The sequence below is a fragment of the Hemicordylus capensis genome, chromosome 1 (genome assembly GCF_027244095.1).
Source record: "Hemicordylus capensis ecotype Gifberg chromosome 1, rHemCap1.1.pri, whole genome shotgun sequence".
In the NCBI taxonomy this organism is placed as follows: Eukaryota; Metazoa; Chordata; class Lepidosauria; order Squamata; family Cordylidae; genus Hemicordylus; species Hemicordylus capensis.
The window spans coordinates 289,386,093-290,500,725 of record NC_069657.1 but is presented as its reverse complement, the minus strand read 5'-3'; the positions used below and the strand labels follow the sequence as shown (position 1 = coordinate 290,500,725).

Below are 1,114,633 nucleotides of genomic sequence, written 5' to 3'. Positions count from 1 at the left end.
TCTTGGCAGTGGGTTATGGGAAGCACATGCATTTGGGTAATTGGGAAATGTTTATTGCACAACCTGATTTTGTGGTTTGCTGAGCTCTTGGTGGCCTGGAGTCTGACTGTCTGGTGCTTTCCAACGCACACAGCAAGAGGTTTTCAGATTTGTAGGTACAGTACCAGTCTCGTGTGCGCATGCATGTGTGTATGTGTGTGTGTGTGTATGTGCACACACGTGTGCATGCACATGTGAATATGTGTGCAGACTTAAAAGCAGATTGAACCGCTCCCTGTAATGTTATATTGTTGTATACACTATAGTTAGAAACAATAAAACCTTGCAGCAGCAACAAGAAGTAATTTGAAGGCCTTGACTGCACTACCACCAAATGATGTGCATATGCTAGAATGAATAATGTAAACCTAATTCTGGAATTGCTTTTCCCCCCCCATGGATATAAGTCCAGCTTCTTGAGGATAGGTTTTACTAGTGTAGCTTTGCTAGATGATCCTTCAATGTAACAAAACCAGATGCAAAAAGGTCTGACACTAACAACCCCTGACATCATGTATTAACCTCCTTCTTTCCGCCTCCTTCATTTCAATGCTGCAGTCTTCACAAAATGAGTATAAATTTGGACATTAGGAAACAGTTTTCCTTCCTTTATATTTTTATTTTGTGATTGCAGTTGAAACAGGATAGGAACATAGGAAGCTGCCATATACTGAGTCAGACCATTGGTCTATCTAGCTCAGCATTGTCTACCAGACTGGCAGAGGCTTCTCCAAGGTTGCAGGCAGGAATCTCTCTCAGCCCTACCTTGGAGAAGCCAGGGAGGGAACTTGAAACCTTCTGCTCTTCCCAGAGCGGCTCCATCCCCTGAGGGGAAGATCTTACAGTGCCCACACATCAAGTCTCCCATTCATATGCAACCAGGGCAGATCCTGCTTAGCTATGGGGACAAGTCATGCTTGCTACCACAAGACCAGCTCTCCTAAATCAACACTGAGCTAAATCAACACTGTACACACCAAAAGTTGTTTAAATTTATCCTGATAAACATGAGACACTGCTCCTTCTGCTCCACAATGCACAGTGATTTTGTAACCCTAGCATCCTGTTGGATTGCTGTGCTTTCCCATCAGGGCTCTTCTGCCTCAAACACCTTAATAAAAAGGTGCCCATTCAGCAGGCAAAAAAGATTTGAGCATTACCAGATTTCCACACTGAAGTTTAGCTTTTGAATCTGTATTATCATTCAGTTGTTAATAGGGTTACTGACCATTAGAGACCAAAGCTATTCTAGTAGACCACTGCCCCCCCTTTTGCACAATATTATCATTATTATCATTATTATCATTATTATTAAAACTTTTATACCGCCCTTTCAAAAGGCTCAGGGCGGTTTACATTAAAACACCATTAAAATCAATTAATAATTAAAACATAAATTATAAAAAATAAAATTATAAAGCATAATTATAAAGCATAAAACAATGATTAACAATTAAAAACATTGTAAAACAACAAGTAAATAGAAGAATTTAAAAACAAGTTTTAAAAAGCTGAGAAAGCCTGGTTGAAGAGATGTGTTTTCAGGTGTTTTTTAAAAAATGCCAGAGATGATCAGGATCGTATCTCAGCAGGGAGCGCGTTCCACAATCTCAGGGCAGCAGCCAAGAAGGCCCGTCTCTGTGTAGCCACCAAACGAGTTGGCGGCAACTGGAGATGGACCTCCTCAAGTGACCTCAATGGGCGGTGGGGCTCATAGCGGAGAAGACGCTCTCTTAAATACCCAGGGCCTAAGCCGTTTAGGGCTTTATAAGTTATAACTAGCACTTTGTATTTTGCGCAGAAAACTATTGGCAGCCAGTGTAACTCCATCAACAAAGGAATAATGTGGTCTCTCAAAGATGACCCAGAGACCAACCTGGCTGCCGCATTCTGAACCAACTGAAGTTTCCGGACTATGTACAAAGGCAGCCCCACGTAGAGCGCATTACAGAAGTCAAGTCTGGAGGTTACCAACAAATGTACCACTGTTTTGAGGTCATTGATCTCGAGAATAGCAAGCCATTAAAATCTCCAGGATTGCTTTCAAGAGTCAGCTAGAGAATTATGCCAATTCCTAGAGACTTGACAGCCCTAGATTTTAAAAGACAAAGACTCAGCCAGGAAAAGGAAAAACTGGCAACCTTAAGACTGGCATAATTCCTAGGGAACTGGTAGAATCAGTGGTTGTGATATGGTAGCCTTGAAGTAATCCTATAAATTTTATTTTATTTTATTATTTTATTATATTAATTAATTATTCGATTTCTATACCGCCCTTCCAAAAATGGCTCAAGGCGGTTTACACAGAGAAATAACAAATAAGACATCAATGGCTCAAGACATTAAATCAGCTCTGGAACAAGTAGCAAATGGAGCAAAGTCTGTCTTACAAAGGCAAAACTTAGGACAATGTGTAACTAGAGAGGAGAGCTGATCTTGTGGTAGCAAGCATAACTAGTCCCCTTAGCTAAGCAGGGTCCACCCTGGTTGCATAGGAATGGGAGACTTGATGTGTGAGCACTGTAAGATATTCCCCTTAGGGGATGGAGCCGCTCTGGCAAGAATATCTAGGTTCCAAGTTCCCTCCTTGGCATCTCCAAGATAGATTCCTTCCTGCAACCTTGGAGAAGCCGCTACCACTATGTGAGGACCATACTGATGGACCTGTAGTGTGACTCAGTATATGGCAGCTTCCTATCTTCCTAATGAACTAAGCTCCATTACACAGAAGTTATGAAAACCTAATACACACTTTCACAATCAATTCCCCATCCCAGAAAAGACCTCAAATCTTGCTTTGATGTGCTCTTTCTTCCCTTTGTTGTTGGGGAGATTACATTAACCAACAGTCCTGATGGAACTGCCATTGTTGCCAGTTTTTCAAGAAAAGAGTTACTTTAATATCTCTGAAATTCATGTTCCCTTTTCTTACACAGCATTTTATGGTGTCTGACTTATTCCCTTAGAGTTCTTTTTTTTTTTTAATGTGGAAAGCAAATGCACATAAGAGAAAATGAGCCTAGAAGCCTCTCTCTGAGGCAAGATATCTACATACAGATTTAGCCCCATTCTATGTTTCAAAGTCGTATTGTCCCAGGAAGGCAGTACTGAACCAAGTTGGGGGTCCCCCCCCCGCCCGAATGCTTGGATTGCACATAGGTGCTGGCTGCTCTGTGTCTGTTTCCTGGTTTATTAGTAGCTATACATCCTTGTCCATTTAGTGACACCTCCACCCTCCCCTTGACTTTGTGCCATGTTTGCCGTGTACCTGATCAATCCTTTGGTTCCAGCCTCCAACTCAAAAGATCCGATGAGATCCATGGTGGCTGATTCCCATTCAAGTATATGGGCTTTCCAACAGATGCTTTGAAAAGTGGCGTTATAATGTTTTATGCATTTGTTAGGGCTGCCTTCCAAACTACATGTTCCCTGGGAAAATTGTGATGAACATTTTGCTGCCTAAGTAGTACCAAGATCCATATTACATACTGTATCCTAGTAAAGAAGAACCATACATCTTCCATGCTTTACCAGCCATTATAATGTGTATTGTTGCCAATAAGCATTTAAGGGTTCAGTATATTGAAATTAGTTGCCTTGGAAATTCTGGCTTTAGGAAGAATCCTTTGTGAGAATGTTGCCAACCACTGCTTTACATATTCCATATACTGTACTTTTAACTCATAAAATAATAAAGTAATGAAGTTTTTTTGAAGGCTTGTTTATTCACAGTTTTTTTTAATTAAACATTTTGCTGAGTTTATCTTGGACATAGATACAATTTTTTATGGCTCAGGTTATAACACATATATGGTTAGATGTTAGAAAGTATTTAATGCAGTGTAGTGGTTGCACTAGCTCCTCTTCCTCCTATTTTTCCCCCTCAGCATTTTCTGCATTTCAAGTGGAATCAGAAGCAAAATCTGGCCCACCTAGCAACACGTTCATACATATAAGTATTTGTTGAGCTCATTACCATTGGCTTGCATCCAACACTGAAGCAATACAGTACCAGTTTGCAATATCTTACAAGAGAAATATTGCATTTTGCATTTGGTTACTGGTTAGCATTTTTGTTCACACCTATATACAATTTTATAAAATACTTTAAAGCTATTATTTGCCATACCATCTAGCAGCACATATAGAAATGGTTATACTGTTGACAATATTCAGTGACTGGGATCCAAAGGGCGAACATAGTAGAATCATAGATTTTTTTTTCTCCTTTCGTCACTGCCACATTACTAATTATTTCTCCTCCATCTCACCTCCATTAAAAAAAAAGATATCCATGCAGAATGGCAAAGTTAAAAAAAAATTTCAGCTCAGAGAACTGCTTTTGTGATTCTTTGGATCTTGGCCAATGGCAATAAAGTCAATGATGCTACATGGAGTAGGAAGCTTGGTTGGCTATATAGATATTTTGGCACTTAGATGCAAGAGGTTACAATTAAGAAGATCAATTCTGCGCCTTTTTATGTCAGTGGAAATTATTCCATTGATTTCCCAAATGAATGGAGTACTCAATAGGTGAAGTTAGGAGACAGAAATGTACCTTCTGTTGAAATCTGTTGGTTTAGCCTTCTACAGATTGTACCTAATGTGTCCGATTCAGATCAGAGCCTTTGTATTTCAAAAGCACATATGCCAGCATGCAAAGAGCAGCATCTGTAAGCTTATACGAGGACTCAATTAAAGTTATGCCTCATTGGAACTGATCAGGCAAACCAGCAGTTTTGCTGACCTGTGTCCATTGCTTCAAGAACAGCGGCCTTGAGGCTTATTTGGAGCTAACTTATCAAGTACAGCAGGTGTGATGATAGTTTTTGCCTCTGAATACATGCCCTGTAACTTTATGCTTGAGTGACTGACATTTGTATCTTGTTCATGGCTGGATTATTTTCCAGAAATCAATTCTGGAGCATACAGGTGTGACTATGTGCCAGCAATATAATTGTCATGTTATTAGCAAGGATACTTATTTGCAAATTATTTGCTTGTAAATATGGATTATAGTATGATTCTTTCCACATTATGCAGTGGATTTTGCCTGGAGTCATGGCTAAAGTACACATCAATTGATTTGTGATTAAAACCTGCATTAACATGCACTTTCAACATGCATTGATACAATTTTATAGTACTGAACTCAGTATAATAGGGTCATCATGATCTCTTCATGTTAAAAACTCTCTTTATTTAATATTTGTTTTCTATGGATTCCCCCTGCCCACATTATTATTCAAAACATACATGTTGAACAAAGAACTGGAACACATTCCATTGCCAGCAACAGAATGTGGCATAATCAGGTTGAGAACACCAAAACATAAACCATTGTGTGCTACAGCCTAACTAAAATATGCATTCAGTGAAAGATCTTTTTAGAAAGGAGAGGAAAGGAAACTATTGGTAATGATCAAGTGGTAAAAAAAAAAGCACCTCAATAAGCAAAAGGTGTAAAACATGTATTTTATGTCTAAAATATTAACATTTATATTCTGCTTCATTCTCTTTTAAATACTGAGTGTTAACATTAGTATTGACTCTTTGCTTCGAAGGATATATATCTATAGTATCTCGTCAAGCTACATTTTCTGTTGTCTGTCACTTTCTTGAGGAATTATATTACTAGTTATCTACCAGACTATATTGGGATAGTCATTTCTCAAAAGTATTTGGAAAAATGTACAGCACATGCATTATATTGCTTTGTAAGAAGAGACTGCTTAAGAAAGTAAATGCATCAGTGGAATGCTATTTGAATCTTGCCCCTCATCTAGCATTCTAGGCCATAAAATTTGAATATAAATAATGGCAACTTTGTAAAAATAGCTTAAAATTGATCATAATATCCATAAAGTTATTTTTCTGTTACAGACTTACCATTAAGAGTTAAACATTTTCAACACAGTTCTGAAAGGGAGCTTTTATGTGGTCTTATTTGAGTAAACAATCAATCCCACTTCAACACAAATAGACCTTTGCCAAGATCACTATTTAGCATAATAGAACTCATTTTGAGATGACCACAAAAGGATTCTGCTTTGAAGAGAATCATTGTAATGAATTTTGACTTTTGTAACTAAAGCAATAAGTCTTTTAAAGTTACAGTGTTCCATGATTTTTAAATATTTAATAGTGGAATCTGCCAGACCATCACAGATGAAACCAGTTCATCAGGCCGCTGCTGCTTACACTTCTTGTTCACTCTTCTGTGCCCTTGTCCTCCAGAGATGACTAAGACAGAGATGGCTTTCCCTTCTTTGGATCTACGTTTTTTACTCTGATTAAGAGAGACTTCTTTCAAAAGCTCATATATAGCAATTTCCTCAGACTTGTGTTCAGTTGTATTTGATCCATGAGACAATGTTAATGATCCAGAAGAGGAAGACAAGTCACTTCGCTGGGCAATGGATCCTACTGAACCTCCAAGCCAAATAGCACTGTCATTTGGGTTGCTTAAGGAGGAACTGGGTCTCTCATTATGAACAATATTCTTTTGGTCATCGTCTTTAGATCCTGAATGAGGACGCTTCAGACTATGCCTTGATTTGCTTTTGCTTCGCTTGTTTATCACAGAAGCCATTACAAGAAACTTAACAGGACCATTATGTGCATGGTAAGAGACCATTCCTCTTCCTGTAACCAAAAGGAAAAGAAAGTTGATTAAATAATCCATATAATTTGTCATTAATTTGCCAGCCATTTAATCGTCACAGCAAATCTAACATCTGTAAACCTTGTACAATGAAAAATACACAATAAAAATCTTGCCAAGTTAGTGTCTTTGCATATTTTTAGATTAACATGGAGTTAGGTGACCATCCCTCTTGCTATTTGCAACACCCTTGACTTGGAAGATCACTTGCTGAATTCCTGTTCTCTAAGAGTAGGTTGTGCACATTAGTGATATAATTTTCAATGACATTCTCATGTCCGTTACCCCTTCCGTTCCCTTAAAATAAAATAGTTAATCACCATATGGAGATAGTGTCTTTGCATTGAGAATCTTCCTTCCCTGCCAGCAGCAGGACAGGGATACTCATTGTGATGGTTCTGCTGGTGCATGGCATAATAAACTAACCTAAGGGTTATGGAATGCAGGAAGGGAAGATCTCACCATAGGGATACTTGTTTTGGCAATGTTCAGGTGGCAGATACAATGTCTGCAGATGTTCATTGCTACTTTGTTCATTGACCCAGGCCTTCTTTATTCATTGGTTCAAGGAGATCCCTGCTACTTGTAAATGCTTTCAGCTCACCTTCAAGCTTTTGCTAAGCAAATATTAGTTCTGGGCTCCTGGCTCTGAAAGTTCACATCCATGACCTCTCCTGCATACCTACTTTCTCTAGTCCAGATGGTTGTTCAAATCCTCAACTTGTGCAGGAAGGAGCCACAATGTCCTGCCCTCTTTCCTACCACTAATGCATGTGTACAGAATTATAACAGAATCAAAGAGGTTGAAGCCACCTAAAGGTGCAGTGGGGAAATGACTTAACTACCAAGCCAGAGGTTGCCGGTTCGAATCCCCGAAAACACCTATATTAGGCAGCAGCAATATAGGAAGATGCTCAAAGGCATGCTCTCATACTGCATGGGAGGAGGCAATGGTAAACCCCTCCTGTATTCTACCAAAGACTACCACAGGGCTCTGTGGGCACCAGGAGTCGAAATTGACTCGATGGCACACTTTACCAAAGAGGTTGGGGGAGAGGGAAAGCAGTCTACTATATACTGTTACTTATACTCTAGAACAAATATACTCTGCGTGTCCTAATTTTTGCTGAAGTTGACATACAGTTCATCCTTTGTTCTTCTCTGTTTTCACAACAGCATGAGTAAAGAGATCAGCTGACTTGTTTTAGTTGGCATTTTCGCTATCCTAACATTACATGCTTTCTCCACAATCTACAGCCAAAGGCCTTGTTTTCAATTAAAAAACCTTACTCCACCCTTGTTGTATAGGTCTTTTTTACATACTGATGCTGATGTTACTGAAACATAACAGAGCACTTATTTTACTAGCAATGCCAGATGAACACTTTTAGATACACAGGATCCTGATGTGCAGAGGCATTTATTCTGCACGGTGTTTAATTGATATGATATTTGGAAAGAAAGGATTTAAAATGACAGGGCATTTGGCAAACTCTCTCTTTATCTATGGATATAGGGATTTGTTTGTAAGAAAAGTTGACTAGTTGCAGTCATACATTAACTGGAAAACAATGCATGGGGGGAAAGTCAAATTGCATAACGTAAAACAATAAATAGCAGTACATCAGGATCCAGAATTGTATGTGCACTCCAAAGTTATCAAGCATGATGAAATATAGTTTAACTGGTGGGTAGTTTATATCTTTTTATTTTATTTTATTCTCACTCCACATGCTCCGTTCAAAAGCCCCCACAGCAGTTATACTGACGCACTACAGAATATTTTTCAGGTCTTATCTTGGCGATCAGTTTCCAAAACATGGTGATCTGATGTTTCAGGTCAGAATTATTCATTGAAAACATTATTTCAGTCCAGAAATTCCTAATGGTCACAAGAGCTCAGTTATTAAGAAGATCCCATACACTAGGACCAGTTTCCTTATGCGGTTCAATTGGAGCAAATCACTCAGTGTGTGCAATGGAATGCCCATGGAGAGCTGTCCCCACCACTGAAGTGAATGGGGAATCTCATTTGCTTTGGAATTCTGAGGGTGCATAAGAACCATACAGGACTCTGGATTGGACATTATGTTTAAAGACTGTCAGTCTATCATTTTAAGGTCCTGGGCATGTGATACAAGTCACCAGGCCGAAACTTAGCAGCTTGAGGTCTGGCCAGTGCCTGGGTGGGTGACTGCGTAGGGCAGCATGTATGCTGCCTTGGATTCCATGGTGGAAGAAATGAGAGGTATTAATAAATGGCCTCATACTTATTTTGTGTCAAAACCCTATGTTATGTGACAAATAAAGAATGAGTTTAATATTCAAAAATGGTCTCTGACCTTGTTTTCTCCAAGCATTCCCTGTATCCAATATGCACATATAAGCAACATTTCTCTTGGGCCAGCTGCTACTACTTTCTAAACCATCTAACATTTAAACCCACAACAGAAGCTTAAAACGATTGGCACCAGTTTAATAATAAAGCAATATTTGATTAATACATAGGCTAAGCTAACTAGATACAGCACATGATTCATGACCAATAGAAAGAGAGAAAAATAAAAACCATGGACACTAGAGGTCAAAGGCAGGATGCCTCTGAATACCAGTTGCAGGGGAGTAACAGCAGGAGAGAGGGCATGCCCTCAACTCCTGCCTGTGGCATCTGGTGGGCCACTGTGTGAAACAGCATGCTGGACTAGATGGGCCTTGGGCCTGATCCAGCAGGGCTGTTCTTATGTAAGTACAATATTTCCCAAGGCCAGAGTGAGGGTTGCTGTACACTGAAGGAGTATATTGATTTCATTGGGATTTCGTGTTTAAATATCTCCCCCATTAGAACTAATACTGCATAAACATGCTTGTTTGGGTTGGATCATGCCCTTACAGACTGCCAAAATTGAGGGAAGAGTTTATGAAGAACCATTCAAGAAAGAAAAAGAGGAGGGGGGAGCAACAGCAGCGAGTTGCACTTTCATACCTTCCCCTCCAAACCCTCACAATCTTATGGTGAATGTTTAGAAAAGTTGTGTATTGTGTAATAGTGCAATATGGGCCACACAAAAATAGATCAAAAAGTCTACTCACCAGTTACTTTTGGGATTCCCTGCAAACGAGGAACTGGGAGTGCTACTATAATCCCCAGATTTGTCCCAACCAATAACAAGCCATGGCATACCAGAAGGCTAGTCACAGAAACACGTTGCTGTCCTAAAAGATTGAAACAGAACGAGGGTGGGGGTGAATTATTCCAAAGGCCAGGACCTTTGCCATTATAAAACTGGCCCCATTGTAGACTGTCCAATTTTTGTGTTAAAAAACAAAAAAGAAAAACAACTATAATGTATGTAAGAGAAGAGATCAAGTACAAATATTTATATCTTGCAAAGTTGTTGCCACTGAACTTCTTGTCTGGAGATCTTTTGACTAGCAAATTTGTTTTAGCTGCTCTTTCATATGCCTAAATATAGCATTGAATTACTGTGCAGTCTAATTCAGTCAATTACTTACAGATACATAAAGACTTCCATTCTCTTATATACAGAATATGTACTGCATATAAGTACATAAAAACCTGTGGTCTGGAAAGCACTAATATAGACAACTTTCAAGCCATCCAGCCTGATTTAATTTACCTATATTCTCACAATGTTACCCTATTAAATTCCTGCAGAAACAAAACAGATATAGTTTTACAAATGCAATACAAGAGAGATCACAAAGGTCAGAGGGAAATAATGTACATTTTGCAAAGTATTTGACACTGCACTCCTTATCAAACTGAAATACTGGCTACTTATTCCGGTAAGCATGGCATCCTGTGGGACTAACGTTTCCCCCATTTGGGGTATGGGGAAATTCTCACATTCTCAGCATTATTCCTTGGGAGGATGGAGGACAGAACATGGGTGAGTTAGTTCCATTTACTCTACTGGTGGCCAAGTTAATAGAGTCTGATCCAATACATTGATAAGCAGTGCTGTGACATGTCAAGCAGGAACAGAATCAGAGAGTTTTTGGATATTTAATGTAATGTTTGTTTGCAAAAGCACATTTGCGTTTGTTCATCTGCTCTTTCCCATGCTTTCATTGAACACGTTTTTCACGTATCACCTGAACCACATCAGCTTGCAGTGATGCACCCTCCTCCCTCCATCATCTTTTAGATATGAACATATGAAACTGAGTCAGACCATTGTCCACCTATGCCAGAATGGACTAGAAGTATTCTCCAGGATTGTAGATAGAAGTGTTTCCCAGTCCCACCTGGCAATGTCAGGGATTGAACCTGGGGCCTTCTAAATGCAAAACATGCGCTCAACCACTGAGATGTGTCTCACCTGAAAAACATACAAAGGCCACCCCCACCTTTCCCCTCTGGCAAGAAAGAGCCCCTTTTCCCTGGACTTGAACAGGCAGCCACACAGCTGCCTCCATCTGGGCTATTTGGCAGATAAAAACAAGAATACAGGAATACATTTTCTTGCATTCTTTTAACATGTGCAATAAAACTGCAAATAAAGAAGCCTCTCCCTAATATCTGGACCTAAGTCACAAATGATGACCCAATAGCATCTCTGTCTTTGCAATACTTTCCATCTTTTTGGCTTAATTTTCCTTTCCCCCTTTATCCTCACTGTCTCATTCAAATGAGAGTGTCTGTTTATTTTCCACTAGATTCATAGGATTTCCCCCTGCCTTGTTGATTCATTACAGTAATTATACAACTGTAAATATATACTTCTTTCACATAAGGTTCTGATGAGGGTTGGGTTTTTTTAGGGGGGGGACAAAAAAGGGAACAGAGACAGACTGTGTCCAAGCACCTTGAAGTAAAGAGGAATATTTAATGTTTTTGCTTCTCCACCTATAACAGTAAACCTGTTTTGCATAATGGGATTTGCAGATCCACATATTTTAGCCTCTCCTCAGGTTACAGCATTACTTTCAACTAGTAATCATTTCATTTTACTTTTAAAAGCAATTACTTGTGTGCCTCCAAAGGACTGATATTAAATTAAAGATAAAATATTAATGAAAGAGATATACTGGTTCACATCCAAGCGATAGAATGCCCGAGTGCTCCATCAGAACTGATCAGCGACACAACCGTGAATGAAACTGAAAAGTCTACCCTTCAAGTCAAAAGGTAAATGACATTAAGATGATCACAGCTGGATAGAAGGGAAGAGTGGAAGACATCTGTCAGGGGGAAGTCATTAGACTTCCCAAATAACAACAGAAGCTCCAGCCTAGGGCTGTTTGTAATAGTCCAAGTACATGAACATGCATTAATAAAATATTTTCTTAGAAAACGAATGACAGTGTAGATGACTGGTGTAAAGAAAACAGAAAGAAAAGTCAAGCCACACTAAAAAGGCTTAGAATTCTAGCCACAAACACATTCTTTAGTAGTCTAATGACATGTTTGTTTATTAAAAATATAAATGCAACATAATCACACAATTTAAAGCCCCTGGTGGCGCAGTGGTAAAACTGTCGCCCTGTAACCAGAAGGTTACAAGTTCGATCCTGACCAGGGGCTCAAGGTTGACTCAGCCTTCCATCCTTCCGAGGTCGGTAAAATGAGTACCCAGAATGTTGGGGGCAATATGCTAAATCATTGTAAACCGCTTAGAGAGCTCTGGCTATAGAGCGGTATATAAATGTAAGTGCTATTGCTATTGCTATTGCTATTGTGGGTAGGGATGAAGAGCAGCTGCAGATTTCTTCAACAGCAAGAGGGGATGGTGTATTATGGTTTAGCCCATCTCACCATGTGGTTTCAAATCATGTCCTTTCTCCAGGCTGTGCAGATACCTATAAATACTTCCTCCTTAGAGCAAGCAAGCAGCTTGTTCCATGGAGATCAAGCTAATTTTGATCAGGAAAATGGCAAGGCTCAAAGGCTTAAGTATCTCCACTCCTGTGTTGCTGCTTGGGGGAAATAGCCCCTTACAAATGCATTTCAGATTTTAAAAAGTTGACTGGCCTATTCAGGCATGGATGTCCCACTTAACATAGAGTTTCTATTGTATTTTAAATGGTTTTAATTATGTTAATTGTTTTAACATTAACCCAGGAACTTTTTTGTATGGAGTGGTAGGGATGTGCACAGAACTGGTGACTGCCAGTTCGAAGGGGGGGGGGTAGTTTTAAGGACTGGGGAGGATGTTCTTACCCACCCCTTGCCGCATTTCTCCTGCTAGCAATGTGTTAAAAACCAGTCCCACAGGGCAGCAGTGTACTTTCTTGCCACCTGAGTGCACACTGGACTGGAAGTACCCGGTGCACGTGTGCACGTCATACCCCTGCACCGGGTTCTTCCCGTCCGACATGCACTGGGGCAGCAAGGAGGTATGCTGCTGCCCCACGGCACTGTTTTCTAACAGTGCTGGTGGGGAAAACATGCCCAGGGCAGTAAGAGCATTCTTCCCAGTTCTTAAAGCTATCCCCCCCACCTTCGAACCAGTGAACCGACAGGCTTTTGAACCAGTTCAAGGTCCATAAAAGGGCCTCCAAACCAGTTTGTGCACATCCCTGTGGGGCAGTATATAAATGTACTAAACAAACAAACATGTAGTTCAATCCTAATAAGACTAATGAGAAAAGAAGTGTGTAACTATAGCCTCCAATTCACCAATATTTTACACATGCTGTAGAGCAACTGAACATATATAACAGCTGTTTTACATGCATGTACTTGTGCAGGATCCAAAGCTGTGAGTAGATCCACTAACCTGGAGAGGGGATCTGCTATTCTTCTTCCAAAACTGGCAAGGCCTTCCATGTGCAGAAGTGGACACACTCAGGCAAGCTTTCTGCCTTTCAGTGACATAATATGGAGACCTGCAGTACAGTCTCTCAGCTAGCAGGGCCTTTCTGCTGATGCTTGTTTACTAGCTACACACACACACAGTCACTTTCTCGTTTATCACTAACAACAGGCAATTTAATGATGGGGAAATCTCAGGACCATAGCTGGGAAAATTAACGGTTAGGAAGCAAGGATACTAGCTGGGAGGTCAAAAAGCTCATTTTCACAGTAGGTCTGATAGCTCCTCTTCTTGCTTCAATATGGCTACAAAATTAAATGTTACAAGATAATCCCACTGATGGCCACTTTAAGTAACAAAACCAATGGCTCACCTGACATTAGGAGATTATATGTTATTGTGAACATGTACAAAAGGATTTAGCCACACCACTGCCCCATGAACAATGTATTGCCAAACAGCTGGCTGGCTGTGGCTATTTCACTTCCTTCAACATTATGTCCTGTCTGCAGCTGTGGCAAGGGTGACCTGTCACACTTTATTGTTCAGCTTCTGTCCTGCATGCGTGCATTCCTGCATGCACATATATACACACACAGCTGATTGTCAGAGCTGGTGGGAAAGGGTGAGATGGCTTCAGCAAGTCCTTACAATAAAGGTTTTTTGTTTGGTTTTTAAAAAAACAAACCATAATAGGGCTGCAACAATAGTAAAGAGTGGAAGATGTGCTTCCCCAGATGACAAATAACTGAAATCAATGTGTGTGCACACAGAACTCATAGTTATGCAAAATATGTTGACCATTTAGTTTGTGTCTATAGCCTTCAGGAAAAAAATTACGATTTGGTCTACTGTCCTCTTTGCTAGAATACCTACCCATTTGCTAGGACATCTGGGGAGATAGGGGAAGAATCAAGGCAGGTCATGGAACACCAGGGTGTCAGAAATGCTAACTGGTGGTTTGTACCACTAAAACAACATTGTTTCCATATGTGAAATTTGGAAGTAATTGCTGAATAACCTGACATCTTGAACAAAACAAGCATGTCTGGGAATAAACAGTTGGAAGTGAGGTCAAACGGAAATCCTGTCCTTAAAATGATGAACACTGGGAAAAGAGGAAACACCTGCATTGGGAGGTGGACTCGCCAAACAACATATCATTAACAGAAGATGGCAAATGCATATGTAAGTGATATGCTGTGACAATGTAAGTAGAGTGGGCAGAACAGAAGTCTGGTGGAATGGAAAGTATCCGTGAAGGGCAATTATTCCTGGGTACAGATTTTCTTGAAAAGAATAGAAAGAAGCAGACTGGGAAGTGGTGTAGCTATGCCAAAGAGGGCATGGACAGAATTACAAACTTAAGAGAAGCAGACTCCTCCACCTTAGGTAGGAATACCAGACCCCCAAAATAATTCAGTACTGGTATACTGGCTGACATCCAGACTCATGCTGCATTATTATTATTAATAATAATTATTATTTCTTCTTTACACAGTCAGACAGGTGTTATTGACTAGTTTGTTTTATCCAGACATCGAGTCCTTCCTAAGGACCTGGGTTGGCTGAATTTTGTTATCAATATTGTTGTTGTTATTATTATTATTATTATTATTATTATTATAGATATCATTGTAGAATATAGGCTGTTCTCAGTAAAAAAAAAATTATTATTAAAAGTGACCAGTAAAATTATTATTATTCTTATTTCCATTTTATACCACCCTTCCAAAAATGGCTCAGGGTGGTTTACACAGAGAAATAATAAATAAATAAGATGGATCCCTGTCCTCAAAGGGCTCACAATCTAAAAGAAACATAAGATAGACACTAGCAACAGTCACTGGAGGTTCTGTGCTGGGGTGGATAGGGCCAGTTACTCTCCCCCTGCTAAATAAAGAGAATCACCACATTAAAAGGTGCCTCTTTGCCAAGTTAGCAAGGGTGATGCAACATATTTGACTATCTCCCCTGTCACCAAAATGCAGAAGGTAATCTAAAGACGGGCAAAGAAATTGGGGAAGCATTCAGAGTAGATGACAGTGCCCACCCTGTGCGTGCTGGATGTAGCAACTTCGCCTTCCTACCCTCCCCAGCCTTTGATAAATAACCCCACCAGCCTCGTGCTTTAACTGGTGGGGAGTTTGACTGGGCAGAGCAAAGAGCTAACCGAGCTCTCTCCTGCCCAAACCACAGTCAATGTTTGAGAGGCATCCCTCCCCCGAGAACAATTTGGGACTGGTCATCCTTTGTGGGGGCAGGTAGGAATTTTGGCTCCTCATATAATTCACCAGTGATGGGGGGAGTTTTCTGTCTTCCTAATATTGTTCTTCATAGTTAGCTAGCTAGGTTCCATGGTCACAACAACAGGTACAGTGTGGGCTGGAAGGTGCTCATTGATGAGCAATCTAAGACACATGGTCTATCACAGAAGGGACTTCCAGCCATTTGCTAGAGGCTTTACAGCTCAGGGTAATTGGCCTGGGATTTCTCTTGGCATTATATTGTCAGCTTTAAAGGCTGTACACCTGGAGGTGGTGATGCTTCTTGCTGATATTTTAACCCTATATAGGCCAGCTAAGAAGAGGAGTGTTTGGCCTTAGGGCTGTGCTGTGAGGCTGCTTCAAGCCAAAGTGTAATCACCTGACAAGAGTACAGAGATGGCATCTTGGTTCAGAAGCAATTAGTAGCCACACTATTTGGGGCGGGGGTGAGAACCCATTGCCACTGCAGGATTGATTAGATTCGAATTAATAAAGTTATGGCCCATACCACCAAGAAATCTTGCCTCGTCTTGTCTTTACTGGTGTAGGGGCGAAATGGAAATTTCAATTACCCTAACACTGACTGGGTCATGACAAGATAAAAAGCCCGTTCTCACAAGCAGTGAGAGATGGGCAAGAGGGCTAGCAGGGAGGAAGCCTTAAAAAGCTTACCTCCCTGCAGGCAACCAAGGTCTCCCTCTTTAATGGGCAGATTGCCCACCCAGATGATTATCAGCTGGTAGCTTGGAGCGTCAGGGTGCTGGGGTGCACCACCCCCACCAGGAGCTCCCATAATGCACCGTGCAAGTGCACAGGGCATTATATGCACCCCTCCCCTCAGTCTGCCAGCTCCGCAAAGACGGGGTTTAAAACCTTGTTTTAGAGAACAGTATTTGGGGGGGGGGGTTTGCAACCAAAGTGCTGCTGGGATCTGGCCTGATCCTGGCACTACACACACACACACAGACAGAGAGAGAGAGAGAGAGAGAGAGAGAGAGGCAAAACTGAACTGGGCTTCCTTAGCCCAGATTTGCCTGTACGTGTGAATAGCTTCAAAGTTTCTAGATATCCTATGTGACCAAGTCTTAGAACAGAGTCTTGAGGGGAGGCTACCCTGGACTTAATCCTATGTGAGTCCCATGTAAAATGTGTTGTTGGAACCAACAGGAAACAGTTCCACCAAATGCAAAATATATGCAAATGGGGGGGGGATATCAAACAGTCACATTTGATTTCAAAAGAGGTAATTTCTAAAAATGAACTGACTTTTAAAAGGAAAATTCAAGAGGGTAAAACTCTCCAAAATGCATAAGCTCACCAAGTAGGTATGTCACATATTAAGCAAGGAAATATCAAGTAGAAAAGGATGCCAGCATGTTTTAACAAGCAAGAATTTCGAAAGCTTCAAAGCAAGGTGGCTTCTTTCAGAAAACAGAAGCTTTGCCCAAAAGAGGGGGAGGGGGAGGGGAGAAGGAGCAAAAAATCTAGCAAAACAGATGTGAGAGTGGAGAGCAGGCATTCAGACATGACACAGAACCATGGTTTATTTTGTCCAACTGTGGTTAGTTTATATGTCTGAACCCACACCAGTCGAACTGTGGTTTATTTCAAGCAATTGAACCAAAATCCGAATTCTAAGTTTGAAGCTGGTTTGGCCTCTCCATGGGTCTGTATGTTGTCTGAACCCGTGCTTTAATCTTTGTGCTCTAATTGTGCTCTAATCTTGGTCTGTTTCAGTAGCATTGGATTGGCAATTGTCTATGCTGCCAATTCAGGTTTGCTAAATAAACTTTAGTAAATATAATCAGTGGTTCTGCAGGATTTCTGAACCCAGCCAATATTAAATCAAAAAAGTATTTAAAGAGTATATTGTTTTGTTTTGTTTTTAAAAACTCCACACCTGCAATGTATTAAGTGTTTGTGCAGAACATTCCATGACAACAGGCTTTTTCTGTGAATGGAAGGAGAGTCACACTAATTCAAGGAGTCCTGAAACATGGAGGTTCTGCTTCCAGAAGCAGAATATCTCTGAATACTAGTTGCTGGTGTGAGAGAGCCAACAGCAGGGGAGGCTATTGCTTCCATGTCCTGCCTGTGCATTGCCTAGAATTATGTGATTGGCCACTGTGGGAAACATGACTTAATGAGGACACTGGTCTGATCCAGCAGAGCTCTTATGTTCTTAATATTATTTCTGCATTTCAAATTTCATCAAAAACAACAGTTTTTCTTGTTTCTGATTTTCATTGCAAAAGTAAAATCATTACCAAATTATCTATATTCTGATTATTCACATAACACAAAGGACTATATATTTCATAAAACTGCTCAAGTTTAGTTTTCAGTTCAGATTTTCTTTTTAATCAGAACAACTTGATATTTAGAAGGGGTGAAAGCCTATTACATCAATATTGCTGTATTGCTTTTTTCCTTAGTGAGGAAATGTTATGTTTTCCTGTCAATTCTCAGTTTCTAGGAAACACATTTGTCACACTACAAGATAAAGAATGGAAATTATCCAGCAAGTTGTCATCAGTTTTGAGAGGAACAAATCTAGAATTTCTCCAGAGTCAGCACATTGTTCTGAAAGGATGTGCGTGTTCTCTCTCTCTCTCTCTCTCTCTCTCTCTCTCTCTCACACACACACACACACACACACACACACACACACAGGCTGTATTTATAATGCAGTACTATGAGTACTGGAGATAGTCCACTGAATAAGAAAACTATCAATAGGTTTGCTCAGAGTCCACTGTGTTCATGGCAACATGGTCTTTAAGAAACACTCAAACCTGGCCTCATTGGGTCCGTGCAAGGCGCACACTGCAAAAATGACAGAATTAATAACCAGAACTTAGTTATTTATGTCCTTATTGTCCCAGACTTGAGCTGACCTACCAGCCAAGTGTCCTCAGTAGTGCTTGCTCCATCAGTTCTCCCTTAAGCTTCCACACACGTGGGAGGAAGATTGCACTTCCTACTAGTAGTACCAGTGTACTACTATCTGTGCAAGCATTCATGTGCATCCGCAAAGATCGTGACATTTAGAGAGGTGGGGAGGGGGAGGGGGGAAGGGAGTGCCAACTACACTGGCGCAACAGATCTCCAGTATGCAAACATAGGTGCATGATGATGCAATGAACTAAGGCCGTCCTTATGGGGCAGTTCATTATTCAGGTGTTGTTTTTTTAAGTGGCTTTAAAAGTCCATAAATTGAACAACTTGGATCTCCCTGCTAAATGTTGCCAAGTTACCTTCTGAAGAATCTCAGCTCAAGAACACCTTGGCTCAAGGTGTGATGGTCTGAAAGCACATATTCATACAGTTGCAAGCTAAACAGCTCTAATCCAATAAGCTGTCCAGATGGGAGGCTGCCGCGAAACCATATGGAAACCAATATCTAATTCCAGGAAGAAAGAATGAAGACAGGTTTAATGAAGCCATAGCCAGGCCTATGCGATTGTTTCTCTCAGAGGTGTGGCATGTGCACTGTGAAGCACGAGCCACTCCACCCCTAGGAGCAGCCGCTGCTGGTTTGTGTGGGCCAGTGGCAGCCCTTCTGTATACAGCCCTTCTGTAGCAAGCCTAGTCTTGCTACACTGCCTCCTCCTTTCTCCTCTCGCAGCCACTGCCCCTATTACACTCCCTGCGGTTTCGGGGTAGGCGGGATCTGTGTGCCATGCATCGCATTCCCTTACTCCCAGCTCCTGCCAGGAGCTCCTAGCAAGAGCTGCAAGTGAGGGGATGAAACATAATATGTCCTTTCACTTGCTGCTCATCCTGAAACAGCGGGGAGCATAATGGGAGCAGTGAGCAGCGCAAGAGAGACCACATTCCAGCCTCTCCCTAATAGCTTTTGCTAGGAACCCCCAGCAGGCTCTTGGAGCCGCAAGTGAGGGAACGGGATGAATGGCACCCCCTGCTCAGCCGGAAATAGCGGGGAATGTAATGGGGCACGAGGAGGGAGGAGGCAGTGCACAAGGCAATGCAAGCAGGGCCGTCCTATCAAAATCTACCTTCCTCCCCGCTCTGCCTGGCCAACTGACCAGACAACGCGTAGCCTGCTAATGGAAAGGCTCCCTGTAGCCATGTTGCTGCAGCTCCCACTCTGCTCCAAATCTCAGCTGTTTGGTGGGTGGGCGGGTCTTACAGAGGCCTCCCTGCCAGTGCTCATTCTGAAGGCCTCTGTGGGGCTCTCCCCAAGTCCCCAGTCCCTAACCCTGCCTGATGCTCTCCAGCCTGGAGTGGAGTAGAGGCAGAGTAGCCAGCATTGGCTGCCCACCAGAGCACTGTGCACACCCTCCACCCTCGCTGCCCTGGACTGTGCCAAGAGCCTGTGCTTTCCTCCTCTTCCTCAGAGCCAGCAATGGAAGGTATGGGATTTCCCTGTTTTCATTACCCCGCCCCCTTGTATATTTGTGGAATGACTGGGCATTGGGCTTTGATACTGGGCACAGATTTAGGGCAGGGTGGGAGGGTTAGGGCTCCCAATCCTGAATCTGAAATAGATTGTGCAAATTATTGATTTTTAATTGTTGATTTTACTGCAGTAAAGATGCCAGAAAGAGCTCTCTCTATCCATAGAGAACTTCACACCTATGAAAGTGGGGCTAACTGTAAACAGCTGAATAAACTTCATTTATTTTATTTGTAAATGCACTATGCTCAAGTTGGTTTTCAATCCAGAATGTCTGAGTGAGAACTGTGAAGCAAGGGGCATCTGTTATGCTTTTAACTTTTTTCCTTACAAATGTACTACTATATGTCCAAGCTGGATGGACATATCCAAAAACCTCACTTACACACACGATTTACACAGCATGTCATCCATCAGTACGGTTTTATAATCATATGAAATATTAAAGGGGCCCTACACAATGCGATTCACCCCCAGCCCCACACACCCCTAGGGAAAGCCCTGAATGCAGGAGGCCATGCGGAAGGGCTAGTGATGGCCCCCACAAACTAGCAGCAGGGGCCAGAATTGGGGGGGGGGAGCATGGATACAGGCCGCCACAGGCTGGTAACGCCCCTGGTTTCTCTCATCTTTTGCATTTTCCTTAGAGACTAGCTGTTGCTGTACAGCTTTGCCTCTTTAGTTCAGACTTAGAGCAGATTAGATGGATAGTAGTTACTCCTCCAGGGTAAATGAAACAGCTCCAATGTCTTCCAAAACTTCTGAATTTGCAGTCGCTGCTCCTTAACTTCTCTTACACCACGTTCTGCCTTAATATCATGTTCTACCCCTACACTAAAAATTAAACACACAGGCATTACTGCTCTAGGTTTCTACTTTTCATTAAACAAATACATAAATAGAATAGACATGATAGTGACGCATGAATAGCCATGCTTTTCAGCCTGTATGTTGTCCTAGCCTCAGCTTATCAAATACCATTCCTAAAGGATGCTTTCCCAGTGAAACAGATCACAACACCTCTATCCTACTGTATTTTGTTCAAGTCCAAGTTAAGAGGGAATTGGGGGGCCCATTTTGCTGGCTCAGAGTACCAAAGCAGAATGCGTTTCAGCACTTTAAAAAATATATATGCGTGTAATTGATTCTGTTCAGACATTCACAGGCTTAAGCAAACTACTAATTTAGGAGGACCAGGTCTATTCTGATATGGGTTCTCACTTAAGAATATGGGATTACACCCTCTATAAATAAGGCTTAATCTCAGATGGTCAAAGGAGATCTCCTTTTAGATGAAAGAGTCATTCAGTCATTCAGTTCTGCACACAATGAAGGGTCAGAGAAAGAGCAGATAGAGAGCATGCAAGTATGAGGCCTGCTTCTAATCTTTCCAGCCCAATGATATCCATGTACAAAAGTACTGAGGCAAGGCTTTGGTCTCATTGTAATGAAGCCACAATGCTAAATGCGATCTGCATTCCTCCCACTGATTTTTATTATGGTCCATGGACTACCAATGGTCGGCAATACACTTGCAGGTGTGTCCCCAAAACCAGGACAGAGGAAAATGATCACGGTATACACTGAATAAAAACCCAGTTTCTGCACGATAGTGCATTTGTACTCAATTCCAAGCTATGGGAAAAGACCAAACATTGAAGCAGCTAAGTAAATAGTAGGTTCTGCATATCCTGTGTCAAATCAGTCCTCAGCTACGAATATCTCAAATGCACAGGGGATGTGCAACTCTACCAGTAACCACCTGCTACTTAGCAACAGTATCTCTTTCTTCTTTTGTTCAGTATAGCTACACCGGTGTGTAGAAGGAATGCAGTTTTAATTCAGAGGCCTTTCAAAGATCCTCTCAGGTGACAATGTGCTGCCCCACAAAGAAAACCAGAATACTGGTGCATAATACAGAATTTGTATAAAGTGGTCATCCTAGCAAAATCATTTCAGTTCGAAATACTTGAGAGGTACAATTCAGGGGTGAGATTTTCCATTCCTTTCTTTGTCCCTTTCTTCAAGTTGGGCTACAATGAATAAGCCCATTAATTGCAAAGAATTATTCCTGATCTAAATGGTCTAAGTGGAAGGAATATCAAAAGAAATCTCCAGGCAGCTGGTTAATCTGGATTTAAAGTCTTTCCTTGTTGCTGCAATCTGACTCAAAGCATTTAAGGATTGATTTATCTTGACACCTGGTTTTGCCCTCCCCTCCCCATATCTCAGAAATATGTTTATAAAGCCTTAGAAGTATTTCCGTCCCTGCACATTTTTTCTTTCATCATGTAGGTACTTTTATCCTACGTTCAGGGAATCATCTTTGCATTTGTGAGTTTGCCATATCCTATTATTCTATGAAGCAACTTTCACCTACAAATGTAAGCCCCATCAGAACAAAGAATTTGTACAAACACCACCTCATTTCCTTGACACAGTATAATTACAACGCAGTTGCACAAAAAGGACACTTATATGGCTCAAATCTCATTTGCTCTGCTTTGTGTTAATTTCTTCCTTTCTCTCTCAAGCACATCAGATACAGATCAAGCTATTTTTGTTTTCAGCTCTCCAGTTTCCACCCCCCTGTACAAATTAATTCACACAAACCTCCAACTTCCTTATTCTTTAACACCAAATGAATTGCAGTTTTTGAATCATATCAGGTCCTGTACCAAACATGTTTAAAGAGATCCATCATCAACCTTTTCCTCTAGTTGGACTGCTGAAAGTTTTATTTTATTTGAATAAAAACTTAATAAAAGCTGCTGAAAATGTGATCAGAATGACACAAGAGAATATATATAATTAACTCTTCATCAGAAAAATATACAGTTTATGTCGCCTTGTTTTAGCTCCATGGCAATGACAACTGAAACAAAATATTTTCCAGCTAGCTTTTTCTCTCCATTAAACACACATAAACACTCACACATACCTCACTTCATACCACTTGGCACAAAACATTTATCCCTTTTGCATAAAGGAGGACAGAACAAATGAATGAGGATAGAAAAGACTGATGGGTTTGTGTGTTAGTGGGAAAACAAGAGAGTCTAGAAGAAGCTCTTAAATGTACCAACTACTCACATTGAGAGAGAGAGAGAGAGAGAATGAATATCTAACTTTTCTTAAACTAGACTACAGGAGGACTTCGATATTCACCGTTCCTGGCTGCAACTGCGGATATGGAAACCGCAAATATCAAGTCATTTGGGCTATGGGATCACAGGGGTTAGGTTCCCAGATCTCAGTCATCAGGAAAATGATATAAAATGATTGAAAATTGGCCAAATTTTGGGGGGAAATCTGGGGGAAGCTCCCTACCACACTTCACTGCCCCCCCGAATTGCTCTGTACCCCAAAATAACTGAAAATTGAGTCCAAATCGGCTAAAAATCACAATTTCTTTTCTTTTAATAAATGGAGTCATTCTGAGGCTCCAAAACCCAAAATGGTGGCTGGAAATGAACTTAGCAGTAATTTCTGGACACTCCCAACCTGTGGATATGCAAGGTTGACATGTTTTTTCCGTTTCCACCCACCCCACCCCACCCGTGCATGCTGAGGTTGAGTGTCTTTTACCCGATTGCTGATGTGTGAATCTGCGGATGTCAAGGTTCTCCTGTATTTGCATTTTGAAACTAATGGAACAATAAAGGCAGAAGGAATGGCAGTGGATGGAGAAAGTCTACTATCTTCATGAGCAATTAAGAAAGCATAGGAACACAGGAAGCTGCCTTATACCGAGTCAGACCATTGGTCCATCTAGCTCAGTATTGTTTACACAGACTGACAGTGGATTCTCCAAGGCTGCACGCAGGAGAGTCTCTCAGCCCTATCTTGGTGATGCCAGGGAAGGAACTTGGAACCTTCTGTTTGCAAGTATGCAGGTGCTCTTCCTGGAGTGGCCCCATCCCCAAAGGGGAATGTCTTACTGTGCTCACATGTAGCCTCTCATTCAAATGCAAACAGGGCAGACCCTGCTTAGCAAATGGGACAATTCATGCTTGCTACCACAAGACCAGCTCTCCTCCCTGCTAATCTAAACTAAGCATTCAAAACTAATCTCAAATTCAGTGGGAAAAACATAAGGTTTTCAGATCGCCCATTGCAAACAAAGTCAGATAATGTGGAATTTTGTGGACTTTGTGAATATTATCTTTACAATAATTTTAAATAGTATACGGTGGGGCACTTCAGTAAGAAAATCCAAAGTTGAATTTGAAGAAGAATAAAGTGAGCTTTATTCAAATGACAGAAAGGGGGGAAAGCAGCATCTCAAGGTTGGTCATAGATCATAATATAGGCAAATCATAACAGAGGCAAAGGTCTTAGCCTGGCCCGTCAGTGAGAGGCCTTCCTGCCAAGAACTAAAATGATACCTTCAATATAAGGACGTGCTGTATGGAGCAGTAGGCTATTTTTTGTAATGCTCTGGTATAATAGGGTTCTAAGATCAATGCACATTTGTTGACATGAAAAAAGTGCCCTCTATTTTCATATTCTAATACAGAAGATATGTTTGTTTGTTTTGCACACAGAGAGATGCATACATTCATATTTTTAAAAGTTCACAAGATGTGGATGTAAAACTGGAATTTTATGCCATTTCATTTCTCTAGACAAGTTATGTCTGGAGAATATTATGATCATAGCCATCTCTCTCATTAATATAAGCAGGAGAAAATTTACTGGAGTCCATTTTTTCTACTTCATTATACCTTTCCTCTTTCCCCAAATTTTAGAATTAGTGGCTGGCATCTTGACTAAAGAAGCATGCACACTTTGTGGGACATCCCTTGTTAGAGCAATTTCCAGGAAGAGCTGACTCCTTTTATTTGAATTTCTGTCTTGAGGATCAAAATAAAGAGGTTACCAAGGTGGTGGCGAAATTCTTTTATGTTGCTATTAGACTAAGATCTTGTTTAAGGTCTAATTCATAGGAGCTATTGCTTTGTCCTGTTTATTATATGTAATATTATTGTTCATATATTGTGTTTTTAATCCTGTTATCTTTTTATGTTTTCTGTATGGCCTACGGCTGTAATAAATTAATTGATTGATTGACTTTGTGGGATGGTAGGGATGCACTGCAGAAGCATCTGTAAGACTGGAAATCCACCATTGACCCTTCATGCTCCGAGGATTCTTGCACAGCAGCATGCTCAGAGGGGGCCTGGGGGAGTCACATGAGGGCTTCTGTTGGTCTTGCAGCCCCTTGAAGCACACCTGCTTCTTTAAGTCAGGTTGTCAGCCAGTGTTAAGACTCTTACTGAAAACCTATTACAGAGAAACCTTAGCTGAGGACTCCATTCAGACTGAAAGTGTCACCAAAAGACAACTCTTAGTTGTAATTAAAGATTTCCTGGTTGGGTGTCATGCCCATGGAGCACTAGAGCACTGCAAAAGTTATACAAAACACCAGCACAATTAAATAAGCAGATGTAATGTTGGTACCTGACAACATATTGTGAACGAGAGTAGCGACATTAACATCTTGGAGATGCTTGAGGGTTTCAGTGTGGAAAAGACGAAGTGTGGATCCTGAGGTAAACGCAATCCAGATCCCAACTCCTGCGACAGCCATATGAGAAATAACCATTCCTTCCTCTTGATGAGCTTCAAAGTGGCACTGAAACATAGCCAGAAGTAGTCAGAGGTTGTGTGGCAAAACAAGCAAAATTAGTAGTCTGGCTGGTCACTGCAAGCTTGATTTTTGTTTCCTGAACAGCAGCCATGAGGAAGAGATCCAAACATGGCATGGTGGGAGAAGGGGTTTAACTTCTTGCCCCTGTCATGGTTCCAGTCTTCATCCTCCCTCAGGGTTTTGGAGCTTATGTAGAGGGGCAATTCAGATAAATTCCCTTCCCACATGATTAAAGGACACCCTGACAGTGATGTCCCTGCAGTGACATCAGGGCAGGCATGCTCTTTTTTTGCAGAGCTGCTTCTGGAAAACCAGTATACAAAGATGAAATGAAGTGACACTATTCTGGTTCATATGACCATGAAGCTTGTATGATATCTGAAAATATTATGAATGTATTCAGATAATGACAAGAGTTCACTTAAATGCTTCACTTGGGTGATAGTATGTGACAGCTCAGTTATGATGTTTGCAGAAAAACAATTCTCCATCTTCTTATCCATACATATGGGAACAAATGGTATTACCCAAGTAAAGAACAAGACAACCGTAGTGGGAGTGGGTGGGTGGGTGGGTAATACGGCCAAGAAAGGTTATGTTAATATTGTCAAATCAATTTACTAACATTAATCTTGAAAAAGTTCAATTAGTAGTTGAAAGGGGATTATTTTAGCCAAAGTAATAACATTCTGTTAACAGTTCTTTACTTAACTTGATACATAAAAGATGTTTAAGATGGGTGGAAAACTGAGCTATGCAGAGAAAAATGATTGCTGATATTACGGATAAATTAAATCCTCAGAAGTGGGTTAGTGGAGGATCATCAGTTGCTCTGATACATATTCTCATGTGATACTGTTCAGCATTATTGCTATCTTTATTATTAATATAGGTTAATGAAAATGATGGATAATCAGTAATTTTTAAAGCTGGTCTTTGGAAGGGAGAGCAAGATAAGAGTTTGCTGGATGCCCGAGAAAATAGCATACATTGTTATTCCAGTTTAAGATACTGGGATGCAATGAGTTTTGGTGCCAAGTGAAAAGATTTGTAACTTGTCTACTTAGCTACTACATGTGAGAAATACTCAGACTCCTCCATCTTGCTTGCAAACTAATCTGTATAGGCAATGTTGTCTCATTTACTGCAGTGGCCTATGCCAGCAGCAGGGAGGCTTCAATTCTGGTGAGGCTTGTCCTTTTCTCTTTTTTCCTTTCAAAGCGGCTTTGCCTTTTTGGCCACTGGCCTTTTAATTAGTTGCTTCCTTTTAGCCCTTTAATTAGTCAGTTCCTGTTGCTAATATGGAAGCAACCCTTGTCTTACTTTTTCTCAGGCAGAACTACTCAAATGCATGTAATTAAAAACCCTAAAGTTGCTTTTTATTGGGAAAATCAGCTTTAGGAGATGGTTATTGGGATCACATAAGTGGCAGGTGTGAGGGTTTTGGACCAGGAGACAGTCCAGTCCAACCCTGTATCTGTAAGACATCATTTTCTCCTATTAATGGAACTTCTGCTGTCTGAGTAAAAAGGCAACTATTAAGTAGGCTCTTATTTAGAAGGGGAGATAAACTTTTCCTATTCATCCCAACATAGTGCCCTTCCCATGGATGTTTGCTGTTGTCTCCCTTGTGGATTGTTTAGATTGCAAGCCCTTTTGGGGCAGAGAACTATTTTCTCATTTCTTTTGCTACATAAACAGTGTTGAGAACTGCTTTTTGTTGAAAACACTATATAAATATTCTAAATAATAATTCAATGGGCAGCTTTTGAACTTCATGTTACTTATACAAACGTTATCATGCCTGTATAATTGAGATCTTGTGAATACTTTTTTTATGGAGCATAAAGAAAAGGAAGAATAAGTCTCACCGTTTTCAATAAAGTTTGAGACGAGCCTCTTACATGGCCAACCATTACTTCTCTTTAGTAAACAAGGAAAGGTCTATCAAGTTAGGACAGCTGCTAGCAATTTGCAAAGATGTTTGTCCTATCACATTTTGTATTTAACAACTAATGCATTATGTTCTCAATGTGTACTTCAGTTTGTAAAGCTCCCTTATGGAATTGAAAGACATTTAAAAAGACCATATCTATATTGCAGGTTAATTTATTCTAGAATCGTTCCATTGCTCATTGCTTATAGTGCATTATTTGCTTTGGTCATTAGTAGTTACTCCCAAGTCTGACGTCCCAATTGTTTCTCCTCCACTCTTATATTTTCTTGCCTCAGATTATGCTGGAGCAACTGGGATGCCATTGGGCAAGGGGTGTGGGCCAGTGTTCCCTGTAACAGGGATTCCCAGATAGTGTTGTCTACAACTCCCATAATCGCCAGCCAAAGGCCAATGTAGCTTGGAATTATGGGAGCTGCAGTCAACAGAATCTAGGTATCCCTGTTACCAGGAACATTGGTGTGGGCATTGCAAGTCTGCCACCCACCTATGCAATCATTAAACACAGATTTATTGGAGCAACTGTGGTCTTGGGGGGGAAATAATGATGAATTGCATTAGTCAAACGAACCATGTTTTTAACATTGATTATCCTTTCCCAAATATTATAGATGACAGATACAATTCCAGCTAGGATCTCAAACACCTTTTAAAGCAATTATTAGTTCCTCCCCCCACCCCTCTCTCTCTCACACTCACACACACACACACACACTCACACACACACACACACACACACACACACACACACACACACTCATTTGACAGTATCCTTAAATACAATGACCACAGAAACTAATAGATATTGCCTGGATTCATATGAAAAATATTATGTTCAAGGACATCAAAGTTGACTATGAGATTGCTGAAAATACCCCATTTTTCAAAATGACAAGGAAACTGTAATCAGGCACAAAACTAAACTTTGCAGATATCCCTGTAGGTTTTCCATATATGCCTCAAGGTTTTTCAAGAACATACCAAGAACAATCTGTCTGAAGGCCACTAAGCTGTATATTAAGAGCAAGTTATACAAGTTACTGAATAACTACTGTGGGGGATTATTTTTTAAAATCAAAAGTGTTCTAATATACTTTAGGTCAGTCATCGACATGGAACAGCCATAGTCCTCCATTTGTTTCCTCATATCTGCTATGAAAAAATGCATGGTAGAGTATCATGGTTGCTGCCCAACACACACTCTTTGCAAATGCAGCCACCATAGCTTTCTGCTGGTTCTCTCTCCATAATCCCATTCCATGTTCACTTCAGAAGGTCTGCATTTCTCTTCCTGCTCTCTTGCTCTGACTCTCAACATTGCCATCGAGCTCCAATACACGCTTGGAATGCCACAGTGAAACCCTTTAAAACAGTGGCGCCTTAGATGGCCCAACATACTATGTATCTTTCTATTCCCTCCACTTACACCCAGTACAACTCCTTTGTGATTTCTGACCCAAAGAGCTGTGCCAAGGACTGAACCATGCTTTCTCAAGCATATCAAGTTCTGTATAATGGGTCCATTGTTCTTGAGGAGTGACTGAATTTTACTACTTCAGAAAGAAAAAGAAGAAAGAGCAGTATTTAGGCATACTACCAAAGAGCACAGGGCATTTTTGTGTGTCTAGTACATTTTAGATTACTTTGTTTTTAAAATGATGTTGTACTGTGTTTCATCAAGACAAAAAATGCTAAACAGAAGGCTTGTTTTACATCTAGGTTCTGGCATATTTTCCAAATATTGAACGGGCAGCTCCCTTTCATATTCCCCGTGAAGACTGAGCTTTACACACACCAGTCATCTAAAAGTTTGGGCCTGCAGTTATTCTGAAGGAACAGCTTGGTAAGCAGGAGAGAACAGACATAATAAATATACATATAAACACTAAAATATATACAACAATAAAGTAATGAGGGACAGTGAAACTAGTCCCCTAGACCTGCTATACGGAGCCTAGCAGTCTTACACTATTAAAGTCTCAGCCCTGTGCTCTACTGAACTTGCACAGCAATCTATGGGAATAAGCACTAGCATTTTGATGCAACACCTTCACTTCTGGATTTGCATTGATCACAATATAGGTGCAGCAGCAATCCAGGCTGCTGAGCTGAGAGTTCCCCCTGCCCCAGGAACAGCAAAACTGTATTATTCAGGGCAGTTGGCCTGGCCCTTCCCCACCACTGCCAGTTGTGTTCTGGCTCTCACAGGAGCAGCTTTTCAAGCCAATTCCAACTACAGAGGCTGGCAAAACCTTGTGCCAGCCTCCGTTTGCAGTAAAGACTTCTGGGAACTCTCTCTTGCCAAGGATAGTCCTCATGAAAGCTACAGCATAATGAGCAAAAGAATTCAATTGCTCCTAAAAATAAAACTATTTTCTAGTTTTTCACACAAAGTATAGCCACCAGAATCATTACTATCATGGTGGTTGGCAGGAAGCTTCTGAGAGCACTTAGACCCAAAAGTTATATTAGAAGTTCAGCCAACCTCAGCTTGAAACGGGGATTTCAAGAGTTATAAACATGCAGCAGGGAAAGAACACTGGGTAGGAGGCAAGAGAGAGGCAGAGCAATGGGAAAGCTAGTTTGTTTTTCTCACATATCAAATATTTTCAAGGCAAAAGAACAAACAAAGCCCTTAAGCACAGCTGAGTCTATCAAGGACTACTGCCAACCGGAAGCAGAGGCATGTTTGTATGCATGTGTTGAGGGAACAATGGGAGATATGTTGGTGTGTGTTTGGGGGGAATGTAGCCAAAGTGGGTGAAATGTGGGAGTCGCTCCTGACTACGTAACTTACTTGGAATGTCTCATCTCTTGAGCAGGACATAAATGAGGGTAGACTAGAAAGGAATTGTATAACTGTGCTCTGCTCCAGGGTTATGTATAAAGGTGCAGTACGTGGGCTTTAAAAGCACAGTTGGAGTGCCACCCACTTCTGAATTTCTTGCGCTTCTTGCAGCAGCATCTACTCAGGACACAGGATTGGCTACTGGTTAGCAGGACCAGAAAAGAAATCTTTTACCAGGACTAGAAGACAGTGGTGTGAGCATGGTACGAGCCTAGGCTTCCCACTGGATAGGGATGATGTAAGGCAGAAGTTGGCACAGACTGACTGCTGTCCTCAGCCAACCTCTCTGGGTTCTTTTCTTGCTTGCTTCCTTTCTCACAGCTAGCCGACCTTAGAGAAAGAGGGCACTAGTCTTCTCGATGCTATTTGTTGCAAAGGGTGCTTTCACATCAGGCAGAGAAGGACTTAGCATCTGAACTGGTCTGGTGACTGGGCAGAGTCAGCAGCTTCCAGGAAGGAGGCTGGCTGAGGACAGTAGTCAATCTGTGTCCATTTCTGCCTTGCATCATTCTTATCCAGTGGGAAGGCTGGGATGGTACCACACCCACAATGTTGTCTTCTAGTCACCCAACTGCTGCCTGTATATTCATTAATAAAATCTGTGGACTGAGTTCCAAACAGCTATGCATATTGTCTATCATATGTCCTCGTGCCCTCTAAAGGCAAAATTGAACTATTATTCCATGACTACATAACCTCCAAGGTATTGTATTGATGAAACCCCAGTGGCATGGTATCTGCAATAGCACCACTCCTTTCTACACTGTCAGGGTGAAGCGAGACATCTTTTGCAGGAGGTGCCATGGTGATTCCCACTTCACCTCATACTGTCTCAGCAGCCTGGGGAAGGAGTGCTGCTGCTCTAACAGTCAAATTCTGTTGCCTAAACTGGCCAGATAGCAGGTGGGGCAATCTTCCTAACAACCCCAAAATTACACAATCTCTTATCTGGTCCTCTGTCCAATCTGAGTGCCCAAGACATGCAGAGTCAAAACCTTTCACACGCTGTCTCCCTGTCTGCTGCACGTTCTTCTATCCAAACTTTCTCTGGTTCCTCACCTTAAAAAAAAAAAAAAAAAAAGGATATATGCTCTATGCTTGCTCAAAACAATGTATGCAGTCTCCTAATTCTGACTACACCATAGTGTAATTTCTTGATGTGCCACATGTTCACTCAAGCATTCAATACGCAGGGATAGATTTCAAAGCAAAGAACAACTTTCAAAGCAGCATTGTACCATAAACATTTCAATATGCCTCACTTCTTGCTGGCTCTAGTAGTTGTCTATCTTCCTGGAGCTCTCCTTTTGATGGTATTCCCCAATTTGGCACGTGTAATGAGCAATCAGTAGACCAAGACCCTGGCTGCCTGGTCATTACTTCACAACTTGCTCTGGGCTAACACTGCTGCAGCTCCCATGCTGCCAGGGTAATTAAGGTATTGGACCCAAGTAGCAGAAACTGAGGAAATTCAGGGCACTGTTGAATAAAATGTAAAATCTGCAATATGCAGTTTTGCACCTGCTATCCTCAAACAGAAAATCTACAGATAGTTAAAAGTAATGGGATACATCTGGTGTCTCCATGGCACACAATGGCATTTTCCAAATGACACATTGCAACAGTTTCATAATGTGTCCAATAAGTGCCCCTCCGCATTCATGTTTTGACATCGTGGTTGTTGCGCTGTCACTGGTACCGTGCATGTTTCCCATGCTTTGTTTCGGGTTCCTTTGGTGCATTATGCCCCTATAACATGGTAAAAGTGCTCCAAGAAAGTAGTTTTTTTCCTTTCTAGGGAGCCTTGCCCTGTATTTTATGCATTGTAATGTGTGATGGTGTGGATGTTTTTTTTCATGCAAGAAATAATGCGTATTGGACTGCTTCTCCCCTGCATGGCGTAGGGATGTGCAAACAGGTTCGATGTCAACCGTGTTCAACATTGAACCAGCTTGGTTCGAACTGGGCCTGAACACCCCCCTGGCCTGTTTGGGGGGTTCATGTGTTTTCGTTTTTTAAAAAAATTAAATTTTAAACACATTTTTGTCAGGGAGATGGGGGGAAGGGAGGCTCTCTCCCTCCCCACTGTAAGCAGTGCCTGTGTCCCCCTGCCTTCCTACCCCACCACACTAGGGGTGTGCACAGAACCAGCTGTTCAGTTCGGTTTGAGTCTGAACCAGACCAGGCCAGTTTGCTCTGGCACCCCCTTGAACCCTCATGGGTCGCTTCGATCCAGGGGGGTATGTGAACTTAAAAACTTATCCTCTCTAGGGAGGTGTGTCCAAGCTGGCAGGGAGGTCCACGGAAGATTCCCCCTCCCTCCAATGGCCTCCCTTGCTTCCAAAACCGGCAGCCTGTTTGGCCATTCTTCGGCCTGTTAGGGCATTCCCCCCCCCTCCCGGTGTGGTGGCCATTTTGGAGGCTGCCACGTCTGCTCAATGGGCTCTGCACGGCATAGGTTATGCCATGCCACCAAAATGGCTGCTGTTCAGGGGGGAAACTGGACAAGCCAGTTCAGTGCACACCCCTAGCGTGGCGGGGTAGGAAGGCAGGGGAAAATGGGCACTGTTTACTGCGGGGAGGGAGAGAGAGGCTCCCTTTCCCCCCATCTCCCCACCAAAACGTGTGTTGTGAGCAAGGTGCAGAGAGGAGGCTCCGCTGACCGGTATCGTTTGCTTTTGATCAGAGCACTTTTAACTCTGGGGTTCTTGAGGCATCCCCTTTCAAATTCCTATTTGCCTTAATTTGGGGGTTTCTGATTTCCCAAAGGGGTTTCACCCATTCAGTGGCATTTTTCTGAAGAGGAAGCTCATTGAACTGAATCATTTACTTCCATACAATCTTGTTTGCTTACTGTGGTTCAATAACATTGTGACAATTAGTTGATTTTACAGCCCCTCTCCAAACCATCCATGAAATACCCCGCTTCACTGCAAAGCAGCCGCTGCTGCAGCAGTAGCTGTAGATAGCTCATTCCTGCAAGGTAGCCGTGGGGAGCAAATGGGAACGACTCAGACATTGGCTGGGCTTCTCCAATGTACAGGTTCCCCACCTGAGACGCCTCCTAGCTTGCTTTGGCATTTGCAGCAAACCAGGCTCTCCCCACTCTCGCTTTCCCCCTTCTTCTCTCTCCGCCTCCCCCGTAAAATCCCTTCAGCCAAGAATGATTCACTGCAAAGGACCTCCTCATGCACCACACTCCCCCTCCTTCCTCATGAAATGAATTTCCACCCACCCCCTCCCCAGCCACACAAATGGCTCCCTCCTGGGCCCCTCTCTGTCATTGGATTTTCAAAAAAAATTTTCATCGTTATTACTTGCACAAGGGTGCAGTTATTTAAACAAAACAAAGTTTTTCGTTTTGGAATGGCACTTCCCCCTGCTGGCAGATTTGTGCAAGGCAGCCTAGATTTAAAAAAAAAAAAAAATCATCATGTCACACACACCCCACCCAACAACTCCACTGGACCAAATGGAGCAGGGAGGAGGGACAGAAAAATGCATTTCAAGGAGAATATGGACAAGTCCTGCCTTGAAAACATGTTGCAGAGGATAGAAAATATGAATGGCCAGCAGCCTACAATGAAGCATTAAATAACCCTTTGCTCCCAGTTTGAAAACATTGCACTATTTCAGCATACTTTGCAATGCTTTAACCGTTGCAAATCTCATAGTCCAGAAAACGCCAAGGAGCAGGATCTAAGCAGCCTATATACACAACCAAATTACACTGAAAAATATATTTTATTCAGTTTAAATGGCTCACTGCTGCAAATACCATTTACTATTGTCTCAGTTTATTGAGTGTTTAGGCTGCTAGTTCTGAGGAACAGCAAGTGTAACGAGCCTTCTGCTTGGAGTCCCTTAAAACATTACTCATTACAGCATCCTCTTCTTGAAGCCCAACCTATACAATGCAGTGTGAGCAAAGCAGAAGGTTAAAAAAAAAAAGCTTCTGAACTTCTCTCCTCTGGGTAAGGTTTACTTGAAAGGTGTGCATTTCAGATAGAAAAATTGGCACCATGTCACACAGTATGAACGGTAGACTTTCTGAGGGGGGAATAATTACCTCTACAGTATGCCTCTCTGTGTTAATTATAAATATTTGTCCACCAGAAGCAGCCCAAATGGTTTCTTCCATGACAAGGAGGCTCCTTACTGGAAGAACACCCAACTTCACTACTTTCTGAGGTTCCGGGTTCCAGGTTCCATCTTTAGAAAGGAGAGAGATTGGGAAAGAAAACATTGTCAGTACATTTTTTTTTTTTAAAGTGGGGTGTGGGAGGAGAAGAGAGAGCTAGTGACCAATGTGATCTGCAACCATCTGACAACAGAAGGACTGAGAATGGCTGCAGGTCCACAAGATGCCTTCAAGGTTGCTATGCTTTTTTCAGCAGCAGACTGGGCATGGGGGGGGGGAGCGGTTTCATGTCTCCCACATCCCTCCAAAAGCCCTTTACAATGGCATAAATCTATTTCTGAGAGTTGCACAGGCCACATGAACACATTTATATACCCAGAAAGGGCATTTGGAGGGAGAAGAGAGACATGAGAGTTGCTCCCCCATCCTCTGTATTCAAGTCTGCTGTGGAAAGAAGCCTTCAGTGCAGGGATGCAGAAGGCTTCATGCAGAGCTGCAGCTCTCTTTCTGGAGGACAATGGATCATGTCAGCCAATATCTTCTCATATACAGTATGAGATGGCCCGGTTCATCCAGGGTAGAGGCATTAGCCCACATTGCACACAGCAGAATGTCAGTGTCAGAGACCCTCTGGGACTGCTGCACAATGTGCCACAGGGCAGCTGCAGAATGACTTTAAACCACTTCTTGGGAACAATGGAAGCCACACTGTGCCACTGCCCAAAGCTGCTCTACGTTGTTCCACAGCTGCCATGTCATGCAACTCGGTCAGGGCTGCCTTTCACATTGCACCACAGCAGCCCCGGCAGGTCCTGAAGACGGATGTTCCACTGTACAGATTGTCAGCTATTCTCCCCCTTCTGTTTTCCTGCTATAGCGGATTATTTTTATAGTGGTCCAAAAACCTCTAACAAGAGATCACAGCAGGCCATAAAAAGTGAACGACTGTGGCAACAATGGCTCTACCAGACTGCCTCCAAGTCTCAGAGAAGTGTTACCTAACCACAGCACATGACCACAGCTGTACCCATTTCAGAGGACAAGCCAACATACAGATCATTTCCAGAAAACTGTGGGGAGGGCTCTGCATTATGTGAAGACTAATTGTTGCCATGAGCTGGAGCTCTAATTCTAACTTTCAGTTTTCCAGAGACCGGAACTGCTCCGCTAATTGGCCTGTCTTCATTTGAACAGCTCCCTCTGCACAACACTTGCCTCTTAGAAGAAGAGAGGGCTCAGAAGAATATGGGTGAATTCTCGGACATCCAATTCATGATTCTTTGCTGTACTCACTTTAACTAAATGTATTTTTCCCTCCTTGAGATTTCTCTCTCCCCTGCTTTCATGTGACAGAGACTAAATTCATCTTTTTGTTTGATAGCTTCCTTTTTCTCTCAGCAAGCACCACTGGTATTTCTAGAGAGCTGCCAAGACAGCACTGTGAACAGTGTTTGTTAATTGAGTTGTGCAACGAAGCATAAACATTGGTACACTGCATTATCATGAATAGTGAGTATTGACTGATTTATTTTTAAATGGCTAGGCAGAGCAATTTAGCACACAGCAAATGTTAGACACTGTTGGAAGTGAAGGACTCTGCAGTGCCTCATGCCTCAATGACAGAGGGGGACAGACTAGGAACATAGGAAGCTGCCATATACTGAGTCAGACCATTGGTCTAGCTAGCTCAGTAGTGTCTTCACAAACTGGCAGCGGTGTCTCCAAGGTTGCAGGCAGGAATCTCTCTCAGCCCTATCTTGGAGAGGCCAGGGAGGGAACTTGAAACCTTCTGCTCTTCCCAGAATGGCTCCATCCCCTGAGGGGAAGATCTTCCAGTGCTCACATTTCTAGTCTCCCATTCATATGCAACCAGGGCAGACCCTGCTTAGCTAAGGGGTCAAGTCATGCTTGCTACCATAAGACCAGCTCTCCTCTCTGACTAGTGAGTCAGAGGACTAGAGGGGTCAAGGCATTGGTCATTCCTCCTCTCTACTGCTCTGACACTATCTCTTTGATATGTAGATTGCTACTCTCAGGGACTTACTAGCTGCCTCTCTCCCTTCCTTCCTCTCTTCTCCCTAACACACATGCTCACCTCTCTCTCTGCACCATGTGTGCAGAGATGCAGACAGCATATCTCTGCATCCAGCTAGATAGATAGATTAGAGATTCTCTCTCTCCACTTTCCTATCTAGAATGGAGTTCTCCAATAAAGACTCCTTATATTGATTTCAAACTATGAACTGGCTCCAAGTTTCTTTTGGCTCTTAGTAGACATGCATACCTGGACAGACTCTGCTGTGCTTTGCCTCTGTGCACTCTGCTGTAATAGAAGGGTATATCTTACCAGAGAGAATTCCCAACAGAAACAACATATATAAGGTGAAAATTCTCCACTCTGGCAATGCTTTGGATTACTATCATCATGAACTTTGTGCACCTATGGGGAATGTGTATGCACAAGTACCTGTGTGAAAGTGTCTGCATGTGTGGGAAGTATGCAACATTATTTGCAGTGGAGTGAGAGAAACAAGTTGAGAATATTCTTCTGCAAAGACATGAGGAACATGGCCCAAGAGCCCATCTTCACTCCTTGTCCCAGGATCCACTCCAGCCCTGCTACACATCTACCATATCATGTTTCTTTGCATATGTTGAGCGTATCAGTACATGCAGTAAAACAGTGGCTGGAAGACCCAAAAGGGTAGCATATTCCACTGTTTAACAAAGCAAGTTTACAAATACACTGGGGGTTGGGTTGATGCTTTAGGCAAATAAAACAATAGTAATATAATATATGCAAATACACATTATTTGGAAAGCCATGATAAATCGCAACCAAGAGTTGATATTCGTTCCAAGAGATGGTGCAGATATAAGGGCTGCTTCAAATATGATACAATGGGATAGATATAGACCTTGCAATAGCAAAAAGAAGTTTGTCCAAGTGAACTTTCCTGTTTCCTCCTCCCTACAACAGCTCCTGCATTTGGAGACCCACAAGAACAGAGTGGGATGGTTATGGGCAATCGCCAAAAATCAGACAGAGGCACTTCTATGAGCAGAGAGATGTATACCCATTATACATGACAGTGTACACACAAAGCTTCTTACATTCAAGTAGAGATGTGCATAGAACTGGTTTGGAGGCCCTTTATGGGCCTCTGAACTAGTTCAAATGACTGGTGGTTCTGCCGGTTCGAAGGCGAGGGATTGACTTCAACGTTGGGGGAGGGTGCACCTATCCCCCAGCTCTGATCCCCCCCCCACCAGAGCTCCATTTGGAAAGGGACAGTAGGGGCGGCAGCATACCTCCCTGCCACCCCATTGCGTTCTCGGTCCCAATATCACCGGAAGTACCAGACGTGCCTGTGCGCATCAGCGCATGTGTGTGTGTTGTGCTCGCAAGTGCTCATGTTGGGCATGCAAGGGTGATGTGTATGCACACACACCGATGTGCACAGACACATCTGGTGTTGTCGGGCAAAGTTTGAAGGGAGGGGGGGTTGACTTTAAGGGTGGGGGAGGGTGCACTTACCCCTCCCTCCACTTTCCCCCTACCCACACTCCATTTCGAAAGGGATCTCCAGGGCAGCAACATACTTCCCTGCTGCCCCGTTGCTGCCTGAGTGGAGAATCCCACAATGCACTGTGTAACTAACTCAGTCAGTTACTGTGCACATCCCTACATTCAAGTGATAGCCATGTAGGCAGTTTGTAATGTTCAAAGCAATCCTTAGTGACAGCAATCTAATGGAATGCTTTTTTTTTATTTTTAGAAAATTGCCAACATTAGCACACATTTTGAAAAACAACAACTAAACAATGCAAATCTGCATGTGCTGAAATAACTTGATAAAGGAGTTATTGAAGGTATTACATTTTCCGTATGTAGAAAGATATATATAATATACAGTATATATTGAGAAAATAGTATATAATTTATGTACCTTCTGACCTGGAGTAGATGGCAATGTTCCCATTAACAAGGCCAGCAAACAAGTGATGGGACTTGTATGCTAGGCTCATGACAGTGGACTTTTCAGGAGCAAAAAAGTGTTGAAGTCGAACTTTCTTTGAGCCTTGGCTACTTTTGTAAACAGAGATACTATTTAAAGGTACCAGGAGACAAAAAATAAAAATAAAAAATTAACACAACATTATGACATATCATAGGAAAATAAAGGGGACAAATGAAAATGCCAAATTTCGTATTATAAGAGACACACAACTGCTGCCACTCTCTCTCTAATATTTCTGGAGACTATAATATAAACATGATGTGGTGCCATTGGTTAGGATCCACGTGGATCCCAGTGCTGCCGCGGCACCAAACCCGGCTTTCAAGCCTCGCAAGCACTCCATTGACCCAGGGTCCAGGATCATATGTCAGGGTGGGTTGCTTGCAACCCATGCCAACACAGAAACGGGTGCATAGAGTGCCTGTCCCCCAGGCAAATCTCCCAATGCACTGAGTTAGTTACGCAGTGCATTGTGGGATTCCCCCAGTCTCCAGAATGCCGTATGGGTCGCCACTGCAGCGATCGTGTGTGGCGCAGCATAGCCAGTCCAGGATCGTCTGTGGGCAAGGCAGGCTTAACCCTGCCTTCCCCCACCCCGATCATGTGAAAGGCCCCCCAGGCTTTTCTATGAGTGTTATTTTTGTTGCTGCTGCTGCTCTGTGTTTAAGGTTTCATTGTGTATGTTTTTTAAACTTTTAATTAGATTTGTATTTTTATATTCCAATTTAATATTTTTATTGTGTTAACTGTTTTATAGTTTTATATTGTTTTTAGCATTTTGCAAACCACCTTGAGATTGTTTTAATGGAAGGTGGTATAAAAATCTAACAATACATAAATAAAATGGTGCCATGGCATGCATTGTTTTTATTAGATGTTACAAGGAAGGAGAGTAAAGTGATATGGAGCAGTGGCAGCTCTGTCTCTCTTATAGTATGAAGATACATAAGATATCCTCCAGAGTAATCTTGCATTAGTATAAATGCGATTGTGCAAGTGTAAGCACATCATGCAAAGACGCTGAATAAAAGGAGCCTGTTTCATACCAGCTCTTGAGGGAACAGAAGATGTTGCTTCTGCAGTAACACAACAGTGTGCTCACTAAATTCTTATGCAACACATTGTGCTACCTCCTCATCCACTCCTCTTCCAGTAGTAGCAGTACACTGCAAACTTCTACAAATCATTTCAAGAGTGCAACTGTGGATTCTACCCATTATATATAGTTGTATCTAATCACTGTTATTTTATGGCATCATGAATACTTTGATATAGGCTTTCTCCAGTGCCTCCATAGATGCTTCACTCTTTTTTTCATATCAGCCTAGCACAACAACCTCTGGAAATACTAACTCATGGCCTGATCCAAACCCATTAAGCCAAGGTAAATTCTCTACCCTAAATTTCTGCTCCCTGTCAATGTTTAGAACAGGATGTTTCATCAGCTATAGCAGCACAATTCCCCAACACATGGCAGCTTTGCACCATTGCAGGAAAGATGCAATAACCTGACAGGCAACTGTGCCAGTGGAAATGTTTAGGATCAGGGTGTTCATTTTCATGAACCCATTTTAACTTCAAGGAACATGCTCTGCATGAATAAAAATATAAGTGTTGGCTACTGGTACAAACATGCACTTACATTCTCTGTCATGACAACTAGATACTGTAATAAATGGCTTTTCTAAAAGTGGGTCTGTTACGAATAGCAGTTTATTGTGTGGGCAAATTAAAGCTTTCAGCTCAGAAAACCACAGCTTTATTCTACAGTATGCTTCAAAACCTAAATCTACACATTATATAGGTTAAGCTATTTAATAAACAGCTGATCTTCCCAAAGCAGTGGTATCAGTTCGGTGTGAACTGTAAGGAAAAGGGGCTGGCGGAATGGTGGTACAGAGCTTCCATGCTGAGAATTTCAGAATTAGCTAGCTTTTGAGCTATTTTCTCTGTGGGAGCAGAGACTTAACAATATTATTGGAATTATTCAATATTTTGAACAGAAAAAGACTTCTTTGAGGTTCTGCATCATACATTCCAGTGCTCAAACAAAGCTCCTGAATGGCAGGTTTCCTCCTTTATTTCAATCCTAGGGGCAGGTCTGTGTATTCATAAGTGATCTAGAAATTGGGGTAAGCAGCAAGATAGCCAATTTTGCAGATGACACTTAATTACTTAAGAATAGTGAAATCCAAAAGAGATTGTGAGATGCTCCAAAATAATCTCTCCAAAGTGGGTGAGTGGGCAACAAAATGGCAAATGTGCTTCAAAGAATATAAGTGCAAACTGATGCACACTGGGGCAAACCCCTCAGCTTAGTATGGGATTTATGGGGTCTGAGCTGTTGGTGTCAGACCAGGAGAGGGATCTTGGGGCCATGGTGGACATCTCATTTAAAATGTGGAACAGGTATGCAGCAGCTGCGAAAAAAGCAAATTCGATGCTAGGGATCATTGGGAAGGGGGTTGAAAATACAACTGCTAATATCATGATGCTTTTAAACAAATCGATGGTGTGCACACATTTGAAATACTGTGTTCAGTTCTGGTCACCATATCTCAAAAAAGGGATACTATAGAACCAGAAAAGGTTGAGAAGAGGGTAACCAAAATGACAATGGATCTAGTGCATCTTCCTTATGAGGCAAGACTACAATATGTGGGACTTTTCAGTTTGGAAGAATGATGACTAAGAGGAGACACGATAGATGTTTATACCATTATGCATGGTGTGGGTAGAGTGGATAGGGAAAAGTTCTTCTCTCACAACAACAGAAACCGGGGTCATCCCATGAAACTGCCAGGAAATTTAGAACTGACGAAAGGAAACACTTTTTCCACACAGTGCATAATTAATCTATGGAATTATCTACCATGGGATGTAACGATAACCACCACCTTTAAAAGGGCCTTAGCAAATTCACAGAGGACAAATCTATCACTGGCTATTAGTCTTGATGGCTATAGGCTATCTCCAGGTTCAGGGACAGGATGCCTCTGAATACCAGTTACAGGGGAACTATGGTGGAGCATGCCTTCATCTCTGCTTGTGGGCTTCTCAGAGGCATCTGGTGGGCTACTGTGGGAAACAGGATGCTGGACTAGGGCATTGGGCCTAATTCAGCAAGACTATTCTTACATTCTTATGAGGGATACAAAGTTGTGAAATAAAAAGAGCCAGTGTGATGTAGTGGTTAGAGTGCTGGACTAGGACCGGGGAGACCGAGTTCAAATCCCCATTCAGCCATGATACTTGCTGCGTGACTCTGGGCCAGTCACTTCTCTCCTGGCCTAACCTACTTCACAGGGTTGTTGTGAGGAGAAACTTAAGTATGTAGTATGTATGTAGCTTTGGGCTCCTTGGAGGAAGAGAGGGATATAAAATGTAAATAATAATAATAAAAAGAGACCGATATAGCAACTGATAGGTTCAGTAAAAGCAACGTATGCCCCAGTCTATGGCACCTTGTATTTTTTAAAATGAATCAAATACACACCTACACCTCTATAGTAAAATAATGAAAAGCTAAATATATAATATGCAATTCAAGAAGAAACCAAAATAGAGACAATCACCTTCCTTCTTCCATGCCCAGGCAAACAGTAGGCACTTTGGAAGGTTTTGTAGGCATATCTTCATGTTCAGGAGACACACTTGATTCTTTATGTTTCTCCTCTTCTGGAATGTAGACCATGCAGAGAATTCGCGATTCCACATTGAAGCATTCAATAACTTTTGGGCTGGAGTTTTGAAATGATACAATGGCAATTTGGCCCATTTGATTAGTACAACTGCCAATCTGAATTAGGGCAAAAAGATTAATGTTCTTTTGTAGCAACGTCTTTGTAAACAATCATGCATGAACGACAACTTTGTAAACAATCATGCATGAACAGAAAACTAATTAAAAGACAAGTCCATCAACATCTCAGCAGTGGAATCAAGTTTTCTGGCTAATGAAGATTATAAGTAAATAATGGGTTGGCACACCTGTTACACTGACTGGAAAATACTGAAAAGGAAAATTCCATTTCATTCCTTCTTAGTACACATGCTGTGATCATAATTCTTCTAAGAAGGAGGGCATTGTATCCCTGTAAGCATTTCAGTTGCATAATATTCTACAAATAAAAAACATACTGTATCAAATTATACTTAAAGCCTTTGGTTCCCCCAACTTTATTTTAAATTAGGCTGGCTAGGAGAGTCACAGCAAATGAACAGAGTGAAGATGAGCAAGCTTTGGGGAACATAAGAAGCTGCCATATACTGAGTCAGTCCATTGGTCTATCTAGCTCAGTATTGTCTTCACAGACTGGCAGCAGCTTCTCCAAGGTTGCAGGCAGGAATCTCTCTCAGCCCTATCTTAGAGAAGCCAGAGAGGGAACATGAAACCTTCTAGGGATGTGCCCGGACCGGTCCAGAGGCCATTCTAAAGGCCTCTGGACCGGTCCGGACCAGGGTGGTTTGGTTCCGGTGGGGGGGGTTGCTTTAAGAGCAGTGGGAGGGTTTACTTACCCCTCCCGCTGCTTTCCCGCTCTGGTGCCCGTAATTTTAGTAGTAATTGGGGCGGCAGGATACCTCCCTGCCGCCCCTTCCCCGCTTTCGCTATGAAAAGCTCCCAGGAGTCATCTGAGTGCGCACGCAGAGGACTCCTGGGAGCTTTTCATAGCGAAAGCGGGGAAGGGGCAGCAGGGAGGTATCCTACCGCCCCAATTACTACTAAAATTACGGGCACCAGAGCGGGAAAGCAGCGGGAGGGGTAAGTAAACCCTCCCCCTGCTCTTAAAGCAACCCCCCACCCCAGTGCCGGACCGCAGTTTGGCGGTTCCGTGCACACCCCTAGAACCTTCTGCTCTTCCCAGAGAAGCTTCATCTCCTAAGGGGAATATCTCACACATCAAGTCTCCCATTCATTTGCAACCAGGGCGGACTCTGCTTAGCTAAGGGGACAAGTCATGCTTGCTACCACTAGACCAGCTCTCTTCTCCTGTATTCAAGTGCCTAGTGCCTTAAGCACCTTCCCACATTGTCTCAAAAGACAGGTACATATATTATGAATGATCCAAATATGTTTTCCTAGTATTTCCCCTTTAGCAGTTCCTTCCTCCATGGTTCCAAATGCCCAAACTATTTCAATGTGCTTGGGAGAATGTTTTGCGAACAAAAATCTGCAGTAAGGCATGTGGAGGGGAGGGGCATGATGATGTTCCTCAGCCCAAGGCCATGGGACAACCTGCTGCAAGACTTTGGAATATCTGGCAACCACATTCTAAACCATCTAAAATAGTAATAATGAAATAATAATAAATAACTTCAATATCCATAGCCTTACTACTAAGGGTCGAGCTAGATGAGAACTGATGATTATTTCCCTCATGGGTGTTTATTTTAAAAAAAACAAAAAAAACCCACCAAGGCATTACTTGCCCTGCAGAGGAACACTTACAATATAATTTGCTCAGCAAAGCAAAGAGCAACTTCAGAAGGGGGTAAGAGTTTAGATCACGAAAGTAGCATGGGAGAAAAGTAGCATGGGAGAAAAGCATGGGAGAAAAAAGCATGGGTTTCATACTCCCCCTTCCCAGCACCATGTCCCTGATTTGGGTTCCCTGTGGTAGCTTCGAAATAAAACAACCATGAACATGGAAGATCTGTTCATGTATCTCCCAATGTCTTGTATAGTTGTGATCAACCTTACCAGTAACAACATTTGTCATCAGCATTAGAATAATGTCCTGTTCTTTCCCTCATAACTTGGTCTTTGAAGAACTTAAATTCTTACCCATAGAAACCCATGTTCTATAGAAAGGGAATCTGGATCAGTTTCTTCACATGAGTAAGGCTCAGGATTATAAGCAGCACATTCAACCTTAACAAAAGAAAATTTGGCAGTCAAAGTACAGTTTGTAGTCTTCCTAATTGACTCTATCAAAATGTAAGTGCAGAATCTGGTAGGTTTAAACTGACATCCCAGTAAAAAGCAGTGAAAAGGCTCCTAACGATTTTAATGGGGCTGGGCTTATTTTGATCAAAATCTAAATAAATCTAAATAAATCCTAAATCAAAATTTCTATGGCTGACATCCTGACTAATGAAGTGTTCATGCTTCAAGGAGATGCAGGGACATGCTGAGAGCCCACACCCAACTCTGTAGGATCAGAAACACATCACTGAGGGTCAGGGATGCATTTCTAATCTTACAGAGTGATTCTGGAGCATGGGGAGCACTCCAAACTCTAAGGGTTTTGGTGCAACCGCACAAACAAAAGGGGATGGGGGGAGGTGCGTGAGAGCTCCCACAGGCCCCCAAAGCACACAGCTTTGTTAGTCAGGATAGCAGCCTCTAATTGAACTTGGCACATTTGGTCATGTCTAAATTTCTAGAAGAACAAAGCCCAGTATTCTAGTAATGGTGTTTTACAGTATCTATGCCAGGCATATTCATAACTAGCGGGAGAAAAAGGCAGCCAGTATATTTCCTTGAGTATTCGTTGCTTTCTACAATGTAGATATATTGATATATTATAGAATCTATATATCAATGTAGATATATTGCTTGCTCTTTCTTATAGTCAAGACAGAAATTTTTAGGGTTTAATTAAAGAGGCTTTTGGGAAAATAGTCCAATTATAGTTTTATCTGACATCTGGTCCATTTGACATGCAAGAATATTTGAGTCATATCATCAAAAGATAAGAATCAGCAGAGATGGGTTAACATGCTTTTGACCTCTTACACATCATTGTTGTGTGTGTGTGTGTGTGTGTATATGTGTGTGTATATATATATATATATATATATATATATATATATATATATAATTAGATACCATTTATTTATTTAAACATATTTGTATACTACCCACTACAAAAGTCTCTATGCAGTTTACAACAATAAAACAAATCAAGAAATTTTAGCACACATAGAAAAAGTGTCTTAAATGACAGAACAGGAGCATTTTATATAGGAGTTGGCAAAATTAATGAGAATTAAACTTTTGACACACTAACTCTGATGACAGAAAACACTACTCACTATGAAGTCCAGTCAGAGATAGCCTAAAATAATGACACAGGGAATTCTGTCACACAATGTAAAGGAATTATTTTTACTTTATCTCAGTGAGAAGTAAGTTGGCATACACCTAAGTGGATCATATCATTGCATGGTTCAGTTTACATATCATCTCCTTATCAAGAGCATTAATGCCACTCACCTTAAATTCCTGTTGTTTGGCCATCATCACAGGCATATGCTTAACAAGGAGTGGGTGCTTCTCTTTTTTAATTTGATTCCCATCATCATCTACACAGAACCAACCCAGGAGATTCTCCTCAGCTATAGTGGCCAGGGGAAAATAAACAACATTTTTATTTGATCAATGACTCTAGAATGCAAGCCTTCTCTAATGTCAATCTTAATAGGACAAGAAGATAACCAAACTTTCTATTAAGTTTAACAAAGAAAAGCCTTCTCTACAGGCAGCCCCTCCCAAATGCCACGTAATTGTTCAAAATAAGGTAAATACTGAGGGAGAGGTAATAGGAATTCCAGGGCTACTCTGAAACCTTTTATTACTTCAGTTCAGGCAGCACTAGTTGATTATAGACAGGACTCAAAGATCTTAAAGTCACCAATCTTTATGAAGTCTCAAGAGATGATTTCTGAAGGCACATGATTATTTTGATATTGGCCTTTGTCTGCGTCCTGTGTACAAGTAAGTGTGCAAGGGCATAGCTAGTGGAGGGGGAGGCTGTGTTTGCTCCTCTCCCTGGCAGGCCCTCAGTGAGGGAGATTATGAAGAAAATAGGGAGGGTTGGAGTTGGGGGCCCCTCAGGAGTTGGGGGCCCAGGTTCTTTGAATCCATCCACTCAATTATAGCTACACCCCTGTAAGTGTGCCATTACTATAAATTTGAAGAAATTATAATATTTCATCTGATAATATTATAATTATAATATTTCATCTTAAACTCAGCTAAACATCTTTAGAGCAACATTTAATGCTGCAGTGATCTAGTTCATAAACTCTACCAAATATTTTAACTAGAAAATTATCTAGACACCGCAGCAGACACTTGTTCAATTTCATATATAGTAATGAAATTGCTGCTTTAAGTGTGCTTAAGCAAGCAAGCAAGCAAACAAACAAACAAACAAACAAAAACGTACCTAGAGCAAGTTTAGCCATTTGTAATTTGTTGATCCAAGACTGTTTGATGGCAGGGGTAAATGTATTGAACACGGCTGTAAAAAAAGTAGGTCGTCCAGATCTGCTTGAAATAGAAGAAAATAAGTGATTTGCCACACTCCTTCAGATGAAAAAAGCTACAGTTTACTAGTATATAATTATTACTGGAAACCCCATGCAATAGCCTGTGATCTTACTACTGATGAAAACATCCAGAACTGAACAGCAAAATTTACTCTATCCTTGATAAACATTCATACATTTTGATAGGGAGGGAGTAACAGTGCAAGTTTTGCTTTTCAAAACCTGTCTTGCTCCTTTTGCTCCAAAGCAAACATGACCTTCCTTCCCAAATTGAAACTGTGTTTCTCCTCTCCACCTCTAGCCTTTGTCTTGCCCCCATAAATTTGGAACTGCCTTCAAAAGAAAAAGAAATATATCCCTCCTCTCTTAGTGTTGCTTTTTGGAGAGGCTGGGCCTTCCAATGTCTGGTTTTGCAAAATTGCCCCCTTCAATTGAAGACTAGACTGATACTCACTTATCCTGCTTTCCTGGAAGCTGAAGTTGAATTCTACAGCGGTCTGCAGCTCGGATTTCATCTTCTTTCTTCAAAATAAGTTTTTGCAAGCCTGAGGTCCAATCATGTGCCACAGACTGATTTAAGTTCTGACATAAAGGAAAAGTAACAACACACACATTAATCCAAGAACTCTTAAATATTATACTGTAGATTGATTGGAAGTCATATTGGAATTCTGCCACTTATTTTAAAGTACCAAAGGGTTAGTGGTGGTGCAAATCTTCCTGCCCCACTGCTCTTGTTCTCAGAGGGGCATTGTCTCTTATCCTGAAGATGTCCCCCCACCACCTGCCCACCACGCTAGCTCCTGTACCAGAAGTGAGCTCAGCTTAGTAGAATACTTTGGGGAGAGGCTGCAGCATTGGGGAAGGTTCAGCATCCCACGACCAATTTCCCCTTTTGTCATTTCAAATCACACTCACTACCAAGTTGCAATGAGGGCAGCATTTCATTTGGACATAGGTCTGTTGCTCTCATCTGCACTTTGAAGCTGAGAAGCCTACGTGAATGTGTGTGCACACAGAAAGAATATAGCAATGATTTTTTTTAAAAAAAACACCCACCACTGGGCAGGTTTGGATGATACAGCCCCTGGCACATGTGATTAGGAAGGGTGTGTGCTGAGAACATGGGCATCCCGATGTCTCTTTATCACATAGGGAGGCTGTTTACCCAAAAGGCCCCTATACATATGCTCCAAGTACTTGGTTGAGTACATACTGAGAGATCATTGGGACTCAACAGAGGACATCCTGCTCTCGGTGTGTCCCCTTCCTCGTAACATGTTCCAGGGGTTGTATCATACTAATCAGCCCATTGTAAATATCAAAATAGGGTTGAAATGGAGGAGAGACCACTAATCTGTGTTAAAGCCTTATTATTGCTAATACCTAGTATAATTCTAAGAGGGCATTTTCTTAAATTTACAGCATGCTGTTCTGTGTATTTTCATCTCAAATTAGCAACTAAGGGAACATTGTGAACATTATTGAACTAGCTCAACATGAGAACAGTAGGGTAAAACAAGATCAACAAGGCATCTATAATCTACTTATAACTCTAGTTAAACATTTAACAGTAAACCAATTAGGATATGAGCAGATTATATGTGCTTGGTTGTACACACATTAGACCTGGAAACATTTCTGAGAAGCAACTCAATGTAGATTAGTCATTACCTGGTAGTTTCCTTTAAGGCTGCCTATCAGTTGACTAATTTGGCCAACAACATTCAAATCATGCAAGAGATTCTGCAAATCATGGTACAGTTGCCCTGGTCCCATGTAAAGCTTGTCTGAAAGACATTAAAATATGCTATTACACACATATACTTGGACAGAATGAGATTGTTTTGTGGCCAAATGTGTGAATGATAAGGTTAGAATGGCATCCTATATTTAATTCTACAAAAAGAATAGTTGCTTATTCGGGTTCACAAACTACAGACTTTCCCCTCTGAATTTTAAGTACCGCTGTACAATAGACAGCATAATTTAGACCAGGTATCTTGTCCAAGCTTGTTTTCTTTTTCACTTATACAATTGAAACCAATGGATAAGTGGAGTATCAGATAAAACACAATGTATAGGTGGTAATCCTGCCAATATTTAACACTATGTGCTACCAAAATTAATGTGATGCACAGTTGCTTAATACAGGATGTTATATGTGCATGATTTTTTTGAAAAGCAATGCATATAATTTGGTTAGTCATGTTTACATTTAAGGGGGAAAGTTAACAAAAAAGAGATCGTGGCTGCAGAGAGCATTTTCTACATATAAAGTCCAACACAATAACACAGTAAGATATAATTGCAAAGAAGAGAGATGCAGCAATTGATTGGAGAGCCAATAAGAAAAATGGAGTTTTCATAGCTCAAGTCATATTTTGAGACTGAATTTATATTCAAGTTTTCAGGGGAAAGAGATGTGGGAACTGTCCTGATATATCCTTTTTTTTTTTTTAAGGTATTCTATAAAGAGATTTCTTTCCTACCAATAAGCAAATGAGCAAAAAAGTGTTCAGCCAGCTGACAACCTGTTAAATGATAGTGGAACTGAGAGAATCCTAAAGTCAGAAACATACCAGAATAATTAGAAAGTTAATTCATAACAGGCAATCACGAGGACAGATTTTTACTTTCTGGTAAAATTATCTGAACATATCAAGTTATATTTCAGCAACACTAGGGTTGTCTTTTTATTAACTTTAATAAAAGGTAATCACTTTTAATTGTTTAATCAAATTAGTATAAAATTTGTCTCATGCCAAGTCAAAATAATCTGAAACAAAAAGCATATTTCCTCCTGTGTTTGAAAAGGAAAATGCCTTTTTAAACAATTGTTTGCTATCTGTTTGCATTTGTATTAAATAATACATATTAATTCAGTAATCCAAAAACCTTCAGTTTAAGATTGGGGTTAATAAGCTTTACATTTCCACTTGAGCTCTAAAAAGAATTGAAAGTGCAGTGGAAATTGCAAATTAAAGGTGCCCATTTTAACTTCCATGCCATATAAGCTGTAAAGATTTTGTACCGTCTGCTATATGATGATGGCTTTAGAAATGAGGCTCCATCTGCCCATATTTGCCTTAATCAGAGATGCATCAGGCAGCAATTCAACAGTGGCATCTCTAGGAAGTAATTAGGGAAGCTTCACCTGCTACATGTCTGCCTGGAGGCATCTCTGCTGGTCCTGATTCCTGTGTGTGTTTACTCCACACTGTTCTAAGGACTGGAGAAAAAAGGACCAAAGTGTCAATTTTCAGCACTTTTAAACTTACTATAGCTGTGGCAATTTCTATCAGATTTCCTTGAAACTGGGCACTTTCAACAAGTAGATCACACACACCAAGTTTCAAGTTACTAGCTCAACAGCAGTCATATATAAGGAGGCTTAAAATGGTAGAACCTCCCCCCCCCGCTCCGCTACTTATCTTAACAAAATGTTACAGGGGCACTCCCTTGCCTTTTTAATCCACATCAGTCTAACATAAAACATAGAGGGCAACATATATTCTTATCAGAAACAAAATAAAAAAGGCCACCAGACCAAGTCTAGCAGGCACAGATTACCATAAACTAATAGAATTGCATGGCAAGAGTCAATAAGAAATTGAGATTTCCTTTCCTTCTATTTTCTCTGTTTTAGCCAATATAAAATAAACCTGTTTTTTATTATTTTTGAGTAGTTTAGTCAGGATGATAGCCACTGTTTTCAGAAAAAAATGTTATTTCTCCTTGTAAACCACCCTGAGCCATTTTTGGTAGGGCAGTATAGAAATCGTATGAATGAATGAATGAATGAATGAAAAATGAGGAAAATCAAAGAGAAATTTCACAGAGTAACAGTGAGCAGGAGAATTAAGCTGCTGTGTTTCGAAGACCTCTCTGCCCTTTGTCATGGAGATGCAACTCACCAAGTAGATTCTAGTAACAGAAGCTTATAGCACAATACCTTGTCTTAAGACAACTGCTATTTTTAATACATGCTCCTACACATATGCACCACATATCCACACAGCACTGATATAAGCAGACTGGAAATAGGCACTCAGAATACACAGAAAGAAGTATGCTTAAGGACCAAGAAGTATATGATAGAAAATTAAGTGGCTAGAATTAAATCTTTTGGTAAGAGCTGACCAGTCTTCCTGTTGGTAGATAGGATGATTAATACTCATGTGCTAAAATACAATAGACACAATGGGAAGAGAGATTTTCCTGACAATATGTAGCATTATTGAGATAAAACACAAAGTCAATTGTGTGCTCGAAGGTGATGTCAATTGTGAATAATACTGAAGCATGGTAGGGCAAGATGTGACAAGGCAGCTAAAGTTCTAAAGAGGGCAAGTATGCATGTCTCGATTCCGCCTACAGAGCCATCTGCTTGTAATCAGGGAACATACTGAAACGTGCAAGAGTGTAGAGTATAAGGCTGAGGAAACCAAGAATGGGAAAACCCTACTGGGTAGACAGAAATTACTGTCTGTGAGAAAATGATGCAACTGGTACAAACTTGTACCATGGGAAGAAAAGTGCTTACAGTAAATACCATGTAATAAGATCTGAATCCAAATTTAGTGAACTTAAAGGTCAAATATAGGTTTATATTTATTCAGTCTTGGTTTTGACCAAATTAGAGGACTAGAGTGCAAGAGTTATAACATGCTCTGAAGAAAGGTTTAGTTTATGCAACAGCTCCTGAAGGAAGCAGCAATGAATGCTTTTCTATTAAAATATTATTCTGGGTAGTAAGGGCTGACCTATTTCTATATTACAGTAAGAAGTAATAGGTGGCACAGTCCTCCTGGGATAGTAATACAGCACGCCAGAATGCAGGTTGTGGGGCTGCATAATTACCCATGCCCTCTTTCAGACGGTCCTGAACTGTAGAAAGCTAGTCTAGCCTTCATCCTGAAGGTGCTGGCTTGCTATACACAAAGAAACAAACCAGCAGCATTTGTGTCTTTTCAAAACTGAGCTTCAACTTGGTCCATCCAGTCCATTACTGATCGCAGACATCAATGATTACGTTTGGTTTTAGTTTAGCTTATTATTACTTTCTGAACACCACATTCAAGGTGGCTATGGAGGAACAGCTCCTTTCCCCACCTTTGTGACACCACGTGTAGAGGAATTTCAGATCCCACCAGCCCCATGATATAAATTCTTTACCATTGCTACCAAGTAGACTTTAACAAAAAATACAGCTGGGTCTATTACAACAGCCTTCACACCTTTGCAAACAAAAAACCAACCAACACAGTAGAGTGGAAATACTTATAGGCGTGGGATGGAGATCATCTAACAGTCACTTCTAATCTTTAAAATGTAACAAAGTTTGTTTTGGGAAAGCATTAGTCAATTTAAAACATTAGCTTTTTTGTTTCTTTATAAAGCAAGCTTTGAAAACAAAACAGTTACCATAAGAGCAAAAATGAAAACAAAAAATATTTATATATTGCTTTTCAACAAAAGGTTTCTAAAACGGTTTACACAGATAGATATAAATAAATAAATAAAAATGGCTCCCTGTCCCCAAAGGGCTGACAATCTAAAAAAGATGAATAAGGGAAACACCAGCAACAGCCACTGGAAGGATACTGTGCTGGGGATGGATAGGGCCACTTGCTCTCCCCCTGCTAAATAAAGAGAATCACCACTTTTTAAAGGTGCCTCTTTGCTCAATTAGTAGGGGATTGAGGAGAAAAGAAAAGGAGAAAAGAAATGCCTGGAAAAACATATCCAACTAAACTATTCTAAACTGGTCCCTAAATTGGTCCCTGGTCTCTGCAGTTAGCAAATTATCAGCAACTTGGCTTGTTTCTGGTCCAGTCTCAGGCCTTGGTCACCTTTACAGACTTGGGGTTCAATCCAGCTATTTCTTCATTGTTTTCAGCTCTTACCAGAGAGTACACCACTCTCTGAAAGGATGGTTGCCCCTTATATTTTAGAGGGAGCTGGCTCAGCCCGTCCCCAGGTAATGCACTGGGGAAAAGACACAATGAGCCCTTTCTCACAACCAATGAGAAAGGGCTTGCCTGTTTTGTGGGGAGAACGCCCGAAAGTGCTTACCTTCCCACAAACGATCACTCTGAAGTCCATGAGTGGGTAGATTGCTCGCACACACGAGCACTGGTTGCTGCCACCAGCTTCCAGGATCATGGTGTCAGAATGCGCCACCCTACCCCCCCCCCGGGACTCCAATAATGCACTGAACGAGTGTGCTGTGCATTATGAGGATCCCCCCTCCCCGAGTCTGCCAGCCACAGCTGCTTGCTCACAAGCAGAAAATCGGGGTTACGAGAGCACTCGCTCCCCTAACCCCATTTCAAGGGAGCTTCAAAGGCGGGTTTGCTGCTGTGGTGCCACCGGGATCAGCCTGATCCCAGTGGTTCACACATGCGTGCAAAAGCAGGCTGTGCTCCCTTAGCCTGGTTTTTCACACATGTGTGTGAATAACCTCAGTGTCATAACCTTGCTTCCTTCCCTGCGGGTTAAGGCCTGCTGTGAAGGGCAAAGATATATTGTTGGAACTGTCAATCAATGGGTGTGTGTGTGTGTGTGTGTGTGTGTGTGTGTGTGTGTGTGTGTGTGTGTGACGTACGTGTTTATGGGAGGCACATTCCTACTCACCGCCCCACACAGAAACCTTGTTACCAGGCTTTTAAAAAAAGGATTCCCCCCTTCTCTACCCTCAAGTGAGTAGATGGTGGCAGCAGGTTCAATAATAAAGGGAGGTCTTTTGTGGGGAAAGAGGATTCTCCTAAAGGCCAGTGCATGACAATCCCACATAATCATTTATGTTCAAGCTGCCTCCCTGCATGCTTCATAGGATTGGCTTTGCTCACCAGGCTTTGCTTACCAGGGCTTTATGCTGTGGGGTAAATGTTGAGCAAAGCCACGTTGAATCACACTCGCAGCACTGAGGGAAGCAGCCCCTCTCCTCTGCTCTCAGTTTTTGTTTTTACAGGTTCGCATAGCATGCCTCCGTGTTTTCCTTCTAGCCAATGGCTGGTGGTGGAGGGGGGAGATGCTTAAAGAGCTACATCTGCATTTCTAAAGAGAGTATCCCTCTTATCATGCTAATGATTCTACCCCAGTGCCTCTCCCTATTTGCTCCAGCATTTTATGAAAAAGTAGCTTAAAACCAGCATTTTAAACATACGGAAACACCTGGAGATAAGCTAGAATTCTCAAGACAAAGCCTGGCTTATGGGTCAGGAGTGGGTCCAAGGATCTTGAAGAGACTTCAGGGTAAGTTTGGCTGGTGTGTGAACGCACACTTTCTCCTAAAGGAGATTCAGGGTAGAAGCCCTGTCTGTAAAGCCTCCAGGGCGCTTTCCAGACTAGACCCTACAGTGGGATCAGGACATATCTCGGAAGTCTGCTTCCACACTTCCTGTGTCCTGACACTGCAGTCCCTATGTGGACAGCAGGGTGCCGTTCACATTTCCAATGCCTTGCTTTGAATTTAATTGCTGAGAAATAGAGCTAGGATGTTGTATATCCAGTATTAAGAAGTTGCTGTTTGTTTTGTGGGGTTGTTAGTTGCTGCAAGACTGCTCCCACTACTGTCTACGATCTGAATGTGACTTGCCCGAATGGAGGCATTTTGTTGCTGAAGAGCAGCTAGTCTGGAAAGCGCCCAGGAAAGGATACTTAGGAGTAACTGTATCTACCAACTGTGCCATTTCCACATCCTATAGAGGTGCTAGAGTTTCAACAGGAAATAGGTAAAGGTAAAATAGGTAAAGCACCAGCAATAGGTAAAGGTAAAGTGTGCCGCCAATTCGGTGTTGACTCCTGGCAACCACAGAGCCCTGTGGTTGTCTTAGAATACAGGAGGGGTTTACCATTGCCATCTCCCATGCAGAATGAGATGATGCCTTTCAACATCTTCCTATATCACTGCTACCTGATATAGATGTTTCCCATAGTCCGGGAAACATACCAGCGGGATTTGAACTGGCAACCTCTGGCTTGCTAGTCAATTCATTTCCTGGCTGCGCCAACCAGAAATTCCCAAAGTGCCCTTGGGAGCAAACGATTCTAATAGGTTCACCACTCCTGAAGAGCAAAACAGTTGTTGGAAACCTAAACCTCAATAAAAGTGGACTGACCATGACAAGTGAAACAGCAAAAATAAGATTAAAAATCCTCATTTCCCGATCACCAGGTCAAGAGTGTCACCAATCATATGGCTGAGCCAATATGTTAGGACAGCTCCGTGATTGTCATGGAAGCTATGAAGCCTTTTCCAGTGTTGAGGTCCCCCAGAAGGAAAAGCCTGGGAGTCCCTAAACGCCAAGTCCCTAAACACCCTACCTGTTCGTCCTGGCCTTCCAGTGCTCTTAAATTGTTTTAAAGGATCTTTGATGTTTGTGAACCGCCCTGAGCTATTTTGTAAGGGCGGTCTAAAAATCGTACAAACAAACAAACAAACAAGTAATAAGTTTAAGAACACAATTGCCAGCTCAGATATGGAGATTGTTGGGCAACAGAGCAGTACACTAATAGAATCCCTAACCGATCCCAACACCATTTGGCGACCAACCTGACAGGAAGCGCGCGCACACACACACACACACACACACACACACACACACACACACACACAGAGGTAATTCCTATAAACTGTAATCACTCCTCTCCAGCCATCGATATAACAGGTTATAAAATGCCCAGTATTTAACCTTAAACATTTCACCTATCTTCAAAACACAACCTTGTTACAAAGCCAGCTGCTTTAGTTTGTTTTATTAAAACACACACAAACAAAAACCCTTCAGAAGTTTAACTAGAGTGCAGTGTGCGGGGGCGTGGGTGGGGTGGACTTCAGGAATGATTTTGCCGTCAATCTCCAACTCACCGGGGCTCTAAAGATTCTTTATTAATGTCAAAGCCAGTGATAAAGCAACTAGATTTATTTTTAGCTCCTGCTGCTCTACAAACTTCCTGCACATTTTGTTATGTAAGTGAAGCTCTTGACAGCTGTGCCACCCCCAACCACAGTCATTTTATTTGTCTTTCACTTTAGTTAGAACTAGCACTGCTGTTTCCAGGACTATTTCTGAAAGCTTTCCTCCACCTCCCAAGATGTTGAACAACCAACTGCAAGGAGGAGGATAGAACAAGATCAACGGTTCCGGAGTTTACTTAGCATGACAAAAGTAATTAAGCCCATAGAACGTTTTCAAAATAAATCTAGATTCTGAATTGGGGAGAAATATGCATGCCTATTAAACATGTTTGGAATCAAAGAAAAAGGCCTTCATTTACTGATTAAAGCCAATGTTACATCATTCTGAAAGGATTTAAACAGAAAAATCTCATATTTGGCTCAAGGAATTTTTACTTCAGTTTCACAAAATTCAAACACAGTGACCCAAATGACTGTGACATACACACTACAGTATTTAAAACTCTTCAGGTGTGTTGCAAGGTAGCAAAGTATAACAATCAAATGAGATCAGACTTCCTAGGAGCAAACACTGCACAGCATGTGGAAATGATAATGTTGAAAGTCTCCTTATACCATAGCACATGGATTGCATATGCACATCAATTCTGCAACTGCCAGAGATACAATGGCATGCAGAGTGTCCATGCAGTTGAGCAATGCGTCAAAGCATGGAACACTATCAGTGGTTGTCATGAGGAAGAGTTGTTTGGCAATATTAAAAAGGAGAAGGAGAAGAACAGTTATATCTAAAGGTACCGGGAGCATTGTACAGCCAAGGCTCTGAAAGGAAGTACAGCTCTATATAGTCATCTACCACTGTGCTGCCAAGCATTTGGGAACTGGAATTAGGCTGAAGGAACATGTTTAATTTTACACATACAACACAGATGATTATCTTTTAACAAGTGTGATCCTTGGCTTATCTCTGAAAGCAAGACACAGTGTGGTTCCAAAGTCAGAAACAAACAGCATATGTCCGCCAGCAAAATCCTTTAAGCAGGTCAAATGGGTTATGTTAAAAAGAAAAATAGGGCGGGGGGAAACTATTATAACCCTTATGATAGGACTAAAACCAAGCTTCTGTTTAAAAAGATGGTATTGCGTCACATATGCTATATCTATGACTGTCTGCCTTTTCTGTAGCACGAAGCAGTGGCATCTTTGAGGCAAATTGTATATTTATATTGCAACTGTCTTGATGCCAAACATGACCTTGGAATCCCAACAGCCAAAGCTAGGATCACAAAATCACACCAGTAAACCTGTTATATTTACAACATGTTCACAAATTAATCCTAAAGAGCAAACAACCAACATATTTTATATTTCCATACAAAAGAAGAGTCGTTTTAAGTTAAAAGAAAATAATTGCGTCAACAACTGATATCCACTTGATTCTTTTTAAAGGATAAGTAGATTTAGGAACACAGGAACATAGGAAACTGCCATATACTGAGTCAGACCATTGGTCTATCTAGCTCAGTACTGTCTTCACAGACTGGCAGTGGCTTCTCCAAGGTTGCAGGCAGGAATCTCTCTCAGCCCTATCTTGGAGAAGCCAGAGAGGGAACTTGAAACCTTCTGTTCTTCCCAGAGCGGCTTATCCCCTGAGGGCAATATCTTGTAGTGCTCACATATCAAGTCTCCCATTCAGATGCAACCAGGGCAGACTCTGCTTAGCTATGGGGACAAGTCATGCTTGCTACCACAAGACCAGCTCTCCTCTCCATTTCAGAGTTTAATCTTGTTCATAGCTACTTAGGACAATATTAATGTTTCCTACATACAGCATTTACCAAAAAAAAGAGAAGTCAAGTTTTATTAGTCATCACAATAATTCCTTTGGGTTATAACTAGAACATAGATTGGTGCAGTGTTTGTACACTAGCTCAGGAAGATAGCTTTAAGTAGCATCCTTCCTTGATCAAATCAAGCCTACTACTACCACTGAGTCCTAAATGAACAATCAACTTCTTTAAAAGCTTTAAAGTCCTAAACTGCCCAAAGACGTAAGTTTTTGGCAGTACAAAAATATGTTAAATAAATAAACAAACAAATAAATTAGGAACCATCTAATCAGCTGTAAGATTGATCCAAACTGAATAATGAGGTTCTGTTACAGAAATCACATCAGAAAAGATTTTGTCCAGCTGTCAAGATCCTCTTCAGAGGATCTGTTCAATGTGTCCTCACTCTCTGAAGTCTGGAGGAGATGGTGAGGTCATTCACATGACTGGGTGGCAGCAGGAGGAAAGCTGGTTGAACTCCCCTTCTTCCCAGATGAGTTCTTAAATGTTGCTGGGATTGCTGACTGAAGCGTGGAGCACCGGAGGCTGAGATGACACATCCTGGCCTCCGGATATCCCACAATGCACTGTGCAACGTACGCAATGCATTGGGGGATCCCCCCAGCATTCCCTCTAGAGCACCCGTCTCTGTGTCTGCTGGGGCTGAACATAGCCCCAGTGAACACACAATCCCAGAGCATGGGTTAAAGGCTTGCTCGGGACCTTAACCCGGACTAAGAGTCGGATTTAAATGCCGGACTAGGCGGTGCTGCCCCACTGAGGATGAGTGTGTGTGTACATGCATTTGTAAGCCACCTTGTAAGTTTTTAGTGAAAGGTTCTTAAATTTATATCTATATTTTAAGCCTAAAAATAAATACTGTACTTTAAAGTGGTCAAGACCATTACAAAAATTCACAGAGCATTATATTCAATATGATAATTATAACCAATATTCTAATCAGGAGACTGGCAAATAAGTTCCTTGCTCCAGTCCTTAAAGGGTTTCAGTCTTGCCATACAAGAAGCATTAGCAGTCCTTAATTAGCACACAGTACTTAGTGAGATTATAATACAGCACTTCTCAAAACCCTCCTTAAAACATCCAACCATGTTGCTGTAATCCGATGATTAAGAAGAGTTGCCAATATTTTCCTATTACCATAACAATAGGATTACAAGGTTGGTCAGTGAAGATGGAAAGAATTTTCAAATATGCAAACATTTGGAAATTAGCAGACACAAGGGCAAAAGATTAAGGGCACAACCTTTTGAACATTTAATCCACAAGATTATAGAATAGCAGCATTGCCCAATGTAAAATTCTGTTTCTTTCGTTAAATTTACATTGAACACATCAAAACAATAATCCAAATTATGGTGAATACCTACATAACATGAAACCTCAAAAGTTTAAAAATGCTAGCAAAGGCCAGCCCAAAGGTGTGTGGGGTTTTTTTGTTTTTGTTTTTAATTCTCACTAAGTGTTTAAAAGACAGATACAAAGCTTTGGGAAGTCTATAGGATGTAGTAAGGGTAAAAACAGATGCGATAGGTAAAGATACAGTGAGGTCATTCACACAATCAAAAACTGTGTTCTACTCGGATTTGGGAGCTGTGTGTGCTCCCAATTTTTGGTTGTGTGGAAGCAAGGTAAGAGGAAAACCTAGGTAGAAGTGATTGTGTGGAAGCGAAGTAGGAGACGGGAATGCTAAATTTGGAAATCGTAAGCAGGAAGACACAGTCGGACTATATGGCTTAGGAAATAGAAATGAAGCAGGAGAATCCTGCCAATCCAATGATCTCTTCATTGCTAACACATTCTTCAAAAAACCAAACTGGCACCTATACCCATGGACATCACCAGATGGACAACACCAGAAATCAAACTGGTTACATAATTGGTGCAAGAGCTCAGTTATAACAGCAAATACATGGCCAGGGGGCGATTGTGGAACAGATAACAAACTGCTCATGTGCAAGTCCCAAGTCAAGCTAAAGCAGAAAAACAAAGCTATCCAGTTTCCATGATATGATCTTGAGAATGTAGCCAACATTTTCAAGTAGAACATCAGGAACCGCTTTGAAGTTCTGAACCTCATCGATAGGGAACCAGAGGAACTGCGGAATGAAATCACAGAAGTTGTTAAGGACAAATGTGAAAAGAGACTGCCAAAGAACAAGAAACAGAAGAAAGCAAAATGGATGTCAGGACAGGCAATGGAAATAACCAAGAAGAGGAGAGAAGCCAAAGTCAAGAAAGACAAAGACCTCATGAAGGAACTTAATAGGGAATTTCAGAAAGCTGTTAAACGAGAAAAGGAACAGTACTACAATGACATCTGTAACGACCTTGAGGATGGAAATAGACAGGGGAAAATGAGGAAATTTTTCCAAAAGATCTCTGAACTTAGAAGGAGGTTCCAACCTCGAATTGGTATGTTAAGGGATGCCAAAGGGCAGATAGTAACTGATTCCGAGAACATCAAATAGAGATGGAAGGAGTATACGGAAAATCTGTACATCAGAGACATCAACATCCAAGATACTCTAGAAGATTTTCTCTACTTGCCAGAACCTATGGAAAGATGAAGTTAGATCAGCACTCTGGTCATTACCAAGTTGGAAGGCTACAGGAATTGATGGACTAGCTACAGAAATATGGCAGGCAACAGAAGAAGAATCAGTCAAGGCTCTAACCCAGGGATTCTCAACGTGTGGGTCCCCAGATGTAATTGGACTTCAACTCCCATAATTCCCAACCAAAGGCCACTGGGGCTAAGGATTATGGGAGTTGAAGTCCAATAACATCTGGGGACCCACACGCTGAGAAACCCTGCTCTAACCAAACGATGACAGCAAATTTGGAGAACACTACAGTGGCCAACAGATTGGAAGTAGTCAGTCTGCATACCAATACCAAAGAAAGGAGACTGAACAGATTGCGCAAACCATCGCACAATATCCTTAATTTCACATGCTAGCAAAATAATGCTCAGGTCATCCAACAAAGATTAGAACCCTACATGGGAAGGGAAATGCCGGATGTTCAAGCTGGTTTCAGAAAAGGCAGAGAAACAAGAGATATCATTGCTGATGCACGCTGGATAATTGAGAAAGCCAAAGAATACCAAAAAGAAGACAATATGTGCTTCATTGACTACAGAAAAGCCTTCAATTGTGTTGACCGTGTCAAGTTGTGGAATATCCTTAGGAAAATGGGTGTCCCAGGACATTTCGTTGTTCTCATGAGAAATCTATACAGGTAGCCACAGTCCAGACAGAACATGGTGAAACAGACTGCTTCCAGATCGGCAAAGGAGTTAGACAAGGCTATCTACTTTCTCCTTATTTATTCAACTTAAATTCTGAACATATACTGAGAGAAGCTAGAGTGGAAGAAGATAAGCATAATTTTAAAGCTGAAGGAAGAAGCATTAATAACCTGCGCTACGCTGATGACACCACTCTGATATCTGAGAATGCGGATGATCTGCAAGCTCTAGTAATGAAAGTCAAGGATACAGTGAAACAATGGGGCTATGACTAAATGTCAAGAAGACTAAACTAATGACAACAGGTACAGCAACCAGCCTCAGAATTAATAATGCAGACACTGAAGTGGTGGATAGCTTCTGCCTTTTAGGATTGACCGTCAACAGTAAAGGATCCAGTAGTTAAGAAATAGGCCACAGACTAGCACTTGGTAGGGCTGTAATGAAGGCCTTGGAAAGGATATTTAGATGCCGTGATGTGTCTATACCTACAAAGATTAGAATCGTTTGGACAATGGTTTTCCCCATGAGACTCTATGGATGTGAAAGCTGGACTTTAAAGAGGCAAGATAGAAAAAACATTGATGCTTTTGAACTTTGGTGATGGAGAAGACTTTTAAGGATACCATGGACAGCCAGGACTCCCTGATTCAGAAAAGATCAAACAGAGATGGAATGAATATATTTAAAAGCTGTATAGCAGGGACGTCAACATCTAGAAGATATTCCTTACTTGCAAGAACCTCTAGTACAGGAAGATGAAGTTAGATCAGCACTCTGGTCATTACCAAGTCAGAAGACTACAGGAATTGATGGAATAGCAACAGAAATATGACAGGCAACAGAAGTAGAATCAGTTACGTCTCTAACCAGACTATGCCAGTAAACTTGGAGAGCGACACAGTGGCCAACACATTGGAAGAGGTCAGTCTACATAGCAATACCAAACAAAGGAGACTGAATAGATTGCGCAAACCATCGCACAATGTCCTTCACATGCTAGCAAAATAATGCTCAGGATCATCCAACTCAGATTAGAGCCCTATATGGAAAGGAAAATGCCGGATGTTCAAGCTGCTTTCAGAAAAGGCCAACGAACAAGAGATATTATTGCTGATGCACGGTGGATAATTGAGACAGGCAAAGAATACCAAAAAGAAGTCAATATGTGCTTCATTGATTACAGAAAAGCCTTAGATTGTGTCAACCATGTCCAGTTACGGAATATCCTTAGGAAAATTGGTGTCCCAGAACATCTCATAAGAATGTTCTCATGAGAAACCTATACACAGGACAGGAAGCTGCAGTCCAGATGGAACATGGTGAAACAAACTGGTTCCAGATCGGCACAGGAGTATACAAGTATACGGGGCTGTATACTTTCTCCTTATTTATTCAACTAGCTTAACATATACTGAGAAAAGCTGGATTGGAAGAAGATGAACATAGTTTTAAAGTTGAAGGAAGAAACACCAATAACCTGCGCCATGTGGATGACACCACTCTGATAGCCGAGAATGTGGATGATCTGCAAGCTCTAGTAATGAAAGTCACAGAGCATGGTGAAAAAGTGGGACTATGACTAAATGTAAAGACTAAACTAATGACAACAAGTACAGCAACCAGCCCCAGAATTGGTAACGAAGACACAGACTAGCACTGGGTAGGGTTGCAATGAAGGCCTTGGAAAGGATATTTAGATGCCGTGACATGTCTAAACCTACAAAGATTAGAATCGTTCAGACAGTGGTTTTCCCCGTGACACTCTATGGATGCGAAAGCTGAATCTTGACTCAACAAGATAGAAAAAATATTGACGCTCTTTAACTTTGGTGCTGGAGAAGACTTTTGAGGATACCATGGACAGCCAGGAAAACAAACAAATGGATCATAGAACAAGTCAATCCAGAATTTTCACATGAGGCACAATGACCAGGCTCAAACTATCATACTTTGGACACATTATGTGAAAACCCAGCTCCCTTGACTAGTCCATAATGCTGGGGAAAGTGGAAGGAAAGAGAAGAGGACTACCAGCAGAAAGACAGATGGACCCAATTACGACAGCAATTAATGCACCACTGAGAGACCTTAAAAGGCCAAGTTGAAGACCGATCATCCTCAAGAGAATCTATCTATGTGATCACTAAAAGTTGACACCAACCTGAAGGCACTTAATCCATCAGTCAAGGTAGGAGGAAAAACTATCTTGGTTTTCCTCCTACTTTGCTCCCACACAACTGAAAACTGAGAGCACACACAGCTCCCAAACCTGGGTAGAACACAGTTTTTGATTGTGGGAATGATCTCAGTATATCCTGCAGTCACAGGGAAACCCAGCTTTGTGTTGAGATTAAGACATGCATACCAGCAAATTGAATGCTGGCTCAGCCATCAAACTTGCTGCTCATTCAACCTTCATGCAGACAGTCTACTTCTCTCGTTTTTAAAAGCTTCACACTAACTTTCATTTTTGTTGCCTTGTTAACTAAAAAAATTTTTTATAGAAGGAAAAAGTGCTTTAAGAATGGATAGGGAGATTTCTTGAAGGCGTCATTAGTGGGATGATAGACAATCAGTGTATAGTGAGCTTTTAAAGCAGAAATTCTGCTCAGAGTTTGCAAACGGTTTTTCAGTATCTCCCAGTCAGGTTCCACCAAGCTTAGGACAGCCAGCAAAACTTCTGATCTTTTTCTGGCCTGCATGTAGTTGCCAAAACCTGGTCATACAGGGAACATTGATCTCTCTCAGCTAGGCCTACTGAATTTCTTGACAGAACAGCAGGGAAGGGTCCCTTTGATTCATTCCATCGCCCAGCAATTTTCCAGTTACCAATGCTGTACTTTGGATATGCAACACAAGTAAGCTTATGGATTCTATTACTGTACCACCAGCCTTCTGCCTCCCTGTTGAAGGTTGTCTCAGTATGCTGTTGGGAACTCCCCTAGTTTATGGTTCTGGTAGACTTCAAATTGTGTGCTCATCTGGTTCAGTTCACAAGTTAATGGCCTCCATATAAACCACGGTTTAATCTCAATATATGATCCCACACATGTGGCTGGACATACACTTGACCTGATGCGATTGTTTTGGACAGAGTCTAATCCTGGTTTGATATCTTGGCTTGTTGACCAACAAATCAGAAACTCCTGCAACTGCTTTGAAATAGAAGAAAAAAGGCAGGATGTCAGATTACACATCGCTCACATCACGTCTAGCTTGACCCTTGGTGTTTCTTTGGACATCTTCAGCTGTCCTTCAGTAATTAAAACAAACTCAGTGATAAGCCTGATTAGTTTATAATCACTGGTTAGATTTTAAGGCTAGGGGTTATGACTGGAAAGAAATGCTTGTTCTTTTCTCATAATAAACAGAAGATAGTTCACCTTGTGGGAAGAGAGTAGTTTCAAAAAGAAAATGCCAGCTCTTCATATTGTATTCCTAAAATCAGAACTGTAAGGCCTATTCCAACACATACTGAATAGAGAAGCTGGGCAGGAGCATCAGAAGACACAAGATCAGTCCAAAATGAGTCTTAAAACTTGCAGACCTGCTTCAAAAGTTTTGCAAGTGCCATATGTTAAGTTGATTGCATTATTGAAGTAGTACAATTGCCACTGAAATGTCCAACTACTTGAGCTCCACTCAATATGTAATTAGCTACTTGTGGGGCTACTTTCAACTACAAGGAAACCGCCCCCCCCATGCCTACTTCATACAAGATACCTAGTACAAAGTCAAACCATTAAATGTATATGTGCACAGCAGCCAAAAAGTGTGCATGGATTCATTCATTCATTCAATTTTTATACCGCCCTTCCAAGCTGGCTCAGGGCGGTTTACAATTAAAAAACAGAAATCATTAAAAACAATTAAAACAGAAATACAAATATAAACACCAATTTAAAAGCTTCTTAAAAAACAATTAAACAATTAAAACCCTGAAAACCAAGTTAACGTTAAAAAATTTAAAACTAATTAAAAACCCTGAAAGGCAGGCCAAACAGATGAGTTTAAGGGCCCTCTTGAAGGTCAGTAAAGAATTAAGATTATGAATTTCTGCTGGGAGTGCACATTCCACAGCCCAGGAGCAGCTACAGAGAAGGCCCACCTCTGAGTCGCCACCAAACGAACCAGTGGTAACTGGAGACGGACCTCCCCAGATGACCTTAACGTGCGGTGGGGATCATGTAAAAGAAGGCGCACTCTAAGATATCTCGGACCCAAGCCATTTAGGGCTTTAAAGGTAATAACCAGCACTTTGTATTTTGCCCAGAAACATATTGGCAGCCAGTGTAACTGTTTCAAAACAGGCATCATATGGTCTCTCCGGGTTGCCCCAGAGACCAATCTGGCTGCCGCATCTTGAACTAACTGAAGTTTCTGAACTACGTACAAAGGCAGCCCCACGTAGAGCGCATTGCAATAGTCAAGCCGGGAGGTTACCAGCTGCTGCACCACTGTTTTGAGGTCATCCTCTTTGAGGAATGGACGCAACTGTCGAATCAGCCGAAGCTGATAGAAAGCACTCCTGGCCATGGCCTCCACCTGAGATACCAGGGTGAGGCCTGGGTCCAGGAGTACTCACAAGCTGCACACCTGCTCCTTCTGGGGGAGTGTAACCCCATCCAGCACAGGAAGATCTAACTCACTCCTCAGATTCTGAGCCCACACAATAAGCACCTCCGTCTTGCTTGGATTCAACTTCAATTTGTTATCCCTCATCCAGCCCATTACTGCCTGTAGGCAGGCATTTAGAGAATGAGTGCCATTTCCTGAAGATGAAAAGGAGAAGTAGATTTGGGTGTCATCAGCATACTGATAACACCCAGCACCAAACCTCCTGATGACTTCACCCAGCGGTTTCATGTAGATGTTAAAAAGCATTGGTGACAAAATGGAGTCCTGAGGGACTCCATATAACAGCTCCCGTTTTGAGGAGCAACAGTCACCAAGCTCCACCATCTGGAATCTACCTGAGAGATAGGAACGGAACCACTGCAAAGCAGTGCCCCCTATCCCCAACTCCCCCAGGCGATCCAGAAGGATACCATGGTCGATGGTATCGAACGCCGCTGAGAGATCCAGAAGAACCAGCAGAGTCACACTCCCTCTGTCGATTCCCTGGTAAAGGTCATCCGTCAGGCCGACCAATGCTGTCTCAACCCCATAGCCAGCTCTAAAGCTAGTTTGAAATGGGTCTAGATAATCAGTTTCCTCCAAGACTGCCTGGAGCTGGTCAGCCACCACCCTCTCAATCACCTTGCCCAACCAAGCGAGATTGGAGATTGGCCTATAGCTAAGGGGTCCAGGGAAGGCTTCTTTAAGAGTGATCTAACCATTGCCTCCTTCAGGCAGGGGGGCACTCTACCATCCCTCAGCGATGCATTTACGATATTAACTAGGCCACCTCCAACAATCTCCCTGCTAGATAGAAACAGCCAAGTCGGGCAAGGATCCAGAGAACAGGTGGTAGGCCACACCGCCCCAAGCAGCTTGTCCACATCCTCAGGAGTCACAGATTGAAACTGATCCAATCTAATACTGCAAGAGGGATTGCTGGACACCTCCTCCATAGACCTTGCAGAAATAGTGGAGTCAAAGTCAGCCCGAATACAGTAGATCTTATTCGCAAAGAACCCATTCAAGGCATCACAGTAGAGCAACTCTGGGGACTGATTGGAAGTAGAAGGAGCAGAAACCAAACTCCTCACAACCCAGGATAGCTCTGCCGAGCGTGAACCTGCAGCCGCAATGCGCACAGACTAGTATCTCTTTTTCTCTGAACGCACTGCCACCGCATAAGCCTTCAAATGGGTCACATGCTGAATCCTGTCAGATTTGAACCGAGTTCTCCTCCACTTGCGCTCTAGTTGCCTACCCAACTGCTTCAGCCCCCGCAGCTCCTCAGTATACCAAGGGTCCATTTTTGCAGCAGGTTGAAGGGACACTTAGGAGCAATTGTGTCTACTGCCCTGTTGAGTTCCCTGTTCCAGGTTCCTACCAGGGCATCGACAGAATCACCGGCTGCACCAACATCAAAATCCTCCAAGGCCTTTTGAAATCCCACTGGGTCCAGCAGCCTTTTTGGACAGACCAACCTAATAGGTCCACCACCCCTGCAGGGGTGGATTGCAGCTGTGAGACCAACCTTAACCAGGTAGTGGTCCGTCCATGACAATGGGGAAACCACTGGATCCCCCACCCATGGAACACCCCCCTGATCTGAACAAAAGACCAAATCTAGTGCATGGCCGGCAACAGTTGGTTCAGAAACTAATTGGGATAGGCCCATAGTTCTCATGGCCGCTATGAACTCCTGAGCCGCACCAGACAAGCCAGCCCCAAAGTGGATATTGAAGTCCCCCAGCACCAAAAGTCTAGGAGACCAACTCCGCGACCAGCTCCGTCAGCTCAGTTAGGGAGTCAGTTGGGCAGCAGGGTGGACGGTACACCAACAGAATCCCCAATCTATCCCTAGTTCCCAGCCTCAAAAATATGTACTCAATATAAGTCAGCAGTCTCACAGGGGCCCTGGTAAGGGAAATGGTATTCTTATGGACCACAGCCACTCCACCCCCCAACCCCCACATTCTCTAGCCTGCTCCACAACAGAGTAACCTGGTGGGAGAAGCTGAGCCCACACTGGACCACTTGCCTCCCCCAACCAGGTCTTGGTTATACATGCCAGGTCAGCTCCCTCATCCACAATCAAATCGTGGACAATTTCAGTCTTATTCTGAACTGACCTGGCATTTCAGAGGAGCAAGGCCAGATTCTGTGGGTCGTTGGAGCTGCTCCCCGAGGCCGAAGAGTTGACAGAACAGTTGAAAGTGGAAACAGTTACTAAATTACTGATTTCCCTTCCCCTGTAATGGCCAGCTGCTCTGCCAGTGCCAATTCTTCTATTCCCCACCACTACAGTAATAGCTGCTCCCAAACTGCTAGGCACACTCCCAGCACCATCCCACTCAAGAGAGCCCAAACAAATGTCTGCAAGAGGCCTGGCCCAACTCAGCCCCCCAGCCCTCAGTCCCACCCCTGAAGGCCCAGCCCCAAAGGCCGGCCCCCTTTGGCGGCTGGCTTCGTCGGCCGCCTACAGGCAGCCTGATGGCCACGCCAACGGCTATGCCTATGGCAAGCCTCCTTGCTTTTAAGCTTGCAAGCCAGGTGGCCAGATTTGGCTTAAAAAAAGCCAAATTCTGTCTTACGGCCCATTTGACCCACGAGTATACCCCTTAGGTTCTGGCAACTCTGCTTGCAAGCCCCAGAAGCCACTCCTCACACAAGCAGCTCCCAGGACAGGCAGCAGGTGGTGGAACTTCAGCAATCTGGGAGGCTGGCAACCAGCCAGATGGAACTTGGCAGCCGACAAGCAGGCTGCACTCCGTCTGTGCTGGAATGTCCACAGGAGGCAAAGGGGCTAGATGGTGAGTCCCAGCGATGGAATGGCCCTGCTCCCCCTGTTACCTTCCCACTTGCTTCGAGGCAAGCCTCCTTGCTTTTAAGCTTGCAGAGACACTTGTCTAATTATGTGCTAATCGGCTTAACAGATGGAACTTGCAAAGCTTTTCAAGCAGGTCTACAAGTTGTATTTGTAAGACTGAGATCTTTGTTGGTAAGGAAACACCAGATTAGGGGTGTGCATGGAACTGGCTGGCCTGGTTCAGTTTGAATGCAAACGGCACTCAAACCTGACTGGACCAGTTTGGTCCGGCCCCACTTCCTACCATTAATTAATTAGATGGAACCCTGTCCCCAAAGGGCTCACAATCTCAAAAAAAACATAAGACAGACACCAGCAACAGTCACTGGAGATAAAGTGCTGGGGCTGGATAGGGCCAGTTACTCTCCCCCTGCTAAATAAAAAGCATCACCACGTTAAAAAGGTGCCTCTTTCCCACGGGTAACCTGGGCAAAGCAGGGGTAACTTCTGCAACCAAGAGACCTCTTCCTCTGAGCAGCTGGTCAGGGGTGATCGCATTGCCCTTCATCCTTGGAGCACATAGGCAGGACAAAACGTGCTGCCGATGCACCCAAGGATGTGCTGAGCCATCCACTACTCTAGTCCTCAGCTGACCTGTGAAGGCGATTGCTTCCTCAATCGTCAGTGTGGTTTGGAGCTCACCCATTGTCTTCTTGAGGAGAGGAGTGGCAGGCTCCTCTCAGCACCATCTTCGTGGCAATGAAGAATGGCTCAAGTGCCAAGAGAACCTCAGAAAGGAGCGCCTGGTCCTGGTTGGACAGGTTGCACACTTCCAAGCCACATCTCCTTGCCAGGCCATGGATGGCCGGCTCTTGCTCCTGCAGGTGCCAGAACATCCTGAGGGATCAGGTGTTGCCTCTCCTCGAGCATCCACCTACCCTTTTCGCTCCAGTGGAAGAAAGCTGCTATCTTGAGGTACCTCTCCACAAGAGCAGCCATGGTGGCAGCAGGATAGTGCCCAGCACCTGCAGCAGAGATGTCTTGCCTGCCCACAGCCCCAGAAGGGCCAAGCGCATCACAAACTGACCCTGCTCGGCTGCCTTAGTTATGTTGGCAGCACTGTCCGTGACCATGAACCCTCAGTGAAAGTTTGGCTGCCCGGGCAGCCATCCCTCCACTTGATGACCCATGGCCACCAACAGCTCATCTGCCATGCAATTAGTGTCCAGCACTTTCACATACAGCACAGCCCACCTGTGCCCCCACCAGCAGATGTCCCCTCGCTCTCCTGCCCCCACCAGTATGCCATTAGGGACAGGTAAGCAGTGTACCTCCCACGGGGACTGGTCCACAGTGAAGTGCACCTAGGTGACCAGATTTGGCTTTTAAAAAGCCAAATTCTGGTTTACGGCCCATTTTACCCACGAGTATACCCCTTAGGTTCTGGCAACCCTGAAGTGCACACTAGTGTCAGGCACTGCTGTGTGCAGCAGCCCCAACACAGGTTTCCTGCATGCTCTATACAGGGAGGGTACTACCCACCTCCTGAAGGTAGTGAAGGGATGTTGTAACTGGGTCAAGCAGCCAGAGGAAGCCAGCATTCTCCACCACCTGGAATTGCTGGTTGTCTAATGGTTTGGGTGATGAGATGAGGTTCTGGGTGACCAGACCACTTGCCCACCAGTCACACCCACCATGCAGGCAACTTCCCCTGCTTGGGAGAAGGAGCAGATGCCTTGCCACTAGCTGAGGACACACCAGGCCTATTGCTGCTAGCAGGAGGCCTACTGCTGCCAGAAGGACCCCCAGGTGATGCCATCACAGATGCTGCCATATCCCCAATGTCATAAGATGCTCAGGGTCCTTCCTCCTTCTGACCTGTGCCCCACAGTGTGGTGTGGGTCACCATCGCTGAGCTCAAAGTGGTCCCACACCAAGCTGCTATCGGTCTGCGACTGTTTTGGTGGTGGTGGCACAGGGGTTGCTGGTTCATTTTGTGGGCCGCTACCACCACCACCACCCTCCACCAGGGCTGAAAAGGCCCAGGAAGTGGAAGTAGTTCCTACTCCTCCTCAGTTTCAGATGGGTGTGTGTGTCATACTGCCATTTGGGATTGGGGAGGATGGAGAGAGTGATCTAGCTGGGCTAGCAGCCGACACTTCCTCCTCTGTCGCCATGGGAAGAGCATCTTCCCTGACAGGGGAAGAGTCTCCCCACCCCCCGCCCAATTCTACCTCAGCCACCAAAGGTGGCTGCAGGACCCGGAAAGGTGGCTTCAGAACCCACCAGAAAGGACAGCCCGTGCACATTAGTGGGGTTGACTCGAGGAGTAGGCCCCTCTCACCATCGCCTTCCCCAAACTAAGCTCTATTTAAATAACTCTGAGTTCTAATAACCTGACCAAGGTGAGGGAGGGCTCTCACCTTCTGGTGTCTTCAGCTGGGGGGTTCCATTCCAGCCTCTTCAACTGGAGTCTGCCAGGTGTTGCTCTTGGAGGCACTTTGAGCCGAGCAGACACCCGGTGGAGGAAGGGGAGGTGAGCACAAGCGGGTGGGCGCCCACCCAATCAAAACAATGAAACCACCCAAAAAACAGGCAATCAGAGAGAGCCTTGCAGGCTAGACACCAGACAGAACACACCAACCTCCAAAAAACAAAAAATGAATCCACCAGGCACACAGACAGCAGCAAAGGTGCAGCTTGGGGGTGCGAAAAGAAAAAGAAAAAGAAACAGTACCAAAGTTATTAAAGCAACTGAGGGCTACAACCAAGAAGAAGAAGAAGAAAAATGCAAAGAAGCGGGGGGGGGGGTCAAAGCAGCACCCAGTTAAAGCCATTGGGACCTGCTAGTACCACTAGTAAAAAACAGACAAAGAAAATAAAAGCAGTTGGCACTGAAAATTAGAAGTAGAGACAGAGAGACAGATAAATCAGCAGGCATTCTCTGTCTCTCTCTCTACTTACTGGGCCAGGCAGGGGCAGGCCCAGAGCACCACTGCCAGTCTCTTCTCTATGTACTGCTGCTGTCTCTTTCTTATGATCCTTCTCTCAAGACACAAATGGCTCTTTGTCTCTCTGCCTCCAAGCAACCCCTTAAATACATTTTGAAAATCCCTCCTTTGGCCTCCCCCTTCCCTACTCCCTCCCCCAGCCAATGGTGGCACAGTTGCCCATGACAACACTTGATTTGAATGGTAACAAACCAACCAAGAACCAAGGAGATCTCAAACCAGTTGGGAGCCAGTGCTAGTAAATCTATCAGCGAAAGAGAATACATCCCTCACCATTCAAATCACTCAAATTGATCTGAGCTTGAATTGCGGCTGATTCAATTCAAACTCTAATCAGGTCCTTTATTTAGGGTTATTCGAGTAGAGTTTGAATTACCCCGATTTGAGCTTGAGCAGATTTGACCAGAATCGATTTGCACTTCTCTAGCTGTTCAGAACACAGCCACAGAGCTTCCCCACTTCCACTACACCCATGAAGGTGAGAGGGAGAGATTTTGGGGCAATCTTTGTGCTCTCTGAAGTGCCCTGAGGGCTGTGAGACCCTCAAGGACACATATTCAGAAGGCAAAGGGCACTTCTGGAGGCAGCAAAGATCACACGCATGCACAGCAGTAGTGGGGAAACTCTCTGCAGCATAGACATGTCTTCCTGATGCATCCATATTGTGTTGCTTAGGATGTCAGCCTCAGTTCTTTGAACCATATACTGGGAAAAGAACCAGCAGAAGTATTCCACAATTACTCCTTGGAAATTTTTGCTCAGCCAACTGGTTGCCAGTGCCAACCCAGTGGTGGAGTATTTGTAATTTTCACATTGTGAATGATGCAAAATATTGGATTAGGCCCAAGGGACCATGTTTTCTGAACATTAACATACAAACATTAGGCAAGGGTCAAAATTGCATAATAATGTAAAGGAGTCATTACAAATCTTCACATAGTTATTTAAAATGAGAAATGAGTAGCCACAAGCAACTACTGGCCAATACTTACTTGGTTTAGCATTGACAACCATATTCTCAGAACAATGCTGTGGCGGGAATCTGCAGTTCTCACTTTGACCATCACTACTCCCATATTCAATGACATCCACATGTCCAAGGGGCACACTCCATTTTAGTAAGTACCTCTGGCCGGTCACAATGCCACTACTTTCATGCAAAGAACTAAAATCAGGACACAGAAGAGAACATTTTAGCTTGATCCATTTTATCTATCATTTAAATTCAGGCATATGCTTCAATAACACAGATAAAGTGATCTATACTGTGCTGAGTTAAGGTTTTAAATCTTATGTTCAGAGTTCAGCAATAACTAAACACCATGATGTTTCCTAGAAGAAAGTTATCCTCCTTAAAAGGACAGTATGCTGTTATCCAGAAGGAAAAAAAGAAGTTTGGCAACCTTCCCTTTTCTTTCCCTCTGCCCCCATGCAGCACTTTGTTTTGAATGTCTCATGTAACAATTCCAAGGTATTTGTCACTGACTGCCTGTGTGCTCTGCAAAGCCAGACATGTGAAAAGTGTGTGTAAAATATTTTCTCATTAAATAAAACATGAAAAGTTCTAGTAACAACAAAGAACACAGAATTGAGATTCAGGCAGATAAGAACATCTCCATACAAAGACCTTAAAAGAAGATAAATAGGAGTGGAAAACAGAAGCAAAACGGAAGACACAGGAGCTCTTCATTTTATTACATATAACAGGACCTTAACTTCAAGGGGGAAAGGGTTACAGAGGTCATAAACCTTACTATATATATTTTTCCACCATGTGTAACTTTTGACTGTGTTTTAGTGAAATCTTGAATCAACACAACTTACCTAAGTACACGTGGGTCTCATTCCCTTTTTCCTGTGGGCATTTCTAACAGGCAGAGATAGGCCCTCTTTACTTCTGAATGTCAGATCCAAGAGCTAATATTACAGTTGCCATGGGGATGCTACAGAGAAAAGCTTCTCCTGGGCAAGCCATCCAACCAGTCTCTAACTCTTGTAAATACATGCCACCTCCACCACTGTGCAGCCCTTTTCCACATTCCCAGCAGCCACTCAGTCAGGCTCGATAAACTCAAAACACGATGGGTCAAATGATAACTACTTGCCAACATTATGGGAGGGCAAGTTTCATTAGCCAAAGCCAAGCAGACCATTTTCACTAGTATCTGTATGGCAACTGTAATACTCACCCCAGTCCTCAGTAGCCCCCAAAGGTACTCCTCTGGGCAATTATTTCAAAGTAAAGCAAGGAAGATGCTCCACATGCACACATGCAACACACACAGATGAGATTGGGTTGATAAACTTTACCATTAAATCTATACAACTGAAAAATTACAATAGGTTTATGAGAGGGCTTTTAAAAATATAGTGTGTTTTAATGCTCTTATGTAAGTGACATTTATCTCAGTGATTAATTTGGGTAGAACCATGTACTGAAAAGTTCATTGTGGAGGGAACTGACCATGTATTTTTGCTTTGTTTCATGCCCTTTATTCCTTTATGTGGACATTGTGCATTTCCAGTATAATTACAATGGAGGAAGTTGTAGTAAAGAGGAAGAAATTTGGGGGCCATTTGGATGATACTGCCTGTATGACAAGGATGTATGCATGCCATGAGTGTGAACGTCATTCTTCCTTTAAGGACACCTTTCCCTAATTGGGGGACATCTTTCATCACAACTTCTCTTCTAAACTTCCAAGGAATACTAGTTAGTATTTCAATTGCACATATGACCTTTCTGTGGGAGAGGCAGCTGGTAGACAAAGTATGGATCTGAATGGATCTCAAGTTCGGCAAAGAAAACCCTTAAAAAGTAGAGGCGTTAAAGCAGTTCACTAAAAAGTTGTAGGGAAAATAAGGCAAGCTTCTATTATGAGCAGATTGTCAATTCCAGTTCCAAGATTAGAACTCAAACAGCTTATTCTTCACAACAGATAGCAAGCCTTTTTGCAGAAACTGAAGAACAGGAATAACGCATACACTTCTCAAGGACGAAAAGAGGCAGACTGACCAACACTCAAGAATTTAGTGAATATGTGCAACATTTGTTTATCTTATTAAAACAGTTAAGAGGTGTAACAACGAACAAGCGACAAAAATGACTCAGCCTCTGATTATGTGGCACAGTGTCAGTTAATGGTTGCTAGTCAGAGCCGTTTGTCACAGTTCTCTTGGTCCCCATTGCTTCACATTCACTACTTCTTTCTGATGTCTCGTCTGCTTCCCTCGGTCTCATTTCTCCCTTCACCTTCTTCTGTATAGCTGCCACTCCCCTCCCAATGGCCAACACAGTACTGTGCTGGGGGTGGATAGGGCCAGTTACTTTCCCCCTGCTAAATAAAGAGAATCACCACGTTAAAAGGTGCCTCTTTGCCAAGTTAGCAGAGGTAATGCCCTTATACAAAACTATGGTGCAGCCACACTTGGAGTACTGCATACAATTCTGGTCACCACATCTAAAAAAGGACATTGCAGAACTGGAAAAGGTGCAGAAGAGGGCAAGCAGGATGATCACGGGCCTGGAACACCTTTCTTATGAGGCAAGGCTACAACACTTGGGTTTATCTAGTTTAGAAAAAAGATGACTGCAGGGAGACATGATAGAGATCTATAAAATCATGCATGGTGTGGAGAAAGTGGATAGAGAGAAATTCTTCTCCCTCTCACATAACACTAAAACCAGAGGTCATCCCATGAAATTGATTGCCAGGAAACTTAGGACCAACAAATGGAGGTACTTTTTCACACAACGCATAATCAACTTGTGGAATTCTCTGGCACAAGATGTGGTGACAGCCAACAACCTGAATGGCTTTAAGAGGGGTTTGGATAACTTCATGGAGGAGAGGTCTATCAATGTCTACTAGTCAGAGGGCTATAGGCCACCTTCAGCCTCAGAGGCAGGATGCCTCTGAATACCAGTTGCAGGGGAGTGATAGCAGGAGAGAGGGCATGCCCTGCCTGTAGGCTTCCAGTGCCATCTGGTGGCCCACTGTGTGAAACAGGATGCGGGACTAGATGGGCCTTGGGCCTGACCCAGCAGGGATGTTCTTAAGTTCTGAATGGACTATGCAGTCATCTCCCAGCTGTGAGGTGCCCATGTAGGCCATTTAAGCTTTGAATGGTGCAGAGTTGAAAATGACATGGGGCCCAGCACAATTGCCTCAATTTGCCCTACCTAAAAGGATAGGCCTGCCTGCAATCTATGTCATCACAGGAGCAGGCATTATTCAGACTTAGTCTAAAAACCCAGATACAAACACCTCTGAGCTCTGGAGAACAAAAGAAATGCTGATCCAACTTTAAATGCTTTTCCTTTTCCCTGCATCAAAGCAAAATAAAGGATGGATCAGATTCAAGATACTGTCAGAGAAATAAGTAAGACAACTTGCACATGGGGCCTAACTAAGCTAAATTATACTGGGGTGGGGGAATACTCTTAGGTTAAAACATGCAAGTTGAAAAGGAAAGAGCTAAACACAAACACGGTGGCAATTTAACCTTTTGCTAACCTGAAAACAGCCCAGCCAACAGGGAGAAGAGTAGCATACCTGGGAAGAACATGGAACATCAGGTTTCAGCATCTCTACTGCACCACACTGGCCCTTACCATTTAGTACTATCCCCCATCATTTGAACAGCAATTTAAGATTACAAAAATTTGCACATAATTCCACTTACAATTTACCACTTACTTCAGTGAGCATGTGACTGGAGTCTAAAGAGATAATCCTTACAATACCTAGAAATAAGCTCCACTAAAATAGAAGGATTTACTTCTGCATGTCTATACTTGAATCAGGCCTAAGAACAGCAGCCCACAGAACATGCATACCACATATGCATGTGCAACCAGGCGTGTGTATTTCCCCCCCTCCGCCGCCCAATGGCACAAAAGCCATACCCACACTCTGAAGTTGGGGGAGGGGAGAAATGTAACTATATATACAAAATCTTTGGCACATGCAGAAAATTGATTTGCTGCATCATAGCCAGAGTACATCAACTGCTTTCCTATCAGACTTGTAACTAGGTCACCTTATTCCCATTTTAGATGGGCCAGGCAACTGGCACATTTAGTGGCAAAGCTGGTAACAATGGCTGACATCAAGACAAAAATTCCACAGATGCTCCAGGTTTTTCTGTTGCGTGGGGATGACGGTGTGGAAGGCAATTTTTTACTCTCTCTCCTTCCCTCTGCAGCCTCCTGAAACTGTCAGGCAGAGGCACTCTTACCCCTGGACATCAGGGCCGAAGTCCAGGGCCTCCACACCCCCTGGGGCCCTGTGGCAAACTAAATGCACTTTCTAACAGTCCTTCTAAAGTCAAACACCATGTATTTGGGTCTAAACACCAAGGATATAAGGAACTGTGTCACACTAGATCAGAGACCATGGATCCAGCAAACCCAATACCATCTACTGGCAACTGCTCTCCAGGGTCTCAAATAGCGAGCTTTCCCAGCCAAGATATGAGAGAGATCTTTTTAAACCAGAGATACAACTTGAGACCTTCTATATGTAAAGTATTTGCTTTAACACTAAGCCCAGGCCCCACCATGGGAATAGCATTATTAGAACATAAAATCATGTAGAACACTTACTGTAACCATGGTAATGGCATTATTGGAACATAAAATCAAGTAGAACACAGTTATTATTACTCAGAATGTAAGTTACAGTACACACACACACACGTTTGTACTTTCTCAGGTAACATCTTTAGAGAATATGACTGGAATCTTACCGGACATTTACTGTAGCACACATCAATACATCATTTAACATGAACAACCGTCGTTCTTTGGTTTTGATGATTTCTCTTCTGTCACTGTAAACCGTTTCCAGCATGTCATCAGTTCGTATGAGGTGTCTGTTCCCACTGCTGAGTAACTGAAATTTGAAAAAGATACATTAGTTGATTCATTATAACATACCCTTTGGCTGCACTTTCATTGCTCTAGATAGATAGATAGATAGATAGATAGATAGATAGATAGATAGATAGATAGATAGACAGATATTGTGCCCAATGCTTTTGGTAATCCATCTGTTTTGTTAAAGACATCATATCATTTCTATTAATGTTCTCATTTTACCATTTTGAATATATAGTGCCCCGATTACCAACTAGTTTTCTTGATAATACAGTAAGATTATGGAGAGCCACAACTGCAACAAAACCTTCTTAGTTGCCTGCTAAATAAGACTTTCTGCCATGTCACCACTTCCTCCACATCTACTGGAAATTCACAAAAAGTTATGCTAAGTTATTGACCTGGGTGTGCAGACAGCATAAACAGAATATTATTATTGAAATAACATTTTATTATTCACTTATAGCCCACACTTTTGCTAAGAAGCTCAAGACTGTGTGCATAAACGGAGGCACCTCGTTATCCTTGCAACAGCCCTGTGAGGTAGATTGAGCTAAGAATGAGTGGTTGTCCAAAGACAATCCTGCAAGTTTAATTACCTGAGCAGGGGACTGAACCCAGGTTCTCCTAGTCCAACTCCCCTAATCACTACATCATGCTGGTTTTCCTGTCACCATCGCAGACCCAAAGAGGAGGGCACAGCCCAGCAGTAAGGCACATGGTGAGAGCCAGAGTAGTGTGCTGGTTAGAGTGCTAGACTAGGACTGGAGAGACTCGAGTTCAAATTCCCATTCAGCCATGATACTTTCTGGGTGACTCTGGGCCAGTCACTTCTCTCTCAGCCTAACCTGCCTCACAGGGTTGTTGTGAGGAGAAACTTAAGTATGTAGTACACTGCTCCTTGGAGGAAGAGTGGGATATAAATGTAAATGTAAATGTAAATGTAAATAATAATAATAATAATAATAATAATAATAATAATAATGCAGCAAATAACAGCAGTGTCAAAGAAGATTAGCAGATACGAAGCCAGAACTACACAACACAGGCAGAATCTCCAATTCCAGTCGAATCAGATACGTTTCTACCAAAGCATAGAAGGAGAAACTGCAAGAAACATAGAAACACCAAATGAAGAAACAGTGCAATTCTGGGGGAAATTATGGGACAATCCAATGGATTATAATAAAAAAGCAGGCTGGATGAAAGAGGTCAAAAAATGTAACCAACAAATGCAAGATCTAATAATAACACCAGAATTAATAAGTGAAAGAGCAGAGAAAATTAAAAATTGGACTGCTCTAGGCGACGATGAACTGCATGGCTTTTGGATTAAACACCTAACAAGCCTTCATAAACAACTATCAAAACAGTTCAATCACATTTTGCAAGGAGGTGATATTGAACAATGGCTAACAACTGGGAAAACTCATCTCAAGGTTGACTCAGCCTTCCATCCTTCCGAGGTCGGTAAAATGAGTACCCAGAATGTTGGGGGCAATATGCTACATCATTGTAAACCGCTTAGAGAGCTTCCAGCTATAGAGTGGTATATAAATGTAAGTGCTATTGCTATTGCTATCTCATCATGAAAGACCCAGCAAAAGGTGCACTTCCAAGTAATTATAGACCGATAACCTGTCTGCCAACCATGTTCAAATTATTAACTGGAATAATAGCAGATGAAGTGATGCAACACTTACTAACTAACAAACAGCTTCCAGTTGAACAGAAAGGAAATTGCCCGAACACCAGAGGCACAAAAGACCAGCTGCTGATTGACAAAATGATTTTAGAAAATTGCAAGAGAAGAAAAACCAATCTAAGTGTTGCATGGATTGACTACAAGAAAGCCTTCGATTCATTGGCTCACACATGGATACTAAAATGTTTAGAAACAACTGGTGTCAGCAAAAACATTCAGATATTTATAAAAAAAGAGCAATGAGCATGTGGAGTACACAGTGAAGAATCAATGGCGAGACACTTGGACAGGTTAGCATTAGAAGAGGCATTTTCCAAGGGGACTCACTATCCCCTCTGTTGTTTGTAATCGCCATGACTCCACTTTCACAAATACTAAACAAAACAGGCCTCAGATACCAAACATCTAAAACATCAAATCAAATCAACCATCTGCTGTACATGAACGATCTGAAGTTGTATGTAAAGTCCCAGTCAGAAATCGAATCACTGCTAAACACTGTCCGTATATTCAGTAGCAATATAGCAATGGAGTTTGGACTAGACACGTGTGCTGCATTAATAATGAACAGAGGGAAAATAACAAAAACAGAAGGAATAGAACTGCCCAATGGAAGCAAGATCAAGAACCTGGAAGAGAAAGAACCTTACAAATACTTCGGCATTCTCCAGGCTGATAAAATCGTACACACTGAAGTTAAAAGAAAAATTGGAAGTGAATACATCAGGAGAGTTAGAAAAATCCTCAAGTCCAAACTCAATGGCGGGAACACCATACAAGCCATAAACACCTGGGCTATACCTATTATCAGATACACTGCAGGGATAATAGATTGGACCCAGGCAGAGCTAGAGACACTAGATCGTAAGAGCAGGAAAATCATGACCATCAATCATTCTCTGCACCCCCACAGTGATGTTGATAGGCTATACCTCCCTCACAGCTCAGGTGGAAGAGGAATGCTGCAAGTCCATCAAACAGTAGAGGAGGAGAAAAGAGGCCTTGAAGAATATATAAAGGACAGTGAAGAAGATGCACTTCAAATGGTCAATAATGCAAAACTATTCAACACCAATGAAACAAAGCAGGCCTACAAGAAAGAACAAGTTAAGAACCGAGCAGAAAAATGGAGAAATAAGCCACTGCATGGTCAATATTTGCACAATATAAGTGGAAAATCAGACATCACCAAGACCTGGCAATGGCTTAAGAATGGCAACTTGAAGAAAGAAACAGAGGGTTTAATACTGGCTGCACAAGAACAGGCACTAAGAACAAATGCAATAAGAGCAAAAGTTGAAAAATCCACCACAAACAGCAAGTGCCGCCTTTGTAAAGAAGCAGATGAAACAGTGGGCCACCTAATCAGCTGTTGTAAAAAGATCACACAGACTGACTACAAACAAAGGCATGACAAAGTAGCAGGGATGATACACTGGAACATCTGCAAAAAATACAAGCTACCTGTAGCCAAACATTGGTGGGACCATAAAATTGAAAAAGCTGTAGAAAATGAAAATGTAAAAATATTATGGGACTTCCGACTACAAACAGACAAACATCTGCCACACAATACACCAGATAGAACTGTAGTCGAGAAGAAAGAAAAACAAGTCAAAATAATGGACATAGCAATACCAGGGGATAGCAGAATAGAAGAAAAAGAAATAGAAAAAATCACCCAATACAAAGATCTACAAATTGAAATTGAAAGGCTGTGGCAGAAAAAGACCAAAATAATCCCAGTGGTAATTGGCGCCCTGGGTGCAGTTCCAAAAGACCTTGAAGAGCACCTCAACACCATAGGGGCCACAGAAATCACCATCAGCCAATTACAAAAAGCAGCTTTACTGGGAACAGCCTATATTTTGCGACAATATCTATAATAACCAACAGTATTGATGATAAAATCCAGCCATCCCAGGTCCTTGGGAAGGACTCGATATCTGGATAAAACAAACCAGTCAATAACACCTGACTGGCTGTGTAAACAAGAAATAATAATAACTAGCTGACCCGTGCGGCCGCCGCCGCCCTGCGGGGGCCGAGTGCGGCCGCCACCGCCTCGCCTCCGCGGCCGGGCCCGGCCAGTCCCGCCGCCTCGTCTCCGCGGCCCGGCCAGTCCCGCCGCCTCACTTCCGTGGCCGGGCCCGTCCCCGCCGCCTCGCTGGGCCCCGCCGCCTTGCCCCGCCTCGCTGGGCCCGCCGCTCGCTGGGCCCCGCCACCATGGCCTGGCCCGCCGCCATCGCTCTGGGCCTGCCGCGTCGCCCCGCCTCACGGCCGGGGCCGCCGCCACCTTGCTGGGCTCCGCCGCCGCGGCCCTGGGCCCGCCGCCTTGCCTCCGCAGCCGCCCAGCAAGCGAATTCTCCTGGGTGTGCTGCCAACCAATCGGGCGCCCCCTGCAGCCCAGCCAATCAGCTGGGCTGTCGGGACGCATTTCTCCTGGGCACACCCAGGAGAATTATATATATAGATAGTCATCCCAGGTTCAATCCCTCTCCAGGTAGGCTGGGAAAGAGAAGACTCCTATCTGAAACCCTATCGATCTAGCCGTTGCCACTCAGTGTGAACAACAAGTTAGACGGACTAATGTTCTGAGTCAGTAGAAGGCCAGGCAACAACAACAAAATGTTAATATGACTGACCTTCCATGAAGCAGAACACAATCACCACTGCAGAATTCCATAACCTAGCATTAAAAAATTAATGCCCCACACCCTCAATGGAAAGCCACTCTTTGCTCTAAGTTATTCCTTCTATAACTGAGGAGGAAACAAACTGTTGTTCCTACCTTGTTCAGATAACGCTCATTCATGGCTTTTGCAATTTGTTTTATTTCACAGTGCTGATCTGCATCTCTTTTCCTTTCATTTAATTTTTCTGCCAATGTTTCAAGTTCTGTGAGAGCCATCTGTAGAGGCAACCTGTCAGGATGGCCTTTAGTAGTGTTCTTCAACATGTCCTTAAGAGGCATCAAAAAGAAAAGAAAGAAGGTAGAAATGTAATGCTTTTTGTTTCAGCTCTATTCATAATGCTTGTTATGAATTCAGCACACTTAAGAGGCCATCTTAAACTCGCTATGGCATTTTAATATCCAGGGTCTACCAAGGGTACAATATTGAGAACACTCAGGGAAGTACTCTCAGTACTCCTTAATACCCAGGAAGCTTAGAAGGTCAGGGTCTTGTAGCATCTTGTGTTTTAGCCATTTTTTAATCATATGGTAAATTGGCATTACTTTTTAATGAATAGTTTTAAAAATCTTTCTGTACCTCTCTTTTGTGAGAGGATGGACTATATATCCGAATATATAGTGGGTTCTACTGTGATATTGCCCAATTGGAATTACCCGGAATATTTACACCCAATTATGTAAGGGAAAAAAGATGAATGCCACATGTCATTCTAACAGAGCATAATCAGCCAATTCAATTCTGCATCCCTACACAGCCTTCTGTATTCCACTCTGTGCTCTAGGGACTTGCATGCAAACTCAAAGATGCAACATTGAAGTATATATTCATCCATGCTCCTCTCACATAGAAAAGTCCTTTTAAAAGTTTTATTACTTTGCAAGTGAAACTGGAAGTTTATGTACTATAAGTTAGTTATATATCTTTTAAAATCTCTTTAGTACAGTGCGTGATAAAAATATGTATTTTTAAAATTAATATTACCAAGATATTAAGTGGTCTCCAATGAACAAACCCACCAGAAAAACTTTGACTAATCCAATTCAACAGTATACAGAGCTACTTCAGTGCTATTTATTTATTTTTATTTTTTTGTACACCATGGCAGACCACCATCTCTGGACAGTTTACAGCAAAATAAGATAAGTTACAACAAATTAAAACCTTAACACAATTAAAAACCACAAGTTGAGTTCAAAAGTCTTTAAAAACTTCTAAAAAGTTGTCAGAGATAGAGATGCTCTTATTTCAGCAGGGAGCACATTCCAGAGCCTTGGGGCGGCAACCGAGAAGGCCTGTCCCTATGTAGCCACTGGACGAACTGGTGGCAACTTCAGAAGAACCTCTCCAGATGATCTCAATGGGTGATGGGACTCATAGTGAAGAAAACATTCTCTTAAATAACCTGGGCCTAAGCTATTTAGGGTTTTACATGTTATAACCAGCACCTTGTCTTTTGTCCGAAAACATAGCGGTAGCTAGTGTCTTTTAATATAGGAGTAATATGGTCTCTCCAAGATGACCGTGAGACCAACCTGACTGCCACATTCTATACCAACTACAGTTTCCAGACTATGTACAAAGCAGCCCCAGATAGAGCACATTGCAGTAGTCAAGTATGGATATTACCACCATATGTACTACTGTTCCGAGGTTGTTTATCTCAAGAAACAGACACAGCTGACACATCATCGAAAGCACCCCTGGACACTGCCTCAACCTAAGACACAGGGGTGTGCACGGAACCACTCCTGAGACAATGGTTCTGAGACACTGGTTCTGACGAACCAGCCAGCGGCTCCATTTGTGCTTAGAACCAGAATCAAACTCGGTTGGTCGAAGGTTATAGCCCTGTTCTAGTATAAGGATTCCCCCTTACAAGCATTGGGGAAAACCTACAGGACTTTAAAATGGTGGGCAGGGGGTTAACTTACCCGCCGCCGTGACATAGCTCCTTGTGGCCAACAGCGGCTCCCCTAGGTCCCGATGGTGCTCCGCTCACCATCATCTCGGGCTGCCATAGGCCCAGTTCAGGCCTCTATACACATATGGAGGTCACTCTAAGGGCCTCCGCATTTGTGTGGAGGCCCAAACCAGGACCCCACCAGTCTGTGATGATGAGTGTGAGCAGGGCCTAGGGGAGCTGCCATGGTAGTTAAGGTAACTGCCTCCTGTCCTTTTAATACCCCATAGGGTTCCCCCAGTGCTTGTAAAAGGGAATCCTTAATGGATTCCCCTTTACAAGCACTAGAATCAGTTCGATTGGAACAAAGCCCAATTTGGCTTGAGCTTGGACTGGCCCTGCTTGTTGTAGGGACTTGTTTTGCACACAAGATGGTTGAACCTGACAGGTTCGACTCAAACCTTGGTTCAAGTCAAACCAGTTTGCACACCCATTGGGTACAAAAGCTTTCCCAGACTGTGTACCTATTCCTTCTGAGGACGTATGACCCCATTCAGAACCAGAAGGTCCAAATTGTTTCCTGAATTCTGACCGTACAATAAGTACCTCCATCTTATTTGGCTTCAGTCTCAATTTGTTATCCCTGGTTCAGCCCATCACTGCCTCCAGGCAGGCATTTAGGGACTTTATGCCTTCTCTTGATGTTAATGACATGGAGAAATAGATTTGGGTGTCATCAGCATATTGATAAGACCCTGTACCAAATCTCTTGATGATCTCTCTCAGCCGTTTCATGTGGAAAGTAAAAAAGATTGGAGACATTATGAAGCCCTGGGCAGGGATATGCAGAACCAGTTCGGTCTCAAGATGGTCCACCATGAACTGGGGCAGTTTGATCTCGAACTGGACTACCCCTCAGGAAAGCCGGCTGGTCCAAGATTGAACCAAACCCAATTCAAAGCAAACCGCTTTGACCCGCGCTCGACTGAGGACAGTGGTAAGAGGCATCTTCAAAATTAAATAAGGTCCTTACCATTGGTACTGATGCTGCCTGGAGCAGTGGCGCTTCACCCAGCAGCTTGTGCAGCAGCGGCATGGGCTGCTGGGTGGAGTGCCACTGTTCCATGCAGCTTTGGTACCACCAGTAAGGACCTCATTTACTTTTGAAGATGCCTCTTGTTGCCCCGCCCCCACTGCTGCCACCCTCACCTCTCACCATCCTCAATTTACATGGATCCAACTGTTGAACTGGTTTGAGCTAGTTTGGTTGAACTGACCAGCTGGCCTGGTCCATTTGACCACACTGGTCTACGGACCCACAGTTTGGTCTGAATTTGGTTCCAATTTGGACCAAACTGAAAATAATTGTCTGTGCACACCCCTAGCCCTGAGGGACACCATACAGAAGTTCACATTTTGAAGAACAACACTTTCCAAGTTACACCATCTGGAATCTGCCTAAGAGGTAGGAGCAGAACCACTGCAAAGCAGTGCCTCCCATTTCCAACCCTCTCGAACAGCCCAGAAGGATACTATGTTGATAGAATCAAAAGCCACAGAGAGATCCAAAAGGACCAACAGAGTCACACTCCTTCTGTCAATTCCCCACTGGAGATCATCCATCAGGCCAACCAAGGCAGTCTCCATCTTATAGCCCACTTGAAAACCAGTTTGAAATGGGTCTAGATCATCGTTTCCTGTCTGCAGCTGGGCAGCTACCACCCTCTCAATTACCTTTCCCAGCCATGGAAGATTAGAGACAGATCTATAGTGCTTAACTTTGAGGGATTCAATGTAGGCTTCTTAAGAAGGCAATTATTAGACTGCTTCTGAAGACAAGGAGGCCTCCTGCCCTCCCTCAGAGAAGCATTTATAGTATCTACCAGGCCTTCTACAAAAAAAACCCTGTCAGACAGTATAAGCCATGTTGGACAAGGGTCAAGAAAACAGGTGGTAGGCCTCACTTCTCCAAGCAGCTCATCCATATCATGATGAGTCAGAAACTGAAACTGTTCCAGCATAACCAAATAATAAGAGAAGAGGTGTGCACAAAACCTGAAAACCCCGTTCAGCTTAAACCGAACTTGAGCCCAACTGAGCTCAAATTGAGTTTTGTGCACACTCGAACTGAGACCGGATCAAATGGGCTCAAAGCTCTACTGGTAAATGGGAATCTGGTAAAGAATCCTCTTTACCAGTAAAGGGGAGGCAGGAAGCTGCTGCCACCCCTGGCCACCCAGCAGCACTTTTAATGTAAACATTTATTCTCCTCCCACCTCAACTAGTTTTAGTGAAGCCTCCTGCCCACCTTTTACTGATAAAGGGAAATCCTTCCCAGATTTCCCCTTTAACTAATAAGTTTCAAGTCGGCTCAAACCAGGCCCAGTTTGGCTCAACAACGAATATGGTTCAATTCAAGTCGGCTCACACCCCTAAAAAGCAGTTGCTGGACAGTTCTACATTAGATTCTGCAACAATTGTGGTGTCTGAGTCTAAGTCAGCCCGAATACGAAAGATTCTATCCACAAAAAACTCATTTAAAACATCACAATGGATAATTGATGGCTCCAACTATTAAGATGGTAAATTCCAAAATAATATAATACCCTCTGTATTGTACACTATGACTTGCCTGTAGCAGCAGAATGAATTGAGGAAATCGTTGTATGGGTTTCATCATTAAGCCATAGAGTGTAATTCTATCAGGACTCGATTCTTGACATTGCTGTAATGAGAAAGTCTCAAGTGTTTACATTAGCCATATTGTCACTGTTGCTTTTGGCAAAATCAAACTATGCACAGCTGAACATGGCCCTTGGCCAAAAAGTATATCCCTGTTGCCCATTTACCAGTATTGTTTAGACGCCTGTTAAGTCTTCTTCATTAAAATTAATCAGAAGATAATGTTTCCACTAAGCAAGAAGAAGGTATACTTAAATCCTAATAACGCTATACAAAAAAATTAGAAAATGCAATTTAAGAATGTGCACATGCACACACATATGCAAAAAAAATATTTAAAATTTGGATGCTAGTCAGAAGCATTTCCAGGATACAGAACAAACCTAATGAAATGCTAGACGGAGCCAGCTATTTGTGGTCCAGGATATAATGTGGCCTGTGATCAAGCAACCGCTACAGACACTGGTGCCACTGATCAGAGCAGCAGCAATCAGGCAGGGTCTTACCAGTTGCTATTAAGCAGCCACAGGAGAGAGCTGTTTGCCTACATCTTCTGCTTCTGAGCAGGGGTGTATCTAGTGTAGGGCAGGCAGGCAATGTGCCCCGGGCGCCACTTGAAGGGAGCGCCATTTTGTAAAATTAATTAAAAAAAAAAAAAAAAGGCTGCCAAAAACTAAATGGCCACCGCGCATACTCAAATGGCCTCTGTGAGGCCCTAGGCCATACCAGGCCTTGCAGAGGCCATTTGAGCATACACGGTGGCCATTTTGTTTTCAGCGGCCATTTTTTAAAAAAAGATTATTTTTTTAAATGGCCACCGCACATGCTCAAATTGTCCCTACGAGGCCCTAGAGGCCAGTGGGGGGAGGGGAAACCTTTGCAAACCCCCCCATGCCCCCACAGCCTTTAGAAAGCCTCCTGAAGGGGCTACAGGTAAAACATTTTTTAAAAAAATAATAATATGATATAAGACACTGTACACATATTCAGATTGGCACTATGTACAGAGAACCAGGGCTTGTGAATACTGAGCTGAAACTTATGAGCTAGGATTGTATTCATTTGCTTTTACTTTGCTTCTTGTGATAAGTGAGTTAAATATGATGTCTTAATAATATGGCTATTAATGGTGAGTTTGTCTTTGAATCAGTGTGAAATCCTTAGTATTAAGGCCCACTAGGAGTTTCTTGCTCTCTTTCTCACATTTTAACTGTCTTCCTGAAATACTAGAATATATTCCAAGCAGTGACACAGTTTACTCTGCATGTACTTTAATTACTTTCAGAGTATCTGGGAAAAGTCAAATTCTCCATTTAATATTAAAACTTATGTAATAGTGATGCTACAATGCATAGTAGAGAATTAGACAGGCACTTCTGTTTAGTTTTCCAAGTACATCTCCACATAGTATTTGGGTATTTCATGAGCCCCAGCATACTGAAATTTGTAGTTTTCCAGTATTTTTTTGGTCTGGCTACATCCACTGCTGAATAGTTTTTGAAATATTAAAAGATTAACAAGCTTGACTTGTATTTTTCAGCTGATATTATGGTAAAGTTATCTGAAAGATGGGTGTCAGCTGTTTGGACAGGGGGCGCAATTTCAGTGCTTGCCCTAGGCGCTATTTTCCCTAGATACGCCTCTGCTTCTGAGCTTCCATGAGGCATCTCATTGCCAATGCATGAAAAAGGATACTGCACAAGTAGAGACTGTTGGTCCCAGCAGGGAGCTCCTTATGTTCTTATGAATTGCAAGTGCAAGGCAAAACGTATGGCCAAGAGCTGATGAGACTAGTGGTTTGGACAGAACCAGTGCCTGCCTATTCAAAGGTGGGGGAATCTCTAAAAGGATGGGGGAAGCTGCCTTTTAAAACAGTCCGGCGGGGCGGCAGCATACCTCCTTGCTGCCCTTGGACTGGAAGTGACTGGAAGTTGCTGCTGTGTGAGTGCAGGTTGCGATGTGTGCACGAGCAAGCGTGACGGGCGCATGCATAGTGGCAACTTGGGGCTATCTTTTAACGAAAGGCGGTATAAAAATGCAAAAATAAATAAATAAAATAAAAACTTCCAGTCATTTACAGTCCGAGGAGGCACTGAGGCGACAATGAGGAACACTACCACCCTGCCAGACCATTTTAAAAGGCAGCACCGGTGGGGGAAATGCAGCGGAAGGGATAAGAATATCATTCCCCATCCTTAAAGAGATCCCTCCCACCTTCAAATCAGCTGAGCCACCAATCGTTAAAATCGGTTCAGAGGCCCATAAAGGGCCTCCAAACTGGTTCCATGCACATCCCTAGATTAGGGATGTGCAAACATGTTTGACATCTAACCAGTTTGGTTCAGTGGTTTGGGATCAAACCAAACCACCCCGTTCGGTCCGACCCTGGCCATGCAGACACCCATTATGCAGGTGCGGCAGCCTCTAAAATGACAGCCGTGCCAGGGGGAAGGCCCAAATGGGCCGAAGAACGGCGGAAACAGGCTGGTTTTGCATGGATGGGAGGCCATCGGGGAGAGGGAACCTCCGCGGGACACCCCCCGCCTCTGAGCATCCCCCCAGAGAGGGCAAATTAAAAAAAAAAAGCTCACCCCCCCACCAAACCTGGGGGGGGGTTGAGGGGGTGCCAGACTGAACTGACCCAATCCAGTTTAGACTTGAACCAAACCGTACCAGCTAGTTCCATGCACACCCCTATCCTAGATGGGACTACTCTAATCATGGCAGTCTTCTTGAGGTTGCATTTCTCCTAGGACTTATGGTATCTCATACATACTCAAAATCCCATGTTCCTACACATACTTCTCAGGTTACCATCTAGGTTTCAGTTAGGATGAATGCAAAGTTTATAATTAGCATTATTTTAATGATCTATGAAGTGACAACACACTTAAAAACCTGAACTAAATATTGTTAGAGAGCTTGGAGGGGAGATTTCTTTATCTATCCCAGCTGCAGCAAAAGTGTGCAGGTAAGGAGAGCACTGCTAATTAATATTGCCTGGAGTTAAAGTTCTAAATAAAGAAGTTAATATAGGAAATCCATCAGGAAGATAGATAAGGCCTACATGCCTTGCTGCTAGTTACACACAGGAAGAGGAGAGGGAGAAGGAGGAAGTCTCTCTCTCTCTCCAGGTAAGAGAATGAAACCTGAGATGATCAGTCTACCAAAAGGGGAATCGTAGCAGAGAAAGCATGGTCAGAGGGAGAATGCCCTTAGTGACTGTCTCTACCCTAATGCCCCTAGTGGTCAGTAGGCTTGCTGGTGCTAAGAGCTGATGCCATCAGGAGCTGCATCTCCAACAAATATCAGTTCAGAACCTGTCCAATAACAGCCTTCTAATAGGACAGAGAGTTCACATTCATCCAGTAACAGTCACCATAACCTTGCACCAATATACTAAAGGTCATCTAGTCCCACTTCTGCTCAATATGAAAATCCAGATCCAGCTTATAAAGACCCAGTTTTCCACCTCTACTTAGGATTCTGTAACCCAAATGCACTCACCTTTAAAAATTCAAGGAAGGCAGGCTTTGTGGCACATGTTTTCTTGAGAATCCCCACAGCAGTGCTAAAATTGTTTACATACTCACTATAAGCATCTAGCACCATAGATTTGGAAAACTGAAGTTAAAAACAAGAACACAGGAAATTCAAGATTTAGTTTCAATTTAGGACCTACAACCACTAGAGGCTTCTAAGCTTTCAACAGAGTATTCAGCATGAATATTTTAGTCTCTTTAAAAAATAAAAATAAACCACCACCAAACACACCACCCAAACACGGGATAACTCTATTATCCTGATAGAATTTTTATTAAAAGCATTAACTAAGTATTTGCATGAATTATACACCCTAGCTCAGCCACATCTCTCTTTCTTAGACAAGATTCCCCCAGTTCACCAACTGCCCTTAAAATAACACTTCCCTCTGTGTCACAGACGTCATGATACTATAAGTCTGTCAAAACCAGCTCTGAAGCATAACAGGATGTATTTCAGGACATTAATCATTCAGGAACAGAGAGCAAAAGGCATCCGCGGGAGGACATAGGACCACTGATGCTGTCAAGGTTTGCAATTTCTTGGATTGGAATATGAACCTTAGCAGCTCCTAATGGCCTTCAGGTATATGATGCAGTTAACATGCTGGTCTGGGTCTAGTCAGTGCAAAATGGAAGGCTGGCTGGGGACCCCATATATGTTGCCTTGAACTCCATGAACTGAATTCCATGGAAGAATGATGAAATATAAATGTAACAAACAATAAATCCCTTCACTCTGAGGCAAGCATTACAGCCGCCTGAGTTCTTCTTCATCTTGGACTATAATCCAAGTAAAAGAAGAAATCCTCTCTGCTGCCTTCTGCTTAACTGGCCTGGCATTGACAGGAAGGGCTAACTGGAGGCCTCTAAACCTACCTCTCTGGTGTTTGCTGCTGTGCAGTGTCGCAGAGATCCTGGAAGGTGCAGCTGTGCCAGAGCACTCGGCATCCATATAAAGGACTCCAACACCCTTAGCAAATGGCCCTCTGCTGTGGCAGCATTCCTCCAGCAGGGGCCAGAAGGTTGCTATCCTCTGCTGCTGTTGGAAAAGGGGCAGTGAAACAAACTAAATGGGCTTGCAAGTGGAAGTTGGGACGAGGTGTTTGGACCCTGTTACACTCGTGATGCTGTAACCAGGTGGATCTGAACTGAACTTGCAATGAAACAGAGACACTTGTTTTATTTGAGGGTGATGAGTCCAATTTTTCTAGCAAGTCCAATTCCAAACTGAACAGGAATGCGTGTGTCTGTGTTTGTGTGTCTACATCCATCACCACCTAAGAGATAGAACTCTAAGTACCCATTCACATGTACCAGCCCCCTACCCAATCAAGGCTTACTTACTGATGCCACAAAGACATCTCCAATCATTTCAACAGAATCCCACTCAGAGACGCGACTGGCCAGTGCTATTTGAAACATTGAGTGGCACTGAAGAATTTCCTTAATTCGATAAAATACCATCTTTAGTTTTCTTTCACTCAGTAATTTTGGATCCATCTCTGAAAGAGGCTTCTCATATTGCTGTTATTAAAATACATATATCATGTAATTAAACATGTCATAAAACAGTTCAAATTAAAGTTGAAAATGAAAAACAAATACATTAAAAATTACAAGCAAACCATATAATATTTGTATCACTTTTTTCAAACAAAACTCATCTATTTACTTTTGAAAATCTGAAAAAGCAGAAGGCATTGTTACCTCTAGAATCCTTTTGAGAGCATCCACATAATTCTTCTCACTGTCAACCACAGCACTTAAAATATATCGTCTGACCACCTGTTAAACAAAACACAAACACACAAAATCATCCTGAGAAATGCAACTAAGGAATTTTTCAGCACAGACCTTAATCATGTGACATTTATTATACTGTAGCCCTATTCATACATTATGTTGTATCTACATGTAGATGTCTGTATGCTCATAAATATGTGTGTGAATAACTGTACTTGCATTCATTTTTAAAAATGACCTGGGTACAGGTCCTTCAAATGCAGGGAACAGTTAGGAAATGCACTGCTGTACCTACATTCAGCATAATGTAGGAATATGTTCAGAGCTGAACCTGTGTCCAATGTACCCAGATTTAAGAGTGTTCATCTGAGAACAGCTATAGTTTAACCAACTTCTCTCATAATCAGTTATTTTTTAACAAAGGTCAACCCATGATTAGTTGAGGAGCATTTAAGTACAAAAGATGCTCTTTTGATTTACTGCAACTCTACTGTCGTATGCTGCAGAATAACAACCAAGGAAAAGAGGGCGGGGAGAGCATCCTGGGTCCCATGCAACAGTACCACCACTTTTTTTCCTGGTGCGTGTACGTGTATGGCAGAGGAAGGAGACTTCCCTCCTTGCACCACGGTGCTTCTGTTCATTCTGCTGCTGCCCCATTTCCAAGACCAGTTAAGTAAAGGGGAAGAAAAGAAGGAGAGCTGCAGGAGAGGCAGAGAACTCAGTGAAAAACTCTTGGGACTTGAATAGTTCACACCTTCTGTTGGGGGATAGGTTCTGAGCTCCACAAACATTTCTCCAAGCCCAAGTTCAGACAGCTTGGCCAACATCTCTTCCATTTATTGCAGTTGCAACAGGAGGGGTTGGCTTCTGGAAGGAGAGGAGTTGAAGGGAGCAAGTGCACAATCATACAGCCTCTTCCTGGTCTTTTAGCCACAATTAAGGGAGAGATGGCTTTAAACGGCTCCACATGGTGCTGATGTAGATGCAGCAGTAGCCCTATTCAGATGTGACACAAAAGACGATGTACTCGCGTACAGCCTTGGAGTCCCACCCAGCCTGTCTGTCAGTCCCAGCAGTGTGCCGCTCACAGTTACAGTAGTGTTAGTCTAAAGAGGAGAACATGAAACCGTGATGGTAGGCATTTTCATGATTGGGAGGCCGACACCCTACCTTCATGGATGCAGCATTCGCCTCTTCAGACAAACACTGCTGTAACCGTGAGTGGTGTACTGCCAGGGGTGAGGGACTTCTGCCCCCACTTTTGATGCACACAGATACAGCGCCTTTTGCGTCACATCCGAACAGGGCTACTGTCTCTATCCAGCAGTTGCATTATGGAAACTGGCCCTAGGAAAATGTACCATAGATGAACAATGGCAACTTCTGTTGTATTTTCCTCTTCTTCCATTACTTGTACTCAGACTCACCTCCACAGTCTTAGGCAACAGCAATTATAGAGAAGCTGCATGTTCTGGAAATCTGGCTGATACAGTCCCTCATCACACATAGCCAAAAGAGACCTGCTGCTTTATTAAAATACAGTTTGTACTCTTAGCACAGAAGAGGACAGAGGGTGGCGTCAGACATCCAGAACAGGTGCAAGTACCTATTTAACCTTATTTTAGCTTAACAGGTAAATAGCTTAATAAGTGTATGCCACCCTTCAATTTTATACAACCTTCAAGGTGGCTCACAATAATCAAAAAAGCAATATAAAATGCAGTAAACCTTAACAAGAGAAGATTAACTTTTCAAAACTAGGGGTGAGGGGCGGTTACAGATCACACCAAGCAATAAAAATGTATCAGTTTAAAAACTCAGTGTTTAGATCAAATGCTGGAAAGCCTTGGCAAATTAGAAGGATGGCATCTAGCACTAGAAATGCATCCAGTCTTGCACCAAGTGAGCCTCCCTGGGAGGGTAGTCCATATATAGGGTCCTAAACCAAGGTCAGTCCCCATCTTAACCCCTGCTTACAGGGCAAAGAGATACATTTTAAGGGCTGGTTCTCTTATATTTATCAGGAGAGAGCAACTGACCCTATTTAATACAGCACAGCATCTTTTTACTGGCAGCAGTGGATGCTCGTAACTACCTTGTATTTCTTTTCCCATTTGTGTTCCCTTTAGAGACAGGGAACCATCTTATTCTTTTCCCCTCAATGTAAACCACTCTGAGAATTTTTTTATTTTTATTTTTGCTGAAAAGCAGTATATAAATATTTCCCTTGCATGGTGGAAAAATGCTCTTTCACTGTCACATCATTTGCCTGGATGCCAACCAGTGTGCACATAAAATAAAAGAGCCTTTTAAAAAAACACATGATGCATGGGAGAGGCATGTAAACATGGTTTAATCCTGTTTTTGTAGAATGTCCCCACAAACTTGGGCCTGCAAGAGAGAGGGAGTATGTTTCTACATCTGATCCAGGCTTAATGCAAGCCAGGTTTTCATATGATGTCTGAACCTGGCAAATTCTGCTTGTTCTATTCCAGAATTTGAGTCCCAGTTTCATATCCTGGCTTACTGGTTTGAGGGCGGGGGTGGGGGAGAGAACCTTCTGGTTAGAATAAAACAGGATTTGTCAGGTTTGAACATCCTGGGAGATCCTGGCTTATTCCAGACCAGGATCAGAAGCAGAAATCTTCTACCTCTCCTAAGCATGAACATGGAAACATCGCACAGAATCACGATTAAACCATGGTTCTGTACAAACTCTGAAGTGGGCCTCGGTTTAACTTTCAATTTTTAAAAAAATGTGTTGGTTTATGACGGTAACACACAAAACAAACATTTATGAGAACCATTACATCAGCATGACCAAATGGCCTTAACTTTAGCAGCCCTATTCATGCTGGGGAATGTCAGTTCCAATCTGAACAGTCATAAAAATTGTCAGAAGACCTGATGTAAGTACCAAAAACTGTTGAACTGGAACTCAGAAACTTTCCCACATTTTGTCAGACCCCCGCCCCTCCCCTCCCCTCCATCTATCCCCCTGCCTTGCCTGTGAGCACCTGAGAGGCAGTAGAGGGCAAGCACAATGTCCTCCTTGCTCCTGAAATGCAAGAGCCAACCAGCAAGCCACTTGCCTTTCACCACAGCCTGAGACTGAAAGGGAAACAAACTTTTTCTCTTTCAGCCTCATGGCATATTGATATGAATAGTTATAAGTTATAAGTTTATTCGGTCATTGACCAGCAAATTGATATGAATATATTTCCCAATAAATTACATAAAAGAGGGATGTGAGAGTTCTGCTTGTAGCCTTCAAAACAGGATGGGAGTAAGCACTTCTTACCTCACCAAAAGAGGAACGACAGAGCACTTTTTCTACCCTAGCTCAAGCAAAACAATTTGTTCTGGAAAGAACTAACCTGCCTACTTTCCTTTCACTATAATCTTAATTGACAACATCCTCACAAGTTAGCCCACTTGCGTCTCAAATGTTCACCATCCACCATCTTGAAATGGGGTGGACGACATCACGGAGAGCCATTAATGCGGTTGGACCATTCATATGTGTCCCTACACCTGTAGCAAATTTGGTTCAAATCAGTTAGGTGGCCTATAAGCTAGCCCACTTGCACCTTAAACATTCACGCATCTGCCATCTTTAACTGGGGTTGGAGAGAAAGGATGAGAGAACAATGGAAGCATAAACTAGGGAGGAAAGTACTCTGATATACACTTTTATGCCCAAAGCCAGCACTGATCAATTCTGAGAGCAGCAGAAAGGATAAAAACATAAGAACAGCCCTGCTGGATCCAGAAGTGATAATCTTCAAGCGTTTATAAGGAAAAACGTAACTTGTTGTGCTTTCCCCTGCCCAATATTTATTTAATACATTTTAATACTGCCCCATATGCAAGTCCCTGGGCATTTCAAAATCTGAAAAATTATTTCACGGCCCTTGTTTTGCATCCCTTGAGGTCAGCAGAAAGCATCCCCATCTGTGCATCAATTCTTGAGCAGTCAGAATGTAAATGAGCATCCAGTGACAAATGAGCAACTCAACCAATGATTATGTATACTCTTTCACTAAATTTGAGCCAGAATTCTAGCAGCCAATAATAAGGGGGTTTCAAAATGAGCAGGCTGATTCCACCCTCCCCCATTTTATTTATCTATATGATAAAATTGAAAAGCAACTTAACAACAGGCTTGTCGGGAGTATACAAGCAGAAAAGGACACAATTATACTTCTGAGGATACTTAGTCCTCTCCCTCCAACCCTCCCTCTCAACAACCATGGTGTCAAGAGCGCTCATCCAAAGACTTGCTTTGAGTTCACTGTTATGATGCAGATTTTTACTGGATACTGTGACTAGTCTCAAGGGGAAACAATTTAGTCAATGGCCCCTGAAAGTAATGACTTAATATGACAAAATGTTGCAGGTGGATAGTAATTTGTTCCACTTGCCTTTAAACAATTACTTTAGGTGCAGAAAACAAAGATCTTTCTGGACGAAATGATTTGGTGCTCTAGCATTTCTTGCCTTCGTCACTGGAAAGGCACAAAGAACGAGGAATCCTACCATGCCACCCTGTGGCAAGTAACCACATGTGCAGGTTGAAACAAGACATTTCATTGATTAAGTATGTAATACTATCAAGCATAAGCTAGTAGGCAGTCAGTCGTGTGTAATGATTTAAATTTTACTGTATCTTTAAGCAATAGGGCATCTTAGTGCAAGCTTGAGCCGAGTTATTTTTGTTCAGTTGTCAGTTGTAACTGATCTCTTAAGATATGACTGCATATGTTTTGTTACATTTAAACAAACATCATTTGCATTCACATACATATATAACTTGTAATGTTACAAAGACAATCACAACATGGTGACTGTGAATATATGATTATAGAAAATAATTCGAAGGCTTCCTGCCCATTGTCTCTCTTGCTCCATTGAGGTTGCTGCAGACTGTCTAAAATTAAAGCAGGAATTGAAGATATTTCTGATAACCACTCAATCAGCTGACAAGCCAGATGTGCACAAAACAGCAATTTTTCTGAATATTGCAGGACCTGTTGCTCTGAACTTGTACAATTCATCTGAACTGTCAGCAGAGGAGAGAGTTAGCTATGAGACTTTGGTGGCAAAATTTGAGGAGTACTGTCTTCCTAAAAGCAACGGGACAGTTGAGAAATAAAAATTTAGATCAAGGTATCAACAGGATGGAGCAACATTTGGAATGTTTCTCTCAGATCTAAGGGCTAAAAGTGCAACTTGTAAAACTGGAGAGCTGAAAGGCTCTTAAATAAGAAATCAAATTGCATTGGGCATTCTGGATGCTGGTTTGTGTAGATGACTGTTGGAAGACCCTAATCTGACAACAGATAGGGCTATGACACCATGTCAAGCAGCAGAAGTAGATTAGCAGAATTTTCGAGTTTCGGGGGTGGGGGGAATGGTGGAAGCTGCTGTGGAAAGTATTAATAAATCTAAAGTGAAGAAGGATTTAAGAAGTTAGAGCTGTTTTGTAAGTTGTGTGGAGGAAAACATGGTCTAAATAATTGTTTGCATAAGAAGTGCCCGGTTACTATTTGTAAAGGAAAAAATCATTTTGCAAGGGTTTGCAAACAAAGAATTGTTAGTAAAGCTGTACAGTTGGTGAAGAATGCACAAGGTACAAAACACTGGCAACAACCTCTGGAAAATCAATGCTTCATCATGAGGTAGAAGAAGAGTTATAGAAACACCAAAATTGATGTTGACATGGATTGTTACATTCAAGACCAATGGAACTGTAGTAAGTTCTGTATTTATTTAACAGGATCCTCTTTTAAAGATAAATTATCTTCACTGTCTGAATGAATGGACACTACTGGCTTTCATATGCCTACAGCACTTACCACATACCATTGGCAGTGAATATTGACTGTTGAGGAGAGAAACATTACTATAGTGAAGGTTTTTAGTGAATAAATTGTGACAGCAGGACAAGGAAGAAAACAGACACGTTGGCTTGTCAGGGTGTAGAATGGCAGAACCATTACTGAAGGCATTATGTAAGTAGATGCAACACTCTGTGGAGCCTTACCAGATCTAGAGAGAGAAATTTGAGGCAAGTTATTATGAGGTTGAGCTAAAAGCCCTCAGTTGAGAACTTTCAGTTTAAATGGGTGGGGTGGGGGGGAGCAGAAGAGTTAAGCAAGGCAAAAACTGGTCACTTTTTTTTTGGTACCACCAGTTTGCAGTGTTCCTTTAGGCAACTGCCATTTTCATTTCCCAGAAGCTCCTTGGGAATGATCCTACATCATCCTGTAGAAATATTTCTAGAAAACCTCTGAGAAATAAAAATGGAGGCTGCTAGCCACTGGGAAGAGTGACACCATGACAAATAAGGCAACTAAGCGGAGACATGATAGAGGTTTATAAAACTATGCATGGTGCAGAGAGACTTGGTAGAGAGAAGTTTTTCTCCTTCCCTCTCAACACTAAAACCAAGGTCATTCCATGAAATTGACTGCTAGGAAATATAGGACAAACAAGCAGCACACACCAGGGGCGTAGCTAGGAGAAAGGGGGCCCATGTTCACCCCTCTCCCTAGTGGGCCCTTGGAGTGAGGCAGATAATCAAGAAAATAGGGAGGGGTGGACCTGGGGGTGGGTGGGTTTTTTTTTTAAAATCCATCCACTCAATTATATACACCCCTGGGAAGCATTCTTTCACATAGCACAAAGTTGGAATTCTCTGCCACAGGATATGGTGATGACCACTAGCTTGAATGGCATTAAATGGGATTTGGACAAATTCATGGAGGTCAGGTCTATTGATGGCTGCTGGTCTGGATGGCTATAGGGCACAGGTTCAAACATAGCATGCCTCTGAATACCAGTTGCAGGGGAGGAACAGCAGGAGAGGGGGCAAGCTTTCATCTCCTGCTCGTGGGCTTCCCAAAAGGTGGGCCACTGTGGGCAACAGGATGCTGGACTAGATAGGCCTTTGGCCTGATCCAGCAGGGCTGTTCTTGTGAGACAGCGAATGGTGGAGGGGGGGCTGCATTCTATTTAATGAGGCTGTTTTGACTCCACCATTTGAAAGCCTAGACTTTATAGTAACATTAGCACTACCACCACAGGAAATAAACATGTCAAATTTTAATACATATATTAACATGCTGCCTGAAGCGAGTTGAATGAAATATTATACAGATTTATGCAACTAAGCTATATTTCAGTTTCCCCTGAAGAACTGCCCCAGGGAATTCAACACACATCAGGACTTTGCTTTTCTTCAATCAAGCATATCAAACTAATTCAGTCGCTATCTTATTTTTGTAAAAAGACAAATCAACCAACATACTCGTTAAAAGCAATGTATATATTGTGTCACTCATTCTGCAAATGGTTCATACAGAGAGACTTAAAAGGGTTTGGTCTAGGTTTCAGCCACATCCAATGCACAAACCTGTTGTTGTGATAATCCATCAGGCATGGGAGTCATTATTGCCTCTGTGTGCACACAGTCCACATCAATAAACAGCTCCTCTTCTTCCAGACAAGTTGATCTATGGTCTAGAAATAGTTCAAATGGCTAGAAGTTAAAGCTTTCACCACATGTATATTATAGAACAGGATAATGACATGTCTAGTCTTCAGATAAGATTAACGGCAGCATCTCTAAGCTGTATCAGCATTATCGCTCGAGGTCATATCCAATTCCCATATTTATCTTTATTCTTTTACAAATCACAATGATGTAAATGTATCTGCAATGTTCATACCTTGAAGATTTCCTCTGAATGTTAATCCACACAGAAAGAGGCTCTGAAAGCCATTGGAGGTACAGCATGTGAGCTCATCATAAGCCCTATTCAGACATTAGCAAAACAAAGCCCATACACAGTGACAAGTGCCAAAGGGAGTCAGAAGTCCCACCCTGGCATGTCGCTTACCCCATCCACCTCACCAATCACGGTTACAGAAGTGGCATGTGTGTAAATAGAGGCAAGTTGTAACCAAGAGGGCAGGCACTTCTGTGACAGGTAGCCCGGATCTCCCAGGCTGCCAATGACTAAAGTACCTGGCTTCACAGTTACAGCATGTCCCTCTTCACACAAATGCCACTGCTGTAACCATGAGCAGTGAGGTAGATGGGGTAAGTGACACACCAGGGCGGGACTTCTGACCTGCTTCGGCACTTGTAACCATGTGGTGGTGTACATGTACCATGTGCACTTGTAACCATGTGGAGCCAGCGGGGTGTAGTGGTTAGAGTGCTGGACTAGGACCGGAGAGACCCGAGTTCAAATCCCCATTCAGCCATGATACTAGCTGGGTGACTCTGGGCCAGTCACTTCTCTCTCAGTCTAACTTACTTCACAGGTTTGTTGTGAAAGAGAAACTCAAGTATGTAGTACACCGCTCTGGGCTCCTTGGAGGAAGAGCGGGATATAAAATGTTAAATAAATAAATAAATAAATAAATAAAATAATGTATGGGCTTGGCCTTGCTATCATCTGAATAGGGGTAACATTTGTGCTCATTCAGAAGCAACACAGCTAGCCATAAGTCACATCAGAGTGCTTTTACTTCATCAAAAAGTAATATTAAAACTTGTCAGGAGATGGCTTTCAGTGTCATTCTTGCCTAACAAAAGAGCACTGATTATATATAAAAATGCATAAAGCTTTTCCTTGAGCACCCCCATCAAGCAATAACCTTGTGTTTGTTATTTTGCACCTTGCTTCCCCCACACACCCAACTTCTACCTATTAAAGAAGTAACTGCACGAGAAACAGTTGCGGGTCATACAAAACAGCATGGTTTAGAAGTCAATTGGGGCAGGGTTGGGAGGGGAGAAACTGGCAAATGTGGATATTCTTAAGGCCACTTCACACATTATAGGTTTAGGGCAAATCTCACAATGTAGGTAGATGTATCGCAGCAACACATAACAGTCCACTATTGGCTGTAGTGGACAACATTAAAGTGCAGAGACACATATTTAATCCTTAGCTTTGTTGAAACTGAGATGGACTGCACCCCATTCGAGCAGGGGAAAGTCACCCAAATTTTGACTAAGGGTTAAATATAGGTACAGTAATATGCACTAAGGAACCATAATCAATAGTTCTTCTCTGCTGCATATCCACCATATGTTTTATGCACGTCTCCCTTCCACTCAATAGTGATCACAGGGAGACATGCAAGGTACCCATGTAATATAGAGAGAGAAAGTATGAATTGGCCCCAACAGTGTTACTTATGTTTTTATGGTAGAAAAGGCTAGAGATATAAATTTTGTACATGCACTGGGGAGCTATGCCCATTTGCAGGTTCCAGTTATGAATAGAGGTTCTGGTTATAGACTGGCACTACATATAACTCTGTACACTCACATGAAAGCTCCATGACAAGCATTTATTCTAAACAGTTATCTGTGCACAGATCAGAATCTCATGTAATTAATCTATCAGAAAAACCCATGACCTTCCACAAAGGAAAGTCAAGTGCAATGACTGTATAAAAAACAACTCAGCCAATTTTTAAGCTAGTGAAGGTCAAATAACCCCCATCAATATCTTGGCTGGGAGGTTCATATATCTTCATGATTAGCAGCATCCTTCCTGGGATGCTATTTTTATTGGAATAAGTTTCAGACCCATGTCCCTTGATCTGTCACTTTAGAATTTTATGTCTTGCATTGCATAAAGCTGCAAACAGAATTCCATACTAGTATTATCTAGATCCCAGAAAGATGCAGCTATACACACACACACACACACACACATATTAGTATTTTGAAGCAATAAGAAAACTGCTACATTTCTCACCACCATGTGGTATATCCTGGCAAAAACTGATAGAAATCAGTTTACTAAAGCATCTTTTTGACATGTGAGATAGATTTGGAAGGGAAAATAAGGGTACTGGGGTATTACTGATGTAGTACGGTTTTTTTCAGAATGAATCCATTTTAATACTGATCCTAGTCAAGCGGCATTTGACAACTTATCAATTCTCCATATATCTCACGCCTTATAATTGCTTCCAGGAGGCTTATAATCCTTGAGATGTTTCACATGCATGCCCTATAAAAGAGCCAGTCTTGGACTTTGGGACCCTGGCTACAAAAATCAAGAGTTCAAAAGCCCAGCTCTGAAGCTCACTGTCAGCCACTCTGACTCAGCTGAGCCTAACTCATAAGGTAGGATGGAATGGAATGGAATGGAATCTTTATTTTAGGCATTGACCAGATAAAAATACTACACAATAAATAAGCAGTAGCCTCCTGCAATCATGATTCTGCCAGCACTTTCTTACAAAACACCATTTACTATATAACAACATTCCACGTCGAACCTGTTTGCACACCACTAATAACAATATATAGTACAATTGACAGTCATGATTTTACCAATTGCTTCCTTACACAGCCTGCAGTGTAGCAAAACTTTGCCATCTTGGTGGAAACATTAATATCACTGTCAGACAAAAGGAGAGACACATAAAAGGCTGCTGACCTACCTGGGAATCTAGACAAAATAGGTGACAAAAATGCTAACTGAATATCTCTATAAAATAAACAGTGAAGCAACACATGATCAGCTGTCTCAACCACTCCTGACCGACACAGGCACGACCACTGAACGAAAGGAATTCCGAGATGGCGACCCTCTAAGAGAGCTGAGAGCAGCCCATTCAAGCGTGCCAAGCCAGATGCCCTACTTGATTTGGCAAGAACAAGCTCATGCAAATATTTAGCTGGCCTATGAGGTGAGTTGCATTATCTATGAAAAGTAAATGTCTGACATGGGCCCTGTCTTCCTCAATCACAATATCCTAAATCCACTGAAGGGGGTAGGATGAAGTAGATTAAACCACCCTCATTGACACCAGCTTACCTTGAGCTCATTGGAGGAAGTATAGGATATAATGCAAATATTAATACAACTAGCCATTTTTTAAAATGCGTACACCAATGACAATTAATATGCACTACTTAAAATCATACCTTGACCAATAAATGATTTGGTTCTAATGAATGAGCGACCCTTCTTTACAGCAGCTTTTGTTTTTTCCAGTCCATCTTTGGTGCCTTCTCTAGCAGCCCTCATGAGTTTCTGCATCTGCAAGAGAGAGACAAAACACATTCTACAAATTCAGTGAATAATAAAAAGTAGAATTCAATGGCTTTAAAATGTAGCAGGAACTGCATGCAAATAATTGCCCTTGAAAAAGCACAGTCAAGTTGCAGAAAATACAGACAATAGTCCTTTGTTATATAAAGATGTGTCTCCTTCGGTATACAGTATCTTAATCCTTTTGGTTCCTGTATTTCACAGACTTCTGTATACTATAAAAACAGGTGTGCAATGTATGTATATGTTCTGATTAATTGTGATTATTTTTTACCCTTAATAGAACCTGAAAACGTCATCTAATCTGAGTTAAAAATGAAATATCATATTTTCAGCACTCAAAAACTGAAAAAAGACCTGGGTGGGTTCAACCTAACACACAAGAAAACCCAAAAGAACCCACCACCATCTAACCACCTAGATACTTAAGTAAAAATGTATGCATGGAAGGTAAAAAACCGATCAATATTGTAAATAATGAAAATATATAATATCTCTAAAAACCATGGGATGGGAAAGTAGTATAGAAAAGCCATTTAGTCAACACTCTCTTATAACACATTAATATAGACAATATGTGTGAAATAGTAAATGCGCATGAAAAACATGAATATAAAACCACAGATTAGTAGAATAATTTTTTTCCCAATCAGCCTTGCTGCCAAGATCCCCAAAATGAATATGCAAAAAATATCATGACTTGCCGGTCAGTTCTCTGTAAGTCAAACTTTCCAGTAACTTTAAGTCCAATGTGAAGTGAAGGAAATTCCAGTTGTCCTTAAATCAGATGATCATATAAAATTCAATTTCTGGGGCACTGACATCCACCGCAAGCCACATATAGGGAATATACTTCCTTTTTTCTCCAAATGCGTTAAACATGCTATAAATATGCATGCTAAAAACATGCATGCTTCATGTTTGTTTGCACTATGGGATGATTATGGTAGTTTGTGTATTTGTATTAGTGGTGCTCTTCACATGTAGTTATTTATGTATTGAGATATTATATTATTTCTTTATAGAGATCATTTGAAATCTTAGTAATTGCAAACCAAACATCTGGCTCCATATGAGAGCATAACTGCTGCTTGGAGTCTATAAGGATTCTTGTAATAGTGCCACTGAGGAAGACCTACTATAGGCCAAAACGTATTTGGAGGAAAAAAAGGAGGATATACGTATGTGGCGGATGTCAATGTTTTTCAAGTGCTTTTACTATTTCACACATATTGTCTATATTAATCCTCTATAATAAAATGCTTGGTGTGCGTCCGTGTCAATAAAGTGCTTGGCGTGTGTCCGTGTCTCCCTCGGCTGTTCTGGGCATGCGCAGAGCGCATGCCCAGAACACACCGAGGGAGACATGACCACCGGCATCAGGCGGCCATGTTGGGACCGGGAGAAGGATCAGCGGCGGGCCGAGGAGAAGCGGCCGCAGCGGGCCGAGGAGAAGCGGCCGCTGCCGGGCAGGGGGAGGAGCAGCGGCAGGCTGAGGAGAAGCAGCCGCAGCGGGCGGCTGCGCCGAGGACAAGCGGCCGCCGCCAACGCCGGACGGCTGGGTGGGGGGAGGAGGCGGCGGGGGGAGCCGGGAGGAGGCGGCGAGGGCTGACAGGGCCAGGAGGGGGAGTCGTGGGGGAACAGAGGTGGCCTGGCTGGAGACTGGGGCGGAGGGACAGAGGCGGCGGCAGGCCCGACCCGACCGAGGCCACAGGCGGCAGTGGGCCAGCTTGACATGGCTGGAGCCGGGAGGGCCGAGCAGCAGCGGGAGCAACAACCAGGCCCTTCCTTCCCGCCCCCACTCCTCCTCCTTCTCCTCCCGCCTTTGCTGCTACTCCGGCCCCGTTGGCAGCGGCTGCACTCCGGCGAAAGCGAGCAGCTGCTGCTGCACCTCCTGCTCCTCCCCAGCTTTGCGCTCTGCCTGGGGAGCCATCGACCGCGGGGGAAGAAGGGGAGGGAGGGGCTGCTCGCTGTCTTGGCTGCAGCGCTTCTGGGGCCTGGAGGCGCACACACTCGGGAAGCCCGCTGGGCTGGGGCGCTGGCTCCTGCCATTGCTGCAACTAGTGCCCGTTAATGTAACGGGCTTAATGTCACTAGTCTGTTATAAGAGAGTGTCAATTAAATGTTTTTCTGTACTAATTTTCCACCCCATGGTTTTTAGAGATATTATATATTTTCATTATTTACTATGTTGATAGTTTTTTTTTACGTTCCATGCATACTTTTTTTACTTAAGTATCTGGTGGTTAGATGGTGGTGGGTTCTTTTGGGTTTTCTTGTATATTTTCAGCACTCTGTTCTCTTGATGCTGACACACCATTGTCTGCCAACAAGTTTAAAATATACTCAAAAGCCAGCTATAGAATTGTATTCCTTAACCACTGTTGCATTATACTCCTTAGGTTTAAAATAATAAAAATATTTATCTTATTTTCCCCCAACAGGAATATAGCTACTTGAAGTTCTGTAGTGGTGAACTGCTAGCCTAAATTAAAATCAAAGTAAATGATCCAGTTCCTGTCCTGCATGCTCATGGTGAGGAGACAGGGTTTGCCCTTCACAGGCATAGTTCAGAATGCCTGAGGGAATGGATCTAGAAAGAGGATCCTGCAATGATCCCCTAAATCATTGCCTGTATTTGCATGCATCCTCCCAACTCCCATCTTCTTCTCCTAAACTGAAAACTGGCTGCTCCTTGACTCCACTAATAGAAGAAAACTGTGCTACAATTGTGCTCGTACGTAAGAACTATACTGATGTTTCCAATTTTCCTCATACTAGAATGTGTTTGAGCTGAAAAAAACAAAAACACAACCCAATTCATATCATAATTATAAAATCCAAAAGGGCTAAGACTTAAATGATCCTGCCAGGGAATAACACCTCCAACATTTCAGCTGTCTCTAGCCATGACACATCTGTATAGATCAGACTGCAACATCAGAGCTAAAAATCAATAAGGAAAAAAAACCCATTTAATTTTCTAAGTGTTACAGTATAAGCATCAGGGCAAAGAGAGGTTAGCTCACATTAAAGTCCTTGACAATGTTCTTTTAAGACCAATGGCAATACAGACAGCACGGTTTCAATACATACTGTCCAATTTTTCCCATCAAACCTTAACCCACACATTCACTGTGTTTGAAGAACAATCATGTTAACATTTATCTTGTTACAAAAATCAACTACACTACCTTCAGCTCATGTTTTTGCTTTAGTTGCTGAATCTCTACTGCTCCCACCGTGTTTGCCATCAAATCTTTCATCTTTTTCTCATAGTGCTCCTTTAAACGGGTTAGGTCATGAGAAAGCTATAGCATACAAAAAGATACAATCTTAAACTTTACACTAAAGTGCTTGAGCTGCATCATGCATGCTGGCAGCCAGATAAGGAAAGGGTTTTTAACCAGTAGGAGGGGTAGCAATCATCTGCTTTTATTAAACTCAGTAGTGGGCTTACAATTCATTGACAAGACAAGCTTTCCAAATGGGCAGAACAATGAATCTTCATTTGAACTAATACAATTTTGCTAGGTTAAAAAAAGGGAAAGGGAAAAAAAGACTTTGTTCATATCTTGATAACTTGTTTTTAAAGTTGGGGTTAACAAAAAAAGGGTTTACACTTAACACATGAGCATTTTTCAGGATTTCTACAAAACCCAGTTCTGGAGCTTTCTGTATTTAAAAATGTTTAAAATGATGCCCCCCCTCCTGTAGACTTAGCATAGAATTTAAAGTTATTTATATCCCCATTGTAGAAGTTTCACCAGCTGCTGTAAACTACACTAAAGGGTCTATGACTGCAATAAAGATTGATTGATCAAACTACACTAATGCACTATGGGCAACATCAGCTGGCTGTTACAGCTTCCTATAAATGAAGAATGAACCAAACTTGATTGTCTTTGTGGCATGGGACAGATATTATATTTAATAGAGGGAACTACCACTATACAGCCTAGTAAGTTTGTGATTTTTTTCCTGAAACTAGTCTAAAAGTATCCTGTTTTACAAGTCTGGTATGAGGAGTCACATTGCTTATACAATACTGCTACCTATAGGATGTAAGCAGATTTTTTAAGAAGACAGACAACTATAAGAGCTCACAGAAGATAAACATCACATTTTAAAACTTTATTTGTATGTGTTTTATCAACTTCCTTTTCATTTTGCCTGGATTTTCTTTTCCTCTTTCATTTTAAAGTTATAGCATTTGTGGTTTGTAATTGGATCCATGAGAAAAACTGGACAACATAAAACTTAGGCATTGCTTGAAAGCATGTCATAGACTTGGCAATTGCTGCCATAGAGCTACATACTTGTTTCCTGTGGTTGCCACGCAGAAAGGGACTGGGCATGCCATTTTTACACTCTGAGTCACTTTGTTCTTCATAGCTTTCAAACTCACTTGAACTCCACCCATATTCGAGAGAGCTATTTCCACCTTCCTCGCCGTTCTCAACATCATCATATATCATCTCCTCTGCATGCATTAATAAGCAAAATATAGTTTTGTTACACTCTAAAAGTTCAGATTCATTAGAAATCCTGTTAGAAAAGAAATGTCTCAGAACCACTGATATGTTGAAGAGGTAAAGCATTACAAGGAACAACTGCAATTTTTAACACAGGATGTAAACATTAGCAAAAGATTTAAAAAACAACTTGTCTTTTATCATATAACAAATCATAGTATTTAGGCACTTTTAGAATGGAATCTCTTGCATACTGTAAATTCTACAAATAAATTTAAAAGACACAAACAAAAAGGAGGAGAAGGTCAACTTTCTGGTCTTTATCTTATGGACAAATATACTCAGGTCCATCCATACAAGGCCTTACAGATTTGTAGGTGTGACCTATCTCTTTCTTTCTATTACTCCATACTCTGTTATTCTATATTTCCATTTATTATAAAGTCTCTCAAATAAGCAAATCTGTTTCAATACATTCAGTTTTCACAAGTTTATTTCTTTTGCACTCTCTGGACATAAACATTACTTAATGGTTTGTGTACATTTACCACATAATTTCTCATATAATATCCATGTACATATTTCTTTGTTGGATCAGATTATAAAAGGAGAAGCAGCTGGATCATCACTATGGAGGGACAGAGGCACACAGAGTTTGGTTATTCAGTACTGCATGAACTGAATAGTGTGTTCTAGTTAACAAATGCCAATGTCATAAAATTAGGCTTTTTGATTTGCAAGCTCAGGAAAAATTTCAAACACTCTTAAATAGAGCTGCTATCATATGTATTGTGAGAAGAAGTCATCCATCTGCATGTGCACTTCTCTTTCCCATGCCTGCATCCTTTGCACATGCTATCATTCATGACACAAAACATTTACCATTAATGACACAAGGAATGCAAATATTCTAGAATTTAGGGGTCAGGCTAAACAGTATAAGGCTGCAATCCTAAACACACCTACTAAAGAAGCAGCCTAATTGGAAACCGTTGGACTTGCTCCTGAGTAAACATGTTTACAAATGCACTGTAAGATAACAAAATAATAAGTGCAGAAACAATTATGACAGAGAGACACAAATGTTTTACATTTGCAAAGCTCTGAACATAGTGGCAAAGACCCAGAAGAAAGACCTAGATATGCCAGAATAAGATATGAAATAAGAACAAACATGGATGATTGTGTAGTTTCTTGTGCACTACATTTACTACTGGAAATGTAGTAAATAATGGAATTATTAAGTCAAAAAAGTAGAATTTCAAAACATACCTGGTTCAGAGTCTGAATTTTCTCTTGGTACATCATCATATATTACCTCATCTGGATCTGAAAACACCACAGTGGAAAAGCTTGGTAAATTATTAGGCCAATTTCTTAAAATAGAGATTTTTTAGCAAAATAGATGCTAAAAATTAGCTGAAGAGATTATAAAATAATAATTTAAAGAATAAATAGCAATGATAAATATTGTATGATCTGTCACATTCATCATGAACAAGTACGTTCCTCAATAGATGATGGCATTAATCCATTCTGATACCACCATACAACTTCATTGGCTTGAATAAGATGTAATTTGATAACGATGTTCAAAACCAAGCCCTTTATTTCTGGCCTATCTTTGTAGATATCTGCAGACTATCTCAAAATATCCTGATTTTCTAAACAACTTCTGCACAAATCAATGTGTGTATAATCGAGGACCAGATTATGCAAGTTACCATTTTATATGTGGAATATTATACCTGCAATATTGCAGTTGCGCACAAATCAATTTACCCTTTCTGTAAAAATTGTGTATTATCAAGCCTCAACAGAAAGGCAATAAAGAGCAACCACCACTGTGACCAATTATTAAGGGGGTCACCTTTAATTAGGAGTATTGCTTCGGATAGGCTAATACAAGTCCCAAAAAGAAAACAGATCCCGGACACCAGCTGGATTTAGTTCATCAGTTTATTGTTACACCCTAAATATTAGCTAAACTATAGTTCATTCACTCACACATGCATACTTACCAGCCCCAATTAAAGGTGATCAGTTCTTTAATGGGGTGTTGGGAGAAGCTGTGGACCCTACAATCTTCGGTGCTTCTCAGAGAAAACCTCTGTTGATGCCTGACTTTAAAAAGGGTTGCCTGCCTTTGAAGCTGGTTTGCTGTTCCATGTTTACATCCGTCTGATCCTAGGATCGACCTTAGTCGTTTTCCAAGAGTTGTTTTCCAAGCAACTCCTTTCCTGCTGTGTTCGGCATTTTATCCAGTTTTCTCTGGTCCTTTGGGGTCATCTGCATTTCTCTCCCAACATTTTACCATGTTTTGGAGGCTGATATATTGCTTACTCATACATTCTTTCAGTCACACACACAGAGTTAGGCTATCATCAGTTTAACCAGAAGTAAATCATTCTATTAGGTTTGCTAACAATCCTTGAAGTGGAAGCAATTCCGCTTATCAACATCAATACTTCATTTGGTTATACATGTAGGCTATAGAACTACAACATGGACAATCACTTTTATCAAATAATTATACTAGCTGTATTATATGTCAACCCCCCCCCCCGCCGCCGCCACTTTTCAATGGACTAGATGCAAACTGACAATGGGGTCCTGTCAGATAAAACATGGAGCCACAGAAACTTCTAGCCAAACTTCAAAAAAACCAAGCAGGTTCCCTCCACAGACAACCCAACAGCAGTGTGCTTTGTTTTGCTATCAGGAGTTTCATTGGCGCCTCCCTCCACCATTTGCCCAATATGTGGCTGTTTCTTGGCTGATCTGTGCTGAGCCTCTTGCAACAAGCTGAGAAAAAAGCTTGGGGGTCAGATCGGATGCAATGTGATGGCCAATTCAGCCATGCTCAAAACAAACAAACCAACTACACACCTTTGTTTCAAAGCTTGGTTTGTTTGGCCAAATTGAACCTCAGGTGAATTTGAGGGGTGCATTTGGTCAGAAAGACACAGAGGGCATTCTCAAATTCATTTTGAGGCTCCATTTTGCATCTAAAACAATCCAATATCTTGTAAGTTTCATATCTACAAAGCAGGGGCGTCTCAGGAAGCTCTTTGCTGCCTTTGAAGAACAGTTTTCCAAGTGAGCACAAGATGTTGCACACCCAACTGCAACTTTTTAAAAAATCTGACCAGAATGTGCAAGAGTTTGCCTTTCCAGCCATCCATTTCCCCCAGATGAAAATTAAGAGATGGGTTCTGACATAAGGAAAATCTGGAATATTTCTCCACACAAGCAGAATGACAATATTTGCATTGTAAACTGAAGTTCAAGATTACTGCAGCATTCCTACAAGCAGATAACTTGTTCTTTGAGCTCCTGGATCTAACTGAAGGAAGAAGTCTAACATCCAGAGAGCAAATCTAAACATTAAGGAATTCATCCGAGATTGAATCAAACATTCCAACATAAGCAGCTAATGGAATCATCTCTGACCTACTAATATTCAGTCACTGGAACTGTGGTATTTATTTAGTTATTATTTATTTATTGTTACATTTATATACCGCCTCTCATTAGAACAGTCCCAAGGCGGTCACTGGTACTTACTCTCCATCCAGTCTGTGTTTGCAGGATCAGCAGTCCATTTGGCCAAAGCATTATCATCTTTACTCCCCCGATTATCTTCACTTGAAAATAAGGACAAAAATATAACAATTAAAATAGTCACAGGGAACTGGAATGTAGTTAGAAATCAATTATATCGAGAGAGTTACATATTAGTAAAAGAAGTGTAATAATTGTTCAATAAATTTGCAGAGCATTCCTCTAGTTTGTGCTAAATGAGGCCTAAAAAAGCACGACTAACTCTACTTTTACTTGTCTAGACATAAGTTAATGCAAAAAAGTGCAGTGCTACAGACTCCACCTTAATAATATAAGTTTAACTAATATTGGAATTAATCTGTATATCATTTGCATATGTAGATCCCTTTAACAGGGTGTTGTGTATAGATCTTCTGATCTAGAAGTTGGGATAAGTAATGAGGTGGCCAAATTTGCACATGACAACAAACTATTTAGGGTAGTCAAATCCAAAAGAGATTGCAAAGAGCTCCAAAAGGATCTCTCCAAACTGGGGGAGTGGGCAACAAAATGGCAAATGAGATTCAATGTTAACAAGTGTACAGTGATTCATATGAGGACAAAAAAACCCAGCTTCACATATATGCTGATGGGGTCTGAGTTGTCATAGTGACTGACCAAGAGATGGATCTTGGGGTTGTGGTGGACAGTTCATTGAAAGTGTCGACTCAGTGAGTGGCAGCTGTGAAAAAGGCCAATTCCATGCTAGGGATCATTAGGAAGGGGATTGAAAATAAAACTGTTAATATTATAGTGCTCTTATGCAAAACTATGGTGTGGCCACATCTGGAGTACTGTGTACAGTTCTGGTCACCATATCTTAAGAAGAACATTGTAGAACTGGAATAAGTGCAGAAGGTGGCAATCAAGATGATAAGGGACCTAGAGCACCTTCCTAACGAAACAAGGCTATAATACCTGGGGCTTTTGAGTTTAGAAAAAATGACAACTGAAAGGAGACATGATAGAGGTCTATAAAATCACTCATGGTGTGGAGGAAGTGGATAGAGAGAAATTTTCTCCCTCTCGCATAACACTAGAACCAGGCATCATCCCATGAAATTGATTGCCAAGCAATTTAGGACTGACAAAAGGAAGCACTTTTTCATACAATGCATAATCAACCTATGGAATTCTCTGTCACAAGATGTGGTGACAGCCACAGCCTGGATGGCTTTAAGAAGGGCTCAGATATAGTCATGGAGGGCAGGTCTTTCAATGGCTGCTAGTCTGAGGGCTATAGGCCACCTCCAGCCTCAGAGGCAAGATGCCTCTAAATATCAGTTGCAGGGGAGGAACAGTAGGAGAGAGAGCATGCCCTCAGCTCTTGCCAATGGGCTTCCCAGCGGCATCTGATTGGCTGTGTGAAACAGGATGCTGGACTAGACAGGCGAACCAGCAAGGCTTTTCTTATGTTCTTAAGCAGCCTGCCAGACAAGTGCGCCATGCTATGCCTTTCCACCTAGCCATCACTCCTACTCTGTACTGGCAGGTGCTCAGATCCTGAACCACAGCTCTACCACTGCCATTGTTTTTTGAAGATAGAGAGCCCTTTCTCACGAGCAGTGAGAAAGGCAAGAGGACTAGAGGGGAAGAAGCCTGGAAAAGCTTACCTCCCTGCAAATGCTCCGGTTCTTCTACCCGCCCAGAAGATTAAGGGCTGCTGCCGGTAGCTCCAAGGGTCGGTTGCCAACCCCGCATCACCCCACACCCTGGAGCTCCCATAACATAGCATGCAGGTGTGTGGTGCATTATGAGGATCCCCCCTCCCCTCTCCAAAGCCAACTGGGAGCCCCACAGCCAGCCAGCACGGGCTGCAAGAAGAACAACTGGCAGATATCCAAAGAAACGGGGTTACAAGAGTGCTCGCTCTCCTAACCTTATTTTGGAGGGTGGCTCTGTAAGCAGGTTCACTGCCATGGCGCCAGTGGGATTGGGCCTGGAGGTTCACATGCACATGTAAAACCAGGCTGAGCTTCCTTAGCCTGGTTTTGCACATGCACGTGAATAACTTCAGAGGCTCTGTATGCACACAAGAAAACTAGAAGTGGCTACACACTGCTGCCAGACTCTGTGCAGCATGTCTAGGGAGTCATATTAAGTACAGCAATGTCATCTGCACAGCGGACTGTGGCATGGCAATGGAAGCACACACACACACACACCCATCCTCGAATATGCCAGTTAGAAATTCAGTGAGCCAGACCCTACCCGCCTTGCATGTCAAGTCCAGGTGGCCACAGCCTCACAGTTAAGCTGTGAGAAGCAAATTAGAAGAGGAAAGGATGCACAAGAAGGATACACACACACACACACACCTCCTCTTAGCTCATATCTGGGGATGAGGAGGAATAGAAGGCAGAACAGTGCAGCTTTGCAATGGTCTCCTGGTTCCAGTAACCAGCAGATTAACTACACTGATAGTTGGAACAAAAAACCCCACTGCACAGCCAGGCTACCTACTACTCCCCATCTTCTCCCACCACCATTACAGGTGATTCACCGATCAGGTTGAGGCAATCACCTCTGACATAGGAACCATCCCACATAAAGGGGCTGCAACAGATGATGGGTCCATGGGCAGCTTCACATTAGTGCTATTTTGGTGGCGGGAGAGGAAGGCAGGTTTGTCAACCTTTCTGCAGTGTAATACTTGCACAGGAATACTGTGCAAGTATTCCTTCTCAGGAGTAGAGGGAGAAAGACACTCTCTTTAGGCAATCACAGTGCAACCCAGTATGTGTTTTTGAGAAGGCAGTCAGATGTCAATAAACTTAGGTGGCATTTGCTCAGATATGAAGCATTGCCAATAACTGTCCACAGAAAGCTTAAACTTGATGATCTGATTTTGACAGCTTTGCCTAACAAAAGTGTTATCCTTCCATTTATCCAACAGAATACTGTGGTTTGAAAGCACTGTCTGCAGCTCTAATTGGGTAGTTTCGATCCAAAGGGCTAACAAGCTAGGCAAGACAAGTATCCCATAAAGGGAGACATCCAAGGAGGACCTAAAAATGAATCACAGATTGAGAGTCAAGTGGAAACAAAACTGCAAAGCTAGGTCAGTTAAAGAAAGTTGATGAAGCAGAGGGAACTGCTTTGACAAACAGAGACAGCAGCTGTTGCAGACAGAGGGAGCAAACTTGCAGAAATTCCACAGAAAAACAAGAAGATACAAAGAGCCCTGCTGGCTCAGACCAAAAGGCCCATCAAGTGCAGCCAACCAGATGCATCCAGAAAGACCACAACCAAGGAATAGAGGCCATAGCTCACTGATGCTGGCATGTGTCTCCATATGAGGCAAGAGTAGTAGGAGACTCATGCAAAACAGAGGAAGTGAACTGGAGAAGAAAACACTTAACCACCAACTTCTGTCTAATCCAGGCATCCCCAAACTGCGGCCCTCCAGATGTTGCTGAACTACAACTCCCAGCATCCCTAGACACATTTTTTTGTGGCTGGGTATGCTGGAAGTTGTAGTTCAGCAACATCTGGAGGGCCGCAGTTTGGGGATGCCTGGTCTAATCTTCCAGCACTCTAATTGAGGGCCAATCCCTTTCAGCAGGGATTCTCAGATGCTGTTGGAGCACTGGAGCCATTGGGGCTGGGCATGACAAGAGCTGTAGTCCAACATCTGGGGACTCAGGGTTGGGAACCCTGACAAGACATAGTCATAAAGTGACAGTGTCACACCTCTTTGACCTCTTCCCCCATGCCACTCACTCTGCAAAAAGGCTCCCTCATGACTAAATGCCAATAAGTTTACAAATTACCTGTTCTGAGGATCCTCTGAGCTCTGAGAGTTAGAGCGGCAGTCCTCAGCTACTATCTGAGTGTTTGCTAAAAGGAAACAGAAGTCCTCAACCACTATGTAAAAATGCATTCATTTTTATTCAACACGGAAAATAATATTTGTGATAGTAATTTGCTAAATAAAATGCCTTCCTCCATGACACAACTAAATACGGGTTTTGAGTGCCTCAGACAAAAATATACTACTGTGTATCTTGCCAGATAGTACAGGTGGGAACAGAAAGACAAAAAGGCATGCATATAAACACTGTCAACAAGCATCAGAGCATCCCATACTTATTTCATTTATTCGATTTTTATACCGCCCTTCCAAGCTGGCTCAGGGCGGTTTACAATTACTTTTCTTACATACTTTCTAACCACTATATTTTGCTATTCCTATCAGCAAAAAGTGGATTGGAATAAGCAACAGGTGCAGCACTGAAAAATAATATACATTTGCAATGTTCATGGCAACACGAATCTAAATGCACAGTATTTCCATCTCTCCTACTTCTCCATACAAACTCAACTCTTCTTTTTAAAAAGTGGCACTCTTCAGAGCATTGACTGTGTGTTAAAGAGCTACAAGTTTCTCACTCATCGTTGAAGCCCCCGTCTATGGAAAAAATCCAGAGAAACTGCACTGTGGGTTACAAAATAATCAACTAAGCAATGTGCAAAGTTTGGTTGCCCTCAACAACCAATATGCAAAAAATAAATGAATAATAATAATTCCAGAAAAAGGAGAAGAATATTAAACTGAAAGTTTTCTCACTTCTTCCCTCTCTTCCACAGAGTCACTCAATTATAACATTACATAATAGAAAATAAAGTACAAAATACACTACCTTCTTCATCCACAGATAAACTCCTTATTATAACAGGACTGGAGTACGCTGGCAATATCAGTGGCAAATTGGATGGCACAGCATAGCCACAGGGCACAGGAACAGAATAGCCGCTCGAGAGTGTAGGGCTTATACTTCCATCTTGTGGACCCGGCTCTGGCGACAACGATGGCTCTTTCTCTTGCATTGGTGAAATGGTTATGACCGAGTATGGATTTACTCGAGGAAGGGCCACCTCTCCATTGGCTTCAGCTCCCTGCGTTTTCTCAGTTTTGTCTACATTTCCTAGATTTTCATTAGCTTTAAAATATGAAAGAAAAGTTTTAATTTTTTAGAATTGTCAAAGCTCTATGGAAGAGAGAGGTTTCTTCTCAGGACACATACGAAGTGACCTCCTTTCCCTTCAAAACCCATCTTGCTGCCTTAGTGAGCCCCTGGTGGTGCAGTGGTAAAAACTGCCGCCCTGTAACCAGAAGGTTACAAGTTCGATCCTGACCAGGGGCTCAAGGTTGACTCAGCCTTCCATCCTTCCGAGGTCGGTAAAATGAGTACCCAGAATGTTGGGGGCAATATGCTAAATCATTGTAAACCGCTTAGAGAGCTCCAGCTATAGAGCGGTATATAAATGTAAGTGCTATTGCTATTGCTATTGCTATTAGTGCCCATTCCCAACTGACATGAAGTCCAAGGACCTGTGACAACATTTACTCACATTCATTCTTTAGGGTCATGCACACAACCAACATACCTGATGGGGCAGCGGCCTGGCGGGGAGGAAGGCTCTTGTCTTCCTCCCCACATAGGATGGGGTTTCATTTGCAGGCTCTGCCACTCAGGCAGCACACGAGCCTTGAGGGATCTTCCCTCAGCTGAGAACTCTTGCCACACATCTCTCTGTGTACGGGCTGCCTGCAGCCCAAGCACACACACAACCTTGGTGCCGGGCTTAAGGGCATGCTTGCACCCTTAACCCTGGCTAAAGGCCGGGGTAAGAAATCGGGTTAGGCAGGACAGAAGTGCCAGGATAGGGGGCGATCCCGGTGCTCCTCAAAAGCAGCCTAACCCAGGCTGGGCTGCTCATGAGAATAGCCTCTTTGTTTGTTCTCCACTTCCTCACCTTCCCTATTGCCTAACATTTAGACGATGCTCCTAAAAGGCAGAGACCTATGTTCCTCTGCTTATGTTACTTTGTAAAACCAAGTGCTGTGCATCTGATGGTGCTATAAGGCAAATTAATAATAAATATATGAAAATAAATCAATACCTTGACTCAGAGAGGTGAGTCACACAAGCACTGTGAGGCACTGAAAGGAGGTCTGCGGGGAGAGCAGGCTTAGCCCACTCTCCCCGCAGATGATCAGAAAGCAGCCCTGGGCAGCTGAACCAGCTGCCCACATGACTGCCGGCTCCATCATGGAGCCGGTGGGAGCTGCAGGGATCAGGGGCCACACTGCACCCGGAAGCTCCAGGATGCCCTGCACAAGTGCACAGGACATCCTGGAGAGACCCCTGAGCCTGGGAGGCTGCTTGCAGCCTCCTGGTCGGGGGTCTTCTCGTGTGTCACCACACACACCACGGCAGCACACGAGCAAAAAATACGAAGTTAAAGGAGCGCTCACTCCATTAACCTCGTTTTAGGGGAGGGGTATTTATGAGGGTTAGCTGCCGGGAGCCACGCAGCTCTCACTGCAGCACATGATCGCCCAAAAGCAAGCTAGGCTCCCTTAGCCCGCTTTTGGGCCGTCATGAGAATCACCTCAGTTTCTTATTTGGAGTCAGAGAATGGATTTTTTTTTTTTAAAGCAAAAATGCTGAAGATAAGAGTCTTCTAAAGCAAGCATGTACAACTTCAGACCTCCTGCAGATATTGGACTACAACTCCCATAATCCCTGGATATTGGTCACTATATATTACAAAAACAGCTGGGAGGCCAAACTTGTGTAGCCCTGACTTAAAGCCCAGAACATGGATGGAAAACATAAAAATGAACATCTCATTTCCTCTTTGAATACGCAATAGAAGAAAGCATTGGAGTGTGAAATTTTGACAATGGTGCAGCAAGATTTCCTCAGATTATTCTGTCACTCATTTCTATTTTCTCAGCAGGTACAAAAGCGCTCTACAGGGAAGTGTGAATTTGCAGCTCTTAATAATATTGGATAGGATTCGAAGAGTTTCTTGCAGAAAAGAAAGCACTTCTGCTTGCATAAGTGGGAGGGCGGCCTCTAATGAGCAGCAGATTGTATCTGCCTGAAATTCAGAAAAAAAGCCCCAAATTATATAGAGAACGATTGGCAAATGTAGATTATTTATACGATACACTCACCATAGGGATTGACACCCCCTATAGCAAGTTTTCTAGCTTTTGGTGGTCCATCAGTTTAGGTTGGCCCATTGCACTGATTTTCTCCAACATTTATGTCAAGGTATTCACTGGCAGTGGTGGGGGAAATTAGCTAAATCAGGTAGTTAGCTGTACTTAAAGAGATGACTATTTTGAATTTTGCAGCAATGAGACACATTTAGGCTTACTTGAGGAGGACTGTAAAATGTGGAAATTTATATATAATTTATTTTTGTTTTATATTATGTACAACTTAGCCTAGTACAAGTGTTCATATTTTAGTAGAAAGAAATGCAGAGGGGAAAGTCATTAGCTCTGGCCCCACTCTGAACTCCACTTGTTCAAGATTTTTTGGGGTGTTTTGTTGTTGTTCTTGTTTTTACAAGGAAGCATACACACACAGGCTCCTTACACCATAGACATATCTCTATCTTCAGTTTTTTCAGAGTATGAATCATATAAATTTCATAACTAACAGCACCCTGAACATGTGGAGGGCATGGGTAAGTTCAGTGTTGCTACCGCAATCCTCCCTCCATATTCTAGTTTATACCTAGAATGAAAAATTACACAGGGATTTTGAATATTCGTTTTGAAAAGATGACTCATATATTCACATGAAAATTCAGCTTCAAGGAATGCTCTCATGGTTTATTAAGCACGGAGGCAGATACCTGTAGAATTCACCTCTTCCTGTTCTGCATTATTGTTAGCATCAGAATTAGGTGGCAAAATGGTTTGTCTGTCTGCTTCTGGTACTTCATCTCCACTATCGAAATCAAACCGTTCTCCTTCTTCTTCCTCTTCCTCATTAGCAACACTGGCTGTTAATTCGTTTTCTAAAACTGAATACAGAAAAAAATTTTTTGAAATTCAATGAAATGGATAAATTGCCATTAAATGTATAGATAGCCTTACAGTAAATAATGAAATGTTAGGGCTGCAGTCCCACCCACAGTTGCCAAGAACCTGGTGACCACTCTGCATACCTGTGGTTAACACCACAGTGGGGCAAGTCAAGAGAAACCGAGATAACCATGTGCGCCAATAAGAGCAGCAGGAACAAGCTCCAGCTGTGTCTCATTCCCCTCCCCTCAGCCCCAGTCGTACTGGCTGCCACTATCTTTCAGCCCGTGAGTGAGTGAGTGTGTGTGTGTGTGTGTGTGTGTGTGTGTGTGCATGCGCGCACGCACGCACATGTGCAGACAGACAGTCACACTCCTCTGCAAGCCCAACAAAAATTCTGGGAGTTAAAAATTTCAGGCACATATTTGCAACCAAGATTATTCAACCTCTTTTCAGATAAATGAGGTAAAGGCGAATTATTACCCTTCCTGATCTGCAAAAGATTTTATCTACTTTTCTACCAGCTTGGACATGCTCTGCATATTACTTATGGAAAAGCACATGCAAGTCACACCTCTCAGCTGTCCAGACTGTCACAGCAATAAGCATTCTTGCAACATCTTCTGTTTCTTCAACCAAGCTGAACCAGAATGTCTTATTACTGACACAGTAGTTACACCTTTAATCCATAACTTGTGTAGGAAAGGAAGTTCAGCATTTTTCACCCATAAGAAGCTAAAAGGATATCCAATGCCTAGCTGGTGACATGTCATGCAATCGAGTTATCTTGAGCTTTTAGATCTCCCGCATTCAAGCACCTTTTGATATAACACTGTTTTCCTATTAGACAGTCCTATGGGACCAAACCAGCATGCAGTCAAGGTCAAAAGGAAAAGCTTCTGTCAGCAAGAATGGGAATGCTCAGATACAGTAACAAAGCTGAGTAAACCAAGAGGCAACCAATGAAAGCTGTTACTGCTTATTTTGTAAATATTAGCAGATGCTCTACCAGTTGCATAGGAGACATTGGCTGCATTCAAATCAGCAGACCTAAACCTTTGCCCATAAGTACAGGAGATTAAAAGCTTCAGTTCCTGGCTTATGGCAAACCATCATTTACTGGATGTGGACAAAAGGGCAAATTCTGATTTGCTGTAAACCAACAACAAAATTGTCTTGTATTCTCCACTGTTCACAAAGAAGGCAGGGGAGAGAGTGCATGAACCTGAGGCTTGTGCCTGCTCTCTCATAATGCCAAACCATGGTCTGAATGTCACTCTCAGCATCCTGCACTGTTCCCTTTCTCCTCCCATCTCTCCTAAATTGCATTTCCTCCTGACATCTAACCCCACCTCCATTTGCTTCCTTCTTTATTCCACACTCCCCATTCTTTGATTTTAAAAAATGGGGTGTTATTTAACTTTTAGAAGATAATGAAATTTACTTTGAGTACAGAATTTGATTGATGGCAGAGACCAAAACACAGCCTTCTGACAATCAATGAGCCCATGATAGTGAAACTAATACATAAATGTGTCTCAGCCTTGAATTACAAGAGGCTCAGACTGATGTTTGAGAGTAACTACCTATAACATTTCCACAAATGAGCAATGGTTTTAATGCTCCAGGAGGTGGCCCAGGCACTCTTGGGTTAGTTCCACACATGAATGAGCAGGATAGTCTCCTCCAGAATCCTGTCACTTCATCATACAAATGGGATTTAACTAAATATTGTTTTTGGTGCTTTCCAAATTACACCCTACAACAGTTTCACTATGTGTCCATTAAGTGTTCTTCCGTACTGCCTGTGTTTCAACATCGCAGTTCCTGAGCTGTCAGCAAGGTGCCGTTCACATTTTTAATCGGGTTTTATCTTTGCATTACAGTACTACAATGTGTTTTTGTCTGGTTTTTTAAAAAAAGAGCTGTATTTTCCAGTTGTAAAAAGTTTATGCAAGCTAGAAAAGACTGCTCCCCCTGCTGGTGGCTTTGCGCAACACCCTTTATTTACTACCCTGCCAAGCCTTACTACCGCTGAACAGTTTGCAATCTGGAAAGTGCCTTAAAGTTTTAGCTTAGTTAAATCTCAGTTGTATGATAATAAAGGTGAAGGGAGGGATTGTTCTATCTGTGAGGCGGATGTGGGTTAGTGTAAGATGAAGGGGGTAGTGTATAAAAGTGAAGGTGTGGAATGTGCAGCATCCTATAGTGGAGAAACAGGAAGAGTATGAATGAAAAGACATAAAGAACATCTAGCTGATATGCATCATAATAAAAGTCAAACAAAACTGTGGATGATTCATACGAAAGAAGGACACAATGGGAGAGTGACCAAAACAGAAGTATAAACATTGAGGTGAATAAGATCAAGGAAGCAATGTTCATAGAGCAACTGAAACCTAATATTAATGTAGATGAAAGAAGCCATGAGATTCATCAGCCACTGAAAGAGTTAATATCTTCTCTGAAAAAGGTCTGCTCTCTCCTCCCTCAAACGTTCTCTATTATCCATTTGCTGCTTTCCATTTCCTATTTCCCATGCAAGTGCCTTCAGCTAGCATGCTGAATGGAGCACTGGCGATGGCATATTACACCAAAACGTTGCTTTTTGTTTTAACTTACATGTTTTGTGGAAATATCTGTATGCTATTTTAATATCTTTTATGCATTAAAGAGGTCATTTGAAGTTCATAATTGGTTGAAAAATAAAGGGAGGAGAAAGAAAATGTGATATGCAAACAGACACAGCACAGTGTATTGTTTTTTCAATTTAATAATGCTAAACTGTGTAACTGCTCTTGATTTTCTATACATTAAAAGTTTTCATGAATGCTAAGAAAGCATAATCTATTTTCATTTAAAGGTGCTTCTAATGCAAACAGGCTCATTGCAAGCAAGATTTATTTTTATATCACCTTTTGTCACTTATTTATTTTAATATCACCATTTGATTGATTGATTAAGTGCCATCAGGTTGGTGTCGACTCTTAGCGACCACATAGATAGATTCTCTCCAGGATGATCTGTCTTAAACATGGCCTTTAAGGTCTCCCAGTGGTGCATTCCTTTGACCATAGGGTGGTTAAAAAATTTCAATAAACACAGAACAGACACAGCTAAAAATTTAAAGAGAGCAGGGACTCTTTGGTGAAAGCCGGAACAAAGAGGGCAGTCAACTTTCCTCCTAAAGGTTGGGAGAGAAGGAGCCATGTGGATCACACCTGCGAGTGAGTTTGACAGCCTGGGGACAGTAACTGAGAAGGTTCTGTCCTGTGTGCTGGACAAATGGACCTCAGCAGGTATTGGTCTGCAGAGCAGAGCCCTCCCAGCTGATCCAGTCAGGTGTGTAGATTAAGCAGGGAGCAGGTGGTCCCTAAGGTAAAGGTAAAGTAAAGTGTGCCATCGAGTCGGTGTCAACTCCTGGTGACCACAGAGTCCTGTGGTTGTCTTTAGTAGAATACAGGAGGGGTTTACCATTTCCTCCTCCCACGCAGTTTGAGATGATGCCTTTCAGCATCTTCCTATATCGCTCTTCTGCGTCACTAGTAGGTCCATAATTAGAATAGATTATACTGAATTTATTCTCTTGTACTTTGGAACACTTGAGTAGAATTTTCATGTCATGAGAGGTTCACTGTTCTGGAACTCCTAACCCTATCCAAATTCATTGCAATCTCAAAAGGCATTTTAAAAAATGATTCTGGGATATGTTTTAAGTGTTTCAGTAGCAACTGGGTGGACTCCAAAATTAAAGTTTTAGAGTTCTCTGCATTACCAATATTAGATGCTTTAGGAATATTATATGATCTGTGCTTTAGATTTAAGCCTGACCTTTCCAACATGTTGAAGACTCACTTCAACTGTTTCTTCCTTCTGTGTCAGACACAATTGCAGGTTTAGTTTTGGATCTCATCTTCTAGGGGCACCTACGCGCCTAACTAGTCAATATATTTGGCATAATGTGACAGAACCAACAGCTGTTTTCATTCATGGGCTGTTTTTAGTTTGTTCTTACATTTCATGGAGCCAAGGGACTAAAAGGAAATTGGAGCATTAAAAACCTGCAAACAAACAGTCAGGAGTTATGTTCTGTTGCACAGGAAGAAAATCTCTTGCTGAACACATCCCATTTGGGCTCTGCAATAGTTCTCAGATTTAATCCAGAGGATATAAGTATTTCCTGGAAGCAAGTTAAATTCAGTGCTATTAGTCAAGCTACAGAACAGGTCTCCATATTCAGAGCACATATGTAGTCCAACCATTATTTTTCTTCATGAGCACAGTGCAGAGCAAATAAACATCTTAGTAGATATTTTTCACATCACATCATATCTACTCTTATTGTTTAATACTTTGCTTGACCTTTTAGAGCACAATACAGCAGTTTTGCATGAATACAGACTAAATCAAGCACAACCCTATACCTTTCACTAAACCTTTCGGAGAGGTGTCTTTATGCTGAATCGGTTTTTAATTTTAACCTACAAGCTGGTTCTGCATCACACCTTTTATGTCCAATGGAGCCAACATTCATTTTTATCACAGGTTGCACTACTAATTTTACCTTTTCCCATCCATCTCTCTGGCCAATTTTTTCTTAGGTTTTCTTTAGTTTCTGAATGTACTTTAGTCTGGACATTTCACTGGTGGTGATGCCACCTTTACAGCCATGTCAGTCTGCCAGAGGAGAATGCATTGGCTGATCAGCAGAACACTCCTAATTTTTGAAGTAATTTATATACACACCTCCATTCTTAACCTACTGAACTCTGTATTCATTAGAAGAGACAAAGAAATAGGGCTGAAACTTCAATAATGCATACCAAAACTACTATAAAACTTTAAGACAAGTTGGGGGAAGTTTGCTAACATTGCAGGAGTGAAGTATTAAAACAAAACCTATAGACCTTGTCCAGATGCCATCATAAGTCTCCAACTCTGGGTAGATTTTTTACAGTTGTAGCAAGAGATATGTTTACAAACTATGTAACAAAAAATCCCCCCCAAATCTCATTTCTGTTTCACTTGCCTATTATTTAAAAACAGACTCTTATAAGAATGATTTGCTGTAACATAGTTATTTCACTTGTTTATGGAAAGGGGTTTTTTTTTAAGGTGTCCTATTTCAAAACAGAAATTCAGACATTAAACAAGCTACTAGCAGCTTCCCAAACAAGAGACCATTGATAATTATAGTTCAAATGCTGTTCTCATTCATCTCAAATCGTGGCTCTATTTTTGCCATCCTTTGTAATGTCTGTGTGCTTAAATGGGCATTTCTCACAAACAAACGCTGCATAGACAGACAAAAATCAACTCCCTTGTTCAGTTTAGGCAATACTCTTACAATTTCCAAAGCAGGCTTAAGCTCCAATGTTAAACTCCTGCTCCTGGATGGCATGAAAAAATTGAAAAAACAATTCATAAATGTACAAGTATAATCAGTTTAGTTTTAATGAGCTATTTACTTCTTAGCAATAATATTTTAATATTTTGCTTTATTCAAGAATCCTTAAGTGTTAATATGGCCAATGCACCAATGAAAATCAGCCCCTTTAATTGCTCCGGTGAGTGAAAACCAGTGGCTAGATGCTTGATCAGAAAGGGATATACACAGACTAAGAATCACTAATACACAAAATTAAGTGAAACAAATGGATGGCAGTTTATTGAAGCACTAGGCACAACAGGTATGTCACATATCAGAGCAATAGCAACAAAACTGAAAATCAAAAGCATACATACAATATAAAAATGAACTTGCAGAACCAATAAAATATGGCAAACAAGACTTTTAAGCAAACCTTAATAAATGAAACATCATGCATGAACAAGGGAGAGAGGAATCTATGATATATTTGAATACATGAAAGTGCCAGACAATATATTTCAGAATAATAATGACAAATGCTAATAAAATATATCTATAGCTGTTGCTATTCCTGTTTGCCTCCCTATACTACCTCCCACCATTACTTAAAAAACTAACATTTCAAGGAAAATCATTATTACCCTAAAAGTCCATCAAGATACTATGATACAGCTTAATGCTTGCTGAAAAAGAATAACTTTCTCACCAGTGGGAAAAAACAATACGGGTTTGAGGGGAAAGAGCACAGAAATTGTTTTTAGAGGGTTATTGACAATAATGCCTGGAAGACAAAGGACAACATTTAGCCTTATCTAAAAGAAAGAATAAAGCAAAAGAACATAGCTATTAAACATGGAAATTAGTTTAGGAAGTAGCATCAGAAAGAGAACTAAATTAGTAATCAGGAGCTTGAGACAGATGAAAAGCTAAAAGGGAATAAAGGGGAAAGCAGCCTGGGTGGTGGCATTTGCCGAAATGTCCCACTGCTAAGGAGCTCCAGTAGGTATCCATGGGAACCTGTCCTGTTATCTAATCTCCCAGCCTTTGCCATCTTGGTTGGAGAAAAAAAACCTCTAACAAAGCAATAAAATCATGAGAAAAGACCCCCAGTTTTGCTATCTTCTAAACTGGACAAAGAGGCATCTGTCAAAGTGGTGATTCTCTTATATTTAGTAGGGGAGCCTATTCATCCCCAGCAGAGCAGTCTTCCAGTGGCCGGTGTCTACTTTGTGCAACTTTCTAGATTGTGAGCTCTTTGCGGGCAAACATATTCTTGGTTTTTCTTTTCTATGTGAACTGCTTTGAGAACTTTCTTGTTGAAAAGGACAACAGTAATAGTAGTTACATGTATAACATATTCTGTATAACAGGTACAGGGATACCCCACGGAGCGGCTGGTGGTCCCCTGCCCTAGGAAAGGGTCATTCAGCAAAAATACTGGAGAAACAGCTCTATCCCATGGCCTTGACATTCTTTAGGGCCATCCATACTTAGTACTTTTTGCATAAGCAGCATCTTTCCCCTGTGTCTAAGGCAAAAACCATGTGTAAGTGAATTAAGTCCGCCTGTCTTTTTGTAGTAACAGTAACACAGGCCCAAAATATGAAGCACGTTAGAGTACAGTATTGTCTCAGATGCTATCTCTTTTCAGGACTACTCTTTTTGGGACAACAAATTGGACAATGGTTAAACAAAGATTTTTAGCCCAGCTTATCATTCTGTATAAAACATTGTCCAGTTTGACCTATGTTCTCTCAATATTATAATAATGTAACAATAATTAGTAACAATAGGTTGTATCCCAACTAGTGGTTGTGTAAAGGAAATTGTGTATACAATCTTGCTGCTCCTTTCTACTGTAGCTCCAATGGCTAGAACGCAGCCCATTCAATTTATGTTCAGTTGGTTTGTGCATTCAGTTTAGAGCAAAGCAATAATCAAAATCTCAGAAGAATCATTTTACCTTCTCACAGCCCAGCAAAAGCTCTTCTAAACAAAGCTTTAACCAACTGTGTGAAGAGAGTTAGCCAGATGTTTCCTAGGTAAGGAGTTCCATAGATAGATGCTACCACTAAGACTCCTTTAATCCAGTGCTCACCGATCTGCTGAGCAGGGTTTTAAGTATAAATATGGTAGAGTCAAGTTAAACATTATACCACGCCTCCTGCCCCCCGCAAAAAAAAAAGACTGGGTGTGCCAACTATACAATGTGCATACTTGATCTAGGGATGTGCACGGAACCGCCACACTGCAGTCCGGCACTGGGGTGCGGGGTAGCTTTAAGAGCGGCGGGAGGGTTTACTTACCCCTCCCACCGCTTTCCCGCTCTGGCGCCGTAAAGTTACGAGTAATTGGGGCGGCAGGATACCTCCCTGCCGCCCCTTCTCCGATGTTGCTCTAAAAAAAACTCCCAGTAGTCCTTTGCGTCTCTGACGTGCGTGCGCGCAAAGGACTACTGGGAGGTTTTTTTAGAGCAACATCGGGGAAGAGGCGGCAGGGAGGTATCCTGCCGCCCCAATTACTCATAACTTTATGGCGCCAGAGCGGGAAAGCGGTGGGAGGGGTAAGTAAACCCTGCCACTGCTCTTAAAGCTACCCCCCACCCCCAAACCGAACCACCCAGGTCCGGACCGGTCTGGAGGCCTTCTCAATGGCCTCCGGACCAGTCCGGGCCCATCCCTAACTTGATCCAGTTTAAATCAAGAGTCCTAGATAAACTTGCATTCATCACTCTATTTCTATCTCGGGCTCTGCCACACACATTTCTGTATTCACAGTAGATATAATGTAAAAAAAAACCAAAAAAACTTTCTGCAAATCCATTTAAATAGCCTATATTTACTACGCAGGCCTATTACATCCCTCCCTGAATAACAAGGACCAATTCCAGGCATGGGATAATACATAACAAATGGAAAAAACATTGGTAACAAAGTTTCATCTTTAAAGGCTAATGCCTGTGAATGAAGTCACTGGGTGGATTCTCGTAATATTCAAAACACACATTATGAGGCCCTTTGCATCTATTAATTCATGAAAATAGCTGAAGTAACAAAATATAAACCTGTAATTTAACATATTATCAGAACTGTGCCAAAAAAAATGCTCAACACCTAGAGGAGGAAGACAAGTGAGAGAACCATTAAAAAAAACAAGTATGACATGTCAGAAGGGTGTGGGGAAATACAACAATCTTTTTATTACCTTCTGGTGGTGGTGGAGGAGGAAATCCTTCTGTGTCCATTCTATTGTGTCTTCTCAAAAATATGGTTTCTTTTAAGACACAATAAATGTCCCTGTAATAAAACATTTAAAAGAACACACATAGGTGAGCATTATTGCAATGCTTTCACAATATTTTATATTGCCACCCAGTATCAGAATATTTGCACTTTGGAGAAAGAGATTTGAAATTAGCAAGAAGAGATGTTTAGAGGCATATTATTTCAAGTTCACAATCGTCATCAATAAGTCTGTCTCCCCCTCATTATAAACCCTAGAAGAGGCCATGTTTTTAGACCTGGACATGCAGAAGATTCTATTGAGGCACCTCGGTATTCCAAAATGCAGGACAATGATATGTAGTCAGGGAATGGGTGTGGTTGGCAAGCTACTTTCTGCATGAGGACAAACCGCATTCTCTGGCTAAATGCTGAAGTGAGACCTGAGAGCTTTGAGTTTAAATCCCAGAACAGAGAGATACTCTACGCATTTGGCTTATTGCCACCATGTTGCAATCAGTTCCTAATCATAAAAAAACCTGAGAATAATAATAATAATCTACTTCAGATTTGTTGACACAAAATGATAAACTACATTGTTTTGCATATTAAAAAGGGACTAAATTGTAACCATGCGGTGTCAGTGGCACTGGCAAATGGGGCTCAATTGTTGGCCGAAGGTACTTCCACCACCTTTACATCAGCACCCAGGTAAGCTCAGCCTGACTCCAGCTGTACATCCCTGTTAACAACTCATCTGGCATGGTCACACTGACCGCCCTGCTTTACCTTTTCCCTACATTCCCTTTCTCTCGTGTTTCGTGCCTTTTAGTTTGCAAGCCCAAGCGCAAAGCCTGTGTTTTATTTTCCATGTGTATAGTATACCCAGCAGCAGCACTGTGTATGAATTTCTGTGAGCGGCACTGGGCTATTTTGGCCTTAAAAGCAGAATTGAAAGCTTAGAAATATTTTATCAAAGTATTTTAAAAGGTCCACACTGATCAAATGGCCCACATCTTCCAACCTGGAAGCCCTAGCAGTATCTGCCTATATGTCAGCATATGTTTCACTTTGTCAGCCACAACTATTCAGCAGTAGCCACCAAGGCATGGAGGAAAGCAATCTGTGTATCTACTGGCTATTGCCTCCAGGTGCTGAGTGAGAGGGATACCATCATTACTGTACTAACAGCTTAACCCCTGCTAACTTGGCAAAGAGGCATCTTTTAATGTGGTGATTCTCTTTATTTAGCAGGGGGAGAGTAACTGGCCCTATCCACCCCCAGTACAGTACGGTGTCTGTCTTGTGTTTCTTTAGAGGTTGTGAGCCCTTGGGGACAGGGATCCATTTTATTTGCTTATTTCTCTGTGTAAACCGCCCTGAGCCATTTTTGGAAGGGTGGTATAGAAATTGAATAAATAAATAATACCCCGCACAGAGCGCTTTGGGGCCGGCTGTTTCCCCCTCCCTCTTCCTCCTGCCCCGGTCTCTACTCTCTTCCCCTTCCCTCCGGCCCGCACTCTCCAGCCCTCTCCTCCCAAGAAGGGCCCCGCTGCCATTTTTTTCTCCCTCCCATCCGCCACGGCTTTCCTCTCCCCCCACTCCGCCATCACTTTTCTCTCGCTCACCGCCTTTCTCTCCCCCCCCACCTGCTGCCTGCCCCACTTTTCTCTCCCCGCCGCCGCTTTTCTTTCCTTTTTTTCTCCGCCCGCCAGCAGGCCATCGCCAGCACTTTCTTGCCCCTCTCCTCCTCACTCCGCCAGAACTCTCGCAGCATGTCGCGAGAGTTCTGCCGCCAAATCTTGGACACACACCAGCTAAGAGAATTAATTATACAGATAATAATAATAGTTCAAGAGCAATTCATGCTGCACCTATCCAGAAGCAAGCTAATGGAATTGTGCAAGGGCCAGTTTGCACTGGCATAGATATTCTTTGCTAATGCCAGCTTCTAGAAGCCTCTGTATGGTTTTGATATGCTTGTGTCTGTATAACTGCATTGCCCTGTACCAGCCTAACCCATCAGCAGTCAGTCTCTCACTACTGACAAGGAGAGAGAAAAAATAACAGCATACACTGCTTGCATGGGATATTGCTAAACTCTGCATGGAGGATGGCTGGGATTAGTCTGTGCTGGTGGTGAGAAAGCTTTCTGCACATGCTCAGGTGCTCTTAATACTACTTCATAAGATCTAGTCAGGTCTGAAATGATGCAGGTGAGCATCATTTCAGATTAAGCCACAATGGTGAGCAAAGTGATATTATAAGATGAGCACAGTGAAAATAAGAACTCACACTACCCATGTGGAAGACACTAGTGCATTGTGTTTCTTCCCTTGTAACAGAACTGCTTGTAACCACAGCAACCAAGCCACATTGTTTTCCTTTTGCCTTGGAAAATGTTTCCATTCCCCCCCCCCTTTTTGCTAGCAGAAGTGCACACTCAGGAACAAGTAGAATGGTTCTGTTTAATCACAGAATTGTCCTATATTCCAGATTAAAAGAATCCTCTGAGCTATAAGAAAAGGGTAGGTTAAAGCAGAAATGAAACTATAAATCAAGGCCCTGCACTTCTGCCTTGGAACCCGCTTGTTCTGCATTTCTATGCTCTTTTGCAATAGAATCCTTTAGGCACTGCAGCTCAATGCCCAAGAGTTTTCAATTATACAAAGATGACTGGGCACATCTCCAATACTTCTCCCAAAATTCCTTATTGGGAGGAGACTACAGCAGACAAGATTTCTTCTATACAATATTAACAAAACTTCTGGTTATGCGGCTAGAACCTTGTACTGACTTCAATACAGGCCACTGCATTCTAACAATATAAAATGCGAACACTGCATATAGAACCTGAGAGTCAAAAGCAGCAATACTACATGGTTTCAACCACCAACCAACAGAAGGCCGCTTCCATGCATTTATACAATCATGTTTCTCTCTCACATACACACACTCACTTACACACGCATGTTAGTTTTGATATATGTGGATTTTAGGGACCACATCAAATTGCATTTTCCTAGCACAAGTACGTGTGGCAACATGGATTCCCGTGTGTATTCTTCACACAAAACAATACATATTTTCCTACTTGGAAGCAACAGTCACATGAGGAAAATCTTCACATATGATACAATCCATTCTCATACAACAGTAAAATTTAGTTGTGGGATCTGGGATATTAAGAGCAAGTATGTTTTGCATTTGAGCCACAGTCTACTTTAAATTGCAGATTTCTCAGTACTTCTCTTGGGACAACATAGGTTGTCTGAAAATGTACAAACTAGGGGTATGCAAAATGTTTTGTTGTCCAAATGTTTCAACTCGAAATGGGCCATTTCATGCTCAAAACAAAAACCCCTTGAAATAAAAGGCCTGTTTTGAGCTCAGAACAAAACCCCGTTTCGAGCACCATTTGGGGGGCCTGTTTTTCCCTTGCCAATTGGTTTTTTGGCACTGGCTTCCAACTAGCTTGCAATCTCCTTGCTTGGCTTATCATACAAATTAAGTGTTATCATGGGCAACTGTGATTTCATGAGAGAGGGGGGCACAAAATGAGGGAGTTTCAAAATGTATTCAAAGAGACTGGGAGGCAGAGAGAGCACTTATATACTGTGCCACTCTTGAAGAGGATACATCAGGAGCGGAGGAAGGAATCAAGGAAGGCTTGATTTCGTGTGTTTTTCAGCACCAAGTATAATATGCTGTTTTATTGCTGCTGTAACTATCTGGTTTTGCTTGATCTCAGATTGACAAAGGTAGAACTTGAGTGCCCTTGAGTTGTGGTTTTGTTTGTTTGTGAGATAGTGTTGAGGAAAGAAATGGAGTGGCAAGTGTGTGTGTGAGAAATATTTCTTGGTGATTGCTGTGATGAGCTCCACGTCTGGCCTTGAAACTAACTTGTGCTTCACTTAATGCTCTGATCTGCTCTTCAATCTGCACTGCAAGTTGTACTCAGTCAAAATGTGGATGTAGTTACTCTAGTTGAGCTTCTGGCTATTCTTGCTGCTAACAGTGCTGCTGTGGCAGCTGTTGCAATACTATGGAGTAAGGAGTCATAGTTGTGTGTGAGAGAACAACTTATGCCAATGATGTTACTGTAGCATAGTCACTGTAATTGGCAATGGATTCTGGACCAGCAATTCTTTTTTGGCCATTTTTGGACTGTGTTTCAAATGTGTGTTAGGACAGATAGATTCATTTTTACTGTGTGTTTCTACAGTGTTTTTCAAAGCACTGTTGCAAAATGAATTGCAATGCAAAACTTATGTGTACACTCTGGCTGAATTCAGACATAACACAAAACTGGAGTTAAATGGGGCAGAGGTTGGAATTCCATTACATCAAAATTCTTGAAACTGTGGTTTTTAGCCAAAAATGACCTCCAAACTCAAATTGAAGTTTGCCTCCCCAAACTCCAGTTTGAACCTTCGGTTTGCACAAAAGGTCCACCTCCAAGACCTCCAGTTGGGCTGGTGATGCATTACACCTGAAACCACAGTTATGGAGGTTTCATGCTGATTTTCAAGCTGCAATCAGAGATGTAAGTTTTGGGTGGGATAGAAATATGTCAAATAAAATAAATATGGTGGTGCAGCCCTGCCTGGAAACACAGCCACTCCATGTCTGCAGTGATTCTCGCTGGCCACCTCTCCAAGCAGCAGACCCATCCTTCCTGTCACTTATCCCACTATGGAGTTGCCCGGCAACAGGTGTAGAAGAATGGCAGTTCAGTCCCCAAACGGCAGAGCAAAACCAGTTTGGTGAGAAAGCTGCAAAGCAAGAGGTCTTGAGACAGTTCTTTAGTATTGAAGAACTACAAGATGTATTTAAAGAAAAGGTTACAAACAAATGTGAAAAAGCTCTTCAGAGGGTGGGTGGCATCAATGTCTGAAGAAGCGCCAAGGGCACTTCCATGCCAAGGGTGAGCAGATGGCTCCAACAATGTACAATCGTGCTCGGCATGCACCCTTCCAGATCGTGGCCTATCATGGCTGATCCACCGACATGCTGACACTTTGCCCACAATCTGACTGTGGAGCTTGCTGGGATTGACCTCAGTGGCTGAGGAGCAGGGGGGGGCTCCCCTCTCCTGGAATGTCTGCAGTGTGATTTAAAGTTTCAAATTGAAACCGTGGGTTCTCCAAACTCCGGTTCCGTGCTAAGTCTCAATTTGCGCTCAGCGAGTGCAGCTTGTTCTGGACACAGGGAACAATGGCAAAACTTGAAACACCCCATTGTTACCCTTGGTAGCTTCTAGGGACACCAAAGTGTGGTAGGGCATGATGGGTGCTACCTACCACCTAACCCACATGTGTGGGTCGTGATGGGAGTTTTAGTTAAAAATTTAATTCATTCATTCGATTTCATTCATTCATTAATTCGATTTCTATACTACCCTTCCAGAAATGGCTCAGGGTGGTTTACACAGAGAAATAATAAATAAATATGATGGCTCCCTGCCCCCAAAGGGCTCAAGAAACATAAGACAGACACCAGCAACAGTCACTGGAGGTACTGTGCTGGGGGTGGATAGGGCCAGTTACTTTAATAAAGTACCTGCTTACCCATTTCTATTGTGGTTTGGGTGGTAGGTAGAACACATGTCCTTCCACACAACCCACTTTGGTGTCCTAGGAGCTACCCATAGGGAACAATGGGGTGTTCTTTCCCCATTGTTCTTTATAGCCGAAACACTTGAAATATTTCAAGCTTTGTTTTGTTAAAACAACTGGTTCAACCACTATTTCACCAAAACATTTTGGCCATCTGTGTTTTGTTTCAAACACCAAACAAAAATGCAAAATCTGTTTTGTGCTGGTCCCTAGTACAAATTAAATCTCTTTCCTATGGGACACAGGCAGCTAAAAATTCATGGTAGAGGTTTTTTACTCACATCTCCAGAGTCAAACACACTGCCAAGAAAATAAAGGACCACTTGTTCTGTGGGCAAGGATGTTCAGAGGAACATTTGTACATCACGCAAATAATGTTTAAAGGTCTTTCTTCAGAATCAAGCAAACTGTGTTCCAGAAACATTTAAAATTTTGATATACTTCCACAGGCCTTGATGGTCCAAAAATATGAACACAGAGTGTGGGGAGAACTGCCTCATTGGAGGGAGTGACGAACCTTGCAGCTTTTGTTCCCCAAGTCTTGTGCATTCCGTTTTAAAAAAGGTGTCAGTTAATATTTGTCTTTTCAAAAAGTACATAAAATGGCAGGGCGGGGCAGGGTGTGTGGGTGTGTTCACACCCACCTTGATTCTTTGTTGATATCTTCCGGTTGATCTGCATGTACAGATCAACATACAATTTTACTGCAGGCGGAAGACAATAGTTTTTCCCATGGAAGAGAAAATTCCTACCCAAAGAAAACAGCCATGTTATGAAGAAAGGCTTTAGTTTAGTTTTACGCAGTGACCAACACAGCATGGATGCTGGGAAAACTCACCTATGCTGCAAAGAGCTTCCCCACTACCAGAATGTGCATGGTGGAGGAGTGCAGAGGCGCTCTTACCCCTGGACTTCAGGGTCAAAGTTCAGGACCTCCAAGTTCAGGACCTGGGGGCCCCCCCAATTCTCTTTAGTCTGTCTGGGTGGTGTGGTCTGTGCCCTCAAGAACCTGCATGTTAAAAATGATGCTTAACTTGCCCGGGGGGGGGGAGCGCTTCCAAAGGCCTTTAGATCCAGGCTCCAAAATTACCTAGGTGCACCTCAGGAGGAGTGATTTTAGCTGATCTTTCCTGCGTCCAGAAATGCCTCTGCCTTCTGAAAATATGTCCCTGCATGTTGTGCAACTCTCAGGGATGCATTTGCAGAAGAAAACGAACACTTCCAGGGAAGATAAGTGAAAATCACTCCCCCACACATGTGTGTCTATGCCTTCTGGTAGTGGAGAAGCTCTCTGGCTGTGTTAGGCGCAGCCTCCCACTGCTTTCTCTCTTCTTTAATCAGGATGTCAGCCAATGCCAGGAGTTTCTCTGTCACCTCTAAACAGATATAATTCTTCAGTGGATGTGGGCTGTATGACCAAAGTTTTGGATTAAAGCCCTCTGTTGACTTGCAAATCACAGAGGCGTATCTAGGAAAAATAGCACCTAGGGCAAGCACTGAAATTGCGCCCCTTGTCCAAACATCTGACACCCATCTTTCAGATAACTTTACCATAATATCAGCTGAAAAATATAAGTCAAGCTCATTAATCTTTTAAAATTTCAAAAACTATTTAGCAGTAGACATAGCCAGACCAAAAAATGCTGGAAAACTACAAATTTCAGTATGCTGGGGCCCATGAAATACCCAAATACTATGTGGAGGTGTACTTGGAAAAGTTCTGTTTACTAAACAGAAGTGCCTGTCTAATTCTCTACTATGCATCTACTAGCATCACTATTACATAAGTTTTAAAAATAAATGGAGAATTTGACCTTTCCCAGATACTCTGAAAATAATTAAAGGATATGCAGAGTAAACTGTGTCACTGCTTGGAATATATTCTAGTCTTTCAGAAAGACAGTTAAAACTCCAGTGGGCCTTAATACTAAGGATTTCACACTGATTCAAAGACAAACTCACCATTAATAACCATATTTTTAAGACACCACATTTAACTCACTTAACATAAGAAGCAAAGTAAGAGCAAATGAATACAATCCTAGCTCATAAGCTTCAGCTCAGTATTCACAAGCCCTGATTCTCTGTACATAGTGCCAAACTGAATATGAGTACAGTGACTTATATTATATTAAATTATTATTTTTTACCTGTAGACCCTTTGGGGTGCTTCCTATAGGCTGTGGGGGGGGGGGCGTCTGCAAAGGTTACCCCTCCCACTACTGGCCTCTAGGGCCTCGCAGAGACCATTTGAACATGTGCAGTGGCCATTTTTAAAAATAATTGTGGTTTTTTTAATGGCCGCTGAAAACAAAATGGCCACCACGCATGCTCAAATGGCCTCTGCAAGGCCTGGCATAGCCTAGAGCCTCACAGAGGCCATTTGAGCATGTGCAGTGGCCATTTTGTTTTTGGTGGCCATTTTTTTTAAAAAAATTAATTTTAAGAATTTGCGCCCCCCATCAAATGGTGCCCAGGGCACGTGCCCTGCCTGCCCTACCCTAGATACGCCCCTGGCAAATCAACATGGTTTAATTGCTATGGCAACCAATTACTATGTAAGAGCCAGCGTGGTGTAGTGGTTAGAGTGCTGGACTAGGACTGGGGAGACCCAAGTTCAAATCCCCATTCAGCCATGATACCTGCTGGGTGACTCTGGGCCAGTCACTTCTCTCTCCGCCTAACCTACTTCACAGGGTTGTTGTGAGGAGAAAATTAAGTATGTAGTACACCGCTCCTTGGAGGAAGAGGAGGATATAAATGCAAAATAATAATAATAATGTATGCTTGTTAAGGAAATATATGAATTTAACAATAAGTAATTTGATTTAAACCAATTATATTATTATTATTAATTCAATTTCTATACCGCCATTCCAAAAATGGCTCAGGGTGGTTTACACAGAGAAATAATAAATAAATAAGATGGCTCCCTGTCCCCAAAGGGCTCACATTCTAAAAAAAACAACCACGATAGACACCAGTAACAGTCACTAGAAGTACTGTGCTGGGGGTGGACAGGCCCAGTTACTCTCCCCCTGCTAAATAAAGAGAATCACCACAGTAAAAGCTGCCTCTTTACCCAGTTAGCAGGGCATCTTAATCGTTCTAATGAAGCACTGATGGCGTTGTGCTTTCGTTCAGGAGCACCAGTACTTCTAAGTAGCATGACAGACATGTAGGTGTACCACTTGATTGATAAAACATCCCTGAATGTCAAGTAACATGTCTCCATCTTAGTAGCACTTCCAGAGTTCAGGCAAGAGATTATCACTGATAACACCATGTCTGTAGCATGCCCTTGCCTGCCTTCAGGGAAGCATCAGACTTATCTGTTAGGAGAAGTATTACAATCTTACCTGTTCACTGGGGCTTTTAATAGTTCTTAGTTTCATAATAATAGCTCACTGCTGCCTTTATCAGTGTTAAATGTTTTGTTACTTCTGCTTTTAAGTTTCAGAACTTCATTTATTGTTGCTGCTGCTTTTATCATCAATATCGGTTTATTAATAGCACTGAGTATTATTTTAGCAGAAAGGTAGATGGTAATTAATAATGTAATCTCCCAATAGTGAAATCTGTACACATTAAAAAAAATAGCAACAAGCCAATCATATTTCTGCAAAAAAAGCAAAACAAAAAACCCAAATATCCTACAGAGGATATGATCTGAGCTCCTTTAACCTGTGGAAGACAAGATGACTACACATATCAAAGACTACTGGAGTACAAACCTATAATTCTATACTTTTAAATAATCTTATCTGCTTCTCAGTATGTAAATTATGGATGTTTCTAATGTAATATTGTGGCTCTTTATATTTTCTTGGGGTTTTCTCTTCATTTATTACAAACATTCAAGAAAAAATGAAAAGTGTTCAGCATGTCTGGAAAATACTTCCACTCTTTATCCTGCCATATAATATATTCCTATTAAAATTAGGGTACACAAAGCAGGTCAAATTCTTAACCTTGAAAGTTACCATAAGATATTCAGAGGTTTGTCTCAAGAAGCAGAAGCTTTGTACAATATAACAAACTAACTGAAACAGACTTTCTAAACATAGGACTTCTATTCATCACTACATAAGTAGAAGAATGTTGCTTGTGTCAGTTAACTACTTACCCACACACACACACGACATTCAGCTTTAGCAGTCTATCAGAATAGCTAATGCCTGAGTATGAATTATGGCTGTAACATACTGTTTCCTAAAGCACTTGAACCGATGCTTTCGAGTCTAAAATATGAATCCAACTTGCAGCCACAGAATTGTCTGCACATTCCAGTTCAGTGCCAGTCACATTTGTCAGTTCTGACATGGCAAGTATTTCTACAGACCCTCAGGAACACTTAAGGCACATTGTGGTCAGTTTCACACAAGGCTGAAGTCAGCTTTGTTATAAAACAGCTCTTAATTCAAATGCAAAACCTGAATTAGCCAGTACTATATTTGAGGTTTTCCCTTCAAGCATACATGGGGGGATGCAAGTAGTTTAGACTCAAAACCTATTTCTTTGTGTCACATATGAAAACAACTCGACAGGCTTTCATTGAGCAGTATCCCAGGAGCCTAAAAGTGTTTATTAAATCGACAATATTGTATGACTGCACATTGCTGTTTATTGAGGGGGGAGGAGTTTTCCCCACTGGTTTATTTCCATTGTCTTATCCTGCATGGCATGGAAATGACGAACATATAATTCATCATTTCTAGGTGTGGCCACTCTGATTGAAGCTGTTCCTGAAGATTTCTCCCCCCACAATATCAAACTATTAATATCTCCAAGATTGCTTTCAACAGTGACCTAGAGAATACCTTGATTACCTTGATACTCCAGGCTTGTCCTGCCACCCTACATAGATCTTTCAAATGGTGAAGAAAGGGTTGAACCCTACCCTGTCAATGGTTGGTTTCCCTACTGCTCTGGAGTTGCTTTTTTCTCCCCACATCATATAACTGGGTGAGCATTTGAACAAGCTTGGTAAATGGGGTGGGGGTGGGGATGAGGTAGAGAGGAGATTCCAGAAAAAACTGGGATCAGTTTTGACAATACACAGTCCCTAGCTCATGCAATTATGAAGAGGACATACTGAAAGCATACCCATCATGACATGCTCAGTTAATAGCCAATATCCTCCCGGGACACCCCTTTATTTTGTGGGGGTGCTGTTCATCTAAATGGATCCTATAAACAGGCATCTTCTGGAGCACCTGTGAACAAGAACCTGGCCCATAGAAAAATATGAGACAGCGGTGATAGGCACACAGATGAAGTACAGGAGGAAAATACATACTTGTAAACAGATGGCAAGTCACGAGGCACAGCGGGGAAAGGCTTGACTAACAAGCAGAAGGTTGCCGGTTCCAGTCCCCGCTGGTACTATATCGGGCAGCAGCGATATAGGAAGATGCTGAAAGGCATCATCTCATACTGCGTAGGAGGAGGCAATAGTAAACCCCTCCTGTATTCTACCAAAGAAAACCACAGGGCTCTGTGGGTGCCAGGAGTCAAAACCAACTTGACAGCACACTTTACCTTTAAACAGATGGCTTTTAACACCTCCTTCATGTTAAAAGTTTATCATGCTTTATAACTACACAGAGCGCTGCATAATCTGTACTTGAATAGTATGTGCTTAGGTTTGCAAGCATACATGAAGCTAAGAAAAAAGGAAGCAGACGTTCAGTATTTGAACCCTTCATTGGTTGCAGACATCCTACATAAAGTTGTTTAATTTTTCTGTTGGGGCTAGCAATCTTTGCCCAAAAGACAGCACCTGTTGCTTGCACAGCCTCAGAAGAGCAAGTGCACATCCTTTCTGCTGCCTGTGGCATGCTGAAATATAGTAAGAGACCTGATTATAGGTTGTTAGTGAGTGAAAGGCCTTGCTTTTGGACATGACATTGGGCTAGATGACCTTCTGATCCCTTCTAGCTGCATGATTCCAAAAAAGGGCTACTTCTATCCAGGTCAGCCCACTGAAGAATTGGGTTAAGTATATCTTGCTTGATGGTTCTCTTCAAGTAATAGGCCTAACAACCATACTTTGCCAGATTTATAAATGTGCATGTACACGAGACAACATCCAGGCCTGCAGAAATCCACTATTCTGTGACAAGTGAAAAATGATGCCTGATGAGTGAAAAAAGGGTCCTGGTGAGCAATGTACCAACACAGCTTGATGAATAAAATGTTTTGTCTGGCTGATAAACTGAGCAAACATTCCTTCACCCTTCACAATATCAATGGTAAATCCAATCCAGAGAAGATCACAAACCTCTAGACCAGGTATTCTCAACATTGAAGTCCAATAACATCTGGGGACCCAACGTTGAGAATCCCTGCTCTAGTCAATGCCAGCATCAGGTTGCGGGGCGGAGGGGGCGGTGACTGGAATGGTCCCTGCACTGGTTGTGTGGAACCCGCACACTCTCCCTGCACTGCTCTCATCCTTCCCATTGGCAAATGGGATAGTACAGCGGCAATGGCACTCCACACCTCTCCTTGGGTGGTTGATCAAAGAGCCAATATTATCACATGCCACGGTGACAGGAATAGAGGACAGAAAGGAGAGAGGCTGCCACAGGCTTCTTTCTTCTGTCCTCCCCACAGCCAATGGCTTTTCTTCCAAAGGCCATTGACTGTGGGAGAATGCTCATTAGGCAATGGGAAGGCGAGAGAAGGAGCTGCCAAGCAAGTCCCTTGCCTAAGCAATTTATATGTCAGCTCCTTCTTCCATACTCCAATGGGAGTATCTCTTATAGATCCCATGACACACAGGTATCTCTGGAAATGCTCCCTTTGTAAACAGTGGTGCAGCACCAGGCAAGCAGCACAGACCTCTCTCACGCATACTGAAGTCATTCAAAGCTTGGCCTGGCCGGATGGGCTCTGTGATGGCCATGGGTTCCTAGTCAATGTTTGATCTGGTTACCCCCTGATGACCAGTCCTCAGTCTCTAGGAGCCACATATATAGTGACAATTACATGTACAGATCTAAAAAGGGAAAAGTCTGAATCTCCAGGCTAACTAAAAGCATTTTCATTATCTTCTTCATGATATCTTGCTGAATCAGATACAGATCTCAACAGTTCAGCTTTCTCCTTTCAACAGTAGCTGGCCAGATGTCCCAACCAGCACCTTCCGAGGGCCACGAAGGTGGTTACATCAGCATTTCACATCTCTTGAATGTCACAGATAATAAGATTTTGTGGTAATGAGTTCCATATTCATGTGAAACACCTGCTTTTACTCTGTTCTCAATCAACCACCAATCAAATTCATTAAATGGCACCGAATTCTACTATCATGGTAGAAAATAGACACACACACACTATCTTCCTATATTGTACATAAGTGTTATAAACACCTACTACTCTCTGATATTATTTTTCTAAACTGAAAAGCAGCTGTTTAACCATCCCTTATGAGGAAAACACTCCAGCTTCCTTGATAATGTTAGTACTTTTGCTTTTCAGTACACTACAGGAGAGAGGGAGGAACCAGAACTCCACAGCATTTTAGGATAAAATATAAAGACACATCGTACTGTACTCAATCACATCATACTGTACTCAATCATGGCTACTTGGTTTACCCTGAAAAATAAAAACAAACCAAATAGAAATCATGCCTGCCTTGCCTTGCAAGTTTTTCAAACGTCTGTATAAGTCACTAGTCACAGCTAGCTGATTATGGATCCTGCCCATTAATGCTGAAGTCAGATTAAGAAGATTTTCCCAGCCAAACCTTTATTCAATTGTAATAAACTAAAATATTTGATAAATATATTAAGACAAATAAGCTTTTTAAAATGTATTTTTAAAACGGCCTTTTCAACAGTTAGCATCTTAAACAATACAGATTACTGCAGAAGTATAGAATTACTGTGAAGATAGCACAAATAATTTAAGCCTGTTATTACAATGTTCTAGGATCACTACATTGTATAGTGTGTAGTTAGGAGTGTGAGCAGCTGCAGGACAGAAATCTACAGTTCTATTCTTACTTCTCTCAAACTACTAAATTACTTTGCTTACCTTCTTACTTCAGCAAGACACTGTGTTTCAGCACACACAACACAAAGATGACAATACTGACCTACCTTGCAAGGTTCCTGTATTACTGGGAATGTATGTGAACTGTTTTGAACAGAGCACTCCAAGTACTTACTAATGCCACTTCTGCTTCCTTTTTAAATGTTGTGAGATAAATATACAATATCTCTATACATCTCCTCATTAGTTATCTGCACACAGACCTTTGCCCCATCACAACTAAACTTAAGTAATGTAGCTAAAATAATCTTGTATTTTGCCCTGTTTAACCCTGGCTGCAATTCCTTCTTGTGTCTGTTTCTAGAATCTAGACTGCAAGGTAAGCCTTTGGGGCCAATTCCCAAAAGTAACATTTATTTTATTTATTTTTATTTATTTATTTTTACATTTATATACCGCCTTTCGTTAAAAGAAAACCCCAAGGTGTTTTTTCATGTACACAGGTGTCAAAATAATAAGTAAACACAGTAAGCTTCAGCCCAAGTTTTTATTTATACAGACTTTGAGGCTCTCCACACGAGCGCTCCACTAACCTCGTTTAACGGGAGGGAGGATATTTAGTGAGGTTTGCTGCCGGGAGCCGTGTGGCTCCCATTGCAGCACACAACCGCTGGAAAGCAGGCCGGGCTCCCTTAGCCCGCTTTCCAATGGTCATGAGAATAGCCTCTATATGAGGCATTCTAACACAGCCCTGCAAAATGTTTTCTTCAACAACATGACGGCTACCTTTCAAAAGGTAATGCACCTTTAAAATGTATAAGAACTATTCTGGACAGAGTGCATGATAGACCCCTTCCAGGCAAAGAGCTTTAGCAGACCTATGACAATAACTAATTTTTTAAAAAAAAAATCTCCAGTATTCACATCTTCCGCTATGCTTCCCATCCTGAAGACTTGACCATACAATTCCCCATATGCCCATTTAAGCTCATGATCTCTTCACTTTGTCTAAAAAAGCCTGCATCAAATTACATCACTCTGTCCTAAAGCCTATGGCCCTCAAAAGTCTGTTCCATCCACCTTACTAAAGCCCTGAGCTTCAAGCAATTCCACAATCTCAAGAACTCCTTAAGTTCCCAAGTGCCCTGATCCTAGTTCCAGGATAGCAGCTGCCCGCCAGCCCCTTATTTGCCCTTCAAACCCTCTATGCTCTTCTATTACAACCCACAACAATGCCTTTTAATAGCTTCCCAAATGGCCCCATTCCTGCCTAGGAGATTCAGAGCTACCTTTATTCAATTTCAAGGCTTCAAAAAAAACCCTCTTTGTCTTTCCAAAACTACCACAGCTCTTGGGGCAGCCTTCAGTAGCCACCATCTTCCCAAATACCTCAGAATCACACTACATTGTGTTGTTGGATGCTGCTTAGCTCATTTCCATGAAAGGATTCAGTCCCCAGGCTGTAGCAAGCATTTTGTTCAACAACATGGCAGTGGTAGTTTATCAGGCCACGTAGCAAGGGCACAAATGACTGAACAGGAAGACCTTTCCCAGTTGCTTGCATCAAATATTGGATTTGAAACTCTGCCCAGCTGGAATTTTAAACCTTGGATTTCACCGAGGTAACAAATTCTATCTCAATAGATAGCTTCTGCACAAAGGCTGCTTTTCTTTTCTCTCAAGCCCTAATTATATAGCTATCATTCAGGGAGTTTCTCAACAATTTTGAATGTTGAAATAAATGGCGACTTGTCAGATGGGATATGTTAACAGAACATCTCTAGTTCCTAAAGGGACTATAGAAGAAATAGGATTAGCACCTTTCAGCAACATTAAAAACCATGCTGCTTGGTGACTTGATTAGAATCCTTGAATGTTAGTGTTGGAAGTGATCTTGGAGGTCTTCTAGTTCTCCAAGGTCACTTGTAGATGCTCTGCTACAAGCAGGAAACAGCAGGACAAACAATAATTTTGTTAGCATTTTTATACTGCTACCCTGTGTTTCTAAGTACTTTCTGAAATATATTACTGTTCCTCTGTAATGCTGTAGTCCCAGTTTATATGGCAAGAACTACTAGCTAAGGGTTGAGGGGATTGCGTTGTGAACCAGCAAGTCCCTACTTCAAATCTTGCCCCAGCCCTGAAGGTGAACAAAGAACGTGCCACCCTATATAAATGTGTTTTGTTTCATCTTGAATTTTGTCATCATCTTGCATTCATCTTCTCCAGATTGTAGAGAAGAAAAGGTTCAATTTTAGGGATTCTCTCATTCATGTATATCCAGAAGCCACCCAATAAATCTGTATTACCAAACCCATCCATCTGTCAAAATAGGGAAGAGATGGATTATTATTAAAATTGTTGGCATTCATCTCAACCAGGGGTGTAGCTAGGGTAGAGGGTTCATCCCTCTTTCTGGCGGCCCCCCAGACTGAGGGAGATAATGAAGAAAATAGGGAGGGATGTAGCTGGAGGGACCTCAGGAGCTGGGGGCCCATGTTTTTTGAACCCTTTTGTTCAATTATAGCTACGCCCCTGATCTCAACACATATTCATAGGAAAGATCAACACAGCAGTTTCTACTGCTGCTGCTATTTATATACCATTTTTCAAAGTAGTTTCCAAAGAAAAATAAATAATAAATAAATGAGATGGTTCCCTTTCCCCAACAGGTTCACAATCTAAAAAGAAACATAAGATAGACACTTTTATCACTGGTTTGGCACATCAACAGAATTGGCATAATGTGGCAAGTAAATGAAACAAGTCCTGTGAGTGAAACAAGCCAATTTTTGCCACACAATTAGAACATGAATCGTCTTGTGCAGACTTTGCAGCTGATACTAGACTTATAAGGGACTCTCCACCCCTGCTGCAGCAGTAACAGAGTAACAGAACAAGCTAGAATCCGAACTGAAGCTGGATGGGCCACAGACAAGTCAAGAGGTGGACTGGATGCAGCCACTGATAGAACTCAAAAGTCCTTCAGGCCTGACCCAAAGCTCCCATTTCTGAGCACAGGTAGGAATGATTCTGTTTCAGTGTGACTAACACATACCGACCATAATCCAGCTCAGAGTTAGGTATACACAAACCCACTTATTTCAGAAGGATTAAGTGCACCTACCTCTGTACTGCATTGTGCCCAGAGAGAAATGCTCTCAGAGTTTAAACCTACATATTTAATTTGACATATTTTATTCATTAGCTAAATAAGGTTAACATATTTACACGTTTAAGAGGGAATATATCACCCCAAAATCAGAAGGTACAGTACAGGATTCTCCTAGGTCCATTTCTTAACAGAATTGCCAGGCAAGCAGAAATCCACAAAGTGCTATTGCTTTGGCATCTGCATTGTGCGTCTATATGAATATTTTTACCATGACACCACCAATTTCTGGATACAGAAGAGACAACACACCCACTCATAACCTCTGAATCACTGCTCCATAACGAGAGAGGGAACAGGGAGAGGCTTCTAACGAAGAACTTAAACCTTAACTTCTCCCTAGCAAAGAACAACAACGTATACACACAGCAGCGACTGCTGTCGTGTTGGAGCTCTTTTTGGCATCTGCCTTCAAAGGATGCAGTCGCTGCGTGCAAAAGGCAGTTCAGACTGAGCTCTTCAGACACGTCACTAAACTTTCTCCTCTGCAAGCCTTTTGTAGCCCGCCAGATCCGCAAAGATGCCCCAGAACACAAAGAAGCTCGCACCGCGCACACTACTGCAAACGCTGCAGCCCTGCCCTTTACTATTTCGTGCAACGAACGAACCAGTGTTCGCGTTCACCTTTTGAGCCTCAAGCTGCTGTGGCTGCCTCCTCTCCTACTTCGGTTGCTGATGCAGGCTCGGACGCCCCTTTCAGAGCATAGACACACCGCATTTCTCACACACAGGATACCCTGCCTAGCGAGGATGCATCTTGGAACTATGGCTCCTCGTGATTGGAGGATTTCGGGACCAATCCCGCTCTTCTGTTGGTTGTCCTGACTGCCAGTCTCTTTGCCGCTGCTACGGGAGTGCATAGGGCACGGCAGACGGAGAGGGCTGAGGCGCTGTTCTGGTCCTTCCCTCCCTTCCCCTTTCCACCCCCGTACACGCAAGCATCACATTCCTAAATGTCCACGTGACCCGCCTAATTGCTCTGCTTTGTACAGCTGTGCAGTGCAGAGGGGGGGGGGAGCTGTCAGCAGATCCCGCTGGAATCCACTCCAGCGCACTCTCTCCAGCTCCTTTCTCCCGGCGGCTCAGCTAGCTAGACCATACGGGGATCTGGGCTTTCCTCACCGCATCATCTCGCGGCGGCAACCTCAAGACCAACACCTTCTCAGATTCGCTGTTCTTGCTTCCTTTCGTGAGACTCGACATAACTTTCCTGGCCGTATGTTTTCAATAAATTTCCTACCAGGGCGTTGGGCCGGGGGGAGCCGTTTAAACAAATCCTTGTAAGTTTTGGGCGGTATAAAAATATGTGAAATAAATAAATAAATCTCTGTCCGTCAAGTCTACCTAAATCAGTGTAAACAACGGACCCCCATTTAATCTGAGCGTCTGTTTGGCCTGTTGTTTTGGCTAGCCTACAGTCCAGCCCTATTTGGTATTTACCCAAAACTGCATGGGCGGTTCCTTCTGGAGATGCCTCAAGTTTGTATGCATTCCAGGACTTGCTTTCAGCAGCAGTATTTTGGGGCGCTGCCTGCACCCGACACCAGAGTAGGCGGGGGGGGGGTGGGAGAGGCGTTAGTCTCAGAACTTAGAACACACCCAAAAGTAGTGCAGTCTCCAATGGCAACATCCCCCAGAAGCGTGGAAGCTACTTCCAGTGATGGTTTGGGGGTGCTTGGAAATATAGAAACAAAATGGTGACAGGATTCCCATCTTCTCCCACCTCCCTGCTGAAAGGTAAACAAGGCACTCTGCCGTTAGCAGATGCATACTGGACATTCAGGGGACACTGTTTTCTTTCTTGCATCTCCAAGCTGGAAAAGCTCCCCCTTTGGGATTTCTGCATTTCATGCCAGCCGCTTAAGACACAGTACCTTGAGCGGGGGCATCACGACTGATAGTAACACATCTCTTTCTCCATTGAAGATCTAGAATCTCTAGCAGTTTTCCTACATCTTTGATAGGAATTGTGTTGAATGATGACATGAGGGTGTGTAAATTCAGCATGTCTCATCTAGCACCAATGAGCAAGGCCATAACCTTTAAGCAAGGTCATTTATCAGTGCAAGTAGAAGGGAGTGATGACCAAATACATAAAATTCAGTTTAGCCAATGAATTCCTTCAAATGTTTTCTGGTCTGCTGCTCAAAAAGGTTGTGGTCTTTCTCTCCTCCTTGTGGAGATTAGCATAGAACTTTACATTGAAGAGCACAGAGCTTAAAGCAAAGAGAGCTGTTGCCAAGTTATACTCCACTCATGAGGTTAGGGTGCAGAATTTATTGTGTGTTCAGCCCTGTTGCTGAATAGCAGTATTGCTTAAATATCTTCAAAGTATTTCCCTTCTTAGGAATGATACAAAACTTCTTAAGCTTTGAAACCTTGGGGAACCCAATGCAATTTCCTACACAGAAGTTATTTCTGAGTAGCATTTTTTAAAATGTGCAATATGACCCCCAGGCTGTCATAATTTAATTTAATCTAGGGTTGCTCTCAATTTTGATCAGTGGTTTCTGCCCTTGATTCTATCCTGAACACCACAAACTCTTTCATACACTGAGTAACTATTTAAAGTTGTTTTAGGGTGCTAGTTTTGCTTCTGATGTGGCCATGTTAGTTTTAGTCAAATGAAGTCAGTTCTTCTAGGGGAGGAGCAACCCTAGTCCATCCTGAGGGAGAGTCAGATAACAGATGACCTTCAGATACATTTCCAGTGATATAAATTATGTATTGCTTCTCAATCAATATAGGCTCAGTTCAGAAGATGTCTTCTTTCAGTAAAAACAAAACAGTATTAATGCATTCATTAATCTCCCTCTCAGTGCCAGCATTTTATCAATTAGTTCAAGACTGGAAAATCCCCAAGACTGGAAAATTTTTCCCCCAAGACTGGAAAATCAGGATTAACATGATTAACAGGTCAGGATTAACATGATCAGTTCACCTGTGCTTTTTCAACTCTCCTCATTCATTTCAGTGTTGTACACGCCTATCTCTCAACCCTCTAAAGAGGGGGGTTATTATTATTTTGCTCTCTTCCCTATAACAGGACTTCAGTGGAAAAATAACCAGTATGAAGCTGGTTCAGATCAACAGCCTCTTCTACATGCAAGGATGCAGCCCTACCCTGGAGAGAATGCACCCACCAACACGATCTTGGCCTGTCCTCTAATAATATGTGAGGGTTGTTCATCCAAACTGCCTCTCTACATACATACTCTCCAAAATCCGATTTAAACCATGTTTTGGAACCATGCAGATGAGCAACTTGGATGAAACCCCACATGTGATTAAGGGAAGTGTTGTGATCACATCAGTACATCCTTTAGTGATGTCAGGGCCAGCCCTGTCCTCCTCATACACAGAGGTAGCTGTTCATCTGAGAGCTCTAAGCCAAGGGTAGACAGAAGCTGTCCTCTGATAATCTTCTAGTGAACTAACTAGCACTTATCAGTTGATGGGATTCTTGTAAAGAATGCAAGACTAATTTACTTTATATGTTAAAGTACGCATTCTCACCATCTCTTTACAGAGAATAGTCATGCAGTATCCATTAACAGATCTTGAGTAAATAGTTGTAAATTGAACACATATAGGTGGAGCTTGAAGATTCTAGTTTAAAGAGAGGGAGGGAGAGAGCACGCTCAAGAAGAAGCAGCCCACCCTAGCAAACTGGAGTTGACCAACATCCAGACTAGTGTTGCACACATGTACTAGATTACCGCTGTCGCTTGAGTAGGGGAATGGGTGGTTGTTGGTGGGTTTTTTGGGGGGGGGGGGGTTTCGATCGCCTCTTCCCCTGAAGCCCACTGTGTGTTACTAAGATACATGCCTGAGAGTCATACAAATCTCAGGGATGTATTTTGTTTTTTCACATGATTATCTCTAGGAAGTGTGGGAGTATCATACATATATTTTTAAATTGATTATTCTGATAAGAGTTAGGCATGAGTCAGTCTCAGATTTCAATAGAAATGTACCATCTCTCAGGCACTGCACAGAAATGGGCACTACCAGCAGTCAGCACGAGGGAGTACTTGCTATTTCTGGTGCTGGGTGGGGGGGAGAAGAGAGAGTTCACCAGAAAGGAGAAGTGTGAGTGGGACACCAGGGAGTGGCAGGATCACCAGCGAAGTGTGAATGGACTGCTGGGAGGGCATATGGGAACACCTGAGAACTGCAGTTCCTCCCAGCACTTCTCCCCCATGGAAAACATGCTGGGAGGAACAACAGTTCCTGTGTGCCATCTAGACATTCATTTCTCACCCTCCTGACAAACTCTGCAGTTTCTAGGCATCCCATTTGCAGTCTCCAATTCCAATGAAAAGCCCCGTGTGCTGGAAATAGCACGTAGTACTGCCTGGCACTGACTGAACTGGGAGCAACCATCTCCACGTGGCACCAGGGAGATGTTGCATTTCTGTTTATCTCTCAGATTTCAAGAAAGGCCTAATAAAAATTTCTAATGAAAGCTTTGAATTTCTTTCAGCAAACATTTAAACCATGTTAAGTGTGTGTTGATCCCCATCCCCCACACTCAGATATTTCAGTTCAACTACTTGGCTGCTTGAAAAGCCTTTGAGAAACAGTATGGGAATTTAATATGGTGGTAGTTTTATTCAGTTAAAAAACAATCTATTAATTATGGCATCAGAAAATATGCATAGTAAATTTTTGAGGAGAAAATGCAAAAGTTTTCCATATTTGCATAAAATGTACATGGAAATCTTTTCCAGTTCAAAAATTTCCAGAAAACCCACATCACTGGAGATAACAAATAGCATTCCAGGGCTTATAATGAAATAACTAATAATTCTAGGCCTAGATAGAATACACTTGAGTGTATTCAGTAACTCAAATGTGGATTGTTGATCTAACAAAAATATGCTGCCTGTCACTAAAATCAGTCAGTCTCCTTATTAGAGCAAAATAAGGTAGTCAACATAATGCTAGTTTTTAAGCAGGGATTAGGGAGACTCAGGAAACTAAGAACCAGTTACTGTGATATTTATATACCACTTTTCAAATAAAATAGTTCAACGTTGTTCCCACAGTAGATAAATGGGGGCGTGGGAGTAGAAATGGTAGTCTAAACAAAAGAAATACAGCAATAACAGTGACAGCCACAGGAAAAGATGCTATGCTAGGGATCAATAGGGTTAGTTGCTCCCCCCCCCCAATTTTTTTTTTTTTTTAAAAAATACCACCATTTCAAAAGTGCTTCTTTGCTCTTCCTGGCAGAATTAAGCAGTACATAGAAAAACAAGCCTGCTTGCAAAGGAAGTCCTGCCTCACCACCCTTTTGGATTTCTTTAGGAGTCCTGTCCTAGTTCTCCACTGTCTGTCTGGAAGCTTACTGCCCAGTGGGCTCACACTTTCATGAGAGGGCCAGTCTACTAGGCATAAGGCTGTGCTGTGCAGTGTGCACCCATTAAAGGGTGATCCCCACCTGCAGACTGTGAGTTCACAAGTTGAGCTGCCCACTTAACCACCAAAGAACCCAAAGGGTGATCAGTAGATTTTATATACTTGGACTTCCAAAAAACTTTTCGCAAGCCTCCTCACCAAGGGCTCTCAAGTCAAAAAAGACACACTTTGTTGGAGAGCAAGCAGCTGAGGATAGGCATAAACTGATAGTTCTTGCAATGGAAAGAAGAGGTGGGCAGATAGTTCTTGCAATGGACAGAGTAGTTTCATGTATTGGAACTAGTGCCATATAACTTGTTCATAAGTGACCTGTAGACAGGAATAGACACAGAGAAAGCTAATTTTGCAGATGATGCCAAATTATTTGGAATGCTGAAAATACAAGCAGGCTGCAAAATGCTCCCAAAATTCTCTCTGAACTGGATGAGTGAACAGTAAAATGAAAAGCAAAGTTCAATGTAATCAGGGACAAAGTGATGTACATTGGAGCAAAAATATTCTAAAGTGATATATTTAATTTATAAGCTACCTGACTCCAAAGGCTAGGCAATTCACAAAAATAACACAAGAAAAAACACAAAACTGTTAATAACAGCAACTTAAAATTTTAAAACATTCAGATATTACTAAAAGCCTGGCTGAAAAAAATGTGTCTTAAGGTCTGGGAAAGATATTAAACCATAAATGTCTATAGGGAGTGCATTCCACAGCCCAGGAGGACTACAGAGAAGGCCCACTCTCGAGTCACCGCCAGACAAGCTGATGGCATATGGAGACGGACCTCTTTTGATGATCTCAATGTGCAGTGGGGATCATGCAGAAGAAGGCACTCTCCCAGGTAACCGGTCCTAAGCCGTTTAGGGCTTTAAAAGTAATTACTAGCACTTTGTATTTTGCCCGGAAACCTACTGGTATCCAATGCAATTGCCTTAAAACTGGCATTATATGGTCTCCCCGGAAACCAGTCTAGCAACGGCATTTTTAACCAGCTGAAGTTTCCGAACTTCATACAGAGGCAGCCCCACACAGAACACATTGCAGAAGTCAAGCCTAGAGGTTACCAGAGAGTGCACTACAGTTCTGAGATCACTATCTTTACGGAACAGACACAGCTGTTGTATCAACCGATGTGACCTCTTACCATGAGTACCTCCATCTTGCTTGGATCCAGCTTCAATTTATTATCCCTCATCTAGTCTATTACTACCTGTAGGCAGGCATTTAGGGGGGCTATGCCATTCCTGATTATGAAGGCCACTAGTTAGAGGGCTATAGGCCACCTCCAGCCTCAAAGGCAGGCTGCCTGAGTACCAGTTGTAGGGGAGTAACAGCAGGAGGAAGGACATGCCCTCAACTCCTGCCTGTAGGCTTTCAGTGGCCTCTGGTGGGCCACTGTGTGAAACAGGATGCTGGACTAGATGCGCCTTGGGTCTGAGCCAGCAGGGCTGTTCTTATGATGTCATGGAGAAATAGATTTGAGTGTCATCAGCATGTTGATAACAGCCTGCTCCAAGTCTCTTGATGATCTCACCCAGCCATTTCATGTAGATAATGTTAAAAAAAAATTGAAGACAGGATGGAGCCCTGAGTGACACCATATAATAGCTCTCATTTCAGAGAGCAGTTATCTCTGAGTGACACCATCTGGAATCTACCAGAGTGATGGGAACAGAACCACCGCAAAGCAGTGACACCTATTCCCAAATCCCCCTGACGATCCAGAAGGATACCATGGCCGATAGTATCGAAAGTATTTCGATACAAGTGTTTGTACATTGGAGCAAAATATTCTACATGTACTAATGGGGTCTGATCTGGCAATGAATAATTGGGAAAGGGGTTTCGAGGTTGTACTTCAACTCTGTGTACAACATCAGTATAAAAGGCAAATTCCTTGCTAGGAGTTACTCAGAAAGGGAGCAAACATAAGATAGCAAGTATCATAATACTGTTATATGAATCTATGGTGAGGTGACCATTTAAACGTGGTGTACAGTTATTATCACCCAATTTCAAAGGACTGAAATTGTTCTGCCTGTTCATGCCTGTTGAAAGAGTCAGAAAAAAGGAGATTAAAGTGTAGAAAAAACCTCCTCTACAGGAAGACACTCAAATATTTAGGGTTTTTGGTTTTTTAAAAAAAGGTTTAAACATAATACAGCCGAGGGACAATATACAAGTTAACAAAATTGTGTTCGGCTCAGAGAAAGTGGATAGTTATCTCATTCTACTAACTTGGAATTCAATGAAATGGAAGTCCTATCTACATGTTATGCTGAACACTTGTACAAATGCACATTGTACATAGGTTCAGTTATTAAAGATGAAACTGCCTTATACAGAGTCAGACCATTGGTCCATCTAGCTCAATATTGTCTACACAGACTGGCAGGGGCTTCTCCAAGGTTGTAGGCAGGAATCTCTCTCGGCTTTAACTTGGAGATGTCAGGGAATTTTCTGCATGCAAGTATGAAGATGCTCTTCTGAGAGCGGCCCCATCCCCTAAGGTGAATATAAGAATACTAGCTGACCCTGCACAGAGCATATATGCAGTGCTTTGGGGCCGGCTGTTTTCCCCTCCCTCTCCCTCCTCCCCAGTCTCACCTCTCTTCCTCTTCCCTCCAGCCACGTGCTCGCCTCCCCCCCCATTCCTCCCCCCACAAAGAGCCTCACCAGGCAGCAGGTGGCCAAGAAGGGCCCCGCCACCCACCCGCTGCCATTTTCTTCTCCCTCGTCTGCCTGCTGCTGCCACAGCTTTTCTCCCCCCCACCTCCTCTCTCTCCCCACTTCCACCCGCCGCTGCTTTTCTCTCACCCCCATGCCCGCCGCCACTTTTCTCTCCTGCCCGCCCGCCGCTGCCACTTTCTTCCCCCCTCCTCCTCTGGGCCTCTCGCCGGAACTCTCACTGCATGTCGCAAGAGTTCTGCCGCCAAATCCTGGACACGCATGCTGGCTACGATAATTAATTATATAGATAAGAACAGCCCTGCTGGATCAGGCCCAGGGTCCATCTAGCATCCTGTTTCACACACTGGCCCACCCGATTCCTCTTGGAAGCACACAAGAGCTGAAGGCATGCCCTCTCCTGGTGCTACTCCTCTGCAACTGGAATTTAGAGGCATCTTGCCTCTGAGGCGTGAGGTGACCTATAGTACTCAGACTAGTAGCCATTGACAGACCTATTCAAATGCAAACCAGGCAGATCCTGCTTAACAAAGGGGACAGTTCATGCTTGTTACCACAAGACTTTTCTCTTATTCACACATTATGTTGAACACAAGTAGAGAAATACACATCTAAACCATGCATCTGAAAATTGAAATTTTAAAATGAACAGATAGTGTCATTCACACACAAAAGCATATACACAGAAGTAGGGGTGTGCACGGAACCGCGGAGCTGCGGTCCGGCACTGGGGTGGGGGGTTCCTTTAAGGGTGGGGGAGGGTTTACTTACCCCTCCTGCTGCTTTCCCAACTCCGGCTCACGTATTTCCTTCAGGAATTGGGGTGGCAGGATACCACCCTGCCACCCCTTCCCCTGCTTGGCTGCAAAAGGCTGTAAGAAGCCTTTTGCGTGTGCGCACGTCTCACACACGCTTCACGTCTCCATGACATGAAAGCCTTTTTAAGCCTTTTGCAGCCAAGCGGGGGAAAGGGCGGCAGGGAGGTATCCTGCTGCCCCGACTACTAAAGGTAACGTGAGCACGTGCAAAAGGCTTCTTAACGCCTTTTGCAGCCAAGCAGGGGAACTAAATTACTAAAGGAAATACGTGCACCCGAGTTGGGAAAGCACTGGGAGGGATAAGTAAACCCTCCCCCACCCCAATTCACCCGAACCCGAACCGCCCATATCCGGACCGGTCCGGAGGCCTGTAGAATGGCCTCGAGACTGGTCCGGGCACATCACTACACAGAAGTGTACAGACATCTGTACACTTGCATAACATCATGTCTGAACAGAGACTAATTCACCATAGAATCAAGTCAGACAAAAGAAAGTATCTCACACAATGCATGTTTAATTTGTGGAATTCACTGCCACAGGAATGCCAACAGGAATTAGACCAATTCACCAAGGATAGCTATGATGGATCTAAACCATAGATAGTTCTAAATAGAATATCTGTGCAGAGGTCATATAGTAGCAATTGCTAGTGACAAAAGTGTGAGAAAGTTATTGCGTTTATGACCCGTGTGTGAGCTTTCTAGAAACATCCAATTGGACACTCTGTAAAAAAAAATGAATATGCAAATTTATTTTAAGTATAAATATATTACAAGACTTGTTAGGCCACTGCAAGGGAAAAAATGATTTTCAAGAATCAAACTGTTTATTATTACAACCATTGATGAAAGTCACAAGAAAAATAAAAGCACGTAGTCTTCTATAAAACACTGATACACTTTGATTTTAAAAATCAGTGTCTTATTTTTAAGAGGCAACTGAAAATTCAAATATACACACACATACTAGAGCATTCCAGAGTTAATAAGATACAGATTTCATCATTCATCAAGTGGTTGAGGAAAGAGGAAGCAGAACCCACAATCTTCTGCTAACTGAACTATGGAACAGCTGTGGGTAAGAGGAGATAGAGTGCAGTCCAAGGGCATCAATCAGAGATCTTGGCTAGTTCTACCTGAAATGGCTGATGCAGAGATGGGAGCAAGACCTGTGAACCATTCAAATTCAAAACTTGTAAGGGGTAGTCTACACCGTTCTTGAATCTGTGGCGATGACAGGACTGGTGACATAATGGCGAATGTAGTCCCAACAGCCCATGCAAGGGTAACAGGAGTGCAGAGGGCAACTTGGGAGGGGAAGACTGACACAAGGGATGCGTAGTTAAGCCACTCCTGTGCCTAACTATTCTCTCCTGCAAACCCCCATACCTGCAGCTGTTTTTCTTCCATTGACATTTTTGTTTTTTCTTCCATTGGCACAATTGTTCTTAAAATTAAATTTTCAGTTGTTTAAAATTTAAAACTCTGGGAGGGGGGCACGTTCACAGCGGAGGCTAAGCAGGCAGAGTCAAATAACCTCATACCACTTGCCAGTTCTCCTCTGCAAGGTCTCCTACCCCTACATTATCATTAAGAAGAAAGCACAGAGCTGGAAACCCTGTGTGTTCCTCATAATGCCTAGACTCAGAAATGATACCTGTGTTTACACGTTGGTCAGTAATCCAATTGCCAAAATGTTTTCCCCAGGATCTGGCCCTTGTGGTCTCCCCCCTCCCCCCCACAACTCTTCTCAATAGCCTTTTAAACTCTCAGAAAACACATATAGATGAGCTGCAAGTCTGAACAGTTGTACAAAGAAAAACCTCACTCACCAAGTGACAATGGGCACACCTGGGCAGACTGACACCTTTGGTGCCAGACAAAATGGACCAAGGTTATAAGCAGGCGGGGGGTGGGGGGAAGCAGGGCAAACACACAGGAATTTCATTCTTCACACCAATGGCAATGGTAGGAATACAGGCAAAGACTTCTGCCTTTTACATGTTTTTATATCATGGAAATATTCACGGCTTTAGATGTGAAACAACTTTAGCCATACAAGCTTCCAATCCGCCATAAAGTGTTTTGCTTTTCTGTGTAGGTAAACTACTAAGGGTTAAATTGGGTTCATCAGCTCAGCTTTTATCTGAAATAAGCTCATACTGCAGGTAAGCCATTCAGGTCATTTCCTGGAGACTGATTTCAGTAGTCAGAAGAGGCGGGGGCGCGGATATAATACTGAAATGATAACCCAAGTTTCACACGCAAGTCAACTTGTTTTCAAAAGCTGAGAGAGAAAATATTCCAAACAATACTACCTCTTTAGGATTTTTGCATGTAACATCCCAACTGAAAACTAATCTTTATAAGAACTGAGGAACTGCGTGGTATGGTAAGAATACCCTTCTAGTCCCTGGACCACTATCTTGAGAATACAGCAGTCAAAGATGAGAGAAGTGATATTATATGTCCTACTATATGACAACCTTCCCCTCCCCACATGCATGGCCTCTTTGAAATTTTATACAAATACATTACAAATTACAAGGACATGAAACAAGGTTATACAAATCCTTAACTATTCATTTAAATTAGAATGTTAAAAAGTGAATACAATAAGCTCAAAACACTATCATCCACTGAATATTCTTCTGCTGTTTATGAAACTGGTCTACAGATTTTTCTTAGATGAAACATAGTCATTAACGTGTGACTGTTAATTCTTTCCCACTTTGACAGCAGCTATTGCATGCATTAGCCTACAAGTCACAAATTCAAATTCATGTATTAGCCTACAAGAAGTCACAAATTCAGTACCAGTCTTGCAACTTCCATAAGTCATCTTTTTAAAATGAAAGTTTAGAATACAAATTGATCAGGCCTTAGCCTTTTTAACAGTCATTTTTGACTGCTGTAGTCACCATCTTCCAGAATTTGTGCCATCTTTTGCAGTTCCACTGATAAAAATCATCCTTTGGCCTGTTGCAAAGCCAGCATTTCCCCAAACCACTTTTATAAGTCTTTCAGAGTGTTAATTATATCATTTATCATACCTTCATAAGCTTTTAAACAGAACATATCCTTTATCCAACACAGAAATAAATCTGCATGCTAAAAAATATAATTTGTGAAGGAATGCTTAGATGCTGGCAGGGACTGTCCATATTAGAAGTTTATATTCACAGTGGACATCAAGATGTGGTTAATGAAGGAAAGACTTAAGGTTCTGAAGGCATGACACTTTCCCATGGATAAAGAAGTACCGGGAACAGGAAGACGCACATATGAAGGACTAAAAAGGGGGTACTAGCCACTGTTTCCTGTAACAGGGATTCCCAGAGGTTGTTAACTACAACTCCAGTGCAGTGGCCTTTGGCTGGGGATTATGGAAGTTGTAGTCTACAACATCTGGGGATCCCTGTTACAGGGAACACTGGTACTAGCCTCTGATTGGGCTAAGTTCCCATGGAACTCAGTGGGAGCTCCTGAAAAAGGATCCAGGTCATTTATGTCCTCGGTTCCATATCTTGGTATGAAAGAGTAAAGGAATCCAAGTAACTGGCACATATTTCTCTCTCATACTGAATTATATCCTACTTCTAGAATTCCCCAGTATTCTTCAACCTCTTCACATTCTTAGCCACAAAGCTATTCTGATCCTAGAGCTCTTCAAGCAGTTTCTCAGCATATAACTCTCAATAATCTGACCCTCTGTCTAACCAATAGAGGAATCTGTGGCATTAAGCCTCTTCAATGATATGTTCTTTCTAAAAAGATTTTACTAGTATGCAGAACTGCAACTCCAAATATCATAAGTCACTTTTTGGAAGTTCCTTGGAAAGTGTGCGAACTACAAATCATGAACAACAGACTAATGGTATCTCCTTGCCTGACTAAGAACACTCCATTCTGACTTAACAGCACTGATCTGGAGATATTAACACATATTACTATTGTGAATATTAAGTCTTCAGCTTTTGTCCAATGGGAAAGGAATTAAGATTCCTAGTAATCACTATCCAGGTGCTAGACTGGGAGAGTTACAAGTTTCTATAGTTAAATCTACACTACCAAGAGGAAAATCTTCCTCATATCACTCCCTCCATTAAATACTGCCAAAACACAGAGTTCATAGCAGGCTCGTGTGGCCTAGGACCTTCACAACTCTATTACTCTGACATTGGTGCCCATATACTGCATAGGCAGGAGAGACAAAACATAAGTTTTAAAATGAATTTCTGCTCAATCAACACTGTCTTCCCCTCCATTAATTTAATTAGCATGTATTAGTGAACAGAGGAGGCCATGTAGGAAACAATGTTGCACTTGAGCCTTGGCATTATAGCCATCTGCCTTATTTTCCTTAAACCTCTGCATTAGTCTTGTCTTAGCAGATACTCTTCCACACCCATTATCAGTCATTTTGAAAACACAAAAGCAGCTATTGCAACATTTGTGCGCAATCCATTCTCCAGATGATTTGATTTTCAGTTCTTCCTCTTAGAATATGCTGGCTATTCTTCACATTGGCCATTAGATGTCAGTGTTCTACAACATTCCACATTGACTACATTTCCTGTAAGAAAAATCTTGTGCAAATTTTACAACAGTCTCAGGGTAGCTAATTTATAGAACCGTTACAGGACAGCTTCCCCTTGGACCCTCAAAGTCTCAGTATTTTTTTGGGGGGGGAGAGGTGTGTGGATGGATTTCAGGAGTTGGGATTAAGACAGCAGGAGGAAGAGGGGAACCATCTGACCTAGTTTTATAGTGTTATAATGAGATTGTATATATTGTTTTAAATATTACCTGCCCCAAAACCTTGGGAGATATAGGCAATATCAGTACATTGAAACATTATGGAATGATGAAATTTCTGGCACTGTGGCAGAGCAGCTCCCTTGAATGACTTATATTTGCACTGGATATTTATTTATTTGATTTCTATACCACCCTTCCAAAAATGGCTCAGGGCGGTACGACGTCACAACTTAGGTTTAAGTAATTTGTTCTTGCCTTGTCTCCAAGACAGTAACTAGTGTCAGGATTGAGGTTTACCCTGAACAGAAAGAAGTTCAGTTAGGAGAGAGAAACCCATGTGAGAGCAGCTTTCCTGAGCCAAGCGGGAGGATGAGGCCATTCCAGAGAACAGGTGGAAGCCACCTCAGGAGGACAGGTGTGGACTTCCTGGCATCCCCTTGGCCTACCAATGTGTTTTCAATTCACAATGCAGGAGTGAATACTTGGGATATTTTAACCATTAAGGCACAACGAATCTGTAGTCAAGTGATCCTTAGCATGCATATTTGTAGCATTGAACCAGGTTTCATCTAATCCAGTATTCTTTGCAAGAATCCCAGCAACCATCTGATGGTTAGTGGCAACTGAAAGGGAAGCAGCAGAAACAGCTTTCTACTCATACTTGTGAAAGATTATAAAAGTTTAAGAGAAACTAAAGGCTTACACTGCCTGAAAGTTATCATACTCCTCAAAGGCTTGCAAGAATGCTACAGCAAAATGCAAAGGGGCAGGTCTGGGCATGTATGGATAACATATTGTAATGAACTTTGTGCCATAAGGCATTAAACCTATAATACTGGCACTGGTTTACTAAGAGCTTTCTCCCACACTTCAGAAGGAATGAACAGTATTTTTGTGGGTATTTACCCATAACAATGTATAGCCATTTTCTAAAAACTTTTAATCCAGCAACATATATTTTGTTCATTCTTCCACTTTTGGGACCATTCTAGAAAGCATTTCATTACTACATCTGGTCCATACTGTCCCCGTCTCCCCCACCATATTAAAAGTGAACTGAGCTAATATTTAGCACTTATTGTAATGCTGAATATCATGTTACTAATCCTGACTAGTCTGTAGATGTTGGTATGCATATATAAAAGTGCAAAGAGTAAATCTAGAAATATGGACAAATCTGGATGGCCTGGACCAAATCTAGAACCACTCATTACCATTGATTAACTTCTGAGGGAACAACTAGAAATAATGGTTTTCTAGACTGATCTTTTCCTGACAGTTCTAGAAATGGCAGCTTAGCCACTGAAATCAGACACTTCACCATCTAATTTCTTAACTGGATTTGCCTTGTCTCCCATTTTTGTCCAGCTATATCCAGATGTGACCAAGGTTCAAGATTTATTCACAACAAATATTTAGTTCAGCCAGCAGCACCATTATTTAATAATACTGATAGGAAAATCAGGAGCTAATAATAAAATATACTTTAGATTTAGATTTCTTAACACAAAAACTGACGCTTCAAGATCCTGTCTACCTGTACTACATTCTTCCGAATATATTTTACTGTTGCTTGAAGATACCCAAGTTTGACATCACAACCCTTTCTTCTGGCATGTTTCCCCATTTAGTTTTTTGGATGACCCATTTTTCATTGTTCTGTTGGTGAAGTTCCAATCAACAGGACAGACCAGCTGCTGAGTCTTTTTGTAAGTCCAGTAGGGGTTAAGTATTACCGTGACAGAACTTAACCCTGTGAATACAACAACAAAATGTAGGAGTCCCAGATTTTCTACCACAGCACTCCAATTGGAAATGGACACCCACCACATGTGGTAAGTAAGGATCATGCGGCAATGAAACATGTGGATCATTACAAATTGGTTTACCTTCCAAAATAAAGTGTTTGCCCAGCCAACCTGGAGAAAAAGAAAACAAGAAATTAGCATCCATATATACAGTGATTTTAAGATTTCACACATAAAATGGCAACACTGGGAATAGTGACAACATTAGACTCTGGCAGTGTTCAGGACACCCAGAAGTTTTTGGAGGAAGCCATGTTCCAAATAGAGAACACTCACCCAATGTGAAAGAAAATAAGCATGAACTATGAGAAGTCTCAGAACAGAGAAGATAAAGCTCTCAGAAAAGCAAGTTGGGTTGAGTTACCTGGAGGCACATGTCCCAGAGAAAGATTTAATTGTTCCATTTCTAAATTAAAGCTGCTGTTCCCCTCTATGTCAGCAACTGCATGTCCTTTGATCTAAGGAATGACCAGGGTTCCTTCCTGGTAGAGGAAGGGAACTCAGAACAGACGTCAAGGCATCTTCTCATTACACTACATGTGAAAGGGTTAAGCTTTTCTTTAAAAACCAGGATTTAGCCCCAGGCCATGAGTCACTGCTGGCAAGTTATAATGGAAGGCTGGCTCCAAATAAAAAATAAATAAATCTGTAACTTAGTGTTTACTCAGCAATGGAAGAATCCTGTTTGAACTGTAGACAAGTCACAAATCACTGTTTGGCAAGTCTGCATAAACCTTAAACTATAACTAAAGACAGCTGGTTTTCGGTAATGGGAAGGGAGAGGCTGACGAATTTCACCCAGTGTGTGTGGTATGGATGTGGAATTAATCTTCTACCCGGTATTCCAAAGCCACACTGCTAACCATCCTGAAAGTCCCTCTCCTCATAGGAACAATGTAAGAGTTCTCAAGCTTCAGTCATCTAGTATAAACAGGTTCCATTCAGCAAAGTCTGCCAAATGCCATGGCCCAAGAGCAGTGGCTGACATCTGACCAATCAAACAGGAGCATAAACAGCAGCTACTTCCACTGCTCTGTGTGCCTGTTATGCAGATGTTGTCCCACAATGTAATGAGCAGGCACTTCTTCTGGAGCCCTCAGAAAAACATGTTTTTGCTGTGACAGAGGACTTCAGAAGCACAGGGGGGAGTATTCCAGAAGAACTGCCCACTCACTCTGTTGCACAACACCACATAACTGAGGCACACAGAGCAACAGGGGTAGGCGCACTGCATCCCATAGCTGCTGCTTATGCACCAATTACACTATACTGATCGACATTCTAACGTATCTAGAAAAATCCTGAGTAAACCGGATTTTGCTAGGCTCACATTTCAAAATTGTGGCTACTGGGGGGGATGGGGACCAAGCACACTTCCAATAAAGCAAAATAGATTGTTATTGCACACTACAATATGGAAATATACATGTACATTAGCAGTTCTACAAGGCCTAAGCAAGTGATAAACAACTTCTCTCAGAAGTATACAAAATGAAGCAAAATTGCCTCCTAGGTTTCAGTGTACATAGCCCAATTGTTTTTGTGAATCTCTTAATTTTTTAGAAAGATGCTGGAACTCAGCTATTTTAAACAGGAAGACCTTCCCTTTGATGTATCAATCAATCAATCATCTTTACGGTATTACAGTCAAAGACCAACTATGTACTGCTGTACATAGTTGATGTACTGCTTCTGTGCTATAGAAGCCTTCAGCTGCATTAAGGGCAGCCTCCTACTATACCCTCAGCCCACTTGCTCTGGATGTAGTTAGTATCTACATCCTCATCTTCATATAGCAGAAAAGCCACATAGACTAAAACATGTACGTTTGTGCTACTTTTGAAAATGCCCCCAGAAACGCCTTCTTTTAAAGCAGAAGTGAGACCGATCCTACATGAAGCTGTACATACTACTCTTCTAAACAACCAGTTTCACCTCCTCCCCTGATGCCTGAGCATTTTTCACACAGCAGGCTTTACTGAGAGTTTGACGTTCCTAAAAAAACGATGCAGAAGTGGATTTTTTTTTACCCTGGATATAAAATTGGGCTACACAATAATGTGCAATGAAAAAACAGAATCGTGTGTGAAGTGCTCTCTGATAGCTCGCAGGGAGTTTAGCCTCATATCTGGCTGATATGAGATGTGAACTAAAAGCACCCTGTGAAAAACACCCTGGTGGGAGGGGCTGTCCTTCCTGTGGTATGCAGTTAGTCTCTATGAACTGCTGCTTCCCCTGTGAGGTGGAATATGGTATGCACAGGGGTCATCTGCTGCTGTCCTCGAGTACAAACCTGCCCGCCTGCATAAAAACTGGTTGACTGAAATAAAGTATCATAACAAGTATTTTTTCCGGCACAAGTCAGACTTTGTTTTTTAATAGTTATTTTTTCTAATCAGTGGGATTTCACTGCAACCAACAGGAATTTTACAGGTGTGAAAAGGTTAACACTGCTACATTACAGGGAGTCAATCTAATAAAATAAAAGGAGAAAGATGTGTAATGTTATAAATTCATGAAGATTAAAGTAAGCTTCAAACACTGCAAGTGTCCTTAATTGCATATCCCAGGTCAAACCCAACACCAAAAGAGTCAGTACTGCAGTTCCAGAGCACATACACATATTAAAAACATAGGAAGAGTATTGCTAGATCAGATAGAAATCTGTTTAGTAGGGATGTGCCAGAATATTTTCAGCTCCCTGCAGGTGACACATTTCAGCATGGGGCAAGGGGTTCCTTTAAAAAGGGGCGGGCAGGTCCTACCTGCCCCTCCTGCGAGCCTCTGCAACAGCATGCTAGCCCCACAAATGGCGTTGATGCATGCACCAATGCCATTTGCGTGCTGATGCTACACAAGGGATGCTGGGGGAAGCATCCCGTCACTGTGGCGTTTTAAAGGAGACTGCCGCTCTCACGGGGATGTTTCTCTTAGAACAGAACTGCGATGGGGCAGCACAGGGCAGCGAAGGCTCGCAGGAACAGGTAGGACCTGCCTGCCTCCTCTTAAGGGAACCCCTCCCTGCCCCCCGAGATGTGCCCAAAGTATTTCGTGCACATCCCTACTGTTTAGTTCAACAACACCACCACCCAGGGTGGATTTAATAAACTGTTACTTCTCCCACACTGCCACCTTAAGTGATGCAGTGGGGAAATGCTTGACTAACACGCAGAAGGTTGCCAGTTCAGATCCTGGGAAACACCTATATCAGGCAACAGCGATATAGGAAGAAGCTGAAAGGCATCATCTCATACTCTGCGGGAGGAGGCAATGGTAAACCCCTCCTGTATTCTACCAAAGACAACCACAGGGCTCTGTGGGCACCAGGAGTCGAAATCGACTTGACGGCACAATTTACCCTTTACCTTATTTCTCCCACAGCTATTTTTTTTTAAATTGGCTTTTCCCCCTTTTACTTTTAAGCCATTGTAAAGCCAAACAAAAACCCAAGCACAATTTAAAATTACGTGTACAAAAGCTGTCCAGCATTAGTGGAATTTAACATTTTGGGAATTCATTGGGCAGCATCCAGACTTATGCAGAGCTGCGCTGTCAGCAGAACCGCTTTCTGTAAATGGAAGGCAAGTTCAACTTGCATAAGGACCACTTGTGCACATGCAACTCACTTTCTCTTCGCAAAGGGAGCTTTCCACCAAAGACACACTGCTGCCCCAAAGTTCTGGATGCAACCCAATATGGATTTGGGTAATATTTTCATATTTTAAGTGTTTCTTCCATAAAGTATTTCATATTTGAATATCATTTAATGACATGCTATATTTGAATTACTAATTATGTTTGGATTTACTAATTAGCTTTAACGATATCGCACATTTGAAACTATGTAGTTTCAAATGAAACTAGCTAATGCTCTTTCCGTCAAATGATTACACTTATGATGATGGTTTTGAAGTAGAGGCAAAAGCTGCTAATTCAACTAGGGTCTTTTAACAGCTTGCCAGTAATTAAGACAATCTTTTCTTACAAAAACATGCTTTAAACAACAATGGTTGGATAAACATCTGACCTCCCTGTCCTTTGATGAACTTACAGTATACACAGGCAGCAATCGATGCAAGACTACCCAGATATTTAGCTGACTGCACTGGCACATATTCTTAAATGCTTGGTGAAAGGATCAGTACAATCCAATATCAAATTCAAAGTAAGTCCCACTGAGTTCAATGGGGTTATTCCAAGGTTTTACTAGGCAGGGAACCTGCCCATCACCTTCCCCACCTCTGCCCTAATTGCTATCATGTTGGTTTTACTGTATAAGCAGTTTGGTTTATTATGAAAGAGAAGGTCAAACACAATAAAGGACAGCCTTCCTTTGCTCACCAAATTTCTCACCTTTAAAAGCATCCAGGATATGCAAGTGAAAGGTGTGCTCATCTCAAGTAGCATTCCCATCAAGGGTATGTAGTGTCCAGACTTTATGTTGGTTACCAGACCAAAAAAGCCACCAAAGGCAAGGAAATGGTGAACGACTAAGAATAAGTCAAATGTCCTGAAAACAATATTAGATACATGAACAGCTACATTTTCAAGCAAGAAAAAGCCAGAGGCTATTAGGCAGTTGAACCAGCTCCATTCCTGCTGGGAATACACCTTGTCAGCCTGAAAAACTGGATCCAGAAGCAAGGCCCACAAGCCAGCAACACAACTCTGAATTCCAAACACACCTCGGGTAGCAGCCAGATTCCAGAAGACTTTCTCTTTTGGTGGCAACGAACGGTACACAGTGCTCATCCATGAGGACAGATAGTGCGAGAGAAGGAATATTCCTAAGTAGATGAAAAAGCCAGCGGCCACCAATTTCAAACGAACTTCCCACAAAACATAATCCCAGGCAAAAATGGATCTGGATGCTGCTTCGTCATTCCCAAGATTCATTTCTTCAGTTTATCTTGCAAAGCACCCAGTGGGAGTTCTTTTGGGGAAGTCTCCCCCCACGTTTCAAGTTTAAGGATCTTCTGTCCTCACATTGAGCTGTGACCGAATATGCATTGCCATCTGCAGTGAAAGACAAGAGAATATTTATAGAAAACTATGTGTGAACATGTGTCTCACCTTAATAGTAGGTCTGACAACTCAGACAGAGTTGATTCATATAATTATGAGTACTAGCACCGGAGTACCAGCCCTTGAGCACCAGAGCCATTTTTCCAGTGTTTCTTCCCACACTCCTTTAAAAAGGTCTGGATCAGGGCTGCACAACTTTGGCCCTCCTGCAGATGCTGGACTGCAACTCCCATCATCTCCAGCCACAGTGGCCAAGAGTCAGCGATGATGCAAGTTATAGTCCAACATCTGAAGGGCCAAAGTCGTGCAGCCCTGGTCTGGATCCATGAACCTTGGTTCTTTACCATCCATCATTCGCCATGTTCATACAGCTCCAAACTCCACATAGTGATAGCATATGAATGAGTTAAGAAATTGTGACACCAACCATATAACAGTTTACAGAATTCAGTTCTATAATGTGAATTTGTACTTCAACCCATTAGCCATGGGTAGGAGACCTGCACATAAGAAAGTGGGTAACAAACTCAGGATGCCAACTAAAACAGGATGGGCTTGGAGAGGAGTCATACAAAAAGGAATCTGTAGTGAGTCATAGAATGACTCTGGAGCCACTGCCAGGGCAAGAGGTATGGTGTGACTTTGAATGAATGAATGTTACATTTTATAGCCCGCTCTTCCTTCAAGGAGCCCAGAGCGGTGTACTACATACTTACGTTTCTCCTCACAACAACCCTGTGAAGTAGGTTAGGCTGAGAGAGAAGTGACTGGCCCAGAGTCACCCAGCTAGCATAATAGCTGAATGGGGATTTGAACTCGGGTCTCCCTGGTCCTAGTCCAGCACTCTAACCACTACACCACGCTGGCTTTCTTCTGTCAGCACTTGCCACTGGCCCCAATATAGGCAGAGTTCCAAGTGCACCCTGCAGACTCACAGCCATGACACACTTCCATACAAGTCCCAATTCTAATAATAAATTTAATAGGCCCGAAATGGCATAAAACCCTGAATAAGCCCTTGAGTTATTCAGAACACATAACCATGTACACAACTTTGGGCTCCTTGGAGAAAGAGTGCAATATACATGTAAAAATACATACACATATATGTCTATATGTTAAGCAAAGCAACAGAAGTGGGTAGCTGGGCATATTGTACCTGAAATGTACCCAGGACTGTACCTAGTCCTAGAAGTCTGTAGTTTACAACTGACTCAAGATAGATTCAGAAGGAGTTAAGCAGACTCATGTTGCCAAGTCTCACCAGACACAATCTCAGGCTGCACCCAGAGCTCATGGGATGAAGAAAAACCTGCAGAACTAAGTACTATTGGGTTAAATGAGACATGAAACTCAATTTCAATAGGGCTTAGTCATGACAAATTTAACGTGAATCCTCCCAGTAATGATGCGCCCCCCACACCCACTTTCAGAACATATACAATCTAGCAGTTACACTTTTTATTTTCCACATGTATGATTTAGAGATGGCTTTAATTGAATAGAGCTTAAAATTAAGAACTTTTTTTCTTCTCATTACTCTCTGATAGCCTAGTTGTACAAACACACAAACCTTTCAAACACTGACTCCTAGCCTTCTCAAGATTGTCCTTGCTTATTATTTCTGCCCCTGTAAACAACACTTTTTCCTATATATTTAAAACATATAGAAAACAATAATTATCAAGGCTGGTGCTACAAATGTAGTTTACTAATGGACAGACGGGGTAGTTGTGGCTATAACTAAGTCAGCAATACTCACGTGCACAGTTGTTGCACATACCCCCCCATACAAACCTTCATATTTTTAAAATATGATAAACAGACTTTGCATCGTTAAAAATATGACATAGAGGCCCATTTCTGCCAATCTTAAGAATCCTGTACCCCTTTCTCCACTTCCCCACCACCGGAATGGGTGCCAGGACATACAGACAGCCCAACTCAAGCTATTCAAGTCTAGTGTCTTTACTTTTTTCCTTCCAGTTACTGTATTGGCAAGAGAGTGCCCTCTAGGAAAAGTGAACTTAATCATTAATTTGTTGGGTCAGGAGTATTACTAGGCTCCTGACCCTTACCTACTTGAATAAGAACATAATGAAGTGTTCTGCAGAAGTATTTTGCTTTTACATTCTCTGCTTTAACCCCCGCTAACTGGGCAAAGAGGCACCTTTTACCATGGTGATTCTCTTTATTTAGCAGGGGGAGAGTAACTGGCCCTATCCACCCCCAGCACAGTACTTCCAGTGACTGTTGCTGGTGTCTATCTTATGTTTCTTTTTAGATTGTGAGCCCTTTGGGGACAGGGAGCCATCTTATTTGTTTTATTTCTCTTTGTAAACCGCCCTGAGCCATTTTTGGAAGGGCGGTATAGAAATCAAATTAATAATAATAATAATAATAATAATAATAATAATAATAATAATTAATGCAAGTCAAGCTTCCTCTAATGAGAAACAGTGCTGATAAGTAAGCCCCGTTGAGTTTAGGGAGCTTCATTAACTGCCTGGGAGGGACCAGAAGTTGGAAGATGACCCATCTCAAGAAGTCTGAGACAGTGGTGCTCTTACCCCTGGACTTCGGAGCCAAAGTACAGGGCCTCCACCAGTGTTCCCTCTAGGCATGCTCATGTGCACACGCTCACACTTTTTTTGATGTACACTCAGTTCATTTTAGATCCTGCTCAGGTTGAATCAGGAAGGCCCCATTCTGAATGCAGGTGTGCGCACACTGCCTTGATACTGCTGCTCAGAACAAAACTCATTCCACACAAAAAGTTAGAGAGAACACTGGCCTCCACACTTCTGAGGATCACCCCCCCCCCCAATCCTCTTTAGTCTGCCCTGAGTGGTGTGGACGCTGCTGGCCTGCGCTGTGCCAGGCAGCAGAGTGTGATTGTGACCTGTGCTGGGGGGGGTGGGGTGGTAGAAATATGTGGGATGGAGGATGGGAATACGTTAAGTTATGTGTTGAAATGTTCAGGCTAATGCATATTTGCATACATATACCTGCTTTATATTCTTACATTCTTGTGAGTTCAGTTGCTATTTGTGCCCTCAAGAACCCACGTGTTTAAAAATACTGGGGGGGGGGAGATGATGATGATGATCTTGTGTGTGTAGGGGATGCTCCAGCAAGGAGGGGGGCGCTTCCAAAGGCCTTTAGGGCCAGGCTTCAAAATTAGCTAGGTGCACCTCTGGTCTGAGAGTGTACCGAGCTCCCCCTTACCCGCTCAGCCCTACTGCAACTAAACCTAAGTATGTTGTAGCCGAGAACAACCTATTCCTTCCCTCTCCTCGGAGAGGAGAGCTGGTCTTGTGGTAGCAAGCATGACTTGTCCCCATAGCTAAGCAGGGTCTGCCCTGGTTGCATCTGAATGGGAGACTTGATGTGTGAGCACTGCAAGATATTCCCCTCAGGGGATGGAGCTGCTCCGGAAAGAGCAGAAGGTTTCAAGTTCCCTCCCTGGCTTCACCAAGATAGGGCTGAGAGAGATTCCTGCCTGCAACCTTGGAGAAGCCGCTGCCAGTCTGTGAAGACAATACTGAGCTAGATAGACCAATGGTCTGACTCATTATATGGCAGCTTCCTATGTTCCCTGTCCTGGCTAGCCTGCCTCCACTCCACTCCCCTTCCCATGTCGCATTTTAGACAGCAAGCTCCCCGGAACAGCACCAGACACCATAAAGCGCGCTAGTGCTATATCACTGTTCCGATGAACTTTTCACGGTACACCTGACCTCCTAGACTTGTTGCGTCTTGTCTGCCACTCAAGAGGCCATGGCGACCACATTTGTTCACCCTCCTCGGTGCAAGGTGGCCTCCAGGACTCGGAAAATACAAACTCCTCCTCATATATTGATATATGATATAGGATATATTGCGTGTATACTTAACCTGCCTTCGTCTCTGCCTTCCTCTCTCTTCCCCCGCAGTCTTTATTGCCACTCATTTAACAGCACAAGGAATGGAATTCACAACCCCAGCGAGGCGCGGGCTCTCACCCCCCACGACCCTCCGCGGCTCCTCAGCCGGTGCAACCACCTTGCAAGCTACTTACGGGCTACGATGTTCCAGGGAAACTGCAGGCCTCAACCGCTTGCTTCAGTGGTCGTTCTTGCAACTGTTTTTTTCTGCTTCTCCGACTCCGTCATGCGCAAAGCCACTCCCGATCGCCAGACTGCAAATCAGCAAATAAAACTTTCTCGCCCCTGTGGAGTCAACTGCATTGCAAAATACAAAACAGCACCAGACACTCCCTACGAAGAAGCCGCCACGCAAATACTCGCTTCCTCCTGACTGACCGTCTATTCAGCATCAACTGATGCTTGGAGCAAACCATTCCGTTCTAAGGTGGGGGGGAGGATAAGGAGCGGACCAAGTCACCGGCTTGTTGTTTTGCAGCGCGACTCTTTAGGAATTTCGGCCTTGTCCCCAAATCTTCTTAAAGCTAAAAAGAAGCGGAAGAAAGGGGTGGGGGAGGAAGACAACATTTTGAACCGGGGCAACATACATGTGACGCGCGGTTTTCGGATCAAAAAAGAACTTCTCCCAAATTGTACATAACTGGCAATAGGGCCGCCTGATGCTAGACGGGAGACCGCTTAGCCAGCAACCCCCGACCGACCCAGGCTCACCCACGTGATGAGCTCTGTGTACAAATTAAGCAGCTTGAAATAGGAAGCGTGCAGTGTGGAACTTACTTCCCTTTAAATAGCTACAGGACCGGCCCGCGTGGCTCTAGTCCTGTGCATGTGCCCCCAATGAACACAGTAGGACTTGATTTGGAGTGAAACGTGTATGGATTTCATCCCTGTTGTCCGAGTCTATCTACTGCATAGACTTCCTTGCGCAACTCTTAGTAAGCATCCGCTGCATTGCAAGATACTTCCCAAATCCTGGACCCATATAGAGCTTGATTTAGGCTTACAGCCATTTTGACAACTAACCCTTTTCATACTCCCCAAAGGAATCCAAAACTCTTCCAAGTTTTGAGCCATTGATCACTGGGACGTCGATTATATCTGGTGTGCTTTGGCCAAGGGTGTTGTTTGCTAGCTTCTATTAGGATTCGTTCCTTCCTTGGCTCACAGTGCTTGCTTTATTTTCAGACCTCCCTTTTACGAGCACTTTTTGTAGACAGTGGCCTTGCAATTCGGGCAGTTCGAGTTTACTATGCATTAGCATCTTACCGCTCAGCCTGTACTTTTGGTGGTTTTGTAGTTGCTTTGCTGCTGTGCAGGGATGTTACCTGGGAGGCCCAGTTACCACAAACCAAAACAAACAAGGATGACTGAAGGAAGCAATAATCACCATTTATTTTAACCCAGCGCTGGTGGCTCCTCTCTGAGCTTAACAGCTAGTCAGAGAGACGCGCGCAGCTGCCTGGGTCACAAGTTTTTATACTTTGGCATAACTACATAGCTGGGCATCAACATTCAGCCCCAAAGAACCAATTAGTTCATTGGTTAACATCATTGTCCGTCATATTACAAATATTATAATCATTGCTAGTTAGACAAGCATTCCCTAGTACAAAGAAACATTTCTACTGCCTATTGATAAGCGAAACTGTCTTCCTCAGATGGCCTTGAAGTGTTATTTTTACAGGCCTTTGCTTTTTCAAGAGATACAAGGAGGGGGGGCGCTCTTCCCCCTCTAGCTTGTCAGCAAATTTATGGCTTTACAGCTCGCAATTTGGCAAGGCAACTTGCAGACTCTATTAACCATTTCTTGACCAGTGCAAAGACACTTTCCCATTCCATGAGAATAGTAGTGTTTCCGAACCGGTCCGGCGGCCATTCCAAAGAATGGCCGAACTGCCGGACCGGTCCGGCCCTGCCTGGTTCGGGTCCGGGTGGGGGGTATGCCTTTAAGGGCGGGAGAGCTTGCTTAGCCCTCCCGCCTCCTTGCCCCCGCCAGTGCCCGTATTTTCCAGTACAGGGGCGCTGGAAACCAGCCGCCCCCCCGCTGCCGCGGCGGCGGTGGCGAAAGAACTCCCACTGGTACTGCCAGCCCTCCCGCCCTCCCTCCCTCCCTCCCAGCTAGCTGCCCGCCCGCCCGCTCACCCGCTCACCGCTCACCCGATAGGAAACGAGAGGAGCTCCGGCACAGAGCTCCTCTCGTTTGGAAGGCCTCCGGCATAATGGTGTTTTGCGCGCGCGCGCATGCGTGCGCCACAAAGCACGCCGTTCGCCAAAGGGCCGGGTAGACCGGGCCTCCGATCCTTTCCCGGCGGGTAGACCGGGCCTCCGGCGAACGGCGTGTTTTGCGGTGTGCGCATGCACGCGCAAAACACCATTATGCCGGAGGCCTTCCAAACGAGAGGAGCTCTGTGCCGGAGCTCCTCTCGTTTCCTATCGGGTGAGCAGTGAGCGGGCGGGCGGGCAGCTAGCTGGGAGGGAGGGAGGGAGGGAGGGCTGGCAGTACCAGTGGGAGTTCTTTTGCCACGGCGGCGGCAGCAGCGGGGGGGGGGCGGCTGGTTTCCAGCGCCCCTATACTGGAAAATACGGGCGCTGGCGGGGGCAAGGAGGTGGGAGGGCTAAGCAAGCCCTCCCCGCCCTAAAAACAAGGCCCCCCTTCGGTGCCGGTCTGGACTTCTCCGGACCGTGCACATCACTACATGAGAACAAAGTGATTACAAAGCAGCTTTCTGAAAAGGCCTTTTCCATCCCACATCTCCCCCCTTAGAAGCCATTTTATGGCTTCTCTTCTTGTGGAACCTTGTATACATAGCCATTATATGGGGGGCAGTTTCTTTTCTTACTATTCTCTCAACGGCCTCTCGTCCCAAAGAGATAAACAGGGGTAATAAACAAAGTATCAATAAACAACCAAAAAGCAATATCAGAACTCCTCCCGCCATAGTTTTCAAACCTCCAAAGTACTCAAACCAATTTTCAAACCAATCGGGGGTGGCTAGGCCTTCCCAGTTCTGGACTGGAACATGAGCTATTTTGCGCACCTGATCAGTGATTTCCTCTATGGCCTTCCCTTGGTCATTGATCTGGATACAACAATTAGACAGGTTGAATTTTCCACACACACCACCCTCCATTGCTAGCAGATAGTCAAGTGCTAGCCGATTTTGGTACACTGCTGTGCGGAGCTGAGTGTTAGTTTTGGCTAGGCAAGCACGGCTTGTTTGGCTAGTGTTCATAGACAAGCTCGGATGTCCATGTGCTTGAGAGCCTTGGCTCCCCCCTTATGGGCAATGTGGAATAATGTCGTATAATATCTGGCTGGCCTGTTAGCCTTCAGGCCTTCTTCAGATATTTGGCATCAAGTATTTAACTATAGCACTCTGAGATGCAGGAGGATCAGGAACAAGAAACCTGCATCACGGCCTTTTCCTCGAACACAAGACTGGGCAGCCGATGGATGTTCCGTCATCATTGGCCTGGACTGGGAATGCAAATGGTGAACCCCCTTCAGGAAGCAGCTGTTGCTGATGATAGTTAGCCCGGTCTGTCACACTGCCGGTTCTTCTGAAAGCTCCTCTCTCTCTCACTTGACCACTGCTTCGGTTTGTAACAGAAAGACATCCCTCTCGGGAGAGACAGTTCAAGGCAATCCTGCTTATGCTAGAAATAAAAGACAGATGCATGTATTACCAATTTCCTTCCCCTGGGTAGGGACGACATGCTGAAACTGAGTTCCTGAGTAGCCCAATACAATAAATAAACCTGAGGCTATTTTCAATTTGATCTTTTGGCATTTTCTTTCCAATTTATGTTTTTGTTTTCCTGCTTGCCCTCTTTTCTCCCCCAGAAGTCCAAAACAGAAGATAATGTCCTCATTTACTTCACCTGATGAGCAATCCTGAGCAGGAGGCAAAAACAATGAAAATCAAAAAGAGAAAATAATAATGTTCACATCCATACCCCCTTGTGGGTCTGTGACTGTAAAGGCATTAAAATCTGACAGGTCAAACAGTCTTATCACTCGAGAGGCCACAACATAAACTCCAGTGCTCGAATATCCAGCTGTTCTCCCGAAAAGTCCAGAGCGTGTACTACATAAGTTTTTTTTCTTTTCACAACAATCCTTCGAAGCAGGCCAGGCCGTTTAAATAGCTGGCCCAGTGTCACCCAGCAGTGTGGTCGAATGAGGATTCAGACTCAGGTCTCCCTGGTCCTAGTCCAGCACTCTAACCACTACGTTGGCTGCCTACTAGTCATGTGCACGGTCCGGAGAAGTCCAGACCGGCACCGAAGGGGGGCCTTGTTTTTAGGGCGGGGAGGGCTTGCTTAGCCCTCCCGCCTCCTTGCCCCCGCCAGCGCCCGTATTTAACAGTATAGGGGTGCTGGAAACCAGCCGCCCCCCCCCGCCGCCGCCGCCGCGGCGAAATAACCCCCAAAGCCAGCCAGCCAGTCCTCCCTCTCTCCCAGCTAGCTGCCCGCTCGCCCACCCACCCACCCGCTCGCTCACCCGCTCACTGGATAAGAAACGAGAGGAGCTCCGGCACAGAGCTCCTCTCGTTCGGAAGGCCTCCTGCAGAATGGCGGCTTGCGCGCGCCGCAAAGCACGCCGTTCTCCGGAGGCGCGGTCTACCCGCCGGGAAAGGGCCGGGTAGACCGGGCCTCCGATCGCTGAGTAGACCAGGCCTCCGATCGCCGGAGGCCCGGTCTACCCAGCGATCGGAGGCCCGGTCTACCCGGCCCTTTCCCGGCGGGTAGACTGGGCCTCCGATCGCCGGAGGCCCGGTCTACCCAGCGATCGGAGGCCCGGTCTACCCGGCCCTTTCCCGGCGGGTAGACCAGGCCTCCGATCGCTGGGTAGACCGGGCCTCCGGCGATCGGAGGCCCGGTCTACTCGGAGATCGGAGGCCCGGTCTACCCGGCCCTTTCCCGGCGGGTAGACCGGGCCTCCGGAGAACGGCGTGCTTTGCTACATAGCTGGGCATCAACATTCAGCCCCAAAGAACCAATTAGTTCATTGGTTAACATCATTGTCCGTCATATTACAAATATTATAATCATTGCTAGTTAGACAAGCATTCCCTAGTACAAAGAAACATTTCTACTGCCTATTGATAAGCGAAACTGTCTTCCTCAGATGGCCTTGAAGTGTTATTTTTACAGGCCTTTGCTTTTTCAAGAGATACAGGGGGGGGGGCTCTTCCCCCTCTATCTTGTCAGCAAATTTATGGCTTTACAGCTCGCAATTTGGCAAGGCAACTTGCAGACTCTATTAACCATTTCTTGACCAGTGCAAAGACACTTTCCCATTCCATGAGAACAAAGTGATTACAAAGCAGCTTTCTGAAAAGGTATTTTCCATTCCACAGGGAGTTGTGGGGTTTTTTTGGGGGGGGGGTAGAAGTCACCAGTACTTTTTGGGGAAAGCTATCCACCTCCAACCCTAGGGCTGTTGGCACTATCAGCTCCATTGAGTGAGCTTCAATGTTTATTTGTCTGTCAGAAGAAGGCTGAGGAGATGAGGCCCATTCATGTTATCAGGAAACATTTGTATTCTTGTATTTTTAAAACAATCTGCATTTCTGAGCTTTGCAGATGGGCATTCTGTCATCTTTGCCTTAAAAAGCCTCAAGAGCCCTCCTCTGACCCCACCTCAACTAACTTAGCACAAAAACTGGCTGTTTTTAGGGGAAGGTTTGCAAATTTAGCATCTAACAGGGAAAAGAAGTAAAGCCAGCTTTGTCTTGTGGATGGGCAAAACATCCTAGGATTTGATGGCTTAGGCACTTATTTCAAAAGCTAAATCTCTCTCTCTGGCAGTAGCAGCTTTTCAAACAATAGGAGCAATCATTTGCATGATGTTCCAATGCTTAAGAATGCTTTGAGGTTGTTCTGGCCTAAGGAGACACACGGAGATCACCTGATTTGCAACAGTCTATAGAGAGCCAAGAAATCCACAAAGGAACAGCAAAGTCAGGTCAGAAATGGCTTTTAGAATTGAGGGAAGTTTTGACATGGAACAACCTGAATGAGTTTTGGGGCTGAACAAAAGCCCCTTCCGTCACAGCCAGTCTCTGTTTTAACTTCCAGTGAAGAAGACGAGCCCACCACCATTACAGGAGGCAGATAGTTCTGCTGTTAAACTGTGCTTAGGGAATTCCTCTGACTATCTAGCCTCCATCTGCTTCCCCGTAATTTCAGCCCATTGGTAGTAGTCCTGCCCTCAAACAACAACAAAGAACAATTCTGCTGCATCTTCTATGTGACATCCTTGACTGTCATACCACCCCTTAGGCCAAATAAATGGAAATGATGGCAGCCATCTCTAAGCAGGGTCAGACAAGATCACACAAGATATGACTTGGACATCCTACAGTGCTAACAAAGGCAAAGATTCTGCAATTGGTTACTGTCCATGGCTCATTTCAGAAAGGCTGAGGGTAGTATTCATAACAGAAAAACATTTGCTATTTTATTTCAGACTAATGTTTATGAAGGTATTTCCTATTTGGAGAAGACAATCAGTCTCTCTAGTGACCTAAACTACTTAATTGTGAAAGAGCGAGGGTGTGTCTATGAGTCATCAAGCTTTTACTCATAAGCCAAGTTCAGAATTCATTTTATACTAATTTGATTTGTCACACACATGTTATTATTAATGGGCTGGGCACCATCTGTGTGTCATCTGCCAACACAATTATAGAGAGAAGGCAACAAACATCTCAAGAGGAACTGTAAAATGGTTGTGAAACTGATAAGACATTCACCAAACCTGTTGCAGCAATAGGACTCACATCACAGCATATCAGCAATACAACAGGATAGACAACCATCTTTGTCAATGCCAGTTGTATTTCTACAGATTTCATTCTCTTTAGATTTCAAACAACCTGAAATATCTGCCAGTGCTGTATTATATCAGCCTCTAATTCTGAATAGTGTCAATATTGCCTTGTTAGATTAGGGCCTATCTAATCCTCTTGGCAATTCTCCACTTGCATATATTCTGAATTTGATTGCATTATGATCACTGTGTTTTCTGTCAGTTCCACAACACTGACATCTCACACCAGATTCTGAGCACCATTTAAGATTAGGTCCCCCTTCCCTCTAGTTGCTTTTATGACCAACTGTTTTAAGGCAAAGTCATTTAGGGTATCTAGGAATACGATTTCTTTGTTGTGCTGGAACACTTTATCATGACCTGAATCTCACTATTCACAATATTTTAAAGATTTAAAATAGGCAAATCATGATTTGTGAAACACAGCTATAATTAATAATTATTAGAGTGAAAAATTTGTTAAATCCAACGTATAATCCTGGGATTATTCATTGGCTGAAATGTTTTTCACATAGCTACACATCTGCCATGTCATGCCTGTTGAGAAACTACATGCCATCCACCTGTTCTTATTTTTAGACTAAAGTTCCAGCATAACTTCCTCAACCTGTTGTGACAAGATGATAGTATTAGGCTAGTGCATTGCTTCAGAGTTTGTTTTCAAGAACGGAGAGAGCGCAAACTAAATCATAAAAGGAGTAATCCAGTGGGAATTTATCCTGTGGAAACAGTAATACAATTCATGTGTCTTATGTAACTACTTGCTCTTCAAGCTCTCACTGAATTTCAGGCTTTCAAAAGGAGCATTTTCCCTGATGTGGCAACTTTGGAAATGCTTCACAAGAGTAACTCCTTCAAACAAAACAGGTAGTAAAATTATTGTATGTAGACTTTTCAACTTCAGAAACAGATGTGTGAACTGTTGCAGAGTGATTCCTTGATTTATAAGGAATTAAACAAGAGGCTTAACTTTAGTTGCAGAAACAAAATCTTAATTATTTCTTATATCTTGAAACTAGCTAACAAGGTAACAGTCATTTCTGTAAGAGGGGGAGAGCAAAACAGCTGAACTGATAAAACAACCAATCAACAGTTCAGGACTGTTATGTTAGGACTGACTCCACCTGAAGGACCTAACATAGACATATACATAAAGAGGTAAGCATGCCTCAGGCAAGAAGAGAAACAATGCTTAGTTAAACAGTAAAATTCCAACATTCCCCTTCTCCTTTTTCAGTTCAGAAGTCCCATTGTTTCCCATAAATACTGGAACTGATATTTAATTAAAGGTTTCACGAGTATGTCTGCTACCATCTCCTTAATGCACAGTATTTTATATGGATCACATTTTTCTCTTGCAAGTCACTTACAAAGTGGTATTTAGTGTTGATATGTTTGGTTCTTTGTGTAGTCTTGTCACTTTGTGAGAGAAGGATGCAGCTCTGGTTATCCTCACACATTGTAGTTAGTCTTGGTGAATCTATTAGGAGTGTGCTCAGAACCGGTTCAGGCAGTTTGGTTCAAATTTGAACTGAATTCGAACCGAACTGCTGGTCTGCAGGCTGGTTCAACTGAACTTGGGGCTGTCACAGCTGTTGGGTTTGCTTGTTTAATTAACATATTTATATACTGCCCAAAACACAAGTCTCTGGGAGGTTTACAACAATACCATAAAAACAACAAATAAAAAGTTCAAAACATTATAACAATTTAAAATTTTAAATGTTAAAACTATTAAAAACCATCAAACTATTAATACAGTATCTAATTAAAAGCCTGGGTGAACAAATTTTATTTATTTATTTATTTATTGTTAAATTTATACCCCACCTTTCATTAAGAAAATCCTAAGGTGGCTCACAATAAAATTTAAGAACAAGATTATAAAAAAGACACATTAAAATATTGAGCTAAAAATATAAAAACAAATCTGATTAAAAAAAATTAAATTAAAACACAAGCATAGGAACAGTACAAAATACAAGAAGCAGCAGTGGAGACAACCATATAAAGGCCTGGGTAAAAAGCCACGATTTGACATGCTTTCTAAAAACTGTGATGGAGACTGAGTACATACCCACCAGGAGAGCATTCCAGAGTCTGGGGGCAGCAACAGAGAAGGCCCTATCCCAAGTGCACGACAACCTCAGAGCCCCCTCAGATGACCTCATCAAGTGGGCAGCAACCCTTGGGAGAAGGCGGTCCCTCATGTATCCCAGGCCCAAACCGTTAAGGGCTTTAAAGGTCAGAACCAGCACCTTGAATTGGACCCGGAAATGAACTGGCAGCCAATGCAACTCTTTCAAAATGGGTGTGAGGTGCTCCCACCAGGCAGCTGCCGCATTTTGCACTAGCTGTAGTTTCCGGATATTCTTCAAGGTCAGCCCCATGTAGAGTGTGTTACAGTAATCCAGCCGTGACATGACTAAGGCACGGGTAACTGTGGCCAAATCTGCCTTCTCGAGAAAGGGATGCAGCTGGCACACTAGCCGAAGCCGTGCAAAGGCACCCCTGGCCACCGCCTCCACCTGAGCTACCAAAAGCAGAGCCGGGTCCAGTAGTACCCCCAAGCTGCGTACTTGCTCCTTCAAGGGTAGTGCAACCCCATCCAGAACCGGTAAAATCTCCTCATCCCTATTGGCTCTCCTACTGACCAACATTACCTCCGTCTTGTCCGAATTCAATTTCATTTTATTAGCTCACATCCAACCCATCACGGTCTCCAGCCTCCGATTCAGGACATCCACCGCCTCAGGTGACAAGGAGAGATAGAGCTGAATGTCATCTGCATATTGCTAACAACTCAGTCCAAGTCCCCGGATGACCTCTCCCAACGGTTTCACGTAGATGTTAAACAGCATGGAGGACAAGACCAAAACCTGCCGGACCCCACAGGCCAATGGCCATGGAGCCAAGCAGCAGTCACCTAGCACCACCTTCTGGACCCTCCCCCCCAAGAAAGGACCGGAACCACTACAACACAGTGTCTCCGATTCCTGTACTCAAGAGGCGGCCCAGAAGGATACCATGGTCGATGATATCAAAAGCCGCCAAGAGGTCCAGTAGAACCAACAGGGACACACACACCCATCTGGTTTTCTTTTAGAGTGACCAAGGCAGTATCAGTCCCATCCGGGGCAGAAGCCAGATTGAAAGGGGTCCAGATAATCCGTATTATCTAAGACCCTCTGCAGCTGGGATGCCACCACATGCACTTTCACCTTGCCCAAAAAGGGAAGGTTAGAGACTGGTCTATAGTTGTCCGGGTTGGAGGGATCAAGGGAGGGATTTTTTTACCATTGTCTCCTTGAGGCACAATGGCATCCTGCCTTCCCTTAATGAAGCATTAATTATCATCACTGGCTACAGGGGGCTCATCACAAGAAGGAGAAGGAGAAGAGCAACAACAAGAAGAGCAACAACAAGAAGAGCAACAACAAGAAGAGCAACAACAAGAAGAGCAACAAGAAGAAGAAGAAGAAGAAGAACAACAACAACAACAACAACAACAATAACAACATGACAGGTGCCTTATCACAGGGACCCTTTAAAGATTCCACAGGAACCTAAAGAACCATTGAGAAGGGTGGCGGTAACAGGACAAGAGACTCCAGATGTTATTTTGACATGTTATTGTTTATTACTGTTTTGTATTTAGATAAGTTGGGAAATGAAGCTTTGTATTCCCAACCCTTTTGAGACAGCAGCTGTCTCAGCTCCCATTTCCAGCCAGCAGTCTCAATTTAAGAATGGGGTGTAGTGACCAGCTTCCCCGCCCTCTAAAGAGTTAACCGAAAGTGAACCCTGTCTTGACTGACAGGCTGGTGAACTCCAGGGTTCAGCCAATCAGCACACCAGGTGGGTGGGACCTAGAGAGCTGTTGCCAGGAAGAAGAGTGGTCTTGGTTAGAAGAAGGTAGGCTGGAGGTGCTCAGGAGGAGAATAACTCTGCAGATCCTTGAAAGACAGGCGGGCAGGAAGCTTGAATTCTCATCTGGAGTTTAGTGAGTTCAAGGAAAGGAAGCCTGGGCTTTGGCTTCAGGAAGATTAATTTAGGGAAAAGTCTGTTTAGTCAGGCTTTGCCTCCGGTTATATTTCTTTGGTGTGTGTGTGTGCTTTTGCTTATTCCTGATACTGTCCTATTATTGCTTACCTGTAATGTAATTAAAATAAGAAATAGTAACCTACACCCATCCTACCTAGGATGTTGCAAAAAACTCTATAAACATTTACATGTGCATAAAGACAACCTGTTTTTGTAACTTACTACATATTAACTGTATATAAAAGCTGAGAAAGCCTCAGACAGAAGCAGTCTGTAGTAATTGAATAAAACTGGGGTTTTTTTTAGTTCTTTACTTTTTACAAGCCTCTCCGAATTGGTTTTTAACTTTTTAACTTAACTTAACTTCCCTGCAGGTTCAAAAATAGTCATCTTGTTCACCTCTCTTGCCTGCAATAACTATTCGTTGTCTCTGAGATTGTAGCTTCAACACACATACAACTGGGCCTATAACCCAGGGTTACGGAGTGATTCCTTGATTTATAAGGAATTAAACAAGAGGCTTAACTATAGTTGCAGAAACAACATCTTAATTACTTTTTTATTTCTTAACACTAGCTAACAAGGTAACAGTCACTTCTGTAAGAGGGGAAGAGCCAAACCAACTGAACTGATAAAACAGCCAATCAACAGAACTGAAGACTGATTCCACTCCAAGGACTTAACATAGACACATACTTATAGAGGTAAGTATGCCTTAGTCAAGAAGAGAAAGAATGCTTTGCTACACAGTAAAATTCCAGCATGAACTGGATATAAGCTTATGCTATTAGTATTATTGGTGCAAAAATTAAGCATTTCTACAATGTTAGTGGCTAGTCCCCACACTGAGATGGTCCTGCTGTAATGTGCTGAACCATGCACATGCCTGTGGCACTTCCCAGTCCTCTAAACTGTGGTTACATCCAAACTTATCCATTATGATCATTGTGGGAAACACCCATTTTTAAAAAATATAATTTCATATTTTTCAATATTTTGTCAACATTTACAAATACAGTGGGGAAAATAGCAGAAAAGGCACGTGTCAAACTATCATGGGACTACTTGCAACAGGTGGATATACATACAATTTAAAAAATAATTAAATGTACTTGTGGGAACAGAACAAATCATTTATGTCCAGCTAAATATAGTAGTATTTCAGTATTCAAATGTGAGGATATTTGTTACACCAAATTTAAAATATATTTCTAAACCCAGATCTGAATGGCTGAATGCATTGTGCCATAGCTACATATGAAAGGAAAAGAAAGGTTTTCTCACAAGAGGTATCTGAAATCTTGCCACAGCAAACATGCAATGTGGATGTTATACAATATACATATGTGTACACATATCATTAAACTCCTCTGTTTAAAATCCAGGATTCTTAAATGGGTCAGGGTTCCCAGATACATGTGGCTGTGTGTCTTAAGACCTGTGTATGGCATCCATACGTTACATGTTTGCAGCAGGAAACATCAGGGACACAGTACAGCTACAGTAATGTAGGTAGCTGCTCTCATTTCCTATCTGTCCTGGAGCTGATGGTCAATCTGTTCTGAAAAATAGCATCATTCTGCTGTTGTGTGATTCCCTCTTCAGCACACAATAGCTACAAGCTAACATGAAAGCCTGTAGTCTAGAAGGCTACTCCAAGAGCAAGAAACAGTTTTTTTGAGGAAGTTGGCATTGAGTTAGATGAAGATTTAAATATTACTCATGTGAGGAACTGCATCATAATCAGCCCTCTGCATGCCAACATTTCTTTTTCATGACTAAATGACCTGATCCATTAGCATTGTTATATGGTTGACCTGGATCTGGAAAGACGCACTTAGAAGGCTTGTATGATCCAAGGTAGGGCATTCTTCTACTTTAAGGATGTTGCCATTTTGGACATATGCCAGACCATGACAGAATCATAGCTCACGTATTGTGCAAGCATCATAATCATCTTGGCTTAATTTTATCTTGCGGGTCATTGAAGTTGTGATTTAGAAAAGTGCTTCCTTTCAACTGAACCTACCTGGAGATGCATCCATACATTCAAACTGATTCTGTTTACTAGGGACATTCCCTATTTCTGGTCAGTCGGAGTCAAATAACACATTTTCTTAGTGCTTCTGTGCTTATTTCTTTTTTACTGTGTATAGCAACCACAGGGCTATCTAATCCAGACTGACTCCCCACTTCCACGACTGCTATTTGTCCTGGGAAAGAAGCTCTCATTGGCACCACTCGGAGCTTCTGTTCTGAGGCAATTAGCAGCAGGGAGCCTGATCTGGATTATGACCATGGTGGAAGCAAAGAGTTAAAACTCCCTCCCTGCACATTGTGGTCCTGATCAGAATCAGTGTCCCTCATGCCTGCTATTTACAGTAAAAGACTATTTCTAGTAAGAACTACTTCCCTTTCCATATCTCTACAACTGGACTAAATTTGGTCCAGAACGGTTAGGCAGTTCACAAGTTAGCCCACTTGTGCCTCAAAAGTTTATACGTCCACCATTGAGGTGTCCCTATGTGTCCCTACAACTGGACCGGATTTGATTCATATTGGTCCAGGCATTGCAAAGTTGATAGTGGGGGCACACACATGGACATACAGACAGATACACACCTGGACAGCCGGGTGATCTCATAAGCCTATTGGAAAGTAGGCTAAAAAAGAAAAAGCACAGGAATGTTTAGTACTCACTTCTTGTAAAATGTCTTTGTCCCTGTTTTGTCCTCATCTTTGACTTTGGGAATACCTTACTGTGAGCTGATTCAAACTATATTTCCCCTTCCTGACAAACTGGCCCACATGAGTGAAACAGGAACACATTGTGAGTGTGCATGTCCTTACATCTTCCCCTGATGTCCTGACATCCTCCCGGTGCATTCCTTTAGCAGATGGAGGTGGGGAGGGCTGTTTGTCCAAGCTGCCACTCTACATGTGACCAAATACTAGTTTAGACTAGAATTTGCAGCAAGTGTATAGGGGCCATTGTGGAGGGAGAATATAAACTGAACCAGTCCTCAATGCTTTAGCCTGCAGTCCTATGCATGCTTACCAGTGGTAAACACCATTGAACATAGTGGGACACTTCTGAGTAAACATGCTTAGGATTAGTCTGTTGCTGTGTGTTGCTAGGGTTGGCTTTCTGTTTTGCTTCCTTCCTAGGATCTCTAGAAGTTAAACCTTGGAGTGGGGAGAGGATGCATCATCTTGTGTCAATACATGCACATGACAATTAGGGTGACATGCAGCGTGCATTCTGATCACTCACATCCTACAGCTGAGGTATAGTGCTGATAAACCTTATTTTAGGCCAATTGTTCATAATAGCTCTAGAGCTAGAGAGGAAAAATATTTCCTGTTTTCAAATAACAAAATAAAGTATTTGAGTTTTAAGAAAAACAGTTCACTTTTATTTTCAAAAAGATACACATATACATTTGATGTGCAATCAAACCTTTAACTTAGCAAATAAAGAAAAGGGGGAAAGGAAAGATTGTGCCATCGAGTTGGTGTCGACTCCTGGCACAAATAAAGAAGCATTGGTTAAATAAAATTGCAACATTAGTCCAGATAGGCAGTAAAGTAAGTTACATAACTATACACTCCAATGCTTTTTAACATCTACATGAAACCGCTGGGAGAGATCATTACTTAAATATAGTGATGTCATATGTGCTAGCCAATAAGAGCCCACAGCAGCCACAAACACAATGGTTTGCCTCCTTTCTCCATTTGCTGATTCAGTGTGAACTGCACTACAGAACCTGGTCATCCAGCGCCTGCTAAAGCACAGGGGAAAAATGTGTGTGTGTGCTGTGGTCAGAGATGATGCTTTCACACTCAGACATGCACATGCTCCACAGGCTCTTAAAACCTATATCCAGCTTCAGTCTAAGCATCAATACTGGTAAGCACAGAAGAAAGAAGGGGAAAGGAGCCAAATAGAGATGAAGGCAAAACAGAAAACACATGAAAGAACAAGACCTTGGAAGCAACCCCCAGCCTGTAAGCAGGAAGAGAACTTATATTTAAAGTGAATTGGGACCAATGATACACTGTAAGGGTGGAACAAAGTAAGGGTCTCTGCTGAAGATTATGTTAGCCTAGGAAGCATACAGGGAAAGGTGGCTGAATGGGTTTTCTGCTCTCAGAGGGCCTGACACAGAGCACTTTTTCAGACATTCCTAGTGGTGCTGAAAAACTTTGAAGTGTGTGTGTATAACCCCTTTAATGCATAAAAGACATTAAAATAACTTACAAATTTTGCACAAAACACGTCAGCGAAAACAAAACCAAGCAAACGTTTGGGTGTAAAATGCCATCCTCAGTGCTCCATTCCGCATGCCAGCTGAAGGCACGTGCAGACAGAAGCTGAAAATGGAATCTCCTTTCTCATGTGGTGTTATCTATTATTCATTCACTGCTTTCCGTTCTCAACTTCTGTCTGCACGTGCCTTCAGCTGGCATGCGGAATGGAGCACTGAGGATGGCGTTTTACACCCCAAACCTGCAAGTTGCAAAACCTGTAAGTTATTGTAATATCTTTTACGCATTCAAGAGGGCATTTTGAAGTTTGTCTTTGGAACAGTGCAATGCATATTTCATCACTGGTATAGCTATACAGTGCCTCTGGGCCAGTAACTTCTCTCTCAGCCTAACCTACTTCACAGGGTTGTTGTGAGGAGAAACTTAAGTATGTAGTACACCGCTCTGGGGCTCCTTGGAGGAAGAGCGGGATATAAAATGTAAAAAATTAAATTAAAAAAAATTAAAATATATTTATATTTATATATCTATGTATACATATATATCATTTTTGCTTGGAAGTTAAAAAAAAAATCCCTTTTTCATTCAAAATGTGATTCCAGTTTCCTCCACCAGCAGTCTGAAGCAATATAGTCAATTCTAGCACCTCAGAACTGTCCTACATCATCCTTATATATAATGTGAGAGAACATTCAAAAATGGTACCATCCGCCTCAGTCTAAAACAGCAGCAGTGCACTTTTATTTTTTTAGGATGCCTCCTCATTCTGTTGCATAAGTTGGCCTAAGGCTCAAAGTATATATTACGTTACTCATGTAGCAAGCATGACTTGTCTCCTTAGCTAAGCAGGATCTGCCCTGGTTGCATATGAATGGGAGACTAGAAGTGTGAGCACTATAAGAAATTCCCCTCAGGGGATGGAGCCGCTCTGGGAAGAGCAGAAGGTTTCAAGTTCCCTCCCTGGCTTCTCCAAGATAGGGCTGAGAGAGATTCCTGCCTGCAACCTTGGAGAAGCCACTGCCAGTCTGTGAAGACAATACTGAGCTAGATAGACCAATAGTCTGACTCAGTATATGGCAGCTTCCTATGTATCTATGTTCAAGCAGTGCAGCATGTCCCACCGACAAGCTATTCCTGCAGTTGGAAGTGATAAGAGAGGCTTGAAGGCTGGGGTTTTGCCCTCACTGTTCCTGGACTCTGGGAAGGAGGGAGCCATATCAGACTCTCTCGGCTGAATAGCTTGTTGCTAGAAAGAAGGACCAGTTGCATTTCTTGCTTACTCCATCGTTGGTGACAAATATCCCTTGCTCTTCCCCACCTGAACTGCTGGGGGAAGTTAGATGCTAGAGATAACAGGGAAATCCCAGCCAGTCCTTGCCTCCAAGAGGAAGCTCATATGGCCCCTTCGTTCCTTCCTCAGTGTAGAAGGGGAAGTGAATTCTTCAAGCCCCTCTATACTACACTGGTTAGTGGAAGGAGGACATTGTTCTATACTAGCAGAACTATGCTGCTTGCCTCAGGAGTAATATAATGTATAGCTTTCAGTATGAAAGTAGTTGGCAAATAGACAAAATGGTCATGTGTATCAGGTACAATATTATCTTGACTACTGGGTTGGGTTTTTTTACGAACAATAATTCTGCCAATGAACATTTACTTTTAAAGAAATACTGCAGTCAGATTAAATACATGCTGCTGGGAATTATGTCCCTCATCTCCCCACAAGGCGCCACCCAGCTTTCTACAATCCCATAAAGAAAAAGTTCTAAATGGAAAAACAGTTTGGTGCTGAGTGGCAAGGAGGTTGCTGTACAGAAACAAAGGAAAATGTCTGGATGGCCATATCAATCCTCCTGAAATCTTTATGTTGTATTTTCTGATGCATACCCTGATCTACACAGTTATACAGTACATAGAGTGCATCAGGTTGACAGCCTTTGTTTGCTGGGACTTTGCACATTTGTTCTTTGGAATTCCTACAGGTGCACCCATACGAGTTCTACCCGTACCCCTACAGGTAGTACCCGTACGAGTTCTACCATGTGAAGGTTCAGAGGCTTCTCATGTATCATGTTGCATATATATGTGCAATACAGTCAATGCTTCTGAGAATCACGCTGCAAGTAGGTGTCTTAAGACATTTAAGTCATAAGATAAAAACTTGACAAAACTTGTTTACAAACCAGTTTTGCTGAGCAATAAGTGTGCTCCGGGGATGGTCTTGCAAAATCTCTGTCACAAGTTTTACAGCTTGGATTTTATGTATAGCCACACTCTGCATATGAACTTTCCCATAAGCCTCAAAAACGGAGGATATGTTTTGGCTGAATATTTGGTACGCATTCTGAGGATATATATTTTGGTAATATTTCAGACCCTCAATGTCATAAAAATTAAGAAACTCAACTTGGCTTCCTTCAAAATACAGAAATAACAATTTAATGCATTGTTCAACAGCGGCAGCTAATGAATAATTCAAGCCTGATGGTTTGTTTTCATTTCAGATAATTTTGTGTTTCTCTATGCCTGCCCTCCCTCCAGTTGCCTTTTTGATTATTATTTTTTAAAAACTGGAGCAGCTGAATGACACATACAAAAACAACAGCTTATGGTCCATAGATTTAAATGGGTGGTACTAAGAACCTACACTTTTGTGTAGTACAGTGTGCCCCTTCAACAAGTAAAATGGCTAACATTTCTGTTAGAAAGGTGGTTTATTAAAAATATATACTTTTTTAAAATTTAGAATCATATTTTATTTTTCATTAGACAATGGCTGTTTGAAATCTATATACTTTAAACCGGCTTTAAAAAGCACTCCCCCCTGTGGCTTACATCTTGACTAGATAACATCATGACTAACTTTGGTCAAATAATTCAGTCAGGAAGTCAGCCAAGAGATGCAATCAAGCCAAAGTTAAGCATTTTGAAGTCCCACTGGATTCAGTGGGAGAGGGGTAAATGCATTGACACTTCAATGGCAAATACATAATAATGGTACCTATTGCAATCAAATGTTCAGATCCTCTTGCACATGCAAATGAATGTTGTGTGTGTGGTTCCTCCCTGATTCATTTGTCCGAAGATAAATGGAAAAGGTGATCACGAGTTTGGAGAGGGTGCTGAATTTAGCTCCTTTGCTTTCTATCACTAGAAGACACTAGATCAGTATGCTTGCCGGTGTTCTCAGAGGAATACGTTGCACAGTTCAGCTCTGGGCCCTGGGTCTTAGAGAATAGTTAACTTTGGCTGGATTGTATGCCCAATATTTCTTACCATATGAGTTAAAATGCCAGCATATCTAAGCAGTAGTGAAGGGCGCTGTAGAAGATGAGAAAGCTTTCTTCAGAAAACATAACTGCTTCCCCAATGAGGAGAACAAAAAGGAAGACGAACCCTGGAAAATTATAAGGCAACAAGAAGGGATGTGGGAAAATAATTTGTGGAGCACATGGTTGGAAACATCAAGACAGACAATAAGAACTTATTTAAATACACCAGGAGCAGGAAATCTGTTAGAGAGGTGGTTGGACTTTTTAACATGTTCATAAATGACCTGGAATTAGGGAAAAACTAAGCAGAGACGTAGTGTTAATAAAACTGCCCCAGGGTGATTGGTGAACATGCCTAAAATTGCGTTGGGGCATGCGTGAAGAAATTAGCTTAGGACAGTTCCATGTCAGATTAAATTTGCACAATGTCGTGTACCCAGGAAATGACTGGACTGAGAGAATATTTACATTTCAAAATCAAAAGAAAGTCTTTATTGTAGGGAGAGGTACAGTAGAAAGAAATGTATGGTTAAATCAATATTACTACTAAAAATACGTTTAACTGCAAAGAGGCATTTTAGCTTAAGGTCCTAATTGTATAAATTCTCAGGTGGGCAAAAAAAGAGAGGCTATTAGAGAAAGAGGTGGCTGGATTTAAGAGACAAGAATAGGGATAGAGTTGGGACCAGTGAGGGGCAAATGTTCATAACACCTGATCTGGACAAAGAAACATTGGGGCTCCTGGAACAACTGGAGGACCTCTTTCCTCATGGACAGTTCAGTCAGAGACAGGGGTAAAAAGGTTTGAGGGGTTAGTTGACAGAGGTGAATCCATGAGGGTGCTTCCTGCATGAAACTAGCTTCCTATGTTTGCGAGGAAGACTGGGCAGATCAGGCTCGGCAAGAAAGCTGATTTGGAGAGTGACTTGAAGAACTGGACACAACCTGGTGTGGTGGCCTGTGAACTGTTGTCCAAACAGCAACTGGTAGATGGTATGCAGAGAGCACCTGGATCATGTAACTGGGGCTTGTTATACCCCAAAACATGTCCTGGGGCAACATTCCGATTAACCTTTTTTGTTGAATAGGTGTGTTGAGTGGAACCGCAAGGATTCCATTGTTGCTGATCGCTCTTCCTGAGTGTAACAATGTGGGAATTGCCAAGGCATGCCAAAGCAATTTGTCATGAAAATAGAGTTTGATGTGAGAAGAGGAAATCTGCATGGGAAGAGAGTCCAATAATCCAATCAGTACTTCTAATGGATACATATCTCTAGGTCCTTATCACTGACTCAACCTCTTTTGTGGGGTGGGGAGAGATTTACCTCCATGATCGTTATCTGCATTCTTCCTGCTGAGTTAATTGCCACATTAGCTTGCTGCTATCCTTTGGAAAAGGAGGGGAGGGGCCGAGGCAGGTTCACTCTGAGTGCAGAGTGGCCTGGGCAGAAAATTTATTTATTTATTTATTTAAATATTTCTATACCGCGCAAAACTTGTGTCTCTGGGTGGTTAACCTGCTTTAGTTACCTTCTGGGTTTACTTAGAATATCCCAGATAGAGAGGGTGTGCATCTGCTCCCCTTTCCAATTTGCTTGTTAGTAGCCAAGTCTAGGGGCAACTGGCCCACTATCAACTAAGTGACCTGTCCCCATGTGTCACAAACAGAGAGCTCATGATGCTATGAGGCTCCTGAGCTTGTCAAGAGTGAGAACGCCTGGTGAAACAGGTGGGTCTTAAGAAGGGCCTTAAAAGCAGCCAGGGAGTGGGCTGAACAAATCGGAGGTGGGGGGAAGAGTGTTCCAAAGAAGAGGGGCGGCCACAGAGAAGAGGGGCTGCCCTCCTACAGGCTCAGGCACCAGGCACGACAACAGGGCCCAGGACACTAAGGAGGGTCAGCTGAGAACTCACAGGCCGAGATACAACTGGCCAAGAGGGGTGATCCCGGAGATATACAGGTGCTAAGCCCATAAGAGTTTTGTATGTGAGAACCAGCACTTTGAATTGGACCCGGAAGCGAACAGGCAACCAGTGCAGTGACCGTAAAAGCGGTGTGACACTACCAAATCTACAGCCACCCATAAGGAGGTAGGCCACTGTTTTCTGGACGAATTAAAGCATCTGAATCATTTTCAAAGGCAACCCAAGGTAGAGCTCATTATAGTAATCCAAACGAGAGGTAACGAAAGGCATGAGTTACTATTGCCTCGGCCTGCCGGTCAAGAAAAGGCTGTAACTGGCAAACCAGCCAAAGCTGGGCATAGGGACCCTTGGCCATGGTCTCCACTGCTGCTCAAGCAGGAGTCCAGAAGGACCCCCAGATCACGAACCGTCTCTCTCAAGGGAAGCACAATCTCGTCAAGAGATAAACTCACACATGACAATTGGCCAGATCGCAAACTGAACAAGAGCAACTCGGTCTTGGAGCGATTAAGCCTGAGCTGGGTTTGGCCCATCCAGGTCCTGACAGCCTCTCGGCACTCAATCAGAACATGGATGGCATCACCTGTTTGGCCAGGGGTAGAGCTATAAAGCTGAGTATCATCAGCATATTGATGAAAACTTATCCCAAACTGATGGATGACCAGGCCCAGCAGCTTCATGTAGATATTAAAGAGAATGGAAGCAAGGATCGAGCCCTGTGGAACCCCACAAGAAAGGGGCCAGGGCGCAGAACACTCACCCCCAATCGACACCGATTGGAATCGCCCAGTGAGATAGGATTGGATTGGGGGTGAGGATTGCAAAGATCTCCAAAAGCATTTATCTAAACTGAATAAATAGGCAACAAAAAGACAAATGTGGTTCAAAGTAAGTGTAAAGTGATGTACATAGGGGCAAAAAATCCCAAATTCACCAATGGGTCTGAGCTGTCACTGACTAACCAGAAAGAGATCTTGGGGATAGCTCAAGTGTATGGCAGCTATGGAAAATCAAATTCCATGCTAGGGATTATCAGAATTCTCAAAATACGTCCTTGAGGTCCACTAGAAAAGGGACTGAAAATAGAATGGCTTATCTTATAATGCTCTTATACAAATCTATGGTATTGCTACATTTGTAATACTACAGTTCTGGTCACTGCATCTCAAAGACGATTTTGTAGAGTTGGAAAAGGTACAGGAGGGTGTCACCAAAATTATCAGAGGAACCAAGTGCCTTCCTAAGGAAGAAAGACCACAACACTTGGGATTTTTTAGTTTAGGGTGGGGGGAAGGCAAGTAAAAAGCTTATAATATTATGCATATTGTGGAGAAAAATTTCTCTCTCACACACAACCTTAGAACCAGGGGTCATCCAAGGAAACTGACTGGCAGAAGATTTAAGATGGACAGAAGGAAGTACCAAATAATACAAAAGTTTATATTATCCTGAAAAATACACAGATACTATTTCCACATTGGAAAGATTGGATTTAATGTAAACCTCCCTGAGCCTTTTGGAAGGGCGGTATAAAAGTTTTAATAATAATAATAATAATAATAATAATAATAATAATAATAATAATAATAATAATAATATAAATAAATAAATAAATAAATAAAATTTACAGTGACAAAATTGTAATGTTTCTTGGGTGAACCCAGTTTACGTTTTAGACACTTTCACCAGGAAGTGAAATTTGGACTGAAGTTCCAAATTGCTAGTGTTTCAGGAGCGCCCTCTGCTGGTTACTCGCACCCACTACCCACAGCAACTGAAGTAGATGCACATATGTATTTGCTGCTCGGATTGGACTGCAGCATAGGAGGAAGGGAATGGACTTAATAAGCACATATACTTCCTTTGCCTGAAAGGACTCACCCATTCATTTCAGTGCAAAGAGCTAGTTTAATTAATCACAGGCGGAACACTTTCCTCACTCAATTCCATTTCAGTGAATGGGGAAGGCGAAATACACAGAAGCTCTGATTCTGCACTTCCTGCTTTCTCTGTAACCTACTACTAGTAGTACAACTCCTACTACTAAATGCCTGATAGGCCAAATCCATGACAGGGATCCTGGTAAGGGAGAGTGTATTCTTGTAGGCCACAGCCACCCCACCTCCTCACCCACGTCCTCTCACCTGTTTCAGTGTTGTGTTGTAAGCTGCCCAGAGAACAATTTGTTATGGGGCAGCTAACATTTATTTATTTATTTATTTATTTATTTATTTATTTATTTATTTATTTATTTATTTTACTACTACTACTACTACTACTACTACTACTACTATACAATGACAATACAACAAATATTTATATACCGCTTTTCAACCAAAGTTCACAAAGCGGTTTACATACAGAATAATGTAATAAATAAATTGAATGTCTCCCTGTCCCCAAAGGGCTCACAATCTAAAAAGAAACATAAGAAAGACACCAGCAACAGCCACTGGCAGGATGCTGTGCTGGGGTTAGATTTGGCCTATACTGAATGTGTGTACCTAAACCTAGGGACCAGGGATAGACTGGGACTTCTGCTGGTGTACCAATAACCCCACTGCCCAGTGAGGTCTCTAACTGAGCTGACGAACCTGGTTGCTGATATGGTATTAGAGTCGCCCAGGTTGCTGGTGGTCATTTTGGGACCGGGTTGTCGGGAGCAGCTAAGAGTTCATAGCGACCATGACGGCTGAGGGCCTATCCCAATTCATCTCTGGTCCGACACATGATGCTGGTCACACACTTGATTTGGTCTTTTGCTCTGATCATGGTGTTGTTCCATGGGTGGGGAATCCTGTTATCTCCCCATTGTCATGGATGGATCACCATCTGGTTCAGGTAGAACTGACAGCCACGACCCACCTCAGCAGGGGTGAAGGACCTATTAGATTGGTCCGCCCAAGGAGGTTATTGGATCCGATTGGATTCCAAGAAGCCTTGGAAGAGTTTAGGGTTGGCTCTGCTAATGACTGTGTTGATGATCTGGTACAAAAATGGAATAATGAACTCACTAGAGCAGTAGACACGATCGCTCCTAAGCATCCTCTCTGACTTGCTTTACAGACAGCCCCGTAGTATTTGGATGAGTTACAAGAGTTAAGTGGTGAGGTAGATTATTAGAGAGCAAGTGGAGGAAGACTCGGTGTGAGTCTGATCGGGCACAATATAGAGCACATTTGAAGACCTATGCTCTGGCAGTGTGGACCAGTGCGGAGCACACAAAGAAGCAGTTATTTTCTGCCCACATTGCTTCCACAAATTTATATCCAACTGAGTTGTCTAGGGTTGTGAGAGGGCTAGTATGTACCCCCTCCACCTTGAATTTAAACTTGGAACCATCAGTCACTCACTGTGACATCATTAATGACTCCTTTCAGATGAAATCTCTAATATTCGGGCCGAGCTGGATTCCACAGATACTGCAAAGTCTATTGTGGTAGTGTCCAGCAACTTCTCTTATGGGATTAGATTGGATCATATTCAGTTTGACTCCTGAGGAAGTGGACAAACTACTTTGGACTGTGCATCCTACAACCTGTTCTCTTGATCTTTGCCCAGCTTGGCTTATCTCATCTGGTAATTATATTATCAGAGAGGGCCTGTTAAATATTATAAATGCTTCTCTGAGGGAGGGCAGGATGCCTCCTTGTCTTAAGCAGGCTATTATTATACCACTTTTGAAGAAAGCTACACTGGATCCCTCAGAGTTAGCTAATTATCAACCTTTTTCTAATCTTCCATGGTTGGGCAAGGTAGTTGAGTGGGTGGTGGCCTCTCAGCTCCAGGCAGTTTTGGTTGATGCAAATTATCTAGACCCATTTCAAACTGGCTTGAGTGTGAGCTATGGTGTTGAGAGTGCCTTGGTTGACCTGATGGATGATCTCCAACTATCTGTTGACAGAGGCAGGGGCGTATCTAGGGTGGGGCAGGCAGGGCACGTGCCCCAGGCGCCACTTAAAGGGGGGTGCCATTTTTTTAAATTAATTTTTTTTAAAAAAGAATGGCCACCAAAAACAAAATGACCACCACACATGCTCAAATGGCCTCTGTGAGGCCATAGGCCATGGCCATTTTGGTTTTGGTGGCCATTTTTTAAAATATATATTTTTAAAAATGGCCACCGCACATGTTCAAATGGTCCCTGTGAGGCCCTAGACCTTGCCAGGCCTCACAGAGGCCATTTGAGCATGCGTGGCAGCCTCCAAAATGGCCAGCACACCGATCTTTTCAGGCCCAAACAGGTCCAAATATCAGCCCTTTTCAGACCCCCCCAATAGCCTTTAGGAAGCCCCCCAAGGGGGCTACAGGTATTTTTTTAAAAATTTAATATAATATGTCACTGTACACATATATAGTTTGGCACTATTTACAGAGAATCAGAGCTTGTGAATACTGAGCTGAAGCTCATGAGCTAGGATTGTATTCATTTGCTCTTTGCTTCTTGTGATAAGTGAGTTAAATGTGATGTCTTAATAATATGGCTATTAATGGTGAGCTTGTCTTTGAATCAGTGTGAAACCCTTAGTATTAAGGCCACTGGGAGTTCCTTGCTCTCTTTCTCTCATTTTAACTGTCTTTCTGAAATACTAGAATATATTCCAAGCAGTGACACAGTTTACTCTGCATATCCTTTAATTATTTTCAGAGTATTTGGGAAAAGCCAAGTTCTCCATTTATTTTTAAAACTGATGTAATAGTGATGCTACAATGTATAGTAGAGAATTAGACAGGCAGTTTTCCAAGTACACCTCCACATAGTATTTGGGTATTTCATGAGCCCCAGCATACTGGCATTTGTAGTTTTCCATCATTTTTTGGTCTGGCTATGTCCACTGCTAAATAGTTTTTGAAATATTAAAAGATTAATGAGCTTGACTTGCATTTTTTCACCTGATATTATGGTAAAATTATCTGAAAGATGGGTGTCGGATGTTTGGACAGGGGGCACAGTTTCAGTGCTTGCCCTAGGTGCTATTTTCCCTAGATACGCCACTGGACAGAGGGAGTGTGACTCTGCTGATCCTTTTGTATCTCTGTGTGGCTCTCAATGCCATTGACCACAGTATCCTTCTGGATTGCCTGAGGGGGGTGGGATTCGGTGGCACTGTTTTACAGTTGTTCCAGTCCTACCTCTCTGGCAGATTCCAGATTGTGTCGCTTGGAGACATTTGTTCTGTGAAGCGAGAACAAAAGTGTGGAGTCCCACAAGGCACCATACTGTCTCAAATGCTTTTTAACATCGAAATGAAACCGCTGGGAGAGATCATCAGGAGGTTTGGTGCTGGGTGTTATCAATATGCTGATGACTTACTTCTCCATGATTTACTTCTCCATGCCAACTTTGTCAGGAAACGGCATATCTCCCTAAATGCCTGCCTGGAGGCAGTAGTAGGCTGGACGAGGGATAACAAACTGAAGTTGAATCCAAATAAGATGGAGGTACTGACTGTGGGGGCCCAGGAGCTGAGAGATGATCTGCTTGTTCTGGATGGGGTTTCACTCCCCCTGAAAGATCAGGGACATAGCTTTGGAGTGCTCCTGGACCCAAAGCTATCCCTGGTTTCTCAGGTTTAGGCGGTGGCCAGGAGTGCTTTTTATCAGCTTCAATATACAGCACTTCTTCTTGCCTAAGTTGCAGCTGAATGTTCTTCTGGGTGCTGGAGTGTTTTTGCAGTCTCATCACTATCATGTGTTCTTCCAAACAATTTGCATTTTGAAAATGACAGTAGTTTCTCTTCCCTTCTGGGTTGCTGAAGTTGCCTCAAACATGAACAAACAATATTTCACTTGAACAAGATTTCTCAGTTCACATGGACTGCCTTAGATTTTTATCTTTACGTTATACACACCAAGTACAATGCTCCCTTACCCATTTCTGTAGCATTGCCAGTTACAAGAAAATGGGAGTATGGAGAATACTGACATGGTGTTTCCTCAGAGGCATGATGAATATAACAAAACAGCATTGTTTTTATAATTTTTCTCTCAGTGACGAGCAATCATTACATTACTAGTAAAGACTTTTTAAAATGTAGTTGAATGGTAATTACATATGGCATTATGAAAAGCATTGCAGATAATGTAAATTACTTTAAATAATTGTTAAATACTATATCGGGCAGCAGCTATATGCTGAAAGGCATAATCTCATACTGCGTACTATTAACTAGTATTTAACCAGGATAGATAACTAGTTCTAGGACCAATTCACATGACCGTTTGGGAGGGCAGGTGGGGAGAAAGGCTGCCTAACCTTACCCTCCCCACAGTTGAGTACCAAGACATTGCTGGGTGCATGGATCACGTGCCCAGAAGGTCTGCTGCTGCCTGAGGCAATGCATGGTGCATTGTGGAGACCCCACCCCCACCCCGGGGGATGGCCGGGAGCCTGCTCCTGAGCCAGCACCGGCTAGGAGCAGCTGGCACTTGCACACAAGAAGTTAGCCCAAGTTAAGGGTGCACTTGCGCCCTTAACCTTGGCTAACCGGCAGGCTCGGTAGGCAGCTTTGCAGCAGCAGCGCTTGGATCTCCATGGATCCCACTGGTTATCATGGGCAGCCATGGGCTTCTTGTGAGAACAGCCTCCTAGTTATCTATCCTAGTTAAACACTCATTAACCAGAGTGGTTTGGCCAGGATTACCCTCATATTCTCCGTTCTCACAATCAGTAATGCAGGTCTCTTTTTAACCCACATCCTTGTGGTTGTGAGAATACAGCCTGTATACAATACACACAAAAATACAGTGAAACTTACCATGAGCAACAGATAAGATGTTAATTTATTTATAATGAAACAACTAATTATACATTATCCTGTGCCAATTTACTTTCAGTAGATTATTTTCCTTTCCTAGGGAAGCACAGTGCTGCAGAGTAGATTTAGTAATATTAATAACATTATATAACATTTGAAAGATGTTGCTTCCATGCTGCCAGGTTCTTTGAAGCGTCCTTCTGCTATGGGGAACAATCTTTCAAATTGAGCAGGTTTCCAGTTTTGATATAGATTGTCCCCTGTCTCTCTGAACCAGTGGTTTGCAGGGTTCCAAAGAGAACATGAAAAGCTGCTGGAAACTGATTGTCAGCCCCCACCCCACCCCCGCCGCAAGAATTAGAGGTGGTTTGAAAACAGGAATTATGGCTCACAGTATGCACATCCATCCGGTTGTCATCTCTGGTTTACAGGATTTGCAGCGTTCAGTTTCAAAAGTGGCGTTGCCTCCCCAGCAAACCTGGGAATTTACCCCAGGTTAATGCAGCCAAAGCATTCAAAGAGTTGGACATCTAGAGTGCCGAACTCCCAGGGGAATTCCTCCAATGCACCATGCTTGTTGCATGGTGCATTGTGGGAAGCTTGGAGGCTGGGAAAATGAGTCCTGGCCTCCTGAGATCTGTGTTTCATGGAGCAGCGAGGATCATGTGGGCATGTGCTGGAGCACCAAAGGGGACATTGCCAATTATCTGGGGGGAAAGGTAGGTCCATCCCTGCCTTCCCTCCACCTTCCCTCCCTGCCCCTATTATGGCCTTGTGCACAGCCTTACAGTCTTTCTCTTTAGACTACAAGGGTTTAGGAGACAGGGAATCAGCATCTTCTTTCTATGTAAACCGCTTTGAGAATGTTTGTGTTGGAAAGTGGCATATACATATGCATAGTAGTAGTAGTGTCTCAAACTGCCTGCTCCCAAGGGTTTCCGCCCATTGGACAAGATTACCAGAGGGGCTCTGCTGTGCATGCTGACGGTGAAAGAGGTTTGGCTGTCAAGCATGCGGGGCAGGGTCTTCTCAGTCATTGCCCCCAGGCTTGGAATGCTTTCCCGGCTGGCATCCGCTCCTCAGCTTCCTCCACAGTTTTTAGGAAAGAAGTAAAGATGTGGCTCTTCAGGCGTTTAGTGTGTATTTTTGAAGCTGGGAACCAGGGATAGATTGTGGATTCTGTTGGTGTACCAACAGAACGCCGCCAAACTGATTCCCTAACTGAGCTGTCCGAGCTGGTCGCGGAGTTGGTGTTGGAGCTTCCCAGGCTTTTGGTGCTGGGAGACTTCAATATCCACTTTGGGGCTGGCTTGTCTGGTGCAGCTCAGGAGTTCACAGCGGCCATGACAACTATGGGCCTATCCCAACTAGTTTCTGAACCAACTCATGTTGCTGGCCACGCGCTCGATTTGGTCTTCTGTTCAGATCAGGGGGATGTTCCATGGATGGGGGATCCGGTGGTTTCCCCATTGTCACGGATGGATAAGGTTGGTATCACGGCCACAATCCACTCTTGCAGGGGTGATGGACCAATTAGGATGGTCCGTCCAAAAAGGCTGCTGCACCCAGTAGTGTTCCAAAAGGCCTTGGAGGGTTTCAATGTTGGTCCTGCCCGTGATTCTGTTGATGCCCTGGTGGAAACCTGGAATAGGGAACTTGCCAGAGCAGCAGACATGATTGCTCCTAAGCATCCCTCCAGACCCGCTTCAAAATCGGTTCCCTGGTATACCAAGGAGGGCTTACACGGAGGTGGTGCGTGTGGCAAAAAAGAAGTTTTGGTCGGCTCGCATCGCTTCAGTGGGTTCACGTTCAGCAGAATTATCCTGGGTAGTGAGGAGTTTAATTTCTACTCCTTCTGTTTCTAATCAGTTCCCAGAGGTGGTCTGCTATGATGCCCTCAGTGGGTTCTTTGCAGATAAAATCCCCTGTATTTGAGCCAACTTGGATTCGACCTTTTCTTCAGGATCTATGGAGGAGGTGTCCAGCAATCCTTCTTGCAGTCTTAGATTGGATCAGTTTCAATCTGTGAGTCCTGAGGATGTGAACAAGCTGCTTGGAGCGGTGCTGCCCACCACTTGTTCTCTGGACTCTTGTCCGACTTGGCTGCTTTGATCTAACAGGGAGATTATTCAAGGTTGTCTGGTGAATATCATAAATGCATCTCTGAGGGAGGGTAAGGTGCCTCCATGCTTGAAGGAGGCAATAATTAGACCTTTTCTTAAGAAGCCTTCTCTGGATCCCTCAGCGATGGATAGTTATAGGCCAATGTCTAATCTCCCCTGGTTGAGCAAGGTGATCGAGAGGGTGTTGGCTGACCAATTCCAGGCAGTCCTGGAGGAAACTGATTATCTAGACCCATTTCAAACTGGCTTTAGAGTAGGCTTTGGGGTTGAGTCAGTCTTGGTCGGCCTGATGGATGACCTATACTGGGGAATCAACAGAGGGAGTATGACTCTGTTGGTTCTTTTGGATCTCTCGGCAGCATTCAATACCATCGACCATGGTATCCTTCTGGGTCGCCTGGGGGAGTTGGAGATAGGAGGAACTGCTTTGCAGTGGTTCCCCTCTTATCTCTCGGGTAGATTCCAGATGGTGGAGCTTGGTGACAGTTGCTCTTCTAAATGAGAGATGTTATATGGAGTCCCTCAGGGCTTCATTCTGTCATCAATGCTTTCCAATATCTACATGAAACCGCTGGGTGAGTTCATCAGGCGATTTGATGCTAGGTGTTATCAGTATGCTGATGACACCCAAATCTACTTCTCTCTTTCATCTGCATTATCAGGAGATGGCGTTCATTCTCTAAATGCCTTCCTACAGGCAGTAATGGGCTGGATGAGGGATAACAAATTGAAGCTGAATCCAAGCAAGACGGAGGTGCTCATTGTAGGGGCTCAGAATCTGAGGGGTGAGTTCTATCTCCCTGTGCTGGATGGGGTTACACTCCCCCAGAAGGAGCAGGTACACAGCTTGGGGGTTCTCCTGGATCCAGACTTCATCCTGGTATCTCAGGTGGAGGCCATGGCCAGGAGTGCTTTTTATTGGCTTCGGCTGATTCAACAGCTGTGTCCATTCCAAGAGGAGGATGACCTCAGAACAGTGGTGCACCAGCTGGTAACCTCTAGGTTTGACTACTGCAATGTGCTATACGTGAGGCTGCCTTTGTAAGTAGTTTGGAATCTTAAGTTAGTTCAAAATGCGGCAGCCAGGCTGGTCTCTGGGACAACTCGGAGAGACCATATTATGCCTGTTTTGAAACAGCTGCACTGGCTACCATATGTTTCTGGGCGAAATACAAAGTTCTGGTTATTACCTTTAAAGCCCTAAATGGCTTAGGTCCAGGTTACCTTAGAGAGCGCCTTCTTCGGTTCAATCCCTACCGCACGCTAAGATCATCTGGGGAGGTCCGGCTCCAGTTTCCACCAGTTCATCTGGTGGCAACTCAGAGGCGGGCCTTCTTCTGTAGCCACTCCTAGACTGTGGAATGCGCTCCCTGTAGAAATCCGTAGTTTGAATTCTTTATTGGCATTTAGAAGAGCCCTAAAGACCTATCTGTTTGGCCTGGCCTTCCAGGGTTTTTTAATTGTTTTAAAGAGTTCTTGATGTATTGGGTTTTTTATAAGGTTTTAAATTGTATTTTATTATTATTATTATTATTATTATTATTATTGTATTTTTAAAAAAGTTTCTGTTTTGGATCGATTGATTTTAACTGTTTTGTGGTATTTGTAAACTGCCCTGAGCTATCCTGTAAGGGCGGTCTAGAAATCGAATTTATTATTATTATTATTATTATTATTATTATTATTATTATAACAGATATAGTTGAGAAGAAAGAAAAACAAGTCAAAATAATCGACATAGCAATACCAGGTGATAGCAGAATAGAAGAAAAAGAAATAGAAAAAATAACAAAATACAAAGATCTACAAATTGAAGTTGAAAGACTGTGGCAGAAGATGACCAAAATAATCCCAGTGGTAATTGGTGCCCTAGGTGCAATTCCAAAACACCTTGAAGAGCACCTCAACACCATAGGGGCCACAGAAATAACCACCAGCCAATTACAAAAAGCAACTTTACTGGGAACAGCCTATATTCTACGACAATATCTATAATAATAACAACAATAGTGATAATAAAATTCAGCCATCCCAGGTCCTAGGGAAGGACTTGATGTCTGGATAAAACAAACCAGTCAATAATACCTGTCTGACTGTGTAAACAAGAAATAACAGTAATAATAAATAAGATTAGTTTTGCTGCTGCTGCTTGTGATCTATCTATCTATCTATCTATCTATCTATCTGATTTGTACACTGACCAAAACTTTTGTCTATGGGCGGTTAATAATAGCATAAAACAAGTTAAAAACATATACAAAAACTTAAAACAATTTAACAATTTAAAAATCAATCACAGATTAAAACCTAAAAAATTTAAAAAGCTGAAAAACTTTGGGTGAAGATGTAGATTTTCAAGAGTTTTTTAAAAAATTGTCAGAGATGGGAAGGAGCGTATCTCAGTAGGGAGCGCATTCCACAGTCTCAGGGCAGCAAACGAGAAGGCCCATCCCTGCGTGGCCACTAGCCGAGCTGGTGGCAACTGGAGACGGACCTCTCCAGACATCCTCAATGGGCGGTGGGGCTCATAATGAAGAAGACATTCTCTTAAATACCCAGGGCCCAAGCCGTTTAGGGCTTTAATACAAAACTAGCACTTTCTATATTGCCCGGAAAGCTACTGGCAGCTAGTGTAGCTCTATCAGCAAAGGAGTGATGTGGTCTCTCCAAGATGATCCAGAGACCCACCTGGTCATCGCATTCTGTACCAACTGAAGTTTCTGGACTATGTACAAAGGCAGCCCCACATTGAGTGCATTGCAGAAGTCAAGTCTGGAAGTTACCAACATATGTACCACTGTTTTGAGGTCGTTCATCTCAAGAAATGAACTCAGCTGGCATATCAGCCAAAGCTGATAGAAAGCCACTCTGGCCACTACCTCAACCTGAGATACCAGGGAGAGGTGTGGATCCAGAAGTACTCCCAGACTGCGAACCTGTTCCTTTTGGGGAAGTGTGACCCCATCCAGAACAGGGAGATTAAAATCATCTCTGGAGTTCTGACCCTGCACAATAAGTACCTCTGTCTTATCTGGATTCAGTCTCAGTTTATTCTCCCTCATCCAGCCCATTACTGCTTCCAGGCAGGCCAGGGAGGTTATGCCATCTCCTGAAGAAGCTGACATGGAGAAGTAGAACTGGGTGTCATCAGCATACTGATAACACCCCGCTCCATATCCCTTGATGATCTCTACCAGCGGTTTCATGTAGATGTTAAAGAGCATTGGAGAGGGTATGGAATGGAGCCTTGAGGGACACCATACTTAAGCTCAGATTTCGAAGAGCAACAGTTTCCAGTTGACACCATCTGGAATCTGTCTGAGAGATAGGAGCAGAACCACTGTAAAACTCCCAGCCCCCTCAGATGCTCCAGAAGGATACGGCTGATAGTATCGAAAGCCGCCAAGAGGTCCAAAAGGACCAACAGAGTCACACTTCCTCACTCAATTCCCAATTGGAGATCATCCATCAGGTCTACCACGGCAGTCTCCACCCCATAGGCTGCCCGGAAACCAGTTTGAAATGGGTCTAGATAATCAATTTCCTCCAAGACCACCTGGAGCTGAGAGGCCACCACCCTCTCAATTGCCTTGCCGAGCCATGGGAGGTTGGAAACAGGCCTATAGTTGCTCAACTCTGAGGGATCTAATGCAGGCTTCTTTAGAAGAGGTCTAATAATTGCCTCCTTAAGACAAGGAGGCATCCTGCCGTCCCTCTGAGAAGCATTTATGATTTCTACCAGGCCTCCTACAACAGCCTCCCTGCTAGATAGAACAAGCCATGTTGGACAAGGGTCAAGAGAACAAGTGGTAGGCCTCACCGCTCCAAGAAGCTTGTCCACATCCTCAGGAGTCACAAACTGAAACCAATCCAGCCGAACCACTTAAGAGGAGTTGCTGGACACCTCCAATTCAGACATCGAATTAATTGTGGAGTCTCCATCTAAGTTGGCCCGAATCTAAGTTGGCCTGCAAAAAATTATTTAAACACATAACAGCGGGTAACTGATGGCTCCACATTCTGATTCAAGGAAGGGGGGTGCATACTAGCCCCCTCACAACCGTGAACAACTGTGCCAGACGTGAACTCGCAGATGCAATATGGGCAGAAAAGAATTGCTTCTTTGCCACATGTATTGCCTGACCATAGATCTTTAAATGTGCTCTATGTCGTATTCTGTCGGATTCAAGTCGAGTCCGTCTCCACTTGCACTCCAGTCGCCTACCTTGCCGCTTCTGCCCCCATAGATCTTCCGTATACCAAGGGGCCAGTTTTGAAGTGGGTTGGAAGGAATGCTTAGGTGCAATCATGTCTACTGTCCTGGTGAACATGTTGTTCCAGTTCTCCACCAGGGTATCAACAGGTTCACTGGCAAAGCCAACATTAAATCCCTCCAAGGCTTCTTGGAATCCTATTGGGTCCAATAGCCTCTTTGGGCAGACCATTCTAATAGGCCCCTTGCCCTGTGGAGGTGGAAAGTGGTTGTAAGCTTAATCTTAACCAGTTGATGGTCCGTCCATGACATTGGGGAAGGTTTAAATTTTTTTAATTTTATAATCTAGAGGTTTAAAAATTTTAAAATAGGGGTTATTTTTAATATTCATATTAATAGCGCTACTTCTTGTATTTTAATTATTATTTTAACCATATGTATTAAACTGCTTTGAGATGATTTTTAATGAAAAGCTGTATATCAATCAATCAATGAAATAAACCAGGGCCTCCAGCAGCCAAGACCAGATGCCTTGCTCCCTGCGCCATTGGAACAAGTCTTGGTTCTTATCCTTCTTGTGCTGCAGCACCACCCATTTGGTGGCTGGAGAAGGTGCTGATGCTCATCAACTGAGCCAGGCCAGGAGAACTGGGGAACCAATGAGGGGGGCTGACTGACCCAATGAATTGCTTCAGGCTTGGTCCTTCAGCCTGGCAACTCTACAAGTAGCTGCATAGACTCTCTCATCTCCCCTCCTTTCCTGCCATCTTTAAGAACCCAACTGACTGCCTGAGCTTACTACATATCTAACTGTGTGTGTGTGTGTGTGTGTGTGCGCACACACACACACGTACGTGTCCTGGACCTTGACTTCTGCTTGACCTGATAACATAGCTGCATCTGCTCCTCCATTTGGATGAGCTCTGTACACTGCTGCTAATCCCTGGACCCCGTTGAGGCCTGACACCCTTTTCCTTGTGAAGAAATAAGGAAGAGCATGCAGGCTGTATTCTACTCCTTGCTAACTAAGAAGTAAACTTGCTCCCCAGCTTCCAATGTGCAGGGCTCTGGGGAAATTGACATGCACCAGGCCATACTTGTAAATATTATAAAATTAAATTGCACTTGATTAGTTATGTATATGAAATATTAAACATATTAGCTGTTCTGCAATGATCTCAAATCTGTTAGATTCCCATTTTACATAATCTGTACAGAAGCCTCAAGTTCTTGCCTACCCTATTGCACTAGGGGTGTCAATTTGACAAAAATAGCCTTGTTACGGATTCCAATACATGTTTTTCAAAGGTTGGCAATCCTGTGACATCACTAGGCCCTATGGTTACCACACTTCCTTGAACCAAATGTCTTTATGGATGAGTGCTCTTTAGCAATAGCAATAGCAATAGCACTTACATTTATATACCGCTCTATAGCTGGAGCTCTCTAAGCGGTTTACAATGATTTTAGCATATTGCCCCCAACATTCTGGGTACTCATTTTACCGAACTCGGAAGGATGGAAGGCTGAGTCAACCTTGAGCCCCTGGTCAGGATCGAACTTGTAACCTTCTGGTTACAGGGCGGCAGTTTTTACCACTGCGCCACCAGGGGCTCTTTAGTCACGTCTGTGTCTAGAACAGCTCGATTTCAGGATGAATATACTTTGCAGCAAGGTGAATTGGTTGAGTGATAGGGGAACCTTCCTGTAGCCAACTCTGCTTCCCTGGAATGAAGCAACTATCTGTCTGGTAGAATGGGCCCATATTTCCTAACCCCAAGCCAGTAACCATGGATACCTACAGATCAGGTCCAGACAATGAAGCATCACCACAGAGCACTCTAGAGGGGCAAACTGAATCAAGAGGCCAGGGCTTTTCAAAAGAAGGAAATGCATTTTATTGAAACAATTCAACACAGTAATCAACTATTGAGGGTGGGCTGTAAGAGCAGGTTTGAAGAGTGTTGAGAGGGGGGGTGGAGAGAAAGTGGGAAGTACCAGAGATAAAAATGGAACCACCTATGAAGAAAGTGAAAGTGGGGGGAGAAGGAAGGAAGAGGGAGAAGAGAGATAAAGAGCAGTTTACATGTCTGTTGGCTGAGACTGATAAAAAGGAGGACTGATCTCAGGCAGGCGATCCTCTGCCCAGCCACCCTAAGGCTTTGACCACAACTGGATGGCAGCACCCAAGCCTGTCAGACTAATCCAAACATTAGTTTCCAACATCTGGGTACCTATCAGACTTTGGGTTCCCAGCTGGGTTTGTGCACAGTATATACCACAATCTGGTTTGGGAGGCAAAAAGGCAGGTACCTGGCTGGGATTCTCAGAGCAGTCTAGGGCAGAGCATTTGCCACTAAGCACATGGGGCCTTTCACATGATTGTGCAGTTGGGCAGGGGGAAGGCAGGGATAAGCCTACCTTCCCACAGACGATCTAGACTGGCCCCAGCCGTGCCACTGCGCACACTATCACCACGGCAGTAGACGGTGCAGCGTTCTGGAGGCTGTGTGAATCCCACAATGCACCGTGCGATGAGTGTGGTGCATCGGGGAGTTCCCCTGGGAGACCGGTGCTCTAGGCGCTTGTCTCTGTCTCAGGGTGGGTTGCAAGCAGTCCACGCTGACACACGATCCCGGAGCCTGCGTTAACGGTGTGCTCCATTAACCCAGGCTGATAGCTGGGCTTCGGTGCTGCGGCACCACCGGGATCCTAAGCCTGGGCTTGGCTGCTTATGAGAACAGCCTCCATGACTAGGACCTCCAGGTGATAAGCTGGGTCTCTGCATGGCATGTGCCACAAACCAGTTCCAACAGGCAGGAAGAAAGCACAGAAGTTGGCACGCAACTCCAGCACCGTACTGGAAAGAATCTGCCAGCAGCCTTACTTCCAGAAGCACATTGGGTCAGTTATAGGAATTCGGACAAAAGAAAACGAAGGCAAGGGGTTATCCTGAGTAGACTCAGGAGAGTGGGTATGCTAGTATTTTTATTGGGGCTCACGGGAACTGAATGGATAGGAGGAGTCCATTCCCATGACCCCAAATAAAATCAGCTCAAATCAGCACAATCTGGTAGAAGCACAAGATGGCAAGGCTCTGCATATGCAAGTTCAGTCAGTGGCTAGGAATTGCTCTGAGGGTGGGCTCTGGTTGTCTGTTGGGACTCTCTGTTGTCCCAGGACTCCTACTTGCTGGGACAGCAATTTAACTTAAATTTAAATTTTTTAAAAAAATATGACTTGATTGTACTGATTTTTTTTAAAAAAAAAAGTTTTAAAATTTGTTAAATTGGTTTTAAAACCAATTTTGAATTGTATTTTGTACCCACCCCCTTTTATTGGTTTGTTATGATTTAATGTCTGTTTTTATCTCATGTTTTAATGTTGTGTTGTAAGCTGCCCAGAGAACAATTTGTTATGGGGTGGCTAACAAAGTTAATTAAATTAGTTAATTAATTATTAGTTTCATCAAGGATGGAAGGGCACTGGGTGTAGTTCTTCCCCTTCCCAGGTTCAAAGCACAATATGTGACCATCTCACTTGACTGAAATGGTGGCTGACCCTCAAAGCACAGGTGGACCTAATTTCAAAGTGGAGAGGCTACACTGGCCAAACTGCTTTATGATCTCATCAGGCCACACATGAAAAATCTCTGGGTTTTGGATGGATCTGACCTGAAACCTTAGTTTGCATATACAATCTGGAGCTACTGGAACAAAAGTTATATGTCTCAAGCTTTCACTACTAATTTCTGTGATTTTTTTTTAATAAATCAAGCTGGTGTTAATAAAGAGTAAAGCCACTTTTCTCAAAAAATTTAATTGCAGAATTATTTACAGAAGATGATAATAAACCATACAGGAACCAATTGAAAGAGGCAGCTTCATAAAAGAGCCATGGGAGGGACAGGAAATAGTGAAGCACAATTTTTTTTCCTTACAATTAGCTGAAGGCAAATAGAGGATAATGAAAAAGAGTAACTCAAGAATAAAACAATCAGCAACGATGTTTCAAACAAATGACCTTTTTTTGTAAATTAGATATTACTGAGAAGCAAGAAAATATTGTAGCAATGGAACAGTATACTGTACATTCAATTTAGGTATCCTGCATGCTACCAAACAGAACGTATCAAAAGAACCATAAAAGCATGAGAAAGAGAATTACATAAAATAGTTTGAACTCTAGTGAAGTGTAGATTTATACAGATGGCAAATATTTGGCACTCAGTTCGTCCTCATTGTTGATATGATTTTTAATGTCTATATATACTTTATATATATTTATATATATAATTCTTTAACAATAAACTAAAGAGCTAGTTTCCTGTTTCTAACATTCCTTGAAATTCTATAGGAGGCATTTAATTTAGTCCTTAGGCCACACTTTGAATATTTTGGCACATAATGTACTAAGTGAACCTATGAGTTTATTTCTGTACAGAAGAAGCTGTACAGTCATAGTGGCATTTTGTTTTTACAGGAAAGAACATTTCTAGAGCAGTATTATTTGCACTATTTTAAAGGGATTTTTGAAAAAATCCAAACAAACAAAAATCGATGTATGAAATGAGGGGAATAATGCACACATGCCGAGCCCTTTATAGAAGTGAAATGGAGACAAATATCAAACCTCAGAGGTAAATCAATGCACAGATATGAATGCAGATTCCACAGGCAATTATGAACTAAGCAGAGATTAAAGGAGACAGGAATATACAAGTAGAAAGTACTAGCAGACCATTATGAAGTATTGGCAAAACATTTCACCCACATAAATGTAGAATACTTTATGGAAGTTTGGCAGAATGTATTATTCAGTCACATCGTTGGTAGTACAAAGAGCATGCATTTTTACTGATCTTAAACTACTTTAATGCAAACTCACTGGTTACATTCAGACAATCAGAAATGAGAAATGGCAAGCTTTGGGTTCATGCTCAGTTTCCTTTGCCTCCCCAATCATGTGTGTGAGCATGGGGAGGAGAGCAGGGCCCGTGAGAGCTTGCCATTGCTCATGACAAACCAGGGCTTTGGCCCTCCAGCTGTTGTCAGCCTACAACTCCCATCAGCCTTGATTCTTGGTCACTCTTACTGGGGAAGCTGGAAGTCTTACTGGGGAGCTGAAGGTTTGCAGCACTGCTCCAAACCATGGTTTGGAGAATTGTCTGAATGAAGTCACTCTGTACTGTCAATTGCCAATTTGGAAGAATGTGTACTACAGTTGTTGTGCACTTGTGTCCAAACCAATAAGACTTGGCTGGCATTCTTTATCTTGTGTCCAGTGTGATACCGCCCCCCCCTTCTTTCTTTCTTTCTTTCTTTGGTAACTGAGATTAGAATTAAGGCTGTACACTTGCTGATGCCAATAGCAGAAGTGGCAAGCAGTAATCTAGTATAGCTGCCATTTACAGGGGAAATGCTTACTTAAGAATGTGTCTCATACAAAATTATTCACTAGTCGGAACAGGAACAGAAATAAACCATAGGGATATACACTGATCTTTGCAGCTTTTGTTAATAGAACACTTGTCCCGATTTCATCAATCAGTTCTCAGTGGGCAAACTCCCCCTGGCAAGGCGTATGAGTTGTTATATAATGTGACATTTTCTATAAAACAGTTTCTCACCTTCACCTCAGAGGCAGCAACTTGATAAACTTTCAAGTGATTTTGTACTATAGGCCTTTGCCTTGCTGAGCATCTGCTGCCCTAATCCCAAAAGGTGGAACTCTGTGTATGAACAGGCTTCCGTCCCATGATTCTTTCTTTAGAATCTGTCTCATGTGCTGGTGGAGAATCCCCTTATCATTTAGGTTTTTCTGACCAGAGCAGCAGATTCCTAATGAATAGCCACAGAGGAATGGGGATTATAAAGAAATAGGTGTGAGAAATAAAAAGGTATAAACACTTATACAAAAGCAGCAAAAGTAGGAAAAGGCCTAGAAAGAAAACACAGTGGCTATGTTCAGGCATCATGCTTACCATCACAAGGTTTGGGCTCTGGCATTCCCCCTTGGGCATAGCTCTAGTCATACGTTATGTTGAACATTTGCACAATCTAGCCATATTCAGACATTCACATTGCATGTGTGTTCAGGCCTTTATACCCAGATATGTTTTTGCATGAATGACTGTATGTGCATTCATTTTTAAAAGTGAGCCTGAGCAACCCACAAATGCATGATACAGATAGGAAGTGAACTGCTTTACATGAGTTCAACATAATGCATGAATAACTGTATGTGCATAATTGAACATAACATGTGGATACAGTCTCTGTGTAGTGTACATATTATTATTATTATTATGGCTCCCTGTCCCCAAAGGGCTCACATTCTAAAAAGAAACACAAGATAGACACCAGCAACAGTCACTGGAAGTACTGTGCTGGGGGTGGATAGGGCCAGTTACTCTCCCCCTGCTAAATAAAGAGAATCACCACAGTAAAAGGTGCCTCTTTGCCCAGTTAGCAGGGGATATACACATTTATGCACATGTCACACATTCAAATGCATGTACAGTAGTGCAGTGCCTATCTGTAGCCTACATTTGAAGGGGGCTTTCAAATCCTTTCCCACAAAAACACGTGCATATGTACAGACTCCTGTACACATGTGCAAGATAATGTCTGAATAAGGCTCAAGATGAGAGGAATTTTGCAGCTTCTATTCTTGGTTTATAACTGTGCTCAAACCAAATCCCATCTTGTTCTAACCACAGTTTGTGAACAATTCAGGATATCATACTGGATAGAACAAACCAGGATAACCCCTGAGCGATCAGCCTGAGAACAATTTGGACTTAGTGTTTTCAGACACAATAAAACATCCCTGTTTGTTTTAAACCAGGAATAGAAGCTGTAAATTTCTTCCCCACATATATGGGGAGTGGGGAACATGCAAATCTTAGGCCTATCATCATAACACTAAACCATGGTTTAGCATGATGTCTGCATACCGTAAGCTGCATGAGACACCACATGCACACATGAGTGCTACATGCAACATTTTTGTCACTAGAAAGACTCATCCAGCAGCTATTGACAACAATACTGCCAATTGTATGTTTAGAGGGAGAAGGCATAAGCATGGGCAATGAATCCAGCCCTTTATTTTCCTCCTACCACTCAAACTAGTGATCAGCACCATAGCCAATATGACAGACTGCTGGAGGAGGATTTGTGGCCTTTGGGACTGCATGCACAGTGTGTGTGTGTGTGTGTGTGTTGTGTTTTGTAGCTGGCATACATGTGCAGAAGCCTGCTTCCATACATAAACATCCTTAGATGGATCAGGCTGAATAAGAAAAAAAGGAAGAAATCTAAGAGCCTTTCTGAAAGGCACAGACACATTGAACTCCCTCCAGAGAAATACAACCATGCCTAAATCCTGGTGAAAGCAATGGAATTAAGGTGCACATGAAATTGCGTTCAATAAAATTTAGGGGAACTAATGTTCACAGTGCAATGGATCAGGCCTGTTCACATGATCTATTGAACACTTGCAGTCTGTACAGTGTAAACATGTACAGATATGAATCAAAGTGATTCGCATGTTATGCTGAATGCAAGTACCTCTGAGGGACTTGTACCCAGGCTCACTTTTTAAATGAATGCAGGTGTAGTCAGTCACACGACAACCTGTATGCGTGTACAGGCATCTGTATACATACAACATTATGTCTGATATTAGAGCGATCATGTCGCCTTCTATTGGGTCAGGCCACTAGTCTACCTAGCCCAGTACTAGCTGCTCTGAGTGCTGGGAACCTTCTAGGACTTAGGCAGAGGTCTTGCTTAGCCCTGCTACCCGAGACCCTTTGAAATGGAGATGCCAGGGATTGAAAGGGTCATGTTTGTGTGTGTGTTTCTACATATAAAGCATGTGCTCTACTACTTCGGTAGGGACTTTCTGGATTATGTGCATGTTGTAAATATATTATCTAATTTCCCCATGACTACTAATTATGTTAGCTCACATAGTGCACAGATTTCTATGCATTTTGTAATGCCACAGACACGCAGTTGCGCTGGTGTGCAGATGGAGTTGCACGAGGGTGAGGCCATTAGATATACCTATACAGGCCTCATCATCATGCAACTCCCATTTGTGCACTTTTGATGCTTGCCACAGTGTGCAACGTGTAGGGAACTTTGTGTAGTATGTCAGCTCCTCTGGACTGCTTATCAAACCACACATGCAGAGAACTGAAGGCTGAACAAGAAATAAAAATCGAAGCTCATCTTTCTCTTGTTATGTTTAATGTAGTAGATTGTACTGAATTTTGTACAATGCAGTAAAGATTAACAATGTAATCAACTTGTTTTCTGTTTGTTGTACTTCAGAGGTTTGAAATACCCTTTTTCTAGGAATCATGGGAGAAAGAATCCTCTGGAACTTCAGCATAAAGCCTAGTATGGTGTATTCCTTTCCCATCAGTAATTAAATAACAGTGCACAGCCTTGGAGAAATGCAATCTCCCTCTTCCAGTGTTGCCAACTGAGAGTATCTTCACAAGGCCTCAGGCTGTAGTGTCCAAAGGCCTTTTAGCATTGGTCATTCCTGTTGTTTTAAATCAGGGGTGGGGAACCTTGGCCCTCCAGCTGTTTTTGGACTACAACTCCCACAATCCCCAGCCACAGAGGCCAATAGCTAGAGATTATGGGAATTGTAGGCCAACATCTGCAGGAGGGCCAAGGTTCCCCACCCCTGTTTTAAATGAAGGGAAGACTCTGCTTGACCACAGGTGCCTGGATCAGGCAGTACTGCCTCCCTGATCCAGCACATCTCACAAAGGAGAGCACATTTGCCCACCATGGCCACCCATTCCCATCTCCACTGTTCCCTCATAAACACAGAAATGGAGTATTTAAATGTCGCCTGCAGGCATAGGTTAAACTCATGTGACTATGCACATGGGTGCTATTGAACCACTCTATTGCCACACACATGAGCAGCTAACTGCAGCAAGGGAAAGGAAATACATTCCCACTCTTCTTCATGTATTCACCAGATCGTACTGGGAGGATTGTACTGGCCTTTTCCCTCTTGATAATAGAAAATCATTTTCTTGCTTCTAGAACAGAGCAGTTGTGAGTTAAGAGCCCAGTGTGGTGGAGTGGTTAGACTAGGAGAAAGGAGACCTGGATTCAAATGCTGACTCAGTCATGAAGCTTGGGTCACTCACTCTCTCCTTCATCTTGACCTACCTCACCGTATTGTGAGATAAAAGCAGGCAAGAGCACTGTGTACACCACCCTGGGATCTCTGGAGGAAGGGTGTGAGCGAAATGTATTAATAATTAAATCTCTGAATGCACACCCAGGCCTCTGGATTACAGTCCATATAAGGCATCATCAGGACAAAATCTCCCAGTGCAGCACTATGAATGATAACAAAACAGCAATGCTCATTATTCAGAATGCTTAATGAATCTTCCATATGAAAACTCACAACTTCTTTCTGTACTGCTTAGTTGATTCTTGCTTTGAATTCAACAAATGATAATTATACATTTTTGATGAACTAGAATGCTGGGTTTTTTGGTTTTGCAGTCAATGACATTTTTCATCGTTAAACATTTACACAAGAAAGGCCATCCTGATCAATCAGGGAGCAAACCACAAAGCATGATCATGGGGGACTGACATACAATGGGATGAAATGATACCAAAGTGATACCCAGAATGCTGGAAAGCAATTTAGAATTTTTTCACCTTTATCCAGAGAGGTTTTCTTCCACGCAGCCCAATCCCATGCATGTTTACTGAGAAGTAAGTTCACAATGGACTTTCTTCACAGATATGTGCACACAGAACTACTACTTTGCAGTGTGATTCTAAGCCTGCTTACTCAAAAGTAAGTGTCACTGAGTTAAATAGCACTTACTCCCTGGTAAGTGTGCTTAGGATTGCAGCCTTAGTCAAATGTAATATAGTCTTGAGAATTCTCAAGAATGAAAAAACAATTAGCCTGTCTAATATAGTTTGTCATTTTGCTGATTCTAATTTTCATAGTGGTAACTGCTTATGTCTTTCAATTCAAGTTTAATTTTAAGAGGTGGAGTTTTAGTACTATAGCAGGATACAACTGTATCTTATATATTTCATCATATGTGACTTTGAATGACCTTTTTTGTCATCATCTCTATATAATCTTTAGCATTTTATTCTAGATGGGCTGGCTGACTTGCAACATGAGGGTTAGCACATTAATTTTATTTCCCCCCAACAAATTAAATGTACAATGCATGAGAAGCATGGCTTATTATCTGCCATTATTGTTCTATTCTTTCCTGTACAAAAGAAATGGAATATATTGCACTTAAAAACTTAACTTGTGAACATGTAACATTTTATCAGAATTCGCAGAAGGCATCTGGTTCATATTTTAAATATTTTTCTTTGGAACAGAAGTGGAACAAACAGGGGGACTTACAGAGGCAAAGGCTCATATTTCAACATAATACTGTCAGTGCATGAACAACATGCAATTTAGTGTTCAGCTTGCTCCCATTGGCCTATTTTACCCTCCATGCTTCATGCCTTCCTTATTAATAAGAGTATAATAGTTTCCAAAAAAAAAACCCCAAACACCTTTGAATAAAATAAAAGCCATTGTGGACTGTTTCAAAGCAAAGGTTGTGTGTGTGTGTGTGTGTGTGTGTGCGCGCTGCAAGTTCACTTTTCTTTAAGGAAGTTCCCTTAAATACTAGGGATAGCATTGCACAGAAAAATGCATAGCTGACAGGTCAGCTTGCAATGGAACAGAAATTGTAGTCTTCTGTCTTGCACAGACTGCTAATTTTGGCTTGTAGTACTGAAAGACCACAAAGGATTTAACAAAGGATACCCTGTGCAGAAGCATAATTATGGTGCAGTCCACACAACGCTGCTTCAGCAACAACAGAACGGTCAAATAATGTCTGATGCACTGAACTTTACATTTCACAGAAGTGGACTCTTTAAAACTCTTTGCCTTTGTGTGTAGTTGATGGTGAAGGGGACAAATACGGATTACCTTATTACTGTCAAACCCTGATCTACACAGGATCACAAAATGAAGAAAGCACATGTGATTTGGCCTTATCTATTGAACAAAATGATATATATATATATTTAAAATCAGCTGCCACAAGAAGGGTGAGGGGGGAAGGAGGAGGAGGAAAGGAAGATCTCTTTCAAATCTGACATTTCCAAGAAATGCACACTCTATTTCTTTACTTTCATGTGGTTCCTTCTAATTAGCAGCTCCACTTGAAATAAGATCTGATCTTTTAGTCACCTATACCTGTAAATATGCTTGCATTTGAAACAGAACAATAAGCAGCATTAATATTGTACACTACCCAGGAACAGACTCTTTCCATGTACAGAAATTATTTGAACATTCTGGGGAAGGAAACATCCTAATTGTTACAGAAGAATAGTGTAGGATTATTGTCTTTTTTTTTTTTTTTTGCATTTTTAATAATATACATTCCTCTTGGGTTGGGTTTTTCTTTTGTTTTTTTGCTTCCAAATGCAGTTTAAGGCTATTTGGTAAAATCTACATAAGATACCAGGCTCAATTTACAGGGTTCCCTCCTTTCTCAAACATTCAACTGTAAAGATTCATATCTTGAAGCTAAACATGCTTATATCAGCTTTGCCCTAAAACAGAACGCATGCTTAACAAAATACATTGGAGGAAAGGGGGGGGGGATGAGAAAAACCCAAGGTCAGATCTGCGTCACCTCCTAGAACTTCTAGCATTTTCAGTCATGTGACAGGCTGAAGGGCTTGCAAAGTACATCTTTAAAGTGCTCATCAAGGTGAGGAACCAAAAGTGCTGTAGTATAATTTAAGTAGCTGTTCTCTGCCTATGGCTAAATATATACCGTTCAAATGAAACTGGAAACAGAAATTTGTCTCATGGATATCACTCCATTTTGATATTTTGCATCATTCAGAACCCTAATTTCAGTCTCTGCGGCATATGCTTTCAGCAGGGCCGGCCAATGATATCTTGCTGCCTGAAGCAGAGCACCTAAATGGTGCATTAAAATCGCACCCCGCCAGTTCCTTTCTTCTTTCATATCTCTCCCCGTTCCTAATGAAAGGGGATGAGGGAGGCAGGAGATAAGGAAAAACACTGTGGTGCCATTTTGCCTTCCCTCCTCTACAGTGAATCCATGGGGAGGGATGCTGAGTGGGCTGTCATTCTGCCTCCAAGAACTGGCCCACATTTTGCCACCCAAAGTGGCTTCATGACAGAGCTGGCCCAGCTTTCTCGTGTCTTTGTTTGAAGACCTTTAAGATCTCAGATCATAATCTTTGGGAGGGGTCAATACAGCAGAGTAATGCCATCAGAGCTCAATTCATTTCCCAAAGTACTATTTTCTCTGGCTTTTCCCTTGGTGTTAATCTAAGGCTTAGAACATACTACTTTCATTACATTCCATAGCTGGAAGTTACATACGTCTTGAAATTTCTTTGAATTTGAAACCATCAAGAGACTTTTTCTTATCTTTAGCTAATACTGCATAGGAAAAAAATTCTAAAAAGAAAATTACAAATGTAAACCACATGTCACCTTTTTACCTTAAGATTACCATTTAAACTGAGATATACTTACCACTCACATTCATATTTCTTAAACTGGTTACAACATCACAACTGGTATTTTAAACAAGCAAAGGTTTTTTGTTTTGTTTTAAAGGATACTCTGGAAATTCAATTGATATAGCATTTTGAGACTTTCAAATATTACATGTAGCATAGCTTTTGAAATAAAATTTTAAAAATCATGTTTGTAAATGAAATAACTACAACAGAAAAAAGAACAATATAAAATGTATGAATGTTCCCAAGGAGTAAATAGAACTTTTTCACATCTTGCTACAGAAGATCTAAATTCTTAAGGCTTCCTGTTTCCTTTTTTACTCCTTTTGCATTTTTCCTTCGGATTTTCGGACGCTTGTAATAGCAGGCATTTCTCTCTGGGCTTGACTTTTCCATATTATCAGGGTTCTACACTTCTTTGTTCCTGATGAACTTTGGAGTTTAATGGCTGGATATCCCTGTTCATCTCCAAAAACTCAACTCAACATGAGATGATAGGCCTCGTGTTATTTTGCAGTAACAAAGATGAGCAGAATGGCAGAGCACATGGGCAGAAAACTTTAGCCAGGTACAAGGTAAGGGGACTGGAGGTCAAGGGGAAAGAGAGGGAGGGGGAGGGAGGGAGATGGGTTCTTTCTTTCTTGCACTTTACATTTGTAGCACCTTCTACTTGGATAACTAATGCCTCTGGTGAATGGTGAGATGCACCCATTTGAAAGTTTGTTATTCGTATCCCTAGTTATCACATCATTTATAAAAATATAAATAACAAAAAAGTAAGTTGGGTTTCATCTCAAGAGGTGTTTCTCGTCATCCTCTGAGAACATATTGGATAAGTAAGGTCTCAACAAGCCCTATCCATTGGAGCTGATTGTTTAGTCTGGTCATAAATAGAAAAAGAAAAGAAGAGTCGTTCTTGCAATGGGCTCAGCCAATTCTGAGGAAATCAAAAGCATTCCACTGTGCATATGGCACAAAGGACACAACATCAAGGACCATTTGGTGGGGGAAGTGTGACAAAAATGATCAGGGAAGAGACAAACTGTACAAGCCTTTTGCTTTTATCCTGTCTGGTGGTTTTAAAAAAGAAAGAAGAAGAAACTATGCAGCATTCTGGTCTTTAAAGCCTTGTTTGGGCCTCTGGGATATAGATCTCAATGCTGTCTGCACGTTCTGTGGCCGAATTCTGCCGAAAAGAGGCTGCTCTCTTAGCAGCCATTAGCCGCCTTCGGGCTTCTTGTCGCTGACGGTCAGGCAGGTCTAGTGACTTCTCTCGTGTGATAGGGAATTTTCCTTTTGGGGGCTTCTTTGGTACAGGAGGAGGAACCTTTCTTTCTTCCTAGAATTAGTGTTTTTAAAAAGAGGAAAAAATTAAAGAGACATAAGAACATAACATGCTATCTCTTCTAGTCAGTTCAGACATTTGACAACTGCTCTGTGCCACATGTCAGAAGAGAGAGCTTCCAAGATTCCTTCCCTTTCTCAGGGGACATCTGTATGCCTGCGATGGTTGCAAAATGTACGTTTATACTTAACACAAATGTCTAATTTGTCCCGGAATCAAAAGCCCCAAACTGTAACCATAATTAATTATTAAAGGCCTCTCTTCTTCCCAGATGTTTACTACTCAAAGGGACAATGGCTGACATCTGGACTAACATTGCACAGGGTGCAGCAGTGCTGACCTCTACACTAACAGGGAGCTGTCACATGAGGGGGCAGCAGCAACATTCACCAGTCTCCTTTTCCTTCTGAAGCCCACTGTGCTTCCCAAAAATATATCCCTGAGGGTCATGCAGCTCTCAGGGACATATTATCAGGTGGCACAGTAGGCTTCAACAGGGAAGGGAAGATTGGCAAAAATTATCACTTTCCCATCAAATGATGGCACCCTGTTATTGTAGATGTCAGCATTGTTGCACCAGTACAATGCTAGTCCAAGCCAAAATATCTGCTTTTCAGTTTTTAAAGTATTTGTTCAAATCTTAGTTATATTTCTTCACTTCCATTTGTATTATTATTATTGCTATAGCAAATGAAAAATCTTACTTTATTACCATTATCTGAACAATAATTGTCCATTAAATCCTTAAAATTGTCTCCTTGATTTTCAACATAAACATCAGTTGGGAAAATATTTTGTCATAGCTCTAGATATGTTCACAATCCAATGCAGATATTATATCCATTAATATATATGGAAATGCCCAGATGTTGTTTACTAACACTGAAAACTTTTCTTACAACAGGACAGTATCTGCATTTACATCTGCATTTGTTTTCTTCAGATATACAGTATTAAAATGACTGAAGCTAGTATTGTTGCGAAAATTGAGAATGTGATGCAAAGTTAGCAGTTTTAACATCCTATTTCTTTCAGTCCTGGACATGTGGTAAAAAACCATAAATGACAGACTTCTTAATTAGCCTAGTTCTGTGGTGTTTGATGGTCTGCACCAAATATGCTGAGTTCAGATCTCTGTTTTCTGCATTCATGCTATCCATTATGCAATAAAATCCTGTCCTTAGTTATGTATAGTTAAGCCTAGCATATCAACTGACAGGGTAACTATATAAAGAGAGTAAAAGTAAGGAAATGTTCCTTTCATTGCTCTGGAATAATGGAGCATGTTGTTTTCACATTGTAATTCAAAATAAAGTTGTGACCTTTGTGAATCTTGTATTGGAATCTTCCATCCACGGATTCCATATTTTTTTTAAAAAAAACCTTTCCCTTGTTTTGAATCTGCATTCTGTTATTCTTCCGGTTCAGAGAAATAATCATAATCTTTAATCTCATATACATAGGCAATACAGTTTATTCTTTATCTCAACTTATTTCCACGGACAGGGAAAACGAAAAATCAATGAACAGAAATGCCACTAGGCTTCCAAGTGAAAATGATGCAAAGCGTGAATCAATTCAGCTCAGTGACACTTAATTTGGGCGGGGCGGGGGCATACTAACAAAATAAAAATACAAAATGTCAAAAAACCAACAACCATTAAGTAAAAAAAAAAAAGGGAATTCTGATGATTTTTATATATATATATATATATAAAATTGCTGATTCTAATGCAACAGTAACTGACAATATAGCTGAGTTTCTTGTGGCAACTACTGTATTAGAACAAGATCACAGATATTGGATGAGGCCAAGTTGTATTAAATTTTTAATTTTAGTTCAATTTTATCTTGTATGCTTTTCCTGGAATTTGTTGTATGATTGGATTGGATTCATGATCCTGAGTTTTGTTTGTTCTCATTTTATTTTAGGGTTGATGTCTAAGTATTCTTTTATGGTCAATTTGATATGAGAGCGAGCGAGAGGAGGTTTTTGTTTCAAGTGCCTGGTATTAGTTTGCATGCACAGCCTGTTTTGAATCCTACTTGCTAAGGGCACACACTTGTTAGAACTGAAAAACAAAAGAAAAGAAAACATGTCAATACTGTATGCCTCTACTGCTGATTTACATATAAAGCAAAATGAGGTCATGAAATCCTGAGGTGGCAGAATGGACCACACCGTTCAGACTGCAACTGACGGGTGCTGTTTTGAATGTGCACAAACAATTTTCTGAAAGAAAAAAGAACAGTACTTCAGGGGGGAAAAGTTCTAACCAAGGCCACTTTTATTACTCCATTTGATTTTTGTTTTCAACACGCAGGGCACCAGTGAAAAATAGCATCTCCCTCCTGCAGACTGAAGATATACATTCCATTCTGCCACTGCAGGACCATGCCACCCCATTCTGCTGCATGCATCAATTTCCATTGTGTCCATCTCAGTTTAAGCACCTTTGGGAGATAACACTTATTCGTGTATTGCATGGGCAATAACCAATGCCATTTTATTCCATCAGCAAAAGATGGAAAGATCTCAATTCTTTTCTCCAAGCTGACAAACTACCCAAGGAAATGGCAAGCAGCAACATGAGAAAGAATGTGACACATCTGACAAAATCTCCCCTTTTTTCTAAAGCCACTAAAAGGTTTGCACCACTGACTAGAGCTAGCTTGAACTTCATGGTCTGTCATTGGTATATTATGGAAGTTAGTATCAAGTAAACTATTTTTGAAAGAGGATACATTTCAAATGAAGTCTCCCTTTAGTTACAGATAGAAAACAACGTGTACAGCAATAAAATGAGGCAGTTATATATCTTTAGGAATCAATACTTTTTTCAAAAGCTCATTTAAGGTGGGTGTGTTATCTGAACTTCAGAGAAGTAACTCTTCAAACACTTCATCACAATAAGATTAATGTCAGCACTGCCCATTGGAGTAACTTTAGGAGAACAGGCAGTGGATAATTTTACAGCAGGAATGATGTGAAGCAGGATATGTGATAGCATATGGACTAGTCCCAGTACTGTCTCATCTCCAGACCTGATGGGCAGAGACATTGTGTGTAGACCAATACAATGTGAACTGCAGCTATCATGTATCCATTTAATCCCTGTTGTGCAGGCATCTCTTTATTTTCATTGTTAGGATTTATATTGTTGAATCAAAGGCCCAAGCATATTTGGGTCCCAATAAATTATTGTCAGCATTTGAACTGCCAGCTGAAATGGATGGGGCAGGCTCTACTGACCCATAGTGCATATTTCATTTTATGACTGAAACTCATCATTTCTGGAGTATGTCATCCAATAAGTGGCTCAAAAATCAATGGGATGTAACACAAGAAAGCTGTGCATATAAACAGAAACTGAAAGTGAATTGTTTTGCCCACATTCTGCTCACCTTCCTTTCAGGTGATTCTATTATTTTCCATTCATTCAGTTTCAGCTGGTGCAGCTCATCAAACTTCATACTGACATCTTCAATCGAAAGCTGTAATAAGTCCCAGAATCCTGCTAGATCCTGCGAAGTCGGCCGTGGCATAGCACTGGGATCCTGACATAGGCATAACAAAGAAGTGCATAATTAATCTATGGGACATCTTTTCAGGAGGCACAGTAGACTTCAGAGAGAATGGGAGATAACTGAAAATCAAGCCTCCCCCTCCTCATGCAAAGGTGCAGCATGACTTTGAGTGTCAGCACCAGTGCAGGGCTAGTCTAGTGTCAGCCATTATTTTCTGGAAAAGTGGGCTTCTCCTTTCAATTGTACTGACAATTTCTAAACCCATTTACTAGTCCAGAGAAAGTAAAAGGATATTTATTATGTGACATTGATTTATGTTTAAAATTATATCATTATATTGTAAGTCCTTTTTGAGATGAATAGTGCTGGATTTTGGTGTATACAGTTGGTTTTTCTGATACATCAGCAGACATCCTAACTAGTTAAGTGCCAGGGCTTCTAATGGAACAGTTTGTGCATGCTGCTGCCACCTCCCAGACTAATAATAATAATAATAATAATAATAATAATAATAATAATAATAATTTGATTTCTATACCGCCCTTCTAAAAATGGCTCAGGGTGGTTTACAAAGAGAAATAACAAACAAATAAGATGGCTCCCTGTCCTCAAAGGGCGCACAATCTAAAAAGAAACAAAAGATAGACACCAGCAACAGTCACTGGAGGTACTGTGCTGGGGGTGAATAGGGCCAGTTACTCTCCCCCTGCTAAATAAAGAGAATCACCACGGTCAAAGGTGCCTCTTTGCCCAGTTAGCAGGGGTTCAACATTCATGCTTGCATGGGGGGGGGGAGGGGCAATTTCCAGTATTTCTTCGGCCTCAGTGGAAACCTGAGTGTCACACAGCCCTCAAGGAACTGCTTCTAGCTCTCAGGGAGTGCTTTTGGAGGTGATAGGCAAAAATCACCACCCTGGCACAAGTAGCAGAGCACTGCTAGTCTGCAGCTCAGAAGCGCCAGCACTCCTCACAAGTGTGTCATTAGTCAAGAGGTTGCCCATTGTTTATATTACTGTATTGTTTTGTTTTAAATGAACATTGAAAAATAAGTAGTTACAGCTCTTTCTGGCTTGGCTGAGTAGATACCTTGGCCTCAGCAAGATATGGCCTAAGGTCACAAAAAAGGACAAACTTTGTTATACACAGCATCTACCCACTTACGGAGCGACTGCTACGTCCTTCAAACAAACTACAAGGTTGCAGCCCCAAGACTATGGAAACAAATTGAAAAGATGAAAGGGGTGTCTTCTAGTGACTCTGAGACTAGGAGAGGTCGAAGAAAAACCTTCAGTGAGTTTGAGAAAACATCTAAAAATTCCGCAGAGACTGTTTTTGCTCCCCCTCTCAAAGGGTTCCTGTGATTCACATATGAGTCTTGGTTCACCATTTTGAAATAACTCTCAGAGTGGTGATCAGTAAGAAGGCAAGTCTGTTTTTGAAAAACTTGGGTTTGTAAAATTAACTTTGTCACTTAAGAAACCCTTATGAAGAAGGAGGATGTTTTTGCATGGACAGTGCTCCAGTCTATAATCACTTCAACCAACAGATTTAAAAGCTGTTAGTTTTGTATCTCAGTTCTGTCTGTGTCAAAGTGCATATAATATGCCAGACTTTCAGCTAATGGAAATGAATGCAATTATCTTTACTAAAATGAAGACTGAGTCTATTGCAGCATTTAATGGACACTTGGCCATTTAGCGGGACAGTCCACCCAGCAATGGGTGGCACTGGTTAAATGGGTAGCATATGGTGATATGCCTATTTCAGATGTGCCCCAGACATCTAGAAATACGATTTCTCCATGTTTCTGTCTTAAAAAAAAAAAAAGCTATGCAGTAACAGCTGTTACAGAAAGGCCATTGTGGTTTTCCTATTCTACCCTAAATTTAGGACGATTACTTCTTTTGTTCCTCTTCTTCTTCTTGTAGGAATTTATGGCGTACCAGGACCACAAAGTCCCACAAACGCCACCTACTGGAAATCTACAGGAAAACAAAAACTATAAGCGCTCGAAGAGACACTATTATTTGAGAAAGTTCCACCAAAGGTTCTTAGCTGCCATCCAGTTCTGGCGGTCTGAGAAAAGTTCCTGAAGCGATCGAATAGGGAGATTAACAGAGCATAGAGATGAAAAAAAAGCTTCATGTTCATCACAAAATTGAACACAGTCCCATAAAAGATGGTCAATTGTTTCAGTCACTCCACACAGAGAGCATAGGCTGTCTTCAGATTTACCAAGGAGATACAACTTATCCTTGGTAGAACAATGGCCTGTTAATGTTCTCAACAGAGAAACTAGATAAGTTCTTCCCGAAAAACTAAAAAGTTGAAAATCGCTCAACTTTTGACGAAAGGAATACCCTCTTCGACCTGTAAGATCCTTTTCCCACTCCTCTTGCCACAAATTTCTCATCTCCAGTAAAACCCAGTTTCTAACTTCCATATTATTCAAGGGATCCTCACAAACGATCGTTTTTCTACTGAATCAGTGAGCTCATTCCCAAAAATTCCAATCTGATAGTAAAGCCCCTGGAAAGAAAAATGTTATTCAGATTCCAAATTTCCGAAACCACCGGGGCTTTATTAACAAAGCCACCTGCCTGAATGGCTTGTAAACCCGAAAGGGAATCAGATAAAATTACAAAAACCCCAGGGCGCATATCTTGAATCCATTCCATGGCCAAAAGAATCGCTGTTAATTCTACAGACATTATGCTAATTCCACTGGACAATCTAAAACCCTTTTCTATCTTCAGACTAGGTATAACAAATGCTGCTGATACATTGTCACCCTGAACAGACTGTGACCCATCTGTAAAAATTTTACAGAATTCCGAATCAGGGAACAACCTTTCAAAGGTCAATGATCTTAAAATGACAGCAGGTCTGGAAAATGACTTGCTCCCCAAATCATCCAAAAAAACCTTGGGCGGATGGTAAAGCCATATTGGATACAAATTCACCACTGCTCCCATGCACCGCAACCCTCCGAGAAACCCAAGCTTAGGCCATAAAGAGAGTCTAACAACATGAGGATAGCGACCATCAGGAAACTTCCCAAATTCTCAACAAGGAGCATTACTTCATTCCCTGGTGCTCCAGGCAGAAAAAAAGCTAATTTTCAATGTAGCTTATCTGATGAATAGAGCTTGCTTTACTTTCACTGGACCACAAGAGGGCTCTCTCTTGCTGCTGAAATGAATATACATCTAAATCAATAATGTGGAGTGCTCCAGACTCATAACATCTGGCCAAAAAGCATAATAATAGAGACGCTTCATCTTGAAACATCTTTAAATTTCATCTTGCTCAGAAACTTTTTTTAAAAATCCAGAAATGTAGTTATAAAATAAATGGATTCTATCCAGAGGGAAAGTAGCTAACCAAAGGGCATGGATAATATTAGCTATATTATAATATCTATAATCACACTGCCTTGAGCTTTGATCTCATCAGAATTCAGAAGTCTAGCAAGATCCATTTTGAGGAGATTTTGTGCAGGATGAAAACCTAGGTTTTTTGCAAAACTGAAGATAATTTATTAGAAACACAAAAGAACACATACAATTGCTGTTTTCCCTTGGGTGTATGTGAGTATAAATATTGCACCAAATTCACAGCTGAAATGAGTCACTAATACGGTGGTATGATGAATGGATCTTATTGGTCGGGATCCAAAGAATGAGTTTAGACATCTCCATGAGCATTACTAGTAGGACATAAAGCATTTTTTTCTTTAAACAGCAGACCCTCATGATATGCCACAAACTGCTTTGAAAACTCTCTTCAGTTTCAAAAGGGATGTCTACTCTGTGCCATGGAACGCGTGGTGTGCCATGCTGCCATGGCATGGGGATGTGTGTGTATTGCCATTTATTTAACACACATTTATTTAACACATTTGTATACCACCCAAAACACAAGTCTCTAGGTGGTTTACAACAAAACAATAAAAACAACAAATAAAATGGTTACAACATTACAACAATTTAAAATTTAAAACTAGCCGACCCGCACAGAGCATCTGTGTGCTCTTTGGGGCCAGCTGTTCCCGCTCCCTCCTGCCCCATTCTCCCTCCCCCTCCCTCCCTCCTGCCCCACTCTCTTGCCCCTCTTCTCCTCCCTCCCACCCCACTCTCTTGCCCCCCCTCCCACCCAATTCTCTCTTGCCCTCCCTCCCTCCCTCCCACCCAATTCTCTCCCCCTCATACCCTCCCTCCCACCCAGTTTTCTCCTGCCCGCCATCCCACCCAATTCTCTCCTGCCCTCCTTCCCCCTCCCACCCAATTCTCTCTTGACTTCCCTCCGCCTCCCACCCAATTCTCTCCTCCCCTTCCTTTCCCCTCCTGGCCCACTCTCTCCTGCCCTCCCCTCCCCCCTGCCCCACTCTCTCTTGCCTTCCCCCCTCCCCCTGCCCTACTCTCTCTTGCCCTCCCCCTCCCCCTTCCCCACTCTTTCTTCCCCTTCCCCTACCCCAGTCTCTCTTGCCCTCCCCCTTGAGTACCAGGCTGAGTTTAGGGCTGAGTTTAGGGCTTTATAGGTTCTGCGGCCTGCCCCTGGCCTCCGCAGCCGCCGCTTGCCTCCCAGTCACAGTGCCAGCCAGTCCCAGCAGGCCGCCCTGCCACACCCATTGGCCTGCTCCCCAGCCAATCAGCTGGCTTGCCGGGATGCACATTCCATGGCACACCCAGGAAAAATAAATATACAGATGTTAAAACTCATTAAAACAGTATCTAATTAAAAGCTTGGGTGAACAAATGTGTCTTGACTGCCTTTTTAAAAGTTGTAAGAGATAGGGAAGCTCTTATTTCAACAGGAAGTGTGCTCCAATGCCTTGGGGCAGCAACGGAGAAGGCCTGTCCCTTAGTAACCACCAGATGAGCTGGTGGCAACTGCAGACGAACCTCTCCAGATGATCTCAATGGGTGGTGTGGTTCATAGCAAAGAAAACATTCTCTTAAATACCCAGGGCCCAAGCTGTTTAGGGCTTTATAGGTTATAACCAAAACCTTGTACTTTGCCTGGAAAGTTATCGGCAGCCAATGTAAATCTTTTAAGATAGGAGTGATATGGTATCTCCAAGATGACCCAGAGACCAACCTGGCTGCTACATTCTGGACCAACTGCAGTTTCTGGACTACATACAAAGGCAGCCCCACATAGAGTATACAGCAGTAATCAAGTCTGGATATTTGAAACAGACAAGTCCAAAAACCCTGTGGGTGAATGAAACTAGTTGTGTAATTCTTTGGATGCAAAAACACATCACATGAGAATATGGCCTATATTGTTGTATGGGAGATAAAGACAACCCATTTCCCCACTGCATAGTTATTTTAGAATCACTACACAATGGTATCTACAGCCAGTTAGATCCTATCAAGACATTACATAGGTGATAATTCCAAAATCCTCTGTCAGCAAGTTTACAGTGGGTTCACCTCAAGGTCAATGGAATATTTGAATGATTTGATTGATCACCCCTGCCTCCAAAGGACCACCAGCACAGTGATAATTACAAAAAATAATCAACCAATGACAGACCTACTCTTCAGATGGACAGAGGTGCTTAGGAACCATGAGACAGAGTGGTGGCTGTAACCAGAAGAACATAAAATCTGTATAATTTCTGTACTTTCCAGTTATTTTCTGGATGGCTACTGGGATAGGAGTGTGGGAATGTTCATCTAATTCTGTTGCTATAGACTGCAAATGATCAGCTACATAGTCAGAAGGAAAGCTTCTAGGTATCTATTTTATGGTTGCCATTTGTCTGCTACCAACCTAGTAGATATGTTAAATTAAAAGCTTGACCAATTTGGCAACCCAACATATTTTACAAGAGTGCAGGGATGATGATGATGAAATTAAAAAATAACAAAAATATGCATAAAATAATATGAGGATAATAATGATAATGATAATGATAGTAATAATACTGGGAACAGCCTATATTCTGTGACAATATCTATAATAACAGCAACAACATTGATAATAAAATTCAGCCATCCCAGGTCCTTAGGAAGGACTCGATGTCTGGATAAAACAAACTAGTCAATAACACCTGTCTGACTGTGTAGCAATAATAATAATAATAATAATAATAATAATAATAATAATAATAATAAAAAATAGGAAAAAACCAAAATACAAAGATCTACAAATTGAAATTGAAAGGCTGTGGCAGAAGAAGACCAAAATAATTCCAGTAGTAATTGGCGCCCAAGATGCAATTCCAAAACACCTTGAAAAGCACCTCAACACCATAGGGGCCAGCCACAGAAATCACCACCAGCCGATTACAAAAAGCAACTTTACTGGGAATAGCCTATATTCTGCAATGATATCTATGATAACAGCAACAACATTGATAACAAAATTCAGCCATCCCAGGTCCTGGGGAAGGACTCGAAGTCTGGATAAAACAAACCAGTCAATAACACCTGTCTGTGTAAACAATAAATTAATAAATAAATACCACCATAGGGGCCACAGAAATCACCATCAGCCAATTACAAAAACAACTTTACTGGGAACAGCCTATATTCTGCGATGATATCTATAATAACAGCAACAACACTGATAATAAAATTGTGCCATCCCAGGTCCTAGGGAAGGACTCGATGTCTGGATAAAACAAACCAGTCAATAACACCTGTCTGACTGTGTAAATTATTATTATTAATAATAATTTCTATTATTAATAGAAAAACACAATTATTTTTAACACAAGAACAGGCACTAAGAACAAATGCAATAAGAGCAAAAGTCGAAAAATCCACCACAAACAGCAAGTGCAGCCTTTGTAAAGAAGCTGTTGTAAAAAGATCACACAGACTGACTACAAACAAAGGCATGACAAGGTAGCAGGGATGATACACTGGAACATCTGCAAAAAATACAAGCTACCTGTAGCCATAAATTGGTGGGACCATAATATTGAAAAAGTTGAAGAAAATGAAGATGTAAAAATATTATGGGACTTCTGACTACAAACAAACATCTGCCACACAATACACCAGATATAACTGTAGCAGAGAAGAAAGAAAAACAAGTCAAAATAATCGACATAGCAATACCAGGGGATAGCAGAATAGAAGAAAAAGAAATAGAAAAAATCACAAAATACAAAGATCTACAAACTGAAATTGAAAGGCTGTGGCAGAAAAAGACCAAAATAATCCCAGTGGTAATTGGCGCCCTAGGTGCAGTTCCAAAAGACCTTGAAGAGCACCTCAACACCATAGGGGCCACAGAAATCACCATCAGCTAATTACAAAACACAACTTTACTGGGAACAGCCTATATTCTGCGACAATATCTATAACAACAGCAACAACACTGATAACGAAATTCAGACATCCCAGGTCCTTGGGAAGGACTCGATATCTGGATAAAACAAACCAGTCAATAACACCTGTCTGACTGTGTAAACAAGAAATAATGGGACAACTCTTCAATAATTCCCAATTTGCCACCTTCCTTATCTTATATGCTTCCTTCTTATATTCTTATCTTATAGTCTTCCTTCTTCCTATCTTATATTCACAGTGTTGTTTTTGTTGGATATGAAACAATGTGGATATAAAAGAATATAATCGATATATGGAATTCTCTGCCATTGGATGTAGTGATGGCCACTAGCTTAGATGGCTTTAAAAGGGGCTTGGACAAATTCATGGAGGACAGGTCTATTAATGGCTACTAGTCTGGACCACCTCCAACTTCAGAGACAGGATGCTTCTCAATACCAGTTGCAGGGGAGCAATATCAAGATAAAGGGCACACCCTCACCTCTTGCCTGTGAGCTTCTCAAAGGCATCTGGTGGGCCACTGTGGAAAACAGGATGCTGGACTAGACTAGAGAGGCGATCCAGCAGGGCGTTTCTTATGTTCTTAAGCAGCCTGCCATATAAGTGCTCGATGCTATGCAGGCCTGTTCTAATGTGTGCTGTTCAACTGCACTCTACTGTTGCTATCCTCCAAGTGAGAACCTTCACTGCTGCTTTTATTTTCTATGGCATTGATAAGGATAGGAAGTATGAAATATACCAAATTTGTATTTGGTTTGCCATTCACAGAGTACGTTTCCCTCTCCCTTAATTAGCCAGCTGCGTAAAAATAGTGTTTGTAGAAGTATTAGATAAACAGTGGTTAGCTTGGTTGCTAAAGTGTATTACTGATGCCCCACTTCCCCAGGAAACATTAAGCAGTCTCATTAATATTTATGTATGTTTGTGTGTATGTATGCCAGTTCTAAAATCTTGGGGCAGCTAACAAAAGTTGTGGATGAAACAGAGGAGCCCTGCTTCTTAGAGAACTCAAAATCAACAAGGAATGATACAATATTAAAATATTGATCTAAACGTATCAATATGACAGTTCTTCTGAGAATGGTGTAGGTAGGACTCAGGGATTATTTCCAGGTAATAGCAAATGCAAATAGGCTGTCTAAATCTCACTTTTAGAAATTAGGCATTGAGGCGTACTTTAAACGCTGTAGGTGTTTTGATCAACATCAAGCGCTTCAAGTATTTTCCCATCCTCAATGAGCAACAAGGGGAAGATGTGCCATAGAGAGCATTATGGGAATGATTCAGCAGCTAGCTATCAGAGGCAGTGACCCTTCCAAAAGTGTTAATAGGGTGGTGCAAGGTTTTGTATACAAAGATACAGTCCAACAAGAGGACTGGTTTATTTTTTCGTGTCCAGAGAGGTAATTACTCTGCTGTCTGTCTGTTTTTTGTTTAAACACAAAACATGAGGTTTCTGTACTGTGTTATTCTCTGTAGGTTTTAGTGCACACATGCACACAGTAAACACACACAGCAAAGAGAATAAGATATATGTTGCAAATAATTTGGTGAACTTTTCCACCATGTAGACGAAATAACTTGTATCGATCCCATCACTCAGCTGGTCTGCCGGAATCAGACAGAGGAAACCAGCTCATTCAAGACCCAACATCTCTTCAGCATGAGAAGTGAAAGAAAGACTAACATGGCTAAACAGACTAAACATTAGCAAGAACAGTTAAAAGCAATGCAAATGGCCAAGTAAGTGCAGCCCAATGCACTTCTGGCTGCATATCAAATATGTTTTTCAAAACCCTGGTTCTTTAAATCTCATTGGGTAGCAAGTCTCAAATAGGCATGCACAGAATGAATGCCTTGTCATGTTGGTAAAGGTTAAGCTGTAAATATTACAGAATGATTGATTTTAAATAAGACAGATTTATAGGTCACATCCTTTTAACGCCAACTCCAAATTTATTTATTTTTCTCCTTCTAATAGGGAAAGGAAACACAACAGGAAATGCTGTCTTTTACTGGTACTGTATTCTGACAGACGCTTCCCTCACAGCTAATTTAATTCTGAAGTGGAAGGAAAGGAATCTTAAGGAGGAAGAACTAACTAACATGGGGCTTTTGTACCACGTTCACTGTTTTGAGACTATACACCACACACACACACACACACACACACACAGACTGACATCCTGACTAATGCTGTGTGCATGCTCCAAACAACTGTGCACATGCACAGTTAGCACCCACATTAGTGTCCCTGCTTCCAAAGTGCTCTTGTGCAGGAGTGCAAATATTTTGAAGTTCTCCCGACTCTCTGGATGTGCCCCTGAAGGTCAGAGACATGTTTCCAGTCTGTCACTTCCAGAGAGCATTTGTGGTTATGTGCAAGAGTGCTTGTGCTTCGGAAGCTTTGGAATTAGTGTGTGGCCTAATACATGCGCACTGCTGTTTGACACATGCATGCATTAGTCAGAATGTCAGACAGGGATGCTGTTAGCCCCTTGTTTGCTATTTGCAAACCTAGGCACCAAAAAGATTGCCACAATCCACAGGAAACTAGCAGGCCAATCAGTCTGCCAGAGGAAAAAAAAATCCTGCCCATGATCACAGAACTGAGGAACTAGTCCTATGATCCCAAGGAGACTTTAGGCTTCTATTTCCTGCACATCATGCCACATGCCAAACCTTAACTGGAGATAAAGCCTTGATCAGGGGCGTAGCAAGGTTGGAGTGGGCCCAGAGACAAGATTTTAAAATGGGGCCCCCCCACTCAAAGTCCAGGGCCTCCGCACACCCCAGGCCCCCAAGGATTTAAGTCTGATATTCCAAAATAAGTATGCTGCCTGGAAATACATTTCACTGAATACACACACGCACACGTCACAATATATAGTGATATACATTGAGTACTATACATTTGTTTTACTTTTAATGCCTAGAACACACTAGAAAGATGAATGATTAAAATGGGCCCCTCGCTGCAGATTAGCCAAGGAGACTTTCAACCATGCAGGGTGAGCCTATGTTTGTTTTCTCAGAATTCTGAACAAATTCAGTCAAGTTTGATTCCAGGAGGTTTTTCACAGGAGGCTTTTAAAGCCCTTTAACACACATCTCCTCTGGAATGGAGGTGCTGCATTCACATGTTGGCCAGATTGACCCTGAAGTCCCTGCAAGTTATTGGGGAGCAGTTCACACACAAGAAAAATAAAATAAAATAAAATAAAAGCAGAAGGCATGCTTCACAGTTCTCACTCAGACCTTCTGGGTTGCAAAACAACTTGAACATAAGTGCATTTATAAATGAATGAATAAAATAAATATAATACTGTTTCTTCCAGAAGTTTTTGCAATTTTCTGCCATGAAACAAGCCACTTATAGGACTTTTTAGATAGTTTTTTTTAAGCCAGCAAATTTTCCAAGCTGTTTAAAAATAAATATTCAGAGACTTCTCAGTCTCTCCCCCCCATATCAAAGCCCTATGGCAAGCAGATCCCTATATATCCGGGTGGGGAAGGTAACCACAAAAAGGAGTTCACACTCTACCTGGCAGCAGGGGGTCTTCTGCTGCAGAGAACACTCTGGCTGCCTCCTCCTTCCTGGCTGGCTTGGGCCCTACTGGAGTTCAGGCTTCACTGCGGCCTACACCAGACCTCCGTGGAAGCCCCGCCCACCCGCCGATCAGCTGAGAGGCGGGAGAAAAGGAGCTCTTTGCAGCTTGTCTGCTCCCTCGATTGCCGGCCAGGAGAACAAGCTGGAGAGACGGCGAACAGGGCAAGTGGCTGAGGAGCCTTGGGGCTGGGCAGGGGGCAATGGGGAGTCACATGAGGTGCCTCTGGGGTGCCCCTCCAGGCAGTGGGGCCCCCAGACAACTGTCTCCCCTTGCCCTATCGTTGTTACGCGCCTGGCCTTGATGAAATATTCAAATGCAGATAACACTAGAATCAGGGGTCATCCCATGAAACTGAGTGCTAGGAAATCCGGGACCAGCAAACGGAGGTACTTTTCCCACACAACACATAATCAATTTGTGGAATTCTCTGCTACAAGATGTAGTGACAGCCAACAACCTGGATGGCTTTAAAAGGGGGTTGGATAACTTCATGGAGGAGAGGTCTATCAACGGCTACTAGTCAGAGGGCTATAGGCCACCCCCAGCTTCAAAGGCAGGATGCCTCTGAGTACCAGTTGCAGGGGGATAACAGCAGGAGAGAGGGCATGTCTTCAGCTCCTGCCTATAGGCTTCCAGCGGCATCTGGTGGGTCACTGTGTGAAACAGGATGCTGGACTAGATGGGCCTTGGGCCTGATCCAGCAGGTCTGTTCTTATGTTCTAATGATATGGTCTGTGGGATTTGTTGTTCAAAGCAAAATGCCTCACTGAGTATTAGGTATACCAAGCTGTTAGAGAACTGTTGGTTCTCTAGGTGCTGTTAGGTGCACCTAGAGAAGCTCTTTGGGCAATGGCATTTGTTTAGAATTACATTAATTATCTAGGTCAGGGGTTCCCAACAGGGACTACTAGTACACACACAAAATCTCTATGGGGTACCTGGGGCTGGAGGTTTGTGACAGAAGGGGAATACTTGGGAACCCTAGAGTTAGTGCTCAAGGTGTTAGCTGTACCTAGAGAAGCTCTTTAGACAATAATATTTGTCTAGAATGACAGTAATTGTCTAAGATGCACCTAGAAAAGCTCTTTGGACATTCGAGGCATCTGTCTAGAATTACATTAATGTGCAGCTTTCTGTTCAATGGTCTATGCGATGTGCAACACGGGTGCTAGCCATTGGCTGGCGCTGCTGCTCATATTACAGGTAGTCCTGGTGGTATCGTGCAAGTGGGCAGTAAGTCGTGCTATGCAACTGCCCTCTTGCACAACACTTGTGCAACACATGTGCAGCAGCGCCAGCCAGTGGCCAATTCCGACGTTGTGTTGCACATCATGTCAGCTAGCATTTCCAACTTTCAAATCCCTGAGAAGTAACTATAAGTGGCTTCCTACAGTAATTGAGTAATATACTGCTGTGTATTGCTGGAATATTAATTTTACAAGGAAGCTTTCATGAGAGACTCCTTGTAGTCCTAAGGGGTTTGCTATATAGCCTGCTGTGCTTAAACACAGGCATGTACTACCTGTCAGTTTCCCATGGGATACGTTTCATTAAGTGTATTGGGAAATTATGGCTTGTATAATCCCCATTATGTTTCAGTTTTTCATGATTATCTAAAAAAAAATCTCTTAATTTTGGTTAAAATAATATCGAAAAATACTTCTGGGCAGTATCCAAACGTTTGAAGCTTCCAATGATGGAGTGCCTCTGCACTATAGGTCTGGATGTCACCATATATGCTTCTTTTTCAATTTTTATTATAACTTTTCATTGTAATCTATCATGTTCTAATCTCATTTAGTTTTACACCAACAGCAAGGTTGTTCTGAGATGTAATGAATTGCTCATAGTAGCCTAGTAAGGTTCACACCTTAAGACATCCAAACTCAACATTCTACCTGTTGCCCAACATTATTATTATTTGTTAAAAGAAGCTCTTGGATAGGAACATAGGAAGATGCCTTATCTAGGTCAGTATTGTCTAACCAGACTGACAGCAGGTTCTCCAAGGTTGTAGGCAAGAGTCTCTCTCAGCCCTATCTTGGAGATGCCAGGGAGGGAACTTGGAACCTTCTACATGCATGTAAGCATGCAGGGGAATATCTTACAGTGCTCATATGTAGTCTCCCATTCAAATGCAAACCAGGGATGACCCTGCTTAGCAAAGGGGACAATGCATGCTTGCTACCCCAGGACCAGCTTTCATCCCATGTTAAAATACAACAGGTGCTAACCTGTATAGTGTAAGGAGGACCTCCAGACTGTGGAGGCCTACAAATCAAGATTTGAAACAGTCTTACACTGTATATTGTTGCAGTTGCTAGTGTTTAACAAAATAACAGCTAATGTTTGAGATACAACAGCAAACAGTTTCACACTGTAATCCTATGTACACTTACCTGGGTCTTACTGAAAAGAGTTGATTTACTTCTGAGGAAGCATGCACAGGAATGGACTGCACATCAATCAAGTAATATTGAAGAGTGTTGACTTACCAGATTCTGTTGACATAGCCAATAGAACTGCTGGAATTTCTGAGACATCAGAAGCTGAGCACTTCCTACAGCACTCCGGATTTTACCTAGAACTGAGCAGGCAGGGGGATTACCATCAGTCTGGGTTTGAAGCAAAAACAAGGCACACATCTATTTATGTAACAGAAATGCTAAGGTGGAAAATCCGATTATTCCACTGTTTTGGTAACTATTCAATTAGTTTTCTAAGCTTTGAGTTCTCAAACTGTTCTTGAGAAGGATGGAAACAGAGATCAGATCAGCTTCTGCAAATAAAAATAACAGCAGAAGGAATACCCTAGCAAGAGCTTAATTTAGACATGGAAAGGAAGCATTCTTTTTCTCCATTTCGAACAGAATCAAAGACTGAAGAGAAAATGAGCAAGGCATGGGGTTTGGAGGGGTATTATTTTGGTTTGCAGAAAAGCAGCCTTTGCCACTTTCTGTCTCAAAAGACACCACTACCAAGGGTATAAGCCCATGCTTTGCAAAACCAGTTTGAAGCAGCATAGATGTACATTCCCTGTCCTGGTGTGTCTTGGGGGCTTTTAAGTGATCACCAAATGCACTGTATTAGTCCTGTATTGGGGTTAAAATGCCTCAGTTTATTCAGAAGACTGCAAAACCTGAAAGGTTGCATTAGCATGACACAGCAACTGTAATATAAAAAAACCACTTTATTTACTATTCATCTTTTGCTGTGAAGGAATCAAACAAGTACTTGTACCCCATGCATTTCATTATCAGTGAAATATGATATAACCCATCATTTTTCAAATATCCAAAAATATTGTAAATATGAATATCAAGGAAATCCTTTTTTCTTTTTTCTTTTTCAAATTAAAAAATGTTCAGCACAGGTGTAAGGCAGCTCCAGCAGTGTTGTGGAGGCAAACAATTGTGCAGTGACTTAAAACCATGTGCAGGCACTTCTGCAGCACTCCTTCCATTGAAGTAGTACTACAAAAGGGCCCACATACTGGTTTAAGTAGTTGGACAACTTTCTGCCTCCGCAGCACCACTGGGGCTGCTTTTCCTGTGCTCAGCAGCCCTGGTGGGTCAGAAATGCTGAAACGGCATTGTATGTCACATCATTTCATAAGTACCCTAAAAGAAAATTAAAAATGTAGGTACAAGTCACATGAATATACTCTTACTCTCTTCAGAAAGATCATTTTCTTCTGCTTCTCTCTCCATCTCTTTGCACCATCCTTCCATCCTCTTCGTCTCAGTATGTAGCAACTTCATAAACCAAGACCCATCCCGTCGACATGGAGACATCCGTCCAGTTTCAACTGTTTCAATGGCTGGTTCCAACCAGGGTTCCGGTGGTGGGAGATTGGAAGTGTCTACTTGGGTCCTATAATCTTCTCTGTAACTAAACAACCCCTGTGTCCGTACAGTTCTTACCGCACCATATTGTGTAGGGGTACTGGGCTCTGAATGCCGCTGGAAAGAGCCACCAAACTGAAGCCCTTTATCCTCCATTGTTATATGTCCTGGAAACCCTTCAAGTTCTAGGTCAGCCTGAACAGCTGCTGTTACGCTATTTGACCGCTTAAACCGTCCATGTCTGGAGAGGAATGAAAAACAACAACAACCCAGCAACGTACAAATTCATATATTGACAAATATATATATTACTGAAAGTATTAACACACCATCTCAGTTCTGCTACCATTTGGTGTTTTTTCTGAAATTACTCTTCAGCAATATTAATCAAAAAATTGATATGGTTATTTGAATTAAGAAGGGAATGAAAAACAGTCTACACAGGATTCCTTGTCACTACCGATCCAAACAAAGATATGAACTGAAAATCTTACAAACCACTTCTGGAAGGAAATATTGATTTTTTTTTTTTCAGAGTAGAAAACAAAGCTTTTCATTTGTAAGCGTACTGGAAATAACTTGCAAGCCCTGTAGCAACTCACATGATCACTGAGCTGAATAAAGTCAAATCAATTTGTTAGAAATCTTAAGGTCTAAAAACCTGAGTGTGGGGGAAGGACATTGTTTGTAGTTCTTATCCAAACTTTCGTACTAAGAGTAAAGTACCTCTCTGTACATCTATACATATTTATACCAATATATGTCACACACATAGACACACAGACATACAGACACACATACTAGGTGGCTAGCAGAAGAGCAGTGCTAGCACAAGAGAGTTAGCATCCATTCCCTCTCCGCCGAGGTACCCCTGAGGGCTGGCGGCTTTTAGCAATGTGTGGGATACAGCTCAAGTGGCTGCATGGGAGAGCTCTGGAAACCAGGTGGAGACACATTCCAGAGTGCAGTTCTACTTGTGCAGTGTCTCTGACGGGCTTCTGAGGACTCCTCCCTTCTCCTGCAGCCACCCATGCCAGATCCAGTTGCCAAGGGCCCCTTGATGGGCTCAGCAGGGGCTTGCAATGGAAAGGGGAGGGCTGCGAAACTCTCTGGCGCCACTCTGGATGCTGCCCACTTTTTGGACTTTGCTTTACATACCGTTTATCATCTTCCACTTGCACTCCCACAGAATGATACTCCCGGAGACCTCTGCTCTCACTGTCCGAATCCGTTGCTGTTTCCACCTAGTTCAAGACAAATGATAAATCTGCAGAAGTAAACACTGAACATCTGGAATTATTACAACCTTATGAATGAAAACAAAGGTAATCTTTCTTCATTTATCTTTGGGTCAAAGCTTTTACTTTTACATTTTTTAATGAGTGAGTCCCACTGATTTTTCTGCAAGAGATGGGCTTGGGCTCTCCGCATAGGAAACATCTTGCAAAACGAAACAGCATAGATCATTGTAATGGGATAGAAATAGTGTGATGCTTCAGTTTACAAAATTGCAAATAAACGCTTCGCTTCTGCATTGTAGCTCTTTCCCGATAGCCTGTGAAGTGAGATCTTGTCTGCTTTCTCTACACCCAACCATCACACATTCAGAAGCTCTCTGTCCCCAGAGTTTGCATCTGTACAGCTTGTACACAAATATGTACAACTTGTAGACACCCCAGGGGCATAACAAGGCTGGAGTGGGCCCAGAGACAAAATTTTAAAATGGGCCCCTCGCTGATACACACACACTTCACAATATATAGTGCACTCACACTCACATCCCCATTATGCCAGCTTCTCTAGAAAACTCCACTCCCTCGCTTTAACCCCGTCCCTCCACCCTCCCATGAGGAAGAGCGCTCCCGGCTCCGAGTTGCTTCTGCAGACAAGGACTTTGCTGCATGCATGCTGACTTTGCTCCGAACTTGGGGTTGGCTTTTCCACGGCACCGAAGCTCTGCAGTTGTTGGGGGGTCATGTGACTTGCCTCTGGGGGGGCCCTCGAGGCATGGGGGCCCCCAGGCAGCCACCTCCCCTTGCCTAATGGTAGTTAACGCCACACCCCTGCAAAATGCAGTTTCCAACTGCATGGAGAGAACGCACATCTGTACAACTTATAGAGACACAGGGTGTGTGAAAACAGAGCCCTTGAATGCGAGGAGGTCAGAAATAGGAACAGCAGGTGTGATTTATCCCAAACATTATTACCACAGGCATATCCAGACTCTACAAAGCTAATCAAATTTGAAGTTTTAATTTGTATTTTAAAAGTTCTGAATATTATTAAATTCCTAGTGCCAGAAAACCAATACAAGGGACTTATACTGTTCCAAGTTATCATTCTGTGCAGCTTGCCAATGCTGACATTGACTAAATACCCCAATGACTGCTTCCACATTTTAATACCTTTCATTTGCTTGCCATGCCTAGAAACAGAAACCAGTGCCAAATGAGGATTTTCTATGCAGTTTGGCAAAGTAAATATATTAGTGCCAAGTGCACAAAAATAAATCTGGGCAGTGAAGAGGGGAGGAAAAAACCTCTAACAAAAATAAGAACATTGAAGGTTCAAGTTTCCAGCTGGGAGAAAAGGTTACTCATATGATCAAATGCCTTTAAGAAACAGGAAACTGCTACAAATGAACACTTTAATGACCACTTATTATGGTCAAATACCCCTATGTAGAATCCAAGGGAAAGAGTTGTGGTATTCAAGGACAAGGCAGTGGAGTGAAATCAGGAATAAGAATGGTTTCTTGAAATAGATATTATGTATAGAGAGACAAGTGCAGTCTGCCTTCAGTGCTCTTGCTGCAGGCTCTTTATTTGCCCTGCCTCTGTTCCAGGACTGGAATACAAGCCCCATTCAAAAGCTGGCCTAGATCAAGGAATGGTTAACCAAAAACATCACACCCATCCTCCTCCTCCTCCTCCTCCTCCTCCTAACAACAGCAACAATTTAAATAGCACATGAGAGTTTTCAAAATGCCCAACATCACATACATTACCCTGTTGTCATCAAAATTCGCAGGAATATCCCTAGATGCCACATGCCTAGGGACTGTCTATCTAAGTTGGTTTTGGAGAGTTTGTTCCATAATACTTCTCTCACACAGGTAACAAAGTCTGCATTGTCTACTACCCTACTCCTTGGTGCTGATACACCTGTTGGCCCCATTACTGAAGCCAACGCACCTGCTTGTCCTGCTTCCAATGGCCCATGGTTGGTGTTCTTGTGGAACAGAACATGGTCATATATCTCATACTACTACTACTACTACTAGTCATACTACTACTATGACTATATATATACTGCTCTTCAACCAAAGTTCACAAAGCGGTTTACATAGAAACATACATAAATAAAATGGTCCCCTATCCCCAAAGGGCTCACAATCTAAAAAGAAACATAAGGCAGATACCAGCAACAGCCACTGGAGGAATGCAGTGCTGGGGCTGGATAGGGCCAGTTTCTCTCCCCTTGCTAAATGTAAGAGAATCACCGCTTCAAAAGGCGTCTCTTTGTTCAGTTAGCATGGGTTATCCTACTGGGAACTCTGATCACCTAGGATGTGCTTATCAATAAACATATACAACTGCTATGCACCAGTTAACCATGGCTAACTGCAACTCTGTCATATGACCACAAATACATTTTCCTTCCCCCTTACATGTTTCTTTACTATGGGAAACACCAGTAGGATGCCAGTGTAACTCAGCTGCCTTGTAAAGCATGAAGTGGGTTGAAAGGCCACACTCAGACATAACATTTAGTGCCTCAATGCCTCCTGCATGCAGTTTTCTCCTTAACTCATGGCTGTAGGAGGCCCAGTTTGTGCTAGGCCCATGGCACAGGTGGAGAAGACCTTAACTCTTTACCTCTGTCCCCAAGTGACACCTTTCCACCCACAACATTGTCTGGGCCCTCAATCAGGGGCAGCCAAGGTACTGCAGCACCTGAGGCAAGGTGCAAAATGCTGCCTTGCCCCACAACCCTGGCAGGGGACCAGGGCCTTTTCAAAATCAACCCTTGGAAGTTTTGAAAGTGCATGGGGAGCAGGGAAGGTTGCTAGAAGTCACCTCGTCTCTCCTCATGTGTCTGGCAAGCTTTGCAATAACTGTGATGAGAAGTGCTCTGTGCAAAGTTTGCTAGCCTCTGATCGGTTCCAAAGAGCAGCTCTGATGGCAGCATGTGTATGTGTGTGTGTTGTGTGTGTGCGTGTGTGTGACTTTGCTACCCTGTTGTCACCTCAGTAATCTGTCGCCTGAGGCAACTACCTCATGAAAGGACCACCCCTGCCCTCAATGGCTGCTCTTTTAAATGGAAAAACCATACGCAATAGACGATGGATTGAATGTTATATCTAGTTTTGCCCAACAGTGAAACTACAAGGAAAAGCAGGGGAAGGGGGAGAACTACAACCTCCGTTATATTGTCCCAAATATTCTGTGGGGATCTTTGAAATGGAGATTATTTCCAGTTTTCCGAATTTCACATTGAGACTATATGGTGGAACAGAGTCGATGGCAAGACTCCTGCTGCTTTGAATATCATACACATGATTGCCGATTCCTCTAAAAATCTGGGTTCTGTAACTGCTCTGTGTGGAATTCCTGCTAGAGTCGGTAGCTGATTTCCACCTGCAGAGCTGAAAGGTTGAAATGAAAAGCGTCACAGCAGCTAACTATCTTAAGTTCAGCAGCTACTGTTGGTTTACAAACCACGTTAAATTGGAGCATGATTTTTAAAAATTCAATAATTAACCATCCTGCTAAGAATGGAAATACATACAGGTGCATTTCAGTGTCACGGCACAGGCATCTAATGAGAAAGCTAGGAGTGCAGTTAATCAAATAAGTATGTAAATAAAACCGTTATCTCAGCTGTTCTAAATGCAGGCTTCATGGGCATAATCATCCTTCAAGCTTTATGAAACACATACTTTCTGCACTGTAAAAATTAACAGTCATACCACTTCTATTCATTGCAGCCACAGCAAGAGCGATGGCAAAATGTATTTGCTTCTACAAATGGCACAAACCAACAAGTGTTTGAAATAGAAAAGCCCTGGCTAAATAATTTAACTGGTTTTGCTACTTTTGGTCTGGTGTGCCATGTAGATCTGCCAACGGGGAGGCTGCAAGAAGTCTTTGTCCTACTGAAAATATACAGTTCAGCCTTTTTTCCCCTCCAGAGCCCATACCTTTGACAAATAATGTTTGTCATTTGCTGTACTTGAAAGCAAGCACTGGGGACTGAACATCAGATGCCTCGTTGCTATAGAGATTCAACTGTGTCTGTGTAAATTGCTGAACAAATGTATTCGGGGATTTTGGAGAGTCCACAAACTGAAAGCAGCTAATAAGAAGGCAGATCTAGCCCTTTTTGGAAAGGACATCAACTTAAAAGAAGAAGAAAAAAATTAAGTGAGGGAATGAGCGCTTGAGTACAAATGGTGCTGAAGCAGAGATGGACTGAAGACACAGGCACAGTCAAGGCCTTGGATCTAGCTGCTGTGCAGAGCAGGTGGGAGCAACCATCGACACCTTTCAATTTGAGGGGAAATCTGAACAGCAATGTAGTATGTGGAAGCCCAAACTGCTTTTCTGAGCTTTTCTTTATCATCTTCCAGAGTTCTCTTCTTCTTCTTCTTCTTTTTAAAAAAACACCTCATTGCAGTGTACTGCAGCGTGAATCGTTACATCCCCACACTTAATTACTGCCTAACCACACAGAGAAGAGCTGACCTGATCATTTTATGTTGATACTAAATTGCATTATAGACTGCAATACACCAGCAGAGTCATTTGCCAGAGGTAGGGAGGCCAATCTTTATCCCAACCTAGTCATGTTTTATAGGTCCAAGATTCCAGCAAGAATTGCACGTTCCCAACCCCTGGAGTGCTCGCTACGCAAGTGCTTTTAGAAGATCTATTTTAAATTAGACCTATCTAATCAGGAAGCATTCCATGGCATCTATTTAAACCTGGCAATTATTATTGTCAGTGGAATGGCTTTTGTTTAAAGGGGACAGCAATTCCACTTAACAAGGATGAAATTTAACAAGGCAGCCACTATTCTCCATAATGTTTGAGACAGAGCAGAAATTCTTGTCCTATTATCAGAATGGCATGCAGTTTCAGCAGCCTTAGTGTGGCTATATCACCACCAACATACCCAGTCAAAAATGCAAGTCTGCCTATTTAACAAATGAGCTGAACCTCATTCCATTAATCAGGTGCATGCTTATGCAGCATCAAGGATCACCTCCTCTTGCTTCAGAGGACATTGGCTCTTTACATGGGTCACCCAGATTACCTTCAATTAATTGTCAATTATTTTCTAGAGCCTTTAAGTGACCATGGAGCAGTGACCATGGACCTGATCACCTGACAGCAAGTTTAAAAAAACTGTTCTGAATTCTGCATAGCATATTCAGTCCCCGGAGTTAACCTGTAAATCTCAGTATCCCTGGTGCTGTAGTTATACTTATTCTGGCCCATGGAGTATCATTTGTATGATCAATAATGCTTGCTTACAATACGTAGCAGAGGAATAATACAATGGCCACCTTCAGACATCATACCAAACCTCAGGTAACCATGCCAGAGGTTTGGGTTTCTGGTCATCCAAATTCGGGAACCTTCAGTTCTGTCCATAAAGTGACCTGATGTTTCAGGTCACAAACCTGAATTGTCACTCTTGGTTGCTCTTCGGTTTCATGGGGGATAACTCTGGTTAGAAAGCAGCATTGTGTCATCCAAAGGCTGCCGCTGTAACCAGAGTTGAGAGTAGGAAGCTCCTCCCTCTCTCTGCATCTGGTTGGCTGCCACAGCTGTCTGTCATTAGATGGAGGAAGCACATGTAGCCAGTACCACCACTACCACCCCCAGTCTCCCAGGCTCCAGATTGGAGGCTGAAACGTGGGTCCAATGGACCTGCGGTTTCCGATTATGTGCGAAGGTGGCCAATATAAACAATCAGTTACCACAGGCATGATACAACCTTTGCTAATAACTCCCATGCAGGGGAATCTTTGTAGCCAGTACATCTGTTTATCACCATCATCACATTATCAGTAAAAACCAGAGATGCCAGCAAACTTCTCCAAGCTCGAGTAAAACAATAGGAATTTGAAAAAATAGAGTTCAAAGGAGTTCAAATTTACTGATCTCTGTAAATTTCAAGTTCTTCTATGCTCAGGAAAGCTCACAAGTCCTTCCTAACCTTCATCATCTGTTAACAAATAGGGGAGGGGGGAGGAACCCAAAGTAAATCAGTTCTCTTTTTAAACAATTACATTGTTTTTAGCCCAAATCTAAAGCCCATCATCAAGAACAAAAGAACAAAAGCACCTCCAAAACTAGGCCAAACAAGACGTAGAAAAGCGTCTCCATCCACTTAATCTTATTATTCTGATTATTTAGCAAGCACTTAATAACAGGTCTGGTATTATTATTATTATTATTATTTTGTTATTATTTTTACATTTATATCCTGCTCTTCCTCCAAGGAGCCCAGAGCGGTGTACTACATACTTGAGTTTCTCTTTCACAACAACCCTGTGAAGTAGGTTAGGCTGAGAGAGAAGTGACTGGCCCAGAGTCACCCAGCTAGTTTCATGGCTGAATGGGGATTTGAACTCGGGTCTCCCCGGTCCTAGTCCAGCACTCTAACCACCACACCACGCTGGCTGGTAGCCTGTCTTGCCAGTCATGGTCAGATTTTATTTTTGTTCCTCAAAATACTTCAAGATTCATTAATACTTTAATGTGCATTGCAATTGCACTGAGCTCCCAAAGATATATGGAAAGATCCTTTCTGTCTCAAAAGACTCCTTTAAATCCCTTTGCAAGTTTAATTTTCATGGTCAGTTGGACCTTTAAATATGTGTTTCTTGTCTTTATAAGCAGTAACTATAAAGTAACTCTCAAGCATGTGCCTGAGACTGGAGTGAAAATGTGCTCACTTCCTGTGCAGGGGAGTGCCAATGGGGGAGAATAGAGGTGCCTCTCCTGCTGTGAGGCTCACCAAAGCATGCCCACGCTATTGCAGAGGTGGGCTGCTTTGTGTCTACTAAGTGCTGCTCAATCACAGTTGGGGTTACTGCCATTATTGTACAATGCATAGCAGGCATGGAACAGTCTGCTTCTGTAGCAGCATGGCCGTGCTTTGGAGAGCCTCACAGCAGCACAGGAACCTCTCTTTCCCACCAAAGTTCATCTGTGCAATGTGTGAGCAAATCTCTATTTGTTCTTGTCTCCATCAGTTAATACTAGCTGATAAGGAGGGTGTTGTGGGTGGAGCCCCAATTGTAAAATGGTTGCCACCCCCCCACCCCCCACTGACATTTTTGGGGGAAAGATATTAGATCATTTCTGACCTAATTTGAAATGGGCATTGAGAGCTCACACAACTCCAATAGAAACCTTACTACTTTAGACAGGGTTCTTCATCAGGTTCTTCATCATAAGACTTCTTCAAACCACGGCACCATCTTGGAAGGTGCACACAGAACTCCGAAAAGTGTAGGCCTTCCCAGTATTTCTCCCATAGAGCTTTATGGATAAAGCACTGGGAAGGACTATACTCAGAGAAGCACAGCACTGCACTGAGGTTGAGTTGGTGGGAAATGGCTTTCAAATCGTCGCCAAAATGGCTCCCATTTGAAAAATAGTGAAAAACACTGACTTAAGATACCATTGCTGATTCAAATATGCATAATGAAGTGATACAGTCCTAAGGCCATTATCAATCCTGAGGCCATTATCACCTCAGCTTTCAAGCAGAGAAAGCATGCATTTGAAAGCCCGCCAAAGGAAAAACTGCCATGCTGTCAACCGTTTGCCAAATTATGGCTGGTGTGTTTTTACTAAAAAGCCTTTCCTTTGGAAACTTGAGGCGCCAGAGCCTTCATGCATATTGTGCACCTTGAAATTAGCTCTCTCATACTTTTCCTTTATTGCCCTTGAGCTGCATATCCAACCAGTAAAGGAAAAAGTCACTAGAGCTCCTCCTTTTCTACCTGTCACTTGAGTATGCACATGGGGACAGAACCACAACAAACATGGTTAATATCAGTGCACATGGATATGTATTTAAAACACTACCACAAAGGAAGTGCTTGTAGTTACTGCTGACAGTGCAGTGCATGCAGTGCTGTGGGGCGTTCTTCTTCCATGCAGTGTTTGGTGGTGAAACAGGAAAGAATAAACAGCACATACCAGGCTGACCTCTCCTTCAAAGTCAACAAGGGAATCATTGACTGTAGGCAATGATTCCATTGCTGGCAGAATTCTATATAAAAGACTCTGAAGGATTGAAAAAGAGATGAACATACTGTTCACCTGTGGCCAAGCAGTATAATTTTCATATCAAGCATTAATGACAGGTAACCGGCCTAGAGATATATTCATTCATTTTCTTTCCAGGCACTGCACGTTGGCTGAACCTTTTTCTGCCTGGCCACACCGCCATGATGTGAATTACAATTAATGCTAAGCAGCCAGGGATTGTTTGTCAGGTTATTAGGAGCCACTGAAGCAGAATGACTCATTTGGTGCTATTTATGGAGCAGAGGCAAGCAACTCATCACAGAATAAATGTTAATGACAGGCTACCTGAATCCCTATAGATGAGCGTCGACTCTTAAGGAACTCCTCAGCTTTTGTCACTAGGATGGCCTTGTCGCTGGTTCGTACTGAGGTGCTGTGACTCTCGGCCACATGGCGCTGTGCAGCTGCGGTTTCCATGGCAAGGTTCATGGCCTTGTTACTGTCCAAACTATCTGTCGAGTTGTACATCCCTTGACCATCTTGGGGCCACGGGGAAATCCTCTGAGTCCGACTATCATGATAGGCATCCTGGGTTGATTCTGTGCTGCTCTGTGCTGTAATTGAGATTAGTGGCTTAGAGGTGGTTCGAGGGGGTACAGGCGGTGGTGTTTTTTTGTAACTAGTGTACGTTACAGCTACAAAAGAAATTAAGAAAAGAACAACAGAAAACATGATTAGTAAAAAGCATTGTTGTGATTTATAGGGAGGGAAAAGACAGTTAAAGATGGATTATGCTTCTTAAAAAACTTGAGGCAATTATGAAATATACTCATCTATGAACCTCACAATCAGCATAAATTCTCCCTCATATGGAGAATGGGTAGCCATAGCAACAGGTTCATTTTATTACAAACAGGAAACAATGACTGTGAATGTTCCTCATGCTCAAGTGAGAAGCTTCAGCTACAATGAAGATACAAAGGAATTAGCAGATAATTTCCATAAATGTTCACACAGAGAGGGAGGGTCATAAACCTGGATTTGTACACAGATGCTTGTTGATCAATGCTCCAAATGGCACCAGAAGAAGCACAAGTCTTTTCTTCTACATTCAAACTGGTGTGGATCATGAAATGACCTAACGGCTTAAGGAAAAGGTTGTGACAACATTCTAATCAACCTGGCTTCCCAAGGCTAGAGCATAACAGAACAGAATTTGTGTAGATTACAACACAATTAGAAAAAACAAGAGAGGAGAGAAAACATGATTAATAGAAAACATCATTGTGATTTACGGGTGCGGAAAATGGTCAAATATGGTGTATGTTACATATAAGCTGCTATTCCTAGAGAAAATGGTCTACCAGCCTAGTAAGTTAGATGGTTTATCTTGCCATAGAATGCCCCTAGAACAAGAGGGAATGAGTCAGGGTTGTGAAAACAGCTGGTTGAGGGGCAAAAACATCTGAAAAACAATCACATGTAACAACGGTTCCTTATCCAAGGCAAAGTACCAATGGGAGGAGTCATTTGAAGAGGAAAAGGAATTACATTTCCCCCTGAAACTACACTCTCAACCCTGTTTTTACTCTCACAGTTTTTCACACCCACATCTGTAAGGTCTTCCTGCTTCAAAACACTTTGTTCCATGGGCACTTTGCAAAGGAAAAGAGCCCAACAGACTTTCATTTCACATGGTTGCAGTGCAATGTGTATTTCTCCCCTGAGAGGGACTTTGTGCAGCCACAGTTTCAAAAGGGTGGAGAGGATATGCCCTGGTGTTCAGTGCTGCCCTCTACACACAATCACTTTGTGGACAAAGCCAAGAAGTGAGTTCCTACAGGGGCATGACTAGCCAGTACACTCCTGCTTGCTCCCTCACATGTTGGTTGTCTATGACCTTGATGACATCTGAAGAGGTCTGCAGATACCTGTTAAATTGCAACATCTTGTAAAGACATGATGGAAATTTTATCACTTCCTTGACTACGTGGATTTTTTTAATTTGTTATGGATGTGTGGTAAAACCACTTGGTTAAGATATTACAGATAACTTACATATCAAAGGACACTATAGCAGCTTCCAATCTGGTGAATGGTCATGTATGTTCACTCCCTACTATTTACCATACATTAGAAATTGATGTATAATTTTGGATTTCACAAATGCTTCAGCTGATGGTTCTAATGCCAGTATAGATGATATGCACATTTTGTTCTTGATTTGTATGTCAGGAGTTGACTTATGAGTGGTCCACATACTAAAACACTAATTTCTGCTGTGTGGTATCTGTAAAAAGTTGCCTTGGATTTTTTTTTTTTTTAATGTATGAAGCCTTGTCTACTTTTCAAGTATCCTGAAGTCTTAAGTGCTCTTCTTATGAACTTCTCCCCATGTTTACTGAACATGCTGGTCATACCCCCGGGGCGGAAGCCACATGCTGGCTGCACTCTCTGGAGGCCATGTGTCTAGCATTGATGAGTAAGAAGGCTGAATACACCAGACTGTGGGATAATACCAGACTGATAATCCAGTGGGTAAATTGCATGAACATTTATGAACATGGGGAGAGGTTCATAAGAAGAAGCCTATTAAGTCCCAACTGTGGTGTCTGTAGAAATTTCTGATGCCTGGGGAAAGGAACAGATATCATTATCATAAGGAACATTTTAAAGACAAACATTATGAGGTCAGAAAATAGATGGTACTAATATACACTGATGAAAATCTTCTCATCTGAATTCTTTAATTTGATTATGCAGATTGCCTTCAATATTTTTAACAGAAAGACAATTTACAAATAAGAAATACACCCCTCTGTTCCAAGAAATCTGTTAAATTCCAAGTAGATTTGGAATCAAAGATTTTCCAGTGTGGAAATGAAAGTGAATTTCAGAGTTCCAAAGAACATTAGAAAACCTTTTCAGATGGTTTCTCCATATCAAGCCACATTTAATTATAGGCAAATATTTATTTGATTTTCTACTCAGAGGTTGCCATGGTTGGGGAGGGAGAAAGAGCAAATCCTTTCTTTTCAAGTAAGCCTGTTTTTGTGAACATAAGCCCAAGCTTGTGAAATATCCATCAACAGTGGTGCTGCAATTCCCATAATGTTCCCTAGGTTCTGTGGAGCGGGGTTTGGCACTACAATTCCTACAGTCTGATAGTGTTAACACAATGGCACACATGTTTTATTTAAAGTTGGGCAAATATAAGTGTTGTAAAGGAACTGAACACATGCAAATTTGCAAGGGTGAGTTTTGTTTTCAGAGAAGACTAAACATTGAACTTGGCTCCAAGTTTCCTTCTGTCTTCTTGAAGCATAAAGCAGATTGCATTCTTCAAGGACCCATTTGTAACTTGGTGTGTGCCGTCGAGTTGGGGTCAACTCCTGGCGCCCACAGAGCCCTGTGGTTGTCTTTGGTAGAATACAGGAGGGGTTTACCATCGCCATCTCCCGCACAGTATGAGATGATGCCTTTCAGCATCTTCCTATATCGCTGCTTCCTGATATAGGTGTTTCCCATAGTCTGGGAAATATACCAGCGGGGATTCGAACCAGCAACCTCTGGCTTCCTAGTCAAGTCATTTCCCTGCTGCGCTTAGAAACTTTAAATAGGGCTTGATGTAATATTATTCAGTAATAGAGAGGCTGGGCCATTTTGAAGGTGAGAAAGACACTGGCGGGGTGCTCCTGCATGCAAGGTGGCTAGACTGGAGCCTCTGTGCACACAGGAATTTAAATGGACTAATATTAGCATATTAGGTCATCACAGGAGCTAATCTTCACTAAAGAACCATCCTTCGATGAGACACTCATCTTTCATCTTGCTTGCTCAGCAGTAGGGCCAGCAATAGGGACTGGCATCACTGAGCAGCTGCTGATGGCCCAGGGCCTTCAGAAGAACCTACTGCTGATGTGCCGAGACCATCTCTTTGCCTATAGCCTTCATAGTGGCAGAGTGACTTTGTTGGGGCCTACTCAGATGAGAGAAGGCACACGGAGGACAATTTGCCAAGAGCCCTAAGAAACATGACGCTGACCCTGCTCACCGACAAGCACCTCTTCTAAGTGACTCTTCAGCACAGCTAGTAGTGTGGTTATCCAGAAATTGAGTTGCCTCTCCACAATGTGGAGATGCTGTAATTCACCAGGAACAACTGGAGGAGGATTCTAAAGCAGCCACCTTTCTCTCTGTTGCCATAGATGAAGAGGAAGTCCAGAAAAGCTACAGAGGGAGAGAAAAGAAGACCCCAAAGCAAAAAGTAAAGAGCAGATACAGAGATGAAGAGAATGACCTGTAGAAAATCACCAGACAAGGAATTAACTGTACGTTATTGCTTTATTTCATTTCAATCTTTAAAACATTGCAATAAAATACTAGCATTATAAATTGTGGTGTTGTGGTTAGAGTGTGGAAATAGGACTGGGGAGACCCAAGTTCAAATCTCCATTCAGCCTTGAAACTCACTAGGTGACTCTGGGCCAATCACATATCTCTCAGTTGAACCTACCTCACAGGTTTGTTGTGAGGATAAACATAACCATGTACACTGCTCTGGGCTCCTTGGAATAAGAGCAGGATATAAATGGAAAATAATAATAATAATTGGTGTATTTTTAAAGAAAACAGTTGCATCTTAATATACACATTAAAGTAACTGTTACTAAAAAGCTTTGCACTGTTAATCATTGTTTCCAAAAATATTGAAACATAATTTATAAATTACACCATAAATTGTAATGTTTTTTAATACTGTCCTATCTATGATCCTATCTATGATCTATGTATAAATTAACTACTGATAACGTAGATACTATTGCCTATAAGTAAAATAACTAAAACTATAGTGCCATTACAGAATATTACAACATATGCAGAAAATTACAATCTTTTAAATAAAAAGCAGCCCACTGTACGAATATATTAAAAATAATTAGTCCATTTTTAATTTGGTATAAAGTCTCTTCTTTTGTCTTCCCTTCACAGAAACAATACAGTATTAAGGTCTTCTCTGTTGCCTCTCCCAATCCTGAACATCTTTCTTGCCATCTTTGTGGAAGTTCTGTTTTTAAAAAAACAAGAGAGACAGTTGTTCAACCATGTGTGCTTAACAGTATTGTTATACAATCTGTGCAGATGGGCTAGGAATGACTTAGTTGCTCAAAAGTAAGTTAAACTGCTCAGACTTCTCCAAAGTCTGCTAAGAGTTAAGGTGCACAATTTTTAAAAGTAAAGTGAAGCAAACTTTTTCCTAAGGTAGAGTGAAGAAACATTGCTGTTCAAAGTTCTGTTACAGTTCCCACAATTTTACACACAACCTTTTACTGGGACACGGAGGCTGTCAAGATAGCACCTACCTTCCTCCCAAATGATCTCTCCTGTCCTCCTGGGCACACGGCTTGCATGTCCACATTAACAGCTCTCCCGCAAGGAGCACAGTGCATTGAAGGATTCTCCCTCAGCCAGGTGCTCTAGGTGCCCAGCTCGGGCAGGCAGTCTGAGCAGACACATGATCAGGGACCCGGAGGAAGGGTGCACTCTTCTACCCATGTAAAAGCCGGGGTAAAAACCCTGGGCTACCTGGAAGGGCAGCACCCACAATCCTAGTGCTACACACAAACAGCCCTACCCTGTTAGGGCTGCACAAATCCAGGTAGGGCTCCTCATGTGAACAGCCTCATTATATGCTATATCATCTATCTATATAATTTTCTAAGGCTTACCTGTGGCTAATCCCATGTGTGGCAGCTCTCGTGAGAGTTTGCGAGCAGAAGCACCATGGTGATTGGGCAGTGGGGATTCCATATGCAGATAGGGAGAAGGAGCCTGTGATGGTTAAAGTCAGTTGGAATGCAACTGTTACTGGTCAGAATATGTTCTTGATTATAAAGAGGATATATATAAAAGGATAGTGGGCAGAATTCTGCAAAGAGAGGGGTCATGAGGGAGGAAAGAGCCCCTTCAGGAGAAGGAGGCTGCCACTGTGTGAATTAGATAAGGAAACAAGATAAACAAGATCTGTTAACTCAGGAAGGGAGGGAGGAAGAGGGAGAGAGAAAGAAGGGAGCGGAAGAAAGAAAGAGGGGAAGAGCAAATGGAGGAGAGAGAGAAAAGAGAAAAAGAAGGGAGGAGAAGAGAGAAAGAAGGAAGGGCGAGGGATGAGCCTGAGCCTGTCAGCAGCCTGAAGAGAACAAGCAGCTGTGGTGGCACCTATTGGCACCGAGGAAGGGCCCAGTCAAACACTGCTGCTGTATGGGGCTTCCGAGGCCATTGTCAGAGGGAGGCAGGCAGGCAAGGGGTGGGCTCAGGCCAGTCAGCGACCTGAGGGGAACGAGCGATGGTGGTGGTGGTGGCTCCGAGGAAGGGCCTGGTCAACTGCTGCTGCTGCTCCTGTGGGGAGGAACAGGAGTGGGGCTTGGGTAAGGGTGAAGAGATCTCTGAGGTGAGGGGGCTGTGGCAGGGGGTGAGGGGAGCAATCAAGTACTAGCACGCAGATGTTCTTCGTGGGGTAAGCTGGTATATAAATAAAATTATATATCTATATATTTTATAAAGTATAAGTCAGGTTGTGCCCAACATGTGTTTACCACAGCTATTCATGTGATCAACAAGGTTATAGTTGTATAAGCTTAAAAACAAAAGACTTACACTATTGGGGGAGACCAGCTTCTTGGTGGGAAATCCTTCTTGCATCACTGGGCAGGCTACTGAAAAGAAAGGGAACAAGAGCCTGAAATTAAATCACATCAACATCATTTGAATGCAATTAATGCCAGATAGATTTCAGGCCGAATTGGGCATGCATAAACCCATTGATTTCTAAACGGTTGTAGAACTTCCCATGTATGCACAGGATTGGGTTCCAATACTAAATATAATGACCTAGAGTATGTGATCTTCTGCTCAGAGGTACATCTAGGTATAGCCACTAGGTGTCCAAATCTCTTCTCAGCCTCCAAGTGCGTCGTCATTGACCTGCCTTCTGGACTCTTTGGCTCCCACTGTTACTGTAGCTACTGGCTCTGCCTGTCTTAGATAGGAGGCTTTCAGAGAAAGAATGCCACCTCTTATCCCCCCTTTTGATACATGCCACCCACTTCCAGCTCATCTGGCACTGTCCCTTGCCAGCTGAGCTATTGCTTCCTTCCTTCTTTCAGTTGAGACTCACTTAAATGCATTGCCTGCATTTATCAAGATATCTGTGCATATAGAGGCATTGTGTCCCTTCTGGTTCAGCATTTCAAATATCTAGGCTGGCTGATATACAGAGCTACTAGGAGGCCTCAAGTAGTGTGGCCATGGCCAACTCCAACTTGCAGGGAGCCTGGGCAAATTGTCCCATGGACAGGTCCCAGTAAATGTGGGTGGAATCCAGGAGAGCTGGATTCATATACAGGCAGCATCTCCATGACTGACTCTTGAAAAAAAAGGAAATAAGGAATTCTAAATATCTCAACACTTCTGTCCTGGGTTCAGAACCAAAAATGCCTTGGTCACCGATTCCCTTATCTGGGAACTGGACAAGTTCAACAGTGCTGCTGTTGGTTCTACTGGATGTCTTAGTGGTAAATCCATCAACCACGGTATCCCCTGAACTCTCAGGGTCGGGATTAGTCTTGGACTGGTACTTATCCCACCTCCAGGGGTGGTGGTCCTAGAAGGTGTCACTGGGTACTTTTGCTTGGTCCACTGGTGTTTTGCATCTTGTAAGATTTACTCTTATTCCACATATTAACATCTACCTGAAAACTCTGAGGGTCATCTGGAGCTTTGGACTACAGTGTCCCCAATATGTGAATGCTTTAGCATCTGATATGCTGAACCAGGACAGAGGCAGTGCTGTGGTGGGTATTGGCCAACAAAACAGCTTAACCCAGTGAAAATGGAAGTACTGAAAGTCAGTAGCAGAGCCAATCAGGGAGTAGGGATTAACCTGTTCTAGATGGGTTTACAGTCTCTCTGAAGGAACAAAGAACAAGTGCACACACTGGGGATTCACCTGGACCCAGCATTGCTGCTGGGTCAGGTGGCAGCTGTGGCCTTTGCACTCTGTGTGGCCCACCCACCCTTGGAAACTATTCAGAAACTTCTGCTAGTGCAAAATGTGACCACCAGGTATCTGGGGCTACATGGGCAGATGTGGGGCCGCTCAGGAGGACTGTATTACCCCAATACTGAAATAACTCATCTGGCTGCCAATTTGTTTCCAAGTTATTTGTTTTGACTTCAAGTTTCTTGTTTTGACCTTTAATGCCCTAAGTGGCTTGGATCCTAGATATCTGAAGGGCTTATCCAACTGAATCTACTCATCTTACAAAACCTGGGGGGGGGGGCTCTGCTCCAAATGCCAACATCAGTTGTATCCCCCAGGTTGTATAATTCCCTCCCTGTGGAGATGCACTCCCTATACCCCCACCATAGCCTCCTCTTTACCCAAGCATTTGGGCCAAGAGAGTTGTCTTTAAAAAAAAAAATGTTTACCCTGTTTCTGCATTTAGCCTGTATTTTATTGTTTTTACTCTTTTTAGCTATTTATTACTTTATATGGTTTAATTATTGGCAGCTGCCTTGGCGCCTAAGTGTTGAAACATAGCCTTTAAATACAAAAATAAAATAAATGAGTGAACTTCACCTCACCCAGGGGATCTCATTTCTCAGCCCAGCTCATCTTTCCCTTTAACTCAGCAGATCCTTTTGCAGGATGCAGAACTCCTGGAAGACGAACATAAAGTTTCAGGGAAGTACAGGATCCTGAGGTGAAGCTGAGACATGAGTGGCTTGAATACATTCTAAAGGTAAAGTGTGCCGTCAAGTCGATTTCGACTCCTGGCACCCACAGAGCCCTGTGGTTTTCTTTGGTAGAATACAGGAGAGGTTTACCATTGCCTCCTCCCATGCAGTATGAGATGATGCCTTTCAGCATCTTCCTATATCGTTGCTGCTTGATATAATACCAGTGGGGATTCGAACTGCCAACCTCCTGCTTGTTAGTCAAGCATTTCCCCACTGTGCCACTTAAGGTGCCTAGCCTAGGATAATATCCTCATTAATTTAGGTTTAATTTGGGGAGATGCCTGGTTGCTCCAATTCCTGTCATACCATTCTGATTTGGATAGGGCTGCTGCTTTGCTCTACTGATGGCTTCAGGAAGTTTGAGAAACACTGCTTTAACCCCATCCATCTCAGCTTCCCTAACTCACAAAGCCCCTCTGCAGCCCACTCATCTCCAGCCCTGCCCTCCCAGCCCTGCAGACCCCAACCCACCTTGGGATGTATCTTGTAGAGCTGCTGCCATTGCCCACACTGTTGCTGCCAGTCCTGCCGCCACCAAAGGAGGCACCTGCCACGGCTGCAGGCTCCACGGCTTCTGTAGCACATGATGTTCTGCTGTGATGTAAAGACGATACTCTGCATTGTTGCAGAAGCCATTCAATTTCTGGAAGCATCTGGCAAACAGTTTTGCAAAACTGGCATCCCATTTCAGCTCAGTGCAATTACTGGCACTTTAGGATAATGGACAAGGACTTTCAAACATGGACACAAGTGATATTCTCAAAGTATTCACACATGATGATTGTGTGTGTGTGTGTGTGTGTGTGTGTGTGTGTGTGTGTATCCCCCATACCCCATGTAGGAAAAACAACATATCTGAAGGAACTGTGAAGTCTGAGGTAAAAACATACATGGGGTCACTTACTGTCACACATGGAAAGATGTTTCACTTGCGCAAGTGGTGGTGGGGAGCAATCTTCTTCAATTGCCCCTTCCCTCTGCTACTGATGCCCCCTGAAAATATGTACCTAAGGGTTGAGGACCTCCCAGAACATATGTTTGGGAGGCATCAGGGCAGCATGGGGAAGAGGAGATTGGAGAAAATTGCTTCTCCCTGCCACATGCAGGTAAAATGTGTGCATTTCTGTGCGCAACATAGTACGTACATTCCATGTGACTCATGGTACATATGTTCCGTGCAAGTATATTTGTCTTACCCATAAGCTAATAAAATCCAGGATTATAAAATAGGTTTAAACACTATTGCAATATATACAGAATTGCAAATGAATATATGATGAACCATATAACAATTTCTTCAAAATTCCCTGATGAAATGTAATTCTTGACCCTAGATATGAAAATTTCAGTTTATTGTGTGCGGGTAGTTAGAAATACATACATTAGTCATGTATAATGTACAGATTTTCCACCTGTGCTCTGTACCGTATGAAAAAGATAGTAAAACATTGAGTATTGACTCTAGCCTCACTGATACCAAGGAGGCTGGGCTAAAGTAAGCAATCCTTGAAACACAGTCTAAAGCACAGTTTGAGTACTCTGAGCCCAAGAGGTCCAACAGAAGCAATATTCCATTGGCATTACTGGCAGCTACAATATCAACAGAAATCCTGAGAATCAAGGTGCCATTTCTCTCACGTCTGGATGCAATAATTTGAGATTGTGTTTTCTGTAGAAGTGATGCCCCATACAAGTCTTTTAAACAAAATTTTTGAGAAGCATTTTTGAAAAAACAAAACAAGACCCCATATAATCACTTGGATATGGATGAAACCCATAAGCTGAAGACTGGGAGACAGCAAGAAAATAATATGATTTTTTTAAAAAATCCAGAAGATCCTATGTTAACATTAGTTTAATGCAGACCCTTTTCAATCCGTTCAGTGAGAATTAAAAGTAGTGCTTTGAACTCTGACTGGTGATAGAGAAACAATGCAACATCGATCAGTTTGCTGTTTGAGAGGTTTCCCAAATCAACGTTGTTGTTTTCCCCCTAGTGATCATCCTGTAACTGTAAAATGTATTTTGGGCATTGCTATTTGCCAGATCGCCGTTGCTTATATTCTGGCATACAAATCACTCAAAGCAGTCCTCATAGCTCTTGCACATCATGTCATTTGAACTGGCAATGTGTGTGATGGGACATACAAGGTCACTCTTGTACTTGGACTTGTACAACACAGAGCAGAACAGTATCCCTTGTGCTCAGTCTATATTTGGGTGAACTTCTGCCTCAGAAAGAATTTGATTTCTCTGTGGAAACTTGGAGTGCACATGTATTGTGCTTTAAACTGGGAATTACAGTGTGGCTGTATTTCAAGCTATCTGAATGCATTAAAAAAATCCACAGATAAGAAGCAAAAGCGCTGTGGTGACAGTTTTGATTGGACAAGGTGCGTTTGCCAAGTGGAGGTTACATCTGTGAAATCATCCAAGAAATGCAGTTAACTAATTCCTCCATATATTCCCTCTTGCCTGAAAGCAGTAACCACCCTTCTTCTCATGAATCGATATCAACACTAGCCTAAGTGGAAAACATCTAGACTGACAGAGATAAAATTCCACTTGTATTTCAGTTACTGCCTACTTCAGCAAAAGCAGGCGAGCGTATTGTGTTTGCTATGTAACAAGCCTCATTCATCAAAGGCTCAATTGTGCCTTGCCTTGAAAGTGTGGCTGCCTTGCAGTGGGGGCAATGGAAGGCAAGCATCCTTGACAAGACTGCCAGGAGGATGTGTGTTTCAACCACAAAGAACAATCTTCCCACTAAAGTCCAACCATCAGAGTTTTCAATGCAGTTTTCAGCTTCTTGGCAAGTGTGAATGCATGGCAAGGTGAGCCCCTTGTAAAAATGAATGGTATATTGCATCTGTGTGGGGCACCACTGAATTCATGGATGCAAAATTTCCTGGATTATGTATGGGTGTCAAAAACCATGAGACCAAAAATTATATACAGTATGAAAACAAAAAGTCATGAAACCAATTCATGACTGACCTAAATCAAATAATACCATTATCTGGTACCACCATCATCTGGTAATATCATATAAGAAAAGTTCACAATTCAATGTATTTATTGCCAAAGTGAGAAAACGCAAATATTTGCAGTAAATAGAATTTACCTCACTGATTTATAAATGTTCCCTATTCAATAATAATATGAAACTCTATCTGCTTTGATTTATGGCTCTTCTAGAAAGCAAATGCATTTTTCAATTATGACAGTTTTAGCCGTAAATATTTCATTTTCTAATTAAATAATGGCCCCTTTCAAGAAGCTTCTATGATGTCCTGTCATAGTCTAGGGATAATACTTACATGCGTCACTGAGACATTTTTAAATTTTAAAATACTGTAGCCATCCTTCACAATCTGATTTTTATGAAAAGGAAGCATGGAAAATGCAAATAAATGTACAGAGGTAGCCTACACATGGTACATGAATATTTCTGTCCTCCATCATTTTAAGTGACTGCAATGAAATGACAGAGGTATACTTTCATATTCATCAAATTTAATTTTAGACTGTTTATGCTGTACAGAAAGAAGTGCAGTGTTGTCTTTTGATTACTGTAACTCTTGGCTACTGTGATTCCAGTACATGTGTTTGTCCTGGTACACAGGAACATAGGAAGCTGCCTCATACCAAATCAGGCCATTGGTCCAATGCATGTTTAAGATACTTGGGGAACAGAGGGTTCAAGACCCCCATCTAGCACATATGAGTAATGATGTTGGTGGTGAAGTTTAGAAAAGAGGCAGGAGAGGGGATCAGAACAACAGAAATCCCCCCCTCCAACTCATTATGTCCTAAACACACCAATGAAGTTCAAATCCAACTCATAATCAATGATGAAGTCACAAATTCAGAAGTGTAGGCGGTCTCCATGACAGCCCCCATAGCCATATCCACCAAAATAGATGCAATAATTTGGGTGTGGGGGTTCCTGTTACAAGAAGTCAAGGATGATGTAGACTCTAGGGAATGTACTAGAATGAATGACAGGGAATGCCCTCTGAAATGCACTGGTTTCCAAATGACCATAGGAATGCATGGAATTTCCAAATGGCCAATGGCCATCCAGAAATTTCATACTTTCAGTGGCCATTTGGAAGGAACCAGTGCGTTTCAGTGGGCATTCCCTATCTTTCATTTTAGGATGTCCTAACACTAGTTCACCATAGGACTTGTATGCTGATGGTCCCAAGTTCAATCTCTGGCAGCATCTCCAGGAAAAGCTTCCTATGTCCCTAAGACAGGAAGAATGATAATAAACAGTTGGAATAGCAAGAGCAGCACATTATTTCCATGTAGAAAACCAAAGGCTTTGCATCCGGGCTGAGACCCTGGAAGGAAAAAAGTACCAGGATTGTGTCCCTGCAGCACTATACCACTGCTCATAATCAGTTTGCCAGCATCATCACAGTTCCCCACTACTATAGTTATCTCCTTCCCTTTCCAGTTACCTGGAAGCAGTAATGGTAGGATTTCACTGGAGCCTTCTTTGCAGGGCTCAATAAGTGCAATGAGTTTGGGGGACATGTAATTTCCAGGGTATACATTGTCTGTACTGAGGACCCAGGTACTCTGGAAAACTATATTTTCCAGTGCCCCTGTAACTGAAACATTTAAGGTGACAAGGAGAGAAGGAGGATTGGTGGATTCTCCATCACTACTGCTGCTTGGGAGAACAGGAGGGAACAGGAAACTGGGTTCAGGAGCTCAAGGGGAGGATGGGGGAGTTGCATGTGTGGGTTGGGGAAAGGTATTCTGACCCTGTTGCACTCCTCCTGAACAGTACTGATGTCATTGGTGGTGCAACAGAGTCTTGGATTTTGAAACTGAGGTTAGGAAAGAAAACTAAAATTCAAACCAATTCTGAATTGAGCAGAAAGGAATTTGCCCATCAATAGCTAAGAATGTCTTCTGTGAATACAAAGTGGAACAGAAGAAAGAAATCCCGTTATTTAATGGGGTTGGTGAAAATTTAATAAATAGAAAGATGAAGCACATTTGTTCAGAAAACAGCCTTGTAATTCCATGTCCTCAGATCTCTCTAATGCTATTCCTTGTCAAGAAATAGCAAATTATTTGAAAACATAAACGCACATTATAGATGTGTAATGGAATGGAAGTGGAGGGATGAAGACTATTCATTTGCTCAGTGGCAGATGACAAGGCAAGCTAGAATTGTGATTACTGGATTAATAGTGACGGAGACCAGACTTTTATTGAATTCCCATATTTTGTTTAAAAAAATAACTCATCCTTCACAATCTGATTTTTATGGAAAGGAAGCATGAGAAATACATGCTTCCTTTTCATTAACTCAAGCCATCGCTAAACTTATATAATGCACACTCTTTGATTTAGATTATGAGTCTCTGAGGACAAAGCCACCTATGCATTATCACTGTATTCAATCAGTGGGCTTTACTCTCAGATGGGAATGCATAGGATCACAGCCAAAATGTATTTTTCCTGGACCCTTTGGATTGGGTAAGTTGCAAAGCTTCTCATATAATAAAAATTATTCCAGAATAAATTATCCATGAATATATAGATATATAAGTATAGATTTAATTTTACACAATTTCATTTTGGTGGTTGACATGCAAAGTAATGCTGCACTAGTGCAATGAAAAGGATACCCCCTTGCAAGAAGGTTGTGTAGCTGAGTGGATGTACAAAGTTGAGCACTCTCATGTGCTCTTGATCTGCTTGCACTAGTCTTGTGGTTGTACAACAAGGGCAGCAGGTAGCTTTGCGTAATTCCTTGCAAGAGTTGTGCCATAGCTTGCATAAGCGCCCTCTGCTGCACCAGCACAACACGAGTTGAGAATGCAAACTCCTAGCTTAATGAACCAGTTAGCACCACGTTCTTGCATGAGTGCTATGTTGTGTTTGCATTAGTGCAGGCGGGAAAAGCTTTGCTCTTTATAGACAGAGAGGCAGGTCTCACAATCTGTGAGACCCGCTTTCTGCAAAACTCTGGGGAGAGCGGGCTAAGCCACAGACGACTGAGCAGGGAGCCCTGGGTGGCCAGATCGGCCGCCCACACAGTTGCCGGCTCCATGATGGAACCAGCAGGTGCTGGGGGGAGCGGGGGCCACGTGGCCCCCGGAAGCCCCAGTATGCCCTGAGTGAGAGTGCAGGGCATACTGGGGAGACTCCCAGAACTGGGAGGCAGCTTTTTGCCTCCCCGTCGGGGAGTCTACTTGTGTAACCACCACTGCTCTGTAACCACCACTACTCTCCCCCTCCTAACTGTCCCATTTTCAAAAGGCAGGGGGGAAGAGCAGTAGTGCTTTTAGATCATGGAAGTGTCTTTGAATCACTTCCATGATCTAAAAGCACTACCGATATTTTTAAAAGTCTTTGAATCACTTCCTGTTGCTCATGATTGCCCTATACTGTTTGAAAAAGCAGGGCAGGATTAGGAGCAGAAATGATGGCAGTGACGGCTGCCTCCAACACTAGGAAATGAGAGCTGGGTTGGCTGGGTTGGGAAGAAGGAAGGCATCAGTGATGAGAGAATTGGTGGGCTTCAGGAGGAGGGGAGTCATTGTTGGGGCTTGGTGAGAAGGTATCCGCAAAGAGGGCACTGGCAGAGTTTTGGCGAAATTAGGTAAGATAATTGTTGCACTGTGCGCTTTGCATGCTACAGGGTTAGAAAGAGGATTAGGGGATCAGATGTGGGGGATCAGTGGAAGGGAGATAGTACAGCTGCATCTGTGAGTGAGAAACAATATCTCAATCCTGACAGTTTAGTTTTTCTGAAAGATCAGGCTGATGGAAGAAACTCAAAAGGAGTGGCAAGTAGGTTCTGGACACTGCAGAACTGCCACCCATATTGGCCGGAAGAAGAGAGACTGCTAAAGGAGTGGAAAGTTAGTAGTAAGAGGGGTCAGGAGTCAGGATAGCTAAGGGATGAGGAGCCTAGATAGACTGGTAGGATAGAGAGAGACAGGAAAGTGATGTGACACTGGGCCACAAGCAGGCAATAGCCTGTGGAAAACAGGAGCCAAGTTAAAAGGTTGGAGATAAACTCACAAAGGTCACATTCAGCTGCAACGTGGAACCATGGATCTAATGGACCCGTGGTTCCATGCCCTCCCTCCCCCTACTCTCCTATCTGCATTCGGACGACAGGAAGAGTTGACTCTCTGCAGTCAGCGAGGCTATAGAGAGATGTGGGAGCTGGTGTGCAGGCTTCCTTCTTGACAGAAGAATAGCCTACACAGTCAATCAGGCAGGAGAGAGGAAGGTGCTTCCTCCCTCAACTGCAGTGCCAGTCCCAGTTAAGGGTGGCAAAACTCCATTCTGACCAAAGGTTCAGAGTGGAGTTTGGTGAGGGAAACTGCAGGTCCCTTTTTGCTCTTAACTCCTGTTTGCTGAATTCAGACATATGGCTTTGGAAAACAGAGGTGAAGAGACTGCCAGTTTCCTATTATGTCTGAAGTCAGCCAAAGTGTCTTGGAACTAGAGATGCTAGGTAGGGATGTGCGAACAGGTTCAACTCTGAACCGGTTCAAGGTTGAACCAGTTCGGTTCAATGGTGTCATGTCGAGCCAACCCCCACCCTCAATTTGGCTCAAAATCAGACCGAATCCTACTCCCCAGCATTCAGCGTTCATGAAAAATCTTTAAAAAAAAAAAAAAAAAGTGTTTACGCTGTCCGGCATGCTTCTCAAAGGCCACAGTGCGGGTCCATGGATGTTCTCCCTCACCGTGCTGGCCCAGTGGCCTCCAAAATGGCTGCCATGATAGAGAAAGGCCCCCAAAGGGCAGAAGATCACCTGAACCAGGCACTTTTTGGCAAAATGGAGGCTAGTGGGGGGAGGGGAAACATCCACAGACACCCCCTGTGGCATCAGAGAAACCCCCCGGAGGGAAAAAGTTTTTATTTATATACACACACACACATTCACAACCCCCCCCAACAAAACCGAGGGAATGTCCAGTTTGAAGGAAGTTCAGCTTCAAACCCAACCAGGCCAGCTGGTTTTGTGCACACCCCTAATGCTGGGTGCTCTTAGTAAGCAAGAAATTGCTCTGTACACATGGGAATAGTGAGCCAACAGGACAGCAAAGACAAAGATGGCTGGGGGTGGGATGAAATTCACATTTAGTTGAATCAACCGGCCAAATCTTTAAGTGCACTCTTAAGTTGTTCTAATAATTTTAAAATATGAATGTATTAAAGAATGTTAGATTCCACAAACAAACTGTGAAATTAAGCCTGTTTAAAGGTTGTTCTATGCATTACACACCTACAGAACTAGTTTGCCACCATGAGTACACCAAATATGAAATATATGCATGTCCCTTGAGGAGGGCACCAGTGTGATACGTGTGTTCAGTGCTTGAAGTAGAATCAAATGGATCAGAGTGCCATCCTTCTTTCTTTTCAGGCAGACCTGAGACCATCCAGTCTCTATTCAACAGATAAAATTGTCTGGCCTACTTGAAAATGATATGCTTTTAGCCTACTTTCCTTAAGGAAAGTAGCAAATTATGCAGTTGAGTTTCCTGCATTTGGGGAAATCGCAGGGGTCAGCACACCCACAGCACAATGGATGAGCCTCACCCTGGGAAAACCTCTCTCATGATCAAGGTGGCATTCTGGGTGTGTGTGTGTCATCAACTTTGCAAGGTCTGGACCAATATAAACCAAATTGGGTACAGTTGTAGGGACACCTCAGTGGTGTAGTTTGTGATGATGTCATCCACCCTGATTCAAGATGAATGGTGGACGTGGTAACGTTTGAGGTTCAAGTAGGCTAACTTATGGACTGTCTAACCAATTTGAACCAATTTGGTGAAGTTGTAGGGACACATAGGTACAGCTAAACAGCAATAGTTTGTGGTGATGTCATCCATCCTGAAGCAAAATGGCAGATGTGTGATCATTTGAGGTGCAAGTGGGCAAGCTTATGTCTAACCAATTTGAACCAAATTTGCTACAGCTGTAGGGACACATAGGGACGGCACAAGGGCATAGTTTTTAATGATGACATCCACCTCAGTTCAAGATGACGGACCTGTGAACATTTGAGGTGCAAGTGGGCTAATCTGTGGAGCACCTAACCAATTTGAACCAAATTTGGTGCAGTTGTAATGAGTGACACAAAGGGAAACCTCAACGGCATAGTTTGCGATGATGTCATCCACCTCAATACATGATGGCAGACGTGTATGTTTGAGGCAGAAGTGGGAACCAATTTCGACCAAATATGATACAGTTGTAGGGACACACAGGGAATGTCAATGGCATAGTTTGTGATGATATCATCCACCCCTAGTCAAGGTGGTGGATGCGTGAACATCTGAGTCTTAGTGAACGAACTTGTGAACTCCCAACCAATTTGAACCAAATTTGCTATAGCTGTAGGGACACATAGGAATGGCAGAGTTTGTAATGATGTCATGCACCCCAGTTCAAGACGGCAGATGCATGAAGTGGGCTCATTTGTGGACCACCTAACTGATTTGAACCAAATTTGGTACAGTCAGTCAGTCCTTTATTACGGTCATGGACCAGTGCATAGCTAAAACATACATACTTACATGCTTACATATAAGAAAAGAGACTCAGCATAATAAAACGGATTATAACACAATAGTACCAAGTTAAAATTGGAACAGTTATGGTGAACTCCAAATAGGTCTGACTGAAAACCTTATTAAACAGGGCACCCTCCATTGCAATCATGAAACAAGAATCACAGGGGAAGAAAAGAAAAGAACAGAACATTATTAAAAACCTGAGCGGATGGTGCAAATGATATGACAATACCTTGCCATTTTGATGATTAGGTTGTCATCAGAACTGGACAATAAGTGCTTCAAATAGAAGTCGTCCAAGTGCCCGGGAAAATGTTGCAACAAAGGGGACACTAATCTTAAGCGGGTGTCCCTATAAAAGTTACAATAAAGTATGGCATGCGCAATTGTCTCCACTTGACCAGACCCGCAAGGGCAAAGTCGAGCAGAAAAAGGGGTACCTTTAAATCTTCCCTCCATGACAGCAGATGGAAGCGCATTAAGACGGGCGAGCGTCAGAGCACGTTTAAATTTGGGGATGGTAACTAGACTTAGATAGCTAGCTGGTTTAGTGTTGAAGATTTGATCCCCTAGAAAGATATTCTTAGGCAGAGAAGCGACTTCTTCCTGCAGTTCCATGTCCATGATACGTTGTTTAATCTCAATCCTGGCACGATCGTATCCCAATTTTATAATCTCATCCTGAGAGAAACCATAATGAGCCAATTTGTCAGCAATTTGGGTCTGCCACTTAAATCGGAAACAATCAGTCTTAATAAGGGGGGCCAGTCCTACGCAAGAGAAGACAAATTTTAACCAAAATAATATGATAGTCCTCCAATAGCAAGTTTCCAATCTAATCATACCCACCTCTCGTCTGAGCGCAGCATTGGGCACGCATCGGGGGACTAACAATATAGATCTCAGAAATTTAGATTGCAGGGTTTCTAAAGCCATAAAGTTGCTGACAGGTCCTATTTGGGCTCCGTACAGCAAATTTGGTACAGTTGTAGTGAGTGACCCATAAGGATACCTCAACGGCATAATTTGTGATAATGTCATACATTCCAATTCAAGATGGTGGATGTGTGAACGTTTAAGGCTCAAGTGGGCTAACTTGTGAGAAAGGTAATTATTAATTAAGATTATAGTGACAGGAAAGTAGGCAGATTAGTTCTTACCAGAATTTGTTTCCTGTTTCAAACACTGCATGCATTTTCAAACACATGTTTGTAGCACTAACCTTCACTTTTTAAAGTGAATGCTTCCCCTCCTCCTTTAAAAAAAAGAAAAAGAAAAAAGAAAACATTGAGAAGCCCTAACTTTGACAGGGAACCAAACTGAAATAAAATCCATCTAAGGCATGAAACTGTAAATTTAAAACCGAGGAGCAGCATGAAGGCATGGCCCTTGAGGTGAGGAAAGTATCTGGAAGGAGCGGCACCATTTTGCTGAAAGGCCTTGTGCCTAAAGGCTTGTCATGCTGGCTCCCTCCTTGTGTATTGGAGGCTGGTCACAGCCTTTTCATTCTACAGCATCTTTGAAGGGATAGAGAGACAACCATGTTTTATGCTGCTCTGGCTATATGGAACTGTTATTTTTGTTCCACTCCTTTGGTTTGAATTGAGTTTCTTATTTTAGGTTTTAATTATAAGTTGTATTAAATCGGAGGTGCAGCTAGGGGAGAGGGGGCCCGTGTTCACGCCCCCTACCTGGTGGCCCCTCAGAGTGAGGGAGATAATGAAGAACATAGGGAGGGGTGGAGCTGGGGGCCCTCTAGAGCTTGGGGGCCCAGGTTCTTTGATCCCATCTGCTCAATTATAGCTACACCCCTGTATTAAATAGTTGTAAGTTACTTTGAAACTCTTTTGAGAGCAGAAGCAATGCATGGATAATGGGAAACAAATCGGCAAACCATTGGCTCCGCACTGGAAAAACCAAGACAAAGAGCTAGCAAAGGCTAACATTTTCTAATGTTACTTTACAAAATTAGCCAAGGTGTCAAGGTCAGCCACCTGGCCATTTGCATTACAGTTAGAGAGATGCAACCAAAACTAAGCAAAAGCTGATGGTTCTATTTTAGATCTGTTAATTAGCAAGACTATCATGTAGCAAGCAGTTAGTATCCCGAGGAAAGGTAAGTATTGACAACAGCTCCATTGCTTTTCCTCTCTAGACAATCCTTTCTTCCTTTCAATAGGAAACAGAATTTACTCTTCTGTGCTCTAAAGCTGGCACAATTTCAGAATCCATAAATGCTATGCCAGACATGCTCTCTATACTTTCTGCAGAGGATGAAGTGTCAAACAATTCCTAGGAGCTCTGGCAGTACTAATTAAGTAGTCACAGTGTGAATCATAAGAGTGGAGAGCTTTGTGTACATTCATTGTATTAATTTTTTTTATGTGCTTAAATGCACACATACAGTGACCACCATAATATCAGCAATTTTAACAGCAGCTATTGAATTATGGCATAGTATATATATTGTATGGCATGCATATTGCATTTATTTACTTATTCAGGAATTTAGTACAAACTTTGTTTTAAAAAGCTAGAGCTAAAATGCATTTGTTTCCCAGATTGTACTTTGCTCATGTCAGTGTTGGATATTCTTCTCATACTGTTTTCTTAACAATTACATATTCATCAAATATTAGCTTGCCATATTCCGTACTCTTGGGACTAGTCTAATGCTGTTGTGCTAACATAAGGATGGAGCATGGAAGTTGCACGGAGAAAGAAACCTATGTCCCAGACACATTCTTGTGTTAATGCAACATGTTGAGCACAGCATGGAACACTAGCTAATTGTTGCACAAAATATCTCTCTCACACAGAGGCTGTTCTCTTGACCTACCAGGTGGGCGGGCAGAGGGAGGGCTTCGCAAACCTTGCCTTCCCCCCAGGTGAGTGCGGTGGGAGCATAGAGTCCGCTCCCAGATGATCAACGCTGCTCCGTGAGCTTGGATCACTTTGAGGCTGGGACTCATTATCCTGGCCTCCAGTATCCCACAGTGCACTGCACACCGAGCATAGTACACCGGGGGATTCCCCCAGGGGATGGGCACTCTAGGCACCCATTTCTGTGTCAGCGTGAGCTGCCAACAGGTCGCACTGACACACAGTTTCGGGAACTGGGTTAAGGGTTCATTTGTGCCATTAACCTTGGCTAAGGGCCGGGCTTCAGCACTGGGTTTGGTGCCACAGTACCAATGGGATCCTCATGGATCTCACGGGTAGCCAAGCCCAGGTTTGGCTGCTGGTGAGAACATCCTCACAATCTTGTGGGTCCCAGAAAATTGGCTGGCACAGCTTTCCTTCCTGGGTCTTGGAAAGGCTGAACAGTCAGTTTCCGCCCCTTTCTAGGCTCCAAGAACGCAGCTCCAGCTCATCTGGGAGTAGGTTGGGGGACAGACAAGAGAACCTCAGGTTCACTGAACTCGCAGTTCAGTACGTCTGAATGGGCCCATAGTCTCACAACACTAGTCTGAATAATGTCCAATGAAATTTGATTGTATCTGACACACAACTGCTGATTTTGACATTATGCTATGGATCAGTTTGTCTGCTAAGAAATCCTGCATGATCCAATGATACCAAGTGTTGCAGAAAGTTTAGGCTCATGTTTTAGGATGTACAGTCAACTCATGTAGGGTACTGTTGAGCCTCTTTGCTGTCCATTGTAAACCAAGTGTGTGTGTAGGAGAATCTCTGCAGTGGAGCCGATCACTGTGGGTAAATGCAATGAGCTTCATGTCAGGCCTTCTCCTGTCAGGGTCTTGTAGGGAGGACCCTATTGGGCGGGGGAAGTAGTAGATATCAAGACCTCTACCCAGAGGTGTTCACGCTGGCCCTGCCAGGGAGATGTTGCCTCGCCATCAACAGATGGCATAGCTTTGCAGGATTGGAAGCGGCTCTCATGAGATCTTAAGGCAAGATCTCTTGAGCCTTGCCCCAGCTGTCAGAAGCGACATAAGGGAGGACTGGCCAATGATGAGGGGCTAGTCCAGGAAGAGGGGAGCTTGGCGTGGAAGGAGCCTTGGGACTGAGCCTTGGGGGTGGCAACACTAGTGCAGGGCTGGTGAATGGAACAAGCCCTTAAACTCCCCTAGATGAGAACTCTGGGGCCACCTCAACCTCCTTTGGCAGAGGAAGGCAGATGGCTATACTGAGAGCCTGACAGTGTGTTATTCATAATGGATACCCAGTCTTTCCTAGTGGTTGCAGAGTGCAAAAGAAGATCAGTAGTGGTGGATGGCAAGCTGTCTTTTTTTGGGAGAAACCTGTCCATATTTCTGGACAAGGAACTCCTGAGAGATTTCTTTAAAAATCTAGGATTGCTCCAAAGGCAGTTTAAACCTTTCAGCAGTATATGGTGGTTGGCAGACAGTAGTATTTAATATCTGGCAGTATTTGATAGGTGGCATATAATGATATATTTTATCTGACAGCATATGATAGATAACATGAAATTGTGGCAGTATTTAACAGTTGGCAGCTCATGAGATTTCATATTTGAAGCCTGCCAAAATAACGAAGAACTGCCAACAAGGGAAAGCATTCAGATTTTGAATTTTGAGGTAAAAGTTTCAAGATGGAAAGACAATCAAGAGCAGCATTTTCTGAAAGGAGATGAAAGGATGGCCCTACGTATTTATGCCCCTTCTCACACTCATACATCCATCTAGGTAATTCTTAGTGATGGGGTAACTTCTCCCATCTCAGCATGAAATGGACTCAGTAATTACAAATTCTCTTAAGCCCTATTATTCACACATTATATCCAATATGTACTGTGTACAGTGTACAGAAGTACAGAACTGTGCAAAGTACAGTTATTAACATGTTATGTTGAACACAGGTACAGCAGTGCACTTCCCATCTGACCAGGCATTTCAGGAACCTGTACTCAGGTTCAATTTTAAAATGAAGACAGGTACAGTCATTCAGACAAAAACATGTACAAGTGTACAGACGTTGTTATCCACCTTCTCTTCTCAGTCAGTATGCTACCAGGTACTCCGGGTATCAGCTTATACAAGCAAGCAAAATCAACTAAGATACCAATTTCTACCAGCAGGCTGACTAAACACCCCTGCGTATCAGTTTATATCTCCAAGCTTAATAAACAAAATACTTCAGATGCTCATTTATACCAGCGGGCTGCCTAAACCAATTTACCATTGGTTTACCATACCAATTTATATTTGCAAGCTTAACTCCTCAATTTGCCTGAGAACCTCTATACTTTGATTCAACAGGGCCCAACCAGTGTACCAGTGTGCCAATAGTGTATCATTTTATTATTGACTACCAACTGAGAGGGGTTCACCCAGTGAGTGTGTGAGGAGACACAAGAAATCAAACCAGGGATGGCTTTTATAATTTTACTTAATGAGGTCGAATTTTGAGAGGCATAACAGATATAAGGTTCTGGCAAACAAAGCTGATTTACCTTACTCTAATACAAGCAGGTTACCTAAGAGTGGAGGGGAAGGGAACAGGTAAAGTTCATTACCAAAGGTGCAGGGAAACCAACTGATTGGCCAGACCATGGTTTATCCTGATGATTACTGATGCTGGAGCTTGAAGAAAGATGAGATGCATGAAGCTGGGGAAGCTATGCGAGGATGCTGCAGTATTGGAGAGGGTAAAGACACATCTCCTGGATCTGCTCTCTGGGTATCGAAGCCCTTAGGTTTTATACCCTCTAACGTGTCAGCAGGGTCACCCCTCACATTAATCAAGGATTAATTAAGGATTAAACTCAATGCTTTCTTTCCAAAAGTCTGGGACTCGGTGGTTAGATGCCAATTATTCAACAATCAGCACTTTCCTTGTCTGGTTCTTTGGCCATTAAGCCTTTACCAGCTTCCCCAGAGTGACGGAATCAGAAGAGAACGGGGAAAGGTTGGACCCGGACTATTTTGCTATACAAGAGACCCATACCAAACACATAAAGCAGAATACAGCCATTCATTTGTCAGGAATCCATGGGCTGCAGACTAAAGTTCATTTGTTTTTAGGGTATAGTTCTTAAACATAGGGGTAGCTAACAGGAGACCTTGAGCTCCACTAATCTACTTCATGCCATGGTTTCACTTCAGCAAGGTCATTCATAAACCTGTCAGCAAGCTCAGTGTCCAGTATCCTTGCTGCTGCTGCTCCTTCTCCCACAGCTGCTGACACAACAATCCTGTATTCATGCCAAATATGAATGAATTGAAGGTTACAATAGTAGAATTGATCTTGCAAGAACTGATCAATAGCAGGCAAGAGCTGTGGTGCCACACAATATAACAGCAAAACACCCATGAGGGCTGGGGGTGCCTAACAACATTTGGATGCAAGTATGCACAATATCTGAATAGGGCTTTAGAGAACCCTTATATAAAGTTTGCAGTCTCCACAAGCCATACAGAAACTGATTACCTCCATACACGGATTCCTACTAGAAGACAAGGCAGACTGTGTAGACACTACATTCTACACATGTGAATGCTGAAAAGACCACTGTATTTTCACATGTTAGCTCAACACTTCGGATAGTGCATTGTAATTCAGGATGCCCATGCGAAATGGTCAGTGTGCTGGTAAATTCATCACATCATGGCATACAATCTAGTCGACAATCCACACTATGGTGCACTAATGATTAATCCCTTCTTCCATAAAAAGTAGACCTTAGGCATAATTAGAACAAGTTGGTGTCACAGATGACTTCACAGCTCCCCACTGTGCACCTCAAGTAACCTTGGAGGATATATTTAAGAACCTTATGATTCTAGCAGCATCCAATTTCTTCCTGCTGTGTGATCATGCTTGAATCAATTGGATTTAGAAGTACAGGCAAATATATAATTAAATGCATAGAAGTCTTTGCTAGCCAGAAGTACCCAGTAACCAAGACTGCTTGGGGTTGTGTGTTTTTTTTAAAAAAAATGTTCCCTGCTACTCACTTGCAGATGGAAGAGTCTGACTCCTCCAACGTACTGACCTCTTAACAGCTGGCTTTATGGGGTCAGTGAGATGACTGATTGAAAGTGATTTGCATAATTCCAGGGAGCATGACCTTAATGCAGCTTCCAGAATGCCATCTTGCTAGTGTTCACTTTATCAGCCTCAAGAGCAAAAGTTCTCAGCTCTTTCACAATAACCTTTAACTCAAGCCACAATGGTCGAGGATGTTTGTTTTAAAGACAGCCTTTCAAGCCGTATCCCACTAATGCATCTGAAATGAACCGCAAAGCTCTTGTTATCAGTTCCCAGGATCAAAATTTAAGAGACCAAAACCTGAGCTTTTTCATTTTGGGTTTCTCCTTAGAGACTCATTCCACTTGATGGTCTGCCAGGACCTCTTTGGCCATTTTCAGGTTATTCTACAATACTCATTTATTTCCTTTAGTACCAGCGGGCGTGCTTTAGTTTCTGCTTCAGCGTGTTGCTTTTGTTTTGAGCTGATGTGTGCATTTTATTTTTTATTTAGGCTGCAATCTGAAGAAAGCTTACTGGGAATTAAGAACCATTTAGGTTAACAGAATTCACTTCCAAGCAAATGTATTTAGGGCAGAGAGGGGAATCTAACAGCCTAACTCGATTAGTTATACACCTAGATCAAATATCAGCAAATTAGATAAAGCGAGTGGTGGAGATAACAGGAAGTTGGACCAGAAAAAACTGTGAGTTAGAACCTCTCCTCAGTTATCAGCCTGACCTTTGAGAGCTCTTGAATAGTATGCAAGTGCCTCATTTGACCACATGCATTGCCGGGATAGCAAACATTGTCAAATTCAAAAGAAATCCAATGAGAAAAAGAATTGTTACCACTTTGAGCTAATGACTGTATTTATCTGCAAAGTAGACAGTGCACAAACATTAAAAATACAGTAATTACACCTGGGCTACAAGGCTCATATTTATTAATATACTGAATTCCTTTTAGCCTACTTTTCAGTAGGCTTATGAGATCACTCAGCATTCCGTGTGTCCCCACCCCACCCCGGCCCATCAACTTCACCATGCCTGGACCGATACGAACCAAATCAGGTACAATTGTCTGGGGGAACCTCAATGGCATAGTTTGTGATAATGTCATCTACCCCAATCCAAGATGGTGGATGTGTGAATGTTTGAGGCACAAGTTGGCTAACTTGTGAACCGCTTAACTGATTTGAACCAAATTTGCTAAAGCTGTAGGGACACATAGGGACACCTCAATGGTATAGATTGTGATGATGTCATCCACCCCACTTAAAGATGGCAGACATGTAAACTTTTGAGGCGCAAGTGCACTAACTTTTGGACAGTCTAACTGATTTGAACAAATTTACTACAGCTGTAGGGGCACATGGGTACACTTCAATGGTGTAGTTTGTGATATGTCATCCATCCCAATTCAAGATGGCAGATGCCTAAACATTTGAGGCGCAAGTGCGGTAACCTGAGGACTATCTAACTGATTTGAACCAAATTTGGTACAGCTGTAGGGGCACATAGAGAAACCTCAATGACATAGTTTGTAATGATATCATTTACCCCAATCCAAGATGGCAGATGTGTGAATGTTTGAGGTACAGGTGGGCTAACTTGTGGACTGTCTAACCGATTTGAACCAAATTAGGAACCACTGTAGTGAGTGACACACAGGGACACCTCAGTGGTGTAGTTTGTGATGATGTCATGCACCCTAATTCTCTATGGCAGAACCATAAATGTTTGAGATGCAAGTGAGGTAATTTGTGAACCACTTAACCGATTTGAACTAAATTTGCTACAGCTGTAGGGACACATAGGAACACCTCAACAGCGTAGATTGATGTCATCCACTTCCATTCAAGATGGCGGTGGCATAACTTTTGAGGTGCAAGTGCACTAACCTGAGGACTGTTTAACCGATTTGAACCAAATTTGGTACTGTTGTTGTGAGTGACACACAGGGACACCTCAGTGGTGTAGTTTGTAATGATGTCATCCACCCTGATCCAAGATGGCGGTCACCTAAACATTTGAGGTGCAAGAGATCTAACTTGTGGCCCTCAGTTTGAACCACATTTAGTCCAGTTGTAGAGTCAGTGAAAGGAAAGTAAGTTGATAAGTTCTTACTAGAACAACGTGCTTTTTCTTGAGGTGCATGCAGAAAAAAATACACTTAGAAGTGAATCATGCCATTCAGAAGGATCATGTGGTACTGCTTTTTTCCAGGCTGAGTTTGCATGCTAGAAAGCTCTCCCACATTCAGAGAGGATGAATGTTCCACCTGCCAGGAACATAGAATTGCAGTCTCCCACATAATCTCAGGTAGCTTCATGATTTAGAAGTGATGATGGTGCCTGTCACTTAAACCTCCTGATGCTGAAAAACTGTTCTTTGTTTATTGTGGCAAAGCAGTCATCAATACCTCTTTAAGAAATGGATAAGGATATGACAGTGGCAGGCAATCAAATCTCACGAACACTCAAAATGTGGGGAGTAGGTGATGGGAGTGTTCAGAACATGGCTGCATGTGAAAACTACCCTGGACACAGCAAGTAACTTGGCAATCCAGCTAGATTCTGAATACCTCATGCATGCTCCATCCAGAAGCACCTTCTTAGCCAAACTAGACATCAGTTGAGAGTTTCATGACTGGAGTCTTCAGTGGCTGTGTTAGTGCAATGAATAAAAATTCTGAAACATGGACTGAGAAAGAGGTTTCACAGCAGGAAGTGCACCCTTTTGCAGTGGTACAATGCTAGTCCAGAACACAAGTTCTTGACTTAGTGGACCATTTTTAGTGACTTAGTGGACTATCCTTAGTGGAACATTCTTGTACTAGTGCAGAAGTATGTAACCTTGGTTCCCCATTGTGGCTGTGAATGATGGGAGTGTTGTAGTTCAACAGCAGCTGGAGAATCAAGGTTGCCTACCCTTTATTAGTGTAACATGGCCCAGGCTGGCAGGGTGGTAGATCCAAATGGTCCTCAACAGCTTTTTGAAAAAGAAGACACCAGGAGTTCCAGTCATGGAGCTCACACATCATGTCTAGGCAGGCCACATAGTGAACCAAGGCTGCCAGAAGTCTTTGGGGGTCTCCCAGGCATGGCTTTGGAACATTTTTGCATGGCCAGGGCACAGACACTAGCATGCAAGTGCTGGCAAAATACACATCTCTTTTCTGGGTCCTATTTGCACATATTGTGTCCCACACCCCATTTGGTGTGTATGGAAACATAGTGCTAAATAATGTCGACAGATTTTAACTGGAATTGTCTGTGCAACCCTAAAAAATGCCTTCATGAAATTTAGCAAGTTTGCTATTAGGAAATACAGTAGATGATGAAAAGATGAATGAAGTAGAAGGGCTACAACCAAGTATCAGCAAGAGTTGTTCAAGTTCAGCAAGTAACAATATTACTTTTCCAAGAAACCTCTTCTATGGCTCAACATTTAAAGAAAAAATCATTAATCTGACATATTATTTAACTTCCTAAATATTCAAAGCAGTCCATTTTCAACCATTTTAAAATTAAAGTCTGACCTTTCTGCCTTTTAACGCAGAAGACTAGACTTATCAAATTATTTCCAACATGCTGCAATATATTTAATTTGGTTGCTTTAAATTAATAAGCAAATGGTCATTTGAAGTGTGAAAATAATGTGAAATGAAAACTGCTGCCTCATGCATTTCAAATGCAAAAATATTAAATAGTCACTTCATCATTTAAAAGCTAATAACTTGTTTTGGAAATTGAAAGTTTCATTTAACACTGTATCATATAATTGTTACACTTGCTTGCAGATCCAATATATTATCCATTTGAATATTTTACTCATTCCAGCATTTTCACAGAAGCCAAGAGCTGATTTGTGCAGTGGTATGGATAATTTCAGTAGTTACAAGTTACTATGCCTGCAGAAAATCCAGATTTTTCAGCCTTCTGAATTTGGTGACATTTAGATCGATGGTTCCACTTCTTTCTCCAGACTTCCTATACATTGCTTAACAAGTTAGATGGATAAAGTATCACAGCAAGATATTACTTGATAAGCTCAAAAGTTGAGAAAGATTCCTTTCATGTATATAACGAGACTTTGACATTTTCAACAGTCAGAATCACTTCATTTAATCAGAAGACTGCTAATCAAGACAGACCATTTTTCATAAAGTATAAAATAATCAAGATAAGAAAACAAATGGGACTGAAAATGTACTTAATGTTGGTTGGGTGGTATGCTAGCTGGTTTTAAATTATTCTCCTGCCCTGCAGTCCAGTCAAAATATCCAGCCATACATATCATGACTATTTTATATTATAAATACAGTATAAACTTTTAGGAAAAAATGATATAATTTGGAGTGCAACTGCAATTGAATTTACTGCAACGAGAGAGAGAGAGAGAAGGGGGGGGGCGCATGATGACATAAATCCCACACAAGTCTCTAGAGCTCTCAAACCACAGCAATAAAGTCCACGCAAGGATCAAGCCATGAGGTCAGTATTTCCATGTTTGGGATGAGACAACAAACAATATCAGGCATGCTCACTGTATAAAAGGCATCTCACACAACAACTATAGTCATATAAAACCAGTACGAACAATTAAAAATAAACTAAGACAAAAATTTAAAAAAGCATTATCATTATCATCATTAGCAGCAGCAGCTAAAAAAGCAGAGACAGTTAGTCAAATGCAGCTGACATTGAAAGCTCAAGAGAAAATGGAGACTTTTTGCCAAGCTTGTAAACGTTAGTAATGGGCTCCAGGCAAACTGGTCTCAGAAGGAAACTCTACAGCTTATGAGAAAGGGATAGCCATCTACCTCTGGTGGGAGCTGTCTAGTTAAGGTGTCTGGTGGTGGGGACACCCAGAGAACGACCTTTGATTATTATTTTAACGGACTGGTGTTTGAGTCCCAGTTCTTTGAAAGCTGGAGTAGGGCTGCCAACTCCTGAGTGATGCTGTTTCTGAAGATTTCCCTCCCTCCACTGCCACCAATATTTCCCCCCAGTATATTCCATAATATCCAGCCATTAATGTCTCCAGGACTGCTTTCAGTCGTCACCAGGAGATTGATACTTATTCCTGAAGACTCCAGTCCAGACCAGTTCTAGGTAACTCTAGGCTGCAGAGATGTTCTCAAATGGTGGAAGGGGAAAATTCAGCCCTGTGGATCTTGTTTAGGGCTGCTGTATGCTGCAGACATCAAGGCTGGCTGTGTCTCCACTGCCATGGCAATGGAATCATTCTCAGGCTTCCCCCAAGATCTGGAGTCTTGCAGGATTGGAGATTGTGTATGCAGAGTGCCTGCACATCTTGCTCTATTGACTTCATAAGTAGGAACAAAGCAGCTGATGAGGAGACTGCACCTTTCCTCTACACTGAGTCAGGGAGCAAGGAAGGAGCAGGAAGAGAAGAGCAAGGGTGATTTAACCCTCTCACCACCAGACTCGATCCTTGTTTCCCCAGTGTCATGGACTGTTTGTTAGGCAGGGGCTAAGTTGCCCTTTAGCTCCAGTAGAGGTCATGGGGGTGATGTCCACAACAGGTTCATATTATCCCACTTCACATGCTATTGAGTGCAGTGGTACTCTTGGTTACTGTGGTGTCTGTGAGAAAAAGCACCTGCCGTAACAGCGATGGCTGCCGCTTCCATGATCAGCAGCTTTTGGCACCAAACCAATGCTGCTGTAGTAGGGATGTGCATGGAAATGGCTGGCTCCGTTTGGTTCAAGTCCAGACTGGACCAGTTCGGTCTGGCCGGCACCCCTTAGAACTCCACCTCCCCGGTTTGGTTTGGTCCAGGGGGCGGGTTTGCAAATTTGTTTTTAATTTTTTTTTAACCCTTAGCCCCTTTGGGGGGATTCTTCTAGGCTGCGAGGAGGGTGGTGGTCTGCGAAGGTCCCCCCTCCCCCTGCCGGCCTCAGTCAGCACCGCCGTGGCCCGGTTTACCGTTTTTTACGGCCCATTCGGGCCTGAGTATTTCAACATAGCGGCCATTTTCTCCACCACCACTCATGCACAAATGGTCTCTGTGAGGCCTTGGGCCATGCCAGGCTTCACAGAGGCCATTTGTGTATGAGCAGTGGTGGAGGAAATGGCTGCTGCGCCAAAATACTCAGGCCCAAACAGGCCAAAAAAGGCTGTAAACAGGGCCACGGAGGTGCTGACCAAGGCCGGTGGGGGGAGGGAGAACCTTCACAGACCCCCCTCCCCACAGCCTAGAAGAAGCCCTTTGAAGGGGCTAAGGGTAAAAAAGATTTTTTTAAAAAAACAATCGTGAACCCCTCGAACTGTTGGGGTGGTGGTGGTTAGGTCTGAGGTCAGACCAAATGTGGGGTGTGTGTTAAGTTGGACCGTGAATGGTTGAACTGAACTGGTTCAACCTGGAACAGGTTCAGGGTTGAACCTGTTTGCACACCCCTATGCTGTAGTCATAAGCGGTGATGTCCAGGGGGTGAATGACAGTGCTGTAGTGGAACTTCCCACCTGTTTTTGGCACTGTAACTACATAAAGAGGGCTACTGAAGAAGGTGGCCCTTGCGAAACACTGATCCCAGATTGCTGATGCACATATATTTGGGGACCAAAATATAGGTTTGAAAGATCTCATATAAGACAGAACTTATTAGCTGCTAGTTTTTTGTTATGTGTGGAAAATATTCCACTTTAAAAAAAAAAAAAATTAATTAATGGCTCTAAAATTAACGACACTAATTTTCTTTATTAGCAGCTCTTTAAGGAAGTGTGTTTTATTAGCAGCTTTTAAGAAGCCATAAACATGTTTAAGGACTCCCAAATGAGTGGAGTAACTATCACAGTTAATGATTTATGATGAAAAATGGAAAAATTATATATATGATGCATCAGGCATCAAACCTGCTCTGAAAGTTAAGTGACTTTCAGGGTTTTCTGCTGAATGCGATGCTTAGAATAGAACAATGGCTGACATCCTAGCTAATGAATCATCAACACAACCGGAGAAGCACTAGTGTGAAAGTAGTGCTTCTGAAGGGTTCCAGACTAACACAAGTGCGAGTGGGGGAATTTAAGTGATCTCCCCTTCACTTTTGGATGGCACAGAGTCAGAGGGCTTCCAGGGAAAGTGAAATCCCATTGAACCAGCAGGGAGCTGAGTTGAGTGGGACTTTTCGGAAGCACCAGAGCTTCTCCTGGTGCTTTTGTGTTTCATTAGGCAAGATGTCCATGTATTTACACTCCAATTTCTTTTTTGATCTTCCCCCAAGCCTCCAAGTAATTTGAGGAATTCAGGGACTATAGAGCTGATGTCATTTAGATGTCTATCTCAGGCAACTGAGTTATAATTCTATGGTTAATGGCTAAACTGCAAACCTGCCTATGTGAGAGCCAAACTATGTGGAAGTGAATTGATGGAGTTTCCTCACTTCTAGGTTTTGGGTTTTTTTAGGAGCTGGATGCAATCAACACTAAGTAAAGCAGAACTTACAGTTGTTTGTACCAGATATTGTATGAAAACAACAGCATGAAAAGATGGCTAAAGATCCTAACATTATGCAAAATTTAAGTCAATATTAGAGTTAAAATAAAGAGTCATTCAACAGAGTACATTTCCCCATAATAAGTCATCTTGGTTGCACATTTATTTTATTTATTTAGCACATTTATATACCACTCAGAACCTATGTCTCTGTGCAGTTTACAGTAACCACCACTACATATGCACATGCATATGTAGTCTTCAGTTCATGCATCAGTTTTCATATTTATATCTTTTGACCTGGTCGTTGCAAAGGGAACAGAGTAGATCATCTTACCTGTTGTTGACCTGATGGTTGAGGTGATATTGGAAGATGCCATTGCAGGGATACATTCATCATCTTGAGAGTAACCAGCCTGAATGGCACGCAAGTAACTGTGGCTTCTGGTTCGGAAACATCCTGGCAGGTCGAGGGCATCCATTGCCTGAGCTTCAACTTCACTAAACACTGATTCACAAACAGATTCAAATTGCCCATTGACCTCTGCTTCACTCATCTAGATAAACAACAACATTGTATTTGGTTTTTGTTGTTGTTGTTGTCTTGCTTTGTCTGAAATGGAATTGGCTTCAGCACTTTAAAAGAACATACATAAGAACATGAGAACAGCCCTGCTGGATCAGGCCCAAGGTCTATCTAGTACAGCATCCTGTTTCACACAGTGGCCCACCAGATGCCTCTGAGAAGCCCATAGGCGAGTGCTAAGGACATGCCCTCTCACTTGCTGTTGCTCCCCTGCAACTGGTATAAAGGGGCATCTTGCCTCTGAGGCTGGAGGTGGCCTATAGCCACCAGACGAGTAGCCATTGAAAGCACCACTTCAACATCAACACGGTACCTCATCCCGCCCAAACCCAGCAAACCTAGAAATATGCATTAAAATGCATCAGAATAATTTAACTGAGTATACCACCTAATGGTGCAGTGGGGAAGTAACTTGCCTAGGGAGCAAGAAGTTGCTGGTTCAAATCCCCTCTGGTATGTTTCCCAGACTATGGGGAACACCTATATTGGCCAGCAGCAATATAGGAAGATGCTGAAAGGCATCATCTCATACTGCACAGGAGATGGCAATGGTAAACCCCTCCTGTATTCTTCCAAAGAAAACCCCATGGTGCTGTGGTCACCAGGACTTGATGGTACAACTTTACTTTACATTCAGTTTACTCTTAGTTGTGTGTTAAGTAGACCTGCCAGACAGTTCTGATTTTAGCTTGAGATTAGATTTTAGAGACTGATTTTTACTTTGGGCTATAATTCGTAAATAGAAATAATTTCTACACAGCCCCCAAGCATTAATTTGCAAAACCTATGCATTAGAATTAAATAATTGGAGAGTTCTGACATATTTCAGCCCTCCATATTTGTTTTCTAAAGCTGAGCTCAGAGAAGCAGCTCCAAGTCCTAACAAGGATATGGCTAAAAATACCACAGTTCCACTCAAACACCACTAGATTAAAAAAAATACAAGCATTGTTAAAAAAGGTGGCAAAACAATTAGATGTGTGGCCCTACTGCCCTTTCTCTGAGGTGGTTAAAGGATTAATCCACTGAGAGCAGCTCATTCGGTACATCAGGGGTTGATAAGAACCATGACAAGGAGTACATCTAAGAGCAATACTGCATTTCAAAAGAAGTAACTACCTTCTAGTACTAAAGTATGAGGCAGCCATGCTGTTGTTAATATCCTGTGTATTCAGAATTGCTCAGCCTTGACAGTTCTGCTTTGTTCCATTGCATCACTTAAAGACCAGGATATTGTTACAGCAATAGATGTGAGGTGCAAAGGAAGCGGGGATGGGGTGGTGGGGTGGGGGTGGGGGTGGACTGTAAGCAAATGGGTGTTGTAGCCTCAACATCACAGACTAGCTGTCTCACAAAAATAGGTTTGGGTTACCCTATATACTGTAGGCCGTATTGGTGTATTAGTGCTTGAGGGCTGCTCCTTTGCAATTCTATTTTGTGAATTTTTGTAAACTGGTATAGAAGCCAGGAATGACCAGAATGCAGCTTACACATATACATAAACAGAAACCAATTGAGCAGCAACATGCCATGGCTCATAGATTCATCAGGGATTTTTTTTCTTCTTCACAGGAAAATAAAAAGTAACCCTTTCATATCCTTTGGTGCTAAGTACCAGAATAGTCTTTGGTTCAGGAGTGGCTACTATAATTTACAGTAACAACATTACCTGGCATTATTTATTGAATAAATTAGTAAACCATCAAAATCAGGCATATGCAAATAAACTGCATTTGCATACCGAGGTCTGGTCTATACATTTGCTCCACTGAGCATAATCCACAGAATGGCTATAAAACTAGCTGGCTAATATTATAAGCAACTTGGACTCTAAACTAATTCCTCTCTCTCTCCCTCTCTCTGTTTGTGTGTGTGTGTGTATATATATATATATATATATATATATATATATATATATATATATATGTGTGTGTGTGTGTGTGTGTGTGTGTGTGTGTATATATATATATATATGATAAAACAGAAGCAAGATGCTTTCAAGTTCCAAAAGGTTGGTCAATTTATAAATAATGTCTACATTTGGGCTTAGTATATACTTTGAGATACTAATCAAGAGTAAGTGGAACATTAATAAAGCAGCTAGAAAGAGGATTTATTCAAGAACAAAGGAAGCAGCTGTTTCTTAGGTGAAAAAGTGACTCATCTATAATGTGTCATTTATAATAGGAGATTGATTTAAAAAAAAACTCAGTACACATGCTAGGGATTAGGGATGTACATGAACCAGTTCAGAGGTCCTTTTCCAGACCTCCAAACTGGTCTGGTGGTTTGGCGACGGAGGCAGATTACTTTTCAGGAGCAGGAAGGGTACTCTTACACCCCGCACATTTCCCCTACTGGCACTGTGCCCAAAATCACTGGGGTGGGGCGGCAACGTATCCTCCTGACTCCCCGGTCAGCATCAGACTGGAAGTGGCCGGTGCGCATATGCACTGGCCACTTCAGACCAAGCACTGACTGGGGCAGCAAGGGGATATGCTGCTGCACCATACCAGTGATTTGGGCCATAGTGCCAGCAGGTGAAAAATGGTGTGTGTGTCGGGGGAGGGGGTAAGAGCACCATCTCTGCTCCTTAAAGGTAGCCCCCCCCACCTCTGAACCAGCCATCTGCCAGTTCGTGCACATCCCTACTGAGAATGTGCTGAGGGATGTGCTGAAAAGCGATTCAGCTGTCCAAATCGCCAGCATCACCCTTTAAATTCAAGGGCTTATACAGCCCCTTTAAAGCAGAGGAGATCAGGTCCATACCTGCTACTCCTCCATTCGCGACCATTGCTGCCGTCCCGGCGCTCCTCCTAGCTATGCCCATGTGCAGACAGGGCATCTCCCAGCTACCCCTGTTTGTTGCCGGCGTGCAGGGGAAGCTGGGAGATGCCCCATCAGCACGCGGAAATAGCCGGGGGGGGGAAGGGGTTAATGGGATGGCAGTAATGGCAGCGAACAGAGGAGAAGCAGGTATAGAGCTGCTCTCCTCCACTTTAAAGGGGCTGTGTGAGTCCTTGTTTTTAAAGGGATGTGCAGGCCATTCAGACAGCTGAATTGCATTTCAGCACATCCCTAATACGTATCCAGGTAAACAAATGATATTGGTAAAGAATATATACATTGGGATCCAACTCCTGGATCAATGGAAAATGCTTATACTTTTGACAGCAAACCCTGCTTTTTATCCCAGCCTGTAGCCGAGATTAAGGGTGTAAGCGGGCCCTTAACTGTGGTGCTGGGGTCCATGTGAATGTTCGGGCAGCTTGCTGCGTGCCTAGAGCTCCCGTCTCCCAGGGGGTATGCACCATGCTCATTGTGCAGTGCATTATGGTATTTCCGGGAGTCAGGATACATTGTCCCAGGCTCTGGAGATCTGTGCTTCTGGGAACACTGCAGATTGTGCGGGAGCACGGTCCATGTTCCCACCAACATTCAACCATCATCTGGGGGAAAGTAAGCTTTGTGCAACCTTCCACCCACCTCCAGTCATGTGAATAGCCTTACTAGTGTGGATGGATGTAATGTGAGAACTGGATGGTCATAAATGCATCCATAGCAATGTTCAAGGTTGTGATGGCAGTTTTTCCAGTTACTGTGATCATGTCACATCCTTTGCACAGTGTATTCATGATCACCCAGTCCACAGACATAACATCCGCTCATATCAGTGCATGTTTAAGATAACATGCACTGTTTAAGAGTGGTCATGGCTGCTTGCATACAAACGCACACACAAAAGAGGAAGAATATTGTATTCTGAGCCAATATCAGAGAGAGAAAGCTAGTTGATAAGAACACGTAGTTTTCGATTCAACAAATTAATGAGCATTTCAGCGAAGAACCTCTGACCAGACTGAAAGGCAGATCGTGTCACCTTCCATCAATACACTCCAATCATTAAATTATTCTGAAAATAATTATATCTGACCCTCATAATTATTATTTCATTTCTAACTGAATTAAATGAACCAACATACTTTGGAAAGACAAACATGCTTATTCTGAAGAGTCTTATGCTAATGATATTAAGGAAGAAAGATGGGCTAATGAAGTTATAAGTATGGTGATCTTATTCGCTACTTGCAAATTCAATTTGCTAGCAGAGAGCATAACAGTGGGGAGGGGGAAGCAAAAATCATATATGCAATCCATTGTGTAGTCATTAAGCATTAATGGATGTTTAGAGAGGCATTAAGGGTAGATATGTACCACATTGTTGGGGGATTACAAACCCACATCTGATGTGCACCTGTCAGCCTTTTACCTGCCCTGATCTTACATTATTGCCAACTCCTTTGCACCTGGGTTGAGGAGAGATATGCAGAAAGAGTCAGAAGCCATGTGGACAAAATATCCTTCTGTCTCACATCATTCTTCTTCTTCCTTGATGGATGGTGCTTTGTGAGCCCATTTCTAATGCTAAGAGCCAATGTGGAATGTGAGAGGTTTCCTCTGCAGACATCCCCTCTGGCTGTAATAGACATTTGCAGAGATGTGTGGTTGCCACCAAAGACCCGTGCTTCCCAATCAATGTCTGTCTCTTTCATACATTATATATTTGTGAGTACATGTTAACCCTTTCAATGGTGCACCTTCAAAACTAGTATGTAAAGCAGACCAAAGACTCTTCTGGTGTTATTTAGAAAACAAGTTTCATTTGTGCAGAAGCCAATTGCTTAATAGCATCTCTTTAATCTCTACCCAGTATTTGTCTTTAGAACAGCTCAGATAGCTTAAGCCCTTAAAATTCCATTCATTTTACTTGGAACGGTTTAAATTCTCAAGTCTCTGTTGTTAATTAAGAAATAAAAAAATGTTAAATGCAATAAATGCCAGCTTTTTAAAAGCTGAAAATAAGATAGAAAAGTTTCTAACCTGGCTGATGCAGCTGGCCTGACTGAGCGTGCTGACTGCTCTCATATAGCTCTGATTCCTTGATCGGAACTTGGGGGAATTGTAGTTTGCCGACGGATTCAGGTTGTGACCACCAGGCACATCGCTTGCAGCTTGCAGGTAGCTCTGGCTATTAAGAAAAGATAGGGGAATACAGTCTTCAGCACTAGAGAACTAGTCTTAAAGGTTCTAGCCAGGTGGGATCAATCTCCAATTAGTCTGGCTCATACAAACAAAGGCTGGTCTCTCAATCAGTTGGAGAAAATGTGGGACTCTCAGACTGACCCAGATTCATATCTGGGGTGGGGATCTAAAAATTCAAATATTTTTGTTTTAGGTTGTTCAGTGAATTAAAATGTATTACAGAATAATGGTACCATTTGAGGATTATACTTGGAGGCTTGGATAAAAAATTGTTTCCAAATGTAATACCTCTATTAGTGCTTTGTAATAAAGAAAAACTGTAAGTGGGCAGTTTTTCCATCTATCTATCTATCCATGCATTGGCTGAAAAGATCTGGGTAATGATCATCATGGACAGTTCACCCCACAATGTATTTCACTCAAACATTGTGGCCTAATTCTGGAGAAGATGATTCACATTTCTCAATTATATCATTCCACAAAGTCATTGTATACATGACCTGAGAGATGCAAACAGTATATATTATAGCATGTTTGTACATAAATGCTAGACACTGTAGACCTTTGCATGAGTCTCTAAGGTGCTAACTCCAATGGCACAGCTCGTTATTTAATGCTCCATATTCAGTAATATGTTTTCTTTTTGCACATACAGGAAATGATTCAATAAACCTTGAAAACACCTTGACTATGCTATACAAAAGGGTCCGATCTTTCTATTCTATCTACTTTTTCATCTTTTAAGTTTGTTTATTGCATTTGTTGAACATATATAAAACAAAACAGAAAGGGGGGCATTCAAATAGTTTTGCAAGAAGCCCCAATATGGCTGGAAGTGCCTCAGCGGTACATTCCTTCAGATTCTATAGCACCCACACACCCTGTCTATATTCAGCTCCTCCTATCATAAAAAATACCCTGAAACACTCTCAGTACTAATCATTCTGGTTGACTGGACAGCATTTACAATCAGCCCATCTACTATAGAACCCCATGTGCTGTTGGCTGCCATGATCTTTAACAGCATGAATGGTATTTGGATATCTGAAACATTAGAATAACTAGAATAGTCACAAACTTGTAAATGTCCTACTTGAGGATGTACTCAAGACAACTACTGAGTCCTTCTCAAATCTTACTGAACACTGACAGCAAGACCAAGAACTATTATTATTATTTATTTATCATCATCATTATTATTTATATACCACTTTTCAAAAGTGGTATATAATAGTGGTATTATATTCCACTTTTTAAAAGTTATCAAATTGATCATGTTGCTTATATGTCCTGTATATTGCGTAATTTAGTTGGCACTACCTACATTAAATACATTAGAAGTGCAATGATTCTGTTAAAGCATCCAACAACAGCATTAATGTCATGGGTTGCCGGTTCGAATCCCTGCTGGTATGTTTCCCAGACTATGTTTCCCAGACTATGGGAAACACCTATATCGGGCAGCAGTGATATAGGAAGATGCTGAAAGGCATCATCTCATACTGCGAGGGAGGAGGCAATGGTAAACCCTTCCTGTATTCTACCAAAGACAACCACAGTGCTCTAGTCGCCAGGAGTCGGCACTGACTTGACGACTGACTTTACTTAACGATATGGGTGACTCTTGTTGCTATCCACTACAATGCTTCCATTCTTCTTAGGAATTCTACTTGCCTGGTTATTTTCATCACATTTTACACTTGGGAATTTCTGTTGTTCTCCCTTGTTGTGTAATACTTTAAATCTGAACTTACTGAACATTTGTTTTCCACAGGACTCTCCAGTATACTGAGATCATTTTTTAATCTGTATCCTACCATCTAAATCATTTGCCATGCTTCCCTAGAGATGTATTCTGCCTACTGCTTCTTCCAAGTCATTAATGAAGGTGTTACAGTAAATAGCATCATGACTGATCCACATGGAACCCCAAAAGACATCTCACCAATTTAAACTGTACACACTTATTAAGTGAAGTATATATTAGGTGAACTTTAAAAGTTAAGCTTTCACTTGTCATCTGCAGAAAGGTAGCCACTGGATTTAATTAATAAACCTGTTCACTTTCTGCTAGCAGCATGTATGGAAAATAATTGCTTATGCTTCAAAACGACGAAAACTACTCCTTACTCAACATTAATATAGTAAACACCACAACAGCGACATGCATTAATAAGACTGAAATCCTACACATACTTAGGAATATAGGAAGTTGCCACACTGAGCATTGGTCCACCTAGCTCAATATTGTTTACACTAGCAGAGGCTTCTCCAAGGTTTCAGGCAGGAGTCTTTCAAAGTCCTACCTGGATTGAACTTGGAATACAGAGCAGCTATTCTACCACTGAGCTATGGCCCCAATTCAGTTCTAGGAAACAAATACCACTGAACTTAGTGGCTGATATACAGAGCAAGGATGCACTGGTGAAGTGAGAGAGCAACAGACAGAACTTCCCAAGAGGTGGAGCTATAATTGGGCAGACACGTTCAAGGAACCCAGGCCCAGCCCAGCTCCTGGGAGCCACCTAATTTGTGCACCCCCGCCAGAGCCTGCACAAGTCCTCCAGAACACATTCCCAGCTAGCATTTGTTGGCTGGGTGTGCCTTTTGTTCGTCCTCACCACAAGGGGGAGAGTGAACAAAACACCCACTCCAGTGAGGGAGAGAAAGAGAAATAAATGGACCCAGCCAACAAACACTGGCTGGTAATGCACTCCGGAGGACTCACACAGGCTCTCTGGGGCCCGGTCATGTTCAAGAGGTGTCAGTGGCACACACACACAGTGTGCCCCCAATGGGGCTGGCAGAGAACTCAGCCCCCGTTCCCCTGGCTCCGCCACTGCACTGATGGCTGTCATTATTTTACCCTGGTTCATATGAATTTTAACACATTTGGCCCATGCATTGAGCACTTGTGAGAAGAATCTGTGAGGGAAAGTAAAGCTCTGGGTAAATGGAGAAGCAAATATGTGTATAACAAGTTACATGATCACAACTGTATAAAGTGAACAGTACTTTATAAGAGCAATTTAAAAGTATCTGAATATATTCTAGGAAAGGCAACAGTACAGAGGATGGATCTTCCATGAAATACCACATATATATGGCATATTATCCAGATCAGTAGACCACAAGGACAAATCAGGAACGAACAAGGCACTCAATGAAAAATTTCCTATACAAGTGCCTAAGATTCAGGCTAATTTATATGGAGTCTAAACTTTGGCTAATCATGCAGCTATCTTTTTCGGTCTGACTTTGATGTAATCAGGTTTTGTGCCAAATTAAATGGAACTATTTTGTACCTAGGGAGGCAGCCATATGTTTCCTTTTTCTCTAACAAACTATTTACTGGGTGGTGGGCAATTAACAATAAAATGAGGGGAGTAGGAGCGTTTACTTCTGTGAACCTTATGCTAATCACTGAATTGCAGTAGGCACGTTTCTTTTATCTTTCTTCTTCAAAGATATTCACTATTCTTCATGTCATAATTTTGTCCTTACAGTAGTAAATGACTGAAAAAGATTCCATTAGGATTTTTAAAAAGTAGGACTGATAATGTTAATTTAGACGGAATTAGTGTTAGGTTTGCACAGAATGACATATTAAGCAATCAACAATCTATCCTGTTCATATATTATTCCAACATTCAGATTATCATTAAAGCAATTACATTGGTTTATTGACAATTTCAGTTTAAAAGCTTTTGCCTTATCCATCTTGTATACAGGGACTATGTTCTTAATCTTTAAATACCGCTGCCTTTACAAGCCAGGAGAATAGGGCCTGTTCTTACATTCTAAAAGGCAACTTCTTTCAGGCACTAACCCTTACCAATAATCTCTTCCCCAGCCTTGGGATAAGCTAAGACCTAAACTACATGTTGCCAACGTAATTTCCTATTTTAAAAATATTAATACATGTAGCAGTGGGAGGCTACAAACTTGACAGGAGCACTGGTTAAGTGAGAGGTTACAAAACCCTTACTCCTTAGGCCATTTTAACAAATCAGAACTGCACTCAGTTACTTTCCCCCCTGTGGGGAACAAGAGAGGAATTCCACATCTTTTCCCCTGTGGGGAGAAAGGCAACTGAGGTGGTGGTAGTACCTTAACAACAACAACAAAAAAAAAACAGCTAAAGAGGAAGGAGTGAGTAGCCCTTCTCTCCTCACCTTTGGTGCTCCATGCAAGAGAGCAGCCACCCAGAGCAAGCACACAGTGGGGAAAAGTTATATGCAACTGTGTGGAGCATGCCATTTGGCCTTAGCCTCACAGTGCACCAAGTCTCCAGTTTTCCCCATTATGAAATCACTTTCACTTTCCACAGAGAGCTCTTAATGAAGGCCATAGTTTTTAAAATGGCAATTCTGTATTGTTATTCCTTCAGCATGGCTTGCTGCTATTAACATTCACTTCATCAGTTTTGGCAGTTCCAGCAGACATGCCTTTGGTACCATCTGGTCCCGTTGTGTTGGATTCTTTTCGGTTGGTGCGGCCTGAGGATGTGGACAAGATCCTGGGCAGTGTGCGGGCGACTTCGTGCACTCTTGACCCTTGCCCTTCATGGCTAATAAAAGCTGCCAGGGAGGGGACGGGCAGATGGTTGGAGGTGATCATTAATGCTTCATTAAGGGAGGGCAGGATGCCATCGTGCCTTAAGGAGGCGGTGGTAAGACCTCTATTAAAAAAGCCCTCCCTTGATCCCTCCAACCTGGACAACTATAGACCTGTGTCTAACCTCCCCTTTTTGGGCAAGGTGATAGAGCGTGTGGTGGCGTCCCAGCTGCAGAGGGTCTTGGATGATACGGATTATCTGGACCCTTTTCAATCTGGCTTCCGCCCCGGATATGGGACTGAGACTGCCTTGGTCGCTCTAGTGGATGACCTACGCCGGGAACTAGACAGGGGGAGTGCGTCCCTGTTGGTTCTGCTGGAGCTCTCGGCGGCGTTCGATACCATCGACCATGGTATCCTTCTGGGCCGCCTCTCGAGTATGGGAATCGGAGGCACTGCGTTGCAGTGGTTTCGGTCCTTTCTTGAGGGGAGGGTTCAGAAGGTGGTGCTGGGGGACTACTGCTCGGCCCCGTGGCTGTTGGCCTGTGGTGTCCCGCAATGATCGGTCTTGTCCCCCATGCTGTTTAACATCTACATGAAGCCGCTGGGAGAGGTCATCCGGAGATTTGGACTGAGTTGTCAGCAATATGCGGATGACACTCAGCTCTATCTCTCCTTGTCATCTGATCCTAGGGAGGCGGTGGATGTCCTGAATCGGGGGCTGGAGGCCGTGATGGGTTGGATGTGGGCTAACAAACTGAAATTGAATCGGATAAGACGGAGGTACTGTTGGTCAGTAGGAGAGATCGGGATGAGGAGATTCTACCAGTTCTGGATGGGGTTGCACTCCCCTTGAAGGAGCAAGTACGCAGCTTGGGTGTACTACCGGACCCGGCTCTGCTTTTGGAAGCTCAGGTGGAGGCGGGTGGCCAGGGGTGCCTTTGCACGGCTTTGGCTGGTGCGCCAGCTGCGTCCCTTTCTCGAGAAGGCAGATCTGGCCACGGTTACCCACGCCTTAGTCACGTCGCGGCTGGATTACTGTAACGCGCTCTACGTGGGGCTGCCCTTGAAGAATATCCGGAAACTGCAGCTAGTGCAAAACGCGGCAGCAAGGGTTTTATCCAGAGCTGCCCATTGGGAACATATCACCCCCATTTTGAAAGAGCTGCACTGGCTGCCGGTTCATTTCCGGTCCAATTCAAGGTGCTGGTTTTGACCTTTAAAGCCCTAAACGGTTTGGGCCCGGGGTATTTGAGGGACCGCCTGCTCCCAAGGGTTGCTGCCCGCTTGACAAGGATATCTGAGGGGGCCCTGCTCCGGGTGCTGACAATGAGGGAGGCCCGGCTGTCGTGCACTCGGGACAGGGCCTTCTCTGTTGCTGCCCCCAGACTCTGGAATGCTCTCCCAGTGGCCATTCGTTCCTCGGACTCCATCACAGCTTTTAGAAAGCTTTTAAAGACTTGGCTTTTTACCCAGGTTTTTACATGATCGTTTTCTACTGCGGCTTCTCTGTGTTTTTATTTGTTGTATTGTTTTTATGCCTGTTTTTATACTTTTAACATGATGTTTTAATTGTCTTTTTATTGTATGTTTTTAACTTTTGTAAACCGCCTTGGGGTTATCTTTTTAACGAAAGGCGGTATATAAATGCAAAAATAAATAAATAAATAAATCTGAGAAGGTAATCTAAAAATAAATAAAAACCTCAACATCTGACTCTAAAATACAATATAAAATGAATGTATCATCATTTTCTCACCATCCTAGCTTCCTGCATAAGGTGTTTGAAATAACTTTTCTTTCTGTTCAGTGAAGAATAGATTTCTTATGTCATGGAACTGGTCACGATAGCTTGTAAAGGAGTCTTCCTGTGTGTACTTTGAAAGAGATCAAAAGGCTTTTGGTTCTGTCCCAGCAGATGTCATAGGGTTGCTATCCCTCCAAGACCTGCTTGGGCTCCACAAGAATCAGTATCAAATCTCTAAGTGAGTATTGAAGGCAATCCTGGAGATTTTAATAATTTGATATTGTTAAAAATATTGGAAACAATTCTGGAAACAAAACCTCCAGGAACAGCTTCAGTCAGAGTTGGCAGCTCTAGTGGATGAGCGTGTGTGCAGGCTAGGGATGTACAAACGTGTTCGATGTTGAACTGGTTCAGTTAGACTGTTTGGGATCAAAATGAACTAGCCCCTGTTCGATCTGTCCCCAGAATAAGGGAGGCTGGCAGAGGAGGGGGAAGCACTGTGGGACCCCCCACCACCTCAGACAACTCCCCCACAGGGGGTAAGTGTAAAAAAAAATTAGGTTAAAAAAAACGGTTTGAGGGGGTGTGGACCGAACTGGCCCTCTCTGGTTCAAGTCCAGTTCGGACTCAGACTGAACTGGACCAGCTGGTTCCATGCACACCCCTAGTGCCGGCTATGGGTCATTCTCCTTTACCTACCTGGGGCAGGCATCCCTGGAAATCAGGCACACAGGTAGTTGCCTAGTTTGTCTCTGTGGCCAGGCTGGGTCTTTATATGTGCCTGTTAACACAGACACAGGTGTTGTTTTACAAGTAGGCCCCCAAATTCCACCAGTCTGCCCTGCCACATGTTCCTACCTTTTACAAAATAGGTCTAGCAAGTAGAGATGTGTGAATAGTTTGAAGGGGGTTTGGTTCTATGTCGAACCATTTCAGTTCAATGTTTCTGAGGTCAAACTGAACCCCACGTTAGGTTCAACCCTGGACTCCCGCAGGGAGGCCCCGTGAAGGTTCCCTCTTCCCCCGCCAGCCTCGGTCATCACCGCCGCAGCCCAGTTTACAGCTTTTTTTGGCCCATTCGAGCCTCCGTATGTTGGCCATTTTGTCTGCCACCATGCATGCCTGAACAGGCCGAAAAATGTGGCTGAACGGGCTGAAAAAAGCCGTGATGACCGAGGCAGGTGGGGGGAGGGGGAGGGGGGACGTTTGTGGACACACAAACACCCCCACAGCCTAGAGGAAGCCCCCCAAAGGGGCTAAAGGTAAAACAAATTCACGAAGCCCCCCCCCCAGACCGGATTGGGGGGTTGAAGGGGTAACGGACCAAACCAGTCTGGTCAGGTTTGAGTCTGGTCTGGACTCAAACCAAACTGGGCCAGCTGGTTCTGTGCACATCCCTACTAGCAAGCATCTAACATGGTAGGAATTGTTACTTGCTTTGCATTAGCCAAAGAGAAGAGGTAATTACAGGATACGTTTACATTTCAGGCTCGTAGTGAAGCAATGTGTGTGCACTGCCTGTTATCAACATCCTGTGGAAGGAAAAAGCTGTCTCATGGCAAATACAGCTGAGCAATTAGCACTTGCCTACTTTCCATACCCTTGAGAAGAGGGAGCCACCGCTAGTGCATGCGCGCACACACACACACATCATCTGCTACCCTCCCGTCAAAAACTCATTGGAGCAGCATCAGGCCAAAGCATCAAGTGTATGAATGTGAGTGTGAGAGAGGGGGAGGTATTTATTTGTTTGTTTGTTTGTTTGTTTGTTTGTTTGTTGCATTTCTATACTGCCTTTCATTAAAACAATCTCAAGGTGGTAGGCAGGTAGGGGTGGTGGTAGAGCTGGTTTTATTTTTAAAGAGGCTGAAATATGAAGCAGATCCTAGTTAGATTACTTTCAAATCTTTTGTAGCACAGATATCCTGACAGTTTGAGGAGTTCTGTACATGCTTCCACCCACAACTTTTAAAGTTGACATATATCCTACTTTGCTTCTTTTTAAATTTAGTCAACAAAACTCTGTACAGGTAGCCCCTGCTATCCACAGGGGTTCCGTTCCCGCCGATTTCCACAGATAATGAAACTGCGGATAAAAGGGGCATTAGGTGATGGGGGGTTAAGCAAAAAAGAGGGCAAAATGCATGAAAAAGAACTAAAATGTCAGAAATCGTGTGTGTGTGTGTGTGTGTGTGTGTGTGTGTGCGCGCGCGCCCTAGTGGCTGTACTGGTCAAAGACCGAAATAAAGACTATGATTATGCTCTGTGGGTCCCCAGGTGTCCAGCAATGCCCCCCCCCAAATGCTTTTTGCCTATTTTTCTGAGAAGAAAATTTAAAGAATTTAATGCAGAAAATAAATTCTTTTTTCACACAAATGAGCCACAAAATGGCTCCTTTTTTCAAAATGGTGATTGGAAATTACCTCGGAGGTCATTTCCAGCCACCCCAAAACCACAGATATGTGAAAATTAACCCTTTAAAAACCACACCACCACCACCACCACCACCACCCCCCGCGTATACTGAAGTCAGGTGTCCATTGTCTGACCGGGATATGTGAAAATGCGATTGCTGGGACTGTGTGTGCCAAGGTCCACTTGTACTCCTGGTGTCTAGTTAACAGCCAGTTATAGATGATGACCCAGGGAGAACAGAGGAACTCTTCAAATAGAAAAGGTGAAATAAATCCACACAAGACAATCCCAAACATGTAGACAAGAAAAAGCATCTCTTTTGCAAAAAAGAAACAAAAAAACCCTAACAAAAACCAAGCACATGTTATTCTGAATGTATGCCTAGCTTGCATACAGATTGGCTGGATTGTGTTTTATATTATTTTCTTCATTATCCATATTGGAGACATCATTTATGATAACAAAAGTATTCACTTTTTAAAAATGTCAATATGCAAACAAAATTCTTTTATATAGATGAGACCATAATTACAGATTCTACAGAATTCTCACAGTCAATAGATGTATATTGAATGCCCATAAAATATAGGATTATATACATAAATGTAGGATTTCTCTGTATTGTGCTTCTTCACAATAATACCACAGTTTTTCTATTGTTGGTTTCATTTCATATCACTTCTTTTGAATCCTGACAAATTCGTTCCCCATTCTTCAGTTTAAAACTCCTTCTCAGTACTAATTCACTGGGAATAAGATGTAGTGCACTTCGTACAGACACTGATTGTTTCCTTTAGAAATATTGTGAACTATTTTGTTTAAGGTTATTGTTACTTATTACAGGACAATAAATCACTTTTCTGATAGCATCCATTTAAACTGAGCAAGTAAGAATATGGTCAACAACATTTTCTTTCCAATACTGTACAGTATTATTAGTTTTGGTAAAACATGAATAAATGGTGTGTGTGGGGGGGGAACTACTCTGCATCAGTGAGACTCACACAAGTAAGGTATAGGAGAGGCTTACTTTTGGTGATCTCCAAGAGCTCTTTGTCCCATAGATTTTAATAATGACTCCGGTCGGACTGCTACCTTTGGTGATGTTTTGGGGCTAGTATCAGAATCTCCGCTCTCCTCATCTCCCATGGCTTTAATATAACTTCCACTTCTCATCCTTCTGCAGGGAATCTCCTCATCTTTTCCACCAGCAGGGTACCCTCCCCATTCATCTTGAGGCACCTAGTACAGTATATTACAACACGCACAAAACCGAAGAATAAGCATTCATTATAAATAATAAGCATTTGCTCTTACACAAATGTGAGCTTAGCCTAGTCCTAGTTAAGTCACAAAGCCATTTGCTCTATATTGTATTTCAACTGGCATAAATACAGATCAACATTTAAACAAGTGGCAACATATTATGGTGGCATATAACCAGATCAGGAATTGGACATCTGTAGTGAGGAGAATTTACCATATCTTTCTTCTTCAGATGTCTCACTAGATGCAGATATGTAAGTAAATTCTACTTATCGCATACATGGCTGAGACATAGGTTGGGTTCTACACTTTGATGTACGCTCACTCTGGAAAGTTGCCATTTGATAAATGGAAATCTATACTTGTCCATTCACAGCCTTCAGAGAAACCCATGAACACCAAGACCCAGGAGACCTGCACTGAGAAATATGCATTGAGTTATATGCTTAATACATAATCTGAAGGAAACTAGAGCAAACCTAACACAATGTGTAACTATTTATTTATTTATTTATTTATTTAATACATTTGTATAGCACCCACTACCAAAGTCTCTAGATGGTTTACAGCATAAAACAAACCAAAAACAAAACAAAACATATAAAAACCAGATTAAAATATCCATTAAAACACCAACTAAATAAAAAGCTTGACTGGAGATATGTGCCTTTAGTTGTTTCCCTAAAAGCCGACAGGGATGGAGCAGCTCTAATCTCAGCAGGAAGTGCGTTCCATAGTCCTGGGGCAACTCCAGAGAAGGCAAGCCTTCGAGTCTCCACCAGACTCAAATTCCACAATGCAGTCTCTTCCAAAATGACCACAGTGGTGTGAATTTGTTGATTAGTATCAAAGTTTAACAGTACTTAAAACAATTCTGAACTAGAGATGTAAAATTTCCAGAAATTTTGAAGTCATGGGAGGAAAAAGCTGTTTTTCCTGCCCCCCTCCCCCGGAAAAAATGGAAACTTTGTGAAAAATTGAGATATATGCAATACTTTTTTTCTAGCACTTTAAAAAAAATGAGTCTAAAGTTTCATTGTGACTTTAACCTGCTTTGCTCATAGCATCGATCATGTATGGTATCTAAGATTTAGAAGTACTGTATCATTATCAGCAGTTTCTGCTTCTTCTGATCCTTCGTTTTTATCATCTTAGTGACTTATGAAAACTTAATTGCCTATATTGAGACAAGCTTCTCTATCTTTTCATATGTTCCTTTATTTCCTGATCTGGTATAATTCCAAACATAGAACAGTTTCTTTCACATGCTGTAAAAGATGGAGGAATCTAAAGCAAGCAAGAAGCTTGGAAGAGCAAAGGCCAGGACCCTCTCCTCGTATGAATATAGCTGAATACCTTTTTAAAAAATTTGTTCATAATTCCCAAAGAAAATATTTCATAATCCAGGTCCCCCCCCCATTTTTTTTTAATCGAAAAAAGTCATTTGAAAAAAAATGGGAGAACCCTTAAAAATATATATATTTCGGGGCCTTCACATCTCTACTCTGGACATACGTAAAAAATAAAGATCTTGGAAACTTGGAAACATTTTGTAGAGGGGGATGTAGTAGAAAGCGTTAATTCCGAGACAAAATATAGACACTGGATGATTTCATTAAGACGTGCTTTTGTGTTAGCATTAGTTGAAATAAAGCTCTGAGTAAACACTGACCAGCTCATTTTTTCCTATGGGGTAGAAATATAGGGGCAGATGAAGCCATTTCCCTTTTATCCTTCACTTCCCTGCCCCACTCTTTCTTGCACCAGTCCATCTAAAGAGAAAATGTTAACGGCAGCAGCTTTCCACACATGTAAAACAAAGAGGCATGTTTTAAAAATGGCGATTCTCTTTATTTAATAGGGGGAGAGCAACTGGCCATATCCATCCCCAATACAGCATCCCTCCAGTGGTTTCTGCTGGTATTTGCCTTATGTTTCTTTTAAGATGGTGAGCCTTTGGGGGACAGGGAGCCATTTTAAAATTTATATCTATATAAATCAAATACCCTGGTTGTCTGAGCCATTTTATACACCTGGTGGCTGCTTTCTGATGAAGATCCTGCCATCACGTATAATACTGCCAAGTTCTGCGTGGCAGCGTGCAGGATTCATTGGACCCTGACAGCCTCCAGGCTCTGCCCAGAGAGTGAGCCACTCACAGCCCTGCTACAGTATATGCCAGTAGTATAGTAAACAAATGTTTAAGCCCACACTTGTATTTTTATCCTTTTAACACAGTAATCTGTAATCAGCTTTTATTATAACCTTTAATATAGTATCACTTTATATCTATTTTATATATATAGTATCATTTGTATGATTTTTAATATAGTATTAATTTATAATATATAATATATTATCATTTATAATCTAGTATCATGTTAATATAATATCATTTTAATATAACTCTTATAATCAATTTTAATATAGTTCTGTACCTAGTTAGATTTTAATGATACCGCAGGTTTACAGCCTCTTTATCTAGGTCTTATACCCTTCAGTGGTAGATTTTATAACTCTACAGTGCTTTATTTGCTGAAGTTTATAAAAAAGGCATAGTAATATACAAAAGGCATAGTAATATAAAAGCAATTGCTATTGCTTTTATATTACTATGCCTTATACCCTTTTGTATCATTTTATGCTGTTCTAAGACCATAATAAAGAAAGATGATGATCCCTCTATAAACCACTTTGGGAACTTTGTTGAAAAGCTGTATAAAAATATTTGTCGTATATTAGACTGGAAACCATGGTGTAATTCAGATTAACTTTAGAGTGGAGATGTCATCAATCTACACAACACTGCTGTTAATGAGATGTACATACAGATGCCTACTGGTTTTCCTGTATATATTGGTAGTCATCTTTGGTACACAGAAGCCCTTTCCGTGGATTTGTTTTTGCACCCAGCATCCACACACAATACAGCAATCTTATTAATAGGAAGATTGTGAGCTCTTTGGGGACAGGGAGATTGTGAGCCCTTTGGGGACAAGGAGCCATCTTATTTGTTTATTATTTCTCTCTGTAAACTGCCCTGAGCCATTTTTGGAAGGGCGGTATAGAAATCAATCAATCAATCAATCAATCAAATAAATAAATAAGAGTGATGTTAATTCTTCATGGTAACATATTTTGCAGTGACTTAAAAAAAGGTTTTAAGTTTTATAATAAACAAACATAGGCAATAGTTAGTAATAAAAACAATTAATAAAGAAAAACAATGATCTAAGATTATCATTTTCCCTTTGCCAGGTAAGGGGTAACCAAAAACTAATAGCCATGTTTATATACCTCAGCTGACATTCTAATGAAGCACCAGTGCCATGGGAGAAGCACTGGTGTGGCAGCAGTTCTTTCTAAGAGTTCCAGACCAACTCTGCACCAATACTAGCGCATTTATGTGGGATTTTCAGCAACCTCCCCTTCCCCTAGAAGCTCTCTATATAATAACATTCTGAATATACATCCCTGAAGCCTGTACAACCTGCAGAGACATATTTTCAGGTGGCACTTGGGGAAGGGGAGGTTGTCGAATTTTGCCCCATTTGTTGAACTTTTCAGTAGCACCAGTGCTTCTCCCATTGCATCGGCATTTCATTAGTCAGGATGTCAGCCCTTATAGAAATTGGAAAAGGTTAAGAAAGAGAGGAAAAGAGAAAGAGAGAGAGAGACTTTAAATTAAGCACAGTGACCAGCATTCAGACTAAGAAGTATCGATGCTATAGGACAAGCACCAGTGTAGCACAAACAGAGGTGTGCGAGCTGGCTCAGTTGAAGCTGGGCTCGATGTCAAACCAGCTTGGCAGGTTGGGGGTCAAACTGGTCCATCCTTGACCAGTCCAAGTTTGAAACAAACCAGGCCCAGTTTGAACCAAGCCAGTTTGGAGATCTACTAGTAAAGGGGAATCTGGTGAGGATTCCCCTTTACCAGTAAAGGGGTAGGAGCTTCCCTAAACCTAGAGAGGGGTGGGAGGGGAATCATGTAGTACTTACAAGAACTAGCAGAAGTGGTGGCAGCTCTCCTCATCCTCATGGGACTCCCCCAGTGTAGCCTGGGCCATTGGCGGTGTGGTTTGGGCCTCTGGACACGTGCAGGGGCCGTTTTAGTGATCTCTGCCCATGTGCAGAGGCCATTTGCTTGACCACAGCGGTGAGTGAGAGATTTTGACAGCACTTTGTGCCCTGGAAGCACTCCCTTGCCAACCAAAAATATGTCCCTGAGGGCTGTGCAACTCTCAGGGACATATTTTTGGGTGATCGCTTCTGGGGAAGGGAAGGTTGTTGAAATTTGCTGTCTTCTGCTGCATGAGTGGTAGAGCTCAGTTAATAGATCTCGTCAGAAACATTTGTGTTTCTCCCATAGCCCCAGTGCTTTGTTAGTCTCAATATCAGCCACTATCTCCAGTATCACATTGTCATTTGTAATTACGTTATTCCAGAGTTCCATATTTTTGTCAACCAAATATTTACTACTGGTAACTGAAACTGTCTCCAATCCTTTGCCACCAGTATTCTTGTAGTTGTTAGCATTCTTGCTACTAACCGCTTCTGTTTAAATTTAATTGGCTGATTAAAAAAACACTGTCACATGTTTTGGGTTTCCTGGCATTTTACAGTCTACAATATCAGTTCATGAGTTGAGAACTTACAATTATAAACTGCTTGATTGTTTTGTTGTTGATATTAATCAACTGATCATTAGTTATATCCAAATTAAACTCCCACTTTTCCTTTAGTCTACTGGGTCCCATTAATACTTGCTCCTTTGTACCCATTCATTGTTCAAATTAGTTGTTTGTATTAATGTTCGTACAATGTTTGTATAATGATCATATCGGTCATTATACTTTGAATATAGCTATCAAGCTGTAGATACTAGAAAAAAGGAAGTCTCTCGCTTTGAATCTGATTTTTAAAATAATCTTTGTCTTATTCAATTTCCTCTCAAAGGCTGGCATACAGACTAAGTTCTTGTGCAACAAAGTCACGCTAGTACAAGAAAATAATGTAGCTGTGCAAAGTCACAGGGCTTCTTGGAATTACACTCTTGCATAAAAGTTCCTAGCACAACATTTATTTAATTTAATTTATTTATTTATTTGATTTCTATACCATATGTGGTACACATATGAGGTGTACCACAGGTTGTGCACCTCATTGCACCAGTGCAAACATGTTTGTGTTTGTGCAACACTAGTCTCAAATGTAAACTACAGACTTAGCATAGTTAGCCAACACAACAGTCTTGCACTCACGCAACGTATTTGCACAAGTACTTTCTTAGTCTTTTGCCAGACCACATTTATTGCTTCTAATCACAACACACTCAACAAAGATAAAGAAATACCAAGGTCTAATTGTTCCATGGGGAGAGTCATCTTTAAATTTCTTGAATGTCAATATTAAAGCATTTAACACAGCAGATTAATGACATTTAATAATTCATGGAATTGCCAGCCCCCCTCTCAAATGTTTGCCATTTTATTGTTTTCACCTTTACTGTGGAGACTTGTAATTCCAAATAAATTTGTTAATCAAGGCTTGGATTTTATTCCATTTTTTCTGTGAAATCATCAAATGCAGAGCCAACAAACAAACAAACATTAGGGTAAGTTTTTCATTTTGGCTACAACAACTGTTTTCATTCAAGATAATTTACATTTGGCCCATTTTTGTCATTTCTGAAATGCCTGCATAGTTAGTAAAATTAATTCCCCTTGATTATCTTTGGAATCCACAGATGTCAGCACTGTTTCCAACTTTGTACCCAAGTGAAAATAAGTGTGATGATTTAGTTCATTAGCTCTCTAGTAGTTACAACTGTCTAATTGCAAGGCTATCATACTAACTCACAGGATTTTAACATCATTCAGAATGAACTGAGGTCAAGGCAAGATTGGAAATATATAGTGCAAATTGTACATGTACATTACCTACGTGTTACATGTGGCTTATACTTTCTAAATTTTTAACATTTGGCTCCTAACTGTGCAAGGCTTTTAATCAAATACCCATCCTGGATTCAGTGAGGCTGTTCTCATTGTGGGGGGGAATTAATATTAAGAAACAGCAACAACATACAGATCATAGACATTACATTATGGAAATAGTTACAATACCAAACCAGCATTATCGACATTCTATGTACCAAGATGTGTTTGAATGTATTGTTTTTCTGAGCTAATGTTTCTCGTAAGCTAGTCTGCTCTTCCAAATTCCCAATGCAGATTATTTGTTTTGCTAAATCCCTAATCAGAGTGTATATTTTAATTCTCTTCTAAGAAATCTTGGATGTTCTGCATTGAAAGCTTGACTCCCCATTTGTATAGCTCCTGTCCCTACCTACAGGCTAGCCTTTGGTCCAAAAGATCCCAAGAGTCTAGCCCTATGTGCCGCAATACGAGTCCTAATCAGATAACTTTTAACAAAGTCCACTCCGTGCATGGAGTGGGGAGCATGGCAGCAGGCCATGGACCAGCCTCTACACTCCAGCTGTACTTTGTGTACAGAATCTACACCTGTTCAAGATGTATGCTCCCACTGGAAACGCCAGATTTTAGAGGTTTCTAACTGTGTGGAGAGATTCCATGACACATGCCTTGTATGTAGATAGGCTTTTTGCACAAAGTATGATTCATGTAGGGGTGACAGGAACCATGATCCCATTGAGCATACCTTATTACAAATGACCAGAGTTAGTGTGTCTGTGCTGCTTCTCAGGTGCTAAGAAAGAGAAAATACCTTGGCTGCTATAGTACTATATACCAATTTAGAAGCACAGTAAGGAATTTGGATTCTAGCTTTTTTGTTTTTGTTGCTAAAACTCTTTCACTGGATTATAGAAAATCAATTTATATCACAACAACAAACACGTTTCATGCCAGGAAAAGCCATTTTAGACAACTTCTACATTGTGCCTTACCTGAGTGGTGCAACCTGGCAATCATTCCTTCCTCCTCCAGTCAGGCTGAGGATCAAGAGAGCCTGAATGGAGGAGGTAATTAAAGTTAACTGGAGGAGTGAAAGGTGAATCTGCTGCAATTGTCGAATTTCTGTCCTGACATTTAGTATCGTAAATGGCATTTGGGGGAAGCACTGTGTCTTGTAGAGATGCATCAAGAAGAAATTCATCAGGTGCCTCTCTAGCCAGTGACTGAGGAAGCTGCACCTCCTGAATTTTTGCTTGGACACATCTCTCTCCAGCCCAGTGATGATCTGAAAAACCAAGGCAAAGTGTGGGTGCATGGAACCTAATTCGAAAGCCAGCATAATATATGAAACTGTTTAAAGTCTTTACTGCTTATATTATCTTAACTACTTCTACAGTTTTTAGAGCATGAATGAAAATTGTAAGCACCTTAAGTTTCATCTTAAACCAAAGCTGTTGTTTTTAATATTTTAATTTACTTCTTTTCATTTAATATACAGTTGGTCACAATCTTCCCCCGATGTCTGATTGAACCTGAAAGTGAAAATGTGGTGGGGAGGTACTATAATGGCCCTGAAGAATATTCTTTCAGCAATGATGTAAATTTTCTCACTTTAAGTGATGAATAAAATGAAGTCTTCACTTTGGAATTTCAACCTGCATCTCAGCTGATCATGTTTACATTGTCAAGACCTTAATCAGTTTATTTGGTAACAGATTAATAATTGTTTATGTATCTGAAATGTTACTTAAAACTTCAGCATCCCTGATATGTCAGTTCTCCTTAAGTATGACATATCGCAAAGGCCTGCTATACTACATAAGGAAGCATATTTCCCCCTCTTTCTTTTATTCATTCAGAATACTAGTAACATTCTGTATACATGTTGGAAAATATCAAAGTGGCTCTATGGCTTATGAAAATATTTATTGGTGCCTGAAATTCCCATCTGCAGGGTTTGCATCTGCTAATTGAGAATAATTACCCTAATTACCTACTTGCATATAGCAATGAGTGCAGAGATCTATAATGCCGAAAATGCCTTTTCCCTGCTCCACAAGTTAAATCTTTGCATCTGCAGGTTGTTTTCCCCGTACACAGGAATTCATATGGTAGTGTGCCATCCAAAGTTCAGAACCTGAGTTCTGAACAGAAGTCATGCCTTGCATGAAAAAAGGCACACATCTCACTTCAACGCACTTGCAACGTGCAGCTGGTTCTTTGTCTGGATTTTTAGTTGTGTTCTTCAGGGCGTTTTCCAGATTACACGCTGCAACAGTTTTGCAACGTGTCCGTTAAGCTCCCTTCTGCATTTCTCATGTTGTGACACTGTGGTTGCTGCGCTGTCACCAGAGTGCTGTACATATTTCTGATGCCTTGATTCAGGGTTTATTGATGTGTTTTGTCCCTTTAATGTTGTAAAAGTGTTGCAGGAATGTGCTGTGTTTTCCCATTGTATGGAGGCTTCCCCCATGCTTGATGCGCTGCAGCGCAGTGTGGTCTGGACAGTGCACTTGGGTTTGCTGATTTTTAAAGCCTCTTTCTGCCCATTCCTGAAATAATGTTGCCACCTATGTAAAATTATTATTATTATTATTATTACAACATGAGTTGTTTTGCAAGGGTGCAATCCACAATGGTGCAAGGATGCAACTCGTTTCTCAACTGCTTTCAGCTCACGTTTTTCATTAAGACTTTTTTTGGGGGGAGGACACATTCACACTGTGGATTTGCTGGCTCATTCAGCGGATCGAGGCTCTGTTGATATGTAAAGCCACACAATATATTTTTCTTAATTTATTGTCGCCTCTTGGTTTTTCATTTCTGCCTTCGGCCCTAGGTTTAAGTCACATTTGTCTCTGGAATTTGATAGATAAAGCCAATTTCATATATATATATATATAGAGAGAGAGAGAGAGAGAGAGAGAGAGACAGTTGATCCCATTGGTCTCATGTCCCACATGTTCGGTGCTTCTGCTTGCGCATAGGAGAAAATGGCACCTTTGCACAAAAGCACAGAGAATTTTTTTTTTTAAAGAGTTAATCACATCAGCAGTTCCCCACCACCTCTGTGACCTATTGGCTGGAAATGGAGGGGGGCAGTGAATGCCATCCAGGTGGAATATTGACACTACCTGCATGGAAAATCTGCTGCAGTGGCAGGCAATATGTACGGCCCAAACCCTGTCATGTTGCATAGAAAACTGCAACAAAGTTGCTGCATTCACGGTTTTAAATCGCTGCCATACTCTGCTGTACTTTGCAATAATTTAACCGTTTCAAATCTCATAATCCGGAAAACGCCCAGGTGACAAGCTGCTATTTAATAACATCTACATGAAAATGCTTTGGAAGCTTGTCTGAAGATTTGGGTGACACAATGCTACCAATATGTAGATTCCCCTTCCTTGAAAGAGCACACCACTGATACCCATACCTCAGACATGCCACATTTGGATTATTGTAACAGGTTCTATGTGGACACAACCTTTAAAAGGTATTTGTAAACTTCATTTAGTGCTAAATGAGGCTACCAGGTTTGTATCTGAGGCCACTCAGCTGGATCGTATCATCCCAATACTGGAAGAACTGCAGCTGTTCTGGCTAAATGCCTTATACTCAGAAATTGGAAGTTAAAGACACTCCTGAGATAGAACAGTGGATTTCTGATTTACTGCTTTTAGGTGCTTGTGAAAAAATTGCTTATTTTAAGAGGGAAGCTCATTACGAGTTCCCGGTAATTGGAATTTCTCATGCATACAGTTCCAACCATTCTTGGAACTGTATGCATCATGAAAGATATTTTTGTAGAAAATAGTGGTTGGAGTGATTCTGTGGCTAGATGCTTTTTTTGGTTGTTCTATTCTTTTTATTTGTTTTTGTTCTATACATGTTTATTTAAAGTAGTTTTATATATTATATGAAGTAGAGAAAGGGAAATATTTTATTCCGCTAAAAGATTGAAATTGTATCAGTGTTTGTTTCTTTGTCATTATGTATATTTGTTAAAATTGTCCATCATGTCTTAAAAGCTGTTAATCTATAAATCTCTCTCTATAATAAACTGAGGTCATATGTGGCAAGTCCTGCCCACACAGTGCTATACCAATTGGAGGTAACAGAACAGAAGCACCGTGGTGATTGGGCAGTGGGGATTCCATATGCAGATAGAGAAGAGGAGCGGGTGGGGGGCAAATGAGCGAGCAAGCAATCGGGGAGGGGGTGAGTGAGGGGGTGAGCAAGTGGCAAGGAGGGGGAGAGTGAGCAAGTGAACAGGGAGTGAGCGAGCGAATGGTGGGGAGGGGGCGAATGAGCGAGTGAGTGGCAGGGAGGGGCAAGTGAGCGAGCAGCAGGGAGGGACTGGCTGAGAGTGGGTGGCTTACACTGAGCAATAACGCAAGTGCTCTGGCAGGGGGCAAGGAGAGCAACAAAGTCCTAGCACACAGATGCTTTTTGTGGGTTCAGTTAGTGTGTATATATTAGGGGTGGGCATAGAACCAAGTGTTCCGGTTTGGTTCGAGTCCGGACCGGACCTGAACCGGACCAGTTTGGTCCAGCACCCTTTTGAATCCCCCTGTTTCAGTTCAGTCCTGGGTTCAGTTCGGACCTGGGCCACGCATAAGCCAATTGGGCAGGTGCGGCAACCTCCAAAATGGCCACTGTGCCAGAGTGGGAAGGCCTGAATGGGCCAAAGAGCTGGCCAAATGGCTGATGGTGGCATAAAGCGAGGCCAGTGGGGGGAGGAAGAACCTCCGCAGACCCCCCGCCACCTCCAAAAATTCCTCCAAAGGGGGTAAGTAATTTTTTAAAAAAATCTGCACACACACCCAAACAGTTGGGGGTTGTTCGGTCCAGGGTCGGACTGAACAGGGGATGGTTCAGTTCAACCCTGAATGGTTGGACTGAACAGGTTCAATATCGAACATGTTCGATGTCGAACCTGTTTGCACATCCCTAGCGTGTGTGTGTGTGTGTGTGTGTGTGTGTGTGTATACACACACACACACACACACACACACACGGATATACACATACACACATACGCTAGCCACGTGGCAAGCCACGTGGCCCACACAGTACTTTACCAATCGGAGGTAAGAGAGCAGAAGCACTGTAGTGATTGGGCAATGGGGATTCCATATGCAGATAGGGAGGAAGAGCCTGTGATGATTAACATCAGTTGGAATGCAACCATTACTGGTTGGAAGTTATGCTTGATTGTAGATGAGAGAAGAATTCATATATACAAGCTGAACCCGCACAGAGCATCTATGCGTTAGTGCTAGCGCAAGTGCACTCAGCCTTTGTTGGGGTGATGGAAGGCCCCCCTCACTCGGCCTCCCCTTCAGAAACTTCACTCTGCCTTTCCTCCCCCTCCTGCTTGCCATCCATCCATTCCTCCCTCCCCCCATTCACCATCCATCCATTTCTCCCCCCCCCCCCCCGCCCACTGCTTTTGATTCAGGCATTTATCATGCTGCTCCCAGCATCTCTCCATTGTCTGCTTGTAAAGAGCAGATTGACTGAAATAAACAGTTGGCCTTGCTTGGGGTTTTTTTTTTGGTTTTGTTTTTGTTTTTGTTTGTTTGTTTAAAGCCTTTAAGAGCATAGTCTCTGGCTGCTGCTAAAGAAGAGAGGTCCCTCTGAACTTCACAGTGGAGGAGGGTGGTATTTGTACTCTGAGCTCTGTCTTTACATAGCCCTTGGCCAATTGTTCATAGATGCCCTCTGATTTTATCCCTGATGCCCCTCTTCCCTGTTTAAAGCAACTCTGTAAACTCACTGTCCATCCAGACTTCCCTTTCCCTGCTCACCTGTTCCTCCCTCCCTCACTCACTGGTTGCCATGGCTGCTTGTAAACTCTTGCGAGAGCTGCCACATGTGAGATTAGCAACGGGTATGCCTTAGAGAAATTGATGGATAGCTGGATAGTGGGCAAGAGTCTGTGAAGAGAGGGATAGTGAAGGGAGGAGGCGGCTGCCACTGTGTGAATTAGATGATGAAACAAGATGAACAAGATCTGTTAACTCAAGAAGGAAAAGAGAGAAAGACAGAGAGGGAGAGAAAGAAAAAAGGAGGAGGAGGAGAAAGACAGAGGAGAAGAGCAAGCAGCGGAGAGAGATAGAGAGGAAACGAAGAAAGGGGAAGAGAGAAAGAAGGAAGGGTGAGGGATGGGTCCAGCCTATCAGCGGCCTGAGGGGAATGAGTGGGCATGGCGGCAGCAGCAGCAGCAGCAGCGAAAGGCCTGGTCAACTGCTGCTGCTGCTCAGGGTTACCGAGGCCATTGGTGGAGGGATGCAGGCAGGCAAGGGATGGGCCCAGGCCTGTCAGCATCCAGAGAGGAACGAGTAGCCATGGTGGTGGTGGCAGCGAGGAAGGGCCCAGTCAAACACTGCTGCTGCTGCAGAGAGCTGCTGCTGCTGCTGCAGGAGTGGGGTGTGGGGAGGTTTCTGGAGTTAGGGGGGATTGGATTGGCCAATCGGTGCCAGCAGTGCCACAGCTGCGACCAAGGAGGGAGAGGGGGAGGGAGAAACAGGATGGAGGAGTGACCAAGAGGGGTGAGGCGGGTGGAAGCAACACGATGGAGGATGAGAAACAGGAACACAGCTCAGGTGAGAGTGCAGAGATCTCTGAGGTGAGGGGGCTGTGGTGGGGGATGAGGGAAGAAATCAAGGACTATGCTCTGCGTGGGTTAAGCTGCTGATGATGATGATAATAATAATGCCACCTGCACTGGCTGCCAATTCATTTCTGGTTTCAATTGAAGATACTGGTTTTGATCTTTAAATGACTTGTCCTGGATATCTGAAGGACTGCTTCCTCACAAATGCATTCACACACTTTACAAGACTGACCAGCCGGGTACTGCTCCATGTGCTGATGCTGAAGCCTGCCTGTTTTGTATGAGGGACAACAGGGCTTTATCTGTTGTTGCCCTCAGACTATGGAATTCTGGCCCTATGGATACCTCACTTTCTTATGACCATTTGTAGATAGGTTAAGAATAAAGCTTTAAAAATGCTTTATTTGAGCTTTTGCAGCATGAGAAGATTTTGGTGGTGTGTTCACTGCGTGGAGTGGTTAGAGTGTCACTCCATGTTCACTCCAGCGTGGTGGAGTGGTTAGAGTGCTGGACCAGGACCAGGACTGAGTTCAAATCCCCATTCAGCCATGAGACTTGCTGGGTGACTCTGGGCCAGTCACTTCTCTCTCAGCCTAGCCTACTTCACAGGCTTGTTGTGAAAGAGAAACTCAAGTATGTAGTACACCGCTCTGGGCTCCTTGGAGGAAGAGCGGGAGATAAATGTAAAGTAATAATAAAAAAAATAATAATATGTGTTGCTTTTTATTTGGTCTTCTATTGGGTAATTTAAAAAAAAAACCATCTTATTGTATTTGTTTTAAAATTGTTGGAAGTTGCTTTCAAGTCAAGTGACAAAAAAGCCTAAAAATTTAGATAACTAACTAACTAACTAACTAACATACAAGCACCCTTCATACCAGAAGCATGGCATGCTTCTATAATTGGATATGTTTTCCTCGATATAAAATGTATCCTGAGAAGGAACTCTCATTGGAATGGTTCAAACAAACCATTTTCTCTTAGATCATCTATAACAGAGAGAAAATTATATTCACCCACCTTTCTGGAATACTAAGATCATGTAAGGGCTTTGAACACTTCAGGGAAAAGCATGATGGTAATACTGAACGTTGTTATTATTCTTTGTAGTAGTCTTACACAGAAAATATTCAACCTCAGTGCATTCTTTTCAGTTTGGAAAAATTGCTCTCAGTGTGATTATTTACATGCAAACAGCAACTGTGTGGGACGAGATTGTAGGAAGTTCTGGGTGCTTCAGGAAAACAGGGTCCGCTTTTAGCAGATGTGTTTATCTTCCAGGCTGAGTCATTCACTATAGCATGCATGTATTTACCTTTATTTTAGTACCACTTCATATGCAGCCAAATAACTTGTAAAATAAAGCAATATTATTTAGTACCATTGTGTTTCCTAAGTAATATGGTAGTAATTGTGGGAAGCACAAGCTGATATATAGACAACAAAGTGCTTGTGCAGTAAAGAAACAACATGTGTTAGAGGGAGATGTTATTTTTGTCAATCTCTGAACCCTACATATGTCTCTGAGGATCATACAGACCTCAGAGACATATTTTCAGGAGTTATAGTGGGTTTCAAATGGAAAGGGAAATAGATTAAAATTGCTCCTCCCCACTCATGTGATGGCACAGCATTAGTGTGGAATTCAGGTACTGCTGCACCAGTGCATTGCAAGTCTGGGTGTTAGCTATTGATTACAAAAGATATAAGAATGATCTTGTCACTTTTGCCACAGTAGATTCATATATATTCACAGCTACCTTTTTTCCTTTTTTACCAAAGAGGGGGAAAATAAGATAAAGAGAAATACTGGCAGCTAAATGTGGCTGGGGGCTGATTGTGGAACAGATCATGAACTGGTCATGTGCAAGTTCCAAGTCAAGCTAAAGTGGAAAAACAAAGCTATCCAGTTTCCATGATATAATCTTGAGAATGTACCCACCATTTTCAAGGAGAACATCAGGAACCACTTTGAAGTTCTGAACCTCATTGATAGGGAATCAGAGAAGCTGTGGAATGAAATCAAAGAAGCTGTTAAGGACGAATGTAAAAAGAGACACCAAAGACCAAGAAACAGAAGAAAGCAAAATGGATGTCAGAACAGACGGTGGAAATCACCAAGAAGAGGAGAGAAGCCAAGGTCAAGAAAGACAAAGACCTCATGAAGGAACTTAATAGGGAATTCCAGAAAGCTGTTAGAAGAGGCAAGGAGCAGTACTACAATGACATCTGTAAAGACCTTGAGGATACAAATAGAAATGGAAAAACAAGGAAATTTTTCAAAACGATCTCTGAACTAAGAAGGAGGTTCCAACCTATTCATTCCATTGAATTAATAACCTCAAATTGGTATGTTAAGGGATGCCAAAGGACAGATAGAAACTGATTCAGAGAGGATCAAACAGAAATAGAAGGAGTATACTGAAAATCTGTACAGCAGGAACATCAACATCCAAGATACTCTAGAACAGGGATTCTCAAACTTGGGTCCTCAGGTGTTATTGGACTTCAACTCCCATAATCCCCAGCCTCAGTGGCCTTTGGTTGGGGATTATGGGAGTTGAAGTCCAATAACACCTGAGGATCCAAGTTTGAGAATCACTGCTCTAGAAGATATTCCCTACTTGCAAGAACCTCTAGTATGGGAAGATGAAGTTAAATCACCACTCTGGTCATTACCAAGTCAGAAGGCTACAGGAATTGATGGAAAAGCTACAGAAATATGTCAGGCAACAGAAGAAGAATGAGTCAAGGCTCTAACCATACTATGCCAGCAGATCTGGAGAATGACACAATGGCCAACAGACTGGAAGAGGTCAGTCAACAAACCCATACCAAAAAAAGGAGTCTTAACAGATTGCACAAATCGTCACACAATATCCTTAATTTCCCATGCTAGTAAAATAATGCCCAGGATCATCCAAAGAAGATTAGAGCCCTATGTGGAAAGGGAAATGCTGGATGTTCAAGCTGGTTTTACAAAAGGCTGAGGAACAAGAGGCAATTAAGGAACACAGGGGGAAATGGGATGACTAAATGTAAAGAAGACTAAACTAATGACAATGGGCACAGCAACCAGCCTCAGAATTGATAATGAAGACATTGAAGTGGTGGATAGCTTCTGCCTTTTAGGATCAACCATCAATAGTAAAGGATCCAACAGTCAAGAAATACGCCGCAGACTAGCACTTGGTAGGGTTGCAATGAAGGCCTTGGAAAGGATATTTAGATGCCATGATGTGTCTATACCTACAAAGATTAGAATCATTTTGGACAATAGTTTATCCCATGACACTCTATGGATGTGAAAGCTGGACTCTGAAGAAGCAAGATAGAAAAAATATTGATGCTTTTGAACTTTGGTGCTGGAGAAGACTTTTGAGGATACCATGGACAGCCAGGAAAACAAACAAATGGATCATAGAACAAATCAATCCAGAATTTTCACTTGAGGCACAATTGACCAGGCTCAAACTAGCATGCTCTGGACATATTATGTGAAGTTCCCTCCCTTGAGAAGTCCGTAATGCTGGAGAAAGTGGAAGGAAAGAGAGGAGGATGACCAGCAGCAAGGTTGATGGACTTGATTATGACAGCAATGAATGCACCACTGAAAGACCTTAAAGGCCAAGCTGAAGACAGATCATCCTGGCGAGAATCTATCTTTGTGTTTACTAGGAGTTGACACCAACTTGACGGCACTTAATCAATCAATCGATCGAGTGATCAAGAAGATGAATTGCCTGCATCAGATTTTACAACTTTCTTTCCCCTCTACTTAATTAAAAAAACAATCTAAATAGACTTATCTACTTTTAATCCTCTCCTCAGACATTTTCATGTCAGAATGGTATTGAATGTGAAAATGTATCATACAGGTTCCTAAGAGAAAGATTCAGCAATTCAGCAGCCACTTTGTAATCTCAAACTCATACGTCTTTGAGTGTAACATTTGGCCCCATTATGCACTTCTGAATTTGGTTATGTGAAGAGTAGACTCTTTTGGGTTCAATTTTAGTAGTAATTAGTGGTCAACCATTTGTCTTCAAACTTCTGTGAATTACTCTTAATTAGCTAGGATCCATTTCCAAATATTTATGAGAAACATGTAAATAAGTGATGTCAGTACTGTAACAAGGTCAGAGGGGGGCTGTGTTCAATAAATGAACATGGCCCATGCTTCAATTACCTTTTCCATTTTATTTTTGCGTGGTGGCGGCAGTAGCAGCTGCCACCGCCACCACAGGGCTGCCCCCAGCAGCATTCACTAACACTTCCTCCTCCCCTTCCTCTTCTGCTACCACCATCATCTATGGCTCCAGCTCCTGCCACTGGCTCTTCCGGTACAGGCAGGAGCTGGAGGCAGTGGCAGCAGTAGCAGCTCACAAGGTTAGAAGCTGCCTCTGACCCCACAAGCCAGATACTAAGTGGAAGCAGACAGCAGCATGGCATCACTGGCTTGGGGGTGGGGTGGGGGGCGGCGCTGGCAGGGGGAGAATTGGGGCAGAGGCAAATGGGGGCTGAGGACAGTGCCCCCTGTTGTATTTTATGTAGCAATCTTTTATGAAGTATGTCCCAGTGGGGATCCTGCAGGGGGTGGAGTCAGAAAGAAAAGGGAGAGAAAGGGGAAGGAGAAAACGGAGTTGTGTCTGGGATAACGTTTTCATTAAAACAAACCTAAGATTGCTTTGTATTTACAAGGGAAGCAGCTATAAAACAGAGCCCCTGTGCCCTGTGTTCATGGAATACAGTGGGACACCACTAGCTCCACCTCTGAGTGATGCTGCCTCTGTTACTTTACTGTTTCAACATTGCTCATTAACCAGCCTTAGACATTATCTGGTACTTGCTCTATTCTCACTATCTTGCCAGATTCACAGTCTCACAATATAAGACATTCTCACAATCTTGCTATATTTGACTAATATTCATTTCCTCTATAATTAGACAAACTTAATTGACAAATATCATTGCAGGCCAAAGATGCAAGTGGATAAAGGTTAATATAAGCAGTTAGAACACAGGGGCTGACATCCTAATGCAGTGTGGGTGCTACTAACATCAACACCTATGACACACAAACCCTGCACTAGTGTGCACATAAGCGTAGGGACCCTTATACAAGAGTACAAATACATTTGGAGCTTGCCCCTGCATAAGCATACAATCTTACACTCAGCAACATGTTTCTGCTCCAGTAAAGCATTTCTGGAGCATGGGTGAGCTCCAAAAGTATTTATCCTCTTTTGCAAGAGTGCTCATGCTTTGGGACTAGCATGGAGGCTAGTGCAAGCATGGTCTCTGACGTTAGGAACACCCATGCTGCATTAGTCAGGATGTTAGCCAGTGATTGCTTATAGAAACAGAGTGATGATGTCTCACTAAGATAAGAACAGTCCAATTATACAAAGGCTTGTGCAGGGCCAAATTATTATCATGGATCTTCCACATTGTGTTTAATTTTTCAAAATATGTATTACACTTATCCACAAAATATGTAATACACTTGTCCACAATAAAGTTCTCATAGTAGCTTACATAGCAAAAAGGCTTGAGAAAAGGGTTCCTTGTCCCCAAAGGGTTCACATTTTAAAGTTGTATACATCCACACAGACAAAAGTGTCACTAGCAATAGCATTACAAAGACATCATGCTGAACAGCAACAGATGCTAAATACAGGAGAGCCACCACTTTCAAAGGCACTTTGCCCAGTTAACAAGAGTGTAGCATAAGAATCTCCAATAGTGTGCTTTAAAGAATAAAAGAATATAAATCAGAAATAAATAATTAGCAGTGCTTTGAAGATCAGGGAAGTGGAAAGGGGGAGAGGGAATTAATCCTTGCACCCACACCAAACAAAGACACAAGGCATTAAATTGGAAGTAAAGGGCCACACCTTTATTAATTGAATCAGACAGAAGATGGGATTGACTCTCAACCCTCACAGTGTGGAGACTACAAGCTCACCAATCAGATGCGAACCTGGCCTAGGTGCAAACCTGGCCTAGGATTCAGAGGCTGACACACCTTGACTCTAGGCAGCATCAAAGCTCTATGGCTGTTGTGCCCTTCTTAGCTGACCTAAGCTCAGGCACCTGCATAATGCATCACCCTAGGGGTGTGCACCGGACCGCGGAGCTGTGGTCCGGCACTGGGGTGGGGGGTCCCATTAAGGGCGGGGGGGGGGCTTTACTCACCCCTCCCGCGCTTTGCAGCTTTGGCGCCGTAAATATTAAAAAAAATCCGGGTGGCAGAATCGCTCTCCGCCCGCTCCTATGGCTCTGGGGCTCCTTCTTGTTTTAAAAATCGGGCGGCAGGATACTTCCCTGCCGCCCCCGAAGCCCCCTCAAGCCATTTCGCTTCTTTAAATCTCGCCCGGACCGAGTCCGTCCACGCTCAGGCTGGCGGCAGTGAGATGTCCTTCCGCCCGCCTGCCCCCTTCCCTGCCGTCTGCGAAGTGCAGGAAGCCTTCTGCACGGGAGGGGTGAGTAAAGCAACCCCCGCCCTTAATGGGACCCCCCACCCTAACCCTCCCGAACCAAAACCACCCCTTGTCCGGACCGGTTCGGAGGCCAGTAGAATGGCCTCCGAACCGGTCCGTGCACACTACTACATCACCCTCCCCCCCCCACCATACACATAGCTGTAAAACCTTTAACACAGGCTAGAGAAAAACCCCAGGCAGCACTCCCCAAGACATAAAGCACCGGGGGACTGCCAGGGACTTCTCTAAATGCCAAACGTGTGCCTTAAGGTGTGCACCAAACCTATACAATATTCATCGGAACATAGGAAGCTGCCTTATACTGAGTCAGACCATTGTTACATCTAGCTCAGTAACTCCACACAGACTGGCAGTGGCTTCTCCAAGGTTTCAGACAGAAGTCCCTCTCAGCCCTATCTTGGAGATGCCAGGGAGGGAACTTGGAGCCTTCTGCATGCAAGCAGGCTGGTGCTCTTCCCAGAGCAGCCCCAGCCCCTAAGGGGACTATCTTACATTGCTCACACATGTAGCCTCCCATTCAAATACAAACCAGGACAGATGCTGCTTAGCAAAGGGGACAATTCATGTTTGCTGCCAGGAGTAGACACTGACTTGACAGCACACTGTACCACAAAATACTACCTTCTGCACTATAGCTGCCATTATGACTAGGAAGCCTAACTAACTAAGGAATTTAGTGTGAAGACCCAGTCAAAAGCCAATCAGACTGGGACACACACACACACACACACACACACACACATCCCTACCCAGCCCCCAAAAGGGTGATCAGCAAAGTCCACACTATGATCAGGGAGAGAAGACAGGGTCACTGCTAAAGGTAAACTGAGAAGCTAGACGAGCGAAAGACGTGGCTGTTCTGACCCTGCACTCCTTTCCAGCCTCCATCAATCCCATGAGCCCCTTTGCCTCATGCGTCATCCGAAGAGAGGCTGAGGCAAACTGGCCATGCCCAAATATGCTGGGGGGTGAGCAGCCTGATTTTCCTTGCACCATCTTCGAGCTAAATTCCTCCCTCCTCCTAACTAACAGGAAGAGGGGAGATTGTCAGGGGCTGGTCTCTCCTTAAGGAAGAGAATAGAATAGATCCCCCTTAACCCCCGCCCCATCCTCTTCTCCTGCACAGACATCCATCCATCCAAAGGCCATCTAAACACTCCCTTTGTCCTGGCCCGGGCACATATGCGGAGGGGATGGGGGATAGACACTCTGATGGACCTTTTCACCTATTAAAAATCCCCTGGTCCTGGTCTGTCATCACGCTGTATGCAGATCTCCCAGTGTGGGGATTCATCAGAGAGGAGAACCTCCATTCTCTGGCTAGACAGTGGCTGTTCCGGAGCAATGGCAAGGTGCATGTGTACACATGGGAGCCTTGCTGGCAGGGAGCATGGTTTCACAGTAACTTGTCTGCTGTCCCCAAGACAAGGAAAGTGGTCTCTATTCGAGGTACCAATCTCCATGGCTGCCATCCAGAAAACATCTATGTAGAGCACCCATGGCCTGACACTCCTGTGAGGGAGGTGTTAGTGGGAGAAGGGGATGTTTTGCCATCTGTATTCATTTCAGATTTGTCCAGGCAGTCCTTGCCCTCTCCCTCTGATGCTCCTTTTCATGAGTTGTCTGAGGGTGGGCCAGTGAGCCCCAGGTCGATTGGCTGTGTCCTTGAAGAAGGATTTCAGTTGACCCAAGACTAACCCCTGGTGACCGGCCTTGATCATGATTAAGCCTGGGTGGGGGGCATGAAGCCCCCAAAGTGGATGGGGCTGGGCACCTCTTCACCAACCTTTCTGTGATTCCTGCATAGAATCACTTCTGGGGAGCTGCCTTTCAAACCCTGCCAATAGCACCCTCACTCAAACCATCTGCATGGACCACGGACCCTTAAACCCATTCAAGATTCCCTGGTCTGGCTCAGCATATCTTCCGTACGCAGATCTCCTGGCGCAGGTATCAGTGGGAGAAGGGGTCTCCGGGTTCAACTGCCCTGGGATGACGGATTCGCCCCTGGGGGTACAGGCTAGAGTGCACATCTCCACATGGGCTGGAGGGCTGGCAGAGGGCACATTTTTGCAACAGCTTGGCCATGGTCCCCAAGACATGGAAAGCTGTCTCTGGAGTACCTCCTGATGCCTGCCATCCCAATGCCTGCCATCCCAAAAGCAACCTTGCTGTATTTAGAGCTCCAATAGCCTGACATACCCGTGAGAGAAGGGGACATTCTGCCCACACATAATTTTGGTGACTGTGGTTAGCAGTTCTTTCTCCTCCCCTCCAATGGTTCTTCTCATGAGTTGTGTGGGGGTGTCCCCGTTGCCTTGCACTCTCGTGAGCCATGGTTTTTCATGCTGGGTCTGTACCCATCTTCATTACAAAGGAAGACTCCTTTCAGATGATGGAGCACTGCTAGTCCAGCTGCCCAGCCCTGCTCATGAGTAAGCTTGGGGGGCACAGCCCTGGGCCACCCTCCCAACCTATCTTTGGGGGGGGAAATAGGGATGTGCACAAAACCGGTTCGCCCGGTTCGGTTTAGATCCAAACCGGATCCGAACCGAACTGGTTAGGACTGGTTCATATCTCAAAAAGTAGCTAGGATGGTAGTTGGCACCCAGGGGTACCTGTCACCCAAACCCCAAAGCAATCGGACACTCGTATGATTTTTTATGAATTTTTGAAAATTATTTTTATTTTCTTCTCATAGGATATAATGGGACTCGAACCAGACCATTATTCCTTATTGTGGAGCACCCATGGGTGCCAACAACCATGCAAACCCTGAAGCAATCAGACACCCCTATGATTTTTTATGAATATTTGAAATATTTTTAATTATTTTTCTCATAGAGCATAATGGGACCCGAACCAGCCCATATCCCCTATTGTGGAGCACCTAGGGGCACAAAAGCGGGGTGGGTGGTGGACATATAGGGGTGCCTACCACCCAAAAAATCCCAAGGCAATTGGACACTCCTCTGATTATTGGTGAATTGTATTTTTGAATTCCTCGTAGAGAATAATGAGGATTGCAGCAAATGTATAGCTTCACGTCGGGGGGGAAAGGGGTGTCGTAGAGTGCAGTGTGGTGTCTTGTAGTTCCTAGGGTGGGCAAGGAAGCTACCTGAATTATTTGAAAGGAATTGGGCAAAGGGGTGATTTTTGGTTAATTGTTGAATTTTACGTGTCTTTAAGGTTTCCCCCCATTAGATATAATGAAGGGTGTATCACTTCACGTTGGGGGGCGCTGGGGTGGCCCAGAGCGAGTGGAGGTGTAGTGCACGTAGGGTGCCAACCACCCCCATGGGTTTCTAAGTGCACTTATGGGGCTGCTGAAAGCTCCATTATAACTTATTATGAGGAAAAACCTTAAAGACGCCTAAACTTCAACAATTAACCAAAAATCAGCCCTCTGCCCAAATCCTTTGAAAAAATTCAGGTAGCTTCCCTGCCCCTAAACGGCACTACCACCAACCCCACACTGCTCTAGGCCACCCCTTTCCCCCCAACGTGAAGTGATACACCCTTCATTATATCTAATGGGGGGAAACCTTAAAGACACGTAAACTTCAACAATTAACCAAAAAATCACCCCTTTGCCCAATTCCTTTCAAATAATTCAGGTAGCTTCCTTGCCCACCCTAGGAACTACAAGACACCACACTGCACTCTACGACACCCCTTTCCCCCCGACGTGAAGCTATACATTTGCTGACACCTCCATGCTTCTTAATGGAGAAAAACCTTAAAGACGCGTAAACTTCAAAAATCACTTAAAAATCACCCCTTTGCCCAATTCCTTTCAAATAATTCAGGTAGCTTCCTTGCCCACCCTAGGAACTACCAGACACCACACTGCACTCTACGACACCCCTTTCCCCCCCGACGTGAAGCTATACATTTGCTGCAATCCTCATTATTCTCTACGAGGAATTCAAAAATACAATTCACCAATAATCAGAGGAGTGTCTAATTGCCTTGGGATTTTTTGGGTGGTAGGCAGCCCTATCTGTCTACCACCCACCCCGCTTTTGTGCCCCTAGGTGCTCCACAATAGGGGATATGGGCTGGTTCGGGTCCCATTATGCTCTATGAGAAAAATAATTAAAAATATTTCAAATATTCATAAAAAATCATAAGGGTGTCTGATTGCTTCAGGGTTTGCATGGTTGTTGGCACCCATGGGTGCTCCACAATAAGGAATAATGGTCTGGTTTGAGTCCCATTATATCCTATGAGAAAAATAAAAATATTTTTCAAAAATTCATAAAAAATTGTACGAGTGTCCCATTGCTTTGGGGTTTGGGTAACAGGTACCCCTTGGTACCAGCTACCATACTACCAATTTTCAGGGGTCCAAACCCATCCAAACAGGTTCAAAATGAACCACCCCCGGTTTGGTTCAAATCTGAACCGAACCGGGGGGGTTCGGTTTGGATTCGAACCGCCGAACCGGAACCAGTTCAGATCCGAACTGGTTTGGATCTGAACTGGTTCGCACATCCCTAAAAAAAATAGGACTTGGTTGCTCCTGAATCTCTGCTTGTGGAAGCCTCCCAAACCCTGATGGGAGCCCTGAACACCCCTCCCTGAACTATTTGCTCCCCGGCGGAAGAGGGGATTCCTTGTACATGCTGGCTACCCTGCCATGAGGGGACTATTTGCCAGGGCATACCTGCTTGTATGGATGGTGTAGGCACAGGGCTTTGGTGTGGACTGGACCTTTATATCCATTCAAAGTTCCTGGGCTAGGCCTGTCATAGTGCTGTTAGCACATCTCCCAGTGCAGGAATTCCAGGGAGAGGAGAGCCTTGGTTTCCATCTGGCCTGGGATAATGGTTTGCCCTTTGGGGCCGCATGCAGGGCTGCACATCCCTACATGGGTGGGCAGGCTGGCAGGGCACAGGGTTTGACAGCAGGTTAGTGGCAGTCACCGAGACTGGGACAGCGCTCACCCAAGTGCCCATCCCTGCAGCTTTCTTGCACAGGAAGCTGTAATTGTTTTAGATTTTCAGTTTTAATAGTTAATACTTTAAACATGTTTTAAATTTTAAATTGTTTTAATGTTGTAATTTTTTTAATTGCATGTATTTTTATTGTATAAAAGGGTCTGCCTTTTATACCCTAACCTGGGTCCCTCTCCCCCACATGACAAATGTTCCCTTCCTGGTGTTGCAATTGGATACCCTGCTTATGCTGCCACTTGGAGTGTTTGTACTTGTGAACATACATGACTGTTGCTCTCTTCTCTTGAAGCAGAACATTTGGTGCACGTCCTGTCATCCTGTGCCCTTGCCCTACCGCTTGCCAGGTTGGGGGCGGGGGCAGCAAGGGACAGAGTGAGAATCAGGGCTTCCCCCAAGTGACTGTGCAACTTGACAGGCTGACAAGTCCAGGATGGGGTGTGCGGCATCCCTGTAGCCTGGCAACTTCATAGCTGACAGGGAGAGTGGGTCTGGTTTTCTGAGAGGCTGCCAGCAAGAAATGCTGAAACCATGGAGCAGCCACATCCTTGAGTGGGTCTGCTCCTCCTCTTCTATGATCGTGGTTTGAAAATCAGCATGAAACTATGGTTATAGCTGCATCAGCAGTCGGATGCAATGCTTCAGCGGCAAAACCTCAGGTGTGGGTGGTGAACCTTTGAGATAACCGAAGGTTCAAAATAGAGTTTGGCGAGGCAAACTGAAGGTAGCTTTCAGCTGTAATTGCAGTTTTCTGTGTTCTGGCAAAATAGAGTTACAACCTTGGCCATGATTAACTGTGGTTATCCTTTATGTCTTAATGTGGCCCTAGTGTTAACCATACCAGAGTTTCCCTTGAGAAGCTAATAATAACTTTAAGTGTGGTGGATTCAGTGTGGGGGAAAGTGTCAAACAGCCCTTTCTTGCCACTTCCCTAATCTTCAAAGCAGTCATGTGGAGCTAATAATTAATTAGTCACAGCTAAGCCTTATTCCATTGTTTTCAATGGGACAAATGTTCCAGTTCTAAACTCACACATTTCCTTTATTTACTTACAAATATCCCACTGATTGGCCTAACTTTCAAGTAGGTATGCTTAGGATTCCTGCCTTATGCTATGGCATATGCATTTTATAGATGCAGGGCATTTTTCACATTGTGCCATCTAGATGAAGGCTTATATGTGCATAGCAGTCAATTATGTGGTCTAGCTCTGCAACTCCATGTGCTGTTTGTGAGACCTAGCCTTAGTTGTGCCTAGCTTTTGCAGAACTGTGCCCAGTTTGTTTACTTGTTATGTTGTCCATCAAATGAAGCTCTCTGCCTGCATTTATTTAGCAACCATGCAGGGGTGTACATTATCAATGTAGCACTGAAACATTAAAGGGCCAGTATGTAATATGGAATCACTTGCATAAAAGCATATTATTTTTTTCAAAATTTCAAAGTCTATATGGATTCTTTGATAAAGCATAAATGCTGCCTTTTGAAGCAGAGTGATTATTGAGGAGGCTGCCCTTGAGATGGCAGGAATTAGATGCATGTAGACAATATGCATAATATTAAAAGAGAGCAACAGAACATCTAGGGATTACCTAAGGTCCACTCAAGAAAATCATGGGGAACCAGATATGGAGGCCCACAAAATGCAAAAGAAAATGCAAAAACAAAAAGGGGAAAAGGGGAGGAAAGGGGGAAAAGGGAAAAGGGACAATCCCCATTTGATCTGCAAGTAATGAAAGAACAGTAGGAGCTGTGGAGTTCCTTATCACTAATCAATAGAGCTGGATAGTAATTTGTGAAACACCCTCCCCCCCCCCGCCACAAAACAAAACAAAACAAAAAACCAGCTGAGAATGTCAGGTACAGAATTGAAAGAAATGGCAATTAAGGCATCTCTATAAATCCTAAAAGCTGGGAGCTGCTGATTGGATTTTTGTTGTAGATCCTTTTAAAGATTACATTGTTTTACTTAAATAACAATATATTACCATGCTAATTTACATACCAGTTTGATTTTACTTTTGATTTTACTAAACATCTATTATGGATAGTTCATTAATATGAACAATTCTCTATTCTCTTTTTTGTCTTATACTTTTTATTCGATTTTCACAACACAAAAGGACAAACACAAATGATACAAACACTCACAATAAAGACTTCCATCTCATCATTGGAACAAGTGTTGTTAACAATAACTGGATCTTGCCTATAGATTAAACATTCTCTCCCCAGTAATTCATATAAAAAACAACTTTAGGGTGTTTTTAAAACATTTGTTATTAGCCCTCAAAGGCCTGACAAAAATCCATTTTGTGATGTATTTTTAAATAGAAAAGAAGAGGGTCCCATTAACAATTCTCTATTCTCTATCTTATGTTTCGCTCTCAGGTGCAGATGAATTTTGCAAAATTAGAAATCATTAAAACTAAAATATGTAAAGCATGCACATAGAATGCCCGCAAGCAAATTTTATAATAGTGTGTTGCTTTTTGATTAATCATATTAACCACATTTAGCTCTTACCTGAAGGTAATGGCATGGCCTCAGGGAAGGTTTGATTTCCTGATGAATTAGAGGCTTATCTAGGTTAAGAGATGACTTGCGATAAGCTTCTTTAGCCTGGCTTACGGTAAGTGTAGACCAAGAGCTCCTTTTCATGTATTTGCCATCTGGGGCCATTGCAAGCCCTTCACAAGCTGAACATTTCACATCATTGTTACTTTTTGAAGTCTTTAGTGAAAGGTCCCCAAAGTGTCCCTGAAGAGCTTCAGGGTAGCAATGAGAGATATGGTCCACATGATGCCTGTTGACAACACTAGGTGTTCGATAAGTGCTATCACTGTCCAAATTATCATCGGAGCTCCACCAACTGCTCATTCCAGTTTTATGCTTGCTTTCAGGTTTCCGTTCTTTACTTTTACTTCTTTTGCTATGTTTAGAATGATGTCCATGATGATGGTCGTCCCCTCGGCCATCTCCCTTTGTCCCATTGACATTGCTCTTAGAAGAACCTTCCAAAGAATGAGATTTTGTGAACAGTTTTTGGACCGAATGAACAAGATGACGTATTCTACCCGGGCTTTCACTGCGCTGTTCAGCAGCTGTTGAGGTCCTCTGATATTGTAAAGTGTGAAAGCCATCTCTGTGGAGAGGAAGTTGTTTCTCAAACTGATCCAGCAGATTTGCAGGGATCCGGTTAATCTTTGTGTTAGTATGAGACATGGTGCAATCGTCCCTAGTATCGTAATGTGAGGTGTAGTGCATTCTGGGGAAAGTGCTACTAGACATATGATCACCCATAACCATGGGCATCATCATGCATTCTGAATGGATGGAGCTTCGCGGCGAGCACCGATGGTGGTCCATCGGGCAGCTCTCCGTTGGGCTGAGAAGATATGATTGCCTTGACTCCTGCCCATGGTGAATATGATCGTGGGTGTGTTCGCAGTCTTCAGGGGATGCTAAACCACAAGTATGAGCAGAACATAGCTGTGGTTGATTGCGACTGCCAGATAATCCTTTCATGTTCCTTGAAACAGGAGAGTATGCTTCTTCATTGAAGTGCTGAGTAGGAGACCATGAGTATGGCTGGTCTGTAGGCAGAACATACAGAGACACGTCAATCATCTAGGACAACCATCTTAAAAAGCCAAGTACATTACAAAGAAATAATGGCCAACATCCTGACTAATGCTACAGAGGTACTGTGTGCAGAGCACTTCTGTAGCCTAAAGTAGTACAGACTCCTGAAGCACAGAAGCTTGCACATGGGGGAGGACAATTTTCACCACTCTCTCCTTCTCCCAGAAATAATCCTTAACATGTGAAAATATGTCCCTGCAGGCCACACAACCCCAAGGGACATATTTATGCATGTTAAAGAGTGCTTCTGGGGAAGGAAAGATTGACAAAAACCTGCCCACCACCTCCATGTTGTGCAGTGGGAGTCTGTATTACTAAACCTTGTGGAGGCCCTTTGAACACAATATCTCTGCAGCAACTTTAGTCAAGATGTTGGCCACCAATATTTTACTTTTAGCACAAGTGCAGGTTAACTAATTTGTCAAGTAAAATTACAGTTAATTTGTTTTCTCTCTTTGCCAACAAAGGAAAAACAAATTAACTGTAACAATGGTCTTCTGTTTCAGTGTTTGAACAAAATACTTTGAACAATAGAGTTATCCAATGTTCAGTTGCCTGCTTACTATTCAGAGTATTTTCTTCTCTCTCCCTCTCCCTCCCTCTCTCACTCACTGTGATACCACTATCATTTCCCTTCCTCTCTAATAGGAGCAGGAACATTTCCATAAATCAGGAATTCCTTGAATACTTTTGTTTGAGTTGGCCTACCTGTGTAATCATGCATGTAATTTTATAGGGCCTAATCTAAACAAAGTTAAGCACATCTGGCTGAAATCTCAAAAGTGTGTATTAGGAAGTAATTCCCACAGAACAGAGTGCAACTTTGTCACAAGAAAACATTTTAGGATTAGGTTGTTGACATACCATTGAATTAATCATGTGCTTAAACTTCTCTCATTGAAATCAATGGAACTTTAATATGTTTCATTCTGGCTGGATTATGTCCATTCTAGATCAAGGTTATTAACAGTGTTTCCTCTAACAGGGATTCTCAGATGTTGACTACAACTCCCATAATCCCCAGCCAAAGGCCATGCAGTAGGGATTCTGGGAATTGTAGTGGACAACATCTGGGAAACCCTGTTAGAGGAAACAGTGGTTATTAACATCAGAGTGTTTTTCCCCCTAAAGAAAAAAATAGTAAATCAACCATTTAGAGTGGATGACAGAGGCAGACTAGCAAGGTGCTGGTGCAGTGATGGTGTGCTGATGCTATGGGGGAGGGGTGATTTTTGTTGACCTCTCCTCCCCTCTGAAGCCCACTACAACTCCCCAAAATATGTCTCTGTGGGCTGTGCAACCCTCAGGAATAGTTTTTCAGGAGTCACAGTCGGTTTCAGAGGGAAGGGGAACACATGAGAATTGCCGCTTCTGTATAACACCAGTGAACAGTCGTCGTATCAGCCAACATGTTGAAATTTCATTCAAGCATCCAGAAACAAGTGCATAAAAGTGTGTGGGGGATTAGTTCAAATTTGCAAACCTATTACTGCCACACTATCTACTGCAAAGTCATGGCTTCTACCAGTCATACTGAAGTACAGCATATATGCCTTTTTTCAGCTAGCAGTAGTTACCCAGGCTGGAGATAATGGAGCAAAGTGGTTCAGGTACAATCCATAGGTGTTGTTAACTACTTTTCCTTCTTATTAGCAAATACTTGCACATACAACAGAAGTTGCAGATTCTGCTAAATTAAATAACTTTTCCTCATGACTTTCAGGGTAAAGTTATGCCTCACCAAAAAAACAAAACAAACCAGCATCTAATTAAGAGAGTCTTTTATAGAAAGCTCTATTGTGCTCACAGTTTGATGAATTCTTTATCTCACTGTTATACAAGAACTTGCAGCTGTGAAATTTCACAAACAAAATCAGAGAAAGCAAGGAATGCTTCAGTTTGATTTAGGTATTCAGAGTCCTTCTCAAATGTCAGTTTATTAAACTTTTGAAAAGGACATGAACATTTGAGCTATAAGAGGTAGCCTTTACAGAAGCAGTTACACATTTCAATAATTATACTTCAAGTTTGCATCTTCATAGTCTTTTTACATATTTGCTCTAGAAATACAGTTATTGAAAGTTAATACAAATGCACAGAACAAATAAGTAGGAGATTTCAAAAGCAGTTGAAAGCAGAGAACACAGTCGTTGTTATAATACAACTTAAGGGGATTGACTTTGAATTATCCTCTGGTGAAAGACATCAAATTTGATTTAATGAATGACATCATTGTGTTGGTTATAATGGAAAATAGCAACCTTCTGAAATCTGGAGTGCCATTCAGATGGTGGTTGAAATGCTAAAACATCATCAGACACTTTTGCAAGTCTAAGCTCCACATGGAGCTTGCCACAGAGAGACTAAAAACAGAAGTCACGTCTGTGAGTCCATCTTTCTTCCACCAAACACCTATAAGTGTAAGGTTTTTTAAAATATATATAGATTGCACTGTTGAAATTTTTAATAAATGTAATATTTATTAAATATTAATTAATAAACATGGGAACTGAAAGACATTGTGACACAAAAGGAGTGAACAGAGGGAAGTAAGAGCTTCTCTATCAGTCCTTATATTTTTAAAATGTATATCCTGCCTTTCCTTTAAAAATGTTCAAAGTGGCTTGCAAAAAGCGCACCCAGTTAAAAGAACGAAAATATTATCAAAACCAGAGACAGAGGCAGAATATTAAGAATGAAATTCCACTTCAGCAATATAATAATGTTTATCAAGAAAGCTGCAAACCAAAGCCATGCTTCAATATTAGCCATGTAACAGGTTTTTCAGTGAAGAATGTTTAACTCTGCATATAGAGAAACCACTATTCTTCATTAAAAAAACAAAAAACAACAGTTATGTTACAAACAAAACATATCTATGAGCATAGTCTGGGAAACATAACAGTGAGGATTTGAACTGGCAACCTCTGGCTTGATAATCAAGTCATTATCCTGCTGCGCCATTAGGTGTACTCTTAGATTAATCCATAGATTAATCCTTCTGACTAATTCTTCAGCTTTCCTCCTAGAAATCTCCACCTACTCATTAGATGAAACTCCCATAGCTCTCTGTTGTTTCATTTCTCATTTAGTTTCAGTTGTCTTATTTAATCTCAAGAGTTTCCAGCTGTTTGAGATAGAGCATTGAAAATGATGTTTTAACATTGAAATGTGTTTGCTCAAGTTTGTAAGATCTTTGTTTTTATTTGTTTTATCTATGTATCAAATAAGTCTTAAAATCCTGTCTGGAGCAGGGGAGAATGTGTATATCATCACCATTATATCATCCATCTTTACTTGCAACAGCCTCCACAGCACAGGAGCACCCTTTGCAGCCAGCAAGCTAGCATAGCCATAAGCTCAACCAGAATGTCTTCAGCCACACCTTCCATGGTTGATTACACAGGATATACAGCCAGAGAGGTTGTATCCCAGGAGCGGTATTGGAAGCTGAACGAAACTTGTTATTTCTAAACAATCATCTCAGTAATTTGAAAGTAAAGCCTTTGTTGATGTACTGACACAATCTTATATATGTATCTGAGTTTGAATACAAGTTTGAAATATAAGAAGTGGTTATATAGACTTGCCAGTTCTAAGGTTGTTACTTTGTCTCAGAAATCATTACGCATTTGACCCTACATTGTAGTGAATAAAAAACCACTAAAGCTATAATACAAGAATAAAGTAATTTCTTTGGTTTAGAACTTTAAAATTATTTCAACTGTGTCTACTTACTTTTGTCCACATTACCACTCAGGTGCAAGATGAAAGTTAGGGTTAGAAACCCAAATTAGGATTTAATTTGGTAGTGGCAGCATAATATATAAAGAAATTGTTCTAGTAAGAACTAATCTGTCTATTTTCCTTTCACAACCACTACAACTGAACTAAATTTGGTTCAAATCAGTTAGGTGGTCCACAAGTTAGAGCTCTTGCATGTCAAACATTCATGTGACTACCATCTTGGATTGGAGTGGATGACATCATCACAAACTATGCCATTGAGGTGTCCCTGTATGTCACTCACTACAACTGTGCCAAATTTGGTTCAAATTGGTTCGACAGTCCACAAGTTAGCCCACTTGTGCCTCAAATGTTCATGTGACTGCCATCTTGGACTGGGGTAGCTGACATCATCACAAACTATGCCATTGGGGTATCTCTGTGTGTCCCTACAGCTGTAGCAAATTTGGTTAAAATTGATTAGACAGTTCACAAATTAGCCCACTTGTGCCTCAAAAGTTTATACATCTGGCACCTTAAACTGGGGTGGATGACACATCACAAACTACACCATAAAGGAGTTTCTGTGTGTCACTCACTACAACTGTACCTAATTTGGTTCAAATCGATTAGACAGTCCACAAGTTAGCACACTTGCACCTCGAACGTTTGCTTGTCTGCCATCTTGGATTGGGGTGGATGACATAATCACAACCACGCCATTGAGGTGTCCCTACAGCTGTAGCAAATTTGGTTCAATTTGGTTAGGCGGTTCACAAGTTAGCCCATTTACACCTCCAAAGTTTATGCATCTGCCATCTTGAATCAGGGTGGATGACAGCATCACAAACTATGCCATTGAGGTGTCCCTGTGTGTTACTCACTACAACTGTACCTAATTTTGTCCAAATCAGTTAGACAGTCTACAAGTTAGCCTACTTGCGCTGCAAACATTCACGGATCCACCATCTTGAATTGGGGTGGATGACATCATCACAAACCACGCCATTGAGGTGTCCCTATGTGTCCCTACAACTGTACCTGGTTTGGTTCATATTCGTCCAGGTGTTGATGGGGGGATGTACACACACACGGACAGACACATGGATACAGACATGGAATGCCAGGTGATCTTATAAGCCTACTAGAAAGTAGGCTAATAAAGGGTTTAAAACAAATCAAAAGTTTCACAAACATATTGTTCATTATAATCTCTATATATTTTAAACACTAATCTCCCAGTCTCAATCTTGGGTCCAGACTGAACCCACCTCATGAGAGTGCAGTCTAAAGGAGACCAGAAGCACATGATGCCTTTGGTTTTCCCCAGTGCACTGGCCCTCTCATGAGAGGGCTATTCACTGGCTTGCAAGCCAACATGGGGACAGGGAGTGGTTTGGGGTTCCTGGACTGCTTTGACCAGGTATGCCATCACAAGAGCATCCTTTGTCACAGTGGACCAGACCCCAGGATCCTTTGCCTGCCCTCATATACATATTCCCTCCTAGGAAGTCATCATTATTCCTTTCCAGAATAATGGAAAACTAATGCCTATTACCCACCCCTCACCGGTATCAATAATTATGCTTGTGTGAAACTGTGTGGCTACAGGGCTCTTGCAAGAGGAGTGGTACAAGTGGTGTGAGAAAAGGGTTAAAATGTATTTTCCCTGTCAAGGCCAGGCAATCAATGCCAAAAAGGCACGATTGCACTGGGCATGCCCCCTCGAAGACCGTGGCCAAGATTGTCCCAAAACTTTGCCCACGGTATGGCGATGCATGTGGTATAGAGCTTGCTGGGATGCAGCCTCAGTGGGATAGGAAGAGCGGAGGTCCCTCTGCCCATAAACCAGAGGTTGCGAAACCATGGTTGAACAGTCATCTGTGGGATGATTCTCGGCTTCACAGATTAACCACAGGTTCGTCTACCTGAGATTTCATGCTATGTCTGTGAGATTTCACGCTAGAGAGCCACTGTGGTGTAGTGGTTAGAGTGCTGGACTAGGACCGAGGAGACCCGAATTCAAATCCCCATTCAGCTATCATCCTTGCTGGGTGACTCTGGGCCAGTCACTTCTCTCTCAGCCTAACCTACTTCACAGGGTTGTTGTGAGGAGAAAACAAGTATGTAGTACACCACGCTGGGCTCATTGGAGGAAGAGTGGGATATGAAATGAAATGAAATGAAATGAAATGAAATGAAATAAATAAATAAATAAATAAATGTCTGAACACGCCCCATCACTGAGGAATTTAAAACTGTGGTTTATTATTTTCACATGTCTTAGAACCCAAGTTCTGGCTCATTAAATCTTGTTAAAAACTCTTGGAAATTGCAGACATTCAAAAAAAGTGTGTAGTTGAAAATGAAATACTAAATACTCCTGCTGAATGGAAAACATCTATTGCATAAAAGAGCTGTGCCACAAATGCAATAAAAAGATCCTACTATATGTATCATATTTTCAAAAGGACTCTCTGATATTGATCATAAACCTATTTGATGCCTATATAAACAGGAAAGCCATTTGTCTAAGTTATTTAAATGCAGCGTACAGATACCTATGCCTGTGTTAATTAACATAACATTAATTATTAATTCACATTACTACTTCTACTACGAATATTTATATACCACTCTTTAATCACAGTTGACAAAGCACTTTACACAGAAAAATAAATAATACATATATAAGATGGCCCCCTGTCCCCAAAGTGGGGCCACAATCACAATTTAAAAATAAACCTAAGGAAGATACCAGCTAATGGAGGGGCTGGATAGGGCCAGTTGCTCTCCCCCTGCTAAATATAAGAGAATCACAACTTTAAAGGGTGCCTCTTTGATCAGGTAGCAGGGTAGCATAACATGTTAACGTAACATTAATTCACAATTGTAAAAATCAATGTTTCTTATCTTAATTTCTTCCACTTTCTGTGGGTCAGAAATGAATTTTATGATTTTCAAAATGCACTCCTGTGGCATTTAGCTCACTGAAGATAAAATTAGTATCATAAAATTCTCCTTATCTATATAAACAAAACCACAACTGTTATCTTATATTCAGTTCCCATTCCTCTCACACAATAAAATAAATCTGTCAGTCAGGCTCAATGTTAGTGCTATGGCATGATTAAGAGCATTAACCCCTGTTATTAAAATATGATGTGCCAGCTACCAAATGTGATCCTTTTTCTTTAGGCCATAACAAGGCAACTTTTCATATCGCCTCAAATGGGAGTAAAAACACTACACTACACAGGCACTGATCTTTGTATGTTACCCTTTACAGTTTCAGAACTAGAAAAGAACAGGAACCACTGCATTATTTGACATCATTCCCAACAGAATGGCATAATATAACTCTTCCTCCTTATTGGTCAGTACTCCTGGCCACAACAAGGGGCTGAGATTAAAGCTGTATGGGTGTCAATTGGTCCTTTCACTTCTACTGGGTAACATAATAGTCTGCATCCAGTCTAGAGCTGTGATTATGTATGCTGTTGCGCTAATTAGAGGTGTGCACAAAACTGGATTTGCTGGTTCGGCTTGAACTGGAATCGGATTCGAGCCAACCCAGTCTGGCTTGGTTTTGGTCTGGTCAAGCTGGACCTGGTTTGTGTTTGAACCGAGTTGGCTCAACTGGCTCAAAGCTATAATGGTAAAGGGGAATCCGGTGAGGTGGGGCTTTCCTAAGTATAGGAAAGCCCCACTGGGCAGGTGGGGCTTTCCTAAGTATAGAGGGGGAGGAAGAAGAAGAAGAGTTACTTACAGGTACAGGTTGTGGTGGGGGCTCCCCCTACCCCTGCTGCCCTCCGTCTGAGTTGCCTGGGCTGGTGGCTGGCTGTTTTGGGCCTTCTCTGGCCTGATTCAGGCCTCTGCACACTTGCAGGGGTCATTTTATTGACCTCCACACATGCGCAGAGGCCATTTGTGTGACCGTGCAACCTGCTGTCACAGCTGTGGCTTGTACCTCTAATCTGTGGCTTATACCTGTAATCCCCTACCATCTCCTCTATATTTAGAAAAGCTCCACCCCCCGCCCCTGCCTGTACTATAAAGGGGAATTCTCACTGGATTCCTCTTTACCAGTATAGCTTCAAGTTGGCTCAGTTTGAACTAGTCCAATTGACTCCGAAACCATGAAGCTGAGCTGGCTCGAACCAAGCCAGCTTGCACACCCCTAGCACTAGTGCAAGGACATAGTGCATGACGTTGTACAAGAAAGGAACATCTGTTCCAGACTAGTGGATAATGTTGAAATGTGCAGTATGTTCCTCAACACCTTGCACAATGCAGTGTTCAAGCTTGCATGTATCCTGGATAAGGTCTTCCACTATCAATTGCACTACATCACAAAGCACTGCAGCTTCACACACTCCACCAACTTAAGTGCATACACTAGCATAATGCTAGTTGGATGTGATCTAATTCCTCTAACAGTGAATTAGATGTTGCACTACTGCTGTTTTGCAGTGCAAATTTCACTGAACATTTTAAAGCAAGCAAGCACTATCACATACAGCATTTCCTGCAAGATAACATGTGCATGCAAATGTTCCACATATCACTACCTAGTAGGGGGTGTGCATTTCAATTCAACCTTGAATCAATTCATGTCAAATTGGGGGTAATTTGCCAATTCGACCCTGAATTGAATTTCCATCAAATTAGAGGGCCCAATTCAGCATCAAGGAGAATAATCCCCGATTCAACCTGAATCAACTCAGGTGATTCAAATGCCATTTTGAGGCCCGTTCTCCTGGGGAAATGGGCCTCAAAATGGCATTTATCCCCTGGGGAGAGCTGGTGTACCATTGGGATCGGCAGGTAGACCAGCCCTCCACCCCAGATGGCTCATCAGCCCACCTCAGAGGACGGGTAGACCAGTCCTCTGAGGCGAGATGATGCACTAAGTTCAGAACGGAGGACCGGTCTACCTATCGGTCTTAATTGGTAGACCAGCTCTCCCTAAGGGGGAAATGCCATTTCGAGGCCCATTTTTCCTGGAAAAATGGGTCTCAAAAAGATTAAATCACTTGAATCGATTTGAATGATTCGAGATTGATTTGTTGAGGCAGCCAGCAAAACCAGCTGTTTTTGACAAATCAATTCAGGTTTTTGCGATTTGATTCTAGATTGAATCAAATTGCAAAAATTGATTCATGCACATCCTTACTACCTACTCATCCACATGTTCCACACATTACCGACTAGTTTGGGAAGTTTGGGGCAGTCCACAAATTTGATAAACAAACAAACAAATCACTTCCTAATAATCCTTTCTAAGATACATATTTAAATGTGTTGTAAGGCAAAGTGTGCCATCGAGTCAGTGTCAACTCCTGGCAACCACAGAGCCCTGTCTTTGGTAGAATACAGGAGGGGTTTATCATTGCCTCCTCCTGCACAGTATGAGATGATGCCTTTCAGCATCTTTTTATATTGCTGCTGCCTGATATAGGTACCAGTGGGGATTTGAAATGGCAACCTCATGCTTGCTAGGCAAGTCATTTCCTGCTGTGCCATTAGGTGGCTCAAATGTGCTATAACCCATGTCAAAAGATTCCTAAATCAGAACAGAGAGCTTCCCCATAGAAATGTGGAGATCAACATATCTGAGAGGATAACATATTTGGTGCTGGTTCTTATTGCATCTGAACTGTGGTTGCTGGTTTCACATGGCAACTTCCCTTTGGGAACATATGCAGTAGGGAGGCAATATGAAAAGGGTGTATGATGTAGTTAGTCCTCACACCCCCATTTTCCTTTCCCTGGGGCCAATGGTATTGGTATGCAGAATAACCATGTGGTGTGCTATAGTATGCTTTATTACAATAAGCAGGAATGGAAATTACTCTTTTTGTCAATACTGTACCGTCTTACAGATTCAGATCTTACATGAATATTCCTATCTTTTCCATATTTTCTGGACACACGCTCTTTGCACACCCAAACACTCAAACTCAGTAAACATCTCCTGTGTATGTTTGAGAGTCTGGACTACATACTACCCGGAGCTCTGAGCATGAAAGAATGCAAGATTCTGACACTACTTGTGAACCTAAAGACATTTGTCTACAAAGCTAACCGCACTTAAGGCTATGATACATTTAACTACAGAAGAAATGTTACCTTTTCAAAGAGGAGGCCCCAAAACTCCATTTTTATATGAAAAATTGGATTCCATAGAATACAACAAAATCTGTGAAAGTAATAATAATACTTAATGCTTAGTGCTTCGGATAATAACTTGCATTTTCAAGACGCTAAATGTAAACATTTTATCAACCTATATTCAACACTGCAAAAAAAAGGCAGAAGAATAAACTTAAAGATACTATGGACTTTCTAAATCTATAGAGTGTTACATGAAACTAGGAAGTTGGTTTCAATAGCAAAACAGTGTAAGACAACTTTGATCTTTATAACAAGCAAACGGCTTTGGATATATTTAATAATCCTATGTAGCTGAGTTATCTGAATGCAGGAAATAATTATGCTGCATTTCTAATAATGGCATTTCTGAGAATATAGAAAACATATGATGCTTTCTAGGGCAAGCAATAGAATCCAAGGCTTTCTTCAGGAAACATTTATCAAGGCTTTTGGAAGAGGATTTGGGTACACTAGAGTTATTCAAAGTAATAGGGCTCCTGTTGCTTGAACAGCTGTTTAAAAAATTTTTTTACCAGGTACCACTTCTCATTTCATGATTCTGCAGAGCTGAGAACCAAAGATCCTGCAAATATGTACCTAAGGTTGGGAAGTTGAGAATCGCCCTCGCTAGTACATCAGTTCAACTTATCTGTTCCCTGCCCCACAAGTATTATAAGCTGCTCTGTCAAAACACAGAGCAGGAGGTAACTCTAGGATTCCTGCTCTTCTGAGATTCAGTTATGTGGCCAAGTGGAACCCTGGAATAAACATACCTGAAATCTGATTGATATCAATTAATTTAAGCTGCAGGGTCCATTAATTTTATAGTAAATCTCTTAAAGAAAAGGAAGGGGGGCACACATATGAATTATAACAAAATATAGCATTCTACTGGAACATGTACCCTACTGTTCTTCATGTAAGTGTTTACCAAGGAGAATATCAGCTGCCTTATTTGAAGGACCCAATTGTTATAATAAGAGAATCAACTCAAGCTAAGGGTTGAATGCAGATGTGCTACATTGTGGATCTGATTGAAGAAATACATTAGTGAGCATAACAAATTATACAAAGCTGGAAAATAGAGCAATTAAGAGATGATTTTAATGAGTTTATTTGAGGTCACGTAAGATCTCTAACCCTTGAACACCCGGATCTTTGGTTTGAAATATCCACATAAGAAAGCCATACCCCAGGAGGAAACGACATCATATCAGTAACGGTGGTTCATATACCATGCAGGGTCCTGTAGGCAGTTTCTACACTGCCCACACTGCTGCAAGCAAAAAAAAATTCACATAGTTGTGTGAAAGCACTGTTCCGCAAATGTCCAAATTGTGCAAATACAGCTTTCAATGGCTGTTAACATCGCACAGCCATGTATACGCAATTTTAGGCATTTGCAGAACAGTGCTCTTGTGCAACTATGTCAATTTTTAAAATGTCTACAGTAGTGCAGGCAGTGTGGAAACCGCCCACAGGACACTGCGCAGCATGTGGGACCCTGTTCAGTGTTGTGCTCTCTCTTTGAAGTGCAAAACATGATCAGCAATCTCATGTGATGAGTCTGTTCTGGCCTGTACCTCTTCAGACCAGAAGGGGGAATTTCATATATGTAAAAATATCCTGCACTTAAAAAAACTAGCATGTCAGTGAAAAGGCTAGATAGAACGCCTCCCTGTCATGTTATTTTTGAATATGCACAGAATGGTCACAATATAGAACAGCACTAGGTCAAGTGCTGGTGCCACTTGAGTAGACACCCAAATGGTGCTTGCCACACCCCCTGACCACACTCCTCAGGTGACATGCCCAGTCCTGCCTCTCCACCCATGTACACATGCCATTCTGCCTCATCTCCCTGCCAATTTTCCTGGCATGCTGTGGTTTTAAAGTGTAAATTGGTGAGGCAGCAGCCAGCAAGGGAGTGCTTTTAGCATGCAGTAATGGCTTCTGTTGTCTCTGCTTCACTAGCCGGGTGGCTTTCTCTCTCACTTTCTTCTGGCCCCCACCCACCCACAAGCCGGTTGAGGGAAGATATAGAGAGTAAGCCATACCTATAGTGAATCAATGGCAACACAAACCTCTGCTCCATGCTAAAAGGGGCTCCTTGCCAGCTGCTGCCTTGCCAATTTGTGCTTTAAAACCCCAGCATGCCTTGAAGGTAAGGCAGAGCTGAGAGATGGGGAAGGATGATACAGGTAGGGAGAGAGATGAGGCTACCCCAGTCCTCTGGCATCAGGGGACTGTGCCAGCCCGGCCTCCCTCAACCCACCCCCAGCACCATCTTTCCCCATATCCCAGCTCTGCAAGATCAGCGGTAGTGGCAAGGCTTCTGTTGCTGCCACTTCACTAGATGGATGGCTTTCTCACTCTCTTCCCCTTACACCTTCCATCAACAGTGTGCCGCAGGTGGGGAGAAAGCCATCCAGCTAGCAAAGTGGAGGTAAAAAAGTCACCGCCTTGTCACCATGTGCATTTTAAAAACCCAGCATGGCCAGCACACAAGGCAGCTAGGTGACGGGGAAGGTGGCGCAGGTGGTGTAGTGAGGATCCAGAGACTGGGCAGCAGTTGCAGACAGGTGAAGCAGTGTCCACAGGTGGTGGAGGGCAGGGCAAAATACCCACACTTGATGCTCCATGGTGTAGGGGCCACCTATGGTTGTTGCCTCAACTTGCCTCATGGGCGAGCCACTCCTGATGCAGCACAATGTTAGCCTTGCTTAAGACTCTTGAAGTCAATATAATTAAGCACACTTAATTTTGTGGGAGTTTCCCACCAGTGAACATTTAGTAGGTAAGATCTCTAGTGCATAAATGTCCATTGTGACATCAGATGGGTACCAGTTGCAGGGGAGTAACGGCAGGAGAGAGGGCACGCCCTCAACTCCTGCCTGTGGCTTCCAGCGGCATCTGGTGGGCCACTGTGCAAAACAGGATGCTGGACTAGATGGGCCTTGGGCCTGATCCAGCAGGGCTGTTCTTATGTTCAGATTCAGGTCCATCGCATGTGTACTAGAATCCTAAATTGGAGTAATCCCGTCACCACAGCTATGAGGAAGAATGAGCTATTGGGACCATGCAGCTTCTAAGAAGCAACCTGTGCGGTGAGGTGAGCATTTTTTAAGCAGCCACGCTCATGCTAATCAGCAGTAGACTACATTACGTCTTCCAGGCAGCTATGGCCATGCAATTACTTCAGTCTATATTCAGTATATATGGACAAGGCCCCAGGATAGCTGCATGAGTGGGCAGGGAAATAATGACCAATAGTCATGTCCAATAAAGGACATAAAATATTAGGAAATATTCTGAAAATCAGTATTCTTATTCCTAAGCAGTGACAATTTACTTTGTCAGCTTACTTTAAGGAGCCAGGTGCTTCCATGCTGTGCAGTATAACAGATGATTAGGTAACATGAAGATGAAATCGTAAAAAGAAACTAATACCAATTCAAGAAAACAAGATAATGTATGATAATGTTCCATAAACTTACAGTCCAAAATCATGCAACACATTACTGTCTCATTTTTTAAAAAAAAAATGTAACAAAACAGCATGACCACATTCCATAGTGTGTTCAGACACCATTATTGGTGTCATGGTATGAGATCAATCGATGTGACATGATGGCTACAAAAGAGCATGACTAAAAGCTTTATTTATGTGATTGTTGGACAACTGGCAGTCTCAGGTTGGTCTACTCATGCTGGTGCTGAATGCTGTCCAATGTAAAAAAAGAAATCCTTTCAAGAAGCTTTCTGATGGGAGTGTGTGTAGTTTTTTTGTGGGGGAGAGCACTGACAAATATGATCCCACACTCACAGTCTGAAATGACAGGGTCCATTCTACTACCTCAGGACTCTTCCACCTCATTCTGCTTCTATCTATCTATCTATCTATCTATCTATCTATCTATCTATCTATCTATCTAATCTATCTACCAACCAACCAACCAACCAGGCCACAGAATGAACTCTTGAGAAGCCTGCACTATTTGGTGAGTCAACAGTAACCCATTCATATGTAGCTGTCACCAAACACAGTGGGCTGGTTCAGTCATTGCTCTGACTGGCCTTTTCAATCACATGGGAGTGAAATATGGGAATGCATGAGAACGCTCCCCCCATTATTGAGCACATCATCTTATCATTGCCTCAGCATATGGGAATTTTTCACACCCGGCTTTTATTATTATTATTATTTATTTATTTGATTTATATACCGCCCTTCCAAAAATGGCTCAGGGCGGTTAGGCTTTTAGTTCATATCTCCTCCAGAATGGAAGATGAGCATTCACATATTGGCCAAATTTACCCCAAATTCCCTGCGAGCTATCGGGGAGCACCACACACACAATTTGGGTTTTTCATTGTGCTTTAAAGTGCAGCCTGATATATATCTGAGGTTAAGAAAAAATCCACTTGTTGAATCTTTTTTTGGTAGGTGGGGGGGACTTCAAACTCACAGTAAAGCCTCACAGTAAGCCTGCGGTAAAGCCTGCTCTCTGGGAAAGCTCCTTGGGCGGACGTGCTCCAAACATGCTAGTAAAATACATTTTTGAAGGACTGCTGCACCAAAGCTTCTTCACCGGTGTCAAAAATGAAGAAGGCGCTTCATCACTTTTGTGGGGCATACCTATGAAAGTGACCAAAGTGTGTTGGTGGTGGCGGTGGGGTAATAATCCTTAATTTTTTAAAAATTGAAAATGCTGTTGTTTCTGTAGGTGGTGTTACCAGCTGCTCCTTTCGGTCTAGTCCTACTATAAAGTAGTACTTCACCTGGGGTGGGTGGGTGGGTGGGTGGGTGGAGGAGAGCCCACTCATCAAGGCAGGTGTTTACCGCCACCTTGCTTTCCTCCAGCATAGTGGGGAGAAAAGCCCACTTGACACGGAGGAAAGCAGGGTGGGAGGCAGAAAAGCAGAGGCAAAAAGAATAAATCAGAAACTGGGAGAAGCAGAAAGCAGGACAAAAGGAAGAAACCAGAAGTGGGGAAGCAGCAGAAATAAAAAAAGGGAGGATAGAGCAGAAAGCAGGGACCAAAAGACAGAAAGGGGGGCAGGGGCCAAACACGGTGCAGCAGGGGGCGGGGGGTGCGGGGGGAGACAAGGGCCAAAAGGCAAAAGACAGAAAGCATGGGTCAAACATACACTTCCTGGGAGTTTTTCACACGGGTCTTTTAAAGATTTTTTGGACAACTTTGAGGCTGCAGTAAAGCCTCCCAGTAAATTCGCAGTAAAGCCTGCTGTGTATAAAAGTCCCTGGTGGCTTCAGGGGCTGTATTTTCTACCTATTTTTTAGTTCCTGGAGTGGTCATGCCAGGCTAGCACCCCCTAGGGATCAGACTGGCTGAAGTAGCTGGCTGTTCCAGCCAATAAGACCAACGAAGGAAGCAATAGGCAAGGAGGAGGGGCTGGAGGAAGCTCCATGCTTTGGAGGATTTGCTGGCTGCCTGTACTGGTAAGTTTGAGTTTCTTTGGTAGCTTGTTTGTTTTGTCGTCGTCCCCCCGGCCCTTACCTGTGGTGTTAGGGGTAGTTTGGATTAACCACCCTCATGGGTGATTAGATATGGTTGTGGGACCATGCACCATGTGGGGGGAGATGTGCTTCCACACTCCTCACTCACTTCATCATGATGGCACATGCATTATTTGAATCAGCCTATTATTTGGCACATTACTTCAAATACTTTAAAAAGCATCATTTGTAGTATATGATCAAACTGATGGCTGCCTATGCACAGATTTGGCTCATCGCGGGCAAGGAACACCTGCAAACATTTCTCCCAGCCTCATGTTCCTCAAAATGTCAGTGAAAGTTAATGGTTGCAAATCAAAATCCTTGCCCATACCGAATGGCACCAGATGTGGTCAAGAAATCTTTATGTTTGGACTCACTTTTACTTCTACACATCAGCAACCTGTACTGGGCACTGCTATCCACTCAGCAGCTCTGTGACTGCACAGTACTGAAGGAACAACCCTGGTGCCTCTGTTGGCACCTCATGAATGCAATACCTTCTGGAAAGCCACTAGGGCCCTGTATAGTATATGACATAGTCCTTCTCAATGGGCAGTTGTGAAGGGAGATAACCCTCTTTCTTGACTCACGTTTTATGTCTCACTATATGCCCCAGCATATTTTATATGATTGGGCAAGGGGACAGTGGCTGATATTATTTATTTATTCGATTTCTATACCACCCTTCCAAAAATGACTCAGGGCGGTTTAAACAGAGAAACAATAAATAAATAAGATGGCTCCTTGTCCCCAAAGGGCTCAGCAACAGGAGAAGCACCAGTGCTTCTGAAAAGTTCAGCTAAGCCAGCTCTACTGCTGGCTCAGTGGTAAGGACGAATTTTGATGACCTCCCTTGCTCGGAAAGTGATCTGTGTCACCTGAATATACACCCCTGAGGGTTGCATAGCCCCCAGGGACATATTTCTGGGTGACACAGAGGGCTTCTGGGGAAAGGGGAGGTCACTGAAATTCCACCCCCTCACACACATACTAGCACTAGTGCAGCAGTAGTATGGAAGTCCTCCGAAGCACTGGCACGACACTGGTGCTTCTCCTATTGCAGCGGAGCTTTGTTAGGATGCCAGCCAGTGCTTTCAAATTCTTCAATCAATGTAACACAGGTTGCTCTGTGCTCCTACTTACACTGACTGATGAAGTTCAGCCAATGGAGCAACATTCCATTTTGACAATTTGATTCTTTTTCTCCTTTGGAGACCTTAGAGCAAACCACCTTTTGTTTCTTTTTATTGCTCTCCTTGGCCTAGTCAGCACTGAATTATCTTGAGTGTTCTTCACTACAGATCATTTCACAAGCCTTTTAAATTTTGGCAACCACCATGTTGCCAAAATCCATCATATAGAACAGTGCCATTGATGCAGCCAAATGGAGGAAAAAAAGGTTGGACCCATCACATCTATAGCCCTAGATACTCTTCTCCAGTTATTGTGAATATTGCAGCATTTTTTAAAAAGCCACTGTGTTCATCTACTTGCTATGAAACCTTATGATAATCTTAGACATGTGTGGTAAGAAGTTATTTTTTCTATGTGACTGCTTCCATGAGGTTGTGCCATATGGAAGATTTTGAACAGGACTAATGACATCAATCACTATAATATTACTGATGACAAAATACCATTTTCATGCTCCTGAGTCACCCACTTCTCGTTCAAGATGCAAGCCTTCCCTAGAAATTTCAAGTGTTCCACCTATTAGCCAGCTCAAAATCCAAATGACTTCAGCAAATTTCACCATTATTTAAGATATTGTTATAATGGGCAAAACTAGATTCTGTCTTTGAAAACAAAATAATTGGAAGGAATTTCTGCTTCTATTATTCTGCTCCAACGCACACTACAACAGATAAAGCAATTGTGGTACGGAAAAGTCTTGCAGAGTAGGGAACTCAACATGCATTTGCTTTACAGCAAAAATTGTTCTATAGTTTGGAGCAGTAAACGGACTACTCTTGAAACTAAAACAACCCTAAGCAGATGTACAAACTAATACGACTAAAAGCCCTTTCTCATGATCCTATGAGAAGACTAGCTGGTGGGTGGTGTACTTGTGCAAGGGAGGCTGTGAAAGCCCACCTTCCCTGCAGATGATCTCCAAGTACTATCTGGGTGTGCAGATCGTGCACCCAGATGGTCCACTGGTGCCCCAAACAGTGTGGAGGCACGGGGCCTGGGATACATTGTTCTGGTCCCCAGAAACCCCACAATGCACCATGCGAATGTGTGGGGCATTGTGGAGATCTCTCAGTAACGGCCGGGAGGCAAAAAGCCACCTCCCGGCTTGGGGGTCTCCCCAGTATGCCCTGCACGCTCGCGCAGGGCATACTGGGGCTTCTGGGGCGCGCGCAGCCCCCGAGCTCCCCAGCCCCCGCCGGCTCCGTCTCGGAGCCGGCCATTGTGTGGGTGGATGATCTGACTGCCCAGGGCTCCCTGCCCGCTTGTGAGCGGGGAGAGCGGGCTTAGCCCGCTCTTCCCGCTCACAGCTTAAAACCGGGTCTCACTGATTGTGAGACCCAGTCCACTGTGTGTCATGATAACAGCCTCTAAAAATAACAACACTAGCCTAATAGCTAAATGAATATTGCTTTAGGAGAAAAAATAAAGATCTAGAAAAGCCAGTTCAGATCGTTATTGGCATCCAAAACTCTGTTTAAAAAAGGTTTTGTAGCATATGTAGTGGGGCAATTTGGATGAACACTCGCTCATGCAATTAAAAGACACCCCAACCGTGCATTGGGACATCCTTCAGTAATGTCAGGACAGGCACACTATGAATGTGACCCCATCTGCCTTGCTTGTAGAGGCCCATGATTATCTGAACCAGCCCATTCTCAGGGATTCCATAATAAATAATAAGAAAATCCACTTCTATGTTTTATGTCAGGTCCTCATGGATTTAAACCTCCTGGTGGCTTGCTGGGGTTCCCAAATATTTCAGTGTGGGATATCTGGTGGGGGTGGGGGGGGAGGGTAGCTCACAGGGAAGAACAGCTGGAGTGTTTGACAGTTCTTTAAAACTACAAAGAACATCACTTTCTTTATAAACAATCATTTTAGTGGGGTTTTTAAAAAATGCACACCTGTTTCTAAAATATCATTAGAGGGAAGGATAATATGTCACTGTGCTGCTGTTGATCAATGCTTGCTTGGTAAATGAAAAACAAGATAATTAGCCAAAACTCTTCCATCAGGTGTCATTCCTACTTTATTGAATTTAAATTTGAGTTTAAAGCAGGGCTAGAAAAACCTGGCCCTCTAGCTGTGGTTGAACTACAACTCCCATCATCCCTAGCCACAATTTATTACCCCTGCCCAGGAGCATAGCCACCATTGGGTGACCTGGATCAAAGAACCCGGGCCGCCACCCTCAGGGGCCATGCCTCACAGCCCCGACATGCATCCCCACATCTGACGTCAGCTCGGCCCCACTCAGGAGCTCGGCCCCACTCAGGAGTTAAATGGCTGGCGCTGCATTCACAGCGTGGCCAGAAGCAGCTCTTCCCTGCCGTAAGGGCAGGGGGAGCTGCTTCTGACAGTGCTGCAAATGCAGCACTGGCCCCAATCTAGCTCCCAAATGGGGCTGTGCAGCCCCATTTGGGAGTTGGATGGCCAGTGGTGCGTTCGCAGCACAATCAGAAGCAGCTATCCCTGCCTTTAGGGAGAGCCGCTCCTGGCAGCACTGCAAACACCGCGCTTGCATGGATCTAACTTCCGAACGGGCCCACGCAGCCCCATGCGGGAACCAAACCACGACTCCTACGTCTGACGTCAGATGCAGGGTCATGGCTACCCCCCTGCGTCTGACATCAGACATAGGGGGTGAGGTGAATGCGGCTGCTGCTGCGGCCAGACACAGGCCGCCCCTGGTCTGGCTCCGCTAGTGCCCCTGCTGCTTAGCTGCTTGCCTCCACTGCTCAGCTGTTAACTAAGCAAAAAGGCACTTTTAAAAAAGTTGTGGTTCTCTTTATTGAGCAGGGGGAGAGCAACTGTCCCTATGTAGCCCTAGTACATCATCCTGCTAATGGCTGTTGCTGGGATCAATTGTATGTTTCCTTTTGGATTGTGAGCCCTTTGGGTACAGGGATCTATCTTTATTTAGTTAGTTTTATTTCTCTATGTAAACTGCTTTGGGAACTTTTGTTGAAAAGCACTATGTAAATGTTTGTAGTAGTAACAGTAGTAGTAGTTCAACAGGAGCTGTAGATTGAAGCCCACCCCCGTGTTTAAGCCCACCACCCCTAGCTTAAAGGAACAACTGAAACCAGAATCCCACACAGTAAAGAATGCAACATGATTTGCAGATCCTAAAAAAATATGAGAAGGCTTCACTCAGCATTCTTAAACGTAACGTATAAATATGTCATATAAGCTTTTTGCTCATCACAGCACATGCAAAGCTCCTGCACAGGTAATATGCACAACTGACTTCAGTTCAGGCTAAGGTACAGGTGTGGGTTGATCCTGCCCCCCGCCACCGTTCTATGACTGATTCCTTGATCAAGTCAATGGCATTTAACCAACTGGAACATTTTGTTCACAAAATCCTATGAAATGAATGAAATTGTCCAAAAGTGCTCTTGTAAATTTTCCATCCATTTTCATCAATCTGTTCCTGGTAGTTTGTGCCCATTAACAGTCTCTTTTCAATGTTGTCTGAAGTATTCTGACCGGATATTGCATTATTCAAGAGTGGCTACAAGTAGGTTGGATGAGAGTCCAGAAACCCAGCACTCAAAAGTTTGTTCTCCAGAAAACACTGCAAAAATCAGATGAAATCATTTTGGGCCCTTTATAAAAATATGGTGCAAAAGCGTATTACTGCCGTTCACATCCCTATTGTTCTGAGTACAAGTAAACAAAAGTTAAGCGTGTAATATTCCTTTCTTTTTAAAAAGAAAAACTCTTTAAAAAATTCATTCTTTCTATATTCATTCTTGTCAGCAGAAACAGTGGAAATGGTACCATTCATAGCCATATAGAAGGTTATTTTTAGAGGGACTTTATTGTTGAGAGTCAGCTTCATGCTCAATGGAGGTTAGGATTCAAGTTGCTCTTCCCATTAAAGCAGTGGCCTCTTATACTTCAATAAACAACAATACTATTACTGTCTTGATATTACAATGGAAAAATGACTATTACGCAACATAATTTTAAATCCATATTATAGTATATTCCCATATACTGTGTAAGTTAAGGGTTCTGACTAATGAGACTTCTTCAATAAATCCGTGTAAGATTAGTTTGTAGAGCAGTGTGTGGATAAGATTGCTAGGCAAATGGTATTTCCCTTTCCACCACCATAACAGCAGCTCACACATAATTCTTCAAAAGCAGCTTTCAGTAAGGCACAAGGGTATGCTCCAAAATGGGAAGGAAAATGGACTTGCTGGCTTATGGCCCAACTATGAAAAGCACTTTTTATTATTATATATGTAGCTTTTTGAATAGACGTCCGTCAGTATTTGACCTCTGCTTTTTCCCCCTCCTCTGACAAAAGTGCAAAGGATGTACTGTATCTTAATCTATGCATTATAATCACTTCAGCTCAATGTTTTTGTTTTGATCACAGGTTATAACAAAAGCAGGAATACAGAAATTAGGTGTTTAGAACAAGATAAATAAGATAGAACACAAAAAGTTACAAACCTGTATACAAAACAAATAAAAATGATTAAAAATTAAATATTCTTAAATAAATCTACAAATGTATGTGAGATCTGCACACACATACACTGTTCAAAAGCTGTATATGCATGTAACAGGTTGTGTGAATAGGCTTAAGTCTTAGGTTTAGTCCTGCCCCCAACCAATCAGAATAGCTTACAGGCACCTATTCTGACCAATAGTCAGCAAACAAAGCCAGCCCAGTAATCTGATTTCCCTGGTCCTTCTCAGACAGACTGAACAGAGTTTTTGGAGGGCTTTGTGCAAAATGGGAGCACCCAGACTACAAGCAAATGGAGTTAAGAACAGGTAGGAGCCCTGGCTACCTTTCTCCAGCCTCCCCTTCTCCAGAGGTAAGCCAGCCCTTTTGTTTTCACTCAGCAGCTCGACCAAACCCTCAGGAACTATTGCATTTTTCCAGCATTTCCTGAGAGTTCTCTTCTTTTCATTTCCTCCCCCACCGCCCACCCACCCCCCCCCCCTTTTTAAATGCCACTGGCAAATCTTGGTAACATTCAGAGATCTAGAGAAAAAGGGGGAAAGTGGGAGATATGGTGGACTCAAACTTCCTCCGGGTAGTTCTTTTACCAACAGGCAAATAGGCGAATAGTCCCCTGCCTTCACTCTTGTTCTGGGACTTTAAGCAAAGCCTCTTGCTAGCTCTCTTCTCATTCTCTTGCTCTCCCACCTCTCTAGAGGACAAAAGAGAGGGAGGGGTTTATCGCTTCCAAATAAAAGAAGGCATTTTAACTAGAAGTACTATTTGGACAACTTCATACTTGTCCAAGACATTAAAAAGTGTATGTCTTTAAGAATTCTGAGATTATTGCCTTCTCTTCATGGACAACCTAACAGGCACAGCTTGGAAACCGGGCCAGTCCAAAAATAGTCAAGTTGCTCCACCACTTTATAGTCCTTATGCCAGCTTTTATTTGCTGTTGGTTGGTTATTTGGGGTTGTTGATTTATTTTTTGTTGTGTTAGTAGTATTGAAAGAAGTCCTCAGCATATGTTCTTTGGACAAATTTGTGATTTATATGGCTTAATTTTCAAATCTGATAAAGGATTATCTTAAGTCAAGGTTGCATAGAACTGCAACCAGTTCTATGCAGTTTAGTCCAAGTAAAGCCTTAATGAACTCATTGGGGCTTACTCCCAAGTAACTGCTGTTTGCATAGGATAGCAGCTCAGTGACATATCCCAGAAATATTTATATTGTGGGAAAGGGAGAAATAAGGTTTGCTTTTTTTTTTTTTTAAGTGCATATTTGTGAGAAGAAAGGAAACTAGTGGGCTCTATGTGTGGCCAAATACATTGTGGTATTTCCAGGTGGTGTGAAACCTGTGTATGCTAGGGATGGGCCCAGACCGGTCCGGAGGCCATTGAAAAAGCCTCCAGGCCGGTCCGGACCTGGGTGGTCCGGTTTGGGTGGGGGGGTAGCTTTAAGAGCGGCGGGAGGGTTTACTCACCCCTCCCGCCGCTTTCCCGATCTGGCGCAGTAATGCTAAGAGTAATTGGGGCGGCAGGATACCTCCCTGCCGCCCCTTCCCCGATGTTGCTGGAAAAAACTCCCAGCAGTGCTTTGCGCGCACACACATTGTGTGCGCACTTCACGTCTCTGTGACGTGCGTGCACGCAAAGGACTGCTGGGAGTTTTTTTGAGAAACATCGGGGGAGGGGCGGCAGGGAGGTATCCTGCCGCCCCAATTACTCTTAGCATTACGGCGCCAGAGCGGGAAAGCGGCGGGAGGGGTAAGTAAACCCTCCCGCCGCTCTTAAAGCTACCCCCCCACCCCAGTGCTGGACCGCAGTTGGCGGTTCCGTGCACACCCCTAGTGTATGCAGGTGCTATCTGCAAATAGGAGCTCAGAACTCCAGTCCCTCACCACTTCAGTGTTTGTTTGTTTTTAGCCTAGTCCTGCATGGGGTGAAGAGGAGAGGGCTGAGATTGCAAGGGGGGCGGGGAGTGGAAGCAATGCTGATAGAAGAAGAGAGGGAGCTACAGAGGGGAAGAAGAGGCTTGGGCAGGGGTGTAGCTATTATTAAGCAGATGGGTTCAAAGAACAGAGGCCCCCAAGCTCCTGAGGGCCCCCCAGCTCCACCTCTCCCTATTTTCTTCATTATCTCCCTCACTCCGAGGAGCCACTGAGCTTGGGGACTAGAGATAGAAAGTGCAATGATACTTTCCACATTCACACCCACCATGAACCACTCTCTAAGGGCAGAATTCCTTTACTCACAGTAAACCAAGGAGCAAATTTAGCACTAAATCAGCTGCCAAATGCTGGTGTGAGTGTTGGAGATTTTGGTTGAGACAAGTAAACAAGAAGTCTGGAGAAAATCTTTATAAGTTAGGGTTGGACCTGCCTACTATTAGCCCCACCTTGGGTTACCCCAGCTCCTTTCTTTCACCTCTGCCCCACACCCCAAGAGGCAACAGCCACCACTGAGTGCAAATACACAACAGATGTTTGAATGTATTTGAATGTTTTTCATTAAAAAAAGGAATAAATCTTTGAGTGAAGGCAACGTGTACCAAAAACCTGTAGAAATTATCCTATGCTAGTCCCCTTATCACATTTTAAAGTGAAAATAGTCAGCTCACAGAAATATTATGTAACAACATGTACATGCATGTGACTGACAAACAGGGTATGCCTTTGTAATCTTTCAGTGGATACTACATACATGTAATGGTTATTTTTGAAATCCAACAGAAATTGTCAGCTACGTTCCAGATTATTAGTACAAATGTACTGTATTGACCCAAATAGGAGACTGAATTTAAGATGACCCCCTTGAAAATATAGGTTCTACTTTATTTATGTGAAAGGAAAAAACTCTGAATTTAAGTGACCCTCTGATTTCTAACATCAAAAAACTTGGGGAAAAACATAGTCTTGGATTCAAGGAAATACAATAAAAGAGCCCAAAAAAGCAAGGGCTACCATATTGATACATTCTTTGAAAGAAACAGTGGGGACAATACCATGCACGTATAGTATCAGATGTGATTAGTCACATGTATAAACTCCAATTGCTGGCAAGTTTCTATGTTCCACACTAGGGGTGTGCACAAAACTGGTTTGCCCAGTTTAGTTCAAATTCGAACTGAGTTTGAACCGGGGTGGGGTGGTTTGGTTTTGGTTTTGCTTGGAAACCCCCCTCCCCCATTTGGTTTGAATTCGAACCAGATTTGAACCAGTTTGAACTGGTTTGAGCCTCCAAAACTGGTTTGGGTGGTAGGCACGCACGGGTGCTAGCTACCATCCAAACCCCAAAGCAATTGGACATGCCTACGATATTTAAAGGATTTTTGAAGAAGAAAAATATTGCTTATTATTTCCTATGTGGAGTACCCAAGGGCACAAAACACCCAGGGATGCCTATCACCCACCAAACCCCAAGGTAACTGGGTGTGCCTACTATTAATGGTGAATTTCTTTTTTAAAAAATTCCCCATAGGGAATAATGGGGATTTGGGGCTGCCCTGGACCCCCCTTTGGGGGGTGGCAGAGCACTCCAAAGTGGGTCTGGGGGTACGGCAAGGATGGCCTCAAGGCATCTCAGGCACCCCTAAGTCCCTGGGATTTTTAGTTTTTAAGATGTGGATTTTTAAAGGTATTTATATTTTCCTTCCATTTTGCTGGTTGCTGCTGCAGATTTTGCAGAAAAACTTTCACCGACCTAATTGCTGACCTCAGGTCAGTCATTAAGCAATTAAAGTTATCAGTGCACAGTGTGTTCCCTTGCAGGGAAAGTAATAGTCTGCAGACTGCAAGTATTTTTAACTATTACCAAAGGGGGGTTCAGGGCAGCCCCAAATCCCCATTATTCCCTATGGGGATTTTTTTAAAAAAGAAATTCACCATTAATAGTAGGGGCACCCAATTGCCTTGGGGTTTGGTGGGTGGTAGGCATCCCTGGGTGCCTACCACCACCCCCTTTTGTGCCCTTTGGTATTCCACATAGGAAATAAGCAATAATAAAAAAATTAAAAATTCATTAAAAAAATCACAGGAGTGTCTGATTGCTTTGAGGTTTGGGTGGTAGTTGGAACCCATGGGCAGGGATATGCACGAATATCTTTGGCGCTGGTGGGGGGTAGTTCTTTAAGGGTGGGGGAGAGTGTATTCACCCCTCCCACCACATTTCCTTCACCGGTGCTCTTTTATCTTTAAGCCCCTCAGGGCAGCAGCATTCCTCCCTGCTGCCCCGTTTCCCCCATTGGCTGGAAGTGGCTGGAAGCAGCGAGTGTGCGTGTGCCCATTGCATGTGCACGCCCGTCTGCCATGCATGCACACGGTAGGTGCACGCGTGCTCGCTACTTCCGGCCGATGGGGGCAACAGGGCGGCAGGGAGGAACACTGCCACCCCAAGGGGCTTAAAGATAACAGAGCGCTGGCGAAGGAAATGTGGTGGGATGGGTAAGTACACTCTCCCCCATCCTTAAAAAACTACGAAACACCAACCCCCCCTTTATAATGGCCTCCGAAACATTTTGGGCACATGCCTACCCATGGGTGCCTACCACCCAAACCAGTTTTAGAGGTCTGAATCAGTTTAAACCAGTTCAAATTGGTTTGAATCAAACCAGGCTCAGTTCGGTTCAAATTCGAACCAGCAGGTAGAACCCAATGTCTGGTTTGGTTCTAATTCGAACCGTCAAACAAAACCGGTTCGAATTTGAACTGTTTTGCACATCTCTATTGCACACACATGCTAAAGTATACACTCAGTATACATAATGTGACAGGTGTGCGTGCAGGGTCACAGAGTTTTCATCATATATAAAGCAGCCCTGAATAAGCAAGTACTCAAAGGGCTGGTATCAATGATACAGTCTTCTGGCCCCTCCCACCACACAATGATGGGTGTGAGCGTGCATGTTCCATTCCCCCACCTGGTGCACTGATCCACTTTACATAACTACATGGGAGAGGGGTAGCGGTTTGTATGAATTGCCCTTCACTGGGTGACTTAAATACTGCTTTAATTAAATTGCATTTGAGGGATGGTTCAGACACAATCTGATGTCCAATCGGTTCTGCAACATGGAACGGTATACTAGGAGAGGGAGTGGGATCTGAGTGCTCGTGCAGCACCCCTCATTGTAGGGTGGATGTGTTGGTGGACAGTGCCATCAGAACTGCCCAAAGCATTTTCAGGTAGTGCTTCATGTGGTGCCAGTTAGAGTGTCCCTCAGAGTGATTCTTCATTGGGATAATCTCACACTAAAGGGATTAATTTAGTTCGATTTATGGAAATACGGGTCTCAAACAACCACTTTGAACCCTCCCCCCACATCTATCATTTATGGCTCAGCTTTTCTGTGTCCAGTATAGATAGGGAGAGAAGCAGCAAATGCCCCCTCCTTCCGCAAATTTAATAATTTTTGCCATGCATGAGAAGTACAGAAGTTAACTAACTAGCTTGAAATTACATCCCACACTAGTGAGTTCAGGAATAAAACAAAAGCAGGGGTGTAACGACCATTAGGCAAGGGGAGGCGGCTGCCTGGGGGCCCCCACGCCTCAAGGGGCACCCCAGAGGCAAGTCACATGAGGCAAGTCACATGACTATATATTGTGAAGTGTGTGTGTGTGTGTGTGTGCATCCGCGAGGGGCCCATTTTAAAATTTTGTCTCTGGGCCTACTCCAGCCTTGTTACGCCCTTGAACAAAAGCTACATGCAAGCACACACTTGGTTTAAAAGAGCCGGATCAACTTAAAATTTAAGATCTGCATGGCACCTAATATTTAAAGTCTGGATGACATTTATTTACCAGCTTTATTTACATAAGAAATAATGTCTGTACCTAGCTCCTCCTCTGACGTCCCTGGAAAACTGATCCCCGACTTGAGGAGATCACCACCGTCTTCCTCTGAAAAGACAGAAGCAAAGTAAACAGCACAGATATTATCAGGATTCTGTACATTCACTCTTCATTACTTTCACAAAGCAAAATATTATTTAAAAGAACACAGTGCAAAACAGTTATTTCATGTTGACAATTGGAGCTTTCCTGTTCTACTTTAACACCCCATAGCTGTTTTCGTAATATTGTTTTTAAATCTTTTTCTTTCACCAGACTTCTTGTTCTATTAAATGAACCAAAAAAAAAAAAAGTGAGCATTAGACTTTGCCTTGCTAGTAGTCACATTGGTTTGGTTTTTTAAAAATATACATATACTGTATAAACGGTCCTCAGTAGAACAGTAGTAGAAGAGAATGATCGGTTCTATCATAACTCTGTCCCTATAACTACTGAGGTAATACTGTTGCCATACCTAAGAACATCAGCCATACTGGCAGGGGCTCATTCACCTGCAAATCCTTCATTTTGATATATGCTATTACTTGCCTATAACACCAACCTTCTGTTTACACAGGACAGTCTCTACACACAAAAGCAAAAATGGTTACAAATCTGATATGAGAAGTATCAACACTGAAAAACCATTGGGCAAATATTTCAGTCTTCCAGACATATTGCTGCAGATCACAAAGTCAACATATAAACTTCAAAAGGAAGCATCAATGGGAAACTGTTGAATTGTAATTTATTAACAAATCCAGTTCTATTGACTAAAGTATCAGTTGAGTTTGGGTTCATCTTTACCACTAAGGACAGTAATTATCTCTCAAAGTGTCAAATTAACACAGCAAAACTTACAGTAAGAAAGATGATCCACCATCTAATGATGGATTTTGTCTAACAATGCTCTTCAACCACTGTGTACTACCTGCCTTGCGGTGACATCATCAAGAAAAGCAGGATTATATATGTTTCATACATACATACCCACCCACCCAATTTGGCTTCTACTAATCATGTTCTGTATCTAATGTATCACCTAAAATATACCACCAGCTTGCTAACCTCTATTTTCTGCCTTACAAGGGACTCATGGGGGTCAAAATAGGTGCCGCAGAGGATCCAGAAGGTGTCTGGAAGATACACTGTGGGGTAGGAGTTTATTTTATCTGGCTTCTCTCCCCCCACCCCCTTCTGGATTGGGAGGGACTCTGGCTGTGACTTCTGTGTACACCTCCCTTTGACTGCTATCTATCTGGTGTTTTGCTCACTTTTAATTGCTGTAAGATCTTGCACCTGGGCTGGGCTTGCCTGATTGGGTGGGTGAGAGCCACACCTGTTGGGCTTTTGAACTCTTGGCCCTTAGAAGGAGGAGCAGCGCTGGGGGCACATCCACCAGTGCAGCATGCCAGTGGGCAGGCCACCTGTAGTGGCCTTTGGTGGTGGGATGACTGAGGGCTAGGGCCAAACATATTGTTCTGGACTCCTAAAAGGAAGATGCCTGCTGACTACAGTATTCTTGCCTAGAGAGTAGTGCTGGTTACCCATAGAATAAGTCTGAAATCATCTATGACTTGATTATGGATTAAGGAGCCAACCTGGAATGCTTTACAGAGATCTGGTCAGGAGAGGCTAGCCCGGTTTGGTCCCAGCTTCTCCTGGTGCGTTACCCCATGGTGGAGCAAGTGAGACAATGTGGGCAGGGAGGTGGGGTGGCTGTGGTCTATAAGAGTACCATCTCCCTTACTAGTATCCTTGTCAGGAAACTGGTCTATCTTGAATGTGTGTGCCTATGTCTAGGGACCATGGATAGATTGGGCCTTCTGTTGGTGTACCAGTCACCCCGCTGCCCAACAGAGTCTCAATCTGAGTTGATGGATTTGGTTGTGGAGTTGCCCAGGTTGTTGTTGGTGGGGGACTTCAATGTTCATTTAGGGACCGGGTTGTTTGGAGTGGCTCAGGAGTTCATGGCACCCATGACATCTATGAGACTATCCCAATAGGTCTCTGGACTGACACATGATACTGGTCACACCAGGGGCGTAGCAAGGTTGGAGTGGGCCCAGAGACAAGATTTTAAAATGCCCCCCCCCAAAGTCCAGGGCCTCCGCACACCCCAGGCCCCCAAGGATTTAAGTCTGATATTCCAAAATAAGTATGCTGCCTGCAAATACATTTCACTGAATACACACACACACGTCACAATATATAGTGATATACATTGAGTACTATACATTTGTATTACTTTTAATGCCTAGAACACACTAGAAAGATGAATTATTAAAATGGGCCCCTCGCTGCAGATTAGCAAAGGAGACTTTCAACCATGCAGGGTGAGCCTATGTTTGTTTTCTCAGAATTCTGAACAAATTCAGTCAAGTTTGATTGCAGGAGGTTTTTCACAGGAGGCTTTTAAAGCCCTTTAAGACACATCTCCTCTGGAATGGAGGTGCTGCATTCACATGTTGGCCAGATTGACCCTGAAGTCCCTGCAAGTTATTGGGGAGCAGTTCACACACAAGAAAAATAAAATAAAAGCACCACACATGCTTCACAGTTCTCACTCAGACCTTCTGGGTTGCAAAACAACTTGAACATAAGTGCATTTATAAATGAATGAATGAATAAATAAAATTAATAAAATACTGTTCCAGAAGTTTTTGCAATTTTCTGCCATGAAACAAGCCACTTATAGGACTTTTTAGATAGTTTTTTTCAAGTCAGCAAATTTTCCAAGCTGTTTCAAAATAAATATTCAGAGACTTCTCGGTCCCCCCCCCCCACATCCAAGCCCTATGGCAAGCAGATCCCTATATATGGGGGGGGGGGGCGGGAAAGGTAACCACAAAAAGGAGTTCACACTCTACCTGGCAAATGCTGGTCTGGGTTGAGCAGGGCAGCAAGGGGTCTTCTGCTGCAGAGAACAGTGGTGGCCACTCTGGCTGCCTCCTCCTTCCTGGCTGGCTTGGGCCCTACTCGAGTTCAGGCTTCACTGTGGCCTACACGAGGCCTCCCTGGAAGCCCCGCCCACCCACCGACCAGCTGAGAGGCGGGAGAAAAGGAGCTCTTTGCAGCTTGCCTGCTGCTTCGATTGCGGGCCAGCAGAACAAGCAGGAGAGACGGCGAAGAGGGCAAGTGGCTGAGAGGCTATGGGGCTGGGCAGGGGGCAATGGGGAGTCACATGAGGTGCCCCTGGGGTGCCCCTCCAGGCAGTGGGGCCCCCAGACAACTGTCTCCCCTTGCCCTATCATTGTTACGCTCCTGGGTCACACACTCTATTTGGTCTTTTGCTCTGATTAGGGTGGTGTTCAGTGGGTGAGGACTTCTGTTATCTTCTCATTTTAATGGATGGACCACCATCTGGTTAAGGTAGGGCTTGCAACCACAACCCACCTCTGCAGGGGTGAAGCATCTCTGATTGAGTATCTGAGCAATTATTTGACTGGGCAAAATATGAGCATCTCTGACTGCTTTTAGGAAGACTCTCAACACACCTGTTCTCTCAGGCTTTTAACTAAAATCAATTTTAAACTGTTGATTTTTATCCCATGAAATTGTTTTAACTTTTTTAATTCTGTGAAATTGTTTTACTCTGTTTTATATTTGTGTTAAATTGTGTACACTGCTTAGAGATACACATATCATATGTTGGTTTTAAATGATTTTAATGTTTAAATGATTTTAACTGTTTAATTGCTTTAGTTTTGATTTTAATTGTTAATTGATTTTAACTGTTTATTTTTATGTAAACCACCCTGAGCCATTTTTGGAAGAATGGTATATAAATAAAATAAAATAAATATAAATATTATAAATAAATAAAATATGACAGAGACAGAGTGAATAGACTGTTGGCTTTTATATTTTTCAAAAGTAGGGTGGCCATTGCTTCTTTGCCTCTACACCCACTAAGACACGAGGCAGGGATTGGAAGAAAAGTGTCACAACTTTATTGAATTATTATTACAATATTGCAAGCATGGGAATTGGCACTCCACCCCCCAGCAGCATGGTCCACACTAAGGCAAAGGTCCCTTCTGGGCTTCTTGCTTAAATCTATTGGATGAATGCACTGGGGCTCAACATCCTGGCCTTAAGGCCAAAGACTGCTCATGCTAACCAATCAAGTGTTCTCAAGGTACAGGCTGGAAACCTTGCCAGCCCCAAGCCACAAAACCTTTGAGGCTGGTAATGCTTCCAAGTTAAGGAACCCCAGCCAGGGCTCCCTCCCTGAGACTCAAAGCCTCTAGGGCTGGGTCCTCTTATTTGCCATGCATACCTGCTAGTGCTTACCAAGTGTCTAGCCTAAGTTTCAAGAGACCTATGTTGCTCTTGCCAATTGTGACTGAGAAGACCTAGCTATCTAGAGAGTCTGAAACCGGCCTATGCTTGCTATGGAGTATAAGTCAACCTGTTCCTATCTGGTATACTGGGGGTCTGCATAGAAACATTCATTTCCATAAATAGCAGTCTCAGCGACCTATTGTTGTTCTTTACACATCATCATCTATTGGCACCACTTTCTCTTTGTCCCCCTCTGCACCCCCCCTCACTTTCTCTCTCACTCACACACACCTGCCACCTGAGATAATCTGATGAAATGGGTTCTAGAACACCCAAGCTTATGCCACAATATTAGACAATTAACACCGTATAACATACCTGACTTCCTTTCCCAAAGGTGTGCGTTCAGTGCCCCCTGCCCCACTTTAATCAATAATGACATGATATGCCATAACGTGTCTTTAAACGTGTGTGTCTAAATTGTGATTTCTCTTTCTGCTTTAGCTGAAGCTAACCAGTTTTAAAGAACACATTTCTAAAAGGCTAATTCACACATCTTTTGGCTGTGACATACCCTGAAGGTCAGCTAACATGATTTAGACTATAACAATGGGAAACACAGTGCAGACTTTGTACAAGAAAGAACTGGAAAATTTCACAAATCTTTGGGAGAAAAGAAGCATTTGCCTTTTATATATGAAACTGTTAAATATACTTTGCATATAATATGCAACCTTTTAGAATTCCAGTCAATCAACTTGCACATTAGGTACAGGTGTCCCTTGTTATTCACAGGGGTTCCATTCTGGCCTACAACTGTGGATAATGAAACGTGGATAATGAAACCTCAAATCAATGGGAATCGGTGGGTTAGGTTCCAGAGCCCAAGAAAATCACCGTGACAACCTCAGCTCCTCCAGAATCCCCGCCCCCAGCTTCTCTAGTAATGTGTGATCATGATGTTTCTGTTGGAGATGCAATTCCAGTGCATCAATCTTTTGCACCAACTATCCTAATGACCTCTAGGGGCACTGGGAGTAGAGATAGTAAGGGTCTCCCTAACTGTTCTACCTGTCCCTACTCTATGACCCCTGATCTGACTCTTCTGCACTTCCTGTGCTGAGTCACAATCCTTCCTTTCCTCCTAGAGAGCAGATGGAAACATCTCTCTCCCTCCTTACCTATTCATTATGTAGTTCTTTAGATTAGGTTTAGGTCTTTCCTATCCAAGTGTACTTAACCAATAAATACTTAGTATTTGGTTCTACAAGGATCTCGATGTGTTTTCTCTAAATAGCTGCAACAACTAAACCATCCTCTGCTACCTACTCTGTAACTGGAGTGTGTGCTCATTCCTTAATGCTCTGCTGGGTAAAAATTAACAACCTCCAGCAGTTTCCTCACTCCAGTGTTGAAGCCCACCACTTAGGAGCACAAGCCCCTTGGCCTGATTGGCTGGTAGGTTGGCCAAAGAGGCAGCACAAAATTAAATCCAATTCAAGTAAACACACATAGAGGAATGTGTGAGAATCAAGGAGTGAGAGGAGAATCAATTTTCCATGGATAATTAAAGTACTGTAATTATTAAAATTAAAAATTTTAATGTGAACTTTTAAATAAAAAATTAAATTTTCATCACAATCAAATTTATAAAAGTGATAATTAGCATCTTACGAGGGCAGCACAATGCTCCAAGAAGCTCCACAGGAATGGCTCAAAAAGGTCTCCCAAAGGCTCCACAGAAATGGCTCCAAAAAGCCTCCAAATGCTCCAGAGCAATGGCTCCTGAAGGCTCCCAACTGCTACTCAAAATGGCTTTTAGAAGCAAGCCCCCCCTTTTAGGGGGACCCACAAAAAATGCAGTGCAAAGCACTGCACTGTCCTTCCCCAAACTCCTCTCACAATCCATGAGCATGTGCGGCAAGAGCACAACCATGTAAGGGCAGAACTGCCCTTCCGAAAACCGCTGTTATACGAAGCCATGTACCACAGATAATGAGACTGTGTATATATCACCCAACTGCAAAAACACGAAACTGCAAGTGCTGATTCTGTAGAAGAGGGCCACCTGTACAATGAATCTTTTAAAACGTGACAGGCACATGTATTCAAATTAAATTCTATTTGGCAAGGTAATGGACAACTCTAATTAAATATAAACATAAATCAGGCAGTTTCCATGGAGCTGGCTCATGTGATCTCTCTACATGTTAAAACTCAGAAGTGGAGCCTCTAATTTAGCTTCGTAATAAAAGACTATTATTAAGAGAAACTACAGACATATGACCTGATATCTTAAAAGAAAATCAAGTGTCGCAAACTAAAGATCATGAGGAATTTAATAAAAGGACAGCTTTGTTTTCAGAAATAGTGTTAAGCAGGGAGCTAGAGAGGGCTTATTCTGTGGCATTTTAGTCACAGTGCTATTCTGTAAAATGAGAATAGCAGAAAGATGGCTACGCTCTCCCTTGCTTGCCTCAGATTAACTCAGAAATGATCCTGGCTCTTCCCTCAAAATTGGGTAAAAAAAAAAATAGGCCACTTTATAAGCCAACTCATGAAATTTCTTCATATCCCTCCAACACCCTGCTCATATGCAGCTCACAAAAGCCTCCTTCACATGTCATCAAAGAGGCGGAAAACTTCCTGGCTGTCATTCTCTCCCCTGCCTTTGGGCAGGTGCCTCGTGCTTACGACCTTATCTGAAGTGGCAAAGGTTGTAAGCCTGCTGGGGGTGATTCTGTGAGCAGGAGGCTCGGGCACAGGAGTGATTCCGTGAGCAGGCGGCTCCAACATGCTTACAGCCTTCACTATTTCAGATGAAGGTTGCACATGTGAAGTGCCTGCCCGGCAGAGGAGAGTGATTGTCAGCCGGGCAGGACTTCTGCCTCTTTTTTCAGAGGCTGTACAGCCTTCCTTTGATAATGTCTGAAGGGGGCTAAAGTCAAAAGGAAAATACTAAAAGTAAGAGTTAAAGAGATTTTAGTATTTGCAGCTGAAACTAAAAACACCAATAGAGTTCAAGGAATAAAGAACATCTTTTAAAAAGAAGGGAACCATTCTAAAGCTCCATGAATTCCTGGAAAATCGATGAAATTCATCTTAAACATTAACATAGAGAAATCTGTACAATTCCAGAATTTGTCAGACCAAGTCCTAGAACAACTTTTCTATCCAACAGCCTCAATATTTGTTTTATTTTTATCAAGAGCTTTACTGTAAGCTTTGTAGCTACTCTAGATCTCTTTTGCCAATAGTCCTTTGGGTCATGGTCAGATTTTTTTCATTCCCCACAACCCTACACACTTTATGGAAGAACAACATGTGAGGCCCTTTGTTGAACAGGCAAAGTCATTTTGCATAGCTTACACTTATAGGAATTAAGAACGAATATGAACGCCAACAAAGGTAACTCCTATCAAATAAAGCTTCCATTATACTTTCCGTAACTTATTTTAATTATTTTGTGATTTATAATGGAAAACATTTTCTTTTCTAAAATAACAGTTGTATAGGCTATTCAATTTTAATTTTGTTAGCAAATATTTTTTATAAACTCTAATCATAACTCATGACTTTCCTGATAAAGAACAAAAAATTATTATTTAAACCACTCACCCAGTCTACTTCGGTGTAAAAGATTGTGCATTAGGGATGTGCAAAATGTTTCGGGTACAGAACAATCTGTACCCGAAACTGATTTTGGGTGATTCATTGCCAAAACAAATCACTCTCTTGCCCTCCCGAAATGTTTTGGAGTTGAAACGAATCACCCCTGTTTCGGCTCCGAATTATTTGTAGTTTCAGCCCTCCATTTTGTGGCCGATAAAGTGCTGCTTCTTCCTCCTCCATTTTGAGTTCTGACGTCTATTTGAATTTCCTGCCTAGTTGCCTCCAATTGACTTCAATGCAAAAAGGACCGATCTGACGTCTACTTGAATTTCAGGTCCCACAGCCAAAAGCATGGGGTGGGAGTGCCTAATGGGTGGAGGTTACCACCCAAATTGCAGAGGGATTGGGCAAAGGGCTGATTTTTGGTGAATTGTTGAAGTTTACGCGCCTTTAAGGTTTTTCCCCATAAGGTATAATGGAGGTGTATCGTTTCACATCGGGGGGGAGGGGTGACCTAGAGTGGTGTGGGCTTGGTGGTAGTGCCCAAGGGGGACAAGGAAGCTTCCAGAATTTTTTCAAAGGATTTGGGCAGAGGGCTGATTTTTGGTGATTTGTTGAAGTTGTTCTGTTGTTTCTGAGGTGTTCTGAGTATAGATTCTTTGGTAGTAAATGAGAGTGGATTTATGGTTTGTATTGAAAATCTCACTTGCTACCAAAGAATCTACACTCAGAAACAACAGAACCCTGTACCCCATGGGTTAGAAACCCATGGTGGTGGTTGGCACCCTATGTGCACTACACCACCACTCACTCTGGGCCACCCCAGCACCCCCCAAGTGCACTTATGGGGCTGCTGAAACCTCCATTATACCTTATGGGGGAAAACTTTGAAGACGCGTAAACTTCGACAAATCACCAAAATTGGGGAGAAACTATGGGGCAGGCCTAACAAGTGACAGGATATAAGATAGAGTAAAGTTTTAAAAGAAACAAATCCACTGTGTCACTTGGAAGTGAGGGAGAAAAAAACCTGTTGCTGCTGCTACCGCTGGCTTCTGATGGCAGGAGGCAGGGGTTGGGGGGCACATTTTGCCATCCAAAAGAGACACTTCCAAGGTGCATCTGAGGTAAATTCCTCAGTTCACCTCATGGGGGAGCCACTCTTGGAAGGTGTTTTGAAACAAAATTCCTCCTTCCAGATATTGTTGACAGCTCAGTGCAATTGCAGGCACTTTAAACTGCCAAGCGATCTTAGAGATTATATTTAGGTTTCTTTGGTAAAATGTGTAGATTTAAATAAGCTTATTCTGCTATTCTAGGCACGCAATTCTGTGTATGCTAGGGCTGTGTTCATGCCCTTAAACCCTGGTTAAAGGCTGGGGTAAAAAGTCGGTCTACCCATGAGGGCAGCACTTGGATTGGGCTCAATTTCGGCAGTGAACACAGGCTTGGGTGTGTCAGGACTAGGGCAAACTAGGCCAAACTAGGGCAGCCCTGCCTGGGTTTGGCTGCTCGTGTGCACAGCTTCAAGGTCTCCCTCATTCATGCTAATGTGGACAGCTCTTCTTGTGTATCAGATCCTCAGTAACCATGCTGGGTATTCGTAGTAATTCACAAGGAACTCTGTGCTTGCTGTGAGTCTGCATACTGAGTAGAGTACATTTGCCCTTGAAACCCTGCTTGCCATTTTGGCTAAATCTTGAATGGGTTTATTCTGTACATGTTGCATGTATGAAATTTAAACAATAGGCTACCTTGGCAGTTGTTGCAGCTGATCATCATTATTGGAGACTGAGCAGCATTAGAACCAGAATTTTTTTTTCCCCTTCAGCATTTGTCACACATACCCTTTGCTTGTTCAATTTAGCTTTTTTCCTGTCAGAAGCAATTTTCATTATTGCCCAAACAAAATGAAAAGTTGTCTATTTAATTTTACAAGCTATGTGCATACTGTCTTCACAGCACTGAATCAAGACAGGCTATGAATTGACACTACATCATTGTGGAGTGTTTTATGTATATTAAAACGTACTTCTATCAATTTATATTCTGTGACTCACCTGGTTCAAGAAGGTAGATGGATGTGTATCCTTCCAAAGACCTGCACTACCAATAATGGCAGAGGGTTGGGAAGTATAACTTCCATGAGCAAAACATTAACTTTATCAGCAATCTTCTTTCCAACTAACACATTATGATTTTTATTTTTTTTAAGAGAGTGACAAAAGTACTGGGATTATTTATGAAACATTTTGACTGTAAATCATGCACAGTTCTTTGGTGCAGATAGTTCTCAAATTCCAGTTCCGCACACACAATGATCATGGATTAGTCTATAGCAAGATCCCAAACCTGTCCTCAACCTGTCTCAGGCCACTAAGAGTAGTTGTAATGTCAGAAAACAGAACATGACCATGCTTTGGGGGACTGTAAAGATTTAAATTGAAAGATTTTGCAGGATTAAACTATCCAAATACTATGCCTTTTTTAGAGAGCACTCTACCCCAAGACTTTCTCATTTGATTTACATTTGCTCATTATTCCAATTATTTTCATTGCTTATCCACAGTAAACTAAAGAGGTTATTCCACCAGTATGTACAATGTACTAATATATCAAGAATTGCTGACAGATTTTAGGTAGCAGATTTCTACCTTCACTGGAGACGTCAAAGCAGATGAACCAGACTTCCCATTCAAATCTACTTTCCCCCAAAAGAAACAAAGAAAACAATATAACAACTTTAAAAAAATACATTGTGGCTTTTCTACTGTTTATGGTCTCATCCTGACAAATGACGCACTGGTGCAATGGGTGCTTTTCACTGCTGCCATTTGTTGGCATATGGGGACAGGTCACTTAGCAGGCAGTGAGATGATCACCCCCAGGTTCACAGCTGTCAAGAGAATTGAAAGGGGATTAACCTCGAACCTTTCTCTATGTTGGGAATGTCTAAGCAGACCTGAGTTAACTTTCAAGGTCACTCCACTTTCAAGGTCTCTCTGTCCAAAGATTGGCCCTTTACTTCCCCCTCCTCTGTGGTTGCCTCAAACAAGCTAATACTAATCATCAGGAAAGCAGATAAAGTACTGTGAACACTACTCCCCCATCACAAAAGAGCTAAGTGGGCAATAGGAACTTGGGAGATGCGCTCATTAAATTTAGTGTTTGGTTTACTGGGTCCTTGCAACCTAACAGATACAGTCCTTGCACATCCATTCCGTCAATTTACATACAAGTTGTTCTTGACCATTCATGCCATTGTGTTTTACTCAAGCACAGCAAAGACAATGGATCCTTTTGAGATCCACTGGAATTTCCCTCCTCAGGAAGGAGGAGCAGATGGTATTTCATCTCAGAGCATATTTTAGGCTATAACTGGCCCTGGTTTCATGACCCAGTGTTCTTCATTTGGTCTCTGTACCTTGGAGCAATTGTAACTGTATGGGCAATTGACCCAGCAACTGTATGGGCAATTGATCTGATACCAGCTATAACATCAGGCTGTGCCTTGCTCTTCATGCCATTCTTGCTCTCAGCCTCCAGACTGGCCTTCCTCGCTGGCCCAATCTACCTAGCATGCCTCGTTGCTACAAGAAGCTAGCTACATGTTAGACACCTTTTGCTGCCTAACCCCTTGCTGCCTAACTTCTGAACTGCAGTTGGTTCTCTGGTGCTGCTTCCCAGTTCCATCCCTGAGGAAAGAGGTCTTTCAGTTGTTCCTGAGCCACAAGGGTTCACTCACCACTAAATGGAAGGACAAGGTTGTATGATAATTACTGTGCCTCTGGGCTCTCCCTATAATTGCTCATTCTTAAATCCAAAACCCTGTTTCTCTACAGCAGGGATCCTCAACTTTGGCCCCGCAGATGTTCTTGGGCTTCAACTCCCATAATCCCCAGCCAAAGGCCATTGGACCTGGGGATTATGGGAGTTGAAGTCCAAGAACATCTGGGGGCCCAACATTGAGGATCCCTGCTCTACAGCCTTCTTTTCTCTAGCCAGCCTGGAATCCATTTAATTTGGACACCATGCTAAATCGGCTCTTTGCAACTCATCTGGTTAATCACTGTAACATTTTTAGTAGTAATATTGCTTTAATCAACTCTCTTATTCTGCTGTACCCCTAAACCCTCAAATAAAACCTTACTTTATTTTGAACTTCAACCTCTCTTTCAGTTCATTTCCCCAGGACCAGAACTTTGCACAAATTTATTCTGATGTGGGACTGTTCCACTCTAGCTTGCTAATCCCCCCCCACAAGCTCAAACACATTTAGGGGTGTTTGCCAATCACCCTGGAGCAGTTCCATTAACACTCCCTTCATCAAAAAGTTATCTGAACATTGTCATGACCCCAGGTCCTGAGACCCCCCAATTCAGGGGGTGAGCAGACAGTTTGGGAGATGAGTTGGGATGCAGATTCTCTCCCTCCTCTGCAACTAGAGGAAGTGATTGGAGGGGAAGCCTCGGTTGCGTCAGATCCCGAAGAGGCACCAGGAAGGGAAGCTCTGGCTGTGTCAGCTCCTCCCCCTCCCTATGGATGCAACCATGCCAGTTTCCTTGGACTCTGCAGATGATCCACTAGCTGAGACACAACCACCTCCATCATCGCCTGTGACTGCAAAATAGGGCCCAAGCCCATTAAGCTCTCCAGCCCTTCAGAGAAAAGGGCATGGCCAGGATCCACTTCCCCTTCATAAGGGTTCAGTATGCTTCAGGACTTTTTTGAAGCAACCTAGTTGTGAAAGCTCTTGCCTTACTCTTGAGTGGACTTGACTTCCTCGCTTGATCTTTACTTGTTTGGACCTTGACTCTTGTTGTGTGAGGGGAGATTGTCAGTGCCCAGATTCTGTTTGCAACTGCCTGTGCCTTCTGAAATTATGTCCCTGAGAATTCTCAACCCTCAGGGACATCATTTTGGGAGTCATAGGTGGTTTTGGAGGAAAAGAGGGGATCACTGGAAATCCCCTTCCTGCCTTGTGTGACTGAAGATTCTGGCACATTGGCACATGGTTAGTTTGAGTGTTGGCCATTGAAAACAATTCCCCACTTTCCCCATTTATCCAGTGCAGTTGCTTTTCAGGGCACTTTCCTTCCTCTACATCAAAACCATTATAGAATTTCAAAGGTGTCTTTAGCATGGCTAAAAAACTCAGGGTAATAATGAATATGATTCTATTTGTAGGAATATAAAAATGTAGTACTATTTAAGCAACCTATTTAGCTGCTAGCTAATTATTCTATTTTGTATCACTTTCTTTTTGGCAGCGCTAAAAATTCTAAAGGCTCACTATGCCTTCCTTCATACTGTGTGCTCCTTTATAGTTTAGCATTAAAAGAACACCATGAGAGGGTAGAAGAGCTTTCTTGACGTGTTTTTCCCATTCACTCAAACCTGGACCAGGTTCTCATGCTTATTTTTACACCACAGTAAAGCCATGCCATGTGTAGTGAATGTTTCTTTTGAAATCTAATCTAATGTCCTCCAGATCATGGTGAAGTTGCAATTTTCCTGTGTAGAAATGCATCCAAAGGAAAGTTTTGCCATGCAAAAAGGAAAAGGGGAGAAATGTTTTCATTGCCATTTTGGTTTTGTTTTGTTTGCCATTTTGTTTTCATTTCTATAACATAAGCAAAAGACAGGTCTCTGTCCTGAGAAGCTTGCAGTTTAGATTTAGAAAATGGATGGGTTCACACACAGCAGGGAACCTGAGGTTCCCCTAGCCTGAGATACGCAGGGAATCTGAAGTGGGTGCTGCAAAAAAGCACCTATCTCAGTTTGTTGGAAGTAGCTGAGTTGAGCCAGAGGTACACCCTCTGCCTGAGCAGCATTTGGTTTGGCAAGCCAACTTCAAATCTTGGTTATTCATCTCAACTTGTCGCCCCAACTGAACCTCTGGTTCCTGCCTTGTTGTGGACTCAGAAAGTCATGGACAAGTCAGTTACCAACTCTGCAAGTAGGTTCCACGTTATGTGTGAATTTGCCCAATGGGTGAGAGGTAACAGAGAGAAGGAGCAGATGCAAGGTGAGCAAGGGATGAATGCAAGTTAATTTGCATTTCAGTGGGGAATAAGAGGTGAATAAAGCCAATAGCTTTATGGAAGGACTGAATGCAGGAGAAGTGTCAAGTGAACATGAGAATCGGGTGTAAAGCTACTTTGATAAGTATTTATTGGGTGTGACTCCCATGCAGTTAACCTGGAAAACATCACATGGATTCTACTCTGCATCAGGCTTTAAAATTGCTGACTTGGTGGAGTTTCCAGCTAAGGTGGATGCCACCTGCATCTAACATATTTCTTAACCTCCCTCCTATATATAAAAGTTGCCATAAAGGTTGCTTACAAAGTTTAGAAATGCAAAGTATCTAAGAAAATCCTATTGAATGATGCGTTATAAACCCCATTTGGACTTGTGTATGGTGTTACTGGAGAACTAATAGCACAACCATAACTCTTCTTTCATTTTGCAGTGAGAGTAACTTAATATACTGTGAAACAACGTTATGTGTTATACTTTTGGAGCTGCTGTAGTTTTTCAAAGAAAAAAGTCAACATGTGGGAAGCTTCTTACCTCTTCTACTGTTCAAGCAATATGCAAAAGAAACATCCTTTTTTTAGTGCCCGGTCAATGTTAAAAATGGAGCAGACTAGATAGCCTATACATAGGAGATTTAGGACCTGCATTCATACTATCTTCTTTCTCTTTTCTTTCAGGTTTTAGTGAGGTCCTGCTAGCCCTTAGCTGCTCTGCCACATGCAAACAATATACATGCGTAAAATAGCATGGATTGGATTCTCAGCCACTAAAGTTGACAAGCAGCAATTTAAAGGGTGTGTGAAACATCAGTGCATGCTGACGCTGACATTCACACAGCCTGCTGAGTTTGTAGCAGGATGGTTACAAGTCATATATGGGTCATCAATAAACTGCAGCTGCTATGTGCAGGATAGGTCCTTATGAAAGTGCTATCCAGATATGAAGACAGCTCTTAAAGCTATGGAGCATAAAATCGGAGTTTGTTTCCAAGCCAGTGATTAGATACTGAGTATGTCACAGTGCACACTAGGGCCCAGATTACCGTCAAGGATTTCAAACCCATTCAAATCTGCTTATTAAGCTTCATGACAGGGTATGCTATAGCATACTCATAAACAGTTGCTTCACGTTTTGGTGGGTGTTTTCTAAAATCATTCAGGAGCTGAGATTACTTTCATTGAAAGGAATTGAGATTCCTTTCTAAAACCATTCAGGGATTGAGCAGCAAGTTCAGCACATGCCAGTGTTGCACTAAAAATGGTTGAATCATTAGAGCTGATCCATGAGAAGAGCTGCGGGGCAGTCTGTGGAGAAGGAGGGTTTAACGTACCTTCCCCGCAGACAATCGCTGTGGCTTCCCTGGGCGGGCAGATTGCCTGCCAAGATGACCATTGGCTCGCCTGGCAGCTCCCAGGGTCAGGGTGCTGGGACACAACATGGCGCACCCCCCACCGAGCCCCAATAATGCATCACACAAGAGACATGATTAGAAAAATAATGTTAAGGGAGTGCTCACTCCCTTAATCTTATTTAGCAGGGAGGCTACGTAGGTGGATTTGCCGCTGTGTACCCACTGGGATCAGGCACAATCCTGGTGATTCACATGAGCACGCAAAACCGGACTGGGCTCTCTTAGCCTGGCTTTACATGTTCGTGTGAATAGCCTCCTTTTGATTGATGTGCTGAAGTTCCAAGTTTCAGATTTCACTGTGATTTATTCCACAGCAGTAAAATGATTTTAATTGCAAACCACCCAGAGATGCAAGTTCTTGGTGGTATAAAATTATGTTAAATAAACAAACAAACAAATAAAATAGAACCTTTAGTGCTGCTGAGTTACTTTTTTCCTGCATGGAGATATCAAACAGCATGTAATAAATCATTCTATTGTCCAGCAATGACCTTCCACATGAACATTCCATTTCTGTTTCTTGTAAGTCCAGTTCAGCAATGAATTCCTCCACTTCTTACAGCTTCTCTGTCCCTTTTATTGCTTCCCGTTCAGTGAAGAAGGGAGATTACTGACGAATTTCCTCTTAATCAGTGAACTCCTGTTTTTCACAGATGGGGTCCTTTAATTACTGGTTTCCTTTCATTAAGTTTCATTGTTTTTCCTTTAAAGTGTTATTTCTCAAAATCAGTTTCAGAACTAGGGGATGGAGGAGACCTTGGAAGCAGCACATGTGAGGATATAGGTGTTTTAATGGGCCACAAATTCAATGTGAGCCCGTGTAATGCAGTCACAAAACCAAACCAAACCAAACAAAGCAAATTCATGGAGGACAGGTCTAGCAGTGGCTACACATCTTGATGGCTATAGGTGATATTTTTGTGTAATTGCTAATGCATTGTCAAGACAGCAATAGAAAGTTTAATGTAAAGTTTTAATACGTGTAACATAAATTTAGTAATGGTTATTGGTTACGTAAATTTGGGGGAAATTAACACTACTTAAATTTAACCTCCATTTTTTGTCAGCTTAGACAGGTCATTCCAATGGGAATGACACTGCAAAGCAAGAATTGTGTTTGTGTGGAATACTATGATGCAACATACATGCAGAAGCTAGAGAGAGAAGGAGAAAATGAGCATGAGCAAGAGTTGCCATAGCAGCCAAGCATGAATGTTCAGAGAGGGATTTAAATAAGGATGGGTGGTGACAGTTAGAAAGAGAGTTGGAGGAGAGAATTAGGAGTGAGAGGCTTGACAGAACAGAGCTGAGTGAGAGATTGATAATTGTGGTGACTGGACAAGGAGAAATTGTTCAGGGATTTGTGAGAGTCTTGGTCAGTGAATATGTGGAGACTGTAAAGCCAGCTGTACACTGGTGCAGTGCTCTAGAAGTCTGGAGTGTTATGACTGAGAGAGATACCTTGAGAGAGAAAGATGCCCAGAAGCAAAAAAAAAGAAAAGAAAAGGAAAGGAAAGGAAAAGGAAAAAACAACAACCCACAACTCCTGGTGACAGACAAAAAGGTCTGGGTTATTTCACCAAGTCTGCAAACCAAGTTTAAATACCTCTGTCCCAAGTGATATAACCTCCCTAAGCATTACATTTGTAAAGGCAGCAAAACCCCCTCAGAGAGCCCAACAGCTAATTTATTTAGCAACATTGTAGAGAAGTTGATGTGCCCTGACTTGCAGAAATATTTATCTCGATCCTTTGTAAATAATAAACTTATTCTTATTTTGTTCTACACTTTGAGCCAGAGTGGTGGCTGGCAAGCATTCAATGGGATAAGAATTCAATAGGATTAATCAATGCACTAAATGAGATAAAAGTGAACAAGTGAAATACTGAGGTTAAAGTTGCTTGAAATAAGTAAAAAAATCAGCTGGAAAATAAAGATAATAATATAAACACCTTTGTGTGGAAAAAGGTTTTAGATATGGTTACCGCAGATACAATATATGTCTGAGGAGCAAAGCAGCCCTGATCAAGGAATGTGAAGAGCTAGGATTTGGAGTATGGTGGAGCAAGTGTGGAAGAGTTGAACATGTGCTTTTAAAATCTTATGCCACACATCAAGAAAAGGCTGTTGTTGAGCCGGGTATACCAAGTTCACCAAGTGATAAATATTTGGAATATTTAAAAGAAAGAATGCTCATGGAACAGAGAGGCTGAGAGCTGAGTTAAGAGATAGAGAAGCTCAAAGAGAGTTTGAGGAGAAAAATAGAGAGACTCAGAGAGAGTTTGAGGAAAGGAAGCTTCAGCTTGAGGAGAAAAATAATGCGGCCCAAAGATAACTTGTGGAAAGGAGGCTTCAGCTGGAGGAAGCAAGGCTTAAGCATGACAGAGAAGTGGCTAAATTTAAGGCACAACATAAAATTAAAGTAACACCAAAATACTTTGTTATGTATTTTACAGGGGAGGATCCCCGTATATTTCTTTCAAATTTTGAACGAGCAGCTTAAACATGGCAGGTGTTTGAGGAGGAATTTATGAAATATATACCCAGTCTTGTCAGGGGAGACCTGGCAGAAATCTGTGATGGTTTACCTGAGGAAATGGCAGACTCTTATGAGGCATTTAAACAGGCTGTATATAAGATATTCTATAAGGGACCAATATTTTTCAGGAAAAGGTTTGGAACTTTATACCCTAAACCTGGAAATTCATATATTGAGTTTGGCTCACAGTTATTATAGTTTTTGAGGCTATTGTTTGAAAGCAGATTCAGTTCAGAACATTAAGGAACTGGTGGGTTTGGACCAGTTCTATTATCAGTTACCAAGGGAGCTCAAAGTGAAAGTGAAAGACTTGGCCCCAGAAACTGTTAAGAAAGTTGCAGAGATTGCAGATCAACTGGTTTTAAATAGAGAAGAGTTCCCTTATAGAACCACTCCTGAGGTAAATAAAAGAATTAATTACCCAACATACACAAAGAAACCAGTAAACAAAGGCAATGCATCTCCTGTATGTGAGAAAAGAGAGGTTCAAAAACTTTTTATTATTATTATTATTATTATTATTATTATTATTTCTTGTTTACACAGTCAGACAGGTGTTATTGACTGTTTGTTTTATCCAGACATCGAGTCCTTCCCAAGGACCTGGGATGGCTGAATTTTATTGTCAATTGTTAAAGATATCGTCGCAGATTATAGGCTATTCCCAGTAAAGCTGCTTTTTGTAACTGGCTGATGGAGATTTCTGTGGCCCCTATGGTGCTGAGGTGCTCTTCAAGGTCTTTTGGAACTGCACCCAGGGCGCCAATTACCACTGGGATTATTTGGGTCTTTTTCTGCCACAGCCTTTCAATATCAATTATTGGTACTGTAGATCTATTTGTAGATCTTTGTATTTTGTGATTTTTTCTATTTCTTTTTCTCCTATTCTGCTATCCCCTGGTATTGCTATGTCGATTATTTTAACTTGTTTTTCTTTCTTCTCTACTACAGTTATAGCTGGTGTATTGTGTGGCAGATGTTTGTCTGTTTGTAGTCGGAAGACGCATAATATTTTTACATCTTCATTTTCTTCAACTTTTTCAATTTTATGGTCCCACCAATTTTGGCTACAGGTAGCTTGTATTTTTTGCAGATGTTCCAGTGTACCATCCCTGCTACCTTGTCTTGCCTTTGTTTGTAGTCAGACTGTGCGATCTTTTTACAACAGCTGATTAGGTGATCCACTGTTTCATCTGATTCTTTACAAAGGCGGCACTTGCTGTTTGTTGTGGATTTTTCGACTTTTGCTCTTATTGCATTTGTTCTTAGTGCCTGTTCTTGTGCAGCCAGTATTAAACCCTCTGTTTCTTTCTTCCAGTTGCCATTCTTAAGCCATTGCCAGGTCTTGCTGATGTCTGATTTTCCAGTTATATTGTGCAAATATTGACCATGCAGTGGCTTATTTTTCCATTTTTCTGCTCGGTTCGTGACTTGTTCTTACTTGTAGGCCTGCTTTGTTTCATTGGTGTTGAATAGTTTCTCGTTCTTGACCATTTGAAGTGCATCTCCTTCACTGTCCTTGATATATTCTTCAAGGCTTCTTTTCTCCTCCTCTGCTGTTTGATGGACTTGCAGCATTCCACCTGAGCTGCGAGGGAGATATAGCCTATCAACATCACTGCGGGGGTGCAGAGCATGATTGATGGTCATGATTTTCCTGGTCATACGATCTAGCATCTCTAGCTCTGCCTGGGTCCAGTCTATTATTCCTGCAGTGTATCTGATAACAGGTATAGCCCAGGTGTTTATGGCACCAGAGGGGATAGTGAGTCCCCTTGGAAAATACCTCTTCTAATGCTAACCTGTCCAAGTGTCTCGCCATTGATTCTTCACTGTGTACTCCACATGCTCATTGCTTTTTAAATACATATCTGAATGTTTTTGCTGACACCAGTTGTTTCTAAACATTTTAGTATCCATGTGTGAGGCAATGAATCGAAGGCTTTCTTGTAGTCAATCCATGCAACACTTAGATTTGTTTTTCTTCTCTTGCAATTTTCTAAAATCATTTTGTCAATCAGCAGCTGGTCTTTTGTGCTTTTGGTGTTCGGGCAATTTCCTTTCTGTTCAACTGGAAGCTGTTGGTTAGTTAATAAGTGTTGCATGACTTCATCTGCTATTATTCCAGTTAATAATTTGAACATGGTTGGCAGGCAGGTTATCGGTCTATGATTAGTTGGAACTGCACCTTTTGCTGGGTCTTTCATGATGAGATGAGTTTTCCCAGTTGTTAGCCATTGTTCAATATCACCTCCTTGCAACATGTGATTGAACTGTTTTGATAGGTGTTTATGAAGGCTTGTTAGGTGTTTAAGCCAAAAGCCATGCAGTTCATCGTCGCCTGGCGCAGTCCAATTTTTATTTTCTTCGCTCTTTCACTTATTAATTCTGGTGTTATTATTAGATCTTGCATTTGTTGGTTACATTTTCCGACCTCTTTCATCCAGCCTGCTTTTTTATTATAATCTATTGGATTGTCCCATAATTCTCCCCAGAATTGCACTGTTTATTCTTTATTTGGTGTTTCTAGATTTCTTGCAGTTTCTCCTTCTATGCTTTGGTAGAAACATCTCTGATTCAACTGGAATTGGAGATTCTGCCTGTGTTGTGTAATTCTGGCTTCGTATCTGCTAATCTTCTTTGACACTGCTGTTATTTGCTGCTTTATTATTTCCAGGACTTCTCTAATTTTCCTTGAATCTAGGTGGTATTTTTGGATCAGATACTGTTTGGTGTTTTCATTCTTCAGCTTCTTGTCTTTCATATCTTTCAATTTACTAGCATCTGATTGGAGCCTGGAGATTTTATTTTCTAATCTAATCTTCCATTTAGGTGATGTACTGCTTTCTTTTTTTACAGGTCCATTGATTTTATATCCGAGCTCTTGTGTTGTTATTGTTGCTGCACTGTATATTAGTTGGTTTGTTTCTTGCAAATTCTTGGTTATTTCTGCAAGTGCAGCATTTATATCTTTTAATGCCTGAGCAAGTTATTTTTGGCAACTGTTTTTAGAGCTGGAAGTCGAACCCTGGTGGTTGTTTGGTTCATGTGCTCAGTTATTTTTTGCTTTAATTCTTGTTGCTTTTCTATTAAACGGCATTCGGGTTTTTGAGGTGAAGGCAAAGGGGAGGTTGCCTGGTTTTGATTTTGAAACAGTTCAGCAACAGTGGCATCCTCTATTTCCAACACCTCCTCCACCTGCGGCTGAGAAACTTCTTCAGTTGGTGGTAATTCTTCTTCCCTATCCTGAGCCTGTGTTGCTCTTTGCAGTTCTCCCAGCTCAACTCCTGTGAATACTTTATTTCTTATTATAAATCTTCTCTGGTCTGCTAACCTTTGTTCTGTGATTTCTGTATCTGGATGCTTCTCTTTCCAAATTTGGTACATTCTTTTTAAATAACCTATTCTAGTTGGACTAGACTTGTAATAGCAGATCATTATTTCCTTGGCATTTTTCGCATATTTTTTTCAGTTAAGCGATGTTTCTTCCAGTAACTTTGCAGTCTCCAGCCCTGGTTGCTCAACTGAAGATCCTGAGTCCTGTAGCCCACTTGCCACCAGATGTCCAGGTACTCCAGCACCTGGCGCGGTCCTTGTTGACCCAGGTGACGACTGATCCGGTATATATTTATTAAAGTTACATCTCACCATATTGTTGATAGGAGAGGCACTGTTTGTCTGGCTCCTCTGGTGAGACCTGTCCAGTATGGTTGGACCTCTGGCATAGCTCTCACCTTCCTCAGAGCACACAAGCCCCACAACCACGCCAAGGTAGTGCCTCACTGGGGGATGATGATGATGATTTTAAAACAGATAGTGAGTTGCTCTGTTATAATTGTGGGGGAGAGAACATATCAAGGCTGAATGTCACTATAGAAACCAGCCACATGAGAAGAAACCTGACACCCGGTATGAGAAATCTCCTGCTGTTAAAGTAGAGATAGATGTCCACAAATGTGGATTCCTAATTACTAATTGTGATGAGATTAACAATTTCATCAGGGAGTCAGTATTGATAGGGCAACAGGAAGTGCTGCCTATGTTAGATACAGGCGTCACAATTTCCCTGATCCAATCTGATTTGGTGGATAAGAAATAATTCCTTCCAAATAGATCTGTATTACTGAAGAGCTTGGGTAGCAAGAAGGCCCATGAGCTGTGTGTCAGTAGAATGGAGACGCAAAAAGGGGGTTGTTTGAAGATGGAGTTATGGAAGATCAATTTGCACCTTTTATATTTGTAAGATACATCATGGGACCAGAGATTCAGTTACGCTCTCCAAGTCAAAGTGATAGTCCAGTATATAATGGCTGAGCCAGAAGAACTCCCTGCCACTGCAGTTCACTCTGTGACTGTATTAGAAACAGATAAGATGAGTGAGCAGGAGGTCAATATATTAGAGAGTGAAGAACAAGATAGTAACACCACTCTCAATTAAATAGAAACCCAAGTACATTAGCCATTGCAGACATTTGTGACACCATAGAATTTAAAAATGAGATAAAAGTTGATGAAACCTTAAAAAAAATAAAGAATTTGCAAAAGTAGAAAAGACTTCAGAAGAATTAGAGCTCTCAAGAGAGAACTACTATTGGGACAATGATTTACTATACAGAAGGTGGTGGCCACAAAATAGGGAGATTAGTTGGGAAGCTGTAAAACAACTGCTCATTCCATTCAAACATAGACTACAGATCCTGAGTAGATCCTGGGTGTTTCCCAAGATGTCAAAAACTATTGTCAGCAGTGCTCTGTATGATAAAAGGTGTGTGTGTGGGGGGGGGAGTAAACAGAAAACTACTATGTTTTAATAGTTTGATTTTAACTGTTAATTTAATTGTTTTTATCATGTTGTGAACCGCCCTGAGACATTTTGGAAGGGTGGTACATAATTCTAATAAATAAATAAATAAATAAAGAACCTCTGAAAGCCCTGCCCATTATTGGCCAACCCTTTATCAGAGTGGGTGTGGATATAATTGGAGCATTCATGAAAATAAACAGAAAGGGGGAAAATATATATTGACTGTAGTAGATCCTGCCACAAGGTATCCAGAGGCAGTGGGTCTACCCAGTATTGAGTCCAGCAAAGTAGCAGAGGCTTTGCTTACCATATTTTTTAGATTAGGATTTCCTAGAGAGCTTCTCTCGGACAGAGGCACACACTTCCTGTTAGATGTCATGCAACAGTTAAGGAAGTGTTGTGGAATCTCTCATTTAAAGACTACTGCATATCGCCTGCAAACAAATCGGTTAACGGAAAGATTCAATGGAAGACTGAAAAAAATGATAAGAATCTACACCCAAGATCACCTTAATGATTGGGATGAGAAGTCGCCATACTTCCTTTTTGCTTACAGGGAAGTACCACGAGCCTTAACACGGTTCTTGCCATTCGAACTCAAGTTTGGCAGGAAAATTGTAGGTCCATCGGCACTATTAAAGGAGAATAATTAATTTTGGGTTTTAAATGACTTTAATGTTAATGATTTTAATGTTTAAATTATTTTAATTATAAATCGCCCAGAGAGTGTTTCTTTTATGCACTGAACATATAGACGTATCCTGCGCTCATGAGGCTACGTGACCAAGAAGTTAAGTACTGAAATCAAGGTAATAAATAATCATACGGTGGCAGTGAAAGAAAGTAATAACTGAATAAATTCCCAGAGCATAGAGATGAAGTTGCTATAAAATAATATAAAACAAATATAAAAGAAATCACCTCTCTGGACTTGGGAGTGGCATCAGGGTGCGTTCCTGACAGCTTCCCAGAGGACCACTGTGGGAAACTGAATGCTGGATTAAATAGGCCTTGGGCCTGATCCAGCAGGGCTGTTCTCATATAACAAAAGTACAGTGTCTGGATGGTGGCACTCTGTTCTGAACTAGTTAGATCTCACTTGTACTGATGGGTGACATCCAGACTAAAACTGGATATGTGCAACCAAAGGATGCACATCTGCAGTGGCAGTGTCTTCTCTTCTGAAGTGCAGGTGCTCTCATTGTGCGGAGGGAGGGGGGCATTTTAGTCGCTCTCCAGTTCACCTGGAAGTGCACTAAGCAATGAACAGTTATGCCCCAGGTAGTTGCATTAGCCTCAGGGACATAATTGCACATTGCTCAGAGTATTTCTGGTGGAAGAGGAGATGGATGAAAATCACACACACCCGCTCATGAGTGAGCACTCAAGCTTCAGAAGCAGGAGTGCTATGGCTGTGGGCATGCATCCTTGTGCTGCACACCTGCAGCTTTAATTGACCATTTGGGGGCACTGCCTTAGAAGAATGGATTCCGTGGAGGGCAAAAATTAATCTGCTGCAAAAATGATGATGGATCTGGAAACTAAATCCTATGAGGAACTGTTAATTATATTTATTTATTTTTCAGATTTGTAGCCCACCCCAAACTTCCATTTCTGGGTGGTTTACAACAATATAGAATAGATTAAAAATGAAAACCTTAAAACTATTTAAAACCATAGTACAATTAAAAAGCGGTACTATGAGATTATACTGCACTGTTGATGTTGACATGGAGAAATAGATTTGGGTGTCATCAGCATACTGATAACACCCAGTACCGAAATTCGTGATGATCTCTCCCAGAGGCTTCATGTAGATGTTAAATAACATCGGAGACAATGTGGAGCCCTGGCTGACACCATTTAAAAGTTCACATTTTGAAAAACAACACTCTCCAAGCAACACCATCTAGAATTTGCCCAAGTGGTAGGAGCTGCCCAAGAGGTAGGAGCTTTGCAGTAAGCAGTGCCTCTCACCCCCAACCCCTTCAGATGCCCCAGAAGGATACTATGGTCAATAGTACTGAAAGTCACCGAGAGAAGGACCAACAGAGCCACCCTGCCTCTGTCAGTTCCCCATTGGGGATCATCCATCAGGCTCGCCAAGGCAATCTCCACTCCATGGCCCGCCCGAAAGCCAGTTTGAAATGGGTCTAGGTGATCCGTTTCCTCCAAGACTGCCCAGGCTATGCTTCCCTCCAATACCCTAGTTTCAGGGTATGTTTAGCCTGGAAGAAGACTAATGGAGATATGATACCCACCTTTAAATATCTGGAGGGTTGCCACATAGAAAGGGCAGACTTGTTCTCTATTGCTCCTGAGGGGAAGGCTAGAACCAGGGAGTTGAAATAGCAAGTGATTTAAACTCAGGCCAGACACAAGGAGAATTTTCCTAATTGTAAAAGGAGTTCAAGAGTGCAATCAGTTTGCTTTGCACACTGGTGGGCTCTCCTTCACAAGGTTGTCAAACAGAGGCTGGATGGTCATCTGTGGGGGATGCTGTAGCTATTTCCTGCTCTGAGCAAAGGGCTGGACTAGAAGACCTCAACTACCCCTTCCAATTCTAAAATTCTATGTAAAGAATGACTGAAGGGAAACCAGTAATTAAGGGCAAGTGAATAAAGGATGGCACAGAGAAAACGGGCTAGTGTGAAAGCAGGCAGAATAAGCTAATTTATTAAATGAATGAGCTCTCGCCTTTGCTCTGCCTTCTCATTGTATCCTAACATTCAGATACGTTCTTTTCAGATTTTGAATCTGAAGCCTCGCTGTATTTATTTTATTTGCTATATTTTTGGCTCCATTTGGCTTTTCCCCAAATCTGAGAAGAGTCCCCTAATGCCTACTTTTTCTGTTTCCAGTGATGAGCACATGGCCTTTTTGGCTCCATGTGAACCAGTGACAGGCAAGTAGTATTAATGTGGGGTCTTGTGCACTCAGAATGAAGACTGAGTCATTCAGGAAAAACATCTTATTGAAATATGAGCATTGCTTTTAGTATGTGGGTAATATAGGCTCCCACTGCCAGCATATCTTGCTTTCCACTGCACAGGTTTTACTTTGAAATGAAGAACGAACATTTCACTTGGACACCTTCTACACTGTTTGAAAAGAAACCATGATATTGTTTTTCTAAACTACAGCTGGGTCGTCTTTATACTTTTTTATTTGCTGTGCATCTCTCCTCGGAATTAAGTTTACTTTAGCAGATACTTATGGCAGCCTTCTTTTAAAAAAACTAAGCTCATAATTTGAACATTTAAAAAACTGCAGTAGTTGTAAACTTCCTGAATTTGGCAGAGTCCTAGAAATTGGAAAAGGATGGATCTAGATCTAATTTGTGCATTATTATTTTTTAAAGAGAACAACAGTTATTTGCTGTTCTTAATGTTCGCTGGTACCAGATTTTATGCAGTCCCATTCTCTTGGGTAGGTATGTAGTGCTAGAATTTCCCCTTAAACATATTTTTAAATATTCTTGAATAGGTAACACACATAAACACATTTTGCATTATCTCCTAACATTTTTATTTCAAAACCAGGGTGCATATATGGATGGTTCTTTGCTACATAAATCCTATTTACAGTCAGAGTGGGAGTCGAGTGGAGCCTTTGGATGTACAGCTGTGTTCCAAGCGGAACTGGAAGTCAGGCATTAAAGCTAATCACTGCCATTGTCCTGATGGAGCAGAAATGACTCATTAATTGAACATTTCTGTCTTGTCCTGCCATAGGGAGGGGGAAAGAGACCATATGCTAAACACACGTGATGCCTTAATTCAAGACTTGATGCTAACATGGGGTGTGGCCCTGAGAACACATTTTTTCATGTAAATGCAGCAACCACACTGAGTATTCAGTAGAAAACTCTGGAAATATTTTTAAAGAGGAACATACCAGGCATATTGCACCAATTCTTCTGTATGAATATGGCTGGTGGCTGATCAATATGATTGACTTTGCCTGCTACAGTCAGAGTGAGTGAGTGGGTGAGTGTGCGTGTGCGTGTGCGTGTGTGTAATTATTTATACTCACAATAGGAAATGATGTTGGATTACCAGACAGGATGTTTATAGCAGACCTCTATAACATATAACAATACATCCATGTCATAACAACAATAGTATCACTTCACAGGTCAATGATCATTGCTTCAGTTTGCCCCATACTGAAACTCCAGGCAGCATACCATGGTGGTCTCCCTAGTGTGTTGTAACCAGGGAACAGCTGCCCTGCAAAATTAACTACTTGCCTATCTTTTCTATACACTGATGTGCTCATGGAGAAGACTAAAGTATAATAATAGTCTCTTCCTTGGTACTGGGAAACTAACAGGTAATAAGATCTTCCAGTGATGATCTATTGACACCAAATACTTGGGAAACATAAAGGACTTTAAAGTATTTGTCGTTTTAATCTAGTAATGTGAAGTAAGAATGTATTTGTAGCCAAGTGAACAATATTGTATACTATGACTGGCACAGTCTGAAGCTCCAAAGAACAGGCACAATTGCCTCAGTTAGAACTACTAATTGCCTACAAACACTTCAGCAGGCTTAGCAGCTCTTCTAACAACACTGAATAGCAACGAGATTTATGCTAACACAACTAGTCTTGCGTTAGCATAAATCCTGTTCCACTAGTGTAAGGCTGTTGCAGAAAGAAATTCGCTTCTGTTCCAGACTAGTTCATGTTGACTAGTGCAACATGTTGCAATTGTTGTGCAACTGGAACAGTAGAACTCAACTCATTATAGAACTTCTCTCATGCACTGAAATATTTTATACACCAATGTTGTTTAACAGAAAACTAGTTGTATAGTTTGCATATTTACAGAAAAGTTCATCTCATGCATATCAATAGAGTTATTTCAGGCATATGCATCTGCCCTATAAACGGAGGCACTTTTCCACTGCATCAATACATATTCAAATGAATTAATACTGCAGCATTCAAAGTAGCCATATTTCAATATATCAGAACGCCACTTTGTGGTCAAAATTCCAAGAATAACGTGTGTCACTTCAGTTCTCCCATGCGTAATAATGCCCTGTGTATATTACTTTTGGGGGGTTTAAAACATGTGTCATTTGTAAAGAACCAAGAAACCTCTGTTAGAATTTTGTATCATTTTTCAACTGATCTTGTCATTCATTAATGATATGATAACAGCTAGAAATCAACAGTGACAGGCAAAACAGCAAAATCCTGACTTGCAACCCCCCCCCCCTTAAAAATACATGTTGCTTGGTCTCCATGAGCTATAGAGCAACAACATGAAATTAAAAGAACTTAAAAGTTCCACACTTTAAAAAAAAGTTTTTCATCTGTTAATATTTCACAAGGTTATGAACTGCATAGATGCATGCATTTTATGTAATACAGACAGAAGAACGTGATTAGCATATCAACAGTTCCGCTAACAATATATTTGCCTTCAGCAATTTATGTTGGAAAGAATCAGAATGCTTACAATTCATTCCACTTGGCACAACATACTCAGATATTATTCACAGCCTAGAAAAGCAACAAGAAGATAAATATTCTGCCACTAATGATGCTGCTTCTTCCCACTATGTTTACAAGCTCTCAGCTATGGTACAGCTGATACTAAACTGTTACTAAGGAAAATCAAGCACTGAAAATAAGTGGCTTGGGCAGCGGATGAGAAGATGGGGAAAATGGGACCGTTGGAATGCGTTACGGGAAACATGCTTTTGTGGGAATATTGTTCAACATCTTACAAAGATGTTTCAATCCCAGACAAACATGCTCATCCAAGTGAGTTCTTTCATCAGCCAAACTCATTCGTTTCTTACTTGCTCATTTTAAAAGCTCGTTATATATTGCAGCCTTGTGTATATATCGTGAAGTGCACAGAGCTGTAATTAAGGTAGATTGCAGACTTCCTTTGACTGAGGCCGCTTGCTACTCTTGTACTGAGGCAGGAATGCTGTGTAATGTGTTATTCTATATGGGTTTTTTTTGGCATTTTTAAAAGCTTTTAAAAAGCTGAAATATATTTGAACATGCCAAAAATGCCTGTTTGAATCAAGATAAATTGTTGTTTTTTTAAGGTGGATTGAACATACCAATTATACATAAAGTAAAGGGAAAGGGTGTTGTGAAGTCGATTTTGACTCCTAGTGCCCACAGAGCCCTGTGGTTGTCTTTGGTAGAATACAGGAGGGATTTACCATTGCCTCCTCCCACGCAGTATGAGATGATGCCTTTCAGGATCGTCCTATATCGCTACTGCCCAATATAGTACCATCAGGGATTCGAACAAACAACCTTCTGCTCGTTAGTCAAGCATTTCTCTCCTGCACTACTTAAGGTGTACTAAAATGCTCTATTCCCCCACCCCGGCAAATACTGTCCATATTTTTGTAAACAGCAGATCAACAGATTAACAGAATACCAAATACTCTTTATATTTAGTCATTTTTAAACTGTGTTTCAGTTTAATGTCCATAGTTTGTTTAATGTTCAGCTAGTGTGATGGGTTGCCATCACACATTTTGAGAAAAAATGCTGCTTAATCCAGAATGCATATGTGCATAGGACATAATGGAAATCTTTTATTTCAGAATGGTCCATTTAACAGCTATCACTGAAACATCACCATTTCTTAATGTCACATTATACATATATTTTACATGATAGATTTTGATTTGGGAAACCTGTAGGTAACAAACTATGCTTCCGACACTGAAATCACAGAGCAGCACGATGCCAGCCACTAATCATTCCCCAAGTCTAATCACCATTTTATTTAACTTGCTTTTAAACTATAAATGATGTGCAATGAGGAAAATTAGGAGTAGGCTGCCATAGCACAGTTGGGTGAACAAGATGATCCAATGAGTTGGAGTCCCTTCCACTTATGTCATGATGCAAATGACTTCCAAAACAAAAAGACATAGGTATTATTTATAGGTATGTTATTTACCTGACAAATACAAAAAGCACCAAGCCCAGCAGAAACTATCTTCTGGTCACTTAGAATAGCAATATTTTAGGGGCATCTATGAATCATTAATGTGCAATCTGAGAGGTGGACCTCAGAATCCTTTGCAATTGAATTGTAGAGTGGGGATGGCCTTGTTTTCTAACTCTGCTCAGTGCAGGAAATCCTGAACTAAAGCATTCCCAACATTCTCTGTTCAGTCTCTGTTTGAATTACTAAAGTTCATGGGTAGGTGGAGGAGAATCCTCCTTGTGTCAGAGAGAATCCACCACCCCATAGGCAAGTGGTCTTCACTATTTTTCAAGCAGGCGCCTCTTTGGCAAAAAGCTGCCATTGTGAGAGCCATTTCCCACTGTGCTGCTGTGCATTGAACTGTGCTTTTCTCAGTGCTGGGAGAGTCCATTAAGAGCCCATGCAGCCCCATTTGGGAGGGAGATCAGCCCACGCTGCGTTGGGCAGTGTGGGCTGGAGCAAGTCTCCCTGCCTTAAATGGCAGGAAGAGCTATTCCGGCTGCACTGCCAACACAGCGTGGGCCGATCTCCCTCCTCAATGGAGCCGTGCGACTCCATTTGGGAGGGAGATTGATCAGCCCTGCTGCGTTGGCAGCGAGACCGGGATTTTGGTTCCAAACGGGGCTGCGCAGCACCGTTTGGGGCCGAAATAACATCCCCTGCATCGGATGTAAGATCAGCACTCACAGCCCCAAATACCTTTTCTCAAATACCTTTCGCTCATCTATCCCTTTCCCCCTTGTGTATGCAGCTTCCTGCCTAATCAAACCATAGCTTTTCAGTTTGGACTTAAGAGCAAAATTATTGTTTTAATTAGGAAATAATGCATCACACTGTTCATTTTCAAGGAGAGGAGGGATCACTATGACTCATTCACAGTCCTGCAATTCATAGTTGAGATGATTGTCCGATTGTCACTGTGTACTACCACTAAGCACAACAGAAGCTGGGGTGCTCATGGGGAATAATAAGATGTAGCCCAAACAGAGAGCAGTCAGAGACTTGCATTTTGCCCTTCTTAGATGCTGCAAGTAGTCTTATCAGGCAGCTGGGAACACAAAAACCAAATTCAGCCTCATGATGTGAAGCTAAGGGGATGCGAGTTGTGAAATTTTGAAAGAAGGAAAGAGATCATAGAGAAAGGAACTAAGATTACATGTGGGATTACAGATTTGTTAGGAGTAGCCCCCTTTTCATCTCAAAACTATATGCTTTTGTGGCAGTACCAGGACTTTTTAGGTCCACATTGGCATTAGGTAAGGTAAAGTGTGCTGTCAAGTTGGTGTCGACTACTGGCGATCACAGAGCCCTGTAGCTGTCTTTGGTAGACTACAGGAAGGGTTTACTATTGCCATTTCCCACGCAGTATGAGATGATGACTTTCAGCATCTCCCTATATTGCTGCTGCCTGATATAGGTGTTTCCCATAGTCTGGGAAATATACCAGCGGGGATTCGAACTGGTGACCTCTGGCTTGCTAGTAAAGTCATTTCCTCACTGCGCCATTCGGTGGCTTCCACATTGGCATTACCAGAGATCAAACAGAAAAAAGACATTTTGCAACAGAATGTGAGAGAAGGCTTGGCATTAGCACCCCTCTCTCAGGCTTGATACTAATATCAAGAGATACTAATATCGAGAGCCAGCGTGGTGTAGTGGTTAGAGTACTGGACTAGGACCGGAGAGACCCGAGTTCAAATCCCCATTCAGCCATGATACTAGCTGGGTGACTCTGGGCCAGTCACTTCTCTCTCAGCCTAACCTACTTCACAGGGTTGTTGTGAGGAGAAACTCAAGTATGTAGTACACCGCTCTGGGCTACTTGGAGGAAGAGCAGGATATAAATGTAATAATAATAATAATAATAATAATAATAATAAAGGCTGAACAGGTCTTTGAGTAAATTGTTTTAATGAAAGACGGTATATAAAATTATCAATCAATCAAATAAATAAATGACTTGGGAAGACTCTAGAAAAAAAGTAACCAAAGTTGGTATGCAAATCCTAGGAAGCTTCCTCCAGGAAATTAAAGGTAATAATAAAATAAAGAAATTCCTCAACAGAGCAATCTCCTACCACTGATTAAATTAGCCTTGAGGACTAAAACTTCATGATTGGATTAATTAATTATAGGCCTCACACCTATAGTGATCTCTACCCTTAAGAAATTCAGCCTATCGGAATTTCCCAAAACAACAAGTTTAGTAATAAGACTTCCTTGCTGCCCCTCAGTGATACTCAGAGAGAAATTCTCACTTTAGAAAAGTAATCTTAATAAAGTGTAAGGTGCTCAATGCTTCTGTCAAATACAATCAGTCTCTGGGGTATAAAAACCCAAGAACTAGTATCACATACAGTACAAATTCACCCATGACAACAGATTTGCCCATTATCCACGCTGCAGGGATCGAGGCCACTCTGATTCTCATTACTTTGACCAACCATCCCATTGCAAAGCACAAATAGAGTGCGCTCTCGCTAGGAAACATAAGAAACATAAGAACAGCCCTGCTGGATCAGGCCCAAGGCCCATCTAGTCCAGCATCCTGTTTCACACAGTGACCCACCAGATGCCGCTAGAAGCCTACAGGCAGGAGTTGAGGACATGCCCTCTCTCCTGCTGTTACTCCCCTGCAACTGGTACTCAGAGGCATCCTGCCTTTGAGCCTGGAGGTGGCCTATAGCCCTCCAAATAGTAGCCATTGATAGACTTTCCTCCATGAAGTTATCCAAACCCCTCTTAAAGCCATCCAGGTTGTTAGCTGTCACCTCATCTCATAGCAGAGAATTCCACAAGTTGATTGTGCATTGTGTGAAAAAGCACTTCCGTTTGCTGGTCCTAAATTTCCAGGCAATCAATTTCATGGGATGAGCCCTGGTTCTACTGTTCTGTGAGAGGGAGAAAAAAAATTCTCTATCTACTTTCTCCATACCATGCATTATTTTATAGACCTCTATCATGTCTCCCTGCAGTCGTCTTTTTTTCTAAACTAAATAGCCCCAGGTGTTGTAGCCTTGCCTCATAAGAAACGTGCTCTAGGCCCCTGGTTATCTTGGTTGCCTACTTCTGCACCTTTTCCAGTACTCCAGGTGTGCCCACACCATAGGTTTGTATAAGGGCATTAGAATATTAGCAGTTTTATTTTCAATCCCCTTCCTAATGATCCCTAGCATTGAACTGGCCTTTTTCACAACTGCCGCACATTGAGTCAACAATTTCAGTGAGCTGTCCACCACGACCCCAAGATCCCTGTCCTGGTTAGTCACTGACAGCTCAGATCTCATCAGCATATACTTGAAGTTGGGGTTTTTCTTCCCAATGTGCATCAAGTTACACTTGCCAACACTGAACCATATTTGCCATTTTGTCACCCACTCACCCAGTTTGGAGAGATCCTTTTGGAGCTCCTCATAATCCGTTTTGGATTTCACTACCCGAAAGAGTTTGGTATCATCTGCAAATTTGGCCACCTCGCTGCTTGCCCCTACTTCTAGATCATATATGAAAAAATCAAAAAGCACCAGCCGCAGTACAGATCCCTGGGGGACCCCACTTCTTACTTAGCTCCATTGTGAAAACTCTCAGTTTATACCTACTCTCTGTTTCCTGTCCTTCAAACAATCAGCAATCCACACATGTACTTGTCCCCTTATCCCATGACTGCTAAGTTTCCTCAGGAGTCTTTGATGAAGAACTTTTTCAAAAGCTTTTTGGAAGTCCAGGTATATTATGTCAACTGGATCACCTTGATCCACACACTTGTTGACACTCTCAAAGAATTCCAAAGGTTTGTTTGCAGAAGCCATTCTGGTTCTCCCCCAGCAGGTCCTGTTGTTCTATGTGCTTTACAATGTTATCCGTGAGCATGCTTGCCATCAATTTGCCTGGAACAGACATTAAGCTAACTGGCCAGTAATTTCCCAGATCGCCCCTGGATCCCTTTTTGAAAATTGGTGTTATATTTGCTATTCTCCAGTCCTCTGGTACAGAGCCTGAATGCAGGGGTAAGTTATATATTTTAACAAGGAGGTTGGCAAATTCACATCTGAGTTCTTTGAAGACTCTTGGATGGATGCGATTTGCCAGTTTTCAGTTTTTCCAGACAGTTTAGAGCACCATCTCTTGTCACTTCTATCTGACTCAGTTCTTTAGCCTCCATCGACAAAAAGCCTGGTTCAGGAACAGGTATATGCTCAGTATCCTCTGCCGTGAAAACGGATGCAAAGAACTCATTTAGCTTCTCTGAAACCTCCATATCCTCCTTAATAACCCCTTTCACTCATTGTCTACTGGTCCAACCACTTCCCTGGCAGTTTCCTGCTTCTGATGTATTTAAAGAAGTTTTTGTTATTCCCTTTGTTGCTTTCAGCTAAATGTTCCTCAAACTCTTTTCGCCTCCCTTATTGTCACCTTGCATTTCTTTTGCCAGAGTTTGTTTTCCTTTCTGTTCTCTTCATTTGCACGCCTTCCAATTTCAGAAGGAAGTCTTTCCTTTTATGGCTTCCTTGACGTTACCTGTTAGCCATGCTGACCTCCTCCTGGAGGTTGATAGCACGTCCCCAGTAGCACATTTCCTTTCAGGCCTTGTATTGTCTCCCACAGGGTTTCTGTGGAGGACTCCGGTCCACCTAGGTTTTCTACCTTGTTAGATTCTATACCTTCTTTAACATACAGTGCTACTCCACCTCCAAGGCATCCCTCCCTGTCTTTTTGATAGAGTTTATATCCAGCCATAAGTGTCCACTGGTTCTCACTGTTCCACCATGTTTCTGTTATGCCCACTATATTTATTTCTGTGTTAGCAACCAAGTGTAGATTCTCTGGTAGCAAATGAGAGTGGATTCATGGTTTGTCATTGAAAATTTCATATGCTACCAGAGAATCTGCACTCAGAACACCTCAGAAACAACAAAAACCAGTACCCCATGGGTTAGCAACTCATGGGGGTGGTTGGCACCCTCTGTGTACTACACCACGACTCACTCTGGGCCACCCCAACACCCCCCAAGTGCAGTTATGGGTCTGCTGAAACCTCATTCTTCCTTATGGAGAAGAACCTTCTTCCTTATGGAGAAGACATGTACACTTCAAAAATCACTTAAAAATCAGCCCTTTGTCCAACTCCTTTCAAATAATTGTGGTAGCTTCCTTGCCCCCTTTGGGCACTACCACCCACCACACTCTGCTTACCCCTTTCTCCCTGACATGAAGCTATACATGTGCTGAAACCTCAATTCTTCTCTATGGAGAAAAACCTTAAAGACGTGTAAATTATTCCCTATGAGGGATTCAGAAATACTTTTAAAATTCACCAATAATCCAAGGAGTGTCCAATTGCCTTGGGGTTTGCCTACCACCCACCCCACATTTGTGCTCCACAATAGAGTATAATGGTGCTCCACGAGAGAGTATAATTGGCTGGTTCGAGTCCCATTACACCCTATGAGAAAAATAATTAAAATATTTCAAATATTAATAAAAAACAATAGGAGTGTCCAATTGCTTTGGGGTTTGGGTGGTTGTTGGCACCCATGGGTGCTCCACAACAGGGAATAATGGGCTGGTTTGAGTCACATTATACCCTATGATAAAAAAATAAAAATATAATTCAAAAATTCATTAAAAATTGTACGAGTGTCCAATTGCTTTGAGGGTTGGGTGGTAGGTACCCATGGGTGCCAGCTACCACTGGTTTGAACTGGTTTGAACCAAACTCCTCCTCCCAGTTTGGTTTGAATTCGAACCTGCAGCTCGAACCTGATGGCTGGTTTGGTTTGAATTCAAACCATCGAACCAGACCAGTTCGAATTCAAACTGGTTTGTACATTCCTACCGGCACCAACATCTCATCCACACATTGAAACCCCTTAGCTCTGTCTGTCTCACTGTAACTGCGTGTGGAACAGGTAGCCTTTCTGAGAATGCTACCTTGGAGGTCCTGGACTGAAATACACTACTTATCAGCCTAAATTTGGCTTCCAGGACCACCCGACTACCTTTCCCCACATCCTTGGTGATGACATGCACCACGACAGCTGTCTCCTCCCCAGCACTGCCCAACAGTCTATCTAGTTGCTGTGTGATGTCTGCAACCTTTGCACCAGGCAGGTAAGTCATCGTGCAGTCAGCTCGCAGTTTACAAAGCCATCTCTCTATACCTCTAATGATTGAATCGCCCGCTGCTCCCGCTATGTGTAAGAAAAGTCCTACACATTCCCAACCCTGATAATTTCTGAGCTGAAATCACTATTTCAGGGTCTCTCAATCCCCAATCACTAAGATAGTTACCTGGAGTATTCCTCACCAAGCAGATCTCTTAACCTCATTGTTCCAGCCTAGGCAAGCTGCAAGACATGTAGATATAGCCACTTCCCCAAACTGCACACTTTAGAACAGGGATTCCTTTCCTCTATTTCCATTTCTTATCTATTATTTACCAGTAAAGTTGAGTTCCCTCTAACAGCGAATTTCAGATGTTGTTGACTACAACTCCCAGCATCCAGCTGGGATGACGTGGTGACAGCCAACAACCTGGATGGCTTTAAGAGGGGTTTGGATAACTTCATGGAGGAGAAGTCTATCATCGGCTATTAGCTGGAGGACTATAGGCCACCTCCAGCCTCAAAGGCAGGATGCCTCTGAGTACCAGTTGCATAGGAGTAACAGCAGGAGAGAGAGGGCATGTCCTCAACTCCTGCCTGTTGCTTCCAGTGGCATCTGGTGGGCCACTGTGTGAAACAGGATGCTGGACTAAATGGGCCTTGGGCCTGATCCAGTAGGGCTGTTCTTCTGTTCTTATCCCCAGCTGCAAAGGGAATTATGGGAGTTGTCAACGACATCTGGGATTCCCTGTTAGAGGGAACACTGGTAATCCACCACTGTCTGCATGAAAGCACACCCCCATGCAGGCTATCTCCCTGTTTGACAAACACAGCATAGTGGAGGTCCGTATTCACCAAAAGGTTTCTCCACATACATTGGGTTATTGGAGATAGGAAAGAGGCAGTTAGGCTTAGGGGTGCACACAGACTGTTTTCCGTGGATCGGTCTGAATTAACACTGAACCGTGGGTTCGCAAACCAGTTTGGTTGAACCGACCGGCTGGGCCGATCAGTTCAACAAACCAACTGATGGGTGCTTAATTTGTGATTCAATGATCTACTGACTCAGATAAAATTCTAAAATTCATTTTAAAAAAATCACCTGATCACTTGATTACTTTGAAGGTTGGGTGTTAGGTAGCACCCATCATGTTCTACTACCCAACCCACTTTGGTGTCCCTAGGAGCTACCCATGGGGAAGAATGGGGTGGTTCAAGCTCCCCATTATTCCCTATGGGTGAAATAGCACACTGTGCACACACATTATACAAGTTTTGAAACACTATTTCACAAACAGACCAAACCGCAACTCAAGGAAGGCAGGAAGGCACCCAAGTTCAGCCTTTGTCAGTCTGAGATCTAGCAAAACCAGATAGTTATAGCAGCAATAGGAAGCTAGCACTGCATAATTACTCAGTGCTGAGAAAAGAAAACCACAAAATCAAACTTCCCTTGATCCCTTTCTCCACCTCTGATGATAGGGCTCTCTCTGCCTCCCAGTACCTTTTAATACATTTTGAAACTCTCCTTTTTTGTTCCCCCTTTTGTCAATCTGAGATCCAGCAAAACAGTTATAGCAGGAAGCACAGTATATACTCAGTGCTGAGAAAACAAAACAAAATCAAACCTTCCTTCCTCCTGTCCTGATGTATCCTCTCCTTCATAAGGGCTCTCTCTCCCCCCCTCTCTCTCTGCCTCCCAGTCCCTTTGAGTTTTGAATACATTTTGAAATTCCCTCCAAAAGTTCCCCCTCCCCCCAGCCAACCAACACTTGATTTGAATGACAAGCCAACCAAGAAGAAAGGAAATTGCAAGCCAATCAGAACACAGTGGCAGAAAACCAATTAGCAAGGGAAGAACAAGACAACAGCCCTCTAAATGGCGCCTGGGGTTGCCATAGCCACTCGAACTGTCAAGCTGGTTCACTTTCAACTGGGCTCAATTCGGTTCAATCTTGGACCAGCCCCCCTTTTTTGAAGGGCAGTCAAACTGCTCAAACCGGCCCAGTTTGCGGTGGACTGGTTTGCAATAAAACCATTCTGCACACTCGTAGCTAGGCTCCTGTAGCCCAATAATTGTTTTCTTAGAGCAGTGCAGGCCAAAGCCGGTCCTGCCCCCTGACACTGGTGTCAGCATCAGGAGTCATAGCCTCAAACCGAGCAAGGATTTAAGCCAGTAATGATACTCAGGTGTTCCATACCCAAATAGAAAGCACTAAGGCCCCGGTCAAAAGGTAGCTTAGGAAACTCCTTCATTGCTGTTCATATAACTACTCTGCATGCACATAATATATGCTGCTGGGTAGGCAGACTGGATAATCTTTGCACAAATGACAACCCCAGAAAAAAACAGTGGTTCTCTAGAACGGTTTCCTAAGAAGGGGAAAGGTCAACATCACTTGAAATAGGAGACAGAAAATATTTTATAAATGCCATTTTACCTTTTGCCACCCCAAGTCTCTCAGGCCTGTTTATAGCTCCCCCCCCACCTGCTGCCGCCACCCCCGTGTGGAGCCTTTCAGCCACCTTGGAAATAGAATAATTATCAAGTGATGCAATGGTTACCATGGAGAAGCTGTGAAGTTTTCTTTATTTTGAGTTGAATGGCAGAGACTGCAAAACAGAGCAGCTGTACAACTTGCTAAGAAATAAGCAACTGCCAATCAGCTGCTACAATAATTGGTAACTTTTTTTTTTTTAAAGGACCAGGGTAAGAAACTGCATCTCATTTTTTCAGCTCTATACTTCCCAGTTCTGTTGAGAATAAGATTTCACCTTGGGAGGGTGAAGGCAAAAATATCCACTGAAGGATAATTAAAGAAGACCTGCCCACATTAAATTCATCCAATATGATTTATGCAAGGCCAGTTAGAAACTTGCTGTTTTGGCTATTAATATGACTAACACAGGGGATTGGAGCTCATAATATGCTTGTGAAATTTGATCACCTCTCAGAGCACGTCTTCTATCCCTGCATAGAAAATGCTGACATTTACCATAAGTTTTATGTGTTTAGCAGGTCCAAAGGGAAAAAGTCAGAAAATCATGATATTTCCAGCAAATTTTCAGTCAGTTAAGTACCTTCAGGATCTGAAAATGTGTAAATGACAACATTTTGACATTATTTATGCATATTCAGTATTTCATGGGTGTAAATGTGAAAAACTTTTCCGTAGGTTTACCATGATCTTGAGAATGATGGGTAAATATCAAGATTCACCAAATTCTGACATTTTACAGTACACTTAAAGTTCAGGGAAGTGCAACCTCCTGTGCAACCTACCAACTTCCATCTTTGTCAGTTTCACCACCTGTCTCAGACATAATTTATATAAGTGGCCAATATCAATTACAGATTAGCCTCTATGAACTGTTTGTATGCGTTTCTGGATCTGCTTCAGGCTTTTCTGTTAAAAACCAGGAAAATCTTGGTTCACAACTGATAATTTTAAAACAAATCCAGCAAAGGACCATGAATAAATTGCACAGCCAAACTGCAAAGTTCTGGAGGGCCTTATATTGTGGAAGTCATATGGGGTAAATTTAATCTATTTATACTTCAGTGGATACTTTAGTCCTCATCCTCCCAAGATGGATTCTCGTTCTTAAATAAACTGAAAGAAGCAGAGCTGGAAAAAGTAAGATGCAGCTTTTTACTCCACTTTAAAAAAATGTTACAAATTACTGAAGCCATTAATTGGCAGCTGATTATTTATTATACACATTATTATAATAATGTGTTTTTTGAGTTCCCTGCCATAAAACACAATGGGTCTTTCAGCAACACAGGTGTAAGAAGTACTTATGATTCAGACTGCAAGTTCATATAGTATATGGAAAAAATATTTTATAATTATTTTAGTTTAGTTTCTATCTAAACGTGGGAAAACATGTTTGTTTAGAACAATTGTGATAGAATGAACATAGGAACATATCCTGCATTATACCAAGGAACCATCTAATTTAGTATTGTGTACTCACCAGCAACCAATGTGAGAGTTCAACCCAGGCAGGACGTTTGCAGAGCAAGAGGTAGTAGCCAACCTCATTTTTTCTCTGCACGCCACAGTGCCCAGTATTGGATATATGACTTCTAGTTATGGACTACATCTAAAGCAAAGGTATACATTTTAAATTTGCACAAAATATCTTCAGAATTATTCTCTAGTTTCAGCATTTTAAATAAAGAACTTGATTTCGCTTTGCAGAGGCACAGGTAGCAGATGACTCATGAACAATTTATGGACAATACTTCAAAAGCTGTACATGAAATGAATTCACACAAACTTAGCAACATTTACTTAAGCCTTTTGGGGGTTTTCCAAGAAGTATTATTTCAGAAGGATAGTTGGATCTAAAGGTAAAGTGTGCCATCAAGTCGATTTCGACTCCTGCTGCCCACAGAGCCATGTGGTTTTTCTCTGGTAGAATACAGGAGGCGTTTACCATTGCCTCCTCCTGTGCAGTATGAGATGATACCTTTCAGCATCGTCCTATATCGCTGCTGTTTAGGCTATAGATGTTTTGAACCGGCAGCCTTCTGCTTGTTAGTCAAGCATTTCCCTGCTGTGCCACTTAGGCATATCTTAAACTGAGCCTCCTACACAATGCAAGTTTCTAAATGCTGAAGAGATAGACAAGATTCACAAAAGAAATAAGCAGCAGTGGGAACAGGCTTCATTTTACTGGCTACATTTTAACTTTGGTTAAAGATGCACTTATAACAGAAGGCCTTGAACAACTAACCTGTGCAAAAGCCGCATTTTAAAAGAGTTTCCTACCATTACTTTGTCCTCTTCCATGTTTGTTTCCTGGCTGTATCTTTTATCTCTGTTACAAGATCTCTGAGGCAGGGATGGGCTATTTATGATTTGATTTTACAGTACACAGCACAATAGTTCTTATGGGTCTCGAAAGGCAAAAAAATGGCTATTTTAAGTGTAATCATTGATGCAGTCACCCCAGAGGCGTAACTATAGGGGGGGCAGGGGGGCACGTGCCCCGGGCGCCATCTTTTCTGGTCACATGGGGGGCGCCGCCATGACAATTTTTTTTAAAAAAAAATTTTGTTAATACAAATGTTTCCTGCTCAGTGCAGCAGCGCTGCAGCAGTCAAGGGAGCGCATAGGCGCCCCCTCCCCCACGAGCAGTCCCTTCTGCACCACCCACGGGGCCCCCCATTGCTTTGCTGGCACCTGGCGGCCAGTCAGTGGCCTGGCTTGGCGGCAGCGGGTGCTTGTGAGAAAAAAACTAAGTATAATATAGTATGTTGGGGGGGGGCGGGGGGCGCCATTTCAGTTCTTGCCCCGGGCGCCGTTTTTCCTAGTTACGCCTCTGAGTCACCCTGATCCATTTTTAACCGATCAGAAGAATTGTAGAATAAAGAGGTTTTGCCACAAACAGGTGAAAAACATGGCAGTACATTTCTGATGACACAGGCTTCAGCCTTAGAGAAAGTTACTTCAGAGAAGTCCCAATGAAGCAAAAAGGCATTATCTAAATGTGCTGTACTCAGCCGATCATTTCAATGGACAATGAAAAGAAAGCAGTAGTAACACTTGTACTACTAGGAACATATTGACTGTTTGCACTTAAGGTCAATAAAGAATTCTAGACTGGATTACTAAGACCATTAGCTTTAGTGACACTTGTTCTCAACTTGTATGTTATTATGATACCAAAGCAGTTGTCAAAGCAGAACAAGAATTAAAGGAGAAACTGTGACATTATAGTATATAAAACTTAGCCATTTGTTTTTACAGCTGTGTAAAAATTAAATATACTCAGTCGAAATATTCTAATTTTCTTATTTTTTTATTTATTTAACACATTTCATACCACCCAAAACTTGATATATTATATTATGTCAAATAGTATTATCAATATTACATATTATATGTTATTGATAATATTATTTGACATAATATAATATGTAATATAATAATAATATAATATAATATGTAATAATATAATATGTATTATATGTAATATTAGAAAATTGACATAAAACTTATATTATTGACATATTAGTAGGGGTGTGAACGGACCGGTTCGGAGGCCATTCTAAAGGCCTCCAGACCGGTCCGGACACGGGTGGTTTTGGTTCGGGTGGGGGGTTCTAAAGGAGTACGGGGGGGTGTTACTCACCCCCTCAAGAATGGCACCGTATATTATAGAGTAAGCGGGCGGCATACCTTCCTGCCGCCCGCTTCATTCCCCCTCCTCTCGGCGCGGCTGCAGTGAGTCATTGCGAATAATCTTCTTCCTCCGTTTTGAACATGCAATCGGGCGGCAGGGTATCACCCAGTCCCTGCCGCCCGGCTCTTCAATTCTCCCGGCTCGGCTGGCGGCCGCCCCCCGCAGCCCGAAGACCCCTGCCGCCCCTTCCCTTCCCATACTCAACGGGTCGGCAGGAGAACTCCCCTGCCGACCCGTCCCCTTCGCCCGCTGAGCTGCAAATGGCTTCTAGGAAGCCTTTTGCGCGCCTGCGCAAAAGGCTTCCTAGAAGCCATTTGCAGCTCAGCGGGCGAAGCGAGCAGACGGCAGGGAGTTCTCCTGCCGCCCGCTCTCCACTTTAGAGCGGAGAGTGGAGAGCGGGCGGCAGGAGAACTCCCTGCCGTCTGCTCGCTTCGCCCGCTGAGCTGCAAATGGCTTCTAGGAAGCCTTTTGCGCAGGCGCGCAAAAGGCTTCCTAGAAGCCATTTGCAGCTCAGCGGGCGAAGGGGACGGGTCGGCAGGGGAGTTCTCCTGCCGACCCATTGAGTATGGGAAGGGAAGGGGCGGCAGGGGTCTTCGGGCTGCGGGGGGCGGCCGCCAGCCGAGCCGGGAGAATTGAAGAGCCGGGCGGCAGGGACTGGGTGATACCCTGCCGCCCGATTGCATGTTCAAAACGGAGGAAGAAGATTATTCGCAATGACTCACTGCAGCCGCGCCGAGAGGAGGGGGAATGAAGCGGGCGGCAGGAAGGTATGCCGCCCGCTTACTCTATAATATACGGTGCCATTCTTGAGGGGGTGAGTAACACCCCCCCTATTCCCTATTGGAACCCCCCACCCAAGTGCCGGACCGCAGCTCCGCGGTTCCGTGCACACCCCTACATATTAGCATAAGCACATAAGATAAACCCTGCTGGATCAGGCCCAAGGCCTATCTAGTCCAGCATCCTATTTCACACAATGGCCCATCAGATACCTCTGGGAAGACCACAGGCAAGAGTTGAGGGCATGCCATCTCTCCTGCTGTTCCTCCCCTGCAACTAGTATTTAGAGGCGTCTTGCCTCTTAGGCTAGGGGTTGCCCTCAGAATTGTAGCCATTGATAGACTTGTCCTCCATTAATTTATCAAAGCCCTTCTTAAAGTCTTCCAGGATGGTGGTTTGTCACCACATCTTGTGGCAGATAATTCCATAGCATGGGCCAAGGTATGTAAGAGAACGCCTTCTTCCCTCTCACCTATTGAGAACCCTGCCACCTATTGAGTTCATCAGGGGAGGTTCATTTGAGGTTGCCACCAGCTCATCTGGTGGCAACTCGGAGGTGAGCTTTTTCTGTAGTTGCCCCAGGGCCATTGAACACACTTCCTGCTGAGATTCGAGCTGCTCCACCCAATGGCTTTTAGGAAACAACTGAAGACACATCTCTTCAGCCAAGCTGGGGAGGGAAGAACTTAAGGCTGTCGCACTTCACTATATGTTCAATGTCACACTGTATCCTACACATATTATATCCTTTTGTGCAACCAACAAAAATAATAGTACATCAACTTCATAACCTCAGCATAGCAAATAGCCAAGAGATGCTAAATGACTGTACCTTAGAACAGTTAGTCGTGGAACCAACCAGAGAGATGGTGACCTTGGACTTAATTGTGATTGGTGCCTAGGACATGTAATGATAGATGACTTCAAGTACCCACACATAGACTGGGTAAATTCACATTCAGGTAATGAAAGAGAGGCAACATTTCTAGACGTGCTAGATGACTATGCCGTAGAACAGTTAATCAGGGAAACTGACCAGAGAGATGGCGACCTTGTACTTAATTCTGAGTGGTGCCCAGGACCTGGTGTGAGATGTCAGAGTTGCAGAACCACTGGGAAGCAATGACCATAGTGTGATCCAATTCAGCATATATGCAAGTGGAGAATTATCAAGGAAGTCCAACACAGATGCATTTGACTTCAGAAGTGGAAACTTCTCAAAAAATGAGGGGACTGGTAAGAAGATAGTTGAAAGGGAAAGTCAGGAGGGTCAAATCACTCCAGAAAGCATGGAACTCATTTAAAACCACAGTACTAGAAGCTCAGCTGGAACTTATACCAAGAAGGAGGAAAGGTACCACCAAGTTCAGGAGGATGCCAGTGTGGCTAACAAGTAGAGTCAAGGCAGCTCTAAAAGGGAAGAAGACTTCCTTCAGAAAATGCCCAAATGAAGAGAACAGAAAGGAACATAAACTCTGGCAAAGGAAATGCAAGGAGGCAACAAGAGATTCAAAAAGAGAGTTTGAGGAGCATATAGCTAGAAGTGTCAAGGGGAATAACAAAAACTTCTTTAAATATATCAGAAGTAGAAAACCTGCCAGGAAGAAGTTTGGCCCCTTAGGTGATGTGGGGGTGAAAGGGATTATTAAGGAGGATATTGCAGAGAAGCTGAATGAGTTCTTTGCATCTGTCTTCACAGCGGAGGATACTGACCATATACCGTCTCTGGAATTGAGCTTTTCAGGTTTAGAGGCTGAAGGACTGGACCAATTTGAGGTGACAATGTTCAGATGTTCTTAACTGTCTTGAAAACCTAAAAATTAACAAATCGTCAACGCCAGATGGCATCCACCCAAGAGTTCTGAAGAAACTCAAATGTGAAATTGCTGATATCCTAGCAAAACTATCTAACTTGTCTCTACAATCAGGCTCTGTACCAGAGGACTGAAAAGTAGTCAATGTAACTCCAATTTTCAAAAAGGGATCCAGCGGGGAACCCAGGAAATTACAGGCCAGTTAGCTTAATTTTGGTGCCGGGTAAATTGATCGAAAGCATACTTAAGGACAAAATTGTTAAACATATAGGGAAAAGGCCTTGATAAAGGAGAACCAGAATTGCTTCTGCAACGACAAGTCTTGCCTCACTAACCTTTTGGAATTCTTTGAGAGTGCCAAATGTGGATAAATTTTATCTGGTTGGACTTGGACTTCCAAAAAGCTTTTGACAAAGTCCCCCACCACTTTCTCTTGAGTAAACTTCGCAGTCATGGGATAAGGGGACAGGTTCATGTGTGGGTTGGTAACTGGTTGAAGGACAGGAAACAGAGGGTAGAAATAAATGGTCAGTTTTCACAAAGGAGGGGAGTAGAAAGTGAGGTCCCCCAGGGATCTGTACTGGGACCAGTGATCTTTAACTTTTTCATAAATGATCTAGAAGTTGGAGTAACCAGCGAAGTGGCCAAATTTTCAGAAGACTCATCCTCCTGAACTTTGCAGATAACACTAAACTATTTAAGGGTTGTGAGGAGCTGCAAAAAGATGTGATGACCATATGGGGGTCGTGGAGAAGGATTCCTCAGATGAATACCCAGAGCAGGGGGAGCAGGTTGAAAATCCAGTTGACTCATCAGAGCCAGAGCCGGCAGGCATGCAGGCCCCTCTGCCTCCTCCCCTTCCTCCTCCTGATAAAGCGTCTGAGGCCTCTGAAGTTGAGGTGCCTGTCCCAGATCCCCGGCAGCAACGTGTGGCCAGAGTACAGGCTCAAAGGGAGGAATGCCACAGGTTGAAGAGACTGGCAAGAAGGAACAGGTGTTCCAGCTCTGACTCTGGGGAGACCCAAGTTCAAATCCCCATTCACCATGCTACTTCCTGGGTGACTCTGGGCCAGTCACTTCTCTCTCAGCCTAACCTACTTCAAAGGGTTGTTGTGGGGAGAAACTTAAGTATGTAGGAAGAGCGGGATATAAAATGTGAATTAATAATAATAATAATAATAATAATAATAATAATAATAATACCCGTTTTACGGGAGAAACAGCAGGAGAGAGGGCATGCCCTCACTTCTTGCCTGTGGGCTCCCCATCTGGTAGGCCTCTATGTCAAAAAGGATGCTGGACCAGGTAGGCATTTTGTGGGGAAGTACTTCCTTTTGTCAGTCCTCAGTTTCTTAGCAACCAGTTTCATTAGATGACCCCTGGTTCTAGTGTTGTTTATTATTATTATTATTATTATTATTATTATTATTATTATTATTATTTCTTGTTTACACAGTCAGACAGGTGTTATTGACTGGTTTGTTTTTATCCAGACATCGAGTCCTTCCCAAGGACCTGGGATGGCTGAATTTTATCATCAGTACTGTTGGTTATTATAGATATCGTCGCAAAATATAGGCTGTTCCCAGTAAAGTTGCTTTTTGTAATTGGCTAATGGTGATTTCTGTGGCCTCTATGGTGTTGAGGTGCTCTTCAAGTTGTTTTGGAATTGCACCTAGGGTGCCAGTTACCACTGGGATTATTTTGGTCTTTTTCTGCCACAGCCTTTCAGTTTCAATTTGTAGATCTTTGTATTTTGTGATTTTTTTTCTATTTCTTTTTCTTCTATTCTGCTATCCCCTGGTATTGCTATGTCGATTATTTTAACTTGTTTTTCTTTCTTCTCGACTACAGTTATAGCTGGTGTATTGTGTGGCAGATGTTTGTCTGTTTGTAGTCGGAAGTCCCATAATATTTTTACATCTTCATTTTCGACAACTTTTTCAAGTTTATGGTCCCACCAATTTTTGGCTACAGGTAGCTTGTATTTTTTGCAGATGTTCCAGTGTATCATCCCTGCTACCTTGTCATGCCTTTGTTTGTATTCAGTCTGTGCAATATTTTTACAACAGCTGATTAGGTGGTCCACTGTTTCATCTGCTTCTTTACAAAGGCGGCACTCGCTGTTTGTTGTTGACTTTTTTACTTTTGCTCTTATTGCATTTGTTTTTAGTGCCTTTTCTTGTGCAGCCAGTATTAAACCCTCTGTTTCTTTCTTCAAGTTGCCATTCTTAAGCCATTGCCAGGTCTTGGTGAGGTCTGATTTTCCACTTATATTGTGCAAATAGTGACCATGCAGTGGCTTATTTTTCCATTTTTCTGCTCGGTTCTTGACTTGTTCTTTCTTGTAGCCCTGCTTTCTTTCATTGGTGCTGAATAGTTTCTCGTTCTTGACCATTTGAAGTGCATCTTCTTCACTGTCCTTGATATATTCTTCAAGGCCTCTTTTCTCCTCCTCTACTGTTTGATGGACTAGCAGCATTCCTCTTCCACCTGAGCTGCGAGGGAGGTATAGCCTATCTACATCACTGCAGGGGTGCAGAGCATGATTGATGGTCATTATTTTCCTGGTCTTACAATCTAGCTCTGCCTGGGTCCAGTCTATTATTCCTGCAGTGTATCTGATAACAGGTATCGCCCAGGTGTTTATGGCTTGTATGGTGTTCCCGCCATTGAGTTTGGACTTGAGGATTTTTCTAACTCTCCTGATGTATTCACTTCCAATTTTTCTTTTAACTTCAGCATGTGCAATGTTATCATATGATGATGATGATTTCATTTTATATCCTGCTCTTCCTCCAAGGAGCCCAAAGCAGTGTACTACATACTTAAGTTTCTCCTCACAACAACCCTGTGAAGTAGGTTAGGCTAAGAGAGATGTGACTGGCCTAGAGTCACCCTGCAAGTATCATGGCTGAATGGGGATTTGAACTTGGGTCTCCCCAGTCCTAGTCCAGCACTCCAACCACTACACCACGCTGGCTCTATGTGTGTGAGAGAAATTTATCTCACTCCACTCTACGCACACCATACATAATTTTATAGACCTCTATCATGTTGCTCCTCAGTCATCTGTTTTGTAAAATAAAAAGCCCCAGGTGTTGTAGCCTTACCTCGTAAAGAAGGTCCTCTAGGCCCCTGATCATCTTGGTCTCCCTCTTCTGCATTAGAGATGTGGAGAACTGTTTCTGTTTGAATGGGGTTCATCTCAAACTGTCCTGGTTTGGCCAGGCCCCCCAAAGAGGGGGCCAGTCTGAGTTTGAACAGAGTCGAGCACGATTTGAATCAAACTGGTTCAAATGTGGTGGCTGCCATTACTGTGGATTTTTCTGCCCTGATGATTGATTTTTGGCTATTGCCTTCTGATTGGCTAGAGATCTCCTTTGCTCTGGTTGGCTTGTCATTTAAATCAGAGTGTTGTCAGGGCAACTCTGCCCCCATTGGTTCTCCCATTAGGGAGAGGGGAGCAAAAAAGAGTGAGTTTCAAACTGTATTTAAATCCAGGCATTGCCTGCCTGGTTTATTCTTCCTCTGGTTTCAGAAGAGCTCTGTCTATGCTGCAGCTGCTGTGGCTTTGGATTGCTTGCTGCTGCTTTCTGTGCCTTGGTGGACTGTAGCTGCTGTGGACCCCATGCCCCCATGCCCCCTGCTTCTCTGTCCCTCCCTGATCTGCTGACCTCCTCCTGCTGACCCCCACCTGTCTACCTCCTTCAGACCCCTGCCGGCTGCAGCCTTCAGACCCCTTCAGACTCCTGACCACTGGATTACAGTTTTGTTTGGATTACCTGCCTGCCATTTTTTTGATTACCATTCTCAAGTTCCTGTTGATTGTCTGCTCCGTCATCACATCATCTGTCTGATTGGTGAGGCCCCCCTCCATTTTGTATTTCCTCCCGCTTCGTTGGTTAATTGGTTTTGTAGTTTGGTTATTTTAGGTTTAGTGATTTGGGAGGTTTTGGTGCATGCTTTTTTGTTTTTTGTTTTTGTGGTTAGGTTTAGTTCAGTTATATTAGTTGGCTTTTTTAGTGCTGTTGTTTATTTTCAAAATCTTGTTGTTGGTTTAGTTAGGCTGAGTAGTGGTTTTGGTTTGGTTTTTGGTTTTGTGTAGTTTTTTTTGTAGTCTTCGGTTTTTTGTGCTTTGTTTTAGGTGGTGCTTTGGTGTGTAGGTGGTTTAGGTTACTCATTTTCTTTTTAAATAGGGCCTAGTTTGGGGAAAGGTATGTCAGGGAGGGTGCAGGGCAGGTTTAGGAGCAGTCTTGCTGGCAGAGGGAGGGCTGATTGGACCAAGATGATCAGGGGCCTTGGTTTGGGGCAGGGGCGGTGAGAGGGGACTTGGACAAAGTCCAAGTCCCCTAGAGGTCATTGTGTGTAGGCTCATGTTTCTGGTGATACCTGCTCCCACAGTGCATCCGCCTATGGTGGCTGAGGTGGTAATAGTAGGGGGAAGCCCAGTCAGGGAAAAACCTCTTCCCTTGGTGGGAGCAGAGGAGGAGGAGATGACGGCTGCTAGCCCAGTCAGATCCCCCCTCTTCCCCATTGATCCCCCTTCTCAGTGTAACCCCTGCCCAGTCTGAGACTGATGAGGATCAGAGGAAGTCATTCCTGTTGCCCCTGGACCTTTGCAGCCACGTACAACAGAGGATGGTGAGGTGCTGGTTGTGGCCAACCAGCAGGCCCAGTAGTGCCACCAGAACCCAAGCAGTCCAAGACTGCTGGCAGCACTGTGTGGGGCCACTTTAAGTGCTACCAAAGTGAACCTACATGTGCTGTCTGCATCCACTGTAGGGCACAGGTCAGCAGAGGAAAGGACACCAGACATATAGGGAAATCATCAATGTGGAGGCACATGGTGTCATCTAGTCATCCTCGCTGCTGCTGGCAGCTCTAGGCCACCTGCTGTGCCCTCTACTAGCAGTGGTAAAGGATGTGCTTCTGCTCCTGCTTTCAAGCAGGGCACATTATCTGTCACGCAATCGGCATGTCTGGTGGGCAAGCAGTCTGGTGGCCCAGAGGCACGTCTCATCAACCTGGGCCTTTGGAGATATGATAGCTCTGGATGATCAGCTGGTTCAGATGGTGGAGAATGCTGGCTTCCATCGGCTGCTCCAGCTGCTTGGTCCCTGAGTACCAAGTTCCCTCATGAACCACCTTCGGTAGGAGGGTGGTGCCCTCCCTGTACCGGGCATGCAGGGAGGTTATGTTGGGGCTGCTGGACTCAGCAGGGCCTGGCACCAGTTTGTACTTCACTATATGTGGACCAGCTGGAGTGGAATGCAGGCTGCTTTCCTGTCTCTCACTGCATACTGGTGGGGGCAGGAGAGAGAAGGGAATGTCATCTGCTGCAGCTGGTGTGGACGGCACATACTCCCAGGTAGCAAAGTCCAGGTGGGCCCTGCTGCATGTGCAACCACTGGACACTGACCACATGAGCCATCTGTGGTCATCGGGTACCAGGTGGAGGAATGGCTGTCTGGGTGGCCAAACCTCTGCAGAGACTTCATGGTTACTGACAATGGTGCCAATGTGCTGAGGGTGGCCATCTGCATTTGCCACCGTCACAAGAAGTCCGTCTGCATTTGCCACCAGCTCGTCTGGTGGCTACTCAGGGACGGGCCTTCTCCGTTGCTGCCCCGAGGCTTTGGAACACACTCCCTGTTGAAATAAGAGCCTCCCCATCTCTGACAATTTTTAAAAAGTCTCTAAAGATGCACCTGTTCACCCAGGCTTTTAACTGATACCATTTTGATTGTTTTTAATGTTGTTTTAGAATATTGTTTTAAAAAATTTAAATTGTCATATTTTAAATATCTTGTTTTTGTTTTTAACTAATGTTTTAATGTTGTTTTTATTTTGTTTTAAACCTCCCAGAGACGTAGGTTTTGGGCAGTATAAAAATATGTTAAATAAATAAATAAATAAATAAATAAGAAAGAAAGAGGTGAGGCAGGCAGAGGAGAGGAGGTTGGGTCAGAACCAGGAGGAGGGTGCAGGAATGCCCAGCATCAACATCAGCACCACTTCCCAATCCAGCAGCATGGTGTCCCTGGCCATGCCAATGCAGCTAGCACTTCCACCCGTTCATTCCACCCTGTGGTTCAAATGGGGGTGCCTTGGTGCCTTGCCAGGGGTACAGGAGCTGCCAACCATGCCCTGCACTGGTGCCGAGCAGCATGTTAACCCCTGCTAACTTGGCAAAGAGACACCTTTTAATGTGGTGATTCTCTTTTATTTAGCAGGGGGAGAGTAACTGGCCGTATCCACCCCCAGCACAATACCTCCAGTGACTGTTTCTGGTGTCTATCATGTTTCTTTTTAGGTTGTGAGCCCTTTGGGGACAGGGATACATCTTATTTATTTGTTATTTCTCTGTGTAATCCGCCCTGAGCCATTTTTGGAAGGGCGGTATAGAAATCGAACAAACAAACAAACATGTTCTGTAGTACCTGCGGCTGTCGGTGGTGGCAGACCCAGAGACGAATCTGGTCCAGTTTGGGGCAATGAGTCACCAAATCTGGCCAGACTTGGCAGTTGTTGTTGGATGGCTCCTCTCCTGCCCCCCAACCAGGGTCCAGAACAATAAGTTGTTCTCTATGCCCAGGGATGTGGTGATACTCCATCTCTTGTGCTTGGATGCTGGCTTGGTGGAGCAGCTGGTCTTCCTGAAGACCAAGTCTTCCTCAGCCATCTGACAACAACTGCCAAGTCTGGCCAGACTTGGTGACTCATTGCCCCAAACTGGACCAGATACGTCTCTGGGTCTGCCACCACCGGCAGCTGCAGGTACTACAGAACATGCTGCTCGGCACCAGTGCAGGGCATGGTTGGCACCTCCCGTACCCCTGGCAAGGACTATCCCCTGCTGGGCTATCCCGAGCTGGATGTGGAGGGTCTGTGACTCATGGTCATACTTGCAACACCAGCTCATGCTGGTCAACCTGAATGTGTCACAGTCTGCCTATTAGTGCTGCTGACAAGAATGCAGACAAGAATGCACACCACTGGCAGGCTTGTGATGATGGACTAGTGCCCCTGGGCCAGCACCCATTGGAGGCTGTGGTGGAGCATAGGTGGTTCTTTGGGACTGCCTTTAAAATGTTGTTGGTTGCTTTGTTTTTTGCTTCTGCAGCACAGTGAGACACACACACACACTGGCCCATGATGAGTCTAGATGGGTTCCCTGTGATATCTCAGCCTGCAGGTTGTCAGCCAGGACCCAGCCCAACCTCAGGCCACCTTACTGCAGACATGAGGAGAAGAAGACTTCTCATCAAGTATGTGGGGTTTTTTTAATACGGTATATATATATCTCAGTGTGCACAAAGACACAATCAAATATGCTTGCTTTTGCTGGATCTGAGATGGAGAAAGGCAGAAGAACTTGGTTACCTTGGTTACCCTTCCTTCCTGAGACTTGAGGTTCAATCTGGTGTTGTGTTGCAATCTCTGTCTGTTGTTGATTTTTAGTGTGAGATTTGCTCCATGATGTGTGTCTGTCTTTGTAGTGCATTGTGGACTATGATCTGGTGGCCTGACTCTGTGCATTCTGCATTCTAGATGTATACTCAGAGTCAGGAGCAGCTGGTGGGACACTGTGAAACTGGATGCTGGACTAGATAGGCCTGATCCAGCAGTGGTGTTCTTATGTTCTTCTGACAAAGGGGTTTCATTGCTGCTTTTGCTATGGAAAAACCGTCTGTGTCTGGACAGCAACTTGTGGCAATGATGCATTGGTGGGCAGGGCACCTGGCACAGTGTGGCTGGCACAGAATTAGGGTCAGTGATTCTTTTTTTGTCTGTTTTGCACCATGTTCTACAGGAGAATCCCTTTTCCAAAAAATGTGCGTGTTAACTTATCTGTGCAGTGGTGAGTGTTGTTTCTGGTGCTGCAACAGGGAATAATGGAAATTCAAACTGGCACATTATTCCCTATAGGTAGTGCCTAGAGACACCAAAATGGGGTGGATGGTACATCATGATGGGTGATACCTACCACTCAACCCACAAAGCAATTGGGCAATCAGGCAATTTTTAAAGAATTTATAAATTGTTTCATGGTCAGTAGGTCAAGGGCTGACATACTGATGATGCCCCCAACATTCAAAGATTCATTAAAAATTGCCCAATTGCTTTGCGAATTGAGTGGTAGGTAGCACCCATCATGATGTAAAACCCAACCTGATCTGGTTTCCCTAGGCACTACCCATAGGGAATAATGGGCCGGTTTGAATCACTTTGAACTGGTTCAAACCCTGGTTCATAATTGAACTGGACCAGTGGCTGGTTCGACAGAACTGTACTCAAGCTGGTGCCCCACCCCCCCAGTTTGAGTTCTGTTCAAACTCGAACTGAACCACAAGATCTGGTTTTGTGCACATTCTATTCTGTGCCTTTTCCAGTTCTATAATGTATTTTTTGAGGTATGGTGACCAGAACTGTACACAGTACTCCAAATGTGGCCACACCGTTGATTTGAATACGCACACTAGGATATTAGCAGTTTTATTTTCAATTCCCTTCCTAATGATTCCAAGCATGGAATTGGTCTTTCTTTTCTTTCTTTCTTTTTTTACTGCTGCCACACATTATGTCAACACTTTCAACATGCTGTCAACCACGATCCCAAGATCTCTCTCCTGGTCAGTAACCAACAGCTCAGACCCCATCAGCATATATGTGAAATTGAACTGGTCTCTGGGTCTACCCAAAGGGACCATATAACACCGATTCTAAAAGAACTGCACTGGCTGCCAATATGTTTTCGAATCAAATACAATGTGCTGGTTATTACTTATAAGGCCCTTCACAGCTTAGGTCCAGGGTACTTGAGGGCGCCTTCTCCATTGTGAACCCTGCCGCCTATTAAGATCACCTGGAGAGGTCCGGTTATGGTTGCCGCCAACTCGTTTGGTGGCAACTCAGGACTGGGCCTTCTCTGTGGCTGCCCCAGGGCTTTGGAATGTGCTCCCTACTGAAATAAGAGCATCGCCTTCTCTGTTTGCTTTTAGGGGGACCTTGAAGATGTACCTGTTTTCCCAGGCTTTTAACTAAAATTTAAATTTTAATGTTTGTTTTTATCTATTGTGATTTTTATCTTTTTGATGAATTTTAAATGTTTTGTTTTCTATTATGTTTTCATCTGTCAGTCAGTCAATCTTTATTACGATCATTGACCAGGAACTAAGTAAAAGCATTTAAATACATAAAAAGAGTAATCATAGTAAACTAAGCTAACAAGGTAATAAAAATTTAAATAGCCAGATAATAGCAATTTGCAATATTAAGATCACAAATGTTAATCAATTGTTTGTTTGTAACTTCTAATAGAATCCTTCTAGCAATATAACAGAACTTAGCAACCTTATGTAACCTAGCTTCATTTTGATCTGTTAAAAGGAGATTTAAGTAGGCACTATCAGTGAGTCTGGATATGAAATGAGTTCTGGAGAAATAAACTTAAGCCTAATGTCACTGTAAAGTTGACAGTACAGAAGAACATGAGATGTAGTTTCAACCTCCCCTGTACCGCAAGGGCAACCATGTTCTTCAAAAGGAATACCATGATATCTCCCTTCTAAGATTGCCGTATGCATGGCATTACAGCGAGCTAGTAATATATCTATATCTCTGCTGCTCATAAATGTGTATATTCCCCCTTTGCGTCAGAGCTCTCAAATCAAGTCAGCATGGACCAACCTTAAACCCTATATAGAAGAGTTGCAATACTCTTCTCCACATGCTCATATTGTTGTTGCTGGGGATTTTAATGCCAGACTTGGAAATGATAATAAAAAGCTATTTGCCAAATTTAAATGCTGTCCATCTGACCAAGAAATTCTGCCACCATTGTTTGCCCGTCAATTTAAGGATAGGGTAAGTAACTTTGCAGGCTTATGTCTGTTGCAGACATTTGATGAACTAAACCTGTACCTGCAGATGAAGCAACTCATGGAGATAATCCAGCTGAGTATACTTATTGGTCTGGCTCTCGCCCCTCTACGATTAACTATATGGCGATTTCTTCCACTCTTCTTACATGCCTTATGTTTTAATCTGTACACCGCCTAGAGATGTCTAGACTAGGTGGTATAGAAATGCAATCAATCAATCAATCAATCGGGATATTTTGCCCCAATATGCATCACTTTACACTTGCTAACAGTGAAGTGCATCTGCCAGTTTGTTGCTCATTCCTCCAGTTTGGAGAGATCCTTTTGGAGCTCCTGCAATCTGTTTTGGATTTCACTATCCTATAGTTTAGTGTCATCTGCAAATTTGGCCACCGTGCTGTTTATCCCAACTTCTAGATCACTGATAAATAAATCAAAAAGCACCGGTCCCAGTAAAGGTCCCTGGGGGACCCAACTTCTTCTCCCCACCCATTTAGAGAACTGTCCATTTATTCCTACTCTCTGTTTCCTGTCCTTCAACCAGGTACCTATCCACACATGAACCTGTCCCCTTATCTCATGACTGCTAAGTTTACTCAAGAGCCTTTGTTGGAACTATGTCAAAAGCTTTTTGGAAGTCCAAGCATACTCTGTCAACTTGATCACCTTCATCCACACACCTGTTGACACTCTCAAAGTACTCCAGAAGGTTAGCGAGGTAAGGCTTACCCTTGCAGAAACCATGCTATCCTTCAGCAGAGCCTGTTCTTCCATATGCGTAAATATTTTATATTTGGTAATGCTTTCCATCAATTTTCCCAGCACTGATGTTAAGCTAACCGGCCTGTAATTTCCCAGATCCCCCTGGATCCCTTTTTGAACATTGGTGTTACATTGGCCACTTTCTAGTCCTCTGGCACAGAGTCTGATTGTAGGGATAAGTCACATATTTTTGCAAGGAGGCTCACAATTTCACATTTGAGTTGTTTGAAGACTTTCGGTTGGATGCCCTGTTGATCTGTTAATTATTATTTTTTCCAGATCGTTTAGAATGTCATCTCTCATCACCTCTATCTGACTCAGTTCTTTAGCTGATGTCCCCAAGAAGCTCAGTTCAGGCACAGTATCCTCTACCATGAAGACAGAAGCAAAATGTTTAGCTTGTCTGCAATCTCCCTATCCTCCTTAATAATCCCTTTCACTCCCTCATCATATAACAGGTGAACCACCTCCTTTGCAGGTTTCCTGTTAAAGAGGGAACCAAGATCGCGAGTCTACAATCTGATAAACAGTGTTTCAAGGCACTATTCTGACATCATTCCTGCCCAGGCTAATTTCTGTATCTGGTACTTTCCAGTATTCTGGGGTAACCTCTTTCTTTCTTGAACCACATGTCAGCTTCCTTGTCTTGTCGTCGTCCCCCCCCCCACACCATTTATATGCTGTCTACCTTCTTCAGCAGTCAGCACAAGTAAACTGCTGGCTCAGCCATATAGCAGTAATTTTACTTGCCAAAATTCTCTATTTAATCACCAACAGCTGTGAAGCAGCTCTTTGCTACAGGCATGGCTGAGCCACTACTTTTTTAAAAAAAGACACAACACCTGATGTATATAAAAATTTTCACCCATCTACAGTTGTATGATTTTTCTTCTATGATTAGGAAAGAGATTTCTATGTTTTTCTAATCCATACGTTTATTTTTTAAAAATACACTCTAAATGAATACACAGCCACCTGTTTGGGAAAAGAACTGGAAGGACTCAAAACTCAGATGGAGTTTGCACCTGCCAATCTTGGTAAGCAATGGAGAATGTTGTTGGAAAAATTGCTGGTACAGCCATACTTATAAAGCATATCAATGACAGAAGTGTACACAGTCAAAAGATGGCATAGAATACAGGAAAATTTTCATGTTACTGATTTTAAAAGTCAGTTCCCTGAAAAGATGCACAGGACAGGCCATTAACTATTCCTTAGTTATTATTTTGAGTGACATTAATTTCATGCTAGCTACTGAGCCCTTTCTCATGAGCAGAAAGGGCTGGGCAGGGAGAAGGCAGGATCCTACATGCCTTCCCTTGCACAATCAGCTCCTCCGCTGGGCTCGGCTGCTCATGCACCCACACGAACGGCATGGCAACAGGAACCTGAAGGGGGATTGGGAGGAAGTTGTTCACCACACAATGCAGCACATGAGCAGCAGAGAGGCTGTTTCCAGCATTGCTGCTGCTTTGCTTTGCCCGGCCGATCTTTTCCCCTGACTTGCTGCTTAAAATGCTCTGGAGCCCAGAGTGATCGCACACACAATCGCCTGCCCAAGTAGGGCAAGGGGAGGTTCCTGTCCTGCCTTGGTTAAATCCTGGGCTTAAAAGCTGGACTACCCAGTTTTGCAGGTGCTGAGTAGGAGTGGGTCCTGTGGCTCCACATGAGCCTCTGTACCCTGGTTTTCTCATTCCTACCCAACTTTGGCCAGTCATGAGAATGGCCTCCCTATAATGAAATTAAGTATGATAATATGATTATTTTATTTATTCATTCATATTTGTATACTGCCCACTACTGAAGTCTCTAGGCAGTTTACAGCACCTTATATGTATCCTGTGATCCCAAGCTCAAAAGATGCTGTAGGTGATGGCTTCAAAGAAGGGATGGATGTGCATTCTACTAAATTTTGAAAAAAGGGAGAGAAATGTATTTATCCTGTTTGCCAAAAATGAGTTATGGAATCCAAACTGGCCATGAATTGAGTTAGGCCTCATTTACAGTATCCAATGCAGGTTGTTTCTTCTAAGCAATCCTCACTGGAGCGCTTCTTGCAGAGAAATGCTATGTTGAGGAACTAGTTACAAAAAACTATGCCTGCACCTGAGATTATCAGATGTGCAAGGCTAAAGATCCATCACAGCCAGGATGATGTTTTCAAAATGTGATCAAAGTGAACAATGCACCTGGCATTGAAGAGAGCACCATTTTAAAATGGTCATATGTGCAGATCAATGCCAGAGCACAGTTTATTAAAAACAAACAAACATTGGTGACATTTCCCCTAATCTCTGCAACTAGTTTGGAGCTTAAGGACAAACTACACACTATGTCAAAGCTCTTATAACCCCTGCTAAGTTGTCAAAGAGGCACTTTTTAAATGTGGTGATTCTCTTTATTTAGCAGGGGGAGAGTAACTGGCCCTATCCACCCCCAGCACAGTACTTCCAGTGACTGTTGCTGGTATCTATCTTATGTTTCTTTTTAGACTGTGAGCCCTTTGAGGACAGGGATCCATCTTATTTATTTATTATGTATCCATGTAAACTGCTTTGGAAACATTTGTTGAGAAGCGATATATGAATGTTGTTGTGAAAATAATTGCAGGCCTTCCTTATTTGAATCAGAACCATGGCAGGGGGAGCAGCCCTTTCACAACATGCCAGTCCCCCAACTTAGCATACATACCGCTAAAGCTATTTTTAGCTGTAGAGAAAAACTCACAGGATGAGTTTGGGCCCACAAGTTTTCTCTTCTGTAGCTAATCGCAGCACCTGGTGGGACTGTGAAGAATTCATCTTTATTAGTTTGGTTTATACAGTTGTGCTTGTGTTTGCTTACAATAAAAGATGACTTTGAAGTGCACTGGGGAGGTTACATTGTAATCAGTAAAAGATCTGTTTGCTTGGCTAGATGGTTCCACCTTTGCTGGGTTATAGGCAGTGGTTCTGACAAAGCTTTGGGGTTTGATGGCTTCCTATAGTGACCAATGGGAGCGGCTACTCAGATGAAGGTCCTAATCAATCAAAGCAAAGCAACGAGTAAAAAAAAAAAAAGCCCTCTTCAGTGCAAGAGCCATTTTTCACTGTGTTCACCTCCACACAGTACTGCACTTTTCTCAGTGCTGGGAGAGACCTTTACGGGAGATGGAGCTCTCTTGAGAGATCTAGGAGGAAAGCCCTGGGCAGGGCTACACTTCCCAGCACTCTCTGCTTGCCTTCCAAGATAGTGCAGGGGCTCTGTTTTCCTTGAAGGAGTCTACCGGCAGTAGCCAAAACACAATACTGCATGGTAAGAATGGTCATCTCTGCATTAAGCCAGGGCAGGGGACTGTGCAGAGTATTCAGCTTTGGCTGAAGCTTCACACAGGCCCAATGAACAAATTGCCAGGGGGCTGCACTTAGGGTTGATGTGGGCTGCCACTAGCCCCCAGGCTTTACAATGAAGAACACTGCTTTGGCTAATCAGTTTAGAAGGAGACAGCTCATTTAGGATTGGCTGGGCCTAACTGAATATTATGGGGAGTAGAATATAAATAGAGGATCTAAAGAGGCTTGTAGAGGGAGTTGGGATGTCAGACAGGAAACTAGGGAGGAAGAAGAACTGAGAAATAAAGGTAACTCAGGGAGGAAAGCAAACACTGAAGAACTGATTACTAGGAGGTTTGAGGGGAAGCAAGGAAATGGGATCTGTCCAAGATCTCTTTCAAAAGAGCGGAATGTCTGGCTTGAGTACCTCTTCTCAAGGAGCTTAAGCACTTCTCCTTCAGAAACCTAGTAGTTGAAGGAGGGTTGACTAGTGAAAGTACCTCATATTTAGGAAACCTGGTAGCCAAAGGGGTGGTCAGCAAGAGAATTCAGGACCAGAATGAAGAAGTTGTGCCTGAGTCAGCAGGCAAGACAAAGACCAAGGACAACAGTTTGGGAGTAGGGGTGTGCACGGAACCGTGGAGCTACGGTCTGGCACTGGGGTGGGGGGTTTCCTTTAAGGGCGGGGGAGGGTTTACTTACCTCTCCTGCCGCTTTTCCAACTCCGGCTCACATATTTTCACTAGTAATGGGGTGGCAGGATACCCCCCCTGCCACCCCTTCCCCCGCTTGGCTGCAAAAGGTTTCTTAAAGCCTTTTGCAGCCAAGCGGGGGAAGGGGTGGCAGGGAGGTATCCTGCTACCTCATTACTAGCGAAAATACATGAGCCGGAGTTGGGAAAGCGGCAGGAGGGGTAAGTAAACCCTCCCCCACCCTTAAAGGAACCCCCCCACCCCAATCCACCCAAACAACCCATGTCCGGACCGGTCCGGAGGCCTGTAGAATGGCCTCCGGACCAGTCCGGGCACATCACTATTTGGGAGCTCCAGCAGAAGTGGCTACTAGAAGCTAGTAAAGGAAAAAGAGCTCCTTTTATTTTCACACTTGTGTCACGAAGGTGCTGCAGTGAGTCGTTGAGATGCAGAAAGGGAATCTGAACTAAGATTTTGTAGGGATTGGGCCCAAGCCCAGCCTAAGCAGACAAATCCAGACCTCTAAGATTTTTTTACTTGTCTTAAATACTAGCTTTCAAATCACCCTACTTAAATATTGAATCACTCAAATTATTTCCTTAATAAACAATAGGCTGTTGAACCAGCGGTATTAAATATCTCAGCAAAATGTCCTACACTAATACCAAAACACGACCTACTGTAGCTCGGCTGGTGGCCACACGGGGACGGGCTTTCTTGGTTGCTGCCCCGAGACTGTGGAATGCGCTCCCTACTGAGATACGATCCTCCCCATCTCTGACAATTTTTAGAAGGCATTTGAAAACCCACCTCTTCACCCAAGCTTATTTGGCTTTTTAAATTTTTAGGTTTTTATTTGTGATTGATTTTAAATTATTTAAATTGTTTTAAATGTTTGATCTAAGATCGTAAATAAACAACTAGACTAAATTGTTTTAAGTTTTGTATATATTTTAACTTGTTTTATACTACTGTAAACAGCCCAGAGACAAAGGTTTGGGGCGGTGCACAAATGTAATAAATAAACAAATAAACTGCAAGTTCATAAATGAGAAGACTGGTGGCAAAGGGGAGTAGGGCATGTCTTCATAAGGGATATTTCTATCAGGGTCATATTATGAGAAAAAGGATCGGATCCACCCCCTAGGGATGTGTGAACTGGTTCGGATCCGAACTGGGGGAGGTTCTGCGTTTCGGATCTGAACCGAACCACTCCCGGTTCGGTTCGGTTCGGATTCGAACTGAACCAGGGGTGGCTCGATTCGGACTGGTTAGGTCCGGTTAGGACACCTGAAAATTGGTAGGATGGTAGCTGGCACCCAGGGGTACCTGTCACCCAAACCCCAAAGCAATCGGACACTCTTACAATTTTTTATGAATTTTTGAAAATTATTTTTATTTTTTTCTCATAGGATATAATGGGACTCGAACCAGGCCATTATTCCTTATTGTGGAGCACCCATGGGTGCCAACAACCATGCAAACCCTGAAGCAATCAGATACCCCTATGATTTTTTATGAATATTTGAAATATTTTTAATTATTTTTCTCATAGAGTATAATGGGACCTGAACCAGTCCATATCCCCTATTGTGGAACACCTAGGGGCACAAAAGTGGGGTGGGTGGTAGACAGATAGGGGTGCCTACCACCCAAAAAATCCCAAGGCAATCGGACACGCCTCTGATTATTGGTGAATTGTTAAAGTATTTTTGAATTCCTCATAGAGAATAATTAGGATTGCAGCAAATGTATAGCTTCACGTCGGGGGGAAAGGGGTGTCGTAGAGTGCAGTGTGGTGGGTGGTAGTTCCTAGGGTGGGCAAGGAAGCTACCTGAATTATTTGAAAGGAATTGGGCAAAGGGGTGATTTTTAAGTGATTTTTGAAGTTTATGCGTCTTTAAGGTTTTTCTCCATAAAGAAGCATGGAGGTGTCAGCAAATGTATAGCTTCACATCGGGGGCAAAGGGGTGGCCTAGAGCAGTTTGGGGTTGGTGATAGTGCCAGGTAGGGGCAAGGAAGCTTCCTGAATTTTTTCAAAGGATTTGGGCAGAGGGCTGATTTTTGGTGAATTGTTGAAGTTTTCCGTGTCTTTAAGGTTTTTCCTCATAAGAAGTTATAATGGAGCTTTCAGCAGCCCCATAAGTGCACTTGGGGGGTGCTGGGGTGGCCCAGAGCGAGTGGTGGTGTAGTGTACATAGGGTGCCAACCACCCCCATTGGGTTTCTAACCCATGGGGTACAGGGTTCTGTTGTTTCTGAGGTATTGAGTGTGGATTCTATGATAGCATAATAGAGTGGATTCATGGTGTCTCATTGAAAATCTCATTTGCTATCATAGAATCCACACTCAATACCTCAGAAACAACAGAAACTTCAAAACCAGGGGGTGCTTTGAACAAAACCAAAACCGAACCACCCCCTCCTGGTTCGGATCCGAACCGAACTGGGCGAACCAGTTTTGTGCACATCCCTACCACCCCAACGTACAATTTGCCTGATAATTTCAATAAGTAAGACTGCCTTTTTTTCTGCACGGAAGAAGGAAATCACCAAACAAAGATGATGATTTAATTAGTGCATAGCTAATCTATGGCATTTTCCTACCTGATTTATCACAGGTAACAAAAAATAGTCACTTAAAACCATTATCTCTGGCTGTATCCATATATCTGCCACACACACGTTAAATGTTCATGTCCCTTTAAAAAACCAACCGATTTTTGTATGTGACTGTTCTCAGTTAAACCTTATTTAACTTGGTTTCCTTGAAGCAGCACTTTAAAAGAACCCTATGGATTTTTACTATCCTCAGAATAAACATGGTACTTGGATTTTAGTTAACAGCAAGTTTAGCTTTAATGAGAAACTAGATGCTGTTGTATACAGTTACTCAGAAGCAGCAAAGTTCTTTGCTATATGGAAGATATTATACATACTCTTGTCCTTGTCAGAAATATATGAAGGATATAATGCCCATAGGGATTATATCCTGCCTCAACAAAGTATTCCTTATATCTGGCACAGTGTAAGTAAGTAAAACTTTATTTTGGTCGTAGTCCAGCCATACAACAATATAAAACAAATACTACTACTACTACTACTAATAATAATAATAATAAGAATAAGAATAAAGTAATCATATAAATCAGACTACATTTATATGTATTTGGCATATTATATAACAATATTTGGCCACAATATTGATTGATTGATTGATTGATTGATTGTTGCATTTATATACCGCCTTTCGTTAAAAGACAACCCCAAGGTGGTTTATAAAAGTTAAAACATACAATAAAAAGACAATAAAAATATTAAGCTAAAAAATATAAAAACAAACCAAATTTAAAATCTATAAAATACAAGCATAAGAACAATACAATATGAATAACATCCGAATTAAGATTAGTGAGCAAATAGTTTAAATAAAAATCATCTCCATGACCTGGAAAATTAATCAAAAGTGGGGCAATTAGTTGGCATCTTATGTCTCTGTAATAATCACAATACAGAAGAACATGAGCAGCTGTTTCAACATTACCAGATCCACAAGGGCATAATCTTGATGCCTATGATATACCCTGGAATCTCCCATGGAGCACAGCTGTTGGGATAGCATTTACACAGGCAAGTGTTAGAGCTCGTCTAAACTTTGGAATTTGGATGCTACTTAAATATGTTGCAAGCTTGAGCTTGATGCTCTGACTTCCTATGTAAATGTTACTCGATTCTGGCACAGTGTCATCTATCACTTGCTTCCAGAAAATAGGGGTGGTTACTATTTTTGACTTCATTCCTGTAATAAACTTAGTGTTTAAGTTAAAACACTACAAATACTATGGCTGCAAATAGGTAAAAGTAAAGTTGTGCCATCGAGTTGGTGTCAACTCCTGGCGACCACAGAGCCCTGTGGTTATCTTTGATAGAATACAGGAGGAGTTTACTATTGCCATCTCCCATGCAGTATGAGATGATGCCTTTCAGCATCTTCCTATATCGCTGCTGCCCGATATAAGTGTTTCCCATAGTCTGGGAAACATAACAGCGGGGATTTGAACAGGCAACCTCTTGCTCTCTAGGCAAGTTATTTCCCCGCTGCACCATTAGCTGGCTGCATGGCTGCAAATAACACTGCAAATACTATGGCTAACATCCTGAGTTATGGAGTACTAGTACTAGGGGATTGGGGTGTGCATGGTACACCCCAACTGGTACTAGGGGATTGGGGTGTGCACGGACTGTTTGGTGCAGTTCAGTCTGAATTCAAACCAAACTTAGACCGAACTGCAGGTATGTGAACCGGTTTGGTCAAACCAATCAGCTGAGCGGGTTGGTTTGACAAAGGAGCTTGAAGCAGTTCATAACGGTTCACGATCAAACCAGCCGAGTTTGCAGCAGTCCGGTTTGTGACCGAATCAGCTCTGCACTACCCTACTAGGAGAGAAAGCACTGATGCTGCTGATGACTTCAGACTTATGCAGCCTGGGCACTAATGCGGGGGGGTGTTTGATGATTTTTGAAGACCTTATTTTTCGCTGGAATTGCTCTGTGCCACCTGAAGATATGTGCCTAAGGGTTGTGCTGTTGGTAGATCGGTGTAAGTAGAATTTAGCAGCATCAGCTTCTATATCTCCTCCAGCACCAACTCAGGATGTCAGCCACAATCCTTCTTCTCTTTATAGAGAGAAAGTACAGCCTCTAAGCCTTTTCCTGTGCACTGTAGGCAGCAGGGCTGTCCTTAGAGAGCCCTAGTGGGGTGCGGGGCCCCCTTCCAGTTAATTCTAATGGGGATTAAAAGAGTTAGAAAAATGCCTGAGCTTCTAACAAATGAAATTGATCAGCATCTGCAAGTACACAAAGAATTCATCTCACAAACCACTGAGTACTAAGATTCAGAACTACAGATCTTCATTTAAGGAGCAGGGATTTCAGTTCATGGGTTGCAGGTCCCAGGAAGGTCAAATCCCTCTCTGCTTAGGAACTAATAACAGACTAGGGCAAGGCTTTCGTAGTTCAAAAGCAGCTGGAGGGCTGAAGTTGAGCAGTCCTGGTCTAGGGATAGCTAGGAAAGATTCTGGTCAATAGTTATCAAGTTGTTTATAGGGAGGAGCCCATTTGATTTGGGTCCCTTTCATTCTGAAAGCAATACAATCCTTAACAAATAGCAATAGCAATAGCAATAGCACTTACATTTATATACCGCTCTATAGCCAGAGCTCTCTAAGCGGTTTACAATGATTTAGCATATTGCCCCCAACATTCTGGGTACTCATTTTACCGACCTCGGAAGGATGGAAGGCTGAGTCAACCTTGAGCCCCTGGTCAGGATCGAACTTGTAACCTTCTGGTTACAGGGCGGCAGTTTTACCACTGTGCCACCAAATGGTTTTACCACTGCGCCACCAAATGGTATCTGCATGGGTACAAATGGGGTTTGTCTTGGTACCCATTCATTACTGTTCTTTTTTAAAAGTGCTAAATGGGAGGGGGAATCTTACTCTTAACTTGTTTTCCACAACTGCCTGTGTTGATGGGAGCAGGGGCTGCAATGTACAACTGCCTCCTGGAAGGCTGTAATCTGGAATACATATAAAGTGTCATCCCTGGGCAGTATGCTTAAAAGAAAGGCTGCTAGTATGGAAAAACTGTGCCAAAACTATGCAGTCTGAAGCCAGTGGTGGCTTCAGATCTGGTGGTTCTACTGAAAGGCATTGTTTACAAAACTTGGAGGAATAGCACTGTGAACATATAAAGGTATGTATAAATACCTTGAATAAAACTATATTGCCAGCAGTCTAATCAAGTTCCATTAAGTAGGGAAGTGCCCGAATGTTCTTTGGCGCCGGCGGGGGTAGTTCTTTAAGGGCAGGGGAGGGTGCACTCACCCCTCCCGCCGCATTTCCCCCGCCGGTGCTCCGTTATTTTTAAGCCCCTTGGGGCTGTAGCGTTCCTCCCTGCCGCCCCGTTTCCCCCATTGGCCAGAAGTGGCCAGAAGTAGCAAGTGTGTGTGTGCCCATCGTGCACGTGCATGGCAGATGGGTGAGCATGCACGTACACACGTGCTTGCTACTTCTGGCCACTTCTGGCTGATGGGGGAAACGGGGCGGCAGGGAGGAACATTGCCACCCTGAGGAGCTTAAAAATAACGGCGTGCCGGAGGGGAAAATGCGGCGGGAGGGGTGAGTGCACCCTCCCCCGCCCTTAAAGAACTACCCCTGCCGGCGCCTAAGCACTGAAATGGTCCCCGGAACCGAAACGTTTCGGAGGCCTTTATAATGGCCTCCGAAAAGTTTTGGGCACATCCCTACCATTAAGCATCAGCCACAGTATTCTTCAAGCCATGACCTAGAACATGAGTACTGAGACACAAACATGCAGCTAAAAGGAAAATTTCAAATTGGAATATTGGCAAATGTGGCAGTAATAGTAGTTTCTCCTATTTCCACTGACTTCCAGCATAGGATACTCATCACAGATCATTTCATGGTTCTCCAAGCAGCAGTTAGCCACAGAAAGGGAAAACTTTACTTGCCACATTGTATAACAGAGAGCAGGGCAACATTTCCCCCTTTTTTGAAGTTCATTTCTGTCATTCCAAAACATCCGCATACCCTGCCAGCTGTACATATGGCAATATCATTTAATTGGGATTTCACAGCCTTTCTTTCTCTGAACACATGTCCACATTGTGAAATACATAAAGATTCAAAAGGCAAAAATAACTTAACATCTGAACAATCAGTTTCTATGGAGACGGAAATAAAAATGAACAGTCTAGTATGAGTTTCTATTTTTTTATCTTTTAATTCAGCCTGATGCCTTCAAGATTATTAAGAGTACTTCTTAATGCCTCGGGGAAAGTTATTATTTTAAAAAGTATCTCTAATATGGATGACTGTTTTCTACAATGCGATTCTTTTAAACCTTTTTGCTGAGATGTAAGTTTTATAGATTTCAATGGAATTTATTTCCTATTCCTAATAAGTATGCTTAGGATAACTGCTCTGGTTACATAAGACTAATGAGTGGCAGACAGTTCCTGCTCTTTGATGCCAATTACAAACCATCTTTAGTCTTCAAGCAGAACACTTGATTCCAGTTTTAAGACTAAAACTTTTGCAATCCATACACCAAAAAGTCAGGTCTCCTGTATCTTTGGGCTGCGTTCCCAGAACTGCAGTGCCCCATATACAAGCAAACTAGAACAGAATGTATAATGAATATTACATCTTTTTAGCCCAAATGGTAAAACCCCCACAAAGAACAGTGTTGAGATTAGTGCAGTAGTAGGCTTGAAATGGTTGAGAAGACAACAGAAGATGGAGAAGAACCTCCATCCATTTTAAATGTCTACTGGTCTTAATTTTGGTCCTTAAATGTTCACAGTTGGGATTATTATACATCTTAAAGCATCTATTGCAAAAAAAAAAAAGGCAAAAACCTTTCATGGCTATACCAGTGAAAATAGGTGGTTTTTAAAAAGAGACTGCATTTAGGCCATACATTTACACATTTGAAGTCAACTGGCTAACCACCATTGTGTATGGGGAAAATAGAACAGAATGAAGAAGTTAAAGGTACATTTGGAATATCCAGAGCATACATCATCTGCATTGTGTACTTATTTCTGGTTAGAAATGTTCCTACAAACACATATATATTCAAGCCACTAGCAATATATAAGCTGCTACTTTGTTCTTACATTTCCATTTTAAATAGGCTACCTCTGCATATTTCCATGACATATATTTTAAATGTTTATTCAATTATAATTGTCTTCCAGAAAGAAAGAAAAAAGCAACTCTTGAAGCAGAAACTGCAAGACAGGTTAATGTTTTAAAAAATATGCCACATATATACATTTCAGCTAAAGCTCTTGCATAAAACATTGGTGAACTATGGTTCCCATAGAAACAGGAAATGTGTTTTAGCTAACAGTGCTGGTTTCCATTCCAGCCGTGCCATTGTTATCATACTCTACACATATAAAACTGATTTTTATTTCTCTGAAGAAGCTCATATTATGATAGTTGTCAGACCAGAAACATGTAATGGTAGTTGACTGAGATATTACCAATCAGTTATTTGTTCTTCCTTTGCTATCTATTCATGTTGGTATTTTCTATCATGTCCCACCACAATGAATTATGTCACACCACATGTGTAGCATAAAATATCCTTATTCTTCAGCTAGAAATAAATTTCAGACATCAGCTGACATTTTCAACTCTTGTGGAAGAGCCCTACACACAAGTCCAAGAAGATGGTTTTCCAGATAATTTTTTTAAAAAAAATCAAACCAGGTGATAAGTATGCTACTGAATACTTAGACTTTTCTGTGAAGATGCTTTCTATAAAGATTCCTTCAAAAGCAAAGCTGATAGCAAAGAATGAAATGTCTGCCCTCTGGATATTGGTCTCTCTAGCCTGCTGTGTGATTATTCTTTGGTAGCCCATCTTAGTAAATGACAGATGTCTTGCTGGGAGTCAATAGGGCCTCTGTCCCCCACAGTAATATACTTGTATCACTCTTCTCACTTTAAATTCATTTATCTTTCTTCTCCTCTGCTATTTATCTGCCAAACAACATCACTATATCACCTGATCCATACCTAATCTTGGCTTCATCTTTGATGTTTCTCTCTTCCTTGTTCCACACATTCAGCGGTTGTGCTTCTTTGCCTTACACAACATTGCAAAACTCTACCTGTTCTTCTCTGCCCCTTCAGCCAATATGCTAATATGTACTCTTCTCATTGCTCACCAAGATTAAGGCAACCTCCTCCACTCTGGCCTTCCTCTCCCTTAATTCATTCCTCCCACCTCAGTCCCAAACTCCAGTGACAAAATGATTCACCAACCTTGCTTGAGTCATGTGATGTGCCTCCTCAGATCCTTCATTGGGTTCCCAGCCTCTTAAATTTAGCAGAAACTCCTTGGTCTTGCTTTCCTCAATGCTACCCATTCCCCCTTGCTGCCGCCATGTAATCTTCTTCCCTGAACATGTATGTGGTTCCACCACTGTCCGTTTTTTCAAATTCCTCCTCAAAACCCAGCTTTTCTTTGTGGCCTCTAGCTTACCTTCTTAACTCATATTCCTAACTGTAACCAAGCCTTGAGGACATTAAATGGCACCAGACAATGCTCTTATCTCCCTACTCTTATCTGTTCCTCCTTTTCTTTCCCTGCTGGTTATTTTAGACTTCCTTGGGACCAGAGCCCAGTCCATGTTGCCCATGTCACTGTGTAACATGCCATGTATAAAGGTAAAGTGTGCCGTCAAATCGGTGTCGACTCCTGGCAACCACAGAGCCCTGTGGTTGTCTTTGGGAGAATACAGGAGGGGTTTACCATGGCCTCCTCCCATGCAATATGAGATGATGCCTTTCAGCATCTTCCTATATCGCTGCATCATTAGGTGGCTACAACATGCCATGTATACTCACAGTTTAATAACGGGGGGAAACTTTTGCAGGGCTAGAGTGCAAGGTATGGGCTTTCATATTCAACAAAAATGCAAAGAGGTGCTTGGCATCCTCTCCCCAAAACAAATCCTAAAATGTTTTTTTTTTAAATTTAGATTTAAAAAAAAAAAAAAAAAACCAGGTGGTTGGCCTTTATGATCCACAAAGAAAAAGAAGCATACATTGTCTGGCAAAATACTGACCTTGAACTATGAAGTTGTAGCTAAAAGTTTTACTGTGAAATTATTGACTCATTTTACTCAGTTCATCAGTGCCCCAGAGGAAAAACATTTCCTTGTCCTTGGATATATATGTATTGCTTTTGTGCAAATGACCTGCCCTGAAGTTAAACAGTCAAACTGTAAAGGCAAAACTGCATTCATGCTCACTGTTAGCTTATAAAATCTAGCACGTAATACTACATGGACAAAAATAGGGTGCTCATGATGAACATGAGGGCCTGGATGTTCCCCTATTGGAAAAACTTGTGCAAGAAAAACTCATTTTCCCTATTGGAAAAACTGTGCAAGAAAAACTCATTTTCTTGCACAGCCACATAAATAACTCTTCATTTCCTTTTTGTCAGCTGTAATCAATTCAGACATGTCCATCTTGGACATATAGCCTAAGCTTTCTATCTTGCTCACCAAAGTATGCTGTTGTACAAGCATGCCCACCATAATCAGCAGTGATAAAGTGGGAACCCTTGTGGTACTGTGTACAAACAAATGGCTAATTACCATGGGAAACAATGAAAGCTAACATTATCTTGATACCAAAAAAGGATAAGACACTATCACAAATAATTTTTTAAAAAGTATTGGTCATCAAAGATCATCCATCAAATATGTAGTCAACAGTAGGGAGGTGTGAACCAGCTCAAGGTCAAACCAGTCAAACCAGTTCACCATCAAACTGGACCAGCTTGAGGGCTTGCCTTTAAGCCAGACCAGGCCCAGTGTGGCTTGACCTCGAGCTGAATCCTCCAAGCCGGCTCGGAGCCACTTCGGGGGTTCTAAGTTTTAAAAAGGGTTTTTTGACTCACCACCAGATCCAGGTCAATGGCAACTGTGTGTGTGGGGGGGGGGCGGCCACTCCCCGGCCTTCTCAAGCTCTAAAAAGGGCTGCTTCGGCCCATTTTGGGGCTGTTCCAGACCTACCTCCAGTGGCGGTGGCCATTTTGGAGGCTGCCACATATGCCTAATGGGCCTCTGCACGGCCTGGATCATGACCCAGCCAGGCAGAGGCCCATTGGCCATGCATGGTGGCCTCCAAAATGACTGTTGCCACTGGAGGAAGGACCCAATGGCCTCAAAATGGGCCAAACTGGCCCTTTTTAGAGTGGGAGAAGACTGGCAGGGAGAGATGGCAGACCCTCACACAGTTGCCACCACTGACCTGGACCCAATGGTGAGTCTATTTTTTTAAAAAAAATTAACCCCCAGAACCAGCTTGAATTCGAGCTGAGCCAGGGGTATTTGCTGGCGGGGGGGGGGGGGGACAAAACTGAACATGCCCAGTTGGGTTCAAGTCCAGTCCAGACTCAAACCAAACTGGGCAGACTGGTTTTGTGCACACTCCTAGTCAACAGATTACTTACGGATACACCAATAAAGCCACAATGACTTTGCAGCAATATCTGCTGTATCAGTTACACTCCCCCCACCCACCAGCTTGGCACTCGTGGGAACATTGCTGGTTTGAAATGAATGCATGGGTGGATGGACTGGTATCTTGTTACATGGGAATTAATCCTGGAAGCAGCCAGGACACATTCGCCAGGAAGGACCAAAAGACCCATGCTACTAGTTGTGTGCACCTTTCATGGTCTAGCAGTAACCAGCCCTGTGAATAGGGGAGAAGGCAAGCAAACCAACCTCTTGATTCTCCCACCTTTTGGATTTTACTGCTGCCACCAAATTGATGTCTTTCCCCCCCTTGTCTGCATCCACCAAACAGCCCACAGTCTCCAACGGTCTCCAACAATAACTCAAGTCGAGTAGGGTGGCAAGAAAGTCAGGGGTGGGAAACTAACTCAGAACTTATCAAGCACTATATTTTTTCTAGCAGCTTTCTTCAGTAGCTTTCTCCAGTACTTTTTAGTAGGGATGTGCCTGAATGGTCTTCGGCACCAGCGGGGGTAGTACTTTAAGGGCGGAGGAGGGTGTACTCACCCCCCCACCGCGTTTCCCCCGCCGGCGTTCTGCAAATTTCAAGCCCCTCGGGGCGGCAGCGTTCCTCCCTGCCGCCCCATTCCCCCCATCGGCCGGAAGTGGCTGGAAGTTGTGAGCGCGTGTGCGCCCATCGTGCGCCCGCCCGCCCGTCTGCCGTGTGCGCACGCACAACGGGCGCATGCACACTCGCAACTTCCGGCCACTTCCGGCAGACAGGGGGAACGGGGCGGCAGGGAGGAACGCTGCCACCCCGAGGAGCTTGAAATTTGCAGAGTGCCGGCGGGGGAATGCAGCGGGGGTCAGCTCACACACTCCTAAAAATAGCCAATCAGATTTTGCATTTTTGGTTCATGTCCTGCCAAGACATTACAATTCATTTGTCCTTTTAGTTACCATTCCCTGGGTTAGCCTTCTTACCTTTAACCTGTGATAGATTTCCTCAGCAAACATTTTGACCTTATTCTGTAATTGACTAACAAAATAAAGAACCATGTATTTTCCACCTAGCAGCCATTTTAAAATGCACAACATAACCACAATTAAATACAAAATGGAGGACTTACTTTCAATCCTTCACAATACCTAAGGACACTTGGGGCTTGTTTTTTTTTTAATGCTACATAGCAAACCTCTTTGCTGCCAGAGTCTCTAACTAAGTTTATGGACCTGGTTGCATAGCTGGCACTGGAGTCACCCAGACTGTTGATAGTGGGAGACTTCAATTTTCACCTTGGGACTGGGTTGTCTGGAGCAGCTCAGGAGTTTATATGACAACTATGGGCCTATTCCAAGTGGTCTTGGGACCGACGCATGATGCTAGTCACATGCTCGATTTGGTCTTTTGGTCTGATCAGGGTGGTGGTCCATGAGTGTGAACTCCTGTTATTTTCTCATTGTCATGGGCAAACCACCATCTGGTTAAGGTAGGAGTCACAGTGGCAACCCACCTCTGCAGGGGTGAAGAACCTATTAGGCAGATCTGCCCAAGAAAGTTATTGGATCCCATGAGATTCCAAGAAGCCTTAGAATCCAGTTGGCTCTGCCGATGATTCTGTTGATGCTATGGTGCAAACATGGAATAACAGACTACTAGAGTGGTTGACACAATTGCTGCTAAGCCTCCTTTCTACCCTGCTTCAAAATTAGCACAGTGGTATTCGGAAGAATTAAGGGAGCTGAAGCGGCAAGCTAGACAACTAGAGTGCAAGTGGAGGAAGACTCAACGTGAATCTGATAGATTACAACACAGAACACATTTGAAGATCTATGCTTTGGCAATGATGGTGGCAAATAAGTGGTTCTTTTCTGCCTGTATTGCTTCCACAAGTTAATGTCCAGCAGTGTCATCTAGGGTTCTGAGAGATCTAGTACATGCCCCCTACCCCCTGAAGTTGAATTTGGAACCTCCAATCATCTGCTGTGACATTTTTAATGTCTGCTTTGCAAATAAAAGCTTTCATATTTGGCCTGAACTAGAATCCACATTTATTGCAAAGTTCATTAGGGAGGTGTCCAGCAACTCATCTTATGGGATCAGATTGGATCACTTTTATTTGTGACTCCTGAGAATGTGAACAAGCTGCTGTGGGCTGTATGTCCTACCACCTATTCTCTTGACCCTTGCCCGACTTGGCTCATTTCATCTGCCAATAGTACTATCAGAGATGATCTGGTACATATTATAAACACTTCTCTGAGAGAGGGCAAGATGCCTCCTTGACTTAAGGGTGCTATTATTATACCTTACTTGAAGAAACCTGCACGGGATCCCTCACAGTTAGCCAATTATAGACCTATCTCCAATCTTCCATGGCTGGGCAAGGTGATTGAGAAGGTGGTGACCTCTTAGCTCCAGGCAGTCTTGGAGGAAACAGATTATCCAGACCCATTTCAGACAGACTTTCGGGCAGGCTATGAGGTGAAGACTGCCTTGGTTGGCCTGATGGATGATCTCCAATTTTGTATTGACAGAGGGAGTGTGACTCTTTTGATTTTTTTCCAACTCAGCAGTTTTCGTACCATCAACCATGGTATACGTATCGATTGCCTGAGGGAATTGGGATTGGGTGGCACTGTTTTACAGTGATTGAGTTCCTACATCTCTGGCAGATTCCAGATAGTGTCGCTTGGAGACTGTTGCTCTTCAAAGTGGGAGTTAATGTATGGATTTCCACAAGGCTCCACACTGTCTCCAATTTGTCACACACAAATCCATTTCTCCATATTAACTTCATCAGGTATAGCATAACTTCCTGAAATGCCTGCCTGGATGGTCTGGATGAGGGATAACTAATGGAAATTGAATCCAAGTAAGATGGGGTTACTGACTGCGGGCCATCAAAACTCAAGAAATGGTTTAGATCCGCCTGTTATGAATGGGGTTACACTCCCTCTGAAAGAAGAAGTGTGTAGCTTGGGAGTGTTCCTGTATTCAAAACTCTCTCTGGTCTCTTAGGCTGAGGCAACAACCAGTTGCACATTTTAGCAACTTTGGCTGATATGTCAGTGATGCCCATATCTGGAGGAATATGACCTTAAAACAGTGGTACAAATGCTGGTAAAGTATAGGCTTGACGACTGTAATCCAGGCTTGACCACTATAATGCTCTCTACCTGGGACTGCCTTTGTACATAGTCCAGAAACTACAGCTGGTGCAGAATGCAGCAGCTAGACTGGTCTTCAAGATAACCCGAAGAGACCATATAATACTGATCTTAAAAACACTGCACTGGCTGTGTGGCTGCCAGTATATCTCCAAGCAAAATGCAAAGTGCTGGTTATTACCTATGAAGCCCTTAATGGCTTGGGTCCAATGTCTGGAACTGTTAAAATAAAAGTTTCTGCATTTCTGGCTGTTCTAAAAAGACCCTTAAGATTAATTAATTTTAATCGATTTTATATAACATATATAATTGTTTTAATAGTTTTATCCTGTTTTTGTATTGTATTTTAACTTATGTACACAGCCCAAGGATTCATATGTCAGGCAGTATAGAAATGTGATAGATAGATAGATAGATAGATAGATAGATAGATAGATAGATAGATAGATAGATCTGGGATTTTGAGATTAGTGTTATGGGTTTGGTGGGCAGACAATCTGCTGCACAAAGGGGAGCAAATTAAACATCACACAGTACACAACCAAGGCCTCTGAGTGCATACAAAGTAGTTCTTTTTTTAAAAAAATCTTTTGAGAAAAAAGAAAATGTATATATAAATAGTTCTGTGTGCATTTCTGTGTATCGCAGCCTTGGGCTGACATATCAAACACAACATTCCATCTACTTAGCAAAAGAGCATTTGCTCAGTTGTGCAAGAGCACTCTTGTGCAAAATGCAATAATTGTGCAAATACAGTTGCACGAGAGAAGGTCATTATTTCCATTGACCCTCTATTGTGGAACAGTGTCTGTGCACTTGCTACATCATGCACAAGGGTACTTTGCCCGTATACTTTGTTATTAGGCTATTGAGTATTGGCGGAGAAGGGTTTTATTTTTAAGTTCCTGCATTAATCTTGTTGGGTCACATATTGTACACTAAAATATATACACACTAATAAACCAAAACATATATTGAGCTTTATTTACTAGACAGCATTTTGTGTTTCATTAAATGCCTACCTTCAACTGTGACTGATATGTGCTGGTTATAGCACTCCAAATCTAGAGCTACATTCTCTGCTGAGCATTATCTTTGGGTATACAGCGCGTGCACACACACACACCCAATTGTGCCACTTCATACTTAACATATTCTCATGCAATGAAGGAATTAATGTGCCCAGTAAAGGGGGCTAGGTTTTTATTAAATTGAGGATTTCATTAAAATGGCATTGGGGTCAACTAGACTTTGGCCAACAGAGGAGGCAGAACCAATGAAACAAGCACAAAAATGGAGAGAATGTGTAAATGGTGCTGGCCAATGTTGGTAGGAAATTCCAACATTTTAAAAGCAAAACCTCTGTAAATAAGTGACTCATTTTGGATCTTACATAATACATTTGTGTTATTTGCCTTTGAAGATTGTTCTCCCCTTTTAGCTTTACAAAGCACTAAGTCAGGCTCTATGAGCCTCAATTTAGGTTCTGCTGTTTTTTCTTGTCTAGAAGAATATGAGGACAAGTTAGGAACATAGGAACATAGGAAACTGCCATATACTGAGTCAGACCATGGGTCTATCTAGCTCAGTATTGTCTTCACAGACTGGCAGCAGCTTCTCCAAGGTTGCAGGCAGGAACCTCTCTCAGCCCTATCTTGGAGAAGCCAGGGAGGGAACTTTAAACCTTCTGCTCTTCCCAGAGCGGCTTCATCCCCTGAGGGGAGTATCTTGCAGTGCTCACACATCACACATCAGTTGCTCTTGTATCTATGGACTTGTGATGGAGAGATTGCCCTCATCAAGTTTGAAAGTTGGCTTGGAAAAATGGAACTGTTTTCTGTTAACTCAGAAATCAGCATGATTTATTCCTAGCATGATTCAGAACCTGACAATGTCATCAGAAGAGCAACAGGGTCTGATCTCTCCCTCAGCTCCCCCGTGAGCCTCCTTGCCCTCTCTCCCACCACTCGCCCAGCTTCCGCTTCCTCCCCTCTCCACCCAATGTGATTACTTTTTGTGCAGACTGCAGCAATAGACAGTAAGTAAAGAGGCCTCCTTCTCTTCATCTTATCAGCTGTTGTTAGACCAGCAGATATGAGGTAAATGGAGTGCAGGGGATAGATAGAAGGAAAGAGGCTTGGAGGTGAGTGTCTAGAGTGAAGATCTTCTCTAGCTTGGATTAAATGCTGGAGAAGAACTTCTGACACCACCTTTTTCATACCTTCAAACAATTTTGAGTTGAAGGAAGAAATGCATTAACGAAGTATCAAGAGTTTATTAAACTGCATAGGAATTAACAGTGGGGCTCATTACAGACACCAGATACCATCCTGTAAGTACTGTTGTACTGTATAATGACTGGTCTGATGGTCTGATTTTTTTGCATTAATATGGCATCATCAACGATATAGTTTGTTAAAACTATGACCACATTGGAATCTGTTTGACCCCAGACATCTGATTAGTTAAGTGCCTTTTTTTTAACAGCAGTTTACAATGCAAGATGGGTTAAAAAGTGGAGATTTCCTGGAAACCTATATATGGCCTGAGTGATCACAAAAATGTTATGATCAGCTGGGGCAACATTTGCATGTTTTTTTAGTAATGGCTATAACTGGCCTATGTATTTTTGTTGTCCTTCTACATTGGTTTTAAGCAGTTCTAATTCTACTGATGGCAATTGGAAGATGGACACGTAGCAGTATTTTATCATGCTAGCTAAAAAAGAATGGCAAAAGCAAGCATTCAAGAATTATATTCAGATCTCACTATCTGTCAAGCTACTCCCATGACTATATAACAAATGGCCCACATTTGTAGTTTAAATATGCCTTATTATAATAAAAAGTGAAATCATGGCATATGGTCTTAAATCTTTATAACAAGCTGTGTAACAATTATAGGCTGTGCAATATCAGCATCTTTATAATTTGGTGCTAGTGATGCCTCTCATTTTATAGTTTGGGATATGTACAAGTGATGGCCAGAAGCCAGCACTGCAAGTGCTCTGCACACAGATAAGTGTATGCAATGGTACAACTGTGAAGGAGAAAAGTCAATAGTTCATCAATAGGGATGCTTCTGAAATTCTTGTCAATGAATTTCTCTCCAGATTTTGGAGATCTGAATTATCCAGTCTTGTTTCCAAAGTTTGGGAAGAAACTCCAGTCTCAGTTCAAGGTGCTGCTTATCACCTCAGACGTTCAAAATGGTTGGAAGAGCCACCTCCTCTTACATAGGCCTTCCCATATGCTTTGATAATAAATGGAGGGCTTCCTCTGGGTGCCAGAGGTACAAAGGTGTTCACTAGGAACAAGACACTGATAAATGGATGCACTGATTGATTGTTCAATTTTTATATCACCTTTCATAAAGCATCCCAAGGCAGTTTACAAAAGGTAAAATACAATAAAATTCCACAAAATATTATTTAAAACCTTAAAATAGGTTAAACTGTAAAAACGATAAAACACCAAAATAATAACCACCATATAAAAGACAACAGAAGCGGGAGAGCTGAGAGGCCCAGTAACTCCTAAGGGTAAAAGTCTGAACAAATAAAAAGATCTTTAGTTGTTTTTTAAAAGCAGTCACAGATGTCAAAGAGCAGACATTCACTGGAGGAGCATTCCAGAGCTTGAGAACAGAGAAGGCCCTGTCTCATGTGCATGACAACCTAGCCCCTCTCAACATCGCCACATGGAGCAAAGGCTCCCTAACAACCTTGTTGAGTGGGCAGAAACCCTTGGGAGCAAGCAGTCCTTCAGGTATCCAGAGCCCAAACTGTTCAGGGCTTTAAACATAATAACCAGCACCGTGAATTGGATCTGGAAATAAACTGCCAGCAGTACAGCTCATTCAAAATAGGTATAACTAACTTAACCCTCATAGAGCATCTGCGTGCTGGTACTTGATTGCTTTCCCCAACCCTCACCACAGCCCCCTCACCTCAGAGATCTCTCTGCCCTCACCGGAGCCACACTCAGCCTCCTCCTCCATCCCTTTGCTTCCATTCTCCCTACCCCCTCACCCCTCTTGGTCATCCCTCCATCCCATTGCTCCATCCCCCTCACCCCTCTTGGTTGTGGCATTGCCGGCACTGATTGGCCAAGCTGCAGTCCCCTAAACTCAGAGACCTCACCACCCTCACCCGAGCCCCGCTCCTGTTCTTCCACGCAGGAGCAGAAGTAGAGGTTCGCTGCTGCACCGGGCACTTGCTCGCTGCTAGCGCCACCGTGGCCATTCATTCTTCTCAGGCCACTGACAGACCCGGGACCCTCACCCGCCTTTTTCTCTCTTTCCCCTTCCTTTTTTTTCTCTTTCCCTCTTCTCCACTCACTCCTCCCTCCCTCCCTCCCTCCCTCTTCCTTAGTTAACATACCTTGTTCTTCTTGTTTCCTCATCTAATTCACACAATGGCAGCCTCCTTCTCCTGAAGGGGCTCTTTCCTCCCTCACGACCCCTCTCTTCGCAGTCATATATATATGGGTGGGGCTTGCCATGTACTTGCTTGCTTGCTTGCTTATTTGTTTGTTTGTTTGTTTGTTTGTTTAATACATTTCTATACCGCCCAAAACGCAAGTTCTCTTAGCCTTTTTATATAGAGATATGCTCCAAGTGAGCGGCAGTGCATTCTGCTGAAGTTTCCAAATTTTCTTCAAGAGCAGCCCCATGTAAAGAACCTTGCAGTCATCCAGCTGCAATGTGACTAAGGCATGGGTAACTGTGGCCAGATCTGCCTTCTCAAGAAAGGGACGCAGATGGCACACTAGCCGAAGCTGCGCAAAGGCACCCCTGGCCACTGCCTCCCTCTGAGTATCCAAAAGCAGAGCTGGGTCCAGCAACACCTCCAAGCTGTGCACTCTTTCAAGGGGAGTACAACCCATCCAGAGCTAGTTAATCACCCTATCCCAACTGGCTTTTCTACTGACCAGCAGTAGATTTAACCTCAGTTTGCTAGCCCACATCCAGCCCATCACTGCCTTTCTGAGGCACTGTAAAAACATGGTGATTTTGTTCTGCTTTGGGGAGATAATTTTCTTGGCTACTGGTATTAAGACTGATTTGATTATTTAGCTCTGGGATCATTACTTAATGTTCTACTGAGATCATTACATAATTATTGTGGATTGTTTTATGTTGCTGATTTAATCTTACCTTCTATATTTCCACTTGATTGTTTAGGGTTATATCTTAATTTTTGCTAAATGCCACTGTCAGGGACTGCCTGGGTGCTGTGTGCAGCTGCCCCCTGTGGTGAGATGCCAGAACTGGAGCCTGGGACTGCCACAGGAGAAAAAGCATCTCAGACACTAGACAGGCCCCACCAATCCAGGCTGGCAACTAGATCCCTCTGAACAGGAAGGGTTATAAAGGCTTCCTGTTGTGGCTGGGAAGCTACCTAAGCAAGAAGCTTTCCTTGGCTTTGATGTCTTCTTGTTTAAGACAACTGGCATCCATGACTGGTAGCTTCCTTCTCTTTCCCGACTCCAGGCTTGAATCCTCCCAGTTTCCATCTTGACGCCTGGCTTGCTGCTTGGTCTCAATTCCTGGGTCAGCTCCTCAGCCATGGCCTACCTTCTGATCCAGGCTTCTCATTCTTCAGTGGTTGCTACCCACTGCCCAGCCCGGACAACTGCCTTGGGCTGCTCTTTGGGGAGGAAAGGCGGGATATAAATGTGTTAAAATAAATAAACTCTCCTTACTCTCAAGCTGCCAAACAAGACAGCAGTGGTGGCAGATGCTCTTATGCTGCGGAGACAGGTGGCAGCAGGGAGCGTAGGCACCATTTGGCTCCCTGCCTCACCAGGATCTTCAGTTCCTCCTGCTCCAGGTTTGGGCTCGCCTCTACCACTGTCCTTCCTACTAAGATAATGCTGCTAAGCAGCACTGTACCTTAAATTAAATTCAAATTAGCTAGTATTATTCCTTGGTTGGTTTTGTTTTTGGCTTTTAGTATTGTGTTCTGAGAACTCCTCTGAGCTGAAAAGCAGATTAAGCATCTTGTTCAGTCAATACAAATATTACTCATTTAGCTACCTATTAACATTGTACCAAGTAACAATAATCAACTTAAGTTTCACCACAAACATCAATCAGATGAGGATATTCCATGAGGCTGCCATTGCTTTTACAGAGATGTAACTGCATGGGTGCAAATCCCATAATCAGCCATGGGAAAGCCCTACTTCTGAGTGCGAAAGGGTGTCTCACTGAATCAGTCACTGAGTGTGTCTGGCACTGTGTAAGCAGACGGAAGTTCATGCAAGGGCAATTCCCTGCTTCCCCACAGCAGCCCATTGGCCTCTCTGTAAGGCCACTCTTAAAGGTCAGGGAAGAACAGGGTGGCAGGTGGTATGGGTTGCTCATAGATGATTAACTCACAGAAGGCGCTTCCATGTAATATTCAGGAATTTCCCCCTTTTCCTGCAGCCCACCCCCACCCCATTCCATGTCCTTTCAGTAGGTCTGATAACTCTCAGGAAGAGGCTTTTTAGGGGGCATGGGTATCTATGGGTAGGAGAAAGTGGGAAGATCAATTGCATAAGCTTTCTTCCACATGTGCAAGTCAGGATACAAGTCACTGACTTTTACAGAGGAAGTATATCACATTTTTAAGTATATCAAACACATCTGTTCAGGAATGGTTCTTTAGCCGCTGCAAAGAGATGGTTCTTCAGTCACTTCCTTAGTTGTAGTGAACTTTTGCATTCTTAAATGGAAGATAATATAGTAAACATTAGAAATCCTATTTGAAAACAGACCAACATTGTAATAAGGATACTAAATACTTTTACAACAATATAGTCAATGATCTCACTCTGCTCCATAGATATAATAGATGCTGCTCTAATTTTTTAAAAATGTTACATTTCTAAACCCCAATATTTAAAATATTAACAGAATGGCAACAATAATTGATCTGTTTGATATTTTTAACTAACCTCCATATGTGCCAATGTGTTTTACATGGATATGTTTAACATAAGTATGGATTTCAGGATCACATTTAAATTGCTCAGCTATCTACTGACTATGTTTTAAACTTATTTCTTCTTGCCTCAACTCAGCCCAACCCAAATCTCTGGAGGAACAATTGGTTTTTGTGAAAAGGCTGACTAATGAATCTAGCTGCAGCCATACAAAATAAATAAATAAATAAAAATGGGTAAGCTTCCAAACATACAGATGCTTCAGCAGGTCACCAAGGCCAAGAAAATGAGTTGCACAATTGTCCACAGACAATGCAGGTGGCTGCTTTGTGATGGGTTAAGGCAGATGATCCTGGGAATTACAATCTTATGGTAAAACTACAGTACACAGAATAATTCACTGTAAAAGTTCATAAAGACATCAGGTGCATTTTTAAAAAAATTCTGATTTAGTTATTATCAGATTGTTGTAGCCAGATTAATCTCAATATTCTGCCGTTGGCCGCTTCCACAAATCTTCATTCAAATTACCTTCTTTAAGGATTTCCTCTTGGCTATAATACCCAATTTCATGGAGTTAGAACTTACTGTGAGACATAAAATTAGCATACAAAAACTCAAATAGATTTTCTTTTTAAGGGAACATAAGATGAGATTCTTCAGTCAACTCTATGAGATTTTGTGTCGCTTTCCTCTCCTGTTCATCCACTGGTTTATTGTACACTCCTTTTCTGTCTGTTTTGGGATTTTTCTGCCTCTTTCTTCCCATTGGGGGCTTTGAACTACCCTGCTCTTCACCCCTCCACTCTCTGCACCCTCAGTGCTTTGATATGCAATCAAGCTTTCATTTATAAAATCTACTTTTGATTTTTTGAGTATAGTCCACAGTACCCCAAAGATATTTCTCCCTAAATGTTCTGTCCGTACCTGTAGCTGAACATAACCTGTCTGGCATTTGCCTGCTGTGTTGTCAAAGCATATAACCTTGGAGATGGGGCCTCATTCCACCACCACCCACCTCCTCCTTTTGCTCTATATATCTAGGCCACTGCCATACCCTGTATCTTTATCATCTTTAGCATCTCAACAATCTGTCATATTCTTCTTGTCTCAATCTCCATTAATGATTTGATGCTGCCTCTCACACCTAGATTACTGTAAATTCCTCTTGGAAGAGCTGGCCTTCTCCATTCTTTTTTTTATACCCAGAATTCCTCTGCTAACATTTTCATTCTGATTATGCCATTCTGCTCCTTCAGTCCTTGCAATGGTTCTTTCTGTTCAGCCTTCAAGGTCTGAACTTCAAGATATACGTTCTTATTTGGGGGGCTTTTCTCTCCTGAATATATCAACTCCGCACTTTCATCAATGCTCGTTTTTCTTCTCTCAGTGTCTACACTCTGTACAACTTCATACGTTTCTCTACCATTGAGAACATAGTTACTGCTTCCTTAGCATGTGATAAAGAAACAACCCTCATATTGTGAGCTGAGGGAAAATGTTAAAGGATAATCTCACAGGATAGATTCCCCTGCAATGCACACCAACATACATGCACACAGAGTGGTGTTCTCAGATAATTAAGCCACAGAAGGCCTTAATAGGAACGTAGGATGCTGTGTTATACAGAGTCAGACCACTGGCCCATCTAGCTCATTATTGTCTACAGAGATTGGCAAAGGTTCTCCCAGGTGTCAGGCAGGAGTCTCTCCCAGCCCTACCTGGAGATGCCAGGACTGAACTTTGGGCCTTCTGCATACAAAGCAGATGTTCTACCACTGAACTACACACCCATCCCTCATATTGCCTGGGTCTTGCTTTTTAGCATATTTAGCCTAAAGTTAAGCCAGTCCTAAGCACTGAGCATTATTCAGAACACAATGATAAGGTATGCATTGAACAGGTTAATTAAAAATGTGCTTCTGTTTTTAAATATCGATGTCATGACTGAGGCCAAAGTGAAACAAAATAGTAATGGCCAGAAGCAGGTTCAAAATCACACAACTAAAGGTTTCAATAGAAATAAAGACTGGAGGTAGGGGAATGAAGTCTTATGGGACAGGAGATATATACCATTAAATTCCTGAAGTTTGTTTTTAAGGCCGATAGTAGTGCCCTGAGCCAGATTTTAGTACCAGAACCAAAGTGTGGATATAGAAACTAGTTCCTCTGACAAGGTATGGTGATCAATACTGTGACTTAACAGTACTTTCTGCATATTGCTCATCAAAATCAACACATTATGTTGATGGTTTTATTCCCATTCAAATCATAATCAGGTGCTAAATTCATGTTTGCAGTCTATACTATTCAGTAAAACCACAACAAATTTAAGTAACTTTCATATTAACAACTATTATTATTTATTTACACAGTCAGACAGGTGTTATTGACTGGTTTGTTTTATCCAGACATCGAGTCCTTCCCAAGGACCTGGGATGGCTGGATTTTATTGTCAATGTTGTTGCTGTTGTTATAGATATTGTCGCAGAATATCGGCTGTTCCCAGTAAAGCTGCTTTTTGTAATTGGCTGATGGTGATTTCTGTGGCCCCTATGGTGTTGAGGTGCACTTCAAGGTCTTTTGGAACTGCATCCAGGGCGCCAATTACCACTGGGATTATTTTGGTCTTTTTCTGCCATTATTATTATTATTATTATTATTATTATTATTGCTGGTATCAAAAATGATATTGCAAGCATATTGAAAGCACACTGTACTTGGGATACAGACTTTAGGGGTGTGCACAAACGGTTTGTGCCGAACTGGCTCACCTCAAACCGGGGGTTGATTTGGGGATTCAATTGTAGACCGGGCAGCTCGGTCCAAGATCGAACTGAACCAGGACCAATTCTGGTGAACCGGTTCAGCATGATAAGGGGGTGGCCAGGTGGGGGTGGCAAGAGAGGGAGTAAGGTGCTTACCTCACTGCCGGAGCCACTGCTCACTCTCCCTGCAGCCCCAAGTGCACTCCTCCCTTCCATTCTCCTCCACTCATGTGTGGAGGCCATTTACATGGCATCCACTCATGCACGGAGGCCAGAACTGAGCTGCCACCAAGTGGGATGCTTGGTAATGGAGGGGAGGAGCATGCTAGGGGCTGCAGGGAGGGTGAGTGGTGGCACCAGTGGCCAAGTAAGGACCTTATTCCTACTCGCATCACCCCTGCCCAGCCCCTGGGAGTGTCCCCACACCCTGTACTTGTAAAGGGGAATCTTCACCGGATTCAGCAATGGCCAAACTGAACCAGACCCAGTTCAGCTGGAACTGGACCCAGTTTGGCTGGAACTGGACCAGACTGGGTTCGTCCGAATCTGGTTCAGATTCAAACCAAACCGGCCAAACCGATTCCATGCACAGCCCTAACACTCCTGTGCACTTGATAGCTTATTGACAGAAGAGTTTAACAATGGCCTAGATGTTATTGTCCAAGTGATTTTGTTTAACTTTCTCCTGTATAATGAATGATGGTTTTCAGTAGAGGAAGCATCTAGACAAATCTGCAGGTCAAATGAAATTGAAACCATCAGCCTGTGCATCTGTGTGTTTAAGTGCTGGGCTGGTTGATGGATAACGGACAGTAGGAAGGGCAAACTACCACAGAGGAGAACACTTGTGGAATTAATTTTGAATCAATATATTTTGAACTTGTGCATATAATCACATGTAAGGCATTTTTGTGTTCTACTAAGATAGAAAATGACTATGCAATATAAAGATGGCCAATTCCATTTTGTAAGCCATTGTACAGGATATGATTGTCTACTTGGTTAAAATGTGTCTGAAGACATGTGTTGGTACAGACATGTGAGATGTTAACATACACTCACAGAAACGTTGACTCATGAGCACAGTACAGCACACCCACACACAACATAATTCTGATCTAACTGCAACTTTACCTGAAAAGGCATGCCCTGTTAGAGAATCCAAACCTGAAATTAAAACAGTAAGAATAATTTTTAGCACTACTTTGAATTCAATCAGAACTTCTATTTGTACCATGACAAATAATAAACACAACAGTTGAATAGATAAGAATTGAAATTGCAACATTTGGATCAATAGCTTTTCTATTCAGTTTAAAAAAAAAAGTTTAAGCTGCACTGGTTTTCAGAATTTATAATCATCACTTTCATAACACTTTAAGTGTCCCTGACAGTCCTTGTTTTATTCATTCTCACAATATCCCTTTGTGGCAGGTTGCAGTTGTTATCATGTTATAGATGGAGAATTGAAGCTGCTCAAGACTACCCAGTGGTTGTAACTGGATTTGAACCCCATTCTTCATGTGCAAGTCAAGCATGATAGCTAGCCACTGGTACATATTGGCTAGTGCACAGATTATAGATATATCAGATGTTGCACAGAAAATGAATACTGATTGAATATCCCTGTATATTCAGGGATATATATGTATAACATCTGTTATATATGTATGACATCTGAAATCCGGAATGCTCCAAAATCTGAAGACCACCACAGCATGCGCCCGCAGCTCCAACTTGTTGCAGCTGAGCACCTCGTAACAAAACAAAAACAAAATGCCTCAGCTCACTCGCTCACTTTGGAGCTAGAGACTTTAAATAAAGCCTAAAAAATTAAAATACAGTGCACAGTAACCTTTCGTGTTGAGACTTGGATCCCATGCCCAAGATATCTCACTACAGTATGCAAATATTCCAAAATCCGGAAAAGTCCGAAATCCAGAACACTTCTGGTCCCAAGCAGTTCAGATAAGGGATACTCAACCTGTATGTAGTTTATATCCTTTTGTCTACAAATGAGGCTGAATTTATGTTCAACTCAACATCAGCTATCTGATCAAAGTGCTAAAACAGAGTACTAATTGTAGCCTATTTGCACAAAATTTACCTCCATAATATAGCATTTTGTTTTTCCTTTGTGATTATACTGAAAGTTTTCACATAGCCTCCAATTCCTGGACCTGATTTAGCTGGACCATGATCTCAGGCTCTCAGCAATTCCCTTTGCTCACTTCTTTTAAAAAAAACAGATCAGCAGGTTCCCTCTGATCCACAACACAACAGAAATTGGCTGCAGTGTTCAATAAGTGTGGCGATTCTGCTTCTCATGTTAGGAAGGCTTTTGGCAACTTATATTTCTCCACATCTGGGAATCTGTCATCCATTCCTATCAAGCTTTGTAATGATACAGCCATCATGATCTGCACTAAAATATTTTTAAAGGAGTCCAATGTGCGGAACGGCTGGACATCTCTTTTCATGCCAAATAATCTTAGGCTAACGTTTTGGCTCTCTGTTGTAATGTATTCTGCTCTAACCCACAGAAACATTTTTGCATAATAAGTGTTTCAATCTGAGAAAGGTTTCTGTGCTAAAAAAGAAAGTCTCTCTCTCTCTCTCTCTCTTTCTCTGAGAGCAGAAAACAGTTATTTCATGTATCTCTGAAACTGTTGTTTCAGAGAAAGTTGCCTGTTAATCATGTGCACAATCATTCACTTATATATACAGACACACAGATTTAAATTGTCATTTTAGGCTATTGAAAAATACCTGGGGCAAAACCAAAAGAAAGTCATTCATCCAAGTCCATCAGACAGCTATCTAGGCCTTACCCGACCTTTGAAAATAAAGCTGGGGGTGCTGTACTTGAACAAGAAACAGAATATTTAGCTTATTGTGTCCAGATTATGTGCTTTGGTTAAGGCATAACAAGTGAATGGTTAGACAGTTTTAGATTAAAAAAATGTTTTAAAATGCTTCTTAAAAACACAAGACACATTTTAATTTTCTTTTGAAAGAAAAAAAAAAGTCAACCCAAGGTGACCTGGGTATTTCTTGATGCAAAACAAATTCTGAGCCTTTCACAAGATAATCATATGATCATTGCTGGTACACGTTAATTAAATTGAGTGTGCTGAGATCCAAGGCAATAATACAAAACATGGAATAAATGTGTCATTAAATAAGGCACCCATAATATACTCAATATTATGAAAGCTCAAAATCACACATGATCTTTGTCATTTAAAAAGTCTATCTTTGCAAAATCATATACAAAAAGCATTACACTAAATATTGGCATTCAGATCTGAATTTCAGCACGCTTGATTGCAGAACCAGTGGATTACCCCAACACTGCTGGATCAATATCGTTTTGCAGGAGTTGATGAACTCCATCTTAAACTGCTTGTAGGAGGAATTTCAAGACAAATGACCACATGATTTAGGCATAGGCCGTATTTAGATATACTGTCCCCACATGAATTTCTAAAGATGTTGGAGATGGGCCCAGAGCAACGAGTGGGTTGGGATAGCAACCTGTCCACTGGAATTTGGAGATGACAGAGTCTGCTACCCAGAGTGGTTAGGAACATTCAAGGAAAAAATAGAACAAAAACAAATTATCAGTGCTATGGCTGTTTTCAGACATTATCAGTGCCTCAAATGAATACATATGAAAAGAGATGTGGCACCGCTGTGAAAGGTTTTCCCCCTAATACACATGTGGCCATCATAAGAACACTGCACATATACCACTATATGTTGAAGGCTCTTTACATGTATTATGACAAATACTGTATGTGTAGGTCCAGATAGGGTCATGCTACTACAGTCCTATTCCCCTCCAGATGCTTTCATTTTAAGTCCTTACAGAATCTTAAGAGGATTTACGTGTACTCTGCCCCAGAGTTCTATTAGAAATGTGTATGTATTTGCCTTTATAAAAAGAGAGGGTACTTAGAATTCCATTTCTTGACACTGCTCTCCATCTCTTAGGAAGCTAGAACAAAGCTTCTAGATTTATGATCAATACAACTAACTAGTCTCTAATTTAAAAAGTCTATTAACTATCTAAAATAGATGAACCAGGCTGCCAAACACTAAGGTACTTGTAAGAATCGACTCTCCCCTTTCCTCAGAGTACTGTGTTTGTTGATTCACACAGGGGCTATTCTCATGACCAGCAAAAATCGGGGTAGGAGAGCCTAGCCCAATTTTTACTGGTCGTGTAAACCACCGGGCTCTCAGGTGAGCCCAGTGGTTTACAAGCGGGTAACCTGCTTAATTGCCCCTGCCCTTAGCCTGCTAAAAAGCAGCCTCCCAGCTCGTGGGTCTCTCCAGTATGCCCTGCGTGCTCGCGGAGGGCATGCTGGATGATCCCCACAGCCCCCGCTGACTCCGTAATAGAGCCGGCAGCCAGGTGGGCATCCGCTGCAGTCACCCAAGGCTGCTTCCCTGCTTGTCTGTGGGGAAAGCGGGCTTAGCCTGCTCTCCCTGCAGACCCCACCCAGGCTCTTCTCACCAATTGAGAGAAGAGCCTCGCAATATATTGATGGTTGCCTTCTTAAAATGTTATCCTGCTTTGGGGTTTACTTCTTGCTTGAATCTCAATTCAGAAAAAGGAAAGGAAAAACCTTTGACTGCCTGTTTGCAGTGAGTTTCTCTTTGAATGGCTTGTCCGCTCATACATAATATCTAGCAACAAAGATCCTCTCACAGACTGCTGTTTGGAGTACTTGCCCACAGATACTCCCACAAGAATTGAAGTGGGAGAGACACAGAATAAATTACTTAAAGGGTGATTATCAGACTGCTGCAGGTGTCAGGACAGTAAACCTAGAAACTGAAAGCTGGAATAATTTCTGGCTGCAGAGGTGAAACCAACTCCTGTGGAAGACAAGATTCGTGTTGTGGAAATCTAGAAAAACAGCAGCCCATACTTTGCCATAACTGGGCCAGACTGGAATTTGGAGATGGCAGAGGAAAATTCAAGGGGAAAAAAAAAATAGAATTCCACCCCCCCCCCCGCAAGTAGAAAAAAATGGGGGCGGGGGAACCTAACATTTTTGTTTTTGCTCTTCAGAGCAATATAGGGGGAATTACTGAAGACAAAACAGAGGAGGCCCATTTGGTCATAGCGTGGAACCTTGGGTAGATAAAGCTGTGGTTAATCTGTGAGGCTTGAGAATCATGCTGCAGACGATTGACTAACTGAGGTTTGGCAAACCCTGGTTTCTGGGCAGAGGAACCCCTCCCTCTTACTAGTCCTCCTAGGCTGCATCCCAGCAAGCTCCATTCTGCTCATGTTGCCAGACGGTTGGCAAAGCACCAGCAAGTTAATGAAGCAGCAACCATTGACTGCAATGTTAGAGGGGGCGTGCTCAGCATGATTATGCCTGTTTGGCAGTGCTTGCACACCCTTAGCAGGGCAAAGACACTTTAACCCTTCCCTCACACTGCTCACACCACTGTCTTCCGCAATTGGGGAGGAAGGGTCTTGTGCCCCCCTCCCCTCCCCTCCTTGGGAAGAGAATTGGGCCCCTCTCTTCCCACTTGAACTGGGCAAAGATAGACTGCCAGCCTATTCCCAGCAGATATGTCAGGAGATGCAAGCCCCCCTCCCCATTTTTCAGGAGAATTCTGTTCCCCCCCGGATCCCCTAGATCCCCACCCCTCTCCTGTGTATGAATGTTTATGCATGGTGGATAGGATGAGACTGCTAGGAATAGGTTGAGATTATTTAGAATTGCCCCTTTGGTTTTTGGTAGTATTGCTTTTTTTTTGTTTGTTTTTTTTTTTGTCCAAGTTGGTAAGGGAAGGGGGACCCAAGCCCCTCGCTCTGGATACAAGCATGCTTGGTCTTGGACAAACCTCATGAGAAGAATCATCCATCTAGATCAGGATTAAATCACACAAGAGATTCTTGTGTGAAGAAGATGGATCCTGCTCTGGAGTAACCCACTCTCTCATGAGAATGCCTAGCCCATAGAAACATGCATGTGGGGTGGAGGGCTTTTACTGCCCAGCTCAGTTGACAGTTCCACCAAAGCCCCAGGAAGGGTCCCTCAGCAACATCTCTCCTGGTCCCAGCAACTGTCAGGAACCAAGAATATAAACATCCCTTAAAAGAGTCTGGTCTACCCACAACATATCTCCATGATTGGTTCTGCTTATCATGGTCACCTGGCTAGCCAAGGACCATTCTAAACCACAGGTGTCATGCCCCAGAGTGCCCCACAGTGGCTGGTTTGCATTTGCCACAGCATCAGGCCCAGCAGGTTCTGATTAGCCTGGGATGTAGGCTTCATCCCTGATCTCTCTTTGTCTGCCCACCAAATCTGAAACCATTCAAACTCCCAAAGCAGCCCAGACTACTCTGAAGTCTGGAAGGGTTGGGTGCAAGGGGGGAGGTGCAGAGTATGAGTTCTATTGTTAACCAGTGCTGCCGGGACCACCACAACAGCAGAGCCCCCTATAGTTGGAAGGTTTAACTTATGGGAGTGCAGACAGGTGGAGAGCTGAAACACATTAGGCTTTCTGATTTCTCCAGTGGACTGGCCCTCCCATGAGAAGACTAACCCCCACCCCACCCCCGGCCAGAAATCCAGCATGAGGACAAGAGTGTGTCCTTCTCACTGCTTTGCCTAGGTCTGCAAACCTGGTGGCACCCTTGGTTACAGTGAACCAAACCCCAGGATCCTTTGTCTAACCTAATATACATATCCCCTCCCAGGAAGTCAATAAGATATGTTTCTGGAGTACCAGGTGATCAGCCCTGGCCCGTCTGTGGTCCGGCAACCAGTGGCTTCCCCCGGGATTCTCTCAGTCTCTCAGTCTCATCCCTACCCCTGTGTACATTAAGGCCAAAGAAACCACACTTCATTGATAAGATCTGAGAGCCCTAGGAATGTGACTAGATTGGGTGTTAGGTCAATGAAATGGTTCCTTCCACGTGTGTCTATTCTCCTTTTATTTAAAGTGGGCTTTCCCCACTGTTGCTTCATCCCTTGAAAGGCAGGAACTTAGGGATGCAGCATACCTGTTGCCAAGCTGGAGCAGGAGGAGCAAGGAGATGGCAGAGGGCAGGGCATCAGATCTGAGAAATGGCCAGCGAAAAACGTGGCCATCCTAGAACTGACACATTTATGGGTTGCTCTGAGCCAGCTTCTCTATGGTGGTGGGAGGTTTCAGCAATGATACTCACTACAATCTGAGGGTTCAAATTCAGGTTTGGGAGCAAAAATGGAGCCATAGTAAGGTAAAGAAACTGCAGCTTCACTCTTTTGATTGATAACAAACTCAAACCGCTGGCATGTTGACCTCTGGTTTGGCATTATGTCCAAATGGAGCCAGGTAGTTATCTTGAAAGTTAAGCAATTTTTAGCTGACAATCCATTTCAGACTAACAAGTCCCACTTCGTTGATTGTGATTTGATCTAAGGTTTATGGGGATGCTGTGCTCCTTGTCTCCATTACTGCCCAGAAATGCTGCATATTCAGACATTGCAGGAACTATGCAAGATCATTTTTCTCCTTCCCATCTATGACTGCAGACTTATTTGTTTCATCAGTGACACCAGAAAAGTGGAGAATCAATTGTACAGTTTGTGGTACTCAGGAAGTTGTCAGAGCACTGTCAGTTTGGGCAAATGTTAAATGATGCCTTGAGAAACCAATTTGTTGCTGGGTTGTACAGTGATCAGATATGGAAAAAGTTGCTAGCTGTCTCAGCACTAATATTCACAAAGGCAGTTGTGGTGGTGTGCACTATGAAAGCTACAGAGAAGGTTTACCAAGAATTTAGAATGAAATGGAAAGTGCACCTCTTTAGCGTAAAACAACTCAAAACCCTGGAAAGATGGAGTCAGTACATGTAAATGTTGTGCTCAGGCTACCCATAATGAAAAGCAGTGATGAACCCAACTTCTTATTTGCAGGTAGTGATAAAAGAAATGACCTGCTGCTCTGTTTAACCAACTTGCAAGGGAATCCAAGCAAGTGTCCATGACAGCTGTTCATTCGAAAGGGTGATATTTGGCTCTGGATAGTCTAGACTCTAGAGCAGGGATTCTCAACGTTGGGTCCCCAGATGTGAATGGACTTCAACTCCCATAATTCCCAACCAAAGGCCACTGGGGCAGGGGATTATGGGAGTCAAAGTCCAATAACATCTGAAGACCCAACATTGAGAACTGCTGGTCTAGAGGATGATTGTACAAGTAAAAGTGATGAAGATCCTAGCTTACATGGGTTATCTGAAACTGGAACAATTAAAATTACATTTTTAAATAAAGTTTCAAATTAAAAGTTATTTTAAAAGCTAAAAATGGAGAAATATGAAAACTAAATAACCTGCCAGATATAAGCAGCCGATAAAACATTAAGAAGCCTCTTTTAAAAGATGTGTTTTAAAGCAAGGCAGAGCTCTTTGGGGAGGGTGTTCCAAAGCTGAGGGGCACAACCAAAAAGGACCTATCTCTGGTCCCCACCAACCAGATCTCTGTTAGTGGAGGGGCCATGAGCAGGGCCTGAGATGACAAACAGAGGGACCTGGCAGGTTCATATGGGTGAATACGGTTCGACAAGTACCTAGGCCCCAAGCCATGTAGAGGTTTTAAGGTCATGACCAGCACCTTGAATCTAGCCTGGAAGTGGACTGGTAACCAATGAAGCTGCCGCAGGATGGGTGTAAGACTCATGAACCAACCTGTGCACATGAGCATCCTTGCAGCAGCATTCTGGACCAGCTGAAGCTTCCAAACCATCTTCAAGGGCAGCCCCATGTAGAGCACATTGAAGTAGTACAATCTGCAATGCAATGGGAGAAACACCGGTGCTTCTGAAAAGGTCTACTAACTCATCCACTCTGCTTGCTCAGCCATGGAAGCAAATTTTGATGGCCTGCCCTTTTCCAGAAAGTTTGAAATGTGTCCCTGAGTGTTGTACAGCCCTCAGAAACATATTTTAAGGTGACACAGGGGGGCTTCCAGGGGAAGAGAAATATACCCTCCTTCATGCGCACGTGCGGACACACACACACACACCATGGGTGCAGTGTTGACCAGGAATTCTTCAAAAGCATGGTGAAGCTTTCAATATGGGCATTTTGGAGGCCACCACACATACACCCTGGGCATTGCCCATGGCCAAGTAGGGGTCTCTAGCATATCCTCCTCCCCCCCATTGGCCTTCCGCCCCTCTTCAAAGGGCCGTTCCGGCCCATTTTCTGGCCGTTCCGGCCCTTCCTCTGGTGGTGGTGGCCATCTTGGAGGCTGCCGCACATGCCTCCTGGCTGCCCAAGCCACACAAGTGGCCAGGGCACATGAACGGTGGCCTCCAAAATGGCCACTGCCACTGAAGGGCCAGAACAGCCCAAAATCAGACCTAAATGGTCTGAAAATGGGCTGAAACGGTCCTTTTAAGTGTGGGGGAAGGCTGATGGAGGAAGAAGGAGATGACAGAGACCCACCCCACCCCTGCAGCCACAGTAACACCCCTGGACCCAGTGGTGAGTTCTAATTTTTTTTTTAAATTAAACCTTAGAATCCCTGAACCATCCAGGCTGGGGGTCTGTCTGAGGGGCACAAAACCGAATGTGCACAGTTCCGTTCAGGTCCAGTTCAGACTCAAACCAAACTGGGCAAACCTGTTTTGTGCACACCCCTAACAGTGAAACAATGAGTACTAGATCAGTGGGTTATTTTTTTTTTTAAAGGCACACTGCATTTGTGGAGATTTCAATTTCAAAGTCACTCTAAATCTGGTTTTGTGTGCTGCGCAGTCAGACTAAAGATTTGTGTGTTGCCTAGTAGTAGGCCATATTTCAGTAGATTATATTTACACATCATGCTCTTCCAAATCTTATTTCATCTCACAAATACTTAACCACCAATACGCACAAGGGCTTATTTTCTATAATAGATTCTACTTTGGCATCACCTCACATCTACCCTATTTCATAAAGCCATGGGACTAAAAGGGTCAACTGTTATTTAAATGATATTATTGTTATGAGAAAGTACCCAGAGGGTCTTGAAAATCAAAATCTTAGATCATTTATCGACATATGGCCTGAAGAGGGTTCTTCTAAGAGGTTTTGTATATCTCAAAATCATTGAGGTCCACTTAGCTCATTTACAGATGAAACTTCAGCTGAGACCTAGTTAATAATTGGAAGTTGTGGCAGCTTGTTAAAATTTGTCTTTTAAAAGGTTCTGGAAAGAGTCCCAGTCTCCATGACTCTATAACCATCACATTGCTCATAAAAAGATGGTTGACATGGTTAAAATTACTTTCCACCGCACAGCAAGCCACTTCATTCACATGTGCACAGAAGTTTTCTTGTGATTAGGAGCCCATGTGGTTTCTTGGCAGAAACTTTGCTACTAGTATAATATCAGAACAGGCCTGTTGGCAGCTACTTCATGTGAGACCTAGGTCTTTGGAGCTTGCTAGATAGAAGAATTGGAGTTTGGAGTGTAGGTCCTTCTGGGTTGTCTCCACCCCCACCCCTGCAATAGTATGATTGCATCAGCATATGAACGTTCTCACACTTGCAGAATGAGCTTATGAGTATGTGGTTGTGACTTTCCACACTCTAGTTAAAGGCCCTACATACAGTAGAAGTAAAGACAGATGTTGCAGCAGTAGCTCTCCTTCAGAGTAGGCAATATTGTGCAGGATGGGATGCTGGCATAACTTTGTGGCCTGGTTCAAATAAGATGCCACACATACGATAACAAAAACACCTTTTCCTAGATGGAGTTCTTATAGAGTCTCAGTTTTAGACTGTCTGCACACCCCCTGACACTTATAGAAGTGTCCAGTCTGGCTTGGTCTGTGTTTGAGGGAGAGGGAGAGTCCAGAAAAAGAACAGTGTTTAACACTGGCGCTAATGGTAGCTTAGGAAGACAAGCAGGGAAGAAAGCATGACTATCACATTCTATCCTACAGAGGCCTGAAAAAGACTCCCTAACATCCCAAATTATGCTTTCCGCACAGCCCCTGAAGCATTGTCTGAGACGCCAAACTGGGCAGTCATGACTTGGGCTGTTTATAAGTACGTCTTTACTTTTGGTTTGCATTTTGACACTCAGGTGCTAATTGAACCCAGTTCCTCCCGGATCCAACCTCCCCCTCCCCCGAATTCTCCCCAGGAGGTTCCTGACATATTCACCAACCCCCATTTCTTGTATGACTGTCTAGCTAGCACCATTTGAAAGCTCCTTGTCCTCACCTGTCCCTCTACTGTTTGCCCACTGGAAGTGTCAATGGTCCTCATTAACCTAGGAGTCCCCAAACATGCAGCCCTTGCTTCCAGGAGCATCTTCCTTCCCCTATAAGAGAGCTAGCCAAGCCACCCCATTCTGGGGGAGAGGTGGAGTCCCTGAGATTCGTCCCAGGCTGTTGCCATGTTCTTCCATCGCACCGCAGCTTCAACATGGAAAAACTCAGCCTTCACGTCAGACAGGTCATATCATGCTCCTCTTTCCTTTCCCCCTCTTCTCCGGATGCATGTGTGTACATATGCTTGTGATTTGTTAGGCTAGGCTAGGAGGTTTTAGATTGGTCTCTGGCCGACTCCACCAACCTGGAACATCCACTGGCTATCTTTACTAAATTGGCTCATGCAATATTTTCTTCAAACCCTGATTACCCCTCCTACTGAGCAGCCTCCAATAGCACAGGGTAGACATAGGCTCCTCTACTCACATCTTCTACTAAAGTTCAGCCCCAGATTCACCCTTCACTGTAAGATATTCCCTGTAGGGGATGGAGCCACTCTGGGAAGAGCAGAAGATTTCAAGTTCCCTCCCTGGCTTCTCCAAGATGGGGCTGAGAGAGATTCCTGCCTGCAACCTTGGAGAAGCCGCTGCCAGTCTGTGAAGACAATACTGAGCTAGATAGACCAATGGTCTGACTCAGTATATGGCAGCTTCCTGTGTCCCTATATAATGGGTAGCCCTTCTCTTCCACAGTCAAAGAAGCTGTTTCATTCTCTAGTCAATTTCCTTCATTCCCTATTGCAACACTTTCCTTCCCCCATCCTTCATTTCTGCTTAGCCAGTCCCTACAGTCTTGATTAAGTCCATAATGCTGGGGGAAGTTGAAGGAAAGAGAAGAAGAGGACAACCAGCAGCAAGGTGGATGAACTTGATTACAACAGCAATGGATGCACCACTGAGAGACCTAAAAGGCCAAGTTGAAGACAGATCATCCTGGAGAGAATCTATCTATGTGGTCGCTAAGAGTCAACACTGACTTGGCAGCACTTAATCAATCAGTCAGGTAATCCTTCCTCTTCTATCCAAAAGCACTCTTTCTCTCGCCTCTCCCACCTCTTTCATCATTACTCGGACTCTGTCCACACTCTGCCCCTGGTTTCTCTCTTTGGCCCCTTTTCTAATCTTTTCCCTGATTCTGCCTGTTCATTGTCCTTGGCTTCTGTCCTTATACTTTAACCCCTTCCTTCCCGTTTCCCTATTTCCTCATCCTCAAATAAGCTTCCACATCCATCACAATAGCAATAGGTTGTGTTCAAATCTCTCTCCTCCCTCTATGTTGCACTCCCTTCCTCCCTCTCTCTCTCTGCCTCGTGGCAATCCCTCTGAATATTTTCTCTGACTTTGCCTGTTCATTGTCCTTGGAAATATCTTCCACCCTTTAGCCACCTTCCTTTCTACTTCCCTGTTCTATGAGCCATTTTTGGAAGGGCGGTATAGAAATTGAAATAACAACAACAACAACAACAACAATAATAGATGATATCTATAACAACTGACAATAAAATTCAGCCATCCCAGGTCCTTGGGAAGGACTCGATGTCTGGATAAAACAAACCAATCAATAACACCTGTCTGACTGTGTAAACAAGAAATAATAATAATAATAATAATAATAATAATATAGCATACCTATAAAAGAATCCACTACATATTCAATACCTATCAGAGAATCTACTAGTCTATTACATACAGAAGAATCCACTATGGTTGTAATAATTCATAGTTATGTTAAATGCCCAGATACAAATTTTATCTAGTGTGTTTTATTTCATGTGGGAATGACCTGTGTGTTCATATAATTCAATAGTGACTCAAGCCTCATTCTGTAATCAATAAAATATATTTTTATTTGGCCTATTAATCCTGGGGTGCATTTCTTTTGTGGGAGACTAGCCTGATTAATAACCAAGCCTTGCAGTCCAATAAGGAGTTGGGAAGTATCCCACATCACAGAGTTCCAGATGGCCATCATCTCATTTAACGTGGGTTGCCAGCAACTCTGCAAGCAGTATTAGCATGCCAGGGATCGATTGCCCTGGTGTTTTTGGCATGTGTGCCAGTACTGCACACCTAGATATTAGTGACCTGGGTTATAAGTAGTGGTGTACACAAAACAGGTTTGCCTGGTTTGGTTTGAGTCCAAATCAGACTCGGACTGGGCATGGTCAGTTTTGGCACCCCAAACTAGAACCCTGGCTCGGCTCAAATGCAAGCTGGTTCAGGGTTCTAAAGCGTTAAAACATTTTTTTTTTAAAAAAACTTACCACCGGGCTTGGCAGCCTCAGGGGGGTGCTGCAGCAGCCATGGGAAGGTATCTGGTGGTTAACCCTCCCCCTGCTAGCCTCCCCTGGTCATCTATGGGCCATTTGGGCCCTCTCTGTGGTTGTGGTGGCCATTTTGGAGGCCATTTGCATGGCCCACAGAGAAAGCCGAAATGGCCTGACACTGCCCATAGGAGACTGGGGGGAGGCCACGGGGAGAGGGGGAACTGCAAGAGATCCCCCCGTGGCCGCAGCAGTACCTTCCCAGAAGCTGCCGAACCCGGTGGTAAGTTTTGTTTTTGTTTTTAATTTTAATTTTAGAACCCTGATCTGGCCCCGAGCCAGCTCAGGGGGTTCGGCTCGAGCTGGTTCGCACATCCCTAATTCAATGTGATGCTGGCTGGCTGGAATCCACCAGAGTAAGGTTTTGTTGTTGTTTATCGCTGGTGTCAAACCTAAAGCTGTTATAAGGATGAAATCAAATCTCTGCTGGAGAAACAAAAATTGACAAAGATGTTTGTGCATGCAGATGCTGAAAAGCACTGTAGCTAAAGCAACCTCATTTAATGAGTGCTAATTAGATTGGTGTTGAGATAAAATAGCACTAGTCTGTTATACTACGTGCATCGTTAATATGAACACCTGCATGTGCTTGTCTCCTTGCAATGAGAACTAATGTTAGGTGAAAATAAGATGGCTGGTCACCTTTATTGTAGCTCTCCGTGGGAAGAGCGGACCTGGCTCCTGAGCAAATGTAATGCAACAGAGTCTGCGCAGCTTATTGAGACCACAAATCATGCTACTTCGCTTATTGCTTTCACCACATACTGTGTGACACCACACAAGGAGGGCAATGGAAAGTTTCTTTTCTTAAATAAAGATAAATACAGACTGCTGCAGTTCCCAGCTAGACTTCAATATATGCAATTACCCCAGTTAACAATAAAATGAAATCTCTGCTGTAACTATATATTAAGTGCTTGCCTTCGGGATTCTAGCAGCCTCCCTTGAGAGCTGAGGGCCAGGAGAAGAGCAATATTTGTTATTAACCGAAGGCTTTGTATTTGTTGGGCTGATTTTCAATTAAGCAAACATGATCAGGCAGAGTCCCCATGATCAGGCAGATATCTGACAAATTTCATTTGTCAGATATCGGATGTTAGTTGAGCATTGTTCATTATGTTTCCTATATGCAGAATCTGATGAAAAAGAAAAACCCCAAAAGGTAAGTAAGCATCAGCTGTAAAAAAAATTATCTTTCTCTTGCCTTTGCAGCATAGATATTGATAACCATGATTGCAATGAGCCATCAGGTCTAACATTTCCTATTGCAATAATAATCAACAACCAAAAAGCCAGTACCATTTTTATACACTTTACATGGGGGCTTTAAAAAGGTTATTTCACATAGCTATGTTAAGTTTTCCCAAAGACACTATCTATGTTGTTTTCTGCAGCATAAGGACAGTGCAATTCCTGTATAATTTTGAGCAGAAGGATAATGTATTCTTGCCACACTCACATAACTGTATGCAACTATACTGAATACAGTAACTGGTCATAAATTTCTCCCATAATAACCAGCCATAGTTCTTTATATTTTAATAGCTGTATATTCTGTATTGATGCTGTTCTTTAGCTGGATGGTATCTAGAAAGCAGCATTTGTAGAGAAGTACAGGCATGGAGTTAGAAATATGCAATGCTGAGTGGAAGGAAAATAGGTGTTAACTAGCAGGGTTTTGCAAATTGCTTGCACAAGCACAAGAGTTCTATAACAGTTCTCGTGATTCTGCTCACTCAAGAAGCTTCATAAGTTCTTGTGCTGGTCTTGTGGTAGCAAGCATGACTTGTCCCCTTAGCTAAGCAGGGTCTGCCCTGATTGCATATGAATGGGAGACTTGATGTGTGAGCAATGCAAGATATTCCCCGCAGCGGATGGAACCGCTTTAGGAAGAGCAGTAGGTTCTAAGTTCCCTCCCTGGCATCTCCAAGATAGGGCTGAGAGAGATTCCTGCCTGCAACCTTGGAGAAGCCACTGCCAGTCTGTGTAGACAATACAGAGCTAGGTAGACCAATGGTCTGACTCAGTATATGGCAGTTTCCTATGTTCCTATGTTATTGGAAGAACATCTTTGGATTTAGTTTCACTTTTCTCAGCCAACATTCAAGGTCAAAGTGTAAAGCAGCCCTTTTATGAGTGCTGCTGTACACATGTGCAGAAGGTCACCCACTTAATCCAACCCATAATACTGCTGTCTCCTATGTAAATAGCTCATATGACACCACTGAAATCTTCTATGGTACCATCCAGCAGTTTATCACAAAGTAAAATACAGTACATGTGGGAAATCATTAAAATTGTGACATTAAGAGTTCTTTGCTGGAGGTATCTGTGAGATGATTCTATACTATATACTATATGCTATATACTATATACATATAAACATATCTATATCTATATCTATATTAACAAACAGAAATATAATGTGGAATACGTTTTGGCTTCCTCCTTCTTCAGTTGCTCTGATGTTATAATATCAGAGCAACCGAACGAGGAGGAACCCAAAATGTCTTGCAAAATATATTTCTGTTTATTACTCAACAATAAATTTATACTATATTTTTATTATTATTTATTTTATTTATTTTGGTCATAGACCAGTAAAATAAAATAAAATAAAAACATAAAAACAAAAATAGAAAAACAACAATAGAAAATTCATTACACCATGTGAGTCCACATTTGACATATTATATAACAAAATTTAGCCACCGTATGTACAACATCAGAGTTTAGGTTGGTAAGCAAGTAATTTAAATAAAATTCATCTTGATGACCAGGGAAATTATTCAAGAGCGGGGCTATTAGGAAACATAGGAACATAGGAAGCTGCCATATCCTGAGTCAGACCATTGGTCTATCTAGCTCAGTATTGTCTTCACAGACTGGCAGCGGCTTCTCCAAGGTTGCAGGCAGGAATCTCTCTCAGCCCTATCTTGGAGAAGCCAGGGAGGGAACTTGAAACCTTCTGCTCTTCCCAGAGCGGCTTCATCCCCGGGGGGAAGATCTTCCAGTACACACACATCAAGTCTCCCATTCATATGCAACCAGGGCAGACCCTGCTTAGCTATGGGGACAAGTCATGCTTGCTACCACAAGACCAGCTCTCCTCTGATTAATTTACATCTTACTTCTCTATAGTGATCACAGTACAACAGGACATGAGCGGTTGTTTCGATATGGCCAGATCCACATGGGCACACTCTAGATACACTTGATGTGCCTGCGAATCTTCCAAATAAGACCGCTGTAGGTAGAGCATTTATACTATTTTTTATTAACTGCACCCTTCTGGGATCCAGAAAATACTTGTACAGAGTTCTGTTTGCAGCTTTAAAAATGGTCATATATATTACTTTTTAAAATTAAAGCCTTTAACATTTAAAAAACTGAGCTTGACTTCCACATATGCTGCTGGGTGACTTCTTAAAAAAATTCAAACATGCATACCCAATTTATTTATTTAAAATATTGATACCCTAGTCTTTAAGACAGATAATCCCAGAGCAGCTAACAACACCCAATAAATCAATAGAAGAGATAGTCAGGGCAAAGATCTGTGAGAATACCCCTGTAATTGCAACAACCTTGTGCCAAACTCCACTTGGGTCACTTTTTGGCACCACCAGAACTTTGGCACCACAACCTCACGGGATTGCAACTGAACACCATTGTACAGATTATGCTGAGATCAACACTTCTTGCAAGTCCCAGTACCAGCACAGCCTTTGGGACATTACCAGCTCAGCTTGGGCTGACAGCATCACATGAAGCTGACATGTGTTGACACATTCTTTCTCTTTGGAAAAACAGCCCTTAATTCTAAGGTCATTAATAGAGGCAGTAGCTGACATCCAGACCAACAAAGTGCTGGTGCAGCAGCTGCACAACACACACTTCAGGGAGAGGGGGGTTAATGTTCATTGATCCCCCTTTGCTCTGAAGCCAATTTGTGACCCCGATAAGACACCACTTTCCATCTTCAGAGCAAAGGAAAGACTGGGTGCATTGGTATGTTCATAGTCTGAATGTCAGCCAGCATCTTTAATCTGGTGATCAGCATTCTGATTCTCAGTCATAACTATGGAAGTTAAAGAAGATGAAAATCATTTCCCAATTTCAATAATTCCAACCTTGCTTCTTGCCACATTACAAGAGTCCATAGATATTTTAGGAGTTACTGGTAGCAAGAACGACAAGCAGGATAGGGATAACAACTAGCAAGGAAATAGAGCCACCGGGAAGGATATACTGTAGCTGCTTGAGAGGATATATCAACTGACATGCTGCATGTGAGTCAGCAATGTGATACTTACAGCATGAAAAATCAATGCTACTCTAGGTTATATGAACAGAAGCACTATATCCGAGATTTGGGAAGTAATTGCTTTTCTCTACAGTGATTAAGACCTCATACAGAGGATGGTGTTTAGTACTGTCTCACAGTTTGAAAAGGATGTTGACAAATTGCAAAGGTTTCAGAGAAGGCCTACAGAGATGACAAAGTGTTTTGAAGAGGAGTCATATGGAGAATGGCTGAAGGATCTTGGCATATTTAGTCTAAAGACAATTAAGCGGGTTGGAATACGCTGACATTTTTCAAATATTTAAAAAGCATTTCGGCAAGAGACAGGGAAAATTCACTATCCATTAGAAATACCATATGTTACAGTATTTTTAAATATATATCTTCTAGAAGGGAAACCTCACTTCCCCCATAGAAAAGAATACATATTTTAAATGTTTGATAACACTGCAATCCAGAAGAGTGGTTCAACAATTGAATAAGCTGATTAAGGAGGATGTGGAATGTCCTTTGGAGATTTTCAAAGAAACACTGTTTGACATCTTGGGCATGTTTTAGATACACGATACTCCATCTATATAGCAGTGAAGCTCAATGACAGAGCATAAGCTTTGCATATCTGTCATTCTAGGTTCGACACTACTACGACTAGGCCTCTCCAGCAAAAGGCATCTCTTGCTCAAATTGTGGAAAGCTCCTGCAAGTCATGTTACATACTGGGCTAGATGGTTTAACTTGCATAGGGAAGCTCTTATTGGCCCCATTCACACGTAATGGGAAACCGGAATTAAAGGGGTCTGAGGCTGAGATTTCCATATGTCTGAATGTGTGCAACCATGGTTCGGACCCCATAGCGACCCGAGGTTTCTGTCCTTAAACTCCAATTTGAACCTTTGGTTTGTAGTGGGTTTTGCCTCTCTGAGGTTTCATGGTGCTAGCGTTACATCCAAATGTTGCACCCCAGTCCCACTGTGCTCAACTGGAGTTGAAGCTCCTCCCTCCCTCTGGGTACAATTGGCTGCCGGGGCTATCCTTCAATCCAGAATGACGCCCACACAGCCAGTTCCACCAAGCATGAAGACTCTCTTAACAATCCACTTTTTCTTGATACTAATTACTGCCCCATTGTAAAATCAACTGCGTGGCACTACAGAATGCTTCACCATTTGGTGAGAAGGCAGTACAAGCCATACATATTGTAAATCTCTATAGGATACTTCCCAATTGTTGATATATTTTTGTTTCCAGATGCTTGTAGTATGCCATGCTGCACCACTTTTGTTAACACTCTTTTTCATGTGATGGGGTTATAATGCATAATAGAATGCTTTAGTATTTGCATCCCTTAGTTCACTTGAATACACTATAAAGCAGTGGTCCTTAAATTATGTTGTCTTGCAGATCACTGTAAGAGTTGATTTGCTTTTTGTGAAATATTTGCCTTATATAAGGGACGAAACATGGAAAGCTTCCAAATTAAAATTTAAATGCTGCATTTGTTCTTTCTGGTCATGATCTAATAAACCTATTTAGATTCACGGGGGGAAATGTGCTGATAACTAGAATTTTCTTGCATTGCTTACTGCTGAAGAGGCAATTTTAAACTATGGGTTTAAAGTGGGTTGCCTCTTCAGCATTTACATCTGTTATTTCCATTGTGATCTTAGGAAATACCTGAAAGTGCACTAGGGATCATAGTTTAAAAAGACCCATTATAGAAAAATCTGTAGCGGATGTTCTAAAACGAGTGATGACTTTCTGTATTATATAAAACCATTTTTAAAAAAATCTTCCACAAAGTCTCACTATAACTTCTGAAAGGCACAGCAAGTATTTTATATGGGGCTGTGTTTTGTATGCAGCATTAAGCAAAATAAACTCACATCTAAAACATGGAAACACAAATTCCGTAGGCTAGTACAAGTGTGAAAACTTTGCTGCAGCTTGCAGAAATGTCTGTGCATTATTCATTAAAGGAGCATTCCTGAAGAAGCAGCAACAGCACTTCTTGCTGTCAAGGCAATTCCCACAACAAGTTACAATCAGCAGTATAGCTGCTTCTATTCATCACAGTTTCACTTTTCTGCTCCCCAAAGGAACTTGCTACACATAGCAGTTGGGAGACATTTATTGCACTAGCTTATACTCAGTCTTTTTCTTCTTCTTCTTCATCATCATCATTTTGCATTTACAATTTCATGTGGATTTGTTTCCTTTAAAAGTTCAGCTAATGAAAATAAGAAATGATTTGGCGCATTCATGACGCATAGATTTAACAACAGCTATTAGCTCCATGTTTAGAGGCAACATCTCTCTAATTACAAGGTACAGAGGTAAAGGATGGCCATCCCTCATGCTTGCAAGCTCCCCAGAATGCCATACTGACTGCTGATGGACACATTGTATTGGGCTAGGTGGACTTTTGGTCTGATCCAATGAGGCCTGAAGAAACTTGGATTATGTGCACATTAATTTTCAAGTCTCTTTTCCATTTCTTACATATTTGCAATTGTACAAATAAAAACAAAACTGACACTGGTCAATCTGAAAACAGAAGGAGTAATATAGAACCATAAGGCTTTGCTTCTGCTTCTTGTGTCCACACATAGGCAAAGTAGTAATGAAAAGTACCCAAATATGAATACTGCATCAGTTCTGCCAAACCAATCAAACAGTGCTTTGATCCAGTGCTGCAGTTTCTCTCTCTCAATTTCTCTCCTTCCTTTAACTTATCTGTTAAATATATCTATAACAATAATGAGGGGGAAAGTCTGTAGCAAAAGTGATTCTTCTGATGAAGTTCCAAGGTGGAAAAAAACCACCAGGGTTGACATCTAGATTAACTGCACTTGTGCAATCATGTTGCATCAGTGCAAGGATGTTGTGCTAGCTAGATATGCTGTCAGATGCTTGCATTTCAGACTAGTGTTGCTCTAGTGTAAACATATTTGAGCTTGTGCAACAAGGTGGTATGCATCCTGCTGTGAAACCTCTTCCTCGTATGTTTTGTGGGAACCTTTCCTGCAAGAGCACAACGCTGAGCATCTCCACAACTTTCTTGCACAAGTTCAGTGTTCGTATGGATGTTGACCAAGGAGTACCATCCATAGTTGTCGTTAGTCAGGAACTGGAGACTGAAGATGCCTGTTTCAGAATAAAGACAACTGTGAGAACTACCCCAAAATAGGCAAATAAATATCAAAATTAGCATTTATATGGAGGGGGGCCCTTCCTCCCCAGACTTCCAGGCAAAAATCTGGTACCTCACACCCACTGCGGCCCCAAATCTTCCATTAAATATCCCAGGTGGCCATGCCAAGCTGCCGCTCACTGTCGGTCCACGCTGTGCCGGATGACCAAGTGTGACTGTGCTGAGGGTTGTGGCTGAGTACTGCGGCCAACCCCATCTCCCACGCCATGCACAGTCAGGGGCTGATGGCTGAGCATGGCCAGCCTGTGGCTGCCTACCATCTCCTCACTCATGCCGTGCCTGATGAGACGCTTCTGCCCGGCCACAACATGTGAGTGCTTGGGAGAAACGTGATGGTGGCACCAGCTGGCAGTAGTGGCAGCAGGAGCACAAAAGCGGTGGCAGTGGCAGAAGGAGCAGAAAAGCTGCAGTTGTTGGGGCTGGGGACAGGGATGGAACTTGGGAGAAGATCTGCTGGTAAGCTGGTTCCCACCACCACCGGCACATTTCTTCCCTCTTCCCCTGCTGTCCCTGCCTTCACTGTGTTTCTCACCCCATGCCCCAGACTTTGCTGGAGTGGAGGCAAGGGAGGAAGAGGGGCGAGTGGAAGCCTGGAAGGACTGTCTCCAAGCAGAATGTGATATGTGTGGGTCAGTGGGAAGTATCTTATTCAGAATTTATTCTAAGAATACCCCTTCCAAAGAAGTTCCCACCTTTCTAGTTATGATTAGTCTGTTAGCAGCACCTTTTCAAGGAGAATGTTTGCAAACATCTGAAGTATACTATTTCTGGAATAGTTATGTAACATGCAGCCACATTCCTTTTAATCAGAGAGGGCCTAGGGTGTTTGTTTTTTTAAATTATTATTGTTGCAAATAAGAATCACTGAGGTCATTCACACAATAAAAAACTGTGTTCTACCCAGGTTTGGGAGCTGTGTGTGGTCTCAATTTTCACTTTTGTGGAAGCAAAGTAGCACTTACATTTATATACCGCTCTATAGCTGGAGCTCTCTAAGCGGTTTACAATGATTTTAGCATATTGCCCCCAACATTCTGGGTACTCATTTTACCAACCTCGGAAGGATGGAAGGCTGAGTCAACCTTGAGCCCCTGGTCAGGATCGAACTTGTAACCTTCCGGTTACAGGGCGGCAGTTTTACCACTGCGCCACCAGGGAAAGTAGATGGAAAACCTGGACAGAATTGATTGTGTGGAAGCAAGGTAGGAAAAAAAGCTACCCAGGTGTTCCTCCTACTTTGCTTCCACACAACCAAAAATTGGGAGCACACACAGCTCCCAAATCCAGGTAGAACAGTTTTTGATTGTCTGAATGACCTCACTATTTTATCTCTGTGTGTCTGTGTGTGTGTGTGCACGCGTGTTCGTGTAATATGACATGAAGTACATCTTTAAAGTTTTCTGATGCTCACGTAATCTTAAAAACTTGTGGGCCTTCTAGAGGAAAGTTCTCATTCTGAACAGATGTTACACTCAGAAATTTAGGACTGTAACCTTAAGCAGCCAGCTAATGGACTTTGTTTTATTTAATCACGACCAATTAAATCTGTTCTGTTCCTAATTTAAGTCATTCTAACCTATTTTTAAAGCTTCTAATGATAGGGAGCCTACAGCTTCCCTTGATAATGTGTTGCATTGCCTAACTGTTCTTGGAAACATCTTCCTTATAAACTACCTAAATCTTTTCTTCTCTAGTTCAAGCCAAATACACACACACACACACACACACACACACACACACACACACAATGCTTGATGTGATTAAGGATATTAAGAGACTCTTTAATTGCCAGAGCATTGTAAAAAAGTGGGGGAAAGCTTTTCACCCAAGCTGGATAGACAGATATTTGAGAATATCAGTACCAAGTGATAGATTATTTATTATTTATGTATTTATTTGGCAAATTTGTATACCACCCACTACCAACATCTCTAGGTGGTTTACAGCATAAAACAAAGCAATAATTTTTAACATTTTAAACATCTTAGACGATATAAAATTTCAAATTAAAATACCCATTAAAAAAAACACCAACTAACTAAAAAGCTTGACTGAGGAGATGTGTCTTTAGTTGTTTCCTAAAAGCCAACAGGGATGGAGCAGCTCTAATCTCAGCAGGAAGTTGGTTCAACAGCCCTGGGGCAACTACAGAGAAGGATGGCCTCTGAGTCGCCACCAGATGAGCTGGTGGTAACCTCAAACGAACCTCCCCTGAAGATCTTAACAGGCAGTGGGGTTCATACCGAAGAAGGCATTCTCTTAAATATCATGGGTTTAAGCCATTAAGGGCTTTATAGGTAATAACCAGCACTTTATATTTTGCCTGGAAACCTATTGGTAGCCAGTGTAGATCTTTTAGATCCAGAGTGTTATGGGCTCTACGGGAAGTCCTGGAGATCAATCCGGCAGTAACATTCTGCACCAATTGCAGCTTCCTGACTACATAAAAAGGCAGCCCCACATATAGTGCATTGCAGTAATCAAGCCTGGAGGTTACCAGCATGTGCACCACTGTCTTAAGGTCACTCATTTTTAGGAAAGGGCACAGGTGGTGAACCAGCCGAAGCTGATAGAAACCACTCCTGGCCACTAACTCCACCTGAGGTATCAGAGAGAGGGTTGGGTCCAGAAATACTTCCAAACTGCAAACCTGTTCCATCCAGAACAGGCAGATCCCATTTCCCAATCCCACTTCCCAATCTATGGCTTCCCACAGTGAGCACCTCTGTCTTGTTTGGATCCAGTCTCAGTTTGTTATCCTTCATCCAGCCCATTACTGCCTCACAGAAGGCAATTATGGAAGTTATGCCATTGCCTGATGAAGTTGACATGGAGAAGTAGATTTGGGTGTCATCCATGTACTGATAACACCCTGCGCCTGATGATCTCTCCTAGCCATTTTATGTAGTACTACACCTACTGCTTACATTTGTATCCCATCCTTCCACCACAGAGCTCACAAAGGAAAGTTAAGCTGAGAGTTAGTATGTCATTGGCCCAAGGTCAGTCACTGACTTTCATGACAGAACAGGAATTTGAATACTGATCTCCCTAGCCAAAATCCAATTACTACATCACATAGTCTTCTATGCTGAGTCCTAGCCAGCAGCTCTTATAAGACCATAATACCACCCCTGGATCACAGGCAGTACACGCACCAGTTGATGTGACCACACTCACCAGTTCCCACTCACTCATCAGATAAGAGGTCAGGACGAAGGTAATCAAGAGAAGAAAGGCAGAGATCAGCCCTGAGAGTTGTACTTGGGGACAGAAGAACAGTTGGTAGGAAAGAAAATATTCATTTTTCTCAGCATTTTTCAAAGCACAATTTGAGATGTTCACTATACCCCTAAATGAGGTGGCACAAAGCTCAGGATTTGTGGCACAAAACAGAACAAAAGCAGCACAAAACTCGGGCAAAGATTTGGGGGTGGGGGTGGTATATGGCAGTTTTCATTTTCTTGTGGCTTGGAGGAAATGGAGCAAGAAAGGAAAACTATGGGTTAGGATTGTCAGGTAACTTTTATTAAGGGGCATCTCTTATTATGGAATATTACATTCCTATAGACACTTCCATTGCCAGTAGGCACTCCAGCAGACCAGTTTTTAGATATATAGTTCAAGATACTTTAAGTACTTTAAATAACTATGCTAAGATTCATTTCACATACTCTCTGTTAACTAAATATCATTGGACAAGAGTGTATGATTCCACATGAGCAACATATCAGTCTAATGGTGCTGATAAGTATGAGTTGGTAAATGCACAGTAACAAAGTGGAGCATGGGTTACAACCACCGATATATTGCTTTCCAGAAAACAGGTGCCTAGTGAAAAACAAAACTGTGAGCAACATCATGGTATTGCTTTCTATGCTGCCTCATCATGGCGGGTGTGTGTGTGTGTGTTCCTGGGAGGGGTGAGTGAAGTACGCTGGGAGGTATACTCCCAGTAGAGTCACCCAAGGCACGAAGGTCATCCCAGATGAGCAGCTAAAGCAAGCAGGCACCTATACTGGGCAGCAGCTATATAGGAAGCACAGTCACTTTAGTGACAATGACAAGGGCATCATTTCATACTGCATGGGAGAAGGCAATGGTAAACCACTCCCATATTTTACCAAGAAAACCACATGGATAGACAAGATAAAATGATTGTTGATGTAGCAATAGCAATAGCAATAGCAATAGCACTTACATTTATATACCGCTCTATAGCCAGAACTCTCTAAGCGGTTTACAATGATTTTAGCATATTGCCCCCAACATTCTGGGTACTCATTTCACCGACCTCGGAAGGATGGAAGGCTGAGTCAACCTTGAGCCCCTGGTCAGGATCGAACTTGCAACCTTCTGGTTACAGGGCGGCAGTTTTACCACTGCGCCACCAGGGGCTCTTATGATGTAGTGCCGGATGATGGGCCCCTCAGGTTGGATGCTACTCAGCATGCTACTGAGGAAGAGCTGAGGATCTCTCAGAGTACCAACGGGGTTTCTGACAGTTGCCGTGCAGGAAAAGAAAATCTGAAGCTGCAAAGACAGAATTACAATGGGAACATGGAACAAGCATGAATATGGGAAAGATCGACACAGTGAAAGATGAAATGAATCGACTACAGATTGACATCTTGGGCATTAGCAAATTAAAATGGACTGGAACGGGACACCGTCAGTCAGAAAATCATACTCTTTACTACTTAGAACACAAAAAACAAAGAAGGAATGGTGTTGCTTTCATAGTCAGGAAGGATATAGCAATGACAGTACTAGGGTACAATGAGTGACTAACTAATATCAATTAGATTTCACAGACAAACCTTTAACATGACAATTTTTTCAAGTCTAAGCCCTAACGACTGATGCAGAAGAAGAGGATGTTGATGATAAATGTTCAAGTTCAGTCTGAAATTGACAGAACATGCAAGCAAGATGTGCTGGTGGTGGTTGGAGACTGGAATGCCGAAGTTGGAAATGGTAAGGAGGAAAACACAGTCATACTGTATGACCTAGGAGAGAGAAATAAAGTAGGAGAATGACTTCTTAGTTTCTGCCAATCCAACGATCTCTTCATTGCTAACACATTCTTCAAACAACCAAAGTGGCGCCTATACACATGGACATCACCAGATGGAGTACACAGAAATCAAATTGATTACATAATTGGTGCAAGGAGGTTATAACAGCAAAGATGTGGCCAGGATTGTGGAAAAGATCACAAACTCTTCATGTGCAAGTTCCAAGTCAAGCTGAAGTGGAAAAACAAAGCTATCCAGTTTCCATGATATGATCTTGGAATGTACCCATCATTTTCAAGGAGAACATCAGGAACCGCTTTGAAGTTCTGAACCTCATTGATAGGGAGCCAGAGGAACTGCGGAATGAAATCACAGAAGTTGTTAAGGACAAATGTGAAAAGAGACTGCCAAAGACCAAGAAACAGAAGAAAGCAAAATGGATGTCAGGACAGGCAATGGAAATAGCCAAGAAGAGGAAAGAAGCCAAAGTCAAAGACAAAGACCTCATGAAGGAACTTAATAGGGAATTTTAGAAAGCAGTTAAACGAGAAAAGGAACAGTACTACAATGACATCTGTAACGACCTTGAGCATGGAAATAGACAGGGAAAAACGAGGAAATTTTTCCAAAAGATCTCTGAACTTAGAAGGAGGTTCCAACCTCGAATTGGTATGTTAAGGGATGCCAAAGGGCAGATAGTAACTGATTCCGAGAACATCAAATAGAGATGGAAGGAGTATACTAAAAATCTGTACAGCAGGTATGTCAACATCCAAGATACTCTAGGAGATCTCCCCTACTTGCAAGAACCTCTAGTACAGGAAGATGAAGTTAGATCATTACCAAGTTGGAAGGCTACAGGAATTGATGGAATAGCTACAGAAATATGGCAGGCAACAATTATTAATAATCCAGGGTTAATTCGTTCCCCAGACAAATTCCAGTGCCAGAGGAAAGATGGGTAAATCATTTCACCAAAATCTATGCTGCCCCACAAGCACACTTAACCTTTCCATCTTGGCCCAGCATCCCCCCGGAGGAATTGCCTGTATGGCCTCCAGTTACCACTGAAGAAGTGGAGAATCTGATTGGACAGCTAAAGAGAGGCAAATCCCCAGGTAAAGATTACATTCCCCCCCGATTTCTTAAGGGCCAATGCCAGCTGGTGGGCTCCGCTCTTAGCTTCCATATTCACTCATATAGACCAAACAACAAATATGCCCAATGGCTGGGGACAGGCAATTGTCGTTCCAATTCACAAAAAAGGCCCCTCTGATGACCCATCGAATTATAGACCCATAAGTCTATTAAGCGTAATTGGTAAGCTATACGCTAAACATCTAAACTCCAAATTGTTGGACTGGGTGGAGAAAGAAAACATTCTAGAACAAGAACAAGCGGGGTTCAGAAAAGGAAGATCTGTGATGGATCACTGTTTGGTCCTCCAGAGTTTGGTCCTCCAGAGATAAATACGTTGAGGGCAGAAAGGCACCATTATATGTCGCCTTTATAGACTTTAAGAGTGCCTTTGACTCAATATCCAGGGATGCTCTGTGGGAGAAATTTGCAAACTCTTCTTTTGATAAGAGATTGCTATCTCTAATATATAAACTCTACGAGAACACGAGTCTGAGAGTAAAATGCGACCACAATGGCCAATTATCCAGAGAGATCCCTGTAGAAAGGGGGGTCCGGCAGGGATGCATACTAGCCCCAGCTCTTTTCAATTTCTATGTAAATGGTCTAATCACCTGTCTACGGCAAGTTGAAACTCACGCGCCAAAGTTAGGGGACAGGTGCTTACCTATCCTGATGTATGCAGATGACACAGCCTTATTGTCACAGACCAGAGTTGGTCTAAAAAGAGCGTTAGAATGCTTAAGTCTGTTCTGCAATGAGGAATTTTTGGAAATCAACTACACCAAAACTAAAATCGTGAGATTTGCAAAGAAGCAACGGGTTTTTAGATGGTCCATAGGTGGTGCCAGAGTAGAGCAGGTGAAGTCTTACAGATACCTGGGGGCGGTGTTTCAGTTTAATGGTGGTACCTCTATACACACCAGTGCCGCTAAATTGAATGCCACTCGATCTTCCATGGCAATCAGGAAATTTTTCTGGGCACAAGGTGGTGGCTATATTCCGGCAGCTAATAAAGCCTTTCAGGCTAAAGTGATATCTCAGCTGCTATATGGGATCCAGGTTAGACCGCCAAAAGACTTACAAGCTTTAGAAAAAGTACAATCGGGCATTCTGAGATCACTATTGGGGGTACCAAAATGCGTCCTGAATTCCTTAATACGGCTGGAGACTGGGCTATGGAAATTGGAGACCAGGGCCTGGCTGCTCATTATCCTGTATTGGATTAAGACTTATCTTTACCCGGCAGGACTTATACCTCATCTCCTTGCCGCTACCCCACAACCCCGTTGGTGTATGACGGTTGAGGAAAGACTCCGGAAGATGGGCTTCTGCCCAGCACAATTGTTAGAACAGGGCGAGTCAACGGCAAGATCCCTAGTTAAACAAAGGCTTAGGGACATAAATTTTCAGGAGGAAAGGGCCTCTGTAAATAGGCCGCTACAATTCCTAAGCACCAAGAAAGACTGGGTCACAGCCTCTTATTTCTATACAATCTATTCACCAAAGCTGCGCTGGGTGTTTACAAGAGCTCGCTTGAATGCTTTACCCTCAGCGATGCTAGTAGGGAAATTTGAGAGAAAACCCTATGAGGAGAGACTATGCCTTTGCGGAGCTGCTCCCGAAACATTGACGCACTCACTGTTACATTGTCCACTTTATACTGATGAAAGAGATTTATTTTTATCTCAGTATCTGAAAGATCTCCAAAGTCACTCAGTAGAGACAATTCTTATATGCTTATTAGAAGACAGGGACCCAACAATATCCCTGGCGGTTGCTAAATTTTGTTATATATTGACCAAACTAAGAGAAGCTAGAGCACAGCAATCGGTTACTGTCAAAGATTCCTGATTTTATATATTTGATGACATTTTAGATTTTATTTCCATTATTGTTTTCTCTTTTTATTGTGTATATTCTGTGTATATTGATATTTGATCTAAGATCGTAAATAAACAACAACAAATTATTAATTATTAATAATAACAGAAGAAGAATTAGTCAAGGCTCTAACCAAACTATGCCAGGAAATTTGGAGAATGATACAGTGGCCAACAGATTGGAAGATGTCAGTCTACATGCCCATACCAAAGAAAGGAGACTTAACAGATTGTGCAAACCATCGCACAATATCCTTAATTTCACATGCTAGCAAAATAATGCTCAGCATCATCCAAAACAGATCAGAGCCCTATGTGGAAAGGGAAATGCCAGAAATTCAAACTGGTTTCATAAAAGGCCGAGGAACAAGAGACATTATTTCTGATGCACACTGGATAATCGAGGAAGCCAAAGATTACAAAAAAGAAGTCAGTATGTGATTCAATGACAACCAGCCTCAGAATTGATAATGAAGACATTGAACTGGTGGATAGCTTCTGCTTTTAGGATCAACCATCAGGATCCAGCAGTCAAGAAATATGCCTCAGACTTGCACTTGGTAGGGTTACAATGAAGGCCTGGGAAAGGATATTCAGATGCCATGACGTGTCTATATCTACAAAGATTAGAATTGTTCAGACAACGGTTTTCACTTGTGACACTCTATGGGTGCAAAAGCTGGACTTTGAAGAAGCAAGATAGAAAAAGCATTGACACTTTTGAACTTAGGTGTTGGAGAAGATGTTTGAAGATACCATGGACAGCCACGAAAACAACGTGGATCGTAGAACAAATTAATCCAGAATTGTCACTTGAGGCACAAATGACCAGGCTCAAACTGTCATACTCTGGACAAGTTATGTGAAGACCCAGCTCCCTTGAGAAGTCCATAATGCTGGGAAAAGTGGAAGGAAAGAGAAGAAGAGGATGACCAGCAGCAAGGTGGATGGATTCAATTACGACAGCAATGAATGCACCACTGAGAGACCATAAGGTCCAAGTTGAAGACAGATCATCCTGGAGGGAATCTATCTATGTGGTCACTAGGAGCCGATACCAACTTGACGGCACTTAATCAATCAATCAATCAATCAATCAATCAGTCAGTCAATAGAACAAGGCTTCTGAACCTTGGGTTCCCAGATGTAGCTGGACAACAACTGCCATCATCCCCAGCCTTCCGCCATTGTGGATGTCTTAGGCAGAGTCTTTTTCTGTTTCTACTTCCTGTTCTTTAAGACATAAGTGGCCAGTGAGAGCAGTGCCCAGGGCGGCGGCAGCAAGAGGCACCTTTAAGGAATAATAAGCAGGTGCTTAAAAGTGTGTAAGCAGCACCTGCATGCTGCCATGCTCTGCCCACAATCCTACGCGGGGGTTGGGGGGCTTCTTCCTGGAATCTGGCACCACCATGGCATTCCCTGGTCTCTGCACATGTGTGGAGGCTCCACGCATGGGCAGATCCACCCCGATCCAGATATGGACCACAGTTTGGGGAGGGTTACTCTTTACCAAGTTGCATATGGCTACTCTTTACCAAGATGCAGGCCCGATCAGGCTGTCAGTATATCATCTAGTTTGAGACTGAGCTTCACTGGCGACTGGAAACTATTCAGACAAGACAAGTTAGGACCCCTGAAAATAAGAGAGGGGCGTTTTCTTAGACCATAACAGATACCATATCCAAATGTTCCTTGGTTTTGAGATTCCAACTGGCAATCCTTCTAGGGATGTGCACGAAACTGTTCAGAGGCCCTTTACGGGCCTCTGAACAGGTTCGAACACCGGGCGGTGTGGAGACCCGGAAGTAGTGGGGGACAATATTAAGGGCGGAGGAGGGTGAACTTACCCTTCCGGCCTTACTTCTCCCCTACCAGCTTTCCATTTGTAAAGACTCCATCAAGGCAGCAAAATATCTCCCTGTCGCCCTGTTCCCTGCTTGGCTGGAAGTGGCCGGAAGTGCCAGGTGCACGTGCTCATGTCGGGTGTGTGCTAACGCACATTGCACTTGCTTGTGCATGGACCTGACGCACATACATGCCCGGTGTGGTCGCACGCACCTGGCACTTCTGGCCACTTCTGGCCAAGGATGGAACGGGAACGGGGCGGCAGGGCAGTATGCTACTGGCCCAATGGAGTCTTTACAAACAGAGTGCCTGCAGGGGGAAAGTGGAGGGAGGGGTAAGAGCACCTTCCCCCACCCTTAAAGTTGTCCCACCCATGCCTTTGAACCAGCCCTTGCAGGTTCCATGCACATCCTTAAATCCTTCTGGAGAATGTGCAAAATGCATTAGGGCTAATCAATTCGCCTTTTCCCTGCCCCCAAAGAGGTTGCATTACACTGCAGCACAGTTCTGTTCTTTTTAATAGTCTTTTGTTTTGCATCAAAGACCTAGTGAGGTGATTAGGTCACATAAGAAACAGCTTTTAAGTCTGGTGTGAATACCAGGTTGCACTGGCCACATGAAAATAAATAACTTCCAAAGGACACAAAATCCTAGCAAGGGAGCAGAAAACCACAGTTACAACAGTATCTTCCAATAATATGCTCTATCCAGCAAGAAAAGAACATTATTCTGGATCTGTCAAAATTGAACTTGATTACATGGAAAGTTATCAATTATTTAAAAAGTAGAGTCCCCATTGCTCAGGTTAATTAATTATGTGATTGAAATAGAAAGTCAGATGAGATAAAAATATGCATTGATCTGCATAATTGAATTAAGCCATATAAATGTGAACATTAGTCAATGAATTTTGCTGAAGAAAGGACAGCAAGTATAAAAAATGGGGAAAATATATTCTTGGAGTTTGTCTCTGACATACTTGATGGGAGAGCATGTCAGTTTCTAAAAAATATTTTAAAATTTCATTACATTGATTGCACTCTTTAAATATTGCATACTTCTAAGGTCAGCCTAATTTAATAGTGAGTCTGAAAGCAGTTCAGCATGCAGATTTGTAGTAAAAAGCTGGCTATAATTCCCAGAACAAGGTACTGTTTCAGCTGCTGTGGTGCAATCTACTGGGATGATCCAGATGTCACGTGGAACCATGGTTAAATCTTCCCTATGACATCTCCTAACCTCCGGAGTGTGCGCGTCATCCTTCCAAACCTGTGCACAAATCAGAAGGATTATACCTCCAATTGTAATTGGAACCAAATAAAGATAGGTTGTGTCATCCAAACCAACTGGTTTTGGTTTATTCTAATCAACTTGCTTGAAATAAACCAAGATCCACTTCAAATCTTGGGTTCAAATCTTGGTTCATTTCAAGCAAGTTGGTTCAAACAAACCAAGACTGGTTGGCTTAGATGCCATGACCGATCTTTCTAACTGTAATTGGAATAAGAATTCTTACTCACACGGAGGTGGGGGAGGGGAGAGCACCCTCCCCAGGCTAGGAGACACAACACAGAAGATTGAACCATGGATTTATGTGACATCTTAATCAGCACGCTGCTTGTCTTTACAGCCAGAGCTTCAGTAGTACATGAGACCAAAAATATATGAATAGGACTGAAAAAGATTAGTTTAGGGGGTACAAACGAGGATTGGAAAGTGTTATTTCCCAACCCCCCCCCCAACAAACTTCATCACATTAGCAAAATTTTTGATGTGTGAGTTTTTGTGTTTGGTAAGGAAATATTCCCCCATTCCAATTGGCCAGCAGCTCTATGCAGGCTTTATCCTGTCCCACTAGGTGAGGTTTGGTTCAATGTCTTGAGCCATTTTATAGTTGAGCCATGTTGTAAGTACTTCCAGAAAAGCAAGCCTGTAGAAGACAGCCCAACACCCACCCCTCTCCAAGACGACTGCTATGCTGCCTCATCATGGCAGTGGGGTGTTCCTGGGAGGGATGAGCCAAGTACGCCAGGAGATATGCTCCCAGTAGGGTCACTCAAAATGCGAAGATCATCCCAGCTGCCCAGCTAAAGCAAACAGGAACCTATATTGGACAGCAGCGATATAGGAAGGAGCTGGAGGTGGATGAGCACTTCAGTGACCATGACAAAGGCATCTTTTCATACTGCACAGGAAAAGGCAATGGTAAACCACTCCTATATTTTACCAAGAAAACCACATGGATAGACAAGATAAAATGATTGTTGATGTAGTGCCGGTTGATGGGCCCCTCAGGTCGGATGGTACTCAACATGCTACTGAGGAAGAGCTGAGAATCTCTCAGAGTATCGATGGTATTTATGATGCGGTTAGATTAAAGCCTTTTGGACTTCTAGCGGCTGATGTTGCCGTGCGGGAAAAGAAAAATCCGAAGCTGCAAAGACAGAATTACAATGGGAACGTGGAATGTAGGAAACATGAATATGGGAAGACCCGACACAGTGAAAGATGAAATGAATCCACTACAGATTGACATCTTGGGTATCAGCAAATTAAAATGGACTAGAATGGGACACTTTCAGTCAGAAAATCATACTGTTTACTACATGTTTACTACATGAAAATCAAAGAAGGAATGGTGTTGCTTTCATAGTCAGGAAGGATATAGCAATGACAGTACTTGGGTACAATGCGGTCAGTGACCGACTAATATCAAATAGATTTTGTGGACAACCCTTTAACATGACAGTCTAGGCATGCTCCTAGATTGGGAACAGAGCAATCTCTCTACTGAGGGTAGATTCCAGGAAAGCACAGAAAACCCCCCATATCATCATGTGTTGTTTCTCAGTGGACAGGCTATTATGTATGGTTGAAGTCAGTCAAGGTAGATTTTTTCAGATGGGGTTTGGTGGGGGAGAGTGGGCTTAGCCCGCTCTCCCTGCACACGAGCAATTGCTCATTGCTGGGTGGCCAGATCAGCTGCCCAGATGAGTGGCTGCTCCAGTTGGGCGCTCCCGTTCCTGACCATGGCTCTGTCGGGGTGCTCTGGGGGTTGGGGGAAGGGGAGCACTGCCACACAGTGCCCCAGCCCCTCGAACCCCAAGAAGGCACTGTGCGAGCACATTGTGCCTTCCTGGGATCTCTTCTCCCCTTTCCCCCCGCCCCGGGTGTGTCAGCCACTGCTGCTGACACACAATCAAAAGGTTGAGGTTAACGGAGCGCTAGTCACAGTGGAACCACTGAACTTGCCTGTGAGCCCGGTGGTTCTGACGATCACTGAAAACCGGGCTAGGCTCCCCTAACCCAGTTCTCAGTGATTGTCAGAATAGCTTCAAGGTGTTCAAATGGCTCTTTGAGTCAGTACCAGCTGTGCTTGCCCCCACCCAATCCCTCCCCCTTTTGGTCATACAGTCCTGATTTTCAACTGTGCTGCTGCGGGCTAGATTGATTGCATGACCATTGACGCATGTGCCTTGAACTCAGCACAGATTTCTGGCTTTTGAGGAGTAGCCACTGGGTGCCAAAATTCAGTAGCAATCTGATGGCCAAGTCAATTCATGCATGTGGCAGGCAGCAGCAGGTAGGTGACCAGCTTGCCTGAGGCAGTATGGCTGAAAGCCAGCATGAGAAACCTCAGTTGCTGAACTCTGTACAGTTGAAACAATGTTCTTTAAACTTGAAGGAAAGCTATATTAGCACTTCAAGTGAACCAAAATATCCCAACAATATTGGAAAATGTGTCAGTGTGGCTTCTAATGTAGGTGGTTCCTTTTTGATCTGACTAAAATAACTTTTAATATATGGGCAAAATATAACTTGTGACTCTATTAAGGACTAATTTCCTTACTTATTTCGTCAGCTGTGTTATGTGATTGTAGCCACATTGGTTACCTAGCAACCTTAACTAGGTTTCCAAAGCGGAAGTCTTCATTTTGCTGTGGATTTAGAGTGTATAAATCACTACAAATAGACTCAGCTCTACAAATATGTACACTGTAAATAAAAATGAAAAGGTTTCAGATATCTGAGTCCCATTGCTCATAACTGCGAAGGCAGTATGTTAAAAACAACAACTCCAAAACACAACCACAAGTCTGTCTCTACAAGTCTTTCCTTAGCCTTTTGACTGCATAATAGCAAAGACGATTGCCATGGCTGTAAAACAAGACCAGCATCTCTTCTTTTTAAATCAAAGTAGGAGCAATGTGCCCAGCTGTAGATCCTAGCCCACATAAGAAAAGCAGATCTCCATCTAAATTAAGAGAGGAGAAAAATAGAATGCTTACCGTTTAAGTGATCTTCGTGGACAGAGTGTACAGTCACGCTTTCCAATGATGCTCATTTAAAATGTAAAGTGTCTGTTTTGAATGCAGGTGCTATTCACAGATGCATAGTATTACGACAGTACAGGAAAATGTTGGAGCAGGACTCCATGGTTACTCCCAAGTGAGTTCTTAATTAGGGTCAGGAGGGACACTATTGGCTGCCCAGGTCACCTGATTCTTCATGCACTGTCCGACAGCAATTTCCTTTCCAGGCAGCCATTGCTAGTAGCCACTGTGGAGCACCAAGGCTCCGTTGAGCTAGACTTCCTCCCCATAAAAAATCCTGGCCAGCAAGAGGTTTCAGGAGGCCCTTGTCAAACTGCCATCCATGCATGCCCCGCTGCCTGGATGAGTCCCGGGAGAGTTGATGCACCACCCACCCACCCAAAGGCTGTGAACACAGAGGTGATCTCAAGATCAGCACTGGTCCCTGGACTCTGCCCAGTGATGCTGCCCCTGCTCTGATGGCACAGAGAGTAAGAGAGCCTTGCTGCCAAAGTCCCTGTTCAAGAATGTTGGCACCATATACCCAGCTGGAGTTCAAGAAAGGCAACAAATAGCTGAAATGAAATCTAGTTGATGTTGGTCCTCCTTGCACGAGGAGATCAATTTGGCTGCAAGTGAAGAATATGCTTTGCCTCATTTCACGTAATCAAAGCTCTCCTGATACTGGTGGGGTGGGGGCAGTGCTGATGTAGCCTTAAGGGAACTGCACCAAGCTTTACCAAGAAATGCTTCTTGCAAGACCAAGCAACACCTATGTGCTGCTACTGCTAACCCAGACAGGTTAGGCAGGTCCTCATCCGATCAGACAGTCAGTGATGGTGAGGAAGAAAGAGAAGGCCCTCTCTCCTCCCTGCCACCCCTTGCCAGAGAGAGGCTGCAGAAAGTGGCTTCTCCTGACAAGCGATTCCTCTTGCCTCCCTCCTCTGTGGATCCTTGCCAGCACTATCTTGGACTCAGATGGTTTTCATCATTTCTGAAGTTTAATTAAGGCAGAAGCTCTATGCAGCTGGAAAGCAAAGACTGAGATGGATGTTTGAGAGAGTAGTGTTACATCCCCCTTTCATATTCATATTGAAGCTAAGATCTCCTCAGTAGTGATTGTAAAGAAATCCACACATTTCAACTTTCCCTGCATGCATATAGTGTATGCATATTGTATGCAAATTCTATGCAGTGCAGGCTACAATGCCTTTCATTCCTCATATGGAACCCTTCGTAAAGTCTCGATTTTGAATGTCTTTTATCCATGAACCCACCCAGACCATCACCTTGTCTCATTTTGATTCATACACAATATCTCATTTCTTGTTGCCATACCACTGCCACCTCTCTTCCTCTAATATGCAGTATTGTATATATACTTCATATATGGATATAGCATACAGCTACACAACTGTAATTGGGCAACAGCATGCGAAACACATGCAGAGTTGACAGGGAGGAGAAGGGAAGAGCGCTGGACAAGCTGCAGATTAGAGATCTGTGAGCAGGTTCGGAACTGAACCAGTTCAAAGTCAAAGCGGTTTGGTTTGAAGGCTCAGGATCTAGTTGAACCACCCCTGGTTCAGCTCGACCCCCGGATTGAAAACACCCCCCACCGGCCTGTTCGGAGGGTTCATAGACCTTTTATGGATTTTTTTGGAAAAAGTTTTTAAACTTACTCCCTCGGGGGGGTGGGGCTTCTCAGAGGTGGTGGGGGGGTCCACAGAGGTTCCCCCTCCCAGCCTGCCTTCCTTCAAAAATGGCCCCTTTTGGCCATTCTTCAAACCGTTTGGGCCTTTCCCCTGGCATGGCAGCCATTTTGGAGGCCGCCACATCTGCACAATGGGCCTCTGTGTGGGGTCAATGAATGAATAACATGGGAAGGGATGTTTCCTAGGTAGTCTCTGCCACAACACCAGCAACACATAATTTACATTCCAAATGAGAGGGGAATAGGTGGGGGAATGGCTCAGGATGTAGTGAGAAGAAGGAAGGGGGGCCTCCCCCCATGTATGAGTCTGTACATTGCAGACATTTTGTCAGGCCGGGACTGGGGAGACTCAAGTTCAAATCCCCACTTAGCCATGAAAGTGGGTAATTGGGTACTCTTTGCTTCTCCATTCTGGTTTTCAGCCTCTTTTTTAAAAAGAGAAAGAGAATGAACTGCTATTGAGGCTTCTTTGTCTTTTTGTGTGTGATCAATATTTGGGTTGTTTTTTTGACATCCCAATTGCAGCCTCTTTTTCAAAAAAGAAAACAAAATTGTATACCAATTACTTTGCAGGTCTGTTTGGCTTTACAACCCTGCAGTTGCTCATTGCTGCAGAATGTAGCCCTATGAGTTTCTGCATGAAACATGATAGTTTTAGTGAAGTGTTTCTTTATATCCCACTCTTCCTCTAAGGTGTCCAGAATGGTATGCATGGTTATGTTTATCCTCTCAGCAACCCTGTGAGGTAGGTTGGGCTAAGAGATAAGTGAATGGCCCAGAACTACCCCAGCGATTTTCATGGCTGAATGGGGATTTGAACTTGGGTCTCCCCAATCCTAATTCAACACTGTAACATTTTTAAGGGTTGCATGTATGTGTTTATCATTATTTCACTGTTAAAGTATTCCTTCTTGTACTTCTCTCCTCTGTTTACCTGCTACACAATATTACACAAGTCCTTAAAGTTGTTTTATAACAAAGATGCGAGGGAAGGAGAAGGAAATGAAGGTGGAAGGGGGGATGCATTGTCAAATCCTGTCCCTAGGACCACTCCAGCCTTCTGCTGTGTCAGACCTTTAGTCCATCTGGCTCACTCAGTCTACTCTGACTGGCTGGCAGCAGCTCTCCAAGGTTTCAGTCAGGAGTCTTTTCTAGCCCTATCTGGAGAGGCCACCAAGGACTGCACCTGGGGTCTTCCGCAGGCAAAGTGGACAATCCATGTTTTTCTAACTAGTTCCATTCTTAATTGTGATGTTGCCTTTATAAAGGATGAGTTGGTGTTTCAAATGGTGGCTTGGGTTATATTGCACAGTACCTTGAGCATGTGATGGAGAAGATGGTGGATTCAGTGGTTTAGGAAGTGGTGTGTGTCAGCTCGAGCTCGGACCAGCCCCCGTTTTTGGAGGAGAGCTGGTCTTGTAGTAGCAAGCATGCATTGTCCCCTTTGCTAAGCAGGGTCCATTCTGGCTTGCATCTGAATGGGAGACTACATGTGAGCACTGTAAGACATTCCCCTCAGGGGATTGGGCCACTCTGGGAAGAGCTGCTGTATGCTTGCATTCAGAAGGTTCCAAGTTTCCTCCCTGGCATCTCTGAGATAGGACTGGGAGAGAGTCCCACCTGCAACCTTGGAGAAGCCACTGCCAGTCTGTGTAGACAATACTAAGCTAGATGGACCAATGGTCGGACTCAGTATAAGGCAGCTCCCTATGTTCCTATGGAGAGCCAGGTCAGTTCGACTCAAACCCTGGTTCAAGCCGAACCCTTTTGCACACCCCTAGTCAGCTCCTGTGACCCCCATATGTTTACAAGCAAAGTGACCACAGCCATTCTTGCCCTTCTCACAACAGGTTTTAATGGAAATATAATCATCATTCCTGAGTGAGAACAATTGATGTGTGGAAACTCTCTCTCTCTCTCTCTCTCTCTCTCTCTCTCTCTCTCTCTCTCTCTCACTCTCACTCACACACACACACACACACACACACACACACACACACACTTGCCATGGGAAACTTGAGTCCCAGATTTTGCCCTAGAATTTAGGGATAAACTTAACAGGGTTGCTAAGAAATATTGCGGGGGGGGGGGAGAGAGAAATAAAGTAGAATTATGGTTGTATCTTGTTCTTTTTAATGAAGACATGATTCTTAAAGGGACCATATTAAGCTCCCTTAATTGAAGATCACGGAGAAGAGCTCCTTCGAGTTCTCTGGGGAGAGCAGGTTTGTCTGACCATCCCCACAGATGATCACTCACCCTTCCCTGGGTGGGCGAATCATGCACCCAGCTGAGCAGCGGCTTGCCTGTGGCTTTTCCACGCCTCATCCGGCCACTCTTGGAATCGGGTGCAGGGAAGCACCACCGTGTGGCGCCCTGCCCCCCTGGAGCCCCAACAATGCACCTCACGAATGGGATTCCCCCTCCCCGTGTGCCCCCTGTGGGATTCCCCCTCCCCCTGTGTGCCCACCATGGCTGCAAGCAGCTACAGCAGACATACAATCAATTAAATGAGGTTAAAGGAGTGCTCGCTCCTTTAACCTCATTGGACTAGGAGGCTACTTAGGCGGGTTTGCTGCCGTGTAGCCACCAGGATCGGGTGCTATGCCGATGGTTCACACAAGCATGCAAAACGAGGCTAAGGGAGCCTAGCCTGATTTTGCACATTCATGTGAATAGCCCCCCTTATCACCTTCAAGAGTTCCCTCAGCTTCAGCAGGGGAAAGAGGCAGCCAGACTGAATTCAAACACCATCTTTCTCCCAAAGGGTTGAGAAAGGCTTTTGTTCTCTTGTTCTGTTAGCAATTCAGTACTAAAAGTGCAGCCATAGGCCCACACGTTTTTGCATCACTCATGATTCTTCGAGTCAGGATCAATGACTGGAAGCAAGAACACAGTTAAATAGGTGCTAAGTCCTATATACTTTAATGAACACCTGTAGGTAAGCTAACCGAGCTAGTATACTTCATTGGAATTCAATCCAATAGAATTGGCATAATATGATCAAACTTAATGCATGAGAAACATAAGGGTGGGGGGAGGCACAGGAATTAATTACAAACTTTTCAGGAGAGCTCATCATCAATATATCTTCTCACTTATAAACAGCTCTGATAATAACGCTAATCATTAGAATGTTTGTGCTCCCTTGGAAGACATTTACTTACTAGTATTTTTAAGCCTGTTAAAATAACGGGCGCTAGTTGGGTTCATGAAACCGGGGGGGGGCGCCTACTGTTGGCCGCAGCAGCAGCAGCAGCAGAGCCCTGCCGGAGGGAGGCAGCGGCGGCCACCGCGAAGAAGCCCCTTGAGGGCTGCCCCCGGAGGAGGAGGAGTGAGGAGGAGGAGCGGGGCAGGTGCACGCAGGGCCACTTCCCCAGGGAGGGCAGCAATGGCCAGGCGCCCAGAGCAGCAGCAGCAACCACAGCTCGCCCTGTTGAGCTGCTGCCTGCGCCTCCCTCCCTGGGCTGGGTGTGAGGAGGAGCTACAGCTGCTGCAGCTGCCAGGGACGGGTGGGCGGAGGTCTTCTCCTCCGGGAGCCGCCGGTCCCCGCTTCTGCCTGCCGGCGCTCGGCAGGCTGCAGGCGGCTCTTCCCGGGGGGACGACGACACGGTCCTGGGAACCACACGAGGGCCGGCTGCTGCCGAGCACGAGGAGGAGGAGGAGGCGGCTCCGCGCAAGACCCCCCCCCCCGCCCGTCTGGCTGCCGCTCCCCTGGAGCCGCCCCCCCCCCGCCAACCTGGCTTTGCAGCCTCCAGCCAGCCAGACCGCCCAAGGGACAGTTGCCGCCCCTGTTCTTTTCAGCGGGCGGGCCAGACCCGCTGCCGCCACCTCTCCTATCCCTGCGGCCGGGCTGGACCCGCCGCCGCCTCTGCCCTCCCAGTGGCCGCCTCTGGCCTTTCCGCGGCCGGGTGAACAACCGGCCAACATGGCCGCCTGATGCCGGCGGCCGTATCTTCCTCAGCCATATCTTCCTCGGCTGTATCGTCCTCGGATACCTTCCTCGGACGTATCTTCCTCAGACGTATCTTCCGTGCATGCCCAGAACGGCCGAGGAAGACACGGGCGCAGAGACACGGGCGCACACACAGGCTCTTTATTATAGATAGTGACTTAAGATAGGCCAGTTCATGGCTAAATGAGAAACTGTTTCAAGTGGCTTCCATGACTACCCATCATGTGTTCATCTACACAGTGCTTTTACATAGCATCCAGGCTCTGATTTAATGGTATCAACAGTTAACATAGGTAACGTCCGTAAAACTTCTCAATGTAAGTTTAGTTTATGGAATTTTTTTTTAAAAATGTTTCTAAAATATGAATTTGAAGTATGATTTTTTTAAAAAACAAAAACCAAAACCTGAAGTCTTGTGGATTAGGCAAGAATAAAAACATTGACCAACATCCTGACTAATGGTGCCCTTGAGCAAGGATGCATTGTGCTAGCTCATTGCACTAAGGGTGGAGCTTTCATGGAGCTTGAATGTTGCTCTAGTGGAAACATGCAGTGGGAGCCCTGCAGGCAGCTTGGGGAACCCTGTTTAGAATGTAAGAGGCGGAGACAGTTAGGCAGAGGGAAAGCAGGAGAGAGTTGTCAGGAGAGTTTTGAGTGGGTGAGGCTTGAGTCTTGGGGAAATAAAGTAACACTGGACTAGAAAGTGACTTCTCTGAGGAAAGTGGATTTCACGCAGAGGCAGAGGAGGTTCTGTTCCCTCTAAAAAGGAAAGCCCATTTCCTATTCAGGGAAGAACTGGGGGAAACTTTAACTGGGAGGCAGGTCTGAAACAAAACTAAGTAACCAAGCTAAGCAAGAAGAAGTGCAACCACCACAGAGCACAATAGTACGAGAATGTAATCCCAAAATGTAGGGCTGTAAGACAGGAGGGGCAGGTTTGGGTTAGAGAGGCCACAGTAATGGTGGTGGCCCCCAGAATCCAGTAGTATCACTAGTAGTAACAGCGAAATGGTCCTGACCGATAGCAGCCTGGTGTAGGACCACTTTGAGCTCTGCCCTGGTGACCCACACCACGTTGCTTGCATCCACTGCAGGACACAGGTCAGCAAGGGGAAAGACCTTGAGCATCTTATGACATTGGAGATGCTTCAGCACATGCAATGGCATCACCTGGAGGGTCCCTACTCCTGCTAGCAGCAAAAGGTCAAGTGTGTCTTTGACTAGCAGCAAGACACCTGCTATAGCTCTCAAGCAGGGCACGTGGGTGCAGTTGGTGGGCAAACAGTCTAGTAGCCCAGAGCTTCATGTCATCATCTGGGCCATTGCCAAAATGGTCAGTTTGGACGACCAGCCACTCCACATTGTGAACGCCAGCTTTTTCCAGTTGCTCTGACTTTTTGCCCCCGACTATAATATCCCCTCATGCACTACCTTCAGCAGGCAGGTGGTGCCCTTCCTGTACCTGGTGTGCACACAGCAGCTCCTGATACCAGCTTGCACTTCACAGCAGATCTGTGGACCAGTCCCAGTGGGAGGCATGCTGCTTTCCTGTCCCTTGCAGTGCACTTGTGGGGGCAGGAGTGCACTGGTGTTGGTGTGGGACATCTGCTGCTGGTGGTGTGGCCAGCCACCCCCATGCAGCAAATCACAGGTTGACTGTGCAGCATATGAAGGTGCTAGACACTAACCACATGGCAGATGAGCTGCTGGCGGTGATGGATTGTCAAGTGGAGGCCTGGCTGTGCAGGCATCTAAATCTTTACTGTTGATGGTCACTGACAATGCCACAAACATAACTAGGGCAGCTGAGGAGGGTCATTTTGTGTCCATCCATTGTGTGGCACACACTCTGAACCTGGTTATGTGGGATGTGCTTGGCCCTTCTGGGGTTGTGGACAGTTGAGACATCCCCACTGGAGGTGCTGGTCTGCTGCCACCACAGATGCTCTTGTGAAGAAAATACACAAGATAGCAGCTTACTTCCACTGAATGATCAAGGAGAGGCAGCTTGGGCTAGGCCTAACTGAACATTTGATCCCTCAGGATGTACCGACCCAGTGGAACTCCACCTTTCTCTTGCTGCAGCACCTGCAGGAGTAAGAGCCGACCATCCATGGTCTGGCAAGGAGACGTGGCTTGGAAGTGTATAACCTATCCAACCAGGATTGGGTGCTCATTTCTGAGATTGTCTTGGCACTCAAGCCGTTCCTTGTTGCCACAAATAGCTTGTGTGCCCAAACAGCAGCGTTTAGCCAAGAAGATGATGGATGAACTCCAGACCATGCTGACCACTAAGTCTTGGCAGGTCGGCTGAAGACTGGAGTGGTGGATAGGCTCATGGCACCCTTGGGTGCATTGGCAGCACATGTTTTGTCCTGCCTATTTGACTCAAGGATTAAGGGCAAAGAACAGCTGACCAGGTGGTGGGACCTCCTGGTTGAAGAGGTCAGGTGAGCTGAGGAGAAAAAACTGGGGGAAAGCTAGGGAGAGGGTGCCGGAGCATCTACTACTAGTGCATGGTCCACCCCTACAGTAGTGTCAACACCACTTCCTGATCCAGCAGCGTGGTGTCTCTGGCAGGGCCAAGGGAGCTGTTAGTTCTGCTTCAGCATTCCACCCGGTGGTTCATGGGGAGCTTCCTTGGTGCTTTGTCCAGGGGACAGGAGGGCCCACTGAAAGCTGCAGCAGTGCTGAGCAGTATGTTCTGCAATACCTGCAGGAGCCAGTGGCAGGCCTTGAGATGGAGCCAATCCAGTTTTGGGCAGAGCCAATCCAGTTTTGGGCAACCCCAAACCAGATGTTTCACAGTCTGCCCATTAGTGCTGCTGACACACACACAGACACAAATGCACGCCACCACCATAGCCAATGATGATGGACTGGTGCCCTGACCCATGTGTCAGGATGTCAGCCAGGGCCCAGCACCAATCTGAGGCCATGGTGTTATCCAGACACAGGCAGGCAGGGATGTATGCTGGAGAAGAAGGGAAGAAACAACACTTCTTCTCATGGTAAGAGTCTAAAAGCTTTGTTTCTTGTCAGACCATTGGCCCATAGTTTTGTGGTTTTATTTTCTCGTCCTTTTTCTTGTTTCATGTTTTTCACTCTGTTTTAATGTTATGTTTTATGTTTTGTTATGTTATGACCAGTGGTTACAACAATACATTTACTTACCCACACTGCTCTGCTCTGGTCTGAAATCTGCATTCTTCATTGCAAAGTGTACTCAGTCAAATTGTGGCTGAAGATGTTCTAGTTGAGCTTATGGCTATGCTTTCTGCTAAAGGTGCTGCTGTGGCAGCTGTTGTGTGTGAGAGAGCAACTTGTGTCAATGATGTTACTGCAGCACAGGCACTGTGGCTGGCAGTGGATTCTGGGCCAGTGATTCTTTTTTGGTCATCTTTGGATGGTGTGTTTGACAAAATGTGTTGATCTGTGTTGGGAGGGACTGTGTGCTGCTTGTGTTCTGCAGTGTTGTTTTTCAAGGCAGGGTTGCAAATTTATGGACTGCACTCTACTTGTTTTGCCCATAGAGAACAATTGGGAATTTGAATCACACCATTGTTCCCCATGGGTAGGTCTGAGGGCCACCAAAGTGGGTTGGGTGGTATGGGATGATGGGTGCTACCTACCACCCAACCCACAAAAGAAATGGACAAGTGGGCAAATTTTAACCAATTTTAACCTTTCCCTCAAACCCCTGTAGAATCCTATGGGGGTTTGGGAGAAAGGTTATTTTAAAGGGGAAAGGTTATTTTAACAACTGCTTGCTCATTTCTTTTGTGGGTTGGGTGATAGGTAGCATCCATCATGCCCTATCACCCAACCCATTTTGGTGTCCCTAGGACCTACCCATGGGGAATAATAGGGTGATTTGAGTTCCCCATTGTTCCCGATGGTCAAAGCACTCAAATTGTTTTGAGTTGATTCTATCACAAACCCCGAGTCATGGAGGAACCCAAGGATGAAGGGGTCATGACCCCTGAGCTGGACACAGGGGCTCTCGAGGTGAAGTGGTTGTGACCCCCTGAGCCTGACTCGGACTGAGAGGACTCACAGGATGAGGCAAGTTTTGAGGGGCCCTCACCTCCACCAATGGAAATGCCAGCAGCTGCTGACTCTCTCAACACACCCTTGCCTGTGAGTCGGATGATGAACCCAAATCACCCCAATCCCACTCCAGTAGCCATGCAGCTATGCTATAACCAGTGTATAAGAAAAAGGGTGCACCCCCTATAAGACATTACAGGCTCAAGTGGAGCTGCACTGCTGGCTCTGTATTTAAGGTCTCTGTTTGCCTTTACCATTTGCTGAAGCAGCTTCATTGTGGATGCTTGCTACCTTGATTCTGCTCCTGCAACCTGTTCTTGGTTTCCCTAACTGACTTCTGACCCTTTGCTTATTTTTGAACTTTGACCCTGCCTGCTCCTAATATGGACTGATCTTTGGCTTCTGACCCTTTGCTTGTTTTGACTCTGACTTGCCTGTCTCTACTGGAAAGATCTTTGGCTCCTGACCTCCTGCTTGTTTGACTTTGCCTTACCTGCTCCCACAGTGCACTTTCTGCCACACTTGCCCTGCCCAGGTATGACAGATTTGTCAAAACAGCCAGTAAATGGCCACTCTTTTGATGAATTGATTTGAATATTTGTGGTTCAATTTGAGCTCAATTGGAGCTTGAATCAAATCACAAAATCCAATTTGTGCACATCTCTACAAGTATGGGCATGCCCTTTATCTCACCTGCTAATATTAATCAGGAAATTATTCAGAGAGAACTGTTGAAGCACCTAGCACCAGTTATAGGCAGCTACAGATATCAGATAAGTGGAAGATTTAATAGGGAAGTCTTGTACTTCTAAAGTACCCTCTTTACACACATGTGAAATATTTCTCCAACTTTCATGGTTTTATCACTGCCATAAAAATCAAATATGGAACACAGTTTTATTTGTTCCCTGTGCCTATGGGGATTGTAATGAAAACAGGTAAGTATATTTTCATAATGCTCTAGCACTGCTATCAGAATTCTCTGAAGCACTAGTTAAAACACCAAGACTACAATCCTATGCACACATACCTGGAAGTAACCATTCAACAAGTTGGAACTTACTTTTGACTGAAGATGCATAAGATTGATCTGTATGTCTGTAAATGCAACATAGTGACTGACATCCTGACAGAGCACTTGTGTAAATGAGCAAACTAGTGCTGGAAGATTACACAATTGCACGAAAAAAACCCCAAGGATTTGCACAATTGTGCAAAATTTCAATTTTAAAAAATGAGACATGCTGTTGTGCTTTGTTGCACAATTGGGAGCAGGCTTGAGGTCATGCAAAGCTAGTGTGAAGCATAAGCCCCAGACTTAGTTTTGCGCTAAGCATGACATCCTTTCACAAGCACTTTGTTAGTCACAGAGTCAACCATTGAATCTTGCCACACTCAATGCAACCTTAAAAGATGCATTTCCTATTTCCCATGATAAAGTCATCAACAAAATGGAGATGTCTGGGAGTGGGGGAATCCTACCTTGCCCAGCTGGAAATGTGGAAGCCACTCTTGAAATTTTATCCCAAATTTCACAATTGTAATTAGAGATGAGCAACCTTCCCTGGGGTTGTCTTGGGTAGACACAGAAATAAAATAAATTATTTCCAAGAAACCCCACCCACCAAAACAAAAATAACTTTATTTCTCTTGCAAGCCAATCCAAAGCTCAAAAAGCAACCTCCTGGCATATCTCCCTTGCATAGCTAAAATAATGGTCTGAATAGCTGCTCTGGGGAAACTTGGGACAAATATCCATCCCCTGCATAGACCAGGCACACTCCAAGGAGAGGTTTTCTGCCTCTCACAGTTTCTAACATGCAGCCCTTGAAAAGGAAACATCTTGCTCAGCTGGGGGCTTCTTTGAAGGGCTGCTCCCTAAGGAAAGGAGGGCAAAAGGGAACCCATACAGAGGCTCCTTTCACCCCGAGGGGTCTCCCATGGAGCATCTCTCCTTGTTTTTCAGGAGCAGCCCTTCAAAAAAGCCTCAGAGGTAAGCCGTGAAGAAGCATTTTCACTACTTAGAAAGGGGGCTCTTTAAAAGGGGATCCTTAGGGAAATGGGAGGAACACCAACCACAGGGGATATACTTTGACCTTCAAAGTACCTTATAGTGTGCAGTCTTTCTTCCATTTTTCAGGGGTACGTCTTGGAAAAACCCTCAGAAATAAGCAAATAAAATTCTCCCTGAATGCGGATGCTGCAAGGACAAAAACTGAGATCTGAGAGATGAAGAAACATCCTGTAGATCCCTCACAGAAGATGGATTTTCCCTCCACACCCTGATTTTTGTCTAATCAGCAAATGAATTCACCCCCTATTGATCCACCTCCACTTTTCATCATAGAGAGCTATATCACATTAAAGAATGAGGGAAGTCAGCAATTCCAATCCATGCAGATTTTAACCTGAGCAGTGGAAGAATTGGGGGGCTTGTAATGTTTACCCGTCCTTTGAGACAGTCTTTAACAAGCCCCAGAATTCATTTCTGAATTCTCGCTTGGTAGAACTTCATCAGCATCCCAAACTGTATTTTTTTAAAGTCAATTTCAGAAATCCACAAAATACTCAGGTTTGGTTTTTCTTTGGTAGCAATTATATTATTACATGATTCTGTATTCTAAGTGCTACATGCTTTAATTGATTTAATCAGTGCATCAATCAACTAAAGCTTTAATCGCAAATTAAAACTCCCCCCCTCCTATATAACCAGTGGGGACAACTATGCAGGTTACACAGACACCCTATTGTTCCTCTAACTGTGCAAATCTAATGAAAAACAAATATGACATTTTTCCTGTGTAACCACTAGTATAGGAAGCAAAACCCAACATAAATACCATTTGCACCTAAACAAACCACTACACAAATTTTCTATAAGAGAGAATAGCCAAAACTGTTGTATGCATTTATATTATAATGTATGCTGTATTTTCTCGGTTTTGTGATGCCTGATCTGCAACAAAATGGCATGTTTAATCAATGTTTATGTTTCATTTATGTTTTTTAAATTCTTAACTTCCACATTATCAGTGAGCTGTGAATATATTCATTATTTCTAGGGATGTGCGAAACGTTTTGGATACAAAACATTTTGTACCCAAAACAGCCTGTTTCGGGTGTTTTGTAGACAAAACAAAACACCCATTTTCCAGATCCAAAAGTTTTGTATACAAAACGTCCCTGTTTCGGCTACAAAACGTTTTGTTGTTTCGGATCTCCATTTTGTGGTGATCTCTGAGTCAGTCTCCATTTTGTGTTTGACATCTCTTTGAATTTCCCACCCTTCCAGCCTTCTGATCAGTGACCTAAATCATAGGCTGACCTGCTGACAATTCCCTCCTCGTTCCCCATTGGCTCTTTTGCTTCTTCCCACTCTTTACTGACCCCACATTGGCAAGGGGAAGGGTTGCTAACCTATGGGGTGCTGGGTTCTGCTGTTTCTGTGGTGTTCTGAGTGTAGATTCTCTGGTAGCATATGAGAGTGGATTCTTGTTTTTCACTGAAAATCTCATATGCTACCAGAGAATCTACAGTGAACACCTCAGAAACAACAAAACCCAGTACCCCACAAGCTTGTGGGGGTGGGGGTGGTTGGCACCCTATGTGCACTACACAACCCCTCACTCTGGGCAACCCCAGTGCCCCCCCAAGTGGAATTATGGGGCTGCTGAAACCTCCATTATTCCCCATGGGAGAAATCTTAAAGACACGTAAACTTCAACAAATCACAAAAGATCAGCCCTTTGCCCAATACCTTTGAAATAATTCTGGAAGTTTCCTTGCCCCCATTGGGCACTACCACCCACCACACTCTGCTCTGGGTCATCCCTTTCCCTTTGATTTGAAGCGATACATTTGCTGGAATCCCCATTATTCCCTATGGGAAAGTTCTTAAAGATGTGTAAACTTTAAAAAAATTCACCAAAAAAACCAGCCTTTTGCCTAATTCCTTTGAAATTTGGGTGGTAGCTCCCACCCATTGGACACTACCACCACCACCACCCACTCTTTTTGCCCTGGGACCCTTTTTAAAAATCCAAATCAATTCGGATTCGTAAAATTTGGCTAGAAAACAAAACATGGCTGATTCGGATTCAGAAAATTTGGGTACAAAACAAAATGGGGATGTTTCGATTTCGATACAAATCAAAACAAGAAAATTCCAAAATGCACACCCCTAATTATTTCTCCCATTATGGTTCTTGTGTGTTACTATAATTTTAGAGTATTCTGTATTCTAAATGGGTAGTCTTGTCTTCTGACAGTTTTGTTTATAAAAAGGTAAGTGCATGTCACTTTACCTCAATATCCTTAAATATATCTATATTAATATGCACATTTATTTAAATGTGATTAAAAATCAATTAAAATATTTAATTTATTGGCAGCTCTATTACTCTATAAGCTCACATGCTTATTCTGAAGCCACCTTTGCGATTTTTGAAGTTAGAATATTCCTTTTAAATATCAGAGGCTGGCAAACCTGACCATAGGATGAGAAATCATCCATTGCTACATGCCTAATGAATTACTTGGCAGCATTCTTGCAAGCTAGCACTAAATAGAAAATGAGGCTTGGAGGGATTTTTCTTTAATATGTAGGATATTTTCTTGTAATATTTTATCATATAATTTAAATTACTGCAGGTGGTTTCATTTTAATTTAAAGATTTCCAAAACAGATTGAACAAGAAATTCTAATCCATCAGAATAAAATAGAGGGAAGTGGCTACAGCAGCTGCAACTGCAGTCTTATATTACTAATTAGTTCTTCGTTGCAACATGCATTAATGCAGCTGGTATTTTTTGCTAACCATTAAAGCATAGAAACATCAAGACGCTGAAAGGATGACCTTCTATATGTCAAAGTAAATTGCTGAAGGCATCCGAAACTAATGGGCCTATACTTGAGCATCCAGAAAGAGTAAGTAGGTTTATTAGCTTACTCAGCTGGAAAATGCTTGGCAGCCACTGGTCATCTGACAGCAAATTCAATTCATTTTATTTAGGTATAAATGTGAAGGTAATCTTTTTATGCTGTTATTCAAATGCCTTGAAATGAGAACTCCTGTATTCAGAATAGTGACTGAGGCAGCAATCTGACTATTAGAAGTACAGAAAATGCTCTGTACAGTGTCTTGCAGTCTTGCAATATCTGATTTATATATTGGTCTCTCATACACAGAGTCAGAAGTTGTATGAAAACATCTGGTGCAAGCATGCCTTCATTTTATTCCAAAATGACATCCCACACCATTCACTTCTAGTAGGGATGTGCCTGAACCAGTCGGCACCTCCTTAGGGAAGTGCCGAGCCAGCTCAGGTACCCACATCTGAACCGGTTCAGTGGGGTGGGGATTGGTTCCTTTAAAAACCAGGTAAGTAGGTCCTTACCTGTTCTTCTGCTGCCCCACTACTTTTCCAGGTGTGGTGCTCACTTTCCAAAAGGCCACACACAGCTGCATCACTGCTCCCAGCAGCCTGTGTGTGCTGATGCCACATAGAGACTGCTGGGAGCAGCACAGCAGCTGCACGTGACCTTTTGGAAAGTGAGCGCAGCTGCCCAAGCTGGTTTGGGCACATCCATAAATTCTAGCAGCATGCTTCTTTTTCTTTGTTGCCAGTTTAGTCTTGGATTCTGCCGTCTGCTATCATGAATCTGTAAACATAGTTCCAATGAATAGTCTGAGAGCACATGATGCACCACATGCTGAAGGTAAGCAAATATGCACCTGGCGAAGCAAGTCTGCTGCTGCAGCTGGATGGGATGGGAGTGCATATACCCATCTAGTCCAGCAGCCTGCTTCCCACAGTGGCCAATCAGATGGTTCTGAGAAGCCCACAGGGCCATGATAGTGGCATGTTCTCATATCAGTGTTGAATATCCCAAGGAAAAATGAATATAGACACTTTCAGGAAAGTCATGCTTATTTTAGCACTATTATTTTCATTTATTATAGCTACATGAAGCAAAACTGAAAAGAATGAGCTTCCAGAGCTGATCCTAACAACTAAAAACATGTTGAATTGATTAATATTTTTACAATACAATGTGAAAATAATCATAATTCATTTAATTGGCATTACTCTTTCATTTTATTGAAGCTCCATTTATGTAAATATCACCTTACGGAAAGGGGTGGTGGTGGTACTTCCATAAGAACTGCTCAAACCATAATGGATTTGGGTGACCAAAATGAAATGCCTCTTCAGAGAGGATGGAACAGATACTGAAATTGTAATTGCAGAAGCACTCTGATATTCAAGAGCTTCTTCAACTTGCCTCTCCTTTGAATATGTCAGTGGTCTCTCTAGCCTCAATGATTATTTAAGCATAGTGGCAAAGCACTATCAAATAAATACAATCCACTTGCTATAATTTTAAAGTAGCAATTCCAGTGGATAGCATACAGTACCTCAGTGCCAGCTCCCCCACCCTTTTATACTGCTAAATCTATTGCCAACACGTTCAATGTGAACAGTTCACCTAGACTGATGAAGCAGTTCAGACACTGCAAAGATGTATTACTCAAATCTTTGCATCAGTTACGCTACCCTATTTTTGAGTTCTCACCACCCTTGACAACAGAGCATGGCAGTTTGAAATAATTAGTGGCACTTGTGCAGCAGCACTGCCAAGCCATTCTAGACTCCAGTTTTTAAGAAAGAAAGTCAAGGATAAATGCTTATTTTCAAGCATCTGTGAACATAAAATTATGTGTAGAAATATATTTCATGGGTAGAGAAATATTTCACAAATGTGAAGACAACTAATACACGATTCAAGTAAGATTAATATTTATTATTAATAAATCATTGTGCTAATCACCCAATTCTTTGTGTTCTAGAGAAACTAAACAAGTAATTCTGGGCAACCCAGTGAGGTTTAGACTTCTGTTTCTCAAATGGTAGCACCAACCAAGTGGCAAAATGATATTTGGTATAATACTTCAAAAAATTTTTTAGATAGAATATATGCTAGATACATAATTGCAGTAACATAACAGTAATGTTATATTATTCATATTGCTCTTCCATAGTCATACCATCATATAAATGAGAATCATTGATCAAACTGTGGATTTACAAGGCCAATATGTCAATGGATACATTCTGTTTAAACCTTATTTGTTGATATGATACAAAAATATTTATATTTATTTACTGTCTTTTGACTGAATCTCACATGGTAGGAAGTTGCCTTACACTGAGTCAGACCATTGGTCCCTCCAGCCCAGCCCTATTTGGAGATGCCATGGATTGAAATTGGGCCCTTCTGCATTCAAAGCAGATGGTCTCTCGCTGAGCCATTATGGCCTTATCTTGACCATAAGGTCAAGGTGTGTATGCTTGATCATTTCCAGTACAGGAGGACCTCGATATTTGCAGGAGTTCCATTCCTGGCTGCAACAGTGGATATGGAAACTGCAAATAATGAGGCATTGGGGATATGGGATCGCAGGGGTTAAGTTCCTGGTCATCAGGAAAATGATAAAAAATGATCAAAAATCAGCCAAATTTTGGGGGGGAAATGCAGGGGAAGCTCCCTACTCTGGTCCCCTGAGTTGAGCTGTGCTCTGAAAATCACCTGAAAATCACAATTTGTTCCCATTCTTTAAAAAGAAGAGAGACATTTTGAGGCTCCAAAACACAAAATGGCAGCCAGAAAAGACCTCTGCAGTAATTTCTAGCCACCCTCAACACACGGACATGCAAGGTAGGCATAATTTCCCCCTTTCCCCCTGCGTTTGCTGAGATCAGGTGTCTTTCACCTGACCGTGGATATGCGAATCCGTGGATAATGAATCCGTGGATATCAAGGTCTGCCTGTATATTCCAACTTTGTTTCAGACACTCAACGGGCTAAGGACCTTCTTTACTTTTCCAATTCTGCAAACTAATTGAACTCTAGCTGTAGTGAATACACTTGTAACCAAATCCCGGGTGCTTATTTTTGACTGCATCTTTTAAGAATCCCAATAAACACTCAAATTAAAATATATTGCCAATAACCTTGCTGGTTTATGAGGAACTGAAATATAATTACCAGTAACCTTGATGACATGGCAAACTACTTTTGAAGCAGTGAATAATTTTTAAAATGCTGTGCGATACAGTATAAATGGCTGGCTGTTCAAAGAAAAGGAGTTAAGAGGTTTTTGGGTTTTTTAAAATTCCACTGGGTGCATGTAGCACTTTGGGCATTCCTAAACAAGCTCTTTGGGTTATGTCCATTGCCCCCAAATCTATGAACTGAAAGCGAAAGAAGTGGGTTAGAGGTTGAATTATGGGCTACAGTAATAATTGTAGATAGCTCCGTTGGTCCATTAGGAAAAACCCAAAAGCTACAAACTAGAAACACCAATCAAGATGACACAACATTTTGAGCTTTTGAGTTCCCCAGAATTCTTCCGGAGGAATAGAGTGTGTTTTGGAGAGCTGATGGGCTGGCAAGGAGGCTGGCATGGAGGGTCAAGGATGGCTGGTGGACTTCTCTAAGGTTCAAAAATGAACTTAGGGGGCTTCAGAACTTTCCCATTAATTTTGGGTGGGCTTCATGGAGCTGCCAAACTCTTCGTCAATGCTCAGCTTCAAGGCATTTGCTAGTATGCATGCACACACTAATCAGTATGTGAATTTTTGCTTTTAGCACGTGGAGGGGGCAAGAGTAGAGGGAGCAAGGAGACTTTGCATGGCTCCCTTTGCTCTTAGCTTTAACCCAACCAAGCCATCCATAAAAGCAGGTTCCAATTATCTGTAGCTTGGGTGCAAGTAAGGGCAAAGGAAATATGGAATTTCTTCTTTCTCCATCTGCTTTACTCCTGAAATATCATGGGTCCACACTTGAATTTATTTTGAGTTATATTTAATAACTGAACCTAAGTTATTAAAATTCAAGGTGTTATAATAGTGATTACATGCGGATTGTTATAATAAGTGTTATAATAGTGACTACACGAGGAGGAGTGGGCCACTGCAATGATCAGCCATGCTTGAAGTGCTGCTGTGTCCATTATCACTCACTTAAGTATACATTTGTCAAGCAAGAATGCATTGTTTGGAAAGGCCCCCACGCCTCAAAAAAATTGAGATATTTTTGCAGGCTGCCCAGAATCCTAATGTTCACATATTTTATTTAGCAAATATTCAGCACCAGCACTAAAATAAACCCTACTAAGCTAAAAAAAACAACCACCCCACAACAAAACAAACCATGGTTAGAAAAGCAACAGTAGAATAAATGCACATGTAAGAAGCCTTAACTGAAAAAATTTTGCCGAACCAAAACGGTTCTCAATGCTTGTCTAAAAATGGGCAAGATTTTGAACAGATTCATATAGAAGGAGCAGATTCCTGAGATTCTCTAATTAAAGGCTTAAACTGTCACACTGAATTGAGCCCATAAATCAGTGTTTCCCAACCAGAGTTCCTCTAGATGCTTCTGAACTACAACTCCCATCATCCCCAGCTACAATTTATCATGGTTGGGGGTGCTGGTAGTTCAGCAACATCTGAGAAACCCTGGTTCAGAACCACTGCCCCCCCCCCCAAATTAGCAACCAGTCAAGGTGATGGAGCATTAGGATAATGTTATCTGATTTTCTGACTCTGGTCAAAATTTTGGCTGCCATACTCTGGACCAATTGAAGTTTTCAGACTGACTTCAAGGACAGTGAAGGGGGCTGCAAAAGCTAAAGGTTACCCTTAGCCTAACTAATGCCATTTTGCTTCTGTGAACTGCTGCTTGGAGCTGTGAGGGAATAAAGATAGAGAGCTGAATTGGGAAAGGGGACTTTTGTGTGCTGCGGTTTCAGGGCTAGAACCACAAATAGAAGGGGATTTTTGTCAACAAGAAGTCTTTTAGTACTGAAACCACAAACAGGTGGTTGGCCAAACAGATGCTTGCTTGCAAAACTGCTCAAGCTTGGAAACCGCAAGGAGGGAAACAGAAGGAGGGGGACTTCCAAAAGGAGGTACCTCATGAAATGATGTCTGCTTGAAACAGCCAATAGCATTGCTTTGCAAGAGGGGAACTGGGTGGGCTTACTGTTTGTTTATCAAAAGGTATAAAAATGAATGTAACTGCTTGTAGGGTGTGCCACTTCTGTCTTAGTATTGAGGTGCGCACCCGGTAGCTTTTCTCAGCTGAATAAAAGATACTGACCAGAATCTCCTTCTTGTCTTTTATTAATTGGCATAATCAAATAGAGGGCAAGAGTCGGGCCTTACCCGGACTAGCTGGGAGGGCGCTAGCCTTCCCTGGCAAGCAGGACCCAACAACAGTCTCACATGCAGTGCATTATAGTAACACAGGGCTGCACAGCCTTGGCCCTCCAGCTCTTCTTGAGCTACAACTCCCATCATCCTCAGCCACAGTGACCAAGAGTCAGGGATTATTTATCTATTATTTATTTATCATATTTTTATACCACCTGATATGTACATTGATATATACCACCTGATATGTACCAATTGTAGTTTCCAGACTACGTACAAAGGCAGCCCCATGTAGAGTGCATTACAGTAGTCAAGCCTGGAGCTTACCAGCATATGTACCACTGTTTTAAGGTCATTTACCTCTAGAAATCGAAGTAGCTGATGTATCAGCCGAAGCTGATAAAAAGCGCTCCTGGCCATTGCCTCAACCTGAGAAACCAAGGAGAGCTTTGGGTCCAGGAGCACTCCCAAGCTACGTACCTGATCTTTCAGGGGTAGTGTAACCTGACCCAGCCCCGTCAGTACCTCTGTCTTATTTGGATTCAACTTCACTTTGTTATCCCTTATCCAGCTCATTACTGCTTTCAGGCAGGCATTTAGGGAAGATATGACATTTCCTGATGAGGTCAACATGGAGAAGTAATTCTTGGTGTCATCAACATATTGGTAATACCTGCACCAAACCTCCTGATGATCACTCCCAGCGGTTTCATGTAGCTATTAAAGAGCCTTGTGGAATTCCACATCTAGTTCTTGCTTTGCAGAATAAGTCTCCAAAAGACACCATCTGTTATCTACTAGAGAGGTAGGAGTGGAACCACTGTATAACAATGTCACCCAATCCCACCTCCCTCAGGTGGTCCAGAAGGATACCATGTTTGATGGTATCGAAAGCCGAAGAGAGATCCAAAAGGATCAGTGGAGTCACACTCCCTCTGTCGATAACCAGCTGGAGATCATCCATCAGGCTGACCAAGGCAGTCTCAACCCCATAGCACAATGGAAGCCAGTTTGAAATGGGTCTAAATAATATGCATCATCCAAAACTGTCTGGAGCTGAGAGGTCACCACCTGCTCAACCACCTTGCTCAACCATGGAAGATTAGAAACAGGTCTGTAGTTAGCTAACTCTAAGGGATCCAGTGCAGCTTTCTTCAAAAGTGGTCTAATAATAGCCTGCTTAAGACAAGGAGGCATCTTGCCCTCCCTCAGAGAAGCATTCATAATATTTATTTACCAGACTCTCTCTGATAATTATCAGATGAGATAAGCCAAATTGGGCAAGGGGCAAGAGAACAGGTTGTAGGATGGACAGTCCGAAGCAGTTTGTCCACTTCCTCAGGAGTCACAAACTGAAAATGAGCCAATCTAATCTCATAAGAGGAGTTGCTGGACTCCTCCACAGTAGACTCTGCAGTAACTGGAATCAAACTCAGCCCAAATGTGAGAAATTTTATCCAAAAAGAAGTCAATAAAAATATCACAGCAAGTAACCGATGGTTCCAAGTTTGGTTCCAAGCGAGTAACCAATGGTTCTGCAAAAAAGTCATTTAAAATGTCACAGTGAATAACCAGCACCGAATCTTCCTTCACTTGTGCTCTAGTCATCTACTTCACCGCTTCAGCTCCTGTAGTTTATCTGAATACCATGGGGCTGTCTTTAAAGCAAGTTGGAGAGGATGCTTAGAAGCTATTGTGTCTACTGAGAGCAGTAAGTTCATTATTCCAGCTTTGTACCAGAGCATCAGCAGAATCATTAGCAGAGCCAACCCTAAACCCTTCCAACGCTTCTTGGAATCCTATTGGATCAAATAACCTCCTCAGGCGGAACAATCTAATAGGTCCTCCACCCCTGCAGGGGGGGGCTGCGGCTGTAAGTTCTACGTTAACCAGATGGCAATCCATCCATGACAATGGGGAGATGACATGGAACACCACCCTGATCAGAGCAAAAGACCAAATTGAGCGTGTGACCAGAATCATTTGGTAGTCTGGAGATCAATTGGGATAGGCCCACAGTTGTAATGGTCGCTATGAACTCTTGAGCCGCTCCTGACAACGCAGTCCCAAAATGAACCTTGAAGTTCCCCAACAACAACAACAATGCTAACTCAGCAACCAGGTCCATAATCTCAAGTAGGGACTCCACTGGGCAGCAGGGTGATTGGTACACCAGCAGAAGTCCCACTCTATCCCTGTCCCTATACTTCAGTACACACATCCAATATAGGGCAAATCCCATTCAGGGATCCTGATAAGGAAGATGGTATTCTTATATACCACAGCCACCCCACCTCCCTGCCCACATCCTCTCACCTGCTCCACCATGGAGTAACCCTCTGGTAGAAACTTGAACCAAGCCTGACCACTAGCCTATCCTAACCAGGTCTCTGTGATGCATACCAAGTCAGCTCCTTCATCCATAATCAAATTGTGGATGACCTCCGATTTATTTTGAACCGACCTGGCATTAAGGTGAGGTTCTGTGGGTGGGTGGCATTGCTCTCCAAAATCCAGGAGGTGGTAGGCCTGCTCCAAGGGGAAACAGAAATTAAATTTCTGAATTCCCTTCCCTTAAACAGCCCACTGGCCTACCAATGCCATATTATGGGAGTGGTTGTCCAACATCTGCAGGAAGGCTGAAGTTGTGCAGCCCTGTAGTAACATAATCTGGAAGCAACTAGAGCATGAATGACTGCTTTAGTGGCCACCCACAAAAAAGTGCAGCTGGTGTATAAGATGGAGTTGGTAAAATGCACTCCATGCTATCATTGCTACTTGGGCATCCAGGAACAGGGCTGAATCCAGGGTCTATAGAGTTATATCATGTATGGATGGTATTGCTTGGTAACAGTGGATTTTGACAACATAAAATGACTGTACCATGGAAGTGAACACTAAATTAACATTAATCTTTAAATAACACTTTAAGCTAATTTATACTTCAAGTGAACTTTTGCACTTTAGACTACAGTAGACAGAGGGGGTAGAGTTCATCACTAGGTCTTGGCCTATGACATTAGTAGGTTTCATTCTGGTTCAGGGTGAAGCCTGTTTCCTCATGGAGAGATGTTGCAGTTTGGTGTTAATAAATTATAAAAGCAAGCACTATAATAAGGAAACCAGATTAGAGAAGCACCATCTTCAGCCTCTACTGCAATTTACAAACCGCATTTGTAAAAACTAAATGCTATTTTAAACACATTATTCTTTATGTATTTCTTCTTAATATTTCCCATGCATTGAAAAGGCTAGAGCAGATGCCTTTTATAAGCTCTTACAGATGTGTTTTATGGCTCAGAAGCGTTATGTATTCAGACTGTTGGATCTCACCACCCACACGAAAATATAGCTTGCATGTGAATCACTTTCTGCAGCAGAAAAGCCTCACTAGATTTCCATAAGGGATGGGTTTTCTTTGAAACAATAAGTCATAATCATTTGTTTTAAAGTTTTCACTACAGGACCTTTATGCCCTAACTCTTAATTTTACTGCTTAACATTGAACATGCTCATTTTTGGGGGGGGGGATTAAATTTTAGTGACTCCTGATGGAAAATGGAAACATAAGTACTGCTGATATTTTAATTTTACCTACAAGATAACCAAAACTTTGGTCATAGCCATTTTCTATCTTTCCTGTTCAGAAATCATGGAAACATGTTCCTCATTAGATACTTCATCACACTGGAGCCTAATGCAGCGCAATTCAGTACAGGTTTAATCAGAAGTCCCATTGTGTTCAATAGGACTTAATCCAAGGAATGTGTGCACAAGGCTGCAGACTTAATTCATAAAGCATCTTCCTCACACATCACACAGCATCTATTTTTGCCTTGTTATATATTTTAAAGCACACATGTCTTCAGCTCATGTCATCTCCACTGAAGCTACAGAACATAAGATCACCATGTCTGCTGAGTTTTTTAAAAATCCATAAAAAGTGCTTGAGTGCAAAACAAATAAGAACTAAGAACAGCCCTGCTGGATCAAGCCCAAGGCCCATCTAGTACAGCATCCTGTTTCGCACAGTGGCCCACCAGATGCCGCTGGAAGCCACAGGCAGGAGTTGAGGGCATGCCCTCTCTCCTGCCATTACTCCCCTGCAACTGGTACTCAGAGGCATCCTGCCTTTGAGGCAGGAGTTGACCTTCATCACTTTATTTATTTTTCATCCAAGAGCTGGACATGAATCACTATTCAAGTAAAACTGTGCTTGAGCCCTAAGAGGCTGGTTTTTAAAGCTGCGGGAAACTGCACTGTCCATCAGCTGCTACTATAGGGCAGTCTAGGGGGCCGTGAGAGCAAGGAAGCCATGCAATTCTGAGCTTTCCTGTCCAAGGTCTGGGAAGCAATCCAGTCAATTAAACTTAGGGAAACTCTCTTCAAATACTACTGTATCTGTAAGCCCTTGCCCTGCCCGTGTGGCTTTAATTACACCTTGGAGTGTGGTTAGGGTGGGGTTTTATGGGAGGGTTTCATATGACTGGCTATAAAACCTCCACAGAACTGTGTGCATTAGATACACATGTGGTGTGATCCCTCACTGAATTCGCTCACCCAAATTAATGCAACCATAGTCCCTATATTTACAAAATGAGAACAAATCAAAATGATGGTCTTTGTCCAAATGACAGGTGCTAACAACTTTGAAAGATAACATCCAAATTGGAATCCTATGAACAGCATCAAGTCCTGTGCTAAAAAGTCAGATTCACTGCCATATAGATTTAAAATGTGCACAAGTGTGCATACACACATATCTTCAACAAAGAGGATAAATATAATGTTATGATCAAAATTTGAAAGTGTAGAATAACAGATGTGAACTAAGACTCAGCCCTCTTAAGCCAGAGAAGTTATGACTATTATTCCAGTGGCAAAAAAACTGTAACTCTCTAGAGATCCTAAAACATTCCCAAATGTATGCTTGTGTTCATTTAAACCTATGCTATTCCTTGTGTCCAAGAATTCCAAGGAAATGCTATTCCTTGTATCCATATCACAGAAAACATAAATAAGCTGATTAAATAGTAAATTTCAGCTGTAGAACATTGAAGGTTTAAGGTGATCAAAGGTAACGTATCTGGTTGTAGGCAGAAAGAAAGGAATGGACGAGAGTTTGGCTAAATGCCACTCCAACAACTCACAACTCAAAGCAATTAAGAGGTTGCCAGAAAAATATCAATGATAAGTTTAGGGCTGCTTTCAGAAGTTGTTCAGAATCATGAGATAATGAGCTAGCTTTTTTACAAACCTACTGACTTATGTCAAAAGAAGGAGAGATTGTAAGAATGTAAAAGCATTAAAGGAAGAGCAAATAAGTTTGCTCTCTTATCTGATTTTTCTTTTGCATTTTATTTCCAATCCTCCTCCTCCTCCATCATCATCATCATCGTTGTCGTCGTAGTGTCGTCATCATCATCCTTGGACTCCTTTCCATCTAATATAAGGGGGAGGGGACATGGGGAATTCACACAACCACAAGGGGCCGGGGGGAAGGCAGGAGCCTACATACCTTACCCCTGATGACCAGAGCCCGATCAAGGCTCCACCACCTATGTTCCCATACAAGCATCATGGCCATGAGCCCAGTGGTGATAGGAGGGGGGGAGGGAAGGCTGGTATCCCACAATGAACCACTCTGCCTGGCTGCTTCTCCCCCGCTCTCTATGATCAAGATGGCTGCCAGTAAACTAGGAGCAGCTGCCAGAAGCGTAGAGCTCCAGATGACCAGAGAGTGAGGTAGGATGTGCACACTTGTACTCCTTCCTCACTTTAAGCCTGGCTAGCAGATCAGGAGTACTACAGAGAAGCAATGGGATTGGGAATGATCCCAGGGCTTCTCATGATCAGACCTACCTGGGCTTATCCTGCGTGGTGTAGTGGTTAGAGTGCTGGACTAGGACCGGGGAGACCCGAGTTCAAATCCCCATTCAGCCATGATACTAGCTGGGTGACTCTGGGCCAGTCACTTCTCTCTCAGCCTAACCTACTTCACAGGGTTGTTGTGAGGAGAAACTCAGGTATGTAGTACACCGCTCTGGGCTCCTTGGAGGAAGAGCAGGATATAAATGTAAAAATAAATAAAAAATAAAACACCTCAGCAGGGTGGATCGTGAGAACAACCTCTTAGGATAAAGTATGGAGTGAATTTACACAGCTTCTTGGATTGTGATCAGCAGAATTTTCTCTGCTCCTACCGAAAGAGGTCATCTGAATTGTCTTCCATGTGTACAAGCCACCATTTTGGATTTATCATAGGTTAAAGGCTTGCGATAGCAGGCAAAATGGCATCTTGTGATCCTGCCATATGATTCATATGATTCATGAGAATTTATTCAGCTAATCATTGATCACCTTTATTAGCGGGTGGGTGGAGGGCACTGGAATAAGCACTGAGAATCAATGTGCTGTTAACCCAGTCTATGGCAAATGGTTAAATGCTCCTAGCAAGCATATCCAAGTATTATTAGAGTGCACTGAAGGCTAAACCACGGCCTGTTTCAGAATCTGACTCCAGGTATGGAATTTGATATAATCAAGTGGGCATACTGGGCTACTACAGCTAACACTGATGACAGGAAATAAAAACAAAAGCGCTAATAAAGACTAAGGAGCTAAAATGCTTCTGGCTCATTCTTGAGACCACCATTCAGTTTTATCTGAAGTGTGAGAACAGCTGCTCAGGTGTAATTGGCACTTAATTCCTAGCAATTAGAACCTTCTGAATTGGATACTAATTAACCCTTGTTAACTTATAGCTAGCTGCAAATACTATGTGCTTCACTGACAAACCTTCCTAGAAAATTCTCTTTTTATCCACCTTGCTGTAAGAAACACAACACAGCTGGGGACATGAGGCAAATGCTTTATATCCACAAGGTAGTGGATTGGTTAGAAAGAGAAGCACCCGGTCACATTATCATGGATATGTGGATGCCTTGCATCCAGAGGGGACAACCCACAAAATGAATAACTCTAGCCTAGCAAGTACAACTTGAAGGTCACTATAATCAGCAATCATCAGGATACAAATTTCTGAAGCGATAGCATAAGATTAATGCCCAGCACATGTGGCAACTGCTTATTTCATTCATTAGGGATCTGTGTTGAGAAATTGCTTTCCTGAATTCATGGAATTCATTTCTGATTTTCATTCTCTCTGAAAATGTGACTTTATTGCAGGAAAGAGCATGAAGAGCAAGCTTAATGAGACAATAATTACTTCTCACACAATCTTCCCAAAAGAAATTGGTGTTGTGATACAAATTACAATGCAATGAGGTCATTAAGGATATTGTTTGAAACATGGCACAGTAATAGAGCTAGCCTATTTCCTTTCTCATCACTGAAATTCAATGCATAAAAAACATTTAAAATTGAATAATGTAGCCATGGTCTGGGCTGCAAGAGTTATGCACATGTTTCCTCCCACGAGCTTTATCTTAATATTTTAAGATGCTGCAAAGAACCCAAACAGTGTCTAGTGCAGGGCTGTCCAACTTCAGCCCTCCTGCAGATGCTGGACTACAGCTCCTATCATCCCTGACCATTGGCCACTGTTGTTGGAGATGATAGAAGTTGTAGTCCAACAACAGTTGTGCAGCTCTGGTCTAGTACAACTCCCTCCATGATGGCACTGAGGGAAATTATCAGGACATAGTTTGCCACATTGAAGCCTTATGCATGCTACATATAAACCAGTCCTTTCCCACAACACACATTAATACTCCCTCCTAAACACACTACACAGCAATCAACTTTGACTTGTTATGTGCCATCACAGAAATGCTGCCCCAAACAGCCTCCCTATGGGAAGTTCTCCCATTCTTCCCACAGTATGGAAGAACACATGATATGCAAAACCATCATCCCCCTGTAATGATCCTACTTCATGGATGGAGAAACTTGTAGTGTGATGAAGCACCACATGCTGAATGTTTCTAAATGGTGTTGGGTACCAGGAGTTGCTAGAGGGATGTAGTTGCACCATGGTAATTGCATGTTTCAACATAGAAAATACATTTTTAAGTCTTGCTCAGAAGATTAAAAAAATGATACTTTCTAGGTGAACTTGAGGAGTTTGCCTGGTTTGTTAAAATAATCTAAATTAACTGGGCTGGACACAGCATCTGTGCCTCTAGTTATCCCCCCTCCTTCCCCCCTCCCTCTTGGCTTCCCCTCTACTCTCAGAACCCCCGCCGCCATTTTCATTCCCCATCCTCCACCACCGCTTTCTTTCCCCCACCAACCCACCCACCGCCGCCACAATTTTCTTTCCCCTCCTGCCCACTGCCACCGTTTTCTTTCCGCCTGCCGTCTTTTTCTCCCCCCGCCCCGCCTTGCTCACAAGCCTGTCTGCCAGTGCCGCCACTTTCCTCTTCCCTTGCTAGCAGCTCGCTCGTGAAGGCAGTTTACACAATAAATTTTCAGAACAATTTAAAATTTCACCTATTTAATCAATCTTCTACAATGAGGAGATGGTTCCATGTCCCAAAGGGGCTCACAAGCTAAAATAAAACACAAGGGGAAAGGAAACATCAGCAAACAGACACTTCAGAGGGAATGCTATTCTGTGAGGAAAATAGATAATTGCTATCCCCTTGCTAAATCTCCCCACTTTAAAAAGATGCCTCTTTGTCTAGATAGCAGGGGATATTATATGGCACATGGGACTTGTATCTCTCAAATAGTAGCACTCCATAACACACAGCAAATCATTATTGAAATTCAGAGGAGCTTCTGGCAGTTTGTTATATGTGCTGGGTAGAGCAGGATATATACACCATGTAAAGAAGAAAAATCCCACTGAGCATACAATGAGCCCTTTGGCACATCAGTAATAGTTAGGGATGTGCACGGAACTGGCTGGCCCAGTTCGGTTCAAGTCCGGACCGGACCTGAACCTAACCGGGCCATTTCAGTCCAGCACTCCCTTGAACCCCCCCCCCCCCCGGTTCGGTCCGAGGGTGGGTGAATCGTGAATTTTTTGAAGGCTTCTCAGAGGCCAATTGTGCAGGCGCGGCGGCATCCAAAATGGCCAATGCGCCAAAGTTCAAAGGCCCGAAAGGGGCCAAAAAACTGGCCATTCGGCCTGCTGCTGGTGATAATGGAGGTTGGTGGGGGGAGGGGAGACCTCCACAGACACACACACACCCCAGCCACCCCAAGGAACTCCACCAAAGGGGATAAGGTTTTTTTAAAAATTATTTAAAAAAAAAAAATCACGAACCCTCCAAACAATCGGGGGGTGTTTGGTCCAGCATCGGACCAAACAGGGAGTGGTTTGGTTCAACCCCAGACCATCGAACTGAACCAGCTTGAAGTCAAACCTGTTAGATGTTGAGCCGCTTTGCACATCCCTAGTAGTAGTCCTTTGGATCCAAGCCTTTATGTACTTCAGCCTGGATCCAAAGAACTTCACAGACTAACATACTACAGGAGATTTTAATGTATTTCTCAAGCAGCAATCCCCTATGGCAAACTGCTTTTGAATCTGCTTTTGTATCCCCCATTCCTGCCTTTTGTTTCTAACGCAGCTTGTGATATGAATGGACACTGCTGTTCCACTTTGACACCAAAAATTCCCCTAGGCACCCAAGCGCTTGGACACAACCCTTTAAAGTGAGCCCAGCCTTTATGTATAACTACTGAAACCAGTGCAGCAATAGAAGGATGGAGCAGGAGCTGCGCCCTCATAGCTGAAAGCTTGTTGAGCAGCAGAGTGCAGGTGGTGGGGGGAGCAATTTTTGCTGCTCTCCCCTCCCTCCAAAAGTGCTGTTGGGCTTCCAGGGATCCTGGGGGGGTGGGGTCACTCAGCCAGCGTAAGGTGATAAAGCTTATCCTAAAGCTTCTCCTACTTTTAGAGTTCTGCACAAGACAGCATGGCAAGTCAGCACTTGCCAGGCTGTCTTGTATGATCCATCTCACCTGCCCTGGAAAAACAACCATGAAGTTTGCCATGATGTGCAGATTTACATACAATTGATGTAAATTTACACACAGTGGGGCTTACTTCCAAATAAACATGCACAGGATTGTGCTGCATAGTGCACATCTTCTGAGACACATGGGAGACTTTAACCAAAAAGGGCACACAGTTATTGATTTTTCTGTAGTGCTGGCAGACGTCCCCAAGAGAAAGCTGCAGTTCTCATCACAAGACCAGAAGGAAAAGAGTCTCCTGTCAATAGCACTCAGTCCTACACCTAATCATATGGGCTAAAGCTGTTTAAGGGGCAATCGCTGTGATGCAGAAGATCTATGTACAGGATACCTCATGCTTTTTAAAAGATCTAAAAGTAGCCACAGGGAGTAATGAGAATATTTGGATGACTTTTCTCCTGCATTTTCACAGTTTAAATTAGTCCCTGAACATATATTTGTTCCACAGGAAACAACTAGTACTATAATGCATGTGTGTACTAAAGTACATGTATGTACGATGGTACCAATGGCACAACAAAAATTTGGGGCTGGGGAGCTGATTTAAGATGATAATCAGAGAAAGGATCAAGTCCGCATTCCCCAGTACCACAGCCCCTCTGAACTGGCCCCCACAACTGTATTAAATTTTAAAAAATGTGTGAGAACCTGTTCATTGATCTCCCATATGCATCACATCTAGTTCCACAGTAAATCTCCTCAAGATAAAAACAAAACAGCATTCAGCCTTAAATTCAAAAGCACTTACAGTGCAACCTTAAGCATAATTACTAGGGGGCAAGCCCCTTGAGCTCAGTGGAACCGGAGTACAGATGGATAGGATTGCAATGGATTTAACAATGTGAGGTCTACCAACAGAAACAGTAAATCACACAATAAAAATGTGTGCTTTATTCTCCCTCACATCCTACAGTGTCTCACTTCTTACAATGTGTCTCTCATATATCCCACAAGAGCCCTCTTCAGATGTTATCAGCATGAGCAGCGCTCATGCTTACCGTGAGGAAAATGAGGAGGAAGTCCTGCCCCACTGCTGTCACTCACCTCATCCTGTGGGGTTCACACACTTACGGAGCTGTTTGTCTGAAGGAGGAGGTGCCATAAGCATGTTCACGAGCAATTCCATAAACTGCAACCTCTTTCATTTGGCCTTGAAACAGCGCTGTAAGTAGGTACAAAGTCTGGGAGTACTTCTGGACCTAATCTTCTCCCTGGTTTCCGAGGCTGAGGCAGTGGCCAGGGAGCTTTCCAGATTACCCGCTCAACAGTGGCAAAATGCTTCGGTTCAGGCAAACTGCATCCAAAACTTAAATAGCAAAGCACTCAGCAGGAGGAGCAGTCTCGTGAAAACTAACAACCAGAAAACACAGCAACCTTTTTATACTAGATGTACAATGTCATAGCAACAAATCACAGCAATTAAATCCGAAACCAGGCATCAGAAATGTGAACGGCACCCTGCTGTCAGCGTAGGGACTGCAGTGTCACAACACAGGAAGTGTGGAAACACATTTCAGAGATACGTCATGATCCCGTTGCAGGGTCTAATCCGGAAAGCGCCCAGGAGGGCTTTCTATCTGCTTTGGCTGATAGATATGCCAGCTACATCCATTTCTGGAGATAAACAACCTTAAAACAGTGGTGCATATGCTGCTAATATCTGGATTAACCCGCTGTTGAGCAGGTAATCTGGAAATTGACTACTGGACTTGACTACTGGAACGTGCTCTATGTTGGGCTGCCTTTGTACATAGTCTGGAAACTGCAGCTGTTACAGAATGCAGCAGCCAGGTTGGTCTCTGGGGTTCCCCGAAGAGATCATATTACACCCATTTCAAAACTACTATACTGGCTGCCAATAAATTTCCAGGTGAAATACAAAGTACTGGTTATTACCTACAAAGTCCTGAATGACTTGGGTCCTTCTTCTTCATGAACCCCACTGCCTATTAAGATTATCTGGGGAGGTCCTGTTGCGGCTGCCACCAGCTCGGTTGGTGGCAATTAAAAACTGGACCTTTTCTAGGGTTGCCCCAGGACTTTGGAATGTACTTCCTAATGAAATTAGAGCCTCCCCTTTTATGGATATTTTCAAGAAGGACATGAAAACATACCTGTTTAGTCATACTTTTAGTTGATAGTTTTAAAGTTTTATGTTTTAGAGTTTTCATCTGAATTTTAAATTGTTTAAATTATATTAATATTTTAATTGTTGTGTTTTTAGATTGTAAACCACCCAGGGACTTGCATATGGGGCAGTATAGACATGTGTGAAAGAAAAAAAGGAAGGAAGGAAGGAAGGCAGGGGTGAGTGACAGCGGGCAGGTGAGTGACAGCGGGGTGGTGGGACTTCCTTCCTTCTTTCTTCGCTGTAAGCATGAGCACTGCTCGCACTGAGAACATCTAAAGAGGGCTAAGATCTCAGGGCCAAAAGAGAAAAGATACAAGAAGCTTCCAATTTTTTTTTAAATCTGAAGGCAGCTTCAGGGAGCACCAAAACTGTCTGGAGCAGTGGTCTAGGGTGGAGCGGGGTTACTTCTTTCTTCCCATTTCCACCGCTGTTATCCCTACAGCAGAAAACACAGAGAAAGTTATATTTTTTCCTCAGAAGGGGAAGAAAAAATCAGATTTAGATATTTATTTGGAGGAAACAGCATGGAGGAAATGGCTAAATGTCTGTTTCCCCCAGCACAGCTGCTCCAATCAAATTTGGAAGCAGCTGCTTTTAGGCAAAAATAATTGCTGTTTCCCCATCTCTTGTCTGGTTTGGCCCTCAGTCTCCTACTTTTTCCGAGCTCAATTGTCTGGTCTCTGGCCATTCATGCCGGTCAACTGGAATAACTAAATTCTACATCAAATGTTTATTGAACATTAAATTGCTTTGGATTCAGATTTCTATGACAGCCATTTTGGAGATTATGGGAAAGAATCTTTGAAAACACTTCATTGTTATCCAAGGATAGTTTATTACCTTCAATAGGCAATTTGTTAACAGAGAATATTACACAGTACATTACTTGCAAGCATTTGATTTGAAGGAGTGAAAAATGGCAAGCTATTATAGCATCAATTTTTCATTACATTTGTTCAGTCTGCAGCAGCAATTGCAAACTGAATTTATTACTAATTAATGTAAAAATGCCACAGCTACAAAGTACTGTACAAAAATACACTGGGACCAGTTTTGGTTTACCTACTGAACCCCAGACATTTAGCAAAACAAGGTCCTATTAAAAATACCTTTTATATCAAAAAGCCTGTCTAGTTCTTATAACTAAAAAAAAAAATATCGCACACTGCACACGTGGTATGCTTTAGTAGACTTGAGTTGTTAATGTGGGAAATCTTAGATATACGCCTTAGGAATTTGTCTATCACTGGATATTACTCATAACAGTTAAATAGACCTATGATATACTGCTGACTATGAGATACTGAGGCTAAACAAAAAATATAAAAATATAATCAATGTCATGTCCACCTTTTGAGTTTCTGAAATATCTGACTGGCTGATATTGGAAAAGGACTGCTGAATAGGGATGTGCGTTTCGTTTCGGATACAAAATGTTTTGTGCACAAAACAGGCCATTTCGGCTATCTTGTAGCCAAAATAAAACACCCAGTGCTCAAAACAGAAAATGTTGTAGCCAAAACAAAACGTCCCTGTTTCAGAAACAAAATGTTTTGTTGTTTTGGCTGTTTTGGAACTCCATTTTGCAATAGCAAAAGTCTTTCTCCTTCAGTCTCCATTTTGAGTTTTGACATCTGTTTGAATTTCCAGCCCTTCCAGCCTTCAGATTGGCCAGGGAAAGCATGGGCTGATCTTCTGGCAATTGCCTCCTTATTCCTTTTAAGCAAATTTAAGGGTAAATTTTACCCTCATTGGCCAGTGGGGCAGTGTGCATTTCATTGTTATTGTTTCACACTGTTGTGTGTAGATCAATTGCATTTCGGGTGGGGGGGGGATGTGGATGTGCATGACCTTTGGAAATCTGCCTGATTTTCTTCCAAAGCTCTGCCGTTGTTGATGTGCGATGTTGATGTTATTTGGGGTGGATTTGGGGCAGAAAGGGGGCTTTAGGGGCAGAAGAGTGGTTCAGGTAGTAATGTCCCAATGGGTGCCTGCTGCCACCCAGATTCCAAAGATTCCACCCAGATTGGGTAAGCAGCTGATTTTTAAAGAATTTCTGAAGTTGACATGTCTTGGGGGCAGATTCAGGGCAGAAAGGGGGCCTGAGGGGCAAAACAGTGGGTTGGGTAGCAGTGCCCCAAGGGGTGCCTGCCACAACCCAGATTCCAAAGGAATAGGGCAAAGTGCTGATTTCTTAGGAATTGATTTCTTAGGAATTGACTTTAAGTGCTACTTTAAAGCCCCCCCCCCGCTGGGAATAATGGAGGTTTCAGCAGACCCATAACTTCACCTGTGGGGCACTGGGGTGGCCAGGAGCGAGTGGTGGTATAGTGAACACAGGGTGCCAACCACCCCCATGGGTTGCTAACCCATGAGATGCTGGGTTCTGTTGTTTCTGATGTGTTCTGAGTGCAGATTCTCTGGTAGCATATGAGATTTTCAATGACAAACCATGAATCCACTCTCATATGCTACCAGCGAATCTGAATCTACACTCAAAACATCTCAGAAACAACAGAACCCAGTACCCCATGGGTTAGCAACCCATGGGGGTGGTTGGCACCCTATGTGCTCTACACCACCACTCGCTCTGGGCCACCCTGGTGCCCCCCAAGTGCAGTTATGGGGCAGGAATTATGGAGGTCCATCATTCCCTATGGGGAAGAACTTTACAGACGTGCAAACTCCATTACATCTCTAAAAATCAGCCCTCTGCCCAATTCCTTTGAAATAATTCTGGCAGCTTCCTTGCCCCCACTGGGCACTACCATCCACCCTACTCTGCTCTGGGCCACCCCTTTCCCCCCAACATGAAGCTATACTTTTGCTGAAACCCCCTTTCTTCCTTATGGGAAAAATGCTATACTTCAAAAATTCACCAAAAATCAGCCCTTTGCCCAATTCCTCTGAAATTTCCACCCATTGGGCACTACTACCCCCACCCACTAGTTTTTCCCTGGGGCCATTTTTTAAAATCCAAAACATTTCAGATTCGGATTTTGCAATTTCGAACAAAGAACAAAATTGGGGTGTTTTGGAGTGACTGATTTCGAACAAAGAACAAAATGGGGGTGTTTCGGATTCGGGCAAAAACAAAACAGAAAAAAACACAAAACGCACCACCCTACTGCTGAACTCAGTGGAGCTTGGTAAGATCCAACAGGAATGGCATGATTCAACTTTTTTTTCATATTTCCCTTCCTTTTCCAACCACATTTTCTCTTAATAATTTCCCCTCAGTTACCTGTTCATATTTATGTGGGAAATATGCTGATAAGGGATTTGAAAATTACTTTTTAATTTATCAGAGAGGTTTTAATTGTTAGGTAGAAATCCTATGCATACTTACCCAAGAGTAGGCAAAGAACAAAGTGAAATTCTTTGCAGTAAACATGGGATTGGGCTGTAAATATGCTAAAATATTATGGGTATAATATTATTAACTAGCTGACCCATGCGGCCGCCGCTGCCCTGCGGGGGCCGAGTGCAGCCGCCGCCGCCTCGCCTCCGCGGCCGGGCCCGGCCAGTCCCGCTGCCTCGCCTCCGCGGCCCGGCCAGTCCCACCGCCTCGCTTCCGCGGCCGGGCCCGGCCAGGCCAGGCTACCTCTCTCTCTCCTCCCGCCCCCCGTCTCCGGCGGGGCAGAGTGAGGCCGCCGCCGCCAGCGGGCCTGGCCGGCCCCAGAGTGCCGCCGCTGATGCCGCGGCCGGCCCCAGAGTGCCGCCATCAGGCCCGCCGCCTTGCCCCGCCTCGCTGGGCCCGCCGCTCGCTGGGCCCCGCCACCACAGCCTGGCCCGCCGCCATCGCGCTGGGCCCGCCGCCTCGCCCCGCCTCATGGCCGGGGCCGCCGCCACCTTGCTGGGCCCACCGCCTCGCTGGGCTCCGCCGCCGCGGCCCTGGGCCCGCCGCCTTGCCTCCGCAGCCGCCCAGCAAGCGAATTCTCCTGGGTGTGCTGCCAGCCAATCAGGCGCCCCCTGCAGCCCAGCCAATCAGCTGGGCTGCCGGGACGCATTTCTCCTGGGCACACCCAGGAGAATTATATATATAGATAATAATCTATATATATAATTCTCTAAAGCGTACCCATGGCTTTTCCCATAAAGCGTATTCCCTGTGTGGCAGCTCTCACAAGAGTTTGCAAGCAGAAGCACCAATATTGGGCAGTGGAGTTTCCATATGCCGATAGGGAGATGGAGCCTGTGAGAGCAGAAGCACCATGGTGATTGGGCAGTGGGGATTCCATATGCAGATAGGGAGGAGGAGCCTGTGGCACCGTGCTGATTGGGCATTAGGGATCCCATATGCAGAAAGGGAGGAGGAGCCTGTGATGGTTAAGGACAGTTGGAATGTAACTGTTACTGGTTGGAAGATGTTTTTGATTGTAGAGGAGAGGAGGCTCTCTCTATAAAAGGATAGTGGGCAGGGGTCTGTGAAGAGAGGGCTCATGAGGGAGGAAAGAACCTCTGTTGTATGAATTAGATGAGAAAACAAGGTGAACAAGATCTGTTAACTCAGGGAGGGAGGGAGGGGAAGAAAGACTGAGGAGAAGAGAGAAAAAGGAGGGAAGGAAAAAGAGAAAGAAGGTAGGGCGAGGGACAGGACCGGGCCTGTCAGTGGCCTGAGGGGAAGTAGCGGCCATGGCAGTGGTGGCAGCAAGAAAGAGGAGGAGGAGCAGGAGTGGGGCTCAGGTGAGGAGATCTGTGGGGATAGGGGGCTGCAGCTTGGCCTATTGGTGCCAGCAACGCTGCAGCTGTGACCAAGAGGAGTGAGAGAGAAGGAGTAAAGGGATGGAGGAGTGACCATGAGGGATGAGGGGAATGGAAGTGGAGGAGGAGGAGTGCAGCTCAGGTGAGGGTGGAGAGATCTCTGAGGTGAGGGAGGCTGTGGCAGGGGAGCAATCAAGTACTAGCATGCAGATGCTCTGTGTGGGTTAAGCTAGTATATTATATTATTATTATACAATTATATATTATATATCATTATATATTATGGGTATTTTATGGGCTCTAAATATGCTAAAATACAGACATCCAGAGCAGGTTTTCACACATATAGCAGCACCTGAGGTTGGAGTGAGCAGCCAGTTCCCCAGGAACGTGTGCTCCCTGCATTAGGCTCTACTTCTGCTCCAGCTTCCAATACTTTAAAAAAAAATAATTTCACTATTGGAATCAGTTACTATAAGCCAGTGTGCAGACCTTGGGCAGAAAAAAGTTTAAATTTGCCATCATTTAACTCTACTTTTAAAAAAAGACACTGATTCCATGCTGTCTGAGAAATTGCTATACTATATAAAAGTATTTTCTCCATTTTAAGATATTCTTTTTAAGAAATTCAGTGAATTTCTACAAGTACAGGAAATACAGAAGCTGAGGCAGCCACAAGCGGGATGGGGATCGGTTCCTTTAAAAATCAGGTAAGCAGGTCTTTACATGCTCCTCTGCCACTCCACCACTTTTCCAGGTGCGGCACTCACTTTCCAAACGGCCACAGGCAGCAGTAGCACTGCTCCCAGCAGCCTTCATGTGGCGTCGGCACACACAGGGCTGCCACACATTTTTTAAAAAAATGTGGTATCCTGATAAGGCCTAATCCACAAGCTGCAATTTAGAAAAATATTATTTTCTTCACAGCCTGGTTTGTACAGGGAATATCCAATTCATAACTTTGCTCAGGGACATCACCTTCATCTGAATCAGAATGTTGAAAGCCAATGACGATGTATGACTTCCTTCTTCACTGTTAGTTTCAAGTGACTGAAGATGGCTAGTGTACTTTTCTTACCATTTGTTGACTTTTCAACAAGCAGTTACGAAGCTGTGTATACAGCATTGCATTTAGCAGCTGAAAGAAATGAAGAGTTGAACCTGAAAACCTGCTTCATGACATCTGATCAACCTTTGAATATGAAAGCTGAAGACAATATTTCCATGTGCAGTGAAGACTCATCCTTATCAAAAGTTGTGGCTAGACTTGATAGTTTTGATCTTCTGATAGCATTTATGGGCTCTATTGGTTTTATCATGGGAGAAAGTGGACTGAAAGAGATTTTGAGCGCTATATATGCACCCATGAGCAATGAGAAAATGTTGACAGGCTATGCTTTGGTGGGGAGGGGACATAAGAGGTCACTCGGTCACACAGCATTTGCAATTATTATGTTAAAAGATGAACATCCAATCACTGAAGATTGTGAGATGATTAAGTAAATTCTTCATGATTTCAGTGGCAGTCCCCAGTCATTTGAATAAGTAAATAATGAGCCTGCACTGAGAAGGATTGCAGAAACATTCCAAGAGCAACTGCAAAACCTGGAAAAGTAAGCGCCACTGAAAAACTGGATTGTTGTTGGATATGGAGTTCCAGTCCATTGACCTATTGCACCAACTATCCTAATGACCACTAGGGGCATTGGGAGCAGTGGTAGCTAGTGAGGGTCTCTTGGTCCTGACCTGTCCCTGCTTTCCTCTGCTCTATGACCCCTGTTTTGACTCCTCAGCAGGGGTGTAGCCACGTGTGAACGGGTTCAAAGAATCCAGGCCGCCAACAAAGAGGGACACTGAAGCCCTGTGGCTTGGGCTCCGGAGGAGCCCATAGTGAACTCCCACCTCCCATGCCTGGGCTGCCGAAAGCCTGGGCGAACTATCTGTTTGTTATTTCAGGCAGCGCTAGCTGCCCGATAGGACATTTTTCATGTCCTATCAGGCAGCCAGTGCTGCCTGAAATAACAGAGAGCTTGCCCGGGCTCTCGGCAGCTCAAACATGGGAGGGGGGAGTTTGATCTGGGTTCCTCTGGAGCCTGAGCCACACCTCCATGTGTGTGACATCGCACGCACACACAGAGGTATATCTGGAGGGGGCCACTGAGCGGGACTGGACCCAGGCCACCATTCGGCTGGCTCTGCAGCTGCTCCTCAGGTACTTCCTTTAGTGAGTCAGTCCTTTTCCTTTCCTCATAAAGAGAAGATAGAAACATCTCCCTCTCTCCCTACCTCATCACTATGTAGCTGATAGATAGGATAGGTCTCTCCTATCTCAAATGTACTTCACCAATAAATCAATTTAGTTTAGACCCTACAGCGATCTCCATGTGTGTTACTTAAATAGCTGCAACAACTAAACTCTGCACTCTGTAACTGGAGTAGCAGCTTCCTTGGTGCTTGGCTAAATAATCACATACCCCAACAATTCAATACTTCTGTTTGGTTGCTATTTTGAAGCACTACATCCAAGCAAAAAGAATGGACAATTAGAACCTACATATTCATTGTGTGCAAGTCACAATTAGAACCTACAATTAGAACCTACATATTCATTGTGTGCTAACTTGGCAAAGAGGCACCTTTTAATGTGGTGATTCTCTTTTATTTAGCAGGGGGAGAGTAACTGGCCCTCTCCACCCCCAGCACAGTACCTCCAGTGACTGTTGCTGGGGTCTATCTTGTGTTTCTTTTTAGATTGTGAGCCATTTGGGGACAGGGAACCATCTTATTTATTTATTATTTCTGTGTGTAGACCACCCTGAGCCATTTTGGGAAGGGTGGTATAGAAATCGAATACATAAATAAAATAAAATAAAATAAAATAAAATAAAATAAGACATGCTTCCATATGTTCATGCCAATTACCACCTCCCATATGCAAAAGCATGCCAACTGCACTTGTAAGAGATGTTAAACCTTGAAGCAAAAACTGACAAAGAGGAGTACAAGAAGTTTGTCAACAATGGATATTTCACTATCAGGATGACAGAAAGGTTTTGGGGAGGAATTTGGTCTGACATGGCCATCAAACAAACATGGATAGGTTCTACAAAAACTTCAGGACTTACTCATGGAAGAGGAATGCCAGAAAGTGTGTTGAATAGGTGGATTCTGGGAATGTGTTACTAGCAATGCTAGTAACTTGCCCTTAGCCTGCTTGGAAGAGAAACGCTGGCTGCATTCTAGACAAAAGGTCATTTTGGCAAGTCATTTCCCTAAAAGTGTATTTCAGGTCCATTAGCAAAGGACTCCAACAGGCAAAGGAAATGCCACTTTCTGATTGCATCTGAACATAGGCAGAGGGAGATTCAGGGCAGACCCTAACTGATGTTGAGATTAAAGGAAAAGGAATGCAAGCTTTCTTCCTCCCATGAAGTTTTGAGGCTAAACAAATCTCACCTCATTACCTCCCCTTCATTATCAGAAGTGAGGGAGCAGATGTCATATCTATTCAAGTGATTGCCCAAGGCAATCACCTTTCATGAAACTTTATTTGTCTAAAAGCCCCTGGTGGCGCAGTGGTAGAGCCCCTGGTGGCGCAGTGGTAAAACTGCCGCCCTGTAACCAGAAGGTTACAAGTTCGATCCTGACCAGGGGTTCAAGGTTGACTCAGCCTTCCATCCTTCCGAGGTCGGTAACATGAGTACCCAGAATGTTGGGGGCAATATGCTAAATCATTGTAAACCACTTAGAGAGCTCCGGCTATAGAGCGGTATATAAATGTAAGTGCTATTGCTATAGGAGCATACAGGGGAGCCACCCAGACACACAACCTGATCAATAACCAATATTTGTGCCTTATTTGGACCAAGTCTTCTAACATCAGAAATTTCTCAAGAAGGATCTGTGATCCCTCAGTCATGCCTCAAGCCCCCTCAATTATGGTATCTGGCATGCTCATGCCCTGGCTGTGTGCCACCACATTTGCCACACTCACCATCAGACCATGCACGCCACACTGCCTGGGTACACCTCATTAGCTCACTTCATGCTTAAGCTCCCCAGAGAGAAGGATTCCCCCAACTAGATTCAGGTAGCTATGGCCAATATTTTTTCTCTTTCTTTTTCTTTCACCCACAAGCCTCTTCCCCTTCCACTACTGCAGCTTGGTAAACGTGCTTCAAGAATAACCCACCATTTTTTTCATTTCCTGTATCCCTATTATTCCTCACTAAAACAACTAGTTTTCAAGATCATGTCTCCATCCTCTTTTATCCCTTCCAGTGCATCCACAAGCTCACAGGACATTAAGTATTTTCTTGCTGTTGCTTGCTCTGTACTCATTTGATGCTAACTGCCCCCACTTTGAGCAAAGCATAGCCACAGACTATGCTAGCTGACACGTGTCCATGCAGACCTCTTAACAAATGCCTGCTGCTCATAATGTATGCGATAGTTTAGAAGGTCTCTATGGTGTACACTTCGGTACTACAGAACAGCACGTTGAAATGAGGAAATTGTGCATAGCCAAAGATGATGCAGACATTCAGAAACTTACTTCAGTGATTCATAGCCTAGTCGCCGTGAGTGTTACTCTCATTCCTATGCTAAAGCCACATGCTCAGGACACTTTCCTGTAATTTATTGCATGTAATTGCTCGAAAGGATTTGGGCCAAAGTGCCAAATTCAGAAAAACTGAATTGAAATGTTCCATAATTTGTGGTCAGTGCCATGGACAGTCATGCCTTAGGTTTAATGCAAACCCACCAAATTTATCTGAAGCAGATGAAGGTGATATTGACCAGACATTTTCAGTCACTTGAAACTGAAAACAAAGAAGGGAAGTCCACTATTGCCATTGAATTTCAACATTCTGTTTTAGATGAAGGTGATGTCCCTGAGCAAAGTAATGAAATGGATATTGCCTGTAGAAACCAAGGTGTGAAGAAAATATTTTTTAAATAAATTGCAGCTTGTGGATTAGGTCTTAATGGGGATACCAATTTTTAACACAATGTGCCAGTACTCTACCTCTTGAGTGCTGTGGAAGTGTATGTGTAGGAGGCATGTTTCACGAATTGCATGCACTCTGTCCTTCATGTGTTCCTTGAATCACTTAGCAAAAAAGAAGGGGGGAACCCCTTCTTGTGGCTGAGAGTAAATTTCATGCTCTTTAATTATATTTAAGTTTGGTTTTGCAGGACAAGTTTATATCAATGAGCTACAGACAAAAAACAGGGGTGGTGCAGTAACCGCGAAGTAGCATTCCATGGAAACCTTCACTTTACGGTAAAACCATTGGTTGAAATCTATATTGAACACCACACTTTAATAGAGAACTTGATGCTCTACAATTTTTGTACTTAACATTATCCAATCAAAGCAACAGTTTGTGAGATATATGTGAACAATTATTTTGGGTGGCCATTTTTCCAAGATGGAGGCTAGAGATAAAGTTGTAAATATTAGGAGTTTTAGTATGTTACTTACATCAGTATTCTTGACATCTGTTCCAATTTTCAAAACTTTGGGATCCACGCCCCCCCCCCCCGGCAAAAAATGGCCAAAAATAACTGGACTAAACTCAGAATCTTCTGCATGCAGATGCTCTTCCCAGAGCAGCCCCATCCCCTAAGGGGAAGATTTTGAAGTGCTCACACATGTAGTCTCCCATTCAAATGCAAACCAGAGCAGATCCTGCCTAGAAAAAGGGACAATTTATGCTTGCTACCACAATATCAGCTCTCCTCCCGTAAGCTGTGTTCTGCTATCGGTCTCTTCTGTTTGGAAGAGGAGAGGGTGCTGTGGTTTTATGGTATTGTGAGTTTTAAAACTTTGCTCTTGTGTTGTGTTATCTTACAGTGTTTTTATCATTATTGCTAGCTGCCTTGTGAATCTTCCCAACAGAAAGGCAGATAATATGGTTTTAATAAATAAAATAGATTGATTTATGGATTTAATGTATTTTTTTCTCATAGCCTTTACACAAAGGTTTCATCATTAGTTCAAATGGTGTTTGTTTTTGAGTAAACAAAAGCTATGAATTCTGGGTTTGCTTTTTCTAACAACGTTTATTTCCCATCTGCAGAGGCCTGCTTAGCAATGCTATGCTATGGGATAAGAAACCCATCCATCAGGGAAGAATAATCAGATGAATGTAAGCAGAACAGATGTCCCGACAGATCAATAATACCCCCTTGGCAGTCACTAACACCCACCAAACCATAACATCTGACAGTGAAGAAACATGTCAGGAAGCACCTGTTAACGTTGTCTTGCCTTTATAGCTAAGGTGACACTTAGAGAGGATTGTGAGGAGAATGCCAACCATCCACACATATCAGCATCTGATTCTTGTCTCTCTCTCTATATATGTTTGTGGGCTTAGAAAAAACATCGTTAAACAATTTGGAAATGGATGATATACTGAAATCTGGGAATGCATTTTTATTGGATGCAAAATTCCTTTTGTGTGTGTTTTTCAGCAACTATAAGAGGATGTTTCTATTTTGGATTTAGTTGCAAATTATAAATCTGTTAATCGATCAAAGGTGTTAAAGTGAAACAAGAGAGATGCATAAATAGGTAGTTTGGATCATCATTTCTCAGAGCATCACACTCCCTAAGGTTCCATTATGACCCCTGCTGTTCTGTAGCTATGCCATACAGACAAGAAGAAAGAAAAATTTCTTGGAATTATTGTGGTATAAATACTGAACTCCTTTTTCTGTGCCAACCCTGTAGGATTTCAGCTAGCTACTTTCTCAACAACTTTTATGTCTCCAGCAGGAGAAAATTTGTTTTCTGTTGCCTTGTTCAACTGTGCCCAGGACCCTCTCAATTAATCATTGGTAACCATACTGGAAATATAAGCTTATAAGGTCTAGTTCTCATTGAATTGGCAAAGTGGTATGGCCTATCTAGGCTATACGACTTCAGGTGGGGCTCAATGTTCCTGCATGAATAAATGGTCCACCCACATAGAAAACTAGCTTAGGGCAGGCTAGAACTCTTCTCCCTAGCATGTATTTTCTTATGTGCATCCAGTCTCCATTTTTGTATGAACCAGAATTCCATCATATTGGTCACCATCTGCAAACTGAGGTGGTACAGCCTAGAAACAGTTTCACCACCTTCGTGAGAACCAGTAGTAAAGCCCAGACACCAATTTACCTCCACAGTGAGAACTGCTGCTGGTACAGCCCAGACACAGTTTTGCCATCTCAGTGTTACTGCTTCAGTGACAACTAGGCCTCAGGTAAGCAGAGGACTCGGCCTGAGCAATAGACTACTGGGCTGTGTGTGCTGAAATTGTGCTTCCTAGCTAAGGATAAGCGCATTTCCCCCATTCTGTTCTTCTGGCATAGGTTTTCTCACTGACACATTTCCACTCTGTCTGCTTTCTGTATTAAGCCAAATTCCACTCTGAAATTAGGACTAGCTAATTTGAAATCCCAAACCTCGATGAATAACTTATGTGGAGAGAATGTCATAGGTTTCTTTCTGGACAGGTTTCTTGTTCATGACCTAGGGCTTCATTGTCTCTTGATTCAGTTCCCTAAAATGTTGTGTTGGAATGTGAAATATATCTCAAAACTGTTTCTCAAGGGTGAAGCATAGTCCTTTAAAACAGGCCTCCAAGATGTTCACCGTAATTTCTGTGATGTTTTAAGCAATATGAAAAACTTTTAACTTTTCACATTTAGAAAGAAAATGCTGGAGACCAGACATATGCACAATTGATGGAGAAGTTTATTCCTAAATGTGAAAACAAAAACACAACAACACTAATTTATATACTGTTTTTCAGCAAAAGTTGCTAAAGTGGTTTACATAGAGACATAATAAACAAACAAACAAGCAAAATAAAGATGGATCCCTGTCCCCAAAAGGCTCACAATCTAAAAAAAGCATCTGAGATAACACCCCTGTGGTGTGACCCTGATAGTTCACAGAAGGACACATCTGAAAAATATAACCAGGAAGCTAAAACTTCCTAGGCATACTTCAGTGAGACTGAATGATGCTACTGTTGTGTCCAGAGTCACAAAGTCACGTTGACCAAGTTTGGACATACTGGGAAACCAGAACCTCCAGTTTACGAAGCTGCACACCCAAACTTGACAAACCAGAGTTAAGGGTGAAAATGGACCTGAGGTTTCCCTCAGCAAACTCCAATCTGTACCTTCAGTCAGAGTGGAGTTTCGCCATCCTTATCTCCGGTTTAGTGGTGCTGGTGCTATGTTTGAATGCTGGTGCCACAGTTTGGGCCGAATGGGTCGAGAGTTGAGGAAGGAAACTCCTTCTTCACTCCAACCCAATTGACTGTGCAGGCTCTCCTTCTGTCAAGAAGGAAGTCTGCACAGCCAGCTCCTCACTGACTGCAGAGAAGCACCTCTCGCCAATGTGGGAGAGAACATGGACAGGAATGTGGATGAGAGAGTAGCGAGAGGGGCACGCGGAACTGCAGGTCTATTGAACCCCTGGTTCCATTCTACATCTGAACATGGCCTTTGATTAGTGAAGGGAAATACATGCATAAACAGCACCTAGAGAAAACTGAAGAACCTGCCTCCCCTTGAAAACTAAAAGGTGAACACACATCCTCAGCCCTTAATTCATAACAGATAATTTAGTTGTAAAGGCAAAATCTAGCTAACACTAAGCTCATTTAAGAATCACTACATCACTAGGAGAAATATAAGCATGTTTTTAATTCTCACATTGAAATTCATGACCTGGATAGATCATGCCTAGTTTCTTGCAAGAAATGCTTCTTTATTTTTCCTTCTTTGTTCAGAAGTTGTTGGAACGACAGGGAAACTCTCTTAGGATTTTGCATAATGTCCCTAATATATTTAAAACACCTTGCCTCCATACAGTCATCAATTAGGCTACATTAAATCTGCAGCCTAAATGTGGTGATCACTAAATGGAAGTGGGTCACCAGTAAGTAAAATAAAATGTGAACCTAACTGGAAAACGAATGTCACATCAGCTTCCTGAGCATAGGTCTCCTACTGTTTCTCGATCAGTGCCTGCTTTAAGACCAGAACCTAATCAACACACTACTGGATGCCAAATCAACAAGCCAAAACTACTCATGGCAAATACATAAAATATCCAAATAAAAAACCATTTAAAAACCCAAGCAAAATACTCTTTAATTTGACACACATTTCTTTCAATGACATGATCTTTGTTCATGTCATTTAAAATTAATAAACATAAAAACCCCACTAAAAACAAAGTAAAACAAACTTGCCCAAATTTCTAGAAATAGATTGATATATGCAGAGGATTAAAATAAATCAGACTACATGAAGTTAAATAATTTGGTTAGACCTATTAAGGCAAGCAACCAACTGATCATAATGCATTGAATGTACATAATGGACATGAAAGAGCTCTGTAGGAGACCCATTAACAGGAGAGCAGCTGAAGTGTTTATGAAAACTACCAGGAAGATAGCTCAGGTGCACAAAACAAAAGCATAAATGCTGCTAAAAATGCCTTCTTCTAGGCACCAAGAAGCTATAAATATAACTTGCATTTCAAGCTATATGGATTTTTATCATTTTCAGGATCCAATGCAGTGAGAAGGATCCAAATATAATCACCTAATCCAGCTGAGTGCTCTAAAGACAGATCTTTTGTAGCCAGGTTCTGGACTTCTAACACAGCCCATATTGTCATTAGTAGAGCATGTACCAAGTAGTGATGTATTGAATTTTTTAACCAGAGAGTTTGAAATACTAACTCCTCACAGTTGAGTCATCCAAACCACATTATGAGTTGCAACCAAGTCCCCCTTCATGCAGGTCCATCTCATAAGGAGTTTGCTCCTGCCATCAGTTAGCCCTCCCTGCCAGCCCCTCTCCCTTTGCCAAGTTGCTCAAGTGCAGGTGAAGCCTGCAAAAGAGAAAACCCAGAAATGAACTATTAATCAGTGTTTTCTTTAACGAGAGAGAGGGAAAGGGGGCAAATACACTTGTAAGCATTAGCTTTATAAGCAATATGGAGTTCTTGGTCTTTTATCCTAAGAGCCATTTGCAGAAGCTGTTTTATTTGTGCATGGGCATAGGGAGGGATTTTCACTGACCCCTCCTTGTCTTGGCAACCCCCTGCACATGCCAAAAAAATCTGGTTTTGAGGTTCCCCGCTCCACAAAGGACAAATGAGGTGGGATATAGGGAGCTGTAGAAGGAGGGAATAACCGGAGGAATTCTGCCCTTTACTCCCTTTGCACAAATTGAAGTTCTTCCATAACTGGAAGAAGTTCTAAAGATTCAATCACTTGAGTATAATTTAGCAAAATTTAGTTAAATTAAATCCGTTTTAAACCAATGGTACTTTGAAGTCAAGCATTACTCTGCTGCATTCCATTGCTTTCTATGAGCCATGGTCACGAGCCATTTTTTGATTGTGCTCTTTGCAATTTATTTATTTGTATTCATCTACAGTATCTATCATATTTCTATATTGCTTGATTTATTTATTTATTTATTTATTTATTTAATCTATCAAATTTTTACACCACCTCAAACTTTCATCTCTGAGCTGTTAATATTAACACAAAACAAGTTAAAACAGACACAAAAATCTTAAAACTATTTAGGCAATCTAAAAGTAAAAAACAGATTAAAAAAAATTTAAAAGCTGGGAAAGCTTGGGTGAAGATATGGGTTTTCAACTGCTTTTTAAAAATTGTCAGAGATGGGGAGGATCGTATTTAAGTAGGGATCACATTCCACAATCTTGGGGCAGCAACCAAGAAGGCTCGTCCCCATATGGCCACCAGGCGAGCTGGTGGCAACTGAAGACAGATCTCTCCAGACAATCTCAATGAGCAGTGGGGCTCATTATGAAGAAGACGTTCTCTTCAATACCCAGGACCTAAGCCATTTAGGGTGTTATAGGTTATAACCAGCACTTTGTATTTTGCCCAGAAACCTAGTGGCAGCCAGTGTAGTTCTAGCAGCAAAGGAGTGATGTGGTCTCTCTGTGATGACCCAGAGACCAACCTGGCTGCTGCATTCTGTACCAACTGGAGTTTCTGAACTATGTACAAAGACAGCCCCACATATTGCACATTGCAGAAGTCAAGTCTGGAGGTTACCAGCCTATGTACCACTGTTTTGTGGTCGTTCATCTCAAGAAATGGGCTCAGCTGGTACAGAAGCTGATAGAAAACACCTCTGGCCATTGCCTCAACTTGAGATACCAGGGAGAGGTGTGGATCCAGAAGCACTCAAAGACTGCATACTTGTTCCTTTTGGGGAAGTGTGACCCCAACTAGAACAAGCAGATCAAAATCGCTTCTGGAGTTCTGTCCCCGCACAATAAGTAACTCTGAGATATATGTGTCTCTAGGTGGTGAACAAAGTTAAAACAAATTTAAAACAGAATAAAACAGTTAACATTTCACAAGCTAGATAAAAAATTTCATGCAATAAAAGCACATTAAATAGTTTAAAATTAATTACAGGCAAAAGCCTGAGAAAACACGTGCATTTTGAGGGCCTTTCTAAAAGGGAACAGAGACGGAGATGCTCTTGTTTCAACAAGGAGCATATTCCAAAACCTTGGGAAGGCCTGGTTGTGGGTCACCACCAAACGAGCCAGTGGTAACCATAACCAGACCTCTCCAGATGATCTTAATAGCTGACAGGGTTCATGGCAAAGAAGGCACTCTCTTAAGTGCCCTGGACTGAAGCCATGAAGAGCGTTATAGGTAATAACCAGCACTTGTATTTCATTAGGAAACATATCAACAGCCAGTGCAATTCTTTTAAAATCGGTCTTCTATGGTCCCTTCGGGTTGTCCCAGAGACCACTCTGGCTGCCACATTCAGTACAGATTGCAGTTTCCAGACTATGTACAAAGGCATATTTTAAAAGTTGGTTCTGGGTGGGATTTGGAGTATAATATATGTATGGTATTAGTCTCCATTGTAAATATTATATATTTATATTTTTTTATAGTGGAAACATTTGCCACTGAAGAAGACCTTTGTCTTGGGTTGAAAAATGTTTGGCAGTTTTTAACAATATGACAGGATACAGTGCAGTACTGACTCTGGATATATTACTCTTCAAGAAAAATAAGATTAGATTAGATTTTTTTTCATCTACATTGAGAAACCTTCAGCATATGCAACTTCTTCCAATTTTTACAGAGACTTTGTATCATTGAGTGTGTGTGTGTGTGTGTGTGTGTGTGTGTGTGTGTGTGTGAGAGAGAGAGAGAGAGAGAGAGAGAGAGAGAGAGAGAGAGAGAGAGAGAGAGAGAGAGATTGTGATTTTTAAATATTAGTTTTTAACTCCCTAATTGGCCTGTATCCCTTGGGTGATGGTTATATTTTATCTTTATTGTTATTCAAGGATACACACACACACACGGATTCTTTCTCAGTCAAATTGATGTTTTCTTGAATCCATATACGGTTTGTTTTTTGTTGAGCCCCATATAGAGTGCATTACAGTAGTCAAGCCTGAAGGTTACCAGCATATGCACCACTGTTTTATGGTCATTTTCCCCTGCTAACTGAGCAAGGAGGCACCATTTAAATGTGGTGATCTCTTTATTTAGCAGGGGGAGAGTAACTAGCCCTATCCATCCCTAGCACAGCATCCCTCCAGTGGCTGTTGCTGGTATCTGTCTTACATTTCTTTTTTAGATTGTGAGCCCTTTGGGGACAGCCCTTTGGGGACAGTGTGGATTCCATGATAGCATATTAGAGTGGATTCATGGTGTCTCATTGAAAATCTCATTTGCTATCATAGAATCCACACTCAATACCTCAGAAACAACAGAACCCTGTACCCCATGGGTTAGAAACCCATGGGGGTGGTTGGCACCCTACGTGCACTACACCTCCACTCGCTCTGGGCCACCCCAGCACCCCCCAAGTGCACTTATGGGGCTGCTCAAAGCTCCATTATAACTTCTTATGAGGAAAAACCTTAAAGACGCCTAAACTTCAACAATTAACCAAAAATCAGCCCTCTGCCCAAATCCTTTGAAAAAATTCAGGTAGCTTCCCTTCCCCCTACCAGCACTACCACCAACCCCACACCGCTCTAGGCCACCCCTTTCCCCCCCAACGTGAAGCGATACACCCTTCATTATATCTAAGGGGGGGAAACCGTAAAGACACGTAAACTTCAACAATTAACCAAAAATCACCCCTTTGCCCAATTCCTTTCAAATAATTCAGGTAGCTTCCTTGCCCACCCTAGGAACTACCAGACACCACACTGCACTCTACGACACCCCTTTCCTCCCGACATGAAGCTATACATTTGCTGCAATCCTCATTATTCTCTATGAGGAATTCAAAAATAATTTAACAATTCACCAATAATCAGAGGAGTGTCCAATTGCCTTGGGATTTTTTGGGTGGTAGGCACCCCTATCTGTCTACCGCCCACCCCACTTTTGTGCCCCTAGGTGCTCCACAATAGGGGATATGGACTGGTTCGGGTCCCATTATACTCTATGTGAAAAATAATTAAAAGTATTTCAAATATTCATAAAAAATCATAGGGGTGTCTGATTGCTTCAGGGTTTGCATGGTTGTTGGCACCCATGGGTGCTCCACAATAAGGAATAATGGTCTGGTTCTAGTCCCATTATATCCTATGAGAAAAAAATAAAAATATTTTTCAAAAATTCATAAAAAATCGTACAAGTGTCTGATTGCTTTGGGGTTTGGGTAACAGGTACCCCTGCGTGCCAGCTACCATACTACCAATTTTCAGGGGTCCAAACCAGTCCAAACCAATTCAAAATGAACCACCCCGGTTCAGTTCGAATCCGAACTGAACTGGGGTGGTTCGGTTCGGATCTGAACCGCCGAACCGGAACCGGTTCAGATCCGAACCGGTTTGGATCTGAACCAGTTCGCACATCCCTACATTCTTCATTCATCACTTGAATGAGTTTTCACTTTGAGAATGTTTTCCCTTTCTACCTGCTTCCGTTTCTCAAAGGCTATGTAAAAACTTATTTAATACATTAATAAATTATTATTATTATTATTATTATTATTATTATTAATACTTCCTGATATTTGCATCTCTAGGCAGTGTACACAATTTTAAAAAATATATAAATCAGTAAAAACAGTAAAAACAATTTCACAAAATAAAAAGTTAAAACAATCTCATAGGATAAAAACAATTAAACAGTTTAAAATTAATTTCACTTATAAGCCTGAGAAAACAGGTGTGTCTTGAGGGTCTTCCTAAAAGCAAACAGAGAAGGAGATGCTCTTATTTCAACAGGGAGCATATTCCAAAGCCCCGGGGCAGCCACAGAGAAGACCCATCCCAAGTCACCACCAAACAAGGTGGTGGCAACTGTAGCCAGACCTCTCAAGATCATCTTAATAGGCGACAGGGTTCATGACAGAGAAGGCACTCTCTTAAGTACCCTGTACGAAAGCCATTGAGGGCTTTATAGGTAATAACCAGCACTTTGTATTTTGATCAGAAACATATCGGCAGCCAGTGGAGGTTTTTTAAAAATCGGTGTTATATGGTCCCTTTGGGTTGTTGCAGAGACCAGTCTGGCCGTCACATTCTCTACCAATGGTAGTTTTCATGTTACTTGAAAGTTATATGAAGGTGAAAGAGACCAAAAGTACGAATATACCTAGTAGGGATGTGGAAGAAATATGGTTTTCATTTTTACATTTCTCAAGGATTTTTTATAAAACAATACTGGAATTAAAATCCTAAAGTAACTGAAAATAGTGACTGGAATCTATGTTGTGCCATTGCATGAGCGGGGAAGTGGTGATTATCTGCAATAGCCCCCTTCCGCTGAACCACACTCAGCCTCCTAAAAATATCTCCCTGAGGACTGTTCAGTCCTTGGGGACATATTTTCAGGTGGTACAGTTGGATTCAGAGTGGGGAGACTGAAAAAAATGCCCTCCCCTCACGCACAATGGTATAGCACTAGTCTAGATGTCTGCCACTGTTGCACCAGCACACTGCTAGTCTGGATGTCAGCTAGTGTTTTTCTTTCCCACAGGGCAGGGCACCAATCTATTACTCATCTCCTTCTCCTTAACAGAAAAACAATGACAGAATTAACACAACATGTTACGGTATCTGTGTATCATTTACTACATATCTGTTCACTTGCCACTCTGTGATTGGAAACTTCTGTGCCAAGAGGCCTTATTAGATCCCTTACCATTTTTAGTATAATGTGCCCCAGTTCAAGACCTTAGAGCAACTTCAGCCCTCCTCTCAGATGTTGGCCTACAACTCCCATAAACCCTGGCTATTGGCCACTGTGGCTGGCGATTATGGGAGCTGTAGTCCAAAAACAGCTGGGGGGGGACCAAAGTTGAACAGGCCTGCCTTAGAGTTTACATTATCAATTTCCATGCCTATCACTGCCTCCCCACCACTGGCTTGGGAAACCAAAACCAAAAGGAAGGGATGAGAGATAAAAAACCTAATGGAACTATTCCATCTAACTGTTGTCCCTCAGGATTTGCTCATGCCAACTGTGTTGGGATCAGTATGGAGGCTGAATTGAACAAAACAACTCAGTTCAGCATGTTTACCCATTCACCCTGAAGCAAATGCACACCTCTACATATAGAGGGAAACACCAAAATTATAAAGGGAATTCTACAGACAAAAACTCTATTATATATTCCCAGCAGTTCTATTTTTCTTCATGAAATGGATTACTTGATCTCTCAGATATCTATTAATCTTTCAGTCCCTCGTGTTCTGCAAATAACCTTCCGCACCACTCACTGAACATTTTACATTATGGGTCCAGCTGGCTAAGAAAGCAATTAAGACACTTGATGCTACTGATGGTTGATCTTCTGATACGATGCCCATGTTTTCTGGTCATTCTGGCATAAAGACCAACAGCAAGGTGGAAGTGTTCAAGTGAGAAACAGATGTATCCATTAAGGCAATTACTTCATTCTGGACAAGGAGTAAGGCCAGTTATGACTGATTTTGACTTGCTAGCCATGTCCCAATAGTCTATTTCTGTCCTTCTACAATGTGGCGCTGAATACCAGCAGCCTAATCCAAGCTGGGAACGGGTCTCTGGAAACCCACTGCTAGCTGAAGCACCTTGCTAACGGAGCCGCATGACCCCATTTCCGCATATGGCCAGGCAGCCTGCACCTGATGTCAGACACATGCAAAAGGTTCCGAGTTCCCTACCTGGCATCTCCAAATAGGGCCAGGAGAGACTCCAGCCTGCACCCTTGGAAAAGCTGCTGCCAGTCTGCAGACAATGCTGAGCTAGATGGACCAATCGTTTGACTCGGTATAAGGTAGCTTCCTATGTTCCGAGCTCAAGACACTTGAAACAGCCTATTTTGAGTCAAAATGTTTAGTCATCAGACCATTTTGCACATCCCTAGCTACAACCCAGAATAGAAAGATGAGTATTGCAACTGAAAGCACAATTAAACAGAAAGGTTCATTCACTAGAATGAACAAGAGCCTGCGTTGTGTAGTGGTTAGAGTGCTGGACTAGGACCGGGGAGACCCGAGTTCAACTCCCCATTCAGCCATGATACTGGCTGGGTGACTCTGGGCCAGTCATTTCTCTCTCAGCCTAACCTACTTCACAGGGTTGTTGTGAGGAGGAACTTAAGTATGTAGTAAGGAGCTCTGGGCTCCTTGGAGGAAGAGCAGGATATAAATGTAAAAATAATAATGATTATAATAATAATAGAATATTTAAGGCACACACATTTTTACACTATCAGATCTTCAACTTAGAATGTGCTTTAGGTCTCGAGCCCTCATCATATATAAAATGACTGGCCCAAGCCATTAATGTAGCTACTGTGGTGTTCCAAATGATCTTTGTCCTAAGGCCTGAACACTTTTGGGAAAGCAGTGTTATTCCAACAAATGCAGACACAGCAGTTTTAACTACTTTTCTTACTATAGAGTTTTCATTCCCTATAGTAGCTTTCTTAATATAGGGTTGGAGTCAAACCTAAGTGGCAAAACTTAGATGAAGGATTACATTGAGGCTTCAGCAAGGAGGCCTCAACTGTATAATGGTAATACTTTGGATTTGTGTTCTGCTTAAATGTACTTACTGGCTCTGTTTTTTCATGCTTTCTCTTTCATTTTTTGTTTTGTTCTGAAGGTTTTATGGCTGATTGTTTTATTGTTAACTGTTGATGCGAGTTGCCTTGAACATTTCCTCAGTACTGGAAAACCAGGATAAAAGAAAACCTTTATTTTATTGAAAAAACAATAACTTCCCAAGCCTACGCCTAATACATGAATGCTATGAAACAACACAAGTTCTGTTCTAGAATGAATGAGCCCAGCTGTCTGCCATTTAAACTCCTGCTCCATGAAACAGTTCACAGACCAGACAAGAGTATTTGGTATGGAAAATTAATTTCTAGCAATGGCAGAAGATTTTGAAGTATTATAGTGTTCCTATTTGTTGATTACATTGGATTTAGAATTTAATTACAGGAGGCAGGACAACCCCAAATCCTATATAGATTTTAAATGCTACTGCACATCTGTGCAACATACATTTAATCATTTTACCTATTTAAAGCAGCATAAACTTTAAGCTACTGCCTTCATACTTTAATTGTGTTTGCAGCATTCTGCTTAGGTACTGACTGAATATAAATAGTTCTTTATTCCATTTTGTTTTCTTCCCAACTAGTATCTCATTGTTAATTGACTGCTTTTGTGCTGATGAAGTGTATATGGAAAAGAAAGAAAAATATTGTGATTTCCCCTCTCTAGAGTAGTTGATAGATTAAGGGGGGGGGGCGCGCATGGCGGGTATTACTAATTAGTAGTACTTAATAGAAATATTTACTATAGTGCTGTTTAAGCATTCGTGATTCAAAAATTCATCTGCTCTATGTGCATATCAATTTATTCAGCAACTGTAAAATCTGTGTAAAACTAGCCTTAAGTCTTGGGACCATATAACAAATTGCTTAGCCTAGCAAGTTATTTGCATTGACTTCAAAGTGAGCATCCTATCACCGTATATACTCGAGTATAAGCCAAATTTTTCAGCACCCAAAATGTGCTGAAAAAATCAGCCTCGGCTTATACTCGAGTCATCTATCTGCCCGTGCTAAAATGTCCCCCTGTAATAAAGTACCGTACATACTGGTCACAATATACCCCACTGATGTCTCAATTAATGTAATTTCATTGGCATTTATTTTGATTATTGAAACTCACCAGTAGCTGCTGCATTTCCCACCCTAGGCTTATACTCGAGTCAATCAGTTTTTTGGTTTCTTAGGTAAAATTAGGTACCTCGGCTTATATTTGGATCGGCTTATACTCGAGTATATACGGTACGTGCTTTCCAAGAATGATAAGACATGTGGAAGTCTTCCCTTCTTTTGCAAGTTTCAGCAAGATCCCACAAGTCTTGCTCTCTTGCAGAGGTATGAGAAGGAACCATAGCCACTGCCCCACATGAACCCATCACTTCACTTGTTCAAGCTGTCTTTTAAAATTGTTAACATGCAAAGGAGGGTTTTGTTTTGTTTTTTGGCTATAAGCTGATATTCTCATTTGCTACATTGTTTCAGGATGCCATTTCCAGTTTCAACAGCGATGGAAAAAAGATTTCATTTGTGGTGGCGTGAGACTGGGTGGGTTATGAAATTCACTTCAAACTCCCATTGCCACTTTTCCGAGTTTGTTATCCTAATACCCTGAGTCTACATATTTGTGCTAGCACATCTGCTTATGATATCAGCACAGTTACTCAGATAGCAGAAAATTACTTTTATGTACACGAGAACCTGCTCTGTGCTTCATCCTGTGTCCTTATCTATCTGGATAAAGTGTCAGAATGTACTACAAATGTAGGATAGGTTTTATACTAGTCTAATTATCATGGCTTTCCCTAAAGGTTCCTCAACATGTCACTTTGGTGAGATGCTGAGCATCGTCAGTTGGAGACCCCAGCCATACCTTTCCTGCAATTCTCAAGGGTTCTACACTACAGTTTAAGTCTGTAATGTAGAAATGCCCTCAGGGGTCATGCAAGTGTGGCATGTCTTTTCTCTCTTAAATACACATGCCAACTAGAACAATTGTTAATCTGTTAATCAATGAGTGCCTAATCTCGTCTCTTAAGTGAAAGAAAGTCATATTGTTAAATAGTGTGCATATTAAAAAAAACAGCATTAATATTTAATATTTCAAATGGGTTGCAATCCCCGAGGAATTAATATCAATGGGAGTGATTAATTACCTTATATTGCCACTTCATCATTTACAGTCCATGCACACTTATGTCTGTAAATCAGCAGACAGGCACTGATAACCTTTTTGAAGTTGAAATGTCCTGTTTACATCTATATTTTTTCAGTTTTGTTTTGCACATGCTCTGAATGCCTTTGTTCTATTTTACTAAAATCTTAAATGATATGTTTAAAAAATTGGAATAGTTGACATCTGGGCTAGCACTGCTAGTCCACACTAATGCTGGGGCGGGGGTGATTTTCAGTGATGTTCCCTTCCTGCTCAATCCCACTGTACCTCCTAGGCTTTGGAGGCATATTCCCATGGTGGGCTCTAGAGGGAAGGGGAGATTGGCAAAAATTGCTCATCCTTTGCATGACAGCACAGCATTAGTCTGGATGTTAGTTTCATCAGGACAGTACTAGTCCAGATGGCAATTTCTATTTCTGTTTCAGAACCCAGGTCACAGAAAGGAGGTCCACTGTGGAGCTGGCTACATAAAACCATCTTTCTCTATTGTACTATATCATGGTCCTTGTACTGTATTGTATACATAGAAGCTAATTGTTAACAGGATTTGTTAAGTTCCATTTTGACTACTTACCTGCATGGTAGGAAGCAGTTAGGATAGAACACAATAGATTCTAGCAAGTGGAGTTTGTGCTGATGGGGCCCATGTTCAATTCTTATACACAGGTCCCTTCAAAGCTTGTTATAGTATTAAATTACACATGTACTTGTGATCCTGTCTGTGATAACTTGCATTGTAATTAACAGGTGAGGGTTAAGATTTCCTTTTAGGAGCACAGAAGCAGATGTGCTCCTAAAAGGTAATCTGAATCCCCACCTGCCAAAGTTACTGGCCAGAGCAATTGCAGATGAACACTTGTATCCCTTAAGCACAGCACAACAGGTAAAGCTCACCACACATAAGCAACACAACTGCATTCACCTATGGCATCGGCATCTCCACCATAGGCACCCTGAAAGTGTAAAAGAACTGGCAAAACAGCACCTGACAAAAGACCTTGTGATGTCAGCCTGTCCAGTGACTATGAAGTGTGACTGCTATATTAGAGCTAAGGCTACAAGAGCAACACTTCCCAAAGCAAGCCTAGCCAGAGCTTCAAAACCACTTGATCTCATACACAGTGATGTATGTGGGCCGATGCAAGTACCAACCCCTGGAGGCAACAGATACATATTGACCTTTATAGATCACTTCTCAAGTTATACAGTCACCTATCTCATAAAGCACAAGGATGAAGTGTTGGGAAAGCCAGAAGACTATGTATCCATGGCAAGTAACAGACTTCAGTGCAAGCCGTTTATACTTTGAACCGTCAATGGAGGCGAGTTCACAGGAAAGAAAATTGAGGACTTCTTAAGAGCTCATGGAGTGGAGCATCACAAAACAGTCGCATACACACCAGGACAGAATGGAGTGGCAAAACGCAAAAATAGGGCCCTAACAAAAATGATTAGATGCCTGCTGACAGATTCAGGTCTACCTGAAAAATACTGGGGAGAAGCAGCAACCATAGCTACATATTTGCAAAACCGAGCCTTGCCTACAACAGTGAAAAAAATCCCATATGAACTGTGGTATGGAGAAAAACCCAGTGTTGAACATTAAATTATTTGGGTGCAAATAGTACATATACATCCCAAAAGACAAACATACCAAGCTGCAAAACAGGGCAGTGGGAGGAATTCTAGTTGGCTACAGCGAATGCTCCAAAGCTACCAAATTCTAGACTCAAACACAGATAAAATGACTATTAGTAATAGCGTGACATTTGAGAAAAATTTGCTGATGATGTCATGACTTTACAAGAATCAGAACTACCACTCAAAGACACAGAAGAACTTTCTGAACAAACTGTTGAAATTAATATACAACCAGCTAAAGTGCAGAGGCAAGCAGAATCAACAGACATTGAGCTAAGATGACCATCCAGGACAAAGGTAAACTACCTCTCCGCCTGTCATATAAAGCTAGTACCAATAGGTTACTTGGATCCTGGGAAGAGATCTGGCAAATTATAATTATTACTAGTGATTTGAAGCCCGTTAAATAACGGGCGCTAGTAGAGCTGTGCGCTCCGGGGGCCCCGCCGCCATTCCCCCTTCCGCTGCCGCCAGCCTCCATGCCGCGGCCGGTCTCTCTGGCCGGGCAAGGGCCCCAAAGTCTCCCTCCCGCCTGGTTTCGGCGGCGCCACCAGGCCTCGGCGGCGGCTTCACCACCACCTCGGCCGGCTTCCCCCACCGCCTCTTCCCCCCGCCCGGATTCAGCGGCGCGGCCAGGCCTCGGCCATGGCTCTGCCGCCGCCTCGGCCAGCTTCCCCCGTCGCCTCTTCCCTGGCTTCCCCGGCTTCGTGGGGCTTCCCCAGCTTCGCCTCTTCCCTGGCTTCGCAGCGGCCGCTTCTGGCCTTTCCGCGGCCGGGCAAACAACCGCCCAACATGGCCGCCTGGTGCTGGCAGTGGTGTCTCCCTCGGCGTGTTCTGGGCATGCGCTCCGCGCATGCCCAGAACAGCCGAGGGAGACACGGACGCACGCCAGACATTTGACACAGGCGCACACTTAGCCTTTTATTATAGAGGATTATTATTATTATTAATTCAATTTCTATACCATATTTCTATGCCAGAAGGGGAAGCCAACAAATGGGGTAAGGCAGCAGAAGAGGAAATGAAGTCCCTGAACAGCAATAATACCTAGACACTTACTCTGTTACCACCAGAGATAAAGCCTTTAAGTGGGCATTCAAGAATATAATGAAGGCGGCAAAATTGAGTGGTACAAGGCTTGGCTTGTTGCAAAAGGCTACTCACAAAAGTTTGGAGAGGAATATGATGAAATGTTCGCCCCAGTAGTTAAGCACACAACAATTAGGACATTACTAGGTGTTGCAGCTCGAAGAGGAATGTATGCCAAACACCTAGATGTAAAAACAGCCTTTTTGCATGGCAAGCTTAAAGAGGAAATCTATATGGAACAGCCACCTGGTTTCAAAAATACAGAAAGACCTGACTTTGTATGTAAGTTGCACAAGACTGGAATATGGACTTAAACAAGCTGCAAGGGCCTGGAATGCAAAAATAAATGAAGTACTCATGAATGAACACTTCACCAGAAGGAAAGCAGATCCTTGCCTATACTCGAATAAAGTGAACAATCAATGGATCTTTCTTCTGGTCTTCGTGGATGACCTGCTGATGTGTTTTGAACAAGAAGAGGATGACAGTGGAATAATGAAAGCATTAAATATACATATCAGGTGGTATAAAAATATGGTTGATAAATAAATAAATAAATCAACAATTCACAACTAAAGATCTGGGAAATGTAACACACTACTTGGGAATATATATATGGAGAGAGAGAGAGAGAGAGAGAGAGAGAGAGAGAGAGAGAGAGAGAAGGTGATTGGAGTTATCTCCTTAGTCAAACCTGCAAAATAGAAGAAATAACAGAGGACTTTGGAATGAAAGATGCAAAGGCAGTAAGTACTCCCATAGAAACCAGTTACTTAAAGGAGAGCAAAGAACAGAGTACATTGTTGCCAAACAACCAACAATATAGAAATGTAATTGGGAAATTGTTATACATCGTCACTGTCACACAACCCAACATTGCAGCAGCAATTGTGGTCTTATGCAGGAAGGTCTCAGCACCACATCAGAAGGACTAGAATGCAGCAAAGAAGGTTACCTAAAAGGAACTTTACACCTTAAGCTACGACTTCCAGCAACTTCTGAATGCAACCTAACTGGATATGTGGACACAGATTGGGCTGGAGAAATTTCTGATAGAAAATTTTCCAGCAGTTATGTGTTTTTGTTTGGAGGGGAACCTATCAGTTGGGCCAACAGAAAACAAGCTTCAGTAGTGCTTTCTTCTACAAAAAGGGAATACATTGCAGCTGCACAAGCTAGTCAAGAAGTAATCTGGCTACAACAACTATTGATGGATTTGGGTCAATGTCCAAGAGAACCCACACAAACCTTGGAAAATAATTAAGAATGTATTGCACTTGCACAAACTGAGAGGGTTAACCCTAGAACCAAGCATATAGATGTGAAATAGCGGTAACTGAAAGACTTACAGGAACAAGGACTCATAGACCTGCAGTATTGTCTAACGGAAAACACTCTTACAAAGCCTTTGATCAAAGAGAGGCATTGTAGGCTGTCAAGGGTAATGAACTTAGTGGGCTAATCCTTCAGTTGTTGAAAAGGGGTGTTGGAATATGCAACAGCTGCAGCCTACCTTACTGTGTATAGTTTGCATGTAATCTGCTATGAAGCCAGAGGGGGCACTGTAGCTTCCTCAGTACTGGTTGGGCTAGCTAGGAGTTTCTATTCTCCTTCCCGTTTGTTCCTGTTCCTGTGTGAGTCAGCAAGTTCTAAAGTGATCTCTAAGTGCTTCTTTTGTTTGTCTCACAAGTTATCTTAAACCATTCTCTGGTGTTTGTTCTGAAACTAAACAGACAGCTCATAACAGTATGCACCCCGCTTTTGATGGGGTGTGTGTCTTTTTCTCCAACCCCTTCTTGTTCCAGGGACAGCAGGCAGCAAGCATCTGCCTGGAGATTTAGGCAGCAGCGCTGACTGATGAAGAAGGCAACATCAAAAATAAGATTGGAACAAGGTAAAAGAACATGGATTGTCTGTCTACCACACTTAGTGGTAGTACATCTGCTTGCGTGTTGAAGGTCTCAGGTTCAGTCCCTGGCCTGGCAGCATCTCCAAGTAAGGCTGGGAAAGACTCCTCACTGAAACCTTGGAGAGGTGCTGCCAGTCAGTGTAGAAAATGCACTGCTAGATGGACAAAGGGTCAGAGTCCATATGTTTGCTCAATCTACCATCCCCTTTCCAATAACAGGCAGCCAGATGCCTCTAGGAAGCTTCCAGTGCAGGGCATGAGGGTAAGAGGCTTCCACTCATTGTTGCTCCTCAATATCCAGAGCCTCCATGTTCAGCAAAGGCAGTCAAGCCGAAGCCCACTCTCTGCCACAGTTCCAAAGCCTGTTAGCGAACATATGCAGATGCTCAGATATCAGGAGCCCTAATCACATGTTCACTTTAAAAATCAATGCGTGTGCAGTCACTCATACAGTCACAGAAATACTTCCAGTAATACCAAAACAATGGCCAACTTTGTCTAAACTTTTCCTATGATTGTTCCTGGCACAAAAATGCTCCACCAAGAATCTTACACACATTTGACTAGGAGAAAACTTCATGAAATAAAATGGAACATATTTCTGAGTGAAGATGCATCGGATTATACTGTTAGTCTCTTGAATGCTAGCCTGTGAGTTAAAGTTAACAACAGGCCTTGCACATTACAGGTTTAGCATATCTGGTACAAGTTATACACGTCACCATGGTCATATTAAAAACAATGTGCTTTTATCAACTCTGTATACTCTTCCTATCAAGATCCTTAATCCAGAATGATACCCTGTACAATTAAGAGCTATTTTGGGGCAGGGAACCATATTCCTGAATGCTTTGCTTATATGTAACTTGTTTGTGTTGAAAAGCAGAGTATATAAATATATTTTAAATAAGGCAAAGACACAAGAAAGAAAGAAAACCAAAGTCCAGATTAAAGCCAGAAAACAATCTAGCACCCACCCACACAATCAGTCACCATGTGACAACTCAAAATCAGAAACAAAAAACCCAAAGAACAGTTCAGTTTTGCTAGATTTCGGAAGCCACAATTTTTTTAAAAAAAGTTTTAGAACTAAACCAACTCCTGCCCACAACAGAGCAGCTTCCTAGGGTGGTGTGAAAGAGTAACCCCCCTCCCCCCCACTTACTCTTGAGAGAGCTCCTCTTTGTGCATTCTGATTGTTCTTTCAAGGCTCCTGTAGGTTTCTTTTCAAAGCCCTGGCTCCCTGCCTTTCTGATCACTTGCCTCCTATTGGGTGCTCCCAGCTGAACCCTGGAAGGAAAAAAGTGCCAGTGCACCACTGCAGCAAGTTTAAGAAAGCCCTATCTGCATGGGGTAGGGAGGGGGGGTGGCTAACCTTAATTGTGCAGGGACACAGCCAATCCTCTCCTCCCCAGAAGACCCACCCAGCACTGACATGTTGCACAAAAGAGAAGAACTAGCACATTCTCCCATCATCTGGTGCTGAGGATCCCTGCAGAGCATGCACACTCATCTCTGATCTCATTTCCAGCCAGACATCTAACTGAAAGTCCTTAGGTCTTTGTCTCCTCCTTCAGCCAAAAACCAGTGCGAAAAATCCACCTCATTGATTGGCTGCTGAGCAGCCAATCAGTGAGGCAGATTCCTTGCCGTGATTTTTGTCTGGGGGGAAGGAGCAGAAGCAAGTGTGTGCAGGGGAATCATCTGAAAAAGCTATTGAAAAAAAGATTCCACGAAGTAAGAAAATAAACTCATAAGAAAAATCATGAAGCAAGGTAAGGAGTGTAACTTATTGCACTGTTTCAGAAAAAGGGAAGGAAAGAGATAAGTGTTTTATTGCTAAAGAAAGCAGCCATTTGGTTTCTTTCCTAGAGAATGAGAGGCAACACCAACATAACATGCTTTATTAGCAGGAAATGGCTTGGCTTGAAATGCATGGTTTTCAATCAATTTAAGAAAGCCAGACTCGAGACAAAAAGTCCAATGATATACATTGTTGCACTTTTTCAGAAATGAGGAAGTGTAAAGTGTAAAGGTGGCCACCATCACCATAGAGCTGAAGTCCTCAAGAGGTAGGTTCTTTCTTTCCAAAACAATTGGCTACTTGGTTTCTTTTCTAGCCCATTTACCCTTTCAAACCAATCACAGAAGACATTTATCATGGTTAAACGTTGATCTGACCATTTTGATTATTTGACTGACTGTTTTGCAGACTGAAAAATAATTGTCCAGTTTTCAAGGAATAGCAATCTATCTGTTCTGTCAAGAGAAAAAGAGATACTTCTCCAAGTTAAGTAAAAATACACCTTTGTCTTGCATGGGAACAGATTGTGCAGAGAACTTGGTGGAAGGCAATATTTATTTGCAGGAAATGGCTTGGCTTGAAAAGCATCAAGCAATTCATGGTTTCCCCAAGCTTAAGAAAGTAACAAACTCATAACAAAAGTGTGATGTAAGGTAAGAAACACCAGAATTGTTGCTTTGTTTCAGTACATGTGAAACATCAAGATGGGATGTTTATTTTTGTGATGTGATTCTTATTATTATTTGTTATTTCTCTGTGTAAACCGCCCTGAGCCATTTCTGAAAGGGCGGTATAGAAATCCAGGGAATGAATGTGGAAATAGACTCTTCAGAAACAAGTCATTTACTGCTAATGGAAGGTAATGCTTGTTTCCATTTCTAGCCCACTGGCCTTTTCATACCATTCACTGAAGATTAAGTGTGCAGACTTTCAAAGATTCAACAAAGTTTACTTGTTGATTTTTAATGATTTTTTTTTTTAAAAAATTATTCTAATTCTGTTTTAAAATGTCATAACTGCTTTGTTTTATTGCCAAAAGCTCCAACAAGTTCTGGAATTTTACCCTCCACTCTGTCCATCATTCAAGCTTCATTTCAGGAAACTGCTCCTTGCCTTCATTATAAAAGTAGTTCCCCGTTTTTGCACCCGTATTATGACTCCAGAATGACTGGGCAGAAAGTTCTCAAAATTCATATGGGAGTACCACACAATAGCAGCATTAAATGTGTCATTATTCAAGGAGATCAATCCACCTGTTGATTTTTTAAAAAGTTTATTTTATTTTTTAGAAATCAATAAAAATCAACAGGTGGACTGATCTCCTTAAACGTCCACACATTTAATCCTACAGTCATGTAAGTACACCATGTTAAATTTCCAAGCTTTCTGCCCAAGATTTTGGGAGTTATTAATATTTTTTGAGTTTCCCATTGATTCCTATGGGGAAATTATTGTTTAAGTCAAAATTCAGCAGTAGCTCCTTAGTGGTGGCCAATGCACCCATATTGCTCAATTGTAGGTCCACCCTGGCCACACTATAATGAAATTGCAGTTTTCCTCACCTCAAAAAGCCTTGCTTAGCAGAATTTGCTTTATGCCATGAAATATAATTCATGAAGGAGTGATGTGCTAGTGCTCCTACCATTTGTACAGATCCAAGGCAACATCAGTGGGTGGGGGGGTGGGCTTGTTATTTGTTGCCACAGGAAGATGCAGAAAACCCTCACTTTTCTTTGCAGTATTTAAACATATTCCAGGACAATCCCAAGTTTTAACTGATTTTTATATCAAATCAAAAACACATATGGATCTTTTGTGCCATGAAACATATTCTATTGAATCAAAATGGTCGATCTTCAATCCACCATTCTCTTTTGCCTCTAATTATGTACTTGAGTGATCTGTTAATGTTAGCATACTGGCCAGCTTCCCAGATTCCTATATACCATTCTAGTTATGGAATCTCAATTAGCTTCCATTTCAGTTCTATTACCACTCAAACTGTCAATAATATTAATAAATAATAATAATAATAATAATAATAATAATAATTTACCTCACATGGTTGTTGTGAGGATAAAAATAACCATGTACACCACTCTGAGCTGGATATAAGTGGGATATAAGTGTAAAAATAAATAAAATAAATAAAATAAAAGTAAATTTAGTCTGAAATTTATAAATATAAGTCCATTATATATTATATTAGATTTTTCACTGGATAAAATTGAACATGTTTTCAGGTTTCTGCCATTATTTTCTTTTTAATCATAGACAACAAATCTGCATCTTCAGTTTAACACAAAACCTATTCACACATTATGTTTAACACATATTCAATATGTGTACACATGTACCATTTTGTATGTATATACAATTATTCTTATATTTAATGCTTGTAAAGTAGTGCATTTCTCATTTTAATACAGCATGTGAGGGGGCCCTGAACTAGGTTCACTTTTATAATGAAGACATTATGTGTGTTCATTATACCTGTACACATGTGCAACATAACATCTGAATAGCGTTACAGTCCCTTCTATTTCTACTATATTATATAATGGTATATGCATGATACCATTGTCACATGTTGAAAGGTAGGTTGTTATGCTCAGGACAGGTGCACTTAGGGTCAGAAAGATCTGGTGGACTAGCCCAATGCTTTACTGAAGATGTCACAAAAGCAGAAAACACAGTTATTTGCATCGTTTTAGAGCCCCGATAACAAAATTTGAATCTATTTTTTCACCTTTTCTGCTGGATTCTGCTATTCTGCAGTATAAAATGTTAAGCTGCTAAGTTTTCATAGTGGTGAGTGGATTTTCAGAATGAAGAGGTGAATCAGAGGGGAGAGCTTAGCAATAAGAGTTTGCCAGCTTCTAAAATAGAACACTTCTGCCATCCATTTCCTTGGCTGGAACTGCTTGAGCAAAATTTGTTACGCAAGTACCAAAAATAATTATGAAAATCCAAAAAAAGAAAGGATGGGTGTACGGTTGCCTTGAAGTGTGTGGAGAAAAGCAAAACAAACTACTTTATACCCACACTGAATGTAAAATGAAATACAACATTAAAGACAAGACCAGAACATGGTCACTATGACATCCATGCAGATTCTAAGCTGTCTCACAAAACAGGAAAAAATTGATATTATCTTTAGAGACATATTAACTCTCATACACCTGGCCTATGTCGGTATCATATCTCCTCCATGTGCATTGGCTAGTGCATAGACAGTCTTGCAGGAGAGTCTACATCAAGTCTGCCACTTTGAAAAGGATCAAGAAGATGGACACTCCAGTACTGAAGAGGGGCAGTTCACAGCTTCCAAAGAACGAATTCTGGAAAACACACATGGGGGCAAAGGATTTGAAAAATGGATAAAAATTTCTGGAGAGGCAGAGAGGGAGTAGCCTTGTTGTTCTTTGTTCTTTTCTTTTGAAAGGCTACATGGGCACTTCCATTCTCAGTGGTACGATATGGGGAATATGCAGCCTCTGATTAAATTTTGAAAAATTGAAATGCAACTTTTTAACAGGTCAACAAAGTGAGGGAAGGTCACCAGAAAGGCTACTTGAAGGGTCCTTTACAAGAGCAAGGCTCCATCATGGTCCCCTCTTTTAAAGAGGCAGTGAAATGACTACTTCCCCCATTCGAGTCTACAAGCTGGTGAACCCATGGAGGGTTCAGATGGAAAGGCATCCTTTTATCTGCTCTGGAATCCATTGAAGTTCAACTTGAGCCATGTTTTTAGCACATAACCACACAATACAAAGCTTGGACCAGGCTAACATTTCCTCTCGCCTCCTTCTGAACTTCAGCATTGATGCCTGTAGCCTGAATGAGTCTTAATCTTCCGTGCCTTGATCCTTGGTCTGTTTGATTATTTCCAACTCAGTTTACTCCTGTTGAAAAAACAAGCTTCACTCTTAGGTTAGATACCTTGTGTTGCTTTATTTTGCAAAGTCTAATCGCACTTCTCATACAAGAAGGGCCAGTTGGCCGGTCACATACCCACCATGCCCTCCAGCTAGGCCTGTTTGTGTCTTAAGATGTGACTTGCTCAAATGGCACTGAACACAGGACGCATCCTGCTTTTAAGTAAGGGAAGTAATTTAGCAGCAGATTCATGATTCATTACATGGTTAGGCATTGTGATAAACAAATCAAAATCTGCCACGATTAACAAGATGTGTGCACAACCTGGAAAATCCCCTCCTATTAAACTCTTATGGACCTTTCTTAGCTAAGCAACTTTTTTGCATATGCGAAGCAACTTTTGCCTTGCCATGTCTGGAAAGATGTCTGGCATGATAACCCTATGTTTTGCCCAGTTCCCCTTTCTATATTGCTGATATAAGCACTGCAGTTTCTAGAAAGACAGCAGCATTTGGGGACTTTCCATGACCAGCAGGCCACACTGAGCATTAGGCCCAAGTTGTGTGGTCATACAGTAGACAGGTAAACCTGTACTTTGCCACCACACTCCAAAATGCCTACTAGAATGCCACCAGTCTCCGATAGCTTTGCCTAGTGCTGCTTGCTGATCAAACTAGAAACTATAACCCACAATGTGAGCTCAGGGCTTCCGCTGAACACAATCCAGCTGATTGCTACAAACAATCTCGCACCCACAGTTTCGATGGAATTTTCCTTTCCAAGATTCATACTTGTAGGATTTCAACTGCAAACATTCATTTTATTGAATATTTATCATACGTGGGAAATTTGAGAAAGATTGGAGGCTATGTACATGACCGGGAGGTAGGGAGGCTGGGTGGGTGGGGAGGAAGGCAGGGTTGAACCTACCCTTCCCCCAGATGATCCATGGTTGGTGGTGGGTTGTGTAGATCATGCTCCCACATGATCCGCACTGCTCCACATTGTACCGGCCTCTGGATATCCCACAATGCACCAGGTGACAAGTGTGATGCATTGGGGGAATTCCCCTGTGATTCCCAGGCATGCAGCCTGAGCATATACAGACACACACCCCAGCACCGGGGTTAAGAGCACACTTGCACCCTTAACCCTGGCTAAAGGCCAGAGTTAAAAGTCAGGTTAGGCATGGTAGAAGTGCTGGGAACGGGAGCAATCCTCGCACTCCACACGAGCAGCCTAACCCAGGCTGGGTTGCCCTAGCCTGGGTTAAACTGCTCGTGAGAATAGCCTTAACTTCTGCTGCTCTTGGGTATGATATCATTTTGGAATTACTGATCTGAATGTTAAAAATATATTTAGAATAACAATTAAAATATAGTGATTATATTAAGGATGCATTGTTTTCTAAAAATACAAGAAAATTATTTGAATTTTCACTGTGCATATTTCAGTGTAAAAAGCAGTGCATTCAGTTATTTCAGTAACAGGATTGTTCATGCAAAATTTGAATTTAATCTGAAAGTAATTGGGAATTATGATATTCAGAATTTCTACTAAAATAATTTTTTTAAAGTATTTAGATTTTCACCACATTCTGGTGTAAAAAGTAGTGCATTCTGCTAACTTCAGTGGCAGGATTGTGTATGCAAAATTTGGAATCTGTAGCTCATCAGGAAGAATGACTTTATTTCGCACAAACAAACACATTCCACAAAATATATAATAGATGTGTTACATATTATCACATTCTGTAACAAGTAAACATTGCTGGGGATGACCTGAGGCTAGTGATTTCAGTGGCAGTCATTAGGGATGTGCACAAAACCGGTTTGCCCGGTTTGGTTCGAATTTGAACCAGGTTTGAACCAGGAGGGGGTGGTTTGATTTTGGTTTTGCTCGAACCTCCCCCTGGTTCGGTTTGAATTCAAACCATTTTGAATTGGTTTGGACCGGTTTGGACCTCCAAAAATTGGTACGGTGGTAGCTGGCACCCAGGGGTACCTGTCACCCAAACCCCAAAGCAATCGGACACTCGTATGATTTTTTTTATGAATTTTTGAAATGTATTTATATTTTTTTCTCATAGGGTTAAATGGAACTCGAATCAGCCCATTATTCCCTATTGTGGAGCACTCATGGGTGCCAGCCACACAAACCCCAAAGCAATCGGGCACCCCTATGATTTTTTATGCATATTTGAAATATTTTCAATTATTTTTCTCATAGGGTATAATGGGACCCGAACCAGCCCATCTCCCCTATTGTGGAGCACCTAGGGGCACAAAAGTGGGGTGAGTGGTAGACACCTAGGGGTGCCTACCACCCACAAAGCTCCAAGGCAATCAGACACTCCCCTGATTATTGGTGAATTTTAAAATTATTTTGGAATTCCTCATAGGCAATAATGAGGATTGCAGCAAATGTATAGCTTCACGTCGGGAGGAAAGGGGTGTTCTAGAGCGGAGTGTGGTGGGTGTTAGTTCCCAAGGTGGGCAAGGAAGCTATCAGAATTATTTGAAAGGAATTGGGCAAAAGGCTGATTTTTAAGTGATTTAAGTCTACCACCCACCCCACTTTTGTGCCCCTAGATGCTCCACAATAGGGGGTATGGGCTGGTTCAGGTCGCATTATACCCTATGAGAAAAATAATTGAAAATATTTCAAATTTGCATTAAAAAAATCACAGGGGTGCCCAATTGCTTCAGGGTTTGTGTGGTTGTTGGCAGCCATGGGTGCTCCACAATAGGGAATAATGGGCTGGTTCAAGTTCCATTTAACGCTATGAGAAAAAAATATAAATACATTTCAAAAATTCATAAAATATCATACGAGTGTCCGATTGCTTTGGGGTTTGGGTGACAGGTACCCCTGGGTGCCAGCTACCTACCAACCCATTTTTGGAGGTCCTTACTGGTTCAAACCAGTTTGAACTGGTTTGAATCTAACCACCCCCAGTTTGGTTCGAATTCCAACCTGCAGCTTGAACCTGATGGCTGGTTTGCTTCGAATTTGAAGCATTGAACCACCCTGGTTCAAATTCGAACCGGTTTGATTTCGAACCAGTTTGCACATCCCTAGCAGTCATACATGCTTCATAATGTCTAGATCTATCCTAGGTGTTTCTGCAAAATGTAGGTTTTCTTCGCAAAGAAACCATGGTGGTTTCTCCACTCTAGAAAGTTACCCATCTGAAGATAACAGTCAAGAGAAAGTTCTGTGGCTCTAAATTAGCATTTGCTCATTCATTCATTCATTCATTCATTCATTCATTCATTCATTCTATTACATTTCTAGACCACCCCATGCAAAGGCTCTGGGTGGTGCACAAGAAGTTTAAAAAACATAAAAACAAACACCATTTAAAACACACTGCTTAAAACAATACAAAAACAATTTTAAGACAGTCCAGAACCATTTAAAACCAAATAACTTTTGTGAGCCACCCAATGGCGGATTAAGGCATAGGCAGAGGAGGCGTCTGCCTATGGTGGCAAAAATTGAGTGGCAAGCCACTCCTCAAATTTTGCCATGCCTCTCTGCAGTAGCTGGGAGGGAAAAGGGAAAATCCCCCCTTTTGGTCTATAAAAATTGCCACTGCCGTAGCAGGATGAGGAGTGGAATTGATAGCTAACTATCTGCAGGGAGGGTTGAGGGTGTGGGGAGGGGAGTGCCTCCCCTTTCCCCCCTCTTAAAGTGCTGCCCATAAGCCATGATTTCTCCTGGTGGCAGCGCAGCAGCCCCTCCCCTCCAGTAACATCCATCCATCCCTTCCTTCCAAAGGGGGCGTGACTGAGCGGCCAGTGAGGGAGCTCTCCCCCTCATTTCAGGCTGTGTTTGCTGCCTGAATGCTGTTTATTTTGCTTTCTCTCCCTCCAGCGATGGAGAGAAAGCAAAATAAACAGCATTCAGGCAGGAAACGCAACCTGAAAGGAGGGAGAAGAGCTTGCTCCTTAGGCTCTCTGGAGCCCAGGCAACACCCCCTTTGCATCTAAAGGGGCAGAGTTGAACCTTTGCATCTGTATACAAAGGGGCCACTTTTAAAGCAGGTCGGAAGGGACGCTTAGGAGCAATCATGTCTACCACCCTAGTGAGTTCTTTATTCCAGGTTCCTACCAATGCATCGACAGAATCACTGGCAGCACCAACATTAAAACCCTCCAAGGCTTTTTGGAATCATACTGTGTCCAGCAGCTGTCCCAGGCAGACCATCTTAATAGGTCAACCACCCCTGCAGGGCTGGGTTGTGGTTTTGAAACCAACCTTAACCAGATAGGGGTTGGTCCATGACAATGAGGGAACCACAGGATTCTCCACCCACGGAACACCCCCCTGATCCAAGCAAAAGACCAAATCGAGTGTGTGGCTGACAACATGAGTTGGTCCTAAAACTTGTTGGAATAGGCCCATAGTTTAAATGGCTGCTGTGAACTCCTGAGCCACACCAGACTAGTCAGCTTCACAATGGATATTGAATCTCCCAGCACTAAAGGTCTGGGTGACTCCAATACCAATTCCAAGACCATCAGCTCAGTTAGAGAGTGAGTTAGGCAGCGTGGTGGACAGTACACCAACAGAATTCCTAATCTATCCCTATTTCCCAGCCTCAGAAATGCACACTCAATATACAGTAAGTAAACTGTCTCACAGAGGCCATGGCAACGAAGATGGTATTCTTATGGACCACCCCTCCCCTGCCCACTTCCCCTAGCCTGCTCCACAACAGAGTAGCCTGGTAGGAGAAGCTGGGCCCAAACTGGGCCACTAGGCTCCCCCATTCACATCTCAGTTATACAAGCCAGGCCAGCTCCCTCATCCATGATCAAGTCATGGATGATTTCGGTCTTATTTTGAATTGGCATGGCATCACAGAGGAGCAGGGCTAGGTTCTGTGGGTAGTTGGAGCTGCTCCCTGAGGCCAGAGAGCTGACAGGCAGCCAGAAGTGGAAACAGTTACTTAATTACTGGTTTCCCTTCCCCTGTAATGGGTAGTTGCTCTGCCAACACCAATTCTATTCCCTACCGCAACAATAATAACTGCCCCAGAGCTGCCGGATGCGCGCGCGCACACACACACACACACACACACACACACACACACACACACACACATCACCCTGCCTACGAGAGCCCAAACACATGACAACAAAAGGCCTGGCACAGCCCAATAAAAGGAGGACTAACAAACTTTAACTCAGACCTCCAACCCCGCCTTAGTATAACTCCCCCCCCCCCGACCCCAGTCCCACACCGAAGACCCAGCACCAAAGGCCGGCCCCTTTTGGTGGCCAGCTTTGGCAGCCACCTGCAGGCAGTCTACTGGCTATGCCTCCAGCATGCCTTCTTTCTATTTATGCTCCCAAGGGCTCCAGAAAATCTCCCATGAGGCACAGGTGGGACAGGAAAGCAATCAAGCTGCAAATAAGCAGTTGTTCAGAAGGTCTGGGGCTGCAAAAACAAACGTCCTCGGCTGAGTCAGGAATGTACAAGCAGGGCAAGACGACTGTTGGTTGTCAGGAGAAGTCAGGGAAGCTGACAGAATCTACCCCCCTCTCCTTATCCCTTCTGTCTTCCCCGTCCTCCCCCTCCATCCTTATGATTTCTCTTGGTGGGTTATTTTAGACCACTAGCAAAATTACTTTGGTTTATTACAATGTACAGATGCAAATATTCACAGAATATTTTCATCAGACACAATAAATAAAAACTAAATTCACTGGGCTTGTTGAACATTCCATGATTTAAGATATGACTGCATGTGTGAAAAGACCACCCCACTCAGAACTTCTCTCTCCAATATATGTGCAGATAAAAAGGTTGCTATTATATATTATTTCCATCATTTTTGCATTTTGTTTAAAAACAGAGCCGAGGTTTGTTCTGTATGTATATATTCACAGCAATCATATGTGTCATCATAACATAATGAGTGTTAGGAGGTAATTATATAAGGAGACAATTGTGTAGATAAGCTGGGTTCATACCAAGTTCTAAGTTTCCCCCCACGTATTACATAATTAATAAAGAGCAAAGTATTTGAGTAATTCTAAGAACAACAAATTTGAAGAGGCATAAGGTTGGACAGCAAGAAAACTGCAAAAATGTGACAGAAATGAGTCTGAAAAGTAGGATGAGGAACGTGCCCAGATCTGTTGCTGTCAGTTTAATCCACTCACAATAAACAAATTCAGAAAACAACGTGGGAGAAGAGGACCCAAAGTGTTGGCATGTTTCATTATATTAGAGAATAGTAAGTGATAATGAGGTCTTACATTTTATTGAAGAAAGAAAAGGTAATAAGCTAGCTGAGAGAGATTACTGCAAGTTGACATGTAGGAAAGTAATGAACAAGATAAATAACTTTAAAGTACAGAATGGCATGTTGATTTGAATTGGCATTATTTGGGAAAAGGTGGCATTATATACACAGAGAATATTTCTTAGCATATGAGACAATATGCAAGATATGGGTAGGAATGGTTTTGTTTAGCTTTTGCTATGTAGATATAAATAAGAAAACTGTTATAAAAACTAGATAGATACAGTTTATAATGGCACTTTAAACCCATGTTGTGTAATATATATGGTAACTTCTTCCACATAGAACAGGTATCCACAGACAATCCATTTAAGTATCATTGTAGAGAATGGTACAAGTTATCCAGAATTTTTTCTATTAGGAACTGAATTTTTAAAAACTTTGATGGAGGACACCAGTAATTACCAAAATTACTTAACTCTTTTGGTCTGTTTAAAAAACAAAACAAGTGAGAATGTCTCCTAAAAATTATTTATTTGATTTGATTTATATACCACCCTTTCAAAAATGGCTCAGGGTGGTTATCATTCAGTTCTCACCAAAAAGGTGAAAGGTCACGTGGTATCCACCCCCGCCCCCCGCAAAAAAACCCTTCTTATTGGCAACTGAAATTAAGGCTCAAAGTTCCTCTTTGGCAACACCCCCCCCCAACAGGCGTCAGACATGTTGGCTGTGTTGTGCCATCACGCTTGCTGTTTTTCTTTGAGGCCTGGTTAATGAGTGTGGAGAGTTTCCTGTAACGATCTGATCCAAAACAACTGTGATTTTGAAAAATCCAGAAGATACACGTGGTGTATAGTACCATTGTGCAAGAGTACAGCAAAAAGAACACTGGAGGAAGTGAATGTGTGGAAGCAAGGTAGGAGGAAAAGCTGTTGTGTTTGGATCAGTGCTATTTAACATTCGTAGTCTGGTGTTGGGGCAGCATAGTGAGCCAGTGAGTTTGTAGAACCTGGGGTAACAGTGGTAGGCAGCTCACACCTAAAACATAAACTCAGTGTTCAGCACCAATATTCAGAATTATTAGGAAAGATAATTATAAAATAAATCTTAAACACTTGTTGCTAGATTGAGCTTTTAAATAATCTGCCATATAAATAATGGCAAACATGAATTTGCCATAGCATCGCTCCTTTTCAGTAATGCAGCTGTTGTCTGATCCAGAATGCTGACAGCCAGGTACTTCAGAAAGTCTCTTGAGGTCTTGCTGAAAGATTTCTTTCATTTTCTTTCATTCTCCTCACAGTCCTGTCAGTCAGCAGTGCACTGTTAAAGTGTTTTATGATAATGATCCCCTGAGTAACTCACAGGTCCACCCATGTTTAAATATTGCATCAGCAATGTTTTTCTTTGCTCTGATGCTGCTTAATTCCTATAAAACATCACGTTGATACCCAATTTTTTGAGCTGAACCAGTCCCAGGGGTACATGGCACAAGCCTCTCTGGTGCTTATGTATATACTATGCCAACCATTTCTAAACTAGGGATTATTGATTGATTGGTTGATTGATTGATTTGATTTCTAAACCACCCTTCCAAAAATGGCTCAGGGCAGTTTACACAGAGAAATAATAAATAAATAAGATGGATCCCTGATCCCCAAAGGGCTCACAATCTAAAAAGAAACACAAGATATTATTATTATTATTTCACATTTATATCCCGCTCTTCCTCCAAGGAGCCCAGAGTGATGTACTAAATACTTGAATTTCTCTTTCACAACAACCCTGTGAAGTAGGTTAGGCTGAGAGAGAAGTGACTGGCCCAGAGTCACCCAGCTAGTTTCATGGCTGAATGGGGATTTGAACTCAGGTCTCCCTGGTCCTAGTCCAGCACTCTAACCACTATGCCACGCTGGCTCTATAAGACAGACACCAGCAACAGTCACTGGAGGGATGCTGTGCTGTGGGATGTGTGGAATGTTTTGTGGGTCAAAATGTTCCACCTCTGAACAGGCCGTTTTGAGTGTTTCAAGCTCAAAACAGAACACCCCTTAAAAGGAGGAGGGTTTATATTTTAAGTTCAGAACAGAATGGCCCACTCCAAGGTGGAACATTTCGATCCATTCTGAGAACCATTTTGGAATCCACAATGGCACTCTTCTTGCCATTCTGCACATGGGCAGCAGCCATTTGCATGGTCCACACCACCATGCAAATAGTCATGTGCGCAGAGCCCAGAAGAGTGCCATTTTGGATTCCAAAATGGCACCCACATGTGCACAGAGACCAGAAAAGCACCATTTTGGATTCCAACATGGCACTTGAAACGTTCCGTTCAGAACGGGGTTGTTCTCTCAGAACAACTAGCTTGCCCTGTTATTCCAAAGGAACGATCCATGGATTTTGCATTTTGTTCCGAGCTCAGAATGTAATGCAAAATTCTTTTCATGCACACCCCTAGTCTAACCTCAGATGGAGAGCCAGGAGTGCTTTCTATCAACTTCAGTTGATTCAACAGCTGTGTCCATTCCTTGAAGATAATGATCTTCAACTGTGATGCGCACTCTGGTAACCTCTAGGTTTGATTTCTGCAATGTGCTCTATGTGGGGTTGCCTTTGTATGTGGTTTGGAAACTTCAGCTGGTCCAAAATGCAGCAAGAAGGTTGGTCTCTGGGGTTTCTCAGCGAGACCACATTATGCCTATTTTAAAACTGCATTGGCTGCCAACAGATTTCCGGACAAAATACAAAGTGCCGGTGATTACTTTTAAAGCACATTAAGGTCATTGAGAGAGGTCAGCCTCTGGATGCCGCCAGCTCATCTGGCAGTGACTAGGAAGTGGGCCTTGTCTGTAGTTGCTCCTGGGCTGTGGAATGCACTCCCTGTGGCCTAACATCCTTGTCAGCTTTTAAAAGAGCCCATAATACACTTTTTTTAAAAAAAAAAGCCAGGGTTTTAGTAATCTTTCAGTGTTTTAAATTGTTTTAACTCATTGTTAAATTGTTTTAACTTCTACAATAGTTTGTTTTATTGTGTTTTTATTGCATTTGTGGTTGTGAACTGCCTAAAACAGTGGTTCCCAAACTGGGAGCCTCCAGATGTTGCTGAACTACAGCTTCCATCATCCCCAGCTATAATAAATTGTAGCTGGGGCTGATGGGAGTTGTAGTTCAGCAACATCTGGAGGCTCCCAGTTTGGGAACCACTGGCCTAGAGCATTTGTCTTCAGGCAGTCTATACATTAAATAAATAAATAAATAAATAAATGCTGCTCGCTGCTCTAGAGCAGGAGCAAAGAATTCCTAGGCTTCCAGTGCACTGAATGGAAAGGGGAGGAGGCAGTAACCTGGAGCAGTTGCTGCTTCTAAGCCATGGAATCAGGACCATAATAGTGACTACTTTGTAAAGGCTGCTGTTGCTGAATGACAGGTGAAGGAAGGGAGAAGATTGCATAGAGACCTTGGTACATCTAGCTCTGTATTGACTAGACCAGGGCTGCTCAACTTTGGCCCTCCTGCAGCTGTTGTCCTACCACTCCCACAATCCCTGGCTAAAGGCTACTTTTGCTGGGGATTATGGGAGTTGTCGTCCAAAAACAGCTGGAGGGCCTAAGTTGAGCAGGCCTGGTCTAGACTGACAGTGGCGCTCCAGTATTTCAGACCGACATTTCCTAGCCCTACCTGGAGATGCTGGGGATTTCACTTGAGACCTTCTGCATGCAAAGCAGATGCTCTTTCACTGAACTATGGTCCTTCCCCCTAGGTGAAGGGGAAAGTAAGGTTAGCCTCTTGCTCCTTCACTTTTCACATATAGAACACAGGATTGTAAATATTAGTTTCTTTTGTAGTTCCTTGCTTTCACATAAAGGTAAAGGTAAAGTGTGCCACTGAGTCAGTGTCAACTTCTGGCACCCAAAGAGCCCTGTGGTTTTCTTTGGTAGAATACGGGGGGGGGGGATGTACCATTGCCTCCTCCTGCGCAGTATGAGATGATGCCTTTCAGCATCTTCCTATATCGCTGCTGCCCGATATAGGTGTTTCCCATAGTCTGGGAAACATACCAGCGGGCATTCGAACCAGCAACCTTCTGCTCCTTAGTCAAGCATTTCCACACTGCGCCACTTAAGGTGACCTTGCTGTCACATACTAAATACAAAATATTAGAAGGTCACTTCCTCGCTATACAGGGGCATCTTTTTAAAATTTCATTTGGAAGTTGTGGGGGGAGTAATGAGATTTTGATGTGGGGAAAATATTTACAGCCATGTTCAAACTCCTATCTCTGGATTAAATTTAATATCATTCATTCATTCATTCATTCGATTTTCAGATTAAATTGCAAAAAAGCAGTTTATTTTACTTTTTTATTTAATACATTTTTATACCGCCCCATACGGAAGGAGATTCACAACATAAAAACACAACAATTCAAACATTAACACAATTGAAACAGTTTAAAATACAGATAAACTCTAGAACTTAAAACTATAAAACTATAAACTAAAAGCCTGACTAAACAAGTGTGTCTTCAGGTCCTTCTTAAAAACATCCAGAGAAGGGGAGGCTTCTGAAAGGTCTTATTAGTGGCTTCCCCCATCACCCCATCCCCCATTAAGATATTCCCTTTCCCTGAGATATTGCAAAGCAGAATTTGAGGTTGTTTTGTTTGGACTATAATAAATATAAGTAAAAGCACCCATTTGAAGTTATACTTTGCACTGAAAAATATAATCTTTACATAAGGTTGACAAGGTGCATAGTGAATGCAGGTAACAAGGATTTTCATACACTAGAGATTGTCACTGTCTATTCTTATTATAATGCTGATCCTCATTAAGAACGATGGCTCTTCTTAAATGTCTTTAACTTTGGATGCCTTATGCCCTTGAGATTTACATCCGTATCTGCAGCACAGTTTGAAACATCACAGGCAAGTAACTCTGACGGCTCTGCTTTAGGGTTCCACAACAAAAAGTGAACTGTGAGGACAGACTAGCCCCAGAATGCAGCACCCCTCCTTAATAGGCGTGACACAGTTGATCAAGCAACTGCCAGTTTCCTCAGAGCCCTCTTGCATGTTTCATTCATTGCTATAGTGCCCAAGCCATTAAGAGCTCAAGGGCAACACTGTCAACTGTCATACTTGAAGGAACAGGAGACTTTTGGCGTCGTCATAGCTACAGTGCTATGGATGCAAGGTAGATTAGCTGGAAGGTAGATGAAGGTTACTGTGTTTGGAACACATCGTCTGAAGGAAAAAAAGAAATGTGCATTTTCTTGACAACTTTAATGATAATGTTTATTTTAGATATTTTTAACCTGCTTTTCAGTTTAATTCAAATTTCCAGAGTACTAAATTAAAATACCGTAGTTAGAAATATAAATAAAATAGCAGCAGATGAGAAGACTAAAAAGCAGTCAAAACAAACCCCGTAAAAACAACCTTAACTGGGACACAAAGAGGGTCTTTGCCGGGTTGCTAAAATGTAATAAAGAAAGGACCATTCCTCCCTTGAGGGTGGGGATTCAATAAACTAGCTGCCAGCATCTAGAAGGCCCCCTTCCTAGCAGCCATTCACTTTACCTCTGAAGGTGAGGGGAACCACCTCTAATTGAGGCCAACATCCTAACAAAGCACTGGTGCTCCATGCGATGTGCCAGTGCTATGGACAAGTTCTTGACAAATGTAGCATCAGTGCCTGTGACAGGAGCAAAGTTCAACAATATCCCCTTCCCCAGAACCACTTTGTGCCACTCAAAAATTGTCCCTGAGATAACACACATTGGGGCAAAGGGAGATCGTTGAAATTTACCCCTCCTCCCTCAGGACATTGCGGCTTCGATCCCATCTGCAGCACCAGCGCATCTCACAGAGCACTTGTTAGTCAGGATGTTCATACAGGAGAATGTGGTACTTCAAATAACCAAGTCCAAAACCATACAAATCTTTATCATGTGTTGTTTAGCATCTGACTAGCTATGGAGGATATTACTTTTTTAATCCATTAAAAAGTAGGGGGTGATTTACATGGGGCTGACCTTGAGGAATGCAGCTGCCAGGATTCTCTCTGGAACCACTTACTTGGAGCACATTACGCCTATTTTGAAAGAACTGCACCGGCTGCCAATTTGTTTCTGTATCCAATTCAAAGTGTTGGTTATTACCTTTAAAGCCCTTAATGGTTTGGGCCCTGGATATCTGAAGGACCACCTGCCTTAAAGGCTTTCTGCCCACCTGGCAAGGTCATCAGAGGGGGCTTTGCTCTACATGCAGACATTAAAAGAGGCTCAATCATCATGCATGCAGGACAGGACCTTCTCTGTTGTTGCCCCCAGGCTCAGGAATGCTCTCCCAATGAGTGTCCATTCCTTTGCATCTGCGGCTGTTATTTTTTTAAAAAGTTTGATTTGCTCAGGCTTGTACACCTTAAGTGTTGGCAGGTTTCCTCACTCCTCTGCTATTCTGTCTCTTACAGTTGTTTTGGGGCTGTTTTATGGCTTTTATTGTTTTAACTGATTTTAATCTTTTAATGTGATTATTATGGAGTTTTATTGTGTTTTAATTTTAATTAACCACCTTGGAATATCATATGAAAGGCAGCACAGAAATTGAACCATTAATTAATTCATTAAATTCCGTCAACAATAACTGCCCCATAATTTAACAAAAATATGTGCCTTCTTTAAATATGCATATCTTCAAATAATTTTTTGCTCTATTTGGCTCAATTTTGGAACACATCCTTAACATAGATAAGTAGATAAAGGTGGTAAAGGTATTAGATAAATAGCAGGGTTAATATTTCAACTTCTCGAATTGGTAAAGCTTTTGAGACACAGAGCTAGAATACACAGCATTTTTTTTCCTGCTATAGTTGGCCTGAGGGATAAATCTGCCAGAAGAAATTATACTACATTATCTGAGGGTACATAGAGATAAGTGGAAGCAGCCAATAATGTAACACCCCTCCTGATAGGATAGACAGCTAGACCTAGAGCTACCTCCGTCTTGACACCCATGTGTTCTAAGCACCTAGACCATAGTGAGGGGGTGGGGTTTAGAATTAGGCAAATTGCCTAATTTGAAAGGGGATGGGGAGAGGGGTTAACAACACCACACATAAACCAAAAGATAGTAAAAGTTCTTCCAGTTGTTTGTGGCCTACTCCAGGAGCACCAGATCACAATTGGCTGAGTCTTCAAGTCCTTCCAGGCAGACCTACTCCACCTACTTTGAGTTAGATTTCCCTGGGATACAAGGCAGTCCTGGGCAGGGTTCAGCCAATCATTGCAAAGCGGCTCAAGGCAGCCAAGGCTCCCCGCCCCCCCCCCCCCCAACTTTCTTGCTGGATGCAACTGAAGGGAGCTGCAAAACACAGGAACCAGAGCTACACACTAAGTGAGTGCAAAGACCCTGTTACAACTAGCAAATCCTGTGGTCAGATGGATGGGAAACATGCTGCAACCACAAAAATCACTACCAGCATCTACTGGCTGTATAGCCCAGTTCACTGACATTTTACACATGCAGCAGGCACTTATGTGGTCAAAAACAGCCTAGGATGCTCATACGTAGTCCAGCATGAATTGGTTCATAGTATTTAAAACCTTTGTATTTACATAGGACATAATTAACTATATTTATTTCGCTCATGGAAATTAGCACTATGATGCTTCCAAACAGACTGCATATACTATTCATGTGTTGAATTTGAGGATCAGAGCCTTTGTCCTCTACCGCCCGGAGCCATTTTTGGAAGAGCGGTATAGAAATCGAATAAATAAAATAAAATAAATAATGTATAAACTGTGAAAGCTGCTAATTAAAGTGGCAGCAGCAAATAAATCCAGCTGAGCTAAATCCATGTTTCATTTTCCATTAGGTTTCAGTATTAATTTGAGACATGTCATCAAGCTCTAAATGATAGGGGTGTGCAATCTGGATTTTTGGTGTTTCGATTTGGATCCGAATCGAAACACCCCCGATTCGTTTTGGATCTGAATCTGGCACTTCCGAATCACCCCCAATTCGATTCGGATCCGAATTAATCCGAATCCGAATTGATTCGGATTTAAAAAATGGGTCCTGGGGCCAAAAGAGTGGGGTGGGGTGGTAGTGCCTAATGGGTGGAAGCTACCACCCAAATTGCAGAGTGATTGGACAAAGGGCTGATTTTTGGTGAATTGTTGAAGTTTACGCATCTTTAAGGTTTCCCCCCATTAGGTATAATGGAGGGTGTATCGCTTCACGTCAGGGGGAAAGGGGTGGCCTAGAGCTGTGTGGGGTCGGTGGTAGTGCAAGGTAGGGGCAAGGAAGCTACCTGAATTTTTTCAAAGGATTTGGGCAGAGGGCTGATTTTTGGTGAATTGTTGAAGTTTACGTGTCTTTAAGGTTTTTCCTCATATGGTATAATGGAGCTTTGAGCAGCCCCATAAGTGCACTTGTGGGGTGCTGGGGTGGCCCAGAGCAAGTGGTGGTGTAGTGCACATAGGGTGCCAACCACCCCCATGAGTTTCTAACCCATGGGGTACAGGGTTCTGTTGTTTCTGAGGTGTTCTGGGTGTAGATTCTATGATAGCAAATGAGAGTGGATTCATGGTGTCTCATTGAAAATCTCATTTGCTATCATAGAATCCACACTCAGAACACCTCAGAAACAACATAACTCTGTATGCCATGGGTTAACAACCCATGGGGGTGGTTGGCACCCTATGTGCAATACACCACCACTCGCTCTGGGCCACCCCAGCACCCCCCAAGTGCAGTTATGGGGCTGCTGAAACCTCCATTACACCTTATGAGGAAAAACCTTAAAGACACGTAAATTTCAACAATTCACCAAAAATCAGCCCTTTGCCCAATCCCTCTGCAATTGGGAGGAGGGATTAGAAGGGATTAGGAGCTACCACCCCACCCCACTCTTCTGCCCCCGATCCCACATTATACCCCAAATCTGCCACAAAGCCCCAAAAACTTCAACAATTCACCAAAAATCAGCCCTCTTCCCAATCCCTCTGCAATTGGGGTGGTAGCCTCCACCCATTAGGCACTACCACCCCACCCCACTATTTTGCCCCTGGGACCCGAAATTCAAGTAGACGTCACATCAGACCTTTTTGCATTGAAGTCAATGGGAGGCAAAAAGGCAAGAAATTCAAATAGACGTCATTGCTCAAAATGGAGGGGGAAGAAGAAGGCATTTATTGGCCACAAAATGGAGGGCCGAAACAACAGATATTTTGGAGCCGAAATGGGGGTGATTCGTTTCGGCTCCGAAAAATTTCGGCGGGCTAGAAGGCTGATTCAGTTTGGATCCAAATCACCCGAAATTGGCAGTTTCGGGTACAGATCGTTCTGTACCCGAAATGTTTCGCACATCCCTACTAAATGACTAGGCTTGCTTTGAGTAAGGCAGTTACTGTATGAATTAATTTATTCCAAAGGTAAAGTTTAGAATGAATAAAACCTGGAACTGAATGTAACAAGATTATTAGGATTTCATCTTAAATTGCAGGTTATTTATTTATTTTGTATATTGACAATAATCCGTCCAGTAATAGCACTGTTGTCAATGCTGAGTGATCAAGCAGCAGGAAGTACATTTGAATTACTGCATCTGACTACTGATGCTAATGGGTGTTGTGGACAGGCACAAAGCCTCCATAGCTCCCATTAAGGTGGTGGTGGTGGTGGGGCAATTTGAGAAAACAAGATATGCCCAAAGGGGCCACAAGGCATGCCCCAAAGTGAAGTCTGAACCTCTCCCACTAGAACCAAAAATCACTTGAGGAAGCAGAGAGCACATATACTTTGTAGCCATGGAATGCTCAAGAAAAGGTTCCAGAAGGAGATTCTTCTCCTCCTGTCACTCATCAGGGCACAGTAATAATTGGAAGTTTGGAGGAGGTTGAGAGGGATAGAAAGAATTAGGAAGGGGATGGAGGGGCAAGAGAAACCACTGATAGAGAGTGACCAGTTAGTGTTAACAGTTACATAAAACACAGGCCATATAAAGAAAAGTGATGGGGCGGGGGAGGTTATGCCAAACCCAACAACAAAAAGGGGATGTCCTAAAAACAAAAAGAACAAAAACTTTTAAACAGAAGAAAACATGGTGAAAACACCGCAATATATAATACCAAACAAGAAAATGGTTCAAGACCATTCCAACCTATATTTCTTCACCTTGTTGCCCATCACTGCCCTATTCTGTTCTTTCCTCAGAACTATAATACAATGGGATTTCAGATCTGATGCGATGCTACTGTCACCGGTTCCAGTTATTCCATTCTGCACCTCTCTCTTATACTTCATGAAATCTATTAACACAGAAGAGCTAAACAGTCCATAATAGATGTTATCTGGACATGCTGGTCTATCAAAATAATTGCCTAGGAGCACCAAGAAAGAGATACAAACCATAAAATGGATAGCAGCAATACTGGCACATCCTAAAGCCATGTGATCCATATATACAGTCAGTGGATCATTTGGTAAAAAAATTATGGGGCTGTTCTGAAGAGGCGATGGGGTAAGCATTTGTATGTTTGATTGCATTAGGGGGAAAACGAAAACACTCACAGAAAAGTAAAGCAAGCTAAATTAGAACTCTTGTGCCCCCTTCCCACCAGAAAGTGACAGCACACAACTTTAAAAAGGTACATCTGAAGATTCTAAAATTAAAAGTATAAAATAGGATTTACCACCAGACTAACCACTGAGGGAAATGACTGATGACACCAGATTAAAATAAACAGTGGTTGTGTGTGTGAGGGTTTCTGTGTCCGCTGCCACCATTTATCTCCAGTAGTCCTCTCCTGTTATAACTATTGCCCTTGATAGCAGGGAATGCTTTAGGCATGGGGTATTACTCCAATAGAGAAAGTCCAAATATTTAAAAAACAAATAGGATCTATTGTTTCACAAAGAAAAAGAAATGAAACAAATGTTTATCCTTTCCAATAAAAACACAGTTCAAAGCATAATCAGGTACAGTTCACTGTGTCCAAGTCTCTTTCTGCCAGCCTGTTCCTTGGCAGCGAACTTCCAACCGACTCTACTTCCTAGGTTCTGAGATCCATGCAACCCTCCCTGTCAATCCCAGTACCTAGCAACAACAGTTGCCATGCATACTTCACTAACCTCTAAACCAAGCATCATAGAAAAACAAATTGTTAACCAGTGAGTTCTTCACAGTGTACCTCTGAATAATGTTTAAAAGCACGGAAGCTGAAGTCTTAGGTCTCAGTGCTCAGATATACAGCTCCTGTTCAGAAGCTGTTACAGGAAAATCCAACTAGCAGTAGTTGGCCAGATTTGCATGTCTGATTCTGCCTCTCCCACCTCCCACCAGCAGGATTCCATTGCTGAATGTGTTAAGCTGCTGGCATGGGGCCAATGAGAGGATGCAGATATGTCCTTTTTCCTGGGCAGCAGCCTGTGTAAAGCCTCTGAGCAAAACGTTCTCAAGCTTTATGAGCGCCATTCTGGGGGAAAATTAATGCACCTTTTTGAAACAGCTTGATTTGATACAGAAAACAATATGAAACAAGGTAGCATTGTTTTAATAACTCTCAGTCAATGATGCACAATGTGCTACCCTATCCTCCTGCTTGTGCCTGGTGCGCACATTGTCCTACTCTAGTTCTACGACTGCTGCACAGTATAAAGCCCATGCAGGAATTATTCTACAAGTAGTACAGTAGTACACCACTGAGAGACCTTAAAGGCCAAGCGGAAGAGAGATCATCCTGGAGAGAATCTATCTATGTGGTCGCTAAGAGTCGACACCAACTTGATGGCACTTAATCAGTCAGTACAGGTGGACCTTGTTATCCGCAGAGTCGCATATCCATGGTTGGGAAAAAGACACCCAAACGTGCCATATGCAAAAAGAAAGAAAGAAAAAACATGCTGACTTCATGTATCTGCAGGTTGGAGGTGGCCGGAAATGCCTGCAAATGCCTGTCCGGTTAGATCTTCTCAGATGGCCCTTCTGTTGGTCCCTGCTTTCCCAGAGGTTCGGGGTGCTAGGACCCCTGAAAGGGCTTTTTTGGTTGCTGCCCCACTTCTCTGGAACTCCCTTCCCCTTCAGATTTGTTTAGCTCCTTCCTTAATGATTTTTAAATCTCTATTGAAGACTTTTCTTTTTCGCCAGGCTTTTGTCCTGTAGTTTACCTATTTGGTTTTTTCTTTTTTGTTAGTTACTTTAGTTTTTAATTTAGAATGTAATTTTAATGCTGTCTTGCTTTGCATGTTTTTGTACACCGCCCAGAGTCTTTGGAGTGGGCAGTATATTAAATGTTTCAAATAAATAAATAAATAAATAAATTTCCGGCCACCATTTTCTTCAGCAGAGCCACACAAAATGACTCCCGTCTTTGAGATAGATAGATAGATAGATAGATAGATAGATAGATAGATAGATAGATAGATGGGGAGTGCCAATTTTTGGCTGATTTGGGGGCACAGCATGACTGATTTGGGGGAGCATCAAAGCAAGGTAAGCAGCTTCCCCCCTGCCCCATGAAATTTGGCTGATTTTCTGCCATTTTCTGCTGGGTTTTGGCCGACTGGGAACCTAACCCCTGCGATTGCATACGTTCCCTTAACTCGATATTCGTGGTTTCCATATCTGCCCCTGCAGCATGGACAGAACCCCCGCGAATATCAAGGTCCACCTGTGCTGCCAAAAAAATAACCCATGGCATGAGACTACATTTAAAAGGTACCCTTATGCTAATAGTCTAAGAATTAACTTATTTCCTACAATATGTCTGCTATGACACTTTCATTTTTAATCTGTATTCCACTTTTCCACAAACAAGATTATGTTCAATCACAGAGTAAAAAAATAAAATTTCATAACAGCACAGTACATAAAGAATATGATCAATATTTCAATCAGATCAATATTTTTCATTAAATAAAACACAAGAGCTCATTCAGTAATAATAATTTCAGTAGTACACTAAACATTTCACTACCATTTCAAAAGTGTACCAGCACAGCACTATCCTATGCATATGTGAAGCGAGTTCAGTTGAGAACAATGACTGGCATCCTGACTAATTAAGAGAACATGCTTTGGGGACTGCAGGAATGAACTGGGAGCCCTTGCACAAATCCTTCAGTAGGGGTGTGCACAAACCAGTTGATGCGATTCGGTCCTAATTCAAACTGAATTCAGACTGAACCATGGGTACGCGGACCGGTTTGGCCAAACTGATTGGCTGGGTCAGCTGGTTTGACAAACAGCCCAAAACACTTTGGAGATGTTCACCATCAAGCCAGTCAAACCAGCCAGGTTCACAGCGGTCCAGTTTAATTGTGAACCAGTTCTGCACATCCCCATCACTCAGTCCCCTGTGTGCACAGGGCCCTCAAAGTTCAGAACACTCCCTGTGCTCAGAAGTGCTCTGGAAAACTGCAAACATGTTACTGAGAGTCAGTCACATGTTACTGGTCTTACAGAGTGCTTCTGGAGTGCAAGGCGACTCTAAACTCTAAAGTTTCTGGTGCAACCGTGTGAACACAGGGGGACTGGGGGTTTGTGTGAGGGCTCCTGGAGCATCCCTGCAGTCCCTCGAAGCACATCCACTTCATTAGTCAGTGGGCCCTTTCAGACACAGCATGAAACTGCAGGCTGACAAACCTGAGGATAATTCTTAACCTCAGTCGTCCCACTAATGATCTTCCAACCCCTGGTTTCAGGGTAGAGGAGGCCCTTCCTCTTCCTGGTCTGCTGAGGCTGCATCTCAGCAGGCTCCATAGTGCTCACGTCTCCAGACTGTGGGCAAGGCATCAGCATGTCAGCTGAGCAGCAGCCATTGGCCACAATCTTCAAGGGGATGTGCCCCGTGCAATCATGGGTTTTCAGCATGGACCACCCACCCTCAGCAGAAAATGTGCATTTAAACCCTTTAACATGGCATTTAAACCCCTTTCCTCACAACACTTGCACCACCCACCACCCCCACAAAAGCCCCATAGCCAGTCTCACATGAGCATACTTACTGGTAATGGGGGGGTGGGTGGAGAGAGGCACTATTTTTCTGTTACTACATGAAGGGATCATGCTAACTTTATAAGAACAGCCCTGCTGGGTCAGGCCCAAGGCCCATCTAGCCCAGCATCCTGTTTCACACAGTGGCTACCGCTGGAAGCCGACAGGCTTTACATTTGCTAACACTGAACCGCATTTGCCATTTTGTCACCCACTCACCTAGTTTGGAGAGATCCTTTTGGAGCTCCTCACAGTCTGTTTTGGATTTCACTACCCTAAATAGTTTGGTGTCACCTGCAAATTTGGCTACCTCACCGCTTACCCCTACTTCTAGATCATTTATGAATAAATTAAAAAGCACCAGTCCAAGTACAGCTTCTTGGGGGACCCCACTTCTTACTTCCCTCCATTGTGAAAACTCTCCATTTATACCTATCCTTTGTTTCTTCTCCTTCAACCAGTTACCAATCCACACATGTACTTGTCCCCTTATCTTGAAGACTCTTGAAATTTTTGAAAGATGAGGGACTTTGTCAAAAGCTTTTTGGAAGTCCAGGTATACTATGTCAGCTGGATCACCTTTATCTACAAACCTGTTGACACTCTTAAAGAACTCAAAAGGTTTGTGAGGCAAGATTTACCTTTGCAGAAGCCATGCTGGATCTCCCCCAGCAGGGGCTGTTCTTCTAAGTGCTTAGCAATTTTATCCTTGAGAATGCTTTCCATCAATTTGCCTGGAACAGACCTTAAGCTAACCAGCCTGTAATTTTCTGGATCGCCCCTGGGTCACTTTTTGAAAATTGGAGTTACATTTGCTACTTTCCAGTTCTCTGGTACAGAGCCTGATTGTAGGGATAAGTTATATATTATTGCAGGGAGTTCAGCAATTTCACATTTGAGTTCTTTAAGGACTCTTGGATGGATACTATCCGGCCCTGGTGATTTGCTAGTCTTCAATTTTTCTAGACAGTTTAGAGCATCATCTCTTGTCACTTCTGTCTGACTCAGTTCTTTAGCCTCTGTCCCCAAAAAGCATGGTTCAGGAACAGGTATATGCTCAATATCCTCTGCCATGAAGACAGATGCCAAGAACTCATTTAACTTCTCTGCAACCTTCATATCCTTCTTAATAATCCCTTTCACTCCCTCATTGTCTAATGGTCTAACCACCTCCCTGGCAGGTTTCTTGCTTCTGATGTATTTAAAGAATTTTTTTTTAATTCCCCTTGCTGCTTTTAGCTAAATGTTCCCCAAACTCTCTTTTCACCTCCCTTATTGTCACCTTGCATTTATCTTGCCAGAGTTTGTATTCCTTTCTGTTCTCTTCATTTCGGCAGGTCTTTCAATTTCAGGAGGAAGTCTTCTTCTCTTTTATAACTTCCTTGACTTTACCAGGCATGTGCCCAAAACATTTTGGAGGCCATTATAAAGGCCTCTGAAAGGTTTTGGTGCTGGGGGGTGGGGTTTCAGCATTTTGGCGCTGGCAGGGGTAGTACTCTAAGAGCGGGGGAGGATGTACTCACCCCTCCCGCTGCATTTCCCTCGCTGGCGCTCTCTGATTTTTAAGCCCCTTGGGGTGGCAGCATTCCTCCCTGCCGCCCCGTTTTCCCCATCAGCCGGAAGTGGCCGGAAGTAGCGCGTGCGCCCGTTGTGCACGTGTGTGTGCATGGCAGATGGGCACGCACATGAAACAGGCGCACACGCTTGCTACTTCCAGCTACTTCCAGCCGATGGGGGAAACAGGGTGGCAGGGAGGAACGCTACCACCCCAAAGAGCTTAAAAATAAAAGAGCGGCGGTGAGGGAAATGTGGCAGGAGAGGTGAGTACACCCTCCCCCGCCCTTAAAGTACTACTCCTGCTGGCGCCGAAGATATTCGTGCACATCTCTAGACTTTACCTATTAGCCATTCTGGCACCCCTCCACTCTTGGTAGTACCTTTCCTCCTTTTCAGTATACACTCTAACTGGGCTTCTAGTATTGTGGTTTTAAGTACACTCCATGCATTCAGGAGTGAAGTGACTCTCCTTGATTTTCTCTTTCAGTTTTCTTTTCACAAAACTCCTCATTTCTGTAAAATTTCCTCTTTTGAAATTCTAAGTGTCTGTATTAGACTTCCTTGGTGATTCTCTCCCCACATGTATGCTGAATTTGATCGCACTATGGTCACTGTTCCCTAAGGGTCCATGACACTGATATCATACACCAGGTCCTTGGTGCCACTCAGGATTAAGTCCAAGGTCGCCTTCTCTGGTTGGTTCCATGACCAACCGTTCTAGGCACAGTCATTCAGCGTATCTAGAAATTTGACCCCTTTGTCATTACCTGACTCTGAATTGACCCAGCCTATGTGTGGGTAATTGAAGTCACCCATTATTACTGCCCTGCATCACCTTGATGCCTCCCTGATTTCCTTCTGCAACTCCCAGTCACTGTCAGCATTTGATCTGGAGGTCAATAGCACATCCACAGTAGCACATTTCCTTTCAGGCCTTGTATTGTCACTCATAGGGTTTCTGTGGAGGACTCCAGTCCTCCTAGGTTTTCTAGCTTGTTAGATTCTAACTCTTCTATAACATAGAGTGCTACTCCACCTCCAACATGCCCCTCACTGTCCTTTCTATAGAGTTTATATCCAGGGATAACAGTGTCCCACTGGTTCTCACTGTTTCACCATGTTTCTGTTATGCCCACTATTCAGCATGACGTCCTAGGAGGGAATATGTATATGAGGGCAAGTAACACATTCTGAGATCTGGTCCACTGTGACAAAGGATTTTCTTGTGATGGCAGACCTGGTCAAAGCAGTCCAGGAACCCCCAAGATACTCCTTGACCCATGTCAGCTTGCCAGATGGGGATTAGCCCTCTCATGAGAGGGCCAGTCTACTGGGTAGGATCAAAAGCTCCATGAGCATTGGGTCTCCATCAGACAGCACCCTCATGAGTTAGGCCATCCAACTACAGGGGCCCCTGCTGATTTTGAGCCCTCAGAATATCTGCTTAAAAATAGAATTCATACTCACTTTCCCCTCTACACTCAACCCCTACAGACTCCCAAGGAGTCTGGGCTGCTCCATGTTTGCAGCCGTTTCTGTGTGGGTTCAGTTTGGCAAGATCAAGGATGGCTCCTAGTACACATTCAAAATTCCCAGGCTGGGACCACCATTGAAACATAAGCACATTGGCTGTTGTGGGTGACAGGAGTCCCTATTTTCAGGGACCCCTAGCAAGCAGGATGGCTACACTGGGCAAAAATCAACATGCATATGTGTCAAGGGATAACCAGATCACTAGAGTGAGCACTTTCACTCGTGTTGTCCTCCAGTCGCCACAACCTGGAAAGGTTTTGGTGTGGTACCCTTCTCTGGATGTAGCAACAGGGCTGGGCAGTGAAAGCCCTCTGGCTCATGTGTGTGCCTCTATGGCCTGCCACTCTCATCAGAGAGCAGTCCTTGGGCAAACGGGATTCGGCACACTTTATTAGTAATCCAGCCCTTGAAACACCATCCTGGTGTACCCCAAGATGGTTCTTCTCATGAGTAATGCCAGAGACTGCATGTTTGCACCCAATGGGAAGGCTCTGGGGAGAGCCACTCAAGAATTCCAGGGGCTGCCAGACCCTGGGTATCACTCCCCTGGCATGTGTTACCTTTGTTGGGAAACAAGCAGATTACCCAGTTTATGGTGTCACCAGAACTCCATGTGCTTATGCAAATACTTCTTCATTAATTTATTTGTGGAGACTACTCCACAAAATGCCCATCTTGTCATCCCATCCCCTTTTTCTGCAGATTGCCAAAGGGGGAACATGAGACACAGTGCAAAGTGGGTATCCCCCAATGTAGCTTTTCCATTTGACATGCTTTCAAATTTGGGATGTGGCAGCATCCATGTTTCCAGGCAACAGCTGGAGGAACTGGAGAGGTGGTTGGCAAGAAGCATGGCAGGCATACAGCTGCTGTGTTTCTGGGCTCGTCTGAGGTGCCCTCTCTGTGATTTTGGCAGCAGCCACAGCATAAAACCCAGGTTACAATGGTGGCAGAATTTGAATGACACAATGTCATCTTCAAACCACAGGTTGGAGCAATGCAACTCACTACAAACCCAAGATTCAGATTACAGTTTTGGCTCAAAAACCTCAAGTCACTTTTGTGACGAAACCACATTTTAACACATTTGGATGACCACAAAATGGAAGCTTTGGCTTGTTTGCCTCTGGTCTGGTGTTATATGTGAAGGTGTCCATAATGTCAGCCACTGAAATATTAGCGACATGAAACACAGAAAAATAAAAACCTTAAATCAATTTAAAACCAGATTCAGATTAACAAGCTCGGGTGAAGAGATAAGTCTTCAAGTGCATTTTACAAGTTGTCAGAGATGGGGAGGCTCATATTTCAGTAGGGAGCGCATTCCAGAGTCTTGGGGCAGCAAAAGAGAAGGCCCATCCCCGAGTAGCCACTAGACAAATTGGTGGCAATGGAGACGAACCTCTCCGGATGATCTCAATGGGTGATGAGGCTCATGGTGATGAAGATGTTCTCTGAAATACTGAGGGCTTAAGCCATTTAGGGCTTTATAGGTTATAACCAGCACTTTGTATTTTCCCCAGAAACCTACTGGAAGCCAGTGTAGCTCTTTCAAAATAGGAGTAATATGATCTCTCTGAAATGATCCAGAGACCAACCTGGCTGCCATGTTCTGCACAAACTGCAGATTCTAGACTATGTACAAAGGCAGCCCCACATAGTGTGCATTGCAGAAGTCAAATCTAGAGGTTACCAGCATATGTACTACCAAACTGAGGTTATTCATTTCAAGAAATGGACACAGCTGGTATATCAGCTGAAGCTGATAGAAAGCACCTCTGGCCACCACCTCAACCTGAGATACTAGGGAGAGATGAGGATCCAGAAGTACTCCCAGACTGTGCCCTGGGGAACAAAATGTGATAAGCTCACATTTCAAAGAGCAACGGTCTCCAAGCAACACTATCTGGAATCTGTCATAGAGATAGGAGCAGAACCACTGTAAAACAAAACTCCCACCCCCAACACTCTCAGACATCCCAGAAGGATACAATGGTCAATAGTACTGAAAGCCAATGAGAGATCCAAAAAGACCAACAGAGTCACACTCCCTCTGTCAGTTCCCAATTGGAGATCATCCATCAGGCCAACCAAGGCAGTCTCCACCCCATAGCCTGCCCAAAAGCCAGTTTGAAATGGTTCTGGATAATCAGTTTCCTCCAAGACTGTCTGGAGCTGGGAGGCCACCACCCTCTCAATTACCTTGCCCAACCATGGGAGGTTGGAGACAGGCCTATAATTGCTTAACTCCAATGCAGGCTTCTTCAGAAGAGGTCTAATGATTTATGGGAGGGGCATGAAGACACAAACATGGATTTGGCTCTCCAGATTGCCAGTGGACCACTGTGATTCATCACTGACAGCATGTCATCTTTTTGAAGTGCAGATGGACATCTGGAGGCAGTAGTCTGGTGCAAGCAGGACTCCTTTGCCCTCCTCTTGGAGCTGTCAACAATTTCACAACCCTTTACACATTGTGAGGAGAGAGAAACAGAAAGGGAAGGCGAGAACCACAGTGAAGGATCCATCCAGTGAAATCTCCCAACAGAGCTTACAAGTCTGCTTCATAGAGAATTTTACAAATTTCTTAGCCCCTTTAGCAGAGTGCAGACTACAGAGGCAGCTTACAATTAACACCATGGCCAATCTGCTAGATATTTCACAGAGTTGGTGTAATAGCATGGCTAAGACATGTGATAGAGGTTGCTGGGTAAGATTGTAACAGTGCCACTGTGTGACCTTAGGAAAGACACAATCATTCAGCTTCTATTTCCCTCTTCCCACATTCATATTATTAGGCTACATGCGGGGCAGTCCACTGTCGATGCTAAGGGTGTGCCAGGGCGACTGTGCAAATTCAAAGGCAGCCCTGATGGTAAAGTGCCAGGGCTGCTGTACAATGACTTTAAAGCACTTCTGGGCAGCAGTGCAGCATTCCTTTCCATTGGAAACAATTCCAAGTCCTACTGCCACAGGCCATGCTGTGTTCCAAACTTGATCCCCTTTTAAAATAACAGGGAGTTCAAAGGCTAGTAGTTGAAGAAATATGCAAGATACACCCACCACGCCAATACAATACAATAAAATAAAAATTACTCCCTACTGACCTGAATGTTTGAATACATTTAAAGGGACATGGGGAAAACAGAAAACAAACACAGAAGAACATTATCCTTGCCTTAAACATCTGCTTCTTCATCGTGAAATTACAAACTCTGTAACTTAGCCAATTCTTTTAAAAGGCGCACCAAATCTGGAGAGCTGGTGGTGTAATTGTCACCTAGTTGCTCTATGCTGAATTTCAGACAGGCTAGATAAATTGTTTGGATTTTATGTTCCACAGAATGTTCAGGGTGTATAACAGTAGACTGCTGAAACAACTCCTCAGCTTAACTCCCATGCCTTTATGACAAAGAAGCTTTTTAGGAGCTATCTTAACCACTCCCTCAACACACCCTACTGAAAAGATTTAGAATGAAGAATGCTAGAATATTTGCCCAGAAATTACACATTCAACATAGCAATATTTGCTATATTTCACACAAACAGCAGCATTCCACCACCACTGAGTCATTGGTCTTGTAATTTAACTTGCATGTTGTCCAAATTCGGTGACACTTATGTATATAACACCATAACTCTGGGATTTAAACCAAAACATGCATCTCAGTTTATGCTGTCAATGTTTCATAGGCAGTAAATATGATGAGAAAACATCTTGAGGTTAATGGCAAAACAGAGCAGTTTGACAAATCAGTTATCCTCTCTAAACAAAACTATTCAAAGCCATCACTCACGATTGCATATTCCTTCTTTTTAAAACAAAGGTCTAATTAGTCACATGAAAAAGAGCTCTAGTTTTCCAGTTCCATTAGTGACCACTTTTACCACACCACATATAGGGATCCAGAGTGATAAAATTTATACGGCAGTCCAAAAAGTCAAGCATCCTAAGGTAAACTTCAGTAACAATGTGCAAGTTGTTGATAATTAGTAATTCAGTAACTGTTTCTACTTCCAGCTGCCCTATCTACTCTCAGGTCTCAGGGAGCAGCTCTAACTACCCACAGAGCCTGGCCTTGCTCCTCTGCAATGCCGGGTCAATTCAAAATAAGACCAAAATTGTCCTTGATTTGATCATGGATGAGGGAGCTGACCTGTCATGTATAACTGAGACCTGGTTGAGAGAGGCAAGTGGTCCAATTTGGGCTCAGCTTCTCCCACCAGGTTACTCTGTTGTGGAGCAGGCTAGAGGATGTGGGTGGGGGCGTGGAATGGCTGTGGTCCATAAAAATACCATCTCCCTTACCAGGGCCCTTGTGAGACAATTGACTTATACTGAGTGTGTATTTCTGAGGGTGAAAACTAGGGATAGATTGGGGATTTTGTTGGTGTACTGTGCACTCTGCTGCCCAACTGACTCCCTAATGTCAGGGTCTGGCCGACTGCCAGGGAAGATCACGGGACAAAACGGAGCTGCTGCAACAGGATACGGCTCGGAAAGTTCGTCTTGACTGGACTTGGCTGCACGCTGTTGACACGGAAGTTGACAAATGTTTCTTTTCAGCAGTGAGTAGAAAGCTGGTGACGTAATTTATAGTGCAAGCCGAGAGCTCCCAGCTAACAGGAATTCAAGGCAGCCCTCTGCAAGAGGCGTTTGCTCCTCCTAATAGTCTCTAGTTGAGTCCTGCGTCTCGTAAGATGCCGCTTTTGTGGATTCAGTGGAGGTTGATTGCATAGCTCCTCTTCAGATTGGTCCTTCATGATTTCTGCTGTCTCAGGTTGTTGTGCCTGCTCTGAATCAATAGCTGGATCTGCCACAGCCGTTTCTTGGAAACTGGCAAAAAAAAGCGGGATGCACGCCAAATGGGAGAAAAGAGATGGAAAAACACCGTGCAAAGGCAAATACTCAGGGACCATGAAAATATATTGGTAGCGGAACCACACAGATTTTTGGCTAATCTAGCAGTGGTTCCGCTACCAATATATTTTCATGGTCCCTGAGTATTTGCCTTTGCACGGTGTTTCTTGGAAACTGACAGCCCGGCTCTGCCCCTCATACACTCCTGCATCGGCTGGAAAGTTGACAGCTTCCCCTTCCTCCTCGCTGTCTGAGATCGAGGGCGTGACACCTAACTGAGCTGCTGGCCTCAGAACTGGTGTTGGAGTCACCCAAACTTTTAGTGCTGGGGGACATCAATATCCATTGTGAGGCTGACTAGTCTGGTGCAACTCAGGAGTTCGTAGCGGCCATATAAACTATGGGCCTATCCCAACTAGTTTCAGGAGCAATTCATGTTGCCAGCCACACACTCAATTTAGTCTTCTGTTTGGATAAGGGTGTGTGTGCTGTGGGTGGAGGATCCTGTGGTTTCCCCATTGTCATGGACGGACCCCTACCTAGTTAGGGTTTGTTTCACAACCACAACCCAGCCCTGCAGGGGTGGTGGACCGATTAGGATGGTCCACCCAGAATGGCTGCTAGATCCTGAAGGATTCCAAAAAGCCTTGGAAGGTTTTAATTAGGGATGTGAGAAATGTTTCAGGTACAGAACAATCTGTACCCGAATCTGCCTGTTTCGGGCAATTTATGCACAAAACAAATCGCACATCTGTAGGTCCTGAAAGATTTGGCTCCAAAACAAATCACCCGAATTTCGGAGCCAAAGGTTGTTTGTCATTGAATCCACTCTCATTTGCTACCAGAGGATCTACTCTCAGAACACCTCAGAAACAACAAAACCCAGTACCCCATGGGCTTGTAGGTATGGGGGTGGTTGGCACCCTATGTGCACTACACCACCACTAGCTCTGGGCCACCATGGTGTCCCCCAAGTGGAGTTATGGTGCTGCTGAAATCCCCATTATTCCCTATGGGGGGGAAAGCTTAAAGACACACAAACTTCACAAATTCTTTAAAAATCACCCCTTTGCCCAATTCCTTTGAAATCTGGATGGTAGCAGGCACCCATTGGGGCACTACTGTCTGACCCACTCTTCTGACCCTGAAACCCCCTTTCTGACCCAAATCTGCCACAAAGACATGCCAACTTCAAAAATCATTTGAAAATCAGCCCTTTGCACAATTTCTTTGAAATCTGATGGGTAGTTTCCTTGCACCCACTGGGCACTACCGCCCACAACCCACCCTGGGACACCCTGGTGCCACACACACACACACACACACACACCCTAGAGTTATAACTAAGGCTGTTGAAATCCCAATTATTCCCTATGGAGAACAGCTTAAAGACATATAAACTTCAAAAATTGTTTAAAAATCAGCCTTTTGCCCATTTCCTTTGAAATATGGGTGGTAGCTTCCTTGCACCCATTGGGCACTACCACCCACCACACCACACTCTGGGCCACCCTAGTGCCCCCACATGGAGCTATAAGTTTGCTGGAATCCCCTTTATTCCCTATGGGGAAAATCTTAAAGATGCGTAAACTTTAAACATTCTTTAAATATCACCCCTTTGCCAATTTCTTTGAAATTTGGGTGGTAGCTTCCACCCATTGGGAACTTACCCCCCCCCCACACACACACACACTCTTTTGCCCTTTAAAAAAAATCTGAATTGATTCAGATTCAGAAAAGTTGGGTACAAATTGAATCTGGGATGATGGGGGGGTTCATATTTGGACCCAAAACAAATCGGAGGTGTTTTGATTCGGGTACAAATAAAAAGGGGGGGGGAATCAATTCGTGCACATCCCTAGTTCTAATGTTGGTACTGCCAGTGATTCTGTCAATGCCCTGGTGGGAACCTGGAGTAGGGAACTCACCAGAGCAGTAGACATGATTGCTCCTAAGCATTCCTTCCGACCTGCTTCAAAAATGGCCACTTGGTATACAGAGGAGTTGTGGGGGCTGAAGCAGCACGGTAGGAAACTGGAATGTGAGTAGAGGAGAACCTGGCTTGAATTTGACAGGACATAGCATAGGACCCTTCTGAAGGCTTATGTGGAGGCAGTGCGTGCGGGCGGGGGGGGGGATATTTTGGTCTGCACACATTGTGTCTGCAGGTTCGCATTCAGCAGAGCTATCTCAGGTTGTGAGGAGTTTAATTCTGCTCCTTCAGTCTTAAATCAGCCCCCAGAAACGTTCTGCTGTGACACTTTTAATGGTTTTTTTGCAGACAAAATCTCCTGTATTTGGGCCGACTTGAACTCGATTATTTCTGCAAAGTCTATGAAGGGGGTGTCCAGCAATCCCTCTTGCAGTGTTAGATTGGATCACTTTCAATCTGTGACTCCTGAGGATGTGGACAAGCTGCTTGGGGCGGTGCGGCCTACCACTTGTTCTCTGGATCTTTGCCCGACTTGGCTGCTCCTATCTAGCAGGGAGATTGTTGGAGGTGGCCTAGTTAATATCATAAATGCATCACTGAGGGATGGTAGGGTGCCTCATTGTTTGAAGGAGACAATGATTAGATTGCTTCTTAAGAAGCCATCCCTGGATCTGATGGATAGTTATAGGCCATTCTCCAATATCCCTTGGTTTGGCAAAGTAATTGAGAGGTTGGTGACCGATCAGCTCCAGGCAGTTTTGGAGGAAACTGATTATCTAGACCCATTTCAAACTGGCTTTAGAGTTGGCTATGGGGTTGAGACAGCCTTGGTCGGCCTGATGGATGACCTTTACCAGGGAATCGACAGAGGGAGTATGACACTGCTGGTTCTTTTGGATCTTTCTGTGTCATTCAATACCTTCAACCATGGTATCTTTTTGGATCGCCTGGGGGAGTTGGGGATAGGGGGCGCTGCTTTGCAGTGGTTCCACTCCTATCTCTAAGGTAGATTCCAGATGGTGGAGCTTGGTGACAGTTGCTCCTCAAAACAGGAGCTGTTATATGGAGTCCCTCAGGGCTCCATTCTGTCACCAATGCTTTTTAACATCTACATGAAACCACTGGGTGAGGTCATCAGGAGATTTGGAGCAGGGTGTTATCAGTATGCTGATGACACCCAAATATACTTATCATCATCATCATCATCATCATCATCTGGCATTCATTCGCTAAAGGCCTGCCTACAGACAGTAATGGGCTGGATGAGGGATAGCAAATTGAAACTGAATCCAAGCAAGATGGAGGTGCTCATGGTAGGAGCTCAGAATTTGAGGGATGAGTTAGAGCTTCCTGTGCTGGACTAGGTTACACTCCTCCAGAAGGAACAGGTACACAGCTTGCGAGTACTCCTGGACCCAGGCCTCGCCCTGGTATCTCAGGTGGAGGTTATGGCCAGGAGTGCTTTCTACCAGCTTTGCTTGACTCAACAGCTTAAAGAGGATGACCTGAAAACAGTGGTACATCAGCTGGTAACCTCCAGGCTTGACTATTGCAATGTGTTCTGCATGGGGCTGTTTGTACATAGTTTGGAAACTTCAGTTAGTTCAAAATGTGGCAGCCATACTGGTCTCTGGGGAAAGCCAGAGAGACCATATTATGCCTCTTTTAAAGCAGTTGCACTGGTTAACCAATATGTTTCTGAGCAAAATACAAAGTGCTGGTTATCACCTTTAAAGCCCTGAACGACTTAGGTCCGGGTTACCTTAGAGAGCATCTTCTTCTGCATAATCCCCACCACACATTAAGGTCATCTGAGGAGGTCCGTCTCCAGTTACCACCAGTACGTCTGGTGGCAACTCAGAGGCGGTTCTTCTCTGTTGCTGCACCTGGGCTGTGGAATGCACTTCCAGCAGAAATCTGTAGTTTGCGTTCATTATTGGCCTTCAGGAGAGCCCTTAAAATCTGTATGTTTGGCTGCACCTTACAGTGTTTTTAAACTATGTTAAATGTTTTGTTAATGGTTTTATGCTGTTTTAAATTGTTGTGTAATTATAGTTTTTAAAAGGATTGATTTGTGGGTTTTATTTTTGTCGTTGTGCACTGCCCAGAGCCGTTTGGATGGGGTGGTATATAAATGTAATAAACAAACAATTGACTTAGAAACACTTTTTAATTTTGCTCCTTAACTCACAGATAATTTGATTTTCCAAAACCAAAAGTCAAAGCCAAGCAGACAAACCCAGAACCAGTTTTGCAAGAATGATTTGTACACACCCCTAGTCTTCTGATCCTGGTTCTGGGTTTGTTTGCTTGGCTTTGACCTTTGATTTTAGTGAGAACGAGGAAGTATTTTGAGGTAGTTAGAGGAGGTATGAAACCTGTCAAGGGGAAGCCATTACTCGCATTAGGAGTGCTGGGGGATGGAGGAACCAGGCCTATGAGGAGAGCACTTTGCTTGCTGGTTGTGGGTGAGCACATGAGAAATATAGATGAAGTAGCTCATTGTCACTGAGGAATTTCATCTCTGGGCAGGTTATGGCAACTTAACATGTACATATGTTAGATCTTTGGCTCTAATATTATCATTCTTAATATTCTTCACAGAATCTTTAAACTCTTCCACATTGCTGGGGGGTGGGATTCCTGGGAAACTCAGAAACCTTTAATGTTTTGGAAATAATACCAAATGCATTTGAAATTATAACATACAAGAATGTCCACAAAAAAGTATGGTGTGACTGTTGCTGCACTGAGTGTCAGAAATACCAGTGAACTCTTCAGAGAGCAGATGTGGAAACAAGCTGTCAAACATCTTCACAAAAGGAGTTAGGTTAATTATTCTTGATGCTATGGAAAGTACAACCACATCCTACAATTGTAGATGCCTGTGACTTCAAGCAGGGCAATGTATTCCCAGTATGATGCAGAAATCTGCAAGTCAACTAAGAGTCTTGCTAAGCTTCTTTAATAAAACAATTTTAAAAATTACATACATGATGGATTGGTTACTAAAAATAGCAGCAGCTTCCTTAATCATTCTGAATTGAGATGTGAGCTGAATTTAATCTGAAACTGAGTTCTGGGGGGAAATTTGGAGTTCTGCTAATATGGTCTTCTATTCCTCAAACGGGTGGCAGACATGCCCAGATATCTTTTACCAGAGTGTCTCTATTTAAAACAAGTGACCGTGCTCACAAGAGAAGCTGAAGTTTCTCAATGGATGCTGCATTTGCTGCAGAAATGTAATTCCTAGGCCAGGGGGTGGGAGGTGGGATGGGATGGATTCATGGCAGAATTCACCTTTGCTAACTGAAAAAAGCACACCTTTAAAAAAAAATAGTGGTGGCTCTCTTGTATTTAGCAGGGGAAGAGCCACAGTCCAAACTAAGCCCTTTATATCACCTCTCCAGAGGCTGTTGCTGATGTCTCCTGGTGGGGCTATTCACATGACCAGGTTCAGGGGGGAGGCAGGGTTCAACCTGCCTTCCCCCAGATGTTCGATCTTCATTCCTTCGGTATTTGAGCCCAACATCCACACAACCCATGCTGCCGCGAGCTCTGTGGAGCACTATCCACAGTTCTCCCAGCAGCGCAAGTCAACAGAGGCCAGTAATCACTTTCCCAGCCTCTGAATATCCTACAACACACTGCACAATGAGCACGGTGCCTTGGAGAATTCCCCCATCAAATGGATGCTCTAAGCACCCATCTCTGTGTCTCCTAAGGCGGCATGCAGCCTGAGGAGACACACGATCCTGGCAACTGGGTTAAGGGCGTGCCCTCACCTTTAACCTCGGGCTAAGAGTCGGGCTAGGGAGTGGAGGTAGGCTGGGTGGGAGCACCAGGATCTGTGTGGATCCCAGAACTCCACACGAGCAGCCTCATCCAGGCTAGGTTGCTCATGGGAACAGCCTTGGTGTGCTTCTTTTAAAGACTGTGAGCCCTTTGGGGACAAAGAACTCATTTCTTGAACCTTTTGCTATGTACACTGCTTTGAACACTATTTTAAATTAAAAAGTGAAAATTTTAATAATAATTTCTACTGGGAATTGATCACATCCTTAGGATTGCCATGATCTTAAGGATCAATGTAAAGGCCAGCAAAGGATACTTCATGGGTATTTTTGAGAACTCTCGGATTTAAAAATGTATATACTTAAATAATAAATGAGCCAAGAAAAATGATACATTCACTGCCAGAGTAGCTGGAAGAATCTTCAGTTCAGCTTGCTGGTTCTCAAGTTTAAAAACTGGAAGGTAAATTTAGGTTGACACAGCAATTTCTGAAAACCACAAGATAGAAAGAAAAATGACAAAAGCAGCATATTATCTGAAGGGTCATGTCTTCAGGTAAGACCCATCCCTTTTGGGTTTGTAGAGCTCAACACTACAAATTTTCCTGGTTTGCTTCATTCTGCTGCTGTAAAGTTCGCACTTGGGTAGAAAATATATTATCCTTTGTAACTGAACAGGTTTTAAATCTTGTAATGGCTTTACAGTAGTATTGGTCCCATATAAGAAATATTCTTTGTTTCAGCATATTTCTGTAACAACTGCCATCATTGGTTTCCTTAAGGTTTTCTGGAAAGTAATTGATTGTATTTACATGAATCAATAATGCTTTGGTAACATGGCTGTTAATATCCACAGTGCTTGACAGGTGTAAATAAATGAGCATATTGACATCCCCCACAATTAATTTCTGAATCTGTCAATACTTTTTTTAAAAAAATCTAACATTTACTTATTTCATTTACATGCCATCTTTCTTCCATGGAGCTCAATGTGATGTATGTCAGGTTACTGGATACTTTCCCATCTGGGCCCTCTCCCACCCAGGCACAGACAACATCCAGATCTGCTGTAGCTTCAAAAAAATCACTTCAGACCAAACCCTGAGACATTAGGGACAGCTTTTCTAAAGGCTTTTCCCCATTGTTGACCAGTGGAGATAGGTTCATTTCATTTAATGAGATGTCTTACTCCCCTTTTTGAGGCTGGTTTTCACATTGACACCTTTTCTTGTTCCCTCCGCATCAGGGGCGCACCTAGGTAATTTTGGTGCCTGAATCTGAAGGACTTCAGAGTCCCCCCCACCATGAGTTTTTAAAGAAAGTTTTTAAAAAGGGAGGAGCCCGTGGAGGGCCTCCCCAGAAGCATGCTGCCGCTGCCCCGCCACACCGAGCCACCGTGTCCAAAACCTCAATAATTCTAGCCGCCATGTGCATGGCCGGGGGTGGGTGTGGGGTGTGTGAGTGTGAGCTGAGCAGGCCTTCCCCATCTCTGTGATGGCAGCGGCGGCAGGCGGTGCAGGAGTGTCTGCTGGGCCTGACCGTTTGTGAGAACTGCGAGGTGCTCTAGCGCGCCTGAACAATTGGAACAGAGTGTTGCAAGCTCCAATGTCATGGACTTGCTACACTCGGTTCCAACTGCACTGGTGTTCTGGAGCGCCTCACAGTTCTCAAAGGCCACTGGGCCAAATGGTCAGGAGGTGGGGAGGCCTGCTCAGCTGACCCCCCACAACCCAGCTGTGCACATGCTGGCTGGAATTACTGAAGTTTTTGGTGCTGCAGTTTGGCCTGGCAGGCCAAGTTTTGCCCCCCCCGCCGTACCTTGGAGGCCTTGGAACAGGGTCCCATGTTCTGGAGGTATGAGCGCCTCTGCTCCTCATAACATTTTCCCTAAAAGTTGTTCTGGAAATACACAACAGCTTTGGAAATAAGCACCCAGCAGCTGAACACATTTGATCATATTCCTTTAATGCAGCAGTTCTGCATAATATGAAAGGGATCTACCCCGAGATTGTGGAATGCACTCCCTGCTGAGATACGATCCTCCCTATCTCTGGCAATTTTTTAAAAAACACCCAAAAACCCATCTTTTTGTCCAAGCTTTCTCAGCTTTTTGAAAATTTTTAGGTTTTAATCTCTGGTTTATTTTAAATTGTTAAATTGTTTTAAGTTTCACTTTTTAAAAGCCTGTTCACCCAGGGTTTTAATTGATATTGCTTTAATGGTTTTAATGCTGTTTTAAAATATTCTTTTAAAAAAAACTTAAATTGTTGTAATGTTTTAAACTTTTCATTTTTGGTTTAACTAATGTTTTACTTTCTGTTTCTATTTTGTTGTAAACCTCCCAGAGACGTAAGTTTTGGGCAGTATAAAAATATGTTAATAAAAAATAAAGTTTTTGTATGTGTTTTTAACTTGTTTTATGCTATTGTTAACCGCCCAGATACAAAATTTTGGGGTGGTGTACAAATTTAATGAATGAATGAATGAATGAATAAATAAATAAATAAATAAATAAATAATCATGTGCCACGGTGAGCAGCAGAGCAAGCATGGGAGGGAGATCATGTGTGGGGAGGCAGGCTCTTGCCTGCCTTCCTGCCAGCCCTTCTCCCCTGGCAGCAATTCAGGTCATGTGTACGACTTCAACATGATCAGTGAAGGTCTCTGAATATACAGCCACCTACAAATAGCTGTTCTTATAAGCTTAATCATCTTAAAAGGTTGCATCTTGCAATCACTATCTGAATGTAGTGATGACTGGCAGCAGTATTCACATCATAGAAGCTCTCCTGCTCTGATTCTTTGAGGAGAAAAAGCTTTCTGTTTGTGAGGCTAAGAAAAATACCACTTGCTCTACAGTTTGAGAGGAGAGGAAATTTGTGTCAGATAGCTGTCTCTCTTTTTCCTGGATAATGAAAAATCCAAAATAGGCAAGTGATGCTTTATTATACCAATGCCTTTTAGTGCATTCTTCCATACTCCTGCATCACAGAGAGGCTCCACACATGATCGGTGTATAGAGCTGGGAGGGGTTTGGCAGGAAGAGTGGGCCAAGCCTCCTCTCCCCACACATGAGCAGAAGTTGAGCTCTGGGCAGCTGAATCAGCCACCCACATGATAACCGGCTCTGTCACAAAGCTGGTTGGGGCTGCAGGGATCGGAGGCCACCTGGGGAGACGCCTGAGGCTAGGAGACTTGTTATAGCCTCCCGGTTGTGGGTCTACTTGCAAGTCACTGCAGCACACGGTTGCAAAAAACAGGTTAGCAAAGTGCTCGCTCCACTAACCTCGTTTAAAGGGAAGGCTACTTTGGCAGGCTAGCCACTGTTGAACCACCAGGCTCACCTACGAGCCTGGTGGTTCTCACAATGGGGGAAAACCAGTCTGGGCTCCCTTAGCCCATTTTGCCCCCATCGTGAGAATAGCCTTAGAGCCTGGTCCCTAAAAGATACTTTGTAACTCTTGCATAATTTTGTTGTTCCTGATGTGTAAGCATCAGAATCGCTAAATGGTCTTTTCCACAGCATCAAACCACAGTTTAATGTTGGGCTAATTCAGAGCTAATATCAAACTACAGATTGGTGCTATGTTGAAGAGCCTTTAAGGACCCTCAGGCTCATACACGCCCTCCTTTCCACTATTTTTGTTGGCAGAGGAAATGGGAGAGCGCGCGCGCGCACACACACACACACACACACACACACACCCCTTTGAAAATGTTGGTTCAAGGGAGGTTGGGGAGTTTACCAAGAGTGGTAGTGGTCTTCTTGGCTTACAGTATAAGCATAAAAAGATCTTTTGCAGAAGTGGGCAACTGCTGCAGATGTTTTGCCCATTTCACTGCTGACACCACTGGGGCAGAACACATTAAAGCTATTGACATTAGCAGCCTAGCCCAGGCTAAGGCAGCCCAAGGCAGCCCAAGGCAGCTCCGACAAGCACTGCCGCCACCACTTTCAGTCATCTCCCACCTGCTTGGACTTCCCTGCAGCTTGCATTACCCATCCCACGCATGAAAGCAGGAGGTGTCCCAACCCTTCTCATCAACCCGAGCAGTAATGCTGGATTTCTGGTGAATTGCTAAGGTCAACATCTCCAACCCCAGGCCTAGTTTGAACCCTGGTCCTCAAATTAATAATTATGCAGTGACTGCCACGGCCAATAACTAGCTGCTAGAAAAAGGATGTCCTTTAAACAGTAAACATTATTCTTGACTACAGAACTTTCAAGCCTGAAACATGCACTATCATCTTTTATTTCCTTGCTAGCCTCCCCTAATAAATATATACCATGCTGAGATAAGTGCACAAAAGATGGTTGTTGATTGTCATGCACTTTTCCGCATTTGTAAGTACAAAGCTCCTATGGCCGGGAGCACAACTCTATGGAAATAAAACAAACAGAAGGACGAGGATTGACTGGAAGCCTGTTTCTGCTCTCCAAATGTCAAACATTCCTACACAGGTATAACAAGCTGAGTATTTTGGCCTTTTACCGATGATTACCTCCAGCATCTCTGTGTTTCTCCAGTGAGGCAAAGCAGCCATTAACCTGGTTTACAGCAGCAGGCTTACAGCAGCTTTGCGTAGTCAGGAAAGAACAAAATGGCATTGCATACTAGCAAGCCCAGCCATACATACATGCATATATATTTGTATACAACTGACACAAACATTTTATTCAGCATTTTTGTGACAATATGATGAGCTAAAGTCTTCTAAGGGGAAATGAGATAATAAAGTTCCAAGATGACTTGATTTTTTATCAAAATGCTGAATGAAGCAACTCACAGGCCGGAATTCAGCACCTAATTAAGAGTTTGCCTTAAAACTATAATTTTGTTGCTGTGCATGTGAGCTGTTTCCCTGCAGCACAATCAAAGAAGGGGCTGCTGAGAATGAATAATCTGCAAACACTGTAATCTCTGCAAGCCATCTTTCATGCCAGCAGTAGAGCAATAAAAAGAGGGTTTTACATGCCATTGAGCCTGACTTGCTACTAAATGAATTGAAATTTGGAAAGGAACAAAGTTAGCAACAGTCCTTTTAACACGCCATACTAGGAGAAAAAAAAGTTATTCTGGATAAAGAATGTCAATCTTTTGTACCTTGGGTATATGTGTTTTTTATTTATTTATTTATTTATTATTAATCAAATTTGTACACCGCCCCAAACTTTCATCTCTGGGCGGTTAACAATAGCATAAAACAAGTTAAAACATATACAAAAAACTTAAAACCATTTTAAGGGGTTTTAAATGGGGAGGATCGTATCTCAGCAGGGAGCGCATTCCACAATCTCGGGGCAGCGAACGAGAAGGCCCGTCTCTGTGTAGCCACCAAACAGGTTGGTGGTAACTGGAGATGGACCTCCTCAGATTACCTCAATGGGTGGAGGGGCTCATAGTGAAGAAGACGCTCTCTTAGATTCCCAGGGCTTAAGCCGTTAGGGCTTTATAAGTTATAACTAGCACTTTGTATTTTGTCCAGAAACCTATTGGCAGCCAGTGTAGCTCCATCAGTAAAGGAGTAATGTGGTCTCTCAGAGCTGACCCAGAGACCAACCTGGCTGCTGCATTCTGAACCAACTGAAGTTTCCGGACTACGTACAAAGGCAGCCCCACGTAGAGCACATTACAGAAGTCAACTCTGGAAGTTACCAACAAATGTACCACTGTTTTGAAATCTCAAGAAACCAGCGCAGCTGGCGTATCAGCCGGAGCTGATAGAAAGCACCCCTGGCCACCGCCTCAACCCGAGAAACCAAGGAGAGACGTTGATCCAGAAGTACTCCCAGACTGCGAACCTGTTCCTTTTGGGGACGTGTGACCCCATCTAGAACAGGCAGATCAAAATCGTCTCTAGAGTTCCGACCCTGCACAGTAAGTACCTCTGTCTTATCTGGATTCAGCTTCAGTTTATTCTCCCTCATCCAGCCCATTACTGCTTCCAGGCTGGCATTTAGGGAGGATATGCCAGCTGTTGACATGGAGAACTTCTTGTCAACAAGAAGTTGACATGGAGAAGTAGAACTTGGTGTCATCAGTGTACTGGTAACACCCAGTTCCAAATCCCCCGATGATCTCTCCCAGAGGTTTCATGTAGATGTTAAAAAGCATTGGAGAAAGTACGGAGCCTTGAGGGACACCATACTTATGCTCAGATTTTGAAGAGCAACAATTTCCAGTGGACACCATCTGGAATCTATCCGAGAGGTAGGAGCGGAACCACTGTAAAACAGTGCTTCCCAACCCCAACATGTTCAGACGTTCCAGAAGACTATGATCGATAGTATCGAAAGCCGCCGAGAGGTCCAAAAGGACCAACAGAGTCACATTTCCTCTGTCCATTGCCAATTGGAGTTCATCCATCAGGCCGACCAAGGCAGTCTCCACCCCATAGCCCACCCGAAAACCAGTTTGGAATGGGTCTAGATAATCAGTTTCCTCCAAGACCACCTGGAGCTGAGAGGCTACCACTCTCTCAATTGCCTTGCCCAGCCATGGGAGATTGGAAACTGGCCTATAATTGCTCAACTCCAAGAGATCTAAAGCAGGCTTCTTTAGAAGAGGTCTAATAATTGCCTCCTTAAGACAAGGAGGCATCCTGCCCTCCCTCAGAGAAGCATTTATGATTTCCACCAGGCTGTCTACAACAGCCTCCCTGCTAGATAGAACAAGCCATGTTGGACAAGGATCAAGAGAACAAGTGGTAGGCCTCACCATTCCAAGCAGCTTGTCCACATCCTCAGGAGTCACAAACTGAAACCGATCCAGTCAAATCACATAAAAGGAGTTGTTGGGCACCTCCAGTTCAGATATCAAATTAATTGTGGAGTCTCCATCTAGGTCGGCTCCAATCCGAGAATTTTTATCTGCAAAAAACTCTTTAAACACATCATAGCAGGTAACTGAGGGCTCCAAATTATGGTTCAAGGGAGAGGGAGCAGATACTAGTCCCCTCACAACCATGAACAACTCCACTGGCCGTGAACTCGCAGAGTCAATACGGGCAGAAAAGAACCGCCTATTTGTTGCATGTACTGCCTGAGCATAGATCTGTGCTCTATGTCGCAATCTGTCAGATTCGAGTCGAGTCTTTCTCCACTTGCGCTCCAGTCGCCTATCTTGCCGCTTCAGCCCCTGTAGATCTTCTGTATACCAAGGGGCCAATTTTGAAGCGGGTCAGAGGGGACGCTTGGGAGCAATTGTGTCTACTGCCCTGGTGAGCAAGTTGTTCCAATTCTCAACCAGGGCATCAACAGGATCACCAGCAAAGCCAACACTGAATCCCTCCAAGGCTTCTTGGAATCTTACTGGATCCAATAACCTCTTCGGGTGGACCATTCTAATAGGCCCCTCACCCCTGTGGAGGTGGGAAGTGGTTGTAAGTCCAACCTTAACCAGATGGTGGTCCGCCCATGACAATGGGGAAATCACAGGATTCTACACCCACGGAACACCACCCTGATCAGAGTAAAAGACCAAATCAAGTATGTGACCTGCAATATGCATCGGTCCAGAGACCACTTGGGATAGGCCCAAAGTTGTCATGGCCGCTATGAACTCCTGAGCTACCCCAGGACCAAGAGTCTGTGAGACTCCAACGTGAGTTCTGCAACCAAGTCCGTGAGCTCAGTAAGGGACTCCACTGGGCAGTGGGGTGATCGGTACACCAACAGAAGTCCCAATCTATCCCTCATCCCCAAACTCAAGTACACACATTCAATATGGTCCGATACCCTAACAGGGACCCTGGTAAGGGAGATGTTATAGACCACAGCCTCTCCACCTCCCCGCCCATGTCCCCTTACCTGCTCGAGGGAGAAGCTGGGACCAAACTGGACCACTAGTGTCCCCCAACCAAGTCTCGGTAATACATACCAGGTTGGCCCCTTCATCCATGATCAAATCATGGATGAGTATAGTTTTATTTTGGACCAACCTGGCATTACAGAGGAGCAGAGTAAGGCTATGTGGGTTGTTGGCAGTGCTCCCCGAGGTCAAAGAGCTGGGAGGACAGCCGGAAGGGGAGACAGCTATGAAATTTCTGACTACTCTTCCCCTGAGTAGGCCTGCTGACCTGCCAACATTACTTCTTCTATTCCCCACCACCACTGGAATAGCTGCCCCATAGTCAACAAAGACACCCCCTGTCCCCCCAACTCCAGATGAACCCTAACACATGACAACAGATTCAACCCAATTCCAAAACAGCTGAAAACTGATTAAACAGAAGCCCTCACCCTCATTTCCCCCTGAACTGGCTCCCCCGAAGGGGCCACAGGCAGTCTTCCTATAAAGCCCAAAACTGAGCAGGTGACCCAAAGAGCAGCTGAGTCACTCAGGGGCTGGTTCCAATTCTGCCCACACTTCCCATAGATGTTACCCTGAGGCTGAAGCTCCACAGGGGAAGCAGAAACAGGCAGGCAACAGCAGAAGGAACTGCACTATGAAAAGGAATGCATTAAGAAATAAAATGCAAGTATTCCTGTGTGCCAAAGAGTCTTCCTTAGTACAGAAAAGTTTGTTTAATCACACAGATTTGTCTCTGTTTCAAAGCAACAGATGTGCTCTGCTGTGTACCCTGATATGTTGGGTGCATGGAATCAGGGGTGTAGCATCCATTGAACAAGGGAGGACTATTGTCCTAAGGCCCAGCAGGTCAGGGGGACCCACAATTCTCAGGGTGCTACCCTGCCCCTTCCCTCACCCAGCCAGCAAACAAAATGCTCGCTGTCTAGGAGTGTGAAGCACGCCCCTCTCTCCTCTCCAGCTCTCTGGAAGAGGGAGGGATCCTCCCCTGGGCAATGGTCCTGTCCGTGAGTCTGACGTCAGATGCAAGGGGTGGGGCCAATGACGAGAAACCTGGCAGGGTTTTATTTTGGTGGTGGGAATGGCTGGGCTGGGCAGGGCAGGAAGAACTAGCGGCGGTTCTTCCTGCCTGCCCAGCAGCAGTGACCATGCCGGAGCCCGGTTGTGCAGAGCAGCAGCAGCAGGCAAGTGCTGGGTGGGCTTGCTGGCTGCTGCAGAGTGGCTGAAGCGGCACCTGAAGAACCTGCTGGCAGGAAGGCAGCAATAATTCCCCAATGTGAGTACAGCAGCTAATTGCCTGCCCCCTTAAGTCTGACATCAGATGCAGGGTGTGTGGCTTGGGGAGCATGATGGGAAAACAGGGGGGGGGGCGTGGCTGCACTTTGTCCCCGGCCACCTGTAAGCTCACGACACCACTGCATGGAATGTCCTGTTCTTTTCCATTTGATTTGTGTGAAGGGACATGCAGCAGATCTGCTGGCTCTCCTGGAATGAATAAGGTAACTCCTGCAGGCAGAAAAGTCCCGTGTACTCCTCTGTAGCCATGAGGAATTGTTGGACTGGGTGGTTTAACAAAAAGAGCATGTAAGTAATGCAACCTGGAGAGGTGGTGTCAGTCAGTGTAAACAATACTGAGCTAGATGGGCCAATGGTCTGTTTCAGTACAAGGCAGCTTCATAAGTTCCTAGCAAGAAATGGCATCCCAATAAATCACTGGAATCCCAATAAATCACAGCCATCCCCCACCCACAAGAACCTGTGAGGATATAATTGAGACCGGCTGGCACTGTCCACCTCACCCAAATTAGAATCACCTGGATAATTGATTTATCAACTCATTAAATTTAAATGTTCATATTACCAAAGTCAATATTTGTAATGTTGATTGAGATATTAGAAGAGGTGTAGCTGGAAACCATCTAATCAATAAGTAAGAGGCAGCACTCATTGTTAGAAGAACATGATATCTCTAATGTTTTCTTTCCCCCTTTCTATTACTATAACAGGGTAGAATCAAAATAGCCTTTGAACATAAATGAGTTTGCCTTTAACTTTTCACTCCAACAATTAAAATTTGCTCTCACGGAATAATCAACCAAAGTTCTTGGCTGTGATCCTAGTCAGGCTCATGTTGGGGGAGAGTATACATATAACCATAAACAAAGCAGTCTGAATGTTTTTATACAGTGGGTCTGATGGCTAACAGGCAGAAAAGTGACTTGCTCATTCAAACAGGTGGCCAGCTGAAGCAAACCTGTTTAACTCTGGTTTGCAGCATATGTGCACTTTTCGCATTTCTGCACATCTGGCTGTCTACAATCACAGCCTTAGAGAGAGCATATCAACCAATTAAACAAAATGAAGCTTATCGTGCCAATGTTCAAGTGTGTATCAATATATCAACTCAATCATTAGCAAGTGCTGCTTAAAACTCAAGAGGCCACCTCATCAATTGTCAAAAGGTACCTGTCTAGAAGGCGAAAGCCATAGCAAGCGGCAGCCGATCAGCTTTTCATTAACGAGACTGAAGAAGAGATATAACAAGCGTAATGCTGAAAGGGGTGTGATGAAGAGCTGCCAGTTTTTATACCATATTGACAAAACTTGTCACCTTGTGTCATTTGCAGCAAAACCCTTGAACAAAATGTGCACCTCCTTTTTCCTGCTGATACTTGAGTGCAATTAGGAGAAAGACACAAGGCAACAGGGAACATGTAATTCAGCAAGTTAAACCACTCTTAGCCTCCTAACCACATGAACCTTTGATTTATAATGACGGAGTTCTACAATGTGCAACAGACATTCATTCACAGTCTTTGCAATTAAGCAAAAGAAGAAGAAGAAAGGTCTGAAATGGGTGAAGCCAACCATTCTAAGCCAGAAAGCATCACTGCCGCCGCTGTGTACAGAATATTAGCACTTGAGGGGAGCCTGTTCCCACAACCCTTGATGCATGATGGAACAGGGGAAGTGTTAGAAAAGCATCTGCTTGGTGGCAAGCTGAGAACATGCACCCCAACTTTGTGTAGAGTTGAGATATAAGCATGTGTTGGCAAGCCATGACACTTCCCAATGTAATGTGACCACCATTCACTCAGATGGCAGAGAGGACAGGCCTATTAGCATGAGAAAGTGAAGTTGTCATTTTGGATTTATTTTTGGCTATTTCTTGGCTAGAAGTGAAACTTCCTAATAACTGTCTTTGGACACAATCCAATAAGAACAACAAAAAACTTCAGAGAAGTGGTTCTTGTTGCTACATGTTCTCATGGATCCAGCTCATGTGTCTGAGCAATGAAATGTCACGATCATGTTCTTTAGAACTGACTTACAGTACATAGTGAATAGCAAATATCAGCTCCTGGGGTGTAGCTAGGGGAGAGGGGACCTATGTGTGCCCTTCTCCCTGGCAGCCCCTCCGAGGGAGATAATGGAGAAAATAGAGAGGAGTGGAACTGGGAGGCCCTCTGGAACTGGAGGGGCTGGGTTCTTTGGACCCATCTTCTCAATTATAGCTATGCCCCTGATCAGCTCCTGGAATGATATCATTGATTTCAATGAGTGACACTGTTTTCAACACCATTGATTTCAATGGGAGAATTACACACATACTTAAATCATTTCCATTCAAATACAAATATGTATGTAATCTCTTCCATGCCAATCAATAGGATTTAAAAGTGTTTAATTTTGTCTGGGTTGTGTCCTATCATTACAGGAGTATGTGTGCTGGGCCATGGTGGCGGAGAGGTGGGTTTATTACCTCTCGTTTAATAGAGGCCGTTCCAAATTGAAATATCCATTTTTAAAAATAGGGTGGGGGGAGATTGTGGGAAGATTCTTTTTCAAAAAATGGGGAAGAGAACAGTGGAACAACCTTCTTTAAAATGGGAGGGGGGCATCTTTCTTCCTCACCGCCTCTGCCCAGAACCAACACATAGAGGTCATTTACTCAGCTTTCCCTCCTACCTTGTTTCCTCAGTCATTTCTCTCTCCTCCTACCTAGGTGTTTGCACCCACACAACTGAAAACTGGGAGCACACACAGCTCCCAAACCTGGGTAGGACACAGTTTTCACTTGTGTGAATGACCTCATACTGTGCTCAGTGACATTATCCACAGCATCCCACAAGACATGGGATCTGTCAGAATATTTTAAATAAGAATACTTCTCCTTGTACTTTAGGCAAGAAAGACAGCAAGAAAGACAAACTACCATTAAGCAGGAGCTTGTGGTTTAAACAGAAAAATGTACGCTCAGAGGCTATACTTCTTGTTGACAGATTTTACAATGCAGTACTTTGTGTCTTTCTTTCTGTGCTGTCTACAGACACCTTTAAGTAGTAATGCTCTCTTTGTACGTTCTCCACCATAGACTGTAATGAAGAAAAATATATTCAGTGTAAACTCACTATTGACAGCTTTTACAATATTGTACTTTGTGCTCTCTTTCTGTACCGTCTACAGATACCGGGAATTGGTAAGCCTCTTTATACCATGTCCTCCATAGGGTCTAGTGAAGAAAATATACTGTTTGTGCTCAGATGCTGTGTATTCTGTTGACACCTTTAAAAATGTACTACTTCATATAAAGCAGAGAGAAAAAATAACAACAATGCATGGGATTAAACATGCCACAACATACGTACGTACAGACATACATATTTTTGATTTATATACCGCCCTTCCAAAAATGGCTCAGGGCGGTTTACACAATATAAATTTAGCAAACTAATATCAGTGTGAAGGGGATAACTCTAATCCCATTCTAGAAATTCATAATGCATGTTGGCATTGTTACCTATCTGCATTGCAGCTGCCACTAGTTCTGTGAACCCAAATCATATCTTTTGAATTGCTAATTTATTTTCCTTCTGGGCAGAGGAATATATGATGTAGATTTTCAGTATGAATGAAATAGAAACTGTGCTGATTCTTTATTGAACAGCATTACGGGGCTGTTAAAAATGGCTATATTCATGCTAGTAGAGTTTTCTTTACCACTACCAACAGGATGCCCAAACAAGTAACTTTTAATTTGCTCGGAGCACCCATTAGAAAACTTTTGAAAGGAGTGGAATACATTGCAGAGAATTACAGATTGTCAGGGACTAAGAAGCATTAGCCCACTGTTCAGTAATGTTCTATAGCTTCTTTAAAAGTTCTGCTTGACTTCCTCTTGACTTGGAGGTAACCTACAGAACCAGCATAGAGCTTTTTTTCTGAGCTGTTCAGAAAAGGACTGGTGGAAATCCAACACTTTTGGGAATAATCTAGTGCATGTTCAAGATAATATTTCCAAACTGCTGCCCAGATTCTTAATCTGAATAAATCGAATCAAAAAGTTCTTTAGAAATATCAGTTTTACACTAGGCACAGATGGCATGAAAGTTACCTGAAATAGCATAGCTCTACTTTCTGTTCAATTATTTTAAGATTAGCACAAAAAAGAAATGCCAAAAAAAGTATTATGAAGAGTTTAGTTTATGTTCTCCCCCATCACCCATGTATATGCTGTGCTCTCTCTACAACCATAGGGCCACTGATATAGAGTGTGTGTGGGGGGGGGCGGGGGGAGTCAAAACAATTGTATATCTTTGAAATTCAGCAATTATCACTTGCATTTGAGACATTCCACAACATGAGCTTGAGGCACTTCACATGATGAGTATGAAGCACCAGATGGGGTTTGTGCTTGGAGAGCAGGCTTAGCCCTCTCTCCCCACACAGAAGCAGTTGCTCATTGCTGGGTGGCCACATTGGCCACCCAGACGACTGGCTGCTACAGTCGGGCACTCCTGTATCCAGCCGCAGCTCTGTATGGATCTCCGGGGGAAGGGGAGCACCGCTGTGTGGTGCACCAGCCCCCCAAACCCCAGGAAGTCATTGCGTGAGTGTGCGGTACCTTCCTGGCCTCCCCCTCCCCTCTCCCCCCCCCCCACCCTGAGTGTGTCAGCCACGGCTGACCCATGATCAAAAGAACGAGGTTAACAGAGTGCTCGCTCCATTATCCTTGTTTAGGGGTAGGGTTTTTTAGGTGGGCTAGCTGCCAGAGAAGCTAGAGTTTCTCATGATTGCTCAAAACCAGGCTGGACTCCTGTGGCCCAGTTTTGAGCAATCGTGTGAGTAGCTTTGTTGTCTACTGGGACTATGTCTCTCCAAACATACCTAAATAATGTTCTTAGTATAGTATAATAGCAGCTGCAAGGCTCCTTTCAAATAAGGTTGTGACATTCATTGTGACATTTCAGTAGGCATGTCATGAACAGATGAGATACAGGCAATCAAAGAGCGCAAGCTTATGTGAGAGCTGGGAAGAGCAGAAGGTTTCAAGTTCCCTCTCTGGCATCTCCAAGATAGGGCTGAGAGAGATTCCTGCCTGCAACCTTGGAGAAGCCACTGCCAGTCTGTGAAGACACTACTGAGCTAGATAGACCAATGGTCTGACTCAGTATATGGCAGCTTCCTGTGTTCCTATGTTCCTTGCCCCCTCACTCTCCCCCAAAGTAGCCTCCTGCTCCCCTCTGAAAAATCACTCTCCAAAGTCCCCCATCATTACTCTTTGGTCTCATCTAACCAATGTGCCATCCTTCCTTTGTCACCACCACTTTACAACATCTCTCCTCTCACATCATGAAGCGTTCCTAGAAATGACATGTTTTATAGATGGCCACTTGATGAGGGAGAGGAAACTGAGATGTCTTAGTCCAAAAAGCTACTTGAGAGTAAGTCCAATTCAGTTAGTGCAAGTCACTTCCAAGAAAACATAAATAAATTAATAAATAAAATCAAGCTAATATGATGTAATCCTAAACATACATATTTAGGATTATTTTATTCTAGCCTGATGTAATTGTCCAACCCCATGCATGTGTATTCAGAAGTCCCACTAAGTCCAATGGGGCTAACTTTAAAGAAACAATGCATAGAATGGCAGCCTTCAGAAGCAAATAACTCCATTTGCTTTGCTTTTCTCATGAAGTAATGTGGCCCTCTTAGATTAATAAAAATGTGAATCTCTAAGAGTTATTTGAATTGGCATTTCTAGAGTACAGTTACACATGAGCAGCACAACTGGTCCAAAGTTAATTATATACACCTTTGTAGTCAATTTTGTCACTTCACTTCACATGCACTAATTTGGAATCTAAATAGTATGAGAATCGGCATCATCCAGTACTGCGATTCAAAACTTGAAAATAAAATCCACTGATAACTCTTGAATTTTAGACTTGCAAACCTCTATAACACCACACTAAAGTAGCTATAACCTGATAACAGTATTTATTTTAAATTTTCTCCACATGTCAACATCGACTATGACCAATCAACATTTACTTTGTTTGCTGAGTCGGGTCCATGTGATTCTAACTGACAAAGAGAATATCACATTTCCTATCAGATGCTTTCATATTGGAAGCTTCACGTAACAAGAACATGTGCATACTTTAAAATCAAGTGCAGCTCACTAGCAAACATGAAAATCATATACTTCCTTTGAAAATGATATGATTTATAGGTTAATGGCACAATTCAGCTAACATTAAGAATCTACTGTACTCAATACTTTCCATCCATCTCTAGGATTCCCTTTCTGTTCAAGCACCGTTACTAACTCATGTTAAAAAATTGAGGACCCAATTCAATCAAAGTAAAGCACACCTTCTTCCAAACTGATTTCAACAAGAAAGCAAAACATGTGTTCAACCTTCTGCCACTGAAGAATTCAGAATTCATAAGTTTATTTCGGTCGTTGACCAGTAAATAAAACGTTTACAGCACATCTGCACACATTTTACAAATAATATAGCAAAACTTTGCCATTCCAAAGATGATCTCAACATTGGTGTAAGTTAAAAGAAAAATTAAGATAAAGATCATCGGTACGACCAAGGGAATTTTCCAACAAAGGAGAAATTAATCTTTGACGTATATCTCTATAAAATTCACAATATAATATAGTGTGAAATCAAAGAAGCTTAACTTCCCCTGGATCATATCTAATATGATTTCATCAGTATTCTGATTGCTTTATTTATATTAGAACCATAATGATGGATATGTAATCTACCGTAAGAGTTTCTTCTTCTTGGCCATCACAACTGTTTCCTTTTATGACAAAAGCCTAAACGTATGTTAGATGTTTGTTTTATTAAATGATAGGCTTCTCTGGTGTAAATATCACTTTGGTGTCATGCTTAATGGTTCTTGTTTCTTACAGTTGTCTGAATTCAACAACAATCAACTGCTTGAGTTAAAAACTGATTTCCACTAGGTTTCCATGTGACTTCAAATGAGTGCTTGCACTCTTTCTTACTTCTAATTATACTGACAAAATATCTAAGTAAAGGACCCAATATCTCCATTTCCATTGCAAGAGAATACTGGTCTCCTGCTGCCTGAAGCATGTACTGTGCTTTGCTCAGTACTAATTCAATTCATTTCTGGCATCTATCACAGCAGTGTGTTTCCCCCCATTTGTTAGCATCACTTCTAATACTACGTTCAATTGACTGTCACAGTAGAAAAAGTGGTAACAGATTAAACAGATAATGCAAGTTAAGCACCGCCACTATTGGCTTTGAAAATCATTAAGGGTACAGATGTACAACTCACCTTCAGGCTCACCACAGAGTGTACACTGTGACTCTGCAAAGAAAAAAGAAAGAAGTCAGTACAATCCTCTCCTTATGGGGATCATCACTTTAAAGCCAGGAATGCCTCATTGTCTCCTTGAGCTTCTCCTGCCTGGCTGTTGTGCTTGTTTGATGTATTATATCTCAGACAATCAGCACCAGCAGTGCACAGATTCTACCCCCACCCCCTGTGTCTACAGTACCCAGCTGTGCTGACTCTCAGTCAGTCCATAGTTAAGAAGGTGAGAGAGAAAGATTATGCTGATGCCTGTTCAGACATTCTTTTTGTATGCATGGAGAGAGGAATCACAATCATGGTGGAAGGTGTCCCCTTCCCCTTCAGTCGGCTTAGGAGTAGAGGAGATCAGTGTCTTTTCCAAAAGGTCCCTTGAAAAAGATTGAACCTCAGCACACAATTATTTGAGGCTTGCAAGGAGCCTAACCCAGGTTAGGGCTGTGGTGGGGGGGCTGATGAGCAAAGCTGCTGCTGGACTCCGTAAACCCCGCTCACACACTAACACTAAAATGGTGTGTACAGAGCATGAAAGTCCACCTGAGGACTGAGGGGACCTTCCCACCACACACCACACTGCCCGGAGAAGGGGGAAACTCATTACATCACAGCCACACTTGGACTGGCAATGAAGGGGAAAGGAGCAGGAGATGCCCCATTCAAGCCATTTTGAGCATGGGGTCATAGAGAGGACTGTGAAGAGTGGCACACTGCCTGCTCACAGCCCAGTAGCCGCAGCCCGTTCTGGAAAACATGGTGGGCGGCTGCCAAAACCTTTGAAGGTGTTTTAACTGTGTGGGAAGCAGTCACGTGATCACCAAACCCAGGTACCAAAGCCCCTGCTGTGCACTAACCTGGTTTATTTTATTAAGACCCAGGTTTATTTTCAGGGTTTACCGGTTTTGGCAATCCTGGGTTTGGGAGCCTTGCCTCCTGTCTACACAGCCAGCTAACCCAGGTTAGTGGCAGCCTAACCTGGGTTAGTGTCATTGTGTGTCAAGGCTCATTATCTTTGAAATACATTGCGAATAAATCATCATTTTATACTGCTGTTTCTCCCTGTTCTGGCAGTCCCCATCCCTTCTACACACCTGTCAAAACTTCTTTATCTACACCACTAACTAAAATTCATGGTCATCGTTGGGATGGTTTGGACAATGCTGTCCACTGGCCCTGTCCAACATGCAATTGCAATTGAGAGCATGCAAGACCTGCCCTCCCTACCCAGCATGCCATTCTGCTCTGTAAGATTAGAGTTGGAAAGGTGAGGTTAGGTAGCTCAGAAAGTTTCTTGTAAAGAAATAGATCTTCTTTAGAATCTCCAAGAAGTAAACAGAGGGAAGCTCTTCACATGATCTGTGTGAAGAGCTTCGGGTGGGTCTGAGGGAAGAGTGGGTTTTCTCGACCCACCCTGCAGATGGTCTCTTACTTTACCCTAGGCAGGCAGATTGCCCGCCCAGATGAGCGGTGGCTCTCCTGCGGGGCCTAAGGGGCTTTGGGGATTGGGAGCAGGTAAGGGCCGCGTGGCTCCCAGCGGTTCTCATTAGCAGCAAAAACCGGCTGGGCTTCCCTATCCCAGTTTTCGCTGCTCATGAGAATAGCTTCAAGTTGTTTGATGAAGGCATTCTTCTGCAGTTCTGGGAAACACAGTTTTATTGCAGAAGGCACTCCATAACAAAACCATTATTTTGTTTTGCTTCATCACCTCAGGGGATGGGGACACTCTCGGAAGAGCACCTACATGCTTGCATGCAGAAGGTCCTAGCTTCCCTTCCTGGCATCTCCAAGATAAAGCTGAGAGAGACTTCTCCAGTAATCATGGAGAAGTTGCTGCCAATCAGTGTAGACAATACTGAGCTAGGTGGACCCATGGTCTGATTCAGTATAAGGCAGCTTCCTATGTCCCTATGTCCCTGTGACTGATCACCTGTGAAAATGTGCAGAATCACAGCAGCCTTACAATCCAGTGCACTACTTCTGTGAATGGGTACCTCCACATGGGGCCTGTATACATAGCCACAGATGTATGCACTGTGGCCGTTTGAAAAAGAGCTGCTGCAGATGTATCGAGCCCATGCACATAGGTCCCATGCAGAGATGAAATCAGCATCTCGGTGCAAGTGCCACCGGGCTGCAAGCTCATGAGCAATTCCACAGGCTCCCATAGAGGATCACATCAAGGCCATCAAGCAGCCAAAGCAAATCTAAGAGTTAGATCATGTTAGAATGAAATAATTCAAATACACAGAAAGCACAAATTACCCTACACTACATAAAGTACCCACCAGAACTATTTTAAAAATGCAAGTATTCCAGGAAGTTCCAATCGTGAAGAAAGATCAGTTATAAAAATGTAAAGGTTTGTTTGGAAATCATTTATCAATTGTCACCTAACTACCAACATGCAGCAGGCAGCTACTTCAGTTTAGTAAACCTTCCAAGTGCTTTAATTCCTGTCCTACTTCTGCATGAATACTACTTGGAACACAACTGTGGAGAGGCTTTACCATGTGGCTGCAGGTGCCAAGCAGTCACTACAGCTGCCTCAGGGACTTGCACTGGGCCATTCATGAGCAGTCACTTTCTGGTTTCTTCCCAGGTGGCACTTCCGCTTGGGACTAGTAGGAATGTATTCGGCAGTTGGTATCCAAGCCCCAAACTAGGCTGTTGACATGACTGCTTATCTGAAAATATTATCCAGAAATACTTCCAGCTGTTTCAGGGTGCTTTGGTGTAGGATAAACCTTGGCAAATTTCATGGGAGGGACTATTTAATTTTTGAGCCATTTTCAGAGTTGAAGCTGGCTCACTTGGATGATGGTGGAAGCAACGCTGTGCAATCTTTGGTACAGAAAACACTGTGGTTGACTAACGAAGTGCCAGTGCTTAGTGAGAAGCCCTGGAGCTGCAACCACTGTCTCCAGATACCACTATGGGGGCAGGGATGACATTTTCCAGTCTCCCCTGCCCACAGAAGTGCTGCATGTGACCCACAAGTTGCTCCATGAGGGTCACGCAGCCATCAAGGACTTACATCTGGGTTGCATGAAGCACTTCTAGGAACAGGGGACATTGGCAAATATCTCCAGTGCAAACAGTAGAGCTGTGTTAGTCTGCAGTACAGCAGTAGCAACACTTCTGAAATGCTGGTGCTTCATTAATCTGCACGTTGGCACCCAGAGCCACTGCGTCTTCTCTGCAAAAGGAATATTAAAACTAAATTACAGACCTGTTTCTAATCTTCCATGGTTGGGCATGGTGACTGAGTGTGTGGTGGCCTCTCAACACCAGGCAGTTTTGGATGATGCAGATTATCTAGACTCATTTCAAACTGGCTTCCGTGTGAGCTGTGGGGTGGAGACTGCCTTGGTTGGCCTGATGGATGATCTCCAGCCGGCTATCGACAGAGGGAGTGTGACTCCGCTGATCCTTTTAGATCTCTTTGAGGCTTTCGATACCATCGACCATGTTATCCTTCTGGACTGCCTGAGGGAGGTGAGATTGGATGGCACTGTTTTACAGTGGTTCTGCTCCTAACTCTCTGGTTGATTCCAGATGGTGTCACTTGGAGACTGTTGTTCTTCAAAGTGAGAACGAAAGTGTGGAGTTCCACAAGGCTCTATACTGTCACCAAAGCTTTTTAACATCTACATGAAACTGCTGGGAGAGATCATTAGGACGTTTGGTGCAGGGTGTTATCAATAAGCACCCAGATCTATTTCTCCATGACAACCTTATCAGGAAATGGAATATATTTCCTAAATGCCTGCCTGGCGGCAGTAATGGGCTGGATGAGGATAACAAAGTGAAGTTGAATCCAAATAAGACGGAGGTACTGACTGTGGGGGGTCGGGACCCGAGAGATGGTTTAGATCTGCCTGTTCTGGATGGGTTTACTCTCCCCCTGAAAGATCAGGTACGTAGCTTGGGAGTGCTCCTGGACCCTGAGCTCTCCCTGGTTTCTTAGGTTGAGGCAGTGGCCAGGAGTACATTTTTATCAGCTTCAGCTGATATGTCCATTTCTAGAGGTAAATGAGCTTAAAACAGTGGTACATATGCTGGTAACCTCCAGGCTTGACTGCTGTAATGCATTTCATGTGGGGCTGCCTTTGTACATAGTCCAGAAACTACAATTGGTACAGAATGTGGCAGCCAAATTGCTTTCTGGGACAACACAAAGAGACCATATAACGCTGGTGTTAAAAGAACTGCACTTGCTGCCAATACGTTTCTAGGTGAAATACAAAGTGCTGGTTATTTCCTATAAAGCCCTTAATGGCTTGGATTCAGGCTATTTAAGAGAGCACTTCCTTTGTCATAAATCCTGCTGCCTGTTATGACCTTCTGGAGAGGTCCGGTTACAGTTGCCATCAACTCATTGGGCTTTCTCTGTGGCTGTCCCAGGGCTTTAGAATATGGCCCCTGCTGAAATAAGAACATCTCCTTCTCTGTTTGTTTTCAGGAAGACCCCCAAGACTCTCCTGTTCTTGCAAGCTTTTAATTAGAATTAATTTTAATAATTCATTTTAATAACTGTTTTATACTATTGTTTTTATTGTGTCTCATGTATTTTAATCTGTGCTGACTTTTAAATATTATTTTAAATTTTGTACACCGCCTAGAGATGTGTATATCAGGCAGTATAAAAATATGATGATAATAAGAGCTGGTTTTGTGGTAGTAAGCATGACTTGTCCCCTTAAGCTAAGCAGGGTCTTCCCTGGTTGCATATGAAAGGGAGACTAGAAGTGTGAGCACTGTAAGATATTCCCCTCAAGGGATGGAGCCGCTCTGGGAAGAGCAGAAGGTTTCAAGTTCCCTCCCTGGCTTCTCCAAGATAGGGCTGAGAGACATTCCTGCCTGCAAACTTGGAGAAGCCGCTGCCAGTCTGTGAAGACAATACTGAGCTAGATGGACCAATGGTCTGACTCAGTATATGGCAGCTTCCTATGTTCCTATGTACCTCTACCACCACTCCTACTGGTAGGTTGCCCCAAACCCTGAAATCTTGTTGAAAATGGAGTGATTTACACAAAATTGATGCCCTCCCCACATTTTCATTGCTGTGAAAAGGGGGAGGGGTGTGTGGCCTAGCACTAGTTGATACACTATTAAACCCACTGGCTTCTCTCCATTAATCTTCATAGGGATGGTCTGAACGATTACTTCTGAGCTGCACTGCCTACCAAACACACATCCTGTTCCCCTTCCTATTCCATGTACCCCTTCTTCTAATGGTGCATGGAAGGGTGGTTCATCCAAACTGGTCTCCTCACACATGATCTAAATACTAGTATTTTGTATGAGGGCTGCAGTTTATACAGAAAGCCCCCCCTCCCCCCTCCCCGACAAAAGGGTGCTAAGGAAGAATGTGCATTGGGAGAAGGAGTACGACAGTCCTATGCATGCCCCTAATGCTATCCCATGCATAGCAGCTCTTGTGACAGTTTGGAGAGAAGCCAGATAGCCACAGGGATGGGGGAAGAAAACAGTCATGTCAGCCAGTGGAGTCACGCCTGCTGGTGGAGCCGCACCAGTGGGAGCCATGCTGGTGGGAGGAGATGGCCAGCCAGCAAAGCCACGCCAGTGGGAGAAGGAGACTGGCGGGTGAAGCCATGCCGGCAGGAGGAGGAGGCCAGTGGGTGGAGCCGCACTGCTGGGAGGAGTCGAGGAGGCGGGCGGCCGACTGGAGGAGGTGGGTCGGCCGGGCAGAGGCAGCTGGCGGGCAGGTGGAAAGTTAAGCTCCAGCAGCAGTGGCGAGCGGGAGAAAATGTCATGAGCTCACTCGACGGAAGATACTGGCCAGAAATATATGACACAATAGCCAGCAGCTTGTTTCAGTTTTACTGCTAAATAGTCAAGTTTAACAGTCTCGCCAGGAATACAGTAGTGAGAAGCTCAAATTCCAAAGTCAAAATCTACAACAGAAGCTCAAAGAAGATTTGACGTGTTGTTTCCAGCAGTTTGTTCAAGGCACAGGCTGCCCAATTTATAGTCAGCAGCCACATGCACTTAATCAACACTCCACCCCCGCCAGCTGCCATAGATTCAGTCAGGCTCCTGCTGTCTTCTCGCCAGTCGACTCCTCCTCCGTAATTCCCTCACCTGCTGCTGGCGTTTCCCCCATCTGCATCCTCGAGGAGATAGTGGCCATTCAAACTCTGGCTCAGATCCTGACCCTTCTCTCCAAAGATCACCCAGCCTTGCTGGCCCCTCCTGCACCAAACACTTGCACTGGCCTGTCTTAATTACCTCCCCATTCATATCACCGGCCTGCTCCTCCTCTGGCACCTCCTCACTTTCTAGTAAGTTGCCTGCTCCCCACTCCTCTCCAATGTCCTCAAGTGGAGGCATGACAGAAAACTGCTGGGCCAAACTAGAGACTCAGATGCTCTGAGCCCGGCCCAGCTAGTGTGTGTGTGTGTGTGTGTGTATAATTCTGTAAGGTGTACCCATGGCTAATCCCGTGTATGGCAGCTTTCGCGAGAGTTTGTTAGCAGAAGCACCTGATTGGGCATTGGGGATTCCATTAGCAGATAGCAGGGAGGAGCCTGTGAGAGCAGAAGCACCATGGTGATTGGGCAGTGGCATATGCAGATAGGGAGGAGGAGCCTGTGATAGTTAAGGTCAGTTGGAATGCAACTGTTACTGGTCGGAAGATGTTCTTGATTGCAGAGGAGAGGAATCTCTATATATAAAAAGATAGCGGGCAGGGGTCTGCGAAGAAAGGAGTCATGAGGGAGGAAAGAGCCCCTTCAGGAGAAGGAGGCTGCCGTTGTCTGAAATAGATGAGGAAAGAAGATGAACAAGATCTGTTAACTCAGGAAGGGAAGGAGGGAGGGAGAAGGAGGGGGAGAGAGAGAGAGAGAGAGGAGGGGAAGTAAGACAGAGGGGAAGAGCGAGTGGAGGAGAGAAAAAGAGGGAAAAAGAAGGGAGGGAAAGAGAGAAAGAAGGAAGGGCAAGGGACGGGTCTGGGCCTGTCAGCAGCCTGAGGGGAACGAGCAGCCATGGCAGTGGCAGCAGCGAGAAAGGGCCCGGTCAACCTCTGCTGCTGCTCCTCCTGTGGGGAAGTGTAGGAGCGGGGCTCGAGTGAGAGTGGGGAGGTCTCTGGGGATAGGGAGCTGCATCTTAGCCAATAGGTGCCAGCAACTCTGCAGCCATGACCAAAAGTGGTGAGGGGGGTGGAAGAAAGGGATGGAGGAGTGACCAAGAGGGGTGAAGGGGATAGAAGCAACCGGATGGAGGATGAGGAGCAGGAGTGTGGCTCAGGTGAGGGTGGAGAGATATCTGAGGTGAGGGGGGGCTGTGGCAGGGGAGTGTGAGGGGAGCAATCAAGTACTAGTGCACAGATGCTCTGTGCGGGTTAAGCTAGTTATTATTATTATGTAAATGAGCTTTATATCAGCTTTACCTTGAAAGCCTGAAATCAGTGACATGACTATTTTAAGTCTGACTATGTTGCTACTAAGGTGTCTGCTTCCATAACATCTGTTTAAGATGCAGCAGAACAGAGATGTGGGATGGAGTCATTATGCAAAGAGCAATGGGCCTAGCAGTGGCAAGACAGCAGAAGAGCACACGAGGAGAAGGATTTAACTTAATCACAGCACTAGGGAAGAAGTATAAATCTTCCAAGAACAAGATTTTTTAGGGAAATGTTTCTGTGTTAGTAATTCAAAATATGGCATTGTTTCCTTTGAGTCAGCACTGTCTCAGCATGATTTCAGAAGCCTGCCTGCTGTTGGAGAGGGCCATCTTTCAGCTGAGAAGTACAACAGAGGAACTGATCATTCACAGTAATGAAAAGATATTGTGAAATTTCTTTTTGTGAGGAGCAATTTTAAAATAACCCTTCCACACTACAACTGTTTACACTCTGCAGAATGTCCCCCACCCCCCGCTTAAGGCATGCAAAACTTCCAGGGCACTCCATGCCAGTACTGACTCATTACCAGACATTTCCACACATTTGTCTGCCAGTTGCCACACTATTTCCTCAGCATGGATAAACTACTGAGTGGCAGTCCTGTCCACCAGAGTCTTATGCCCTAACATCACCAAGCTCTCTTCTAGGGTTACGGTCCCCCTCACCCACCGCCACATTATGTCAAGCCATCTTGACAGAATGTGGCCATCCCAACTCTCTTCAAGATTAAAAGCAAACAAGTTTACTCTCCTGGTGCCCTGGCAAGTTAGGGATGCAACAGGCTGTGTTGTAAGTCTGCAAGCTGGTTCGGAAAATACTTCATCTGACCAGCGCTCTGTGCATGATGAAGACTATGAGTGTCTTTTCCCCCTCCTAGCACACCTGGGCACTGTTTTCCTATTGCATGGGAGTGATTCATGCAAATTGCCCCCTGTTCCATGAGCAGGAGGGCAGTTTAGATGAACCCAACATTATTAAATATTTGGGTCCCAGACTAAACCAGGAAGAGAGAAGAATGTGTGTACTCTTGGGATGCAAATTTATTTATTTATTTATTAAAACTTTTATACCGCCCTTCCAAAAGGCTCAGGGCGGTTTACATAAAAACACCATTAAAATCAGTTAATAATTAAAACAAAAATTATAAAGCATAAAACAATGATTAACAATTAAAAACATCATAAAACAACAATTAAATAATCAGAACAATTTAAAAACAAGTTTTAAAAAGCTGAGAAAGCCTGGTTGAAGAGATGTGTTTTCAGGTGTTTTCTGAAAATTGCCAGAGATGGGGAGGATCGTATCTCAGCAGGGAGCGCATTCCACAATCTCGGGGCAGCAGCCGAGAAGGCCTGTCTCTGTGTAGCCACCAAACGAGTTGGTGGCAACTGGAGATGGACCTCCTCAAGTGATCTCAACAGCCGGTGGGGCTCATAGCGAAAAAGACGCTCTCTTAAATACCCAGGGCCTAAGCCATTTAGGGCTTTATAAGTTATAACTAGCACTTTGTATTTTGCCGGGAAACCTATTGGCAGCCAGTGTAACTCCATCAACAAAGGAGTAATGTGGTCTCTCCGAGATGGCCCAGAGACCAACCTGGCTGCTGCATTCTGAACCAACTGAAGTTTCCGGACTACATACAAAGGCAGCCCCACGTAGAGCGCATTACAGAAGTCCAGTCTGGAGGTTACCAACAAATGTACCACTGTTTTGAGGTCATTGATCTCAAGAAACCAGCGCAGCTGGCGTATCAGCCAGAGCTGATAGAAAGCACCCCTGGCCACCGCCTCAACCTGAGAAAACAAGGAGAGACGTTGATCCAGAAGTACTCCCAGACTGCGAACCTGTTCCTTTTGAGGATGTGTGACCCCGTCTAGAACAGGCAGATCAAAATCATCTCTAGAGTTCCGACCCCACACAATATGTACCTCTGTCTTATCTGGATTCAGCTTCAGTTTATTCTCCCTCATCCAGCCCATTACTGCTTCCAGGCAGGCATTTAGGGAGGATATGCCAACTCCTGAAGAAGTTGACATGGAGAAGTAGATCTGGGTGTCATCAGCATACTGGTAACACCCAGCTCCAAATCTCCCAATGATCTCTCCCAGCGGTTTCATGTAGATGTTAAAAAACATCGGAGAGAGTATGGAGCCTTGAGGAACACCATACTTAAGCTCAGATTTTGAAGAGCAACAATCTCCAATCAACACCATCTGGAATCTGTCCGAGAGGTGGAGCAGAACCACTGTAAAACAGTGCCTCCCACCCCCAACACCCTCAGATGTTCCAGAAGGATACTATGGATGATAGTATCGAAAGCCGTCGAGAGATCCAAGAGGACCAATAGAGTCACATTTCCTCTGTCCACTGCCAATTGGAGATCATCCATCAGGCCGACCAAGGCAGTCTCCACCCCATAGCCCGCCCGAAAACCAGTTTGAAATGAGTCTAGATAATCAGTTTCCTCCAAGATCACCTGGAGCTGAGAGGCCACCACACTCTCAATTACCTTGTCCAGCCATGGGAGATTGGAAACTGGCCTATAATTGCTCAATTCTGAGAGATCTAACACAGGCTTCTTTAAAAGAGGTCTAATAATTGTCTCCTTAAGACGAGGCATCCTGCCCTCCCTCAGGGAAGCATTTATGATTTCTACCAGGCCGCCTACAACAGCCTCCCTGCTAGATTGAACAAGCCATGTTGGACAAGGATCAAGAGGACAAGTGGTAGGCCTCACCGCTCCAAGCAGCTTGTCCACATCATCAGGAGTCACAAACTGAACTTGATCCAGTCCAATCATATAAGAGGAGTTGTCGGACACCTCCAGTTCGGACATCAAATTAATTGTGGAGTCTCCATCTAGGTCGGCCCGAATCCGAGAGATTTTGTCTGCGAAAAATTCATTAAACACACCACAGCGGGTAACTGATGCTTCCAAATTCTGGTTCAAGGGAGAGGGAGCAGATACTAGTCCCCTCACAACCCTGAACAACTCCACCGGACGTGAACTCACAGAGGCAATACGTGCACAAAAGAACCGCTTCTTTGCCGCACGTATCGCCTGAGCATAGATCTTTAAATGTGCTCCATGTCGTAATCTGTCGGATTCGAGTCGAGTCTTTCTCCACTTGCGCTCCAGTCGCCTACTTGCCGCTTGAGCCCACATAGATCTTCCGTATACCAAGGGGCCAATTTTGAAGCAGGTCGGAGGGGACGCTTAGGAGCAATCGTGTCTACTGCCCTGGTGAGCAAGTTGTTCCAGTTCTCAACCAGGGCATCAACAGGATCACCAGCAGAGCCAACATTAAATCCCTCCAAGGCTTCTTGGAATCCTACCGGATCCAGTAACCTCTTCGGGCAGACCATTCTAATAGGCCCCTCACCCCTGCGAAAGTGGAAAGCGGTTGTAAGTCCAACCTTAACCAGATGGTGGTCCGTCCATGACAATGTCCCCACCCACGGAACACAACCCTGATCAGAATAAAAGACCAAATCAAGCATGTGACCCGCAATATACGTCGATCCAGAGACCGCTTGGGATAGGCCCATAGTCGTCATGGCCGCTATGAACTCCTGAGCTGCCCCAGACAAATTGTTCCCAAAATGAACATTGAAGTCCCCCAGCACCAAAAGTCTGGGAGACTCCAACTCAAGTTCCGCGACCAAGTCCGTGAGCTCAGTAAGGGATTCCGTTGGGTAGGGGGTGATCGGTACACCAACAGAAGTCCCAATCTATCCCTTGTCCCTAAACTCAAGTACACACATTCGATATGATCCGATACCCTAACAGGGATCCTGGTAAGGGAGATGTTATCCTTATAGACCACAGCCACTCCACCTCCCCACCCACGTCCCCTCACCTGCTCCTCTACAGAATATCCTGGCGGGAGAAGCTGGGACCAAACTGGACCACTAGCCTCCGCCAACCAAGTCTCAGTAATACACATAAGGTCGGCCCCTTCATCTATGATCAAATCATGGATGAGTTCTGATTTATTTTTTCCTTATAGACCACAGCCACTCCACCTCCCCACCCACGTCCCCTCACCTGCTCCTCTACAGAATATCCTGGCGGGAGAAGCTGGGACCAAACTGGACCACTAGCCTCCGCCAACCAAGTTTCAGTAATACACATAAGGTCGGCCCCTTCATCTATGATCAAATCATGGATGAGTTCTGATTTATTTTGGACTGACCTGGCATTGCAGAGGAGCAAGGTAAGGTTATGTGGGATGTTGGCAGTGCTCCCCGGGGTCAAAGAGCTGACAGGACAGCCGGAAAGGGGGACAGCTATTAGATTTCTTACTGCCCTTCCCCTGGAACAGCCCGCTGTCCTGCCAGCGTTTTTTCTTTTATTCCCCACCACCACCGGAATAGCTGCCCCACCTTCAACGAAGGCACTCCCTGGCTCCCCATCTCCAGACAAACCCACACACATTACAACTTCAACCCAACCTCAGCACAACTTAAAACTGATTGAACAGAAGCCCCACTATTGAATGCCTCCCTCTATACAAATGTCCAGCCCTCGCCCTTGTTTCTCCCCCGAGGTGGCTCCCCCAAAGGGGAAACCACCTTTGATGTTGCCCCTTCGGTGGCAACTCCGCCGGTGGTGGGTCCTCTGCCACTGGCAGTCTTCCTATATAGGCTGAGCAGCAAGCTCAGCAGGTGGAACCAGGAAAAACCGCCCAGTCACCCTTACAGCCCCAGTCCTGTAAAGCCTCTCCGCAAGCAGTCCTGGAGAAGCCATTATCCCTGGATTCCATACTAGTTTGACTAGTAGGGCAAGGATTAGCAGTTAGAACCAATATTTTTCTCTTTTTATTTCTTGAATGACATTTCTATGTTCTTTGTGGTTTGTTAATAAATGCTCAGTTTGGATGATTAAACTGGAATGTTCTGATCTGGGGGGATTCTAACATCTTCACCCTTGGTCTTCCCATCCATAGAAAATGTTGGAGTTGCAGCTCCTGATAGCATCGACTCTGAGCACCAGCAACCCTATTGACAACTAGGGGCATTAGGAGTAGACAGAGCCAGTAAGGGCATTCCCTCTCTGGCCATGCTTTCTCTACTCTGATTCCTCTTTGTTAGACTGATAGTCTCAGGATTTATTCTCTCACCTGAGAGAGAGAGGCTTCCTTCTTCTTCCTTCCCTCTTCCTGTATGTAGCTAGCCATGAGGCATGTAGGTCTCAATCTATCTCCCTGGTGGATTTCCTAAATAAACTACTTTATTTGCAACTTTAACTCCATGTCTCCAAACAACAATAATTAGCAGTGCTCCCTTACCTGTGCATTTCCACTGAAGCTGGAGCAGATAAAGTAATGTTTCCCCCCCACTCCCTGAATTCTCCAACAGAAAAAATGTGTATTAACCCTGTAAGGGAGTTGGGTGGGCAGAGACTGAAAGCTAGTAGAGCTGTAGCGTACTTCAATTAGATATTTTCCTCATAATGCAAGGGAGTCCTGCTTCGTTTGTTTCTTTCTTTCACTTAGGGGGTGGTGGCAGCCAGTAGCGGCCAGTGAGGGCAGATCCGGGAGGGGGAGAGAGGTACCTTTAATGAGGTAGTAAGCAGATGCTTATCAATGTGTAAGCAGCACCGGCAAGCTGAGGCGCTCTGCCCGAAAACCTACATGGGAGGTGGGGGAATGCTCTGCTCGGTATCTGGCATGGCTGCAACGTGGCCCTGGTCTCTGTGCATGTTCAGAGGCTCCACACATGGACAGAGGCTAGGGCTATACCGTGACCCCGCCGGTTGCCGGGCGGAGCGCCGCCCCAGCCCCCAGGATTGCAGGCGGAGCGCTGCAGCTTGCAAATGCTGCTTACATGATGGTAAACACCTGCTTATTACCTCCTTAAAGGTGCCTCCCACCACCACCACCACCCCCAGCGCTGCCCTCATGTAATGAGTCAGTACTGGCCACTCCTGGGTGGCAGCTATTGTTTTGTGGGTGTTTTAGAGCAGATTCAGTCTCATATATAAAGCTCGAGCAAAACGCCAACCATCTAGTTGGCTTGCCTAGGGATTTCCTAGGATGCCAGGGTGAGCTAAGGGCCACCAAGGACCCTAGGGACAGCACACCCTTCAGGGGACATGATCCTACACTGAACTAGCTTTTAAGAGCATGGCCAATGACATTTGACATCCTAAGTTTACTAATGATCATAAAAATAAAAAAAACACCTACCAATCGCTATTATCAGGGCTGTTTTACACATGACTAGGCCATGGGACTCTATCTGGGTGGGGGAAGTGGCCGTGGGGATGTATGACCCTTGCTTCCCCCATGAATCTCACCACTGTTGCCTTCAGTGAAGATAGAAAGGAACCATTTTATGAGAGTGTGGGATTTCCTGACACTGTGCTATAACAAACACACGCTATACAATTACACCAACAGCAATAGCATTCAAAATACCTAAATACATATCATACATCCTAGAGCTCTAAAAAATGTGTAGCTAATTATAAGCTTTCATCCCATGTTTTCAGGACTATTATTATTGACTAGGAAAATTGCCCATCCTTGCAGTGGAGTTCAGTTGTTTTAATAATCCAATTCATTTAACCTTTTAATTGCAATTGGAAAATAAAATATGACAGACCAAATGTATATTTACACAAGAATGTAGATACATTTTGACCTAGATAGCAATCTATGTCAATAACTACGACAGTAACTGTTTTAATTAATGTTGTTCATAAGTTAAAATGCACTTAGTCTTCAACCCACTGTCTGCTCAGTGCCTAATATGCTTGCGCTCTCTCTCTCTCTCTCTCTCTCTCTCTCTCTTTACAAACTTCTGGTGCCCATGATTATGTTTCCTGAAATTATGTCTTATATAAGTTGACAATCACCAGTAAAGAATTAATGTCCAAAATTACATTTCTGATTTTTAATTTCTTAAGTAGTACTAAAATCCTTCTCCCTTGCAGCCATATAGAAAACCTATTTTATTCAGGAAACAATCTGTTTTCAATAAGGTGCCAATGCTGCTCTACTTTCATGAGTAAGAGGCAAAGTCACTTAAATGGCAGATAGACAGAAGACTTCTATGTCATTTAACATTCCATAGGAAACAGACATTAAGTTTGGAACCATTTCGTCCAATTGCCCTTTGCATACAATGGGAGACAAGTAAATTTAATGAGCCGAAAAGGCTCTTATTCATAGTGTGGCCACTGTTAAGTCTTGTAAATCAGAAGTCAGGTCTGTTATCTATTGCCCGAGCCCAAAAGGATTACAAATATTAGATCCCAGGGTGTGTGGTGGTTTATGCTTTAAAAAGTGGATAGAATTCACTAGGAGCAAAGACACTGGCAACCCCTGTCCATACTGCCGCTGCTGGCCCCCGCCGCCCCAGTCACATACCCTACATCTGATGTCAGATGCACCTGCGTCTGATGTCAGATGCAGGGGGAGTGGCCAAGTTAGCAAATGGGGCTGAGCGCACCATTTGCAAGTAAACTTCGGTTGGTGCTGCATTAGCTACCAGATGAAGTTTATTTGTAAACAGGACACACAGCCCCGTTTGCTAATGTGGCCATACACCCTGCATCTGATGCAGGGGGTGTGGCTGGGGTGCCAGGCCTGGGTTCTTTGAACACCCCCGCACAGCGGTGGCTCTGCCCCTCTTCAAAATACAACTCTTATTTGTATGAACCTGAATTTTCTCCTAGAAAACATACTTTTACAATGAAAATATTCACCCAAATGCTGTTACTGCCAATGACAGGAACATCTGATCAAGAACATGGCATCAACCACATCAACAGCATTTGGACAAATGTTAATGGATCTCTGAACAAAACAATGAATTATATATTGTAAAAGAAACTTGCATCCAAAGTAACCATCCAAATTGTTTCTTTCCTGATTAATCATATGAGATGACATCACAATGCTATATGGCCAGTCAGATCTGGCTATGTGACAATGCCCTTGAGGACAAAGAAAATCATTTGAGAGTGAAAGCAATAATTCTTGAATTTGTCAGGCAGGTAATCGCAAGGTGGCACTCCAAAAAGAAGCAATATCAAAAAGCTTCCAGCAATGTCCATACTGCATGTCCATACTGTACCTCCCTGAGATTGCTGGTACTCGAGTGTGGACACTGCACATTTGAGTTGGAACACATGGGAGGAAGTGCTTAAATATTATTGAATATTTTAAAACTGAATAAATAATTAATAATTATCACTTCATCATCGAGCACCCTCAGAAGTCTCTGATACCATACTTTCCCTGTGTTCTCAGTTTTCTGGGGACCATGGTACCATTGCTGAAAATGTCCTCAGAGGTATCTGCACATTTCACAGATGAAGTGGTAGACGGAGATAGCATAATTCTGAACAATACCACTTCACATTGTAGAAAGACTGCATTTTAAAAAATGTTTCTCCAAACTAAAAGAGAAAAAAGCCTGCATGTAGAAAACAAGAACAGCAGCAAAGTAGGATGGCAAGGTATGATACAGCGGAGATAGGCCCTTCCACTGAGCACAGATTGGCCGATCCTGGACACATGCGGGGGGAGGCAAGATGGCAGCACCATGCCTGCCTCATGTGCCAGGGGCACAAACCCACCGCCTGCCCCATCACGCTCACACGGATGCAGGGATTGGTATTCCCTGTTTTCATCCATACATTCCTACAATACTTGCTTCTTTCTGTGTACAGTGTGAGTACGTCTGATCTGAGACTTTACTCCACTGTCAATTGTGAAGGTCATCCCATCTCATTTAAATATTTCTTTGGCGCAAAGAAAGCACTTCCTGCGATGACCCAGTTCCAGGGATTTTGTGACACAATATAGGGGGAGAAGTTCACAACTTTTAAATGATGTGATTGTGCAACACAGGTCTTGATAGTTTGTTCAATTCCTGAATTCTAAGCAAGATAAAGCATATTTAGGCTCAATGAATATTCTGAGATTATTTGATGCTGAAGCTTCGCTGAATGTATACACCTGACCATGCTTCAAGGCCAAGTTAGTCCTGCCTAAGACATATTGAAATTAAAGGACTGTAGTTAGTCATGACTAACTTGTCTCATTGATTTCAGTGGTACTTAGTCATAATGACTAACAAGTCTCGATGCTGCCCATAAGCTTTACAATCCGGGAAAATAAAGGTTTGTTGGGAAGATTATTTCTTTGAACAATAAACATGAACTTGTTACTCTTTTATTGCAGCATACAGTATTAAAGTCTTCTCTCCAAAAAGCAATTCTATCACCAGGATAAATCACATTTCTCCAAGACTCAAACCAAGATCTGCATTCCCCCCCCCCCCACTTAGCAAGTGCTCTCATTGCTAGAAAAGTTGTTATGCGACAGAGACCGAGAATAGCCTCCACAAATGATGGTCTGTGACCCAACTTCCTCCAGCCTCCACAATCATTTTGTGACCTTAACATTTTTTCTAAATTCTTTGCTTGATGAGTAACGTGCCCATTTTACAGCCAGCACTAGCTTGCTGCAGTTCACCACTTCATACAAAGAGCAATGAGTTACTTCTGCGCCCCTTCATCAGCTTTGTCCCCTAAGCAAGACCTGGCATTGATATTGTCCTGCCCCCACCCCACCAGCCCAGATGCTGCCCCTCTTCACCCTTCCTGCTTGTCTCAGCTTTTGGGGAGCACTGCTACTGCTTGCACACTGGTGCAGGCACGGAGCCGGCTGAGTGGTGGCCTGGGTCTGGACCCGCCCAGCGGCCCCTCTGACAACATCCTGTGCATGATGTCATGTGCAGGGGTCGTGCCTGGCCCTGAGAGATATCCCCTCCCACCCACAAGCGAGCATTTGCCCATCCTTCAGGCAGTGTTTGCTGCCTGAAAGCATCTATTCCCCTTTCTCTCCCTCCAATAGCACATAAAAATGGAACTTTAAGTCATGGTGCAAAGAACTTGGAGTACACATTTTTTCAGAAACTGTTCTTCCGCATGTGCCTTATTCCTCATCTGAGGCTGAGGAAGAATCAGGAAGATGTTTGCCACTATCATCACTCAAACATTGCCCTTTCCCCTTCTCAAAACTTCGGCAGGAGTGTGGGTGTGCACCCTTGCCTTTCTACAAAGTGGTTTTTTCCCTGGGGGATGTCGGGTGGCCACAGCATGCTTTGTATGATGCATTCATATTCCTTTTGTGGCCGTGCTCTGCAGCTCTGGAACCTCTGTGTGTGTGTGTGTGCATGCGCTTCAGCTCTGGAACCTTGAGTGCGGGCATGCTGTATTGGCTGCTGATGTGTGAGCCCAGAGTGCCCTTGCCCCGCCTGTGGATGCATGAATGGTGCCTGCATAGCCTGCAGAGATGCCAGGGTTGGAGCGCCTTGGGCTGGTCCTGGTTGTGCCAGAATGTAAGATGCCTGCATGAGAAACTGTGGCTGGTACAGTTGCTGCTGATGGGGGGGTGGGGTGAGCTGCTGCCTGCTCAGCCATTTTCACAACTGATTCAAACATCCTGTCGAGCATTCAAATCGCCTCTCTGCTGAGACATCAGAGCACTCCATGGCACTGACCACTTCCTGCACTACATTTCTGGAAGTTCCTCCTGCCACCTGCCTACCTCTGGTCTTCATTGTGGTCCAGTTCTCAAAGGAAGGCACATGTGGCCTGAATCTCCACATTCTGGGCCACAAGGTCCCTTGCAAGCGGCAAGAGACCCACACACTTCCTGCTCCACAGTCGTGCTGCATGCTCCACATAGGAGAGAGGCCTTCTGAGTACAGGCCTTTTTTCTGGAGCTGCAGGATGAGTGGGCACATCCTCCTGTGGCAGTGGTTCCTCTGCGGCAGGGGGATAACCTGATGGACCCGGAGGGAGAATTGTGAAAAAGGAGTAGAAGACTGTTGTTAAGAACCATAGCTTGAACTTGTTTTAAAGTGGTTTGTAAGCAGCATACAAAACCTATTTGGAGGAATGACTCCATAGGTGGCATGATTATTCTTAAGGGATAAGAACCTCTAGGAGTTAGAGAAAGTGTTTGAATCGACTCCGTCTTTCTGCTTCATATGACTTCTGTGAACCGTATACATCCTAAAAGTGCCAATTAGAGTGGCAGCTGGAATCATTTTTCAAATGGTTTTTACATTCATTATCACTCTGAAACTCAAGATCTCTACTCTAATTGTCCCCTGGATCTTAAGGGCAGGCCTGGGCTCTACCAACATTGCTGAAGCACCACTCCCATCATCCCCAGGTGCAAAAACCTGTGGCCAGGGCTGATGGGAGCTGTATTTCAACAACTTCTGCCAGGCCAAGGGTGCCCAGACCTATCCCAAGGTAGTATCAAGGCCTACCGTTCTCACATCATTGCACCTGTTATGAATTGTAAGAATCAATAGTAGTTTGTGGCCAAGATGGACAGTGTGCTAATTGTGCATTATATTCTTTGAAGACTACCCAGTTTGGACATCGCTGTCCTTAAGAGCAGTTCTCCCTGCAACTTGTTCAGTTTAGGAGAACAGGTACACTCACCAGGTAGGTCTTCTTGCTGGAGATGGAGCTCTTCTGAAGCATTGTCTGAACCACCAGCTCCTTCACTGAGCAAAGGTGTAGGTGGGAAACCCAGCTGCCCATCCTGGAGAATATGTCAGTTAGGGAATGCGAGAACAGTTCCCCGACTGCTGTGTGTCCTATGCTTGCTCCAGGAAACTGCTTGTGCCAACCTAGACACCCTCCACATGCTTCCTCTCTAGCGTGGAACCTTGGTTGTCCTCTTCAATGTACTGTGTGGGCGTTAGGTGTTCAAGGTCTTAAATTTGTGTCTCATCGTCTTCCTCCTCAGAGTTGACGGAATACAGTGCAGAATGAAGTGTCTGTCCCTGGCCATCCATAACCTGCAAAAGCATAGGTGCACTGCACTCTCTGCTTTCCCAGGAAGCTTCAGTAGTAGCTGCTTCACATGTGTGCTCCATTGAAGAGGACGCCCGAGTAACTAGATTGCCACCCCCTGAGCAACTTGCAACCTCTGTAGCCTGAGCCTGTAACGCCGACATAGTTCCATGCTGCACCATGGCTGTTGCTGACGTGAAACTACCTGGACAGGCCAAGGAGGCAGTGGCTGACAGGGCAGTCATCAACATAGCTTCCTGTGCAAGGAGCCTGCTGCTCCCTGGCATGTTGGTCGGTGGTGGTGCCATCTGCTTTGCCCTTTGCCTCTTCTTTGGGATGGGGTGTCCACTGCCAGCTGTGCTACTAGGTGTTATGTCCCTCCAAACCAGGAGGACTGATGCAGCTGATCATAGTGTGGCATGGTCCTTGGCTCCACTCTTGACATCTTGTTGTGGGTGGTCACCTCCTTGAATTTCTTCTTTAGGTGCTGGAGTCTTTCCTTGCACTGTGCTCCAGTGCACTGGAAGCACCATCTGCCTAGAGATCCAGTTGACGGTAGTCTCGTTCCTGAGCTTCTGCTGCAATTGTGACTGGACATGGTCAGAGGTCCATGAACCACCGTCTCCACCTTGGCCCACAACTTTGCATGGGCTTTCCTGCTTCTGTCTCCAGTCTGGCTGCTTTCTGTAGCGGTGCCAGAGCCAATCATAGATGGGGAAGCTGTCATGGAATGCTGAGACTACATGGCTGTTAGCAATCCGGACAAGACGGAGGTAATGTTTCTCAGTAGCAGAGCCAAGCAGGATGAGGTGATTCTATCTGTTCTAGATGGGGTTGCACTTCCCTTGAAGGAGCAAGGACGCAGCTTGGGGGTATTACTGGACCCGGCTCTGCTTTTGGAAGCTCAGGTGGAGCTGGTGGCCAGGGGTGCCTTTGCACGGCTTCGGCTAGTGCACCAGCGACGTCCCTTTCTCGAGAAGTCACATCTGGCCACAGTTGCCCATGCCTTAGTCACATCACAGCTGGATTACTGTAACACACTCTACGTAGGGCTGCCCTTGAAGAATATCCAAAAACTGCAGCTTATACAAAATGCGGCAGCTAAGGTTCTATCTGGAGCTGCCAAGTGTGATCATATCACACCTATTTTGAAAGAGCTGCACTGGTTACCAGTGTGTTTCCGGGTCCAATTCAAGGTGCTGGTTCTGACCTTTAAAGCCCTTAACGATTTGGGCCTGGGATACTTGAGGGACCGCCTGCTCCCAAGGGTTGCTGTCTGCATGACGAGATCATCTGAGGGGACTCTGTTCTGGGTGCCAAAAATGTGGGAAGCTCGGTTGTTGTGCACGCAGGACAGGGCCTTCTCTGATGCTGCCCCCAGACTATGGAATGCTCTCCCAGTGGTCATTCACTCCTCGGACTCCATCACAGTTTTTAGAAAGCTTGTTAAATCTTGGCTTTTTATCCAGGCATTTACATGATTGTTTTATTGCTGTGAGTTTTATCTGTGTACAGTTTTTATGTTTGTATTTTATGTTTTTAAATCAGATTTGTTGTCATATTAGCTTAATACTTTTAACTGTCATTTTTATTATATGTTTTTCACTTTTGTAAACTGCCTTGGGATTGTTTTTAATGAAAGGCGGTATATAAATTTAACAATAAAACAATAAATCAATCAATTTCCCAAGTAGATGCAGGGCATGGGGCGCTGCTCTGGTCTCTTCATATGAAGGAAAAGGAGGAGGGATGGGGCGTCTACCTTGTGCATGTAAAGCCAGTAGTGTGTGTGGAATACAGGTGGGACATAGGTGAGGACGGAAACCTCCTTCATTAAAATAAAGCCAAGCACAAGGCCTCATTCTTAAGATGGAAAGATGGGGGAAATTAGGGCAGTTGAGGTGTGTGTGGTCAGAAATTCATTCAATTATTTGCATTACTAGGGCTTAATGTGTTTGTTCACAAAGTACTGAAGTGATGAATTGTTGGAGACCTCTCCTGCTGTCTCCATCTTGTCCTCCCATCCTTGTTTTTGCTCAGGAGCATGTGAAGTCCAAAACACGCAGGGGAAAGCGGGTGTGCTCCAATGTGGTTCTATCCCTTTAAATCCATGAACTCTAGGGGCATAGCATCCCTGTTACCAAGCAGTAGGAGGAGGAATGAGACAGCAGAGGGCGGAGCATCAGCTCCAACAGGCAGCCAGTGAGAAATGCGGCTGCCCTAGAACTGACACATTTCTGGGCTGTTTTGAGCCAGCTTCTCTATGGTTGCAGGAGGAGCTCAGGCACAAAACTCAGGTTATAGTGGCAGCAGAATTTGGACAACACAGTGGTGCCTTCGGACCTCAGGCTTCAGCAGTGAAACTCACTAAACTGAGGGTTAAAATACAGGTTTGGAAGTGAAATGGAGCCACGGTTGCGTGATGAACCTGAGGCTTCATGCATTCGGACGATCACAAACTCCAGCCTTTGGCATGCTTATCTATGGTTTGGTGTTATGTCCTAATGGTGAAATAGGGTGAACTTCAAAAATTCAGTCTATATACTGTTTTTAAAACTTCATATTTTCATTTTATTTATGTCAGGGAAAGGTTACTACAAACTATTTCTCTGTCATTGTTTGTCTGCACAATGTTTTACTGATGTTAGTGAAATGGAATTTACAGACCATTTTGTACCATTTAAATAGAAATAAAGTATGTATATATTAACACAGGATTGAATACAGCTGGGAGCTATGGTATAATTTAGAGCAGTGCTCAGAGGCCATTAGTCATTTTCAGGATTTTGCTTCACTATTTGTATTGAAATAAAACTATGTGTCATGGCCATAAAACCTGACTGCATTATGAAGTATGCTTAATTTCTGTTTCTTTTTTTTCCCTTTTTTGCCGTCTCTCTATTTATCTCCCCCTTTCTCTACTTATATTTTTGTTAAATATGGCAGTCCCCTTACTATATAATAATGCACTTTTTGCTGAAAAATAAATGTGGCAAGGCTATTGGAAAAATTGTGAGTTTTAGTAGGATCCCTCAAGGCTTTTTTTTACCCCACAACAAAACTGTCACCTTTGCTTCAGCTTTACTACAGAGCAAGACTTCTTGACAAGTTTCTAGTTCAACATGGAGTGGAGTGAGAAACATGAACCTCCAGAGAAGGATCAGTGAAAGAAATTGATGCCTGAGGAAAGTAAGATAGGGAAGCTGCAGAAAAAGAAAGTAAGAAAGGGATCTGCAGACCCAGGTCATAAGAATAGGAGATGCTGTCCACTATTGGCAGAAAGAAGATTAAGAAAGCAAAGATGGTACTAGGCAGGCAAGCAGGCTACCTAAGCGTCAGGATAAACAGAGCTGCAATCCTTTGCACATTTACTGTACATGTAAGCAAGACCAGCTGGGCGCACGAAGACTATCTTCCAAGTAAGAATTCATAGGATCAGGCAGACAAGGGAGCAGGACATAGCCTACAAAGCAGCATGGTGGGTGTTGGCACTAGGCTTGGCTTTGCTGTCTATTCTCCTCAGCAGATCTGCCTTCTCACTGGTGGAGACTGGAAAGGAGCAAGGTGGCTCTTTGCCTTGCCTCCCACCTTCAGAGCTCTAACCCACAGATGGTCAGCAACAGGGGGTGTAGGCCTCCGGGTGTTCAGGCAAATACAACAGCCTTTTGCATGCACATCTACATGCCTCAGCTGCATTTTAAGAGCCATGGGCTGCATCCAAACTTGTTCAAGCAGAGCAAAGTTAGTTCATGCAAGAAACCCTCCCCACCCCTTCTCCCCACAACAGCCTACTGAGCCTCCGAAAAAGACTCTTGAAGGTTAAGAGATACAGTACTTGTAAATTGCACCGGATGAGATCTGGGGGTTGCAGTGGGAGAGGGGAATTCATATAATGCAGGCAGAGCAGAGGTTCCTTCTGGAAGCAGAACTCTTTTCAGAGAGGCAATTCCTGTCTGGTCTCAGGGGTTGCTTCTCCCCCTTCAGCCCAGTGTGCCACATTTTATGCCATTCCCAAGAGCCCCTCTACCTTCAAGAGCACCTTTTGGGAGACCCGGGGGAAAGGTCCGCTCCCAAGGGTGGGCAAAGGGGGCAATGGCCCCTCAGACAAGTAATTCCCCTCACCCGCCCCTCACTTCTGTTTCCAAAATATAGTATATGGGACACAGTTCGCCCACCCAGAAATGCACTTTGCCTCTTCTATGACCCCCCACCTCATTTTTTCCCCAGTGCACCACTGCCCGCCCGGGGAGTTGTAGTGGGAAGGAGTGAACTGGAAAGGTGCCTTGCACATCCTTTGCTTTGCTTGTCCAAGTTTGGATGCAATCCATAGGATGTGTTTTTAAAAACAACAACAACAAACAAACAACAAAACCTGGATAATCTAGGCCATTCAAAGATCTGTGGAGTTTTAAATACCAGACAGTGACTCCATGGGTTCTTCTTCTATAGATATATGCCATAATGAAAATAGCAGCTTAGAAATGCCACTATATGTCCTTTTGTCCTCTTTTGTCAAATTTCCTTTTTCCTGCTGGGAACTCTTTGACATGTTCTTTTTTGATATTAGCTGTTCCATTCCCATCTCAAGTACACAAGATCTTTTTTCCATCCTCGCCTTTCATAGGCATGTGGGATTTGTTTGTTTTGCTTGTTCATTGATAAAAATGTTAAATAAAAACACAGATTTTTAAAAAGTGATACAGAGCCAGAGACCAATATTAGGATTAGAACTTAATGGAACACATAATTACTTTTGCCATGAGGATATCTATGGCTGTGGTAGGTTGTGGCTTCCCCCCATAACTATCCTAAGTCCTTCAATATGGGGAACAGAGGTTCACCTAGGTAATTTTGGGGCCTGGACCTAAAGGCCTTTGGAGTCCCATCCCCCCCCCCAGTGCAAGTTAAGCATCATTTTTTATCATGTAGGTTCTTGGAGACACAAACTACACCACCCAAGACAGACTAAAGAGGATTTGGGGGCCCGCAGGGGGTGTGGAGGCCCTGGACTTTGGCCCCAAAGTCCAGGGGTAAGAGCTCCTCCAATGGTGAGATTGACGTACTTTGTCTGATCTCTTGCCTAACCTACAAAAGGTATAATACTATGCACACTTAATTTGGAAGTAAAAATTAGTGATCCTCGGGTCAGTCACATTTCATTCAGAATGAAAAGACATGAAGAACCTTGGAGGGAAGTTTTGAATACAGTATGTCAATTCAGAATTCACTTAAAAGGGGCGGGGGGGGGGAATAGTCCCCAGCCTATTCTCCAGCTCCCTCTTTCCCCAAATTCATTGAGTCTACCCAGGAAATGAGATACTTCTACTGAAAATGTTGCAGAATCTATTCTAGTATGCTACAATCCCAAACTAATGTTTACAACCAAGATATTTTCAAAGCCAATGGATAGCGAGCCAGTAGATCTGGAACAAATTTAAGCAGGGAAGCCCTCTCACACATATTTACCTAATGAAAACTTGATTGTGAAAATTCAAAGGTGTGTAAAAAGATTGTTCATACACGGGAAAACAAAATTAATGCATGTGCCAGCAAATTCAGAACTGATAAACTGCAGTTGATGATAGTTTTGTGACTACACAGGATATTGGAACAAGAGAAAAAATGCAGTGGAAGTTTAAAATGCAGTATTTATCGTGTTGCAGTTATAAAGTCTTACTTGTCTGACAATTAGTTTGATGCCTTGAGGAATTTTAAGGGCAGTTATGTGTTTCTGTAATGCAGCATGATTTGGGAGGAAGAAAAATATAGATCAGAATCTGTGCTTGCTTGCTTGCTCACATTCTCACTCCCCACTGCTACTACTTTCTCTCATAAGACTAGCATAATTTCAGCCCAAAGCAAAGACAGCATCTGTCTAGCTGAGTTCAAAACAACAGGAGAGACTATCCAAAAGGAAGGAAATTTTATATAAAAATACCATATGTCGCCAGAGACCAAAATGACACCTTCCAATATAGCCACATACTGTATAATGCCAGCTCAATGATCTCTTATCCTTTACAAGGCATTCCTGGGGAAAAGAAAGAGCGAAGAGAATTAAGTGCTTAAGAAGTCTCTGCTAGTCATGGGGCCATTCCATCACTCCTGGAGCAGAAATACAGAAATAAATTTCTCTCTGGTGCCTTGCATTTTTCCAAGAGTCACTGCCCTGGGCTTCCCTAGCTTTTCAGGTGGAAGCATGTGTCCAACATTAACTCAGAAACAAACATATCTTAACTATCAGGCAAGGCAAACATACTAAATTAGGTTTCTTGACCTGCACAAATGACAGCACAGGCTTTGTACAGAAGGTTGGATAATGATTTGGACATCAGCGATGAGGCCAGCAGACACAATTCCTGCTTCTACTTGTTCTTCTCCCTTGCTTTGTCATTGACACAGGGTAGAGTGATGCTAGAGTTGAGATGTCAGAATGTAATCGAATAATGGGAGTTTTATTTTCCTTATATGAGAAGGCTAACATGAATCTTCTCTTACGAAAAATTTTGGATCAAAATAAGGAGGGAGCAAAAGGTTCCCTGAAACCGCCAACTCCAGATAATTTCTTTGCTGCCATCACCCATTTCAAGTGATGGCAGTTTTTGGATATATTCACAGTTACAGACACCATTCTTCTCCATGATCCTCCCTAGAGTGATGGGAAGTATTATCCTTATGTTGCCTTCAGAATGATGCTAATACGAAGCCATCACCATGAAGCATCATTCTGAAGTCGGAATAATGGCTTCATTACTCTGAAGTAATGAATCTTCATTACTTCATTATTAAGTAAAACTTCATTATTATTGAATAATTAGGATCATCAGGGGATGATAGGTGGAAAACTGTGAGCATCAGCTGCCAGGATCAGGAGTGACCAGGTAGTAAGTTCACCCTCTTTCTGCCCCTCAAAACACCCCCTCAATTTTATATCCTGCAAATAGGATGTTAAATGGTGGGGGTGGGGCATTTTGGCTCAGCTCTAAATATAGATAATGAAAATATTGGTTTTGTCTTAATATGGGTTAGACTAAAGTGTATCAACTTTGAAATTATGCCTGGAATATTTAAAGTGGGTGACTCTTCCAAGTTTACCTCATGAAGAATAACGGTTTTAGCTGTGGTCAGCGATTACTGAAGTGCATTTCCTTAATTCACACGCAGGTATGCCATCAGAAAATATGTATTATGGCACAGATTCAAGATTGAATTAGATGAGAGAAGCGCTATTAACACATTACAAACACCATTTCCTGAAACATGTAGGACATATAACCAGTCCTGCCTTGCACAATCTATTCTTGGAGATTTGTAATGGCTTGCTGACATAATTGTTCTAACCAGTTTTTTTCCAGGCAAGCACTCTTTATTAAACTTGCATCCAGAATATGGAAAACATACCTGTTTGTATTCTTACTTCGGTTCTTTAGTGAGTTTGTTAGCAGGTTCATAATGCGCAACCCCTACCTCAGAGCAAACAGTAACTTGAGTAAAGAAAAGCTGAAAAATTGGCCACATCTTCTAGAAGAAGCCCTATTGAAACATAGTTAGTCCTTCAGACTAACTGCAGATAAATTTAGTCAGGATGTCAGCATGGGTGGCCAGAGGGAGGGGGGCAAGATGGGGCTTCTCCCCCAGATCGAGCCAGTTCCCATTGAATTCAATGGGGCATACCCCAAGGGAAGGGGTATTGGATTGCTGGCTTTTCCCCCTCTTGAAAAAAAAATCCTGTGGATGCCAATATTTTTAATTTTCAGTGCATTGTCCCTACACTGGTCCAAAACATGCTGTCAAAGTAAAAAATAAAGGAAAGTTTGTTAAATATGATCAAATACAAGTCATGATATATCCTCAGATCTGTCTGAGGATATAGAATATCCTCTTGTAGCCTGCCTGCACAACATGTGACCCACCAAGCCAAACACACTCCATAATCAGTCATTTATAGGAGCCCACCAGGCTCCAACAAGCCTCCTCAATTTGCTGACTGCTCAAGACTCCAGAGAGAGAGAGAGAGAGAGAGAGAGAGAGAGAGAGAAGAGTTGTCAAGCACCTGTCAGCCCACAGCGTGTGGCTTATGAGTTGGGAATGGCTGATTGGTAACAAGTCTGACTTGTAGGACTCCTTCAGACACAACGGCAAATCATGGGTCCAATGGACCGACGGTTTGCCTCCATCTCCCCCCTCCACACACACACTCCCAGATAACCAGAATCTGAAATCCTGCAAAGGGGGGTCATGCAAAGGAGACAGGACAGGCTATATGGGCTTCCTCCAACCCTGGAGAGACAGCCCACAACAGCCAATGGGCTGGCAGCCCATGGGAGGAGCTTTCTCCCTAACCTCCAGTTTGGAATGAAATCCCAATCCAGACATAATAGAGGAGGGAATGGACCCTGAGTTGTGTGAATGAAATTCACTACCAATCAAGAGTTTATTCTCAGGGATGGGCGCAAATTTGGAACTGTGGTTAGGTCTGGGAATGGCAGTTCTGATAATTCGTACATCACAGGGGGCAACCTGGAGGTGAGTTCGCCTCCGGTTTGGCATGATGTCCCAAAGCGGCAATAAACTACCCACATAACTTATACAACTAGTGAAACTGAGGAACTTCATAAGGTCATAATCTGACCTTTCACTATTTTTAATCATTGTTTTTTCTTCTGAATCAGACACCATTACTGAAACCTTTTCTTCTGAATCAGACACCATTACTGAAATCCGTTTATAAATGAAAAAGAGATGTATTTGAAGTCGACGCCCTGCTTTTAATGGTCAGCATTAAGGTTAGTAGCCACTTCCGGTACATGCTCAGAAACTTTACTTTAACCTCTTACTCAAGCCCTATTCAAGTGTTTGGGCAATCGTTGATGCTATATCCTGATATAGGGGCCTGGAAGGCTTGTCCCTGCAATGACCCATGCTGAACCCCTCCTTCCACTCATCATGTCTTGATCTGAAGAGACAGCCGCTGTACTCAGGAGATTCTCCCTGTGACTGCAAACACTGGGGCACTAGTCTGAGTCACAGAGAGAATTTCTCCCCAAGTACAGCGTCTGTCTCTTCAGACAAACACTACCTACACAGCCACCCCAATATCCATTTCTACCAGGAACCCACACTGTCACTTTCTAGTACCAGGCTCCTAATCCACATGGGAAAGAAATGACATATGATGAGTAGGAAAACCGCACTGTTACTTAACAATGTGCAACCCATCTTCATACTACATTTCCAAAGCAGAATTGTAGGAACGCACAAGCCCCATTCCAGATGGTTAAAGGTCAGCCACAAAATTTTTAAAAAGTTGTTCTGTTAGTTGTTTGCAGAGGCACGCCAAAATTAGTGGTCCACATCTGGGGTGGGTGGGTGTTACCCATCGCTATATAATCAGTGTGGTGCAACATAGATCTGGATGTGGGACCAGGTTGAAATTTCAACACAGTTCACTTACTGGCTAGCTTTGAGCAAGTTATCACTTTTCCATCTCATCCACATCACAGAGTTGTAGCAAGGTTAAGATGAGGTGCTTCCAGATATGCCACTCTGTGTTTCTTGGAGAAAGGCATTCCATAAACATGATGAATACATAGTGTTTTGAGATCCTCCATGCTACAGTACCACCTCTGTTCGAGTTCAGAAGAAGGATGCCTTAAAGTAATTCGTCTATTTAGTTTTATAACCCATTCTATCCATTAGGACTCAGAGGGTTATTAATCTTTGTGAATTGTATTACAACATAAGGCATTAGTGTACCAGTATTATAGCAAAAAGTATAACCAAGCAGATGTAAAAGATAATCTGTATCTATAAAAACACATTTCTAAAATGCACAGCTGTAATAAACTTTTGCTTATCCCTGCCCATTCAATACTTGCTGAAGCAAGGAAGTCATTTATCAGTCCTAAGGTAAAACTCAACAGGAAGGATATACCAGAGCTGAGAACCAACTGCCAAGAACGCTCCAGATACAACAGAGACAACATTTGAATACATGTGCTATTTCGGTTTGCACTTGTTGTGGAATTTGTATATTGCCTGGTCACAGTCTTCAAATGATGTTCAAGAATGTGCAGAATCTGCTAGCATAAACAGATTACTTTCTACATTCCCGTACCACTATGCATATTTTCCACTTGGAGACTCTGCACATTCCCAAGTTGATGTATGAAATACTCAAATACCTCAACAATATTTATTTATTTAACATATTTGTATACTGCTCAAAATGCAAGTCTCTGGGCGGTTTACAACAAAACAATAAATAAGTTAAAACATTACAACAATTTAAAATTTAAAACAATATTAAAACTAATAAAAATAATCAAACTATTAAAACAGTATCTAATTAAAAGCAGGGGTGAACAAATGTGTCTTGACTGCCTTTTAAAAAGTTGTAAGAGATAGGGAGTCTCTTATTTCAGCAGGAACCGCATTCCAAAGCCTCGGGGCAGCAATGGAGAAGGCCCATCCCCGAGTAGCCACCAGATGAGCCAGTGGCAACTGCAGATGAACCTCTCCTGATGATCTCAATGTGTGGTGTGGCAGCTCATAGCAAAGAAGACGTTCTCTTAAATACCCAGGGCCTAAGCTGTTTAGGGCTTTATAGGTTATAACCAAGACCTTGTATTTTGCTCAGAAACTTATGGGCAGCCAGTGCAGATCTTTTAAGATAGGAGTGATATGGTCTCTCAAATATGACCCAGAGACCAACCTGGCTGCCACATTCTGGACCAACTGCAGTTTCCAAACTACGTACAAAGGCAGCCCCACATAGAGTGCATTGCAGTAATCTTAATAGATGGTTATCTATCTAATATCCATTATCATAATAGCCATATTATTAACCATAATAGATGGTTATCTATCTCATGTCCATCATAATAATAGATGGTTATACATATTTATCTGCTGATGTATAATATTCCCTGCACCTGATGGTAATATATGCTAGTTTCTATGTTGTCTGGAGAATGTGCACATTGGCCAGTGCTTACATTCTCCATTCAATGCACAAGTATCACATCTACATAAGGAGGCGGGTCTCACAATCAACGAGCTTAGACCACTCTCCCCACAGACGACCAGGCAGTCTGCTCTGGGCAGCCGAACTGGCTGCCCACATGACTGCCGGCTCCGTTAGGAAGCCAGCGGAGGTGAGGCCCCCAGAAGCTCCAGCATGTGCTGCGTGAGCGTGCAGTGCATGCTGGAGAGACCCCTGAACCGAGAGGCTGCTTTTCAGCCTCTTTTTGGATTGCCGCAGCAACTCACAATTGGAAAGCCCAGGTTAGCGGAGTGCTTGCTCCACTAACGTGGGCTTAGGGGAGGGCTACTTAAGTGGGTGGCCCGCTTAAAAACCACCGGGCTCACAGCCGAGCCCGGTGGTTCTCACGATGGTAGAAAATCAGGCTAGCAGAGGCTAGCCCAATTTTCTACCATTGTGTGAATAGCCTCAATGATTTTCACATCCATCTAACCACTTATGGATGAGCATACAAGTGACCTGCAATTACCTTACTCCTATAGCTGACAACTTTCTACATATCCAGATGTAATGTAGCAGTTGACCTGTGATCCACTGATTTCTCAGTTCTATTTCACCTAGAACTACAGATTGAAGAGAAGGTCTTCTAGCTAAATTAGACATGGTTGCTGAGATAATGAATGTATAGTGTTCTGAGCATTCTAAAATATTGTATAAATGCTTATTATTAACATTGCCCGAGTCTGGAGAAGACAGTCCCATTAAAAGGCTTCTCTAGCAACGGATCTGTGAAGCAGATAACGGGCAGCAGACTGTCAAATACCCACACTGACAATCTTCGGCCTCCAGGTCCACAGAGGACATTTCTGAGGAGCACTGGGAGAGGCAGATTTTGTTTCAGCTCTAAAAATCTCATTTTTGGAACTCTGTGAGGGGAAAGTGGCTGAGTGGGTAGGGCTTTATTATTTATTTATTATTTATTTATTTATTCAATTTTTATACCGCACTTCCAAAATGGCTCAGGGCAGTTTACAATTAAAACAATACCATTAAAATCAGTTAACAATTACAACAAAAATTATAAAACAGTATAAAACCACAATTAACAATTAAAACATCATAAAACAGCAATTAAACAATCACAACAATTTTTTTAAAAACCCTGAACAACAGGTTACAACATTAAAAGCAATTACAACTATTTAAAAACCCTGGAAGAACAGGCCAAACAGACAGACTTTGTAGCAGCAAAGCGGTGGTTGGGGAAAAGAAAGGTTTTCCAAACAGCACTCCAAATCTGCTCCCCATCCCTGCAAAAATTCCACCACCACTTTGCTTTTCTTATTTACAAAAGGCCATAATGGTTTCACTACCTGCACTTGCCTGGTGAGTTTAATCTGGTTGCTCCAAGATCACAATGTATTATATGGCAGTAGACAGTCACTTGGATATAATGGAACCAAGTTCATTTTTGTTTTATAGGCAACGAATGTATACAAAATCTTCCCCATTACTTATTTACAGGCAGAACAAAATTGTTGAGTAAACTGATCCAATCTTATGGCCCATTAAGTCAACAATGAGACCAGTAGGATATATTTTGCAAAAGCTGGAGCCAGGTCCCAGCCAGATGTAAAAACAGCAGCTGCTGCTCGAGATGACAAGTCTGTCAGAGGAATCTGTACACGGCTTTCCTCAGAGCAACAGGCCAAACACAGAGTTCCCTGGCAAGGGGAGAATCAAGGTCGGGATGCCACTTTCACTGCCATGGCACAGCAGAAAAAACTTGATAAGACAGCCATGCTTGAAGATCTATTTTTTCTTTGTTCAAATTCCTTCTTTACAATAGTTTGAAAGGCACATTTTTATTTTTGTATACAAAGCTATAAGAAAGCCTACATGAAGAAAAACACATTCAGCTATAAGCAGGATATTTTAATTTTTATTTATTTTTTAAATTATTATTTTGCTTTTAAAAAATCATGGACTTTAGAGTTAATCTTTGTTACCTCAGTTTTATTATTTGCCCTTGTTTTATATAAGCTACGGAGACACAGAATTTATACCGACATAACTTTGCTTTTTATTACCCATAAAGTGACATACCTTTTCTAAGGCAGTCTCATCCCTTTAACCAGGCTTTTGCCCTTTTAGGTAAGGACTGGAATATACAGTACCTCACGTTGAAAATAAGCAAATAATTACAGAGGCTACTACAACCAAGCTCTCTAGATTGGTCTTTGGAATCCTTCCCTCTGCTGGTATGATTACTGCTCTTAAGCAAACAGGTATTTAACTTGGTGGGGAAACTATTGACCCGACTTTGAGCTGTAACGAAGTGAGTCACACAGTTCCTATAACTTAAGTGAGAAACTACAGAAGAGGTTTGAGAAGCAAAGGTATAACAGGTCATATCAGATGCCAACTATCCTTACCTTCCATTCTCAAGCCCACTTCTTGGGGGAGGGAAATAACAAATGTAAATACTATCCAACTTCAGTTTAGTTTACTTCCAACATGATGGGAGGTCTCAAACAAGTTGTACATAAAAGACCAAGTAGTGGTAAGTAAAATAGGCACAAACCTATTTTGATAGCTTGAGTTATTTTGTTACAGATCGAGAAAGATGGCCAAGTCTCCAGACACTGGCTCACATATACAGTGAAGAGATCTGCAGCTCTCTACCCTGGACAACAACAGGGGCTGCATCCAGGTAGGTAGGTAGCTGTGTGTGTGTGTGTGTGTGTGTGTGTGTGTGTGTGTGTGTGTGAGAGAGAGAGAGAGAGAGAGAGAGAGAGTCAGTCAGTCCAGAAGCCTGGCAGAGTGAAAGGTGTCTTCAGCCTGGATTATCCTCCCTTTCACTGCATCCAGTGCAATGATGCAGCCCACATTGTTGCAGAGGGTCCCTCGATCCCTGTCAATGCCAAGAGTTGCTTGCACTAACTCCCTTCTGCTGGCATTATTATGTATGTGAGCAAATGCACTGCTGCACTGTGCTTACCGCAGTTGCCCTGATTTCAGAAACATTGAAAAAAAGATAAATTGTCAACACTGAGCCACATTCTAAACACCCATGTTCAGAATTTCAGGCTACAGAATTGAACGTTGCCCGGAATAGTGATTATTGACAGACTTTAATGGCCCAATAGCCCTGTGCCTCCAGTTCTTACTATGCAAATAGTTAAGATATAGGTTGTATGAGAAAGTCCAAATGATGAGCTCGCCTTGCTACTTTCTGCAGCTATTAGCTCATATGATTCTCTCACAGCCATTCCACATGTTGAGCACCAAACTGAGACTTGGCTCAGGGACTCTATCCCACCTTTATCTCCTTCCCAAGACATAATAGTGCTGTTATGCTTACCATCCTCTGCCACTATGCAGTGCCTTGTTGTGCTTCTGCTTACCACATCAGTGTTTCAGCCTAGCTAGCTACAGTATTTTACTAGGTCTGAGTTCTGATTGTTTGAGACCTCCTGTATGGGTGTCTGACATCTGATTCACTCAATGAATGAGGCAGCTTTGATTTAGAGGGTGAATGTGCAATGATCTTTTTCAGACTAGAGAAGTTGGTAAGGAATAACAGGTGAGTGTTTCATAGGGATGTGCATGAATCACGATTCGTGCACAGGTTTGAAGAGCAGATCGGGCATCTTTTAAAAGGAGGAGATCAGAGCTGCACCTGCTCCTCCGCCACTCCATACAGCTTCTTGATGTGGTGGCACACCCTCTCGCCCAGAGCACCCCTCGCATGACAGTGGTACACACATGGCCTCCGTGCATGCACACCAGCCATTTGCATGGTCAGCATGGTTGGAAGTGCTTTCCCAAGACACATCAAGATGACTCAGGCCTTGCCCCTGAGAAAGTAATGCCACTATCTCTGGTACATTTGAAACACTCTCATGTGGTTTAGGCATTCTTACCCATGCCAGTGGAACACAGGAAGCTGCTATCTACTGAATCAGAACATGGGTCCATCAAGCTCAGCATTGTCCATGCTGACTGGCAGCAGCACTTCAAGGCTTAAGGAAGGATTTTTTATCAGCCTGCCTGAAGATGCCAGGGATTGAACCTGAGACCTTCTGGATGCTAAGCAGATGCTCTATCACTGAGCTATGGCCCATTCCCAATGAAAACCCTCTTTCTTTGCACTGGGAAGAAGTTTCACTGACATGGCAAAATTGGTCCAATCCATGTGGGTCTTACACAAATGATGTATGATGTGGAGCAGCGCCACATATTTTGCCTTATGGATGGCAACCTTGCCACCAGCATAATGTCTGAAGTGGTCTTCAGAAGAAGAATGCTGCTTTACAGGTGTTGCTGCCCCTTTCTCGCCTTCCCATATCTCTAAGTATGTAGCAGTTTGGAGGACATGCTGCTTGTATAGGAGAAGACCACATTTAAGAGTGCTCAAAACTAAACAGGTAAGAAATGGTTTTAAAGGGCAGCCAAGCTTTGCCTAACATACCTCAAAATATCTGGAAAAATTAAAAGGAAATCCAGAACATTTGTGATTGTGTTCTTGCACCCCAATAGGTTGCTAGCATGTGCTAGTGTCTGTACCTAGCACAGGAAGTCCGCTCTGCAGAATAAAAGTCCAGATGGGGGATTTTATAATGATTAGGCATCATAGTTTAAATGTAGCAGCCATGAATCACTGTAGAACTGATGGCAGTTCCCAGAATAACTAACCAATTTTACAAGAAGAATGTAAGAAGGCTAACATTTCAGTATCAATAGCATATGAATATAAAAGCCTGGAGGGAGGCGGTTTCAAGGGTTTGTCTAAGCATTCTATAGCTATAGTTAAACTGCTGCTAAATCATTGCATCAGCTTTATAGTATTAAGCATGGGTTTTGAAAAAAAAAACCCGTCGGAAAAGTCAGCTTACACATTACATAAGGATTCTATAAGATGTGCTCCGACTTTCCCTTACAATACACCTATGAGTACAACTGCGCAGACCTCACAGACATTTTTTTTTCAGATGGCCCACAGTGCTTCCTGAGGATAGAAAGGCTGCCCAAAATTGCCACTTCCCTGGTGGAGTTAGACTGCTCTTTTTGCTGCACTGATGCTTCTTTGCTCTGGATGTCAGCCTTAAAAAAAAACCCCCCAAAAACCCAACCTTGCAGGGTTGTTGGTTTTTTTTAAAGCATGAGGGAGCATTAAGACAGAATTCCTCATGTGCAGCCTGAAGAAACTGAGTTCACTCTGCCACCTTATTCTGCTGCACATATAAGAATAAGCCTTAGATATTTCTTTGGAGAATAAAACTGTATTCATTCACCTAGCATGTCCCAAAGGTTCCGAACTAATCCATAGTACACTCCTTTCTCTATTAATGGTTTTTTAATGAATAATAAAATCATACATTGTATGTGTTTATTACCAGGTTTCACCCATTTGCAAACAAAGCACTTGTATCGCACCCCTGGAAAATAGTGAGTTACCTAAGGCAAAATAGCTTCATAGTTCCAAGAAGGGATTTTATATGCAGCCTCATTTTATGCATGTTACTTTTCAGTTAACTTACTTTGATATCCCACTAAGTTCAGTGAGGCTTATTCCCAAATAAGTATGCATTGGACTGGAATCCGAGTCATGTCAAAACCTTCCTGTACACAACATCACACTGACTCTGAAAGCGTGGATGCTTACTGTAAGCATCAACCCATCTTTGCCTATTATACTAAATCTTATCCTTTTCAACAGTGAACTTCAGGCCTACTAATTTTATAGGCAACACTAGTTTTTCAAATCCATAACAGAATCAAAGGCTAATTTTGGCACAAAAATAGAAATTGTTTTTTAATTGAAAATCTGGCTCTACATCTACCCTGCAGCAGCTGATAATAAATGAATAACAAATAAGAGCACTTTATACTTGCAATATAAGGAGCCTTTAATCTAAAAACTTAATAGCACTTTGAAAAACGTTAAATAATTAAGCCTGACAACATTACTGAGACAAGCCCCTTCTTCCCACTTTTAACATAAGTTAAACATTAAACACAGAAATGTCGTTTTCTAGGGCAACGTTAAGGACGGGTTTTTTCTCTCCCTTTGGCTCTGTCATTCATACTCAGCAGTACACAATTCTTCTTTTTCTTACAAAAGTTTCAATCTGAAAATAAAGTTTGTTTTTCATGAACATTTCCCCCTCACAAAGCAACCTCTTTTGATAATTGGAGAGGCTATAAATTTGGACAAAAGTGTCTATGGTGCATTCAAAGTTGTAATTCTCGCTCAGAGTGAAGGCAATACTTCCTGTCCCCACTCTGAAGTAGCTATGTGACGCTACATCAGATGGCAGCATTTGACTGGCTACTTGACGACATCATGAAATAATTGGCTGAAAGAAGCCAAGGAGAAAAGACCAAGAGGGCATTTCTTCTTGATTAAATAAAGTGTCACCAAAGACCAACAGAGCTCCTGAGCAGATACTGAACAGACCTTAACAAAAATGAAAGAAGGGAGGAGGAGGAGGAGGAGGAGGAGGAGGAGGAGGAGCTGAGGGGTTCTTCCAAAAGTGTTCTATTCATATGGAAATGTTTTAATACAAACATTCAGTACAGTCCTACAATATTATATTATTTTCTCCCACCTAAATTATGGTACCAGTGTGTATACTATGAAGAATGTGGCATACTAAATCAGGAATAAGTGGAGAAAGTCTAAAAGTCTAGAAAGAAAAGGTAAGTAAAATATATGAAAGTCAACATGCTGGTTTGGGGAAATGCTGCTGCTTGCTGTCCTGACTTGTTTGGGGCGTGCCTTCTTTGCCTCACCTTAATTCAAACAAGGCACAAGGCTTCTCTGAAACCCTATTGGCTGAAGATTCGGGGGGCGGGACTTAGGTCGGTAACAGACAAGCACACCAACATTCCCCTCTCAGTCTGTTTAGAGCAGCAACCCCTCCCTCCCAGACCTGGGTGCAGTGGGGGTTTTGCTGGACACCCTTCTCTGGGGGCTGGGTAGGAATTTTTTGCCCCCCTGCTGACTAGCTCTTGCTGGGGAGGGTGGGCGCAGGGTTCCACCTACCTCTCACTGCTACCCTTAGTTAATTAGTTCCTTCATGGTCACTATGGCTGGCACAGTGTAGTAAGAAATGGGCAGTGTAGTTTCTGGTGAGCACCTTTAAGCAAAGCTTTTTAGCATCAGGAGGACTCCTTGGCTGTCCTTAGAGGCTTCATGGCTCATGGAGCGCTGGCCCTGAATTAACTCCTCCCTGACAAGGGATCACCCTCTTTAGAGGATCCAACAGCTTGAGGGGGGTAATCTTGAGTCAGGGGGCTTTGACAAAGGTTGGCTAATATGGCAGCATTAACCACAGGGCTGATCCTGGCTAGAGCCAAGGTGTATCGCCTGTTCTCTTTAGGCGGGTTCACTGTGATCAGTGAATTGTTAGTTTCCGCACTGTGGGGGGGGGGAGGGGGTGGAAAGCCAATCCGCTAGTTCATCTTTGATTTGATAAATAAAGTTGTGGCCTGTTTTTTTTAATTCCAGTCAAGTGTCTCGTTTCTTTGTTGGGTCTGGGGGCAACAACAAAAATCTAGGAATGAGCTGAAAGCTATCTAGTTCATTTTTCTCTCTCTCTTGAGAGGGCAGGTTTTGAAGGAAAAAGTTCACAAAAGCATCCGGCCACTTACTTCCTTTCCCCCCTTCACTACTTTTTTGTGGTCATGTCAGTGACCACAGTTTCACTCCTTATAACTCCTTGAGACATTTGTCCTGTTTTCACAGGATGGCACAGTAAGGACTGGAAGCCTTTGAGCTGGCTTCAGATGTCATTGTGTAGTCAAGCCTTATTGGCTATGTGGCATCACCATGATGACAAACAAGTGAGAGGGCTGGAAGCATTGTTGTCAAGTCAAAGCAGAAAACATGGCTGGCACAGGCATTAAAGGGAGAACACTTTCCCTTCTTTGCAGGTTTTTCTGAAAAATTGCTAGAAGCTAGGCCCTTGTCACAACCTACAGACAGGGTGGCAAAGATGGTGGGGCCATTTCAGCTAAGTCCCATGGGTACTCTTTTGCTCCTAGTCTGTTAAGCAATCTTCAGTCTTTCCCTTCAGTGTGAGCTGTGTGAGGCATTCAAATATGTCTGATGCGGGAATGATTACTGGAGATGGCTACTGGCATTACAAAGACACCGATGGCCCCATAAAGAAGGAGAAAGCAGTGATATTTTTCATATGCAGTTCTTAAGGGAAAGAAGTGTCTAGAGAACTCTCTCCATGGTGAAAGACTGAAAATTCTTCTACACAGTCCATTACCATAGTCAGCAACTGGAAATCCATTTTGAGAAAATAGTCAGGGGTGGAGGGCCAAAGCACAAAGTGTCTCACTTGCAAGTCACGTTGCCACATTACCACCCTCAAGGGCAAGGGATAGGAAGTAGGAATATCCTATCTTGCCCTAGGTTGGCAATTGGGTGACCAGGAAGTACCCTTCAAGTGCCAAATTTGGCCCAAAGGTCTCCAGTTCCTGATCCCTGGTCTAAGACCCTGCCCTGCTTCTTAGTTTTTTGATGGTATGTTCATCAGAAAACTCATGTTGCTATCTGCAGCATGGTTCAGGTGGACAAAGACTGACATTAAGAAGTGTGGGGTGTTATTATAGAAAAATATTGAATGTAGCACCTTATTTTTACACTAGCTTTCTCTCCCTCTTGACATCTGCATTCCTGCTAATATGACAAAACACAGAAACGTTTAGGAAATATTGGTGAAGGCAATGGCAACCCTTCCCCAACTCCACCCCCCAAAACCCAACAAAAAACTCAGCCTTGGCTCAATTGTTCAGTAGGAAAGCTAGGAGAATCAAAACTCCAACACAACCTCCAATATTATCAGATGTATGAATGCCTCCAATGACTGAAAAGCAATTCATGTTTTGATTTGAATACATCCTGGAATGTGGTTTATTATTATAGGAAGAAGCACATCTAGATGACTGACAGGTCTTTCAAACCTCTATCACTTACAGCAAGCAAAAAGGTACTCTTTTGCTCAGGCAGCAGGAGTATCCAATTATTGACATGTTGCCAGATGGCAATTTAACTGATTACAGTGCATTTTGGCCAACATCTTGTGTCTCCCAATCACCTCCCAGGAATTATCCAAATACTGGGAGCATGCGAAAAACTGTCATATAAGATCAGGTTGTGGTTGCCTAGGAGAAGAATGGAATGTCACAGACCAAGAACAGAATATACTTCTGTCTTAGGATGCCATGAAGCCCTACAGTTGCCCTTACCTTTCTACCCAGTAACAGGAATTCTGACTTAAGAATGGCAGAAGAGTAAAAATAAAAGATATAGGCCTGATATTTTCAACAGGCTTGCTTGTCAGGAAATTGAAAGCTCTGAAATCAGTAGCTGCCTTCCTCAGCCAGACTTTTTTTTTTTTTTAATGGCTGCAGCCTCAGAAAAGACTACAAATCCTAGGAGCACCTGCACTATTCCTTACTCCATGGGGAAAGGAATATAAATACATTCTTCTAAAAGTAAAGCTGCAGAAGGCTGCTGGTTGGTCCTTCATGGTGTTAAGCAAAGAGGAAGGCTTTTCTCTTGGCCCCTGATGGTCCCAGTAAGGGCGGGGGGGGGGGGGAGTAAAGCTTCAAGTAGTCAAAGAGCTCATCTTGAAGCAAAGTGCCTTTCCTTCAAGTGTGGCTGAGGTGAACAGGGAACCTTTGGAAGCTCCAAAGTGGTCCCCACAGTGAAGCAAGGTTGCTTTGCACAAGCCTGATAAATAGCAAGTCTGCTCTGAGCGGAATGCACAGTCGAATTACAAAATAATTCATGTTCCAATTAACAATGATCATGAATGCATATTAGCAACAGCAGAGATGCTTTGAAATGAGTAATACATCACATGTGAAAACGTCCTAGAGCTTCCTCAGTCACATAAGGAGGCTATTCACACAATGGAGGAAAACTGGACTAAAGGAGCCCAGTCCGGGTTTCCTCCATTGTGAGAACCACTGGGCTCGCAGGGGGGCCCGGTGGTTCAACGGCGGCTAGCCTGCCAAAGTAGCCCTCCCCTTAAATGAGGTTAGTGGAGCGAGTGCTCCGCTAACCCAATTTTTTTTAAATTGTGACTCAGCGCAGCTCCATGGTGACTCACAAGGAGACCCCTGATCAGGAGGCTACAACAAGCCTCCCGGCATTGGGGGGCTCCCTATAATGCCTCACACATTTGCATGGGGCATTCTGCAATGTCTGGAGGCCGGGGGGCCCCCGATCCCCACCACCCCAACCGGCTCCATGACAGAGCCGGTAATTGTGTGGGTGGCTGATCCGGCCTCCCAGGGACAGCTTGGCAATAGTCTGCAGGGAGGAGTAAGTTAACCCACTCTCCCCACAGACCCGCCCGACGCTTCAAGATGTCTAAGCAGGATTGTGAGTAGGCAGGGCTTATTTTGAAAGATTTCCAAGGAAAATTTCACATTGGGTGAAATGCTTCAAAAACTACATTTCAAAGGGTTGGATCTAAAAGTTCTCTTCCCCTGACGGAAGGAGAAAGGAGTCATTCCTCTGGAGGAAACTTCTTCCATCAGATAAAAGGAATCTTTGGATACTACCCAAAATCCTTTTTCACTTTCTCTGAATTATCTAGGAGTTCTGAAGTGGAACCTAGACTGTAATGTGTGGCTTTAAAATAAAATAGATAGTAATGGGCATGGATCAAATTATAGAGTCCACCAAACTTAAGAAAATGCAATAGGAAAACTTTGATCCTGCTTTTAATGGATGAATGAGTCTCAGAATTCTGAAGTGTGTGTCAATCCCTTCAGGACCTTCTGGCACTGCAGGCATACAAGATAAGCAGCAAGAAGGGAGCAAATAGGGCCAGCATATTATGCACTCTGCCAGTCTGCTGACAAAATGCTCCCAATATAATTTATAGAAGTAATTTAGCAGCCATCAATGGAACTTGGTGAGGAGTATACAGGCCTTCTGGTTGGCTTAGGCTTAGAGGACTCATAAAGGTGAATCTGCACCACCTAACTTGTTACAAATAAGAAGAGACTGTTCTCACACACAGCCTAACCAGGGCTAGGCATGCCCAAATCCCGGTGAAGCAGCGCCGCCTAGCCCCATTTCCTTCTGTATAGAGCAGGGCGAAGGGATCCAGGGCTGGAACTTCTTGTTCTGGCCTCCGCGAATCCCAGAATGCAACGTGTGACACGTGCATTGTATTGTGGGATTCCCCCAAGAAACGAGTGTGCTAGGCGTCCATCTCTGTGTCCGCTGGGACATAAACATAGCCCCAGTGAACACATGAGCAGTTAGCCTGGGGTAAGGGAACACGTGCTGCCTTAACAGCTGAGGTTCCCCTCACTCCAATGTGTTTCCTCAAAAAAGTGTGAGGAGATGCTCTTCAAGCTTTCTTCATCTGCACCCTTGCACAAATACATAATATCAGATTATATGGATTCATCCCTTTAGAGGAAAAACATACAGTTGCAATAAAACATATTAACTCTGACTTCGCTTGACCTAGCGAAATAATAGTTTTCCAGAGAAAAACTTCACTGGCATTTATTTAGCAAAGATCTTTCAAATGAGCAATGTCAAAGGTTCCTCTCACAGTGCATCTCTTGTAGATAACTTTTTAAAGTCTTAAGTAACCTACTCATCAGTTTCAAGAAGGGTAGTCTGGTGTGGTTTTTCAAAAAAGCATTTTTTTAAAAAAAGCTTTCCTTCAGATCTAAGCAAAAATACTTTCTACATCAGAACATCAGGGAAGCATTTTAACCTTCATGTTAATAGCTAAATATTTCATCAGGTGAGAACCCCAGTCTGTGTATGCAGAACATGTCCTACTGTTTCTGCATTGTAATGGCTCATCACAAGAGACACATTACTCCACACACCTCCAGAAAGAACCCTTTTCTTCCTGTTAATTACTAGAACAAAGCTTTTGTGAATGCCCAGACAATGACATTTGCCTGGCAGGCACATCACAATCGGCAGTTTAAACCATTTTGCTCCTTCTAAGGCTTTTCAAATGCCTTTTAAAAATTATTTTTGTTCAGATGCAGAATATAAATATAGAATTGCTAGACACCAGAGAGAAATGCTTAATCTAGAGCAGCTGAACTATTAAGCAAATAAATATTTTCCTTGCATTGACAATGCTTGCAAAAATGCTATCTCACCCATTCTGTGAAACCGTAAAACACTTTCCCTTCACCATGAACCTTGATGTTGTTGGAATATTTATGTTCTATCACAATGTTAACTTCCATTAGCTGATCCTGAACAACCAACAGAGAAAATATGTTCTGGATTTGTGCAGAAGATATTGAAGTAATTTACTAGAAGGTTGCATGGAAGACAGAAAAGAAATACTTTGTTATTTACGGCCTCCTTCATGGCTGACCAGCTTTCTTTTCTTATTGGAACATCTATTAATGTGTTTTCTCCTGAGGATGCTACTATCAAATGTGCTCTGTCTCAGCATTTGCCTTCTCTCTTTCAGGATTATAAAGTTCACAGTATATCTATTCTCTATAGATCAGATCAGAAGAATTAACCACACACACACACACACACACACACACACACACACAGACTTTCAATCCTGCTATTACAACTAGTCTTCATGAAAGATCATACAATATTTTCGTTTGAACAGCCCATAGTTATTGTATACTCAACTCTTCTGTCATTTAATTAAACTATTTAAAAAAATGTATTGCTGTTAGAACTTCTATGCCACTTTTCATATAAAAATTCCAAAGTGGTACATAAAAATACAAAGTTTAATACACATTAGAACAATTGAAGCACACTTTTTGGATTAACTCCTTTTTCTAACTTTTAAAAAAAGTTTATGCTCAGATGCCAACATGGATAAAAATATACTGCTTGCACAGAACAGTCTAAATAATAAAAAACATAAAGGATCATTATAAAGTCCTTCTTCGAAGTGCTCTACATACAATATGGTCATATACACAACCCGATTCATGGCGGTGGGGTGGCGCTGGTGGGGAGGCAAGCAGCAATTTCACACAATTTCCTTCCCCTGTTCACTCTGCCACTCTCTGCAGCACATGAGCAGCACCAAGGTGAGTGCCAGAGCAGGAAGCTGAAGGAGGAAGTCCTCTGACATCTATCAGTGCACCACGCCAGGATCCTCCCTCAGCCGAGCACTTGTGCCCTTGGACCCAGGTTGAAGCCTGGGGTAACTTCTTGGCCTTGGGGCCAAGGCAGCACTGGGATCAGGCTTGATCCCGACAGTGTACACGGGCAGCCAAGCCCATGCTGGGCTATTTATTTTTATTTGTTTTATTTAACATATTTATATACCGCCCAAAATGCAAGTCTCTGGTCCATTTACAACAAACAATAAAAACAAGTAAAAAGGTTAAAACATTACAACAATTTAATTTTTAAAACAATGTTAAAACTATTAAAAAAACATCAAACTATTAAAAAGAGTATCTAATTAAAAGCCTTGGTGAACAAATGTGTCTTGACTGCCTTTTTAAAAGTTGTAAGAGATGGGGAGGCTCTTATTTCAGCACGGAGCACATTCAAAGCCTTGGGGCAGCAACAGAGAAGGCCCATCCCCATGTAGCCACCAGAAGAGTTGGTGGCAACTACAGATGAACCTTTCCTGATGATCTCAATGGGCGATGAGGCTCTTAGAGGTTCTCTTAAATACCCAGGGCCTAAGCAGTTTAGGGCTTTATAGGTTATACCCAAGACCTTGTATTTTTTCTGGAAATGTATTGGCAGCCAGTATAAACCTTTTAAGATAGGAGTGATATGGCCTCTCCAAGATGATCCAGAGACCAACCTGGCTGGCACATTCTGGACCAACTGCAGTTTCCAGACTACGTATAAAGGCAGCCCCACATAGAGCACATTGCAGTAGTCAAGTCTGGAGGTGACCATTAGATGTTCTGATGTCATTTATCTCAAGAAACAGACACAGCTGGCGTATCAACCGAAGCTGATAGAAGGCACCTCTGGACACTGCCTCAGTCTAGGACACCAGGGAGAGGTTTGTGTCCAGAAGCACCCCCAAACTGCGTACCTGTCCTTCCAGGGAAATGTGACCCCACCCAGAATAGGCAGATCAAAATAATCTCCCAAGTTCTGATCCCACACAATAAGTACCTCCATCTTATCTGGATTCAGTCTCAGCTTGTTATCTCTCATCCAGCCCATCACTGCCTCCAGGCAGGCATTTAGGGAGATTTAACCTTCTCCTGATCATGTTGACATGAAGTAAAAGATTTGGGTATCATCAGCACTATCTCAGTAGCCCCAACTATCTGTATGTGGGGCACATTACAAAGGGCAGGGAATGGTGATGTCATGCATAGCTGAACCACGACTTTCCAAGTCATAGTGATGTTTAGCCTGCTACATGAGCCAAAGCCAGATTCTGTGCAAAATGTCATTTAAATAGCTAGACATACAACCTTACATTATCTTCCCAGGTTCGACACACAAGAGCTGCTTGTAAAATTATTTTTATAGACATGCAGCATAAGTCTTAGAGAATATGCACACACCAACCATTTAAGAATAGTAATATCCTCTCCTAACAGCTTACATATTCAGCAAACTGGCTTGGAAGGGGTGGGAAGTGAGGTGGAAGAGCTTCCAAAGTGCACCTTAGCAGTGACATATACATGGGAAATAATGTGAATATCCATAAAAAGTAATATTGCAGGTGACTTTGGCAGCATAAATAAATGTCAAAAATGAAAATTCTAGAGAAAACACTGATTTGAGCCTTCTCTAAGCTGCAACATCTAACATCTAATTTGATGCAGTGGAAATTGCCTCATCCTTTCTTGGCAATTCAGACTGTCATTTTAACTGGAGGAAATAAAGCAAGCAGCTATATACTAATAATATTGTTCTTTTCTTAGTTGTGGGTTCACAGAGCTAGCTATATGGGCAGTTCGGCTCCCAGAAAGTCTATGCTCAGAGTCAGAAATAAAGCAGATGCACCAAGGTTTTAACTCTATTCCAGGTAAGAACATTGTCTCAGTGTGATGTCCAGGTAGGTCAAACAGAGAGAGCATAAGAGAGACACATATCCACGGGGATTCAAAAGGGAGCAGGAAGTGGATTGCTTCCGTCTTTTTAAAGAGATACTCTCAAATTACGCTCTTGGGGATTTGTTTGTTTATTTACATTTGTAGAACCTACATTTTATTTTCATTTGTAGAACACTTTTACTAGCAGTAGCTATTTGGAGAGAGATGTGGAACTTTATAATACGAACCTTGGTGGTGACTCATAATGCTAACCTTCAGTATGAGGCAAGCATTATGGCCCTTGACTAAGTTGGCAACTCTGATTTTAATCTGATCCCACCACACACACACAAACATATTCCCACCCACTTACTTTCCTGGCTGTTGCAGCAGCAGCTGCATCAGTGGAAAGGAGGGAAGGCCATTTCTGCTCTCCATCTGACCACCCCAGTACCTAAAACTCTGCTATGGCAACACCCTAGCACTAGAAGCCTGGGACATAGTTAGCATAGATAATAGATATCAGGCACCCTGGGAAAACTGCATTTCCCAAGATCCCTGGCATCTGGGGTGCTATCATTGCAGTAGTTGTTCAGGGCAGCAGGAAGGGGGAAGTGGAGATAAAAGGACATGCTATTGTGTGTGCAAATAGATGCTATACATGTGATTCTTCAGCCTAATTCAGCAGCCAGGTCTGTATGCCTATAGTAGCAATCATACCAGTTATATGGATGAGCTAGGCTGAATCTCTGCATCCCTCCTACAAGGCAAAGAGCTGATCAACATGATAGCAACATATTTCAAACAGCTATGTATCCACTTGCACACCACTGTACATAATAAAGCACATTGAGCTTAATAAAGATCTGAATAACTTAGAGAGAGAGAGAGAGAGGAAAAAGAGCAAGGATGGGGCCAAATTAAATCACAGTTATATAAGAAGAGCTGTATTTGGCCATGATTCTAATTTAAAACTCTGCATTTGTACTCAGGATTACTATTTGTCATGCAGGAGTTCAAGTATACTGGCTGCAGAAAGTGGCTGACATCCAGAGCAAAGCACTGCATGCAGAATGAGCACTGTTGCACTAGCACAAGAGAATTGCTTAGTTGTGCTAAAAACAGTGATTGCATAAAAGTTCCCATTGGAGTAAGTGAAGTGCATTGCAGTTGCACATCTATTGTACAACCACAAACTGGCTTCTGGTAGCGCAAGATTATTCTGGAACAAAAGCTCCTACTACTCTACCAACTAAACATTTTACGCAAGCATAAGGTCCTTTCATACATTGCTCCAGATGTCAGCCATTATCTGGGGTCTTTTGACCCCATGCTACGTCCTGCAGTATGTTGCAGACCCTTACTTAAGGACTCTGCCCCGCTCCCAGTTTGAGATATCCATTAAGAAAAGAAACTAAATGGTTAAAACCAAGGCAGTGCTTTAAAAATCATCATGGAGAATTTTTGACTCAAATATTGGGGGCTTGGGGAGCCAAAATTAACCCCTGCCTCATCTTACTTCACCACCACCACCTATTTCACAGCAGTGGCTTATCTCCTGCTAACTGGTAATCTTCCCCCATCACCATAATTCCTCTTGGAAATATACACTAGAGGCCATTCTGGACAATCCTTCATCCACTGGCCCAACTCCATAGGATAAGATCACGTGCACACTATATGTGCACACAACCTCCCTCCCTCCTGGTGTGCAGGGGCAGAGGAGTGGTTCAGACAAACTGCCTTCCCATGTGATTAATGAACTGCTCCTGCACACAAGGAAGGGGAGGATGAACGTGCTCACGGCACACACATATTCCTTTCCTGTGGATTAGGTGATCAGACAAACTATTGTCCAAACTGGACCAATGTGACAACATGATATTGTTCACAATCTGAGGGGAACTGTAGTTTTAAAAGATGGCTGCTACCAGTTGCTAAGAGGAGTATTTTTGACTGTAAGGCTACCTTTTATTCCTTTTCACATACTCCAAAATGATCAAAATGTCCACTCTAATTTCAGTGTTCAAGAATGGAGTGGCAAAATTTGTGTGTGTGTGGTGGGGGGAATCCAGGCCCAGCCCTATATGTTTTAACTGCCGCATCAACATTTATTGTGACATTAAATTATAGTTTATGATAGTACAAGCTATTGGTGTGAAGTGTTCCCTTTTTCCTAGAACTCAAATTCAACTGAAGACTGTCGTTTTAGTAAATTCTTAACTGAAAAAGTATTGGGATGGGGATGAACCACCACAGAATAATCTGCCCCCTATCGTAGTACATATTGAGAATGAAATGGCAAAGGTTAAGAGGGAAGCATGAGCCTAGATATTTAGGAGAATTACTTAATTTTGCACATAACAAATAATTTAGCTGAAGCGCTAATCCACATTCTAATAATTTGCTTAAGACTCTGCTTGAACAGACCTTATGACAAATTAACTCCATTGAGTTGCTGGACCTAAAGGTGGAGTTAAATATTTTCTGTGCTACTATTAAAATGTGATGAGTTCTATCACAAATGCCCTTTTTTTTCCTTCTTTGCCTGAGGCAAAACCTCAGGATAAGACTGGCTACAATGAGGTTCTCATTTTAAAATAATCAGTTTGCCAATCCTTCTGGTATTGAGGACCTTTTTCAGATGTTCAGATGATTACGCTTGTCTCTCTTTATATAGACAGAAAAGACATAATAATTTGCAGCAAGGTATAAATTTTTCAATCTGTCTTGAGGTGTTTGGCTTCACCCTTCAACTACCTAAAACGCCGATATTAAGGGCACATTTGACAACAATATGTTATCGTGTATCTTCCCTCACACTACAAAAGAGGTGTTCATGATTATACAAACACGACAAATATTTATATACCACTTTTCAACAAAAGTTCCCAGAGATAAAAAAATACATAGATAAAAATAAATATAATGGCTCCCTGTCAGCAAATGGCTCATAATGTAAAAGAGAAACATAAGATAGACACCAGCAACAGCCACTGGAGTGATGCTGTGGGGAGGATGGATAGGGCCAGGCACTCTCCCCCTGCTAAAAAAAGAGAATCGCAACTTTTAAAAGGTGCCTCTTTTGTTCAGTTCAGTTAGCATTATTTGTTCAGTTCAGTTAGCAGGGGTTCAGTTAGCATTATTCTGTGAAGATTTTGGTGAAGTGGTTATAGTTATTTCCCCTCTGGTGTTATCTTCCTCTGGAAGTTTTTATTTGCCACTGCTTTTTTCATTCTTGATGCATGGCTTTGCTTTGGTTTTGGCAACAGCAAAAACTTGCTTGGAGACTTTATATTTTGGTCTATGTTTTGTAGGCCCGCCACTCACCTGTGCACTGTGCCAGTTTTTCTCCACCATCCAAATTCCCACCATTGGCACACAGAGTCTGTCACGAGCCGTTCTGCCCTCTTATCAATTGCCCCCCTCAGCAACTTCCCCAATCTCCCCCATGCTCTGTACACGCACACAGGGTTTCTTTTGTAAGCAGCCTTTGTTTGTTTATTTAAATAATTAAGTCATTGCCATTAGGTTTACTGCTGTGTCCAAATTGTAGGTGGTTTGACTTGTGATGTGAATGTTTCACCATGGGGGAAAGAGTTAATAGAAAAACTCCTGCCTTTAACTCTTTCGTGTATTTGTTCACAACTGTTCACAGCAACTGTTTCCTTAATCTGCTTCTGCACAGTTTATTTGTTTGGTCTTTTACTTGAAAGGGCTTCTTCACTGTGTGATCCTAGCCAAAAGGCAGAAGGCAGGACATGGAGCAGGATGAGGGCGGAGAACGCTACACTGTCTTCCACTCCATTTATTTATTTATTTATTTAAACAGTAGGGATCGGGACAGAAGAGGACAACAGGTTCTCTGCAGCAGCAGCAACATCACGATCGCCACCGCCTCTTTTTCCACCAGGTAGGAGCATAGCAGGGTGGAATGGAATAGCTGGTTCGGGAGACAGCAGATAATGGTGGGGGATAGCTGAATGGGTGATAATGGGTGATGGGGAGAATCTCTGTGTGTCATGGGTGGGAGTTCATATGGTGGGGTAAAGAGTGGCATGCAGTGCACAAGTGAAGGGAGGGCATCAGCTCAACAGGCTGCCTCAGGCACCAAGGGGGCTTTGGTCAGGCCCAAAAGATAATCCTCTTAGGTTGGTTAAGGCCTCGTGACTGGATGTCAAGAATGGGTTAACTGAAGACTGTGGTTGCCACAAGTTCCAAGGTCCACATGAACAGGCACTAAGAATTGTTCAGCTAAGGCAGAAAATCAGTGTGGTTAATACATTTTAGCAGTACAGTCACACATAACAACTTCATAGTCGACATGCAAGCCTTTTAGACAGGAGGCCCCTAAATTCGCTAAGCTATTGAATGGAGGAGGCCATTTATGGTTAATTCTAATTTAACTACAAGTGATATATTTAGCTGATATTCTGGGTGTCATGACCCCTGCTCAGGGTACTAACCAGACCCAACCCTGAGTGGCTTTCAAGATCAGATGAGCTCAGGTGTGTTCAGGGTGGTATGGCTGTGGGCACCTGCTCAGGGCAGAGACTGACAATGAGGAGGCAGGACCAGCACTGGGCCAACAAACAGAGAGAACCATGTTGCCACCCCCTGAAACAGCATCCTCAGAGTGTCAGCCTCCTCAGGTGCATCCTGAAGCAGCAGTTTTGTATCTCAAACCCCTTACAGAGACAGCCCCTCCTATACTGTTGCACTCCTTGTTAACACCATACCAACACCAGCATCAAGCTAGGCAGGATCAGACAGAGAGGAGGAGATGGGTCAGACTCCACACCAGAAGGCTCCCATTCCCAGGAAGGATAGAATTAACTCAAAGTTATTTAAGAGCTCAGTCTCCCTCTGACTGCTGTTAGAGCAGTGTTCCATGAGGCCATCCATGATGCTGCAACCCACTTGCCTTGCCACCTTCCAGACCTTCACGGTACATAACATAGCTAGTACACAACGCTTGAAAAACTATCCACAAACATAATATTTGAAGTTGACAAGCTTCTTTTAAATAGCACACCAAATTCAGATATATAAGAAACCAATCCCCCGCCGCCATGAAGATCAGAAAAATAAATGCACCTCAGTTTAGTATTCAGTAAATGCCATCTATTTGTATAGATGGTATAATAAATACCATCTCAAGTGACATTTGTTTATTCAAACATTCATAAGATGCATCAGATACTTGAGCTGCAGATGAACTATGACAAGATATTGGTTATTCTTTACTCAGCATCTTATAACAGATATTTACATCTAGTCTCTGAATAGAAATCAGTTTCTATCACTCATAGAAACACTCATCATTTTCTATCACTCATTGATGCTGACTTGCATCAATGCCTGTAAAATTCTCTTACTGAAATCTACATACATGAATCTTTTTGCTACCTCCTTCCCATCCACCCAAGTGTATGGAAACAATTTTCTTTCCATTTTGCATTTATAATGAAATAGCCTTGCATTGTTTTATGCTTGAAACTTCCCCTATTTCTCCATGCTGGGAAACTGAGTGCCTTCAACATAAAAATGAAATTTGTCTTACTTCCTCCCTAGCCCTCTTAAAATGAAGGGAAGAAATAACCATAAGCATTACAACATTCTTGCATTTACCTTGAAGAAATCAAGCATGCTATTTAATTTCAAATATATTCCTGATAATTCTGCTGTATCAGTTAAAATCCAAAAGGCTGGGAAGACTGATCTTAGTTGCCTTCTCTGCTTTCCTCTCCTTTCATCACTATGCAGATATATGCTCATTTTCCCAACATAAATGACAAATAGCCTTCACGTTCACCAAAGTCGCAATATTTTTTTTAAAAAAAGCTTGATTGTTATATCAAACAAATTCTTCATTGTACTCTTCCCTTTTTTTTAAGTACACGAAAGCATTATTCTCTCCAGCCGTTTTTGATAACTTCAACTCTTACTCTTTCATCTATTAGTATTTTGTATTTCTCAGTTTTGGGGAGTCAGCTAGATAGGAATCTCAGTCTGAGAGAGAGAGAATGAACACACCATCAACCATTTCTCTCCACCCCACTCAAGATGACATCTATTATTTAGTCCTCTTTCAAATAGAATGATATATGCTTTTCTTTCCAAAGGACACAAACCCCAGGACTTGTATAGAGAAGAAAATAGAGCCTAGATTTTCTTTATGTATTAAATATGATTAGCTGAACCCACACAGAGCATCTGTGCAGCAGTACACTCCCCCCAACTTCTGCCCACCTCCCCCCACCCCCTTCTGCCCCAGTCACCTCTCCCCTGCCCCCTTCTGCCCCAGTCTCCTCTCTCCCCGCCCCCTTCTGCCCCAGTCTCCTCTGCTTTCTTGCCGCTGCTGCCATTATTTATGTCCCGCCCACCTGCTCGGCCACCATCTTTTCTCTCCCACCCGCTTCTCTTCCTCACCCCTTCTGTCCCGTTCTCCTCTCTCCCCCACTCCCTTCTGCCCCAGTCTCCTCTGCTTTCTTGCCACCGCTGCCACTATTTATCTCCCGCCCACACCACTCCCAAAGCAGCCGTACTTCTCGTCAGGCAGCGTGAGGGCGGATGCCTGGTGTTTCGCTGCCTTCGATGCTGTTCCCTCCGAAGGCAGTGGGTCCAGTTTCCTCCTTTCTTCCTCCTTTCCCCTGACTCTGCCGATTCCCCTTCAATTCGGATTCTTCCTCCTCTCTCCCGCCTGTCTCCCTGGCTGCCGTTCCCTCCCAAGGCAATGGTTGGAACTCTCACAGGACCTCGCAAGAGTTCCAGCAGGCATCCAGACACATCCCCACACAGTTTCCTACTCAGTCGGCCATAAGAGAATTAAATATATAGATGACCATCAGCCTCCACCCATAAGGTGGAGCAATTCAAATATTGCTCCAGCCACACAGAAAAGCAGTTTACTTGCAAGTCTGATAACATGTAAAGGGTCCTAAGGTTTGTCATTTTACTTCATATTTATCATATCTACTGCACTTTCTAGTGTACAAACTGCATTCATGTACAAAATATGAAGAGGCTTTTTAAGTAAATAGCCCACGTGTTGTGCAACATTACACAGCCATTTCTGATCAACCTCCTTCTAAGAAAGCACTGGTGGTCTTGCACAAGTGTGCAAATATGCAGCGTTGCACATCTGGACTTCAGGAAGGCAATTTACTTTGGAAACAATGTAAATTGCATGCCCAAAGTGCTATCAAGTAACTTTATGTATTTGCACACTTGTACCACTTTAAGTGGTGCAGCAGGGAAACGCTTGACTAAAAAGCAGAAGGTTGCTGGTTCAAATCCCCGCTGGTAGTATATTGGGCAGCAGTGATATATGGAGGGGTGGGGTATGAATATTTTAAATTAATAAAATATGATGTGATATATGAAGACGGTGAAAGGCATCGTCTCACACTGCGCAGGAGGAGGCAATGGCAAACCCCTCCTCTATTCTACCAAAGAAAACCATAGGGCTCTGTGGGTGCCAGGAGTCAAAACTGACTTAACAGCACACTTTACCTTTACTTTACTCTTACACAAGACTGCCAGTGCATCTTTAGGTGCCAACAGTCGTGAGGGCTAAGCAGTGCTGCACAACATGTGAGACAATATGATATAGTGAATCTGGACAGTCTAGCTTTGAGCTAGAAAGTCAAGATTCAAACCTCATTTCAGACATTTTCTCCCTCAAACAAGTCAGTATGTCAGTTTTCTCCCAAGTCTGTAGTATAGGAATCAACATTCTGTTCCATTCAGAGTTGTTGTAAGGACCACTGACTGAATAATGTTTATGGAACATTTAGCAAAAACACCACATACATTTTAAGCATTATTCTAGCATTAAGCTAGCATACAAAAAGGTTCATAATGTTCAGGGAAAACAGGAATGCAAAGCAGCTATAATTCCCAAGCTGTATGCCGCAGTCTATCATTCAATCCATAAAAGGCTACTGTGAGCCTGCTCCTCCTTTCAGTCAGGAAACACTTTTACAGAAATTCATGCAGAAACACAAAGGTATCTGAGGACCCATGAAGGAGGTCGTTCTTGTGTTTTTGTGCTCTAAATCTCTTTTTGGGTGTGATGGTTCTGGATTACAAAGTTTATGACCCTCTGGTTGTCCTATTGGATTACCTACAAAGCTCTGTAATATGTCTGCGTTACAAATGAATATTAAAACTACAACTTTCTAATAGTGCAAAGTGGCATTCGGCTAATCTACTTGCTTTAAAACACTGGCTTGCCAATTCCTGGGAAATTGCAGAAATGGAAAATTAACTGAATGTACCCATTTGAAACACGGAAGGGGAAACAGCATTGCCTTTTATTTAGAACTAGCAGGGCCATCGCCGTTTTCTTTACCCGCCTGCTGCCGCTGTTCGCCGCTGTCTTTTTCCCCCACCCGGGCCCCTGGCCCAGCTGCTGCCATCGCCACCATTTTCCTCCCTTCTGTCCATCTCCATCGCTATCCGGCAGCTGCTCGCAAATTCTCGCGAGAGCTGCCACACATGAAATTAGCGATGGATACGCCCAAGAGAAATAGATAGATAGAAGAAGATAGACAGATAGATGAAATCCTTTAGCGATGTTTATGAATAATTCATATAATTTTGATTTAGATGTGCATGGTACATTCTCAATGTATTAAGATAATTTTTGTGCAGTGATGGTCATCTGATTTAAGTTATATACTTGACCCTTCTTTCTGTCAATGGTTAATTGTATGTGGTTTGTACAGCTTTATAGTTATTTCTGTTGGGATATGTAATAGCTGCAGCCTAACTTACAGTGTATCGTTTGCATGTAATCTGCTATGAAGCCAGAGGGGGCACTGTAGCTTCCTCAGTACTGGTTGGGCTAGCTAGGAGTTTCTATTCTCCTTGCTGTTCTTGTTAGTTCCTGTTCCTGTGTGCGAGTCGGTAAGTTCTGTACTAACCTTTAAGCGTTTGTCTCACAAGTAAAGTTGTCTTAAAGTTGTTTGTTTTGAAAACCATGCGGACAGCTCACATTCTGCAACAATTTCTAATATTTGCTCTTTCTGTACTATTATATCTACTAATTTAAAAATAAAAAAAAGAAGAAGAGGACTATAGCCCCATTTAATAAATCCCACATTTTAAGACCAAGTTCCAAGAGGGTTTGGAAGCGTTTTCACTGGCCCTGCTGTTGTGTTCTGAGCAGCAGCCAAACATGCAGAAATTAAGCAGGTGAAACCTTCCCCATCAATTTATCTCAGTCCAAGAATAACTTTACCTGCTTATTTTCTACAAGTCGGAACAAGGCTTGTTGTCAGAACAACAAAAAGTTATCAATCCAACTTTTAATGTCCTTGAATGCTACAATGCAATGGTTGGCCCCATAACTATCAAAAATGTAGAACAAGAACTATCATACTTTGAACACATTGTGCAAAGACCTAGCTCCCTTGAGAAGTCCATAATGCTAGGGAAAGTTGAAGGAATGAGATGAAGAGGACGACCAGCAGCAAGGCAGATGGACTCAATTACGACAGCCATGAGTGCACCACTGAGAGACTGTAAAGGCCAAGTTGAAGACAGATCATCCTGGAGAAAATTGATCTATGTGGTCACTAACAGTCGACACCGACTTGACGGCACTTAATCAATCAATCAAGAACAGCATGAAACACACTTACTAGCACTGAAGGCTCTTTTACACTTAACCACAGTCAGTTGTGTGATCCCATTCAGCTGTGTATGAATGAACATGTGAGTGTGGCTAATCATGTGGATCTTTCCCACTTGATCAGCACCTGGTCTAAAGACAGAATCAAAATTCAAAATGATCTGAATAGGTTCAAACATTGGGGCAAAACCAACAAGATGAAGTTCAACAGAGACAAATGTGAAGTCCTGCATTTAGGTAAGAAAAATCAAATACATAGGTATGGGGTGGAGATGACCTGGCCTGGCAGCAATGCATGTGAAAAGTGGGCATCTTGGTGGACCACATAGTGGACCACAAGATAAACATGAGTTAGCAATGTGATGCAGCCCTAAACACCTAATGCAGTTTTGGGTTGCATTAACAGAGGCCGAGTGTAGGGGTGTGCAAACAGGTTCGACGCTCAACATGTTCAACGTCGAACCGGTTCGGTTCAGCCATGGGGTCGAACCAAACCACCCCCCTGTTTGGTCAGACTTCAGACTGAACCCCTTCAGACTGAACCCCACTGAGGGTTCTAAAAAAAATTTTCTTAGGCACTTACCCCCTCTGGGGAAGTTGTTCAAGGCAGCAGCAGGGGGAACCATGGAAGTTCCCCCTCCTCCTGCCAGCCAACCTCATGCACCTAATCAGCTGTTCGGCTGCTCTTTGGCCTTCCCCCTTGGCACATCGGCCATTTGGGAGGCCGCTACACCTGTGCAATAGGCCTCTGCATGGCCAGGGCATGCAGAGGCCCATTGCGCAGGAGTGGTGGCCTCCAAAATGGCCAGCGCACCAAGGGGGGAAGGCCAAAGAGCAGCCAAACAGCTGATTAGGTGCTTGAGGTAGACGGTGGGGAGGGGGAACCTCTGCTGACACACACACACCTCACTGCCTCAAACAACTCCCCCGGAGGGAGTTAAGTGCTTAGAATAAAACAAAAATCGAACCTCCCCAGACTGAACGGGGGTGGGGGTTCAAGGGAGTGCCAGATTGAACTGGCCCCATTCAGTTCAGGTCCGGTTCAGACTCGAACCGAACTGAACCAGCCAGTTCTGTGTACATCCATAGCCTAGCATCCATATTATGAAAAACAATAGCCCCACTCTATTCTGTGCTGTTTAGATGTCATTTGGACTAGTGTGTCCATTTCTGAGCATCAGATTTTAAGTAGGACATATATACACTTTAACAATTTTAGAGGAAGGCCACAAAGATGGTGGTGGGCAAAGAAACTATTTCTTGTAAGGAACAGTTGACAGAGATGGGTATGTTTAGCCTGGAGAATTGAAGACTGTGGGGAGATATGACTGCTGTTTTCAAATCTCTGAAGGGCTGTTCCATGAAAGTAGCCAATTTGTTCTCTGTTGCTTCTGAGAGCAGGACTAAAACCAATGGGTTGAAATTGCAAGGAGGCCGATTCAGGCTAGACATTAGAAGGGATTCCCTAACTTTAAGCATAGATCAACAGCAGAATAGTTTGCTTAATGCTGTGGTGAGTTCTTCTTCACCAACAGAGGCTGGGTGGCCATATGTGAGGGATGCTGCAGCAGTTTCCTGCTCTGAGCAGGGTTTTATACTAGAAGACCTCCCAAGTTGCTTCTGAGTCTAACATTATAAGATTCTCTGATTCTCAGTCCTGGAATTACTAGAAATGAAACACACTATCAATTACTGCACACAACTATTGCACTAGTAGCCTCTCTCACCAAGGCTGGCATTTTTAATTAGGTCACTCAATATGGTAGGTAGTAAGAGCTCCCCTCGTGCATGTCTGCAGTGCATAGCAACACAAGGCCACCTCTCAGAAGCACAAAACCACAAATGAAATCCCCAGTACGCAATGAAGTCTTCCTATTCGTATCATCCAATCCTGAACCACACGGGCCCCAAACCTTGTATGCTTTTACACTAACCTTTACAAATAGTTCTGTGGAGCGTAAAAAAACTATAAGTGATGTGTTAGTCTAAATAACAGGACTGTAAACTTAAAATGTTGGTGTAATCCTGCACATAGTTAATTACTTAGCTACAATTTACAGTATTTCAATGGGATCAGAGCAGTCTTAACTTCATGCAGGATTGCAGCCTTCTTATAGAACAAGAAAATCATACAATTTTATAGCTGGAAGAAAACTTGGAAATCTTTTAGTCCAACCAACTGCTCAGTGCAGGAATCTACTACTACATTTGTATCATAATGGTAATAATATCTCAAGCTAAATACAGATCTGAAAAAGTTGCTGAAGAGTTTTAAGAAAGCATCTCTCAGCCCAACCTTAACAGTTCTCAAAGAGCTGTAATTTATTGACATCACCCATAAAGCCTTCAACGGATTGGTCTAGGGTATTTAACAGAGCACGTTCTCTGTCGTGAACCCTGCCGCCTATTAAGTTCATCTGGAGACGTCCGGTTAGAGTTGCCACCAGCATGTTTGGTGGCAACTCGGGACCAGGCCTTCTCTGTGGCTGTCCTGGGGCTCTGGAATATGCTCCCTGCTGAAATAAGAGTATCTCCTTCTTTGTTTGCTTTTAGGAAGACCTTCAAAATGTTCCTGTTTTTTCAGGCTTTTAACTGAAATTTAAATTTTAATATGCTTTTTACTCACAGAGCTTGTTTTTTATCTGTTTTATGAATTTTAACTGCTTTTTTTAAAAATTGTTATATTTTAACCTGCCGGAAGGAAGGAAGGAAGGAAAGATAGTCAGTCAGTCAGGTTTTCATGTGGTGCATGGAAATCTTAATGTGGTCTACCTCATCTGGGTCCCAAATGTGACTCGGTCATTGCTTGCTCCCAATCACTGTTTGTTTCGCACAGTAATCTAGGCTGATCCATTGAAAAGCCATTGATTGGGTTTACTGTGAGAGAGACCGGCTGCTCTAGTATTTATTATTCAGCTTGGTAATGTTCAAGTCACTCTACTACTTTGTGATACTGTAGAGTGAATCCAAATGGGAATTTACTGTGGGAAAACAAGCATCAGATAGAAGGTTTAGTAGAGAATAAGAGCACTGAGTCCATTACTGACAAGTTTCCATTTTTGTGTTGAAATTTACATGTGCGACAAGGGAGATGACTTCATCAAATAGGTATGCAAATCATATGAAAATGAAAACTCTCTATTTTCCTACCAAGTCTTAAATGAAAAGCACTACTCATGGGAAATTGTGCAGGAAACTAAACCAGAGCTAAACCCCAGGACCACCGTGAGCAGTACTTTGCATCCAAGCCTTGGACAAAAAATAAAGACTTTGCAACAGCTGTTTAAGAATTTTGAAAAACGGGTCTGTTTTTAATGATAAAAATTAAACTGAAGCCAAAGAGTTTGGGACTGGCTCATCTTTAGAGAAACCAACTAAGACTATGGCCCAATGTTTGTTCCCCCAAACCCTAAACTGCCGTTACGTATCAAGAAAACAAAATGCTGTTACACTGTACTGAAAATGCCACATATTCTTCAAGATATTGGCTATCATCAGGGCTGATTATCTTACTTACAGTTTTACCTCTTGCTCTACATTTTTACTGAAAATGATGTTGCTGATCTCCTTGCTTTTGGGGAATATAGTGGCTTTCTGTTGGCCCACTCACTCTCTTTCTCTCTCTCTCCCTCCAGAGAAATATATATGCACACATACAGTCTTTTTGTAATTAGAAAACCACGCTTCCTCAGTATAATCGAAGCAGTTCTGGGAAATTTACCAAGCTGTTTTGAGTCAAACACATTAAATGGCAGCAGATAATCAGGCTTTGGATGTGGTTCTCTTCTCTTTTCTGATACATAGGTACCATAAATACATTTGACCTTGGTGGTGAGTTGTCCAATTGTTGGCATGGAGCACAACTATCACGTATAGGTCTGACCCATACCAAAGTTAGATATACTAAGGTCGTTCTCATGGCCTAGGAGAGGAGTGAGGAGGATGTCAGGGGGAAGGCAGGCTTGATCTTACCTTCCCCGAGATGATCCTGTTGCTGGTTTTGGCTGTGCGGCTTGTGTGCCCATTTGACTGGTGCTGCCGGGAGCTGTGTGGCCATGTGGAAGCTGGGGACATGCAACCTGGCCTCCAAGAATCCCTCAATGCACCACACAAGGAGTGTAGTGAATTGGGGGATTTCCCCGTAAGCCGGGTGCTCTAGGTGCCCAGCTCTGTGTCTGCTTGGGCTCATGCCTTTCTACCTGGGTAACAGCCCAGGGCAAAAATCCGGAGTACCCTGCAGGGCAGCACCAGGACCAGCCCCAATCCCGGCACTTCACACGAGCAGCCCCATCCTGGTAGGGCTGCACAAGGCCAGGTAGGGTTGCTCATGTGAACAGTCTTACTAGCTAACATCCTGACTGAGAAAGCATTTCTCATGAAAGGCTAGTGCTGTTGAACTACAGACCAATGCAATTCTAGCATTCACACAGGAGGGTGATTTTTACAATCCTCACTGCCCCCAGAAGTGCTTCCTGAGAGCTACATGACCGCCAGGGACCTACTTCCAGTTCACAAGGAACACTTCGGGGACAGAAGAACCTGTGCATTACTCTAGAACACTTGAGTAGCACCCATGCAGCACCAGCACATCAGTGGATGCACTGGTGCTTCCTTAATCAGAATGCCACTACCCAATCCATGCTTGAACTAGGATTGTGAAACATGTTTTCGCTGTAACCATCTCTGATTGTGTGTTAGTATATCATTTCCGGAATCCTCATAGCCCCTTTGCAGGAACACTTCTTGTTCTCTGAGTTAGGAAGTTGCTAAGTGACTTTATAGTTCCTCTATTATGCCTCAAGTGGAGAGGGAGAGAGAACTAAAGCTAGCCAAACAGGAAAAATCTTCCCTCCATTTATTTTTCAGTGCAACTGAATAGCAGACTCAAGGAGAAGAGAAGAAAAGCACTGACAACCAGGTGGTGTTTTAGCCTGTAGAATCGATGCTTCTGTTATTTTAAGATGTCTCTCTTTAAACGGCACTGAATTTTATTTAATTTTTTACTGTAAATGACTTTTTGCACATGCCTTGTATGCGTCATAGCAACAACATATCGGAGGGGGAAAACAAATATGCTAGATTTTAGCATGATACAGATACGTATTAATCCATTCCAAATGTTAGTATTGTTTATGCTGTGTGTAGCTAGCTGCACTTTAATCTTTTGAACAGATTTGTTCACTGAAAAACTCTCTCTCTGCTCTCTTAAATCTGGAGTAAAGTCACTATTTTTGGAAGTTAGTCTGCATCGCATTTTTCACCTGTTTATTTGTTGTGTTTTCCATATGTGAATATTTAATAAGAATCTAATTTTGTCCCTGTGGCACCAAAGATTCCTACAACAGTTGTGTTTATTTCAATGGACGTTAGATATAGTTGCTTTTTGTTTTTCATTTTTGTTTTCAAATTTATATTGGTGGTGTTTACACAGCTAGGCTTTGGCTTGTATTTGTAAATACAAATGTAGGTGATTCATTTTATGTTTTTATTTGAGGGCCTAACTTTTAGAATATATAGAATAAATGGTATAGTCGTAACAGGGGAGCAATAGGTGTCTCTCTATACCAATCAGCCATAACACCCACAGATTTAATTAAATTTGCTTTTTGTCTTCTTTTGAAAATAGCTCTGAGATGCTATAACTCATCACTATCATAGTTCACTTGGCAACTGACATTTATCACCAGCTTTTTAAATTTTTATTTATTTATTATTTTTTACATTTCTATACCGCCTTTCGTTAAAAACACAACCCCAAGGCGGTTTACAAAAATTAAAACATACAACACAAAAGCAATAAAAAAACATCAAGCTAAAAACATATAAAAACAGCCATAAAAACAATACAACAGATAAAAACACACAGAAGCCGCAGTAAAATTATGTAAAAGCCTGTGTAAAAAGCCAAGTCTTTACAAGCTTTCTAAAAGCCATGACTGAGTCCGAGGAACGAATGGCCACTGGGAGAGCATTCCAGAGTCTAGGAGCAGCAACAGAGAAGGCCCTGTCCCGAGTGCACGACAGCCTGGCCTCCCTCATTGTCGGCACCCAGAGCAGGGCCCTCTCAGATGTCCTCATCAGGCGGGCAGTAACCCTTGGGAGCAGGCGGTCCCTCAAATACCCCGGACCCAAACCGTTTAGGGCTTTAAAGGTCAAAACCAGCACCTTGAATTGGACCTGGAAACGAACCAGTAGCCAGTGCAGCTCTTTCAAAATGGGGGTGATATGTTCCCAATGGGCAGCTCTGGATAAAACCCTCGCTGCCACGTTTTGCACTAGCTGCAGTTTCCGGATATTCTTCAAGGGCAGCCCCACGTAGAGCACGTTACAGTAATCCAGCCGCGACATGACTAAGGCGTGGGTAACCATGGCCAAATCTGCCTTCTCGAGAAAGGGACGCAGCTGGCGCACCAGCCGAAGCCGTGCAAAGGCACCCCTGGCCACCGCCTCCACCTGAGCTTCCAAAAGCAGAGCCGTGTCCAGTAGTACCCCCAAGCTGCGTACTTGCTCCTTCAAGGGGAGTGCAACCCCATCCAGAACTGGTAGAATCGCCTCATCCCGATTGGCTCTCCTACTGACCAACAGTACCTCCGTCTTATCCGGATTCAATTTCAGTTTGTTAGCCCACATCCAACCCATCACGGCCTCCAGCCCCCGATTAAGGACATCCACCGCCTCCCTAGGATCAGATGACAAGGAGAGATAGAGCTGAGTATCATCCGCATATTGCTGACAACTCAGTCCAAGTCCCCAGATGACCTCTCCCAGCGGCTTCATGTAAATGTTAAACAGCATGGGGGACAAGACCGATCCCTGCGGGAACCCACAGGCGAACGGCCATGGGGCCGAGCAGTAGTCCCCCAGCACCACCTTCTGGACCCTCCCACCAAGAAAGGACCGGAACCACTGCAACGCAGTGCCTCCAATTCCCATACTCGAGAGGCGGCCCAGAAGGATACCATGGTCGATGGTATCGAACGCCGCCGAGAGGTCCAGCAGAACCAACAGGGACGCACTCCCCCTGTCTAGTTCCCGGCGTAGGTCATCCACTAGAGCGACCAAGGCAGTCTCAGTCCCATACCCAGGGCGGAAGCCAGATTGAAAAGGGTCCAGATAATCCGTATCATCCAAGACCCTCTGCAGCTGGGACGCCACCACACGCTCCATCACCTTGCCCAGTAAGGGAAGGTTAGACACAGGTCTATAGTTGTCCAGGTTGGAGGGATCAAGGGAGGGCTTTTTTAATAGTGGTCTTACCACCGCCTCCTTGAGGCACGATGGCATCCTGCCCTCCCTTAATGAAGCATTAATGATCACCTCCAACCATCTGCCCGTCCCCTCCCTGGCAGCTTTTATTAGCCATGAAGGGCAAGGGTCAAGAGTGCACGAAGTCGCCCGCACACTGCCCAGGATCTTGTCCACATTCTCAGGCCGCACCAACTGAAGAGAATCCAACACAACGGGACCAGATGGTACCAGAGGCACGTCTGCCGGAAATGCCAAAACTCTGGAGTCTAGGTCAGCACGGATGCTAGCTACTTTATCTGCAAAGCGACAGGCAAACCGATCACAAAGAGCTGTAGATGACTCCTCCCCCATTGTCTGGGGGGATGTGTGGAGCAAGGTTTTCACCACACGAAACAGCTCTGTTTGTCTGCACTGAGCAGACGCAATGGAGGCAGAGAAAAAGCATTTCTTCGCCGCCCCCACCGCCACGGCATAGTCCCTAAAATGGGCTCTAGCCCGTGTTCGGTTGGATTCGTGGCGACTCTTCCTCCAGCGTCGTTCTAGCCATCGTCCGAGTTGCTTCATCGCCCTAAGCTCCGAGGAAAACCAAGGAGCAGATGACACTGGAAACTCCCCAAGGGCCGTCTGGAATCCAAGCGGATCCATAAGCCTCCGGGGGCGGACCATCCTAATCGGCCCACCACCCCTGCAGAGGGCAGACGGAGCAGTCAAACTAAACCACCAGATGATGATCTGTCCATGACAAAGGAGTCATCTTAAATTCCCCCACCTCCAGATCATTTATTTCCTGGTCTGCAAAAACCAGATCCAGAGTGTGTCCCGCCACGTGGGTAGGGCCCGATACCAACTGAGACAGGCCCATGGTTGCCATGGAGGCCATGAAGTCCTGAGCCACACCCACTAGGGGGGTCTCAGCGTGAACATTGAAATCCCCCAAAACAATAAGCCTGGGGGAACCCAAGGCCACCTCCGAGACCACCCCCGCCAGCTCAGGTAGGGAGACTGAAGTGCAGCGGGGTGGTCGGTACACCAGCAGAATCCCCAGCCTATCTCGGAGGCGCACCTTCAAGGACAAACACTCGAAATTCTGAGATTGCCTGACCGGGCACCTGGAAACGGGGAGAGTCTCTCGAAAGATGACTGCAACGCCTCCTCCCTGACCCTCAAGGTGGGGCTGTTGCACGATCTGGAAACCTGGAGGGCAGAGCTGAGAGAGACCAACCCCGCCCAGCGCATCCAACCAGGTCTCCATCACACATACCAGGTCAGCACGCTCATCCACAATCAAATCGTGGATAAGAGAAGTTTTTGCATTAACTGACCTGGCATTCAGCAGCAGCACCCTAATCCTCGAGGGAGTGTTGTCAGAGCTCCCTGGGGTCAAAGGGTTGGGAGAAGGGCCTGAAAAAGGAACAGGCCTCAATTGCCTGGACCGATTCCCCCTGTAACGGCCTGCCCAACTCCCACCGCCATACCTCCCTCTGCCCGCTACCCGTGATATTGCCGCCCCCACTCCATACCCAGTTTTTCGCTCTGTATTTGTATTTTGTATTGTATTTGTAAATACAAAGGTATTTGTAAATACATTTGTATTTGTATTTGGCTTGTATTTGTATAATTTGTATTTGTATTTGGCTTGTATTTGTAAATACAAATGTAGGTGATTCATTTTATGTTTTTATTTGAGGGCCTAACTTTTAGAATATATAGAATAATTGGTATAGTCGTAACAGGGGAGCAATAGGTGTCTCTCTATACCAATCAGCCATAACACCCACAGATTTAATTAAATTTGCTTTTTGTCTTCTTTTGATAATAGCTCTGAGATGCTATAACTCATCACTATCATAGTTCACTTGGCAACTGACATTTATCACCAGCTTTTACGTATAGTATCTCAACTTAGTGTAGTGTCCAAGGCTGCACAATAACATTGGTGGCACTAATTAATTTTGAGAATTAATATTCATTTTTCATAAATCATTGATTTTATGGAACCCTAAAAGAATGGGAAATTGATTCGCACACTTCCTTGGAGGAACCAGATAAATCAAGGGGTAGAAATCATTCAATAAATCATTGTAGTATTGATTGGGTTTAGTTTGCAAAGCTATTATAAAAGCTATTGGAGTATCTGGCATTAAAGATCAAAGCGATTGCATTTGGTATTTTACTTAAACCAAAAGAAGCTTAAACATTTTTTTTAAGTCCTAGTCAAACATACTGAATATTTTTCTCCTTACAACTTTTCATTAATTACTAATTCTAATTATTTTAATTAGAGCCAGTGCAGACTTTACAAAACATGGCACATAAGGGTTAATGAATTAGGAGCAGGCAGTAGGAAATTTATTCTACCCCCTTTACAATGGCGCACCATTAGGTCCCAGTTCAGATTAAATATGGAAACATGCCCCCCCGCCCCACTCTCCCGTCCATGTTCACACATTGGGGAGAGGGGCCTTTCCACACTCAGCAAGGCTGCAGAGAGACGGGGCAGATGCTTGTGTGGGCTTCCTTCTTTCCTGAAGGACAGCCCACACAACCCAAACCAGCCTGATGGAGGGAGGCGCTTCCTCCCTCAACTCTGGCTTTGGAGAAGGCTAACAGTGGTGCCGCATTTGAACATACCACTGCTGGAGGTGCACCTAGGTAATTTTGGAGCCTGGACCTAAAGGCCCCCCCCCCTGCAAATTAAGCATCATCATGCTCGGCTGGGCAACCACACCACCTGGGACAGACTAGATTTGGGGGCCTGCAGGGGCTGGCCCCAAAGTCCAGGGGTAAGAATGCCTCTGAACCTTGCCACAGGCAAACTGGAGGATGGGACAATGAAACCTAAAGATAACCAAAAGTGACAAATGGAGTTTGGGGAGGGGAGTTGCAGATCCATTTCCCCCCTTTAACTGTAGTTCCCCGCGTTCGGCTGTTTGGTTAGTGAAACCAGAGGTAAAGGGACCTCTGGTTTCATATTTCATCTGAACCTGGCCTAAGTATGACTGATGATAACCATAGTTAACAAAACTAAGGAAAACTTTGAACTGAGCCTTTGGAAGCTACATTTGTACCCAACAGAACAAACACCTTTATTTCTGGTGTGGGTTGAGGGATGGGGAGTGTGAAAATGTTTTGTGGCGTGGCTGCAATGGGATGGAGTGGGAATGTGAAAGAGTGAGAGTGTAGCTGCCGTGGTGTGGCTACAGCCACCTGGTTTCTGGACCTGCAGCAGGCTTTGCTGCACTGGCAGCCATTGGCCCATCACTCTTGCTGCTCAGATTGACAGTGGCTGATCTGGGACAAATCTGAAATAAAACCTTTCCCCTCAGATATGCTAATCAGTCATAAAAGAAGATCTAAACCAATGCAAGGCTCAGCATTCTTGCTGCCTTCCCTCCTACCCATTACGTGGGAGGGAACATAAAAACCTGTGCATGTTGGTTTGCTGTGGACACTCATTGGCTCCTGGTTGATGAGGGCTGAATAGCCTTTCCCCCAACTCCCAATTTGGCTGCTGGAAGCTGCAACTTTCCCCTTGCCCATAGCAAAATCAGTGGGCTGGTAGGTTTGATCCACACACACTGCCATGATGAATTTCCCTTAACAAGCCTTGGTGAGGCCAGAATATGTAGATCAGCTCACATCCAGGATCTTTTGTAAGAAATATACCCCAAGTGGGATGTTGCAGGTGTGCATAGATGGTCCACATCATCTTTCATGTTAGGCTATCCCACTTATCCTGCTTCACAGACAAACAGGCTTGGACTCTTTAGTCAGCAGGCAGTCTGTCAGTCCCTGCCCTGTGTAGCCAAATTCACAGAAGCTCTTGCTAACAAAGTTGCAGGCGTTGTCTATGCCCCATTCTGTATGGTTCTTGTCCTTCTTCTCCCCACCCTCACATGCTTCCTACTGCAACTACAACAACCGAACTCTCAAAATTCATTTTTTCAAAAATGTACTTGAGAATATTACACCATATAGGGACAAATAACTTGTATTTAGTGCACAAGTTCTGTTCTGATTATCATATACATATAGATATATAGTTCATCTGGCCCAAATAGATTTAGATAATATATAATACATACTATAATGCCCTCCATATTATATCACAAATATGAGGCTTTAATTGAAAAACCAAAATTTTTAAAACCCTGCTACAAAGATTTGACATGATAGTAAAATTAATTTCCTTCGCTTAACCAATTCTTCCCATCCCAAATGGTAGATACAGCCTGTGCCCACAAGCACAAATTGGCTGATTTACTATGTAGACAATTACATCATCTGCAGTCATTAGAGCTCCATAAAGAATACTAATTTGCAATATTTCAAAACACAATTTATGGTGTCAAAACCTATGTGCATGAATAGATTTGTGCTTGGAAAGCTTCAAAGGCAAGTCATCAGCAAATATTGTTTTGTAATGAAAGGTTCTTGCTTCCGCTTCACTCTGTGCTGCTGCTATATTTCACACTTTTCCTACTATCTCCAGAGGAAAAAAAAGGTATCAGGTAAATTCAGTCAATAACAATCTTCTAAGACTGACACACTGAAAGAGCTAAAGATACTAGATCAATGGAATACACCCAAACTATTCTTGTAGTCTCAGCATCAATGAACTTGAGAGGAGAGCTGGTCTTGTGGTAGCAAGCATGACTTGTCCCCTTAGCCAAGCAGGGTCCACCCTGGTTGCATATGAATGGGAGACTTGATGTGTGAGCACTGGAAGATATTCCCCTCAAGGGATGGAACCACTCTGGGAAGAACATCTAGGTTCCAAGTTCCTTCCCTGGCATCTCAAAGATAGAGCTGAGAGAGACTCCTGCCTACAACCTTGGAGAAGCCGCTGCCAGTCTGTGTAGACAATACTGAGCTAGATAGACCAATGGTCTGACTTGGTATAAGGCAGCTTCAATCAGTCCCAAAGTAATAACAAAGTTTATCCCATTGATACAGATACCTGATATATCTCTTTATATCACAGGCAATGCCTTTTCCGCAAAAAAATCTTTCCTCAGGTGGCCGCTGTCTCTCTCATGCCTGCCTGTTCATCATTCTTTATGTGTTCTCCCCAATGTTTTCGGGTTTTCTTATGTACAACCACGGACAATGATTTATAATGGGCTGTAGCTGAAATAACTAACAGTCCTAATCATCCACCTAATCACATGCTATCGTAATGACTTCCAGCTGTGTCTCGACATAGCCGATCTATTTAGCCCCTTAAAGAGGTCATGTTACACAAACAGGATACACCAACTAATGGTGTGTCAGTTACCGCAATCCATCAAACCCAAACTGAGCAAAAGTGTGTAAAAATAGAACACGTCAATCCAAGCTGTATAGTTCCACTGGATACAATGAAGAACCCAGAAATATACATGAAAACCCTACAGCCGACCCTGTGGTCTATATGACAAAGCTAACTCATCCTATATGCTGTTGATGCTCATCTATCTATATATATTGAGAACCACCTCATTATCACCTCCAGATCACTCCTGCTACAAGTAAGTTCAAAGGCTCTTATTATGCATGAAAACTGCAAAAAAGTGCCAGCTCCCTAAGATCTATAAGAAACTTGATAAATCATGAGTCACATTGAGTCCTAAAGGTGTCAAAGTCCTAAATTTGTGCATGAAGAGTGCCTCTTGTCACAAAAGGGTCTGTCGCACATCCATTCTGTCGTACTTGTTTGGGTTGTATCTATAGATGACCAAATATTTAATGTCATCAAAAGAGAGAAACTCCTGCTGGCAACCTTGGAGAAACCACTGCCAGTCTGTGTAGACAATACTGATCTAGATAGACCAATGGTCTGACTCAGTATAAGGCAGCTTCCTATGTTCCTATGTTCTCTGTTTGGACCAGCTGGTGGGGGAAAAATTGAATCCAGGTTACTAGGTCACTAAGCATGTGACAAGGGCTAACACATTTATAGGGCAGGTTCACATAACCTGCCGAAAGTCGATAAGAAGTCTAGGAGAGGGAACTGTAATTTCCTGCAGTGCATGGAGTCCAATGTGGCATGTCATCTGAATCTGCCTATGTCCAGCTGGCAACTAGCCAACTTGACTTGTTACTGACCTTGTCAAATGAGTTTCAATCCTTGGTTATGAACCTCAGGTTAGAATTGGTAATGTGTTGGGTTGGCTAGTTGCCAACCAGACTGTCAGATTCAGATGACACACCATGTGAAACCCTGCGCCCAGTCCAGTTCCCTCTCTTGGACTTATCAACTTCCGGCCAACTGTGTGAAACTACTCTTGGTGTGTTAATGCTTGCCCCCGTGTGCCCTGGTAGTTCACACCCAGGTGCACCTACAGATGTTTCAACCCAGTGTTTGGAAGTTCTTCAACCCAGAGTTTGGATTACAAAAGCCCTCTTCAGGCATTTTATTTATATATTTATGTATTACATTTCTATACCCTGCCCAAGTCTCGAGACCTGAGCATATTGCTGGTCACATGCTTGATCTGGTCTTTCACTCTGAACAGGGTGGTGTTCTGTAGTTGGGGACTCTGGTGATTTCCCCATTGTCATGGATGGACCACCAGCTGAAGCGGCGAGGTAGACACCAGAGTGCAAGAGGATAAAGACTCAATTTGAATCCGATAGATTACTACATAGAGCGCATTTGAAGATAAATGCGGCAAAGAAGCAATTCTTTCCCTCCCATATTGCATCCACAAGTTCATGTCCGGCGGAGTTGTTCAGGGTTGTGAAGGGGCTAATGTGTGCCCCTTCCCCCTTGAATCAGTACTTGGAACCAACAGTTACTCACTGTGATGTTTTTAATGATTTTTTGGCAACAACACATCTCATGTTTGGGCCGACTTAGATTCAAACTCTACAATTGTTACAGAGTCTGATGCTGAGGTGTACAGCAGCTCCTCTTATGTGATGACCCTGGATCTATTCCAGTTTGTGACTCCTGAGGATGTGGAAAGGTTTCTCGGAATGGTGTGACCACCTGCCCTCTTGATCCTTGCCCAACATGGCTTATACTATCTGGCAGGGAGGCTGTTGTAGAGGGCCTGGGAGAGATTATAAATGCTTCTCTGAGGGAGGGCAGGATGCCTCTTTGTCTTAAGGAAGTAATTATTAGACCGCTTCTGAAGAATCCTGCCTTGGATCCCTCGGAGTTAAGCAACAACAGGCCTGTCTCCAACCTTCCATGGCTGGGCAAGGCAATTGAGAAGGAAACTGATTATCTAGACACATTTCAAACTGACTTTTGGGTGGGCTATGGAGTGGAGACTGCCTTGGTCGGCCTGATGGATGATCTCCAATTAGGAATTGACAGAGGGAGTGTGACTCCGTTGATCCTTTTGGATCTCTCAGAGGCTTTCAATACTATTGACCGTAGTATCCTTCTGGAACATCTGAGGGGACTGCGAGTGGGAGGCACTGCTTTGCAGTCATTCTGCTCACGGGCAGATTCTCACGGGCAGATTCGTTCTGCTCACGGGAAGATTCTCACGGGCAGATTCCAGATGGTGTCCCTTGGGGACTATTGTTCTTCAAAATCTGAACTTCCGTATGGTCTCCCTCAGGGCTCCCCGTATTGTCTCCAATGTTGTTTAGCATCTACATGAAACCACTGGCAGAGATTTGGTGCAGGCTGTTATCAGTATGCTGATGATACCAAAATCTATTTCTCCATGTCAAGAATATCAGGAGAAGGCATAACCTCCCTAAATGCCTGCCTGGAGGCAGTAGTGGGCTGGATGAGGGATAACAAACTGAGACTGAATCCAGATAAGATCCTACTTATTGTGCAGGGTTGGAACTCAGGAGACAATTTTGATCTGCCAATTCTGGATGAGGACATGCTGCCCCAGAAGAAACAGGTATGCAGCCTGGGGGTGCTTCTGGATCTGAACCTCTCCCTGGTGTCCCAGGTTGAGGAGGTGGCCAGAAGTACTTATAACAGCTTCAGCTGATACACCAGCTGCATCTTTCTTGAGATGAATGACCTCAAAATGGTGGTAATTCTTCTGGTAACCTCTAGGCTAGACTACTGCAATGAGCTCTATGTGGGGATGCCTTTGTACATAGTCCAGAAACTGCAATTGGTCCAGAAGGCAGCAGCCAGGTTGGTCTCTGGGTCATCTAGGAGAGACCATATTACTCCTGTGTTGAAAGAATTACACTGGCTGCCAGTACGTTTCCAGGCAAAATACAAGGTGCTAGTTATTACCTATAAATCCCTAAACAGCTTAGGCTCTGGGTATTTAAGAGAACGTCTTCTTCACCATGAGCCCCACTGCCTGTTAAGACTATCTGGAAAGTGTTATCTGCGGTTGCCACAAACGCGTCTGGCGGCTACTTGGCAATAGGCCTTCTCCATTGCAGCCCCTGGACTTTGGAATGTGCTTCCTGTTGAAATGAGAGCTTGCCCATCTCTGGCAACTTTTTAAAAGGCACTGAAGACACATTTATTCACCCAGGCATTTAATTAGATTCATCATTTTAATTTTTAATGTTGGGTTTTAACTGATGTTAAAGTTAATGATTTTAACTGTTTAATTGATTTAATGTTTTTAATTATTTTAATTGTAGACCACCCAGAGACACAAGTTTTGGGTGGTATAGAAATATGTTAAATAAATAAATATACCACCCCATACAAAAATGTCCCTGGCGGTTATATAACTGATCACACTGGTCACAGTGCCATTGGGAAGCTGCTGGCAAATCCCTTTTGCACTGATATGCTTTGTATCCCCACCCTCTTCTACCCACAAGTACAGTCTTTGTGCACAAATATAACCCCTATAATGGAGGATAGAGAAGGCTGGGGCTATAGACCACACTGGTGGAGGGGCGGGGCTTGCCAGTCCTGTCAGAGGATCTGTGTTCAGCATACCCGGTCATGTAATGTCTACTGATGCATTAGGAATTCTCTATTGTTCCTTTTTAAATTTACAATCTTTTGAACAGAGCACTATGCACGTTTGCTTCCACTTTCAGTTCCTTTAGTTAGTGATGTAATATTTTTCCACTTCTCATGACCAAACCACAAGTGTGCATTGATAAAGCACTGCAAAAAAGCAACCTTGATGCAACTGTATGTATGACTACATCAAGATACTTTTTGTGTGGAGTTTTACTGATGCACAGGTGCACTTGTGCACATTGTTAAAACACCACAAAAGAGCAAACTTGATGTGGATATGCATATGGTTGCACCACGATTATCTTTGAATAGGTAGAATCCAGAGTGTGCCACTGTTGCATTTGCCAACAGAAGGCACCTTCCCCTCTCCCTTCTCCCTACTGAAGTGTCCCACAAAAAGCCAGTGCAGTGGGACTTTTGGCAATGACATGAAATACAGTGTGGTGGGGTGCAGGGTGGATACATGGAAACCATAAAGGGACCCACTAGTGCGGTGATCTTCATGACCACACAGACCCCCACCGGCAGTCCCTCCCAGTGGGTTGTGCACGCTTGCCCCCACATCTTCTGGACAGCAGCAGGAGGCGCGAAAGATAGGAAGATGCCTGACAGCAACTTCAGTGCAAACCTTCCACTCTCATCGCTGACCAGGGGTGGGGTGGGGTTGGAACAAGCACAGGCTCATGGCTGGAGGTGCAGGGGTGCGCTGGTGCCAGGAGGGTGTACACCAGCGGCCCCCACCTGTGAACCAGTGAAGATCACTGACTAGTGCATCTTCACTCTCTCATGGTTTCAGGATATTCTCTCCTTCCTCTGCAGCCTCCTGGATCACATCTCATTGCTGAAGGTTACCCAGCCTTCAAACAATGGCTTTTTAGGGGGCCTGGGAACTTCAGTGGGCAGGGAAGTGGGGAAACCACCTTCCACTGGTGACTCTGGATGGTACCCATTGCATTTTACCACAGTGCAGGAGTGCATGTGTACATCAGTAAAGCATTACACAAAAATGGATCTTGATGTGATTGTATGTAAGATAATATCAAAATTCTTTTTGGGCTGGTGTATGTAACTTCAGGCGTTATGTAACAGAATACACTACATTCTTTCCCATTGCTGCATTACCAACCCACGCAATTATAAAGGGAGGATGCAGAAAGTGTGCCCATTGTGACATCTTCCACAGACATCCGGCCACATCCCTTTATCAGTGGGAAGAGCTATTTGTCCGAATATTGTGGTATTTTAAATCAATCTATAAATGCATATCAAATCAACTAAAGGCACTAAATCTGCAGCATTGTATGCTTGCTTCAGTTCTGGAATTAATACACAAGGCATTCTCCTAGGAATTCAGGAGAAAGGGAGGACACTGCAGAGAAAACCAGAAGGGAGGAAAGGAACAGAATAGGGGAAATCCTTTCACACCTGTACCAGAGTACAGGTTTTGCTTTCTGTAGGGAATAAACACGCTATGTTGATTGTCTTTAAAATACAGAATTACAAGTAGGAATCCATGAAAACATATGGTTTGCCTATTTTATATTTTGTGTTTTGATACATTCTATCACCACCCTTTTTATTACAAATGAAATACATCATTTTTTATCCCTTTAAACATGTTTTAGTCTGACATAGACTTCAGGATCTAGGCTATACATTATCAGTTCTTCAGGTTAAAGGTTTGAATGTCATGTCAAAGTGTATTTGGGGGAAAAAGAAATGTTCATGTGGACTTTTGGAATTGACTACCACAAACAGAGAAGGAAGTGTATGGTTGCTATACAGGTGGAAATTATTTAGGGGATGCTGTGAAAGAGATTGCCAGCAGTTAAGGGATCTGGTAAAACTCCTGGACATTCTGCTAAAAGGGCAGTGACCTTTCCATTGTGGCAGCATGTTAGCAAATGATCACCACTTTCCTTTCACCTGAAATGTTTGGCTGAGCAACGATGACATGTGTGTCAAATTAAAATGGATACTGTGCTTGGCAATCTAATAGTCTGTGGATTTTTAACACACAAAGGCATCTTGTGTGCTTCAGCAACACACTCAAACTCTTATCACACAGCTGTTTGCTACATCATGCAGCTGTTTGCTGCTTTTTCCTATAATAAACCTTGTAATGTTTTATATTTCTTTTCTAATGTTACCTGTATTATACTCTGTTAACGTGTGCATTCATACATACCTTGGATATAAGGTTCGCTCACACAACCACCAGCAAGGTAGGAGAAGCACCCAGCCTAGCAAGGAAGGTTGGGCGTGTTCTCAATTTCCAGTTGTGTGCTTGGAGACATTAAGGTAGGAGGCAGAGAGAATGATCGTGTGCGAGTCGGCTGCTGGATAGGACAGCATTTGCTCCTGCCTTGGTAAAAAACAACAACGGGGGACAGAATCTGGCTAGTGTGCCCTGCCAGCAGTCAAATGAACAAGCCTATAGCCTCTTCTACACTTTTATTATTTTTGCCACTCCTCCCATCCTTGGTGGATGAGAGTAAAGAGCTGCTGCCAAGCCAAGCCTTTCAATAGTGACTTCCTCCCATTCCCACTCCTGGAAACTGGGAACATGGGGAAAAGGCTGGATTCATGCATCAGCTCCTCCTTTTCCTGTCCTTCCCAGTGACCAATGGCTTTCTTTCAGCTCCTTGTATCACCACAACTTTCAAAAAGGTCCACTGACTTTTAAGAGCAGGGGAAATCCCCACTAAAAGACCTCATCAGTGGCTCTTCTTCAGTCCCCTTCTTCAAGAGAGGAATTACAGAGGAGCCAGAACTAGGGATGTGCACGAATCATGATATGATAACCGATTCACAGCCCAGCCCAGGCACCTTTAAGAAGTTAAGGGCTGAAATGAGGTTTTCCTATTTGGCTTTCCATAAACTGCTTGTTAGATTGAAACAGCAAGTAGAATCACGCCCCTCTCCCATTATCCAACACACACAAAACACACAAAAATTAGGATGCACAAAAAAGAAAATGATTTCTTTTTGGCAAAGATCAAGTGAAGCACAAAATTACAGAGCAATTTGTGCTTCAGTTATTGCACTTGAAATACAAAGTGCAAACTAAAACAGGTTTTTAAAAACATAGGTAAAATAGCCTTTTAGTCCAGTGATGTTATTCATTGTATCACCAGAAGTATGCTACTGCATGGATGTTAGTTCATCATTCTAGTGTTAGTTCATTCCACAGTGTTATAATTAATGTCACTTTAATTCTGCAAAAGCATATACCATCTTATATACCATCCTGAAAAAGCATATACACGCCATGGGCTGACATCCTGACCAAACACAGCACTTGTGCAATGGAAGAAACACCAATGCTTCTGAAATGTTCAAAGTTCAACTAACTCAGCTGCACTGCTAGCTCAGCCGTGGGAGCAAATTTTGATGACCTTCTTTTCCCCAGGAAGTGCTCTGTGCCACCCAAAAATATGTTCCTGAGGATATATTTTATGGTGATACAGAAGGTTCCAGGAGAAGGGGATGTTATTGAAACCCTCCAGCCACTCACCCAGTGCAGCATTAGTCTGGTACTCTCCAGCAGCACTGGTGCTACATGGGTGCTTCTCCTGTTGCTTTGGACAGGAAGTCAGCCATTATCTGTCTGATCACAACATTCTTTTCACAGAACACTCCACATTGACAATGACATTATAATACTGTATGCTATTTATGGTTATAATTTTGTACAATTTATTTCAAGCATTTTAACTGCAATTCTAAATAAACCGGTATGAAGCAAGGTGGGATTCATCTGCAAATACGGAATTTATCTATCTAAAAGGAAAGTGAAAAGCAGATCCTAAGTAGCTATCTTCATTATGCCAAAGAGATAACTAAATATAGTTTGCTTTATTTCATTCAGGGTACATAGAGTGGTCTGAGAGCACATCATGTTGTTATATTGCTCAGGCTGGTAGAGCTTGGTTAGAAAGCTATCTTGGAGTCCCATGCAACACTCAGAACTTATCAAAAGCAAGAGTGGAATATATGTACAATTACTTAACTGGCTACTTTCACTGAGAGAAACAAAGCAAACAAATAGTTTGCATGCAGAACTCTTGGTCTGCAGGCTCCCACGTTGTCTTAACACTGCTGAACCACAAAGTACCAATATGGAAGGTTATGCAGATTCCATCCTGACCAACCTCAAGGCTTTTAAAAGATACTAGCTTAACCCATGCAGAGCATCTGCGTGCTAGTACTTGATTGCTCCCCTCACCCCCTGCCATAGCCCCCTTCACCTCAGAGATCTCTCCACCCTCACCTGAGCCACACTCCTGCAGCTCCTCCTCCATCCTGTTGCTTCCATCCCCCTCACCCCTCTTGCTCACTCCTCAATCCCTTTAGTCCATCCCTCTCACCCCCTCTTGGTCGTGGCTGCAGCATTGCTGGCGCCTATTGGCCAAGCTGCAGCCCCTTATCCCCAGAGACCTCCCAACCCTCACCCGAGCCCCACTCCAGCTCCTCCCCACAGGAGCAGCAGCAGCAGTGGTCCTTCCTCACTGCCGCTGGTTGGCCCTTCCTCACTGATGCTGCCGCCATGGCTGCTCAATCCCCTCAGGCCACTGACAGGCCTGCACCTGTCCCTTACTTGCCTGCCTCCCTCCACCAATGGCCTTAGTGGACCAGGGCGGACCAGAGTGGGTTGTGGTGGGTGGTAGTGCCCAATGGGCGCAAGGAAGCTACCACCCAGATTTCAAAGGAATTGGGCAAAGGGGTGGTTTTTAAAGAATGTTTGAAGTTTGCATGTCTTTGGGGCAGATTCAGAGCAGAAAAGGGGTTTCAGGGGCAGAAGAGTAGGTCAGATTGTTGTGCCCTAATGGGTGCCTGCTACCACCCAGATTTCAAAGGAGTTGGGGAAAGGGGCTGATTTTTAAATGGTTTTTGAAGTTGGCACATCTTCAAGCTTTTCCCCATAGGGAATAATGGGGATTTCAGCAGGCTCATAACTCCACTTGGGGGGCACCAGGATGGCCCAGATCAAGTGGTGGCATAGTGCACATAGGGTGCCAACCACCCCCATACCCATGAGCCCATGGGGTTTTGTTGTTTTCAATGTCTGAGGTGTTCTGAGAGTAGATTATCTGGTAGGAAATGAAAGTGGATTCAATGACAACATTGAATTGCCACATGGAAGTGGTTGGCACCCTAAGCACTACACCACCACTTGCTCTGGGCCACCCTGGTGCCCCCAAAGTGGAGTTATGGGGCTGCTGAAATCCCCATTATTTCCTATGGGGGGAAAGCTTAAAGAAGCACAAACTTCAGAAATTCTTTAAAAATCACACCTTTGCCCAATTCATTTGAAATCTGGGCGGTAGCTTCCTTGCACCTATTGAGCACTACAACCCACTCTGGTCCACCATGGTGCCCCCGCCCCCCGGGGAGCTATAACTAAGGCTTCTGAAATCCGCATTATTCCCAAGGGGTGAAGCTTAAAGATGTGCCAACTTCAAAAACCATTTAAAAATCACCCCTTTGCCCAATTTCTTTGAAATTTGGGTGGTAGCTTCCACCCATTGGCCACTACTACCCAACTCACTTTGGCCACAAAATGGAGGTCCAAATCTCTAAATTTTTCAGGACCGAATCTGGGGTGATTTGTTTTGTAACCGCATCTGGGCAATTGAGGTCAGGGGTGATTTGTTTTGTCTACAAATCACCTGAATCAGTCAGATTCGGGTACAAATCATTGTGTACCCAGATCATTTTGCACATCCCTACTCATGGAATGAGTGGCAATGAGAATGTAAGCAGAATGTAGAATGTTAGAGAACGTAAGAAAGGAAGAAAACAAAGGGAGACCTCATTCAACTACAGCCTGAAATTACCACTGAAATTTCACCTAAAGCAAAATGTGTATTAAATCTAGAGGTTCTTTCAAAGGTGAGATTTTGAGGGAAGCTAAAAGAGTTTTGATATTATAAAAATTCTCAGGGAGTTCTATATTCCTTTGGTTAAAAATTACCCTTTCAAGAGAAAAATTTCAACGTACAACATCCAACAACCAAAAAAATAATAATAAAACATCACAGCAAAAATCTAAATCAGAAGTAAAACCAACAAAGCCATTTAGAACCATTATACTAAAAACGATTAAAAATCACTTTAGAAAACAAAATAGTTCCTACTTGCCACCTAAATGTTTACACATTCAGTACAATGAATAGATAACGGGAGATAATTTCACTGAGGACAGGCCATAAAGAAAGTAGGGCTCTCTCTTTTTTAGCTAAAGCCCGTCTCGGCTAAAACATACTCAGAAAGGCGAGGAAAGCCAAATAAGTTTTATTAAGGCAGCAAAATGTTTCAGGAGGGTTTTGCACCTCTCATCTCTGCTGCCCCTTCAGCATAACATAAAAATAATGCAACCCGCAACCCACTAGTGGGTTGGGGGAAAGTCACACATGGTTTGACATTCTCAGAAGACTCAGATAATCCTTGGCAAGACATGTAGAAAAATAACCTAGACGAATTTTACCTGCAAAACAAGAATTAATTATTAATTTCCTGGATCAGAAACATCCAGTATCCAAGACGATAAACATCTGACAGACTATAGACATTGATTTATAGTTACTCCTTAATCCTTTCATTTTTCTATTCCATAAAATTATATAAATAGTGAGCATTTCCACCCTCAAAAGGACTGCATCAATTTAAGCAGAAATGTCATTCATTTCTCAGTGCTTAATTAAGAGCCCTGTGTGATGGACTACATGTTTTTAGCAATTATTCAGCAGTTTCCTCTTTCTGTTAAGATGCAGCCCAATTCCTTGCATGTTTATTTGAAAGAAAGTCCCAGGTGGTTCAACAGGGTTTACCCCCAAGAAAATGTGCATAGGCTTAATGCAGACACATTGGCCTCTTGGGGGCAGCTTTCCTTGGTCTCTCTCATGCAGTTCTCAAAGAGAAGTCAAGGCTTTGGAGAAACAAAGCATGCCACTGGTGTACTTCATACTGCACAGTACTCCCAGTACTTCAAATGTGCAGACTTTGTATATTCAGGTGCACAGGGGTGGAGCCACCACTAAGCGAATGAGTTCAAAGACCCTGGGCTGCCAATGGAAAGGGCCATCAAAGCACCCATTGCACGTGACATCACGTGCAAAGGGGGTATAGCCCGACTGTCAGAGTGCCCGCCCCAGCCCTCCTGATCTCATTTCCATCTAGCATTTACTGGCTGGATTGTTTATTTCCCTTCCTCCCCCTCACTGGAGGGAAAGGGAGGGAAATAAACGCAGCCAGCAGCAAGCGCTGGCCTGAAATGGCATCTAGAGGGCTTGCACAGGCTCCCCCGCTTTTCACGGGACATCACATGCAAAGGGGGAGTGGCCCAGGCTCTGTGGAGCCCGTGTGAACCCTCCCAAAGTCATTTGCAGGCAGTGCTTGTTTCTGGCTGTGTTTATTTTAGGGATGTGCGAATCGAATCTAGCTGATTCCGGTGATTTGGAGACAGAACAAATTGCCCCTGTGGCCCATTGGCTAGAATCAGGTCCAAATAGAGTCACACCAGATTCAATTCAAATCAATTCGAGATTCATATTCCTCCTATTAATTTCCCTAGATTCCTAGCTTTCATTGAGGATTCATTACACACCTTCATTTCTTCTATTCATGTTGACTGTCTTTGGACAGTACCAACTGTCAACTGCCATGTGCCAACTACACCCCCCTCCTACCCACAAGGCAGTGGGGTACTACTCAGTTTATGTTCTAGGATTTTTTTTCAAGTGTCTAGACACTTTAGTGTCTAATAACCTTTCCTCATAATGAATCCCTATGCGGATTCATTACACACCAATGAGTATAAATCCCTCAAAAAAATCCTAAAATATAAACTGAGTACCCAGTGACTTGCAGGTTGGGGCAGGGGTGTTGGCACATGGGATGCCACTAATTCCCCACCCCCACCCACAAAGCAGTGGGTTCAAAATGAACAGAAGAAATGAAGGTGTGTAATGAAGGCACCAAAGAATCTAAACACTTCAAAAAATTCTAAAAGTCAAACTGAGTACCCCAGTGTGGGAGTGTGTGTATGTGTAGTTGACACATGGCAGTTGACAGTTGACACTGTCCAATGACAGTCATAATGAACATAAGAAATGAAGGCTTATAATGAATCCTCATAGGGATTCATTATGAGGAAAAGTTATCGTACACCAAAAAAATTGAAGCATTTGAAAAATAGTGACCACACATTTTGCTCCATAACTCCACTTCTACAAGGGCTAGAGCTTAGCTTTTTCTTTTAAATTAAAGCTGGGGGCCCATGTAAGGGTTAGGATAGGGCAAAATACATCGCCATTATTTCCAATGGTGGAAATATACAAAATCATTAAAAACTTAAAAAAAAAACCTCATTAAAAATCAACCAAGTGCCCCACTGCCTTGGAATTTGTGCACATCCCTAGTTTATTTCCCTTCCTCGGAGAGGAAATAAACAAAGGCAGAAGCAGGTGCGGGTTGCAAATGACTTCAGGAGGGTTCACTCAGGTTCGACTGTGCCCAGGCCCCTCCCCATTTGCACATGATGTCATGCACATAGGGTAGGCCACCGGCAGGAAGGTACATGGGCCACCAGCAGGGCGGGACATGGGCCGCTGCTCTTCTGGCTATGCCAGTGCAGATGCAGCAGCTTATCTATAAGAGCTATAAACTTATTTTAGAGTATGGACTTTCCTAACTAGGGTCACACCCAAGATCTGATGTGGAAAAGACTAGGATAAAATCAAGTGGGCCATGAGGTAAAGTGAGGACCACATATTTATTATTATCATGACTATTTATATAACACTTTTCAACACAAAAAGATCACTAAACTGTTTACACAGAAAAAGAAGGAAGATGGTTCCAGAAGGGCCCATAATCTAAATGGAACACAAGGTAGAAACAAGCAACACCCACTGGGTGGGACACTATGCTGCAGAAGGACGCTGTGCTGAGTTCAGCATGAAACTCCGATGCTGAAATTGGAAATCAGTCCAGGTGTTTCATCTGGGATCAGGATTCAGAATGTTTTCCAGGCAGTGATGGAGAGGCAGTAATAAATCCTTGTTTGGGTCCGAACAGGCCTAGGTCAGTTCTGACCAGTCCATAGTACCAAGAATGTTCTGCCTCTTTCTCCCACCTAATTTGCTGAAAGTACAACTTCCTGTTCAAAATTGCCCGCAACCCATCTGGTAGTGACTCAGGGTTGGGCCTTTTCTATAACTGCCCTGAGGCTCTGAAACAACCCCCCTGTTGTTATAAGAGCTTCCCCATCACTAGCAGGTTTTTAAAGAGTGCTCAAGACGCATTTATTTCATCAAGCCTTTGATCAGCTGTAGGTGGGTTTTATGCTTATTGGTTTTATGCTTATTGGTTGTTTTTAACTGTTAACTTTAAACAGTTCAAATTTAAATTGTTTATTGTTTGGCTTTCATTCTGGTTTTATTGTTCATCTGTAAACCATCCTGACACATTTATCTGATGCAGTATATAAAATTAAATTAAAATCAAATTAAAATCAAATTAAAATTAAAATCAAATAAATAAGTGAAACACTATGAACATTAAATGCTAGGTCTTATTATTTATAGTGAAAGTAAATATGCCTCAGGAGCCATTGCGCAGAATATTAATGGCTGGTGGGAATGCAGGAGTCCACCTTTTGCTGCAATATGTGAAGTGGTTGCATGACTGGAGGACATACATATATTCCAGTTGGACATAATTGCTGAAAGCATTTATCAGCCTGCAGGCATCCTTTTTCCAAAGACTAGCTCATGGTGTTGCACTTTGTAGACATTATATAAAATACAAGTCCATTTCTCCAAAATCAAAAGAGGCCCATTGGGGCAGCAGGCAAAGTGAAACATTTTATTTGGAAGTACACACAGAGAGAATGCAAATAATGATTCTCTGTTAGGGGATTAAATTAAAGCAGAGCTATTGGAATGTTCATTGACACAGAAAGACGCTGACTCAAAGGTCAATAGAATCAATGGCAACTTTTCGATTAACTTTGGGGAGCACTTGAATAGGCATGGAAACATGGCATGGTTTAGTGAGGCAGTCATGAGCATGCAAGACAGGCTTTCCCATTGTTTGCTATTAAATAGAAATGGGCCACATGAAGGTTCAGTCTGCCATAATTAGAATGGGATTCACTTGAATATGTGGGTGTCCCCCCGCCCCAACAGCTGCAGAAGTCAACTTATACATGAATAAAATGAAGGTGTGTGCGTCACATAAAGAAATAAGCTCATGTGACCCAACTTTGTCCAATGCCATTTAAAAACTTTATTGCATTGTATCCTTTTCTTCCTTCAGAAAGTTCAGTATGGTCTTCAAGAGTATGAGGTCTCCTATCCAGGCTGAGGCTTGGTTATTCTTGTCTATGTAACAGCATTATGCTCCATCATACCCAGACGTGCAGGGTATATAGGGATTCCAGTGGAGGGGATCCTTGCATCCACTAACTATGATCTCTGTATTTGTGGGATTTTAAAAGACAAGATGTGTGGCAGCTTGAAAATTGCATAGGCTCCGACTAGCTTGCACAAGTTGCTGATTGTGCATGTGTGAGCACACTCACACACATAAGCATCCTTTATCTCTTTTGTGGCTTGTTACATCTTTATTCCCTTTCTCCTCCAAAAGTTCAGAACTGCCTAGATAGAGGCAAGCCCAAAGAGAGAGGATACCTCTCCCTCCCTCTCAACAATGCCCTGTCATTCATTCACATTAATGGTTTTTTTTAAAGTTCCCTTCCTTTCTCCCTCCCCCCGCCCACCGCTTTTAAAATATTTACCATAATTATGGTATTGACTGGACCAAAAGTTGCTTGTGATCTTGACTAGTGAATTTAATCACTCCATTGACTTCATCCCAGGGCAAGCAGCTGCCATAAGGAATTAATACAGGAATTAACAGGCTCTCCTCACCCCGGCATCTCAACTCTCCAATTACGATTGTGTGGTTATCAGATGACCAAAAATAGCATTAAAGGGAAAGTCATTCCCCTCTCTCCTCAGAAACAAGCTATACACAATCAATTTGGGCGAGCTCAAATACTTATTACAATGTTCTTCCAAGTCATCTGAAGCAACAAAGTCTTTCTGAAAATAAGTGTTGAGACACTGATTAAGGCTTCTCTATTCCAATTATGAGTAAGTCATAAACATATCAAGATGGTCCGTTTACTGCAGTAAGAATATCTTCAATAAATATGTTAATTTCATTGATTAATCGAAATCATTTTAGACCAGATAGCATGCTTCATTTGGGGGGGGGAGTATTAGCATATATGAATCAAAGAGGCAGGCAGCCAGTGGATAGGAACAGATTGACTCAGCTTGGTATAACCATTATGTACACGTTCTGGTAATGCTTGCTAGTCAAATCTTGGCAAGTATAAACCCCAGCCATATGCTCTCCATTTAAATGTAATGGTCTGTACACTTTCTGTTAGTCCAGCTTTGCGACTAGCCTTCCTAATCTGTAGTTGGTTGTGCCACATGAAATATTTCCATAAAACCAATCACTACACCAATTGAGTAATGTCTTCCCCATGGTACTCAAATTGAGATCAATATTATTTCCTATTGTCACATATCAAGCACTTAAAACAAAAGTTGGTAGCTTAAAACTACCATAGACAAGTACCAAGTACCACAGATTCAAAGCAAAGACAAGCATGGATGAATAATTCCTCAGGACATGGCACTCTTCCATCAGTAGATTGAACTTATTTGCATTGCAAGTAGAACTTGTTTGCATTGCAAGATCTATGACATATATATGACTAGGGGTGTGCACAAAACGGATTTTGCATTTCATTCTGAGCTTGCAACATTTCATCGAAACAGCAGCCAAGTCAGCTGTTTCAATGAAACACTTGAAATGTCTCAAGTGTTTTGAGTATTTCAAGGGCCATTTGGGGGGGCTGTTTTTCCAAGGAGAGCTGGTCTACTGATTGGGGTTGGTGGGTAGACCAGGCTTCTGCTCTGGACTTAGTGTGTCAACCTGCATTGGAGGACTGTTCTACCCACCCTTTTTATGTTTCCTTCTTATTTCCTAACAATACCGACAATTCATTGCTATAGGATGTCTGTTGACTTATACAGAAGTTGCCCTTTTTACAAACAGGTTTTTTAGCATTCCTCCATTGCAAAGGTATCCCTATCAAAACCATTTAGCAGTTCATATTATTGTTTCAGAGATGTTTCCACAACGGAAACAGCAATGACATGGGAATGAAATGTGTGTCACAATAAAGCCATTTTCAACTGCTGGAACTGGCATTAAAGCAAACATTAAAACCAAAAAATGCAGCCAAGTCCAAAGAAATGCAGTCATAATTTGCCTGCAGATGGTATCAAAGTTCTAGGCTGTCATTCTAAACCACTTACAATGAGGAATATTGAAATGAATGGCACTTTCTGCCATGTAATGCCTTCAGAGTGCTGCTGCATGCATCTGTAGGTTGATCATGAAAGTTGACAGTGTCATCTCTGAGTATGCCAGTTGCCTGTTGGTGAGGGGAAATTTAACTTGATACAGTACTTGTACCTCCAACTTTCCTGTAAAAAGTGCAGGAAGATGAGACTTCACAGTACTGTCCTTGGTTGCTATAGTTGTCTCTGCATCATGGAAACAATGGCTAATATCCAGACAGCACTGGTGCAGTAGTGCTGACTTCCACACGAATGTGCTGTCACATGAGTAGGGGAAGGAGTGATTTTTGTCAATCTCCTACCCACTATGTGTCATGAAAATACATCTGAGGGTCACACAATTCTCAGGGACATATTTTTGTGATTGACACTGGACTTCAGAGGGAAAACCCAGTAGTGTGGAAATCCAAAGATCTCATGCTACTGCTAATTGGTATTGGCAAGGACAATTGCTTTTGTCCTTCCCACTCAATAGTTGCCCAGCCAGGACACAGGGTGAAAATCAAGTACGCAGCTTGGGGGTATTACTGGACCCAGCTCTGCTTTAGGAAGCTCAGGTGGAGACAGTGGCCAGGGGTGCCTTTGCATGGCTTTGGCTAGTGCGCCAGCTGTGTCCCTTTTTCAAGAAGGGACATCTGGACACAGTTACCCATGCCTTAGTCACATCACAGCTGGATTCCTGTAACATGCTCTACGTGGGGCTGCCCTTGAAGAATATCTGGAAACTGCAGCTAGTGCAAAATGTGGCAGCTAGGGTTTAATCTGGAGCTGCCCATTGGGATCATATCACACCTATTTTGAAAGAGCTGCACTGGCTACCAGTTTGTTTCCAGGTCCAATTCAAGGTGGTGGTTTTGACATTTAAAGCCCTTAATGGTTTGGGCCCGGGATACCTGAGGGACCGCCTGCTCTCAAGGGTTGCTGCCCACTTGACGAGGTCATCTGAGGGGGCTCTGCTCCGGGTGCCGACAATGAGGTAGGCTTGGTTGTCATGCACATGGGACAGGGCTTTCTCTGTTGCTGCCCCCAGACTCTGGAATGCTCTCCCAGTGGCTATTCGCTCCTTGGTTTCCATCACAGTTTTTTGAAGGCATGTTAAATCTTGGCTTTTTACGCAGGCATTTATAGGATTGTCTCTACTGATGCTTCTTTGTATTTCGCACAGTTTTTATGCTTTTACTTTAAATCTTTTTAGTCAGATTTGTTTTATATTTGAGCTTAATATTTTAATTGTGTCATTTTTATAGTCTTGTTTTTAAATTTTTGTGTAAACCATCTTGGGATTGTTGTAATGAAAGGCAGTATACAAATTTAACAATAAAATTAGATAGATAGATAGATAGATAGATAGATAGATAGATAGATAGATAGATAGATAGATAGAATCATGTAGGAAGGACCTATGATAGGTGGCCCGCTCAGTCCCATGGTTCCTGCATTCAGCTGCTTTTGACAGGAAATTCAAAAGCAATTCCTATGCTGCTAAAGGTATGTATGGTATATATGGTGAGGTCTATCAACGGCTACTAGTCAGAGAGCTATGGGCCACCTCCAGCCTCAAAGGCAGGATGCCTCTGAGTACCAGTTGCAGGGGAGTAACAGCAGGAGAGGGGGCATACCCTCAACTCCTCCCTGTGGCTTCCAGTGGCATCTGGTGGGCCACTGTGCGAAACAGGATGCTGGACTAGATGGGCCTTGGGCCTGATCCAGCAGGGCTGTTCTTATGTTCTTACGAGACAGAGAATTGTTACCAGGTATACCATGTAAATGGTCATCAATATCCTCTTTGTTGGGCTAAGCTGGTATAGAAGGGAGTTGTTTGTATAGTGATCTTAAATGCATCATTTTACCTGTTGCCCATGGTAGACACTCATTGGTATGGGAGACATTCATTGATATGGGAGACACTCATTGATATGGGAAAAACTAAAAGTGTTCAGGGACATCATTGGGCTGAGGCCAAATCTGCCTTCCCCCCTCTGGCCCTGCTGACAGGAGTGAGAATCAGAGTATGCTTCTGCTCAGCTGTATACTAGATTGCAACATATTGGAGAGTTCATTGGATGCTATTGAGAAGCTGGTCCATCTGCCTTGCCCTGTCCATGGTCCTGTTTCTTGGTCATGCTAGAATGAGACAAGACTATTCCTTTTATGTTGGGAGATGGCATTTATATATAAACATATGATGCATATAATGATTTACAAATCTAGAATGTTGCCTAATTCTTTCCTTATTGTCTCTGCTATATTGTAACCAGTTCACTACACTGGGATGCCTCCCAGGGCACCCTGTTGCTTCCAGAGACCTGCACTTTCACACAAGATGTGGAAGACTACAAGCAGGGGTGTGGCTAAGGGAGAGAAGGCTTGTGTTCACCCCTTTTTCTGGTGGCCCCTCAGAGTGAGAGAAACAATGAAGAAAATAGTGAGGGGTGGACCTGGGGCCCCTAAAGGAGCTGGGGGCCCGGGTTCTTTGAACCCGCTCACTCAATTATAGCTATACCCCTGACTACAAGGGATGTCTTGCCAGTAAGACACATACCATAATGTTTTGATAGAGTGCTGACTTAAGCAATAACTTAACTTTCATTAAATTAAAAAAGCTGTCTGCTGCAGCAAGGGCTGAACGGATGGCTTCTGATGTCCTACTCTTTTAAATAATGTGGTGGGTTTTTTTTAATATATACAAGTGGGTTTTCAAATGGATTTCATTGATGACTGTGTTCCATCAAACACCTACAATCAGGGAAGTGAAAAGGATTATGTCTAAACCATTTGAGTTTAGTGCATAGCTCTGTCAAATGTTATGGGTAACACTTCCAAGCAGCCTTCACAATAGTCAATATGAGAGCAACATGATTCTGGCATTCTGTGGATGTAGCCCCTTAAATGACTTCTGTGAGACCAGTAGATTCTTGATAAAAGCTACTGTTCCTATCAAACATCTCAGAGGTTCCTCATTGTCAGGGATACTTCTTGAAACATGGTCTTTAAAGCTGCTCCTTCTGTTCTTTCAAAACCCGCTTGGTTCCCACCATGTGTTCCTATTTTGATGTGTGTGTTTTCCTGTCATTGCCTAATGTCTTTTGGAAAGAAGCATTGTAGCAGCCACACAACTAGTACCACAGCTATGGTCTGGGCTAAGCTGTTTCCTCCATAATGATTAGTAGCCAAGACTGGTCCTACCATAAAGCATCAGAGCCACTTCAGATTGTGAATTCTGTGCCAGTTGTCTCAGGGGCAGCACGGCAGCACAAAAGAAGAAAAGTAACAGGTCTCCCCAGTACATTCTGAATGAAAATATATTTCAAAGGCATGCCTATATTTTAAAAAGCTCATGAACTGGATAGATAAGCATTTCCAGAATGTGGTTAGACAAGTTCTAGGATTGTGCAGGTTTCTCACTTGTATGGTTTGGAAAGAAGCTTTTGGCCTGTCCAGGGACCACCAAAGTCTTGGAGACCTACTTGTGTTTCTGTTGATCTTTAGAAGTTACAATGGCACCTAGGATTTGGGGTACAAATAATAATATAAATATAAAATAGGTTAATGACATCCCTTCTCCCCGCCCCACTTTTATTTCAGTGCAGTTGCTGACACAAGATCTTGACAGGGGAAAATAAAACACTACTGAACTTCCTTGAGCAAAAAAGATATTTGTGAATGTAAAAACTTAGTTTTCCACATTTGGCTATCCAAAAAACACTGTTCTGCAAAGACATTGGTAGGTTAGTGTAAAGCATACTGCAAAGGAATTAATTTTGTGTTTATGTATTTTTTTAAAAAACTGGATTCATTTTTAAGGCAGCATTTTTCATGTATTGATTTTATACATTTCAATTTGTTATAGGCATTCCTTTGGAATAGACGTTCCTTCAAAACACACCAGGAATATCGCTTAAAAAGACATACTAGTCTTAGCAGCTGTTCTTTTTCTTTATTGCATTCCGGTTTATAGCCGCTCTCTCCTTTTGTTTTGCAGCACAATGGCAGTTCACCTAGTACCCCTGCATGGAAGGTCTCCAGAAGAGTGGTGAAATAGAGCTCTAATGCCTTTCCTTGTCCTTTCCCTTTCTGTTAAGAAGGAAAGAATTGGATGGGGTAATATTTTATTATCCCCCAAAAAAGAGAAAGAAAAGAGAAGGGAGGGGGTATGATTTGGTGCATGGCTTCGGTCAGCACTGACAGCAGCAGCAGTAGTAACCTAAAAAAAAGAGAATCTGTAGAAGTTTGGTATATAAAGTAGGAAGTATTTAATACTGGGCCATAACTGATGGTGTCAAACAACCATCCCATAACACTATAACATTCCAGCTTCAAAAGAGTTTTGATTGCAATGCAGACCTTTAGAATACTGATCCTTTCCTTAGTGCACAATTCTTAGGAAATATGGCCAAGGAAATAGGAGAGAAAACCAGGATAAAACATCTATGCATAAAGACTGATATTCTGTGCAAAAGATATAAGTGTCAAGTTTTGGTTTTGGGTGTAAACAAGTATTCAACTTCTGCTGTGTTCTTTTCATTTTTCATCTTAGGATAAAAATTTTGCATCTACAGTACGGCCATCTTAAATAATTTGCTCATTATGCAAATGATTAGCAATATATTCTGGTGCTGTTCCAATTTTTCTGAATAGAAAGGCATGTCCAAAAGTTCTAATTGCCAGGACAACCGATGCTGTTTCAGCATTTCAGAGTCCCGCAGCTCAAACCTGCAATGTCCTTCAGCTTGCACCCATCCTCACTCATTTAGCTGACTGGATCGTATCCCAAAAGACACTTCCCCTGGCCGTGTTTATGCCCAAAAAGGAATGTGGGAAGTTGCTGTCCAGGCATTCACGAAAAACATGCCTGCACATGTAAGTATGTACTTCAAAGCACTGGATGTCCTATCAGTCCACACAATCTGTTCTGCATATATAGCTGATTACTATGTATTTTCCTGCACCAGTCAAGGAATAGAGTTGACAGTGGGTTGTCCCATAGTGGGCCATTCCTCTTTAAAATGCCGATCCCCACCGCTGTGCAAGTTGTGCCCTTGGCACATGAAGGCAGGCATGGCACTGCCATCTTGCCTCCCCCCCCCACAAGCCAGGATCAGCCAATCAGAGGCTGAGCCAGTTACAGCACTGGCTGGCCTCTATGCAGACCAGTTGCTCTGCAGTGTGGCACCCGGCCGCCCGCCCATTTCTCAGGGAGGGATAGCGAGTCACCAGTGGGGCCGAATAGGAATTTATTTGGGGTCACAACAGATTGGCTCTAGGTGTGGCCTTTTTTCACCTACTTCTCACTGAATCTTTTGGAGTTGGGTCATATATTAAGGGTATAATAGGTCACTTGGCAGGAGAGTGCAGGTGTGGGGTAGGTAGATTGATTGATGTTGTCTGGCCAGTCGGCCATTTGAGGTGAGGGAGGGCCAGGGGACAGCCCTTCAGGGTTTTTGCAGCCCAGAGAGTTGGGCATGGCCCCTCATCAGGGGATGGCCCAGCTCACCACTCAGAGCTCTGCGGCTTGGGTTGAAGTGGGCTGTGTCACTCTCCCCTTAGTGGGGGAAAGACTCATGGTGAGAGGTTGTCAGGACCTGGCGCCTGACAGAATCAGCACCGGGCTCTTCACCCTGGTGTGAGACGGCCCTCCTTAGGAGGCTGTCTCACATGGGAGGACTACCCGCATTCTGGTTAGTTAGGTGCCTCACTGCAAGTCTTATTTCTACTGTACATCAATAAAATGGCCCTATTTTACTCCATTTAAGTGTATCCTGTCTTCATTGGGGCCTGGGGGTGCAATAAGTACATTCCTTCCTCAGACTACTCATCCCATGCATGCACGCATTCACAAACACAGAGCAGTGAATATTCAGATGAAAAGTCAAAGATCTGAAAACATGAATCAGAGACAGATTGCTCAATAGTCCCTACCAGTGGCCAAAATTCATAGAATGATGAACCCATTGTCAGCTCTATTCCTTCAACAGAGCTGTACATGTCCCTGGGGATTGGTGGCACCTGCTTCTCAAACAGCAGCCTCCTCCCATGCCACATGACGGACAGCTTTGGAAAGTGAGGTGAGTTTTCAAAGCATTTTGTGACATGGAACAATGGCCTGATGCACAAAAGGGGGGAAAACAAAATTCAGTTGAGAACCTCCAGACCCATGTGCATGTCTTTGGATTGTGGCCAGTGTTGCCACTCTCCTTTTGCTCAGTACAAGATAGAGCAATGTCCATGCAGAAGATGGAAAGAACTAGTGGTTCTCCGTTTTAAAGCAAGGTACGTGTGGGCGGATGGCGTTTTGCATGAGATATACTTCTAAAATATCTGTGTGGCAATAATTAAAACAGGGGAGCTATTGTTAAATTAACCTAGCCAGTTAGACATTATCTCATCCTCTCTTCCTAACTTTACAGTTTTTAAGTGATATTTCTGCCTTAGGATGTACATTTTTAGTTGCTGTACAAAAGTTCTGCATAAATGGGAAATAATTTGAGAGGAAAAGAGAAAATTGACTGCAAAGGATAGAAGCAGCTGTCAAAAACCACAAATAAATGGGAAAGGGTAGAGGAAAATACATTCCTTAATATTCTCATCATCTTCTTAGGTGGCATTTCTGTCATCAGTGAGCAAAATAAATCAGATAGAAATATGCTTAATGTCACAGGGGCTTCTGAAAGAAGCATTTTTTGGTAACACATACAAACTCAAAGTACTCCTAGGAATGTCACTCTATAAAATCTATCCTTTAGAAGTGGCCAGACATGATCATGATCTTTGCTTCTGCAAATTATTCTGTGGAAGAGTGAAGAGCTGTCAAAGTTAATAAGTTCTCCAAAATTTCTGACCAAGTGACTTAGGGTTTTTAACAAAACAAAATAAATAAAAGCTTCACATATAAATGAAAAGATTATACTTCCCCACAACACATAAAGCTCTGAAACATACAGGTGAAACTCGGAAAGTTAGAATATCATGCAAAAGTCCATTAATTTCAGTAATGCAAATTAAAAGGTGAAACTGATATATGAGACAGACGCATTACATGCAAAGCGAGATAAGTCAAGTCTTAATTTGTTATAATTGTGATGATCATGGCATACAGCTCATGAAAACCCCAAATCCACAATCTCAGAAAATTAGAATATTACATGGAACCAAGAAGACAAGGATTGTAGAATAGAACAATATCAGACATCTGAAAAGTATACAGTGTACTGTGCTTGATTGGCCAGCAAACTCGCCTGACCTGACCCCATAGAGAATCTATGGGGCATTGCCAAGAGAAGGATGAGAGACATGAGACCAAACAATGCAGAATTGCTGAAGGCCGCTAATGAAGCATCCTGGTCTTCCATAACACCTCATCAGTGCCACAGGCTGATAGCATCCATGCCATGCCGCATTGAGGCAGTAATTGCTGCAAAAGGGGCCCAAACCAAGTACTGAATACATATGCATGCTTATACTTTTCAGAGGTCCGATATTGTTCTATTCTACAATCCTTGTCTTCTTGGTTCCATGTAATATTCTAATTTTCTGGGATTGTGGATTTGGGGTGTTCGTGAGCTGTACGCCATGATCATCACAATTATAACAAATTAAGGCTTGACTTATCTCGCTTTGTATGTAATGCGTCTGTCTCATATATCAGTTTCACCTTTTAATTTGCATTACTGAAATTAATGGACTTTTGCACGATATTCTAATTTTCCGAGTTTAACCTGTACAAAGTAGATCCAGAGCACTGGTCCATCCAACCCAATATTATCTACTTCAGCAGCAATCCAAGTCTTGGAACAGAAGCTTTTTCCAGCCCTGGTACCTGAAGCCCTTTAAAGAAAATGGGGTCTTATGCAATAAATCCTGTGCTCTGCCACTGGTTTAGGGTCCTATAGGCATTTCAATACACTCCCTTAAAAGCAACTCACTGGCACTGCTGTGTCAATTCTCCTCCTAACAGTAGGGCTCCTTTGACAACCATAGATTTTGCTGAACTCCCCTGTAGCTGTACAGCAGTATCCACAGAGGCCACCCAGTGGGATGTAATGCTGTTTCATGCAGCATTAGCACCTGATCTAGTTTATGCTACCAAATGCACAGATTCAGCAAAGGGGGAATACAGGGAGATAATTCTTTCTTGGATCAGTCATCCCACAATATGCCAGAACCTGGACTTACTGAGCCACAGAAAGGCTTAAAAAAGAAGTGCCTGTGTGCAATGTTCCTAAAAATCTGCATTTTGCTTTATCAAGGACACTGAAGATCTGCTCTGTCACAGAGGAAGAATATGATCTAGCCCTTTGTTTTGCCTCACAGAAACATTTATCATACTGCCTCTTCGTACTACAGAAAGTTCATTTGGGAATTTCTCTAATGGTAGACTATGCGGAGGCACTGGAAAAAGAAGAAAATGGACACCACCTTGAAAATCTTGCTTTTTGGAGAAATAGAGTGCACTGAAAGAAGACTGAAGAAGATCATTTCTGGTATTCTACATGAATACCACAGAGCCTATCAGAAGTTCACATAGTATTCTGATTCCTTAGCACTGGGAAATGGTTACGAAGATATGGCCTTCAGTTATAAGCATCTTGATCACAGTCTGTTCCCAGTTAAGTCAATACCAATAATACTCTTGTAGGGGAATAGGATTGCCAGCTTTTGATTTTAGATGTTTGGCTGCCTGGGTACGTGCAGGGGCAAAGCCAGGGTCCAATCAGAAAGTAAACCCTCGTAGACTCCTACAGGATTGGAAGAAATAGCCAACTCCTTCCATTTGCTCTTCTGCACAGGGGATGAGCTTGTCCTTGTCTAGTAAGGGGCAAAAGAGCTGGGCAAAGTAGGCGTGAAAGCAATCTCCCACAGCTTCCCCCTACCAAGTTGCTACATCACCCTTCCACCACCCATTCTGTCTGTCTTCGCTCAACAAAGGCTGTGACGACAGCTGCACAAGAGGCAAACACAGGCACCCTCTTGTTTCCCAAGCTGTTAGGGATCAGTGCATCTCTCTGGGCCAGTTTGGATTAACTACATGTGATCAAGTTGGGGCCCCACCAAGAACACACCTACCCCAATGACACTAGTGGATGTGCCAGCATGTTCTCGGCCTGTCCTCTAATCTCATGTAAGGGTTGTTCATCAGAAAATTGCCCCTCTACACATGCTACAGAACCCTGTTTGAACAAGGGCTTGTAGCACATTTAGGGGGGAATTCTTTAAAAACCCTCAGATGAGATAAGAGAATGTGCTGAGAATTCATCTGCATCTCTGCCAGTTTCATCGGGGAAGGTGCCTTCTTGCTGGAGCCCTGATTTTATTGCACCTAGTGGCACTGTTCATCAGAAATGGCAATCTGTTTCCATTTGATTGAAACATTGCCCATTTCCCTTTGATTTCCATTCCATTCTCTTCTGCTATAAACTGTCAGGTTTCTTTTCTGTCACCAGAAAAACCAGCATTTAGGTACATATTTAAATACTTATTTAAATATGTATTTTCACATATTTCCTACCCAAACAGCTGGTATGAAAATACATTTCAATATACACCTAAATACATACTTTTAAAAACCCATTGAATCCATACAATCCATAGACATTTTCATTTTTTAAAATATCCAATCCATTGGAAGGGGGAGGTGTCCAGAACGATGTGTTCCATCACAAATTTTGGTGAGAGAGAAAATATCCTACAATCCTACAATGCAGTAGCATCTGAAATGGTGAACTGTACCTGAATGTGCATGGGCTGCTAATAATGCTGCTAACTTTTGCTTTTAAAAATGCCAGCCTTGCTCAAAAATTGTAGCAACCAGTCCAAAATTCTTACTTTTACACAAAACATTTTGGCAACTGATCTCATGGTTTGTTGGCGGGGTTGACTTTTTAAAAGTCATCTTCTCGTTGACAGGCAATCCCAGAAGGGAAACTCCCACCCTACATATCTCCAGTTTATAGAACACCCAAAATTAAGGATTTATAAACAGTAATGCTGCTTCACATTTAAAAGCCACAGTGTTACTACACAGTATAATATGTTTATTACAGGAGCCATTGCCCTTTACAGAAAAAGAAGTTGCCAAGAAGTTGCTTACAAGCAGGTTACAAGTAAGCCTCTACTCTTTCTTCTTCTTCTTCTTTTTACAAACACTCAAGTTTCTTGAAAGCTTTTTAATTTTGCTACCACAAGCTAACATCACTGTCCTACAAATAGGGAGAAACATTAAATGGCTTACCAAAACCAACTGAGCAGTTTGTTCTTCATGTTGATTTAGTTCATTATTTAGACTCTCATTCCCAGAATGCACTGCAAGCTTCATGGTAGAGGCTTTTCATCCAAATAGCATTAATAGATCTCTAATAACCCTACTACACTAAGCAAATAAATAGTTTCCTGTTCTTTAGCTGGAGCTGATATAATGCTGTGGCTGCAGTCCTATGTTTGCTAACTTGGGGGCAGGTCTCATGAGCTCAGGCTGTCTTACTTATGAGTAAGGTTGCTTAGGATCACATTGCACTTGAATTAACAATATCTATAGAGCCTTAATTTTGTATTAAGGTTTATAAAGAATGTAATATTTACTAGTCACAGTTAAATACATGCAAATCTCTATTGTAGCACGTTTCATACTGCACAGTGAAGTAAAAGTGTTGTAAACCGCCCAGAGACGTAAGTTTTGGGCGGTATAAAAATGTTTTAATAAATAGTAAATACATAAATAAAATAATAAAAGCAGTCTGCTCAAGCTGCAATCCTATGCACACTTACTCTGAAGTAAATCCCAGTGAATTCAATGAGACTTGTACATGCACATGAACAGGACTGGGCTGTACCATAGTGCAGATGTATTTCATGCATGAAGACATACATCTTCAATTTCTGCACCCCAACTAATATTCTCAAGCACGATGATGTGGATTTCAACAGTGAGCTATGGATGCATGTTGGTTGCCAGTTCAGTGGATCCTGTTCATCAACCATATCCAGAGAACGAATAGATCTCATCTTTACCTATAATTTTTATTAGATTACAAAGATACAAAAAATGCTTCCAAAACCAACCATTAAAGATTAATAGTACTGCATAATACTTTCAAAAAAAATTTATCCTTCTCTTTTGAAATATGATTTATCCAGCTAAATGTATACTTCCTGTAATAATTTCCCCAGTATTGTATTAACTGCTGGACAACCTACAATATTTGAATAGCTTTAAACAGGAGTGAAATCTTAGTTTTAAACTATCATAATATAACATTATGTCAACTATTATAACACTAAAGATATTTTAGCTTTAAACTATCCATTATGTAGCAGCTTTTGTTTAACCACTGCTGAACTGGAGAGAAAATTCTCAATTTCCACTACTAGCATTATTGCTATCATTGTTAGACTAAGTGTAAGTTTGATGCCCTCTTTACCCACAACTTTGAACTTATCATGAAAGAACAGAACACGCAAAGCTGTGCACACTCAACCCCATTGAGTGTAATTCTGCATGGAATCAGGCTGTACGTGAACACTGATTAGATTATTCTGTGAGATCCTACCCTATCTTCACAAATTCAGATGACTTCTTCATGTGTAAGATTCCAAGGCAAGGGGTTCTAAAACCCAGCACCAATATTAACCCAATGCAGCTTAATTGCACTAGAGACAACCATGGCTTTGATGAATAAAACATATCTTAATTCAAAAACATGAAACATTTCAGTTGAAATTTGTATTAGGTGAAGATTGCAATGAGAATATTAAACATTAAATATTCAAGGATCTTTATCTTTCAGTCTTAGAATAGACCTCAAGTTTCAGACAATGTGAGTGGAGTTTATTTTTACATGATTAAGTTAAATCAGCCTTTTCATGATTTATAATAGTTTGAAAAGTGGAAAATTTGTCTAGAGTTACTATCCTAATTACTCCTATATTAACTGTATACTTTCTCCACCATGTTAAATCAACAGCATGCCTTTAAAATGTTTGATGTTCATTGGAATGGACCATTTAAGCATTGTTGGCAGTTGTCTGAGGGGAAAAAAGACTGAAAATTTTCTCTGAAAGTTAATTTATGCAAATCAGATTATAGTTAAAATTCAATCAGCCAGAGTACATAAAAAGCTGCATGTCACAATTACAATGAAGTAACATAGAAGCAATTCAATGCCTGAATGGAATCTTACCCTTCATACCTATGAATTTCCTCTAGAGATTTACAACAGTGTACAGACGCAAACTTTTGTTTCTCCTATATTAAAAATAACAAGTCCAAGTACATTAAGGGCACACACATGCATATATGTTTGTTAAATAAATATTTCAAAGTGGTTCTGCTTGAATGTCAAAGACTTAATGCCTAATAGCTCATGTGTCTGTTTAACATACTGATGACTGAAAGTAAGCAAGTGCCTTTGCTTCCCAGCATTTCAAGAAGCAGGAAAAAGCAACACAAAACTGGGCTATCACAGAAATAAGCTCTGAGCATGTAGACGTTCTGTAAACTAGCTGATAACCAGCTATTCACAGAGTACCGATTTTGGATGTATTGGTCTGCATGATCTTATCTGATCACTTGTTGCTGAACAAAGAACATACAGGCTGCATCATATGGCCCCAAATCATGCTAGACATGGATCCAATGAACAACTATTTATGAGCAAATTATGTAGTAATTCATGGTTACAAAACAATCACACTGATAAGAAAGATCTTAGATCTTCCTCAAAACTCATCATGAATTTATACACCGAAAGGCATGTTAACAAGAATAAAAGTACAAGTGCCAGCTACTCAGTGAATATTCTTTCCTGAAAAGAGAGGTGAAAGATGGAATGGGTTGCTTTACACAAAGAATTTATCATTCACAAGTAGCTTCTGTCAAATATCTCTTCATTTTAAATATTTGTATGTCATTGCCAAGAATCGCTTACGCTTACCCTTGAAAATCACATCAAATGGGGAAGGATGCCTGAATACATGCATTTCAGCATTCCAGACAGTAATAAAGAGTTGTTAGAAAGTTACCCTTTCCAGTAAAGACCATCATAGGTGAACCTTAGTCAAGAAGACCTAGTAACCTAGTGATACACTAGACCCTTTGGTTGTATTTCTTCTACAGCAATTTGTATCATTGTACAGAAAAAAATCCTTTATGTGCTATGCATGGAGTAATATTTCTCTATTACCTAAAAACCTCATTATTGGCCAGAATGCCATTTCCAAGGCTATTAAAAACAGAGTGCTGGTCTTAAACAACGTTTTCAGCAGTGGTCTCATGTCCGTACAACAGCATCAATTCTCAGCCTATCTCCCCACCCCCACCCTACCCCTGCTACCCCCTTCCATTTGTCACATTTAATGCAGTTGATAAGAGGTACTACTGACTTCTCTTCTGCACCTTGCATTACCAAGAAGAGCTGCCTTTCCCCTTTTCTTTTTTGTAGGGCTTTTAATACTACTGGCTTCACTTCAAATGAAAGCGAAGGCAGCTGAAGGTCCCTAGGTTTGCTAAAAGAATACTGAAAGCAGCAGTCCATGAGATGGCACAGACTCACTTTAACAGAAAAATAAATCCTCAAATCAGTCCTGTTTTGCAAATTATATATTGCAAAGGTTAACTGCAGGCTGAACTTGCCTTCCCCCCTTTTCAGCATCACCTGTTAAGTTCAACACTTCTTACTTAATACACATTTTCCCAACGTGTCCCTGCAGTTCAGGCACACCATGCAATGCAGCAAGGCTTAAATACAAAATAAGAAAGCCAGAGAGCATTTTGTTTGAAGACAGTACAGCTCATTGCTTGTACTGAAGAAGAAAAGGGGGGGAAACATGGTGCAAAGTACTGGGGGAGCGGGGAGAGAAAAAGCCTCTGTTGAAAATTAATGAGCTGAAGGACTAATTAAGACAATATTCCCCCCCGTCTACATCATACTTACTAGCATCACAGCATGGTATGGAATGAAAGTATACACAGAAGGCAAGAGAGTAAGAATTGAGTCATCTTTGACTTACCGTATTAAAGGCTCTTGTACTGCAGGCAGCATCCAGACACAGAGCATGAAACCTCACACAGAACAGGAAAAATATGCAATCGATGAACAATTCAAATTCATTGTCGAGGAGGGGAAAAAATTTTTAAAACAAAGGCCAGAGACTGAACTATGTATCCAAGGAACGAACTGTTAGTCACAGCTTTGACTAGCCTGCTACACAGCTCTGCAAAACAACTATACTGCAGCAGTGTGGCACGCATAGGATTGCAATGCATGTCCCATATATTCAAGCATAACAGAAAACATGGTCTGGAGCTTATTCCATGTGGATAAGGGGCTTTATTGCTCAGGCAGGAAAAGGAGGGTTATTTCCAACACATAATCAAATCACTGAGAAAAAAAGATCTGTCTTGATTACTGTACAGCACTATTCCCCAGGATATCAATTACATAAAGCAGGTGCCTCTGCCTCCTGTTTTCCAGATAAATGCCTGTAATCTCATTTTACAAATGATCCCTATGTAGAGAGGAGCCACCTATTGTGATGATATCATTTGCTCTAGTCTCCATAAATGGGCAACTTCCTACAAAACGTCATGGTCACTGACGACACAAATCTTTATAATATCTGAGTAGGCAGGGTAGTAGATGGGGTCCCATCCGTTTAGAGCAGCAGCTTCTTCTAGTGCTGTGATGCTATGATTCCTACACGATTCCGAAGAGCAGGAAATGGAGAGAACTAGCACTGAAAACTCTCTGGGCAGGATACATTTAAAAGAATGGAAAAGGAAAGGACAAAGTAGTCCTGACAGAGATGCTAGGAAGGGACCTGAAAGCAAATCTCTCTCTCTCTCTCTCTCTCTCTCTCACACACACACACACAAAATCACTCACTCACACACACACTCCAAATGGCAGTTTTGCAGTTGCTGAACATTGCAGAAAGTGCTGCTGAGCAGTAGCGAAGTGAAATGAAATCTATCCACACCTGGGATGTATAGCTGTCAGACTCGATTCAACAAAGGAGTAACATTCTATTTCTACAAAATGCTGACCACAAAATTCATAAGGTTACCACCTCCAGAAACATTAACCACCAGCTGTATGCATTTATTTGATGTTTTCATACTAACACATATCTAAGTGATTTCCTTCACTACTACAATTTGCCTTCCATTTCTGATTTCAGCTAGCCCAAGATTGTACAATGCTAGGCAACTGACCTATAATGGGATGCACTATTAGTGAAGACTAGTGAAGAATGGTTGGGGGAAACTTACTTTTTTGGACCTCCTACAATATTACAAACGTAGTTGGAAAGTGTATTATTTAAAAGGAGCAAGTTCAAATTGTCTGGTCCAGGTTGGATAGCCTAATCCAACACCATGTTAAAGGGAGGACAGTTGTTTTTTTTTTTTGGTGTAAGCTGGATATCCTTTGCACATGCCAGATATGTTGCATTGATGAGCTGTTTCCATTCTCTCCTTTAAAAATCTGCTTGCAAGTATCTTCTATGTTTAAAGCCAAAATAGTCATATGGTTGCTGGAGGATACCCAGGTTCAAATTTGGAATAAAGCAAGTGTTCATCTGTTTTGGTTTCTGAGACAAAAGTCATTCTTTGAGGTGAGACAATACATTTCCCCACAAAATTCTTTACTACTGTGAATATTCACCTTCTTTCCTACCTTTTTGTTGCCCTTGCTCCTCCCAATATGCTGCTGCTTTGTTGCCAAAATATTTTTTGAGGTCTGAATAAATCATGCTTCAGTCTTTCTACTAGCTTTATGACTGGAAAGCCACTTTGGATGTTGCTGAAGCATCAGCAGTCATATGGGAAGGCAAATGCACAGTCATAACTCACCATCATCACTTGATGACTGCAACACCAAGTAATAAGGTTCGGTTCTTGCCCCTATCCTTTTCAACATCTTTATGAAGCTGCTGGGTCAGGTCATTTGCCAGTTTGGGGTGAGACTCCATCAATACGCTGATGATACTGAGCTGTATATTGCCATCCCAGATCATGCTGGGGATGCTGTTTCTGTGCTTGCTCGATGTCTGGAAGCTGTTAAGATCTGGATGACTCAAAATAAGCTCAGACTAAACCCCACTAAGACTGAGCTGCTCTTATTTAGCCCTTGTAACGGCCAACAGTTGGATCCAAACCTTTTTTTTGGATGGGGTGGTGCCGCCCCCAAAGGAGCTTGTCCATTACTGGGGGTTCTTGTGGACTCATGCCTCCTGCTTGAACAACAGGTGGAGGCTGCGGCTAGAAGTGCATGTGCCCATCTTCATCTGGTTTGCCAATTACACCCTTATCTTGATTGGCAGGCACTAACGACAGTGACTCATGCCCTTGTCATCTCTCGCTTAGATTACTATAACATGCTTCACCTAGGGCTACCTTTGAAGATGATCGGGAAGCTTCAGCGGGTCCAGAATGCAGCGGCTCGCCTACTTATGGGTGCCAAAAGATATGATAGGATAACACCTCTCCTCCAGTCGCTGCACTGGTTACCCATTTGCTTCCAAATTCAATTCAAAATCCTGATTCTTACCTTCAAAGCCTTGCGGGGCTTGGTGCCTGTTTACCTACAGAATCGCCTTTCCCATCCAGTTACATCCCATCCTGTTAGATCATTTCAGATAGCCCTGTTGTTGGTCCCTGATTTTCATGAGGTTTGGAGTTCTAGGACCCGGCAAAAGGGCTTTTTCGGTTGCTGTTCCACTTCTTTGGAATTCTCTTCCCTGTCAGATTCATCTAGCTCCCTCTTTACCAGTCTTTAAATCCTTATTGAAGACCTTTCTTTTCTGCCAGGCATTTGCCCTGCAGTTTACTTTATTTACTTTCCATTATACATTTTAGTTTGCAATTTTTAAAGTAATATTTGATTGTAATTTTTAATGTTTGCTTATTTACATGTCATTGTACACCGCCCAGAATCTTTGGAGTGGGCAATATATTAAATCTTCTAATAAATAAATAAATAAATAATTTGCATGCATCGAACAGTGATCATTCATCAGTCTGCTCACAGTGTCTTACCTGTAATAGTTCCAAATGGAGAGAGTTCACATGCACTGCGGAAGTCCTTAAGTGAAGAGAGATGAAGTGATGTTTGGGCACTGCAAACCAACCCTCATTCACTATGGTGACTAGGAAGTCTACTTAAGGTTCCTACTAAGGATAGATGTAACAATGATCAAGCTCTTAAAGGAAAGAGAAGAATCCCTCATATGAGCCTGATCTTGGTGCTCCATACTAAACAAAAAGCTGGCATTCTGAGCATTTGAAAACTGCTGAGAAACACACTTCATTCTCCTGGACTGCACTTTCAATTTCATTATGTGACCTTCAATCCTTTCCATCAGCATAGCGAACAATGGTGACCACAGAGGGGAGTTCATAACCCTGTGGTAGAGCAGATGACTGGCATGTGTAATATCCCAAATTCAGTCCCTGGTACTGGGACTGGGAAAGATCTGTACCTAACAAGATCTTGGAAAGCTACTGCTCTTCAAAGGAAGCAAGTAAGAAGAAAGGGCACAGTCTACTAGGAAACATTCCTGCACAAGCTCCCTTTGAAACAAACTCTTGTGCCAGTAATTTCAAAGGAGCTTGCACAAGAAAAGTAGTTGATGGTTTGTATTCCTAAGTCCTGGAAAATGGGCAAACAGGAAAAACATGAGTTCCATCCCCTTAAGCAAAAGTGCTACGTAGCATTTACATGGTGCCTTCCTCATTCAAAACATAACATACTTTATTTATTTATCATTATTTATTTATTTATTTATAATATTTCTATACTGCACAAAACTTGCGTCTCTGGGTGGTTTACAATTAAAATCATTTAAAACATTAAATCAATTAACAATTAAAATCATTTAAAAGATTAAAAACATTTAAAACCCAGTATTAGAATTATTTAAAACTATTAATCTAATTAAAAGCCTGGCAAAATAAAATTATTATTTACTTACTTACTGAATTTATATACCACCTAGTATAAAAATCTTGAGGCAGTGTACAGAATTAAAACAAAATATAACACATTTAGAAACTATAAGATATAAATTAGATAAAAACATGTTAAAAACACATTAAAATTTAAAAATCGAATCTCAGTTGAAGGCCTCGGAAAACAGGTATGTCTTCAAGGTCGTCCTAAAAGCAAACAGAGAAGGAGATGCTCTTATTTCAGCAGGGAGCGTGTTCCAAAGCCCTGGGGTAGTCACAAAAAAGGCCCGGCCACCAAACGAGTTTGCGGCACCCATAGTTGGACCTCTCCAGATGATCTTAATAGGCGAGAGGGTTCACGACAGAGAAGGCGCTCTCTTAAATACCCTGGACCTAAGCTGCTAAGGGCCTTATAGGTAATAACTAGCACTTTGTATTTCATTTGGAAACCTATCGGCAGCCAGTGTAGTTCTTTTAGAATTGGTGTTATATGGCCCCTTCGGGTAAACCCAGAGATCAGTCTGGCTGCCGCATTCTGTACTAACTGTAGTTTCCGAACTACGTACAAAGGCAGCCCCACATAGAGTGCATTACAGTAGTCAAGCCTAGAGGTTACCAGAATATGTACCACCGTTTTAAGGTCACTTGTCTCCAAGAACAGACGTATCAGCCAAAGCTGATAAAAAGCACTCCTGGCCACAGCCTTAACCTGAGAAACTAGGGAGAGTTTGAGATCCAGGAGCACTCCCAGCCTACGAACCTGATCTCTTAGGGGGAGTGTAACCCCATCCAGAACAGGCAGATCTAAGCCATCTCTTTGATCCCGACCCCCTAGAGACAGCACCTCCATCTTGTTTGGATTCAACTTCAGTCTGTTATCCCTCATCCAGCACAATATCGCCTCCAGGCAGGCACTTGGGGGTGGGGGGTCATGCCATTTCCTGATGAAGTTGGTATAGAGAAATAGATCTGGGTGTCATCAGCATATTGATAGCACCCCAGACCAAACTTCCTGATTACCTCTCCCAGCGGTTTCATGTAGATGTTAAAAAGTATTGGAGACAGTATGGAGCCTTGTGGAACCTCACACTTCAGCTCTCACTTGTCAGAGCAATAGTCTCGAATCGACACCATCTGGAATCTGCCAGAGAGGTAGGAGCAGAACCACTGTAAAACAGTGCCACCCAAGCCCACCTCCTTTAAGCAACCCAGCAGGATATCATGGTCAATGGTATCAAAAGCTGCTGAGAAATCCAAAAGGATCAGGAGAGACACTAGCCTCTCCTGACCAGGTCTCCATGTGTCTTCAGTGCCTTTTTTAAAGTTGCCAGAGATGGGGAGGCTCGTATTTCAACATGGAACTCATTCCAAAGTCCAGGGGCTACAATGCAGAAGGCACGTTCCCGAGTAGCCACCAGATGAGTTGGCGGCAGCCGCAGGCAAACCTCTCCAGATGATCTTAGCAGGCAGTGGGGCTCATGGAGAAGACGACATTCTCTTGCATACCCAGGCCCTAAGATGTATAGGGCTTTATAAGTAATTACCAGCACCTTGTATTTTGCCCGGAAACGTATCAGTAGCCAGTGCAGTTCCTTCAACACAGGAGAAATATGGTCTCTCCTAGATGACCCCGAGACCAACCTGGCTGCCGCCTTCTGGACCAACTCCAATTTCCGGACTATGTACAAACGCAGCCCCACATAGAACACATTGCAGTAATCCAGCCTAGAGATTACCAAGATGTACCACTGTTTTGAGGACGCAGCTGGATTATCAGCCAAAGCTGAAAAAAAGCACCTCTGGCCACCGCCTCAACCTGGGACACGAGGGAGAGGTTTGGATCCAGAAGCACCCCAAGACTGCATACCTGTTGCTTCTGGGGAGTGTGACCTCATCCAGAACTGGCAGATCAAAATCATCTCCCGATTTCAACCCCACACAATACTGTAAGTACCTCTGTCTTATCTGGATTCAGCTTCAGTTTGTTATCCTTCATCCAGCCCATTACTGCCTCCAGGCAGGCATTTAGGGAGGTTATGCATTCTCCTGATGATGCTGACATGGAGAAATAGATTTGGGTGTCATCAGCATATTGATAACACCCTGCACCAAATCCCCTGATGATCTTTCCCAGCAGTTTCATGTAGATGTTAAATAACATCAGAGACAAACGGAGCCCTGAGAGACACCATACAGAAGTTCAGATTTTGAAGAACAACAGTATCCAAGAGACACCATCTGTAATCTGCCCATGAGGTTGGAGCAAAACCACTGCAAAGCAGTGACTCCCACCTGCAATCCCCTCAGACTTCAGAAGGATACTATGATCAATAGTATCGAAAGCTGCCAAGAGATCCAAAAGGACCAACAGAGTCATACTCCCTCCATCAATTCCCAATTGGAGATCATCCATCAGGCCGATCAAGGCAGTCTCCACCCCATAACCTGCCCGAAAGCCAGTTTGAAATGGGTCTAGATAATCAGTTTCCTCCAAGACCGCCTTGAGCTGTGAGGCCACCACCTTCTCAGTCACCTTGCCCAACCATGGAAGGTTGGAAACAGGCCTATAATTGCTCAACTCTGAGGGATCTAATGCAGGTTTCTTTAGAAGAAGTCTAATGATTGCTTCCTTAAGACAAGGAGGCATCCTGCCCTCTCTCAGAGAAGCATTTATAATCTCTACCAGGACCTCAACAACAGCCTCCCTGCCAGATAGTATAGCAAGGATCAAGGATCAAGAGGGCAGGTGGTAGGCTGCACCATTCCAAGCAACCCGTCCACATCTTCAGGAGTCACAAACTGAAACTGATTCAGGGTCATCACATAAAAGGAGCTGCTGGAAACCTTGGCATCAGAATCCATAACAATTGTGGAGTTTGAATCTAAGTCGGCCCAAATACGACAGGTTTTGTCCACAAAGAACTCATTGAAAAGGTCACAGTAAGTTATTGTTGCTTTTAAGTGCTGATTCAAGGGAGAAGGGGCGCACATTAGCCCCTTCATGACACTGAACAACTCCACCAGACATGAACTTGCTGAGGCAATATGGGAGGAAAAGAATTGCTGCTTTACCACACGTATTGTCTGAGCATAGATCTTCAAATGCTCTCTATGCATTAATTAGGAGTGTGTACGGACCGGTCCGGGGCCATACAAAAGGCCTCCGGACTGGTCCGGAATTCGGATGGTCCGGCGGTTCAGCGGGGGGGGAGTGTGTTTTTAAGGGGGGGATAGCACTTCCCCCCCCCCGCTGCTCTTCCCCCTCCGGCGCTGTACTTTCTTAAAACGTTCTTGGGGCGGCAGAGTTCCTCCCTGCCGTCCCTGCCCCCATTGTTGTCTTTAAAGTTAGCAAGCCGAAAAAGCTGGAGCCACGCATGTGCCCTTTGCAGTGCGCGCGTGCTCATCGCTGCTGCTGGTGCGCCCCGCATACATCATTGTGACGTATGTGGCGCGCGCACCACTGGCGGCGGCGAGCAAGGGTGCATGCGTAGCTCCAGCTTTTTCGGCTTGCTAACTTTAAAAACAACGACAGGGGCAGGGGTGGCAGGGAGGATCTCTGCCACTCCATGAACGTTTTTTAAAAGTCCAGCGCTGGAGGGGGAAGAGTGGCGGGGGGGAGTAAGTGCTATCCCCCCCTTAAAGACACACTCCCTCCAGTGCTGGACTACGCCTCCGTGGTTCCGTGCACATCCCTAGCAATAATCTGTTGGATTTGAGTTGAGTCTTCCTCCACTTGCGCTCTAGCCGCCTACCTCGCTGCTTCTGCCCCCATGGTTCTTACGTATACCAAGGGGCCAGTTGCTTTTTTTTTTTTTTCAATTAAATTTTTATTAATATTAACAATAATCTTAACATTAACATTCACAACAAATAAACAGATATGGACTTCCCGCTCACACCTCCTCATGAATCATTAGTTATAGAGTTAACCCTTGCTATAATAATAATTCAAAACATAAATTTAAACCTTACAAACATGATTTTAATCTACCCAACCTGCATTTATTACTAAATTTCAAACCCTGTGGTAAAATCAATAGTAGGAAAATAGTTCTTTAGATACAGCAAGAATGGTTTCCAATCTTCTTTAAAGCATTCTAGATTTTGGTCTCTTATCAATATTGTAAGTTTTGCCATCTCCGCATATTCCAAATTTTTTATCAGCCAATCTTCTTTTGAAGGCAGTTCATTGCTCTTCCATTTCTGTGCATATATAATTCTGGCCGCCGTAGAAGCATACATAAAAAATGTTAAGTTAGTTGTAGAAATTACACCTTGTGTTATCCCCAGCAGGAAGGATTCTAGCTTCTTAGGAAATGTCATTTTGAATATTTTCTTTAACTCATTATATATCATGTCCCAATAGGCCTTAGCCTTCCTACAAGTCCACCACACATGAAAAAAGGTTCCTTCAGAGTATCCACATTTCCAACATTTGTTTGAAACATTTTTATACATTAGTGCCAGGTTTTTTTGTGTCAAATACCTTCTATACATCATTTTATAGTAATTTTCTTTTAAAACATAACATGCAGTGAACTTTAAATCAGTTTTCCATAATTTTTCCCAGGCTGCCATTTCTATATTGCACCCCACATCTTGAGCCCACTTTACCATAGTCGTTTTAACCACTTCGTCTCTTGTCTCTTCCAAAAGCAAGAGCTTATACATTTTAGAAACTAATTTTTCATCATTTTCACATAGCTCCTTCTCAAATCTCGACATCTGATCCTCAAATCCAACTTTAAGATCCTTCTTATATACAGTACTTCATTTAACTGATGGTACTGAAACCAATCTCTAACCAAATTTTGTACTTGAGTTACACTTTTAAGCTTACAGTCCTTTTCTTGAAAATATAACAGATCCCTATAAGTACCCCATTGCAATTGCATATTTACTTCTTTACGTGTTAGAGCTTCGATCGGAGATACCCATGACAGAGTTTTAGGTTCCAGCCAATTTTTATATTTTAGCCACACCCTCACCAAGGGGCCAGTTTCGAAGTGGGTCAGAGAGGATGCTTAGAGCGATTGTGTCCACTGCCCTGGTGAGTTGATTATTCCAGTTCTCCACCAAGAGTGTCTGCAGGGTCATCAGCAGAGCCAACATTAAATCCCTCCAAGGTTTCTTGGAATCCTATTGGATCCAGTAACCTTCTTGGGCAGACCATCCAAATAGGCCCCCTGCCCCTGTGGAGGTGGGACGTCGTCGTAAGTCCAACCTTAACCAAATGGTGGTCCATCCATGACAAAGGGGAAATAACAGGAGTCCCCACCTACAGAGCACCACCCTGTTCAGAGTGCAATATGCGTCGGTCCTGAGACCACCTGGGATAGGCCCATAGTTGTCATCACAGCTATGAACTCCTGAGCTGCCCCAGACAAATTGGTCCCAAAATAACATTGAAGTCCCCAGCACCACAACTCTGGGAGACTCTCCAGTGCCATGATTCATTATCACTTGCATCTGGGCGCCCAAACACTTTTCTTTAGTCATCAACACACCGTCTTATCCCTGTCACAATATGCCTATAGCACATGATCCTTTCTGAAAATCCCATTTTTAAAAAAAGGATTTTTGAAAATCCTTCTTGTGTCAGATTGCAAATGTACATTGAAAACATTGAGGGTCAGTGCAGACCGTCTGCACAACATCTTGGTACACTCTAAATGGAAGTTCCTTTCTGCCATATAATACTCAAGGGGGCATGCTGATCAAGCAAGGTCTTTCAGCACAGACAATGAGGTTGTTCTCATGACCAGCCCTACCCAGGTAGGGCAGCGCTGGATAGGGCTGGCTGTGAGAACCACTGGGATCAGTCCCAAAACCAGTGCGCTGGGTAGCCCAGGTTTTGTACCTGGGCTCAAAGTGAGGTAAAAGAGCATGTGCATGCAATCCTACCTCGCGGCTGGGTCATATGGAAGCTCAGGATGGCAGCAGCCTGAGCTTCCATAGAGCTGGTGGGAAGGAGCACCCAGCAGTGTGGAACTTCCCCAATGCACTGTGCTCCTTGCACACTGCATTGTGGGATTACTGGAGGGCTCCAGATCCCAGCTCTGCCAATCACCACCACACCAGTCGTTTGGGCATGCAATCAGCAGAGCCTCTAATCATCTGGGAGCCTCTGATCATCTGGGAGGAGGAAGGTAGGAGCCTGCCTCCCCTCAAGGCTACCCCAGTTTGGTCATGTGAATGACCTTAAAGTCTACCAAGATGAAGCCAAATCCAACTTTGCTCCTCTCAAAGTACTTCTCTTTATTCTGTGGATTCTAACAGAAGCACATATTTCTACTTTGTAAAGAAACTTGTACTTTTGTAAAGAAACTTTACAAAAGGTAGGAAGGGCACACAATCTAATCTCATGACAGCACTTTGACTTTCTGGATATAAAGCTCAATGCAGAACATCAGCATTTTCCTGAATCTAGCCCACACATGCTTCCTCCCTCTAGTTTGTTCATGACTAACTTAGCTGATTTTCTCAACATTCAAAATGATAAGTAATGTGCCTGTTAAAAGAAGAAAGAATCAGGGAAGACCAGAAACTCCAGGCATCTTCCTTCTGGCAGGCTGTGGACATTGAGAACAGGTTTGATTCGAACTGGCCCGGTTCAAACAGTTCAAACTTGGACCAAACCAGCCTAAAAACAAAAAGGCGGCCATTACGAATTCAAAATGAACCAGGCCCAGTCTCTTATGGACCAGTTTGATGGTTTGAGGGGTGATGTGTGTAAACGGCAATCCAGTAATGCTCCCCCTTTAAAAGCAAAGGGGAACCCTGCCTTTAAAATGCTTCTCAGGGCAACTGGGGTGGGGGTGCCAAGAGAGCGCCTTACCACCAGCAGCAGCTCCTCTAAACCCCAGCACTCCACTCAGCAGTGCAGCCTGTGTGGCGGCACGGTTCCAGCCTCCGTGGCTGCCCAGAGACTATTTGTGTGTCCTCCACACATGCGCAGAGGCCATTTGTGTGACCATGTGAATTTGCATGGCCACACAAATGGCCTCAACGCACCTGCGGAGACAATGCAAATGGCCTCTGCACATCTGCGGAGGCTGGAATCATGCTGCTGCCATGCGGGCTGTGCTGCAGGGGGCAACGCTGGTTCTTAGAAGAGCCCCCATCACTGGCAGTGCTGCTGGTAATGTGCTCTCGCCCAGCTGCCCCTGCTGCCCTTATAAACCTATTACAGGCAGGATTCCCTTTTGCTTGTAAAGGGGAATCCTCACCAGATTCCCCTTTATGAACATAGTCTCTCGAACTGGGTTGAACCGGACCAGACTGCCTGGCAGTTCGACCAAATGGATTCGCAGACCAACGGCTCAGTTTGAATTTGAACTGAATCATCAGAAACAGTTCTGTGCACACCCCTGCTTGAAGCTTTCAGTCACAGTTTAAATATGGAAGGTCAAGAGTTTTCAATCAATTCTAAATCAGCTCCACTCTCCCACTCCCCAGTGCATTGTCACACATTTGTATGCAGAGCTATAAAATGTGGGAGAGGCAGAGACCTTATATGTATGAATATGCCCTTCATGATTTCATAGTGAAGAGCCTGCTTTAACAATCTAGATATCCCTGAAGAATAGATCTGCCAGCTGTCTCTGACGCTTTTCTTTTCACAAATGCATTCTGGAGGTCAGAAATACTACATCACTGTCATTGATCAGTGGCCACCCATATATACCTCAGCTTTACTTAGGGTACCAGACGTTCTCAGTCCTAGCTATTTGGGGCAAATCAGTGTCAGCTTCTGTAATATTATTTTTCTGTAATATTATTTTTCCAACACTGGTATGCCTGTTGAGTAAGTGCAACGTTTGTTCCAAGGGCATTCCATAAGCTCTATGCCTGTGGTGTGTAAACCAAATCGAATGTCTATGGTAGAGGTCCCAACAATGGCTGCAACTGGTCTCCTTTAGGTGAACTTCTGTATAAGTAATTGGGAATGAGATCACAATATGTAAATAAATGTATGTTCATATGCATTCCTATTGGAGGAATTCCTTTTTGAGGCAAAGGGGGCATTTTAACAGGTTGTATAAAGCTTCCTGAAAAAACCCTATCTTTCTTATAGATGTCTTCATCCCAAAGGCTTCTAACTGGAATAGATTACACTTTCTTTTCCTTTCTTCTCAGTAATGAATGGATGCCTCTGTTGCTTCTCTTCAACTGTTTGACAACTAGTTAGGAGGATGGTGGTGCAGTGAACATCTGGACAGGAATCCTTCAGCATTGTTGGCTCACATCATCATTATCAGAACCATCTAGACCAGTGATTCTCAAACTTGGGTCCTCAGGTGTTATTGGACTTCAACTCCCATAATCCCCAGCCTCAGTGGCCTTTGGTTGGGGATTATGGGAGTTGAAGTCCAATAATACCTGAGGACCCAAGTTTGAGAATCACTGATCTAGACAAATAAAGCCCTTGTCCCAAGGACTGGGTAGAGGCAATTACAAAAAATTGTTTTTAGTAACTTTTCCAATAAATTCAGGAAACCGATGCTCTGGGGCTATTCAAAAGATGCATAAATTATTAGGCCTTGATAAAAGATGGTAGGTAATTTATCCTCTGATTCTGTAGAAGCAATATGCAAGACATTTGAGAGCTGCTGCATAATTGGCCTGGCTGAAATGCCAATAAGCAATATTTGACTTTGGTCATCAAGTGGCTTGCTTATAAGCAGTTGCTTCCATCATTAGCATAGAAGAGGCCCTGAGGAAAATAGGGAAACAACTGGGGTGCAAATTGTGCTTGAGCTTGAAATGATGTATTGTGGTACACAGCTTATAAAAAATGAACCAACAGGGAGTAGCAGTAATAAATACATCATTCTTCTCTGTTACTTCATCTACATAGTTCCAGCTAGCAGCAACATTCTAGGGCATGGTTGGGCTCATGAATCCAGGCTGTCTCTGCCTGGAATTGTCCTCTGTCAACTGTGACAAGTTTGCTCATCATTCATATTCAGGGTTGAAATTCATGACTACTAGTTTGAGTCAGAGTTCAGGGTGTGGGAGGTTTAGTCTTGTCCTATTTATTTGGATCAGTTTTAGCATCTTTTACCAATGTGAAGTAAATGTAAAATGATGTGCTGTACATGGAACAATGCTGTTTATTCTGACTTTTGGTGGAACAAGTGCATCCTTTGGTGAAAGAAGGGTGCTGGATGTTCTTTATTCTTCCTTCAGTCTCTTGCAGCTTCACTTTCAGTCTTTCTATTCTGGAGGTTTCTTAGTGGATGATCTCACTTGCACTTTGGCATGATCCAGTACACTTCAGGCACAGTACCTACATCTTGAAGATATCTAGAGGTTCAACAGAGTTCTATTTTCCTTCTTTTCAGAAATATGCATGTGCACTTCCCATTCCTCATCTAGCTCTCTCTGCCGGCTTGGTGCAAATTGCATGTTGTCTGGGACATAAGTAACTTATGTCAACAAGAGGAAAGGTTGCATGTGGATCTGGGGCATGTGCACAGATCTCCTACTCATCCTCATGCTCCCTCACTTTGCCTGAATATGCACAGGTTGGAGCACAGGCAGGGACAGGCCTTTACTGTGCCTATGGACATCTTCCATGTGGGTGGCCTTGTTCCCGCGATGAACTAAATCATATATACAGTACAGTATGTTATCAAGAGCCCTACCAGTTGTTATCAGAATGGGTATGGTACTGAGACTGCATATATATGTTTGGTTGATAGTCTATGCCTCAAAATAATATGGGTTAACCGTTATGTTTAGATTATGCTGAGGTCTTTACTTCTTGAGGAGTGTCATTATAAGACCACAGGTACCTGGCAGGCATTAACAGGGCTATTCAGTCTTCCAAAAACCTGTGGAATTGTAGAGGTTCCATGCTATTCCCTCCCCCCCCCCACACACACACGAAGGCACCATATGGGATCATGTCTATATCTGGAGTGTGTTATTATTATTATCTACATTTTATATCCCGCTCTTCCTCCAAGGAGCCCAGAGCGTTGTACCACATACTTAGGTTTCTCCTCACAACAACCCTGTGAAGTAGGTTAGGCTGAGAGAGAAGTGACTGGCCCAGAGTCACCCAGCAAGTCTCATGGCTGATGGGGATTTGAACATGGGGCTCCCCGGTCCTACTCCAGCACTCTAACCACTACACCACGCTGGCTCATTGTTGCCATCAGTGCACCAGTTTAGCTTACTCTTCCTTCTCTTTTCCTGTCATTGTTACTTGTAGTGTTCTCTCAATCTGACATGGTTAGGACAAATAAATATGGGTGAACAGATGGAAGGGGAAGGTGAAACTCAGCTCAGACTAAAATAATGACAGCTGGCTTTTTAACCTGGATAAATAGGATTCCACCACTGATGATAGCAGCTTCCCTAGGCACCGTTTTCTAGCCTTGAAATGTTCCTGAACAATAGGCTAGAATAGTAGCAAGAAATACTTTTCAACTTCTCCATCTGTGAAAGTGACATGGTCCTTCTTTTTGGATATGGACCCAAATGCCATTAATGCACCTGTAATCTAAGGTTAAAGAATTCTATTGCATTTCTATAAGGTTGCCCATGATAACTCTCAGGAAAATTCAACTTCATCTAGTATCCAGCCTCCTGATGGGGGTGTACTGCCAGGAGCACACTGTGCCAGTTGTATAGTATCTGTGTTATTGCCTCCCAGTTAGTTTTGACCTATAAAGACCTCACCTGGAGTTCAGCACGCCTGAGGAACGGTTATCACTATGTCTTATCAAGATCTCTATATCAACAAATATAGAGCTTAGATTAGCATTTGCAATGTCCACTCCACAGCTGTAGACATCCTTTCCTCAGAGACTTACTAAAACAGGAGCTTGAGCATGTTCTTGAAACACTGTAAGAATATTTTATTTGGGATTATTTCTGGTGTTGGAAATTAGCAGTAATGGTATGGAGTTTTAGTATATGTTGTGGTCTATGCTTTACACTGCAATCCTAAACATAGCCTGTTTTTGGCACCCCTTACCTTTGGAATGCACTCCCCAGAGAGGCTCTACACATGTGGAATCTGATGTCATTTTGGTGCCACTCAAATACCATTTTTAAAATCTTGGCAGGCATTTTGTGTTTTAGATCCTGGTGTATCCACTGCTCTGTTGTTGTTTTTTAATTGCTTCTCTATCACTGTTTTTATTTATTGTTCTTTGTGTTTTATTATTAGCTGCTTTGAGGACTGGTGGATCAAAAAACAGGATACAATAAATGAATGTTTGTTTGAAACATAACTGTTTTACTTGGAAGTAAATCCCATCAAGTTTGATGTGATTGTTGAAAGTTGTTGCCTTGCATCCCATTGTATATTTGGATGTAATATGCCCTGGGTTCAATGGGACTTAATTCCATGAACGTGTATTTATATAGCACCAGGTTTAGCTATTTTTAATTGGATTTATAGTAGAAGCCACTTATTAAACTGGAAAGGCAACTATAGACCATGAGAGCAAAACAGCTCTCTAGCCTTATTCTTCAGGTATCTGGCACCTACACTAAGCAGTGTGTGGTCTTCAAACTTGTTTTCTAATTGTCTGTGAGTGACATTTTGCAGCAAATTTTAAAAATGACAATAGTCAAAATACTTCCTGAAGAAATAACATACTATGTAATGAGTTATAGGATTGTGTACTTGCAAGATATATCCTGCACAGTATCCACTGATGTAATGATATTTTCTGTTTGGTTTTTTTTTTCCCCAGAACAGAACCAGAAACCAGTGTTTTGATTAAAAGTCCAATAGGCTGATACTTTTGCCTGTTACTGTGCTGAGTTTCATGCAGATACTACAAACATATCCCTCAAGCAGGAATTTCTGAGAGCTTTCTAAACATATACAGAAATAAAACTTGAAAAATCCAGGTTTTCTCAAGATGTCTTGTCCAGTTTAGTTCTCATAGTCACTATGGAAAGATGGGGGGAGGGTCAACTATTCCTGTACAAACTATGTATGTCTATACGAAGGAAGAAAGGGTTTCAAGGACTACTTTCATACCTAAAAACTTCACATTCAGTTGCTCTATAGCTTCATTTATTGTGCTAATGCCCATAAGACACATTGTCGGGACTTTTGGGTATAGCCATTACAAAAACATCAAAGAGCAACCTGAGAAACAGTCTGCTTTCAAAACATTTCCCCCAAAATCCACCAATTACTGCAAACTTCAAGGACCAGCATTTTGTTCAGAACATAAAGACAATTGCTGAATGGTGAATACAAAACCATTTGAAACAAAAGGAAGTTCCTGTTCTCATAGAAGCAACAACACTGAACACAAAAGGAGGGAAAAATGGGAACACTCATTTCAATTTCATGCTCCATAAGAATCAGTGGGCAAAAATAAGAGAACAATCAATGTTCACAGAATATAAAGTGACTAAATTTGATGGAAAAAACATTTGCCCAACTTTTGCATGACTATTAACATAAGAATGCACGAAATAATTAAAAGTCTCTCTAGGAAATAATGTGCTTTGCATTCCAAAAAAGATGTTAGTTTTAAAACCCCTTACTTCACTGAAATGAACAGGAATGATACGGACTTCAATTCTAGCTCTTCAAATTTTCTGGTGAGTTGTCAAGGTAAAATATAAGGAAAGAAATCACCTAACTTAGCTATTGATCGTTCAATCTTCAAGTACTCCCTTATTTCTTAAGAGACTATTTAACACCCAGGGCTTGACACAGCCTGTAGAAATGAAATAATTAGAAATGAAGGATTCTGGGAAATATAGGCTAACTCTGGTTCAGTGTGGCTCAAGCTAACATCTAAAACACAGGCCTAGATTCACCCCAAATTCACCCTGAAGATCTGCTGGCAAGATGAAAGCACTAAAACACTGCTGGATGGTAGAAGTTTGAATTCTACTAAAAAGAAGACCTGCATACAGTAAAATAAGAGTAACTGCAAATAATTCACTGCCCTTCAATTATATAATCAACAGAAACTATGCTAGCTTCAGAAATGTATAGGATCAAATAGTCAGGATATATACTGTAGATAATTATTCATTGGTCGTTTATAGGCAGGATGATTGGTGGAATGAGCTTATGACATACTATCAATTGAATATTTATGAATGGTTTCATTAAATCTGGCTACTGATGGGGGAAAAATAAGACATCAAAATTCTGTGACGAGTTAAGTTCTCTAAATCTGGCTATTCTTATATTATCTCTACCTTCTTATATAGAGGCACAACTACTCACTGGGGCTCTCATAAAAATTAAAAACAAAGAAGAAAACATCCAAAGAGGAAAGCTGATAGATGTTTGCCATTATTCCACTTTCCAGCATAGTCTCCTGCCTATTCAGTGTTATTGGCTGACATGAGGAACGTTACTCAAGTCGTTCCATTGAAATTAAAAATACAGGTTAGGAAATAACTAAGTTGTCTTTTTAATTTCAACAGCACTACTTTGACTATTTTTGCTCATCATGTCAGCAATTATAACTGATGGACTGGTGCACAATCTAAATTGTGGGCACAGGACTGACCTACCACTCGAAATGAAGATGCATCAATCTAGTTCAATGTTTAGTAAAAATCCTACATTGCTCATTACTATTGGCTCTGTAATGTACAGTCCCAGAAAAAAGGGCCACATAGCAATCTCCTAAAAAATTCCTGATGGCTACAACAGCAATAAATTAAAATCAGCGCTTCTTGGAGAAAGTCTGGGGTTTGTTTATACAGTATTTGTGGTCTGGAACCAAATAAAGTGAATGCTTAGACAGTATTTGTGGTCTGGAACCAACAGTATATATGAAGATTGGAAGCTCTGCATTGTTTGTCACTGGCACTGTTCAAAAGAGTTGGACAAAGGGACATGGGTCATGTGGTTGAACAGTCAATACCATACTCAGCCTTCTTCAGGCGCAACACACTACATTGCAAAATGTATCATGAGAACAATACGTGTGATATCATTAGACTTCAGTCCTGCAAGACTGTTGTTGGAAGGCCAGGTGTGCCTTTACAGGCACTGGCTGGTGCAACACTGGGTCATTTATTGGGACTTTTAACAGGTTAGTCCCCCAGCTCTTACTGGGTCCATTCAACAACACCGGAGTCTGGAGGAGCTTGGCTAGTGGCATCAGTGAGATGGTAGCACCTGAACAAGGTGGTAGTTAGGGAAAGCATAGCACCTTTAGGAACAGGAGTGGGCCTCAGGCTGCTGCAGCCTAGGAATGCAGGAAATGCAGGTTATAGAATTACAGCTTGGATCGGACCTCTGAAAAGTATACAGTGTACTGTGGTTGATTGGCCAGCAAACTTGCCTGACCTGACCCCACAGAGAATCTATGGGGCATTGCCAAGAGAAGGATGAGAGACATGAGACCAAACAATGCAGAATTGCTGAAGGCCGCTAATGAAGTATCCTGGTCTTCCATAATACCTCATCAGTGCCACAGGCTGATAGCATCCATGCCACGCCGCATTGAGGCAGTAATTGCTGCAAAAGGGGCCCAAACCAAGTACTGAATACATATGCATGCTTATACTTTTCAGAGGTCCGATATTGTTCTATTCTTCAATCCTTGTCTTCTTGGTTCCATGTAATAGTCTAATTTTCTGAGATTGTGGATTTGGGGTTTTCATGAGCTGTATGCCATGATCATCACAATTATAACAAATTAAGGCTTGACTTATCTCGCTTTGCATGTAATGCGTCTGTCTCATATATCAGTTTCACCTTTTAATTTGCATTACTGAAACTAATGGACTTTTGCACAATATTCTAATTTTCCGAGTTTCACCTGTAGGAAAGGTCTCCACCTGTTCAGGGGAGACCTGAGTTCAAATCCCCATCCAGCCATGAAAACTAGCTGGATGACCCTGGGCCAGTCACTTCTCTCTCAGCCTAACCTACTTCACAGGGTTGTTGTGAAAGAGAAACTCAAGTATATAGTACACCGCTCTGGGCTCCTTGGAGGAAGAGCGGGACATAAATGTAATAATAATAATAATAATAATAATAATGATGATGATGATGATGATGATGACATAGGTCACACAGAGGCTGCCATGCTGGGGGGGAGCCAAAAAGCAGCCAAAAACTGCCAAATGGCCAATTTCTGGACTAAGGGAGGCCGGTGGGGGGAGGGGGAACCTTTTCAGACACCCTCCCCCACCTTGGACAACTCCCCTGGAGGGCGTAAGGTGTTTTTTTTAAAGTTCGCAAACCCACCCACCCACCCCCAGACTGAACCGAACTGGGGAAAGTTTGAGAAGTTTGAGGGGGTGCCGGACCAAACTGGACCAGTCCAGTTCAGGTCCAGTTGGGCCTCAAACCAAACCAGACAAGCCAGTTTCGTGGACACACCAACTGCAGTAACATGATTGGCACAAGTTGTTATCTCACACACAGTTATGACTCCTTATTTACTAGCATTGCAACAGCTTCCCCCTTACTTAGCAGCAAGCATAGGCAGAAGCTCAACTAGAGCAACCTCAGCCACATTTTGGAGGGAGCATATCTTGCAATGCAGATTACAGAGTAGACCCAAGCAGTGAGTGAAGCACAAGTTAGTCTCAAGGCCAGACTTGGAGTTCATCACAGCAATCACCAACAAATATCACACACAAAGTGGGAGAGCTGCCACTGTCCATTTCTTACCACAACACTGTCCCAGAAACAAACCACAACTCATCGAAGACAGGCACCCAAGTTCTGCCTTTGTCAGTCTGAGATCCATCAAAACTAAATAGTTATAGCAGCAATAGCAAGCGTATTATACTCGGTGCTGAGAGAAGAAAACCACAAGACCAAACATTCCTTCCTCCTCTCCTGCCCCGATGTAGCCTCTTCTTCCAGAGAGGCACAGTATAAGGGCTCTCTCTGCCCCCCAATCCCTTTGAATAAATTTTGAATTTGAAATTCCCTCCTTTTGTGTTGCCCCTCCCTCCTCCCTGCCAATGGGGGCACATTTGTCCATTACAACACTTGATTTGTATGTTAACAAGCCAACCAGGAAGCAAGGATATTGCAAGCCAATCTGAAACCAGTGCCAGAAAACCAATCAGCAAGGGGCAAACAGACCTCCAAAATGGCACTTGAAACTTTGAAATGTTTCAGTCGAAATGGAATCGTTCTGTTCCGAGCTCAAAACAGGCCCGTTATTTAAAGGGTGTTCTGTTTTGAAAACAGCCAGTTTTGAGTTGAAATGTTTCACCGTTGAAACATTCTGCACATCCCTAATCCAAAACCTGTCAAAGTAAGAAAGGTTCCGTTCTATGGTAACAAAATATGGAAGTGGGGCACTGATGCCCTCACAAGACTTTATATGATTATTTGGTGTACTGGCCTGGGCAGGGATGGTGATGTCCATGCATACTAATGGTCTTTCTGTTACTCTATTCAAGTTTTCTTGCAGGCTTCATCATGCCTTTTACGCAATTGGGTTACAGCCCGAATGGGATGCAGTCATTTTGCATAGGTGTGGCTACAGGCAATGCTGAAGGGCACTGATGAGTCAATGCTTAAAACAGGAGTTCTAAGCCTTGGGTCCCAGATGATGCTTGACTACAACTCCCATCATTCCCATCACAATGACCCTTGGGTGCCTTTGGCCATTGTGGCTGGGTATGATGGGAGTTGTGGTCCAACACAATCTGCGGACTCAAGGTTGAGAACAACTGCCTTAAAAAAATTGTGCATTGGTGCTCAAAGACTTATAAGTTAGACATGAGAGTCAGCCAAGCTGGGGCCAGAGGCTTTTTTGCTGGCTGGCATGGGGAACAATTGGCAACAGGAAGCCTCCAACAGTTCTCCACAGAGAGTTTACGGTTAGTGCACATGATAAACAGCCTAGATGAAGCCTGTTTTGTTATGTCATGTTTGATCAAGTAAGAAAGTTGTGGCCATGCAATTATGAACTGAACCCATATATAGTCTGTGTCTCCTTATTGCTTCTCATTTCAACAATGCTTTCAACATTTATTGTCATGTGGCACATCTAAAATTAGGTAAGTCTGGGAACTGTTTTCAAAAGGAAACTCCAAATCACACAGACATTGTTTAATACTAGTAATTTTAAGCCCGTTAAAATAAGGGGCGCTAGTAGGATTGTGTAGAAATGTTTGTCTGATTTGTATCTCCTCCATAGCAAGGGTCGTGGTTTTTTCTTCTTCTTGTTTTTGTGTATTTATTATGTTTTTAGAAGCACTGTTAACTTGCCCCCCTTTTTGTGTTTTTGGTGACCTGTTTAAAGTGTGTAAGAGTAAAATTTTCAATTTGGAAACATATATTTAGTCATTACTTTTCCTTAGTTGACTAATCCGTTGAAAACACTGAAAGTCCAGCACAGGAAAAGATGATAAGCAAAAATGCCTCAACAGAGCAAACACTATGTGGTTTACCCTCTGGGCTCCTCGCGGCTGGGATGGGCTCGCCAACGCCGCCTCTGCCAGACCCGTTGCCGCTGTTTTTCTCCTCCTGGCGGTCGGGCCGAATCTACCGTCTGCCTCCGCGCCGCTAGGCCTCGGCCGCGGCTTTGCCGCCGCCTCGGCTGGCTTCCCCCGCCGTCTCTTCCCCCCGCCCGGCTTCGGCGGTGCGGCCAGGCCTCGGCCACGGCCACGGCTCCACCGTCGCCTCGGCCGGTTTCCCCCGCCGCCTCTTCCCCCCACCCGGCTTCACGGCGGCCGCTTCTCCTCGGCCGCCGCTTCTCCTCCTCCCGCCCATCATGGCCGCCTGGTCCCAGCGGTCATGTCTCCCTCGGCGTGTTCTGGGCATGCGCTCTGCGCATGCCCAGAACAGCCAAGGGAGACACGGACGCACGCCCGGCACATTATTATATAGGATTATTACTATTACTATTGACTGATATTCAGAGCAAGGAAGCGCTGATGCCACAAGTGAGCAGCTTAACACAATTTCCAAAACAACCGTATCAGTGCACCAGAGAAGTGGCAATTTTTTACTATCTCCTCTTCCCCAGGAAAATATGCCTCCTGAAAATATGTCCCTGAGTCTTGTCCTCAGGGGCTTCCTGGGGAAGGCGAGGCCTTTAAAAATGGCTGCTTCCTCAGTGCATCAGTGCAGTTAGTTTGGAAGTTCTGTTAGGCTGCTCTCTTGTGGCATCAATGTTTTCTTGCACTGAAAGTCAGCCACCATTTTTATCTTACTAATTAATAACAATTATTGCTCTTACTCTGATTACTACTACTACTCATTATTAATAATACTGCTTTTACTGAGATAAAAGGTTATCAGAGCAGTTTACCTAGCAAAAGGAATGAGAAGATGGTTCCCTAACCTAAAAAGAATCACAACAGAGTATTAGTAACCACCACTGGAGGGGGCACTGTGCTAATGAAAATTGCCCTCCCCCTGCTAAATAAAAGGGAGCAACCACTTCCAAAGAAGCCTCTTTGCCCACTTAGCGGGCTCTCAATATAACCAAGACAAGATGGATTAAGTTGGCAAGAATCCAAAGTAGCAGCTCTCCTTTTCTCATTTCTGCTTGTTCTATCCCAAATGAAAAGTGCAGTTCTTGTAGCAGTCACTAGGCTGGCCTAAGATGTGCATTTTATTTCTCCGTCACAAAAACTCTCATCCAAACAAATTACCTGGGGAGGAAGAATGTGGGATTTGTGTCCTGGCCTGAAACACCACCTGTATAAATCCTACAGACTACAGCCAATATCTAAGCTGTGGGAGAGACTCACATGCACTGCTGGAGCTATATTAGAAGCTATCACTGTAGCAGTTCCCATGGCCAAAAAGAAAAGCAGCTCATTTTACTCTCAACAGCAGCTTGCTTCTTCAGCAGTTGGAGTTACTCAGGTCATGATAGCAAAGTTGCATCTTGCTCTACAATAAACACCCATCAGCTTTTCAATATGGCATTATGCAAAACCCAATACAACATGAAAAGTACTTGGAACAAGTTCTTTTAAACAAAACAACAGCAGCAGCAGCAGCATAACACTTATGGCATGTTTCAAAACCAAGTATTTAAAGCATATTCCACATTATTAATTCCCAGGTTTTTAGAAAAAACTAGTTGCAGTCCTATTGCTATTTTTGCTTGAGTCCACACCTAAGCCGTCTTAGATCTTAAGCTTCACACGAGAGCCAGTTATTGATATTTCCAGCAAAGCCAGGTTAACTCATCACTTGGCTTTGCATTTTGTTGTCCTAGGAACCAAACATAACTATATTTAAATACCATATGTGCTATTTCCATGCTTGCTGGAAGCAACAGCCAACTTTTGCAATTCAAGGGCTGAAAAGGCTGTGATTAATTTGTCCCACTGTTGTTGTTTTGAAATAAAATAAATATCATAATAATGAAAACATTTGAAAGTGAAGTATCCTATTTTAAGAGGCTGGTTCAACCACTGTATGTATGTTCTTATTTTTTAGAGAGCTTTGTTCCCAGTTAAAAAAAATACATATTACAGAATCAGGCCACTCTAGATCACAACCCAATTTTAATCCCTTTATAAATAAATGTCTTTTTTAAGCTCTAGTCTTCTCATAGAAACTATGAGTTTAAGCTTTTGCAATATGAGGGCAAATGTGACTGCTAAAGATTTAGTGTTGTCACTCAGTAAAAGTGGAAGTCACCATGATGTAGTGGTTAGACTGTCATACTAGGACTTGGGAGACGCAGATTCAAATCACCACTCAGCCTCGAAACTCACTGGGTGACCTTGAGCCAGTCATTTTGTCTCAGAAAAAGAGAATAAAATCCTATTTTACAGGATTGTTGTGAGGTTGAAATATGGAGTAGGGGGGCATGAATGTTCATTGAAAAGAGAGGTTAAAAAATGAGGGAATATTAGTGGATTAATCATGTGTTTTCATACATGTACACATGGGTAAAAAGCAAGGTAGACATTTGTATGTCTATCTATCTATCTATCTATCTATCAAATTTGTATACCGCCCCAAACTTTCGTCTCTGGGCAGTTAACAATAGCATAAAACAACTAAATGAAATGTTTAGTTTGTGCATTGTTGTGTTACATCGGATCACTGGAAGCTGCCTTATGCCAAGTCAGACAATTGATCTATCTAGCTCAGTATTGTTTAAACTGACTGGCAGTGGCTTCTCTAAGGTTTTTCCAATCCTACCTGTAAATACCAGGGACTGAACCTAGGGCTTTCTGCATTCAAAGCCCATGCTCTACCGCTGAGCTCTGGCCCCATCCCCAAAGATAGTATACATAGTTCTCCCATCCAGACACTGACCACAGCAAGACCAGATTAGCTACAGCAAAGTGGTCATCTCATGTGTCCTTAAACTATGCTCTGAGACCTAAAGTTGTTGCTGTAGTGCTGAAGTAGACACCACCTTAGGTGTTCCACCTGTATGAGAGAAAAGGGTAAATGCCTCACTTAAGACAGTGCTTGCTATCCAGTTTTTGTATGTCTATTAAGAATATGTTTTTAAATTTTTTAAAAAATCTGTTGCCTGGTTATTCAGGGACATCTTTTCAGTTGATTAATATATATTTTTTAAAAACCTAACTGATTAATCAATGAAACGTTACAACCTTATGAAGGATAGCTCAAGTATGACTGCCAGAGCAAAGGCTGCAATAAGGGAAAGTTTATTTTATAGCCTTACCTTAATCCTGTGTGTAGGTGCCATAATGCGATCCAGACTCTTCTAATACAAAACATATTCAAATAAAAGCTCATGATGTCATCAATGGCATCCCTTCCAATCCAGCCTCATTGTGCAACAGAATAATGACCTGGATTTACTGGCCTATCTGTTCACAGCTATAGCCATGTGTGGACTGGTAGCCTTTGATACCTTTGATTGGGAGGCCAAGATTCCTTACCTAGCTGGATTCAGCATTATGCATGTGATTTCATCTCTTATGGAAAAAATATTTTTCTGAATAAATTCTTGATGGATTTTTGTCAAGACTGCCAAGAGCACTCATCAAGAAAGCCAGCTCCTGCTTATGGGGAAGGCAAGTTGCACACAAGGATTGAAGTACATTGGCAAAGCTTATATATGCAGAAATCACTATGGTTACAGCCTACACTCACTAAGCTTGAAATGAAACACTTCAGTTTGAAAAGCATTGCAATTCACCAAATGCCTCAAAATATTCAAACATGGAGACTAACTTTTAAATGTGAGGTGAGCCCTTTGATTTGTCACTTATTTTTAAATTAAGTCCTTTGAAAAAGAGAGAACCCCATATACCTGTATATATATTTTATAAGCCTTTTTAAAGCCCAAAGACTAACATTAGAAAATGTGCCATATAAACACCTCATTAGATGCAAATTTCAGCACTCAAGGGATGAACAGCTCCCAGTTACTGTCAAAGGTACAATCTGAAACCCAGCAAACATTTCATGCTTAATTCTGAACAGGAAACAATTTGCTGTAGAGTCTGAATGACAAAAGCTTCAAACAAGGCAGAAATGCTTTCAAATACATCTTGTTATTATTATATGGAATGTGGTTGTTGTATTAACTGACCATCACTTGTAAAATAAAGATGCAACCTTAGAAACAAAGTCTTAATATTAGAAATATTTGTTTCATGATTTCCCTGTAATCATCACATGTTAGTTTTGCTACTTTGAGGAATGTCTAGAATCAATCTGACATTAAAAAATAACTTAGATATCAATTTGACTGAATTGTGCATTATTTGTAATCACCTTTTCTTTGCTCTCTGTTTCTATTGGGCATCCTTCCTCCATTACCAGTACTTTCTCCATCGCCATGCTAAATGATATCAAGCCACCAGCATGCTATCTTAGTACTAAGGATCAGTACTTTGTGAAACAATCACCACATCCCTTATCCAATACTCAGAGGCAGATTCTCTCCTTCCTATTCAAATTTTTGTGAACATGTTCTATAAAACTGGGGATTCAATATGGAATTCCAAATTAATAAATTAATAGTGTGAATGAATACAAATTAGTGTATATTAATGCAGTTTCATGGGCACTCATTAGTCTTAGTCTAGCATTGTGTTTTACACACACACACACACACACACACACACACGTACGTATATTAACGTATCTTGTGTAAAAGGAGATCTTCATTGACTCAATTGACTCCAGTCAGCATTGGCTCAATTTTACAGACCAAGAAAATAAAGTAAGGCACATTTAGATGAGAAACTTGCCTGAGCACTTCAAAAGATTTGAGCTTAGCTACAAGCACTTGTGGAGTGCAGCTCTTCTAAATACAGGTAAAAAGATAATGCAAAGAGATATCAAATGGACTGGAGGAGAGAGAGTACTCAAACCTCTGCAATTAAACTATTCTATAACTGTTTTAGTAGCCATATAACAGTCATATATATTTTCCTCTAATACAGAGCAGAAGATAGTACAATAATTGCTCTTTAGGAAGATAAGTAGGGGTCATGTTCTGTGTCTAGCACACCAATGGGACCACCATATGGGCTGATTCACATGTACCATGGTCCCACATAAGCATCCCAAGGATGCACTGGAACTGTTGTAAGGACAGATACAACTCAGGTTGGTCATTTCTGAGCACCTGCACCTTCACTTGTCTATACATGTGGCTGCCACAATTTGCACAATCATGGTAGTTAGAAAGCCAAGTCATCTCTTGGGTGCACTCTCTTTCCTCAAATAAAATTCCTTGTTTTAAGCTGCCAGATTTTAAATCAGGTCAGTAGCACATAATTCATTCTTCTGCTGCCAATATTTCTCTCAGCTTTCTCCAAGACCAGATTTAATATTACCACTGACGAGGCAAGTCAATATCTGGCTCCTTGGTGCCTTGTCAGAAGAAAATGCTGATACAAAAGGAAATCAGGCTCTAAAGTCCCAACAGCAATATATTGATATGGACAAGCTATGAATCAGGTGCAAGAATCCTAGCAACAATTTTTCAAAGGATAAAGTGAATATTGTGTTAAAACTTGCATGCTCTGGGGCAGGATGGGCTGGAATAAGGCACTAGTTAGGAGATGGAGGATATTTTCTGGCATACTGAGAACATGGCTGATGTCATAAAAGAGGGATCAGCAGTTGCAAGGAAACTGAGTTGCAAAGGAGAGAGTCAAGTGCCAACAAAACCATGAGTGCTGGTCTGGCTAAGGCTATGCAATTATGTGTACTAGATTTCAATGGAGCTGTCCAATACATTAAACCTGTCTTTACATGCCCCTCAAGCAACTCTGTCTGTAAAGAAATAATACAGAAGGTGTCCCAATATTTTATATACTCAAGAATTTTTTAAAAAAATTGTTCCCAGTCCAAAGATCTGGGTCAGGTGATATTTCAAGAGCAAAACCATGCACATGGGATCCTTAAAAATCAAACTTTAGTAGAACTTCTGCCAAAATCCATTTAAAGTAATAACTTAACTCCGGTCATCCAAAAAGAAATCAAATAAGAAAGGTCTTTGGGTGTTTCCAGAGTTATTCAGGCTTGGACTTTAAATAGTGATTAATAGAATTAAGATTAGTTCCCCAGATATTTCTGTGTCCTTACTAAATTCAGGAGAGCCATTTCAGGTTATGGAAGGAAACAAGGTGCAAGGCAAATGTCAAAGGCCTGCTCTTGGAAATAATCAAGATTACATTGCCACCCACCCCCCTCAAATTCCACAACTATAGGGCTGGTTCAGATGATAGATCCACTGGCCTTTCAGAATCAGGTGGGGGAAGAACATGCATGTATTTAAAACCCCACCACCTACCCAATCTGCTGTCTGTCATTCTTCTGTATAACCATCTGGGGGTGTATTGGATTAAACATCCTCAGATACATGATTATGCAGATGAACAATGGTGTATGCACCACAATGGGGGCAGTCATACATGCACACACAAATCCCCAATTTTATTCCAAATGGCCAGTGGATGTATAATCTGAATGAATGCTAGTGTTAAAAGCATGTTACATTTAATGGCACATAAGAAGAGATAAGATGCCCATGATGAATAATTGCATGTGCCTGAAGAACAGCCAAGGAGTGATTGCCCTGTGTCTCTGAGTTTACCCTTGGCTCTTTATCTGGACCTCGACATACACATATTTGTTTATTAATTACAAAGATTTATATTCTGCCTTTCCCAAGAATGGTCCAAGGCAACAAACAACAAACAATATAAACACAATACCAACTTCTGATGACATCCCCCAGAAGCACCCCCAAAGCAAGACAGTTTGCCAGCAGAAGGACATATCAAGTCTGCCATGTGGACTGAAGAGCTTTCCACTTGCTCACATGGGAGGGAAGATCCCAGCCAGTGGGCAGCATCCCTACTGATATGAAGAAATTTGGTATACATTGCAGTTCACATTGGAAATGCACAATGAGATGAGAAGGAACAAAAGAGGAGTCCAATGACACCTTCAAGATTAATATATTTATTGTGACATAGGATTTAATGGAGTAGAACCACAAATGAACTGAGAGTGAGATCAGGGTGAGCCGAGTGTGTGTGTGTGTGTGTGTGTGTGTCTAATACACCCTGCAATAAACAACCCCAAGTCGAAGCAACTCTTTGTGTGTGGGCTATAAATGGTTGATGTGAAATTTTTTTTTAAAAAAAATACTGAGCCAGGACTTCATTGCAATTTGTATATATTTTTGGCAATGTATTTCAGCAGCTGTCTTCTCTACAGGAGGAGATGACACAGTATACACCAGGATGTTATATATGGCAAAGATGATATGTCTGATCAAGCATCTGGTGACATGTTACAGCTTGTTAGACACATCAATTTTTACTTCATTTACATGAAAGCTCGATGCTATACAGTGCTGAAGCTGATGCCTTTTTTTCTTTTCTTTTAAGGATACAAGAATTTGGTGATACACATAGCACTTGACTTGAGACACATGCTGGTAGATTTGTAGGATTTGGGGCTTCTTGCAACTGGCTAAGAAACTTGAAATTGAAAAACATAAGGTCATGATGAAATGACAATCTTTAGGATGAGTTGGAAGGAAGGAAGGAAGGAAGGAATCCAAAGTGCAATACAAATGATTTCACAAGGAGCTATTTATGCATCCTTGTATAGATAAGGGCATTTATGTTCTTATACAATTGTGTTTTGAATACATATTAAACTGGTTCCAACTACAATCTTCATATACATTATATATGAGGAGCATTACGTTTCATCTGTATTTCCATGATTCCTTCTGCAGACTTCTTTTGCTTTGCAAATTGCAGCTGCTGAGTCTGCAGTTTGAGGGCGCAGGCTGGCACAGGGTTCCTTAGCCCTTTTCTTTAGCACTATTATTCTACTGTAGATGTTTTAACCTCCACAAATGGAAACACATAGGAACTTTTTTCCCCTTCAGTGGGGCAAAAGGAGTTGGGGAGTGATCTTCAGAAGGAAAAGGTACAAAGAGGAAAGAGTTAAGAAGTCATCCTTCTCTGCTCTAAGTTCCTCCTTCAGACTGCCACCTCAGCAGCTCCATATGAAGCAAAACAAAAGAGGTTTGTAAAAGGAATTATGGAATGACATGCAACTGCAAGGTGAGCAAAAAGGAAAATACGAGGGAAGCTGAGGGGAGAAGCAAAGCAAAACACTATGTTGTAACTGGACAGGATTCTCATATAATTCTACTTCTTGTGCAAAAGCACAATTGAAATGAATATGCACTGCCACATTCCTATGAATGGCAGCAGAAAGTTCTTTCGATTCCTGATGATGTAAAATGTCACAGGGAGGAGTCCTAAAGCAACTGATGTGCCTTTTAAGAATTCAGGCTAGGACGCCAAATAATAAACTCATTTCAAATGAGACTCTGCACCCAGCATTCCCCAGCTGCTGAAAGGGAAGTGTTTGGGGCTGGATACTAGGATGCACCTTATGCCCCAACTGACTGTACCTGCAGAGCTGAGCTAGGAGTTTCTCTTTCCATCCCAATCATCACACCTCCTCCTCACTGCCTGCAGGACAGTTTCCCAATCTACTCCAACAACATGAAAACTGTCTTGCTGGACCAGGGCAGAGGTCCCTAATTTAGCATTCCATTTACACTGGTGGCCAGAATGAGTTCCACCTCCAGTGCTTCAAAGAAAAGAAGGTGATTACAAACAAGTTCAAAACTCAGATTTTAAATGGGGGCGGGGACACTTTATCCACACCTTCCAGCCAGAGGTTTGATATGACTAATAGGAAGGGGGAAAATAGCCCACTCCAAATTTTAATTCAGGCTACACACTCACTGTCCTGAAAAGTTCAATACCACCTAATTGTTTGACATTGTCACAATCTTTAAAAATGAAAGAGCCACTCAGGGAAGGGAAGAAGTCTCTCAGAGAATTGATGAATTTTGCAGGGTGTTGTAGTCCAGTTTTCCAGTATCTCCCCGCTGACCACTGCATTTCACATTCAAGTAGCTCAATTCCATGTTACTGTAACTCAAGTGGCTAGCTCCACCTAGAGGACAAATTATTCTTTAACTAACAGACAAACACACATACTGTAAGTACAACACTGATTCCAAGCTTTTAGCATGAGCAGCAGAGAGATAGAGGCAACAACAACAACGAGACATTCCGCTGAACCTGAGTTCTGCAGGTTACAAAGGCCACATTCAAACATAAAGCCAAACTGGAGTTAAACATGGCCAAAGTTGGAACTCCAGTATGCCCAAACACTCGAAACTGTGGTTATGGGCCAAACGCGACCTCCAGTTTGCTTCGGCAAACTCCAAATTGAACGTTCAGTTATCTCTACAGACCTGAAGTTTGGCTTCCAAAGCATTAGGTTCGACTCCTGGTGTAGCTATAACTGTGATTTCACGCCAGTTTTCAAACCACAATCACAGAGGTGGCGGCGCAGACCTGCCCACGGACATGGCTACTCCAAGCCTTCGGCACTTCTCTCTGGCAGCTTCTTGGAGAACCAGCCCCATCCCTCCTGTCAGCTATGCAACTAGGAAGCTGCCAGGCTACAGGGACGCCTCCATGCCCCATCCAGGACTTGTCAGCCTGTCAAGCTGCACAGTTGCTTGGGGGCATCCCCTCTTCCCACTCTGTCTCTTACTCCCCACCACCAGGCAAATGGTAGGGAAAGGGCATGGGATGACAGGACGGGCACTAAGTGCTTTACTCCCTGAACAGGGAGCAACAATGATGTATGTGCACAAGCAAGAACACTCCAAGTAGCATCATAAGCAGGGCACCCCATCACCGTGATGGGAGGGAGGGGAGCAAATGTCTGGAGAGGAGGGGGAACCAGGGTCGGGTATAAAAAGCAGATCCAAGCAGGGGACCTGGAGCAGCAAAGTTCTATCCCCCCCCACATATAGGTTGAGGAAGGGGGACCCAGCCCCTTTCCCTTAGGGGTTATTGGTCCCTAGGCTTATTCATGAGAAGACCCATCTGGGAGGACAAATTCCAAATTCATTAAGTGGTACTCCCATTATCCCACAGACGTCTCTCTCATGAGAGTGGCAGCCTATGGGGACTCAGTACCAAGCCAGGATGTTTAGTCCATGCAGCAAAGCCGTAGGCACGGGTACTTGGGTGCATGCTGCCCCAGTCTCAGTGACTGCTGCCAAACTTCTGTCAAACCCTGCACCCTACCAGCCAGCCCACCTGCCCATGTGGAGATATGCACTTTTGCCTGCAATCCTGAAAGGCGGCACACTGTCCTGGGACTGAGGGAAACTGGGGCTCTCCTCTCCAAGGAATCCCTGCACGCACAGATTGGCATACGGTGCAACACTGGACTAAGCCAGGGAATTTCAAACAGGTTTAAAGGTTTGTGCCTGGCCCCTGTGTCTACACTGTCCATGCAAGCGGGTATCCCCTGACAAATGTCCCCCTCATGGCAGAGACAGCCAGCCTGAGCCTCTCTGGGTAGGGAGCAAATATTTAGGGAGGGGGCACTCTTGTCCTGGTTTAAGAGGCTGCCACAAGCAGGGATTCTGGAGCTGCCAAGTTCTATTTTTTTCACAGAAGGGTTGAGGAAGGGGAGCTCAGCCCCTTCCCCTATTGGAGGTTCTTGCTCCCCAGGCTTACTCATGATCAAGGCCAGTCACCAGGGTCCGTATGGGTAAGCTGAAATCCTTCTTCAAAGATATGGCCACCAAACCCGGGGCGCACTGCTCAGCTATGAGAGTGCCAGGCCATGGGGAAAGCCCCACACAACTTATGAGAAGGACCATTTAAGGGGAGGGGAGAGAATTGCCAAGCAAATTCAGACATGATGCCTGATAGCAAAACATCGCCTTCTCCCACAAACACCTTCTCACAAGAGTGTCAGGCCATGGGGGCTCTAAAGCGAGCAAAGTTGCTGTGTGGAGGGAAGCCATAGGAAGGGTTACCTCAGAGACTGCTTTCCTTATCTTGGGGACTGGGTCCAAGCTGCCATGGAAACATGCCCCCTGCCAGCCTGTCTGCCCATGGTGACATGTGTGCCTTTGCCAGCGCCCTGGCAAGAAACAGTGGTCTCACTGTCACACAACTCCATTTGCACAATTTTCACACTTGTGCAACAGCGCTCTGGTAGACTTGTGTAAATGTTATGTTCCAAAACACGCAGAATGTTGCAAAATATGACAGTTACTGCATCTCGGGTCAATGTAATAGCCCCCAAATACCGCAACTCTTGATCTTGGGGTTATCTTTTAACTTATTAGTTGTACTCCTTGAGTGAAGAGAATCAATCTGATAATTTCAGATATTGAACCATAGTTTTGATTCTCCCCTCCCATGTTTGGGGCCTGGGGTGATTGCCCTCCTTGCCCTCCCACCCCCCACAGAAGGCCCTGCTCACAGAGCTTACTCCTTAGTAAGTGTGTTCACGATTGCAACCAAAGTGTTGCAGTTATGCCTATACAGTCTTTTCTTTTTGTATCCAATTTACAACTATATATGTTAATTACAACAATTAACATCTAGGAACCCTAGATGTTAACTGCTACAGTAATTAGCATGAGTTCAGCGGTTTTATCACATGAAACTTTCACCTGCAGTAAACAAAAGGGTATGGCGAGCTTTCTGCAGCCTTCATGAGCAAGATGTAGGTGAGCAAACACTGAGTCCTTAATATAATAATATGGGTGCCTTATAGCAATGAATTTTAACCATCCCATTAGATCAGTGGTTCCCAATCTAGGGACCTCCAGATATTGCTGTACCACAGCTCCCATCATCCCTAGCCACAATAAATTGCAGCTGGGGCTGATGAGAGTTGTAGTTCAGCAACATCTGGAGGCCCCCAGGTTGGGGAACCACTGCATTAGGCATATTTGTTAGAAGAAAACTTTAAGGATTTAGCTTCACCAGCTATTTTTGTAGAATATGTCCCCAAACAGCTCATGAACAGCTGGTATAGACAGTATAGACATTCTGAGTTATGTCCCCGAATGATGTCTGCTTCCAAGTTTTTTTAGGGGAAGATATAGGAACCTTTCACAGTGGCTGTCCAAATCTCTCAAGAAACATTTTCAAAGGACAATCTGGCACTTGAAACAGCAGCTGCCTGGCACCCTTCCCAACAAGTATCTGTTCCTGTTTGTCCATAGTGAGGAATGCCTCAGCAAAAGTCTCCATTTCATATACCTATGTGGCATGCATGTTTCTGATGAACAAAATGTGAATACAAATTGCCAATCTGGGATGTGTATGATCAAATTCCAGAAGATGAGACTAGCTTCCAGCAGGGCAGAACAACTGAACACCAACCCAGCATTTAAGGTATCCTATAATCCATGCCTGTCAACCACTAGGATAATAAGCTAGGAAAACCAGAAGGAAGCAGGAGGTGAACAGGTGAGTCATTCTGCATTTAGGATGCTATTGGGTCATCCTAACACAAAAACACCTGGACTGGCACCAATTGTCCTCAAGATGAGAGAACAGATAAGAAGGCCAGGAGGACTCTGTAGCTGGTATAGTACTCCTCCTCTTAAATATCTATATAGCATCTAGCATCTAGCCATGGTGCCCATGGTTCTGGGGCAGATACTGTGTTTTCTAGCTCTAAAATGCTGGTAATGCTGTCACATTTTTCATTACACAGGCTATGCCAATTACAGCACATCACAATAATATTCATATGTTAAACCAAGGCAACATTTACTAGTAAAATGTCAACTTTTCCACGTGGAATGAGCCAATTCTGCTCATTTTTCCTTGTCTAAATTGGTTACGCTATTACCTCTTTCATTCTATTCATTCCCCATCAAATGAAAGTTAAAAATGTAATACTTTAGAAAAGAGCAAGGAAAAGGCACTACAGATACATTAACTTCTTCAAAAGGATGTCCAAAACCATTTTGGGATACCCATTTTTAAGCTGGCAGCAGTGCAGTCTGGGGTATGTCAGCTGAACTGAGTGGGATTAACATTATGCAGGAAAATGTGGGTGTTTTAATGAAGCCCAGAAGCCTAACCCCCTGATTCCTCCCAATTGCATTTCCCCTGTATCCGGACAAAAACAGTAGCTTAAAGGGGGCAACAAAAAGATAACGTGCTAGGCTCCGTCTGCTTTCCCTTTAATTTGAGCACTGTACTTCTACAGTTTAGGGTGACTGAGGTACATGAAACACAAATTATCTCATAACAGCTGCCACTGTTTCCCCTTAATGTGAATCTGAGCTGATATATAAATTATCTCATGAAAAGGATTGGAGTAGTTGTGATGAATCCCCCACCCACCCACCCCTCCCATGCCCTGCATACACACACATATACACACTTGTAATTTAGTACAGCTCACCTTATGAATCAAGGAATCCGTAATCTGTCTCTATGGCATTTGCTAGTCAGGACAGGGGCACTCCCTCAGATAGCACTGTAGTGACTGGCTAGGAAACAGTCAGGAGGAATTTAAAGTTGTGAACCTCCTCTGGAGATAATTTCTAAGGGAGGGGCTTGGAAACAGAGTGAACAGGTGGCTATAAAATTCAGTTGAAGTTAACTGACAGGCTGCATTCACACATAATATGAAATCAGAGTTGAAGGGGTCTCCGGTTGAAATGTTTGATCATCCAAATGTGTGCAACTGCACTTTGGACCAAAAATGTACCCGCGGTCTCCCTCCCCCGAGTTTGATTTGTACCTTTGGTTTGTAGTAAGTTTCACCATTTTTAACTCCAGTTTTCCAGTGCCAGCATTATGTTCGTGTGTGGCACCACAGGTCCACTCTTTGGCAACCAGAGTTGAGGGATGAAGATCCTTCATCTCTCCAGCTGTCATCAGACGTGCGGGCTGTCTTTCATGTTAGAAGGAAGCCTGCACAACCAGTTTCCCCTACCCTCTGCAGTCTCACTGACTGCAGGCTCCCTGCTCTCCGTTTCGACTGAATTCAGACAAGAGGGCAGGGAGTGGGTGGGGAGCGGAACCATGGGTCCATTGGACCTGTGGTTATATGCAAATGGGGCCACAGAGTCAGATAGGAACAGTTAGGGCTAAAGATAGGATCTCTGGTTATGGTCTCTAGACCAGGACTGAGAGTGGAATTGGGAGGCTGGTGGGCAGGTTTTACACACCAGGAATGACTTCTGTAGAGCAAACTTGACTATCAAATGTAAATACTGGGAGTGTATGGTTGATTACACAGGATATATGCCAGGAAGGTTTATCCCAGTAAAGGTGTTGAAAGTCTAAAGAAGCCTTTATTGATGCACTGAGCTGACACTGAAGCGATTCTTACAATGGAGAAAAACTGGGCTAAAGGAACCCAGCCTGGTTTTCCCCCATTGTGAGAACCATCAGGCTCAAAAGGGTGAGCCTGGTGGTTCAACAGTGGCTAGCCCACCTATGAACCCCTCCCCTAAAACGAGGTTAGCGAAGCGAGTGCTCCGCTAGCTGCATTTTACTGATCTTGTGCCACCGTGGTGCGGCTCTGCACCGAGCCACCGAGGCTACAACAAGCCTCCCATCCTCAGGGGTCTCCCCAGGGTGCCCCGTACACTTACCCTGGTCATCCTGGGACTTCCAGGGTCTTATATAAGTATCTGATATTACCTGAGCTTGAAGACAAATTTGAAGTATAAGAGGTGGTGTACAGTCTTGCCAGGTCTAAGGCTGTTACTTTGTCTCAGGAACCATTGTGCATTTGACCCTACATTGCAGTGAATAAGAAACCACTGAAGCTATTGTACAAGAATAAAGTTATTTTCTTTGATTTGGAAATTTAAAACAGCTTCAACTATGTCTACTTACTTCTCCCCAAGTTACCACCAGGGTGGCCAGAACCTAAAGGGTATACTCGTGGGTCAAATGGGCCGTAAGCCAGAATTTGGCTTTTAAAAAGCCAAATCTGGCCACCTAGGTTACCACTCAGGCACAATATCAAAGTTAGTGTTAGAAACCGAAATTCAGATTTAATTTGGTGATGGTAGCTAAATAAATAAATGGTTTGAAATAACTCAAAGGGCCACAAACATATTGTTTATTTTAACATACATTAAAGCACTCTCAGCCCCAACCTCTGGTCCTATCAAGCACAGATGTCACTCTCATTAGCAGAGTTGTACTAACTGATGAACCCAGAAGGAAAGGGAAGAAATAACTCTCAAAAGGATGCCAATCCACATGGCAAAAGCAATAGGAAGACAAGACAGTTCTGTGTGGAACATTAGGAATTATGACTACCAATTGCCAGGCTCAACCCACCTCACCTGCCAATTTCACTCCTCTGCTGATCCATTTTTCTTCAAAGGAAACTACAATTTTCTTTCACGCCACTATATAAAACCTGGCAAAAGTCCCAGACCTAAACCTGGAAATCAGTCTGCTGATTGACATCCAACTAACTTCTTTGATCTTGTCAGTACTCCAGCTCCAAACCCTTCTCCTCCTTCTTGATACAGAGAGATAGAAAAAAAGACTAGTGGCAATGCCTAGCCACCCATCCCTAGTAGGAAGAGACAGTGCAGGAAAATTGCAAGATGCACTCTTATCTCTTCCCAAGGCAGCATTAGCTAAGCTACTCTTTCTCAGCTTCAGTTCCTCATCTGAAATATGGGAATAATAAAACTTGCTTACCTTGCAGAATTGTTATAAGAACTACAATAAAATAACGCGCGTGAAATGCTTTGAACATCTATTATATTAACTAGTGTTTTTAAGCCCGTTATAATAACGGGCGCTAGGTTCCCCCCCCCTTTATTTCTTCTTCCTTTCTCTTGCCCTTTTCCCCCCCTCGCTCCGCTCAGCGCGCGCTGCATCAATCAGCTTTCGAGCCACCTCCCCCACCGCCGCGCACGCGCACTCACGCTCGTTCGCCTGCCCTCAACTCGTTACTTATTCAGAGCGGGCTTTGCCTGCTGGAACAGGGAGCGCGCCTGGAGAAAGTGGGTGGGTCGTGCAGGGAGGAGAGCAGCCTGGGCACCTGCCCGGGAAACCGCGGCGTCGCGAGGCTTGTAAAGCTTAACGTCCAGAGAGCAGTCCGAGCCCCATGCGCACCTACTTGGAAGTAAAGCCACAGTGCTCGGTGAGGCTTCAGGTAAATGTGTGCTCAGGCAGGCTGTGTGTCTTCCAGGGCAGCTTGAGCCGCAGTGCTTCTCATGTTAGCATAGAGGGTTATTACTTTAAAGTGAAAAGAGAGACACTGCAAAGCATGTAGGCTGTAAGAGGCAGCAACAGGATGTTTGATACAATCGATCCTCTTCCCTCCCGCCTCCCAGAGTGCTGGCCAGATTGCTGCCGCCGACCCCGCCGTCTTTCCCTTCCCACTGTCCGTCCCCGCCGGTCCCGCTGCCGCCGTTGCTCCTCTCGTGGCAGGCCGGGTGCGCTGTCGTTGCCTCTGGGCTCCTGGTCGGGTGGTGAGTGCCCCGCCGCCATCAGTGCCGCCCGCACCCGCCGTCTTTCCCTTGGCCCCGGCGTCCAACTTTCCCGGCCCGGTGTCCTCTTCCCTCCCGCCTCCCAGAGTGCCGCCCCCGCCAGCCAAATTGCTGCCCGCCCGGCCCCGGTGTCCTCTTCCCTCCCACCTCCCAGAGTGCTGGCCAGATTGCTGCCGCCGACCCCGCCGTCTTTCCCTTCCCGGTGTCTGTCCCCGTCGGCCAGAGTGCTGCCCACCCCCGCAGAAAATCTTCCTCCGGGCGGACAGAGGTGGCAACAATCTGGTGTCAGCTTCGCGCAGGCCCAGAACAGCCCAAGGGAGACAGGGACGCAGACGCCAACGTTCCAAGGCCACGGACACTCACTTAGCCTTTTATTATATAGGATTCTCCTGGGCGTGCCTTGGAATGTGCGTCCCAGCACCCAGCTGATTGGCTGGGTGGCAGACGCGCCTGATTGCCTGAGGTGCACCCAGGAGGATTGGTTGCCACGGCAGCCCAGCTGTGGAGACCAGAGGTGGCGGGCCTGGCCCGGCCGCGGAGGCAAGACCCAGGAGTGGGGAAAGAAAGTGGAAGTGGCAGAAGTGGCAGTGGGGAGGAGAGGTGGCTGGGCCCAGAAGCAGAGACTGGGGCAGAAGCGGGGGGGAGAGGTAACCGCCGGCCCCAAAGAGCTCACAGATGCTCTGTGCGGGGTCGGCTAGTGTAAAAGTATTCTACATGCATGTATGTGTTTGTGTGTGTACTGTATTATTAATTATCATTGTTACCCAGTATAAAGACATTTAAATCAGACAAAGGCAGCTCCAGAGATAGGCAGGGGGAGGGCCTTCAGAGAAGTAGTTTGCCCCCTATCTTTCCCCCATTTTTGTTTCAGAAATTTAATCTGTGGGACACAGTTTGCCCACTAGGGACATGCAGAATGTTTTGATGTTGAAATGTTTTGACTCAAAACGGGATGTTTCAAGTGTTTTGAGCTCGGAGCAGAACACTTTTTAAATAAAGGGCCTCTTTTGAGCTTGGAGCAGAACAAACCTATTTCAACTGAAACATTTTAACATATTGGGTGCCCTTTTGGAGACCTGTTTTTCCCTTCCTGGATGGTTTTATGGCACTGGCTTGCAATTGGCTTGCAATCACCTTGCTTCTTGGTTGGCTTGTTATCATGCAAATCAAGCGTTGTCATGGCCAACTATGCCCCCATTGGCTGGGGGGAGAGAGAGGGGAACACAAAAGCAGGAAATTTCAAATTCAAAATCTATTCAAAGAGACTGGGAGGCAGAGAAGGCCCTTATAATGTGCCTGTCATAGCCCGGTCTCAACCAGCCCCGTGAACTAGGGATGTGCACAAATCAAACATTTTGATTCAATTTAAGTTCAAATCTGTTTCAATTTGAACATGAATCGAATAAGCTTGAAACAGGCTGATTCGATTCAGACTTGATTTGATTTTAATTGCATCTGAATTGATTCAACCTGTGTCGGGAGAGAAGGGAGGTAGGCCGAGGAGGTCCTTCTTTCAGCATTTTGTTTTTTAAAGGAAGTGGTGCTAAGGTGCCTGGAAATTACCTTTGTTGTGCAGAGTCCATGGTCGGGGTGGGGAGGCGGCAACCTAACCCACCCACCCCACCCCCATGGCCTGCCAGCAGCTGCTTTTAAAAACAAGAGGTGCAGAGCTGCATTTGATGCACTCCTGAGAGTAGTAACTGCAGAGCATGCAGCAGCGAGGAGGTGGCAGTGACCTGACTTGCCCTCCCTGTGGCCCACCAGCCACTCACACAGGGCTATCCCTTTAAATGGCCTCCATGAACGCACAAGGAGGCCATCTGAAGGGATAGCCCAGTGTTCTTTTTGCTAGAACACCGGTGGTTTTGCACAAAACCACTGGCATTCTAGTGAAAAAACACTGGGCTATCCTTTTAAATGGCCTCCCTGCAAGCGAGCAGAGGCCATTTAAAGTGATAGCCCTGTGAGAGCAGCCAGTGGGCGGCAGGGAGGGATGGCTGGTCAGGTTCCCGCCTCCTCCCCAGGAGCAGTTCAAAGGTCCTTCCATGCCTCTTGTTTTTAAAAGCAGTGGGCGGCAGGCCACAGGCCCCCCTCCACTGCAGGCTCTGCACAAAAAGGTAATTTCCTGGTGCCTCTTTCTTTTTTAAAAAATGCTGAAAGGAGGCCCTCCTCCACCATGCTCTCCCTCCCCCCATACAGGTTGAATCGATTTGGATTGATTAAATTTAAAATTGGGCAGATTCAATCCAACTTTGAATTATTCTATTCAAATTTGAATCACTTGACTCAGCCAGATTCTAGTCAAATTTGAATCAATTCACACATCTCTACCATGAATTTAAGCTTCACCGCTACCACTAACTTTTGTATTTTTTTCTGGCAGCGTCTACTAAAACAGCCTTCCAAACCTCTGTTTCCTTCAAAGCTAGGTAGCGTGGAAAGGCTCCTAAGCCTGGGGTGGGGGAAACAGGCAGAGGCTACAGTTTGTTAAATTCAAAAAGAGAGAAATTTCACTTTAAAATAGTTCAGTTCTAAACAGTAGTTCTTTTGGACATTTTTAGTTCACAGAAACAGCAGCCAAATGAGCATAAGGAACAACTACAATAGGGAGCGGGGACATCCAAACTAGCCTGCACCTAATACTATGCTCTGACTCAGAGTCCTTACCAGGAGACTTCCTACAATCACCTCTAGTCAGCTTTTGCAGTAAACCTGGCTTTCTCAGCCTCAGGTCTTGCTCTTTCTATCCAGTACTGATGGTTCAATTTCAGACTGGTCCTTCAGCTGCTTTGAGGGTGATTCAGTTCTCCAGAAAGTTTCAGCTCAACTCTCCCAGTGATTCCTCCGTTCTAATTTCAACAGCTCTTCTCAGGTCTTCTCTCCTGATTCTCCAAGACTCCAGCGTCCACTCCCACTGGAACTCGCACTAACTCTCTGCTTCAGGCAAGCCTCTTTTCCCAACTCCAATTTTTCTAAACAAACCAATCAAAACTACTCAGGTTCCCTCCATTATTTTAAAACGTATCCAATCCAATCCAATCCAATCCAACCCTCTCTTCCCTTCAGATTTTAACCAGTACACCTCTTCTCCCTCCAAAACCAAATTGTAGAACAGGAGATGCAAACTTTTGACCCCTGCAGAGCTTTTTTAAACACAGAATATACATATTCTATACATTAATCTGTAACACAGAAAGAGGAGGTTCAGGCCTCATTCCTTCACATTGCCTCTCTTGAAGAAGAGGATGCATCAAGAAAGAAGGGAGGGAGTTTTGATTCTGTGGTTTTCTTTTCTCAGCACTGAGTATAATATGCTGTGCTACTGCTGCTAGAACTATCTGGTTTTGCTGGATCTCAGACCAACAAAGGCAGAACTTGGGTGCTTGCCTTCCTTGAGTTGTGGTTTGGTTTGGTTGTGTGATAGTGTTGTGGTAAGAAATGGACAGTGGGAGCTCTCACTCTCTGTGTGTAACATTTCTTGGTGATTGCTGTGATGAGCTTCATGTTTGGCCTTTAAAAGGAGATGGGCAGGTTGTACCTGCCCCTCCTTGAAACCTCCACCACTCCACGCTGCCCCGTCGTGGCACTGTTCTTAGAAAAGCCACTTGCATTCCAATGCTGTGCGAGGGATGCTGGAGGAAGCATCCTGTCACCATGGTGGGGCGGTTTAAAATAAACAGTGGCATGGGCTGCTGCATTCATGGGGATGATTTTCTGAGAACAGTGCTGTGGCATGGTGCCATTGTGAGCTTTTTGGAGGCCAGGCATCCTTCCCCTGGCCTCTCTCTCACCAGCGGTCATGTGGCATGTAGCAGCGGTCATGTGGCCACAGGGTGAGAGGAAAATCAACGGATGGTCATGTGGGGGAAGGTGAGAATGCTCCTGCCTCCCCCCGCCCCACCCTACCCCGCCCCTACCCCAAGATAAACAGTTGTGTGAACAACCTTATTCTCTGACCTCTAAACTAGGGTTGTGCCCAAATCATTTCAGTGCCTTTTTAAGGAGGTGCTGAAATGATTTGGCTCCCTGTAGCTGCACCATTTCAGTGCGGGGCAAAGGGTCCCTTTAAAAGGAAGTGGGCAGGTCATACGTGCCCCTCCTGGAAGCCTCCGCTGCCCCACGCCACCCCACTGCGGTGCTGTTCTCAGAAAAGCATCCCTGTGAACATGGCAGCCATTGCCACTGTCTATTTTAAATTGCCCCGCCACACGGTGATGGGATGCTTCCCCCAGCATTCCTCACACAGCACTGGAAAGCAAATGGCTTTTCTGAGAAGAGTGCCACGATGGGACGTTGGAGGCTTCCAGGAGGGGCAGGTATGATCTGCCTGCCTCCTTTTAAAGCAACCCCTCACTGCCCTTGGGATGGTGCCAAAGCAAATTAGTGCACATCCCTACTCAGAACAAATGCCTTAGAATGGTGGCAAAAGTTTCTTGAACCCATTTCCACCACACTTTAGAATTTCTATCCTCACCCTCAATTTCCATTGTACTGGAGGTTTTTGAAGCTTAAGAAGCATGCATATTCCAGAATCGTATTGCCTCTTACAGAAAGTTTTAGTTTAGAGCCAATTCATAGATTTAACCTGCAATGGCTTCCTAAAACATAAAACTAGATGGGGATTCTGATGGGAGATTGGTCCAATGAACCATTTTAGTTTCTTTTTATTATTTATGTATTTGTATCCCACTATATCTCATAGATTCAGAGTGGCTTACAATATTAAAAAAAATATTATAATATTTCCCTAAGGGACTCACAAGCTTTTTTTAAAAAGTTCTCAAAGGGAGGATTAATGAATTATGGAGGATCATCTATTCCTAGCATTAAGATTGCTGAGATTCTTTTAGCTTACAAGCAATGTTTATCAATCTCACTGTCTGTGTGGAATTTATTTTTTTAATAGGGATCTATTAAAAATTAGGCCGCAGACAAAATTCCATTCCATCTGCAAACTGCAATGTTGGTGTGGGGTCATTTTGGATATTTTCATGGGGAACATTAAAGGCATTCAAGTTGTGGTGATGTGATTTATTCTACCTACTACTTACTTTTCACCCCTTTTGGAAATGAAGCCTACGTACATGCAAATGCATACATACATACATACATACATACATACATATACAGGTGAAACTCGGAAAATTAGAATATCGTGCAAAAGTCCATTAATTTCAGTAATGCAAATTAAAAGGTGAAACTGATATATGAGACAGACGCATTACATGCAAAGCAAGATAAGTCAAGCCTTAATTTGTTATAATTGTGATGATCATGGCGTACAGCTCATGAAAACCCCAAATCCACAATCACAAAAAATTAGAATATTACATGGAACCAAGAAGACAAGGATTGAAGAAAAGAACAATATCGGACCTCTGAAAAGTATACAGTATACTGTGCTTGATTGGCCAGCAAACTCGCCTGACCTGACCCCATAGAGAATCTATGGGGCATTGCCAAGAGAAGGATGAGAGACATGAGACCAAACAATGCAGAATTGCTGAAGGCTGCTAATGAAGCATCCTGGTCTTCCATAATACCTCATCAGTGCCACAGGCTGATAGCATCCATGCCACGCCGCATTGAGGCAGTAATTGCTGCAAAAGGGGCCCAAACCAAGTACTGAATACATATGCATGCTTATACTTTTCAGAGGTCTGATATTGTTCTATTCTTCAATCCTTGTCTTCTTGGTTCCATGTAATATTCTAATTTTCTGAGATTGTGGATTTGGGGTTTTCATGAGCTGTACGCCATGATCATCACAATTATAACAAATTAAGGCTTGACTTATCTCGCTTTGCATGTAATGCGTCTGTCTCATATATCAGTTTCACCTTTTAATTTGCATTACTGAAATTAATGGACTTTTGCACGATATTCTAATTTTCCGAGTTTCACCTGTGTATATATATATATATATATTCACCCCATTACCTTTTTCTCTTCCTTCCCTCTTTTTCCTTCCCTACTTCTATTCAGTCCACTCTGCTGGAATTTACATTTTGAAATACACTGTTATAGAATAGGTAAAGTGTTGGTCTAGACTTGGGTTCAAATCTCCACTCAGTTACCAAGTTGACCTAGGGCCAAGCGCTATCTCTCAGCCAATCTTACTTCACAGGGTTGTTGAAGTAAAAAGGGAGATCGTAAGAACCACAAAGGTTGCCTTGAGCTCCCTGCAGAAAGCAAAAAATTACTGTTGGGAAGTTCTTCTGTTATTTTCAGTGAGCCCTGAACAATATAAAAAGCCATTGTTTTACCTCTGCCAATGAATCTACAGATGAAAATGTTTTCCCAAATGGTTAGCTGCCTCCTCATTGCACAGTATGAAGCTCATCCAATGAGCTTTGGGAGACATTGCTGTATGTATTCACACATGGCGAGCAGACAAAATCTCACTCTTTGAACCTCTGCCACACAGCGGTCTATATCTGGAAGCTCTTCTTTCAGCTGTTGCATTGTTAATTATGACATTTTCCATTTCCTGCCACTGCACTGAATCTTTTTTGAACACACAGGCCATTCTCTTGGCATTACTGCCATATGTGACTGCCTCCTACTAGATGACGCAGACACACTCATCTTTCCCCTGTGTCAGGTCAGCTTCCTAAACATTCATGGGTGGGGAGAGAGAAATGTTTTCTATATCACAATCTTTAGATTATATTAATGGCTACTCACCACATATCGCTGTAAAAATAGTGGATTTTGTTGCATGAAGTCTTTCCTGTGACTGGTTTCATAGCCACAGAAAAGTCCTCCACATCATTCTGCTAACATAAAGTACCATTAATGTGAGGGCATTTCTTGATTCATTCTGAGCTACAGAATGAGAAACCAGATCTGTGTCCAAGAAATGAGCTATAAATAAATTGTGTGAATATACCAGAATAAAAAATCCAAATCCAATCATATTGAGAGATCAGCTTGGGATGCACATATTGATGCCAGTTTCAAATACTGTAAGAACATTTAGTTACAAAAATACTATTGCTATTTGGCAAGGGCTCATTCTACTTCCCCCCCTTTGGGATTCAATTTATTTTTTTAGAATCTGCATATTAATGTGCAACAAAAATAGTAATTTGTGCATGTGAAACTGCTGTGTTTCTACTCAAGACACCTCCACTTCCTCCTACTGAACAGCTGCTTTCAATAATATGCCTCAAATACTCCTTTTATTCAGTCATGGAAAGGCTTCCTCACATCGCAACAGTTCTGGATTTTGGGGAGTGGGAAGTGAATTTATTTGTTACCACCTAAAATCATGCTCTAGAACTGTAAGACCAAAGTAAACACAGGTATTGATCTTAGACGCTATGCATGTATAATTCCCAGGGTACTGAAAACTGATTTACAGTATTCTTTTTATTATATTGTTATTAAATTATTGTAGTTCTTCAGGGAAAATCTTATGAACAGTTGTTCTGAGCCTCACATTGTGTGAGAGGTAGAGGAGAGGAATGCTGGTCTTGTGGTAGCAAGCATGACTTGTCCCCTTAGCAAAGCAGGGTCTGTCCTGGTTGCACATGAAAAGGGAGACCACATGTGTAAGCACTGTAAGATCTTCCCCTCAGGGGATGGAGCCGCTCTGGGAAAGTTCCAAGTTCCTTCCTTGGCATCTCCAAGATAGGGCTGATTGAGATTCCTGCCTGCAACCTTGGAGAAGCCACTGACAGTCTGGGTAGACAATACTGAGCTAGATGGACCAATGGTCTGACTCGGTATATGGCAGCTTCCTATATTCCTAAATGGCATATCTTTAGTTACCCAACATTATGTTTCCATGCATTTCCCCCCACTTGGTCCACATAATTGGCCAGTAAGACAGGAAAATACACAAGTGTCATGACAACATGGCACAGAATAAATTATATTACATATAAAATAATAATATTACACATTATTAGTAATAATATATGCACCATTAATACATATTAATAATAATTATTAATAATAATAAATAATAAATTTATTATTTATTTAATACATTTATAAACTGCCCCATCCGAAGGCTCTGGGTGGTGTATCCTGCTGTGTTGCCTTAGGGATTTGAGATTAAGTGGCACTGTTTTACAGTGGTTCTGCTCCTATCTCTTGGGCAGATTCCAGATGATGTTTGTTGGAGAATGTTGCTCTTCAAAGCAAGAGCTACTGTATGGGATCCCACAAAGCTCATTACTGTCTCCAATGTTGTTTAACATCTACATGAAACTGCTGGGAGAGATCATCAGGGGATTTGGTGCAGGGTGTTACCAACATGCTGATAACACCCAAACCTATTCTTCCATATCAGCTTCATCAAGAAATGGGATAACTTCCCTACATGCCTGCCTGGAGGCAGTAATGGGCTGGATGATGGATAACAAGCTGAGATTGAATCCAGATAAGACAGAGGTACTCTATTTTGGGGGGTCAGGATTCAGAAGATGGTTAAGACCTGCATGTTCTGGATGAGGTTATACTCTCCTCAACAAACAAACAAACAAACAAACAAAAACCACCAGGTACATAATCTGGGAATTTTCTTGGACCCAAAACTCTCTCTGGTTCCTCAGATTAAGGCAGGAGCCAGAAATGCTTTCCATCAGCTTTGGCTGATATGCCAACTAATCAATTTCTGGAACTAAACGGCCTCAAAACAGTGGTAAATATGCTGGTAACTTCCAAGTTAGACTTCTGTAATTCACAGTATGTGGGGCTGCCTTTTTAATGTAGTTTGGAAACTGCAATTGGTGCAGAATGCAGCAGCCATATTGGGCTCTGGTATATCCCAGAGACCATATAACACCAATTTTACAAATACAAAATACAAAGTGTTGGTTATTACCTATAAAGACCTTAACGGCTTGCATCCAGGGTATTTATGAGAGCCCCTTCTTTGTCATGAACCCCACTGCTTACTGAAACCACATGGGGAGGTTCAGTTTACACCTGCCACAGCCTTGTTTGGTGGCTACATGAGACCAAGACTTCTCTGTGGCTGCCCCATGGCTATGGAGTGTGCTCCTTGTCATTATAAGGGCTGATTCATTTCTGGCTACCTTTTAAAAATCACTTAAAACACACCTGTTGGGTTTTTTTTAGGCCTTTTGCTAAAACAGTTTGTAAATGTTTTTGTTGGAGATCCAGCTCCAGATGGGATCGACCTTTTGCACCAGTAAACCTAATAACCACTAGGGGCATTGGGAGCAGAGATAGATAGTTAGGGTCTCCTTCTCTTTTTCTATTTATCTGTGCCTCTATGACCCCTTTATGGATAGAATGTACTCAGGAACTTCCTGGGAGTGACCTCCGTCTTCTTCTAGCCAAAATGCTTCTAGCTCTCTCTCTGACCACCATGCTTCTATAGGTCTCTCTCTGACCAACATGTAGCCAGAAGTTAGGTATACTGTAGGTCTTTTCCCATCACCATGTACTTCTGAATAAAGTAGATTAGTTTAACCTTACATGAATCTCCATGCTTATCATTTACAAGATGTTGCCCCTGAGACCCTGTTAACTTCTGCTGTAATGGGAGTGAGTTAGCTCCTGAAATACTCCACTATATAAGTAATTACCTCCAACAGTTTTTGCTAAAACTATTTTTAAAATGTTTTTGTTAATGCTATTTTTAAAATATTGTGATTTAAAAATTGTTTTAATTTTTTGAGTTTTATTTATTGTTTTAAGTTGTGTACACTGCCTTGATATCTAGGTGTTAGGCAGTTTATAAATACATAAATACAAATACAACAAATATTTATATGCTGCTTTTCAACCAAAGTTCCCAAAGCAGTTTAAAGCAAAGGTAAAGTGAGCCGTCAAGTCAGTTTCAACTCCTGGTGACCACAGAGCCCTGTGGTTGTTTTTGGTAGAATACAGGAGGGGTTTACCATTGCCTCCTCCCACGAAGTATGAGATGATGCCTTTCAGTATCTTCCTATATCGTTGCTGCCCAAAATTGGTGTTTCCCATACCAGCGGGGATTCGAACCGGCAACCTCTGGCTTGATAATCAAGTCATTTCCCTGCTGCGCCATTAGGGGGCTCCAAAGTGGTTTACATAGATATAAATAAATCGAGTAAGTCCTCCATGTACCCTGCATGGACAATGACACCGCTAAATCCAAGCTGATAATCACAGTCCTTTGTCCTGATATTTTCTATTGGAATCCATTCATTCTGTCACTTGATTCCATAAGCTTTAATATGCAAAAATAAAGCTCATTGAGCTTCCCATATGGAGTGGTACATGAGTTCCACATGCAGTTTCAGCCCAGGCATCTCTCCACAAAGGGGATGCAGCGACTCAATTTCCACACAATTAATAGCAGAAAGAGTTATCTATACTTGCTATTTGTAAGGAAAATGTATTTCAAATATTCATTTAATAAATAATGTGTTTGCTTTTGAAAGAAAATACACAGGAGTTACAGTACCATTCTACTTGCATGTCCTATCTTCCTGCATGGCTATGCATTGCCCTAAAAAGGGGGCTGTTTCCCTCTAAGCTACAATTTTCAAAGTGAAAATATGCAAAAATCTACACATATGCACCTCAGATTCTAGCAACAATGGCCGATATGCAGAGAAATTTTCTCAGTAGTATTACTCAGGAGTTACTTGAAAGGATTACTATATTTCAGGAGGACTTCCTCTTGTAAGTTTAGACAGGATGTCAGCCAATTACAAAATAAGCTATAAAACCACCTACTATTAATCACAAATACTACTTTGTGGAACCTAATCAATACACAAATGAATCCACAGTCTATAAGATAGTACATAGGCATTCATAATTACAGAAGATGACAAAAACAAAAAGTTGTTGAGTTAGAGTTCATGGTTTGAATTTTAATTAATTAATTGAACACATTTATATACTACTCTATATAGAATCGCAGGGTGGTTTACAGTTCGAACAAATAGCAATTAAAACCAAAAAATCATATAAAACATTAAAATTACCATAAATAAAACATCATAAACTAAAAGCCTGATGAAACAGGTGTATTTTCAAAGTCATTTAAAAACAACCAGAGATGAGGAGATTCTGATTTCATTTGGGAGTGTGTTCCAAAGCCTCAGGGCAACAATAGAGAAGAAGACCCAGTCGTAGGTCACCACCAAGTGGGCCTATGGCAACCGCAACCAGACCTTCCCCAATGATCTTAATAGGCGGCGGGGCTCATGAAGAAGATGCTGCTCTCTTCATAAGGAAGATGAACCAAACTAGGCACCATGCTCATCCTTAGTTTATCCCCATACAAAACCAAAACAAGCACTCTCCTCCTCCCACAGTGCACAGATCCTTCTGTCAGGATGCCATGTTAACTGGTTGCTTGTGTGGCCCTGTAGAGTCTGGAGAAGGGCATGGCATCCCTCCTATGGGGCTTTCATTCCCTGGCCTTCAGGGAATGGCAGGGATGAGAATGGTCCAGGTTGGTTGGATCCCATTGGGGTTGAGAGGACAAGTTTCAGGGAGACAGCTAGGTTGGGTGGGACAGGAAACAGGAAGCAAGGTCAGGAAGGGGAGAGGGCTGGAAATAGGCTTTAAGCCCTGTCAGCTCTGCACTGGGGCATTTAAAGACTGATGATGAAGCCAGCCGATGATGAAGGGCTGCTTCTGAGTATGGGAGCTGGGAGTTCTTCAGGAGAGGGAATTGGCTGAATGCATCAAGGCAGGAAGATGACTCAGGTGACAAACTAACTTCCTCCCTTGGTTGTTCCTGAGGCTGACCTTTCTTGTGTGCCAGTCATTCTGGAGTTCAAGAAGGGCTAGGAGCCCACCTTGTCCCTTGGAAATCTGACACCTTCCATGTGAATTGATGCCTTCATGAGTAGATCACAGCCACTTGTGTTGGGGCTGAAGTGTGGATGGGATCCATGAGCAATTATCTCACTAGCTGCTCATGTAGTGTTGTTTAGGGATAACCTGAAACTCCCACTGCCACCACTTCCTCCAATATGTTTGTGGGAAGCCAAAATGGGAGGAGGTTTTGAAACTTCAGTGGGGTGACCCCCAGAAGATTTGGTTTTCTAGTTTTCAGGACATGGTAAGGAGCTTAACTAAAGTGGCAGCAGTGGTATGATTCTTGCTTAAACCCCCCAAAGGCCTCTGCCTCTGTGGCAGAGCAGCAGCAGCAGCAGCAAAAAAGGCACTATATATTTTCCGGCAGACTGCTCTATTTTCCTTGCAAGAATACAACAGGGAGCGACACAACATCACAACGCTGTGTCACGACATCATGTCAGTGTGTCATTTCCCGGTATACTTCCTGAGAAGAAAAATGGAGCTGGCAGAAACAGCACTTCCACAAAAGTGAAGGTGTTTTCAGATTAAGCAAGAATCACATCACTGCTGCCATGTAAGGTAAGCTTCTGCCCCATCCTCAAAATTCAAAGATCTTGAACTTTTTTGAAGTTGGGTCCCCCAGCAAAAGTGATGGAGGAGTCTAACTCCCATCAAGCTTTAAATTTTTGGTGAAATACTGGAGTTGAATAACTTTGACCCAGCCCAACCTATGATGACTGAACTTCTCATATAGCATGTGCTCAGTCTGTCCAAGGCTCATTGATATCAATAGGACTGGGAGACTACATAAAACTGATTTCATTGTGTTTGGTCCCTCTTGCATTTTATTTTAACATTAATGTATAGAACTGTCCCCCGCCCCCACACTGTAACCATAGGTATACACAGGCTGGTTCAGACAATATATCAATCAGTCCCTCTGCACTGTGTGGCAGATGAGCATGTGTGTTCCCCATCTGCCCTGCTGCCATTTGCATGATGGTGGTGGTCAAGCCACACTGCCCCTCAATGTATGAATGTAACTATGGCCCATATTTAACTTGTACATTGAGGAGTGGTTCAGATTAACCATTCACATAATGATATGGTGGTGGGACAGCACACCAGATGGGGATACCTGCGTGCACATGCATGGGGAGGAGTAAGCAGATGTGAACTACCCTATATCTATCACCTTTCCAAGACACTCTGTGCATCTGGTGATACCTGGCTCAAGACTGTGAAAGCTAATGCCATGGTATGTTGGTTAGCTTTAAATGTGCAGCAGGCCTCTTCTTTCATTTTGCACAAATCTAATGTTTGGTCAATAGAAAAAGACTGTAGTAAAATAAAATACTAACAATAATGTAATGTAACATAGCAAATATTATGTTTTAAATTCCTAATTTTCAAGTCAATCTTATAATTGTGAATGCCTGACAGATCTGAAAATTTGGGCTTAGTTACTACTTGCCCTGTGTGCCAGGTAGCAAAGTGTCAAGAAGGCAGCAGTACATTTCTGGTTTCTGAAGGTATATGAAAATGTCTCTTCATAAAAAGGTCTCTTCATAAAAACATGGCTAAAGGCTATGTGTAAGGAATCACTGATACCCGAGCATTTAACTATGCACTTTACTTCCATTGATTTTAATTGTTTGTAGACATTCCTAATATTTACTGGATGCTACCCATTTCCTTCTTCCAAGCTACAACAAAACAAAGTTGAAGTTGCTGATGCAAACCATCTTTGAAAAATTCTGGAGAACAGATGAGGTGCCACAAGACTAAAGATGGGCTAATATTATCCTAGTCTTCAAAAATGGGGGGAAACTACAAACCAGTCAGAATAGAGGATAAAAGTCAAAGTGAAAGTATCTTGATAAACAATGCAGGAATTTGCAGAAGACAAGCCAGCATGATCTTGTCATGTATCAAAGCTACCAGATTAACATTATATCTTTTTTATATTTGGGTTATTATTAGTTGATTTATTATTAAATTTGCTACAGCTGTAGGGACACATAGGGATGCCTCAATGGCGTCATTTGTGATGATGCCATTCACCCTTATTGCATGACCGTTTGAGGCGCAAGTGGGCTAACATGTGGACTGTATAACCAATTTGAACCAAATGAGGTAAAGTTGAAGTGAGTGACACACAGGGACAACTCAATGGTGGTGTTTGTGATGATGTCATCCACCCCAATTCAAGATGGCGGAGACAAACATTTGAGGCCCAAGTGGGCAAACTTGTGAACAGTCTAACTGATTTGAACTAAATTTGCTACAGCTGTATGGACATATAGAGCTGCCCCAATGGTGGTGTTTGTGATGATGTCATGCACTCCAGTCCAAGATGGTGGACGCGTGGACTTTTGAGGCACAAGTACACTAATCTGAGGGCTGTCTAACTGATTTGAACCAAATTTGGTAGAGTGGTAGTGAGTGATGCAAGAGATGTAATTTGTGGACCTTGATTTGAATCTAATTTAATTTGCATCTAATTTAACCCAGTTGTAGAGACAGTTAATGGAAAGTAGGCAGATTAGTTCTTACTAGAACTTGTGTTTATTTTTAGACTGTGAGCCATTTGGGGGACAGGGAACCATCTTATCTTATTATTATTATTATTTTGCATAAAGTACTTTTAAAACTTTCCCCATGGAAAAGTGGTGCATAAATAATAGTAGTATTGTATAGTAGTAAGCAGTAAATAAGTCAGGTGCAAGTCAGGTACTGGTGGGAAAATGGTACTAAAAGAGGGCCCATCAGTGGCTCCTCACCAAACTGGGGAAGGGGTGCTGCAGGGCTATGTTTAGTTCTCTTTTTTACATTTTCATCAATGACTTGCATGCAGGAGTGGAAGGGACTCTCAACACTGCAGATGACACAAAGCTGGGAGGGACAAATAACACCACGGAAGACAGGAATAACATTCAAAATGACCTTGATAAAATCGAAAACTGGGCTAAAATAAAGAAAATGAAATTCAGCACAGACAAATGCAAAGTTCTGCATGTTGGCAAAAAAACATACCACCAAGTGCACAGAAGTTAGATGGTGGATGATTTATTGATTTATTTATTCATCACATTTATATACTGCCCAAACTTTCATCTCTGGGCGATTAACATAAAACAATTAAAACACATATAAAAAGTTAAAACAATTCAACAATTTAAAATCAATCACAAAATTAAAACCAACAAATTTTAAAAGACTGAGAAAGCTTGGTTAAAAAGCTGGGTTTTAAAATGTTTTTTTAAAAATTGCCATGATGATGATGATGATGGTGGTGATGATGATGAATTTATTCAATTTCTATACCACTCTTCCAAAAATGGCTCAGGGCAGTTTACACAGAGAAATAATAAATAAATAAGATGGATCCCTGTCCCCAAAGGGCTCACAATCTAAAAAGATAGACACCAGCAACAGGATACCTGGCATGTCAACACCACACGTTAAAAGGATCACAGGACTGGGCATGAATCAGCAGTGCTATACAGCCACAACACCAATAATAAAAATAATAGTAATGATGATGACATTTTAGGCTCCATTAATAGAACTGTAGCTTTCTGCACTGGTCAGACTTCATCTGAAGTATTGTGTCCAATTCTGGGAACTGCACTTTCAAAAGAATGTAGAAAAATTGGAATGGGTTCAAAAGAGGGCAATGAAGATGATCTGAAAAACAAGTCCTGTGAGGAAAGTCTAAAAGAACTGGATAGGTTTAGCCTGGAAGAGAGACATGATAGCACTCTTCAAATACCTGAAAAGCTGTCACATAAAAGGGGGTGAATATGTGTGCTCTGCTTTCCCAGAGGGCAGGACAAGATAATAGGCTTAAGCTACATGACAGTAGCTTTCAGTTGAATTTTAGGAAAAATGTCTTAATGGTTAGAAATTCCAAGTGGAGTCTATTATCTAGGCCAGTGGTAGATGGAGTAGTCTTCAGGGCAGAGCCTGAGCAGCCATCTGTGGGGATGTAACTTCTAGCTCTAGAATTCTTGTACTGAGCAGGGGCCTGGACTAGATGGGCTAAAAACACCACCACCACCCAACTCTATGATTCAATAGTTCACATACGCAAAAAGAGTTTCTACACGTGTGTCGAGATCATGGCCAGCATAATGCTGTGCTTGCACAATGAATAAAGCTGTGCTAGTGAAAGTAGGTCATATAGCTGCATGAAGTCATGGGATGTTCAAACTTGTGTTCTTGCAAAAAAAAGTTCCCTGGAAAACATATTAGGAAGAGGTTTCACAGCAGGTTGTGCACCTTGCTGCACAAGAACAAACCTTGTTGCACAAGATCAAGCTCATGACTTGATGCAGCTAGCTAGTGGAACATGTTTCCACAAGTACAGCATTAGTCTGGATGCTGGCTAATATTAACAAGGATAATAATTTGAATATTTATTTACAACTTTTCAACAAAAAGTTGCCAACAGCAAAAGAATTAGAAGGTGGTTCCTTCTCACAAGAATGTCAGAGTAAAAAATAATCATTAGCAACAACTATTTGGAGGGATGCTATGCTGGGCTGAGCAGGGACAGTTGCTAAATACAAGGAAGAAACAATAAGTCAAGAAACAAGATGCATTAAACAAGAAACAAGAAGTCAAGAAACAAGATGCATTAAAAAAAACTAGCTGGGCTAGGCGCAGAGCATCTGCGCCTCTAGTTCTCCCTGCCTGGCCATTTCCTTCCTCCCCCCCGCCACCCATTGCCATCACGGCTTTCTCCTGCCTGCCCCATCTCCCCCGTCCTGCCTGCCCCCTTTGCCGTTTCCTCCTCACCCGCTTGCCCCCGCCTCAGTTTCCTCCCAGTCCCTGCCCACCTCTGCTGCCTCCGCCAGTGTTCCCTCCTCACTCTCCCGGGACCTGCCCACCGCCGCTGTTTGGCTAGGGAAACCTTGGGTTGCTTTCCCCTGCAAACTCAATTTCCCCAAATTCAGATCTTCAGGTTAAGAAACCGGAGGTGAGGGGACCTCCAGTTTCCTCTTATGTCTGAATCAGGCCAATGTATGTACATTTTTCTGGAATAAAGTTTTGATAATGTACTTAAATTCAGCTTATTTATTGACTCCCCCACATATAAAGGAGCTACCACTTTTAAACATATCTCTGTTCCCAGTTAGCATGGCTCTAATGGTTGTGTGTGATCCAAATTTAAGACCCGTTTAAATACAGTTAATTTCAATAGGAAAGTCAAGCATATGCTTAAAGGATAGATATTGACATGCTCTTACACGTTTATTAGTTTCACATTTAATTCAATAAGATGTTGCTCAGGGGCATATCATGTTTCGTTTCATTTTTAATGTGCAAAATGAATGAGTCAGGCTTTTAAGCGCAACGTTGGGCATCAGAAGAAATGCTCAGACAACCCCCAAGTTTCAGCTTTAAGATCAAATGCTGTCTTCACTACTCAATATATAGCCCAATCCAAAGCTGAGGTAATTCCTAGGGCCAACTTGGGACCAGTTGACAATATAAATAACCTGATATCCAGCTTTGGGGATGTAGTGGGGGAGTTAGGGAAAGGATTTGGGGGGATCCATGACATTTTCAAAAACGTTCAGGGTTGGGGGATGGCTTACCAGTGGCATCAGTGGCTGTGTGGTTTTTGTTCTTACACAAAATGCCACACTTCTGTAGGTACAGTGGCAGGTCTAGAAGAACTGCTGCTGCTGCTCCTGACAGATGACTTTGGCCAGCCACCGGTTTATCTCTGAAAAGTACCAGAGAATGAATCCACCTATGTACTCTACTATAGCATCATTAGTTGGTGCGTTCGGGGGCGGGGAGGATGGTGGTCAACAGAAACCATCTGCTGTGGACAGAAGCAACTCTTCTGCTGCTAGTGCCAGTACTCACAAAAGAGTCATGTTTTCTGTAAAAGTAAGGGAACACACTACCATTACTTCCACTGATAAGCCACCCTCCACACTAAAAATGGGGGAAAAAATTGTGTTCCCCCCCAAACTGATGAAAACCCCTGCAAAAGGGGTGGCAAAAATGTGGGAGGGGGAGCTCAATTCAATACTCCTTTAGCACATCAACAGTGTAAACAGACCTCAGTGGACATGCTTTTGCTGCCTTTCTGGAAAACTAAGATTGTCAAGCATCTGGTGGAGGGAAGGGGACAAAACATAGTTGGTGGGCTTCATTTCACTGAATAGGTTATATATTATGCAGACCTGATTTAGACCGCTCTCTCAAGGCAGCTCCACACTACATGGCAATTGCATATCCCTGCAGCAAACACAGGACGTGGGATCAACAAGTGCAGAGGATATATATTTTTATTTAGTTTTTTAAAAAATATATATATATACCCTGCCCCTCCAGTACACTACTGCTCACAGCAGCTCATGACCATAGAATAGATAGTGTAAAACAAAACTAATAAAATTAACCAAATTAAGTAAACAAGTTAAAAGCCCAGGCTAAAACCACAATCAGAATTAAGTTTCAAATTAAAAGTTATTTTAAAAGCTAAAAATTGAGAGCTGTAAAAACTAAAAACTAATGAACCTGCCAGATATAACCAAAGATGGAGCATTAAAAAGCCTCATTTAAAGATGTGTATTTAGTAGTTTTTTAAAAAAACACTAGGGGGGGGGCATGACAAAGCTCTTCAGGGAGCGCGTTCCAAAGCCGAGGGGTCACAACTGAAAAGGTCCTGTCTCTAGTCCCCACCAACAGGTTCTCTGTTAGTGGCGGGGCCATGAGCAGGGCCTGAGATGATGAGCGGAGGGCCCTGGCAGGTTCATATGGGTGAATGCGGTCCGACAGGTGCCCCGGCCCCAAGCCATATAGAGCTTTAAAGGTCAAGACCAGCACCTTGAATCTAGCCCAGAAGTCGACTGGTAACCAATGAAGCTGCCGCAGAATGGGTTTGACACTCAAGAAGCGACTTGGGCCCACATGCATCCTTGCAACAGCATTCTGGACCATATGAAGCTTCTGAAACATCTTCAAGGGCAGACCCTCATAGAGCGCATTGCAGTAGTCCAATCTAGATGTTACTAAAGCATGAGTGATGGAGATCAGGTCCAACTTCTCCAAGTAGGGTCACAGCTGGCGTATCAGCCGTAGCTAGTAAAGGGCACTTCTACAGACCACTGCCAATTGTGTCTCCGAGGACAGCGTCAGGTCCAGAAACACTCCCAAGCTACAGACTTTGTCTTTCAGAGGGAGTGTGACCCCATCCAAAACCAGATTTGCCTCATTATTCGGATGATCAGTTCTACCAACCCAGAGTACTTCTGTCTTATCTGGATTCAGTTTCAGCTTGTTTGTCCCCATCCAGTCCAGAACATCCTCTAAGCCCCAGCTCAGAGCATCCACTGCTTCCCTGGTGTCTGATGACTTAAAAGATCGGTAAAGCTGGGTGTCATTAGCATATTGATGGCTCACACCAAGAGCCATTGGCCTATGAAGGAGAGCTGGTCTTGTGGTAGCAAGCATGAATTGCCCCCTTTGCTAATCAGGGTCCTGGTTACATTTGAATGAGAGACCACATGTGAGCACTGTAAGGTATTCCCTTTAGGGGATGGGGCTGCTCTGGGAAGAGCATCTGCATACTTGTATGCCGAAGGTTCCAAGTTTCCTCCTGTCATCTCCAAAATAGGGCTGAGAGAAACTCTTGCCTTCAACCCTGGAGAAGTCACTGCCAGTCTGTGTAGACAATACTGAACTAGATGGACCAATGGACTGACTCGGTATGGCAGCTGCCTATGTTCCTATGTCCCTACCTTCGGCTCATACCAAGAGGCTCCCACCCCTCGCTCAGCTTGATCTTAAATAGCAGCAGCAATCACCTGGAAGCGGTGGAGTAGAGGCAAACAATCTTGTGTACAATTCATGTAAACAAGATTTTTAAAATATATGCACACATGTGTATGTAATCTACCCATCATGTGCTTAAGGGAACATTAGTGAAACACAAAAAAAGCATGTTTGCCTCCAAAAGTGCTGAGCCACCCCCAGTTGCAATAACAAAATGAAAAAGTATGTGAAGTATAAATATATGAATATGACGAATATTTATATAAGTTCCCAAAGTGGTTTGCATAGATATAAATAAATAAATACATAAATAAATAGTTCTCTGTCCCCAAAGGGCTCACAATCTAAAAAAGAAACAGAAGATAGACACTAGCAATAGGGGTGTGCATGAAATTGGCTGGCCTGGTTCGGTTCAGTTCTGAACTGGATCCAAACTGGACTGGGCCAGTTTGGTTTTGCCCCCCATTGAACACCCCCCTGGTTTGGTTCAGGAGAGCAGTTTGAGAACGTCTTCCCCCCCAATTACCCTCTCTAGGAGGCTTCTCTGAGGCCATGGGGGGGTCCATGGAGGTTCTCCCTCCCCCTGCCTGCCTCCATTATGCAGTAAATCACCCTGTTTGGGCGTTCCTTGACCCTTTCTGGTCCTTTCCGGTCCTTTGACCCTTTCCGGTCCTTTCCTCTCTCGTGGTGGCCATTTTGGAGGCTGCCATGAATGCCCAGTGGGCCTCTGCATGGCCTGGGTCATGACGAATGGCCGGCGGGGGGCGGGGTTGGTCTGGGGTCAAACCAAACCAGGGGTGGTTCAGTTTGACCCCGAACTGTTGGATTGAACTGGTTCAATGTTGAATAGGTTTGACATCGAATCAGTTTGCACATCTCTAACCAGCAGCAGTCATTGGAGGGATGCTGTGCTGGGAATGGATAGGGCCAGTTGCTCTCCCTTGCTCAGTAAAGATAATCATCACATTTAAAATGTGCCTCTTTGCTCTAAATACGCACTTCAGCACACAAAACCAAACATTTGCCATTATTTTCAGTTTTTAAAAAATGGCCAGGTGACAGTTGGTTTGCAGTTACTTTGAGATAGCTTTGTAAATTGTTAATATTTTCAGACTGAGAGGCAGCAGTCCAGTTTCCCTTGGAATAATTCATCTGTCTGCAACGCTGTTCAGTGTCATTACTCCGTGTGGAGGAAATGTACTGCTAGAGCTACACTTATTGTCCCATATCCCTTTTACATTGCTAGATGCATCATGTGTAAGGGATGGCAACTCTATCTACTACACCGTCTTGATTATGAATACAGAGCAGAGCATAATGAGTAACTAATCCATGCTAAATCAGCTTGATTATGATTATGCAACTTGAGTCACCAAAAAATGAATTTGCAAAGTGATAGGTAGATGGATAGCCATGGCAACACATTGGAAACATTAAAGAACAGGGATTACTTTTGGATGAGGCACTGTTAATAACAACCTCTCATGCTTTTGATGCTTTTCATCTTTTGAAATAACTGCACAAACATAAATCTTTAGTACCCTACTGTGAATCCGGAAAGCATTAGCATACACCAGTCTCTGACTGTGGCTCTTATCTGCTAATAGCTTGTAAGGGTGATCCATGCAACAGCAAAGTATGAGCATTAAAAGATTTAAATGCCTACAATGGGGGAGGATGCAGAATGGTGTTCAAAAGGCTGTATACAACACCTGGTATCAAAATAATTTTGATATTAATAAAATATATAGCCTGCCAGAAAGAGAGACATATAGTGCAGTCCATCTGTTTTAACATATCTTCCTGTAAGATTATCTTCTTACTACTGTAGTTTCTATAGCAACAAGTTGGAAAGTTATAAAATTTTAGCACTAGAAAACAAATTCAAAAGATTTTTTCCCAAAAATCCTATTATAAATGCAATACACCATCATACAATTAAAACTGTGCAACATAGTACTTCTTGATGTAAACGGTTATTCACAGCTGGAAGAGGATTATGTAAAATCAAGGTTGTGTATGTCAATTGTTCCTTTTTAAAACATTCTTGAATTATTTCAGAAGATTGTATTTTGTAATTCTACATCGCACACAGACAGAACAACAGAGGCAATCTAGAAAGTTATATAAGATTGAGATAAATTAACAAGAAGCTGGCATGAAGACACAATGGCCAACCTTTTATTTCCAAATCTGTCTCCCTTTGTTAGAAGCATATTTGATTTCTTCCTACTTACATTTGTCACCTACACTGTTATTCCAATATATGTGCTTATGCATTCTGAGTTAATTTCAGTGAGTCATACATTCCAAGCGCATTAGTGATGAAACCACCAAGAACAATTCAGTCGCTAGAGCTTCTTGCATTGTTCCAACTACATGGACAAAAAAGATGTGGAATCTGAGAGAGAATGGGCAGATCAGACAATATTCATCCCACTGGCCCTCCTCGCATGACAAAGATATGTGCATGCCTTAAGCACACATGTCCTTCTCCCCTTTAAGCACAGTACTTTAAAGTGGTGTTTCTAGCGCATATTATTATTATTATTATTATTATTACATTTATATCCAACTCTTCCTCCAAGGAGCCCAGAGTGGTGTACTACATACTTGAGTTTCTCTTTCACAACAACCCTGTGAAGTAGGTTAGGCTGAGAGAGAAGTGACTGGCCCAGAGTCACCCAGCTAGTTTCATGGCTGAATGGGGATTTGAACTCGGGTCTCCCCGGTCCTAGTCCAGCACTCTAACCACTACACCATGCTGGCTCTCAACATATAGATGCGTTTGACTAAGGAATGGTGCCCCAGCACTACCAAGAGTGTGAAAGGATGTATATGCTCACAGTGTGCATGCATTCTTATCATGTGAGGAGGGCTGGCCAAATAAAGCATCATCTAAACTGACCCAGGGAGAAGTGCCCAAAGTGACATGTTCCCTCAAGAACCTGTCTCAGTGTTTCTTAGCTCCTGATGGCTTTTTCTGTTCACAAACAGGAGAAGCCAACAGGGTGTGACTGGCAGCAGGCGGTAAGGAAAACACCATAATAATCACTAACACTGACATCCCAGGGAAGGCAGGATTTAGAGGCCCCATAATATATGTGAGTAATTGAGAAATCTGATCTACAGACTGCACAGAAAAATTGGTTTTCATAACCCTGGATCTGAGGACCCCGTGCCCTGCAAGTGGAGGATGAGGACAACAGTTTAGAGAATGAGACAGGCTGGGAAGAGCTATAGTCCAGACTCTGGGTGGACCCACATCACCAGGATCAGGGGCATAACTATAATAGGGCAAGGGGAGACAGTTGTCTGGGGGCCCACTGTCTTGGGGGGCCCCCAGAGGCAAGTTACATGACTGACTCCCCCAGCTGTGCACCCACCCAGGCTTCCTTCAGTTGTATTCATCCTCCAAAATTGATGTGACTGTTAAGACCTGGAGCTACCAGTGGGGGGGGGGATTTTAAAATCTTGTCTCTGGGCCCACTCCAACCTTGCTACGCCCCTGACCAGGATCCCTCATTTCAGGAGAACCAGAAGAACCCGAGCCAGCAGACCCACCACAAACTGAGACATGGCCCAGCCTTCATTCTTTGATTTGGAGGAGTCCCCTCAAGGAACTGCCACCCCAAGCAGAGGTCACCCAGTGCCACCAAAACCAGCGCTCAGAGTATGAAGCAATCCCTTCAACAACAATCTTTCTCAGGGAAGAGACGGGGACAATCCACTCTACCTGGGCAGTAGTAATAAAAACCAGTAGTTTGCTCATCCACTGGGAAAACACTCATGTTTTTAAGGCAAACTGTTTTGTGTTCCTGCTCACAGGACCTATCTGAGGTCCTGACCCCTTTCCCCCTGGAGCTGGCCAAGGACCCTTTTTACTCTGGTCTGTTTCTTTCCCATATCCTTGCATCCTTGGGTCCCTAGTTTGTCCTGGAACAGGATACTGAGACTTTATCCCAGGAGCAGGGAACGGTGTCTGTTTGAGGCATTTGTCACTAAACTTATAATTAATAAATAGTATTCATGCATGCCATACTGCCATGGCTGGCTCTAAATACAAACCAGGCAGCCATTTTCGCAATAATTCCTCATTCTCACAGTGATGAATTTTAAGTAACACGGATGTCAAGAAGAGCAATTTATCACTGTCCCTTTTCAGACTGGTGACTATTCTTCCAACATGTTTGTTTCCTCTCTTTTAATAATTATCAGTGCTCCAAAGTAGCCTGATTTCTACCACATGGCTGTTTTGAAATCAAGCCTGAAGAAAAATTCTGTTTAATTTGTAAATGAATCTGTTACATTGTGAATATTTGTTGCTCCTAGAACAGGGCTTCTCAACGTGTGGGTCCCCAGATGTTATTGGACTTCAGCTCCCATAATCCCCAGCCCCAGTGGCCTTTGGTTGGGAATTATGGGAGTTGAAACCGCCTTGGGGTTTTCTTTTAACGAAAGGCGGTATAAAAATGTAAAAATAAATAAAATAAATAAATAAAAAGTCTAATTACATCTGGGGACCCACAGGTTGAGAAGTCCTGTCCTAGAAGGTACTATTACCTTAATGACTTGTGAATCATTCTTAATTCTGTGTGGGTAATTTCAGACTGTCTCCTTAAATTTTTTTCTACCAATGGAAAGATTTCCTTTTTAAATATAAAACTTTAGATAAGGAAGGATATGTTTGTCACTGAGTTTGCTGCCAGATTGGGAAAATGCATAACGTTTATTCTGTTGACAGACATAGACTTGTGAAAGATTCTTTGAAGAACATATTTGGAATCTGTCATAGTGTTCTCTAAGCATGTGTGGGACCAAAAATGGTCTCTGACAATGTATCCTTTTAACATCAACCTTCACAAAATCTGTTTAACATTATTCTTAAATACCTGCAACTATACAGTAAATTATGGGCACATGATTTCTGCACCATGGCCATTGTTACAGGAATACTACTCATCCAATTGTTCTTCAAAAAAGCTATTCTAAAAGTTTATTGTAAGAAGTGTCTTCATTTAAATGTGTATTGGCCTCTGATTAGGAGGCAACCTCAATTACCAAAGCCCATATGCTACTTTCCCCACAGGACAGTGGAGATCACACCTTCCCTTCCCACTCATTCAGTGAACCTGCTCATCTTCATGGCCACCAAACATCAGACATTGGCATAACATTTGTACAGCATGTATATATAATTCATCTTATGTACAAAGGATGCAGTCAAGATACACATCAACTCAGCACAGGGATTAGAAAATGCAAATTAGGATGTATGTGCTAGCAAAATGGCAATAAACATTCTTGTGTTTAATTTGAAATAAAAAGATAATTAATCTGGATGCTTCCCAGCTACCCCCCTCCAACACAAATCATTGTTTATACATAGTGCATAATTAGAGAGGAATCTATCTTAACATTTACCAAAGTAGGGGTGTACATGGATCATGGTCCGAGGTGAGGTCCGAATTCGGACCGGACGGTCCATGTACACCCCTATACCAAAGTACATATTTTTTCCCTATTTTATTTATTTTCAATCAGTGTTCACCTTTGCTGCTTTGGCAAAGAGGCACCTTTTAAAGTGATGCCTCTTATTTTTAGCAACTGTTCCTCTTCAGCACCTGTATGGTGCCTGTTGCTTGTGTCTAACTTGTCTTACTCTTTAAATTGTGATGCCTTTGGGTCAAGCAATCATCTTACTCCCTTTTCTGTGGAAACTGCTTTGAGATTTTTGTTGTTGAAAAGTGGCATATATTTATTTTTAACAACAATTGGTTGTCTTGGAACATTTGCTACTATTGCTCTGCTTTATTGAACTCTGTTTTTTAATTTCTTGAATGCATTTCAAATATGTTTCTATTGATGTTTTAGGTATCATTTTTTAATTTTTTATTCATCTTTTAACAACAGCTTGAGTGTTTCTTTCTGGGAAGGCAGTTAATATAATGTTTAAAAATAAATATAGTTGCCATTATCCAATACAAGGAAGTTAATTTATTTATTGTTTATTTATTTATTTACTGTATTTCTATACCACTTAATATAGAAATCTCTAGGCGGTGCCAACTCTCCTGCTGCACTGTATCAGTACATTAAGATGCTCCTTACTCCATCACGATGGAGTGATGGTGCTTGTTTACATTTTACAGCTACTAACTTCCCAGTTTTTGAGGCGAGAAAAGATTTAATATATTGCTTGCTCGATGATGGTAAATTGTCTTTCTGGGCCTCCTTTAACTTTTAGTTATACAGTCAAGACTTTAAATAAGTCACATTTATTCAGGGTGTCACGCAAGCTGTCATAACCTGGGTGATTCAAAAATCCAGTTTGCCTATCCTGCACCCAGGTACAGAATGTTTGTGTAGCTCTACAGATTTTGGGAGAACCCTTCTTTTGGGCACCGCTACTGCTCACTACCATCTGCTATGTCTTGGATCGTGCATATTAGAGAACACCCAAGATACATAATTGTTCTTTTAAAATGTTTTTAAATTGTTAGTTGTTATATTGTTTTTAATTTGTTTTAGCTCTTTACTGTTTTTAGTGGTTTGTTTTAACTGTAAACCGCCCCGAGACATTTTGGAAGGGCAGTATATAAATCAATCAAACAAACAAATAAAATAATGAGGGGAGAGCCCTGCCAAGGCCTCTCTTGCCACTCACACTGCAGGAAAGGGAGTGTCTCACTCTGTTCTTCCACCTACCCTGAAGGACTGTCTACTTGGGGAGGCTCTGAGCTCTCTCGTGTGACCTCTCGTTCATCACCACTTTTCTCCTCCTAGACTTCCCATCTGCCTTCCCTTAATATCCCTTCCCACCACTCTGTAACTCTGCGATAACTTATCTCTCCACGCTCTCCTAATTGTCCCTGGGCTTGCTCCCACCCACACTCCATTCAGTTGCCCAGGCAACCACCATTGTGTGGCTAGCAGTATGTTGGGGCCTTGGTGTGATTCCTGGCTCCTGCAGCATCATGCATGGAATAAGCAGTTATGTCAGGAGTAGCAAACACAGTCTTCTGTGTTTGCAGCAGGGGAAGAGGTATCTGGCACAACCAAGGACTGGGAATCCCATCAACCAATCAATCTGAAACCACACACAGGCTTCCTTGTGCAATGATAGGCTCTTTACTGGAGATGGCTGGACGGCCACCTGTCAGGAATGCTGTAGCAGTTTCCTGCACTGAGCAGCCTTCAGGGATATATTTCTGGCAGCAAAAGGGGCTTTTGCAAGGTGGGAAGAGAAGCCAAAATTGCTTTTCCATTCCAGGGCACTGGGTTGCATAGCAAGGCTTCAGCACATCTAGTGTCCTGGCTCCTGTGAAGGCAGAGCTCTTGCTTCACCTTCGTAACACTGTGGAGAACGGGGGATCAATTTTTATTTCTTTGACCTGCAACTGTGTTTCATTAGAAACATAACCGCTTGGCTAAGTAAACCTGAACAAGAGAGATACCGGTAAGCTAATCATATTTCACACTGATGGCTTTGTAATTACTAAACAACAGTACAAGCATTCTATGGGGGAGATAGATAGATTGCTTCCTTATATCAAGTCAGACTGCTGGTCCACCTAGCTCAGTATTACCTGCACTGGCTGGCAGTGGCTCTCAGGGTTTCAGGCAGGAGTCCCTCCTAGTCTTACCTGGAGATGCTGCCAGGGACTGAACCTGGGACCATCTGCTTTCAAAGCAGATGCTCTTCTACCGAGCAACGGTCTCTTTCAGTCTCCCCTCTAAGGCACATATTCACACATTTTTTGATGTTCACTCAGTTAATTTTAGATCCTGCTCAGGTTGAAGATGGAAGACCCCACTCTGAATGCATATGCACACAAACTGCCTTGATACTGTTGCCCAGGACAAAACTCATTCTGCACACTGATGAAAAAAATTAGAGAGAACACTGGTCCCTTCCCTCCAATCCTTAAAAAAGGGATGGCCCCTCTCACGCCACTGGCAGCATAGCTAAAACCAACCACCTTTGGCTCCCCAAACATCCAGTGTAGGCCCAACAGCCACAAGGGAAGCCACTAAAAATGTAGAGCCTACCCACCCACCCTCACCAGGACTCATACAAGTTGTGTGGTTAGACGTTGGAAATTGTAGAGTTATATTTGGTAATCCAGGTGTTTTGCGAAACCAAAGTAATTTCTATTGTTCTCTTAATGGATGGTGACAGTGCTCCTGAGCTATAGTGTATTTTTGGAAGGATGTCCAGCATGACATTGGACATCTGGTATAAGAATTTATGGCATATTGCGATCTCAGAAAAACTAACCCATTTTATTTGGTCCTGCTCAAATCCGGCCGCAAATAATGCTTTTTATGTTGTCTGGTCAGATTTTATTCTTTACACTAATTGGGGAAATTATGGTTGTTTTCCCACTTTAGACAATATCAGAATTGGGATGGATTGATGTATTGGGTTTTGATGTATTATGTATAGTGCTGTTGGTGTTTTGATTAATAATTAAAAAATAATAATTCCAGCAATAAATTCCAGATCCCCCCAATTAATCAAGTTAATCATTGTCCCTACACAGTGAGTCAGGGTTGTAGCTATAACTGAACAGTGGGGAGGGGAGGCAAATGTCCCTGGGCCCCTGATAAAGGTGGACCCACTGGCTAAATGACAGCTTTCCCTTTGCTTTGCCCCTCTTAGCTCCCCAACATCTTGGCTTCAGGAAAGATAGGAGGGAAGGAGGAGGAGTGTCAAACAACATAAACTGCCCTGAGCCATTTTTGGAAGGGTGGTATAGAAATCGAATGAATGAATGAACATCCCTCCCTTCTCCTCCACGCCTCACTGGCTGGCTAGTGCTCAGGCTCAGCACACCCTTCCCTCAGGACTGACTGAAGTTGGCAGTAGGGCCCAGGGGAAGAGGGCAGAGGTCCATCTTTTCTCAGGGCCCACTCCAGCTTTGCAATGCTCCTGGCTGGGGTCAAGCCTGAGATATCACATTGGGTCGGGAGTACTTCAGGTCTGTGCACTCTCTCAGAGCCACACACACAACACTGAGCTTGGCACATCATGTTCTAGGCTTCCAATATTATGTTCCCACATAAATGCTTGTCAAAAGCCTATCCATATAAAGTGGATGCTTCAGTATGATTTATATACTGCCTTAGTACCTATTTACAAATTAAACTGAACCACTAAATAAACAAACTGTGGCTTTTAAATAAAACATCAATCATTCTTTCCATTCCCTGCCATCATTTAGGTTCGCAGTTAATCAGCATCAACATAGACTATAAAACTTTAATTGATACAACTTGTGTTGCTGACAGTGTATATTAGTTTTTATTTTTTTAAAAGCAAACCCCAGCACCCTGAAATCAATATACAGATTAATAGATACACAGATCAATCTATTTCAGACATGCTCAGTCTTTTCAAAGTGTTCTTAAACAAATTAAAACAAAATTGTCTTCATTAACCTTGAGGCTACAACGACATTGCTCTTGTATCAGAGCTCGCTATCACTTCACTTCTGAGAAGAAGCCAACCCAGGGCTTCTTTACATAATCACCCCAGCTTGTGGCAGCGATGGTTTTCAGTCAGCCTATTCTATTTTACAGCTGCATAAACCTGGAGCATGGAAGCTATAGGAAGTCAACAGCACTTTACAGGGATTACCCTGGCTAGGACTTACAGCATGCCACTGAAATATTGCTCATCATGAGCTGGCACAGCTGGAAGATTGCTGCTGCACAGGCTGAAACAGTTGTGAGAAAAAGCCACTGGAAAGTAATTCCACATGTATCATTCAAACCAAAATACAAGTAATCTATGTCAGGGGAGGAATAATCCAGCATTGGAGAGCAAAGAACAGGCATTGTTCCTCCTTCTCCTGTCATGTGCATTGCTGGGATTGCTCCCACTAGAACACAGACAAGTTTGGTTGGAATAAATGCAAGCTGAACCCATTACAAACAGCAAGAGTGGGATGGGCTTGCTCTCCTGAAAAGAGCCCTTTTTAAATGTCAAGGAAGTGTGTACAGCTCATAGCTTAGAGGAAGCCAAGGGCCAAACCAGCCAGGACATGGGAGGTCTGTGATGCAGCTCAGGCATGTCTTTCTTTTTCAAATAGCAATGGAGTGGGGGCAGAATAAAACGATCTGGAGGAGGAGGAGGAGGAGGAGGAGGGAGGGTCTAATACCCCCAGCTTCACAGTCTCAGGCCAAATCAGTCTAATCTTAATAAGCTGGATTCTGATGGTTAAGCCATCAGAAGTTACTTTCAGGGATCTCCAGAGATTTGGAATACTGTCAGCATTTGAATCTTTCATCACTGGGGAAAGGAGCAATAGTCAAAATGAACATACTTCCAGAAACAAAATGCTCACCTCACCAGCTGGGATATCAACTGGTGAAGTTTCCAGGCCCAATGCCAGCCACGCTCCCTGTACTGATATGCTTCCAGAGTCAACATAGAGGTTGTGGCTGATGTGGGGGCCGCCGCAACCCTTCCTATGCTGCTGCTGCTGGAAGCACTTCCTGCAACCCAGAAGTGGGTCTCCAGAGAACAAGGAGCCCAGCAGAGCACTTCTAGTCTGCAGCACGGAAGCGCCAGCACTCCTATGGAGTACTGGCACTTTGTTAGTCATGTTGTAATATTTGCAGAACAGACATGCCTGTCTTATGTGCTGATCCTAGAAAGAATGGAAGACAGAACATCCTCAGATATTCCAAATATGGGATACAGTTGGCAGTCTGATACAGCAATCTGGATTTTCTTAAGTAACTCCTAGAGGTATGTCTGTCCATATCTTTTTTGGAAACTTGAAATACTTTTTTTTTTAAGTCCCACTATATCTTCCTATAAAATTTCCAGTGATGAACAACATAGAGAGTGCTTGGTGTGTGCAATAAGAGACTGCTGTGGGAAAACAATGTCAAAAAAACTCATGGTACATTTAGATCCCAAGATAAGACATATCCAAAAGTGTGAGACACTGCTACTTCTTGCTTCAGCAAATTCCATCGTCTGCCACCTTAAGTTGATCTTAAGGCTACAAAGCCTATGCCCAGGAGCCTCCACATATGGCAACTAATCAATGTCAAACACTTTCAGAGTTCCATTGAAGCATGGTTATTCTGGGAGGTCATGGGCTTGGACAACCACCAAGACAAGCAAGGTCAGGAACATGTAGGCCTGAGTAATAGATGAGATACCCTGGGACTGGACACTTCTTACATCAAAACACTGCAAACTGTAAGAGAAAGGGATTGGGATGGGCTAAAACTCCCCAAATTAATTATAACAAAACCAGCAGAAAATGAGTCATCTCAGCCCTTCCCAGCGATTGGAGCTAATGACATTTGGACTGTGTATATCAGGGTGTCAAACTGCCGGCCCACAGGCCAGATCCGGCTCACAAAGCTCCATTTTCCAGCCCTAAGCAGAGGCTAGGAAGCTGAGCATTGCCCCAGCTGCCATATTTCTCCTCCCCAACACATTCTCCCCCACCCTCACCAGCAGATGTGGCAGCATTCCTCCTCCCATGCTGCAGCTGGCTGACGCACTGGCTGGCTGGCTGACTCTAAGGATGGGCCTGATTCCGGTTAAGTTTCTGGTTTCTTTCTTTCCTTCCTCCTCCCACCGCTGCCAGGATTTCTCTCCTCCCCACCCCGCAGTCCAAAGCTAAACCAGAAACTTAACCAGAATCAGGCCCGTCCTTAGAGTGGGGTGACCGGTGCGATCAGCCTGGGCCCCATGCTTGGATGGGCCCCATGGTCAGTGGCACTAGCGGCGCTACCGCAAGTGGCGAGCACCTGCTTGCTCGGCAGTCTCACACCATGGTGCCTGCCTTGGCTCACAGCAGCGTGGCAATCAGCCGCCTTGTGTACCTGGGGAAGGAGGAGCAGCAGTGGCACACATAGCACACCAGCAGTGCCCGAGCGAAAGGCGAGGGGCCTGCCTCTCCGCTCACTCAGCAGCCTTGAACTGCTGTATGCCCACTTCGGCTCCCAGCTGTACAGCAGGTAGGCAGCTATGTGTGCTGGCAGGGGGAGGGAGCAGCAGTGGCCGAATGAGCAGTGAGCAACCTTGTGCCGTGCGCCCACCTGGGCTCCATCCCAGCAGCACAGCAAGCAGCAGCAGGCAGGCAGGCAGCCATGTGTGCTGGAAGGCGGTGGGGAGGCAGTGGCCATGCGAGCAGCAAGCAGCTTGCCTCTCCGCTCACTCAGCAGCCTTGCGCTGCACACCCACCTTGGCTCCTGGCAGTGCAGCAGCAGCCATGTGTGCTGATCCTTTCTGCTTCATGATCTCCTTAAGCAAACTTGCCTATGCATGGCTGCAACCCCGGGCACACTTACACAAGAGGAAAGCAGCCCCATGGGTTACACCTAGTAGCTGGGAGGGAGCGGTGGAGGCTGAGCAAGCGGGGACTAGATTGAAGTGCTAAGAGGGCCCTGCACATGCTGATTTGCCCCAGCCCCACGCCCCCCTAGGAATTTCCCTGACCGGAATCATGTGAAGCTGGTGGAGAAAGAGACAGAATGAGTGTGGGGTGAGGGAGGGAGGGAGGAAGAGGAAGGAAGGAAGGAAGTGAAAAGGGCACCTTCTCCCCTGAGGAGAGAATGGAGGGTAAGGGAAGAGGGTCTCTGTTTTTCTTAGTCATAATGTTGTTTGGGAATTATAGATCTGATCATTGAATGTTAAAAATCTGATAAGGACAATCACAGTTAAAATGTGATGATTATATTCAGAATTCCTTATTAAAAATACAAAAAAAATATATTCCTTTCCCTGAGCATATTCTAGTGTAAAAAGTAGTGCATTCAGCTAATTTAAGTGGCAGGGCAAGGGATGGGGGAGGGCAGGAGAAGTAGGAGGAAGACAGAAGGCAGCACAAGGTTAAAGAAGGCAGCGTGAGGCTATATGCGGCCACCTGTAGGCATACTAGAATCAAATCCAGCCCAGCATCCAACTGAGTTTGAAACTCCTGATGTACACGGTAAGTGAAATAATAATTTTATTTTTATTTTATTTATCAAATTTGTACACCAAATTTTCATCTCTGGGCAGTTAACAATAGCATAAAACCAGTTAAAAGCATATACAAAAAACTTAAAACCAGAGATTAAAACCCAAAAATTTTAGGAAGCTGAGAAAGCTTGGGCGAAAAGATGGGTTTTCAGATTTTTTTTGAAAATTGCCAGAGATGGAGAGGATTGTATCTCAGTAGGTAGCGCATTCCACAATCTCGGGGCAGCGAACGAGAAGGCCCGTCTCTGTGTAGCCACCAAATGAGTTGGCGGTAACTGGAGACAGACCTCCTCAGATGACCTCAATGGGTGGTGGGGCTCGTAGTGAAGAAGATGCTCTCTTAGATACCCAGGGCCTAAGCTGTTTAGGGCTTTGTACGTTATAACTAGCACTTTGTATTTTGTCCGGAAACCTATTGGCAGCTAGTGTAGCTCCATCAGTAATGGAGTAACGTGGTCTCCCCGAGATGACCCAGAGACCACCCTGGCTGCTGCATTCTGAACCAACTGAAGTTTCCGGACTATGTACAAAGGCAGCCCCACGTAGAGCATGTTACAAAAGTCAAGTCTGGAGGTTACCAACAAATGTACCACTGTTTTGAAGTTGTTGATCTTGGGAAACGGGCACAGCTGGTGTAAGAGCCGGAGCTGATAGAAAGCACCCCTGGCCACCGCCTCAGAACAGAACAGAACTTTTTTACAGTCATAGACCAATATACAAGAAATACAAACAATGCATCATGTAAATAAAATTTAAAAAGAAGAGAAAAATATATAAACTACTTATGAAATGCATTGCTAAAGATCAGATCGAGTTTTGCAGATTATAAAACAAAACCTGGCCACTATATTAATAATTTTTTCATCTTGGTTAAGTAATAAAAACTTCAAATAAAAATCATCAGAGTGTCCTAAAAACTTAGACAATAAGGGGAAGATTAATCTCAAGCGGGCTTCCTTAAAAAAATCACGATGTAAAATTGAATGTATACTGGTCTCCACTTGGCCAGAACCGCAGGGGCAGAGGCGGGCAGGGAAAGGCATGCCCTTGAACCTGCCCTCTAAAACGGCAGATGGAAGGGCATCCATTCGGGCTAATGTCAATGCATGTCTGAATTTGGAGATAATAATAGATAATAATAATACAAATAGCCTGCTGGCTTGAGATTAAACAATTGTTCCTGAGATAGACGGTTTTAGTGATAGAAGCAGCTTCCTCTTGCAATCCTACACCAATGATGGGTTGTTTGATCTCCTCCTTAACCCCGGTCATTGCCCATCTGCAGCAGAACCTCTGGAGAAAACCCATAGTAAGTCAATTTATCACTAATCATTGAAAACCCTTTAAATTTAAATGAATCAGTTTTAATAAGGGAAGCCAAGCCTGAGCTGGAGGACATAAATTTTAACCAGAATAGGAAAATAGTTCTCCAGACTCCGGATTCCATTCATAGCAGAACAACCTCTCTTCTCAGCACCACCGATGGAACACAACGAGGGACAGCTAATAATGATCTCAGGAATTTAGCTTGCAAAACTTCTAAATTCGTGAAGTTTCGCCTCAACCTGAGAAACCAGGGAGAGGTCTGAATTTAGAAGTACTCCCAGAATGAGAACCTGTTCCTTTTGGAGAAGTGTGACCCTATCTAGACAGGTAGATCAAAATCGTCTCTAGAGTTCTGACCTAGCACAATAAGTACCTCCATCTTATCTGGATTCAGCTTTTTCCAAGTTCAGACAGGCGCTATCTTTAGCTCGATTAAATGTGCTCCCTACAGCGGTGCTCCAAGGGAGGTTTAGGGGGGTTCCTTACACATCCCGACTTTGCCCTTGCGGTTCAGGCGATATTGAGACTACTGAACATGTTATTTTACATTGTGACCTCTACAAGAATGATCGATCAATACTTATCTTGCCGTATCTTGTGATGTTTCCTGGTTATCCAGATGAGTCACTCTTAAAAATTTTATTGTCAAATTTTAATCATAAATACACCAACACAGTGGCTAAGTTTTGTTATATGTTATGCAAATTACGTTCTGTTGTGTATGATAATGTTTCTGGTCAATGACCGAAATAAAGTATGTTCTGTTCTGTTCTGGATTCAGCTTCAGTTTATTCTCCCTCATCCAGCCCCTTACTGCTTCCAGGCAGGCATTTAGGGAGGATATGCCAGCTCCTGAAGAAGTTTACATGGAGAAGTAGATCTGGGTGTCATCAGCGTACTGGTAACACCCAGCTCCAAATCCCCTGATGATCTCTCCCAGCGGTTTCCTGTAGATGTTAAAAAGCATTGGAGAAAGTATGGAGCCTTGAGGGACACCATACTTAAGCTCAGATTTTGAAGAGCAACAATCTCCAAGGGACACCATCAGGAACCTGTCCAAGAGGTAGGAGCAGAACCACTGTAAAACAGTGCCTCCCACCCCCAACCCCCTCAGACGCTCCAGAAGGATACTATGGTCGATAGTGTCGAAAGCCGCCGAGATGTCCAAAAGGACCAACAGAGTCACACTTCTTCTGTCAATTCCCAATTGGAGATCATCCATCAGGCCGACCAAGGCAGCCTCCACTCCATAGCCCGCCCAAAAGCCAGTTTGAAATGGGTCTAGATAATCAGTTTCCTCCAAGACCGTCTGGAGCTGAGAGGCCACCACCCTCTCAATTACCTTGCCCAGCCATGAGAGGTTGAAAACAGGCCTATAATTGCTCAACTCTGAGGGATCTAATGCAGGCTTCTTTAGAAGAGGCCAAATGATTGCCTCCTTAAGACAAGGAGGCATCCTTCTCTCCCTCACAGAAGAATTTATGATATCCACCAGGCTGTCTACAACAACCTCCCTGATAGATCGAACAAGCCACGTTGGACAAGGGTCAAGAGAACAAGTGGTAGAACAACAAATAATAATACTCTTCTGGTCACTGTGGCACAGCAGAAGGCAGCCAAAATGATCAGGGGCCTGGAGCACTTACATCCCTGAAACCATGAAGCTTGTTTCTGGTCCAACAAATTTCAGTGGCTTCTTGTAATTATCTGTGTTAACTGTACAGCGACTTTTACCTATCATTTCAATTCAAGAAGTTAAACATTTAGGTGCAACTTCTCAAGTTCAAATTCTCAGCCAACAACAACTTTTTCCATTTTGTCTTTGGCCTATCATCTGTCTTAACCCAGTTCAGAGTGTTGTATAGTCATTTCTGTCAAAATGATTACCTGTTATTGTTCGTTGCTGGAAAACCAATAAACCATTTTTTAAAAAAATCCACATTCATATGATAATCAAAATTTAAGTATGCATAACATCATTTAACCAATATCTCTCCATTGTTTCTCTGCTGCCTTTTTTTAGTTGCAAGTTTTTTGGGAGCAGGGATCTCTCTGTATTGCCTATGGAACGCTTTACATTGATGGTATAATAATCAATTCAGGAGGAAAAAAAGGATAGGCAAGCCCACATATACTACTCAGCCCTTTAAAATTCCTTAGATTCTCTTCACTGATCACTTGGTTAGCAAATGGTTTTTCTTTTTTCCTAGTATAGATGAAAGATTAAGGGGCTACTTGTTATCACTTCTGTCAACAACTGTCTTACTCCCATTTCCATAGAAACAGAGCTGCAAAGCAACAGCTCACAATGGACAAGTGTGCATCTTGATGGCAATATGCTGAAAGGTCTCACAGGCAGAAACGGAGCACCACAAACACTATATCACATGGCAGCACAACTTAGGGGTGTGTGAGCCGACTCGAAATCGAACCAGCTTGCACTTGAACCAGCTCGGCTTAAAGGTTTGATCTTGAACCGAACCAGTTTGGTCTAAGGTCAAGGTGGACCAGCTGAACCAGCTTGGGCCCAGTTCATAGCCCTTATAGCGGAGTTTAAAGGGTTAAGAAATTTACCGGGTCACACAAATGGCCAGTGTGCATACATGGAGGTAAAACAAATGGCCTTCACACACAAACAGAAACCCAAAATGGGCCAAAGAATGCCCAAACCGGCCCAAATTGGGCACGAATCAGGCCCTGGATACTCAGAGGGAAGCCATGGAGTACGGGGAGCTGCCCCTCCAAGGCAGCAGTGAGTACATTTTTTAAGCCTTTTAACTCTGTGATAGGGGCTTCCAACCGGACCAAAGCCAGTTCGAATTTGAACCAAGCCAGAGTTTGAACCTGGTTCTGATTTGAACTGAACGGGGTGTGTTTTGTGCACACCCCTATCACAACTAAAATATATTGCTGAAATAGGGATGCCATTCTCCTTCTAAAATTTTAGTTAACATTTTTTCCTAGGAAGCCAGACTAGGAAGTTTCCTATTATTTATTTAATATATTTATATAGTGCTAATTATTAAATCTCACAGTGGTTTAAAAAGAATAAAATATCTTCTTTCCCCCCCACCAAAAGCCAAAAACAGAAAGAAGTCTCCTGGAACTGTATGAATTCAAGATGCTGATGGAAATTGACACAGTCAAATGCTCACTCACACCAGGCACTCTCTGCACAAAGAAGACCAGCACATCAGGGGGAAGGTAAAACCACCATCTTTGTCCCTGACACACACTTTTTGATATAGAGGTATATTCAACTTGCATTTTCAATAGGCATGGTCTTACTCTGAAAAAGGATCAGACAATGATACTCAGAGAGAAAAGCTCAACTTCGGTTTTCTTTCAGAAACAGTAATGTCTGATCATAGCATTAGGGATGTGCAAAAAATTTCGGGTGATTCGGGGCCGAACCGAATCACCCCCGATGCCCCCCAATATTTTTTGGGTCCGAGTCGAATCACCCGAATTTCGGGGCCGAAAAATTCAGCTGATTCGGCTCATGACCGATTTTTTGGGAATTTATGAAGTTTTAGTGACTTTGGGGCAGTTTGGGGGCATAGCATGGGATCTGAGCAAAAAGAGTGGTGTGGTGTGGTAGTGCCTAATGGGTGCAGGCTACCACCCCAATTTCAGGGGGATTGGGCAAAGGGCTGATTTTTGGGGGATTTCTGAAGTTTTCGTGTCTTTGGGGCAGATTGGGGCAGAAAGTGGGGCCCGGGGCAGAATAGTGGGGTGGGGTGGTAGTGCCCAATGGGTGGAGGCTACCACCCCAATTTCAGGGGGATTGGACAAAGGGCTGATTTTTGGGGAATTTTTGAAGTTTTAGTGACTTTGGGGCAGTTTGGGGGCAGAAAGTGGATCTGCCCCAAAAGAGTGGGGTGGGGTGGTAGTGCATAATGGGTGGAGGCTACCACCCCAATTTCAGGGGGATTGGGCAGAGGGCTGATTTTTTGGGAATTTTTGAAGTTTGGGTGTCTTTGGGGCAGATTGGGGGCAGAAAGTGGATCTGTCCCAAAAGAGTGGGGTGGGCTGGTAGATAGTGCCTAATAGTGGAGGCTACCACCCACCCCCAATTTCAGAGTGATTGGGCAGAGGGCTGAATTTTGGTGAATTTCTGAGGTTTTTCTTCATAAGGTGCAGTGTGCTGATTGATGAATTCATCATATTCAATTCATAGTAAATGCAAGCGTGAAAAAGTGAAAGTGGGGTCATGAGAGTTGTTTAATTGAAAAAAAAATCTCATTTGCTATCATAGAATGAGAATTCACACCTCAGCAAATAAGGGAATAACATCCCTTCAGAAAAACTTCTGAGGGGACGGGTAAAATTGGGGACGGGTGGTAGCCTCCACCCATTAGGCACTATCTACCAGCCCACCCCACTCTTTTGGGGCAGATCCACTTTCTGCCCCCAAACTGCCCCAAAGACACAAAAACTTCAAAAATTCCCCAAAAATCAGCCCTTTGTCCAATCCCCCTGAAATTGGGGTGGTAGCCTCCACCCATTGGGCACTACCACCCCACCCCACTATTCTGCCCTGGGCCCCACTTTCTGCCCCAATCTGCCCCAAAGACATGAAAACTTCAGAAATTCCCCAAAAATCAGCCCTTTGCCCAATCCCCCTGAAATTGGGGTGGTAGCCTGCACCCATTAGGCACTACCAGCCCACCCTCCCCTTTTTGCCCGGATCCCATGCTATGCCCCCGAACTGCCCCAAAGTCACTAAAACTTCAAAAATTCCCTAAAAATCAGCCCTTTGCCCAATCCCCCTGAAATTGGGATGGTAGCTTCCACCCATTGGGCACTACCACCCCACCCCAATATTTTGCCCCTGGGCCCCTTTTCCCCCTGAATCGATTCAGATTCGGATTAAATCCAAATCCGAACCGAATCAAGGGTGATTCGGGCGGCCCATATTCGGGCACAAAACAGAACAGGGGTGATTCGGTTCGGGTGCTGAACCGAATCACCAAAAATCTGAATTGCACACCCCTAAATAGCATCACTGTTACTTAGACAACAAAGGCTGAAAAACTATTTCACCAGGTCAGCCCAGTTACTGACAGCGGACAAGTTTTAGAAATAACCCCCCTTTCAGCCCAAACTATATGCTTATGGGTCTCCCAGGCAGAACCAGGTCTCTCATCTCCAAATTGGCACTATTATTATTTTATTCCTATATTATTATTATTTATTTACACAGTCAGACAGGTGTTATTGACTGGTTTGTTTTATCCAGACATCAAGTCCTTCCCAAGGACCTGGGATGGCTGAATTTTATTGTCAATGTTGTTGCTGTTGTTATAGATACGTCGCAGAATATCGGCTGTTCCCAGTAAAGTTTTTGTAATTGGCTGCTTTTTGTAATTGGCTGTTGGTGATTTCTGTGGCCCCTATAGTGTTGAGGTGCTCTTCAAGGTCTTTTGGAACTGCACCCAGGGCGCCAATTACCACTGGGATTATTTGGGTCTTTTTCTGCCACAGCATTTCAATTTCAATTTGTAGATCTTTGTATTTGGTGATCTTTTCTATTTCTTTTTCTTCTATTCTGCTATCCCCTGGTATTGCTATGTCGATTATTTTGACTTGTTTTTCTTTCTTCTCAACTACCGTTATATCTGGTGTATTGTGTGGCAGATATTTGTCTGTTTGTAGTCGGAAGTCCCATAATAGGTTTACATCTTCATTTTCTTCAACTTTTTCCATTTTATCGTCCCACCAATTTTTGGCTACAGGAAGCTTGTATTTTTTGCAGATGTTCCAGTGTATCATCCCTGCTACCTTGTCATGCCTTTGTTTGTAGTCAGTCTGTGCGATCTTTTTACAACAGCTAATTAGGAGGTCCACGGTTTCATCTGCTTCTTTACAAAGGCAGCACTTGCTGTTTGTTGACTTTTCTACTTTTGCTCTTATTGCATTTGTTCTTAGTGCCTGTGCTTGTGCAGCCAGTATTAAGCCCTCTGTTTCTTTCTTCAAGTAACCATTCTTAAGCCATTTCCAGATCTTGGTGATGTCTGATTTTCCACTTATATTGTGCAAATATCGACCATGCAGTGGCTTCTTTTTCCATTTTTCTGCTCGGTTCTTGACTTGTTCTTTCTTGTAGGCCTTTCATTGGTTTTGAATAGTTTCGCATTATTGACCATTTGAAGTGCATCTTCTTCACTGTCCCTTATATATTCTTCAAGGCCTCTTTTCTCCTCCTCTACTGTTTGATGGACTTGCAACATTCCTCTTCCACCTGAGCTGCGAGGGAGGTATAGCCTATCTACATCACTGTGGGGGTGCAGAGCATGATTGATGGTCATTATTTTCCTGGTCTTACGATCTAGCGTCTCTAGCTCTGCTTGGGTCCAGTCTATTATTCCTGAAGTGTATCTGATAACAGGTATAGCCCAGGTGTTTATGGCTTGTATGGTGTTCCCACCATTGAGTTTGGACTTTGGGATTTTTCTAACTCTCCTGATGTATTCACTTCCTATTTTTCTTTTAACTTCAGTGTGTGCAATGTTATCAGCCTGGAGAATGCCCAAGTATGTGTAATGTTCTTTCTCTTCCAGGTTCTTGATGTTGCTTCCATTGGGCAGTTCTATTCCTTCTGTTTTTCTTATTTCCCCTCTGTTCATTATTAATGCAGCACACGTATCTAGTCCAAACTCCATTGCTATATCGCTATTGAATATACGGACAGTGTTTAGCAGTGATTCGATTTCTGACTGGGACTTTCCATACAACTTCAGATCGTCCATGTACAGCAGATGGTTGATTTTACTGGATGTTTTAGATGTTTGGTATCCAAGACCTGTTTTGTTTAGTATTTGTGAAAGTGGAGTCATGGCAATTGCAAACAACAGAGGGGATAGTGAGTCCCTTTGGAAAATACTTCTTCTAATGCTAACCTGTCCAAGTGTCTCGCCATTGATTGTTAACTGTATACTCCACATGCTCATTGCTTTTTAAATAAATATTTGAATGTTTTTGCTGATACCAGCTGTTTCTAAACATTTTAGTATCCATGTGTGAGGCAATGAGTCGAAGGCTTTCTTGTAGTCAATCCATGCAACACTTAGATTGGTTTTTCTTGTCTTGCAATTTTCTAAAATCATTTTGTCAATCAGCAGCTGGTCTTTTGTGCCTCTGGCGTTCGGACAATTTCCTTTCTATTCAACTGGAAGTTGTTTGTTAGTTAATAAGTGTTGCATTACTTCATCTGCTATTATTCCAGTTAATAATTTGAACATTGTTGGCAGGCTTGTTATGGGTCTTTAAATACTTGGAACTGCACCTTTTGCTGGGTCTTTCATTATGAGATGAGTTTATTATTATTATTGTTGTTGTTGTTGTTGTCATTATTGTTTTTTTACATTTATATCCCACTTTTCCTCCAAAGAGCTCATAGCGGTGTACATGCCTATGTTTATCCTCACAACAACCCTGTGAGGTAGGTTAGGCTGAGAGATACATGACTGCCCCAGAGTCACCCAATGGGTTTCATGGCTTAATGGGGATTTGAACTCGGTTCTTCTTCTGGAGACCAAATGAGAAAAATACATTTTACAGTGGAATGTAGGAAAAGTTGAGCCTTATCACTCCTCTCCTTGGCTTGACACTGATAAAAGGGCTGAACAGGTCTTTGAGTAAATCAAATGACTTGGGAAGGAAGGAAATTAGCTTTAACAGCAACTAAGTCTGGTATGCAGGCTCTAAAACACCCATAGAAAAAGTAATATTAGAAACTGGGATTCTTCAGCCAGAGCAATCTTCCCTTAGGCATGAGCTCCATTTCCTTCCACAGACTGAATTAGCCCTGAGGACTAGAGGAGAGCAATTACATCCAATTAAATTAAATTAAATCCATGCTAGGGACCATTAGGGAGAGGATTGAAAATAAAACTGCTAATATTATAATGCCCTTATACAAAACTATGGTGCTGCCACACCGGGAGTACTGTGTACAATTCCGGTCACCACATCTAAAAAAGGACATGGTAGAACTGGAAAGGTTGCAGAAGAGGGCAACCAAGATGGCCAGAGGCCTAGAGCACCTTCCTTATGATGCAAGACTACAACACCTGTAGCTTTTTAGTTTAGAAAAAAGACAACTGCAGGGATACATGATAGAGGTCTATAAAATCATGCGTGGTTTGGAGAAAGTGGATAGAGAGAAATTCTTCTCCCTCTCACATAACACTAGAAGAACAGGTTGCTCACCTGTAACTGATGATCTGGTAGGGAACTGTTGATATCCATTAGAATGGGTTCTGCGCTTGCACAGAAGCCTCTTGGTGTCGAGTTTTTACAGCTCCTTTTCAGCGCCTGCGCCCTGCCCCACGTGACCATGTGGCTATTTAAGGCGGGAGAAGCGCAGGCAGCTCAGTTCCTTGGAGACCGCCAAAGCAGTTGAATAGATGTTATGTTCTACTGGATAGACCCACAATCCACTGCAGTGGGGAGGTTCGGGGAGGTCTAATGGATATCAACGGATCCCTACCAGATCATCAGTTACAGGTGAGCAACCTGTTTATCTGGTACGGGGTCCGTTGAATCCATTAGAATGGGTGTTTAGTTAGCTCCAACAGGAGGAGGGAGCAGTGGTCATTGCAACACCCTTTTAAGAACAGCTCTCCCAAACTTTGCCTCCGCTGCAGAACGCAGGTCTATGGCGTAATGCTTCACGAATGGTTCTTCCGAAGACCAGGTAGCAGCCCTACAAATGTTAGGGAAAGAGACGCCTGACAGGAAGGCCGCTGAAGCACCAAACGCCCTCATTGAATGCGCTTTGATAGATTCTGGGGGCGTTTTCTTCTGTATGGAATAAGCCAGGTGAATATCCTCTACAAGCCAGGAAGACAGGTGCTGTCTCAACAGTCCCTGGCCTTTAGCAGAGCCTCTATATGACACTTGAAGTCTCTTTGTTTTCCTAAAGTCCTTTGTCCTTGAAAGATAATACAGCAACGCTCTGCGAACATCCAACGAGTGGAGGGTCTTCTCCAAAGGCGTGGAGGGGGACCTAAAGAAGGTAGGTAGTACTATATCTTGGTTGATATGGAATTCAGAAACTCTTTTTGGTACAAAGGCGATGTCCGGACGCAAGAGGACCTTGTCCGGGTAGAACCGCGTGTAAGGTATGTCCATACGGAGCACGGTTAGTTCACTCACTCTACGAGCCGTTGTGATAGCCACTAGAAAGGCCATTTTCAAGGACACATGCTTAAGCGTTGTCGAAGCCATCGGCTCAAATGGTGGTTCCATCAAAGTGGAGAGGACCAGAGAGATGCTCCAAGGTTCTATGGGCCTGCGCACCGGAAGGTAGAGGTTTGTAAGACCTTTCAAGAAACTCTTGCAGGAGGGGTGGGAGAACAGTGTCTTGCCATCCCAGCCCGGATGTCGGGAAGTGAGGGCCGCTAGGTGCACTCGTATAGAAACATTAGATAACTGGGACGTCTTAAGGCCCATTAAGTAAAGCAGAATCTCCCATAAAGAGGCCTGTTTGGGACGGAAGCCATGAGCCTCTGCGTAAATTGCAAACTGCTTCCACTTGCTGGCATAGTTCCGTCTCGTGAACACCTTACGTTCATTCAATAGGATCCTTTTTAACAGTCGATCCGCCATGCTGTCAGTTGCAGAGTGAGAACTTTGGGATGTAGTATTCTGCCCGCCTCTTGAATTAGCAGATCTGGGCAGTTCGGAAGCCTCTGGTACATGTGTGAAGTCAGTCTGAGTAGATGCGGAAACCACGCTTGGCGTGGCCACCATGGTGTGATCAGTATGCATTTGGCTGGAACACTCAAGAGCTGAGCAATTACTCTGCTCACCAGAGGCAAGGGGGGGAACATGTACGTATAGTGGTGTGACCAGTCTAGCTGGAACGCATCCCCCAGTGATTGTGGATCGTGTCTGGCTCTGGAGCAGAAAAGTTTGCATTTCGCATTGTGAGCCGTAGCGAAAAAGTCGATCTGAGGCCGGCCCCAGCGGTTGAAGATCGCTGTTAGGTAGAGGTCGTTCAGCTCCCATTCGTGGCGGTCCATCGAGAACGACCGGCTGAGATCGTCTGCAAGGACATTGTCTGAACCCTTGATATGCATTGCAACTGGTGTTATACTGTTATACTGTTCTTTATGCACCAGTGCCAAATTTGAATGCTTAGTGCACAGAGCGATCTGGAGACAGTGCCCCCTTGTCTGTTCAGATAAGCGATGGCCGTGGTGTTGTCCAGCTGTAGCTGAACTACCCGGCCCCGTAGCATAGGAAGAAAGGCCTTCATGGCTTGAAAAACTGCTAACAACTCCAGAAAGTTTATGTGTAGTAGACGCTGATTGCGGGTCCAGAAACCCTGAGTCGTGGCCATACTGCAGTGTCCTTCCCACCCTAGGAGGGAGGCATCTGTCGTCACCCAGACCGATGGGGCTTGTGGTTGAAAAGGCACTCCTCTGAGTAGGTTGGACGTCTGCGTCCACCAAGTAAGTGAGCGAAGGATTGGTGTCGGCAGCAGCAGTAGTTTCTTGGGGCTGTCCCGCGTCAGATTGAACAAGGACAGGAACCATAGCTGTAGCTTCCTCATTTTCAAACGTGTGTACCGTACGGTCGACTTGCAAGAGGCCATCAGTCCTAACAGCCGTTGCACATGCCAAGCTGTTACAGAGGGTGTGGCTTGAAATTCTTGCACCAGCGACTTGATGGTCTGGTAACGGTCCTCTGGGAGGAAGGCCCTCCCCTTTGAGGCATCGAGCACAGCTCCTATGAACGGTATGGATGGAACCGGAGTCAGGTTGGACTTTTTCCAATTCACTTGTATTCCGAGTTCCTGGAGAAGGTATAACATGTACTGTATTTGAGAAAGTAACTCGTCTTTGTTTGTCGAGGACAGTAGCCAGTCATCCAGGTATGGGTAACGTTTTAAACCCTTCGTTCTCAGATGGGTGACTACCACCGCCATGCATTTGGTGAACACGTGGGGTGCCGTGCACAGCCCGAATGGTAGGACTTGGTACTGGTAGAGCGAGGTCCCCACAGTGAATCGCAGATACTTCTGATAGGAGGGGCAGATTCTTATGTGAAAGTAGGCATCTTTTAAATCTAACGTCACAAGCCACCTCTCGAGATGTAGAAGAGGTAAGATGTCCTGTAACGTCGTCATTCGATACTTTTTCACATGGACGAATTTGTTTAACTGCCTTAGGTCCATTTTAGGTTGAATCCCCCCATCTCTCTTTGGTATCTGAAAATAATGGGAGTAGAAGCCTTCCGGTCGATTTGCCCATTGCACCGGTACTATTGCCTTCTTTTGAAGGAGTTCCCGAACTTCCTGGAGCAAGGCCGGCATTGACGCTGTATAGCGTATGCACCTGAAAGAAGGCCTGGTCTTGAACTCTATCGCATAGCCGGAAGTCACAATCTTCAAGTCCCAATGGTCTGATGTTATGTTGAGCCATGCTTTCGCATGACTTGCCAACCTGATTGAGTTGGTGGCTAGTGGTGCCAACTGTAGGATGTTGTAGGCCGGCACTAAACTCCTTCTGGTGTTCTGAGAGGTAAGGCGATATCCAGGTGGTTGCAATGGGCGGTTGTGTATCTCAAAGACGCTGTTTGTTCCCGTCCCCCTGTTTATTACGTTTGGTAGAGGAAAACTTGCCCTTCTGTTGTGTGGGCTGCTTATTGAAGGGTGGGTAGGACCGACGGAAGTCTCTTCAGTCTTGTTGCCTGTACGTTGGTCGAGATCGATAGCTGGTACACTGCCTAGGTCCGTAGGACGTTGCTTGCAAGGCAGTGGATGTAAAGGTTTTGGCAATAAACTTCGACTTTTTCATCTTTTCCATTGTGGCATCAGTCTCCTCTGAAAACAGGCCTTTGCCATCAAAGGGTAGTCCCTCTATTTTATCTTTCATGTCTTGTTGCAATGCCGCCGATCGTAACCAGGCATGGCGACGCAGGGTGATAGCCGTTGTGATGGAGCGTGACTCTGATTCAGCCAGGTGTTTAGCTGTGCTCAAATTTTGACAGGTAAGGTCACCGGCTTGTTGCAGTGTCTTACGAAAACGGTGTTTCAATTCTTCTGGGGACAGAGAGTCCAAGTCTTTTTCTAACGTTTCCCAGATACAATAGCTGTATTTAGCCATACAGGCTGAGTAGTTGGCAACTTTAACAGACAGACAGGATGTAGAGTATAATTTTCTGCCCATTACATCAAGTTTCCTGCCCTCTTTGTCCGCAGGGGTGGTGTGACACCGTCCATATTTGGAGGAAGTCGCACAATCGATTACTAAAGAGTTCGGGACCAGGTGCTTAAACAGGTAAGTATTGTCCTGTTCTTGTACACCATACAGTCCCTCCAGCCTTTTTGACGTGGGCGTGGATGTACGGGGTACTTCCCATGCACATTGTGCCGCATTTGAAATGATGGGCAACAAAGGTAGTCCAATAGGGTGTGCAGCCTGAGACCGTTGCATGAAATTGTAAACTGGGTCGTCTATGGTTTTTAGCTGCGAAGTGAGGTCCAGGCCTAATGCGGTAGCTATACGCCTTACATGGGAATGATAAGCCTTCAATTCCTCCGTAGGGAAAACGTGGGAAGGTGTGGCAACATCCGGTGATGGATCCAGTTCAACTGTGTCCGTGTCGGACTCGAAATCTGAGGACCCATGATGACTTCCCTCGGAATCCTGTTCGGAGAGTATAGGCCCTGGTAGCATGGGCGAATGCGGCCGTGGAGGCGAAGGAGCAGGCAAGGTGTCCGTTTGCACCCCCGTAGACTTGGAAATTCTTGAGGAGGTTTGCGTACCCACTGAGGTTGTACTAGGAATTGTTTGCATGGCCATAGTCGAGAAAGACCGCTGTGGAGGGGCAGGAGCCGTTGACCGCTCTGGTGTAGCAGGCCATCGTACACGCCACGCTCGCGCTTCTCGGTAGTCGTAAGTAGCACCAGGCGACACCATACCCGGCAAAGCCGTTTCCCGTGATGGTGACACCTGATGACTGAAGCCGCATGTGTGCCAAGGAGTTGGCATGGCGAGTTGCGCAGCCGTCAGCAAATGCGGGTTCGTCGTTGTGGCCTGCCCTTCTCGATCCTGGAGGCCCTGGAATGCCGAAGGCGAAGTGGTGGTCGAGTCCAACATACGCAGGAGCGGGTCCATAGGCGGAGCCTCAATATCTTGAGCGTCCTCATCCTCCAGTGTGAACGTCATAGGAGCTCGGAACCTCGGGGTAACCGTTGTGATGTTAGTTGGGGTATTTAGGGTGGATGCCTGGAGCTCTTCATTCGATATCGATGGAGAGCGAATCGGCATCGGGGCCACATCAAGTCTCTGGTTCTCAAGATTGAGAAAATCATTGGCCCTGGAGTGGAAATCGAAGCCGCAGGTGATTCCACGGACACGGCTCTCGATGTCGATATCGACGGAATCAATATCATGATCTCCAAATCCTTCGATGCCGAGTGGACTGTTACGGTCGATACCGATGTTGTCGGCATCGGACAAGTCCCAGTTTTCGGTGTGGACTCCGCAAATGTCGAAACTTCCAAATCCCTCGATATCGAGTGAGATGCAGCCGTCAATACCAAGACAGTCGTTATCGGGTGAGCTTCCGTCGTCGACGGATTCATTGGTATCGAACGAGGTGGTAGTTCCGGTATCGACGGACCTGATTCAATTTCGATCGGCGTGTTCGATGTCGATGGGACTTCGACGACCTGAGCCGATTTCGGAGATGGGGTCGATATTGCCTTCGATGTCGATGGGGTTTTGACGTCCTGAGCCGATCTTGGAGACAGCGTCGATATTGATTTATCCCGCTGCTTTCTCTTTTTGGCGGGATGAGTCGGGGCCGCCGTTTTGTTGCCCGGCCTCTTCGAGGGCTTGGGGGCCTTTTCGTCAGGCTTCAAAGTTTTAGACTGGGCCAATGCCAGGTCCTTCGAGCCATGCGGCTGAGGAGATTTTGCCGCAGAAGAGGGCACGGAAAGCACATCATCATATAAAGAAGCCTGAAGACGGAGTTCTCTGTTCCTCCTCGTTTGCTTCGAGAAAGATTACAAATAGAGCAGGCAGCCGTTATGTGAGCCTCTCCCAGGCACAGCAAACAAAGGTTGTGGCAGTCTTGAGAGGGTAACTTAGCATTTCACTTTGTGCAGCGCTTAAAGTTTTTGCTGCCCTTAGGGGTGTCCATCTTACTCACAGTCCGAGGTCAGAGCCAGGAAAGCAGTCCGATCTATTGTCAGGTTGGAGGTTTAAGAGTTTAAGAATAGTCAAAAATCAGTCCGTAGTCAAAAGTACAGTAGATTCTTCAAAAAGCCAAGGAAACACAAAGGAGCTGCAGAAACTGAATGATGTCTACGGCGGTCACAAAGGAACTGAGCTGCCTGCGCTTCTCTCACCTTAAATAGCCACGTGGTCATCTGGGGCGGGGCACAGGCGCTGAAAAGGAGCTGTAAAAACTTGACTCCGAGAGGCTTCCGCGCAAGCGCAGAACCCATTCTAATGGATATCAACGGACCCCGTACCAGATCCAGGGGTAATCCCATGAAATTTATTGCCAGGAAATTTAGGACCAACAAACAGAGGTACTTTTTCACACAACGCATAATCAACTTGTGGAATTCTCTGCCACAAGATGTAGTGACAACCAACAACCTGGATGGCTTTAAGAGGGGTTTGGATAACTTCATGGAGGAGAGGTCTATCAATGGCTACTAGTCGGAGGACTATAGGCCACCTTCAGCCTCAGAGGCAGGATGCCTCTGAGTACCAGTTGCAGGGGAGTAATAGCAGGAGAGAGGGCATGCCTTCAACTCCTGCCTGTAGGCTTCTAGTGGCATCTGGTGGGCCACTGTGTGAAACAGGATGCTGGACTAGATGGGCCTTGGGCCTGATCCAGCAGGGCTGTTCTTATGTTCTTATGATCAATAATGAGGACTAGTCTGACATCTAGGGCTGGTTCACATGAACAGTTTAACTGGATTTAATGCTAACTAAATCCTAACTCCAATTCATGCTGCAGACGTAAAGAGAAAACAACTCCATTTAGTCTAGTTGGAGTTGAAGTAGAGGGGAGCCCCTCCAAGCCTGAAATGTCATGATAACATCTGAAACAGGCTGTTGCTGTTAAGGGCATGGTCATCATGAAATAGTAGCTGTTTTTCTGAGTTTTGAGAACAGTTTGCAGGGTGCTTTCCAGATTAGACCCTGCAATGGGGTCATGTCATATCTTGGAAGTGTGCTTCCACACTTCCTGTATTGTGACACTGCAGTCCCTACGAGGACAGCAGGGTGCCGTTCACATTTACAATGCCTTGTTTCGAATTTAATCACTGCAATATAGAGCTAGGACGTTCTATATCCAGCGAAAGAAAGTTGCTGTTTTGGGGGGTTGTTCGTTTCTGTGAGACTACTTCCCCTGCTGTGTATGTTTCAAATGCAACATACCTGAACGGAGGCATTTTGCTGCTTCCTCTTAAGTAAGTGACAGTTCTCTTGCCCTGTCCTGGACTGCTCTGTTGCCTTGCAGTAAACAAATGGGATTGCACAGAAGTAAATGATTTAGTTCAATCGGCTTCCTCTTAAGTAAAAGTGCAGAGGATAGAGGCATTCATTTCTCTTATTCATAAAGAAGGCAAGGACCCAACTCGACCCGAATCATATACTGTAGACCAATTTCTTTGTTGAACGTGGACTATAAAAGCTTTGCAACAATTATGGTAAGAAGGTTGAAGGGCTTTTTGGCAGAAATAATTCATCTGGACCAAACAGGAATCATTTTGAAAAGATACATGAAGGATAATTTAAGATTTGCTTTAAACACAATAGATGACATTACAAGGAAGAAGAGTAAAGCTGCAATGATCTTCCTGGATGCAGAAAAAGCTTTTGATAATTTAGATTGGTCCTCCCCCCCCCCCAATATTTTGGAAAGAATAAACTGTGGACCCAACTTTCTCTCCTGGATTCAAAGTATTTATCAGGAGCAATCAGCTAAGATAATAGTAAATGGGCTTCTCTCCAAAAAGTGCTTCATTCAAGTCAAGTCAAGTCAAGTCAAGTCAGTCTTTATTTATGGTCATTGACCAAACAAAGCATCATTAATAAGGGTACTAAACAAGGGTGCCCCCTTTCCCCTTTGTTGTTCATTTTGGATTTAGAACCTTTGGCAAAGAAGATTCGACAGGAGCAAAGAATCCATGGAATTAAGATGGCAGCTCAAGAACATAACATAAAATTATATGCGGTCCTCACTATTACCCGGCCAAAAGACTCTTTGGTGGCAATAACTGAGCAAATCGACCAATACAGCAAGGTTTCAGGATACAAGATTAATAAAAACAAAACAGAGATTATTACATGGAATTTGTCAGCCATGGAAACATGTTACCTGCAAGATAAAACCAAGTTTCAGGTAACAACAAAGCCCATCAAATATCTGGGGATTAAGCTAACTGGAAATAATAAAGATTTGTTTAAGAACAATTATTTGCCAGCGTGGGAAGCTGTTTTAACAGAGCTAGATAGGTGGATGAAATTAAATCTTTCTTGGTTACAAAAGATAGCGTCAGTTAAAATGAATATTCTACCAAAAATAAACTTTCTATTTCAATTATTCCAGTTAGGATCGAAGACAAAACGCTGAATCTATGGCAGAGGCACATAAATTCCTTTATCTGGGCTTACAAGAAACCAAGAGTTAAGTTCAAGATTATGCAAGATGTTAAGGAACGGGGAGGATTAGCTGTTCCTAACCTGAAATTATACTACCATGCCAGTTGCCTGACATGGATCTCGGATTGGATTGCAGTACCATATGGTTCGTTCGTGGACATGGAGCGACCAGATCTCTCAGAAGGGTTACATAAATTTATATGGATTAATACAACAAGGAATAATTGAGAGATAAAATCCCATACAATTAGAAAGAGTTTGCTGAATGTTTTGGATAAATACAAGAAAAGGATCAGTCCAGATATATCTCTTCTGGCTTCTATTTTGAATATTTTTTTACATGAAGAAGAAAAATCCAACAAGTATGATCCCTGGAGAGAAAGAGCAAATAGCTTGCAAAACTTAACCATTGGGAAACTAAAACCTAAATCATTCCAAACTCTTACGCAAGCATGGTCTGAGGAACCTCCATGGTTCCAATATTTTTATAAATTAGCTCGATTGTGCAGACAGAGATACAAAAACAAGGAAGGAGGCTCAGAGATCTAACAGAATTCAAAACATTAATAACTAAAAGTGTTGACCACTTACTGGGGTTAATATACAAGCTGTTGTTGAAATATGACATGGAAACAACAGGTTAAAGACTATATGATTAAATGGATGTGAAACTTAAATAAAACAACTGATATGTATTAATGATATGTATTAATGTATTACGGATTAATTGTAAACTGCCCTGAGCCATTTTGGAAGGGTGGTATATAAATAAATAAATAAATAAATAAGCAAGCAAGCAAGCAAGCAAGCAAGCAAAATTGGGAATACCAGTGGAAAGTGAATATTAAATTCACAGCAAATAGCCTTTTAAGAGAAAACTGGTATCGGATGTATTTCCATTGGTATATTACTCCTATGACTATCGGTAAGATGGATAGTAATTATCTAGGGAACTGTTGGAAATGTAAGCAGCATTCGGGGACATTTTATCACATGTGGTGGACCTGCACTAAAGCACAACAATTCGGCGGGGCGGGGGGGAAATCCACCTTAAGATGAAGCAAATTCTAAACATAAATTTCCCCTATTCACCTGAATTTTTTTTTGTTAAACATGACTAAGTCCAATATACCTACTAAATATACGGAGCTATCTTTATATATGATTACTGCTGCCAGGATTCTTTATACTGCTAACTGGCGATTACAGGAAACTCCGACATTGGATGATTGGCTATTAAAATTATGAGAATATGCTTCAATGGCTAAGGTGACAGCTTATTTGCATAATAACTTGGAAGAAACATTTACATTAGCCTGAGAACCATTTATAAATTTTAACATAGCACAAGGTTTGCATCCACACCCAGTGTTTGGCTTTTCTTAACATTGAGGGTCGGTTTAGTCTTTACTTATATTGCTTTGTAATTTTTACTACAGGGCAAGGATCAAAGTAGGGTGCAAGGGGAATTTTGGATTATTTGTATTAAGTCATATATAATCATTGAATTGCGAAGCTCAAGAGATGATTATGTAATCATTTTGTCTTTTATTTCTTTTTATGTTAAATAAAACTGAATAAATACAAAAAACGTGCAGAGGATTGCAGCTGCAGAAGTGTGTCTTGCTTTTGATTTTACTTTACTGGGAAACAAAAGACTTTACAGCACCTTGAAAGCAGAATTAGTAGGAGGTGTGTGTGTGTCTTTAAATTTCATGGCACATGTCTCTGTTGCCAGACAGAACAGGGAAGAGAGGGAAGGATGTGCAAAACAGGCTGAATCTCCAAGAGGTGATTGCTGTCAGACAGAGGTGCTTAACTCCAGTTCTGGGTTCAGGCGTACAGCTACGGCAGCATTACTGCTGTGGAGTTAACTTTTGAGGCTTAACAGCAGTCTTTCACATCCGGGTGTACTGCTGCTACAATCGCTGTTAGTGAGGCCGTTGGCTGTAATAAAGTTGTTGTTGTTGTATCGCTGTTAGTGTTAAATACAATTAAGCTGTACATGTGAACTGGCACCCTGAGTGCTCTAGATGATTCAGACAGCTTCCTCCCGGAGACTCCACCTTAAAAGAATAGAAATTCCTTCCTTAGAAGCAATGCCCCTCCTATGAGCCCCCTTGAAATGAGAGTACTCAGTTTTGGGGTATAAGAACCTGAGCTCAAAGCCAGCACTTTGAACAGTCCAACCTAGACACCTAGAGAGAAAGAGCGCTTGTGAACTGTTCCCAGAGACCAAAACCTCAATGGTATCTCTGTCAAAGACCATCCACCCCATTGCAAAGCCCACAGAGAGAGAGTTTTCTGTGGATGTGTCTTCAGAGCTTCTTGACCTCAAAAATCTTTGATTCCTAAAGAGCAGATATCACTATTTGGGTTCCTGACCAACACAGACTTCAACTCAGCTGCCTGGAGTTTTCCTCGCCAAGCAAATTTCCAACCTCTTTTTTCCTCTGACAGAGGCGTAACTAGGGAAAACGGCGCCCAGGGCAAGCACTGAAATTGCGCCCCTTCCCACTGCCACGTGTGAGCGAGAGCAGTACTGTCTCCACTTGAAAGCCTGCATTCCAAGGGGGCGGGAGCACAAGGCAAAACAAAAAGGAGGATTTTTCAAGTGTGGGGTGGGGGTCTTTCTCCCAAGTAAATAAGCAGTTCCAAATCAGGGGGAAGAAGGAGGGAAGTGAGGAAGACACACACACACACACACACACACACACACACACACACGGGCTGGGAAGGGAAGAAAGTGCAGGAAGCCTTCTGTGAGGCTTCCTGCACTTCGCAGACGGCAGGGAAGGGGGTGGGCGGGCGGAAGGACATTTCGCTGCCGCCCGCCTGAGCGTGGTCGAACTCGGTCCGGGCGAGATTTAAAGAAGCGAAATGGCTTGAGGGGGCTTCGGGGGTGGCAGGGAAGTATCCTGCCGCCCAATTTTTAAAACAAGAAGGAGCCCCGGAGCCATAGGAGCGGGCGGAGAGCGATTCTGCAGCCACATTTTTAAAAAGAATTATGGCGCCAAAGCTGCAAAGCGCAGGAGGGGTGAGTAAAGCCCCCCCCGCCCTTAGTGGAACCCCCCACCCTAACCCTCCCGAACCAAAACCACCCCTTGTCTGGACCGGTTCGGAGGCCAGTAGAATGGCCTCCAAACCGGTCCGTGCACACTACTAATTCAGAGTGAGAAGCAGCACAACAAAAAGGGGGATTTTTCAAGTGTGTGAAAAATCCACCCCTTTGCATCTGTACCTGCTTGGAGTTCCCTGCTTGGGTCCAAGGTAGGCTGAGGCTGCTTTTGTTACTGGCTCAGCCACTGGCACTGAGCAGTATCTCCGCGCCCATATTTCTATCCCATGTCAATCCCTGCTGCAGGGCTCCGCTCGGGCTTTTTCCTCCGGCTTTCTATTGCTTCAAACTGATCATCAAGCCCAAGCCCATTCTCCTTCCATCTAGCCTTGATGTCACTGCGCCGAAGGGCCAATCGGATGAGGCAACGTCATCAGGCTAGCCCAGGTCTCCTCCATTCAAAATCTGAATGTCTCGTTCTGACTCGTCCCGGTTCCTTGTAGAAATCGAGAAGAAGCAGGGGGGCCAGCAAAGCAATGGGGGGGCACGGGCGTGGCAGGGACCGCTCGGGACTCAGGAGGGGGCGCCGACGTGCTCCTTTGCTGCTGCTGAGCCAGAGAAATTTTTATTTTGAATTTTTTTTTTAAAAAAAAAATTGGGATCGGCGGGGGTCATGGCAGCGCCCCCCACGTGACCCGCAAAAATGGCACCGGGGGCACGTGCCCCCCCTGCCCCCCCCATTGTTACGCCACTGTCCTCTGATATTCTATATAAATGTCAAATTTTGGGCAGTTGGTTTGTGGAAGACCATCTCCAAGAATGAGCATATGAAAGAATAGGCAGGAATTGCTTCTCAGTCAAGCATTTGAAGCAATATGAGTGGAAGCTTGGACTACAGCAATAGTAAAGTTGACAGGTTCTGAAGAACCTTATTGTAAAGTAAATAATAAGTTTACCCAAGTGTCTTAGAAATGACTCTACAGGAGGGGAAACTGAAGTTTAAAAAAAATTCAGCAGGAAATATTTATCAACAAATCTTGAATTAATTACTGGAGATCTGTATTACTAGGAATATAAGCTATTCTTTGAAAATCACAATATCTTTGAAACAACTGTTTGAAGCATATGTAGGTCACAATAACCTTCTCTCAGACAATGGCATTGCTTTTGTTCAGAAAATAAAACTTAATGGAATCTGGTTAATCCATATTAATTGTAATGCAGCGTATTCTTAACTCTGCTTTCGACCTAGAAACAGATTTATCTCCTGAATGAGCTCCAGCTATAGAACTATAGTGAAGTGTCCTTATATGAAAGACGTCTGCATGGCAGGAATTACAAGTCTGTCCATTAGTCTTTTGAATAGTCTATTTAGCAGGATTAACAAATTATTAAACCCTCTATTTTTGAAGCACCTGGAATTATTCTAAAGACTGATACTCCACATACATGGTGTGAATATTCCCACATAATTATGCATGAAAGGGCCAAAATATACTGGAATTGTAATAGAATCCTAACTATTTCTCTCTTGCAAGTATACAAGACCTGGTGCATCCCATCCACCCCCAATAAATAAATAAATAAAATAACCCGACCTTCTGTCAGGGTATACATGAGGCTTGGTTAAAATCCAACCCAAATATGGCCAGATTTTCAGATCTAGTCATCTTTCCAGATGTGCTATACTCACCTACTCCTTCTGCTGCCCCTGTAGCAGTTCAGGTTACCATCATTATTGTTTCCTGACCAGACCACCACATGTGGATTTTATGTAGTGGGTTGGACCCATAGAGCCTGTCCACAAAAGCAGCCCTCCCCAGGTAAGGGCAGCCCTACCTGGATAGGGCTGCTCATGTGCAGCACCAAAATCAAGGCCAATCCCAGTGCTGCCTCTCCTGGTAGCCTGGGTTTTTTTACCCAGGCTTTTACCTGGCTAAAGGGCACAAGCACACCCTTTACCCCAGTTCCAGGGTCATGTCTATGCTTGGGCTGAGGGAGGATCCCTCAATGCACCCTGCTCGTGGTGTGGTGTATTGAGGGACGTCAAAGACTTCTTCCTCTGGCTCCCTGCTCTGCCACTCACTGTAGTGTGGCTCATGAGCAGCATATGGGGCAGAGCCTGTTTTTAAAAACCGATCATGTACAGAGAAGCAAGCAGGAGCCTGCTGCCCCACCAACCCTCCGTGCCGCCAGCATTTTCGGGTGTGTGAACGGCCTTATATTGTCTATGATACCCAATAAGCAGTTTCAATAACACCTGAATTGCAAAAGGAAATCGAGTAAAATGGCCAATAGCCTTTTATTTACAAAAGTATAGGTATCAGCAAACAAAATGAAACTGATAGCAATCTACTTATCCTACACATTACACATTACAGCAAAGAGCACAACCGGAATCTGAAGCAGGCCTGGCCAACTCAGGCACTGGCTGGAGGCTCATGGCTATGAAAGGGCCTACAGCTGATCCCTGAGACCCTTCTGTCCAGCACCCACCCTGGTGGCAGCAGCGGCAGTAGCAAACCTTTCTTAGCTGTAGAAGTTGCTGTCATTGCTGTTTTCACCTACCTTCTCCGTCGGTTGTCACTAATTTTCAAGCGTTTGGATTCTTTGGTGTCTATTAAATTTCCCTCATAATGAATCCCTATGAAGATTCATTATATGCCTTCATTCCTTCTGTTCATTTTGACTGACACTGGACAGTGCCAACTGTCAACTGCCATGTGTCAGATACACCCCCCCACCCCACCCCCACACACACACTACACTGGGGGACTCAGTTTATTTTTTAGGATTTCTGAAGCTTCTAAGAAAACGAAAGGAAAGGAAAGGAATCTGGGGAAATTAATAGGAGGAATGCAAATCTCGAATCAATTCAAATTGAATCTGGTGTGATTCGATGTCGACCCAAATCTAGCTAATGGACTTCAGGAGCGATTTCTTATGTCTCCAAATCACCTGAATCAGCTAGATTAGGGAACAAATCAAATTGCACTCAAATCAATTCATATATCCCTACCAGTTACTTTCCCCCTGCTAAATAAAGAGAATCACCACATTAAAAAGGTGCCTCTTTGCCCAGTTAAGTAAGAGTAAGTAGTAAGAGCAAGCAGAACAACAACCTCTTTTGGAGAGCAGGCTGGGAACCACTGAGCACTCCCACAGAGATCTTTGCCAGGAGACCACAAAACCTGGTGATGGCTTTGATTTCAGGCATTTGAGATCTTACTGTATTCTGTCACCATCCCTGTACAATAAAATGAGCATACACATGCCGGCAGGTAATAAACTCAGTCTACTTCTGAATGTGACTGCCTACTAACTTCTGGACTCAATTACATGTGCTAGTTAAGATATTTAAACCCTCAAGTAACTAAGGCACAACATATTTTAGAGAGCACCATATGCACCACATGTCATCTAAAAATCTGAGAAGGATGGCTTGCTCCAAATATCATCTAACAGAACGAGCAGAGTCTTTTCCATGGTAACCCAAGTGCTTCCCAGGGGCGTAACTATAATAGGGCAAGGGGAGACAGTTGTCTGAGGGCCCACTGCCTTGGGGACTCCCCAGAGGCAAGTCACATGACTGACTCCCCCAGCCACGCACCCGCCCAGGCTTCCTTCAGTTGTATTCATCCTCCCAAACTGATGTGAATGTTAAGACCTGGAGCTACCAGAACAACATGTCTTTCTCTCGTACCATTAAATGACTTGCATCATCCACAATTTACAAAATCTTTTAAAAAATAATTTAGGATGATGTTCTATTGTGGCACATAGGATACACACACACACACATTTTTTTACTATTCAGCCTCACTTAAGATTTCTTTACTTCATGAGCTGAGCTTCAGAGAGGTGGGGCCCATTTTAAAATCTTGTCTCTGGGCCCACTCCACGCTTGCTACACCCCTGGTGCTTCCGAGTGTTGGTGGAGGGAATTCACCAAGAGTCTTCTTGGGTTGGTTTCAGAAGCTGGCACAAAGCTTCCCTGTTGCAGGATGGCTTCAACTGCTTGTCTGTTTAAGAGGTATTCATGACTTCTATTGTATATGTTACAGGATGTTGTCTTTTGGATTCCTAATACATAATCTAACATGAACAATATACCCATTCAAGTTTTGTGTAAAAGTCATACAATAAACATCACCATGCCACAAAGAGTGTTGTAGCTCATAATCAAGACCAGTGTCAGGGGTCAGCATGGTTGGGCAACTGCCAAGGGTCCTAGGGCCCCAAAATCACTCACTGCCATTCCCAGAGACCACTTCATAGCCTTTGAGTTGTGGAGTTGGAGTGACTCAGCTAACCAATTAACTTGGTTGTTGTCTCCTCCCTCTTATCCCATAGGCCAAAAGAAGCCCTGTCATGGACTTCAGGGGAGCCTAAGCAGGAAAGAGTGTAAGGAGTTTCCAATAGTCTCCTGAAACCTAGAGCTGGCCTTGGATGTACTAGTTTTTTAATATGTGCTTTACACAATGGGGACATTCTAAATTTGCAGCCCCCTACCTTGCATCAGAAGGGGTACAGTCCGTAGTGTTTCATTTATGTGTAGAGATCAGCTCTTAGAACAGACCAGCTTAAGTAAACTGGACTAGCTATGTGAATTGCACCCTAAGAAACCAAGCAGAATCTTAAACGTCAGTATTGATGAGCAGAGCTCCATCTTCAAATTCTACTTCCCCATGTTTAACATTCTGTCTCAAATGCAGGAATGGAAGGTTCACTTCCTTTGAACAAGCAAGTAGTATGTTTATTAGAGAACCTTATTTAGATCTAAATATTAACCAGGCTTTAAAGTAAATTCAGGTGCATGTCTTAATAGACTGATAAACTACACAGCAGACAAGAAACAACTGCATGACAAATACTTGACTGAATCATCTTAAAGCTGAATCATCTTAAAATAGAAACTATGCCGTCAGAATTCTGCCCATTCACATTATTCATCCCACTCAACTGTAGCAAGTGGCTCCATGTCGTCTTCCACTCCATATACAATAATGTAGATTGAAGCTAATGAGATACAAAGCTTCTGCCATAACTATCTGTGTTATATAAAAAATATACAAGAAATATAAAACTACATTCTCCATACTACCCAGATACCCTAATTTTGCAGGCATTCTGAAATTAACAAGGATAGTTTAGAAATTCATATCCACAGCTTACGATATCTTCGAGTTTCAGCAAGTGCTGAAACCAATAGAAAAGTAATGCCAAATATGGCATATATTTGGAAACTTGCTGTTCTGTTAAAGACAGCTACTTGAAATTCAGAGATCAAGCCTGATTAAGTAACCAGCTTTTTACTACTTGTTATTTCTTACATGAGCAGCAGCAGCAGACCTCTTGGAATCGTGTACAATTTTGTTCTCATATTTCTTTTTCTCAAAAGAAAGGGACATATTAATATTAGCAATAACAATAATTGAAAAAGTTCATTTTTACCTGTATTTCTGTCTGGTAAAATACAGCAATGCTTCTGCAGAATGCCAGGCAAAACCTATTGCAGAAGATACAAAACAAAATAAAGTTTGTTACTATTTGAGAACAAAAAGACATGCCTAATTAAATTTATATGAAGAACATTTTCCTCTCCCTCTGAAAAGTTCACATAGTACTTTTTTTGCATTAGACTTCCAATTGATCAAATATGTGAAGTCATGTGATCCTTGTTTCTTATTTCATTGCATGGTTACCATGACTAGGAGATAAACATGTTTTATCCTCTCTTATGTATCTCATATATTATTTTCAGTGACTGAAAAACAGAAAAAGTTCTATTTTTCAGTCACTGGACCAGTAGCAGGCTTTGCTTTCAATCACTGGACCAGTAGCAGGATTCATATTAGTCACAACAATCAAAGAGAATACTCTGTTTTCTGAAGTTTTCATCTGGCAGCTGTAGCTACTAATCCTTTCCTTTCCTTCCCCCAACTTAAGACACTTCTGTCAAGCTAGTGATGGGGGCAGCAGCCTGATCTAATGTTTAGACTTGAATGCAGCTGTCAAATGCTACTGTCAAATTCAAATTGAAGGTTAAACTTATAGGCCAGAGATTTCCAAATGTTTCTTCCTGTGTCCTCTCTCAGAGAAAACATTCTGTAGGGTTCTATGTTGTAATTTGGTTCTAAAAGCCACATTTAAGAGGCCATATAGAACAATGCAAGGAGAGTTTGAATTCCTCAGTTATTGCTTGTATATCCAAGGTAAGAAATGGATATATGCAAGGTAAGACTCTGGTATGTACTACTTTCAAGTTACTGATCTCAGCACTCATTTTGAGGACCACTGGTTTAAAATGAATGATATGAATTCATCCTTGGTTAACTCATTTCGGTTATAATTGGAATTGTTGGAGTTTCAAATGGACATAATTTCATAATTTCTAAATTTTAAAAGTTTCCTCTGAGGACAAAAAAATCCTGTAGGTGGAAATGTTTCTCTGACAAAAAAAAAACTGTCGGTGGAAATGTTTCTCTGACACTACAGCAGACTCGAGAGTCAAATAGCCACCTGCATGTGGCATCAAATTCACAAACAGGGGTGGACATGGACCATTTCTTGTGGTTCAGTCTGAATTCAAACCAAATTCAGACCAAACCACAGGTCCATGAACTGGTTCGGTCGAACCGACTGGCTGAGCCAATCAATCGGACTGAACCAGCTCAAACCCATTCGGTGGCAAGAGGTGTGGGGGTGAGGGCGGTGCCGAGGGAAGGGGTGGCGTGGTGGCCAGGTGAGTGCTGGAGCCACGCAGCCACACGGGCAGCTTCTCCAGGCACCTTTGGTATCCGGTAAGGACATTCTCATTTACTTTGAAAGATGCCTCTCGCCACCCTCCCAGCCCCTCCTCCCCAACAAACTGTCGAACCGGTTCACATCAGACTGGGTTCAGTTCCCAGTTTGCAGCAGACCATTTTGAAAGAGAACTAGTTCTGCACATCCCATTCACAAATATCAAAGAGTATGTTAACTGTTCATGAGCATGCACAATAAACAAACCTTTCCAAACTAAGGTTGCATTTTTGTGACACTGTTCTCCCATCACAGGATGATTCCCACAATTAACCATGAGAGGAAATGTTTGATGTATTATTCTGCAAACAACCTGTCCCTGCAGCCCCCATTATAATGAATATTACAGGTTGCATTCTTGACAGCTGCAGGATTGGAACTCACCTGCAGAGCACCAAAGTTTATTCAAAATGTCACAAAGCAGGAACAGACTGAGGCAAACAGACAACACTGTTGGCTATACTCCCTGTCACATTGCATTCAAGGGAACGTGATATTCACACATATAATGTGCAACTAGAATTCAGTTTCAATACCAACCAATGTGATAAAATATAAAACTAGATTTATAAACTGAGATTGGATCCAGACAAGATGGAGGTGCTGTTGGTCAGTAGGAGAGCCGATAAGGATGAAGGAATTTGACCAGTTCTGGATGGGGTTGCATTCCCCTTGAAAGAGAAAGTGCTCAGCTTGGGAGTACTTCTGGACCCAGTTCTTCTTTTGGATGATCAGGCGGAGGCGATGGCCAGAGGTGTTTTTGCACCACTTCGGCTAGTGCATCCCTGTCTCAAGAAGGCAGATCTGGCCAGTTGCTAGGGATGTGTGAATCAATTCAGGTACAAATTGAGTTGTACCCAAATCTAGCTGATTCAGGTAATTTGGAGACAGAACAAATCACCCCTGTGGTCCATTGGCTAGATTCGGGTCGAAATAGAATCACACCAGATTTTATTAGAATCAATTTGAGATTTGCATTCCACCTACTAATTCCCCTAAATTCCCAGCTTTCATTAAAAAAAAAAAAAAAAAGCTAAGCTCAAGCCCTTGTAGAAGTGCAGTTATGGAGCAAAATGTGTGGTCACTATTTTTGAAGTGTTTGGATACTTTGGCATATAATAACTTTTCCTCAATGAATCCCTATGAGAATTCATTACACACCTTCATTTCTTCTATTCATTTTGTCTTTCTTTTGGACAGTGCCAACTTGTGCCAATTACACCCCCCTCCCACCCGCAAGGCAGTGGGATAATACTCAGTTTATGTTCTAGGAATGTTGTCAACTGTTTAGACACTTTGGTGTCTAATAACCTTTCCTCATAATAAATCTCTATAAGGATTCATTACACACCAAAGAGTCTAAACACCTCAAAAATTCCTAAAATATAAACTGAGTACCCAGTGGCTTGCGTGTTGGGGGTTAGTTGGCACATGGGATGCCACTAATTCCCCACCCCCACCCGCAAAGCAGCGGGGTCAAAATGAACAGAAGAAATGAAGGTGTGTAATGAAGACACCAAAGAACCTAAACACTTCAAGAATTCCTAGAAAATTAAACTGAGTACCCCAGTGGGGCTGGGGGTAGAGTTGGCACATGGCAGTTGACAGTTGGCACTATCCAACGATAGTCAAAATGAACAGAAGAAATGAAGGCATATAATGAATCCTTATAAGGATTCATTATGAGGAAAGGTAATTAGACACCAAAGAATCAAAATATTTGGAAAATAGTGACCACACATTTTGCTCCATAACTCCACTTCTACAGGAGCTTAGCTTTTTAAAATAATTAAATCTGGGGATCCATGTTAGGGTTAGGATAGGGCAACTTCAAATCCCCATAATTTCCTATGACAAAAATACACAAAATCAGTAAAAATAATTTAAAAATTAAAAATCAACTAAGTGCCCCACTGCCTTCAAATTTGGGTGGTAGATGGCACCCATGGGGATCTACCCACCTCCCAAATCCGGTGCCCCTAGGAAAAGTGTTCTAAATCTATCCAAATCCAAATTGAATCAAATCCAAATTCAATCTGAGGTGATTCAGGAGGACAGATTTGGACACAAAACATATCAGGGGTGATTTGATTTAGGCACAAATCAAATAGAAAAACGTGATTTGTGCACATACCTACCAGTTACCCATGCCTTAGTCATGTCATGGCTGGATTACTGTAACACACTCTATTTGGGGCTGCCCTTGAAGAATATTTGGTAACTGTAGCAAGCGCAGAACAAAGGATCTAGGATTTTATCCAGAGCTGCCTTCTGGGATTATATTACACCCATTCTGAAAGAGCTGCACTGGCTACCAATTTGTTTCTGGGTCCAATTCAAGTTGCTGGTTTTGACCTATAAAGCCCTTAACAGTTTGGGCCCTGGATATCTGAAGGACCACCTGCTCCCAAGGGATTCTTCCTGCTTGACAAGATCATTGGAGGAGACTGTGCTCTGTGTGCTGACGATGAGAGAGGGTTGGCTGACAAGAATAAGGGACAGGGCCTTCTCAGTCATTGCCCCCAGGCTTTGGAATGCTCTCCTGACTGGCACCCACTCCTCAGCTTCCATCACAGGTTTTAGAAAAAAAGTAAAAATGTGGCTTTTCACCCAGGCTTTTATATGAGAGTACAGTTGGTTTTTACTTTTAAACAGAGATTTTTTAATAGTTAATATTTTTTAATTTGTATTTTAATTGTGCATTGTTTTCATTAAATTGTAAACCACTTTGGAATTATTTTAATGAAAAGCGGTATAGAAATGGAACAATAAATAAATAAATAAATAAATAAATAAAATATTCAGCTGATTTCTAGTTGAAGAGGCAATACCGTTGAAGGGTGGATGGGTGGAATCTGACAACTTCCCCTTCCCCCAGCACTCTGTCCCACAAAAAGATACGTCCCTGAGGGGTGGTGCAGTCATCAGGGACGTATTTTCTAGTGGCATGGAGTGCTTCTTGGGGAAGAGGAGGTTCTCAAAATTTGCTTCTCCTGCATGCAAGCACCAGTGCAGCATTAGTCTGGAACTTTTCATAAGCACTGGTGCTACACTGGAGCGACTCCCATAGCACAGGGGCTTTATTAGTCTATATGTCAGCCAGCATGTACTAAAAACAGAAGTCATTTCAGATATTTCTGTAGAGCATGTTGGTATATGTATTTCTCAGTCCTACATTTAAAAACATGCTGCAAATTCTTAAAAATACTTTTTAGCAAGATGAAGCATTTGGGTAAACTTGTCAGACATACAAAGTATGGAAGGAACTGGGTTACCAAATTTCCCTGAACTATTATCATAAATTGTTGCATACAAAAGTTACAAGACTACACAAAGGACTCAATAGAACTCTTGAGTTATGGATATCTGTGCTTAAAAAAAAAAAAAAAAAAGCTGCAGCCAAGTGTGTAGTGATCAGAGTATCAGATGAAGAACAAGGAGACCTGGTTCCAATCCACAGTCCATCATGAAGCTCACTGAGTGAACCTGGACCAGTAGCTATGTCCCAGACCAATCTACTTCCTATTTATGCTTTCAAAGCATAAATAGGAAGATCCTTATACACCACTCTGAGCTACTTGGAGGAAGGGTGGGGTAGATATGTAACTATGAATAATGCAAAAGCCCATGTTTGACTACAAGAATGCATTGGTCAAATCTGCCTACATTTGCTTTAGTCTCAGTTTGGCAGTTGAGGGGCGGGTGTCTCCTCAGTATTTGACATGTTTTGTTTCCTGGGGAATAAGAACATAAGAACAGCCCTGCTGGATCAGGCCCAAGGCCCATCTAGTCCAGCATCCTGTTTCACACAGTGGCTCACCACATGCTGCTAGAAGCCACAGGCAGGAGTTGAGGGCGTGCCCTCTCTCCTGCTGCTATTCCCCTGCAACTGGTACTCAGAGGCATCCTGCCTCTGAAGTATGAAGTAAGAATGAAGTAGCACCATTGTTGATTGGCATCCTATCCATACTACCATGAATGTTTAATGTTTTAAGAGAAGCCACACAGATCCTTTATTTGAAAACCAGAAGTGGTAGCATCTTGTTCTTTCTGCAGATTTGTTACCAAGGAGGTTTACTATATTGCTCACTTCCTCACAGACAACATTGTAGGCACATAGCCAAAAGTTCTGTCCTGAGGTGGAACGTGGGGAGGAAAGGGAGTCATAGCTGAAACATAAATACAGGTAGCATCACATGTTTAAGGTTATTCAACTGTATTACCAGTGCGCAATTGGATGGAATACTGCCAGAATGCTTTCTTTTATATATTACTTATAGAGATATATCAAAGTAAGTATGCTGGCAGTATTCTCGTGGTGTAGCTGGTCGACAGCAGGGGAAATTTACCTGGCATCTACAAAATCATGAGTACACAGTTATAAGACCAGAACCCCACAAAAGGCTCCATAACTGCACTTCTATGTAACGTATTCCAGATTACACAAGCTACTACAAACTGTGTTTTAAATTCATCAGAATCTCAGATACCTTTTGTATTCTGGGGCTGTACTGCAGTGCTAAGTGACTGAGCTACAAACCCAGTAGTCCCCATTTCAAATCCTGCCTCTGCCATGAGTTCAGTCTGTCTCTTAGCCTTAGTGCCGACCCCCATCTGCAATATGGATGATGATGATGATGATGATGATGATGATGATGATTAAATAATACTGACCTGCTTTACAGGGCTGTTGTAAGGATTACTGAGATAATGAACTTAAAGCACTTTGAACAGTCCAAGGCCCTATGGGATGTATCCTAGGAAAGTCAAGACTAAGTCCTATTTAAATGAATGGAACTTAAGTTCACCACAGTTAATTTGTCTCATTGATTTCAATGGCCTTTTAAATTTTATACTTGGGTTTTTAAATCTGATATTTAAAACTAAATTTTAAAAAGTGTTTACATTGTTTTGTATTTATTTATTTATTTGGTGTGTTGTGATTTCATGTTATCTGTTTTTACTTAATGTTTGAATGTTGTGTTGTGAGCCACCCAGAGAACAATTTGTTTTGGGGGTGGCTAACAAATAGCATTTGTTATTTTTATTATTATTAGTTAAGTCAGCTTCAGGTCTCAGAGGGCCCTTGGCAGTAGGTGTGCCATGAACCCCTTCCTCCACGGTGGGGGAGGAGGGATCAAGAGGAAAATTAAAAGGGTGGTTGGGTGAGGAGAGGTAGCCATTGGAAGCTCCGCCTGTCTGTCATGTGGTTCCATTTTCAATGCCTGCAAGGGTCAGATCTGGAATTCCCAATCCAAGCACTGCTGGCTTTAAAACGAGTATGAGAAGAGGAGGCTGCTAGCAGCCAAGCACTATTTTCAAAAGAACCAAAAGAAGTGTTTTCCCCAAGACAAATACCACATACAGGGGGCCTAATCTGATCTTGCAAACTAGGAATCATGCATTTTCTCTAAAACTCTGGATATCTACTGTTTTCATTATAACAGAGCCAGGTTCAGGGGGCACATTTTTCAGCAATGACGCTTGCTGACACTCACCTCACATCTGTCAAGCTCACCATTCCTGAAGCTGAAGAGGGCTGATACAATAATGCCCCTTAGGTCCAAGGCTGTCAGAGAGATGAAGAGGAAGGTCAGGGGCAGCAGCAGATCAAGGTGGTGGGTAGGCCCTGCAGGATACAACAAGGGTTTCCCTTGGAGTCATGGGCATGGGCTAGTACAGGCCAAGTGGTTGGGGCCAGGGCCACAAGGCAGTAGAGAACAAGCAAGTTCTCTTAAAGTAGCTGTTGTACCAGCAAATGCCTGGACACAGGAGGAGGCTTAGATATATATTGACCACACCCTGTTTCCTTAAAAAAAAAAGCTGACTCTCCAAGACCCCCCATCAGTCCTCCTCCTAAGTAGACCCTTCTGGTGGCAACTTTCTGTCGTCCAGTCTTGCACTTTGTCATCGATCCTGCAGCGTTTTGTGGGCCCTGCAGTGCCTGTGCTGGGAGGATCTTGGAGGGGCTTCTCTGGGTAAACGAGAGGTGGGAGAAGGGCCTTGAGGCTCGGCCAGTTGTGAGGGGCCAGTGGAATTCAGGTCATCAGGAACAGCGGCAGACATGGGAAGGTCAGATAGAGGAAGTTCTGGCAGCAGGGGCGTGGGGACTGGAGCATCCTCAGAGACTGGAGCAGGCAAGTGTTTCTGTACAGTTTTTGTGGCAGGCAGCTCGATGTGGGGTTCAGGTGTACTTTCCCCCTCCCACCCCATTAGTGGCATTTCAATGGGCATTCCAAATATTTTCTGGTCTGCCCAGTTCTTAACCTATTTTGAATTGTTTGTATCACCGTTGCTGCTATGATTTAGATGGCTATAGTCTCAGTTTTATTGTTGTTTTTATATTTTAAATGTTGTTGTGAGCCACCTTGGGGGCCCTCTTGCGGGGTTTGTGTGACAGATGGGATATAATTGTGTTTAATAAATAATGTGACTTGCAGCTAATTCTGCAAAAATCCAGTGTGATTGACAGGAATGAGTTTCTGCTGTACTCTTGGTACCAGCAGACCACAGTGAGAATTAATGATGCACATACCTCAACACCACTTGAATTATATTTGGGCTTCTAATGTTGAGCTTGCTCCACCAAAATTTTTTTTTAAGGTTACTTTTAAAGAATTTAAATGGGCTCAAAAGTTGTTGATGTGTGCGTGCTCCTGAGTACTGTAGTACAAGGGTAGGCAGGCGGCAGCAACTTAAACTATGAGATGCTCCTGGCCATTATGCAGTATGATTCCCAAGGCACTGGCCCCTGATTGGCTGCTGGAATGTGGAGGCGGAAGTGTTAGCAGTTCTAGCAACACCCATGGTGATGGCAAAGCAGTCTTGCCTGCCAAAGGGCTGCCACTTGAGGGCAGGCATGTATTTCAGGGATATACTTTCTCCATTCTCCCTGTGTCCTCCTCCCCATGCAAAAGGAGCCTCGTGTCAGTATCAGACTACATTGATTCCCAGTAAAATAAGTATTTGCAGGTGCAGACGATGAAATGGTGTCCATCAGGACAGGAAAGTCACCACAAACACCTCAGCAATAAGGCTAAAAACTAAAATGCGGCTATGAGGAAGGAATTACAGCTTTTCATTGAGACATGAGACCAAGCCATAAAGTTCTGAGTATGCACCAACAGTGGATACTAGTCTTGCCAGTCTGGGAGTGCAGATGCAAACATGGGGGTACCAGCTCAGAATGAGTCTCGTTATTAATTACAAATGGAGTAAGAGCTTCAGGGTGCCCAGCCTCTAATAAAGACAAGTTATTATGACCAGTGAACAGGAAAGGAGAGCTGGTCTTGTGGTAGCAAGCATGACTTGTCCCCTTAGCTAAGCAGGGTCAGCCCTGGTTGCATATGAAAGAGAGACTAGAAGCATGAGCACTTATTGTAATAATTGTAATTGTATAATTATGCAACATTGATATTAGCCCATCTCTCCCATGGACAGCAGCACATGATCTGTACCTAAGCAGACTGATTATAGGATACTTGGGTTTTAAGGAGACTTACACCAAGGATGAGTAACAGAGAATTTTTTGACTGGCCTCTTGGTAACCATACTTGTTTAGAGTGAACTATGCAGACATCAGGCTGAGTTTATCACACCAACCTCTGTAGTCAAGTTAATGATTCCTAAACCATATGTTAATAACCACACTGAGCAGTTATGAACCTTCAGAAGATAACAATGAGGGCATGCAGACAAGCAGGCTACTAGTTGGAGGGCCACCTCCAGCCTCAAAGGCAGGATGCCTCTGAGTACCAGTGGCAAGGGAGTAACAGCAGGAGAGAGGGCATGCCCTCAACTCCTGTCTGTGGCTTCCAGCAGCATCTGGTGGGCCACTATGCGAAACAGGATGCTGGACTGGATGGGCCTTGGGCCCGATCCGGCAGGGCTGTTCTTATGTTCAGCCCTACCCAGATAGGACTGCTCGTGTGGAGTGCTGGGATTGGTCCCAATCCCGGCGCATGTCATCAGGGTAGCCCGGTGTGGGGGAGGGGGAGGGGGCGGGGTTTGCCCAGGTTTATACTGAGGTAGAAGGGCATAAGCGTGCCCTTCTACCACAGTCTCTAGTCATATGAATGCTCAGGCTGCCTGCATAGAGCACCCCGCTGCTGGGAAATTCCCCAATGCACCATGATTCCTGCCTGGTGCATTCTGGGATTTCTGGAGGCTGGGTTTCCTTTCCCCAGCCTCCAGATGGCTATGCTGCTCCTTGTAGCATAGCTCATGTGGGTGTGTGAGTGGTGCAGCCAATGGCAAAGAAAGGATCATCTGCCTTCCCCCTCTCCCACCGGCCCTCCCTGTGATCCTGCCTTCCTCCCCAGCCCTCTCTACCACAGGTTTCAGACTCATGTGAGCAACCTTAATATCAGGCAGAAGGAATCTTTTTGACCTTAATAGCTTATTTCCAGGCAATGTAAATCAGCACACAGATTGCAGCCCAATTAATACAAGTGCCATACTGACAACTGCAATATTAGAAATCTCCTGAAGCGGACTCTTAGTTCCATTTCTCTTGAGCCATCTCCCCATCGTGTTCCTAGCTCTCAGATTCCCTACTTCCACGACATATCTGTCTCAGTCTTCATTCCCACCTGCTTGCCAAACAGTCTCTCCTGTATCTAGGTTCTCTGATGTTTTCCCACTGCACGTACTTTTCATGCCCCTCACAGAAGCTATACAGTATCAACATTCTATCACTGAGTCACTGCACCAATTAGAATTATCATGAGCATTCTATTGTTAGCAGCCCCACCACACACACACACACACAGCACAGTTGGGGAACTCTGGCTTCACTCAAGCATGCATCTCACTCAGACTGCCATTGATGCCATAGAGGAAGCTGGACTCTGCCTAGGATCCTCTGCCTGGATCAATCAGCAGTGTCTTAAAAGTAGAAAGTGGGAAAGGGAGAAAGCCACATAGCAAGTGGGGAGACACTTTTACACTGAATCCTGTGCATCCTTGAGTGAACCTGAGTTCCTTACTCTCCACCTTTCCCCCTTCTAAGCTAAGCTGAATCACTGGGCTGTTGAGCCCCTGAACTGACTGGACTGCAAAATCCAAAACTGAGTTCAAGTCACTATCCCTGAGGGCTCCTTGCATGGGATAGTTGTGGGAAGAACCCTGCTCTGCCCTCCGCTGCCCTGGATGCTCTTGAAACCCTGAGTCTTTGGGACACTTACTGTATGGGCTTGCCATGGGGTTATTACTGTGGCAGACTACCTGAGAGCCTTCTAGACTCCTGATTGGAAACTTGAGAGAAATCCCTGAGCTGAACCCACAGGCTAACCTGAATTTGACTGCCTGGGAACCCCAGTGCTCCTCTTTGCTAAACTATGGGCACACATGCCCCAAAACCTGGGCATCACAGCATCACCCAGCTGCCTCTCCATTGGCAAAACCTCTGCGAGGGACCAGGGAATATAAGTCCAGCCTTTGAGGACACACATAAAACAACAGATATGGACAGTGCAACAGACTACTCTTTTCCCCTTTCTGCCCACACACTCCAAGCCAGCCACTAGGCTATTAGACGCTTCACCCCTCCCTTATCTAGTCCCTGGGAGCTGCCTTCACTCTCTGTGCTAGTCAAGGTTGCCAGCTACCTTGCATTGTGCTTATGAAGACACTTTTTCTTTGTAACAATATAATATTTCTTTGTAACAAAAGCCTTGTCTCTGAGTCTGTTGCTCCTCTGAGACACCCCAATGTTGGCATTTGCCAGTGGCCAAAACTGTGATCCATTTGTTATGCACCCTTGCAAATCTGATTTTCAAGCTAATTCCTCTAAAGGTTTATAACAATAGATACATAGACAGGCAGTGTACCTGTGTAGGAGCAACTGTAGTAACACCATGACATTACTGAGGCTCAGCCTGACACTGTGGCACAGGAAGCAGGAAACAACAACCAATGCTGTCTTTAACTTTGGCACTTTTCTTTATTTATTGCAGTATATTTTACCTTAGCTAAAGGTATGTTTGATAAAGGTAAACAGTTAACATGTTTGCTAGATTATGAATGTTTGTAGACATAGTTCTGAATTCAGTTCATTAGATGTCCTGTAATAACTGTGTGTGATTAGAATCAAGTGCTGTTCTACTTGTTAGAAAAGTCAGAAACTAAGATAAGATGGAACTGAGATGCTAGGACCAAATTATCACTAAACTTTGAAACAAAAAAGGGCCTAGCCATTTGGTTCAAACCGTCAGTGAAAACAAGTTGACAGCTACCATCAGAGTACAAAAATGGCTTCATATAGCAGATATTCTACCACTATGAATCATTATATTACATAATGGCTAAAGGTTTTATTTTTAGACAATGGCAGTTCTACACACACACACACACACACACACACACACACACTTACTTCCTGTCTTTTTCTAGAACCTTACTGATGCACTTGCGTAACAGAATATGTTTTATTGTTGCCATTTATTCATTTAAAAGGTGACTATGGAAACTACTGACAAATATAAATGACAGCTGTCATTTTGCAAACAAGTCAGGATCTCAGAGGTTACTGCTTAATTATACAGTAGAACTAGCTATCAATAGGTTTCTTCTTCTTGCCAGCATCTTGCATAATTGCAGTGTTTCTAACCAATTTAAAATGTGCTGTGCCGTTAATGATAAGCACCTGAAGTAGTATGAACATTAAAAGACAAATATGCAGCATCTTTATTTGTCATAATCAATTCAGATGAAGGCAAATGCAATACCTGTACATCACAAAGTGAGGGATGTACCCATAGCATTGCACCAACCTTAAGAGCAGCTCTTAAGACTACAGCATGCTAACATCATCGAACCTGTTGATTCATCAGAATGGGTCTCTCCCATGGTTCTTGTGCAGAAATCAAACAGTACACTTTGAATGAGCATAAATTTAAGAGGTGTGAACTGCAACATGGTAGTGGATTGTCATACATTCCCCAATATCAATGAAATGCTGCTTACTCTGAAAGAGGCCTCAGTGTTCTCAACATTAGAATTGTCCTTGGCCTATCATCAAATTCCTCAGCTCAAAAGTTCAAAACACACAGCCTTCACTACCCCAGAGGGTCTTTTCAATACAAAAGACTGCCATTTGGATTAGACTCTGCAGCTTTGGTATTTCAAAAGAATGATACATGCAATTTTGGGGACTACAGATGTAATCACTTACTTTCAGGATGACATTTTAGTGTGGGGCAAAACCATTGAGGAACATGATGCTAAACTGACAGAAGTCTTAAGAAAACTCCAACAACATGGACTTACTATCTATGCAGAGAAATGTCAATTTTGCACACACTCAGTGATGTACTTAGGATGCACAATTATCTGAGTGGTGTACATTCCGAAACAGACTTGGTGAAAGCTATTCAAGAAGCACCAGAGCCACACAACAAGGATGCACTTCAGACTCTGTATTATTCTGAATTTGTTAAGACAATTTGCCTCCAAGTTTACTCCACTATGTTAATGGAACTACTCCATCGAGACCTCAAGCTATGTTTTAGGATTGTGTGGGGGAATCAGCTAACAAGTGGAGCAGTCCCACTCTCATAAAAAAATTTGGTAAAAGCTTCAGTTGCAGAAAGAACTGAATAGAGAGGTTGAAGTTCAAAAACAAAGTATGATTTTATTTGAGGGTTTAGGGGTACAGAAAGAGAAACATAATCGTTATGAAGCAATAATGTATAACTGATAGAGACTAGCAATAAACCAACAAGTTACAAAGAGTAAGTTACAGCTCATACGGAGTTAATTTGGCTTGAATTTTCAAATTGGGTTCACTGTGAGGCTGCCAAGAGAGAAACAAACAGATTTGGATTTTAGGAGGAATGAGGAGAAAGGAGAGTTTAAAGATAGGGGCTATATACTACCTCACTCCTTCCAGGAAAGGTGCGCCAAGGCCTGAGGCTTCTCTCCTCCAGAGCAGGCAGGCAGGAGCAGCGATCCAAAGACCAGACAGGGTCCAGGACCCAAAATGAAATAAAAAATGAATGAAACCTCGCAGCCCTAGGTATTGGGCAGACCAGGTTAGGAAAGACTGCTCCCTGCTGTTGCATTTTGCAGTAAAGCGGGGGCGGAGTTGTTCACCCAGCCCCACTGATGGGCACAGGGCTGCCATTTTGTTATGTGTGGCCCCCCGCACCCGGCACATGATGGTGGCCAGCCAATTGAAGCGGGGGGGGGGGGTGGCTGCATAAGTGGCTGGCTCCCTTCACTCATGTTCAGTTGCTCTGGGGCAAGGCAGCAAGCGGTGTGCTGCATTTTCAAGCAGAGCAGAGCAGAGCGAGCTGTCAGAATGGCTTGTGGCAGCAAGTTCAATGGAGCGTCGGAGCTGGGCAAGCTTCAGCCGGACTGGGTGTCTAGAGCCCAGGCCGCATGGTAACTCAGCTTTCTTGCCAGCAGCCGTGACAAGCCTTCTTCAGCTCTTTGGGGCTATTTGCCCATAGGGTCTAGTGGTTCCTTTTTCTTCTCTACTTCTGTTACTCCTATTCTTTCTTTGACATTTTGCTTTGCTAAACCATGTCCCTCCCCCTCCACCCACTTAAAACTCTTTAGTTATAACTATCTTTGGAGGCTGTTGTTATATTCTGTGCTCCTTTGGTTCTTCTTTTGTCTCCCACCTTAAAATTGTACTAATTAAAACTTGCCTCTTAAAGTAGTTAATGTACTGTTGATTAAGTATTAGTAATCTTCTATTGTGAATTAATTGGGGGAGGCTATTGGGTCAGTACTGTGCAGACACAAAAAAGCCCATATGGTTTGGCTGGTCTTTTGTTTCTTAATATTCTTACTCTTCCCTTCATTAACACTAAATAGCTGATTTGGTCCCATTAAAAGTATTTAGTTGTACTTAACCGGGTGTGTTATTTAACCATTTTTACATTAATTCCATATTTCTTATTTTCACTTGATCCTAATTAATTGATGCCTTACCTTCTTAAAATTGTATAACCATGATTAATTGATACTATTATAGGTAATTAATTCTTTGAGTCATTGGATTGTCTAAAAATGTGGTAGAGGAGGATATATTGGGTTATTAGTTTCAATTATTATTGGCTACATCATGGTTGGGTTGTATAATTGATATAAAAGACAGGTAGGTAGGTAGGTAGGTAGGTAGGTAGGTAGGTAGGTAGGTAAACAGGCAGGCAGATCTATATAAGTATAATAACAATCTAGTATTTTTTAAAAAAGGAGATTATACAGAACCTTCCTTAAAGTGATAGTTAATTAATTTGAGACTTTGCATTTCATGTGGACTTTGCACTTTATTAATAGTAATTAGTGATTCAGAGGTAATTAATTAATAACTGTATTATTGAATGATAAGCAGGTGACTGGGGATATGTCTCCTAAAAAGGGCCTGGTAAATCTAAAGGCAAAGGGAAAGTGCCTGCTTCTAAACATCCTAGTTCATCAACTTGTTGAGCCTTCAGCTTCCTCCTCTTCTGAGGATGAGGGGCAAATAGTCATGGCTCACATTCTATCTTGATTAGATGCCTTGGAGGATAGTAAGAAGGTTTCTGGCAGGAAGACTTCAGGTACACTGGCTAAAACAGTTTCTAAATCTGCTGGTCAGATTGATAAGCAGCTGCAACTTTTACAGTCCACTGAGGCCAGACGTGGTACCTTGGAGAATGGTTCCAGTGAGGTGGCTGCAGTTGTTGATACTACCCACCATAGGGTCCTCTCGCTGTAACACTCTTGATGCTGATGTTGGTCCCTTGAGCAAGTATGATATAAGTGGAGCTTATTCTCCCTGGGGCTGGATATTTATCTCAGGTTTTGGGAGGTATTCCTGTAAGTTACGCCTAGGGCCCAATTAACACCGTGGAAACATAAGTGGATGGGTATCAATAAACCATTAGATCTGGGTTGCTGGATAACAAAGCCAGAGAAGGTGCTACTGATGGCAGAATGGAGTTTTACCCTCATGGTGATGTATTTCTACCTTTAGCAGATCATTTGTTACTCCCCATTAAATAAGAAAATTGGAAAAATGAATATGTTGACACACACCCCTTTCCCCCCTGATATAATATCAGGAAACCGAGCCCCATGAGGGTAATAAGACTGACCCTAGGGAAAAGGAAAATTTTGAAGTTCTATCTGCAGACTCTAATTGGTTGAATTGGTTGGTAGGGTGTATGGTAGATATGGGATAGTTTTACAAAGGCAATGTGCTTGGGCTGCTTCCGTGATAAAATATTTGGACATAATCTATCACGTGATCTCTGAGTTTAGTGGACCAACTATGATGAGTCTTTTCAGCATCATTCTGCCTTGGACCCTTCCCTTCCCTAGGATTGCCCTCAACTGACACTTTGGTTGCAGATCATGACTCCTAACCACCCAATTTCAGGGAGTATTCAGACAGTGGCCACTTACTGGTTAAATCTACAATCACTCCTCATAGGGGTTTAGCTCAGACCCTGGGTGGTTCTTTTCAGCAGTTGTGTTAGAAATTGGGGTTAATGGAGTATGCTCCTGTCCCCACTGTACTTACCAAAACATATGTTCCATTTGTGGTGCTGCCCATTCTTTTAGCGTTTGCCCAAAGAGTAGGCGCTGGTGGGCTGGTCATAGGGATTCATCAGGAACGGTGGCAGAGGGAGGCCAGCAGCGGCCCATGTTCGGCTGCCACAGCCCCCCTTGCCCACCCCCTGTATCTGACATCAGATGCAGGGAGTGTTTACCCAGGTCCCCTCGTCTGATGCCAGAACCGGGGTGTGTGGTTTAGCTCCCAAACAGGGCCCTGAAACAGGGTTTCATTGTTTAGGATGTTCGGTCACTTTACAGGTGAGTGCGGGTTGGCATAGGTTGTCTCGTATTGGTGTTTGACTGGAGGAGCAATTAAGGTGAGTAGGAAGAAGTACAGTCCTTGAGGGTTTTGCAGCCCTTGGGCTGGGATGTGCCCTTACTCGGAGACTGGCTGGGCCCACAGTGTTTGGCGGCCTGGGTGGGGTGAGGTAGGCTGACCTCCCCACAGCAGGGATAAAAACTTGTGGTTGTGATGATGTCCAGACCTCGAGCTGGGCTGAATCAACACCCAATCCTTCGCGCTGCTGTGGAAAGTCCTCATGAGGCTGACCCACATGGGTGGTACCTGCACTATTTAGTATAAATTGAATTAATAAAATGGCCCTAGTTCTTCCAATCATATGTGTCCTGTCATTATTGCAGCCTGGGTGTGCCAAGCCAGTATGGAGGTTTGGGTCATGGGAGGGCAAAATGGAGGTGCCAATGCCAAGACGTGGGGGAAAGAATGGTGGTTCTGAGATATGTAGAAGGTACTGGCTACCCAGAAGGCACACTGATCGATTAGAGAGAGAGAGAGAGAGAGAGAGAGAGAGAGATATGATATATATATCCATATATATATCCATATATATATATCCGATAGATATATAGATATAGATATAGATATAGATATAGATATATATGAATGAATATATGAATATATATGAAGGATGTGCCATTGTGCTTTTCAAAAGTGAGGAGTGGACTTTTTTTAACAAAAGTTGTGGAAGAGTATGGCTCTTCTTTAACAAAGGCTAGGAAAGGACTGGAAAGACCAGTGTGGGGAGAGGCCAAATGATTGTGTAAGAGTATGTGTGAGTAACTAAAATGCAAACAAGCAGATTCCCAGAGCCTTGAGCAATTCCTTAACAGGCTCGTTAGCAAGAGGAGATAACCTGTTGCTTCCTTAGCACTCTTTCCAGAGGAGGTGATATCTTGACTTTATTCGCTATGACAACACAGAGAGAATATTTGGCTTATTCTTTAAAGAATAGCTCTTGATTAAATCACGTCTACTTCAGCTTCTCACCTGTTGAGCAACCAGGGAGCAACCACCAGGGGAGGCCCTCCTGCAGTCTTTGTGCTTTGAACTTGACCTAAGAGTTCCTTCTCGCAAGCTGCTTGCCAAAATGATGTGCCCTTGTAGTCAGCTACAGATGAAGCAAAGTGGGAATCTCATGTTCCTGTGGGATCCAAACAGTGATGTTTGTTCCAACAGGGATGTAGTTCCAAAATATACAGGGGTGCTCCTTGGGGGAGCCTCCGAACAGGCTCTTGGGATAACAACTGCATCTTCTTTTTAAAAAGAACATAGTATTTAACTGGGATGCATCTTGCAAGGCTAGTTTTCAGACTATCAAACTGGCCATTGCTAAAAGCCCTGCTCTCACTTCTTTTGACACCAACAGGCACACTATAGTAACCACTGATGCTTCTGAATATGCTTTGGGTGCTGTCTTGACCCAGCAAAAAGTGGACAGGGCAGTTACAGTTGCTTTTGCTTCCAGAATGCTTACTGCAGCAGAGAAGATGTATTCTGTCATTGAAAAAGAAACTTTAGCATATTTCTGGGTGGTGAGGCACTTCAGGGGCAGGAAATTCACTTTACTGTCAGACCATAAATGCTTATCTGCTTTATTTACTACTTGGGGATCAAGTCGAGCAACCCCAAGAATAGCCAAATGGATCACCAGACTTACGGATTTCAATTTCCATGTGGAATAACTTCCAGGACCATTCCAAATGGTGATTTTACTTTGCTTCCCGACAGAAGGGCAGGTGTGCATTCTCATATCCTCCAGATTTACCTCTCAAAGCCCCTGCTAGCTATCAGGAAGCACTTCATACATGATTCAGGTTTTTCATTGTGCATCAGAGCTTACCTGATTTATTTATTTATTAAATCACTTTTTGCGTCTTTTTGTTTGTTTGTTTGTTTGTTTGTTTTTTGCAAATTTGAACTCGCAGTAAAGCCTTGTAGTGAACCCATGGTAAAGCCTGCTGTCTGGGAAAGTTCTAGGTCATCAAAATACAATGCAGATTATTTATCTCAACTTCCACTTCCAGGCCAAGAGGAGACTCCAAAAGACAAGGATGAAGGAGTAGTAATTGTGCAAATAGTTTCATCCCGCAGTACAGATCCAGTGCTGAATGAACTTAAACCTCACATAACTAATGGATGACCATGCAAAAACAAGGTGCCTGAACAACTTCAACCAAATGACATAGCAAATGGCATGTCTCTTCTCAATGAGCTGGTGCTGAGCACTGATCATTTGGTGGTTCCATCCTCCTTACAAGCAAAAGTGATCAAAACTGCCCATGAAGGTCACCTGGGCATGAGCTTGACTGGACAAAAATATTGAAGATGTAATCAGGCACAGTATGGTTTCTGCTATATCTGACAAGTCACAGAAGACTTTTGCCACTCTAGTAGAGTATCCCAAAGGTCCCTGGGAAAAACTTGCTCTGGATATAATGAGGACTTTTGATAACCAACTCACAAACCAAAGATTTGTTATAGTGATGGTGGATTACTGTTCAAGGTGGCCAGAAGTTTCATTTGCTGACAACATTACTACAAACAAGGTGATCCAGTTCATGGCTGCAGTTTTTGTGAGAGAAGGTCTTTCTAAACAATTAGTGACTGACAATGGGAAACAGCTTACCTCATTTGAAATGGAGAAATATTTGCATAACCATGGGATAAAACACAATACTATTTTCTCGTACCATCCTCAAGGGAATGGCTTAGTGGAAAGAATGAATAGATTATTGAAAGCAAGTTTACCTCTGGCTACTATACTACAACAATCCTGGAAAGAGGCAAGCCGTGAAACTCTGAAGCTATTCTGATGATCAGTGGAAAGAGGACTAAGGGTGCTTTGCCGGCTTTCCACTGATCGTGAGACTCACTGGGCTCGCAGCTGAGCCTGGTTGAGTCCAAGTGGGTCACCCGCTTTTGTAGCCCTCCCCTAAGCACGGGTTAGCGGAGCGAGTGCTCCACTAACCTGGGCTTCCCAATTGTGAGTAGCCGCAGTGCAGCTCTGCGCCGTGGCTCCATGGCATGGCTACTCATGAGTAGACTCCCGGAGGGAAGGCGAAAAGCCGCCTCCCGGTTCCGGGGGTCTCTCCAGTATGCCCTGCATGCTCGCGCAGGGCATACTGGAGCTTCCAGGGGCCACACAGCCCCCAAACTCCCCAGCCCCCGCCGGCTCCGTCATGGAGCTGGCAATCATGTGGGTGGCCAATTTGGCTGTCCAGGGCTCCCACCAGGGCTCCTGCTCTCCCCGCTTAGCTTCACAAACCGGGTCTCACTGATTGTGAGACCCGGCTCTCTATTTGCTTATCAAACTACTCCTCATTCCACTACAGGAAAATCACCTTTTGAGCTGTTGAGAGGATGCAGCGTTACCACAAAACTTACACAATGGCAATAACTGATAGAGCTTTCCTTGCCATCTCACCCTGAGGATGCAGAAATTTGTGACTGGGTAAGGGAGAAGCAACAAAAATACAAATTGTATGTGGATCAGAAATGGGGTGTGAAACAGCACACATTTCAGATAGCGCACTTTGTTTGCGTACAGCTGCCTTATAAAGTGAGAAAGGGATGTTCCTGATATTCTGGACCAAAAACAAATAATTGAAATCTGAAGAGATTCTGTCATATTAGATGGCGGAAAGAAATGGAACAGTTTCAGACTTCAGCATGCATACTATGAGAAAAGAGGGAAGGGAGTCTGGTCTCAAGAGAGGAACTGGAGAGGACTTTGATCTTGCCTCCAGTTTTGATCTCACAGAGGAGGGTGATGAAAGTGATGAACAATCCTCTTTACCAGAAAGTAAATCACTAACAGCTCTTGTACTAAAGAACCCAAGAATTAGAAAAGGTGTGTGTGACAGGAAACCACTTAAAATACTTCAAGACTTTGTCACTGTTTTTTAAAGCTGTTATAAAGGGGAGGGATGTGTTGTATTCTATCCAGTATCTTTTATGTTTTGTTGTTTAGAAGTTTGTCCCAGTGGAGATCTTGCAGACAGTGTGAAGGTAAAGGGGTAAAAGACTTCCTTCCAAAATTGGAAGGCCTGCTCAAATGAAGAGAACAGAAAGAAACACAAATTCTGGCAATAGAATGCAAGGTGACAATAAGTGAGGCCAAAAGAGAGTTTGAGGAATATTTAGCTAAAAGCATCAAGGGGAATAACAAAAGCTTCTTTCAATACATCAGAAGCAGGAAACCTGCAAGGGAGGCAGTTGGTCTGTTAGATGATGAGGGAGTGAAAGGGATTCTTAAGGAGGATGTGGAGATTGCAGAAATGCTAAATGAGTTCTTTGCATCTGTCTTCATGGCAAAGGATACTGAGCATATACCAGTGCCTGAACCGAGCTTCTCAGAGACAGAGGCTAAAGAACATAGTCAGATAGAGGTGACTAGAGATGACATTCTAATCGGAAAAATTTATAATTAACAAATTGCCAGGACCAGATGGCATCCAACTGAGAGTCTTTAAAGAACTCAAATGTGAAATTTTCAATTTCCTTGCAAAAATATATAACTTATCCCTACAGACAGGTTCTGTTCTGCAGGACTGAAAAGTAGCCAATATAACATGGATTTTCAAAAAGGGATCGGGGGGGGGGGGGGGATCCAGGAAACTACAGGCCAGTTAGCTTAACATCTGTTGCAGGCAAATTGATAGAAAGCATTCTCAAAGATAAAATAAGTATACAGAAGAAAAGGCCCTGCTAAGAGAGAAACAGCATGGCTTCTGCAAGGGTAAATCTTGCCTCGCCAACCTTTTGAAGATCCTTGAGAGTGTCAGTCCAGTTGACATAGTATGCCTGGACTTTCAGAAAGCTTTTGACAAAGTTCCACATCAAAGACTCTTGAGAAAACTTAGAAGTAATGAGATAAGGGGACAGGTTCATGTGTGGATTGGTAACTGGTTGAAGGACTGGAAACAGAGAGTAGGTATAAATGGACAGTTCTCCAAATGGAGGGAAGTAAGTGTTGGAGCTAGGACCCTGGCAGCATCAGGTCTCAGCTGCAATGTCTCTACTGACCACTGTGTGTGTGTGAAGGGGAAGGTAATGGAAAAAAGTGCTGGAGTCCTCCCCTCTTTCTTCTTCCAACATTAGTTTCCATTTTGACTCTCCAGAGATGTCTGTTTGTTTTGGTCTCTCTTCTTGAGCGACAGCTGAAATTAAGCTGTGGGCTTTTTCACATTTATTTGTAACCTTTTCTTTAAATAAATCCTTGTAGTTCTTCAATAATAAAGAATTGTCTCAAGACTTCTTGTTTTGCTGCTTCCTCACCAAACTAGTTTTGCTCTGCTATTTGGGGACTGAACTACTATTCTTCCCCTACAAAGGGTTATGGCCCAGAAGCAGTAAATAAAAGAGAAAAATCTAGAGAGTTAAATAGAAAACAAAGCAAAGATAAAACTTTGAAAATTGAGACAGCACAAGGATTCCAGATGATCAAAAAGTTGCAAGGTCCTGAGTATGAGCTCTGGTTTTCAAGATGGAGATGATCCTCAAGAGTCATGGACATGGCAGTGTTCTGCACACCCAGCGACCTGCAGATGCAGGAAAGGAGCAGAAAGAATGGGACAGAGCAGATGAAAAGGCAACAGGAATGATTTGCTTGGTGGCGAGTGACCCAATCTTAATGCATCTAAGAGACAAAGAAACTGCAAAAGAATATGTGGGAAATTTTGAAGGGATTATATAAAAAGAAGTCTGTGGTTTCCAAAGAGCATCTAGTAAGAAAACTGAGCAATAAAAGACTTAGAGAAGAAGAAAGTCTGTCCAAGCACATAAATGAAATTTTAGAAATATCTAGGCAACTGCAAGATCAAGAAGTAACCATGCCAGATGCAGCTTTGATAGGATTGCTGTTGAATCATTTGCCAATTGCTACATTACTTTGATAGTGCAACTAGTGCCTTGGAAGTCAAGGAGGATGCAGACTTACAATTTGTAGTTAACTGTCTAGAGGACTTTGATTTGTGCAGAAGGGATGATAGGCAACCAAAGGAAAGTGAAGAAAATGCATTCAGAACTTTGCAAAGACATAAGAAATGCTTTTTGTGAAAGTCCCAAACACTTGCAGAATAAGTGTCCCAAGAATAAAGAGTCTGCAGAAAAAAGGCAAGCAAAACAAAGTTGCAAAGAGACTGAGTCATCTGGGAACTGAGTACAGAACTGACAAGCAATCAGGGACTAAAGCTAATAAGCAAAGGATATATCTTGCAAGGGCAGATAAAGCTTTGGAAACTAAGTCTGAGAAATGCAGCAGTGGCATATGCATTGACTCAGATGCTACAAGCAACCTGATTAGAGACAGGGAAAGATTTATAAACCTAGATACAAGTTGTGAAATCCCTATATACTTGGCAGATGGAAAACTGATGTATGCAGAAGGGGAAGGATCTGCACAGATGCGCTGCAAACTGGTGAAACCATTGGACTAACAATTGAAGAAGCTTTGTATGCGCCTACTCTAGAAACAGGTCTGAGGTCTGTAAAATATGCTACAGAAAGGGGCTATGAAGTAAAATTTAAAGGAAAACACTGTTTCATCACTCATAAACAGGATTTGCTTATGAAAGCATTTTTACAAGAGAATGGATTGTTTGAAGTAGAAAGTGTGACTGAAAAGGCCAAAACTGTGAAGGAATGCACACACAAAGGGTGTCTGAATTCATGGCACAGTAGGTTAGGCCACAGAGATGCCAAAATGATATGTCAGGCTGAAAAGCTAGATTTGGTAAAAGGGTCTAAAAATAGCCCCCTGCAGCACTGAATCAAAGTGTAAAGAGCAAAGGCAACATGGCCTGTTTTAATTCCACTCAAAGAAAGAGAAACACAGCATCCTTTGAATCTGATTCATAGTGATGTTTGTGGACCTATGCAAGTTAATACATCAGGAGGGAATCATTGATGATTATTCTAGATATATAGTACATACCTGTTAAGTGAAAAGGGACCAGTACTAGAAAGACTAAAATAATATGTTGCAAGGGTGAGCAACAGGTTTGGGAAAAAGCCACAGATCCTCTGCACTGACAATAGTGGTGAATACGCTGGGAATGATGTCATACAGTTCCTAAAGTAGGAGAGTATTGAACACCAAATGACTGTTTCTTTTACTTCAGAGCAAAATGGAGTGGTGGGAAGAAAGAACTATTCTCTTATGGAAATGACAAGACGCATGCTTGTAGATGCTGGTTTGGCTACAAAATTTTGGGGAGAGGCAGTGATGAATGCTACTTACCTGCAAAACAGATTGCCAACAAAGACCACAGGAAGAACACCACATGAGTTATGGCATGGCAACAAGCCCACTCTGAGTCATAAAAGGGTGTTTGGATCTAAAGCATATACCAAAAGCCAAAAGGACCAAATTCAACTGTAGATCTGAGGAAAGAATACTTGTTAGCTACTCCATAGGATGTAAAGGATATAGTATTTTAGATCTTGCCACAGAAACAATTAAAATATGCAATGTAACATACTTCAGTGAAAATGAAAAACCAACCACTAGTGAACTGTCGAATGCCACCTAATGGTGCAGTGTGGAAATGGCTTGACTACCAAGCCAGAGGTTGCCAGTTCAAATCCCCTCTGGTATGTTTCCCAGACTATGGAACCCCATAGTCCCATCAACTCTATCTAGGCACAGTTATTGATAGCCCCCTCCACATCCTTCATGAATGCATCTGATCCTTTTTTAAAGTTATCTAAGCTAAATGATCGTCACCACATGTTTCCCAGACTATGGGAAACACCTATATCAGGCAGCACTGATATAGGAAGATGCTGAAAGGCATCATCTCATACTGCGCAGGAGGTGGAAATGGTAAACCCCTCCTGTATTCTACCAAAGAAAAACCACAGGGCTCTGTGGTCGCCAGGAGTCGACACCAACTCGAAAGCACAATTTACCTTTAGCCCAACTTAGAGCCCAATTTTCAGTTGAAGAAAGAATCAGGGCAATATGGCCACTGTAAGTTTTACATCTGGCAGCGAGTCAGCAGAAAAGAATGCTGATGACGAACAAAGGGTGTGGTGTTCAACACAACAAAATAAAGGAGTTCCACCTAAGAAACTTTTCTGCATTCCAAAGGGAGAAAGGTTTCAAGAACCAAGCACATGGAAAGAAATGGATAACTTACTTGCAACTGAAGCACAAAACTGGAAGGAAGCTGCGAAAGAAGAAATTGAATCATAGCAGAAAAAAAACACATGGAAACTCACAGAGCTAACTGAGAGAAGAGAAAGACTGTGGGGTGCAAGAGGATTTTTAAAATTAAGTAAAATGCCAAAGGAGATGTCCAGCATTACAAGGTGAGGCTGGTGGCAAAGGGGTTCTTGAGAATATATGGGCAAGATGATGATGAGACATTTGCTCCCATTGTAAAACACACCTCAGTAAGGACACTCCTAAGCACTGCAGCAGCAAAGAAAATGCAAGTGGATCACATAGACATAAAAACTGAATTCTTTATGGAGACATCAAAGAAGACATTGCTTTGGAGCAGCCACCAGGATTTGTGGAATCTGGTAAAGAAAAGCTTGTATGCAGATGGACCTATATACTTACTTATGTTGATGGTCTGATATTTTGTTATGAAAATAGAGAGGACAGCCTTGAAATAATAAAACACCTGAATAGCGAGATGTAAGTAAAAGAACTTGGGCCTGTTTCACACAATCTTGGGAAATGAATAGAGAGAGAAGAGGATGGAAGCTATTTGCTTAACCAAAACCAGAAAATAAATGATTTACTAGAGTATTTGGGACTTACAGAGGCCAAAGAAACGAGTACACCTATGGAAACAGGTTACCTAAAACAGAAGGAGAAGAGTGAACTTCTGCCAGACAACACTGAGTACAGAATGGTGATTAGAAAACTTTTATATGTAGCTATGATAACAAGACTGGATATAGCGGCATCTGTGAGAATCTTGAGTAGGAAAGTAAGCACACTTGGCAAAGATGACTGGACTGCAGTAAAGAGATTAGGCAAGTACCTAAAAGGGACAATCCACCTAAAACTAAAGTTGCCTACTAGTAGTGGCAGGAACCAAATTAGTAGGTTATATGGATGCAGTCTGGGCTGAGGATCAAACAGACTGGAAGTCAACCAGTGGTTATGTATTATTTTATGATGTTGGAGCAGTCAGTTGGTGTAGCTGCAAGCAATCAATAGTTACTCTCTCATCTACTAAGGTAGAATATGTATCTGCCACTCAAGCATGTCATGTCAAGAGGTGGTGTGGCTACACAAGCTAATGTCAGATTTCAACATAGACGAACCAGAACCCACTGAGATGTTCAAGAATAATCAAAGCTGCATCCAGATATCACAAATGGAGAAAATTAAATTTAGAACAAAACACATTGCAACAAAATATCATTATGTGCTTAATGTACAAGAAAGGGGACTTGTAAAATTGATGTATTGTCCAAGTGAACAAATGGTAGTAGATGTACTAACTAAGCCATTGCCCAGGTATACTTTCAAAACCTTCAGAAAGAAGTTGGGACTTATAGACAGCAGCTTTAGCCAATTAGGAGGAGTGTTGGAGCTAGGACACTGATGTTGGCAGCATCAGCTTTCAGCTGCAATGTCTCATAATGACCACTGGGAGGGGCGGGTTAGGGTCATGGATAAAAGTGCTGGACTCCTCCCCTCTTTCTTCTTCCAGTATTAGTCTCCATTTTATCTCTCCAGAGATGGCTGTTTGTTTTGGTCTCTCTCTTCAGCCATGAGCTATAGCTGAAATTAAGCTGCAGACCTTTTCACACTCATTTGCTATTTGGGGACTGAACTGCCATTCTTCCCCTTCAGTAAGAAATGGGGTCCCCCCAGATATCTGTTTTGGGACTGGTGCTTTTAAATTTATTCATAAATGAACTAGAAGTTGGTGTAAGTGAGGTGGACAGATTTGCAGATGACACCAAACTATTTAGGGTGGTGAAATCCAAAAGAGATTGCGAGGAGCTTCAAAAAGATCTATCCAAACTGGGGCAGTAGGCAACAAAATGGTAAATGTAGTTCAATGTTAGCAAATCTAGTGATGCATATTGGGGCAAAAAAAACCCCCAACTTCACATATACACTTATGGGATCTGAGCTGTTGGTGACTGATGAGAGGGATCTTGGGGTCATGGTGGACATCTAATTGAAAGTGTCAACTCAATGTGTGGCAGCTGTGAAAAAAGACAATTCCATGCTTGGAATAATTAGGAATGGGACTGAAAATAAAACTGATAATATTATAATACTCTTATTCAAAACTATGGTGAGGCCACATTTGGAGTTCTGGTCACCATATCATTGTAGAACTGGAAAAGGTGAAGAAGAGGACAACAAAAATGATCAGGGTCCTAGAGCACTTTCTTTATAAGGCAAGGTTACAATACCTGGGGCTTTTTAATTTAGAAAAAGACGACTGAGGGGAGACATAGTGGAGGTCTATAGAATCATGCATGGTGTGGAGAAAGCTGATAGAAATTTACCTCCCTCTCACATAACACTAGAACCAGGGGTCATCCGATGAAACTGATTGCCAAGAAATTTAGGACTGACAAAAGGAGTACTTTTTCACACAACACATATTTAATCTATGCAATTCTCTGCCACAAGATTGGTTACAGCCAGCAGATTAGATGGCTTTAAGAAGGGTTTAGATTAATTCATGGAGACCAGATCTATCCATGGCTACTGGTCTGAGGGCCACCTCCAGCCTCAGAGGCAAGATGCCTCAAAATACCAGTTGAAGGGGAGTAACAGCAGGAAAGAGGGCATGCACTCAGCTCCTGCCTGTGGGCTTCTCAGCGGCATCTGGTGGGCCACTGTGCGAAACAGGATGCTGGACTAGATGGGCTTCATGCCTAATCCAACAGGGCTGTTCTTATGTGGGGAGCTGGAGTCAGAAAGGAAAAGGGAGCGAAAGGAGAAGGGGAAAACTGAGTTGTTGCTGAATAAACTCTTAGTTAAATCTACATAAGATTACTTTGTGTTTGTGAGGGGGAGCAGCTACAAAACATGTTACCAAATTCTTCTTAAACATTGCTGTAACACTAATCCCCGTCTTTTGCTGTCCCCACTAGCCTATGAGTGCTTGGGTTTAACAACAACACAAGAATCAAGAGAGACTTTAATCATAAAACATGCTATGATGCAAATAAAGTATGTGGCTATGTAATTCCATGCAAGGTAGTAGCATGGATGTCTGGAGGGAGCAAGAGGGGGCAATCCCCCTCCCCCAGATTGAGCCAGGCCACATTGAATTCAATGGGGCTGCCACCGCCACTACTGCCTCTGCTGAAGTCACTGCCGGCACCTGTCACTGGCCATTGTAGAACCAGTGGCAGAGGGACTAAGTAGAACTCCCGGTGTGTGAAAAGCCAGCCAGGAAATGGTAGTGTATGTGCACCCAACATTTATCAGCTGGCTTTTCACATACCAGGCGCGCAGTGGAGATGGCAGAGGAGGAGGAGGAGGAGGAAATGGTGGTGGTTAGTGGGCACTCCTGCGCTCTGCTGAGGGGGGTGGCAGCAGCTGCAGCTCTGTGGTGGAGCCAGTGCCCACTGTCACTGCCATCCAAAATAATGGCACCACACAAAAAAACTGAGGGGGTCGTGATCACTATTGGAACACAGGCCCCCACTGAACGTCCTTGCATCGCTGCCACGGAGGGGGAAAACAGAATTGCTGGCTTTGCCGCCACCCCCCAAAAAAATCCTACAAATCCTTATGTATGGTAGGTGTTTTATGAGACAAGGGGGAAGAAAAAATATGGCCTGCCCTTCATTTTTTATTTTTAAAGAGGAACTTCAGCAAAATACAATTTTTGTTCCTTTCCCCCATCCCCACACACACATACGGCCTCTCACTACAAGACACACTGGGAGCACATCAAGGCTTTCTAATGTGAATAAAACAAACAAACAAATCCACAGTGGTGCAATTTTTTTCTCTAGCTGTCACCCATCCTGACATCATCAGCTTGCGACAATGTATTTCAACTGTGCAGGCATGCTGGAGCGCCTCGCAGTTCTCAAGAGCCTCTGGGGCTGGATAGACACCCCTTGGCTGCACAGATGGTGGCTGAAATTATGCGGAGGGGGGGGAACAGAGGTTCGATGTGGCAGGGTGGGCGTGGGGTGGTGGCAGGAGGCCCCCAGAAGCAGGTTTGGGGGGCCTTGCAATGAGGGAGCCTCGTGGCGGGAGTGTTCTGGGTGCCAAAATTTCCTAAGTGCGCCCCTGCCTGCAATGTAATCCAGCAAATACATTTCTGCTTACTTTTAGGAGCTAGTTTACCTCACTGAACCTCTCTAAAAATAATACTGTCTCCTTAAAAAAGCACTGTAGACAAAAAAAGCATTTGATATAGTAACCTATTACTTTACAGGTGTCCTAAGAAATGAATCTTCCATTAACCTTCATATAGTCACATCAATCAGCCTACTTTCTCAGTGAAAAAAGAGGCTTTTCTTGAAGTGTAGCTCCATAAGATGTTATCTCAGCAGTATTTGTCCAGTGAAATAAGGCCAACATGATTGACAGACAGTTAACTGCTGTCCCTTAACTTCAAATAGTACTTCTTTAGTGTATATATCTTTAGAAAGAAAAACATTCATTCTAATTCCCTGGGAAATTTTGAACACAAACATATATGCCCATCAACTAATCAGACCTAACTGTTTTCTGTGTACAGACTGTCACTCCACCATAATCTATACACTGAACTCTTACACAAACCAATCAAGTTCCTGAGGGATCAATCCTTTTTTCTTTTTTTTAAAGATAATGCTTTAGGTACAGTTTTTTTTTTAAAAAGCAACATTTCATACTAACCAATCTCTCCAGTCCAGGCAAAGGCACATCAATGATGTACAATGCTGACTAATCACTGCTCGTCTCTAGGCAAAGAGATAAATGATAAAGTAGTTGTCTCATTCTCTGATGAGGAAATGGGGCCAAAGGACCCAGGACTTTTAACAACTGCATGACAAGCAGACATTCAACAGATGCAACTTTGTCTAACATACAAGAGTGCAAGCATTTTCTTTCCTAGAATATGAGGGTGAATGCAGCACCTGTTGATATTCTGCCTATACTTCAGCTCCATGACAGCCAGAACTTCAAGCAGGGGTGTAACTATAATAGGACAAGGGGAGACAGTTGTCTGGGGGCCCACTGCCTTGGGGGCCCTCCCAGAGACAAGGCACATGACTGACTCCCCCAGCTGCACACCCGCCCGGGCATCCTTCAGTTGTATTCATCCTCCAAAACTGATGTGAGTGTTAAGACCTGGAGTTACCAGAGCAGCATGTCTTTCTCTAGTACCATTAAATGACTTGCATCATCCACAATTTACAAAACCTTTAAAAAAATAATTTAGGATGATGTTCTATTGTGGCACATAGGAGATAGGAGATATAAAAACTATATAACTTCGGGGGGGGGATTTTAAAATCTTGTCTCTGGGCCCGCTCCAACCTTGCTACGCCCCTGACTTCAAGTGCAGTTCACATCTCCACTTGGAAACCCCACTAGTCAAGTTTCTGCCTGTCATGCTTGGAGCTCTGTTAGACACAGAGCTCTAGCCACGGTGGAAGCATGGTAGTTAAAGCATTACTTGCTTCCACCATACACCATGCTTCCACCATACCTGGTGCTCTGTGTCTAAGAGTTGAATGACAGGCAGAAACTCAGTCATTGGAACTTCCCTCAACAATTGTAGATGGGAACTGCAGCTTTGTCTGTCAAGCAGCTGAAGTACAGGCAGAATATCAACAGGTGCTGCTTCTACCCTCAAATACTAAGTTTCACTTGTTGAATATCTGTTTGTCATGCAACTGTTAAAAGCAACGATTACTCACTGTGATGTTTTTAATGAGTTCTTTGTGGACAAAACCTCTTGGTATTCAAGCCAACTTGGATTCAAACTCCACAATTGTTACAGAGTCTAATGCCAACGTGTCCAGCAGCTCCTCTTATGTGATGACCCTGGATCAGTTTCAGTTTGTGACTCCTGAGGATGTAGACAAGTTGCTTGGAATGGTACGGCCTGCTACCTACCCTTTTGATCCTTGTCTGTCATGGCTTATACTATCTGGCAGGGAGGCTGTTCTAGAGGGCCTGGAAGAGATTGTAAATGCTTCTTTGAGGAAGGGCAGGATGCCTCCTTGTCTTAAGGAGGCAATCATTAAACCGCCTCTGAAGAAGCCTGCCTCGGATCCCTCAGAGTTAAATAATTACAGGCCTGTTTCCAACCTTCCATGGTTGGGCAAGGTGATTGAGAAGGTGGTGGCCTCACAGCTCCAGGCGGTCTTCTGCTTCTTAACCATTTCCCCATGGAGTCATTAAAAACCTGACATGCATGTTCTACAGGCAATTCTGAGCTTTTAAATGCCCATTCTAGCATTAATAGTGCAAAAGGAAAGGTCTGAGAAATCACAGAAGGTCAGCAGGGAGGTGAGGTGAAATAACATGATAGAATTCTCCACCCATAATATACAGGCACTCCCATGGCCATTTAATTTGAGTGCAATTTTTATTCATAGGTTTCTCTCACATTCATCTCTTATAAATGTTGTTCCTCTTACAAGTTATATGATAATTAAGAAGAAGAGTCAACTGCTTTTTTTATTTTATGACCAGAAAGAAAAAAACTCACAGTGGAACTTGCCCTACTTCAACCACTGTTTGGAGAAATGCCTGTATCAATTCACTGTCCATGGTAGATTGAAGGGGCTCAATGAATTACATTCACATGGAGATTAGTTCAAAGCCAGCGGCCCTGCTCTGAAGGGTACATTCACAGACCTATATTTTTCAAACAGTACCTAATGATCATGTGACATTACCTGAGATAGTCTTTCTAGTACAGCTAAGCAGAAAGCATCAAATAAAGGCTTGTTTCTGTCCAAACATTCAGGCTGCTATATCAATCTACCTACTATTTGTACAGGATGGAAACAAAATTTCACAAAGAGAATGCACTGAACAAAAAACGTATGGGACCAACAACCATATGAACTTTCAACTCAGGGTGCGTTCAGGGGCGGAGCTCTCACTGTGTGCATGAGTTCCAGTTGCTGCCAAGGCCACCTCCAGTTGTTTCTGGGGCTGCCAAATGGTGCCCCTGCTCTCCCTGAACCCCCTCCGCTGCAGCAGCGGTGGCCTCTCTGACAGCCTGACTGAAGAGCCCAGGGTAAGCTGCCCAGCCCCCGTCGCTCAACTGGCCATCACGTAGGCATAACGGCCAGCTGAGTAGTCAGAGTGGCACTCAGCTGATTCTGATGAATGTGTATGATGAGGATTTATTCAATTTCTATACTGCCCTTCCAAAAATGGCTCAGGGCAGTTTACACAGAAAAATAACAAGCAAATAAGATGGATCCCTGTCCCCAAAGGGCTCACAATCTAAAAAGAAACAGAAGACAGACACCAGCAACAGTCACTGGGGGTACTGTGCTGGGGGTGGACAGGGCCAGTTACTCTCCCCCTGCTAAATAAAAGAGAATCACCATGTTAAAAGGTGCCTCTTTGCCCAGTTAGCAGGGGTTAACAATGTGTAAACAAAATCAACAGGTATAATGGCTGGTCAATACATCTGTTCTCTGTTTAAAGACTATGATTGTTTCCCTGGCAAAAAATGAAACATATCTGATCAATTCACTTTCTTAGATATTGGTTAGGAATTGTCTATATTATTTGGCCCATATGCAAACTTCCTTATCAGTGCATGCATGTTCTCCATGCTTTCATGTGAAAATGCATAATAGCTCATGTTTATCCACTGCCAATCTACAGAGGCATAACTATAGGGGGCAGGGGGGGCACGTGCCCCGGGCGCCATCTTTTCTGGTCACGTGGGGGGCGCCGCCATGACCAAAAAAATTTTATTTTTTTTTAATTTTTTGTTAATACAAATGTTTCCTGCTCAGTGCAGCAGCACTGCAGCAGTCAAGGGAGCGCGTCGGTGCCCCCTTCCCCACGAGCGGTCCCTTCTGCGCCGCTTGCGCCCCCCTCCCATTGCTTTGCTGGCGCCTGGCGGCCAGTCAGTGGCCTGGCTTGGCGGCGGCAGCTGGCGCTTGTGAGGAAAAACCTAAGTATAATGTAGTATGTTGGGGGGCGGGGGGGGCACGGTGGGGGGGGGGCGCCATTTCAGTGCTTGCCCCGGGCACCGTTCTCCCTAGTTACGCCTCTGCCAATCTACATGAACTTCCCTCTAACATATACAATATACTATATACATCATATATACAATTATAATGTACATATTAATTCTTTTTTTAAAATCCTCATTTCTGTTACAACTTGCAGCTCTTGAGCATGAAGGGTTCCCAGCAGTTTTCATATGCATTCCACCACACTCTGTTCTATGAATCTGGCTACTGACAGTTTCATTTTTTTTCTAGAACTAAATATCGAATGCCCCTTTCTGCCTTCTAGTCTAGTAAGGAAGTGTGGCTAAAACCAACCATCTCTTTTGCTAATATTTACTGCAAGCATTCCTGAATGAACCATGGAAGCAGCTTATGCAAGACATGTGGGTGGCAGTTTGGAGAAGAGACTGTGCGGAGGGTGGGGGGGTGGAAAGCGGTTGATATAGAAACACTGGGTTGATGGAGTGTAGAGATGGCAGAAATGAGACAAGAGATGTCATTGTTGAGATGTCAGAAAGAAAGAAAGGAAGGAAGGAAGAAAGGAAGGAAGAAAGGAAGAAATTTCAGTTATGTTGCATCTATAATAAACAGAATGGTGTGGGGTTTTCCTGCTTCCATCCTTGGTTTTCGGAAATCCACAGATCATTTAGACCAAAACTGACCCTTAGAAAATATTGTCCTATACCTAAAACACATCCTGATCATAATGGCATATGATAATGGTATATGATGAACCATGGGGCATTTTAAAGAGAATTTTCATGGGGCAGGGGTGAACTCCGAAAGGCACTTTCATATCAGGCACAGAGGCACACTTAACATACATTTTAAAACACATTTATTTCAATAAAGAACTATCATGATACACATATTTTAATATAAAATTATTGTGATTTAAGAAAACTTAGCACTTTCACTGTTTTCCCCTCACGCCTTCCATTCTACTTGTCTGCTTAACTTCTCTACAACTGCAGAATTTACAACATGACTTTCTTTTCCCTGAGAGGAGCAAGATAATGTCCTCACAAAAGCCCTATTCACACATTATGCTCAATGCACGTACAATATGTATACTGTGTACACACATAAAGATCTGTATGCAAATACAACCATTCATACATGTTCCACGCACATAGTGCAGTGCCCTTAACCCTTCCTAACTGCGCCCTGACATTGAGGGGGCCTGTACCTGGGTGCACTTTTAAAATGAATGCCTACACAACCATTCACACAAAAACATACAGTTACCTGTACAGTCATTAAAAAAACTAGTGTCTGAATAGAACAAAAACAACAGTCCTTTTCAGAAATGCAAACATATTAACAGCTCATTCTGATAAGATCTAGCTCTTAGGCAGTCAAAATGGTTTCCAAAGCCCTAGAAGCCTTCTATTTTTCAGCAGATTTGAGAAGCCATATAGCTTTGAAAAATGTTAATCTGCCTGCTTGAAATTTAGTTGTTGTTGTTTTGTTTGTTAAAAAAAGAAGAGTCTGGGTAAACCTGTAAATTAAGCTAACTCATTTACTCACATATGTTTTTGGGCCTGTACATTTAACAGCAGTACTGCTGTTGGGATCCATGTCTCTGACTGGCTGCAGGAGAGCAAAACAAGCACAATTGGCTGTCATACTCGATGAACTGCTGCGGGAAGTGCACAGAAAATGCCAACTAAGGAACTCTAGGACTTGCAACTCTTGAGAGATAATATCCCACACTACTGTCTGTCTCCTCAACAATAAGTCCTAGAGTTTTCTGTAAAAGAGCTCTCTTGCTTTGTTATAACACAAGAAGAATAACAGCTTTAGTTCTATCTTAACTTGCAGGCATAATATTCTGGTACCATAGCTGTGGATGTGGGACTTCAAACACCACATTTCGGGAGTCCAGACGGAATGAAAAGAGCAATTCATGGAGTGGGGGCAAATTCATGCGGGCTGAGAAGGAAATCCCCCTGCACTTTATATATTAAAACAAGTTGTTCTAGTAAGAACTAATCAACCTTCTTTCCTTTCACTGTCTCTGCATCTGGACTAAATTTGGTAAAAATCAAGGTCCACAAGTTAGATCTCTTGCACTTCAAATGTTCATGTGTCCGCCATCTTGGATCGGGATGGATATCATCATTACAAACTGTACCATTGAGGTGTCCCTGTGCGTCACTTATTGCAGCTGTTCTAAATTTGGTTCAACTTGGTTAGACAGTCCTCAAGTTAGTGCACTTGCACCTAAAAAGTTTATGCATCTGCTGTCTTGAATCAGGATAGATTTCATCATCACAAACTACACCACTGAGGTGTCCCTGTGTGTCACTCACTACAACTGTACCTAATTTGGTTCAAATCAGACAGTCTACAAGTTAGCCCACTTGCACCTCAAACATTCACGCATCCACCATCTTTGATTGGAGTAGATGACATCATCACAAACTACACCATTGAGGTGTCCGTATGTGTTCCTACAGCTGCAGCAAATTTGGTTCAAATCGGTTAGGTGGTTCACAAGTTAGCCCACTTGCACCTCAAACGTTTATGCATCCAGCATCTTGCATCAGGGTGGATGACATCATCACAAACTATGCCGTTGAGGTGTCCTTGTGTGTCACTCCCTGCAGCTTTACCCAGTTTGGTTCAAATGGGTTAGACAGTCCACAAATTAGCCCATGTGCTTCAGATGTTCATGCGGCCGTGATCTTGAACTGGAGTAGATGACTTCATCATACACCAGGCCATTAGGGCATCCCTATGTGTCCCTACAGCTGTAGCAAATTTGGTTCAAATCAGTTAGGCGGTTCACAAGTTAGCCCACTTGCGCCTCAAAAGTGTATGCATCTGCCATCTTGGAACAGGGTGGATGACATCATCACAAACTATGCCATTTAGGTGTCCCAATGTGTCCCTACAACTGTACCTAATTTGGTTGATATCTGTCCATGTGTTGCAAAGTTGATGTGGGTGGGGGCACACAGACAGACAGACACATGGACACACACAGAGAATGCTGGGTGATGTCATAAGCCTACTGGAAAGTAGGCTAAAAATGACCTGCAATATCAGCTAGCATTCAGTGATGGGATTAGGCCAATGAGGTTGACAGCCTGGTTTATAGACAAAGTTGCACAACTTGTAATCAAAAAAACTTGTAATCAAAAAACTTGTAATCAAAACTTGTATTCAGCATGTGGTCTACCATGTGCTTGGTCCTCCCCAATTTCTACAGTCCTAGCAAAACAGAAGCTTTGTCCATTCACTGATGAACTAGTGTTCCTCACTAGTGAGCAGCATTCAGCTTGGTGGGTCTTGATCTCTCTAGACCATAATTGTAGTAGGAGATTAAAATAAAGGAGATCTGGTTTCCTGACACATTCAGAGTAGAAAAGAGACTAAAATCTAAGTATTTCAAAAGGCCTGTTTGCAGATTTGGCCTCAAGACCAAACCTGCAAACAGATTGCAGGTTTGTGTCTTGAATGAAGGAAAATTGGTACTCTTATTTAAGACCTCTGTTTGATTGTTTTGCTGGAAACATACTTGGTAATTTAAAAGCTGATGACATTTTGGTCCACCACACTAAAGAGAAAAAATTATTACAAACAACAGATTATAAGGCCACCTGTTTCAGTGCAGTTTTTCTTCCAGTCCCAAATAAACTCTTCTAGCCTGTGAAAATGAACTCAGCAGGTATCAATGGGGGTTTGTTTTGAATCACAGAAAATGCTGAGTAATAACTAGCCTTTTGAAGGGTAACAGGAAGGACTTTGGTTCTTCCCACTGTGCAACAAATGATCTGCTGTCCATAGTCCCCAAAGATTGAACTTAAAATGATACAAGATGGGGAAGATCTCTGGAAAACCTCAAAGGGAAGGCTATTGTAGTGTTTTAAGTGCAAATCGGGCACAATTTAAGGCGTAAAGTTAGAAAAGTCCATCTTCCCTGAGAGGCTGAAGGAGCTGTTAGGGAAATTCTCTCAACAATGTACTTACCAAATGCTCACCCAAACAAAATGCCCAGGATAGAATACTGGAAAATTACCTTCCATTGAAGTTGCTATATTGGAAAAGGAGGCTGGGTGGATACCAATAGATTGTAGTGAATGTCTAAAGAATCCTTCCAGTGCCTAGGAGAACTATTGCTAGTGAAGGTTAATAGTGCAAAGCTAGATGATCCATTGGTCTGATTAACTAGACCAGTTCAGACAATACAACCCCCAGCAACTGCAATTACATGGGGCAGCTCCATATGTGCCATAAGTGTGCCGATTAAGACATCCTCTATGAACTTCCCAACATCCTCCTCATGTTTAAAGGAGGGGCCATGTTATAGGGGCCATTTAGATTAACCTTCGACCTCCTAAGACACACAAGCATATATGTGATAAAGGGTACACTGGGAGGGTGTCGGGCCATCCAAGCAGAACATCCCTATGGGCATGCTCTCAGCATGTCCACTTCCTAATCTTGTGTGTTGGAGCTTGGATTGTTCAAACTGTAAAACTATAAGATATAAGGCAGTAGTTCATATCATATTAACCACTCTTAACTTCAACATTTACTTAGATAAAGAAGACAAGTTTTTAAGACAGTAAAGGAGCATTGCAGTAAAATAGGGACAGAGTTAAAGCTGATTCACATATGCATGTGCATCACTTGATTTACTCTGTTCTTGAAGACTCAGCTGAATGTCTGAATTGGCTCCCATGATTGTGTTTGTTGATATCTTTCTGTGGGTTGTTGTTGTTTATATTTACTTTTCAACAAAATGTTCTCACGCATTTTACACAGCAAAAAGGATGAGGAATGAAATACATGAGAATCATTCAACCATGGCAACTAATTCACATTTGCAAATTATCACCTGATGCTACCATCAGTGAGTGATTAACATGCATATGTGAAACAGTAAGCCTAGAATGTATACACACATATTGGTGAAACATGACAGAAATATGCTATGCTATCTCATTTAGAATTTGTTTTATTTTTAATTTCAGGATTGAGTGTGTAAAGATACATTTGTCAAAAAACCGACTATGTTATTAACTGCCATTTTCTTGAGGTACTGGAAAAATCTAGGGCAATTGAATAAAATATACTTGTGAATATTAGCAAGAACTGTCTTGTTCATCAAGATATGGAAAACTGTATTGTTCACTAACATAAATAACTCTAATAAGATTGGTATGAATTTTTAAAAAAGGTTATGAAGAGAGAAACTAGAACAGATCTGCACAAACTGGATCAGAACAGATACAATTAGACTAGAAGAGATCTGCAAAAATTGAACAGAAGGACTGGAACAGATCTCCTCAGATTGGTGATCCAGCAGGCCTAGTATAGCCCTCAAAAAGCCCATCAGGAATCAAAGAATGAGTAGCGTCCAAACTCTTAGCATAATTAACAGTACTTGATAATAGTCAAAAGCTATTTCTGCTTGTGGAAGAAAAGTTGCACTGATGCAAGGTTCCCTTCTGCTCATGGAAGGACCTCAGTTGACAGACAGAGCTTCCAGTCATGAAATGTTTCCACCAGAGGTTTGGGTTGCACCCCTTGGGTTTTTGCTGCCTGCCTAGGATAAAAAGATCAAAAGGGCTGCCAAGTGGGTTCCCAGTCATGGCTGTGACATACATTCAGCTTGGTAGATCACCAACTGCGCAGGCCAAGACTAGAAGAAAAGAGAAGCATCACTACACCTACAGATAAAATAACTCTCTTTGGAAAGACAGTCCTGGACATCCCTCTAAGAGTGCAGGAGAATTCCCTGTTGGGTATTTTATTAGTGTTGTTGCCTATACCCAGTCTAAAAGTTTATGATGAAGAGAAGGCATTCGTTTATTTATTATTTATCCGATTTATATACCACTTTCCATTAAAATAATCTCAGTGGTTTACAATATAATTAAAACAATACCTAATTAAAATACAAAAAGTATAGATAATATCAATATAAAAATATCTCTATTTAAAATTTTAATAAGCCATTAAAAACAATAATACATAAAACACAAAGCAGGAGTAGTAAAAACAATACCTTCATTAAAAAGCCTGGGTGGAGAACCACATCTTTACTTTCTTCCTAAAAACTGTCAAGGAGACAGAGGAACGGATACCAGCTGGAAGAGCATTCCAAAACCTGGGGGCAATGACTGAGAAGGCCCTGACTCACATGCTCAACAACTGAGCCTCTCTCACCGTGGGCCTGCAGAGCAGATCCCCCTCCGATGATCTTGTCAAACTGGCAGAAACCCTATGGAGCAGGCTGTTTTAAGCTCCAGCTTTCTGTAAAGAGTGGCACATTCCTAAATGAGTAAATCAAAGGAAGCTGAACTGTTGAAACACAGTGGTTTTGCTGTGGCAGAGTTGTTGCTAGAAAGCCTGACTTTGGGGAGCACAGAGCATGCCCCCAAATATGAAGCAACATTTCCCAACCCACCACTAACAGCTCAGTTAGTTGGCAAGCAACCAGAGCAGAGGCAGTTCATTAAAATATAAACACATATATCTTTGCACCTGGAGTAACATCTCCATTTCCAGATAAGCCTTAAGTCCACCAGATGTTCATAGCAACACAAATCCTTCCACAACCATTCTCGCCTTTTATTTGTCAAGTTACACCCAAGACTGATTAGTTCATGCAACCATAAAGTTCATTGTTTTACCTCAATTTCTACCCCTGCAGGGAGGGAGCAGGACTTACGCATTGCCTCTGGGCATGTTTTGGATATAAGTACTCCTGGACAAGCCACATGGCCTCAGGATCTGCATGGGAGTCTACTTGGACCTTCTCCATACTGGTTCTCAAGCATGCGAGTAGTAGTTTTATGCTATTAGCCCTTTCTTCTTCCCGCTTTTCTGCCCTCTTTCCTGCAAGGTCTTCCCATGTACCCATCTACAAAGTGCACTGAACACACCCAGGGGCGTAACGAGGCTGGAGTGGGCCCAGAGACAAAATTTTAAAATGGGCCCCTCGCTGATACACACACACTCGCTTCACATGTGACTTGCCTCTGGGGGGCCCCTTGAGGCGTGGGGCCCCCCAGGCAGCCGCCTCCCCTTGCCTAATGGTAGTAACGCCCCTGAACACACCCATGGACCAAGGAAAGATAAAGCTAGCCTTCTGCCTCGTGGAATCTTCTCGCCCCCCTTTTCTTCTCTCTATCCCTGCTTTCAAGCCCTTTCTACAGCACACCCCCTTAACCTGCAATTTGAACCCTAAGCTAAATGCCTCTCAGTGAAATTCTTGTTAAGATTTTGTCTTGCCTAACCGAAGACAATGTCTTCGTACCCTCTCCATACACTGTAAACACCCCCCAATATCCTGTTGTATTGCACTTCTGCCTCCTCTTCATTTTCCAAAACACAAAACTTGCTCAAATTGATACTGTAACAGAACTGCTCCCTCAAGCCAACCTAATTCCCCACACTAAGCCTAAAGCACAACTGGAGTGTCTAGCCAGCACTCTGGGGCAGTTCTTGTAACAGAGAAAATGTAAAATGATTTTTATCAAGAGAGTTGCATAGAGGATTGACAGTGAATCCAATGGAGCATGTGTGGCTGATAGATGAATCATTTGTCCATCTATTTTGGGGGACACCCCCCCCTACACACAACACACACTCATTTCTGCTTTATAACCATGTATTAATATTTCATTCTGATCACTAACGTATTCATTCACAATAGATTGACTGATTCTTAAGGGAAATCTGTGGGAGTTATTGGCTGGTATGATGAGGAACATTACTCACAATAGTCACATTGAAATTAAAAGGATGTTAGGCATTGCCTTATAGGAGTTATGGAGTTTTACATATTACTCAGTAGAATCAAGTCTTGTCTGGATTCTAGGCCAGAAGGATTATTGTTCGTGCTTCAGTGGTACTCCCTCTGACCCCACAAATGAGAGGAAGCCAAGTTTGTAGACAAATCCCAAGTCTAGAAAGTCACTGGCATGATGTTCAGTGTTACAGAGGCATGACGCCGCCACACCCCAGGGCTGCTGTGCTAAGGCAGCTCAACACTAAGCGGCGATTGTGAAAGCAGCATTTCCACAGGGTCCCCCATGGTCACAAATGCGGAAATCTGCAAAAATGCTTCTTATGCAACCACTTTTATGATCAGCATTAGGGCTGCTTTAGAAGTCGGCAGTATTTATTTATTTATTATTTAATTAATTAATTTATATACTGCCTAATATAAAATATCTAGGTGGTGTACAGAATTAAAAACATAATACCAGGGGAGGAGCCACCATTGGGCCAGCGGGTTCAAAGAACCCGGGCTGCTGACCAATCAGGGGCCGTGTCGCGTGGCCCCAACACATACACCCTGCGTCTGATGTCAGACGCGGGGATGCTAGTTTAGCTCCTGAGCGGGGGCCGCGCAGCCCCTTTGGGAGCTAAACTAAGGCTGGCGCTACCTTTGCAGCACCAGCCTAACTAGCTCCTGAAGGGGCCGTGCAGCCCCTTCAAGAGTTAAAAGGCTGGTGCTGCTTTCTCAGCGCAGACCAGGGGAGAGCCGCTCCTGGGCTGTGCTGTGAAAGCAGCGCCAGCCTTAGTTTAACTGCCAAAGGGGCCGCGCATTTAAACTACACTCCCATCCTGAATGGAGCCTCAAGGCTCTGTTCTGGAGCCAGACCATGCCCTCACATCTGACATCAGGCACGGGGGCAAGGCTAGCCCCACGTCTGACATCAGACACGGGGGTGGGATCAGCGGGGCCGTGGCCGCACACAAACCGCCAGCAGTCCCGCTCTGCCAGTGCATAATACAAAATATAAATATTTGAAATTCATAAAGAGATATAAACCATAATAGATTAAAACATATTAAAATTTAAAAATTAGATTTCAGTGGTCCCTGAGTGCAGCATTACAGCTGCATTACGGTATGCAACTTGTCACCCAGTGAGAGTTATTCCTACCACAGGGAAAGGTCTAAAAGACGTAGGCTGCAATTTTGTTCCTTGCAGGCATGAAGAGTAGGATGCAGAGCTATTCTCCACATCAGGTTTAGCATTAGCCCTCCTCATTCAAGGCACTACCATATGAGGCACACTGTGCTATATGGTCTCTGATGTGGTGAAGCAGTTTAAGAAACCATAGGCCCTCCTTGCATTCAGCAGTATGCCGGGTACTGTTGCATAGGCATCCACAGGACTTTTTCAAGGGGTGGGTGGGCATAGCTGCAATATTATATCTACTTACCTGCGAATAAGCTGCATTGAATTCAATGGGAATTTCTCAATGGGAGGGGGCAACTGCCCTTCTCCCCCACCCACTCCCCAGATGCCCATTTACTGTCAGAAGAAGTGGGAGCAGAGCCACACATGGGGCATGGGGATGAGAGTAAGGTGGTGGATGTTCCTTGACAGTGCCCTGAGGGCATCTGCTTGACATGAATGGACAGGCTACATGGGAGTGTACCAAGTGCTGTCATTTGATAAATAAAAAGGAAAAGGTGTTATTCCTGAGCCCTACACAAGCAACATAGCATATGGAGGGTGTAGGATTATATACCCAGTGGCCACATCCCAGATGAAGTTAAATGTGCTCTTAAGCCCCACAGAAGTCAATGACGTTCAAGTAATGAACTAACTCAAGATCATTCATTTAAATGAGTCTTCAGCAGGTCCCATTTTCTCTGGCTTGTGACCATTCAGTTCTTTTCTAACAAGAATGTTCTGAGGTTATCCACGGATGCTCTCATTGCAGCATCAAAGTAGGCTTTTACTTGGATGTGAGAATTCTACTTGATTTAAGGATGCCGAGAAAATGAAAATTACACACACATTTCACATCAGTGAGCAAACTGTTTTCATCGTTTGGAGCCACTTGCTACTGATTATGAGTGAATGCAAGGTGTTTGTGCAGACAATGACTGAAAGGACTATAATGAAGAACACCTCTGTCCATAAACCATTCATTCAAAGCAGCCTTTCACCACCAGTATAGTGAGAAACACTCCCCCACCCCCGCATTAGCAGCTCCACAACAACTGTTTAATTAAATATTTAGAGTAGCAGGTATAAGGTCACTGCCACTGAATGTTGTCAGCAAATAAATGCCCCAGGCTTTAAACAGACATCTTCTCTTTGATGTTTGCTTTCCAATAAATGTCTGAGTAAGGATGGTGAGAGCTAGGAGCTGAAGCACTCTAGTGACAGCTTTCTCTTCTTCTGACATGATTTGCTAATTAACTGCAAATATGAGGGGCAGTTAAAGTAATAAGCATAACAGGAGGTTTCCAGAAGGGCAGGGAGAGTGGTGGGAAGGGAGCAAAGGGTTTCAAACTCACAACATGGTGGAGAGGAAGAATGAAAAGAAGTCTAAGTCTCTAGCAACAATTCTCATGCAAATGACACACGAAACAAGCAAACAGCTATGATACAAGGAAGTTTTGTAAATCATGAGGAGGCTAATTTAATATTCAGTGCCCTGGCAATGTATTCTCAACATAATATCACAGAGTTTTGACAAATCATTTTAAAGACTCCGGACAGTAGCTGACACATTCCAATAAAGTATTTGCATAATGGACAAAGTTGCGCGAGCACAAAAGATGGGATTGTTGCACTAAAACAGAGGATTTTGTGCACTTCAGTGTTCTTGCACAAAAGTTCCTGTTTAAACAAATGAGGCATGCTGCAGTGATTGATTTTAAACTGTTGATTTATTTAAACTTTTATATGTGTTTTTAATTGTTTTATGTTAACTGCTCAGAGACGAAAGTTTGGGCAGTGTATAAGTTTGAAGAATGAATGAATGAATTGCTGTGCAAGCAGGTTCACAGTTGCACAAACTAGTGTGAAATGCAAGCTCCAGACAGCACAAGTAGCTAGTGCAACAGCTTCACACTAGGCAGGGTGTCAGGAGGTACTTGGTAGCTTCATGGATTAGTAACTACAATGCAACCTGTGTGGGCCTGACCTTGAAAAATGCTTGGAGATAAGAACTCTGCTCACTAAACCAGCTTTCTATTCTTTTAATATTTTAAGAATATGTGATTATTAAAATATATTTTGTGGGATTATAAACTTATGAAAGACTTGGTCTCCACAGTGTGTCTATAGTTTTTCATTTGCATTTTGAACATTCCTTTATTTGATTTCTACCCTGCCATTTGATCCAGAAGAATCCCCATTGTGGCTTCCATTGGATAATAAAATACAGTTCAATTGGGGCTGCTTCCATCCTTTCCAGCACATAACATTGCTTGGGGATAACACTCCTTCAAACCTGCAACTCTGCATCCCCTTAGCTAACTGCTGGCACTGGATCAGTTAGTTGGCTGTGTGCCCCTTATTCCCTTTCTCCAGGACTTCAGTTACTTATTTTCACTATTCAAGAACAGAAAGGCAGAAGCCAGGCACAGTAGATTTGGCTCAGCTGCTGAATTATGGCAGCTGGGTGGCCAGTTGCCTAGTGGTGACATTCAATGTTGGGTTGTTGCTTCCAGAAGTCCTGGCGTATTTGTTGCTACCAGTGCTGATGTTCAGAGAAACATGCTGTTGGTTGAACAGGTGCTGACATCTAGACTAATGCTGCACTGTCATACAAGCAGGTGGGGTGGGGTTGATGGTGATTTTTTACATTCCCCTCTTCCATCTGAATTCCACAGGGCCTTCCAAAAATATATCTCTGAGCGAAAGAAAGATTGCTGACTCTCACCCCTCCCTGCTCACCCAACAAGGCACCATTATTCTGGATGCCAGGTAGGGGCATAGGTACAATAGAAGAAAATGGGACGTTTGTCCCAGGGCTGCCAAGGTGAAGGGGCTGCTGGGCCACAAGCTGACTCTTCACGGTCCTGCCTCTTGCTTCCCCAGTGCCAGGCTCCCTAACACAGGACTTGGCTTGGCTTTAGGCCAACAAATCTTCTCCTGGAGGTGAGGAGGGCAGAAATCAGGCAGCAGCCAAAAAAAAAAAATGCTGTCACTGAGCATGAGCCAGGCTGAGGGAGGGGTGGGCTGAACCTGAGTATCTAGCCCAGGCCTACTCAACTTAGGCCCCCCAGCTGTTTTTGAACTATAACTCCCATAATCCCCAGCCACAGTGGCCAATAGCCAGGGATTATGGGAGTTGTAGGCCAACATCTGCAGGAGGGCCGAAGTTGAGCAGGCCTGATCTAGCCAAACAGTCACAAGGAGAGGAGGTGGGAGAGGCAGGGGCTGGCCAATGCCATGTTGTGGAGCCCTGGTCATGATGCTCCAGAGCCCAGGAGAAATCCCTGGGGCTGACATTTCTTTGGAGCTGTCTAGGGCAGATTCATTTGGCTTGTTGTATTTCTGGCCACTAACATTTGCAAGATTTACTTGTGAGGCAGGTCATGAAGAGCAGTGCATACTAAAGATATTGGGAGTGGGGGGGGGTGGATTGCAGGAAGGAGAGGAAGGCAGGATGGCTCATCTTCATTTGTTCCATGCTACTAATGGCTGATGAGCCTTTTCAGTCTAGGAGAGCACTGCTTATATCATTTTCCTGGATGTTTAGAATTTTGTTGTTATTGTTGTTTTGAATTCTCATGTCCATTTATGTTCTGCTTTTCTTATGTCATTCCTGTCTGCCTTTAAGATGTCTTTCTTTACTTCTAGGACATTCAGAAGGTTTATATACCCATAAAGCCTCCAGCCACTTGAAAATATGTTACTCATGATAATTTCAAAGGAGAAAAAGCTGTATGGTTGGAAAAAACCACTTGACCGAAATAAAAAAAATGTGCATAGACTATTTGTATGTCCCCAGCAATCCCTGACTACTTCAGTATAAAGAAAGAAATGAGGTAGTGACACACCATGTCATGTCAAATCAAATTCGTGCTTCTCTGTTCTTGATCAGGTACATCAGACAACACCACAATATGGCTGTGAGATTGCGCCGAGTATATTTACCTTTCTCTGGACTTGTTACCAATGGACAAAGAAGGCAGGTTCACATGACTGTTAAAACTGGGGTAGGAGGTGGGCTACCCTGATTTGCATGATCTTCAGAACCCACACAATTTCCTCCAAGCCAGGTTGCTCCCAGCAGGGCTATCCAGCTTTCGTACTCAGCCTTTTATCAAGGGTGGAGGGGAGGGGAGCCCTCCTACCCTGTTTTCCAGTTGTGAGAACCCTTGCCTCTTCTGCCCAGCTATCAGCACTCAGCACACCCTCCTCCACATTGAAACCAAAGATAACTATACATACAGTGGTTGTCATCAATGGGCATGTGACCCTGCAAAGCACACTCTATGCTCCTGAAGCTGGAGCAGCTTCAGCAGGGCTGCGTCCACCTTCTGATCCTTCATGGCCAATGGGAGGGCAGCTAGTGATGTCATGAGGCTTTACCAGTCTGCTGGCAGCACAAAGCATGCTATGAAGGTATATAGGCCCTTAGGGGATCTCCAAATGGAGTGGTGGGGCTTGCAGCTGCCGATTTCACCACCTGAGCCATGCTCATGTGTTTGTGGGGTTTGCAGACTCAAGCTGGGGTGCTGATCATGTGCTGCTCGTAGAGTAGCAGCTCACCTAGGTTCCTACCCATCTCCAAATGGTTGTATGAATGAGCCTAGACATTGTGGGGATCCATTTTTTAAAATAGGTTCCCTTGTGACTGAAGTTCTGTCTTTTCCATTGCCTGATGTAGAGTTTCCTGTAACATAGTGCTTGTCAGATCAACACAATATACTACAAAGAAAGAAGGACCAAACCCATGTACTAAACCTTCAATAAATATTTCAGGAAATTGGACAAAATACAAGCAAACCTATATCAAAACTTTAGACCAGAATTACTATTGATCCAGTCTTATAAATTCTAGCAAGAAATAGATACTGTGTTTGCAGACCATACAGAATAGTTTATGACCACACTGTAGCTTACTGTCAGCAAACATTTGACTTGGATGTAGTTAGCTTACAGATAAATCAACTGGAAGTTAGTAATGTGAGATATGTTATCCTCCACTTGCCTGTCAGAGGTATACAGGAAAGGTCCACCAACCCATTGCAGAAAAGACAGTCTTCAACCACTGACAGTTTCAGAAAGAATTCTGAACGAGTTCTAAATGTCACATTTGAGAAGCACAGCTTGTATATACCATACAGGTTGAGTATCCCTTATCCCAACTGCTTGGGACCAGAAGTGTTCAGGATTTGCGATTTTCCCAGATTTTGGAATATTTGCATCAAAAATATTTATAAACTTCACAATAAAAACAGAGCCGCAACTAGAGAGAATTACAGACAAAGCCCCTGTCACTATCAGCCTTCTGAAATTAGTAAGTTTTGATTGCATGTTTAAAAGCAGCAAAATTGGGAACCTGCAAGCGAGTGAGCTGAAGTGTTGTGTGTTTTGTTTTTGTTACGGCTTGGTGTCCGGATTTTGGAGCATTCTGGATTTTGGATGTCCGGATAAGGGATACTCAACCTGTACTAAACGTCTGAAGGAAGGACAGAAAAAATATACATAATAAAGTGTATTCACTCCTACCCTTATTTCTCGTATACATAATATTAAAAAATCACACAGAGACAGAACAGTATCTTTTTGTCAAATACTAGAGCACAACTTGTATCGCACCACGTTTAGTACAGCTCAGCAGCCATGTAGGCCTACAAGCGACTTGATACACTTTGTGGCTTTGCTGTTTGCCTGGGATTACAAAGGGGTGTGTGTGTTAAGTCTCCCAACAGGCCACAATATATGGCTGGGAAACTGCATTAATCTTGGTTGGTCAGCAGTTTGGTTACATACTCAGTTTGCTTATGTACTCAGGTTACTTTCAGTAAAACCCAGGACTGCATGTTTTAGGACATGTAAAGAGTAAGGTATAACAAATAGCTACAAAATATTGACTAGCTGGTTTATTTTTGAGATGGATGCTGGCCCCATCCCCAGTTATTGTCAAATGGACTTGAAAATAAACTACGTATTCCAAAATGGTAAATATCTTGGCTTATTTCTGGACTGCCGGGACTCTCCCCCAATGTCCAGCAGGGCGGGGCACTCACCCAATCAGGCGGCAAGCAGGTCAACGGCTGGGGGTTGCCCAGCCATGCACGAAGCCATGCTGGGAGGCAGGGGAGGGCGAGGAAGCCAGGAGGACGGCCGCCCTTGACAGGGCCAGAATGTCCCAGCAAGTTGTTGCCTGGCTGCAGCCAGCAGCTAGCAAGTCCCTCCCCTCTGCAGAGACCCTGGGGGACGATGCAGAAGGAGAAACGGGAGTCCTGTAAGGCGGCTCCTTTAAGGGCTAACAGGCAGAATGCAGGAGAGCGGAAATGGAAGGCAAGGGAGTGGGGGGGGGTGGCTGAACCTGTGAACATATATAATGGGCTTGAAGCCAGTCATGAGGAAACCATTTATTTTATTTATTTTATTTGGAGATGGGAGGGTGGCTGCCTGCATGGGCTCCTGGAGAGGAGCAAGGCATTCCCTCTCTCTGGCAGATAGAGGAGGAACAGGGGGCTTAGAACCCCTCTCCCCATCCCTCTGAGGCCTCTTTGCCCAGGGGTTGTGAGAATTGTGAAGAGGAAATGCCACACAGTCCCAATCTGAATTCAAATTCCCCATCTAGCCCCGCAAAACTCAAATCCTTCTCAGACCTCCAATCCCCAAATCTTGTCCCCTTTAAAAAAAATTCTTACCCAGCCAGGGCAGCAGCAGCAGCATTCTACGTTTGGGAAGAAGGCAGGAAAGAGGTCTCTCTTTCCCCTCTTGGTGTGTCGCACACCAGGATGAATTGACCTAGTGGCTCTTGGGAAATGTAGTTTTTTCCAAGAGCTACTGCAGTGTTAGAGCTATTGCTGGACAAGTTGAAAAAAAATTAAGAGTATAAATATTAAGTCGATTTTATTAGGTCTTTAAATCTGAATTTTATCTTCAAGATTAAACTCAGGCAATACAGTACCTTCCTGATAGGCATCCATCTTGCCTAGATGTGACTGACATGGAGAAGAGTTCCAACTAGCTGTAATTAATCATGTAATCACAGCAAATTGATTCAGCAAATTCACACATAACTTAAGTTCTGTGATTAACATAAACTCTGTTTGTGTCCTTTGGGCACACGCTAAATCAAGATAATGTGCAATATAATATTGAAGGGTACTGGCTCTATGAAGGAGAATCAGACTTCTTCTGTTAATGAAATTTGAACGGTTTTCCTGTAAATGAATCCTATGTTGAAATGAACTTTCATCACAGTTAGGATTAATATGAGGTATTTGTCATCTATCAGCATGATGTCACACATAATACTGGACCCTAACTTTCAAAATGAAATTACAAATTCAGGGACAAATATATGCTCACGATAAATTCCTCAGAAATAACTGACCATTGTATTGTGTGTAGACAATGCAGTTTTGATGTGGGGTGCTATATTACGTTATAGTATTCTAATAAATGAAAGCTAGTATTTGAAACTAATGTAACACAATCCATACTTAACAAAGAGAACAATGCTTCTAGTGAATTAGTCCTAATAATACATTGTCTTCTTGAGCTTGAACACTATCTGATTTGTTTTATTTAGTTGGGGTTAATAATATGGAAGCACAAAAGCAAACACATTTTAAAATATTCTTAAGCGAAAAATCTAAAACAAAGCAACTCCATAGCCTACTAGGTTGTCCATCAACACTGATTATGATTTGCTGAAGTGAATGAGTGATTATGCTTCTTATAGGCTTCTTATATCCTTGCAAAAAGGAATGTATCAGATGATCACTTTTGTTAAGGACACACTAGGGGGCGCTGCAGTAGTTTTTTTTATATGATGTCGTTTAAACATCAGGTACAGTGCACTTATTTTCATTCTGGATTTATGTAAAATATCTTCAGTGACATTAGAGTTAAAAGGGGAAAGCCTTTAATACTTTTTTAAAAATCTGCCTAATTCAGGATTGGATTAAATAAGGCACTATCCAATGCATCAGCCAACTGGGCTGGAGGATGGCTCTTTGCCTTCAGCTATGGTGAGGTGAAATAGAATCACTGGGATATACTTGAATTTGTTTTGTGAGGCTCTGAGCCTGATAAGCTAATCTAGACAGAATGGGACAGAAGCCCTGCTCACATGTTTTATTCAGTGCTGGGTGCGGTGGGGTGTGTGTGTGTGTGGCGGTGAGAGGCAACTTCGAGGAGGTAATAAGCAGGTGCTTACCATTGTGTAAGCAGCACCTGCAGGCTGCAGCGCTCCACCCGCAATCCTGCAGGGGGCAGTGGTGCTCCACCTGGCATCTGGCAGGGCCGAAGCATGGTCCTGGTCTCTGCGCATGTGTGGAGGCTGGATTCATGGGATGCCAGGCGGACCACCACTGCCCCGTGTGGGATTGTGGGTGGAGCACCACGGCTTGCAGGTGCTGCTTACATGATGGTAAGCACCTGCTTATTACCTCCTTAAAGGTGCCTCTCACCGCCCCGCCCCCAGCGCTGCCCTCACTGGTCGCTCCTGATTCAATGTATGTACAATCTGTGCACAATGTATACATGTAGAGATATGTATGCATGTACAGTTAGTCATGCATTATGTTCAGTGCATGCACAATAGCACACTTCCTATCTGTGCTCTGCCTGTGAGGGGGGCCTGCACCCAGACTTTTAAAGTGAGCTTTTAAAATGAACTCTTGTATAATTATTTACACACACAAAAAGCAAATGTATACAGGCATTCTAAAGTGTGGTGGGAGGAACGGTGAAACAAATGCTCTGTTTCCCGAGCTATTTGTTTTTGGAGCAAAGAATGTTTTTGGAAACTGCTTCTAGCAAACTTAGAGCCTATAGTCTAATTCAGATGTAACATGAAATCAGAGTTAAATGGGGCAGAGGTTGGAACTCCATTATGTCAGAATTTGGGAAACCGCAATTTTGAGCCAAAGGTGACCCACAGTTTGCTTTGCCAAACTCCAATTTGAGCCTTCAGTTTGCACTAAGGTTTGCCACTAAGACCTCTAGTTCGGCCACTGAAGCATTACATCCGACCCCAGATGCCACCAAAACCGCGGTTTCGTGCTGATTTTCAAAGCGCAATCATAGAGACAACGCCACAGACACACCCGGGGTCATGCCTGCTCCATGCCTGCAGTACATCTCGTTGGCTGCCTCCTTGAGCACCAGCCCAGCCCAGCCCCTCCTGACACTCATCCAGCTATGCAGTTGCCGGGCAACAGGGATGCCACCATGTCCCACCCCAGACTTGTCAGCCTCTCAAGCAGCACAGTCACACAGGGAAATTCCCTCTTCCCACTCTGTCCCTTGCTCCCCCCACCAGGAGAGGAGAGCTGGTCTTGTGGTAGCAAGCATGACTTGTCCCCTTAGCTAAGCAGGGTCCACCCTGGTTACATGTGGAAGGTAGACTAGAAGTGTGAGCACTGTAAGATATTCCCCTCAGGGGTTGGAGGCAGCCACTCTGGGAAGAGCAGCAGAAGGTTCCAGGTTCCCTCCCTGGCAGCATCTCCAAGATAGGGCTGAGAGAAATTCCTGCCTACGACCTTGGAGAAGCCGCTGCCAGTCTGTGAAGACAATGCTGGGCTAGATAGACCAATGGTCTGACTCAGTATATGGCGGCTTCCTATGTTCCTATGTTCTAAGCAGGAGGGAAAGGAGATGGACAGGACGGACACTAAGAGCTTTGCTCTCCGAGAATGAAGTGATTATGTATGTTCACAAGCACAAACAGTCCAGGTGATAACATAAGCAGGACACCCCACATCACAGCATTGAGAGGGGAACATTTGGTGGGTGGGAGTGCCCGGGGTCAGGTTTAAAAGGCAACCTCAAGCAGGGATTCTTGAGCAGGCAAGTTCTATTTTCTTCACAGAACGTTTGGGGGAGGGGGACCCAGCCCCTTCCCCTGTTGGAGTTCACGGTCCTTAGGCTTACTCATGAGCAGGGCTGATCACCAGGGTCCGTATTGCTCCATTCAAAGGAGCGATTCAACATCTGTGATATTGATAGATGCTGACCCAGGGTGGACCACACTCGCTAAAGAGAGTGTCAGGCAATGGGGAAGGGGAGAGAATTGCTGAGAAAAATCTCTAATAATAACAAAACGTCCCCCTCTCCCATGCACTGCTCTCTTACGAGACTGTCAGGCCACTGGGGCTTTATATTGAGTCAGGTTGATGTATGGAGAAAAGCCGCAGGGATGGGTACCCTCGTGACTGGTCTTGGCAACTGCTACCAATAAGCTGTCAAAGCGTGCCCCTGCCAGCCGGTCTGCCTATGTGGGCATGTGCAACCTTGCTTGTGCCTCCAAACAGCGGCCCCACTCTCCTGGGGTTGCTAGAACTTGGAGCTCCCTTCTCCTACGATTCCTCACACCGGCAGATGTGCATATAGCACGATGGGACCAAACCCGGGAATTTTGAATGGGTTTAAAGATCCATCCACACATGTGGTGTTCCCCCTATCTATACATGTGGCCAGTCTCTGACACATAGAGTGTCAGCATCTCCTTTGGGTGCATGCAAGGCTTCACAGGTAAGTTGTTTTACCATAGAGAGTTGGGGGCCCCACATAAGCAAGGCCCCTTTGTTGCATTAGCTTAACTCATGAGTGTGCAGTCCAAAGGGAAACTTAGGGCTAACACCCTATGGTCCTCCCCTGTAGTCTGGCTCTCTCATGAGAGGGATAGCCCACTGGCAGCAAGCTGCCAGTGGGGCAGGACTGTAGTTGGATCTGCACGGACTGCTTTGCTGGGGTGATCCCTCGGAAAAGCATCCTAGGTCACGGTGGGACAGATTCTCCAGGATCTTTTGCCATCCTTGATATACATATTCCCTTCTAGGAAGTCATCATGTTCCCTTCGCTTTCCTGAATAACAGTGAAATAGTGCCCCCCATCCCACCTCTCCCAAATTGGGTGCAGGGCTTGGGGGAGTGTGCCATCACTCTAAGAAGAAGAGCTGTCATGGCACAACATTTAAAGGTATTTAAATGTCCTTTCCATGCTGAGGTCAGGTGGACTACTCTGAAAATGCATGACGGCACTCAGCACACCCCCTTCAGGATCGTGGCCAATTGTGGCCGCTCTGCTGATGTCCTGATGCTTTGCACACAGTGTGGCCATGGAGCTTGCTGAGATCAGCCTCAGCGGCCGAGCAGCAGGGAAGAACTCCTCTCTCCTGGAATTGACGGTTGGTGGGCTGCGATTGGATGGATGTCTGTGGTTTGATTTACAGTTTAGAATTAAAACCATGGGTTCCCCAACCTCCAGTTTTGTGTTGCATCTGAATTCAGCCTATATATGTGTTTTCACCCTTAGCTACACGCCCGTGATATGTCCCCCACATTGTTGGGACCGAAACACAGACGTTGCATGCCTCCATACTCCATTCTCTTTCAGATGTCTGGCGGAATGGCTCCTTGAACTCACTGAGAGAGCACAGGGTTAGGTATGGCAGGCTCTGCCCTACAATGTGCCTGCAATGTTTGTAGGCTTCTGCACACATAGGCACCTCTCCACATGACTTGGAATTCTACCTTGGAAGGATTTGGCACACTGCAGATATGCAGAATTTGGATATGGTGGAGGCCAAGTCTGGCACCATTATGCCACACATCCATGTTCTGTGCATATTCATTGCACGGAGAGCCCCTCTCAAATATCTCAAAGGTCCTTTCATGATGACAGTCCCAGTGGGTTGTTGTTTTTTTTCTTATTAGTAGCCCTCCAGTTCAGCTTTGAAGACTGGGTGAGTTGTAGGGTGAATCCAGGGATTAATCCAAAGATGTTGGCAGGAGGTTTGGCCTTTCACCTGTACATAGATAATTGTTTTAAATCTGCTGTGCTACAGTTCATGTATGGCATTGCACCAGCCAAAAAAGGGGTAGGGAAATGAAGTATCTGGGGCTACAGACAGTGTGCTAACTTCTCATTGAGTTTAAGCCTGGTTGGAGATGTTTGCTCCACTGGAGACATGCTACTTAAGCAATCCTGAGATTGGGTCCATGTAGCATTTGATGCTTAATTAGATTTAGTTGTCAGCATGGAGCCAAAATTTGCTAGTGGGCCTTCCATCTCCCACCCCCCACCCCCGCTTTTTGCATTGCAAATCTCAATAAAATGGTAGTCATAATCTAAATAATTTTTTGCCCTGTGTTTTTTCCTGGTTCTGCAGGGAGGAAAGTAACTGATTTTATTAAAAAGGAAAATGTTGGTCATTCGTTGCATTCTAATCGTGTTTCAGTATTGTTAACCAGTATTCATATTCATTGCAAGTGCCCTTATTTAAGGGCTAGCTTTTGTCCACCTCACCCTGGCAGCCTCAGACCATCAGTTTTTAAGCTACTCAATATGAGCAAGAGTCATACAGTCAACCCAATACATCAGTTTTCCATGTTCTAGTTGCTGTATATTTTCTGGGCAATGCACAAGTTATTTGTTCTGTGCAAAAAGAGGCATTTGTCCTGGGAGGTTAACAGTACCTGAGTTGTCCCCATAATGTCTGTGCCTTGTGCGCGTTGAAGGCATTCACAAGAAGCAGCAGTGGGTGAACTTGTGGTAGTTACATTCGCACTTCAGAGGATGACAACCCCTAAGATGAGGAATGAATAGAAATGGGAAAACAATTTCATAACAAAAAAGTAAGAAGCCCCCATTCCCCACCTCTCTGCAAAAAAGAAAAGCATAAATGCATGTGGTGCTCACGCAAAATGAACCAAAAGATCCCTATGGGCCCACACAGCATTATTTCAACTGAATGCAGCAATGTAGCATGAAGAAGAAATACCCAGAACCATTAAACAGCATGTCCAACCAACATTCTGTCAAAACTATACAATTTGAGACTGCACACACTAGGAGCATGGTTGTTTCTGATAACTTTTGCAAAACAAATATAAAGTGAGAGAGGTTTGTTTGTTCTTAAGTACTGGTGTATCTTTTGGCAAAAGAAGGTGTCCCAAATTTGGCAAACATTGGATAAGATTACATCAGACAACAACTCTCTTTAGATGACATGTAGGGTAGAACGAATGCACACATGCGGTGTGAGTGGGATCATGACAAGAGGTCCGAGCTCCAACTTACTTTCATTTGAAATCTGATGAGGGCCTATGGTCTGCAAAAAAGTGAAAATGCAGGGTTCTCAATTGTACAGTATGATTCCTATATGCGTAGAGGTGTTTGTGCATACGCTTGATAGGGAAAAGGAAAGATTGTGTCGTCAAGTTGGAGTCAACTCCTAGTGATCACATAGATTTGTCTATCCATGTGATTTCCTTGGTAGAATACAGGAGTGGTTTACCAGTGTGCCTCCTTCCATGCAGTATGAGATGATGCCTTCAGCACCTTCCTGTATTGCTGCTGCCCAATATAGTTGACTACAAATATATTTACTAGGCACAGTCTGGGAAGCACACCGGAAGGGATTTGAACGAACAGCTTCTTCCCCTCTAGGCAAGCTGCCTCCCCACCGTACTGCTCTATACAGACTATTAAAAGAATACATGTGTTGGGGTGGAGTCTGCCATCCCATTTTATTATTGGTTTACTTGTTATTACATTTTTATCCCACACGTCTTCCAAGGAACTCAGAGCGGCATGCATCCCCCCCCCATTTTATTCCCACAACAACCCTGCAAGATAGGTTAGGCTGAGAGAGAATGGCTCTCCACTATTCCCCTCTGCCACATTCATTCTATTTAGTAGCCCTATTCAGACATTATATTGCACCTGTGTTCAAGTGTCTGAACATTCATACATGTTTTTTTCTGAAGGACTGTGCTTGCATTCATTTTAAAAGTGAACCTGGTCTGGTACGTATAGAAAGTGTGCCTGCATTCAACATGGCATGTGAAAAACTGTGCCTGTGTACAGATCTCTACCTGTGTACATTGTATACAGATTGTATGGCCGTTGGACATGACATGTGAATGGACTGCATATTGTCTGAAAAGAGGTAAACAAACATTCACAGATAACTCAGTGAAACACATTGCTTAGACACCTTCCCACTTAGATTATTGTAATGCTCTCTATCTAGGGTTACCTTTGAGGACGATCAGGAAGCTACAACGGGTCCAGAATGCAGCGGTTCACCTACTCATGGTTGCCAGAAAATATGACAGGGTAACACCTCTCCTGCAATCATTGCACTGGTTGCCTATTTGCTTCCGAGTTCAATTTAAGGTCCTGGTTCTGTCCTTCAAAGCTTTGCAGGGCTTGGCACCTGTCTACCTACAGACCCGCTACTCCCATCCAGTTACATCCCATCCAGTTAGATCATCTCAGATGGCCCTTTTGTCAGTTCCTGATTTCTGAGAGGTTCGGGGCTCTAGGACCCGCAAAATGGCCTTTTCGGTTGCTGCCCCACTTCTTTGGAACTCTCTTCCCCTTCAGATTCATCTAGCCCCTTCCTTACTGATCTTCAGATCTCTATTGAAGACTTTTCTTTTTTGCCAGGCTTTTGCCCTGTAGTTTCATTTGCTTCATTTTTTTTGTTAGTTACTTTAGTTTTTAATTTAGAATGTAATTTTTAATGTTTCCTTGTTTGCGTGTTTTTGGGCACCGCCCGGAGTCTTTGGAGTGGGCAGTATATTAAATGTTTCTAATAAATAAAATAAATAAATTGCACTGTCACACAACTCCATTTGCACAATATTTGCACTTGCACACAGTGCTCTTGCACAATTGCACAAACAATACATCAATACTGAACAGTACTGAACAACAATACTGAACAGTTTTACTGTGCCTTGAATGAAAAGGATCGATCTGATCATTTCAAATACTGAACCATACTTTGGATGGGGTCCCCTGTGTGAGGCCCAGGGCAACTGCCGCAACCCCCCCCCCCAAGACTCTAGTAAGAGCTGTTCAATGGCGGAAAAATCTGCCTTGTGCTGTGACACACTCCACTGGAGGTTTTCAAACAAAGGATGTCCATCTGCCAAGAATACTGTAGGAATTCCCTGCATTGAGCAGTGGTCTGAAGACCCGTGAAGTAGTTTCTAACTCCAAAATTCTATGATGCTAGTTGTGTTAATTATTTTGATGCACTAGTGGTAAAATCTGGGGTGTGAAGTAGTACAAGGTGTCTACAAGGGGCCGTGCTCTAAATTTCCTCCCCCCCCCCACATTCAGCAGCTGTTGTTCCATTGCTGGCAATATGCAAGTTGTGGGGCAGGGGGAGCAGGCAGGCACACAGCTGGGAGTTTTTGGCACATGGCTGCATGCTGTGGGGAAAATGTTGAGCAAAGCCACTTCGAAGTACACTCCTGGCATTGAGAGAAGCAGCCCCTCCCCTCTGCTCTCGGGCTTGCTTTTGATGCAAGTTCACATGGCATGCCTCCGTGTTTTCCTTCTAGCCAGTGGTGGCAGGGGAGGGGAGAGGGCGAGAGTGCTAAAGAGCTATATCTGCATTTGTAAAGAGAGTATCCTTCTTATCATGCTAATGATTCAATGTCAGTGCCTCTCCCTATTTACTCTGGCTAGCTTAAAACTAGCATTCTAAAAACCCAGAAATACCTTGAGATAAGCTAGAATTCACAAGACAAAGCCCAACTTGTGTGTGGAGTGGGTCCAAGGATCTTGAAGGGACCTCGGGGTAAGTTTGGCTGGTGTGTGAACGCAACTCTCTCTCTTGAAGGAGATTTGGGGAGCAGCCCTGTGTATAAAGCCTCCAGGTGATACTAGCCTTAATACAGCAACAATTCCTCCCAAAATCACAGCACACTTACCTGCTTGTCAGGCAAATCTAAAACTTCAATCTCTCTCTCTCTCTCTCTCTCTCTCTCTCTCTCTCTCTCTCTCTCTCTCGTCAGATTCAACCAACAGCTCTGCATACTGATTTAAGCTCCCACTCTGGCGAGAAGGTGTACTGTGACCTGAATTCTGGGAACATCAACAAACCACCAATTGTCCTTAAGCAAATGCCTTCAGGTATTAAAACATGTAGAGAGATAGTTATCTCTTCAGCGTTCTCAAAAGAATAAGATGGTGATGGCGGTAGTGTTTCCACATGTTACAGTGAAAGCCATACAAAAGCCTCTTAATATGAACCTTTTGTATTTTAAAGACACATTATTTACACCAGAAACAAAAACACAGGCTGTCAATGGATGTATGAATACAAAACAAACAGATCCCAACTATGTTCAAACTACATTTAATGTATCATTGTATTAGGCATAGCTGATACTATACAAATCAAATCAAATTATCTTTATTACAGTCTTTGATCAGCATAGATACTATACAATAGTTGTAATTCTTATGAGTGACTAGTAATACTAAGTTCACAATGCTACCAAGCCCATATACAAAATCTCAGGTACTCAGTACTCAGGTACCAGTTGCAACTGGTACTGCAACTGGTACTCCTCCATGAAATTATCCAAACCCCTCTTAAAGCCATTCAGGTTGTTGGCTGTCACCACATCTTGTGGCAGAGAATTCCACAAGTTGATTATGTGTTGTGTGAAAACGTACCTCCGTTTGCCGGTCCTACATTTCCTGGCAATCAATTTCATGGGATGACCCCTGGTTCTAGAGTTATGGGAGAGGGAGAATAATATCTCTATTATGTCTCCCCACAGTCGTCTTTTTTCTAAACTAAATAGCCCCAGGTGTTGTAGCCTTGCCTCATAAGAAAGGTGCTCTAGGCCCCTGGTCATCTTGGTTGCCCTCTTCTGCACCTTTTCCAATTCGACAATGTCCTTCTTTAGATGTGGTGACTAGAATTGTACACAGTACTCATTTGATTAACTTGTGTATAGATATCAGTATACATTGCACTATCCAGTTTTCATCAGATATATGAAAGCACAGCTTTGCCTTAACTGCACATAGAAAGAGGTACAACTGATAAAACAGTGCTTACATTGGTTCCAAATCCTATACCTAACTCTCTGGTAGGATCTGACGTTTTTTATTGCATTCACCTTGATGCAATAATAACCTGCCTGCCTGCAGAAACGATCTTTCCCTGACAGGCGACGCCAGAAGGGGATGAGGTGGACATGTTCCCCCCATCATGAGAACTAGCTCGTCCCCTCCAGCTGCACTTCCATCACTTGACCCCTGTGGTAACTTGAAGGAAACATACTTCTTTCTTTCTTAGAGTGCTTTATTAGATAGATGATGGATGGACGGACAAATCATTATTGATTGTTAGGGATGTGCTGAAATGCTTCCTTAAACCTCAGGGCTTCCATACCCCTTTAACATGGAGGAGAGCTGGTTCATCCCTGCGCCCCCTCGGCTTACTGCCATTGCCATACTGGTGGTGCTCCCCCCACCCCAGCTATCAGCGTATGCCAGCAAGGCTCACCCAGCTGCCCCTGTGTGGCGCCGGCATGCACATGGCTTTTGCACATGCACAGCAGCCATTTGCATGGTCAGCAACGGCCATTTGTGTGGTCAGCAATCATGCCCCCCTCGTGAGGGGGGCCTCCAAAGGCCTTTAGGTCCAGGCTCCAAAATTGCCTAGGTGTACCTCTGTGTGCAGCCCTTCACCATATGCAGGCCTGAGCTCTTGGAGTCTTGCCAATACCTGCTGAGGCCCATTTATCGAGCATGTGGGACAGGGCCTTCTCAGCTATTGCCCCCAGGCTGTGGAAATGGCTTTCAGCTGAGACCCACATGGCTCCCTCTTTCCCAGCCTTTAGGAGGAATGTGAAGATTGCCCTTTTTATTCAGACTTTTTGCCAATGAGCTGTCCCTTACTCTTTTTAAATTTTTAGCTGCATTTGTCCTGTTTTTATTTTTTATTAAATTGTTTTTATTTTGTTAACCTTTCTGGGGTATTAGGGCTAAGGGTGGTATATAAATATAAATAAAATTATATGAGTAGAAATCCAATGAATGAATGAATGAATGAGTGCAATAGCCTCCCTGTTTAATGTTTCAGCTAACATCTCTGATATGAAACTGTTTTCCAAATAGATTCAGGAATTTAGACACACTTGCAAAGCTCCTGACAGAGCCTGTCCCTTGTTTCTGATCATTCTCTCCAACAGCTGCTTTTTGTGCTGTCATTTTTACCCCTGTCACCATTTCTGAACTGTGTGCCATATCATCATCTTGGGAATGCAGATGCAGTCCATTAAACTGGCTTCTATATCATAAAATCAACATGGTGACACTCTTTAAAGGTTATGGATGCAAGTATTTTTTTCTTCTTCTTATACCAAGACAGATCATTGATACATTTTAGCCAGAGAATCAATTCTAAATTGGTGCTACTCTCCAGGGTTTGAAACAAAAGCCTTTATCTGCCCTGTTATCTGAGATAATCTGTAACAAAAAAATGCCAGGGACTGAACCTTAGTATGAAAAGTATGTCCTCTGCCATGGAATGGGATCCTCCCTCCCAGTTCATAGATGTATTATATGCTGAGATCTACCGTGTGTGTAAGAGAGAGAGAGAGAGAGAGAGAGAGAGAGAGAGTGTGTGTGTGTGTGTGTGTGTGTGTGTGTGTGTGTGTGTGTGTGTGTGTAGAGCAACTCATTAGCCTGAGCAGGAAGACCCCAGGGCCCGTGGAATGCACAATTTGTTCCTTTACCAGGATCCAGATCCCTTAACTTCAGTCATGGCACAGTAGTATACCCATCAGGTTGAGGAAGGCTAGGCCAATCAATGCTATATTTCACAAGGTAATAAACACTACTAAAGCAGCCCTAGGCTCAAAGTTACACCCCAATTTTAGATCAGAATAGTGTTACTGGAGTAGAGCCTTGTAAATGGCTCTACTGCACTTACTAAGCATAAGTTGACACTTTAGCTAGTCCTGTCTGAAGAGGAAATGGCAGCCCTAAGCTAAAGTCAATAGCAGGAGGTCATTTCTAGGAGAACTGGAACTGGGAAGACAATAAAAAGTAGAAGCAAGTAGCCAAGAATGATCCAGGGATCAGAATCAGTAGCATAGAAGGCCAGCGACAACAGAGAGCAGCAAGTTTATTAATTTTTCAAACAAGGTCCCATGATGACTCAGAATCAGCAGACACCAATCACAATCCTGAGGACAAGGTTCTCTGAAAAGACAACTTAGGTCCTGTGCAATTTATCTCATTGTCACTGCACTTGGAGCTCAATTCCCAGCCTTAATCTCAAAAGTGTTGCTTCAGTTGTAGTTATCATGGCTATGATAGAACTATAAGGATAGGGAAGGGCAGGCCAGTCAATGTCCCCTTGCATACAGTAAGAAAGGCCAAAAGAGTAGTTCTAGATCCCTTTGGTTGTAGGTACAAAGTTACTCTACTGTTTTATGTTAAAAAAAATATTACTGTAGGTCTTTGTAGATGTCTGTCATAAATCTGTTAGCTCGGCTAACCCAACAGGATTTACAACCCCTTCAGCTCTCCTCCTGTGAGTTAAACAGAAAGTAGCAGTGAAGCTGCACAAAGGAAAATGAAAGACTCACAAAGAAAAATAGTAGTAAACGAATAAAATCCCCTGAACTAAACTAGGTACCCTCCTCTACGATAACTGAGTAATAACTGAAAAGAAAACAACAGAGCAAGGAATGAATAGAACAAGGGACAACAGAGCAAGGAGTTAACAGAACAAGGGTCAACAGAGCAGGAAAGAACAGAACAAGGGCAAACTGGAACTCGAAAGGTTGAGGAATTCTAAATAGGAACACGGTCTGCGGTAAGCGAAAGTTGCTGACAGCAATCTGTGCAACTAACAGACTGCTTTATATAGGGCTCAAGATAACGGGTAGCCAATCAGGCTTTCCTGAGTCAGCACTTCTACTTCCTCTTCTGTGATATCCTGCACCTGCATGTCTCCCACTGAGCCTTCCTCTTGAGACGTCTTCTCAAGAGAGGTGAAATCCCCGCCTCCTCCTGATCAGCCTCCTCAGCCCTCATGTCTGGCAGCTGTTCCAATTCCTCAGCTCCAGAGTCTGTTCTCCCTGCCAATTCCTGTTGCTGTGCCTCTGAGCCTGCACTCCCAACTGAGTCCTCCCATTCCTCCTCTGACTCTTCTGAGTCAGAAGTCTGCGACATGACAATGTCCAAGATCAGCAGGGACCAGTTATAGTCTTCAGGGGAAGAGTTACCCAGAAAGACCCTTCAGAGAACTGTGTCTTTCAAGCCATGAATGAATCCAAGAGTTTGCATTCAAAGTGGTTGTGCTGGCTGTTGATCTGGAAACGCCCTGATAACTGCAGGAAATTGAGCAAATAAATTAGGGGTATGCACAAAAGGCATTATGTGTTCCATTCCGAGCTCAGAACAAAACACAAAATGCCCAAAATGTTCCATCGGAACAGTCTGGCCCATTCTAAGTGCCAGGATTGCATGGTGGTGCTGACCATGCAAATTTTTGATTGCAGGCATGCGTGCACACATCGGTCAGGCACGTGAGTGAGCGTGGCATGTGCTCACACACACCCAGTGTGTACACATGGACCAGGTACTTCCTGGTACTTCTGGCAGAGGGGGACACCAGGGCGGCATGGAGGTACACTGCTGCCCCGACGGACACGTTTTAAGTGGAGCACCAGCAGGGTAAACATGGCAGGAGTGTTAAGGGTATCCTCCCCTGCCCTTAAAGATATCCCCCCCAACCTTTGAACCGGCCAAACCACTGGTTCCATGCACATCCTAAACCACATCTGGGAATCCCTGTTACAGGGAACACTGGTCTCAACTAAGTCCCATTGAAAATAATAATTTATCTCATTTATTTCAGTGGTGCTTAAACACAACTAATTTAGTCTGGATTCTGTCCAACACCTATAATAGTCCAGTCTAGTTACTTTCTGAAGTAACAACAGCAAGGGGCTTGTAGCAGATTAAAGCCTTTGTCTCAAAGCAAGCTCACATGAGGGAAAGAAATGCTGAATTATCCCTGCTGAGCTGCATGACTATGCTTCTCCTAATACTCTCCTGTATTTGGGGTAGGTTCAGAAATGGCTGCCGCCCCCGCCGCCCCTCTTTATGACAGAGCTTGAACTTCCCCGGGCTTGGGATGGATTCCCAGAGAACACTTTATTTTGCTACTAGACAAGTGCAAAAATCTTCCAGGTGCAAGCCTACACATGGTGAGAAAACTGATAGCTGCTGAATGCCTGAGGAGACGTGTTTGCACCAGATAAATCCCCCTTTAGCCCCCACCTTTCTTGAGTTAAAACCCACTCAGAAAAGCTTGTAAAAGAAAAGAGCAAAAAGGAAAGTTTTATTTGTGTACTACAGACTGCTTCAGTCTGGGCTTACTCAGCTTTTAGTTACAGATAAAAATACTCATTAGGTTACAAGAATACTTCAAAAGCACCCCGAATGATGTTGGGGCAGCATACTTTAAAAATCTTGTTTACCCAGTTGCAAAGAACAGGTATGTAGGAAAATGCAAATGCACACTTAAATGCATAGAGAGTATTTTGCTATGCCCTAGGCATATGGAGCATAGGCTAGTGTTTCTTATTTCAATTATGTTGTAGGTAGACTATAATAGAACAGTATCAGGATTATGCAAAACACACACAGAAGGAATATAACTTCTAACGCAAAGTCTGACTGAACAAACTAGACTAAACTAGACTAAACTTTCCCTAGACTAAACTTCCCGAAGCCAAAGCCCAGGCTTCCTTTTTCTTGAACTCACCAAACTCCAGAGGAGAATTCAAGCTTCCTGCCCTCCAGTCTTTCAAGGATCTGCAGAGTCATTTTCCTGCAGTCATCCTTCCTGGTCATATGTCCTTCTCTCACAAAGAACTGCTTTCTTCCTCGCAACAGCTCTCTAGGTCCCACTCAGCTGGTGTGCTGATTGGTTGAGCCCTGGAGTTCACCAGCCTGTCAGTCAGAACAGGGTTCACTTCCGGTTAGCTCTTTAGGGGGAGGGGAGGCTCCAGGGCTATTCTTTTCTCACTAGGGACACGGCCTACTCAGTGATTGCACTCAAGCTGTGGAACTCGCTCATGGTTGAGATCTTCATGGCTCCCTTTCTCTAAGCCTTTTAGAGGAATCTGAAGACCACCCTTTTTCTACAGACCTTTGACCAATGAGTGACCTTAGCTCTCTTTTTAACATAGTTGTGTTTTGTTCTTGTTTTATCAGGATGGTTTTATTGGAGTTTTTATTACTGTTTTTACTCTGTTAATCACGCTGGGATATTCGGATGAAGGGCAGTATAAAAATATCATTATTGTTGCTGTTGTTGTTGATGATGATGATGATGCCATGAAGTGTAATAACGCAATGTGGAATCCAAATCATTGTTTTGTAAAAATGGGGGGACACAATGGTGTGCATAATTTTAGATCTCTTAGGATACTTACTTGAATTGGAGGCAGAGGTGATACTTTAATACAGATGTGCTGTGTTCCATGAAAGATTGTACAGTGTGATTACACCTGTAAAACTGAACAGGAGGTTATAAAAAGGGCAGGTAACTCTGGGGTATATTTCAGAAGGTTTAAAAATAAAGTTTGATTTCAGAATACACCTGGGACTTAATAGTGTAATGTGTACAATAAACCACAGAATCAATTTCTAGGATCCCCCTGAAAAGCGATATAAACCTCTGGCCCTTGTTATGAAGTATCGTTGTAGAGCAGAAAGAGGTACAGGATATACTCAGCAGGAACACAGAAGCAAAACTCTATGAAAAGAAACAGCATGTACCTTCCAGTTCAAGATCAAATACTTTAAGAGTAGCAGAGCAGAAAGAAATGTGAAATAACAAGAATGGTCTAGGGAACAATCTTAAAAAGATAAAAGGAAACAGCTTTATTAAGCAGGCGTGAGAGAGTTTGAATATTTGAAGTTGTAAATAGTATCCTGGTTAAGGCAATTTCTCAGGCATGTGTAGTAGTTTGGGGTTGTTGCCTTGTTTATTTTCTTTTTCTTTTTTGGTGGAGGGGTGGATTCTGTTCTTTTTTTCTGTAGTTTGGCATTTGTTTTGGATTTTGTTATGTAGTAATGTTTAGATTATTGCCTTTATTTTCCCCGCCCAGTAATGTTATTTTTCATGGTCATGTTTAGTTGTAGCTGTGCCTTTTTGTGTGTATGTCTTTCCCATCCATGATGTCTAGTGCCTTTTAATTATTATTGAGTTCTCCTTTCACTGATGGGGTTTTGATAAATTTTATAATATGCCAAGTTGGCTATTTTTTTCAACATTTCATGTGACTGCCACAAGCTCAATAGCTTGAATGTTGGAGACTTAAGTTGGCTTGTCACACAATTGTTTGTATTCATTGCATGCAAAATAGGCAATTTCTCTTCAACTCTGGAAGGCGTATGTGTGCATTTACCAGTTCTCTCTTTAAGGTATACAGAAGGATGACTAAGAGCATATTTGTGTTTTGCTTCCATCCTATATAATAAAAGGCTAAGTGAGTGGCCGTGGCTTTGGAACGTTGGGGATCTGCGTCCCTGCCTCCCTGGGTTGTTCTGGGCCTGCGCAAAGCGCAGGCCCAGAAGAGCCCAAGGGACACAGGACCTCAGACACCAGTGTCCCACAGCCACGGGCGGCCATTAGCCGGTGTGTGGCGGCGGGGGAAAGTGGCCAAGGCAGCGGCGGAGCCGCCGCCTCGGCCATGAGCTGAGGCACGGCAAGAGGAGGCCGAGGCAACCAGAAGCGGCCGCCCTGAAAAAGGCGAGGGCAATGGCGACGGGGGAAGACCAAGACGGGGGACAGGGAAGCTGGGCGAGGTGGCGGCGAAGCCGCCAACGAGGCCCCCGCCCGCTCACAGCCGTCGCCCCTGCCTGCTCACCCGCCCTCCCAGCTGCCCAAAATGAAGCTGGGCGAGGTGGCGGCGAAGCCGCCAACGAGGCCCCCGCCCGCTCACAGCCGCTGCCACCGCCTGCTCACCCACCCTCCCAGCTGCCCAAAATCACCTTCCCCGCTCCCCCCCAAAAAAGATTAAGGGCCAAAATGGCCCATGAGAAGGTTGCCGCCCCCGCCTATCGCCCTCCCAGCTGTCGAAGACCACCTTACCCTCTCCAGCCCGAGGGAAAAGAGAGGAGCTCACGAGCAGAGCTCCTCTCTGTGCTAAGTCACTGCTCAAACTGCCACTATGGACGCAAAGACGCCTATTGCGTCCATTGCGACAGTGTGGGCAGCAGCTTAACACAGAGAGTAGCTCTGTTCCCGAGTTCCTCTCTTCTCCTTCGGGCTGGAGCGGGTAAGGTGGGCTCCGGCAGCTGGGTGCGCGGGAGGGCGATAGGCAGGGGCGGCCACCTTCTCATGGGCCATTTTGGCCGTTATTCATCCACCCCCCCCCAAAAAAAAGTAAAAGCAAAATAAGGAAGAACAAAAACAGAGACAACAACAAAACAAAAAACAAAAAGAGAGAGGGGACAAGGGGGAAAAAAGAGACAGACAGAGAGAGAGAGAGACAGAAAAGACGGGATAGAAAGCTAGCGCCCGTTATCATAACGGGCTTAAAAATACTAGTTTATTATAAAGTAACAAATGATGAATAATACATCTGTGTGCATGTGTTTTGTACTCAATATCTCTAATGTTCAAACAGCTGCATGAGAAATAGACATACGAGAATTACTTCCCATTTGGAAACTAAGGAAGCAGACAGTGGCTTGACCATGGCTAGAGCCATTCCTAATCCCTTCACCTTCTTTTATTTCCAAAGAACAGTAGACTTGGAATGGATCAAAAGATATCTAAGTTGAATCCCTGTTTAAAAGCAGAACCGTTTACCCCAAAAGTACCCCCACCAATCAATCCAGACCACAGCATTCCACAAATAGATTGCTGGTCTGCTTGAGAAGGGTATATATGCAGAGCAAACAGTTCCAAGTAGCTCAAGCAGCAATACCACGTCGGTGCTGCAGAAGGAAACATCAAAGCAGAAAATCAAAGTGTATTAAAAGTGATACAAGGATAGTAATGGAGAAAAACATGGCTGGGGGATGACAAACATACGCAGGCAGGCACACAGACAGTATTTTTGTGTGTGAGAGACAGAGAAATGTTTTTTAAATCATCAATCTATAATAAAATCATATATTGACCTTTGATCTTAGACTGTGAACTCTTTGAGGATTGGGAAGGAACCACCTTCTTCTTCTTCTTTTTCTATTGAAAAGCACTGTATAAATAATAATAGCAATAGGTTTGTGTGGGGGGTGGTGGTGGTGGCAATTACCCTTTGGCTCTCACTTCTGTGTATGTTTAGGATGGGAACATTAATGTGAAGTGCACCATAATTTTTCTTTCAGAGATCTAAAATGGGGGACAAAGTCTATACTCCCAGAAATGTACTTTGCCCCTTCTGGCTCCCCCACAATATTTTGTTCTGCTGCCGCCGCCACCACTCATGAACATGTTAGTCCGAGTGATATGTTATGAAGTGCAGTGGAGCTCATGCTTACAGCTCAACAAGTGGGGAGGAAGTCCCGCCCCAGAGCTGTCACTCCCCCGCCTCAAGCCAGCCGCTCACAGTTACATCACTGTATGTCTGAAGAGGGAAGCACCATAACCGTGATGGCTAGCACTTTCCCCTTCAGACAAACAGTGCTGTTACTGTGAGTCGCCAGCTCAAGGGAGTGAGTGATAGCAATGGGGAGAGACTTCCTCCCTACTTGCTGAGCTACAAGTGTGAGTGCTGCTGTGCTCCATAATATATGAATAGAACTAGGGTACTACTACTAGAGTACTAGAGTACTAGTACTAGAGTACTAGAATAGTACTACTAATAATAATAATAATAATAATAATAATAATAATAAATATACCACTTTGCAACAGAAGTTTCCAAATTTCCAACTTTCTACAGAAAAACAAACAACGATGGTTCTCTGTCCCTTAAAGGCACAAAATCTAAAAAGAAACATAAAGAAAATAAAAGAAACACTCTTACTGGTTAAAATTACAACTGATGGGGGAAGGCAAGACTACCAACAAAATGTTACTTAGAGAAAATGGCCAAATGAATAATTGGGCCCAGAAATGTGAAGTATTCATGCCTCACTATGGATTAGATGCAGAAGCACTGAACACAGGAAGCTGCCATATACTGAGTCAGACCATTGGTCCATCTAGCTCAGTATTGTCTTCACAGACTGGCAGCGGCTTCTCCAAGGTTGCAGGCAGGAATCTCTCTCAGCCCTATCTTGGAGATGCCAGGGAGGGAACTTGGAACTTTCTGCATGCAAGCAGGCAGGTGCTCTTCCTAGTGTGGACCTATCCACTGAAGGGTGCTCCTGCTTCTTAGGGCCGGGTTATGGGATGCTGACCCCCTAAGCCATGTCAAGCTTAAAAGGCTCCATAGCATTATAAAATGGGTCAAAAATCCCACTCTGGCACATCACTCACCCCACTTCACCATGCTGCTCATACTTACAGCAGTGTTCATCTGAAGAGATGAATGTTGCCTGTAACTATGATGGCAGGTGTTGGCCTAAACCACATCCTGGTCTAATAAAATTTCAATACAACTTACAGTTATTTCTGTACAGATTTATAAACTCAGTATAATAAATAATTGTGTAGCCATATACATATATTTTTGTCTTCCCATAACAATAATGTCTGTTTTAGAGTCATTTTTCTTTCTCCTTTATTTTTCAACCAATTGTGTAATTGAAATGTAGTCATTTATATATATATATTCAGAGCCCCCTGCATAATGTGAGGCCCTAAGATGTAGCTTACTTAGCATGTGCCTAAATCCGGCCTTGCTGCAAATAGAGCAAAGAATCAAATTATGAATAGAATGTAAAAGCTTGATACTTTGTTAGGAAAAGAATTTATAATTTGCAATAATTTTCCTCCCATTTGTCTTTGATTTGCTCAAGACTTCTTAATAGCAACAAGTACTCTGGGTGCATTACAGCTTTACCACTACTTAATTCCAAAGCCTGACTTTCACATATTTTCTCTTTGAATGAAATGTATATTTTAAGGAGCTGAAAGGTTCCACTATCATTTTGTTTCCTGCTTAGCAAAATAATACTCACTATAATTTTTTTAAAACCCTTCTACAATAAAACCAATTCATTTTTCCTCCTAGAAAAAGGACTTCAGTAACAGAAGATTGTAAAGAGGAAAAAGGAACAAAAATGTCTATTATTGGAGGAACTGGCAGGAGAGTCAGTGTGGTGTAGTGATTAGAGTGCTGGACTAGGACCAGGGAGACCTGAGTTCAAATCCCCATTCAGTCATGAAACTAGCTGGCTGACTCTGGGCCAGTCACTTCTCTCTCAGCCTAACCTACTTCACAGGGTTGTTGTGAAAGTGAAAGAGAAACTCAAGTATGTAGTACACCGCTCTGGGCTCCTTGGAGGAAGAGCGGGATATAAATGTAATAATAATAATAACTGACTAGTTTTGGGGCTAATCATTCTAGCATACCATTTTAGAGTACATCAAAACGTAACTTCCCTCTGGTTATTATCTCAGTACTTGAGGAGTAGTATTTGTTGTTATTATCAACAAGTGGGGCGCTGCAACAAAATGCTGCAGTATATTATTGGGCCTTTCCCAGATGGTGGGCTTTACTGCAGGAATAAGTGGGATATAATAGAGTGAGTTATGAGGGCATATATTAGCCACATATATAAGTGCAGTAAAGATAATTCAGAGAAATCTGGGGCTGTTCACATTGGTGTTGTTTTAATAGGGTTCCTCTCCATTCCTTGCTATTTTTCCCCATGCACTATTCATACCACAGTGTCTTTCTCTAACCCAGTCTTTCTCTGGCCAGTGGCTTTCTAGAGGAGACAGGATGCTGATCCTACTCTTTCCTACCTGCACATGCATGGTGTGTGTTCTGAAAATTTTTAATTGGGCCCATGAACTACGCCACTGCACTCTTCTGATGGGTTTTGTGTTTGAATAGATTTATCTAGGTGTTTTGTGTTTCTTTGTCCTCCCCCTTCAAGCAATCAATTTTGTGGAAGATTGGCCAGATAAGTGGGTGAATTGCTCCTCCTTCAGGCAGTCAATATCCCACAAGATCACAGAATAAATCTATTTTTAAAAAACTAAAAAGAAAGCGAGGCTTTAAGAAAAAGGGGCTTTATCAGTATGAACCCTCCATACATCTCAGAAGAAATGTCGGGATATATCAAGGTGCCATAAATTATTTGGATGGAGAGAATGTGAGCTAAGCTCCAATGAGCAGGGGGAAATCTGAATCATATATGGAGGGCACTTTGACTCGCACAAACTTAGAGGTAAATTCTCCCGATGAATGAACACACACCATAGGAACATAGGAAGCTGCTATATACTGAGTCAGACCATTGGTCTATCTAGCTCAGTATTGTCCTCAAAGACTGGAAGCGGCTTCTCCAAGGTTGCAGGCAGGAATTTCTCTCAGCCCTAACTTGGAGAAGCTAAGGAGGGAGCTTGGAACCTAGATGCTCTTCCCAGAGTGGCTCCACCCCCTGAGGGGAATATCTTACAGTGCTCACACTTCTAGTCTCCCATTCACTGACAATCAGGGCAGACCCTGCTTAGCGAAGGGGACAAGTCATGCTTGCTACCACAAGACCAGCTCTCTACCACATAATTCCTGTGGTGAAACGAAGTAAAAATCACCATCTGGAAAGGGCCCTGGTGTGTATGTGCTACCTGAACCTGTCACTGAGCATAGTGAATAAACAAAAGTTAGCAACAAAGGCAGGAGTCCCTATTATTTTATTATTATTGTTGTTGTTTACACAGTCAGACAGGTGCTATTGATGGGTTTGTTTTATCCAGACATCAAGTCCTTCCCAAGGACCTGGGATGGCTGAATTTTTTTATCATTATTGTTGCTGTTATTATTATAATAGATATCATCGCAGAATATAGGCTGTTCCCAGTAAAGCTGCTTTTTGTAATTGGCTGGTGGTGATTTCTGTGGCCCCTATGGTGTTGAGGTGCTCTTCAAGGTGTTTTGGAATTGCACCTAGGGTGCCAATTACTACTGGGATTATTTTGGTCTTCTTCTGCCGCAGCCTTTCAATTTCAGTTTGTAGAACTTTGTATTTTGTTATTTTTTCTATTTCTTTTTCTTCTATTCTGCTATCACCTGGTATTGCTATGTCAATTATTTTGACTTGTTTTTCTTTCTTCTCGACTACAGTTATCTGTTGTTATCTGACAAACAGTTGTCTGTTTGTAGTCGGAAGTCCCATAATATTGTTGCATCTTCATTTTCTACAACCTTTTCAATTAATAATAATAATAATAATAATAATAATAATAAAAGTTGAAGAAAATGAAGATGTAAAAATATTATGGGACTTCTGACTACAAACAGACAAACATCTGCCACACAATACACCAGATATAACTGTAGTCGAGAAGAAAGAAAAACAAGTCAAAATAATCAACATAGCCATACCAGGGGATAGCAGAATAGAAGAAAAAGAAACAGAAAAAATCACCAAATACAAAATACAAAATACAAAGATCTACAAATTGAAATTGAAAGGCTGTGGCAGAAAAAGACCCAAATAATCCCTGTGGTAATTGGCGCCCTGGGTGCAGTTCCAAAAGACCTTGAAGAGCACCTCAATACCATAGGGGCCACAGAAATCACCATCAGCCAATTACAAAAAGCAGCTTTACTGGGAACAGCCTATATTCTGCGACGATATCTATAACAACAGCAACAACATTGACAATAAAATTCTGGCATCCCAGGTCCTTGGGAACGACTCGATTTCTGCATAAAACTAACCAGTCAATAACACCTGTCTGACTGTGTAAAATAATAATAATAATAAACATATTTTATACCACCCACAACTTGCGTCTCTGGGCGGTTTACAACAAGATAAAAACAAAGGTTAAACATTAGTTAAAAACAAAAATAAGAAATTTAAAATACAATTTTTTAAAAAATGAAAAACAATATTCTAAAATCAACATTAAAACAATTAAAACAATATCAGCTAAAAGCCTAGGTGAACAGATGAGTCTTTAAAGACTTTTTAAAAAATTGTCAGAGATGGGGAGGGTCTTATTTCACTAGGGAGTGCATTCCAAAGTAATGGAATGGCAGTAATGGCAGCAATGGAGAAGGCCCATGCCTGAGTAGCCACCAGACGAACCGGTGGCAAATGCAGATGGACCTCTCCTGATGATCTCAGTGGGTGGTGGGGTTCATGATGAAGATGATGTTCTCTTAAATACCCAGGGCCCAAGCTGTTTAGGGCTTTTTCTGTTTAGGGCTATTCTAATTCAGATCTTACTTCACATGCAAATGTTATTTCTTCTGTTTTCTGGAGTTTATGGTGGCACTCGTGCACAGTCCTACCTCCTTTTCAGCCAGTCCTAAAACTTCAAGAGTTATTGTTAAGAAGGAAGGATGTGTAAAACATTTTGGGTACAGAACAATCTGTACCCAAATCTGCCTGTTTCAGCAGATTTGTGCACAAAATAAATCACCCCTCTGCAAGTACCTAATGATTTGACTCCAAAACAAATCGCCCGAATTTCGGAGCCAAATGTTTTGTTGTTTCAGACCTCCATTTTGTGGCAGTCTCCGTGTAGTCTCCATTTCGTGTTTGACGTCTATTTGAAGAAGTTTAAACAGGGGTTCTGTGTGCGAGGGATTCTTGTTAGCTAGTACTAATTGTGATTAGAAGGGTAGTGTAGCCTCATGGTTTTAAAAAACAATTCTGTCTTTTTTCCCATTCCAAAGAAAAAAACAGAAGCCTGTTCTCCAGCCCTCTGTGCCCATAATATATCAGTATTAATATTTTCTGCCCAGCAGCCTACAGGCTCTGAGTGGACAGGAAGACACAGACTCTAGCCTCCTCCCTGCACCAATTTTTCCCACCCCCCACCCCCAACTGGCCATGGCAAAAATTAACCCTAAACCCACTAACCCTTTTGCAGAGCACACATGCAAAGGTATACCATGCTTCCCCCCTACATAATCTCAAGTCTAGTAGTGTGTGTGTGTGTGTGTGTGTGTGTGTGTGTGTGTGTGTGTATTCAAATGCCTTAGATGGTTCTTCTTTGCAATGAAGACTGGGTCATATTGTGACCTCTATCATCATCATCATTTTTATTCAAACTAGATTGCTTGTATCTACAATACATTGTGCTGATGCCACAGGCTCGGATCTGTTGCAGAAATGTCAAAAAAAAGAAGTGCCAAAAATGGTGTGCCATTGTTGCCATCATCACTCTTCTTCTTGTGTAGGTGGGGGGAGGGCAAACGTTGCTGTTCCACTGGCAGAATGTTGTTTTGCACCCTTCCTTACTTAATCTGCTTTTATGACCGGGTGCCACAGAGGTAGCTGTGTCTGTTGCTTGTGGATGAAAAATGCTTGGGGGAGGGAGGGCAGGGCACATCTGATGGTGCTGTTGGCCCTAGTCTTCTGCCCTAGTCTGCTGAATCTGTGATATCACACTTGCTTGCTTGTCACTGGCTGCTGCTGTTACCCTGCATTGGGAGGGGGCGCATGGGACAGTGCATTTGATTGTTGTTGTTTCACATGTTTCACAGTGTTTCACACTGTTGTGTGTAGATCAATTGCATTTCTGTGAGGGAGATAGTGGGACAAAGTGGATGTGGTGAGTGATATAGTGGATGCGTGTGACCTTTGGAAACCTTGTTCTTTGCAAAGCTCTGCTGTTGCTGATGATGTGTGCTGCATCCACCCTATGGGGCAATGAGAATTTCTGCCTGTGGTTGCCTCCTAGGAGTGCCACAGTGAGTTGGGTGTCAGTGCCCCTATGGATACCTGCTGCCATCCAGGTTTCAGAGTGACTGGGCAACGGGTTGACTTTTAAAGAATTTCTGAAGTTTGCACATTTTGGGGGAAGATTTGGGGCACAAAAGGGGCTTCAAGGGCAGAAGAGTGGGTTGGGTGGTAGTGCCCCAATGGGTGCCTGCTACCATCCAGATTCCAAAGGAATTGGGCAAAGGGGTGATTTTTAAAGAATTTCTGAAGTTTGTGTGTCTTTACGCTTCCCCCCCCATAGGGAATAATGGGGATTTCAGCATCCCCATAACTCCACCTGGGGCACCAGGGTGGCCCAGAGTGAGTGGTGGTGTAGTGCACATAGGGTGCCAACCACCCCCATACCCACCCTCATCTGCTCCCCTGACACACTGTGATGTAGTTGCAAATTCAGAAGTGCAGGCACTCTCCATGACAACCCACATGGCCATGCCTGCCCCAACAACCAGAGAAGCTGAGAAATCAATGCACCACACCAGGAGTGTGGTGTTTTGAGGGATCCTCCCTCAGCTGGGCGCTCTTGCCGCCTCACTCTGTGTGTGCAGTGTGCGTGTGCCACCTGGCTCTGTGGTGAGGGATCCTTCCTCAACTGGGCACTCTTGCTGCCTGCAGTCCATGCTTACACAGCACCAAACCTGGGGTTAAGGGTGCACCCATGCCCTAAAACCCAAGTTAAAGCCTGGGGTAGATTCCTGGGCTTGGGGCTGAGGCAGCTCCAAGATCAGGCTCAATCCTAGTGCTTCACACGGGCAGGCCAGCCTGGGCTTGGCTGCTCGTGTGAACAGCCTCAGTGAGTATCATGGTTGAGTGAGAATTTGAACTTGGGTTTCCCCAATCCAGGTCCAATATTCTACCCACTACACTACACTGGCTCTCATATGTATGTTATTCTGTAACATAACATTGAGGCTATTCACACGACCACTTGAAAGCGGGCTAACAGAGCCCAGCTCACTTTTGAGCAGTTGTGAAAATCGCTGAGAGCTGTGCGGCTCCCAGCAGGTAGCCTGCTTAATCCACACACACCCCAAAATGAGATTAGCAGAGCAAGTGCTCTGCTCACCCTGTTTTGGCACCCGTGAGTTGCCATGGCGCAGCTCCGCAGCATGGCGACTCATGAGGAGACCCCCAACAAGCCTCCCAGCTCCAACAAGCCTCCCAGCCTTGGGGGTCTTCCCAGAATTCCCCACACATTCACATGGGACATTCTGGGACTTCCAGGCGCTGGGCGGAGCCATGATGGAGCTGGTAGTCGTGGGCAGCTGATCTGGCCACCCAGGGCAAGCTTCCTGCTCATCTGCAGGGAGAGAGGGCTAAGCCCGCTCTCCTCGCAGAGCCCGGTTAGGCATGGACCGTGTGTAGAGCCTCAATGGAGGGAAGTAAGAATTGGGGTCCCCCAGGGATCTGTACTGGGACTGGTGCTTTTTAATTTATTCATAAATGATCTAGAAGCAGGGGTAAGCAGCGAGGTGGCCAGATCTGCAGATGATACCAAACTCTTTCGGGTAGTGAAATCCAAAACAGATTGTGTGGAGCTCCAAAATGATCTTTCCAAACTGGGTGAGTGGGCGACAAAATAGCAAATGTGGTTCGGTGTTGGCAAGTGTAAAGTGATGCACATTGGGATGAAAACACCCAAAGTCACGTATATGTTGATGAGATCTGAGCTGGCAGTGACTGACTTGGAGAGGGATCTTGGGGTTGTGGTGGACAACTCATTGAAAGTGTTGACTCAATGTGCGGCAGCTGTGAAAAAGGCCAGTTCAATGCTAGGGATCATTAGGAAAGGGACTGAAAATAAAACTGCTAATATTATAATACCCTTATACAAAACTATGTTACAGCTTAGTCTAGGATGCTGGACTAGATGGGCCTTGGGCCTGATCCAACAGGGCTGTTCTTATGTTCTTATTATATTATTATGTAAAGTGCAATGCATGCCAGTGGTGTAAATAACTGCAGTCTGTGGATTTCTTGATTTGGCTGCTTTTGTGCTTCTGCCTTCCTCCTCTTTCTATCACTACCCTCAGATGAGAATATTCTCCCCCATGTATGAGACTATTCTCCAAGTACTGTTTTTTAAAAAAAAAATTTCTTTGCCTGGGAGGGTGAGGGGGTGGAATGCTTAAAATAATTTATCTTCCATTCACCATTTCTCATCTCCCAGCTTTTCACACACAGGAATAATTTGCATATCCACAGAAGGCTCCTTGCGGGCATGGCTAACAGAGAATGCAGAGCTCCAGAACACCAAGGAGCATACTCAGGAACAAAAACTCCAATGAACTGAGACTTAAAAACTTTGCCCTCCTCCTCATACACCCCAGAATGCACCACTCAACTCTGTTTTGTTAATGTGTACAATTAAGGCAGTCTTTGATAATTTGTGTATTCACACTCTGAAAAATAGATGAATAATGATGCAGTCCAATAGCTCTGTATTTTCTCTTTTGCATCAATTATAGACTCCTTACTTACCAAAGACAAACTTTTATTTCTCCTTTACCACTCTGGGTTTTAAAAAATAATTATACACTTAACCTTGCCCAGGTAAGCCATCTGTTGTGCTCATATTCTCCCTCTGAGAAATTTCAGAGAATATTGGCAAGCGGGGGCGGGGGGATATTTCCCCTAAGTTTAGTTCGGATGTTGCTTTTCCCTTGAGAGCCCCAGATCTTGAAGTTCTAGCTCCTATAAAATGAGATGAGTTCAGGACTGATTGGGAAGCAACATACTGGGACTACCGATGCAACAGTAAGGCAAAAATCCAGGACTTTTGGTCTCACCTAAGGCAAAAATCCCCTAAGGCAAATATCTAGAAGGGACACATACCTCAGATATCTTCAAGGGAAAAGATATCAGGACTTCAAATAGCTTTGAATGATCAAGCTTATGTATGATCATGCATACATAAGGCATGAGATAGATATTACTCCATTGGATGATTGGAGCTGACTGCTAGTTCTTACAGTTGATGCCCAGGTACATAGGAAGCTACCATATACCGAGTCAGACCATTGGTCCATCTAGCTCAGTATTATCTTCACAGACTGGCTTGAAGGTTGCAAGCAGGAATCTCTCTCAGCACGATCTTGGAGATGCTGACAGGGAGGGAACTTGGAACCGGGATGCTCTTCCCAGAACAGCTCCATCCCCTGAGGGGAATATCTTACAGTGCTCACACTTCTAGTCTCCCTTCCATATGCAACCAGGGGAGACCCTGCTTAGCTCAGGGGATAGGTCATGCTTGCTACCACAAGACCAGCTTGGGACTGGTCTTGCCCCTACCCTGGGAAGACTCTGTTTAAAGGGGCCTTGCTCAATTTTCTAAGCAGTGGCTCTGATAGCACCGCCTTCCAGGCTGGCAGGTCGTCAAGGAACCCCTTGCAGTCAGAGGATGACTCCTCTATCATGGCAGATTCTACTACCTAGGCTGGCAGATCTACAAGCAACTTGGAGTCAGAGGATAAAGGCAGCACCATGTCCCACAGTAATGGTGGAGGGCTCTGCCTGATTCCCCCCTGCTGCCCTGAACCCTCCTGCCTGATCCCCCCAGCAGTGTGGGGTCATCTGGGGTCTGGATCATAGGATCTTCCTACTCTTTCTCACCTGAACTGTCCACCTTATCCTCCAAGTACAGGAAGTGTCATATCTAAGACCATGACACAATGGCTCATACTTTGAATTATTCAGAAAATTTCTTGTTGCAAGAGCTGAACTCTCTGAAACTGTGCAGCTCACACTGAATTTACCCATAGTCTGTCCACTACAATTTTATTTTAGGGTATCTGATTGCTTGTGATATCAGCATTTCAGGAAAATCAGGGATACAAATATGTGGCATAAAACAATACCCCTGTCTGCAACTCCTGCTAATTAGGAATGTCCTCTGGGAAGCTCTAAACCGATGCGGGCGCCAGCATTTGAACTGGATTGGCGGGGCAGAGAGTAGTTCCCTTAAAAAGCAAGTAAGGAGCTCCTTACCTGCTCATCCTCATCCCACTGCTGTTCGGGATGTGGCGCCCCCTCTCCAAAACGAAGCATGCAGTTGTGGCACTGTTCCCTGCAGCCTCTGCATAGCATTTTGGAGAGTGGGTGCCGATGCTGAAAGAGAAACAGGGTGGGGATGAGCAGGTAAGGAGCTCTTTACCTGCTTTTTAAGGGAACTGTTTCCCACACTGCCGCCAGCTGCCTGAGCCATTTGTGCACATCCCTACTGCTAATAACTCTGAGTCTAAACTGACTCTTGGAGGAATCTGAGAAACAGTAAGCTGTAGAAGCATTTCCACTCTTTGTAATCATTAGTCTACCTCATCCTTGATCCTCCATGCTGTATCAGGTTCTGATCCTGGAATTCTAGCTCTGTGTATCTGGCTCTGTGAACTCTTATTATGGTTGAACTTTGGGCCTGCTTGCCCATGCACCTTGCTTTCTTGATCTCAGTATTGTTGAGTGATGGCTCACACCTTGAAACTGTTTTAAGCAAAAACTACAACACTCTTCCAGCCTTATATGAGCGCACGCACACACCCCATCCTGGAAATTTGCTAAACCTTTTTGGACATCCAAAAAGTGCTGAAATCTCAATCTCAGAAGTCTTCAATCCAGCCCCAGATTATGCTAGAGCTAATCATTGAGATTATTGTAGGAGCTTGATGCAACCATATTTCGCATATGGCTACAAATACATTTTGCAGGTGGAAGCTATATGTATATGAAAGTTTGCAAATCAGCCAGGTTTCTCATATATAACCTAGATGGAGTGTAGGAAACACTTTCCCAGAACATGAAGAAGTCCCCAGGAAGCCATAGAGCCAAACACTGCATTGCTGGACAAATGTCCTTCTCTTCAGCCACTTTCCCAGGTGACCCAAAATAACCTCCAATATGCATTTTCAAATTTTGTTTGCTGCATAGTATTTTCCACACTATTTATATGCCAAAAGAACCATACATGCTCAAAAATGCCATGCCATCTTAAAAACTGCACTGCAGAGGAAAATGTCCCTCTCTTGTCCTTCCAAACAATATCAAATAAACAAAATATTTTCATGTGTGTTAGGTTCATTTGATATCATCCATGGTTCATATGTTTAACATAACACAGTGGATAAAACAGTGAGATTGTAGTACAAATGATCATTTATTATTTCTAAGAGTTAGTTTATTTTTCATATACACTTTCATAATGAAATGTTTATCTTTGAAGTGAGTGGTATTCCACCACTATCTGCTTCCAGAATTAATACTGATAGCTTTAAAGCAAAGAATGAACAGCAGGGGGAAAACCATCTTGGAGAGGAAACAGGAAGATAAAGGAGTAAGTGTGCCTTCTCTTAAAGTTAGATGCAGCCTTCAAGGTGCATTTTGTGACTCAGAGAGGTGTTAAGCAGGGCTGCATATTTGCTCCACTATTATTTAATTACTACATAAATTCTATGGTGGAACAATTGAGCCATTTAGATTTCCACCCTCCTAAATTTGCAGAGAGGCATGTATCTATCTTGCTTTATGCAGATGATGCGGTCCTCTTGTCGAGGACGCCAATTGGCCTCAAAAAAACGCTGAGCGCATTAAGTCTGTACTGCAAGGAGGAGGGTTTGGAGATAAATTTCCAGAAACCCAAAATAATGGCTTTTGCACGGAGACCTAAGATTCGCATTTGGAGGATCGAGGGTCAACATATCGAGCAGGTATCATTCTTTAAGTACCTAGGGTTAGTTTTCCATGCTGGGGACACTAGGAAGGCCCATGCAAACTACGTAGCCTCCAATGCCCAGAAAAGCTCACTTGCCATTCTACAGTACTTGTGATCAAAAGGTGGCTACTACTTACCAGCAGCTTTTAAGCTATTCAAAGCAAAGTCACTGTCCCAACTACTTTATGGAGCGCAGCTGGGGCTTTTTCCAAATATAACAACTTTGGAATGTGTACAGTCAAAAATTTTGAGAACTGCCCTTAATATTCCAAGATCTGTTTCAAATGCTGCTGCCCGTTTGGAGACTGGCTTTATTAGGGTGGAGGCCAGTATCTGGATTATTATACTCTGTTACTGGCTCAAACTAATTTATCATCCAGTTGGCCTGGCTCCTCTAATTTTACAGGATGATTTTGGCTCCAGGTGGATCCAGTCTACTGAGGCTAAAATAGCTACTTTGGGCCTCTCTGTTACAATTCTGTCTAAGCTGGGATTTGATCAGGCAAGTTTGCTGGTTAAACAACGAGTCTTCGACTCCGAACGGCAAAATGACCTCGGGAAGGTCTCCAAATTTTACATCTCAGAGGAAAGAAGATATCTAGTCTCTGCAATGAATTATTTTACTTGGTTGGAATTTCCGAGGTACAGGAAAGCTTTTACCTTGGCTCGTTGCCATTGTTTACCCTCAGCAGTTCTAGAAGGGCGTTATAGAGGGGTTCCATTTGCTGACAGACTTTGCCCTTGTGGGTTGGATCAGGTGGAAACTACTGAACATGTTCTATTATTCTGCCTGTTTTACTAGGATATCCGTGAATCTTTCATTACTCCTTTGCTTTGTAAATTTCCCGGTCGACAGGAGCAATTTTATTGTTCCTTGTTGCTTTTGGACTCAGTGTGTTTAATTACATCTAATGTGGCTAAATTCTGTGCTGCTGCCATAAATATATGTCACCAGATGGTTAATAAGGATATTTTACTGTTTTAAATTTTTATTATCACTATGTTTTCAATTTTGTCAAAAATTTTTAACTAATTCTAATTTCAGCCTGTTTTAATTACATACATTCAATTATATAACTGTAATCAATTATATAACTGTAATTTTTCTCTTCTGTTTTGGCTTGTGGCTGTAACATTAAAGAACTTGAACTTGGAGTAAGTGTGCTTTTTAAAAGGGCACTGTTTTGTTTGTTTTTAATGGATTGTCATGTGTATTTGTGCATCACATGCAGCTAGCCCTGGGAGGAGTCTATATCAAGTAGCAGGCTAGAAACCACCACAACAAGAAAATCTACTCATGAGTGAACACCCTATTCTGCTGCTTCATACAGCAGGCTAGGGTGCTTATTCATAAGTCATTCTTCTGAGATGTGTTCATCATCCATCATGTCCCGTTAGGTTCCCGTCACTAGACCTGCTCCCATCAAAAACAGTTTAGCTTCAACCTTAGCACTGAAATAATGTTCTAAACCTTGAGCTTTTCATCTTCCAGCTACCTCAAAATGCAAATATCCAGCTTGCAAAAGTGTAGCTTATTGCAAATTAATTTTACAGTATATTGTCTCAAGGTTCCGTCATCCACAGTACCATGTGGATAGCATTCCAAATTCGATTCTCATGTGCTAGCAACCTGTATCATCATTCTAGCTGGGAGCCTGATCAAAATGAAGTAGATGCTTCACCAACTTATTTGTAGTTTTGTCTCTTTCCTCCACTCCTTTTGACATCAGAAGGGCCTGGAGCTATAGGTCATCCATCTTCATCTCCTGAACGTTTTAAGTGTGAAAATGAATTTAATTTACCTCTGCAGATAATGCCACTATTCCTATATATACCACTGTCAAGTGTTGCTTAGCAATATCTACGGAACATATTCTGCTAACACATTTATATGGTTTGCACCTCCCTCTGCAATTCAAAATGTAGCAACAATATTTGATACAGTTTTCAGTGCTTATATGGACAAAGGCTGTTTTTAAAAGCATTTGAAGTAGTACACTGCACAGGCTCTGAGTACTTTGTCGGGTACTGGCAATAGTAATCCCTGGTTCAGCTCTCTCACTTCAGCCATGAACTCACCAACTGGCTTTAAGTAAGCTGCTCTTATTTCAATATCAGCCCCCACTATATCACTTGTGTAAATGGAAGATAACTCCTGTTAACTGGGCAAAGAGGCCCCTTTTAAATTGGTGGCTCTCTTACATTTAGCAAGCCGGCAGGGGGGGGGGGGCGCTACTGCCCCTATCCAACCCAGTATAGCTCCCTCCCAGTGGTGTTGCTAGTGTCTCCCTTATGTTCCTTATTAGATTGTGAGCCATTTTGGGACAGGAATCGGTTTCATTATTCTTTTTGTCATATTAACCACTGTGTATATAAATATTAATAATAATGGCCAACATCCTGACTAAAGCTGTGTCTATGCAAGCAAAGAAAGCCCTTCTGAAGTGCAGGTGCTCCCACTGGGTAGCGGGGGATGATCTTCCCTTCCCCCAGAAGCATTCTGAACAATGTACAATTATGGTCATGCAGTCATGTATTTATTTATTGTTTATTTTAAAATTTATATCCCACCCTTCTGGTGCAGTACTGTGCAGGGCGGATCACAAAAATAATAACACAGTCATAAAACACAACATTAATAACATAAAGTAACTTAAATCTGGTTTGAGCTGGTCCTATTTTTAATGTTTTTTTTAAATTAAATTAAATTTTAATTAAATTTAGTCATGTGTTGTGCTGGCTTTACAAATAAACCTGCATGCGGCCACATTTTGCCTTGGTCTATCAGCTCAATATTGGGCTGAGGAGGGATGCATCCAGGCAGACGTTCAACTAGTGCATCTTCTCCAACCACTTCCTCAAGTTCCCCTAATGAATTTCTGCCTAATGCATCTCTACAAAGCACTGTACTACAAAGTCTTTACTAGGGATGTGCGAAATGTTTCGTGTACAGGACGATCTGTACCTGAATCTGCCTGTTTCAGGCGATTTGTGCACAAAACAAATCATCCATCTTCACCCCTGTTGGCTGCTGCATGGCAGCCTGGGAATGGATTATCTGCTGCATTGCTTTTTTGTTCCTGCGAAGAAGAGGATTCTTTTTTCACCTCTCCCTTCCTGCTTCTGAGACAATCACTGCCTGTCTGTGCGTGCACCATGTGGTCATCATCACTCTTTTACTTGTGTAGGTGGGAAGGGGGAGCAAACCTCGCTGTTCCACTGGCGGAATGTTGTTTTGCACCCTTCCTTTCTTAAGCCGCTTTTATGGCCAGGTGCCACAGAGTTAGCTGCGTCTGTTGCTTGTAGATGAAAAATGCTTGGGGGAGGGAGGGCAGGACACATTTGATGGTGTTGTTGGCAGTTGGCCCTAGTCTGCTGCATCTGTGATATCTTACTTGCTGTTGGCTCCTGCTCTTACCCTGCATTGGGAGGCGGCTTGTGGAGTAGTGCATTTCATTGTTGTTGTTTCACACTGTTGTGTGTAGATCAATTGCATTTGGGGGGGGAGATGGTGGGACACTGTGGATGTGGTGAGTGACACAGTGGATGTGCTTGACCTTTGGAAGCCTTGGTCTTTGCAAAGCTCTGCTGTTGTTGATGATGTGTGCTGCATCCACCCTATGGGACATTGGGGACAGACAGTGCCTATTTCTGCCTGTGGTTGCCTCCTAGGACTGCCACAGTGAGTTGGGTAGTAGTGCCCCAATGGGTGCCTGCTACCACCCCGATTTCAAAGGAATTGGGCAAAGGGGTGATTTTTAAAGAATTTCTGGAGTTTGTGTGTCTTTAAGCTTTCCCCCCATAATGGGGGTTTCAGCAGCCCCATAACTCCACTTGGGGGCACCGGGGTGGCCCAGAGCGAGTGGTGTTGTAGTGCACATAGGGTGCCAACCACCCACATACCCACAAGCCCATGGAGTACTGGGTTTTGTTGTTTCTGAGGTGTTCTGAGTGTAGATTCTCGGGTAGCAAATGAGAGTGGATTCATTGTTTGTCACTGCACTACACCACCACTCGCTCTGGGCCACCCCGGTGCCCACCAAGTGTAGTTATGGGGATGCTGAAACCCCCATTATTTCCTATGGGGAGAAAGCTTAAAGATGTGCAAACTTCAAAAATTCTGTAAAAATCACCCCTTTGCCCAATTCCTTTGAAATCTGGATGGTAGCAGGCACCCATTGGGGCACTACCACCTGACCCACCCTTCTGCCCCTGAAATCCCCTTTCTGCCCCAAATCTGCCCCAAAGACATGCCAACTACAAAAATCATTTAAAAATCAGCCCTTTGCCCAATTCCTTTGAAATCTGGGTGGTAGCTTCCTTGCACCCATTGGGCACTACCACCCACCACACCACACATTGGGCCGCCCTTGTGCCAACCCTGGGGAGTTATTACAAAGGCTGCTGGAATCTCCATTATTCCCTATGGGGAAAAGCTTAAAGATCCATAAACTTCAAAAATTCTTTAAAAATCACCCCTTTGCCCAATTTCTTTGAAATTTGGGTGGTAGCTTCCACCCATTGGGAACTACCACTCCCCCCTACTCTTTTGGCCCCAGGGCCCTTTTTAAAAATCTGAATCGATTCAGATTTGGAAAATTCAGGTTCAAATAGAATCTGGGTAATTCAGCAGGGTGTGTGTGTGTGTCAGATTCAGACCCAAAACAAATTGGGGGTGTTTCAATTTGGTTAAAAATCAAAACAAAAAAATCAATTTGTACACATCCCTAGTCTTTACAGCTTACATGGTGCAGAGGTTAATATAGGCACCTTAACTTGAAATTTCCACACTTTTTAGAGCATGACTGAACACTGAAAGCATCTAACTCTCATCTTAAACTGAAGGTTTTGGGATCACTGAATTAATGAAACGAGATGAATAGTGTGTAAGCACACCTAAAGAGGAACAATTACTTTCTGTAGTAAGGCAGCCACTCATTGTCTCCATTGTATGTAGGCATAGATGGTGTCAAATCTGCACATTAATCCCAATTCAGCATCTTGCTTATTTATCATATTTATATACCACCTGGTATCTCTCTCTCTGTCTCTCTGTCTCTCTGTCTCTCTCTCTCTCCAGGCGGTGTACATAATCCAAGTTACAATATAAAAATAAAAACAAACAAAATACTTTCAGAGAATTAAAACAATTACAAACAATTCACAGAATAAATTAATTTAATCCACAGAGTTTAAAATTAATTTAATGAATAGCCTGAGAAAACAGGTGTGTCTTAGGGTCCTTTTAAAAGCAATCAGAGATGGAAAAGCTCTTGTTTTGACAGGGAGTGCATTACAAAGCCCTGCTGCAGCCACAGAGAAGGCCCATCCCCGAGTTGCCACCAGACAAGCTGGCAGCACCCATAACCAGACCTCCCCAGATTATCTTAATAGGTGGCAGAGTTCATGACCAAGAAGGCAGTCTTTTAAGTACCCTGGACCTAAGCTGTTCAGGGCTTTATAGGTAATGACCAGCACTTTGTATTTTGCTTGGAAACATATCAGCAGCCAGTGCAATTCTTTCAGAATTGGTGTTATATGGTCCCTTCAGATTGTCCCAGAGATCAGTCTGACTCCCACATTCTGTCCCAGTTGTCGTCTCCGGACTATATACAAAGACAGCCCTATGCAGAGTGCATTATAGTAGTCAAGCCTGGAGGTTACCAGCATATGTACAACTGTTTTTAGGTCATTGGCAACCAGAAATGGGCATAGCTGACATATCAGCCAAAGCTGATAAAAAGCACTCCTGGCCACTGCCTCAACCTGAGGAACCAGGGAGAGTTTTGGATCCAGGAGTACTACCAAGCTACGTACCTGACCTTTCAGAGGGAGTATAACCCCATTGAAAACAGGCAGATTTAAACCATCTCTCAGGTCTTGACCCCCCACAATCCACAGCTCCAACTTATTTGGATTCAACTTCAGTTTGTTCTCCTTTATCCAGTTTCACACTGGTGTCTCCCTTGAAAAGTTGTTTGCTGAATCATGCCAACATTTAAGTCTGTTATTAAATGTCCAGGAGGTTATTCACAATTGGCTGCAGGCTTTGGGGTAAATGTTGAGTGAAGCCACTTCGAAGTACACTCGCGGCATTTAGGGAAGCAGCCCCTCCGCTCTGCTCTCGGCTTTTGTTTTCGCAAGTACACATGGCAGGTGTCAGTGTTTTCCTTTCTAGCCACTGGGTGGGGGGAGAGTTCCCTACAGAGAAAGAACTGCATTTCTGAAGAGACCATGCCTCTTATCATGCTAATGATTCTACATCAGCGCCTCTCCCTGTTTGCTCTGGCGTTTTTAGAAAAAGTAGCTTAAAACCAGCATTTTAAAAATCCGGAAATACCTCGAGATAACCTAGAATACATTTTACAAAGTCCGACTTGTGTGTGGAGTGGGTCCAAAGATCTCTTTGGGAGTTCGGGGTAAGTTTGGCTGGTGTGTGAACGCACACACTCTCTCCTGAAGGAGATTCAGGGCAGAAGCCCCGCGTGTAAAGCCTCCAGGAAGATCATGGAACTGCCAGGAATATGAAATATCCACTGGTTTCCAAGTGCTACATTTTCTAATGTCTAATTTTTTTTAATCATCTATTCTCTTGCATTGAGACAGTTTGTCCAGTGCAAATGGTAGAAGGGCATTGCTGGCATGAATCACATTTCTCCTGGTACGATAAAAGTAAAGTGCATAAAGATTTTCTTAATCACTATGTAGGAAGGAGTCTAATGAGAGTGTGGGTGAAATATAAAAAATGGTTGGAATCTAAAACTCCATTATGGCTATCCCCGATTGAAGCTTTAGCATGTAAAGAGACAAATAAGCAATCTGAATGGGGTACCTATAGAGATTTGTTATGTTTCCAAGAAAAGGGCTGTAAATTAAAAAACCTAATCAAAGTACAAAATTTGGTTAGTAACTGGTTTCAGTACCATCAGTTAAATGAAATCTTTAAGAAGGATCTTAAAGTTGGATTTGAGGATCAAATGTCGAGATTTGAGAAGGAGCTGTGTGAAAAAAATGAAAAATTAGTTTCTAAGATGTATAAGCTGTTGCTTTTGAAGGAGACAAGAGATGAAGTGGTTAAAACGACTATGATAAAATGGGCTCAAGATGTGGGTCATAATATAGATATGGCAGCTTGGGAAAAATTATGGAAAATGGATTTAAAGTTCACTGCATGTTACGAATACTTTAAAAGAAAATTATTATAAGATGATGTACAGGTGGTATTTGACACCCAAAAAATTAGCATTAATGTATAAAAATGTTCCAAACAAATGTTGGAAATGTGGACATTGTGAAGGAACTTTTTTTCATATGTGGTGGTCTTGTGGGAAGGCAAAGGCCTTTTGGGATATGATATATAATGAGTTGAAGAAAAAATTTTAAATGACATTTCCTAAGAGGCCAGAATCCTTCCTGCTGGGAATAACGCAAGGAGAGTTTTCCAGAAGAAACTTAACATTTTTAATGTATGCAACCACAGCGACCAGAATAGTATATGCGCAGAAATGGAAGGACAATGAAATGCCCTCAAAAGAAGATTGGTTGATAAAAATTTTGGAATATGCTGAGATGGCAAAACTTACAGATGAAAACTTGGAATGTTTTAAAGAAGATTGGAAACCATTCTTACTATATTTAAAGAACTATTTTTCTAATATGGACCTTTCAGCAGGGTTTGAAATTTAGTAATAATAGCAGGTTGGGTAGAGTAAAATTGAGTTTGCAATGTGTAGGATATACAGTGAGGGAAATAAGTATTTGATCCCCTGCTGATTTTGTCCGTTTGCCCTCTGACACAGAAATGACCAGGCTATAATTGGAATGGTAGGTTTATTGTAGCTGTGAGAGACAGAATAACAACAAACAAACCCTCAAAAGCCCAGTGCCCAAAAGTCAGCAATGGATTTGCATTGTAGTGAGGGAAATAAGTATTCGATCCCCTATCAACCAGCAAGATTTCAGGCTCCCAGGTGTCTTTTCACTATATGCAGGTAACGAGCTGAGATGAGGAACACCCTCTGTAAGGGAGTGCTCCTAATCCCAGCTTGTTACAGTACCTGTATAAAAGACACCTGTCCATAGAAGCAAGCAATCACTCAGCTTCCAAACTCACCACCATGCCCAAGACCAAAGAGCTGTCGAAGGATGTCAGGGACAAGGTTGTAGACCTGCACAAGGCTGGACTGGGCTACAAGACTATCGCCAAGCAGCTTGGTGAGAAGGTGACTACAGTTGGCACGATAACTCGCAAATGGAAGAAACACAAAATAACTGTCAATCTCCCTCAGTCTGGGGCTTCATGCAAGATCTCACCTCGTGGAGTTGCAATGATCATGAGAACAGTGACAAAGCAGCCCAGAACTACACGGGGGGAACTTGTCAATGATCTCAGGGCAGCTGGAACCATAGTCACCAAGAAAACAATTGGTAACACACTACACCGTGAAGGACTGAAATCTTGCAGTGCTCGCAAGGTCCCCCTGCTCAAGGCAGCACATGTACAGGCCCGTCTGCAGTTTGCCAATGCACATCTGAATGATCCAGAGGAGAACTGGGCGAAAGTGTTGTGGTCAGATGAGACCAAAATTGAGCTCTTTGGCATCAACTCAACTTGCCGTATGTGGAGGAGGAGGAATGCGGCCTATGAGCCCAAGAACACCATCCCCACCATCAAACATGGAGGTGGACACATTATGCTTTGGGGGTGTTTTTCTGCTAAGGGGACAGGACACCTTCACCACATTGAAGGGATGATGGATGGGACCATGTACCGTCAGATCTTGGGTGAGCACCTCCTTCCCTCAGCCAGGGCATTGAGAATGGGTCGTAGATGGGTATTCCAGCATGACAATGACCCAAAACACACAGCCAAGGCAACAAAGGAGCGGCTCAGGAAGAAGCACATGAAGGTCCTGGAGTGGCCCAGCCAGTCTCCAGACCTTAATCCCATAGAAAATCTGTGGAGAGAGCTGAAGGTTCGGGTTGCCAAACATCAGACTCGAAACCTTTCTGACTTGGAGAGGATCTGCAAAGAGGAGTGGGACAGCATCCCTCCTGGGTTGTGTGCAAACCTGGTGGCCAACTACAAGAAACATCTGACCTCTGTGATTGCCAACAAGGGTTTTGCCACCAAGTACTAAGACATCTTTTGTGAAGGGACTGAATACTTATTTCCCTCACTACAATGCAAATCCATCGCTGACTTTTGGGCACTGGGCTTTTGAGGGTTTGTTTGTTGTTATTCTGTCTCTCACAGCTACAATAAACCTACCATTCCAATTATAGCCTGGTCATTTCTGTGTCAGAGGGCAAACGGACAAAATCAGCAGGGGATCAAATACTTATTTCCCTCACTGTATGTTTTGAATTACTATAGCAATGGTTGACTTGTATAGTTAATGAATCGCGCAGATTGGTGAGCGGGAAGTCAATATTTACTTAATTAGATGTAACAGGATTGTTAAGATATTGTAAAAGCCAATAAAAAATTTTAAAAGCGAAAAAAAGAAGATACATTCTCCAAAGTCCATAAAACATGAAGTATATTGATCCATAAGAAAAACTCTTAAAGCTACATTCTGCATGACCTTTATTAGAACTCAGCAAAATGACACAAAACTTTGGATAGCTAAGCTTTTGAGTTCTTCAGAACTCTTCATCAGGCAAAATGGCAATAAAGTGGGGGGGGGGGACAGAGATAGGCCTGACAGAATTGATCCCAGAGGTCTGCATTTTATAAAAGTCTTAAAATGGAGTCAGGAGAAATTATTCAGACTCATGTCAAGTCTGAGGGATTATAAAAAACTGAAGGAAAATATCTTCTTCCACCTGTATGTAGAACTTTACTTTGAGGATGGAATACTCACCAACTACCAGGTAATGCTACCAATTTGGCTTCTATTGTCTTTCTGCCCTGTGAAACAATTACCTTAATCTCCAGCTTTGTAACTACCACGTTTCTCTCTTACTTTTCTATTGCCTGCCTTTAAAGGGCTGCCTAATGGTGCAGTGGGGAAATGACTTGCCTAGCAAGCAAGAGGTTGCTGGTTTGCAGATATACTGTAGGTGTTTCCCTGCTGGTAATACAGATATAGGTGTTTTCCCGAATATGGGAAACACCTATATCGGGCAGCAGCGATATAGGAAGGTGCTGAATGGCATCATCTCATACTGCATGGGAGATGGCATAGTCTGATCAACCTGCATCTGTATAAAGGGAGAAGAAGATATTAATTGCTCCATTTTCATTAGAATTTTTGTGGGGACTGGGGAAAGTCTGGATTCTTCTTGGAATACAAGAGCTGGCCAACAGATGAAGCCACAAAAATTGTGTGAGTGAGGTCCCTTCTCAGCATCTGTGTACAGAGGGTAAGATTGCACCAGGAAATAGCTGGAAGCCTGAGACAGCATGTGTATGCTGCTGCAATATGATCATATTTGAAACTTGCACAAAAGCTTTGAATAACCCACATCTGAATGTCACATGTAAGTGGCATAAGTAGGAGATGGCCCAGTAGACTTGCTTGGTTTTGGCAAAAAAAATGTTAGACATCCATTATAAATACTACACATGGATATATCAAAGTAGTCTGTGCAGAGCGGCAGAACCTCTCTCCCTGGAAACTCATTGTGATTACAGTTGATGTACAATTTAGAAAGAGTTGTGTAATGACTGTCTATAATGATACACAGAACACCAGGCATAGTGCTTCCATAGTTTAAAAATTGTTCCTTTATGCAAAACTGATAACAGTTTATATTCTGAAAGGGTTATTATATTAGTGATTCCATGGGATTAAATGCATATTCATAACATATGGAGAGGGGGAAACAGAAGATGCCATGCAGGATATTGGAAAAGAAACTAAGTTCTATTTTGCAGTTATGTGGATTGCAAGTACTGTGTTCTCTAGATAGATAGATAATCAACAGTAGATAAGAGCTCCATGCAAGGAAGAGATTGACAAATTGGTTTAATATGTTCAGATATTAATTCCACCTGAAATTCAAACAGAACTTTCCCTTCTCACACTAGTGTTCAAATAACATTTTCTTGTATAGATATTTTGCCATTAAAGTGAAAAGATCATAGTCAGCAACACCCACAGAATCTACTATTTGTAGTTTTTCCTATATCAAAATAAAGCTTTAAGGGATGACAGGAGATTAATAAAAATAAAGTAGTATCCAACAACAGTACTAGACATCATCTTCAAACAAATCAAATGTAGGCAGCAGAGGGCACCAAAGTCCTTTTGTCACTGAACATCATTCCATAAACACAGAAGTTAGAACTCTAAATAAGGTCTCCAGCAAGATATTATTATTTATTATTATTGCTTGTTTACCAGTCGGACAGGTGTTATTGACTGGTTTGTTTTATTCAGACATCGCGTCCTTCCCAAGGACCTCGGATGGCTGAATTTTATTGTCAGTTGTATTAATATAAATATAATATAATATAATATAATATAATAATATATTATATTATATATAATATATATAATATATTATATATAATATATATAATATATTTTATATATATATATATATATATATATATATATATATATATAAATAATACTAATATATATAATATATTTTATATATATATTATATAATATTAATATATAATATATTATTATTATTATTATTAATTACATTTATATCCCGCTGTTCCTCCAAGGAGCCCAGAGCAGTGTACTACATACTTAAGTTTCTCCTCACAACACCTCTGTGAAGTAGGTTAGGCTGAGAGACAAGTGACTGGCCCAGAGTCAGCCAGCTAGTACCATAGCTGAATGGGGATTTGAACTCGGGTCTACCCAGTCCTAGTCCAGCACTCTAACCACTACACCATGCTGGGTATCAAGTGTACATTTAAGCACATACACTCCATTACTTATAGTAACACATGCTACCAGTAATTACAATATGTAAATATTTTTAATCTTTGCTCTTCATAATATATGACAAAGCTAAAACAAAGGCTTTCCCTCAGAAGCAAAGTTTGTATTGCTTATAATTAAGGCTATGATCCTGTGGGCACTTTCCTGAGTTGTGTGTTTTGTCTAGATATCATGCAAACCCAGCTGAAAAGTGAAAGAGGTCTACATTCTGAAATCAACTAAGTTATGATCTTAGAGCACAATTATCCATGAAGTTCTCTTCAGCAAGCTCTAGTGAAATGCATAGGATTTGTATACGCATACTGTAGAATCCAGAGGAAAGAGTTGTGATTTACAAGGACAAGTCAGTGGAGTAGAATCAGGAATAACAATGGTTTAATGAAATAGATCTTATTTACAGAGAGGCAAGCGCAGACTGCTTTCAATGTTCTTGCTGCTGGTCATTTATTAGCCCCACCTCAACTCTAGAACCGGAATAAAACTAGCTAAAGTGCCAGTCAAAAGCTGGCCTGAATGGATTCACCAAAAATACCACGTCCCTCCTTTTCTCCTAATAAAAGACCAGTCCCATCAAAATACTAACAAAATTTGAAATACTAAACTATACACATAAAACAAGAACACAAAGTTAGTCCACAGATTCATGACCAGCTATTGCTATGTAGTATAGTCCTGCATTTGGAGCTCAACAATTGATCCTTTGTGGGTAACATGGATAGCACTGCTCAGGATCAGAGGGGGCCACAAAGACTCGCGTATCAGGAGAGCTGGATGGGATGGCATTGTCACTGGGTTTGGAGCCATCAACATCATCCGAGCTTGAAGCCTGATGAGTGCTCTGCACTGGATTGGCACGTGATGAATTTCTTATGACATTGTGATTACCCCTCTGGGCTGTGATGATCATGGTACCTTTTATCTGCGTTATTTGATATGGTGCAGGATGAAAGGTCAGTGACAGTTTGTTTATAATATTTAACATATTTGTATACCACCCAAAATGCACGTCTCTGGGCAGTTTACCACAAAACAATAAAAACAACAAATAAAAAGTTTAAAACATTACAACAATTTAAAATTTAAAAGGTCAAAACTATTAAAAATCAAGCAATTAAAACAGTATCTAATTAAAAGCCTGGGTAAACAAATGTGCCTTAACTGCCTTTTAAAACGTTGTAAGAGATGGGGAGGCTCTTATTTCAACAGGGAGTGTGTTCCAAAGCCTCAGGGCAGCAATGGATAAGGCCCGTCCCTGAGCAGCCACCGGACGAGCTGGTGGCAACTGCCGATGAACCTCTCCTGATTATCTCAATGGGTGGTGTGGTTCATAGTGAAGAAGACGTTCTTTTAAACACCCAGAGCCCAAGCTGTTTAGGGCTTTATAGGTAATAACCAACACCTTGTATTTTGCCGGGAAACTTATCAGCAACCGGTGTAGATCTTTTAAGATAGGAGTGATATGGTCTCTCCGAGATGACCCAGAGACCAACCTGGCTGCCGCATTTTGGACCAACTGCAGTTCCCGGACAACGTACAAAGGCAGCCCCACATAGAGCGCATTGCAGTAATCCAGCCTAGAAGTTACCAGCAGATATACTACTGTTCTGAGGTCATTTATCTCACGAAACGGACACAGCTGGCGTATCAACCAAAGCTGATAAAAGGCACTTCTGGCCTCTGCCTCAACCTAGGACTCCAGGGAGAGGTTTGGATCCAGAAGCACCCCCAGACTGCGTACCTGTATCTTCTGGGGACATGAGACCCCATCCAGAACAGGCAGATCAAAATCTCATTTATGTATTATTTCTCCGTGTAAGAAATAGCCTTTTTCTTACACGGAGCCTTTTTTGGAAGGGGGGGTATAGAAATCAAATAAATACACAAATAAATCTCCCAAGTTACAACCCTACACAATAAGTACCTCCATCTAATCTGGATCCAGCCTCAGCTTGTTATCTCTCATCCAGCCCATCACTGCCTCCAGGAAGGCATTTAAGAAGGTTATGCCTTCTCCTGATGATGTTGACATGGAGAAAAGATTTGGGTGTCATCAGCATACTGATAACACCCTACACCAAATCTCCTGATGAACTCTCCCAGCAGTTTCATGTAGATGTTAAACAACATCGGACAATACAGAGCCCTGAGGGACACCATACTGAAGTTCAGATTTTGAAGAACAACAGTCCCTGATTGGAACCATCTGGAACCTGCCTAAGAGGTAAGAGTGGAACCACTGCAAAGCAGTGCCTCCCACCCCCAACCCCCTCAGATGCTTCAGAAGGATACTATAGTCAATAGTATCAAAAGCCACCAAGAGGTCCAAAAGGACCAACAGAGTCACACTCCCTTTGTCAATTCCCAATTGGAGATCATCCATCAGGCCGACCAAGGCAGTCTCCACCCCATAGCACACCTGAAGGCCAGTCTGAAATGGGTCTAGATAATCAGTTTTATCCAAGACTGCATGGAGTTGGAAGGCCACCACCCTCTCAATTACCTTGCCAAGCCACGGAAGGTTGTAGACAAGCCTATAGTTGGCTTAACTCTGAGGGACCCAACGCAGGCATCTTCAAAAGAGGTCTAATAATTGCCTCCTTAAAGCAAGGAGGCATCCTTCCCTCCCTCATATAAGTATTTATGATCTCTACTAGGCGTTCTATAACAACTTCCCTGCCAGATAGTTTAATTCATGTCGGGCAAGGGTCAAGAGAACAGGTGGTAGGCCGCACTGCTCCAAGCAGCTTGTCCACATCCTCATGAATCACAAACTGGAACTGATCCAGCCTGACCACATAAGAGGAGTTGCTGGACTCCTCCCATTCAGATACTTCAGTAATTGTGGGGTCTAAATCCCAGTCGGCCTAAATACGAGAGATCTTATCCACACAAAACTCATTAAACACATCACAGCAGGTAACAGATGGTTCCATGTTCTGATTCAAGGGTGGAGGGGCACTTACTAGCCCTCTCACAACCCTAAACAACTCCATTGGACGTGAACTTGTGAAGGCAATATGGGCTGAAAAGAATAGCTACTTTGCCGCCCATATTGCCAGAGCATAGGTTTTCAATTGTGCTCTATGTTGTAATCTGTCAGATTCGAGTCAGGTCTTCCTCCACTTGCACTCTAGTCATCTACATCACCACTTCAGCCCCTGTAGTTCTTCCCTATACCAAGGGGCCATATTTCAAGTGGGTCAGACAGGGAGCCCTGGTGAGTTTCCTGTTCCAATTCTCCACCAGGGCATCAATAGGATTATCTGCAGATCCAACACTAAATCCCTCCAAGGCTTCTTGGAACCCTACTGGATCCAATAGCCTTCTCAGGTGGACCATTCTAATGGGCTCCTCGCCCCTGCGAAGATGGGGTGTGACTGTGAGTCCAACCTTAAACAGATGGTGATCCATCCATGAGAATGGGGAAATCACAGGAGTCCCCACCCACAGAAAACCACCCTGATTATATTTAAAGACCAGATCAAGTGTGTGACCAGCAACGTGCATCGGTCCCAAGACCCCTTGGGATAGGCCCATAGTTGTCATGGCCACTATGAACACCTGAGCCACCCCGGACAAATTGGTCCCAAAGTGCAAATTGAAGTTCCCCAGCACCACAAGCCTGGGGGACTCCAACGCCAAACCCGAAACCAAGGCTGTCAAGCTCAGTTATGGACTCCACTGGGCAGCAGGCTGATCGGTACACCAACAGAAGTCCTAGTCTATCCCTGGTCCCCAAACTTAGGTACACACATTCAATATGGTCTGACACTTCAACAAGGATCCTGGTCAGGGAGAGGTTATTCTTATAGACCACAGCCACTCCACCTCCCTGCCCACATGCCTGCACCTGCTCCTCAACAGAATATCCTGGAGGGAGATGCTGGGGCCAAACTGGGCCACCAGCCTCCCCCAAATAAATCTCTGTAATACATACCAGGTCTGCCCCTTTATCCAGATTCAAATCATGGATGGTTTCCAACTTATTCTGGGCAAACCTGGCATTACAGGGGAGCAAGTTGAGGGTCTATGGGAGGTTGGCACTGCTCCCCAAGGTCAAAGAGCTGGCAGGACCATCAGAAGAGGAAACAGCTGATAGATTTCTGACTTCTCTACTCCTGTAACCACTTGCTGACCTGCCAACTTTACTTCTTCTATTCCCCACCACCACCGGAATAGCCACCCCATAGTCAGTGGACACGCCCCCTGTCTCCCCATCCCTAGACAAACCAAGACAGATCTGAAACACCCTGGACCGAAAAACAACAGAAGCCAAAAAACACCACCTGGCCCTCACCTTTGTTGTCCCCCAAAGTGGCTCCACTAAAGGGGCGACCCCCTTTGGCGTCGCCCCTTTGGAGGCAGGCCCACCACCACAGGGCAGCAGCCCTTTTACAAGCCCAGAAAGATGGCTAATCTGGGCAGATGGTCCTCAGGATCTGCTGACTCACTCCAGCTGGCCCCAATCCCACACAGACTCACCCACAAAGCAGCAATCACAGCCCCACACATTATGGGGCACACAGGTTGGCAGGTTGACAACAGCAGACAACAGTTACACAGGCTCTCACCACTAGGCAGCAGCTGTCTCTGGGAAGCAGATGTTAAGGTTCTTCCTCCCTGCAAGGCACCTGGCCAAAGGTTTTTCAGCCTGTTCCAAGGCCGGAGGTTTTTCACTAGAACCATGTCACCCACTTTCAATGGTAGTATAGTGGCTCACCTGCATTGATCAGTGTACTGTTTCATTACTCTCTTTGAATTTTCAACACGTTGATGTAAAACAGTGTCCTGACATGGAGTGTCATATTGAGGCAGTTTTGTCCAAACTTGTCTGTCAAACATAAGGGTAGCTAGTGCCACACTGGTAGAACAGTAGGGAGTGGACCTGTAGCTGTGTCACAGGTGATCAATGTATCGCCACTAGATGCAACACACATGGGACATATAACAGATGTGTCCTGGAAGGTAAAATGTGCCTGGAAGATGCCTCACAGAGGAAATCAAGGTGGAGTTGCATAGGGGTACACTTTCATGGTTGAGTGCACCAACAGTGGTTTCTGAGGAAGTGCATCATGGACATTTTGGGCCATCACATTTATAGCTGCGCCTGTATCAATTTTTTTGAAGGGCGGTATATAAATCAAATTTTAAAAATAAAATAAACACAAACTTTGTGTCCTATGAATATACAGCGATGAAACATAGCGATGAAGTAGTTGGCACTGGAGAACATACAGTATAGATGTATGAGTTATCTTCCTCAGGAAAATCAGCCCAAAGAACATTTGTCTGCCCATGACCATGCTGGCGATGGCACAAGATAATCTGTGAGGACATGCAGACTCTTACATAGTGGCTGTTTCCCCACTATGGCAGGGCAAGTTGTGCCCCTGGCAGGGCAAACACCCTTGTGGGGTGTTTGTGTGTGATCCACCACAGTTGTAACAAACTTATTGGGCCATCTGCTCAGGCACATACTGCATGGTTGAAGATGGATTGGTAGCTCTAGAAAGTGTTGGCTACTGCAACTGGGGTGTCTCTGAAGCTTTTGTAGTTTCTGTTTGAGGATCATGGCTGCCTTGCTCAATCAATTGGTCATGTTGTTCAGACACTTCATTTGCTCAAGCAGTGTCCAATATTTTGGTGAGAGTCATCTGGGGTTTATGTAGAATTTGTCACCAAAACTTGGCTGAGAAACATCCTTATGCCTTTATCTCATTGTCTGTTTGTGAATTCACAGGACCATGCAAGGTGATGAAGATGGGTGTGATATGCATCAGTACTTTCTCCTTCCTTTTGATATGCTTGATATACTGCTCAAAGTCTATGTTTTCACAGAGCTTAAAATACTTGATGAGTGCTAGCTTTGCCTTTTCATAATCATCACCATTTCCAGTATCAGGTAATGTTTTAAAAATCTGGTGAACTAAACTGCCTGCAAAATGTAACAGCATTGCCTGCTGGATGGTGAGGTCATTTCCCTTTATCACAAGAAATAGATTTTCCAGTCTTTTAAACCGATGGTCTCATCTAGGTCCCACTATATAGAGTGGGAGTCATGAATAGCAAATTTAGGAAAAGCAGGAAGCATACTGATAACAACAAAAGCAGAAGCTCATAAAACTGGGAGAAGAACCAGTCACTGTTGGAAAAGTACGCTGTTCCACTGGATAAAAGAAGCACTCAAAATGGCTGCCACTCCACTCCTTCAGGCAGAGTGAAGAGACTATACAGTAGATAAGATGGCTGCTGCACTCAAAAGCAGGATACTACAAAAGCTTTGCGTTACACAGTATGTTATCGCTATGAAGAAAAATTCAGAATTCCAAGTGAGGAACAGACAGACAGAAATACCTGGTTAGAAGAATTGTGTGTCCTTGTTTCTGTCCCTTGCCTTCTTTTGTCCTCTCTGTGACTTGTAGGCCTTTTCCTCTCTATTTGCTTTCTGTTATTGAGATAAGAGTTTTGTTGCTTGGCTGGTTTATGGAGGGGTTCTTAGCCATTCTGGTTGCCAGTGTAGAACCCAGAGGAAAGAGTTGTAGTATGCAAGGATGTAATGGAGTAGAATCAGGAATATTAATGGTTTATTGAAATAGATACTATTTACAGAGAGGCAGGTGCAGTCTGGTTTCAATACTCTTGCTGCTGGCTGTTTGTTGTCCCTGCCTCTCTCTACACCAGGACTGGAATAAAAGTAACTAAAGCACCATTCAAAGGTTGGCCTGGATCAAGGAATGGATTAACCAAAAATGCCACAAATACTCTCTTGCAGTGGTATCATTTCTGTGGAGTTATGAAGGAGACATACTTCCTATGTCTGGTGTTACTGATCATGCAAATGGCTTCCACACATGTGTGGAGGCCATTGCATGCTGGTACCACCTGGTGCCACACACGGGCTGTTGGAAGGAGCAACGCCACAGCAGGAAGCTGCATGCAGCGGAGGTCACACACCTGCTGTACTCACTTTAATAGATGCCGCTCACTGCCCTGAGTTTGCCTGGTTGAGTTCGAGCTGGCGGAGGGAGGGCAGTTAGCTCAACCTTGAGTCAAACTGGGCCCAGTCATAAGAACAGCCCTGCTGGATCAGGCCCAAGGCCCATCTAGTCCAGCATCCTGTTTCACACAGTGGCCCACCAGATGCCGCTGGAAGCCTACAGGCAGGAGTTGAGGGCATGCTGTTACTCCCTTGCAACTGATACTCAGTTTTTCTCTCCGGATTTTTGTTTGTTAAATGAAGAGGACGACTGCTGAAAGTTTAACTGATTTCTGTCACTTACTTTACTGTGACGTTTTGCAAACCTATATGGGACAAGATGGGAATTTTGATTACAAAATATTGGTGGATATGTGGCTTCGTATATACAATATATATACCTTCTCCTTTTGGTAGAACCTGTCTTTTAACGCATACATTTTCTTCTCCATTGAATTTTTATGTTTTAAATCGTTCTTTTGAGGCCAAGGTGAGAGTTCTGTGTGAGTTTCAAGGTTCATTTTTTCTCTGACGACTAGATTTAGTTTTCAGACGTACCCTCTATTTTTTATAGATTATCTTAATTCATTCAATTATACTTAAATATTATTACTCTGTACAAGTCTTTTTTTCCTTTTTCTTGCTTTCTTTGCTGTGGATGAGTAATTGCTCTTATTCATGTATTATTATGTCAATCTCAGAGATGGAACCAGTTCTATTTCTATTACTAATAAAAACAAAAATTATTGGGGGGGGGAGCAACTGGTACTCAGAGGTATCTTGCCTTTGAGGCTGGAGGTGGCCTATAGCCCTCCAACTAGTAGCTGTTGATAGACCTCTACTCCATGAAGTCTTCAAAACCCCTCTTAAGCCATCCAGGTTGTTGGCTGTCACTACATATTGTGGCAGAGAATTCCACAAGTTGATTATGTGTTGTGTGAAAAAGTACCTATGTTTGCCGATCCTAAATTTCCTGGCAATCAATTTCATGGGATGACTCCTGGTTCTAGTATTATGTGAGAGGGAGAAGAATTTCTCTCTATCCACTTTCTCCACACCATGCATGATTTTATAGACCTTTATCATGTCTCCCTGCAGTCATGCTTTTTCTAAACTAAATAACCCCAGGTGTTGTAGCCTTACCTCATAAAAAAGGTGCTCTAGGCCCCTGATCATCTTGGTTGCCCTATTCTGCACCTTTTCCAGTTCAACAATGTCCTTTTTTAGATGTGGTGACCAGAATTGTACACAGTACTCCAGGTGTAGCCACACCATAGTTTTGTAAAAGGGCATTATAATATTAGCAGTTTTATTTTCAATCCCCTTCCTAATGATCCCTAGCATGGAACTGGCCTTTTTCACAGCTGCTGCACATGTGTCGACACTTTCAACGAGCTGTCCACCACGACCCCAAGATCCCTCTCCTGGTCAGTCACCGACAGCTCAGATCCCATCAACATACACTTGAAGTTACTTGAAGAAGGGTGAGCCCTCAAGCTGGACCAGTTTGATGGAGAACCAGCTTGAGGTCCAGCTGGATCACACATCCCTACCACCCTCCCCAGTGCTGCTCTCAGACCACCGAACTGGCTCATGGTTGGGCTGAACCAGAACGGACTGCTTCACCAAACCACAAACTGGCTCATTTTTGAATTGCTGTATGAACTGAAGTTCAGGTACATCCCTACTTACAATCTCTATGGATAATCTACTGGTTGGTATATGTACCTCGTAGCCTTGCTGTGCCTTTTTCACAAAAGACCAGGGTCAAGAGAACCCAATAGCACTCTCCAGGTTTTAAAAAAGGGATGCTGCGCCTATGAACAGTGTCCCAAGAGCACACCTGTAAGCCTCACTCCAGCACTGTTGTGCTCAAAGTCTTACCACCACACTATCCATGCTTTCATCATTTGCCTGCAGAGCCAAACACTGTATACATAAAGAAATTCTTCTGATCACAGAATCTCTTCATGCTTATAGCATTTGTGTCGGGGGTGGGGAGGTGGAGCTGTAAGCATAGACTGTGCAGGGGTAAGGCTTCTGAGCATGTCAGCACCAGGGTGATACTTAAGTAGGGGAGACTGCATGTGAAGGCAACCATTGGAGTCCCAGGACTTTCAGGCATGTTCTTGGGATGCAGTATGTGAGTACAGTGTCCCCCTGCTTTTGTAAATGCAGAGGGCTTATGTGTGCAGCCACTCCCTTTTGAGAATGTATTGGGACCCTTTGATTTCCCTTTCCAACTGCAGCTTCTTCTTTTGTCATTCCAGAATGGTCCACTTTCTATTTAAGAAGCATGAAGGGATACACTGGAAAGGGAGCGGCACATATGCATAAGTTCTTCCCACACCTCTTTTGATCCTGCCCTGAGACAACAATTGATTCTTTCCCCCACTCAAGTAATCCTGGGGTGGGGAAAATACACTTCTGAGATGGGCATGAACATAACTTATAAATTCAGGAACTCTGCTAAGAAGCTAGTTTAAAATATTTAAAATGTGTTTAATATCTTACATGAAGTAAATAGATATACAAATACACATTTTAAGTGGAAGCTGCATTTTCTGAAACCACTCTCTTTTCTAGCATTAAAAAACCCCAAATATCTGTGTTTTACTGCCTGACTTAATGACTAATATCAAGGTAGCTACAGATAGAAACCTACTGAATGCCGAGATAGAGCTCTTGCCAGAGGTTATTACTGAAAAAAATGACAGAGTACTTGTTCCAGTCTTAGCAGCTTGCTCTAATGGGAAAGCTTCTCTACTAGATTAATGAGGGGGAAAGTCTCTTTTCAGATTTGCACAGTACTTCTTCTCAAAAGAGTTTATTCCTCCTGTTTCACTCACTGAGGTCACGTGGACATGATCAGTTCTGCTTTAAAGGAAAGAAGGGGGGAAAGGAATATTTGGTAATCTAGACTGGATAATCAAAGGGAATTGAGTATTTTAGTCTATTGTTAATATGGTTTAACAGGGACTGTGGAATTGTCCTGAAACTCAAATAATGTTAAAGTGCCTTCTGCCTTGTAGTACACCCCCACAATACAACATAAATACATACTATTCATTCTAGTTGTTCTACTCCATCTAATATGGTTAACCCAATACTACCCAGTACCTACTCTGGTGGTAGTGATGCCCAAGAAGCTTAATGCCTTCTAGAAGCTTCAGTTGCTGCCCCAGTGGTGACGTTTCTTGAGAAAGTGGACCTGGCCGCTTGTGTCATTCATGACTTAGTTTTCTCTACATTAGATTATGCTAAGATGCTGTACATGGGGATGCCTCTGAAGAGCTAGAACACTGATTGGTGCAAAATGCAGCTCCCATACAATGGATCACTTCACTTTGCCATTATATCATCTGCATTGCCTACTAGGGATGTGTGAATCGATTCAGATACAAATCGATTTGTACTCGAATCTAGCTGATTCGGGTGATTCGGAGACAAAACGAATTACCCCTGTGCTCCATTGGCTAGATTCGGGTAAAAATCTAATCGTGGCTGATTCGATTCGATTCGGGTTTCAGATCTGTCCTATTAATTTCCCCAGATTCCCAGCTTTCATTTTTTTTAAAAAAGCTAAGCTCTAGCCCTTATAGAAGTGGAGTTATGGAGCAAAATGTGTGGTCACTATTTTTTTAAGTGTTTGGATTCTTTGGTGTATAATAACTTTCACTCAATGAATCCTTATGAGGATTCATTACACACCTTCATTTCTTCTATTCATTTTGACTGTCTTTTAGACAGTGCCAATTGTCAACTGCCATGTGCCAACTACACCCCACTCCCACCCGCAAGGCAGTGAGGTACTACTCAGTTTAAGTTAAGTGCCTAATGGGTAGAGGCTACCACCCAAATTGCAGAGGGATTGGGCAAAGGGTTGGTTTTTGGTGAATTGTTGAAGTTTTCCATAGGAAATCATGTAGGTTTCAGCAGTCCCATAACTGCACTTGGGGGGTGCTGGGGTGGCCCAGAGTGAGTGGTGGTGTAGTGAACAGAGGGTGCCAGCCATCCCCATGGGTTTCTAGCCCATGGGGTTCAGGGTTTTGTTGTTTCTGAGGTGTTCTGAGAGTAGAGTCTCTGGTAGCAAATGAGATTTTCAATACAAACCATGAATCCACTCTCATTTGCTACCATACAATCTACTCTCAGACCACCTCAGAAACAACAGAACCCTGTACCCCATGGGTTAGCAACCCCATGGGAGTGGCTGGCACCCTATGTGCACTACACCACCACTCACTCTGGGCCACCCCAGCGCCCTCCAAGTGCACTTATGGGGCTGCTGAAACCTCCATTATACCTTACAGGGGAAAACCTTAAAGATGAGTAAACTTCAACTATTCACCAAAAACCAGCCCTTTGCCCAATCCCTCTGCAATTTGGGTGGTAGCCTCCACCCATTAGGCACTACCACCTCACCACACTCTTCAACCCCAGATCCCACTTTATGCCCCAAATCTGCCTCAAAGTCACTAAACCTTCAACTATTCACCAAAAACTAGCCCTTTGCACAATCCCTCTGCAATTTGGGTGGTAGCCTCCACCCATTAGGCACTACCACCTCACCACACTCTTCCACCCCAGATCCCACTTTATGCCCCAAATCTGCCTCAAAGACACTAAACCTTCAACAATTCACCAAAAATCAGCCCTTTGTCCAATTCATCTGCAATTTGGGTGGTAGCCTCTACCCATTAGGCACTTAACTTAAACTGAGTAGTACCTCACTGCCTTGTGGATGGGAGTGGGGTGTAGTTGGCACATGGCAATTGACAATTGGCACTGTCTAAAAGACAGTCAAAATGAATAGAAGAAATGAAGGTGTGTAATGAATCCTCATAAGGATTCATTGAGTGAAAGTTATTATACACCAAAGAATCCGAACACTTAAAAAATAGTGACCACACATTTTGCTCCATAACTCCACTTCTATAAAGGCTAGAGCTTAGCTTTTTTTTTTTTAATGAAAGCTGGGAATCTGGGGAAATTAATAGGACAGATCCAAAACCCAAATTGATTCGATTCGGATCAGCCGCGATTTGGATCTGAATCGAATTTGGGGTGATTCGGATGGGTCAGATTCGGATCCAAATCGAATCAGGGTTGTTTCGATTTGGTTACAAATTGAAACACAGAAAATCCGAATTGCACACCCCTATAATGCTTACTAATTCATTCCTGGGCTCAGTTCAAAGTTTTGGTCTTTACTCCTAAAGCTGGAGCATCTTATGAACTGACTCCTTCCATCTGAACTTGCCTGAATTTTGAGATGAACATCTAAGGCCCTTTTCTCTGTTCCATTGCCACCTGTTTGGCAGGCAGACATGAAAGACAGGAAGATCAATCTTCTTCCATTAATAGGTCATTTGTGCAGGGCAGTTAAGACCCGCTTATTTCAATTCATCTTTCCAACATTCCTGACACAGTTGGTTTTTTAATGTGCAGATCTTTTATTTGGTTTGAATTTATTGGTTGACATCCAGGTGAAGGATGTGCCCGTTCTGTAGAAGTGGTGGCACTCCTAATGGCTTTGACCAATCAGCAGTGGTAATTGCATGGACAGGGCAGTGAATTTCAGTGATATCTCCTTCCCCCAGAAGCACTGTTCCACATGAGTTCCTGAAAATCATGCAGTCCTCTAGGACATATTTTCACATGGCACAGAGCACTTATGGGAGAAGGGGAGGTTATTACAAATTCCCACCCACCCCACCCCCATGTGAGTGCCGTGCTGCATGTTGGAAACTTAGCACCACCAACAATGTTTTTCATGTAGCAGTAGTGCATTGTTAGTCTGGGTATCAGCCACTGTTTTATAGATTTGTTTGTGTGGCTTATAATTTGCTTTGATTATCAGTGAAATAAAGATAATTATCATTCTAAATAAATAAATAAATAAATAAATATTGTTTTAAAGGATGCCACAAAGTCTTCCACTGCAGAATATATGTAGTTTAATTTGCTATATCTATAGAGCTCACATTGAAAACCAAATGTTGAAAACATAAAACTAACAAAACTAAAACAACATGATGAAGTTTTAATCCAAAGCTCAAACCCAAAGGTCTACCAATCCCAAGCCATTAAATATTAGCCCACACTGGGCAGGGGGAGAATATTATGCATTGTTCAAGAAATCATGTGTCTTTAATATAAATCTCAAGAATGTGCACTAAATAAAGTAATGTCAGGCTAACCTCTTCCATACAGAATCTGAAATATTGATATATTTACAGTATTATTTCTATATGAATAGTCTTAATTAAAACTTTTATTTTAAAATAAACTTTAATTTACTTTAATAAACTTTAAATAAACTTTATTTATTTATTATTTCTCTGTGTAAACCGCCCTGAGCCATTTTTCGAAGGGCAGTATAGAATTAGAATTAAATGAATGAATGAATAAATAAATAAATAAAATTTTATAATCTAACCTTTAACATTTCCCAGAAGATGTTTACACCCATTATAGATGTTGTACCCAAATGTAAAATCTCTGGGGATTATCCAATAAACGTTAATGGCTTACATACTATGCAGAGCCCCTCTGATCCAAGAGCAGTGCACACATGAAGCTTCTGCATCATTGAACAGTCTGTCTTCCCTACTTGTGAATGCAGTTGTCGCATGCCTCCTGAGTAGTGCATCATCACTGCTGCACCACTACATCCAGTGGGAAGAACAGAAGTAGTGGTGCAGAGCAATGACACACTGGTTAGGAGGTAAAGAACTGCTCCACATTTTAAAGCAGTGATGACAAACTGTTCAGTGATGCAGAAGCTGTATGCATGCCCTGCTCTTGGATAGTGGAGTGCTGCACAGTATGTAAGCCAATTATTTTAAATTTTCATTTATTTCAATGGCAGAAAATACTACTGGTTGCTTAACTCCCCCATTGATAGACTCATATTTGGCAACTCCAACTAGACCATGAGTAAACAAGCAAAGAAAATGGCTTCTGTACACAGTACATAGTGATATTTAAAATCTTAAATGGAGATAGATAACACATTGTCATAGAGAGCTAAGGATGCAATCAATAAAATTCTTGAAATCACCTATTATTGATAAGTTTCTGTTTGACCTTTGGTTCACCTTCCATGGTTCACCTTGCTGATGTCTAAGGAAATGCCCGTGGTCTTGCTCAAGATCACAAGTGTGCAAATAATTAAAGTTGCATGCCTCTACTGTACTTCAAGAACACAAGTTACTTGGAAAGAATGTAAGTTGCTTTCCTGAAATGCCAATGCACAACTTTAAGTATTTGCACACTTGCACAAGACTGTTGGTGCTTTCTTAGACACCCATAGCAATACGTATCGATTGGAAATGCTGGTATAAGCTTGAACAACATGTGAGTCTCTGAGTCAATTTTGCAGGCAAGGTCTCATAAATATACTGCCCAGCCTTGTGCAAAGGGTCTTCAGTTGAACTTACTATGATTTCTGGGACGTATGCTGCATCATCTGCCAGGAGACTTTTGACCATTGAATCAACAGCTTCTGCATTACTATTGCCTCTTACTTACGGATTCTCTGCAGCACATATGACTTACCTTCCTATTATATCAGCTTGGGCAAGTATTAGAATATAGACAAACCAACATTTACTCTGTTTATTCTCCTTTCCCCAGAAGGAACAGGAAAGTAGTTTGAGAGTACTCCTGGATGCAAGTCTCTCCCCGATGTCTCAGGTTGAGGCAGTGGCCAGGGTGATTTTTATCAGCTTCAATAGATATGCTAGCTATATCCATTTCTTGAGATAAATGACCTTTAAGCAGCGGTGCATATGTTGGTAACCTCTAGGCTTGACTACTGCAATGTGCTCTGTGTTGGGCTGCCTTTGTATGTAGTCCAGAAACTACCATTTGACTGACTGTTCTCCCTCCCCCCCCCACTTTTCTGGTCTATGTACTGCAATAAATTGATTGATTCATTGATTGATTGACAGATAAGCTACTATTAGTGCAGAATGTGACAGCAAGGTTGATCTCCAGGGCAACTTGAAGAGACTATATTACTCCTACCTATTCTTAAAGAACTTCACTGGCTAATGATATGTTAATGGTGTGGATCCAATAAAGTGCCTGTCACGAACCCCACTGCTCACTGAGATCATCAGGAGAGGTCTGGCTGTGAATGCCACCAGATCAGTTGGTGGCAACTCAGAACCAGACCTTCTCTATGGCTGCCCCTGGACACTGGAATGCACTTCCTGAAAGAATAAGAGCTTCCCCATCTCTGGCCAACTAAGCTCTCGACACACCTCTTTCTTCAGGATTTTAGTTATTTTTTTTGATATATTAATTAATGATTTTTGTTTAATTGCTGGATGTTTTAATTTTTTTTAAATCTGTAAACCATTAGATGGTTTATAAAATTAAAAATAAATAAGTAAGTAAATTAACTGACTACAATTCTATATTTTTTGTGTTTTGTTTAGGGGTGTGCATTTTGGAATTTTCTTGTTTCGATTTGTATACGAATCGAAACATCCCAATTTTGTTTTGTAGCCAAATTTTCCGAATCCAAATCGATTTGGATTTTTAAAAAGGGTCCCAGGTCAAAAAAAGAGTGGGTGGTGGTGGTAGTGTCCAATGGGTGGAAGCTACCACCCAAATTTCAAAGTAATTATGCAAATGGCTGATTTTTTTTTGGTGAAATTTTTTTCAAGTTTACACATCTTTAAGAATTTTCCCATAGGGAATAATGGGGATTCCAGCAAATGTATCGCTTCAAATCAAGGGGAAAGGGATGACCCAGAGCAGAGTGTAGTGGGTGGTAGTGCCCAATGGGGGCAGGGAAACTTCCAGAATTATTTCAAAGGAATTGGGCAAAGGGCTGATCTTTTGTGATTTGTTGAAGTTTACGTGTCTTTAAGATTTCTCCCATAGGGAATAATGGAGGTTTCAGCAGCCCCATAATTCCACTTGGGGGGCACTGGGGTTGCCCAGAGCAAGGGGTTGTGTAGTGCACATAGGGTGCCCAACCACCCCCATACCCACAAGCCTGTGGGGTACTGGGTTTTGTTGTTTCTGAGGTGTTCATTGTAGATTCTCTGGTAGCATATGAGATTTTCAGTGAAAAACAAGAATCCACTCTCATATGTTACCAGAGAATCTACACTCAGAACACCACAGAAACAGCAGAACCCAGCACCCCATGGGTTAGCAACCCTTCCCCTGGCCAATGTGGGGTCAGTAAAGAGTGGGAAGAAGCAAAAGAGCCAATGGCGAACAAGGAGGGAATTGTCAGCAGGTCAGCCCATGATTTAGGTCACTGATCAGAAGGCGGGAAGGGTGGGAAATTCAAAGAGATGTCAAAATGGAGACTGACTCAGAGATCACCACAAAATGGAGGTCCGAAACAACAAAATGTTTTGTAGCCGAAATAGGGATGTTTTGTTTTGTATACAAAACTTTTGGATCTGGAAAATGGGTGTTTTGTTTTGTCTACAAAACACCCGAAACAGGCTGTTTTGGGTACAAAACATTTTGTATCCAAAACATTTCGCACATCCCTAGTTTTGTTAATACATTTTTTTTGTTTTTGTCTTTCTTTGTTAAAGCAGACTGTTGTAGGCGGATTCTAAATAATTTTCTCTCACTCTACATTCACATCTTCTCAAGCAAGCTATAAAGGAACGTGCAAACCTTCTAGGTGAGTTTGTCTAGTTTGCCCATATCTTATAGCATGAAAACTCTTTATTCCAGCCACATCCTATATAATAAAAGGCTAAGTGAGTGGCCGTGGCCTTGGAACGTTGGGGATCTGCGTCCCTGCCTCCCTGGGCAGGCCCAGAACAGCCCAAGGGAGACAGGACCACCGACACCAGGCAGCCATGCTGGCCGGTTCTATTGCTGCCGCATCTGTCCGCCCGGAGGAAAGGACACCGGGAAGGGAAAGACGGCGGGGGCGGGCAGCAATCAGGACGGCACTCTGGGCGGCACTCTGGGAGGCAGGGCCAAGGGGAAGACGGCGGTTGCGGGCGGCACTGATGGCGGCGGGGCCGGCACTCACCATCCGACCAGAAGCACAGAGGCAGCGACGGCGCACCCTACCCGGCCTCAGGGAGGCAATTCAGCGGGGAGGAAGGCGCGGGAGGCGGTCCTCTTGCCGCCGCCTCCTCACCCCGTCCGGTGCCGGCGGCCGCAGTGGTGCCTCTGCCCGGCTTCTTCCTATGCCTCCTTTTCTGGGTGGGGGGTTCCTCTAAAAAGGCTTTTTTGCTCCCAGCCTCCTCATTTTGTTTGCCAGCAGGTGAGAGAACAAGGAGGTAACTCTTTCCTCTTTGCACTTCTCTCACTCCAGCAAGGGCGAAGCTCAGTCATGCTCTCTGCGCTGTTTCCCCCACCGGAGAGAAACACCAGCACCTTTTCTCCCCGCGAACCCAAGCCTCTCTCTACTACACTACAGCAAGCATATACCAGGCAAGGCTGGCTTGCTTAGTGTGTGTCTGTGTCACGTCGCCGCCTGCACCGCAGCTTGCAAAGGAGATGGGTGGTGGTGTGTGTAGAATACTTCCAGCCTGAGTCTGCAGTGTGCACATTTACTCAGAAGTAAGCCCTACCGATTTCAACAAGGCTTACTCCATAGTAAGTTATTGCATGCAGAAGACCCCAGGTTCAAGCCCTGGCAGCATCTCCAGGGAGGGCTGGGAAAGACTCCTGCCTGGAACTTTGGAGAGATGCTGCCAGTCAGTGTAGTAGGCAATAGTGAGGTTGATGAACGGATCAAGGGTCTCTGACTTGATATACAACTTCCTACACAGCCAATGTAAAGTAGACCATAGTTTCAAAGAGGTAACTGCAGAGGAAAGGAAAGAAAGGAAGAGAAATAAATAAAAAAGAAACAAAAAAAAGGGCAAGAGCAAAGGAAGAAGGAATAAGGGGGGGGGACCTAGCGCCCGTTATTATAACGGGCTTAAAAATACTAGTCTACTATAAAAGGAGAGTCTGATTAATAGTTGCACTTAGATTTTGTCTTTGTTGTTCTGAGCTACACATACATTATTTTACTAATGGAGAAAGGAAAATATCTCAGGGGTAATTTATTAACCACTTTCACCAATGAGATTTTATCAGTGTAGAATTTTTTTCACAGCGTGGTTTGGAGTTTGTTTGACTGTCCCATCTTTAAGTTATTGTAGTACTGTAGTAGATGTCTTGCATGGGTAAAGTTTGCATGCTATGTGTGCCCAGGGCTGCAGATTCATATTAAAGTATCTGAGGCAGCATGACTGAGAAGCACCTAAGCCTGAGACTTTACAAGGGATGCTGCTGTAAAGAGCTAGACTGATGGATACTCATATATACTTCTATTGCAGTGGTTATTCATGTATATACTGTTTCTAACCTATCAAATTGTTCAGTGTGAAGCCACAAATTAAAAAAGCTTCAAAAAAGAATTCTGTCAAACGTGGACTGTTCTATAATTTGAACAGTTGTTGAATCAATCAGCCTTTTCATGATATGTATCATCATATCTTTTAACTTGTATTCACTTTTAGTACTAATATGTATTTGCATATCTATTTTAACTTGTCTCTTTTTAAATTGCAATCATCCTTAATTTTAGCCTTTTTATAATATGTATCATCATAGCAGCATCATATAACATGTAATTTTTAACTTGTCTTCATTTTAAATATAAATATGTTTTATGCTGGTCTATGACCACAAAAAAGGTTGATTGATTGATTGATTGATTAGAATCATTCAATTTGTATAGGTGTTGAAACCAGGATGCACATAGATGTACAATCCTAGATCGTTTCACCTAGTCACCCTAAGTTGGAGAAAACAATGAATAATGCAAAATCCAGCTTGGTAACAGAAATCTAAAGGAAGGGAGGGGTCCCTGGCTTCTCCAAGATAGGGCTGAGAGAGATTTGTGCCTGCAACCTTGGAGAAGCCACTGCCAATCTGTGAAGACAATACTGAGCTAGATAGAAGGGTTTCTTAAACTTGGGCCCCCAGATGTTGATGGACTACAACTCCTATCATCCCCAGACACAATGGGTATGGCTGGGGATGATGGGAGTTGTAGTCCATCAACATCTGGGGGGCCCAGGTTAAGAAACCCCGAGATACACCAATGGTTTGACTCGGTACATGGCAGCTTCCTATGTTCCAATGTCTTTTTTCTCCCTACCAAAAATTCCTAATACACTACTCATCAAGGTCTTGACTCTGTAACCAAGCTACTGCTTGGTTATAATACCAACAGAAAGGAAGGAGTTCACACAAATCTGTCTGGCATAACAGAAACATCGTAACAGATTTAAATAGTAACTTTAAGGACCATGCCAATTGACAAGGTAGAAATAAAATAGCGGCTATGCCCTATGTTCTACCATGCTTATTTAAATAAACTAATTCACTGTGGAGCATCAGACCAGCTAGCAAGGTTTGTCCTGTTAATATAATAGAACTGCAGCAGCTGTTCTCTTTCAACTCGTGTAGTCTGAAAAGCCTCCAGTGACATACTCGAGTATTTTAAAAGGGCATTTTCAGTAGTGTATTGCCAAAACTGCTTAGAGGATTATAAGAGTTGTAAAAGAAAATTGATTTTACTTGATGTAATTGCAATTTTTTAATTGTTCCTGGCTTTTAAGAATAGTATACAATGCCATTTTATTACTCACCTTAACATCTACAGAATTATTGCCTTGATTACTCAAGTTCCTATCTAATAGCCTAATAAAGTTGCCCAAACTGAAAGCTAGTCAATTTAAAGTATTATTTATGAATTGCATGTAAAATACTCTTGCAGATCATCAGCTCTCAAAGGAAAATTAAATAACTGGAAAAGTGAGGCGGGAAACCTACCAAAAATAGGGTTTAATTCTGCTGGGGGATGTTTCTTAACAGTCATCTCTCACTCTCACACAAGACCAAGGAAGTGGAAATGCTGATGAACAGGTACAGTGGGTTCTTTAGGCTTGCTTCTGAAATTTGGTAATTCAGCCTTTGATTAAAGCTAATCGACAGGGGAGGGAAGGTTAGATGGATGTGTTCCACAGATGCATTACACATGCTTAGAGAGGACCCTTCAGAATTCACTTTCTTTTGATCCTAAGACTCCCACCCTCCACACATTACTGTAATTATAGACTTTTCTGTAGATATTATATAAATGCAGGTGGGGTGACTGGTCAGACTATAATTGGAAATTATTGCAACCTATAGCATACAATTAGAGATTATCCATCCCAATTTAAAAAAAAACTATTGTGTGGAAGTTTCAGTGGTAGACTTTCAGACTAACAGAGCAATGGTGTGATCACATATTAGAGTTCCCTACTAATATGACATTGCATGAGGGTGTGTTACCCACAGGGACATACTTTTGGGTGGCACAGATTGCTTCCAGGGAAATGAGAGGTCATCAAAATCTGTCCCCCACCATACAAATATTGGTGCTGCATTAGTTGAAGTCCTGCACAGCCCCAGTCCATCTACATTGTGCTGGCCCTACGTTAGTCTGGTTGTCGGTCACTGGTTTCACTGTGTAACTTATTTCTCAGTAAAGGTGTTATGATTGCAACCTTTATCTAGTACAGTGGGACTTCTTTGGGATTAAAATATTATTTAGTTAGTTAGTTAGTTTAAAGTAAAAGCAGTTTGCGTGTGCAACAGGGGAGCAATTGTAGCTGATCTCTCCTTCCCTCTGCAGCCCAATGTGCAAATTGAAAATTTTTCCCTGGGGGTTGTGGGACCCTCAGGGACATATTTTCAGGAAACACATAGGGCTGCAGAAAGAAGGGGAACAGTAAAAATTGTCCCTTTGCCATTGCATGTGTGAATCTGTTTCAATGTGTGCACCGTTAGTCTGGTTGTCAGCCAATAATCCTTACAACAACCCTGTAAGTAAGAATTATATTATCCCTTTTGCAATGGAGTTGAGGTGGAGAGACAGAGACTTGGCTAAAGCCACCATGTGAGTTAGTGGTTATGGTGATATTTGAACTAGCGAGTCAGCGGCATCATTTCAGATGTTGGTGGGAGGGGACACAGTCCTAAGTATTACCTCTCACTCTCACTGTCTTAGCCACTACACTATACCAGATATCCAGTTCTCGTGCTTTAGTAACCCACTTTAGGTTGTTTCATAATAAAACAAACCAGCAAGACTATGAGGTTGTTAACATGACCGGGCAGACAGGAGAAGGCTTGACTTGACTCACCTTCCCCCCAGATAACTTGCAAAAAGTTAGTGGGAGCACCGTCCATGCACCCACATGATCTATTGTCAGAGAGCTGGGGTGACAAATCCCAGCCTTCTGGTATCCCACAATGCACCAAGTGCAGTGCATTGGGGTATTCCCCCAGGAGATGGGCACTCTTGGCACCCGTCTCTGTGTGTGGCTGGGCTGGAAGCAACCCAAGCTTGCACATAAGCAGGAAGCCTAGATTAAGGGAGCGCTAGCTCTCTTAAGCTCGGCTAAAAGCCAAGCTAATAAGAGAGGCTAGGTGGTGCTGCCCCACCAGGATCAGGACCAATCCCAGAGGTGCTCACGCGCAGCCTGGGCTTCCCTAGCCTGGGTTAGGCTGTGCATGAGAACAGCCTCATACACACACACACACTACAATTTTCACGTATCAAGTAAGACCCATTGAACTCAAGGGGACTTATTTCCAAGTAAATATGTCTCAGATGCAAAATACGAGATTGATTGCTCGTAGATTGCTTAGCTGCCAGAAGAGGCGCTCTTACCCCTGGACTTCCAAGCCGAAGTCCAGGGCCTCCACAGCCCAAGGGGACCCCCGAATCCTCTTTAGTCTATCCTGGATGAAGTGATCACCCGGCCAAGCATGATGATGCTTAATTTGCAAGGGAGGGGGGCCTCCAAAACCCTCTAAGTCCAGGCTCCAAAATTACCTAGGTACACCTTTGGCTGCCAGTGTGATTCACCCTATTTTTGATGTGGCAAAGCAAAGAAAAAGGGATGGGCCTCAGATCCAACCTTTGTCTTACTTAAGTTGCCCAAAGTCAATAAACTCCCTGACTTCAAAAGTTTCTCCAGCTACTCAACACTTCTCAGTTTATGATGGGAATCTCTTGATGTCCTCCACAGTTACCACATTTTGCTCCAAATGTAAGTGGTTTATTAGTAAATAATAATAAATGGTTTTCTAAAGTTATCAGGAAATAAGCACAAATAAATTTTCACTACTCCTGTTGACAAAGAAGGAGACCAAGCATGGATGTGTATGTGAGCTGGCTTGGTCTTTTTGCTTCTACTAGTGAGAACACTAAGGCTTGCTTATCTCATTGAGTAGAGTTTTGGTCCTGATTACTTCTGCCGAGAAGATACTATTGAACTAAGTGATAATTCAAAATTGAATTTTTTTTAGTCTAATCTAGCATTATATAACAATATGTTTTCCATGAAAGAGATTCCTTCCTACTTCAAAGATTTCAGTCAGAGACTAATGATAGCACTACCTAGCCCTGTGCACACAAATTTTTCTCAAACAGGAAACTGATTACTTAAAAGGGATGATATTGTGCTCAGAAATAAAAGGAAGCAACTGTCTGATTTATTTATATGAAACATTTACATATTTTTCCAACAAGAAGTGTTTCACACACTGGTTCACAGATAAAAAGATTTACAAAAATGAAAAAACCCACTATTATAATTAGAGTGTATAATAATAATAATAATAATAATAATAATAATAATAATAATAGCATTATTAAGTCCCATTGATGTTAATGGGTAAAAGTTAAGTTGAAATCAATGAGATCTAATTGTGTTTAACCTTAGCTAGATCATATCCCCCCATATCTCAGAGGAAATGGTGAGTCTGACTCTTTTAGGTTAAATAATTCCTGCTTGCCTTATAGTCAGTGGCAATGGTCTTCCTGGTGTAGTGGCTAGAGCGCTGGACTAGTACCGGGAAGACTGGAGTTCAAATCCCCATTCAGCCATGAAACTAGCTGGGTGCCTCTGGGCCAGTCACTTCTCTCTCAGCCTAACCTACTTCACAGGGTTGTTGTGAGGAGAAACCTAAGTATGTAGTACACCGCTCTGGGCTCCGTGGAGGAAGAGCGGGATATAAAATGTTTTTTTAAAAAAAATCTGGAGGGGTCAGGATTCTATACAATGGGGTTAATATTCTATTCAGCCTCCCAGTGTTAAGCATGCCCCAGTCCCACTGATTTCCACAAGAGAGTGAAATATGTCCACAACTATTTTTCTGGAATCAATGTCATTGAGACATTAACTATGTGCAAAGCAGACAGAATGTAAACATGCCTTGATACTTCAATGACCCTTCCATTTGGATTAGTGTTTCAGGGATCACGCTGATTTGTACTAGGCCTGATTTGAAACAGTTGCTTAACTCCAGGGCTGAGGCTTTGACATTGTTCCTACCTTCCTATCTCCTCCCTCTCCTGTACTCCCTCTCCTCCCTCACCAGGTGCAGGGGTGGCAAGATACTCATGGCAGGTAAGGAGCAGCAGCAGCTGTGACACATGGCTTCTATTTCCAAAGTCCAGAAAGAGGGTTTACAAAAACTGAAGTCCTGGGAAAAGATGGAGGTTTTCTTAGGAATTGTCATCTTTTCAGAGGCTTATGCCATGGCCAAAGCTTCTGAAAAGACTACAGTTCCAAGAAACCATGTGTCTTTCCTAGGGCTGCAGGGTCTTCTTTTTTTTTTTAAAGGGCCCACCTGGATTTCTGAAATACTGTAGAAGTTGCATATTGCAGCTATTGCATGCATCCAGGAGTGTCTGGGGGAAGTACAGGGGATGGGATGCGAGGGAGAAACTTTGGAGGCTGAACCATTTATGAATTGATTCAGCCATATCCAGCTTTGATTTGACTCTGATTTGATCTGAACTGGACTGTGGTTCAATTCGGGCCAATTCAATTTGCAACTGGTTCAGCCTCTGAAACATTGCAAAGCCCTCTTAAACATGCCTAGTTTGGATTCAATCTTATCTTGCATATTTAGTTAAGTAACAGAAGCATGAGAAATGCATTTTTAAGGGGTACAACTCCCATTTAGCAGAAGTCTAAAATGGTACTGAGAATTTGGTTACATGTAAAAATCATTACATGTAAAGTTGTGCTATCGAGTCGATGTCGACTCCTGCAACCGCAGAGCCATGTGGTTGTCTTTGGTAGAATACAGGAGGCGTTTACTATTGCCATCTCCTGTGCAGTTTGAGATGATGCCTTTCAGCACCTTCCTATATTGCTACTGCCCGATATAGGTGTTTCATAGTCTGGGAAACATACCAGCGGGGATTCAAACCAGCATCCTCTTGTTCCCTAGGCAAGTTACTCCCTGCTGCACCATTAGGTGGCAGGCTAGTTCAATGCTGAACTATACATTATACAGTATATATTAAAGTGAATGAATCACAATACACTAGATATTTTAAAGAAAAATCTGGAAGCATTTTTAAAAGCACTGTTGCTGCCACCATTGTGAGGCGTGGAAGACTGTGAATACAAATATTTAATGCAAACCAAAATAAGTTTTAATAACTTTTTACATAGAATTAAAATTTCAATAAGATTTATTCCATTCTGTTGCAGTGATATTAAAATAAGCACAGTAAAAGTAATAGGAATCTGTTTTGAGGATCCCCCTGTTAACTGGGCAAAGAAGCACCTTTTTAACGTGGTGATTCTCTTTATTTAGCAGGGGGAGAGTAACTGGCCCTATCCACTCCCAGCACAGTACCTCCAGTGACTGTTGCTGGTGTCTATCTTATGTTTCTTTTTAGATTGTGAGCCCTTTGAGGACAGGGATTCATCTTATTTATTTGTTTGTTATTTCTCTAGGTAAATCACTTTGGAAATGTTTGTTGAAAAGCAGTATATAAATATTTGTTGTTGTTGATTCACTCACAAGAGTTGTCCATTCCTTTGAGCAATCTAATGTGAGATAGTTATTTATAGATTTTTATTTATTGTATTGTATTTATGTTTACATTTATCTCCCGCTCTTCCTTCAAGGAGCCCGGAGTGGGCTACATGGTTATGTTTATATACAAGATGGGTATATACCACAGCCATGCAGCTTCCATGTTAGGTTACTCAAGTAAATGGACAACTCTTGAATGACAATGCAGCCTCAATGTAGCATAGCAGCTGGCTCTGAAATAACTTTGGTGATTGAACAATGGTGACTGAACAACTTAAGGTCCTTCCTACAGCTCACACCTCCACAGCTATAGTAAGAATAATGAGGAATGGAGAAAGGAGATCTCTGAAACCATGTTTGATAATTTCTTGAGTTAGATGACCTCAAAACAGTGGTACATCTGCTGGTAACCTCCAGACTGGATTACTGCAATGCACTCTATGTGGGGCTGCCCTTGTACGTAGTCTGGAAACTACAGTTGGTCCAGAATGCGGCAGCCAGGCTGATCTCTGGGTCATCCAGGAAAAATCATATTACTCCCGTATTGAAGGAGTTACACTGGCTGCCAATATGTTTCCAGGCAAAATACAAGGTGTTAGTTATAACCTATAAAGCCCTAAACAGCTTGGGCCCTGGGTTTTTAAGATAACGTCTTCTTTGTTATGAACCCCACTGCCTATTGAGATCATCAGGAGAGGCCCGTCTGCATTTGCCACCAACTCGTCTGGTGGCTACTCAGGGACGGGCCTTCTCTGTTGCTGCCCCGAAGCTTTGGAATGCGCTCCCTAGTGAAATAAGAGCCTCCCCATCTCTGACATCTTTTTAAAAGTCTCTAAAGATTCATTTCTTCATCCAGACTTTTAACTGAGATTGTTCTAATGTTGTTTTTAGAATATTGTTTTAAAATTTTAAATTGTATTTTAAATTCCTTGCTTTTAAATTTTTTGTTTTTGTTTTTAATTAATGTTTTACTTTTAATCTTGTAAACTGCCCAGAGACTTAAGTTTTGGGCGGTGTAAAAATATGATAAAATGAATGAATGAATGAATGAATGAATGAATGAATAAATAAATAAATAATGTATTAAATTGAAAACTGTGTTGACAGTCATTCATTATGCCTGAGAAAATACTATTCTATTATCCTCCTGGAAATGAAAGTAGTAAAATTTACGAACAGTTTGAAAATGTCTTGGTAATATATTCATTCCACTCCATTTCTTTTATCAAATATCACACTTTGAGATTCATAATGGGAGCAGTTACCACCGACAGTCTCAAAGTGAAATATCAATGTCCTTAGGATGCATGTGGTTACCTAGGGAAGTCAGAGCAGACTCAGTGAATTTAAGTATGGAAAAGGGGGTGGGGTGGGTCAATAGTCAACAGGACTTTATCAGAAAGCAAAGAGTATCTGGTTTAAAAAAAATAAGTGAAACACATAAACTTGTCACAATTGGCACTTAATATTAAGCAGGTCTTACACAACCTCTGGTCCATCAAGCTGAATGATAAAATCCACCAGCTAGGTGAGGCAGCCCAGCAGAGTCACAATAAACCTGTCCGGACCAATTATTGTAGCCTTTTTGCTCCCTGTTTGGGACTGCCAAAAAAGAAGGTTTGTCAAGCACCTGTTAGGCAACAACACTTATACCAAATTATTGTTTGTTTTCGTATGTCACATGTTCTAGTGGCTTGTTAATGAGTCATAGGTCTTCGTGAGAATGCATTGTAGGTAAACTGTCCTCACAGTACAGTGTCCTGAAAGTCTGAGATTAGAGCTAGAGATCTGGAAAGTTAGGATGGAGGCTGTGGTTTGCCCATTAGGCCAACTTGGTGAAACTTGGCACTACATTATGCTCAACACTGAAAATAGGGTGTAGAACACCCTAGCTGCTACAAAGATTGATTGTGAGTCACTGGAAACCAGCCACAAGTCATATGAGCTGGTGCAGCTACACCATCCTGGTGAACAGTTTCTTCCTGTTAGTGTCCAAGCAGCAGCCTGAACTGTCAGCTGATACTCTTGTCTCTTCTGTTTTACAAACAAACCTTACTAATTAATCTTCGCCTTCCAAACACACCTATAGCCACAGAGTATTCTGGACCTCATAGCAGAAGTGGTCCATGTGGCCTTCCAGTTATAAGTGAGAAAGAGGGCTAGCTACCGGGTCTGGCTTTTTCATGGGGCAGAGTCTGTAAATGGTGTCTCTGCTTAGGCTGGAAAATGTCCTTTGGTTTTATAACCTGCCAGTGCCAAGCAAAGTAGCCCTGCCAGATTGCAACTGATGGATCACCACCAAGAACTAGTGAAATATTTGCGAATATAACGACAAGCACTTCTTGTTCAGGGCATCCAACTCCATCTGGAACTCAGCAAGGAAGCGATGTGGGTTCTCTGTCCATTTGCTTAAATCCGGAAAGTGGCGGGGGTGGGGGGGCTTGCAAAGTTTGCTGAGCATGACGATGTGAAATCGCAAACCTCAGCTCAGTCCCCTCGTGCTGCAAAGGATGAAGGAACTGGTGCTTCACCTTGCCCAGGAATCACAGACGTGTGTGTGCTGTGTTAATCCGTCATTTTCGTTGGGAGCTGCTTTTCGTTCAAGACTCAGTCTTTCGAGGAGATATTGAACGAACCCTTCAAAAAGCGAGGACGCTCTCTTAACTAGCAGCAGTACGGACCCAGACGGAAAACGAGGATGGGTAGGTGGATGGCGATCAAAGTGAGCGTTTCTTAAATAACGCCTGGGGGAAGCAGGTGGGGTCGCTTCATTCCCGTGGTGAGCAGTGGCAAAACACCCCCCTTCCCGCCACTAATTTAGACTCTTCAAAAGTCCTTCCCTCTCAGTTTGCAGACCTCAAACCCATCCCCCAGGGTGTAGGTAGGGGAGAGAAGGCCCGTATTCGACCCTCTCCCTGCTGCTAGCGGCCCCTCAGAGTGAGGGGGATAATGAAGAGAATAGGGAAGGGTGGTGCTGGGGTGGGGGCTCAGGAGCTGGGGGGGTCTTTGAACCCATCCGCTCAATTATAGTTACATCGCTCCCCGCCCCCCCAAGTCCTTTTCCTCTCGCAGGATTCGTACCCGTCACTTGCTGGCATCGCTAAGGGAACAGCAGGCGCAGAAGCCTGCATTCTGTTTGAGAGAGAAGAGGAGGTGGTGGTGGTAGGAGGGAAAGGAGGCGGCTACTAATAGCTTCTACCCAGTCTACTGACAGTTATCCAGCAGTTTTATTTTCACGAAGCAACCCTTCTCGTGTTCCTCAAACACAGACTTGTTCGTTAATTTATATATAGATTTAAGAGCGGGGGAAACGCTTCACCAACATTGCCTGTCTGGGGGAGGGGGGCGAATCCGCCCCCCCCCCCGCGCCGTGTGTGCCTCTCTCTCTCTCTCTGCCTCTGTGGGGAGGGAATTGCTCTCGGATTCTTAAGAGCCCACCATAACTCTCCTTTCTACCCCGGGCTCCGGGTTGGCTCCGCTGAACTGCACCATTCCCAGTTTAGGAGAAAGACTCGAGCAAGCGCCTTGTGGTGCCTTATGATGAACCTGCGGAACCACGGAGTTTCTAAGTCTGCTCTGCAAGCCCCCGAAGTGAACCTGGGGCTGCAGCCCCAACCCTAGGTTCAGAGTCGACCGCACAAAGAGCCTCCGCTCCGCAGCCTCGGCGCAGGCGAAAGCCCGTAGGTGGGAAAGCGAGCGCCAGCCCGCAGCCTAGCAGCAGTGGACGGCACTCCGCTGTTATAACTCAACCGAGCCATCGGGCGCGTAGCTCCTGCACGAGGACCTTGGACAGCAGCAGCAGCAGCCCCAGCGAGGGAACATAGACCGCGCACGCACCACCACGTCCCCTCTCGCCTCAGCACTCTCAGTGTGGGCACCCCTCGCATTCGTTTGGGTTGAACCGAGTTGGCTACGCTATACTAGTCCGACCGCAACTTGCATGCCCTCTTGTTAGTTTGTGGGGACCAGAAAACTCCAAATATGCACCCCCGTAGTTCCCCCGTATGAATTCTGGATGAAGAGACGCCCCGCTTCCCGCGCGCTTCTCAACACGCTTAGCCAGTCCCCGCAAATTATGTTGGTAAAGACCATTTCACATACAGACGTGTATTTATCACTTCAACGCCCTTCCCAAATAGATTCTGGATTGACTAGAGATCCCACTTTCGTTCCTCAAACATACTACCATCTCTATACGTCCATTCCCTCATAAAGACCCCATAAATGAGCTACCTCAGCATCTTTTGTCGTTCCCCAATGCTAGGGACTCAACGCATGCACACACCTTAACACCCTCAGCCAGTCTCCCACAAATTAATTCTGGATGATTAGACACACACACAGAGAGAGACCACTTTAAAGCTCTCATTTCCCCAAATTAATTTTGAGGGACTCCCGTCCCTTTCCACCGCTCCCATACCGTCACCCTCTCCCAATCTTCATTCTAAGTGCCCGGAGCCCCTCCCCAGCCCAACACCCACACACGAGTTACCTCAACATATCCAGTCGCTCCCCAGCATGAAGGTCGGGAGAACTAGAGACGACCCTCCCTCACTTTATACTTTCACCCCAATACCTCCTCAGCCATTCCATTCAGCTCCTGCCGCCTCTGCTCCCTATGTACTCCTCTTACATGGACCCCCTCACCCGCCACCCCGGTCTTCTCCAATAGTGACATAACAGCCTCTCTCTCGGAATACTGCTGCGAAAACCCCAGCTGCCCTATCCACACCCTGCTGTGAGAAGCACCCCTCGAATATTCCTAAAAGAAGCACCCCCCTCCCGCCTTCCCATGCCCCCGATACAAGTTGTACCCACGCAGCCAGGAAACCCGGGCCAGCAGCGCCAGCAGCTCTACCCCGCCTCAAGACAGGAACAATCCCAGCAGCAGTGCCTGCACCCCACGCACCATGCCCCCCATTACTGAAATAACTGCAGCCCAGCCGCCGCTGAAACTACTGAAGCCCCACCACTCCATCACCACCAGCTCAGCTGTACCCCAAGGCAGGAAAGAAGCAAGCCCCGTAGTAGCAGATCCATGCACCCCCAGCTCAAAAAAGGTCTCCTGCCAGCCTGATTGAACCTCTCAAGACAAGCCGTGTCAAAGTAGGTGCACCCCCGACCATTTGACTGAAACAAACCCCAGGTGGACCCATCACGCGATCACTGCAAGCAGCCCAACACAGATGTAAATGTAATTCACACCAAGACAAATCCCAGCAGCAGCAGGAGCAGTCATCTAGCCCCTGGTAGTCTCCCATAGTTCCCCCCCCTCCCATGACTCAATCCCAGGAGTAGCTGGAATCCGACCAGTTCTTTCCATCTCCTCCTCAGTGCCCCCTCACACACACAGAGAAACACACACACACACACAGTTTGCATGCAGTGCTAACGCAGCACTAGCCAGGGTGGTTTACAAGCCGAAGTCTCTCTCTCCCAATACCTCGCTTCCTTTTAACCCACAGGCTGTACTGTGGGGGCCCGGGATCAGCGCTCAACAGCCCCCTCCCCATCCACACACATTAATTTTCTTCCTGGGACTCTACCATTGGCTGTCCACCATTTCAACCCCTTACCTTTTTCAGCGCTGACATTCTAATGCATTATTCATTTAGCAGATACTGAGTTGCATGCTGGGCTCAGCGAGTCAGGTGAAGGAGAAGCCGGGGCAGGAGGAGGAGGAGGAGAAGGTGGTGGTGGTGGTGGTGAATGAAGAAAAGAAGAGGCAGAGGCGTGTGTATAACATTATCCCCCTTGTATGTGTATCTCACACACTCGCGCACGCACACCACACACTAAAGTAACTGCACCGCCGCTTGATAACTCCCGTCGCGCTGTCCATGCGCTGGCGCTGCTTGCTGCTGCTGAAGCGACTGAGTGCTGAGCTTGCTTGCTGCTACCGCTGTCAAAACCACCCTCGAGCCAGAAGTCTCACGCCCTGCGCAGCCGCACTCAGCAGGCGCGGCACAGAGGAAGTCTTCGGCGCAGCAGCCATAGAGAGAAGGTCTGCTCCGCAATTCGAATGCCCGCGTTGGGACCGCCCCGCTCTTTGCCTCCAGAGCCAATAGGGCACCAGCTTCCCTGCTGACAGACACGCCTGGCTAGAAGGAGGAAGCGGGGAGTGGGACAGAGTTGGGAGAGTGTGTGCACTGTGCAGCTCCCTCCGAGCCGGACAAGGCGTGCTGAGCAGGCGTGGGTGACGACGAGCGCTGTGTTTCGAGCCAGGGGAGCCTCCGAGAGATCCCATGGCCCTTAGCAAGAGGACGGAAGGTGAGGCCACAATGCGCTCAAAGCGAACGCGGAGTTGGAGGCGGCAAAGAAGGGCTTTTAAGTTTCTCCGTATAGAAAGACCCTGCCAGTAATGGCAGCACAGTATGTGTGGGGGCATCGCCTCGGCTTCCGAAATAGCCCGAGTTTGCTTGCTGCTTGCAGTGGTGGAGAAGAAAGCGGCCCACGCTGTGCTGGCGGCGTTTGAGCCTTTGCTTGCGTCGCAGGCTTGTGGTGGGGTGTGCCCCGGAGGTGAGCCTAGGGCTGGGGGGAGTGACTTCTTGAGTGGGGGGGGGACCCCACTGGCAACAGACCCATCCTAAAGGCTGAACTTAAGGGGTGGGGGATCCGTTGGGAGGAAGCTGCTAAGGAGAGGAGGAGTGATTGGGTGTAGGTGGCTTGCAGGGTCCTCGGGAGATGCCGAGCCTGGCAGGCGGACGGACTTCTGCGCAGTGGCAGTGAGCTTAGCAGAGGAAAATGCTACGAATAAGGGGTGCTGCTGCTGTGCTGTGGGGTTGTTCCTCGGTGGTCTATGTCGTGGAGAAGCTGCGAGCGTTGGGGAAGCGTGGCGTGTCCCGCTGAGGGCTCCCCTCTCCTCCTCTTCAGAAGTTAGGCTCCAGCGCGGCGGGGCTGAACTGAAGCGTGAGCAAAAGAACGTGGAGGAGAAGAGGCTTTGGCAGAACTGTTAGCAAAGAGGGTTGTTGGGCGTCCGAGTGAGTGAGTGCTGGTGAATGGAAAGTTGTACTTGTTACGTGGTCATGTGCTAGCCAGGGTTTGGTCTGGACCCCATAAAGGACCACAGAATAGGAACATAGGAAGCTGCCATATACGAGGCGGACCCTTGGTCTATATTATTTTCTTCACAGACTGGCAGCGGCTTCTCCAAGGTTGCAGGCAGGAATCTCTCTCAGCCCTATCCTGGCAACGTACTGTATGCTTTGGTAGTTTGTTGGTTCAATAAAAAAATCTTGTCCTATCCCGGAGATGCCAGGGAGGGAACTTGAAACCTTCTGCTTTTCCCCAAGTGGCTCCATCCCCTAAGGGGAATATCTTCCAGTACTCACACTTCTAGTCTCCCATTCATATGCAACCAGGGCAGACCCTGCTTAGCTAAGGGGACAAGTCATGCTTGCTACCACAAGACCAGCTCTCTTCTCTTGAGAGCCAGAATAGTTAGAGCCCCATTGTTGAAGGTAATCACTCCTTGATCTGGCTAGTGCCTGTTGAGAGTCTGCCTTGGTACCCCATGTACATTGCCTTGAGATCCAGCATGCAAGAGGGATCTATATATTTAATTCTCCTGGGTGTGCCTTGGAATGTGTGTCCCAGCACCCAGCTGATTGGCTGAGCAGTGGAGGCGCCTGATTGGCTGAGGCGCACCCAGGAGGCCGGAGGCTGCGTGGGCCCAGCCGTGGAGGCAAGCAGCGGTCACAGTCTCAGCCGCAGAGGGGGCACTCGGCCCGGCAGCCTGGGCCCAGCAGCCTGGGCCCAGCCATGGAGGTGGCCGGAGACTGGGGCAGAAGTGGTGGGAGAGGTAACTGCCGGCCCTGAAGAGCGCACAGATGCTCTGTGTGAGGTTAGCTAGTAGGATATAATAGCTAAGAATAAGCACATCTTGATAAGAGCATAAGTCAAGGCAATGTTGATATCTCAAGCAGAGGTGAGCAAGATTCTGGAGTGAATCTGTTTACTCTTCAGGGGAGCAAGTCTGGAACTTGAGTTCTCGGGATATTTTAGATAAAACTGAATCTGAGATTGAGCCCTCTAAATCAGGCCTTGACATACTTCCTTTGGATCTAGGAGCCAGCCCCAAAACTTAGGGGCCAGATAATGGGCACTTGAAAAAATATTGGACTTGGATCGTGTGTGTGTGTAGTGGGGGAGAGAAAAGAGTAAATTGGCATTTCATTAGCCCTAATCAAATAATCGGGTGTCTGTATGCACGTACATGTTTATATGTCTGTGCACACAAACATGTGTATTAGCAGAGAGAGAGAGGAATTGGCCCTATCCACACCCAGCACAGTACCTCCAGGGACTGTTGCTGGTGTCTATCATGTTTCTTTTTAGATTGTGAGCCCTTTGGGGAGAAGGATTATTTATTTTATTTATTTATTTGATTTGTATACCGCCCTTCCAAAATGGCTCAGGGCCATCAAGGATCCATCTTTATTCATTCATTCATTATTTATCTATGTAAACCGCTTTGGAAACTTTTGTTGAAAAGCGATATATAAATATTTGTTGTTGTACACACGTACCAGTGAACTTGGGCACAGGCCCTCTGAAATGCATGATGCAGATAGGAAGTGTACTATTTAATGTTTGTTCAGCATAACATGTGAACAATTATATATGTGTACATTGTGCATAGATTGGACATGAGTTAAACGTAATGTGTGAATAGGACTCCTATCCCCTTTACAAGTAACCTACTTAGAATTGTTTAATAAAATCCTTATTTGTCCGAAGTAGTTCTGTTTCTGTTCTATCTCTGAATATCCTAGTCAGGATGACTAGTGCCAATATAATATATGGAGGGAGGGGGAGGTTTTCTCATACTTAAAAAAAGTTTGCTAAATACATATCCTATTTTGAAAGTGCATTATTTATGCATGCACCTCTCAAAGGCTTTAAAAATAATACATGAGGGCGGTGGATGAAAGGCATGGGGGAAATGTTCACATCACATCTGGCAAGTGTAAAATGATGCACACTGGGATGAAAAACTCCAGCTTCGAGTATACGCTGATGGGATCTGAGCTGTTGGTGACTGACCAGGAGAGGGATCTTGTGGTTGTGGTGGACAGCTCATTGAAAGTGTTGATCCAATGTGCAGCAGCTGTGAAAAAGGCCATTTCCATGCTAGGGATCATTAGGAAGGGGACTGAAAATAAAACTGCTAATATTATAATGCCCTTATACAAAACTATGGTACGGCCACACCTGGAGTACTGCGTACAATTCTGGTCACCACATCTAAAAAAGGGCATTGTAGAGCTGGGAAAGGTGCAGAAGAGGGCAACCAAGATTACTGGGGGCCTACAGCACCTTTTTTATGAGGCAAGGCTACAACATCTGGGGCTTTTTAGTTTAGAAAAAAGACAACTGTGGGGAGACATGATAGAGGTCTATAAAATCATGCATGGTGTGGCAAAAGTGAAATTCTTCCTCCTCTCACATAACACTAGAACCAGGGGTCATCCCATGAAATTGATTGCCAGGAAATTTAGAAGCAGCAAACGGAGGTACTTTTTCACACAATGCATAATCCCTGCTAACTTGACAAAGAGGCACCTTTTATCCTGGTGATTCTCTTTTATTTAGCAGGGGGAGAGTAACTGGCCCTATCCACCCCCAGCATAAAACCTCCAGTATTATTGCTGGTGTCTATCTTATGTTTCTTTTTAGTTTGTGAGCCCTTTGGGGTCAGGGAGCCATCTTATTTATTTATTATTTCTCTGTGTAAACCACCCTGAGCCATTTTTGGAAGGGCGGTATAGAAATCGAATAAATAATAAATAAATGGGCAAGCAAGCAAACTTCAAAATACCAGTGCTGGCCAGGGGGGGGGGGAAGCAGCAGGAGGGGTGAGTGCACCCTCCCCTGCCCTTAAAGAGGCACCCCCGCCAGCTTCAAACTGCCTAGCAGAGGTTCCGTGCACATCCCTAACTCCTGCCTGTGACTTTTCAGGGGCATCTGGTGGGCCACAGTGCAAAACAGGATGCTGGACTAGATGGGCCTTGGGCCTGATCCAGCAGGGCTGTTCTTAAGCTCTCTTATGCTGATCTGTCTCAGCTTCAACAAAAGAATTATTGTTTTAAGTCAGGGCTACACAACCTTGGCCTTCTCCTCCACCTGCTGTTGGACTATAACCCCTATCATTCCCAGCCACACTGGCCAGTAGTAGGAGATGATGGGAGCTGCAGTGCAAACAACAGCTGGAGGGCCAAAGTTGTGCAGCTCTGTTTTAAGTGGAAGTAAGAAATCCCCTCCCCCGCCCTGGGTGTGCACTGGTTCCTGCTGCCACTACCACTGTTTCTAGGACTGCTCTTCTGGCTCCCCTTACTCTATGACCCATTGGCGCTAGCACTACTGCTGCTGAAGTTTGTTTGCCTGCCCATCCATTGCCGCCTCCATCTCCCCAGCACTTTAATCTGGGAGGGGGGGCACATGAAAGTGCAGTACTGGGGGGAAGGCACGACTGCAGCAGGGTCTACCCAGGGGTCAGTATTGCCATGAAGCAATAATTGAGCCAGCTTTCTCCAGGCACCATGATTAAATACCTAGGCGCAGGGGCAAGCTGGCATTTGGGGTTTGTCCGCCTGTGTCCTGAACTTAGGGTATGTATGGAGATATTTACACGATGTAGCCTGGGAGGATTGGGAATGTTCCATCTGAGATTCTAGTTGTTTCTGATGTGGAGACCATTTGCTGTTCGAGGTGAACGACGACGTTTGTCACTCTGCTGGCCCCGCCCCCCTGGGCTGGAGCCCAGTGCTGAGTTGGAGCTGGCACTGATGCTGGCCTGATACCACCCCTCTTCCCACAAAGAAATTAATCATCTGACTGCTGCTTGGTGGTATAGGCTGGCCAGACAGCTTTGTCCGCTGTCCTCTTCTCATTCCACTGCTCCAGTGTGTGCTCTCTCTCCCACTCTGTGTCTCCAGCAACAAACCTGTCTACGTTATCTCCTCCCAAAATATGACCAGCGAGGTGGAAGAGTGCTGGCATCAAGCCCAGCAGGGAGTGAGGCTGACAAGTGGAGAAGGCCCAGAGATGTGGGTGGCGGCAACAGAAACAAGGTGGGGGCAACAGCAGCAGCAGACAGGTGTGATGATATCTATGCTGGGAGGTGCCATTGTTGCCTGAGGCCATCTCATGGCAGAGCCCTGCCAGCTTCTGTATAGCAAGGGTGGGAGAAAGGTATACTAAGACCTACTGATAGATTTTAACCATGGGAAGAAAAAAAGGGTTTGCCATCTCCAAATTAGATGGCTGGAACAAAGAATGTTTGGGAGGAAAACCAAGAGTAGATTTTTGTGAAATTGTATGTGAAAGGACTGCGAGTTCAGTTTTGAAGCTGTCAACAGATTCCTGGGCTGAGCATATGCCCCTGTGACACCCTGTTCCTTAATTTTAAGCACACGTCTGCCTTCCATGCCCACTGTTTGCTCCTGACTCTAGTTATGAAGTTCATATAGCTTGAGACACTATATAACAGTTTCAAAATTATTTTTATCTATATTTTAAACTATTTTAAACCAATTTAATGTCTTAATTGTTTGTGTTTTAAAATTGTAAATCGCCCAGCTATAAAATAGGATTTTATTGCTTTAAATTTTTAACAATTCATGAAAAGACAACCTAGGTCATAGATATCATCATGAACATTTTAACAGCAGTATATGAGGATGAGAGATAACAGGCCTATCTATCCTATTCTGCAGGTGGTATTCATGAAGCACACACACAGTCAAACCCTTGCCCCAACCCCCTGACCTCAGTACAAAGGCAAAGAAGGTCAATGAATGAATGGAGGATTTGGAGGGGGCGTGGAGTAGATTTGAGCGAGGAGGAGTCTGGATATAAATACAAGAGATAAGGGAGGGGATGGGGAATAGAAAGTGAAACCAAAAGTGAACAGAACATATTCATACAGTTCTGAAGAAACCTTTTCTGAGTGTATTATCCACTGTAGAAGGAAAACACCTATCATGGCAGCAGGCTGTAAAAGAGACCCTATTTGGGAATATTTTAATGAAGTTCCTGTATCTGTGGGTAAGATAGGCATGCATGCAAAATGCAAAGAGTGAAACAAATAAATGCAAGGCCTAGTTGCCTGAATGAAACACCATTGTAACAAGTATGTACCTACCAGTGTTCTCTCCAATATTTTTCATCTGTGTGCGGAATGAGTTTGTTCTGGGTAGCAGTCTCAAGGCAGTGTGTGTGCATGTGCTTTTAGAATGGGGCCTTCCTTATTCAACCTGAGTTGGACCTATAATTAACTGAGTGGACATCAAAAAATTTGAGTAGGAGCATTCTGAGATGAAATCTACATCTCTGAATATGTATTAAGGTTATATTAGAAAACAAAAATGTACTTTTATTAGAAAATTATTAAACAGAATCTTCCCAACTACTGATTTAAATTGCAATTTTAGTCATCAAATCACTGTGAAGCTATTTAAATCAAGATTTAAATCAAACCAACTCTGGTAGTTCTTCCCAGTGCTTTCCCCATACAGCATGAGGAGAAAAGCAATGGGAAGAACTACACTTCCCAACATGCCTGCCTTCCAAGATGGCACTGGGGCTCAACAGGGCTCTCTTTTTCTTAAAAGAGACCCAGCAGTCCTGGTTTAAGCACAGCAGTTCATGATTGGAAAAGTCACCTCCCTCGGTACCAGGCAGACTATGTGGATATTTGACTTTGGCTAGAGCTTTGCAGAAGTCCAGTATGCATTTAGATAGGAAGCTGCAGTTTGAGTCAGTGGGAGCCACTACTAGCTCACAGGCCTTCCAATGAAAGATAGCATCTTCATTTTATTCTGCCTGCAAGGCTGATCCTTGTCATGCTGTTTCATCCTCAGTACTTTCAAAAAGCAGAGCAGATCTCTCTTTTTCCAGAGAAGAGGTAAAATGGCACTTGCTTGCAAAACAAAATGTATGAGACTAGACAATAGCCAACCATTTGAGAGGCACAGTACAGGAAGGGTGCTTGCAGTCTGTGTGTGCACTGTCCAGTTCTGGAATTTGTGTGTTGCATGTAAAAGTACTTGGAGGAAAACTTGTCGTCCTACATAATGAGGAAAGAGAAGCTATTCTGACCTACTTTGGATCTCAGTTTATGTAATTCTCACAGCTGTACAGCATTTTCAGCTCAGTGTAATATTCCTTTACTAAGAGTAGGACAACCTTTATATCCGAGACTGATTTTTTCTGCAAATGCTGGCCTAGAACGTGTTGCCTTCTAAAGATTTATTTTATTCTGTTTTGATTTTTCAGTGCTGCTTTGTGAACTTCTTATAGATATGTGAATATTTTGTTGGTGTACTACTGTTCACTTGGGGTCTCTTCTTCAGATTCTTGCTTCCCCCCCACGCCCGGGTCAATTGTGAGGTGGCCCATATGGAACTAGGTGAAGAGGAGAAAGCGCCAACATGAATGTACTAATCCTGACTTTGAAGGCTTTTATATGGGTTTGCTTATGACTTCATAACATCTTTTGCATGGCCTCATTCTAGATGGTTTTGTGAGAATAACTGGGCTGTTGTCAATCTGATCTGATGCTGTTCAAAATGGAACGGTCTTGGTGAGTGGGAGCAATGCTGGCTTTGCTTGCCTGCCCCCTTCTCCCTGCAAGCTGAACCAAGCAGTGTTTTATAAGTGTACAGCCATTCCCCTTCAGAGATATGAAGGTACAGCATTCTCCCCTTGGTCTTCGATCCCTTCAAGCTCTGATTGTGGTAGTTCTGGTGAGGCTGAATCTTGTCTCCTTACAAGATGAGAGCAAAAATTACTTTAGCTCTCAGGGGAAATGCTCAACTGAACCTACCCTGAGAGTACATAATATGGTAATGCAGGTAGATTTGGGTACCCCTCTACCTCTTCATTTAGTGGTTCTCAGGCTTACTTCTTGGGCACATTTCCCCCCTCTTTATTCTGTGCCTGTTTGTCCTTTATGCCACTCATGTTACTTCAGTGATTAATTCTTGATAGCTAATCTAGCTATCTGTCACAACATGATTTGCCAAAAATAGATGTTCCACATTGCTTTATTTTAGTTATTCATACTGTACTTTTGATTACTGATTCTCCTGCTCTCCATGCTCTTGTTCCTAACATAGACCCCACTGTGTGGGAATAGGATCGCTCCTAAATCCCCCTGTACTAGCACAACCCAACGCTATGTTGGCATTAGGAAGCTATAGTGCCACTCTTGTGCAGACTATGGGCCTGTGTTGGCAGCACACTGGAGCTTGAGGTGTTGCTGAGTGTGGGTTGGGGAGAAGCAGAGCTTAGTCCAGACCCTTTACTTGCTTGCTGATCAGACCTGCTCCCAATGATGATTTAACATTGTCCGCAAAAGAGGTGGAGTAAATGAAATAATCTTAAATGAATTCACTGGAGAACCCCAGGCACTCTGCCCAGCACCACAGTGGAGGACAGAAATTAGGATTTGGACCACCTCTGCAGCCAGTTGCCAAGTCTCAACAAGGAAATGAAGATTGCTTACTGTATATTGAGATAGGCAACTTGAGGAGGGCACAGTACTCTGTCTTCCAATATCCACAGAATTAGGAACACACAACTGGAATATTTTGGAAAGGGAGCACTTTGCAGAAATGTCCATCAACCAGGGAAAGCCAAAAGAACAACAAAAGAGTGGATGAATAACCCTCGTCTTCACTGGACCCTTAAAAGTCCTTCCTTGGGAGTCCAGACACCAACACTGATCAAGAATCTCAACTGCACATTGTTCCAAAGAGAGCTTGTTCAGTGCTCCCCTGACTCAGGGGCCCTAAGCAGCCTCCCTCTATATTTGGAACTACAAGCCTGTAGTTACCACTGTTTGCACTTCGGATCTTACAGGACTGTGGGCTCTCCGTTATGTTTTGCCTGTAGCTAATTCAAAGGGCATGTTACTTTGGCATGTAGCATGGGAGAAATTTATTATTTATTCATTCATTCATTCATTTATATTGTTAAGTTTGTATACCACCTTTCATTAAAACAATCCCAAGGCAGTTCACACACAAATTAAAAACAAGACTATAAAAATGACACAATTAAAATATTAAGCTAAAATATAAAACAAATCTGACTAAAAAGATTTAAAATGCAAACCTAAGAACTGTACAAAATACAAAGAAGCAGCAGTAGAGACAGTCATATAAAAGCCTGGGTAAATAGCCCAGATTTAACATGCTTTCTAAAAAGTGTGATGGAGACCGAAAGAACTCCTAGGTCAGATTCAAAAGCCCAGGACTGCAGGAGAACTTCCCCATGCTGTCACCCCCCTGATTACTTCCAGGTGGGAAGCTGGAGTAGACATGATTTAATCAAGAGCTATTATTTTAAGGAATCAGCCCAGTATTCTCCCTGTGTTTGCACAGTGGATCAGGTCAGTATAGCACCTCCTAAGGAAGGAGTGATAAGAAAGTAACAGGTCATCTCTTTGCTAACGAGTATGTTAATGGCTAGCTTGTTTACATTTTAGCCACCTAAAAAGACATAAAAGATTATATTTGATGTGTGCATTTTGCATCTTCTTACACGGGTCTTTCAGACCTTCCCTAGCCTTTGTCCAAGAAGAGGTCCGCTCCTCACTTTTGAACAGAACAATGCTACATCCTGTCCTTTGTCCCTTTTATCTACTTTTGCAAAGTGTGATCAGCATACTGCCCCCTGGCAAGAATTTTCTTATAACAGATCAAGACACCATCAATCCGTGTGTCTTCTGTGTCTCCTGGGTCACCATTGTCTCTTGCTAAAATCATTGTAAACCGCTTAGAGAGCTTCGGCTATAGAGCGGTATATAAATGTAAGTGCTATTGCTATTGTGTCACTCATGGCTCTACCTCAGATTCACCATTTGTTTCTTCTTTGGACTCACCTCATGCTTTAAATTACGGTTCCTGTAAAGATAGAATGTGTCTGACTTGTGCTCCTCCACCACAAAATAGGGGAAACTTGTGTACTGGCTTAATAAGCCTCCTCTGCTCAACAGAATGTTGCAATATCTCCTACAAAAAGGACTTAGGTTAAGCATGTGCTGTGCAGCAAGAAAATTATGTTGGCTGCAAACCCTCAAATGCAGGTGAGCTGTCACTATCTATTAGTGAAGGCAGTGGAGAGTACAGTTACCTCTGTGGGTAGACATCAAATACGCTATTGCATTTACTGTCCAAACGCCACAACTGATTGCTTTTTGTAAAACTAGAGACTGGGTACATGGAGCAGAACTACCAGTGACCAAAGGCAAAGATCAACATGCCATTTTCCTCTGTGTTGGAGCTCATCAGATAGGGTTGTGCACTGGGCATGCTCGAGACAGGACTGGATCATGTGGTTTAATTGCCTGTTGGAAGCCGCCTCCTAAACCCAGTTCCAGTTCTGTCTTGCTCAAGCTGGCATGTCTTTTAGAGAGCTCTTCAATATTTAACTTGTTTTTGCCTCCTATTCCTTCCTTTCCTGCGATCCCCTCCACTGTCCAGATTTTGTGAGGGTGGGAAGGGAGCTATCTTGATTGGATCCTAAATTAAATTACACGTTAATTGACAGGGTGGCACCTGTTCCATGTCCCTGATGCTGGAAACCTCCTGTTCCAGTGGGCGGAACACAATCTGGCTTCCATAGCTGCAGATTGGCTCAGCCTACAGTCCTTCAATCCAGTGGAGTGGTCTCTACACCCAGAGGTCTTCAGGCAAATTGTCCAACTTTGGGTGTCCCCAGGTAGACCTCTTCGCGTCCACTGCCCACCACCTCCTCCCTCAGTTCTTCACAAGATTGAAGGCAGAAGTGACCGATGCCCTGACTTTGCCCTGGCTGAAGACTCTCCTTTAAGCCTTTCTTCCCACAGCAGTAATTCTCAGGAAAGTGGTTCTCGAAAGGGCAGAAGTAATTCACATTGCTCCTCACTGGCCTCGCAGACCTTAGTTCCCCGACCTTCTCAATCTATCAGTCAGACTTCCATGGCAACTCCCCACTCTCCCGAATCTGCTCTTAAAGGGCCCTCTTCTTCCTTCAGACCCAGGTTGGCTATGCCTCTTTGCCTGGAAGTTGAATGCCTAAGACTAGCCTCCCGGGGCTACTCCAAGCAAGTACAAAATACCATCCTGGCCTCTTGACAGCCCTCCACTAACAGGGTCTATCAAGTGACATACGCGCCATTCCTATGCTGGTCATGGACCGATCGCAAGAACCCATTGTCTGCCAGCGTCCCAGAAGTGCTAGCTTTCCTACAGGCTGGGCTGGACCTTTGTCTCCGCCCCAACACCCTGCGACTCCAAGCCTCTGCGCTTGCATCAATTCTGGATATTTCCCTTTCTGATAGGGGTGGTTCTTCACTTCACCCACATATTTCCATGTTCCTCAGGGAGGCCTCCAACGTAGCTCCCCCTCCAGTTCAGCGTTTCCCGTCTTGGAACCTTAACAAGGTTTTGAACGCTTTGACCAGATCTCGTTTCAAGCCCCTTGCCTCTTTTCCACTAAAGACATTGACCTTCAAGGTGCTATTCCTGGTAGCCATTATGTCCGCCCGTAGGGTGTCTAAGCTAGGCATGCTGTCCGTACGTAAGGAGCTGTGTACCTTCCAAACTGACTCCATTGTCCTAAGACTAGACTCCACCTTCCTCCAGAAGATCAATTCAACCTATCATAGGATCCAGGATATTGTCCTCCCTTCATTTTGCTCTTCCCCGTCCCATCCCAAAGAAAAGCTATGGTATAAACCCGACATCCGGAGAGCTTTGTGCATCTACATCAGATGCACCAAGGACCTTCACAAATCAGATGCCCTTTTTGTTTCCTTCCACCCCCCTCCCTAGGCAACAAAGTTTCTAAAGCCACACTCTCGAGTTGGATCAGGTCTTGTAGTATTCTCGCCTACGGATCTCTTGGCCTTCCTCCACCGGGGGGCATAACTGCACACTCAACCAGAAGCATGGCCACCTCGGCAGCATTCTCCGTGCACACTCCGCTTCCAGAAATTTGCCGTGTGGCCACTTGGTTGTCTGTTACTACTTTTATCCAACATTATATTTTATTTGATCTCCATAAAATATCATCATCCTTCCTGAATCACAAAAGGTGTCAATTGCTGTTACACTCTAGATCCTGTCTTCTAATTATTCATCAGTTCAGGATATTAGGTCAGTCCAGGGTAAACAGGATCTGGGTTCCATCTCCTGTTAACTGTTGTCGGGAAGAATATTGTTCTGTTGACATTCCCAAAGCAAATCTGCATCTCTGAGCTTGCAAATGGGCATCTTCTCTTGTCCCCAGACTTTCTGGCATCTGGTCTTAAAGAATGTTAAAAGTCAAAGGTGTTAGGAAAGAAGAAGCAAGTTTATATGTTTGAAAGAGCAATTAAATAATTCTCTTTTGTGTACATCTACTTAGGATGTAATTCTAAAAACAGCAAGAGGATATAAACAATTCTTCTAATTCTACATTGCAAATATCTCCTCAGAGAAATACAGGATTATCCCTGTCTTTTCAAGACAATTCACTAGATAGCAAAGCAGTGACCAATGACTAGTTTAAAATTTCTGTAAGAGGAAATGCGAGCTCAGCTCCTAGCTTCCCCCAGAGACATTACCTGAGAGCAAGTTAAATCTTCCTAACCTGCCTCTGTAAAGACATTCCGCAGTGATAGCATTTGGATATGTGTGAGACAAGAAAGAAAGCCTAGCCATTGTGTCTCTTGATTACACGTTTCACAAACATTGAGAAACAATGCTGGATTGCTCCTACCTTCACAAAGTAATTACCATCTGTCCCAAAGGCAAGTCATGAGACCTGGGTGTCATGTCCTGGTCAGTTCATTTGAGTTCAGGCATTAATTGATTTCTTAATAAAGTGGAATCAGCCACAGGCCTGGATTTCACATAATTTTGGATTGGTAACTCTGGGTCTTATGTGGCCATCATGTTGGCCACAGCACCCTGGTTGCTTATGAATGGGAGACTAGAAGTGGGAGCACTGTAAGATATTCCCCTCGGGGGATGGAGCCACTCTGGGAAGAGCGGAAGGTTCCAAGTTCCCTCCCTGGCTTCTCCAAAATAGGGCTGAGAGAGATTCCTGCCTATAACCTTGGAGAAGCTGCTGCCAGTCTGTGAAGACAATACTGAGCTAGATAGACCAGTAGTCTGACTCTGTATATGGCAGCTTCCTATGTTCTCTTCCTGTAACACAATCAAGATGTCTTAGCATATAATGGCTGCCTTCCTCTGAACTCTCATGACAAACTGTTTCCTGCAAGCTTGCTGTACAGTAAATACAGTATACAAGCTTGCTTACTCCAACTAGCTTGTAACTCTTGCACAGATATCAGAACAAATGTTTGTGTGTGGTATTATAAACCGTGTGTGTAAGCGTTTGGGCACTGGGCCCACAGCAGGACATGAGACGCAACTTGGGGTGAGCTAGGGGTTCTGTGTATGGGCCTCCTTCTAACTAGAAACTATGTTGCTGGCTGTTGGAAATGGAAAGACAACCCTTCCTGCTCTGGCAAGAGTGGTTGTTGGCAGGTTTCTGCTGGTTGGGCTGCTGGAGGCTCAGGTCCCGGTTCGGGGAGCCCTAGAGAATGGGATTGTATGTGTCCATTGCTGGCCTCTTATCCCCTGAGTCAGATGTCGACAACAGAGGGCTTTATTTGGGAGTGTACTTTGTGCATGGTCTGTGGTAGGGGGTGTGGATGCTAGCAGGGGTGGGCCAAAATGTTTTGCTGCCCGAAGTGAAGGACAATATTCTCTCCCACTACCACCACCCACAACCCACTGCCATCTGCAGATTAGTGCTCAGCATTCTTGGGCCGTGTTGTCAAAGCAGTGATTATGAAAGGCAAGTACACTGAAGCGATGTCACTAAAGCCAAACCATGGTGGCAGGAGAATTCCTAGCTCGAGCTGTGGGGGAAGAAGAGGTGTACTGCAGCAGGGGGAGGAGAGGGAAATGAACAACATGCCCAAGTGGGGTGAGGAACGGCAGTGGAAGTGGACAGCAGGAGGTGTCAATGGCAGGGGCCCAGCACTTGCTACCCTCCACACACACCCCGTGTTCCTCCCTGCTTCTGAGGTGACCAGCTTACCCTGCCTCATGGAAGGGCCACTCCTGGGTGACATCACTGGTGTTCCAGCCATTGCCATGCATTGATTAATGCCTTCAGTCTATGGGTAATGTGTAGTGTCATTTTGTATGCAGAGTTGGGGTGCATGTAGTTGCCAGGGATGCTGCATGATTAGCTGTTAGTATAGCAGTACTGGAGCTTGTTCCTACAGCTATTCTTCTGCTATTTACATTGCTGCTGGGAGCATATAGGATCACAACTATGCTACGCTGGTATTAGTCATGATGTAGCAGCTGCTGGTATAGCCGGCTGTAGGATCAACCTTCAGATGTCCTTGTTTGAAACCTCCTGGATTCCATAGCGCTCCTTGCTTTCCTCAGTACTGCACCACTTCTTGCTTTGAAAAGACAGTTGGTGACTTTTTCCATTTCCTCATCTGTTCCTAATAGAGATGAGCCACCTTGAAGCTGCTATAAGTTAACAAGTGATGTATTCATATTCTGATTTGATCAAGATTGCATTACATTCAAACCACTAGCTAGGAGAATACAAGCTGACTTGATCTCACTGAAATGCACTTTTATAACTTTTCCCCTTTCACTCCATGCACCTCAGGGTGGCTCTAGACGTGCGTTCAGAATACCCATGTCTGCTTCCTTTGTTGATATTATGCTCCGTCATGCTTGCAGATGTGACAACTAAGGGGTGCATTTCTAGCACTTTCCAGCAGTATGATTAAAGGCAAAACATCACTGAAGCAGGTTGTATGGTTTGTTTCTGCTGCTGAGGAAATCTGTCTAAAACTACCCTCGGGTGTGTGTGCAGGACACTGTAGTCATGGCTATTAGCAGACACTTTGTTTATTGCCACCTGATTTGTGAGATGTCAAGTACTTATTGATCTAAGCTTATAAATGTTCACTACTTTTAAAGATGTTGGTATTCTGTGTACCATATACAAGCAGCCATTCGATAAGAATTGTAGAAAATATTTTCCCTTTGCTCTGCAAGAACACCTGTAAAATACATAAATACACAAAAACAAATTGCCACACTAAAAAAAAAAGGGGGGGGGTCATTTCGAAGAGAGCATTCCTGAAGTAGCTATCTTTTCAGATTGTGGCCACTGTGTGTGTGTCGTCCTTTTGAAACATCTGAACATGAAATAATATGCTAGCTTTGCAACTGACACAAGAAGTAGCTGATAAATTGCCAATATTCTACATGTGTTTCTGTAAGTGTTTCACTTTTGCACATTGATGCTATTGCATGCCTAAAGAGCTTTCAGAGGTATTGAGTCCAGAGGTCATATTCGGCCTACTCCTACTAGTTTCTGACACTTTTTACCACTACATGTTCAAAATAGTAAACTAAGAATGCTCTATACTAGTTCTTCATAATTGTAAATTTATTTCACTTGAAGTGTTGAAGATTGCTTATCTGCAAAAAAGAAGGCGTTGCAAAGGGGCAAGTAGCAAACACTTTTGACTGGCTCCATCTAAGCTGCGCCAGCTCCTCTCCCACCCTGGAACAGAAACAACTTGCTTCAAGTCTGGGGAGGGCTGTTTGGCTTGTAGAAGCCGCTGAAAGCAAGCCGCTTCCACAGAGCACTGCCTATATACTCTGGCTCTGCTGCACACTAGTGTCTCTCTTCTGAACATGTTTGCAATTCAATAATAGAACATTGGAGTCAAAAAGTACCCTGAATATCTTCTAGTCCCACCCCCTGCTCAGTGCAGAAGACGGCAACAACATCCTCGACAGATGGCTGCCCAGCCTCTGTTTGAAAACCTCCTGAGCAAGGCCTCCACTGCACAAGGCAGGCGGTTGCACATTCTTACCTGTCCTCATGAGGTGGACCCTACCTGATTCCAGGATTCCTTCATGGAAGTAGCATAGACTGTGGTCCCAAAAATCCAAACCTTCCTCTACAATGCCTTCTTTGTAGCCAGCTGTTTGTCTACTTGCAGCATTGGCAATTCAACTGCAGGGACCCTGTCCACCCACCACTTCTCAGAGCAGGAGTTTGATTTGCCAGAAGGCAGCTGAAGTGTTTGAGGCACTTCTGCCACCCAAACATTGGGGCTTGCTTGGGTAGCGGAGACAGCCCTCTGTTACCTCCCTCATCCCCAGCTCCTGCTCTGAAACCGGAGGGAAAAGTTGCATCTCATTCAGACAGTGCATGGTACCAGCAGTTCTCTGAGTGCTTCTGCCTCCCTTTACTCAAACAGTGGGCTCCAGCTAGGAGCTGTAGAGGTGCTCAGGGATCCTTGCTGCAGTTGTATTGAACTTCAAAATGTTACAAATCACAACTAAGAGGGGATATCTCTATCCCTTACCCAGTTTTAAGCTGAAGCAAAGGATATTGCTGCATTTGTCATCCTTGCCAGCAGGCAGTGGAACACTTGCCATGGTGAACTTCCACTTGCCACTGTGGAAGGCTGCCTCCTAAGGCCAGTATGCAGTGGTGGCTTCAGTGCTGAATTTTTACCAGTAGAGCAGGAAGGAATCCCCTCCCTTGTTATACTTATGTCCTTTTGGAGGACTGCCCCCACAGCTTGAAAAGTTAGGCTCTAGCAAATGCTTACCGGACAAATGTGCGTGGACATGGGACTCCAATTCTGCTGAGTTATCTACTGCCTTTCTGTTAAGCCGGCATTTGAGTTGTGATGGACTTTGCAGTAAGAACCAAATGAACATAATTTGGTTTTTAATTAAACCAAATGGCATAGAGGCATATCTGTTTGTCAGTAACATGAACGGGATTTGGTGTTAAGCACATTGCATTGGGGCAGATTCAGCTATATTTACTCATCTACATTTAGGGTGGAGGCAGATCAGTACTTAACTGAGATGTGGCTGCTTTAAAACATTCTGCATGGTGGCTGTGGAAGTGTAAAGAGTCATTTGTCTGTCGACTTCACTCCTGAGGTCAGCTGAGCATTACCATGGCACTTGCCACATGGTTTGGGCCACTTGGTAAGTGATTTTCCTTTCCCATGCTTAGATCCTCTCCCCCACCCACCCTCCCACACTCATAAGATAGTCCAAACGAAATCAATGAAGCCTTTTAAACGAGCGCATCATGAAGTATTGAATACTGTAAAGGTCATCCTAGTTTTTTTTCTCTCTTGTTGGAGCTACTTTAATAAAGCAAGGGAAAGAGGCAAACAGATGTTGCTGCATTCTTCACTTAGTCTGCAATTTAATGCACTATGTAATTGGTTCTAGTGAAAATGCAAAACAGGGGGCTAATTTTCTCTTCATGCATTCTACACCTCCTATGAGCATGTCACATTGTTTGTGAACCGATTCCGGTTATAGCCTAGGATGGGGTCTTGGGGTGGCACTGCAATTTCAACTCAAATAGTAGCATTAGGTATTCTCACTGTGTCTTTTCCCCCACATCTAACTTTTATTGATGGTTTTGACATGGTAGAATAGTAACTGGAGTTAAAATTGGAGTAAAACATCTTTCAGAATACAGCTTGATATGTTTGGTCTTGAATGGAAAGCCTGAGTTTTTATCACTTACAAATAAAGGGGCAAACTGTAGTAAAGTGTAACATCCATGGCTTAAATTAAATGGACAGAGAATGTTGGAAGGAGATCGGCTTTTATTTTACTTTTTGTTTAAAAACTTGTGTGGCCAGGTTTACTTGATAGACACCATAAGAAATGAAGGGCTGCATCTGAACCTGTAATGTGCATAACACTTAGCTCATGTCCCAACAACAAGCAATTCCACCAGCTAAGGTGTGGATCAGCAGTGGGGAAACACACAATGTAATACCATCAGGACACAGAGTAATGTACTACATGTTATGGAAGAGAAGTGGGGAATCTGGGGCCAGGCTTCTGCTTTCAGCAGCAGCCCCAAGTTTTTATTGGGGACATGCATTTCACCTTAAATTGGATTATCCAATGACCCTGAAGAGTGGGACTCTCCTCCCCGCCCCCCGAACACTTCCTTTAACCTCTCAGCTTGTAGAGTTTACGTGTGTATGGGAAGGGGAAGCAGAACAGCACACAGATGCTAAGCCAGTATGTTCTAATTGTCTAGCCCCAGGAGACGTAGTTGGAGTACTGTGTGTGCAAGTTGTTTGTGGTCTTGGGCAAATTACTACCTCTCTGCTTCAAGTCTCTATCTGTAAAAGCCAATACTGTAACAGTCTTTGTCCTGGCCAGGATTCTACCTGGAAGGTATCGGAGTCCTTATGATGCCTTTCATGTGTGTCCGTTCGAGACAGTGGCACCACACTGAGTATGCAAGGAAAATACGAACTAGGAAAATATTTGCTGCTGCCACTGGTGACCACACTTGTGGAATTCCTGTCTGTTATGATTTTAGCTTTATTTGCTCTTGTCTTAACACTTGTAGTGATGCAGTTTTGCAGCCTCCTCAGTGTATGTAACTTACAATTATCATGTCATTTATACTCTTTCAAGAAGCAAATACAACTGTTTCTTCATGAAGTAAAAAATAGTCAATAAGGAACATTTTCTAGATAAGTATGGTTTTTTAAACTTGGGATGTTAAAAAAACAAACCTTGTAAGTCATTATTTTGTCCCTAGACAATATTGAAAATTGGTTGGGAACTTAGGATTGGTCACCCTTAAGGTACACATGTTACTTTCTGGCTCAAAAACTTATGGCTAGATAACATTCCTGAAATTAAGAGCTTGAATCGGTGGGGCATTATGACCATAGGTTCTGCACACTAACTGCTTTCGACCAGGTGTTCTCATTAAGAGTGTAGTTTTTCCCTTGATTTGTAATCCAGTTGTGATGTTTTAGTATAAATTGCTAGTATCGCCTTATACTTAGAAGTAAGATGATAGAGGCTAGAAAGATAAGATGTAAAGTAGCTGTTATCCTATACACAAAGGGAAAAAATCCCCCACCCCAAGCAGATAGTTCTGCTTTGCAAGTTCCATTCATTTCAATGGGGCTTTCAGTTAAGCTGCTTTGAAGCCTCAGTTCAAAGAGAAGTCGCTAGTGACTTGCATCTCCTGTTCCATCACAGGGTAAACTAGATGCAACTTTAAACCCATTGTTTGCCCTTCTCCAGGTGCAATGTGTAGGGAGAGGTTTTAACGCTTTGTCTTGTGCTGCAGTCCCAATGAATATATCCCCACCATGCTATTTGTCCTGAGAGGAAAGCTGCCAACAAATACCTTGCAGGAGGTGTTGGTGTTGGGACTGTAGCATGAGAGGAAAGGGCTGTCCCCCTTCTATCTGGATTGGGGGCCCTGCAACTGTTTTTCACAGACACACAGAAGAACAAATGATGTCTCTACAACAGTGGCTCTCTTAACCCATAGATACACATTTTATTCATTCATTCATTCAACATATTTTTATACTGCCCAAAACTTACGTCTCTGGGCGGTTTACAATAGAGACATTTACATTTCACAAAGGTGCCAAAGAAACCTCATAGCTTCTTGGTCAAGGCCAGCATTGCTCTGCTACATTGAAAAACCTCCCCTTCAAGAAGTAGCTCAAATAAGGAGTATCATGTTTTCCCCAACTTCTCTGTCCTTTTCAGAGGGGAAAAAATAACTCCAATTGGGGTAGGGAGAGCATATACTTTAACTTTTCATTTCAGATATGGAAATACCTAAGGTAGGCACTTAACTTGGTTTCCTAACCCTACTTCTCTGTGTATGCATTAAATCTGCGGCACAATGGGAATTCTGTGTGTGTAGGTAGGCAGACAGACAAGAACCTGACATTTTAATTCTATGTGCATCGCAGCATATTGCAATGTTATCTTTTTGAGTGATTATCCCATGGATACCAACTAATCTTCTATGCTAGTGTCAAGTAGTAGTGTTCTTTTTAAAATGCCAACAGATGCATTCTTTCCTGGTAGCTTCCTTATCTTCTTCGCAGGACAAAGTAATGCCATATTTATTACTATCTTAATTTATTATTTATTATTATCAGATTCATACTGAATCAGAGATGAGGTCCCTCCCCCCAGCTCTTTCCTGTTAAATATGGTGGGGTGGGAGATCTTAATTTCAAAGTCCCTTTCTTTTGAGTGAATATAGGTATAACCTGATGTATTTTAAGGCATCATCTTAAATTCAGAAGTGCCTTCTATACAGGTAAATATGGTACTTGTTATGAAGTTTGCAACTCAGCTGTATCTATGCAAGAGATCATGCCATAACTTGGCAGGATCTGTACTAAAGAGGTTGCATGGGAAAAGCACTTAGTGGCATTCACTCCAAGAACCAAGTCTTAGGGCTGACAAATATTGGTGGAGGCAGTCATTTTGATACAGGATATGGACAGACACAGCTTGTCCTCAAGAATGAACTGTTGGCATGGGATAATTATGGTGTGAATCAACCCTACATTGAATCACTGTATAATCAAAGGCAGCCTGTTTCTGTGGAGGGAAAGCTCCAGTTGCAATCGCATGCAGGGCTAATGCACACTGTAAATGGTTGTGTGATCAGTAAAGATGCAGATACCCAGGGGAGTAGCAAGGGGAGAAGGGGCCCGTGTTTCCCTGTCTCCCCAGCGGCCCCTCGGAGTGAGGGAGATAATGAAGAAACTGGGGTGTGTGTGGAGGGGGGGCCCTCAGGAGCTGGGTGGCTGGGTTCTTTGAACCTATCTCAATTATAGCTACATTCCTGCAGATACCTGTATATACATTATGACCAGCTTTTTTTTCTTCCTCTAAAACCAGTGCTCTCCACTTGAGGTGTCTTGAGAAAAAGAGTATGAGCATCGTGTTTATCTAGCATTAATAAATATGATCAATTGTAATAGCTGAATTATTGTATTTGTTCCATTTTCAGTGTTCAAAAAGAAGGTGCTAGAGAAGCTCTTCAGTGCTTCTCCTCCAGGTATTCCTGATTCAGATTCAGAAAGTGGAATTGTTCCAGAAACAGTTTCAGAGCCAAAAGCTCCAAAGAGTATCGAAACTTCCGAAGGATACTCCAGTTTACCAGGTAATATTCTTGAATATTGCATGAGGCTGTGATTTGTAAGGGATTTGTATCCTCAGCAATGGATAGTTACAGGCCAGTCTGCAATCTCTCATGGTTGGGCAAGGTGATTGAGAGAGTGGTGGCTAACCAGCTCCAGGCAGTTTTGGAGGAAATTGATTATCTAGACCCATTTCAAACTGGCTTTAGTGCAGGCTATGGAGTTGAGACAGCCTTGGTCGGCCTGATGGATTACCTTTACCATGGAATCAACAGAGGGAGTATGACCAATTTGGTTCTTTTGGAGTGAGAATGTTTATCTGCAAGGGGAAACCAGCAGGTCAGGAAGGGCTATGCATAATCTCTGATCTGCCCACCAGTTTTCTTCTGCTCCCTGCCCTTACATTTGCATTACCATTTGCATTACCATGATACAGATTTTGACACATTTTGTTTGGATTTAGGAGTTAGACAACAGGCACTTGAAAAGATTGATCGACTTCGTGATAAAAACTTGAGTTGTCTCTGAGTATCATCGTCATGGCACCCTGGTGACTCGGATTTGTCAGGCCCTCCCATGAGAAGTGCTGATTTGGGATCTAGCCCATAGTCTTCCAGTGATGTTACCACACACACATCCTTATCTGAAGAAAACATGATTTTTCTTAAGCATGTGTGGAAGGAGAAGGGCAATAATGCATTCCAGTAGTATCCTTCTTATATTATTGGGTGCCACTCCAAAGAGCCCCCTGACCTTGGGAGAAGGATTCTTAGGGTGCCACCACTGAATAGAGGAGCTTGAAAGCCCCTGTGCGTGACTGAAGCAGCTACTTATGCCAGTTTGGGATCCCAGCATATAAAAGACAGTGTGTGTGTGTAAGATATTTCACACACAGGGGAGGGTAGAGGTAGCCTGGTAGTGAAGGTGGTACTTTGACTTCCCAGTAGTATAGAAATGATTTCCCATGATGCATTCCTAGCAAAATGAACTGTAATTTATTATCAGATATCCTATCATTCAGAATTATTAGTAAAATGAAATCTCTTGCGATGCCAATATGAGGATGGTTTTTTAAAAAGAGGAGGATATTTATTGCTGGAAACCAATAAACAGATGCTGCTGCAATAAATCCTCATTTTTGACACATGCTTTTTGGAGTCAATATGAGTACTTCTCTTTGAGTAAGTGCTGTCAAGTCGGTGTTGACTCTTAGCGACCACATAGATGGGTTCTCTCCAGGATGATCTGTCTTTAACTTGGCCTTTAAGATCTCTCAGTGGTGTATTCATTGTTGTCATAATTGAGTCATCCAGCTTGCTGCTGGTCATCCTCTTCTATTTCCTTCAACTTTTCCCAGCATGATGGACTTCTTTTGGTTGATCCTAAAAGGGAGCTGGGTTTTGACATAATGTGTCCAAAGTATGATAGTTTGAGCATGGTCATTTGCGCCTTGAGTGAACATTCTGGATTGATTTGTTCTATGATCCATTTGTTTGTTTTCCTGGCTGTCCATGGTATCCTCAAAAGCCTTCTCCAGCACCAAAGTTCAGAAGCATCAATACTTTTTCTATCTTGCTTCTTCAAAGTCCAGCTTTCACATCCATAGAGTGTCACGAGAAAAACCATTGTCTGAACAATCCTAATCTTTGTAGGTATAGACATGTTATGGCATCTAATATCCTTTCCAAGGCCTTCATTGCAACCCTACCAAGTGTTAGTCTGCGGTGTATATTTTGACTGCTGGATCCTTTACTGTTGACAGTCAATCCTAAAAGGCAGAAGCTATCCACCATTTCAGTGTCTTCATTATCAGTTCCGAGGCTGGTTGCTGTACCTGTTGTCATTAGTTTAGTCTTCTTTACATTTAGTCTCAGTCCCATTTTCTCACTGTGCTCCTTGACTTTCATTAATAGAGCTTGCAGATCATCCGTATTCTCAGCTATTAGAATGGTGTCATTGGCGTAGTGCAAGTGATTGATGTTTCTTCCTCCAACTTTAAAACCATGCTCAGCTTCTTCCAATCCAGCTTCACTCAGTATATGTTCAGCATATAAATTGAATAAATAAGGAGAAAGTAGACAGCCTTGTCTTACTCCTTTGCCTATCTGGAACCTGTCTGTTTCACCATGTTCTGTCTGGACTGTGGCTTCTTGTCCTGTGTGTAAGTTTCTCATTGAGAACAATGAGATGTTCTGGGACACCCATTTTCCTAAGGATATTCCACAACTTGACATGGTCAATGCAATCAAAGGCTTTTCTGTAGTCAATGAAGCACATAATGACTTCTTTTTGGCATTCTTTGGCTTTCTCAATTATCCAGCATGCATCAGCAATGATGTCTCTTGTTTCTCAGCCTTTTATGAAACCAGCTTGAACATCCGGCATTTCCCTTTCCACATAGGGCTCTAAACTGCATTGGATTATCCTGAGCATTATTTTGCTTGCATGTGAAATTAAGGATATTGTGCAATGGTTTTTGCAATTTGTTCAGTCTCCTTTCTTCGGTATGGATATGTAGACTGACCTTTTCCAATCTGTTTGCCACTATGTCATTCTCCAAATTTGCTGGCATAGTTTGGTTAGAGCCTTGACTGATTCTTCTTCTGTTGCCCGCCATATTTATGTAGCTATTCCATCAATTCATGTAGTCCTCCGACTTGGTAATGACTGGAGTGCTGATCTAACTTCATCTTCCCATACTAGAGGTTCTTGCAAGTCGGGAATATCTTCTATAGTATCTTGGACATTGATGTCTCTGCTGTACAGATTTTCAGTATACTCCTTCCGTCTCTGTTTGATCTTCTCTGAATCAGTTACTATCTGTCCTCTGACATCCCTTAACATACCAGTTCAAGGTTGGAACCTCCTTCTGAGTTCAGAGATCTTCTCTTTACCTGCCCTTTAATTAGAGTGAGTTGATATGTAGGTGTAGAAGTGCACTGTTGTCTTTGGGCTCCACACATTTCCACACCTTTTGGTCAGAATTCTGCCTTATCGGTACTAGTATTGTTCAGAAATTACTCTGATTCTGAGGATTGTATCAGTGATACATTGGCAAGCAAGGCAAATATTGTCTATGCATATTCATAAGGGAATATTTGGCAGTGCAATAATGGAATAAACAACTTTGCAGACTGATTAAACAATTCATTTTAGCAGTTAATTACTGTGGAAAGAGAGAGCAACAGACTGTAATTATTACATTGCAGAGGAGAATGACATTTTAAATGCCTTTCCATCAAAGATTTGTGTTCTGTTGGCGGATTCTGCCAACATGACATTACTATCAATATGATAGCTGATTATTCTTAATGTTCTGAGGCCATGGTTTTGCTTTTTGTATCAATGGACGGCTGCTAGCTCTGTTTCTGGTGGGCCTCTAAGCTCTTTCCAGATGTCAGCAGGCAGTCTTCACTGACAGTCTAAAATGACCATAGCAGTTGATCCCTATCTTCATTTGGTTTCCATAAGGAGATGGGATGGTTGGCCAGTAGTCATCTTTTCGGGTCTCCAAGCACCCCAGAATTAGCCAGATGAAACAGTGCTGTGTTTTCATATTCTGAAGACTTAAGGACATCAGTCCATCAACTTATCCATAAGAGATACTTGGGCTTTTGACAGTCCTCAAAAGTAGTTCAAATAACAGCATGTAGTCCTTGTTTAATTGGACTGGGGAAAAACTTACAAGAGTCTCTGGTTATAAGCAAGTTCTGCATCCAAGTACATAAAGCCACTAACTCAAAGACCAAAAAAGGTTGCCCACAACAGTGGGGTGTGTGTGTGTGTGTTTAACTCTTCAGGTGATTTTTATTCAGGTATTCAAGCTGCACTCTTCAGATGTGAGAACGAGGGACAATCAGAGCAAGGAAGTGCCAATGCAGCAAGAGGAGCAGACTAATGGCACTTCCAGCCTAGCAGCACTTGTGCTCTGGGAAAGGGGCAACTTTTGGCACCCTCCCCTTCCCCAGGAAGCCCTCTGTGCCACCTGAAAATGTGTCCCCAAGGGCTGCACAACCCATACAGAGGGCTTCCTGAGGAAGGGGAGGGTGCCAAAAGTTGCCCCTTTCCCATGCAGTTAGGTTAGAAGCAGTGCTCTCTTTAAGGTGTATGCATGCTCACGTGGTTTTTTTTTATGTCCACTCAGTCAACTTTAGATCCTGCTCAGGTTGAATCAGGAAAGCCTCACTCTGAATTCACATGCGCACACACACACACTGCCTTGATGCTGCCTCTCAGAACAAAACTCATTCCGCACACAGACGAAAAAAATTAGAGAGAATAACACTGGTTGGAAACACTGTTAGTCTGCTTCTCTCGCTGCACCAGCACTTCCTTGCTTTTAATGTCAGCCAGTTTTTTTCTAAAAAGAAGATTCGTGTTTCTAGCTTCAAGCAGAAGTTCCTTGTGGTTGATGAGGGAAGCCAGAGCCACAGTTGGCCACTGCAGTTCAAGACAGTAACCTTCTTAAAGTGTGTGATATTAGAAATAAACTAACATCTCCAGTGAACCCAAAGTGCCCACATTTAGTCTGCCTTGCTTCCTCTTTGCATGGTTCACTGCTCTGGACTGGCCTTTCCTCCTTCTCCCAATCAGCCCTGGTGTGGGACTAGTAATTTCTCCATGTTGTTGTATTGGGTATGATCGAATAATCCAGTCATTTCTTACACAGAGACAGACAAATTCAGGATGAATAAGAATAAACTCTTATGTTGGAGGGGGGGTTAAAACGTAATTTTTATTTTTAAGTTTCACCTATAAGTTCCTCTTAACCTTGTTAAGAGGGTGAAATCTTAACTTTTAATCTTTTAATCTTAATCTTGTAATCTTAAAAAGTGAAATAGACCTCTTACAGTTAAATTTATTACCCTCAGAGGTGTAACTCTAATAGGGCAAGGGGAGACAGTTGTCTGGGAACCCACTGCCTTGGGGGCCCCCCAGAGGCAAGTCACATGACTGGCTCCCCCAGCGGTGCACCCCCCCCCGGGCTTCCTTCAGTTGTATTCATCCTCCGAAATTGATGTGTGTTAAGACCTGGAGCTACCAGAACAGTATGTCTTTCTCTACCATTAAATGACTTGCATCGTCCACAATTTATAAAACCTCTTAAAAATTAATTTAAGATGATGTCCTATTGTGGCACATAGGAGATGTGTGTATATATTATAAAATTTTAGTATGCTTTTTGTTACCACTATTCAGCCTCATTTACTGTAAGATTTCTTTACTTCATGAGCTGAGCTTCAGTGAGGGGGGGCTCCCATTTTAAAATATTGTCTCTGGGCCCACTCCAACCTTGCTATGCCCTTGATGACCCTCCTATGAATATATGAATAAAGGTGGCTTTTATTTATAAAGAAATATGGGGAAGATATCTTTGTCAGTCATCATGCAGCACAATAGTTTATATGCTTATAGTATCACTTGATACAAGTGGGAGCAGGGTTGGGGAAGCTGCCACAGGTTTTCATTCACCGATCCATCTTTGTCACCTTTTACACTTTCCTGATCTCTGCAACTGGCTCAGAAAGAGTTCTCTATAAATATTTCTGACCCTACTCACTACTTAAACACGGACATTTACTTGCCAACTCTTGGGGAACACTGATCTGCCTAGTGTCAACTGCTAACCCTTTGTTCTAGTTGAGATTAACAACTTTTTTGGGGCGGGGGCGGGATAATACTTGTCTTACAGGATTGTTGTTAGCAATGCAACAAGATCATACATGTGAAGTGCTAAGAAGAAGATTCCTCAAAATCATTATATAAATGCCTATTTAATTGAAAATTGGCCTCTTTTTACTCCTTGGTGACTAAATGTTCTGGGCAGAATCTCTTTTCCTCAGAAGAGAGACTTGGATGAAAAAATAGAGGATGAGCCTCTGGGGAAAGATCATTCTTAGTCTTTCTCATTTAAAATGTAAGCCTTTTCAGGTATAGGTGTGTTAGAGGTTGTTGATTTTTACCCACAATAGGTAAAACAGCAGAGCACTAAGGAATGAGCACACACTCCAGTTACTGAGTAGGTAGCAGAGGATGGTTTGGATATTGCAGCTATTGAGAGAAAACACATGGAGATCCTTGTGTGACTAAACACTAAACATTTATTGGTTAAATACACTTAGACAGGAAAGACCTATCTCTAATCTAAAGGACTACATAGTGGATAGTTAAGGAGAGAGAGAGAGATGTTTCCATCTGCTCTCTAGGAGGAAAGGAAGGATTGTGACTCAGCACAGGAAGTGCTGCAGAGTCAGTTCAGGGGTCATAGAGTAGGGACAGACAGGGAGACCCTGACTCACTGTCTCTACTCCCAATGCCCCTAGTGGTCATTAGGACAGTTGGTGCAAAAGGTCGATGCACTGGAAGTTCATCTCCAACAAGGTGTGTGTTAGTGTGTGCATGCATGTGCTTGCGCACACACTTCCTTCTTAATTTAGACACATTTTTTCTGAATTAATTGGAAGCTTGCGGGACACTGGTCTGGGATTTGCCAAGTCTTTTTCAAATTGTCTGTAGTTTATAAAACTTCTGCAGGAACTTAAGACAGCATTTCTGAGAACGGTGCAGCTTCTTCAAAAGAAGCCTGCTTGATAGTATCCATCAGATTTAGTTTATAACACTTTTAAGGAATGTTCGCATTTGCTTCGTTCTCATTCATTCCAGTGCTGATTAACAATTCAGTATTAATAAACGGTGGAAGGAGAAATCTGCCCCAAGACTTGGAAGTTTGAGGGATTTAGCATGAACTTAGGGAAATGAACTTAGTGAACAGTTTCGCTTAATTTTAGTTTGATATATGCCTTTTCAGATTGCATGATTAATCAGTTTTGCATCACGTTGCATTGTTTCTCTGTTTCATCTGACCTCTAAAGTGAAGACTTTTCATTAGTGTCTAAAACTATCGAGGGTGGAAGGGGATGGAATTGTGTTTTGACACTGTCAAAAATAAATCGGTGATGGTGATGAGATAAGCATTGGGGATTTAGCCTCCTAACACTATGAAATGTTCTAAATTTCTTCTGCTGAGCAAAAGAAGGCATACTGAAAACTTAGATTTCTCACTGAGATTTATGGAAGACATGCTTCATGAGCTCAGCAATCTCCTTTATGTGCCCAGAGGGCTGACGGGCAGGTGACCTGTATGAAGTCTTCATCAAAGCAATAATTGTGGGAGGCATTCTTTGAGTTGTGTTAAGTTCCTCAGTAGCTACAGACTTTGAAATCCACTAGATAATGGTATGACTGCATTTTGGCAAGCGTAGCCAAGTTCTATTAAGGCTCTTAAAAGTGCCTTTCAGAAGTGCACTGTAATTGATGATATGAGTGGTGTTTCTTTTTCCACTCCATAAGGTGATTGTAAGGATTGTTGTTTATACTAATTTCCATGTGATCACATTTGTAGCAGTGTTACCACCAGCATTATCCCATTTCAGCAAAGCAAGGCATGCTCAGGCAGGGCTGGAGTGCAGGTACTATTGACAGAAGTAGATCTTGGGTGGCTCTCCATTGATGCAACCTAAGCAACTGTATGAAGTGTGTAATTGAGTGAATTGGTAAATGTTGCAATATGTTCCTCTGGTTACATGGGGAAAGAAAAAGCCCCCCTCTAGAATGTGTACATGGAGAAAGTTAGTTATAATAATACAAGAAGAGCCTTTCTGGATCAGGCCCATGTCTGGCATCTTGTTTCCCATAGTGGCCCACCAGATGCCTCTGGAAAGCCCACAACCAGGAAATGAAGGCAGGTCCCCTCTCCTGCTCTTGCTTCCCTGCAACTGGTGTTCCAAGGCATCCCTTCTCTGAACCTGGACGTAGTTGCAATGATCTAAGTACCTTACCAGAACCTTTAATAGGGTACCCCAGTTCTGTTTTTCTAAGAGAATTGAGTTCTTATAAGCTTGGTCCTATGACAGAGTGGAATGCAGTCTCTTTTGTTCATTTGGAGCACATTCCATTCATACAAAGCAATTGGTTGTGCTACCTTTTTCTGCCATCCAGCCTTTTGATACTGGTGAAGGCAGCTAAACAAATTTTCCCCCTCTTTTGCTGTGTTAAGGGAATGTGGGCAGCTTGGATAAGCACATGTATTATAGGGGAAAAAACATGTTGTTATCTTCTAGATAAGGAGAGCATGGTTCTGCCTTCAAGAAAAATGTACACAGTGAATCCTTTCCCTGAAGGCTACGTACCAGAAAACAATGAAGCCAATAATGAAAATTCTGAAGATGATGATGATCCAGGTGAGACATTATGCCTACCCTTTCAGAGGCCAGAATTTAAGCCTGTAAACTAGAGGTAGGTGGACTGTTTGAAAATTGTACTATTTTAGATGAGCATACCAAGCCAGAGTCCAGCAGTGCCTTCTAAGATGTTGCCAAATCTTTGTCATCTTTTGCCCCGATGGTGTTTGTTTTATTTATTATTATTTATTATTAAAACTTTTATACCGCCCTCCAAAAGGCTCATTAAAAGACTATTAAAATCAGTTAATAATTAAAACAAAAATGATAAAGCATAAAACAATGATTAACAATAAAAAACATCATAAAACAACAATTAAATAATCAGAACAATTTAAAAACAAGTTTTAAAAAGCTGAGAAAGCCTGGTTGAAGAGATGTGTTTTCAGGCGTTTTTCTGAAAATTGCCAGAGATGGGGAGGATCGTCTCTCAGCAGGGAGCGCATTCCACAATCTCGGGGCAGCAGCCGAGAAGGCCTGTCTCTGTGTAGCCACCAAACGAGTTGGTGGCAACTGGAGACGGACCTCCTCAAGTGACCTCAACGGCTGGTGGGGCTCATAGCGGAGAAGATGCTCTCTTAAATAGAGTGGAACTGCCAGAGTGGGTACAGATTTGGAAGAAGGTTTATGTGGAAACATTTCAACTGGTCTATGTAGTGCTGGGAGCCTAAGTGCATTCACTTGGAAGTTGGTGCAGGTAGCAATGAAACGTATGGCCAGTTCAGACAGTGAATATTATTATTATTATTTCTTGTTTACACAGTCAGACAGGTGTTATTGACTGGTTTGTTTTATCCAGACATCGAGTCCTTCCCAAGGGATTATTTGGTCTTCTGCCACAGCCTTTCAATTTCAATTTGTAGATCTTTGTATTTGGTGATTTTTTCTATTTCTTTTTCTTCTATTCTGCTATCCCCTGGTATTGCTATGTCGATTATTTTGACTTGTTTTTCTTTCTTCTCGACTACAGTGATATCTGGTGTATTGTGTGGCAGATGTTTGTCTTTTTGTAGTCGGAAGTCCCATAATATTTTTACATCTTCATTTTCTTCAACTTTTTCAATTTTATGGTCCCACCAATTCTTGGCTACAGGTAGCTTGTATTTTTTGCAGATGTTCCAGTGTATCATCCCTGCTACCTTGTCATGCCTTTGTTTGTAGTCAGTCTGTGCGATCTTCTTACAACAGCTGATCAGGTGGTCCACTGTTTCATCTGCTTCTTTACAATGGCGGCACTTATTGTTTGTTGTGGATTATTATTATTATTATTATTATTATTATTATTATTATTATTATTATTATTTAATAATGGAGCCCATGCTATAGTAGGACCTAAGATATCTACATAACTGACTACATGTTTGAAAGTGCCTTAATGTCAAAATGTTATATGTGCAAACAGAAAGCTTCTTGAACATAACTTGCTTCCTGATATATTTATTTTTTTCATACAGGGAGATTTTGACATTACAGTTCCTTGATACATTGCTAAACAGCAGGCCTGTGCACAGAACTAAAAGACGGGAATAGCTTACCCAATCTGATCCAACCTGCAAATTGGTTGGTTGGTTTGAGGTCCTTTGGATCTCTCTGAAAGTTGGGATCGGGTTGGAGTCAGGAAAACCTAAAGAAAAACTTTTTTAAAAAACTGCGATACTCACTGTGAACCCGGAAGGAAAGTAACACAACACCAGAGAGTCACAGGGGAAGTGATGCAACAACTGAGACTCCAAGGGGAAAGTGATGAGAGAATCGCAGGAGAAACCCAGAAATTGGCTGCTGCTTAAAGCTGCAAGTGAAAAATTAGTTCAAAAACTTTTTTAAATGCTTGCAAAAAATAGATTTATGCATGGGCAGACAGAGGGCAGAAGATGAGTTCCACATCCTCCAGGCACAATCGCTCAACCCCACCCCATCCCCGCCACACACACCCCAACCCTCTGGCTGCTCCAATTTTTTTCAAAAGGGGTCAGAAGTCCAACTGAAACTGGACTGGCCATGTTCGGTTTCAGACTCTCTACGAACCCCTCCTGATTATGGTGAAATCTGACCATGTCTGATTTGACCGATACAGCTTTGCATAGGCCTGTTAAACAGGTTGCCTAGTACCTGCATGGCCACAGCCAATGGCAGTGGACTGTGTTTGGGTTGGTGAGTCAGAAGTTCTGTGTCTGGTTATTGACTGTATTTTTAAAAATAATAGTATCTGTATCTGCTCCTTGATCGTAAATAAATATATCTCTCAGGAGTTCTGTGTGCCTGCAGTCCTATAGGTTTCTAGATTATAACATGTGATTGTGCCAGACCAAATCCATAGAATGCTTTTTTTGTAGTTTCCATTTAAATGGTTTTTACGGATGCCCTCTTATCTTATCCCAGTACACTAGGAACTTAAATTTGTCAGTGGCCTGCTCTGTAGTAATGACAGACTGATCTAGCAAGCTTGTTTCACACAAACCCATTTACCAAAGCTCTGTGCATCTTCATAACTACTCCTTTTTGTTACCATTTAACATGTACCCTTAATAAGATGGTGCTTTGTTAATGTTATGCACTCTTCACTTCTCTTGGTTGAATGAATCCTACAGCTAAACATATCCTCATGCTGTTAAATAAGAGTTAAGGATCCCTGCCACTGCTTAGAGAGATAATTGTTTGCTTGAGGGTGGAAGATCTGGGTTTAAAGGACTCTGAAGTGCTGGAGGGTTGGTTTAGATGTGACATGGTTTAATTCTTGAACTGGGATTTCAAAATAGGTGTAACATGTTTCTTTACATTTGACTATGTTGCTGTCACACAGGAATTTGCTGGCAATGCAAATTAGACTGAAGTGGAGCCCAAAGTGAGTGATTAAACAGTAGCAAAATAATGTATGAAATGTATTCCCCATTTCTATCTACCCTTCTACATACAAGTGTGCCATCAAGTCGGTGTTGACTCCTGGTGACCACAGAGCCCTGTGCTTGTCTTTGGTAGAATACAGGAGGGGTTTACCATTCCCATCTCCTACACATTATGAGATGATGCCTTTCAGCATCTTCCTATATCTCTGCTGCCTGATATAGGTGTTTTCCAGAGTCTGGGAAACATACCAATGGGGATTCAAACAAGCAATCTCTGGCTTGCTAGTCAAGTCACTTCTCTGCTGTGCTATTAGGTGGCGTACACAGTAAGGTAGGTGCTCATATTTTCTAATGCATAAACGGCTGTCCCTTGCCTCAAAGAACACTGGTTAATATCCTGACTAATATAGTGCTTGTGTAATGAGCAAAGTTATGCTAGCACAACAAGATCATATAGTTGTGCTAAGAAAGAGAATTGTGCAAATCATCCCTTTTAAAATAAAGGAGATGTGTCGCAGTTGTGCAGTCATTCTTGTAGTAGACAACACTAGCCTGGAAGCTCTAGATCCGGAAATAGCTAGAGCAACAGATTTTTGATAGTGTAACATCAGTTTCTAAGGTCACCTTGCTGAAGCAAGTATTGGTCAGTGCTTGGATGGGAGACCCATGTATGCTGCCTTTGGGAACGAGGCCATAGCTTGGTGGAGGAGCATCTGCTTTGCTTGCAGAAAGTTCCAGGTTCAGTCCCTGGCATCTCCAGGTAGGGCTGGTAAAGACTCCTGCCTGAAACCTTGGAAGAACCTCTGCCAGTCAGTGTAGACAATACTGTGCTAGATAGACCAACTGGTCTGACTCGGTATAAGGCAGCTTCTTGTTTCTAAGTGTTTTGTTAGGATGTCAACCACTGCTTCCACTCCAACATCCAAGTAAGCTCACTTAATTGTGAGCAGGTTTAACTGTGAGTGTTTGCAGTGAGTGGTGTAGCCATTTGTCCCTAATTTAGAGATCGACTGTGGGCTGGCAAATACACATGGCATTGTTCCACCCACAAGTGTAGTTTCATCCATTACAACAAAGAGAAACAATTGGGGTGTGAAAAGAATGCACAGACAGATCAGGTCCCTCCATGTGAGTGAGCTGCTCATGTGTTTAGAAATCCTGCATTCACATTGGGACACAAAGGAACTTTGGAGTGAGGGAAATGCCCACCCATACTCAGTAAAGCTATGTAGTATTGAGGCTGCCATAATGACCAGCTTAAGACACGTGCTTACAAGGCAAATAAATTTTCAGTCCATAAACGTAAGCCACAGTGGCAAAATCATGGCTTTATAAACAAAGCAAGTCAAAGTGTTTAAGAATTAAAGGTAGAATGATTAGTTTGTCAGTAGCAAAATTTGGCAGGATTAGTCTCTGGATGCCACATGTACGTGTCTCCCTCTCCTTTATTTCTCCTCTTATTATTTATTTATTTATTTGATTTCTATGCCGCCCTTCCAAAAATGGCTCAGGGTGGTTTACACAGAGAAATAATAAATAAATAAGATAAATAAAATGGATCCCTGTCCCCAAAGGGCTCACAATCTAAAAAGAAACATAAGACAGACACCAGCAACAGGCACTGGAGGTACTGTGCTGGGGCTGGATAGGGCCAGTTACACTCCCCCTGCTAAATAAAGAGAATCACCATGGTAAAAGGTGCCTCTTTGCCCAGTTAGCAGGGGTAACTTTCCATTTTGTTTGGTCAGATGCTTTATAGCCTAGGCAGAACAAAAAGTCTGACTTATGACAAGCTTGTCTAACTGAAGACTGAAGAAGGAAAGCAACAAAGTACAGCTAGGTGAATGTATTTCAATATATGTTTTCATCTGTCTGCACATTTTTCTAGGTGCTTTCAAGCTTCCCCACCCTCACATCTGTGTAGAATTAATAATGCTATATTTCATTACTTTGTTTTGCCCATAGCTTTATTAAATATACATCCTTGTGAGTGAGCAAGATATAATTAAACGTACTTAGAGATAAAAAGCCTTTGGTTTTTTATCTTGGCATTGAGACTTGTTTGGCACAGCTTCTAGTTCATATTGTATAGCTGCTGCTGTGCTGTCCTTTTTTTTCTTCCCCGCCCCCCCTGCTGCCAAGCTGGGTAAACAAGATCGGCATCCCAGAATTCCACAACTCTTCCTCTGCCACCACTGACTTGCATCTGCAGCATGATCCAGGTTAGATTTGGTGGCAGACCATTGTTGGTGACTCATAGCCATTATTACATAAGGGCATGATGCCAAATCTGTGGTACATTCTAAAAGCTCATTTTGTATTCTCCCCGCCTTTCTAAGAGGGTCTTCCCACCACCCTCCGTAAATTATATAGTGAATTTGGAGCATATACTTGTATAACAACTGAGCTCCATTATATGCAGATTTCTGAGTGTTCACTTAGATCCATTTTCTGCTTCCATTTTGAGAAGGCTTATTTCTCAACTGATTCCCAACCCATGTGTCAACTGCCATGCTTACTGTAGTGGCCTATAGAAATTGCCTTGGCTTGTGGTGTCCCTCCATTAGAAGCTTGTGAATCTTTTGGGAACAGGTTGTGTGTAAGTGAGTGCAGAGTTCTATTTTTGGATGGGAACAGGAAGTTCCCTAACACTTCCTGTTGTCCCCCACTCCCAAACATGATTAAGAAACATGCCATGGTATATCACACATTTGTAGTGTGGGTCTGAAGGATTCAGCCTCATTACTGGTAGAGAACATGTAGCTAACAGTTTTATCAGGCAGAGTGGGATGAGGGAACAAGCATGGGTTTGGGCACTCTGTGTACTTGGAAGCCAAAACCTATTTTCTGAAAGTTGTCGCTTACAAAATTGTGAGCACTGTATTTTAAGAAAAGTAATAAAACAACTTGCAGAACACACAGTTAAGGTGTGGAGACAGTGTTATTGCTTTATAGACTTGATAAATATAGGGTTCTAAGTAAAAGATTAGAGTTGCAGAAAAAATGGAGAGGGTGTCTCATTTTCCTGTTAAAGTAAGTTGAAACGGCTGTTTCTTGATAGCCTCCTTTTAAAATCTTTTGGTAGGCAAGCTGCTACTTTTGACAAGGCATTAATGTGATGTTCAGTATTCAGGCCACAGATAAGCTATTATCCAGCAAACGCTGCTGGCTAAATCAATATCTTCATCGCTTCAAGCTGCTTAATTTTGAACTGTAGCTGTTCCAATGTATTTTTGTTATTATCTGTTTACTTAAAACACTTTAGGATAAGTTCCTTAAGGCACACCATCTGGCTTATAAAGGAACAAAGAGTGAAAGCTGTGACAGGGAAGTAGTATTAATCATGTTCTCACTTTATTTTGATGTCAAAACATAGCATCGCTTGCTTATTATTATTTTATTTTTAAAGTCTAGGAATCTAAATTAGAAGTTAGACTCTAACGTAGCATTCATTACAGTAATCCAGTCCTGGATAGCTTGTTTTTGGAGAACTCCTATCACCCCTCATCTTTGGCCATTGTGGTCAGGGATGATGGGAATTGTAGTCCAAAAGCAAGGCGTTACTTAAAACTGAAACAGTCACTTCTGTACATCTCAATAAAAGGCTACCTTGAATGTTAATCTTTACTTTTTTTAAAAAAGTAAAGATTACTTTGCACTACTTCTTTGTGCTGCTACTCAAAATCACTAGAGAACTCATCTTTTGATTTTAGCAGCTAATAAATTGTATTGAACAAGATTCTGAGAGGTATGTCAGATGGATATACCAGTTTTTAGTGATTTTAAAAACCACATAACCTATAAACAATGAACCAATACCTAACCTGTTATATTTGACTGTGACATAATAAATAAACGGCGAGTGGAACGGAAACTGAAATGTCCCCACTGTTGGGGGTGAAGTGTCTTGTCTTTTCATGTTTCCTGACAAATAGATGGACCTGACTACCTTGACCATTCTCTAGATGATTATTGTGCCGGCTGGCATACTGTATGCAACCTCAGAAATTGGGCTGAAAACTCTTCAAGGATTAATGAGGTTATGCAGGTGTGGGTGGGTTGTTTGCCATAGCATTAGTGAAATTTCAAGTAGATAGATGAATAGGAAAATATAGATGAGTGTAGTGCACTAATATGCATATTTACCTTAATACGTTGAATAATGCAGTGTTTAAAACTTATAGTTTTGATTCTAATATGAGACTGTTTTCATAAATCGACTTCCTTCTACAGTTATTTGCTTCCAATTAACTAAAGATTTTTCTAAACTTCTGTTTATTCTGTTGGGAATTCTCTCTGGTAACAGATACCCTTCTAATATAGCAGAGTGCACAGAGGCACAACACAGCGGAATCTGTCCAGGCATGCGTGTATGCTGAGAGCAAAATAACTTGGAGCCTGTTCATAGTTTCAAAGCAATATAAAGAGTATTTATTAGTGAACTCTATTCTAGATAGTAAAGTGGAGAGGTAGGATCTCTAATCTAGCTAGCTAGCTGGATGCACATGGATACATCTCTGCACACATGGTGCAAGGAGAGAGGAGCTTGCATGTTGCAAGGGAGAAGAAAGGAAAGAGAGGGAAGAGGAAGTGGCCAGGCAGGCAGGAATGAAGTCCCTAAGAATCGCAATCTACAAACCAAAGGGATAGTGTCAGAGCAGTAGAGAAGGGATGACCAATGTCTTGACTCTCTAGCCCTCTGACTCACTAGTCTGTTCCCCTCCGTTATTGAGACATGAGACAGAGCAAAGTCCTTCACTTCCAAAATATTCTTCACTAACAGGCTCTCTTATTCATTAAAATGATTTAATAAATATTAGACTAATTTTGGCCACTGCCAAGCTATTCAGCAGAACACTAATAGGTCTAAATATATTTAGACCTATTAGTGTTCTGCTGAATAGCTTGACAGTGGCCAAAATTAGTCTAATATTTATTAAATCATTGGAATAAGTATTTTTTCTTTACCATCTGCAATAATCTGCTCCTTGATAAGTATTATCTTTGGAGTCCTGTCACCTGAGATTATTTTGATTGCATCAGGGGCTTTAATAAATGTAATCAAATGTAAGTTGTCAAGTATTTTCCCCAAAAGTCTTTTATTGAAATCCTTCCTTCCATTTATGCGTTGCCTCCCCCCCCTCTTAAAAGTGATATATTTATTTTTTTGCAGAGAGCGAGAATGAATTATCCTAGTATCCTGTCAGTGTGCAGAATAAAAGCACCTTGTTTCTTTGTATCATTTATAGTGGTAGGGTTTTTTTTGTTTAAAATAGTGAATATTTTTATTTTGCAAATAAAAATACCAAGAAATACAAACAATAAAATAACTAGAAATTATAGAAGAGAAGAATAAAGAAAATAACTGTTAAGTTTAGGCTATAAAAACTTATTGAGAGATATGTGATAGAAAATAACAGATCAAAGGAAGTGTTATAAATTGTTTAAAACAAAACAGTCAACTTGAAAGTTACAGCTATTGCACGGAGCATCATCGGAATTATTTTATTTTATTTCAAACATTTCTATACCGCCCAAAACTTGCATCTCTGGTCAGTTTACAATTAAATATACATGTATATTTGAGAGGACTTTGTTTGTTTGTTTATGTATTTCCTTTATATACTACCCATCCAAGATGATTCAGGCTGATTCATAAATAAAGCTAAATCAAATAAAAATATTAACATAAAATATAAAATAAAAACCAGTTAAAATAGTAAACTCATTTCAAAACCATTTAAATATTATTAGAACCAGGCTGAAGAGATGGGTCTTCAGGGCTCTCCTGAAGGCCTCCAAGGATGACAAGCCTCTTCTACTCACGGGGAGCATAATCCACAACCTGGTTTTAGGAAAATCATGCTGGTAAAGTGTCATCTAAAATTAGAGGGGTTTTGCACATTACTGGCTGATCTCCTGACTAATGATGTTCCGGTGCAAGAGGAAGAGTTCCAGACTAGCGCTGTACTGATGCTAGTGTGTGAGTTTGTGTCCTTCTCTCCGCCCCCCTGCCCGGCCTGCCCCCGAAGCCCTCCATACAACCATCAGGGACATATCTTTGCATGGCACAGCACACATTCTGGGGAAGGGGAGCTTATCAAAATGTGTCCCCACCACTGAGGCAGCAGTGGAGCTGAGCTACTGAACTTTGCAGAAGCACTGGTGCTTCATTAGTTAACCACAGACCCTTAATTGAATATCAAAAACTGTGTCAAGTTACCAGTACATAAAGAACGAGTAGCAGTGATTTAAATCTTTACTAGAACTTTTATTTGTTCTCATTGTTCTATGTTTGTTTTGAAAAGGTTCTGCCTTTCAAATGTTATTGTGGACTAGAGGGAGGAGTGATGGAGATAGGCACATAAATGGTATCAATTTTACCTACCTATTCAGCTTGTCATTTTCAAATATTGTATCAGTTTTAGAAACTTGTTCAGAGTACAAGGCTTAGCTGTGAGTTGAGTGGCTTTGTTTTATTACATGCTTGTCTATAAATGTGTAGAACAGTGAAAGTTGGAATAAAAAGGACAATTTTCCTAAAATAGAAGTATTGGAAATTTGAGGGGAAATGGGAGAAGAAAGTATCTGGAATTGTTAATTTCATTTACATTGTTCAGAATGAGTGATTTAAATCACGAAAGAGAGCTGAATTTAGATCAAGGTTCCCATTTTGAGATTCATGTGACTGCTGAACAAGCATGCATACTGATTGGTTGCTGTAACAGATTAAAATGTTGATTTGCAACTAGCAAGTGCTGTTATACAACCTAGCAATATGATCCAAAATCTTTGGCCAGGTGGCACAAGTCCATATATTTTTTCACTGCAGAATTGTACATGCTTAGTTAGAGATGAGACAGACTCCTCTCACTGCATGCCTATGATGAAGATACTACCTAAAATCAACTGCTTTCAAAGACCTAGCCTGTAATTTTAGGCATACTTAGGCATAATTTGGAAATTAGGAACTTTTTTTGAACAAACTGGACTTAATTCTCAAATATGCATAGGTCTGGTTCATAACAAGAATCTAGAACTTTTCATTAATGAGGGCCGATCATTATTAGCCAATTCATTATTTCTGTTTGAGATGAAATGTAAATGCCCATGCTGTTTAGTAGCGTCATAAATATATTCATAATCTGAAAACTGAAAATATTGTAAAGCTCAGTTAGAAACCAGACAAATTATTATCACAAATTCATTAATCTGTGGTTTCCCCCTTTTTTCTTTGTATCATGCTTTGTAAAGTAACACTTTTAGAAAATGTTTCTGAACATAGTTGTTCTCAGTTGCTACAGAGTAACCACAACTCATCTACACGTTGCATCCAGTGTTGGAGATTTATGCATTAATGGCCTTAAATCCTAGGCAAGCATGAGACCAGGTGCCTCTTTAAAAGTTTATCACTGTTGCACATCCTTAAATGACAGCATCTTAGCATAATTCAGAGCTATTTTTGCAGAAATAAGTTTGCCCAGGCTTTCTAATATCATGATCATAGCTCATGGGTTGTCAAGGCCTCTGGATCATAATCATATATTTTACTGTTTGCAATGCAAGCTATGGCAGCACACATTGCAAATGTGTCATGGACGCACATCTTGGGGCTGCTTGCATAAATATTCCCTTGATATTGTTGATGGCTGCACATAGATTTGTCAAGAACCAGGAAAGGGTTGTTCTCTATTATGAAGGCCATAGTACATAACCATTCAAACAGCTTTTCATTTCACATTAAGTGTTCCTAGTATGTTGTGCCTTTTAAAAAAAAATTGAAATAAGGGGTCTTGTCTACTAGATAAGAGATGTTGGATCTCTTTAAAGCCCTGAGAAGGATTTTTTTTTTTTTTGGAAGAATAGCTTCCTAAAGGTTGGTCGGTCTCTCTTTTAAATATCTTTCTGCCATGGGTGAAGATGCCAGCTGTATCCTTCTGTACAAGTGAAAGATGTTTTGTCCTGAGTTTAGAAACACCAGTCCTGATATTTTCTTAAAAGGTGCATGGCAACTTTTTCCTCGGACTGACCTTGTGTCCGAGGAGACAAAATTACTTGCAAGGCAGAGTGTGAGAGGAACATGACAGGAGTGATGGGCAACACAGTGACATTAACCAAAGAAGTGCTAGCTTGGTGCAGTGATTTGAGTATAGTGCTAGGACTGGGCAGACCCAGGTTCAAATTTCCTCTTCATGATGAAGCTTTAGAGGTTCTCGTAAAATGGATTTTGCGTTTTGTTTCGAGCTTGAAATGAAATGCAAAATGCTCAAATCGATTTGTTGAAACAGCAGCCAAGCCTGTTGTTTTGATAAAACACTTGAAATGCTTTGAGTGATTGGAGTGCCATTTCCCCGCTGGAGACAGCTGGTAGACCAGTCCTCTGAGGTGGGCTGATGTGCTAAATCCAGAGTGGAAGCCTGGTTTACCCACCTCACACCGTGGATAGACGAGTCCTCTGAGGCGGGCCAACATGCGGAGTCCGAGGTCGAGGCCTGGTCTATCTGCTGCTCTGCTCTGGACATAGCATCTCGGCCCACTTTGGAGGACTGGTGTACTTGCTGAACCCAGTTGGTAGACCAGAGCTCCCTGGAAAATGGTGCTCAAATCACTCAAGCTCGAAATGGGGTAGTTTTGTTCTGAGCTCAAAACAGGCCCTTGAGTTTGTGTGATTCGTTTCAACTGTTTTGAGCTTGAATTGTTTCAAGCTCAAATCGATTCGCAAATGTCTATGAAGCTTACTAGGTGAATCTCACCACTTCTTGTCAGACGCTTTCTGACAGCTAGACTAAGGAACATCACATTGGTGTGGCGTGATGTAGCGGTGTTGGTTATGAGTTTGACTTGCCCTGCACTTGCACTTATGAAGAGGTGATGGTGAATTTCGATGACCTCCCATTCTCCTGGAAGTGCTCTGTGCCGCACAAAGATATGAGGGCTGCGTGCACAGAGCACTTCTGGGGGAAGGGGTGGTAACTGAAATCCTCCCCTGCATGATTGCCATTGCGGGATCTGGCTAGGGATGTGTCCAGACCAGGGGCGGAGCCACCATTGGGCGAAAGGGTTCAAAGAACCCAGGCCGCCAATGGGAAAAGGCCATGGCTCGGGCTCCATAGGAGCCCAGAGCGAACTCCCCCTTCCCACGCCTGGGCGGCCGAGAGCCCGGACGAACTCTTTGCCAATTATTTCAGGCAGCGCCAACTGCCCGATAGAACATTTTCCCTTCCTCTCCCTCTCTGGAGGGAGAGAAAGGGGAAAACATCCTATTAGACAGGTGACCCTGCCTGAAATGAGGAGCTGAGAGCTTGTTCAGGCTCTCGGCAGCCCAGGCCACGCCCCCTTGTCACATGCCTTGTCATGTGTAAGGGGCGTGGCCTGGGCTGCTGAGAGCCAAACGAGCTCTCAGGCCCCCAGGGTCTCCTGAGGAACTGCCTGCTCCCAAGGGTTTCTGCCCGCTTGACGAGATCATCTGAGGGGGCTCTGCTCTGGGTGCTGACAATGAGGGAGGCTTGGTTGTCGTGCACGCAAGACAGGGCCTTCTCTGTTGCTGCCCCCAGGCTTTGGAATGCTCTCCCAGTGTCCATTCGCTCCTTGGAATCTGTCACAGTTTTTAGAAAGCTGGTTAAATCTTGGCTTTTTATCCAGGCCTTTACATGATTGTTTTGTTGCTGCTTCTGTGTGTTTTTATCCATGTATAGTTTTATGTGTTTGTATATTATATTTTTTAATATCAGATTTGTTTTTATACTTAGCTAAATACTTTTAACTCATTTTTATTATATGTGTGTTAACTTTTGTAAACCGCCTTGGGATTGTTTTTAATGAAAGGCGGTATATAAATCTAACAGTAAAAAATAAATAAAAACGAGCTCTCAGCTCCTCATTTCAGGCAGGGTCGGCTGCCTAATAGGACGTTTTCCCCTTTCTCTCCCTCCAGAGAGGGAGAGGAAGGGAAAACGTTCTATTGGGCAGTCAGAGCTGCTTGATATAACCAGCAAAGAGTTTGCCCGGGCTCTCAGCAGCCCGGGCATGGTAGGGGGGAGTTCGCTCTGGGATCCTCCAGAGCCCGAGCCACACCCCTGTGCGCGTGACGTCACATGCACGGGCATATTGGAGGGGGCCGCTGAGCAGGGCTGGATGCAGGCTGCCGCTCAGCTGGCTCCGCGCCTGGTCCAGAACTGGTTTGGCTGGTTCAGTTCAGTTCAATTTTGAACTGGCCCGGTCTGTATCCATGTCTGGCTGAACCGGTTCTGGTCCAATTCAACCATGGGACCAGGCTGAATTGATTTGGGGGATATACTTTATAAAGGAGAATCTGGCAAGGATATACATATGCAGACATGTAAGTTTTGGGCGGTATAGAAATATGTTAAATAAATAAATAAATAAGAATATTCCCAAGGCGGCAGCAGCCAGAGGGAGAAAAAGCTGCTTACTTACCCCGGCCACTGCCTGCCCCTTGCCTTCCTGATGCAGCAAGTGTGTTCCTCCCTCCTATATTAAGTTGCCGGCTCAAGGGGGGTGCACTTGCCATACCGGGAGGGCGAGTGGCGGTAAGCGGCCAGGCTAAGCAGCTTCCCCCCACCCTTGCCTCCACCTTGGGAACGCCCCTTACTCTCCTGAACCTCTTTGCCTAGCCTGGGCCTGGTTCAGTTTGGTCCACAATTTGAAACAGTCCTGGTTTGAGATGAACTGTTCATGCACACCCAAGGCGCTGGGTCGTCATCAAGACTGGACAGTAAATACTTCAAATAGAAGTCATCCAAATGCCCAGGAAAATGTTTCAGCAAAGGGGACACTAATCTTAAGCGGGCGTCCCTATAGAAATTACAGTATAAAATGGCATGCGCACTTTTCTCCACTTGACCAGACCCGCAAGGGCAAAGTCAAGCAGAGAAAGGGGTACTTTTAAATCTTCCCTCCATAACAGCAGATGGAAGTGCATTTAGACGGGCGAGCGTCAAAGCACATCTAAATTTAGGAATGGTAATTAGACTCAAATAGCTAGCTGGTTTAATGTTAAACATTTGATCCCTCAAAAAGACATTCTTAGGCAAGGAAGCAACTTCTTCCTGCAGTTCCATGTCCATGATATGTTGTTTGATCTCAATCCTGGCTAGATCATATCCCATTTTGATAATCTCATCCTGAGAGAAACCATAGTGAGCCAATTTGTCGATAATTTGGGTCTTCCACTTAAATCTGAAACAATCAGTCTTAATAAGGGGTGCCAATCCTACACAAGAGAAGACAAATTTTAACCAGTATAATGATATTCCTCCAATAACAAGTTTCCAATCTAATCATACCCACCTCTCGTCTTAACGCAACATTAGGCACGCATCGGGGGACTAACAATATAGATCTCAGAAATTTAGACTGCAGGGCTTCTAAAGCCGTAAAGTTGCTAACAGGTCATAGTTGGGCTCCGTACAGCACTTGAGAGTGGACTTTAGATACAAATAGTTTAACTGCAGTGGGGATATAAGAAGCCCCCCTCGAGAAATGAAAAGATGTAATAAGGTTCGTAGTTAGCTGTGCCGTCAACAAAGTAGATTTGAGGTGGGCAGTGCATGAGCCTGATGAATGAAAAACCACTCCTAGGTATTTAAAGGAGTTGACCTGTGCAATCCTATGACCATTGATGGACCAACAATATTGCCTAGGTCGTTTTGCAAAGATCAGGACCTTAGTTTTTTTCATAATTTATCTTAATGAACTCTTGGGAACAAAATTTTGAAAGGAGGCCCAAAGCACGTTTCAAACCAATTGGGGTTTGGGACATGATTGCCATATCATCTGCATATATAAGAATAGATACATGCTTATTTGCTATTTTGGGAGGATGCGTAGAAGGTGTAGATACAAAAGAGACCACCGAGTTAATATATAGATTAAATAATAAGGGAGCTAAGATGCAACCCTGCCTCACGCCCCTGTATGTAGGTATCGCAGTTGAAAGGGACCCCAGTGCATTACAGCGAACTTTCAGAAAAGTGCCTTCATACAAGGAAGAAATCAATAATAACAGCCTTCTGTCTATTGAAAGATCCCACAGTTTACGCCAAAGCCTTTCACGGGATATAAGATCAAATGCGGATTTAAGATCAATAAAGGTGACATAAAGTCCGGAAGCTGGCTTACTGGAATATTTCAGATAAGAATTGTAGAGTGAGGGCGTGCTCCAGGGGGGACCGGCCCGCCCAAAAGCCCGCCTGCTTCGGGGCCAGAACATCATTTGACTCAATCCAATCCACCAATTTTTTTTTATAACTTTTTTTTAACCAAGGCGCTGGGTGCATGTCACTTCTTGCACCAGTGCTTCCTTAGTCTGAGGTTGCCTGCTATTTCTTTCTTTAACCCAAAGGTCCCCAACCTTGGACTACAGACATTGTTTAGACTACAACTCCCATCATCCTAAGTCACATTGCACTTTGGTAGGAACTTTGCTAGGAACACAATTATCCACAAATATTATAGTTAGAGAATGTGATCTACTACTCCCACACAGTCTGCAGTCATTTCAACTGAGTTTTTATAATTGCATTGTGCAGTAGGTTACATTGCTAAGTGAAATAAAACTGTGAAAGTTGGGTTTTTTAAACCAATAGCTGCAAGGCCGATATTCACTGAAATAAGAGAAAGCAGAGCTCCATATGTGTATCCTTATTGCATGCTTCAAGCAGAGTAGCCTTTACTCATATGAAGCTCTTTATATGCATGAGCCCCTTAGGATTTTGATTGGGTACTAACTATCCAGAATAAAGGAACTTTAATGAGATGGTGAGGGGATGTATTAGCTAGAGAGCCAGCCTGCTGGAATGATTAGAATGTTGGACTAGGATTGGAGCCATCCAAGTTCATCCAAGTCATCCATGAAACTCATAGGCTGACTTTGGGTCAGTCACTTATATCTCAGCTTAACCTACCTCACAGGCTTATTGTGAAGATAAAGATAACCATGCACAGCAATCTGGGCTTGTTGGAGAATGAGTGGGGTATAAATACAAAATGTTTTAGCATTTTTAGTGAATCAAAAAGGACAGCTGAAGACAACTTTTATACATGAAACTAGACTGGCTGCTATACTTTTAATACCGCCAATTATTTCATTTAGCACATTTTGAGTCCATAATCTATAATTATATCTGTTCAGATACAGGTAACTTAAGAAATGTTTGTAACATCTTAGAGAAACATTCTTGATTCTCAGTAGCCAACCTGCAACAGTGACCAAATGGCAAAAGTCAGAATTGTAACCCAGGAATAACTACTACAGAAAGCAAACCATAAGGATTCTGTTTATATTAAGATCACTCCAAGTTAAAGTTCTGCTTTGAAAGCAAAGTGACCTGAAAGGAAAGGTTGTGCCATCGAGTCAGTGTTGACTCCTGACAACCACAGAGGCATGTGGGTTTTTGGTAGAAGGGGTTTACATAAGAACAGCTCTGCTGGATCAGGCCCAAGGCCCATCTAGTCCAGCATCCTGTTTCATACAGTGGCCCACCACTGTCATCTCCCATGCAGTGTGAGATGATGCCTTTCAGCACCTTCCTAAATCGCTGCAGCCCAATACAGAAGTTTCCCATATTCTGGGAAACACCAGTGGGGATTCGAACCAACAGCCTCCTGCTCTCTAGGCAGGTTACTTCCCTGCTGTGCCATTAGGTGGCTACAAGTGATGTATAGGCCACTTAATCGGCCATCATGGAGTAATTTTCTCCCTGAAATAAACAGTATGTAGCTCAGGAGCTCCTGGTAGGTCCCTAACTTATCTCTCCAAGTATTTGGACTTGTTTATCTCCCCACGCCCCCCGCTTCCTTTCCAGCCAATATTAGCCCAGTTTGCATGGTCACTGGCCTTATCATGTGACCACGACAGGGTTGTGCCAAGATTGCACTCACCTTAATATCACTGCGAGATGTGCTAACATGCTGTTGGGGCATCCTTTAATCATGTGAAGGTTCATCTGAATTGCCCCTGTACACATGTTCCAAAATTTTGTTTAAATAGGATATTGGTGCTTGTGTAGAGGAGTGATTTCAAAAGAACGCCGCTCTCATGGGATTAAATAATGCCCTGGCAGTGCGTTGTCATGTCTTATAGTGACATCGGGGCAGGTATGTCCTCGGTGTGTCTCTGCTCCAAAGGCAGGTGCTGGCAGATGATTGTCTGATCAGGACCATTGCAAATCTGATTGATTTGCTGAATTGGAGCATGGCTCTACCATTTTCAATCCCCCTTTCCCTGGGTAATCGGAGTTGCTTGTAACTTTTCTCCCATTAATTTCTCTTCAGTTTCTTTTCTTAAAAAGCAGCGTCTTCTCTTATTCTCCTCCTGTCTAGCAGCAAAATTCCCTGGAAATTCAAGGGGTTTGATATTAAAATCACTTATTCCATCAGTGTAAATACTTGTACAAATTGTTATTTGTGACTGGCTCTGCTTCCTCAAGCCACCACTTTGTGACTATCCCTTGCTCCTCCAAGCTGCTGTTTCATGCTGGTAGCAACATGGGCAAGTTTGCCCGCCCCAATCATGATGTGGAAAGCCTGTGAGAGTTCATCATTGACAGCTCTATGAATACCATGAATGTTGTCAACAGCACACTGCACAGGCCGTACAGATTTCTCTTAAGAACATAGGAATCTGTCTTATACACACTGGTTCCTCTAGCTCAGTATTGTCTGCACAGACTGGCAGTGTCTTCTCCAAAGTTGCAGTCAGGAGTCTATCTTGGAGATGCCAGGGAGGGAACATGGAATCTTTGGCATACAAACATGCAGGTATTCTTCCCAGAACAACCCCAACTCCCAAGAGGAATACCTTAGTGCTCACACATGTATTCTCCCATTCAAATGCAAACTACTGTGGACCCTGCTTAGCAAATGGGACAATTGATGCTTGTTACCACAAGACCACCTCTACTGCCAGATCTGACAAAGAACAAAACACTAGTAAACCTATGAGGTGTCTCCTTTAGCCTTTCCGACTCTTCCCTCAAAAGACCTGAGAATTCTGTCCTCAAACAAATTAATTCATGTGGCTGGGTGAGGGAAATGAGCAGCAGAACAAGAACTGATACAAAGATTTAATTTTGTGAACCAAACTCTCTACAGGGATTATGGATTCTTTTTTCATTATAAAACCTGATGAAAGGAGTTTGGGTGTATCACTTTTAAGGTGAAGATTCAATGAGCTATTTCCTTTTCAGAATTCAAGCAACTACTCTGATGTGCTTGCTGCCCCTCAGTCCATTTCAGCCTCTGAAGAAATAGACTGTTGTTTGTGAAAACGCCTACTCCTCAAATTTCTTGAGGAACATATATCTTGTATTTCCATTCATAATTTCTTTCAAGGCAGCTTGAAGGTTATACAGTGGCCAAAACTAAAGCAGACAAACTTGAATTCTGAGGTACTCTCCTACCTTTGACTAATTCTGAATACTTTTTGTAATGTAGCTACCACACAAGCATATACGTGATTGTTTAGGACCCAAATTTTGGTACAGAGTATACATCCCACTGAGGTCAGTGGACCTTACTTCTGAGTAATAGTAATAGTAATAGTAATAGTAATAATAATAATAATAAAAATAACTACTACTACAAGAAAGCCTTCGATTCATTGCCTCACACATGGATACTAAAATGTTTAGAAACAACTGGTATCAGCAAAAACATTCAGATATTTATTAAAAAAGCAATGAGCATGTGGAGTACACGGTTAACAATCAATGGCGAGGCACTTGGACAGGTTAGCATTAGAAGAGGCATTTTCCAAGGGGACTCACTATCCCCTCTGTTGTTTGTAATCGCCATGACCCCACTTTCACAAATACTAAACAAAACAGGCCTCGGATACCAAACATCTAAAACATCAAGTCAAATCAACCATCTGTTGTACATGGACGATCTGAAGTTGTATGGAAAGTCCCAGGCAGAAATCGAATCACTGCTAAACACTGTCCGTATATTCAGTAGCGATATAGCAGTGAAGTTTGGACTAGACAAGTGTGCTGCATTAATAATGAACAGAGGGAAAATAACAAAAACAGAAGGAATAGAACTGCCCAATGGAAGCAAGATCAAGAACCTGGAAGAGAAAGAACCTTACAAATACTTGGGCATTCTCCAGGCTGATAACATCGCACACACTGAAGTTAAAAGAAAAATTGGAAGTGAATACATCAGGAGAGTTAGAAAAATCCTCAAGTCCAAACTCAATGGCGGGAACACCATACAAGCCATAAACATCTGGGGTATACCTGTTATCAGATACATTGCAGGAATAATAGACTGGACCCAGGCAGAGCTAGAGACGCTAGATCGTAAGACCAGGAAAATCATGACCATCAATCATGCTCTGCACCCCCGCAGTGATGTCGATAGGCTCTACCTCCCTCGCAGCTCAGGTGGAAGAGGAATGCTGCAAGTCCATCAAACAGTAGAGGAGGAGAAAAGAGGCCTTGCAGAATATATCAAGGACAGTGAAGAAGATGCACTTAAAATGGTCAAGAACGAGAAACTATTCAACACCAATGAAACAAAGCAGGCCTACAAGAAAGAACAAGTCAAGAACCGAGCAGAAAAATGGAGAAATAAGCCACTTCATGGTCAATATTTGCACAATATAAGTGGAAAATCAGACATCACCAAGACCTGGCAATGGCTTAAGAATGGCAACGTGAAGAAAGAAACAGAGGGTTTAATACTGGCTGCACAAGAACAGGCACTAAGAACAAATGCAATAAGAGCAAAAGTAGAAAAATCCACAACAAACAGTAAGTGCCGCCTTTGTAAAGAAGCAGATGAAACAGTGGACCACCTGATCAGCTGTTGTAAAAAGATCGCACAGACTGACTACAAACAAAGGCATGACAGGGTAGCAGGGATGATACACTGGAACATCTGCAAAAAATACAAGCTACCTGTAGCCAAGAATTGGTGGGACCATAAAATTGAAAAAGTTGAAGAAAATGAAGATGTAAAAATATTATGGGACTTCTGACTACAAACAGACAAACATCTGCCACACAATACACCAGATATCACTGTAGTCGAGAAGAAAGAAAAACAAGTCGAAATAATCGACATAGCAATACCAGGGGATAGCAGAATAGAAGAAAAAGAAATAGAAAAAATCACCAAATACAAAGATCTACAAATTGAAATTGAAATGCTGTGGCAGAAAAAGACCAAAATAATCCCAGTGGTCATTGGCGCCCTGGGTGCAGTTCCAAAAGACCTTGAAGAGCACCTCAACACCATAGGGACCACAGAAATCACCATCAGCCAATTACAAAAAGCAGCTTTACTGGGAACAGCCTATATTCTGCGACGATATCTATAATAACCAACAGTATTGATGATAAAATTCTGGCATCCCAGGTCCTTGGGAAGGACTCAATGTCTGGATAAAACAAACCAGTCAATAACACCTGTCTGACTGTGTAAACAAGAAATAATAATAATAATATAATAATAATAATAATAATAATAATAATAATAATAATAATAATAATAATAATAATGCTCAAGTGTCCTGCACATCTTTCCTCCCTCACCCTTTTTTATCTACTCATACAGTGGGTCTTCCCTCAAGTAAACATTGCATGAGATTGCACTCTTTAAAAACCAGTAATTATCTTGATTCAGTTATGATGGCAGGTGATGTGTGCAAGCAAACAGATCGAAAGAACTCTGCAGGAGCAGAGCATACTTCTGCACCCTATGACTCATTCCATTCCAGTTCAGAAGGTCCTCTGGCCTTTGGTAGCTTTTCAAGGTGTGTAGGGGCTGCAGCAGGGAGGGAGGGGAAAGCAGGAAAGTCTGCTTGTGCAAGTGGAACTCTGCTCATGCTTCTGCAGATCTCACCCCTTGATTCAGAGAGATTATAAAGGTTCTTGAAGCCTTCACAATAGAATTATAAAACCTGCTAGAAAGAAGAGTAGTTCATTAGTTCATTCTGATTAATGAAGTGTACATATGGGGAGGCTCTGTAGGGCACTAGCATTCTGCTGGGACTGCTTGTGCAATTCCCACAGTAATCCTGAAGCATGATCCGTGCTCCAGAAGTGCTCTGCAAGCAGTTACACAACAGCACACACACTGCGTTCTCCCAGAGCATCTCAACAAGGGTAGTTGCATTCCCGGCACATCCCCTCAAAGCCTTCTTACACATTTACTTCATTAGGATGTCGGACATTATCTCTAAGGAGACATTATTTTCAAATGTGCTGAGAAATGCTGACACCCAGATTTACTTCTCCATGTCAACCTAATCAGGAAATGGCATATCTTCCCTAAATGCCTGCTTGGAGGCAGTAGTGGTCTGGATGAGGGATAACAAACTGAGGTTGAATCCAAATAAGATGGAAGTGCTGACTGTGCAGGGTTGGGACCTGAGAGATGGTTTAGATCTGCCTGTTCTGGATGGGGTTGCACTTCCCCTGAAATATCAGGTACGTAGCTTGGGAGTGCAGCTGGACCCAAAGCTGCCCCTGGTTTCTCAGGTTAAGGCGGTGGCCAGGAGCACTTTTTATCAGTTTCGTCTGATGCATCAGCTATGTCCATTTCTAGAGGTGAATGACCTTAAAACAGTGGTACATATGCTGGTAATCTCCAGGCTTGACTACTGTAATGCGCTCTATGTGGGGTTGCCTTTGTACGTAGTCCGGAAACTACAATTGGTACAGAATGCAGCTGCCAGATTGGTCTCTGGGATAACAAGAAGGGACCATATAACACTGGTTTTGAAAGAACTACACTGGTTGACGATGTGTTTCTGGGTGAAATACAAAGTGCTGGTTATTACCTATAAAGCCCTTAACAGCTTGGGTCCAGACTATTTAAGAGAGCACCTCCTTTGTCATGAATCCTCCCGCCTTTTACAATCTTCTGGAGAGGTTTGGTTGTGGTTGTCACTAGCTCGTCTGGTGGCGACTCAGAACTGTGCTTTCTCTGAGGCTGCCCCAAGGCTTTGGAATATGCTCCCTGCTGAAATAAGAGCATCTTCTCTGTTTGTTTTCAGGAAGACCCTCAAAACCTTCCTGTTCTAGCAAGCTTTTAATTAGCATTTAAATAATTTGTTTTATATTGTTTTTATTTTAACTTTGAATTTTTAATATGAAAATGTGCACACCGCCTAGAGAGTTACATATCAGGTGATATAAAAATGATAGATAAATAAATAAATAAACAAACAAATAAAATTAAAAGGTAGGGTTTGTGCACAATACAGGGATTACTCAAAGCTATAAAATAAATGGCATTTGTATTTGTTTTTTAAAAAAGTGATTAAAATGTGATTTATGGTTAAATGCCAGTAGCAGACATTCAGAATAATGAAGTGCTTGTGCAAGGACATTGTTGTAGTGGAAGACACTGGCGTTTAATTCTGACTAGTCTGACCTTGTGTTCCAGACTAGTGTTAATGCTAGCACAAACATGTTTGCACTTGTGCAACAGGCACGCAACCTGTGACACCTCATATGTTGCAGAAAAATTTTGTGCAAGAGTGCAGTTTCAGGAACCCCTAGTGCAGCCAGCTATGGGATTTTCTTGCGCTAGCACAACTTGCTCATTGTGCAAGCACTCTGTTAGTCTGCATATTGAATGTTGTCCTTGCAACTGCATGACATTTATGTATCACATTGTTTGTTCAGCCATGCTATAAAGCCTCCTAGATGAATTGTAAAGCCATTCTTGTCATTGCATTCATCTGTGTAAATCTTACTGGGGTGCTTACACATCTACATGTAGATGACAAGTGAGAGCATCAGAAGCATGATGAGGTAGGAGAAAGACCAGGTAGCAGTGCAGCCTGGGAATGATAAAGTTTTATGGCTTGATGAACAGCTTGAAATCATTTCACAGTTTGTATACTGGATATTTTCTTGGCAGGAAGCAGGAATACATAGTGTATATTATGAGCACATAACATGCAGTGGTCCCAAAAGCTTTCAGTCAAGAAACCCACCGATGGTTTTCTTTCCCCTTCATTTGGGATCTCAAATCTTGCTCTGAAAGATCCTTGGCTTTGTGCAACTTGATGGTTAGATTCCACAGCTGAATGTTTCACATATCAAATATCAGAGGCAGAGCACTTATGTCACCTAATACCATATTTACATGAACCCAAGACTAGGTTTCCCCCCAAATTCTTTGCGTTAGAAAACAGCGGGGTGGGGGGGGTGGCATCTTAAATCAGAGTCCTCCTCCTCTTGGGTAAATACAGGTATAACCTGTATTTAATCTCTATTTTTTAAAAGGGAATAGTCTTAAATTCAAAGTCCTATTCAGGTAAATATTGTACCTTTCCAGAGATAGTAGATGATCGCTCTCTCTCACTTTGCTCCCTAACACCTAGTAATCAGAGGTTTACTGTCTCTGAACCATGTAGCCATAATGACTAATAGCCATTGATTTTCTGTAAACATGTCTAATCCCTTTCTAGAGCCATCTGAGTACTTTTCATTGAGTTCTTTTCCATGGATACTATCAACATGTTCAGCTGCAGTTGTTGAGACACTGAGAGTTGTGAAAGGCATGCATGAATCAACCCTCTGTTAATGCATCTTTTCGTCTTCAGGGGGCAGTGCTCACCTCAGGAAGTTTTCCACAACTGGCTTTTAGCCTGCATCTCCTCCAGAATGGAGGGTGTCCCCCCAACACACACACACATTTTGGCCAGATTTACCCCCAAATCCTTGTGAGCTATCGGGGAGCACTTCACACACAATTCAGGTTTTTCATTGTGTGTTAAAGTGTAGCCTGATCTATACCTGGGATCAAAAAATCCAGTTTGGGGGGGCAACTTCGAAAACCCATAAAAGCCTCGCAGTAAACCTGCGGTAAAGTCTGCTGTTTGGGAAAGCTCCAGGGACAAATGTGGTAGTGTTTATGGAACTAGTGTGGTTTGGATCCAAAAGTGCTCTTCCACTAATCAAGTGGAAGACCTCTTCTGCTCACAGAAGGGCTGTTCTTACTTAGAATGTGAAAGTGTTGTATGGAGAAAAGTTAAGTCCCCGAGTGCTCTTCTGTTTGCTTGAGCTCTTTTCAAAACCTTTGACCTGCTATAGTTAACTACAGCTTGAACTTTGTTTACCATGCTTCTTGTGCTGCAGTAATGTATCATTGTCTTGTATTGCAAGAAGTATTACACTGGCCTTGCACAAGAGATCATGGAAGACTGGGGATGTGCACAAATCTGGAAAACCTGGTTCGGTTTGAGTCGAACCAGACTCAAGCTGAACAGAGTCTGGTCCGGTTTTGTGCACATCCAAACTGGGTCTGGTTCAGCTCAAATTCAAGCCATGTTCAGGGGTGGGGTGGGATCTCAAGGCCACACTGGTAAACGGGAATCTGGTAAGGATTACCCTTTACCACTACAGGGGAAGGGGGGGCAGGGGACTTAAATAATGGCCAGGGGCGGGAGGAAAGTAAAATTTTACCTCAAATTTGTCAGGTTGGCAGTGGGGGCTCCCCCCACCCCCACCGGATCAGGTAGATCTGTTTTGGGCCTGTGCACGGGGGTAAAAATAGGTGTGGAGGTAAAGAAAATGCCTCTGTGCTTGTGTGGAGGCCATTTTTAAACCTCCGCACATATGCAGAGGCTGCTCCAGTGGGGTGGGGGGAGCCCCAATGCAACCACCACAGTAAATTTGAGGTAAAATTTTACATTTCTTCCACACCAATTCTCTTTATTTAAGCCCCCTGGTTCCCTTCTTACGGATTCCTCTTTACCCGTATACTCCAAACTGGTCAGAGCCAAACCGGGCCCTGTTTGGTTCAAATTTGGGCTGAACTGGGCCCAGTTCAGCTTGACCTGAACCCTGTCATAACAGGATTATTGAACCATAGCGTTAGACTCAAATAATATTGGCCCACATGTTCAGTGATATGTGGGAGGAAGAAGGTTTGTGTACCTGCAGAGAGGCTAGAAAGTAGCTGCAACGAAGGCTACTTCTGCAGACAAACATGCAGAGAAGGAGGTAGGAATGTGATCTTGACTTTTCTCCACTATCTCCAAAGGCCTTTTATACTTCTAGAAGTATGTCCCGGAGCAGTCCTCAGGGACACTTCTGGAAATGAAAAGGAAGAGAAATAATATGCAAAAATTGCTTCCCCAGCTCCCTCTGCCCACACTCGGCTGTGGAAGAAGCCTCTCTGAGAGTACTATGCTCCAGCATCTCTGCCAAGGCCCTTGTGTCACTAGAGAAGATGTTGACCACTGATCAAAAGTAATTTTCATCTTTCAGTCTTTGTTCTTAAAATCTAAGCCTATGGTTTTACTGTCCTGTTGTGTCATGGCAAAAAAACCTATTTGGGTACCTTAGCTACATGTCTCCCTATCTTATTATAATCCCTAGTGACAAATGACATCAGACAAACCTTTTATTAATGACATTTCCCATTTCTATTCCTCCAAATAAATGTAGAAAAGTAGCAGAACTGCTGCCTCTGGCCACTAATACATTTTGAAATATTAACCAGGAATTCAGATGTAGATGAGAGAATTTTTCTTAAGTTACAAACAACCAAAATGTTGCTCATATAAAAGGATTACCCAGAATAAATGAACAATAGTATTGAGGAAGCCACCATTTCTTTCTCTTTTCCATAACTGCACCATAAATCGAAAGACTTCTCTAGGAGAAGATTCTTCCCTCTGTGGTAGCTCCAGTAAAATAGTAAATAGATTTTGTTTGTGCTGGACATTAAAAAACAAAAAACCCCACCACTGGAAGCTTGCAATAAATGCATTCCTGGCAGTTAATCAATATTGTCTCCTTTTTACTGCTATCTCCCTGAAGTTTCAGGGTAAGTTTCTTTCACCTTGGCTTTCTTAGCACAGTACAGTATTTCTCCACTTCTACCTTTCATAGGACATCTGCTATACACAGCTGCTGCTGTAAGGAACATGCTTAACTTGCTTTCCCCCTCCCCTTTTCTAAAACATGTTTCTCTCCTCATTTTTCCTCTCCCAGGCCTTGTGTGACTTCCCTCCCTCCCACCCAGTCACCTTCTTCCTCTTCTCTGCCGCTGTTCTCTTTATTCCCCTGCAGATGTGCTGCAGGCTTCCTGTTGTCATAGTGACAGCAAGCCACTTGTAGGAAAAGGAAATAGAGGGAGAAGGTGCAGCCAATATCCAGCTGGTTTTCCTAAAAGCCAAGAAGATGGGTGTATTTCTGAACTCATGCCTTATATATGCCTGCTAGGAGGTCTTCAGATGCTTTAATGTCATTCTTGGAGGTGTTTGACTTCACCTGATAATATAGTATAACTGAGCAAAGAGACACTTTTTAAAGTGATGATTCTCTTATATTTAGCAGGGAGAAAACAACTGGCCCTATCCAGCCCCCGCATAGCATTCCTCCAGTGGCCATTGCTGGTATTGCCTTATGTTTCTTTTAGATTGTGAGCCCTTTGGGGACAGGGGGCCATTTCATTTATGTATTTATTTATTTTTCTATGTAAACTGCTTTGTGAACTTTGGTTGAAAAGCATTATCTAAATATTTGTTGTAGTAGTAGATATAAGCAAGGGGGTGGGATGAGCTTTGGGTGCCTTTGGCCTTCGTTGGAGGGAAATGGTTAATCTGTTCTCCTCAGTCATTCACTCACTCACTCACACACGCACGCACGCTCATGAGGAGACTTCTCTCTCTTCCTCAAAGGTGCTAACTACCTTTTGCCTCATTGGTAGGGCTGCACCGTCTCTGCTGAGTCCTCTGCTTTTCCCTGCTACTCCCATCCCCCAATCATGGACTCTGTTCTTGTAGCTGGAGACACTCTTTTTATTTATTATTTTCCCTTTTCAATGAAAAAAGTTCTCAACATGGTTATGTAGCTAAAAGTAAAAAGTTGGTTCTCTGTCCCCAAAGGGCTAAAAAGAGACACAGTGGAGGTGACAGCCTCTGAGAGGGGCATTCTTGCGGGATGAATAGATATATTGTTAATCACCTGCTAAATATAAGAAGGTCCTCACTTTAAAGCATACCTCTTTGCCCAGTTGGCAGTAGCTTTGCAAGTTGGGCAATGGTTTATGAAACTTGCAATCTTTCAGTAATTTGGTTAGTCTTGAAAGGTGTACTAGACATGAAAGTAAGTTTTATGGGTTTAAAAAGAGTATTCACCGGTATTTCTCTTTTGCTCACTTGCTTTCAAGTAAGACCTCAAATGCCTGATGACCTGGGCACCAAAGGAGAGGAGGAAAACATTCAATTATTTGAGACCAACTAATGTAGTTTACTGAAATCTGTCTCAGTGAACTGAAATAAAGGTTCGTGTCTGGGAAGTAACTGGCCAGAGCTAGTGTATCAATTGACTTGATGGAAAGATGGAGATTGTTAACACACAGTGAGCCAAAGTTAAATAACCTTCTAGCTACTGAAGCCATGTCTTATTACTGAAGAGAGGTTCATCCTTTCTTTTGAGATATCAGTGTGGAGAAAGTTGGACAAGTTCGGTTGGGAATATTGGTACTGGCAGTGTCAACCTGAAAATGCTTGACTCAAAAAAAGGCACAACTATTGTTTGGGAATGATATGTCTTTTCTTTACAGGTGAGACAAGTATTTAGTGCTTTCATCTGTCCACCAATTTCCGGCCGACCCTATGCATTGTTTTCTCCAGGTCCACTTTCTAACTGGCCCTTCCTCCTTTCTCTACCCTTTATTTTCTGAAGATCATCCCGTTTGCCCACTGCCTGCACTTTTCCTGTTTCCGTTAACCCTCCTGGTGTGCCATAAATTTAATGCTTTGAACAGGGGAAATCCAAAGATGAATATATCCTGACACTTGCCTCATACAAAGAATGTCTGTTGTTAGTAAGGATGGCTGACATTCTGAGGCAATTTATTCAAAGTAGTCCAATTGAAATTAAAAGGACAAGTTAAGAGAAATGCTTAACTTGTCTTTTTGATTTCAGTTGGACTACTTTGAGTAACTATCCTCAGTTTGTCAGTGATTATTACATATATTTTTATACTGCCTTCAAAAATACATGTTTATAAGGCAGACTATAAAAATAAGACAATGTAACAAGGAACTTGATAAATTTAAAAGAAAAGAGTACGAAGGCACATTAAGATAGTGACATGTGCTCCATCCTTCCTTGAGTAGTGAGAAGTTATAGGGGCAGAGATACCTGGGCTTCCTCTGGAGGAGGGATCATTCAAGGCAGTATGATATTGTGATATTAGGTTTGTTTACAAAAATATGCAAGCTGAGCATCAGGTGGAGGTGAACAGCATGCGCTCCTACCCGGCAGCAAGTCCACTGCCTCATTTCGGATCTCCAGAGGGGCATCTCATGAAGCGCTTCAGCCCTTCAGCTTGGTCTTTCACTCAGTCTGACTGGGTCTCCCACAACTTGTAAACTGTAGTCTCTTTATTCTCACACATCAGCCCTCCTATCAGCTAGAGGATATTTCACTTCACAAGCTCTGATGACTTCCCTGTTCAGAATACTCTAAAGCAATGTCTGAGTGCCCCTCAATGATTAGCTTGCATCAAGCCATGAACTGGTCTCCCTTAGAACTGCTAACATTCCTGGAATGCTCTGACCAGGTATCACCTTAGGACAAAACTCTACTGATTTATTATTATTATTTCTTGTTTACATAGTCAGACAGGTGTTATTGACTGGTTTGTTTTATCCAGATATCGAGTCCTTCCCAAGGACCTGGGATGGCTGGATTTTATTGTCAATGTTGTTGATGCTGTTATAGGTATCGTCGCAGAATATAGGCTGTTCCCAGTAAAGCTGCTTTTTGTAATTGGCTGATGGTGATTTCTGTGGCCCCTATGGTGTTGAGGTGCTCTTCAAGGTCTTTTGGAACTGCACCCAGGGCGCCAATTATCACTGGGATTATTTTGGTCTTTTTCTGCCATAGCCTTTCAATTTCAATTTGTAGATCTTTGTATTTGGTGATTTTTTTCTATTTCTTTTTCTTCTATTCTGCTATCCCCTGGTATTGCTGTGTCGATTATTTTGACTTGTTTTTCTTTCTTCTCGACTACAGTGATATCTGGTGTATTGTGTGGCAGATGTTTGTCTGTTTGTAGTCGGAAGTCCCATCATATTTTTACATCTTCATTTTCTTCAACTTTTTCCATTTTATGTTCCCACCAATTTTTGGCTACAGGTAGCTTGTATTTTTTGCAGATGTTCCAGTGTATCATCCCTGCTACTTTGTCATGCCTCTGTGCGATCTTTTCACAACAGCTGATTAGGTGGTCCACGGTTTCATCTGCTTCTTTACAAAGGCGGCACTTGCTGTTTGTTGTGGATTTTTCTACTTTTGCTCTTATTGCATTAGTTCTTAGTGCCTGTTCTTGTGCAGCCAGTATTAAACCCTCTGTTTCTTCCTTCAAGTTGCCATTCTTAAGCCATTGCCAGGTCTTGGTGATGTCTGATTTTCCACTTATATTGTGCAAATATTGACCATGCAGTGGCTTATTTCTCCATTTTTCTGCTCGGTTCTTGACTTGTTCTTTCTTGTAGGCCTGCTTTGTTTCATTGGTGTTGAATAGTTTCTCGTTCTTGACCATTTTAAGTGCATCTTCTTCACTGTCCTTGATATATTCTTCAAGGCCTCTTTTCTCCTCCTCTACTGTTTGATGGACTTGCAGCATTCCTCTTCCACCTGAGCTGCGAGGGAGGTAGAGCCTATTGACATCACTGCAGGGGTGCAGAGCATGATTGATGGTCATGATTTTCCTGGTCTTATGATCTAGCGTCTCTAGCTCTGCCTGGGTCCAGTCTATTATTCCTGCAATGTATCTGATAACAGGTATAGCCCAGATGTGTATGGCTTGTATGGTGTTCCCGCCATTGAGTTTGGACTTGAGGATTTTTCTAACTCTCCTGATGTACTCACTTCCAATTTTTCTTTTAACTTCAGTGTGTGCGATGTTATCAGCCTGGAGAATGCCCAAGTATTTGTAAGGTTCTTTCTCTTCCAGGTTCTTGATCTTGCTTCCATTGGGCAGTTCTATTCCTTCTGTTTTTGTTATTTTCCCTCTATTTATTATTAATGCAGCACACTTGTCTAGTCCAAACTCCATTGCTATATCGCTACTGAATATACGGACAGTGTTTAGCAGTGATTCGATTTCTGCCTGGGACTTTCCATACAACTTCAGATCGTCCATGTACAACAGATGGTTGATTTGACTTGATGTTTTAGATGTTTGGTATCCGAGGCCTGTTTTGTTTAGTATTTGTGAAAGTGGGGTCATGGCGATTACAAACAACAGAGGGGATAGTGAGTCCCCTTGGAAAATGCCTCTTCTAATGCTAACCTGTCCAAGTGCCTCGCCATTGATTGTTAACTGTGTACTCCACATGCTCATTGCTTTTTTAATAAATATCTGAATGTTTTTGCTGATACCAGTTGTTTCTAAACATTTTAGTATCCATGTGTGAGGCAATGAGTCGAAGGCTTTCTTGTAGTCAATCCATGCAACACTTAGATTTGTTTTTCTTCTCTTGCAATTTTCTAAAATCATTTTGTCAATCAGCAGCTGGTCTTTTGTGCCTCTGGTGTTCGGGCAATTTCCTTTCTGTTCAACTGGAAGCTGCTTATTGTCCATGCAAGCCCCACAACCACACCAAGGTAGTGCCTCACTGGGGGTGGTTGTTGATGATGATGATGATAATAATAATAATTGATTGATTTTATATGCTGCCCTTGCTAAAGTGACTTGTCCCAAAAGACCTTGTCTCTGCTCTCTGCTGTCCATCAAACAAACACTGTGTAATTGTCCAGCCAGAAATACAGATCTTAATTTATTTATGACATTTCTGTCCACCCTTCCTCCAAAGACCTCAGGGCACCATATATTATCTTGGTTGGAGATGGAGTTCCAATGCATTGACTTTTTGTACCAACTATCCTAATGACCACTAGGGGCATTGGGAGTAGAGATAGTTTGTGAGGGTCTCCTTACCTGTCCGTGCTTTTCCTCTACTCTCTGATCCCTGCCTTGACTCCTCAGGTATCTCCTGTAGCGAGTCAGTCCTACTTCCTTTTTCCTTGGAGGGCAGATGTGAGCATCTCTCTCTCCCTCCTGTTCATCATGTGGCTCATAGTTAGGTCTTTTCTATCTCAAATATACTTAACCTAATAAACCTTATCTAGTTTATATTGCACTACAATCTCCATTCCTGTTCTTGACTAACTGCAACAATAAGGCTCTGCACTGCTTCATAACTGGAGTTGCCAGCTTCCTCTTGGTGCTTTGCTAAACAGTTACAAACTCCAACAGTCTTTGCAACAACCCTGTGAGCTAATTGAGACAGAGAGAGGATAACTCCAAGGTCATTTAAGGAGCTTCATGGCCAAGTTGGGATTTGAACCTGGATCCCTCCAGTCCTAATCCAGCACTCTAACCACTACCTCACACTGGTTTGGGTAGGTTCACATAGGTGCAGGCAGTCTTTTACATAGCTTGGTTAAAGCTTCTTTAGGGCTTTCAAGGTCATAGCCAGCACTTTAATTGGGTCTGGAAATGAACTGACAGCCCATGCAACCCGTATAAGATAGGTATAATTTGCACAGGTTCCTGAGCACCTTCCAGAATTCTGGTGCCTTCGTTTTGGCCAACTGACATTTCCAAACTGTTTTTGAAGGTAGTTCCACACACTGCAGGAGTCCTGCCTGGATGCTGACAAGACTACAGACCTATGAGAAGGTGCTTAGTGAAACTAGGCAGGTATTTCATATGAAAGGTGCCTGTAAAATTAGGCTGGCATTTCATGGCATTGTTTGCCTTTCTTCATGTTTCAGGGGGCAGAGTTCACAATCAAAGTACTGCTCAAATGAAAAGATAACAAAGCAGTGATAGATAAAGAGCCCCCACCCCATTTTGAGTTTTTGAGTTATTTTATTCTAGGCTTCACTTTAAGGCATTAAAACTAAAAAACAAGTTTCCTGAAGGCCCATTTGAACACTACACTCGTGGCATTGCATTTTCAATATGTGAGCACATAGCTGAAAACTAGACTTTGGTCTGATCTACACATACGGTTCAAGAGAGGAGAGTGGCGCAGGATCCTGCAACAATGAACTATCCCATTTCAGGCTGCAGGTAGCATGTATCATCTTTGAATTCTCCTTTGTATAAAAACCCTTTCTGCGAGTAGAAAATAATGACACATCTCTAGATTCTGTCCAGCCACACCCTGCCACACTAGTTCTATCTTTACAGGATTTGTGTTTTACCTTAGGGGATCATTGAAAAATGTGAACCCCATCCCTCCTTGCGGTGTGTAGTGGCACAGCCTATACCAACTTTTGAATTCTACCACCTCATTTCACACTCGTGCGTACATCTGGTACCTCCCCAGGTGTACAAGATCTGCACAACACATTAGTGGTTTGTCTTTCTAATGTGACCAGGCCTAGTCACATTAGAAAGATGAAGCATTAGTGTGTTGTGTAGATCTTGCAGGTCTGCTTTGGGAGCCCTTCTTGTAGCTGGCCACCTTGGTGCGGCAAAGGCTTTTGTGTTGGACCCTTTTGTAACTGACCGCTTCACTGTTTCTGCTTGGATACCTTCATATGGTCTCATACTCTTGTCAGCATAACTATGTAGTGCTTTTACAGCCTGCCACCTCCCTGCCCCCACTCCCAGCCTTATTTACAAATGGAACTAAGCATTTCTTTCACATCTTCTTTCCTTTCTCCAGCTGGTAAACAACTTGATTAACTGCCCCACCATCCATTGGTACTGAATAGAATGACACTATTCATCTTTATCAAATGTGCCGAGACAGTTGAAATTGTACCCTGCTTAACAATGATTTATTAACTTTTATTTGCAATGCATTGGTGTCAGAGACGTGCATTGGGGTGTGTTTATTAAGATGGCTTGTGGAATGGGACCATCAGAGCCATTAGGTAAGTTTAGATCTGCAGCCCTGAAAAACAAGCAAGTAAGCAAGCAGACCTTTGGAGCCTTTTGGGAGCCACGTGGATTTGAGAATTATAACTCTCCAGACATCTTGCTTTTCTTCCACAACAGTGTTAGGTGTTGTTCGTATCCCCTAATGCTGGAATTCTGGAAGGTGCACTTGTTCCTACTTTCTTCTGTACAGTGTGGCTTAAAGGGATGCTTACTAAAGGGCACTCTGACCTTCCACAATGCAACAAATGCTAAATTCTGGGTATCTGGAAAGAACATTACCACTGCTGTGGAAGGAAGACCTGTTTAATGCCAGCAGCATGCCAGTGTGTGTATATGTATGTATGTGTGTGTTTCCCCCCACCGAAAATTTAGTGGTTATTATTCCAGGTGCTGAGACTGTGGGGTGGGGAGGAATCTGAATGTATGATGGGTTGACAATGCTCTTCCTTCTTTATTAGCTCCTGCCAATGCCATAGCTGTACTTGCAATAATAACTGCCTCTGAAGGCTATCAAGTTCTCTTTAAAAACCATCAAAATACTTTTTAGAAATGCCTTGAGATAAATCTGAATGGCCTTCAAGTGTGGCATAGAAAGGCAAGTAATTGTACATTACCTTGGTTGACTTTTAGACAAGATGGAGATTAATCAATAAATGTTGGGCACTTGATATTTCTGTGTGCTGTGAATCTCTTTGGAGTGGAAACTTTAAAAGCCTTTTGGAGTGCCAGAGGAGTTAATGACTTTTCCTCCTTGGTCTGCCATCTGCGAGCTTGTGAGCACCTTGGCAGGGTCATGTACATCCAGGGTCATGGACTGCCTTATCTGAGGCTCTGCATGTTGCTGCCTCTTGTGGCAGCTTGCCGCACTGCAGCAGGTTTCAGGGCTTTTAGGCTCTAGTCAAGCCCTGCCCTGTGGAATCACTCATTGCCCCCCACCCCTTGTAGCAGGCTTTGCCACAATACTATGGTCTCCTTGTTCTGGCATATTTGTTTCCCACTTGCTTCCTGCTCAGCTTGATCTCTGGCATGCTCCTGATCTTTGGCTATTAGTTTGACCTCTCTGGCTACTGGTGGTCCCTGGATGCCCAACTGGTTGCCTGGCTCTTCCAATCCTGGCTTCTAGCTTGGCGCCACCTAGTGGCTGCTGCTCACAGGTCAGCCCCAACATTCTTCATCCCAGCACTTGCAGGCATTTGACTCAATAATTGCAATTGAAAAACAAACGAACCCACGGGGGGAGGGAGTGGCATAACTCCGGGAAGGGTAAGCCAGACCTGCTTGAGAACACACTATTTTATTACCTTTTATGATGTAAGCATGTGTATTGTATGGACCTTGATTGCATGTAAAACTGTTCCAGTGGCACTAATTAAAGTTCCCTTCAGCTGGGGGTATAAAATATTTTTTAATTCTACTTTAGTTCTACTTTTAGTTCTACTTTTTTAGTTCTTCTTTAGTTCTTTTTTTTTCAAATTTGATTTTTATTGATTTTAACAATAATAATATTGTCATTCATTACAATATACACAAAAGTGGACTTCCCGCACACCTCTCTTCGTGAATCATCGGCTATAGAGTTTACCTTTGCTATAATAATAATTCAAAACATAAATTTAAACCCTTACAAACACAGTTAATCTACCCAACCTGCAGTTTTTTTACTAAATCAATCAGCCAATCCTCTTTTGAAGGCAGTTCATTACTCTTCCATTTCTGTGCATATATAATTCTGGTCGCCGTAGAAGCATACATAAAAAATGTTAAATTAGTTGTAGAAATTACACCTTGTGTTATCCCCAGCAGGAAGGATTCTGGCTTCTTAGGAAATGTCATTTTAAATATTTTCTTTAACTCATTATATATCATATCCCAATAGGCTTTAGCCTTCCCACAGGTCCACCACATATGAAAAAAAGTGCCTTCAGAGTGTCCACACTTCCAACATTTGTCTGAAACATTTTTATACATTAATGCCAATTTTTTTTTGGTATTCTATACATCATTTTATAATAATTTTCTTTTAAAGCATAACATGCAGTAAATTTTAAATCAGTTTTCCATAATTTTCCCAGGCTGCCATTTCTATATAATTCTTCTTTAGTTCTACCTAAAAAAATAAAATATTTTTAGTTCTACTTGTCATGTAATGAGGAAAAATATAATCCCATGGATGATTCAGCACTAAACAGTCTTCTCCCAACCTTCCTTGTTGGAGAATAGGCACTTTGAATCATATTGCTGTTTTTCTCTTTTAAAAAATTGTCTCTTAAGACATTTGCACAGCTAGACGCCGGTCAATTATGCTTTACTGTAACAACTCTATAGAAATAAAGTTTATTTAATCAAAGTTTATTTAATCAAAGCCTTAACATTCTGCTATCTCTTTTGTGCAGTAGAAAAATAGGCTCCCCCCACCCGTCACCCAGTTTGCATATACAAGGCATCCTTCTGCTTTTAGTGTGTTTGTCTGTTTTTCTAAAGATTTATGCAGATGCCAGTCAATGAGCACACTCTCTAACTAGGAAGTTCTCCCTGTATGTATCTATGTATCGAGTACAACAGCACAATGAGAACCTTGTTTCGCTGGAGCTCTCCATTGGGCTATGTTACAATGTAGAATGGACCTAGTTTGGATGCTGTCCCTGAAAAGAGTGTGCCAATGTGCTGGCATAGCTATGGGTAAGATCCCCTGGTATTGATCTCGTTGTGTTCTAGCTCAGGTCTACTCAAGATGCGAGTTGAGCAGATAGGGCCTACAGTGATAAGGTCCTCAAGGACATCCTAATAGGGCTGTAGCTCAGTGGCAGAGCATTTGCTTTGCATGCAGAACGTCACAGGTTCAATCCCTGGCATCCCCAGGTAGGGTTGGGGAGGGCTCCTGCCTGAAACCTTGGGAGTGCTGCTGCCTATCAGTGTAGACAATACTGAGCTAGATAGACCAGTGGCCTGACTCAGTATAAGGCAGCTTCCTAAACTGCCTGACGAAAGGAACCTCTCCTTCAGTTTTCTGAGATGAGGACTCCAGCCTGCCTAGAGATCATGTTGCCCATTTGACTCAGAAGTACTTCTCTCCCCCGCCATTCCCAGCCAGAGATGTGTGCAATAACCCAGTGGAATGGGGAGAGAGCCCTTTGCTCAGAGGCATGCCTTCCTTTTGAGTAGTTCTGCACTTGTTCCAATGCTCAGTTCTCACAGCTCATTGGGGTTATTTTATTTTTCTTTCTGTTTTTCTCAGTTCTAAAGCTTTTGGCTTACAAGCTCTTAATAGATGAAAACTCATCTGAAGGACAGGTGGAAATTGCTTTAATGACATATGGCTAATTTTTGATCGATCTCTTCCTTTTGATTTTGCTTTCTGCATAGAGATCCTCCACTTGATTGCAGTATCCTTATTAACAAGACACAGGGAAAAAGAAGTAGTTTATCTAAAAATATTATCTTTCTCTCTACAGCAGGTAGCCTTGCTGTAGTTCAGCAAGAGAGAAACTAGTAGCCCTCCGTTTCCCCTTGATGCAGCTACAAAGCCAAATGCTTGTAGATGTAGCTATTTCGCTCAGCCACAAGATGGTGCTCATCTTCAGTGTTGTTGAGACAGAGGGCAGTGAAGACAGGCGCAGGCTCACAAGTGAATACTGCCCTGTGATGTCAGGTTGTTCCTCCCTTTCTTTCAGACTCCACATGTAACAGCTCATTGTTAACAGTGAACTGAGACTCTCCTGTATTGTGAACAAATGATCTTCTCTTGGGTAATGTGGATCAGATTGGCAGACTGTGAAATTTTCCTTTTTAAGTTTACAAGCTAGTTGCCCATTATGTGTGATTTAATGGTACAGTTAAGGGTAAAGTGTGCCGCCAAGTCGGTTTCGACTCCTGGTACCCACAGAGCCCTGTGATTTTCTTTGGTAAAATACAGGAGGGGTTTACCATTGCCTCCTCCTGCGCAGTATGAGATGATGCCTTTCAGCACCTTCCTGTATCGCTGCTGCCCAATATAGTACCAGTGGTGATTCGAACCAACAACCTTCTGCTCGTTAGTCAAGCATTTCCCCGCTGTGCCACTTAAGGTGACTAATGGTACAGCTGGGTGTGGGAAATTAGCTGGAAGCTTCATACTCCTTAATGCAAAACCAAGTTGATCTTCAATGTTCTCAAGGAAAACCTTAGGAATGTTGGTTTTAAAGATTTTCTTATTTCTACAGCATCCAATTTTATTCCGTGTAAATGCTGGCGCTCTCTCTCTCTCTACAGTATCAAAACCATATACTTAAAAATAGCAAGCAATTGTAGTGTTTTAAGTTGCTGCTATTTTTAATTGTATTGTTCTGATATTTGTGATTTTGCTATTTTGTGCTATAAATTGTGAGCCACCTGATTGTGGAAAGGTGGGATCCAAGTTATGGTAATAAGAAAGGAAAGATCATGCCGTTGAGGTGGTGTTGACTCCTGGCGACCACAGAGCCATGTGGCTTTCATGGTAGAATACAGGAGGGGTTTACTATTGCCTCCTCCTGTGCAGATGGTGCCTTTCAGCACCTTCCTATATAGGTGTTTCTCAAAATCTGGGAAACATACCAGCGGGGATTTGAACTAACAACCTCTTGCTCCCTAGGCATCACTTCCCTGCTGCATCATTAGGTGGTAATAAAGCCAAGTAGAAAAGGTAATTAGTTCATTTAGCTTCCCTGTTTATGGTGATCATAAAATACAATACCAAAAGTCATTCATAGAACCATCAATATTTGTCAGATTGACTTGTTTCTTTGTTCCACATTGGAATGCTGCTAGCTAGCATTTCAAGCTTCTTATAGCAATTAAAGCAAGTGCCCATTAGAGTATTCTGGCCTCTTGATTTCAACCAGATCTTCTAGAACTTGAATTAAAACTAAAAACCATGTATTTAATGGCTACTTGTTCTTTTATCAATAAGATTAGAGTAGAACTCCTATTCCCACTTTAGTTATCTAAATGTCCTCATCGAAATACATTGCATTTTCTTATAATCTCTGCACAGCTCAAACACAATGTCTCTGTTCATTCAGATCTCCAATTTGGTTAACATTTTACTTGAGATTTTGTGCTTCTGTGAATAAACAGAAGATGTTAAAGCGTTCATCTTGCGCATTCCAAGTATAATCGGTGTGTCTAAATGCACCACTTGGCCATCACCAGTTGTTTTTAAAAGCTTTAACATATGAAAGTGCCTTGTACCAACTTAGACTGTCTAGTTCAGTATTGTCTGCACTGACTCTCAGTGTGTCTCCAGAGGGACACGGAAGCCAGTAGAGTGGGGGAGGAGTCTTTTCCCTGCCCTACCTGGAGATGCCAGGAATTGAAGCTGAGACCTTTTTCTCTACCACTGAGCTACAGCCAGTCCCATAAACTTATAATTCACTTGCCTTATTATGCTAAAGCCACTCTGCTGAGAAGCTCATGCTTCCAGATGCCTGCAAGAACTCTGGCCCTACTCTTCTGGCCCATAGTCGCAACAGAAGAAAAGTGATCAGAACCAGAAAGAGTGTGGTGTAGTGGTTAGTGTCTTGGACTTGGACTAGTTAGAGTTCAAATCCGCATTCAGCCATAAAACTCACTGGGTCACTCCAAGCCAGACACTTATCTCTTAGCCTAACCTACCTCACAGGCTTGTTGTGAGGAGGAACCTAACCATATACACTGCTCTGGGCTTATAAGAGGAAGAGTGGGATATAAACTTATAAATACATAAGCAAACAAACCATACTACCATTTACACTTCCTGCTGTCAGCCAGAGGGCCTCCCAAATACTGCTCCTGCAAGTGCTTGAATGTAGGAACCCAAAGGGAGAGCCAATTCCATGATTCCCTTTCTGCTGATGGTTGCCCAGCCCACAGCCTGGTGGGAAGAAAAACCACACAGTTGGCCCTGTCCACCTGGTACCTGTAGTCACGAATATGAGCCACACCAACATCAGCCTTCTGTGCAGAACTTGCTCATGGACTGTGCCACTTCAGGTGGGGGACTGAATGCGTAAATGGTCCCTTGAGGGCAAAGGGAAGTAATCTGTACATCAAACACAGGCATGTCATGTAGGAGCCCATGTTGCCTAGCAATGCTAGTTTTGTATATGCTGTGAGGCAGCAGCCATGAACATTAATAGAGCCTTAGGTAAAGCTTTGCTATATGGTGCAGTGTGTCTCCCCATTGCATGCCACTGTTGTAGAAAAGTTCTTCAAATGCAAGCTCTATCTCTCATTACTCTGTCTCCACCACACTCTTAATGTGTGAAGTGTGTGACAGTTTTTCCCCCATGAAGTATTTATTACATTTGTATTCCGCTCTTCCTCTGAGGAACCCAGAGAAGTGAAATGGGTTTCTGTTGTTTGCAGTTTTACCAGTGGAGATCTTGAGCAAAAGATAGGGGCTGACCTCATAGGAACATAGGAAGCTGCCGTATACTGAGTCAGACCATTGGTCTATCTAGTTCAGTATTGTCTTCACAGACTGGCAGCAGCTTCTCCAAGGTTGCAGGCAGGAATCTCTCTCAGCCTTATCTTGGAAAAGCTAGGAAGGGAACTTGAAACATTCTGCTCTCCCCAGAGCGGCTCCATCCCCTGAGGGGCATATCTCCCAGTGCTCACATTTCTAGTCTCCCATCCATATGCAACCAGGGCAGACCCTGCTTAGCTAAGGAGACGTCATGCTTGCCACCACAAGACCAGCTCTCCTCTCCTGACTAGTGAAGCGTACACACACACACACACACACACACACACGAAGGGACTGCTGAAATGCACCGGGAACCTCCATGAACCTCCCCCAGCTCCCCAGTGTTCACTGTTGTGCAAGAGGCATTAGAGTTCGAAGCGCTACCCATACTCTGGAAGCGCTCTGTGTAATATCAGCAGTACATTCCTGAACCTCAGTGATGTGCTTCCAACCTGATGGAGCACTTTTGGTGTGTGAGCAGCATTCTGGATGTGGCCCTTGCATAATGTGCATACAGGGGCCTAGGGGAGTTGCAGAAGGACTCTTGGTGCCTCTCCTGGCCACTGCTGCACTGATTACCGTAAACCGTTATGCCACCTAGGTTGGCTGTGCTTTAGGCACATGTGCCCCCGTCCAGTACAGTCTTGTGCACCCAGGAGCTCCTGCACACATGGAGCTCACATGTGCCCAAGAGCTTCCTTGTTGGCTGCCACAGAGAGGGCAGCTTCATCGGCATCTTTATCTGCATAGCAAAGCTATGTGGAAGCCTGCTGCCATAGAGCTTCATGTATATACTGGAGATTGGTGTCAGTGACCTGCTCCTGGGAAACACCACATGGAGGCAATAAACACTACCCAGGGAAATGACTTTACCAGATAGTTACCACTGCAGTTATAGACAGGATGGCTGGCAACAAAATAGACGAAAAGATTCTATAGAACCCCAGAGAGTGGCAGTAAGTGATTTTGGCTTTTGTATGCAGAACATACAAACATCATCCTTATTGGCTGGATGCTTTTTATTCAAACTCTCTTTTGGTCCTAGCATCTGTGCAAGAGAGCAGCAGCGAACTCTGCATCTTAAGCGCCCTCCCTGGGAATAAAGGCAGTCTCAACAACAGGTGCCAGTCGCATCAGAAGAGTGATAAGGGTGCCGCTGAGACTCACAGAAGCGCGAGGGCCCATGCTCGGAAAACTCTCAGATTAATAGCCTGGCAGCAATCCAGCTCAGATAGCAGAGTACATCAATAATGTGATTCGTAACCCTGGCACCACTCAGAACATGAGCAGCTTCACTGAAAATTAAGTTAGCGATGCCTTGCACAGGGTGTAATGAAGCCCTGACAAAACTCCTCCTCTGGTGCTTCCTCCCAAGGGAAGAGGGGTTCTGAATCTCTGAATACAAGGTGGGGGGCGGGTGGAGTGCTGTGTAGCTCCTGTGATAAAGGAGCACCCTTAAAATTGTGTGAAACATTCCATAAAGAGCTTCCAGAATGCTTCATTGTGGGGGAGGTATGCATAGACATTTTGGTTCACTTCCTTCCTGATCTCAAAAGCAGGGATAGGTAGCCAATCTTATATTGGAGCTTGCCTCTCGGGGGCAGTAGCAACCACGGGGATTTGATCCAGATGAGGACCACAGTGGAGGGAAAGGCATTAAGCCTCCCCCCAGCCCTGCTGAGGCCCCAAAATGGATAGCCCCCCCCCCAAAGGCTGGTATTTAACAAAGAGAAACAAAGCACACAAATGCCAAACTATGGAACACGTAGTTAGTCATAATGCCAGTTGTCAGAACGTTTCTATGAGGCTCAGAAACGAGATGCCATGAGCGGCTTGTCAGTGCCATTGTCAAAGTAATACCAGTCTATAGTGAGGACTGAATTGCAAATGCTAAAGTAATTGTATAAACTAGCCGACCCCACACAGAGCATCTGTGAGCTTTTTGGGGCCGGCGGTTACCTCTCCCTCACTTCTGCCCCAGTCTCTGCTTCCGGGCCCAGCCGCCTCTCCTCCCCACTGCCACTTCTCCCCACACCCTTCTCCCCCCCCCGGGCCTTGCCTCCGTGGCCTGGCTGGACCAGCCACCTCTGGCCTCCACAGCTGGGCCGCTGCCACGGCAACCAATCCTCCTGGGTGCGCCTCAGCCAATCAGGCGTGTCCGCCACCCAGCCAATCAGCTGGGCTCTGGGACGCACATTCCAAGGCACACCCAGGAGAATCCTATATAATAAAAGGCTAAGTGAGTGGCCGTGGCTTTGGAACGTTGGGGATCTGCGTCCCTGCCTCCCTGGGCTGTTCTGGGCCTGCGCGAAGCGCAGGCCCAGAAGAGCCCAAGGGACACAGGACCTCAGACACCAGTGTCCCACAGCCACGGGCGGCCATTAGCCGGTGTGTGGCGGCGGGGGAAAGTGGCCGAGGCGGCGAGAGGAGGCCGAGGCAACCAGAAGCGGCCGCCCTGAAAAAGGCGAGGGCAATGGCGGCGGGGGAAGACCGAGACGAGGGACAGGGAAGCTGGGCGAGGTGGCGGCGAAGCCGCCAACGAGGCCCCCGCCCGCTCACAGCCGTCGCCGCCGCCTGCTCACCCGCCCTCCCAGCTGCCCAAAATCACCTTCCCCGCTCCCCCCCAAAAAAGATTAAGGGCCAAAATGGCCCATGAGAAGGTCGCCGCCCCCGCCTATCGCCCTCCCAGCTGTTGAAGACCACCTTACCCGCTCCAGCCCGAGGGAAAAGAGAGGAGCTCACGAGCAGAGCTCCTCTCTGTGCTAAGTCACTGCTCAAACTGCCGCTATGGACGCAAAGGACGCCTATTGCGTCCAATGCGACAGTATAGGCAGCAGCTTAACACAGAGAATAGCTCTGTTTCCGAGTTCCTCTCTTCTCCTTCGGGCTGGAGCGGGTAAGGTGGGCTCCGGCAGCTGGGTGCGCGGGAGGGCGATAGGCAGGGGCGGCCACCTTCTCATGGGCCATTTTGGCCGTTATTCATCCACCCCCCCCCCCCAAAAAAAGTAAAAGCAAAATAAGGAAGAACAAAAACAGAGACAACACACAAAACAAAAAACAAAAAGAGAGAGGGGACAAGGGGGGGGGAAGAGACAGAAAGAGAGAGAGAGAGACAGAAAAGACGGGATAGAAAGCTAGCGCCCGTTATCATAACGGGCTTAAAAATACTAGTTAATTCTATAAATACTGTCAAGTTAGTATGCTGAGTAGGAACTCATTGGTTGTGTTCAGACTAGCAGTACAGAAACATTTCAGCTTAGTTTTGTCCCTTGCTATGTAAGTATTAATGTGTGATTCATTCATAGATGTGTACTTTTCTGACCCTGCATTGGATTGAGGGTTTTTTTGTGTGGCCCTTGCTGGGGATTGGGATGTAGCTTAGTAGTAAAGTCTAAAAGGTCAAGTGTACCGTCGAGTCGGTGTCGACTCCTGGCGCCCACAGAGCCCTGTGGTTGTCTTTGATAGAATACGGGAGGGGTTTACCATTGCCTCCTCCCGTGCAGTCTGAGATGATGCCTTTCAGCATTTTCCTCTATTGCTGCTGCCTGATATAGTACCAGCAGGGATTCGAACTGGCAGCCTTTCTGCTTGTTAGTCAAGCACTTCCCCACTGCGCCACTTAAGGTGTTAGCTTAGTAGTAGAGCATCTGCTCTTTTAAAGGCTGGTGGAGGAGGCAATGGTAAACTTTTCCTGTATTCTACCAAAAGAAAACCACAGGGCTCTGTGGGCACCAGGAGTCGAAATTGACTTGACAGCACATTTTACTTTACCTTTAAAGCCTGGGAAAAATCTCAAGCCTCTTAATATCTTTAGTAAGCACATTCCACAGCCCAGGAGCAGCTACATAAAAGGTCCAATCTCAAGTTGCCCCCAGATAAGCTGCCGACATCCGGAGACGGACCTATGTTGAAGTCCTTAATTTGTGGTGGGGATCTTGCTGAATAAGGCGCTCTCTCAGGTAGCCTGGTCCTAAGCCATTTAGGGCTTTAAAGGTAACTAGTTTAACCTGTGCAGAGCATCTGCATGCTAGCACTTGACTGCTCTCTCACCCCCTGCCACAGCCTCCCTCACCTCAGAGATCTCTCCACCCTCACCTGAGCCGCACTCCTGCTCCTTCTCCATCTGGTTGCTTCCATCCCCCTCACCCCTCTTGGTAGCAGCTGCAGCTTTCCTGGCACCTACTGACCAAGTTGCAGCCCCCTATCCCCAGAAATCTCCTCACCTGAGCCCCACTCCTGTTCCTCCCCACAGGAGCAGCAGTGGTTGACTGGGCCCTTTCTAGCTGCTGCGGCTGCCACCATGATCACTCATTCCCCTCAGGCCGCGGACAGGCTCAGGCCCATCCCTCACCCTTCCTTCTTTCTATCTTTTCCTCCCTTCTTTCTCTCTCTCCTCCACTCGCTCCCCCCTCCCTCCCTCTCTCCCTTCCTGAGTTAACAGATCTTGTTCATCTTGTTTCCTCATCTAATTCACGCAACGGCAGCCTCCTTCTCCTGAAGGGGCTCTTTCCTCCCTCATGACTCCTTTCTTCGCAGACCCATGCCAGCTATCCTTTTATATAGAGAGATTCCTCTCCTCTACAATCAAGAACATCTTCCGACCAGTAACAGTTGCATTCCAACTGACGTTAACCATCACAGGCTCCTCCTCCCTATCTGCATATGGAATCCCCACTGCCCAGTCAGATACTTCTGCTCGGGAACTCTTGTGAGAGCTGCTACACACAGGATTAGCCATGGGTATGCCTTAGAGAATTATATATATAGATTATCAGCACTTTATATTTTGTCCAGAAACCTTTTGGCAGCCAGTGCAATTGTTTTAAAACAGGCATAATATGGTCTCTTCGAGAAACCCCAGACACCAATCTGGCTGCTTCATTTTTAACTGACTGAAACTTCCAAACTGCATTCAAAGGCAGACCCACATAGAACACTTTGCAATAGTCAAGCTTACAAGTTACCAATGAGTGTACCACAGTTTTGAGATCATTGCCATCAAGGAATGGGCACAGCTGTCGTAGCAGTTAAAAAAAAAAAAAAAGGTACTCTTAGCCATAGCCTTAACATGAGACACTAGGGTGAAACCTGGGTCCAGAAGCACTCCCAAACTACATAGGAACATAGGTAGCTGCCATATACTGAGTCAAACCATTGGTCCATCTAGCTCAGTGTTGTCTACACTGACTGGCAGTGGCTTCTCCAAGGTCGCAGGCAAGAATCTCTCTCAGCCCTATCTTGGAGATGCTATCTTGGAGATAGGCCAGGGAGGGAACTTAGAACCTTCTGCATGCAAGCATGCAGAAGCTTGCATGCTTGCAAGGAATATATGTTTCTGTTCCTTTTGGGGGAGTGCAACCCCATCAAGGTCATGAAGTCCTATCACATTCCTCGAATTATGATGCCTTACCATGAGTACCTCCATCTTGGTACTCCTGCTAACTTGGCAAACCCCTGCTAACTTGGCAAAGAGGCACCTTTTAATGTGGTGATTCTCTTTTATTTAACCAGGGGGAGAGTAACTGGCCCTATCCAGCCCCAGCACAGTACCTCCAGTAACTTTTGCTGGTGTCTATCTTATGTTTCTTTTTAGATTGTGAGCCCTTTGGGGATAGGGATCCATCTTATTTATTTATTATTTCTCTGTGTAAACTGCCCTGAGCCATTTTTGGAAGGGCGGTATAGAAATAAAATAAATAAATAAATAAATCATGTTTGGGTTTAACTTCAATTTATTATCCCTCATCGATCCCATTCCTGTCTGTAGGCAGGCACTTAGGGGGACTGTGCCATTTCCTGATGATGGTATGAGAAGGAATGAGGCACAAACCTCTTCCCCATTGTACATATGTATAGAATGTTGGCTGGTCTTTGTCCGGGGGCAAAGGTTCATTCTTGCTTTGCTGTAGTTTCACATTTGGTTTAGCAGTTTGACAGTTGATTTGTGGGGAGGAAGAGATTTTTTTTTTTTTTTAAGGAGAGCATTTTTGTTTGTTCTGATTGGCTGGGTTAAGGAACTGTTTGGCCAGAAAAATGTATATAATGAGAGATTTTGAAAGGTTTTTTAGAGAGAGTTCAGAGGAGTTCAAGAGAACAGTCCACAACAATAGCAATACAATAGCACTTACATTTATATACCGCTTTATAGCCAAAGCTCTCTAAGCGGTTTACAATGATTTAGCATATTGCCCCCAACATTCTGGGTACTCATTTTACCGACCTCGGAAGGATGGAAGGCTGAGTCAACCTTGAGCCCCTGGTCAGGATCGAACTTGTAACCTTCTGGTTACAGGGCAGCAGTTTTACCACTGCGCCACCAGGGGCTCTTTATTATTATAATAAAACAAGAAGAATCTGTCTGCAGTGCAGTTGATCCATCTGCAGAAGAGAAGTGAGAGAAGCCTAGCTGAAATTACTGGAAGAAAAGGAAGAGCCAGGCTGGATTGAGCCCCAGACCTGTGCTGAAACCAGAACAAGAGATCACCCAGCAAACCAGGAGCTGAAGGAAGAAAGTACAGAGGACTCTGAGTAGGGACCAGCATAGAGCCAAGTAGTGGTTGTGGTTTTCCAGCTTTTTATTTTTCCCTGACCTGCTCTGTAAGTAACTGTTTTGAATTTGTATTTTTTTCCCTGTAAAAGAAATGTCTTAATTAAACCAATTTTTTTCCTAAAAGTAAACTTTCTTGTTATATAAAAATAAGAGGCTTGATTATGTGTCTCCACCCCACATCTATAAAGCCTTTCCACACTACTAAGAATTTTGTGTTTTGGTAATTTTTGAAGGGCTGTTGCAGTGGACTCCGCTATACAAACAAAGTCTACTTGGTGACAGTTGCAAAAGGTTGGGAGGAATAGAAAGCTGTTCCTCCACATGGTGTCCTGGAGAAATTTAGGTGTCGTCAGCATATTGATAATACCCTGCTTCACATCCTCTGATGATCTCACCCAGCAGCTTCATGTAGATGTTAAAAAGAATCAGAGATAGAATGGAGCCCTGAGGGACACCATACAATAGCTCTCATATCACAGAGCAACTATCTCCAAGTGACACCATCTGGAATCTACACAAGAGATAGGAATGAAACCACTGCAGAGTAGTAGCACCTATTCCCAAATTTCTCAGACAATCCAAAAGGATGCAATGGTCGATGGTATCAAAAGCTGCTGAGAGATCCAAAAGAACCAGTAGTCACACTCCCTCTGTTGATTCTAAAGATCATCCATCAGGCCAACCAAGGTTGTCTCAACCCTATAGACTGCTCTAAAGCCAGTTTGAATGGGTCTAGACTCTAGATAATCAGTGTTCTCCAAAACATATTTGAGATGTCACCATAAAGGCTTAAATAATGAGGAAGGGGCAATGACCAAACCAATTGTGTGAGTTTTTCTAATATAAGCTCTTTAATGAGGTGCAAGCTTTTGCATGAAAGAATTGGTAGATCAATTACTGTATATACCGCACTACCTGTTCTTGTGATTTCTTCCCCACAATAGCAGATCACATGAAAAGCCTCTGGTGCAGAAGCACCCTTAATTTAATAACAGACAAATACAGTTTTTAGATAAAATGGGTAGATGTTAAGAGTATTTTCACATTATACAGTAAATGTTTCTGAAAGGTCAAGCATGGCACACTCGTAGAATAATAACAGAACTACCCTTTGTGAAAATACAGATTTGCAGGCTGTGGAGGGATAGTCTTGCTAATGTAAACCTCCTTTGGCTAAATATATGTTATCTAGTTTTCTATGCAGGTTAGAAGTTCAGGGTGTTTTATTCACTGATGCCCATGTGTTGCACAGCGATGCAAGGCAGGAGAAGGGTTCCACCCTTGCAGAGAGGCTGGAGAATAGCTATGGCATTGGCAAAGGCTTGCTCCACAGCCCAGTACCTGCAGAGGGGAAACAGTTTTAGATTCTTTTCCCTCCCTGCAAAAACGCTCTTCCTGCTTCTAGAAATATGCCCCTGGGACCTGTGCAGGATGGAACCCTTCTGCTGCCCTTGTATTGCTGCACAACATGTGTGCCACCAAGTATATAAGAGGGAAAGCATTGCTATTTGGTTGGGGACTAAGATAGCTACGGATTATACACCTGAAAATCCTGCCTGGTTTTGCTCTCCCTCTTTTTAGAAATATGACCTTGTACCTCCTAAGTAGGCTTTCAACCACATACACAAGGGGGTGGGGGAAACATTCTTTCTTCAAAATAATAGACTATGGCAATGTTTGAGCTAGCCAGTGAGACTCCCTAATCTACCACCATAATCTGAAAGGATTGATGGGTGTAACTACTTGGAGAAATGCTCCAGCCTGCTGTCTTGGCACATCAGCATCGTCATCATTCAATTATGTACATTTGAAGCTGTCCCTGACGATTTCCTCCTTTTTTGTTTTTAAGACTAAAAAATAGTCAGTCTAAAAATAAATCTGAATTTCATCCATTCTTTCCCCTTCCCAAAACTCCTGTTGTTCCTTCACTCGCACTCCTGCTTGCTTCTCTGACAGTGTCAGTTACACTCAGCGCATACTGAGCCGAACCTGGTGACAGAATCTGATTTGGCTCAAGGTGCTCTGTGCCAGACTGTATATAAGATTTCCGGACTATCTGCTGCTGCAACAATGCATTGTAGAGAGCCACATTGCTATCAATCAAATGTCCTTCCAAGACTATGGATGGGTAACTGTTTCTGTCCCTTGAAGTGGAAAGATCACTCTACACAGATGCTCTATGAGACATGGCAGGTAGGAGTTTAAGGGTGCCTCTGAACAGAGTATTTTTTCCAGTCTCCAGACTTGTGCTTTACAGCCAAATCTGATATTCTAGAGAAGTCTCATAAAAAATAGGGATCAGTGTGATGCTGCATATAGTAGTCCAGGAGTACAGTGTACAAAAAACTATTTCGTGCCAAGGTTTGTGAGAAATGTGTGTGGCTGTTTGTGTTTGATTTGAAAACCTCTCTAGGCAAAGAATTACCATGGTGTCACTCTTGCATGCGAGGTGCTTGGCTGTTATGACATCATCAAGATGACCGCAATCACACAAATCTTAAACCTAATTATTTCAGTAAATATTTTGCCAATTTTGTTGCATAGCATGTCATTGGAAAGATATTTTCACAAGCAACAAAACATGACCATGTTATTTCTGGTGCATGGTTTTTTGCCTTTTTTTTAATATCCCAAAAAAGTGTGAGAAAAGTGATTTTTAACTCCAATTTTAAACCAATTTATTTAGTCCTGTTCAGGGTAGACTAACTGAAATAATGGAGCTTCATTTACTCACAACAAACTTAAATCCCATTATAAAGAGCAACCAGATGAAAATCTGGAGGGCTTCCAAGTGAAGCAGGAAGGTGGGCTTATTCTGGGCCCAGCCCTCTCACCCTTGCAACCCTTTATCAGTGGCTGCCCCTTATAAACCTCAGCTTTCTACACCATGCTCTTGAACCTTGCGATAGATAGCCTACTCCATCCATTTATAATTAAGCAAACTTTTACATGTTCACTCTCATGACTCTCTCTGTAAATAAGTCCCTCCTGGGAATTCCCAGGGAACCCCTGCTAACTGGGCAAAGAGGCACCTTTTACTGTGATGATTCTCTTTATTTAGCAGGGGGAGAGTAACTGGCCCTATCCACCCCCAGCACAGTACTTCCAGTGACTTGCTGGTGTGTGTCTTATGGGTTTTTTTTAAGAATGTGAGCCCTTTGGGGACAGGGAGCCATCTTTTTGTTTGTTATTTCTCTTTGTAAACCGCCCTGAGCCATTTTTGGAAGGGCGGTATAGAAATTGAATTATTATTATTATTATTATTATTATTATTATTGACTGGGGAGAGCTCCTTGTTTCCAAGCTTCCCCATGAAATACACAGTCATGATCATTTTAAAATAAATTATTGTAAATATTCATGTTTACGTTTCATATCTACTTTGCCTTGGAGTTGAAATGAAGTGCATGTATTTTCAAGGAACTGTGAGTACAGAACTCATTCATAGGCAAGGTGGAAAATATGTACATGTTTGTATTTTGGACCACAAAGGATATTGATGGCTGCACCTGATTGGCTAATAATTGTGATCTCAATGATAGATTTTTGTTGGAGAATATATAAAATGGGTGCTGAAACTGTTTGTTAGTATACGTCTTTCCCATCCCACAGCAGGCTACAAATTGTAAGATAGAATCTCATTGAGCATATAATAAAGCCATTGTAATTTGTATTAAAGATCAAATTGGTGGGCATGTTCAGGACACCAGTCCAATCTGTCACACCATCCATTTTCATGGATGCTAGGAAAGGTGTAAAATACATTGTAGTATGATATCTGAAGCAACACCGCTTGAACATTGTGCTTCAGGTTTTAGATGTCAGATTGAGGGTGGAAACAGAAGTAAGACATTAAGGAAGTAATGCCAAAAAATACATCCCTGGGCCTAGTTCCAGCACTACTCCTTTACCACAGCATGATATCATTATACTGTGCAGGATCTAGACTTAGACTAAGTATAATTGAAATAAATGAGCCATGACTAACTTGTCTCATTAATTTCTATGGCTAAGATCCAGGTTAAATTATTTCTGAATAGTCCTATGGAAATTAAATTGTCCTTGAGTGTAACTCCTGAGTAGTACTATTGAAGGATTTAGTCCAGAGTAACTTAGTTTATTGAGTAACTTAACCTAGTAAGTAAGCAATAGTTTATTACAGTCTTAAACCATAAAAGAAAAAAGTGAGTATTTAGCCTATGACTCCTAGCAGTGACTAACTTAGTTTGGATCCTGCCCACCATGTGAGTTCCATCACCAGCCAATGATGTGGTGTGAGGCTGGGGGATCTCTCAGTGTTGTGATGTCATGCCATGGGATGAGTTTCACAAGATGTTATGAGGAAGCGGGTGAGAATTAAGCCTCTGTGTGTGTTTGTGCTGCTTTCACAGTATCCCTATTTCTTCAGTAACATCTTGATGCTCTCTGTCTTGATGCTAGCCGTGCATTTCTTGTAATGTCTGAAAATCAACTTGGGAGCTGGTGGTACCAACAGCAAGATTGTCACTAGCTCTGTCTGCAGCCAAAAGACCTGCAGACAGGTGTGACCCCATTTTATGTCCTGAAGTGGTTGCCCATTCCAAGGAACTGCAGGCAATAATGTTTAAGTAGCCATCTTCTGTGCTCATGGGTCCCTTGATCAGGGTACATGTAAACAAATCTCTAGCTGCTGCAAACTGGTGTTTTAGAAATGAGCAAAGCATTAATTATTTACAGCAGCTGAAGGTCTAACCAGTGAACAAAGCTTGCTTCGCAGGATGGTAATTTATAACATTGTACTCGCTCACCAAGAGCTCTTGTTTGTTCTAAGAAGTTTCTTTACCAGCAACCAGCTTCCTCTAAGCAGGGGTGTATCTAGAGTAGGGCAGGCAGGGCATGTGCCCCGGGCACCACTTGAAGGGGGTGTCATTTTTTAAAATTAAAAAAAAATTAAAATGGCTGCCAAAAACAAAATGGCCACCATGGATGCTCAAATGGTCTCTGTGAAGCCCTAGGCCATGCCAGGCCTCACAGAGGCCATTTGAGCATGCTCTGCCATTTAGTTTTCAGCGACCATTTTTTTTAAAAAAAATTATTTTAAAAAATGGCCACTGCGCATGCTCAAATGGTCCCTGCGAGGCCCTAGAAGCCAGTGGGGGAGGGAGAACCTTTGCAGACTCCCCCCCCCACGGCCTTTAGGAAGCCCCCGAAGGGGCTACAGGTAATTTTTTTTTAAAATAACTTAATATAAGTCACTGTACACATATTTAGTTTGGCACTATGTACAGAGAATCAGGGCTTGTGAATACTGAGCTGAAGCTGATCTAGGATTATATTCATTTGCTCTTGTGATAAGTGAGTTAAATGTGATGTCTTAATAATATGGCTATTAATGGTGAGTTTGTCTTTGAATCAGTGTGAAATCCTTAGTATTAAGGCCACTGGGAGTTTCTTGCTCTCTTTCTCTCATTTTAACTGTCTTTCTGAAATACTAGAATATATTCTAAGCAGTGACACAGTTTACTCTGCATATCCTTTAATTATTTTCAGAGTATCGGGGAAAAGTCAAATTCTCCATTTATTTTTAAAACTTATGTAATAGTGATGCTGCAATGCATAGTAGAGAATTAGACAGGCACTTCTGTTTAGTTTCTCCACATAGTATTTGGGTATTTCATGAGCCCCAGCATACTGAAATTTGTAGTTTTCCAGCATTTTTTGGTCTGGCTACGTTCACTGCTAAATAGTTCTTGCAATATTACAAGATTAACAAACTTGACTTGTATTTTTGAGCTGATATTATGGTAAAGTTATCTGAAAGATGGGTGTCAGATGTTTGGTCAGGGGGCGCAATTTCAGTGCTTGCCCTAGACGCTATTTTCCCTAGATACGCCTCTGCCTCTAAGCCATATGTTAAGGATGTTGGCCATTTGTTGTTGGTAAAGTGCTTGGCCTATAGGGCTAAATGAGCCTGTGCCCTTCAAAAGATGAAACGTATTCTTGTGCACAGCAGTGGGAATTCTGGCAAAACTCTCCTTGTGGGAGGAGTGAACACATACAAAAATGATTTCCTTCCTTACCATGCATTCATGTGGCTTGGTGCTATGTTCTTTTTTAAAAAATAGATGGATGGAAGATGGATGTTTCTATGTTTAACCTGGGCAACTACAGTATGTTGCAAAAAGCTTTCAGCAGAACAGGTTCAAACATTTGGGGCCTCAGACGGGTGCCACCAAAAATGCTTCAGTTTCTACACAGAAGTTGTAACGCACAAACGTGCACTGTAGTGATCAGCCTTCCCTCCCATTAAAGGGTTAATAGGGAGTGAACCCTTGTCTCGACTGGCAGGCCGGTGAACTCCATGGCAGCCAATGTGTACACCAGGTGGGTGGGACCTAGAGAGCAGTTGTTGGGAATTCTGGGAACAAGAAAGGGAGAAGCTTGGCTGGAGGTGCATAGGAGGACATGTGGTCATGGAGGTTGGCTGCAGAAGGATAACTGTAGAATTACAGGAGGCTTGAAGTCCCATCAGGAGTTTGGTGAGTTCAAGGGAAAAGGAAGCTTAGTCTAGGGGAAAGTTTGTTTAGTCAGACTTTGCGTTAGGGATGTTATATTTCTTTAGTGTGTGCTCTGCATATTCTAGATACTGTTCTATTATAGTTTACTTACAGTGTAATGAGATAAGAAACACTGGCCTACTCTCAATACACCTAGGGCATTGCAAAAGCCTCTGTAAACATTTAAATGTGCATTAAGACAATCCATTTTTTAAAATCCTACTAAGTATTCTTTTTTTTTTTTCCACTTACATTTATATACCGCTTTATAGCCGGAGCTCTCTAAGCGGTTTACAATGATTTAGCATATTGCCCCCAACATTCTGGGTACTCATTTTACCGACCTCGGAAGGATGGAAGGCTGAGTCAACCTTGAGCCCCTGGTCAGGATCGAACTTGTAACCTTCTGGTTACAGGGCGGCAGTTTTACCACTGCGCCACCAGGGGCTCTTCTTAACTGTATCTAAAAGCTGAGAAAGCCTTATATGGAAGCAGTCTGTAGTAATTGAATAAAACTGTTTTTAAAAGTTCTTTTCTTTTTACAAGTCTCTCCAAGTTGGTTTTTAACTCAAGAAAAGAGTGGGGGGTGAAGGGGGATTTCTCAGGTGCAAACGTGTCCTCAAATGTTCAGAAGCTTCAGTTTTCTAACCACGTGTAGGCTTGTGCGTGGAAGATTTTTGTACTTGTCCAGGAGCAAAATTTAAAGAGTTTTCTCTGGGATTATCCCACCCCAAAACCAGAGAGTTCCTGTAGACAAAAGGGGTAGTGGCGATAGCATTTTAAACCTACCAGGAATATAGAATAGTTTTAGGCAAAGTCTAGCCAGGCAGCTCAGCAGGGATGATTCAGCATTTCTTTCCCTCACATGAGCTTGCGCCAAGACAAAGGCTATAATCTGCTACACCACCACCCCCAAAAAGAACAAATCCCCTTGCCACATTACTTTGTTTGATTAAAATATTTTAATCCCACCTTTCAGTCTGAAAAGCCTCAAGGTGGCTAAATAAAAATGAAATAAAAACTATCCCAAGAACAGTAATTCAGAACAACCACTACACACCAAACCACAAGCAATCAGCATATACAGAAATCATCTTACAAACAAGCACCAGCTGCACTAAATGGGTCTTTGCTGTTTGCCAAAGGACCAGCAGCAGTGAGGTCAGGTGGGATTTTTCTCAGGAGAACATTCCACAGTATAGGTGACATGACCAAGAGGTGCCATCTCTTGTTTTCCTATGGAGGAGGTGGTCCTTCAGATGTCTCACTGGGGTCACTAGTGCTGGAGTCACTAGTAAGAAAGTGTGGCACTGGCACGAGGTGTTTCATGTAATCACCCCCAACCATGTGGTAGGTTATTTACAATTTGTTAATAGTATCACCATGTGGTTGCATTTTGGGTGGATTTTCATAGGGCTTCCCAGGCGTTGGCTGGCATATTCTGCAGCTTTAGGAGGACAGAGTTCAAAATTGAGGACACAATGGCTAACATGTTCCGCAGCATTAGGAGGGCAGAGCAAGAGCTGTGCCCTCACAGCAAGGCTGCTACAGAAGGCTTGTTTCACAAAAGCCAAAGGCTTCTTTGCAAATGTGCAGAGACGGAGCGATTTTTACTGCTCTCTCCTACGTTTTAGCTTCCAGGAATATGTTCTGAGGGTAGCACAGCCCTAGCGTTGCCATCTCCTCGGATTTTCCAGAAAGAAAAAAGAGGTAAGCTTGTAGAAGTAGAGTGATGGAACAAAGTGTGCAGTCATTATTCTGCTCAAGCACTGGGCTTGGATTAAGGCAGGAGGCTACCTGGGAGAGTTTCACAAGTACAGTAATCCCCTGAAGAAAGTTGCCTTTGTTTTTTATCAGCAGTGGAGCTCTATCAGGCAGTTGTGAGGATAGCTGGCTTTTAATATAAATCACGGCCGGCCGGCCTGGCTGTATATTGTAATGTTTAAGGACTTTGGCTTTACATTCTGTGCAAGCCTACTTAGAAGTAAGCACTGTTGGTTTCAATCAGATCTTCTCCCAAGTAAGTGTGTACAGAATTGCAGCCTTAACTGAAAAGCTGTGCATTTTTTGTTGTTGCTCTATTGCTGCTTTTAATATATCAAGGAAAATGGTAAGGCAAAGATATCTTCCCAAACTATTGTTGGTAGATATCCAGAGCAAATACAAGTCTGCTGGAAAATGTACCTGATAATGCCAGGTCAGTCCAAAATAAACCTGAAGTCATCCATGATTTGATCATGGATGAAGGGGCCGACCTGATGTGCATCACTGAGACTTGGTTAGGGAAGGCTGGTGGCCCAGTCTGGTCCCAGCTTATTCCTCCAGGGTATTCTGTAGAGGAACAGGGGAGGGGACGTGGGCGGGGAGGTGGAGTGGCTGTGGTCTATAAGGATAACATATCCCTTACCAGGATCCCTGTTTGGGTATCAGACCATATTGAATGTGTGTACTTAAGTTTGGGGACCAGGGATAGATTGGGACTTCTGTTGGTGTACTGATCACCCCGCTGCCCAACGGAATCCCTTTCTGAGCTCACGTACTTGGTCGTGGAACTTGCGTTGGAGTCTCACAGACTTCTGGTACTAGGGGACTTCCGTGTTCATTTCGGGACCAACTTGTCCGGGGCAGCTCAGGAGTTCATAGCGGCCATGACAACTATGGGCCTATCCCAAGCGGTATCTGGACCGATCAGGGTGGTGTTCCTTGGGTGGGACCCCGTGATATCCCCATTGTCATGGATGGATCACCATCTGGTTAAGGCTGGACTTACAACCACCTTCCACCTCTGCAGGAGCGAGGGGCCTATTAGAATGGTCCACCTGAAGAGGTTATTGGATCCAGTGGGATTCCAAGAAGCCTTGGAAGGATTCAATGTTGGCTCTGCTGGTGATCCTGTTGATGCCCTGGTTGAGAATTGGAACAACTTGCTCACCAGGGCAGTAGACACGATTGCTCCTAAGCGTCCCCTCTGACCCGCTTCAAAATTGGCCCCTTAGTATACAGAAGATCTACGGGGGCTGAAACGGCAAGTTAGGTGACTGGAGCACAAGTGGAGAAAGACTCAACTCGAATCTGACAGATTACGACATGGAGCACATCTAAAGATCTATGCTCAGGCAATATGTGCAGCAAAGAAGTGGTTCTTTTCTGCCCGTATTGCCTCTGCGAGTTCACGTCCAGCGGAGTTGTTCAGGGTTGTGAGGGGACTAGTATCTGCCCCCACTCCCTTGAACCAGAATTTGGAATCATCAGTTACCCGCTGTGATGTGTTTAAATAATTTTTTGCAGATAAAATCTCTCAGATTCGGGCCGACAGATGGAGACTCCACAATTAATTTGATGTCTGAACTGGAGGTGTCCAACTATTCCTCTTATGTGATTCGACTGGATCAGTTTCAGTTTGTGACTCCTGAGGATGTGGACAAGCTGCTTGGGGCGATGAGGCCTACCACCTGTTCTCTTGACCCTTGTCCAACATGGCTTGTTCAATCTAGCAGGGAGACTGTTGTAGTTGGCCTGGTGGAAATTATAAATGCCTCTCTGAGGGAAGGCAGGATGCCTCCTTGCCTTAAGGAGGCAATTATTAGACCACTTCTAAAGAAGCCTGCATTAGATCTCTCTGAGTTGAGCAATTATAGGCCTGTTTCCAATCTCCCATGGTTGGGCAAGATAATTGAGAGGGTGGTGGCCTCTCAGCTCCAGTCGGTCTTGGAGGAAACTGATTATCTAGACCCATTTCAAACTGGTTTTCGGGTGGGCTATGGGGTGGAGACTGCCTTGGTTGGCCTGATGGATGATCTCCAATTGGGAATTGACAGAGGAAGTGTGACTCTGTTTGTCCTTTTGGATCTCTCAGCAGCTTTTGATACTATCGACCATAGTATCCTTCTGGAACGTCTGAGAATGTTGGGGGGTGGGAGGCACTGTTTTACAGTGGTTCCACTCCTACCTCTCAGACAGATTTCAGATGGTGTCGACTGGAGATTGTTGCTCTTCAAAATCTGAGCTTAAGTATGGTGTCCCTCAAGGCTCCATACTTTCTCCAATGCTTTTTAACATCTACATGAAACCGCTGGGAGAGATCATCAGGGGATTTGGAGCTGGGTGTTACCAGTACGCTGATGACACCCAAATCTATTTCTCCATGTCAACCTCTTCAGGAATTGGCATATCCTCCCTAAATGCCTGCCTGGAAGCAGTAAGGGGCTGGATGAGGAGAATAAATTGAGGCTGAATCCAGATAAGACAGAGGTACTTATTGTGCAGGGTCAGAACTCTAGAGACAATTTTGATCTGCCTGTTCTAGATGAGATCACACTTCCCCAAAAGAAACTGGTTCGCAGTCTGGTAGTACTTCTGGATTCACAACTCTCCCTGGTTTCTCAGGTTGAGGCGGTGGCCTGGGGTGCTTTCTATCAGCTTCGGCTGATACGCCAGCTGCGCCCGTTTCTCGAGATCAATGACCTCAAAACAGTGGTACATTTGTTGGTAACCTCCAGACTGGACTTCTGTAATGCGCTCTACGTGGGGCTGCCTTTGTTAGTCCGGAAACTTCAGTTGGTTCAGAATGCAGCAGCCAGGTTGGGCTCTGGGTCATGTCGGAGAGACCATGTTACTCCTCTGTTGATGGAGCTACACTGGCTGCCAATAGGTTTCCGGGCAAAATACAAAGTGCTAATTTTCTTATACCTATACCCTTAACAGCTTAGGCCCTGGGTATTTAAGAGAATGTCTTCTTCAGTACAAGCCCCACCGCCCATTGAGGTCATCTGAGGAGGTCCGTCTCCAGTTACCGCCAACTCGTTTGGTGGCTACACAGAGACGGGCCTTCTCGGCTGCTGCCCCAAGATTGTGGAATGTGCTCCCTAATAAGATACGATGCTCCCTATCTCTTGCAATTTTTAAGAAACTACTGAAAACGCATCTCTTTAACCAAGCTTTCTCAGCTTTTAAAAACTTGTTTTTAAATTGTTTTGGCTTTTTAATTGGTGTTTTATGATGTTTGAATTGTTAATTATTATTTTATGTAGCCTTTTGGAAGGGTGGTATAAATTTTTTAATAATAAATAAATAAATAAATAAATAAATAAATAAATAAATAATTTGCATAATATGCAAATTATTTGCAAGCCAATTCACATAATATGCAAATTAGGGTGCCTGGATTTGGAGAGCCAGAATATGGCAACCCTGCACAGCCCTCAGGGACATATTTCTGGAAGTCAGAAAGTATTTCTGCAGGGAGGAAAGAGCAGTGAACATTGTTGCCCCTTGATGCTAAAGGGGTTGAAAGGGTGGGCGTGGCTGGATGACAGGGCACCTTACCAGTGGTGGCACAGTGGCAGCTGTTCGGCAGTGGCTTCCCCAGCCCCCACCCCCACCCAGCGGCGCTTCCTCCCAGCAGCACAGGCCAGCAAGGGCCCAGTTCTGGGTCTCCAAACATGCTCAGAGGCCATTTGCATGACCTCCTTGCATGCACTGCCACCGAGGAGCCACTGGCGGTAAGGTGCCCTCTCTCCCGCCCCCTGCTTAGGGATTACCTTTACAAACATAGCCACCTGAACTGCACCGAGCCAGTTTGACCTGGTTTGATAGCACAAAGCGAACCATTGGGTGGTTCTAATGAATCGGTTTGCTGACTGGCGATTTGATTCAAATTCAGTTTGAATTCGAACCGAACCGCCCCAAAAGGTTCCGTGCACACCCCTATCAGTAAGGTTAAGGGCAGCAGGGATTTGAAGGCAAGCCTCCCCTTTCCAAGTCTAGCACTTTATCTGTTGTGGCTCAGTGGCTCACCCTCTTGGTCCAGAATATAACTGCATTCGTGCATGCTGTTGGTCACTGAATCATCTAAAGAAATATCATTTCTTTTTTCAAGAGAACTCTCTATAATCCTGAACTCTCAGTTCAGGATCACATTACTCTATATAGTAGTCTGTTAAAACAGATCCCAATAAAAACTGTACATTTTAAATAGTGCCATTGTTCAAACGTGTTGTTTTTATTTTCGGAAGAGTTCTTGCCTAGTAGAAGACTTTTAGAGTCTTTTAAGCAAAATCTTCTGGAAAAAGTAATTTTAAGAGAAACATTTTGAAGTGTAAATCAGTGACCAGAAAAGTTTCAGCAAAAACAAGCCTCTCATTTAGATTTTTTAAATAGTTTGGATTTTTTAAAAATGCTTTTAGTTTATGAATGTAAATTAATGCAACAAAACCAGCTGCCGTTTTGAATTGCAAGGTAGAGACTAATCTTATTAACTAAGGAGTCCCTATGTAGTAGCAATTAGTTCCTACATATATTAAACTGAAGAAGCTCTAAGCATTCAAGTACCCTTTCAGCAATCGTGAATGTATCATTCTTCCAGCAACACTCCCCAACCCCTCACACAAACTCCCAAGTAATTTGTCAGGGAGGTTATATTCTGCTCTCCATGCTGCCCACTGTTGCTGAATATTTCTTCCCACACCATGTATGCATGGAATATTGCATATTGTAGTGTGTGCATTTCAGTTACCTTATATTGTGAATTATTATATTTGTATTAGACCCTTTGTCCAAGGAGTTCAGGATGACAGATATTAGAGAGATCCCATTTTATCAGCAATCTTGTTGGTCCTAGGCAAGATTCAAAAAATCTGAACCTGGGTAAAATTGCAACAGAAGTGTTTGAAAGTCTTTTCTACTCAGAAAAGATTAGCATGTCTTAAATAAGAGAAAATCCAAGCATGGGAACACCTTCAAATTAACATTTCAAAGTGCCAGCTGTGTGTTAACTAGCAGTTAAATATAATTTGTCATTAAACGTTTATTTTTCAAATTTGTGGTGTCCCAGTGGCCAGTAGTTAGTTTTAAAGGTCTAAGAAAAAACCATTGCAAGCCCAGGAACATGTTACTGCATTTATTATACATAATCAACATCTTAGATCTAATTCTAACTAATCATAAACTAATTATAAAACCAAGTTATTTAAATAACATTGGTGCACAGCTCCAGTGAATGTATTCATCACAATCACTGCCTTCATATTCATCGGTCAGAACTTAGTCACATCCACTGACCTGACAATTATCACCGGCGGTTCAACAAGGCAGTCCATTTGGTTGACCTCCACAGAGCAATGTTGAAATCCCTGCTATGTAGTTATACCTAATCATATTCAGAAGTGATTCAGGAGCTATTTCCGCATCAGCCACTTGTGGCTAGTACATCTGAACCTTTAGATATCAACCCTAATCTTCAGCATCGACTGAATGTTGAATTTATTTACATGGTAAGATTTTATTTTAAAAAATGTTTCTATTCCGCTCTTCCTCCAAGGAGCCCCAGAGCAGTGTACTACATACTTAAGTTTCTCCTCACAACAACCCTGTGAAGTAGGTTAGGCTGAGAGAGAAGTGACTGGCCCAGAATCACCCAGTATCATGGCTGAATGGGGATTTGAACTCTGATCTCCCCGGTCCTAGTCCAGCAATCTAACCACTACACCACGCTGGAAGTGTGCAAAGGCTGTGATATTTTGTGGCTGATATTGTTGGAAACAAAGTTCAGGTACAAACATGCAACCTTCTCCACAAGTACTTGACAGCAAAGTTTGTCTAGGTCAGGGCTGCTCAACTTCCAGCCCTCCTGCAGATGTTGGCTACAGCCATAATTCCTGGCTATTGGCCACTGTGGCTGGAGATTATGGGAGTTGTAGTTCAAAAACAGCTGGGGGGGGGCTAGGTTGAGCAGGCATGGCTAGGCGGTCATTGGCGTTGCTACTGTGCAATAATAACATTGCCTTCTGCCCTGCACATTCAGTGTGTCGAATCTCAGAATAGTATGTGGTAACGGTTTCTTACTGGTTTTATGTAACATGTTAACATGACTAAGGAGTGAAGCTGATGGCTAGGCACGTGAGATATCATGAGCCATGAAATAACACACTTTCCTTACCACCACAATTACAAGATCAGCCTATGTGTCCTCCTTGCCCCATGAGGGCTGCCCCATCGTACGGGCCAGGGAAATTCATTACAGATCCCTTGCACTGTCCGGTGGTGGCTCATGCAACATGGTGAAGTTGCACATCGTTTTCTCCATTTCTGTCAGTGGTACAAACCACAAACCTCAATCTATAGGGACATAGGGAGGCTGCCATATAATGAGTCAGACCCTTGGTCCATCTAGCTCAGTATTGTCTTCACAGACTGGCAGCGGCCTCTCCAAGGTTGCAAGCAGCAATCTCTCTCAGCCCTATCTTGGAGATGCCAGGGAGGGAACGTGGAACCTTCTGCTCTTCCCAGAGTGGCTCCATCCCCTGAGGAGAATATTTTACAGTGCTCACACTTGTAGTCTCCCATACATATGCATCCAGGGTGGACCCTGCTTAGCTAAGGGGACAAGTCATGCTTGCTACCACAAGACCACAGTCTGTGGCAACACAGAGAAAATTGTCCAAGTCACACAGTCAGAGGCTGCTTGTGAGCAGCCTCTTCACCCTAAGAAATTGGTGCATTTATGTGCATTATACTAATACTAAGGATAAATTAGCCATAGTAATGTTACATGCCATTCAAACCGCACTATTTCTGTGTATTTTCTTAATGCACTTTTGCTTTTACAGTGCTGATATTTTGCAGGCATTTACCTCCCATCTGTCTGTATCCTCCTGAAAGATGGTTATTTCAAATGTCATGCATGTGAAGCACTCTTGAGTGTTGGTACATAGTGCAAATTATTTTGGTCTTTGCCGTGCTACACTGTTGAATTGCAAATGTATTTTTATTCCACCTCCTTCATAGAAAGTATCACAACTGCTCTGCAGTGAGTCATCTGCCAGCTAAGGAGGAGCTGAAGGTCTGATGCTGGTATTAAAAGAAAGGAAGTGTTTCAGAGATAACCCAGCTCAAGAAGGGAGAGGTTACAAAATGAAATTGCAGTCCTCGGCTTTAGAGCAAATTCATTATTATAAAGACTGGGGATGAGTTACAGGAAACAAATATTGGATGTTAAAAGGCCAAGCCAGTGAAAAGAAAGCATTTTAAAAAACAAAATGTATTTGCTTATTTATTTGTTTATTGCATTTCTATACTGCCCCATCCAACAGCTTTGGGCAGTTTACAAAGCCAAAACAAGACCATGTGTCCAGTCGTACTGGGTTTCTCCTTGGCCTCAGCCAGGAGATTTATTGCAGCCTCCCTCCCCTCTAGCCCGGCCTTGATAGCCTGAAGACCAGCTCTGCTCAGCAGTTGTTATGCTGCTTTGAAGCTTGCTGCTTTCGTTAGTGTGTGGCCTTCCTTCTCTGGAATGCCTGATCACTTCCACTTGTGGGCACTAATTACATCAGCCCCGTCTTGGAGCCTCTTGTGAGAGAGGAGAGACTCTGTTTCTGGGCGGATGGAAGGAGCACCAGTGGCACAGCCAGCGGTAGACGGCCAAGCTGCAGGTGCTGGCCTTTGGTGTCGGGCCTTCAGTGTGGGACTGAGAGCTGGGGCACAGTATGCTAATGTATGTGATTGTACAAGAAGCTGAAGCTGCTGCTGAGAGAGCTTCTTTTGTGGAGTATTGGGTGAAATCAATCTACTGTGTGTCTAGGTTTGTCTGGAGATGGGGAGATAGGGGGAGTCTCCATTGGCTGTGGGGTGGCTATTCTGGTGGTGGTGGGGAATAGAAGAAGTAATGACAGGTTGGCAGGCCATAACTGGGGAAGGGAAACCAGAAATCTAATAACTGTTTCCCTTTCCAGCTGTCCGGCCAGCTCTTTGACCTTGGGGACCAGTGCCAACTACTGACAGAGCTTCACTTTGCTCCTTTGTAATGCCAGGTCAGTGCAGAATAAATCAGAAATCATCCATGATCTGATTATGGATGAAAGGCTGATCTGTTATGTATTACAGAGGCATGGTTGAAGGAGGCTGTTGGCCCAGTCTGGTCCCAGCTTCTCCCGACAGGGTACTCAGTTGAGGAGCAGGTGAGGGGACATGGGCAGAGTGGCTGTGGTCTATAAGAATAACCTCTCCCTTTCCAGGATCCCTGTTGAACTATCTGAGTGTGTGTACCTAAGTTTGGGGACCAGGGATAGACTGGGACTTCTGTTGGTGCACTAATCATCCTGCTGCCCAACGGAGTCCCTAACTGAACTGATGGACTTGGTTGCCGTGTTGGCATTAGAGTCCCACAGACTGGCGGAGGGGGACTTCAGTTTTCCCTTTGGGCCCAGTTTGTCCAGGGCAGCTTAGGAATTCATAGCTGCCATGAAAACTATGGGCCTATCCCAAGCTGTCTCAGCACCGACGCATGTTGCTAGTCTCATGTTTGATCTGGTCTTTTGCTCTGTGGGTGGTGTTCTGTGGATGGGGACTCCTGTGATTTCCCCATTGTCGGATGGACCACCATCTGGTTTAGGTTGAACTCACATTCACACCCCACCTTTACAAATATGTAACATCTTGTTAAGGTTGGACTCACAATCACGTCCCACCTCTGCAGGCGTATGGGCCAATTAGAATGGTCTACCCAAGAAGGTTATTAGGATTCAATAGGATTTGAATCCAAGGAGCCAATAGGATTCCAAGGAGCCTTGGAAGGATTTAGTGTTTGCTCTGCCAGTGATCCTGTTGATGCCCTGGTGGAGAACTGGAACAGCAAACTCCCCAGGGCAGTAGACACAATCATTCCTAAGTTTCCTTTCCGATAGGGATGTGTACAGAACCAGCTGGGGGTTTGGGTTCTACGTCGAACCAGTTTGGCTTGACAGTTCCAGGGTAGAACCGAATGCCCCCCCTGGACCGACCACCCCCCCCAACAGTTTGGGGGGTTCGTGAAGGTTTTTTTTTAAAAAAAATTTTTTATCTCTAGCCCCTTTGGGGGGCTTCCTCTAGGCTGTGGGGGAGACTCCATGAAGGTTTCCCCCCCGGCCTCATTTATCACCCCTGTGGCCCATTTTAAGCCCTTTGGCCCGTTCAGGTCTTGGTAAGTGCGGTGGCCATGTTGCCTGCCACTGTGCATACGCAAATGGCCTCTGCGAGGCCTGGCATGGCCCGGGGCCTCACAGAGGCCATTTGCGCATGCGTGGCGATCATTTTAAAATTTAAAAAAATCTCTGTGCTGGTGCAAATGGCCTCTGCGAGGCCCTGGGCCATGCCAGGCCTCACAGAGGCCATTTGCGCATGTGCAGCGGCAGGCAACATGGCCACCGTGCCAGCTTACAAAGGCCCAAATGGGCCAAAGAAGGTCTTAAAATGGGCTACGGCGGTGATAAACGAGGCCAGCAGGGGGAGGGGTAACCTTCGCAGACACACACACACACTCCGCACACACAGCCTAGAGGAAGCCTCCCTAAGGGGCTAGAGGTTAAAAAAAACTAAAAAAAAAAAAAAAGAAACTTCGTGAACCCCCCTGAACCGGGGGGGGGGCGGGGTATAATGGGTGCCAGACTGAACTGATCCGGTCAGGTTCAAGTCTGGTCTGGACTCGAACCGAACATGGCCAGCCGGTTCCGTGCACATCCCTACTCTCCGAGTGGTACATAAGCTGGTTACCTCCAGACTTTACTCCAGGCTGGTTACCTGGCCAAGGGCTGGCAAGCCAGCAGGGGGGAGAGAAAAGGGCTCTTGCTAGACCTATGTGAATCTCCTTCCATGACTACAGAAGTTCTTCTTTTCAATCTAAGCTGAAAATGCAGCAGCCTGATATATCCAAGAGCAGCCATGCCTGAAAAACTCTGTTTTCCTTGCATGGCCTACAACTGCCAATCCTCCAGGAGTGGTCTGCAGTCCCTAACTCCAGACCAGCAGCATCAATCCCTAGGTGATTCATGGCTTGATATTGTGAAAAAATATTGATGAAAAAACATCTCCAAGAATAGCTTCAGTCAGAGTTGGCAGCCCTAGCGGGGTACCAACATTTTCAGTGTTACATGTAGTTGTACTGCAGATATTTGCATTTTGATGGCCTCCGTGCTAGGGCTGTAACATGTTCATCAGCCTGGAAATACTATGTGTTTTGTTTGAGTGAAAGAAGAGGGGCTGTAGCTCAGTGGTGGAGCACCTGCTTAGCATGCAGAAGGCTCCAGATTCAATCCCTGGTGGCATCTCCAGGTAGGGCTGGGAAAGGATCCTTATAAGAGAAGCTATTCAGTTTGTCCAGAAAAATAATTGCTGCTATACAAGACAGGAAATTTAAGGCATTAGGGGGTTAGCATGGAATCTGGCAGAGATTCAGTGGCTTTAATGGGTGGGTGTGCTCTGTAAATTACTGAATCCAAAATCAAGTTAAGAGTCAGGGATTAATTCAGAGTTCAGGCTTTGGGAGCAAAGATTGGGTCTGAGCCAAATGAACTGAAAGCTGAGTCGGGGATTGTCTTTGTGTTCTTAACTCTAACAGGAGAATTAGGCAAATGAGGAAATCATGGCATAGCTAGAGATATGCTGACAGAGCCTATCAGAAAATACAAATACGGTTTAGTTATTGGTGTATTTCTCATCAAGCTGAAGTCCAGAATGAGAACTAATTATAGTGTGTGGTGTAGACTGAAAAAAAGTGCAACGAAGATTAAAATTCTATTGGGGCAGTACAGCTCCCTCCCAATACAGCTGTGTGATTCTTTCTTGTTTCCTTTTCTACTGGTAATTAGTGTGGGGGGGGGGGGAGCAGGAGGAAGAGCAGCAGTAGTATGGGCAGGACTCTTTTGGCTATTCTAGTTCTTGTACTCTAGTGGTTCTGCTTACTGTTGGGCTTAGAATGGGAGACGTCATTATAGGAACTGTGGAAAACAGTTTCACTTCTTCAACAGAAGACTAGTTGGATGGTTGAGCCTATATGGTCTCAGTGGCCTGAACCGTCCTAGGCCTAGATAGGCTAGAAACCAAAGATAGTCTTCAGATAAGTTGTACAGGCAAACCTTGTTATACGCTGACTTTATATCTGCGGTTTTGCATGTTCGTGAGTGTCTAATTAAAACCCAAATTTCATTATCCGCTGATACAAAAGGGTTAAAACCCACGTATCAGCAGTTCCAAGAGGGCTGGAAATGACTATGGAGGTTTTTTTCTGGCCACCATTTTGTCAGGAGGTGGAGCCATTTTGTGGCTCATTTCTTTTTTTTAAGAAAAGCATTTTCTCCATGATTTTTCATGGGGGGAAATGGAATTTGGTCCTCTTCTATAAAGTCAGTGACTTTACCTGTTAGTCGCCATCCCCAAAGTGAAACGGCACTTTGCTCACATTTGTCTCTTGCTTCCTTTCCTCCTCTTTCCCTCCCTTCGTGACTCCTCACTATAGGAACTTGGACTGCAAGCTCCTCATGGCAGGGGAATGCTTATATAATGCACCATGTGCATTGATGGTGCCATATAAATCATAAACTTTGCCTAACCTTTTGCACTTGTTCATCAGACACTTTTAAACATCCCAGAAATGGGAGAAAGGGATGTTCTTATCGAGCATGGCTAAAATAACTTCTTACTGCACATTTTATTTATGATTACCCCTGTTTCTTTTAAACCTACAGAGGAGGAATATCAAGGGCAACCCAAGAGGAAGCGCATTCGAAAGAAGAAACACAAAAATGTTTTGCAAAACCATGATAATTTACATGGAGACCAAGCAGAATGCGGGAGGCATGAACGTCTGATTGAAGATAACTTCCAGCTGCAGTGCACAGACGGCCCAAGCCTAAGTCGAAACAAAAAGAGAAAAATGAAAAAGAAGCGGCAGAAAGAAAAGATGAGAGCAGCTGGCTTGCTAACAAAACCGACTGGTATAGATTTCATATACCAGCCTGAGAGGGAGGAAAAGGCAAACTTTGAAGATGCAGATAAAAAAGCAGATGACATTCTGGATTTTTTGCAAGCAACACAAGAAATCTATTTCTCTGAGAGTAGGTGCATTTCCTTCCTTTCATCAGTAACATTAACTTGCAGTGGGAGAAATAAATATACGTTTACCCTTTCTTTGTCAAATACAAAAGAAAGAAAGAAAGTGTAAGTCTTTTTTGGCACGAATTTCAGAACTGCTGTTCTTAGAGGGTGATGCAGCTCTGTCAGGGACATAGCAGGAATATGAATGCATGTGGGAAAGGTGACAGCCTTTTATATTGCATCCTACATCCAGGAATCTGCATCACCATTTGTTCCTGGATATAGAAGTCTTTGTGAACAAGTGAGACAATATCTGGATGCCTTTTTCATATTCACCTGGCATAGGATGGTGCTTTTGCTGCTGAAGAGCAAAAACGTGATTCTGTACTGACAGCTAAGCACATTTAGTGGGTTGTGCAAGCAGAGTAAAATCCTAAGCTCCATTGATTTCAGAGGAATATATGTCTGTGAGTATATTAGACTGCAGTGCCTCTCTTCTTCTATGCAGACCATGCTAATACAGACTTTTAAAAAGTGTGTTTGCTTTTTCTCCCCTGTAGCAAGAAACAAGTTTTTTGAAAGCCATTACTTTAATGTGTCTACATGTAGTGGTAGGCATATATTTACTTGTGAATAGTAGTCATGTGGAACTGCAATTCCGATTGGAACCACAGTGTCGCCATGTATGTAAGGGATGTGGTATTTAACCTTTATCTTTCAGCTTTTTCCTGCTGAAAACCACACCTCCAAATTGGCTGCTTATTTGTAAATAATTTAAAAAAAATTAACAGTCTTAGACCAGCAAAACAAAGACTGTAAATACAATAAATTCAAAACTCTCATCTGGTACAAATGCAAAACAATTTGCCCTTGTTAGTATTGCTGCTATATGGCCTCACTGTATCTCTGCCTGAACACTAATTTGCTATACCCACATTCTTAGATGTTACCAAAATTTGATGTTGTCTCACGGCAGATTCTACAAGCCACCATACAAAATTTAGCAACATTATGAGCCTGTTCTCACGTGCAGCCTAACCCAGACTAGGGAAGCCCCACCTGGGTTAGGCTGTGCATGTGAACCGCAGGGATTGGGCCGTGCCGCCTAGCCCAGCTTTTTAGCTTGGCTTTTAGCCAGGGTTAAAGGCTCGAGCGAGCTCTTAACCTGTGTTCCTGGATCATGTATTTGCTGGGGCAGCATTCAGCCCCAGTGGACACAGAGACGGGCACCTAGAGCACCGGTCTCCTGCAGGAATCCCCCAATGCACCATGCATGTCACGTGGTGCATTGTGGGATATCCCAAGGCCAGGACATGTCGTCCCAGCGCCACTCTGCACCATGCAGTGCGGATCAGCTGGGAGTGCGATTGCAGTGATTGTCTGGGGAGAAGGTGAGTTGGACCAGCCTTCCCCCCCCCACCCGCCCGCCCATCCGCCTGCCCCCTCAGCCAGTCGTGTGAATGGCCCCTATATGTCAGGAATGGATTCTGGCCAGCCAAAAGAAGGGACCACATTGAGCCATGTCAAAGTAAATACTCTCTGATGTTTGGCTACAGTAAGTGTGGTAAAATAATCATGTAGTATATTATCATTTGGCCTCCTTGAGCCAATAAAATTGGGGGCCAGACCTCAATTATTTTGTCATTCACTATCTAAAATATGTTGCCTGAGGGTCAACCAGCTATTTATATGTGAAATTGCTATTTGCTGTAATGGCACTTGGAGAGTTATGCTCGGAGAGGGTGTTTTTGGTGGGAAAACAGCATGGAGGCAAAGGGTTAAATACTCTCTACCTCCACACTGCAATCTCAGACTGAATCACAGCCTCACACAGCTGCTACTCATGAGTAAACTTAAGCCTGCAGCCACATGCATTGTGGACACTTTAATGTCATGTAGAATCTGACCCTGAAGCACTTGGCCTCTGTCACTCATGCCTCAGTCACATCATACTTGGATTACTGCAAAGCGCTCTGCTTGGGAATGCTCTGGAAATGTCTTCAGAAACTACAGATGATGTAGAATGCACCTGCCAACAGTGCTCATAGCACATCTATTCTAAAGACACTACATTGATTGCCAGTCTATTTCTGGGTTCAATTCAGGTTGCTGATTATTACGTTCAAAGCCATGAATGTCTTGGGCCCCAGATATCTTAAGGACCACCAGCTCCAAGCTGCACCTCCCCTCCTGTTTAGGTCAGCCAAAAGGGCACAACTCTGTGTGCCAACACCTGCTGAAGCTTGTTTGGGACAGGGCCTTCTTGGTTGTTACCCCCAGGCTGTGGAACTTGCTCTCAGATGAGGTCCGCATGGCTCCATGGGGTCCTAGGATGAAGGGTGGTATATAAATGTAAATAAATAAATGATTATCCAAATCTCAGTTCACAGAAATACTGATGGGGTGACCACTTGAGTCCCAACCATATTGAGGCTGCTCCACACCACAAACACAGAAAACCTAACTTAAGTTAGTGGGTAGATCAAATAGACCAAATCCTAATGGAACAAGAAGCTCTTCAGTGCTCCCTCTTTGAAGAGAGGGTGGCCAGACAGATATCCTGAGGCAAGGGATCTGTAGCCTAGGTCTGGCAGCATAGAAGCCCTTTCACACATTTCTACCAACACAACCTCAGATGGTGGAAGACTCACAACAAGGTCTCCCCTGCTGATCTAAGTGGATTGGCAGGCTCATATGGGGGGAAATGATGATCCTTTAGTATCCTGAGTCTATACCGTTTTGTGGATTTAAAGCTAATGACCAGCCCTGTAGATCAACCCTGGAAAAAGACCAGAAGTCAGTGAAGCTGATATAAAAGAGGCATCACATGCTAGAAAACTGGCTCCAGTCAAAGCCTTTAGCTGCAGCATTTTGGATCAGCTGGCGTTTCAACATGTTTTTCAAAGTCAACCTTACCCAGAACATGTTGTCGTAATCCTGTCTTGACGTAACTAACGCATATGTTACTGCTGGCAGGGTCTGCCTTCTCCAGAGATGGGTGCAGTTGGCTGTACACCAGCCAAAGATGATAAAGGCATTCTTGGCCATAGTTGCCCCCTAGGAATTTAGGAGCGATGTTGGGTCCAAGAGCATTCTCAAACTATGACAACAACAATGTAATTTCTGAATAAAGGGGATCATGTTGTACTAAATACTGATTCCCTCATTTTGTCAAATAAAATTTGGAGCAAGTCCTAAACTCCAAACTTCTGAATACTTTTCTCTCCTGATCACAAGCTTAATTGTTAGAATTGCTGTTGAAGGTGATAACTGTAATGAGTTGAAAGACAGGACTAAAGAGTTACAGAACACACAGGGGGGATGTCTGATTTTCATCCTAACTATAACTGATATTCTCAAATCAATATTTTGTATTTACCTGTATCCAAGACTAGGTTCCCCCTACCATCTCCCCAGAATTTTGTATTAGAAATCAGGAGGTCATCTTTTAATTAGAGTTCTGTTCCTTTTGAGTAAATGCAGGTATAACTTATATTTAACCTCTACTTTTTAAGGGGGTCATCTTAAATTCAGAGTTGTCTTTGATTCAGTTAAATACAATAAATATTTATAATACAGACAGAGGATAACCAACAGGAGCTAAGTCAAGGTTATAACTGCCTTTCTGCTACTCTGAAATTGTTACCAGAAATACTGAGTGCAAAATATTATTGTGAACATAGTTGCCACCATGCTTCCTATTAACTTGCCTTCCAAAATTTTATCACATACTTCCAAACTCAGTGGGCGAACATTTGGGCCAGCCCTGCCCAAATCAGGCTAGGGAAGTGAAGGAAGATATCTCAAACGTTCTCCTCCTCCTCCTCCTGGTCTTAGCACACCATTCTCCTTCCCTTAATTCATGAGAGGTAGCTCATCTAAACCACCTTCTAACACAAAAAGTAGTATTTCAGTTGCATGTGAGGGAGTGATTCAGACCCTTCATAGTGATTACAGGAAGGAGAATGGTGTACTGGGAGGGGCAAATGTTTGTTCACGTCCCTAATCAAATGTTGGTACAGCCAGCTCTCATCTATAATCCGAACCTCACTTCCTTTTCTTTCCGTGTCTCTGTGTGTATGTATGTATGTTGTGTTGGTTATTTTATCATAGTTTTAGAATTGTCTTTATTTCCTTATAATCTACATGTTTGGATCTTATCTGCTATCACTGGCAGCATTAGAATAATACTAATATTGGGCCGATTCATCAGTGTACATTCACCACTTGATGACTGCAAGACCCAGTGACTAGTTGGCCTAGTTGGCCTTGCAGACCAAACTCAACAGATGGACCTTTCATTTCCACAATGCTTTTCAGTGGAGTCAGTTCACATATTCAGCTGCCAGTCATCGATTGATGAGTAATTAAGAGATGCTCATAAAGCAGTGAACTAGCACTTAAAATTTAGAGTGTTTTTTTCAAAGTGCAGTAAAGGATCTTAATCTGCATGTAAATTACCACAGCTTTTCTGTTGCATGCATGCAAAAAAGCCACAGTTATCTACATCTTCTCAAAAGGTACCTACTTCATGCATATCCGGTGAAACGCTGTGTGCAAAATCATCACATTTCACTGACTGAATGTGGATTTCTCAAAATTTTCTATCTGGAAGTGCCTTCTATATGCGAATTTGTAAAGTGAAAAGTAATTCCTAGCCTGGAAATAATAATATTCTGACCTGTTGCAAAGCTAATAAGACAAGATGGACCTGTAAGAACTTACAAACATATTTCTCTGATTCCATCAAAGTCCTCTTTTCAGACTTGGTAATCTTTTTCTATATGATTTATGCTAACATCAAGAGAAACAGATCGCCTGTCAGTGTTGCACGAAATCGGTTTTCACTTTAGAATTGAAAGCAAGAAAACAACTCTGAAAAATGAGTAGTTAATAAAATCTACCTTAGACAAGGGGAACCTTCTTAAATAAAACTGACTGTTTTTCTTTTCCTAGAGCGATCAAAATGTGAAGACTCAGCTGTGAGTTCAGAAAGCGTTCATGAGATTGTACAGTGTCTTGAATCTCGCAGCATATCTTCGTCAGATATTTCTCTTCTGCATCAGATGAAATCCTTTGTACTTCTTCAGGATGTGGAGAGACTAAAGGGTTCTATGGAGGAGTTCCAGATACATTCAGATATGCCTTCTGGTATGTTCAGTGCACACCACTGCTCATTTCCTTCTTTGTGTACATTAGTATATATATATTTTTTCCCATACAGGAAAAGCAAAACTGTATAACAGCAGCATTGATGAAGCTGTGTTGGTGGAGGACTCCGCATTGCAGTGTTGCACAGCATCATGCCAAGCAGAGAAATACAAGAGGGGGGACAATTTTTGCTGCTCTCTCCTGCCTCCAGAAGAACCTTCTGGCTTCAGAAAGGTGTCCTTGATGGTTGTGCAGCTCTCAAGGACATATTCCAGAGAAGTGCTGGTCAGGTGGGAGAGAGGCCCATCTTATTGCTCTGACCACGTGAATGCTATGCATGCGCGCGCACACATGCACACACAATCATTGGGCAGAAGTGACATCTGAGTGTGTGTGAAAAGGGTCTTAGTTTCAGGTAACTGTGCATAGGATTGCAGCTTTAGACATTATTTCTGAAATGAACTTCTAATTTCCCTATTGACTATTGACAGTTAATTCTATCTTCTCGTTATCTCACGGAGCCCTGACTGAATCTAACTTTGTAGCAGAGAGCTGATAAAAACTGAGGCCCTTCCACGTCATGTAACTATTCTGAAAACATGCTGCTCAAGCAGTCTCCAGCTGTTCAGTATAGAATCTCTGTTTGAGACTAATTGTGTGTCTTTTACAGTAACCCTAATGGTTTGTTTTTCAAAATACAAAATTTAGATATACTCTTGAGCAGTTCATGTGATAGCTTTTATTTCTGCTTTCTTTTATGGGCCATAATTCCCCAGAGGTCATATTTCTTTAGCATTATGAAACAAGCAATTTTAAATTAATAATAGTATTAACAACTTATCTTTATCATACGAACTCAGTGTTCCTGTGTAAAAAATGGGTAACAGCAAAACAGGGCACTCCTCTATCTCTTGGTGCAATTTCCAGACCAGGGACCAGATAGAGGAGTGCCCTGTTTTGCTGTTACCCATTTTTTTACCCACAAGAGAGGAGAGCTGGTCTTGTGGTAGCAAACATAACTTGTCCCCTTAGCTAAGCAGGGTCCACCCTGGTTGCATATAAATTATTAGCACTGTAAGATATTCCCCTTAGGGAATGGAGCCACTCTGGGAAGAGCAGAAGGTTCCAAGTTCCCTCCCTGGCATCTCCAAGATAGGGCTGAGATTCCTGCCTGCAACCTTGGAGAAGCCGCTGCCAGACTGAAGACAACACTGAGCTAGATAGACCAATGGTCTGACTCAGTATATGGCGGCTTCCTATGTCTGCCCACTTCATACTCCTATCCAGGTTAAACTGGAAGACAAATGTCACTAAAGCTTTTACTCACTTTGAAGTATATACAGTGAAACATGCTACTCTCCCACGTTTTCTCGCTCCAGTTTATTTGTCTGCAATTCCATGTTGTAGTTATTTTTTTATTTTTTTTTAAAAAGAGCTAGCATTTATAAGAAGTTAATCTGTGCGCATTTTATTAGCTGTAAGATATTGTTAATGAGTCCTTTCTTTTGTTTCTGATAAGTGCATTGTTCTCTTCTGTAGACCTGGTTCCGGAGTAAACACTGCTCACTTCTTAAGGAAAACACAGTGGTTGAAAGCAATCACACTTTGAATTATCTTCACAAAATATCACATCACTCTGAAAATACTTCACTATAGTTTGGGAGTGGGCAAACTATGACAAACATGAGGAAAATTAAGAAAAAGATAAATTACTAGTTTGTGTTGTTGTTTTTAAATCTGAATGTTTAAAATCTGTCAGAAGGTTTGAGTTAAAAGGTTTGGAGGAAAGTCTCCGATTAGCATCCAAAGGACTATTGTAGTTTTGCATACTCAAAGTGACATGCATATCAAACAGCAACCTTCATGGCACACAGCACACCTCTTTTAAAAATGAGGAGAGAAAGTCAAAAGGAGCTTGTGATGTGGTAGAAGGCTCTGCTGTCCAAGCCTGCCTATGGCCTCAGGTGAACCCCAAGTCGTCAGCATGTGGATTGAAAAAGCAGGAACTGGCAACAGGTATTGTTTAGATTAGAAGTATGAGACATTTTTGTATCCTAATCTTCCGCATAAATTCAAGGCAGCATGCATGGAGTTATTCATTTTACCCCAATCCTGTGAGGTAGATAACATCAGGCAGAAATCCTCAAATTGTGGTCCGTGGCTTACCCATCTTTTGCAGGCTTCCATGCAAGTGATCCGCACAAAGCCTGCAGGGCAATTGAGAACATCTGCAATTCACCCTGCCCTTGATTTTAACTTTGTTTTAAAACCTATGCATATGTTTCACATCCACTGAGACACCAAGCAGTTTTCAAGTGGTCAGTAGAAAAGAAATGTTTGAGGATCCCTGAGCTAAGAGCTAGTGGCTTGCCCAGTTTGTTTCATGGCTGATAAGAATTTAAACCAGATGTTCCCTGCTCTGTATGCAACACACTGCCCATTACACTGGTGGTTGCCGACCCTTTTTGGCAAGTGTGGACATGCATGCTGTTATACATATGCAGCCCCTACACCTCCCTTGTGCCAGCCTGGGTGTAATGAGCCAGGGAACAGGAAGCAACGCAGCCTTTGACAGACAAGCAAAGTTGTACATAGGTTTGACTCTGTGCTGTAGATAGATTCATGGGCCCTCCTACTCCTGACCTGTTGTTCTACATACTCCTGCTGCTTGTGCCACATGTGGCATGATCTGTGCACTTCACTTTTCTGACTCACTGCTATGACAATGATATGCTTTCCTTGTACTTCTGGATATCAAATTTCCTTCCACATATATCTGCAGAAAGGAAGTGGGGGGTGGGCAATCTGGCAAAGCTTGTTTGTTGATTCTGTTCTGGAACCTGCACAACTGTTAGCATCAAGGCTGGGCCATTGCTCCAGTGATAATCATGCAAACCATGTTCTTTTATGGACAAAGGTGCACTGTCAATCCTTGATTCCTTCTCTTCCAGCATTTTGCTGTTGGTGGAGATGCAGGGCTCACTTTTCATATTATTTTATTTTTATTTTTTTCTAAGTACATATCCTCCTTCTCTCCTAAGGCCCTGAAGTGGTTAATAAAAGGAACAATATAAAATCAATAAAGGATCACCATATTAAAATATTTGAAGACAGAAAAAACAAAAGATTAAAACATCAAAACACCTACAGAATGCAATAAAGGCAGAACAATTCAGCTCAATGGCCTAAAAGTTAGGGCTCCAAAGTTTTCTTTTTAAAAAACAACAACCCACCACCCAGATTTTTACCTGTTCTGAAAACAGATGAAGTGGAAGCCTGTCCAGGTTCCTTTGGGTGAGGAGTCCAGAGGGTTGTCAGCATCACTGAAAAGGCCCTGCGCCGACAGATAGTTTCTGAGCTCCACTTTGCTAGAAAACAAGAAAACACTTACACTTTCTAATCTCATTCTTTACCAGCTCCTTTGCTGTTGACTAGCAAGAAACAGTCGACAGACCCGCATCCTATCTCAGCTCACAGGCATTGTGTGCTTATGAAGATGCAATATTTCAATAAAGCTGATGTTTCAGAGAACTGATGCCACTTTCTTGAACTGCTAGAAATGGAAAGGCTAACAAGTGTCACTCTCATCATTATATGTGATTCTGTGTGACGGTCTTAGAAAGTTTGGGTCTTCCTATTGATCCAAAAAACTCCAAAAGAGACTAAGATCTCTGGCAAAAAAAAAAAAGTATTTGGAAAAATGTCTTGTTTTCAAAGGCAAAGAAGATTTCTCTCTTCAATGCTGAGGTGCTTTTTTTATTCCCCCTCCCACCCCCAGTTGCTTCCATTCATATTCTAATAAAACAAAGCAGACTGTCTGGGACTTGGGGGTAATGAGCTGCATGTAAAGGAGTCCCTTCTGGTAGGTACTTCTTGTATTCCAGAACATTTGGAAAACAGGAAATGTGAGGCAGCTGTGGAGAAAGGAATGTCCCATGTGGCTTTGTGGTGAGCTCTGCAGAAGAGGGGTAGAGGCCTAGCCACTAATACTGAGTGACAACAGACGCCCTTAGAAGAGCACCTCCATCATCTGAGGTGCACAAGTGGTTCTGAAGAAGCCAACTCCTCTTCTAGGCTATGAACTCTACTTTTTGCTGCTCATCCCCTGGGGTTCCCTCTTTTCTTCAATCTGCCTGTTAACATTTTCTTTCTTGTTGGCAAGCATCAAGTCAAAAATAGCCTTCTCTCTTGTTGCCTAGGAAATTATCACCCACTAAAGAGCTAAAAGTGTCTTCTGACAGGCTTTTCTTTCCTTCTTTCTTTTAATTCTGCAGAGCTGTCCTCTAATAATGCCTCCTCCATATAGCTTGAATTGTGCAGGCCAGTAGATGTTAAAGTTACCTTTCACCTGCCATGCTGCACAATCTGGATTCTTCACATGCATTACAATTATGAAAAAGAAACAGTGTTCAAAGAACAGGAAATTAAACAGGAGGTGGCTTAAAAGTGTAATTATACAACAGTGGTGAGCACTATAGAAAATGGCTAGCATTTAAAATAAACAGTATCAGGTAGGTAGGAAGCTGCTGTTTCACTCTTGTTATATATTTATATTTGTTCCAGATTCTTGAGAACTTCTAACTGTGGGACGGGGGGTGGGGGAAGAGTTACGTTTCTTTTAACACTCAATCCCTCATTGTCTTCACAAAGTTCTTCCTATTCATGCTTTCAATAGCGGAATCTCTGTATGTGAAGTTTCTGAGAGTCCACATCTTCTTCTCTCTTCGTGCTTTGAGGAACCATTCAAAATGCGGGAGGCAGTCCCAGGGAGAAGAGGACACCGTAGTCCAGTTCAGGTGATGTTTGACACCCCTGGTGTAGATGGTCACCTGAACTGGACTGTTGTCAAACATCTGGCCTGCATGGATAATTTTTGTGGCCCGTGGCTGTTTGAAACTTTCCCTTCATTGTTCGCTGCTGCTTGTCTCCCCAGCATCACGCTTCTGTGAGTCGTTTCCTTGGAGCTTTTGTGAAATGCTTGAACAGGGGAGACAAAGCAGAGGAGTGCAGTGGCAGTGAACAACTGAGCGATGGGCAAGCAAGCAGGTGGCAACAACAGGGGCAGGCAGGCAGACACCAAGCGGGCGAAACCGATGCACACTGTTGTAGTAAAGGCAGTGGTGGCAGGTGAGCAGGCAGAGAACGCTTGAGAGAGGAGGCCGGTCTGGAAAGAAGAAAGAGAGGTATCATCTGCCGGCGCCAGCATAGAGGGAGGGAAGGAAAGAGGAAATAGACAAAAGGTGTGTGTGGGTGTGGGTGTGTGTGTGGGTGGGTGTGTCTGTGGCTTTTTTTTTTTTTAGTGTGGCCTATCAGTGAACAATTGTAATTTAAACTGCCCTTATGCCCAGTTAAATTTGGAACCCCTGATCTAATCCACAGTTTAGATTATTGTGAATGAGTCTGCTCTCCTTTCTCCACACTCTACCTTCAGGCATAGAGCAGGATATTGGAAGCTTTTGAAAATAGCTACATTTCCCCATTATATTCAAATTTGGGGAACTGTGATTTGTTCAAACGATGGTTTGTTAAAACAAACCAGGAACAAGCTGTGGTTTGATAGCTGGATTTGCTAGCAACCAGTTTCCTGCATTCTAATCTAGCAGGGAACTGTGCTTACTTACAAAAATGATAGCAGAAGCTCTCCATCTCCTCCTGGCACATGAAGGAAGGGGAGAGCGTTCAGAGCCTAAGAGGAGGGCAGATTCATCAATGATAATCGACACCATGGTTTGGATGATTGCCTGAACCAGGCCAGTGTTTTGTAGGAAGTATTGTACCATCATAGTATCTTTGCACACATGAGTTGCAGTACTTACTTACTAGGATCCCTTATGACTGCCATATGGTGAGCAGGAGAATACTTGCAGTGGTGGTGAATCCAGGAGGTGTGCAGGTCTGGGATGCCTTAATAAGTTCATCAAAGACTACCTCTGTGTGGATGTGCCACAAGAGAGCAGGCCCAATGTATGGAAAGTTACAAGAAGGGTCCTTGATAGAGAATGTCTTGTTTTGTGCCAGGGTGGATTTGATTTAAATCAAACTGATTTAATTCACGGTTTAAATCACTATTTAAATCACTAGTCAGTAAGGCTTGATTTAAATCATAGTTTTCTACATAAAGACTAATTCTTGCTGGTATAACTTTAATATGCAAGTAGATGAAGATTTTTAGAATAACAACTTTTCATATTAGTTTTTTTATCCCCAGTTTAATAGGTTAATCATTAATATTTGGACAACTTTTCTGTTGAACTTAGGAAGGAGAAAAATAATCATTACCTTAATAATAATTTAAATAGATTTATTCAACTGAAACAATAACATTACAGCATATGTTATTTGCTTAAACAAACATCCATGTTTGTTAACTAATTTGGCTAAACAAAATATATATATTTTAAGAAACTTGGACTGTCAGCCCAGCCGACACATGAAAAACTTAAATACTGTCCTCTGTAGCTCACTCGTCATCTTCATCTTCTTCTTTGTTCATAATCTGGAAAAGAAAAACAAGCTTTCCTGCTTTATCGGGTCCCAAACGATTTCTCAATTTAGAATGAATGAGTCCAAAGGAAGAGAATATTCTTTCAACGCCTGCAGAAGAAGCTACTGCTGTTAAAAGTGAAATCATTACTTGAACAGTCTCTAAATCCAAGTGCTTAAGTGACTTCCACCAGTTCACTGGTGTGACTTTCTTTAAAATATCTTCAGCAAACATATATTTCTTGAATGGTTCCCCCTTAGCTTTGAAGTTTATTATAGTTGGCATTACAGATGGATGATTGCTGGATACCCATGTCATAGCTAACTCCTCTTCCTCAGCACTTAAGTTTTGACCCTGGTACTGGATATTGACAATATTTGCCAAAAAATGAGCTGGAGACAGTACTTGTCCCATTCGTTTTTTTAATGCTTGTAATTTAATTCTGTCCATGTGTAGTTCTGTTTTTAAGTGTTCACTCAGTTCCTTCCAAATTTCAACAGCATCAGCAATAAAACAGCTATTTTTCTGTATTTTGTTTAAAGATTCAGAGATGGGTTTCAGGATGCTCAGCATATGTTCAACATTTCTCTTAAGCCCAATGTTGAGGATTTTGGCCGTGACAGTGCCATCTATTTTATCTCGATTTTGTTCACAAACTGTCATCAGAATAGGCCAGTTCTTGATATACTGCTCAAAACAGTCCACCACAGAGTTCCATCTAACATCTTGTGGGAGCGTTAGCTTGGTTCCACCCATCCTTTTCAGAGCTGCTGCAGCAAAGTGATTGTTACGGAAGTATTTAGCAATTTCAACAACATTAGTCTTTATTTCTGGAACACTTAAGTCTTTGGCTAAGAGGTGCAGCAAATGAGCACTGCAACCATATGTTATTAGCTTTGTATTCCCTTCCTGCTCTTCTAAATTTCTTCTCATCTTGGATACATTTGCAGCATTGTCTGTGACCAAACTGCGTACTAGACATTTGAATTTTTGTTCAGATGTTATTATAGCTTTTACTGCCACTTCTTGTAAGTATTCTGCTGTGTGTGCATTTCCTGACGTATCAATTGTTTGTGCAAGGAAGACTTTCCCTTCTTCTGTTGTTATACAAGCACATACAATAGGATCATTGTGGACATTACTCCACCCATCAATACGTAGGTTAACAATTCTACCCTCCAGAGCTGTTGCACATTGCGCCATTTCTCTGTCATACATTTTATCCAGCAGTTTCCCTGCAACATCTGCTCTGCTGGGTGGACTGTATCCTGGTCTCAGTGACTGAACCATATTAATGAAATGTGGGTTCTCAGTCAGACGGAAAGAAGAGTTCGTTGCATAAACAAACTGGGCAATTTTTTCATCAATTAACTCTTTTTCTAATCTGCTAGTTTTTATCACAAACTTATCTATGGTGGTTCCAGGAGGGAAGGATTTTTTCTTTCTTTTAGGTGATAGTGATATGTGGCTGTGGGTGCCTGATGATGATGCTAATGAAGCACTATCCTGGATGGATAACTCTGAAACTGTAGAACAGGAGGATGGTGATCTTTAAGGTGGATAGTTTCCAGAATCCATGAATTCCCCTAAACAAAAAAGTCAATGCTGTTATTTTATTGTTTATACAATTTCTGCTTATTGTACACAGCACTGCCCCAAAAGGAATATTTGCTTTTCTTCATAACTGTACCAAATCACAGTAACATGCAGTAATAATAAGAAATATAATTTTGCTCAAACATGACAGTTCAAGGCAGTCTTTAGAAATATTATATGATTCAATAAAAATGTTTACCAACCTGAAGATCCTGCCTGTTCAAATGTGATTCTTTGGTCATCTTCATCACAGCACTTCTCATGATGTTGCCTCATTCGGGCCACCAGGCCTTGCATTTCTTTGTTGCAGTGTTTGCATTTTGCACGCATGCCTGCCTTACCGATAGGTAAAGGAACTTCATTAAAATATTGCCAAACTGGGTCTCTTTGACGGCCTGCTGCCATTATAGGTTTTTTCCTCCAAGGAAAGAATGTGATAAACCTCAGGTCATACACACACAAAGATCCAAAGACTTGTCTGTCTGTGGCTATGCAGTATTGTGCTCAGAAAGTTTCACTTTCATTTTGTACTGCTTGTCTGCTTGCCCCTCCCTCCTCACACTTAGTTTCACTTTCTTCTTGTGCAGATCTATTCCACTCCAAACAATCAGAAAAATATTGTTTCTATTCTATTTCACTGAACTTCTTGAAACTTAGCACTGAAGGGGTTGATTCTGTATTCATAGGTTTGTAGAACAATAGAATTAAGGTCTTTTTCTCAGCTCTGTTCATGTCATAACATTTTTGCTGTGAAGAAGAGGCATGTGATCTCTGCTAAGTCAAATTCAGTTTTGAGAACTGCAAAAGTAAACCAAGCATCTGTGATAATATCTTGTAGGCAGAGAAACTGCCCAATAATCTTACAAAAACCTCTGGAAGAGCATGACATTGTGAATGGATTAATGGAATTTATTTACCAAAAAAATTAAACATATACAGCCTTATTCTACATAATTAAAAAACTAATCTTTATTTCATGATGGAATAACCTTTGGATGGTAATATATTTTCCTCAAAAAGTATTTTATTTAAAAAAAATCCGATTTAAATAAAAAAAATCCGATTTAAATTTAAAAAATCTGATTTTTATTTATTTTTTTTAAAAAATCATTGATTTTTATCCACCCTGTGTCCAAAGCACCATTTGAGATTCATTTCTCAGGGCATGTCTTACATAGACAGCCATGAAAATGCAGCTGTTTTTCTCTGCCTTTCTTAATCAGAAATAAGCAGTCTAGACATGCACTTGTTTGTATAATGGGGAGCACCAAGGATAGAAAAAAACCTGTGGCCTTTATGCAAGTGTATATTATAATAATAATATTGTATTTATAAAAGTGCTTTAAATTAGTAGGTACAGTACAATATCATTTTAAAAGGCAATTCTTTTCTCACAATCTGAAATTGGCTGATGGAATTAAATGGATGGGAAAGGCAGAGGAGGGAAGGAATCAAAAGGAAATGCAGAAGTATTGATTCCGAACCAAAGGCTGTAGCAACTTTAGTGTGTTTGTTTGAAGGAATGTGGTACAGAATTCATGAAAGAAGGAAGATAGCAGGAAAGATGGAATTGGAGGAAGAGATTTTGACAGGTTAAGAGGGCCCAGAGCAAATGACTGAAGTTGAGGAAGCATAGAGATGTAACAGAAAATTAGATTGAGCAGAGCATAAAGAAAGAAGGCACCTAAGAGGAGAGATTAGAGCGCTATTTACATTTTTAAAAGGGAGGTGGGGACCCTGCATCCATGGTCAGCATTCCAGAGCACACCTGGAAGTCCTGCCCTAGGTGCTGATTCCCCAGGAAGCCTCACCCTACCCATACTTTTCACAGTTATGACACGTCCCTCTTCAGACAACTGGGGAGATGCAGCTTCCCAGTGAATTCGCGCTGAGCGTTGGACATCCAGGCACACTCTGGGTTTATTTATTTATTTATTTAATATTCCGACTGACTCCAAAGGCTCTAGGCAGCTCACAAAAAGAAGCACACAAAACCAAAATAAAACAAGCTGTTAAAATCATTTAAAACTTTCAAAGATTACTAAAAGCCTGGCTAAAACATGTGTCAAGGGCTCTTTTGAAGGCTGGTAAATGAATGTCTATAGGGAGTACATTCCACAGCCCAGGAGCGAGTCACTGCCAGATGAGCTGGCGACATAGGGAGACGGATCTCTCTCGATTACCTTAATGTGCAGTGAGGATCATGTGGTTGGGACGTTGTACATGAGTAGAGTGTCCCCTTTTTTCATGTGTGAACAGAGCTAATGAAGAACCTTAAGAGTAAAAAAAAAGTTGTTTATATCAAATACAGACAGGAAAAGGTAGCCACTTAAGAAAAGAATAAAGAGATTATTCATACCCAATGAGATAAGAAACCAAGAGCATCAGAGCTGAGGCCTGAAATAAAAGGGGGGGTGGGACACAAAAGTTGGGAGGACAAGACAAATATTAGCATAATCAAGATAAGATATAACCAATATTTGAACTAGATTCTTACTGCAAGCAACCCCTTTTCTTAATAATAGTACTTAGCATTTGTATGTGAAAGCGTTTTTCACAGTATTACTTTGAAGTGATCCTTATAACCATGATAGGTAAGTATCCCCACATTGTATCTTGGGAACTGAGATTGAGAGGAAGTGGCTTGCTTAAGGCCACTACGTGGCTTGCCTACTGAGCTCCTCGCAGAAGTGAGATCTGAATGGGGGAAGTCCTGGTTTACAGCTTGCTTAACCACTTTTATCCCTATATAACTTAAATGTGCTTCACAATGCAAATCTAGAGTCATCCCTGGCAGAAGTAACTCACTTCATAGCTGTAGTTGTTTGTTTTGAGAGTTTGAAGTCTTGACATTTTTCTGTTGTCCGTAGCTCCAGGGTGTAGGTGTTTCTCCCCATCATCCTATTAAATAGCAAAATGGAAACAGATGGTTGGGTTCAACTGCAAAGGATTTGTTTACTGAAAACTAGTTTATTGACATTTAATGAAGAATTCTTCTTCTTTGCAGATCATGCCAAGGCAGTCTCTTCCTTGTTTCTCTACTGGATTACAGATATCCTGCCTGGGAAGAACAGGAAATAAAGTGTATGTGTGCACATCCATCTGTATGGAATTAAAATGTAATACAAAGACTCTGACTTGAATTTGGGAATATTTAGAAATTGCACTGAATAGGTTAAGTTCACAGAGACACTGGCTCACATTCTCCTCGGCATTGCTAGGGAAGAAGAGAGCAACGTGCCTGCAGAAACAGAATAGAGCAGGGATTCTCAAAGTTGGGTCCCCAGATGTTATTGGACTTTGGCTCCCATAAGCCCCAACTAAAGGCCACTGGGGCTGGGGATTATGGCAGCTGAAGTCCAATAATATCTGGGGACCCAATGTTGAAAATCCCTGGAATAGCGTAATGCAGCCTCTGAGCTCAGCCAGCCTGTTGCTGAGCAGCCAGAGAGGGCAGCAATTTTCACTGCTCTCTTCTCCCTCCGAAAAGACTTTTAAAATACAGGTGGGGGGAGTGAAAATCACTTCCCTCTGTGCATGTTTGGCTACTCAGCAACACACCGGCTGAACTCTGAGACAGCGCTTCGGCAAGCGTGCTGCTCTGTTCTGCCTTGCTAACGCTGTGCAGTTTGCAAGCCAGGTTTTGTTGTTGTTTTTACGTTTGATGTGTTTATGTACAACATTAGAAATATACTTTATATTAAAGATGCTTGGTTGAGAAGGGGGCATGTAAGCAGTAATTCACCTTTTAATGCAGGTCCTTTAGCTTCTTATTGCAGCTGGAGTCACACAAGGAAAACCCACATTCATGAAATGCTTCCTAACTACCAGAATAACTTTGTGGCCAGAGCTACATGAAAGTTGCACTTCCAAATAGTGCTGCTGCTGTTTATATGACAAAAATACAATGCGTATATATTTTTATATATAGAATAAAGAGGAAAAAACCATTGTTTTTGTAATTTGCATGTTCTTTAAGCAGATGGATTTCTTTCATATGTTAGGGCAATATAGAAATCAAAGTGTTTTGCTACATTTTGATATGTGATTCACCTGGAGTTTTCACATTATGGCCAGCCAGTTGCAACCTCTATTCAAGATGCTGATTGCAATACTAGCCTTTGAAATTTGTGGTTTAGGGATCGAAGAGTCTAGCATTCCATCCTAATCCTGATTCACTTTGAACAAATATCTTCTCAGCTGCTCCATCTACAAGCTGAGATGCTAAAACATGCCCATCACTACAAAGCATTTTACAAACAATGAGTGGAATGCCCTCTATATAGTTGTTAATGTAACCTATGTGTGGATGTTATAGACTGCTGTGTAATGGATGCAATGAAAAAGGAGGAGGTGTTTGTGAAGTTTTTATTTATTCATTCACTCACTCACTCATTGCAAGCAGACTTTTGAAACGCATGGAGGCTGTTCACAGGGATATGCAGAACCGGGCTAAGGAAGCCCAGCCAGGTTTTGCATGCATGTGTGAACCACTGGGATTGGGCCCGATCCCAGTGAGTAGCCTCCCATTAAAATGAGGTTAAGGGAGTGAGCACTCCCTTACCCTCGTTTTTCTGTTTGTGTGTCAGCTGCGGCTCCTTGCAGCCACGGCTAGCATGGGAGGGGAGGGGGGTCTCCCATACTGCATTGCACACTCATGTGGGGCATTATTGGAGCTCCAGAGGGCAGGCCACTGCACAGCGGCGCTTCCCTGCACCCTTATACTCCCATTGAACCGCCGGTCATTTGGGCAGGCGATCCGCCCGCCCAGGGAAGAGTAGGAGATCGTCTGCGGGGAAAGTAAATTAAACCCGCCTTCCCCTCAGACCGCCCTGGAGCTCTTCTCACCGATTGTGTGAAGAGCTCCGTGAATTTTCAGTGACGTTTCACCCCAGGAATAAATGGGGTGAAGCTGGTGGATAGACAAGAGTTCTTTCCTTACATTAATTCAGACATTATGATATACATGTGCTCAGGTGTCTGTACACACTTGTGTTTTTTGTGTGTGTGCGAATGACTATATGAGCCCTTTCTCATGATCACAGAGAAAGAGCTCCACACTGCAGAGGAGGAAGCCCTAAAAACACTTACCTCACCCGCAGACGATCCTGGTCTCTCTCACCCAGATGTTTGCTAGATGGTAGCCGGGATGTTTGGAGGCTGGGAGGCCCCCAGAACTCCCATAATCGGGAGCTTCCCGATGCCAGCCAGGAGCCCTGCAGTTTCCCAACCGGGCCTGGCAGACGATCAGCAAAACGGAGTTAAGAGAGCACTCACTCTCTTAACCCTGTTTAAGAAGATGGCTGTCTTGGCAGGTTTGCTACCGAGGCACCGTTAGGATTAGGCACGATCCCGGGGGTTATTACGTGTGGGCATGACCGGGCTTGGCTTTGTTAGCCCAGTTTTGCCTCTGTGTGAGAACAGGCTCTACATGTGTTTATTTTAAAAGTGACCCTGAATACAGGCCCCCTCAAGGCATGGTACAGATGGGAAGTGTACTGCTGTAGGTTCAACATGACCTCTTCATCCCTACATGTGTACAGAGTTCTGTCTGCATACTGTACACAGATTGTACATGCATTGCACAGGATGTGTGAATAGGACTAAGGTTTGTTGACTAAACCATACGATGGGATGCATGCCACCCAGTGCATAATCTTCACCTTGAATTACAATGCCATCAATTTCTTATCTCTGCGTAAACATTTTGACCTCTGTAGGCAAGATCCTGCCCAGCTGCTTTAATCTCAAGTGGCAGCTGCTTCTCCTTTTCTAATTGCATTCTTCTCCAACTGATGAAGAGGTACCGGCAGAGAGCAGTCAAGTGACCCCATGCAGGGCTCCTGTAGCATGAAAAACTGAGGGAATTTCAGCAAGTGCAGCTTTTCTTACTGCACAACAAAATGTATCTGTCAAACATGTCCTCTTGTACACAACTATTAAAGGTACAGTAGCCCTGGCCTTTTTTGGTATCTTGCCATGCTAGGAAGTGGGCTTAGAGAGTCAGGGTGGGATGCTTGTTGCATTTTATTGCTTTGTTGCATTTTATTGCTTTGTTGCATGCTCTTTTGAATGCAAATTTGAGGGAAAGTGGGATATAAATGCCCAGGCAAAACTGTACTACTAAACACCACCATTATTTACTTCTAAAGGCTCAGAAGTGGGCCATTTGTAAACAGACAACATAAATCCAGTTCCCTTGCTTCCCAGTGCCTGAAATATGGGCTATATGGACAGTATCCTGCTCCTGGATAAAGGCGTTATTATTTTGCCTTCTCCATACATTACTACTATTTTGCCTATTAAATAAGTGATAATTTTCTGATCAGCATGGAATCTCAAAATACAGGAGATAAGGTGAGCATATGTTTAACACTGGGAATCTCTTAGTGTTTCTCAACCACCGGTCCTTGGACCGGTGCTGGTCCGTGAGGAGTTGAGTGCCAGTCCATGCTGGTCCATGAGGAATTAATCCCCACCACCAAACAATTTCGAGCTGGTTGGGGTTAGAGCTCATTTCCAGAGCTCATTTCTAGGCAGGCAGCCCTTGCTGCCTGGATAATGTTCATTTTGAGGAAGCTAAATGAGTGTTATCCCAGCAGCGAGGTCTGCCTGCCGAGAAATGAGTTCTGGAGAACTCCCAGCAGCAGCACTTCCCCGGCTCGAAATTGTTTTGGGGGTGCCTGGGGGTGGGGTGAGGGAGCGACCCCTTTACTAACTGCTTGTCTGGGAAACTGCACACAAAGAAGGTACCGGTTCATGATTCCAAAAACATTGAGAAACACTGTATTAGATAATGACTGCAAGGCCATAGTCTGATTGGGGTCCCAGTAGTAGAGTATTGATGATACTGGTTAATTCAACCCTTCCCCCTTATCCAAAAAGCTTAGCTCCTTCTCCATGTATCCCCTCAAAACCAGGGCCTCCTGCAGAACCAGCCATGGATTCATTCATTCTGTGCTGTGTGAACAGAGCCCTCACACTTGTCCATTTTCAGTCTCTTTTTCTGCTTGTTCATCCAGCCCTGTTTGACCAGGGTGACTCCTGTGTTGCTGGCATGGCACAGCTGAGACCCACACCTATCTGGAAAATGGAATCAAGTGGGAAGTCCCCTTGTCAGCACTAGATGCAGTGCCACTGTGGGAATTCCCACATGATCTCATTTTTCGGAGGATCGTGCCAAAATGATGTACGGCAACCATACCACCTTGATATATGAAATTGCCATTATATATGACAGGAGCTGTGCCAGCTGTGTTCTGTATATCACCTACTACGTTGGTTGCATTAAATTTTTACTAAGGCAGTGATTCCTTCTATGAGTAAAATGTTTCACACACAAATAAAATTATGTATTTATGTTTTCTATATAGGTGAGCCAGGTAGAGTTTCCAGTGAGTGGTAAACTTGTGTCTAGGCCAGGGGTAGGCAGCCCTGGCTCTCCAGCTGTTGCTGAACTACAATTCCCATAATCCTCAGCTACAGTAAATTTCAGCTGGGAATGCTGGGAGTTGTAGTTCAGCAGCAACCAGAGAGCCAGTGTTGCCTACCCCTGGTCTAGGTTGAATCATGTCTGTATGAAAATATATAAAAATATTCCCTCCACATAGAATACTCCCATTTCAGGCAGAAGGCTTTTCCAGGATCTCTAGCTTTCTGTATGCAGAGAATTCCATTATATAGACGACCGTTCAGTCGACAGACTGAAAGCCAGACACACATTTACTACCTCAGTGAACTTATTACTCGTAAGAAGAAACTGGGTGATGGTGCTTGTTGAACACTCTGGGTTCTAACTCCATCAGAAAATTGTTGAAGAAAATCTCCATCTCCTGCCATGTCACACAGTACATTGTAGTTGTCTCAGGCATCACAACTTCCACAGAATCTCAAATAATAGACTTCAGATCCAGGGAATATTTCATTTCCGCTTGACAAACTCTGAAAATGTGCTAAGATTAATCAGTGGTGCAGTAAAGTAAAATAGGGGCCACCCAGGCACTAAATCCTCTATATTCTACCATCTCACTACTGAGGCCAAGTTTGTTGGTTGCTTTTGTTAGATCCTGTGGTTGTTCTATAGAGGGAGACAGTGTGTACCTTTAATACATTGTGCTGAGATCTGAAAACAAGCATCCTTAGAAAATGAGAAGATGCCAACTTGACATGGGACTTTTTTGTCCTACAAATCCCTTATTTTTCGTTATTACTTAACATGTATTCCATATGACAGTAGAGGAATCTTATTTAGGAGAAAGTAGAAAAGAGATTTGAGAGTGTTTATAGACAAAATCAGTGACCCACATGTTGTGCAGCCATCCTCTACCATAAGGGAGCTGTATCCCTGCACAGCAAGGATGTATTCCTGCAGCAAGGCTGCAGCCAAAATCTTGTTGAGCAGCAGAGCGAGAGCGGAGTGATTTTTGCTGATCCCACCCCCTGCTTCATTAGTGCTCTTTTCCATCCAGAAATATGTCCCTGAGGGCTGAGCAACCCTCAGAATCAGCAAAAATTATTCTGTGCACACTTTGCTACTTGACAAGATATCAACTGAGCTCGGAGCAAGCTCACTGCACAGGGACACAACTCTCCTATGGCAGAAGATGGCTGCACAACATGCCAATATTCTTTGTCAGTTGTGTGCAATTCATAAGCTGTGTACAATTCATTCATGGATGGGCCCAGGGAATAGACTGGGAGTATCTGAGACTGCAGCACTGCTAAGCAGATGTGGATCTAATCACTTCCTTAGATGGGACACCATGGGGAACCATGAAGAATCAGGATAAATAAATCCTTTTTTTAAAAAAGGTATACTGTAGTTCTGGATTTGTGCTTTCAAACTAATATAACTGATTTAAAAAAAAAATAAGATGCACAATGTTCCAGGACAGATGTGCTAAATGGGTAAAATGCACACGCATGGGATGGTCAGGATCATATTTGCTATCCCAGCTCTCCCTGTGTTCAAACTTCATGTATTCTAAGGTCCCCTCTGCAACAGGCCAATGTGTCTACAATCCAATGTGTGTTGCTTCCATACGCACATTTTTGCATGGTACAAATGACATATTGGAAACCTTGGAATATATGTATGCAGACATTTGCCCAGTCCCCGGGCAAATGCAACCTCAGAATGCACAGACTGGGTGTAGTGAAGAGGTGCATGTGAAGAGGTCCATCCAGCATGGCTCCCATCTCTGTGTCTGCTAGATTCTGTGTCCTAGAATTTTGGTGCAGGAACTGCTACGGCATCCCCAACAGATGGCTGTCCAGCCTCTATTTGAAAACCTCTAATGAAAGAGAGCTGCATGAGACAGACTGTTCCACTGTCAAACAGCTGTTAAAATTGAGAAATTCCTGCTCCTGAATCTGCTTCCTTATAATTTCAACCCTTTGGTTCCAGTCCTGCCATCTGAAGCGACAGAGAACAAGATGCTCTCTCTTTTATGTGACAGTCTTCAGATATTTGAAGATGACTATTCTGATATTTAGATATTTGAAGATGACCCTTGTATCTCCTCCATGTCCTCTTCTCCAGGATAAACAAACCCCACTTCAACTATTCCTCATAGACTTGGTTTCCAGACCCCTCACTATCGGTGTTGCCTTCCTCTGAACACATTGCAGATTACCAACGTCCTCCTCCACATGCATGGCCCAGAGTCGGACATAGTATTCCAAGTGAAGACTGACCAGTGCAAAATAGAGTAGTACAGTTACTTCTCATAACTTGGGCACTATGCCTCTTTTAATGTAGTCTAGGGTTGCACTAGCTTTTTTATCAGCTGCATCACAGTGCTGGCTCATGTTCAATTTGTCCACTGAGACACCTTGTTCCCCTTCATATGTACTGCTGCCAAACCAGATGCCAAGCCCTGTCTGGTACTTGTGCATTTGATTCATCTTACCCAAATGTAGACTTTACATTTGTATCTGTCAAACTTCATCATGTTGGTTTGGGGCCAATATTTGAGCCTGTCCACATCTGAATCTTGATTCTAACTTGTTAACTGCTGCCTCCTACACACCCTTTGTTTCATTTGCACATTGATAAGCATTCCCTCTGCTTCCTTCTCCAAATCATTCATGAAACTGTTGAATGGCACATAGTCCAGGATAGAGCCCTGTGGCACTCCACTTGAGATCTTCCTCCAGAATGACTTAGAGTATTAATGAATACTCACTGGATACACTTGTTCAGCCAGCTGTGAATCCTCCTAATAGTAGCATCGTCTAGCTCACATTTTACCAACTTGTCAAGAAGAATCTTGTGGGAGACTTTGTCACATGCTTTGCTGAAATCGAGTTATACTTTGTCCACTGCATTTCCATAATCTACTAAACGAGTAACTCTGTTAAGGAGATGAGATTAGTCTGACATGACTTGTTCTTGGCAAATCCAAGCTTACCAGTTTATTTGCTCAATGCTCACAAACATCTCTTTAGAATGCCTGCATAAATGTCTAGAATGCTTTCTATGTGAGTTTATCTTTAAATATGGTTTGGAAACTACAAGTGGTGCAAAATGCTGCCACCAGAATATTGCCAGGGACATGCTGCTGGGAGCACGTTGCACCATTCTTGTGCCAACTGCACTGGTTACCTATTACTTTCCATTCCCAATGTGACGTGCTGGTGTTATCCTGAACAGCAAGGACTTTAAAAGTTATCCTAAGCATCACCTTTGCCCATCATTGTCTTCAGAGACCCTTCGCCTTGAACTTGTCATTATTAGATGTTCAATAGGCAGGTAGAAGAGACGGGGCTTTTACTCAAGTAGCACCAAAGCAATGACTGTATACTGTATCTGGTTAATCTTTTAAGCCACCCCAAGCAGTAATGCACTGGAGCAGTGGGGTATAAATATTTATTATCATTATTATTATTATTAAATTAATACTCCCCTCCAACCGCCACCCCGCTTACCATGATCCTGATCTATGTGGCGGGTCGGGTGGGGAGCGAGAATCAGACTACTATTAATGGATTAACAAACAAGCACACTAACCCAAATCAAATGTCTAATTTGACACTTTTCGTATGATTTATTCTCTTTACATTGTTGTTTTATGCTCTGTTTCATGCTGCTGAGTGTGGTCAGCTTTGTCCTTGTTTACCTCTTTGTGATTAATTGTATTTTTGTGTATGCCACTTTAATTATAGTATATCAGGCAGAATATACATAAATGAAGAATTTAAATTAGTGATTTGCCCGAGGCTACTGAGTGAGCTTCATAGCTGAGCAGGGATATGAACCCAGGTTTTCTGTATACAAGCTCAAAACAGCTGTGCCACACCAGCTTCTCCACTGGGATCAAAGATCAAAATGCACCTGTATTTCACCATCAAATGCAGGCAAAATAAAATTGCTAACATATATCAGGCCCAAATATCATTTAGCTGGATCATCGCCCTTTGTTGATTACTTAACCAGCACCGTCCTCAAGAGCTGTCATACAAATGACTGGTGTTCTGTCAGCATTAGGGCTGGGCCCCAGGGCAGGTACAGAGTTATGAGTTATGTCCTTGAGCAGGCAATCTGCTCAAGAGCATAACTCATCCCTCTGAACCTGTCCTGGGGCCCAGTCCTAGTGTTGCTATGAGCGACCAGAACCTTAATTCTCCCCCAGTAGGGTAACATGAAAGTGATATGTTTATCAGATTGCAGATGAATATTTTACCAGAGATAACCATGCTAACTTTAAGACACAATGGCTGACATGATGCACAGTGTGCCATGGGTGGGTTTGCACCACCTGTGCTGCTACAGGCATGTTAGCAATCTTATTCTGCCCACATATGATTGTGAACTACAGATGCATTTTGATCTTTGATCCCCACAGATCCCAAATTGCTAACATATATCAGGCCCAATTCAAAAAGAGTTTTAGTGAGAAACATCTAAGGATGTTCTCAGGTGGTTTCTCCACAATCCATATCTTTCAAGAGCTATTAACCCAGATAACTAAGTGGAACTTCCATGTTCAGAGGTAGTATACCTCTGAATACCAGATCTTGGGAACAAAGAACATGGAAAGGATCTTTCTAGAACTATCTGGCATACTGCTGTTGGAAATAGGTTGCTGAATTATATGGACATTTTGTGCAATATCTTATACTAAAATTCTGAAGTAGGAAACGTGTCCATGCAGACAACACCCTAAAACATCCGAATTCTGTTTGCCATAAACTCCGAACTAAACAAAACACACTTTAGAAACTAATAGGGAAAGCCAATTGAGGTCAATATTGCTTGATGGCTTTATAAATTACCTGTAACATGAAATAAACTTGTTCACTAATCAAAGCTGGTGCTGCTAGACTAGAAGAAATTGAAAACACGGTGCAGAATGAAAATTGCCAACTGTGTGTTGTTTTTTAAAGGTCTGGAGCAGCCTTGGTGAGGAGAGAAATGCGAGGATGCATGAGCACATGCCAAACTGCAGTGCAAGATGGATGGGAGAGAGGCAAATGCAGAAAAGCATCATCTATGCAAGGGCATATCAGGACACTTTAAAATTAAATGCTCTTTTAGAATATAATAGGGTTGACCAACATCATGCTGCTTTATTCAGCAACTGTTTCACACACCCAGCAATCAAATGCTCCTCTCATTTTATCAAAACGGCTGTATTTTTCAGTAGTAGTGACAGGGTTAGAATTTTACTAATATATAATTATTCATAATAAAGAAAATATTGCATATTTATTATTATTGTTAATTTAGCGTATTTGTATACTGCCCACTACCAAAATCTCTAGGAAGCTTACAGCATTAAAATAGGCTGACAGCCTGACTAATGACACACTGGTACAACAGAAGAAGCAACAGTGCTTCTGAAAAATTCAATTAACTCAGCTCCTCAGCTAGTGTGGGCAAATTTTGATAACCTCTCCTCCCCTAGGATGTGCTCTGTGTCACCTGGAAATATGTCCCTAAGGGTCTTGCAGCCTTCAGGGAAATTTTAGCAAGTGACACAGAGTGCTTCTATAGGAAAGGAAGATCATTGAAATTCCCATCCACACACTAGCAGTGGTGCAGCATTAGTCTGAAAAACTTCACAAGCACTAGTGCTACACTGCTGTTTCTCCCGTTACACTAGTGTGTCATTAGTCAGGATGTCAACCATAATCTGTAATTCCTCACCTCCCATTTTATGCTTAAATGTCGCATTTTAAAAATAGGATTTATTTATTTTTTATGTTTTTATATTGCACAGGAGGAGGCAATGGTAAACCCCTCCTGTATTCTACCAAAAGAAAACCACAGGGCTCTGTGGGCACCAGGAGTCGACATCGACTTGATGGCACACTTTACTTTAGGTAATAACCAGCATTTTGTATTTTGTCTGGAAATTAATTGCCAGCCAGTGTAGTTCTTTTAAAACAGGAATATTTTATTTTTAAAGTATTTTTAAAAATAGGGTTGCCCCAGAGACCAGCTACTACTTTGGATAGCTCCAGAGACCAGCCTAGCTACTACATTTTGCACCGATTGCAGTTTCCGAGTACATACAAAGGCAGCCAAATGTAGAGCACACTGCAGTAGTCAAGCCTGGATGTTATCAGAATTTGCATCTGTTTTAAGGTCATTTAGCTCAAGAAATGGATGTTGCTGGCATATCAGCTGATGCTGATAAAAAGCACTCGGCCACTGCCTCAGCCTGAGATATCAGGGATAGTGGTGTGCACCTGCCGGTTCAAAGGTGTGTGAGGGGGATATCTTTAAGGATGGAGGAGGGTGCTCTTGCCCCTCCCGCCGCATTTCCCCCACCAGCGCTATCTTTTAAAATGATCGGGCAGGATGGAAGCATATCTCCTTGCCACCCTGATGCCTCCTGGGACCAGCAGTGCCTGGTGTACATATGCACATAGTGCGTGTGTGCGACATGCACACGTGCATTGGGCACTCCCGGTCTGAGGAGGCACCAGGGTGGCAAGGAGATATGCTGCCACCCTGCCGGACCATTTTAAAAGACAGCACTGGCGAGGGAAACACGGTGGGAGGGGTAAGAGCACCTTCCCCCCTTCAAACCAGCCGAACCGCTGGACATTTGAACTGGTTCAGAGGCCCGTAAAAGGGCCTCCAAACCAGTTTGTGCACATCTCTAATCAGGGAGAGGTTTGGGTCCAGAAATACTCCCAGACACTGTACCTGCTCTTTCAGGGCCCATCCAGAGCAGGCAGATCCAAATCACTTCCTAAGTTCTGACCTCCCACAATGAGTACCTCCATCTTGTTTGAATTCAACTTCAGTTTGTTCTCCTACATCCAGCCCATTACCTATTCCAGACAAGCATTTAGAGCAGTGGTTCCCAAACTGGGAGCCTCCAGATGTTGCTGAACTACAGCTCCCATCATCCTCAGGCACAATAAATTGTAGCAGGGGCTGATGGGAGTTGTAGTTCAGCAACATCTGGAGGCTCCCAGTTTGGGAACCACTGATTTAAAGAGTTTAAGCCATTTCTTGAAGAAGTTGATAAGGAGAAATAGATTTGGGTGTCATCAGCTTACACCCTGCACCAAATCTCCTGATCATATCTCCCAGTGGTTTCATGTATATATTATAAAGCATTGGGGATAAAATGGAGTTGTAACTGGAGTCTCCAGGACTCCACAGACTAACTCTCACATTGAAGAGCAACCATCTCCAAGCGACATCATCTAGAATCTCCCTGAGAAGGGGTGAAACCACTGTAAAACAGTGCCACCCACTCCAAACCCCCTCAGGTGATCCAGAAGGATACCATGGTCGATGGTATTAAAAGCCACCAAGAGAGCCAATAAGACCAACAGTCACACACACCCTGTCGATTCCTAATTGGAGAACATCTTTCAGGCTGACCAAGGCAGTCTCCACCCTATAGTCCACCCAAAAGCCGATTTGAAATGAGTCCAGATAATCTGCTTCTTCCAAGATTGCCTGGAGTTGAGAAGCCACCACCCTCTCAATCACCTTACCCAACCATGGGAGGTTAGAAACAGGCCCATAACTGCCTAATTCTGAGGGATCCAGTGAAGGTTTCTTTAAGAATGGTCTAACAATTGCCTCCTCGAGACAAGGAGGCATCCTGCCCTCCCTCAGAGAGGCATTAATAATTAATTTTAAAGCATCAAATGTTTGATCTCAGTATAGAAACAAACATGGTAAGTAACTGTGTTCCAGTTTGGCTGCCAAGTAGCATTGCAAGTCTCCTGGAAGACTTGTAATGGACTTGGAGTCCAGTTTATTTTGATTTGGGGTTATCTTGCTTTGAGGGCTAGGAGAGAGACTTGTGCACAGGCATCTTAAAAGCTAAGCAGTAAATAGAATGTGCAGATAAAGGGATTGACTTGTGGTTGGATAATCCCCAATGATGAAAAATACCAGAGGGATTCTACTTAAATCTTCCTGTAGTGGTTCAATGGGCAGGCGGATTCTGAACGCATCCATTTACAAAACATTTTCTCTATGAGATTGTTATTTAAATTACTTCCACTGCTTCTGAAATTGTCATGTAAATTACTTCCACAGCTTATATGCATAGGTTTGAATTCAAAAGTGCCCTGAGCAAGTAAAAGCAACTTCTACTTGTGACTCTCCCTTCCCACTGCAGTCCCCTGTGGCAGAGTTTATGCTCTTCTGGAGGCTTCCCTAACCCTCAGGAGCATCATTTTGAGGTACACACTGCAGCAAGTATGGAGAATCAACAAAACTCAAGGACCCCTGTATGAATAGCAGTTGTTTGCACTTCTACAATGCCACCTTTGATTCCAAGCAATAAACAATTTTTTTTAAAAAAAATGATCATAAGACAAAATAAGTCAATAGAAATATTGAATACTAGCTTCTGGAAGTTTTTAGGGAAATGCATAAATCAGAAAATATATAATTGAATAAGGACCTCACCAAAATCTGTGAAGAGGGAGGGAGGGTGTGTGTGTGTGTGTGTGTTTTAATGGCAGGATATATGAAGGTCATATCTGAATTCTATTGTAAGTCAGGAAAAGCATTCCTGTTTATTATAATTATTAGACCGCTCTATTTCATTTACATTGGTAAACAGATTAAAATACTTGGCATGTTATTCAATTAAATGCAAGATTGCTAACTGACAGACTGAAGTGCATTGATTTTTTCCCCAATTACATTAAGCTAAGTACACTGCAAAAAGTTTCATTAGCTTGTGTACTTAACCCTTTCCTACTACCCTAATATCAAGTGTAAAATTAGATGGTTAGAGCAAATATAATAAGTTGTTTCCTCAAGTAATCTAACAATGTAAAACAACAACAACAACAACAACATATATGTGCCTGGAATTTTAAAAGGAATAAATGATAAACTCTAATAGAGTTCTTTTATTTTATTTTTTTCTTATTAAGAAAATTTGTGTTTATTTTTTTTTAATCAAACAAAAGACATGGTCAAATGACCCTCAACAGCCTTCCTACCTTAGCCCACCCAACTGGGGAAAAGGTGGGGGGGGGGGAGTGGGAGGCATAGGCACCTAGAACAAAAAGCCAGATTTAGCAAGAGAGAAGAAAGACTAATAGCTGAGTACAGAAAAAGAGAAAGAGAATTTGAGATTCCTTTACATGGGAATGGCTGCAACTTTTCACTCTGAACTGCAAACTTTTAGAGAGCTACTGATTATGCTCATTGTAGAAAGCCCTGTGGGCCACCATATCAAAACTACCAAAGGACATCATTTTGATAAGGATACTGACAGCTCTGTGATTCACTGCACTATCCCTGTGAACCAAATGCTTTTAATAACTTCTCCCAGAGCAAGAGTTCCACCTGCTGAGATTGTTTATTCAGCAAAGGCTTAATTATGTTCTCTCTTCACTAATGTGAAGTTAAGGCATTAAGGTTACCTAGTGTGATGTCATCACATTCACCAAATTCAGATGTACTTGGAAACCAGAGGTCCCTTCACCTTCAGTTTCCCAAGGCTCGTGTCTGATTTCAGGAAACCAGAGTTGAAGGGGAGACAGGACTCAGTTTCCCTCCCCAAACTCCACTCTGAACCTTGGAGTTCGGGCAGGGAAACCGTGGGTCTTGAACTGCAGGTCCTTCAGTTCAGAGTGGAATTTGGGCTCCTCCAACTCCAGTTCTGCGACACCAGTGTTACATCTAAACACTGGCACCACAGTTTTGGCCCTACAGAGCCAGAGTTAAGGGAGGAAGTTCCTCCCTCACTCTCTTCTGATTGACTGTGCAGACTGTCCTTCTGTCAAGAAGTAAGCCTGCACAGTCTTGCTGACAGTAGAGAAGCAGCTCTCCTGCACGTCCAAAAGTGGATAGGAGAGCAGTGGGAGTGGGCGTGGAACCATGGGTCCATTGACCCATGGTTCCCCATTACATCTGAATGGGGCCATAATCTGTTTCCCTGCCGCCGCCCCCAGCAACCAATATGCTGGAACAGAGGTAGGAAAATGCACAGTGTGATATCAAGTGGCAGATTTCCATTGTGACACATAATGGCAACCAACCATGACTTGTGCGGGTCAGAGGTCGATTTTCAGCATATTAATTATTACATCAAAATTAATTATTTTAAGATATTAATAAAAGTGAGGGGCAGAGGGTTGGAGGCTGGGGTGAAAGGTGAGGGGAGAGAGGACATAAGAACAGCCCTGCTGGATCAGGCCTAAGGCCTATCCAATCCAGCACCCTGTTTCACACTGTGGCCCACCAGATTCCTCTGAGAAGCCTACAAGTAAGAGGTGAGGGTATGCCCTCTTGGATGGTGTCACAGGTCTATGCTACAGCTGATCTGGACTTCTAAATAAGATTGTCGATGGGCAATTGGATCTGACACTTTTCTTATTCCTTTCACTGTTGTTTCCAGCCTGTTCGCTTTGATGCTATTTTAAAATAAAAGCCACTTAGGGGTCACATAGTCAATGTGGTTACATCATGAAGCTGATTCAGAGTGAGAGCAATGCATCACATTGCCCTTGCTTTGAATGGAGGTTGGGGAAAGAGAGTGGCTACCACTTGAATGGTAGCCTATGCTGCAGACACTTTTGAACCTTTTCAATGGTCAAACAAATTAAAAAGGGAGTACTTTTTGTAGCAGATGTGTTCATAAAGTCTACCTCTACCCTTCTATAATATACTGTTAAACATTACTCTTACCTATTCCTACAGGACCGTCAGGTTCAGATCCCTGCACTGGCTAGCAATACCTAGCAAGCCAGGTGACATTCTACTCGGATAGGCACCGTAACAAAATACTGGACAGGAAACATTTTTCGCCTCTGAAATTATATTGCAGAGCATCGTGGGCTTGGATTTGGTCCCAGTGTGCCGTATGTGTTTACAAAAGAACCCATGCTTCATAAGTTGCCAGCAAGGAATACAAATTCCATTCTGAAAATAATAAAACTGCATGCAAGTAAAACATTATTACAGCTGCCTATGCAGCTATTATACATAGTTGGGGGGGGGGGAACCCACCAAGAATGAATGAACTGCTTTCATATTTCCCCAGTAGCCAGAGAGGCGAGCTGCAGCTCTAACCCAGGGAATGTCTTGAGTTATATGATGCAAGGACAGATGACTTTATCTGCGGGATAGAGTTCACATTAGTTCACCAGAGTCCTGGAACTGGTAAAAAAAAAACATAAACACAAGCTTTCTCTTATCTCTGTCTAACAAATTAAACTATGGTCCAGCAAAGAACAGCAGAGCCATCCATCTTTTTCTCCTGACATGTCCATTACTATGCTTTGCTTTTGGAATTGGCTCTTCACTTTGTTTTTTAGACAACTGGGCACCCTTTAATAAGGAGAGAACCTATTCCAGACAATCATGCTTGTTCAGAAGAACCAGAGCTCTTCAGTGTGTGTTCACACACACACACACACACACACACCCCTAGCAAACACACAAAATCATCTCAGATGAATTGCATTTTGCTGGGCTACTCTGCTTCATGCTGTAGCGTGACAAAGCAAACTCTGAAATGTTTAGATAAGCAGGCTGTAAATTGCATCTGCTTCAGCTCAGCAAACCATGTTCTATCCGTATGGTAAAGGTCTTTGAACCTCAAATGGTGTTAGAAATAAATAGATGTGTACACAATATCCTGAAAGGTCTAAGGAGTGAAAACAATTTTTAAAAAACAACCAAAAAACCCCAAGCTCCTGCCAGGGTAATGAGGAACGACTATAAGCCCTGCTTCCTTGCCAACATCAGCATTGTTCTTGCTATGAATTGAACTTGAGCATGCAAAGCTTTGAGAACTAAAGAACAATACTGGGAATCTCTGGTAAAATGTCTGTTTTCAATTCAGATATATAAATATATATATATATTTGTTTTTGGTTTTTTTTTCTTGGACCTGAGCATGTCACTGGACAAACCAGGAGAATTGTTCTGAGACATTTTCCTCTGAAGGCCTCAAACCTCCTTCTTTCCCCAGTAGATTTTACCCTGTAACCAAAAGACAAAAATCTCTAGCTTAAAGGCAAAACTTGAAACCTGGCTCTGAATAAGATGACTGAGGGAAATATCCTCAGGCTTTAAAAAGAGAGTGAAGTATTAGATAATACCTTAGAGAGCCTTGTGCGTAGCACCCACACAGTAATGCTGTGCAGTGCTGAATCTCAAAAGAAGTATGTGAAGTTTATGTTCTGAACGACACTGTTCGCCTTATATGCTGGTTGGCAAGCAAAGGTTGTCTCCAACAGGCATTTGGAGAGCGCTGAACTTCAACTGAAGGACTTGACAGGTTCTTGCTAAGAGGCCAAAGGTGTGAGAACCAGTGATGGCTACTCTCCTGAACAAGACCATTGCTGTGCAAAGAGAAAGTCAGTCTCTCTCTCTCTCTCTCTCTCTCTCTCTCTCACGCACACACACACACACACACACACACACACACACACAGAGGCTGTTCTCCCCTCATCCACTCACAGAAGCTGCTGTTTCCACCTGCTCCTCAACAAGCAGAGTCGGTAAGAAGTCTGAAAGAGAACAGAATATACATGGTAGAATGAATGAAAATAAGATGAGAGGACAGAGTAGAAAGAGTAGAGTACCAAAGAAAGAGCTCTGTAGCACAGTGCAAGGGGACCGTGCTCCACATCTAGAATTGCCAGATGACCAAAACATTCCTGGCCTCTTTTATGCACCTTCCTGCTGCTGGATGTGAAGGAGAAAGCCAGGCTTCCCTTTCCATCTCTTATTTTTTTTAATGTTTTAAAGTTGTATCTGTTTTGCATATGCATACATTATGCATGTATACATACTGGGCAGGGGAAGACTGGAAGGCTTGTGTGCATGTGTGGTATCCTGTCTCCCCAGACCTCCTCCCTCCCCACTGGAGTGGTGCTGCCCCACCCTAACACAGAGATCCCCAGCTGTGACATTCCACTCCGCCTGCTTGGCAGCAGCGGTTGGCATAATCAATAGATCAGCAGATCAGCAGACAACAAGAGCACGGAGGAGCCTAGCTGGCTGGCCTCACTCATTTGAACCTACCTGACATGCTGCTCATGCCCAGTAAGGATGCTGCCCAGGAGTCCTCTGGCTGCCAGCCTTCGCCACAGTCCCTGCCTGCCTCTTCCTTATTTGGTGTAGCACCCACCCAGGACCAAGAATGTGCTAGCAGAGGGCAGCAGTGGAGCAGGAAGGTACTGCAGCTGCTGACACAGTCCTGCAAGTGAGCACCAGAGAGGTGGGGAGCAGGAGCCAGCAGGATCCACGTTAGAGGGGGAAGTGTCCCACTGGGGGGGGGGTGTGTAAGAGAGAGAGAGAGTGTGTGTGTGTGTGCACAGGGGGCAACTGCAATCCTATGTATACTTACCATTGACATTTATGGAACTGAATAGGCTTTGAATCATGTTGAAAGTGTGTGTGTGTGTGTGTGTGTGTGTGTGTGTGTGTGTGTGTATGCGCGCTTGGCATCAGCCTTTCTCATAGAAAGGGGAGTGCTTAGTTTCACTCTCCTCCATTTGAAAAAAATGGGACAATATTCTCTAGGCTAGCTAAAGCAAAGGCAAAGAGTGCCGTCAAGTCGATGTCAACTCCTGGCACCCACAGAGCCCTGTGGTTGTCTTTGGTAGAATACAGAAGGGGTTTACCGTTGCCTCCTCCCACGCAGTATGAGATGATGCCTTTCAGCACCTTCCTATATTGCTGTTGTCCAATATAGGTGTTACTGGGAAACACACCAGCAGGGATTTGAACCGGCAACCTTCTGCTTGTTAGTCAAGCATTTCCCGCTGCGCCATTAGGTGGCTAAACACTTAATCCCGTGATGATGTGCTGCATGTGCTCTCTCTCTCTCTCTTCCTTTGTAACTTTGTATGTAGCCTGAAGCTGGACTAGTCTGACTGAGTTATTCATTCTTAGTTCTTGCTCTGCATGTGTATCCTGTATTGTATTCGGCTGAACTATGATGTCTCATATCAGGTATGAATGTATTGTTTGTTGCCAGGTAATTTTGAAGCACATGTGCTAGCTGTACACTTTAGATGAACAGAGCATTTACCAACAGACTCTGTCCCTTGGCTACCAGGCTCTGTCCATCTGCCCTTCACTCCACAGAGTTCTGACTGGGTAACAGAATGTTGTCTTCTAATACCTGACAACATTTCCTCCACTCCTACCTGACATGCAAAAATATTCCAGCAGTCCTGGAAAGAGATAAAGATAATACCAATAAAAGTATCAGATGTTCTTTGAATGCAGAATGAGGAATACAGAATTTGGATTATGTATGTATGTATGTATGTATGTATTTATTTGATTTGATTTCATTTGATTTGATTTGTATACCGCCCTTCCAAAATGGCTCATGAAAATTAACACATCATGATTAACACATGAAAAGCGTAATCCACACAATCTGATTTAACAACTCGCCCCCCATTACTATAATTGGCCGTAGAGGTAGTTTCTAAAACATGACCATGCATTTGTTTCTGCAGGGTGTAGAGTGGATGGGTTCAAAGAACCTGGGCCGCCAGCTCCTGAGGGCCACCAAGCTCCACCCCTCCCTAATTTCTTCGTTATCTCCCTCACTCCAAGGGGATGCTAAGGAAAGGGGTGAACACAGGCCCCCGCTCTCCCCAGCTACAGCTCTGTGTTTTTGTATAACCTCCGTTTGTGACCTTTGTTTCTCCAGCGATTAAAACAAAACCAATACTCTCACAGTTATATAATCTGGCACATAACTGAGATTAAACCTGAGGTACATGGAACACAACCTTGAGTGTGGGATGATAACAGGGAAAGGGGAAAGATGATAGCAAAAACAAAATAATAAAAAGAAAACAAAAGAGAATATTTGTGAAGGCTAAGGAAGACAAATCTGTGCTCATTCTGTTTGTCATTCAGGATGCAAAAAATAATAATATTAGAGGAAGCACTGAAGTGTAACACCATTTTTAGTCATGTCCAAATCATGTGACAGAGAAAAAGACGGTGGTAAATCTTAACAAATAATGTATATTTTCCTCATATGATTTCCCTCCAGCACAGCATCTCTGCTGAAATTCTAGATCACCAAGCACCTCTCAAGGTTTCCTAAATCTTCATTTTCCTGTGGCACAATTAAGTATAGATTTTAGTTCCTTCTGTTCTCTTCATTATTATGCCAGTCTTTTATCTTTTACATTCTCTTTGTCGATGCCCTTGGAGATTAACCAGAATTAAGATCTGTTTAAATTAAAACAAAAGATTGAATAAAAACATGTCTCCACCCCATTAAAAATTGTATATTGTATATACAAAAACTGTATATTTTGCAGTCACACTTTCTACAGTGGAAGATTCTCTTATTAACCAAATCAAAGCAAGGTTCATCCAAAGTGCAATGTACTTCTCATTGTAGATCACCTCTAAGAATATCTATCTGACCTAGTTAAATAGCCACAAACTGTGCTGGCACAATACTATTCCCAGAATAAGATCTGTTATTTTAACAGATTAGGATATTAATCCCATAATAGATAAGAGGCATAGGTAAGCAACATAGTTAAAGCAACATGTAGTAGATCACCCCAACTGTGTGAACACTTTGAGGAAGGTGGCAAAAATTCATTGAGGAAAGAATGATTCCTTACTGAAACTATTTAAGCATATTTGACCCTTTCCAAAATAAAAAATAATAATTCATATTAGTGGCATATAGTTGGAAGGATGAACATCAGATTTTATAGATCTGATCCAAGCATTCTTGGATAGGTTAGCTTTTAAGAAGGCTTTTAGAATGCATGAAATACTTTGATCAACATGAAATACTGGCATTGACAGTTGAGTACAGAGAATGCCTGTAATTGTGCATTTGAAATTCTAATCACTAATTTGTAATGCTTATACACTCCAAAGCTAAGCACATTTGTCTCCTTGATTTCAATGGCAGAGATTTAAAACATGTTCACTCTTCCAGATCAATGGGACTGAAATAAAAATGCTCAGGGCCCAGGAGTTGTTCAGCAGAACACCTTAAAATATAGCACCCACACCATCCGGCTGGGCATTATGCCCAATCCACCTTGGTCCTCCACACAGCAGCAGCAGCAGCAAGGAAGCCAAAAGAGCAACTGTCAACTCATTAATTGTTTAAGCCATCCCACCACCACTAATGGTGGAAATTATCATTTCTATTCACTTGGTGTCTTTGAACTCATACTCCAAAAGGCACTTAACAGATGAGTTACATTAGCTTGTTAGTCCCAGAATGCAGCTACTTGAGCAGCAGCCAAGAGGTGGCCATTATGTCACAGGGCATTTAAGGAAAAAGAATCACCTCAGCCATTGTTACAGGCCTTAGATCTTATCCGCCATCTTTTCCAGAGAGTGCAAAACTCTCTGCTGTCATCAGTGAGCAAAAAGGGCAAGGCCACCGCAAAGCTAAGCACTTTCCAAACCCACTGCTGTACACATTGAAAAGAATGCCTGTGATTCAAGTAAGAGCTTAATTTTGGCAGGACCGCACCTTAAGGACATTTAGCATCTCCGTTTGCTTACAGGTGGTGTTTACAATCTGATCTCGGATGAATAACCTGGTCAGTATCTTTGACTTGCTGTCACTGATAAAATATCTATTCTGGTTAAGAGCTTTGCCTGCAGCCTCTTCTCAGATAAATACTTCTATATTTCAAACTGCCTGAATGCTTCTTGATCATCACTCAGCACTAGTGGGCACTCAGTGTACACATTATCATAGTTTATGCACAGACAAGGAGGAGGGTGGATAGTTCATCCAATCACGAACGATGATCTGGACGGGGATCCTCGATCCCCAAGGATCAAGGGGGCCACCCAACCTTGTCACTAGAGGCATTTTTTCCTATGCAACCTGTTTTGATCACTTTTTTTGGTCTAAAAGTGGAATAGAAATAGTAATAGCAGCAGCAGCAGTAGCCGTAGCTGTAGCCATAGTAGTAGAGGCTCGTGGAGTGGCCTTTACCAACTGAGGCTGGGGTGTGCCAGCTACAGCTCTCCTGGACAGCAGTCCACTTTTTGATAACTTCCAGGATTGACTTCTGCAATGCATTGTACATGGGACTTCCTTGGAAAGCTGTCCGAAAACTATGGGGCCATGCACACAACCGGGCAGGTGAGGGGATGGGCAGGCAGTTCAGGACCTCTGACCTGGTTCAGCCGGCTCGGCAGTGGGGGGGGGGTTACCTTAAAGGAGCAGGGAGGGTGCTCTTACACATATCCCCATTGCATTTCCTCCGTCAGTGCTGTGCCCAAAATCGCTGGCGTGGGGTAACAGCGTACCCTCTGGCTGCCCTGGTCAGCATCAGACCTGAAGTGGCTGGTCCACGTGTGCACATGCATTGCTGCTTCTAGCATCTCACAGCAGCAGAAAGGAGAAAGTGAAGCAGCCCAAAGTCATGGGCCACATAATCTAGTCAAAACTGAATACTTCCGGGTTTCAGTTATTTATATGAGAAACTGAAGAATAATCTCAGATCTCTCCCACTGAAGTCAATTGGACCTAACAGTACTTAGCATTGGCTGGATTGTGCCCATGGTGATTATGATGCCTCGTGGCAAATAAGACTATCACTCAATGACAAAATTGCATATAGAAATCACTGCTACAATATGTGGTGATGGCTACTAGCTTAGATGGCTTTTAAAAAGAATTTGGCAAATTAATGGAAAATGGATCTATGTTCTTATGTTCAGTTATTGTAAGAACTGTATTTGTAAATATTGTAATTGTATAGCTATTGTAATAATAGCTAAATGTACAACATACAATATTTAACTCACAAAATCTATAATTTGCTATAACTATACAATATAGCTAAATGGAACTACCATGTTCAGAGGCAGTATTCTGCTGAAGATAAGCAAGAGCAAAGGGTTGTTGTTTTCATGCCATGTGTTTAAGCTTCCCAGATACATCTGGCTGGTCACTATGGGAAACAAAGGGCTGGATTAGATTGAATTTGGGTTTGAATTTACAAAGTTCTCCTTATTTCCTTATATGAACATTTTGCTCTCCAGTAACTGATGCTTCTTGCACACGGTGCATATCTGACTATGAACTCTCACAGGGAATAGACACTTCAGTCAGCCAGTCTATTATCTTATATTTGCAGTGATCAGAGGAACCTGGTATGTCATCTCTTCCCAAGGTTGCAACCCTTAGCATACTTGCTGAGAATTATACCTTTCTGTAATTGTGTTGACAAGAGGTAGGGCTTCACAGAGCTAATCAGGGAAGCCTAGTGTAGGAGAACTTTCCCACTGTCCACAATAACAACTGACTTCCCTCACTGACTTTTAACTCTCAGTGAGTCATCTGACCAGGAAATGGCAAATACCCTTGGAGTTTTTTGCATACCTAAGGGTCCTAAAGATGAAGGGCCAGCCAAAACCAGGCAGAAACTAGGTTTTTCTGTCCTAGTAACAAAGGAAGAATGCATATAGTAACAAAGGAAGAATGCATATAGCAAGGAAGGCAGACTTGTGACTCTTTTGGCATTTTGCTCTTTGACTGTGGAAGTCACCAATGTCCAGCTGACCATGCCCCACTTAGACTCATAGGACATTACAAATGGAAGGGACCCTGGAGATCTTCAATACAAGAACAGTTCACTTGGTTCGGTGCAGTTGCTGTCAGGCATTGCTGGGAGTAAGCTATACTCCCAGCAATGGATACAAGAAAACATGCAGCCTGACTGGTTGAGTGACCTCTGGGCCAGCTGCCAGAAGGTTTTGAGTAAAACTGGAATTTTTGGAGTAAAAGTGAGCATCTTGACTTAGCATGCATGTTTACACTGTGTAGGCCCACTGAAAATTAAGCCATTGAGCTCAGCTGGAGATTATTTTACCAGCTGCAGTGCAAGAGCCTACAGAGTAACAAGTGCAGCTTTCTTGAACTATTCTTCATGAGTTCTGTTTTGAGTTGAAGGAGGTGGGATGGGTGAAATATTATATTGTAAGACAGATCCAAGATATAGCAACTTGGCAGTGGTGCGGAGGAGGGGACAGTGCTTTTGCAGCTGCTTTCATGTGAAGTTCCTTCACCACCATGCTAGAATCCAAGCACAGGTGGAGGATGGAGAAGGGGAAGGGGCTGTAGCTCCATGAAAAGGTACCTGCATGCAGAAGGGCCTCAGAATCAACCCTCGTCATTTCCAACTAGGACCAAGTAAGATCCTTGACAGAAACTCTGGAGAGCTTCTGCTACTCAGTGTAGACAAGGTTGATCTAGACAGACCTTCAGTTCCCAGAAATTCTGAAATAGCAGAAAAGACAATGAGGTTTTTCTCATAATGAGGGGAAAGTGGGCTAAGGAAGACTAGCCCAATTTTCCCCCATCATGAGAACTACCGTGCTTGTGGGTGAGCCCAGTGGTTCAATGGCGGCGAGCCTGCCAAATTACCCTTCCCTAAAATGAGGTTAGTGGAGCGAGTGCTGGAAACCCTGTTTCCTTGACCGTGAGACACTGCGGCACGGCAGCTTATGAGGAGACCCCCAGCCAGTAGGCTACAACAAGCCTCCTGGCATTGGAGGTCTTCCCAGAATGCCTTGCGCACTTGCGCGGGGTATTCTGGGACATCCAGGGGCCAGGCAGACCCCAATCCCTGCCACCTCTACTGGCTCCATGACAGAGCCAGTAATCGTGTGGGTGGCCGATTCGGCTACCCAGGGAGGGCTGAATGCTCATGTGTTGGGAGCCTGTTCTCCCTGCACAAGTCCTGCAGGCTCTCCACACTGCTCATCTGGAGAGCCTCAATAAAGTTATTCACATGAGTAGCCTAACCCAGGCTAAGGAAGTCCAGCCTGGGTTAGGCTGCTTGTGTGCAGCGCCGGAATCTGTGCGGATCCCGACGCTGCCCGCCCATCTAACCCTACTTTGAACCCTGACCTTTAGCCAGGCTTAAGGTGCAAGCACACCCCTAACTGGCGCTGGGGTTGTGAGGGTACTAGGGCTTTATGCAGCCCAAGCGCGCACAAAGTCTGCCGGGGACAATCCTGGGGGATTGTCCTGGCCTCTGGAGATCTGTGCTGCTCCACACAGGGCAGAGCCACACTTTCACGGTGCATTATTGGGGCTTTGGGAGACAGGGTGCCACACAGCGGCACTTCCCTGAGCCCTACCCCGAGCAGTCAAGTGAGGCGCGGGAGGCCCATAGGAGAGTCGCCACTCGTCTGGGTGGGTGATCCACGCCCCCCCCGAACCACTTCTGATAATCTGTGGGGAAGGTAAGTAAAAACCCTCCTTCCCCGCAGATAGCCTGCTAGTTCTTCACATGGATCGTGTGAAGAGCTTCTGTAGCTAGTAAAACTTTTGGTGTACTATGTTGCCCAGAAGTGGCTTCTGGTCTCAACAAATGTTTGCATTGGTGCCTGCCTTTCCTGGTAGCTTTCTCTTTTGTGCCCTGACTGATTTTTGAATTGGGGCCCATTTACCTTACCTGTACAGTGGGCATTGCCATGGTGGCCTACTCTGGAGACCACTGAGCTGGGCCATTGGCCTTGTGCATCTGAGGGCTTGGTTCCTCTTTGCCAGGGGCCAGAAAAGCTCTGTAAAACGATCCAGCTCATTATTGTCTGGAGCTGGCTCTCAGTGGTTTCAGGCTCAGGGAGCATTCCCATTCTGTGCCTAGGAATGCCAGGGCCTTTCAATCTGGGCCTTTCTCCCCCAAAGATGGGACCAGTGGCGGAGCGTGAGTGGCCCCGATCACCCCGCCCCCTGCGCCTGACATTAGACACAGGGCTAGCCACGCCCCCACGTCAGACACAGGGGGCGTGGCCTGGCTCCCGAATGGAGCCACAAGGCTCCATTCAGCAGCAGATGGAATCTAGCTCCTGAAGGGGCCACACAGCCCTTTCAGGAGCTAAATTAAGGCTGGCACTGCGTTCACAGCACAGCCAGGAGTGGCTCTTCCCTGGGAGAAGATGCTTGCAGCACCGGCCATTTAATTCCTGAAGGAGCCACGCGGCCCCTTCAGGAGCTACTTAGGCTGGCACTGCATTCACAGCCTTAAAGGCAGGGAAGAGCCGCTCCTGGCCGCGTCACAAATGCAGTGGCCATTTAACTCTTGGATGGGGGCTGTGTGGGCCCCGCTCGGGATTTAAACCAGCACCCCTGTGTCTGGCATCTGGCGCGAGGGGCATGTTGGGGCTGCGAGGCGTGGCCCCTGATTGAGCACGGCCCGGGTTCTCTGAACCCATTGGCCCAATGGTGGATCCACCTCTGGATCACACCACAACATGGTAAAGCATTGCTGCAGGGGAGGGAATAAGTTGCTTGGCGTTTTGTTTTTAAAGAAAGAACTACACAAATCACACAGCAGGGAAGTGCTTAGCCTCAAAAGAAGTGGATTAATGACTTAGCACTAAGAAATGGGAACTAGCATCTGATATATGTATCACAGGAAACACTTTACCTATCCACACCTACACAGGTTTGTCCAGCACTAAACTTAGTTCATCCCTTTAAGAAGGGTCAAGGCTAAATGCAAGATCATGCAGAGGTGGCCATATGTTATATTAAATCAGTAGAATCCAATTTGTATTCTCATTACTCTGCAATGACCTTCTTTCTCACCCTCCTATGCCCAAAGTAGAGTCCATAACCTTTTCTATCTATAGAGCAGGCAAAGGCTTAGACCCCTTTGTTGTAAAGCTGGCTAACTCTTGATTCACTTTTCTAATGAGCTTGGGAGAAACCAAAAGAGTTTTCTGCTATTGTTGACATACCTTGCTCCAGGCAGGAAAGTTAAGGCCTTCTTCCAGGACTTAAGCTTTTCAGATGGATCACATGTGACAGCTTATGTAACTGACTTGGGCTTTATATACTCCTAGGACACTGGCATGTAACAGGCTTGATGAGAAGAATAGCACTGGGTCGGGGGGACAATGCAAGTTTGTTCATCTGAGCTGTAGGTCTCCCTGATAGTGCTGGTCAAAGCGTTTCCAGTAGAATCATCATATTCTGGCCCTGTATCTTTACATTTATATGGGATTCTTGAGTTCATTAAGAATGTCACCTATTAGCTAATCTTGAAAAACATTGGCATTCTCCGATTTTAGAAACGGAAAGCCCAAGAGTAGGATAAAATGGTCATCCCTCTGCGGAGGATCACACCAGGATATATCAGGCTGTTACAGGTAGGACCTTTCTACCTCAATCTCTTTCTCTGCATTTTATTTATGTCTCAAAAATGTGTCTCTTTTGTTTAAAGAGGTAGAAATATGTGTCGCACCCAGGAAAATGTCAGATTTGATGGAACTCAATTTCCTGTTTGTGGATGTCTAATGAAACCTTTGTTGTTGTTGTTGTTGTTGTTTTTAAACCATTGGTATCAGACTAGGCTATACGATGCAAGAAGTACAATTTACACTTTAGCTAAATTAAAACAATGGCTATTTTTTCCTATTGGCTTTAAACTGCAAAAACGGTACATTTAATACGTGAAGACAATGTTAATAAAATTAGCATGGCAAGGTTCCAAAGCCATTAACACAGTGAAATATTTCTGTCAATTAAAATCCGATCTTAAAAAATACAGGAGAATCACAGCCTCAGGGAAATCAACTGATTTTGTAACTCACATGCACCAAGATGAGTAAATGTAACCGCTGAGAATACAGTTGTAGCATAAGAGATCTGAATGAAGGCCATTGCAGCATTTACCGTAATTCAGTTGATTCTATGGCATTTACAGCACACAATACTCTTTGATCAGGAAGCTCTGATGTTGGCAGAATAGTTTATCATACAGGCAAAATGGCAGCATTTTGGTTTCTATGGCAATTTAATATAGAATGACTTTCTTCTCACCTTGTACACCTCTGTCTCTTATTAACTAGAACTTGCATTCAGTAGTTGCTGTTCTGCATGTCCTTATTTGTTTATAATGCATTAAAGCATCAGTGGCACTTACCAAGGCTGAAGCCATAAACTCTCATTCTTTACTCTTACACAGAATAATGATGAACTGGGGCTCATAGGGAAAAATCAATGAAACACAGCCCACAGTTTGCAGGAGCAGCACACAGAGTTTACAATTGGGAAATCTGGACAATGCAGACACCTTATCACTTCACTCATTCTATCCAATCAGTAACTGGGAGTATAGGAATAACCAAATAGGACAATGGAAATAGGCTCTAATCTAGGACAGAGTTAAATCCTTCTTCCCACCCCGATGGACTTGTGCTGAAGGGTGGCCACTACCAATTCATCTGGCTCCTACAGACAGCTCATGTGCATGAGAAGAGAAAGAGGACCACATGGTTTTCTAGGGTTCCTCTGTCATTCCTCTATCCCATTCTATTCCTTATGACCCACCACTAAGTCACATGTAGCCCCTTGGCCATGTATTGCAGCCTGCCAGGTGTTTGATACCCATTCCCTCCTCTTTTTGTAGTCTTAGGGAGGCAACAAGGTTTATTGAACCCCAATGGGCAGGTGAACCCATTTGGCTCGAAGGGTCACAAGTTGGGTATGTCTGTTCTAGAAGATGTGTTTCAGTTTGGGAAATAAAGGTAGACAATCCCCTGGGTCTGTTTTGATGTACCATACAGGGGTGGAGCCACCATTGTGCAAACAGGTTCAAAGAATCCTTGCACCCCAGCCACAGCTCCTGCATCACACATCAGGCGCAGGGGGTGAAGTTTTGCACAGCCCCATTTGTGAGCAAACCCCCCTTCCCTGCTCCCTGTTTTCAGCAGCTTAGCCCAGCGGCTGCTTCCTAGCCTGGCCGGGAATGCATCTCCCTGCCTTTTAAAGCAGGGACAGCCGCTCCCGACTAGACTGCGAATGCAGTGCTGGCTGGGAACTTGCTTGGAAATGGGATGTGCGGCCCCGTTTGCGAGCAAAACCCTGCCTCCTGCATCTGACATCAAATGCTGCATCTGATGTAAGATGCAGGGGGTGTGGCTGGGGGCCGGTGGTGGCGGGTGGAACAGGGGCCGCTGCTGGCCTCCCTACGCACCTGGTACTATATATTGATAAGCATTAAGGCAATCAGCCTCAGTAACGTGGGGCGGGGTGTAAAATTGTCACATTAGAAGAAATCTGTCTTTCCATCATTTGTATCCCCAAGACTGAATATACAAAATTTTCATGTGTATGATGGAAGCAATAGTCAGTAAAAGGGGTTGGGATGGAAATTACATTCTGGTTCCTAAAATTTCACTTTGCATCCTGCTCAAAAGCCCACCTCTCCCATGAAGATATAGTTACAACTCCATCCTAGTCCCCATACCCTAAGAAAACTAAGCTTAAGTAAATATAACTGAAATAAATGCATATTCTTCCTCCTGCCTCAGTTTCCATCTCCTGTCTCTGCTGTGTCCCTCATGCCAGCTTTTACATTGTGAACTCCTTGAAACAAGGATCTACTCTCTCATAATTTCTAAAGCACCATGCGCATTGCTGAGTGTGTATAGTGTGTGTATCATGAATGAACAGTCAGAACATTTAACGTTTCATTTGTTGTGCTTTTACAGACTCAAGCTGCTGGGAAAATAATCATCAACACAACGGACACCTTGATGCAACGTGCAGCCTTGCTCCTGGGCATGTTTGGAACCACTATGTCCACTTACAGCACTCTTCAGCTTACTCAGAAGAAGAGATTCCCTTTGACTTTTTAGCCTACGTTGGGATCTGAAGCGAAGCAACTGAGGCTGCAAAGCACAATATATTTCCACTAACATCTTTCAGAGTAAACCAACTCTGGCACGCTGAAAGGCAAGCATGCTAGGCAAAGAGGGGCCCTGGTCTCTGTTGATATATTACACAGGTTGTGAGATGCCGGCCGCTCGCCAAACCAACTGGCTGGCGTGGCTTGTTTGCCCCAGCCCCCTTTAAGGAGTACGGACGCCAGGGAGCCTTGTGATTGCCCCCCCACCCCCGGTGCTCCTGGGGCGGGGCCCACAAGCATGCCAATTCAATCCGTCTCTGCTATGCTCTTTTTTTTCTTTTAAAGAAGGTACCAACTTAGATGGAAAAGGAACGACAGATCTTTCCAGGAGAAAATAAATGAGTACTGACTAACAGAGGCATTAGACTTCACAGCAAGATGGAGTGCCTGGAAATGTGATGGATTTCTTTTGCTTTAAACAATACATATGGAAAGACATTCATACCTCAAAAGAATAATTAATATCTGACTGAGCAGGCACAGACCAATTGACAGGAGTGGGGGTGCCATATTCAGTTAGGGTCCCCTTGTTACTGTCTCAGCAAATTATTTCTAACAGAAGTACATTTTAGGGAAGGGAGGAAGGGCTTCAGTCTTGACAAGAGCAAGAACAAATAACTGTTTTTCCTTGTATGCTTTAAAATACATTTGCAACGTGGTTATAGATTTGGCAATATGAAGGCAATAATAGAGGGAGACTTCAAACGACATAGGCTAGTGATGCAGACAGATTTGTGAGTTTTATATAAAGTTAACCTCCTGATATTCTAAGAAAACAAATGGATTCCCATTACTCTGCATATTGTCTCCACCCATGGATACAGATGATAATCAGCATTACTAGTTTTGGTGGTACTGAGCACATAAGGGGCACTTGATTCTGACCATCTGTTGGACACTCAGCACGGTATATGCACTCCTAGGTGCTAGATGCAGAGGGGATTTTTTAAATTTGTTTAACCATTTTGGGCATTCTTTTGCAGGAGAAAGACCTGATCTGTGCACAGAAACAGACTTTGATGCATTGGAAATGTACAGATGCTAATAAGTTTGGGACATTTTTATAACGGAACCTTAAGTTTAACTGGTGTTCTTAGCTTCAGTTTTCTACTTGAAAAGGATGAGTACAGCATGCTTGATCACTTTCCTCTGAGTTGCCTGCAGATCTGACAGTCCATCTTGATTCAACCGGGAATTGAGTTTCCCATTTCTATGCATTTTATCCACTGCGGTATGGAATAATGTGATAGCAATCATTCTTTTGCAGACATGTTGTGCAAAGACTTCTTTCATCAAAGGATTTTAAAACTGGCATTATTGTTTTTTGTGTTCGATGCAATAATATTTGTTCTTGTGTAAATGCTAAACATTATTTTCTCTGCAAACAATATTTATGTTCAACCACTGTGGGGCATCATTCACATCTATTTTTTTTTTCTTTAAAAACACACACAGACACACACACACAACCAGACCTCAGGACTGTTTAATGCAGCATTATAAATCACATACAGCGTTAACATTAAATGCTGCAGTGCTTTTTCTTTAGTTTCTAAGAACAATTGTGATTGATTCAAAGAGATTAGAAAATTAATGTTAAGAAGTAATTCTCCAGAAAATTATCTAATGTAATATACCAATTTACTTTTTCTCATAATCCAGATTTTTTTGCAGAATGTTCTTTCTTCCATAAGGAAGAAACCTCATAAAACTGTTAGGACTATTCGGAAGCATTCAACGATAGCTGATATTACAGCTTGTTCTATGAGACAGCATCTTGTGTCTTAAATCAATAGTTATTGTTTTTGTAAGTTATATTGTTGTAATTTGCCCTGGTGCAAAGGTAAAAATTTTATAAAATCAGAGTGTCACCAAACTTAATTCATTATTTGGCATGAATATGATATTTCTGTAGCTGAGCCACATCATGTATCTAATCTGCTTTCAAGTCTCACAGATGCAATCAGATATTCCGCAGTGTGGTTTACTTGTGATAGCATGCACTTCCTTCATTTTGTTATTCCAAAATTCTAATCCTTTGGGGAAAGTTCCTAATTACAAGACGGGGTGGGGGGGGCATTTTGATTGAAGCTTGGGAGGCTAATAACTCAGTGTAGTATAGATACTGATTAACTATTAAGATGACATTTTTATAATTATTCTGCATATACATGTACTTCATCAATCCAGCAAAGAACGTACACAGACAAATGGCTAAACTCAGCACCCAGGGCTGTGTGCAGTTTCCATTTCTAGCTTCAGAACCCTACTCAACCCCAATTTGATATTTAGCAGTCAAATGCACTTTCCCCCATGCCCTCCCCTCACTCTCCCCACCCTGCATTGTTACACTGAGTTATATTCTGACTTGCATGAGTGGTGGAGGGAATAACACAAGGAGTTTACCCACTTACCCATCCCCACAGCGACCCCTTGGGCCTCCCAAAGCCTCTCCTAAAAGAGCGTCCTTCTGAGCTCCCCAGCACCAAAAAGCCACCCTCTTCCCAAGGGTCAGGAAAGCCTTTGATGAGGGGTATGGGGAGCTGCTGTGGAGAGGGGATGGAGGTGGGAAGTCCCCTAGCATGTTTCCTTCTGCTCACATGTCAGGATACAACACAATGTAATTAATTATTGCGATGATTCTAGCTTTACTTATCCCATGACGTCCCTCTTCATTCAGAAGCACTTTCAGTGAAGAAATGCATCATATATGGATAGTTATATGCGGTTCAAATAATCATGGTGTTCTTATGAAGAGTGTAAGGGTATACCCTATATATGACTAGTGTAACAGCTTGGTCTTCTGAAACTGGCTGACTCCGTGATGGCTGTTTCATGTGTCACAATTAGCTATTATCTCCCTATATCATATATTTATTAACTTATCCAAATTGATCCTGGAATAGCAGTGTGTGTGGATACTAAAAAAGGAAATCCTTAAGACTCTGGTGGGGGGAAATGCTTTATTAACAGATCATCCCCACAAGCACTGTCTAACTCAGTGTTTAATATCGGGGGGGGATCCTCTCTCTGATATCAGGGTGACTAAAACACAACCTATGACCTACTAAGCCAAAGACAGTCACCCAGGGTGATACATTCAGCTTTTGACTGCTTGTCGTAAACTGCAAGAACAGGGAAGAAGAGTTGTCAAACATCTGGCAGCTCATATTACACACACAATGGGCTACATTTAGTCATCCTGGCTGCAGGGTTGGCCAATCTGAAGTTCTCCTGCTGTTATTGGACTACAACTCTCATAATCCCCAACTATTGGTCACTGTGGCTGGGAATGAAGGCAGTTGTAGACCAACAGCTATAGAACCTATGTTGGCCATCCCTGCCATACAGAGATGGTGATGGGCCTCTGGAGTCTCTAGTGACTAAAGACTCCAGGGGCTCATTGGCTTCACTCTGTGATAAGGTGAAGACGGCTTGCTTTAGTTGTTTCCTCTCTGGTTCTTTTTATTAATTTAAAAATATATTATCCTCAAGGCATCCTTAGAATGGAACAGGTTGGTTTTTTCCCTGTTTTTTGCTTGTGGTATACTGTGCAAAGTTCCATTTGTCTTGTAAAGGAACATGAGTGAAATTGTGCAAGGGCACTCTTGCACAGAATGCAAGTATTGAACAAATGCAGTTGCACAATGGACAGCCATCGGAAAGAATGGCCATCTACCATACAACTTCATCTGCATAAGTCTTGCATTTTGCTCATGAGCACTATTGTGAAACTACATGCATGTTCCATTACAAGGCAGATGGAATGTTGCGCAATATGTCAGCCACTGTAACCTGAATGACCATAGACTATATTCTCCTATCATACAGGCCAGCCTGTTAACTGTGTTAAGCATTGAACCTGTTTTATTGCAGGTGATAAGACCTACAACCCGTCTGGAGTTTTCTGGTCAATTTCAGCTGTACCTGAAATGGACCACTCTGTGGCTGACATATTGCCAACTTTATGTTCACCTTCAAATGTTTTGTTTGCACCACTGCGTGTGTGTGCAATTTGCAGAAATGCAAAAATTCGCAACCAGAGTTGCACAATGACCCAACCATTATATGCAATAGCTGTATTGTTGTGCAACTCTGGTTGTGCAATATTTGCCATTTCACAAATTGCATTCTTGCTCAGCCTCTCAAACACAATGTTACAAGGTGAATGTACAATTTCACAGTCTGTTGGCCTGTACGTCTAGGCTATGAATCGCTAGAATTAATTTTATTTTTGGCTTAAAAGCCAGCCCCAAGCTAACCTAGCCTTGGAATTGCAAGCTGTGTCTTTTTGAAGCATGGTCTTGTGGTCCTATTTTCCTTACCGCCTTTTCACCCACAGCTAGAAACATTTTTAGTTTAAACATCTTCAGCCTTCAGGTTTATATTGCTCTAACTTTGAAATCTTTGGCAACTCATCAACAATTTAGCATGAAGTGCAAGCCAAGCTGAGGGCTTAGAGTTGAAGCAGTGTACTTCTCATTTTGAAGCTGATCAGAGATGTGTTTAATTGGGCACATAGTTTGTACTCTGAAGGAATTCCTTAATAGTAAGCACCAATAGTTTAAGAGCTGACTCACACAACCCTGTTTTACATGCCCCAGCTGCATGGATTGGGTAGCCACGGTGGGCATTGCCCATATGTGCATTGCCCCGATGTATCTACACAATTGCATTGTGTTTCATAAGTCACTTGTCTCTCCCCTTTTTGTTTTATCAATCATATCAGTAGAAACAGAAAGACCCCTAACAGAGAAGCTCTTCTCACAATCACTGAGAAGAGCTTCTCGCAGGTCTGTGGAGAAAGCAGACTTAGCCCACTCTCTCCACAGACGAGCAGCCTCCAAGCCCTGGGCAGCTGGATCAGCTGCCCACATGACTGCCGGTTCCATCACAGAGCCAGTGGAGGCTGCGGGGATCGGGGGCTGCCTGGCCCCCAGAAGTTCCAGGATGGCCTGCGCAAGTGCACGGGGCATTCTGGCATAGGCGTAACTGGGGGGGCACGTGCCCTAGGTGCCACTGAGGTGGGGGCGCCACGCCAGTTCCTGCCACCCCCACCCCATTGCCCACCTGCCCAGCCCCAGGGCCCCTCAGCCACTTGCCTCCAGCTCTGGCCTAGGATTGTAGAGGCCTAGATCGGAGCAGCCTGCAAACTGCAGAGCTCTTCTTCTCTCCCCGCCTCTCAGCTGATCGGCGGGTGGGCGGGGCTTCCAGAGAGGCCTCCTAGTAGGCCTCCCTGAAGCCTGAACTCAGCAGGCCCCAGCAAGCCAGGAAGGAAGGAAGGAGGAAGCAGGCAGCAGACTCTCTGCCCAGACCAGACCATCCAGAACAGCTATTGCTAGGTAGGCTGTGAATTCCTTTTTGTGGTTACCCCCCTATATAGGGATCTGCTTGCCATAGGGCTTTGATATGGGGGGGTGGGGCGAGACTGAGAAGTCTCTGAATATTTAATTTAAAACAGACTGGAAAATGTGCTGGCTTTAAAAACAAAAACTATCTAAAAAGGCCTATAGGTGGCTTGTTTCATGTCAGAAAATTACAAACACTTCTGGAACAAGTATATTTTATTTATTTTCATTCATTCATTCATAAATGCACTTATGTTCAAGTTATTTTGCAGTCCAGAAGGTCTGAGTGAGAACTGTGAAGCATGTCTTGTGCTTTTATTTTATTTTTCTTGTGTGTGAACTGCTCCCCAATAACTTGCAGGGACTTTAGGGTAAATCTGGCCAACATGTGAATGCAGCACCTCTATTCCAGAGGAGATGTGTGTTAAAGGGCTTTAAAAGCCTGGTGTGAAAAGACTCCTGGAATCAAACTTTACTGAATTTGTTCAGAATTCTGAGAAAACAAACATAGGCTCACCCTGCATGGTTGAAAGTATCATTTGCTAATCTGCAGCAAGGGGTCCATTTTAATAATTAGCATTGCTAGTGTGTTCTAGGCATTAAAAGTAGCACAAATATATAGTACTCAATGTATATCACTATATACTGTGAAGTGTGCATGCGTGTATTCAGTGAAATGTATTCCCAGGTAGCATACTTATTTTGAAATATCAGACTTAAATCCTTGGGGGCCTGGGGTGTGTGGAGGCCCTGGACTTTGAGGGTCTGGGGGCCCATTTTGAAATCCTGTCTCTGGACCCATTCCAACCTTGCTATGCCCCTGGCGGAATAGTTACATATGTATTGATCACTACACATGGGTTTCTGCACAGCACCTGCACAGAAGAAACTTCCATGTAGAAAATGTGTCTCTTGTAAATTGACCCTGAATTTTCCATCCATGACTGGGATATCTGAGAGTTTGAGTCAATAATAAAAGAACAGCACACTGCTTGTGACAGGAAGGGGCAAATTACAATGATTTCTTAGTTTGGCACGGGCTGGTTTTGGCCCTGGCAGAACTTGGCTATCTGCTCCTGTTGCAAATTCCCCTGTCTAGTGTGGCAAACTAATGTATCCTCCTCCCTCTTGGTGTCAAAGTAAGCACTAGCGTGGTGAATGCACATATACCCCATCATGAGCCAACAGTCATCATAAGACAAAGGGTGGCAGGAATCATTCACTGGTTTATAGACACACCCACCCACCACCTTCTTCTTCCCCTATTTTGCTAGAGGCTATTTGGGGAGGTGATCCTCTAGGACAAAGTCATGTTTTTTAAAGAATGAGAGGAGACAGAGAAAATGACACTTGGAATCCTTGCATAACTCCTGACTGTTGTTCTAAGTCTTTTACAGAGATGGTTCATGTTTTCAGGTTTTGATCAACAACCATGTCTAGATGGTACAGTGTTCCTTTTAACTGGGATTTCCAGATATTGCTGACTACAAGTCCCATCATTCCTGCTTGGACAGTGGCGCAATTTCAGTGCTTGCCCTAGGCGCCATTTTCCCTAGTTACGCCTCTGAATACCTGTCTTGTCTTTTCCATTTTGGGACACAAAACCTATTACTATGTTTAAAAGCATTTATTTTCTGGCCATGAGGACTGCAAACTTAGGCTGTTGGTGTGCAAGACATTTCTTTAAAATATATATTTGTAAAGAGCCTTGTAGCCTCATGTTTCCTTTTTCCTGTCCCAGTATACTTGCACGGATGCAGCCCACAACCCACATTTGACTATGGCTGTGACACATTTCCATATTTCCGGGGGTGGCGGGGGGCGCGCGGTGGGGTGGGGCAATTTCAGTGCTTGCCCCGGGCGCCGTTTTCCCTAGTTACGCCTCTGCATTCTGGAGAGACCCCTGAGGCCGGGAAGCTGGCTACAGCACACAAACAAGAAAATGAGGTTAACGGAGTGCTCATTCCGTTAACCTCATTTAAGGGGAGGGGGGATTAGATGGGCTAGCCGCCTTGGAACCACGGGGCTCGCCTGTGAGCCTGGTGGTTCCGATGATCAGTAGACGATCACTAGGTTCCCTTAGCCCACTTTCTACTGATTGTGAGAATAGCTTCAGAGTGTGTATATAGCACCTTGTTTAGTTAGTCGAGCATCTTAAACCCTGGCTGCAGTTGTGCATAACTTCCCTTTCCCACTAACTTATACCAAAAAACAGCAGCAAGAAAAAACAAACAAAGGAGATATTGTTTGGCCTCTTCCATGTTGCACTGACACGGCTCAGGAAATGGAGCAATTTGCCAAGATGGCCTAAGAGAGTTAATTGGGATGGCAGTTTAAAACAGCTCAAGAGGATACATTCTTTCCCCGAGTTTTATCTGGGCCCCTTATCTCTACCAAGGCTGTCAAAAGATGAAATGTTTTTTCTTGAGGCCTTCTCTCTCTTTTCCCTCCTGAAGGGTTACTAAAAGTCGTTTCAATTTAGCAAAACGGAGGTTATCTAATCCCTTATATGTCAACAGAAATGCCACTAGCTTTGTCCTAACGCAGAGTCTCTTTGCCAGGCATTGTCCAAATGGGTATGCTGTGGCAGTGCTGAACCTTGGGTCTCTCCTTCCATGTGATTTAGAATGCCAGGCACCCCAGAGTTCTAAATCATGCAAAGGGCTATTGCTACTGTCTTCCTCGAAGAAGTACTGAACCCAGGAACAGCTGGAGACATGGCCTTGGACAGTGCAGGCACCCTCCTCTTCCCTCTTTACCTGGATACAGTACCCAGTACTTGAATAGAGAAGCCAAAACTATAGCACACCTTCATAATGTGAGTCCAGCAGTATTTTAAAGTTTGGAAACATAGGGCGGTCAAAAAAGCCATTTTAAAGAAAGACAGAAAAGGAAGCAGTCTTTCAGAGAGCAAGAAAAATGCAATCCAATTTTTAAATAAAGGATAGGCAATGCATTTACTCATACTCCATTATTTTTAAAACTAAAACTAAAAAGAAAGCCCCCGCACATTATTCCATTGTTTCTTCGGCATTCACAAAGCAGTAGCAGTAACCAGATGTCCAATATTCTCTAGACCCATGTTTAATGTTCTGAAGGAGCTGTTTTGTGACTCAAGAATCCAAGCACCACATCTTGAAACAAAAAATCTGAAAGCCATATTCAGACTTTATGTTGTAAGAATGTACGGATGTCATACAGTGTTTTAAAATTATTGTAATGTTTTGATTTCTCTGATGTGATTTGTATTGTTTTGTTGTAAACCACCCAAAGACTTGCACTTTGGGCAGTTTAAAAACATACTGAATAAATAAATAAATACAATTTAAAATAAAATAAATACATGTTTTTGTACAAGTGACTGTACCATTGTTCATTTTAAAAGTGAACCTGGGTACCAGGGCTCTCAGATGCATGGTGCAGATAGGAAGTCTGCTTTTGTACCTGTGTTCAGTACAATGTGTGAATAACGATACTTGTGTGCAGAACTATACCTGTGTAGACTATACACTGGTATGAATGTTGAGCATGATGTGAATAAGGCTGAAACAGTTCCAAAAGCAAATGCTCAACTTTTACTTCTCTTCCTCTCTTGTTATTCTGTTCAAAGGCTTTTAAAAGTAGCTCAGTCTTGTGGGGCGGGGTGTGTGTGTGTGTGACCTCACAAACCATGCGGTCCCTGAGCTTGATTTCTCTGACCAGTTGGCTAGTACAATTCACGCCTTTTGGCCATACAACTCAATCAAAGTGTGGATGTCTGGTTAACAGAGTTCCCCAATTTATTTCCTCCCATACAGCCATAGAGGTTTAACAAACAGGTTGCTGATTTGTACTCGGGTGTGCATTTGCTTCTTGTAGACATTGGTATACAGTACCAGTAATTCCTTTCAGATATATAGATATATATATAAAGGAAAGCCGTGCCCAGGGCACATATAGTATCCTGGGAACACTCTCACAAACCCTGGTCTGGTGCTGATAAGCAAAAAAGCCTCAACCCCACACTGTTCATGTTTACAACTTTTGCCTGAAGAGACAAATGCTGTAAGTTGAATAGATTCCTTTTGTGATTAGAATGCCCAGACACAGCCGCTGCAACCTTCCAATCCTGGAAAGTATCTCCTTAGGGGTTTGTCTCTGTAGATGTGTTGTCTATTGAACTCTGATTACTGAATCAAGCTCCACACAGGTGTTGACCACATAACAAGTTTAGATACATAGATACATGTTGATAGGGATGTGCACAAAACCCGTTTGCCCGGTTCGGTTCGGTCCAAGCTTGGCTCAAACCAAACTGGGCAAGTTCAGTTTTGGCACTCCGAATGAGGAGCCTGGCGGGGCTTGTGTTCGAGCTGGTTCTAGCCCCAAACGGGAGTGTCAGCGATGTTTCTCCCCCATTTTTAGAAAATGGTGGACTTACCACCTCCAAGGCCCTCAGGAGTGCTGCTAGCAGCTGTGGCAGGGGTGGCTCTGGCAGTTTCCCTTCCCCTTGCCCAACATCCCCCCAGTCTCCCCCAAGGCCGTTTCAGCCCATGTTGGGGTTGTTCTGGCCCTTTCTGAGGCAGTGGTGGCCATTTTGGAGGCTGCCGCACATGTGCCCTGGCCATTTGCATGATGACCCGGCCACACAAATGGTAATGACCAAATGGTCATGACATGGCAATGAAAATGGCCAGGGCGCATGTGCGGCGGCCTCCAAAATGGCCACTACTACCTTGGAAAAAGCCTGGAACGGCCCGAACATGGGCCGAAACAGCCCTTAGACGACTGAGTGGCCGGCAGGGGGAGGAGGGCCCACCAGAGACCTCCCCCACAGGCACAGCAGCACTCCCCTCAAACCAGACCATTTCCATATTGAACCGGCTCGAGGTTAAGCCAGTTCGCACATCCCTGCAGGTCAACAGCATCTATAGGGTTGATTCTCCTTTTTTGTGTATTGACTGCTTTTTTATTGGTGGTCTTTAAATTGTGTTAATATTGTTGCTAGTTTTATTTATCTTTTAATTACTAGGGCTTTTTAAAGTCACTATGAATAATAAAAAGGGTGAAAATCTAATAAATAAACATAAAGAGAGAAAAGCAAAGTCCTGAGGCTGGGTGTCTCCTAGTCCAAGGTTCCCAAGCTTGGTTCCCAAGATGTCATTGAACTACAGCTTCTATCATCCCCAGCCACAGTGGCCCTCTGCCATTCTGTCTGGGGATGATGGAAGTTGTAGTTCAAGAACATCTGGAGCCTCAAGATTGGGATCCCCTGTCCTAGTGCAAGGGCAGAAAAGGAGAGGCAAGATGGTTGTCCTTAAAGGTGCACCGTACTGTTCATGTGCTGTGCCTGCATACTACAGGCATTAATGACTACTGTTAGGAAGTGACTAGGAATATTTGAGATGTCTTTATTATGTGAGGAAGGAGAAGGAAAAAGAGAAAGCAAAAACAAGCATATAGTCAAGGTCAAGAGTCAAGAACTGGTGATTGAATGACAGGAGCTTGCTAATGAAGAGGTGAGAAGGGAAATGTCATGTTGCTGTAACCCAAGGCCACTGCAAAACCTTAACTAGAAGACAAAAGGCTCTCGGTTCCCATTCTGGGTTGCAGCTTGGCGCTCAGAAGCAATCTCTCATCAAACCACTTGGACTCTATCTTTTGCCTTCTCTTCCATTTGCTTACTGATTGATTAAACACCTTGCTTCAGGCCTTTCACTTGCTTAGGGGGATTAGTTCTCTATGTTCTATCTTCTCTTACCATGAAACTAATTCTTAACCTGATAATATTCAGGAGTTGGGATGGGGGTGGGGTGAGGGGTTGAACAAATAGAATACAAACCTTGATGAAGGTTGTGGAAATCTTCCAGATATGCTGGGGAAAAATGCCCAGATTGTTTTTCCAAGTTTTAAATACCACAGTCCTGACCGTGGTGTCAAATTTAATGTTCATATGCCTGTACACACCCCTCCATGCAGCTTTTTATTTATATCTCTTTTCATTTGTCTGGTACAGTTACCAGAATTAAGAGCACTGGAAGCATTATTATGCAAATGATTTTCCAGATATATCAGAGTTGGAACCCGTTCAGTCGGACATTGTTGCACAGTCAATTACACACACACACACACACACACACGTACGGGTGTACAGATCTGTACGGATGTACAACATAGTAGTGACTAACATCCTCAATCACAGTACATCCACATGCCAGGAAGAAGCGTCTCCCAGCTGAGGTGTTCCAGAGCTCTGCAGTGCTTTTATCACAAGGATTGTGCATCCTTCAGGGACATATTTTTCAGATGCTGCAGGACACTTCCAGGAAAAGGAGGAATCAGCAAAATTTCAATCACCGTGAGGGAGCATGGTGTGAGGATGTCAGACAATGAGGCTGTTCACACGAGCAGCCAAGCGCAGGCTTGGGCAGTCCAGCCTGGGCTTGGTTACCCATGAAGCACTGGGATCGAGCTTGATGCTGGCATAACCCCAAGCCCAGGAATTTACCCCAGGCTTTAAACTGGGTTTAAGGACATGAGCATGCCCATAACCCCAGGTTCGGGACACTGTGTGCATCCAGGCAGCAGGCAGCCTGTGCACATACAGAGCCAGGTGGCAAGAGTGCCCAGCTAAGCTAGGATCCCCCAATGCATTGCACCCCTGGTGCAGTGCATTGAGGGATGCCAGAGGACTTCCTCCACCGGCTCCCTGTTCTGACATTTGCCGTGGCACCCCTTGTGCAGAGCGAACAGGAGAGGGAGATCATCTACGAGGAGGCAGGCTCCTGCCTCCCATCCCCTCCAGCACACACACACCCATGCTGGTGGCAAATCAGGTCATGTGCACAACCTCAATATTTGAACAGGGTTAGTGTATCTAGTGTTGTAATGACATGCAGGGGGCAAGTGGTGAACTCATCTCAGATTTCAGACACATTAAACAGTGAGGAGGGAAAGAGGATCAACACATCATATGCTAAGAAAAATCAAAACTCTTATGTCAAGGGAAGCCAAATTCAAAGCTTATTAATTAAAAGAAAGAAAGAAATGTATGATGTCATGTGGTGCAGCACGGAAGCAACCTGCCTAGAGGGCAGGAGGCTCTTGGTTTGAGTCCCCGCTGGTGTGTTTCCCAGAATATGGGAAACAACTATATTGGGCAGCAGCAATATAGGAAGGTGCTGAAAGGCATCATAAGAACAGCCCTCCTGGATCAGGCACAAGGCCCATCTAGTCCAGCATCCAGTATCCCACAGTAGCCCACCAGATGCCTCTGGGGACCCCACAGGCAAGAGGTATGTGCATGCCCTTTCTCTTGCTGTTGCTCCCCTGCAACTGGTATTGAGAGCATCATGCCTCTGAGGCTGGAGATGGCCCACAGCTGTCAGACAAGTAGCCATTGATAGACCTGTCCTCCATGAATCTGTCTAAGCCCCTTTTAAAGCCATCCAAGCTGGTGGCTATCACCACATCCCATGGCAAAGAATTCCATAGATTAATTATGTGCTGTGTGAAAAAATACTTCCGCTTGTCAGTCCTACATTTCCCAACCTTCAGTTTCATGGGGTGACCCCTGGTTCTAGTGGTGTGAGAGAGGGAGAAAAATGTCTCTCTGTCTACCCTCTCCACTTCATGTATAATTCTATACACTTTGATCAGGTCTCCCCTTAGTCCTTTGATCAGGTCTCCCCTTAGTCCTTAGTTCCAAGGTAAAGAGCCCCAGATACTGTAGCCTCGCCTCATAAAGAAGGTGCTCCAGGCCCCTAATCATTTCGGTTGCCCTCTTCTGCACCTTTTCCAGTTCTACAATATCCTTCTTAAGATACGATGACCAAAGCTGTACTCAATACTCCAGATGTGGCTGCACCATAGATTTGTATAAGGGCGTTATAATATTAGCATTTTTATTTTCAATCCCCCTTCTAATGATTCCTAGCATGGAATTAGCTTTTTTCACAGCTGCCACGCATTGAGATGACACTTTCAATGAGCTGTCCACTACGACCCCAAGATCTCAATCCTGGTCAGTCACTGACAGCTCAGATCCCATCAGTGTATATGTGAAGTTGGTGGTTTTTGCCCCAATGTGCATCACTTTACACTTGCTTACATTGAAACGCATTTGCTATTTTGTTGCCCAGTCCCCCAGTTTGGAGAGATCTTTTTGTAGTTCCTCACAATCGGTTGTGGATTTCACTACCCTAAATAGTTTAGTGTCATCTGCAAATTTGGTCACTTCACTGGTCACCCCAACTTCTAGATCGTTTATGAACAAGTTAAAGAGCACTGGTCCCAGTACTGATCCCTGGGGGACCCCACCTCCTACCTCTAACCATTGTGAAAACTATCCATTTGTCCCACAGAAATCATCATCAGCCAACTACAAAAAACAACTTTACTGGGAACAGCCTACATTTTGTGGCGATACCTATAACAACAATATTGATAACAAAATTCTGGCATCCCAAGGGGCTTGGGAAGGCCTCGATGTCTGGATAAAACAAACCAATGAATAACACCTGTTTGACTCTGCAAACAAGAAATAATAATAAAAAACTCTCTTTGCATCCCTTAATGCATCCTTGCATTTCTTTTGCCAGAGTTTATGTTCCTTCCTGTTCTCTTCATTTGGGCAGGACTTCCATTTTCTGAAGGAAGTCTCCTCTTTTATAGCTTCCCTGACTCTACTTGTTAGCCATGCTGGCATCCTCCTGAACTTGGTGGTACCTTTCCTCCTTCCTGGTACACATTCCAACTGAGCTTCTAGTACTGTGGTTTTACATGAGTTCTATGCTTTCTGGAGTGATTTGACACTCCTAACTTTCCCTTTCAACTTCCTTCTTACCAGCCCCTCATTTTTGAGAAGTTTCTTCCTCTGAAGTCCAACGCATCTGTGTTGGACTTCCTTGACAATTCTCCACTCGCATATATGCTGAATTGGATCACACTATGGTCACTGCTGCCCAGTGGTTCTGCAACTCTGGCATCTTGCACCAGGTCCTGGGCACCACACAGGATTAAATCCAAAGTCGCCATCTCTCTGGTTGGTTCCACGACTAACTGTTCTAAGGCACTGTCATTTAGCACATCTAGAAATTTGGACTCTCTGTCATTACCTGAATGTGAATTTACCCAGTCTATGATGGATAGTTGAAGTCACCCATTACTACTGCCCTGTCTCTCTTTGATGCCTCTCTTATCTGTTTCTCCAACTCCAGGTCACTCGGTGCTTTGATCCGGAGGGCAATAGCATGTCCCTAGTAGCACATTTCCTTTCAGTCCTCATAATGTTACCTATAATGATTCTATGGAGGACTCTGGTCCACCTAGGTTTTCTAGCTTGTTGGAATCTATCCTTTCTTTGAGATACAGTGCCACTCCTCCCCCAGTCCTCCCCTCTCTGTGCCTTCTATAGAGTTTAAATCCAGGAATAATCATGTCCCACTGGTTCTCACCATTCCACCAGGTTACTGTTACACCCACTATATCTATGTTTTCATTAGTAACCAAGTACTCCAGCTCACCTATCTTGGCTCAGAGGCTTCTGGGATTGTTATATAGACACCTATATGCCAGGTCCTTCACCTGGTGTTGGTGTGTGCTATCCCCCTTACCATCATTAGACCTATTTGGCAAGCTGTCCTGTGTTTCCTTCTGTTCAGCTCCTGGCTCTACTCTGTCCCCTTCTGTTTTATCCAAAACATGTTCACCCTCACACCTTAGGGGATTTTGCCAGCCAAAACAGATACCACCCTGTTCCTGCTGGCAATCCCCTAGATGTCATTTTAAAAGCTGCTCTGTGACCTTCTTGATTTTTAGTGCCAGCAGTCTGGTTTCATTTGGGTTCAAGTGGAGCCTGTCCTTTTTTGTACAGGCTTCGCTTCCTTCAAAATGTATCGCAGTGCCTAATGAATCTAAACCCCTCCTCCTGGCACCACTGTCTCATCCACTCATTGAGATCCCTTAGCAATGTCTGTCTCGCTGTCCCTGTGTGTGGAACAGGTAGCACTTCAGAGAATGCTACCTTGGGGGTCCTGGACTTCAGGATGCTAGCTACAGCCTAAATTTAGCTTTCAGGACCTCCCGGCTGCATTTCCCAACATCGTTGGTGCCAACGTGCACCACAACAGCTGACTCCTCCCCAGCACTGCCCAACAGCCTACCTAGATGCAGCGTGAAGTCCACAACCTTCGCACCAGGCAGGCAAGTAACTGTGCAGTCTACACACAGGTCGCAGACCCATCTCTCTGTGCCCCTAATGATTGAATTACCACTACTAAGAGGCCCCCACCCCCTGGAGGAGTATCCTCTGTGCGAGAGGATATGGGCGTATCACTCAAGGAAGGGGTCCTTGCTAAGGGAGTGTTCCCCTCTTCCTCAGATCGATGTCCTCTTTCCCTGAGACCCTCATTCTCCATGACAGCAGAAGTGCCATCAGTAGGAGAGTGGGATGCCTCTATCACATCCCAGAGTGTCTCATCATTTCATACTGTGCAAGAGGAGGCAATGGTAAACCACTCCTGTATTCTACCAAGAAAACCACATGGCTCTGTGGTCGCCAGGAGTTAACACTGACTCAACAGCACAACCTTTCCTTTCCTTTATGAAATATGTAACTCACAGTAAGTCTCACTGAGTTTAATGGAGCTCACTCTCAAGTAAGTGTGTGCAGGATTGCAGTCTTAACCAAGTTTGCCTCTATTCTGTTATTTTGCATAACATTCAGCTTCCACTAGTCAGGAACAAAGAGTTATACAGAGTGTTGAAGCCTTGACCCCTGGAAATTAGTTGGCATTAGTGAAGTCTTTGCTAAAGCAGCATGCATAGCAAGAAGAGGTGATTTGCTGCAGTCAGGGGAAAAAATAGTATGCTCCTTCCCCCAGTCTCTATGTTAAGTATGGCTGCTGGCAACCCCCCCAAAGCTTCTGGCAGCCAATTTGCCCACACAAGCAGGCAGTGAGGTAGGAGGTGCATATGGGTCTCAAACCCAAGCAACCCCAGGGTGGAGTGCTGGGATTAGAAGCAATCTCAGTGGTTCTCATGATCAGCCTTACCTAGACTGCACTGCCTTAGCGAGGTAGGGCTGGTTGTGAGAATGACCTTATAAGCTAAAGAATCTTCTATCTGACAGGAGTATGCAACCGTGGTGCTTCAGATGTTGTTGAACTACAACTCCCATCATGCCCAGCCATAATTTGTTGAGGATGGGAGTTTGTGACTAGAGGGGGGAGATTGTGTGTGTGTGTGTGTGTGTGTTTATTTGATTCAATTTACATACCACCCTTCCTAAAGTGGCTTAGGGTGGTTTACATTAAAATAAAAAACACATAATAAAACAATTTAAACCAGATAAAAATCAAAATTAAAAAGTAGATATAATTAAAAGTCAGTCTAAAAAGATCGGTCTTTACAGCTCTCTTGAAGGCCTCCAAGTAAGATAATCCTCTCATATCCACAGGAAGTGCATTCCACAACCTAGGGGTGACAACTGAGAAGACCCAATCCCAGGTCACTGGTGGTACTCAAAGATGGACCCCTCCTGATGATCTTAATGAGCAATACGGATCTTGTAGAGAAAGGCGCTCTCTCAGTTAACCCAGACCTAAGCCATTCAGGGCTTTAAAGGCAATAAACAGCACTTTGTACTTTGCCCAGAAACATATTGGCAGCCAGTGCAACTGTTTAAGAACAGGCAAAATGTGGTCTCTCTAGAATACCCCAGAGACCAATCTGGCTGCAGCATTTTGAAATTTCTTGACTACATACAAAAGTAGCCCTACATAGCATGCATTGCAGAAGTCCAAACTGGAAGTTACCAGCTGGTGCACCACTGTTTTCAAGTCATTCTCCTCAAGGATCAGGCAGAGTTGTTGAATAAATCGCAGCTGGTAAAAAGCATTCCTGGCCGCAGCCTCAACCTGAGGCACTCAGGTGAGACCCGGGTCCAAGAGCATTCCCAAGCTATGAATCTGTTCGTTCTGGGGGAGTGTAAACTTGTCCAGAACAGGAAGTTATATCTCGTCTTGGAGATTATGATCCCCAACAATGAGCACTTCCATCTTGCTTGGATTCAGCTTCAGTTTATTATCCCTCATCCAGCCCATTACTGCATGTAGGCAGGCATATAAGGGGCTAATGCCATTTCCTGATACTGATTAGAAGGAGAAATAGATTTAGGTGTCATCAGCATATTGATAACACTCAGCACCTAATCTGATGACGTGACCCAGCAGTTTGTAGATGTTAAAAACCATGTACTATGGTTTCTTTAAAGCTTTTACTGTAAAGAAGTGCTGATCCCCTGTGGAGGCTGCAAGGAACAGTGCCACAGCCCCATGTGGTCTTTTGGAGAGCAGGTGCCACTGCCAAAAAAGTGGCAGGGAAAGGAGCTGCTTACTTGCTTCTTAAGGGAACCGCTCTCCATTGTGCTGGTGGCTGCCCAAACCATTCACGCACATCCCTAATTACAGAATGTTTAAGTGTACTTCATGAGACTTGGTTTTATAATTGTTTCCTCCCAAGCCCATATACGCATGTTTGGGCGGGATATAAATTTGATAAATGAATGAATGAATGAAATATAATGGATCCTCTTAAAACCTTTTACTCTGAGCCCCACTTGGTTCTCTTTTCTCCCAGCCTTCTCCCTGGGCTGTCTCTCAAACTTTTATATTTACTTCACTGAACAAAACGAGGTTCTTTCTATACCCAGCCTACTCCGAAGCTGTAATTCAGACAACCTCTCTGTGTGTTTTTTAAGTTCCAACTATCATTTCTAATAGAATTCTAAATGTTCTGTTTTTCTGTCTCCCACCAAGGGCTCCCCAGACTCAGCTACTGGGCTTTAACCCCTTCATATCCAGACTATTTACATTTCATTGTTTACATTTCAACTATCTACATCTCAATCTCATTTCCTCAGAGTTGTAGTTCAGCAACAGCTGGAGTGCCAATATTTCCTACCCCTCTTCTATCATTTATTTATTTAATTATATAGAAAAGGCATAATTCACGTTTCAGTGCAAAATTCTGAAAGTAAAGATAGGGGTTTAAAATATACATGAAAAAAAATCATCAGATCAATTGGCATACTGAGGGCAACTAGCAACATACCATTGTCCATTGTATAGTTCTAGTATGTCAGTACAAAATCAGGCCAAACATTAGAATCCTTGTATGGAAGATTATTCTTAATGGAAGTCTGGAGAACTGGATTTGGTCACTTTCTGCATTCACACGCAACACAGAAATGAATTTCAAGGGGACAGAGGTGACCAATCTGTGGTTTTATTTTTTTAACTCTAAACTGAACCCTTGGGTTGCAGTGAGTTTCGTCGCCCCAACCCAAGGTTAAATGCAGTTTGTATTAGGTCTGAATTTGGAACCACAGGCTATGTTTCCTCTGGCTGGAGTTCCTCCTTCCCTCTGGCCATGATTGGTTGTGTGGGCCGTCCTTCATGCAAGAAGGAAGCCCACACAGTTAGTTCCCCCTCCTCTTTGTTGTCCTGCTGACTGCAGCCTCCCTGCTCTCTGTTACGTTCGAATTCAGACAGGTGAGCAGGGAATGGGTAGCGAGCAGAACTACGGTTCCATTGAGGGTTGCATGTAACATAATGCATTACGTGCAAATGCAGCCACTCTCTTAGCTACTGTCAGGTAAAGATCTTTTGGTGGGAAGAGCAGTAATGGAATATGGAGGATGGGAATTTCCCTCTTCTGCTGCTGAAAGCTGGTGGTCAGTGGAAGGCTAACTTCTGAAGCCTTATGACATATTGAACTCCACACTGAATCTTAGAGGATGTTGCAGAGGGTGAAAAATATTAGACATACTTTACACTTGTAGACAATCACCTTTTTAATTTTTTTTTAAAAAGCATTCAGAGAGAAGGCAGACATCCACATTGGTCTCATGACATTTCCTGGCATATTTCAACACTATTGTTCAAAACATAGCACTAACTGTCCAATGATACTTATCATGGCAAGATAGAATTGCATGAAACTGGTTTCTCTAGGGCTACTGTTGTTGCCAACAATATGTTGGTGATTTCTTCCACTCATATTGAAACCTTCACATCTCTTTTTCATCAAGTACAGGCACTGGTACTTACTGGACAGAAAATAGCTCGATGAATTGACTATCAATTGACAGGCACCAGCTAAATGTAGTGAGGTAAAGTGGTCATAATTGCAATAGCTAAATTGGAACAGCCTTCTGATGAAGCCATTGAAGTAGTTTCTTCAGATAGCAGTTTAAGAACATAAGAACAGCTCTGTTGGATTATACCAAAATCGAACAAGTCCAGTATCCTGCTTTGTGCAGCATCCAATCAGGTGCATCTGGGAAGCCTGCAAGCCAGGAAAAGAAGGAAACCACCCCTTCCTGTCGGTGTTTCCAGGCCAGACTTTACCCCCTTTTTCCTTCATCCAGCTGTTCCCTGGTCCAGATAGAGCAATTGAGATAAGAGTGGTGTCATTTTGCAGAAATATCTGATGCTTTCCCTATTTATCTTGGATAGACTCCCACTATCCCCTCACACCCACCCGCACTCTCACCCACACAAGCTATATTAAGAAAATATGTCCATTCTTTTTTATTTCAAATATGTTTATTTTGATATTAGGCTGTTCAGGAAGACTATGATATGCTGTGTTGGCCATCACTGTTGACAAGACTCTGAGGATGTTCTGTCATGGATGGACCAAGACATTCTGTTGCCACAAGTAGGAAATTCACACAACACTGCCTATACTGGTTAAGGAATTTAACTAAGAATAAGATTGTAACTCAAGGGTAGAGCACCTGCTTTGCATACAGAAGATCCCAGGTTCAGCCTCTGGCATCTCCAGGTAGAGTTAGGAGAGACACATAGGTACATAGGAAACTGCCTTATACAGATTCAGACCATTGGTCCATCTAGTCCATGCCTAAAACCCTGGAAAGCTGATGCCAGTCACTACTGGCCTAGACAGACTGATGGTTCATGGGTGGCAGGTTCATGGGTGATTAAAAATGTAATAATAAATCCAATAACTGAGAGTTTGCTGGCTTTTAATGATATCTCATCTCTGCCATGGAAAGGGTTTCATGGGAGGATCTACTGTGTAGTTAGCTTTACAGAGGTTGTGCTATTATCAAACAATTCTCATGCTCTATACAAGACTTTAAAAAAGTACAAGTACTTTTTAAGTCTCTATACAAGATTTTTTAAAAAGTACAAGCCTGGCTCAGTTGACCAGACATTGAGGCTATTCTCATGTTGGGTGGGTGGGCAGGCGGCAGGGAACAAAATGTAAAGACACACTGTAAAATGTCAAGAGACACTTTACACTTGTAGACAATCACCTTTTAAACTTAAATAAGTTGTTCTAGTAAGAACTAATCTGTCTATTTTCCTTTCACTACCACTACAATTGGACTAAATTTGGTGCAAATTGGTTAAACAGTTCACAAGTTAGCCCAGTTGCACCTCAAATATTCATGCATCTGTCATCCTGAATTGGGGTGGATGACATCATCACAAACTATGAGGTGTCCCTATGTGTCCCTACAACTGTACCAAATTTGGTCCAAATTGGTTCCCACTTGCACCTCAAACCTTCATGTGTCTGCCATCTTGAATCAGGGTGGAAGACATAATTACAAACTACACCCTTGAGCGATCCCTATGTGTCCCTACACCTGTAGCAAATTTGGTTCAAATTGGTTAGGCGATGCACAAGTTAGCCCTCTTGCACCTTCATGCATCTGCCATCTTGGATTGGGTGGATGACATCCTTACAAACTACACCATTGAAGTGTCTCTATGTATCACTCACTATAATTGTACCAAATTTTATTCCAATCAGTTAGACGGTCCACCAGTTAGCCCACTTGTACCTCAAAACTGTCCTGAGCCATTTTTGGAAGGGCGCTATATAAATAAAATAAATAAATAAATAAATTTTTATGCATCTGCCATCTTGAATCAGGGTGGATAATATCATCACAAACTATGCCATTGAGGTATCCCTGTGTGTCACTCACTGCAACTGTACCAAATTTGGTTCAAATTGGTTAGACAGTTCACAGTTCAGCCCACTTGCACATCAAATGTTCATGTATTTGCCATTTTGAATTGGGGTGGATGACATCATCACAAACTATGCCATTGAGGTATCCCTATGTGTCTCTGCAGCTGTAGCACATTTGGTTCAAATCGGTTAGGTGGTTCACAAGTTAGCCCACTTGTGCCTCACTTTTATGTGTCTGCCGTCTTGAATTGGAATGGATGACATCATAAGAACAGAAGAAAAGACATGCTAGATCAGACCCAAGGCCTATATAGTCCAGCATCCTGTTTCACACAGGGGCCCACCAGATACCACAAAAAACTACGCCATTGAGGTTTCCCTATGTGTCCGTACAACTGTACCCAATTTTGTTCAAATTGGTTGAGGCATTGCGAAGTTGATGGGACACACACACACACACGCACTCACTCTGTCCGGTGATCTCATAAGCTTAGTGGAAAGTAGGCTTTTAAAAAAGCATTCAGAGTGAAGGTAGACATCCACATTGGTCTCATGACACTTCCTGGCATATTTCAACACCATTGTTCAAAACATAGCACTAACTGTCCAATGATACTTATCACAGCAAGATAGAACTGTTTGAAACAGGTTTCTCTTGGGCTACTGTTTTTGCCAACAATACGCTGGTGATTTCTTCCACTCATCTTGAAACCTCCACATCTCTTTTTCATCAAGTACAGGCACTGGTACTTACCTAGAGAGAAAATAGCTACACAGTGTACTGAAGGCTACTGGAACACTTATTTGGCCACCTTTCTGGCTTCAAATGTTCCATCGGGGATTGATTGGTTGACTTTCAAGCATATCTTTGCATCCATAACAGCCAGAAACCTGGCCTTTCTTTCTTTCTTTTTGGATAGAAACAAGAAACTCAGATTCTCAGTAAGATGAATTATGCCAACAGCACCACATTCTGTGCTTTTCCTGTAGTGGCATGACATTACACCATATGTACAGGCCTGGACAAGAGATGGCTCCAAGCCCTCACCCTCCACCCCCAATATTTCCTATTTCCCCTTTCACTCCCCCGTTCATCAGATTGGAGCATTACAGCAAAATGTCAGACAACACAATCATAGTATATTATGATCTTAGAGCTAGAATTAATTTGTACAGGGCCTTTGTTCTTTAAATAACATTCACTCATTCCTCTACCCCAGAACAAGCAGCAGGTGCCAGTGCCATCAAGAAGGTAGGAGCTTCCTTCCTGGCCATGAAATGGCCTTGGAGAGACCTGCTACTGACCTCTCTCCCCATCCCAGTCTTTCTAGCCACAGGAAGAGAAAACTAGCCTGGAAAGTAGAGTCTTGGCATAATCAAAAAGACTCTGGCTGGCATACTGTGCAACATTATGCATGCAGTGGAATGTAACATTTGCACAGGTGCACAAGTGTGTGTTGATATGTGCAAAAATTGTGCAAATGGAGTTATGCAACAGTTCAGGCATTATATTTAGTGGCTGCACTGGCGTGCAACTGCTCTATTCTCGTGCTTGAACAGCACTCTTGCACAACTGTGCAAATGTTATGTTGCACCACATTTGTATTGTTTCCTAATACGTGCAGTATGTCAACTGGTATATGTTAAGAATTTGGCCAGATTTCCGAATTGCATGACATATGACTGATTAAGGGACTTGGCTATCATGGGTATTGAAAAATAGTTGCCAGAGTCTCCTGCCTAAGAAAATAAGTGTGAGTGCTCGTGCACGCAGTGATTTTTGCACATCCCTCGGGGCATAAGTCCAGTGCAAAGAGCTTCCAGGGAGAGGGGAGTTTGACAAGTATCCACATGTCCAAAAGGGGGGGGGGATGCTGCTGCAGCAGCTGGACACCATTCTGCTGCACAGATGCTGCCTTAGCCAAGATGTCAGCCACTCATTTTCACCATTTAACCTTGAAGGTAAGAGTCAGTGTTTGGACTTTGCTGAATCTTATGCTCTCCAATACATTCCCAGAAATCTGAAACGGCCTACCAGCACCGACTTCAAACTTCATTCAGTTTAACAAGACATCCTCTCTGCCTGTGACTCTAATCAGGAACAGCACACCTTGCTTCCTTCTACCAGAGTGGAAAGGCACATAAATGAAGCACTGCAAGACCTCGGCTTCAGTCCTTTTGCCTTTGGGCTGCCATGATCATCTCTTCTATTAAGTTTTTATGGCCACTCCATTCAGAAATGGATGGCACTGCACAAAAGACCTATGTGGTCTTTGTAAAAGGAGTCTTTAATATCTCTCACGGCATAGCAATCTTTTCAGTGCTCAGATACTCTGGCATTTTCATCCAATGTATTAGAAGTCCTTTGCTGCACTGTGATTGCTATGGAGGTTGTTCAACCCGGGCTATTCCTCAAAGGCAGTATGTAAATAATATTTTTCAATTTAAGCTGCAGTGCCTGCACAACAAGGTACAATACAGTTGTGGGAGAAATGGCTTCAGTTCTGTATGACATGACAGAGAAGTATTGCCCTTTGGCCTTGGAGAACTAATGGCTGCTGTTTGGGGAGGGTGGAGGAACACGGCTTCTCTCCCCTCCCTATGCTTAACATTGCAATGGTTTCTCAGAGCCACAGTTCTGGTCTGAGATAGGGGTTCTCTCTCCACATTATGTTTCTGAGTTGTACTGTTAGGATTTTCAAAGTGTGCATCTGTAAATGGAGCACGAGTCTAGCGGCTGTTTGAAAACACAGACATTATACAGATGCACTCAACAGGAAGAGACTGACTGTAGCTCTCTGTAGGGATGTGCACAAAACTGTTTTGCCCAGTTCGGTTCGAATTCGAACTGGCTCTGAGCTGGTGTGGGGTGGTTTGATTTTCGTTTTGCTTGAAACCCCCCCTTTGGTTCGGTTCGAATTCAAATACAGTTTGAACTGGTTTTGGAAGGTTCACCATGGGCTATAATGGGGATGAGCTGGCCCATTATAGCCTATGTAGAGCATTATGAGCACAAAAGTGGGTGCCTACCACCTACTGAACACCAAGGCAATTGGACACTTTCCTGATTATTGGTGAATTTTTGAAGATATTTTTCCCATAAAGAATAAAGGGGATTTGTGGCAACCCCACTCCACCCCTTTGGGGGGTGCCAGGGCACCCCAAAGTGGGTCTGGGGGCATGGCAGGGCCAACCTCAACTCCCCCAGGGCACCCCCAAGCTGATAGGAATTATTATTCTTTATTTATGTATTTATGTATTTTTAAATAATTAATTTTTGGGGCTCCATAGGAACATAGGAAACTGCCATATACTGAGTCAGACCATTGATCTATCTAGCTCAGTATTGTCTTCACAGACTGGCAGTGGCTTCTCCAAGGTTGCAGGAAGGAATCTCTCTCAGCCCTATCTTGGAGAAGCCAGGGAGGGAACTTGAAACCTTCAGCTCTTCCCAGAGTGGCTTCATCCCCTGAGGGGAATATCTTGCAGTGCTCACACATCAAGTCTCCCATTCATATGCAACCAGGTCAGACCCTGCTTAGCTATGGGGACAAGTCATGCTTGCTACCACAAGACCAGCTCTCCTCTCCATAGACATGCATTAGTTCATTCATAAGATTGTTGCTGCTGCTGTGTACTACTGACCCAACTGATTCGAACTCTGAGAGAGTTAATTAGGGTGAGGGAACACAGTGTTCCAGTAGTACTACAACACAGCAGCAATCAATCTTATGAATTGTGTAAGGTAGGCCCTGGCCAAACAAAAGTGAGGAGGAGGACTGGGATGGGAGGGATGCAGGCCAGGGGAAAATCAACACAAGCACTTAAAAATTAACAAAGCTAAAAGCAGCACAGGAGAAGAAAAGGGAGGGATGCAGGGCAATGCAGCCGGTGAGGGGGAGGGATGGCAGTCCCAGGCCCCAGCAAGTAGGCCCTGGCCAAACAAAGTGAGATGGAGGACTGGGATGGGATGCAGGGGAAAATCAAAAGAAGCACTTAAAAAAAACCAAAGCAAAAAGCAGCACAGGAGAAGATAAGGGAGGGATGCAGGGCAATGCAGGTGGGGAGGATGGGAGGGCTGACAGGGCCAGGCCCCAGGCCCCAGCCAAACAAATAAATCAGAGAGCGACAGAGAGACAGCAGCAGGGGGGGAAGCACAGACTGGGAATGGGAAAAGGTTTAAAGCAGAGGAGGACAGGGCAGAGAGAGAAGGCAAGGAAGGGAACACAGGGGATGGGACCCCAAAAGCAGCACAGCTAGACTGCAAGGACTCACCAGCAGCTACAGAGAGCACACAGGCCAGTGCCAAGCTGGAACCAACTGCAGCCAGAGAGAATTTTCCAGGCCAGAGGCATGGGTTTAAATAGGTTTTGAAACTCCTTCCTTTGGGAGCCCCCACCTTTGTACTCCCCCTGGGCAATGGGGTGCCAGCTCTCAAACACTGGCACAGTGCACAGCCTACCAGAGAGCCAGACTCATCTGGCCAATCACAGAATCAATAGCTCAGCCAATGCAAAGTGGGCAAATTGAGCAAAACAAGTGTCACAGAATGGAGGAGAGACCTGAAATGGACTCTAGGAGCTTCAAACCGGCGACCTAAATTCAAACCATGGCTGGTTTGATTCGAACTCGGACTGGCAGGGCAAAACCAGTGCCTGGTTTGGTTTGAGTTTGAACTGTCGAACCGAAGCGGTTTGAATTAAAACCAGTTTGCACATCCCTAGCTCTCTGTAGAAGGAGCTAGTGTAGTGGCTAAAGCAGGGGTGGGGAACCTTGGCCAAGGTTCCCCACCACTGGGCTAAAGGGTTGAACTGAGACTGTACTCCAGGCTGTTATCTGGAATCAAACCAGAGACATTGGGCTATTCAATTATAACACTCTCCTGAGAAGCCATATATAGTACACATCTACCTCAGAAACCCCCAATTTCTCTCAGAGCCAAACTTATTGGCTAAATTTGAGTGGCAACAGGAAAGTCCAATCAATTCAGCCTACACCCCTGATTACCAGCTGCTACAGAAGGCCCAACATCAGTCTCTGCCTTACTTCATTCAAGTACCGGTGAAGTATGCCATCAAGTCGATTCTCTGTGGTCCAGTAATCTTTTGCAGCTTGTTTGTTGGACATTTGTCCCAGGAGGGATCTTGTAGAGAGTGTGGAGGTGGAGTCAGAAAGGGAAAGGGAGGGAAAGGAGAAGGAGAAAATGGAGCTGTTGCTGAATAAATGAAGTGTGCCATTGAGTTGGTGTTGACTCAGTGGCAACCACAGAGCCCTGTGGTTGTCTTTGGTAGAATACAGGAGGGGTTTATCATTGCCTTCTCCTGCGCAGCATGAGATGATGTCTTTCAGCATCTTCCTATTTTGCTGCTGCCCAATATAGTACCAGTGGGGATTTGAACCAGCAACCTTCTGTTTGTTAGTCAAGCATTTCCCCACTGTGCCACTTAAGGTGGCTTTGCTTTTACTAAGTAGTAGCTGATATTTTTATTAATTTGGCTACACCCCCTCCTAGAGACACATCCAACAGCTCTATCAACATGTCTCTGCCTTGGATTGGTCACAACCCTATTCATCACCATCTGTGCCCTGATCTGGATTAGGACTCTGGCAGTGGGGAGGGGCTACCTTTTCCCACCTACACTGCAGCCCTGATTCAAATCACAGGCCCACAAAAGCTAATTGTCCCACTCAATTGAGGGTTATTGTTGTATTCTATCTAATTATCTTTTGTGTTTTGTTGTTTGGATGTTGTCCCAGTGGGGACCCTGTAGAGAGGGTAGGGGTGGAGTCAGAAAGGAAAAAGAAAGTGAAAGGACAAGCAGAGAATGGAGTTGCTGCTGAATAAATTTTTAGTTAAATCTACTTGTTTTTGTTGTTTGTATGAGGGAAGCAGCTATAAAGCAGTTACCTCTGCTAACTGAGCAAAGAGGCACCTCTTAGAGCGGTGGTTCTCTTGACTTGAGCAGGGGAGAGCAACTGTCCCTATCCAACCCAGCGCAGCTTCATTCCAGTGGAGATGGTTACTGGTGTCTCCTTTTGGTTTCTTTTTAGATTATGAGGCCTTTGGGGACAGGGCACCATCTTATTTATTATTTGGTTGTTTTTCTGTACAAACCACTTTGAGAACATTTGTTAAAAAGCACTATATAAATATTTGTATTCATAGTACACATGCTAGAAATGCTTGTTTAAATGAATATTTCTAGTGCATGTAGAAGGGTGATGAGGATGAACAACCTCCCCATGCAATTTGGGCAGTGTATCAAGAGGGAGGGAGGACATGCAAACTCATGGTGCATATATGTTCTCATCCTCTGTGGTGGACTAGGCAGATGAAGCACCGATCATTGATTGTGAGGTTAGAATTGGAAGGTGGGCTGTGGGGGGGGGGCATATATGTCACTTAGGGATGTGCGAACCAGCTTGACCTTGAGCCGGTGCAGGTCCAGTTCAGCTCAAGGTTGACCTGAACCAGCTTGGGAACCGGTTTGAGGGTTCGAATGTGTGTGTGTATGTTTGTGTGTGTGTTGTTGTTGTTTTAAAATTAAGCACTCACTGCCTCCAGGGGGCACTGCCCTTGGAGCGGCTTCCCTCCAGTCTCACAATGGTCCAGTTCGAGCTGTTTTCGTCCTGTTCTGGACCTTTTTGCACTGGTGATGGCTATTTTGGAGGCCACCATGCAGGCACACTGGCCATCTGCATGACTAGGCTCATGCACATGGCCAGTGCACACGTGCGGTGGCCTCCAAAATGGCCACTGCCAGCACAAAGAGGCCCAGAATGGGCTGAAAATCATCCAAACCAGGCCATTTTGAGCCTGGGTGGAGGCCAGCGGGGGGAGGGGGAACCAACAGAGACCCCCCCTCCCATGGTTGTGGCAGCGCCCCCACAGGTGGTGAGTGCTTTAATTTTTAAAAAAACACTTTAGAACCCCCGAACCAGCTCAAATTCCAGCCGAGCAGGGGAGGGTGTTCGGGGAACATGCCTGGTTCTGTTTGGGTCTGGTTTGGACTTGAATCAAACCAGGCCAACCCCCAACACCACGCTGAGCTCCTTAGAAGCAGCTAAAGAGTATCAAGGCTTTCAAGTCAACTTGTTAAATTGAAATAATACAGTTGATGTTTACCAGGCTGTGGTGTCATATTTGGAAATAGAATAGCGTAAAATTATAGCATACCCTTCAACATTTCACAGCTGAAAATAGGGACATGCTTGTATCAGATTCATTCCAAGGATCAGTTCCACAGTTACACACTGTTGAAGGCTTTTAGCCAGCTGTCTGTCAGTTGTATTTGTTTATGAGCAATAATCTCTCTTCCATTGATTTAAAAGCCAAAAGCCTGGATATCTGAAAATATATCAAATATATATTTCAGATATTGGCCCAGTCGAGATGTAATGCAGAATTGCGGGTCCAATGGACCTGCAGTCCCATGCTCCTCCCCTTATTTTCCCATCCATTTCCGGACGACAGGGAGAGCTGCCTCTCTGCATCCAGTGAGACTGCAGAGAGGCAGGGGAGCTGGCTGTGTGGGCTTCCTTCTTGACAGAAGGACAGCCCACACAGACAATCAGGCCAGTGTGTTGCAACTAAGCTATGTTTTGGGGTAGCCTTGAAAAGCACCCCTCGATTAGATGCCTCAGCAACTCTGGATCATGGCATGAACTTGTCGCCATGCCTAGTCGAAAAGATTTGGATCAAAGCAGGTCAATAGCACAGACTGTGTTGGCAGCTCGCCTTCAGGTCAAGCAGTCAACAAGACTGAAACAGACGTGCCCAGCCCTCTCTAACAAGGTATAGCCAAGGTATACAGACCCACTGAAGGCAAATCACTCTGTGAAGGAATCCTCTAACCCACAGGATGACAGTGAAATATTTTAAAGAAGCACAGAGAAATTGCAATGATCCCAGCTGATTCACATAATGAATTGATTAGTGAAGACCAGGGAGGAGTCCCTCATACTCCTATACCAACTCATACAAACTATAGGAGTGTATCTTTGCACCTGGAAGACACCAGAGGCTTGAGATAAGCAAACAAACACAGACCCATCTCACTAGCCCACGTTCACATTTGCATAGCTGCTCTTGCCGTTGTTTTGGTAAGACACACCTAAAGCCCAGCCCACAGTAGACACCTTTGTTTTGTATGGATTCTCCCACCCCACAGGGAGGGAGAATTGCCTGGAAAAATCCATAGTTGCCCCAGGGCATGTTTTTGGATATAAATACCCCAGGCAGACGAGTTCTGGCTGCTTCCCCCTCGCTCTTTATCCCTTCTTCTACCCTATACTTACTCAAGAGGAGGCACTTCTGCCTGGCCACTGCACACTGAATGTGCTCAGGAAGGATCAGTAATACTAACTTCTGGCCTCTCCCTAAGCTCTCCTTCTGCTTCTCTTTCTGCTTCCCTCCCCCGATCTCCAGGAACTTTGCCATGCAAGCCTCTAAGCAAGCTCTGATTTAGAACCCTAGCCAAATTACTACAAGTCTTTACCAAGACTCAGTTAGAACCTCAGCCAAATTATTGAATTGCCTTGCCTAACTAACCTTTTGCCTTCTGTAATCCCCATTTTTACCTTTAATAAAGTTTTTAAACCTCACTTATGTCTTCTCATCCTTTCCAAATACACCAAACATCCTTAAATTGATACTGGAAGCAAACTGCTCCCCAAGCCAAGTTAATTTCCCCACTTAAAGCAAAAAGTATAGCTGAGGTATGTAGTCAGCACCTTGGGGCAGTTCTGGTAACAACTCTGGTTCCGTGGGTGTCATCTGAGTACTGATAATACCCTGCTCCAAATCTCCTGATGATCTGCCAGTCTGTGAAGACAGTACTGAGCTAGATAGACCAATGGTCTGATTCAGTATATGGCAGCTTCCTATGTTCCTATCTCTCCCAGTGGTTCCATGTAGATGTTAAAAAGCATTGGAGAGTATGGAGCCCGGGTGGACTCCATACAAAAGTTCTTGCTCTGAAGAGCAACAGTCTGCAAGCAACGCCATTTGAAATCTGCCTGAGAAATAGGAGTGGAAACACTGTAAAACAGTGCCCCCAGTCCCAACTCTCTCAGGTAGCCCAGGATACCATGGCCGATGGTATCAAAAGTCACCAAGAGATCCAAAAGGGCCAACAGAGTCATGCTCCCTCTGTCAATTCCCAATCAGAGATCATTCATCAGGCCCACCAGGGCAGTCTCAACCTCATAGCCTTCTTGGAAGCTAATTTGAAATGGATGGCCACAGTTTTCCTAGTGATATCTGATGAGCACAGAATAGAGTAGAATGATACTTCTTGTGATCTGCCTATGCTTCTGTTAATGAAGTTAATATTAATACATGTGCTTTTATTAATGAAGCCTAAGATTGCATTAGCATTTTTAGCAATTGTAACTTGCTGCTGGCTCATGTATAACTTGTGGACCACTAGGCCACCTAGATCTGCTTCACGTGCCCTTCAGCCAAGCTTGGTCTCATCCATCATATACTTGTGCATTTGAATTTTCTTACCTGCGGCAGCGTGACAGGTTGGAGCATTTCCTTTCAGTTAGATCTGCTGGTAGGGAATGGCTCCAGTCTGCCTGGCGTATACAGAGATCTCAGTCCTGGTCTTACAGAATGAGGTGGTATTGCTGACTATAGGACTTTTAAGTGGTATATTTATTATGGCTGCAGGTAGGATAAGGATGCTTCACCTGCAGTCTGAAGTGCTATAGACCATTCTGCCACTTAAAGATTAAATCTCATTCTGCTGCATGGATAGTCCAGGTAAGGGGCATATCTAGGGTAGGGCAGGCAGGGCACGTGCCCTGAGCGCCACTTGAAGGGGGTGCCATTCTTGAAATTTTTTTAAAAAAATTTAAAATGGCCACCAAAAACAAAATGGCCACTGTGCATGCTCAAATGGCCTCTGTGACGCCCTAGGCCATGCCAGAACTCGCAGAGGCCATTTGAGCATGTGTGGTGGCCATCTTGTTTTCAGCGGCCATTTTTTTAAAAAAAAATATTTTAAAAAATGGCCACTGCACATGCTCAAATGGTCCATGTGAGGCCCTAGAGGCCAGCTGGGGGAGAGGGAACCTTTGCAGACCCCCCTCCACAGCCTTTAGGAAGCCCCCCCAAAGGGGCTACAGGTTAAAAAATAATAATTTTTTAATATAATATAAGTCACTGTACACTTATTCAGATTGGCACTATGTACAGAGAATAAGGGCTTGTGAATACTGAGCTGAAGCTTATGAGCTAGGATTGTATTCATTTGCTCTTATTTTGCTTCTTGTGATAAATGAGTTAAATGTGATGTCTTAATAATATGGCTATTAATGGTGAGTTTGTCTTTGAATCATTGTGAAATCCTTAGTATTAAGGCCCACTGGGAGTTTCTTGCTCTCTTTCTCTCATTTTAACTGTCTTTCTGAATGTCTAGAATATATTCCAAGCAGTGACACAGTTTACTCGGCATATCCTTTAATTCTTTTCAGAGTATCTGGGAAAAGTCAAATTCTCAATTGATTTTTAAAACTTATGTAATAGTGATGCTACAATGCATAGTAGAGAATTAGACAGGCACTTCTGTTTAGTTTTCTAAGTACACCTCCACATAGTATTTGGGTATTTCATGAGCCCCAGCATACTGAAATTGGTAGTTTTCCAGCATTTTTTGGTCTGGCTACATCTACTGCTAAATAGTTTTTGAAAGATTAAAAGATTAACGAGCTTGATTTGTATTTTTCAGCTGATATTATGGTAAAGTTATCTGAAAGATGGGTGTCAGATGTTTGGACAGGGGGCACAATTTCAGTGCTTGCCCTAGGCGCTATTTTCCCTAGATACGCCTCTGGTCCAGGCTTCACATGCATTTTCATCTCTTGATTTCTTCATCAAGTGACGAGTACCATGTGCAAAATGACCAGCACATGTCAAACATCCTTGTACACTGAAAGCACTGTATAAATAACAATAATATAAGCAAACAATAATCAAGTAATCTCAGACATAGTACTCTTAAATGAATGAGGTTCACACATTCAGCTGAGAGTCACTGCGTAATGAAGGATCAAGGGCTGTGCTATTGAGTGGTGCATATCCAGGTGTGATGGATCAGCAGAGTTTCGTCTTGTGGTTCAAAGTCTTTCAGTCGTTTGCTTATCAGAAAATGAACTGGAGCTTTTGCAGATGTCCCCATCACTGCCAAGTCTAGATCATAAATGATTCAGAGGCCATCTGGTTCTATGGAATTGCATACATATTGGCTAACTCAGTGAAGTGCTCATTTTATGGTGACAAGATATTCTAAATGGAGGGATTGGATGCTGCTTTCTAGCACAGCATTTCTCAGAAAAAATGTAATTGCTGCACCTGATGCTTCATTTTTAAGACGAGAGCCACAAGCAAAGTATTTCATTCTTTCCAGTTCTTCAGAATTAAACTCTGGGTAAAACAAATAGTGGCAATCAGTTCCTGCATCTAGCCACTCATTCTACTAGAGGAAAACAATACTGTTAAACACACCTGCCATAAGTGCAGTGCTAATTCTGGCTTCCTGTGAAGGAAAGCTTATTGAGAGCTTGGGTCAGCTTTGTAATACTTGGTTTACTTACAAATATACACATTGGGCTTTGTCCTGTGTTGCAAATAGCAGATATGGCTACAACCTCAGAAAAAAACATCAATCCCAGAAGTACTTGTACCACTCAAGGACCTAGAAGAAAAGATGTTTTAAAAGAAAGAAAAAAGTCCCTTTTAAACTCAAGCCACAGAAGGCAGATCCATGTATGTACAAATGGGATCCCGCTTCAGCCAAGATCAAGCAAGATGCAACCTATCCCCTCCCGCTATCCTGTCAAAGGTGGAGGAATAGGAGAGGAGGAGGGGAGGGCAGCCGTGGGGGGGGGGTGTCCAACAGATATGTCAGATCTTGGACATGACACACATGACTCAACAGCTGACATGATGGCACTGCTTCTAAATAATGTTTTCAAATTAATATGCTTACCCTTAGATCCCATAATGTGCGCTTTAAAAAAAAATCATACTAGGCACATAACCTGCTAGGCACATAACCTGTTGAATTAGCATCTATACTAGAACAATTTCTTCTCCACCTTTTTCCACAATAGCTTATTTTAAAATTGCTATGCAATATTAAAGCAGGGTCTGACTAAGCTATTCTTCTAGGAACATTTAAGCAATTCAAATTTAATTTGGCAACTGCAAAAACCAAACATATTTGGCTCACAGTTTATGGTCTTCCAGATCGTTGTACTGTTGGAATGCGGATGAGCAAAAAACAGGTAATTATGATCCCCATGTTGTTGGTTTTGCATTCCATACTCTAATCTAGTTATTCATTCTGCGCATGCATAGAGCTTTTGTTGTATTCTATCCAGTAATCATTTGCAGCTTGTTTGTTGGACACTTGTCCCGGGGGGATCTTGTAGAGAGTGTGGAGGAGGCATCAGAAAGGAAAAGGGAGGAAAAGGAGAAGGAGAAAATGGAGCTGTTGCTGAATAAGAGAAGTAAAGTGTGCCATCGAGTTAGTGTCGACTCAGTGGCGACCACAGAGCTCTGCTGTTGTCTTTGGTAGAATACAGGAGGGGGTTTATCATTGTCTCCTCCCGTGCAGTATGAGATGATGCCTTTCAGCATCTTCCTATATCACGGCTGCCCGATATAGGTGCATACCAGCGGAGATTTGAACCGGCAACCTTGGGCTTGCTAGTCAAGTCCTTTCCCGCTGTGCCATTAGGTGGCTCATGGCTCATTGCTGAATAAACCTTTAGTTAAAGCTACATAAGATTTCTTTCTGTATGAGGAAGCAGCTATAAAACATTTGGTGACAAGAATTTGATCCAGCTAAGCATGTGAGCCTGCAAAGCTTGTGAATGCTCCTGCCACCTCATTTCATAGCAACACTGGGCCTACATTCCTGCGCTGCTTTCTACTATCATTGCTGCTGATTGTTTCTCCAGCTTTCTGACCTGCCTAACCCTTGAAGGTACTTTTCCCTTCTCAATTCTGGACTCTGTTGTTCACTGGATGCCCTCTGCAGCATGGCTCAGATTCCTCCACCACCTTTTTCCTTGTCCACTCGAGTAAAACCCTGGAAACAATGGAGGTCCTATTTGTGCAATTACCTCCTCACCATACAGATCCCAGATTTACTCCACAAAACAGAAGGCTATATTGCTTCACTGCCTGGGCCCTGGAGGCCAAAGAATATATCATCATTTGCCCTTTCCTGCCAACTTGGAAGGGAATGCCAATTCTTATGAAGCTGCTCTTCAAGCCTTAGATGATCAGTTTGAACCTTAATGTGATTGCTGAATGTTACAAGTTCTGTTGAAGATCCCAACTGCCTGGTGAATCTATCAATCAGTATATTACAGCACTGTGTACCTTAAGTGTAACCTGTGAGTCTGCCAAATTTAGTGATGAAGGGAGGGATCAGGGATCAGATTGTTGTGATAACAAACAGCTCCAAACTGTATGAAACACTGCTACTGGAGCGGAAACATAGTAACATACCTTTGGATAACATTAAGGAGATGGCTAGGAGGGTGGAAAATGCTCTTCACTGTGCCAGATTGCTCTCTTTGGTAGCCCATCATCCACTTCCTGAAATCCAGGCTGTTCAGTCTAAATCAATCCAAGCCCAATCTTCTCATATGGCACTGCCCCAGAAAGTGGCAGTACAAGAAAGGAGGAGATACCTATGTGGAGATTCTGCCCACAAAGCCGATTTTGCTCACTATTCTTCACAGAAGGTCACAGGCAACAGGTGCAAGAAAAGGAGACACTGTGCTAAGATTTGCAAGTCTGATGTCCACTCCATTACTGAGTCACTATATGATCAAGATGAGGCAGCTGAAGCACTTCCTGACAGAGTTTTAAGTGTGACTGTCAGAGCCTGCTTCTCCACATTGTCTGCATTCACACCTAACATGAAACTGGAGGTTGCAGAACCTGTGGTTAATTTTTCAAACCATGAATTGCATCACAGACTTTCATCCAACCACAGTCCAGGAACATCTGTATTGAGGGCGGGGTGGGGGAGCTCTTTCTTCCTGCTCTGCCAAAGCCGTACCCCAGCAAGCTCCTTAGCACTCGTATCACCAGACTTTGGGCAAGGCATCAGGACATCTCCAGGCTGGCAACCATTGGCCATGATCTTCAGGGGGTGGGGTGCCGAGCACAATCATGCCTTTTTGGAATGGTCTGCCTGCCATCGGGAAGGAAAGGGCATTTAAATCCCTTTAAATACCATGCCATGCAAGCCCTTCTTCTGACAGCAATTGCACCGTCACCAGTGTAAGAGCCCTGCAACAAAACAGAATCACACAAACACAATTTCTGGTAGGGAGGGGGATGCCAAGGGGTACTATTTCTCTGTTACTCATGAAAGGGAACATGATGACTTCCTAGGAGGGGATATGTATATGAGGGAGGGCAAAGGATCCTGGGGTCTAGTTTGCAGTGAACAAGGATGCTCTTGCGATGCCTAATGCTGGCAAAGCAGTCCATGGAGACCAAACCACTGTCTCATGGGAGGGCCAGTATACTGGGGAGGACCTTAGGTGACCTTAGGCTCACCAACCTTCAATCTTCCATCAGACCTAAAGCTCCTGGAGTTTCTGGTCCTCCCCAATGGACTGGCACTCTCATGAGAGGACTAATCCCCAGCCAGCAAGCTGAAATGGGAGCAGGAGTGTGTTGGGGCTTTCTGGACTGCTTTGACCAGGTCTGCCATCACAAGAGCATCCTTTGTCACAGTGGACCAGACCCCAGGATCCTTTGCCTGCCCTCATATATGGATTCGCTCCCAGGAGGTCATCACGATCCCTTCCTGGAGTAATAGAAAAATTGTGCCCCTCTCCATCCCCCCATGACCAGTAAGTGTGCTTGTGCAAGCCTTTTTGGATGCGGGGCTCTTGTGAGGGCAGATTTAAATGCCCTTTCTCTGCCAAGAGCAGGCAGTCCATGCCAAAAAGGCACAATTGCACTGGCCACGCCTCCTTGAAGATTGTGGCCAATGGCTGCCACCCTGCTGATGCCATGCCTGCAGTCTGGTGACATGAGTGGTATGGAGCTTCCTGGGATGCAGCCTCACTAGACCATGAAAAGGGAGGAAATTCTCTGCCCTGAAACTGGAAGTTGCCCAACTCAGGTTGGAAGATTGTCTGCGGGACTATTTCCAGTTTCAAGAATTAACCTCAGTTTTGTCAACCTGTGGTTTCACACTATGTCCAAAAAGGCCCAGAATCTTCAACTTTTGCCCCTCAGCATAGATAACCTAAGATTGTCTCCCTGTTGCATTCACATTACTTTCCCATAATCTAATCATATGTGTCAATTTCATTAGATTAGCTTTATCCCCTATTTTCACAAGCCACAAATACATAGGAGAGTTATTGAGTTTGTTTCCAGTATGTGACAACTAATACTTTTGTCACTGCTGAACATACAAAGTTACATCTATATATTCTGTCTGAATTTGTTCTAGCACACACACAAAATAAAAACTAAAATAAACCAAAGAAAAACCTTTAACGGTTTATTAATCCAGCAAATTATTATTTGCCAAAAATATGCTACAACTGGGCAGGCGCACCATATACATTTATAATCTGCTCTTTCAAAATCACACCTCCAGAATTTACTTTGGTATAGATTAAACATTATTTTGATCCTCATTGTATAATATCAGTGTATAATATCACTGAGTAACACTTTTATATTGATTTTCTGTTATGTTTATATTTAAACTAGTCTGCACTGCCATTTTTCAATCCCTTTCCACTGATTTTCTGACATTTCAGTCTGATCTTTTTCTCATTTATCTACAACAATGATATCACATTATTTTATTACTACTGATTTCTGGTCAGTGACCATAATGATGGAATCTACTACTGAGGATATTTTAGAAAGTAAGCCCTTTCCCATCCCTAAACTGAGATGTTCTTCAAATTCTGCTTTGTTTCTCAAGCCAAAATAAGGCTGTGGTTATTCACCCTTGTAGCTCACCCATTCACATGAGTGAGACTATCCTATGTTATCCTGAGAGCATTGTGAAGTAGGCAAGTGAGTTCCACAAAGCCACTCAGGGAATTTAATGACTCAGTGGGGATTGACAGCTAGGTCTCCCTAGTCCAAGGCCAACGATCTACACACTGTGCTATTCTGGCTTTACAGCACAAATATAGTTTTCCTGAAGATTCAATTCTATATTCCAGTCTATTATTTGGAATTGAAAACCTACCTGCCACCAGTACTATCCTTTCCCCAGATCCGGCAAAGCATTACTCATGTTTCTGTGACATCTCTCCCTTCTCACTGCAGACTGTTGACTAAGTCCAGCCTTTGGGAAATACTGAAAATAGGAAAATCATCTTTCTCCCTCTAAAATAAAAGTATTCAGTATCGGACCAAAAGGACAATCGGTTTCATGTTTCAGTATATCCTGATGGGGTCAAAGTCAAGGTTATGAAGACAAGTTTAGACAAATAGAATGATTGTGTTGTTTAAAACACAGGAGAGAAAAATGTGGCCATCTTCAATATTGACTGAAGTACCCAGACAGTAATTTAAATCTGCAGCACCAATATTAACACCATGTTCTTGTTGCAGCTGAAGTCATTATAACATTCTAGACATAGGAGAGGTTATAACACCAATGTAAATTCCACTTGAAATGTCAAGTCCGTATATGCAGGACTTTCACATTTAAAAAAAGAAAACTTACAGAGGGCAGTAGCTGCTGGCCAGAAGATAGGTTTCAGTAGTCAGGCCTCTTTTTTTACACCCAGCATGGCTGTAGATGTGTGAATGAGGTAACCAATTAAAGCACATGACACGGAGATTTGCAGAGGAAATGATGGTTTTGCTCTTGGAGAGGAATGAGATAAACCACAGAAAGGAAGAAAAAACCTGAAATTAATGCAGAATGCAGTCTTTGGAACGTTTCTGGTGACTGGCTGCATGACCTCTGGCTTAGCTCTTTTTAAGAATCACTCCCCAGAGCATGGACTGAGCTGCTGGGATGCTGCCGAGCTGAATGGAAGATGCTGGCTCTCTACAAAACACAGCTGCTCTTCATTAGGTGCTCATGTTCACGACTCATCTTGCATTACCAATTCATTAACAGGCAGGAGTGGCTTGGCTCGTATACTCACTCGGACTAGATCTTTTACCCTCTCCACTGAACCTTGTTTGCATTGCATCTGATTCTGCCCAGTAATAAGAAATGCCTGTCGTTTGCACTGCTCTACCTCCTGGCCTCTACCAACTAAGGATACAATTCTTGTGACCTCATGCCACAATAAATTGGTTAGTTTTTAAGGTGAAACAGGGCTCCTTGGGGCTGTTTTGCTATTATAGTGATGGCCGCCTAGTGGGCTGAGGAAGAAGATGGCACTATCCACACAGCCTCATAGATTTCCATGTGTTCTGTTATGGGCAGAAAGCAATGCTGACACATCCCAAATGCCTTTTCTTCCCCTCTCCCATGCATACCTAAATATATAGGAGGAGCCTTGCGGTGGCCCTGACTCTGGAGCTCCTGCTCTCCTCTGCCCTCTCTGGTTGCCAAAGTGGAAGAAGGATGGATCCTCAGCTCCTGTCTGGCTCCAAAAGAAGGGAGATGTCACTCTGCCCTCCCTTCGTTCCTCCCTGAAGAAGAGGGGGAGTGGTTACTGAGCCCCGCATTCTGCTCTAGACACAGCAGGGGATTAACTGAGATCCTGTACAGAAGGGGTTGCCAGCCTGAAGCTCTCCAGCTGCTGTTGGACTCCAATGTCCATAATCCCCAGCTGCAATTGTAAAAACATATACAGTTTTACAACAGCCGGAGAGCCTCAGGTTGGCTACTTCTGCTTTCTCGTTTCATCATGAATGTTCTTGGGCGCTTGCTTAATAATACAGAGGCTGTACTGTCATGCAATTATGAGGCTGTCCAGACTTGAACGACTTTCCTCTAAGCATTTGCAACTCCTAAAGAAAGAAGAAGGGCTGTAGATCCCCAATGAGGTTTCTTGCTTCCCTTTGCTAGGGAGATCAAATGAAACGTAGAAGGAGGCTTCTGCTTCTTCCATTAAGAGAGAATTTCACCAGGTGAAGTTTCTCACGCCAAAGTTCTGCAGGGATGAAAAGAGCTGCCTCAGGAGAAATGCCTTCTTCTGCACAACTGAACGAGACGCAAAGCTGCATCTTCTGTTTTGCCTGGACATCCAACAGTTTGTCAGGCAAGTGTAAATGAAAGGGATAAAGGCATTATGATGGCCCTTTACTATTACTACTGCTATCATCACTACTATTTATTTACCACTTTTCAACAAAGTTCCCAAAGCGGTTTACATAGAAATAAATAAATAACAAATAATTCAGATGGTTCCCTGTCCCCAAAGGACTCACAATCTAAAAGGAAACATAAAGTAGATGCCAGCAACAGCCACTGGAGGGATGCTGTGCTGGGGCTGGATAGGGCCAGCTGCTCTCCCCCTGCTAAATATAAGAGAATCACCACTTTAAAAGGTGTCTCTTTGCTCAGTTAGCAGCGGTTTAGCTCCACAAATGGAAAGAGGAACTCCTCTTTCAACTCCTATCCACTGGACTAGATACTAGGAACTGAATGGAAGAGGGGTGCTTGTAGGCAGGGTTTTAAAAAAGACAAAAAAACATACTGGCTTATATGTGCAAGTGCAGCCCAGAAGACATGTCCTTAATTACTGAGTGGAGACATAACCCCCCATCCATGCCAGCCCCAGGTTTGCTGTGTCTGAGGAAAGGAAAACTGACAGCAAACCAATATGGTCTCTGGGAGAATGCCCACTAAACAATACACTTTGTTATTATGCTCAGTTCAGGGAAATGAAGAGTCTTGGAGGGAAAGATGCTGGGAACTGGCCTAGTGCAAACGTCTTGCACAGACAGCTCAAGTCCTGTGTTTAGCAGCATCTCTCAGTGCTGTGTCAGCTGTTTTAGATCATTCCTGTTCATTGCACACTGCTCAAAATCTGCCCTCTATGAAAACTCCTTTCCACTGCGTCTTCTTTCCCAGTATTACCTTTGTTAACTTTCAAATGCAAGTAAATAGTTTGATTTGGGATTTGTATAATTGCCCAGATTAAAACACACACACACACACCCCTCCCATATTTTAAGCCTATAAGAGGTTGTGTCGTCATATGACAGTGTATAATAATACCTATAGGCACCTTTTAAAGTGTACATCTCCCCATTATATAGAAAACTTGTATTTTCCTTTTCATATGCCACAGTCTGGTATATGTTTAAATATGTTCTACTAATCTTGCATGCAAATACTACAATTCTTAGAATTTCATGGCCAGTCTATGGGTTAATGATATGTTATGGAAGGATCTGGAATCAGTTTCCATATATCGGTTTCTTCCATACTTGAATTAAGGTGGAAAAAGTCAGGGCCCTTATCCAAGAAGAGCTGCTAAGGGGGGGCATGACAAAAAGTAAGGGGGATGGGGCCCCACCCTGTAATTCAAACACTGTTGCAATTGTAGATATAATTCTTCCAGCTTGCATGCATATAGTTTCTGCATCAGCTCCAGTCACTGGCTAAAATCCAGATTACTGCTGCATGCACACTTTAGCAGATCTCCTCTTCCCTCTGCAGCCCCGTATGACTCCTGAAAATATGTCCCTGAGGGTTCTGCAACCCTCCAGTACATATTTTCAGGTGGCACAGTGGGCTTCAGAGGGAAGAATAAATCAGTAAAAACTGCCCCTTTTCTGTAACGTGTACATGGCATTAATCTGGATATATTGTAAGCCAATACAATGCATTGATGCTGTACAGTAATTATGTAATGTATCTGAAGTGCATGGAGAACGATGCTTTACATCAGTGGTTCCAAACCAGGGTTCCTCTAGATGTTGCTGAACTACAACTCCCATCATCCCTAGCTACAACTAATTGTGGCTGGGGATGCTGGGAGCTGTAATTCAGCAACATCTGGAGGAACTCTGGTTGGGAAACACTGTTCTGCATGATAGAGGTAATATAACCCTTGAACACTCAGCAGACACAAATAGAAACATGCTTGTAACATCAATTCACATACCAAGGATCACTGCCAAAACACCACCCTCCAGTCAGAGCTGAAGGCTCTGCTCTGTCTTCTGTATCCTGTATTTACACTTCCTCTACACTTGCTTGCCTTCCACTGATTTCATCATGGGGATAATATTTGCTCATTTGGTTAAAGGTATACCAGGAAATAACATTATTGTCCTGCAACAGGTTATCAGCAGCTCAAAATGTCTCCCAGCATTACAGTGTGTGAACTGACAGCTTGCATACTACCTGGTGCCTTAGTATTCATGCAAATGTGTGTACATGGAAGTGGACTAGACATAAGACAATCTATCCCCTACTCAGAGATCTAACTTCTGAAGATCCCAGGGGGCAGCTGGACCCTAAAGGATAACCCTAGCAACTCACTTTAACAAAGTGTTAACAGAGCACCCTTAAAAGGCAGCTGTCACTTTTAGGAGGGAAAGAAGTTTCAGGTCCTTCTTCTTCTTCTTCTTCTTCTTCTTCTTCTTCTTCTTATTATTATTATTATTATTATTATTATTATTATTAATTTGATTTCTATACTGCCCTTCCAAAAATGGCTCAGGGTGGTTTACACAGAGAAATAATAAATAAATAAGATGGATCCCTGTCCCCAAAGGGCTCACAATCTAAAACGAAACATAAGACAGACACCAGCAACAGTCACTGGAGGTACTGTGCTGGGGGTGGATAGGGCCAGTTACTCTCCCCCTACTAAATAAAGAGAATCACCATGGTAAAAGGTGCCTCTTTGCCCAGTTAGCAGGGGATGTTTGTGGAGTATGAGCAATAACTTATATTTGAAAAAGCTTAAAGATTTCTCAGTGTAACTTATTTTTAAGTTACTTAAAAATAAATCATTAAGGAGAATATGGAGGTTGCAGAGAAGCTAAATGAGTTTTTTGTATCTGTCTTCATGGCAGAGGATACTGAGCATATAGGTGTTCCTGAACCAGGCTTTTTGGGGACGGAAGCTAAAGAACTGAGTCAGATGTGACAAGAGCTGATGCTGGGAAAACGAAAAACCATCAAATCACATAAGCAATTCGGCATCCATCCAAGAGTCCATAAAGCACTCAGTTGTGAAATTGCCAACCTCCTTACAAAAATATATAACTTATCTCTACAATCATGCTCTCTACTAGAGGACTGGAAAGTAGCAAATGTAACACTGATTTTCAAAAAGGGATCCAGGGGCGATCCAGAAAATTACAGGCCGGTTAGCTTAACATCTGTTCCAGGCAAATTGATGGAAAGCATTCTCAAGGATGAAATTGTTAAGCCCATAGAAGAACAGGCCCTGCGGGGGGAGAAACAGCATGGCTTCTGAAAAGGTAAATCTTGCCTCACCAACCTTTTGGAGTTCTTTGAGAGTGTCAACAGGTGTGTGGATAAAGGTGATCCGGTTGCCATAGTATACCTGGACTTCCAAAAAGCTTTCGACAAAGTTCCTCATCAAACACTCTTGAAAAAACTTAGCAGTCATTGGATAAAGGGACAAATACATGTGTGGATTGGTAACTTGTTGAAGGACAGGAAACAGAGGGTAGGTATAAATGGACAGTTTTCTAAATGGAGGGAAGAAGGAAGTGGGGTCCCCCAGGGATCTGTACTCGGACCAGGGCTTTTTAATTTATTCATAAATGATATAGAAGTTGGGGTAAACAATGAGGTGGCCAAATTTGCAGATGACACCAAACATTTAGGGTAGTGAAATCCAAAACAGATTGTGAGGAGCTCCAAAAGGGTCTCTCCAAACTGGGTGAGTGGGCAACAAAATGGCAAATCTGGTTTAATGTTGGCAAGTGCAAAGTGATGTACATTGGGAAGAAAAACCCCAACTTCACGTATATGCTGATGGGATCTTTGCTTTCAGTGACTGACCAGGAACGGGATCTTGGGGTCGTGATGGACAGCTTGTTGAAAGTGTCGACTCAATGTGCGGGAGCTGTGAAAGAGGCCAATTCCATGCTAGGGATAATTAGGAAGGGGATTGAAAATAAATCTGCTAACATTATAATACCCTTATACAAAACTATGGTGCGACCACACTTGGAGTACTGCTTACGATTCTGGTCACCACATCTAAAAAAGGACATTGTAGAACTGGAAAAGGTGCAGAAGAGGGCAACCAGGATGATCAGGGGCCTGGAACACCTTTCTTATGAGGCAAGGCTACTTGGGGTTATTTAGTTTAGAAAAAAGACGACTGCGGGGAGACATGATAGAGGTCTATACAATCATGCATGGTGTGGAGAAAGTGGAGAGAGAGAAATTCTTCTCCCTCTCCCATAACACTAGAACCAGGGGTCATCCCATGAAATTGATTGCCGGGAAATCTAGGACCAACAAACGGAAGTACTTTTTCACACAACGCATAATCAACTTGTGGAATTCTTTGCCACAAGATGTGGTGACAGCCAACCACCTGGATGGCTTTAAGAGGGGTTTGGCTAACTTCATGGAGGAGAGTTCTATCAACGGCTACTAGTCAGAGGGCTATAGGCCACCTCCATTCTCAGAGGCAGGATGCCTCTGAGTACCAGTTGCAGGGGAGTAACAGCAGGAGAGGGCATGCTCTTGCCTGTGAGCTTCTCAGAGGCATCTGGCGGGCCACTGTGTGAAACAGAATGATGTACTAGATGGGCCTTGGGCCTGTTACGTTAAATTACGTTATGTTATTTGTCGTATTTATATTCTGCCATATATGCAATCTCTATGTAACTTTATCACATAATTACCTTCCTGCAAAGCTCTGACATTATGAATGACTCTCTATATCAGATTCTGAATTTATTTGTTGTTATGTGTTATTATTTATCTGAATGAGGTGGCTTCATTCATAATTTTAAAATAGCTCTGTTCAAGTATTAAAAATGTGTCCATGTACCAGACCGCCTATTCAGATCCTTGCTGTTCTGTAAACAGGCAGATTTTGTTATGAATCACACTTTGCCTTTGTGGTGACTGTCAGAAGTTGCAGTTGCAAACGAAAAACAGGATACTACTTAGTGAATTCCTTCCATGTGTATTTATATGACAAAAGGAAGCAGCTGAGAGAAAGAGCATGCAAGTCATATTTCCAGCCTCATCAGTTTATGACTGCAAAGAGTGGGGTGTGCTCAGTTCAGTGCTCCTTAAGAAGGTTTGGTAGGTGGGCTTTGCTCCTGCTTAGAATTTGCTCAGCATTCTGAGTGGTTCCAAGCAAATTAGCATTTTGGAATTGGGTAGGAGTTTTTTGGGTTCCAATCTGGGAGTGACCTTTGGTTTTTACTCTTCTCTGTAGCTTGTGCTTGGCCTTAGGAACAGTCCAAGACCTTCTGCTGCCGAAGTGAGGCAAAGGACAACATGACACACACACACCCCATCTGCAGGTGGGTGCTCAGCATTCACAGGCCATGATCTTGCAGTAGCAGCAGCAGTAGCCACACACACAAGCACTCTCAGACTATGCCACCAAGCCAGGCAGTGGTCAAAGGGTCATTCCTAGCTCAAGGCAGGGGAGAGGAAAGAAGAGCTTTGCCCCAACGGGGCGAGGAGAGAGAGAGAAAACAATGTGCCCAGTGGGGCCAAGGAAGGGGGGTAGTTGTGGACAGCAGTGTGACTCTGGTGGTGGCAGAGGCCCAGCACCTGCCACCCCTTGTGTTTCTTTCCACTCTCACACCTGAGTAGGGGAGCACAGATGGGAAGCGATGAACAAACCTGTTCATCCACTCTGCAAACCGGTTTGTTGAACAGAGTGGCTTGGCCACTCGAACCGGCTTGCAATCGAACCACCCATACCAGTGGTTACTGAGTTGTGTTGTGAATGAATACCACTACAGCATTTACCTTGTTAATTTAACAACTTTATGTAATGATCATGGCAATTTCCATTACATAGATGGAACTGAACCAAGAATGAACAGTGAATCGATGGCTTAACCTTCCATCAATGAAACTATCTGAGCTCTCACTAGAAACAGATACAAATATGTACTCTGGCCTATTGCAAAATGAAGAATATAATGATTTATCTACTGACTGAGCATTAAGCTCACAAGTTTTAGAGTGTGATAGGTCAGGTGATGCACAATTTTTAACCTACAAAGTCAAACACAGCCTATCAGTATTGGTAAGCATCTAGCAGACCATAAATCCTCTTGTTTTTCACAGCTCCGGACAGGCAGTAAAAAGTTTCAGGAAGTTTATTGATCTGATTAGCAGTCTTGGCTGGTGAGCTCCCTTCATCTTTGTGTGGAACAGAAGTCTGTCTAAATTCTCTGTTCATCAGCAGAGGCCATGCTCTGTAAATGCAAAGGAGGAGGAGGGCTGGTCATGAGTTAGCTAGCAAGCATTGTCCCCTTTGCTATGCAGCATCCACCCTGGTTTGTATTTCGATGTGAGACTACATGTGTGAGCACTGTAAAATATTCCCCTTAGGGGTGGGGCCACTCTTGGAAGAGCATCTGTATGCTTGCATTCAGAAGGTTCCAAGTTCCCTCCCTGGCATATCCAGATCGGGCTGGGAGAGACTCCTGCCTGCAACCTTGGAGGAGCTGCTGCCAGTCTGCGTAGACAATATTGAGCTAGATGGACCAATGATCTGACTCAGTAGAAGGCAGCTTCCTATGCACTTACGTAAAGGATTGTGACTACATAACACTGGTGTAACATTGGCATAGCAGACACTGGCATAGCAGGACCAGAGGACCATAGGCTTTTAAATAATGTATTTGAGGTTATGGTCATGACTACCAGCTGGCCAGCTCTTTTGTTAAGCAGACCACTGGCTGATGTTCCAAAACATGGTGCTGATGGCAATGTAGTATCCTGCGAGGGGTGGGGGAAGGAATCATAAAGAGTCTTTCACAACAGTAAGAAATGAATTATTTATTTATTTATTTATTTATTTATTTATTTATTTATATTCCGCTCTTCCTCCAAGGAGCCCAGAGCAATGTACTACATACTTAGGTTTCTCCTCACAACAACCCTGTAAAGTAGGTTAGGCTGAGAGAAAGGTGACTGGCCCAGAGCCACCCAGCAAGTCTCATGGCTGAATGGGGATTTGAACCCGGGTCTCCCTGGTCCTAGTCCAGCTCTCTAACCACTACACCCCACTGCTTCACATATCTATCACCTGATGGGAGAGGCTGGTGCAACTGAGGTGACTCCGTTTCTCTCCACCTCACCCAGCCAGGGTATCTGAGTAATCAGTGAAAAGAAACAGTAGTTCCAGGCAACTTCTGGGGGAGAAAGATACAGGCTAGATTTTGGCAAGGCTGAAGTGCAAAAGCAGGCAGGGAGCTGAAGCACCTTAGGGCAGGAATTCTCAACGTTGGGTCCCTAGACAGGGGTGCACCTAGGTAATTTTGGTGCCCAGACCTGAAGGGCTTCAGTGCCCTCCCCCCCCACCGTGAGGTTCCCCTGTCACCATGAGGCCCCCCTTAAACATTTTTAGTGTCACCTGGGGGCGCTCTGTCCTGGGGGGGTCACCTGCCACTGCTGCCCGCCACTGCCTGCACCCACCACTGCCCCAGCCCTTTTCCCCACCTTTTTACTGCCACTATGTGTGTGGCGGGGGTGGGGGGTGATCCAATTAGGCTTCTCCCCTGCATGGTGGCGGCAGGCGACAGAGAGGCCTCTGGGCCTGTCCATCCAACCAGAGGCTCTTGAGAACTGTGAGGCACTCCAGCGCGCCTGTGCAGTTGGAATAGATCATCGCAAGCCCATGATGTCTCACAGTTCTCAAAGGCTACTGGGCTGGATGGACAGGCCCAGCAGCTGCTCTGCCTGCTGCCACCCAGCGGGAGAGGCCTGCTTGGATCACTCCCGGCCGCACACATGGTGGCTAAAATTATGAAACATATTGGAGGTTCGGTGGGGCGGGGCAGCAATGGGGCATACATGGGGTGGCAGCAGGAGGCCCCCCCTAGACATTTGGAGCCTCCCCAGACCTTGGAGGCTAAGGGCCAGGGCCCCAAGTTCTGGGGGGTAAGAGCGCCCCTGTCTCCAGATATTATTGGACTTCAACTCCCATAATCCCCAGACCCAGTGGCCTTTGGTTGGAGATTATGGGAGTTGAAGTCCAAAATCATCTTGGGACCCAGCATTGAGAATCCCTACCTTAGGGTACAGGGCCACTGTCTGGAAACTGATATAACCTGCTGTTGACTTGCAGGAGTGATCTGCTATTTCAATTCCATCTAAAGATCAATTTGTGTATTGGCCAATACAGCAAATGATACAAAGAGATCATAAGACTCCAGTGATCTCTCCTTTGAAAGAAGCCAGAACCCAACTAGCACGGCACCCCTGGAACTTCTCACCACTCAGGGAACTACATAAGAACATAAGAAGAACCTTGATGAATCAAGTTATCTGTTTGCCACCTTCTGGGTGAGGCAGCATCCTGTTTCCCAAAACTGGCCAGAACCATGAGTCCAATGGACGCCTGGTTCCGCTCCTCTCTCCCCCTGCTCTCCCACCCAAATTCTGACAAAATGGAGATCTCCCTCTCTGCAGTCAGCAAGGCTGCAGAGAGGAGGGGGAACTGGCTGCCTGGGCTTGCTTCTGACTGAAAGACAGCCCTGGCAGTCAATCGCAGCCAGAGAGAGGGAGGAGCTTCCTCCCTCAGCTCCAGTTGCTGATGAATGAGACTGTGGTGCTGTGTTCGGTGCTATGTATGCATGTATGTATGTATGTCTCAAATTTGTAGACCATCCCACATTTCCGTCTCTGGGCAGTTTACAACATAAAACAAATTAAAATGAAAACCTTAAAACAATTTAAAACCACAGTCAAATTGCCTATGGAAAGCCTTCCACGGCAACAGTAGGTAGCGGATGTGTAACAATATTATTCATGGTTATGAACAGCTCTTCTAGAACAGTCTCAAAAGAGTAGTTGTTTCTTTGTGGCTCCAAATGTTATTAATTCCTAGAAAATATCATAAAGTATTCTCTGTAAAAGAGCCATCACAGAATAATTATACTTGGTATTTAATCTCAGTGTTATTGCTTGAGAAATTAATGCATTTTCCAAAGAAAGAGATAAACACTGGAACAGAATGTCAGAGTCAGTGATTCACAGAAGTGTGTCATTAAAAGAAACGAAAATTTTATATTCTGTCATATCCGTTTATTACCTTAATAACAGCATGTTGCACATCAGCATTAACGCAAGTTCTACTAGAGAATTACAGGCAAGAAAAAGAAGATGACAATGACGTGTTTGTAGCAGGGGGCTGTTATCAGCAGTCCCAAACTGTTTTGAGCATGTGGAATGCGTTGGGAATTCTCTCTAGTAAGAGATACCCTTCAATTACAGCAGAGTGCACCGAGGCAAAACACAGCGGAGTCTGCCTAGGCATGCGTGTATGCTGAGAGTAAAAGAAACTTGGAGCCAGTTCATAGTTTCAAATCAATATAAGGAGTCTTTATTAGTGAACTCCATTCTAGATAGTAAAGTGGAGAGATAGGATCTCTAATCTAGCTAGCTAGCTGGATGCAGATGGATGGTTTCTGCATCTCTGCACACATGGTGCAGGGAAAGAGGAGCGTGGGTGTTGCGAGGGAGAAGAAATGAAAAAGGAAGAGGAAGGCAGGCAGGCAGGAAGTCCCTAAGAGTAGCAATCTACATATCAAAGGGATAGTGTCAGAGCAGTAGAGAAGGGATGACCTCTGACTCACTAGTCTGTCCCCCTCTGTCATTGAGACATGAGATAGCGCAGAGCCCTTCACTTCCAACAGAATGAACCACATCTTTCTTTGAAACCTGGTCTTAATTTATAGAGCCCACCAGATACTGAAAAAATCTTGGGGGTGGGGGGGGTGAATTTATATCTTAATGAATGTATTGAGGTGCATATATTATTGCCTTGTAGGGACCATTCCTTCCATTAGCATTTGTCTCCAGTTTTGAATGGGTTTCCCTTAAGGAGTCCCCCCCTCCCGTGTGAAAATTATGTTAAATCCAAAATGACCAGAATTTCCAGGAATTATTTTTCTAACACAGCCATTGTATGAAAATGAATAATGGTTTGATTTAACTCCCCACTTTGATGACATCTAAAATGAAATAATTGTTGCTCATTTTTCTATAATGGCTGTTAATGCACGGTAGCTCTTGGGTAGAAAAAGCAGCTTTTAACAGTCTGAAATGGGTCTAGGAGGAGATAAAGGAGAAATGACAGGACTAGAGATATAGAAGTAGACCAGCTCCCCATCTCCTGCTCCTGAATCCATTTCCCAGAAAATCATTGTTGATTTTGTAGCCCCAATACAATATTTTTCACGTGGATTTCTGAATGGTAGTAAAATATAATAGACATTGCAATGTTGAACCAAGATCTGCATTCAGTTGTCCTGAGGTGGTTGAAGCATGCAAAGAATGCATGACTATTTAGCTCTGAGAACATCTAGCAACTCTTTGAATGTAATATTTTGTACACAGTACTATATGTTCTCAGTACTATGTGTAAGCATAGCTGCGGCCTAACCAAAAGCCTATCACAGCTATTAAGTAGATATCTGTCAGATTTCTTAGTGAAGTCAGAGAACGAACTGCACAGCTGGAAGAAAGCTGGGAAGCTCTCCAGGCTGCTAGGATTGCCAGGTCCAAATGTCAAAGTTAAGGGGAACTTTGGAACAATTCTCCTTGTGCCACCACATAGTTCTGAGGAATTTATTGAAACAGGAGGCAGCCATTAAGTTAGTTGCTACTATGACAAAACATGAGATGTCCCTCAAAACAGAAATATGACAGCCCCACCCGGCCCTTTTCCTGCCATTAAGAATGATACGTTCACAAAGCCATCACATTCCAGGCAGAACTGTGCTTATTTAAAAATTTACGCAAAATCCATTGTTTCATTTCTTGTGTTTTGGGAATAACTAAGCAACAAAGGGGATCTGCTGCTGTGTTCCCTACAACAGACTGTCCTTTGGCCCCCACATATATAAGGTGGAAAGGGTGGGCCAGATACCCTGCATATGACCATTTGCTTTCTGTTGAATACTAAAAGGTAGTTCTATGTTTCATTTGTTCAGTGAATAAAACTGGGTGTCTCCTTCATTGGAACCATGAGGAGGTAACATCCAACCCTGTAATAATCCTCAAATGCTGCATATTTGAACGTGAATACCAGCCTCATGGGACCAGCAGTTTGGCCACGTTGAGGGTGGCCCCAAGGCTGCCACCTCCACCCATCACTCATGCTACTCGTGACACTCACCCTGCTCATGCTCCTCCCATCTGCCCGTTCTGCTTCTCTTTTCTGGCTGCAATGCAGTGTAATGACATCACTGCAGCAACTTGCACCAGTGAGGTGACATCATTGGACCGCGACATAGCTGGTAGAGGGAGGGAGGCTGGCGTCAGTGGCAAATGGGTGACCAGATGGCTGGCCGGGGCGGCAAAGGCAGGCAGGCTCCATGCCCAGTTGCCGTTCTTCGTTATTTTGCTTGCTGTCTCTTTGTCCTTTGATATTCCCTAGCTAGTCTTATGTTACGTGACCAAGTGTCATTTATGAAAGGAGGGATCGAATGGTGTGGGTGTCATGACCATTGAGTACAAACCCTTGCTCAGGAGTAGCAAAAAAGGTTGTGCAAAGGAATGACTCCTTCCCATTAGGTTTTATGGTTTGTTTTTCTTCAGTTTGTTCTGTGTCCCCTCCAGGCTCTGCTGGGATTAAAAGGTAGCAAACTCTAACCACCAAGTCTGAGGTAAAGGTTGTCTGCTGCAGATGTTTGGAGGGAAAGTTACAATGGCCACCTTTGGACATAATGCCAAACCAGCAGTAAGTGTGCCAGAGGTTTGACTTTGTGATTGTCCAAATGCGTGAAACTGCAGGTTGGTTTTCAACCCCAAACTTGAATTTGAATCTTCAGTTTGTAGTGGGTTTCACTGCTGAAACCTGAGGTTTGAAGCCAGCATCATGTCATCCAAATTCTGCCACCGTCGTAAACTGGATTCAGTGCCCAAGTCCAACTACCATTGAGAGGCCGGCTCAGAGTAGCCCCCAAATGCGTCAATTCTAGTGTGTCCACGTTTCTCACAGGCCACCTCACAGAGTTGACGCCCCACCCCCTACCATCTTGTTTCTCCTCCCACTGCTGCCTGGCAACAGGGATGCCACGTCCCTACAGTTCCCGCTTTTAAAGGGACAGAAACACGTTGGAGACAGCCAGCTTTCCCCTTTGTATTTTGGACCTTCTCTGCTCCTTGGACAAAAAAGAAAAAGAAAAAAAAAGAATGAGAGGACAAGTCAGAGACCTCAGGATTGGTCTCAGAGAACTCATCACTGTGGTGTTTGCTGCACAAACACATAGATTCCCACTAACAGTAATACTTTAATGCATTTTTGACTATACACATCTCAATTGCCCTGAGTTCCCCCATCCTTCCATCGTAAGGGACCTCTACCTGTAATTCCTATAGGAAACATTGTGACAACTCCCAACTGAACAAGGAGAATAGGCACACATAAAAAGAACCCTATCAGTTGCCTAACACCCCATCTAGCTCATCTGCTTGCTGGGCCATTCTGTTAAAGGTGTTCCATATGTTGTCTGGCTGGGTAGCATTGCTATGGGTGCATTCCATGGTTGGATATAATCCGTATATTATTTACTATGGACATGGACAGCAGTGTTCCCTCTAATTGTATAGAGGGATGTATATACATGATTGTATTAAGGAATGACTATGGATGTATGCCCCGCCCAAGTCCTACTATGCTGTCTCATCTCATCATGGCGGGTGTGTGTGTTCCTGGGAGGGATGAGCAAAGTATGCCAGGAGATATACTCCCAGTAGGGTCACCCAAAGCACGAAGGTCATCTCAGCTGCCCAGCTAAAGCAAGCAGGCACCTATACTGGGCAGCAGTGACATAGGAAGGTGCTAGAGGCAGACAATCACTTCAGTGACAATGACAAAGGCATCATTTCATACTGTGCGGGAGAAGGCAATGGTAAACTGTTCCTGCAATTTACCAAGAAGACCACATGGATAGACAAAATAGAATGTTTGCCGATGTAGTGCCGGCTGATGGGCCCTTAAGTCGGATGGTACTCAACATGCTACTGAAGAAGAGCTGAAGATCTCTCAGAGAACTGATGGTGTCTGTGACATAGTTAGATTAAAGCCTTTTGGATGTCTAGCGGCTGATGTTGCCATGCGGGAAAAGAAAATCTGAAGCTGCAAAGACAGAATTACAATGGGAACATTGTAAGAAGCATGAATATGGGAAAGCTCGACACAGTGAAAGGTGAAATGAATCAACTACAGATTGACATCTTGGACATCGGAGAATTAAAATGGACTGGAATAGGGCACTTTCAGTCAGAAAAACATACCGTTCCCTATTCAGGACACAAAAAACAAAGAAGGAACAGTGTTGTTTTCATAGTCAGAAAGGATATAGAAATGACAGTACTTGGGTACAATGCAGTCAGTGACCAACTAATATCAATTAGATTTCACAGACAACCCTTTAACATGACAGTTTTTCAAGTCTATGCCCCAACAACTGATGCTGAAGAAGAGGAAGTTGATGAGTTTTATGCTCACATTCAGTCTGAAATTGACAGAACATGCAAGCAAGATGTGATGCTTGTGGTTGGAGACTGGAATGCCAAAGTTGAAAATAGTAAGGAAGAAAACACAATTGGACTGTATGGCCTAGGAAACAGAAATGAAGCAGGAGAACAAATTATGAGTTTCTGCCAATCCAACGATCTTTTCATTGCTAACACATTCTTCAAACAACCACAGCTTTGCCTATACATATGGACATCACCAGATGGAGTACACAGAAATCAAACTGATTACATTATTGCTGCAAAGAGGTGGAAGAGCTCAGTTATAACAGCAAAAACGTGGCCAGGGGCTGACTGTGGAACTGCTCATGTGCAAGTTCCAAGTCAAGCTAAAGCAGAAAAACAAAGCTATCCAGCTTCCACAATATGATCTTGAGAATGTACCCACCATTTTCAAGGAGGACATCAGGAACTGCTTTGAAGTTCTGAACCTCACTGATAGGTGTAGCAATTGGCCCCTCCCTTACCCTAAAGAATGAACCGGAATGGAACCCTGTCCTGCCTGTCAGGCAGTGACCTCTAAGGATCAGCCACTCAGCATACAGTGACTGGGGCTTGGAGGGCCTGGCGAGGCAGGAAGTGAAGGGGTTCTTTGTTCTCAGTTGGAGCCAGGCTGGCGTCAGATTTCATTATTTTAGTGCTTTGCAAGTCCTTACAACTGATCTATTGTGTTTTATCTGTAACATAAGAATGTTGTACCTGTGCCCTTTTTATCCATCCAGGGCACTGCAAAAGTCTCTGTAACCTTTAAAAGTTATTCTAAAGGTTCCTAGCAACTGGGGGTGCTTTTTGAATTATATTTGCAACCGAGTAACCAAGATTTTAAAGTGTACCACTCCAACTATCAACTGGAGTGCTCTTTTTGGAAGTAATCTTGTAAAGTACTGAGTGTTTGCTGTTACCTGTAACTGAAGGTGAGAGAGCGAGCCTCAGACTGAAACAATCTGTAGTATTTTGAATAAAAGTTATTTTTCTTTTTGGAACTTTACAATTTTAACCAGCCTCTTTGAGTGGATTTTCAACTCAGAAAATGTGTGTGTGGGGGGGGGGGGGCTGGAAAGGGTTCTTACTCTGGTGAAAACATGCCTCAAGGTTGATTGCTCAGCAGCACACTACCAGGTTTTCTCCTCATGCGTAGGCTACACGTGGGAAGTTTTTGTATTTTCCATTTGGTAAAAGAAAGAGGGTTTTCCTGGAATTTCACCCACACCAGAGAGGGATTAAACCCTGTTAAAAAGTGGGCGTGGTGGCAGTGATACCAGTGGGACAGTCTTTGTTGAGCAAATATGGAGGTAATGAATCACCAATTTTCTTTCTCCCATATGGACTTACCCTGAGACAAAGGCTGGGCTTAAATACACCATTTGTCCATCTCTATTCATTACAATATGAATAGGGAACCAGAGGAACTGTGGAATGAAATCAAATAAGTTGTTAAGGACGAATGTGAAAAGAGACTGCCAAAGACCAAGAAACAGAAGAAAGCAAAATGGATGTCAGAACAGATGGCAGAATTGCCAAGAAAAGGAGAGAAGTCAAGAAAGATAAAGACCTCATGAAGGAACTTAATAGAGAATTTCAGAAAGCTGTTAGAAGAGATAAGGAACAGTACTACGATGACATCTGTAAAGACCCCGAGGATGGAAAAACAAGGAACGTTTCTCAAATGATCTCTGAACTCAGAAGGAGGTTCCAACCTTGAATCGGTATGTTAAGAGATGGCAAAGGACAGACAGTAACTGATTCAGAGAAGATCAAACAGAGATGGAAGGAGTATACTGAAAATCTGTTCAGCAGGGACACCAGCACCCAAGATACTCTAGAAGATATCCCCTACTTGCAAGAACCTCTAGTATGGGAAGATGGCATTGGATCAGCACTCCGGTCATTACCAAGTCGCAAGGCTACAGGAATTGGAATAGCTGCAGAAATATGGCAGGCAACAGAAGAAGAATCAGTCAAGGCTCTAACCAAACTATGCCAGCAAATTTGTGCACAAACCATCACACAATCTTCTTTATATATATTTCTCTTAGGCATACCCATTGCTAATCTCATGTGTGGCAGCTCTTGTGAGAGTTCGAGCAGCTGCCGAATAGCAACTGGGATGGGTGGGAAAGAAGAAAATGGCGGCAGCAGCTGGCGGGGAAACAAAGGGCAGCGAATGGCGGCTGAGTGGGCAAAGGAGGAAATGGTGGTGGTGGCAGGGGCAGCGGGTGGGCAGGGGAAGCACTGGGGGGGGATGACAGTGGAGAGTAGTAGGTAGGCGGGGGAAGCTGAGGCAGAAGAAGATGGTGACAGTGGCTGGGGGGGGGCAGCGTAGTGACGAACTAGAGGCGCAGATGATCTGTGCCTGGTTCAGCTAGTGTCCTTAATTGCACATACTAGCAAAATAATGCTGAGGATCATCCAATGCAGATTAGAGCCCTATGTGGAAAGGGAAATGCTGGACGTTCAAGCTGGTTTCAGAAAAGGCACAGGAACAAAAGACATCATTGCTGATGCACGATGGATAACTGAGAAAGCCAAAGAATACCAGAAAGAAGTCAGTATGTGTTTTATTGACTATAGAAAAGCCTTTGATTGCATCAACCATGTCAAGTTGTGGAATATCCTTAGGAAAATGGGCGTCCCAGAACATCTCATTGTTCTCATGAGAAACCTATACACAGGACAGGAAGCCACAGTCCAGACAGAATTTTATGAAATGGACTGGTTCCAGATTGGCAAAGGAGTAGGGATGTGCAAACCAGTTCGAATTCAAACTGGTTCGAATTCAAACTGGTTCGGTTCGATGATTTAAATTCGAACTAAACCAGGCATTGGGTTTGACCTGCTGGTTTGCATTCAAACTGAACTGAGCCTGGTTCATTTCGAACCAGGAGGCAGCCCCAACACCCCTTTGGGGGATGCCACGGCACCCGCTCCACTCCCTGCCAGGCACCCCCAAGTTGATAGGAATAATTATTTATTTATGAATTTTTAAAGAATTAATTTTTGGCTCCATAGACATGCATTGGCTCCATAGGAAATCACAGAGTGCCTTTTCACCTACTGACCTTAATTGCTTATTGCTCCGAACTCTGAGTTCTGGTCACAGCAATTAGCTATTAAGGTGAAAGTAAACACAGTGTTCTTTCTGAATGGAAAGGCTCAGGCAATGGTTTCCTATGGAGCCAATGCATGACTATGGAGCCAAAAATTAATTCTTTAAAAATTCCTGATTAATCAACAATAAATCTTATCAACTTCAGGGTGCCTTGTGGGGGGTGGAGGCCAGCCCTGCCTTGCCCCCAGATCCACTTTGGGGGGGCCCTTGGCACTCCCCAAAAGGGGGGATGGAGATGCCTCAAATCCCTATTATTCCCTATGGAAGGAATTAAAAAATGAAAAAAACAAAACAAAACCCTTCAAAAATCCACAAATAATCACAGGAGTCTCTGATTGCTTTGCCATTCAGTGGGTGGTAGGCATCCCTGGGTGCCTACCATCTATCCCAATTTTTTGCCCCTAGGTACTCCACATAGGGAATAATGGACAATAATTTAAAAAATAAAAAATTCATTAAAAATCATAGGAGTGTCCGATTGCTTTGGGGTTTGGGTGGTAGTAGGCACCCATGGGTGCCTACCACCCAACCCAGTTTTGGAGGCTCAAACCATGAAAAAACAGGACTACAACTTAATGTAAAGAAGACTAAACTTAACTAATGACAGCAGGTTCAGCAACCAGCCTCAGAATTGATAATGAAGACATTGAAATGGTGGATAGCTTCTGCCTTTTAGGATCAACCATCAACAGCAGTCAAGAAATACGCTGCGGATTAGCACTTGGTAGGGTTGCTATGAAGCCCTGGGAAAGGATATTTAGATGTCGTATTTTAGATGTCTATACCTACAAAGATTAGAATTGTCCAGGCAATGGTTTTCCCTATGACACTCTATGGATGTGAAAGCTGGACTTTGAAGAAGCAAGATAGAAAAAGCATTGACACTTTTGAACTTTGGTGCTGGAGAAGACCTTTGAGGATACCATGGACAGCCAGGAAAACAAATAAATGGATCATAGAACAAATCAATCCAGAATTTTCACTCGAGGCACAAATGACCAGGCTCAAACTATCATACTTTGGACGCATTATGCAAAGACTCAGCTCTCTTGAGAACTCCATAATGCTGGGGAAAGTTGAAGGAAAGAGAAGAGGATGACCAGTGGCAAGGTTGATGGACTCAATTATGACAGCAATGAATGCACTACTGAGACACTTTAAAGGCCAAGTCGAAGAACAGATCATCCTGGAGAGAATCTATCTATGTGGTCGCTAAGAGTCAACACCAACTTAACGGCACTTAATCAACCAACCAACCAACCAACCAATCAGTCATGGATGTGTGGCCTGGCCCACTGTTTAGGAGGAACAGCAACCATGAAAGGGACAACCCTTATTTGGAGTGGAGCACGCAGTATTCCTTTCATTCTCCTCCCTTTCTAAGAAATCCTCCCCCCCGCCTTTGTCAAGCTAAAGCAGACTGGGTGGTTGTGTGTTTTTGTAGGGGGGCGGGGAGTCACCAACAGGCATGGTTGGAATCGCCAGGTGCAGTCAGTCTATCTTTAAATAATTAAGGTAGGAAGAGAGGGGCCCAGTTCTCTCTTCCCAGGGAGGGAGGGAGGGGCCCTGAGGTCCCTTCCTCCCCAAATGGGGAAGACAGTTTGTCTTTCCCCAGGGAGATTAAAAGAGGATCCCCACAAGTGGAATGCAGGGATCCTCATGTTAGTTAGTAATCAACCATTTTTCTGGCTGTTTATTGATAACCATAGCCAAGCCAGCAAGTAGATTCCCCTTAGGGAGAGTCTCCTTGCTGCTCTCAGGCTGCCACCCAATGGTAGCTTACGCTTCAGCTCTGGGGTCACTAATCAATGGGCGGGGAGGGGAATGCCAACCACAGCCCTTAAAAATGCAGAATCCACAAATTAAGTGCAGAAACCCCAACCCCCAATACACAGAAAGTGGGTCACTCCTCCTGACCAAAGGTGGGGGCCACATGGTTTTGCAAGGTGCCACCTTTATGGGCAGATAACCTCCCCCATAAAACCCGTTGGCAATTTATTTACACGAGATCCTCCCCAGGCTCCGAGCTAAAGATCTTATTTTGGTGGCAGTGGATGGTTAGACTGAGGGCCAGCTATGGCCAAGACCTCACAGTTGTATGACTGGGAAACAAGCCCAGTTTAGTGAAGCTACAGAATATTGCATATTATCCTCCTCACTATTCTCATGTGCTGCAATCCAAGTGTGATACTTCTGGGAAGTTTATGGGTTTCATGACTGGCTAAGCGAAGCAACTGGACAGGATCAGAGCATCCATCCATTCATATAAGACTAAATGATCACATCTTACCCATCAATTCTTTTTCCTGTTTCACTGACTTCATAATTCCCCTTTGTATATATGGGGGCCAACATTCTGACTCATGCAGTGCATGTACAGCAAAGCAAGAATGCTTGCGGCTGTATTCCAGAGTAAAGCAGTGGGGATGCTCATGAGCAGGAAGGCAATATTCACTGATATCCCTTTTCCTCTGAAGTGCTTTATGTCACCCAAAAATACTTGGAAAATACAGTATGTCCTTGGACAAAGGCAGGCCATGCCTAGTTGTGCAAGTTAAACCATTGGAGTTAAATCCATGGAATGCAATGGGAGAGAGAGAGAAACAAGAACGAAAATATCTGGACTACCTACAGCTTAATTTATTCATGAGACATGGCTGACAGCAGCTCTTTTCTGTTTCTGATGCTTCTGCTATTGTACAGTAGAATGGCATTATTTTTGTCAACACTGACCCTATGTATTGGCCCCATGTTATTTTTAACATGAAGTAGAAGTGAATGGCAGCAGTGAATGGCAAATCATTTGCTTTCAGAGTAGTTTATAGCAATTTACCTTACTGGCATAATGAATAAATGAATAGACCTAGGCCTGATATATGTATGACATTGTCCATGGTTTACCCATAGAAGCATTTCATGTGTGCCTTGTTGCATTTAACAACATGTATGCACTGGGCTATACACAGGTAGTGTCAGCATTCTAGTAGTGCACCGACCCATACCACTGAGTATTGTCTTGCTACTGCTGAACACACATGATGTGTCCATGCACATAGTAAGAGCATTTAAATATAACAGGATATAATTATTATTATTATTTTACATTTATATCCCGCTCTTCCTCCAAGGAGCCATATGTGAAACACTCACACAGGTTAATACTTGACCTCTGTTATGTAGAAATCAAACCTCTGAATTCTTAAAACAGGCCTACACAGTGAACTCTCAAATCATGTTGGCCTGAGATGTTAAAATTTGCACACAACCTGCAATGAAACACTTTTAAATCATATTGGTACTCAGTGTGAGCACCAAGCATGTGCTTAATTCTCTTTATTGAAAAGACTGAATGGTACTGTAAAGATAACTTCTGGATTGTGCTCTCCGTTTTATTTTATACTTTACCGTTTCTCCATTGTCTTCTGCTAGGGATATGCACAAAGTACTTGGTGCAGATCCCATGGGGCTGGGAGGGGTACCTTTAAAAGGAGGCAGCCCACTCCTACCTGCCCCTCCTGCGAACCTCCCCCACCCTGCACCACCCCATCACGGTGCTGTCCTTCCGAAAGCAGCTCTGTGAAAGCAACAGCCCAAACTGCTGGCTCTTTTTAAGTGCCTCTCCATGGTGACAGGATGCTGCTCCCAGCAGCCCTCGCACGGTGTTGGTTGGCGTGTGAATGGCATTGACTCATGCACTGATGCCATTTGTGCGGCCAGCAGGATGTGTTGAAAAAGACAAGAGAACATAGACATATGCCTTGAAAATAAAGAGTTGCTTTATAGAGGGGTAATAGGGGTACAGAAAGTGAAAAGAGGGTACTATTAATGCCTAGTAAACTCAAAATGGTCTTTCCATAATTGGGTTTGGCAGACTCAGTGGAGATGGCTCAAGAAGCTCCTAAAGCACATTCGCCATGTCATAGTATTAGGAACGGGGGCAGAGGTTTGTGGGTGAAAGAGAAAGAATAGAGCCATTTTTCATATCTAACTGATCTAGCTGAGGTCCTACTTTCTAGTTGGCTCAAGCTCATGGCAAGCTACGGGGTGCACATGAGTAGCGTGCATGGGAGCGCTGCAGTTTGGGGTGCAAGGGTGCTAGAGATTGATGCAAGAGGGTCAGCATGCGAGAGGCCAACAGCAAGAGAGGCACACAAGAGAGAGAGGCCCTTGTGGGAGATGTTGTTGTAGTCAAAATATGCCTTGGGAAGTCAAGTGTTTTGGATGCTTGTTCATATAAGGTACAGTATGATTTTAGTATTGATCAGGCTGCATCCTTGGGTGCTTGTCTTAAACAGAAATGTTCAATGGGTGTTTCACTACATATAGGAAATCTCAGGGGCGTAACTACCATTAGGCAAGGGGAGGCGGCTGCCTGGGGGCCTCCACGCCTCGAGGGCCCCCCCGGAGGCAAGTCACATGTGAAGTAGTGTGTGTGTATCAGCGAGGGGCCCATTTTAAAATTTTGTCTCTGGGCCTACTCCAGCCTCGTTACGCCCCTGGGGAATCTCTTTCTGGCATTACTCACACAAAACTGTTAAGTGGAAGGCAGTGAAACATGTTTAATTATCTTCATCTACTGAGGTTCCTTACAAGGGTGGAAGGAAACGTATTCCATTACCTTTTGTCTCTATTGTATGCTGGTCTGGTCTTTCCCTGACTCTCTGTATGTGCTCAGATACAAGCAGAGTGGTATATCCCTGTCCCATTACAGTCTCACTAATGATCTGAGAACCTGGAGAAACACCTAATTGGAATGACTTGTAATTTCTGGAATGCAGCCAGCTAAAGCTTCTTTTCCAAGTAGACTAAGAAAATGACTATGTTTCTGGTTTGTGGGGTGCACTGAAGTACACAAAAATGGCATTGCAAGTGGGTCTGGTAATCTCAAGAGGCAAAGCACCCACCTTTAATTCTCAATGAAGCTGAATTTCCATAAGAAGCAAACCTGGGTCTTATACAAAGTCAAGCTCTGAGCAATGGAGCAACCTAAACTGCAGCCAAGGCAAGCTCTAAGACAGTTAATTAGATCTGGTTCCCCAGCCTGGGTGAATGAGCAGCCTGAACACTTGGAGGTTTTACAGACAGGGCTCCCCAACCCCCACCCCGCCGCCAAATCCACTCCTGATTGGAGTGTGCCAGTCCACATATTCGCTGGATTTAAACCAACCTCCCTGTGGGCTATCAGGAACCAAGACAGACAGGGCTTTGTTTTTCTCTGAAGGGAGGCTGCAAATTCTGGCTTAGGGTAAAAGAACCCTCTATTTCCAGCAGCTTTTGGAAAAAATCCCCAGGGCTTCTGCTTTCTCCAAAGGTGTTGATGGAGGTGCTGATGGCTATGCGAAGGAGGTGCTGATGGCTATGCGAATGGTCCATCTAATCCCTCGAATTAAAATGCCTTGAATCTGCTGCAAAGCAGATTCACTCTTCAGATACCAGCCACCCCCCCCCCCCCCGCCCCAGGCATAGAGCCATGTGTGAAAAACCTCCTGGGGTTAACACTGTGGAGCAAGGGAGGCAAGACAGAGTGAGGCAGCCAGGGTAGGGAGAAGAGAGTTGGAATGAGATGCACCCATGGCTCTTTTTCCACCTCCCTGCCCCATCCATACAGGCTGCTTCTGATTGACACTATCTGATCTGCAGCACCTGCATTAGAAGATGGTCATGCTGACCAGGTCAGACCTTGGAGGTCTATCGAGTATCGCTATGAACTTAACATAAGCCAGTATCCTAACCTTTTGCATAGATTGCATGCTCCAAGGTGGTCTGTACACTGAAGGCTTCTTCCACAGATGGGTTACCCTTGCTGAGTTGTGGCATCTGTCTCCAGAATTTGATTCCACTCTTGAAGAAAGGTGAAACTGAAAACAGTTTATTAATTTCTTGTGCATGTCACTATACATAATTTCAGAGCAGAAGTATAGAAGGTAGTGGGAAAACAAAGGAAAGCAGGAATAAAAACAAAGGAAAACAAAGGAAAGCAGGAATAAAAACCAAATATATATCAAACAAACCATCATAGAGTAACATGGAATGGAATTCCAATACGAAGCGGAAATTGTCCCAGACTTGCCTTTGTTGTGCCATCTTTTCTGACAACTGTGACTTGTAATTTATAGCTCAGCTCACTCTAGTAATTTATTAATTTCCATCAATTATGTATTGCTAGGACTATTTATCATTACTGAAAAGTGATATTCTTTCTAAGGAGCTGTTTTGGTCAAGGCCCTTATTTTAAGATGAATAGTGGCATCTTCAGCTGGACACATCTGGAAAGGTATTCTTCATAACATGCTAAAGTAAACAGAAGCCAGAGAGTTGCGGTTTATGAAGTATTCTTTTCAAACTGGATACATGCTAAAGCAGGGCTCAGAATTAGGGTAACTGGGTTACTCAATGCCCTGTTTTGCTTCAGAGTCATGTGATTGTCCTTAATCCTCTTCTTGTTAATTTTCTGCCAAAATATTCAAAGGTGTTGTAAGAAACTAGTTTTATGCAACATGCTTTAATGCACTTGTGCCAATTATTACTGGGAGAAAAGTTCTAATTCAAATTAGAAAATGGAGCATTTCATGCCATTTCATGACAGGGGTCTGTGAGAACTCAAAACTGAAGATTACCCGCTGTTCCCTGGCATATCAGAGGAGGATTGTGCGGATGCAGCGTAGCAGTTTTTCAGATTGGGCTCTTATTGCTAATGAGAAGATAAGCATGCTTCATAGTACGTATTCTGAAAGGGTCCCCCTCCACTTAGTGGAGAAATATTAAAATATGTATTCAAATATTCTTAGGTGGATACTTAACTCAGATAGGAAACTGAGAATAGTCAGAAAACTGCTACCATTCTTGGTATATAACAATAAAGTGAAAAGTTGAATAGAAGCACTTTGCACTCTCTTTAGAGTTCTGTGTGCACTGTGGTCTGTTCTCTCCACTGAACTGAATGCAGGAGCCCTTAAAATGGAAAGCTCCAAGTGTGTTTTGCTACCTCAACAGCCACAGCAGTAGATTGCCAGATTCGTGTTCTACACCATGGTGTTCAGCACTGGTGTTCTACATATACCATGTATAATATCTGTCAGAGGCCAAAAAGCAATTCAGAGGGCTCTTCCAGACAGGGTGTTTAGTCTGGGATTGTCACACATTGTTAACTCACCCCTCATTTTCCCTGTACATGGTTGGTGGAAAATCTGACTCTTAAAAAAAAAAATTAGAACAAAATATTCGGATGATTATAAATGCTATTTCTTCATCTTTTTTTAAAAGGTGCATGTCCAGATGCAACAGACCACTGTGCAGGGAGGATCAGTCTACTGTGTTCCAAAAACATGCTATATCTGTTGCAGTATGGAGGGAATGTTGCAGTCACATGCAGTTGCAAGCAGAAAAGCAATGACTGGCTGGCATGGCATATAGCATGTCTGGAAGAGTCCATAACAAAGGAAAAATTTCAGCCACCAAAACATCATCTCCTCGAACACTTTGAGCTTCTGTGATGGAGCTGGATACAAGGTTTAGAAATAAGCAAGACAAAATTGTAAACACAATCCTATTATTTAACTGTGACAGTAGAATATGAACGATTGGTTTTAAAAAATAGAACCTTCCATTGTCAGCATGAGACATGTCACTGTTTTTTTTTTTTTTACATCTTTACATATATGCTATCACATCATTGTGCATTCTAAAAAACCCCAAAACAAAGATTCATTCCAGACTAACAGATTTATTATGGCATGAAACTTTATGAGCCTATAAACTGTGCAGGTTTATACAGTGGAGGTGAAACAGCTTACAAAGTGAAGTCAAAAGATTAGCAAAATGCAGGGGACACAATATTTGATTTGATCTGTCTCTACGAGACACTCAACACTGTGTAGTGCGCTATCTGACAAAATTTCAGAGAGTCATAGAAGGAGAGTGAACAACATCAGAGCATCACTATGCCCTTCTATAAATAAAAAAAGCAAAGAATTATAAGTGCTGGTGGTCTTTCCTATTGAGTACATTAAGGATGTACAAAACTATCAAGTGTCCATTCAACGCTATGCCAAGCATATAAGTGACAATATATATACTGTACAGCCTTTTTGTCTAGGAAGCTCATTTGTTGTTGATGCCAAAAGGCATCTGAAAAGTTAAAAACCACATAAAATAATATAAAATGAATCACATCAATAGAACACCACCAACACCCCCCAAAACTGTTGGGATGTCTCTCTGGTAAGAGATACCCTTCTATTACAGCAGAGTGCACTGAGGCAAAACACACCGGATTCTGCCCAGGCATGCGTGTTTGATAAGAACAAAAGAAACTTAGAGCCAGTTCATAGTTTCAAATCAATATAAGGAGTCTTTATTGGAGAACTCCATTCTAGATAGGAAAGTGGAGAGATAGACTCTCTAATCTATCTATCTAGCTGGATGCAGAGAGATGCTTCTGCATCTCTGCACACATGGTGCAGAGAGAGAGGTGAGCGTGTGTGATAGGGACAAGAAGAAGGGAGAGAGAGAGAGAGAGAGAGAGAGAGGTAGGAAGGAAGGAAGTCCCTGAGAATAGCAATCTACATATCAACGCGATAGTGTCAGAGCAATAGAGAGAAGCGATGACCAATGTCTTGACCCCTCTAGCCCTCTGACTCACTAATCTGTCCCCCTCTGTCATTGAGGCATGAGGCAGCGCAGAGTCCTTCACTTCCAACAAAAACCCAAAACCATACTGAGCAGTCATAGCAGCAGCTGCAGCAAACTCTACTGGAGCCCAAAGGCTCATTTAAAGAGCCAGATCTTCATTGTTTATTGAAATCTAGACAGAGGTTTGGCCAGGCAGGCCTTCCCAGAAGGGCCTTCAGAAGTCACAGCACCATGACTAAAAATATCCCACCCCCAATAATCTCACCTGTCTTCTCTCTGATCTACACAAGTGGGGCCTTGGTTGCTGACCTGTGAAAGTGAGGTTGTGAGCACCCTTTAAAAAAAGAAGCTTTTTACAAATTTCAAATGATAACCCTATTCTCATGAGCAGGCTAGGGCAACCCAGCCTGGGCTAGGCTGCTCATGTGTAGCTCTAGGATCTGTGCAGATCCTGGTGCTGCCCACCTGCCTAACCCTACTTTTAAACCTGGCTGTTAGCCAGGGTTAAGGGCTCAAGCACGCCCTTAACCCTGTGGCCGGGATTGTATGTTTGCTCTGGCTGCAGGCAGCCTGAGCAGATGCAGAGACAGATGTCTAGACACCCATCTCATGGGAGTATCCCCCAATGCACCGCGTTCATCATGCAGTGCATTGTGGGATATCCAGAGGCCAGGATGCATTGTCCTGGCCTCTAGGAATCCATGCTATTTGGATTCACCTGGGACTGCAAGCCACACTCCTAGCAACATGTGCCAGATTGTCTGGGGGAAAGTGTGTTGGACCCTGCCTTTCCCCCCGCCTTCTCTCCTCGCCCCATTATGATTGTGAGTATAGCTGTAAGAAGTAATATAACTAAAATGCATAATATCATTTAAACAGAAGAAAAAAGTAAAAAAATATATATATACATATACCCCTCATCTTAAATCTTCATATTTAACATAACATGTACAGTATATCTCAAAACAGAGAGTGGGAGAGAAGGTAGGTAAAAACCCTTCTTTTAAAATTATAAATATTCCTAAACCAAATCCCCCCAAAATCCTCTTACTTTCAATTTCATTGGTGGGGTGGGGATTAAAACAATGCTAAGAAACACATATCCATAATCCACAACTAAATATAAGGAATAAATGTATCCTTCCAATGTTGTATAACAATCCAATAGGTAATTCCGCATGCTTGAAGAATTCATTCCTTGATACAAAGATAAGTTCCATACTTTGGGGATATACCCCAAAAGGACATGAACATCTTTAACAATCACAGGTCACTGTATAATCATATTAACACTTTTAATAATTTCTGACCAAAATGATACAACAGGACAAGTCCAAATCATTTGTGTAAGTGTTCCCTCCTCTAGATTGCAGCACTAACATTTGGGAGTCTGCAACCAACCTTTCCTAAATACTCTTTGTGGTGTCCAGTAACTATGAAACAAAAGCTTATGCTATATTATTTTTTATTATTTCTTGTTTACACAGTCAGACAGGTGTTATTGACTGGTTTGTTTTATCCAGACATCGAGTCCTTTCCAAGGACCTGGGATGCCAGAATTTTATTGTCAATGTTGTTGCTGTTGTTATAGGTATCATCGCAGAATATAGGCTGTTCCCAGTAGAGCTGCTTTTTGTAATTGGCTGATGGTGATTTCTGTGGCCCATATGGTGTTGAGGTGCTCTTCAAGGTCTTTTGGAACTGCACCCAGGGCGCCAAATACCACTGGGATTATTTTGGTCTTTTTCTGCCACAGCCTTTCAATTTCAATTTGTAGATCTTTGTATTTGGTGATTTTTTCTATTTCTTTTTCTTCTATTCTGCTATCCCCTGGTATTGCTATGTCAATTATTTTGACTTGTTTTTCTTTCTTCTCAACTACAGTGATATCTGGTGTATTGTGTGGCAGACGTTTGTCTGTTTGTAGTTGGAAGTCCCATCATATTTTTACATCTTCATTTTCTTCAACTTTTTCAATTTTATGGTCCCACCAATTTTTGGCTACAGGTAGCTTGTATTTTTTGCAGATGTTCCAGTGTATCACCCCTGCTACCTTGTCATGCCTTTGTTTGTAGTCAGTCTGTGCGATCTTCTTACAACAGCTGATCAGGTGGTCCACTGTTTCATCTGCTTCTTTACAAAGGCGGCACTTGCTGTTTGTTGTGGATTTTTCTACTTTTGCTCTTATTGCATTTGTTCTTAGTGCCTGTTTTTGTGCAGCCAGTATTAAACTCTCTGTTTCTTTCTTCAAGTTGCCATTCTTAAGCCATTGCCAGGTCTTGGTGATGTCTGATTTTCCACTTATATTGTGCAAATATTGACCATGCAGGGGCTTATTTCTCCATTTTTCTGCTCGGTTCTTGACTTGTTCTTTCTTGTAGGCCTGCTTTGTTTCATTGGTGTTGAATGGTTTCTCGTTCTTGACCATTTGAAGTGCATCTTCTTCACTGCCCTTGATATATTCTTCAAGGCCTCTTTTCTCCTCCTCTACTGTTTGATGGACTTGTAGCATTCCTCTTCCACCTGAGCTGCGAGGGAGGTAGAGCCTATCTACATCACTGCGGGGGTGCAGAGCATGATTGATGGTCATGATTTTCCTGGTCTTACGATCTAGCGTCTCTAGTTCTGCCTGGGTCCAGTCTATTATTCCTGCAGTGTATCTGATAACAGGTATAGCCCAGGTGTTTATGGCTTCTATGGTGTTCCCGCCATTGAGTTTGGACTTGAGGATTTTTCTAACTCTCCTGATGTATTCACTTCCAATTTTTCTTTTAACTTCAGTGTGTGCGATGTTATCAGCCTGGAGAATGCCCAAGTATTTGTAATGTTCTTTCTCTTCCAGGTTCTTGATGTTGCTTCCATTGGGCAGTTCTATTCTTTCTGTTTTTGTTATTTTCCCTCTGCTCATTATTAATGCAGCACACTTGTCTAGTCCAAACTCCATTGATATATCGCTACTGAATATAGGGACAGTGTTTAGCAGTGATTCGATTTCTGACTGGGACTTTCCATACAACTTCAGATCGTCCATGTACAGCAGATGGTTGATTTGACTTGATGTTTTAGATGTTTGGTATCCGAGGCCTGTTTTGTTTAGTATTTGTGAAAGTGGAGTCATGGCGATTATTATTATTATTATTATTATTATTATTATTATTATTATTAATTGAATTTATATACCGCCTAGTATAAAAATCTCTAGGCAGTTTACATAATTGAAACATACAATATAACACATTTAAAATTCATAAAAAGATAAAAATTATAGATAAAAACACATTAAAAACACATTAAAATTTAAAAATACAATCTCATCTGAAGGCCTGGGAAAACAGGTGCGTCTTCAGGGTCCTCCTAAAAGCAAACAGAGACGGAGATGCTCTTATTTCAGCAGGGAGCATGTTCCAAAGCCCTGGGGCAGCTGCAGAAAAGACCCGGTCCCAAGTTGCTACCAAACGAGTTTGCGGCACTTATAGTCAGATGATCTCCAGATGATCTTAATAGGCGACAGGATTCACAACAGAGAAGGTGCTCTCTTAAATACCCTGGATCTAAGCCGTTAAGGGCCTTATAGCTAATAACTAGCACTTTGTATTTCGTTTGGAAACTTAGCAGCAGCCAGTGTAGTTTTTTTAGAATTGGTGTTATATGGTTCCTTCGGGTAAACCCAGAGACCAGTCTGGCTGCCGCACTCTGTACCAATTGTAGTTTCTGAACTACGTACAAAGGCAGCCCCACGTAGAGTGCATTACAGTAGTCAAGCCTAGAGGTTACCAGCATATGTACTACTGTTTTAAGGTCACTAATCTCCAAGAATGGACATATCTGGCGTATAAGCCGAAGCTAATAAAAAGCACTCCTGGCCACAGCCTCAACCTGAGAGACCAGGGAGAATTTGGGATCCAGGAGCACTCCCAGACTACGAACCTGGTCTTTTAGGGGGAGTGTAACCCCATCCAGAACAGGCAGATCTAAGCCATCTCTCAGATCCCGACCACCTACATACAGTACCTCTGTCTTGCTTGGATTTAACTTCAGTCTGTTACCCTCATCCAGCCCAATATCGCCTCCAGGCAGGCACTTACGGGGGTCATGCCATTTCTTGATGAAGTTGGTATGGAAAAATAGATCTGAGTGTCATCAGCATATTGATAGCATCCCAGACCAGACTTCCTGACGATCTCTCCCAGCGGTTTCATGTAGATTTTAAAAAGCACTGGAGACAGTATGGAGCCTTGTGGAACCCCTCACTTCAGCTCTTGCTTTTCAGAGCAATAGTCTCCAAGCGACACCATCTGGAATCTGCCAGAGAGGTAGGAGCGGAACCACTGTAAAACAGTGCCACCCAATCCCACCTCCTTCAAGCGATCTAGAAGGATACCATAGCCAATGGTATCGAAAGCCTCCAAGAGATCCAAAAGGAGCAACAGAGTCACACTTCCTCTGTCAATTGCCAATTGGAGACCATCCATCAGTCCGACCAAGGCAGTCTCAACCCCATAGCCCACCCGAAAGCCAGTCTGGAAAGGATCTAAATAATCTGTGTTATCCAAAACTGCCTGGAGCTGAGAGGCAACCACTCGCTCAATCACCTTATCCAACAAGGAAGATTAGAGACAGGTCTGTAATTAGCTAACTCCAAGGGATCCAATGCAGGTTTCTTCAAATAAGGTCTAATAATAGCCTCCTTGAGACAAGGAGGCATCCTGCCCTCCCTCAGAAAAGCATTTATGATATTTACCAGATCCTCTCTGATAATAAGAGATCAGATTAAATAAGCCAAGTTGGGCAAGGGTCAAGAGAGCAGGTGGTAGGGCATACAGTCCAAAGCAGTTTGTCCACATCATCAGAAGTAACAAACTGAAAATGATCCAGTTCAGTCCTACAAGAGGAGTTGCTGGGCACCTCTACGATAGACTCTGCAGTAACCGCAGAGTTTAGTTCAGCGCGAATACAAGATATTTTACCTGCAAACAAGTTGTTAAACATATCACAGCAAGTGACAGATGGTTCCAGATCGAAATTCAAGGCAGAGGGGGCATGAACCAGCCCCCTCACAACCTAGACAACTCAGCTGGACGTGAATTTGCAGAAGCAATGCGGGCAGAGAACTGCTTCTTTGCCTTCTGCACTGCCAGAGAGCATAGATCCTCAAATGAGCTCTGTGTTGCAATCTATCAGATTCATGCTGAGACTTCCTCCACTTGTGCTCTAGTCATCTGCCTTGCTGCTTCAGCTCCCGCAGTTCATCTAAATACCATGGGGAAGACTTTAAACCAGGTTGGAGAGGACGCTTAGGTGCGATTATGTCTACCGCTCTAGTAAGTTCATTATTCCATGTTTGCACCAGAGCATCGACAGAATCACTCGCAGAGCCAACTGGAAACCCTTCCAAGGCTTCGTGGAATCCTATTGGATCCAATAACCTTCTCAGGAGGACCAACCCAATTGGTCCTTCACCCCTACAGAGGTGGTTTGTGGCCACAAGTCTCACCTTAACCAGATGGTAATCCATCCATGACAGTGGGGAGATAATAGGGTCCCCCACCCACGGAACACCACCCTGGTCAAAGCAAAAGACCATGTCGAGCGTGTGACCTGCATTATGCGTTGGTCCAGAAACCACTTAGGATAGGCCCATAGTCGTCATGGCTGCTATGAACTACTGAGCCGCCCCTGACAACCCGGTCCCTAAATGGACATTGAAGTCCCTCACCACCAACAACCTGGTCCATTCCAATGCCATCTCAGCAACCAGGTCTGTCAGCTCAGTTAGGGACTCTGTTGGACAACGGGGTGATCGGTATACCAACAGAAGTCCCAATCTATCCTTGGTCCCTAGACTTAGGAACACACATTCAATATAAACCACCCAGAGATGAAAGTTTGGGGCGGTATACAAATTTGATAAATAAATAATAAAAAAAAATATAGGCCAACTCCCTGACAGGGATCCTGGTAAGGGAGATAGTATCCTTATAGACCACAGCCACCCCACCTCCCCGCCCACATCCTTTCACCTGCTCCACGACGGAATAACCCATTGGGAGGAGCTGGGACCAAACCAGGCCACTAGCCTCTCCCGACCAGGTCTCCATAATGCACACCAGATCAGCGCCTTCATCCAGGTTCAAATCATGGTATTAGCCTCATTCTGAGATCTTAAGGAGCATATTTTATTTACTAAAGTTGTATGCACCCCCCAAGTCTCACCTTAAAATGTCTCTGTGTGTATATGTGTGTGTGTGAGAGAGAGTGTATAAGTGAGAGAGTGTATAAGTGAGTCTACAATATGTAAGAAAAATAAACTTGGACTTTATTAACAGATAGTTTCATAGCAAAAGTTCACTAAGTAAAACATTCATTAGGCTAATGATACATGCTTGAAGCAGATTTCCCCCCACCTTTTTAGGCTTAGTAATTACTAGGGTTGTTGCTATGTATGTTTGCACAGAACATATGCTCTGACTTCAGCTTTTGTTAGGGAAAACACTGTAGGAACGTACAATCATCCCTTGCCAACCACGAGGGTTCCATGAGGGTACAGTCATCCCTTGCCAACCACGTGCAAAGAAAACCTCACAGTTGGCAATCTCACGGTTGGTAAAACTAAGAGTCTATGGGAATCAGGGGGTTAGGGGAATTCATGGTCACAAATGAAATGGGGGGGGGAGGATTAACCACTAAAATCACTAAAAATCAGAATGAAGAGAATGAACTTCAGTAAATGGTTTTTGTTTGTTTGTTTTGAAAACATTGAAAATCACTGAGCTGTGGATCAGGGAGTTATGAGAGATGGGGGTGGCTGGGATGGGATTAGGGTGGGAGGGCTCAGAGGGGATTTTTATGGGGAGCAGGGAACACCTGTACCCTCCCCCACCATATGCTAAACACCCCACATTCTAATCTTTCTGAAAATGATTTCATTGCAGGTTAAAAGTGCATTTATTGAACAAAATGTCATGACCTTTCAGAATCACATATGCTTGGGTTGTGGTAGGCAAACCCACCCACAAAAATTCACTCACGTATATACAAAACCATGGTAGAGAAATCTGAGGTTGGCGAGGGTATATAAAAGCATTCCTTTACTTTGAATATAGATCTTAATAAAGAAGCTTTGGTTAAAAGGAAAGTTAAAAGGTCATCCAGAAAGCAATTCCTTTTCCGCAGTCTTGACCAGTTTATATTTGCATCTGTAGCTGGAAGCTATGATTTATTGTAAGAAATTGAGATTATTAGGGAAGGATCAAAGCAATGTAATAGAAAATGGCATACTAATTTTAATTACCAATGACAACTTTGTTGAATGATAATGAATAAACTTTCAAAGTCACCAGTGCTTCAGATATACTAGTTCAGTTCTTTCCAAACTAAACCCTTTACCTTATCATATATACTTGCTGAATCATATCTTTGCACCCTGAGACCCAAGAAAGACAAGACACAAGTGACCTCACCTGAACACCGATAACAGAAGTGCTACCTACTCCACAAAAGGAAGCAATCATCTGTTTAGCTCCCTTTCCCCAAACCAGCTACTACTTCTCTTAAGGCTTGCTGCAGATTGGCCAGAAACAAATCATTTCCTGAATCTGATAAATAAACACCATCCTGTCAATAAAGATGGGTCAGGTAATGCTGAATGTTAAGATGAGGAATGACTATCCCTCCTCTGGCAAGGACAGCCCTCCCAAGCCCCCTAGTAATTTTCTTATGAGCCTTGTCCAAACATCTGGAGTCACTCTCACCCCACCACTGCATTGGTAGGATCAGGTTGGACCAAACCAGAAGAACATAAGGCCAACGGGCCCTAGCTACATCCTGGTCAGCCAATGCCTGCAAAATGGACGCCTTGCCTTAAGGCCCAGATCATTGCCTCCCAAGTGCAATACCAGAACATGAGGTGGGCCACAACACATCAATGTGGTAAAACAAAACACCCTCCCCCTCCCCCTGTACTTCAATAAAAGTGGCCAATGCACAAACCAGGCAAATAATTGCCAACTGACAGCAGGCCAGCAGCTGGATAAGCAACCCCCTGCTGCGCTGATCAGTCTTGGACATGTGGATCCTCAAAGTCACCACACCAGGGGACAGCTGGATATTGCGTCTCTCCAAGACCTGACCAGATGTGACTTGGATAACGCAAATAGCTGACTTACCTGCAGTGCCCTAAAGAATGCCATCAGCATGGTGGCCCTGTACAATGCAACCTCAAAGGGAGAATGACATGAAGAAATAATGTGAGCTAAAACTTTAACAACTGTGGTAAAATAGAGTGCTGGGAGTTAGGTACAGCCGGGCGAGCACATGTCCAACCCTCCAGCATACGCCTGACCTTAAAATCTGACGTGCTATCCCCAAGCCCTTGTGATTTAGTGTGGAAGGCCAGTACTGCAAGATGAACTTGGACCTCACCACCAAGCCCTTCCAGTGTAACTGTACACAGTATTGTAAAATGTGGTCCAATGGGATAGGCCAATCATCAGGCAAGGAAGCAGAGGAACTAAACTTATTGAACTCACATGGATTCAGTGCATAGTGGGTTCTGGTGTTAGAAGCTAAAGATATCTGAATTCCCTGTTCAGTCCTCCAAGCTTCCATAGTCCTCCAAGCTTCCTTTCAATTTTCTGGGTGGAAAGGGGTCTGCAGGCAATCTTGCTGTCGGTGCCAACGCCCAAAAGCACCCTACCTACATTCAGGACAGGGCATCTGCTATACCAATGTCTAAACCCATAACATGACGGGCCAAAAACAAGATGCTCTGCTGCAAGTTGTGAAGGGTGAAGCAATGCATCAGATTCATAATGCAAGGACTCCTAAAAGTCCTAGCATTAATCACCTGTACTGTTGCCAGATTGTCACACCAAAAATGAATGAATGGCTCAGTACTGAAATTTGGCCACACATATGTGCACTGTGACCACTGTTGGGAAAAACTCTAAGGAGGTCAAATCATGGCATACCCCTTGTGCAACCCATTCGGCTGGCCAAAGTGAAGAACACCAATGGAGCCAAACAGTAATATCATCCTTGATCTCCCTGGTGACCCTCAAACTGTATAGTGTCACAAAGACACTGCAAAAAGGCCCTGCCCAGTATGACCACCGTACACGCAAAATTAAAGTGACCAATGATGACTTGCAGCTTGTGCGATGTGAGCCTCCTAGCTGAATGCAGGGCCTGCAAATGGAATACCAGTTCATCAATTTTAGCCCGCGGGAGAGAACACATAGGAACATAGGAAGCTGCCATATACTGAGTCAAAGCATTGGTCCATCTAGCTCAGTATTATCTACACAGACTGGCATCGGCGTATCCAAGGCTGCAGGCAAGAATCTCTTTCAGCCCTGTCTTGGAGATGCTGCCAGGGAGGGAACTTGGAACCTAGATTCTCTTCCCAGAGTGGCTCCATCCCTTTTCCTATCTTACAGTGCTCATGTAGTCTCCCATTCATATGCAATCAGGGCAAACCCTGCTTAGCTAAGGGGACAAGTCATGCTTGCTACCACAAGACCAGCTCTCCTCCCATTTGATCACAGTTGACCAGCTGTGTCAATCTCAATGCTCAAAAAAGAAATACAGGATGCAAGACCCTCAGTCTTCTCGTGCACCAAGGGAATTTCCAGCTCCATGACTAAATTTTGAAAAAGAAAAAAATGCATACGGTGTTTACATTGGGAAGAGCTCGCTGGACTGGCAAACAGGAAGTCATCCAGAAATGAACAACTGAATCCACACCAGAGCAGAACCCGAGTGCCCACTCAATAAATGTTCTGAAACGCTCACATGACACACAAGAATTCAAGCAACCCATAGGAAGATCATGGTCCATGTACCAGTCCTCAAAAGCAAATCCCAACAGTTCAAATTTATCCAGGTGAACTGGGAGAAGCCTAAAAGCAGATATAATATCGCACTTAGCTATCAAAGCTCCACCTCCCTGGCCACACACCATCTCAATAGCTGCATCAAGTATAGTGCACATCTGATATGGGATGCAGTCATTAACCGACCCACCTTTTGGAAAGGACAAATAATGGATGTCAATATTTCCCGGGACTTTTAAGCACAGCAGGTTTTACTGTGAGTTTACAGGGAGGCTTTACTGCGAACTCGAAGTTGTCCCAAAAAGCTACTGCAAATAGTGGATTTTTTTTAAACCCCGGACATAAATCAGGCTACACTCTAACGTGTAGTAAAAAACCCCAATTGTGTGTGAACTGCTCCCCAATAACTCTCAGGGACTTCAGGGTAAATCTAGCTGATATGTGAATGCACCCCTTCCATTCCAGAGGAGGTGGGAGTTCAAGGGCTTCGAAAGCCTCGTGTGAAAAGCTTCCTGGGACCTTTTGGGTACAATGCCCAGAGGAGGAACCTGCAAACAAGGCACCGGGGGCCTGGCAAATGGACTCAATAGTTTGCCCTCGTTAACCTTCTGAATTTTAGCATGAACGATATGCTCCAAGCCCCTCACTGATTTAAGATTAATGGACTTATAAAGCAATCTAGCACCCTCACACGGCATACAAAAAAATTAGACAAAATCCCGCAATATATATATTCTGCAGCAGAGCATTTGGGACAATATTCTAAAAGGCTGTGCAATTTCTGAATGTTACTGGAACTAGGACCCTTTGCCAGGAGGGGTGCACCCCAACCTCCCCTTCTTGTAACCCTGCTGGTCTCTGGGTCCTCCCTTGAACCCTAGGTCTCGTGGACAGGTGGCAAATGAATTCAGGACACCATTGATGCAGTAGGCACGACAGAACTGGCATTGCCATCAGGAGTACGAGGAGCCAAACTTACAACAAAGCAGGCAGGGGTGAACCCCCCGCCCCGTCACCTGGTTCTGTGCTGGTGCGGCTGATGATTTAGTCAAAAGATTACCACTATCAGAGTAAACCCCCTGCAGTGGACAATCAGGAGTCATTATCTGAAGCCACAGCTATGGCTGATGGCAATCCCACAGGAGGGCAAGGTTTAACACAAAGTGCATGTGAAACATCTCATCATAGCACACCTAAGCAGGACCACTAAATTCCAAAAATGTGTGATAGATATTGTCTAAATACTTCACCAAGGAAGGACCCTACCCCGGCTATTTCTGCAAAACTACGCCCATGTAAATTAAGAACATAAGAACATAAGAACATAAGAACAGCCCTGCTGAATCAGGCCCAAAGCCCATCCAGTCCAGCATCCTGTTTTGCACAGTGGCCCACCAGATGCCGCTGGAAGCCACAGGCAGGAGTTGAGGGCATGCCCTCTCTCCTGCTGTTACTCCCCTGCAACTGGTACTCAGAGGCATCCTGCCTTTGAGGCTGGAGGTGGCCCACAGCCCTCCGACTAGTATCCATTGATAGACCTCTCCTCCACGAAGTTATCCAAACCCCTCTTAAAGCCATCCAGGTTGTAGGCTGTCACCACATCTTGTGGCAAAGAATTCCACAAGTTGATTATGCGTTGTGTGAAAAAGTACTTCCGTTTGTTGGTCCTAGATTTCCCGGCAATCAATTTCATGGGATGACCCCTGGTTCTAGTGTTATGGGAGAGGGAGAAGAATTTCTCTCTATCCACTTTCTCCACACCATGCATGATTGTATAGACCTCTATCATGTCTCCCCGCAGTTGTCTTTTTTCTAAACTAAAAAGCCCCAGGTGTTGTAGTCCTGCCTCATAAGAAAGGTGCTCTAGGCCCCTGATCATTGTGGTTGCCCTCTTCTGTACCTTTTCCAGTTCTACAATGTC

At 43.1% G+C, this 1,114,633-nt stretch overlaps 4 protein-coding genes and 5 long non-coding RNA genes across 47 annotated transcripts; 5 read left to right on the top strand and 4 right to left on the bottom strand.

Moving 5' to 3' along the window:
- Positions 1 to 3,757: 3,757 nt before the first annotated feature.
- ARHGEF10 (Rho guanine nucleotide exchange factor 10) lies at positions 3,758 to 144,986 on the bottom strand. 9 transcript variants are annotated; one of them, XM_053286169.1, is made up of 31 exons: positions 144,701 to 144,986; positions 127,266 to 127,357; positions 118,519 to 118,689; positions 115,500 to 115,799; positions 114,630 to 114,696; positions 110,821 to 110,900; positions 108,526 to 108,582; positions 107,098 to 107,261; positions 105,973 to 106,089; positions 102,652 to 102,766; positions 99,103 to 99,209; positions 91,647 to 91,724; positions 91,284 to 91,463; positions 89,902 to 90,018; positions 86,345 to 86,437; positions 81,908 to 82,078; positions 77,282 to 77,427; positions 76,048 to 76,086; positions 72,523 to 72,695; positions 50,222 to 50,296; positions 48,739 to 48,854; positions 47,519 to 47,646; positions 46,962 to 47,065; positions 46,007 to 46,128; positions 44,573 to 44,659; positions 42,363 to 42,586; positions 38,716 to 38,873; positions 34,694 to 34,836; positions 25,633 to 25,807; positions 9,794 to 9,916; positions 3,758 to 6,684 (listed from the first exon to the last, which is right to left on the bottom strand). In XM_053286169.1, exons 1-31 carry the CDS (start codon positions 144,934 to 144,936, stop codon positions 6,170 to 6,172), a joined length of 4,473 nt encoding a protein of 1,490 aa, XP_053142144.1. In that variant the 5' UTR covers positions 144,937 to 144,986; the 3' UTR covers positions 3,758 to 6,169. The 9 variants fall into 9 exon arrangements, with proteins under 9 accessions (XP_053142144.1, XP_053142145.1, XP_053142147.1 ...); XM_053286170.1 differs by having other exon boundaries at positions 46,962 to 47,062; XM_053286172.1 differs by lacking the exon at positions 50,222 to 50,296.
- Positions 144,987 to 153,732: 8,746 nt separating this feature from the next.
- On the bottom strand, positions 153,733 to 176,820 carry CLN8 (CLN8 transmembrane ER and ERGIC protein). 4 transcript variants are annotated; one of them, XM_053286180.1, is made up of 5 exons: positions 176,734 to 176,820; positions 168,660 to 169,049; positions 165,759 to 165,926; positions 163,928 to 164,590; positions 153,733 to 159,685 (listed from the first exon to the last, which is right to left on the bottom strand). In XM_053286180.1, exons 4-5 carry the CDS (start codon positions 164,468 to 164,470, stop codon positions 159,362 to 159,364), a joined length of 867 nt encoding a protein of 288 aa, XP_053142155.1. In that variant the 5' UTR covers positions 164,471 to 164,590; positions 165,759 to 165,926; positions 168,660 to 169,049; positions 176,734 to 176,820; the 3' UTR covers positions 153,733 to 159,361. The 4 variants fall into 4 exon arrangements, with proteins under 4 accessions (XP_053142155.1, XP_053142156.1, XP_053142157.1 ...); XM_053286181.1 differs by having other exon boundaries at positions 165,759 to 165,919; XM_053286182.1 differs by having other exon boundaries at positions 165,759 to 165,911.
- Positions 176,821 to 178,733: 1,913 nt separating this feature from the next.
- On the top strand, positions 178,734 to 182,906 carry LOC128340699 (uncharacterized). Its single transcript, XR_008313897.1, has 3 exons — positions 178,734 to 178,889; positions 179,984 to 180,111; positions 182,576 to 182,906. It is a non-coding gene; the product is annotated as an uncharacterized LOC128340699 (long non-coding RNA).
- Positions 182,907 to 205,771: 22,865 nt separating this feature from the next.
- On the bottom strand, positions 205,772 to 897,503 carry DLGAP2 (DLG associated protein 2). 15 transcript variants are annotated; one of them, XM_053286136.1, is made up of 16 exons: positions 896,941 to 897,503; positions 829,707 to 829,816; positions 775,952 to 776,006; positions 581,652 to 581,684; positions 430,760 to 430,792; positions 346,460 to 346,525; positions 318,438 to 319,507; positions 291,654 to 291,865; positions 281,743 to 281,890; positions 276,613 to 276,832; positions 243,833 to 244,182; positions 235,371 to 235,456; positions 234,038 to 234,453; positions 232,863 to 232,954; positions 219,321 to 219,473; positions 205,772 to 215,909 (listed from the first exon to the last, which is right to left on the bottom strand). In XM_053286136.1, exons 2-16 carry the CDS (start codon positions 829,719 to 829,721, stop codon positions 215,691 to 215,693), a joined length of 3,168 nt encoding a protein of 1,055 aa, XP_053142111.1. In that variant the 5' UTR covers positions 829,722 to 829,816; positions 896,941 to 897,503; the 3' UTR covers positions 205,772 to 215,690. The 15 variants fall into 15 exon arrangements, with proteins under 15 accessions (XP_053142111.1, XP_053142123.1, XP_053142116.1 ...); XM_053286148.1 differs by lacking the exon at positions 829,707 to 829,816 and adding an exon at positions 493,342 to 493,400; XM_053286141.1 differs by lacking the exon at positions 896,941 to 897,503 and adding an exon at positions 895,857 to 895,991.
- Positions 235,407 to 300,315, top strand: LOC128340691 (uncharacterized). Its single transcript, XR_008313891.1, has 3 exons — positions 235,407 to 235,537; positions 247,696 to 247,818; positions 299,324 to 300,315. It is a non-coding gene; the product is annotated as an uncharacterized LOC128340691 (long non-coding RNA).
- Positions 501,357 to 518,882, top strand: LOC128340692 (uncharacterized). Its single transcript, XR_008313892.1, has 5 exons — positions 501,357 to 501,456; positions 502,281 to 502,380; positions 506,870 to 506,957; positions 507,757 to 507,825; positions 518,827 to 518,882. It is a non-coding gene; the product is annotated as an uncharacterized LOC128340692 (long non-coding RNA).
- LOC128340690 (uncharacterized) lies at positions 871,961 to 885,467 on the top strand. The gene is made up of 5 exons (XR_008313890.1): positions 871,961 to 872,136; positions 872,234 to 872,850; positions 874,834 to 875,145; positions 883,048 to 883,136; positions 883,785 to 885,467. It is a non-coding gene; the product is annotated as an uncharacterized LOC128340690 (long non-coding RNA).
- On the top strand, positions 897,216 to 1,101,866 carry ERICH1 (glutamate rich 1). Of its 13 annotated transcripts, none has more exons than XR_008313882.1 (9): positions 897,290 to 897,634; positions 918,248 to 918,400; positions 926,498 to 926,617; positions 992,413 to 992,781; positions 997,718 to 997,912; positions 1,009,000 to 1,009,076; positions 1,037,926 to 1,043,464; positions 1,100,835 to 1,100,966; positions 1,101,512 to 1,101,866. XR_008313882.1 is itself a non-coding variant. In XM_053286156.1 (7 exons), the coding sequence occupies exons 1-6, from the start codon at positions 897,610 to 897,612 to the stop codon at positions 1,009,071 to 1,009,073; spliced, it is 936 nt and encodes a 311-aa protein (XP_053142131.1). In that variant the 5' UTR covers positions 897,290 to 897,609; the 3' UTR covers positions 1,009,074 to 1,009,076; positions 1,037,926 to 1,046,827. The 13 variants fall into 13 exon arrangements, 7 of the variants coding, with proteins under 7 accessions (XP_053142129.1, XP_053142128.1, XP_053142133.1 ...); XR_008313881.1 differs by lacking the exon at positions 1,100,835 to 1,100,966 and adding an exon at positions 1,100,454 to 1,100,522; XR_008313880.1 differs by lacking the exon at positions 1,100,835 to 1,100,966 and adding an exon at positions 1,100,415 to 1,100,522.
- LOC128340689 (uncharacterized) lies at positions 1,028,361 to 1,063,784 on the bottom strand. 2 transcript variants are annotated; one of them, XR_008313889.1, is made up of 3 exons: positions 1,063,739 to 1,063,784; positions 1,031,272 to 1,031,369; positions 1,028,361 to 1,028,649 (listed from the first exon to the last, which is right to left on the bottom strand). It is a non-coding gene; the product is annotated as an uncharacterized LOC128340689 (long non-coding RNA). The 2 variants fall into 2 exon arrangements; XR_008313888.1 differs by lacking the exon at positions 1,063,739 to 1,063,784 and adding an exon at positions 1,039,196 to 1,039,330.
- Positions 1,101,867 to 1,114,633: the final 12,767 nt, after the last annotated feature.

Coding starts and splice junctions, on each gene's coding strand:
- ERICH1 (XM_053286152.1), top strand. CDS start 897,610: ATGGCCCTTAGCAAGAGGACGGAAG. Junction 897,635..918,247: donor CCTTAGCAAGAGGACGGAAG/GTGAGGCCACAA, acceptor TTCCATTTTCAG/TGTTCAAAAAGAAGGTGCTA. Junction 926,618..992,412: donor TGAAGATGATGATGATCCAG/GTGAGACATTAT, acceptor TTAAACCTACAG/AGGAGGAATATCAAGGGCAA.
- CLN8 (XM_053286180.1), bottom strand. CDS start 164,470: ATGAATCTTGGGAATGACGAAGCAGCATCCAGATCCATTTTTGCCTGG. Junction 159,686..163,927: donor TATCCTGGATGCTTTTAAAG/GTGAGAAATTTG, acceptor CTTTTTCTCCAG/GTTGGCTGGGCAAACACTTT.
- DLGAP2 (XM_053286135.1), bottom strand. Junction 234,454..235,370: donor CAAGTGGAAGATGATAAACG/GTATGTAAAGCA, acceptor ATTCCTCTCCAG/ACATGGACGGTTTAAGCGGT. Junction 219,474..232,862: donor GGCTATGTCAACAGAATCTG/GTAAGTCAACAC, acceptor TGCCTATGTCAG/GATCCCAGTGCTATGCCACG.
- ARHGEF10 (XM_053286169.1), bottom strand. CDS start 144,936: ATGCACTCCCGTAGCAGCGGCAAAGAGACTGGCAGTCAGGACAACCAA. Junction 115,800..118,518: donor GGAAGAGGTGAATTCTACAG/GTATCTGCCTCC, acceptor CATATTTTAAAG/CTAATGAAAATCTAGGAAAT. Junction 34,837..38,715: donor CATCTACTCCAGGTCAGAAG/GTACATAAATTA, acceptor TCCTTTCTAAAG/ATGGAACCTGGAACCCGGAA.